A 1,153,433-nucleotide genomic window follows, 5' to 3' on the forward strand; every position below is an offset into this window, starting at 1 on the left:
TCTTTATATATTCTAAACTACTAAGCATCCATGCACCTATGGATCATTTTGATTTATTGTTCAGGCAAATGTTGGCGTCTCTAGTGGCAATAATGTTAGCTTACATCCTACGACTAAATATACCTGGAAATAAAATTGTCTTCTAAGTCATTCTGATCTCAGGGAGAGCAGGGAATATTGGCTTGGAGTAAGATCTTAATTTTCTGCTCAGGAATTGAACCTGGGCAGCCTGGTTGAAAACCAGGAATCCTAGCCACTAGACTAACTAGAGGCTAAAAGCAGAATTGCCATAATTATCTCCCCCTGTTAAAAGCAAGAATATTTCAAGGAGGCATAGACTGTTTAAATAGGCATAAAGTTTATTGTTAGAGACAGTACAATGTGTGGGAGAGCACACAGAGAAGTCGTTTATTTATTTAAGTCAGAAGCAAAGAAGTAATACTCTAAAGAGTGTGGATGAGGGCATCCCCCTGAGTCAGGAGTGTGCCTAAGAGGTGATTTAAATCAATTATGTAGGACAGTTCTTCCAGGTCTTTGTTTACCTTTAGCCAATTATCCTGTTTTATTTCTCACACCTGACTGGAGTGTTTTATTTCTCACACACAGGACCCTCCCCAATATGCATGCACATCTTTTGGCAAAGATGGATTCCAGAGCAAAGGGTTCTGGGATGGTATCAGGACTTATTATGGCCTGGCACCCCCTCCCTTTTTGACCCCTAGGAATCTTACTGTGCATGTATAATTGGGGAGATCTTTTTGACTCTAGGAGTGATTGAGGTGGTTATCTTATCTTTTTACTTCAGCAGAGCTCAGCTCCTGCAATTAACTTTCTCCTTGAAAGTGTCAAAGAAAAACAAGGCTCAATTTACTCAGTCTAATAAGTCCCAGCTATTCTCAGCACAGGAACACATCTACCCCCATCTCAATTTTGCAATTCAGTTACCTGTTGCACACCATATCTCTATGCCCTCATAAGGATCTTAATTCTTCACTGTGATGATATTTCCACTTGTTTTCATGTTACAGTAGTTAAGGGTGGAAAGTAAGAGAGGCTGATCTTTAAGGAAAATGGTAATTTTCTAAGCCTAATTTCTAAGCTGAAAAGGAACATTTTCAAAGCTAAATCCAATTATAGAATAATAACACATTATTTCTCTTGCCTGTATTCTGGGCTGCTTGACATGCATATACTGGTTGCTTAGCTACTAAAGGCCCTAAATTCCCTTCTTGGCTCTTAAGTGAGAGTAGTGATGCCCTGACCTCACCCATTTAAACAATTAGAAAAGCAGCACAGTCTTTCTGAGGGGGACAAGGGCCATTGTGAGTGTCAGAGGTGCACCCAGCATGGAAACAGATGAGTAGCTCACTGGTGCTTAGAGCAGTCTGCTCCCTTGGTGCTGGCCTTAGAGAGGCCTGTGTCCTCAGAAATGACCATGCTCCCAGAGAAGCTCATGTCCTCAGAGATGCTGATGTCTCCATAGAAGCCTATAGCCTCAGAGGTGCCTGTGTTGCCAGAGATGCCTCTGTCTCCAGAGAATCCCACATCCCCAGAAATGTTTATGGCCCTAAGGTTGTCCATGATCCCACAACAGTCATGGTGGAGGTATTCCCATTGGCTTTTGACTTGATCCAACTGAACTTGAAGGCTTCCTTCCCTTGAAAGAGTGCCATTCTCCATCAAGGTACTGAAGTCTCCATCAACACCCATAAAGCCAAGAGGACTGGACAAAGGACTTCCCAGATGCTGAGATAATAAATTCCCTAATTGAGAGCAGCTACAGACTTCTTCAGGTGACTCATCATGGCCTTTCAGTTTCTGTCATGGAGCAAGGAATGGTTGAACAGAATCAGAAACAAGAGTAAAACTAGGCAGATATCACATTGACCTGTAGGGATCCTGCCTGCTGTCACTTATGTGGTAGCAAATGACCTTTTGTCCCCTTGTCATCACCCCAAACATCATTTCTTCATCACTTGACATAGTGTTTTAAAAGCCCTATCATTAAAGGTCCTCAATGGTCTTGTATCTATAAAAAAAAAAAAAAAAACTTTTCTGATAAATACAGTTTTATTCCTGGGAGCAGGGAAGGCAAGGGATATGATTTTTTTTTTGTCTTTTTGCCAATTCTTGGGCTGCTTCTGCAGCATATGGAGGTTTCCAGGCTAGGGGTCTAATCGGAGCTGTAGCTGCTGGCCTACACCAGAGCCACAGCAATGCAGGATCCAAGCCACGTCTGCAACCTACACCACAGCTCATGGCAATGCTGGATCCTTAACCCACTGAGCAAGGCCAGGGATCAAACCCGCAACCTCATGGTTCTTAGTCGGATTCACTAACCACTGAGCCACGATGGGAGATCTGGGATATGATCATTAACATTTATTGAATACTCCATGTGCTAGTCGCTTTACATATAGTATTTCCTTTTATACTTGTAAGAGTCCTCTCAGGTTAGATATTAGCTTTATTTTAGAGAGGAAATTGAGACTCAGAGTTACACAAATTCTCACATTTAGGAAGTGGCATAGCTGGGATCTGATCCTGCCTCTTCTTAATGCCAAATTCTATGAACTACCTACTATTTCATCCTTCCTCCAAGGGATATTTTTACTTTCAGGGATAACACAATGAGTCACTGATACTTTACAACAATGATTCTTAATTTTGGGGGTCAGAGACTCCTTTGAATATCTGAAGAAAATGATGGACCTCTTCAGAAATCCACATGCATGCACATGTTAGTGCAGATCCCCTGAAAGGAATCTCTGGACATATATGGGTTCATGCACTCCAGTTAAGAGCTCCTTCCCTAGGGTATAAGCATACCATTCCTATTTTCCTGGAATTCACAAAATCACGCAAACTGTGAAAACCCTTAGAGAAATTGAATGGATAGGTGGCTGGGGGAATCTTTTCAACTTTTCACTTTGTATGTTTTTGTATTCTGCATATTCTAACTTTATACTTGTACTGCCTTTTAAAAAATGTCAAACGAGTTATCTGGGTAATAATATGGCCTACTTTTATTTTTCTTCTCTGTATCAGAAAAGGAATGTTAATAATTGTTATTATTTTAAAAAGAAGTCTTACTTTTGAAGTTTAGAATCAGAGAGTGATCTGATTCTATCTAGAATAAATCTGATTCTTTTTTAGGAATTAGGCGGGGAGAATGAAAGGGCTGAGTTTAGAATAGAGAACCCACTCTGGAGGTCTTATGGAAGAAGCTGCTAATAGTAGCCTAAAAAGACGAGATAAGAAACAGTAGGAAAAAGGTATTCCACTTCTCAGTTCTGCCTAGGGCTTGGCCTTTCCAGGGCTGCTTGTTTCCTTCATTTCCTATGATTTTAATTCATGTTATACTCTCTGTATTTCCCTTTTCTTTCTTTTTCTTCTTTTTTTTTTTTTTTTTTTTTTCAGTGAAACCAAGTAACTGACTGTTTCCTCCCAAGAGGGCATTCAAAAGTTTAGGGTCTGATGTAATCACAATACATTTATTTTCACAATAAAAGTATGTTTGTTTACTTACAGGGAGCAGAAAAGCTATGCCTTTATCTGGCCAAAAGTAGGTTCACACCCAGTTCCTAAACAGCACACCCTTTCCAAGAATTCTTTTCTAAGAAATATCCTGCCCCTTTAATTCAAACACACCCTTAGGGACCCTGAGATTCCAGAAGCAGCTCAGCATTTTCCATTTTTGAAAGGAAATTCCTGTTGATTTGTTTAACCTCTAATTAAAAACAAGTGTCTGACTTTGGTTTTGCTGGTATCATAAAGCAAAACCAACACAAAATCACTTCATAAATGAAAATCACTACTCAATGAGCAGAGTTTACAATCTTCATGGGGAGGAAGGAAGATTTTTTATAAGGTTTTCCTAATTGGAAATATAATAATTTCATCTGTTCTTATCAGTACACCAAAGAAGTTACACTTCTTCTCTAGATGGATAAAAAATACCTGTATGATTTCCCTGCCATTCACTCTTGTTCCTTCTAATAATTCCACCCAGATCCAAAAAGGGAACCAATCCACTTGTTTAACTAGCTGAGTATGATATCTACCACTTTACATGGGAGGTAAAAAAAATGAGTTGTGCCTCAGAGCTTTATAGACACAGAAATCTTAGAGACCAGAGAGTATAACAAGCCAGACAGACAGCTTCTCACAAGTACCAATTCAACTCCAAGTGGGCTGGGCCTACACAGAAGGGGTAAGAGGTTCTCATTTTAAGACTTATATTCTCACCTTTTCTAGTTTGTGCACATTTGCCTCCAGCACTGTTCTCTGCTTCTTAATTTGCAGGAGGCTCTCTAGCATACTCTGCTTGGGCTGCAGTCCTTTGTCAAAGCGGTTATACATCCCACACCAGAACCTGAAATAAACAAAAAGAAAACAAGTGGGCTAGTTTAGGTGGAGAAAGACTATTTATGTTTTCCCCATGTCAGGAAAATATTAGCTTGGTAGCTAGACAGATCTCAAAAGTAAGTAACTTTGATGACACTAAAAAGAATGGACATGTTCATAATTTAAGAGGAAAGTTCCCAGCAGAAAGATCTCTGGTAAAAAAGACACTTTGGACTTGAGCAATCTTGAGCTTCTTTTTTTAAAATTAAAATTTTTACTTTGAGATAATTATAGATTTACATGCAGATTTAACAAATAATAGGGAGTGACATTAGCAAGATGGCATATTAGGAAGCTCATGTGATTATTCCCCCATGGAAACACTAAATAAACAGTATATGGACCAAAGTAACTTTGTCAGAACTCTAGAAACTAGTTAAGGATCTGCAATAATCAAGTCAATACCCACATGAGAAAAAGCTGTACACAAAATGGTAGAAAAATTCAGAGTGCTTTTGCTCATCCTTGCTCCATGCTCCACTCAGTACAGTATGATTGTGAGGAAGGTATCCAATTCCCAGTTCCTCTCTCAGGATAGAGAGGAAAGAGTGGAAGTTGTTTGTAATGTTCTGGCTTATCTACGGGTAACACAAATTTTGATTTCTGTCTCACCTGACTTGAAGAATTGACTTGATTGGTGGTATAGTCTGAATAACAGATTGAAAGCTACTCAGAGCAGTGGCAGCTGAGAGCTTCAAGGGATCTCAAGCACTCATGGGTCAAGAGATTATGGGCAGAAAAATATGAAATAACTTATAGGGCTTCTGAGAAGCAGGGTAAAACTCTTAGGGAAATTAACATGTTTAAAAGCAGTTGAGTATATGGGGAATGGGGATAAAAGCAGAAGAATGGACCCAGGGAAGATGTATCTCTAGAAAAGGTTTGACTGGACCCTGAGCCTTTAAAGTGGGCTGACTGGTGTAGGCCTTCCTCTGCATGGAGCCAGCTCTCAAAGACTGGGAGAAGCACTGGTTTTTAAATGACCAAATTTCAATAAAAGATTATATAAGGCATAAAAAGAAACAGGGAACTATAGTCCATACAGAGGTACAAAATAAATATCTAGAAAAAAGCATAGGATTTTGGCTTACTTGAACAAAATTCAAAACAACTATTTTAAGTATGCTCACTGAAGTCAAAGAGAATGGGGACATACAAACAAAATAAGGAAACTGGTTTAGGAAGAAAATAAAGATATCATCAAAGAGACAGAAAGGATTAAAAACAAACAGGAATTCTGGAGTTAATGGACACAAAAACTTAATTGAAAAATTCACAAAAGAGGTTCAGTGCAAATTTAATCAAGCAGAATAAAGAATCGGCAAACATGGAGAAAGGTCATTTGAAAGTATTGAGTCTAAGGAATGACAACAACAACAAAAAATAATGGAGAAAAGTGAATAGGGCCTAAGAGACTTACAGCACACCACGAGCTGTACCAATACAGGTGTTATGGCACTTCAAGAAGGAGAAGAAAGTAGTGTTAGAAAAATTATTTGAAGAAATAATGACTAGAAATTTCCCAAATTTGAAGACAAAAAGTGAATATTCAATATAAGAAGCTCAGTGATTTCTAAGATCAATCCAGAGAGATCCACACTGAGACATATTGAAATAAAATATTTTGTCAAAGGGAGAATGCTGACAGTAGAAAGATAAAAGCAACTTGTTATGCACAAGAATATCAGTAGATTTATCAGCAGTAACCTCAAATGCCAGAAAGCAGTGGGATGATATACTTAAAGTGCTAAAAGAAAAATACTGTAAGCTATGAATACTTTATTCATCAAAGTGGCCCTTTAAAACTGAAGGAAAAATTAAGTCATTCCAAGAGAAACAAGTTGAGGGAGTTAAACCACTAGATCCATCCTATGAGAAATGCTAAATGGAGTCCTTCAAGTTGGAATGAAAGGATAATAGACAATAACTCAGAGCTATACAAAAATATAAAGTTCTCTGGTAAAAGTAAACATATAGACAAATATAAAAACCTATATCATTGTAATTTTGGTTCTTAAGTCCACTTTCAATTATTTTGTAAGATTTAAAAGACAAAAGCATAAAGAATAACTATAAATCTATGTTAATTGGTATACAACATACAAAGATAAAAATGATAAGATCAATAACATAAAGTGTTGGAGGATGGACCTGTAAAGAATTAGTTTTTGCATATTACTATAGTTAAGATGTAGTTTGCTAGGGCTGCCAAAATAAAGTACCATAGATTGGGTATCTTTAGTAACAAAAATTTATTTTCTCATTATATGACAACAATGTTTTGGCAGGTTTAGCTTCTTCAGAGACCTCTTGTCATGGAGATGGCCATATTCTACTTCTTTCTTCATACAGTCTTTCCTTTGTGTGTGTCTGCATCATAATTTCCTCTTATTCAAATGACACCAGTCATCATAGATTAAGGACCATCTATATGACCTCACTTTATTGTAACTGATTCTTTAAAGTGACTATATCCAAATATAGTCATTTTTGGTATGACGGTTAAGACATCAACATATGAATTTTGGGAGAGGGAATTACACAGCTCATAACACATGTTATCAGTTTAAAATAGATCATTGCACTTTTAGAATGTTTCATGCAATCACCATTGTATCCACAAAGGAAATATCTACAGAATATACACAAAAGAAAATAAAAACAAAGTCAAAATACATCACTTGAAAAATCAACTAAACACAAAGGAAGGTAGTAATGGATGTCATTAAGGACAAAATAACAAAAAGACATTCAAAACTAAATGAAAAATGACAGTAAGATATTCTTCATCAGTAATTATGTGGAAAATTAAACTCCCCAAGCAAAAGGCAAACATTGGCACAATGGATTAAAAATAAAAACCCAGGATCACAGCGTATGTTATATAGAAGAGTCTGATTTCAGATTTAAGGACATGCATAGATTGAAAGTAGAAGAATTTTAAAAAGATATTCATGCAAGAAATAAAAACAAGTGCAGGAGCAGCTAAACTAATATCAGAAAAAGACTTTATGTCAAAAATTATTACAGAAGACAAATAAGGACATTATGTAGTGACAAAACAGTACACTCATCAGTAAGGCATATCAATTATAAACATATATGTATTAAACATCAGAGCTCCAAAATATACAAAGCAAACAATGAAAACATTGAAGGGAGAAATCTCTCAGAACAGGTAGAATATCAATAAAGAAATTAGGGCAACTGGACCTAAAAAAGCTGTCCAAAACACTCTACCCCAACAGAAAAATACATATTTTTCTTAAGTTTATATAGATGATTCTTGGGATAGACCATACGTTATTCCACAAAACTTAAAATAATGAGATCATACAATGTATCTATTCCAATAAGAATGAGATGAAATTATAAATCAATAGAAGGAAAACTGAAAAACCCATAAATATGTAGAAAGAAAACAACATATTTTTAAACAACCAATTGGTCAAAGAAGAAATCACAAGGGAAATTAGAGCCACAGGTGTGGCTCAGATCCAGCATTGTTGTAACTATGGCATAGACTGGAGGCTGCAGCTCCAATTAGAACCCTAGCCCAGGAACGTCTATATGCTGCAGGTTCTGCCTTAAAAAAAAAGGAAATTAGAGAATACATGGACACAAATGAAAGCAAAAGCCAAACTTATATCAAAACTTATAAAATGCAGAAAAATCAGTACTTAGAGAAAAAAAACTTAGCTGTAAATGCTTACATTGAAAAAGAAGATCCCCAAATCAAAACTTAACATTACATCTTAAAGAAGTACAAAAATAACATACTAAAAAGAAAAGCAAGCAGAAGAAAGGAATAATAAAGATTAAAGCAGAGTTGGCAAAAAAAATGGAGAACAGAGAAATAATATAAAAAAAATCAGGAGTTCCCGTCGTGGCGCAGTGGTTAACAAACCCGACTAGGAACCATGAGGTTGCGGGTTCGATCCCTGCCCTTGCTCAGTGGGTTGACGATCCGGCGTTGCCGTGAGCTGTGGTGTAGGTTGCAGACACGGTTCGGATCCCAAGTTGCTGTGGCTCTGGCATAGGCCGGCGGCTACAGCTCCGATTGGACCCCTAGCCTGGGAACCTCCATATGCCGCGGGAGCGGCCCAAGAAATAGCAAAAAGACAAAAAAAAAAAAAAAAAAAAAAAAAATCAATGAACCTGAGAAGTTTCTTTGAAAATATCAGTAAAAATCAACAAATGTTAGCTTCATTAACTAAGAAAAAGAAAAGAGACACACAAACAGTTTAAACCAAAAATGAAAGAGGGGATATTAAAAAACAATTTTTTAGAAATAAAAGAATTATAAGAGCATATTATGAAAGAGTCAAGATTTTCTTTCTTTCCTTCCCCCATTCTATGATATTGAAGTCCTTTTTTAACATCTTCATGTTTGTCCTTTGCTCTTCTTGTGTTTATCATCACTTTTACAAGTTATTTTTTTTTCTTTCCTCTTTTAAATCTGTATGCTGGCTTATTTAAGTGATTGCTTTCCAATTGTGGTTTCCTCCATCCTATTTCTTCTTACTTCTTTTTTTATTTAGAGAAGCCCTTTCAGTATTTCTTTCATAATGGGTTCAGAATTGCTGTACTCTTGCAGCTTTTGTTTGTTGGAGAAATTCTTTATTTCCCCTTCTATTTTAAATGATATTCTTGCTGGATAGAGTATGATAGGCTGCAAATTTTTTCCTTTCAGAACTTCGAATATATCTTGCCACTCTCTTCTGGCCTGTAGTGTTTCTGTACAGAAATCAGCTAATATCCTTATGGGGGTTCCCTTATAATTAACACTGTTTTGCTCTTGCTGCCTTTAGAATCCTCTCTTAATTTTTAACTTTTTCCATTTATAATGTGTCTTGGTGTGGGCCTATTTGGGTTCAACTTGTTTGGGCCCTCTGTGTTTCCTGTACCTTGATAGCAGTTTCCTTTAGATTTGTAAAGTTTTCAGTCATAATTTCTTCAAAAATGTTTTCAATCCCCTTTTCTTTTTCTTCTCCTTCTGGAATTCCTATTATGCATAGACTAGTCTCCTTTATGATCTTTTATATTGCTTTCATGTTTTTTCCATTTGGTTTTTTGTCTGCTGTCCTGATTGGATGATTTCAATTATTCTATCTTCCAAGTCACTAATTCATTCTTCTGCATTATTCATTCTCCTCTTAGAGCTGTTTGTGTCTCTTCAAATGAATTTTCCTATTTTTCTATGTTCTTCCTTATATTTTTGAGCTCCTTTCCAAAATAATCTGCATTACTGTTCATGTCTGCTCTTAATTCCGTCATGTTCAGCCTTAATTCCTTCTGTATTTTCACTATCTCCCTTTTGAACTTAGTGTCTATCAGACTGCAGAGGTCTGTTTCATTGTTTGGTGCTTCAGGCAAATTCTCCTGTTCTTTTAACTGGGAATGTTTCCTGAGCTTCTTCATTTTTTTTTTTTTTAAGTGTAGGGAAGCCAAACTGTAGTCTTGGAGGGCTACTTCTATGCAAGAGCACCCCTTTGTATTTTTTGGGGGCTGACTATTTATTTTTGGCATGGGAGTTTGAATATTTGCTGTCTCTTCAGTGTGAGCAAGCTATTATCCCCTGGGTGAATGTGTTTTCCAGGCAGAAGGAGGCAATGGGTAGGGCTAGTAGTCATTGCCTGGTTGCTGGGCTCTTAACAGCAGCCAAGGACCTGCAGGAATGTGGTGCAGGCTACTCCTAGTTGCAGGGCCATGGGAAGTGGTAATGAGCCTTAGGCAAATTCACAAGGTGCCCAGAGCATTTGGCAGTGGCAGCAGCAGAGTGTGTGAGTTCCCAGGGGAGTGAGAACAACAACAGGTAGTGTTTGATTACAGTGTCCTCCTCTTAAGTGATTGGAGCTACAAGTCATGCCTGTTCAGGGACCCTGAGTGGTAGTGGGCCATGTCCACTTCTGGAGTCAGAGATTACTGTGGTGGTCTGCCCCCACCAACTGCAGACCACACAAGAAGCACCCCATCCTACTTAGCCCCTACAGAAGGTGCTGCACAAGCTGCTCCTAGTTGCAGGGTTCTCAGAAGTGATGGTGAGCAAGTGTGTGGGCACTGCCTGGAGCGTTTGGCAGTGGCAGCAGCAAAGCAGATGTGTTTCCAGTGCTGTGAGAGCAACAATGGTGGTGTTTGGTCACAATGCTCTCCTCTGTGGTGCCCTCTGAGGTGATTGGGGCTGCAGCTGGAGCCCATTCACAGGGTGTGATGCTCGGATGCAGTGCCCTTTTACCAACCCCTGAGGTGACTGGGGCCAAAGCTGGAGCCCACTCACAGGCCCCCAGTGGTGTCTGTCCGTTCCTCCCTCTGGTTTCTGAGATGACCACCGAGGTACTCCCTGTTGCCTATAGATCACGCAAGAGGCACCACATTGAACTTAGACCTCCCTGCTGAACTTAACCCACACAAGAGGTGCTCAGCCACCCATAGCCCACACTAGAAACACCTGGTCTCCTGAGCCCGAGCAAGTGGCTTCTTACCACTCATAGCCTGCACCAGAGGTGCCCTGCCCTCTGAGATCCTGGGTGTGTGTGCAGGGAGATTCCTATGGTTGTCCACCCCTCTTCCTCTCACTCTTCCTAACAACAGCACCTTGCTCCTCCTGTAAGAATAGACCTTCTCCCAGGTTTGCTCTGCCATAGCGTTCCAGTCCTTAGCCCATAGCACACTGCTCCCTTGCCCATGGCACACTGCTCCTTAGCCTCTGAGGATATCCCCACAGAGCAAATCCTAGTCCTCTTCCCAGAAATGACCCCTGGAGTCTGAGTCTCAGGACCTAGCCCCCGCATGAGCATCTTAGGCTGTGGTGTCTGGGGCAGTGGTGTAGATGATCTGTGCCACTCTCACTCTACTTTGCTCTCCTTAGTCCAGCTATTGTGCTTTTCTTGGTGACTTTGTGTCCCTCCATCTTGGCTGATCTCCCTGTAGGTTAGGTGGCTTCCCAGTATAGGGGTTACTTTTGTCTTTCACAGCTCCCTCTCAGGAATGCTAGTCCCGTCCTGATTTCCTCTTTTTTAAATCTCTCTCTTTTTTGCTTTTGTTCTACACAGCTATGTTAGGAAGTCTCTCCCAGACTTCAGACAATATTACAAAGCCAGAGTAATCAAAACAGTGTGGTACTGGTACCAAACCAGACATACAGACCAATGGAACAGAATAGAGAACCCAGGAATAAACCCAGATATCTACAGTCAATTAATTATCTTTGACAACGGAGGCAAAAATATAAAATGGGAAAAAAACAGTCTTATCAGCAGGTATTGCTGGGAAAACTGGAGAGCCACATGTAAATCAGTGAAACTGGAACACACCCTCACATCATGCACAAAAATAAACTCAAAGTGGCTGAAAAACTTAAACATAAGAGAAGACAACATTCAAACTCCTAGAAGAGAACATAGGCAAAACATTCTCTAATATCAAGCTTACAAAAGTTTTCTTAGGTCAGTCTCCCAAAGCAATAGAAATAAAAACAAAAATAAACCAGTGGGATCTAATCAAACTGACAAGGTTTTGCACAGCAAAGGAAACAATAATAAAAACCAAAAAGACAACTTATAGAATCAGAGAAAATAGTTTCAAACAATACAACTGACAAGGGCTTTAAAATACAAACGACTTATACAATTCAACAGCAAAACAACAACACCCCAATTGAAAAATGGGCAATAGACCTGAATAGACATTTCTGCAAATAAGCTACACAGTTGGCCAGCAAGCACATGAAAAAATGCTCAACATCACTGATTATTAGAGAAATGCAAATCCAAACTGTTACACAGCTGTCAAATCTCACACCTGTCAGAATGGCTGACATTAATAAGTCCACAAATGACAAATGCTGGAGAGGGTGTGGAGAAAAGAGAACCCTCCTGTACTGCTGGGGGGATTGTTAATTGGTAAAACCACTATGGAAAACAGTATGGAGGTAACTTGGAAAACTATACATAGAACTAACATAGGACCCAGCAATCCCACTCTTGGGCATATTTCCAGACAAAACTTTTCTTGGAAAAGACACATGAACCCTACTGCAGCACTATTCCTAATAGCCAAGACATGGAAAAAACCTACATGTCCCTTGACAGATGACTGGATGAAGAAGATGTGGTATATATACACAATGGAATGCTACTCAGCCATAAAAAAAAAAGAATGCCATTTGCAGCAACATGGATGGAACTCGAGACTGTCATACTGAGGAAAAAAGTCAGAAAGGGAAAGAAAAATACCATATGATATCACTTCTGTCTGAAATCTAATATACAGCACGAATGACCTGTTCTGCAGAAAAGAAAATCAGGGACATGGAAAACAGACTTTTGGTTGCCAAGGCAGAGGGAGGAGGGAGCTAGATGGACTGGGAATTTGGGGTTAATGGATGCAAATTATTGCCTTTGGAATGGATAAGTAATGAGATCCTGCTGTATAGCACTGGGAACTATATCTAGTGGATATATGATGGAGCATGATAATGTGAGAAAATAGAATGTATATAGGTATGTGTGACTAGGTCACCTTGCTGTACAGTGTAAAATTGACAGAACACTGTAAACCAACTATGATGGAAAAAATAAAAATCATTATTAAATAAAAAGAGCATATTATGAACAACTTTACTCCAACAATATGAATTAACTAGGTGAAATGAATAAATTCTATGAAACATACAAGGCAGCAAGATGGAATCATAAAGAAAATCTGAACAAACATATACCTAGTAAGAATATTGAATTGATAATCAACCCCCCCCCCCACTTAGAAAATCCTTGGACCATTAGGCTCACTGGTGAATTCTAATACTCATTTAAAACATAATTAACAACAGTCGTTTTCAAATTCTTCCAAAATATCCTAAGAGGAGGGAATATTTTCTAGCTCATTCTGTGAAGCCAGGATTACCTGAATCTCAAAGGCAAACAAAGACACTACAAGCAAAGAAACCCCTACAAATTGTGACTATTTATGCAAAATACCCCCAAAATACTGGTAAACAGCATTCAACAACATAATAAAAGGTTTATACATATGACCAAATGAGATACAGTCCTAGGATGCAAGAATGGTTCAACATATGCAGAATCAATGAAATACATCACATTAACAGAATAATGGGGAGGAAACACAACCATAAGAAAATGCATTTGACAGTATAAAACACTGTATTCTTGATAAAACAAACACTCAAGATACTAGAAATAGAAGAGTACCTCAAAATAATAAAGGTTATTTATGAATGGTAAAAGACTGAAAGCATTTCATTTAAGGTTAGAAATAAACAAGGATGCCTACTCTCCCCATTTTTGTTTAAAATGGGACTAGAGCAATTCCCATTGTGGTTCAGTGGTAACGAACCCAATCAGTATCCATGATGCAGTTTTGATCCCTGGCCTCACTCAGTGGGTTAAAGATCTGGCATTGCCGTGAGCTGTGGTGTAGGTTGAAGACAGAGCTTGGATCCTGCATTGCTGTGGCTGTGGCATAGGCAGGCAGCTATAGCTCTGATTCAACCCCTAGCCTGGGAGTCTCCATATGCTGCAGATGCAGCCCCAAAAATCAATAGATTAAATAAATAAATAATTTAATAAATAAAAAATTTAAAATAATGAAAAATAAATAAAATGGGTCTAGAGGAGTAGAGATGAAGATGATGAATAGCAGGAGGCTGAGGTCAAAACTACAACTATATATAGAGTGACTTGTTGAAATTGACGTAGGAACTAGAACACCTCTTCTATTACCAAGGCTATAAAGAAAGATTATATGAACTCTCATAGGAAGGCAAAAGAGGTAATATGGAACCCACACACACTTAGTGGGGGACACAGAAGAGGAGGGGGATATCACAGGCTTGGAGATCCTCCGTGGGGAAGCAAGGTGTTCAAACCACATATTAGGCACACGAGCCCTGGGGTATGATACCAGGAGGATGAGCCCCCTTAGCTGCTTTGAAAACCAGTATGGCTTACTGGAGTCTGGTAAGAAACAGAGACTCTTGAAGAATGTGTGCAGTCTTGCTTTCTCCAAAACAGCACAGATACAGTAGATTGAAGACTGCCTGGAACTCTAGCCTGACTGACAAGACTTCACCAATGTGCCCCTCAGCCCACACTGGGCTCTTGCTCTATCACCTGTTGTTCTGACACTGCTCATCACTAAAGCTGAGACTACTGTTTTAAATGAATATGTGCCCATTTGGAAGGAATGGAGCTGGCTCAGACTCTGGCTCTGCCTCTCACCAGGGCAGAAGTAGCCATTGCCAGCACTAATGCTGGGGAGAAGACCACCAACCATCACCTTAGTGCCTACCTCTGCACAAAATATGGGAAGGGGACAAAGGTCTGGGGCAGAGACTATAATCACTGGAGCACAAGATCCTGTGCACAACTGAGAGGGGGCCAGCTCAGTAGTGTGGTGCCAATCCCTTCAGCCCCAACCCAGCCTCTAACCAATGCATTCATATGAGGAAACCATCAGTGAAGTGTGGCCCCAAGCCCTCAGGCCCAAGATCAGGCCATATCCCAAACCAAAGTGGAGACTAGCTCCAGGGCAGAGACCTTCATGGGTGGCACACATTTCTGTACACAGTCTGGAGTACATTTCTGTGTACATTTCTGTACACAGCAAAATCAACTCCAGAGCTAAAGCTCCCACTGTTGGTGCAAGCATCCCTGAGTACACTCAATAGAGAGAAAAATCAGTGCAATAATGTGGCTCCAACCCCTCTGGCTCTGAACCAGCCTCTAACTATGGCATGTTCACTGGAAAAAAGTAAAATCAGGAGTTACCATTGTGCTTCAGCAGGTTAATAACCCAACATAGTGCCCCTAAGGATACAGGTTCAATCCCTAGCCTTGCTCAGTGGGTTAAAGCTTCAGTGTTGCCATAAGCTGTGGCATAGGTCATGATGCATCTTGGATCTGGCATTGCTGTTGCTGTGGCAGAGGCTTCAGCTGCAGCTCCAGTTTGATCCCTAGCCTGGGAACTTCCATGTGCTATAGGTGTGGCCCTAAATAATAAAAAAAAGTAAAAGCTTAAATAAGCTAGTACAAAGGTTAAAAGAAAAGAGTTGTAAAATCAACTATAACTACAATTAACTGTTAAGAGATAGAGATGAATACATAAACATGACATCAAAAACACAAAATGTGGAGGAGGAAAAGTAATGCAGAGCTTTTATAGCGTCTTTGAATTGAATGACTATCAGTTTAAAACAAGAGGATATAGTTATAGGTCAACATATATAAACTTGATGGCAACCATAAATCAAAAACCTACAATAATTAGCTGCAAGAGGGATGGAGCTAAAGACTCTCATAGTGAGTGAAGTAAGTCAGAAAGAGAAAGACAGATACCATATGATATCACTTATACTTTGAGTCTAAAATATGGCACAAATGATCTATGTACGAAACAGAAAAGATCATGGACATGTAGGACAGACTTGTGTTTGCCAGGGGGATGGATTGGAGGTCTGGGTTAGTATATGAAAACTGCTGCATTTGGAGTGGATGGGCAAGGGGATCCTGCTGTACAGCATATAGAACTATATATCTAGTCACTTGTGATGGAACATGATGGAGGATAATGTGAGAAAAAGAATGTATATATATGTATGACTGGGTCACTTTGCTTTACAGCAGATTTGAAAGAACACTGCAAATTGATCACAATAAAAAATCTTAAAAAACCCAATATATATACAAAAATCAGAGAGAAAGGAATACCAACACTAAAGAAAATCATCACAGCATAAGGGAAGAAACAAAAAGAAGAAAAGAACAAAGAACTATAAAAACACCCAGAAACAAATAATGAAATGGCAATAAGTATATACCTATGAATGATTACATTTTATTTTATTTTATTTTATTTTATTTTATTTTATTTTATTTTATTTTATTTTTTGTCTTTTCTAGGGCCACACCCACAGCATATGGAGATTCCCAGGCTAGGGGTCTAATTGGAGCTGTAGCTGCCAGCCTACACCAGAGCTGCAGCAATGCCAAATCTATGCCATGTCTGTGACCTACACCACAGCTCATGGCAATGCTGGATCCTTAACCCACTGAGTGAGGCCAGGGATCAAACCTGCAACCTCATGGTTCCTAGTTGGATTCATCAACCCCTGTGCCCCGATGGGAACTCCATGAATAATTACTTTAAATGTCAATGGATTAAATGCTCCAATCAAAAGATATAGGCTATCTAAGAGGATAAAGAACAAAAAGAGCCATCTATGTGCTGCTTACAAAAGACTCATTTCAGAACTAAAGACACACACAGACAAATTGAGGGGGTGGAGAAAGATATTTGATACAAATGGAAATGAAAAGAAACCTGAAGTAATAATACTCAAAGTGATTTTTTTTGTCTTTTTACCTTTTCTAGGGCCACTTCCTGTGGCATATGGAGGTTTCCAGGCTAGGGGTCTAATTGGAGCTGCAGCCACCAGTCTACACCAGAGCCACAGCAATGTGGGATCCAAGCCACGTCTAAGACCTACACCACAACTCATGGCAATGCTGGAACCTTAACCCACTGAGCAAGGCCAGGGATCGAATCTGTAACCTCATGGTTCCTAGTCAGATTCAGTAACCACTGTGCCATGATGGGAACTCCAGACAAAGTAGACTTTAAAACAAAGTCTATAATAAAAAACAAAGAAGGGCATTATATGATAAAGGGATCAATATAAGAAGAGCATATAATGTTTTTAAACATATGTGCACCAAATATAGAAACACCTAAATATACAAAGCAAATATTAACAAATATAAAGGGAGAAATTGACAGTAATACACTAACATTAGGGAACTTTAACACCTCACTTACCACAATGGGCAGATCATTTCAAAAGTAAATCAAACAGTGGCCTTAAAATACATATCATATGAGCTGGGCTTAATATTTTTAGGACAGTCCATCCAAAAATAGAATACACATTCTTCAAATTGCATGCAGAATATGCCCCACAATAGATAACATGCTAGGCCACAAAACAAGTTACAACAAATTTAAGAGGACTGAAATGTTATCAAAGTGTCTGTTCCAATCACAAGGGTGTGAAATTAGAAATCAGCTATAGAAATAAACATGGTATATAGCTATATAAATATCTATTTATATATCTATACCTATATATAGGTATAGATATATACTCAAAATAGATTAAAGATATAAATTTAAGACTGGAAACCATAAAATTCAAAGAAGAAAGCACAGGCAGTACCCTCTTTGACTAAGTCTTGGAAATATGTATTTTGGATCTGTCTATGCAGGTAAGGGAAATAAAAGCAAAAATAAACAAATGTGGCCTAACTAGACTAAAAAGATTTTGCATAGTGAAGGAACCTCAACAATAGGAAAAGACAACCTGAATGTGACAAGATATTTGTAAATAATTTGACTGATAAGGCAATAATATACAAAAAATATAAAGTATCAAAAAACAACCTGATTAAAATGTAAGCAGAAGGAGTTCCCATCGTGGCGCAGTGGTTACCGAATCCAACTAGGACCCATGAGGTTGCGGGTTTGATCCCTGGTCTTGCTCAGTGGGTTGAGGATCTGGCATTGCCGTGAGCTGTGGTGTAGGTTGCAGACACAGCTCGGTTCCTGCATTGCTGTGGCTCTGGTGTAGGCTGGTGGCTACAGCTCCGATTAGACCCCTAGCCTGGGAACCTCCATATGCCACAGGAGCAGCCCTAGGAAAAGGCAAAAAGACAAAAAAAAAAAAAGTAAGCAGAAGCCCTGAAAAAAATTTTTTTTTCTAAAGAATACATACGGATGGTCAACAAGCACATGCAAAGATGTTCAAAATCACTAGTCATCAGGGAAATGCACATTAGAATCAAAGTAAGATATCATCTCACACCTGTCAGAATGGCCGTTGTCAAAAAGACAACAAATAATAATGGTGGAGAGGAAGTGGAGAAAAGGGAACATTAGTGAGAATGTAAATCAGTACAGCCACTATATAAAACAATATGGAGATTTCTCAAAAAATAAAAAACAGAAATACTATATGATCCAGCATTTCCATTACTGGGTATATATCTGAGGAAAATGAAAACACCAATTCAAAAAAGCATATGCACCTCAATGTTCACAACATTATTTACAATAGTACACACACAACACAATAAAATACTTTTTTTCCATAAAAAAGAATGAAATTTTGCCATTTGCAACAACATGGATAGACCTGGAAGGTATTATGCTTAGTGAATTAAGTCAGACATGGAAGGACAAACACCATATATTTCATGTATATGTATAAAATAAATGAATGGATATAACAAAACAGAACCAGACTCATAGATAAAGAGAATAAACTAGTGATTACCAGTGGGAGGAGGATTGGGGGAGGTGCTATATAGGGGAAGTGTATTAAGAGGTACAAACAACTAGGTATAAAATAAATAAGATAACAAAGATGTAATGTACACCATAGGGAATATAATCAAGGTTTTTTTCTAATATTTTAAATGGCATATAATTATAAAAATATTGAATCACTATATTATACACCTAGAACTAATACTATATTGTAAATCAATTATACTTCAATCAAAAAAATGGGACTGGTAGTGCTAGCCAGAGCTATTAATTTGGAAAAATAAATAAAGGGCTTCCAAATTGGAAAGGAAGAATAAAATAATCTTTGTGTAAAACATGATCTTACATGATATGTAAAAAACCCTAGAGATTCCACAAAAAAAGAACCAATTAATTCAGCAAATTTTCAGCATTCAAAACAACAAAAAATCAACTGCATAGAAATGAACCACTAATAATGAACTAATGAACACTAATAATGATCCATCCAAAAGTGAAATTAAGAAAACAATTCTATTTACAATACAATCAAAAATAATAAAATATGGAATAATCTTAACCAAGGAGGCAAAATATTTATATACAGTAAACTATAAATATTGCTGAAAGACATTAAAGAAGATATAAATAAATGGAAAGACATTTCCTGTCCATAGACTAGAAGAATTAATAATGTTAAGATGACAATACTACCCAAGTGATCTAGAGATATAAGACATTCTCATTATCCCAATGGAAATTTTTAACAGAAATAGAAAAATCCCATCTTAAAATTCATATGGAATCTCAAGGGACCTAGAATATCCAAAATAACCCTGACAAAGATGAACAAAATTGTAGGTCTCACATTTCCTGACTTCAAAAATTATTACAAAGCCACAGTGTGGTTACTGTCATAAAGACATTAATTACCCACTTAATTATAAAAATTAGCTCAGTTCTGCAAGCTTCTGTCCTGGTTGTAACTGCTGCCCTCTCCACAAAGAATGTCCCTTTCCCATTATCAGGATGGACCTCTTCAGTCAGCAAGTATTTAATGGAACAAGCTTTAGGATTTTACACTGTTGGTGGGCACTGCACAGCAGAAACCAGTTAACCATCCCTACTGGTGCAAGTGGTAAATATGACACAGTATCAACTAAGGCAAGGCAATGAAAGATTATGGACTATCAAAGCTAACTAATGAACTGTACACTTAAAAATTGTTAAGGTGGTAAATTTTGTGCCATTTGTATTTTACTATAGATCTTGCAAAACAATGGTCCTCCAAGTGGTGGAAACACTGCATAGTCTGCTTACATTAAATACACACACACACACACACACACACACACAGAGCCCTGTAGCAGAACTACACCATGTTAAAATTCACAACAAATTAAAGGACCACCAACAAGAGACACTGCAGCCCTTGCAGCACTCACACCAGATACAACCCAATTATCATTTTTCTTGGACTTGGAGGCCTGATATTGCTATTTACAGCAAAGTAATATCTACATGGTACTTTTATCTTCCTCTTTTCCCTCAGTGAAAATTCCAGAGCCTAACTACTTCCCCCTCAGTCCTGATGAGGACTTGACATGGACCACTGATTCTGGGACCATCCTCAGCCTGTGTTCAAACTCATGACTCAATGTAAGATGAGCAAACCACCTACCACTGTCTTGAAAGGTATCTTTATATTCTACTAAGGGCACTGTGGAACAAACCTGGACTTACTCTTAACATTCAAGTAGTGTAACTGATCACCCCTGGACTAAGTAACACTTTTAAGGTGATACCCAACAGATAATCAGATTCTTTAGTGTTGGCTACAGATGACCTCTGACTTTAATCCCTACTCTGCTGTTTTGCTACTTTCTATTCTCACCGATATCAACTATACATTGAACACCTAATCCTGAACTGTACATTCTATGGTTGACAAAGTATGTCTGGAAACAGCATTCTATATACACACCATGGGAAACACACAAAATGGGTCAGATAGGGAACAATTGACTATTTGGGTCAGTCAATCCCACTAACACAATCATAGACAACAACAGTGAGGTTAACCTTCCTCCTAATAGTAGTAGTCTAATCTACTACTATTAATAACACTCATTCTAAGCCGGCTTTAAAATGCCATTTGCAATTTATAACTTGTAGCCCTATGTACTATTGACAACTATGTGCTTAGAGTGGTTACAAAATCTGCCAGGCCTGCAAAGGTCACTGTTAATAAGGACTTGTAAAATATTTGAGAGATATTATCATCCAACTTACTGTTCTGGGAGTTCTAAAAACATACACAGCCCACATTACGGGAGACAGAAATTATAATGAGAAGCCTAGTAGCAAAGCTAGCCTGGGAAGAGATTTATTCTTTTGGTCACACCACTACTCCCAGTTGGCCACTATTACTAAAGCTATACAATGGACTGTCCTAAAGAAGTTTAACCTACAACATAGGCAATGGAGCAGGCAATGATGATGAAACACAGCAATACTGTGATAAATAGGGACAGAAATAGGCTAAATGTACAAAACAATTGATGTCTATTTTTGTTTTTTTAAATGATTTTTATTTTTCCATTATAGCTTGTTTTCAGAGTTTTGTCAATTTTCTATTGTACAGCAAGGTGACCCAGTCACACATACATGTATACATTCTTTTTTTCTCACATTATCATGCTCCATTATAAGTGACTAGATATAGTTCCCAGTGCTTTACAGCAGGATCTCACTACTCATCCATTCCAAAGGCAATAGTTTGCATCCATTAACCCCAAATTCCCAGGCCATCGCACTCCCTCCACCTCCGCCTTGGCAACCACAAGTCTGTTCTCCATGTCCATTATATTCTATTCTGTGGAAAGGTTCATTTGTGCCATATATTATATTCCAGGTATAAGTGATATCATATGGTATTTGTCTTTCCCTTTCTGACTTTTTTCACTCAGTATGAGTCTCGAATTCCAACCATGTTGCTGCAAATGGCATTCTTTTGTTCTTTTTTATGGCTGAGTAGTATTTCATTGTGTATATATACCACATCTTCTTCATCCAGTCATCTGTTGAGGGGCATTTAGGTTATTTCCATGTCTTGGCTATTGTGAATAATGCTGCAATGAACATATGGGTGCATGTGTTTTTTTCAAGGAAAGTTTGTCTGGATATATGCCCAAGAGTGGGATTGTTGGGTCCTATGGTAGTTCTACGTACAGTTTTCTAAGGCACCTCCATACTGTTCTCCATAGTGGTTGTACCATCTTACATTCCCATCAACAGTGTAGGAGAGTTTTCTTTTCTCCGCACCCTCTCCAGCATTTGTCATTTGTGAACTTATTAATGACAGCCATTCTGACTGGTATGAGGTGGTACCTCATAGTAGTTTGGATTTGCATTTCCTTAATAATCAGTGATATTGAGCATTTTTTCATGTGCTTGTTGGCCATGTATAGCTTCTTTGGAGAAATATCTATTCAGGCTTTTGCCCACTTTTCAATTGGGTTGTTGGCTTTTTTTTTTTTTTTTTTTGCTGTGGAGTTGTATAAGTTGTTTGTATATTTTAGAGATGAAGCCCTTGTCAGTTGCATCGTTTGAAACTATTTTCTCCCATTCTGTAAGTTGTCTTTTTGGGTTTTTTATGGTTTCCTTTGCTGTGCAGTCAGTTTGATTAGATCCTACTGGTTTATTTATTTTTTTTATTTCTATTGCTTTGGGAGACTGACCTAAGAAAACATTTGTAAGGTTGATGTCTGAGAATGTTATGCCTATGTTATCTTCTAGAAGTTTGATGGTGTCTTATGTTTAAGTCTTTCAGCCATTTTGAGTTTATTTTGGTGCATGGTGTGAGGGTGCATTCTAGATTCATTGCTTTACATGCAGCTGTCTAGGCTTCCCAGCAATACTTGCTGAAAGACTGTTTTTTCCCATTTGATATTCTTGCCTCCTCTCTCAAAGTTAAACTAACCATAGGTGTCTGAGTTTATCCCTTGTTTCTCTATTCTGTTCCATTGTTCTGTATGTCTGGTTTGGTACCAGTACCACACTGTGTTGTTTACTGTGGCTTTGTGATATTGCCTGAAGTCTGGAAGAGTTATGCCTCCTGCTTGGTTTTGGTTCCTCAGGATTGCTTTGGCAATGCTGGGTCTTCTGTGGTCTCATATAAATTTTTGTATCATTTATTCTAGTTCTGTGAAAAATGTCATGGGTTATTTGATAGGGAGTGTATTGAATTTGTAGACTGCTTTGGGTGGAATTGCCATTTTTACAATCATAATTTTTCCAACCCAGGAGCATGGAATATCTTGCCATTTCTTTGAATCCCCTTTAATTGCCTTGATTAATGTTTAATAGTTCTCAGCATATGTCTTTCACCTCCTTTCTCAGGTTTATTCCAAGGTATTTAATTTTTTGGGTATAATTTTAAAAGTTATTGTATTTTTGTATTCTTTTTCCAATATTTAATTGTTAGTATACAGAAATACGACTGATTTCTGAATGTTAATCTTATATCCTGCTACTTTGCTGAATTCCTCAATCAGTTCAAGTAAGTTTTGTATTGAGTCCTTAGGGTTTTCTGTATATAGTATCAGGACATCTGCATACAGTGATAATTTTACTTCTTCTCTTACAATTTGGATACATTTTACTTCTTTTGTTTGTCTGATTTCTGTGGCTAGGATTTCCAATACTATGCTGAATAACAGTAGTGAGAGTGGGCATCCTTGTCTTGTTCCAGATTTTAGTGGGAAGGCTTTCAGCTTTTTTTCCATTGAGTAATATACTTGCTGTGAGTTTGTCATAAGTGGTTTTTATTATGTTAAGATGTATACCATCTATACCCACTTTGGTAAGAACTTTTTTCATGATGAATGGATATTGGACTTTGTCAAATGTTTTTTTCTGCATCTGTTGAGATGATCATGTGGTTTTTGTTAATGTGGTGTATGATGATTGATTGGCATATGTTGAACCATTCTTATGAACCTGGGATAAATCCCACTTGATCGTGGTGTATGATCTTTTTTCTATGTTGTTGGATTTGGTTGGCTAAAAATATGCTGAGAATTTTTGCGTCTACATTCATCAAAGATATTGGTCTATAATTTTCTTTTTTGGTGGTATCTTTGCCTTATTTTTGTATTAGTGTGATGTAGCATCATTGAATGTTTGGGAGTGTTCTTTTTTCTTCAACCTTCTGGAAAAGTTTAATGAGTATGGGTATATGTTCTTTGTATGTTTGGTAGAATTCACCTGTGAAGACATCTGGTCCTGAACTTTTATTTGTAGGGAGTGTTTTTATGACATATTTAATTTCATTTCTAGTGATCAGTCTGTTCAGTAGATCTATTTCTTCTTGATTCTTTTTTGGCAGGCTGTAAGTCTCTAGAAAGCTGTCCATTTCTTGTAGGTGGTCAAATTTGTTGGCATTTAATTGTTCATAGTATTGTCTTATGTTTTTTTTTTATTTCTGCACTATGCACTTTGATTTCTCCTTTTTCATTTCTTATTTTGTTTATTTGGGTTTTTCTCTACTTTTCTTGGTGAATCTGGCCAGAGGGTTGTCAATTTTGTTTACCTTTTCAAAGAACCAGCTCTTGGTTTGATTGATTTTTCTGTTTTTTTTTTTAATCTCCATTTTATTGATGTCCTCTCTGATCTTTATGATTTCCTTCCTTCTGCTGACATTAGGTTGTGTTTGTTCTTTTTCTAATTTAGGTGGCGGGTAAAGTTGTCAATTTGAGATTTTTCTTCTTTTTTGATGAAGGCCTGTAACACTATCAATTTCCCTCTAAGCACTGCTTTTGTAGCATCCCATGGATTTTTTTTTTTTTGTCTTTTTGCTATTTCTTGGGCCGCTCCCGTGGCATATGGAGATTCCCAGGCTAGGGGTTGAATCGGAGCCACAGCCACCAGCCTACACCAGAGCCACAGCAACATGGGATCCGAGCCGCGTCTGCAACCTGCACCACAGCTCACGGCAATGCCGGATCGTCAACCCACTGAGCAAGGGCAGGGACCAAACCCTCAACCTCATGGTTCCTAGTTGGATTCATTAACCACTGCACCACGATGGGAACTCCCATCCCATGGATTTTGAATGGTTCTGTATTCATTATCGTTTGTCTTGAGGTATTTTTAAATTTCCTTCTTTATTTCCTCACCATTGGTTTTTTCTATAGCATGTTGTTTAGTCTCCATGTAGTCAGTTTTTTCTCATTTCTTTTCCTGTGGTTGATTTCTAGTTTCATGACTCTGTGATCAGAGAACATACTTGAAATCATTTGTATACTTTTAAATTTGTTGAGGTTAGTTTTGTGCCCCAGTATGTGATCAATCCTTGAGAATGTTCCATGTGCACTTGAAAAGAATATATATTCTGATTTTTTAGATGTAATGTCCTGAAAATGTCAATTAAGCCTAACCTTTCTATTGTGTCATTTAGGATCTGTTGCCTTATTGATTTTCTGTCTAGAGGATCTGTCCATTGATGTGAGTGGGTTGTTAATGTCTACTGCTACTATTTTTGTATTCCCATCAATTTCTCCTTTTATTTCTGTTAATATTTGTTGTATATATCTGGGTGCTTCTATATTAGGGATATATATATATTTCTTCTTTGGTCTTTTTTTTTTTTTTGCCTTTTCTAGGGCTGCTCCCACAGCATATGGGGTTTCCAGGCTAGGGGTCTAATCAGAGCTGTAGCCACTGGCCTATGCCAGAGCCACAGCAACATGGGATCTGAGCTGCCTCTGAGACCTACACCACAGCTCACAGCAATGCCAGATCACTAACCCACTGAACAAGGCCAGGGATCAAACCCACAACCCCATGGTTCCTAGTCAGGTTCGTTAACCACTGCACCATGACGGGAACTCAGGGGACATATATTTTGACAACTGTAATATCCTCTTCTTGAATGGATCCTTTTATCATTAAATAGTGTCCTTCTTTGTCTAACTTTATGGCCTTTATTTTAAAGTCTATTTTGTCTGATATTAATATTGCAACTCCTGTTTTCCTGTCTTGTGCATTGGCATGAAATATCTGTTCCTATCACCCCACTTTCAATCTATATGTGTTCTTTGCCCTAAGGTGAGTCTCTTGTAGACAGCAGATTATAGGTTTTTGCTTTTTTATCCAATCTGCCACTCTGTGTATTTTGATTAGAGCATTCAATCCATTTACATTTAAGGTAATTATTGATAAATATGTAATTTTTTGCCTTTCAAACCTTGTTTTTCAGTTGATTCTATGTTTTTCCTTTGTTCCTTTTTTTGGTTGATGATTTCTGCTTATTTTTCTGCTTGTGTACTTTTCTTTTTGGTTTTTTTGAATGTAATTTTTGGTTTTGATGATATCAACTTTTGAAATAATGTGTGGCCCACGTGTGAGGATCCCATGTTTGAATACCCCATAATTCAGAATCTAATTTGATAGGTTACTAAATTAACACCTTAAAAAGCCTCTGAGGGATACCCTCAGAAGTTTATCCTTCAACTGTGGAAACATACCAATCTTATTTACCATTTCTACTGACAAGAAACTAAAACACCGATGTATACCCATCTGAAAAAGGAGGAAAATCTAACCTCCATATGGCTTTATCCACAGAAAAACATAAGATGGCAAATTTAAATTTAACCACATTCTGGGTTTACTTCCACCAACCTCATTTTAGTATACATAGTATAGTAACTTTCCCCTAGCCTAGCTCCCCCATATACTTCACTTATCAAGAGAACCCTCTTCCCCTAATCATCAACATTCAATTACAAAATTCAGAAGCCTATCTCACATAAATATGTGGGCAATGGTAGGCTAAAATGATAACCAATTTAGGTCACCTGGGTGCTGAATGCAAGGTAGAAAACATACATGCTTATTCAAACAAATGTGAGAGTCAATATCACACTATATCTAACCAAGCTTAACTAGAGAACTGAGGCAGCTGTGTAGTCCACCCTACAGGTATGCTTACAGCAGCTCAGCTAGTAGTTCTATCCACCTGTAGACTGAGCCAGTAGCCCTATCTGGCTGGGGATATCAGTGCGTAGATCTGCCTGGTTCAGATCACTAGCAAGACAAACCAGCCATGGATTTCATTCTGTAGCTCCACCTGGGTAAGGAACAAAATCCAAAGCTCTGCCTGCTTCTGAATAAAGCCTGTAGTCCCTCCCAACCAGGAAGCCTATCCATGAAACCAGAAAGCCTTAGAGTCCATCCTAAAGCAATACTTGGGCAGGGAACCAAGCCAGCAGTCCTTCCAAACTGTGAAGTATAGACTCTGGTCTCAAGTAGCCTTAACAGTAACCATGGACAGCTTAAGATCTAGCATATGGTACTTCTAGGCCATGAAACCCAGCTTCAGAAACACCCTGCAGCAGAGGCATCCTATAGCCTTGCCCAGGTAGTCAGCCTAGCCAGTGAGGCCACCCCATCATGGAGCATAGCCTGCAGCCTCACCCCATGAGGGTGCCTGCACAGCAACCCTGCCCAACTACAGAACACAGTATCTAGCCCCTCCCATATGTGGGAGACAGCTGGAGGTCACTCCTGACCAAAGACACCCAGCCAGAAAATTTCCTTGAACAATGGAGCATGGCCAGTAGCATACATAATTGCTAAGTCCACTGCATGGCCTGCCCTGCTTTGGAGCACAGTCTGCATCTCAGCCTGTTCAGAGAGTACAGCCTGAGTCCCTGTCCAATCATGAAGCCCTTCCTGTGGTCCCACATAAACAGAGTCCAGCTGGTAGCTCCATCTGATTAGGCATCACAGCCTAAGACTAACCAACCAGGACTGATTGTGGAGCCAAGCCTATAAGCCCTGCTCAATCAAATAATTCAACCAATGACATCACATTAACAGGGAACATGACCAGTGACCTTTCCTGAACATAGTTGGTTGCAGACCCCACCTAATGGCCCCACATTACCAAGGAACACAATCAGGATTTCCCCTGAATAGGGAACTCAAATAGCAGCCCTGCTTGAACATGAAGCCCAGACAGCAAGCTCACTCAACCACAGAGCTGAGCCAGGGGAATACTGAAAGAGGACCCAGTAGGAAGCTCCATCTGCCAAAGGATGCTATCAGCTGAGCCATCTAGAACCCCAACATATGCTGACTGGTGAAGGAATGTCCTTCATGAAGTGAATCTGTGAAGTCTGGAAGAGGAGAAGAGGATACTGGTTATTCAAGTATACAGATACCAACAAAAGGAACCAAGTATCACAAAGAATCAACTAAACATGACACCACCAAAGAAACTTAATAAATCATCAATAACTGATCCTAAAGAAATAGAGATCTATGAAATGTCTGAGAAAGTACTCAGGATAATCCTCTAAAAGAAGTTCAGTGAACAAGAACACACAGCTAAATAATATAGGAGAATGATCCATGAACACAATGAGAAATTCAACAAAGAAATAGAAACCATTAAAAAAGCATATGCTAGAGCTGAAGAACACAATGACTGAACTAAATAATTCAACAGAGCTTAAACAGCAGAAACAATCAAGAGTAAGAAAGAATCAATGAATACAGAGATAAATCATGCTAAGTTATCCAGGCAGATGATAAGAAAGAAAGAAAGAAAGAAAGAAAGAAAGAAAGAAAGAAAGAAAGAAAGAAAGAAAGAAGGAAAGAAGGAAAGAAGGAAAGAAGGAAAGAAGGAAAGAAGGAAAGAAAGATCCCATTGGATTTATGGGACAAACCAAAATAAAAAATAAATGCATTAAATGCATTATGTAATCCAGGAAGGAGAATAGAAAGATAAAGGGATAGGAAATATATTTAAAGCAATAAAGACTGAAACCAAATTTATTGAGAGAAGTATACATCTAGATACATGAGCCCTGAAAGCCCCCTAAAAGGTTGAACACTTTTGATACCAGAAGCAAAGGCAACAAAAGCAAAAGTAAACAAGTGGGGCTATAACAAACTAAAAAGTTTCTGCATTAGTCAGAGAAGCCATCAATAAAATGAACAGGCAATTGAAAGAAAATATTTGATAAGGGGTTAATATCCAAAATATATAAAGAACTCATTCAACTCAACAACAAGAAAGCAAACAACTCAGCTTTTTGGCAGAGGAACTTAATAGGCATTTTTCCAAAGAAGATATACAGATGGCCAATAGACACATGAAAAGATGCTCAACATCACTAAACATCAGGGAAATGCCAACCAAATCCACAATGAAGTATCATCTCACATGTGTTAGAATCACTATTATCAACAATACAAGAAATAATAATCATTGGCAAGGATGAGGAGAAAAAGGAACACTTATGCATCATTGGTGGGATAGTTGGACCACTACGGAAAACAGTATAAAAGTAGCTCAAAAAATTAAAAATGGAACTACCAGATCCATCACCTCCACTTCTGGTTATATATTTCAAAGAAATAAACTCACTATTTCAAAGACATATCTACACCCTTATGTTCATTACAGCATTATTTACAATAGCTAAGACATGGAAATAACCTATGTGTCCATTGATGGACAGATAGATAAAGAAACTGTGGTAAATATATATATATTATTCATAGGAAGGAGGAAATCCTGCTATTTGTGACAACATGGATGAACTTCAAAGGCATTATGGTAAGTGAAATAAGTCAGACAGTGAAAGATAAATACTATATGCTCTTATTGTATATGGAATCTTAGAAAACTTAAATCTAATACTAATACACTATTACATGTCAATTATATCTCAATTTTAAAAATGGGTAATTTGAATACACATATCTCCAAGGAAGATATACAAATGGCTAATAATTACATGAAAAGAGGCTTAGTATCACTAATCATTAGATAAATGCAAATCAAACAATGAGATATGACTTTACACCCATTTGGATGGCTACTACAAAACAAAGCAAAACCAGAAAATAGCAAGTGTTGGCAAGGATGTGGAAAAATTGTACCCATTATGTAATGCTGGTAGGAATGTAAAATGGTGCAGTTACAGTGAAAAACAGCATAGAATTTCCTCAAAAAATTAAAAAATAGAATTACTATATGATCCAGCAATTTTAATTCTGAGTATATCTCCCCAAAAAAACTGAAAGCAGGAACTCAAACTGATATTTGTCTGATCATGTCGTTAGCAGCATTTTTCACAATAGCCAAAAAGTGGAAGTAACTGAACTGTCCATCAGCAGATAAACTGACAAACAAAATGTCATGTATACATACAACATAGTATTATTCAAGCTTAAAAATGGTAGGAATTTCTTTTTTATTAAAGCATAGTTGATGTATGATATATAAGTTTAAAGTAAACAACACAGTGATTCACAATTTTAGAAAATTATACTCCACTTTTAGTTACTATAAAATATTGACTCTGTTTCCTATTGTACTAACTTTGTAGTTAACCTATTAGTTACAATAGTTAACCTTGTAGCTAACTTACTTTATATATAGTAGTTTGTACCTCTTAATCCCTTATGCTTATTTTACCCTTCCCCCTTTATCTCTTCCTACTAGTAACCACTAGTTTGTTCTCTATATCTGTGAGTCTGTTTCTTTTTGATATATTCAGAAGTTTGTTTTATTTTTTAGATTCCACATGGAAGTGACAGCATACAGTATTTGTATTTCTCCTACTTCTTTCACTAAGCATAAAACCCGTATCATGTTGTTGCTATGATAAACAGTATTTCATCATACATACACATATACCACATCTTTATCCAGCCATCTGTTGATGGACACTTAGGTTACTTCCATATCTTGGCATGTAAATACTGATGCTATGAACAGCATGTATCTTTACAAATTTCAGATTTGTTTCTTCAGATATATACCCAGAAGTGGAATTGCTGGGTCATGTGGTAGTTCAATTTTTCGTTTTTTGAGATACATCCATACTGTTTTCCACAGTGTCTGCAACAATTTATGTCCCCACCAATAGTGACCAAGGATTCCCTTTTCACCATATTCTTGCCAACATTTGTTAGCCATGGCCTTTTTGATAAAAGACATTCTGATAGGTGTAAGGTGATAGCTATATATGATTTTAATTTGCATTTATCTGATGAGTAACAATGTTAAGCATCTTTTCATGTGCCTGTTGACCATTTGTATGTCTTTTTTGAAGAAACATTCAAGCCGTCTGTCCATTTTTAATTTGTGTTTTTTGATGTTGAGTTGTTTGAGCTGCTTATATATTTTAGATATTAACCCATTATCAGTCATACCATTTTCAAATATTTTTTTCCTATTTATTAGGCTTTATTTATTTTTCCCATGGATTCCTTTGCTATGCAAAACTTTTAAGTTTAGTTAGGTGCCATTTGTTTATTTTTGCTATTATTTTCTTTGTTTTAGGAGATATTTCAAAAAAATATTGCTACCATTTATGTCAAAGAGTGTTCTGTCTGTGCTTTCTAGGAATTTTAAGGATTCTGGTCATACATTTGGTTCTTTAAGTCATTTTGAGTTTATATTTGTACATGGTGTTAGAGAATGTTCTAATTTCATTCTTTTGCACATAACTGTCCAGTTTTTCTAGCACCACTTATTGAAGAGTCTGTTTTGTTCTCTACTGTATATTCTTGCTTCTTTTGTCATAGATTATTTGTATATAGGTGTGTGGGGTATTACCAGGCTCTCTATCCTATTCCATTGATCCATGTGTCTGTTTTTGTTCTAGTACTATGCTAGAGCATTGTACTATAGTCTGAAGTCAGAAAGCATGATTCTTCTAGCTCTATTCTTCTTTCTCAAGATTGTTTTAGCTATTCAAGTGTTTTTTGGGTTTCCTTAAAAATTTTAAATTTATTTGTTCTAGTTCTGTGAAATATGGCCTGGATATTTTGACAGGAATTATACTGAATCTGTAGATTGCCTTAGGTAGTATGGCCATTTTAACAACAATAATTCTTACAGTCTATGAAGATGGTATATCTTTCCATATGTTTGTGTTGTTTTCAATTTCTTTCATCAGTGTTATAATTTTCTGAGTACAAGTCTTTTACATCCATAGGTAGGATTCTTAAATATCCTAGGTATTTCATTCTTCTTGATGCAATTGTAAATGAGATTGTTTACTTAATTTCTTTTTCAGATAGTTCATTAAAAAGTCAGGTAATTCTGACCCATATCACAAGATGGATGAATGATGAAGACACTATGCTGAATAACATAAGTCAGTCAAAATAAGACAACTACTAAGATTCCACTTATATATGGAACCTAGTAGTCAAATTCATAGAGACAAAACGTAAAATGGTGGTTTCCAGACATGGAGAGAAAAGGAGAATGAGAAGTTACTGTTTAATGGGTACAGTGTTTCAGTTTTGCACGATAAAAAACTTATGTACTTAATGTCTCTGAACTGTATACTGAAAATGGTCAAAATGATAAATTTTATGTTAATTATATTTTAGAGAATAAATCTGAGAAAAAGTTCTTAAAGAGGAACTTTACAATCTTTCCTTTTCTTTCCCCTCCCCATCCTTTTCCATTTCTATGAGATTGCTGAACATTTTCAGTGCAATTAAGTCCACTTTTTGTTTAACACAAAGCTGTACTCAAGGACACAGCAGAGATTCTTTCAGTGAGATAATGAAAGCCTACAGGGAAAGCTGGTCTTTTAAATCCTGCAGTTATGCTGTAGCAAAATGTTAACATAATTAGTCTGAAGGGCTTTGAAAGAAATTTTAGGGGTTCCCACTCATAGTGGATTATTTTGACTGCAGCAGCTCAGGTCACTGCAGAGGCATGGGTTTGCCTCTCCAAGATGGATCTCCAATCCAGCTCAGTGGGTTAAAGTATCCAGCATTGCCACAGCTGCAACATAGGTCACAGCTGTGGCTTAGATTCAATTCCTGGCCTGGGAACTTCCATATGCTGTGAGTGTGGCCATGAGACTAATAAAAATTAAAAAATAAAAAGAAGAAATTTTATCTGCTATGACTAGAAATGAGTTATACAGAATTACTTTAGGGAAAAAAAGAAGCAAACAAAAACCAAACTCATGGAAACAAGAGGAGGAGTGGAGGGCGGGGTAAAATAGGTGAAGGCGGTCAAAGGGCACAAACATCCACTTCAAAGATTAAGTTCTGGGGATGTAATGTACAGCCTAGTGACTATAGTTAGTAATACTGCATTGTATATTGGGAAATTGCTGAGAGCTGATTAAAAAAGTTCTCATCACACATATAGAAAAACTGCAACTATATTAGTTTGCAGTTGTGTTAACTATAATTATAATGGTAATAATTTTGAAATATATACATATCTAAAATCACTATATTGTATACCTTGAACTTCCACAGTGTTATATGTTATTTCAATAAATGGTATCTCAATAAAGCTAGAAAAAAAATGTAAACCACATTATATGCTCCTATTACCACCTAGAATGTGAATTGTACGAAGTCACACAGATTTACCTTCAAAGAAACTCATAGAACATAGGCAGTAGAGAGAGCTTTGCATGCATTTAAGGGAATAAAATGCCTCCCCCATCACAAGCTTCACTTTGTATAATCCTGAACAATATTTCCTAAATTTGGGTTTGTCTCAAAATTACAGTATATTTTATGCAGCTGAGAAACTTCCAGTACTTGTCCTCACAAACCATACTTGCTGCACATCTCTAATGCTACAAATGAGTTTTCCCACTTATCTCTCTAGCACCCACTTATCTCTCTAGCACCATAAAACTTCCAGTACTTGTCCTCACAAACCATACTTGCTGCACATCTCTAATGCTACAAATGAGTTTTCCCACTTATCTCTCTAGCACCATAAAATAATAGGAATAGCACAAGTGTGGAACACCACATAATAACTAAACAAATCACACATAGCCATGTCTAAGAAATTATCCACATGGATTTAACGAATAGAGCAAAGGACTGGAACTCCTGGCTGAATCTTCTGGGGCCATAGTGATAGACAGATAAATGGATCTATGAATAGATAAAAAGGTGGATAGATAGATAAACAGTCCTACATTGTTGATTACCTCCTTCAAGGAGAGGTCAGCAAATTTATTAATACATTTTTTTCTGAATGTAGGTAGATAAAACTCTCCAAGTTTTACAGATAGCTAGAGATATGCATTAAAGGAGCCATAACATTAGTATGCTAATAAATAGATTGAACAAATGAAAGCATTTCCTTTTCTGGTCTATTCTTCTGGATTTCTCCTAGTAAATGGGCAAACTGGCTGCAAATGTGCTTTGAAATGTTGGTTTTGTTCCCTTATAGGACTCTGGGCCTTTAAGATGCTTTATCATTGGGCATTATGAAATCACATACAACATAAAATTATAAAATTATATAGCCAGTGTTGAATTTGGTTGGAATGATCCGAAGAATATAAATAAGGATACAGAGGAAATGAACAATCCTATAAACCAATTGGACCTAACAGACATGTACAGAAAATTCTACTGCAAAACAGCAGAATAGACATTTGTCTAAAGTACACATGGAACATTCTTCAGGATAGACAATAAAACAAATGTAAATAAATATTAAATGATTAAAGTCACATAATGTATGTTTTTCAATGTGGGGTGGCAACCAGCTCTCAATAAAAAAGAAAAATAGGAAATTAAAAAAATGTGAAAATTAAACACCATAGTTTAAAATAACAAATAGGTCAAAGAAAAAAACATAAATGAAATTAGAAAACACCTTGAGATAAATTAAAAAAAAAAAAACACAACATACTAAACATTAGGGATGCTGCAAAATCAGTGCTAAGAAGGAAATTTATAGCTGTGATGCATAATTTGAATATCTCAAATTAAGAACCTGATTTAAAAATGATGTGGGGGTAGTTCCCATTTTGGCTCAGTGGGTTAGGAGCCCAACTTGGATACATGAGGATACAGGTTCGGTCCCTGGTCTTGCTCAGTGGGTTAAAGGATCGGGTGTTGCCATGAGCTTCAGTGTAGGTTGTAGAATGTGGCTTGGATCCTGTGTTGCTGTGGCTTCAGAGTAGACTGGCAGCTGCAGTTCCAATTTGACCCCTAGCCCAGGAACTTCCATATGCTGCAGGTGCAGCCCTAAATTGAAAAAAATGACATAAAAAGAAAGTGGAAAACTAATACCAAACTAAACTCAAAGCTGTCAGAAAGAAGGAATGGTAAAGAATATCAAAGATAAATGAAATATATAACAGAAAAGAAAAATAGAGACTATCAATAAAACCAAAAGTTGGTTCTTTGAAAAGGTTAACAAAATTGACAAACTTTTAGCCCGATTGAAATATATGAAAAATAATATTCAATCTATTAAAATAAGAAATGGAAATGGGGACAATATTACTGATTTTATAGAGATTAAAAACAATTATGAGACTATGAACAACTGTATACCAATACATTCAATAACCTAGATGAAATGTACAGATTCCTAGAGACATAATCTACCAAAACTGACCCATAAAGCAACAGAAGACTGGAATAGACCTATAACTACTAAGGAGATGGAATCATTAATCAAAACTCTCATAGAAAAATCTGGCTATGAAAATGGCTTCACTAGTGATATTTATTAAACATTTAAAAGCAATTAAAACCAATCCTTTTCAAACTCTTCCAAAAGATCTAAGAGGAGAAAACACTTCTTTACTCATTCAACAAGGCCAGCAAAAGCCTGATACCAAGGTTAGACAAAGACACTACAAGAAGAAAAATAAACAAAACTACAGACTAGAAACTCTTATGAACATTGATGCAATGATCCTTTCAAGAAAATTCAGCATCCTACATGATAATTATAACTCAAATGGGATATAGTCCAAGAAAGAAAGGGTGATTCAAAATACAAAGCTCAATCACTGTAATACACCACATTAATAGAACTAAGGAAAAAAACCTGTGATCATCTCGACTGATACATAAGAAAGGATTTAACAAAATTCAATACCCTTTCATAGAAAAAAGAAACAATTAATACAATAGGAAAAATTCCCAACATGACAAAGGTCATACATGAAAAACCTACAGCTAATAATGTACTCAATGGCAAAATACTAAAAGCTTTCCTCCTTAGATTAGGAACAAGATAAATATACACACCCTCTCCACTGCTATTCAGCATAGTAGTGCAAGTCCTAGCCAGAACAATTAGGCAGGTAAAAGAAATAAAAGGCACCTAAAGTAGAAAAGAAGGAGTAAAATTATCTCTGTTTAAAGATAATATAATGTTATATTCATGCATGCACACACAAACAACACATACACAATAGTCAAAGCTAATAAATTCAGCAGGGTTGCAGGATATAAAATCAACATGCAAAAATCAGTTGCAATTATATTTCCGTATACCAGCCATGAAAAAACTGAACAGGGTAATTAAGAAAACAATTCCACATACAATAACATCAAAAAGAATAACATATTTAAGAATGAATTCAACCAAGGAGGTCAGAGACTTTGGGGTAAATAGATGCAAACTATAGCCTTTGGAATGGATAAGCAATGGGGTCCTGCTGTACAGCACTGGGAACTATGTCTGGTCACTTGTGATGGAGCATGGTAATGTGAGAAAAAAGAATGTATACATGTATGTGAAACTGGGTCACCTTGCTGTGCAGTGGAAAATTGACAGAACACTGTAAATCAGCTATAGTGGAAAAAATAAAAATTACATAAAAAAAACAAAGTTAAAAATCATTGGTTAAAGAAATCCTGATGTTAGAGAGTATTCTAATTTCATTCTTATACATGTAGCTGTCCAGTTTTCCCAGAACCACTTATTGAAGACACTGTCTTTTCTCCATTCTATATTCTTGACTCTTTGTTGTAGATTAATTGACTGTATGTGTGTGGGTTTATTTTGGGGCTTTCTGTCCTATTCCACTGATCTATATGTCTGTTTTATTCCAGTAACATTGATAACTGTAGCTTTGTAGTATAGTTTGAAGTTGGGGAGCCTAGAGCTCCGTTTTTCTTTCTCAAGACTGCTTTGGATATTCAAGGTCTTTTGTGTTTCCATACAAATTTTAAAAATGATTGAGTTCTGTGAAAAATGCCATTGGTAATTTAATAGGGATTATATTGAATCTGGAGATTGCCTTGGGCAGTATGGTCATTTTGATGGTATTAATTACTCCGATCCAAGTACATATTAAATCTTTGCAGTTGTTTTTGTGTTCTTTGATTTCTTTCAACAACGTCTTATAGTTTTCAGAGTACAGGTCTTTTGCCATCTTAGGTAGGTTTATTCCTAGATATTTTATTCATTTTGAAGCAATGGTAGTAAATGTAAAATCTAATAAAAATGATACCAAAAAAAGAAACCCTTACAAAACAGAAACAGAGTCAAAGATTTGAAAGCCAAACATGGTTACCAAAGAGGAAATGTGGGGGAGGGAAATATTAGGGAATTGGGATTGATACATACACAGTACTATATATAAAATGGATGGGTAACGAGGACCTACTGCATGTCACAGGGAAATTTACTCAATACAGTGTAATAACCCATATGGGAAAAGAATCTGAAAAGGAATGGATATATGTATATGTATAACTGATTTACTTTGCTATACACCTGAAATTAATACAACTGTATGAGACAAATATATCCCAATAAAATTTTTAAAAATTTAAAAAGAAACTAAAGAAGACACAAATGAATACACAGAAATCTATTGCATTCTATATCCTAACAATTAAAGATCAGAAAGGGAAATTAGGGAAACCATCACATTTACCATCACATCAAAAAAATAAAAAACCTAGGAATGAACATACCTAAAGAGACACAAGACTATACTCTGAAAACTGTAAAATTCTGATGAAAGAAAGCAAAGATGACACAAACATAGTTAAAGATAGACCATGCTCTTGGATTAGAAAAATCAGTATTGTCAAAATAATTATACTACCCAAGACAATCTACAGATTCAGTGCAATCCTTATCAAATTACCAGGAACATTCTCCACAGAACTAGAACAAAATATTTTAAAAAGGTGTATGGAAACAACAAAGATCCTGAATAGCCAAAGCAATATTGGAAAAAAAATGGAACTGGAGGAATCAGGCACCCTGGTTTCAGAGTACACTACAAACCCGCAGTCATCAAAACAGTATGGTATAGCATAAAAAAGTAATATAGATCAGTGGAATGGGATAAAAGGCCCAGAAATAAACTCATGCACCTATGGTCAAATCATTTATGACAAAGGAGGCAAGGAAGTACAGTATAGGAAGGATAGTCTCTTCAATAAGTGGCTAGGAAAACTGGACAGCTTCATGTAAAAGAATGAAATTAGTACATTCTCCAACACCATACACAAAAATTCACTCAAAAAGAATTACAGACCTAAACGTAAGGCCAGATACTGTGAAACTAGAGGAAGACATAGGCAGAATGCTCTTTGATATAAATCAAAGCAACATCTTTGATCCACCTCCTAGAAAATATGACAATAAAAACAAAAATAAACCAATGCTATCTAAGTAAAATTAAGAGCTTTTTCGCAGCAAAAGACAATATTAAAAATGAAAAGGCAACCCGTAGAATGGCAGAATATCTTCATAAATGATCCAACTGAAAAGGGCCTAATCTCCAAAATAAACAACCAGCTCATATGACTCAACACACACACACACACAAATACAACCCAATTGAACAGTGGGCAAAAGGATCATGATGCTTTATTGATTTTCTATCTAGAGGATCTGTCCATTGATGTGAGTAGGGTGTTAAAGTCTCCTACTATGATTGTAATCCCATCAATTTCTCCTTTATGTCTGTTAATATTTGTTGTATGTATCTGGGTGCTCCTATATTTGGGGCATATATGTTGATGATTGTAATATCTTCCTCCTGAATGGATCCTTTAACCATTAAATAGTGTCCTACTTTGTCTTTCTTTATGGCCTTTGTTTTAAAGTCTATTTTGTCAGATATGAGTATTGCTACTCCTGCTTTCCTGTCTTGTCCATTGGCATGAAATATCTTTTCTCACCCCCCTCACTTTCAATCTATATGTGTTCTTTGTCCTAAGGCAAGTTTCTTGAATACAGAAGATTGAAGGTTTTTCCTTTTTTATCCAATCATCCACTCTGTGTATTTTGATTGGAGCATTCAGTTCCAAAAAATCAAATACCTGGGAATACACCTACCAAAGAGGCAAAGGACCTATATGCTGAGAACTATAAAATATTAATCAAGGAAATTAAAGAAGATGTAAAGAAATGGAAAGATATTTCATATTCCTGGATTGGAAAAATTAATATTGTAAAAATGGTCATACTATACAAAGCAATCTACAGATTCAGTGCAATCCCTATCAAATTACCCATGACATTTTTCACAGAACAAGCAAGAACAAACTATCAAAAAATTCATATGGACCCACAAAAGGCCCAGAATTGCCAAAGAAATCCTGAGAAACAAAAACCAAGCAGGAGGCATAACTCTCCCAGACCTCAGGCATTAATTACAAAGCCACAGTCATCAAGACAGTGTGGTACTGGTACCAAAACAGACAGATAGACCAATGGAACAGAGTAGAGAAGCCAGAAATAAACCCAGACACCTATGGTCAATTAATCTTTGACAAGGGAGGCAAGAACATAAAATGGGAAAAAGACAGTCTATTCAGCAATAATTGCTGGGAAATCTGGATAGCTGCATGCACATCAATGAAACTGGAACACACCCTCACACCATGCACAAAAACAAACTCGAAATGGCTGAAAGACTTAAATATAAGACAAGACACCATCAAACTCCTAGAAGAGAACACTGGCAAAATATACTCTGACATCAACCTTATGAATATTTTCTCAGGTCAGTCTCCCAAAGCAACAGAAATAAAAGAAAAAATAAACCAATGGGACCTAAGCAAACTGACAAGCTTTTGCACAGATAAGGAAACCAAAAAGAAAACAAAAAGACAACTTACAGAATGGGAGAGAATAGTTTCAAATGATGCAACTGACAAAGTCTTCATCTCTAAAATATACAAACAACGTATACAACTCAACAGCAAAAAAGCCAACAACCCAGTGTAAAAATGGGCAAAAGACCTGAATAGACATTTCTCTAAGGAAGATATACAGATGGCCAACAAGCACATGAAAAAAATGCTCAACATCACTGATTATTAGAGAAATGCAAATAAAAATTATTATGAGTAATCACAAAATCACAAATATCTTCAGAACAGCCATTGATGAAAAAGTCTGGAGCCTAGAGGAAAAGATATTTTACAATTAAAGATATAAATATGCAACCATAGCTTAGCTAGTAGACTACCAGAGAAGGGTAACAGATGGCCAACAGGCACATGAAAAAATCCTCAATATTGCTAATTATTAGATAATACAAATCAAAACTACAATAAGGTATCACCTCATACTAGTCAGAATGGCCATCATTAAAAGTCTACAAATAATAAATTCCAGAGAGGGTGTGGAGAAAAATGAACCTTCCTACACTGTTGTTAGGAATATAAATTGGTGCAGCCACTATGTAAGACATTATGGAGGCTCCTTAAAAACTAAAAATATACTTAGCATATGATCCTGTAATTCCATTGTGGGCATATATACAAAGAAAACTCTAATGTGAAAAAATATATACACCCTAATATTCATAGCAGCACTATTTACAATAGCCAAGACATGGAATCAAACAAAATGTGTACCAACAAATGAATGGATAAAGAAGATGTGGTATATAAACAACAGAACATGACTCAGCCATAAAAAGAGTCAAATAATGTCATTTGTAGCAACATGGATGCACCTAGATATTATCATACTAAATAAAGTAATAAACAAGAGGAATACAAATAACATACGATATTACTTATATGTAGAATCTAAAATACGGATACAAATGAACTTATTTACAAGACAGAAATAGAGTCACGGGCATAGAAAACAACTTATGGTTACCCAAGGGGATAGTGGGGGAAGTGGATAGAATACAGTAGGAGTTTGTGATTAACATATACAAACTACCATATATAAAATAGATAAACAACAAGGTCTCACTATATAGCAAAAGAAACTATATGCAATATCTTGTAATAACCTAAATGGAAAAGGATATGAAATATATATATATATATATATATATATATATATATATATAATACATATACACACACATATATATAAATCACTATCCTATACACTTGAAACTAACACAATATTGTAAATTAATGATTCATCATTTTTTTTAAAAAAGTAGGATACATATTGAGACAGAAAGGAGGTGTGGAGTCACAATATAGTCAAATCTCATACCCTTGGATGGGCAACCCACATACAGAACAATTATAATCATAGAGGTTCTCCCAAATGAGTGAGAGGTCTCACCCAGTGTTGGGCTCCCAAGCTGGGGGTCCTGCACTAGGAAGGCAAGGCCCCAGAATATTTGGCTTTGAAGTCCAGCAGGGCTTACCTTCAGGAATTCCACAAAGCTGGGGGAAATAGAGACTCCATTTTTAAGGTGCTCACACAAAAATCTCACATGCTCTGGGACACAAGGAAGACGCAGTAGTTTGATAGGAGCATGGGTCAGATCTGCTGATCTTGAGAGTCTCCCAGAGAGGCATGGAATAATTGCAGCATACCCTGGGGAAATAGGTACTGGAAGTAGCCATTATTGAAAGCCTATTTTGGACACTAGTGATGGAAGGTGCCAATGTGGAATTATCCCTCTAACTTATTCACCCCAGGATCTAGCCCTGCCCTTGCCCAAGAAACTACAGATGCCAGTGCTGGAATGCCTCAGGTAAATCAACTAACTAGGCAGGGACACCGCTCCAAAAACCAGCAGACAAGCTTCTGTAAGACCCCCTGAGCCCATAGCTACCTCTGGACATGGCTGTGCCTACCAGAGGGTCCAGGATCCAGCTCCACACACCAGTTGGCAGGAACGAGGCCCAGAATTCCAAATCTCCCAGAATTCCCTGGAGGGACCTGTCCTCCAGGGAGCCTGTAGTAACCTCTGGACCAGCTTCACCCATCGGGGGCAGACATGAAACAAGAAAACTATAGTACTGTAGCTTGTGTACTGGGTACACCTACCAGCAGGCAAGACCCCACCTTGGGATGAGCTGGCAATGCAACACTGATAAGCCTGCCCTAGCCTTGGGACCAGCCTCACCCACTACTAGCCACATGAAAAGAGAAAACCTGCATCCTGTGGACCTGGCCCTCCCACTAGCATGCCAGATTTTATACTGGGACTAACTGGGCCCTGGCCTCACCCACTATCAGGTCGACAGGAGATTTGGGACACTCCAGACTGTTACACTGAATGATGTTAGGAACATGTCCCAAGCACCCTGGCAGCCCTGGGCCCTGCAAGCAGACTCTAGGACATGGCCCCACCTACAAGTCAGCTAGTACTAGACCCAGGACCTGGCTTTACAAACCAGTTAGCAGACAACACCCCTGGGGTTTCCTAGAACTTGACTCTTCCCACCAGTAACCCAGCACTTGCTCCAGGACCACCCTCGGTTCCACAGTCATCCACCTTGCGACTCAGTCCTGCCAACTAGCAGCCTCTGCATAAGGCAAGATTTGGCAACCAACCAGACTGGGAGCCAACCAAATTTACCAGATTGCCCACACAGTCAGCATACCAAAAAAGAAGGACCCACAAAGCTCTCATAGCAGGAACCCCTAAGGCATACATCTTGGGTGACCCAAAGGGAGTATGCTGCTGGGGTGTATACCACAATTCCCACAAAAGGCCACTTTTCTAAGAGTAGGAATGTAACCAACACACCAGACACATAAAAATAACAACAGCAACTGGGGATAAATGAGGTTACAGAAGAACATGTTCCAAACAAAGAAACAAAGTAAAATGTTAGAAGAAGAACTATGTGAAGTGAGGATAGGTAATCTACATGAGAAAGAGTATAGGATAGTGATCAACAAGATGATAAAAGAACTTGGGAGAAAAATGGATGCACAGAGTGGGAAGTTAGAAGTTTTAACAAAGAGTTAGAAAATATATAGAACAACCAGGGATGAAAAACACAATAACTGAAATGAAAAGACACTAGACAGAAGCAACAGTAGACTAAATGATAGAAAGTAATGGATTAGGAAGCTGGATGACAAAGTAGCAGAAATTACTTATGCTTAAGAGAAAAGTAAGAAAAAGAAGGAAATGAAATGAGAAAAGTTTGACCCCTATAACAACACAAAATGCACTAATATTTACATTATAGGTGTCCCAGAAAGAGAGGATAGAAAGGGGCTCAGAACATATTTGAAAATATAATAGCTGAAAACTTCACTAACCTGAGAAGGAAAACAGACATCCAACCCAGGAAGCACAGAGTCCTGTACAAGATTAACTCAAAGAGAAACACACAAAGACACATTATAATTAAAATGGAAAAAAACTAAAGACAAAGAGAGAATATTAGAAACAGTAAGGGAAAAGCCACAAATATCATATAAAGGAACTCTTTTATAAGACTATCAGTTGACTTTTCAGCAAAAACTCTGCTGGTCAGAAGGGAGTAGCACAATATATTTAAAGTGATGAAAGGTCAAAATCTACAACCAAGAATTATCTAACTAGGAAAGCTCTCACCCAGAATTGATGGAGAGATAAAAAGCTGTATAGACAAGCAAAAGTGAAAAAAGTTCAGCTTTACAAGAAATGGTAAAGAAACTTCTCTACAAGGAAAAGAAAAGGCTACAACTAGAAACATAAAAATTATTAAAGAAAAAGCTCATTAGAAAGAAAAACATACAGGGTTAACTGATGCAAACTACTTCATTTGGAATGGATAAGCAATGAGATCCTGCTGTATAGCACTGGGAACTATAGCTAGTCCCTTGTGATGGAGTATGATGGAGGATGTGACAAAAAGAATACATACACACACACACACATATATATATATCTGTGTGGCTGGGTCACTTTGCTGTACAGCAGAAAATTGACAGAACACTGTAAACTATAATGGAAAAAATAAAAATTCATTAAAAATAAATAAAAACCATAGACAATAAAAAATAAATTTACGTAAGTCCTTACCGAAAAAAAAGAAAGACAAACATTCAGCAAAGGTAGGAAATCATCCATACACAAAGCTTGTAGGAAGTTTAAAAGATACAAGTAGTAAAATCATCTACATCCACAATAAGCAGTTAAGGAATGCACAAAAAAATTAGATGCAAAATATGCTATAATGAAAAAAATAAAAATAATTATAAAATAAAAAAATAAAAATAAACAGTAATTGTGAGAAGAGGAGAAGACAAATCCAGGGTTGTTAAAATGTATTTGAAATTAAGAGGTTAGTAACTTAAAACAATCATGTATATAGATAGATTGCTATATGGGAAACACAAACCTAAAATCTATAAAAAATCTACACAAAAATAGAGAAAGGAATCTAAATGCAACACTAAAGACAGTTACCAAATAAGAAGAGAACAAAAGACAAAGAAGGGACACAAAAGACTTACAAAAGCAATGCCAAAAAGATTAACAAAATGGCAATGAGAACATACATATCAATAATTACTTTAAATAGACACTAAAAGCTCAATTTAAAAGACACAGATTAGCTGAATGAATACAAATACAAGATGTGTATATATGCTACCTACAAAAAGACTCACACTTCAGATCTAAAGAAAAAACGTAAACTGAAAGTGAGGGGATGGATAAAGGTATTCTGTACAAATTGAAATCAAAAGAATGCAAGAGTGGTAATAAATGTATCACACAAAACAGACTTTAAAATAAAAACTATTACAAGAGACAAAGAAGGCCATTACATAATGATCAAGGGGTCAAAGAAATATAATAATTATAAATATATATGTACTCAACATAGGAGCACCTAAATACATAAGGGAAATATTAACAGACAAACAGGGAGAAATTAACCACATCACAATAACTGTAAGGAATTTGAAAACCCCACCACGACCCAACTTCCATCAATGGACATGTCATTCAGACAGATAATCAATTAGGAAACACTGACTTTAAGTGACAGAGTATACCAAATGGACTTAACACCATGCAAAAGCAGCACCATGTACATTTTTTCAAGGTCACATGGAACATTTTCAAGGATAGAACACATACTATGCCACAAAACAAGCACTGGTAAATATTAAAATTTGAAACCATCTTTTTGAACGACAAAGCTATGAGACTAGAAATCAACTACCAAAACAAAACAAAAACAAAGACAAACAAACAAAAAAACCCTGCTGGGGGGTTCTCCTTTTATTGCCATGGAAATGAATCTGACTAGTATCCATGAGGGTGCAAGTTCAATCCCTGGCCTCACTCGGTGGGTTAGGATCTAATGTTGCTGTGAGCTGTGGTGTAGGTTGCAAATATGGCTTGGATCCCTCATTGCTATGGCTGTGGTATAGGCCCACAGCTGTAGCTCTGATTCAACCCCTAGCCTGGGAAGTTCCATATGCTGCAGGTGCAGCCCTAAAAAGAAAAAGGAAACCTGAAAAACACACACAAAAATATGGAAGCTAAACATATGCTACCAAATTACCAAAGGATCACTGAAGAAATCATACAGGAAATGAAAAAAAGTACCAGGAAACAAATAAAATAAAAAACACAATGATCCAAAAAAGTTCCTGTTGTAGCTGAGTAGGTTAAGGACCCGACATTGTTTCATGAGGATGTGGGTTTGATACTTGGTCTCATTCAGTGGGTTAATGATCTGGCACTGCTGCAAGCTGTGCTCTAGGTCACAGATATGGCTTGGATCTGGTGTTGTCATGGCTGTGATCTGTGCCACAACTACAACTCTGATACAGTTCCCTCGCCTGGGAACTTCCATATGCTGCAGGTGTGGCCATAAAAATAAAAGAATGACTAAATAAATAAGTAAATACATAAATAAACAAACAGAAAAATGAGATGCAGCAAAAGCAGTTATAAGAAGGACATTTAAAGCAATACAAGCTTAACTCAGGAAATAAGAAAAATCTCAAATAAACTCACACCTAAAATAACTAGAACAAGAAGAACAAAATAAAGTTAATAGAAGGAAAGAAAGCATAATTATCATGGTGGAAATAAATGAAATAGACACTAAGAAACAATTTAAATGATCAATGCAAATAAGAGCTGGTTCTTGGAGAAGATAAACAAAACTTAAAAACCCTTGCCAGGCTCATCAAGAAAAAAATAATAGAGGGCCCAAATAAAGAAAATAAGAGATCAAAAATAAGAATTCACAATCGACATCAGTGAAATACAAAGGCAAGTGATTATCATGAGCAATTATACACTAATAAAATGGACAACTTAGAAACAAAGGGCAAATTCCAAGAAATGTACAATCTCCCAAGACTGAACCAGCAAGAAATAGAAAATAAAAGCAGACCCATTACTAGTAATAAAATTTAATCAATAATAAAAATACTCAATAAACAAAACTGAAGAACCATGTGGCTTAACAGATGAATTCTACCAAACATTTAGAGAAGAATTAACATATCTCCTTAAATTATTACAAAAAAATTGTAGAGGAAGGAATGCTTCTGAATTCATTATACAGGGCCAGCATCACACTGATACCAAAACTAGACAAAGATATCACAAAAAAGGTAAGTACAGGCCAGTATCACTGATGAAAATACATGTAAAAATTCTCAACAAAATATTAGCAAACTGTGTCCACCAATATATCAAAAGGATCATAAGCCATGATCAAGTGAGATTCATTTCAGGTATGCAAAGATTTTTCAAAATTTAGTCAATCACTGTGATATATCACATTAACAAAATGAAGAATAAAAAAAGCATTTGATCAGTTCAACAGATAAAGAAAAAGCTTTGGGGGAGAATCAACTTCCATTCATGATAAAAACTTTCATCAAAGTTTATATAAAGGGAACACACCTTAATATAATAAAGGAAATATATGACAAGGGCACTAGCAATCATATTCAATGGTCAAAAGCTGAAAGCATTACTTCTAAGATTAGGAATAAGTCAGGGATGCCACTTCCAATACTTTTATTCCACACAGGAATTCCAAGCCACAGCAAATAAACAAGAAAAAGAAAAAAGAATCAAAATTGGAAAGGAAGAAGTAAAACTTGCACTGTTTGCAAATGACATCATGCTATATATAAAAACTCTAAAGACGCCAACAGAAAAAAACCTACTATAGCCTATCAATGAATTTTATAAAGTTGTATGATACAAAATTAATATAAAGAAATCTATTACATTTCTATACCTTAACAACAAAGTATCAGAAAAAGAAATTAAGGAAACAATCTCATTTATAATTGCATCAGAAAGAATAAAATACCTAGGAATAAATCTACCTAAGGGGGTAAAATATCTATACCTGGAAAAAATTACCTGGAAAAAAATAAGACACTGATGAAAGAAACTGAAGATGACACAAACAGAAAGATGTACTGTTCTTCATGGATTGGGAGAATTACATTTCTGAAATGACCCAAGGCAATTTACAAATTCTACAAATTCAACACGATCTCTGTCAAAATACAAAGGGCAAATAATTTTAAAAATTCTATGGACAAATAATTTTTAAAATTCTATGAAAAAATAAAAGATCTTGAATAGCCAGAACAATCTTGAGAAAGAACAGAGCTGGAGAAATCATTCTCCCTGACTTCAGACTTTACTGTGGTGCTACAGTAATCGATACAGTACAGTACTGTCACAAACATAAATAGATCAATAGAACAGAATAGATATTCCAGTAATAAACCTACACATCTATGGTCAACTAATATACAGCAATGGAGGCAGGTATATACAATGGAAAAAAAGACAGTATCTTCAGGAACTACTGCTGGGAATATTGGACAGCTACATGTAAAAGAATGAAATTAGAAGACTCTCTAACACCATAAATAAAAATAAACTCGAAATTGATTAAAGACCTAAATATACAACTAAAACCCATAAAACTCCTGAAGAAAACATAGGCAGATCATTTTGACACAAATTGTGGCAGGATTTTCTGGGAAATAGCCTCTCAAACAAAGAACATAAAAGCAAAATCAACAAATAGGACCTAATAAAACTTAAAAGCTTTTACACAGCAAAGGAAACCATCAACAAAAGGAAAAGACAACCTACTGAATGGGAGAAAACATTTGCAAATGATATGACTGATTATGGTTTAATATCCAAAATATATAAATAGCACATACAACTCAACATTAAAAAACAAACAACCCAATTGAAAAATGGGCAGAGGAACTAAATAGCCATTTTTCCAAAGAGGAAATGCAGGTGGTCAACAGGCACATGAAAAGATGCTCAACGCTGCAAATCATCAGGGAAGTGCAAATCAAAACCAAAATGAGATATCACTTCACACATGTCAGAAGAGTCAAAAGATGTAAATACATCAGAATTCAAAAAGAACACAAATAACAAATGTTGGCAAGGATGTCGAGAAAGAGGAACCCTTGTAAACTGTTGGTGGGAATGTAAATTCAAACAGCTACTATATAAACGGTATGGATATTTCTCAAAAATATAAAAATAGAACTTCTATATGACGTTGTATGACTACTATATGACCTTCACATTGAGTAAAGTGACAAACAGACTCAGAAAACAACTCTGTATTAAAATAGGATGTTAGTAACTAACTCATAACATAAAAGAATAATTGGAGACAACACAGATACAAAAGGGAAGGAGGAAAAGGATAGAATAGTATAGAAAAATGAAGATAAGATATTATCAGGAGAAAAAGGATACTTTACTTAAGAGATACTTTACATAAACCTTATGGTAATCACAAAACACAAATCTAGAGCAGAGCACAAAACATAAAAGAGGGAACTGAGAAAAACATCATAGAAAGCCACCAAACTAAAATAGCAGACAGAAGCATAAGGAAAAATAAACAATGGAGATATACATCAACCATAAAAAAAATCATATGGTGGTATTAAGCCTTCCATAGCAATAATCGCCCTAAATATAAACTGACTGAATTCAGCAATCAAATGTACAAAGTGGGAGTTCCTGTGGTGGTGCCGTGGCTTAAGGATTTGACTGCAGTGGTTCAGGTCACTGCAGAGGTACAGGTTTGATCTCTGCCCCAAGGCAATGGGTTAAAAGATCTAGCATTGCTGCAGCTGAGACCTATGTCAAAGCTGTGGCTCGGATTCAATCCCTGGCCTGGGAACTTCTATTTGCCATGGGTACAGCTATAAAAAAAAGAGAGGGATATAGAGTGGCTAGATGAACAAAAAACAAACAAACAAAAAAACAAGACACACCTATACACTGCTTCCAGGAGACTCGTCTCGTTTCTAAAGAAAAACACAAGCTCAAAGTTAAGCAAAAAGCATCAGCCTCCAAAAAGTGTCACCCTCCCAAAAAAAAGCGAGTGTACTTATGCCATATCAGACAAATAGACTTAGTGCCAAAAAATGTAACAAGAGACAAAGATGGACAGTACATAATGACAAAGGGTACAATTCATCAAGAAGACATAACAATTATTAATATTTATGTACCATGTTAAGGAGCATCAAAATACATAAAGCAATTATTAACAGACCTAAAGGGGTACACAGAAGGCAACGCAATAATTGTAGGGGACTTTACCACTCCACTTACATCAATGGACATATCATCCGGGCAGAAAGTTTTCAAAGAAACAGCAGCCTTAAAGGAAACATTAGACCAGGTTGATCTGATATATTTGTACAGAACATTGCTTCTAAATGCAACAGAATAAAGATTCTTTTCAAGTTCACATGGAACATTCTCAACAATGTCATATGCTGGGACACAAAACAAGTTTCAATAAATTTCAGAAGCCTAAAATCATATCAAGCCTCTTTTCTGATCACAGTAGCATATAGAATCAGAAATCAACTATAAGATTTAATAAGCTGGGAAAAAATCACAAATATGTGGAAAGTAAAAAACATATTACTAAACAAATATTGGATCAATGAAGAAATTACAGAAGAAATAAAAAATACCTGAAGACAAATTACAATGAAAATATGGCATACCAATATCTATGGAAGCAGCAAAAGTGGTAGTAAGAGGGAAGTCTATAGCAATACAGGCCTACCTCAAGTTACAAGAAAAATCTCAAAACAACAACCTAACCTTAAACCTAAAAGAACTAGAAAATGAACAATAAATAAAGCCCAAAGTCAGTAGAAGGAAGGAATTAATAAGGATCAGAGCAGAAATAAAAGAAATAGAGATTAAACAGACAATAGTAAACATCAAAAAACTAAGAGCTTGTTCTTTGAAAAGATAAAATTGACCAACTTTTAGCTTAACTCACAAAGAAAAAAGAGAGAAGGCATAGCTAAATAAAATTAAAAACAAAAGAGAAGTAATTACAATGGATATCACAGAAATACAAAAGATTATAAGTGAATACTGTGAATAGTTAGACAGCAAAAAATTAGACACCTTAAAAAATGGATAAATGTTTAGAATCATACAACCTTCCGGGACTGAATAATGAAGAAATAGAAAACCTGAAAAGACAGATCACTAGTAAGGAGATTGAAACAGTAATCAAAAACCTCCTCAGGAAACACAACCAAGAGAGTTCCTGCTGTGGCATGGTGGGTTAAGAATCCAACTGCAGTGGCTTGGGTCACTGTGGAGGTGCAGGTCTGATCCCCAGCCCAGTGCAGTGGGTCAAAGGATCTGGTGTTGCTGCAAGTGTGGCAGAGGTCACAACTTCAGGCTCAAATTCAATCCCTGGCCCAGCAACTTCCAAATGCCAAGGGCGTGGCCATAAAAAAAAAAAAAAACCAAATGCCTACCCTTCTCAAACTCTTCCAAAGACTGAACAGGAGGGAACATTTCCCAATTCATTTTATGAACTCTATACTACCTGATATGAAAACCAGACAAGGGCAACTGAAAAAGAGTATAGGTCAGTATCTCTAATGACCATAGATGCAAAAATTGTTAAAATATTAACAAGGCATATACAAAAATACATTAAAATGAGTCAACTTGATCAAGTGGGGTTTATTCCAGGGATGCAAGTATGGTTTAGCATTCAAAAATCAATCAATATTATATGCCACATCAGCAAGATGAAGGATAAAATCATATGATCATTTCAAGAGATGCAGAGAAAGCATTTGACATGGTTCGATACCAATTTATGATAAAAACTCTCAATAAAATGGTATAGAATGAATGTACCTCAACATAATAAAAGCCATGTATGACAAACTCACAGCTAATATCATACTCAGCAATGAAAACTGAAAGCTATACCTTTAAGATCAAGAACAAGAGAAGGATGCCCACTCTTGCCACCCTTATTCAACATAGGTCAGAGCATTTACAAAAGGAAAATAAAAAAAAACACTGTGTGTGACGTGATTTTATCTATAGAATACCTAGGAATAAATTTAACAAGGGATTTTGATAGGAATTGTACTGATATCATTTTTCATAGAAATAGAACATCCTAAAATTTATGTAGATCCTTAAAATACCTTGAATAGCAAAAAAAAGAGAAAATCTTGAGTAAAAAGAACAAACTGGAGGTATCACCCTCCCAGATTTCAGAGTATATCACAAAGATATAATATCAAGAGTATAGTATTGGCAGAATAAAAGAAACAGACAGGGTCAGTGCAACAGAATTGAGTTCACAGAACTAAACCCATACATATACAGACAATTAATTTATCACAAAGGAGCAAAGAACACACAATGGATAAAGGATAGTCTCTTCATTAAATGGTGTTAGGAAAATTAGATAATCTATATGCAAAAAAAAGAAAGAAAAACTAGACCCACTATCTCATACCATACACAAAAATCAACTCAAAATGTATTAAATACTTGAATATAAGAACTGAAACCCATAAGACCTCTAGAAGAAAACAGGCAGTACACCCTTTGACACTGGTCTTGGCAATATCTTTCTGGATATTTCCCCCAAGGCAAGGGAAACAAAAGAAAAAATAAATAAATGGGAATATATCAAACTAAAAGCCTTCTGTACACTATAAAGGAAATCATCAGCAAAATGAAAGGACAAGCTACCAAATGAGAGAAGTCATTTGCAAATCATGTATATGATCTGATAAGGGGCCAAAATATATAAAGAACTCATACAACTCAACCACAAAACAGACAACCTAATTTTAAAAAAAAGGGAAAAGGATCTGAATAGATATTCCAAAGAAGATATAGAGGTGGCCTATGGGCACATGAAAAGATGTTCAACATCACTAATTATTAGGGAAATGCAAATCAAAACCACTATATATCAACTCGTGCCCATTAGAATGGCTAGTACATTTTGGCAAGAAATAACAAGTGGTGGAAAGGAAGTAGAGAAAAGGGAACCCTTGTGCAATGTAAATTGATGCAGCCAGTATGGAGGACAGCATGGAGATTCTTCAAAAAATTAAGAACAGAAATATCATACTGTCCAGCTATTCTACTTCTGGATAGTCATCCAAAAAATATGAAAATAATAATTTGAAAAGATACATGCCCCCTATGTTTATTGCAGCATTATTTGTAATAGCCTAGGTATGGAAACAATCTAAGTGCTCACTGACAGATGAATGAAGATGTCATACACACATACACACATAGACATAAACAATACACAATGGAATACCACTCAGCCATAAAAAGATACAATCTTTCCATTAGCAACAACATGGATGGATCTTACCTGTTTATGCCAAGTGAAATAAGTCAGCTCGAGAAAGACAAATACCGTGTGATTTCACTCCTACGTGGAATAAAGAGAACAATGAACAAACAAAACAAGACAAACACATAGACATAGAGAACAAAAAGTGGGAAAGGGGAAGCACGTATACAACCCATTACATCAGGCTCCAATGTACCTCAGCACAGCACTGGTCAAAACCCTAAATTGCTGATGAAAAGGGTCAGGTAAAAAGGGTGGGCCTTTTTCCTGAAGGAAGTAAGAAAAGGGAGATGGCTGGGAAATCAGGCTCTGCCTGCGAAGAGAGAGAGAAACAGGTACCCCCACCCCAGGAGAAGGTTAGGCTCAAGAAAATACACCTGGAGCCAATCTGGTATCACCTATTAATGAATTAAATGCCCACATTCCCTTCAATCCACACACCCTCCTTCTTAGAATCTATCCCACAGACTTGTAAGGAATAAAGTGATTTAACTGACTGCCTCCTGGAGCCTGCATGGGAGAAAAGATGCCCAGGATGCATCACCTGGGTGAGGATGACACTGGGGGAGGTGAGGGAAGCTGTGTCTTGAACTCCCCAATTCACCACTTCTTATATTTAATTTTTAACTATAACTTTCAAATCATTTCTGTATATATTTTAGAATTGTCTTTAAATGCATTTAAGTGACATATCCAAGCTTTGTAAATAAATTCTTTTTTATCTGAAATTCAAATTAAAAAATACTTTGGGATGGGTATAAACAAAAACACAATATAGAAAGTACTGCTAAGAGGGAAATTTATAGCTGTAAATGCAGTCATTAAAAAAGAAGACTGGAGCTCAACTTCTCTCCTAAAAACAACAAAATTCACAAATAAAAGCTGAGCAATCCCCACCCAAATGGACTGGAAACCTTAAAAAAGATACCCTACCCCAGACAAACAAGAGGAGGCCACATCAAGAGGTAGGAGGGGTGATTTTGCGATATAAACAACCACATACCTCCCAGGTGGGAAGCTCCACAGACTGAAAACTAACTGGTTCACAGAGAGAGATTCACCTACAGGAGTGAGAGTTCTGAGCCCCACATCAAACCCTCACATGTGGGGATCTGGCACTGGGAGAAAGAGCCCCTGGAGCATCTGGCATTGAAGGCCAGTGGGGCTTGTGTGCAGGAGCTCCACAGGAACAGGGGAAACGGAGACCCCATTCTTAAAAGGCACACACGGACTTTCATGTGCACTGGATCCCAGGGCAAAGCAAAGTCTCCATGGGAATCTGGGTCAAGCCTGACTGCAGTTCTTGGAGGACATCCTGGGAAAACAGGGGTGAATGTGGTTTGTTGTGAGGGAGGGACATTGAAGGCAAAACTCTCGGGAATATTCAGCAGCTGCCTTTCTCTGGAGGGGGCAATTTTGGGAAAATCTGGCCCCACCTGTTAGTCAGTGCTGAGAAGCCCCAGGGCAAACAACAATCCAAGTGGGATCACAACCCCACCCCTCAGTAAAGGGCTGCCTAAAGACCCCTTAGGCACACAGATGCCTCTAATCCCATCCAGAGACTAAGCCCCACCCAACAGAGGGATTAGAATCAGCTCCACCTACCAGTGGGCAGGCATCAGCCCCTCCCATCAGGAAGCCTACAGCAAGCCCCTATACCAACTTCAGCCTCAAGGGGGGCAGACACCAGAAGTAAGAGAGGCTACAACTCTGTTATCTGTAAGAAGGCCACCACACCAAAAACCTATAAAAATGAAGACAGAGAACTATAACTCAGATGAGGGAGAAAGGAAAAAACCCAGAAAATCAGCTAAGCAATGAGGAGATTCTTAGCCTCCAGGAAAAAGACTTTAGATTGTTGATGCTGAAGATGATGCAAGACTTTGGGAATAAACTGGAGGCAAAGATGGGTAACTTACAGGAAACACTGACCAAAGAGATACAAGATATAAAATTTAAACAAGAAGAGATGCAAAATACAATCACTGAAATGAAAAATTCACTAGAAGTAACTAACAGCAGAATACAGGAGGCAGAATAACAAATAACCGAGGTGGAGGACAGATTAGTAGAAATTATGGATGCAGAACAGAAAAGAGAAAAAAGACTGAAAACAAATGAAGAGAGTCTCAGAGATCTCTGGGACAATGTGAAACACAGCAACATCCGTATTATAGGGGTACCAGAAGGAGAAGAGAGAGATGAGGGGACAGAAAAATTATTCCAAGAGATAATAGCCAAAAATTTCCCTAACATGGGAAAGGAACCACTCACTCAAATCCAGGAAGCACAACGAGTACCATATAAAATAAACCCAAGGAGGAATACACCGAGACACATATTAATCAAACTGACCAAAATTAAAGACAAAGAGAAAATCTTGAAAGCAGCTAGGGAAAAGAAGCAAGTAACATACAAGGGAACCCCAATAAGGTTATCGGCAGATTTTTCAGCAGAAACTCTGCAGGCCAGAAGGGAGTGGCATGATATACTTAATGTGATGAAAGGAAAAAACCTCCAACCAAGATTACTTTACCCAGCAAGGCTCTCATTCAGATTTGAAGGAGAAATAAAAACCTTCTCAGATAAGCAAAAGCTGAGAGAATTCAGCAACACTAAACCAGCCTTACAACAAATACTAAAGGAACTTCTCTAGGCAGAAAAGACAAGACAGCAACCAGAAACAAAAATTCCACAAATGACAAGGCTCACCAGTAAAGGTATATATACAGTAAAGATACAAAATCATCCATGCACAATTATACCATCAAAATCAGAAATCATGAGAAGAGGTGGGTACAAATGCACGACAGTGGAGATGCACTTGCAATTAAGAGACCAACAACTTAAAACAATCTTGTATACATATAGACTCTTATATCAAAACTTCAGAATAACTCCAAACCAAAAATCTACAATTGATACACAAACAAGGAATCTCTGGAGAAGAAATATATCTCATAGTAAGTAAGTGCATAATCCACCATGAAGGGGGTCATTTGACATCACTCTTGGAATGCTGAAGTCTTCTTACATCTGATTCTGATTTCCTCTCCATCAAAGAACTTATGATAATTATAATTAAATAATGCCACTGTACAATTAAATAATATAGGTCTACAATTGTATTATTAATAACCATTTCTCTCCATGGTACAATGTAAAGTCTATAATGTCTTGTTTATCACATTACCTAGAACGGTGTAATGCCTTTATTGAAGAATCAATGAGATGAAACAAATTGTGAGGACATATTTATATAATTACACTGTTTTTTAACCAACTTATGCATTTTATATTTTACTTATTTTCAAAGGGTATATTATTTTTGTTATTCTTACCAGTTAAGTTATTCTTTTTATTGTGCTATATAAAATATTTAATGGTATATAAGGCTTTCTTCTTTATAAATTTCAGTTGCATAATACACACAATTTTACACTTGATCTTAGCCAAAAGGCCGAGAAGCGATCACAATTTTAATATAATGCTAATTTTTAAAGAAAAATTGAAATGTAAGATAATACTAAATAGTAAAGATGAAAGCCATACAAAATGGGATAAAGTATAGAATAAATTTCCTATTTGTCTCAGCATATTTTCCATTCCACTTCTCCAAAGGGAGTCGCTTAATATGTTTCTTAAGATCCATGATATAATAATCTGTGTGAATGTAATTGTGTTTAAATATATGTATTTTATTTTGTAAAAAAAAAATACAGAACAGGCATTCTTCCTAAAACATGCAAACCAATCACTAGATATTATTGATATATACAGTGATTATTGATATATACAGTGATGAATATATTTGCTTTGGAATTAGTTAACTAGCTAGTTACCTACAATTATAAAAGAGCTATGAACATACAGCTGAAGGGTAAGATTTAAAATGTTCTTTAATTACTGTATCATAGACAGTTTCTTACCACTATGCACTCAGAATTGTCAATTCAAACTGTTTCCAATTTGAATTCTACCAAGTTTTCTTAATTAGTTTCTAACAGATTTGCTTCATTAATGGAGTTTTTATTATTGTTGTAATTAAAAATAATTATGGAAAAAAAATAAATAAAACTTTTCCATGAAATTGTTAAAAAAAAAGATCTCAAAAAACTTAACTTTACACCTTATATACCAAAGTCAGACCCTGTTGTCACAAGAAAACAATATTATAGATCAATATGTTTTATCAATATAGATGCAAACATCCTCAATGATCTACTTAGCCAACTGAATGCAGCAGCACGTTAAGAGGATTACACACCATGACCAAGTGGGGTTTACCCTAGGAAAGGGTGGGTGGTTCAACATCTGAAAATCAATCGTTATATACCACATTAATAAAATTAAGGATAAAATAACACATACTTATCTGCATCTTAACATGATGCAGAAAAAATACCTGACATAATCTAACACCCTTCCATCATAAAAGCATTTAAAAAGCTGGGAACAAAAAGGAATGTCCTAAACATGGTAAAGGTCATTTTTAAAGTAAAACAAAACAAAACTCTTTGACAGACTCAATGGAGAAAGACTGAAAGATTTCCCCCTAAGCTTAGGAAGGGTAGAAGGATGCCTACTTCCACTGGAAGTTTTAAACAGCTCAATTAGGCAAGAAAATAAAAGGCATCCAAACTGGAAAAGAACAAGTAAAAGAATCTCTATTCAGAAATGACATTAGCTTACATATACAAAATTATAAGGAATATGCAGAATAAACTACTAGAGCTAATAAGTGTATTCAACTGTCTTGTACTAATTTCTTTTTCCTTTTGGCCAGCCCTCGACATATGGAGTTCCTGGGCCAGGGATCAGATCCAAGCTATAGTTGTGACCTAAGCCTCAGTTGTGGCAACACTGGATCCTTAACATACTGTGGCGGGCTGGGGATCAAACCTGTATCCCAGTGCTCCCAAGATGCCATCGATTCTGTTGCACCACAGTAGGAACTCCATGTATTTTAATCACTGGGTTGTGGTCAGTGAGCAAGGCACCCTGTACTTTACAATTTAAAGCAAACAATACCATCACATTCTGTTTCTCTGTTTTCCCTTCTCTTTGGAGAAAAAGGATGGGAAAGAACAGGAAGATACAGGGAAAGACTAAAAGGAATGAAACAGCATATATCCTGACTGGTTGTATTACTACTAATCAAATATTATTTTTTCATTTCCATAAGCAAGGAACAATAAAGCCCTGAAAACCAAAGGGAGTGTGGTCTTGTTTTCAGAGGCAGCAAGGAATGGGTGATCTGGGGAGTGTCTACTCCACATCCAGGCTTATGGAGATAATGTGAGCTATACAAAGAAAAGCAAAGCAGCTAAGGTCCTGAAGCCTGTTGTAAGAAAGGACGGGACAACTTAGGAACTTACTGAATGTTGTAGGGCACAGTACTAGGATTGAGTACCCCATACACAGTGAAGCCTTTATAGAGAGGGTTCCTGAAGTCTGGTTTCCTCTGAACCAAGAAAGGCCACAGGGAATGGGTTTTCTCATAGATTCTGTCAGGAAAGAAAAACAATCCAAAAAATTAAAAGCAGCAAGCAACTAATCTCACACAGTCATGTCGAACATGATAATCAGCCCATTTTTTTTAAATAAGTAACCCAACCCAAGAGCAAGGGATAGGCTATAATAGAATTAAAATGGAAATAAATGGCTAGTGAGCACTGAGTAACAAATTATCTGGGTTTCAATTTATCCATTTTTAAATGAATAAGAGGTTAAAAAGAGTTCCACATTGAAGAACAGATGTTAAGTATAGTCTCTGCTGTGGAGTAGCTACATAATCTTAGGAATGTCCTTAGCTCCTTCTGGGCCCATCTCCTCACATATAATTTAGCCTTTAAGGTCTCTTCCAAATCTCAGATTCTATGAACCCACTCATTAGACCTTTCCAGTTTTAAAAAGCATGGAATTGCTTTTAAAAATCTTATAAGTAAGTTAACAGACAGACCAGAGGGTGAATTTCTGGCTTTTCTATATTTTATTTCAAGCCAGCTTCTCCTCCTCTCAGAATGTATATGACAGTGAAAGACAGTTAGCAATTTATATGAGAAAATATTTGTGAGTTATCACTTTTTTTTGTCTTTTTGCCATTTCTTGGGCCGCTCCCGCGGCATATGGAAGTTCCCAGGCTAGGGGTCAAATCGGAGCTGTCCCCGCTGGCCTACGCCAGAGCCACAGCAACGCAGGATACGAGCCGCATCTGCAACCTACACCACAGTTCACGGCAACGCCGGATCCTTAACCCACTGAGCAAGGCCAGGGATTGAACCCACAACCTCATAGTTCAGTTCACAGTCGGATTTGTTAACCTCTGCGCCATGACGGGAACTCCTTGTGAGTTATCATTGATGAGCAGCACAGACTATGATATTCACATTGCAAGACTGATTCTTCTTAAACTTTAGTTAAGATCTTAGGGAGCCTGCTTACCCAGCAAGGAAGCCCCTTAGCTAACACTTCAAAAAGAATGCGATCCATTCTTCCTAATGAGAGTTGCTTTGTAACCATGCATGGGAAGATCATTTGCAAACATATTGTCTAAGAAAGCTTAAAGAGGAGAACAAAGAGAAGTGGTACAGGTTGTAGGACCTAAAAGTGTAGTCTTGTAGCTTTTAGAATCCTCACACCATTTCAGTGAGGCCAAAGGCCTTGTATACTCATCTTATTTGTTGTTAACTGAAAAAAGAAAAAAAAATCTTGCAGAGGTAAGGGGACTAGTATTTATTGAGCTGTTACTATGTCAAACACTGTTCCAGACTCTACCTAAAACATCTCATTAACTTTTCATAATTAACCTGAAATATTTTATCCACAAAATAATCACGAGAAAATGAGACACAAATTAATTTGCAAAAAGTCACAGCTAGTAGATGACAGAAGCAAAATTTAAATCCAGGTCTCTGATTCTAGAGTTAATGCCTTTCCTTTTATGGATGAATGATATTTCTGTTTGTTTTAAGTAATAACTATTTTAATATATGTTAAAATTTTCAACTTTCATACTTTTACATGGAGGTTCAGCTTTGTGTGGGGAACTGGTCTAAGATATACTAGCCTCATTTTAAGAGGGCAAAAAAAAAAAAGAATAGGGCAAAGATCTTAGATTTTAATGCTTGGAAAACAGGGTCAGAGACAGAAGGAATGTGTCTAAAAGTATTTGGCAAGAAGGTAAGAAAGGTATGGCTGCAAAATGAAAGAGAAATGGACATAGAAGCTACCAAGTAAGTACAAATGTTAAAGCAGCAAGTCATCACTGTTATCTGTGTTGACAAAAAAAAAGAATCGGGATACATTACAGAGGGCCCTGAGAACTTGCACTAACTGCAACAGCTGTGAAACAAGAGTGGCTTGTGATATAGCTACTTTCCTCTCTATTTCCTTTTCTCTGACATTCACAGAAACTCAATTTGTCAACTTCAAAAACTGTTTACATTTTACATATTGTGAGGATATTAGAGTTTAAGTCTGGGGCAAATTCAACTGCCTACATGAGCTGGGAATATAAGATTAGAAGTGCACTGAGAATAAAATATAGAGAGTGGTGAGAATTGTTGCAGATAAGAGTGAGTTGGCCTCATCCAAATGGAGCAATTCTTATTCAGCTCTAGCTAATCATTGCCATGTGAACATAAGGTCCAGTGCTGCCAGAGTTTCTGATTTTGCAGAATATCTTGGCACAATGAATTTTCTATTTAGTTAAAAATCCTAAAATAACTGGATTTCTATGTGAAATATAATGATATTTAAATGCTGACAATTCATAGTTTAAAAGATATTCTACAGACTAAATAAAACATGCCTGTTGAGCCAGATTCAGCCCATGAGCTGCCATTTTTTTGATACAAGTGATACAGGACTGCAAATAATGACTACTCACACCTGCACAGTAATTGGTTCCTTACAAAGTCCTTGCATATCCATTGTTTCATTGGTTCCTCATGATTGCTCTGAAAAGTATGTATTATTCCTATATCATAGATAAAGAATCTGAGGTTTTAAGGAATCCTCATGCAAACATTGCCTTATAATTCACAAGTAATTTTTATAGTTGTCATCTCATCCCCTTTCCTGAACTGCTATCCAAATTCAGGGTGGTGACTAAATTCCTTTTACACTGATCCCCCTCCCTATTCAGTATTTTCTCACAAACTGAATTTACCTCATATCTTCCCGATCTTTCTGACAATTTCCAAGGAAGTTCCCAAACTGGCAGGAGAAAACATGGTCATGAATTTCCAGCAGGAAATTTTCATTAAACTCAAATGCACAAGGAAACTGTTCCATTAACTGCCAGATACAGTCGAGGAACTGTGTGAAGATAGGGGATACTTCTTTAGGGTCCCCATCCAGGTGGCCACACCTGAGAGATGCAAATAAAGGTAAAGAAAGACAATTATTAACATCAGGGTTTACACTAATGCCATATATCCATTAATTCTTATGCTCTTATAAATTTTAAGCTATTTTCTCAAACCATAATCCCTTTCAACTGATGTCTACAGTGTCACTGAAGAAGATCAAGGCCATCATGTAAAAATATTTAACTTCTATGGGAGTTCCCGTCATGGCCTAGTGGTTAACAAATCCGACTAGGAACCATGAGGTTGTGGGTTTGATCCCTGGCCTTGCTCAGTGGGTTAAGGATCCGGCGTTGCCATGAGCTATGGTGTAGATCGCAGATACAGCTCAGATTCTGCATTGCTGTGGCTGTGGTGAAGGCCAGCAGCTACAGCTCCAATTCAACCCCTAGCCTGGGAACCTCCATATGCTGCAGGTACAGCCCTGGAAAAAGACAAAAAGACAAAAAAAAATTAACTTCTGCCTCTGACACTCACAAACTTAGTTTCTTCTCTGCCTGTCCTTCCATGTAGTATTCACTGGTAGAGGTGTTCTTAGTTATAGCTCAAGCTAATATTTTCATTTGGACTAAAGCTTTTACCCCTCTTATCTCCTCAGGAGTCTTATTCTACCAAAAATCCACTGTCTCTCAAATCTTCAATCTTATCATCTTAAAAAAACTTTTTAAAACTTTTTTTGAATGAAAGATTCTTTAAGGCCTACAGTGCTTTACAATTTTCAAATTTTTCACACACATGATCTTATAGAATTTCATAATAACATCTTTTTAAAATACCCTGTTCCCATCTTGCCCATTGCCCCTTCCCTCTCCCCACTGGTATCCACTAGTTTGTTCTCTATATCTGTAAGTATGCTTCTTTTTGTTATATTCAGTAGTTTGTTGTATTTTTTAAATTCAAATATAAGTGATATCATACAGTTATTTGTCTTTCTCTGTCAGACTAATGCATTTAGCATAATACCCTCCAAGTCCATCCATGTCACTACAAATGGAAAAATTTCATTCCTTCATTGCTTCTTTTCCTTTTTATGGCTGAATAGTATTCTATTGGATACACCCAGTCACAGACACACACACACACACACACACCATATCTTCTTTATCCATTCATCTGATGATGGACACTTAGGTTGCTTCCATGCTTTGGCAATTGTGAATAATGTTGCTATGAACATTAAGGTGCAGTATCTTTTCAAATTAGTCTTTTTGCATTTTTTTAGATAGATATACCCAGGAGTTGCTGTCATCAAAAAGAACACAAATAACAAATGTTGGTGAGGATGTGGAGAAAAAGGAACCATCCTACACTGTGGAAATGTAAATTGGTGCAGACACTGTGGAAAAGACTATGGAGATTCCTTAAAAACTAAAACTAGAATCAACCTTATCTTCTTAATGTTCTAAACTGCTATCAATTCCAGGGACCGTTCTTTGCCCCAAAATGAGTAAGGTTCCCTTGTACATGTTTACCTTTGACTCAGCACTTACCATACTACGCTATCATCATTGATTTTATTTTCTGTAAAACAAGGGACAGAGACTATATTTGATTCAATACAGTCTCCTTAAAACCTGGCACATTGCCTGGCCCAATGTTTGTTGACAATGGAAGAATGAATGGATGGACCCAAATAGCTAGAGAGCAACAATCAAATGAAATCAAGTGGACACTCATCAATGGGAGAGAATAAGACCTGAATAGAAACCTCCTTGAGGGCAAAACTCACATTCTATGTGCTTTGGTATCAGCTCAGCATCTGATATAGTATATAGCACATTATTAGGTATTCAGTCAACATTTGTTATCATTCTTATAACATAGGTAAAGTCTCAGTGAGGCTGTTTGGCTTATAGCAGACATTAGATCACCAAATAAATGTAGGTCCTTGCATCCACCTCTTGCCAAAGAACAGATATCTGCACCTGAATTTTTCCTTATAAAATGATAAAAGGTATATTGTTTTAGATATTATTCCCTCTGCCTTAATGCCCTCCTTATCCAACTGTTCTATCTAGCAAACTCCAATTCATTCCCTAAAGTTCATCTTTACATATTGCCTATTCCTGGAAGCCCGTCCTGTCTTCTTCAAACACAGTTAAGCATTTATTCCTCTGTGGCCCATGATGCCTGTTCTTCTCTGAAACATTTAACAATTTGATATAATTATTTGCTCATTTTAAAGGTATATTATAGTCACCTTTGTAGCCCTAGTCCCTTAGCATCATTTCTGGAATATTTATTTCTTATGAAAAAATATTTATGCCATGTTCAATTTACTGTTCCTTCTTACACAAAATAAATCTGACACTAATGAATTCTCCTTTGCCTCCACCTTTAAAATGAGGATATTTTTTACCTTTGGGAGAACTTGTGGCCCATGGATATCCATTCCTTCTCTATCAGGATCTTCATATTATACAAAAAGAAAATTTTTCATTATGAAAATTATAAAATTAATTAACCATACCTGTAAAATATCAAAACACTTTGCTAAAATGGAATTTGCATAAATTTGAGTTGAACTGATGATAAATAAAGTTAATTTCTCAGATGATAAATAAGTAAGCAACTTGGATTTCATTTAAAGGCCCATACAGACTGCCCTCAAGTTTCAAAGCTATCAGGAGAAATTATTCTGGATTTGTATCCACTGTCACATTTCTTTTGGCTTTTACATAATGTGTGACAAGCCAATTGAGCAATAACTAAATGTAATCCTGATAAACATGATTAAATTCAACCTATGGGAAAAAAGGAATCACAAGGCAGTATTTGGGTTTGTAACAAGAACAAATCTTGGTATAAACTCATTTTCAACCAATTACAAAATATAAAGTATTTCTAAAAGAAAAATTAAGATAAACCCCTACATGAGTTCTATTTTTTTCTATTTTATCTACTATTTTTTTTTGTTATTGTTGTTGTTGTGCCTATGGTGGCATGTGAAAGTTCCTGGGTCAGGGATCAAACCCCTGCCACAGCATTGATATAAGCCAAGCCTCTGCAGTGACAACACAAGTTCTCTAACCCACAGTACCGCAAGAGAACTTCATGAATTCTGTGTCTTAGAAAGATAAACAAAGAAGCCTTGGTTCAGAAAACAATCATGAGTCTGACATCCAGACAGCTGACATGCTGAAGATCCATCATTCTACCTATTTAACAGTAATTCATTCAACTCTGCAAACTTTTTGATTCCTTCCTACCCCTTATAGCAGCCTATCAAATACAACTTATCTTCTGATGGGTAAGAAACTATGTTGAATGTGCAAGAGAAGGTATATAGATTATAAATGCCTAGTTTAGTGGAAAGATGCTAAATTGAAAAGCAGAGCTTTTTTGTCTATTTGGACCTCTTTCTTAAAGAAAACATGTTGGTTGATAGTTATTTTTCATGTATTCACAATCTCTCACTTGTGCAAAATAAAATCTAATCACTTGCACTCTTACCATGAGTCCTTTGAATGTCCTATAAAATGGATCTAAGAGGATGCTGGCCACAGAGCAGACTTGTGCTGTGCGGTCCCACCCATCAGAACAATGGACTAAGACATTAGTCTTTTCTACCTTAACTGCCTGTGAAGACAAGAGACAAAAGTAACATAAACAACTTTTATATAGCATGCTGGGTTAATAAATAAGGTTCCCAAATACCATCTCTACACCAGAGAACTTGGTCTTAGTGGGCTACATTAATTTCTTCTCATAATATTGGCATCCTATATGGGGAATGAAATTAAATTTCATTAGTGACCTCAGCAAGAATAGTAGCAAAGGTATGGAAATTGGATCACAGTGAACTGAAGAGTGAAGAGAAGTGAGGAAATGCTAATAGGGAGGGCCAATTACGTTCAAAAAAAAAAAAAAGCTCTAACCAAGAAGAAAAAGGACAATAGAAGAAGATAAGAAAAGTTCTTTTTCTTAGGAATAGGAACATATCGAGCATATTTATGAGGGATAAAGCAGTCAAAAAAACATGTTGAAAATGCAGGGGAAAGAGGCTCCTTGAAGAAGGAGGTGAAGGGACTAAAAATACAGGTAGAGGGATTATTCTTGTACAGAAGATGAGGCACTATTTCCTCTGAAATAGCAAAGAAGGAGACAAAATTGGTTAGTATAAGTAGTGGGAAGATGAGAGATAACTTTGAGTTTTCCATGCAAAAGGAGACATATCTGAATATGTGCTTATAGATAGGGGAGTAACAGTGGGGTAGCCAGCTTGAAAGTAAAATACAAATTAGGAATACCTGCTTGGTGGAACAGGTCTGGGACCTAACCAGGGACATATAAAATGACTGCTAAGTGGTCCTAAGACTACAGGAATACAGTCTATATTATAGACCATAAACCTGTTATTGTACCAATTAACATGGTTAAGAGATTTATTTTTTTGTAGCAATAATTAGTAGTCATGGTTTAAAAACAGAGAAAGTAGAGAATGTCTGAGATTAGCAGGGCTGGTAGAGTGGAAGGATTAAGAGGCCAGGTGTAATGGATGCACCACTATGTCTTGGCTAAATAGGAAAAAAGGTAGGAAAAGGTGGAAAAAGTGGAGTTAAAAATGTACAGGTCTTCATGGGATAGAAGAACTGGGTGACCTGGAGTAAGAGTGTGAAAACTGGAGCATAAAAGGTCAAAGAACTATCAGTGAAAAGTGTTTGATAGGTTGCATGTGGACATTCCAATCTCCTGGGATTGAGAGGAAGAATCAGGATGGAGAGCAACAACAACAACGCTCTTTCCTTAGGGCTCCAAATGCAGTGAAAAGTCACTGGTGGACAGGAAAAGATGCTCAATTTCACTAATTATTAAAGAAATGCAAATTAAAGCATGATATAAAATGAATTACCTATCAAACTGGTGAAGACAAAAAAGACTGATGATAACTACCGCAGAAATTATGTGGAAAAACAGGCATTGCTAGTGGGATGGAAACTGGTGCAACCTATTTGAAGGGCAATTTAGCCACATATAGTAAAGTCTGAAATATTCATAATCATTGACTCAAAATCTACTTTTACGAATGCCCACACAGGCAAAGATATATGTTCAAGGATATTTTATGCAGCAATATTTGATGCAGCAATGTTTGTATTTGTTTTTTTTTTTTTTTTTTTGGTAATTGATGGGTTTTATTTATCATTGACCCTAATTTTGTAATAAGTGAATGATCTCTGGTAGTTACTCTGCCGATAGATTTTTTTTTTATTTTCCCACTGTACAGCAAAGGGGTCAGGTCATCCTTACATGTATACATTGCAATTACAGTTTTTCCCCCACCCTTTCTTCTGCTGCAACATGAGTATCTAGACATAGTTCTCAATGCTATTCAGTGAGATCTCCTTGTAAATCTATTCTAGGTTGTGTCTGATAAGCCCAAGCTCCCGATCCCTCCCACTCCCTCCCCCTCCCAGCAGGCAACCACAAGTCTCTTCTTCAAGTCCATGATTTTCTTTTCTGAGGAGATGTTCATTTGTGCTGGATATTAGATTCCAGTTATAAGTGATCTCATATGGTATTTGTCTTTGTCTTTCTGGCTCATTTCACTCAGGAGGAGAGTCTCTAGTTCCATCCATGTTGCTGCAAATGGCATGATGTCATCCTTTTTTATGGCTGAGTAGTATTCCATTGTGTATATATACCACTTCTTCCGAATCCAATCCTCTGTCGATGGACATTTGGATTGTTTCCATGTCCTGGCTATTGTGAATAGTGCTGCAATGAACATGTGGGTGCATGTGTCTCTTTTAAGTAGAGCTTTGTCTGGATAGATGCCCAAGAGTGGGATTGCAGGGTCATATGGAAGTTCTATGTATAGATTTCTAAGGTATCTCCAAAGTGGCTATACCAGTTTACATTCCCACCAGCAGTGAAGGAGGATTCCCTTTTCTCCACAACCCCTCCAGGACCTGTTATTTGTGGATTTATTAATGATGGCCATTCTGACTGGTGTGAGGTAGTTTTGATTTGCATTTCTCTTATAATCAGCGATGTTGAGCATTTTTTCATGTGTTTGTTGGCCATCTGTATATCTTCTTTGGAGAAATGTCTATTCAGGTCTTTTGCCCATTTTTCCATTGCTTGATTGGTTTTTTTGCTGTTGAATTGTATAAGTTGCTTATATATTCTAGAGATTAAGCCCTTGTCAGTTGCATCATTTGAAACTATTTTCTCCCTTCCTGTAAGTTGCCTTTTTGTTTTCTTTTTGGTTTCCTTTGCTGTGCAAAAGCTTTTCAGTTTGATGAGGTCCCATGGGTTTATTTTTGCTCTAATTGCTATTGCTTTGGGAGACTGACCTGAGAAAATATTCATGAGGTTGATGTCAGAGAGTGTTTGGCCTATGTTTTCTTCTAGGAGTTTGATGGTGTCCTGTCATATATTTAAGTCTTTCAGCTATTTTGAGTTTATTTTTGTGCATGGTGTGAGGGTGTGTTCTAGTTTCATTGCTTTGCATGCAGCTGTCCAGGTTTCCCAGCAATGCTTGCTGAATAGACTTTCTTTTTCCCATTTTATGGTCTTGCCTCCCTTGTCAAAGATTAATTGACCATAGGTGTCAGGGTTTATTTCCAGATTCTCTATTCTGTTCCATTGGTCTGTCTGTCTGTTTTGACACCAGTACCACACTGTTTTGATGACTGTGGCTTTGTAGTATTTCTTGAAGTCTGGGAGAGTGATGCCTCCTGCTTGCTTTTTGTTTCTCAGGATTGCTTTATCGATTCTGGGTCTTTTGTGGTTCCATATAAATGTTTGGATTGTTTGTTCTAGTTCTGTGAAAAATGTCATGGGTAATTTGATAGGGATTGCATTGAATCTGTAGATGGCTTTGGGTAGGATGGCCATTTTTACAATATTGATTTTCCCAATCCAGGAACATGGAATATCTTTCCATTTCTTTACCTCTTCTTTGATTTCTTTGATTAAGGTTTTATAGTTCTCGGCATATAGGTCCTTTACCTCTTTGGTCAGGTGTATTCCGAGGTATTTGATTTTGTGAGGTACAATTTTAAAAGGTATCATATTTTTGTATTCCTTTTCTAATGTTTCATTGCTGGTATACAGAAATGCAACTGACTTCTGAATGTTAATCTTATATCCTGCCACTTTGCTGAATTTATTAATCAGTTCAAGGAGTTTTGGGGTTGAGTCCTTAGGGTTTTCTAGGTATAGAATCATGTCATCTGCATACAGTGACAGTTTGATCTCTTCTCTTCCTATATGGATGCCTTTTATTTCGTTTCTTGGTCTAATTGCTGTGGCTAAGACTTCCAAAACGATGTTGAAGAGCAGTGGTGAGAGTGGGCATCCCTGTCTTGTTCCAGATTTGAGTGAGAAGGCTTTCAGTTTTTCCCCATGGAGTATTATATTTGCTGTGGGTTTATCATAAATGGCTTTGATTATATTCAGGAATGTTCCCTCTATACCCACTTTGGCGAGGGTCTTGATCATGAATGGATGTTGAACTTTGTCAAATGCTGTTTCTGCATCTATTGAGATGATCATATGATTTTTGACTTTTTTTTGTTAATGTGGTGTATGATGTTGATTGATTTGCGTATGTTGAACCATCCTTGTGAACCTGGGATGAACCCAACCTGGTCATGGTGTATAATATTTTTGGTATGCTGTTGGATTCGGTTGGCTAAGATTTTGTTGAGAATTTTTGCATCTATATTCATCAATGATATTGGGCGATAGTTTTCTTTTTTGGTGGTATCTCTGCCTGGTTTTGGAATGAGGGTGATGGTGGCCTCATAGAATGTCTTTGGGAGTATTCCTTCTTCTTCAACCTTTTGAAAGAGTTTCAGGAGGATGGGCACCAATTCCTCTTTATATGTTTGATAGAATTCACCTGTGAAGCCATCTGGTCCTGGACTTTTATTTGTAGGGAGTGATTTTATGAACTCTTCAATTTCATTTCTAGTGATGGGTCTGTTCAGTTGGTCTGTTTCTGCTTGATTCAGTTTTGGCAGGCTGTAAGATTCTAGAAAATTGTCCATTTCTTCCAGATTGTCAAACTTGTTGCCATACAGTTGTTCATAGTATTCTCTTATGGTTTTTTGTATTTCTGCTGTATCCGTTGTGATTTCTCCTTTTTCATTTATAATTTTGGTGATTTGGGTTCTTCCTCTCCTCTTTTTAGTGAGTCTGGCCAGGGGTTTGTCAATTTTTTTCACTTTTTCAAAGAACCAGCTCTTGGTTTTATTAATTTTCTCTATTGTTTTTTGAATCTCTATTTTATTGATTTCTTCTTTGATCTTTATAATTTCCTTCCTTCTGCTGACTTTAGGCCTTTTTTGTTCTTCTTTTTCTAATTCCGTTAGGTGGAGGGTTAAGTTGTCCATTTGGGATCTTTCTTCTTTTTTGAGAAAGGCCTGTATTGCTATAAATTTACCTCTGAGCACTGCTTTCGCAGCATCCCATAGATTTTGAGAGGTTGTGTCTTCATTATCATTTGTTTCAAGGTAGTTTTTAATTTCCTTCTTGATTTCCTCATTGACCCATTGGTTTTTTAGTAGCATGTTGTTTAGTCTCCATGGAGTAGGTTTTTTCTCTTTGCTTTTCCCGTGGTTGATTTCTAATTTCATGGCATTGTGGTCAGAGAAGATACTTGAGATAATTTCTATGCTCCTAAATTTACTGAGATTCGCTTTATGTCCCAATATGTGGTCGATTCCTGAGAATGTTCCATGAGCATTTGAGAAGAATGTGTATTCTGATTGTTTTGGATGTAGTGTCCTGAAGATATCAGTTAAGTCTAACTTTTCTATTGTTTCCTTTATGATCTCTGTTGCTTTATTGGTTTTCTGTCTAGAGGATCTGTCCATTGATGTGAGGGGGGTATTTAGGTCTCCTACTATGATTGTATTCTCATCAATATCTCCCTTTATGTCTGTTAATATTTGTTGTATGTATCTGGGTGCTCCTATATTTGGGGCATATATGTTGATGATAGTAACATCCTCTCCTTGGATGGATCCCTTAATCATTAAATAGTGTCCTTCTTTGTCTTTCTTTATGTCTTTTGTTTTAAAGTCTATTTTGTCTGATATGAGCGTTGCGACTCCTACTTTTCTGTCATGTCTATTGGCGTGAAATACTTTTCCCCACCCTTTCACTTTCAATCTATATGCATCTTTTGTCCTAATGTGAGTTTCTTGTAGGCAGCATATTGAAGGTTTTTGCCTTTTGATCCACTCAGCCACCCTGTGTCTTTTGATTGGGGTGTTCACTCCACTGACATTTAAGGTGATAATTGATAGATGATTATTTATTGCCATTTGAACCTCGAGTTCCAGTTGATTCTATGGTTCTCCATTCTTCCTTTCTTTTTTTGTTTTTTTCTTTTTTTTTATTTTTTTTTTTTTGGTTGGATGGTCTCCTGTTATTATCTGCTTGAGTGTATTTTTTTTCATTTTTTGCAAATGCAATATTTGGTTTTGGCTTGTGGTTGCCCTGTTTTTTAAGTATGCTAACCCCTTCCCATAATTGTCTGTTTTAGCCTGATGGTCCTGTAAGTTCAAACCCAGCATTACTATATTAAAATTAAGAAGAGAGACATACATATAAACAAAAGGGGTTATTTACCTCCTAACATCACTTGCCCACATTTTATGGTTTTGATGACTCTTTTATTTTTTTCTTTTTAATTTTATTTTGTTTGAAGCATGTTCATGATTAAATCTGTATGCTGGCTTATTTGAGTGACTGCTCTCTGATTACGGTTTCCTCAGTCCTAGTTCTTCCTCTTCTTCTTCTTCTTCTTTTTTTTTTCTTTTCTTTTTTCTTCCCTTTCCTTCCTTTCTTTTTGGTTTAGAGAAGCCCTTTCAATATTTCCTTTAACCTGGGTTTTGTGTTGCTGTATTCTTTAAGTTTTTGTTTGTTGGAAAAAAATTTTATTTCCCCTTCTATTTTAAATGATATTCTTGCTGGATAAAGTATTCTAGGTTGCATATTTTTTCCTTTGAGCACTTTAAATATCTCTTGCCATTCCCTCCTGGCCTGTAGTGTTTCTGTAGAGAAATCAGCTGATATTCTTATGGGGGTTCCCTTGTAGGTAACATTCTGCTTTTCTCTTGCTGCCTTTAGGATCCTCTCTTTATCACTAACTTTTGCCATTTTTATTATGATGTGTCTTGGTGTGGGTCTGCTTGGGTTCAGTTTGTTTGGGGCTCTCTGTGCTTCTTGTATCTTGAATCCAGTATCCTTTAGATTTGGGAAGTTTCCAGCGATAATTTCTTCAAATATATTTTCCATTCCCTTATCTTTTTCTACTCCTTCTGGAATTCCTATTATGCGTAGATTGGCCCGCTTTATATTATCCCATAGGTCTCTTATATTGCTTTCCAGTTTTTTGATTCGGTTTTCTGTCTGTTGACCAGATTGAGTGATTTCCATTATTCTATCTTCCACATCACTGATTCGTTCTTCTGCATTATTCATTCTGGTTTTTACTGCCCCTAGTTCAGTTTGCATCTCTGCAAATGAATGTTCTAGTTTTTCTTGGCTCCTCCTTATATTTTCTAGCTCCTTTCTGAGGGTATCTGCATTACTGTTCATATCTTCTCTTAATTCCTTCAGTATTTTCAGTATTTCTCTTTTGAATTCTAGGTCTGTCTGACTGCAGAGATCTGTTTCATTGTTGACTGTTTTAGGTGAGTTCTCCTGTTGGTTTGACTGGGGGTGGTTTCTCAGCTTCTTCATCTTGCTTGTTGTTTTCTGTCTCCTGAGGGAGTTGTACTCTCCGTGATCGGGTAGTGTTTGCCTTGTCACTGCCGTGGAATATTTCCTGAGGGCTGTCGTTGTTGGTCAATCTTTTTTGAGGCAGTGTGGCTTTTCTGGAGTGTTGATGGGACTAACAGTGTTTCTTTGAAGCAAAGGAGGACTTCCTGAGGGCAGACAGGACTGGGAGGTCCACCTCACGATGGTAGCAGATTTCAGTTGGTCATGCAGAGCTTACTCTGGTGTTTTTAGGCTGTGGGTTTCTTGCAGGGGGTTGGCGGTGTTGGGCAGCTGTTCCTCAGGAGTGCAGCACCCCCTGGGGGCTGGAGCAGCTATCTGGGTCACTGAGAACCAAAGAGGCTCTTCCCCAGGTCAGCCCAACTCAGAAGGACGGCCTGAGAATGTAGGCGGAACTTTTCACAGTCTGGCCGAGCTTGTTGCAGCTTTTCTGGGCTGCAGGGGCTCTTCCAGGGGGCTGGTGGTGCTGAGCAGTTATTTCAAGGGAGTGGGGCACCACCTGGGAGCTTGGGCGGGTAACAGGGCCCTTGGAGACTCAAGAGGCTCCTCCCCAGGGCAGCCCGACTCAGAAAGACCGTCTGAGATCTTTTCCCAACTCGGCCAGGCTTGTTGCAGCTTTTCTGGGCTGCAGGGGCTCCTGCCTGGAGCTGGCAGTCCTATGCAGCTGGTACACTAGGTCTTAGCACCCCCTGGGGGCTTGGGCAGGTAGCAGTGCCCTTGGAGGCCCAAGAGGCTCCTCCCCAGGGCAGCCCGACTCAGAAAGACCGTCTGAGATCTTTTCCCGACTCGGCCAGGCTTGTTGCAGCTTTTCTGGGCTGCAGGGGGTCCTGCCTGGAGCTGGCAGTCCTATGCAGCTGGTCCACTAGGTCTCAGCACCCCCTGGGGGCTTGGGCGGGTAGTAAAGCCCTTGGAGACCCAGGAGGCTCCTCCCCAGAGCAGGCCGTCTCAGAAAAACCGTCCAAGAATTAGGCAGATCTATTCATGTCCTGGCTAGGCTTGTTCTAGCTTTTCTGGGCTGCAGGCCTTTTCTAGGGGGCTGGTGGTGTTTGGTGGTGCTCTGCGGAAGTGTAGCCCCTCCAAAGGGCAAGCAGGCCTGTGCAGGGACAGCCCCTGCGGTGGTAGGCTTCAGGCAATTGTTGAGGCCAGCCCTCCTGGATGGCAGGCAGACCCAGGTCTGGTGAGAGCGTAGGGGGCGGGGGTGTGGGGAGGGGATGCACTGGGAAGTACAGCTTTCTGCTAGCTTTTGGGCCTGTTAGCTTGCTGTGGCGTGGGGGGTATTCTATGGGGACCCACCCCTTCTTCTCTCCCCTCCCCAGCACGGGCGCAGACCATGCTCTTCTCCCAGGTTCCCTCTGAAGCGGCTTTCCACTTCCCCGCCCCTAGAGTATTGTTCCCTTCCTCTGCGACAGCTTTGTTTTCTAGTCTCCCAGGCAGTCTCTGCCCCGTCAAATGGTTTAGAGACCTCCCAAGCAGTTACCGCTCTGCCCCGCCCCCCTAGCCTGGGGACTAACCTCTGGAGCCAGGTCTCGGTGCCCAGCCCCCCCCCAGGCGTCCCCCGGCCCTTTCTCAGGGATTAACCTTCGGAGGCGAGGTCTCGGTGCCCAGCCCCCACCCAGGTGTCCCCCAGCCCCCTCTCGGGGACTAGCCTTCAGAGGCGAGGTCTCAGTGCCCAGCCCCCCCCAGGCATCCCCCGGCCCCCTCTCGGGGACTAACCTTCAGAGGCGAGGTCTCGGTGCCCAGCCCCCACCCAGGCGTCCCCTGGTCCTTTCCCGGGGACTAACCTCTGGAGCCAACGATTCGGTGCCCAGCCCCCACCCAGGCGTCTCAATTTTTGGTGACTGTGCCCGTAGTTCAGATGGTCCGTTGGGTTCTTGATCAGTTTTTCCGTACTCCGACTTACTGCTACACTCTTCTTTGCATCTGGAGATTCCTCCGGTTCGTTTGATCTTTCCCCCGGTAGGTGACTTTCCAGGGTGCAGGATCCCTTTCTCCTCCACAGTTCCCTTTTGGGAGCGCCCGTCCCACTCGGATTCACCTTCTCTCACTCTCCTCTTTTCTCCTGTTCTGCCCAATAATGTCACGAACTTCTTGCCATTATTGGAGTTTAGGTTCCTCTGCCAGCGATTGGTTGCTGTTCTGTGCAAGTCATTTATTCTGTAGATGTGCTTTTTTTGTTGTGTTTGTGGGAGAGGGCGAGCGTGTCCCCCTACTCCTCCGCCATCTTGTCCTCTCAATGTTTGTATTTGTGAAAAAAAATGAATAACTGAATTGCCCATTAACAGGGACCATGATAAATTCATATAATGGAATACTTATACAGCCCCTGAAAAGAGTGAGGTAGTACTGATTGAACTGATCTGGAAAATGTTCATCGTACATCAAGTATAAAGAGTCAGTTGAGGAAAAATATGCACAGCACAATCTCGTTTTTATATAGTAGCAATGATATATTAATTACATGCATTGAAAAATTTCAAACCCATACTGACCTATAAAGTAGTCACTAGCCACAACTGGCTATTTAAATTTAAGCTGACTGAAATAAGTGAAATTAAAACTGCAACTGCAGTTCCTCACTCACTAGCCACATCCAACTATGCAACTATTGTATTAGTACATATCTGAAGCATTTACACTACCACAGAAAGTTCAAATAGTTAATGTTTATCTAGAGGTACATATCAAATTATTAAAGTGATGTGCATGCTGTGGAGAAAACTACAGAGAATATTTACATTTTATGTTATATATTTCTGAAATGTTTATTTGATAATGTATATTTATAACTTGGGTAATGAGAAAAATAAAATAAAGATAATGAGAGACAAACTGAGAGAGGAAGAGGTACTATAGTGCTTTTGAGAATACGAATTTCACTAGTGGCAAGGTCTTATGGGCAATGGAGAGTCATTGGAGGATTTTGAGTTTAAAGGGACATTATCAGATGTGCTCAAAAGAGATGATTTTAGAATCAGTTTGGAGGTCAAGTTGGGGAGCAACTTCTAAGCCAGTTATGAACTTATTATAGTACTTAAGGGATGTCTTAGTTAAGAAAATAGCAGTAGAAGCTGAGAAGAAAGGTCAAATTCGAGAAACACTTTTGAGAAGAACTGATAGGAATAAGCAATTGCCAGATGGAAGGGAAGAGAGAGAATTCAAGGCTGAGTATTCAATCTTGGGATATTGCATAGGTGGTGATTGAAATGGAAAGTACAGGATAATTGTACAATCTCAAGCTTATCTTTTTCATCTACTCATATTCAAACGTCTTTATGCAGTTTTACTGTCTATTAAATACATTCATCTTGTCCATACTTATGCTCTATGGTCTAATGAAGTCAGTTTCAGAAGGGTAATACAGATATATGGGTGTATGGTATGTGGAAAGGGAAGAGTATAAATAATGGCTGGAACAGTGCGTTTGAAAAGACCAAGGGGGTCACATTGTAAACCTTAATAATGTATTACAATGAAAAATGGAGGCAACATGTCTAGGTAATTGGAAAACATTAGGGTTGTATATTTCAGACAGTATTTTACATACTATTTAAAAGTCTTTTGGAGATGAGATTAAGATGATGGAATAGAAGGACTGGAGTTCAACTTCTCTCCTAAAAACAACAAAATCACAACCAAGTGCTGAGCAACCTTCAACCAAATGGACTGGAAACTCTCAAAAAGACATCCTACTCCAGAAGACAAAGAGGAGGCCATATCAAGAGGTAGGAGGGGCAATTACACAATATAAGCAACCCCATACCTCCCGGGTGGGAAGCGACACAGACAGGAAAGTTACTGTATCACAGAGACTCACCTACAGGAGTGAAAGTTCTGAGCCCCACGTGAAGCCCCCATGCCTGGGGATTTGGCATTGGGAGAAAGAGCCCCTGGAGCATCAGGAATTGAAGGCCAGTGGGGCTTGTGTGCAGGAGCTCCACAGGACTGGGGGAAATGGAGACCCCATTCTTAAAAGGTGCACACAGACTTTCACGTGCACTGGGTCCCAGGGCAAAGCAAAGTCTCCATGGGAATCTGGGCGAGACCTGACTGCAGTTCTTGGAGGATCTCCTGGGAAAACAGGGGGAGAATGTGGCTTGTTGTCGGGGAAGGACATTGAAAGCAAGGCTCTTGGGAATATTCATCAGCTTACGTTTTTCTGGAGGTGGCCATTTTGGGACAATCAGGCCCCACCCATCAGTGCTGAGACACCCCAGGCCAGACAACAATCCAGGTGGGATAACAGCCCCGCCCCTCAGTAAACAGGCTGCCTAAAGACACCCCAGGCACACAGCCTCTAATCTAACCCAGAGACAAAGCCCCACCCACCAGAGGGATAAGAATCTGCTCCACCTACCAGTGGGCAGGCACCAGTCCCTCCCACCAGGAAGCCTACAGCAAGCCCCCATACCAACTTCAGCCTCAAGGGGGGCAGACACCAGATGTAAGAGAGGCTACAACTCTGTTATCTGTAAAAAGGTCACCATGCCAAAAACCTATAAAAATGAAAAGACAGAGAACTATAACTCAGATAAGGGAGAAAGAAAAAAAAAAAAAACAGAAAAACAGCTAAGTGATCAGGAGATTCTCAGCCTCCAGGAAAAAAAAAAACTTTAGACTGTTGATGCTAAAGATGATGCAAGACATTGGAAATAAACTGGAGCCAAAGATGGATAATTGTCAGGAAACACTGAGCAAAGAAATACAAGATATAAAACTTAAGCAAGAAGAGATGCAAAATACAATAACTGAAATAAAAAATTCATTAGAAGCAGCCAACAGAAGAATACAGGAGGCAGAAGAACGAATAAGCGAGGTGGAGGACAGATCAGTGGAAATCACAGATGTGGAACAGAAAAGAGAAAAAAGTTTGAAAACAAATGAGGAGAGTCTCAGAGAAGTCTGAAACAATGTTAAATGCACCAACATCCATACTATGGGGGTACCAGAAGGAGAAGAGAGAGAGAAGGGGACAGAAAAAATATTCCAAGAGATAATAGCCAAAAACTTCCCTCACATGGGAAAGGAACCACTCACTCAAATCCAGGAAGGGCAATGAGTACCATATAAAATAAACACAAGGAGAAACACCCCAAGACACATATTAATCAAACTGACCAAAATTAAAGACAAAGAGAAAATACTGAAAGCAGCTAGGGAAAAGAAACAAATGATATACAAGGGAACCCTGATAAGGTTATAGGCATATTTTTCAGCAGAAACTTTGCAGGCCAGAAGGGAGTGGCATGATATACTTAATGTGACAAAAGGAAAAGGAAAAAAAAAAAAAAAAAAACTCCAACCAAGATTACTTTACCCAGCAAGGCTCTCATTCAGATTTGAAAGAGAATTCAAAAGCTTTACAGATAAGCAAAAGCTAAGAGAATTCAGCAACACTAAACTAGCTTTATGACAAATACTAGAGGAACTTCTCTAGGCAGAAAAGAAAAGGCAGCAACCAGAAACAAAAATATCGCAAATGACAAGGCTCACCAGTAAAGGTATATATACAGTAAAGATATGAAATCATCCATGTACAATTATTCCACCAAAATCAGAAATCTTGATAAGAAGAGGGTACAAATGCAGGACAGTGGAGATGCACTTTGCAATTAAGAGACCAACAACTTAAAACAATCTCATAAATGTGCATACACACACACACACACACACACACACACACACACAGAGAGAGAGAGAGAGAGACTCTTACATCAAAACTTCAGAGTAACTGCAAACCAAAAATCCACAATTGATACACACACAAATAAGAAAAATCCACTCAAATACAACACTAAAGATAGTCATCAAGCCACAAGAGGAGAGAACAAGAGAAGAAGGGAAGAAAAAAGAGCAACACAAACAAATCCAAAACAATTAATAAAATGGCAATAAGAACATACATATCAATAATTACCTTAAATGTTAATGGACTAAATGCCCCAACCAAAAGACATAGACTGGCTGAATGGATACAAAAACCAGATTCATATATATGCTGTCTTCAAGAGACCCACTTTACTTCTAGGGACACATACAATCTGAAAGTGAGAGGATGGAAGAAAATATTCCATGCCAACGGGAATCAAGAGAAAGCTGGAGTAGCAATACTCATATCAGACCAAATAGACCTTAAATTGAAGAATATTTTAAGAGACAAGGAAGGTCACTACATAATGATCAAAGGATCAATCCATGAAGGAAGATATAACAATTCTAAATATCTACGTGCCCAACATAGGATCGCCACAATATATAAGGCAACTGCTAACAACCTTAAAAGGACAAATTGACAATAACACAATAATAGAGGAGGACTTTAACACTCCACTTACAGCAATGGACAGATCATCTGGACGGAAAATCAACAAGGAAACACAGGCCCTGAATGAAGCATTAGACCAGATGGACTTAATAGATATTTATAGGACATTCCATCCAAAAGCAACAGAATACACATTCTTCTCAAGTGCACATGGAACATTCTCTAAGACTGGTCACATCCTGGGCTACAAATCAAGCCTCAGTAACTTTAAGAAAATCGAAATCACATCAAGCATCTTTTCCAACCACAACGCTATATGACTGGAGAGCAACAACAAGAAAAAAAAAAAACTGCAAAAAACACAAACACGTGGAGACTAAATAACGTGCTACTAAACAACCAATGGATCACTGAAGAAATCAAAGAGGAAATTAAAAAATACCTAGAAGCAAATGACAACAAAGATACAACACTCCAAAACCTGTAGGATGCAGCAGAAGCAGTTCAAAGAGGGAAGTTTATAGCAATACGAGCCTACCTCAGGAAACCAGAAAAAGCTCAAATAAACAACCTAACTTTACAGCTAAAGCAGCTAGAGAGAGAACAGACAAGACCTAAAGTTAGTAGAAGGAAAGAAATCATAAAGATCGGAGCAGAAATCAATGAAATAGAAACGAATAAAACCACAGAAAAGATCAATGAAACGATCTTCCTTTGAGAAGATCAACAAAATTGATAAACCCTTAGCCAGACTGATCAAGACAAAAGAGAGAGGACTCAAATCAATAAAATTAGAAATGAAAAAGGAGAAGTAACAACGGACATCACAGAAATACAAAGGATCATAAGAGACTACTATATGCAACCACACACCATTAAAACGGAAAACCTAGAAGAAATGGACACATTCTTAGAAAAGTACAATCTTCCAAGACTAAACCAAGATGAAATACAAAAGATGAATGGACCAATCACAAGTACTGAAATTCAAACTGTGACTAAAAAACTTCCAACAAATAAAAGTCCAGGACCAGATGGCTTCACAGGCGAATTCTATCAAACATTTAGAGAAGAGCTAACACCTATCCTTCTGAAACCATTCCAAAAAATTGCAGAGGAAGGGACACTCCCAAACTCATTCTATGAGGCCACCATCACCCTGATACCAAAACCAGACAAAGATACCACAAAAAAAGAGAAAACTACAAGCCAATTTCACTGATGAACATAGATGCAAAAATCCTCAACAAAACACTAGCAAACCACATCCAACAATACATTAAAAGGATTATACGTGATGATCAAGTGGGATTTATCCCAGGGATGCAAGGGTTCTTCAATATCCGCAAATCCATCAGTGTGATACACCACATTAACAAACTGAAGAATAAAAACCATATGATCCTCTCAATAGACGCAGAAAAAGCCTTTGACAAAATCCAACACCCATTTGTGATAAAAACCCTTCAGAAAGTGGGCACAGTGGGAACCTACCTCAACATAATAAAGGCCACATATGACAAACCCACAACTAACATCATTCTAAATTTTGAAAAGCTGAAAGAATTCCTGCTGAGATCAGGAACGAGACAAGGATGTCTGCTCAAACCACTATCATTCGACATAGTTTTGGAAGTCCTAGTCATAGCAATCAGAGAAGTTAAAGAAATAAAATGAATCCAAATTGGAAAGGAAGAAATAAAACTCTCAGTATTTGCAGATGACATGATACTGTACCTGGAGAATCCTAAAGACTCTACCAGAAAACTGTTAGCACTCATCCATGAATTTGACAAAGTCACGGGATACAAAGTTAATACACAGAAATCAACTGCATTTCTATATACTAACAGTGAAAGATCAGAAAGAGAAATTAGGGAAGCAATCCCGTTTACCATCTCATCCAAAGAATAAAATACCTAGGAGTAAACATACCTAAAGAGACAAAAGACCTATACTCTGGAAACTATTTGACAGTGATGAAAGAAATCAAAGATGACACAGATGGAAAGACTCTTGGATTAGAAGAGTCAATATTATCAAAATGACCATACTACCCAAGGCAATCTACAGATTCAATGCTATCCCTATCAAATTACCAAGGACATTTTTCACAGAACTCGAACAAAATATTTTAAAGTTTGTTTGGAAGCACAAAAGACCCAGAATAGCCAAAGACATCCTGAAAAAGAAAAATGGAGCTGGAGGAATCAGGCTCCTGGACTTCAGACTATACTACAAAGCAACAATCATTAAAACCATATGGTACTGGCACAAAGACAGAACTATAGATCAGTGGAACAGGAGAGAAAGCCCAGAATTCAACCCACGCACCTACAGCCAACTAATCTATAACAAAGGAGGCAAGAAGATACAATGGAGAAAAGGCAGCCTGTTCAACAAGTGGTGCTGGGAAAACTGGACAGCCACATGGAAAAGAATGAAATTAGAACACTCCCTAACACCATACACAAAAATAAACTCCAAATGGATTAAAGACCTAGGTGCAAGACCAGACACTATAAACCTCTTAGAGGAAAACATAGGCCAAACACTCTCTGACTAAAACAACAGCAACATCTTCTCAGATCCACCTCTTAGAGTTATGACAGGAAAAACAAAAATAAACAAATGGGACCTAATTAAACTTAAAAGTTTCTGCACAGCAAAGGAAACCCTAAACAAAGCAAAAAGATAACCCACAGAATGGGGGAAAATCTTTGCAAATGAATCAACTGACAAGGGATTAATCTCCAAAATTTATAAACACCTTCTGCAGCTCAATACCAAAAACACAAACAATCCCATCAAAAAATGGACAGAAGATCTAAACAGACAATTCTCCAAAGAAGACATACAGATGGCCAAAACACACATGAAAAGATGTTCAACATCACTCATCATTAAGAAAATGCAAATTAAAACCACTATGAGGTACCACCTTACACTGGCCAGAAAGGCCATCATCAAAATGTCTACAAACAATAAATGCTGGAGAGCGTGTGGAGAAAAGGGAACCCTATTACACTCTTGGTGGGAATGTAAGTTGGTGCAGCCACTGTGGAAACCAGAATGGAGATTCCTCAGAAAACTAAAAATAGAACTACCACTTGATCCAGCAAGCCTACTCCTGGGCATCTATCCAGAGAAAACCACGCCTCGCAAAGACACATGTACTCTGATGTTCATTGCAGCACTATTTGCAATAGCCAAGACATGGACACAACCTAAATGTCCATCGACAGTGCAGTGGATCAAGAAGATGTAGTACATATATACACAATGGAATATTAGCCATTAAAAGAACGAAATACTGGCATTTTTAGCAACATGGATGAACCTAGAAATTATCATGCTAAGTGAAGTCAGTGAGACAATTAGACACCAACATCAAAAGCTATCACGTACATGTGGAATCTGCAAAGAGGACAGAATGAACTTCTTTCCAGAACAGATACGGACTCATAGACTTTGAAAAACTTATGGTTTCCAAAGGAGAGAAGTTGGGGTGTGGGGGAATGCTGGGGGTGTGGGATGGAAATCCTATAAAATTGGATTGTGATGATCATTGTACAACTATAAATGTAATAAATTCATTGAGTAATAAAAAATAAAAATGAAAAAACTTAATAAAAATCTTTTAATCCAAAGGCTATAAATCTCATTATTCACAATTTAGAAAATGACAGCAGAGAGGGGAAAAGTGATTATCTCCTTTTACCAAATAATAGGGGTGGGGTGAATAGAGCAAGTTCTCATGTAGGAATGTGTAGACAAAATTTCAAAATGAGAAAATGTACATTACAAAATTTTTCCTATTTAATATCTCCTAACAAATGATAACAGAAGCCAGGGCTCTGAAGGTCAGAAAATAAGTGAGTCAGCATAAATGAATGAGGAAGGCTGCTTACACTGCATTCTTAGGCAGATCTATATAAAGAAGTTCGAAAAACTGGCTTTATACTCAGAGCTCTGAATATAGAAACATAAGCTCTGCATATATTTTAAACCTAGTTTTACTTCTACTTGATACTTTACTTCTACGGAATCAACACAAAAATACATCACAGTATTTGAGCTGCAAAGACAATGAGAGCATTTGAACTGAAAGAACCATGAAAGATTTTGTAAGAATTTTTAGTCTGAGATCTCGGGTCTATGTACCAGTGAAATTAAGTTATATTTTCGGTACATATAGCCACTTGTACATTTTTCCAGGGGAAGAGGGTCAATCATATTCTCAAAGAGTATAGTGCCCCCCCTAAACATTATACCATTAGTTTCTAGTCTATTTTGTTTTATATAGAGAGAAACTGAGACCCAGAGAAGAGAAGAGAATTGCCAAGGGCACACAGTAAATTAGTGGCAGAGGTAAATCTAGAAGCATTTTTTTTCCAAAACTCTTTCCACCATGATACACTGCTACCTCAAGAGATCCCAGAATTAAATCAGTGAAAGTTCTTAAAATCTTTATTATTACCTTTGCAATGAAAATTCCAGCATCCATAACAGCTTTAATGTGTCTCAACCACCCTGAGCTCTCCAGGCCGCTAAGAAATTCACTCATTGTTGGAGTTTTCAATTCACAAACTAAAGGTGGAAAATGAAGCAGAGATTGAAATTCAAAATCACCTCAGTTTATTCACCAAGAAAGGGGACAAAGTGGATCCTTATTTTGTAAATGAGGAAGCTGAGGCTCAGAAAGGTTAAATGATTGGTTGGAAACCACAGAGTAAATCAGGAACAGGACTATGACTTGAGCCTACTATCTCCCAGCTCTGATCTCTATTTTCTTGAGTTGTAGAACCCATCCCCAAGCTCACAGAAATCTCTGAAGAAGAGAGCCAGAAGACTGAGTCAGGATCCACAGGAAAACACTCATATCTCTTCTGATTACAAAACACATTTGATTCCCATCCTAACTCCTCCTAATCATCCTAACCCTATAGGCCCTTAACATCTGTCTCTACTTCCACATCCCCACCTACTCCCTGCAGCCCTGTGCTGTTTCAACAAGTTGGGGGAAAAAATAATTACCAGTTAATTTTCATGTACTTTGCACTGGTTATCCAGCAGAGGGCAATCTTTTGCCTCAAAAAGTCCACTCCTATACTTCTACCGTAGAATATGCTATGATAAAAAAGAGAGGAAGAGACCCAAGGAAGAGGTATGCCAATATCCTAAAAGGGCTGCAGACTGAGGAGACAGGATCTGCTAAGTGTCATGTAAGGGAAAGGTCTTGGTAGAGAACATGAGTACAAAATTAAAGAAGAGAGGAAGAATAAGGAGTTCACTTAATTAAGACAGGTTTTCCCTAGTGCCTGAGATGACATACCACATCATGGAATCCTGGTTAGCGGCTTTGGGAGAAATGTTCTAGACTCAGGAGTTCTGTAAGGCCCTGATCTCACCTTGCCCCCATTCTGACCCCAATTATTTTGCAATAATGAGAGATGACCCAAATTGTCCAATTTTATTCCTTTCATGTCTAAATTTACCCCCTTTATCAGCACTGTGATGGAATCAGACTGAAACCTTACAGCAGATTAAATGAGGTGAATTATTACCTTGAGGATGATAAAATTAATCCAAAATTCATTTATACTTATGACCTACCCACTTCTACACAGCAGTCTCTGTAAATCTATAGAAAGAAAGGATTTCCATAGCAACTAAACCCAACAGACTCCACAAAGTTATAAAACTAGACATCTTAGTTTCTCTTTCAGATCAATACTGTTATAACTCAGTGCTATCTATGTAAACTAGATTCATACTATAGTAAAAAAAAAAAACTTATCACTTACTGATTCTGTTCACCTGGCTGCTTTTATGTTTCACCCCAAAATCAAGGATGTTTTTTGCTTACATAATTATGCAAAGCTATATAGCCTCTGGCCTAGCCCAGGTGAAATCCTGTACCTTCCAAGAGTTTCTGCACGCTGCTTCTCATCACATGGATGTTCTCAATGCCCATGAACCTGAAGCGAATGTTGGCATAGTTGTCTTCATTTTCATATCCCTTCCCAGCTGCTCGGTTGGCTATGGCATTTAACTGCAATATTGAGGACATAATAGAACAGATAGTGCAGACGATGAAAGAACATGGTTCATCAATATCAATGCTTCATTCTAAATGGTTTTAAGTCTTATCCATTTAAAACCAAGTTAGATCAGACAGGGTACATTCTGGAATGCAGAGAATTTCACTGGCCTTTAGATAAGGTATTTTAAGTAACAGAGCAGTATAGAGAAAGAGAAGGATATATAGTGACTTTTTGGTTACTAAAACCCTGCTTAAGAGATTGAAGGATATGGCAGGTATGAGGATATCTGATCTGAAGAACTAAAATAATAATTTTGAGCTTACTATCACAGATAAATGTTTTCTTACCTGAAGGGGCTTTATATTGAAAAACAGGTGAAAGTTCAAAAATCTTTGCAACAGAAAAGCTCTAGAAAGAAATGTAAGAACTCCAGGTCCAATTAATTTTTTTTTTTTTGGTGTTTTCTAGGGCCACACTCACAGCATATGGAGGTTCCCAGGCTAGGGGTCTAATCGGAACTACAGCTGCCGGCCTGCAGCAGAGCCACAGCAACACGGAATCCGAGCCGCATCTGCAACCTACACCAGAACTCAGGGCAACACCAGGTCCTTAACCCGCTGAGAGAGGCCAGGGATCAAACCTGCAACCTCATGGTTCCTAGTCAGATTCATTAACCACTGAGCCATGACAGGAACTCCAATTTTAAATAGCTTTTCTAGAAAAATATCTGTAACATGACTGCATGAAATAAGTGACTTTCACTCACTGATAGAACTGAAATGGAGACACCAAGAGCTATTTTAACACTATGTTCGTTTTCGGTAATCAGAGTTCTTCTTGGTCATAGGAAGAATGTTGGGTGGGATAGTGAGTAAATGAGACTTTCAGAGAGGAGATATTAATATAAAAACTAGAAAACAGCAGAGATACCTTCTATGATGACAACCATCTTATTAATTAAGTTATTTTCTGTTGTCTGGACCTGTTTTCTCATCTCCCACTACTGGGCATTTCAAAAGGCAAGAGGAGCACATATATGGATAGGGTGTAGGTTTTATATTAATACAAAAGAATGTCATTAAAACCTCCAAAACACAAATTATTCACATTAAACCTGCAGGGAAAAAGTCTACAGGTCAACATACTCTGAGATTGGAAGATACTTGTTAAAGGGAGAAACATGATGGTGATTTTGATATCTTATTGCACAAATAATGTCACTGAGCTTTCATTAAATTAAAGACAAATGTCAAAGGAACACTTGAGGAGGTGTAAGCAACAGCCATTTAGTAACAAAGAATTTTTTTATGTTTGATCGATACATAAGCAAATGAGACAATAATTACAGCAGGTACTAGCCAGGTCTGGGAAGCACTAGAAAGGATAGCTTCTACATCATACTAGTATACACTCTTTGGGAATATGTCTAACAGATCTGAAAACAGCTAAATATTATCAATCTAATGTTTAAGTAGGGATAAAAAAATACTTACTGAGCCCCTAGTGTGTGCCAGACACTGTGCCAGATCCTTTACATATATTATTTCATTTAATCCTTACCACAGCCCCTAAAGATAGGTACTACTATTACTTCCATAAGAAAACAACCTCAGAGAGGTGAACCAATTTCAGCTAGGATCATAGGATAAAGGCTGAAGACAAGATCTAACCCCAGATTTGACTGATTCCTAAGAATGTAATTTTGTCACTACAATACCAGTTTCTACCAAAAGTATAGATCTAGCCATCTAGAATAGGGTTATTGCTAAATACTTCTAGGCCCTCTGAGAGAGGAAAAGGGACCTATTAAAAAGGATTTTTTGGTCTTTCATTTGGACAAAGGGTATTAATTCTTCAGTTGTTCAAAATCTTGGTGTTTCTCTTTACCATTATAAGATTAATCCTGATGAAAGGCACAGATTTGATTATACTCTTTCTAATCCCAAAATGTCAAATCAGTTATGGTTGAAGCAAGAAAGCAACCTTATGAAAAAAATGAAGGATGGTACTTAGCAGAAAGGGAAATGATTTTCTCTCTTAAGCCCAGTCAGTGCTAGGTAGCCCTGGAAAACAGTCAGTGAGAGATCCCCAAAATGGGCAGACAGCTGTCTAAGGCCACCATCTGGTTTTGCGCACATCTGATTGCTCAGCTCTGAAGTCACATCTAAATCACCAATTTGGCAATCATTAATTGGTGATGAAACCTAGTCAGCCACACTCCACACATCAAATTATAAACAAAATTATGGAGTTCCCGTCGTGGCGCAGTGGTTAACAAATCCGACTAGGAACCATGAAGTTGCAGGTTCGATCCCTGCCCCTGCTCAGTGGATTAACGATCTGGCGTTGCCATGAGCTGTGGTGTAGGTTGCAGACGCGGGTCGGATCCCGTGTTGCTGTGGCTCTGGCATAGGCCAGTGGCTACAGCTCCGATTGGACCCCTAGCCTGGGAACCTCCATATGCCACGGGAGCAGTCCAAGAAATAGCAAAAAAAAAAAGGCAAAAAAAAAAAAAAACCACAAAATTATTTCTTTCTGGAGATGTTTGTAAAAAGGACAGCCTTGAAGAAAAGGGAATCCGTCATTTACTTGCTTTGTGGGGCACAATTAATTAACCTACAATCCTTTATTGGAGCTAGAAAAAATGTTGATTGTCAAGGAATTAAAGCAGAGTTTAGGCTGATTTTAGGTTGATCTGAGGTTCCTCCTTTCTGTGACATTCAGAGGCAGTGGTAAGGCTATGTTGTTTAAAGCACCTTCTCACAGTATTGCTTGACAGTGACAGGCTATGATAAAAGGAGCTCCAAATCACTTACTCAAATGATTTTACACAATTATGATATAATAAGCCCATATACACAAAACTAAATTTTCATTAAAATTGCAAAGCTCAACATGTGGGGAAGAGGATTGCAAGATGAGTGAAGTTGGGGTATTAGAAAGGTAACTGATAGATACCTTAGGTCTTGTGTCTACAACATACATAAACTGGCTTCCTGGGTTCGTCTGGCTAATGGCCTCTAGCAAGAGCTCATCATCTATGCAACGGGTATAAAATCCAGACAGAGGCTGGCTACAGCGGCAAATGGCAGCCTAAAAGGAAAAAAAAATGTGTTAGGTGATTGATCATATGTACAGGTAGTCAAAAATTCTCCTTGATTCCAGATTCACTGACCAGATGAAGAGGTTAGGCCAACTCAGGATAGTAAAGCAAAGAGTGGTGTAGCTCTGAAGGCCAACCATTCCACTGATATTGGGCTCAGCCTCCTCCCTCCCCTGGCTACTCAGATTTTTTTTTCCTTCTACATGGCTAAGATTCCAAATCCAGTTTTGGTAAATCCAAACTAAGGAAATTATATCCTGAGTGTTTCCCTAATAAAATTTTATTCATTTTCAATGTAGTAGGTTAGCATTTTCATTAAACTTTCTTGGTTTTTATAGTTCCAGTAATGTTATCCATATAAACCAAAGGCTTGCGGTAGCAGCAGAATTCAAGACAGAGCAAAGATCTAGAGTCTCTTAAGAGAACAGAGGTCACTCATTTTGGGATTTAATGCCAAATCAGAGGGCTGGTTTATTTCATGCCATTTCAATATGAAAATAACACAGCTATTTAGCAGGTACAGCTGGTAATGATTAGTTAACTGCATTACACTTTGGTTTGGTTTTTATGGAATCTGCTCACTTCGATAATTTGACAAGACACTCACTTGTATTACTATACTCTTTAGCACTTGAATAGTTGCCTATCTGAAAACTTGACTATTTGACTAATTCCAGATCTCAGAGAGATCAAAAGAGTCAAGAACTATTATCTTTTCCTATGGAAGGGGACTTAAACATCAAGTGCTTTCCCCAACTACCTTAAATTACATGAAAATTAGTGACAAAGGATCAAGAACACTTATGTTCCAGTGGGAGGTCACAGTCCCCAAATATCCTCTCATACGACTGCTCCCTTGCATTCAATAGCTTGCCATCAAGCAGGAGCCCACAGAGAAGGAAAGAAATAAATGTATACTAAAAATGCCATTTAAGGGAGTTCCTTTCATGGCTAAGTGGTTAACAAAACTGACTAGGATTCATGAGGATGTGGATTTGATCCCTAGCCTTGCTCAGTGAGTTAAGGATCCGGTGTTGCCATGAGCTGTGGTGTAGGTTGCAGACATGGCTCAGATCCAGTGTGGCTGTGGCTGTGGCTGGCAGCTATAGCTCCAATTTGATCCCTAGCCTGGGAACTTCTACATGCCTTGGGTGTGGCTCTAAAAAGCAAAGAATAAAATAAAAATAAAAAATAAATACCTTATCTGCACAACACTTTACAATTTACAAAATATATTTTTCCCTCATGTGACCCACTTAAAAACCATCAGAAGTACTAAAGTTCAGAGAAGTAACTTGCATGAGGTCACATAGCTTGCAAGTGGCAGCAGTGTGACTCAAACCCAGGTCTTCTAGAGTCAAGTTTAGTTCTCAGAAGTTTATTCAACTCACATTGTTCTCTTTGTAGAGGTAGGAAAGCACAGGTACACGTTCTTTACTTCTGAACTTTGAACTTCCAACCACTGTTCCCAATGAAACGGATTTAGGAACCACTATTTCAGGAGGGTAGGTACTGCATATCTAAAAGAAAATAAACTCAGTTCTTTTTTTAAACATTTTTTTTACTTGGTAGCAACAGGTTGGAAAAGCAGTGACTCAAGCATTAGCTATCTGGTATTTATCAACTAAAATCACCCATTCCTCAGAAATAAGAACAAAAATCTCCTTGATGTTAAAGCTCTTCCAAATATGCTATTATTTTCTAGATAGTAAGGTATTGAGATATATAAAAATTAAATGTACCTTTAGAATAGCAAACATTATTATTCTAGGTAGAAAGGCATGTGTAATCTACTCTAAAATTCCTACACTTGCCTAACAGAACAATGTATATTATAAACAAATAGATTGAAATGTAAGGCAGACAGACGAAGGAGAAGAAAACATGATTTACTCTTTCTTAAAATGCACACTAGGTTCCTAATATGTACATCTTGAGGGCCTTTAAAATACTAGTTTGGAGGTGGAAGTATTGACATTTAGGTATTTACTCTATAAAAAAACTGATAAATTATCTCACATTTATCAGCTTTTAGTGGTTTCCAAAATGCATCTTTCTAAAGAGAAAGTGGCAAAATATAACAGCACAGACCTGATATTGCCAAGTTAATCATAATCACTCCTCTAAGAACACTCTTAAACATTTGACAACAGGTCAAACAAATTGAAAAAAATGAATAGACAAAAATGTTTGGAGTGGATTAGATCAGGAACAGCTCCACATAAGTCACTGAAGCATTTAAGTCAGTGTCTAAGAAAGCAGAACATCTGAAAGAGAAAAAGTTCTGTATCCATTCCCTCACCTAGACTTAGACCTTTGGAGAAGCTGGTCATACAAAGAGACATAAAGAGAGCTTTCCTTCCAACTCAGAAGTTGGATGCAACTCATGCATCCAAGGTGCTAACATAACTATTTTAGGCCTCATTTGGGAGATTTAGACACAAATATGAACTGGAAAGAACTCACCTCATCTCTACTCATTTCTGTCAAGTATAACTCTAACAAGCCATCTCACAGATGACCCTGTCTGAGTGAGAGCTCATCAATCCTCATATCTAGTGGATATTCAAAACTGTTACCACAAAGTCATTTAAATTACTTCCTTTATATGACAGTAAAAAGTTAGAAATAAAGATCTATCAATTCAGAAATACCACTTAAACACCCTATGCAGAAAAGTTATCATAGTGAGCCTGTTATCCTTGGAAAGCAGTATCTAGTACCTGTGAACTTGAATTTTTGAAAGTTTCCTGCCATTCCCTAACTGATAAGAGTGATTCATTGTGCCTAAATTGTCTGTAAAAACAATGTGATTTATGCTAAATACTTGCTTTCCTTGTGAGAATCTGGAACTTTGGTTATGCTAAGCAGAGAGTGCTTATGTGACCAGCCCCAAATAAAAATCTTGGACACTGATTCTCCAATGAGCTTCTCTAATAAACAACATTTTTCACATGTTGTTGCAATTTGTTGCTAGAGGAGTTAAAGCATGTCCTATGTGACTCCACTGTTAGAGGGCTCTGGAGCTAGTGTCCAGTTTTCTCCAGATTTCACTCCTTTTCCCTTTGATGATTGTGTTTTGTATCCTTTTACTGTAATAACTCACAGTCACAAGTACAATTATATGCCACATCTTGTGAGTCTTCCCAGTGAATCAATGAACTTGAAGGATGGTCCTGGGGGCCACCAACACATTCCCAAACTTCTATATTTGGCCCACAGCTCTTTCTTGAGATCTAGACTCAAATGCTTGATATCAAATACTTGATATTTTTTAATTACCTTGAGCCCAAGTCTAAAACTGAAGACATTGTCTGTTCTTCTTTTGTTCCTTATCTTACTAACATATCCATACCTACTTGGGTCACCTAAGGCAGAAACCAGGAAATCTGGGGTGCATACTGGGGTCCCTCTTTCTCTGACAATTTAATGTGCCACCGGGTTATTTTAATTCTACCACTTTAATATCTCTTAAAACCATCTCCTCCTCCCCATCCATACTCACTGCCTTAGTTCAGGTTCTTAGCACTTCTCATACTACTCTCCTGAATTCTTAGCCCCAGCAAACCAATTCTCCATACCAATACTAAAGTTATCTCTCTAAAATACAAGTATACTTACCATTCTTTCTAGTTTAAAATCATCTTATGGTTTCTGTTTTCAGGATAATTGTTCCTTAATTTTGCCATGTAGCCATTCATGAGCTAAATTCACTTACCGACTTACTCTTTCCTTCTCTCCCTGTATGAATTAGGATAGATTTCCTTCTTCAGGTTATTCTCCAAAGCATAAGGCTGTTTCTGGCTTCCCAGTCTAAATTCATCTATGTTCCCATAGCACCCTATGTTTTAGACTATGAAAACACTGACTTTGTGTTCTGAGTATTCTAGTTATCATTATGCTTGCTGAGTGGCTGAATGCTGAATGAAAATGAAAGATCATGAGTGATATTTTTCTTCTTTTCAAAACCTCTGTTTGGTGATATTCTTCTATTTTAATGAAATGAATCAAAAGAAAACAACAATGACAAAATTACCTCATAGTTTCTGTTGGCATCTGTTATGGCCCAGTACCTGTTAGGTATTCCCATACGTCCAAAGTCTGATATTGGGTCAATCAGTCTCCATCCACGTTCCCTCATTTTTTTTGAGGATTTGGGATTATAAGAAAAAGCATAAAGATCTTCAGGTAATGCTGGAGAAGAAAGATAGGCATGAAAAGGAAGTAATAATGAGTAAAACTTAGAAAATAATACAGAGGAAAAGCTAGAAAGCTAGATTTTACTCTCCCAAAGGGGATGTTTCCAATAGTCCCTAAAAAGGACAATAATTTGTGTACAAGGTTGCCTTTTTATAAGGAATAAGAACTGAAATATTGTTTAGGAGTCTTCTTCTTTCTTTCTTTCTTTTTTTTTCATTTTTAGGGCTGCACCTGCAGTATATGGAAATTCCCAGGCTAGGGGTCAAATTGGAGCTGAAGCTGCCGGCCACAGCCACAGCAATGCAGGATCCGAACCACATCTGTGATCCACACCACAGCTTATGGCAACACTGGATCCTTAACCAACTGAGTGGTGCCAGGGATCAAACCCATGTCCTCATGGATACTAGTTGGGTTCATTACCACTGAGTCACAATGGGACCTCCCAAGAGTCTTCTTTTAAAAAGATATTTTAATTTATATGATACCAATATAAAGCAGGAACATTCTGCCTGGTTTCCTGTGAATTGCTGGATAATAGACTAAACTCAAGCTTCTGGGTTTCACATGCTGAGAAAGTGGGCCTTACCAAAAGTTTTTAACTGAGCTTCAATGTCCTGATTGCAATGCTTGTTGTAACATGTTGCAAAACATTAACAGTGTTCTTGCATTCTACTTGTCAAATCAATATCTGCTTCTGGCTGACAAATGGCCATGTCTTCTCTTCTTCTTGTCAACCCCACTTCCTCCCTTCACAAGAGGCAACATGTAGTCAATAACTCATTTGACCAATTTATGTGGCAATAACTTTTCCAGAGATGGATGGAGTCTGCCAGAGCCTTTTATAAAGTGTTGGGCCAGCTAACAGCTAGCCTCTGTTAATAGAATATCAGCACATTCTGAGGAATTATTCTGAGGAAAAGGTAGAAGAAAATGGGAAGGGAAATGTAATTTTAATCCACAGATTAATGGAATTTATTCCACAGTCTAAAATCAGAGGAATCTGATGGGTTAGTCACCTGGAGTTGGGGTGGAAGATTAGAGAATGAAGCTGTAGGAAGCATTAAGGACTTTTATAAACTTCCCTAGTTTATTAGTTGGAACTAAGGGTAGGAGTAGAAACAACAGGCCAAAGATAAAGCTTGCAGGACAATGGTAAACAAATTGCTCCAAAGCCATTTTCCTTCCTGAACTGATGAAAAATTTACAAGTTGATACTTAAAAGGAAAGAGAGAAAGAAAAGGAAACATCTATTAAATATCTATTATATACCAAGTACAGATTAAAATGCAGAAATGCTTTTCAGCCTCAAAAAAACCTCCATAGGGAGCTTATCCTATTGCTATTTTACAGGTGTGGAAGCTGTGTTAAAAGGTTATGTATCTAGGGACTTCCCATTGTGGCTGAGTGGGTCACAAACCTGACTAGTATCCATGAGGACATGGGTTCAATCCCTCACCTCGCTCAGTTAGTTAAGGATCTGGTGTTGCCCTGAGCTGTGGTGTAGGTCACAGATGTGGCTTGGACCCTTCATTGCTGCGGCTGTGGTATAGGCTGACAACTGATTTGACCCCTAGCCTAGGAACTTCCATATGCCACAGGTACAGCCCTAAAAACAAAACAAAATGAAATGAAAAGAAAAAGTAAAAGAAAAAGATTATGTATCTTGCCCAAATACCATGGAGCTGTTAGTGTCAGACCCCAGATCTAATCTCTACTCTATTTAACTTTCTAACCCATGAACTTATGATCTTTCCATTATGCCATTTTGGGAGAAAATTACAATAGTTTTAGATAGAAATACTATCATAACTACCTGGCCGAGAAAGCTTGAGCAGTGAAATATAAATCTCATGGCATACAACGTCAGACTCTAAAACAAAGTGGGCCACCCGGAAGTTCTTGCAGTGGAGGATCAGGGGACAACCCAGGGTAGTAATAGGCAACCTCTCCACAGTGGCAATATGATGCAGTGCAATCTACAAAACAGAAAAGAACCAAAGAAAAAGTCACAGACATGTACTAGTTCTATCACTATCACTGTGCCTGACTCTCAGTAATGATAAGAGCATGGCCAGAGATGTGATCACATCTATAGCCTACAACCATCCTTTGTAAGGAACAAATGGGTTTCTCTCAAAACAGAAGTAAATAGCAGTAAAGCAATGAGAAACAAATTTCAGTGTTATAAAACTTCTCTCTCAATGGTACAAGGTTAAGAGGTTTATAGGGTAGTTGTAGTTAATTGGCTCAGAACAGTTGGCTTCTAGCATGCTATGGTGGAGTTTAAAAATCATAGTAGAATAATTGTCAGAGAGGAAAATAGAAATTCCTTTTGCTCTACTAAATTACTAATTAAAATGGTTAATGATTGGTATTGTGCTTTATTACTCACAAGGTGGTCCATGACCATTAACTATTTAACCCCTATAATATCCCATTTCAGGAATGAAGAAACCAAAGCTCTGAGAATTGAATTCCTCATCAGAAGCCACACAGCCAAAAAGTGGCACAAACAGTCTAACTTTGTTCAGGGTTATTTCCCTAGAAATTCTAAAACTCTAGTCCTGGAATAATGATTTAACTCGAAATTTTACAAGGAAAATTTTTCTTCCACATTTTATACTCTAGTGACAGTAAAGCAAAAAATGAAATAGGGGAAAATTTTAGCTATGTAACTTAGGAAATGAATAGAGAGTATAAGACTAAGTGCTAAAGGAACTATACATAAGAACTGTATGGTAGCTAATAAAGTTATTTCCTGAAGGAGTACAGGTTAATAATTCTGATTTTTTAAAAAAAATGAAAGATGATAAAATCTTTAGTCTCATCATTCCTGCCCTTGCTGATGCCAACAAAAAAAAATAAATGGAAAGATAACCAGTAGAATAAACTATATGCAAATAATAAAGTCTCTGTTTAGAGCTTCAAAAAGCCATGGAATCATGGTGGTTTTGTATTTTAGCCTTTGATTTTTCTCCTCCTATCTATCTCTCTGATGTTTCCTTCAACTAGAGCCTGAATGTACTCTTTTCATTCTCTGGATTCCCTGCCCTGTGCGTGGAATGGCCTTCTGATCATCATTGTCTTTTCTTTTCCTCCATCCCATACAGTCTATGCTCCAGCCCCCATTTATTTGGAAAAGGCATCTCTTCCAGGAACAGTCATATCCATCAGCTAAGAACAAGGCAGATGTAGGGACTGTTCACATATTCCAAGAAGGAATTTTCCACCTTAATTTCTGTGTTAACTATTTTGTCAAACTCAATTTCTGTTATAGTAGTTTTGAAGGGCCATTAAAAACTACTAATAATGTAACAAGAATTAATATATCAAATTTCAAGAAAATAAAAGCCCTATTGTTCAACATAGGAGATCTGTGTTTGGGTAGTAAAACACAGATCATCAGGATCAGGTGCCAGGCAAAAAAAAAAAAAAGGGTAAATTGAGAAGAGCAGACTAAGGCTGAAAAGAGCTTCTTTAATAGTACTAATCGGGTAAATAAGCTACCTTTGACATATAGAAATAATTAACATAAATTCTCCCTTCCAGATCTAGTCTGTTAGGTTTCAAATAATACCCAGTAGAAACAAATCTGGAGATGTGTGCAGGTGGAAAGGGGAAAGGCTCATGGCACAGTACTAAAGAACTGGTTCCCAAACTATTAGAAATTGAAGAGTCTTAATTAATCATATAATCTAACTATTTCATTTTACATATGAGGAAACTGGAGCCCAGAGATCAAGAGTCATTTGCCCAAGGTCACATAGCCTGTTACTGCACAGCCAATTCTAGCTAGAACCAACTCTCCTGATTCCTCTTTTCTCATTCCTTTTATCATACCAAAAGGAATGATACAATGTCATGTGGTCATGGTATGTTTTAAAAGGAAGTAATAAAATACTTCTTCCAAATATATTTCTGCTTAATTTATTTTATACTTATATGATCAAATTTATTATGTTCCAGGAACTGTTTTAAGCACTTAAAAATATTAACTTTTTCATTCTCACGACCAAGTATTATTGTTTCCCCTATTTTACAGATAAGGGAAGTGAAACTCAGAGAAATTAAATAACTTGCAGAAGGTTACAAAGGTAGTAAATGTTGAAGACAATATTTCACCCTGAGCAGACTACCTCTAGAGCCTGTGATATTAATCACTATGCCATATACCATAAGCATGTTTTACTTATTATAGAAGTCTAAGCATAAATCTGGCTAATAATTAAGATTAAATGATGCTACTTTAGCACAAGAAAAGTATAAAGTAACGTTAGTGGCACTAAACAAATTTGAGAACATTGTTCCAAAGTGTGACAACACACACACACACACACACACCACACTACCCTGTCTTAGGTCAGAGAGATGGTCTAAATAATTGAAGACAAAGTGTAGTCCATGTGCCATCGTGATCACCTGAGAGTGTTTCAGAAATTTAAAATCTTAGGCCTGAGATTCTGCATTTTTAGCAAGCTCCCAAGTGATATGGATGTTCTTGGTTCTTGGACCACATTTTATGTGTAGCAAGGCTTTAAATTACTTCAGGATGCTTACCAAATAGGCTCAGAAAATGAGCAGAGACTACCTAAAAATATTGAGGTAAATATTGAGTCCCATGTAGTTTAAGATGATTATAATTAACAATTTGAGGGATAATATGATTCAAACTATGAAAAGATCTCCCTAGAAGAGGTTCTTTGATTAAAATTTTTTATAGCAATTTAACTGTTAACAGAAATTTCAAGAAAATGCCATATTAGAAGGAACATATACACAACTCTTCAAGACTCTCTGACACTTCTTTTCATGAACATACCCATGTCTCTTTTCGGGCAGCACCAGAAGCCTCCACATAGATCAGGTGGGTTGCAGTAAGGTATAGACTCCCATTAGCTGGTTTCTTACCCACACAACGATCCAGTAATTTCACGTTTTCTACCTGTTATATGGGGGGGGGGGAATACTGATTAAGTTATCAACTCACCACCTATGATTAAAGTAGGGAAATTCAAAGCAAGATAAATCCTGTTAATTTACTATAAAACTTCTTTGAGGCTTTCTAGTTCCTGCCAAGGTGGCAAACTAGTAGGATCTGTGGTTCCTTTCCCTACATCAGCTCTGAAGAAACTATAAAGGTGAGAGGGAAACATACATTATAGAAAAGATTAAAATTCTAGATGATGTTACCATGATGGGATAGATGTGTGTGGAAGATAAACAGGACAGAAGAGCCTGCTGGATTACCAATCTTGTTGGCAGGAAATGGCAGTTATCAAATCTGAATAAATCAATAGGAGTAAATAACATGAGATTACATCTTAAAGGGCAAGAAAATAGAGTATACAACTTTCTAAAAAATAGAAGAAAACTTGATCTATCCAGTAGAAAGCAGGAAAGAAAAAACAAGCAAAAACTGAAAACTAAAAAAAAAAAAAAAAAAAAAAAAGAGTACCACAAATGCAAAACATAAAATTAAATGCCATAAATAAGTCCCAATATAAGAGAAATAACAAATGTACACAAATTAAACTTACCAATTAAAAGACAGACTTACATACTGAATTAAAACAAAGACTCAACACAATATTCAGTCTACAAGATATATACCTAAAGTAGAGACATAAACAGTTGATAATAAAAAAGATAGAAAAGATATACTAGGCAAATATGAACCAAAACAAAACTTGATTACCATTCTCAATATCTGACAAAATAAAATTAAGAGATAACAACAGGATAAGAATATATATATTCATCATAAATATTTTGCATATTACAATACAGTTTCAAAATATGTCTTGCTTGATGTACTTGCTTGTAGCAAAACTGCAGAGAGAAAAGGAACACTTGGATATTTTAATACTTTAGTTAGGAATTGATGGATAAAACAAAAAAAAACAAAAATTAGTAGAGATATAGAACACTTGCACAATACAACTACAAATTTCAAGCTATTAGATATACAGAGAACTCTGTATCCAATAAAGAACACAAAATTGTTTAAGATTACTAATAGAACACTTCTAAAAAGACATCATGATAATAGCTGTAAAGGAAGCCTGAATAAATTCCAAAGGTTCAGTATACACAGTCTGCACTCTCCAACCATAATACAATGATGTTAGAAAATAATAACAAATAATAGGCAAAATTAGCATATGCTTGGAAATAAAATATCATATTATTAAATTAACCTTGGGTTAGAAGGAAATCATAAAATAAATAAATAAATATTTAAAAGTGAATAATAAAAACCCAACAAATGAAAATTTATAGGGCACAGCTAAAGCAGAAATAAGAAGGAAATGTTTAGCTTTAAGTATATTTATCATGAAACAAGAAATGTTAATGAAATTAGATAGGCCTTTAACGCAATGAAAAATAGCAAAAGAAAAAAGGAAGACAAAAGACAGATATTACTAAGCAGAAAATCCCATCCCCACATACACACCAAAAAACATAACAAAAAATGCAAAACTAGAATTTAATTATTTAAAAAGGTTAATAGACATTTGATAAGAATTGATCAGGAAAAAAAATGGAAAAGAGGCAAATAAAGTACAAGATGAAAAAAGGAAAACAATGTAACAAATTTATTTAAATGAAAGTATTATGAACAACATGTTAATAAATTGAAAACCTTCATGAAGTGAAAAAATTTCAAGGAAAATATAAAATGGCAATATAAAATATAAAATGCAATATCAGTGGCAGTCAATGATATCCCCTACCAAAAAAACATCAGGCCCAGATGACTTTATGAGTGAATTCTACCAAACTTCCAAGAAACAGACTACCATATCCAATAGATTCAAGTCATTAAAAAAGAATGACAGTATTTATGAGGCTATTGTCTTGATTCTAAACTCAAATAGACAATTATAAGAAATGAAAATTTATACCGATTTCACTTATGAAAGTGATGTGGAAAAAATCCAAATGGAAAGTAGATGTGGAAAAAATCCAAATGAAAAGTTTAGTGAGTCAACGCTATATTTTTATCCATATTTTTTATTCTTATTTTTTGTCTTTTTGCCTTTTCTAGGGCCGCTCCTATGGCATATGGAGGTTTCCAGGCTAGGGGTTGAATCAGAGCTGTATCCGCCAGCCTACACCACAGCCACAGCAATGCCAGATCCAAGCCATGTCTGCAACCTACACCACAGTTCATGGCAAGGCCAGATCCGTAACCCACTGAGCAAGGCCAGGGATCGAACCCACAACCTCATGGTTCCTAGTCGGATTCATTAACCACTGAGCCACAACAGGAAATCCAACACCATATTTTTAAAAATACATTTGATAAAGTAAATTTAACTCAAGAAAACAAACATAGCTCAACATCAGAAAATTTCAATAGAATTCATCACATGAATAGATTAAAAAAGAAAAATCAAATGCTTTATCTCAATTGATAGTGAAAAATACCTTTGAGTTCATTTCTATTTATTATATTAACTCTTAGTGAATTGGGAACAGATGTAAACATCCTTAACTTGGTAAAGTCCATATCTCAAAAACCTACAAAGAATGTCACATTTAATGGAGAAAATAAATTCATTAATTTAAAATCATAAACAAAACAAAATAAATTCTCCACAACTATCACTTCTACTCAGCCAATACAATGAGAAAAAAAGAGAGGGGAAATTAAGAAACGCAAGGATTGGAAATGAAATGCTATATCTGGCACCACTTCCTAGGAAGATAATCTTTCCAATAAAAAGCTAACAGAAGATCATCTACTTAAAAACAACAAACTATTAGTACTAATATCAGAGGAATTCAGCAAGGATGCTAGATAAATTATCAACCTACAAAAATTAATAGTATTTATCTCTACCAGCAATGACAAATAGAAAACACCATTCATAGTGGCAACAAACACTATGCAGAATCCACGAACTAGCTTAACCAGGCATATGTAAGACTTTTTACAATTTCCTAATAAAGGAAACTGAAAACAACTTAAAGAAATGAAGAAGCATCCATGCTCTTTAATAAGGCAACTTTATTTTTAAAAGATGGCAATTATCACCCAAATTAACCTATAAATTCAATTAAATTCAATTTCAATTAAATTTCAAACTGGATTTTCCACAAATTTATTCTAAATTTAAATAAAGACTATAACCCCATAAATAGCTAAATATATATTTAAAAAAGAGAAGAGTGAAGAAGGGAAGATCTGCTCTATTAGATATTAAAACATACCCAAAGCCATGTCATTAAAAAAAAAAAGGCTTGTAGTACTAGTGCAAGAACATACAAATGGACCAAAGCTCTGGATGAAGGACCAGAGTTCAAATGCAGACACATATAAAAATGGGAATCTAACATATAATAAATGTGGCACTACAAATTTATGAACAGAAGATAAGAGTATTTACCAAATGTGTTGGGGAAATTGTATCAATATACGGAGAAAAATAAAATTAGATCCCTATGTACTACCACATACAGAAGTGGAATTTAGATACATCTATACATAAATATTAAAACTTACAAAGCTACTAGAAAAATGCAGAATATCTTGGATCAAGAGACAGGGAAAGACTTTAAAAATTAATAACAGAATGGGAGAAAATATGTAATATGTCTAAAACTAACAAGGGATTATTATCTAAACTATATAAGGAAACCCGTCACTCAATAAGAAAAAGACAGATGCTCTAACAGAAAAATAGGCAAAATTATAAGAACAGGCAAATTACAGGATAGGAAATCCAACAAGCATAAAACCAAGGAGAGACACTCAAAATATTGGTAATCACATAAATTAAAATCAAAACCACAAGATATTCCTTTAAGGCTATAAGACTGGCAAAAATTGGAAGGCTAGAAAATGTCAAGTGTTGGCAGGGTTGTGGGGATAAAAGAACACTCATCTACTACAAGTTGGGGGAGGGTTATACAGATTGAGACCATTCAGGAGGGCAATCTGGTATTAAATAATCAAAACAAAAAAAGTACACTGTGTGACCCAGAAATTCTATTCCTAAAAATGAGCCCCCAAATTTTTCATATAGATCCTTAAGAAGACACATACAAGAATGGACATTTCCATTACTGGGGGAATAGACAGGTCAGTTCTGAAGAGAGGACTAGGGCTGACTGTGTGGGGATGGCCTAAGGGGCTAGGGAGTGGTGTGCCATGGATGGGGGAGCTGTGTGCTATGGGCTAGGGAGTGGAAGGACACAGAAGAGGGAACCCAGGAGGAGGTCTGGGCCCACAGGAGAAGCAAGGTGTCATTGTTGGGGAGGGCGAGAGCAGGAGGGGCAGACCATCATAGGAATCTTCACACACACACTCAGGCTCTCAGAGGGTGGGGTGCCTCTGATACAGGCTATGGGTAGTGAGAAGCCACTTGCTTGGGCTACAGGAGACTGGGCACTTCTTGTTCAGGCTACAGGTGGCTGGGCACCTATTGTGTGGGTTAAGGGCAGCGGGAGCTAAGTGCAACATGGAGCCTCTTGCATGATCTACTATATGGCAGGGATGGACTGTGGTGGTCATCTTGGAGGCCAGAGGGAGGCAAGGCCTGCCACCAATGGGGGCTTTTGAGTGGGTGCCACCTGGGACCACAGTCTCCTCAAGGGTCAGCAAAAAAAATAAAGAGGGCATGGCAACTGAGCACCACCCATTGTTGCTCTCGCCCTCCTGAGAACACACCTACCCAACTGCTGCCACTGCCAAACGATGAAGTGATGCTTGATCACAGTCATTTCCCAGGACCCTGCAACTAGGAGCAGCTGGTGCAGTACCTCCTGTATGGGCTAAGTGGGACAGGGTGCTTCCTGCATGGTCTGCAGGTGGTGGGGGCAAACCACTGCAGTCATCTCTGACTTCAGGGGTGGGCATGGCCCACTGCCACTGGAGGTCCCTAAACAGGAAACACTTGCAGCCCCAACCACCTCAGAGGGAACCACAGAGGAGGACACTGTGACAAAACACCACCTGTTATTGCTCTCACTCCCATGGGAGCATACTCGCCCTTCTGCTGCCACTGCCAAACGCTCTGGGCAGTGCCCAGATGCTTGATCACTGTCCCTTCCCAGGAACCTACAACTAGGAATAGGCTTTGCAGCATCTCCTGTGTGGGCTAAGAAGGACGGGGTTCTTCTTGCATGATATGCAGGTGGTGAGGGCAAACCACTGCAGTTATCTCTGACTCCAGAGGTGGGCATGGCTTGCCACCACTAGGGGTCCCTGAAAAGGCACCACTTGTGGCCCCAATCACCTCAGAGGTCACCACAGAGGAGGGCACTGTGACCAAACATCACCTGTTGTTGTTCTCACTCCCCTGGGAACTCACACACTCTGCTGCTGCCACTGCCAAATGCTCTAGGCAGTGCCCACATGCTTGATCACTCTCACTTCCCAGGATCCTACAACTACAAGCAGCCTATGCAGCATGTCCTGTCTGGGAGTAAGTGAGACAAGGTTCTTCTTGTGTGGTCTACAGTTGGTGAGAGCAAGCCACTGCAGGTATCACTGACTCCAGAGGTGGATGTAGCCTGCCACCATTAGGGGTCCCTGAAAAGGCACCACTTGTGGCCTCAATCAACTCAGAGGAGAGAACCATGATTGAACACTACCTGTTGTTACTCTCATTTCCCTGGGAACACACACACCCTGCTGCTGCCACTGCCAAATACCCTGGGCACCCTGCAAATCTTCCTAAGGCTCATTACCACTTCCCAGGACCATGTAACTAGTAGTAGCCTGCACCACATTTCTTCAGGTCCTTGCTGCTGTTAAGAGCCCAGCAACCAGGCACCGATTGCAAGCCCTGCCCACTGCCTCCTTCTACCTGGAAACACAATCAGCACCCTGGGGATAACAGCCAACTCACACTGAAGAAAGAAAGGGCAAATATCCAAACTCCCATGCCAAAAATAAATAGTCACCTGCCCACACACAAAATACAAAGGGCTGCTCTTGCATAGAAGTAGCCCTCCAAGACTACAGTTTGTCTTCCCTAAATTCACAGAAAAAGAAAAACATAAGCAACACGAAGAAGCTCAGGAAACATTCCCAGTTAAAAGAACAGGAGAATTCACCTGAAGCAGCAAACAATGAAACAGACCTCTGCAGTCTGACACGTTGAGTTCAAAAGGGAGATAGTGAAAATACTGAAGGAATTAAAGCTGAATATGAAGGAATTAAGAGTGGATATGAACAGTAATGCAGATTCCTTTAGAACGGAACTCGAAAATATAAGGAGGAACATAAAAAAAATTAGAAAATTCATTTGCAAAGATGCAAACTGAGATAAAGGCACAAAAGAGTAAAATGAAAAATGCAGAGGAACAAATTACTGACTTGGAAGACAGAACAATGGAAATCACCCAATCAGGACAGCAGACAGAAAACCAAATGATAAAACACAAAAGCGACATAAGAGGTCTATGGGATGATATAAAGCAAGACAATCTACATATAGTAAGAATTTCAGAAAAAGAATAAAAAGAAAAGGGGACTGAAAATATATTTGAAGAAATTATGGCTGACAACTTCCCAAATCTAAAGGAAACTGATATCAAGATACAGGAAGCACAGAAGGCCCCAAACAAGTTGAACCCAAATAGGACCACACCAAGACACATTATAATAAAAATGGCAAAAGTTAAAGAGAGGATGCTAAAGGCAGCAAGAGAAAAACAAAGCAGTAAATATAAGGGAACCCCCATAAGGCTGTCAGCTGATTTCTCTACAGAAACACTACAAGTCAGAGGGAGTGGCAAGATATAGTCAAAGTTCTGAAAGTCCATCTTCTATCTTCCTTAGAGAAATGTCTATTCACTTCTTTTGGCCATTTTTCCATTTGGTTGTTGGTTTTTTTGCTGTTCACTTGTATATGTTCCTTGTATATTAAGCCTTTGTCAGTTGCATAATTTGAAAGTATTTTCTTCCATTCTAGAAGGTGTATTTTTGTTTTCTTTTTGGTTTCCTTTGCTGTGCAAAAGCTTGTCAGTTTTATTAGGTCCCATTGGTTTATTTTTGCTTTTATTTCTCTTGCTTTGAGAGACTGACCTGAGAAAACATTTGTAAGGTTGATGTCTGAGAATGTTATGCCTATGTTCTTTTCCAGGAGTTTGATGGTGTCTTGTCTTATATTTAAGTCTTTCAGCCATTTTGAATTTATTTTGATGCATGGTGTGAAGATGTGTTCTAGTTTCATTGACTTCTATGCACCTGTCCAGGTTTCCCAGCAATTCTTGCTGATTAGACTTTTTCCCATTTTAAGTTCTTGCCTCCTTTGTCAAAGATTAATTGACCATAGGGGTCTGGGTTTATCTGCATTATCTATTCTGTTCCATTTGTCTGTATGTCTGTTTTGGTACCAGTACCACACTGTCTTGATAACTGTGGCTTTGTAACATTGAGTTATGCCTCATGCTTGGTTTTTGTTCCTCATGATTTCTTTGGCAATTCTGGGTCTTTGATGGTCCCATATTGCTTTTTGGATTGTTCATTCCAGTTCTGTGAAAAATGTCATGGGAAATTGATAGGGATTGCATTGTATCTGTAGATTGCTTTGGGTAGTATACCCATTTTTCCAATGTTAATTTTTCCAACCCAGGAGCACAGAATATCTCTCCATTTCTTTATATCTTCTTTACTTTCCTTGCCTAATATTTTATAGTTCTCAGCATTTAAGTCTTTCACCTCCTTGGTCAGGTGTATTCCCAGGTATTTGATGTTTTGTGGTGCAATTTTAAAGAGTATTGTATTTTTGTATTCCTTTTCTAATATTTCATTGTTAGTATACAGAAATGCGACTGATTTCTGAATGTTAATCTTGTACCCTGCTACTTTGCTGAATTTGTTGATCAGTTCAAGTAGTTTTTGGGTCCTGAGGGTTTTCTATATATAGTATCATGTTATCTGCACATGGTGACAGTTTTACCTCTTCTCTTCCTATTTGGAAGGCTTTTATTTATTTTGTTTGTCTGATTACTGTGGCTAGGACTTCCAATACTATGTTCAATAATAGTGGTGAGAGTGGACATACCTGTCTTGTTCCAGATTTTAGTGGGAAGGCTTTCAGCTTTTCTCCATTGAGTATTATATTCACTGTGGGTTTGTCATGAATGGCTTAGTTCTGAAAGGAAAAAATCTGCAGCCTAGAATACTCTAACCAGCAAGAATATCATTTAAAATATAAGGGAAAATAAAGAATTGATCCAACAAACAAAAGCTAAAAGACTACAGCAATAGTAAAAAACATTCTAAAAGAAATACTGAAATGGCTTCTCTGAATAAAAAAAGAAGTAAGAAAAATAGGATGGAGGAAACCACAATTGGAAAGCAATCACTTAAGCCAGGATAGAGATCTAAAAGTGGGGAAAAAAATACTGTAAAAGTAATGATAAACCCAAGGAAGAGCAAAAGGACAAAGATGAAGATGTTATGAAAGGACTTCAAAATCACGGAATGGGGGAAGGAAAGTAAGAAGATCAAGAATCTTTTCTTTTAAATAATGTGTTTGAGCTTATATGACTATCAGGCTAAAGCAAACAGATATCAGAAGGGGTTACCACACTTAAAAAATGGGGCAAGCACAATCAAATGTAAATATTAAATTCACAAAAACTAAAGAGAAAAGTACATGAGCATAAAATAAATGGAAATAACCCAACCAAAAAAAGAAAGGAGAAACATAGAATAAAATGGAAAACAAGGTTTAAAATGGCAATAAATACATATCTATCAATAATTACTTTAAATGTCAGTGGACTGAATGCTACAATCAAAAAACGCAGAGTGGCAGATTGGATAAAAAAGCAAAAACCTTCAATCTGCTTTCTACAAGAGACTCACCTTAAGCCAAAGGACACATAGAGATAGAAATTGAGGGGATTTGAAAAGATATTTCATGCCAATGGACAAGACAGGAAAGCAGGAGTTGCAATACTCATATCAGACAAAATAGACTTTAAAACGAAGACCATAAAGAAAGACAAAGAAGGACACTATTTAATGGTAAAAGGATCCATTTAAGAGGAGGATAATATAATCGTCAATATATATGTACCTAATATAGGAGCATCCAGATATGTACAACAAACACTAGCAGACATAAAAAGAGAAACTGGCAGGAATACAATAATAGTAGGAGACTTTAACACCCAACACACATTAATGGGCAGATCCTTTAGATAGAAAATCAATAAGGCAATATAGATCATAAATGATACACTAGTAAAGTTAGACTTAAAATTTTCAGGACATTATATCCAAAAAAAATCAGAATATACATTCTTCTCAAGTGCACATGGAAAATTCTGAAGGATCAACCACATCCTGGATCACAAAGTTAACCTCAACAAATTTAAGAGTATAGAAATTATTTCAAATATCTTTTCTGACCACAATGGCATGAATCTAGAAATCAAACATGGAAAAGAAATTAGAAAAAACTAACTACATGGAGACTAAACAACATCCTATAAAAAAAAAACAATTGGTCAATGAGGAAATCAAGAAGGAAATTAAAAAAATACATCGAGACAAATGATAATTAAGACACAACAACTCAAAATCTATGGGATGCCACAAACACAGTCCTTAGAAGGAAAAATTCATAGTGATACAGAAAAAGAAGAAAAGTCTCAAATAAACAACTTAACCCACCACCTACAGGAATTAGAAAAAGGAGAACAAACGCAACCTAAAGTCAGCTGAAGGAGGAAGTGATAAAGATCAGAGAAAATCAATAAAACATAGATTCAATAAACAATAGAAAAAAATCAATCAAACAAAGAGCTGGTTCTTTGAAAAGGTAAACAAAGTTGACAAACATCTGGCCATATTCATCAAGAAGAGGAGAGAAAAAAACCCAGATAAACAAAATAAGAAATGAAAAAGGAGAAATCAAAACAGATACTGCAGAAAAAAAAAAAAGAGAGAATACTATGAATGATTATATGGCAACGAATTTGACAACCTAGAAGAAATGGACAACTTTCTAGAGACTTACAGCTTGCCAAAACTGAACCAAGAAGAAACGGCTCAACAGAACAGATCAAACATTACAAATGAGATAGGATATGTTACAAAAACACTCCCTACAAATAAAAGTCCAGGACCAGATAGCTTCACAGGCGAATTCTACCAAACATACAAGGAGGAACTTGTAACCATCCCTGGCAAGTTTTTCAAAAGTTTGAAGAGAAGGAACATTCCCAAAGACATTGTATGACACCACTATCACCCTAATACCAAAACCAGACAAAGATACCAATAACAACAACAAAAAAACTATAGGCCAACAACTCTGATGAATAAAGATGCAAAAATTCTCAAAAAAATAGGAGCCAACCAAATCCAACAACATATACAAAAAAAATCATACACCAGGACCAAGTGGGATTCATCCCAGGTCCATGAAGATGGTTCAACATATGCACATAAATGAACGACGTGCACCACATTAACAAGAGAAAAGTAAAAAAACCACATGAACATCTCAATAGATGCAGAAAAACAATATGACTAATCCAACATCCATTCATGATAAAAACTCTTACAAAAGTGGGTATAGAGGGAACATACCTTAACATAATAAAAGCCATTTGTCACAAAATCATAGCAAATATAATACTCAATAGAGAAAAGCTGAAAGATTTCCCACCAAAATCTGGAACAAGACAAGGATGCCCACACTCACCACTTTTATTCAACATAGTACTGGAAGTCCTAACCACAGCAATCAGACAAACAAAAGAAAAAAATGTATCCAAATTGGAAGAGAAGAGGTAAAACTGTCAATGTATGAAGATGACCTGACACTCTATAGAGAAAACACTAAGGACTCAGCCCAAAAACCACTTGAACTGATCAATAAATTCAGCAGTGTAATAGGATATAAGATTAACATTCAGAAATCATTCACATTGCATACTAACAATGAAATATTAGAAAAGAAATATGAAAAAGAAATACCTTTTAAAACTGCACTCAAAAAATCAAATACCTGGGAATGAACCTGACCAAGGAGGTAAAAGATTTACATAATGAGAACTATAAAACATTAATCAAGGCAGTTAAAGATGATTCAAACAAATGGAAGGTATTCCATGCTTCTGGGTTGGAAAAACTAATATTGCAAAAATGGCCATACTACCCAAAGCAATCTGCAGATTCGATGCAATTCCTATCAACTTATCCATGATATTTTTCACAGAACTAGAATAAACAATCCAAAAATCTATATGGAATCATAAAATACCTAGAATTGCCAAAGAAATCCTGAGGAACAAAAACCAACCAGGAGGCAAAATTCTCCCAGACTTCAGGCAATATTACAAAGCCACAGTAACCAAGACAGTATAGTACTGGCACCAAAACAGACATACAGACCAATGGAACAGAAGAGAAAACCCAGAAATAAAACCAGACACCTATGGTCAATTAATCTTCAACAAAGGATGCAAGAACATAAAATGGGAAAAAGTCTTTTCAGCAAGTGGTTCTGGGAATACTGGACAGCCACATGTAAATCAGTGAAGCTGGAATACACCCTCACATCATGCACAAAAGTAAATTGAAAATGGCTTAAAGATTTAAATGTAAGAAAAGACACCATCAAACTCTTAGAAGAGAACATATACAAAATATTCTCTGACATAAACCTTACAAATGTTTTCTCAGGTCAGTCTCCCAAAGCAACAGAAATAACAGAAAAAGTAAACCAATGGGACCTAATCAAACTGACAAGCTCTTACACAGCAAAGGAAACCATTAAAAAAAAGACAACTTAAATGGGAGGAAGTAGATTCGAACAATGCAACTGACAAGGGCTTCATCATTAAAATATACAAACAACTTATGTAACTCAACAGTAAAAAAGCCAAAAACCCAATGGAAACATGGACAATAGACCTAAATAGACAATTTTCCAAGGACAATATACAGATGGCCAACAAGCACATGAAAAAATGCTCAACATCACTGACTATTAGAGAAATGCAAATCGAAATTACTGTGATGCACCACCTCACATCTGTTAGAATGGCCAACATTAATAAGTCCACAGATAACAAATGCTGGAGGTGGTGTGGAGAAAAGGCATCCCTCCTGCCCTGTTGGTAGGAATGTAAATTGGTACAACCACTATGGAGAACAGTATGGAGGTATCATAGAAAACTATACATAAAACTACCATAACCCAGCAATCCCACTCTTGGGTATATATCCAAACAAAACTTTCTTTGAAAAAGACACATGTACCCATATTTTCATTGCAGCACTATTCACAATAGCCAAGACATGGAAACAACCTAGATGTCCATCAATAGATAAATGGATTAAGAAGATGTGGGATATAATACTACTCAGCCATAACACAGAACAAAATAATGCCATTTGCAGCAACAGGGATGGAACTAGAGACTCATCGTGAGTGACCTAAGTCAATAAGAGAAAGAAAAATATAATATGATATCACATATATTTGGAATATAATATATGGCACAAATGAAACGTTCCACAGAAATGAAAATCATTGACTTGGAGAATAGACTTGTGGTTGCTAAAAGGTGAAGTGGAGGGAGTGGGATGGACTGGAGTGTGGGGTTAATAGCTGCAGACTGTGGCCTTCATGATGGATTAGCAATGGGATCCTGCTGTGTAGAACTGGGACCTCTATCTAGTCACTTATTATGGAACATGTAATGTGAGAAAAAAGAATGTATGCATGTAAGTGGAACTGGCTCAACACACTGTACAGCAGAAAAAAAATATAATGAATAGGTTAAAAGTAAAATAAAATAAAATTGCAACCCCAAAAAATCAAATACATGGGAATACAACTGACCAAGGAGGTATAAAATATTAATCAATGAAATTAAAGGATATGTAAAGAAGACGAGATTAAGATGATTAAATAGAAGGACTGGAGTTCAACTTCTCTCCTAAAAACAACAAAATCACAACCAAGTGCTGAGCAACCTTCAACCAAATGGACTGGAAACTCTCAAAAAGACATCCTACTCCAGAAGACAAAGAGGAGGCCATATCAAGAGGTAGGAGGGGCAATTACACAATATAAGCAACCCCATACCTCCCGGGTGGGAAGCGACACAGACAGGAAAGTTACTGTATCACAGAGACTCACCTACAGGAGTGAAAGTTCTGAGCCCCACGTGAAGCCCCCATGCCTGGGGATTTGGCATTGGGAGAAAGAGCCCCTGGAGCATCAGGAATTGAAGGCCAGTGGGGCTTGTGTGCAGGAGCTCCACAGGACTGGGGGAAATGGAGACCCCATTCTTAAAAGGTGCACACAGACTTTCACGTGCACTGGGTCCCAGGGCAAAGCAAAGTCTCCATGGGAATCTGGGCGAGACCTGACTGCAGTTCTTGGAGGATCTCCTGGGAAAACAGGGGGAGAATGTGGCTTGTTGTCGGGGAAGGACATTGAAAGCAAGGCTCTTGGGAATATTCATCAGCTTACGTTTTTCTGGAGGTGGCCATTTTGGGACAATCAGGCCCCACCCATCAGTGCTGAGACACCCCAGGCCAGACAACAATCCAGGTGGGATAACAGCCCCGCCCCTCAGTAAACAGGCTGCCTAAAGACACCCCAGGCACACAGCCTCTAATCTAACCCAGAGACAAAGCCCCACCCACCAGAGGGATAAGAATCTGCTCCACCTACCAGTGGGCAGGCACCAGTCCCTCCCACCAGGAAGCCTACAGCAAGCCCCCATACCAACTTCAGCCTCAAGGGGGGCAGACACCAGATGTAAGAGAGGCTACAACTCTGTTATCTGTAAAAAGGTCACCATGCCAAAAACCTATAAAAATGAAAAGACAGAGAACTATAACTCAGATAAGGGAGAAAGAAAAAAAAAAAAAACAGAAAAACAGCTAAGTGATCAGGAGATTCTCAGCCTCCAGGAAAAAAAAAAACTTTAGACTGTTGATGCTAAAGATGATGCAAGACATTGGAAATAAACTGGAGCCAAAGATGGATAATTGTCAGGAAACACTGAGCAAAGAAATACAAGATATAAAACTTAAGCAAGAAGAGATGCAAAATACAATAACTGAAATAAAAAATTCATTAGAAGCAGCCAACAGAAGAATACAGGAGGCAGAAGAACGAATAAGCGAGGTGGAGGACAGATCAGTGGAAATCACAGATGTGGAACAGAAAAGAGAAAAAAGTTTGAAAACAAATGAGGAGAGTCTCAGAGAAGTCTGAAACAATGTTAAATGCACCAACATCCATACTATGGGGGTACCAGAAGGAGAAGAGAGAGAGAAGGGGACAGAAAAAATATTCCAAGAGATAATAGCCAAAAACTTCCCTCACATGGGAAAGGAACCACTCACTCAAATCCAGGAAGGGCAATGAGTACCATATAAAATAAACACAAGGAGAAACACCCCAAGACACATATTAATCAAACTGACCAAAATTAAAGACAAAGAGAAAATACTGAAAGCAGCTAGGGAAAAGAAACAAATGATATACAAGGGAACCCTGATAAGGTTATAGGCATATTTTTCAGCAGAAACTTTGCAGGCCAGAAGGGAGTGGCATGATATACTTAATGTGACAAAAGGAAAAGGAAAAAAAAAAAAAAAAAACTCCAACCAAGATTACTTTACCCAGCAAGGCTCTCATTCAGATTTGAAAGAGAATTCAAAAGCTTTACAGATAAGCAAAAGCTAAGAGAATTCAGCAACACTAAACTAGCTTTATGACAAATACTAGAGGAACTTCTCTAGGCAGAAAAGAAAAGGCAGCAACCAGAAACAAAAATATCGCAAATGACAAGGCTCACCAGTAAAGGTATATATACAGTAAAGATATGAAATCATCCATGTACAATTATTCCACCAAAATCAGAAATCTTGATAAGAAGAGGGTACAAATGCAGGACAGTGGAGATGCACTTTGCAATTAAGAGACCAACAACTTAAAACAATCTCATAAATGTGCATACACACACACACACACACACACACACACACACACACACAGAGAGAGAGAGAGAGAGAGACTCTTACATCAAAACTTCAGAGTAACTGCAAACCAAAAATCCACAATTGATACACACACAAATAAGAAAAATCCACTCAAATACAACACTAAAGATAGTCATCAAGCCACAAGAGGAGAGAACAAGAGAAGAAGGGAAGAAAAAAGAGCAACACAAACAAATCCAAAACAATTAATAAAATGGCAATAAGAACATACATATCAATAATTACCTTAAATGTTAATGGACTAAATGCCCCAACCAAAAGACATAGACTGGCTGAATGGATACAAAAACCAGATTCATATATATGCTGTCTTCAAGAGACCCACTTTACTTCTAGGGACACATACAATCTGAAAGTGAGAGGATGGAAGAAAATATTCCATGCCAACGGGAATCAAGAGAAAGCTGGAGTAGCAATACTCATATCAGACCAAATAGACCTTAAATTGAAGAATATTTTAAGAGACAAGGAAGGTCACTACATAATGATCAAAGGATCAATCCATGAAGGAAGATATAACAATTCTAAATATCTACGTGCCCAACATAGGATCGCCACAATATATAAGGCAACTGCTAACAACCTTAAAAGGACAAATTGACAATAACACAATAATAGAGGAGGACTTTAACACTCCACTTACAGCAATGGACAGATCATCTGGACGGAAAATCAACAAGGAAACACAGGCCCTGAATGAAGCATTAGACCAGATGGACTTAATAGATATTTATAGGACATTCCATCCAAAAGCAACAGAATACACATTCTTCTCAAGTGCACATGGAACATTCTCTAAGACTGGTCACATCCTGGGCTACAAATCAAGCCTCAGTAACTTTAAGAAAATCGAAATCACATCAAGCATCTTTTCCAACCACAACGCTATATGACTGGAGAGCAACAACAAGAAAAAAAAAAAACTGCAAAAAACACAAACACGTGGAGACTAAATAACGTGCTACTAAACAACCAATGGATCACTGAAGAAATCAAAGAGGAAATTAAAAAATACCTAGAAGCAAATGACAACAAAGATACAACACTCCAAAACCTGTAGGATGCAGCAGAAGCAGTTCAAAGAGGGAAGTTTATAGCAATACGAGCCTACCTCAGGGAACCAGAAAAAGCTCAAATAAACAACCTAACTTTACAGCTAAAGCAGCTAGAGAGAGAACAGACAAGACCTAAAGTTAGTAGAAGGAAGGAAATCATAAAGATCGGAGCAGAAATCAATGAAATAGAAACGAATAAAACCACAGAAAAGATCAATGAAACGATCTTCCTTTGAGAAGATCAACAAAATTGATAAACCCTTAGCCAGACTGATCAAGACAAAAGAGAGAGGACTCAAATCAATAAAATTAGAAATGAAAAAGGAGAAGTAACAACGGACATCACAGAAATACAAAGGATCATAAGAGACTACTATATGCAACCACACACCATTAAAACGGAAAACCTAGAAGAAATGGACACATTCTTAGAAAAGTACAATCTTCCAAGACTAAACCAAGATGAAATACAAAAGATGAATGGACCAATCACAAGTACTGAAATTCAAACTGTGACTAAAAAACTTCCAACAAATAAAAGTCCAGGACCAGATGGCTTCACAGGCGAATTCTATCAAACATTTAGAGAAGAGCTAACACCTATCCTTCTGAAACCATTCCAAAAAATTGCAGAGGAAGGGACACTCCCAAACTCATTCTATGAGGCCACCATCACCCTGATACCAAAACCAGACAAAGATACCACAAAAAAAGAGAAAACTACAAGCCAATTTCACTGATGAACATAGATGCAAAAATCCTCAACAAAACACTAGCAAACCACATCCAACAATACATTAAAAGGATTATACGTGATGATCAAGTGGGATTTATCCCAGGGATGCAAGGGTTCTTCAATATCCGCAAATCCATCAGTGTGATACACCACATTAACAAACTGAAGAATAAAAACCATATGATCCTCTCAATAGACGCAGAAAAAGCCTTTGACAAAATCCAACACCCATTTGTGATAAAAACCCTTCAGAAAGTGGGCACAGTGGGAACCTACCTCAACATAATAAAGGCCACATATGACAAACCCACAACTAACATCATTCTAAATTTTGAAAAGCTGAAAGAATTCCTGCTGAGATCAGGAACGAGACAAGGATGTCTGCTCAAACCACTATCATTCGACATAGTTTTGGAAGTCCTAGTCATAGCAATCAGAGAAGTTAAAGAAATAAAATGAATCCAAATTGGAAAGGAAGAAATAAAACTCTCAGTATTTGCAGATGACATGATACTGTACCTGGAGAATCCTAAAGACTCTACCAGAAAACTGTTAGCACTCATCCATGAATTTGACAAAGTCACGGGATACAAAGTTAATACACAGAAATCAACTGCATTTCTATATACTAACAGTGAAAGATCAGAAAGAGAAATTAGGGAAGCAATCCCGTTTACCATCTCATCCAAAGAATAAAATACCTAGGAGTAAACATACCTAAAGAGACAAAAGACCTATACTCTGGAAACTATTTGACAGTGATGAAAGAAATCAAAGATGACACAGATGGAAAGACTCTTGGATTAGAAGAGTCAATATTATCAAAATGACCATACTACCCAAGGCAATCTACAGATTCAATGCTATCCCTATCAAATTACCAAGGACATTTTTCACAGAACTCGAACAAAATATTTTAAAGTTTGTTTGGAAGCACAAAAGACCCAGAATAGCCAAAGACATCCTGAAAAAGAAAAATGGAGCTGGAGGAATCAGGCTCCTGGACTTCAGACTATACTACAAAGCAACAATCATTAAAACCATATGGTACTGGCACAAAGACAGAACTATAGATCAGTGGAACAGGAGAGAAAGCCCAGAATTCAACCCACGCACCTACAGCCAACTAATCTATAACAAAGGAGGCAAGAAGATACAATGGAGAAAAGGCAGCCTGTTCAACAAGTGGTGCTGGGAAAACTGGACAGCCACATGGAAAAGAATGAAATTAGAACACTCCCTAACACCATACACAAAAATAAACTCCAAATGGATTAAAGACCTAGGTGCAAGACCAGACACTATAAACCTCTTAGAGGAAAACATAGGCCAAACACTCTCTGACTAAAACAACAGCAACATCTTCTCAGATCCACCTCTTAGAGTTATGACAGGAAAAACAAAAATAAACAAATGGGACCTAATTAAACTTAAAAGTTTCTGCACAGCAAAGGAAACCCTAAACAAAGCAAAAAGATAACCCACAGAATGGGGGAAAATCTTTGCAAATGAATCAACTGACAAGGGATTAATCTCCAAAATTTATAAACACCTTCTGCAGCTCAATACCAAAAACACAAACAATCCCATCAAAAAATGGACAGAAGATCTAAACAGACAATTCTCCAAAGAAGACATACAGATGGCCAAAACACACATGAAAAGATGTTCAACATCACTCATCATTAAGAAAATGCAAATTAAAACCACTATGAGGTACCACCTTACACTGGCCAGAAAGGCCATCATCAAAATGTCTACAAACAATAAATGCTGGAGAGCGTGTGGAGAAAAGGGAACCCTATTACACTCTTGGTGGGAATGTAAGTTGGTGCAGCCACTGTGGAAACCAGAATGGAGATTCCTCAGAAAACTAAAAATAGAACTACCACTTGATCCAGCAAGCCTACTCCTGGGCATCTATCCAGAGAAAACCACGCCTCGCAAAGACACATGTACTCTGATGTTCATTGCAGCACTATTTGCAATAGCCAAGACATGGACACAACCTAAATGTCCATCGACAGTGCAGTGGATCAAGAAGATGTAGTACATATATACACAATGGAATATTACTCAGCCATTAAACAGAAAGAAATAACAGCATTTTTTTTCATCTTTCAATACTTACTTGATTTTTTGTTATTGATATTTCCCCAACACAATTTTTTTTCCACTTTACGGCATGGGGACCCAGTTACACATACATTTATACATACTGTTTTCTCTCCTTATCATGCTCCATTGTATCTAGATATAGTTCTCAGTGCTACCTACCCAGGAGGATCTCATTGTTAATCCATTCCAAAGGCATTAGTTTGCATCTGTTAGACCCAAGCTCCCAGTCCCTCCCACCCTTTCCCCTCCCCCTGGGCAACCACAAGTCCATTCTCCAAGTCCATGATTTTCTTTTCTGTGGAAAGGTTCATTTGTGCCATATACTACATTCCAGATAGAAGTGATATCATATGGTATTTGTCTTTCTCTTTCTGACTTACTTCACCCAGGATAAGAGTCTCTACTTCAATCCATGTTGCTGCAAATGGCATTATTTTGTTCTTTTTTATAGCTCAGTAGTATTCCATTGTGCATATACCACATCTTCCTATTCCAATTGTCTGTCAATGGACATTTCGTTTGTTTCTATGTCTTGGCTATTGTGAATAGAGCTGCAATGAACATGCGGGTGCATGTGTCTTTTGCAAGCAAAGTTTTGTCAGGATGTATGCCCAAGAGTTGGATTGCTGGATCACATGGTCATTCTTCCTATACATTTCTGAGGTACCTCCATAAAGTTCTCCATACTGGTTGTACCAGCATACATGCCCACTAAGGGTTCCCTTTTCTCCACACCCCTTCCAGCACTTGTTATCTGTGGACTTATTAATGATGGCCATTCTGACTGGTGTCATGTGGTATCTCAAGGTAGTTTGATTTGCATTTCTCTAATAATCAGGGATGTTGAACATTTTTTCATGTGCTGGTTGGCCATCTGTATTTCTTCCAAGTGAAAATTGTCTATTCAGGTCTTTTGCCATTTTTCAATTGGGTTGTTGGCTTTTTTGCTGTTGAGTTGTTTAAGTTGCTTGTATAGAGATTAATCCCTTGTCAGTTGCAAAGTTTGAAATTATTTTCTCCCATTCCAGAAGGTGTCTTTTTGTTTTCTTTTTTTATGGTTTCCTTTGCTATGCTAAAGCTTGTCAGTTTGATTAGGTCCCATTGGTTTATTTTTGCTTTTATTTCTGTTGCTTTCGGAGACTGGCCTGAGAATACATTTGTCAGGTGGATATCAGAGAATGTTTTGCCTATGTTCTTATCCACGATGGTGTCTTGTCTCATATTTAAGGCTTTCAGCCATTTTGAGCTTATTTTTGTGCATAGTGTGAGGTTGTGTTCTAGTTTCATTTATTTGCATGTAGCTGTCCAGGTTTCCCAGCAATTCTTCCAGAACACACTGTCTTTTTCCCATTTTATGTTCTTGCCTCCTTTGTCAAAGATTGACCACAAGTGTCTGGATTTATTCTGGGTTCTCTATTCTGTCCCATTGGTCTGTATGTTTGTTATGGTGCCAGTATCACACTGTCTTGATGACTGTGGCTTTGTACTATTGCCTGAAGTCTGGAAGAGTTTTGCCTCCTGATGATTTTTGTTCCTTAGAATTGCTTTGGAATTCTGGGTGTTTTCTGTTTCCATATAAATTTTTGGATTGTTTGTTCTAGTTCTGTGTAAAATGTCATGGGTAATTTGATATGGATTGCATTGAATCTGTAGAATGCTTTTATGGCCATTTTTACAATATTAATTGTTCCAATCTAGGAACATTACATTTTTTTAATTTCCTTGATGAATACTTCATAGTTCTCAGCATATTAGTCTTTTGCCTCCTTGGTCAGGTGTATACTCAGGTATGTGATTTTTTGCAGTGCAATTTTAAAATGTGTTGTATTTTTGTATTCCTTTTCTAAAGTTTCATTGTTAGTATACAGAAATGTGACTGATTTCTGAATGTTAATCTTATACCCTTCTATTTTGTTGAATTTGTTGATCATTTTGAATAGTTTTTGGGTTGAGTTTTGGGGTTTTCTATATATAGTATCATGTCATCTGCATACAGTGACAAGATTAGCTCTTCTCTTCCTATCTGGATACCTTTTTTTTTTTTTTTTTTTTTTTTTTTTTTTTTTTTGTCTTATTGCTGTGGCTAGGACTTCCAATACTATGTTGAATAGCAGTGGTGAGAGTGGGCATCCCTGTCTTCTTCCAGATTTTGGTGGGAAGGCTTTCAGCTTTTCTCCATTGACTATTATATTCGCTGGGGGTTTGTCATAAATGGCTTTGATAATGTTAAGGAATATTCCCTCTGTACTCACTTGGTAAGAGTTTATATTATGAAGAGATTTTGGACTTGGTCAAATGTTTTTTGTGTATCTATTGATATGATCATATGGTTTTTGACTTTTCTTTTGTTAATGTGGTTTATGACATTGATTGATGTGTATATGTTGATCCATCCTTGTGAACTTGGGATGAATTCCACCTGGTCATGTTGTACCATCTTTTTGATATATTGTTGGATTTGGTTAGCTTAAATTTTGTTGAGAATTTTTGTGTCTATATTCTTCAAAGATATTGGCTGAGGGTTTTCTTTTTTGTTGGTATCTTTGTCTGGTTTTAGAATTAGGTTGATGGTGGCATCATAGAATATCTTTGGGAGTGTTCCTTCATTTTCAACCTTTTGAAAAAGTTTAAGGAGGATGGACATCAGTTCCTCTTTGTATGTTTGGTAGAATTCGCCTGTGAAGCCGTCTGGTCCTGGACTTTTCTTTGTAGGGAGTGTTTGTACGACACACTCAATTTCATTTCTAGTGATCCGTCTGTTCAGTTGATCTCTTTCTTCTTGATTCAGTTTTGGCAGGCTGTAAGACTCTAGAAAGTTGTCCATTTCTTCTAGATTGTCAAATTTGTTGGCATATAGTTGTTCATAGTATTCTTTTATGGCTTTTTGTATTTCTGCAGTATCCATTGTGATTTCTCCTTTTTCATATCTTATATTGCTTATTTAGATTCTTTATCTCCTCTTCTTGGTGAGTCTAGCCAGAGGTTTGTCAATTTTACCTTTTCAAAGAACCAGCTCTTGGTTTGATTGATTTTTTTCTACTGTTTTATGAATCTCTATTTTATTGATTTCCTCTTTGATCTTTATGATCTCATTCCTCCTGCTGTCTTTAGGTGTTTTTTGTTGTTGTTCTTTTTATTCTAATTCATTTAGGTGTTGGGTTAAGTTGTCAATTTGAGATATTTCTTCTATTGTGAGGAAGGCCTGTATTGCTATGAACTTCCCTCTGAGCACTGCTTTAGCAGCATCCCATAGATTCTGAGTGGTTGTGTCTTCATTATCATTTGTCTAGAGGTATTTTTTAATTTCCTTCATGATTTCCTCATTGACCCATTGTTTTTTTAGTAGCATGTTGTATAGTCTTCATGTAGTAGGTTTTTTTATCATTTCTTTTCCTGTGGTTGATTTCTAGTTTCATGCCATCATGGTCAGAGAAGACACTTGAAATAATTTCTATACTCTTAAATTTGATTTTTTGTTTGTTTGCTTTTTGCTTTGCTTTTTAAGGCTGCACCCGCAGTATATAGAGGTTCCCAGGCTAGGGGTCAAATTGGAGCTATAGCTGCCTGCCTATACCACAGGAACATCAATGACAGAACCAAGCCATGTTTGTAACCTATACCACAGCTCATGGAAAGGCCAGATCCTTAATCTCCTGAGCAAGGCTAGGGATCAAACCCGCAACCTCATGGTTCCTAGTCCAGTTCATTAACCACTGAGCCATGATGGGAAATCCAACTTTGTTGAGGTTAGCTTTGTGCCCCAATATGTGATCGATTCTTGAGAATGTTCCATGCCCACTTGAAAAGTGTATTCTGATTTTTTTGATGTAATGTCCTGAAAATATCAATTAAGTCTAACTTTTCTATTGTTTCTTTGCTTCATGTAGGCTCTGTTGCTTTAGTGATTTTCTGTCTAGAGGATCTGTCCATCGATGTGAGTGGGGTGTTAAAGTCTCCTACTATGATTGTATTCCCATCAATTTCTCCTTTTATGTCTGTTAGTATTTGTTGTATGTATCTGGGTGCTCCTACATTTGGGGCATATATGTTGACGATTGTTTAATATCCTCTTCTTGAATGGATCCTTTAACCATTAAATAGTGTCTTTCTTTTTCTTTATGGCCTTTGTTTTAAAGTATATTTTGATTGATATGAGTATTGCAAATCCTGCTTTCCCGTCTTGTCAATTGGCATGATATATCTTTTCCATCCCCTCACTTTCAATCTATATGTGTACTTTGCCCTAAGGTGAGTTTCTTGTAGACAGCAGATTGAAGGTTTTTGCTTTTTAATCCAATCAGCCACTCTGTTTTTTGATTCGAGCATTCAGTCCATTGACATTTAAGGTGATGATTGATAGACGTTTATTTATTGCCATTTTGAACCTCATCTTCCAGTTGACCTTTTTCCTTTTCCCCTTTTTCCCTTTCTTTTTTTGATTGGATGGACTCCATTTCTTTTATGCTTAAGTACTTTTCTTTTCATTTTTTGTGAATGTAATTTTTGGTTTTAATTTGTGCTTGTCCTGTTTTTTAAGTATGGTAACCCCTTCCTATAAGTGTGTGCTTTAGCCTCATAGTCATGTAGGCTTAAACACTTCATTACAAGAATAAAATTGAAAAAAAGGATCTATTTATTTCCTTACTTTGCTTGCCCACATTGTATGATTTTGATGTCTTTTTTTTTTAACATCTTCATGATTAGATCTGTACGCTTGCTTATTTAAGTGACTGCTCTCTAATTGTGGTTTCCGCCATCTGAATTCTTCCTGTGGTTTTTTTTTTTTTTAATTTAGAGAAGCCCTTTCAGTATTTCTTTTAAAACGGGTTTTGGACTGCTGTACTCTTTTAGCTTTTGTTTGTTGGAGAAATTTCTTATTTCCCCTTCTATTTTAAATGATGTTCTTGCTGGATAGAGTATTCTAGGTTGCAGATTTATTCCTTTCAGCACTTTAAATATCTCTTGCCATTCCCTCCTGGCCTGTAGAGTTTCTGTAGAGGAATCAACTCATAGCCTTATGGGGGTTCCCTTATAAGTGACACTTTGCTTTTCTCTTGCTGCCTTTATAATCCTCTCTTTATCATTTACTTTTGCCAATTTTATTATTATATGTCTAGGTGTGGGTCTGTTTGGGTTCAACTTGTTTGGGGCCCTCTGTGCTTCCTGTATCTTGAAATCAGTTTCCTTTAGATTTAGAAACTTTTCAGCCATAATTTCATCAGGTATATTTTCAATCCCCTTTTCTTTTGCTTCTCCTTCTGGAATTCCTATTATGTGTAGATTGGCCCACTTTATATTATCCCATAGATCTCTTATATTGCTTTCATGTTTTTTTCATTTGGTTTTCTGTCTGCTGTCCTGTTTGGGTGTCATTCCTCTGCATTATTCATTCTGGTCTTTACTGCCCTTAGCTCAGTTTGTATCTCTGAAGATGAATTTTCTAATTTTTCTTGGCTCCTCCTTACGTTTTCTAGTTCCTTTCTGAGGGAGTCTGTGTTACTGTTCATATCTTCTCTTAATCCCTTCAGTATTTTCACTATCTCCCTTTTGAACTCAATGTGTGTCAGACTGCAGAGGTCTGTTTCATTGTTAACTGCTTTAAGTGAATTCTCCCATTACATTAACTGGGAATTGTTTCTTTGCTTCTTCATCTTGCTTGTGTTTTTATTTTTCTGTGAATTTGGGGATGCCAAACTGTAGTTTGGCCCAGTCCTAGGTGCACTGCAGTGGTGGGTGCTTCCCTATGGCATGCAGGGCTGGCCAGGTAGTGCTGCAAGTGTGGGGAAATTCCCAAGGGTGGGTGGGGCTGGCTGGTGTGCACCGCAGTGGCAGTGGACTTCCTTCAGCTGGACAGTCTGGTTGGGGTGCTCCGTGGCAACAGGGCACTTCCCAACAGTGGATGGGGCTGGCCAGGTCACTCTGCAGCAGTGGGGTGCTTCCTGAGGGTGGGTGAGGCTTGCTGGTGTGCACTGCAGTGGTGGTGCACTTCCTGCAGCTGGGTGGGGTGCACTGGGGCACTCCGTTTCAGCAGGATGCTTCCCAATTGCAGGAAGTGCCGGTCAGGTCACTCCATGGCAGAGGGGCACTTCCTGGGGGTGGGGGTGGGCTAGCCTGGTCACTCTGCATCAGCGAGGCCTTCTCAAGGGTGGCTGAGACTGGCAGGTGCACACTGCAGTGGAGGTGCACTACCTGCAGCCAGGCAGGGCTTGCCGGGGTGCACTGGGACATCAGGGCACTTCCCAAGAGTGGCCGGGGCTGGCCTTGTTGCTCTGTGGCAGCAGGGCACTTGAGGGTGAGCAGGGCTGGCCGGTGCACACTGCAGTGGCGGTGCACTTCCCAATGCTGGGAGGAGCTTGCCAGGGTGCACTGGGACAGTAAGGCACTTCCTGTGGGCAGGTAGGCCTGGCCAGGGAATGCCACAGTGGTGGTTGGCTTCCAGGCGGGGGGGCAGTCTGCTGTGGATGGCAGGTGGCTTATGGCCAGGCACACACATGGTGGAGGGGAGGGGATGTGCTGGGAACGCTCTGCTCTCTGCTAGCTGGCAGGCAAGCATGCATGCTTGGGCACAAGTAGTATTCTATGGCAGCCTGTCCCTCCTCTCCCCTCCCCAACAATGGCATCTTATCTCTCCTGCAGGTCCAGACCTTCTCCCAGGTTCCCGTTGTTGTTGTGGCTTTCCACTCCCCAGCCCTTAGCATGTTGCTCCCTCTGCCCACAGCACACTGATTCCTATTCCCTTAGGCTGTTTCCACACAACCAACCCCAGAGCCCACTCCCAAGGACTGACCTCTGGAGCCTAGGTCTCCACACCCAGGCCCCACCCAAGCATCTCAGTCTTTGGTGTCTGTGCCAGTGGTTCAGATGATCTGTGGGGCTCTCACTCTGCTTTTCAGTTCTCAGACCTGCTGCTGTGCTCTTCTTGGCGTCTTGGAGATCCCTCCAACTTGGCTGATCTTTCCATCAATTAGGTGGCTTCCTGGGGTGTAAGTTCCCTTTCTTCGTCACAGCTCCCTCTTGGGAGTGCAGTCCCATCCTGATTCCCCTTCTCTCTCTGTCCTTTTTTCTGTTGTTTTACCCAGTTGTGTCAAGAGATTCTTGCCATTTTTGGAGATTTAAGTTCTTCTGTCAGCATTCAGTTGATGTTCTGTGCAAGTTGTTTTACATGAAGATGTATTTTTTTGTTGTGTTTGTGGGAGAAGGCAAGAACATCCCCTACTCTTCCACCATCTTGCCTCAGATCTCAAAATAACAGCATTTTTAGCAACATGGATGGACTTAGAAATTATCATGCTAAGTGAAGTCAGTCAGACAATGAGACACCAGCATCAAATGCTATCACTTACTTGTAGAATCTGGAAAAAGGACACAATGAACTTCTTTACAGAACAGATACTGACTCACAGACTTTGAAAAACTTATGGTTTCCAAAGAAGAGAGATTGGGGGGTGGGGGGATTCTGGGGGTTTGGGATGGAAATGCTATATCATTGCACTACTATAAATTTAATAAATTCATCAAGTAATACAAAAAAACAAATAAAAGAACTGTCAGCCCACACACACACAAAAAAGATATCCCATGCTCCTGGGTTGTAAAAATTAATATTGTAAAAATGGCCATACTACCCAAAGCAATCTACAGATTCAATGCAATCCCTATCAAATTACCCATGACATTTTTCACAGAACGAGATAAAAAAAATTCCAAAAATTTATATGGAAATAGAAAAGACTCAGAATTGCCAAAGCAATCCTGAGGAACAAAAACCAAGCAGTAGGCATAACTCTCGCAGACTTCAGGCAATATTACAAACCCAGAGTAACCAAGACAGTGTGGTATTGGTACCAAAACAGACATCCAAACCAATGGAAGAGAATAGAGAACACAGAATAAACCCAGACATCTGTGGTCAATTAATCTTTGACAAAGGAGGCAAGAACATAAAATGGGAAAAAGACAGTCTTTTCAGCAAGTATTGCTGGGAAACCTGGATGGCTGCATGCAAATCAATGAAACAAGAACACACCCTCACAGCAAGCACAAAAATAAACTCAAAGTGGCGGAAAGACAGAAATACAAGACAACATAACTTTTAGATGCACAGAGAAACCAAAAGATTCATGTGACTTGCTTTATTGTGATATTCAATTTATTGCTGTGTTCTGGAATTGAACTCACAGTATCTCCGAGGCATGCCTGTAAATAACATAAAAGACAGGCTTTCACTGACCAGTGATAATAATGTACCATGAGTGAGGAGCTCATGGTATGTATAGGTAAACTCAATCCTCTATACCTGAAGTTACAAAACACAAACAAAAAGCCACCTTTCCATTTCAGAAATAAGGGAATTAATATTAGATACTTAAAAAGTATTCTATTGTGTTGGCCTCTTTAACTCATCCACACTCATGGGTGAATTCACGTTTGTAACATATGTACCTCCACATCATTAGGTGTCATGATTTTCATTTACAAAGTGAAAAAAGGAGAAATGCCGGAGATCACATCAAAACATGAAAGTTTCTGTGGTGTAATGGTTATCATGTTTGCACTTTTAAACATAAAATCCCTAGCCCAATGCTCTTTTCATTTCACATATTCTCACAGGAGGCATTAGCTAATTAGCACAATGTGACAAATTATTACACAGGAAAATTGCATAGGGCTAAAAGGGATGACACAGAAATGGTATCACCTCTTTCCCTAGAGGCAATTTATGAACAGGAGACAATTTTTTTTTCTTATAACTCTGTGTTTTAGTAAGAAGAATGTCATAAACATCAAAGATAGACTCCTATTACATATCCTTCTAAAATATAAATAACACCTTTCTGTTTATAAGAAAAGCATGACAACCTCAACAGAAAAAGTAGAAAAAGAATAGGAACAGATAACTCACACAAGGGGAAATACAAATGTGAAGAGTTCAATTTCACTAGTAATGACAGAAATGCTAATTTAAAATGATATAGACCCACTATTTTGTATATATGCAAAGTACCCTATGCTGGCAAGATTGTGGTAAAACTAGTATCCTTATACATTGCTGATTGCAATGGTATATAACACTTTTAGAAAGCAATATGGAAATGTTATCAAGACTATATAAATAAGATTCAATATACCTTTGATCCAATATTCTCACTTTTAGAAAGATTCCATGGACCTTTTAGTCAGTCTCTGACAACTTAACATCTTGCAATAACTGTAGTACATCATCAAATCCAGGAAAATGACATTGGTACAATCCACCAACCATATTTAGATTATACCAGTTATGCATGTAGTTATACATGTATACTGTGTACATGTTTTACAATTATATACTGTGTGTACATAACTGTAAGCAATTTTATCACATGTGTATCTTTGTATAACTACCACCACAATCAAGATACATACATACATAAGACTCCCTAATGCTATTCCATTATAGTGTCACCCACCCTTCTCTACCTACCTATCCCTAACTCTTGTCAACCATTAATCTAATATGTTCTCAATCTCTACACTTTTATTTTCAAAGAATATTACATAAATAGAGTTATTCAGGGTATAATGTTTTCAAATTGGCCTTATTCACCCAGCATAATTTGTTCTAGATTCATCCAAATTTCACATGTACAAATACTTTGTCTCTTTTTATTAAAGAGTAGTATCTCAATTGTATGGATGCACCAAAATTTGTTTAACCACTCATTAACTGAATGACTTGTGTGTAGTTTCCAGTATGGGGCCATTACAAATAAAGAACATTCATGGACAAATTTCTGAATGAAAATAAGTTTTCATTACTCTGGGGTAAATGGCCAAGTGTTCAATGGCTTAATATCTTTTACAACAAATTAAAGTGCATGCACATACAGATAACTAAAGGATGTAAATAAATGATACACTTATTTATTTTATTTGCCAAAGAAAACCTATAAATGACCAACAAGCATATGAAAAGATCAATATCACTAATCATAAGAGAAATTCAAATCAAAATCAAGAGATATCACCTTACCCCCATTAGGATGACAACTATAAAAAGTACGGAAAACAACAAGTGTTGGTGAAGATATAGACAAGTTTGAACCCTTGTACACTGTCAGTGGGAATATAAAATACTGTAACCATCATGAAAATTACTATAGAAGTACCTCAAAAATTCAAAATAGAATTATCTTATGATCCAGCAATTCCACCTCTGGATTTATGTCCAAACTAATTCAAAGCAGTATCCTGAAGAAATATTTATACATTCATATTCACTGCAGCATTATTCACAATAGCCAAGAGGTAGAAGTAGCCCAAATATCCATAGACAGATGAATGAATAAAGAAAATGTACAAACAATGGAATATTATATACAGTCTTTAAAAATCCTGCCCATGCTACAACATGGATGACATTATGGTATACGAAATAACACAGTCATAAAGGGACAAATATTGTATCACTCCACTCATATGAAATACCCAAATTAGTCAAAATTATAGAAACAGAAAGAAGAAAGGTGGTTGCCAAGGGCTGGGGGGAAGTGGGATGAGAAATTAGTGTTTCTGCTAATAAGTACAGAGTCTCAGTGTTGCAAGATGAAAAAGTTCTAGAGATTTGTTGAATAATATAGTAAATATAGTTAACACCATGGAATTATACACTTAAAAATGGTTAAGCTGTTAAATGTAATGTTCTGGGTTTTTTTCCCCCACAAAAATTAAAAAAGAACTTTTTAACAATTCCAAGAAAATTAGTCTTATTTTCCTGTACAGCCTAGGAAGGCATTTATTCCCACTGTAGAGTCATCTATGCTAGAGGTACAGATACAGAAGGTGGCTAAGGAGTGACTGGAGAAAGAGAAGGAAGGGAAAAACAGCAAGAATTTTCCAATTAGAGAAGGGACGTGGGGAGTGGAAGGACAAGGCCAGAGAAGGAGTAAAGAGTTAAACAAAAAGTTATACTCAGAAGGCCCAATATAATATAAAGAATTATTAGAACTTAGGAGATATTTTATGGCCAAAACCCCAAGTGGAAAAGGAAGGTGCTTTGGTCTGAATGCTTGTCCCCACCACACACACTCCCAAATTCATGTTAAAATCCTAATGCCCAAAGTGATAGTATTAGAGGTGGAGCCTTTGAGAGGTGATTAGGTCATGAAGGCAGAGCTCTCATAATTAGGATTAGTGAAATTAGTGCCCTTATAAAAGAGGTTCCAGAGAGATTCCTTGCTTGCTTTTGCCATGTGAGAACACAGTGAGAAGTTGTCAGTAGTTTGCAACTCAGAAGTGGGACTTTACCAGAACCCAACCATACTAGCACCCTAATCTTAGACTGCTAAGTTCTAGAACCATGAGAAATAAATTTCCATTGTTTATAAGCCACCAATCTGTGGTAGGTTGTTATAACAGCTCAAGTGGACCAAAGAGAGAGAGAGAATCCACAAAGAATCCACAGTGATCTCCAGGTACAGAACAAGCATAAGGGTAGGAATCATGTAGGGGGTAAAACTGTTTATGAGAGAAGTTACAAAGTAATGCTGCAAGAGAAACACGAGTGCATAACATTTCCTTTCCTGATGAGGAAGCTGTAGGTAGGCATTTTCTTATCTGAATGTAAGGGACTATGTAAAAATGATGAGAATAGTCTGGTAAAAGCTGATGGTGGGAAAGTAAATGGGTTACAACCACTATGGAAAACAGTATGGAGGTACTTCATAAAACTAAAAATAGAACTACCATATGACCCAGCAATCCCACTCCTGGGCATATATCTGGACAAAACTTTCATTGAAAAAGATACTTGCACCCCTATGTTCACTGCAGCACTATTCACAATAGACAAGACATGGAAACAACTTAGATGTCCATCAACAGATGAAAGGATTAAGAAGATTAAGTATTTTAAGTAATAAAATACTACTCATCCATAAAAAAGAATGAAATAATGCCAGGTTTGCAGCAACATGTTTGCAACTAGAGATCCTCATACTAAGTGAAGTAAATCAGAAAGAGAAAGACAAATACCACAGGATATTGCTTACATGTGGACTAAAATATGGCACAAGTGAACCTAGCTACAAACAGAAACAGACTCACAGACATACAGAATAGATGTGTGGTTACCAAGGGAGAGTGGGGAGGAAGTGGGATGGACAGAGAGTTTGGAGTTGGTAGATGAAAACTATTACATTTAGAATGGATAAGCAATGAGGTCCTACTCTACAGCACAGGGAACTATATCAGCTCTCTTGAGATAAAACATGATAGAAGAGAGAATGAGAAAAAGAATGTATATAATATATATATTACTCTACAGCACAGGGAACTATATCAGCTCTCTTGGGATAAAACATGATAGAAGAGAGAATGAGAAAAAGAATGTATATTATATATATACATAATAATATATATATATATTATTCGGTCACTTTGCTGTACAGCAAAAATTGACTCAACACACAAATCAAATATACTTTAATAAATTAAAAAATATTTTTTAAAAAGCATGTGACTGCTTCAGATAATTGAAAATTAAAAGGATGGAGTTCCCATAGTGGTTCAGTGGTAATAAACCCAGCTAGTATCCATGAGGATGTGGGTTTGATCCCTGACCTCATTCAGGGGGTTAAGGATCCAGCTTTGCTGTGAGCTATGATGTAGGTCACAGATGTGGCTTCGATCCTGGGTTTCTGTGGCTGTGGTGTAGGCCAGCAGCGGCAGCTCCAGTTCAATCCCTAGCCTGGGAACTCCCGAAAAAGCAAAAAAAAAAAAAAAAAAAAAAAAAAAGTTAAAAGGAAAGTAAGCTTGCTATTGCTTAGAGGAACTGTATTGTGATTAATAGAAGACATCAGTGCCAGTTGGAATTGGGGCTCACTCTCTCATACACAGGAAAAGAAGTCACACACTTCAGGAAAAGAATGGCAAGGGGTAAGGAGTAAAAACATAAAATATAAAGCATCTTTAGCACCATCCTGCCTGTCCCAGGACAGGAAGCCTTGAATAGAAGGAGATGCCCAACAAGGGGAAAAATTGGCCACTCAAAAGGAGTTCATACTAAGGCCCAGGGCACTATCTATCAAAAGGCTACAATGTCCATGTATGAAGGTTACTATGTGCCCCAGGAGAGAAGGAAACTATTAATATGGACTCCCTATAGGGCTCTACACTGTGGGGAACCTGTGTCTATCATCAGGTAGGATCTTTTAGGAGACATGTAACTATTCAGATACACCCCTTTTTCTACTCATGGGTATCAGAGACCCCTCTGGTTCTAAGACAGTGTGGTAAGAGGGTTTCTCTGTCCAGAGTGCTTTTTCCCCACAGAAACCTGTATCCCATAGTGTGTGTATGTGTGTTGAAGAGAGAAAGCAAAAGAGAGAGAGATAGGGAAGAGACTTAAGAGACATGAGGGGAGGGGTAAGGGGAGAGAAAGGAAAGAGGGAAAAAGAAAGGGAAGGAGAGAGGAAGAAGAAAAGGGGAAAAGGTGAAAGAAAGATGGAGAGAGAAAGAAAAGGGGAGAAAAGAAGATGACCACCACTAGGTAATATACAGACAATAATTCCCAGTAAGGTCATCAAACTGCTTTGTTAGTTTTTCACATCTGGACTGTAGGCAGAACATGCTGACATTTATAAGATCTTTGCTCTTAAAGAAGCTATAGACCATGAACCATGTTGTTGTTTTTCCATCTCCCTTCCAGGAAGGGTGGAAGGGAAGAAATCAGGTGCACTTCAGAGGTCTCTGATTCCATTTACTATCCTTAATTACCATAATTATTCCTAATAACTTTGAAACACTGCAAAAATAAATAAATAAAAGACAGGACATCTTGGCTCCAGGAGGACCAACAGTGTGACAATCTAAACAGCCCATGTCCCACATAAGTCCTGCCCCACGTGAAATCACCTTTGATAGCAGAGTATTCATAATGACAACCATTGTTGCACCTTGCTCATATTAAAAAAGCTTTCTTCTACTTTCACAGCAAGCATCTCTGATTTATGTTTCTTCTTTAAAGTAATAACTGAGAAAAATATGTAACAGGGCAGGAAGCCAGAAAGAAAAAGGTGGAAGGCAAATGAAGTCTTTTGTATCAAGATGTACAAGGCCATTTGAAACAAGTGTTAAAAATGCAACCCAGACTAGTCTTGAATTTATACCTCATCATATCCTATTTTTCAGCACCGCTCCAATTAAAGAAAATTTGAGACTCAGAAAGGAATGCGGCATTTCACTACCCACACACCTATCATTATTAATTGCTGGAAGCACTTAAAAGAGTTAGAATGAAACTTCCAGATGAACACCAGCATTTTTCTAAGCATGTTCTATAACCCCTAGTTCCACAGGATGCTAAGAGGTGCATACAGACACACATACACATAGAGTTCTGTGGTCAGATTAGGGAAATTCTGCGTAATAAGTTGGTTTCTTTATTGGAAGGTTTCTCAGAGACGTTAGTAGGTGAAAATTCACTATCAATCTCCACAATGTTTGTGGTATCAACATATTTTACCTTAGATTCTTTTTTTTCTTTTTTTGAACAACTTGTGGGACTAGTGGTCATTGGGAAAAAGTTTAGGAAATGCGGGTATATTCCAATCTGTTCATTTTATTGAAGCAGTACTGTGCAGGGATTAAGAGCACAGGCTTTTGAGTTACAGACTGCTTCATTTTCTGACTCTCAGTAAGTTGCTTAAGATTTTAGGGTCTTGATTTCTTTATCTTTGAAATGAGAATAATGATAGTATTGCTTTGAGAGTTAAATTGGTAAGTAAATAGACAATATTTATGTAGAGCACTTAGACTAGTGCCTGGCACACAGTAATTGCTCAATAAAGGTTAGGTATTATTATTTTATCCACAAGGAAAATGAAACCTAAGGTCACAAAGCATGTCAGTTTCAGCCCAGGTCTCCTGACTACATGTCCAGCATGGATTTCTCAAATAATGATTTAAAGATTATCAAAAAATCTTTCTAAAGCATTTAAATGTTGTACCACAAAACCACAAATTTCAAAAAGACAAAATCCTAAAACAAATCCCAGTGGTTTCTAGGAGTAAGAGCTTAGTTGGGGTTTCCCAAGTAAAAAGTGAGGTCAAAGGAAGAGGTTCTGGTGGTGAGGAAACAATTTCAATTCCTATAAAATAGTGGCTACAATGTCAAACCACTGCCACCTGCACTTCTCTTTGCTCGGTAGTAGTACCACAAGTCTTTCTGGATACTCAGGAAAATAATCCTCTTTGAGACAGGCTGATCTTTGATACTTCCCAGGACTCATATATATACTAAATCTTCTACCACTGTTTGAATGATAGAAAGAGAAGGGAATATACAGTCATGGAACCCTTAATATCTGTCAGGCCCTTATCATACCTTATCTTAATCTTCATCATAGTCTCAAGAGGTAGATATCATCCCTACTTTAAAAATGAGAAAACAGACTCAGATATTTTCACTGATCCACCCAAGAATTCAGAGATAAATAATACATGTGGAATTCAAACTTGGCTCTGTTCATGCTTTTTCCCACCACACTGCACTACTTCCTATACTGAGAGGATGAAAGTGAAGTGAATTGGATTTAAACTTTTGAGAATTGGAAGGGGAGTACAATTTTCACTTGTAGAAGTCACATTTCTCTGATAATAAAAAACTCTTTGCCCAGTTTCATCTTGATTTATTCTGACCTTGACTCTTGCCTAAATGAATTTGAGGTGGTTTATAATAAAAGACAATCTACGGCTAGGTCATTATAACAGAAAATCAAAGCCATGAAAAGGAGTAGGAATCAACTATGCTAAGTACAAGGGCTAATGTAGTTAATATGATTTAATACTAAATTTGGTTCTTAGTTTCCTGAAAGCCAAGCCAAAAGTTATCTGCCTTTAGGAAAGCTTCATATAAATTTTTATCTTGAGAACAGGGGGGGTGGTTTGAAAAGCACTTTGTAAACAGTAAAGCACTATAAAGTATAATTACCTATTTCTATTACCCAGAAAGGACTGCATATCCATTCAGCACTTAAAATGATTTTGGCTATTGTTTCAATGAGAATTCCATAAAATTTATCATAGTCTAAACCAGCCATGCATACTAAACAACAAATAGACAATGATACTCTGATACTTGCTAGATGTTTGATCTCCGACAAGAAACTTCAGCAATCTGGGCCTCAGCCTTCACATTTGTGAAATGAGAGGCTTGGACTTCCATGGGGAGATCTTATTTATTTATTCATTCATTTATTTGCAGCTTTACTGAATTTACATAAGATAAAACTCACCTGTTTTGAGTGTACAATTCACTGACTTTTTAGTGAATTTATTACAGAGTTATAATCACTACAATATAATTTTGGAACATTCCCATGATGCCAAAAAAACAACCTCCATTCCCATTTGTCATTTAGATAATCTTTTAAATGTGGAGTTCTGTAAATAATAACAATTAATGATACTGCTGATGATGACAGTAATCAGTAGCTAAATTAAGCATTCCAAATGTGCCAGGCATTGTTGTAAGCACATTTGCAAATATTAACTAATTTAATCCTTATAACAATACGGCACGATAGGTACTATTATTATCACTACTATTTTACATATGAAGAAACTGAGGCACGGAGAAGTTGCATATTTGTCAAGATCACAAAATTAGTTAAGTAGCAGAGTAGAGACTTGAATTCAGACAGTCTGGATACAAAACATACATTTTTTTTCTCTTTTTTGCATTAAAGTATAGTTGATTTACAATGTTCCTTCAATTTCTGCTGTACAATGATAGAAAGAGAAGGGAATATATAGTCATAGAACCCTGAAAGTCAAGCCAAAACACTCTGACATAAACAACAGCAACATCTTCTCAGATCCACCTCATAGATTATTCACGATAAAAAAAATAAACATATGGGACCTAATTAAACTTGTTTCTGTACAGCAAAGGAAACCCTAAACAAAACGAAAAGACAACCCACAGAATGGGAGAAAATCTTTGCAAATGAATCAACTGACAAGGGATTAATCTCCAAAATTTATAAACACCTTCTGCAGCTCCATACCAAAAACACAAACAACCCCATAAAAAAATGGGCAGAAGATCTAATCAGACAGTTCTCCAATGAAGACATACAGACGGTCAAAAAACACATGAAAAGATGTTCAACATCACTCATTATTAAGGAAATGCAAATCAAAACCACTATGAGGTACCACCTTACACCAGCCAGAATGGCCGTCATCAAAAAGTCTACAAACACTTTTCTTCTCTTTGTACTTAATATAAGTGGATTCATAAAGTATATACTCTTTTGTATCTTTTTTTGCTAAATAATGTGTTTGAAAGATTCATTCATATTATTCCTTTTAGTTATAGATCATTCTCATTGCTGTATAGTGTTCCATTTTGTTATCATGCCACATTTCCATAAATTTCCAGTTCTGGCTGTTACAAATAGAGCATTCTTTTGATGGCTATACATATGCCTCTTTTTGTTGGGATATACATAGGAGTGGAAATTCTGGATTATAGGATATGTGTTCATTCAGCTAGAGTAGATACTACCGATTTTGCACTCCCACCACTTATTTATATAGTAGAGGAACTGTCTTAAATTTATGGCCTTAGGGTTTAACACTGATTTTTGTAGCACCTTAGGTCTATTCAAAAGTTTAGTGACTCTCTTGTCTAAATCAGAATTTATCCTTTTGTACTTTTCTCTGTCCTAACACTTTTGAGCCATTGAGCATACAGAATTCTTAATTACCTTATTTTCCTGGAATGGACTTTATTAATTATGATTTTTAAAGTTAACATTTATTGAGTTTCAACTGGCTTAGAAATTTACTGTAGTGATTACTAGTGTATGCCTCAGGGGAGATTCAGGAAGATGAGGAGTAGTAGGACCTGAGACTCACCTACTCCTACAAATACATTGAGAATGCATCTACATGTGGAATTATTTGCACAGAAAGTTTGCTAAAAACTGACAAAAGACCTCAGGATTATGATAGAATAAGAGAAACTGCATGAAGCTGGATAGGACAAAAGAAAAGAAAAAGAGAGAAGAGAAAAGAAGCAAGATGGGATCTGCAGCCCCAGGAGGGTGCTGGAAAGAGGAAAAGCTCCTGCACCCTGGGAAACTGAATACTAAGTTATTCTGCTGGAAATCAGGATAGTAGTTACCCTTGGGATGGGTATTGACTGGAAGAGGAATGAGGGGACTCTTAGTAATGTTCTATTTCTTGAACCAGGGTACAGGTTACCTGGGTCTGTGCAGTTTGTGAATATTAATGGAGAACAAACTTATAATCTATGAAGTTTATGTATGTTATATTTCAACAAAATTTTTTAAAAAGTCTTCCCAAGAAGAGAAAAAGACTTAAGCAAGGACCAAAAATAAAAGTCACTTTTGCACTTGACATGTAGAACTGATGACTGAGAAGCTCATGGTTATCTCTTTGTCCTCAGATGAACAAGAGAGGTGTCTTTCCCTTCTGTGGAAATAGTGAATAAATAAGACAAAGGTCATTCTAATTTCTTGTCATTAAAGCAATCCTAATCCTTCCTAATTATTTCCAAAGGAAATGCCAATTTTATTTAAAGAACTAAGTCTTCATTTGGAATTTTTATTTCTATTCTAAGATTCACAATACTATCCATGCAGTACAAATGGAGTCTGGACACGATGGCAGTTAAAGTTTTCTTCAGCACTAAGCCCATCTCCAAACCAGGCTGAAATTGATCACTCCTATCTTTATTAAGCAAGTCACTTCACCTCTATGGGTCCCACTTTCTTCATCTATGACACAGGAATAAAAATACTACCTCCCTCATAGGCTGTTTAGCACAGTGCCTGCCACATAATTAAATACTCAATGTATTAGGTTCTTCTATGATTAAATTTTTTTTGCTTTTATTTTTTAGGGTCATGCCCATGGCATATGGAGGTTCCCAGGTTAGGGGTCAAATTGAAGCTATAGCCGCTGGCCTACACCACAGCCACAGCAACTTCAGATCTGAGCCACAACTGCAACCTTCACCACAGTTCACAGCAACACCAGATCCTTAACCCACTGAGTGAAACCAGTGAAACCATGAATGGCGTCCTCATGGATGCTAGTCAGATTTGTTTCTGCTAAGACACAACAGGAACTCCAAGGTGCTACTATTATTTTGATGTGGGTGGGATAAGGGTATCTTCTCCCTTACCATACAGCTAGCTCAGTTTATAGCTGGGTTAAGATTTTTGTTTTTGTTTTTAATATTTTAACACTCAAGTACAAGGGAAGTTCTGCCTTTCCCTCTCCCCCACAGGTCAGGAGTTTCCATTGTGGCTCAATGGGTTAAGAACCCAACATAGTGTCTGTGAGGATGCTGGTTTGACCCCTGGCCTCACTCAGTGGGTTAAGGATCCAGCATTGTGCAAACTGTGGCATAATCTGCAGATGCAGATCAGATATAGTATTGCTGTGCCTGTGGCACAGGCTGCAGCTCCAGCTCCAATTCAACCCCTACCCTGGAAACTTCCATATGCTACAAATGCAGGTCTAAAAAAGGGGGGGAGGGATTCAGGTGAATTCATATTGAAATGGACATGTATCGTGGCCCAGTTTTATGTGGGTTGGGAGAATAGGGAGTATGGATAGCAGAAGCCCATTTGCTTTGATGATGCCACCTTCCTCTACAATGCCAGGGAACCTGGTTAAAATGATATGATCTGGAAAGGAAGGGAACCAGAAAAAAGTTAAGGCTGGATTCTGCAAGGGGTACTACTTGGGGTTCCTACTTCACCATCAAGCAGCATCATAATCTTATGTTAACAAGTGGGGAGAAGACTTGTCTAGAACGAAAAGAACTATGACAGGAATGACTGAGATATGACCCAAGGACCTCCATATTTGCTGCCCATGTTGGACTTTTGCTTAACACTCTAAATTAAAACTGCTCTATAGTTGCTGAGTTGCTGAAAAGAAATAATAGTGCTGAGAACTAGACTTTATCTGGCCTAAGAAAACACAATTTGTTTTAGTAATGAATGAGATGCATTCCATAAACAATATTCCTATTGTATAGAATAGTTCTGCCCTCCAACAACTTATGTAAGCCTTATTAACCTCCTCTTTTCCTACTAAAAACCCCTGCCCATTTTCATCTAGAGGGACACTATTCTGATTTCCTTCAGAATCTGTGATCCCCAAATTGCAATTCTAAGATCCCAACTAAACTGCTTTTTTGCCTCTTTACATTCTGTGATCCTTTCATCTGACATTTTCTGGTGTCAGAATTGGGATCTGAAGTGATGTATCCAGCATTGGAAGTTTCCATGGATTTGAGCAAGGTACCTGCATGAGTTCCTTGTACTTTGTTGCCCCCATGGTAACCCCAGGCCTGGGTAGTAAGTTCTCTTGGTCCCCAAAACTCCCTCCTTGGTTGAGGTTCAGGCCTTTTTTCTGAATGTCTTTTGTTCAATTGATTGATTAAGGGCTTATCCCTTTTAGTGAGTGCACCATAATGGGACAATCAGAGTCTAAGAGTGTTATGGGAGAGTATCCCCCCATCTGGGACTCCTGCTGTGTACATATACAAAAAGTATGGGGCCACCTTCTGTGCTTATCTAAGCAAATGGCAATGGTATACCAGAGATGATTTAAAAGAACCCTGCTGGCACCCAATATCTGGTAGAATATAGGCTTTGGTACCCTGCAGAATTATGGGCCATAGCTAAGGAATTTCCCAAGGTCACTATAGACCCCTCCTATTCTGTGGAGGAATTTAAGTTTGTGATATAAATCTGTGTATGATTCAGGCTTCTCTGTCTTGTATCAACTAACCCAACATCTTAATTGGACAAAGCCAAGTCAAACACTGGCAAACTACTACTGCTGACTGGCTTCATAGAAAGATATCCATAGCAAAAGCATCAGTGAAGCAGCATTAGCTTCTCAGGTAGCTTGAGCCCTTCATGAAGCATTTCCTCAGGCTTTTCCCTGTACCACTGCTTGGGGGGAAAAAATCAGTCTACTACGCAATGACCTGATGAAACTGTTAATGACTATTACTCACATGTGCAGACAGTATTTGGGAAAACTCTAGAATACTTGTCGGGGCAAACAATACTCAAACCCTCTTTAATTCAATCTTTGCTGGGGGACTGGATGATGGTGAAACAGGTACAATTAAAATGGGAAATAATGGCCACTCCTTGATCTAGTTAATTTGGCTAATTAGCTATCTAAAACAATCAAACATACAGAAAAGTGAATACCATTAAAATCATGAATTTGCAGCTGTAGCAATGAGCCACTGCTGCTCAATGGCCACCTCAACAGAAAGACCAAAATTCCTATAAGTGACCCTTTCAAGAGCCAGGTCCTTGCCACTATTATATAAGCAGTCTGACCACTGGAAGAATTGAATTGCCCAGAGTTAAAAAGAAGGTCCTATCAGCAGCCCAAAGCCCCTCATCCTGACCCTTTTCATGAACTTTCTGAGAAATCTGAGAAGCACCTCCCTTTTGTAGACACTCACAAATAGGAATGCTGTGGAAGAAAGCATCTGGGTCTTCCCAGTACTTCCACTAACACTTTTGGGAGAACTGGACAATTCATAGGAATTAAGGCTATTACTGCTCTTGTAGACACAAGAGTAAATTTATCTTGAAACTCAATGGCTTCAAAGCTTCCTCTTCCTAGAAATACATAAAAGATACAAATGGTAGGAGTTTCCAACACACTTATGAAGATAAGCAGATTGTCTTCAAAGAGCCTTTTGAAACAGGCTCTTTTCAGGGAATTCATCTGTTCCTTCTTGTTCCTCTGCTCCCATACATCTTTTGGGCCAAGACCTACTGGAAAAATTACAAGCTAGTGTTTTCTTTTCCCCAAAAGGGGAAATACACTTACAAATCCTTTGACTCCTTGAGGTCTACTTCTGAATCTAGTACTAATATTGAAATTCCCCTCCTTGATCCTATCTTGTTAATTCCCAGTCATAAAGGTTTGGTAGATTCTGTTCTTCCTAACTTATGGTCCACCCTTTCAAATTACATAGGATATATTCATTTAGCACCACATATTAAGATCTAGATAATTTGAGAAAAAAGAATGTATACAAGTATGTGTAACTGGGTCACCATGCTGTACAGTAGAAAATTGATAGAACACTGTAAACTAGCTATAATGGAAAAAATAAAAATCATTATGTAAAATTAAAAAAAAAAGGATCTAGATTGACTCTAATAAACATTTTTTTAACCTGAGACAACACCTTCTCAGGCCTGAGGGCCTGGAAATAACTCATCCCACTGTCAAGGCACACCTCCAGAAGAGCCTGATAATCCCATATACCAGTCCTTATAACACACCAGTCCTTATAACACACCAGTCCTTCATATACGCAAGCCTTGTGGTCAAGGTTAGCATTTTACTCAAGATCTCAGAGCCATACCCTGTCACCCTGTTGTCCCCAACCCTTATACCATTCTCAATTTAATTCCTCCAAACATACAATTCTTTACAGTCACAGATTTATGTAGTGCTTTCTTCAGCATTCCTGTCCATCCAGATAGCTAATACCTATTTGCCTCTATGAGGGAAGGATGTCTCCTTGGACCATTATGCCTCAGGGCTACACATAAAGGCCTATTTATTTTTCACAAATACTGAGACAAGACTTGGCCATGTGAATTTACCCACAATTCTATTTTACTCTAATATGTTTATGAACTTTTATTATGCTCTGCTACTGAGGAAGTAAGCCTCAAGGATAGCCTATGTCTCCTATTTAGCTGGCACACAAAGAGCATAAGGCCTCAAGCAATAAGCTCCAATTTGTTCAAACTCAGGTAGGATACTTGGGTTATTTATTTATACCACTCCCAAAGGGCTTATGCTTGATCCTACGCACATCCATGGCGTATCTCAGTTTCCCTACCTGATACCAAGTGTCAGTTGAGAGGCTCTCTCAGGCTAGAAAGCTATTTCTGAAGTTGGGTTACCAATTTCTCCTTGTATGAGAACCCCTTTATTCTCTTTTAAAGGACAACAGGTCCAGTTTTCTTGTTTGGAATAATGTGCTAGTCAGCTTTTAAAACTTTAAAAACTCAACTGGCCACAACAACTGCTTTAGGGCATCTAACTACTCTCTTCCCTTTCTACTATTCATACATGAAGTTAGTGGAAATGCCCTTGGAGTGTCATTTAGTCCCATACAAATGCAGGCCTAATGGCTATTATACTTAATAGCTAGACTTCATAGCTTGAGGACTTACCACCTTGCCTTGAGCGATAGCAGCCACTACTGACGTTCTGCAGGCTATAGAAGTGACAGTTATGGGGTCTTCCCTCATGAATTTTTGTACCTCACTCTGTTGAGGTTTTATGTAACTCACATCATACATAAAACTTATCTACCAGCCAACCAACGGCCTGTGAAATCTTATTGCTTTCCTCCCCAAATGTCACTTCATCTCATTGTAACTCCCTAAATCCTGCTACCCTCTTACCATCACCAACAGGTGAGACCCCAAATGACTGCATAACCATGACTGATCTTTTGACCAGTCCATATCCATATTTACAAGAAATACCTTTGGGCAACCCCAACATTTCTTGGTTTACGGATGGCTCCAACCTACGAAATGATGATGGACATCTGAAAGCTTGAAAAGTTATCACTACTGCATTTACTCTAACAGAATAGAATTCAATGTTCTGCCTTTTGTTTCTTCAGTACAACATTCTGACTATATGCACTCACTCATGCCTGAACTTTGGCCATTAGCAAATGCACTAAAACCAATAGTAGGTATACTTATGGAGTTGCTCAAGACTTTGGAATCCTTTGGAAACGAAGAGGTTTCTTGACCTCAGGGGAAAATTAAATTTAAAATGGCCCCTTTGTTAAGGCCTTACTGGATCAATCTTGTTGCCACAACAATGAGCAATTATAAAATTATTGAGGCATTCCAAAGAGAATACTGAAGAAGGACAGGGGAGCTGACAGGCCAATAGAGCTGCTAAGGCAGCAGCATTACAAGGTAAGCTCTATAAAGGAACTTCCTTCCATCAGGCATTCTATTCACACCATGTTAGCGACTACTTGGAAGAATACCTGAAATGTAAAGATATTATCAGATAAACAACAAGGTCCTACTGTACAGCACGCGGAACTATACTCAATATCTGCACAGCAGAAATTAACAAAACATTGAAAATTAACTATATTTCAATAAAATAAAATTTAAAAAATAAAGAATATTATCTGAGATGATCGATTGCATGCTACAGCTAAGGAACAGAGGTAGGTTTCTGAAGGATGCACATTTCATCAAGCTACTGGGTTGGTATGATCAAACCAGTAGGGCAAATGGCTGCCCTACTCTTTCTGAAGTCACTAAAGAAACCATATTAAAATCAATACATTAAGTGATTCATTGAGAGAAAAAACAAAACAAAACAAAAAAAACAACAAAAAATAAAAATGATTCATTGAGAGAACTGATAAAATGATACCCTGGGGAAATCAATATTTTCAGAAAACTTCTCCTAAAGCAGTGGTTGAAATATGTCAGAGGTGTCATATCTTAGGGTCTAAGTATAACCCTGGAAAACCTATTCATATTTCTCAGAGCCCCTTTCCTTTGCCTCTTGGTCCCTTTGCTATTTGGCTACTATCAAGGATACAAATATGTTCTGATGATGTTGTGCCATGTATTCCCATTGGGTGTAAGCCTTTCCTTGCAGACCAAAAAAACTCCCATTACAGTGGCCAAAATATTGTTGGCGAAGATTATTCCTACTGGGGAATTCCTCTAGAATTACAGAGTGATAAAGTTGCCTGTTTCACTGGACAAACTCTACATGCTATTTATGTCATCTGGCATATACTATAACATTTACACTGTGACTATCATTCTCAAACTTCTGGTCTAGTGGAAACAACCAATGGCATAATCAAAACTCAATTTGCAAAATTCTCTGAGGCCTTAGGTTTTCCTTGGCCTAAACTGTTACCCACAGTTCTATTAAACTTAAGATCTGTATCCTTTGGAAAACACAAATTGTCACCTTTTGAAAAAAATTATTGGAAAACCCATGATTCTTGACTCAGAACTATGTAAGTCTGTCCTAGTCAAGGGATATATTTTACATTATTGTCAAATTCTCATTAAGGCTCTAAAAAATGAGCACCTGGTTGAAAAATCTTTTCCACAGCACATTCCTGCAAGACAGAGGTACAGAACATATTCTCATAACCATGCATAATCCCCATGCATTCCAACAAGGAAGGCTTCTAGGCTGCTCAAATATAACCAACCCATGGTTTAATTTCACCTGTGACACCTCTTTTATCCATGCTCCATCTGACTATGTCTTTATTTGTGGTTGGTACAGTGCCACCAGGGAGGATGTCCTGCCTCAACCCCCAACCCCAGGTTCTCAATGTGCCCTAGGACTTTTAATAGCTCCTTTAACTGCATTAAATCCTTCAGAAATTACCAAATGGCACACACACTCTACTTCCTGCCTCCACTGAGAAACCTCTTCTGAGGGATCTCAGAGGTTCCCAAGAATTACATACCCCACATGGGAGCTTGGAGCCCTTGACAAAATTATTCAAATCTTTCTGCTACCATAGCAGATAGTTAATGCCATAGCTATAGCATTAAGTGCTCAAAAAGACTCTCTAAATTTGCTTGTTAGATAAAATATTTGCCTTGGTTACGTTCTAGCAGAACTTGAAGGTACCTGTGTCATCTTAAACACCACCTGTTGTACTTGGATAAATGCCTCTGATATAGTAGAAACTCAAGTTGGGATCCTACAAAAGAAGGCCACTTGTCTTCATTCAGATATCGTTAATATTCCCCTAATGTTTGAGTTGTTTAGTTGATTACCCACAAACACTGGATCTTGGTTCATAACTGTTCTATTAACTGGGTTATTGCTCTTAATATTGCTGTCAGCTTCTTTATATTGATAATGTGCTTGCTAAATTGATTACTTCTATACTTAACCATACTACTCCTCAACTGATGTTTATGCAAATTGATATACTCAAGGCAGCACAACATCACAGTGCCTCCAATGAATTTTCCAATTCGTCCATTGATTCATTCACACAATCACCCTCCAAATGACATGATGGATCCAGAACAGGTACTCAAGCTCTGGCTCCATGGGACTGAAAATTGCTCCAGTGATGTCTTCTTCAGGAAAATCATGGACAAAGGGGGTAAATGTGCAAGTAACTGTGTCAGGAATGACTAAGACATGATCTAAGGACCTCCATGTTTGCTACCCATGCTGGACTTTTGCTTAACACTCTAAATTAAAACTGCTGAAAGGTTGCTAAGTTGCTAAAAGGAAAGAATAATGCTGAGAACTGGACTTCATCTGGCCTAAGAAAAGATACTTTTCCCTAGTAATGAATGAGATGCATTCCATAACTCAAGCTTACATATAGAATAAATTTACCCTCAAATCCAAATTCCTGGTAAACAACTTGTGAAAGACTGCATTAACTTCCCTCTTTTCCTGTTAAAAAACCCTTCCCATTTTCATCTAGAGGGACACTATTCTGGTTTCCTCCAGATTTTCTGTGATCCCTGAATTGCAATTCTAAGACCCCAAGTAAACTACCTTTTTGCCTCTTTACAGTTAGTGATTCCTGCAGTTGATACAAGTTACAAAAAAGCTTCCACACATATCCTTTTATTTAGTCTTCACAACCACCCAGTGAAGTGAGCAGAAAAATTTCATTACCTCCATTAGGTAAAGGAGGAGCAAAAGTCTCAGAAAGGTTAAATAAATTGTCTAAAGTCATCAACTACTAGATAAGGGTACCAGCATTCTAACTCAAGTCTCTTGGCTTCAAAATCCATGCTCTTTAGATTATAACATACTGGGCCACATCTGTTATGATAGATAGAAAAATATAAGCTTGAGACTAGTTGTAACTCTTCCCTAACAAGAGGAAGGTGGACTTAAGAGTAGAAAGAGGTAGGAGTTAGAGAGGAAAGAGTAGGGTCTGAAAAGAAAATAAGTAGAAGAGGCTCTAACTGAGGGTAAGCTATACACAGATGCCAAGTGGACTGGTAATGCCACGTCTTGGCTGTTTTTTTTCCTGGCTGAGCAGGGCCAACTCCACTTTGCTACCCTTCCTTCCTTTCCCATGGGCCAGCTTGGGGCTGGACAGATACTTTTGCCCCCCCCCCCCCGCCCCTGCCCCAAATCTACACATGCACACCAGGGAGCTGGGGTCGGGGCTGTGATGGTCTAGGCAGTTGTTGGGGGGCAGGTCAGGGGCAGAGGGAGGTAAGAATAGGGTAGGGAAATGCTAGATAAAGGAAGTAACTCTCTGGGAGGTGATGCCATGTGGAGTACTCAATAAAAGGCTGTTAGAAGTGTGGTGCCTGTGTATAAAAGGCTGGAGTAAAGCAGTGTGTGGAGTAACAGCTGGGGGGTTGCCGGGCAGGGAGGGACTTGGAAGGCAAGCACCCGGCGAGGGGCCGGCGTCTGGTGAGAGGACGGTTTGCACAGGACCACCACTCCTCCCGCCTGCAGGTGGGTCCCAAGGAGAGGAGAGTTCAGTTTGGTTGAAAGAAGGTATGAACCATGAACCGAGAGAGATCACTCGGTCCAGCGCGGAAAAAGGCGTCAAAGAGTACCCCGAGAAGAATTGAGGGGGTGTCCCTGGGCTCGCGTCTGAGCACCAAGAAGGAGCCCGAGGCTCCAACCCAGCCGAACTCTTCCCCTTACCTTGGGCACCGTAATATGGTCCATGATCGTAGTTCCCGCCATTCAAATCTCTCAGTGCTACTCGGCCTGCTGTGGCCGCCAGCGCGTTTGCCTTTGCTGCCGCCACCACCACTCTCGCTACCTCGTAGCCCAACCCAGGATCCAGCCTGTCACCACCGGGTTCCCAGCTCTGGATCAAGCTCTAGTCACCTGATCCTCGCTGGGGTTCCTATCGCGACACTTTGTCTGTGGCAGCTTCCGCCATCTTGCTTCCTGGCAATGCCCTTTTCTTTGGGGAACCCGCTCTAAATGCCGTTCCTTTAGCAGGGGAAATTGCTAACTGTACATTCCAGCTCTCTAAGAACACTCGGTCTAAATAAAATCCAGTGATTGTGAGATTTTTCATATTTTTTTTTTAGGGAAAATCTTCTAGGGATGTAAACAGGGGGCAGAATAGTGACATATTAGTATCACAAATATTTCTAGGACTGCTTCCATTTTCTTAAGATTAAAAATAAGAGTAAAAGACTGTTATGGTTCAGACTCCAGGTTTGGCCCAGGAGTTCTTAAGTCCCAGGCTGAAGTACTGACACACTTGTCACACACCATGATGCTGTAAGGATTCTGAGCACCAATATCATTCCACTATTTTCTAATGTTAACAGTAATGGCACTCTGCAGAGATAGTGAAAGGCCAGTCGAGTGAAAATCCCCCTCGTCCGGACTCGGAAGAGGCGACACCCCAAATCACTCACGAGAAGCGGTCTTGATGCAAACAGCAAGAGGATTTTTATTCCAAGCGCGCTGGGGCCCACAGTCGTACGCCACGCAGGGGTAGAGGGGTAGAGGGGTAGAGGGGTAGAGGGGTAGAGGGGTAGAGGACTGTGGAGTCGGGACAGCTTTTATGGGGTTCACAACAAAGCCCGCGATTTTACAAACTAATCATTTTAAAATATCACAAACCAGTCAATTTAAAACTTCGAGAGCCCGCGCTTCGTGGACCAATTAATTTTAAGTTGTTCTGGAGTTACGTGTTTGTGCCTGTCCCTGGGCAGGGGAGACATATTGTCGCCAAGATACATTTATCAGGATTTTCAACATTTTGTGGCACAACCGATCTTACTGGGGTGGGTTAGGCGATTAACTTCTCCTCTTTTTATCTTATGCAAGCAGCTTTACAGAAGCCAAACAAGCAGTTAGGAACCCTTTTCCCTGTTATCTCAAGCAGTTTCAAGAAGTTTCATGCCTAGAGGCACATACTCAGGGGCCTGTTTTTCCCCTTTCACATAGTTTTGTACAGAACAGAAAGCAAGCCCTAAAACAGCAAAAAGTATGATCTTTTACCTATAGGGAACAGGGTCTGGAATTCGAGGGGCATTTAGAGCTTCTTATTAACTTCCTGGGTTCTGGGAGGGTCAGGTTGCATTTTCATCCTTTCAATAGCACAGACTACCCCGAGAGTGATAACTGGATTTCTGAAAAGCTTCCTATGAGACTTTGGGCAAGTCACCATAGAATATTTTTGAAATGGTTTATGAGCATATCCTCCTCTAACTCCTTTCAACCAGCAGAGGTCTACTGCCATTATTCTAGTTAAGGTCTGGACTATTACAGTAGCCTCATAACTTCACTTCACATATGAGGTGCAATCATTCAGTAGTGCTCTCCCAATCAGACTTGTGATGGCAAAAAGAAGAGTCTGAGAGTTTTACACTCAGGTCTGCCACCAAATTGTTGTGTGAGCTTGGGAAAATCATGTCACCTCTCTGGGCCTTAAGTTTACCAAGGTTACAATGAGAGTAAGGAACCACAATCTAGGATCATTTATAGCTAACTATTATGGTGTTATGGTTTGAGTCTCACCTCCCCTATGAAATGATTACTTTCCCCTTTGAGTGTACATAATATTTTCTGTTAAAGGGTTTGCTTGTCATAATCTATTTTTTTCCCTAGCCTAAAATCTTTCCCTCAATCCATGACGCATTTATCCCTTGAGCTGTCGTTCCATGACTTTTGGTCCTTTTACTACCAAACCGCTCAAAAAATAGTCTACAGACATCGTCACCTCCACATCTTCAGAATGCATTCACTCCATGCTAATAACTCCTCTCAGCTGGCTTTTTTACTGTCATCCTGAACTCCAATTGCTGCATCCAATAGCTCTACTCAGTGTGCAATCTCCATTTGTTCTGCAGCTTTTAACACTGTTAATTTACTTTCCTTTTTGGTACTACTCTCTATTTCCTTTGCCTTTATTATAAAGCAGACTAATTTCCCGCATCCCTTACTGTTCCTTTTCTGCCTTGCTCTGAACTCATCTTTGCCTTTCTTTATCCATTTCCGTGGCTTCTGTCCTCATTCCTCTACTCTATTTTCTTTCCTTTGATAAGCTCAATCTCATCCTCAAGCTCAATCCTCCTAAGGCAAATTAGTGTTATTTCAGAGGAATATAAGGTACAAATGGTGATTTGCCAAAGGTTGCAGAAGAGTCACATGTCAGAGTGAACCCCCACCGGAGTAGAGAAAGCCTGGGACTAAGAGAGAAAAAAATGTAAGAAGGACGTATTAGACTCAAAATAGTTTCTGTGAAAGGGATACTATTATCATCTATTTACATTTGTCTTCTCCCATTATGATGTCATATCAGTGAGGTTTTTCTCTGTTTACCTCTGTACCCCAATGCCTAGAAAAGTATTTGACACACAGTAAATGCCCTGTGAATACTTTCTGAATGACTAGATGAAAATGAATTATTCTAGGTTCACAGCTGGTGTGGGCCAGAGGATAACAACTAGAGGGAGAGTTTGGAGGCAAGGAAATCACCAAGAAGCTGTTATGTTCATCAAAAAAAAAAAAAGTCATATATCAGTGAGCCTGTGGATATTTGACTTTGTACCTAGAGTTTTGGTCTCAGATTAGCTGACATCTGAGATATTATTTGCTGCCATAAATCTCACCTGTCCTGCTTTATATCCAAACCTCCAACTTAATTATTAGCCACTTATGTTCTACTTTAAGGGCTTTTCTATTATTAAGGGTTGGTATTCTTCCCACACTATCCTAAGGAAGTAAGTGTACTTGGCCCAATATCTCACTAGCTGGAGATACAGCCTCAGAAATCTAAAGTCAAAGGTCACCCATGATGTGGTCAATTATGACTAATAAGTCATAGAGCCTTTGTGACTTCATTCTTGCTCTGGTGGCAGCTAGATAAGTCATGGCACAGGGCTGATGGGGCATAACTTCAGATAAGTCATCAAGACCTCCTCCACCTTGCTTATGGGGAAAAGCCATCAGAAATAGACTGTATTTTTAGTTTATTTCAGTCTCGGCTTATCAGTTATCTTGAGCCAATTACCAACAAACTTCTTTTGAAGAACAACTTGCTAGAAAGTATTTCATTCATCTGTTAGAGACAGCTTACTTGAATCATGCAGTGCATAGGGGATATCAGTGAAGAAGTCTGGCAAGACTGCATCACCCTCTTCCTACAGACTGGGATGTGCTGTGATGCAGCAATAATCACCAATTCTCCACCTTGGTTGTTAGCTTCTTATCCTGAAGGCAACTTGTTCCAGTTGACTCAGGAAGAAATTCAGATCTTACTGGTGAGAGAAGGGAGAGAGAAGTTGTTTCTTCAGGGAATCACCCTTGCAGGGACCAAATGCTTGTTGATCCGGGACAACCTGTACACTGAGGGCAACAACACCATGGACCTCCGCACCAAAGGCCAGAGTCGGGGCAGCCAGGCAGTTACAGTAATTCAGATCGAGTCTGTATACCTTGTGGTGATGGGACAAAAAGGAACAGAAGGAGGGCCTCTCAACCTCAAGGCTTTTGAGATGGCGGGTTACATAAGAGAGGCCATTCATCAACACATGGCCCATTTCTAACTAAATAAAAAGAAGTTGGTGTTTGACCTGGAATTTGAATTCAGTGATATCTGATATACCTTCTAGATTAACAAAGTTTTGAGGAAAATAAAGGGAGATCCCATATCAGGTTTGGAGATATGTGTGTATGTGTGTGTGCTGGGAGAGGGTCAGAATGGGGAGTGAGTATTCAAGAATTTGGGTTTCTGTGCCCTTTTTCCATCTAGAACACCATCCCTCCCTTCTCAATACCTGAAGGGAAGAGTAGTGGACTGGGAACTAGAAGATCTTGGTTGTAATCCCAATTTTCAATGACTTACTATGACATTTTTCTCTCTCTGAGCCTCAGTTTCTTTATCTGTGCAATGAAGAATGCACTGTGTCTCTAAGGCCCTTCAAATTGTGGAAATCTATGATTTTGTAATAATCACACACATCCTTCAAAATCTAACTCCTCAAAGTTTTTGCTGCCTGCCTCAAACCTTAGGGCTGACCCTAATTTGAGCAATAACTCTCTGCATAATTTGTTTGGACTTATTCATACTCTGCCCAACAAGGTTCTTGTTTAACAGAGTTCTTGTTCTATGTTCTTGTTAAAGTTTTCACACACGCATTGGTTTTATTTCCCAACTTTATTACAATCTCTTAAAGTGCAGATGATTTGTCTTCTATTTCTCTATTTCTCTCCTGGGATAACCCAGTATGGGGCTCTGCCAGGGTAATTGGCTACATGTGTAAAATCATTTATCTGGAAGAGAGAGATTTTCCGAAACAGGGATTCTGCTGGGTGTGGATGATCTATGGTGCTTGTGGCTAGATTTTACTCTCTCAATTTGTAGCTTACCTTTGGACCATTTATCTGTTCATTGTTGTTACTGCCAGAAGAAACATGGGTGGGCAGAAGCTAAGAAAGGAAGTAAAAAGTTATAACCATTCCATCTGGCCTGTTGCTAGCTACTGTGGACAAGCTTGTATGAGAGAAGGCAGGAATGGGAACAATGAGGTTGAGTAACAAACCATAGTGCTTATTTGACCCTGCTGGCACCAGTTCTCAAGAGCAGTGATTGTGGAGAACCCTCTTCTCTGTCAATTTCAGGGAAACACTTCAACACCCCACCACATTACACACCCTCACAAGCCTTAAAAGTCAGAGTTTAAACATGGTTTAAACTTGTGGTTGACAAGGGGGAGGGGGAGGGAGTGGGGTGGATTGGGAACTTGGAGTTAATGGATGCAAACTATTGCCTTTGGAATGGATTAGCAATGAGATCCTGCTGCGTGGCACTGGGAACTATGTCTAGTCACTTATGATGGAGCATGATAATGTAAGAAAATAGAATGTGTATGAGTATGTGTAACTGGGTCACCATGCTGTACAGTAGGAAAAAAATTGTATTGGGGAAATAATTACAAAAATAAAATAAAAATAAAACAACAGTCCCTACAACCAGTAAATAATTAATTAATTAAGTAAGTAAGTAAGTAAATAAAACAAAATAGAATCAAATCTTTGGGCAATTGGCCCTGACATCCTCAGTCCGCCTTCTAGCAATTGCTGGACTACATTGTAATGACCTCCTAGCAGGCCTGTTTGCTTCTCCACCATCCTCTGACCATGACCTCCTTGAGCCTAGAGTGATGTGGTTGGGTACACAATAGGTGCTCAACAAACACTGCTAGAATGAAAAAAAAAAAACATGGATATTGTAAAAAATCTCTTTTTCCCCCTTTTTACAGCCATACCCAGGGCATATGGAAGTTCCCAGGCTAGGGGTCGAATGGGATCTGCAGCTGAGTCCTATGCCACAGCCTCAGCAATGCCAGATCTGAGCTGCATCTGCAACCTATGCTAGTTTGTGGAAACACCAGATCCTTAACCCACTGAATGAGGCCAGGGATCAAACATCATGCATCCTCAAGAGACTATTTTGGGTTCTTAACCTGTTGAGTCACAACGGGAACTCCCACTTTTTAATACAAATATAATGTGTTAGTGATATAAGTAATTTAAAATTTTAACCACATTAAGAAAACAAAAAAATGACACAGGTGAATTTAATTTTAAGAATATACTTTATTTAACCCAGTACATCCATAATATTATTATTTAAACACTTAATCAATAAAAATATTATTGATGGCATCTTTTACATTGTTCCATGCCAAGGCTTCAAAATCTGGTGTGCGTTTTTACATTTGCAACACATCTCAATTTAGACAAGCCTCATTTCAAGTGCTCAGTACTAACAAGTATTTATTAGTTACCATATTTGGCAGTGTGGGTCTAAGCTAACCCCATCTAAAGATTGAAACCCCTCTACAACACTCTTACCAGTATATTTTCATCCATCCAACACACTTCAGGCCAGACATTGCATAGGTAATTAATAAAAATATCAAAAAAGTGGGGAAATGCTCCTTAGATAAAATTCTACTGGGACAAGACAAGTGAAATAATAAACCACAATATAATGAAGTAAAAAGCATGAAAAAAATTGTTTACTCAAAAATGTGTTATACTCCTACTATATGTCAGTAACTGTTCTAGACACAGCAGTGAACAAAATACACAAAATACACAAATGAATTATCATTTATTAGGTATATAACCTGGGGATAATCACTTTGCAGTTCAAAACAAAAGACTTTTATTAGCTCACAATTTTGTATGTCAGAAGTTTGAGTAAGTTTAGTTGGGTTCACTGCTCAGGGCCTCACAAATTTGAAATCAAGATGTTAGCCTGACTGAGCTCTGGTCTGGAGGCTCTGAGGAATAGTGCAGTTCTAAGCTCATTCAGGTTTTTGGCAGAATTCAATTCCTTATGGTTGTAAGACTGAGGTCCATGTTTCATTGCTGTCAGCTGAGAGTCACTCTTAGCTCCTCGTGGCCACTTTTATGTACTTATTTCCACATGACCTCCCCCATTTCAGAAATGAAGAATCACCCTCAATTCAAATTCTATTTACTTCAAATCTCTCTGATTTTTTTTTCCTCCTGCTAGAGAAAAGTCTCTGCTTTCAAATGGCTTGTGTGATTAGATCCATTTAGACAGTTTCCCTTTCTAAAAGTCAAAAGATTTGTAATCTTAATTACTCTGCAAAACTCCTCCTGCTATATAATGTAACATAATCATGAGAATAAACATGGGCCAAGGATTCCAGGTATTACCTTAGAATTCTGCCTGCTTTTTTTTTTTTTTTTGTCTGTATCTGCAGCATGCAGAAATTCCTGGGCCAGGGATCAAAACTTCACCAGAGTAGCAACCCAGGCCACTACAGTGAAAACTCCAGATCTTTAACCCAATGCACCACAAAGGAACTCCAAATTCTGCCTACTCTTTAACCACCATCTACTTCATTGCCCTCTTCCTCTCTCTCTGTCCCCACATCCAATCACTACTGCACCATGCCAATTTTATCTTGTCTCCAATTTATCCTATCTCTAGACTCTTTTCTCCATCCTACTACCTAGGGTCAGACCTTCATCTTCTCACACCTACATAACTAAAACAATCACCTGAGTGGTTTCTTCATTTCCAATCTCACCCTTTATCTAGTCCATCTTTCAAAATGTAGTCAGAATTGTTTTTGAAAGTGTAAACCAAGTCATGTCACTCTGCATTTAAATGTTCTATATTTCCCCATTGTTTAAAAGATAAAGCTCAACTCCTTTACATTTTATTTATCATTGTCTTTATATTCTACTTCCCCCACAAATGAATGGCTGAAAACCATAGCAATATCTCATGACATTTTACTAAATAAGTCATAACACACAAAATCATGAAATTTAAGCAGAAAATGAGGACTAAAGAAAAGAAAAATAAAAAATTAAGATTGTAAGCTAATTGAGTTTTACTTTTGGCCATAAGCTCCCTGATAACCAAGACAAAAATGGGATATGATTATATTAATATTATTATTATAAAGGGAGAAGTAAATATTTGGTTAGCTCTGGGTGATAAAGTGAAAGATGTCTTACCCTAACATTTTTATGTTAAAAACAGTAATGGATTTCAAATGACTGTCTGAAACAGCTGGGGAGGATGTAGCGAGTTCTTCATAATCTATCTTTGTGCTTTCCAGACACACTCCTGCCATTTCCAAAGAAAACACTTCTGTCTTAGTCCTCAGGAATACTCTGTCATGCAAACATAACCTGCATGATGTATCCATTCCCTTTCTTGGGTTAGTTCCTCTGACCTTTTCTTTAGTGTCCAGGTAAAATGATATTTTCTCTGTGAATTGCTCTTGTACTTGCTCCAGAGTTCTTTCATTTATATGAGAAGTTGACAACTCAAGTGCTTTCATGGGTCAGGTAAATATAATGGCGAATATACAGCCATGGAGAACTAACTGCACATTAACTGTTTAAATCCTCACAAACTCCTTAGGGGTTGGCATTATTATCTTCCTCATATACAGATGGAGAAACTGAAGGATAGCTTGAGATGGCAGATCTAGGCTGTACAAACAGGAGGTTTGACCCTAGAGCCCTAGTCTTCTTCTTCCCTTTTTTTTTTTTTTTTTTTTTTGCTTTTTAGGGCCACATTCCTGGCATATGGAGGTTCCCAGGCTAGGGATTCAATTAGAGCTACAGCTGCCAGCCCATACCACAACCACGGCAATGCCAGATCCAAGCCACATCTGCAAACTACACCATAGCTCACGACAACACTGGATCCTTAACCCACTGAGCGAGGCCACGGATAGAACCTGCAATCTCATGGTTCCTAGTGGTATTCATTTCCACCGCGCTGGGACAGGAACTCCCCTAGTCTTCTTAACCATTGCACATACTGCCTCTCAGTATAAAACAACAGAGGGTGTTTTGGACATGATAGTTCATACCCCTTGTAAAATTATCATGGTAATACATTTTTAAAAAATACCATGCTGGCAAAACATTCATGACTTCAGGATGTAAAAATAGCTATTACCAGTTTTCAATCCTTGCTTTATCCTCTTTACTATAATCTACCAGAAATAAACCACACCAGGAAAAATCTGAAGGCCAGGTCTGTCTTGAAGAGTATCTCTTCTACCAAGCCCTTGTAGGTTTCTTCTAGTCAGGGGGCCCAGCAACCATAATTTAGTCCCCCTTGCCACTTCCAAGGTGTAGATTTTAAGCTCTATCATCCTTTCTCCTCAAGAAAGTTGCTGGCACTGAGTCTGTGGCAGGAAGCTCTAATGTCTAATGGGGTTTCACCCATCATGCAGATCTGCTGTTCAATTTCCTGTGACTGAACAAGCTCCAGTACTAAATGCTAGTAATAAAAATAGCCACAATTCTGGTTGTGGTCTGGGTTTTTCTTTCCCCCTCCTCCTCACTACTTCCTTCAGTGCAATACCCCAGAACTGTGAAAGACTGAATCCTATCTTTCCTCTGCCCTTTTCCACCAAGCATCCTCCACAAAACAGTGTTCCACTCCACTTTTGGCCATCCAAGAAAGAGCCATCAAGCACTTTCCTTCAGGTATTGAAACCTATTTGAGGAATAATTCACCTTTTCACACAGACCAAAAGATGACCTAGAGTTTAAGTGATTCAATGAAGAGTAAGCCAAACAATCTCTCAATTTTGGAAATCTCTGTCTCTGGTTCAGTTTAGAAAACAGAGGACTCGGTGGATTTCCTGCCTCAAGTAGCTCTCAGATTCTTTTTTATTACTGAATTGTAGTTGTGCTTAGCTTTGTCAAAGCTCTCGATTCAACCTGGGACAGAGGCACTAAGTGACTATGGATTAGGGTAGATACCCGAAGACCAAGGAGCAAAAGGAAGGGCTAAGTCTAGAAGGTGAAAGCCCTATACGTGAAGTGGGCCCTAGAGACAAAACTGGCCATTAATTCATCCACAAGTAACTCTACTGAGTACAATGTGGTAGCTACTAATATGAGGGCCTATGGCCCTCAATGCAAAGGCAAGGGTTAGAGAACTTTATCCACAATCGAATAATTTCTGAAAACTTTGGTAGGAGGTTGGGTCTGACCTGTGGTTATAGATGTGTACAGAACTGTCAAAGGTGAGAAGAGGCAAAGGGAAGGGAATTTCAGATAGAGGGGATAGCATGAGCAAAGACACAGAGAAGAAAAAGTGGAGAAATGTTTGGACAGAAAACAGAAGTTCACCTAGGGCAGCTGGATGGAAGGTAAACTTGCATCAAAGTGAGTAGAAGGGGCAGACTGAATTCAGGATGGGAGGCCTCTAGATTTTTAGGCCAACTGTGAGAACTAAAAAGCACCTGACAGTGATGAATAGTGTGCATTTATGAAAGCGAGCAGCAAGTATACTGGATTAACTTTACCTCAGAAAGAAACACCTACCTTCAATGTGCAATTAATGCTTGGCACCATCAGAAAAATCGCTGCAGGGGCACTAGTGGGTAGTGAAAAATATTTAGGGTATTTTTCAGGATCTTAAATTTTCCTGATCCTGCCCACAAGCCTTTATTTTAGATGTTCCAAAAGGTTTCCCACTCAATTCTTACAGCTGGGACAAATGATTGCCACCAAAGTTACCTGTTCTTTGTCAAATAGCCCATCATCTGGGTAATCTGGAAGAACTGCCTGCTATGTATGAACAATCACACATTGCTTCTGAAAACTCTTCCAAGCCCCTACTGATGCTTCTCAGCACTCACTCTTACAATGTTTGTTTTCTAGGGCACCCTGTCCCATCATCTTCATCATTATCATTTTCATCATTATCACTATACTATCATCACATTATTGCTTTAAGGTGAGGAGAGGAGACAGGAATGTTTCAGCAGTTGCTTTAAGAGGCACTTCATTCTCATGGATCTGCCTTCTCACTCATAGTACAGGCATCTTTGTTCTTGAGTGTTTGTTGTTTTACCTGTCCAGCCCCGCCTCCTTCCTTTAGGTAGTAGTGTCCCCAATTTCCTGTTGGCGAATCTCTGTCCCCCACCTTCAGTGGTTCAGGCAGGTAGGCACATCTCCTCTTCATGATTCATTGTTCCCCTGGCCACAGTGAATTGTTCAGGAACTGGAAAGTGATCAGCACTGGGCTGATCCTGGGACTTTTGCTGAAATTATTGGTAATACAGTGTTTTCTTTCCATTGGAACTATTAGATATAAGGGTGAAGTTAATAATAGAAATCCCTTGTTGAGCATTTTCAATTATTCTAAATCCTGTATGTAGATTAACTCATTTTATCATCACAGTAACTCCATGAAGAAGGTAGTCCCCACTTTACAGAGGCTAGAAAGCATTAAGTAACTGTTGGTGTCATACAGTAAGTGGCAGAACAGGGAATCTTTTGGCAGTGGAACTTCAGAGCTTGTGCTCCTGACCACTAGGCTATATTATAGATGAATAATATGATATAAGCCAAAGTTGTTGGGGGCATAGCTGGGGTGACTGAGAATGAAATTGAATTATGCAGAGAGAGAGGCCAGGTCCTAAAGAAGTCATCAAGCTCCTGATTCCAGGTAATCTTTATCTTTTGAGGTCTCTGAATCAATAAATTCCCTTTATGCTTATGCCAGTTTGAAGTGTGTTTTTGTCACTTGCAACCAAAGTAATCTTGATTCATCCTCCTTCCATTTTGTCTTACTCAAGCCCTCAGATTTCCATGAGCTGGAAGTGGTGGAGGAAGAGTCTTGGACAACATTAGGGTCTGACTGGCTTAATTATCTCCTACTTTTGTAGCCATATCACCTCTACCTGCAGGCCCAAGACCATCCTAATATTTGGAACTATCACTGACCTAAGAAAAAGGGAAGTTCAAACATGGCTGAGGAGACTCCCCATCAAGTGCCATTGGTTGGAAGACTTGTTTGGACCTTAAATCACAGTACTACTCAGTATCAAAACCCTGTCGCCACCCCAAATTCTGGTTTCAGTAGTTCAGTTGCTTTCTGCATTCCTTTTTTTTTCCACATCCTCAGCAATCTGCCTAATATCCCAGTCCATTAGTCTGGTTTTTTGGCATATAGGGCATGCTCAATAAAAGATAGCTTGTTGTAGTGGGCACTTATTGTTTACCTTTGTAACATCTACTCCTCAGCATCCCCCTTCCACTAAATATCTGATTTCTTTTTGTGGATCCATATGATGAGATTTCAGAGAGGTTGATTCTACTACCTTTAACTCAAAGAGCTGATCAGTCAATACATTCTCTCCTTTATGTACAAAGATTAGTTCAAATGTGATTGTGATTTAAATTGGTTAAATAAAAATGAATCTCAGACATATAATGAGAAAACTAGAAAAAAGATGCCTTCTTTTGTCTTTTAAATGTGAAAATTGAAGCATATAGCCCTTGAAGGTGTTGGCAGCCGTCTTGGGGAGCTTGCCTTAGTCTGAAGCCAGCATCATGGAATATAGGTAGAATTGAGGGAGAAAAATCAGTACCTCTTGATATTGCTGAGTTACCAGACAAAGCCTAACCTGAATATAGGGCTAGGCCTATCTCTGGACTTCTTAGTTATATGAGATAATTTCACATTTTCAGTCAATTTGAGCAAAATTTCCTTTCATATTTAACCGGAAGAATCTTAATTATACAGCTACTGTTTTTGTTGTCCCAATTATTCCTGGTCAGATGTTAACTGGGCCATATACAGTAGCATGCAGAAATACAAAACAAATATATACTTAAGGAAAGGCAGAGATGAGAGGAAACAGTATATGCCAAGGTCCTTGGGAAAGAGGACGGCTTTTTTTTTCTTTTAGGGCTTCCAATTCCCATGGCTAGGGGTTGAATCAGAGCTGCAGCTGCTCGCCTATGCCACAGCCACAGCAACACCAGATATGAGCCACATCTGTGACCTATGCTGCAGCTTGTGGCTAATGCCAGATCCTTAACCCACTGAGTGAGGCCAGGGGTCGAACCCACATCCTCATGGACACAATGTTGGGTTCTAAACCTGTTTAACCACAATGGGAACTCCCTTTAAAGTCTAGAGTTGCACTATTCAATACAATAACGACTAGCATATGTAGCTATGCAAACTTTAATTAAAATTAGTTGAAATTAAAAACTCAATTCCTCACTCACACTAGCTCCATTTCTAGGTTCCATGGCCATATGAGTGAATATTCTATTCAACAGTGTAGATTAAATAACATTTTAATCATCATAAAAATTTTATTTGGAAAGTGCTGGTCTAGTCCAAGGAACAAGAGCAATCATTCTCAACAATGGCTACACATTGGAAATACCTTGGAAACTTAAAATAAATAAATACACACATACACTGGTCCTCATGCCCCAGTCTACATACGAATGAATCAGTGTTTCAAAGGGTGGGTAAAACATATCAGTTTTTTGAGAATCCACCAGGTATTTCTAATTTATATCCAGATATGGGAAATGTTGCTGAGTTTTGTTATTTAAAATGTGGTCAGAGAGGAGTGACATCAGCATTATGCCAGCATAAGATGTTCTTCATTTGTCTCTTTTTTAATAACTAAAATTTAGCATTCATCCATAAACAAAACTGTCTTTGTGGGAGTTGTGGGATCCTGCATATACCAAGGGACCCAGGAGAAGTCTTCCCACCTGTGCATCTAAAAATAGGCAGACAGACCTTGATAAGGGCTAGGAAATCAGCAGAATCCTGTCCATTGGTTTCAGCCCCTCTCGGTCACGGCCTGGGAACATCTGAAAAACGTGGACTTAGGTAAACACCCACAGATAAGAAAGATTTTGTAGAAATCCAGGTTTACAGAGAAGAAATTTTAGCACCCTGCTGGAGTAAACAAAAAGAACACTAAAAAGCCAAAACAAAAAAAAATGAGTTTGCATGCATTGTAATGGGTAAAAGAAAATTTGCCAGCATCATCTTTCCCCTCAAGGCTACAAAGCTTAGAGCTGAAGAGGTTGGCAATTTCTCCGACAGAGGAAAAGTAGAATAGTTAGTGAGTTTCCAAGCTGTGTGGAACACTATTAAAGACACCCATTTCTCTCCCAAGGAATCCAGAGTATTTAAGCAGGCCCTCCAAGACTGGGAAGGAGGTGATTGGAATATAGGCAGTTAAGAATACCAGAGGGCATTAAAGGGACACAATTCTTGTTGACCGTTTTATGGACTCCAACAGTAAGTTTGAGCCAATGGAAAAACCTCTCATCTGAGGATCCCCTCACCTGGCCTGTGGGTACTCCAAATGCCCAGTGCCAAATCCATACCTCTATTCTGTGGCTGACTCATTGTGTGTGCTCTTGAGGGTGGCAGTGAGAGCAAGCTTGGGGTAGATGGGAAGGAGGCCATAGTGCTACTTTCAGGAAAACAAAAGAAAGGTTTCCAGCAGCAAGTCTAGTGCATTTAAGATCAAGAGGAGACGCACAAGCTTAAGAATTCTTGGGAGATCCCATTGTGGTGCATTGGAAATGCATCCCACTAGTATGCATGAGGATGGGGGTTCAATCCCTGGCCTTGCTTAGTGGGTCTGGGATCCAGCATTGCTGGTGTACATTGCAGATGTGGTTTGGATCCTGCATTGCTGTGGTTGTGGCATAGGCCAGCAGTTGTAGCTCTGATTCAATCCCTAGCCTGGGAACATACATAGGCTGCTGGTGGGGCCCTAAAAAGCAAGCAAAACAAAACAAACAAACAAAAAACAGAATGCTTCCACAGGAGGGAGCAAGAAGCATGGAACAGGGCATTTATAAAAGGATAGAGAAATCTCAGAATATAAAACAGGGATCTCATATCTGAAAGCAGCTAGTAATAATAGGAGGAGGTCACTGCTACTTCAAATGCAAAAACTGCAATGAAAAACTCCAAGGAACTTGAAGAAATGAGGAAACATGACATCACCAAAATGTCACAATCAATAATCCCCTGGTTAAAAAAAATCCAATGACAGGGAGATCTCTGATGTATCTGATAAAGAATTCAAGATATCTGTTTTAAGAAAGCTAAATGGCCTATAAGAAAACAGAACTATTTGGCAAGATAAGGAAAACAATACACAAACAAAATAAAATATTTAAAAAAGAGAAATAACAAGAATTGAATAGAAATTCTGGAGCTGAAGAATCCAATTAATAAATTCAATGTAATATAAAGCATCAGCAGTGAAATAGAACAGACAAAAAAAAAATAAGTGAGTTACAGAATAGGAACTTTGAAAAAAACATAGTTAGAGGAGATCAAAGGAAAAGAATGAAAAGAAACAAAGAAAACCTAGGTGATCTATAGGTTTTCATCAAAGAATTAGTTTCAGAAGGAGAAGGGAGCATATAATTTATTTACAGAAATACTCATTAGGGAATGATAGTCTGTTCAATAAATGGTGCTGGGAAAATGGATAACTACATGCAGAAGAATGAAATTAGTCCCCTATCTTTCACCACTCAAAAAAAATTCACATGAAATATATTAAATTTAAAATGCAAGACATGAAACCATAAAACCCCTAGAAAAAAACATAGGTAAAAATCTCCATGACAATAGTTTTGGAAATGATTTTTTGGATATGATATCAAAAGCACAAGCAATATATACAAACACAACAGCAAAAAAATTAATCAGTGGGATTATGTAAAATTATAAAGCTTCTGCACACAGCAAAAGAAACCATCAGTAAAATGAAAATGTGACACTTGGAATGGGAGACAATATTTGAAAATCAAATATCTGATAAGAGGTTAACATCCAAAATATATAAAGAGCTCATACAACTCAATAAAAAAAGACTTAAGCAATCTAATTAAAAATGGGTAATGAATTGAACAGATATTTTTCTAAAGAAGACAGGCAGGAGACCAACATGTAAAAAGGTGCTCATCATCACTAATCATCAAGAAAATTCAAATCGAAACCATAATGCACTATCACCTCACACCTCACACACAACAAAAAAGACAGGCTGGTGAGGATGCAGGAGAAAGGGGAAATTGTGCACTGTTGGTGGGGATGTAAATTTGTTCAGCCACTATGGAAAACAGTATGGAGGTTCCTCAGAAAAATTAAAAATAGAACCACTGTGTGATCTAACAGTCCTACTTCTGGGTATATATTTGAAAAAAAATGAGAATAGGATAGCGAAGAGATATCTGTAATCCCATGTTTATTGTAGTATTAGTCACAATAGCCAAGATATGGAAACAAACTAAGTGTTCATCAACAGATGAATGCATGAAGAAGATGTAGTATACTTATACAATGGGATATTATTCAACCACGAGAAAGAAGGAAATCTTGCCATTGGTGACAACATGAATGGACATTGATGCTAAGTGAGATGTCAGACAGAGAAATGCATATATTGTATTATCTCACTTTCATGTAGAATTGTAAAAAGTCTAACTCATAGAAACAAAGTGGAATGCCAGGGCCTTAGGATGAAGGAGAATTGGAGACATGTTGGTCAAAGTATACAGATTTGCTGTTAGAAGATGAATAAGTTCTGAGGATCTAGTGCATAACATTGTTATTATAGTTAACAATACTGTAACATATACTTGAAAGTTGCTGAGAGACTAGATCTTAAATGTACTTACCATAAAGGGAAATGGTAATTATGTAACCTGATGGAAGTGTTAGCTAATGCTACTATGGCAATTAAACTGCAATATATGTGTACCAAATCAAACCCTGTAAACCTTAAACTTACACAATGATATATGATATATATAGAAGGAGAAAACCAGAAGCATTGGCATCACTGGTAAATGTGTTAAGAATATAGAATTTTACACATGACATCTATTGAATTAGATGCTGAATTTTAATAAGATCTCTAGGTGATTCATGTGCACGTAAAGTTTTAAGAATCACTGGTATGTGAGAACCCAGGAAGGGCCAAGATAAGAACAACATTACAAAGTATGGACTTTAAGGGACACCTGAACCTACCCAGAAGGTGTCACTTTATTCTCTAATCATTCATTTTTTTTTTCTAATTGTAAAATGAAGGGATAAGAAAATATAATACTGATGGTCTGCTAACTTGCTGGCTGCGTTGACAGAGACATTTAAGGTCATATGACCAAATATTTCCCAATTGAAACTAGACTTCAGAACAGTAAACTCTCTAACATAAATCCTGAAGTGAGGGACATGAATTGAAAAGCTAAAGAATTGAGATGCAACTTCTGTCATGTGGAAGGGAGAGAGAGAGGGAACAGGCTTGAAGAAGTTAAAACCTGCCTCAGTCAGCTAAGAGCCAGTTATTGGGAAATAGCGCTCTGGCTGATCCCTTTTCACTTGAAGGTTTAATTAGTCTATGGTATTACATCTAGGTGGCTGTTCAGTCTCTACTTGAACACTTCCAGTAATGAGGGTGCTCCCTCACTCATTAACTCATTAACCATTCCAACTATGGTCATCCCTAACTGTCAGAAATTTCTTCCTGTGTTAAGAAGAATCTATTTCCCTGTGCTTTCCACATATGGGTTCTAGCTCTGGCCCCTGGAAGTGACATAGACTGCACCATCTGACTTGTGACAGCACTTCAAAGGTTCAAAGACAGAAAGTAAGTCCCTCTGAGTCTTCTCTGGGCCAAATAGTTTTATTTCCTTCAATCAGTCTTCATGGGGCTTCAGGTAAATCGTCCTCTTCAACCTGCTCACCCCCCTCTGGACATGTCCCCAGTTGTTTGCCTCCCTTCTTAATGTGCAAGAATTATGATTGAGCATGTACTTTAGGAGGTGTCTGATGAGCACAAAATAAATTATTTAATTAAGACCTACAAGAGAGACACATATCAGAAGAAAATACATTTTTGAATCAGAAGCTAAGGCCACTGCTAATGCCTGTGTCCAATCCAAGATCACCTTCCTTAAGCTATGAGACATTCAGTATGTTACTGATATGATAACCTCTTCCCAAAGGTCCAGAACCAGAATACACACTTTTCTGCCTTAAGGAAAATCAGAAATTATATTTAAAAATTGATATAAGTTCATTTATGGTAATGTGTATTCCTTTGTAGAAAATATGAGATATTTATATTAAATTATCAATTCGTTTGATGCAATTAATTGTCAGGTGTTTTAGGAGGTATCTGTATCTTCTTGAAGGATTTCAGAAAAGGAAAGTGCAGAAGGAAAAGTATCAGTCAAGTCAGCCCAAGAAGCTGCTGCATGCACTGTCAACAACGTTTGCCCAATTTGCTAGTTTTTTCAGAACCATAATTCCATGCTACAGTAGGAGGGCCATTTGACAGACAGAATTCTTTATTTCTTTATCCTTTATTGAGATACAGTTGATGTACAATGTTATATTAGTTTCAGTGTACTGTGCAATGATTTGATATTTGCATACATTATGAAATGATCATGATCGTACATCGAGATGTACATCTGTCCCCATACAAAGCTGTTACAATATTATTGACCATATTCCTTATGCTATATATAACATCCCTATGACTTGTTTATTATATAACTGGAGGTTTGTACTTTTTAATGACTTTCTAGTTCATCCACCAAACTCCTCCCTCCCTTCTGGCTACCATCGCTCTGTTCCCTATGAGTCTGTTTGTATTTTGTTTTGTTTCTTTGTTTAGCTTTTTAGATTCCATAAATAAGTGAGAACATATAGTAGTTGTCTTTATCTGACTTATCTCACTTAGCATAATACCCTCTATATCTATCCACGTTGTTGCAAATGGCAATATTTCCTTTTTATGACTGAGTAATAATCCATTGCTTATATATACATCATATTTTCTTTATCCATTTATTTATTGGTAGACATTTAAGTTGCTTCCATATCTTGGATATTATAAACAATGCTGTAATGAACATTAGAGTTTGTATATCTTTTTGAATTAGCGTTTATGTTTCTTTGGAAAAATACCCCAAAGTGAAATAGCTGGATCATGCAAAAGTTCTATTATAATTTATTTAAATAACTCCATTTTGTTTTCCATAGTGGCTGTGTAATTTACAATCCTGCCAACAGTGCAAGGATGTCCCATATTCTATTCTCAGAACATTTGTTATTTGTTGTCTTTTTGATAATTGCCATTCTAAAATATGTGAAGCAATATCTCACTGTGGTTTTGATTTGCATTTTCCTAATGATTAGTGACACTAAGCATCTTACTTGGAAAAATGTCTACTCATGTTCTCTGCACATATTAAAATGTAGCTGTTTACTCTTTTGAGGGTGAGTTGCATGAATTTTTATATATTTTGGATATTATCTCCTTATCAGATATAATTTGCAAATACATTCTCCCATTGAGTAGGCAGCCATTTCATTTCGTCGATAGTTTCCTTCACTGTGGAAAAGCTTTTTGGTTTGATGTCATCTTATGTATTTACTTTTGCTTTGGTTTCCCTTGCCTGAGGAAACATATAAAAAAAAAAAAAATACGCTATGGCCAAAGTCAAAGAGCATACTGCCTTTGTTTTTTCTGAGAGTTTTAAGGTTTCGGGTCTTGTATTTAACTCTTTATTCCATTCTGAGTTTATGTTGTATATACTGTGAGAAAGTAGTCCATATTGATTCCTTTTGATGTAGCTGTACAGTTTTCCCAACAATATTTATTGAAGAGGCTGTCTTTTCCCCACTATATATTCTTACTTCATTGTCGTAGATTAATTCACCTTGTAAACTGGGTTTATTTATAGGCTCTCTCTTCTATTCCGTTGACCCATGTGTTTTTTTCATGCCAGTACCCTACTGTTGGCTACTGTAGTTTTGTAGTAAAGTTTGAAATCATGGAGCATGATAACTCTACCTTTGGTCTTCCACCTCGAGGTTGTTCTGGCTATTTGGGGTCATACAATTTTTATAATTATTATTTTAATATCTGCAAAAAATGCCATTGGTATTTTAATAAGAAATACATTGAATCTGTAGGCTACCTTGGGTAGTATGGTAATTTTAAAAATATTAATTCTTTCAATCCATGATCATAATATATTTTGCCATTTGTTTGTATCATCTTCAGTTGCTTTCATCAATGTCTTATTGTTTTCTGAGTACAGGTCTTTTACCTCACTGATTAGATTTAATCCTAGTATTTCATTCTTTATGATGCAATTATAAATGGCGTTGTTTTCTTAATTTCTCTTACTGATATTTCACTATTAGTGTAAACAAGAAAACAGAATGAGTTAATTTTTAGTTCTAGTAGGTTTTTTGGTGGTGTCTTTAGGATTTTCTATAAATAGTATCATGTCATCTGCAAATGGTGACCATTTTACTTCTTTCCAATTTGGATTACTTTTATTTCATTTTCTTGCCTGATTTCTGTAGCTAGGACTTCCAATGCTATGATGAATAAAACCGGCAAGTGGGCATCCTTGTCTTGTCCCTGATCTTAAAAGAAGTGCTTTTAGATTTTCATCATTGGGGGTGATGTTGGCTGCAGGTTTATTATTTATGTCCTGTATTATGTTAAATTTTGTTCCCTCTATACTCACTTTACTGAGATTTTTAAAATCATATATATATATATGATGAATTTTATCAAAAGCTTTTTCTGCATCTGTTGAGATGATGATAGATTTTCATTTTTCAGGTCGTTAATGTGATATGTTGCATTGATTGATTTGTACATTTTTTTTATTTTAATGATTTTTATTTTTTTCCATTATAGCTGTTTTACAGTGTTCTGTCAATTTTCTACTGTACACCAAGGTGACCCAGTCACACATTCACATATACATTCTTTTTTCTCACATTATCATGCTCTATCATAAGTGATTGTATAGTTCCCAGTGCTATCCAGCAGGATCTCATTGCTTGAATCACACTTGCCTGCCTGAGATAAATACCACTTGATCATGGTGTATGATTCTTGTAATGTATTGTTGGACTTGGTTTGCTAATACTTTGTTGAGCATATTTGCATATATGTTTATTAGTGATACTAGACTGCAGTTTACTTTTTTGTGGTGTCTTTGCCTAATTTGGTATCAGTGTGTTGCTGGCCTCATGAATGAGTTTGGAATTGTTTCTTCTTCAATATTTTGGAGTATTTTGAGAAGAATAGGTTTTTTTGTTTTGTAAAATTTTTATTGAAGTATAGTTGATTTACAAGGCTGTGATAATTTCTGTTGTACAGCAAAGTGACCCAGTTATACTTTTACACATATTCATTCTCCCTGATTCTTTCCCCACATAGATTATCACAGAATACTGGGTAGAGTTCTCTGTGCTATTCATCAAGTCAACTTTGGCCTATTTTTCCATATACCTCGGTGTGCATATGCCAATCCCAAACTCCAATTCCTTCCCTTCCCCACCCCCAACCTGTTCCCTTTGGTATCATAAATTTTTCAAAGTCTGTGAGTCTGGTTCAGTTTTGCAAATAAGTTCATTTGTATGCTTTTTTTTAGATTCCACATATAGGTGATACCATATGATGTTTGTCTTTCACTGTCTAACTTCACAGTACAATGGTTTCTAGGTCCATCCATGTTGCTGCAAAAGCCATTATTACATTGTTTTTATGGCTGGGTAATGTTCCCTTGTACATATGTACCACTTCTTCTTTATCCATTCCTCTGTTGATGGACATATAGGTTGGTTCCATGTCTCGGCTACAGTAAATTGTTCTTCAATGAACATTGGGGTTCATGTATCTTTTTGAATTATGTTTTTTATAGATAGATGCCCAGGCATGAGATTGCTGAATCATGTGGTAGTTTTATTTTTAGATTTCTGATGAACTTCCATATTGTTTTCTGTAGTGGTTGTACCAATGTACATTTCCACTGACAATGTAAGATGGTACCATTTTCTCTATAATCTTTCGAGCATTTATTATTTGTATACTTTTTGATGATGGCCATTCTGGCTGGTGTAATATGGTACCTCATAATAGTTTTGATTTGCATTTCTCTAATAGTGATATTGACCATCTCTTCATGTGTTATTTGGCCATCCATGCATCTTCTTTGCAGAAATAGCTATCTAGATCTTCTGCCCATTTTTAATTAGTTTTTTTTAACTGAGCTCCATGAGTTATTCATATATTTTGGGGATTAACGCCTTGTCAGGTACCTCATTTACAAATATTTCCTCCCATTTTGTGAGTGGTCTTTTTATTTCGTTTATGGTTTCCTTTGCTATGTAAAACATTTTCTGTTTGATTAGGTCTCATTTGCTTAATTTTGCTGTTATTGTTATTATTCCAAGAGTTGAATCTGAGAAATTATTGCTGTGGTTTATTCAGTGTCTGTTTGTCCTATGTTTTCCATTAAGAGTTTTATAGTATCCGGTCTTATATTTAGGTATTTAATCCGTTTTGAGTCTATTTTTGTGTATGGTGTTAGAAAATGTTAGAATTTCCTTCTTTTACATGTGGCTGTCCAGTTTTCCCAGGACCACTTATTGAAGAGATTGTCTTTTCCCCATTGTATATTCCTATCTCCTTTCATAGATCAATTGACCAGAGGTGCTTGGGTTCATTTCTGAGCTTTCTATACAGTTCCATTGATCTATATTTCTGTTTTACTCTCAGTATCATACTGTTTTCATAACCATAGCTTTGTAGTATAGTCTTAGGTCAGGAAGCCTGATTCCTACAGTTCCATTTTTCTTTCTCAGGATGGCTTTGGCTATTCTGGATCCTTTGTGCTTCCAAACAAACTTTAAAATATTTTGTTTTAGTTCTGTGAAAAATGTCTTGATAATTTGATAGGGATTGCATTGAATTGTAGATTGCCTTAGGCAAATATAGTGATTTTGACAATATTGACTCTTCCAATCCAAGAGTATGGTATGTCTTTCCATCTGTTTGTGTCATCTTTGATTTTTTTCATCAGTGACTTTTAGTTTTCAGAGTATAGGTCTTTTTTCTCTTCAGGTAGGTTTATTCCTAGGTATTTTATTCTTCTTGATATGATGGTAAATTGGATTGTTTCCCTAATTTCTCTTTCTGATTTTTTATTGTTAGTATATAGAAATTCAGTCAAGTTCTGTGTGTTAATTTTGTACCCTGCAACTTTACCAAATTCATTGATGAGCTCTAACAATCCTCTAGTAACATCTCTAGGATTTGCTAGGTACAGTATCATGTCATATGCAAGCACTGATAGTTCTGACTCTTCCTTTCCAATTTGGAGTCCCTTTATTTCTTTTTCTTCTCTGATTGCCATGGCTAGGAGTTCCAAAACCATGTTGAATAGAAAAAGTGAGTGAACATCCATGTCTTGTTCCTGATCTTATTGGGAATTCTTTCAGCCTTGCACTGTTGATAATGATGTTAGCTATGGGTTTGTCATATATGGCTTTTATTATGATAAGGTAGATTTCCTCTATGTCCACTTTCTTGAGGTTTTTTTTTTAATCAGAAATGGATGTTGGATTTTGTCAAAAGCTTTTTCTGCATCTATTGAGAGGATTATATGGTTTTTATTCTTCAGTTTGTTAATGTCATGTATCACACTGATTCATTTGTGGATATTGAAAATTACTCACGTCCCTGAGATAAATCTCATTTATTGTGGTGTATGATCCTTTTAATGTATTGCTGGATTCTGTTTGCTCATAATTAGCTGAGAATTTTTGCATCTATGTTCATCAGTGATATTGACCTGTAATTTTATGTTTGTTGTGGTGTCTTTTCTGGTTTTGGTATCAGGGTGATGGTGGCCTCATGGAATGAATTTGAGAGAGTTCCTTGCTCTACAATTTTTTGGAATAGTTTCAGAATGATAGATGTTAACACTTATCTAATTTTTTAATTGAATTTGCCTGTGAAGCTATCTTGGGCTTGAATTGCCTGGACTTTTGTTTAAGTTGTTTAATCACAGTTTTGACTTAGGTACCTATGATTTGTCCATTCATCTTTTCTATTTCTTCTTGGTTTAGTCTTGGAAGATTGTACCTTTCTAAGAATTTGTCCATTTCTGCAAGGTTGTCCATTTCATTGGCATATAATTTCTTGTAGTAATCTCATAATCCTTCGTGTTTCTGTGATGTCTATTGTAGCTTCTCCATTTTCATTTATATTTTTATTGATTGGAATCCTTGCTATTTTTTCTTGATGAGACTGGCTAAGTGTGTATCAATTTTGCTGATTTTCAAAGAACTGGCTTATATTTTCATTTATCTTTACTATTGCTTTATTCATTTCTGCTCTGATTGATTTCTGCTCTGATTTTTATGATTTTTTTCCTTCTGCTAACTTTGGGTTTTATTCTTCTTTCTCTGGTTGCTTGAGGTGCAAAGGTGTTTATTTGAGATTTTCTTGTTTCCTGAGGTGGGATTGTATTACTATATACTTCCCTCTTAGAAATGCTTTTGCTGTATCCCATAGGTTTTGGATTGTTGTGTTTCTGTTGTCATTTGCTTCTAGGTATTTTTTAATTTCTTCTTTTATTTCTTCAGGGATCCATTGGTTGATTAGTAGCATGTTGTTTAGTCTCTAAGCATTTGTGTTTTTTGCAGTTTTTTTTCTTGTTGCTATTTTATAGTCTTAAAGAGTTGTGTTCAGAAAAGATGCTTCATATGATTTAAATCTTTTTGAAATTACTAAAGCTTGAATTTTTGCCCAGAAGTTATCTATACTAAATAATGTTCCTTGTGCATTTGAAAGGAATGTGTATTCTGCTGCTTTTGGATCGAATATTCTATAAATATCTACTAAGTCCATCTGCCCTAATCCATCATTTAAGGCCCGTGTTTCATTGTCGAATTTCTTTCTGGATGACATGTCTACTGCTGTAAGTGGGGCATTAAAATCTCCCACTAAAATTGTGTTATTGTCAATTTCTCCTTTTAAGGCTGTTAGCAGTTGCCTTATATATTGAGGTGCTCCTATATTGAGTGCATGTATATTTACAATTATAATATTTTCTTTTGGGATTGATCCTTTGACTACTATGTAATGACCTTCTTAGTGTCTTGTAATAGTCTTTATTTTAAGGTCTATTTTTTCTGATATGAGTATTACTACTTCAGATTTCTATTGATTTCTTTTTTTTTTTTCTTTTTTTTTTTTTTAATTTTATTTTCCCACTCTACAGCAAGGGGGTCAGGTTATCCTTACATGTATACATTACAATTACAGTTTTTCCCCCACCCTTTCTTCTGTTGCAACATGAGTATCTAGACATAGTTCTCAATGCTATTCAGCGGGATCTCCTTGTAAATCTATTCTAGGTTGTGACTGATAAGCCCAAGCTCCCGATCCCTCCCACTCCCTCCCCCTCCCATCAGGCAACCACAAGTCTCTTCTCCAAGTCCATGCTTTTCTTTTCTGAGGAGATGTTCATTTGTGCTGGATATTAGATTCCAGTTATAAGTGATATCATATGGTATTTGTCTTTGTCTTTCTGGCTCATTTCACTCAGTATGAGATTCTCTAGTTCCATCCATGTTGCTGCAAATGGCATGATGTCATCCTTTTTTATGGCTGAGTAGTATTCCATCGTGTATATATACCACATCTTCCGAATCCAATCCTCTGTCGATGGACATTTGGATTGTTTCCATGTCCTGGCTATTGTGAATAGTGCTGCAATGAACATGCGGGTGCATGTGTCTCTTTTAAGTAGAGCTTTGTCCGGATAGATGCCCAGGAGTGGGATTGCAGGGTCATATGGAAGGTCTATGTATAGATTTCTAAGGTATCTCCAAACTGTTCTCCATAGTGGCTGTACCAGTTTACATTCCCACCAACAGTGCAGGAGGGTTCCCTTTTCTCCACAGCCCCTCCAGCACTTGTTATTTGTGGATTTATGAATGATGGCCATTCTGACTGGTGTGAGGTGGTATCTCATGGTAGTTTTGATTTGCATTTCTCTTATAATCAGTGATGTAGAGCATTTTTTCATGTGTTTATTGGCCATCTGTATATCTTCTTTGGAGAAATGTCTATTCAGGTCTTTTGCCCATTTTTCCATTGATTGATTGGTTTTTTTGCTGTTGAGTTGTATAAGTTGCTTATATATTCTAGAGATTAAGCCCTTGTCAGTTGCATCATTTGAAACTATTTTCTCCCATTCTGTAAGTTGTCTTTTTGTTTTCTTTTGGGTTTCCTTTGCTGTGCAAAAGCTTTTCAGTTTGATGAGGTCCCATGGGTTTATTTTTGCTCTAATTTCTATTGCTTTGGGAGACTGACCTGAGAAAATATTCATGATGTTGATGTCAGAGAGTGTTTTGCCTATGTTTTCTTCTAGGAGTTTGATGGTGTCCTGTCGTATATTTAAGTCTTTCAGCCATTTGGAGTTTATTTTTGTGCATGGTGTGAGGGTGTGTTCTAGTTTCATTGCTTTGCATGCAGCTGTCCAGGTTTCCCAGCAATGCTTGCTGAATAGACTTTCTTTTTCCCATTTTATGTTCTTGCCTCCCTTGCCAAAGATTAATTGACCATAGGTGTCAGGGTTAATTTCCGGATTCTCTATTCTGTTCCATTGGTCTATCTGTCTGTTTTGATACCAGTACCACACTGTTTTGATGACTGTGGCTTTGTAGTATTTCTTGAAGTCTGGGAGAGTTATGCCTCCTGTTTGGTTTTTGTTTCTCAGGATTGCTTTGTCGATTCTGGGTCTTTTGTTGTTCCATATAAATGTTTGGATTGTTTGTTCTAGTTCTGTGAACAATGTCATGGGTAATTTGATAGGGATTGCATTGAATCTGTAGATTGCTTTGGGTAGGATGGCCATTTTCACAATATTGATTTTTCCAATCCAGGAACATGGAATATCTTTCCATTTCTTTACATCTTCTTTGGTTTCTTTGATTAAGGTTTTATAGTTCTCGGCATATAGGTCCTTTACCTCTTTGGTCAGGTGTATTCCGAGGTATTTGATTTTGTGTGGTACAATTTTAAAAGGTATCGTATTTTTGTATTCCTTTTCTAATGTTTCATTGCTGGTATACAGAAATGCAACTGACTTCTGAATGTTAATCTTATATCCTGCCACTTTGCTGAATTTATTAATCAGTTCAAGGAGTTTTGGGGTTGAGTCCTTAGGGTTTTCTAGGTATAGAATCATGTCATCTGCATACAGTGACAGTTTGATCTCTTCTCTTCCTATATGGATGCCTTTGATTTCTTTTGTTTGTCTAATTGCTGTGGCTAAGACTTCCAAAACGATGTTGAAGAGCAGTGGTGAGAGTGGGCATCCCTGTCTTGTTCCAGATTTGAGTGAGAAGGCTTTCAGTTTTTCCCCATTGAGGATTATATTTGCTGTGGGTTTATCATAAATGGCTTTGATTATATTCAGGAATGTTCCCTCTATACCCACTTTGGCGAGGGTCTTGATCATGAATGGATGTTGAACTTTGTCAAATGCTGTTTCTGCATCTATTGAGATGATCATATGATTTTTGACTTTTTTTTTGTTAATGTGGTGTATGATGTTGATTGATTTGCGTATGTTGAACCATCCTTGTGAACCTGGGATGAACCCAACCTGCTCATGGTGTATAATTTTTTTGATATGTTGTTGGATTCGGTTGGCTAAGATTTTGTTGAGAATTTTTGCATCTATATTCATCAATGATATTGGGCGATAGTTTTCTTTTTTGGTGGTATCTCTGCCTGGTTTTGGAATGAGGGTGATGGTGGCCTCATAGAATGTCTTTGGGAGTATTCCTTCTTCTTCAACCTTTTGAAAGAGTTTAAGGAGGATGGGCACCAATTCCTCTTTATATGTTTGATAGAATTCACCTGTGAAGCCATCTGGTCCTGGACTTTTATTTGTAGGGAGTGATTTTATGACCTCTTCAATTTCATTTCTAGTGATGGGTCTGTTCAGTTGGTCTGTTTCTGCTTGATTCAGTTTTGGCAGGCTGTAAGATTCTAGAAAATTGTCCATTTCTTCCAGATTGTCAAACTTGTTGCCATACAGTTGTTCATAGTATTCTCTTATGGTTTTTTGTATTTCTGCTGTATCCGTTGTGATTTCTCCTTTTTCATTTATAATTTTGGTGATTTGGGTTCTTTCTCTCCTCTTTTTAGTGAGTCTGGCCAGGGGTTTATCAATTTTGTTCACTTTTTCAAAGGACCAGCTCTTGGTTTTATTAATTTTCTCTATTGTTTTTTGAGTCTCTATTTTATTGATTTCTTCTTTGATCTTTATAATTTCCTTCCTTCTGGTGACTTTAGGACTTTTTGTTCTTCTTTTTCTAATTCATTTAGGTGGAGGGTTAAGTTGTCAATTTGGGATCTTTCTTCTTTTTTGAGAAAGGCCTGGATTGCTATAAATTTCCCTCTGAGCACTGTTTTCGCAGCATCCCATAGATTTTGAGAGGTTGTGTCTTCATTATCATTTGTTTCAAGGTAGTTTTTAATTTCCTTCTTGATTTCCTCATTGACCCATTGGTTTTTTAGTAGCATGTTGTTTAGTCTCCATGGAGTAGGTTTTTTCTCTTTCCTTTTCCCATGGTTGATTTCTAATTTCATGGCATTGTGGTCAGAGAAGATACTTGAGATAATTTCTATGCTCCTAAATTTATTGAGATTCGCTTTGTGTCCCAATATGTGGTCGATTCTTGAGAATGTTCCATGAGCATTTGAGAAGAATGTGTATTCTGATTGTTTTGGATGTAGTGTCCTGAAGATATCAATTAAGTCTAACTTTTCTATTGTTTCCTTTAGGATCTCTGTTGCTTTATTGGTTTTCTGTCTGGAGGATCTGTCCATTGATGTGAGGGGGGTATTTAGGTCTCCTACTATGATTGTATTCTCATCAATATCTCCCTTTATGTCTGTTAATATTTGTTGTATGTATCTGGGTGCTCCTATGTTTGGGGCATATATGTTGATGATAGTATCATCCTCTCCTTGGATGGATCCCTTAATCATTAAATAGTGTCCTTCTTTGTCTTTCTTTATGTCTTTTGTTTTAAAGTCTATTTTGTCTGATATGAGCGTTGCAACTCCTGCGTTTCTGTCATGTCTATTGGCGTGAAATACTTTTCCCCAGCCTTTCACTTTCAATCTATATGTATCTTTTGTCCTAAGGTGAGTTTCTTGTAGGCAGCATATTGAAGGTTTTTGCCTTTTTATCCACTCAGCCACTCTGTGTCTTTTGATTGGGGCATTCAGTCCATTGACATTTAAGGTGATAATTGATAGATGATTATTTATTGCCATTTGATCCTCGTGTTCCAGTTGATTCTATGGTTCTCCATTCTTCTTTTTTTTTTTTTTTTTTTTTTGGTTGGATGGTCTCCTGTTATTATCTGCTTGAGTGTATTTTTTTTTTCATTTTTTGCAAATGCAATATTTGGTTTTGGCTTGTGGTTGCCCTGTTTTTTAAGTATGCTAACCCCTTCCCATAATTGTGTGTTTTAGCCTGATGGTCCTCCTAACATCCCTTGCCCACATTTTTTGGTTTTGATGACTCTTTTATTTTTTTCTTTTTAATTTTATTTTGTTTGAAACATGTTCATGATTAAATCTGTATGCTGGCTTATTTGAGTGACTGCTCTCTGATTACGGTTTCCTCAGTCCTAGTTCTTCCTCTTCTTCTTCTTCTTCTTTTTTTTTTTCTTTTCTTTTTTCTTCCCTTTCCTTCCTTTCTTTTTGGTTTAGAGAAGCCCTTTCAATATTTCCTTTAACCTGGGTTTTGTGTTGCTGTATTCTTTAAGTTTTTGTTTGTTGGAAAAGTTTTTATTTCCCCTTCTATTTTAAATGATATTCTTGCTGGATAGAGTATTCTAGGTTGCATAGTTTTTCCTTTGAGCACTTTAAATATCTCTTGCCATTCCCTCCTGGCCTGTAGTGTTTCTGTAGAGAAATCAGCTGATATTCTTATGGGGGTTCCCTTGTAGGTAACATTCTGCTTTTCTCTTGCTGCCTTTAGGATCCTCTCTTTATCACTAACTTTTGCCATTTTTATTATGATGTGTCTTGGTGTGGGTCTGCTTGGGTTCAGTTTGTTTGGGGCCCTCTGTGCTTCTTGTATCTTGAATCCAGTATCCTTTAGATTTGGGAAGTTTCCAGCGATAATTTCTTCAAATATATTTTCCATTCCCTTATCTTTTTCTACTCCTTCTGGAATTCCTATTATGCGTAGATTGGCCCGCTTTATATTATCCCATAGGTCTCTTATATTGCTTTCCAGTTTTTCGATTTGGTTTTCTGTCTGTTGACCAGATTGAGTGATTTCCATTATTCTATCTTCCACATCACTGATTCGTTCTTCTGCATTACTCATTCTGGTTTTTACTGCCCCTAGTTCAGTTTGCATCTCTGCAAATGAATGTTCTAGTTTTTCTTGGCTCCTCCTTATATTTTCTAGCTCCTTTCTGAGGGTATCTGCATTACTGTTCATATCTTCTCTTAATTCCTTCAGTATTTTCAGTATTTCTCTTTTGAATTCTAGGTCTGTCTGACTGCAGAGATCTGTTTCATTGTTGACTGTTTTAGGTGAGTTCTCCTGTTGGTTTGACTGGGGGTGGTTTCTCAGCTTCTTCATCTTGCTTGTTGTCTTCTTTCTCCTGAGGGAGTTGTACTCTCTGTGATCGGGTAGTGTTTGCCTTGTCACTGCAGTGGAATATTTCCTGAGGGCTGTCGTTGTTGGTCAATCTTTTTTGAGGCAGTGTGGCTTTTCTGGAGTGTTGATGGAACTAACAGTGTTTCTTTGAAGCAAAGGAGGACTTCCTGAGGGCAGACAGGACTGGGAGGTCCACCCCACGATGGTAGCAGATTTCACTTGGTTCTCAGCACCCCCTGGGGTCTTGGGCAGGTAGCAGGGCCCTTGGAGACTCAAGAGGCTCCTCCCCAGGGCAGCCCGATTCAGAAAGACCGTCTGAGATCTTTTCCCGATTCGGCCAGGCTTGTTGCAGCTTTTCTGGGCTGCAGGGGGTCCTGCCTGGAGCTGGCAGTCCTATGCAGCTGGTTCACTAGGTCTCAGCACCCCTTGGGGTCTTGGGCGGGTAGCAGGGCCCTTGGAGACTCAAGAGGCTCCTCCCCAGGGCAGCCCGACTCAGAAAGACCGTCTGAGATCTTTTCCCAAGTCGGCCAGGCTTGTTGCAGCTTTTCTGGGCTGCAGGGGGTCCTGCCTGGAGCTGGCAGTCTTATGCCGCTGGTCCACTAGGTCTCAGCACCCCTTGGGGTCTTGGGCGGGTAGCAGGGCCCTTGGAGACTCAAGAGGCTCCTCCCCAGGGCAGCCCGACTCAGAAAGACCATCGGAGATCTTTTCCTAAGTCGGCCAGGCTTGTTGCAGCTTTTCTGGGCTGCAGGGGGTCCTGCCTGGAGCTGGCAGTCCTATGCAGCTGGTCCACTAGGTCTTAGCACCCCCTGGGGTCTTGGGCGGGTAGCAAGGCCCTTGGAGACCCAAGAGGCTCCTCCCCGGGGGAGCCCGTCTCAGAAAAACCGTCGGAGAATTAGGTCGATCTATTCACGGCTTGGCTAGGCTTGTTCTAGCTTTTCTGGGCTGCAGGCCTTTTCTAGGGGGCTGGTGGTGTTTGGTGCTGCTCTGTGGAAGTGTAGCCCCTCCAAAGGGCAAGCAGGCCTGTGCAGGGACAGCCCCTGCGGTGGTAGGCTTCAGGCAATTGTTGAGGCCAGCCCTCCTGGATGGCAGGCAGCCCCAGGTTCCGCGAGAGCGTAGGGGGTGGCGGGGGTTGGGGGAGGGAATGCACTGGGAAGCACAGCTTTCTGCTAGCTAGCGGGCCTGTAAGCTTGCTGTGGCGTGGGGGGTATTCTATGGGAACCCACCCCTTCTTCTCTCCGCTCCCCAGCACGGGCGCAGACCAGGCTCTTCTCCCAGGTTCCCTCTGAGGCGGCTTTCCACTTCCCCGCCCCTAGAGTATTGCTCCCTTCCTCTGGGACAGCTTTGTTTTCTAGTCTCCCAGGCAGTCTCTGCCCCGTCAAATGGTTTAGAGACCTCCCAAGCAGTTTCCGCTCTTCCCCGCCCCCCTTTCCCGGGGACTAACCTCTGGAGCCGAGGATTCGGTGCCCAGCCCCCACCCAGGCGTCTCAATTTTTGGTGACTGTGCCCGTAGTTCAGATGGTCCGTTGGGTTCTTTTTTTTTTTTTTTTTTTTTTTTTTAATTTTATTTTCCCACTGTACAGCAAGGGGGTCAGGTTATCCTTACATGTATACATTACAATTACAGTTTTTCCCCCACCATTTCTTCTGTTGCAACATGAGTATCTAGACATAGTTCTCAATGCTATTCAGCGGGATCTCCTTGTAAATCTATTCTAAGTTGTGTCTGATAAGCCCAAGCTCCCGATCCCTCCCACTCCCTCCCCCTCCCATCAGGCAACCACAAGTCTCTTCTCCAAGTCCATGATTGATTTTCTTTTCTGAGGAGATGTTCATTTGTGCTGGATATTAGATTCCAGTTATAAGTGATGTCATATGGTATTTGTCTTTGTCTTTCTGGCTCATTTCACTCAGGATGAGAGTCTCTAGTTCCATCCATGTTGCTGCAAATGGCATGATGTCATCCTTTTTTATGGCTGAGTAGTATTCCATCGTGTATATATACCACATCTTCCGAATCCAATCCTCTGTCGATGGACATTTGGATTGTTTCCATGTCCTGGATATTGTGAATAGTGCTGCAATGAACATGCGGGTGCATGTGTCTCTTTTAAGTAGAGCTTTGTCCGGATAGATGCCCAGGAGTGGGATTGCAGGGTCATATGGAAGTTCTATGTATAGATTTCTAAGGTATCTCCAAACTGTTCTCCATAGTGGCTGTACCAGTTTACATTCCCACCAGCAGTGCAGGAGGGTTCCCTTTTCTCCACAGCCCCTCCAGCACTTGTTATTTGTGGATTTATTAATGATGGCCATTCTGACTGGTGTGAGGTGGTATCTCATGGTAGTTTTGATTTGCATTTCTCTTATAATCAGCGATGTTGAGCATTTTTTCATGTGTTTGTTGGCCATCTGTATATCTTCCTTGGAGAAATGTCTATTCAGGTCTTTTGCCCATTTTTCCATTGATTGATTGGTTTTTTTGCTGTTGAGTTGTATAAGTTGCTTGTATATTCTAGAGATTAAGCCCTTGTCAGTTGCATCATTTGAAACTATTTTCTCCCATTCTGTAAGTTGTCTTTTTGTTTTCTTTTGGGTTTCCTTTGCTGTGCAAAAGCTTTTCAGTTTGATGAGGTCCCATGGGTTTATTTTTGCTCTAATTTCTATTGCTTTGGGAGACTGACCTGAGAAAATATTCATGATGTTGATGTCAGAGAGTGTTTTGCCTATGTTTTCTTCTAGGAGTTTGATGGTGTCCTGTCGTATATTTAAGTCTTTCAGCCATTTGGAGTTTATTTTTGTGCATGGTGTGAGGGTGTGTTCTAGTTTCATTGCTTTGCATACAGCTGTCCAGGTTTCCCAGCAATACTTGCTGAATAGACTTTCCTTTTCCCATTTGATGTTCTTGCCTCCCTTGTCAAAGATTAATTGACCATAGGTGTCAGGGTTAATTTCCAGATTCTCTATTCTGTTCCATTGGTCTGTCTGTCTGTTTTGATACCAGTACCACACTGTTTTGATGACTGTGGCTTTGTAGTATTTCTTGAAGTCTGGGAGAGTGATGCCTCCTGCTTGGTTTTTGTTTCTCAGGATTGCTTTGGCGATTCTCGGTCTTTTGTGGTTCCATATAAATGTTTGGATTGTTTGTTCTAGTTCTGTGAAAAATGTCATGGGTAATTTGATAGGGATTGCATTGAATCTGTAGATTGCTTTGGGTAGGATGGCCATTTTCACAATATTGATTTTTCCAATCCAGGAACATGGAATATCTTTCCATTTTTTTACATCTTCTTTGATTTCTTTGATTAAGGTTTTATAGTTCTCGGCATATAGGTCCTTTACCTCTTTGGTTAGGTGTATTCCGAGGTATTTGATTTTGTGAGGTACAATTTTAAAAGGTATCGTATTTTTGTATTCCTTTTCTAATGCTTCATTGCTGGTATACAGAAATGCAACTGACTTCTGAATGTTAATCTTATATCCTGCCACTTTGCTGAATTTATTAATCAGTTCAAGGAGTTTTGGGGTTGAGTCCTTAGGGTTTTCTAGGTATAGAATCATGTCATCTGCATACAGTGACAGTTTGATCTCTTCTCTTCCTATATGGATGCCTTTGATTTCTTTTGTTTGTCTAATTGCTGTGGCTAAGACTTCCAAAACGATGTTGAAGAGCAGTGGTGAGAGTGGGCATCCCTGTCTTGTTCCAGATTTGAGTGAGAAGGCTTTCAGTTTTTCCCCATTGAGGATTATATTTGCTGTGGGTTTATCATAAATGGCTTTGATTATATTCAGGAATGTTCCCTCTATACCCACTTTGGCGAGGGTCTTGATCATGAATGGATGTTGAACTTTGTCAAATGCTGTTTCTGCATCTATTGAGATGATCATATGATTTTTGACCTTTTTTTTGTTAATGTGGTGTATGATGTTGATTGATTTGCGTATGTTGAACCATCCTTGTGAACCTGGGATGAACCCAACCTGGTCATGGTGTATAATTTTTTTGATATGTTGTTGGATTCGGTTGGCTAAGATTTTGTTGAGAATTTTTGCATCTATATTCATCAATGATATTGGGCGATAGTTTTCTTTTTTGGTGGTATCTCTGCCTGGTTTTGGAATGAGGGTGATGGTGGCCTCATAGAATGTCTTTGGGAGTATTCCTTCTTCTTCAACCTTTTGAAAGAGTTTAAGGAGGATGGGCACCAATTCCTCTTTATATGTTTGATAGAATTCACCTGTGAAGCCATCTGGTCCTGGGCTTTTATTTGTAGGGAGTGATTTTATGACCTCTTCAATTTCATTTCTGGTTATTGGTCTGTTCAGTTGGTCTGTTTCTGCTTGATTCAGTTTTGGCAGGCTGTAAGATTCTAGAAAATTGTCCATTTCTTCCAGATTGTCAAACTTATTGCCATATAGTTGTTCATAGTATTCTCTTATGGTTTTTTGTATTTCTGCTGTATCCGTTGTGATTTCTCCTTTTTCATTTATAATTTTGGTGATTTGGGTTCTTTCTCTCCTCTTTTTAGTGAGTCTGGCCAGGGGTTTATCAATTTTGTTCACCTTTTCAAAGAACCAGCTCTTGGTTTTATTAATTTTCTCTATTGTTTTTTGAGTCTCTATTTTATTGATTTCTTCTTTGATCTTTACAATTTCCTTCCTTCTGCTGACTTTAGGACTTCTTTGTTCTTCTTTTTCTAATTCATTTAGGTGGAGGGTTAAGTTGTCAATTTGGGATCTTTCTTCTTTTTTGAGAAAGGCCTGTATTGCTATAAATTTCCCTCTGAGCACTGCTTTCGCAGCATCCCATAGATTTTGAGAGGTTGTGTCTTCATTATCATTTGTTTCAAGATAGTTTTTAATTTCCTTCTTGATTTCCTCATTGACCCATTGGTTTTTTAGTAGCATGTTGTTTAGTCTCCATGGAGTAGGTTTTTTCTCTTTCCTTTTCCCATGGTTGATTTCTAATTTCATGGCATTGTGGTCAGAGAAGATACTTGAGATAATTTCTATGCTCCTAAATTTATTGAGATTCGCTTTATGTCCCAATATGTGGTCGATTCTTGAGAATGTTCCATGAGCATTTGAGAAGAATGTGTATTCTGATTTTTTTGGATGTAGTGTCCTGAAGATATCAATTAAGTCTAACTTTTCTATTGTTTCCTTTAAGATCTCTGTTGCTTTATTGGTTTTCTGTCTAGAGGATCTGTCCATTGATGTGAGGGGGGTATTTAGGTCTCCTACTATGATTGTATTCTCATCAATATCTCCCTTTATGTCTGTTAATATTTGTTGTATGTATCTGGGTGCTCCTATGTTTGGGGCATATATGTTGATGATAGTAACATCCTCTCCTTGGATGGATCCCTTAATCATTAAATAGTGTCCTTCTTTGTCTTTCTTTATGTCTTTTGTTTTAAAGTCTATTTTGTCTGATATGAGCGTTGCAACTCCTGCTTTTCTGTCATGTCTATTGGCATGAAATACTTTTCCCCAGCCTTTCACTTTCAATCTATATGTATCTTTTGTCCTAAGGTGAGTTTCTTGTAGGCAGCATATTGAAGGTTTTTGCCGTTTTATCCACTCAGCCATTCTGTGTCTTTTGATTGGGGCATTCAGTCCATTGACATTTAAGGTGATAATTGATAGATGATTATTTATTGCCATTTGATCCTCGTGTTCCAGTTGATTCTATGGTTCTCCATTCTTCCTTTCTTTTTTTTTTTTTTTTTTTTTTTTTTTGGTTGGATGGTCTCCTGTTATTATCTGCTTGAGTGTATTTTTTTTTCATTTTTTGCAAATGCAATATTTGGTTTTGGCTTGTGGTTGCCCTGTTTTTTAAGTATGCTAACCCCTTCCCATAATTGTGTGTTTTAGCCTGATGGTCCTGTAAGTTCAAACACTTCATTATTATATTAAAATTAAGAAGAGAGACATACATACAAACAAAAAGGATTATTTACCTCCTAACATCCCTTGCCCACATTTTATGGTTTTGATGACTCTTTTATTTTTTTCTTTTTAATTTTATTTTGTTTGAAGCATGTTCATGATTAAATCTGTATGCTGGCTTATTTGAATGACTGCTCTCTGATTGTATCTTCCTCTGTCCTAGTTCTTCCTCTTCTTCTTCTTCTTTTTTTTTTTTCTTTTCTTTTTTCTTCCCTTTCCTTCCTTTCTTTTGGTTTAGAGAAGCCCTTTCAATATTTCCTTTAACCTGGGTTTTGTGTTGCTGTATTCTTTAAGTTTTTGTTTGTTGGGAAAAATTTTTATTTCCCCTTCTATTTTAAATGATATTCTTGCTGGATAAAGTATTCTAGGTTGCATATTTTTTCCTTTGAGCACTTTAAATATCTCTTGCCATTCCCTCCTGGCCTGTAGTGTTTCTGTAGAGAAATCAGCTGATATTCTTATGGGGGTTCCCTTGTAGGTAACATTCTGTTTTTCTCTTGCTGCCTTTAGGATCCTCTCTTTATCACTAACTTTTGCCATTTTTATTATGATGTGTCTTGGTGTGGGTCTGTTTGGGTTCAGTTTGTTTGGGGCCCTCTGTGCTTCTTGTATCTTGAATCCAGTATCCTTTAGATTTGGGAAGTTTCCAGCGATAATTTCTTCAAATATATTTTCCATTCCCTTATCTTTTTCTACTCCTTCTGGAATTCCTATTATGCGTAGATTGGCTCGTTTTATATTATCCCATAGGTCTCTTATATTGCTTTCCAGTTTTTTGATTCGGTTTTCTGTCTGTTGACCAGATTGAGTGATTTCCATTATTCTATCTTCCATATCACTGATTCGTTCTTCTGCATTATTCATTCTGGTTTTTACTGCCCCTAGTTCAGTTTGCATCTCTGCAAATGAATGTTCTAGTTTTTCTTGGCTCCTCCTTATATTTTCTAGCTCCTTTCTGAGGGTATCTGCATTGCTGTTCATATCTTCTCTTAATTCCTTCAGTATTTTCACTATTTCTCTTTTGAACTCCAGGTCTGTCAGACTGCAGAGATCAGTTTCATTGTTGACTGTTTTAGGTGAGTTCTCCTGTTGGTTTGACTGGGGGTGGTTTCTCAGCTTCTTCATCTTGCTTGTTGTCTTCTTTCTCCTGAGGGAGTTGTACTCTCCGTTATCGGGTAGTGTTTGCCTTGTCACTGCCGTGGAATATTTCCTGAGGGCTGTCGTTGTTGGTCAATCTTTTTTTGAGGCAGTGTGGCTTTTCTGGAGTGTTGATGGGACTAACAGTGTTTCTTTGAAGCAAAGGAGGACTTCCTGAGGGCAGACAGGACTGGGAGGTCCACCCCACGATGGTAGCAGATTTCACTTGGTTCTCAGCACCCCCTGGGGTCTTGGGCGGGTAGCAGGGCCCTTGGAGACTCAAGAGGTTCCTCCCCAGGGCAGCCCGATTCAGAAAGACCGTCTGAGATCTTTTCCCGATTCCGCCAGGCTTATTGCAGCTTTTCTGGGCTGCAGGGGGTCCTGCCTGGAGCTGGCAGTCCTATGCAGCTGGTCCACTAGGTCTCAGCACCCCTTGGGGTCTTGGGCGAGTAGCAGGGCCTTTGGAGACTCAAGAGGCTCCTCCCCAGAACAGCCCGACTCAGAAAGACCGTCTGAGATCTTTTCCCAATTCGGCCAGGCTTGTTGCAGCTTTTCTGGGCTGCAGGGGGTCCTGCCTGGAGCTGGCAGTCCTATGCAGTTGGTCCACTAGGTCTCAGCACCCCTTGGGGTCTTGGGCGGGTAGCAGGGCCCTTGGAGACTCAAGAGGCTCCTCCCCAGGGCAGCCCGATTCAGAAAGACCGTTTGAGATCTTTTCCCGATTCGGCCAGGCTTGTTGCAGCTTTTCTGGGCTGCAGGGGGTCCTGCCTGGAGCTGGCAGTCCTATGCAGCTGGTCCACTAGGTCTCAGCACCCCCTGGGGTCTTGGGCGGGTAGCAGGGCCCTTGGAGGCTCAAGAGGCTCCTCCCCAGGACAGCCCGACTCAGAAAGACCGTCTGAGATCTTTTCCCGATTCCGCCAGGCTTGTTGCAGCTTTTCTGGGCTGCAGGGGGTCCTGCCTGGAGCTGGCAGTCCTATGCAGCTGGTCCACTAGGTCTCAGCACCCCTTGGGGTCTTGGGTGGGTAGCAGGGCCCTTGGAGACTCAAGAGGCTCCTCCCCAGGGCAGCCCGATTCAGAAAGACCGTTTGAGATCTTTTCCCGATTCGGCCAGGCTTGTTGCAGCTTTTCTGGGCTGCAGGGGGTCCTGCCTGGAGCTGGCAGTCCTATGCAGCTGGTCCACTAGGTCTCAGCACCCCCTGGGGTCTTGGGCGGGTAGCAGGGCCCTTGGAGGCTCAAGAGGCTCCTCCCCAGGACAGCCCGACTCAGAAAGACCGTCTGAGATCTTTTCCCGATTCCGCCAGGCTTGTTGCAGCTTTTCTGGGCTGCAGGGGGTCCTGCCTGGAGCTGGCAGTCCTATGCAGCTGGTCCACTAGGTCTCAGCACCCCTTGGGGTCTTGGGCGGGTAGCAGGGCCCTTGGAGACTCAAGAGGCTCCTCCCCAGGGCAGCCCGACTCAGAAAGACCGTCTGAGATCTTTTCCCAATTCGGCCAGGCTTGTTGCAGCTTTTCTGGGCTGCAGGGGGTCCTGCCTGGAGCTGGCAGTCCTATGCAGCTGGTCCCCTAGGTCTTAGCACCCCCTGGGGTCTTGGGCGTGTAGCAAGGCCCTTGGAGACTCAAGAGGCTCCTCCCCGGGGGAGCCCGTCTCAGAAAAACCGTCGGAGAATTAGGTCGATCTATTCATGGCCTGGCTAGGCTTGTTCTAGCTTTTCTGGGCTGCAGGCCTTTTCTAGGGGGCTGGTGGTGTTTGGTGCTGCTCTGTGGAAGTGTAGCCCCTCCAAAGGGCAAGCAGGCCCGTGCAGGGAGAGCCCCTGCGGTGGTAGGCTTCAGGCAATTGTTGAGGCCAGCCCTCCTGGATGGCAGGCAGCCCCAGGTTCGGCGAGAGCGTAGGGGGTGGCGGGGGTGGGGGGAGGGAATGCACTGGGAAGCACAGCTTTCTGCTAGCTAGCGGGCCTGTAAGCTTGCTGTGGCGTGGGGGGTATTCTATGGGGACCCACCCCTTCTTCTCTCCCCTCCCCAGCACGGGCGCAGACCAGGCTCTTCTCCCAGGTTCCCTCTGAGGCGGCTTTCCACTTCCCCGCCCCTAGAGTATTGCTCCCTTCCTCTGCGACAGCTTTGTTTTCTAGTCTCCCAGGCAGTCTCTGCCCCGTCAAATGGTTTAGAGACCTCCCAAGCAGTTTCCGCTCTTCCCCGCCCCCCTAGCCCGGGGACTAATCTCTGGAGCCGAGGTCTCGGTGCCCAGCCCCCACCCAGGCGGCGCCCCCCGGCCCTTTCTTGGGGACTAACCTTCGGAGGCGAGGTCTCGTTGCCCAGCCCCAACCCAGGCGTCCCCCGGCCCCCTCTCGGGGACCAACCTTCAGAGCTGAGGTCTCGGTGCCCAGCCCCCACCCAGGCGTCCCCCGGCCCTTTCCCGGGGACTAACCTCTGGAGCCGAGGATTCGGTGCCCAGCCCCCACCCAGGCGTCTCAATTTTTGGTGACTGTGCCCGTAGTTCAGATGGTCCGTTGGGTTCTTGATCGTTTTTCCGTACTCCGACTTACTGCTACACTCTTCTCTGCATCTGGAGATTCCTCCGGTTCGTTTGATCTTTCCCCCGGTAGGAGACTTTCCAGGGTGCGGGATCCCTTTCTCCTCCGCAGTTCCCTTTCGGGAGCGCCCGTCCCGCTCGGATTCACCTTCTCTCACTCTCCTCTTTTCTCCCGTTCTGCCCAATAATGTCACGAACTTCTTGCCATTATTGGAGTTTAGGTTCCTCTGCCAGCGATTGGTTGCTGTTCTGTGCGAGTCATTTCTTCTGTAGATGTGCTTTTTTTGTTGTGTTTGTGGGAGAGGGCGAGCGTGTCCCCCTACTCCTCCGCCATCTTGTCCTCTCTCCTCTCTATTGATTTCCATTTGCATGGAATATTTTCTTTTATGCTCTCACTTTTCAGTTTGTATGTGTCCTTAGAGCTAAGTGGGTCTCATGTAGACAGAATATATATGGGTCTTGTTTTTGTATCCATTCAGCCAGTCTATGTTTTTTGGTTGGAGCATTTAATCCATTTAAATTTAAGGTTACTGGAGTTCCCATCTTGGCAGTGTGGTTAACAAATCCTACTAGGAACCATGAGGTTGCAGGTTTGATCCCTGGCCTTGCTCAGTGGGTTAAGGATCTGGTGTTGCCAGGAGCTGTAGTGTAGGTTGCAGATGTGGCTTGGAACCCTCGTTGCTGTGGCTCTGGTGTATGCCAGTGGCTACAGCTCCAATTAGACCCCTAGCCTGGGAATCTCCATATGCCACAGAAGCAGCCCTAGAAAAAGCAAAAAGACAAAAATAAATAAATAATTAAATTTAAGGTTATTATTGCTATATAAGTTCTTATTGCTATTTTGTTAACTATTTTGGAATTGTTTTTGTTGGTCGTTTTTTATGTTCTGCTGTTTTCTTCTCTTGTGCTTTGAAGACTATATTTAGAGTTGTATATAGATTCCTTTTTCTTATTCATGTGTGTATCTATTTTGGGGGGTTTTTTATGGTTACCATGAGGTTTTGATATAGGAGTCTATAAATATATGGTATTGTTTTAAGTTGTTGGTCTCTTAATTGCAAATATATCTCTAGTACTGTGCATTTGTACCCACCATTTTTCATGATTGCTGATTTTGATACCATGTTTTTCTGTGGATAATTTTTTTAAATTTATTTTTTATTGTTATTTCCCCCAACACACTTTTTTTCCCACTGTACAGCATGGGGACCCAGTTACACATACATGTACACATAATTTTTTCTCCCATTGTTGAGCTGTGATGTAAGTATCTAGACATAGTTCTCAGTGCTACACAGCAGGATCTCATTGTTAATCCATTCCAAAAGCAATAGTTTGCATCCACTAACCCCCAAGCTCCCAATCCCTCCCACTCCATCCCCATCTCCCTGGCCAACCACAAGTCTGTTCTCTAAGTCCATGATTTTCTTTTCTGTGGAAATCTTCATTTGTGCTGTATAACAGATACCAGATATAAGTGATATCATATGGTGTTTGTCTTTCTCTTTCTGACTTACTTCACTCAGGACGAGAGTCTCCAGTTCCATCCATGTTGCTGCAAATGGCATTCTTTTGTTCTTTTTTATGGCTGAGTTGTATTCCATTGTTCATATATACTTCCTAATACAATCTAATACAATCATCTGTCGATGGACATTTGGGTTGTTTCCATATCTTGGGTATTGTGAATAGAGCTACAATGAACATGCGGGTGCATGTGTCTTTTTTAAAGAAAATTTTGTCTGGATGTATGCCCAAGAGTGGGATTGCTGGATTGTATGGTAGTTCTATGTATAGTTTTCTAAGGTACCGCCATACTATTCCCCATAGTGGTTGTACCAACTTACATTCCCATCACCAGTGCAGCAGGGTTCCCTTTTCCCCACAACCCCTCCAGCACGTGTGAGATGGTATCTCATGGTAGTTTTGATTTGCATTTCTCTAATAATCAGGGATGTTGAGTATTTTTTCATTTTCTTGTGGGCTATCTGTATGTCTTCCTTGGAGAAATGTTTATTCAGGTTTTTTGCCCATTTTTCCATTGGGTTGTTGGCCTTTTTGCTATTGAGTTGTATAAGCTGCTTGTATATTCTAGAGATGAAGTCCTTGTCAGTTGCTTCATTTGGAACTATTTTCTCCCATTCTATAAGTTGTCTTTTTGGTTTCCTTATCTTTGCAAAAGTTTGTCAATTTGATTTGGTCCCATTGGTTTATTTTTGCTCTTATTTTGGTTGCTTTGGGAGACTGACCAGAGGAAATATTCATGAGGTTGATGTCAGAGAATGTTTTGCCTATGTTCTCTTCCAGGAATTTGATGGTGTCTTGTCTTATATTTAGGTTTTTCAGCCATTTTGAGCTTATTATTGTGCATGGTGTGAGGGTGTGTTCTTGTTTCATTGATTTGCATGCCGCTGTCCAGGTTTCCCAGCAATTCCTGCTGAATAGATTGTCTTTTTCCCATTTTATGTCCTTGCCCCTTTTGTCAAAGGTTTATTGACCATAGGTGGCAGGGCTTATTTCCGCATTATAATTTCTTATATTTAGTATATTTTTGCCTTTACTGGTGAGCCTTTTCATTTGTAATTTTCATGCCCTGGTTGTGGTATTTTCTTTTCCATCTAGGGAAATTCCCTTAGTAGTTGTTATTAACCTGGTTTAGTAGTGCTGAATTCTCTTAGCTTTTGCTTGTCTTTAAAGCTTTTGATTTACCCTTCATATCTCAATGAGAGCCTTGCTGGACAGAGTATTCTTTGTTCAGAGTTTTTTTCTTTTATCATTTTAAGTAAATTGTGGCACTCCCTTCTGGCCTGTAGGGTTTCTGCTGAAACATCTGCTGAAAACATTATTGAGGTTCCCTTCTGTGTTATTTGTAGCTTTTCCCTAGCTGCTTTCAATATTTTCTCTTTGTATTTAATTTTGGTCAGTTTGATTAATATGTGTCTCAGGGGGTTCCTCCTTGAGTTTATTTTATGTCGTATTCTTTGTGCTACCTGGATTGGAGTAAGGTGTTCCTTTCCCATGTTAGGGAATTTTTCAGCTATTATCTCTTCAAATATTTTCTCTGGCCCATTCTCTCTATCTTCTCCTTCTGGCACCCTTATAATATGAATGTTGTAACATTTAAGGTTGTCCCAGAATTCTCTTAGACTCTCCTCATATCATTGCATTATTTTTTCTTTATTCTTTTCCAATTAAATGATTTCAACCAGTCAGTCTTTCATTTTATGTATATGTTCTTCTGCCTCCTATAAACCACCCTTGGTTGGTTCTAGTGAATTTTTTATTTTGCTTATTAAATTTTGGATCTCTGTTAAATCTTCAAATCTTCTATTTTTTGTCAACTTTTATTTTAATTTATCAATCCTTGCCTCCAAGATCTTGGATCATCTTACTATCATTATGCTAAAGTCTTTTTCATGGAGGCTGCTAATGTCCAGTTCAACTGGCTGTTTTTCTGGGGTTTTGTCTCATATCCTCATTTGGCTTATATTCCACTGATATTTCATTTTGCATGGCTTTTTGTCAGGTCTCCTTTTTGCAGGATACAGGGTTATAGCCTCTCTTGCTTCTGGTGTCTGCCACTTGTAGGTGAAGTTGATACAGGGGATGGTCGCAGGCTTCCTGATGGGCTGAATGGGTACCTGCCCACTGGTAAGTGGAGAAGAGTCTTGCGCCTCTGGTGGGTGGAGCTTTGTCTCTGTGTGTGATTAGGAGCAGCTGTCTGCCTAGGAGGACTTTAGGCAGTCTATTTGATGATGGATGGGACTGTGTTCCCAATCCTGTGTGTTATTTGGCCTAGGGCTTCTCAGCCCTGATGGGTGGTGCCAGATTTTTCCAAAACAGCTGCCTCCAGGGGAGCAGACACCAATGAATTTTCCTCAGACCTCTGCCTGCAATGTCCTGCCCCCGCAATGAGCCACAGCCACCCCTTGCTTTCCCAGGATATCCTCTAAGACCTGCAATTAGGTCTGATGCAAATTCTTATGGGGTCCCTGCTTTTTCCTGGGACCCAGTGCACATGAAATCCTTTGTGTGCCCTCCAAGAGTGGAGTCTGTTTCCCCCAGTCCTGTGGAGCTCCTGTGCACAATCCCTGCTGAACTTCAATGCCAAATGCTCTGGGGCTCCTCCTCCTGATGCCATACCCCCAGGCTGGGGGAAACTCATGTGAATTTAGAACACTCACTCCTGTGGGAGAACCTCTGTGATTATTTTCCAGTCTGAGAGTTGCCCTTCTGTTGGGTATGAGATTGTTTATATCACAAAAGCACACATCCTACCATCTTGATGTGGCTTCTTCCTTTGTCTTTTGGTCTAGGATACTTCTCTTGGTGGTTTTCAGCCTATTTTATTGATGCTTGTTCAATGGTTAGTTGTAATTTTGGTGTTTTCATGAGAGAGGGTGAGCATTCTACTCTGCCATCCTGTCCCAATCTCTGAGAATAGGTTTTAACTCTTCTTTAAATGTTTGGTAGAATTAATCTGTGAAGCTGTCTGGTCTTGAACTTTTGCTTATTGTGTTTGAGGTTTACTATTATCATCATCATTATTATTATATAATTAACTCAATTTCATAACAGGTAACTAGTCTCTTCATATTTTCTATTCTTTCTTATTCAGTCTTGGCATTTTTTTCTATGAATTTATTCATTTTCTCTAGGTTGCCCATTTGTTGACAGTAGAATTTTTCATAATAATCTTGATACCCTTTGTATTTCTGTTGTGTCTTTTATAAGTGCTTTTATTTATGATTTAATTTGGACCATCTATGTTTCTAGATGAGTCTGGATAAGATATGTAAATGTTTTTTATCTTGTCAGAGAACTAGTTCTTAGTCCATTGCCCTTTTCTACTTTATTATCCTCTATTTCATTTCTATCTGCTTTGATATTTCATTCTACTATATTTGGGTTTTGTTTGTTCTTTTTCTAGTTCTTTTAGATGAAAGATTTAGATGATTTTGTTTGAATTCTGTTTGTTTCCTGAGGTAGGATTATATCACTATAAACTTTCGTCTTAGAACTGCTCTTGTGTCATAGATTGCTCCATATATTTTGGATTGTTGTGCTTCCACTTTCATTTGTCTCTGTATTTTTATATTACTTCTGTGTTATCAGCAGTAACTCATTGATTGTTTAGTACTACATTGTTTAGCCTCCATTTGTTTGATTTTTTTTTTATAGTTTTTTCCCCTCTTAGTTTTGTGGTTGGAAATGATGCTTGATAATATTTTAATTTTCTTAAATTGATCGAGACTTGTGTTGTACTTTGAAATGTGATCTATCCTGGAGAGTGTTCAATGTGTACTTGAAAAAAATATGTATCTGCTATTTTTTAATGGAATGTCACAGAGAGAGAGTGAGAGAGAGAGGTGGAAATATCTGGTCTAATGTAACATTTAAGACAGTGTTTCCTTATTGGTTTTCTATCTGGAGGACTTTTTCACTGGCTTAAGTGGTGAATTAAATTACACTCTTGCTATTTTGTTACTGTCAATTACTCTGATTATGTTTGTTAATATCTGCTTTATTGAATTAAGAGCTCCTGAGTTAGATGCATGTACATTTACAATTGTTATATCTTTTCATTAGCTTGTTCCCTTTAACATTATGTATAATTCTTTTTTACATATTACAATCCCCTTTTTTCCTGATTTTTAGTTTAATTTTTTATGATAATTTTTATTTTTGGCATTATAGCTGATTTACAGTGTTCTGTCAATTTTCTGCTGCACAGCAAGGTGACCCAATCACACATACATATATACTTCTTTTTTCTCATATTATCATGTACCATCACAAGTGACCAGACATAGTTGGCAGTGCTATAGAGCAGGATCCCATTGCTAATCGATTCCAAAGGCTACAGTTTGCATCTACTAACCCCAAATACCCAGTCCCTCCTACTCCCTCTCCCTCCCTCTTAGAAACCTCAAGTCTGTTCTTCATGTCCATGATTTTATTTTCTGTGGTAAGTTTCATTTGTGCCATATATTAGATTCCAGATATAAATGACATCATATGGTATTTGTCTTTCTCTTTCTGACTTACTTCACCTAGTATGAGAGTCTGTAGTTCCATCCATGTTGCTGCAAATGGCATTATTTTGTTCTTTTTCACAGCTGAGTAGTATTCCATTGTGTATACATAAAACAACTTCTTAATCCAATTGTGTGTCAATAGATATTGAGGTTGTTCTCATGCCTTGGCTATTGTGAATAGAGCTGCAATGAACATGCCCGTGCATGTGTATTTTTTAAGGAATGTTTTGTCTGGGTATATGCCCAAGAGTGGGATTGCTGAGTCATATGGTAGTTCTATGTATAGATTTCTAAGTTACCTTCATACTATTCTCCATAGTGGTCATATCAGCTTACATTCCCACCAGCAGTGCGTGAGGGTTCCCTTTTCTCCACAACCCCTCCAACACTTGTTATTTGTGGACTTATTAATGATGGCCATTCTGACTGGTGTAAGGTGGTATCTCATGGTAGTTTTGATTTGCATTTCTCTAATAATCAGGGATGTTAAGCATTTTGTCATGTGCTTGCTGGCCATCTTTATATCTTAACTGGAAAAATGTCTATTCGGGTCTGTTGCCCATTTTTCCATTTGGGTTGTTGGCTTTTTTTGCTGTTGAGTTGTATAAGTTGTTTCTATGTTTTAGACATGAAGACCTTGTCAGTTGCATCATTTAAAACCATTTTCTCCCATTCTGTAAGTTGTCTTTTTGGTTTTTTTATGGTTTCCTTTGCTGTGCAAAAGCTTGTCAGTTTGATCTGGTCCCATTGGTTTATTTTTGCTCTTATTTCTGTTGCTCTGGGAGACGGACCAGAGAAAACATTCGTAAGGTTGATATCAGAGAATATTTTGTTTATGTTCTCCTCTAGGAGTTTGATGGTGTCTTGACTTACATTTAAGTCTTTAAGCCATTTTGAATTTATTTTTGTGCATGCTGTGAGGGTTTGTTCCAGTTTCATTGGTTTACATGCGGCTGCCCAGGTTAACCAGCACCACTTGCTGAAAAGACTTTCTTTCCCCAATTTTATATTCGTGCCTGCTTTGTCAAAGATTAATTGACCATAGATATCTGGGTTTATTTATAGGTTCCCTATTATGTTCCGTTGGTCTATATGTCTGTTTTGGTACCAGTATCACACTGTCTTGAATACTATGGCTCTGTAATATTGCCTGAAATCTGAGAGAGTTACGCCTCATGCTTGGTTTTTGTTCTTTAAGACTGCTTTGGCAATTCTGGGTCTTTGTGTTTCTGTATAAAGTTTTGGATTGTTTTTTCTAGTTCTGTGAAAAATGTCATGGGTAATTTGAAAGGGATTGCATTGAATCTGTAGATTGCTTTGGGTAGTATGGGCATTTTTACAATATTAATTTTTCAAACCCAGGAGCATGGAATATCTTGCCATTTCTTTGAGTTCTCTTTAATTGCTTTGATTAATATTTCATAGTTCTCAGCATACAAGTTTTTCACCTCCTTGGTCATTTATATTCCCATTTATTTAATTTTTTGGGTGCAATGTTAAAAGATGTTGTATATTTGTGTTCCTTTTCTAATATTTCATTTTTTGTATATAGAAATGCGACTGATTTCTGAATGTTATTCTCATATCCTGCTACTTTGCTGCATTTGTTGATCAGTTCAAGTAGTTTTTGTGTGGAGTCTTTAGGGTTTTTTATATATAATATCATGTCAACTGCATACAGGGACAATTTTATTCTTTTCTCTTGATGCCTTTTATTTCTTTTATTTGTCTAATTGCTGTGGCTAGGACTTCCAATACTATATTGAATAAAAGTGGCAAGAGTGGGCATCCTTGTCTTATTCTAGATTTTAGTGGAAGGCTTTCAGCATTTCCACATTGAGTATTATATTTGCTGTGGGTTTTTTTCAAAAATATCTTTTATTATGTTTTTTTCCCTCTATACCCTCTATGGTAAGATTTTTTATCGTGAATGGATGTTGGACACTGTCAAATGCTTTTTCTGCATCTATTGAGGTGATCATGTGGGGTTTTATCTTTCTCTTGTTAAGGTAGTGTGTGGAATTGATTGATTTGCATATATTGAACTATCCTTTTGGATCTGGGATGAATCCCACCTGTTCATGTTGTATGATCTTTTTTATATGTTGTTGGGTTCAATTGGCTAAAGTTTTGTTGAGAATTTTTCCTTCTATATTTATTAAAGATATTGGCCCATAGTTTTCTTTTTTGTTGGTATCTTTCTTTTTGGAATTAAGGTGATGGTGGCTTCATAGAATTCCTTTGGGCATATTCCTTTGTCTTCATCCTTTTGAAAAATTTAAGTAGAATTGGTGTAAGAATTGGTTCCTCTTTGTATGTTTGGTAGAATTCACCTGGGAAGCCATCTGGTCCTGGACTTTTATTTGTAGGGAGTGTTTTTATGACATTTTCAATTCCATTTCTAGTGATCAGTCTGTTCACTTGATCTAGGAAATTTTCCATTTCTTCTAGGTTGTGAAATTTGTTGGCATACAATTGTTCATAGTATTCTCTCATTTGTTTTGTATTTCTATACTATTCGTTATGACTTCTCCTTTTTCATTTATTTTGTTTATTTGGGTTTTTTCTCTCCTCTTTTTAGTGAGTCTGGCCAGAGGTTTGTCAATTTTGTTTACCTTTTCAAAGAACCAGCTCTTGGTTTTATTGATTTTTTCTGTTTTTTGAATCTCTATTTTATTGATTTCTTCTTTGATCTTTATGATTTCCTTGCTTCTGCTGAACTTAGGTTTTGTTTGTTCTTCTTTTTTTTATTCATTTAGGTGGTGGGTTAAGTTGTCAATTTGAGATTTTTCTTATTTTTTGAGGAAGGCCTGTATTGCTATGAACTTCCCTTTGAGCACTCCTTTTGATGTGTCCCATAGATTCTGAGTGGTCGTGTCTTTATTATCTTTTGTCTTGAGGTATTTTTTAATTTCCTTCTTGATTTCCTCATTGACCCATTGGTTTTCTTATAGCATGATGTTTAGTCTCCATGTAGTTAGTTTTTTTCTCATTACTTTTCCTATGGTTGATTTCTAGTTTCATGCCATTGTGGTCAGAGAAGATATTTGAAATAATTTCTATTCTCTTAAAATTGTTGAGATTAGCTTTGTGCCTCAGTATGTGATCAACCTTGATTATGTTCCATGTGCACTTGAGACGAATGTATATTCTGATTTTTTGGATGTAATGTCTGAAAACTTAATAATATTATTATTAATAATAATAGCTGACAAATTCCTTAATATTGTAAAAGGAATAATCATTGAAGTTTAGACAGCACAGTAAGTACCATATATGATAAACCTGAGAAGGAACAAGTTGAGAGACATATTAAATTGACCAAAATTAAAGAAAAAATATTAAAATCAACTAGAGAAAGCAGCAAATAACATACAAGATAACCCTCATAAGATAATTAGCTGATTTTTCAGCAGAAACCACAGGCCAGAAGGAAGTGGCATGATGTACTTAAAGTGAAAAAAGAGAAAAACCTACAACCTCCAAGGCTCTCATTCATATTTGACAGAGAAATCAAAAGCTTTAAAGACAAGCAAAAGATAAGAGACTTAAACATCACCAGACAAGATTTGCAGAAAAGTGCTTAAAGGAATTTTCTAGGTGGAAAAGAAAAGGCCACAATAGAAAAAAGAAAATTACAATTGGGAAAGCTCCTTGGTAAAGGCAAATACATTATAAAATAAGTAGGAAATAATCCACACACAAATATGACATCAAAATCACAATCACGAGAAGAGGGTAGTATGTTTGAAGGATATCAGAAAGGCATTTGAAATGAAGAGACCAGAAATGTAAAACTATTCTGTACATATATAGAGACTGCTATATCAAAACCTCATGGTAATGACAAACCAAAATCTACAACAGATGCACACCAAAAAGAAAAATTAATACAAAGAGAACACTAAAGATTGTCACCAAGCCACAAGAGAAGACTAGAAAAGAGGAAGGAAGAAAAAAGAATAAAAAATCCAAAACAATTAACAAAATTGAAATAAGAACATACATATCAATAATTACCTTAAATGTTTTTCTTTTTTTTAGATTTTTATTTTTTCTATTAGAGTAGATTTACAATGTTCTGTCAATTTCTGCTGTACAGCAAAGTGACCCCAGTCATACATATATATAAATGCTCTAACCAAAAGACAGATTGGCTGAATGGATACAAAAAAAGTGTTTACTCTCTATAGGAGACCCATTTCAGATCTAGGGACACATAAATACTGATAGTGAAAGGATGAAAAAAATATTCCTGGAAAATGGAAATCAAAATAAAGCTGGAGCAGCAGTAATCATATCAGCCAAAATAGACTTTAAAATAAAACAATTTCAAAAAAGAGGGACATGACATAATAATCAAAGGATCAATCCAGTAAGAAAATATAACAATATAAATACATGTGTACACAATATTGGATTATCTAAATATATAAGGCAACTGCTAACAGCCATAACTGGAGAAATTGACAAGAACACAATAATAGTGGGGGATTTTCACAGCCCACTTACAGAAATGTGCAAACATACAGGCAGAAAATCAATAGGGAAACACAGGCCTTATATGACACATTAGACCAGATAGACTTAATTGATATTTGTAGAACTTGCCACCCAAATGCAGCAGGATACACATTCTTCTCAAGCACACATGTAACATTCTCTAGGATATATTCCCACACTGGGCCACAACTCAAGCCCCAGTAAATTTAAGAATATTGAAAACATATTGAGATCATTTTAGACCAAAACTCTAAAAGACTAGAAATCAAGAAAGAACCAGAAAAAAAACACAAACACATGGATCAAACAATATACTACTAAACAGCCAATGGATTACTGAAGAAATCAAAGAGGAAATTAACACATACTTAGAGACAAATGAAAATGAAAACATGATGATCCAAAAGCTGTGGGATGGACCAAAATCAGTTATAAGAAGGAAGTTAATAGAAATAAAAGAAAACCTTGGGAGACAAACAAACAAAAAAATCTCAAATAAACAACCTAATCTTAGACCTGAAGCAACTAGAGCAAGAAGAACAAACAAAACCCAAAGGTAGTAGAAGGAAAAATATTCTAAAGGTCAGAGTGGACATAAACAAAATTGAGAGGAAGAAAAAAACAGAAAAGATAAAGGAAACCAAAACCTGTCCTTTGAAAAGATTAAGAAAATTGGTAAGCATTTTACCAGACTCATCAAGAATAAAATGGAGAGAGCTCAAATCAATAATATTAGAAATGAAAAAGTTCCAACTGACACCTTGGAAATACAAAAAGCCATATGAGACTACTACAAGCAACTACATACCAATGAAGGTATGACATAGAAGAAATGGACAAATTATTAGAAAGGCACAGTCTTCCAAGACTGACCAATGAAGAAATAGAAAATTACAAATACTGAAACTGAAACTGATTAAAAATATTTCTAAAAAACAAAAATCCAGGACCAGATGGCTTCACAGGTGAATTCTATCAAATATCCAGAGAAAAGTTAACACCTATCCTTTTGAAAGTCTTCCAAAAAATTGCAAAGGAAGAAACATTCCCAAAGTCATTCTATGAAGCTACAATTTCCCTAATACCAAAACCAGACAAAGATAATATGAAAAAGAAAATTACAGGCCAATATCATTGGTGAATATAAATGCAATAATTCTCAACATGGAGTTTCTGTTGTGGCTCAGTGGGTTAAGAACCCAACTAGTATTCATGAGATCATGGGTTCAATCCTTGGATTTGCTCATTGGTTTAGGGATCTGGCATTGCTGTGAGCTGTGATGTGGGTTGCAAACACAGCTCATACCTGGCATTGCTGTGGCTGTGGTATAGGCCAGAAGCTGCAGCTCCAATTCAACCCCTAGCCTGGGAGCTTTCATAAGCTGCATGAGTGGCCCTAAAAAGCAAAAAGAAAAAAATCCTCAACAAAATACTAGCAAACCAAATCCAACAATATATTGATTTATATTGAATAAATCCCATCAAGTGGGATTTATTCTAAGAATGCAAGGATTATTCAATATCCCCAAATCAATCAGTGTGATACACAACATAAAAAAGTGAAGAATAAAATCTATATGATCATCTCAATAGATGTGGAATTTTTTTTTTTACAAAATGCAACACCTGTTTATGATTAAAAAAAACCTCCAGAAAATGGGCATAGAGGGAACCTACCTCAACACAATAAAGGCCATCTAAGACAAACCCATATCTAACATTTTCAATGGTGAAAAACTGAAAGAATTTCCATTAAGATCAGGAACAAGAAAAGGAGGTCCACTCTCACCACTTTTATTCAGCATAGTTTTGGAAGTCTTGGTCAGAGGAGTCAGAGAAGCAAAAGACATTAAAAAATTTAATTTGGAAAAGAAGGAAAACTATGTTTGCAGATGTCATGATACTATATATAGAAAAGGATAAAGATGCTACCAGAATACTCTTAAGAGTTCATCAATGAATTCTCTAAAGGTGCAAAGTACAAAATTAATATGCAGAAATCAGTCATATTTCTATATACTAACACAAAAAATCAAAAAAAAAATTAAGGAAACAATCCCTTTTACCATTGCATCAAAGAGAATAGAATACCTAGAAATAAACCTACCTAAAGAGACAAAACACCTGTACTCTGAAAACCTTAGGATGCTGATGAAAGAAATCAAAGTTGACACAGAGAGAAAAATATATATTATGTTCTTTTATTGGAAGAATCAATATTATCAAAATGACTATACTGCCCAAGGCAATCTACAGAGTCAATGCAATCCCTATCAAATTACCAATGGCATTTTTCAGAGAACCAGTACAGAAAAATTTAAAACTTTGTATGGAAATGCAAAAGACCCCTAATAGCCAAAAGAATACTGAGAAGGAAAATGGAGTTTTAGGAATCCGGCTCCTTGACTTCAGACTTTACTACAAGGCTATTGTAATCAAAAGAGTACTGTATTGGCACAAAGCAGAAATATAGATAAGTGTAACAGGATTTAAAGCCCTTAAATAAACCCATTCACCTATGGTCACCTAGTCTATGACAAAGGAGGCAAAAATGAATAATTACTAAAAGACAGTCTCTTCAATAATTGGTGCTAGGAAAACTAGACAGCTACATGTTAAAGAATGAAATTAGAACACTCTCAACACTGTACACAAAAATAAACTCAAAATGGATTAAAGACCTAAGTGTAAAGTGAGATACTATAAAATTCTTAGAGGAAACCACAGGCAGATTATACTTTGACATAAATCACAGCAATATCTTTTCAGATACACCTTTTAGAGTAATGAAAATTTTAAAAAATTCAAAATGAGATCTAATTAAACTTAGACATGTTTTCAAAGCAAGGAAAACCATAAACAAAACAAAACCCACAGAATGGGAGATAATATTTCCAAACGAAGCAACTGACAAACCATTACTCTCCAAAATATAAAAACAACTAATGTGATCAATATCCAAAACAAACAACCCAATCAAAAACTGGGCAGAAAATCTAAATAGACATTTCTCCAAAGAAGACACACAAATGGCAAAGAAAAACACATTAAAAGAGGCTTACCCTTGGTAATTACTAGAGGAATGCAAATCAAAACCACAATGAGGTATCTCCTCACACCAGTCAGTATGGCCATTATCAAAATGTCTACAATCAATAAATGCTTGAGAGTGTGTGGAGAAATGGAACTTCCCTACATTGTTGGTGGCAATATACATTCATAAAATCAGTATAAAAAACAGTACGGTGGTTTCTTAAAAAACTAAAAATAGAACCACCATATGATCCAGCAATTCCACTCCTGGGCATCTATCCTTAGAAAACCATAACTGGAAAAGATGAATGCACCCCGATGTCGATTGCAGTACTTTTTACAATAGCCAAAGCAAGAAAGCAAACTAAATGTTCATCAACAAATGAATGCATAAATAAGTTGTGGCACATATATACAATGGAGTATTACTCAACCATAAAAATATTAAATGTCTTTTGCAGCAACATGAATGGACCTAGAGATTATCATACTAAGTGAAGTAATTCAGAGAAAAATATTATATGATATAACTTATATGTGGAATTTTAAAAATTATACAAATGAATTTATTTACAAATAGAGACAGACTCACAGACTTGAAAAAAACTTACGGTCACCAAAGTGGGCAGGTGGGGGTAGAGGGTTGAACTGGGTGTATAATATTGGCATGTGAACATCATTGTATATAGAATTAATGGCCAATGTGGACCTGCTGTGTAGCATAGGGAACACTTCCCAATATTCCATAATAACCTCTATGTGAAAAGAATCTGAAAAGGAGGGAAAAAGAATAAACTTAAAAAATAAACAAAAAAGAAAGCAATTATTGATTGGTACGTACTTGTTGCCAGTGTTAATTGTTTTAATGTAGCTTTTTAGTTGTTTTTACTTATTTTCTACTTCTTTTGCTCTCTTTGTGATTTGATAACTATTTTTAGAGTTGTGTTTGAATCCCCTTCTTTTTTCATATGGATGTGTTTATTACATGTATTGTTTTTTGGTTTGTGGTTACTATTTGGTTCATATGTAATAGTATATAACTTTATAACTATATGCATATATAACTGTAACTATATATGTGTGTGATTATTTGATGAACTGTTGTGTTTGAGTGCACTTTAATAATCTATGTTTTTACTCTCCTGCAAATTTTAATGTTTTTGACATCATATGTTACGTATTTTTGTATGTGTTACTTATTCTGAACATAGATTATTTTATCACTTTTGTCTTTTAAACTTCTTGGTTTTTTTTAAGTGGTTGAACTACTACCTTTACTACATGTTCACCTTTACCAATGAGAATCTTTTGTAATTTTCATATTTTTAGTTGTTTGTCTTCTTTTCCACTTAAGACATTCGCTTAACATAACTTATATAGCTGGTTTAGTGGTAGTGAAATCTCTTAGCTTTTGCTTGTTTATGAGATCTTTATCTTTCTTCAAATCTGATTTATACCCTTATTGGATAGAGTATTCTTAATTGTAGGTTTTTTTTTCCTTTTATAAGTTTGAATATATAGTGCCACTCTATTCTGACCTGAAACATTTCTGCTGAAAAGTCAGTTGATAGTCTTATGCGAGTTCTCTTTTGTGCAACTAGTTACTTATATCTTGCTGTTTTTAAGATTCTCTCTTTAGCTTTAATTTTTTTCCATTTTAATTATAATTTGTCTTCACTTGAAACTCTTTGGGTTCAACTAGTTTGGAATTCTCTATGCTTCCTGGACAAGGTCGTCTTTTTCTTTTCCCAAGTTAAGGAAGTTTTCAGCTGTTATTTCCTCAAATAATTTCTCTGAAATTTTCTCTTATTATCCTTCTGCAGTTCCTATAATGTGAATGTTAGTATGCTTTATGTTGTCCCAGAAATCTCTTAAACTATAGTCATTTTTAAAAAATTCTTATTTTTACTTGTTTGGCTTGGATGATTTCTATGCTCTGTCTTCTTTTTCGCTTATCCATTCTTATGTATTATCTAATATACTGCTGATTCCTTCTCATGTATTTTTCATTTCAGCCATTGTATTCATCTGTTTGGTTCCTCTTTATATTTTCTCTTTGTTAAAATTCTTGTCATGTTTAATTATTCTTCTTTTGAGCATCTCTCTTTTTCTTTTTAGGGCCACAAGTGCAGCATATGGATGTTCCAAGGCTAGGGGTCTAATCAGAGCTGCAACTGCGGGCCTATGCCACAGCCACAGAAACATGGGTTCCAAGCGATATCAGCAACTTACACTGTAGCTCACAGCATTGCCAGATCCTTAACCCATTCAGCAAGGCCAGGAATCAAACCCACATCCTCATGGATACTAGTCGGGCTCATCACTGCTGAGCCACAATGGGGACCCCCTTGAGAATGTTTATGATCATTATCCTAACTGCTTATTTATAGACTGCTTATCTCCATTTCATTTCTGATGTTTGTCTTCTTACTTCACTTGGAACATGTCCTTCTGCCTCCTCATTTTGCCTAATTCTCTGTGTTTATTTATATGTATTAAGTAGGTTATGTTCTCCTCTCTTGAAGAAGTGGCATTATGTAGGAGATGACTTATAGGTCCCAGCATCATACTCCCCTCTGATCACCAGATGGACCTGGTGTGCTCTAGGAATGCCCCTTACATGGGCCAAGTGATCCCATCTGTTGTGGTGGGCTGTCTACAGTGGGAATGCTGGTCAGCTGGGCTGCTTTCATCACCACTCACTGCCAGGCCTTACCTCATATGGTGGTGTCTGGTTCTTGGTAGGCAGGGCTAAGTCCCAGCCAAGCTGGCTTCATGGCCCAGGGAGTCCCAGGGCTGGCACTGGCCAACTGGTGGCAGGAGCCAGACTTCAGAGTAGCTGGCTTCATGGCCCAGGGGGTCTGGGGCTGGTGTTAGCTCACTGGTAGTTTGTCAAGCCCTTGGAGAGCTAATAAATTAGAAGAAGAACTCCAAAATAGTGCTTTGTAACACCAGTGTCCTAATGAAAGAATGAGCTCCCCAAAGTGTTTCTGCCAGGATCTATGTTTCCATCAGAAGTCCCATTTGCCTCTGCCTCTCTGGAAGTATGAACTGTGAGCATGTGAGATTTTGCATGCACCCTTTAATAGCTGAGACTGTTTCCTACAGTGCTCTAGCTTACCCATACACAAAACCCATTGGTCCTCAAAGCCAGATATTCTGGTGCAGGAGCTGAAAGCTGGGGAGCCCAATGTGGGGCTCAGACCCCTCATTCTTTGAGTAAAATCTCTGCAATTGTGATATCCTCCTGTTTGTGGGACTTGACTATACCACATATCCACCCCTTGTATCTTTCTCATTTGTTTCCTTCTCCATATCTTTAGGTATGAAAAAATATTTTCTCTTAGTCTTCAGGTCATCCTCATTTACAATTTCTCTGTAAATAGTTGTAAATGGGATGTGCCTGTGGGAGTAGTTGATATCAGTACCTTCTTCACTATATTTACACCCACTGAGAGTCAAAATTCTTCATGGCAGTTATATGATATGTTCTAACTTCTGTGTCAAACTGCTATGCATCTAGAGATCAAAGAAATACCAATATCTTTGAAAGACTTAGTTGCATTTTTTGAGCACCAACTATGTGCCAGATACTGTGCCAAGCATTTTACATATACAATAATATCTAATACCTCACGTCCTTGGAAGGTAGCTACTATTACAATCTGTAGAAGTTGTGACTTTTTGAAGGTTACTAAGCCAGTGTGGTGGAATAGAGTTCAAACTCAGGACTGTCTGACCAGATTATGTTTTTCCTATACCACAGATGTCCCCCCTCATAATTGGCTAGTATTCCTTAAAGATAAATGAATCTATCCAACCTGAATAATGGTGTTTTTTTTTTTTTATTAAACTGACCGCTGACATTGTCATCAGCACTGTATCAGGTGGGACAGTGGGCCTGAGATAGCAGAGGATCTAAGCCAGAACAAATTTGTTTGTTTAAATATTTCTTATTATATTGGAAGGTCCAAAATCTACAAGTACGAAATTAATATAAGTGGAGTCAGACAAGCTGCCAAAATGTGACAAAGTCTAGATTTAGACAAAGAATTGACCAGAGAGGTAGAATAATTGATGGAAGTCATGACTAAGCATGAAGGCATGGTTGACTAAGACAAATTCCAGGCAGTCAAATAAGTTGAAGAGCTGGGGCTGAGGATTCAGAAAGGAAGACTGAGAAGCAAGGCTTTACATATAGATTTACTTTTTGAGCCACCGATCCTACTTCTGGGAATTTATCTAATAGATACATTCACTCAAGTATGAAATGATATTTATATGAGATTATCCATTGCAACAGTTGTATAATTTGCTTATAATAGCAAAAGCCTGAGAACAACAATTGTCTATCAGTAAGAACTTGGTTAAATACATTATAGTATATCTTTGCAGTGGAAATATTATGAAACTATATAAAAGGGTGAGAACATTCTTTATAGTTAAGTGAAAAATCACAAGATATATTGTTAAGGAAAACAGAGGACAAAATATTATTATATATGATATCTTTATTTATGAAAGAGAGGAAATAAGAACATATATTTGTATTTGCTTATGTTTTTCATAAATAAAAGTACCTGGAAGACTACAAAAAGGAGTTTAAAAAGTGGTTAATTATGAAAACAAGGTGGGGTGAAGTCAAGGAGTATATTAGACCTTTCACTTTATTCCATTTTTATCTTTTGATTTTTGAATAAATAAACATGACAGTTTGCTTGCATAAATTTTATTATCAAATACAAAAAGGAGGGAAAAGTGACAGGATGAGAGCAGGAGGGAAGAGGAAGAGTGGGAGAGAGATAGAGATAATATAAATTAAGGTAGCCCAAGGGCTAGAAATCAGGGTCAAGCAGCATTGTTAGGAAAGATATTACAGTATTACAAATGTACAGAAAAGTCCATGCAGCAGTCCAGACTCAGGGCCAGCTGGAAGCGAGTCTACTAATTTTCAAATCCAGGGCTCATTAAAGTAAGCTCAACTCTGAATACAATTTTATACTGTGTTCTTATTTTTCCAGGGCATTAAGTATCTCTGTGGTTGTGTAATGATTTAGGTGAATTTAGGTCATGAATTGGGAAGTTGATCTCTTGGGACCCTTATGTTTCTTTTCTTCTTTGGGGATTCTCTACCACTGAGAGTGGCACTCGAATTCTGAGAGGAGGCTTCTGACTCAACGTTGCACAATTAGGAGTTCCTGGAACATCAGAACTAACTTTTCAGCCTGGAAGAATGATCTATTTTGTGTCGTTTGTGCTGGGGATTTTTTTTGAAAACACAGCCTTATTGAGATATAATTCATATTCCATAGAAATGCTCACATTTTTAAACCTTTCAATTTTTTTTTATATTCACTGAATTGTGCAACCATCGCTACAACAAATTTGAGACTATTTGTGTCACCTTAAAAGGAAACACTGTACACAATACTCACCATTTCCTCCAAAGACCATCCCCCACCCAGTTTTAGGCAGCCATTAATTTACTTTGTCTCTATAGATTTGATTACTCTAGAAATTTCATATCACTGGAATTATACAGTATATGGCCTTTTGTGACTTTTGTGAACTTTCATATAATATTTTAAATTGAGATATAATTCACATAGTATAAAATTTTCTCTTTTAAAGTGAAGATTCAGTAGTTTTTAGTATATTCACAAAGTTGTACAACCATGACCACTTTCTAATTCCTAATAATTTTAACCACCCTCAAAATAAACATCATTAGCAGTTATTCCTCACTCTTTCCTGGATTCCATATTTTCATTATTTTTGTTTTGTAGGGCAAAGCTTCAAGTAACTTCCTGAGAATGGGTATTTGAGGAATAAATTTTTGGAGTATCTATTTTGAAATAACTTTTTTATACTTTCTGTATTATTAGCCAGTTTGGGCCACTGTAACAAAATGCCATAGTTTGGTAGTCTTAAACAACAGGAATTTATTTCTTACAGCTGGAGGCTGAGAAGTCCAAGAACAAGGTGTGGACCAATTTTGTTCCTGGTAAGGGTTTTCTTCTGGGCTTAAATATGACATCTTCTTGCTGTGACCCCACCTGCCAGAGAGAGAACTACTTTGTCTCTTAGCAGGGCACTAATCCCAGCATAAGGCTCCAGTCTCATGACCTAATTACCTCCCAAAGGCCCTATCTGCAAATAAAGTTACATTGTTGAGGGGGGTAGGAATAGAGATTTGACATATGAATTTAGAAGGGGGCACAATTCAGTCCATATCAATTTTATGTTCTATTAATAGTTAGGCTGGATGTAGACTCAAGGTTGAAATTAATTTCACTTAGTATTTGAAGGTGTTGCTCAACAATCCAGTGTTGAGAAATCTGACACCATTCTGGAAGATAAAAGAAGACATTCAGTTTCCTGATCCTTTGTTGATGACATATTTTCTCTGTGGAAGTTTTCTGTTTTTGTAATCTCTGATGTTCTGAAATTTCACAATAATATATAGAGATACGAGTTTTTCATTTATTTTCTTGGGTCCTTGGTGGGACATTTTGATCTGGAGACTTGGATCTTTTAGTTCTAGGAAAATTTCATATGCTATTTCTTTTTAATAATGCCTTTAATTGCATTTTCTCTTTCTCTTTTCCTAGAACTTTCATTGGTTAGATATTGAATCTCTTAGATTGATTTTCTAATTTCTTATCTTCTCTCACTTTACCTCTATGTGCTTTTGTTCTACTTTCAATGTTTTTTCTATTTTCTGTTCTAATATTTATATTGATCATTAATTCCAGTAATTATTTTAATTATTTATTTGAGTATTTATTTATTTGTATTGGGTACTTATTTATTTTTAATTTTTTAATTAAATAAATTGAGTATTTATATTTGAATAGAGTATTTTAAATTATTTAAGTATAAATAATTTTCTTTTAAATTTTACACTTTTCTTTCTTATAGCAATATATCCTTATTTTTCCAATAGAGTGTATTTTCAAATCTCCCTGAGGATTCTAATTAAGATTTTAAAAGTTTTCTTCTGTTCTCATTATCTCTCTTCTTCCAGACTCTTTTTTTTAATTTATTTATCTTGGTCACTCTTTATATTATTGGCTGTCTTTTTCATTGAAGGTCAATGCCTTACTACTCGGGAATCTACACATCAAGGAGTTGAAATTCAGTCAATGCTCTATATACTGATTTCCAATTATTTACCCCAGCATACATCCATCATTTGTTGTTCTTGTCCTAAGTCCCAGTAATTTTTTGAATTATTTTTATCTATTTATTTTAGGTCGTGGCTTCCTATGCTTCATTTTATTGTGCCTCCAAGCTTTTCTCCAGCATCAAAAAATTTATTGAAATCTTTCATCTACTAATAACAACTCAACCATTCCTTTTTATTAGAAGTTTATACTTTTCTTACTTGTTTATTATCATTTTAGGTGGCCTCAAGAGGAAGAAGAAAGAAACATGTATGATCTTTCTGCTATATTCAGTGGAAAGTTGCTTGGTCATTTAAATATGAACTCTGCAGCAAGACTGAAAACACTGAAGCCCTTTCTCTCCAATCTTGTACCTGTATGACCTAGCCAAGTCATTTAACCTCTCCCTTTAATCATATGTAAATCAGGAATAAAATAATAGTACAACCATCTAAGGCTGATGATAAGACAAAATGAATTCATACAGAAAACACTTAGACCATGCCTTGCACATAGAAAAGACCCTATAAATGTTTGATGATATTGTTGGTGTTGTTATTACTCTTACGTTTCTTATAAAATCAGATTTTATATTTTTATTTATATTTATATTTATATTTTATATTTTGACCAAACTTTATGATTAACAAATAAAAATTGAATGTATTGGAGATATGCAATATGATACATATGGACATGACATTATGAAATATGTGTTTATTTTTTTCACAAGGAGTACCTACTTAGAGAAAAATCGGATAACACAGACAGAAGAAAATTTTAAAACCACTGGTAATCCTAGTAACCAGAGATGGCCTATTGGTATTTTGGTGTTTTCCTTCAGGTCTGTTTATTAACTCTAATGATTCTAGTCTGCTCTGATCAGTCTGGTTACTGACAGCTATCTCCTGTTTTAGAGTATGTCTCACCCTTTCAGACTCAACACTTGGCAACTTTGTCCTGACTGTGATCTTGGCGCCTCTTGAAAAGCATTATGATTTTTCACCCTGGCTGTCTTGCCTCTGGCTGCCTTTGGTAAGCACCTAAGAATACCTGCTCCTAACCTGATACTGAACCCTTGTATATTACTCCCATAATGTCACTCTATTCCAAACCATCAAGTGGTGAAGGCATTCTTAAACTTTGCAAAGCTTTCAGGATCCTTTTGAATTTGCTAGTCCAGACTCAATATGGTGCTAAGGATGCGGTTGCCATGTAAGAACTAAATTACATTAACTATCTACAAGATACCAGGACAGAGTTGCTGGTCTCATGCAAAGGCTTCACTCCACACAGCTATGAGCACTGGCTTTACAGCTAGCTGTCCCTGCACTTGAGGATTTTTCAGGAGTACTTTTGATGGCAAAGCAAAACATTTTCCTAGCTTCCTTATGTAAGTGGGCATTCTTTTTTTTTTTTTTTGTAATTCAGTTCTGGTATTTTTCAGATAAGGCAGAGAAAATAGGATTTCTTGTTTCTTAATGTCAACAAGATAGGGCTTCCATTTTATGGAATAGTTATTTTTGAAAATGGGCAACTACAACGTCAGAAAGATCTTGACAGAGATATTTAAAAGGGTGGTAAGGTATACTGACAAAAGGGCAACTAACCATGCCTGGTGATGGGCACAGCAGAGACTTTACAGATCCAAGTATTAAAGACAGAGTATGAATTTATCTGTTAAAGATAGAAAGTGGCAAATGTATTCCAAATAGAGGAAACAATATATGCAAATGTACCAAGAATGGAAAAGCATGAAGTATTTAAGGAACTAGAAATATACCATCAGATATAAATTAATGTGTAGTAGGAGATAAAGTTGGGAGTTGGTGGGATATTTATGGATTGTGATGAAGGGGTTTAGTCTTTATCCTTTAGACAAAGAAAGGTCATTGAAGTATTTTAAGCAGGGAATTTACATGATCAGATTTCCTTGTTGTCTAGTGACAGTGTGAAGGAGGACTTTGGAGGCAAACAGAACTAGGAAAAGACAGAGGGACCATTTGGGAGACTATTTTACTAGTTCAGGTGAGACATAATAGCAGCCATCACTTATAACTGGAATCTAATATCCAGCACAAATGAACATCTCCTCAGAAAAGAAAATCATGGACTTGGAGAAAAGACTTGTGGCTGCCTGATGGGAGGGGGAGGGAGTGGGAGGGATCGGGAGCTTGGGCTTATCAGACACAACTTAGAATAGATTTACAAGGAGATCCTGATGAATAGCATTGAGAACTATGTCCAGACACTCATGTTGCAACAGAACAAAGGGTGGGGAAAAAATGTAATTGTAATGTATACATGTAAGGATAACTTGATCCCCTTGCTGTACAGTGGGAAAATAAAAAAAAAGAAAAGAAACATAATAGCGGCCTGAATTAAATTGTTGACAGTGAGGATAAAAAAAGAAAGCAGATTGAAGAGATAATTAGGTAGTAGAAGTGACATGATGTGGTAGATAACTGTAATGTGGGGGTGGTGAGAAGAAGGAAGATGGTGTAATCAAGGACAATTCAGGTTTTTGAGTGAAATATGGTACTGTTATCTGGCACAGGAGTTACAGAAGGAAGAAAAGGTGGGATCATAGTACAGAGAGTTAACGGGTTCTGCGAACATGGTGAGTATGAAGTGCCTAGCACCTAGCCAGGTGGAGAATTGAAATTTGGAAATATGGGTCTGAACTCAGGAAAGGAGGATTGTACTGAGGAATATAAATTTTGGAGTAATTAATATATCAGTAGTAGCTTAAGTTATCTATGTCTTGGTCATTGAACATGCATAGAGATGGAAAAGAGAAGGATAGAAAAGAACATCAAAGGAATGAATAGAGAAGAAATGCTCAAGCAGAAGTAGAGTCACAGAAGTCAAGCCTTGGGTAGGGATGGTGTTAGTTGTGGTTATTATCATTACTGGTATTGTTGACCTTTGCTGGGGATCATGGGATAGTTCAATATCACATATGCTAACTCTTAAACTGGCCATTAAACAAGGACCACTCTACAGGCATTATAGTCAGCAAAAGTCGAATGCTAAATTCAGTTCTGGGTCCTTCACATTCAAAAATACATTCAAACTGGAGCATATTCTGGAAAGTAAAGTGTCTAGCAGAGGCAACAATTAAAGAAACTAGAGTAACCTAGAGAATAGCATACTCTAGGGGAGATGAAATCTGCCTTCTAATATTTTGAATAGCATGTAGAAGGGAATTTCACCTTTCCTGTGTTCTTCTAGAAACAATGAATTTAGTGGAATACAATGAGAATTGCCTATTAATGTAAATGCCTTCCTTTCACTAGAAATAGTGAGTTCCCTGTACTGAGGATATTTAAGCAGATGTTGTATAGTAACACATCAGGGGTCTTGTACAAGAGGTTTCTGCACTGAGAAGTTTGAATAGATCCTCAAGTCTCCTTTAAGAGTCTTTGATTTTATGTATGGATGACCTAGATGCTATAGAGTGCCTCAGCTATTCTGGACTCATGTTCACTTACCTCCACCCTTCTGGGAGGGCAAAAACACAGGGGAGTTATCAGGTAATTAAAATACAGTTCATGGGCCAAACAAGAAAGCATCTCCTAAAAGCACAGATCATAATGAGGCACCTTCTAACTCCAAAACAGCAATAACAGCAAAAAGATCAATAAAGCAATCACCACAACAAAGAAATTACAATTACATTGGAAAGCGAAATATTAAAACTATAATCAGGCCAGCATTAAAGATGAGCCTTTGTTATGGTGGCCCCATTACCATCTAAACAAGAGCTGTTATGTATAATTAAATGAACTCCACAGCTGAATAAAATAAAATGCCCTAGCCATAGCTCTTTGCAGCATCAAAAAACATTAAACATGAGAAGAGGCATTTTAAAACAATATGAGAAAGAAAAAGTAGACTTGTACCATGCTAGTAAAATATCAGAGGTTCACAGGCTAAACACACTCACGTGTGTATGTGTGTGTGTTTTAAATACTGTTTATTTCTCCTTATCTCCACAAAGAACCATGAACTATTTAAGTATGCCTTTATTCTCTCTCAAATCAGTGAGTGAGTCTTCCTAAATTCAACATGGCTCAAAACAAGCTCAGTACAATTTCTCTTTCTGTGACTTTTCCCCATCCCTGCAGTTCAGGCTTCTTCCACCAGCATTTGTGTCTCTTGTGTTCAGATTCTAGGTGCTCAGGCCAAGCTACCCAAGGGTCAACAAGATAAAAATACTGTGAGGAATTTTCCTGGAGCTTCTCAGGCGAGTAAAACAATTATCCAAGTTTCCTTTCCTTTTATTTACTCTACCTCCTAAGGGAAGTGTGGTGAATTGGTCTCGAAGGCAGGAGTAAAAATCCTTCATATACATGCATTGAATATTTACCCCACATCCCTGGTAGTAACCCCATAAGTATTGTCCTTCTCTACTCTTAAAAATATCTCTTATATATACACAGCCATTATGGTACTTTCCCCTCCCATTCCCAATCAGATAACTACATGTTATTTTCCCCTCCCACACTCACATCATATATCAAGTTATAAAGGAAAGACAACAGTTTCAAGTAACCAAGTAACATTCCTCCAGCCTCTCCTCATTTATCTCCCTTCAGGGGAATAATATTTGTTTATTTGTTTAATGAATGTATACACATATTAAACTTCATGTCTTTCACTGATGACAACTTAGGCTAATTTCTCCACAATTTCTTACGCTTTTCTATAACATTTTTCTCCAGTTCTGGCTCAGTGAACTTTGGAGATGCTCTCAGTTTCTTTCTTGATTTCCATCTCTCCCTTTTTCTATCTATGAGCCCCAAAAGACCCCAATGAAGGCTGGGAAGCAAGGATAGTTCTAGTGAGGCAAATCCTGATTTTTTACCTGAAAGTACTAATTTTTAAACACAGTATCATAAAATGTAAAGCTTTTAAAAGTACCTAGAAATCTTTTTCAGAATTCCCACAAAACATTCCTTCTGATTCTGCAACTTTCTGTATTTAAAACTACTATCTCTTCAAGTACTAACATTCAAGACAGAAAAGAGTTTTCTTATTCAACTTTAGTGTTTTTATGTTTAATTATTAGAATTAAAACAATATGATTTTGACTACCTTTTATTACAGGTATATATTTTTTTAGTTGCATTAACAAAATTCAATAAACCGTGGGCTATTAGAAATAATCATCATTTATAGCATTGCTTCTACAGGAAACAGCATTCTAAGTTTCAATATTAAACTTACAAATAAACTTTTGGAATAAAATGAGTCTGTAAGTCGAGAAATTACTATATATTTAGCTCTGACATATCATTTTCACTCCAGTGCCATACTTCCAACTGCCTTTGGGGCATTTTTTGATATACCTTGCTATCATTATCAATTCGATCTCTCTAAAATCAAATTAATCACCTTCCCTACATTTTCCTTCATCTGCTTCTCTATCTTTAAAACTTCAAGTCCCAATTTCTCAATAAGAAAATTTAAAAACTCTATTAATTTACCTATGCAACCCTAAAATTTTCTTTCTCTGAACTCATATGATATACTGATCTGTGGGTCACACATGCATTGGGAGACAAGCAAGGCTTGGTGACAAATACAGTGGCATTTTCTTTGAGTCTCTGTTAGGCAAGAAAGAAACAAATAGTCACTAAATTAGGTAATGTACTATACCATATGCATAAAAGATTAGTATTGGCATCTGCTCTCTAGGAGTACAGTCTGGGGGAGGGGAAGAGAAAACAGAAAAGCAGGTATTTAACAAAAAAAAAGTAGTAAGTGTTTTTTTAAAATGTAAGTGCAAAGGGCTGTGTGATTACAAAAAAGGAAATAGTATATTCAGCTTATTGAGATGGGAGGGAAAAGGATTTGAAGAGGAGGCAAAAACCGAGATACACTGTGAAGGATGAATAGGCCTTTGTAGGTTAAAGAAAAGAGGAAAATCATTTCAGATGATGGGAATAGCATCTGTAAAAGTGAAAAGAAATAAGAAAGTATGCATATTCAGTGAATTGAAAGAATTTTGGCATGAGTAGCCTGGGATGGAAGGTAGGGCAGGGAAGAAAGAAGAGTTGAAGCAGGGAATGTAAGATGGGGTTGCTCAAAACGTCATTTTGCTCTATAAGCCATTTTGGGGAAATTTTAATTTACTCTAAAGCCTAGTGGGAACACAAATGAATTTTCTCAATTAAGGAGTAATACCTTATTTGTGCTTAAAAATAATATGAAGGAGAGATCAAAGCAGACTGCTTATGTATTCATTTGTAAAATATCCATTTTACCCCTACTATTAGACAGGTATCATGCTAGGCACTGGAGATAATATTAAGCAAAATTAGGCTTGGACTGTGCCCTTGTGTCTACCAGCAGTACCACAGTGTTAAACACTGAAGAAGTTATGATAAAACATAATAGGTTGCTCATATCTTTAATATGGAGAGAAAATAAATATACTTGAAATATTTAGAGACCAATTAAGAACTAAAGTAGGTGGTGGAGTTCCTGTCATGGCTCAGCTGTTAACGAACCCAACTAGCATCCATGAAGATGTGGGTTCAATCCCTGGCCTTGCTCAGTGGGTTAAGAATCTGGCATTGCTGTGAGCTTTGGTGAAGTTTTCAGATGTGGCTCAGATCCCATGTTGCTGTGGCTCTGGTGTAGGCTGGCAGCTACAGCTCCAATTGGACCCCTAGCCTGGGAACCTCCATATGCCATGGGTGTGGCCCTAAAAAGACAAAAAGACAAAAAGAAGAACTAAAGTAGGTGGTAATAACTATAAATTCCATAGGGCCTTACAGAAGTAGAAGCTGCAGCATTATGAAGTAGCTTCCTAGACATAGTGGGATTTGAACCACATCTCAAAAATGGCTAAGACTTAAAGCAGAGGATGACAAGAGGGAAACAGTATAAATTAAGGGCTCATGAAGCAGAATTAATGCAATAAAAATGAACGAAATTGTGGTCTTGAAATGAGTGATGATATTAAATGGCTGAAGGGAGCCAAGTTGTGTAGGGACAATCTGTAGAAGTCACCTTGGTATAGCAGAAATTATACTAACTCAGAATCCTAGATTTGTGTCTCAGTTACACCTCATCTAGATATGTTACTTGAACACATAAACACTCCTATGAGCCTCAAATTACTTATCTATAAGATGAGGAGATTATATTTTCAGGTGGCTTCAAATCCATAGGAATCTTTATAGTACTTTATAAGTATTTTGCTCTAAATCTTTACATCTATTAGAAGTAAGAGCACCCATGCACACAAAGATGATACTGATACAGAAGTTGAAGGGTCATATTCTCCCCCTTGAAAGCCCTCTCACCAAGAGTCTGCCTTGATGTTCATCAATGACTTTGCTTATTGGGAAGGTAGAAGATAGTTATTTTATGGGTCAAATATCCTTCCATACATACTTTTTTATGGTTGTTAAATCTATTATGAAATATTTCAGCCATATAAATATTATAAAGAATATCATTTAACAAAAACTATGTGCCCACTACCAAACTTATTATATATATATTTATATATATATATTCATTGTTATTTACCCAATACAATTTTTTTCTACTGTACAGCATAGTGACCCAGTTACACATACATGTACACATTCTTTTTTATCCCATTATCATACTCTGTCATAAGTGATTAGACATAGTTCTCAGTGCTAAATTGCAGGATCTCATTGCTAATCCATTCCAAATGCAATAGAACGTCCTGTGTGGCTCATAAACTTAAAAATAAAACACCGCAAATATAGTTGAAGTCTCATTTATCTCCCTAAGTGAATCCTTTCTATATCTTGGAGGTAACTTACATTTAGTGTTTATAATTTCCATGCCTGTTTTATACTTTTATTATATGTACAAATATCTACAAAATGACACTCCTTTTTTTTGTTTGTTTTGCTGTCCTTTAGCAAAAGGAGTTCACACATAGGCCAGTGCGTATCTGAGCCATAGTTGCAAACTCTGCTGCAGCTTAAGCAGTGCAGGATCTTTTAACCCACTGTGCTTGGGCATTGATCAAACTAAAGGAAATTATCAATTCAGAAATGAAGGGACTAAGAGAATAAGAAACAGAGAAGAACTAGAAAAATAAACAAAAACCAAAGTGGCAATAAATACACACTATCTATAATTATTTTAAATGTAAAGGACTAAATGCTCCTCAAAAAATAGATAAAGTTTGGCTGTATAGATTAAAAGAAAAGACCCAATTTCATGCTGCCTACAAGAGACTCATTTCAAATATAGAGACACACACAGCCTGCAAGTGAAGGGATGGGAAAGATATTCCATACAAATGGAAATGAAAAGAAATCTGGGGTAGCAATGATTATATAAGGAAAAAAAAAGACTTTAAAACAAAAACTGTAACACGAGACAAAGAAGGACATTACACAATGGTAAAGAGAAAAATCCAATATAATACTTATGTACCCAACATAGGAGTACCTAAATTGACAAAGTGAATATTAATAGATATAAAAAGAGAAATTGAAATATGAGATTAAGATGGTAGAAGCTCATCTCTTCCTATTAATAAATCAGGAATATATATACAAATGAAATAATCCTTGCAGGACACCTACTGGATATTTGCAGTAGAAACCAAACATCTGAAAGGACAAGAGGGATTACCTCATAACTGGGTAGGATGAAGGGGAAAAAAGAAATGGAAGTGGGTCAGGATGTGCTCCTCTGGGAGATAGCTGAAGAGGAGGAAATGTTTGTACACCTGGGGAAGTGCCCTCACCAGAAAGGAGATCAGCAGAGACAGCAAAGCAGATTTGGAGGCTTGGAGGAGAACACAGCAGCTGTTGTGTCAGGTGGGACAGAATCAGATTTACACAGATGGTCCATGCCACCACTCTGTGTGACCCAGGCTGAGATATGTTACTGTGGTATGAGTGGTGGGCTGAGTGCTGGAAAGTGATGTTTAGAGAAGAGACCTTAACAGAAAGCAGGGGTTGACTGTGTAGAGGCAGCCTAGAGGAGATGAAGGGCATAGTGCCACAAGGAATATTGGGAAGGTGGTCCAGGTGGGCATGGAGGCTAAGCACCATTGCTAAATGGCATATGAGGAGTGGTACTACCATTGCTGCCTCTTTACCCATTCAGGTCCCTGCATCTAGGCCATGGGAGAAGCTCCTGCCTGGGCTGGGCCACTCACCCAGACCACTGTTCCACACCCTCCTGCCAGAGTGAGACCTGCTTGATTGCTGCCCAGGTGACCTCCTGTCTGGGTGGGCTCATGCAGCCCCAATTATGCCCCACCCTACTCTGTGGGAAAGTGGCATATGCCCCAGTTGCTACCTCACACACATCCTCCCTGGACAGGCTCCTGCACTTCTGCTGCCTCAGATGGGTTGCCTGCATGCAGAGATGAGGTTGAAACCACAGCTGAGCCACAGAGGTCATACAGTTAAGGAGGAAGTGATGAAATCTCTCCTCCCAGCTGCAAGAACTGCAAATATAAACCTCTGCTTATGGCTTTGCCAATTCAGTGTCTGTGGAACATTCAAAAGGACAACAAGTGCTCCCAGACCTGTGAGAGGTCAGGCTTTAGCAACTGTGGGTTCAATGGGAATATACACATAAGGGTTGGACCAGGCCAGAGCCTAAGCTGCCTCCATACTTCCCACAGCAGGCCCAAGTACATGACTACAGCAGTCTGGGGACCTAACCTCAGTGGATCTACACTGGCAGACTGGAGAAAACAATTCCTTACATACATCAAGGCAAATTGCTGGCATACCCACAGTTAAGGTGGGGCCAAGAGCAATTCCAAAAATAGTGTACTTTGTGAACCTGCACAAATGAAAGATAATACAACAGTGGACACTCACAGGTAAAACTCTCCAGTAGATAATTATTCAAGGGCTTTTCTCCTAGTGGAAATTCTCCAATCCCACCTACTTGGCACCATATATCAGAAACACAGCTCGGAACGAGATCTGAAAACTCCTACTTCAACAACTAGGGAACAGACACTGCCTCTGACAGGTCAGTGACAACCACAGAGCAAAGAGGAGACTCCATTCAACATCCATTGCAGCCTCTGGTCACTACAACATCAATCGCATCTCCTATGAAGGGGATAGTGGTATCATACAATGAGGAGAGAGGTGGAAGTCCTCCATATTTAAAAAAGTAATCATATCAAAAATTATTGTACACGAACATGCTTCCTAAGTCATCCTGAGCCCACAGCCACTTCTAAACATACAAACTGACATAGTCCTAAACACCAGAGGGATAAGACACAGCTCCACCCACCAGTGGGCAGACACCAAGGCTTCCCACCAGGAGGACTACACAAGCACTGGACCAAACTTATCCATCAGGGGAAAACACCAGAAGCAAGAGTACCTACAATCTTACAAACTTAAGAAAGGAGACCACAAACACAGAAAGTTAGAAAAAATTGAGGTTACAGAAAAATATGTTTCAGACAAAAGAACAAGATAAAAATCCACAGAACAACTAAATGTAGGGGAGGTAGGCAATGTAACTAAAAAGGAATTTAGAGTAATGATAGTGATGATACAAGATCTTGGAAAAAGAATGGAGGCACAGATCAAGAAGTTACAAGAAATGTTTAACAAAAGCTATAAGACAATGACAAAAACAAACAAAAAAAGAAGAACAATACAATAATTGCAATTAAAAATACTCTAGAAGGAATCAAAAGTAGAAAAATGGAGGCAGAAGAACAAAGAAGTGAGTTGGGGGTTCACAATGTGGCTCAGTGGAAATTAACTCAACTAGTATCCATGAGGATGTGGGTTTGATCTCTGGCCTCACTCAGTGGGTTAAGGATTTAGCATTGTTGCAAGCTGTGGTATAGGTTGCAGATGCATCTTGGATCTGGCTATGGCATAGACCACCAGCTGCAGCTCCAATTCGACCCCTAGCCCAGGAACTTCCATATGCCACAGATGTGGCCACCCCCCCAAAAAAAAAAATTAAGTAGGCTGGCAGAAAGAGTGGTATATATCATTGCCACAGAAAATAATAAAGGGAAAAAATGAAAAGAGATGAGGACAGTCTAAGAAACTTCTAGGACAACATTAAATGTACCAACATTCACATTATATAGGTCCCAGAGGGAAAAGAGGGAGAGAAAGGGCTGAGAAACTATTTGAAGAAATACCAAAAACTTCCCTAACATGGGAAAGGAAACACTCAGGTCCAGGAAGCACAGAGAGGCCCATACAGAATAAATCCAAAGAGGTACACCCCAAAACACATATTAATCAAACTAACAAAGATTAAACACAGTATACATACTACTATATAAAATAGATAATAACAAATTCATACTGTATAGCAAAAGGAAACCTACTCAATATTCTGTAATAACCTATATGGGGAAAGAATCTGCAAAGTCTATTGGCTGAGGGCAAAGTTGTACTCAGGCCACAATCAGAGCATAAAGCCCCCAGAAGATAAGCTGAGGTTCCAACACTGGTCAATCTCTCCAAACCCCAAGTTACAAGGAGGACCAGAGGACCAGAGGTCAAGAGCCAAGAGTGTACATCACAAAAGGATGAAAGTGGAGCAAAGGAACAAGTAAAGAGGTGCCTCAGAAGCTTGTTGTAAACAGCTTTAAGACATTTATGAGGCATAGGGTGCCTAGTTTGTGCATTTCTCCAGTTGGCTTAAATGGCCAGAGAAAAGATGGAGAACCCCTATCTTCAGCACATACATGCTATTCTCTGATAATGTTGGTCCTGGACTTCACTTCATTGGTGAGGAATCTAATGGGTTAATTCATGAGTGTTCCTGAGATGGAGGACGGTTTTTCACAAGGTTTTATCTGGCCCCTAATCCTTTACTGCACCAGAAACTGGGGCTGACTATGGTGCTAGTGGAAGTTCAGACCTCTTCCATTTTGCTTTCTAGTTCTCCATCTCAACCAGCTGGGGCTGGACAGAGGGCTAGAAGATGAGGAATGTGCTTTAGGCAGGACAGGTGGTGCACTGGAAGTAGCAGATAAGTGAATCTTCATAGATGTTGGCATCTGGAAACAGAATGCCATGGGGTTTGTTTCCTTAGTAACTGTTTCCATATTTTTGCAGGGGTAAAGGTGATAAAGATGCCCTCTGTATGGAGATTGTCTTCTCTGGTGCTCGAAGATGAGTGTTGGTTTCACACTGTAATTCACACTTTACTTCCTCGGTAAACTTCAGTGGGTCCAATATTTTTGCTCATGCAAGTACTGGAAGGCTGCTGGTGGTGTGCTGAGGGGTGGGGTAGTAGCAAGAGTAAATGCCACCATTGGGGTAGAATGGAGAACAGCAGCCAGTTATACTCATAGATTCAGCAATGGTGATGTAGGCTGACCAAGCTTACTGTCAATAAGAAGTGAGGTGCTGGCTTGCTAGGCTCTATTTTGGGGTTGCAGTTGATAGGCTAGAAAGGCAGAGATTGAGAAAGCATTGAACATACTTCCTATTGTATCATCACTGTCCAATTCCGCTGCACTTTAGGAGGATACTCAAGTCAGTTATGAAATTCATGGTGATTGTGCCCAGGAGCACTTACACTGAAAATCAGATAGTGGATCTCTTTGAGAGAGTGGTTATACCCTTGAGTTTTGGTGTCTGATTTCTTATGTTTGAGTCCCAGCACTGCAAATTACTGAATGACCTTGGGCAAGAAACGTAACCACTTCGTGCCTCAGATTTTTATAAAATGGGGACAACAGGAGTTCCTGTTGTGGCTCAGTGGTAATGAACCTGACTAGTATCCATGAAAACTTGGGTTCTATCCCTGGCCTCATTCAGTGGGTTAAAAGATCCAGCATTGCCATAAGCTGTGGTGTAGGTTGCAGCCATGATTTGGATTCCACAATACAGCTGCTGTGGTATAGGCCAGCGTCTACAGCTCTAATTCGACCCTTAACCTGGGAGCTTTCACATACCATGCGTGTGGCCCTAACAAAAAAAGAGACAAACAAAAACGTGGATAATAATAGCATATATCTTTTAGAACTTCTGTAAGGGTTAAATATGTGAGCATTATATGAAGTACATAGTTCAATGTGTAGACCATAGTGAATGCTCAGTCAGTAAGGAGAAGCTATTATACTTTGGCCCTTTCAGATATGTCCTCACCCTAATGCATGTGTCACAGAGAAGCATATATTAGAAGGCATCAGGCAACAGGCCAAATGCAGAGCCATTAAGGGGCCTAGAAGTCATTTTTTTTTTTTTTTGTCTTTTTAGGGCCGCACCCTTGGCATATGTAGTTTCCCAGGGTAGGGATTGAATCAGAGCTACAGTTGCTGGCCTACACCACAGCCACAGTAACACCAGATCCAAGCCGCATCTGCGAACTACGCCACGGCTCACGGCAACACTGGATCCTTAACCCACCGAGCAAGGCCAGGGATCGAACCTGAGTCCTCATGAATGCCAGTCAGATTTGTTTCCCCTGAACCATGACAGGAACTCCCTAGCAGTCATATTTTTAAAGGGATGTGGTGCCTTGTCTGGATATCATTAGGCAGGAGTGCACTTCTCTGTACTTTTCTCTTGGGAACATATAAGCAGCCATTTGTATCCTTGAGGACCCCTTGGCTGCCTCTTCACTTTTCCCTGGTGCTGCCATGTAATTTATGTTCCTTCTTCCTTTGGGATGGATACAACCACCTGCCTCCTGTGGATGCGTTTCTTCTGCTTTCTGAATGGAACTCAGACGCCTCCTGGTGGGCAATATAGTTGAGTCAGTGTTGGCAGTAGGACCCAGAGTAGTGTCCAGGGCAGTGTCTTAGGCCCTTGAGGTTGTCAGGGTTATGGGGTTTCAAGCTCAGAAGGCTAAGACTAAGGATGTATGGAGGCTAAGACATAACTGCTGCTGCACTGGGCGTGCACAGCAATGTGGGGAAGGTTCTGTAACAGGTGCACCCCCTCACTAGCAGGGAGCAGCATCTGCCCAGATGGCAGAGTTAGTGGGTCAGGGCCAGAGCTCAAAACTGTCTTCCCAGAGCACCTAAGCATGCTATGACATGGATTAGAAACATGGAAGCCCTTACTTAGCACTACTGGAAAAAAGAAGGTTCACAGCACAGCTGGTCCCAACGGTGCAATAGGATGACCAACCATCCTACTTTGCCTAGGACCAAGGGATTTCCCAGGATGTAGAATTTTCAGCTTTAAAACCAGAACAGTCCTGGGCGAACTGGGACATGTTGGCTACCCTACGAAGGAGTGCAAAGCTGTCTCTCTCTCTCCATTATCATCTTTTCTACCTGGTGCTCTGCCAATTCAACATGGGAGTCGGTGAGAGCTATACCAATTATACAAGAGGTCAAATTAGAAAGTGGGAATGCTGGGGAAGAAACCAAAGCTTTTAGGCAGAGAAGTAACATCACCAGACAGATGTTTTATCACTTCAATATTTTATTATGAAAAAATTTCACGGAAAGCAAATTTTACAGGTAGCACCTATATGCCCCCACTTAGATCCTAAAATTAGCATTTTACTGGACTTAGTTTTATCACATATCTTATTCTTCTATCCATCCACCAATCCACCTAATTTTCGATGCATTTCAAAATAAATTGCAGACATTGGTATACTTACTCTTCTAAGCATTTTCTTGGTTTAGTGGAATCAGATGGACCCAAATTTGAAGGCACTTGACTTCTACCATCTTAAATTTTCTCATCTCTAAGTTGCTGACTCTGAGTGTTGGTAGGAAAATTTGATTTATTTACTTTATGAAACACTCAGATAACGCTTTCTTTGTGCAGCTCATTAGCATTATCTCATTGAATCCTAATAGCAATCTAATAAGGTAAATTATATTATTACCCCATTGTCGAGATGAGGTTCCAAGAAGTTAATAAGCTCAATGAAGGTCACACAGCCAGCAAATGGCATTGCTGAGAGTTAAATCCAGACTCTCTGACTTTAGTATCCATACTCTTAGCCACCACACTCTGCTGCCTCCCATATGTGATAAAGTGTGTTAAAGCAGTTAGCATAGTGCCCACTAAATTATGGACATCCAGTGCATTGTGATTATTGCCTTTTTTGTTTTTTAAATTTTCACTGCAACTCCACATGTAGGTATTATCTCCAGTTTACAGATTAGCAAACTGGAGATTGGACAAGTTTGATAACTTGCTCAAAAAAGCACTGCTAATAAATAAAAGATTTGGGATTTGAAGCAAGGAACAACTGGCTCATGGGTCAGTATCATTTCCCTATGCAGTACAGGGAGCACTAAAGTGCACACGAGCCTAGGCCACCAATAAGGAATTCTTGTTTAGGAATGGTCTTCCTTCTTTAGCCAGAGCAGAAAAGAATGTGGCAAAAGAGGAGCTTCCACCTTGTTCCCATGAGGGGCCCGTGTCTTTTATAACCATGAAACAGACCCAATGGCAAGTGGCAGCAGAGCCTCTGAGTCTCTTCAAGCTCCAGGAAAGGAACTGTGATTCTCAGTTTTCAGCTTTATCTCTGTGGGAGGCCCTACATGGGGAAATCCCTTCCCTATTGTACACGTTCTCTTTCTCCCCCTTCTTTCTCCTCCCCCTTCACTTCTTCCTCCTCTTCCTCTTCTTCATCTACAACCTCTTCATCATCATCTTTGGCCTCTCTGGAAGCCAGTCATAATTGTTATCATTTTCTTCCTCATAGCTACCATTTATTGAATGTGTCTCAAGTGCTGTTCTAGGTACTTTACATATATCATTAGCTCAATTAATCTTCTCAACAATGACATGAGGAGAGGACTACTACTATTCCTACCTTACATATGAGAAATTGGAGGCCCAAAGAAGTTAAGTAACTAAGCTAAGGGAACCTGGCCCTGAGTTAACAGTCTTCTGAGTTCACCCTGGGAGATGCTGATTATTGCAAAGATGATGATAAATGCTCTGGGAAAGCTAAGGGCATAACAGTAAAGGGAACTGGACTTTAAGAGCAGCATTGGTAAAATTGTCTGGCCTTTCCCTGTGGAGTGAGCACCTATCCTTAATGTAAAAGTGACCCATCTGGCACAAAGCATGTATACAGTTCACCCCCACTATGTCAAACATGTAAAGAGGGCCTCAAACTGAGTTATTCCCAGGTTGGAAAGCCTGGGTTCTAGTTGTGGCTTTACTCTTAACCTGCTAAGTGACCTTGGGCAAGTCAGTGCTGATAATTGCTATGTCTTATCTGTAAAATGTAGTTCTACATGCTCTATGAACAGTACAGGGCTATTAGTGTGAGCATTACATGAGAATATTGAAGAGGTGCTTTAAGTATAAAGCATTTTATTAAATAGCAAATAACTTCCCTTACTCTCCTCTTCTTCTCTCTTTCCTCCACCCAATTTGTCTTTGTATTTTACTCTATTTTTGTTCCTTCTCTTCCTTTCTTTGTTCTTCCCTAACCAAGTCTTGGACTTACCTGAAGAACTGCTCTTAGAAGAAACACAGGCTTTAGAGGAAGACTCTAGGTCTGACTCCTGGCTTTGCTCCTTCCTAGTTGTTTGTTTACCCCTTTTGAGCCTCATTTTTATCATCTATAAAGATAGATAACATAACGCCTTCCTGGCACAGTTGTTGGGTGATAGTCTGCAACTATGACCAACAATTCCTCCCATCTTTGACATACAGGCAGCTCCTCCCATCAAGAGGTGGAGTCTTTTGGAGTTACTGTAGTGGTGCAGTGGTTAATGAATCTGACTAGGAGCCATGAGGTTGCGGGTTTGATCCCTGGCCTTGCTCAGTGGGTTAAGAATCCAGCGTTGCTGGTGAGCTGTAGTGTAGGCTGCAGATGCGGCTCGGATCCTGCGTTGCTGTGGCTCTGGCATAGGCGGGTGGCTACAGCTCTGATTAGATCCCCTAGCCTGGGAACCTCCATATGCCACAAGAGGGCCCAAGAAATGGCAAAAAAAGACCAAAAAATAAAAAAAGGTGGAGTCTTTGTTCCCCACTCCTTAAATCTGGGCTGGTTCTATGACTTACTTTAACCAGCAGAGTACAGCAGCAGTTTTGCTGTATGACTTCTGGTCTTATGCCACAAAAGAGTTTGCAGCTTTGGTTTTCACCCTCTTGGAAGACTGCTGCCACATAAAAAAAGTTTGATTACTCTACTTGGAGAGAGAGGCCCAATGAAGAAAGAAAGGCCCTGGAGTATAAAATATTACAAAAGGAGGAAGGAAGCCCCATCAGCCTACTGCTATTTCAGCCACCACAGCTGAGGTACCAGATATGAACAGACATATTGTATCCTTCAGCCACAGCCAAGCTATCTGAGGCAACACCACATGGAATAGAAATAAGCCATTCATAGCAAGTCCTGCTCAAATTGAAGAATCATGAGCAAATAAATGTTGGCTCTTTTAAGCTACTAAATTTTGGGGTGGTTTGTTTCACAACAGATAAATGAATGCAAAAAATTAAATAAGGTAGTAGTACCCCACCCAGTGACTGGCAGGTATAGGTACTCAACAGATGATTGTTTCTTTTCCATTCAGAAGTAATCCCTGGGAAATGGCTGACCTGGCTAGTTGTGCTACAACTGACCTCCAGTCTGCCAAGGATGCAGAGAAGGACCTCTTTTCCTTTATTTTGCAGGGACCTGCTGAGGCCTATACAGGTTAAGTTGTTCTCCAAGTTACAAGTTGCATGTCCTCCCTTTGCCCAGAGTGATTCTAGGCCACCTCAAAAGCAGGCTTGTAGCTGAACAAAATCTGGGTGATAGAAAAATATCAGCTAAGACAAGTATTTCTTTTGACTGGTCATCCAAAGGTACAATGGAAAGAAGGAAATTAATACTTTTCAAGTACTATATCCCTGGCATTGCTCATAACAGCCCCAGGAGTAGGTACTATTATTTTCCCCATTTTCCAGATGAAGCATGGAGAAGTTCCTGTCAACTGTTGGGTTTCTGGCAAATATTGCAACAGTTTGATATACAGGATATTAATTAGGGAGCCCTTAGGATCAACACTTGTAGAAGATAAAGGAAGAGAAAGAGACAGGATTGGAGAGAAGGGGCTGTTGAACTGCAACTCAGTCTTAATAGAAACTATGGGGAGTTCTGAAGTTGGGATGGCCCTTCAGAGTTGTTTCCTATTGTATTCCTGTATCAGACCAGGCTTTTGCATTTCTACATCATTCACTGGATTCTTAGTGGCTGATTTCAAGTTCAGAGCTATTTTAACAACTCCTGTGATCAATCCATCTGAAAAGGGAGAAAGGTTTAAAAAATGATTATGGAGGAAAAGTAGGGGAAAATGGACTCTGAAACCAGACAAATCTGGGTTCAAATCCTAAAACTTCTCTTACTAGCTGTCTGTTTAACTCTTCAAGTTATTTAATTTCTCTGAGTTTTGATTTACATTTTTGGAAAGTGGCAATAAGGATACTTAGTTGGAAAATAAAATAAAATCATTTATATAATCATCATACATAGAGACCTGACAGAGTAGGTGGTGAATAAATGGAAATTATTCTAAAAACAGGGTATATTAGTATGCAGTGGTGTGCCTGGTTTTCTCATTTGTAAGGTGGAGTGAATAAGGAAAAAAGACATTACATCTTTTCTGTTACCTAGTACTTGTAGGCACTCAGTCAGCATTTACTCCAATGAACAAATGTTTATTTAAAAGGATTTGTATAGATGTAACATCTTACTTTTAAAAAGCAGAGGGACCTTTTATATATTATGAACACACAGACACAGTGGCAACTTAAAACTACAGTTAAGAAAGGAAGGAAAAATATCCCCTCTTGCCAGCCAGGGACTGATACCTGGAGCTAAAACTTTTTTCAGTCAGCCAGTCCTCATTCCCATCCCTCAAGTTTGAGAGTGACTTGACTAGAGATCTGGCTTTGGTGTAGGGAAGAGCTATAGGGCTTTGGGAATCTGGTGACTTTTCTTTTGAGAGGGAAAACCACTTGCACAATCCACAGGAAAGGGGACGGCCAAAAGCTGACCTGAGGCTGCCTTAGAGAAGAGGGCAGACCCAAGAGAGGGAGGGATGACTGTAGAAGAAGTCCCACCTACCTGCATGTGGAAAGTGATTGGCATTCCTTTGAATCTCAACCCACTCTTCTGACCACTAAGATATACCTTTTGAGGAAGTGCCATAGTAATGGTTTTGAACTAAAGAGAACACAAATGTCAGCCTGGGGCCTCTCCAGCCTAAGGCAGCCCCTGTAGCAGAGCCCTCAATAACTTAGGCAATGAGTTAGATAGAACTTGTAGAGTGGGTCAGGCTCCCTGATTTCACTGTGGGGAACATATACTACTGATTTTCAAAAACTAGGGTTATGGGTGAAAATCCCACAGATTTTAGGATCCCCAGATACACAGCCTGGTACCTGAGAACTTTAGTATATCTGGGAGGTGAGGGATAGGGGGTGCAGAACTCAATAATAATTGTCAGGCTTCCCAAATGAATATGAAAAGGAGAGCTTGTCAAAGCTACCTTTACCTCTGGGCCTTGAGGATGAGATGAGGGTGTGAGTAAGGGAGATATATGCACCTAGCCTATTGTAAAGTCCGGCAAGAAGACTGTTGCTAGACTTCAGAGGCTAAGGCAAAAGTATAAGGAGAGGGCACACTGAAGCATTCACCTGAAACAAGATATGTTTGTTTCATATCCTCAGCCCTCAGCCCTTAGTCCCCAGGCCTCAGGCACAAGAGTCAGAGAATCACATCTGGGACTTCTGCTCTTCCCTTAACAAGGGCCAGGGTTGAAATACAGATGAGAGAGAAGGGATCTTCAGACACGACTGTCACTAGCACCTGAACCACATCTCTTTCTAAACCAGAAACCCCAAGAACAGAAAGAAATGAGAGAAAAATGGGAGAGGGGTTGTGCTTCCATTACATTAAATAGGAGACTTCATAGAGGTGGGGGAGGGTTATTTCACATCAGGATATCAAGCACTCTGGCCAAGGGGAGGGGTTTTGAGCAGCAGAGCTCTATGTGTACTCCTTCTCCTCATTCATCCTGCTTCCGTTTTGGCTTTTTGGGGTTCCTGGACCGACTCTTGGCTTTGCACAGAGGGCATATAGGTGCATTCCGGTGAATTTGCTGATGACATGACAAGCAGGCCTGGTGGGGGACACAGGAAAAAGACAGTTAGTGGTCAGATTCCTCTAGACCATGGTTCATCCTGATCCCCCAGGATCCCCAACGAAACTGTCATTTCCCAACAGGAAGGTGCAGTGATCAGTGAGTGAGACCCAAGTAGCGAGATCTGTGATGGATGTAAAGATGTAAAGGATATAAGAGAATGAGGATCAAAAATGGATACTGAGGAAAAATACCCAAAACATGGCAATAAGGCAAAATGAAAATTACAAATCCATTAAGCATTACACTGGAATCTTTGAGTGGGTCTATTAGGCCCACTCAAAGATTATTTAATTATCTAGGACAGGTATCAATAAACTTTTTCTGTATATACCAAGATTGTAAATATTTTAGACTTTTCAGATAATATGATTTGAGTTGCAACTACTAAACTCTATTTTACATAAAAGAAGTATAAACAATACATAAACAGGCATGTATGTGGGCCAATATAAATTTATTTACAAAAACAGGGAGCAGGTCATACTTGGCCTGGGTGTTCTGGTTGTTGACCTTTGCTCTAGGAGAAATCCCTTTGTTTGACTATTTACTAGTCTTTTTAATTGAAATTGAGTTGACTTACAATGTTGTATTAGTTTCTAGTGTACAATAAAGTGACACAGATATATATTCTTTCCAATTATGGTTTATTATAGGATATTGAATGTAGTTCTCTAGGTCATATAGTAGGACCTCGTTGTTTATTTTATACATAGTAGTTTGTATGTGTTAATCCCAAACTCCTAATTTATCCCTGCCCCAACTCTTTTCCCATAAATTTATTTTCTCTGTCCGTGAATTGTGAATAAATTCATCTATATCATATTTTAGACTCCACATATAAGTGATATCATATGCTATTTGTCTTTTTCTTTTCTGGCTTACTTCACTTAGTATGATAATTTCTAGGTCCATCTATGTTGCTGCAAATGGCATTATTTCATTCTTTTTTAATGGCTGAGTAAAATTTCATTGTATAAATATACCACATCTTCTTTAACCATTCATCAACCTAAATGGACATCTAGGTTATTTCCATGTCTCAGCTATTGCTATGAATATATTGGGGTGCATGCATCTTTTTGAATTGGAGTTTTCTCCAGATACATGGCCAGGAGTGGGATTGCTGGATCATATGGCAACTCTAGTTTTAGTTTTTTAAGGAGCCTCCATACTGTCCTTCACAGTGGGTGCACCAATTTACATTTCCACCAACAGTGTAGGAGGGAACGCTTTACTCCACACCCTCTCCAGCATTTATTTGTAGACTTTTTGATGATGGCCATTCTGAATGGTGTGAGGTGATACCTCATTATAGTTCTGATTTGCTTTCCTCTAATAATTAGCAATGTTGAGCATCTTTTCATATGCCTATTGGCCATTTGTATGTCTCCTTTAGATAAACATCTCTTTAGGTCTTCTGTCCAATTTTTGATTGGGTTGTTTGTTAACAACAAAAAGTTTTTGAATTTTATGAGCCATTTGTATGTTTTGGGAATTAATACCTTGTTAGTCACATCATTTACAAATATTTTCTGCAGTCCACAGTTTCTCTTTTCATTTTGTTTATGGTTTCCTTTAGTGTATAAAAGCTTGTAAGTTTGATTAGGCTTGTTTATTTTTGCTTTTATTTCTAGTGCCTTAGGAGGCTGACCTAAGAAAACATTGATATGATTTATGTCAGAGAATGTTTCGCCTATGTTCTCTTCTAGGAGTTTTATAGTGTCATGTCTTATATTTAAGTCTTTAAGCAATTTGGGGTTTATTTTATATATTGTGTGAAGGAATGTTCTAATCTTCTAACTTCATTGACCTCTATGCAGCTGTCCAGCTTTCCCAACACCACCTGCTGAAAAGACTTTTTCCAATTTTATATTCTTGCCTCCTTTGTTGACTGTAGGTATGTTGGTTTAACTCTGGGTTGTCTTTTCTTGTTCCATTATTCTATATCTCTGCTTTTGTACCAATACCATGCTGTTTTGACTACTGTAGCTTTGTAACATTTAACTATTTACTATTGATCAGAGCCTAGATTCTGTGACTTAATGTTGATAAGGAGCAAATTTTTTTGCCCAGTAGAGATGCAAATTATTTTTGTTCCAAAGAAAAGGTAATCACAAAGATTACAGTTTTATGGTAATGTAGGACATTAACTAGTTCTAGATTTGACTTTGCAAACTTATTTCAGCATTCCTTTCCTTTCCTGACTATATAATTATCTGTTCCTCTAATGCTTTTAGAACCAGCTTTGTACTCCAGCTGGCTCCCTCATTAATGACACATATTCATTATATATTTGTCTGAGTCTATGTTTCTAACTTTTTGAAAATTTACTTTAGCAGAGCCTGCCAATCTCCCTGCATTCTAACCTCTCTGGGAATATGAGGGAACAAAACCAGTGGGTCTATTATAGCATGCACACACGCATACACACCACCCCTTCCTCCGTGTCTCAAGCAAAGGCTGTTTATGAAGACCCCAAATAAGTAAGGCCAAAGTCCCAGACCCAACCTTCCATAGGACTGCTAGAGGATACTTTGCTTCCTTCACAGTCCCTACCCAGCTCACGCACCTTCATAGGCGGGGGCTGTTGCCTGAAGGTGGCTGTCTGCCGAGTGTCCTGCTTCCTAGCCACTTGGAGTTGTTGGGCAGCAGCGGCGGCGGCGGCCAGAGATTCAGGGATAGGGGGCTCCTGAGGCTCCGTCTGCCATTCTGCTTTCTGCTTTTCAAAGTAACTTTGGAGATGAGAGACATTAGCTGGATCATTCTGAAAGCAAAGAGAACCTTGCCCCTCTTTTTTTGTTGTTTTGTTTGTTTGTTTTTGTTTTATTGGGCTTTTTTGTTGTTGTTGGGTATTTTTTTGTCTGTTTGTTTGTTTGTTTTTGCTTTTCAGGGTCGCACCTATGGCATACGGAAGTTCCCAGGCTAGGGGTCAAATCGGAGCTTCAGCTGCCAGCCTACACCACAGCTCACAGCAACATCAGATCCTTAACCCAACAAGCGGGGCCCAGGATCAAACCCACATCCTCATGGATACTAGTTGGGTTCTTAACACACTGAGCCACAATAGGAACTCTCAGAATCTTGTCCCTCTTAAGGACTCCATGTTGTGGAAAAAGTGGGTTGGACTGTGGCTCACTGTAGAAAGTTCCTGCAACTTCTCCAGGACAAGGTTCTTTTCCTGGGTACCAGGCCTACTATCTGTTGGGAAGGATAATTCTCCTGCTCCTTGGATCTGACAGACCCAGAAAAATTAAAAAATTCCAGGGCTAGAAAAGTCCTCAAAAGACATTTGCCTACCCTTCGTCCCATGTTCCTTTGCAGTATTCCTATTAAGTGTCCTTAGGCCTCTACCGACATACCTCTGTGAATAAGAAGCTCACCACTTCCATAGGCAGCTTGCTCTACCTTGCTTCTTTCTACTGAACTGAACTCTGTGTAAGGTGAGCCTAGTTCTTATCTCTGGATCTTAAGATAAAGTTCAAGGCTAGCCCCTGGAGGCCATGAAAGCTCACCCTTCTGTTTTTTTCAAAGGTGTATGGACACCTTGACTTGGGAAGTGACCACTTACGAGTCATAGACACATATACACGCAAAGAGTCATAGACATAGTCTTGTATTGTCAAAATTGCACAAAGAACTTTATAAGCCATCAAGTAATTCTAGTCTAACGATCTAACAATCCAACACAAAGACCAAGGTCATGCAATGAGTCAGCCACTGACAGGCCTGGGGCTAGAACTGAGTACCCTGACATTCAAACTAAGCTTTATATATATACATTCACATATGTATGTTCCTCTGTGTGTGTGTGTGTGTGTGTGTGTGTGTGTGTTTATGGTGTATGCTGTACGGACAGGAGGCAGGCAGCTTACTCCAAGGAGAGCTTCTCCTCCTCTTCACATAGGTCAGGGAGCCTCTGCAAGCCCAGAGTCATGCGCAGGGCATCCACATGTTCCTTCAGTGGCTTATATTCATCATGTAGCCGCCGGGTAGACTCTAGCAGCTTGTTTAGGTCATTCTCAGACTGTTTGATGGTGTTCTCCATCTGGAACACAGAGTGGGGCAGGAACAGAGAAAAGACTCCAAGATTTGAAGCAAGGCTGAGTGGGCTCAGAGCCAGAGAAATCTATGGTAAAGCTCTCAACACACCATGTATTCTACATGGCTCTTGTCAAGCCTCTGTTTCTTCATCTGTATGATGGTGAGAATAACTGTACCTACCTCATATAATCTCGGTGAAGAGTCAAATCTTCATAAATTGAATTCATAAAAGCTCTCAGTACAGGGGCTAACACAGAGTAAAGGCTCAATAAATAGTTATTATTCAAATATAGCATCTTAGAGCTGAAATGGCCCCTTAGAGCTCATGTAGTGCACCTCACCACCATTTTACAGATCAGAGATTTGAGACTCAGAGAGAAGAAGGAAATTCCTCAGAGAAAAGTGTCTTAGGGGTAAAGTCTAGATAAAGACTCAGGGCTTTTGCCTTCCAGGCCAGTGCCCTTTCCTCCTAGATCAGTAGCTTCCAAAATGCAGTCACCAGATCATCATCAGCAGCATCAACTGGGAACTCATTAGGAATATAAATTCTCAGGTTCCACCCTATATATAAGGAATCAGAAACTCGGGTGGAATCTAAAAATCTGTGTTTTAAGAGGCCCTCTAAGTGACTGAAGCATGTTCAAGTTTACGAACCACTGGTTCAGATTTTCAGCCCCTTGTGTGACTAATATCTTATTTATTTCATTATAACTGCCAACTCTTCACAAGACCCTCTTATCCTGTGATCTTATGACACAGAAAATCCCAAGTAACTGCTGTCCAAATCACATTCATATTTCCTTTAAGATCCTAGGCCTGGCAATAGCAGGAAATGAATATTGCCACAGAAACAAGTTTCTCGAGAATAGCAACTTAGCTCCTTCAAATATAATTTTAAAAAATTCCTCATTATCATAGGCTCTAAGGGTTGGAAAGGGCCTTATAGGTCAGTAACTCTAAGCTCCCTCCTGGTGAAGAAATCACCAATACTATAGCCCAGACAGGTGATCATTTGGACTCTGCTTTAATTACTTTAAAAAGTGGGAAACTTAGTTTAACAGGCAGTTTATTCCCCACATCCAAGAGTCTCTAAACGAGTGACTATAATGAGAGAGCCCCAGTTTGGTAGGCTGGAAGAGATGATTTCTTTGGCCTAGATGGGAGTTTTGGAGCCCCTTTAGCTAGACCCCAGAGGCATCTGCCTGCTTTGCTTTTCTCCAAGGAAAACTCCCAGACTCTCTCAACTCCCAGATTCCCAGAATAAGAGCACATCAGAGCTGAATGAGACCTCAGAGGTGACTAGATCCCTCTCATGGTACAGAAAGGGAAAATAAGGTCCAGAAAGATGGAGCTTGTCCAGTGCTATATTTGTCAATCAGTGACAGAACCAGGGCTAGATCCCAGAACTCCTGGATTCTTCCATTTCACCACAGCCTGATACCTACTTTCCCAAGTTGGCCACAGCCACATCTCAAGAATAAGCTACAGCATTCACGATGACCTATTCCTCAAAAGGCCGAGAAATAGACTTCAGGCAGCCAGTCACATACCACATTGATGTCAGCATGGATCAGTCGGAGTTCCTCCACATGAGCCATCTTCTCCTGTAGCAGGAGGTCCATCTCCTGCTTATATTCCTTCAGGTGCCTCTCCTCTGATTCAAGGGCCTCAAACTCAGCCTTCAAACGGGTCTTGATCTTCTCCATCTGCAGGGTCTTATTCCTGTAATTCCCAAAAAACAGGAGGAGAAAGAAGGAAAACAGGAATGGAGTACAGAGTTAGGCCCTGAGCCAGGGTTATCTTTTTTAAACCATCTTTATAAGCTTTAGACAGAGCCAACCCAATCTCCTAAAGGTAGGAGATTCTTTCTTCTAAGACAAAAGCTCAGTGGGTCTTGTATAGGGATAATTTTATTCCTTGAAGGAGCATTTGCAAACATGGGGTAGGTTTTAGCTGTTAGATTGATTCAAGGGGGAGCACTACTGGAATTTAGTGGACATGGGCCAGAGATGCTAAATAACCTCTCAGTGCATAAAAAAGACCCACACCACAAATAAATACCACGCACAATGCCAAACATGACATCTTAAGAAATTTTAGAGGAGCACTATCCAATAAATTTTCTACAATGATGGAAATTCTCTGTATCTATGCTTTCTGATACAGTAGCCACTAGGTATATGTAGCTACTGAGCATTTGAAATATAGCTAGTACAACTGAGGAACTGAATTTTGAATTTTATTTAATTTTAAGTTTAAACATCCACATGTGGATAACGGCTCTTATATTGAACCCCACAGCTCTATAGGGTCCCCTTATCAGTTCTGTAAAAGGAAGGGGAAGGGAAGAACTATAGCTCATTTCTTTTCTTAGAAAAATAAAACCAGTTTCTGGTTGTTAAATCCCAATTGTGTGAATACCTTTTGGCTCAGTAATCCCATACCCAGGAATTTATTCTAAGGAAATAAATCAAGGAAGCAAAAAGTTAATACACACAGACATGCTGTCTAGGCTATGAGTAAAAGTGGAATATTTGGCAGAAAAGGAATCAATATGAAGACCTGTAACATGTAAAGGTTGAAGATAGGATACTCAATGAAAAGGTAAATACACTAAAATTGCAATGTCAAAATACACATGCATGTGACTAAACAAAAGGATTTGGCAAGAGTACAGTTGCGAGGATATTTGAGACCATTTGAAGCCTAACTAAATAAAAGAACCACAAAACTCTTACTCGCTCTCTATTCTCTGGTTCTCAGGTTCTGTCAAGCCATTATCCATTACTCAGATTAAGCATCTCCCTTATTCTTCCTTGGTAGCTGGCTTTGTCCTCTGCCCCAGCCCATCCCATGGATGCTCATGCTCTACTCTCTGGCCTCTGGCCTCTGACCTCTGACTTCAGCCTGCTTCTGCTTCATTCTCTCTCCTCTCTTCAACATTGCCTATGGCTCCTGCCTCAAGAAGTGGCCTTCGATGGCACAGAATCATGGGGAAAAAATTGTTAGGTGGAAGGACAACAGGAGAAATTTTTCTTTCAATATTCAAAAAATTTATTTTCAAAGTATTATATTGCTTTTGTGTTAGAAAAGCTTTAAAAGATGGGTGTTATTATCCAATTTGTAAAGGAGGAAATTGGGGATTAAGGATGGTAACTTACCCAAGACCAGAGAGCTAGTAAATGGGGTGCTGGGATTTGAACCCAGGGCTGTCTAACACAACCCACTACTCCACACTGCCTGAGCGAAGCTACCTGGGCTAAAGGGCATAAACGTTATTGAGGGTTCTTGGTACACCTATTCACCTGTCTTGAAGAAGGATGATAATGATATGTACTGGTCAATTAATCAACCTTTTAGAGATTGTCCTATCAAGACTTCTTTTCTCTCCCTTTAGATTACCTACAGAGAAATCTAAACTTCATCTATCCCTACCCCAATTTACAGATGGGAAAACCGAGATTCAGAGTGATATAGTATCTCACCCTAATTCAAATATGCAGTCTGTGCCAGTGCTGGGTCTAGAACCCATTTCTGCAAGCAGAGCCATGTTGTGAAAGGAACATGGACTTTAGATTCAGACGTAGGTGTAATTCCTGATTCTGCTTCTGACTAGCTATGTGCCTTTGTACAATAAGAATAACAACTATACATATAGTTTAACTATATTTATTGAGCACAGATTATGTACCAAGTATGGAGTTTAAAGATACATTTTCTCAACAAATACTTATGGAACATGTATTATGTGCCAGATACTACTAGGTCCTAGAAATAGAACAGAGAACAAGACAGAGGACAGAAAGCTTCATCTAATAAGGGAAACAGACCCTGAACACATGTAAAACTAAGTGATAAGTAGTAGGGATGAGATGCAGAATGCAATGGAAGGACTCATCAAAGGGATCTAACATAGTCTGAAGGACACTGGAATCAAAGGAGCTGTCAGAGGAAGGTGCCCTGAGAACCTGAGGATGTGACATCTAAGACCTGGAGAATGGGTATGAGGTAGTTGGTGAGTACAGGTAGACACAGAGGAAAGCAGTCCAGGCAAAGGGAATATTATTAGCAATGGCCCTGGAACAGAGAGAAAAAAAAAAAAAAAAACATGGCACATTAAAGGAACAGAAAAAAAAAGGTCAGTGTGGCTGGAGCATCTACTGCAAGAGGTATATGTGTCTGAGATGATACTAGGGAGGCTGCCAGCACCCAACCTGGAGATTGAGATGAGGAGTTAAGTACTTTTATCTTCAGAAGGGGGAATCATAACGTTTTAAGCAGCAGGAAAATGACAATCTGATTATCTCACTTCACTTCTCTCAGTCCTGGTCTCCTTAGCAGTAACACAGGAATAATAATAGTACTTATTTTATAGATTATGTGGTGAGGGTTAAATAAGCTAAGATGTGTAAAGTACCCAAGCAGGGTATGTGGCACATGGTGGGCAGTCAACAAATGATAGTACCTATCCCTCCCCACTCTGCCTAACTCTTCTGCTATGATTATATCCTTTGGTTTAAGTTTTTTATAAAGAGCCTACAACAGGTAGGATGTGTGTATAATGTGTGTGTGTGTTTGTGTACACATGCATGTGTACATGTGTACTAACATGAATAGCAAGGTGTATTACCAGTTACTAAGATTACAAGCCACATCATAATGTCCAAATGAATAACGGTATTTTATAGTGCTCGCCCAATCCTTCCTAATTTGTAACCAATTCAATTAAGATGCTAGCAATTCTTACTAAATGAAGTCAGGGGTGAGAAATCAACATAGTATATTTTTCCCTGTTGGATGAGTGACTTTTATATAATTCTCCCTCCTCCATCCATGTCTAATTCTACTTATAGACAACCCCATGTTGTCAGGCAGGAGACACTGCAATCCCAGATTAAATTAAAAAAAAAATCAAAAGGTTTTCACCTGATAGGTTCACAGTCCAGTGCTGCCTGAAACTGGAAAATCAAAGGCACAAAGACTTCCCCAAACTACCTTGGTATTTCCTTTCCTTGGGGAGGAGGGCTGTCACCAGCGAAAGGGCAACTTTACCTGCTGGGTATTCAAGGTGTTTTGGCGCCTTTTTCTATTATCCACTGTGGCAAGAAATAACAGGGAATAGGGACCCTGACCTCTAAGGGACAGAAGGGCCAAGACTCCTCATTTGGGGAAGGAAGCAGAATTATGAAGATAGGGTGAAGAAATAGCCTCTATTTACTGCCACTTCTAAAGTCAGTTTCTCAGAGAGGGAAGTCTGGCCCATGCTTTACTGGACTGTCACTGCAGGCCTTAATGGTATACCAAGGGCAAGGCAGTGACAGCAGTCCACCCAGGGTGCAGACAATAAAGGGGTTAATTGAGTGTAGAGAATTAAAAAATAATAATAGAACCAACTAAAGTTGGTCTGCTCTTTATTATCACCATGCACTGATAATTCTCTCTCTCGCTCTCTCTCTTTTTTTTTTTTTTTTTTTTTTGTCTTTTTGCCATTTCTTGGGCCGCTCTCGCGGCAATATGGAGGTTCCCAGGCTAGGGGTCGAATCGGAGCTGTAGCCACCGGCCTACGCCAGAGCCACAGCAACGCAGGATCCGAGCCGCTTCTGCAACCTACACCACAGCTCATGGCAACGCCAGATCGTCAACCCACTGAGCAAGGGCAGGGACTGAACCCGCAACCTCATGGTTCCTAGTCAGATTTGTTAACCACTGCGCCACGGCAGGAACTCCTGATAATTCTGTATAATGTTCACTGAAGGACATCTGGGCTGATTCCCATTTTTAGCAATTATGAATAAAGCTGATATGAATATCCAACTGCAGGTTTTAGGGTGTCCATAAGTTTTCGTTTCTCTAGGATAAATGACCAAGACTTCAATTGTTGAATTGCATGGTAATTGTATGTTTAGTTTTTTAAGAAACTGCCAAACTCTTTTCCAGAGTGGCTATACCATTTTACATGCCCACATATATAAGTGATCCAGTTCTTCTATCTGACCATTTTACTTGAACTGTTTTAACACATATCTGGTGATACCTCAAATCTGGTGATTTTCTCTTTTCTTTTTCTGCCACACCCATTTCATATGGAAGTTTCCAGGCCAGGGACTGAAACTGAGCCGCCTCTGTGACCTATGCCACAGCTGCAGCATTGCTGGATCCTTAACCCACTGTTCGAGGCCAGGGATTGAACCAGCAACACCACAGAGACAAGGTGGATCATTAACGCATTGTGCCACAGCAGGAACTCCCCCATTTTCTAACTGGACTGTTTGTTTCCTCATGGTTGAGTTTTGAGAGTTCTTTATGTGTCCTAGATATGAGATCTTTGTCAGGTATGCAGTTTGCAAATATTTTTCTTCTAGGCATTAGCCTGTCTTTTCATCCTCTTAACCAAACCTTCAGCACAACATTTAAAGCTTTTTTGATAAAGTCCAGCATTCCCTCATGGTTCAGCAGGTTAAGGATCTGATACTGTCACTGCTGTGGCTCAGGACACTTGTAGCACAGGTTTGATCCCTGGCCCAGGAACTTTCATATGCTGCAGGAGCAGCCAGAAAAAAAATGAAAAACTTTTTTAATGAAGTCAAATCAATTTTTTTTTTTTTTTTGTGGATAATGCTTTGGTGTCATGTCTAAGACTTTTTACTAAGCTCTAGGTTCTGCAGATTTTCTCCTTATCTTCTAAATGTTTTATAGTTACATTTCAGTCTACAATCTACTCTGAGTTACCTTTTGTACAGAGTGTGAGGTTTAGGCTGAGATTCAGTTTTTTTGCTTATGAATATTCAATTTCTCCAGCATCATTTGTTGTAAAGATTACCCTTCCTTTGTTGGATTACTTTTGCATCCCTGTCAAAAATCAGTTGGCCTTACTTGTGTAGGTCAATTTCTGGATTCTCAATTTTGTTCTGATTATCTGTCTTGTCCCTTTGCCAATACCATACAGTCTTAATTACTGTAGCTATATAATAAGTTCTCAAATAAAGTGATTCCTTCCACTTTATATCTCAAAATTATTTTAGTTATTCTAGTTCTTTTGCCTTGCCATATGAATTTTAGAGTAATTTTTTCTATATCTTCCAAAAATCCTTCTGGAATTTTGATGGGAATTTAACTAAATTTGTATATCAATTTAGGAGGATTGAGATCTTTACTATATTGACTCACCTTCCAAATTGAGGATACAGTGTCTCTCTAGATTTCCTTCGATTTCCTTTACTAACATTTTGTAGTTTTCAGCATATAAGTCCTATACATCTTTTGTTAAATATTTGTTATACTTAGGTGTTTCATGTTTTTGAGTGTTTGTGTTTTTTTGTGTTGTGTAATTGTAGTTTCCACATGCATATTGCTGTTTTTACATTCTGAAATCTTGTTGACTCATTTATTAAATCTAGTAATTTGGGGAAAGTTGTTTTGCTTTTGATTTATCAGGATTTCCCTCATAGACAATCATGTTATCTGCAAAGACAGTTTTTTTCTTCCTTTGTATTTGTATGCTTTTTATTTACTTTCTTACCTAATTGTGTTATATTCTTGCCTAGAAACTCTAGTGCTATATTGACTAACAGAGCTGAGAGTGGACATATTTGCCTTATTCATGATCTAAGTGGGACAGCGTTCATTCTTTCACAATTAAGTATAATGTTAGGTAGCTGAATGGTTTTTGTAAATGCACTTCATCAAGTTGAGGACATCCCTCCCCCCAATTCCTACTTTTCTAAGAGATTTTATCATAAATATGTACTGAATTTTGTTGTTCTTTATTTGTATTAATTGACATGATCATGGGATTTTTTTCTTTAGCTTTTTAATATGGGAAGTAACATTGATTGACTTGAATAAATTGGCCTTGCATCTCTGGGGTAAACCCCTCTTGGTCATAGCATCAATTTGATAAAGATGTTTATGTCTATAACCATGAGGGACATTAGTTTGTAGTTTTCTTGTACTGTATTTGCCTGCAATTAGTATCAGGTTATTATGGGCTTCATAAAATGAATGGAGATGAGTTCATCCCACTTCCACTTTATGGAGAGATTGTTGATAATTGGGGTGAATTCTCTTTAATCAAATCATTTATTTGGTAGAATTCCCCAGCCAAATCATATAAGCATGGAAACTGTGGTTTCAGGAGTTGATACATTACAAATTTAATTTTCTAAATAGTTATACAGTTATTCTAATAATCTATTTTATATTAGGTAAGTTGTGGTAGTTAGTGTTTTTGAGAATCAGTCCATTTCATATAACTTGTTTAATTTTCACAGTAGAATTGTTCTTAATATTTTCTTGCTATTGTTTTGAAGTCTGTGAAGTAGGTAGTGATAGCCTGTTTCATTCATGATGTTCATAAGTTGTGTCCTCTTTTATCTGTTAGTGTTACTAGAGGTCTTTTAATCTTATACATTTTTCAAATAATCAGCTTTTTGCTTCATTGATTTATTTACTGTTTTTCTGCTTTTAGTTTCATTGATTTCTTCTCTTGTCTGTACTATTTCCTGTTTCCTGCTTGCCTTGGGTTTATTTTGTTCTTCTTTTCTATTTTTTTGAGGTAGAAGACTAGATTAATTAGAGGCATTTCCTCTGTTTTAATGTAAGCATTTGGTGCTATACATTTTCCTCTCACCTCTGCTTTTGTGTCATCCCACACATTTTGATATGTTTCATTTTCATTTTCGTTCAGTTCAATATATTTTTATTTCCTTTGAAATTTCATATTTGAAACATGCATTATTTTAGAAATATACTGTTTACTGTCCACATGTTTATAGATTTTTCCCAGTATTTCTTTTCCTGATTTCTTGATTTCTAGTTTGACTTTATTAATGTCAATACAGTATGTATTTCCATTCTTTTAAATTGGTTAAGAAATTTTGTGTATCCCAGGATATGTTCTATCTATCTTGGTATATGTTCCACGGACACTTGAAAAGCCAGTGTATTATGTTGTTGGGTGGAGTGTTCTATAAATGTTAATTAGATCCAGTCATTGATGTCTCTATAACCTTGCTGATTTTCTGTCTGGCTCTATCAAATAATAGATGTATGTTAAAGACTCCACCTATAATTGTGAATTTGTCTATTTCATCCTTCAGTTCTATCAGATTTGCTTCACATATTTTACAGTTCTGGTGTTGGTTTATACCCATTTAGGATTAATTACTAGATTTTCTTGTTAGATTGGCACTTTTGTCAGTATCTAATGTATCTCTCTGTACCTAATAATTTTCATTGCTCTGAAGTCTTATTTTATCTGATATTAATATATCTGTTCCTGCTTTCCTTGGATTAATATTTCCATAGCATATCTTCCATTTTCATATTTGAAGTGAGATTCTTGTGGACAGCATATAGATGAGTCCCGTTTTATTAATCTTCTTGGCTAATCAGTATTTGGATTGCAGTATTTAGGTCACTTATATCTAGTGTACTTATTGATAAATTAGGGCATAAGTGTGTCATTTTATTTTTGTTTACTATTTGATGTCATTTGATTTTTTGTTTTCTTTTTGCTGCCTTCCTATGGTTAACTGAAATTTTTTGAATTATATTTTCACTGTTGTCTAATTCTTCTTCTTTCCTTCCTCTTCCTTCCTTCTCTTTTACCCCATTGCGTACACCATTTATGCCCCACAGAAGCAGCCATTCAAAATATTTAATGCCAGAGTTCCCGTTGTGGCACAGTGGAAATGAATCCAACTATGAACCATGAGGTTGTAGGTTCGATCCCTGGCCTCGCTCAGTGGGTTGGGGATCTGGTGTTGCTGTGAGCTGTGGTGTCTGTCACAGACATGGCTCAACCTGCATTCCTGTGGCTGTGGCGTAGGCCGGCAGCTGTAGCTCTGATTCAACCCCTAGCCTGGGAACCTCCATATTCCACAGGTACAGCCTCAAAGAGCAAAAACAAAACAAAACAAATATTTAATGCCTGTTTGTTGTGTTGTATGTGTTCTTCTAAAGTGTAAATTATTGATATATATTAAGGAGAGAGAAGAAGATGGGGAGGGATAAGGGAGAGGGAAAGGGAGAGAAAGAGAAAAGGAGAGTGACAGAGAGAGAGAAAGAGCTTTAGGGAGTGTGAGCCAAATCATGTCCCTAAAAAATTCATATGTTGAAGCCCTAAGTCCTAATATGAGTGTATGGGGGCATTTAGAGGGGTAACTAAAGTTAAATGAGGTCATAAATGTGGGACCCTAATCTTTATCCTAATCCCTTATAAGAAAATGAAGGGATTGCACACATGTGCTCTCTCTCTCTCTGTCTCTCCTTCCCACCCCACCCCCCCACCCCGTGCACAGAAGAAAGGCCACGTAAGGACATAGGAAGAAGGCAGCTGACTATAAGCCAGGAAGAGAGCCCTCACAAGAAAGAAAATTTGCTGGCACTTTGACCATGGACTTCCAGCCCTCTAGAACTGTGGGAAAATAAATGTTTGTTGTTTAAGCCACCCAGTCTGTGGTATTTTGTTGTGGAAGACCAAGCAGACTAATACAGATTTTAGTACCATGAAGTGAGGTACTACTTTAATAAAAACCTAAAAATGTAGAAGTGGCTTTGGAACTGAGTGATTAGTAAAGGCTGGAAGAGTTTTGAGGTACATGCTAGAAAAAGCCTAAATAGCACTTAAGGGACTGTTGGTAGAAACATGGACATTAAAGGTGCTTCTGGTGAGGTCTCAAAAAGAAAAGAAGAACATATTATTAGAAACTGGAGAAAAGGTGATCCTTGCTATAAACTAGAAAGGAATTTGTTCTGGTGTTTTGTGAAGGTAGCAACAAAATTAAATATTTAGCTGAGGATATTTTTAAGTGAAGTGTTGAATCTGAAGCCTGGCTGCTCCCTGCTGCTTGTAGTTAAATGCAAGCGGAGAGAGATTCATCAGAAGAATCATTAAGCAAAAGAAACCAGAACTTGAAGATTTGGAAAATTTTCATTCTATCCATATTGCAAAAAAATGATAAAGCATGTTCCAGAGGAAACACCAAGGGTATGGCTGCAAAATAACTCCCTGAGAAGATTACTCATGATTTTAATTAGGTATCTCAGCAGAAGTCAGGAATAGAGATGAGATTATACAAGCACAGACACTGTCAGCATGGATCAACGGATGCAGAGAGAAGATAAAATAAGGGAAAATGTTTGGAATTTTGGAATCTGTAATATAGAACAGTAGAGTCATTTGACTGAAAACATGCTTTAGCCATCAATTAATGGAAGGAATGACACCAAAAGTGATTAAGAGATCATCAGGGCTGCCATTCTCAACTTTAAACCCAGATTTAACAGGCTCTGGGGGCAAGGAGCCTGTTTACTCCTTAGTTTCAGTGGGCCAGGATGCCTCTGACTAGTGTCTCAGGAGAAAGATAGTAAAGAGCTGTGGGGGTGAGGGTGATAATTCCCAAAGCATCCAGCCAAAGAAGATTATTCTCCAGCCTGAAAAATCTAATAAAATTTGCCTTGCTAGGTTTGGCTCTTTCGTAGGGTATATCATCCCTATCTTCTTTCTGATTTTTCCCTTTTCAAAAGGGAATGTCTATCCTAAGCCTGTCCTACCATTATACTTGGGAAGTAGATAGTTTGTCTGGTTTCACAGCTGGGGAGGAATTTTGCCTCTGGATGAATCATACCCGAAGTCTCACCCAAACCTAATTTAGATGATGTTTAGATGAGACTTTGGACTGAGCATAGGTGCTAGAATGTATTAAGATACTGAAGGCTATTGGTAGGGGAATAAATGAATTTTCACATGAGAAATACATGCATTTTGAGGGAGGCATAGGGTGGAATGTTATGGAATGCTTTAAGTGCCCTAACCCCCAATGTATTTGGAGAGAGGAATTTTAGGGTGGTATAAAATTAAGTGAGATCATCATAGTAGGGCCATAATTTGATAGCATTAATGTCCTTATAAGTAAAGGAAGGGACATGTGAACTCTTTCTATCTCCACACAAGACCAGAGGAATGTTGATATGCAGACACAGGGAAGGTGCAGCCATCTACAAAACAGGAAGACAGACCTTACCAGAAATTGAAATTGCTGGTATACATACCATGAACTTCTAGCCTCAAGAATTGTGAGAAAATAAATGTCTGCTATTTAAGCCACCCAGAATATGTTATTTCATTGTCGCAGACTAATACACACACACTCACATATACACAGTATAGACTAATGATAATACATAGTTTTCACATGGCACTCTGATGTTAAGGTCCAGGATTTCTTGCTTCTAAGTGTGGCCATCCACCCCATTTTACCTGTTCACCTTTGCAAGGATAGACTCTCACTTTGCTTAGATCTCCCCCCTCCACAAACAATACTTCAATGAATATTCTTGTACTTGTTTGAGTAAATTTAGGAGGCTATATCCCAGGAGTGAGAAATGTACAGGTAATGTATATTCTTATTTGATCTAAGCAGTGCCAATTTGCTATGCCAGATGGTCACACCTGTTCACACTCTTACCAATAGTGTATGAGGCAATTTTATTTAATTTATATATATATTAATTATATATATTAATATATATATAGATGAGGGTATATATATATATATATATATATAGATGAGGGCATTTTTGTATCTATGTCTGTACTCAGAAAGGAGGACCAACGGGGAAGCTTATGGGATTCATTCAATTAGAGACTTGTCACAGAATGCACCCTGAGCTTATCTCATTTCTTTCTTAAACAACCTCCACCTGACTCACCTAGCAGCTCTAGCCTACCACCGTCAAGATATGACTAAGAGCTTTACCTAGTTATTGCTGCTCTGCACCCCCCATCCCTGATATTTGGAAGCTAAATGAGAATTCTATCTGAAGTTCTCTGTATGTACCGGGGCATTTATAGTGAAGCCAAACACAGGGCAATGCTGGACACAGCAGCCAAGTGATTCACATACAGCAAAAGGGTAGGACCTGAGCACATGTGACTCTCCAGGCTGAAAAGGACCTTCAAAAACATCTATCACCCCTCCCCAATTCTTTCTATAACATTACTTCCAAGTGTTCAATCAGACCTTCCCTGAACAATTTAGTCATGGAGCGCTCACTACTCTAGACAATCCATTCCATCTACGGGCAGCTCCAACAGTTTGAAAATCCTAGGCACACACAGAACACAGATGCCCTTTGTCCCTCAAATTCATTCTCTCCTCCCTCCATAATAATAGAACTTCTTTTTTTCACATATTTAGGAATTTTACTCAAAAATGTTGGCCTTCTAACATGAAACTTCAAAATGTAAGGCAGAAATATTATTTTCTTCTTTTCCTTGCACTAAATAGGCCAAAGATTGTAAAGCTGTCATTAATGATAAACTGATTTTTAAGCAGATATTTGGTTTATATCTTAAAAACATTCAAATGATTCAGTTAATTCCTATTCATATTCAAAGATAGTTTCTTAATGCAAAGGACAAAGGCTTAATTTATTTGAGAACTTGTGATTTTCATCTGGGTATGTGACACATGGACCATAGGCTCTATTTCCTTCTCTCCTTTGGAGCTATTTGTGGCCATGTGACAATGTTCTGATCAATGGACACATGTGATGTGTACAACTTCTAGGATGTAATCCATAAAGGAAGGAGCATTCCATTCATTTCTCTTTTGCCCTCTTCTCACTGCCTAGCATGTGTACACAACATTTAGCCATATTGAACCATGTAGATGAGGGCTACACCCTGTACATTGTGAAGCAACAAGATAAAAAGAGCCTGAGTTCTCAATACAAAGTAACCACTATGGGTAGCTTGTTCCCAGACTAATAATGTGTGAAAGAAATGAATTTCTGTCTCATTTTCACCACTACTAATTTGGAACTGAGTTGGATTAGCTTTACCAATAAATACCCTGGCTAACTGGTTACCATATTTAATTGATTCTAAGAAGTCAATGGACATAAGGTATACATTATCTTATATACTATTAAGAAAAAATGCTACCAATTATATTATGACAAACTGTTTTCTTTTACTTTAAATGTCCACTTAACAGTTTTTGAAAGAGCTCTTATAGACTCATTTAAGACACTATTTTAATCAGACTTTTCTAGTCTGAGTCATTTCTCATACACAATAACTCTTTATTTCAAGGGAGAACCATGATGAAATCTTTTAGAAGATATTTTAAATGACAATTAAGTTCAAACATACACTGGCAATCATCCATATGAGTCAATTGAAGAGAAGGGATGATAATGTAAACAGCGATGTCCAAGTTTGCATGTGCTAATGCATTAACAATAACACAGTTCCCTCTTGGTCAACAGCAGCTATAAGTTTGTATTTAAGACACATCTTGACTTTAGATTTTTAAGTATGTCTTAAATGGTGAAATTTGTTCCTTTGAAGCCAAATTTGGGGACTAACCTTGATTGGTCAAGATAGAGTAACAGGGACCAGATTTACACACCTGTGCAAATAAAACTAAAACAAAACAAACAAAAACACCAAGACAAAATATATGGGGGAAAACAAACAGTGCTCAAGTTGTTGGACATCAGGCAAGTAGTCAGTGATCTCTGAGAGGTGGAAAAGCTTAGATGAGCCTGAAAATTTCCCCATCTTACTGCTTAGAGAAATATTCTAGGCTACAAGGCAGGGATGGGGAACTTAACAGAGCCTGGCCATCTCACTCAATTAAGTAAGTGGAGCTAGGAGCCTGAGAAAGCCAAGACATATGGAGTTTGCAGGGAAGAGTTTTGGAGAGGGTAGACCTGTGTAGAGAAAGAATGCTTATAGTCTTCAGAGGACAAGTATTCACTGAAATACTAATCAGCACATGTGTGTAAGGAAACTACCTATCTGAAGCCAAGGAAAGAACTACCCCCAACAGATTAGAGGAAACAGTGATCATAGCCCACAAAGGTCTGAAAATAGTGACTTCTCCAAACAACCACAGTAGAAAAACTTTACAATTTATAAAACACTAGAGCACAAAGACAAATTTTGCATCACTACTGGGGAAAATAATCTCTACACTAAATACTGCTATGGTCCCACTTAACTAAGATGAAAACCAAGGCCCAGAAGGATAAAACTGATTCCAAATGTCTAATGACATTCCAGAACAAAGCTCAAGAATATTTACAGAGATGAAAAAATATACAGAGTCAACAAGGTAAATTTTGAAATGTCTTGCATCCAAACAAACCTTGCCAGGTATGCAGTTAAGCAGCAAAAATGCAATCCGTAATGTAGAGAATAATAAATCAAAATGGACCAAGAAATGACATGGTTGATAGAATTAGTAGCTAAGTCTATTACTAGTCATTATAAATACATTTTATATGTTCACAAAGCTTAAGGAAATACTAGTCACATTAAGTAGAGACATGAGATAGATGGAAAAGACTCAAATAAAATATCTAGAGAAGAAAACTACAATGCCTGCGATGAAAACTATATTAGTCAATTTAGACAAAAAAGGAGAAAAGATTGATGATTGTTTACACACTGAAAATAACTTTTAAGGAATTCCTGCTGTGGCACCATGGGATTGGTGGCATCTCTGCAGTGCCAGGATGCAGGTTTGATCTCTGGCCAGGCACAGTGGGTGAAAGAATCTGGGGCTGCTGCAGCTGTGGTGTAGGTAGTAACTGCGGTTCAGATCTGATTCCTGTCCCAGGAACTCCATATACCATAGGGCAGCCAAAAAAAAAAAAAAAAAAAAAAAAAAAAAGAAAAGAAAAAAGTAAAAATATAGAAAGAAATTAACTTTTAAAAACAAAGGTGAAATAAAGGCTTTTTCAGAAGTAGAAAAGCTAGAATGCTACATCACCAGCAAAGCTGCTCTATGACACATGTTAAAGGATATCCTTCAAGCATAAGGAAAATGATAGCAGAGGAATATGGAGCATTGAATACAGAAAAATATAATGACTTTTTTTCTTGTGATGTAAATTAATTAAAAAGATTAAACCAAGAAATATATCAATGTAATAGCACAGAGGCCAGAAATGGAGTAATAAAAATACAGTGTTGTTTCTTTCTTTTTCTGGTCTTGTCTGTGACATGTATATGTAAGTTCCTGGGCCAGGGATCAAACCCATGCCACAGCAGCAACCTGGGCTACTACAGTGACAAGGCCAGATACTTAAAACCATTGACCACAGGGGAACTCCTACAATGTTATTTCTTTATACTATATCTGCAGTAGTATGAGATCACTTGAAGATAAAATATGACAAGTAAAGATGAATATTATCCCACAATCCCACTCTTGGGCATATATCCGGACAAAACTCTACTTAAAAGAGACACATGCACCCGCATGTTCATTGCAGCACTATTCACAATAGCCAGGACATGGAAATAACCCAAATGTCCATCAACAGATGATTACATTAGGAAGATGTGGTATATATACACAATGGAATACTACTCAGCCATAAAAAAGAATGACATGATGCCATTTGCAGCAACATGGATGGAACTAGAGAATCTCATACTGAGTGAAATGAGTCAGAAAGACAAAGACAAATACCATATGATATCACTTATAACTGGAATCTAATATCCAGCACAAATGAACATCTCCTCAGAAAAGAAAATCATGGACTTGGAGAAAAGACTTGTGGCTGCCTGATGGGAGGGGGAGGGAGTGGGAGGGATCGGGAGCTTGGGCTTATGAGACACAGCTTAGAATAGATTTACAAGGAGATCCTGCTGAGTAGCTTTGAGAACTTTGTCTAGATACTCATGTTGCAACAGAACAAAGGGTAGGGAAAAAAATGTAATTGTAATTTATACATGTAAGGATAACTTGATCCCCTTGCTGTACAGTGGGAAAAAAAAAAAGATGAATATTATAGACCATAAAGTAACTACTAAAACAATAAAAAAAAAACAGAATAATAGCTAATACATCAGAAAAAAGATCAACTAAGACCATAAAACACACTTAATCTAAAAGAATACAGAAAGGGAGGGAAAAAGGAACAAAAAATAGATGGGATAAATGGAAAACAACAAGGTGGTAGATTTCACCCTAACCATGTCAACAAGCACAATAAATACAAATGGTCTAAATATCCTCAATTAAAAAGCCAATTGTCATATTGGAAAAAACAAAGAATCAAAAGAAAGCTGTTTAAATGAAGTGTGATCAATCGATGTGATATATCCCATCAACGAATTAAAAAATAAAAACCATTTGACCATTTCAATAGATGCAGAATAAGACAAGGATGTCCACTTTCACCACTATTATTCAACATAGTTTTGGGAGTCCTAGCCTTGGCAATCAGAGAAGAAGTAGAAATAAAAGGAATCAAATTGGAAAAGAAGAAGTAAAACTATCACTATTTATAGATAACATGACACTATACCTAGAAAACTCTAAAGACAGCACCAAAAAACTGTTAGAACTCATCAATGAATTTGGCAAAGTTGAAGGCTACAAACTTAATACACAGAAATCAATTGCATTTCTATATACTGACAATGAAAGAACAGAAAAAGAAATCAGAGAAACCATCCCATTTACCATCACATAAAAAATAATAAAATACCTAAGAATAAACTTACCTAAAGAGATAAAAGAGCTATACTCGAAAATTATAAGACGCTGATGAAAGAAATTAAAGATGACATAAACAGATGGAAAGATATACCATGCTCTTGGCCTAGAAGAATCAATATTCTCAAAATGACTATACTACCCAAGGCATTCTACAGATTCAGTGCAATCCCTATGAAATTACCAAGGACATTCTTCACAGAACTCGAACAGAATATTTCAAAATTTGTAAGGAAACACAAGAGACCCTGCATAGCTAGGGAATATTGAAAAGAAAAATGAAAATGGAGGAATCAAGCTTCTTGACTTCAGACAATACTACAAAGCTAGTTTTCAAAATAACACGGTACTGGCACTAAAACAGAAATATAGATCAATGGAAGAGGATAGAAAGTCAAGAAATAAACCCAAGCACCTATGGTCAACTAATCTATGACAAAGGAGAACAGAACATACAGTAGAAGAAAGATAGTCTCTTCAATAAATAGTGCTGGGAAAACTGTACAGCTACATGTAAAAGAATGAAAGTACAACATTTTCTAACACCACAAACAAAAATAAACTCAAAACGGATTAAAGACCTAAATATAAGGCCAGATACTATAAAACTCCTAGAGGAACATACAGGCAGAACGCTCTTTGACATAAATCATGGCAACATCTTTTTTGATCCACCTCCTAGAATAATGAGAATAAAGACACAAATAAACCAACGAGACCTAATTAAACTCAAAAGCTTTTGCACAGCAAAGGAAACCATTAAAAAAAGAAAGAAAGAAAATCCACAGAATGGGAGAAAATCTTTGCAAACGATGCAACAGACAAGGGCCTAATCTCCAAAATATATGAACAACTCATACAACTCAACAACAAGAAACAAACAAGCCAATTGAAAAATAGGCAAAATACTTAAATAGACAATTTGCCAAAGAAGACAAACGGATGGCCAACAGGCACATGAAAAAATGCTTGACATCACTAAATATTAGAGAAATACAAATCAAAACTACAAAGAGGTATCACCTCACGCCAGTCAGCATGGCCATCATTAACAAGTCAACAAATAACTAAATGCTGGAGAGGGGTGTGGAGAAAAGGGAACCATCCTTTTTTCCATCCCACATACACTGTTTGTGGGAATATAAATTGGTACAACCAATGGTACTATGGAAAAACAGTATGAAGGTACCTCAGATAACTAAATATAGAACCACCATATGATCCAGCAATCCCACTCCTGGGCACATATCCGGACAAACTTTCATTGCAAAAGATACTTACACCCCTATGTTCATCGCAGTGCTATTCACAATGGCCAAGACATGGAAACAAGCTAAATGTTTTCGACAGATGAATGGGTTGAGAAGATGTGGTACATGTATACAATAGAATGCTACTTAGCCATAAGAAAATAAACTAGTACCATCTGTAGCAACACGGATGGAACTAGAGATTCTCATGCTAAGGGAAGTAAGCCAGAAAGAAAGAGAAATGCCATATGATATCACTTATTTGTGGAATCTAAAATATGGCACAGATGATCCCATCTACAAAACAGAAACACATCACAGCCAAGGGGAGCAGACTTGTGGTTCCTGGGGGAGGGGGGGAGGGAGTGGAATGGTGTGCAATTTGGGGTTTTTGATGCAAACTGTTATATTTCAAATGGATGAGAAATGGGGCCCTACTGTACAGCACAAGGAACTGTGTGTGATTGGGTCACTTTTCTGTACAACAGCAATTGAAGAATCATTGTAAATAAACTATAATTTTAAAAATTAAAAAAACACACAAGTACAGTGTGATTATCTTGACAATCCTATCAAAATCTCAGCAGGCATTTTTGTAGAAACTGATAAGTGGAATATAAAATTCATACAGAAATACAAAGGGGCTGGAGTAGTCAAAACAACTCTGCAGAAGAATAGCAAAATTGGCTAATTTATACTGCCTGATTTCAAGAATTACCCTAAAGCTACAGTAATCAAAACAGTGAAATATTGACTTAAAGATCAAATAGACCTATGGTGCAGAATAGAGAATCCAGAAATAAACCCACAAACATATGGACAACCGATTTTTTACAGTGATGCAAAGGCAATGCTGTGGAGAACTGTTCATCTTTGATCCTGAAAAAACTGGATATCTACATGCAGAAAGAAATAAACAAAAGGTTAAAACCTATAACTTGTGTCATACACAGAAATTAAGTGAAAATGGATTACAGACCTACATGTAAAACCTAAAATTTCTGCAAGAAAACCTTTGTGACTTTGGCTTAGGCAAAGACTTCTTTTATATGATATAAAAATCACAATCCATAGAAGAAAATACTGATGAGTGAGATTTTATCAACTTTAGAAACTTCTGAACTCTTATAAGAATGAAAAGACAAGTTGCAGACTGGGAAACATCTTTGCAAAGCATGTATCTGATGAAGGCCTTGTATCCTGAAAAAAAGTGTATACATGTATGTGTAACTGGGTCACCATGCTGCACAGTAGAAAAAAAAAATCATATTGGGAAATAACAATTAAAAAAAAATAAAAGAGAAAGAAAAAACACTGAATACATAAAGAACTCTCAAAATTCACAATAAGGAAAACAACAACCCAACTGAAAAATAGGCAAAAGGTTTGAATAGACACATCACCAAAGATAGATGGGTGGCAAATCATGAATAAGATGCTCAACAGGATTAGAAATTGGAACCGTCATAACCTGCTTCTGGGGATGGAATTTGGCACAACCACTTTGGAAAATAGTTTTGTAATATCTTAAAAAATTATAAACATGCTTATCACATAACCTAGAAATTTTACTCTAGAAATCTAGCCAGGAGAAATGAAGACATATTTCCATATAAAGACATATACGAACATTAAGAGCAGCACTCATAAGAGCCCAAAGGTGGAAATAACCCTAGTATTCATGAACTAGTGAGTGAATAAACAAAATGAAGTATATTCAAACAATGGAATATTGTTTAACAATAAATAGGAAAGAAATACTGGTATATGGTACAATGTGTATGAGCTTCAAAAACAATATGCTGAGTTATGTGCAATGTCTTGAAAGGCAAATCTATATTACTGGCCACTTGGGCCTGTGGGTAGAAACAGAGATGGACTGAAACCAGGCATAACGGCTCTTTTGAGAATGCTGGAAATGTTCTAAAATTGTAATATGGTGATAGTTGCACAACTCCATAAATTTGATTGAATTGTACACTTAAAATGGATGGTTTCTATGGTATATAAATCACAACTGAATAAAGCCATTAAATATATATCCTCTGATAGCTTCTTAATGTACCCAGAATTAAATCTAAACCCACAACACCATCTGAACCTAAATTCTTTTTTTTTTTTTTTGTCTTTTGTCTTTTTGTTGTTGTTGTTGTTGCTATTTCTTGGGCCGCTCCCGTGGCATATGGAGGTTCCCAGGCCAGGGGTTGAATCGGAGCTGTAGCCACCGGCCTACGCCAGAGCCACAGCAACGCGGGATCCGAGCCGCGTCTGCAACCTACACCACAGCTCACGGCAATGCCGGATTGTTAACCCACTGAGCAAGGGCAGGGACCGAACCCGCAACCTCATGGTTCCTAGTCGGATTCGTTAACCACTGCGCCACGACGGGAACTCCTGAACCTAAATTCTAATCCGTGTCTACTCCTCTGCTCCTGTTTTCCTAGGAAAATGAATGACTTGTTAAAAGGCTTGTGTAGAAGAAATAGATTTTAAGTGGAGTTGGGCAATTGAGATACCCAGGAGGAAAGGGAAGGGGGTTAATGATAAACAAAAAGGAAATGGGGACTTGAAACCCTTTCAAACCCTTGTGGCCGATTGCCTTTACCATGCACTTTGGGCTTAGGATCTACTGTCCAGCCTTCCATGCTCTGTCCAGCAAATGGGTAGTTTGGGCTAAGACTAAATTTAAGTAAAAGTTGTTCCTTTCTCAGATCTACAGAGTAGGCATCATGCCAGCTATGCTTAAAGGCACACACACATACTAGCTTCCTTTCCTTTACATTTTTTTTTTTTTTTTTTGGCTGCACTCACAGCATAGAGAAGTTCCCAGGCCAGGGATGGAACCCATGCCACAGCTGTAACCAGAGTCACAGCGGCAACAGTGCCGGATCCTTAACTCCTGAGCCAAGAGGGAACTCTTCTTTACATTTTCTATCAATCAGACAAAAAAAAAATGTGTCAAGTGAGTACCAAACTTTGTGCTGGATCCTGTGGGTGATTGATGAGACGACCCCCTTCCTTCAAGTAAAATAACTAATTGTGGTCCAGTATAGAAAACAGACCAAATCATAACTACTATGGTTGAAGTAGAAGTGGGTCCCAGAGTCCTTATTTTCTCCTCAAATCTGACATGGGCTGACTACCAGAGTGGCCCTTAATATATATCCCTGGAACTCCCAGGGCTCCTCAGAACACATTTCAAGGCCACCAATCAATCCTCCTCATCCATCCTCTTCATTTCAGAGATGAAGAAACAAATGTCAGATGGGAAAGGAACTAGCCCAAGATCATGTGGCTATGGTCCTCTGGGTCCTCTAAATGTACAGACTTATGAATGAAGCAATTTGAAATCTGGATAATTATATATACAAGAGTCTTCTAGAAACTGACACTATACCATATTTCTCTCTGTAAATATCACATCATCTATCACACTGTTTTGGCCATAAGCGGGGCTCAACAATTACATTTGGAGTGACAAAAATGAATGCAAATAGGCGGTAAGTCTAAGGTACTTATTGTAATTTCAGTAGCCTCAGAAAAAGAAAGATATTACTTTGGGTGGGGGTCTTTGATTCATTCAGTTAACATTTATTAAGAGTCTTTAAGTGCCAGGAACTGGGAAGGAATTGGGTGCTAAGAAAGACATTATTTAATAATAAAAAAATCTATCTATCTATCTATCTATCTATCTATCTATCTATCTATCTATCTATCTATCTATCTATCTAATTTTGGTGTCTACTATGTTCCAGCAACTATGCTAGGCACTTTATATGCTATCTAATTTAATCCTCATCACAACCACATAAATAGATATGTTTACCTTCATTTTTACATATGAAAAATTAAAATGTAAAGTAAAGGCTGGGAAAAGTAAAGTGGTCTGACCAACATCACAAAGCCAGAAAGTGCAGAATTCAGTGTGCTGAGCCTAATCATGTTTCCACCATACCAAGGAACTTGCTTCATATTATGTATCTCAAGTCATAAAAAACAAGCCAATGGGGGGAAGCTTTCCCTCAGTCAGTCACCAATTTTCAGGGTGAAATATGGCACATCATGGAACCTCTTGGAAATTTGGAAATTCTGTCTACCTGAGAAGTAGGGCTCAGTGTAGCCTTGCACAGAACTCTTAGATGACTCTATGAAATTGAATTTGTGGAACGTTTGTCCCTACAAGTGAGGAAAGCATCCAAGTCATTAAAGATTCAATTTTATGTGGAAAGTTTCCCAATTAGATCCTTCCAAGAGGCTAAAGTGCAGCTGGTGTGGCCAAATCCCAGGAAAACCACAGAATATGTTCTTAGGTTTTCCGACAGTTATTGGGGTCACAGTCTTACTTAAATGTTGAACAAATATTTCTGACCTCCCTAAGCTACAGCCTCTCCAGACAGTCTTGGGCCAAGACAAAAATACATTCTGCTGGCTAACATCTTTCCAGTGGCTCTTTGCTGATTAATGTTGAGGAGATAGGGTAGAGGGGAGGAGAGGTTCTAGGGCAATGGATCATCCATTCTTGAGATGAACCTGGCAGGCTCATCTGTCACCTGGGGTAACAGCTCCAATACTCACTCAAAAAGCAGTGTAGGGCAGCTGGGACCTGTAGGACTTGAGGATAGGCAGATCAAGTGAAGACACAGCTAGCATAGATGGGTGGGAAACTGCTTAGATTTGCTAATGAACTGAGGGAATAGTGAGAAGTGGACAGATAGAATATAAGGTATAACCAGCCAGGTCCTATTAAGATAGTGGTTTTTCCCAGTATAGTCCGTGGACCAGCAGCAACAGCATTGTCTGGGAACTTGTTAGAAATGTGAATTCTCAGGACTTCTACTGAATCAGAGACTCTGAAGATGGGACCCAGCAATCTAGGTTTCAATGGCTTTTCAGGTGGAGTCTAATACACACCCTAGTCTGATAACCATTGTGTTAGTGTTTAAAATAAACAAGGTCAGAAAGAGGGAAGAATGAATAATGATTCCAGATCAGGGGATGGGGGGGCATTTACTACTGACTGGGGAGACTAGGAAAGGAGACAGGGGGTGAGGATAGGGTGAAGTTGAGAGTTCTGTTGGAATCTGTTTGAGATGCCAATAATACATTCAGTGGGCTTGGTGAAGTGGGAAGTTGGATATGTGAGTATGGAACTCAGGGGAGAGATCAGAGCTATTCACCTTGATTTTAAGATCCTTCAGAACAAATCTTACTCATCTTAGGGGACCTCAGAGAATATCTCAGCCCTTTGTATGGCCCTGAATAGGTGCTTGGTAAATGTACCTGAATTAAGAAAAAGGAGCCAGCTTCTCTTGTCCACTCTAGTCTGAAAATAACACTGCCTAAGTACTACGTTCTTGCATTTAATATTTACTTGATCTTCTGGGAAAACACCTAATGTCAGAAAAGCAGTTTTCTTAGAATGGGTCACAGTGAAGACTTTCTTACAGTTCAATACCAAATGTTAATTGTTTGGCTTGACTTGCCCACCCCTAAGACCCAGATTTCCCAGCTGTTCTGTGATTTGCTGTTGAGTGAGCACTGGGGCCAAGGTAGTTTTCAAGCTAGGAGATGGTGGAGCTTGCTGAAGCTGCCACAGCAATGACAAAATGAAGGAAGGAAGGAAGGGAAGGGAGGAGACACATGTTAATTCAAAACTTTATCATAAGGCAAAATAAACTGAGTGCTATAAAAAAAAAATCTCCATGTGGGAGCCCAAAGAGGTAGTGATTCACGTGGACTGGGGAATGAGAAAAGGTTTTGAATAAGAAATGGTATTTGTCCTGGGTCTTCCTTGAAGAATGAATAGGATTCACAGGCTTGGATTGAGGAAGGAGCATTCAAGAATGAGGGATAAGCATTATAAAAACCTGGAAAGAATGAAAGTATATGAAATAGTGAAGAACTTCTGTGTGGATAAACAATAAGGTGAATGAAAAGGAGCAGCAGCAGATAAGATTGGAAAGGTGGGTCTGGGCCATACTTCTGGGGGTGAGGGGCATGAATGACAGTAAGAAATGATCTAAAGTGAAAAATTAATCTTACATTGTGATCCAATACACACAAACACCAATATTAATCATAAATAAAAGTTTCCACAGAGAATACCTACGATTTCTTACACAAGGTATGCTGATAATTTCTATCTTATTTTGTTTTTACTTTTTATTTTTACAAATGCTACTAGCAACTAATTTATTTCATGACCAACTAATGGTTCTTGATGTGTGTTTTGAAAAATACTGCAACAGGCAATGGGAAGTCAGTGAAATGTGTTTGAGGAATAACATAGTAACACTGGTGCTTTATGAAGGTAGTTCTCATAGCAATGGATAGAATTGAAGATAAGGGGTGGAGTGAAGATAGGAAAGTAATTCTATAGGTGGAAATGGATACAACATTACAATTATCCAGGCTGCTCATAATGATGGCCTAAAATGGGGCAGTGAGTGTAGAGATGGAGAGCAGGGCAGGAATTTGGGCAAGATTTAAAAGTAGAAACAGTAGGACTTGCTAAGTGATCAGAGGTTGGTAATATAAGACAGGGTAATCAGCATCACCATTCAAGTTTCCATATGAGGTAACTGTGCAGAGAATGATGGCATTAAATAAGAGGTCTAGTGGGAGGAGCTAGATTGGGGCAGGGAGAGACAAAGTCTTAAGCTTTGTTGACTTGAGCTGTGTCTTTGGAACAACCAGGTGGACAGGCCCAGTAGGCTGTGGGATGTTTCAGATTGAAGCTTGGAAGGAAGGTAGTGGGTAGAGACTGGTGATTTGGAGGTAATATTTGAAGCCATAGGAGTACAGTAAGTAAGCCAGGATAATATGTAGAGAGAGAGGACCCAGTGCAAAAATTTAGACTTAAGAGGATCTACCTAATGCTATAATATTTATTTCCAAAATGAATTTTTCCTTTCTTAAGTGAGGAAAGCTCATTGTCTATGGATATGTGCACATGGGGCATGGGTATGTGCAATGTGTGTATAGAGATGGTATGCTCATGTTAAGGAGATATTAGTATGCATTTGGGGAACTGATGAAGGGCTCTGGTTGCTCTAGTGGTAGCTGCACTCACTTTCTTTGCCTCTTCTCCTTTCCTTCCCTCTTTTCCATCTCTTTTGTTCCATTCTTCTTTTCCCCTTTCCACATATCCACATTCTCCTTCATCATGACTTGGAAGCCTAAGGAACAGATGGACAAAATAGACTACTGTGGGATCTGGGGGCCAAGATCTGGAGCATAATGTTGTAATATGGTTGGGATTGGGAGTAAAGACAGGGCTGTGAACATGTAGTCAGAGTCAGAGGTGGGGAATGATCTGTGGTGAGAGAATCCATTCTTAAGACACTTCCCACTTTAAAATCTCCCATCAGTGTGAGCGCTATGAATATACATATTTCTGTGCGTGTGCCTGGGGCTGTCTGGCTCTCAGCTTGATTCAATCAGGTCTTTAGGTGATATTATCATCATCACTGCTACTTCAGTCCAGAAGTAACATTATTTTTGTAATAGAAATAGGCTGCCTTGTTTATACCTTTAAGGGATTTAGGATCAGAGCAGTTGAAGAACTGTGAATAATGGTTATCAGATTATCAGCATTTGTTGAAATGCACATGCCACATGATAGGAGGATACATTCTCTCTTCCTTTCCTAGCTGTGTGACCATAAGTAGTTTTCCTGAACTCCCTGACCCTTAGTATCCTTATGTATAAAATGGGGGTAATAATTCCTACCTCAGATTTCCATTAGCAAGATTAAGTACTAAATTAGCAAAGAACTTTGAAATTAGTAGGTGTTCAAACAACGTTAGTTCCTTTCTCCAGTTCCTTCTACCCCTTCTTTCCCTCCACCCCCTCATACATATTTTATCTGCTCATATGTGAACATTAAGTAGTACTTTCCTCATTTCAAATTTTTAAACCAAGTGATGTAACCTTTGCATATTACTGTAAAATTGTCAAAAGCAGGCTAATTTAATTCGCTTTTGGTGCATACACATCTAGAATCGTTATGTCTTCTTGGTGGACTGATACTTTCTCATATAGCTCAGGCATGTTTTTTAAATCAACTGTCATTTCAACAGTGTATTTAGACTGTTTATATTCAATACAATTATTTATATGTTAAGGTTAATTTGCCATTTCATTTTTTGTTACCTGTTTTTTCTGTTTTTATTTTTTCTTTTCTTTGTCCTGTCTTCCTACAGGTGACTTGAACACCTTTTTGAATTCCATTCTGATGTATCTATAATTTTTTATTAAAGTATAGGTGATTTGCGATATTAGGTTCAGGTAAGAAACATAATGATTCAATATTGTTTATAGATTACATGCCATTTAAAGTATTATAGGAGTTCCTGTTGTGGCTCAGCAGAAATGAATTTGACTAGTAACCATGAGGATGCAGGTTTGATCCCTGGCCTAACTCAGTGGGTTAAGGATCTGGTGTTGCCATGAACTGTGGTGTAGGTCTCAGATCTGGCATTTCTGCGGCTGTGGCGTAGGCCAGCGGCTATAGACCCGATACAACCCCTAGCCTGGGAACCTCCATATGCCACAGGTGTGGCCCTAAAAAGACAAAAAAAAGTATTATAAAATATTGGCTGTATTTCCATATGTTGTACAATACATCCTTGTATCTTATTTATTTTATACATAGTATTTTGTATCTCTTAGCCCTCTACCCCTATCTTACCCCTCGCCTATTTTCCTCACCTCACTGGTAATCACTACTTTTTCTCTATATTTGTGAGTCTGTTTTTGTAATTTGCTATATTTATTAATTTGTTTTATTTTGTAGATCCCACTTATAAATGATAATATACAGAATTTATCTCCTCAAAAAACTAAAAATAGAACTATCATATTATCCAGTAATTCTACTCCTGGGTATATAGCCAAAGAAAATGAAAATTCTAATTCAAAAAGATATATATGTACCCTAACATTCATAGCACATGTTCATAGCATAATTTACAATAGCCAATATATGAAAACAACCTTAGTGCTCATCAACAGATAAAGATGACATATATATATGAATATGTAATATGAATATTACTCAGCAATAAAAAAGAATTAAATTTTGCCATGTGCAATATGAGATAAAACATGCTTAGTGTTTTATCTATAATGTTTTTGAGTGAATCTCTTTGTATAGCCTTTTTATTATTTTCTCTCAGCATTACGTTATTTATAAATAATTTATCACAGTTTTCTGATGTCATTATTTTACCAGTGCAAGTGAAATACAAGAACTTGACCTCTCTTTTACATTCCTCTACACTCTGTTTATAATATAAATGTCTTAAATATTTTCTTTATATACATTCAGAACCCCATGAAACAGTATAATAAATTTTGATCAAATCACAAAACATGATTCATACAACTCAAAAAGAAAAGAAATTCTGTTGTATTTACCCATGTTTTTGCATACTATGTTCTTTCTTCCAAGGTTCCTTCTTGTATCATTTCTTTTCTAATACTTACTTTAATCATTCTTATAGGGTAGATCTCCTACTGATAAATTCCCTGTTTCCTTTCATCTGAGGATATCTGGATTATCCCTTTTTTCTGAAGGATATTATACTGAACATAGGGATTCTAGGTTGATGATTAATTTCCTTCAGCACTTAAAAAAAATCTTGTGCTACTTCCTGCTAGGGCCTCATCAGTTTCTAATGAGGAATCTGCTTTCTTCTTATTTTTTTCCCTGAAGGTATAGGTAAGATGTTGTTTATCTTTGGCTGCTTCCTAGATCTTTGCTTTTGTTTTCAGAAGGTTGACTGTGATGTCTTGGTATGAATTTCTCAGAGTCTTTCCTGATGATGTTTGCCTGTCTTCTTGGATCTGGAGGTTTATGTCCTTTGCTTAATTTGGGAAGTTTTAAGCCACTATTTCTCCAAGTACTTTTCCAGTCCTACACTATTTCTCCTCTCTTTCTGAGATTCTGTTGACATGAATGTTAGATATTTCATTATAGTGCCACACAGGTCGGGAGGGTCTGACTCTGCTCAATTCCTTTTTTTTTTTTTTTTTCTTTTTTCATTTTGCATTTAATTTCCCTCTGCTGTTCAGGCTGGGTTATTTCTACTGTTTTACAAGTTGTCTGATTCTTTCCTCTGTCTTCTCCATCTTGCTATTGAGCCCATCCACTGAATTTTTAGAGGTTTGTTTTCAGTTCTCAAACTTTTATTTGGTTCTTCTTTGTGTTTTGTATTTCTTTGTTGAGACTTCTATTTCTTGCTGAGGTTTTTCTTTTTTAACATTTGTTTCAAGTGTGTTGCAGTTGCTCCCTGAAGAAATTTTATGATGGCTGCTTTAAAATCCTTGTCAGATAATTCTAACCTCTATGTCATCTCAATCTTGGCATCTGTTTACTTTCTCTTGTCATTGAAATTGATAATCTTGGTATGACAGGTGATTTTTTTTCAATTAAATTTGGACACTCTGGATCTTTCTTAATACTTTTGTTTTTGCAGGCCTCCTCTCACATACTAATTTTGCAGGGAAGAGGGGCAGTATATGTCCAGATTCTCCACTGTGTCTGTCATTGACATCTAAGTTGGCGAGAGGTTCTTTGTTACTGCTGGTTGTGGGTGAGAGTTCTGGCCTCTTAGGATCCTACCCAACAAGCAGTGGTAGGAATGTCAGGTTTACTACTGGTGAGGGTCAAAGTCATGGTCTGGGAGGGGTCACTATTCCTTGCTCCCAACTGTTCCTTCTCTTAGACTTTGGTAGCTTCCTTTAAAGTCCAGTAAGAATAAGTCTAGGCTCTTCATTTTCAGGCATAAATTCTTATTACCTGTGTGGTTAGCATGACAGCTAACCTTTTCCTTCACTAAAGTTTCTCTCACTTCCTATCTTCTGATTATTTCTGCAGAAAAGTTTGCAATAGACACCTCCTCTCTACCTTTCCCCAGACCCTCCATGGGATAGAGTGGGAAGATGAGAGCCTCTGCATGCAAACTGACTGGGTTCATGTCAAAATATGATATTTTCAAACTGTTTGGCTCTGGAAAAGTTACTTAAATTTTCTGAGTCTCCATTTTCCCAGTTGTAAAGGAGGTGCAGGAAGTTATCAGGACTCTTACTGAGTGAATGATAGTAGGTCAAAGGGCTTGGAAAACCAGGGGCTCAGTAAATAATAGTTCCCTTCCTTTTACTCTCCAGCTGAAGTAGAGATAACCCCTGCAAAGGACAAAAAAGCCAAAGTGCTTCCCCGCCACCACCACCATGTGTGAGTCTCACTCAAAGGCATTCACTCTAAGGGTTAAATCTCTTGATTGAAGTCTAATTTCTTAAAGGAACACACTTGATATCCTCCCCCCTTTTTCTTCAGGTTCCTGGAAAACACTAAAGGGAGACAGCCCAACCCAGTGCACTCTCAGGAGGGTGGAAGCAGAGGCAGAGGTCCGAGGCAGAAGCAGGGTGGTGGGAGACAGAGAAGGGTGGGTGAAGGAAGGCCTGGTGTTGGCCTAGGCAGTCCACTCAACCAGCGCTATTATGTTCTGAGCAAGGACATAAGGACATATTATTGCCTAGCCAAAACCACTCCTGGAGAGGTGTAAGGGAAGCAGGCAACACCTACTTTGCCAGCCCATCACCTCTGGGGCCCGAGAGCAACTGTTGCAATCCCACCATAGGCACCTTGACTGCCTCCTAAATCTCCAACATTCCCATCCCCCTTCCAGAGCTCCCGGTAGGAGAAGAAGAAAGTGGTGAGCAAAAGATAACATAAGGGCGAGTGCTCTCTGTCCTCCCAGTCCCAGCCTGCAGGGATTCCTCTGCATCCTCAGCTGGCAGTCCCTGGCAGCCGCCACCAGCCCAGATGAGCTAGATGCTGCTTTCAAAAGGCTCGCCCGAGCTCGAGGTCCAGAAGTTAAACAGGAAACTGAAAAAAAAATGTAGACTCCTAAACAGCAAGGAGCCACCTTGGAGCCAATAAACACTTTCAAAAATCACGGGTCCAAGAAAGCCGTCCCCCAACTCCCACCCTATAAGAATTAAAGCTGTGTTGGGACCAACACCCTAGCTCCCCACTTCCCGGCACAAACACACACACACACCCCGTGTGTCTCCATCTGGCTTTTTCAGACACTTCCGGCAAGAGATATCTCTTGGTCAGTCTCTGTTTCTCTCTGCTTCTCTCTCTGCTGGTCCCAGTTCCGACTCTCTCCAGCCTCCTTCTCATCCTTGAATTCCATAGTGAATGGGATCCTTTCCTGCCCCCCTCCACAAGTAGCCCAACAATAGATACTTTCCATTGATAACTCAGCCCTCTCCCGCAGTGAGGGATTTGAGGGGGGCTTCGGAGGGGGCGGGGGCGGGGGGGGGGCGCTGCAACGTTCCACTTACCTGATCTCTTTAATGCTTTCCAATTTGCACATGATTTCTTGTTCATCTGCCATGCTTTTCACTCTCAATTTCACGTCCTGAGAAATGTACAAACACACAAGCCCAGGGATACAATAGACACAATGTAACCACCTCCTCCCGGCATGGGGCTCTGAGCCTGTGCGGTGGGGACTTTGAGAAGGCCTGGGAGCTGTAGTCCACGGCTCAGGGACCAGCCAAGCAGCCTGGAGGCCTGAAGAACTACAACTCCCAGAAGGCCAAGCGAGACATTCCTGTTTCTCTTCCTGCTGCTGCACTTTAAATCAATTTGTCACGGGTAATTGTGTCAAAGGTTGAGAGGAATACAAGCGAATGGTGATGTTCGTTTGACCCGTGCGTGGAAAAAAATCGAAGATGAAATACCCAGAAGGCAACTGGAGAGAGGAGAGACATACACCCAGCCGTGGCCCTTCACGCCAACAAAAGCTGACCAGGAGTCACTAATTAGTAGACACTTTGGGGCTGGAGCGAAATCCTGCATGTGAATTTGCTTCAGAGAGGTTGAGTTGTTCTGGGAACTAGTGGCTTTGGCATTCAAATGGAAATGGAGCCAAGGTGGAGGTGAGGCTGAAGGGAGGAGGGAGCAGCTACTAAAGCTGAGGGACGGGAGAGAGGGACCTCCTTCCTTTTAGCCCTCCACCCATTCTACAGTTATTAAGCTCAGACTTTAACAGTCAATTAAGGAAGTACTGTGGGAGGCACTGGGTGAAGCAAAGATAAATAAAAACAAGTCCTTGCCTTTGAGGAGCAGGAGGGAATGAAGGGTAACCCATTAATTACAGTGCATTGTGTGGTAGGGATACAGAAATGGATAAAGTGTAACCTGACCAGAGAGGAAGTAAAAAGCCCTCAAAAAGTAACTGAGAATTTTCCAGGTCATTACAGAGGACTGACTTTCCAGAACAGGGCACAGCACATATAAAAAGGAAAGGGCAAATAGGCCAAGGTGTCTGGAACATAAAATTCATATATATAATGGGGAGATGGGAAAGAGAAGTAGGAGATGTGTCTAGAAAAACTCGGTTGGAAATAGACTGTGATAGACCTTCCATTTAAATCCAAACTACAGTTTGAATTTAATCGTATAGGCACACATTCATCCAATACATCCAATACATTCAGTGTCAACTTGGCCAAATAATGCCAAGTTATGTTTCAAAGAACGAGAGTGATAAGATTGGAGGGATGTCTTAGGCAGCTGACTCTAGAGGCAAAGTCCAAAATGATTTGGAGGTGAGAACATGTAAGAGATAATTTTCCAGAGAGCTCAGTTTTGGACAAATGGAGGACTTCAGCTCACTCCTAACTGAAAGTAATCTGGACCTCTCTCTGATTGAGCTTTCCCTTTCTTTCTCTGGCCCTCAGTTTCCTCATCTGAAATACAGACCTATTTAGCCCACCTCACAGTTTTGTTGTGAGTACTCAATGAATTCATACTCAGATGGTGCTAAATACAGGGCTTGATATTTTGGGGAGCTAGAGAAAAGTTAGTGGAACAGGAGTCTCAGGATATTCTAGATGTCCACACTGATTTTGAGTTCTCTCTGAAAGGCACTGAACCTCTTTTGTTCTTTGGATCCCGGATATACTAACTCTCATAACCAGGAAATCCTCTCTGCTGTTCAGACTAAAAATTTCCTGATGGTCTTGAAGACTTCTGTCTTATAGTGTCATTAGCAGCCATTTGAAGACTATTGAGTAGGTTGGTCACAAAGACTATGGGTCTGAGCTACTCTACCTTAGAGTCCAGAGCCAAGAACTAGCTGTATCCCTGTTCTATAAGAGAAGAGGGATGGGAAAGTCCATGTAAGTGCTTGGCATGTATCAGTTACTGTGCTGAGAGCTGTATGTGCAGTCCCTCATTTCATCTTCTCAAACACTGTGAAGGAGGTAAGTAGATTTATCTCTTCTTACAAGGAAGAAAACCGACTCAGGAAAACTGGCTTGGCCAAGGCCACAAAGTGGAACTGCAGATTAAAGAAAGGAATATATATGAAAAAATATGAAGAACAAAAGTAAAATGGGGTCTTATATATAATTATGTCCAAAAATCACCTTATAATACAAGTTAACTCTGGTTTGAGAAGAAATGGAGGGTGTGTAGGTGGGTATGGGGGAAGTAATTTAGGAATGATCTGAAGTTTTAAAAATAATGTCTCTTCTTTCGCCATCCAGTTCCTCTTAGACTCTTTGCCTCATGCTATGTTCGCATGTCTGATAAGGATCTTTTTACAGTATGATTTTCAAAATATCTTGTCTTTAAAGCCTCACCAAAACCCTATTTCACAGATGAGGAAACAGACCAAGAGAGACAAAGGACTTATCCAAGGTAACCCAGACTGTCTGACACAGAAATAGAACCCTTGACTCAGGGACTTGTGCTCCTCCCATAGTTCCACACTCCAGATATTAAGCTACTGCTTCCCCCCGTGGAATCCAAATGCCTCTGTTACTTCAGCCAGATAGTACACTCCAATACAGAGAGCCTGCAGATGGCCAAGTATGCTCCATGCCCCAAATCCAAGGATATTAAAGGGAGATGACAATTAACCTATGTGAAGGGGCCTTGGAAGCACTTGGAGCTGGGAAGAAGTTTTAACAGTTAAGGTGTCTCATTAAGGAAAGGCACCATAAGCTTCTTTAGCTTCCATGGGTTTGTCTTGGCTTCTTGACCTCTTCAATAACAGGTATCTTGCTTGCTCCTTGCTGAGTTGTAAGAAATAAGGCTAGTAATGATAGGGAGAAAAATGTTTCAGATAAGGAGGGGGAATAGAAAGAAATCACACCCTTCTGCTCCTTTTCTAGAGCAGTAGTTAAAACAGTATCATCAAACCAAGCTGGTAGCCTTATAGTAAGAAGTGTTCAATAACTCTCAATTGATCAGAAGTCTGCAATGGATAAAAGAATATTTTGGAGTTGTGCAAGCAGTAAGTTGTAATGCGTTATTACAAAAAACTGATTGATTTAAGGTGATGGGAATAAAAAAACCTTAGTCCTATCAGGATCAACATTGTCCTTATTGCTAAGAAACACGTAAAGAGAGAGGGTATTTTAGGATGAATTCCATTAAAAAGCAAGGAATTAGCAAAGGGGAAGCCAGCCAGTTTCTTGTTGACCTGATACTTTCAGGGAACAAATCAAGATTTAAAGAGTGGAAGCCCTGTGCTACAATAATGAATGGAACTAAGGGAGTAGGCAGAGATGCAACTACAGCTTTCAATCTGAATTTCCTTTCAAAAAGTAATGCAAAATACTTAATAAATTCCTCAAGTCATGTTTCTTAATCACCATTTCTAAGAGAAAAATGAGCCAAAGTTTTTTGTCATTCAACAAAGACATGTTTATTGTTTGCCTTTTGTGTCAGGCACTAATGCTAGGCAGCAGAAATCCAATAGTAGATATGACAGACATAGGCCCTGCCTTAACCAAGCTTGCACTTACTACAAAGATCACACACACATAACTATATTGCAATACTCAGAGATTAGGGATTGGAAGAAGTCTGGGTTCTGTGAGCATGCAAAACAGGAGCACAACTTAGCTTTAGGAAGTAGGAAAGGGAGCAGTCAGGGAAAAGCTTCCTGAAGGAAGACTCCTAAGGGGAAACTAGACAGAAAAGAAAGGAAGGAATAGGTGGCATCAAGGATTCATTCATGCAAACAGCCATCAAATATTTCTTTGGCACCTACCACATACCAGCAGACACTCTTCTAGGTACCGGAGATATAGTGTTGGTGGTCTGTGCACACAGGTTGGAAAAAGAATTTTCCAGATCCATAGTGGGGTGAAAAGAAAGAAGAATTTATTGAGATAAGAGACCCTGCTAGTGCAGCAGGATGACTTCCTGATTATCTCAGAGCGCTGACCCCAAGGACATGGCCATGCATGTTTTTCTAGCCCAGGGAGAGAAGAGAGGTCTCATGGTATACCTTTTGACCTGATGATTGGCTGGGGAAAGAAGGGTATTACTAGACACTTGCTGGTTGGTTGGGGTGTATAAGGGGCCTACATTGGTGGAGTGAGGAGTGGGCCACATAACTTTCCTAGCAAGGGGTAGGAAGGAGTAGGCCAGATTGTTCAAGGTTGGGGAGGGGGATTACAACAAGACGGGTGGGGTGATGATAAGTCTTGGCCAAAGGCTTTGAGTTCTCTCTCCTTGAAGAGGCCTTGAAGTCCCACATTTTGCATGTATTAAGTAAGTTTAATCCTTGCAATGACCCTATGAAGTATTACTGTTACTATCCCCATGTTACAGAAGAGGAAGTGGAGATATAGAGAAGTTAGATAACTTTGCCAGAGTTACTCAGCTAATAAAACTGGCAGAACTGGGATTTGAATTTAGACAGTTTGGCTTCTTAAGCACTATGCTCTTAACCACTATGTTCTATTGCTTCCTTAAGATTCCTCATGAAGTTTACTTTTTAGTGGAAGGTGGCAGACAATAATCATGGAAAAGAAAAAACAAATTAATATGATAATTGAGGTAGAGATAAGGCCAACAAACAAACTAAAAACAGATAATTGAATAGAGTGGTGGCAGAAGGGGAAGGGCTTTAGGTAGAATGGTCAGAGAAGGATTCTCTTCAGAGATGACACTGGAGTAGAGATCTTAAAAGGAGTCAGCCATGCAATGACCTGGAGAAAGAGTATTCAGGCAGAGGGAATAGCCAGTGCAACAGTCCTAAGATAGGAACATGCTTGGCCTATGAAAGAAAGTAGGTAGGGGCTCTGGCTGATTGAGAGGAACAGTAGTAGACTGAAGATGTAGGCAGAGATATATAGTATCCTGTAAATCATGGTGAGGAATTTGGGTTTTATTCTAATTATAATAGGCAGTCATTGAAGGTGTTAAGTAGAGGAATAACACAATCTAGTTTTTAAAGACAACTTTGCTGTGAAAATAGATTGTACTGGGGCAATAATGGCAGCAGGAAAACCATCCAAGGGACTATTGCAGTTATCCAGTAAATACAAGATGATGGCTTGGATTGGTGTATAATAATGGATATGATTATGGATATGGATATGGATATGGATATGGATATGAATATGGATATGAAGAAAAATTGACTGATTGGAAACACAGTATTGGATGTGTAACTTATCTGATTAGCTCACAGCTGGGGTGACGCAGTATGGAGGGAAAAGGAGGGGCATCTCAAATGACTCCTCAATTTTTGGCCTGAGTAATAGGGTAGTGCCATTTAATGAGACAGGAAAGACTGGAAGATAACCATAGGATATTAGAACTGGAAGGGCCCCACATGTGGCACATTGAAAAACCGAAGAGCAGAAATTGTAATTGGTCAACCAGTGCACTGGGGGAAGGGATAGGTAACTTTGTTTTCAAAGTCTTCCATAAACTTTCATGTTCTCCATTTATTCAAGTAATCTGGCCTAATAATTCATATAATGGGGGGTAGTAGTTGAAACCTTCACAAAGATTACCTTAGTAAAAGGGAATTATGGGTAATTAGCATATAATTTGCATCTGCCTACACGGATTGTGCTAGGTATTTTAGGGCAAAGTTTCAGCTGAGATTCTTGCTATTGTTTTTTTTTTTTTTTTGTCTTTTGTCCTTTTAGGGCCACAACCATGGCCCTAAAAGGAGGTTCCCAGGCTAGGGGTGTAATCAGAGCTGTAGCTGCTGGCCTATGCCAGAGCCACAGAAATACCAGATCCAAGCCGGGTCCGCGACCTACACTGCAGTTCACAGCAAGGCCAGATCCTTAACCCACTGAGTTAGGCCAGGGATGGAACCCACAACCTCATGGTTCCTAGTTGGATTCATTTCCGCTGTGCCATTACAGGAACTCCAGATTTTTGCTATTTTTGATGGCTTTGTGTCACTTGAACTTCCTCATTCCTCTATCCTTCTTCAACTACCTAATGTCACTGGCCTAGAGCCCCCACATGCAAAGTACAGAAGAGCTAGTAGAAGAGGGGAGCCCAACTCCAAGTCTGAGACCTACTGTGAAACACTCTGTTATAAAAATAGCCTAGAGGACGGGATTAAGATGGCGGAATAGAAGGACTGGAGCTCAACTTCTCTCCTAAAAACAACAAAATTCACAACTAAAGACTGCGCAATCTCCACCCAAATGGACCGGAAACCCATACCCTACTCCAGAGAAATAGAGGAGGCCACATCCACAGGTAGGAGGGGTGATTTTGTGATATAAACAACCCCATACCTCCTGGGTGGGAAGCTCCACAGACTGAAAACTAACTGGCTCACAGAAACTCACCTACAGGAGTGAGAGTTCTGAGCCCCACATCAAACCCTCACATGCTGGGATCTGTCACTGGGAGAAAGAGACCCTGGAGCATCTGGCATTGAAGGCCAGCAGGGCTTGTGCACAGGAGCTCCACATGACTGGGGGAAATGGAGACCCCATTCTTAAAAGGCACACACAGACGTTCACGTGCACTAGGTCCCAGGGCAGAGTGAGGTCTCCACAGGAACCTAGGTCAAACCTGACTGCAGTTCTTGGAGGACATCATGGGAAATCAGGGGTGAATGTGGCTTGTTGTGAGGGAAGGACATTGAAGGCAAAGCTCTTGGGAATATTCACCAGCTGCCTTTCTCTGGAGGGGGAAATTTTGGGAAAATCTGGCCCCACCCATCAGCCAGCTGCTGAGAAGCCCCAGGGCAAACAACAATCCAGGTGGGATCACAGCCCTGCCCCTCAGTAAACAGGCTGCCTAAAGACCCCTGGGCACACAGCAACCTCTAAACCCATCCAGAGACTAAGCCCCACCCACCAGAGGGATTAGAATGGGCTCCACCTACCAGTGGGCAGGCATCAGCCCCTCCCATCAGGAGGCCAATAGCAAGCCCCCATACCTACTTCAGCCACAAGGGGGGAAGACACCAGAAGTAAGAGAGGCTACAGCTCTATTATCTATAAAAAGTTCACCACACCAAAAACCTACAAAAATGAAAAGACAGAGAACTATAACTCAGATGAGGGAGAAAGGAAAAACCCCAGAAAATCAGTTCAATGATGAGGAGATTCTCAGCCTCCAGGAAAAAGACTTTAGATTGTTGATGCTGAAGATGATGCAAGACATTGAAAATAAACTGGAGGCAAAGATGGATAACTTACAGGAAACACTGACCAAAGAGATACAAGATATAAAACTTAAACAAGAAGAGATGCAAAATACAATCACTGAAATAAAAAACTCACTAGAAGCAGCTAACTGCAGAATACAGGAGGCAGAAGAATGAATAAGTGAGGTGGAGGACAGATTAGAAGAAATTACGGATGCAGAACAGAAAAGAGAATAAAGTTTGAAAACAAATGAAGAGAGTCTCAGAGAACTCTGGGACAATGTTAAATGCACCAACATCCCTATTATAGGGGTGCCAGAAGGAGAAGGGAGAGAGAAGGGGACAGAAAAATTATTCCAAGAGATAATAGCCAAAAATTTCCCTAACATGGGAAAGGAACCACTCACTCAAATCCAGGAGGCACAACGATTACCATATAAAATAAACCCAAGGAGGAACACACCGAGACACATAATAATCAAACTGACCAAAATTAAAGACAAAGAGAAAAATCTTGAAAGCAGCTAGGGAAAAGAAGCAAGTAACATAAAAGGGAACCCCAATAAGGTTATTGGCAGATTTTTCAGCAGAAACTCTGCAGGCCAGAAGGGAGTGGCATGATATACTCAACGTGATGAAAGGAAAAAACCTCCAACCAAGAATACTCTACCCAGCAAGGCTCTCATTCAGATTTGAAGGAGAAATCAAAACCTTCTCAGATAAGCAAAAGCTGAGAGAATTCAGCAACACTAAACCAGCCTTACAACAAATACTAAAGGAACTTCTCTAAGCAGGAAAGAAAAGATCAGCAACAGGAAACAAAAATTCCACAAATGACAAGGCTCACCAGTAAAAGTATATATACAGTAAAGATACAAAATCATCCATGCACAATTATACCATCAAAATCAGAAATCATGAGAAGAGGTGGGTACAAATGCGGGACACCAGAGATGAACTTGCAATTAAGAGAACAACAACTTAAAACAATCTCATATACATATAGACTCTTACATCAAAACTTCAGAATAACTGCAAACCAAAAATCTACAATTGATACACAAACAAGGAATCTCTGGAGAAGAAATATATCTCATAGGACATAAGTGCATAATCCACCATGAAAGGGGTCAGTTGACATCATTCTTGGAATGCTGAAGTCTTCTTAGATCTGATTCTGATTTCCTCTCCATCAAAGAATTTATGATAATTATAATTAAATAATGCAACTGTATAATTAAATAATACAGGTCTACAATTGTATTATTAATAACCATTTCTCTCCATGGTACAATGTAAAGTCTATAATGTCTTGTTTATCACATCACCTAGAATGGTGTAATGCCTTTATTGAAGAATCAATGTGATGGAACAAATTGTGAGGACATATTTATACAGTTACACTGTTTTTTAACCAACTTATGCATTTTATATTTTACTTATTTTCAGAGGGTGTATTATTTTTGTTATTCTTACCAGTTAAGTTATTCTTTTTACTATGCTATATAAAATATGTAATGGTATATAAGGCTTTCTTCTTTATAAATTTTAGTTGCATAATATAACAATTTAATATAATGCCAGTTTTTAAGGAAAAATTGAAATGTAATAGATAATACTAAGTAGTAAAGATGAAAGCCATAAAATTGGGATAAAGTATAGAATAAATTTCCTATTTGTCTCAGCATATTTTCCATTCCACTTCTCCAGTGGGAGTTAGTCTTTTTCTTAAGATCCATGATATAATAATCTGTGTGAATGTAATTGTGTTTAAATGTATGTATTTTATTCTGTAAAAAAATAAAAATAAAGAAAATTAAAGAAAATAAATAAAATAAAATAAAATTAAGAAGAAAAAAAAAAATAGCCTAGAGGAGTTCCTGCCATGGCTTCAGTGCTTAAGAACTGACTAGTATCCATGAGGATGTGGGTTTGATCCCTGGCCTCATCGAGTGGGTTAAAGGATCTGGTATTGCCATGAGCTGTGGTGTAGGTTGCAGATGCAGCTCCAATTCGACTCCTAGCCAGGGAACTCTATATGCCACAGGTGCGGCCCTAAAAAGAAGAAAAAAAAAGTAAGTTGCCTAGAATACATCTACTGAATTTTCTTAGTAAACATTTACCAGCTTCCTCCAGAACTCAAAGGAAGAGAAGAAACACTGAGTTAGAGTCCAGGACCTTAGATCAGATCCCAGCTCTGAGACTACCTTAGTCTTCCCATCTTTACAACAATAGGATTTAACTCTCTAATATCCTCTGGAACTTAAAGTAAAATACTTAACAGAGGATATGTGCTGAAAACCTTATTTTCTAAGAATATCAGGAAATAGGCCTAGGGCCCTCTCTGGTTTTCTTCCCTGTGTCATCCATCCTCCCAAGCCCCAATAGATGTGATTCATTTAACCTATCTACCCCTCACCTTTCCTTTTTTCCTCTTCTAAATGATGTAGTCATTCTCTCATTTCCTTGAACTTTTTCTTTAGGTGTTTATTCTCACAGCACTTGCAATCTGATCAGGAAAGGTGAGAAATCACATGAACAGCTGCTTTTGTTGTATTCTTTTCTTAAATACATGTATGCAGGTTTTCTAAATCTGTGCTAATCAGCTTCCATGAAGAGGTAGACTAAGGAAACAGGAGAGCTGTGTTGAGGGACTGGCTGCACCACTAACCAGCCAAGCCTTCTCTGGGTCTGTTTCCTCTTCTGTAAAATAACATCACACTAGATGATGAACTCTAGGACCTTCTGTAGTGTTGACATTCTTGAGATTTTATTTTTCACCAGATATGCTTTTAAAAATTCATAAACTTGCTGGAAACGTTTGCCACCAACCTTTTCTTCATTCACTTCTCGTTTATGCAGACTCACTCAAATGGGAGGCAAAGGAGGTAGGAAATCTGAGTTTTCTGTCCATCCTTTTCATTAACTCCCTGTGTGACCTTATCTAGGTCTGTTCCTTTCTCTTGGCTTCTATTCCCACATTTCTAACAGAAAAGGGTTGGACTAGTTGGCTGGTACCCTAGCTCAGTCATTTTGGGATTCTATGACAGCATAAATGGTATCCTTTTGGATTTCTGGGCAGCAAAATAACTGGTTAACTATATTTTCATTTATTTATTTATTTATTTTCATCTTTTTGCCTTTTCTTGAGCCGCTCCTGCGGCATATGGAGGTTCCCAGGCTAGGGGTCGAATCAGAGCTGTAGCCACCGACGTAGACCACGGCCACAGCAACGCAGGATCCGAGCCTACACCACAGCTCACCATAACGCGGGATCCTTAACCCACTGAGAAAAACCAGGGATCGAACCTGCAACCTCATGGTTCCTAGTTGGATTTGTTAACCACTGCGCCACGACGGGAACTTCAAATCCATTTCTTTTTTTTTTTTTTTTTTGGTCTTTTCCTGGTCTGTACCTGCGGCATATGACGGTTCCCAGGCTAGGGGGTCTAATTGGAGCTGTTGCTGCCAGCCAACATCAGAGCCACAGCAACGCCAGATCTGAGCCGCGTCTGCAACCTACACCACAGCTCATGGCAATGCTGGATCCTTAACCCACTGAGTGAGGCCAGGGACCGAACCCGCAACCTCATGGTTCCTAGTCGGATTCGTTAACCACTGAACCACGACGGGAACTCCTGGTTAACTATATTTTAATTTTTCTGACTTCTTTGGTATTTCCCTCCCACGAAACACATAAGCTGGTTTGCCAAGACATGTGTTCAAACGCTTTCATCTATATGTTTAATGAGAACCTATCCTGGTTCTCATTGGCATTTATGGTAGCAGAGCAGTAGACCAGCTGCTGGACTGTATGTATTGTTGTTGGGGAAATGGTCACAGCCATGTTTCCAGAGTGACGTCATGCTGAAATGGGGCTTTTTCCCTTGGCTTTCAAGCCTCAGCTCTGTCCTTACTGCCTTCTTCTCTGAGTGCTCTTTTCCTTCTTTAGTTCCTTTTTTTATATCCTGACTTCAAAATAGAAGTGATCTGCGAGGTAATGACATCTCTTTCTTTCTTCTGTGTTCTCCCTCAGGTAACTGAGAGTACCCCCTCCGTCTTCCTTCAATTATTACCTCTTTGATGATGACCAAACTGTGTCTAGCTTCCAATAACTTCAGATCCTCATTTTTAACTGCCTTTATTATGTCTTCAGGACCAGGTATAGAGCTGGGCTTCTAGAAAGGCTGAATCTTGCCAGGATCTCCTCACATCTTTCCCAGTCTGGAAAACCCTGGAACCACCTTTAGTTCCCTCCTCCCCCTCACAGAGATGTTTAAGAGTTAGATGAAAGGAGACAAGGTGTGAAAAAGCACCTAGCACAATGCCTGAAATATAGTAGGCATTCAGTACCTGCTAATACCTTTCACACTCCTCTCCACTCACAGTCATTTTAAGCCCCTAAATTTGGAGAGAATTCAGTGAACAGAAATAGGATCAGAGCATGAAAAAAGATAAATAAGTTGTTTTGATTTATGTTTGAAAAGATAATGACATAGGTTTTATTTAGATATCTCACAGTGTTTAAAGAAACATATGATGTGAAATTTGGAGCCATTGTATCCCCTGAGTGCAGGGTGAAAATTGTAGTAGAGCTTTAGAGGGATGATAAATTGTAAATCCACAATACATATGGAGAATATGGAGAGATTAAACTATATAAAGATCAAAACTGTACAATGAAAAGTGACAGTCATAAAATAAAAAATGAAAATAGGCTGAAAAATTAAAAATAACTCTTAGGTCTTGGTGTTACCTCACCCAGGGGTTAGTTGCATTATAAATAGTGGAATAAATCTTAAGTCAAAGAAAGGAATTACAATAAATGAAACATCAGGCATCATCAAGTAAATGGATTGGCAGGTGAGCGGGAAGGCAAATGTCCCTTCCCTAAGCCTTTAAAATTCCCTTGCATAGACTCCATATAATTGCTCAGTTTGACTGTCCCAGATATCCCTTCCTTTCTTAGCACAGGTGGAAGGATGCAGAATAGTGGGGCACCCAAACTCAGCAGTCAGACTTCCTGAGTTCATGTCTGGGCTCTGATATTTTTAGCTGTTTGACTGATGGACAAATCATTTCCCTTCACTTAGTTTTAGACTTCTTATCTGAAAAATGGGGATGATAGTACATATAACTACCTCTTAGGGCTGGAATGAGAATTAAATTGAGTTAATATTTGGAACTGGCTTAAAACCAGTTCCACTTACTGGCATAGTAAACACTATACAAGTATTTGCTATTATTAACATGCCTATTCTTCAGTAAACTTTCTTATCACCTCCTTGTTTTCCACCATTGACAGCCTAGCTCCCCCACCAGGCAGGTTCCAGCATTCTCTTAATATTTAAGGATTAAGAGAAAAGATTGTGCCTATCTGCTTGGAAATAAAAATACCAGATAAGTATGTATTGATATGGTCACCAATCTGTCATAAAATTGAAGCTACAAAACATTTAAAACTCTGACATCATTTAAAAATAGGAAAATAATGTTCCCACTCCTATAAAATGGCCATAGTTTTACTATACACCTTACTTCATCTACTATTCATACTAATTGAATAAAGTCAGATAAAACCTACATATAGCACAGTAGCACACAAAAATACATCTGAACTGTACCATAAATCAGATAAAAATAATATATTAGCTCTAATGAATACTATTTAAACATTTAATTAAAATAGTTTTGCCTTCTTATTTCGATATTTTCATTGGGAAATAACTTGGATGATTTGGATTTTCTTGGGGGGAAACATGAATTCAAGGAACAAAGGAATTTAAGAAGTTATTTCCTCTCCATTTTCTGGGGTGGCACGGGATGGGCAGTGCTGTGGTATCAAGCAGCTTGATGTGGGATCTCAGTTCCCAGACCAGGGACTGAACCCAGGCTGCAGTGGTGAAAGTGCCAAATTCTAACCACTAGACCACCAGGGAACTCCCACGTAATGATTTCTTCTTGATCCAATATTTAACTTCAACACATGTTTATTAAATAACCTCTCCAATTTGAGTGCTATTCTGGGACTGGCAGTCCAAAGAAATACGAAAAGTTCCTACTTTCAGAATTGCATAGTCTAATTAGAGATGGGTTGGTAAATAAATAATAGCAATACATTGTGAGTATAAAAATATAAATAGCAGCAATAATTGAGGGGTGAATATCATGCTCTGGGATCACACAGAAAGGACAAAGCAACTCAACATAAGAGAATCAGAAGGGGTTTCCCAGACAGCTGGGTCTGTTGCAAGTACCACTGGAAAGCTTGAATCAGTTTTCTGTGGCAGGCAGAACCCCGAGGGTTGTTATGCCCCATGCCCCTCCAAACCAACACATCTTATATTAAGACTGATTGAACATTTATACTCTTGACCCTCTTAATTCCTCAGTTTATTTAATGGTACAAAGGCTAGTGAATATCTGTGTTGGAAAGGCCTCTCAGAAGTCAGCTAGATCGATGGTTTTCAAACTGGGTTTGATAGAACCCTAAAATTTCACAGTGAAGGGGAGCTATCCCCATTCCTGCTTCAACTAAATTTCAACTGGTATCATTTTCATACTTTGGGTTTTCATGGAAGAAATTTTTCAACATAGTGTTCTGTTGCTTTAAAACATTTGAAAACCAGTCATTTAGTCCTATTTGTCCATATTTTTAAGATAGGGAAACTGAGGATCAAATCAAGAAGGACTTGGCCAAAGACCAAAGAAATGCAACAAGAAAACAAATGTTATTAAGATAAACTTGCTTATCCTTTACTTGTCAAAGACAGCTTTGACAAAGCATATGTTTAGTCTATGACTTATCCAGTCCCAAGCTAGAAGCCCTGCCTGCCATATTTCAAGAGATGTCCTGGAATGGCCTTATCAGCAGTGGATGACTAGGTAAGGTTGGAGGGGGTCAGAATTCTGGGCCAAGCATTCCCCCTATTCCCATACTATCACATATTCACACTGAAATTAGGTGAGTGCTTTGGGAGGACTCAGGCCCCAGGTAGAAGGCTGGATTATGTGCATAACTGATAAGCTCCAGACTAGAAATTTGGAGTATCATGTGAATTAACAGGAGTATGCTGACAGGTAAGAGATGCATGTTTGGGAGATTCCCATGAGGCAAGTAGCTCCAAGATGGTATATCTATATAGACAAGGGCTCCAGACACCAGATTTCAGTTAATCTCTGAGATGTAAGAATGGTGGAAGGTAAATGGACCTCCCAGTAAGATAAAAGCAGGTGTCTGTTTTAGAGGGCTTGGTGACCTGGACAGCAGATGAGAGCAAAGGGAACAAGGGCACGAGCCTAATGATCAGAACTGGAACAAAATGTCAATTCTCCCCAAATTGATATATGCAATTGTTTAATGCAGTTGATATCAAAATCCAGAAAGATTTTTGGTAAATAGAGAGACAAGGTAATTCTAAAATTGTTATGGAAAGGCAAAGGAATTGGAATACCTAAAAACAATTTTTAAAGAGAAGGATAATGTGAGAGGAATAACCATAACCCATTTCAACACTTATTAGATAACTACAGTAATCAAAAATGTTTGGCATTGGTAGGGGGATAGACACATAGATCAATGGGATAGAATAGAGACCCCCAAAATAGACCCACAAAAGTATGTCCAACCGATTTTTGGCAAAGGTGCAAAAGAAATTCAATGGGGGAAGGATAGTCTTTTCAATAAATGATGCTAGAATTCAGTGGATATCCATTGGCATAAAAAAGAATCTCGATTTAAACCTCACATCTTATGTAAAAATTAACTCAAAATTAATAATAAATTTAAAATATAAAACTATAATAATTTTAGGGAAAAAAACAAAAATCTTTGGGATCTAGGGCTAAGAAAATGAATCCACCAAAAGCATAATCTATAAAAGGAAAAATTGATAAATTGGACTTTATCAAAATTTAAAACTTTTTCTCTGTGAAAGATGAAAGATGATTAAAAGGCAAGCTCAACTGAGAAAGGATGTTAAATCCATATCCTCAACAAAAGACTAGTATCTAGAATATGTAAGGAACCCTCAGACTTCAATAGTAAAGACAACTAAACCTATTAGAAAATTGGCAAAATATATGAAGAGACATTTCACAGAAAAGCATCTAGAAATGGCAATTAAGTACATGAAAATATATTCAACATATTAACCATTTGGGAAGTATAAATTAAGGCCACAATGAGATATTGCTACACACCTATCATAAAAACTAAAAAATTTTTAAATGGTGACAATACCAAATACTAGTGATGATACAGAGAAAACGGATCACTCATATATTACTCATGAGGATGTAAAATGTTATGGCCATTCTGGAATGGTTTGGAAGTTTCTTTTTAAAAAAGAAACATGCAAATATGACCCAGTAATTATATTCTTGGATACTTACTCCAGAAAAGTAAAAGGTTTATACCAAACCTATACAGCTATAGCAGTTTTATTTGCAATAGCCAAAAACTGGAAACAAAGCAGATGTTCTTCAACACATGAATGTTTAAACAAGCTATGGTATCATAGGATACTACAAATCAATAAAAATATATTTATGCTGAGTGAAAAAAAGCCAGTCCCCAATGGTTATATACTGTATGATTCTATTTATTCTTGAAATGACAAGTTTATAGAAATAGAGAACAAATTAATGGTTGCCGAGGTTAAGGGAAGGGACAGTAGTGACAGGCAAGTGAATTTAGCTATAAAAGGGCAATGTGAGGAATTTTTCCAGTGGTGGAAATGTTCTGTGTCTTGAATCTATCATTATCAATATCTTATTTTTTGATATTGTACTAGTTTTGTAAGAGGTGTTTTCCATTGGGGGAAACAGGATAAAGAGCACGCAGGATTTTCCTGTATTATTTTTTGCAACTGCATGTGATTCTATGATTATTTGAAAATCAGAAGTTTAAGAAAAAAGTATTGTTTGTCTTGATTACTGTGTGTTTTTTTTGGATCTCCTCAAAATTGTGCCCCAGGCAAATACCTCATGCATCTCACCATAATCCTCAGTCTTTATCCTTCTATTTTGTATCTCCAGAGGCTAGCATAGACAAAGCCCTCAGTGAATTCAGGTTATGTAGATGGGGAGTGAATAACTCCCCCTCAGATAAATTATTCCTAGTCATGCTATCTTCACAGGGAGAAAAGCATACATTGTTGCCTCCTTTCCATGTTCGTTCCTTTCCCATTGTCTTTAAAGATCAACTTTCAACATTGTTGAGGTGATCTAGATTCAGTTTGTGAGCACAAATTAGTAATCTTCTACCTTTGTAGGGCATACGCTTCAGTGTAAAGAAGACTAGACCAGCTGTTGAAAGCCTTAGCATCTAATGTAAGTTCAGCATCTCACTAACTTTGGGACCTTGGACCAATTACCTTACATCTTGAAGGTTCACGTTCTTAATCTAACAAGTGGAAATATAATACCTGCCTGTCAAAAGAGCTTTGTAGCCTGAAAAATGCTGTGTATCTAAAAGACCCATGAAGATCCAATTTATACCTCCTTATCTTCATGAGGTACAATGACATCAGATGGAAGGTATGGGGAAACGGAAAGGGGATATATAATGGTGATTATATATGACATCATTTGGGGATGGCAGTGTTATATTGGCATAGTTGTTTTCATTGGACCTTGAAGATCATTCCAGGATCAATACTGGTTGAAGATAGGACTTTTTAGGGGTGGAAAGGCTCATATTTATTTTCATTTTTGAAGGCTCTTGGAATATGAAAAAATGGAACAATTGGAATTTCCTCAAAAAGTTACTAAGAGTTACCATATGACCCATTAATTCTACTTCTACCCAAGAGAAATGAAAACATATGTTCACACAAAAAGCTATACATGAATGTTCATACCAGCATTAGTCATGAGAGTCCAAAAGGAAGAAACAAACCTCAAAGTCCTACAATGGATGAATGAATAACCAAAATGTAGTCAGTCCTCTTAATGAAATATTATTCATCCATAAAAAGGAATGAAATACTGATCATATGCTAAAACATGGATGAAACTTGAAAACAATACGCTAAGTGAAAGAAGCCAGACAAAAAGCCCACATTGTATGATTCCATTCATACTAATATTCAGAATAGGCAAATCCATAGGCAGAAAGTAGATTAGTGGTTGCTGGGAGCTGGGAGGGGTGAAGAATAAAGAGTGACTTTTTAATGAGTATGGAATAATTTTGGTGGTTATGAAAATGTTCTAGAACTAGATAGTGGTAATGGTTGCACAATATTGTGGAAGTAATAAAGGCCACTGAACTGTACAGTTAAAAATTAATTGTACATTTCTAAGAGTGTGAAATTTATGGTATATTAGTAATATCTTGTTTTTTAAAAAAGGAAAATAACAAGTCATGTCTTATCTTAGTGACGATATGTAAACTCATCTGGAGATGATGCCAAAGTCTCAATTTAAGACTTTACATCAATGTAACATTCTTGTTCCCCTTCTCCCCTGGGCCCCACCCTTTGATAGACTAATGATTGAGAATCCCTCAATTTATGCCATACACATGTCCGCTAAAATTTTAGCTGAATCCACTAATGCCCCCATCCATGTGCATATCTGCCTATTTCTGAGTTCATTGAAAATTACATGTAATAAACACTGCCCACTGCCTTATGGGGTATAGAATTTATTCATATTCTTAAATTTGGGGTTTGGTATCCTTTCACAATAGCTGAACTCCATAAACCTCCTTTCTCTTAAGCATACCCAGGACTCCAGTGGTCTCAGGGACTAGACTTGTTCACATAAGTGATATCATTTCCTAAATCTTCAACTTGCCTGCTCTGCCCAAATTGTGCTCAAGTCTGCAGGTTTAGTTTTCTGACATTTTTTCCATTTTGGTGTTGATGGTTACTGTGGCTGATACTGCCAAGTTCCACTCCCCCTTTCCCTCTCATAGATACAAATAAATACCATGGCTCATCGTTCTCCACCCTGCTTTCACTGCCTGTCAATGCCTTTACTTCGGACAGCTCTTATCCCCATACCTCCAACCACTGATTGTGTCTTGGAGCAGAATCTTCCAGAGTCCCTCATGCTACCTCCCAGCTGATTCCTGAGTATTTCACAAGAGTCTCGATCTTTGCTTGCCTGATCCACCCACTACAAGGTTTAACTTAGTGCTGTCACTTCAGGAATTGAGGCCTGGTCCTGAAGCACTTAACAGCACTCTCTTTAGCCAACCTCTGTGGAGCTATTGCATCCCCTTAGATAGTGTTACTTGATTTAACAAAAAAAGTACTGGACACCCAGTCAAATTCAAATTTCAGATAAACAACAAATAATTATTTAGTATGTCCCACACAACATTTCAGATATACTAATTTTTTGTTGTTTATCTGAGAATCAAATTTAATTGAACATCTTGTATTTCATTTGGCTGCCCTGTCCTGATGGGGGCTGACATCAGCTTAACCACCCCACCCCTTCAAGTTCCCTATCTTGGTGTCATCCTCTCTCCTTTCATGTAATGTTTGATTGATTGATTTTAGCTCTAAATCCAAGGCTTTTTAATTATTGCTAAGGGTCGTCCTCTTCCCTGCTCTCCTAGGGACTCTTCTCTTCCCTATTTTAAACATAACCATTCTTTATTCCAAAATAATAATAAGAGCTATTTGAGTACTTATGTGCCAAGCACTGTGATGTGTGCTTTACCTGTATTCTCTTATGTCATCCTCAAAGCAGTTATTATTTCAACCCCCATTTTACAGATGAGGAATCTCAGCTGCAAATAGGTGAAATAAATTTACCCAAAACCATTTACTAAAAGGCAAAACTGGGATCCTATTCACATTTATTTTCATTTTCTAAGATAATTATTTCCTATTATAAGGCATCTACATCATAATTTTTAAAAAATTGCACTACCAAAAAAATTAACTCAAAATTTTATGTTGCTAGTTATAGAAACACAACTTCATTTTTGCATGATGATTTATCATTGAATAATAACTAACACTTATTGAGTACTAATTATATTCTAGGCCCTATGTTACCTTTTACATGTATTAATTGGTTTGACTCTCACAACAACTCTATGAATTAGGCATTACTGTTATTCTCATTTTAAAACTGCAGAAACAGATTCAGAGAGAAGTACTGTAACTAGCACAAAGCCGCCAAATAAATAAGTGACATAGCTGGGATCAAATCTAGGCAACCTAGCTGGAGAGCTCATGTGCTATGCAATATTCTATATAAAATATATATATATATAAGTTAAATGAAAGTTTTTATATCTGTGTTCAAATTAGGGTGTTCTTAGGGAATCCAACTACAAGATAGTCAACTTCAAAAATCTTGCACTGATCTATATTGCTGATTTGTTTCAGTTACCTTAATCTTTGTCATGGTTAAAAGGCAGGTTCAGGTGAGTTCCCATTGTGGTTCAGTGGTAATGAACCTGACTAGTATACATGAGGATGCGGGTTTGATCTCTGGCCTCGCTCAGTGGGTTAAGTATCCAGTATTGCAGTGAGCTGTGGTATAGATTGCAGACGCAGCTTGGATCCTGTGTTGCTGTGGCTGTGATGCAGGCCAGCAGCTGCAGCTCCAATTCGACCCCTAGCCTGGGAACTTCCATAAGCTGCATGTGTGGCCTTAAAAAGAAAAAAAAGGAAGGTTCAGTAACTCATTTCAAACTCATCAATTATTAGCTGTGATATATTTTTGTGATCTGCTTGGCTTTTTTTCCACTGAAGAAATGATATACTGCTAAAGCAACAGGATTTCAACAGATACTTAAGACGAATTCTTTCCCAGTTTTAAAGTGGCCAAGTAGAGTGAAAATATTGGAATTTTAATCATGTGAGCTTCTGCATATCTTACTTCTTTGCACAAAATGAATTTCATCAGTTTATGGACATACACATATTGGGAAAAATAAGAAATAAAGTGAAAGCAGAAATAGGACCAAATAGGAGATAAATTCAAAAAATAAGATGAAGCTAGGGGTAGGACCAAATTTTTTTTTTGCATAATTGCTAGCAGTAGCCACAAATATATCTCTGAGTTTATTAAGAAAGTCATAATTAAATTACAGAAATCAATCATAGGATTCATAGAGAGGAAAAAAGCAAATAAGTTTCTCAGGATTGCCTTATCTTTAAAAAATGGATTCTAGGTGACATTAGGAAAATGGCAGATCATGCAGCTGCATTCCCATCCCCTTAAAGAAACATTGAAAAACAAGCAAAAACTGTCAGTACAAACTTTGTCAAAACTCTGGAAAACAGTCGAAATTTTACAATAACCAAGAGAATTTCAATCAAGAAATTACTGTAGGAAAGCTTGCTGTGTCTTTATCTGCCTCTGTTCCATCCCTCTCCACTTGGCAATGATCTTGAATATGGCAGCTAGATTCACAGAGTGTGGCCCTGGTCCCTGGTTCTAGAAGAATCACAGCAGAACTTACTTGTAAATTATTATATAGGCCAGTTCTAATCTATATGGGGACTAACGTAATGACTGATGCAAAGTGTTCATCTCTGTTTTGCCTAACTTGGAATTCACCCAGGTCAGAAATGGTGGGCATTGCTTAAAAACACTGGAAATTATGGCAGATGAACAGCCCACAGATGATTGAGGTAAAAGACTACTGTTGAGACATGGCAATAGACATCTTGAGATCTGGAAGAAAATGCTGGGGGAGAATTTCCATTGGAAATTTGGGCATTCAAAAGTTCCTAGGTATATAAAGGGATTTAGAAAGACACACATGTACACAGAGCAAGATGCTTGGAAAAGATCTGAGAAGACCTTATACTTTCATCTTGGCTGATCTCAAGGCTCAATGTTTAAAGGCTAAGTGCAGGATAAGTATTAAGGAAGGACCCAGCACCCAGCCAATCTGTAAAGACAGGAAGAGATGGGTTTTTTGTTGTTGCTATTTGTTTGTTTAGCTGCTGGCATTTACAGAAATATGTTCACATTAGGTGGACACAAGATAAACAGAAATTTCAGTCACCACATAATTGTATAGAGTCTATGCAAAATAATTAGGCAAAGTCACTAGATGAACTTGAGGCAGCTTTAAAAAACACAACAGGAAACCTTGAGGACGAGCAATAATCATGCATTATAACATTCAAATGTCCAGATTTCAACAACAACAACAAAATCACAGGAAAAAAGGCTCATTCATAAAACAAAATAGATTGACAGAGCCATCCCTGAGTAAGCCCAGACATTGAAATTACTATACAAAGACTTAAAACAACTGTTTTAAATGTGCTAAAATAACTAAAGGAAATCATGGATGAAGAACCAAGGATATCAATCAGGAAAATTATATATGAATAATATGAGAATATCAATATAGAGATATAAATTTAAAAAGGAATAAAACAGATTTTGTAGCTTAAAAGTACAATAACTGAAATGAAAAAAATAACTACAAGTGTTTCACAGCCCATTTTAGTAGGCATAAGACAGAATTAGTGAACTAAAAGATAATTGAAGTATCCAGTCAGAAAAGCATAAAAAGAAAATAAAAAGGGACCTGTGGCATCATACCATCAAGCAGACCAGTAGACATAAAATATATTATGGGAGTCTCAAAAGGTGGAGAGAGAGAAAGAGACAGGCAAAAACTTTTTTTCCATGAAATAATGGTTTAAAATTTCCCAAATCTGATGAAAGACATAACTCTACCCACCTAATAAACTCAATGAATTCCAAGTAGGACAAACTTAATGTGATAACACACTGAGGCATATTCAATCTGTCAAAAAAACTAAGAGAGAAACTTGAAAGCAGCGAGAGATAAGCAACTTCTTAGACCTACCAAGGAGCCTCAATAAGATAAATAGCTGATTCCTATCAGAAACCACTGAGGCCAGAAAGCAGTGGGATGATATATTTAGAGTGCTGAAAGAAAACAAACCTGTCAACCAAGAATTCTATTTTGACAAAATGTCCTTCACGTATGAGGGAGATACTGAGACACATATAGAAAAACAAATGTTGAAGGATTTTGTTACTGTTACACCTACCATATAAGAAATGCTAAAGGGTGGAAATGCTTCAGGTCAAAATGAAAGGACATTAGCTCAAAGCTGTAGGAGGAAATAAAGATTTCTGGTAAAGGTAACTACATGGGCAAATATAAAAGCTTGTGTTATTATATTTTGGTTTATAACTCCACTTTTTACTTTCTATATGATTTGAAAGACAAATGCATAGAAAATAATTATATATCTATGTTATTAGGAATGTAATATATAAAGATGTTATTTGTGACAACAACATAAAAGGGGGCAGAGATGTATAGGAGTAATCATTATATACTATTGAAGTTAAGTTGTTATCAATTCATACCATATTGTTATAAATTTAGGGTAATAAATATATTCCTCATGGCAGTAATAGCAAAAATATCTGAAAATATACACAAAAAGAAATGAGAAGGTAATCAAAATGGTACACTCCAAAAGTCAATTAAATACAAAAGAAGGCAGTCATGGAGGTATTGAGAGATATAAAAAGTATGATATACAGAAAACACATAGTAACATGACAGAATTCAGTCTTTCCTTATTAGTAATTACATAAAATATAAATTAAATATTCAATCAAAGGTAAAAATGGGATGAATGGATTTAAAAAAAACATGACTCAACTATTTGTTGTCTATAAGAGACTCCCTTTGGATCCAGAGATGCAAACATGTTGAAAGTGAGAGGACAGAAAAAATATTCCATTCAAATAGTGCCTAAAAGAGAGCAAGGGTGGCTGTGCAGTGTAAGACAAAACAGACTATAATAGGAAAACTGTTACAAGAGAAGAAGTAGGGAATTACATACTAAAAAAAAAAAAAGGTTAATTGAATTACATCAAGAGGATATTACAATTGTATGCATACACAACAAACAGCAAATACCCCAAATGTACGGATCAACACTGATAGAACTGAAGGGAGAAATAAACAATTCTACAATAATAGTTGGAGCCTTCAAAACATCACCTTCAATAATGGCTGACAAGTAAATAGAAACAGTCAGGAAAGTGCTGTCATGGCGCAGTGGAAACTAATCTGACTAGGAACCATGAGGTTGCGTGTTGATCTCTGGTCTCATTCAGTGGGTTAAGGATCTAGTGTTGCTGTGAGCTGTGGTATAGGTTGCAGACGTGGCTCAGATCCTGCGTTGCTGTGGCTGTGGCATAGGCCAGGAGCTGTAGCTCCGAGTGGACCCCTAGCCTGGGAACCTCCACATGCCACGAGTGTGGCCCTAAAAAGCAAAAAAAGAAAAAGAAAAAAAAAAAGAAAAAAGAAAGTGGAAAGGCATGAGTTCCAGTTTTGGGTCAGGAATAACGAAACCCAACTAGTATCCATGGGGATGTGGGTTCGATTCCTGGCCACACTTGGTGGGTTGGGGATCTGGTGTTGCCATGAGCTGTGGTGTAGGTTGCAGATGCGGCTAGGATCCCACATTGCTGTGGCTGTGGTATAGGCCTGCAGCTACAGCTCCAATTCGACCCTAACCTGGGAACTTCCATATGCTGTGAGTGTGGCCCTAAAAAGACCAAAAGAAAAAAATAAATAAAAATTTTAAAAATAATAATAAAAAATAAAAAAGAAAGAAAGTGAAAAGCAACCTATAGAATGGAGAAAATATCTGCAACATATAGCTAGTAAAGGTTTAACATCTAGAATATATAAAGAACTATTACAATTCAACAGAAAGTACATCTGGCTAATTTAAATAAAAAGGAAATGTAGGGCTATTTGGGAGCCACAGAATCAATATGAAGGCCAAAAAAGCATATGAACTAGGGTAGCAGCTCCTGAGACCAGACTGCAAGAACTACCTGACAGTTTCCTCAGGGTGCTATCACTAAAGTGAATCAACTCCAAATATTTTTCCCCACTTATGCATTACTTTATTCAAATTTTATATTTTTAGAAAAGACAATCTAGTTGGCAAAGATTTGGCAACAAGACTACTCCTTAGCTGGGGTGGGCAGGGCACCTTCCTTGATTGATAATCTTACCAAGTCTACACACAATACTGTAGAGAGGTCATTTTTTTTTCTGGGAACTTCATGCACTGTGTTTTTTTAATTTCCCCAATACATTATATTTTTTTCTACTGTACAGCATGGTGACCCAGTCACACGTATATGTATACATTCTTTTTTTCTCACATTATCATGCTCCATCATAAGTGACTAGACATAGTTCCCAGTGCTATACAGCAGGATCTCATTGCTAATCTATTCCAAAGGCAATAGTCTGCATCTACTAACCCCAAGCTCCCAATCCATCCCACTCCCCTCCCCTCTCCCTTGGCAACCACAAGTCTATTCTCCGAGTCAATGAATTTCTTTTCTGTGGAAAGGTTCATTTGTGCTGTATATTAGATTCCAGATAGAAGTGATATCATATGGTATTTGTCTTTCCCTTTCTGACTCCTTTCACTCAGTATGAGAGTCTCTAGCTCCATCCATGTTGCTGCAAATGGCATTCTGTTGTTCTCCTTTATGGCTGAGTAGTATTCCATTGTGTACATATACCATATCTTCCTAATCCAGTCATCTGTCGATGGACATTTGGGTTGTTTCCATGTCTTGGCTATTGTGAATAGAGCTGTAATGAACATGCGGTGCATGTGTCTTTTTCAAGGAAACTTTTGTCCAGATATATGCCCAAGAGTGGGATTGCTAGGTCATATGGCAGTTCTATGTATAGTTTTCTAAGGTACCTCCATACTGTTCTCCATAGTGGTTGTACCAGCTTCCATTCCCACCAACAGTGTAGGAGGCTTCCCTTTTCTCCACACCCCCTCCAGCATTTGCTATTTGTGGAATTAGTAATTATGGCCATTCTGACTGGTGTGAGGTGGTATCTCATGGTAGTTTTGATTTGAATTTCTCTAAAAATCAGTGATGTTGAGCATTTTTTCATGTGCTTGCTGGCCATCTGTATATCTTCATTCGAGAAATGTCTGTTCAGGCCTTTTGCCCATTTTTCCATTGGGTTGTTGGCTTTTTTTGCTGTTGAGTTGTATAAGTTGTTTGTATATTTTAGAGATTAAGCCCTTGTCAGTTGCATCATTTGAAACTATTTTATCCCATTCTGTAGTTAAAATCAAAGTGATACTACCGAAGAAAGGGAAAATGAATGCTAGGTAACCAAAAACACAGCAAAGATCCATTATAGCACTATAAAAGAAACCAGAGAGTCATCATTGACTCTCTTTGCTCATATGCCTCGTTTTCACTAAGGTCTCATGTTTGTTCATTATTCCTCTTTCAATACTCTCAAATCTACCTACTTCTATTTACCTTGACTCCCAGTACCTTAGTTCAAGCACCATCATTTCGCATCTTAACACACGTTTCCAGTCTTGCTTATCTGCCCTTTCTTGCCTTCAGTTCATCATTAACACAACTGCCAGTGACCTCTCTAAAATGTTAACTTTATCATGCTTCTTGTAATTCTGTAATCCATTTGCTTCTATCTAATCTCTTTTCTCTTGCCCATCAAATTCCATCTATGAACCCTTACAGGTTTCAGGATAAAGTTCAGAGTATTTTATTTTTTGGATTTTGCCTAACTCTTTAGTTTTATTTCATCCCACTTCCCAGAAGCCCCCTTATTTCCAGCTGCAAGTAACTGCTTTTTTTTTTTTTATTACTTAGGACATCCAAATAGAATTAGATTCCATTAATACCCCATCCCTAAAAGGGTATTACCTAGTTTATCAACTCTGATCATTAGACTCTTGGCCTTAATGGTAAGGAAAGATCTACATGTTAGGAGATAATTTTCATGGATCTCTCATACTTCTGTACATTTTGTGAGCAGAGATACCAATATCCCTTTTGTTTTCAACTATTTATTTGTAAAGAGAACAGTCTTACAAAATAGAAATAATGGTTTCCTCCAGAGCAAAGAGCAGGTTGGTTTACTGCCCAGTATAATAAAGGTAATGTCTCCCTCAACAACAAGAGTCAGGCAGGTTTGCTACTGCCCATTATAAAAAATCAAGTGCCCTAAATTCAAGGTACCTCAGTTTGATTAAAACCCACTGCATGTGCAGCATCCACGGGGGCCCCTCTATGTGAACACTGGGACATGGATGGCAAGCATAATCAACACAAACATGATGCTCATGCTGCTTACTGTGGCATGAGTAATAAACTCTTTTGTCTTTAACCTAGGGGTTTCATGTCTTCTGTTGCCACCTATGAAACTGTTCCAAGGTAACTTATCTTGCAAAATAGGGTAAAATTTTTAGATCCTTCATAGTTCTTGACATCAAACAGCCGAAGTAGGAAAGACTAGGGGAGGTCACATTTAATTCCATAATTTGCAAAGACAATAAAATAATATATTGAGAATTTTTGAACTCATACTTTTGAAAAGAACATTATGAATTTTTACTATCCATCAACCTAGGTTAATACAGAAAACAACCATAAAATGTGTGCATCAACTTTCTAATGCTAATAAGTCATGAATTAGTACAAGCCTTTTGTTCCTTTTTTGGTAAATTTCTTCTTTTTGCTCTGGTTCTATGGATCTCATCCTAGAATTCGTTGTCTTATTACTTCAGTATCCTTGTTATTATTTGCTTCTCTGTTCATATGTGTAATAGATATTTTAAATCTGCATTTCAATGATATTTTCAATCTGCATGCTTGTATGCGTAAAAAGTATAAATATACTTTTCCACAATCAATCTTAGCACTACCTGAAGCCTCCTTTCTGTCTAGTACCAGAAAACTTAATCTAGTCAAGTTCCAATGTATTAAGTTGCAACAGGGATTTTCTCAGTCATACTTGAACAATACAGGGAATTCCCATTGTGGTTCAGAGGGTTTAGAACACAACATGTCTCCATGAGGATGTGGGTTCTATCCTTGGCCTCACTCAGCAGTTTAAGGATATGGGGTTGCCCCAAGCTGCTGTGTAGGTCACAGATACAGCTCAGATCCAGTGCTGCCATGGCTGTGGTTTAGGCCTCAGCTGCAGCTCCGATTCAACCCTAGCCTGGGAATTTCTGCATGCCGCAAATGTGGCAGTAAAAAGGGGGGAAAATCAGGATTTCTTAATCCTCTCCCCCTCCTTTTTTTCTTTTTATGGCTGTACCTGTGGCATATGGAAGTTCCCAGGCTAGGGGTTGAATTGGAGCTGTAGCCAGATCCTTAACGTACTGAGTGGGGCCAGGGATCAAATCCACATCCTCATGGATCCTAGTCGGGTTCATTACCACTTAGCCATAACAAGAACTCCCCTTTTCCCTTTTCTTTGTGATTAAGTCCCAAGAGCACACATAAGGAAGACATCTAGTGTTTTGTGCTGGTATCTGCTAAGGGGTATGGCTTTTTGGTCTTTGGGCATGATCATAGAAATACAGTACAACCTTCTGATGCTTTGGCAATTTATACTAGTCTCCAACCACAAAGCTCTTGCTGCTGAGACCACTTATCACAAAGTCAAGACCTCTTCAACTCTTCTTCGCAATTAAGTTATACATCTTTCTTAGGAACGCGGGAAAAGTCAGGTGCTCTTCCTGTCATTCCAGGGCTATGGAATATTTCGCTTCAGGCTATCCCTGTTTCTTTAACCATAATAAACTCATTTTACTTTGAGTGCTTATGCCGTGATGTCACAGCATAAGCAAGGCTGTCCCCCACCCATAAGTTTTCAGATGAAAAGCAGGCACAAGTATTCTCTTTTCTTGATTCTTCATCTTTCTGTAGTTTGCACTCTTACTGAAGCCATCTCTTGGTAGGAGTAGGATAATGTTGGGGTTTGCAGTACCTTCTAAGTGTGTCCATAAACTAGCTTGTTTTCCTCTCCAAATCTTAATTTTTCCAATACACTCATTTATTTTTAAGCCACAGAAAATCATTTAAGGAGAGAACGATCATATACTTTCTTACTGACATCTTTTAGATTATGTGTTTCTTTAGGTATATCCAATAACACGTACTTAAAAGACAATATGAAGAAAATACTATTGATAGAACATATAGATTATTTTACATAAATGTAGTACTTAATTTAGTCCAGTTATATACACTTGAAACAATTCAACAGTTTAGATAACCTCTTTGGTAAATTAGTCTTTTTTTTTTTTCAATTTACGTGCTAAGGCTTTCAGAATAAATGGGATTTGAATTGAGTCTCGAGAGTTGGATAGGGGTTCACTAGGCAGAAAAAACAGCATGAGGAGTCCTTCTCCTCTAAGATTTAGATAAATTTTTCACTAAAAGAACACTTAGTTATGCCAGGTATAAGATAAGGCAAAGCACTTTTTACAAACTTTACTACTTTATCCTCATTATAATCCCATGGTAGGTATTATTGTCCCTGTTTCACTGTTGAGTGATCTGAGTCTCAAAGGGGTGAGTTACTTTTTAGAGTCACCCAGCTAAGAAGTTACTGGGTTTGGATTTGAGCTTGTCTACCTCTAAGGCCCATGTTCTTTTTTCCAACTATGTTACAATGAGTTCCTTCTTTACTCAGTCCTTTCTCTTAGCTCAGTTATTCTGATATAATTCCAGGCACAGAGTTCTATGAGAGAATCAGTTGGATTTAGAGAGGCCTTGGGGAAGGAAGAATTCTTGGACCTAATCCTGTTATTTGTACAAGGTATGAAGCAGTAAAAGTATTCTCCCAGGATTCAGTTTATGACCTTGGTCTGACAATCAGATTAAGGGTTGTAAACAAAAAGTGACACCCCTATAATCACGAACATAAATTGAGATCTCCAGATGGGCATCCAGGAACTGGATGTTCTGTGGAGGCTGAAGAGTTCCCTGTTAAGTCAATCTGCAGTAACTGGGGCTAGTGAATTCAGATGCAGGGGATAAAATATACCATTTTTGAGAGGCCTGTAAATGCTATGGCTTCTTGACACACACTAGTCATAGGTGGCACTAGAGCTGTAAAAGTCATTGGGTAATTTAGTGCATTAGATTAATTTCAATCTTTTAGTCTCCTGCTTTTAAAAAATAACTCAGGTGTTCATGCAAGGCTTATTTGGTTGCCAGTTACAGAAGTTAACTCAAGTAAAAAGGAGGTTATTGTAATGAGACAGTAGAGAATCCTGTAAAACTCAATTAGGGAAACTTAGTCATGGCACATGGGACTGGATACCTTTTCTACTTCAATTTCTCTTGGGCTGAATAATATGTTATCTTTTCTCTGATAACATCTACCTAACAATCCTAATTCTTCTTTGCAAACTAGCTTCCCCTTATTTATCAGAACTGATCATTAATTAATTAATTAATTTAATTTATTTATTTCATGTCTTTTGTCTTTTTAGGACCACACCTGTGGCATATGGAGGTTCCCAGGCTAGGGGTTGAATCAGAGCTACAGCTGTCAGCCTAAGCCACAGCCACAGCAACACCAGATCCATGCTGTGTCTGTGACCTACACCACAGCTCATGGCAACACTGGATCCTTAACCCACTGAGTGAGGCCATGCAATCTCATGGTTCCTAGTTGGATTCGTTTCTGCTGCGCCATTACAGGAATTCCGATCATCAATTTATTATAGCCAATCTTGGTTATTTGAAAATGGCTACATGCCTGTACAAGGTTCACCTCTGGTCCAATGAACTATCATTAAGAGTTATGATAATGTTGTAATAATATAGCAGCTCATGATGCAACCATATAGATGGTGGTGTAGAGGAACAGAATAATGTAAGCAGAATTCCCAGAGTTTCTTTCTTTTATTTATTATTTTTTGCTTTTTTTTTTAGGAGGGAACACCTGTGGCATATGTAAGTTCCCTGGCTGGGGTGGAATCCGAGCTACAGCTGCAGGCCTAAACCATAGCCACAGCAACGCAGGATCCCAAGCTGAGTCTGCGACCTATACCACAGCTCATGGCAACACTGGGTCCTTAACCCGCTGAGTGGGGCCAGGAATTGAACCTGCATCTTCATGTATACTAGTTGGGTCCATAACCTGCTGAAGCACAAAGGGAATTCCCTAGAGAGAGTTTCTGAGTAAATGGTCCCATAGGTACCTGATACAACAAAGTTAGAAGAAGAACAGTATTGGGGGTTGAAGAAATTCAATTGGTATTGGTTAGAATACCTAATAATGTCCAACATTTGCCTTACTTTTCCTCTTCAATTGTTCCCTGAGAGCAGAACAACAAAAATGGTGAACAGACCACCATTAGTTGGATGTGGGCCTTAAGTTCTAATAATCTTGATTTGAAATTCATGGATGGCACAGGCTTGAGGCCCAAGAGAGGCTGCTATCTCCCAAACTCAGTGTGAATAAAATATTACCACCATTTTATAACCTGAAAGACACAGGAACATTATGTGAAAAGATAGAACTATCCTATCAGAATAGAAGGAGGAGCAGCTAAGAACAAGGACTGAACAAGACCCAGCTGCCTGGTCTTTAGTCTAGTGACTCCACTCCTCAGTTCACAAGAAAATGTGACTGAGGCAGTGTCTTGACATCTGGTCTATGAGTTTGGTGTTCCCTCATATTTAGGAAGAGTGAAGAAAAGAATAGGAAAACATGTGAAAACCATCTGTTAAAGAGATTTCTGAAGTAAGGAGAGGGACTGGAAACTCTTCTCCTTTTCTACAACTTTATATATTATTCTCTCTTAACCCTTTGGGCTTAATAGACAAGATGATGGTCAGCTAGGATGATAATCATCCCCCTTGTGGGGAGAAGGCCCATGGAATATCAGAGAAGTTCTGTTCCTCCTTTTGTGATACCATTTCTGTGAAATTCATCTTTCTTTTATTTATCCTCCCAGTATCACGGCTGTACAGCAGGCCAAGAGTTTACCCACTATTTTATTTTCCATCTCAAATTATGATAATCTATAATTGTCCAACCTGGTTCAATGAGTAGTACTGTATGGTAGCATAGTCCAGAAAATAAAACACAAGCAACACAATGTCCTACATTTGAACAATATGAAACCCCTTGAAAATTGTTTCCACAAAGATAAGAGTGCCATATAGGAATCTTATTGTTTTGTAGAAATTAAATTCCAAAAAATTAAAGCCAAAAATTATCTTCTCCTAATTTCTTATTTTTTTCCATCTCAGCCAGAGGAGGTATTACCTAGTTGCCTCTGTGGAGTTTTTTTCAGCAGCTACAGACTTGCCTCCATTTCACTGAGATTGTAACTCTTTTTTGTTTGTTTGTTTTTTTGCCTTTTCTATGGCTCCTTCAGCGGCATATGGAGGTTCCCAGGCTAGGGGTCTAATCGGAGCTGTAGCCACTGGCCTATGCCATAGCCACAGCAATGTGGGATCCGAGCCACATCTGCGACCTACACCATAGCTCATGGCAACGCCGGATCCTTAACCCACTAAGCAAGGCCAGGGATCAAACCCGCAGCCTCATGATTCCTAGTCAGATTTGTTAACCATGAGCCAAGACAGGAACTCCGAGACTGTAACTCTTTTAACATATTTGAAGTCATACTGATACACCTTCAAGTCTCCCTTGGATCACACTTTTTTTCAAGTTTCAGTCCTACACTCATAAAATGTAGGGCCAAGAGCTTAAGACAATCTTACTCAAAAATAATGTTCCAGCCCTACTGCTTGTGGAACAAGGGTAGAGGATGAACAGAGAAAGCCAAAATCTTAGTTTTAACTTCATCAGTATACCTCCCAATTTGTGCTAATTGTGCAGTGTCTATAATATATTAAACAAAATTCAACTGAGAAATTTCCTGTCAAAAGATCAAGTGAGCTTCCATATTTATTTTCCAAAAGCCTCTCAAATATTTACTGGCTCTGTGCTGATACTATTGGCACTTATCAAACATGGACCCATGGAAGAATTGTTTTTCCTCGGTATTTGAATTCCCCAGGCTCTGGTTACCTAAACAGCAATAAACATTTTCTTATCCCATCTAAATTTTCCCACCACAGAAGGATGTAACCTGTCTTGGAGAAATATGCCATTACTCAGTTCCAGGTGAGAGACAGGGGATGGGGGTGGGAGGAGAGCAAGATAATGTCTGTGCAAAGAGACATCTATAGGGTCCCTTCCTGGCTGGCCATAAAGAAAACTTTCCTTTCACCATGTGGAATTGTGCATTCCATGAAGGATCTCCTACTTCAGGAGAGAATCTCTTTTCCTTCTAATACTAGCTGCAAATGTGGTTACTAAATATAGGGGGGTGCACAAAATATTCCCTGGTGTAAAGCAATGGGAAAATGTGGTTGAAACATGGCTCACTTAAATAGTTCGTGAGGTTTTCTCATGACACTTCTTTCTTCTTTTTCTCTGCTTTTTTTTTGGGGGGGGGCACACCGGTAGCATATGGAAGTTCCCAGGCTAGGGGTCGAATAGGAGCTACAGCTGCCATCCTACGCCACAGCCACAGCAACTTGGGATCAGAGCTGCATCTGTGACCTACACCACAGCTCACAGCAACGCCAGATCCCTGACCCACTAAATGAGGCCAGGGATTGAACCCACCTCCTGGTAGATACTGGTAGGATTTGTTTCCACTGTGCCACAATGGGAACTCCTTATGGCCCTTCTTTTCCCAATCTCAAATTCAAATTTTAGTATTCTCTGGCTAGTCACAAGTCACAGGAATCTGAATTAATGCCAATATTCTTAGGGGAAGAGATGGAGACAGAGAGAGTAAAGTAGGTGGTTCTGGCCCTCTAACAATATCCACAACAGAGACAGAGGAAGCATAGGAAAAGAAGGGCCATGCATAACCATGGGACTCATTTGCAGACAATGAAAATCTAACCCAATCATGGTCATACCATCTGACTTATATGAGTATTCCCCTTCCTTGGAAGGAATGAGGAAAGAGAAAGGTGGAAAAATACCTGGTACAGGTAGAGAGCCTGAGTGCTACATTGTCTAGTAAAATAGGAATTATTCAGGTAAAATGGTCATGGGAGGAGCAACGGTTTCCCAGTTAGAGAGAAAAAGAATAAGCAAAGACACAGAAGTATTAAACAACATGATATGGGAGATCAATATTTTTTGTAAGGAAGAGAAATTCAATTCAAACTAGCTTAAACAACAAAAAAAATTAGCATGAAGATAGAGTATAGTATGGAACCCAAGAAAAACAAGACAGGTATGGTTAAAGGAATAAGCTGGCATCCAGGGACTCAACTGCTATCTTCAGTCTCCCTTTTCTCATCTCTGCATCTCTCTGTGTTTTTGCTTCATCTTTCATAGCAGACCAGTTTTTCTTTTCCCCAGACCATATGGCATAAAAATGGTTTCTGCCAACAGTTCTGAAGTGTATACTACTCAGCATAAGGAAGCAGGCAGAGTGGGCTTAAATCTCTTAGTCTTGATTCAATTTTCTGAGGAAGGACTATGATAGACAAAGATTGGTCAACTGCGGCTATGGGATCACATAATCAGAAAACTCTATAGCAACACTGGGATGAGTTGGGGGGAAGAGAAGGTCCCAGAAGAAGAATGTTTATCAAAGGAGAATTGCAAATAGCATATTTCTGAGCATGAACTGGAATGCAGAGAAGGTAGGAGATAAGGCTGGAGAAGAGACAGGAGAAAGGAAAGACTATTATTATGTATTATTATTATTATTTAATTATTATATAATTATTATTATTATATATTATTATTATTATTATTATTATGTAGCTTAAAGTGTATATGACAAGCTCTGGGGGTAGGTCTGAAAAGTTTTTAAGCAGAGAGGAATTTAGTAAGGTTTGCATTTTATATAACTCATTCAAAAAGCAGTGTGGAAGATTGTTTGGAGGAGAGGAGTGAAGACAAGGAGCACAATTAGAAGTTGTTGAAATAGTTTTAAAAAAAGATCAGGGCCTAAACTAAGGCAAAATCTGTGGCAGTGCAAATGTAAAGGAAAGATGGATATGAGAGATAGTTAGGAGATAGTATTAACAGAGCTTATTAATTTAATTAGATGTGGTGGGGGTAGTGTGCAAGAGAGAGTCTAAGGTGACTTCCAAGTATCTGGCTTGGGAGACAAGGCAAAGGGTTTCACATGCTCTTTACTCACAACTGAATACAATGCTGAACAAAATCCAAATATTACCCACAATCCTTCCAACCTTCCCCTTGGACTGGAGCTGGTACTGTTCACTCAGGGACTGGAGGCAAACCTCAGAGGAGTTTTTTCTATATCAACATCTGAGCTCCTGGAAGAACTTACTGTCAACTGACTGTTCCAAGTGCTAGATGAAGTGTTTTTATCTTCCCTGATCTTTTCAATTTACTTTCCTTGGGCAGAAATCTGGGTGATGCAGCTATAATTTCCTTTCACCTTATATCAGATACAAAAAGGACATACTCCTCCCTAATCTGTGGCTATATGTATTCTGCTACAATCTAGTAGAATTCCTAAGTGAAGTCTCTTTAAATAAGGGATATGCACACTCATTCATTTATTGAGGGTTTACTATGTTCCTGTACTATTCTAAGCACTGGAGATACAGCAGTGAACAAAACAGACAAAAATCCCTGTCCTCATGGAGCTTCCTTTTGAGTTATACACCTTACTATTCCTTGGTGCATATGCAGTTTATTTTCAGAAAGAGGTACAGCAGTCTTAAATGGTCATAAAATGGTCACAATCCCGTCATTTCATCTGTTTGTGCAAGAAGGTGAAATTATTGTTTTATAATAACAGGGTCTCCCTTTGGTGAGTTTTTTGGGATCTCCCTTAACAAAGAAGAAGAACATATTAGCATGGGAAGATGATGACTTCAGTTATGGACAAAGTGAATTTGAATTGTTTGGCAGTCATCCAGGTGAAGATGTCTAGTAGATGGTTGGAATAGGGGGGATGTCTGAAGTAACAACATAGATTTGAAAGTCATCCATAGATTTTAAAGTAATAGAGTGTGGAGAGTAGAACAAAAGAAATAGACCATGGAAAGGACCATAGGAAAACATAAACATTTAAGAGAGAGGTAGAGAAAGAGGAACTCATGAAAGTTACATGCATGAAAAAGCTAAAGAAGAAGGAAAAGAACTAGGAGAATGTGTGTTTAGAAGTCAAGTAAGGAGATAACTTCAAGCAAACTGAAGTAATCAACACTGTCAATGTGGCAGTGAGGCCCAAAAGAAAGGGGCTTAAAAGTGGTCATTGCATAGAGAAACTTATCAGTAATTGGTGTTCTTAACAAAAGAGGTTTCAGTGTAGGGGTGTAGATGACTATTTATTCCTGTGTTTCACTATAAACATAATAAATATATGCTATGGAATATTATGGGTTCAATAAGTAAACAGAGAATAAAGGTTTTATGTTGCTAAATACAGATTTTAGAAGATCTAAGCAAATTCTCTTTAGAAGTCTGTTCTTTTGACTTGTTGATGGCCCTTGAAAAAGGCTGAATGCTAAATAGCTGTCTTCCTTTGAGCCTGAAAGGCAGGTCTGTATTATATGAAAGGAAAGGTATGATCCATGTGAGAACTCCACCCAAGATCACTGTCATGTTTGCAGTTGTAATACATATTCCCTATGTTAGGATTGTTCCTATTGATTAGTTTGCTGATTATTTCCATCTGGTACTTCTATTTAATTATCTAGGGGTGATTCACTCTTTTTCACCTTTCAAATCATTATTCTCTTTCTTCAATATTTTGTGGCTGTCTGGTCCTCATATCTAGATGTATCTCATATTGGCTTGGTCTTCATATCTAGATTATCTCAAAAACTATGTTTCATTTTAGTCTTACATTCCATTTGAGATTCCATTAATGTTTCATTAGCAATTCTTCTGGGGCCTCTCAGACTTCTTACATATGGTACAGCTATTTTTACACTTCCTAAAATATTTAAAACTTTTATTAAATACACATTTGGAAGGGCACAGGATTTTTTTTTTTTTTGGCTTTTTAGGGCTGTACCTGCCACAGATGGAAGTTGCTAGCACCCAAACTGGAGCTTCAGCTGCCAGTCTACACCACAGCCACAGCAATGTGAGATCCAAGCCACATCTGCGACCTATATCACAGCTCATGGCAATACCAGATCCTTAACTGAGCAAGGCCAGGGATCAAACCTGCATCCTCATGGATACTAGTCAGGTTCATAACCCACTAGCCATGATGGGAACTCTGGGCACAGGACATTTATAAATATGTTTATGCATTGTACTGAGTTCAAAATTGGTGAAATTTTTTATCATTATACATTACAGAAACTCTAAGCTTAATTTCAAAAAGATCAAGAAATAAGCCCCCAGAAAACCACACAATTTTTGTAAAAAGTCACTACCTCCATGTCAATTCTTAGTGTCAATATTTTGAAATTAACATGTGTAATTTGGGAAGGACTACTGGAAGTTTCACTAATTGGAGGGTTTACATAGAATTTTTACCCAGATGAACTTTGGGGAAATATACCTGAGCACTTTAAATATCTAGATGTATCTCAAAAAACTGCAAGGACTAGTCAGCTCCTGGGTGTCCAAGGGGCAGTGAACATCAAGCTAGGGCTAGAAAAATAGTGACAAGATATTAGAAGAATGTGAATGCTAAGTAGATCTTATACGCAATTGGATCTACTGAAAAAATAGCTCTAACTTTTACTGAGTGCTTACTCCATGCCAGGGTAAGTTATGTATGTTGAGTGCTTTACATGTACTCTCTCATTTTAGTCTCCTAACTAGTCTATAGGTGCTATATTTATACCTAAGAGGAAGCAGTTTAGAGAAGTTAAACATCTTCGCTCAAGGAAACATAGCTACTCGGCGGTGGGGCAGAAGTTAAAAATTGGCGCTAACTCCAAAGCCCATTCTCTAAACCAGAGGGAAGTGGGAGTACATTCATGATTTAGAAAAAACTCTTTTAGAAAAGTGAGAACGGACTTCAGGGAAACAACTCTAAACGCAGGAAGACCAGAGAGGATGCTGTTGCAGTAGTCAAGAACTGGTTAGGGGCTGTCCCTTAACCACCGGAGTTATAAGGATAAGTGACTTGGTTAGAGAAGTTACTTATAAAATTCCCCTGGAAGCGCTTCTGAAGTATGGATTGGAGGAAGTGAGAGTGAAAAATAAGTTAGGAGATTGTTGGGACTGTCAGTCTCAACAATCATTCTGCCTGTGGAGACAGGAGACTGACGAACCCAAATCCTCTGTCCTCTTTGGATTTTCAGAGCACTTCTCCCACCTCACCTTGACGTCGCTCCATCCAGGCGCTAGGAAGTGGGCCTTTGTGCACTTTTCTAGGTCGCAGACTGAGCCAGGACAGCTGCGCCAGCGGTGACGGCAATCGCCGGCGGGGGTGGGGCGCATGCGCGCGGTTGCTAGGCGACGGCGGCCAGGGCGCCGCGGCACTGTGTGTAGGCAGCGGGCGCCAGAGAAGGAGGAACACGAGGATGCCGCTGCGACCGCGGCCCCGAGAGGGAGCTGCCACTGCTGTGTGGCCGCGGGGGCTGAGGGACGGGAATCAGGCCTGGGGGTTGCGTCCCTGAGCAGACGGGGGGCGGCGGTTCAGCCCGAGCTCGGGCCTAGTGCCCGAGGCTTCGGGCAGCTGGGCAAGCACCCCCCCGCCTCGCGCGCCCCCATTGCCTCTTCTCGCCCCTCCACGTCGATGGTGGTGAAGTTGGCGGCTCCAGGGAGCGCAAGGCACCAGGCTGCCTCCCTTGCACCCAGCTCCTCTTTGGGCGCGTCTCTCGTCCCGGCTCACGGACACCTGCGCCGCTGGCTCCTCTAGCCCGCTTAGCCCACCCCAGGCAGCGGGCGGGGGAGGGGCTCCCCCTGCAGGGGCTGTGTCGAGCTGGGCGACTACAGGAACCATAGGAGAGTAGGGGTGAGTAGTGGCACCGCACTCGCCAGGTGCTGGGGCGCTTTTCTGGCCTCTGGGTCCCCGGGAGGGGACTGAAGCGCTGTTTTTTTTCTGCAAAAGCTTCTGATGCCTCTCTTACATCTGCTCGCGGCTCCCTAATCCCTTCGATGTAGTTTTCCTTCTAAAAAGCATCACTCTTTGGTCTCAACTCGGCGTCCAGGAACGCAGGGTCGGTGCTTAAGGCCTGGTTTTGCTTCTTAGATGTCATATGTTGGTAATTTCTACGTACAGTCATGCAGCCAGGTCCCTGATTCTGGGATAGACGTTTCCAGTACCGTGCTTGCTCGCCCCTTTTCCATCCCTCTTGCCCTCAGAAGGCTCAGCATAACCGCAGGCTTCCAAAGAGCCAATTCTCAGGCTGCTTCTCGCTCCATGCTTCAAGGCTCGAACAGGCAACTGGTATGGCCCCTTACTTTTCAATTTTCTTGCTACTGGTGTGCTGAGAGCTTCTGAAAGCCGTGTGCCTGGCTTCTGACTCCTGACGTGTAAAAGTTAGGAAGACAGTACTTATATTAAATAATACTAATAAAACAAACTAACAAACACACTCTCCAGTTGACTTCCAAAGTGGGATCAAACTTGAAGAGAAGTAGGGGAAAAGTGGCTGATTGCTACAGGGAGAACAGGTTTTACATACTACTCTTTATCCAGAACGACATACTTTTAAAAAATAAATATGATGAGGAAACCTAAAATGTTCCTAATAAAAGCAAGGATATGTTATAATCTATCTCTTCTTTCTAGGGTAGCCTGCAGTTGAGAATAGTTGCTCCAAAAAGCATTGAAATGAGGAACCTGAAGTGATATTTTGGACAGGGTGATTCGATGAGGATCTAAAGTTTGTAGATACTTTTTGAAAATCGACAACATTATCTTTAAGGAGTGAGGTTGTTTCTTTAAGAGCAAATGGTTGAAGAAAATTACAATTCACAGTTGACCCCTTTCAAAAGTAGACTAAATTTAGATAACTTGTAATTTTGATTGTAAGGTACTTCTGTGTGCAGACAATGAAAGATGAGTTCCTTCTTTATTTGGCTCTCTTCCCTCCACGCTGTTTTTTAAGCCATTTCAGGTTTATTCTATTTGAAAAAGAGAACGAAATGAAAAAGAAGTGCAATAATGAAAAAGCTAAATTTAATTTTGGGTAAATACTTTTAGGCTAAAGATTTTAAAAAAGGATAGAGATGTCATTTGTGTTTAGATAACTTTATCTAGTGAATCAGTCAAGACTGACACCTCTGATAGTTGTTGGTAAAATTTTTTGCTTTGGAAGCTTTCCTGTTTGACATTCTCTTGGGTATGGCTTAAAGCAGTCATAATTCTGGTTTCACTGCCAAATAACCTTGGACCTCAGCTTAGTATTGTTTGTTTTGTGAAAGTGAATTGGCAAACTGACATGCTTCTTGGTGCTAGATTCCAAAGTTAGAAATGTTTTTGTATTAGAAAAGTTCTTGAATTAAAGTTTGAATTATTTGAAATAATAATGTACCATGTGGATACTTGTTGTTCATCTTCATGTACTTTTAGAAGCAGGCAGTAATTTGGATCCGATTTAAAATTCTATTATAATGATTATGTCTGTGAAGGTGCTACATACTCAAGGGCATTTATATAGAATATCATAACCACATTATAAGATAATATTAATAGTTCATTTTACAAGGCACTTGACCAGTGAACTCTGGAATGAGTTAGTTTTTTTTTTAAATTGACTTTCAACAAGCTTTTATTTTCTGGCTTCACTGAGTGCCTGTACTAGGTACTGGGAATAGAACAGAAACAGAAGTTAAATTGCTTACCCATTGGAGAAAGAAAATAAATACATGAGACATTGTGGTCAACAGATGGAACACAGAATAGTACAGAATAGGAACTAAAAGAATTAACAGTTAAATGGAGATCTTTGGAGATTGATGTTCATCTGAGAAGGCATTATAGAGAAAGCCAGACTTGATTTTGTTTTCGATAGAAGTGTAGACTTTTTTGGAAGGGGAGGAGTTGAGTGTAGCATGAGCTGAGGCACCGGATTTTCTAATCTTCACTAATATTTTCTAATCTTTTCTAATATTACTCTTCTGGATAAACTTAAAGGGGGAGGGGCCTGTCAGTGACAATGAACTCTGTTGTGGGCATAAATTTTTTTGATAAATTACATACTAAGTTATTAAATTAAATGTAAATGATTTTTCAAATGTATGTACTTTATAAGTCAGATTTAAAATAACCTTCCTATTTCCTGGGGCAAGTAAGAATGTTTTCTAAGCAGATAGAATATCAGGTTCACATATTTTTATAACTTGTACATTTTCACTGTCTCCTAAGACAGTTAAAATCTAAGTGTTTTGTACAAGGCTGATTTGATTAGTACAACTTTAGATTATTAATATACTACAAAGACCATTTTTTGATAGAATAAATTAGGGAAATTCTATGAACAACATGAAATTTGGTCCATTAAAATATATGATAGCTTAGTTTTTATACTGTTAATTAGTACTACTCTTTCTATTGTTTTCTGAAAACAAAGAGAGATATATCAGAGTCCTGCAAATTGATGTCTGTCAGAGTTCTAAAGTAATGCTATTAATAGCCCATGTGTTAATATTTGGCAACTAACATCAGTATTTAAACTGCAGTTATAAACCTATGCAAAATTTATGGTACTTTTCTAACAAGTACCTGCTGTGTTGATAATCAGTTACATGACTAGTCTTCTGGGTTTTTGTCAACAATTGCATGGTGATATTTGTATGTAAAAAAAAAATATGTATGTAACAACAAGAAAATACACTGCAGCTGTATCAAAAAGAGAGGTTATGTCACCCCCAACTGAAACTTGCATATTAGAATTCCAATACAAAGAATTTTTGAGTTAATTTGCAGATATGCTCTAAGGAATGATATACCCAAGCTTAAAAATTTTCAAGGCTTCTATATATCATCTTATATTTTTCATTTGGTGTCTTTTGCTGCCAGCAGTAGTTATTGCTAAAATCTTCAATTCAAAGTAGCTAATAGTTTCAATGAATATACTTGTTTTGAGCATCCTTTGCTTAGGATGTCAGCTATTAGTTAAATAAACAATTAATAATTAGAGAACAGAATGGTCCACACAGACACAGTCAATGAATATCTGATCATTGTTGGAAGTTAGCCAGTTAACACCAAAATATTTTTAGAGGGTATTGGGGTCTTCTTTGCGTTGTCACTAAGCATTATTGCACAATTCTGTTCTTAGCTGCTTGTGCTAGTTATCTAAAGGGAAACTCTTTGGAAAGAGAATTGGTGAATTCAAGTGATGAGGAAACTGTTGATAAAATTAGAATTACCTTATATGTCAAATTCTAAGTACTATGGTGGTTTCAGGTAGGTATACATCTTAGGTATATTACTAAATCTCACTGGTAGCAGCATGTGAAATAGGGTAAGGAATTATTAGTTTTGTTGCTATATAATAGGTAACCCTCAATATTTTTACCACCATATTACTGAGTCTGAAAGTAGATCAGCATTAGACTAAGTACCAATGATGTATCCCTAAGTTGTAATTTTCTTTAAATATAGTTTCAAAAGTGTTGTCATATTCTTAAGTATGATCTTTAATATATCAATGGATTGAAAAATTTCTCAGCTGAGTATATCCCCTTATTTTATTATGAACGCTTATGGGAAAAATGGCTTTTACCCAACATTATTTTTGGAGTATATTTTCTGGGACATAACCTTTTTCACTAAGTGAAAAATACCCATAGCCAATTCCATATAGGAAAATATGTGTACAGTAGAATTCCTTCTTAAATTATGGTGCCTACATATAGAAGATGTAAGCTAATATTCACAGAAGGCCTTCATATAGAAGATGTAAGCTAATATCCACAGAAGGCCTTCATATAGAAGATGTAAGCTAATATCCACAGAAACTATTTCACACAAAGTTATCATTCTCTTAATATCATATAGTATAAATTGTTAACTCTCTTGGGACTATCAGCACGCAAAAGTTTCCCTGTGGTCTGATTAATTCCTATTTTTTTAACAACTGATGTACCTTAGGGATTTGATGGTGAGTCTTTGTTACTGAAAGAGAAGCTTTTTGTAGCAATTTTAAAATGCAATAAATATTAACTGAAAACCTGAAGTCAATTCAATTATTAATTTCCTAATTAATAATTAGGAAAATGGGTGTTTTCTAACAATCTTCATTAAAACTATTGTTCAGTATTAGTATCTCCATAACCTTTCCTATCCTGAATTATATGATTCCTCATTATGTTCACTTTCTGTACCTCATTGCCACTTTTCCTAACCTCTGTGGATATTGGTTTGTTCTCACTGTCATTTCTACTGATCTACTTCTATGGCTCTGAAATTAATTTTACAAAATACATTTATATTTTTAAAAAGTTATTCAGGAAAGATTTTCTATCACAGTTTCAAAAGCTGGATCCATATCAGGTAAACTGCATTTGAAACTGGGTGATTCAACTGGAAGTGGCATCAAGAAGAAGACTAGCCCAAGTTATTTTTAAGAGCTGTGTCTAACTCAGACAATTTTGAATCACTATACTTTTACTTCAAACATAGTTTTCTTTATTGTAGAAAGGAAAAAGTCAGAATTTAGTTATTTCTGAAATAAAAGTATGGATCCTTTCATTCAGATTTGTTCAGAGTTTTTCATTATATCTTTATCAACTAAACTGTGTGTATAGGTATTTTTTAATGTAGACTAAAAATTAATATCTTCTCTATTTTCCCCTTCTATCTTGTTGCTACACTGTGTGTTTATACAGTATCTTTCAGCTGAGGAATTCAAAGCATTCTTTTTTTTTTCAAAGGACTGTACCAGCAGCATATGGAGGCTCCAGGCTAGGGGTAGAATTGGAACTTCAGCTGCCAGTCTACACCACAGCCACACCAATGCAGGATCCTAGCCGTGTCTGTGACCCACATCACAGCTCTCTACAACACTGCTGTATCCTTAACCCACTGAGTGAGGCCAGGGATCAAAACCTCATCCTCATGGATACTAGTTGGGTTCATTACCACTGAGCCACGATGGGAAGTCCTGTGACATTAATTACCATCAACATAGAATTTTAGTTTTCAGATTGAAAAGTAGTTGATATATCAGGTGACACAGTAATAAGTTTGATTTCACAGGTCATACATAAGCCTGTCTCATTACTTATTAGTTGCTCTCTGCCCTTTGCAGGGCTGGGCATATATCATATACTAATTTATTTAATTGTTCTTACTGAGTTTAACTTCTAAATGTGCACATAGAGTCCTAATATTTTGTTTCTTTTCCTGTGTACTTTCAAGCTAACATTATTAACTGAGTTGTTTTTGCTTGTCATCAATAGATTTAATTATCATGGATTGTATTGCTATTGCTACCATATTGGTACAGATACCTGTGATTCCATAGAAGGGAAAAAGTAGGGGTATAATAAAATGGGTATCATATTTTATATGTTGCAAAGTTTTCTTAATTTGTAATAACTTTAGAAAAATTTGGTCTAAAATGGTTGAAGTTTTGAATTTTAGAATTTTTTTAATGTGCTGTAGTTTTCATAGCTTCCTTGTGTATGTAGTAACAAGAACTTGGTTGGAGTTCCCATCATGGCTCAGCAGAAACGAATCTGAGTAGCATCCATGAGGACACAGGTTTGATACCTGATCTTGCTCAGTGGGTTAAGGATCCAGTGTTTCCATGAACTATGGTGTAGGTCACAGACTAGGCCAGCAGCTACAACTCTGATTTAACCCCTACCCTGGGAACATCCATATGCCTTGGGTGTGGCCCTAAAAAGACAAAAAATTTAAAAAAATGAACTTGGTTATCAAAGTATTCCTGTTAGGAATTTTACTTTAATAAATAGATGGGAACAATTTATAGTTAGCATACCAATGAATTATACGTAAAGCGATCTTTCTGAAATAATTGAAGGTGCCTTGAAGCTCCTTTTCTTTTAAGTAATTTAATATCTTCTCTACTATCTCATTTACGCTACTGGTTTGCTTAGCAAACTCTTCATAAATAATACTAAGTTTGATTTAATCTCAGCCCCTGTCCCAGTTACCACAAATTCTGAATCATTGTGGTCCAACTTATAGTAAAACAAAATTTCCTTAATTCAGGCCTACCAATCAAAAATTTGTTATATTCATGCTAAAAATATCTTTGTTAGAGTGCTTACCCTGTGCTGGTGATGGATTCCACTCCACAGGAAAAGCAGCCGGAGTCCTATCAGAGATTAGGACATATCAGAGCTTTTTTTACTGGCTATCAAAGCACTGATATTTAATTAAAATAAGTGCTAAGATGGATGAATGTAGGAACAGCTAGGTTTTATGTATGTAAAAATGTCTTCTAAGTGCTCTGTTGAATATATGAGAGAATATAAATTGCATCAGACTCTTTACTAGGAAAGGAATTTGAATATCAGTTAATAGTTTAAATAAAATTAGGGCAATAGTTATGATGAACTGCTTTCAGATGTTTTAAAAACTACATTAGCAATATTATTTGCATGTAAATTCTGTGCATTTACAAATTTTTCTTATCAATTCATCAGATTAGGAAAGTAAAGTGTTCATTCAAAGTAGTCTTAATATGTTAATGGTGTTGCAGCAGCTCTGAAAGTAGTTAAACTTTAGGACCTCCTTCACCAGTTCTGAATTAATAATCATATAATACATATATGCAAATTAATATAGATTTGTTTTGTTTATGTTATGATGCAATAAGCTCTAAAACCCAGATTTATTGTGTTATGAAATAAAATTTTTCTAACAAGAAGCTGGAATGAATTTCATTTAACCAAGAAGAGCACAACCATACCTAACAATGGGGTTGCTAGAGTCTTGTTATTTACTATTGATTTTCTTTTGGAATGGAAAAAGTGCTGGTTCTCTGCTTCAGTGCCTTTTACAGTAATGATAATTTGCCTCTGCTGTGTAAGCTCTTTGCTCTTCACTTATAGGTCTTTGGAGTAAGAGCAAAGGAAGCAATAACACCAAGGTTGTTGGATTGACTAGAATAAAAAATTAGCTCTCTGGAATTTTTAACTAATTAGAACACTCTCCATCTCCTGCCCCCTTTGCCATTATGGATGAGAGGAAGAGACTGAGTATTCACATAACACTTTCTCATAGCCAAACATCCAATGCAGAAGAGGAATTAGAGAAATCTATTTATTAGTAGTCTGCACTAACAGAAGGAGGCTGCAGTTTAAAAGAAAGTTTAAAGGCATTTTATCTTGGAAGGTAATTGTTTTATTTCCATTTGAATATGAATGTTTCTAATCCAGGTAGTCCCAGAACTGCATAAAATATCTTGTTTAATGAATTTTCTAATTAATTAAGGATTAATTCAAGTATGTAATGAAACTGGGGCAAGGATGCTTTGCATAACCTGTTTGGAGCTTTAGGTTGTGCATAATTTTGTTTGTTGACCACTGACCCAATTGTGTCTGTCTTGATTAAGGATTTTTGGTTGCAAATAGCAAAGATCTACTTCAAACTAAATGAAAACAAAAAAGGATTTATATTAAGGATACAAGAGGTTCTCATGGAATTCAAGGGCAAAAAGTATAGCTTGGGCACATGAGGGAGTATAACTAGAATTGAAAAGCTGCCAATGGCTATGAGAGCTTTCTTCCTTTCTCTCTTCCCTTCCCATCCTTAGAGCCAAAGGGTCTCCTTGTTTATCTGTTTCTTTCAGCTTGTCTGCTTTATTCTTCTCATTCTCTAGCTCACCTGGAGCTTCCAAGTTTACATATTCTAAATTAAGGCAGGGAGTTCCTAAGTATCTAAGCTGGTTAAGTATCCCATGTTGTCACTGCAGTGGTTTGATCCCTGGCCCGAGAACTTCTGCATGCCACAGGGGCAGCTAAAAATTAAATGCTACTTTTTATTCCTAGTAATTTTCTTTGCTCTGAAGTCTACTTTATGTGAAAGTGTTCTTAAACATTTCATGCTTCAAAAGAATGTCTTTTTTTCTATCTATTTACTTTCAATCTATACATGTTGTTATGTTTGAAGTGAATTTCTTGTAGACAGCATATATTAGAGCATTTTTTTAAATCACTTTGCCAATCTCTGTATTTTAATTGGTTAATTTAGGGTATTTATATATTAAAATAATTATATGTTAGGACTAGAATTTTTTAAAATTGTTGTAAAATATGAGTCTCTACTTTCTTAACAAATAATTAAGAATCCAATATTATTATACAGAAGATCTTTAGAACTTTCTCATCTTGTATGACAAACTCTACCATTTAATACTCTCCATTTTCCTTCCCCTGCAAGCTGTTGGCAACTACCATTCTACCTTCTGCTTCTATTAGTCTATGATTCTGACTAATTTAGACCACTTTAGACACTTCAGATAGGTAGAATCATGGAGTGTCTGCTCTTCTTTGACTGGCTTATTTCACTTAGCATAATGTCCTTAAGATTTGTCCATATTGTAGCATATAACAGGATATCCTTATTTTTAAAGACTGAATAATATTCCATTGAATGTATTTACTGCATTTTCTTTATCTACATACTCATTAATGGATACTTAAGTTGTTGCCACCTCCTGGCTATTGTAAATAACGCTATGAACATGGGAGTGCAAATACTTTTCGTGATCCCATTGTTACTACTTTTGGATAAATACTCAGAAGTGGGATTGTTGGATCATATGGTAGTATTCAAAAAAATTTTGAGGAACTTCCATGCTGTTTTCCATAGCAACTTCACCATTTTACATTTCCACCAACATGGCATAAAGGTTCAGTTTCTAAACATTTTCTCCAACACTTGTTATTTTCTGTTTTAGTTTTCTTTTTTATAATGACCATCCTAACAGGTATGAGGTAATATTTTCATGTGGTTTTGGTTTTCATTTACTTGATAATTAATGATATTTGACTATCTTTTCACAGACATGTTGGCTGTTTGTATGTCTTCTTTGGAAAAATGTTTATCCAAGTCATTTCCTTTTTTTTTTTTTTAGTTTATTTGTGATTTATTCTTTATTTATTTTTTAATTAAAGTAGACTTGATTTACAATGTTACATTTCCTTGTTTTTAAATGAAGATTTATTTATTTATTACTATTGAGTTGTAGGAATTTCTTATATATTTTAAAAATATGGCTTGCAAATATTTTCTCCCATTCCAAATGTTGGTTTTTCATTATGTTGATAATTTATTTTGCTGTGTATTTGCTTTTTAGTTTGACATATTCCCATTTGTCTAGTTTGACTTTTGTTGCCCTGTACTTTTGGTGTTATGTCTAAGAAATCATTTTTAAGACCAATGTTATGAAGCTTTTCCTCTTTGTTTTCCTTTAGGAGTTTTATGGTTTCATGTCGTACTTTTAATTCTTTAATCCATGTTGAGTTGATTTATATGTATAAGTATCCAGTTTCATTATTTTGCATGTGGACATTCAGTTTTCCAATATTATTTATTGAAGAGACTGTCCCCATTGTGTGTTCTTGCTACCCTGTCAAAGATCAGTTGACTGTATACAGGCGAATTTGTTCCTGGACTTTCTCTTCTCTTCCATAGGTTTGTCTTTATGCTACTATTATACTGTTTTATTTAGTGTAGCTTTGTAATATTTTTAATATTACTTTTTAATATACAAAGTGTGATGCCTTCAGTTTTGTTCTGTTTGCTGTAAAAAAAGGCCATTTGGGTTTCGATAAGGATTGCATTGAATGTAGATTGCTTTGGGTAGTATGGCTGCTTTAACTGTATTAAATCTTCCAATCTATGAACATGAGATATCTTTCCAATTATGTATGTCATCTTTAATTTCTTCCAGCAACATTTTGTTGATTTTCAGTGTACAAATCTTTAGACTTCCTGATTAAGTTTTTCCTAATAATTTTGTTCTTTTTGATGCTGTTGTAATTACAATTATGTTCTTAACTTTCTATTAGATGTTCATTGTTAGTGTATGGGAACACAGCTGATATTTTTCTCTTGATTTTGTGTCCTGAACTGATTCGGATGCCTTTTAAATTTATTTTACTTACATAATTGATCTAGCTTAGCAGCAGTCTTCAGTACTATGTTGAATATACGTGGTGAAGGTGAGCATCCTTGCCTTGTTCCTGATCTTATAGAAAGAGCTTTCAGATGTTAACTGTGGGCTTTTTATATATGACCTTAATTATGTTGAGGCAATTTCCTTTTATGACTAATTTATTGAATATTTTTTTATAATAAAAGGGTGTTGAAATTTGTCAAATGCTTTTTCTGCATCTGTGAGATAATCATATATTTGTTCCTTTATTCCTTTGTTAAGGTGATTGAACTATCTTTGAATCTCAGGAATAAATTCCACCTGTTTATGATGTATGATCCTTTTAATGTTCTATTGAATTTAGTTTGCTATTATTTTGTATATGATTTTTGCATATTATTCATTAGGGAAATTAGCCTGTAGTTTTCTTTCTTCTAGTATCTTTTTTTATGCCTGGGATATCAGGCTAATGCTGGCTCATAAGTTGAGTTTGCAAGTATTTCCTCCTCTGATTTCTAAAAAGAGTTTGAGAAGGATTGGTGTTCTTCCTTTTTAAATTTAATATTATTGAAGTATAGTTGATTTACAATATTGTGTTAATTTCTGCTATACAGCAAGTGATTCAGTTATACATATATGCATGTCCATTCCCATATATGTTATCACTGAGTAGATTTCCCTGTGCTATACAGCAGGTTCCTGTTGATCATCCATTCCGTATACAAAAGTATGCCTTTGCCATTCCCAAACCCCCAGTCTTTCCTTTCCTCCATTCCCCTTTGGTAACCATATGTTTGTTTTCAAAGTCTTCGAGTCTCTTTCTGTTTTGTAAATAAGTTCATTTGTATCATTTTAAAAATTTCACATATCAGTGATATGATATGGTTTATTTGTCTCTCTCTGACTTACTTCACTTAGTATAATAATTTCTAGGTCCATTCATGTTGCTGCAAATGGCATTATTTCATTCTTCTTTATAGCTCAGTCATATTCCATTGTATATATTTACTGCATATTATTTATCCATTTATCTGCCAATGGACATTTAGGTTGCTTCCATGTCTTGGCTATTGTAAATAGTGCTTCAGTGAACATTGGGGTGCATTTATCTTTTTGAATTATGGTTTTCTCTGGATAGATGCCCAGGAGTGGGATTGCTGGATAGTTATGTATTCAGTTTTTGAGGAATATCCATACCATTTTCCATTCTTACATTCCCACCAACAGTGAAGGAGGGTTCCCTTTTCTCCACATCCTCTCCAGCATTTATTGTTTGTAGACTCCTTTTCTTTTTTTTCCCTTTCTTTTCTTTTCTTTTCTTTTTTCTTTTTGTCTTTTTAAGGCCACACCTGTGGCATATGGAAGTTCTCAGGCTAGGAGTCAAGTGGGAGCTATAGCTGCCAGCCTATACCACAACCACAGTAATGCCAGATCCAAGTCATTTCTGTGACCTACACTGTAGCTCATGGCAGTGCTCGATCCTTAACCCACTGAGTGGGGCCAGGGATTGAACCCACGTGCTCCTGGGTAATAGTTGGGTTCGTTACCACTGAGCCACAACAGGAATTCCTGTTTGTAGACTTATTGATGATGGCCATTCTGACTGGTGTGAGATGATACCTCATTCTAGTTTTGATTTGCATTTCCCTAATAATTAGTAATGTTAAGCATATTTTCATGTGCATTTTGGACACCCATCTGACTTCTTTGGATCAATGTCTATGTAGATCTTCTGACCATTTTTTGATTGGGTTGTATGAGATGTTTGTATGTTTTGTAGATTAATCTCTTGTTGGTTGCTTCATTTGCAAATATCTTCTCCGATTCTGTGGGTTGTCTTTTCATTTTTTAATGGTTTCCTTTGCTGTGCAAAGCTTTTAATTTTAAATAGGCCCCATTTATTTATTTTTGTTTTTATGCTAGAGGGGGATCAAAAAGATATCAATACAGTTTATGTCAGAGCATGTTCTGCCTATTTTCCTCTAGGAGTTTTATAGTATCCAGCCTTACATTTAGGTATTTAATCTCTTTAATCCACTTTGAGTTTATTTTGGTATATAGTGTTGTAGAATGTTTTAATTTCATTCTTTTACATGTAGCTGTCGTTTTTCCTAGCACTACTTACTGAAGAGAATGGCTTTTTTCTATTGTATATTCTTGCCTCCTTTGTTGAATATTAATTGACCATAGGTACATGGTTTTATTTTGGGCTTTCTATTCTGTTCTGTCAATCTGTATTTTGTTCTTATGCCAGAACCACACCATTTTGATGACTGTAACCTTGTAGTATAGTCTGAAGTTAGGGAGCCTAATTCCTTCAACTCCTTTTTTCTTTCTTAGGATACCTTAGGCTATTCGGGGTCATTTATATTTCAGTACACATTTAAAATTTTTTTGTTCTAGTTCTGTGAAAAATACCATTGGTAATTTGATAGGGATTGTATTGAATCTGTAGATTACCTTGGGTAGTATAGTCATTCTGACAATGTTGATTCTTCTAATCCAAAAGCATGTTATGTCTTTCTATTTGTGTCATCTTTGTTTTTTTCCATCATCATCCTATAGTTTTAAGAGTACAGGACTTTTGCCTCTCTAGGTAAGTTTATCCATTGATGTTTTCTTCTTTTTGATATAATGGTAAATGATATTGATTCCCTAATTTCTCTTTCTGATCTTTCATTGATTGTATATAGAAATGCAAGAGATTTATGTGTATTAATTTTGTATCCTGCTATGTTACCAAATTCATCGATGAGTTCTAGTGGTTTTCTGGTAGCCTTTTTAGGATTTTCTGTGTATAAAATCATGTCATCTGCAAACAGTGACAGTATTACTTCTTTTTTTAAATTTGGATTCCCTTTATTTCTTTTTCTTGTCCAATTGCTGTGACTAGGACTTACAAGACTGTGTTGAATAACAGTGGTATAAGTGGGCATCCTTGTCTTGCTCCTGTTCTTAGTAGGAAAGCTTTAGCTTTTCACCATTGAATATGATATTAGCTATGGGTTTGATATATGTAGCTTTTACTATGTTGAGATAGGTTCCCTCTCTGCCCACTTGCTAGAGCTTTTATCAGAAATGGTATTGTATTTTGTCAAAAGCCTTTTCTGTATCTATTGAGATTGCCATATCATTTTTATTCTTCAGTTTATTGGTGTGTTATATCATACTGGTAGATTTGTGGATTTTGAAGAATCCTTGTATCACTGGGATAAAAACCACTTGATCATGGTGTATGATCATTTTAATGTATTGCTGAATTCAGTTTGCTAGTATATGTTGAGGATTTTTGCATCTGTGGTCCTTAGTGATATTGGCTTGCAGTTTTCTTTTTTGTGGTATCTTTCTCTGGTTTTGGTATGAGGGTGATGGTGGTCTCATAGAATGAGTTTGGGAGTGTTTCTTAATCTGCAGTTTTTGGAATAGTTTCAGAAAGATAGGTGTTAACTCTTCTTTAAATGTTTGATTGCATCTTCCTGTGATGCCATCTGGTCCTTGACTTTTGTTTTTTTGGAAGTTTTAAAATTACAGTTTCAATTTCAGTACATGTGTTAGTCTATTCATATTTTCTATTTCTTTCTAATTAAGTCTTGGAAGGTTGTACATTTGTAGGAATTTGTCCATTCTTTTAGGTTGTCCATTTTATTGGCATACGGTTGTTGGTACCCTATGTGTACCTTCCAAAAGTGAAGTCTGTGTTTCACCCAGTTCTGTGGAGTTCCTGATGTCTAGCCCTGCAGCCATTTGAAGCCAAATATTCTAGGGGTTTCTCTTCCCAATCCTAATCCCCAGAACTCTCACTCCTGTGGGAGAATCTCTGCAATATAATTTTTTTCCAGTTTATGGGCTGCCCATCAGGCATGGGATTTGGTTGCATCACCAAAGCCCCCCTCCTGCCATATTACCATGGCCTCTTCCTTGTCCTTGAGTGAAAAATAACTTTTTTGGTAGGTTCCAGTCTTTTTTGTTGATATTTGTTCAACAGTTATTTTTGATTTTGGTATTTTCCTGATAGGAAGTGAGCTTAAGTCTTTCTGCTCTATAGTCTTGTTCTGAATCAATGGGTTGCTTTTAGTTTGATGCTTGCTGCCTCTTTCTTCATTGTGTGTTAGTTATTATTGCTTTGAAATGAGGTGTGCAGGTTTGGTGGTTCTTTCACCCTCCTGTGACAACAGGGGCCTGGTCTCAGTGTCCATTTGTGGATCATCAGAGGTGGCTACTTCTCTCGCCTTCCTAGGACTGCAGGAGCAGGGTCCAAGCTTGCTGGCAGTTTTTGTAGGCATACTGGGTCTCTATACTCCCAGGATAGTGGGGGCATTGTCTGGAATCCACTCGCAGGTTTCACAGAGGTGACTGGGTCTAGTGTGCTCCCTGGAGATGGTGGCGGTAGGTCTGCCATCTGCTGGTAGGTTTTTCAGGTGTATCTGGGTCTAACTTCATTCTTGGGATAGTGGGGGTAGGTTCCAGAGCCAGCTACCACATTTTGCAGGTGAATATGGGGCTCAGGCACTCTTAGAATCATAGAGGCAGGGCTCAGCACCTGCTCCCAGGTCTCCTAGCAGTCACCCTCCTCACCTCTGAATCCCACAATGGTGCCAGACGTTCATGTGTGCCCCCAGACCTCTTGTAATTGGTGTCCTATTGCCTGAGATCACTGACACGGAAGGAAGCTTTTATGAAGGTCCTGCCCTTCTCCTTGCACTACCCCCAACAATGACACCTTTCCTCTCAGGTGGGACTAGATTTGTTCCAAGTACACACTCCGTTGTCATAATCCAGCCTCCATGTAGCCAACACAGGTCCTCTCCCTGGATCTGACTTTTTTTATTTTTATTTTTATTTTTATAGGCACACCTGTGGCATATGAAATTTCCCAGGCTGGGGGTCAAATCACAGCTGCAGTTGTGGCCTGTGCCACAGCCATGGGAACACTGGATTCAAGCTGCATCTGTGACCTATGCTGCAGCTTGCAGCAATGCTGGATCCTTAACCCACTGAGTGAGGCCAAGGATCGAACCTGCATCCATCCAGAGACAACACTGGGTCCTTAACCTGCTGAGCCACAATGGGAACTCATCCCTTGGTGTGACTTCTAAAGCCTGAGCTTCAGTTCCCAGCCCCTAACTGCTCCAGAGACAGGGAAGAGGCTGGGAAGTGATGAGGTAGTGCTTACCCTCTGTGCAGGTTACTCTCTGGTTTGCCTTCTGCAAACCAGTTGCTGCTCTTTCCTCCTAGGGCTCCAGTGTCCCCCAGGCTGTTCTCCCTTCCAATTAGAGGACTTCCCAGGGCACAGAAATGTTTTCTACCTCCAGGTTCCCTCCCTGAGGGATGGGCCCTTTTTGGATTCCTATCTTTCTCCTTTGTCTTTTCTTTTTTCCATTCTTTTCCCCCTTGTCTTACCCAGCTTCATGGAGGTTTTCTTGCCTTTTTGGGAGTCTAAGGTTGTCGATCAGCATTCAGTAGATGTTCCTTGTGAATCGTTCCACTTATAGATGTATTTTTAATGTTTTTTTTTTTTTTTGTCTTTTTAAGGCTGCACCTGCAGCATTTGGAAGTTCCCAGGCTAGGAGTGGAATCTGAGCTGCAGGTGCTGGCTTATGCCACAGTGATAGCAACTCAGGATCTGAGCCACGTCTATGTCCTACACCACAGCTCACAGCAATGCTTGATCCTTAACCCACTGAGGGAGGCCAGGGATCAAACCCATATCCTCATGGATACTAGTCAGGTTGGTTACCACTGAGCCATGAGGAGAACTCCTCCTCCACCATCTTGATCCCTAGGTATTCTTTAATGTTTGGTGGAATTCATCCATGAAACCATATGGTCCTGTGCTTTTCATTGTTCGAAAATTTTTTTTTTTTTTTAATTTTATTTTTTTATTTTCCCGCTGTACAGCAAGGGGGTCAGGTTATCCTTACATGTATACATTACAATTACAGTTTTTCCCCCACCATTTCTTCTATTGCAACATGAGTATCTAGACATAGTTCTCAATGCTATTCAGCGGGATCTCCTTGTAAATCTATTCTAGGTTGTGACTGATAAGCCCAAGCTCCCGATCCCTCCCACTCCCTCCCCCTCCCATCAGGCAACCACAAGTCTCTTCTCCAAGTCCATGCTTTTCTTTTCTGAGGAGATGTTCATTTGTGCTGGATATTAGATTCCAGTTATAAGTGATATCATATGGTATTTGTCTTTGTCTTTCTGGCTCATTTCACTCAGGATGAGATTCTCTAGTTCCATCCATGTTGCTGCAAATGGCATGATGTCATCCTTTTTTTTGGCTGAGTAGTATTCCATCGTGTATATATACCACATCTTCCGAATCCAATCCTCTGTCGATGGACATTTGGATTGTTTCCATGTCCTGGCTATTGTGAATAGTGCTGCAATGAACATGCGGGTGCATGTGTCTCTTTTAAGTAGAGCTTTGTCCGGATAGATGCCCAGGAGTGGGATTGCAGGGTCATATGGAAGGTCTATGTATAGATTTCTAAGGTATCTCCAAACTGTTCTCCATAGTGGCTGTACCAGTTTACATTCCCACCAGCAGTGCAGGAGGGTTCCCTTTTCTCCACAGCCCCTCCAGCACTTGTTATTTGTGGATTTATTAATGATAGCCATTCTGACTGGTGTGAGGTGGTATCTCATGGTAGTTTTAATTTGCATTTCTCTTATAATCAGCGATGTGGAGCATTTTTTCATGTGTTTGTTGGCCATCTGTATATCTTCCTTGGAGAAATGTCTATTCAGGTCTTTTGCCCATTTTTCCATTGATTGATTGGATTTTTTGCTGTTGGGTTGTATAAGTTGTTTGTATATTCTAGAGATTAAGCCCTTGTCAGTTGCATCATTTGAAACTATTTTCTCCCATTCTGTAAGTTGTCTTTTTGTTTTCTTTTGGGTTTCCTTTGCTGTGCAAAAGCTTTTCAGTTTGATGAGGTCCCATGGGTTTATTTTTGCTCTAATTTCTATTGCTTTGGGAGACTGACCTGAGAAAATATTCATGATGTTGATGTCAGAGAGTGTTTTGCCTATGTTTTCTTCTAGGAGTTTGATGGTGTCCTGTCGTATATTTAAGTCTTTCAGCCATTTGGAGTTTATTTTTGTGCATGGTGTGAGGGTGTGTTCTAGTTTCATTGCTTTGCATGCAGCTGTCCAGGTTTCCCAGCAATGCTTGCTGAATAGACTTTCTTTTTCCCATTTTATGTTCTTGCCTCCCTTGCCAAAGATTAATTGACCATAGGTGTCAGGGTTAATTTCCGGATTCTCTATTCTGTTCCATTGGTCTGTCTGTCTGTTTTGATACCAGTACCACACTGTTTTGATGACTGTGGCTTTGTAGTATTTCTTGAATTCTGGGAGAGTTATGCCTCCTGCTTGGTTTTTGTTTCTCAGGATTGCTTTGTCGATTCTGGGTCTTTTGTTGTTCCATATAAATGTTTGGATTGTTTGTTCTAGTTCTGTGAACAATGTCATGGGTAATTTGATAGGGATTGCATTGAATCTGTAGATTGCTTTGGGTAGGATGGCCATTTTCACAATATTGATTTTTCCAATCCAGGAACATGGAATATCTTTCCATTTCTTTACATCTTCTTTGGTTTCTTTGATTAAGGTTTTATAGTTCTCGGCATATAGGTCCTTTACCTCTTTGGTCAGGTGTATTCCGAGGTATTTGATTTTGTGTGGTACAATTTTAAAAGGTATCGTATTTTTGTATTCCTTTTCTAATGTTTCATTGCTGGTATACAGAAATGCAACTGACTTCTGAATGTTAATCTTATATCCTGCCACTTTGCTGAATTTATTAATCAGTTCAAGGAGTTTTGGGGTTGAGTCCTTAGGGTTTTCTAGGTATAGAATCATGTCATCTGCATACAGTGACAGTTTGATCTCTTCTCTTCCTATATGGATGCCTTTTATTTCTTTTGTTTGTCTAATTGCTGTGGCTAAGACTTCCAAAACGATGTTGAAGAGCAGTGGTGAGAGTGGGCATCCCTGTCTTGTTCCAGATTTGAGTGAGAAGGCTTTCAGTTTTTCCCCATTGAGGATTATATTTGCTGTGGGTTTATCATAAATGGCTTTGATTATATTCAGGAATGTTCCCTCTATACCCACTTTGGCGAGGGTCTTGATCATGAATGGATGTTGAACTTTGTCAAATGCTTTTTCTGCATCTATTGAGATGATCATATGATTTTTGACTTTTTTTTTGTTAATGTGGTGTATGATGTTGATTGATTTGCGTATGTTGAACCATCCTTGTGAACCTGGGATGAACCCAACCTGGTCATGGTGTATAATTTTTTTGATATGTTGTTGGATTCGGTTGGCTAAGATTTTGTTGAGAATTTTTGCATCTATATTCATCAATGATATTGGGCGATAGTTTTCTTTTTTGGTGGTATCTCTGCCTGGTTTTGGAATGAGGGTGATGGTGGCCTCATAGAATGTCTTTGGGAGTATTCCTTCTTCTTCAACCTTTTGAAAGAGTTTAAGGAGGATGGGCACCAATTCCTCTTTATATGTTTGATAGAATTCACCTGTGAAGCCATCTGGTCCTGGACTTTTATTTGTAGGGAGTGATTTTATGACCTCTTCAATTTCATTTCTAGTGATGGGTCTGTTCAGTTGGTCTGTTTCTGCTTGATTCAGTTTTGGCAGGCTGTAAGATTCTAGAAAATTGTCCATTTCTTCCAGATTGTCAAACTTATTGCCATATAGTTGTTCATAGTATTCTCTTATGGTTTTTTGTATTTCTGCTGTATCCGTTGTGATTTCTCCTTTTTCATTTCTAATTTTGGTGATTTGGGTTCTTTCTCTCCTCTTTTTTGTGAGTCTGGCCAGGGGTTTGTCAATTTTGTTTACCTTTTCAAAGAACCAGCTCTTGGTTTTATTAATTTTCTCTATTGTTTTTTGAGTCTCTATTTTATTGATTTCTTCTTTGATCTTTATAATTTCCTTCCTTCTGGTGACTTTAGGACTTTTTTGTTCTTCTTTTTCTAATTCATTTAGGTGGAGGGTTAAGTTGTCAATTTGGGATCTTTCTTCTTTTTTGAGAAAGGCCTGGATTGCTATAAATTTCCCTCTGAGCACTGTTTTCGCAGCATCCCATAGATTTTGAGAGGTTGTGTCTTCATTATCATTTGTTTCAAGGTAGTTTTTAATTTCCTTCTTGATTTCCTCATTGACCCACTGGTTTTTTAGTAGCATGTTGTTTAGTCTCCATGGAGTAGGTTTTTTCTCTTTCCTTTTCCCATGGTTGATTTCTAATTTCATGGCATTGTGGTCAGAGAAGATACTTGAGATAATTTCTATGCTCCTAAATTTATTGAGATTCGCTTTGTGTCCCAATATGTGGTCGATTCTTGAGAATGTTCCATGAGCATTTGAGAAGAATGTGTATTCTGCTTTTTTTGGATGTAGTGTCCTGAAGATATCAATTAAGTCTAACTTTTCTATTGTTTCCTTTAGGATCTCTGTTGCTTTATTGGTTTTCTGTCTGGAGGATCTGTCCATTGATGTGAGGGGGGTATTTAGGTCTCCTACTATGATTGTATTCTCATCAATATCTCCCTTTATATCTGTTAATATTTGTTGTATGTATCTGGGTGCTCCTATGTTTGGGGCATATATGTTGATGATAGTAACATCCTCTCCTTGGATGGATCCCTTAATCATTAAATAGTGTCCTTCTTTGTCTTTCTTTATGTCTTTTGTTTTAAAGTCTATTTTGTCTGATATGAGCGTTGCAACTCCTGCTTTTCTGTCATGTCTATTGGCATGAAATACTTTTCCCCAGCCTTTCACTTTCAATCTATATGTATCTTTTGTCCTAAGGTGAGTTTCTTGTAGGCAGCATATTGAAGGTTTTTTCCTTTTTATCCACTCAGCCACTCTGTGTCTTTTGATTGGGGCATTCAGTCCATTGACATTTAAGGTGATAATTGATAGATGATTATTTATTGCCATTTGATCCTCGTGTTCCAGTTGATTCTATGGTTCTCCATTCTTCTTTTTTTTTTTTTTTTTTTTTGGTTGGATGGTCTCCTGTTATTATCTGCTTGAGTGTATTTTTTTTTTTTCATTTTTTGCAAATGCATTATTTGGTTTTGGCTTGTGGTTGCCCTGTTTTTTAAGTATGCTAACCCCTTCCCATAATTGTGTGTTTTAGCCTGATGGTCCTGTAAGTTCAAACACTTCATTATTATATTAAAATTAAGAAGAGAGACATACATACAAACAAAAAGGATTATTTACCTCCTAACATCGCTTGCCCACATTTTATGGTTTTGATGACTCTTTTATTTTTTTCTTTTTAATTTTATTTTGTTTGAAGCATGTTCATGATTAAATCTGTATGCTGGCTTATTTGAGTGGCTGCTCTCTGATTACGGTTTCCTCAGTCCTAGTTCTTCCTCTTCTTCTTCTTCTTTTTTTTTTTTTTTCTTTTCTTTTTTCTTCCCTTTCCTTCCTTTCTTTTTGGTTTAGAGAAGCCCTTTCAATATTTCCTTTAACCTGGGTTTTGTGTTGCTGTATTCTTTAAGTTTTTGTTTGTTGGGAAATATTTTTATTTCCCCTTCTATTTTAAATGATATTCTTGCTGGATAAAGTATTCTAGGTTGCATATTTTTTCCTTTTAGCACTTTAAATATCTCTTGCCATTCCCTCCTGGCCTGTAGTGTTTCTGTAGAGAAATCAGCTGATATTCTTATGGGGGTTCCCTTGTAGGTAACATTCTGTTTTTCTCTTGCTGCCTTTAGGATCCTCTCTTTATCACTAACTTTTGCCATTTTTATTATGATGTGTCTTGGTGTGGTTGTATTTGGGTTCAGTTTGTTTGGGGCCCTCTGTGCTTCTTGTATCTTGAACCCAGTATCCTTTAGATTTGGGAAGTTTCCAGCGATAATTTCTTGAAATATATTTTCCATTCCCTTATCTTTTTCTACTCCTTCTGGAATTCCTATTATGCGTAGATTGGCCCGCTTTATATTATCCCATAGGTCTCTTATATTGCTTTCCAGTTTTTCGATTCGGTTTTCTGTCTGTTGACCAGATTGAGTGATTTCCATTATTCTATCTTCCACATCACTGATTCGTTCTTCTGAATTATTCATTCTGGTTTTTACTGCCCCTAGTTCAGTTTGCATCTCTGCAAATGAATGTTCTAGTTTTTCTTGGCTCCTCCTTATATGTTCTAGCTCCTTTCTGAGGGTATCTGCATTACTGTTCATATCTTCTCTTAATTCCTTCAGTATTTTCAGTATTTCTCTTTTGAATTCTAGGTCTGTCAGACTGCCGAGATCTGTTTCATTGTTGACTGTTTTAGGTGAGTTCTCCTGTTGGTTTGACTGGGGGTGGTTTCTCAGCTTCTTCATCTTGCTTGTTGTCTTCTTTCTCCTGAGGGAGTTGTACTCTCCGTGATCGGGTAGTGTTTGCCTTGTCACTGCCGTGGAATATTTCCTGAGGGCTGTCGTTGTTGGTCAATCTTTTTTGAGGCAGTGTGGCTTTTCTGGAGTGTTGATGGGACTAACAGTGTTTCTTTGAAGCAAAGGAGGACTTCCTGAGGGCAGACAGGACTGGGAGGTCCACGCCACGATGGTAGCAGATTTCACTTGGTTCTCAGCACCCCCTGGGGTCTTGGGCAGGTAGCAGGGCCCTTGGAGACTCAAGAGGCTCCTCCCCAGGGCAGCCCGATTCAGAAAGACCGTCTGAGATCTTTTCCCGATTCGGCCAGGCTTGTTGCAGCTTTTCTGGGCTGCAGGGGGTCCTGCCTGGAGCTGGCAGTCCTATGCAGCTGGTTCACTAGGTCTCAGCATTCCCTGGGGGCTTGGGCAGGTAGCAGGGCCCTTGGAGACTCAAGAGGCTCCTCCCCAGGGCAGCCCGACTCAGAAAGACCGTCTGAGAGCTTTTCCCGACTCGGCCAGGCTTGTTGCAGCTTTTCTGGGCTGCAGGGGGTCCTGCCTGGAGCTGGCAGTCCTATGCAGCTGGTCCACTAGGTCTCAGCACCCCTTGGGGTCTTGGGCGGGTAGCAGGGCCCTTGGAGACTCAAGAGGCTCCTCCCCAGGGCAGCCCGACTCAGAAAGACCGTCTGAGAGCTTTTCCCGACTCGGCCAGGCTTGTTGCAGCGTTTCTGGGCTGCAGGGGGTCCTGCCTGGAGCTGGCAGTCCTATGCAGCTGGTCCACTAGGTCTCAGCACTCCTTGGGGTCTTGGGCGGGTAGCAGGGCCCTTGGAGACTCAAGAGGCTCCTCCCCAGGGCAGCCCGACTCAGAAAGACCGTCGGAGATCTTTTCCTAAGTCGGCCAGGCTTGTTGCAGCTTTTCTGGGCTGCAGGGGGTCCTGCCTGGAGCTGGCAGTCCTATGCAGCTGGTCCACTAGGTCTTAGCACCCCCTGGGGTCTTGGGCGGGTAGCAAGGCCCTTGGAGACCCAAGAGGCTCCTCCCCGGGGGAGCCCGTCTCAGAAAAACCGTCGGAGAATTAGGTCGATCTATTCACGGCCTGGCTAGGCTTGTTCTAGCTTTTCTGGGCTGCAGGCCTTTTCTAGGGGGCTGGTGGTGTTTGGTGCTGCTCTGTGGAAGTGTAGCCCCTCCAAAGGGCAAGCAGGCCTGTGCAGGGAGAGCCCCTGCGGTGGTAGGCTTCAGGCAATTGTTGAGGCCAGCCCTCCTGGATGGCAGGCAGCCCCAGGTTCCGCGAGAGCGTAGGGGGTGGCGGGGGTGGGGGGAGGGAATGCACTGGGAAGCACAGCTTTCTGCTAGCTAGCGGGCCTGTAAGCTTGCTGTGGCGTGGGGGGTATTCTATGGGAACCCACCCCTTCTTTTCTCCGCTCCCCAGCACGGGCGCAGACCATGCTCTTCTCCCAGGTTCCCTCTGAGGCGGCTTTCCACTTCCCCGCCCCTAGAGTATTGCTCCTTTCCTCTGCGACAGCTTTGTTTTCTAGTTTCCCAGGCAGTCTCTGCCCGTCAAATGGTTTAGAGACCTCCCAAGCAGTTTCCGCTCTTCCCCGCCCCCCTAGCCCGGGGACTAATCTCTGGAGCCGAGGTCTCGGTGCCCAGCCCCCACCCAGGCGTCCCCCGGCCTTTTCTTGGGGACTAACCTTCGGAGGCGAGGTCTCGGTGCCCAGCCCCCACCCAGGCGTCCCCCGGCCCCCTCTCGGGGACCAACCTTCAGAGGCGAGGTCTCGGTGCCCAGCCCCCACCCAGGCGTCCCCCGGCCCTTTCCCGGGGACTAACCTCTGGAGCCGAGGATTCGGTGCCCAGCCCCCACCCAGGCGTCTCAATTTTTGGTGACTGTGCCCGTAGTTCAGATGGTCCGTTGGGTTCTTGATCCGTTTTTCCGTACTCTGACTTACTGCTACACTCTTCTCTGCATCTGGGGATTCCTCCGGTTCATTTGATCTTTCGCCCGGTAGGAGACTTTCCAGGGTGCAGGATCTCTTTCTCCTCCGCAGTTCCCTTTCGGGAGCGCCCGTCCCGCTCGGATTCACCTTCTCTCACTCTCCTCTTTTCTCCGGTTCTGCCCAATAATGTCACGAACTTCTTGCCATTATTGGAGTTTAGGTTCCTCTGCCAGCGATTGGTTGCTGTTCTGTGCGAGTCATTTCTTCTGTAGATGTGCTTTTTTTGTTGTGTTTGTGGGAGAGGGCGAGCGTGTCCCCCTACTCCTCCGCCATCTTGTCCTCTCTCTTCTCGAAAAATTTTTGACTCATTTAATTTCCTTACTAGTTACAGATCTGTTCAGATTATCAATTTAGTCCTGATTAATCTTGATAGGTTGTATATTTTCAGGAGTTTATCCATATCTTCCATGTTATCTAGTTTGTTAGCATGTCACTGTTCCTAGTAGTCTCTTACAATCTTTTTATGTGACATCAGTTTCTGTTATATTGTTTCCTCTTGCATTACTTATTTGTTTGATTCTTCTTTCTATTTTCATTAGTTACTCTAGCTAAAGGTTTAAAATTTTTGTTTTCATTGCAAAAGAACTCAATTTTTTTTCTACTCTATATTTCATTTATTTCTGTTTTGATATTTATTATTTACTTCCTTCTGCTAAGTTTGGGCATAGTCTGTTCTTTTTCTAGTTCCCCAAGATGCAAAATTATGCTGATTTTCTGAAATCTTTTTTCTTTTTTAGTGTCAATGAATACTGCTACAAAATTCTCTCTAAGCACTGCTTTTGCTACATCTCATATGTTTTGCTATCTTGTGTTATTTTCATTTGTCTGAAGATACTTTATTTCCTTTTTGCATTCCTAAAATCATCTTTATTATGTTTGTTTTATGATTGAAATATAATTGACATATAATACTGGGTAAGTTTCGAATGTACAACATATTGATTTGATACATTTATATTTTGCAATAGGATTATTAACAGAGTTTTAGCTAACACTTCTGTTTTGTCATGTAATCATCATTTTTTGTCGTGAAAACAATCAAGATCTAGTCTCTTAGTAACTTTGAAGCTAATAATACAATATTGTTGACTGTAATCACTATGTTATGTATTAGCACTCTAGGACTTATTTATTTACTAGCTCCCAGTTTGTACCCTTCAATAATATGCCCCAATTCTCCTACCCCTAAGCTCTGATAATTAAGAGTTACTCTGTTTCTTTGAGTTAACTTATTTAATTTCTACAAATAAATGATATCCTTCAGCATTTGTCTTTCTCTTTCTGTCTTATCTCACTTAGCATGATGTCTTCAAGATCTATCCATGTTGCTCTAAATGGCAGAATTTCCTTCTTTCTTGTAGCTGAATAATGTTTCATTATGTCTCTGTATATGTATATACGTGTATGTGTATATATGTGTATGTATGTATATATATGTGTGTGTGTGTGTGTGTGTGTGTATGTAACTTCTATATCCAGTCATTTGTTAACAGACACTAAGATTGTTTTCATATCTTGGCTATTGTGAATAATACTGAAGTATAGGAGTGCATATATCTCTTCAACATTCCCTTTGGATATATACTCACTAGTGGAATTGATATTGTAGTTCTATCTTTAATTTTTTGAGGAGTCCTCATACTGTTTTCCATAGTGGCTGAACTAATTTATGTACCTACCAACAGTGTACAAGGATTCCCTTTCCTACACATCTTCACCAAAACTTCTTATTTTCTTGGTGGTAATGGTTTTATTAGGTGTAGAGTAATATCTCATTGTGGTTTTTATTTGCATTTCCTTAGTGATTAGTGATACTGAAATCTTTTCATGTACCTGTTGCCATTTGGTTGTCTTTTATGGAAAAATATCTGTTTACTTTCTCGGCTCATTTTGTGTTGGATTTTTTTCTTTTTAGATTGAGTTGTATGAATTCTTTATGTACTTTGGATATTAACTCTTCACCTGTTATATGCTTTGCAAATATTTTGTCCTATTCCTTATGTTGCCTTTTCATTTTTTTTTGATTGTTACTTTTGCTGTGTAGGTTTTATATTTGATGTAGTTCTACTTGTTCATTTCTGTTTTTGTTGCTTGTGCTTTTGGTGTTATAGCAAAAAAATATCACCCAGTCCAATGTGAGGAGTTTTTCCCCTACATTTTCTTTTTTTTTATTATTTTTTTTAATATTTTTTTTTTTTATTTTCCCACTGTACAGCAAGGGGATCAAGTTATCCTTCAATGTATACATTACAATTACAGTTTTCCCCCACCCTTTCTTCTGTTGCAACATGAGTATCTAGACATAGTTCGCACTGCTACTCAGCAGGATCTCCTTGTAAATCTATTCTAAGTTGTGTCTCATAAGCCCAAGCTCCCGATCACTCCCACTCCCTCCCCCTCCCATCAGGCAGCCACAAGTCTCTTCTCCAAGTCCATGATTTTCTTTTCTGAGGAGATGTTCATTTGTGCTGGATATTAGATTCCAGTTATAAGTGATATCATATGGTATTTGTCCTTGTCTTTCTGGCTCATTTCACTCAGGATGAGATTCTCTAGTTCCATCCATGTTGCTACAAATGGCATTATGTCATTCTTTTTATGGCTGAGTAGTATTCCATTGTGTATATATACCACATCTTCCGAATCCAATCATCTGTCGATGGACATTTAGGTTGTTTTCATGTCCTGGCTATTGTGAATAGTGCTGCAATAAACATGCGGGTGCATGTGTCTCTTTTAAGTAGAGTTTTGTCCAGATAGATGCCCAAGAGTGGGATTGCGGGGTCATATGGAAGGTCTATGTATAGATTTCTAAGGTATCTCCAAACTGTTCTCCATAGTGGCTGTACCAGTTTACATTCCCACCAACAGTGCAGGAGGGTTCCCTTTTCTCCACAGCCCCTCCAGCACTTGTTATTTGTGGATTTATGAATGATGGCCATTCTGACTGGTGTGAGGTGGTATCTCATGGTAGTTTTGATTTGCATTTCTCTTATAATCAGCGATGTTGAGCATTTTTTCATGTGTTTGTTGGCCATCTGTATATCTTCCTTGGAGAAATGTCTATTCAGGTCTTTTGCCCATTTTTCCATTGATTGATTGGATTTTTTGCTGTTGGGTTGTATAAGTTGTTTGTATATTCTAGAGATTAAGCCCTTGTCAATTGCATCATTTGAAACTATTTTCTCCCATTCTGTAAGTTGTCTTTTTGTTTTCTTTTTGGTTTCCTTTGCTGTGCAAAAGCTTTTCAGTTTGATGAGGTCCCATGGGTTTATTTTTGCTCTAATTTCTATTGCTTTGGGAGACTGACCTGAGAAAATATTCATGATGTTGATGTCAGAGAGTGTTTTGCCTATGTTTTCTTCTAGGAGTTTGATGGTGTCCTGTTGTATATTTAAGTCTTTCAGCCATTTGGAGTTTATTTTTGTGCATGGTGTGAGGGTGTGTTCTAGTCTCATTGCTTTGCATGCAGCTGTCCAGGTTTCCCAGCAATGCTTGCTGAATATCTTTCTTTTTCCCATTTTATGTTCTTGCCTCCCTTGTCAAAGATTAATTGACCATAGGTGTCAGGGTTTATTTCCGGATTCTCTATTTTATTCCATTGGTCTGTCTGTTTTGGTACAAGTACCACACTGTTTTGATGACTGTGGCTTTGTAGTATTTCTTGAAGTCTGGAGAGTTATGCCTCCTGCTTGGTTTTGTTTCTCAGGATTGCTTTGGCGATTCTGGGACTTTTGTGGTTCCATATAAATGTTTGGATTGTTTGTTCTAGTTCTGTGAAAAATGTCATGGGTAATTTGGTAGGGATAGCATTGAATCTGTAGATTGCTTTGGGTAGTATGGCCAATTTTAAAATATTGATTTTCCCAATCCAGGAACATGGAATATCTTTCCATTTCTTTACATCTTCTTTGATTTCTTTGATTAAAGTTTTATAGTTCTCGGCATATAGGTCCTTTACCTCCTTGGTCAGGTGTATTCCGAGGTATTTGATTTTGTGAGGTGCAATTTTAAAAGGTATTGTATTTTTGTATTCCTTTTCTAATGTTTCATTGCTGGTATACAGAAATGCAACTGACTTCTGAATGTTCATCTTATATCCTGCCACTTTGCTGAATTTATTAATCAGTTCAAGTAGTTTTGGGGTTGAGTCCTTAGGGTTTTCTAGGTATAGTATCTTCTCATCTGCATACAATGAGAGTTTTATCTCTTCTCTTCCTATATGGATGCCTTTTATTTCTTTTGTTTGTCTAATTGCTGTGGCTAGGACTTCCAAAACGATGTTGAAGAGCAGTGGTGAGAGTGGGCATCCCTGTCTTGTTCCAGATTTGAGTGAGAAGGCTTTCAGTTTTTCCCCATTGAGTATTCTATTTGCTGTGGGTTTATCATAAATGGCTTTGATTATATTCAGGAATGTTCCCTCTATACCCACTTTGTCGAGGGTCGTGATCATGAATGGATGTTGGACTTTGTCAAATGCTTTTTCTGCGTCTATTGAGATGATCATATGATTTTTGACTTTTTTTTTGTTAATGTGGTGTATGATGTTGATTGATTTGCGTATGTTGAACCATCCTTGTGAACCTGGGATGAACCCAACCTGGTCATGGTGTATAATTTTTTTGATATGTTGTTGGATTCGGTTGGCTAAGATTTTGTTGAGAATTTTTGCATCTATATTCATCAATGATATTGGGCGATAGTTTTCTTTTTTGGTGGTATCTCTGCCTGGTTTTGGAATGAGGCTGATGGTGGCCTCATAGAATATCTTTGGGAGTATTCCTTCTTCTTCAACCTTTTGAAAGAGTTTAAGGAGGATGGGCACCAATTCCTCTTTATATGTTCGATAAAATTCGCCTGTGAAGCCATCTGGTCCTGGGCTTTTATTTGTAGGGAGTGATTTTATGACCTCTTCAATTTCATTTCTAGTGATCGGTCTGTTCAGTTGGTCTGTTTCTGCTTGATTCAGTTTTGGCAGGCTGTAAGATTCTAGAAAATTGTCCATTTCTTCCAGATTGTCAAACTTGTTGCCATATAGTTGTTCATAGTATTCTCTTATGGTTTTTTGTATTTCTGCAGTATCCGTTGTGATTTCTCTTTTTTCATTTCTAATTTTGGTTATTTGGGTTCTTTCTCTCCTCTTTTTAGTGAGTCTGGCCAGGGGTTTGTCAATTTTGTTCACCTTTTCAAGGAACCAGCTCTTGGTTTTATTAGTTTTCTCTATTGTTTTTTGAGTCTCTATTTTATTGATTTCTTCTTTGATCTTTATAATTTCCTTCCTTCTGGTGACTTTAGGCCTTTTTTGTTCTTCTTTTTCTAATTCGTTTAGGTGGAGGGTTAAGTTGTCCATTTGGGATCTTTCTTCTTTTTTGAGAAAGGCCTGTATTGCTATAAATTTACCTCTGAGCACTGCTTTCGCAGCATCCCATAGATTTTGAGAGGTTGTGTCTTCATTAACATTTCTTTCAAGGTAGTTTTTAATTTCCTTCTTGATTTCCTCATTGACCCACTGGTTTTTTAGTAGCATGTTGTTTAGTCTCCATGGAGTAGGTTTTTTCTCTTTGCTTTTCCCGTGGTTGATTTCTAATTTCATGGCATTGTGGTCAGAGAAGATACTTGAGATAATTTCTATGCTCCTAAATTTATGGAGATTCGCTTTGTGTCCCAATATGTGGTCGGTTCTTGAGAATGTTCCATGAGCATTTGAGAAGAATGTGTATTCTGCTTTTTTTGGATGTAGTGTCCTGAAGATATCAATTAAGTCTAACTTTTCTATTGTTTCCTTTAGGATCTCTGTTGCTTTATTGGTTTTCTGTCTGGAGGATCTGTCCATTGATGTGAGGGGGGTATTTAGGTCTCCTACTATGATTGTATTCTCATCAATATCTCCCTTTATGTCTGTTAATATTTGTTGTATGTATCTGGGTGCTCCTATGTTTGGGGCATATATGTTGATGATAGTAACATCCTCTCCTTGGATGGATCCCTTAATCATTAAATAGTGTCCTTCTTTGTCTTTCTTTATGTCTTTTGTTTTAAAGTCTATTTTGTCTGATATGAGTGTTGCGACTCCTGCTTTTCTGTCAGGTCTATTGGCGTGCAATACTTTTCCCCAGCCTTTCACTTTCAATCTATATGTATCTTTTGTCCTAAGCTGAGTTTATTGTAGGCATCATATTGAAGGTTTTTTCCTTTTTATCCACTCAGCCACTCTGTGTCTTTTGATTGGGGCATTCAGTCCATTGACATTTAAGGTGATAATTGATAGATGATTATTTATTGCCATTTGAACCTCGTGTTCCAGTTGAGTCTATGGTTCTCCATTCTTCCTTTCTTTTCTTTTTTTTTTTTTGTTGGGTGGTCTCCTGTTATTATCTGCTTGAGTGTATTTTTTTTTTCATTTTTTCAAATGCAATATTTGGTTCTGGCTTGTGGTTGCCCTGTTTTCTAAGTATGCTAACCCCTTCCCATAATTGTGTGTTTTAGCCTGATGGTCCTGTAAGTTCAAACAATTCATTACTATATTAAAATTAAGAAGAGAGACATACATACAAACAAAAGGGGTTATTTACCTCCTAACATCCCTTGCCCACATTTTATGGTTTTGATGATTCTTTTTTATTTTTTCTTTTTAATTTTGTTTTGTTTGAAGCATGTTCATGATTAAATCTGTATGCTGGCTTATTTGAGTTTCTGCTCTCTGATTGTGGTTTCCTCAGTCCTAGTTCTTCCTCTTCTTCTTCTTTTTTTTTTCTTTTTTTCCCCTTTCCTTCCTTTCTTTTTGGTTTAGAGAAGCCCTTTCAATATTTCCTTTAACCTGGGTTTTGTGTTGCTGTATTCTTTAAGTTTTTGTTTGTTGGGAAAAATTTTTATTTCCCCTTCTATTTTAAATGATATTTTTGCTGGATAGAGTATTCTAGGTTGCATAGTTTTTCCTTTTAGCACTTTAAATATCTCTTGCCATTCCCTCCTGGCCTGTAGTGTTTCTGTAGAGAAATCAGCTGATAGTCTTATGGGGGTTCCCTTGTAGGTAACATTCTGTTTTTCTCTTGCTGCCTTTAGGATCCTCTCTTTATCACTAACTTTTGCCATTTTTATTATGATGTGTCTTGGTGTGGGTCTGTTTGGGTTCAGTTTGTTTGGGGCCCTCTGTGCTTCTTGTATCTTGAGCCCAGTATCCTTTAGATTTGGGAAGTTTCCAGTGATAATTTCTTCAAATATATTTTCCATCCCCTTATCTTTTTCTCCTCCTTCTGGAATTCCTATTATGCGTAGATTGACCCGCTTTATATTAGCCAAAGGTCTCTTATATTGCTTTCCAGTTTTTTGATTCGGTTTTCTGTCTGTTGACCGGATTGAGTGATTTCCATTATTCTATCCTCCATATCACTGATTCGTTCTTCTGCATTATTCATTCTGGTTTTTACTGCCCCTAGTTCAGTTTGCATCTCTGCAAATGAATGTTGTAGTTTTTCTTGGCTCCTCCTTATATGTTCTAGCTCCTTTCTGAGGGTATCTGCATTACTGTTCATATCTTCTCTTCATTCCTTCAGTATTTTCAGTATTTCTCTTTTGAATTCTAGGTCTGTCAGACTGCCGAGATCTGTTTCATTGTTGACTGTTTTAGGTGAGTTCTCCTGTTGGTTTGACTGGGGGTGGTTTCTCAGCTTCTTCATCTTGCTTGTTGTTTTCTGTCTCCTGAGGGAGTTGTACTCTCCGTGATCGGGCAGTGTTTGCCTTGTCACTGCCGTGGAATATTTCCTGAGGGCTGGCGTTGTTGGTCAATCTTTTTTGAGGCAGTGTGGTTTTTCTGGAGTGTTGATGGGGCTAACAGTGTTTCTTTGAAGCAAAGGAGGGCTTCCTGAGGGCAGACAGGCCTGGGAGGTCCACACCACGGTGGTAGCAGATTTCAGTTGGTCATGCAGAGCTTGCTCTGGTGTTTTTAGGCTGCGGGGTTCTTGCAGGGGGTTGGTGGTGTTGGGCAGCTGTTCCTCAGGAGTGCAGCACCCCCTGGGGGCTGGAGCAGCTATCTGGGTCACTGAGAACCTAAGAGGCTCTTCCCTAGGGCAGCCCAACTCAGAAGGACAGCCTGAGAATGTAGGCGAATCTTTTCACAGTCTGGCCGAGCTTGTTGCAGCTTTTCTGGGCTGCAGGGTCTCTTCCAGGGGCCTGGTGGTGCTGTGCAGCTATTTCGTGGGAGTGGGGCACCCCCTAGGGGCTTTGGCGGGTAGCAGGGCCACTGGAAACCCAAGAGGCTCCTCCCCAGGGCAGCCCAACTCAGAAAGACCGTCTGAGATCTTTTCCTGACTCGGCCAGGCTTATTGCAGCGTTTCTGGGCTTCAGGGGGTCCTGCCTGGAGCTGGCAGTCCTATGCAGCTGATCCACTAGGGGACCTCCTGGGGGTTTGGGTGATTAGCAGGGCTGGTGGAAACCCAAGAGGCTCCTCCCCGGGGCAGCCCTACTCAGAAAAACCGTCCGAGACTTAGGCCCATCTATTCACGGCCTGGCTAGGCTTGTTCTAGCTTTTCTGGGCTGCAGGCCTTTTCTAGGGGGCTGGTGGTGTTTGGTGCTGCTCTGTGGAAGTGTAGCCCCTCCAAAGGGCAAGCAGTCCTGTGCAGGGACAGCCCCTGCGGTGGTAGGCTTCAGGCAATTGTTGAGGCCAGCCCTCTTTGATGGCAGGCAGCCCCAGGTCCGGTGAGAGCGTAGGGGGTGGCGGGGTGTGGGGAGGGGATGCACTGGGAAGTACAGCTTTCTGCTAGCTTTTGGGCCTGTTAGCTTGCTGTGGCGTGGGGGGTATTCTATGGGGACCCACCCCTTCTTCTCTCCCCTCCCCAGCACGGGCGCAGACCATGCTCTTCTCCCAGGTTCCCTCTGATGCGGCTTTCCACTTCCCCAGCCCCTATAGTATTGTTCCCTTCCTCTGCGACAGCTTTGTTTTCTAGTCTCCCAGGCAGCCTCTGCCCTGTCAAATGGTTTCTAGACCTCCCAAGCAGTTTCCGCTCCGCCCCGCCCACCCAGCCCGGGTACTAATCTCTGGAGCCAGGTCTAGGTGCCCAGCCCCCACCCAGGCGTTGCCCAGCCCTTTCTTGGGGACTAACCTTCAGAGGCGAGGTCTCGGTGCCCAGCCCCCTCCCAGGCGTCTCAATTTTTGGTGACTGTGCCCGTAGTTCAGATGGTCCCTTGGGTTCTTGATCAGCTTTTCCGTACTCCAACTTACTTCTACACTCTTCTCTGCATCTGGAGATTCCTCGGGTTTGTTTGATCTTTCCCCCGTGTAAGTGACTTTCCAGGGTGCGGGATTCCTTTCTCCTCTGCAGTTCCCTTTCGGGAGCGCCCATCCCATTCGGATTCACCTTCTCTCACTCTCCTCTTTTCTCCTGTTCTGCCCAGTAATGTCACAAACTTCTTGCCGTTATTGGAGTTTAGGTTCCTCTGCCAGCGATTGGTTGCTGTTCTGTGCGAGTCATTTATTCTGTAGATGTGCTTTTTTTGTTGTGTTTGTGGGAGAGGTCGAGCGTGTCCCCCTACTCCTCTGCCATCTTGTCCTCTCTCCTACATTTTCTTCTAGGAGTTTCACAGTATCAAGTGTTATGTTTAAATGTTTGACCCTGAAATTTCAGTTAGTTTTTGTGAGCAGTGTAAGTTAGGAATCGAGTTTAATTATTCTGCTCTGATTATCCAATTTACCTAATACCATTTATTGAGGAGTTATCCCATTGAGTGTTCTTGGCACACTTGTCAAGTATTAGTTGACCATATATGTGAGGGTTTATTTCTGGGCTCTTAGTTCTTTTCCATTACTCTGGGTATCTATTTTATGCTAGTCCCATACAGTTTTGATTACTATAACTTCAGAGTGTAGTTTGAAATAAGGAAGTGTGATACTTACATCTTTATTCTTTTTTCTTATGATTTCTTTGGCTATTTGGTGTCTTTCAATGGTTCCATGCAAGTTTTACGATTTTTTTCCTATTTCTGTTTTCAGAATGCCATTGGAATTTCGCTAGGGATTTCATTTAATTTACAGTTGGCTTTTGATAGTTGGGCATTTTAACAGTATTAATTCTAATCCATGAACACAGGCTAACTTTCCATTTGTCTTTTCAATTGCTTCATGTAGGTCTTATAGTTTTCATTGTACAGATCTTGCCTAAAGACAGCTGACCCTTGAACAACATAGATTTGAACTGTGTAGTTTCACTGATACATGGGGTTTTTCCCAATAGTAAGTACTGCAGCACTACATGATTCACAGCTGGTTGGATCTGTGGATGTAGAACTGGGGGTACAGAGAAACCACATACACAGAGAGCTGACTATAAGTTATATGCAGAATTTTGACTGTGCAGAGGGTTACCTCCCCTAAATCCCCATTATTCAAGGCTCAACTCTTTTACTTTTTTGATGCTATTGTGAATGGATAGTTGTCTTCCTTTTTTTCAGATGTTTTGTTATTATATATAAATGCAACTGATTTTTGTATGTTGATTTTTTTATCCTGTAGCTTTACTGAATTTGTTGATTAGTTCTGATAATTTACTGGTTGACCTCTTTAGAATTTTTCTTGGTATGAGGTCATATTATCTGAAGATTATGACAATTTTCCTTTCCAATTTGGATGCCTTTTTGTTTGTATGTTTGTTTTGCCTAATTGCTCTCTAGTGAGGACTAACAGTACTATGTTGAATAAGAATGGTTTGAGTGGAAACCCTTGGCTACTTCCTGATGTTAGAGGAAAAGCTTTCAAATTTTCAACATCGAGTGTCATGTTAGCTGTGGGTTTGTATCCTGGAGAATGTTCTGTGTACATTTGAGATCATTTATTCTGCTTCTGTTGGATGGTATGTTTTTTTATACTAAAAGAAATTTTTATTTTTTTACAGAATAAAATACATACATTTAAACACAGTTACATTCACACAGATTATTATATCGTGGATCTTAAGAAACAGATTAAGTGACTCCCTCTGTAGAAGTGGAATGGAAAATATGCTGAGACAAATAGGAAATTTATTCTATACTTTATCCCAATTTTATGGCTTTCATCTTTACTACTTAGTATTATCTATTACATTTCAATTTTACATTAAAAATTAGCATTATATTAAATTTGTGTGTATTATGCAACTAAAATTTATAAAGAAGAAAGCCTTATATACCATTAAATATTTTATATAGTATAGTAAAAAGAATAACTTAACTGGTAAGAATAACAAAAATAATACACCCTCTGAAAATAAGTAAAATATAAAATGCATAAGTTGGTTAAAAAACAGTGTAACTATATAAATATGTCCTCACAATTTGTTCCATCTCATTGATTCTTCAATAAAGGCATTACACCATTCTAGGTGATGTGATAAACAAGACATTATAGACCTTACATTGTACCATGGAGAGAAATGGTTATTAATAATACAATTGTAGACCTGTATTATTTAATTATACAGTTGCATTATTTAATTATAATTATCATAAATTCTTTGATGGAGAGGAAATCAGAATCAGATCTAAGAAGACTTCAGCATTCCAAGAATGATGTCAAATTATCTCCTTTATGGTGGATTATGCACTTATTTCCTATGAGATATGTTTCTTCTCCAGAGATTCCTTGTTTGTGTATCAATTGTAGATTTTTGGTTTGCATTTATTCTGAAGTTTTGATGTAAGAGTCTATATGTATATGAGATTGTTTTAAGTTGTTCTCTTAATTGCAAGTTCATCTCTGGTGTCCCGCATTTGTACCCACCTCTTCTCATGATTTCTGATTTTGATGGTATAATTGTGCATGGATGATTTTGTATCTTTACTGTATATATACTTTTACTGGTGAGCCTTGTCATTTGTGGAATTTTTGTTTCCTGTTGCTGATCTTTTCTTTCCTGCTTAGAGAAGTTCCTTTAGTATTTGTTGTAAGGCTGGTTTAGTGTTGCTGAATTCTCTCAGCTTTTGCTTATCTGAGAAGGTTTTGATTTCTCCTTCAAATCTGAATGAGAGCCTTGCTGGGTAGAGTATTCTTGGTTGGAGGTTTTTTCCTTTCATCACGTTGAGTATATCATGCCACTCCCTTCTGGCCTGCAGAGTTTCTGCTGAAAAATCTGCCGATAACCTTATTGGAGTTCCCTTTTATGTTACTTGCTTCTTTTCCCTAGCTGCTTTCAAGATTTTTCTCTTTGTCTTTAATTTTGGTCAGTTTGATTATTATGTGTCTCGGTGTGTTCCTCCTTGGGTTTATTTTATATGGTACTCGTTGTGCCTCCTGGATTTGAGTGAGTGGTTCCTTTCCCATGTTAGGGAAATTTTTGGCTATTATCTCTTGGAATAATTTTTCTGTCCCCTTCTCTCTCCCTTCTCCTTCTGGCACCCCTATAATAGGGATGTTGGTGCATTTAACATTGTCCCAGAGTTCTCTGAGACTCTCTTCATTTGTTTTCAAACTTTATTCTCTTTTCTGTTCTGCATCCGTAATTTCTTCTAATCTGTCCTCCACCTCACTTATTCATTCTTCTGCCTCCTGTATTCTGCAGTTAGCTGCTTCTAGTGAGTTTTTTATTTCAGTGATTGTATTTTGCATCTCTTCTTGTTTAAGTTTTATATCTTGTATCTCTTTGGTCAGTGTTTCCTGTAAGTTATCCATCTTTGCCTCCAGTTTATTTTCAATGTCTTGCATCATCTTCAGCATCAACAATCTAAAGTCTTTTTCCTGGAGGCTGAGAATCTCCTCATCATTGAACTGATTTTCTGGGGTTTTTCCTTTCTCCCTCATCTGAGTTATAGTTCTCTGTCTTTTCATTTTTGTAGGTTTTTGGTGTGGTGAACTTTTTATAGATAATAGAGCTGTAGCCTCTCTTACTTCTGGTGTCTTCCCCCCTTGTGGCTGAAGTAGGTATGGGGGCTTGCTATAGGCCTCCTGATGGGAGGGGCTGATGCCTGCCCACTGGTAGGTGGAGCCCATTCTAATCCCTCTGGTGGGTGGGGCTTAGTCTCTGCCCAGGGGTCTTTAGGCAGCCTGTTTACTGAGGGGCAGGGCTGTGATCCCACCTGGATTGTTGTTTGCCCTGGGGCTTCTCAGCAGCTGGCTGATGGGTGGGGCCAGATTTTCCCAAAATTTCCCCCTCCAGAGAAAGGCAGCTGGTGAATATTCCCAAGAGCTTTGCCTTCAATGTCCTTCCCTCACAACAAGCCACATTCACCCCTGATTTCCCATGATGTCCTCCAAGAACTGCAGTCAGGTTTGACCTAGGTTCCTGTGGAGACCTCACTCTGCCCTGGGACCTAGTGCACGTGAACGTCTGTGTGTGCCTTTTAAGAATGGGGTCTCCATTTCCCCCAGTCATGTGGAGCTCCTGTGCACAAGCCCTGCTGGCCTTCAATGCCAGATGCTCCAGGGTCTCTTTCTCCCAGTGACAGATCCCAGCATGTGAGGGTTTGATGTGGGGCTCAGAACTCTCACTCCTGTAGGTGAGTTTCTGTGAGCCAGTTAGTTTTCAGTCTGTGGAGCTTCCCACCCAGGAGGTATGGGGTTGCTTATATCATGAAATCGCCCCTCCTACCTGTGGATGTTGCCTCCTCTTGTTCTTCTGGAGTAGGGTATCTTTTTTAAGGTTTCCAGTCCATTTGGGTGGAGATTGCTCTGTCCTTAGTTGTGAATTTTGTTGTTTTTAGGAGAGAAGTTGAGTTCCAGTCCTTCAAATAAACAAGCTAACTTTACATGAAACGAAAAGCTGGTTCTTTGAAAATATCAACAAAATTGATAAACCCCTAGCCAGACTTGTCAAGCGAAAATTAGAGCAGACTCAAAAAAATTAGAATGGAAAAAGAAGTAACAACAGACATCACAGAAATACAAAGGATCATAAGAGTCTACTATATTCAACTATGTGCCAATAAAATGGAACACCAAGAATAAATGGAGAAATTCTTAGAAAAGTACAATCTTACAAGACTAAACCAAGATGAAGTAGAAAAGATGAGTGGACCAATCACAAGTACTGAGGTTTAAACTGTGATTAAGAAATTTCCAACAAACAAAAATCTAGGACCAGATGGCTTCACAGGTGAATTCTGTCAAACATTTAGAGAAGAGCTAACACCTATCCGTCTGAAACTATTTCAAAAAATTGCAGAGGAAGGGATTCTCCCAAACTCATTCAATGAGGCCACCATCACTCTGATACCAAAAGCAGACAAAGATACCACCAAAATAGAAAATTACAAGCCACATTTCTCTGATTAACATCAATTGAAATATCCTCAAGAAAATACCAGCAAACCACATCCAACAATACATGAAAAGGATTGTCCATCATGATCAAGTGGGATTTATCCCAGGGATGCAAGTGTTCTTCAACATCCGCAAATCCATCAGTGTGGTACACCACATTAGCAAACTGAAGAATAAAAACCATATGATCCTCTCAATAGAGGCACAAAAAGCCTTTGACAAAATCCAACACCCATTTCTGATAAAAACCCTTCAGAAAGTGGGCATAACGGGAACCTACCTCAACATGATAAAGGCCATATATGACAAACCCACAGCAAACATCATTCTCAATGGTGGACAGCTGAAAGAATTCCTGCTGAGATCAGAAACAAGACAAGGATGTCCGCTCTCGCCACTACTCTTCAACATATTTCTGGAAATCCTAGCCATAGCAATCAGATGAGTAAAAGAGATAAAAGGAATCCAAATTGGAAAGGAAGAAATAAAACTCTCAGTATTTGCAGATGACATGATACTATACCTAGCGAATCCTAAAGATTCTACCAGAAAACTGTTAGAGCTCATCCACAAATTTGGCAAAGTCACAGGATACAAAATTAATACACAGAAATCAATGGCATTTCTATACACTAACAATGAAAGAGCAGAAAAAGAAATAAGGGAAGCAATCCCATTTACCATTGCATACAAAAGAATAAAATACCTAGGAGTAAACCTACCTAAAGAGACAAAATACCTGAACTCTGAAAACTATAAGACACTGATGAAAGAAATCAAAGATGACACAAATAGATGGAAAGATATACCATGCTTGTGGATTAGAAGAGATAATATTATCAAAATGACTATTCTACCTAAGGCAACCTACAGATTCAATGCAATCCCTGTCAAATTACCAAGGACATTTTTCACAGAACTCAAACAAAATATTTTCAAGTTTGTTTGGAAGCACAAAAGACCCAGAATAGCCAAAGACATCCTGAAAAAGAAAAATGGAACTGGAGGAATCAGGCTCCCAGACATCAAACTATACTACAAAGCAACAATCATCAAAACCGCATGGTACTGGCACAAAGGCAGAAATATAGATCAGTGGAACAGGATAGAAAGCCCAGAATTAATCCCACGCACCTACAGCCAACTCATCTATGACAGAGGAAGCAAGGATATAAAATGGAGAAAGGACAGTTTGTTCAAGAAGTGGTGCTGGGAAAACTGGACAGCCACATGGAAAAGAATGAAATTAGAACACTCCCTAACACCATATACAAAAAGAAACTCCAAATGGATGAAAGACCTAGATATAAAACCAGACGCTATAAAACTCTTAGAGGAAAACATAGGCCAAACACTCTCTGACATAAACAACAGCAACATCTTCTCAGATCTACCTTTTAGAGTATTGACAATAAAAACAAAAATAAACAAATGGGACCTAATCAACCTTTAAGGTTTCTGCACAGCAAAGGAAACCCTAAACAAAACGAAAAGACAACCCACAGAATGGGGGAAAATATTTGCAAGTGAATCAACTGACAAGGGATTAATCTCCAAAATTTATAAACACCTTCTGCAGTTCCATACCAAAAAAACAAACAACCCCATCAAAACATGGGCAGAAGATCTAAACAGACAGTTCTCCAAAGAAGACATATAGATGGCCGAGAAACACATGAAAAGATGTTCAACATCACTCATTATTAGAGAAATGCAAATCAAAACCACTTTGAGGTAGCACCTTACACCAGCCAGAATGGCCATCATCCAAAAGTCTACAAACAAGAAGTGCTGGAGAGTGTGTGGAGAAAAATGAACCCTATTACACTGTTGGTGGGATTGTAAAGGGGTGCAACCACTGTGGAAAGCAGTATGGAGATGCCTCAGAGAAAACTACAAATAGAACTACCATTTGACCCAGCAATCTCACTCCTGGGCATCTATCCAGAGAAAACCACGACTCACAAAGACACATGTACTCCAATGTTCATTCAGCACTATTTACAATAGCCAAAACATGGAAACAACCTAAATGTCCATCGACAGAGGAGTGGATCAAGAAGAGGTGGTACATATACACAGTGGAATATAACTCAGCCATTAAAAGGAACGAAATACCAGCATTCTTTGCAACATGGATGGACCTAGAAACTATCATGCTAAGTAAGTGAAGTCAGCCATACAATGAGACACCAACATCAAATGCTTTCACTGACATGTGGAATCTGAAAAAAGGACAGACTGAACTTCTTTGCAGAACAGATGCTGGCTCACAGACATTGAAAAACTTATGGTCTCTGGAGGAGACAGTTTGGGGGTGGGGGGATGTGCTTGGGCTGTGGTATTATGATCATTATACAACTACAGATGTGATAAATTCATTTGAGTAATAAAAAAGTAAAAATAAATAAAAATTTTTTAAAAAGTTCATTATTTATATTCGAAAATGTTTTTGGTATTAATTTTTAAGTGCATGTGGTCAACCAACATTGTATATGTTTTGAATTTTAGAAAATATATTGTTCTATGTCTCAAAAAAAGAATTCTTTCTTTATCCTTGATTCTTGACAAGTTATAATGTGTCTTTAATAAGGTTTTTTTGCATTGAGATAATAGGGTGAATTCCAGACATACTTCAGAGATATTATGGGTTCAGTTCCAGACCACTACCCTAAAGTGAATATCACAATTTAAGTGAGTCACATGAATTTACTGGTTTCCAGTGCATGTAAAAATTATGTTTATACTATACTATAGCTTATTAAGTGAGTAATAACATTTTGTCTAAAAAAAGCAATGTACATGCCTTAACTAAAAAATACTTTATTGCTAAAAATCCTAACCATTATCTGAGAATTCAGCAAATCAGTCCTTTTGCTGGTGGAGGGTCTCAATGGTAATGGATGCTGACTGATCAGCGTTGTGGTTGCTAAGGTTGGAGTGGCTTTGGTAATCTCTAAGATAACAATGAAGTTCACTGCATTGATTGATTCTTCCTTTCATGAACAATTTCTCCTTTTCATGAACAATTAGCATGCAGTGCTGTTTGACACCATTTTACCCATGGTAGAACTTCTTTCAAAATTAGAGTCAGTAGAGTCCTTTCAAACCCTGCCACTGCTTTAGCAAATAAATTTATGTAATACTCTAAAACCTTTAGTATCATTTCAGCAATCTTGATAGCATCTTCACCAGGAGTATTTTCCATCTCCAGAAAATACTTTCTTTGCTCATCATGAGAAGCAACTCCTCATCTGTTAAAGTTTTATCATGAGATTGTAGCAATTCAGTCACATCTTCAGACTACACTTCTAATCCTGGTTCTATTTCCACTACATATGCAGTTACTTCATCCACTAAAATCTTGAACCCCTTAAAGTCATTCATAACAGTTGGAATCACAATCTCCCAAACTCCTATGAATGTTGATATTTTGACCTCTTCCCATAAATCATGGATATTCTTAATTATATCTAAAATGGTGAATTCTTTCCAGAAGGCTTTCAATTGACTTTTCTTAGTTCCATAAGAGGAATCACTATCTATGGCAGCTATAGTCTTATGAAATGTATTTCTTAAAAAATAAGACTTAAAAGTTGAATTTGAAATTACTTTTTTTGGAATAGGATGTTTTTATTTTATTTATTTTTTATATAATGTTTTTTTTTCCATTATGACTAGTTTACAGTGTTCTGTCAATTTCTTCTGTACAGCATGGTGATCCAGTTACACATACATGTATAGATTCTTTTTTCTCACATTATCATGCTCCATCATAAGTGACTAGATATAGTTCCCAGTGCTACACAGCAGGATTTCATTGCTTATCCATTCCAAAGGCAATAATCTGCATCTAGGAATTACTCTTTAATCCATGGGCTGGAGAACAGATGTTGTGTTAGCAGACATGAAAACAACATTAATCTCATTGTATATCTCCATCTGAGCTTTTGGGTGATCAGGTGCATTGTCACTGAGCAATAATATTTTGAAACCAAATCTTTTGTTCTGAGCAGTCAGTCTTAACACTGAGTTTAAAATATTTAGTAAACTGTGCTATAAACAGATGTGCTGCTATCCAGACATTGTTGTACCATTTATAGGGTACAGATAGAGTGGATTTGGCATAATTCTTGGGAGCCCTAGAATTTTTTGAATGGTAAATGAGCACTGGCTTAAGCTTAAAGTCACCAGCTGCATTAGCCCCTAAGAGTCAGTCTGTTCTTTGAAGCTTTGAAATTAGGCATTGACTTATCTCTAACTATGAATATCCTAGATGACATCTTCTGATATAGGGCTATTTTGTTTACATTGAAAATTTGGGAGTTCCCGCCACGGCACAGTGGAAACGAATCTGACTAGAAACCATGAGGTTGCGGGTTTGATCCCTGGCCTCGCTCAGTGGGTTAAGGATCCGGCGTTGCCGTGAGCTGTGGTGTAGGTCGCAGACATGGCTCGGATTCCACATTGCTGTGGCTCTAGTGTAGTCTGGCGGCTACAACTCCAATTAGACCCTTAGCCTGGGAACCACCATATGCCGTGGGAGTGGCCCTAGAAAAGGCAAAAAGATTAAAAAAAAAAAAGAAAGAAAGAAAATCTGTTTCTTAGGTTAATCACCTTTGTTAATTATATTAGGTAGACCTCCTGCATAACTTACTGCAGCTTCTGCATCACTTGCTGTTTCACCTTGCATTTTGATGGCTTCTTTTCTAAAACCTCATGAACTAACCTCTGCCAGCTTCAAAATCTTCTCACAACTTCCTTACCTCTCTCAGCCTTCATGGAATTGTAGAGTTGGGACTTTGGCTTAAGGAGATGTGGCTGGTCTTATCTTCTATCTAGACCACTAACACTTTCTCCATATCAACAGTAAGACTGTTTCACGTATCATTTGTGTATTCAATGGAGTAGCCTTTTGAGTTTGCTTCAAGAAATTGTCCTTTACATTCACAACTTGGCTAACTGTTTGGCATAGATGGCCTAGCTTTTGGCCTATCTCAGCTTTCAGCATGCCTTCCTTACTAAGGTTAATCATTTCTAGCTTTTGATTTATAGTGAGAGATGTATGACTGTTCCTTTCACTTGAACACTTAGAGGCCTTTGTAGGGTTATTAATTAGTCTAATTTAAATACTGATATGTCTCAGGGAATAGGAAGGCCTGAGGAGAGGAAGAGAGATGGGGGAACAGCTGGATGGTGGAGCAGTCAGAAAACACACAGCATTTGTCAATTAAGTTTTCTGTCTTATATGGGTACAGTTTGGGGTACCCCAAAACAATTATAATAGTAGAATCAAAGATCACTGAACACAGACCACCATAACACATATAATTATTATGAAAAAGTTTGAAATATTGTGAGAATTACCGAAATGTGCAGAGAAACAAAGTGAGTGAATGCTGTTGTGAAAATGGCACCAATAAACCTGCTAAAGGCAGGGTTGCCACAGACCTTTAATTCAGAAAATATGCCATATCTGTGAGGCACAATAAATTGAAGCACAATAAAAATGAGGTATGCCTGTATTAGTTGTATATATTTGGATGTCCTTTTCTCTCCCCAGGTTTGCAAAGTTCTCTGCTATTATTTCTTTAAATAAATTTTCTGCTACCTTATTCCTCTTTTCTTAGGATTGCTAATGTAATGTTTGTAATGTTAGTAATGTAATTGTTAATGTAATATTTGTTCTTTTATTGGAATTCCATATATCATGTAGGCTTTCTTTGGTCTTTTCCATTTTTTATTTATTTGTTCACTGCCAACTGAGTTATTTCAAAATTCCTATTTTCTTACTTACTTGTTCATTCTTCCATTTGCTCTACTCTACTGCAGATGCTTTCTATAGCATTTTTAATTTTATTTATTGTATTCTTCATCTGCAGAATTCCTGCTTGGTTCCTTTATATGATTCTTATTTTGGTAAAAAAAAAAAAATCTCATTTTGATTAAGTATTTTTTCAAGACCATGTGGAATTTTCTTTCTGAGCTTTCTTGTAGCTCATTGAGTTTCTTTAAAACAGCAATTTTAAATTCTTTATCAGCTAGTTCACAAAACTTCATGCCTTTGAGCTCCATTATTGGAAAATTATTATTTTCTTTTTGTGATAATATGTTTCCTTGATTTTTTACATTCCTTATCATTTTTTATTGCTGCCTTTGTATTTAAAGTAGACAATATTTTCTTAAATTTTTGCTAGGTACCTTCAGGGTGGAGTATTCTGTTCCATGGTGGTGTTTCTCCGTCTTGGTATCAGTATACCTGCTCCACTCTTCTTACTCCCTCTTGTGGCAGAATTCTTAAGTTTTATGTCTTTTTTGGCTCTTAAAATGCTGGCTACTGGAAATCTCTCTTTTATTTTCCATAAAGTGGAGCTGAAGTTTGTGCATTCTCCCTTGCCCATAGACTGGGGCCTGTTTTCTGTGTGTGCTCCCTTGTCTATTGGAACTCTATCATGCACTGCACACAGAAGCATACACAGAAACTGGCCTCAGTGGGAGAAGGTGTGGGTTTAGCCCTGAGGGTGTTAGGGTACATGTGGATTCAGAAGGGAGATTCCTGGGTGTGTTACTCCCAGAGGCTCATGGGTGGACTTCCTGCTGAGCACAATCCCATTAAATGCCCTATGAAATTCTTGTCTGCCTTTTCTCCAATATCCTTCCTCCCTGTAGTCATGGAGGTCTCACCTCAGTTCTTTGGGTGCTCCTGGAGAAAAATGTTTCACCAGCTGCAGCCCACATAGCTGGGGAGCCAGGCACTAACTCATGGCTCTCCTTTTCCCCTGAGGGAGAAGTCACTACAGCCAAATAGATCAGCCCCATGTAGTAAATCCAACATTTTTTTTTCCTCCAGTGCCATATAGGCATCTTCCCTTGGGAAGGATGGACTTCTGCAAAATCTGTCTTATATCTATCCAGGTCAGCACTCTCCAGGCTTTTTCCTGACCATGATTAAAGGAATCTGGGCAGTTTTGCTCTTTGTTGGCTTTGCAGGTTCCAGAGTATGCACCAATGTCTGTCTGCCTATTACTAGATACACAGGTGGGTGAGACTCCTTCTGGGTCCATTGGTTCCCCAATAATTCTTGTGTTCATGGATAAATATCTAATTCATTGTCAGAAAAAGGGATTAAAAGGAAGAATATCTCACATCTCATGATGCATTACTTTTACCTTTTGATTTATTCTTTGGTACATTGGTTGTTCAAGGATGTGCTGATGAACATTCACATATTTGTAACTTTTCTAGTTTTCTCTCCAATATTCATCTCTACTTTCATTCCATTGTGACAAGAATAGATTTTATGTTTCCAATCTTAAATTTATTAAGACATGTTCTTTCACTTACCATATGATTTACCCCAAAGACTGTTGCACGTGGGTTTTATTTAAGTCTGTCAGGTTCATAGTGTTCTAACGTGGCCTATGGTGTTGTACAGATTCTCTGTTTCCATATTGATTGTATGGATGTTCTATTCATTGGTATTGAAATCTCCTACTGTTGATGTGTTGCTGTCTATTTCTCCTTTCAGTTCTGTCGACATTTGTTTAATATATTCCAGTGCTCTGATGTTGGTTTCATATATATTTATAATTGTTGTATATTTCTGTTGAACTGACCCTTTTATTATTATAATGTCCTTTGTCTCTTGTGACAGTTTTTAACTTAAAATCCATTTTGTTTGATATAAATATGGCTACTCTTTTTGTTATGGAATATATATTTCCATGCCTTCACTTTCAGCCCATATATGGCCTTAAATATAAATGATTCTCTTGCAGACAGTATATATTGGATTTTTTAATGCATTCAACTACTCTATTTTTATTGGTGAGTTAAATCCATATACATTCAAAGCAGTTATTGATAGAGAAGGACTTAACAATTGCCATTTTGTTAATATTTTTCTGTCTAGTTTGTACCTCTTTTGTCTCTCTTTTCCTCTTGCTACTTTCCTTTGTGTTTCCTTAGTTTTTTGAAGTGACATGCTTCCACTCTTTTCCCATTTCCTTTTATGTATTTGTTTAGTTTTTTGTGTGTGTGTAATTGCCATGGGGATTAATTATATAAAACATATTATAGTTATTAACAAACTATTTTAAGCCAATAACAATTTCAATTGCATATAGAAACTCTACTCTTAATTCTTCTTCCCCACACTTAATGTATTAATGTCACGAATTACATAATTTTGGAGATTCCATTGTAGCTCAAAGGTAACAGAACTTGACTAGTATCCATGAGGATGTGGGTTTGATCCTTGGCTTCACTCAGTGGGTTAAGGATCCAGCATTGCTATGAACTATGGTCTTGGTCACAGACACAGCTTGGATCTGGTATTACTGTGGCTGTGGTATAGGCTGGCAGCTACAGCTCCAATTTGACTCCTAGCCTGGGAACTTCTGCTGTGGGTGTGGCCCTAAAAAGAAAAAAAAATACATAATTTTCATTCTGTATACATTAACACATTTTCATAGTTATTATTTTTATACTTTTTTTTAACTTCTGTATCAGAATTAAGTGACTTACACACCACCATTAGAGTATTATAATATCCTGTTTTGTTTAAATGTTGTTTACTTTTGCCATGAACATTATGCTTTCATATTGCTTTCTAACATCTTTATGTTTTATATGGAAGGACTCCCCTTAGCATTTATTCCAAGGTAAGTCTAGTGGTAATGAACTCCCTCAGCCTTTGTTTATCCAGAAAAGTCTTTATTTATCCTTCCTTTTTGAATGATGGTTTTTCTAGAAATAGTATTCTTGATTGGCAGTTTTTGCCTTTCAGTACTTTGAATATATCCTCCACTCCCTCTTGTGCAGCAGTGTTTCTGCCGACAAATCTGCTGATAATCTTACGATGGCTCCATTTGCCTGACAGGTTTCATTTCTCTTGATGGTTTCTAAATATTTGTCTTTTGGATATTTGACAATTTGATTATAATGTATCTTAGTGTATATTACTTTGTGTTCATCATAATTCGAATTCACTGGGCTTCTGAATGTAGGTCTCCATTTCTTCTTTAGATTTGAGGAGTTTTGCTATTATTTAAATAAGCTTTCTGCCTGTTTCTCTCCTTCTTCTCTTTTTGGGACTCCCATACTGTGTATATGAGTTCACTTAATGGTGTCATATAAGTCCTTCAGACTTTCTTCACTCTTTTTTCTTTATGATCTTCTGGATACTTTCAAGTGAATTCTCTTGGAGTGCTGATTTTTTCTTATGCTTGACCGAGTGTGCTCTTTAACCACCCTAATGAATTTTTCAGTTCAGGTATATTATCCAGCTCCAAAATTTATGTTTAGTTTTTTTTTATATTTTCTCTTTGTTAATATTCTCATTAGATTTATGCATATTTTCCTAAGCTTGTTAAATATCTTTATGATGGTTATTTTAAATTCTTTTTTTTTTTTTTGTCTTTTTGCTATTTCTTGGGCCGCTCCCACGGCATATGGAGGTTCCCAGGCTAGGGGTCGAATTGGAGCTGTAGCCACCAGCCTACTCCAGAGCCACAGCAACGCGGGATCCAAGCCATGTCTGCAACCTACACCACAGCTCACAGCAATGCTGGATCGTTAACCCACTGAGCAAGGGCAGGGACTGAACCCGCAACCTCATGGTTCCTAGTCGGATTCGTTAACCACTGCGCCATGAAGGGAACTCCTTTAAATTCTTTCTTAGTTAATTCATATAAATAATTTAGCAGCAATTTCTGGAGGTTTTTTTTTTTTCATTTGTTTGGATGGTGATTCCCTATTTCTTCATGTGCCTTTATAACTTTCTGTTGGGACATGCACACTTGACAAAACAGCTACCTCTCTGACTCTTTACCTATTGGCTTTTTACAGTGAAAGACCTTTATCAATCATCCTAGCTAGAGATTCTGATAATCTCTAAAGTGTTTTCTTTGTGTATATTTTCTCTGGACTTGTGTGTCTAAATTCTCTATCAGAGAGATTTGCTCTATTATTTTTTTTCAGGAGATAATTTCTTCCTCCCTCTAATGTCTGTCTGTGGCACTACTGGTTTTCTAGAGCCCAGGTCTCTTTTGTTCTCAGTGATCCCCAGTCTTGTAGAGAATTCTGGGTCCTATCAGTGCTCTGAATCTGGTGAGACAGAAACCAGTGCCTTGGGAAGACCCCACCAAAAGCAAGAATTTTAGATGTTCCAATCTTCTTTCCTCCTCCCCACCTCCTTGAGGGAAGGCTTTTGAACTGTATTATCCTGCCTGCTGTAGTATGTGCGTCTAGAGCAACAGCAAGCCACCCAGTTTTCTTTTGTTCCCAGTACCCTCCAGGAATCTAGAGTATGCCAGTTCCTGTCAACGTCCTGGGACAGGTTAGCTAGTGACTAGCCCCCTAAAAATCTGAATGTTGGACACACACTCCAAGTCATTCCTTCCTCAGGGATAAGCTGGGAGTTCAGGATTTTCTCCCCTTTGTTCTGTATTGAGCTGGGAAGCAGGGGCTATGGTAAATGAATGCAGGCTAGTCCAAACTTCACCCTTGTTCTCAGCAGCCCCTGACCTGATGCCTATCCCCACCAGTTCCCAGATTCAGGCAAGTCAGAAACCAGTCCCTTTGTTCGTTCCCTGAAAAGTCTGAATATTGGATTATGTTCTGTATTCTTTTCCTCCCCAGGAGGAAGCCAGTGCTGAGAATTATATCTGTTTGAAGCACCCTGAGACAGTGAGGTAAAAGAGTGCCACAAATGAGGGCTTTGATGCAACTGGTTTCCAGTCATCTAGGGTGTAGGAGCCTTTTAACTGATTTCTGAATTTCTCATAAAGTGTATTTATCTGGGCATTTTTTTTTCTTTTTGCCATTTCTTAGGCCACTCCCACAGCATATGGAGATTCCCAGGTTAGGGGTTGAATCAGAGCTGTAGCCCCCGGCCTATGCCAGAGCCACAGCAATGCAGGATCCGAGCCGCATCTGCAACTTACACCACAGTTCATGGCAATGCCAGATTCTTAACCCACCGAGCAAGGCCAGGGATCAAACCCGCAACCTCGTGGTTCCTAGTCGGATTCATTAACCACTGCGCCACGACAGGAACTCCTATCTGGGTATTTTTTTAATTGGGGCTTCTGTGTTTGGGAAGGAAGGCTGGGTTTCCTATTCCACCATCTTGTTGAAATAATCTGTTTTCATTTTATTATTTATTTTCTGTTTGTTCCCTCTGTTTTTCTTTCTTCTTCAAATACCTCTTCAGTTCCACATTCTTTTTTCAGCTCGTTTTGAGTCCCTAGTGATAGAGATCTTAAATCTTTTGTTATTATTCCACATATCCCTGAGTCTCTGTTTTATTCCCCCTTTTTCCACTCTATTATCGCTTTATGTTCAGACTGGGGCAGATCTACTAATCTGTCTTCAATTTTACTGATTCTCTTTCATCTTTATTGTTGAACCCATCTAGCAATTTTAAAAAAATTTTGGCCATTTTGTTTTTGTCAGTTCTGTAATCTCCATTTGGTTATTTAAAAAAATTAGTCCATTCTCCAAGTCCATGGACTTATTTTTTTAAATAACCAAATGGAATTACAGTCCTTTTTCTCTGCTGAGATTTTCAATTTTTTGCATTTTTTCCAGATAATTTTTAAGTATCTGTTGAGTAATATGATAGCAAGTTAAAACTGTCAGCTAACTCTAACAACTAAATAATCTTTGTATTGGTTTACGTTAATTGTCTCTTTTTCATTCAAAATATAGTTTTCTTGGTTCTTGGTGTGAAGGGTGATTTTTTATTGCATCTTGGTCATTTTGGTTACTAATTCAGGAGTCTCTTGATCCTATTTAAATCTTATATTTGTGCTGGATATTAGATTCCAGTTATAAGTGATATCATATGGTATTTGTCTTTGCCTACTTTTGTGGACTTTAGGTCCTATGACATTTTAGTTTTCAGTCATTTTCATCCTATTCTGATCTGTTTTGTTCTTCTGATGCTGCTATAGCTCCTGTTCATCCCATGTTCATCTGCAACTTGCCAAAGCATAAAACTATTTCCTATGCCACTAGTGTCACTGGGCCACCTCTTGCAGGGGTTGGGGTAGAAGCCACTGTGACTGAATCTTTTCATGCCACGAGATAGAGAACTTGGAGGTGGTGGTGCCCAGGTATGGAACATGAATTGGGTTGGCTTAGTGGTTTATTGCTTCCACTGCAGACAGGTCAGTCTGAAGTTGCCACCATTGTTGACCTGGGGTTGAGTCAGTCTGCTTAGGCTTTGCTGATGCCACTGTGGGCTACTGGTGTCCTTTTTGTGAAGCAGAAGATGGGATGACCCACTGGGGTTTTGAAACTTCTACTGAGGGCATATCAGCCCACACGCTCATGTTGTGGAGTGGAGATTGGGTCTGCCAGGGGCTTTGCAGCTGCCTCTGTGTCCTGATCAGATCACCCTCTGGTGGCCCAGTTGTGAAGTAGGGGTTAGGGCTCCCTTCTAGGATTTCCCATTTTTCAGTAACTGTTAAACTTCCCATTTCTCAGTAACTAGGCCAAAGAAAGCCGTCTTTTCTATGTCTATTGGCAGTTCTGGATTGCAGGCCTCCTGGTGCCTAGTCTTGAATATTTAGGAGATGACAGGAAAACTCAGGGAACTCACAGCATTGTTGTTTTTCAAAGCTTGAAATCCCTATTCTGTCTCCCTTCATTTCATATTACAAAATTATTTTGTCATGTCTGTTAATTATTTCTATAGTACTTAGTTGTATTTAGAGTGAAGGAACAGGGAAATCTGAGTCTACACTATCTTGTTCCAGAGATTCTGGATCTATTTTTAAAGGCCAAACTAACACATTTTGCTGAGGGATTGTGTTTTGGGTGTGAGAGAAAGAGAATCAAGGGTGGTTCCTAGAATTTTAGCCTAAACAATAAAGTGAGTGGTAGCACCATATACTCAAAAAGGAAGTACTAGGGGAGAAACAGATTTCGTGGGGCTGGGACTGGGAATTAAGGGTTCTGTTGTAAATATGCTAAATTTGATATATTTAATTGACGATGTCTAGTAAATTTGGATTTCAGAGATGGAGATATAAATTTGGTAATCATCCTTTACAAATGGTGTTTAAAAACCACAAGACTGTATAGAACTAGAGGCTCTCATACTAAGCAAAGTAAGTCGAAAGAGAAAGACAAATACCATATGATATCACTTATATCTGGAATCTAACATACGGCACAGATGAATCTTTCCACAGAAAAGAAATGTCTGTACTTGGAGAACAGACTTGTGGATGCCAAGGGGGAGGGAGTAGGATGGACTAGGGGCCTGGGGTTAATAATAGATGCAGACTACTGCCTTTGGAATGGATTAGCAATGAAATCCTGCTGTATAGCACAGGGAGCTATATCTAGTCACTTGTGATGGAGCATGGTGGAGGATAATGTGAGATAAAGAATGTGTGTGTGTGTGTGTGTGTGTGTGTGTGTGTGTGAGAGAGAGAGAGAGAGAGAGAGAGAGAGAGAGAGAGAGAGAGAGAGAGAGAGACTGGGTCTCTTTGCTATACAGTAGAAAATTGACAGAACACTATAAACCAACTATAATGGAAAAAATAAAAATAATTTAAAAAACCCCACAAGACTGAATAAAATCACTTAGAGAATGAGTGTAGATAAAAGAGGAGAATAAGTCCAAGGACTGGCCCTGGCACAATCCAATGTTTAATGTTAAGTAGAGAATCTAGTAAAGGAGATGAAAGGAATAGTTAATGTGGTAGGGGGAAAAATAAGGACAGTTTTTTGTCATGAATGCCAAATAAAACAAATGTTTTCAGAAAGAAGGAGTGATTAATTATAGCAAATGCTGCTGAGAGATCAAGTTGAGGATTGGCGATTTGGTACTATGAAGTTTATTGGTGACCATAGTGAGAGATACTTTAATGGAACCCTGAGATCAAAACATTGATTGGGGTGGGTCCAAGAGGATGATATAAAGGAAATGGAGACAGGAAATAATAGAATCATTTGGAGGAATCTTCTAAAATTGGGAGCAAAGAAATGTACATTTTTCTTTTTCTTTTTAATGGGAGATCATAGAGTTTGTTTGTATGCTGATAGGAATTATTTAGTAGAGAAGAAAACTTGATATAGCAGCAAGAAAAATGGAATCAAGTATATAAGTGAAGGATTGGTTTTAGGAGAATAAATAATTTATTCATAGTTACAGATGGGGAGGTAGAGTATATCAGTCCAGATGTAGTTAGGATGAAGAACTTGTGAAAAGTAGGGAACTCCTCTTTTGATAAATTTTGTTTTTCTGGAACTAGAAGCAAGGTGATCAGCTTAGAATGAGAAGGATGGCTGTTGAAGGCGAGAGGAGAGAGATGTGAAATAGAAATTTCAACAAGTAGGAGAATGAACCAACTAGGGAAATAGAATAGGACTGTTGAACAGCACTGATTGCCACTTTGCACTTGTGGTTTTAAATTTAAAGTGCAACAAAATCTCTATGGTTTTGTGGGTTTTATTTTCATTCTTAAAATTTTGACAATCATTGATTTAGAGAAAAGTTGGAATGTAGTAAAAATAACTCTTTTTTGGGGGGTCATGCATGTAGAAATTCCTTTGCCATATTGAACCTGCACCACAGCAGTGATCAGAGCCACTGCAGTGACAGTGTGGGATCCTTAACCCACTGCACCACAAGAGAACTCCCAAAGAACTTGTTTGTTTGTTTATTTATTTATGTTATGACTGCTGGTGAGGCAAATAGAAGTTCCCAGGGTAGGTGTCTAATTGGAGCTGCAGCTGCCGGCCTACACCACAGCCACAGCCACACCAGATCCAAGCCACATCTGTGACCTACACTGCAGCTGTGGCAATGCCAGATCCTAAACCCACTAAAGAAGGCCAGGGATCAAACCCTCATCCTCAGGGACCCTATGTTAGGTTTTTAACCTACTGAGCAACAATAGGAATTCCCTAAAGAACTTAAAATGTTAAAAAAATTACCACTTGAGTATAAGTTGCACCACATCACCCCTGAATACTTTCATGTGTGTTTCCTACAAAGACATTCTCCTATGTGACTGCAAAGCATCCACCAAAATATAAAAAAATTAACAATGAAATTATACTATAATTCAATCCTTAAAGCTCCTTAATTTTCTAAAAATTGTGTCAAATGCAATTACGAAAAAAGTTCGTAATTGCATTTAGCTGTCATATGTCTTTAGTCTCTTAAAGAAGTTTGGAATAGTCCCCCAATTTTTCCTTGAATGTTATGACCATGACACTTTTGAAAATTATGCAGTTATTTACATATATATATACATATATATATATATATATATATATATATATATATATATAAACCCATGAATTCTAAATCCCAATCTAATACTATAGGATTTATTCTAATTTTCTCCATTTATTTGTAACAGTATGAAACCTGGCTTTCATTATCCTTAATGGCATAATACCCTTGTAACCAATTTCCCATTTCCAACACCAGTCCATTCCTAATGCGGATGATCTAATAATCTTTCTCAGACTCTGACTCCCCATTCCAGGCCACTCCCCTCCACACACACAGACACCTACCTCACCCTGTTTGGGCTGTAACATCCCATGCCAGACTATGCTCTAGTATGTACACCTCCCTTATCTTGCTTTGGTTCTAATGCTGGGGCCACCACTCCATGTGGAACTCTTTTTACACCTTACTTGGGCTCTGAGTCTCCTCTCTTGTCGGGGTATGCATCCCCAACAATGCTGTTATTCCATGTCTAGCGTGGAACCGGCCACAACTGAAAGAAAAATAGGGAGGAGACTTGAATTCTGTACTCAAAAGTCCAAGCGCCAAATAAGCTTTTAGGCTGTTCTTTTATTGAGGATATTGCAAGTGCCTGCATGTCCTATAGCCCTGCACCCAGTTAAAGGTTAAACAGATATGATCAAACAGAAATAGCTATAGATTATAAACTGCAGAGTTTGTAACAATCATCACACCCTCATATGCAAGACGTTCTGATCAAAGGTCTTTTTTCTAAACCACCAGAGCGGGGTCAGTTTCCTGTTTTTTCCCCTAGTATAATCAATCTCTGCAAGAGCCTTGATAGCATTCCACCAAGCCCCAAGTCTATTCTTAATCTATAGGCGGCATTCTGCCAAAGCTCATGTGATTCTAAACCTATGCTATTTTTCTATATCCTCTCCCACATATTCCCTTTTTTTTGTTTGTTTGTTTGTTTTTTGGAGGTGCTTTCTTCTTTTTTGTGGCTGCAGCCGATGAGATGAAAAACAGGAGGTCCTTTTTATCTTGATTGATCTGGCGGGGATTAATTCAAGCCTTCTACAGAGACAAAGAAATAGAAAAAACAGTAACATACATCCTCCAATTAGTATCCAGAATTTTAGGTGGAGTGTTTGTAGAGATCCAAAGGGGTTGGATGATATCCATTCAATCCAGGATTGATCCCAATCTTTTTTGGCCTGATTTTGGGCTATTAACAGTCATTTATGAAGAAGAACATCTAATGATTCTATGTCTGCAGATAAATTGGGGCAGAAACTGCCCCTAAGATGGGCTTGGACTTGTTCCCATGAAAGACTATGATTACATTCGAGAGCGGTCATACAGACATGAGAGAAACTTCACGTTGAAGTTTCATTTGATATATAATGCCTTGCTGTCTTTGGCCAAGGAACTCTACAGCATTTTCTAGGGCATCCAGCTGGCTCAATACCTGCCTGTCAGTATTACTTTGAGTGATAAGTTTTTTAGTAGTATTAATCATGAATTGATCCAAATGGTGTATATAGTGACTGAATGATGAAGACTAATTCCAGCAGAAACTGCTGAGGCTATCAAAGTCACATCAGCTAGGATGCCCAAAATTAACATCCCTATAAAACGCCGAATTTGTTTGCTCATTTTTATCCAACCATTTACAATTTGTCACATAAGTCCAGTGCCAGATGGAGGTATATAAGGTTCAGAACTATTAACAGGTAACAACAAATAAGGTCTCTGGCGAAGGACAAACAACTAAAACTCAGAAGAAATGTTTTTATACCCAATACAGGAAAAGACTGTTTCCTTAGAGTCCTTGACTTTATACTTACCTGTGGTATAGCTGAACGACAGAATAGGAGAAGTAGTTATGAAAAAGACATAAGGAGAAGGGGTACATACTATGATGGTTGGTGTTATGTTATTAACCAGCAGAATCTGCTTAAAGGAACCCATTCTCTTATAAACACTGTGGGAAATGAGTAGGGGGTTCCAAATCAACCCCGGTCTCCATAATTTTTCATGCCAAATAATCTGGTTGTTATTAGTTACATAAGTTATTATAGGACCAGACAGACCATTGCCTTTCCAAGAAATGGTCTCATTTTTTGCTTGAAAGAAGTTTATCTGAGAATGGCTTACACTGCCTTCTAAGTGTCCCTGAGGCCCTTGGTCTATAAACATATGATCTTTATTTTTATGATAAAATTTCCAATCCCCTGTACAGGGTGCCCATTTATTTTATTCCATTGTTTTGAGAAGCTCTTTTTTGAGACACAAGGCGGGTATTCGTGAGGGGACATAGAGATATTTTCTTTATTAAAAATATGAAAAACTGTGACTCTGATAATTGTCATGTTAGCTGGCTGTCTTTTTTCTTTTCCTTGAAGTGGAGATACCAATGTGGAAGAACATCAATACACCAATTATTATTTGTAAGAGAAGTTTGATTTGTTAAACATATTGGTGTGTCATGGGATTCCCATTTTAAAAGAGAGGATCTAACATTAACTGTGATCCAGTGTTCATTGTCTTTGATATAAGGTTGGTTAAAATTTTGTCCTCCCATGAAGTGGAAGGCATTATGACTTAATGGGATATTCAGATCGTTCCAAGTAATAGCGTCAAATATAGGAGGATTGGGCATCAACTGTTAAGGAAAGAAGGACCCACCATAATTTTTTTATTACTTCTGTGTTAAAGTTAATGATGGTAATCATAGTCAGCCACATATTTTCCCGAGTTAATGGGCAGCAGCAGCTCTCTAGCCTCAAACATGCTTGTTGAGTTAGGCGCTTAATGCTTCCCCAGGTGATATTAGGGGCCAAGCGGGTGGTGGACACTGTGCCTTGTATACCCATAGATGGATCAACAAGTGATGATTCCAAATGCACGTCAGCCATCTGCATCATCATCTGATCCCGGGGGACTGGAAGCCCTGGTTGCTTCCACCAATCCATGGTATGGTTTTACAGCTTTGGCCAGACACAACTGAGGACCTGTAGGGGTAAGAACACAGGCATACTCTCTGCCCCAAGTAAGGAAGTCCACAGGCACTTCCCAAGGGCCGCCTTCTGAATTTTTACGTAGTACTTTTGGATTAATCTTAAAGGAATTAACAGAGGCATGTCTACCAGCCAGGGATGAATAATGATTATCCAAACTTAAAAAATTATAGGTATGGAGAGCCATATTGACTTGTACTTCTGGGGGTGGAATAGCCCATCATATCGGACTCCCTTTTTTTTTGGCTTGTTTTTTAATGAGGGTTTTGAGTGTAAGGTGGGCATGTTCAATAATGACTTGACCAGTAGGATTGTATGGAAGTCCGTTTTTATGTTGAATTCCTCAAGTGTGGCAGAATTTTTTAAATGTATGACTGGTATAAGCCGGACCATTATCTGCTTTTAATTCTCGAGGCTTACCCCAAGTTGCAAAGGCAGGCAATAAATGTTTTATAGGAACTTTGGATGTTTTTTTTAGAATACACAGAGGCAAAGATAACCTTAGAATAGGTATCAATTGAGACATGTAAGAATTGTTTTTTTACCAAACTCTGGGACATGAGTTATATCTGTTTGCCAGAGGGCATTAGGTTGTACTCCCCTAGGATTGGTGCTGTGACAGAAACTGGCAGTCAGGACATGCCCAGACAACTTGTTTATCTAGTTATGATGAAATGTTAAAACTTTAAGAGATATCTATTTTTCATGGAATAAGGAATGTGATTGTTCAGCCTCTCTTACAGGGAAACAAGAGACGAGGGTATTAGCTCTTTCGTTTCCTTCATAAAATCATTCCAGCAGGGAGTTATGTGAGCGAATATCAATCAAATACAGAGGCTGTGTCCGGGTATTAACTAAAGTATAAACAGTAGAAAACAGTAAGGCAAATCTCTCATCATTAGGTAACTTTAATATTGCTTTAGGAATTTGTTGAATAAGGTTTACTGTATACTGAGAATCACTAATAATATTAAGTGGCTCAGGAAACATTTGTAAATCTTTAATAATGGCTATTAATTCCACGTGTTGTGTAGAGCCTATATCCTGCCCACTGATGGAATGTCATTTATTGTTAAAATGCCAAGTGTAACCATACATATGATTTTTTCCAGATGTGTCAGTGAAAACATATTGACCTTTCTTAATTGGGGTTTTTTGTAGAACTGGAAAATGAATCATCTCAATTTCACTATGTAGTTTTAACATAGGGTCTTTGGGCAAGTGATAAGAAACTTGACCTATATAGTCAGCTAAGGCAATTTGTATTTCCAGAGATTGTTGTAACATTCCTTCAAACCACTTGTGAGGTACTGGTAAATAAATGATTTCAAAATCTTCCCCACTCAACTCTAAAAGTCTTTTCACACTTGTAAAATAAGTTCTGAAATATTTGTAATGATGGGTGTAAGAGTACTTCTTTTTGTCAAAGGCAAAAACAACCATTCAATTTTAAGGACTCAAGCAAGCACAATTTTTGTGATTAAAGCTGTTGACCACTGGGCTGTGGGCAAAATCAAAAGTTGAAAGGGCAAGTGTGCGATTCTCCTGTCATGTGAGCACTTTTGTAATTTTTGGTTAATTTGTTGTAATTTCAATAGTGACTCATCATTTAAGTTTCTGGGGGCATCAAGGTCTTTTTCAGTTCCCTTTAAAAGGGCAGTTAGGTGTTGGATTTGATCATTGTAAATACCTAACATTGGACGTAGCCGATTGATTGTACCTAGTAAACATTGTACATCATTTAGGGTTTTTACTTTGGCCTTTATTTGAGGTATCTGTGTTTAATAGTTTGAGCTAACATAGTCTGTCCCAAGTATTTCCATGGGCTAGCTTTTTGGACTTTTTCTGGGATAATGTAGAGGCCATAATCACGAAGTATAGTTGGCAAAATAGTCATTATATTATCTAATTCTTTAGAATCAGGATGAGCAAATAGAATATCATCTGTATAATGACAGATTTGAGTAGAAGGAAAAGAATATCTAATGGGCTGTAAAGCCTGATATGCAAAAAGGTGGCAAAGAGTAGGGCTGTTTAACATTCTTTGTGGCAGTAGTTTTCAGTGATATTGAACCTCAGGCTGTGTAAAGTTTATAGCAGGGACAGTAAAAGCAAATTTTTAAAATCTGATTCTGTTAGTGGAATATTAAAGAAACAGTCTTTGAGGTGACATTTCAAACTGATGGGATCATAGAAGGGGAAGGGATTCCTGTCTGAACAGGCCCCATAGGCTCAATCACAGCATTAATTGCTCTAAGATCATGTAACATTTTCCATTTTCCTGATTTTTTTAGGTATGCAGAAAACCAGAGAATTCCAGGGGCTGTTACTGGGCTCAATATGTCCTGCTTCCAATTGTTCCGAGATTAACTTCTTTAGCTGTTTAAGTTTTTTCCCTTTTAATGGCCCTGTTCCTCCCGAAAAGCATTTAATAGTGGAGTTATCAGGCTTTCCTTTAAGGGCTAAGGCTAGTAGCTGCACTTTATGAAATTCAGTCCCCACATTTTGGCGCACTTTTATAAATTGTGCTATTGTGGAAGTAAGGTTGTCTTTGTCTACCTTGATGCCTCTTAAAATTCTCTTACAGTGTTCACTGGCGTTTTCTACTGCCAAAGATAATAGTAGTCTCTGCGGCCTCTAAATTAACTATCTACCTACTAATGGCCTCTTGTAATTGATTTATAAATTCCATATGTGGATGATTAGGCCCCTTGTCTGACATTCCCAAAGGAACCAGTACCTTGGTCTGAAATGGGAATTTTATGTCATATAGTCTTTATGATTTCAGTTAATTGTTGTCTCCCCAGCATGGGAAAGACAGCTTGTTGTTGAGGATGGGCATAAGGACCAAATCCAATCAGCTGTTCCAAGGAAATAGGTATATTAATATCTAAGCTTTTTATAGCCTGTGTAATACAGGCGTCATTAAGTTTCTGTCTATATACTGCATATTGAGCAGGAGATAGGACTGTCTTCATAAGAACATTCCAGTCCCAAGGGCACACATAAAGGAGCTTCTAGCTATTGTTTCTACAATCCCAAAAGTATCAGGGCTGTTAAGCCCATATGCCTGTACTGACTTTTGGAGTTCTTTTACCATGTAGAAAGGAATACCATCATATATAGGTTGGCCATTTTGTTGAATGACTGGAAAAAATTGTAATTCTCCTGCTTGGAAAGCCTCCTTCATGCATTTTTGCATAGGAGTTTCTGACTTAGAGAGTGATTGGTTAGTTCTATGTAGGTAGTGGTGTTAGCAAGGGTGCAGAAGGTGATTGTGGCAGAGCTGTTTTTAAAGAAGAAGCAGTGGTGGTAGCAGGTGGAGAGTTATTCAGAGGCACAGAGTTAGGTGCAGCAGGAGGTCTTTCCAAGCAAGTCTCAGGGACAGAAGCCCCATCTTTATCATCAGGCTCATCTTCTCATTCCATTTTTTCAACACTTTTATATATAGCATCTTGATGTAACAGCCTTAAAGCTGCTCTAACTTGGGACCTAGCCAAAATGATTTCGGGGCTGAGCTCCCCTATCTCTCTCTTTCTTTAAGTTTCCTTCCTGCTCCTTTCCAAATTTCCATATCAAAGGACCCATGTGGTGGAAACCATGGGTAGTGAGCTCACAGTACAGTAAGTAATTTTAGTAAAGCCTTTGTAGAAAGCTCTACTCCTATCGCCTGACCGAGAGCCTGTAACACTCGAATATATCATTTCTGCTCTGGTTGGAGAGTATTCCCCATGTCCTCTTATGTAAAGTATGTCCCATGGCAGTGGATTTCAATAGAGTTCCACTGTCCCTTACTGTTCTGGTGGGATCGTCAAGTCATCTGGTGCACTCAGTTCTTGGTTGTTCTGCGGGTGTTGCTCTGGTGTATTGACTTGAAGCACTTCGTGTCCCCAACAATGGTATTTCTGCAACTGAAAGAAAAGAGAGGAGACTTGAGTTCTGTGCTCAAAAGTCCAAGTGCTGATTAGGCTTTTAGGCTGTTCTTTCATTGAGGATCTTACAAGCGCCTGCATGTCCCGTAGCCCTGCACCCAGTTAAAGGTTAAACAGATATGATCAAACAGAAATAGCTATAGATTATAAACTGCAGGGTTTGTGACAATCATCAGACCCTCATATGCAAGACATTCTGATCAAAGGTCTTTTTTCTAAACCACCAGAGTGGAGTCAGTTTCCTGTTTTTTTTTTTTTTTTTTTTTTTTTCCCTGGTATAGTCAATCTCTGCAAGAGGCTTGACAGCATTCTGCCAAAGTTCATATGATTCTAAACCTATGCTGTTTTCCTACATCCTCTCCCATACTCTCTGAGTCTAATGGATACCTTGCTTATTACATTTGAGTTCTGATACCCAGAACAGATGTCCATCCCACTACTCACCCCCCCGGGCTCTGACACATCACACTAAGATTCCCTCTGGTTAGATGTCTTCCTCACACTGTTGGGGTCCTGACACCCAAGGTCAAGCTACCATAGATAACCCTCTCCACTCTCAACACCTTCCTTGTTCTTGCTTTATCCTGCTTAATGGCTTTAGGATGAATTGTTTGAGAAGAGGGAAGGGGTAAGAGTTAGTAGTTTACCAAGGAAGTAGACTTGTCTTTCAGTATCCACAGAAGGAATTGGTTCTAGGAGCCCCCTGCAGATGATCAAGTCCTTTATGTAGAATGGCCTAATATAATGAGTATAATGAAGTTGGCCCTCCATGTCCACAGGCTTTGACTAAACCAACCATAGATATGAAACCTACAGATGCAGAGGGTTGACTATATGACAAAGAGAGAGAGTGGTAAGGGAGTTAAGGGGGTATATAAAAGTAATGATTATGGTAATGGACTGTGAAACCTAAGCTGCATGAAGACATAGGGGGGCAATGGAGAATCAGATATGATGGGGTGAACAAATTGGATGTGCAAAGAATTTTAGGAATAGTTTTCTAGAGAGCCAGTAAAGATTTTGGTGACAGTCAGTGAGTAATACACTTGAAAATGTGATTTTAGGTGTGGTATCATTATAGAAAAAGGTCTAGGATTTGACTGTTTGACAGGGTAGCTGAAACAATATGGTGGAAAAGATCATGGTAGGTGAAGAAATCTGTCAAGGAACTGAGAATACAGAAAAATGTCGTTTATATGTAAATGTTGAATATATAGTATTAGAAAGATTCGTAAATGCTTTGAAAACAACAGGTAAATACTATTCTTAGCTTAAAGTTTTTTGTGCTGTGAGTGAAAAAACCCTTGGTACCATCATGAAATTAATTTCGTGAGTTATAGTCAACAATTTTTAAAGGATAAAATAGATAATTAAAATATCAGAGGGTATATAAGGGTAAGGGTTATTTTTGAAACTCTTTTATGCTTAGTAATGATTTAAAATTTGTTATTGTGGCTCAGGGTTGAAAATGTTTGAAGACCACTGTCTTAGTATAATCTGTGGCCTCCAGATGACAGATATTTTGTAGAGGTGGTAATGACAGCAAGGTTTAAATTAGCCTGTGGAAATTTATTGGGCTGCTATATAAAGTTAGCATTCATAAAGTCTTTTTAATTTACTGCTGATCTTATAGCTTCTCTTTAGAAAGTGTCTCTGTGACTCTCAAGAGGGAGGTATGAAGAGAATCCTTTGGTGTAGTGATGGAATATTTCCCCTAGGGGGCTTCTTCCCACCAGGATCCCACTAGTGAGGCTTTCTTAGGGAGTTGTAGTCTTTACTACTCCATCTAGTCTTTAGAACATTTTAAACAGGTGTTTAGCTTCTGCCTAATCATTTCCATTAATGGGAGACTCACAGTCTCACAAAGCAGATTCAGAGTTAATCTATTGAATTTCCTCAAATGGTGTAATTTTTAGCCCTTAGTCTTAGACTTGCTTTCTGTAATAACACAGACTAAGTCTAATTCCTCTTCTGCTTGATTATCTTTAATCATTTAAGGACAATTTTTCTTATCTTCTGAAATGACTCCATCACTTCTTGATGTCTTAAAGAGACAGTATGATGTAGTGCCTAAATTTTGTGCTCCAGAGCCAGATTGCCTGGTTTGAATCTGAACTAGTAGTTTATTAGCATATGCACTTCTGAGCAAATTACTTATTTGTGCCTGGAAAATGGGAGCAGTTAACAGATAGTATCTACCTCATAGAATTGTTCAAAGAATTAAATGAGCTAAGAAACATATTTAGAACAGTGGTTGGCATATAATAAGTACATAGACATTAGCTATATATTATAGAACAGACTTTTTAGTTCTTTCATCATACTAATTATTTTTCTCTAGATATTTATGAGTTTTTTAATTTTCTCTTTTTAAACTTTGTAATTAATTTGTAACAAAGTATAGTAAACCAACCTGAGACTATTTATTGCATTTGTCATCTTGAACCCTCTTCTTCTTTTGATGCAGCATAAAATTGAAATAAAGTAGGTTATTTTTGGTAAGAAAGTCACACCAATGATCATATTGGTTGTATCAAATAATCTTATTTTCAAATGGACTGCTATTTGTCCAAGTTTCTTAACTACACTGAAGTTGAAATAGTTTTTCTTTTTAAATTCTAGATGCCACCTTAATATTTATACTTATGGTAAGTTGAATAATGTCTCCCACATACATCCAGTTTGAATCTCTGGAACCTGTGAATGTTACCTTATATGGTAAAAGGGACTCTGAACACATGATTAAATTAAGGATCTTGAGATGGAGAGATTAGCCTGGCTTATTTGAGTAGGTCCTAAATGGCATCATAAGTATCCTTATGTATATATATTTTTCTTTTTAGGGCCACACTTGTGGCATGTGGTAGTTTCCAGGCTAGAGGTGAAATCAGAGCTGCAGCTGCTGGCTTACACCACAGCCACAACAACACAGGATCCAAGACACATATGTGACTGTCAAAGCAGCTTGCCACGACACCAGATCCTTAATCCACTGAGCAAGGCCAGGGATCAAACCCTCATCCTCATGGATACTAGTCTGTTTCTTAACCTGCTAAGCCACAATGGGAACTCCATAAGAGTCCTTATAAGAGGGAGGATATGGGTGATATGACCAAGGAAGAAGGCACTGTGACAACTGAAATAAGATTCTATGCTACTGGCTTTGAAGATAGAGGAAAGGGCCACAAGCCAAGAAATGAAACGGTTGTAGCTCTAGAAGCAAGAAAAGGCAGTAAACTCTGGAGAGAGTATGGCCTTGCTCTAGTATGATTTTGGCCAAGTGAAATTAAATTTGAACTTCCAACCTCCAAAAGTGTAAAAGAAAGAAAATATGTTTTAAGTCACCAAGTTTGTAATAATTTATTTCAGCAGCCATATGATACCATACATATCTTATACTTCATCTTGTTATTTTTAGCCCATTATTCTGGCCTGTCAAGATTGCTGTTTTTTAAAAGAAGACTTTTGATTTATAGATGAGTACTAAGTGTGTATGGGTATAACGAAAGGTAATGTTACTAATAGCATCTCTATTTCTCTTGATACTACTTTACATAAATATTGTTAACCCTATTATATAGATGAAAAAACTGAGGTCCAAAGAGATAAAATGATTTATCTAAGATCATATAATGAACATCTAAGCAGTTGTTAAGTACACATTTGGAGTGGGGGATGCTGCGTGTGTTTGGGCACAAGGGGTACATGGGAACTCTTTGTACTTCCTGTACAAATTTGCTGTAAACCTAAAATTGCTATAAAAATAAAATTTATTAATTAAAAATTAGAAGTAAGACCAGGGCGAAGGAAACTATCAACAACCTACTGAATGGGAGAAAATACTTGCAAATGATATGTCTGATAAGTGGTTAATATCCAAAAATCCAAAATGTATGATAAACTCATAAACTCAATAGCAAAATAGCTCTAATTAAAAAGTGGGCACAAGACCCAAACAGACATTTTGCACAAAGATAGATAGATGGCCACTAGACACATGAAAAGTTGCTCAACATAATTAATCATCAGGGAAATGCAAATCAAAGCCACAGAGAGATACTACCTTACACCCTGTCAGAATGACACATCAAAAAGACAACAAATAACAAATTTTGGCAAGGATGTGTAGAAAAAGTGAACCCAAGTACACTGTTGATGGGAATGTAAATTGGAGCAGCCACTACAGAAAGCAGTATGGAGATTCCTCAATAAACTAAAAATAGAACTACCATGTGATCCTGCAGTCCACTCATGGCTATACACATGAAGAATATTCATATAAGAGTTGTTTACAGTAGCAAAGATATGAAAGCAACCTAAGTGTCCATCAAAAGATAAATGGATAAAGAAGATGGTATACACACACACACACACACACACACACACACACACACACACACACACATAGTGGAATACTACTCAGCCGTAAAAATAATGAATATTGCCATTTGAAACAGCATAGATAATCTGGAGTGTGTTATGCTTAGTAAAATAAGTCAAACAGAGAAAGGCAAATACTGTATGTTTTTGCTGTATGTGGAATCTATGAAATAAAACGAATGAAGATAACAACACAGAAACAGACTCATAAATAAAGAGAACAAACTAGTGGTTTCCAATGGGAAGGAGTAGGGGCCCTATAGGGGTGGGAGATTACCTTATGTATAAAATAAGGTACTAAGATATACTACACAGGGAATATAGCTTATGTTTTATAACTTCAAATGGAGTATGATCTATACAAATCTTGAATCCCTATGTTGAGCACCTGATGCTAATATAATATTGTAATATTGTAAATCAACTATACTTTAATAAAAATAGTAAATCCAGGGAGGCAAAAAATTTACATATTTGTCCAACTACAAAGCCTGTTGAGGAAGCAGGATTTGAAGGCAAGTCTGGATGGTTATAAAACCTCAGAGTGTTGGCCAAGAACCCTCAGGGTCCTTGAGACCCTTCTAGGGAGTCCATGAGGTCAAAACTATTTTCAACATAATGCTAAGATGTTATTTTGCCTTTTTTTCACCCTGTGTCAGTATTTCCACTGATAGGGCAAAAGCAACTACATTTTAGCACAAATCAAAGAAGTAGTATCAAACTGTACTAAGAGTTATTGTATTCTTCACCAACCACAGACAGAAAAAAAAATCAGCTTCACTTGGAAATATTCTCAATGAGAAATTTTTAAATAATTTTATTAAATCTTGAGCCTAAGTGTGTGTCACTTAGTATTTTTGTTACAAAATAGGAAGTACATATAAAGCACTTCTGCTACTTAAGAAGTATGATGCACACTATAATGTATAGAATATATGGGTAATGGGGACCTACCGTATAGCACAAGGAAATTTACTCAGTACTGTGTGGAAGCTAATATGGGAAAATAATATGAAAAGGAACAGATATATGTATGTATATAACTGATTTACTTTGCTGTGTGTCTGGGATTAACACAAATTCGTGAGCCAACTATGTTCTAACAAATTTTTTTTAAAAAAGAAGTGTGATGGTTGTTTTAAGGAAAAGCATTTGTATGATTGAGTTGTGAGCCAAAATAGTGGTATTTTTATGGAGTACCATTTTTATCTGAAGGAACAGCAGACAAAAAAAAAATCTATGGTTATGCAGACTTAGCCATGTTACAGACATTTTCTCAAAAATGGTGAATTGGAAGTATTATTTCAAAACAAATAACTTGTTTCAAGTTGTCATTTTAAAACAAATTTTTACAGATGATAAAATTTGGGGTTTCAACTGAAAATTAGAATTTTGGAAAAAATGTATCCATTACTATGATCTTGATAGCTTTCCAGTGTTTAAAGGCTTTTCTTGCTTTGGGAGGCTGACCTAAGAAAACATTTGTAAGGTTGATGTCAGATAATGTTTTGCCTCCATTCTGTTCTAGGAGTTTTATGGTGTGTTGTCTTATGTTTACATCTATAAACCATTTTGAGATTATTTTTGTGCATGGTGTGAGGGTGTGTTCTAGTTTCATTGATTTGCATGCAGCCGTCCAGTTTTCCCAGCTCCACTTGCTGAAGAGACTGTCTTTTCCCATTTTATATTCTTGCCTTCTTTGTCAGAGATTAATTGACCATAGGGGTCTAGGTTAATTTCTGGGTTCTCTATTCTGTTCCATTGGTCTGTATGTCTGTTTCAGTACCAGTACCACACTGTCTTGATTATTGTAACTATGTAATATTGTCTGAAGTCTGGGAGAGGAGCTTTACCTGCTGGCCTATGACATGGCCAGAGCAATGCCAGATCCAACCCACATCTGTGACCTATACCACAGCTCATGGCAAAGCTGGATCCTTAGCCCACTAAATGAGGCCAAGGATCAAACCCAAATGCTCATGGATACTAGTCAGGTTTGTTACTGCTGAGGCACCATAGGAACCCCCCTGCTTGGTTTTTGTTCCTCAGGATTGCTTTGGAAATTCAGGGTCTCTTATGTAATAAAAACAAAAATAAACCAATGGGACCTAATCAAATTGACAAGCTTTTGCACAGCAAAGGAAACCATAAAAAAGAGAGACAACTTATGGAATGAGAGAAAATACTTTCAAGTGATGCAACTGAAAAGGGCTTAATCTCCAAAATATAGAAACTTCTCATACAACTCAACAGCAAAATAAAACAAAAGCAACAACAACAAACAAACAACCCAGTTGAAAAATGGACAGAGGACCTGAATAGACATTTCTCCAAAGAAGACATACAGATGGCCAACAGGCACATGAAAAAATGCTCAAAATCACTAATTATTAGAGAAATGCAAATCAAAACTACAGTGAGGGTCCACTTCACACTGGTCAGAATGGCTATCATTAGTGAGTCTAAAAATAAATGCTAGAGAGGATGTGGAGAATAGGGAACCCTCCTAAACTGTTGGAATGTAAATTGGTACAACCACTATGGAAAACAGTATGGAGGTACTTCCAAAACTAAATATAGAACAGCCATATGACCCAGAAATCCCACTCTTGGGCATATATCAAGACAAAACTTTCATTGAAAAAGATGTATGCACCACTATGTTCATTGCAGCACTATTCATAACAGCCAAGACATGGAAACAACCTAAATGTCCATCGACAGATGAGTGGATGAAGAAGATGTGATATATATACACAATGGAATACCACTCAATCATAAAAAAAGAACAAAATAATGTCATTTGCAGCAACATGGATGCATTAGAGACTCTCATACTAAGTGAAATAAGTCAGAAAGAGACAAATACCATATGATATTACTTATATCTGGAATCTAATATATGGCACAAATGAACCTATCTATAGAAATGAAACAAACTCATGGACATGTTGAACAGACTTGAGGCTGCCAAGGGGTAGGAGGAGGGAGTGGGATGGACTGGGAGTTTGGTGTTAGTAGATGCAAACTCTTGAATTTGGAGTGGATAAGCAATGAAATCCTTCTGTATAGCACAGGGAGCTATAATAATTTGTGATGGAACATGATGGATAATGTGAGAAAAACTATATATATATACACACACACATACATCTGAATAACTGGGTCACCTTGCTGTACAGCAGAAATTGACAGAACATTGTAAATAAACTGCAATAAAATTTTTTAATTAAAAAAAATTTAAAAGACTTTTCCCATGTGGTCATTGGTGATACTAAGTGATTTTTTAAAATGTTAAATGTTGAAATTGGTCAAAATATGGACGATCTTAACTCATTGAATCAATACAAATTACTAAAAACTTTGTATTAGAAAATCATACATTTAAAAATGTTGTATTCTGGAGTTCCTATGGTGGCTCAGTGGTTAACGAATCCAACTAGGAACCATGAGGTTGTGGGTTTGATCCCTGGCCTTGCTCAGTGGGTTAAGGATCCAGTGTTGCAGTGAGCTGTAGTGTAGGTCGCAGATGCAGCTCAGATCCAACGTTGCTGTGGCTCTGGTGTAGGCTGGCAGCTACAGGTCCAATTAGACCAATAGCCTGGGAACCTCCATATGCTGCAGGAGCAGCTCTAGAAAAGGCAAAAGGACAAAAAACAAAAATAAAAAAATAAAAGTGTTGTATTCTAAGTTCAAGACAGGTACTTCTGGTTTATGATCTGGCATGTAAAGAGTTTGAAAGTTATCTCTTCATCTAACAACAAGTAAAGCTAAACAGACTGAAAATTCACAAACTTTCTTAGATCTTTTGGAGAATTGAGATCACAGGGGAAATTGCTACACTTTCTTCCCCAAAATTGGAGAGACAGACAGGCAGACAAAGATATCACAACACACCAAAGCAGAGATCCTCAAGCTGAAATCTCTGCAGAAGCAGTACTAGGGTAGGAAGACCTGAACTGTAATTGACAAATAGCTGATGGCTCATTGTGGACAAATGTGAGACTTAAAAACCCTAGTAGGGGGATCCTGTTATATGGGGCACATCTACACTTGTATGAGCTTTACCTCCAAGAGCTCTGCCAGGTTCTAAGGGTGAGGATTGGAGAAAAATCCCTTCCTGCTGCCAGTAGTGGGAGGAAGAAATGTAGCCATTTTGAAATATGCCAGAGTATTCTGTTCTTAGCCTGCTCTTGGGTGAAACTATTTTAGAGAGTCTAATCTATTGGGATTTTATCAGAGCCTGACTGGCTTATGGGAAGAGAAATACCCAACTCTAGTCCCCTCACCATCCTGTGCCACCTAAGTAGAGGATAAAACTGAAAATGATTTGTGAAGTTTATAGTACAGGAACATAGGCTCACTAAAAGACGAAATATTAGACTATAGGCACTTACCCTCCCTCCACCTTTCTACCACATTACTTACTTACCACAGATCCTTTTACGTAGTATATCATGACCAGCTTTTAATAATAATGAGGCACACTAAGTAAAGGCGAAAAACACAGTTTGAAGAGACAGAGCAAACATCAGAACTAGAGTCAGGTATGGCAGGAATGCTGGAATTACTAGACCAGCAACCTAAAATAATTATGATTAATATACTAAGGGCACCAATGGAAAAAGTAGAAAACATATAAGAACAGGTGGCTGCTATAAGGAGAGAAAAGGAAATTCTAAAAAGATTCAAAAAGAGGGGAGTTCCCATCATCGCACAGTGGAAACAAATCCGACTGGAAACCATGAGATTGTGGTTTTGATCCCTGGCCTTGCTCAGCAGGTTAAGGATCTGGCATTGCTGTGAGCTATAGTGTAGGTCACAGACATGGCTTGGATCTGATGTTGTGGCTGTGGTGTAGGATGGCAGCTGTAGCTCTGATTGGACCCCTAGCTTGGGAACATCCATATGCCATGGGTGATCCCTAAAAAGAAAAAAAAATCAAAAAGAAATGCTGTAAATAAAAAGCACTGTGACAGAAATGAAGAATGCCTTTGATGAGCTCATTGATAAAATAGGCAAAACTGAGGAAAGACTCTCTCAACTTGAGTATATGTCAATGGAAATTTCCATCACTTAAAAGCAAAGAGGAAAAAAACTAAAAGAAAAAAAAAAAGCAGACCAGAATATCTAAGAACTCTGAGACAAGAACAAAAGGTATCATATTTATAGTGGTAATACCAGAAGAAAGAAAAGAAGAAATATTTAAAGCAGTAATGACTGAGAATTTCCAAAATTATTGTCAGACATCAAACAAGAGATCCAGGAAATGCTGAGAATACCAAGCAGGATTAATGCAAAACAAAAACAAAAACACAACAACACCCTAAATCCCTACATCTAGGCATATCATATTCAAACTAAATAAAGTGAAGATAAAGAAAAACTCCTGAAAGAAGCCAGGGGAGAAAAATACTTGACCTATAAAGTAACAATGATCAGAGTTATAGTCAGAATCCATGCAAGCAAAAAGAGAGTGGATTGAAATCTTTAAGGTGTTGGTGAAAAGGAAACATCAATCTGGATCATGCAAAATTATCCTTAAAAAGTTAAAGAGAAATAAAGACTTTCTCAGATAAACAAAAACTGAGGAAGTTTGTTGTCACTAGCTCTTCCTTGTAATAAATGCTAAAAGACGTTGTTGATGGAGTTCCCAGATAGCGTGGTGGGTTAACCCACTGTTGTCACTGCAGTGGCTTGGGTCATTGCTGTAACATGGGTTCAATCCCTGGCCTGGGTACTTCCACATGCTGTGGTTGTAAACAAAAATTATTCATAGAAAAGGAAAATGACATAGGTCAGAAGTCAAATCTATATAAAGAAAGTAAGAGCAATAGAAAAGGAACAAAAGAAGGTAAAGTTAAAACTTTTATTTTTCTTATTAACCTAACAGACAACAGTTTGTTCAAAATGATATCAGTGATGAATTTGATGATTATAGCTTGTGGTTAAGGGCAGAAAACTAACCTCAGCAAATTTGACTATAGAAATTATTTCAAGTAGCTTCTCTGACCACAATGGCATGAAAGTAGTAATCAATTCCAGGAAAAGAAATGAGAAAAAAACTGACTACATGGAGACTAAAAAACATGCTACTAAAAAACCAATAGGTCAGTGATTAAATCAAAAAGGAAATTTAAATGTACCTTGAGACAAATGATAATGAAGACACTACAATTCTAAAATCTATGGGATGCCACAAAAGCAGTGCTTAGAGGGAAATACATAGTGATGGCAAGGCTTCCTCAAAAAAGAGGAAAAATATCAAATTGATAATTTAACCCACCAACTAAATAAATTAGTAAAAGAACAAACAAAACCTAAAGTCAATAGAGGAGGGAAATCACAAAGATCAGAAAGGAAATCAATAAAATAGAGATTGAAAAAACAATATAAAAAATGAATAAAACCAAGAGCTGGTTCTTTTAAAAGGTAAACAAAACTGACAAACTTCCAGCCAGACTAATGAAGAAGAAGAGAGAAAAGAATCCAAATAAACAAAACTAAGAAATTGAAAAGGAGAAATCTCAATGGATACTGCCAAAATACCATAAAAGAATACTATGAACAATTATATGCCAACAAATTTGATAACCTAGAAGAAATGGACAACTTTCTAGAGACTTACAGCCAACCAAAACTGAATCAAGAAATAGGTCAACTGAAGAGACCAATCACTAGAAATGAAATTGAATGCAATAAAAACACTTCCTACAAACAGAAGTCCAAGACCAGATGACTTCACAGGAAAATTCCACCAAAGATACAAAGAGGAACTCATACCCATCCTCCTTAAACTTTTCCAAAAGGTTGAAGAAGAAGGAACACTCCCAAAGACATTCTATGATGCCACCATCACCATAATACCAAAACCAAAGATACTACCAAAAAAGAAAATTATAGACCAATATCTTTGAAGAATATAGAGGCAAAAATTCTCAACAAAATTTTATCCCATCGAATCCAACAACATACAGCACGACCAAGTGGGATTCATCCCAGGTTCACAAGGATGGTACAACATACACAAAACAATCAACATCATACACCACATTAACAAAAGAAAAGTCAAAAACCATATGATCATTTCAATAGATGAATGAAAAGCCTTTACAAAGTCCAACATCCATTCATGATAAAAACTCTTACCAAAGTGGTTATAGAGGGGACATACCTTATCATAATCAAAGCCATTGATGACTAACCCACTGCAAATATAATACTCAATGGAGAAAAGCTGAAAGCCTTCCCACTAAAATCTGGAACAAGACAAGAATGCCCACTCTCACTTGTATTCAACATTGTATTGGAAGTCCTGGCCACAGCAATCAGACAAACAAGAAATTAAAGGTATCCCAATTGGAAGAGAAGAAGTAAAATTGTCACTGTATGCAGATGATGTAACAATATACATAGAAAACCCTAAGGATTCCACAACAAAAAGCACTCAAAGCTGATCAATGAATTCAGCAATGTAGCAGGATACAAGATTAACATTCAGAATTCAATTTCTGTATACTAACAATAAAATATTACAAAAGGAATACAGAAATACCTTTTAAAATCATACCCAGAATAAATACCTGGGAATAAACCTGTCCAAGGAGGTGAAAGACTTCTATGCTGCGAATGATAAAACATAAATCAAAGAATTTAAAGAGGATTCAGAACAATGGAAAGATACTCCATGCTCCTGTGTTGGAAAAAATACCATAAAAATGGCCATACTACTCAAAACAATCTACAGATTCAATGCAATCCCTATCAAATTACCCATGATATTTTTCACAGAATGAGAGCAAACAATCTAAAAATTTATATGGAACCATAAAAAACCTGGAATTGCCAAAGCAATCCTGAGGAACAAAAACCAAACAGAAGGCATAACTCTCCCAGACTTCATGCAATATTACAAAGCCACAGTCATCCAGACAGTGTGGTACTGGTACCAAAACAGACATACAAACCAATGGAAGAAAATAGATATCCCAGAAATAAAGCCAGACACCTATGGTATGTTAATCTCCAATAAAGGAGGCCAGAGTATAAAATAGGGAAAAGACAGTCTTTTCAGTAAGTCATGCTGGGAAAACTGGACAGCCACATGCAAATCAATGAAACTGGAATACACCTTCACACTATCCACAAAATAAACTCAAATTTTCTAAAAAACTTAAACATAAGACCAGAGACCATTAAATTTCGAGAAGAGAACATAGGCAAAACATTCTCTGACATCAGCCTTACAAATTTTTTTTTTTAGGTCAGTCTCCCAAGGCAACAGAAATAAGAGCAAAACATAAACCAATGGGACCTAATCAAACTGACAAACTTTTGCACAGCAAAGAAAACCTTAAAAACAAAACAAACAAACAAAAAAAGACAACATACAGAGTGAATGAAAATAGTTTCAAATAATGTGACTAACAAGGGATTAATCTCTAAAATATACAACTTACACAACTCAGTAGCAAAAAAAAAAAAAGCAACAGCCCATTGAAAAATGGGCTAAGACCTGAATACACATTATTTCATACTGACATACTGATATCCAACAAGCACATGAAAAAGTACTCAATATTACTGATTATTAGAGAAATGTAAATGAAAACTACTGTGAGGTACCACCTCACACCAGTCAGAATGGTCATCATTAATAAGTCCACATATCACAAATGCTGGAGAGGGTGTGGAGAAAAGGGTGCCCCCTACACTGTTGGTGGGAATGTAAATTGGTACAACCACTATGGAAAACAGTATGGAAGTACCTCAGAAAACTATAGAACTACCATATGAACCAGCAATCCCACTCTTGGGTGTATATCCAGACAAAAATTTCCTTAAAAAGACACATGCACCCATATGTTCACTGCAGCACTATTCACAATAGCAAAGACATGGAAACAACCTAAATGTCCATCAACAAATTAATGGATTAAGAAGACACAATGGAATAACATTCAGCCATATAAAAACAAAATAATGCCCTTTGCAGCAACTTGGGTGGAGCTAGAGACTCTCATACTAAGTGAAGTAAGTCAGAGAGAGAAGGACAATACCATATGATATCACTTATATCTGGAATCTAATATGTGGTGCAAGTGAAGCTTTCTGCAGAAAAGAAAGTTACGGACTTGGAGAACAGACTTGTGGTTGCCAATGGGGAGGGGAGGGAGTCAGATTGACTCGGAATATGTGGTTAATCGATGCACAATATTGCATCTGGAATGTATAAGCAATGAGATCCTGCTGTATATCAATGGAAAGTATATCTAGTCACTTGTCATGGAGTATGATGGAGGATAATGTGAGAAAAAAGAATGTATTTTATGTATATCTGAGTCTCTTCATTGTATAGTAGAAAATTGAACTCTAGACAATCTATAATGGAAAAAAATAAAAACTTTTAAATAAAAAAAGACTTGGATTTGTTATAAATGTACATTGCAAACTCTGAGGCAACCACTAAAATGAGTAAAAAAAAGTTAATTTATAGTCCAAGAAAGGAGAGAAAGTCGAATCATATGAAGATGATAGCTTAAACATTAATGAATGAAGAAAGATGCACCATGTTAACACTAATATAAAAAACTAGAGTAACTATATTAATTTCGGGTAGAGCAGACTTGAGAGCAAGGAAAATTATTAGGGATAAAGTGCAGCATTACATAACGTTAAAGGAGTCAATTTTATATGAAGGCATTAGAATTCTTAATGTGTATGTGCCTAATGATAGAGCTTCAAAATGCATGAGACAAAGTACAAGAAAGATCAACAAATTTTAGTGTGATAGAGCTATAGAAGGTCATTAATCCTAGTGAAGAAACATTCACATGACTTACCTTCTGTCCTGGTCCCAGAGAATATAAATGTGAACCCATTGGAGCAGCCTTGGAGAGAAGATGAGTTTATTCTAAAGGATACTAACTATCTGAGGGATCATAAGGATTTCTAAACATGGAAAAGGGAAAAATAATCACTTGTTGAAAAATCAATTTTATATATTTTTTCTAAGGTCTGAAGAAAGAACAAGACACATATAATAGAACCCAACTGTTGAAGGACACATCAAAAAGGAATTTTCAAGTTATTTCTTGTACAGCCTAGCTGTTCAGATTATCATACAATCATTTCAAATTTTTCTAAATAAAAGTTTTTTTAACCTTCAAGAAGTAATTGATAGAGTTAAGATTCCACATTACAACTAACCTTTAAGAAACTATCACTTGTTGAATTTTGGTAAAGCACCAAAAAATATTCAGAACTGTCTGAAAAGAATATTAAAATACTCCACCTTTTGCCAATTACATATCTGGAATTTTCTTCATAAATTACAACCCTAAGAACATTTTGCAGCAGATTTGAGTACAGAAGCTAATATGAGAATCCAGTTATCTTCTGTTAAGCCATATCTTAAAGAGATTTGCAAAAATATAAAACAGTGCTACTTTTCTCATTATTTTTGTTTTGTAAAATATAGTTTTTCATTTTTAAAAATATTTCCATTATAATTGATTTACAATGTTCTGTCAATCTCTGCTGCACAGCAAAGTAACATTTCCATTTCTCACATCCTCTATAATGTTCCATCACAAATGATTAAATATATAGTTCCCTGTTCTATACAGCTGGATCCCATTGCTCATCCACTCCAAATGTTTTCATCCACTCACCCCAGACTCCCAATCCATCCCACTCACTCCCCCTCCCCTGGCAAACACAAGTCTGTCCTCCATGTCCATGATCTTTTCTGTTTTGTAGATATTTTTGTTGTATTTTAGATTGCACATATGAGTGATATCATATGGTTTCTGTCTTTGTCTTTCTGATTTCACTCAGTATTGAGTTCCTAGTTCCAGCCATGTTGCTGCAAATGGCATTAGTTTATCTTTTTTTATGGATGCATAGTATTCCATTGTGTATATATATATCACATCTTCCTAATCCATTCTGCTGTTGATGGGCATATAGGTTGTTTCCATATCTTGGCTACTGTGAATTGTGCTGCAGTGAACGTATGGGAGCATGTATGTATCTTTTTCAGTGAAAGTTTTGTCTGGATATATGCCCAGGAGTCAGATTGCTGGGTCATACGGTTGTTCTGTATTTAGTTTTCTGAGATATTTCCATATTGTTTTCCATAGTGGTTGTAACAATTTACATTCCCTCCAGAAGTGAAGGAGGTTCCCTTTTTTTCCACATCCTCTTCAACATTTGTTGTTTGTTGACTTGTTAATAATGACCACTCTAACTGGTGTAAGGTGGTGTCTGCTGGCCATCTCTATGTCTTCTTTAGAGAAATGTCTATTTAGATCTTCTGGCCATTTTTCAATTAGGTTTTTTGTTTGTTTGTTTTTGTTGTTGAGTTGTATGAGTTGTTTGTATATTTTGGAGACTAAGCCTTTGTCTGTTGATTCATTTGCAGAAATGTTCTCCCATTCCATGGGTTGTCTTTGGTTTTTTTCAATGGTTTCCTTTGCTGTGCAGAAGCTTTTGAGTTTAATTAGGTCCCATTGGTATATTTTATGTCTTTTTTTGTCTTTATTCTAGGAGGTGGATCAGACAAGATGTTTCTGTGATTTATGTCAAAGAGAGTTCTGCCTGTTTTCCTCTAGGAGTGTTACAGTATCTGGCCTTAAATATAGGTCATTAATCCATTTTGAGTTTATTTTTGTGTATGGTATTAGAAAATGTTCTACTTTCATTCTGTTACATGCAGCTGTCCAGTTTTCCAAGCACTATTTATTGAAGAGACTTTCTTCCACTGTATATTCTTGCCCCCTTTGTCATAGATTAATTGACCATAGGTATTTAGATTTATTTCTGGGCTTTCTATCCTCTTCCATCGATATGTAGTTCTGTTTTTGTGCCAGTACCATACTGTTTTGATGACTGTAGCTTTGTAGTAGTGTCTGAAGTCAGCGAGCCTGATTCCTTCAATTCCTTTTTTCTCTTCAATATAGCTTTGGCTATTTGAGGTCTTTTGTGTTTCCATACGCATTATAAAATATTTTGATCTAGTTCTGTAAAGAATGTCATTGGTTATTTGATCGTGATTGCATTGAATCTGTAGATTGCCTTAGGTAGTATTGTCATTTTGTCAGTATTGATTCTTTCAATCCGAGAGCATCATATATTTTTCCATCCATTTGTGTCATCTTTGATTACTTTCATGAGTGTCTTATAGTTTTCAGAGTACAAGTCTTCTGTCTCTTTAGATAATTTATTCCTAGGTATTTTATATTTTTGATGCAATGGTAAATGTGATGGTTTTCCTAATTTTTCTTTCTACTCTTTCATTGTTAGTATATAGAAATGCAATTGATTTCTATGTATTAATTTTGTATCCTGCACCCTTACCAAATTCATCGATGAGCTTCAATAGTTTTGTGGTAATGTCTTTAGGATTTTATAGGTATAGGATGTCATCTGCAAACAGTGATAATTTTATTTCTTTTTTTCCAATTTGGATTCTTTTTGTTTCTTTTTATTCTCTGATTGCCATGGCTAGGAGTTCCAAAACTATGTTGAATAACATTGGTGAAAGAGGACATCCTAACACTGATTCTTGATGGAAACTCTTCAGAGAGTGGCCATAGTGGGGAACTACCTCAATATAATAAAAGCCGTTTATGACAAACCCACAGCTAACATCATTCTCAGTGGTGAAAAATTGAAAGTATTTTGGCTAAGATCAATATAGTTATTTTAAAAGGTAGTTTTTAAACAAAATGTTATTTATATTAACATGTGATGTGTTTATTTGTTGTTTTCAATATATATTAAAAAATAAAAATTTCTCAGTCTAAATATAGTTAATATTGATAGAATCCATATTAAAATAAGTTCTGAGGTTCTCTAAACTTTTCAAGAATGTAAAGGGGTCATGAGGCCAAAAATTTTGAGAACAATTATACCATGTTGCCTTATGCATCCTTCTATCCATTCTACCAAGATTTAGTATCTCCTATTTGTCCTTAAATTGTTAAAATAATTCAAGAAAAAAGCTAAGAATGAAGCCCTTAGTGATGTGTTCCTAGTTACTTTTTTTGAAGTTATTATCAGTTTATTAATTCTATCATTTTCTTTGGATTGTGCCAGTTACAAATCTACATATCTGCTCTAACTTTGGGGTATTATGAGATATTCGTAAAAGGTACACTATATCTCTGGCATGCATTTTTATCTTTCAGTCTAATAAACCCATAGAGTTTAATTTGGCACTATTAGTTTTATTGGATTCATGCTGGCTCTTTTTAAGCAATTTTCTTTCTAGGTTATTCATAAACTGTCTTTTTAGTAATTCATTCTAGAATTTTGTGGGACTTAATATTACTTTCTCCATTCTAGATTTTATAAAGTTTTTGTTTTTTACCTTCCTCCTTTATATAAAACCAGAAAACCTTATATCCAGTGTTCCAGTACCTCTCCTATTTTCAAACTTGTAGAATTTTGTGTCCTAGTTTATAATGTGTCTGGTTTTGGAAGTTTGATTTATTTCAGAGTAGCTTGTTCTCTTACTCTTTTCTCACCTGACATAATCCACTTTAATTCTATCATAACCATGCTTGTCTACCCTATCTAGCTTGATAATCATTCTTCTTTGAAGAGAAAATGAAATAAATTGAAGTTGAGTAGTTCTGCTTTCTTATCTGATAATATGATGCCACATTGCCCAAAGAATAAAGCCATTCCTTATGTGGAATTTTTTGTCCTGATCCTACCTTTAATAAGTCATTGTTATTGTTACTAGAATTTTTATAGCCCTTACTTTACTCTGGGCTTTGGTTTTTCAAAAACAATTCTTGGGATTCTTTATTTTACATATTCATCCATTGTTAATTGCCCCTTCTTCCATCTTTTATACATTTGCTTAACTCTGACTTCATTAAAGAGCTGAAATAACTATTTGCTTGGTCATAATGGCTTATTTTTTTTTTTTGTCTTTTTGCTATTTCTTTGGGCCGCTCTCACGGCATATGGAGGTACCCAGGCTAGGGGTCCAATCGGAGCTGTAGCCACTGGCCTAGCCAGAGCCACAGCAACGCAGGATCCGAGCCACGTCTGCAACCTACACCACAGCTCAAGGCAACGCCGGATCGTTAACCCACTGAGCAAGGGCAGGGACTGAACCCGCAACCTCATGGTTCCTAGTCAGATTCGTTAACCACTGCGCCACGACGGGAACTCCCATAATGGCTTATTAACTATGTTTCTCTTTCTTATGAGGGTACTGTTAAATTATTTTGTCGAAATTTTGCTTTTGAGAAATGCCTACGCTTCTCAAACCAGATTTTAGGGCCTCTTTTTACTTCATTTATTGAATTACTATTATCCATGATGTAGATCTTTCAAAATGTGTTTTATGATTATGATCTAGTACACACAACTGAAGTGAAAGTTTAATAAACAATACTTAATGTCAGTCAGGGCCCAATCAAGAAACAGAAACCAGAAATTTGAACAAGCAAGGTTAGTATAAAGAATTATTAATTACTTGTATGTAAGACAAGACACCATCAAACTCCTAGAAGAGAACGTAGGCAAAACATTCTCTGACATCAGCCTTACAAATGTTTCCTTAGATCAGTCTCCCAAGGCAACAGAAATAAAAGCAAAAATAAGCCAGTGGGACCTGATCAAAATAACAAGCTTTTGCACAGCAAAGAAAACCATTAAAAAAAAATCAAGAAAACCAATGGAATGGGCAAAAATAGTTTCAAATAATGCAACTAACAAAGGCTTAATCTCTAAAATATACAATCAACTTATACAACTCAACAGCAAAAAAACCCAACAACCCAATTGAAAAATGGGCAAAAGACCTGAATAGACATTCTTCCAAACAAGCTATACAGATGGCCAACAAGCACATGAAAAAATGTTCAACATCACTGATTATTAGAGAAATTTAAATCAAAATTACAATGAGGAACCACCTCACACCTGTCAGAATGGTCATCATTAATCAGTCCACAAATAAATGCTTGAGAGGGTGTGGAGAAAAAGGAACCCTCCTGTACTGTTGGTGGGAATGTAAGTTGGCACAACCAGTATGGAAAACAGTATAGAGGTACCTCAGAAAACTACCATAGTACCCAGCTATCCCACTCTTGGGCATATATCCAGACAAAACTTTCATTAAAAAGGACACATATACCCATATGTTCATTACAACACTATTCACAATAGCCAAGACATGGAAACAACCCAAATGTCCATTGACAGATGAATGGATTAAGATGTGGTATACAGACACAATGGAGTACTATTCAGTCATAAAAAAAACAAAAATAATGCTATTTGCAGCAACATGGATGGAACTAGAGACCCTCATACTAAGTGCAGTAAGTCAGAGAAAGAAAAGTCAAATACAATATGACACCACATATCTGGAATCTAATATGTGGTGCAAATGAATCTTTCCACTGTAAAGAACCTCATAGACTTGGAGAACAGACTTGTGGTTGCCAGGGAGGAGGGGGAGGGAGTGGGATGTACTGGGAATCTGGGGTTAATAGATGCAAACTATTGCATTTGGAATGGATGGCAATGACATCCTGATTCATATCACAGGGAACTATATCTGATCACTTGTGATCGAGCATGATGGAGGATAATGTGAGAAAATATGTGCGTGTGTGTGTGTGTGTGTGTGTGTGTGTGTGTGTGTGACTGGGTCACTTTACTGTACAGTATAAAACTGACAGAATACTGTAAACCAACTATAATGGAAATAATAAAAATTACTCAGCCATAAAAAAGAACAAAATAATGCCATTTGCAGCAACATGGATGGAACTAAAAAGACTCTCATTCTGAGTGAAGTAAGTCAGAAAGAGAAAGACAAATACCGTGTGATATCACATATCTGGAACATAATATATGGCAGAAAGGAATATTTCCACAGAAAAGAAAATCATGGACTTGGAGAATAGACTTGTGGTTGCCAAGGGGAGGGGGAGGGAGTGTGGGGGAGGGGGAGGGCTGGGAGGGACTGGGAGCTTGGGGTAAATAGATGCAGAATGTTGCCTTTGGGATGGATTAACAATGTAATTCTGCTCTGTAGCACTGGGAACTCTGTCTAGTCACTTATGATGGAACATGTAATATCAGAAAAAGGAATGTATGCATATAAGTATAACTGGGTCACCATTCTGTACAGTAGACAAAAATATACACATAAATAAAAGAAAAAAATAAGAAAATAATTATGGCATAGGATCATAATAGTGGGTGATTGGCTAGTAAGGGGGATAAAACAAACTCATTAATAATATAATATAATATAATATAATATAATATAAGATATTATAATATAATATAGCAGATACAAGGTGCAGCTACTACTCTTAGAGCACCCAATTTTGGAACTAATCTGGAAAACCCTCCTTCCCTCTCCCCTGACAGAATCAAGATCATCTTGAAAGAGCATGGCTGTGGCTTAATGGATGGTGGAGAAACTTAGGTGAGGTGCAGATTGAAGTCACTCACCGGGAAGCTGAGGAAATTGTTTTCTGGAATGCTAGGGAAAGTCATTCATGAGGATGTATAGTTTTAAATTCATGACAAAACTGCCTGAATATGTAACAAAGAAAACCAGCCATAGGTAGGTGTCACACTGGCAATACTTGCTGGAAAACTGCTTGAGGGTGTTAAGGAAAACTTTTATGAGGAGAAGCCCTACTGATGGCACTCCACACTTAAGGTTGTGCCAAGAGGAAACTTGTCATGGGGAGGTGCTACATTCTGCTGGCCACCATGCTCTTTAGGAGCCAACTCAGAGGAGCAATTGAAACTGAAGACTGAAGACAATTAATTAATAATTGGCTTGGCACTTTACTCTTACCATGTTCAATGTTCTCTGATGTTTTCGGTTTCATTTTTTAGAAAAAGCTAGTGCCAACCCACTAAATTTATTTTATTGATTGCGATCTATAGTCTAAAAAAATAATGAGGTAGATTGTATAAAAATAAAAGCCAAAGTCCTTGACTTTGAGGAGCATAGAAGCCAATTGGGAATAATAGGATATATTCATAAAGAAATGAAATTCAAGAGTTCCCACTGTGGTGCAGTGGGTTAATAATCCAACTGCAATTGCTTGGGTTACTGTGATGGAGCTTGTTTAATCCCTGGCCTGATGCAGTGGGTTAAAGCATCTGGCATTGCTACAGCTGTGGTATAGGTGACAGCTGTGGCATAGGTGACAGCTGTGGCTCAAATTCAGTCCCTGGCCCCAGGAACTTCCATATGCTGTGGGTGTGGCATTTAAAACAAAGAAATGAAATTCAAGGTAATAGAGACTGAGGGCTGCACAAATGTTATAGGAGGTCTTATAGGTATTCACTAATTACTAATAGTTTTGAAAGGTAGAAATTATTAAATAAGTTATAGGTATTATTAAATTAGATAAATAAGAGAGATGTTATGGGCATTGGGCTTGGACCTTAGGTCCTTTGATAGATAGGTAATGTTTGTCATTGCGGAGTTGTAAATAAGGGCATGATTTGCTCAGATTTGCATGTCATTTATTCATTTATTTTAAATTACCTTCTGTATATTGCTCCAGTAGTAATATAAAGAATTCATTTGAAGAGGACAAGATCATAGGAAGGAAGACTGTGTAAGAGGTTATTATAGTTCTTAGAAGAAGGGCCTGAAATAGTATATCAGTAATAGGGAAAGAGGAAAGAAAACAAAACTAAGAATTATGCAGGGATAAAATAATCATGTTTTGGTTCTTGGTTTAATAGGTATTAAAGGGAAAAGGAAGAAGGCAATTAGGAGTCCTGAGTTTCTGGTTACAACAGATAGCTGGATGATGGGCAAAGAACATAGGATGACAAAGTTGGATAAGAAGATATATTCATTTTAGGAGTTCCCTTCATGGGGCAGTGGTTAACAAATCCGACTAGGAATCATGAGGTTGTGGGTTCGATCCCTGCCCTTGCTCAGTGGGTTAATTATTTTAGCTAATAACATTTATTGATCCCTTACCATACAATAGGCACTATCCTAAACAATTTCCATGTATTAATTAACTTAATCCTCACAACAATTGAGTGAGGTAGGGGCAATCATTATCCCATTTTCAGATGAGATTACATAATTTTTTCAGGGTCACACAGATAGTAAAGGTTGAAGCTGAAATTCAAAGAGTCTGATTCCAGAGCTTGTGAAATACTTATCAGAGACATTCAAGTGAAGATGGATAGTCATATTCAGAGTAGAGGCTGAGACTAGATTTGGATGGCATTAGTAGTTTAGGTAGTAGTTAAAACAGTAAGAGTCAATGAGGTCACCTAGGGCATCAATAAAGAGAGTGCAAAAAGGTAAGTGGTGGCCAGGTTAGGAAGGACCTTGAATGCCAGCCTTGAATGTTTAGACTTAAGCTGTTAAGAGTAGAGTGCCACTTAATTCATTAGGACATGAGGTAGGGATGTGCAAATATGGCTGTAAATATAATTTGAATCACTGTGGAGCATAAATTTAAAAGAAAAAAAGACCAATTAGTAAATCTTAGTAGTCCATTAAGAGGTGGTAAGGTTCTAGGTGGGTGGTAGCAAAGAAGCTAGATAGGAGAGGGTCTGTGGGCATCAGATAGGTAGGTTTTAGGTACATATGTTCAAAGTTTTCTAGATTTTCCCCATTTTTGTCTATAACTTCCAGTTTCATCATGGTGCCAGTATTTCAGGATTCGGGGTCCTAGTTAATCAAGGTGCTGATTTAATTAAAACTAAACTACCTTCTTCAGTACACTCATAGATAACATACTGATTAAAATATTTTTATCACAGGATTATTGTTGATTTCACAATAATATTTTATTTTTGAAACTCTACTGTGATATAATTTGCACATTATACAATTCACCAATTTAAAGCATGAGCTTTAATGACAATATAATCAGAGTAGTGGTTCTATTACCCCAATTTAGGATATTTTCATTACTTCCGAAAGAAATTTCACACCCCTGTCTTCATCCCCCAATTACCCCATTCCTTCTAGCCTTAGACAACCACAAATGTACTTCCTGTCTTGAAAAATTCGCCTAATCTGTACATTTTGCAGAAGTGGAAACACAAAATTTGTGGGTTTTTTTGTGACAGGATTCTTCCAATTAGTATGCTGTTTTCAAGGTTCATCCATCTTGTAGCATGTACTTCATTCTTGTTATAGCTGAATAACATTCCATAATATGACTATACCAAATTTTATCCATTAGACAGTGAACATTTGGGTTGCTTCTGCCTTTTAGCTATTATAGTAATGCTGCTGTGAACATTCAAATACAAGTTGTTTTGTCAACATATGTGAGTACATACCTAAGAAGAGAATTTCTGGGTAACATAACTCTATATTTATAAATCATAGAACTTCCAGACTATTTCCCAAAGCAGATGCACCATTTGACATTCCCCCAAACAATATATAAGGATTCTAATTTCTCCACATCCTCATCAGTACTTTCTATATATTCTGTCATTTTGTTAGTAGCCACACTGGTGGTTGTGAAGTGGTACCTCATTGTAGTTTTGATTTGCATTTCCCTGATAGAGAATGATGATAAGCATCTTTTCATATTTTTAATGGATTTTTTAAATTAGCTCTTCTGATAGGTATGTAGTGATATCTAATTGTGCTTTTAATATATATTTCCCTAGTGGCTATTGATGTTGAACAACTTTTCATGTACTTGTTTACCATGTGTATATCCTTTTTTATTTCTTTTTTGGCCATTCCAAGGGACATAGAGTTCCTGGACCAGGGATCAGATCTGAGCCACAGTTTCAATCTATGCCACAGCTGCAGCAATGCTGGATCCTTAACCTACTGTGCCAGGCCAGGGATCAAACCTGCATCCCAGTGCTCCAGAGATGCTGCCAATCCTGTTGTGCCACAGCAGGAACTCCTGTATATCCTTTTAACTAAAATGAATGTTTGTGTATTTTCACCCATGTTTTAATTGGACTTTAAAATTTTTTGTTTTTTTTTTAAATCAAATATGACAAGTTTTATTCATCTTCACTTAGAGTGCTTCATTGTGTACTTCAGAGACATTTCTATCAACTTTGGGTTTTCAGTGTATGCAACTAATAGAGAAGAGGATAGTATTCATTTTGACAAGAACAAAATGACTCACTATTTATGGTTACTACATCTCTCATGAGTCAGAATGCTGATAAAGGAACAAATAAGAGGAAGTTTGAACTTTGGATCCCATAATTTCATTATAGTTTTCAACTTCTTCTATAAAACCTAAGAACTTTCAAGTTTATTTTTCTTAGAAAATTGAAGTTCTAGAATATTAACAGGAATATTTTATTCTTTTAATTTTACTAAAATTGCCCTGCAAATATTTCAATTCAAAAAGCTTTTTTTTTTTTTTTATTCATTTTGTTTTGTTTTCTAGTCTTGTATAATCTTTTTTTTTTTTTTTCCTTTTGCCATTTCTTGGGCCGTGCCCATAGCATATGGAGGGTCCCAGGCTAGGGGTCGAATCAGAGCTGGAACCACCGGCCTATGCCAGAGCCACTGCAATGCTGGATCCGAGCCACGTCTGCAACCTACACCACAGCTTACAGCAATGCCAGATCCTTAACCCACTGAGCAAGGCCAGGGATTAAGCCCACAACCTCATGGTTCCTAGTCGGATTTGTTAACCACTGAGCCACAATGGGAACTCCGAGTCTTGTATAATCTTAATTGTTGTAACCACATATTATGTCTCATTGCCTTGGTCAGAAAATTTGGAATCCTTAATTGTAAACAACTCAATATGTCTATACTTTGGCATGCTAATTTTATTTTAGATATTATGGGGGACATTTTCTAGCATCTATTCAGAATCCCATTTTAACTAATAAGAGCACAGAGATGAGGATTTTTTTATTGTGCATTTAAATGTCCTTTCATAAATTTAATATTTTTCACACTGAATTCTATATACAGAATATAGTTTAAGAATCACTTCAATAATATTTAAATCTATATGCACTTGAATTTTCAGAGTACTTTCTATATCTAGACACCAGTTCTTTAATGGATATGTGGTTTTCAAATATTTTCTCCCAGTCTGTAGTTTTTGTTTTTGTTTTTTTCATCTTCTTATCAGAGTATTTAGCAGAGCAAAATTTTACATTTTGATGAAATCCATTTGTTGATTTTTTCCTTTCTGGATTGTACTTTTACTGTCAAGACTAAGAACTGTGCATAGTATTAGATCTTAAATAATTTATTGTTTTTATTATTTAAAAGTTTTATAGTTTTATATTTTACATTTAAGTCTTATCCACTTTGAGTAACTTTGCCATAAGTTATGACAAGTAGGTGGGGGGTCATTTATTGTCTATGCATGCTCAATTGCTCCAGGAACATTTGTTGAAAAATGTAATTCCTTTTGCATATCTGTCAAAAATTAGTTGGGCATATTTGCAAGGGTCTATTTCTCTTCTGTTGACGTATCCCTATACCAATTCCATATAATCTTGTTTACTGTAGCTACATAATAACTGTTCAAATTGGATATGTTGATTTTTTTCCATTTTATTCTTTTCACAGTTGCTTTAGTTATTTTAGTTCCTTTGCCATTCTGTCTTGTCTGTCACTACCAAAAATCTTGCTAGGATTTTCATAGGAATTGTGTTAAATGTATATATCAATTTGGGGGGAATTGAAATATTTACACTTTTAATAATTTTTATAATTTGTGAATTTATGTTTCTCCGTATATTTAAATTTTGATATTTGTCATCAGTATTGTGTATTCGGCATATAACTGCTGTGTATAAATTATTAGATTCATACCTAAATATTTCATTCCTTTGAACAATTATAAATGGTATTAGAATTTAAATTTTCATTTTCACATAGTCATTGCAAGTATATATAAATCTTCACTTCAGGGAGTTTTTTTTTTTTTTTTTTTGGTAGATTCCTTGGGATTTCCAACATTGGCAGTAATGTCATCGCATAATATATAAATAGATTTGTTTATTCATTTCAAATCTGTATTTCTTTTCTTTTTTAATATTATATTTTAATAGTTTTTTCCCCAATACAATTTTTCCCTACTGTACAGCATGGTGACCCAGTTACACATACATGTACACATTCTATTTTTGCACATTACCATGCTCCATCATAAGTGACTGGACATAGTTCCCAGTGCTACACAGCAGGATCTCATTGCTAATCCATTCCAAAAGCAATAGTCTGCATCTATTAAACCCAAGCTCCCCATCAACCACACTCCTTCCCCCTCCCCCTTGGCAACATAAGTCTATACTCCAAGTCCATGAGTTTCTGTGGAAAGGTTCATTTGTGCCATATATTAGATTCCAGATATAGGTGATATCATATGCTATTTGTTTTTCTCTTTCTGACTTACTTCACTCAGTATGAGAGGCTCTAGTTCCATCCATGTTGCTGCAAATGGCATTCTTTTGTTCTTTTTTATGGCTGAGTAGTATTCCATTGTGAATATATACCACATCTTCCTAATCCAATCATCTTTCGATGGACATTTGGGTTGTTTCCATGTCTTGGCTATTGTGAGTAGTGCTGCAATGAACATGTGCTTGTCGGCCATCTGCACATCTTCCTTGGAAAAATTTCTATTCAGTTCTTTTGCCCATTTTTCCATTGGGTTGTTGGCTTTTTGGCTGTTGAGCTTGTATATCCTAGAGATTAAGCCCTTGTCAGTTGCATCATTTGAAATTATTTTCTCCCATTCTGTAAGTTGTCTTCCTGTTTTCTTTTTGGTTTCCTTTGCTGTACAAAACTTGACAGTTTGAATAGGTCCCATTGGTTTATTTTTGCTCTTATTTCTTTTGCTTTGGGAGAATGACCTGAGAAAATATTCATAAGGTTAATGTCAGAGAATGTTTTGCCTATGTTCTCTTCCAGGAGATTGATGGTGTCTTGTCTTACGTTTAAATCTTTAAGCCATTTTGAATTTATTTTTGTGCATGGTGTGAGGACGTGTTCGAGTTTTATTGATTTACATGCAGCTGTCCAGGTTTCCCAGGAATGCTTGTTGAAAAGACTGTCTTTTTCCCATTTTATATTCTTGCCTCCTTTGTCAAAGAGTAATTGACCATAGGTATCAGGGTTTATTTCCGGGTTCTCTATTCTGTTCCATTGGTCTGTATGTCTCTTTTGGTACCAGTACCACACTGTCTTGATGACTGTGGCTTTGTAATATTGCCTGAGGTCTGAGAGAGTTATGCCTCCTACTTGGTTTTTGTTCTTCAGAATTGCTCTGGCAATACTGGATCTTTTGTGGTTCCATATAGATTGTTGGATTGTTTGTTCTAGTTCTGTGAAAAATGTCATGGGTAATTTGATAGGGATTGCATTGAATCTGTAGATTACTTTTGATAGTATGGCCATTTTTACAATGTAAATTTTTCCAACCCAGGAGCAAAGAATATCTTTCCATTTCTTTACATCTTCTTTAATTTCCTTGATTAATGTTTTATAGTTCTCATCATATAAGTCACTTACCTCCTTGGTCAGGTGCATTCCCAGGGATTTGATTTTTTTAGGGGGTGCAAGTGTAAAAGGTATTGTATTTTTGTATTCCTTTTCAAGTATTTCATTATTAGCATACAGAAATTGAATTCTGAGTGATAATCTTGTTTCCTTCTACTTTGCTGAATTCATTGATCAGTTTTGAATGTTTTTCGTGTGGAGTCCTTAGCGTTTTCTATATATATTATTACATCATCTGGATACAGTGACAGTTTTACCTCTTGTCTTCCCATTTGGATGCCTTTTATTTCTTTTGTTTGTCTGATTGCTGTGGCTAGGACTTCCAGTACTATGTTGAATAACAGTAGTGAGAGTGGGCATCCTTGTCTTGTTCCAGATTTTAGTTGGAATGCTTTCAGCTTTTCTCCATTGAGTATTATGTTTGCAGTGGGTTTGTCATAAATGGCTTTAATTATGTTAAAGTATGTTCCTCTATATCCACTTTGTTACAGAGTTTGTATCATGAATGGATGTTGGACTTTCTCAAACATCTATTGAGATGTTCATGTGTTTTTGACTTTTCTTTTGTTAATGTGGTATATGACGTTGATTGACTTGCATATGTTGAACCATCCTTGTGTACCTGGGATGAATCCCACCTGGTCATTTTTTGCATATGTTGTTGGATCTGGTTGGCTAAAATTTTGTTGAGAATTTTTGCGTCTATATTCATCAAAGATATTGGCCTATAGTTTTTTGTTGTTGTTGTTGTTGGTATATTTGTCTGGTTTTGGAATTAGGGTGACAGCATCATAGAATGCCTTTGGGAGTGTTCCTCCATTTTCAACCTCATGAAAAAGTTTATGGAGGATGGGTATAAGTTCCTCTTTGTATGTGTGGTAGAATTCACCTGTGAAGCCATCTGGTCCTGGACTTTTATTCGTAGGGAGTATTCTTACGACATTTTCAATTTCATTTCTAGTGATCAGTCTGTTCAGCTGATCTGTCTCTTCTTGATTCAATTTTTGCAGGCCATAAGTCTCTTGAAACTTGTCCATTTTTTCCAGATTGTCAAATTTGTTGACATACAATTGTTCATAGCATTCTCTCATGTTTTTTTTTTTTTGTATTTCTGTAGTATAAGTTGTGACTTCTCCTTTTTCATTTCTAATTTTGATTATGTGGGTTTTTTCTCTCCTCCTCTTGGTGAGTCTAGCCAGTTTTGTCAGTTTTGTTTGCCTTTTAAAAACCAGCTCTTGGTTTTATTGATTTCTTCAATTTTTTAAAATCTCTATTTCACTGATTTCCTCTTTGATCTTTACGATTTCCTTACTTCTGCTGACTTTAGGTTTTGTTTGTTCTTCTTTTTAGGTAGAGGGTTCATTTAGGTGGAGGGTTAAGTTGTCAATTTGAGATTTTTTTTATTTTTTGAGGAAGGCCTGTATTGCTATGAATTTCCCTCTGAGCACTGCTTTTGCAGTATCACATAGATTTTGAGTGGTTGTATCTTCATTATCATTTGTCTCAAGGTATTTTTTATTTGTTTTCTTTTTTATTTCTTCATATATATATATTATTTTTTTTTTCTACTGCACAGCATGGTGTTTTTAATTTCCTTCTTGATTTTGTCATTGACCCATTGGTTTTTTAGTAGCATGTTGTTTAGTCTCTTTGTAGTCAGTTTTTTCTCATTTCTTTTCATGTGGTTGATTTCTACTTTCATGCCATTGTGATCAGAGAAGATACTTGAGATAATTTCTATACTCTTACATTTGGTGAGGTTAGCTTTGTGCCCCAGGATGTGATCAATTCTTGAGAATGTTCCATGTGCACTTGAGAAGAATGTATATTCTGATTTTTTTGGATGTATTATCCTGAAAATGTCGATTAAGTCTAACTTTTCTATTGTGTCCTTTTGTATCTCTTTTGCCTTGTCAATTTTCTGTCTAGAAGATCTGTCCATTGATGTGAGTGGGGTATTAAAGTCTCCTATGATGATTGTATTCCCATCGATTTCTCCTTTTATTTTCTGATAGCGTTTGTTGTAGGTATCTGGGTGGTCCTATATTAGGGGCATATACAATGATGATTGTAATATCCTCTTCTTTAATGGATCCTTTAACAATAAAATAGTGTCCTTCTTTGTCTTTATGGCCTTTGTTTTAATGTCTATTTTGTTGGATATGAGTATTGCAACTCCTGCTTTCCTGTCTTGTCCATTGGCATGACATATCTTTTTCCATCCCCACACTTTCAATCTATGTGTGTCTTTTGCTCTAAGGTGAGTTTCTTGTAGGCAGTAGATTGAAGGATTTTGCTTTTTAATCTAATCAGCCACTCTTTTGATTGGAATATTCAGTCCATTGACATTTAAGGTGATTATTGATAGATATGTATTTATTGCCACTTTAAACCTTGTTTTCCAGTTTTCATACCTTATTTTACTGTCTGGAAATTCTAGCACTATGTTTAATAAGAGTAATTAAAGAAAACATTCTTAATTTGCTCCTAATTATATAAAGAAGGTTTTCACTCTTTTACTACTTAGTATAATGTTAGCTATGATTATTTTACTGATTTTTTTATCAAGTTGAGGATGTTCCCTTCTAATCTTAGTTTTATCAGTTTTTTCCTCATGAATGTGTGTTGAATTTTAGCAAATGGTTTTCCTGTATACATGAATATAGTTACGTAGATTTTCTTCTTTATCCATTTGATATAGTGACTTATAGTGATTTATTTTTTAATACTGAGCCAATCTTGCCTGTCCGGAATGAACCACACTTGTTCATGGCATGTAATTCTTTTTTATATGTTGCTGAATTCTATTTGATAATAGTTTGTAAAAGATTTAAGTGTCCAAGTTCATGAAGGATATTGGTTTGTAGCTATCTTTTACTTTAATGGTTTTGTCTAGATTTGTTGTCAGGTAGCTTCATAAAATGAATTGGAGGAATGTGGAGAAAAGATGGTGGAGTAGATGGATTTGAAATCACCTCTTCTCATGAAGACACCAAAATCATATTAACTGCTGAACAGCCATCAACAAAAAAGATTGGATGCTACCAAAAAAGATATTTTACATCCAAAGACAAAGAAACCACAACAAGATGGCAGGAGAGGCGCTTAAGTGATATAAATCAAACCTATACCTACCAGGAAGGCAACTCACAAATTGGAAAATAATTGCATCACAGTGGTTCTCCCACAGGAATGAGAGTTCTGAGCACCATGTCAAGCTCCCCAGCCTGGGGGCCTTGCATTGAAAGGAAGAGCCCCCAGAACATTTGGCTTTGAAGGCCAGTGGGACTCAAGTGTGGGATCTCCATAGGACTTGGGGGCAATAAAGACTCGACCCTTAGAAAGCACACACCAGGTTTCAAGTGCACTGGAATCAAGAACAAATCCATGAGTTCATATGAGACTGGGCCAGACCTATCTGCTGGCTTGAAAGGTCTCTTGAGAAGGAGAGGGTCATCTTTGGCTCACTGTGGCAGTTAGGACACTGGTGGCAGGGGCCCCAGGGAATATTAATTGGCATGAGCTCTCCTGGAGGTTGCCATTCTGGCACCAAGATCTGGTCCCACAGTATAGCCTACTGGATCCAGTGTTCGGACACCTGAGGTCAAACAACCGAGCTCAGAACACAGACCCACCCATCAATAGACAGTCTGAGCTCGCAGCAACCTCTAAATGCAAATTTGGCATGGCCCCACCCAAAAGAAGTACAAGCCCAAGTTCTACTTACCAGTGGACAGATACCAGTCCCTCCCACCAGGAAGCCTGCACAAGGCCCTGAACCAATCTCACCCACCAGGAGGCATACATGATATACAAGAGGAACTACAATCCTGCAGTGTGTGGAATAGAGAACACAAACACAGAAAATTAGCAAAATGAGAAGACAGAGAAATTAGAAAATCCTGGAAGAACAACTAAGTGAAGTGGAGCTAGACAATCTACCCTAAATAGATTCACAGTAAGCAGAGTACAGATGATTCAAGATCTCAGAAAAAGAATAGAGGCACAGCCCAATATATAACAAAGAGTTAGAAGATTTGAAGAACAAACAGAGATGAACTGAAATGAAAAACACACTAGAAGGAATCAATAGCAGAATAAGGGAGGCAGAAGAATGAATAAATGAGATGGAAGATAGTGATGGAAATCACTGCCATGGAAATTAATAAAGAAAAAAAGAATGAAAAGAAATGAGGACAAACTAAGAAACATCTGGGACAATATTAACGGCACCATCATTCATATATTCAGGGTCCCAGAAGGAAAAGAGAAGGAGAAATGGTCTGAGAAAATAGTTGAGATAATAGCCAAAAACTTCCCAAATATAGAAAAGAAAACACTCACTCAAGTTCAGGAAGTGCAGAGATTCCCATACAGGATAAACAAAAGGAGAAACATACCCAGACATATATTATTCAAACTGATAAAAATTAGACAAAATAAAAAATATTAAAAGCAACAACAGAAAAGTAGCAAATAACATACAAGGAAATTCCCATAAGCTTATTAGCTGATTTTCCAGCAGAAACTCTTGAGGCCAGAAAGGAATGGCACAATATATTTAAAGTGATAAAAAGGAAAAAAACTACAACCAGAAAGTCTTTTTCTACCACTCTCTTTCTTTCTCTGTTTTTTAAGTGTGGTAAAATTAAATTTTTTTATCATAGTTGATTTACAATGTTCTGGTAATTTTTGCTGTACAGCAAATGACCCAGTCATATATCATATATATATATTCTTTTTTTCACATTATCCTCCATCATGTTTCATCACAAGTGATTAGATATAGTTCCTGGTACTATATAGCAGGATCTCATTGCTTATCCAGTCCAAATGCAGTAGTTTGCATCTACTAACCCCAAACTCCCAATCCATTCCACTCCTTCCTGCATACTCCTTGGCAACCTCAAGTCTGTACTCCATGTTCATGAGTTTGTTTCTGTTCTGTAGATAGATTCGTTTGTGCCATATATTAGATTCCATAAGTGACACCATATGGTATTTGTCTTTCTCTTTCTGACATACTTCACTTAGTATGAGAGTCTCTAGTTTCATCCATGTTGCTGCAAATGGCATTATTTTGTTCTTTTTTATGGGCAAGTAGTATGCAGTTGTGTCTGTGTACCACATCTTCTTAATCCATTCATCTGTCAATAGTCAAATAGTCAAAACTACAGTGAAGTACCACCTCACACCAGTCAGAATGGCTATCCTGCTTTTTGTTTTTTCACCTCAGGATTGCTTTGTCAATTCTGGGTCTTTTATGGTTCCATATAAATTTTTGGGTGGTTTGTTCTAGTTCTGTGAAAAATGTCATTAGTAACTTGATAGTGATTGCTTTGAATCTGTAGATTGCCTTAGGTATTATGTCCATTTTTATGATATTAATTCTTCCAATCCAGGAGCATGGAATATCTTTCCATTTCTTTGAATCCTCTTTAATTTCCTCAAATAATGTTTTACAGTTCTCAGCACATAAGTCTTTCACCTCCTTGGTCAAGTTTATACCTTGGTCAAGTTTAATTTTTCATGGTGTTATTTTAAAAGGTATTGTATTTTCATATACCTTTCTGATATTTCATTGTTAATATACAGAAATGCAACCAATTTCTGAACGTTAATCATTATATCCTGCTACTTTTCTGAATTCATTGATCAGTTTGAGTATTTTTTTAACTCTAAAAAGATTTTTTAACTCTAAAAAGATTTTGCGTGAAATCCTTAGAGTTTTCTATATGTAGTATGATGTCATTTCCACATAGTGACAGTTTTACCAGAGCCTTTGACAGTGGCAACAGAAGGTCATGTGCATTCCCAGGGGCGTGAGAGCAAATATGGGTAGAGCTTGGTTGCAGAACCCTCCTCTGCAGTGTTCCCTGAGGTGACTGCAGCCACAGGTGGTGCTTGTTCACAGGCCCCTCGTGGTGGTGGGCCACACCTTCCTCTGGAGTGTGAGATGGCTTCGAATGCTTGCCCCTGCCACCAGTTGGTAGTGCAAGAGGCACCCTGTCTCCTTTTGCCCACATGAGAGGCACACTGCCACCTGAGAGCCCATCCAAGAAGGAGCACTGCTGCCTATAGCCTGTGTAAGAAGTGTCCACCACCTTAGAGCCTACATATGTGCAAAGAAAGATATTCCTATGGCAGTCCCACACCTCCTCCTCTTGCCCTCTCTAACAATGGCACCTTGCTTCTCCTGTGGCCCCAGCCCTACTTCCTTGCTCCACTGACTGTGGTGCCCTGCTCCCCAGCCAGTGGCACACAATTTCCTAGTCCCCCAGGCTTTCTCCACACAGCCAACCCTAGTCCTCTACCAGGAACTTACCTCAGAACACTGAATTTCAATGCCCAGTTCCTGCCTAGCATCAGGCTGTGGTATACAGGAGTGCTGGTATTGATGGCCTGTGTGACTTTCTCTCAGCTTTTCCCTTCTCAGCCTCACTGCTGCACTTTAGTCTGGTGCTTTGAAGTTCTCCCTCTGTTTTGGCTGATCTCCCTTTCAGTTAGGCATCCTCCCAGTATGTGGATTCCTTTCTATCACAGCTCCCTCTCAGGAGTGCTGATCTCATCCTGATTCCTTTTTTTCTCTTCACTCTCTCTTTCTCTTTGTTTTTCTTTTGTTCTACCCACTTATGTGGAGAGTTTCTTGCCCTTTTTGGAGGTTAAAGGACTTCTGCCAGCGTTCAGTAGATGTTCTGTGTGAATCGTTCTAATGTAGTTTTTTTATGTTTTTGTGGGAGAGGTAGAGTGCCACATCTTACTCCTCCACCATTTTGATCTCGCTCACCAGCAAGTCTATCATTTAGATTTTATAGATAAATAAAAACCTTTAAAACAAGCAAAAGCTAAGAGAATTAAATACCACCAAACCTGATTGGAAAAAATAATAAATGAACTTCTCTAGGCAGAAAATAAAAAGGTAGAACTAGAAATAAACAAACAAAAAATATGAATGGAAAAGCTCACCAGAAAGACAAATATACAGTAGATGTAAAAAAAAATCACCCATATACAAATATCATATCTAAACCAGAAATTCTTAGAACAGGGGAATGCAAATGCAGGATATTTTAAACACATTTGAAATTAAGAGATCAGCAACTTAAACCATCTTATGTGTGTGTGTGTGTGTGTGTGTGTGTGTGTGTGTGTGTGTGTGTGTGTGTGTATACACACACTATATATATATTATTTTTTAAGGGCCACACTCATGGCATATAGAAGTTCCCAGGCTAGAGGCTGAATTGGAGTTGTAGCTTCCAACCTACACCACAGCCACAGCAACTCCAGGTCTGAGCCACCTCTATGACCTACAGTGCAGCTCATGGAAATGCCAGATCTTTAACCTACATCCTCATGGATATTAGATGCAAGGATTTTTCCTTATTCTCAAATCAATCCGTGTAATACACCACATTAACAAACTGAAGAATAAATCTCATATGATCATCTCAATAGATGCAGAAAAATCTTTTGACAATATACCCACTTGTGATTTAAAAAACGCTCTAGAAAGTGGGCAGAGAGGGAACCTACCTCAACATAATAAAGGGCATTTATGGCAAACCCACAGTTATCATCATACTCAACCATGAGAAGATAAAAGCATTTCCTCTAAGATCAGGAACAAGACAAAGATCTCCACTCTTGCCACTTTTATTGAATATAGTTTTAAAGTCCTAGCCATGGTAATCAGAGAAGAAAAAGAAATAAAAGCATTCCAAATTGGAAAAGAAGAAATAAGATTGTCACTATCTGCATATAACATGATACTATACATAGAATATTCTAAATGTGCTACCAGAAAAATGCTAGAGATCATCAATGAAATAGGTAAACTTGGAGAATACAGAATCTCTTGTCTATATAATAACAATAAAAGATTAGAAAAAGGAATTAAAGAAATAATCCCACGTATGATTCCATCAAAGAGAATAAAATATTTAGGGATAAATTACCTGAGGAAGCAAAATTTCCTGTAGGGAAGCCGACTACCCTGTTGGTGAAATGTACATTGGTAGTACTATGGAGAACAGTATGGAGGTTCTTTAAGAAACTAAAAATAGAGGTGCTATATGATCCATCATTCTCACTCCTTGGAATATATCCAGAGAAAATCATAATTCAAAATGATACATACACCCCCAGTGCTTATTGCAGCACTCTTTACAATAGCTAAGGCTTGGAATCAACCTAAATGTCCATTGATGGATGAATCAATACAGTGTGGTACCTATATACAATGGAATATTTCTCAGCCATAGAAAATGAAATTATGCCCTTTGCAGCAACATGGATAGACCTAGATGTTATCATACTAAATGAATTAAGTCAGAAATACAAATATATGATATTTATATGTGGAATCTACAAAATGATAGAAATAAACTTATTTACAAAATGGAAAGACTCAGACTTTAAAAACAGGCATATTCTTACAAAAGGAGAAAGGTTGGGGGGCAGATACATTAGGAGTTTGGGATTTACATATACACACTACTACATATAAAGTGGATAATCAATAAGGACCTACTATATAGCACAGGGAACTCTACTCAGTACTCTGTAATAACCTATATGACAGAAGAATCTGAAAAAGTGGATGAATCTGAAAAGTGTAAGGATAACTGAATCACTTTGCTTACAACATTGTAAATCAACTGTACTCCAATATAAAATAATAATAACAATACAAGCTTTAAGTAACTTTAAAAGTGATAATAATAAAAAGATATCCTAAGGCAAAAAAAATGAGTTGGAAGGTATATATTTTACTTTCTGAAAGAGACTGAAGAATTCATATTAATTCTTCCTTAAGAATTTATTGATAACATTTAGCCTGACCTACTCTAACAAATTTTAAGTGTGCAGTATGTCATTGTAGACTATAGGTATAACAAATATTGTATAGAATATCTCTACAGCTTATAGATCTTTACTGAAACTATGCCTGTTGAATAATAACTTCCCTTTCCCCATACTCAGCCTCTGGTAACCACCATTCCAGTCTTTGATTTTATATATTTGATTATTTTTGATACTTCATATAAGTGAAGTCATGCAGTATTTTTCTTTCTGTGTCTAATTTAGCATACTGTCATCAAGGTCCACCCATATTGTTGCATATTGCAGAATCAACTTCTTTTATAAGGCTGAATTCTACTCCATTTTATGTGTATATCATATTTTCTTTATTCATCAGTCATTGGACATTTCAGTTGTTTTCACACATTACCTATTGTGAATAGTCAGTCCTACAGTGAACATGCAAAAGTTATTTTCGCTTTGAGATCCGAATTTCATTTTTTTTGAAAAATAGCCAGAAGTGAGATTGATGGATCGTATGGTAATTCTATTTTTGAATTTTGAAAATTCTCCATAGAAATTTCCATAGTGGTTGAACCATTTTACATTCTCATCAACAGTCTGTAAGAGTTCCAATTTGTCCATATCATTACCAATATTTGTTAGTTTTCATTAGTTTGATTATAACTATCCTGACAAGTGTGAAGTGATGTCTTATTGTGGTTTTGATTTCCATTTCCCTGATGATTAGTGATGATGAGCCCTTTTTCATATACCTGTTTTGAAATTACATATCTTCTCTGCAGAAATGTCTATTTAAGTCTTCAGCCCATTTTTAAATTGCATTATTACTCTTTTTTGTTACTGAGTTGTATATTTTTTATATATTTTGGAGATTAATCCTTTATAGATATATGGTTTGGAAATATTTTTTCCCATTCCAAAGGTTGCCTTTTCAATCTGTTGATTGTTTATTTTCTTGTGCATAAGATTTTTACCTTGATTTAGTCTCTCATCTATTTTTGTTTGTTTTTATTGCCTGTGATTTTTGTGTCATATCCAAAAAAGTTATTGCCAGGAACAATGTCATGAGGCTTTTCACCTATTTTTTTTTTCTAGGAGTTCCAAAGTTTCTGGTTTTCTCTTTCAGTTTTTAACCCATTTTGAGTTGATTTTGTAAATGGTGTAAGAGAAGAATCCACTTGCATTCTTTTCATTCGGATATCCAGGTTTCCCCAAACCACTTGTTTTTGTTTTCTATTTTATTTTAATTGAAGTATAGTTGATTTACAGTGATTCTTTTAATGTGCTGGTGAATTTAGTTTATAATTTTTTTTTAGAATATAAATATGTCTATATTCTTCGTGGATATTGGCCTGTAGGTTATTGGCTTTTGTATCAATATAATGCTGACCTTGAATATTGAGATTGGGAGTGTTACCTTATTTTCAATTATTTTTTGGGGAGAGTTTGAGAATTGGCATTAATTCTTTAAATATTTGGTAGAATTCACCAGTGAAACCATCTGTTCCTATGGTTTTCTTTGTTGTCAGGTTTCAATTACTGATCCAGTCTCTTAACTTACTATTAGTCTGTTTATATTTTCTATTTTCTCATGATTCAGTCTTGGTAAATTGTATGAATTCTAGGAATTTATCCATTTCCTATGTTACCCAGTTTTGTTGACTTATTATTTTTCATAGTAGTCTCTCATGTCATTTGTATTTCTGATTTTCTGTCTCATTTCATTTATAATTTTATTTACTTGTGTTCTCTTTGCTTGGTTAGTCTAGCCAGGGACTCAATAAATTTGTTTATGCAAAGAAATGACTCTTTGCTTAATCGTTCATATTGTTTTTCCTATCCTCAATTTCATTAATATCTACTGTATTTTTATTTCCCTTTCTCTCCTAATTTTGGGCTTATTTTGCTTTTTTCTCTACTCCCTTGAGGTATAAGACAAGTCATTTATTTGAGGTTTTTTTTCATTTATGAATATGTCTGTAAGTTTTCCTTTGAGAATGGCTCTAGCTGCATCCCATACATTTTGATATTTTTTGTTTCCATTTTTGTCTCAAGATTTTAGGAATTTCTTTTGTGATTTTTTTCTTTCATCCATTGATTGTTCAGAAGGGTGTTAATGTCCATCTGTTTGTGAATTTTAGCTTTCCTATTGTTATTATTTTCTAGTTTTATACTGTTTTGGTCAGAAAAAAATATTTGGTATGGTTTCAATCTTCTTAAATTTCCTAAGATTTTTAAATTGGCCTAATCTATGATCCTACAAAATCTTCCATGAAAATAATTTGTATTCTTTTGCTATTGAATGGAAAGTTATATATATGTCTGTTAGGACTTTTTGCTCTGTAAGTGTGGCTCAGATCCATTCATTCCTTATTGATTCTGTATCTCAGTGATCTATCTATGGTAAAAGGAGTGTGTTAAAAACCCCAATATTATTGTTAAGTATTTTTTTATTCCTGCTTTTAATTCTGTAAGTAATTGTTTTAGATATTAATAATGATTTGATGTTGGTGACATAAATATTTACCCTTAACTTGTTGATGGTTAAGCTCTATATTAGTATATTTTTAGCTTCTTATATCCCTTTTAAATATTTTTAGCTTAGAGTATATTTTGTCTGATGTGAGTATAGCTACCCATGATTCTTTAGATTTTCATGTGCATCAAATGTCTTTTTCCATCCTTTCCCTCTCTTCTATGTGTGTATTTAAAGCTAAAGTGTGTCTCTTTTAGGCAACATATTGTTGGATCTTGTTTTTTAATCCATTCTTACTTTTGTTGATTGGAGAATTTAATCTATTTACATTTAAAGTAAATATTGATAGGTAAGGATTTACTATTGCCATTTTTAAAAATTATTTTCTGACTAAAGATCCTTTGTTTCTTGCTTCTTATTTTGTTGTCTTCTGTTGTGATTTAATGACTTCTCATGGTTTTATTCCTTTGTCATAATCTTTTGTGTTATCTTCTATAGATTTTTCCTTTTTGATTCTCATGAAGCTTTCAGGGGGTATCTTCATGACAACCTGTCTTCAACTTAATAACAAGTTAACTTCAATAGCATGTGTAAACTTCATTCTCCTAGCTTACATTTTATGTTATTGATATTATAACTTATGTATATTTATATTGTGTGTCCAATATTAAATTATTATATATATGTATATACTATAATTAATACTTTCATTTAAATTTTCAGCTAGACTTGTAAGTGAATTATACCCCACCATTAAAATATAGGAGGATCTGTCCATATGTTTAATATTACCTGTGAATTTTACACATGTATATGATTTTATGATGTTAATTAGAATAAATTTATTTCTGCTTGAATGCCATTTAGAATCCTGTAAGCAGATCTAGTAGTGATAAACTTCCTCAGTTTTGATTGCCTAAGAATGTCTTTATCTCTCCATTTCTGAAGGACAACTTTACTGGGTATAATACTTTCCCAATATTTCAAATATGTCATTCCACTCTCTACTGTCCCACAAAATTTCTTTTTGAGAAATCTTCTGATAGTCTTATGGGGGGGGTCCATCATATGTGCTGACTTGCTTTTATCTTTTTTAAAAAATTCTGTCTTTTAAAAATTTTTGACATTTTAATTATCACGTGTCTTAATGTAGCCCTTTTTGGATTCAACCTATTGGGGATATTTTGTGCTCATGAATCAGATTTTTATTTCCCTTCCCATGTTTATAAAGTTTTCAGCCATTATTGCCTTAAATATACTTTTTGTCTGTTTGCCTTCTCTTTTCTTTCTGGCATTCCCACAATGCATATGTTGTTTCTGTTGATGATGTCCCATAATTCTTGTAGACTTTCTTCACACTTTTTCTTTTCTTTACTTTTTCTTTCTTTTTTTATTCTGTGACCAGATAATTTAAATAGCCGTATTCAAGTTAATTGGTTCCCTTTTCTGAATGAAGCTGCTATTGAAGCTTTCTGTTGAATTCTTCATTTGTCACTGTAATCTTCAGCTGTGGGATTTGTTTGGATTTTTTATGGTTTCCCTTTCTTTGTGTAACTTCTAATTTTTTTCATACATTTTGCACCTAATTTTGTTTAGTTTTCCATGTGTTGTATTTCACTAAACTGCTTTAGGAGGGTCATTCCAAATTTTTTTGTTGGACAGTTTATAAATCTTCATTTATTTATGGTCAGTTATTAGAGCCTTATTTGTTTCTTTTGGTGGTATCATCTTCACCTAATTTTTGTCATTGTTGATTCCCTATGTTGGTATCTGTGTACCTAAATAAGCAATCTTTTCTTCTAGACTTTATAACTTTACTTCATTAGAGATAAGTTTACCAGCCACCTCAGCTTGAGGTTCTGGGTGGTCAGTTGGTAGCATCCTTGGGCAAGTGGGACTTGTCAGGGTTTACCTGGGTGTGGCCACAGCCTGTGTTCTCAGATGAGAGGAATTTTTGCTGGCTAGAAGCATCTATATATGTCTGCTGCTTGGTCCCTTCTCAAACATAGCTGTAGGACTGGCTCCACAATTTCTTGGATTCTTTGGTCAGGATTCCTATTTGAGCAAGCATAGTTGCTTGCTATGGTGAGCTGTTGGGCAGGGCTACACGTTTGTTTCCTTGCCCAGAAAGGGTTGTAGTATAGGCTCCACTGCTATTTATGGTTCAATGACTAGTGACTCAAATCAAGCAAAACTGCCACCAAGCTCCCTGGACAAATGGGGCTGCCACTGGAGTTCTGCACATTGGCAGATCCAGTGGCTTGGCTGCATGCTTGTGCTGTTGTAAGCAAGGCTGTGGGATGGGCTTCTCAGTTTCCCAGGTACTCTGGTTAGGCTTCTGAGTTGGGCAGAGCTAGAGGCTATATTCAGTAATATATAGTGCATCAGACTTCCTTCCCAGCCCAGGCCTGGCTATATAACATACATGATGGCCATCATGGATCCTTGGTTGGGGATTCCATTCCATCAAACTCCCTGACATATAGGGCCACTAGCTTATCTCTGCAGACAGGCAGAGCTGCTAGGTGGACTCTGCTCAGATGCCACATCAAGTGGTCACTCAGCCTCTGAGATGGTGTGGTTAAAGTTTCCTGATAGATAAGGTTTCCTGTACTCAACTGTAGGTGGGGCCATGATCCTTCTCCCCTTCCCAGACAGGATGGCAACACAGGCTCCAAGGCTGACACAGCTTATTGGTTGTATACCTGAGTCAAGCAGAAATGCTTACCAAGGTCCCTGGCCAGATAAGTTTCCTGCTCAGCTCTGCAGGTGAATAGAGCCACTGACTTGGCTCTCTGCTCAAGTTTTGCTATAATAAGGACTTTGGAATGGGTAACACAGCCTCCTAGGTGCTCTGACGAGGCCACCATGCTGGGCTGGATTAGGATCTGTATTCAACAGTATGAAGGTCTTCAGATTTACTTGCCTGCCAAAGCAATGCCTCAGAACAGGGTCCATGACTGATAAGGGTTTGTTGATTGGGGATCTAAATCAGGTAGAACTGCCCATCAAACTTTCTGGCTGTAAATGGTCCCTGGCTTGACTTTGCAGATTGACAGAGCCACTGGCTGAGCTCTTTGTTCAGGTACTACTGTGAGAAGGGCTATAGGGTAGGCTACAAAGATTCTCAGATATTCTGGTTAGCTTACTGTTTGGGCAGGGCTGAGGATTATATTCAGCATTGAGTGGTAGTTTAAATTTCCATCCCTGCTTGTGTTGGATGATGAAACTTTCCAAGGCCTGTACAGCTCATTGGCTATGGAATCATTAGGCAGAATTCTGCACTGACCTTCCTGGCCAGATGGGGCCACTAGCTTGACGCTGCAGATGGACAGAACCACTGGGTAGTATCTCTACTTGAATACAGCTGTCAGGAGGAGCTCAGTCTACCAAGATCCCAGTGTTGGTTTCTGTAAACCCTTTATCTGTTCCAATCTGATGTGGGGTGGCCTAGCCCCATAGAATCCTCTTGCGATCCCTGTGAGGTAAGACACAAGTGGGCCTACTGGAAAGCATCTTGTAATATTGGCAAAGCTATGTGTTTACCTTGGGTTCTCTTGTTACCACTGGAATAACTTAGGTCCAGGGTGCCCTCTCAGGGGAGGAGCAATGTGGTCAGCATGTAGCCATTCCTCTTACCTTTCTAATGTGGTCTTTTTCAGATTCTGAAATCTGAGGGGGTGTTTCATTCAGTTCTACCTGATTTAGATCCCCAATCAACAAACCTCTGTGTTCTGAGATTTTCACAGTGGTGTCTTTTCTGTAGATTATTGGTAGTTGGTCTTCTTGTGAAGGGGACTGTAATAGGGAAAGATTGTCACCATCCTAATGACATCACTGTCCTAATATGTTTTGAAATCAGGAGTGAGATACTTCCAGCTTTATTCTTTCTCAGGATTGCTTTATTTATTCATGATCTCTTCTTTTCTTTTACTTTTTGTCTTTTTGCCTTTTCTAGGGCCACTCCCGTGGCATATGGAGGTTCCAAGGCTGGGGTCTAATTGGAGTTGTAGCCACCAGCCTACGTCAGAGCCACAGCAACACAGGATCTGAGCCACTTCATGATCTTTTCTGATTCCTTATGAATTGTAGAATTATTTTTTTCTGTTTCTATAAACAATGCCATCAGAAATTTGATAGAGATTGCATTGAATATGTAGATCATTTGGGCTAGTATGGACATTTTAATAATATTTCATCTTCCCACACATGAATATGGAATGTAATTCTACTTGTTTATGTCTTTTTAAATTTAATTTATCAATGCTTTGTAATTTTCAGCATAGAAGTCTTTCACCTCCTTAGTTAAGTTTATTGCCAAGCACTTCATAATTTTTGGTGTTATTTTGAATGGGATTGTTTTCCTAAGTTCCTTTTTTTAAAAAATTTTTTATTGTTATTTCCCCTATACAACTTTTTTTTCTACTGTACAGCATGGTGACTCAGTTACAGATACATGTATATATTCTTTTTTCTCCCATTATCGTGCTCCATCATAAGTGACTAGACATTGTTCTCAGTTCCTTTTTTTTTTTTTGTCTTTTTGCTATTTCTTTGGGCCGCTCCCGCGGCATATGGAGGTTCCCAGGCTAGGGGTCGAATCGGAGCTGTAGCCACTGGCCTACGCCAGAGCCACAGCAACGCTGGATCCGAGCCACGTCTGCCACCTACACCACAGCTCACAGCAACGCCGGATCCTTAACCCACTGAGCAGGGGCAGGGATCGAACCCGCAACCTCATGGTTCCTAGTCGGATTCGTTAACCACTGCGCCACAACGGGAACTCCCTCAGTTCCTTTTTCAGACTGTTGTTAGTGTACAGAAAGACAACTGACTTTTATATGTGGATTTTTTTTCTGTCTTGAAAATTTATTATGAATTAGTTGATTAGTTCTAAGTTTTTGTTTTTAATGGAGTCCTTGTAGTTTTCTGCATATAAGATCATGTCATATGCAAACAAGGATAATTTTACTTCTTTCTTTCCAATTTAAATACCTTTCATTTCTTTTACCTGCCTAATTTCTAAAACTTCCAGTGTAATGTTAAACATAGGCATGAAGAGTGGACATCCTTACCTTGTTCTTAATTTTAAAAGAAATGCTTATAGTTTTCCATCATTGCGTATGATGCTCAAAACTCACTTATATGGCTTTAATTATGTTATTTTCCTTCTATTTCTGGTTGGGTCTTTTTTTTCCATAAAGTTATGTTGAATATCATCAAATATTTTTTTATCTATTGAGTAGATTATATGCTTTTTATCTTCATTCTTTACCACATTAATTGATTTTCCTACATAAAACCATCCCCAAAATAAATCTCATTTTTCATAGTATATGATCCTTTTAATATGCTGTTGGATTCAGTTTGCCATTATTTTGTTAGAGATTTTTGCACCTATATTCATCAAAGATATTGGCCTATACTTTTCTTGTAATATCTTTGGTATCAGGATAATGCTGGCTTTATAAAATGAGTTTGAATGTATTTCCTGCTCTTTAATTTTTTAAAAGACTTTAAGAAGGACTTTAAATGTTTGGCAGAATTCATGAATTAAACTATCTGATCCTGGGATTTTATTTGTTAGGAGTATTTCATTACTGATTCAGTCTGCATACTAAATGTGAATATGCTCAGGTTTTCTATTCCTTCATGATTTAGTAATGGTAGATATTATCTAATTTGTTGGTGTATACATTTTCATAAGAGTCTAATTCTTTTTCTGTTGTATCAATTGTAATATCTCTTCTGCTTTTATTTATTTTAGTTGTTTAAAATAGTCAGTCTAGCTAAGATTTTTTTCAATTTTATTTTCCATTCAAAAACCCAAATCTGATTTTTATTGATTTTTCTATTATTTTCCATTTTTTTCTTTTATTTCTTCCCTAATCCATCTTAATTCTTTCCTTCTACTAATATCTGGTTTAGTTTCTTCTTCTTTTTGAGTTCCTTGAGGTATAAAGTTGGTTGTTTATTTGAGTTTTTTTTTTTTTTTTTGGTCTTTTTGCCTTTTTTAGGGCTGCTTCCCACAGCATATGGAGGTTCCCAGACTAGGGGTCTAATCAGAGCTGTAGCCACCAGCTTACACCAGAGCCACAGAAATGCGGGATCTGAACCGCATCTGAAACCTATGCTACAGCTCATGGCAATGCTGGATCCTTAACCTACTGAGCAAGGCCAGGGATTGAACCCGCAACCTCATGGTTCCTAGTTGGATTCATTAACAATTGTGCCACAATGGCAACTCCAATCTAAGATCTTTTTTAGTGTATGTATTTTTGCTATGGATTATTTTGCTTAGGTTTACCAATTTTTATTTTCAGAGAATGAGATAATTTTTTCATTGATTTTTTTCTCCAATTGTATCTTTTTATGTTCCTGATTTCTGTCCTTATGTTTATGCTTTTTCTTTTTGTCTGCTTGCTTCGAGTTTTTTTTTTTTTTTTTTTTTTGGTCTTCTTTTTCTTGGTGGATGCTTAGATTATTGAGTTGGGGGCTTGCTTTTCTCTTTTTAGATTTGATTTTTTCATTTTTTAAATTGAATTATAGTTGATGTACAATATTATGTAAGTTACAGGTGTACAAAATAGTGATTCACAATTTTTAAAGGTTATATTTCATTAATAGTTACTAGCTATTTTCCCTGTGTTGTACAGTACATTCATGTAGCATATTTTATACATAATACTTTGAACCTCTTAATCCCCATCACTATCTTGCCCCTTTTTCCTTCTCTCTCCCCACTAGTAATTATTAGTTTGTTCTTTATATCTTTGACTCTGTTCTTTTTGTTATATTCACTAATTTGTTTCACTTTTTAGATTCCATACATAAGTGATATCATACAGTATTTATATTTCTCTGACTTATGTCACTAAGCATAATACCCTCCAAGTTCATCCACATTATTGTAAATGGCAAAATTTCATTCTTTTTATGGCTAAGTAATATTCCATTTAATGGAAATGTGTGTGTGTGTGTGTGTGTGTGTGTGTGTGTGTGTGTGTGCGTGTGTGTGTATCTACCAATCATCTCTATCCATTCTTCTATTGGTGGACATTTAGGTTGCTTCCATATCTTGGCAATTGTAAGTAATGCTGCTATGAACATTGAGGTGCAAATATATTTTTGAATTAGTTTTATTATTTTTGAAGGATGTATACCCAATTGAATTCCTGGGTCACATGGTAGTTATCGTTTTAGCTTTCTGAGAAAACTCCATACTGCTTTCCACAGTGGCTGCATCAATTTATATTCCCAAAAATGGTGTATAAGGGTTCACTTTTCTACGTATTCGTATCAAAATTTATTATTTTTGTTCTTTTTGGTGATAACCCTTCTGACAGGTATGATATGATATCTCATTGTGGTTTTGATTTTCATTTCCCTGATGGTTGTCAGCATTGAGCATCATTTCATTTGTCTGTTGGCCTTCTGCATGTCCTCTTTGGAAAAGTATTTATTCAGGTCTTCTGTCTACTTTTTAATTGGGTTTTTTGATTTTGATGTTGAATTATATGAGCTGTTTATATATTTTGAATATTAACCCCTGATTGGCCATATTGTTTACAAACGTTTTCTCCTATTTAATAGATTGTCTTTTCATTTTGCCAATGATTTCTTTTGCTCTGCAAAAGGCTTTAAATTTAATTAGGTCCCATTTGTTTATTTTGTTTTTATTTCCTTTGCTTTAGGAAACAGATTTTTTAAAATATTGCTATGATTTATATAAATATTATTCTCTCTGTCTCTACTTTTCTATAGGATATAATTAGTGCTGTAAATTGTTCTCTCAGCCCTTTACATGTGTGTCATAGATTTTAATGACATGTTTTAATATTCATTGAGTTCAATGTATTTTTTTTTATTTCAATGTATTTTTCATTTTCCTTGAGATTTCTTTTTGGCCCATGAGTTATGAAGAGGTTTATTATTTAATGTTTGAGTGTTTATATTGTTCTCTTATCTTTCTGTTATTCATTTCTAGTTTTATTTCATTGTTATTAGTAAACACAGTTGATATCATTTCAGTTCTTTTAAGTAATTTGAAGTTTGCTTTTGAACTAACATATGGTCTACCTTGATATGTTTTTTTTGGCACCTCAAAAGAATGTATTCTTTTTAGTGCAATATTCTGTTTTTGAGTATAGCATTTTAAATATGTGAATTAATTCTTGTTGGTTGACAGATTTTTTTTGCATTCTTCTATATCCTTGCTTGTTTTCTAACTCAGTTGTTGTGAGATTTTCTAATTATAATTCCAAAGATAATTGTGAATTTATCTATTTCTCATTTCAGATATCTTAGTATTTCCTTTACATAATTTGAAGCTCTATTTTTTTGATGCATTGATGTTTAAGGCTGCTGTGTCTTATTTATGAATTGGCCTTTGTATAACTATATCATTTTTCTTTTTGCCTCTTGGTATTTTCTTTGCTCTTCTATCTACTTCATCTGATATCAAATGCAGAAATTCCTGATTGCTTTCCAGTAATCGTTGCATGTTATATCTTTGTTTCCATCCTTTTACCTTCAACTTTCCTATATTTGGAGTGATTTTCTTGTAGACTTCAGATAGGTCATATTTTTTAAATTCATTTTTTATTGAGGTAACACTGGTTTATAACATTATATGAGTTTCAGTATACGATATTATTTTCCTACTTCTGTGTACACTACAGCATGCCTACCAGCAATAATTTAGTTTCCATTCATCACCACACACCAGTTCTGCCCTACTCCCATTCCCCTTCATTGCTGGTAAAAACTACTCTCTTCTCTGTATCTATGTACTTATTATTTGTTCATTTATTTTGCTCTTTGATTCTTTTTTATAGTTCACATACAATATATGAGTAAAATTATATGGTGGTTGTTTTTCTCTTTCTGACTTTTTCTCTTGGCATAATGCCCTTATGGTACATTCATGTTATTGCAAGTGGCAAGGTTTTATCTTATTATTTATCAGTATTCTACTGTGTGCATGTATGTGTGTATGTGTGTGTGTGTGTGTGTGTGTGTGTGTGTGTGTGTGTGTGTGTGTGTGTATGTCTCATATCTTCTTTATCCATTCATCTGTTGATGGATTCATGGGTTGTTTCCATCTTGGCTATTGTAAATAATTCTGCAATGAATGTACAGTTGCATATATGTTTTTGAAATTGTGTTTTTGTATTCTTTGGATAAAACACATAAGTATAGTAGCTTGATGACATAGTAGTTCTAAGCTTTCTGAGGAATCTCCATACTGTTCCCCATATTGGTTGCACCAATTTACATCGCCATCAACAGTTCACAGTGTTCCCTTTTCCCAAATCCTTGCCAAATCTTGTTATTTGTTGGCTTTGGGATAATAGCCATTCTAACATGTCAGGTGATATTTCATTGTGTTTTTGCTTTATATTTCCCTGATGATTAGTGATATTGAGCATCTTTTCATGTACCCATTGGTCATCTGTATGTCTTCTTTGAAAACTGTCTATTCAGGTCCTCTGCCCATTTTTAAATTGGGTTGTCTGGTTTTTTGTCTCTTCTTTTTTGATGTTGAGTTATATGAATATGTATTTAGAATATTTACCCTTTTTGGATATATCATTTTCAAATATTTTCTCTCATTCTATAAGTGCCTTTTTTAAAATTTTTTAATGATTTTTATTTTTTCATTATAGTTGGTTTACAGTGTTCTAAAAATTTTCTACTGGACATCAAAGTGACCCAGTCATACACATGCACACCCCCCCCACACACACACATATTATATTCCTGCAAAAGTAGGAATATAATGTCATATACTGAATGTATGTGTATATATATATATATATATATATATATATATATATATATATATATATATTCTTTTTCTCACATTATCCTCCATCATGTTCCATCACAAGTAACTAGATCATTTTCTCAACAATTTTCTTCATTTTTCAATAGCTTTTTAGTTTGAAATAGTAATATTTGTTTATGTTTTTGTTGAATAAGAGTGGTGAGAATGAGCATCTTTGTCTTGTTCTTGGATTTAGAGGAATAACTTTCAGTTTTTCACCACTATGATGTTAGCTGTGAGTCTGTCATGTATGGCTTTTATTATGTTGAGGTATGTTCCTTCTATACTCACTTTATTAAGAGTTTTTATCATAAATTGATAGTAAATCTTGTCAAATGCTTTTTCTCCATTTATTGGCACAATTGAGTGGTTTTTGTTTGTCGTTTTGTGAAAATTGTGTATTATGTTGATTTATTTACTCCCTTGAAACAGTCTTGCATCCATGGAATAAATTCGACTTGATTGTGGTGTATGATACTTTTAATAAATTGTATTTGGTCTGCTAATATATTTTTGAAGAATTTAGCAGTCATGTTAATCAGGGATATTAGGTTGTAATTATATTCTTTTGTGTTGTCTTTGATTTTGTTATCAGTGTAATGTGGGCCTCTTAAAATGAATTATGAAATGTTCCCTCCTCTTCAAATTTTTGGAATAGTTTGAGAAGAATAGGTATTAAATATTCTTTGAATGTTTAGAACAACTCACCTTTGATGGTGTCTGGTCCTGGGCTTTTGTTTTGGGGGGAAGTTTTGAATATATTAATATATTTATGAGTGTTTGATTTATTCATATTTTCTATTTCTTCATGATTCAGTATTTGAAGGTTGTAGAATTCCAAGAATTTGTTCATATCTAGGTTGTCCAATTTGTTGGCATATAGCTGCTCATAATATTCTCTCATTTTATTTTGTGATCTCTATTATTATTTCTCCTCTTTGATTGTATTTCTCAGAGACTTCTCTCTTTTTTTCTAAGTCCATCAATTTTATTTATCTTTATAATAAACCATCTCTTAGTTTTATTGATTTTTTCTATTGTCTTTTTAACCTATGTTTCATTTACTTTCACTCTTATCTTTATTATTATGAAAAAAATTCCCAGTCTAAAAGTTGCAAGTTATGTTTTATTTGGGGATCTTACTAAGGACTATAGCCCAGGAACCTATTTCTCAGGTAGCTGTGAGGAACTGCTCTGAAAAGGTAATGCAGGAGCCAAGATATATATGAGTTTTTTTTCTGGATAAAACATGTAGTCAAACATCAATTGATTACTGTCATAATGAACAGTCATCTCAAGTTAATGGCTTTAGTGCTTTTCTATGTATAGCAAGATGCAAGAACCTGTATTCATTGAAAGTATTCCTTAGATATGCATCTTAACTATCTAGGGCCAGTATCTAAAGCACAGAATGCTTTCTGTTTTTCTCCATCCTGAATTCCCTTCAGGGGGTTCCATAAGTAAGAGACTACAGTGGCTAATGGCTTGATCCTTGTAGTACAGGAATAGCAAGCACCATTCCTTATTTACGGTGCTACCTGCCAATTGTAAATTCCCAGCCAAGATTTGGGAGCCATTTTATGGCCAATTTGTCCCATGGTGCTAGGAAGTCTCATTTTTCTGTCTGTTGAGAATCTTGGTGATAGGCCATTCGTATGCAATATCTGGATTAGGTCCTGTTAATAAACAAAATCTCTGGATCATCTGTCTTGCTAGTCTATTATGATCCAGGCAATGGTTTTCCTTTGTTACTTCTTCCCATACCTCAAGTTGCACTATTATAATTAATTTTATAGGGAGCTGTATGTGTGATTATTGCATCAAGGTTTAACCATCATTAATTTTGTTAGAGCCCTGGTTATACATTGGGTAATGCAAGAGACAACAATTGCATAAAATAGATAAGATTTACATAATACAGCTTGTAACATTAATAAAATCATAAGTAGGGTTTTATGCCAGGAGTTGCCAGAACCAAACAAACTTCTTAAAAGATTACCAAGTCTAGGAAGTGGATCACGTAAGGCAGAAATCTTATTTTCCTGTGGGTCATAGTTAGCATAAGAGGAAAGGTGGAAACAAAGATTAAAAATTAGTAATATTTTAGGCAAAAGGTCATAAAATTATAAGTCATAGTTATCATTTCTTTATATCCTATGTAATTAATTCCTGTTGATCCGGTTGAAGCCATCAGGTTTTCCTTTGAAGTTTTGTAATTTTTTACCTGGTTCACTGGTATGATCTAAAAGTCATCAGGAATTTATATTTCTGATCAATAATCCAAGAAAACTTTGTTTTCTTAACAGAGAGTAAACCAAGTTCTACTTTTATACCAGCTTACTTTTAATATTAAATTGTATTTATTCAATTAATTTTTAAAAATATCTTAGCCTGTCATGACCATACTCACACTCTTTTTACAGGGTTCCTTTCCCATGAACATTCTATAACTTACTTTTTACTTTCAGATTTTGTCCTATGCTTGCATCACACCCTCCCCACTTCCAGGGGAGAGTTACTTTCTCTTCTCTTAACAAAATGCATTTCCATTTTTAATACCTTTCTCTTTTTATAGAAAAATTTTAAGGTTTTTAAAGTTATGAATTATATTGATATATGTAACTTAAACCAGTAAAATTAACATTATTAATTATTAACCTAAACAAAACTTTCTTTGATTATTAATCTCCTTTTGATAACAGATTGAGAGGCTTCTTTACCTTTTAAATAAACTGTTGTAACTTTCTATATTTGTCTTTAAAATATTTTATTGTCACTTTGGTTGAGCACATAAGTAATGTTTCACAGTGATCTATGATCCTACTTGATCAAAAATTTTAAAACCTTTGTTGTCTTAACAAAATTCCCCAAATCAAATTCTAAGTAAAGTTCTTGTGATCTCTAACTTTGGGATGGATCAAAGGGTCCCTGAAACATTCCAAAGTAAGATATTAAATTAACTAAGTTTGAGAGGCAGAGCAAGATGGCTGAGGAGTAAGAGGTCATGCTCACCTTCTCCCACAAACACATCAAAAAAACACATCTACATGTAAAATGACTCACACAGAACATCAACTCAATGCTGGCACAAGAACTTAAACCTCCAAAAAGGGCAAGAAACTCGACATAACTGGGTAGAGCAAAAGAAAAAGAGAGAGAAAAGGAATCAGGATGGGACTAGCATTCTCAAGAGGGAGCTGTGAAAGAGCAAAGGAACCCACATCCTGAGAAGCCACCTAACTGACGGAAAGATCAGCTGAGTCACTGGGACCTCAAAGTCGCTGAGAAAAGCACAGCTGCTGGACTGATAACAGCAAAGCAGAGTGAGAGCTGCACAGATCATCTGAACCACTGGTCCGAACACCACAGCCGGAGATGCACAGGTAGGAGCTGGGCACTGAGACTCAGACTCTGGAGGTCAGTCCCAGGGAGAGAACTGGGGCTTGCTATGTGGGGACAGTTTGAGGGGCTAAGGAGATGTGGCCCATGGGTGGGGGAGCAGTATGCCATGGGCTGGGGAGGGGAACACCATGGCAGAGGGAACCCAGGAAAAGGTCCAGACCCTCAGGAGAGGCATGTGCCATTGTTGAGGAGGGGAGAGGAAAAGGGGCAGGCCACCATAGGAAACTCCCTGCACCAGAGCATGCGCATGCCCATGGGCTCACAGAGGGTTGGACAGCTCTGGTGCAGGCTACAGGAGCGGACATGGAGAAGCCTCTTGCTCGTTTAGGGGAGATTAGGTGCTTTTTGTGCATACTACCAGTGACCAGGCGCCTCTCGTTTGGGCTAAGGGCATCAGGAGCTAAATGCAGAGTATTTCCTCTTGCACGATCCACAGGTGGCAGGGATAGACTGTGGTTGTCGTCTCAGAGGCCTGTGAGTGGGCTCCACCTGTGACCCCAGTTACCTCAGGGGTTGACAAAAAAAAAAAAGAGGGCACTGCAACCAAGCACCATATTCTATTGCTCTCACTCCCCTGGGAACACACCCACCCTGAAGCTGCCACTGCCAAACGCTATGGGTGACACCCAGACACTTGGTCACTGTTCCCTCCCAAGGATCAACTGGTACAACACCTCCTGTGTGAACTAAGTGGGACAGGGGGTTTCTTGCATGCTCTGCAGGTGGCAGGGGCAAACTAGTGCATTTATCACTGATCCCAAAGGTGGGTGTGGCCCACTGCCACTGGGGATACCTGAACAAAAATCACTTGCAGCCCCATTCACCTAAAGGGCACCATAGAGGAAGGCATTGTGACTGAACACAACCTGTTGGTGCTCTCACATCCCTGGGAACACACCTATGCTGTTGCTACCACTGACAAACATTGCAGGCAGTACCCACATGCCTTATCTCTGTCAATTCCCAGGATCCTGCAACTAGGAGCAGCCTGTACAGCAACTCCTATTTGGGCTAAGTGAGATGGGTTGCTTCATGCATGGTCTACAGGTGGCAGGGGCAAACCACTGCAGTTATCACTGACTCTAGAGATGGTCATGGCCTGCTCCCAATAGGGGTACCTGAATAGGCACCACCTGCATTTCCAATCACCTCAGAGGAGGGCATTGCAATCAAACACAAGCTGTTGTTGCTCTTATTCCCCTGGGAACTCACTAACCCTGCTCCTGCTACTGCCAAATGCTCTGGTCACATTGAAGATCTGCCTAGAGCTCATTACCACTTCCCAGGGCCCTGCAACTAGGAGTAGCCTCTGCCACCATCCCACATGTCTTTGCTGCTGTTGAGAGCCCAGCAACCCAGTACTGACTGCTGGCCCTATCCATTGCCTCCTTCTCTCTGAAAAGACACTGAGCATCCTGGGAATAACAGCCTTCTCACACCGAAGAAAGAGACAGAAAATATTCAAACTCCCACAAAAAATAAATAGTAACTCTGCCAAAAATACAAAGGGATATTCTTGAATAGAAGTAGCCTACAAGACTACAGTTTGGTTTCTCCAAACTCACAGACAAACACAAGCAAGATGAAGAAGCTCAGAAACCATTCCCAGATAAAGGAACAAGAGAACTCACATAAAGCAGTCAACAGTGAAACAGAACTCTGCATTCTGACAGACTTTGAGTTCAAAAGGGAGATAGCAAAAATACTGAAGGAATTAAGGGAGTATATGTACAGTAATGCAGGTTCCTTTAGAAAGGAACTAGAAATTATAAGGAGGAGCCGAGAAAAACTAGAAAATTCATTTGTAGAGATACAAACTGAGCTAAAGGCAGTAAAAACCAGAATGAATAATGCAGAGGAACAAATTAGTGACGTGGAAGATAGAATAATGGAAATCACCCAAACAGGAGAACAGACACAAAACCAAATGATAAAAAAAATGAAAGGAATATAAGAGACATATGGGATAATACAAATTGGGCCAATCGAACATAATAGGAATTCCAGAAGGAAAAGAAAAAGGAAAGGGGATTGAAAATATATTTGAAGAAATTATGGCTGAAAACTTTCCAAATCTAAATGATACTGGTATCAAGATACAGCATGCACAGAGAGGCCCCCAAAATCTGAACACAAACAGGCCCACACCAAGACATAATAAAAATGGCAAAAGTCAAAGATAAAGAGAGGATTCTAAAGGCATCAAGAGAAAAGCAAAGTGTTAATTATAAGGGAACCCCCCATAAAGCTATCAGCTGATTTCCTACAGAAACACTACAGGCCAGAAGGAAATGGCAAGATATATTTAAAGTGCTAAAAGGAAAAATTTGCAATCTAGAATATTCTATCCAGCAAGAATATCATTTAAAATAGAAGGGGAAGTAAAGAATTTCTCCAACAAACATAAGATAAAAGAGTATACCAATACTAAACCCATTCTAAAGGAACTACTGAAAGGGCTCCTCTAATCTAAAGAAAAAAAAAAAGAGAGAGAAAGGAAAAAAGAAGAATTAGGATGGAGGAAACCACAATTGGAATGCAGTCACTTCAATAAGCCAGCATACAGATCTAAACATGAAGATTTTTTTAAAAAGGCATTGAAGTCATACAACATGGGGAAGGAAAGCAAGAAAATATAGATTTTTTTATTTTAATGATGTGTCTGAGCCTATATGACTATCAGGCAAAAGCAAACAGATATAGGAAGGGCTTAACATGCTTAAAAAACAGGGCAACCACAAATCAAAACCAAACATTACATTCACAAAAACTGAAAAGCAAAGTACTAAAACATGATATAAATGGAAACCATCCAACCACAAAAAGAAAAGAGAACCATAAAACCAAATGGAAAGCAAGATTTAAAAAGGCAATAAATACATATCTATCAATAATCACCTTAAATGTCAATGGACTGAATGCTCCAATCAAAAGACATGGTGTGGAAGATTGGATTAAAAAGCAAAATCCTTCAATCTGCTGTCTACAAGAAGCTCACCTTGGAGCAAAGAACACATAAAGATTGAAAGTGAGGGGATGGGAAAAAATATTTCATGCCAATGGACACCACAGGAAAGCAGGAGTTGCAATACTCATATCCAACAAAATAGACTTTAAAATGAAAGCCATAAAGAAAGACAAAGAAGGACACTATTTAATGGTTTAAGGATCCATTGAAGAAGAGGATATTACGATCGTCAATATATATGCCCCTCATATAGGAGTGCCCAGATACATCCAACAAATACTAACAGACATAAAAGGAGAAATGGATGGGAATACAATTATTGTAGGAGATTTTAACACCCAACTCACATCAATGGACATATCCTCTAGACAGAAAATCAATAAAGCAACAGAGCTCCTAAATGACACTATAGAAAAGTTAGACTTCATTGACATTTTCAGGACATTATATCCAACGAAATCAGAATATACCTTCTTCTCAAGTGCACATGGAACATTCTCAAGAATTGATCACATCCTGGGGCACAAAGTTAACCTCACCAAATGTAAGAGTATAGAAAATATTTCAAGTATCTTCTCTGACCCCAATGGCATGAAACTAGAAATAAACCACAGGAAAAGAAATGAGAAAAAACTGACTACATGGTGATTAAACAACATGCTAGTAAAAAACCAATGGGTCAATGAGGAAATCAAGAAGGAAATTAAAAAAAATACCTCAAGACAAATGATAATGAAGACACAACCACTCAAAATCTATGGGATATTGCAAAAGCAGTGCTCAGAGGGAAATTCATAGCAATACAGGCCTTCCTCAAAAAATAAGAAAAATCTCAAATTGACAACTTATCCTACCACCTATGAAATAGAAAAAGAACAAACAAAACCTAAAGTCAGCAGAAGGAAGGAAATCATAAAGATCAAAGAGGACATCAACAAAATAGAGATTCAAAAAACAATAGAAAAAAAGTCAGTCAAACCAAGAGCTGGTTCTTTGAAAAGGTAAACAGAATTGACAGACCTCTGGCTAGACTCTCCAAGAAGAGGAGAGAAAAATCCCAAATAAAATAAGAAATGAAAAAGGCAAAGTCACAACTTATACTACAGAAATACAAAAAACCACAAGAGAATGCTATGAACAATTGTATGCCAGCAAATTTGACAACCTAGAAGAAATGGACAAGTTTCTAGAGACTTACAGCCTGCCAAAACTGAACCAAGAAGAAATAGATCAACTGAACAGACCGATCACTAGAAATGAAATTGAATATGTCATAAGAACACTCCCTACAAATAAAAGTCCAGGACCAGATGGCTTCACAGGTGCATTCTACCACACATACAAAGAGGAACTTATACCCATCCTCCTTAAACTTTTTCAAAAGGTTGAAGAAGAAGGAACACTCCCAAAGACATTCTATGATGCTACCATCACCCTAATTCCAAAACCAGACAGAGATACCACCAAAAAAGAAAACTGTAGGCCAATATCTTTGATGAATATAGATGCAAATTTATCAACAAAATTTTAACCATCTGAGTCCAACAACATATAAAAAAGATCATACACCACGATCAGGAGAGATTCATCCCAGGTGCACAAGGATGGTTCGTCATACACCAATCAACGTCATACACCACATTCACAAAAGAAAAGTCAAAAACCATATTATAATCTCAATTTGTGCAGAGAAAGCATTTGAGAAAGACCAACATCCATTAATGATCAAAAATCTTACCAAAGTGGGTATAGAGGGAACACATGTTAACATAATCAAAGCCATTGATGACTAACCCACAGCAAATATAAAACTCAATGGAGAAAAGCTGAAAGCATTCCCACTAAAATCTGGAAGATGACTAGGACACACGCTCTCACCACTGTTACTCACCATAGTACTGGAAGTCCTAGCCACAGCAATAAACAAAAGAAATAAAATGGATCCAAATAGGAAGAGAAGAGGTAAAATTGTCACTGTATGTTGATATGATAATGTATATTAAAAACCCCAAGGACCCAACTCAAAAACTGCTTGAATTGATCAACAAATTCAGCAAAGTAACAGGATATAAGATTAACGTTCAGAAATCAGTCGCATTTCTGTATACCAACAAAAAATATTAGAAAAGGAATACAGAAATATAATAACTTTTAAAATTGACCAAAAAATCAGTACCTGGGAATACACCTGTCCAAGGTGGCAAAGGACTTATGCTGAGAACTATAAAACATAAATCAAGGAAAATAAAGAAGATGAAAGAAAAGGAAAGATATTCCATGCTCCTTGGTTGGAAAAATTAACATTGTAAAAATGGCTGTACTACCCAAAGCAATCTATAGATTCAATGCAATCCCTATCAAATTACCCATGACACTTTTCACAGAACTACAACAAAAAATCCAAACGTTTACATGGAACCACCAAAGACCCAGAATTCCCAAAGCAATTCTGAGGAATAAAAACCAAGCAGGAAGCATAACTCTCCCAGACCTCAGGCAATATTACAAAGCCACAGTCATCAAAACAGTGTGGTACTGGTACCAAAACAGACAGACAGACCAATGGAATATAATGGAGAACACAGAAATAAACCTAGACACCTATGGTCAATTAATCTTTGACAACTGTGGCAAGAACATAAAATGCGAAAAAGAAAGTCTTTTCAGCAAGTATTGCTGGGAAACCTGGACAGCTGCATGCAAATCAATGAAACTAGAACACACCCTCACACCATGCACAAAAATAAATTCAAAATGGCTTAAGACTTAAATATAAGACAAGACACCATCAAACTCCTGTAAGAGAACATAGACAAAACATTCTATGACATCAACCTTATGAATATTTTCTCAGGTCAGTCTCCCAAAGCAACAGAAATAAAAGCAGAAATAAACCAACGTGACTAATCAAACTGACAAGCCTTTGCATGGCAAAGGAAACCAAAAAGAAAACAGGAAGACAACTTACGGAATGGGAGAAAATAGTTTCAAATGATGCAATGGACAAGGGCTCAATCTCTAAACTACAAGCAACTTGTACAACTCAACAGCATAAAAGCCAACAACCCAATGGAAAAATGGGCAAAAGACCTAAATAGACATTTCTCCAAGGAGGATGTGCAGATGGCCAACAAGATATGAAAAAATGCTCCACATCCCTGATTATTAGAGAAATGCAAATCAAAACTACCATGAGATACCATCTCACACCAGTTGGAATGGCCATCATGAATAAGTCCACAAATAACAATTGCTAGAGGGGGTGTGAAGAAAAGGGAGCCCTCCTGCACTGTTGGTGGTAATGTCCGCTGGTACTACCACTATGGAGAACAGTATGGAGGTACCTTAGAAATCTATACATAGATTTCTACCATATGACCCAGCAATCCCACTCTTGGGCATATATCCTGACAAAGCTTTCCTTGTAAAAGATACATGCACCCGCATATTCATTGCTGCTCTATTCACAATAGCCAAGATATGGAAACAACCCAAATGTCCATTGATAGATGATTGGATTAGGAAGATGTGGTATACTATTCAGCCATAAAAAAGAACAAAAGAATGCCATTTGCAGCAACATGGTTGGAACTAGGGACTCTCACCCTGAGGGAAGTAAGTCAGAATGAGAATAACAAATACCATATGATATCACCCGTATCTGGTATCTAATATAAGGCACAAATGAACCTTACCACAAAGAAGCAACTCATGGACTTGGAAAATAGACTTGTGGTTACCAAGGGGGAGGGGGAGGTAGTGGGGTGGTTAGGGAGCTTGGGGTTAATAAATACAAACTATTGCCTTTGGAATAGATTAGCAATGAGATCCTGCTGTTTAGCACTGGGAATGATAATGTACGAAAATAAAATGTGTACATATATGTGTAACTGGGTCACCATGCTGTACAGTAGAAAAATAATTGTATTGGAAAAATAACTATTAAGAAATAATAATAACAAAAAATAAAAAATATTAAAAAATAAACAACATAAAAGGTTGAGCATCTATGAATGCTTTGCTTTCTTATTGCTTTCACAATGTAGGGTTTTATTTTCATGTTTTCCCCACAACATATAAGAAATCCTTTGGGAGTTCCTTGACATTGTGGGTTCGATCCATGGCCTCACTCAGTGGGTTAAGGGTCCAGCGTTGTCATGAGCTGTGGTGTAGGTCGCAGATGTGGCTTGGATACTGTGTTGCTGTGGCTGTGGCATAAGCCAGCAGCTGTAGCTCCGATTCGACCCCTAGTCTGGGATCATCCATATGCTGTGGCTGTGACCCTAAAAAGAAAAAAAAAAAAAGGAAATAAATCTTTTGGATTTTTCACTTTAAGTACTGTTTTCCCTTCTTTTCTCATTGCCACAGTTCTATAGGTCTTGATTATTTACTCTTTTAACTATGGCTACTCAGCATAAAGTTGATAAGAATCTTCAAGGAGACTTCATGACAAAGCAGTAAGCATATTATACATTTAGGTTTATAAATGAATAATTTTTTTGGCACTTAAACCCACATTTTCTGGAACATCACATTTTCTGAGACAGACTGAATATTTCAAATTTTTTTAAAAAAATGTGATTAGTAACTATAAAACCATACAGGGGTTTGTGTTTTTAAGATCCAAGGACGATTGTCTCAGCTCCCTTACTTCCCTTTATTTCTCTGAGGATGAGCCTCTGCTTGCGTTTCACTTATGTTGAAACCTGTTACTACTCATTCTGTCCTTTGGGGTTCTATTATTTTTAAATCAGGCTAAACAGTGGCCATCTCAACTGCATCCCCCTCCTAGCTACTTCCAAAAAGACATATACAATGCATTTTTATTATGAGGTTTATTCTAATCAATTTTGGGAAAAGAAAATTGAAAAAAAATGAACGGTTAATTACCACAAGCACTTATTAGTTGTTTATAGTATGTCAGACTGTTCTAGCTCTTGGAATATAAATATGGATAAGGTCTTAAATATATCACAACTGGTATGGACCATTACAACTCTTGAATAAAATACAGTTTAGTAGGTGATTTAAAAAGATCTAGTAAAAGTCTAATAGTCATGGTCCCTAAAGTTTGTGATTCACTTGAGATAGTAGCTATTAAGTTCAGCCAGATTTTTGCTTTCTACTTTACTTTTCCCCATGGAGCTCATTAAATCTCTCCTTTAGTTTTCCTCAAATGTATCTAAGTGCCAAGAGCACACTATTTCCTAATGCCACAAAGCTTCTCAGCTTGAGAACCTGAGGAACAGATTAAAAAGAATAATATCTTAGTCACAATTGATTATTTTCCCCAAACCTAAGGTCCTCTGGATGGGCTTCAGTCCATTTACTGAGGTCTCTGCCCTGCACAGGATTGCTACCTTCTGAATGTTTCCTCAAATTATGGTATTTTCTTGAGCATAAAAAATACTTAATAAAATTGCCCAAACTGTGATTATAATCCTGACCTAGAAATCTGAGCTACCTTGGCAAAGCTATGTTTTGCCATTGAATCCACCTGATTGTATTTGTGACAGCTGGGATGGCCTTTATTGGCATTTGCCACTTTTCCATGTTCAGGACTGTGAATGCAAAGTGAAAAGTCAGCAAGATTTTGTCTGGAGAGTCATTCTTCACAGATATAGCTGCCCTAGAAAAGAGTGTCTCAGCCTTAACCTGGCCTCCAATATTCTGTCTGTGCATGGCATGTCATGGCCATGACATATTTGTTTCTTTTAAAAAGTAATCTTACATTATTTTCCTTTCTAAAAAAAACAGCACCCTCCATATCCTACCAAAAGCAGTATGGTAGTATCCATTGTACCATATCTTGCAATTGTGCAGATTCAAAAGTTACAATCTGGGGTTAATACATGTAAACTATTGCATTTGGAGTGGATAAGCAATGAGATCCTGCTGTATAGCACAGGGAACTATATCCAGTCACTTGTTATGGAACATGATGGAGGATAATGTGAGAAAAAGACATATATATGTACATTTATATATATATGACTGGGTCACTTTGCAGTAGAAATTGACAGAACACTAAATCAACTATGATGGAAAAAATTAAAATCATAAAATATAAAATAAGAAAGTTACAATCATACATGTTTCCTTGAAATGACTCTGGACTATAAAAAAGAATATATCAAGTCTGTAACAGGGGAGCTAGTTTGATGTTATTGAGCCATTTTTCTGTGTTTTTAATGATTAGAATATCTAACTTTTGAAGAGAAAGTAAATGTTTTAATTTTGAGATAAAGCTGGCACTTGCAGAGTTTGAAACACATAAATCTTACTTGAGGGGTGGGGAAATGGAAGTTCCATTTTGGTCACTGCAAATGACAGTACCAGCTGTTGGCAAAAAAAAAAAACAAAAAAACAAAAAACAAAAAACAAACAAAAAAAAACTTAAGAAAGAAAAAATTATGACTGATTATACTACAGATTTTTTTTATAATTTTGAGGATTATTTCCCTACAATTGCCCATAGTTCACTATTATAATTTAAAAATTGTCTTATTAATACTACATTTGAAGCTATTATTATTTAAGTGGATCATATAATGTTTCATGTAATTAGCACATATGCTTCTAAGAAATGTTTGGTATAACTCAAGACAAAATATTTTCCTTTACTTCAGACATTTTATAGGTAGTTAACCTGTATACTAGTAACCTAATGAGGGGAAAAAAAAGATTCATAGTAAATTTCTTCTAATGACTCTCACCCAAACTAGAAAATTAATATTTTAAAAATAGTTATAGCAGTATCAAATTAACTATTTTTAAAGACAGATTGTGAAAGGATAGATGATGTTTTATATAACAACAGTAAAAACATCTTTGTTTTTGTTTGAGCTACAAATTACTCTATGTATAACCAGTGTTCTTTATAACCAGTGTTCTTTATGTTTTTTTTTTAAAGTACCAGAGACATTTCCCTTTAGAACCTCCCAATTAATATTAAATGTAATTATTTAAATTATATTTACTGGGAATTTGACATTTGATTTTTAAAAGCCTAATCAATGTTGGGGACATGGCTCGGATCATCAGTGTCGAAAAATGAGACACATGATCACGAGGAGATCTCAACAAGGCTCTTTACTTCTGCAGAAGGGTTCAGGTATTCTAAAGAGTGTGCTCGCTGAACAAAGGACCCTCCCCTATTTATCCCTAATGCAGGTGATATACCTGTCCCCTTCCTATTGGTCAGGTCAGGGTGCACATTCTTCCCGGTTGGATAATTTGAAACAAATTGTTACTGAGAGAAGAGGGAAAGAGGAGGGAGGTCACAGGAAGGCATTTCAGCAAAATGGAGTAATCAAGATTTCCTTTGATAGAAAAGGCATTATGTTACTTTCCACATCAATTATATTTTAATAAGTATTATGTTTTAACATATCTATAAGGATATAAATATCTAAAGTATTTAATTACATAAGCATGATATCCATATTTCTCATAAATACAGGTATAAAAACAATTACCTACAAGAAATGCAGTAACTTGTCTGTTTTCATTATAATTTTGATTCCTGTTTTTTCTTTACTTTTAGAAAAGGATGGAAAAATTTATCTCATCAACCTCCCCAACTAAACTGAAAGAAGAGATTAACAATAGAAAAAACAATTTACATTGAACTCCTACCACCAGTCCATCTAGTCCTCTTCAGATCTAGTAGAATTTGGGGGGAATCACAAGTATCAATCACAAGTATCACAAACAAATAAATCTAAAATTCCCATTGTTCCATTTTCTTTCTTGGGTTTTCACTATTGAAATAAATTGTGCAATGAATTTCTTATATCAGATTCATGGGAAGTAGAAAGTAGAAAGTAATATGCTTAAAAAAGCATATGGAAAATATGTGCCTTTTTACTATGTAGGGAGATAGAAATTGCATGCAAATATTTTACTTCATTTTAACATTGCATTTATCCTGCTTCATTAAAAACTTAGCTATTGACAGCTATCATAAAGAGATTCTGGTTTGTTGGTCTGGCTTATATAACTCTGTGAAAGAGGTACTGCAATCTTTCCCCTCAAAAGTAGCCCTGAATGAATAATTTATGTGCTTGCAGTATGTTTAAGAAACTTTTAAGCAAAGGATTAGGAAAGTTTCTAGGAAAATTTGAGGAAGAGTCCCATGCTAAAGTTTGCCAAATATATTAAAAAACCCAGTCATATATAGTTGTTTCTCAGTGTCTTCAAGGGCTTGGTTCAAAACCTGTAGAAGCTCAAGTCCCTTGTATAAAATGGCCTGCATACATCCTCTGTATATTTTAAATTATCTCTAGATAAGTTATAATACCTAAATAGTGTAATTGTTATGTAAATATTTGTAAATGCAATGTAATACTATGCAAATTGTTGCCAGCATGTGTCAAATTCAAGTTTTGCTTTTTGGAGCTTTCTGGAAGTTTTTTCCAATATTTTTTTATCTGTGGTTGGTGAATCCATGTATGTGAAACCTCCAAATACAGAGAGCCAATGGTTTTTTTTCTCCTTAGACCTCTTATAATTTAATTGGGGAGGGATGTAAGAAAAACATATAGGGAAAAAATAGAGAACATAGCAACACCTTAATTAAAGGGAAATAAGTTCTTTAAACAAAGTTCTATTCTGATTATAAAAATAACATATTTGTTTTAGAAAACTTCAAAATACATAAAGAATAAAATCAATAAATCATCAATAATTCTTCCCCAATGCTCAAGATAACCATTGTTATCATTTTGGTGTATTTCTTTCCTTCTTTCCATATGTTCTATGTTGAGATCATACTGATAAAGTTTTATCCTCCATTTTTTATTAGGCTTTTTTAAACATTTCTCCCCTGTCATTAAAATATTTTTGTAAACACTTTCATGGCTGCATAATAACTAATATATTGACCATATAATGATTTATTTAAATATTTCCCTATTGTTAGACATTTACTTCAATCATTTTTTATTTTGCCATTGTAAAGAAAGCTGTGATAAACATTTTGGGGCACATATCTTTGCATTTTAGATGTTTCTTTAGAGTATATTTCAAGAGATAGATTTCAGTTCATGTTATCTGTCACTGAATTGCTTTCCAAAAATACTGTATGAGTTTACACTCCTGCCAACAATGTATATAATTATTAGGGACTAAATAGTTTTCAAATGCTTTTAGTCATTTATATTCCCTCTTTTGTGTCATTTTTCCATGACATAACTTTTAACATATTCATTCCAGAACAGAAAGAAAATCAAAAGCCAAACCACCACTAAAGCACTCATTAATGATGTAGTGAGAAAAGCCATGCCAGAAACACTCATTCCCTTGATACTATTATAGTATTATAGTATCCCTTGATACTATAATAGTATCTTCCTTGATACTATAATAGTATTCCCTTGATACTATTTCTAAGTATGTTAATAAAACTTGTGATGATAAAATATACAATTGAAAACTATTATTGTCCTTGATAGAGATAGAAATGAGTAATGCATAAAGTGAGTAAAAAAATAACCGATTACTATATGGTCATTCAGAGTATAAAATATTTTTGGAGGAGGTGAGTCTTCATGCATGTATTGGATGAAGTCATGGCTATTATTCTATTCATTCATTCATTCCTTCAACAAATACTTTTGGCAGTTACTATATGCCAGGAACTGTTGTAGGCACTGGAGTACCTTAGTGAAAAAAAAAATACAATTCCTTGCCTCAATAAAGTTTGTCTACAATAATCCTTGCTTCTCAAAGTGTAGTCCACAGACTAGCAGCATTAGTATCACCTGAGAGCTTGTTAGAAATGAAGATTCTTAGGCTCAACCCTAGACCTCTTGAATCTGCATTTTTATTAAAGTATAGTTGATTTACAATGTCATGCCAATTCTTGCTCTACAGCAGACACCCAGTCATACATATATATATATATACATATATATACATATACATTGTTTTTATCATATTATCTTCCATCATGTTCTATCCCAAGAGATTGAATATAGTTCCCTGTGCTATATAGCAGGTTCTCATTGCTTATCTGTTCTAAATGTAAGAGTTTGCATCTAATAACCCCAAACTCCCAGTCCATCTCACTGCCTCCACCCCCTTCCCTGCCTTGGCAACCACAAGTCTGTTCTCTATATCTATGAGTCTGTTTCTGTTTTGTAGGTAGGTTCATTTGTGCCATATTTTGGATTCCAGATATAAGTGATATCATATGGTATTCGTCTTTCTCTTTCTGACTTACTTCACTCAGCATGAGAATCTCTAGTTGCATCCATGTTGCTACAAATGGCATTATTTTGTTCTTTTTTATGGCTGAGTAGTATTCCATTGTATACATGTACTGTATCATCTTAATCCGTTCATCTCTTGATGGACATTTAAGTTGTTTCCATTTCTTGGCTATTGTAAATATTGCTGCAATGAACATAGGGGTGTGTGTACCTTTTTGAATAAAAATTTTGTCCAGATATATGCCCAGGAATGGGGTTACTAGACCATATAGTAGTTCTGTATTTAGTTTATGAATCATCACTTTAATGAAGAGAGAGACAGAGACTGACTCTCTCTACCCCTGGATTTTACATCTATTACTCCTCTCCATTCATAGCCATGTTTCTTCAAAAGTCTAATTTTGGAGTTCCCGTCGTGGCGCAGTGGTTAACGAATCCGACTAGGAACCGTGAGGTTGCGGGTTCGGTCCCTGCCCTTGCTCAGTGGGTTAACGATCCGGCGTTGCCGTGAGCTGTGGTGTAGGTTGCAGACGTGGCTCAGATCCCGCGTTGCTGTGGCTCTGGCGTAGGCCGGTGGCTGCAGCTCCGATTCACCCCCTAGCCAGGGAACCTCCATATGTCGCGGGAGTGGCCCAAGAAATAGAAAAAAAAAAAAAAGACAAAAAAAAAGTCTAATTTCACAGTCTCTACTTCCTCACCTCCTGTTCATATTTCAAGTGAATGCAAGCTGGTTTACCTTCCCATCATTCCACTAATAATCATTCTAAAGTCATCAATGACCTAATTTTCAAGTCCTTCCAGACTTTATCTTACTTAACTTTCCATGGTAGTGGATACTGTAGTCTCTCCCTATTCCTTGCAACTTTATATTATTAGCTTTAGGGCTTGCTCTTCTAGGTCTCATTTGCAGTGGCTAATTCCTTTTCAGTCTTCTTAATGGGATTTTCTTCTTCATGCATCTTAAATGTTGGTACTTCATGAAGTTCTGTTCTTAGTCTCCATCTTGTCACAGTCTCTAAAAACTCCTGATAGGAGATATAATTCACACCTATAGCTTCCAATCCCACCTCTACCCTGCCAACTCTCAAATTTCTCCCGCCTTACCTTCTCCTCTCAATACTAGATTTATATATCCAAATGTCCACTGTAAAATTCTACCCAAGAAATGATAGATTAAATCTAAGATTTTAACATTATCCTCCTACAATTTACCTCTTATTGTCTTTATCCGTTTGGGTTGCTACAACAAAATAATATAGACTGGGTGGCTTATAAACAACAAGTAATTTTTTCTCACAGTTCCGGAGGCTGAATACCCAGGATTACAGTGCTGGCCAATTCAGTGTCTAGCGAGGACCTGCTTCCTAGTTGACCAACTGTACCGTACCCCTCCTGGTTTTCAGGTAGTAGAGAAATAGTCATGTTTACATGCTGAGAGAAAAGATCTACTAATAAAAGTAATGGTAATGCTAACATTAGTGAATACTTACTGTGTCAGAAACTGTGCCAAGTACTGGGCATATATTATCTCATTTAATCACTATAACAACTTTATGAGACAAAGTTAAAGTGATATTTCTGAGATTTCACAAGTGATAAGTAGTAGAGTTAGGATTTGAACCTGAACAGTGATTATTTAGCTTGTACTCATAATCATTAAGCTATACTGATTCCCAAATAGAGAATAGATGAGGGAAAAAGGAAACACAAGGGATAACTTTTGTTATCTAAATAGTCCTTAAAGGATATTGGAAGACATGATTGTGAAGTAAAAATGTGGGCCTTCTGCAATAGGTGGGACACCTCTTTCTCCCAGGTAGGCAAAAAGATGGTAAAGATGGGTACAAAGATATAAATGTTGGGGGAGTCTATAATTATTTGCTTAATTTAAAATGCAAACTCACCCTTTAGCCTTCTCTATCCCCTTATCTTTGTCTCCATCTGATATACTCTATATCTCATGTACTATGTATTTACTATTTTGTCTTATTTATTATTTTTATCCCAATGAAATGTAATCAACATTCTTAATTAAAACAGTATCAGTACTGAAATCCAAATTGAGTGGTTGGGGACAAAAGTATAATTGATAATGTGAGAAAAAGAATATATATATGTATGTATATGACTGGGTCAATTTGCTGTACAGTAGAAATTGACAGAACACTGTAAATCAACTATAATAGAAAAAATAAAAATCACAAAATAATAAAAATGATAATTAAAAAAATTAATACAGTGAATGTAGAAAAATATTTCAAGAAGTTTTGTGGTGAATCATGGAGGGGAGGTACAACAATTGCATGTGAAGGAGGTAGTATCAATGGGAAACTTTACTTTTAGTGTGAGGAAGACTTGAATGTGTTATAGGCTGAGGAAGATGAGCTGGTTGAGAGAGAAAAATAAAAGATACTAGATGGAGCAAATCATTTACAGAGAAGAGTTATGGGTGTGGAATCAAGACCACATTTGGAAACATTAGCTTTACTAATGAGAGAGGATACATTCCTTATGGGAATGAAGATGGAAGAAACAGATATATCTTTACTGTTACAGGTATATTTATTTATTATTCATATCTCCCAGTAGAATATATAAGCGGGTTGTCTACATTGTTCACTGCTGAATCCTCAGTGTCTGAATCATTATTTAGCATATAGTAAATGCATACCTTTCTGGGTTGAATGAATAAATATTTATAGATAAGTTGGCAGATAGAGAGGGAAAACTGAAAGTGCTCCAACATCTACTACAACCTACTTATTCATCTGTCCCAGTGACAGTATTTCCTATGGCTCTTGATGTGTCACAGTTGGCTCACTATTCAGTAGCTCCTAGTAATTTTACAAACTGTGGCAAAATTCTTGTTTTTATAACTATGTCAGTGAGTTCATTGAACCATCAGTAAGTAGGACATAGCTCAGAGAATATTTATAAATATTTCTCATCACTCATACTGCAGGAGATAAAGTAGGAAGAATTTGCTTAATAGTATCTAATGAGGGAATAAGATTCTTATTGCAATAAAGATTTAAAAGTATCCAGGCAAAACTATATAAATAACCATATTCTAAAGATGACAAATCAGTAACTACAAGAAGTTAACTACAATGAAATATTTATTATACCATTCTTAATAACCAAATCATTGGAAGCAAACCATTACCTGCAATGTTTCTGAGAGACTCTACAGATTATTCACTGATATGTGAATGGAGAAAGGACAAAAGAGCAATGAATGCTGATATAATAGCTTCTTCTACCACAATCTTGGTCTGTTCTTATTTCCCAAAATTGACATTAACAAATGTACTTAAGCAGATTAAAATTCAACAGTAGTACAATCAGAAAGGCACATGTTTTGAAAACAAACCAGCTCAGATTGTATTATCTATGGAAAGCTGTTTTCCCATACGAAGAATTTTTCTAGCAACTTGGGTAGCTTGGTGTTGGCTTTCCAAATTATTAATGTTTGTGTCTTTCACAGTGTCATCAACAGGGCAACTTACCTAGTTGCTATGATTTTCCTGTAGTGGAGAAGTAGCAGCATCAGAAAAAGAATGCACATTTCATCTTTTCAGCATCTGGTCATCTTTCTTAGCTTTTCTCAGTTTCATAACTTCTACACACTCCTGTCTCATTTCTGTTTTGTCTTTCCCTTTATTCTCCAACCTATTAAGGTGGATAGCTAGTTAACGATCATTCTTACTGGTGAATATTTGTTTAGACAATGGGAAAAACCTGGCTTGAGTTTTATGAGTAACAAAATCTGGGTCTATAGGCTTCAGGTTAATACTTCCTGGATGACTGAAAAATTGTATTTTTAAGTTCTAAATTATAAAGTTGTCCAGAGACTGTTTTTATGATGTATGGAAAACTAACAAAAGTCCTTTATGGTGGGAAAACATGTACATTTCTAGTTTTCCTCTTTAGGAGATCATTTAAGGGGGAGTAATATCCACCAAAGGGGGTGACATAATATGAACAGTATTCTGTATTCAAGTCTATGGTAGAATGATTGTAGAAATATTTTATTTTTAAATGGTAAATTAGAGGTTTATGGAGAAGAGCTGTAGATTGAACCAGAATTGTATGCATTATTTCGTGTTCCTTCTACCATGTTTTTCCTTTTTCAAAATAATAGTAACAATGATGGTTATTATTTATTATAAAATGGTCATTATTATTGAAAGAGAAAAACACATTTCCATTTTTCCTAGAAATGTAGCATCAAAATAAATGAAAAGATACTGCAAATTCATATAAACAAACTGTGGATGTTATTTTACCTGGCTCGTAAGCAAAGTAAAGCTTAAAATGAGTACAAAAGATTTAAGTTACTAAATGGCAGCCTAAATATTTGAGAAATGTTTTCTTTCTTATAACAAAAAAAAAGCTCAATCTCTAATTGAAAAATACCTAATCAATATTAACAAAATTAGCTAATGCCTCTCCCCCATATCTTGGAAATAATACCTCCTCTTTATTTCCTAGTGTCATTTCACCAGATTGTTCTTACATTTGAATTTTAGGAACTGTCAGCAAGTTATTACCTGCTGGTTGTTTCTTGCTCCATTAGGTCTGCAGTTTTGGGGGAGGTGTAAAATCTACTTTTTAAAGGCAATTTAACCTTATCATTTTATAGTTCTTGTTCATGACTACTATTTTTTGAGCCTTAAAACAACACTAATCCATTATCTATCGATCCTTCTTGGAAAATAAGAATATATTTTAGGAACCAAAGATTCCCACTTCATAGGGAAAATCATTCTAACAACTTTTGAAGGCTAGATATAAAAATCTTTTTAAATAGAAAATACCAAATACACTTTTAGCTTTTTATTGTTGATCAGGATTATCATTATGAACATTCACTATCTGTCTTTTCTGGTTTCTCTCTTACAGAGCTGTCACTTGTCATTGTTTTCTACCCACTTGTAGTATATTTTTTCTAATATAGCACATACCTGGAAAAATGATTAAAAAAATCTTTTTAAGAGTTCTTTGTTGGAGTTTCCATCTTAGCTCAGTGGTTAATGTACCCTACTATCATCCATGAGGATGCGAGTTCAATCCCTGGCCTCACTAATTGGGTTAAGGATCCGGCTTTGCCATGAGCTATGGTGTAGGTCACAGATGGGGCTCATATCCCACATTACTGTGGCTGTGGCAGAGGCCAGCAGCCACAGCTCTGATTCAACCCCTAGCCTGGGAACCTCCATATGGTGTGGGTGCAGCCCTAAACAGACAAAAGACAAAAAAAAGAGTTTTGTGTTAATAAAGATTAATAGGCTTTGATAGGAGGTTTTGTGTTAATATGAAAGGCTCCTTTATAATAATAATAATAACAACAATAATTATAGTTGCCATTTATTGAACATATACCATGCTCTAGTCTTTCTCTCACCTCCAATTGGATAGCATTCTAATGTGTTTAGGGTGTTTTTTTAATGTATGAGTTCTTGTTATTTGCGTATGTGTCCATTTATTTTTAAATTTGCATAAATTGTTTTGTGCTATACTTATTCAGTGCTTACCAAGCAACTAATATTTAAGGCACTAGAAATACAGCAATAAATAAAATAAAAATCTATATAAAGATATCTTATTCTGTTTCTTCTCTTTTTAACTCAGCATTTTTTTATGGCCATTCCCACAGCATATGGAAGTTCCCAAGCCAGGGATTGAATCGGAGCTGCAGCTATGACCTAAGCTGCAGCTGCAGCAATTCTAGATCCTTTAACTCATTGCATTGGGCAAGGGATTAAACACACTGGCCCACAAGAGGAACTCCAACTCAGCACTGTTTTCAATATCTACTCATGTTTCCACAGGTATACCTAGTCCTTTGTTTTGCCTGTTGCCTAATACTCTGTTCTCTGCATCTATCACATTTTATTTATTCACTCTTTAAGTGATGGACAGCAAGTTTGCTTCTAATACCCCAACATCACAAACACTTTTGCAATGAACATCCTCATACATGCCTCCCAATTCTGCCCCAATACTTGTCACTATTCACCTTTCTAATATATGCCAATCAGATTACTATGAAGTGATATCTCATCATTTTGATGTACATTTTTCAAACTGCTAGTGAGTTTAAGCATCTTTTCATATTCTTTTAGTTTTGGTAAACCTTTCTTCTATGAAATATGTTTATATTTGCTGGTTATTCTATCAGAGTTCCTTACCATTTTTACTGATTTTTAGGAGTTCCTTAGATATATTATAGATTATAATTTCTAATAGTTATCACAAATGTTTGCTTAATAAATGATGAAAAAGTCCAAGTCTTTTGATGTTGTACTGTCCTACCTGATTTTGTTACAAAGCTATATCCTTAGGGTCACTATCTCAGGAGCTTATTAGAAGGTCTTTTTATCTTTACTGTTGGTAACAGTTGCCTGAATTTTGACTTCCCAATAGGGTAGAGTGCATATAAAACTTTTTGCTATTTTTAGATACTTAACACACTTAAACAATTAATAATGGGGAGTTCCCGTCTTGGCGCGGTGGTTAACGAATCCGACTAAGAACCATGCGGTTGCGGGTTCGATCCCTGCCCTTGCTCAGTGGGTTAATGATCCGGCGTTGCCGTGAGCTGTGGTGTAGGTCGCAGACGCAGCTCAGATCCTGCGTTGCTGTGGCTGTGGCATAGACCCGCAGCTACAGCTCCGATTAGACCCCTAGCCTGGGAACCTCCATATGCCGTGGGAACGGCCCAAGAAATGGCAAAAAGACAAAAAAAAGACAATTAATAATGAAATACATATTTTAAAATATTTTTGGAACTTGGAAAAAATATCCAAGTTAGCTAATGTTCTAATTGGAGTAATAGGATTAGCCAAAAACAATTTGGAAGAGTATTAAGGGAAGCTTCCTTTATCAGATATTAAAATGAATTTTATAGATAACTCAAAATAATGTAGTGCTGGAATAAGAACTGACAAGCCAATCAATGGATATTTAGTATATTTACTTGGAAGATACTTAACTCAGAGAGAAAACCCAGTATATATATTAACCAAACATTTAGTCACTATTTAACATGCAACTGATATTTAAGGCACTAGAGACAGGTTAGTGAGCAAAATGAAATCCTTGCCTGTGTTGGATGGAGCCTGTGTTCTAATGGCATACATACTGTGAATAAATACACAATTTGCTTTTGATATGTAAAAATATGTATTTAATATATGACTTTGTGAAGTATTTTTTTAGAAAATACTTCATCAAGCCTCAGGAGAAAAACAATGTTTTTTTTAAACAAATGATGTCAATTCAATTAATTATTTAGAGGTAAATTGATAAAACCCTCACTTCTTAAATAAAACTAGGTGAATTAGGGAAATAGTCAAGAAAAATTATAAATATCCAGGAGAAAATACAGGTGAATAGTTACTGAAACTGCATAAGAAAATACTTTTTATTATTTTTAAAATTTTATATTGGATTATAATTGATTTACAATGGTGTGTTAGTTTCAAGTGTACAGCAAAGTGATTCAGTTGTACATTTACATGCATCCATTCTTTCTCAGATTTTTTCCCATATAGTTTATCACAGAATATTGAGTATAGTACCCCATGCTATACATTAGGCCCTTGTGGATTATATATTTTATATAGAGTAGTGTGTATATGTTAATCTTAAACTTCTAATTTATCCCTGCCCTCTACCTTTCCACTTTGGTAACCAAAAGTTTGTTTTCTAAGCCTGTGAATCTGTTTCTATCTTTTGACTAATTTCATTCTATATATAAGGGATATATATTTGTATTTTTCTGTCTGATTTACTTCACTAGTATGATAATCTCTAGGTCCATTTATATTGTGGCAAATGACATTACTTCATTCTTTCCTGTGGCTGAGAAATATTCCATTGTATATATGTACCACATCTTTTGTATCCATTCATTTGTTAATAGACATTTAGGTTTCATCTATGCCTTTGCTATTGTATATAGTGCAGAAATGAATATTGGGATGCATTATTGTTTCAAATTATTATTTGCTGTGGATATATGCCAAGGAACAGTATTGCTAGATCATATGCTAGCTCTATTTTTAGTTTTTTAAGAAACCTCCATACTGTCCTTCATAGTGGTTGTACCAACTTACGTTCCCACCAGCAGTAGAGAAGGGTTCCCTTTTCTCCACACCCTCTTTGGGATTTACTGATTGTAGAATTTTTGATGAAGACCATTCTGATCAGTGTGAGGTTTGAAGTTTTGATTTGCATTTCTCTAATAATAGTGATGTGGGGCATTAATTCATGTGTTTTTTGGTCCATCTGTCTTATTTGGAGAAATGTCTATTTAGATCTTCTGCCCATTTTTTGATTTTTTTATATTGAGTTGCATGAACTGTTTGTACATTTTAGAGATTAATATATTGTCAGTTGTATTATTTGCAAGTATTTTCTCCCATTCTGTAGGTTGTTTCCTTTGCTGTAAAAAAGCTTTTAAACTTAAATAGGTCTCATTTTTAAATTATCTTAAATTTAATCTTATTATTGGAATATGGTTGATTTACAATGTTGTAATAGTTTCAAATGTACACAGTTATACATATGAATGTATCCATTATTTTCCCATGTAGATTATTACAAACTATTGAGTAGATTTTCCTGTGTTATAGAACAGATTCTTGTTAATCATCTATTTTATACAGTAGTGCGCATGTGTTTTTCCCACCCTCCCAATTCTTCCCTACCCCAAAGGGTTTCAACTATGGCAAACATAAGATTGGTTTTGAAATATGTAAGTTTATTTCTGTTTTTAAAATAAGTCCTTTTGTATCTTTTTATTAGATTCCACGTGTAAGTGATATCATATGATGTTTGGCTTTCTCTGTCTGACTTAATTCACTTAATATGATATTTCTAGTCCATCCATGTTGCTACAAATGACATTATTTTTGTCCTTTTTATGGCTAAGTAATATTCCATTGTATATATGTATCACATCTTTATCCATTCCTCTGTTGGTGGACATTTTGATTACTTCCATGTCTTGATGAATATAAATAGTTCTGCAATGAAGAGTGGAGTGCATTTATCTTTTTTAATTAAAGTTTTCTCTGAATAGAGGCACAGTAGTGGGATTGCTGGATCTTTCCATATTTAATTTATTAAGGACTCTCCATATTGTCCTCCATACTGGTAGCACCAATATACATTTCTACCAACAATGTAGAAAAGTTCCCTTTTCTCACCCTCTCCAGCATTTATTGTTTGTAAACTTTTTGATGATGACCAGTGTAACTGGTGTGAGGTGATAACTCAATATGGTTTTGATTTGCATTTCTTTAATTTTAGTAATTTGAGCATCTTTTAATGTGCCTGCTGGCTATCTGTGGATTTCCTTTGGAGAGATGGTCTTTCAGATTCTTACAAAGGCATAACCTTCCAGACTGAACCAGGAAGAAATAGAAATATGAATAGATGAATAACAAGTGCTGAAATTGGAAATGTGATTTAAAAACTTCCAAAAACAAAAGTCCAGGACCAGATGAATTTACAGGTGAATGCTATCAAACATTCAGAGAAGAGTTAACACCTACTCTGCTGAAACTTTTCCAAAAAAATTGCATAGGAAGAAAAACTCCCAAGTTCATTCTATGAGGCCACCATCTCCCTGATACCAAAACCGTACAAAATACTACAAAAAAGGAAGTTACAGGCTAATATAATTGATGAACATAGATTCAAAATTTTTCAACAAAATATTAGAAAATTGAATCTAACAATTTTTTAAAGGATCATACACCATGATCAAGATGTGGATTGGATTTATCCTATGGGATGCATGTATTCTTCAATACCCATAAATCAATCAATTTGATACACATCAACAAACAAGGATAAAAACCATATGATCATATCAGTAGACACAGGAAAAGCTTTTGATAAAATTCAACACTATTTCTGATTAAAACTCTCCAGAAAGTGTGCACAGAAGGAAGCTACCTCAACATAATATAAACCCTATATGAGAAACTCATAGCTAACCTTCTCCATGGTGAAAAACTGAAAGCATTTCTATTAAGAAGAGGAATAAGACAAGGATACCCACTTTCACCACTGTTAGTCAACATAATTTTGGAATTCCTAGCCAAGGGTATCATAGAAGAAAAAGAAATAAAAGGAATCCAAATTGGAAAAGAAGAAGGAAAATGATCCCTTTTTGCATATGACATGATACTGTATGCAGAAAATCTTAAAGACACTGCAAGAAAAAAGTTAGAGCTCATCAATGAATTTGGGAAAAAAATGAATTTGGGAAAAAAAATTGTAGGATACTAAGTTAATACACAGAAATCTTTTGCATTTCTATATACTAACAATGAAAGAACAGAAAGAGAAATTAAGGAAGAAATCCCATACAATTACATCGAAGAAGAAAATACATAGGAATAAACATACATAAAGAGACAAAAGACCTGTACTCTGGAAACAATAAGACACTGGTGAAAGAAATCAAAGATGACACCAACAGTTGGAAAGTTACACCATTCCCTTGGGTTGGAAGAATCAATATTGTCAAAATGACTATACTACCCTAGGAAATCTACTGATTCAATGCAGTCCCTATCAAATTACCAATGATATTGTTCGCAGAAGAACGTAATATTTTAATATTCGAGTGGAAACACAAAAGACTCTGAATAGCCAAAGTAATATTGACAAAGAAGAATGGAACTAGAGAAATCAGTCTTCCTGACTTTAAAGAATGTTCTGCCTGTGTTTGCCGCTAAGAGTTTTATCTTCTCCAGTCTTTGATTTAGATCTTCAATCCATTTTTAGTTTATTTTTGTTTATGGTCTTAGAGTGTGTTATCATTTCATTCTTTTACATATAGCTGTTCACATTTTCAGCAACATTTATTGAAGAAACTGTTATTCACCATTGTATATTCTTGCCTCCTTTGTTGTAAGGTATTTGACCATAGGTACCTTGGGTAATTTCTGGGCTTTTGATACTCTTCCATTGATCTATAAATCTGTCTTTGTAATAGTACCATACTGTTTACATTACTGTAGCCTTATACAATTGTCTTAAGTCAGAGAGCCTTTTTCCTCCAGCTCTGTTTTTGCTTCTCACAGGGTCTTTTGTGTTTCTATGCAAATTATTTTTATCTTCTTTTTTCTATTGTTAGTTTTTTTTCATTACAGTTGATTTACAGTGTTCTGTCAATTTCTGCTATACATCAAAATGACCCAGTTATATATATTTTCTCCATTGTTCTCCATTCTAATCCATCACAAATGACTGGATATAGTTTCCTGTGCTATGCAGCAGAATCCCATTGCCCATCCACTCCAAATGCAAGTTTTCATCTACTAACCCCAGACTCCCAATCTAGCTCATTTTTGCCAATTTGAAACTCCACATATAAATTATATCATATGTCTTTCTCTTTCTGACTTCACTCAGTATGAGAATTTCTAGTTCCATCCATGTTGATGCCAATTGTATTATTTTGTCTTTTTTTTATGGTCAAGTAGTATTCCAGTGTATATATGTACCACAGTTCTTAATCCACTCAACTGTTGATGGACATTTATGTTGTTTCCATGTCTTGGCTATTGTGAAGAGTGCTGAGATGAGCATACTTTTCATGTATCTTTTTCAATGAAAGTCTTGTCTATATATTTGCCCAGGAATGGAATTGCTGGCTAATATGATAGTTTTATATTTAGTTTTCTGAGGAGGTATTTCCATGCTATTTTCCATAGTAGTTGTACAAATTTACATTCCTGCCAACAGCAAAGGAGGGTACCCTTTCTCCATACCCTCTCCAGCATTTGTTATTTGTTGAATTGCTAATGATGGCCTATCTAAATGGTGTGAACTGGTAGCTCATTGTAGTTTTGAGTTGCATTTCTCTAATAATTTGTGATGTTGAGCATTTTCTTCATGTGCCAGTTGGCCATCCATATGTCTTCTTTGGAGAATTGTCTATTTAGGTCTTCTGCCCATTTTTCAATTGGATTTTTGGGGGTTTTGTTGTTGATGTTTTTGAGTTGTACGAGTGGTTTGTATATTTTGGAGATTAAACCTTTGTCTGTTGAGTCATTTGCAAAAATTTTCTCCCATTTCATGGGTTGTATTTTCATTTTTTAAAATGGTTTCCTTTGCTCTGAAGAAGGTTTTGAGTTTAATTTAGGTCCTACTGGTTTATTTGTGTCTTTATTGTCATTATTCTAGGATGATGATCAAATAAAATGTTGCTTTGATTTATGTCAAAGAGTGTTCTGCCTATGTTTTCCTCTAGGAGTTTTATAGTATCTAGCCTTACATTTTGGTTTTTAATCCATTTTCATTTTATTTTTGTGTGTGGTGTTAGAAAATATTCTAATTTCACTCTCTTACATGGGGTTGTCTAGTTTTCTGAGCACCATTTATTTGAAGAGACTGTCTTTCCTCCACTGTATGTTCTTTCCTCCTTTGTCATAGCTTAATTGACCATAGATGTTTGGGTTAATTTCAGGGCTTTCCATCCTGTTCTATTGATTTATATGTCTGTTTTTGTGCCAGTACTGTGCTATTTTGATGACTGTAGCTTTGTAGTAGTGTCTGAGCTCAGGGACCCTGATTCCTCCAGTTCCTTTTGTTCTTTTCAATGTTGCTGTTGTTATTCAGGGTCTTCTGTGTTTTCCATACAAATTTTAAACTATTTTGATCTAGTTCTGTAAAGAATGTGATTGGTAATTTGATAGGGATTGCATTGAATCTGTAAATTGTCTTAGGCTGTATTGTCATTTTGACTATATTGATTCTTCCAACTCAAGGGAATGGTGTAACTTTCCAACTGTTGGTGTCATCTTTGATTTCTTTCATCAGTGTCTTATTGTTTTCAGAGTAGAAGTCTGTTGTCTCTTTGGGTATGTTTATTAATAGGTATTTTATTATTTTTGATGTAATGGTAAATGGGATGGTTTCATTAATTTCTCTTTCTGCTCTTCCATTGTTAGTCTGTAGAAATGCAAAAGATTTCTGTGTATTAATTTTGTATCCTACAACATTACCAAATTCACTGATAAGTTCTAACAGTTTTCTGGTAGTGTCTTTAGGATTTTCTAGACATAGTATCATGTCATCTGCCAAGAGTGATAGTTTTACTTCTTCTTTTCAAATTTGGATACACTTATTTCTTTTTATTCTTTGATTGCTGTGGTTAGGACTTCCAAAACTATATTGAATAACATTGGCAAAAGAGGACATCCTTGTCTTGTTCCTGATCTTCGTGGAAATGCTTTCAGTTTTTCATCATTGAGAATGATGTGTGCTGGGGGATTGTCCTAAATGTCTTTTATTATATTTAGGTAGTTCCCCTCTATGCCCACTCTCTGGAGTTTTCATCAGGAATGGGTGTTGAATTTTGTCAAAAGCCTTTTCTGCATCAATTGAGATGATCATGTTTGTGTCTCTTTCCTTCTCTTCCTTTTTTGTTGTGTTATGATTTGCTGACCACATTTAGTGTTGCTTTGCTTGTTTTTTCTTTTTATGTATCTGACCATTATAGTTATTTGATTTGCTATTCCCATTATATTTTGATATATCCATTTATATGTGTGCAAAATTGTTTTTGCTTACCAGTCTCTTAATTTCAAATGCATTTTCAGTGTTCTGCATTTGTCCTCTCCTATCCTCATGCTTACTAGTTTAGATATCATATTTGTCAATTGGTCAATTTCCTACTTTTATATTATCATTGTCTTTACTGTGAGCTTTTTCATTTGTAATTTTGTTATTTCTAATTGTGGCTTTTCCTTTTCTGCTTAGAAAATTTCCTTTAGTAGTTGATATAAAGCTAGTTTGGAGGTTCTGAATTCACTTAGCTTTTGATTGTCTGTAAAGCTTTTGATCTTTTCACCAAATCTAAATGAGAGCTTTGCTCAGTAGAGTATTCTTGATTCTAGCTTCCTCTTTTCATCACCTCAAATATATTTTGCCACTCCCTTCTAGCTTGTAGTTTCTGCTAAAATATCAGCTTTTATCCTCATAGATGTTCCTTTATATGTGATTTGTTGCTTTTCCCTTGTGGCTTTTAATATTCTTTCTTCGAACTTAATTTTTGTCAGTTTGTTTAGTATGTCTTGATGTATTTCTTCTTGGGTTTATTTTGTATCAAATTCTCAGTTCTTCCTCTACTTGAGTGAGATTTTTCCCTTCCCCTATTTGGGAAAATTTTGGTTATAATCTCTTCAAATATTTACTCTGGCTCTTTCTCTCTCTTCTCCTTCTGGAACCCATATGATGTGAATGTTGGTACATTTGACATTGTCCCAGAGGTCTATCAGACTTGTCTCAGATCTTTTTATTCTTTTTTCTTTATTCTTTTCTGTAGCTGTGATTTCCACCATGCTGTCTTCCACCTCGCTTATTCTTACTTCTGCCTATGTTAACCTACTATTGGTTCCTTCTAAATTATTTTTCATATCAGCTATCATGCTATTCATCTTGTTCTTTAAATCCTCTTGCTCCTTGTTAAAATTTCTTTTAAGTTCTCCATCTTGGTCTCCATTCTTTTTCCAAGATCTTGGATCATGTTTACAATCATCACTCTGAATTCTTTTTCAAGTAAATTACTTATCTCCTCATCATTTATTGGTTTTTTGTGTTTTATAATTTTCCTTTGTCTGAAAGCTGCTTCTTTCTTGTCTCATAGTATCTACCTTTTGGTTTGTTGTCCCCTTGACAGTTGGTATGTAGATGTCAAAGGAGGTGCCAGTCCTGGAGTTCATGGGGGTGTAGCTGTTCATGTGTACCCACAGCATGTGTTTGGAGCAGCGGTATCACACTTATCCTGTAGCTGGATGGCTGCTAGGGATAGAGTCTGTGAGGCAAGTGGCAGTGTTTCACCATTTACAGGATGGCTTTTGTAGCCCACAGGGATAGCAGTGTCTCTTACAGGGCCTCCTGCTAGTAGGTAGCTTTAAGGGTGCTTTTTCATAGCTTGCAATGTCAGTAGTTCAACCTAACACACCTCCCTTTGCCAGGAAGTCTCTAGGTACTGTTCTTTCTAAGTACAGGAGCAGGAGCCACTGTTTTTGGGCACTCCCTTTGCTTGGCCACTCTAGGGTTCTATCTCTAAAACCCCAGGAGCAGGGTGCTTCTCCATAATTACTGGCAAAATGCTGTCTCTGTATCTGCAGTATTTGTATATCTGGTGGTCCTTCCCCCTGCCTTGTTGCTGGTAGGAATGCTCTCTCTAGCCCTACAGATTGGAAAGTGGGTTAATGGGCCTCCCCTGACTCCCTTGGTGTTGAGCAAGTGCCACTGATGAGGGCCCTTGCATGGCCACTGGCAGCAGCACTGTATCTGGTGCTTTTCTGCACTTGGGCATCCCACAGTTCTGTCAGGGAGCAGGCACCAGTGGCCCTATCATGGGAATGGGCACTGCCATTGGCAGATTTTCTGGCACTGATTGGGCACCACTGAGGTGAGCCTCTACAAATTCTCTGGGTACAGCTAAGTCATCTATGTTTTTCCTGATTGATGGGGGCACAGGCAACCATGGCCCTTTTGCTGGAATGTGTGCTGCCACCAGCAGCTCTTCTGGCATTGCCCCACTGGTACAAGTCTCTGCAGATTCTCTGGGCAGAACCAAGACCCCTGTTTTTCCTGAACTTGTGGAGGTTGGCCACCACCACCACTGGCAGCTCTTCTGGCACATTTTGGGTTCTACTAGCATGGGGGCCACAGGCAGGTGCCAGGAACCTGTGTTATTCTCCCAGGCTATTCCTTCACCTGCTCTAAGAAGTCTGTAGCCTTATTGTTGGGGCTGCTTCCCAGCCATTACTAGGCAGCTGCTACTGCCAAGTGGTTCCCCAAGCTGAAGCAGGCAGTGTCCTGCAGCTTGAGAAAGTGGGCATGGGGAACAAGTCTGTAGTGGTGGATCCCGCCCTTTCTTTCCAACACCCCCAAGCAGTGGTGTCTAGTCTCTGAGCCCTATGAGTTGCCTCCACTTATATGCTCTCCATTGTGGTCACACTATCCTCTAGTCCCTCCAGGCTGTCTCCACATGGCCAACTCTGGTTTCTCCCCCATGTAGCTGACACCTGCTGGCACCTGCCTATGGTTGCCCATTGCCTGTAACACTGACCATTGGTGGAGGACTGTCTCCTTTTTAACTGCTTCATACCATTTGTCTAGAATTCCTCCTCTGATTTTAGATAGTCTCCTCTTCCTAATCCCCCAGGAAGTGGGGGAATTTCCTGTGGTGCAGGAGCTATTCCTTTTTCCAGCTCCCTCCTGAGAGAGCAGTTCTTGTCTCATTTCCTTTCACTTTTTATCTTGTTCTTCTTTCTTCTTTTTATGTCCTATCTGGTTTTGTAAGGTTTCTCTTGTTCTATCATAATCTTGAAGTCTTTTGTCAGATTTTTTTTGCAAATAGTTCCACAGGTAGTTGTATTTTGAATGTATTTGTGGAAGTAGGTGAGCCTTACATCCTACTACTACACTGTCTTAATCCCCATTCCCATACAAATTTACTGTTCAGTAGAAAATTGACAGAACATTATAAACCAACAGTGATGGGAAAAATAAATTCATTAATAAATAAATAAATAATAATAAAAATTTTATTTTAGTATTGTAAGTAATACCATTGATAATTTAATAGGTATTGCATTGAGTCTCTAGATTTTCTTAGGTAACAGTCATTTTGACAATATTGATTTTCCAATCCAAGAACATGGTTTATCTTCCATTTTTTTGGGGGGGGGGATTATCGTCATTTCCTTTCACCCATGTCTTATAGTTTTCAGAGTATAAGTCTTTTGCCTCCTTTTGTAAGTTTATTCCGAGATTTTTTTCTTTTTTTGTTGCAATTGTAAATGGTATTGTTTCCTTAATTTCCCTTTCTTATTTTTTGTTGTTAGTCTAATAAATGCAAGAGATTTCTGTGTATTTTGTATCCTGAAATTTTACTGAGTACATGGATGATCTCTAGACATATGCTAGTAGGATGATTAGGATTTTTATGTATAATCTCATTTTATCTGCAAACAATGACAGTTTTACTTCTTCTTTTGCAATGTGGTTTATTTACTTTCTTTTCCTTCATTGATTGCTATAGCTAGAACTTCAAAATATGTGTTGCATAAAAGTGGTGAGAGTGGACATCCTTGTCTTAATTTTGATCTTAGAGGAAATATTTTCAGTTTTTCGCTACAGACTATGATGTTACCTTTTGATTTTCACATACAATTTTTATTAATTTGAAATACATTCCTTCTTTGCCTACTTTCTGGTGTTTTTTTTTTATCATAAATTGGTGTTGGATTTCATCAGTAGATTTACTGAATCTATTGAGATGGTCATATGGATTTTGGCTTCCATTTGTTAATATAGTGTATCACACTGATTTATTGATGTTGAAAAATCCTTGCATCCCTGGGATAAAGTCCATTTCCCTCATGTGTTTAAGATTCTTTTATTGCATTGTTGGATTTCTTTTGCTAGTATTTGCTGAAGATTTTTGTATCTGTGGTTATCAGTAATATTGGTCTGTAAATTTCTTTTTTTTTTTTTGCTGTCTTTTCCTGGTTTTGATATCAGTGTGATGATGGACTTATACAATGAGTTTGGAAGTGTCCCTTCCTCTGCAACTTTTTGAAAGAGTTTCAGAAGTATAGATGTTAACTCGTCTCTAAATGTTTGATAGAATTCACCTGTCAAACCATCTACTCCTGTACTTTGTTGGAAATTTTTAAATCATATTTCTAATTTCAGTTGTTGTGATTGGTCTATTAAGATTTTATAATGCTTCCTGTTTCAGTCTTGGAAAATCATACCTTTCTCAGAATTTGACCTTTTCTACTAGGTTGTCCATATTTTTGGCATATAGTTGTTTGTAGTACTTGCTTTTCGTCCTTAGTATTTCTATGGTGTTAGCAGTAACTTCCCCTTTTTATTTTAAATTTCATGGGTTTGGGCCTTATGCCCTTTTTTCTTGAGTACTTTGGCTAAAGATTTATCATTTTTGTTTATATTTTCAAGGAATCAGCTTTTAGTTTCATTGATCTTTTCTGTTCTTTTCATCTCTATTTCATTTATTCCTTCTCTGATCTTTAAGTTTTCCTTCCTTCAATTACCTTTGGGTTTTGTTTGTTCTTCTTTCTGTAGTTGCTTTAGGTGTAAGATCAGCTTGTTTATTTGAGATTTTTCTTGTTTCTTAAGATAAAATTTTATTGCTATGAACTTCCCTCTTAGAACTGCTTTTGCTGCATCCCGTAGGTTTTCAATTATCGTGTTTTTTTTTTAACTTTATGTATTTTTGATTTCCTCTTTGATATTTTCAGTGATCCATTGGTTGTTTAGTATCATATCGTTAGCTTCCATGTGTTTGTGTTTTTACATTTTTTTTTCTTGTAGTTGATTTCTCATCTTATAGCATTGTGGTCAGAATAGATGCTTGAAATAATTTCAGTTTTGTTAAATTTATTGAGGCTTATTTTGTGGCCCAGCATGTGATCTATCCTGAGCTATATTCCATGGACACTTGAAAGGAATGTGTATTCTGATGCTTTTGGATGGAATGTTATATAACTATCAGTTAAGTACCTCTGGTCTAATGTGTCATTTAAGGCCTCTGTTACTTATTGATTTTCTCTCTGGATATTCTCTGTCCATTGATGTAAGTAAGATTAAAGTCCTCCACTATTATTGTGTTACTGTCAATTTCTCCTTACATGGCTCTTAGCATTTGCCTTACATATTGAGGTGCTCTTCTATCGAGTGCATATATATTTATAATTGTTACATGTCTTTCTTGCATTGATCCTTTGATCATTATGCAGCGTCCTTCTTTGTCTCTCATAACAGTTCATATTTTAAAGTCTATTTCATCTGATATGAGTATTACTACTCCAGCTTTCTTTTGATTCCATGTGCCTAGAATAACTTTCTCCATCCCCTCGATTTCAATCTGTATGTGTCTCTAGATCTGAAGTGGGTCTCTTATAGACAAGATATATATGTATATATGCATATTTTATATGTGTGTGTGTGTATTGTAGCCATTCGTCTGGTGTATAACTTTTGGTTGGAACATTTAAGCTATTTACATTTAAGGTAATTACAGATATGTATATTCTCATGTCCATTTAATTAATTATTTTAGATTTGTTTTTGTAGGTCTTTTTTCTTTCCTTTCTCTTTTGTTTCCTTCTCTTGTGATTTGATGACAATATTTAGTGTTCTCTTTGGATTTTTTTGTTTGTGTGTTTCTATTGTAGATTTTGTTTTGCATTTACCATAAGGTTTTGATATAGTGGTGTGTGTGTGTGTGTGTGTGTGTGTGTGTGTGTGTGTGTATACATATATATATAATTATATTCCTGGTCACTTAATTTCAAACACATTTCCAATATCCTGAATTTTTTACTCTTCTTTTCCCATGATTGCTTGTTTTCAAATCATATTTGTGTGTGGTTGATTTCCTACCTTTATATAGACTCGCCTTTACCAGTGTGCTTTCCCATTCATAATTTTCTTTTTTCTAGTTGTGGCCTTTTCTTTTGTGCCTAGTGAAATTTCCTTTCCAATTATCATAAAGCTGGTTTGGTGGTGCTTAATTCTCTTAGCTTTTGATTGTCTGAAAATCTTTTGATTTTCCTTTGCATCTGAATAAGAGCTTTGCTGGGTATCATATTCTTGGTTGTACATTTTTTTCCTTTTAGCACTTTATAATGCCACTCCCTTCTGGCCTTCATACATTCTGATGAAAAATCAACTGATAGCCTTGTGGGAGTCCCTTGTATATTATTTGTCTCCTTTCCCTTGTTTCTTTTAATATTTTCTCTTTATCTTTATTTGTGTCAATTTGATTAATATTTGTCTTGGCATGTCCCTCCTTGGGTTTATCCTGTGTGGGATTCTCTGCATTTCCTGGACTTTAGTGACTGTTTTCTTACCCATGTTAGGGAATTATTCAGCTATTATTTTTTGAAATATTTTCTCAGATGTTTTATTTCTCTCTCTTCCTTCTGTGAGCCCTATAATGTGAACATTGGTGCTTTCAATGTTGTTACCCAGGTCTCTTAAGCTATCCTCATTTCTATTCTGTTTTTATTCTGTTCCATGGCATTGATTTCTAGTATTCCTGTCCAGCTTACTTATTCATTCTTTTTCATTTTTTCTGCTACTGATTCTTTCTAGTATTTTTAATTTCACATATTGTGTTATTCAACTCTTGTTTGTTTACTCTTTTTATAACCTAACTCTTTGTTATGCATTTCTTATATCTTCTAAGTCTGTGACTCTATTCTTTTTCCAAGTCCTTTAATGGTTTAATTATTATTATTCTTAATTATTTTCAGGTAGATTGCCTATCCCTCTTTCACTTTGTTGTTCTTCTGGGGTTTTTATCTTGTTCCTTTGTCTAGAATAAATTCCTCTGCTGTCTCATTTTGTCTAACTTTCTGTGCTTTCTGTCTCTGTTCCACACGCTGCAGCATAGTTGTTCCTCCAGTTTCTGGTGTCTACACTGGTGTCTACACCCTTCTGGGTGAGGCTGTTTTAGATGCTTCTGCAGGCTTCCTGGTGAGAGGGACTGATGCCTTCCCAGTAGTGAGTGGAGCTAAGTCTTGTCCCTCTAGTGGGGAGGGCTGTGTCAAGATGTGTATTTAGTAGTGACTGTGGGCTCAGGGAGACTTTGGTTAGCCTGTCTGATGCTGGGCAGGACTGTGTTTCTGTCCTGTTTATTATTTGGCCTGAAGTGTCCCAGCACTGGAGCCTACCAGCTCTTGAGTTGCACCAGGTCTTGGTGTCAAAATAGCCTCCAGGAGAGTTCATGGCAATAAGTACTTGCTTGTTCCTTTTTCACCAATTTCCTTATCCCCACATTGAGCCACAGCCTCACCCTACTTCTCCAGGAGGCCCTCCAAGACCAGAAGGTAGGTCTGGCCCAGGGTCATGGTGCACACAAGACCTTGTGTCTGCTCTTGAATAGTGGATTTTCTCTTTCCTCCAGTCCTGTGGAGTTTTTACATTCAAGACTCTCTAACATTCAAACTTAAGTGCTCTGAGGACTCCTCCTACCTATGCCTGACCCTCAGGATTTCAAGCTTGATATGTAGCTCAAATTAACACTCCTTTGGGAGAACCTCTGTAATATAATTATTGTCCATTTTGTAGGTCATTCATCCAGTGGGTATGGGATTTGATTATATTGTGAGCATATCCCTCCTACCATTTCACTGTGTCCTCTTCTTTGTTTTTGAATGAAGAACATCTTTTGTGGTAGGTTCCTCTTTTTTTTTTTTTTTTTGATTGTTCTTCGCCATGTAGTTGTGATTTTGGTGTTTTTGTGAACGGAAGTCATTTCAAGTCCTTCTACTCTGCCATATTGTTTCCCTCCAATACTTTTAATTTCAAAAGCAATAGATCAGTGGTTTCACTGGGGCCCAGTGAGGAGCTCAGCCTCTACCACTTCATAAGCATTAATGAGGTAGAATGAGGTAATGCGAGTCAGGCTAGTTGATATTATGCTTCCCCTCACTTTCTTTTCCGTTGGTGTCAGTGGGACCCAGACCCACAGCAACCTAAGCTTCTAGCTCTACCCAGAATCTGTGAATGAGGTCATGTAAGGTGGTTCTAGTTTTCATTGCACTTTCTTCCCCTCTCACATGATCAGAGAGATTCAGTAGAAAGCTAAACTTTCACTCCCTCCTTGTAGAACAAAGTGGTGTGAATCACCAGCAGTCCTCTCCTACTTACACCCCCACTCAGAAGCAAAAAGGTGGTGCATGGCAGCAGAGCATCTTTACTTTTCAGGATGGCATCAACAGGACCTAGTGGATTTTAGTACTTCAACCTCACCTGTCTTAAGCAAGTCAGTGGGGTGTAAACATTCTGCTTTTGCTGGAGTGGTATCAGTGGCACCCAGCAAGACTATAAACATACACACCCACTGAGCGCTTATACTATACATGAAACAGGGGGATTATCTGCTAAAAAGAAGATTAAATGGAATCTAGAGTCTCACAATATAATATTGAAGTTATCCAGGATACCATAACAAATCATTCATCAAAGAGCCAGGAAATTCCCAAATGAATTGAGAAAGGTCAATCAACAGATAGCAATGCTGAGATGAATCAAATGTTGGAAATACCTGATAATGGTTTTAAAGGAGCCCTCATAGAAAATCTTCATTAGGAAATTATGCATTATCTTGAAACAAAAGAAAAATAGAAAATCTCTGCAAAAAAAATAGAAATTATAAAAAAGACCAAATATAAATTATAGAACTGAAAAATATAAGAAAAACTACTTGGTGGAATCAAGAGTAGAAATGACAGAGGAAGAAATCAGTGAGCCTGAGGAAGGATCATTAGAATTTATGCAGCCTGATCAACACAGGGAAAATTAGACAAAAAATAAATGACTAGAGTCTCAGAGGCATGTAGGAAAATAATAAAACACTTAACATATGTCTTCGGAATCCTAGAACTAGAATAGGAGATTAGGGCTCAAAACTCAGTCTAAAGTAATAATGTAGTAAAGACATAGAAACAACATAAGTGGCCATTGATAGATGAATTGATGCAGAAAATGCTATATATGTATTTTTAAAATCATGCAACAGAATATTATTCAGTCATAAAAAGAGGTAAATCCTGTCATTTGTGGCAACATGGATGAACATTGAGGGCATTATACTAAGCAAAATAAGTCAGAGAAAGACAAATACTATTTGATCTCACTTATATGCAGAAGCCAAAAAAGTAAAATTCAAAGAGACAGTAGATTTGTGATTACCAGAGAATGGAGGAAATAGGGAGATGTTGCTCAAAGGATATTATCTTTGAGTTATCAGATGAATAATTTCTGGAGATCTAATATACAGCTTGGTGACTACGGCTAACAGTATTGTATTGTACACTTGAAATTTGCTATGAGATTAGATCTTAAATGTACTCACCACATCCATCTTTATTGTGGTAATCACTTCACAATATACATGTATATAAAATCATCACAATGTACACATTAAATTTACATGATATTACTTGTTATTTATACCTAAATAAATCTGGGAAAAAAGAAGAAATAATGACTGAAATCTTCTTAAATTTATCAAAAGATATAAACCTACAGATTCAATAAGCTAAATAAACTTCAAATAAGATGAACAGAAAATTACAAAATAACATCAAAATTAAACTTCTGAAAACACTTTACAAAGAAAAAATCAACATAGTGAGAGAAAAATGACACTTTACCCATAAGAGCAAAGCAATTTCTAATGACATACAGTATCTCATTGGAAAATGTAGGCACCAGAACAAAGTGGCACAACACATTTCAGTTGCATAAAGCAAAGAACTGCCAACTGCAAATCCCATATCTGGCAAAAACGTCATTCTGGAATGAAGGGGAATTTTCACATGAAGGAAAAATAAGAATTTCTTACTAGCAACCCTACCATTAAAATGGCTAAAGGAAATTCTCAAAACAAAAAGTAAATGATAATAAAAGAATGATAATAAAAGAATGCTTTGAAACTCAAAAAAAAAAAAAGAAAGATAACAGAATGGGTAAACACAGAGCTAGAATAATAGAATATCATCATGAGTTTCTTAATTCACATTTGAAGATTGAAGCAAAAGATATGACACCATTTAGTGTGATGCTCAAATACATGGGAAATATTCAAGACAAATATATTTGAAAAGTGGTGGGTCTAAAAGGATGTAAGTGGAAGCTAGGTTTTTATCTTTACTTCAAGTGGTAAAATGTTGATAAGAGTGGTTTGTCAAAAAAAAAAAAAAAAAAAAAAAAAGGAGTTCCCGGCATGGCACAGTGGTTAACGAATCCGACTAGGAACCATGAGGTTGCGGGTTCGGTCCCTGCCCTTGCTCAGTGGGTTAACGATCCGGCGTTGCCGTGAGCTGTGGTGTAGGTTGCAGACGCGGCTCGGATCCTGCGTTGCTGTGGCTCTGGCGTAGGCCAGTGGCTACAGCTCCGATTCGACCCCTAGCCTGGGAACCTCCATATGCCACAGAAGCGGCCCGAAGAAATAGCCAAAAGACAACAACAACAACAAAAAAAAAAAAAAAAAAAAAAAAAAAGAGTGGTTTGTAATAAGTTACATATGTGTCTTGTAATACGTAGAGCAACCACCAAAGATATTATACAAAGTAATATATTTTAAAACAGAATAGTTGCATCCATGTTGCTGCAAATGCCATTATTTCATTCATTTTATGGCAAAATATTATTCCATGGTATATATGTATCACATGTTCTTAATCCATTCATCTGTTGATGGACATTTAGGTTTTTTCCATGTCTTGGCTATTGTGAATAGTGCTGCAAAGAACATAGGGGTCTATGTATTTTTTTCAAATTCTAGTTTTGTCCAGAAATATGCCCATGAGTGGAATTGCTGGATCATATGGTAGTTCTCTATTTTTTTAAGTTTTCTGAGGAGCTTCCATACTGTTTTCCACAGTCGTTGTACAAATTTCCATTCCCACCAACAGTGAAGAAGGCTTCCCTTTTCTCCACACCCTCTCTAGAATTAGTTATTTGTAGACATTTTGATGATGGCCAATTCTGACCAATGTGAAGTAGTACCTCAATCAAGTTTTGATTTGCATTTCTCTAATAATTAGTGATGTCGAGCATCTTTTTATGTGCCTATTTGTATCTTCTTTAGACTAATGTCTGTTTAGGTCTTCTGCCCATTTTTTTTATTGTATTGTTTGTCTTTTTGTTGTGGTTGAGTTTTATGACTTGTTTTAGAGCTTAGGCCCTTGTCAGTTGCATCATTTGCAAAGATTTTCTCCCATTCTGTGTTTTTTTAAATAGTTTATTTCTCATACTAACTGAAGTAAGTCAAAAAGAGAAAGCAAATACCATATGACATCACTTATGTGTGCAATCTAAAATATGATACAAATAAACTTATCTACAAAACAGAAACAGACTCACAAACATAGAGAACAGACTTGTGGTTGCCAAGCATGAGGGGGAGGAAGTGGGATGGGCAGGGAATTTGGGGTGGGTAGGTGCAAACTATTACATTTAGAATGGATAATCAAAGTGGTCCTACTGTATAGCACAGGGAACAATATCCAGTATCTTGAGATAGACCATGATGAAAGATAGTATGAAAAGAAAAAGAATGTATATAAATGTATAACTGAGTCACTTTTCTGTATAGCAGAAATTGGCACAGCACTGTAAATCAACTATAATAAAAAATGAATTAAAAATAATTTTTTAAAAACACCATTAATAAAGAATAAAATATAACAGTACAAATAAATCAAGATGGAATCCCCCTATGTGTCCAAATAACTCACAGGAAGGGAATAGAGGAATAAGAACCCAAGCAAACAAACAGAAAATAGATAGTAAAATGACAAGGCTTAAGTCTTAACATATCAATAATTTTCTTAAAAGTAAATGACCTGAATTCATCATTTAAAAGACAGTTTGGCAGCAGGATTAAAGTAAAATGGTACAGCAATATACTGTTTACAAGAAATTCACTTAATACACAACAACATAGGTAGATTTAAAGTAAAAAAAATGTTGGAAAAAGATATGCCCAGAAAACATTAATCAAAAATAACAGAAGTAGGTATATTAATTTTAAAGTAGACTTCAGAAAAAGAAAATTAAACAAATAAGGACATAACAGTAATAAGTGGATCAACATACCAGGAAAGCATACAGATCTAAATACACACACACACACACACACACACACGCACGCACTAACACACGTAAAGAACTCTCAAAAGCTCAGTAGTTATAAAAAAAACTAATTAGAAAATGGCCAAAACATAGGAACAAACATTTCACTGATGAGGATATACAGATATATAAAAAAAAAAGGTCTAAAAAGATATTCAACATCATTAGCTCTTATTCCTCTGGTTCTTGCCAGTGTATGTTACAGAATCCTTTCTGCTTCTTGGGGGTGTACATCTCTTTCCAACCTTTTTTTTACCATCTTTTTTTATCATTTATTTACATAGATATATGTATTTTTTCTACTGTACAGCCTGGTGACCCAGTTACACATGCAACCTTATCAATCCTAGTATGATTTAACCTTAATTATTAGCCTGGCAGCCAGTAGAAGAGATCAGGGGTAGTCTTTGAGGGGGAACTTGTTGCTTTGCAATGAAGAGGTTTTACAACATCTTGCATGCAAGAAGTACTATCTCTTTTTAGGGGTGAGGTTTATTGAGATATAACTTAAATATAAAAGAATTCCCCCTTGAAAGTATACAGTTCTATGAATTTTCAAAAATGAATAGTCTCGTAACTAACACCAAAATGAAGATCTAGGAAAGTCCTATCACCTTAAAAAAATTCCCTCATTTGCATTTATATTCAACTATCATCCTAGCTTCCAGCAGCTACTAATCTGTTTTCTCTCCCTACTGTTTTGCATTTGTGATAATGTCATATAAAGGAAATCATGTAGTATGCACCCTTAGAGTTTTCTTTCCCATTTCCATAACCCCTTTTATTTTATTTATTTTATTGTTTTTTGTCTTTTTGCCTTTTCTAGGGCCACACCCATGGCATATGGAGGTTCCCAGGCCAGGGGTCTATTTGGAGCCATAGCCACCGGCCTATTCTACAGCCACGGAAACACGGGTTCTGAGCTGCATCTGCAACCTACACCACAGCTCAGGTCAATGCCGGATCCTTAACCCACTGAGCAAGGCCAGGGGTCGTACCCACAACCTCATGATTCCTAGTCAGATTCATTAGACATTGAGCCATGATGGGAACTCCTTCATAACCCCTTTTAAATTTCTGGTATATATTGTAACAGTAGTTCTTTTGATTGCTGAGTAGTATATTCTGTTGTTTAATCACCAGTTGGAGGACTTGTGAATTATTTTTAGATTTTGGTAATTATGAATAAAGTTGCTATAAAAAATGAGCATAAAAGTTTTTTGTGTGAATATAGTTTACATTTCTCTCTTACATTTACATACTTAGGAGTAGGATTGCTGAGTCATAGAGTAAGTGTATGTTTCACTTTGCAAGAGACTGCTGGTGTTTTCTAGCATTTGGCATTCCACTAGTAATGTATGAGACTTCTAATTACTCCACATTCCTGCCAACATTTGGACTTGTTATGTTTTTTGATTTAGTCATTCTAATAGATACCTAATGGTATATTAGTGAGGTTTACCTTTTCCATATTAATATTGTAACCTTTATTGATACCTTACTGTGTATCAGAGAAGCTTCAGTATTTAACTTAATTTCAGTAATTCAGTATTTCAGTATTTTCATATATTATGTAATCCTCTGTGAAAGATAAAATGCATCAATTAAGGAAATGATTTTTATTCAGGCTAATGAAATAGGGATAACATTAATTAATGAGGACTATCCCAAAGTAAAGGAAGGGAATCTACACTTTAAAAAAAAAAAAAGCAGGGGAGGAGGAGCAAGATGGCAGAGGAGTAAGAGGTCGTGCTCACCTTCTCCCACAAACACATAAAAAAAAAAAACACATCTACATGTAAAGCAACTCACACAGAACATCAACTGAATGCTGGCAGAAGAACGTAAACCTCCAAAAAGGGCAAGAAACTCAACAACTGGGTAGAACAAAAGAGGAAAGAGAGAGAGAGAAAAGGAATCAGGAAGGGACTAGCATTCCTGAGAGGGAGCTGTGAAGGAAAAAAGGAACCCACATCCTGGGAAGACACCTGACAGAAAGATCAGCCAAGACAGAGGGACCTATAAGTCACTGAGAAAAGAACAGCATTTGGACTGAGGAGGGCAAAGCAGAGTGAGAGCTGCACAGATCATCTGAACCACCAGCCCAGACACCATAGCCTAAGATGCTTGGGTGGGGCTGGGTGCTGAGACATAGGCTCAGGAGGTCAGTCCCAGGGAGAGGACTGGGGTTGGCTGTGTGGAGACAGCTTAAGGGGCAAAGGAGCAGTGTGCCATGGGTGGAGGAGCAGTGTGCTACAGGCTGGGGAGTGGCATGCCATGGCAGAGAAAACCTGGGAGAAGGTCTGGGCCCCACAGGAGAGGCAAGATGCCATTGTTGGGAAGGGCGGGAGGAGGAGGGTTGTACCACCATAGGAAACTCTGTACCTGAACATGCACACATGCCCACAGGCTCTCAGAGGGCAGGGTGGCTCTGGCACAGGCTAAGGGTGGCAAGAAGCCTCTTGCTCCGTTTATGGGAGACTGCTCTTCTTGTGCAGGCTACTGGTGGCCAGGCATCTCTTGTGTTGGCTAAGGTCAGGGACTAAGTGCAACGTGGTGCCTCTGGCATAATCTACAGATGGCAGGGACAGACTGTGGCAGTCGTCTCAGAGGCCAGAGGGAGGCATGGCTTGCCACCACTGTGGGCCTGTGAGTAGGCTCCACCTGTGGCTGCAATCACCTCAGGGGTTTGCAAAATAGAAAAAAAAAAAAAAAGAGGGCACTGCAATCAAGCACCGTATGCTGTTGCTCTCACTCCCCTGGGAACACACCCACCCTGCTCTGCTACTTCCAAATGCTCTGGGTGGCACCCAGACACTTGGTCACAGTCCCTTTCCAAGACCCTACAACTAGGGGCAGCTGGTGCAGCACCTTCTGTGTGGGTTAGTGGGACAGAGTGCTTCTTGCATGATCTGCAGGTGGTGGAAGCAAACCACCACAGTTATCATTGATTCCAAAGGTGGGTGTGACCCACTGCCACTGGGGATACCTGAACAAAAATCACTTGAAGCCCCAACCACCTCAGAGGGCACCACAGGGAAGGACATTGTGACACACCACCTATCATTGCTCTTGCTCCCCTGGGAACACACCTGCCCTGCTGCTGCCACTGCCAAATGCTCTGGACAGTGCCCAGACACTTGATTACTGTCCTTTCTAAGGAACCTGCAACTAGGAGCACTTGTGCAGCACCTCGTGTGTGGACTAAGCAGGATGAGGTGCTTTTTGCATGGTCTACAGGAAGCTGGGGAAACCACTGTGGTTATCTCTAGCTCCAGAGGTGGGAGTGGCCTGTCACCACTAGGAGTCCGTGAACAGGAACCACTTGCATCCCCAATCACCTCAATGACACCAAAGAGGAGGAAATTGTGACTAAACACCACCTGTTGGTGCTCTTGCACCCCTGGGAACACACCGGCCCTGCTGCTGCCAGTGCTGAATGCTCCAGGCAGTACCCACATGCCTGATCTCTGTCAATTCCCAGGATCCTACAAATAGGAGCTGCCCATGCAGCACCTCCTGTGTTGGCTAGTGAGATGGGGTGCTTCATGCATGACCTACAGGTGGTGGGGGCAAACCATCACAGTTATCACTGACTCAAGAGATGGTCATGGCCTGCTAGGGGTCCCTGAGCAGTCACCGCCTTCGGTTCCAAACACCTCAAAGGAGGGCATTGCAATCGAACACTAGCTATTGTTGCTCTCAGTTCCTTGGGAACTCATGCACCCTGCTGCTGCTACTGCCAAATGCTCTGGCCAACTTGTAGATCTGCCTAGAGCTCATTACCACTTCCCAGGGCCCTGAAACAAGGAGTGGCCTGTGGCACCTTACTTCAGGTCCCTGCCTCTTTTGAGAGCACAGTGACCAGGCACTGACTGCTGGCTCTACCCAGCATTACCTCTTTCTCCCTGAAAACACACTGAGCATCCTGGGGATAGCATCCTACCCACACCGAAGGAAGAGACAGCAAATATTCAAACAACCACACCAAAAATAAATAGTAGTCTTCCAAAAAATACAAAGGGCTGCAAAAGACTACAGTTTGGCTTCTCTCAACTCACAGAAAAAGAAAAACATAAGCAAGATGAAGGACAGAAACCATTCCCAGTTAAAGGAACAGGAGAATTCACCTAAAGCAGTCAACAATGAAACAGACCTTTGCAGTCTGACAGATATTGAGTTCAAAAGGGAGATAGTGAAAATACTGAAGAAATTAAGGCTTAATTTCAAAGAATTAAGAGCAGGTATAAACAGTAATGCAGATTCCTTTAGAAAGGAACTTGAAAATATAAGCAGGAGCCAAGAAATTTAGATTAATTTGCAGAGATGCAAACTGAGCTAAAGGCAATACAGAACAGAATAATGCAGAGGAATGAATTAGTGACATGGGTTATAGAATAATGGAAATCACCCAATCGGGACAGCAAACAGAAAACCAAATGAAAAAACATGAAAGAAATATTCGAGATCTAAGGGATAATACAAAGCAGGCTAGGCTACACATAATAGGAATTCCAGAAGGAGAAGAAAAAAGAGTATTGAAAATATATCTGAGGAAATTATGTCTGAAAACTTTCCAAATCTAAAGGAAACTGATATCAAGATACAGGAAGCACAGAGGGCCCAAAACAAATTGAACCCAAATAGGCACACACAAAGACATAGTATAATAAAAACGGCACAAGTTAAAGAGAGCATTCTAAAGCAGCAAGAGAAAAAAGCATTAATTGTAAGGTATCCTCCTCATAAGGCTATCAGCTGATTTCTCTACAGAAACACTACAGGCCAGAAGGGAGTGGGAAGATATATTTAAAGTGAAGAAAGGAAAAAAAAATTGCAACCTAGAATATGCTATCCAGCAAGAATATCATTTAAAATAGAAGGGGAAATAAAGAATTTCTCAAAGAAAAACTGAAAGAGCACAACAGTACTAAACCCACTCTAAAATAAATACTTAAGGGCATCTCTAAATAAAAAAAAGAGGTAAGAAGAAATAGGATGGAGGAAACCACAATTGGAAAGCAATCATTTAAATAAGCCAGCATGCATATCCAAACATAAAGGTGCTAAAAAAATTAAGACATCACAATCATACAATATGGGGAAGGATAGTAAGAAAATATAGATTATTTTTTTATTTTAATGATATGTTTGAGCCTATATGACTATCAGACTAAAGAAAGCAGATAGAGGAAGGGGTTAACATACCTAAAAAACAGGGCAACCACAAATCAAAACTGAACATTACATTCACAAAAACTTAAAAGTACTCGAGCATAAAATAAATGGAAACCACCCAACCAAAAAAATTAAAGAGAAACATAATCAAATGGAAAATGAGGTTTAAAATGGCAATAAATATATACCTATCAATACTTACATTAAATGTCAATGGACAGAATGCTCCAATCAAAAGACACAGAGTGGCTGATTGGATAAAAAAGCAAAAACCTTCAATCTTCTGCCTACAAGAGACTCACCATAGAGCAAATGACACATATAAATTGAAAGCGAGGGGGTAGGTAAAGATATTTCATGCCAATGGACACGACAGGAAAGCAGGAGTTGCAATACTCATATCCAACAAAATAGACTTTAAAAAAAAGGACATAAAGAAGGACAAAGAAGGAGACTATTTGATGGTAAAAGGATCCATTCAAGAAAAGGCTATTACAATGGTCAAGATATTTGCCCCTGATGTAGGAGAAACCATATACCTACAACAAACACTGACAGACATAAAAGGAGAAATTGATGGGAATACAATCATAGTAGGAGAATTTAACACCCCATTCACATCAATGGACAGATCTTCTAGACAGAAAATCAATAAGGCAACAGAGCTCCTAAATGACACTATAGAAAATTAGACTTAATCAACATTTTCATGACAATACATCCAAAGAAATCAGAATATACATTCATCTCAAGTGCACAAGGAACATTCTCAAGGACTGATCACATACTGAGGCACAAAGCTAACCTCAACAAATTTAAGATTATAGAAAATATTTCAACTAACTTCTCTGACCCCAATGGCATGAAACTAGAAATCAACCACAGGAAAAGAAATGAGAAATAACTAACTACATGGAGACTAAACCACATGTTACTAAAAAACCCATGGGCCAATGAGGAAATCGAGAAGGAAATTAAAAAATACCTCAAGACAAATGATAATGAAGACACAACCACTCAGAATCTATGGGATACTGCAAAAGCAGTGCTCAGAGGGAAATTCATAGCAATGCAGGCCTTCCTCAAAAAATAAGCAAAATATCAAATTGACAACCTAACCCTCCATCTAGATGAATTAGAAAAAGAAGAACAAACAAAACCTAAAGTCAGCAGAAGGAAGGAAATCATAAAGATCAAAGAGGAAATCAATAAAATAGAGATTCAAAAAACAATAGAAAAAAATCAATCAAACCAAGAGCTGGTTCTTTGAAAAGGTAAACAAAATTGACAGACCTCTGGCCAGAGCCACCAAGAAGAGAGAAAAATACCAAATAAACAAAATAAAAAATAAAAAGGGAGAAGTCATAATGGCTACTGCAGTAATACAAAAAAAAAAAAAAAATGAGAGAATACTATGAACAATTGTATGCCAACAAATTTGCCAACCTGGAAGAAATGGACATCTTTCTAGAGACTTACAGCCTGCCAACACTGAATCAAGAGGAGACAGTTCAACTGAACTGACCTTATCACTACAAATGTAATTGAATATGTCATAAAAACACTCCCTACAAATAAAAGTCCAGGGCCAGATGGCTTCATAGGTGAATTCTACCAAACATACAAAGACGAACTTATACCCATCCTCCTTAAACTTTTTCAAAACGTTGAAGAAAAAGGAATACTCCCATTCTAAGATGCCACCATCACCCTATTACACAAACCATACAAAGATACTACCAACAAAGAAAACTATAGGCCAATATCTTTGATGAATATAGATGCAAAAATTCTCAACCAAATTTTAGCCAGCTGAATCTAACAATATATAAAAAAGATCATACACCACAAACATGTGGGATTCATCCAAGGTTCACAAAGTTGGTTCAACATACACAAATCAATCAATATCATACAACACATTAACAAAAGAAAAGTTAAAAACCACATGATCATCTCAATAGATGCAGAAAAAGTACTTGCCAAAGTCCAACATCCATTCATGATACAAACTCTTACCAAAGTGGGTATAGAAGGAACATAATCAAAGCCATTTATGACAAACCCACAGCCAATATAATACTCAATGGAGAAAAGCTGAAACCTTCCCACTAAAATCTGGAAAAAGACAAGGATGCCTACTCTCACCATTGTTATTCAACACAGTACTGGAAGTCCTAGCCACAGCAGTCACTCAAACAAACGTAATAAAAAGGCATTCAAATAGGAAGAGAAGAGGTAAAACTGTCACTGTATGAAGATGACATGATACTACATACAGAAAAGCCTAAGGACTCAAAGCAAAAACTACTTGAACTGATTAATAGATTCAGCAAAGTAGCAGGATATAAGACTAACATTCAGAAATCAGTCATTTCTGTATACTAACAAAAGGAATACAAAAATACAATATCTTTTAAAATTGCACCCCCCAAAATCAAATACCTGGGAATACACCTGATCAAGGAGGTAAAATACTTATATGCTGAGATGTATAAAACATTAAGAAAATTAAAGAAGATGTAATGAAATGGAAAGGTATCCCATGCTCCTGGGTTGGAAAAATTAATATTGTAAAAATGGCCATACTACCAAAAGCAATCTACAGATTCAGTGCAATCCCTATCCAATTACCCTAGACATTTCTCACAGAACTAGAACAAATAATCCAACCATTTATATGGAACTACAAAAGACCCAGAATTGCCAAAGCAATTCTGAGGAACAAAACCCAAGCAGGATGCATAACTTTCCCAGACATCTGGCAATATTACTAATCAACAGTCATTAAGATGGTGTGGTACTGGTACCAAATACAGACCAATGGATCAGAATGGAGAACGCAGATAAGCCCAGACTCCTGTGGTCAATTAGTCTTTGACAAAGGAGGCAAGAATATAAAATGGGAAAAAGACAGTCTTTTGAGCAAGCATTGCTGGGAAACCTAGACAGTGGCATACAAATCAATAAAACTAGAACACACCCTTACACTATGCACAAAAATAAACTCAAAATGCCTGAAAGACTTAAATGTAAGACAAGACACCATCAAATTCCTGGAAAAGAACATAGACAAAACATTCTCTGTCATAAACCTGGCAAATATTTTCTCAGGTCATTCTCCCAAAGCAACAGAAATAAGAGCAAAAATAAACCAATGGGCCGTAATCAAATGGACAAGCTTTTGCACAGCAAAGAAAACCGAAAGGAAAACAAAAAGACAACTTACAGAATGGGAGAAAATATTGCTGCAATGAACATGTGGGCGCATGTGTCCTTTTTAAGGAAAGTTTTGTCTGGATATATGCCCTAGAGTGGGAAAGCTGGATCATATGGTAATTCTATGTATAGATTTCTAAGGTACCTCCATACTGTTCTCCATAGTGGTTTTACCAGCTTACATTCTCACCAGCAGTGCAGGAGGGTTCCCTTTTCTCCACACCCCTTCCAGCATTGCTGAGACCAGCTCAGCAGGATGGGGCTGAAGAACGGGTGCTGTGGAACTTAAGAAAAAAGTTAACATAAAACAAGACACAGAGACAGTAAAGATGGGAACCAGGGGACTCAAGGTCTCAGGGACCAAGAGCACTGCCTCAAGAAACCACACCACTTTTACTGTGCTCTTTAGATAAGATCAAGTGAGGAGTGGCTATGGATGGATGATATAGGGTTTGTTTACTATTATATAAGTTCTTTTATTATTTTAAAAGCCACTCAGCTGGTAAAAGGTTAAGCTTTTACTCTGACCTTTAGGCACATAACAGTCTTTGTTCTTAAGCTTAAGTCATTTACCAGCACTGTGACTTTTTCAAGCAGCAAGATTGGATAAAGTAAAGAATGAATATGGGATAAAGTAAAGAAGAACAAGATGAAGTTTTCAAAGAAACATGTCTTGTGACACAGCATTTGTTATTTGTGGACTTATTAATGATGGCCATTCTGATTGGCTGGTGTGAGGTGGTATCTCATGGTAGTTTTGATTTTCATTTCTCTAATAATCAGTGATGTCTAGTCACTTATGATGAAGCATGATAATGTGAGAAAATAGAATGTGTACATGTATGTGTAACTGGGTTACCATGCTGTACAGTAGAAAAAAAAATGTATTGGGAAAATAATAATAAAATAAAATAAAAGCAAAAAAAAAAAAGAATGGGAGAAAATAACTTCAAATGATGCAACTGACAATGGCTTAATCTGTAAAATATACAAACAACTTATACAACTCAACAGCAAAAAGCCAACAACCCAATGGAAAAATGGGCAAAAGACCTGAATAGACGTTTGTCCAATGGGATATACAGTTGGCCAACAATCAGATGAAAAAATGCTCAACATCCCTGATTATTAGAGATGCAAATCAAAACTACCACGAGATATCACCTCACCCCAGTCAGAATGGCCATCATTACTAATTCCACAAATAACAAATGCTAGAAGGGCTGCAGAGAAAAGGGAACCCTCCTGCACTGTTGGTGGCAATGTAATTTGGTACAACCACTATGGAGAACAGTGCGGAGGTATCTTAGAAAACATACATATAACTACCATATGACCCAGCTTTTCCACTCTTGGGCATATATCCAGACAAAACTTTTCTCGCATAAGACACTTACATCCACATGCTCATTGCAGCACTATTCACAGTAGTGAAGACATGGAAACAACCCAAGTGTCCATCAACATATGTTTGGTTTAGGAGTATTGATATATATACACAGTGGAATACTACTCAGCCATAAAAAAGAACAAAATAATGCCATTTGCAGCAATCTGGATACAACTACATACTGAGTGAAGTTAGTCAGAAAGAGAACAAGAAATACCATATGATACCACTTATATTTGGAATCTAGTGTACGGCACAAATGAACCTTTCCACAGAAAAGAAAATCTTTGACTTGGAGAGTAGAGTTGTCATTGCCAAGGGGGAGGGGGAGGGACTGGAATGGATTGGGAACTTGGGGTTAATAGATACAGACTATTGCTTTTGGAGTGGATAAACAATGAGGTCCTGCTGTTAGCCCTGGTAACTGTATCTCGTCACTTATGATTGAGCATGATAATGTGAGAAAAAAGAACCTATACATGTATGTGTAACTGGGTCACCATGCTGTACAGTAGAAAATTGGCAGAACAATATAAACCAGGTATAATGAAAAAATAAAAGTCATTACATAAAAATAAATTACTTCATTAATAGAAAAAAAGCAGATAATCAAGGGAGTCATTGTCATTGAAGAGCATATAGAGGGTTTTATTTTGGATATGTTAAGAGCAGTGAGGTCCTTTCTTGGTTACATTAGACCTTTCTCATATGAAAAGATTTTTCCCTTGGTAATGGAGGATTCAGATAAAGTACAGCATTGTTACCTCTCACATGAGTTTTATGAAGTGTATGCTATTATCATCTCCATCTTATGGACAAGGAAACTGAGGATTAGGGAAGTTAAGTAACTGTGAAGATTACTCACTTAATGAATGGCAGAACCTGGGTTAGACAGAATTGCTTTCTAGAAAAGAAGCTATGTTTATAACCTGAGAACCTTGTACGGTGCCTGAAATATAAGATGAGCCCAGTAAATGTTAGTTCAATGAATACTTGAATGTCAGATAGTACTGATGTACTACTAACAGTCAGTTTTAAATATATTCCAGATTTCATACCTCCCACTTAGTCATTGACCTTTCTTATACACACTTATAGCAAAAAGTACCCAAAGTTATAAGAAAAATCAGTTTAAATAATTCCAATATTTGGCAAAGTGCTCTGTGTTCATGACAGATACTGGTCTGTAGTTTTGTTTATTTATTTTTTTCTTTTAATGTATTTGACTTTGGTATGATGGTAATACAAGCCTAATAGAATGAGTTGGGAAATATGTCCCTCTCTTTAGTTTTGAGAGAGTTTGTACAGATTTGGTAGTATTTATTTCTTAAATATTTGGAAGAATTTACTATTGAAATTATTGAAGCCATTTGGGCCTGTAGTTTTAAGTTCCCAAATGACTCACACTTGAGTGTTTTTCATGAACTTATTTATTATCATTATATGTTTTTTGGTAAAAAGTTCCAATCTTTGTTTTCTACTTTTTATTAAGTTGTTTTCATATTATTGTGTTTTATATATTCTGGATACTAGTTTTACAGAAAAGCATTAACTTAGCATACCTGAGACTACAATCCTTTAAAAAAAGGCTGCTTGTAAGTTTGGCCATTTGCCAGCATATGGGAGTTTGAATTTTGAGCAAGGTCCCATCATTCCTTTATAAGAATGACTCATAGTGTCTAAAGTGTTTATAGAAATAATGCTTAACACCTGATTCCCTTCTGAGAGTACATGCTAGGCAGAGTATGCTTATGTGACCAGATCCTCTCCACCCCCACTCCACAAAAAAAAATTGGCACCAGTCTCAAATGAACTTGCCCAGTAGACATTTCACATCTGTTGTCACAGCTTTGTTTCTGGGAATGTTACCTAACCAGGAGAGAACTTTTGGAATCTTGCATCTGGTTTCCTCTAGATTTTGCCTCATGTGGCTCTTTCTTGGCTTATATTTCTCTTTATCCTTTAATTGTGATAAGTCAAAAATGTGCGTACTCTGAGTACTCTGAGTATGCTGAGTACTATAAATCCTCCTAGCGAATCATCAGATCTCTTTGAGTTCTTTGGGGGAACCACTGATGCAGAAATACTTTGTCTAATATTTTCTTCCAGTCTCTGGCTTGTCTTATTTAATTTTATAAACAGTATTTTCCCAAGAGCAAAATAATTTAATTTTGATGGAGTTCAATTTATATATTCTTTTAATTTTATGCTTTATGCTTTTGGGGTTTTATTTAAGATATTTTTGCTTTATCCAAGGTCACTAAGATTTTTCTATGTTTTCTTCCAGAAGATTTAGGATTTTGAGTTTTGTGTTTAGGTATGACTCATTTTGAGGTAATTTCTCTATATGATATGAGGTATTGGTTGAGGTTCATTTTTTTTTGATATGTGTGTCCAATTTTTCAACACATTTTGTTAAAAATAGTATTTTCTTCATTGAATTGCCTTTATATTGCTATCACCAGCAACTTACCATATATGTATGAACCTATTTGTGTACTCTATTTTGTTCCATTATTCTATCCATCTATTCTTTTAACAATGATGCATTTGCTTGATTATTGTAGCACTATATTATATTCTGAAATCAGGTAGTGTGAGTTCTCCAAACTTCCTAGTCTTTAATTTTTTTAAAAAAATTCTGTTAGCTTTTTTCCTTTTACATATTTATTTTAGAATGCACTTGTGGGTTTCCAAAAATAATGCTGCTTGGATTTTGATTGAGATGGTGTTAAATCTACAAATAATTTTGGAGAGAATATCTTAACAATATCTAGGATTCCAAACCATGAAAGTATAATATTTCTCTATTTAGGTCTAATTTAATTTATTTGATAAATATTTTATAATTTTTAGTATGCAGATCTTGTATACAAAATCTAACATTTTATGTACTTAATGAATTTTGGTGTTATTTTATCTATATTCTTCAAAGAACTTGGCGTATAGTTTTCTTTTTTAGTGGTATCTTTGGTTTTGGTGTTATGGTGGTTTAATAGAATGTCTTTGGGAGTGTCTCCTCCTCTTCAATCTTTTGGAGGAATTCAAGAAGTGTCAGTATAAGTTCTGCTTTTTATGTTTGATAGAATTCACCTGTGAAGCCATCTGGTCCTGGACTTTTGTTTGTAGGGAGTTTTTTTTAAATTATATTTTTAACTTCATTTCTAGTGGTTGGTCTATTCAAATGATCTATTACTTCATTTTTATTCTCTGTCTTTTTAGGGCTGCACATGCGGCATATGGAGGTTCCAGGCTAGGGGGCCAAAGCAATATGAAATCTGAGCTACATCTGTGACCTACACCACAGCTCATGGCAATGCCAGATCCTTAACCCACTGAGCAAGGCCAGGGATTGAACCTACATCCTCATAGATAGTAGTCAGATTCATTTCTGCTGAATCATGACAAGAACTCCAACTCCAACTTCTTGATTCAGTTTTGGGGCACTGTATGTTTCTAGAAAGTTGTTCATTTCTTCTTCTAGGTTGTTGAATTTGTTGGCATATAATTGTTCATAGTATTTTCTTTTTTATATATATTTCTATAGTATTAGTTGAGATTTCACCTTTTTCATTTCTAATTTTATTTCCATTCTCTCTCTTATTGTGTTAGTGACCCTGGCAAGAGGTGTGTCAACTTTGTTTACCCTTTTCAAGAACCAGGTCTTGGTTGTATTGATTTTTTTCTACTGTTTTTAAAATCTATTTTATTTATTTCCTCTCTGATCTTTATAATTTTCTTCCTTCTGCAGTGTAGCTTTTTTTTTTTTGTCTTTTTGTCTTTTTTGTTGTTGTTGTTTTTGTTGTTGTTGTTGTTGCTATTTCTTGGGCCGCTCCCGCGGCATATGGAGGTTCCCTGGCTAGGGGGTGAATCGGAGCTGTAGCCACCGGCCTACGCCAGAGCCACAGCAACGCGGGATCCGAGCCGCGTCTGCAACCTACACCACAGCTCACGGCAACGCCGGATCTTAACCCACTGAGCAAGGGCAGGGACCGAACCCGCAACCTCATGGTTCCTAGTCGGATTCATTAACCACTGCGCCACGACGGGAACTCCCAGTGTAGCTTTTGTTCCTCTTTTTCTAATTCTTCTAGGTAGTCAATTAGGCTGTTTGAGGTTTTTTCTTGTTATTTAAGGAAGGCCTGTATTGCTATGAACTTCTCTCTGAGAACTGCTTTTGCAGCACCCCATAGATTTTGTATGTTTTTGTTTTTATTGTCATTTGTTTCAATGTATTTTTAAATTTCCTTTCTTTTTTCTTTTTAGAGCCACAACTGCAGCATGTGGAAGTTCCCCAGTTAGGGGTCAAATTGGAGATGCAGCTGCTGGCCTACACCATAGCCACAACAATGCCAGATCCAAGCTGCATCTGTGATCTATGCCTTGGCTTTTGGCAATGCTGAATCCTTAACCTGATGAGTCACAACAGGAACTCTAATTTTCTTTTTGATTAACTCATGAATCCATTTTTTTAGCAGTATTTTGTTTAGTCTCCATGTGGTTGTTGTTTTCTCATTTCATTTCCTATGGTTGATTTCTACTTTCATGCTGTTGTGGCCAGAGAAGATCCTTGAAATATTTTCTATCTCTTTAATTCATTGAGGTTAGTTTTGTGCTCTTGTATATAGTCAATTCTAGAGGATGTTCCATGTGCACTTGGAAATAATGTATATTCTGGGGGTTTTGGGATATTAATGTCCTGAAAATACCAGTTAAGTCTAACAGTTCTATTGTGTCATTTAGGATCTCTCTTTCTTTACTGATTTTCTGTCCATTGATGTGAGGAGGGTGTTTAAGTCTCCTACTATTACTGTATTCTCATCAATTTCTCCCTTTATATCTGTTAATATATGTTTTGTGTATTTGGGTGCTCTCTTATATTAGGAGCATATTAGGTTGATGAGGTTAATATCCTCTTCTTGAAGTGATATTTTTTTTTATTAAATAGTGTCTTTCTTTATATTTCTTTATGTCCTTTGTTTTAAAGTCTATTTTGTTTGACAAAGGTATTGTGACTTATGCTTTCATTTAATTTCCATTTTCAAGAAATATCATTTCCCATTTACTCACTTTCAGTCTATGTGTGTCTTTTGACCTCAGGTGGGTCTCCTATAGGCAGCATATTATGGGGACTTTTTTTTTTAATCCAGTCTGCCACTCTGTGTCTTTTGATTGGAGCATTCAGTCCAGTGATATTTAAAGTAATTATTGATACATATGTATTTATAGCCATTTTAAACCTTGTTTTTCAATTGATTGTTTCTTCTTTGTTCCTTTATTTTTCTTTGTGTGGTTTGATGATTTCTTTTTATTTTTTTTTAATTTTTTGGCTTTTCAGGGCCACACCTGTGGCATATGGAGGATCCCAGGCTAGGGGTCAAATCAGAGCTGTAGCTGCTGGCCTACACCACAATCACAGCAACACCAGATCCAAGCTGCCTCTGTAACCTACACCACAGATCATGGCAATGCCAGATCCTTAACCCACTGAGCAAGGCCAGGGATTGAACCTGCATCTTCATGGATACTAGTCAGATTCATTTCTGCTGAGCCACGATGGGAACAACTCCTTTTATTTTATTCTTGTGTCCTCTTATTTTTGTTTTTTGTGAATCTGTGCTTGTTTTTGATTTGTAGTTGCCATGTTTTTCAAGTATGTTAAGCCTTTACTATATCTGTTTGCTTTAGACTGATAATCATATAGGCTCAAACACATTTTGTAAAAAAATGTTTTCATTTTATTCTCCTTCTTCACATTTTATGATTTTGATGTCTTTATCTACATCTTCATGTTTATGTTTTTGCTGTTCCTTTTGTTGAGTATTGCTCTCACAAATAGATTTTATTTTTCTCTTTTTGATCTCTATACTGGCTTATTTAAGATAATACTTCCCAAATATGACATTTTCCACCCTATATCTATCTTCTTACCTATTTTCTATTTAGAGGAGATCTTTCAATATATCTTTTAGAATAGGTGCAGTATTGCTGCAATCTTTTAGTTTTTGCTTGTCTGAGAAATTCTTTATTTCTCCTCCTATTTTAAGTGAAAATCTTGCTGGGTAGACTATTTCAGACTTCAGATGTTTCCCTTTCAGAACTTTGAGTAATATTGCCACTCTCTTCTTGTCTGTAGCATTTCTATAGAGAAAAGAGCTGATAGCCTTATGGGGGTTACCTTGGAATTAACTATTTTTCTCTTTCTGTCTTTATAATCCTCTCCTTATCTTTACCTTTTGCTGTTTTTATTATAATATGTCTTGGTGTAAGTCTGTTTGGCTTCATCTTGATTGGGACCCTCTATGCTTCCTGTATCTGGACTTCTGTTTCCTTCTTTAAATTTGGGATATTTTCATCCATAGTTTCTTCAAATATATTTTCAGTCACCTTTTCTCTTTCTTTTTCTTGGATCCCTATTATGCATAGATTACCATTCTTTATACCATCCCACACATCTTTTATATTGATTTCACTTTTTTTAAAATTTGGCTTTCTGTCTAGTGTCCCAATTTGATGATTTCCTTTATTCTGTCTTCCAAGTCACTTATTCTTTCCTCCATATCATTCATTCTGCTCTTCATTGCCTTTAGCTAACATTTCATCTCAGCAAAAGAATTTCCTCATTTTCCTTGGCTCCTCCTTTTATTTTCTGGCTCTTTTTCATAGTAATCCTCATTTCTGTTGAGAGCCTTTCTTAATTCCTTCAATAGTTTCATTACCTCCTTTTAAACTTGATGTCACTTTGACTAAAGAGATCTGTTTTATTTTTTGCTCCTTTAGGAGAATTATTATTATTTTTTTTTTTAGAATTGGGAATGTTTCCTGTGTGGCTTCATTTTGTTCATATTTTTATTACTCTGTGAGTTTAGGGGAAACAAGTATCTCATGTTGTCTTGGAGGGCCTTTTATATGCAGGAACATCCCTGTGTTGCTCATGTGGATTTATTATTATTATTATTATTATTATTATTATTATTATTTTTGCACAAGGGCTGATTTTGGCTTCTATGCTTGCCCTCACTTTCCTCAGTGTGAGTAGGCCATTGTCTCTTTAATAGGGTGCAATTCATGGCCCATGTTTGCTCCCAGGGTTTGCAGGTGTATGGCCCACATTTGCTCCTAGGGACATGGATGCAATATGTGACACCTGGTCATAGGGTTCTTCACAGTGGCTGCAACCCCTGGGAAAGAGACGGTTGCAGGCTGCACCTGTTTACAGGGCCCTCAGCAGCAGCAGTGACCCCCAGGGAATTTGGGGCTATGGGCAGCACTTTGTTGCTGGGATGTTGACAGCATCAGCAGAGTCAGGTCTTGGAACACACAGCAGAGGTTGTTCTGGTGAGCTGTGCAAGCTCCAGGGGTATTCTGTGTTGTGCCTGGTCCCCAGTCCCAGGGCCTTCACTGCAGCAGTGATCCCTGGGGTTATGGGCTTTGCATGTGGTGCCTTGTCATGGGACCCTTAGTGGTGGTGGGCTGGGTCCACCTCTAGATTCTGAGGTGGCTACATTGGCTTCTGCCCACCCCCATAGCCAATGCAAGAGGTGCCTTGCTGCCTGAGAGCCCTTGCAATAAGTTCCTGCGGCAGTCCCACCCTTTCCCCTCTTGCAATACCCAACAATGATGCCGTTCTTCTCCATCAGGCCAAGGCCTCCTCCTTCAATTTCTTGGCTGTGGTGACACACTCCCTCTAGCCCCTCAGGCTGTTTCCATACAGCCAACCTTTGTCCTCTTCTTGGGAATGACCTCTGGATTCTGAACCTCAGCATCCAGACCCCACCCTAGTGTCTCAGGCTGAGATATACCATGTGGTTATACCTACCATCTGTGTGATTCTCTGCTTCGCCCTCCTCAGACCAGCTGCTGCACTTTATTCCTAGTCTTTGAGTCTTCCCCTCCATCCTGGTTGATCTCTCTGCCAGTCAGTGGGCTTCTAGTGTGTGGAATCCTTTCCTCTTTCACAGATCTCCCCCAGGAATGCTTGTTCTGTCTAATACTTTTTTCCCTCTTCTCTTCTTTTTTTTTCTTTAACCCTACCTAGTTATTTGGAGCTTTTCTTGTACTTTTGGAAGTCTGAGGTATTCTGCCAGTGTTCAGTAGATATTCTGTGTGAATCATTCTATGTGTAGATTTTTTAAAATGTATTTATGGGAGAAGGTGAACTCCACATCCTACTCCTCCACCATCTTGATCTGATCTCTCCTTAATGTGATATAGGATAGATATGGTGAGCATGGACATCATAGGCTTGTTCCCAACTAGGGTACAATTAACAATGTCAAACTGTATGGTAAAAGAGCACAGTTTAATATGTTTGGAGGTACATACATCTATGAAGCCTTAACCACTATTAAGTGTCAAGTAAACACAAGACAAGTCTACTTCCTTTTTGTGTGTGTGTGTCTTTTTTGCCATTTCTTGGGCTGCTCCTATGGCATATGGAGGTTTCCATGCTAGGGGTCTAATCGGAGCTGTAGCTGCCGGCCTACACCACATCCACAGCAACGTGGGATCCAAGCTGCGTCTGTGACCTACACCACAGCTCGCGGCAACACTGGATCCTTAACCCACTGAGCAAGGCCAGGGATCGAACCCACAACCTCATGGATCCTAGTCAGATTTGTTAACCACTGAGCCATGACGAGAACTCCAAGTCTGCTGCCTGTTGATTCAATTGGTAACGATATAGTCAGCCACTTTTTAATTCAGTGTATTACTTTATATGTACAGTAAAAAGGAGTGTAGCCAAATATGCTAGCTCACTAAAAAGAATGATAGCGAAATATCTACTCACTAAAAAGAATGATAGCAAAATGAAAGGGAAAAGATGATTGTAATGCTGAGAAGCCAGTTTTAGACTACAGATAATATGTATTCCGAGGGAAGTAGAGTAAAAGCCCCATACTTCACTGGAATGCAGGCCTATGATGATAGCCTACCATGGTAGGTAGGTAAGCATCTGGTAGATGACATTGGAATAGCTCCTCTCAGGCCTTCCATCCTCTCATGTTTAGGGAACCTCACAAGGTGGTTTTCAAAGACATGGAATAACTGTGGTTCAAGCCTTTACTTGCATGGTTTATGTGGATATATGGATGATTGGTGCTAAGACTGATCTGTTACCCTTTTATGTATATACCTATGAAACCATAATCACTAATAAGATAGAGAGTATATCACTTAAAAATTTCTTTATATCCATTTGTCATCCTTGCCTAACACCCCACCCTGTGTACGTTCCCCCAACACACAGTCCTCAAGCAGCCACTCGTTTAATTATTATTAGTTTGCATTTTCTATTTCTAAGCTTTTACATAAACAAAATCACGAAGTTTGTAGCCTTTGCATAATATTTTTATTTCACATTGCAAAATATATCTGAAATTTATCCATGTCATAGATTGTAACAGCAGTTCATTATTTTTTATCGCTGAATGAATAGTATCTATTTTATAGATGAACTGCAATGCATGTATCCATTCATTTAGTTATAGACGTTTAGGCTGTTTTCAGTTTTTAACTATTAGGAATAAATATTTTTGAATATTAATTTTAAGTTTTTATATAAACACATTTGGAGTTCCCATTGTGGTTCCCTGGGCTAAAATTCCAACTAGTTTACTTGAGGATGTGGATTTGATCCCTGGCTTGCTCACTGGGTTAAGGATCTGGCATTGCTGCAAGCTTGGTTGTAGGTCCCAGATGAAGTTTGGATACCGTGTTGCTGTGGCTGCAGTTGTAGCTGTGGCTATGCCTGTCACCCGCAGCTCTGATTGAACTCCTAGCCTGGGAACTTCCATATGCTATAAGTGTGGCCCTAAAAAGGAAAAAAAAAAAAAAACCTTTTCTTTCTCTTGGACATATCCCTAGAAATGGGGTGATTGAATCATTTTTTAAAAATTATTGGATTATATTTGACTTACAATGTTGTATAAGTTTTAGGTGAACAGCAATATGAATTGGTTATACACATAAATATTCTTTTTTCAATATAGTTATTACAGAATATATTGAGTAAATTTTCCTGTGTCACACAGCAGGTTATTGTGTATGTGTGTGTGTGTGTGTGTGTGTGTGTGTGTGTGTGTGTGTGTGCGTGTGTTGCAAGTTCTTTGTGTATTCTGGATGAAATCCTTTATCAGACATATGCTTTGAAAATGTTTTCTCCAGGTTGTTCTGCTTATTTTTTTGAAGAACAGATGATTTACATTTTGATGAAGTAAATCTGTCATTTTTTTAATGGATTGTGATTTTGGTATTATATTTGACAAGAACTCCTTCCTTGGTCATACCAGTTCCTTTGAACCCTCTTCTAGACTAGGATTCATTTTTAATTTGTCAAGCCCAATTTTAGAAAGAAACTGCTGTATTATTTTGCTAGGGCCAACTTATCAGTATCACATATTGCTCGGCTTAAACAAGTGAAATTAATTTCTTCATAGTCTTGGAGGCTAGAGGTCTGAGATGAAGATGTCTGTAGGGTTGGTTTCTTTATTTTTGTTTTTGTTTTTTTTAATGACTTTTTTATTTTTTCCATCATAGCTGATTTACAGTGTTCTGTCAATTTTCTACTGTATAGCAAGGTGACCCATTTACACATACATGTATAGATTCTTTTTTCTCACATTATCATGCTCCATCATAAGTGACTTGATGTAGTTCCCAGTGCTATACAGCAGAACCTCATTTCTTATCCATTCCAAAGGCAATAATTTGCACTTAATAACCCAAAATCCCAGTCCAACCCACTCCCTCCTCCTCGCCCTTGGCAAACCACAGCTCTGTTTTCCAAGTCCATGATTTTCTTTTCTGTGGAAAGATTCATTTGTGCTGTATATTAGATTCCAGATATAACTGATATCATGTAGCATTTGTAGGGTTTGGTGTATATTCCTGAGGTTGGATTGAAGTCCCAGATTTCTTTGACATGTACCACTGGTGAAAATAGGAGAAATTCTAATTGAGGTCTCATTTAGTTGATCTTCATTTCTTTGTATTTTTCTTTATAGAGATTAACTTTTATTTTCTTTCTTTGTTGCTATTATTTTGGCACACCCTTCCCCATGGGAAAAACTCAGACTTCTCAGTCTTCTGATTCTGCTTCTGTGAAGATGGCTGCTTCTTTTCTAATTTGAGGGAGAATCATCCTCAATATAAGTCTTTTTTTGGGGGGGGAGGGCAAACCCACAGCTTATGGAAGTTCCCAGGCTAGGGGTCAAATCAGAGCTGTAGCCAATGGCCTACACAACAGCTGCAGCAATGTGGGATCTGAGCCATGTCTGTGAACTAGCAATGCTGGATCCTTAACCCTTAAGCGAGGCTAGGGATTAAAACCAAATTCTCATGGATACTAGTCGGGTTCATTACTGCTGAGCTCTGATGAGAACTCCCTTGATAGAAGTCTTCTTTGCTCTTTTCAAGTTGGGATTTACTCCCTGATACTTGAGCAAGAAATCCATGGCTTCTTTGTGAGTCCCTTATTTTTATGGACTCCACTACTTGGGCTTGTTCAGAGACATTCTTTTGGCTCCTTATGGGAAATTTCATAAAAGGAACACTTTGCTTTAGAGACAGAATTTTATGTGAAACTGACTTTTTCCTACCCGCCTCTATGCTCTACTTGATCCAGCTCCTCCGATGGGCAACTTTTAGTCTACTGAGATACCCCTTCCTCAGCTCCAGCTGACTATATGTTTAAGATTAATTTGGAATTGCTCTGGCCTCTTTAGGAAAACACAGATCTTCCCAAACTGGCTCATTTAGGCCCTCTCCCTTTCCATTACCTCTGCTCCTCCTTCCTCCTCTTACACCTTTTACCACCACCGTCCCTTCAGCACATTTGAATTTTTTGATATGTTCTTCAAGAGCTGTTCCCCCCATCATTCACTCCCTTAGCTTAAAGCCCCTTACCCCCATCACAGGTTCTCAAAGGGACTCCACGACCCCAAAATCAACCACCTGAGGTTTATAGGTTAATTGGAAATAAACTGGATAGTTTATCTACTCAGATAAACTTTGGAGAAACCCATACAGACACTTGGTATCTATTCATCCCTCACTCAAAATTTAGACCACATCTTCTACAATATGTTCAAGGCAAAATAAAATCTTAACATATATTGGTGGGAAGCTTTAGCCCTCACATTGAGCAGGTAACCAAAAACACAACTGAAGAAAAATTGAAAATGGGGCAAAGATGAGAGCCGACCCTTTTATATAAAGCAATGAATTTTATATTTATTGTGTTTGTCCCCTGACTCAGCTAAAATTTTAGAATGAAAACTGGGAGATAATCTATTTGTATTGCTCTGTATGTTTATCTATATGTATACATATATATAGATATGCATATATGTTTGTTATGTATATATGACATGTTCTTACCTATAGATTTTATGACCAAATTAATTCATAAAATTTCTTAAGGAAGCTTTATTTTAATTGTCTTAGAGACAAATAAGTACAAAATTAAGTATTCTTAAAATTCACAGAAATAAGCTGAATGTCTAAGTTTGTTTTTGATGGCCACTCATGACATATGGAAGTTTCCAGGCCAGGTACTGAATATGAAACTCAGCTCCAACCTACACTGCAGCTGCGGCAACACCAGCCAGATCCTTTAACCCATTGCAGTGTGCTGGGGATCAAACCCATGTCTCCATGATGGCCTGAGCCACTGTAGTCAGATGGAACTCCTGATTGTCTAATTTAAATACAAAAAAAAACTTATTTTTTATAAAAACTAACCCGTGTTTTAAAAATTCAGTTTCACAAAATTTCCATAAATCTGTAGCAAATGAGACAGTTTAATATTGTTGGGTTTTTTTTTATATTTTTAAAAATGTATTCCCAAATGTGCATTACAATAAACACATTCAGAACAGCAAAGAAAACCTGGGAAGCCATAAGAGGTCTTTTATGTTAATCAAAGTGATTAATTTGTTTATAGGGAATGCTTACATTTCTCAAGGAATAAGGAGTAAATTAAAACCAATATGAAATAAAGTTTTTGCCCAACATGTGACCAACTTAGTTAACACTACTAAATGGAATAAACATATCAATTTATCTGATATATTCATTTTTTAAGTAAAATAACTGTCATAATATTGTTGATTGTATAAAAATATTGTTTGTTTTATAAAAATAGCTATGACTTTTGAGTTTTCAGCATTTAAGCATAATATAAACATTTTTACTCAACTTGGTTTGCTAGTTAAACTGTTTATCTACTACATATGTAAGATTATAAACATTATAATTTATTTTAATCAAAGTGAGTCATTCCAACAAGCTTTATTTCAACAATTATTAAATTTTATGATATTCAGGCTTAACATATTTAATACTCAATAAACATGTTCTTTATTGTTACACTGAAAAATTGTAGTACAAAGAAGCATGTACCTGTAAAAATGTGAGATGATATAAATTTTGCTGGTCAGCTATAGAATATTACAGACAGTTTATAATTGTCTACTTCATAATTTTCATAATTTTCTTTATAAAATAAAGATTATTCATGTTTAAACAAGATAATCAATATATGCAAATGAAACCACTATGAATAATAAAGATCATTTGTATGTATGCAAGGTATGTAGCATGTGTTTTTATTAAGGAAAAGAGAGCAATTTTGTCCTAAAGTAAAATGACTAGTTCTTCTAAAATGAGAAAGAGGAACATGTAAGACAAAATATGAAAGGCTATGGAAAGGAGGAAAATGTTTGTGGAAATTTTTTTTTTCTTTTTAGGGCCACACCTGCAGCATATGGAAGTTCCCTGGCTAGGGGTGAAATTGGACCTATAGCTGCTGGCCACAGCCACAGCCACAGCCACAGAGGATCCAAGATGCATCTGTGACCTACACCACATATTATGGCAATGCCAGATCCTTAACCCACTGAGCAAGGCCAGGGATCCAACCTGTATCCTCGTGGGTACAATTTGGGCTCGTTACCACTGAGCCACAAAGGGAACTTCGGGTTTGTGGAAATCTTATCTCATGTAATCAAAGCTGGCTAAGATTATATGGGTTTATTTATAATTTTTAAATGAATTTTATTATCAATATGCTAACCTAAAACTAGCTATTGTTTTTCTCTATATTAAAATGACAGTGTTTTCTTGGGTTATTGGCCTACTCTTAAAAGATTTTTCTTTACTTTTTTTTTTCTTTCTACTTTTCTAAGTATAGTTGATTTATTTATTTATTTTTTATTTTTTTATTTTTTTATTTATTTTATTTTTTTAATATATTTTTTTTTATTTTCCCACTGTACAGAAAGGGGGTCAGGTTATCCTTACATGTATACATTACAATTACTATGGAGAACAGTTTGGAGATACCTTAGAAATCTATACATAGAACTTCCATATGACCCCGCAATCCCACTCTTGGGCATCTATCCGGACAAAACTCTACTTAAAAGAGACACGTGCACCCGCATGTTCATTGCAGCACTATTCACAATAGCCAGGACATGGAAACAACCCAAATGTCCATCGACAGATGATTGGATTTGGAAGATGTGGTATATATACACAATGGATTACTACTCAGCCATAGAAAAGAATGATATAATGCCATTTGCAGCAACATGGATGGAACTAGAGAATCTCATACTGAGTGAAATGAGCCAGAAAGACAAAGACAAATACCATATTCTTTACTTTTTGAGTAATATACCTAGAAAACAAAGATTCTGTGTGTTATCAGAATGATTTCCTGTGCTTTGTGTTAACATTTTCATATCCTTGATTAAGAGTATCAATTCTCCTCACTTTTAAAAGAGTTGAGGTTTTGGAATTCCATTCTTGTGCAGCAGGGTAAGGATCTGGCATTGTCATTGAAGTAGCTCAACTTGCTGCTGTGATGTGGGTTTGATCCCTGGCCCAGGAATTTCCACATGCTGTGGGTGTGGCAAAAAAAGAAAAAAAAAAGAGCTGAGGTTTTGTTTTTACAATAGTGTTACCTCCTATATTTATTTTTGAAATTGCTTGTTGTCATTTATATTCTTTCACAGTGACCCATGATCCTATTTAGCCAAGTGTTCAAATCTTTTGTCATTTTTGAACAATATTTGATATTTTATCTTCCCAAAATAAACCCTAAGTATAATTTTGATATCAAACTAACTTGAAAATCTCAAAAAATTTGTTCTTTTATATTATAAAAAGAGAGATGTGAAAAATTGATAGGGTCGTTGATGTTGAGTGGAATGAGAAAACATTGTCCAGTGAGAAGATATGCTTAACCTTCCTTAGGTTATTTTTGTATGGGTAAAATTCAAACAATGAAAATGTTTTTAAAATTGTATAAAGTTTTTTGAAATTTTTTAATGCCCTTATTTTCAGTGATATGTCCTAGTCTTGGTTTTCCTGATAATAGGCAATTCCAGTTATTATTTTAAAATGTTATATGCCACAGAAACAACCAAATTTCCTTGTCAATTTTATCATTTTTATAATAAACTCTTATCAGATCTTTAACCACAGCTATTTTAAGATTTTTTTTGTCAACTGTAGTTTTTGTTTTACTCTGATGCTTTTCTGAAAAGTCTTTCAATCAGCTACAGGCCAGAGTGCTTATCTGCAACAAAAAGGGACTAAGAATTAATTACATGGGACTTAATGAACTAATAAAAGATGACTGTAACTTTGTTTGGAATATTGCTAATATTTTAATTCTCTATTTTATGGCTATATGGAACCCCTTTCTATTTTCCTTTAAGCTGTCTATAACACAACAGTTTAGTAGATTATATTTTTATAAACATAAATGAAATATCTTTTTCTCCTTTCCTGATTACTCCAGAATTTGGAAAATATTATTGATTATTGTTATGGAAATAAAATTATTTAAACAAGTTCAGTAAGAATATGTCCTTTAATAGGAAATAGTTTTAAATATTGATTATATAACCAAAGATTTGACTCAAATATCATATTTAAGGGAGTTGCTGTCATGGCGCAGGGGTCAATGAATCCGACTAGGAACCATGAGGTTGCGGGTTTAGTCCCTGCCCTTGCTCAGTGGGTTGATGATCCGGCGTTGCCGTGAGCTGTGGTGTAGGTTGCAGATGCGGCTCGGATCCTGCGTTGCTGTGGCTCTGGTGTAGGCCAGTGGCTACAGCTCCAATTGGACCCTAGCCTGGGAACCTCCATATGCTGTGGGAGTGGCCCAAGAAATGGCAAAAAGACAAAAAAAAATCATATTTAAGAATGATGTACATAGAATCAATTATGACCAGAGAGTTTTAAAGAAATAAAGTTGACCTTATGTAGCCAATCCTTACAAAGTCCTCTTGGGAAAACTGGCCTTGTACCTGGCCTACAGGGCTTCCAGCCATATAGATGAGTAGTATGGTCATTTTATTGCAGCCCTAGGGAGATTAGGATATTTTGGAGATAGGTACTCACCCAAATCTATAGGTGCTGCAGGTGAAGTGTGATGGTGAGTTCATGGCTTGGCTTTCTGATTTGAGAAGCTATTAAAGCTCCAGTCTGAGATTATTTATGAAAACTTTCAGCAAAACAAACTTAAAAATCCCTTTCTTAAATTCCAGCAAAGCAAAAATTTAAAGCTCAATGTCCATTCTTGCTCCACTTATATAAATAATCAAGCCAAATATAGTGAGATGGAGTTACTTTGTAAATGGGAATAATCTTAATTTATCTTTGATCAAAATCAGGGGCTAACTGTAGAAAAAATATGTTTCAGTAGAAAACTATAACCCTCCCTGTGTGGAATTCTATTTCTGTTCATTGTCTTTGAGCTATTTTTTCAATATTTGTATATTACCTTTTAGTTTTTATTTTGTTACCTACTTATACATTGAACTGGATCCTACCATCTTGCACATTTGTCAGTCCTTACCGAATTTTCCATCCTTTTAGTTTCCTTCAATGAGTTTCCTTTGTCTATGAGTCTCCAAACTAATATTTCCATTTTTTTCTCCCACCCTCCTGATTTGGTGCCATTGAGAACTAAAACCTGACTATCCATAACCTTATTAGTGCTCTAAGTTTTCTAGTAGCTGGCCTTCCTTCAACCCCATCTTGATATAAAGAAGCCCTGTGGCCTGAAGCTAGACTACTTGATACAAACTTCATATAGACTACTTGATGTAAACTTCAAAGAAATCACAATCATAGAACGTTATAGGAGTGACAAAATTTGCTTTGTCAATCATGAAGTTCATTGGAACACCCCTATTTTCTTTGATCCACTCCAGGAAGTAACTATGACTGTGACCAAAATTTTCTTGATCTCTGTGCCATCACCAAAAACATTCAAACTGCAACCTAGGAAATCTGGAAGACCACTGCTGCTCTTTTCACTTCACCATCTAAAGATGCTTCAAGCCGAGCATCTAGAAATCCTCTTAAACTGACTACTTTCTGGACACAAACACTAGGTTTAAATTCTGCTACAACCATTGATATTTGTTTTTCTTTTTCTTTTCATAGGAATTCCCTTCAATAAATGCCTGATGGGTTACACTATCCAGCAAATATCCTCTTCTACCAGTTTTCAACTGATGGTTCAGCTGGTTCTAATTGAACAAAAGATGGCAAAAGCGAAATGGATTTATATCGTTTAGAAGAAAGAATAGAGTCTTTTCCCTCCTTGAACATGAGGAATGGCTGTACAGGTTTCCCCCCTTGACCAAACTTTAGTCAGGCTCATTTGAGTCCTCTTCTCAGCTAGGCCTAATCCTTGGCCAGCTGAGCCCACTTTTAGCAAGAATCCTACAAAACTGGTTTATTGAGAATCCATCCACCCTTGATATCTTGTCAAATGTCTCATCTGCCATCATTGATATATAATCAATTTCCTCTTCCACTCATCTTTGGTACTTAACCACTTTCCTGATGGTAAGTTTCCATCCTTTTCCTCACCCTACCTGTTAACTATTAATCTTTCGTTTTGGGGTTAAGTTTAATCGTTTTCCTCTATTGAAATAATGGAATAAAGTCTTCTTTAGAAGCACTTAAAATAATCTAAAAATAATTTATATTCATCTTCACATTAATCATTTCTGAATATTTTAAACTATATAAATCTAGGGTTTTTGGTCTGTTATTATATTCCATTTGACTGAAGAAATTCCTTTATACTTTAGTACACATCTGATGGCAGTGAAGCAACTGAAAGAGCTTTTGTTTGTCTGAAAATGTCATTATTTCTCTGCTTTTGAAAGATAGTTCTGCTAGATTTAGACTTCCAGGTTGACCTTTTTTCATCCAGTGTTTCCTTATTTATTGATTTTCATCAAGATATACAATAATCTTACTTTTTAATTGAGGTTCACCATTTTAAAGTGTACAATTCAGTAGTTTTATTATACTCACAGAATAGTGAGTATATTCACCATTATTTTATTCCAAAACATTTTTATTATCACAAAAAGTAACACTATACCCATTACTCATGAGCAATAACTCCCCATTTCTCCTTTCCCATCCCCTATATTTTGTGTCTATGAATTTCCCTATTCAGAGAATTTCATAGAAATGAAAATATGTAATATGTAACTTTTTCTGACTGGCTCCTTTTGCTTAACATAATGATTTTAAGATTAATTCATGTCATAACATGTATCAATACTTCATTCCTTTTTATGGATAAATATTGTTCCACTTTATGGATACACCACAATTGTTTATTTGTTAATCATTTGATTGACATTAGGGTTGTTCACACTTTTTTGTTACCATGTATATTACTGCCATGAATATTTAAGTATAAGATTTTGTATGAATGTGTGTTTTCAATTCTTTTAGGTATATATCTGGAACTGAAATTTTTGAATTACATGGTAACTATTGACTGGGTTGTTTAAACAATGTAAATTTATACCTTACAGTTCAAGAGACTTGGGAAGACCAAGATCAAGGTGCTAGCAGATCTGGTGTCTGGTGAAGGCCTGCTTCCTAGCTTATGGACAGCCACCTTCCTGTTGTATCTTCATATAGTTGAGGAAGACAGAGACAAAGATCAGATCTCTTGTAACTTTACTTATAAGGGCACCAGTCCTGTCATTATGGCTCCACCCTCATGACCTAATTACCTCCCAATATCCACATCTTCAATTACTGTCACTTTGGGTATTAGGAATTTTTGAAGGACACAGGTTTTCAGTCCATGGCATTCCATCCCTGGATTTCTGAAATTCATGTCCTTCTCACATGCAAAATACATTATTTCCATCCCAACAGGTCTGAAGTCTTAATTCATTCCAGAATCAAGTCTGAAGTCAAAAGTCTCATAAATATCATCTAAACTGGATATGAATTTGACCTGAGGTATGATTCTTCCTGAACAAAACTTCTAAGTTTTGACCTGTTTAAAAAAAAACAAACAAACAAGTTATGTGCTTCTAAATGAAACAGGATTAGGATAGAGATTTCTATTCCAAAAGGGAGAAATAGGAAAGAATAACATGATATGGGGTCCCATACGAGTGCAAAACTTAGCAAGACAAATTCCATGAGACCTTAAAACTTGAAAATAATCATCTTTGACTTAATGCTCTGCCCTGTCCACCTGCTAGGAAAGCAATATCACCCCCATAACTCAGCAGAGCTGCTTTCTATGGCAGCGCCAGCCATGCCACTTCTCACCCAGGAGGGGCCCCTCCCCTATGACTTCTGTCAGAGGTCATTTACCCTTTTGAAACACAGGCAGTGGCCTGGTGATCTCTGAATTCTCTTGGGACCATTCTTCCTGGTTCTTGAGGAAACAGGTTCATAGCCAAATAACCTTATCGTTAAGTCCTGCAGAATCTAAGAAGTCCAATAGATTTACTTTATTCTGTCCAATCTTCTTCCCCATCATCATTCAAACTAGCAGTGTTCCTGCTGGGGTGGGTGATTAGGTATGTAGTCACACTCACACCAATCTCCTTGTCATGCGGTTGCTTTGCCATACCCTCAAGTGCTGTTGTCAAAACATGATTTCTCATTTTAAGCAATATGGATCAGCTGAAATTTTTACAGATACTTAAGTTCTGATTCAGTTTTGCTTAATGATTACTTCTTCAAGTCATTTCCCTCTTACATTTTATTCTAAGCAGTCCGGCAAAACCAAGCCACTCCTTCAACATTTTGCTTATAAATCTCAGGTAAATATCAAGTTATATTACCTACAAATTCTACTTCCACAAAACACTAGAACATGAGCACAATTTAGCCAAGTTCTTTGTGTCTTTATAAAACAGATTGCCTTTTGTCCATTTTCTAATAACATGTTCCTCATTTTCATCTGAGATCTCATCAGAATTGTTTTCAGTGCCCACACTTTTACCAACCTTCTGTACCTGATTATGTGCCCTCTAAGAAGATGGAAGTTTCCTCTCCAGCTTCCCTTTTTTCTTTCTGAACTCTCACCAGAATTGCCTTAAGAATTCCCTTCATGGTAATACTAGATTTTTCTAGCATTCACTTTAAATCTTTTCTAGCCTCTACCAATTACTTAATTCCAAAGCAGCATCACATTTTTAGGTATTTGTTAGAGCAGACCCTGCTTCTTGTACCATTTTCTTATTTCAGGCTGCTGTTAGAAATTCAACTAACAATTAAGCTAAGAAGAAAAAAATATATTTGAGCCAATCCAAGGATTTTAACCTAGGAAACAGACTCTCTCTTTTAAGCACTGAAAACTATTTAACTGTTCTCTAACTGGAGTTAGAGATGAAATTTTATATATTTTGAGACAGAGAATTATGTATCATATTGACAATTTAGTATTTGATTAGGCATGGAAATACAGAGTGAGCCTTTAGGTCAATGCAACCCCTGTATATGATGAGAAAAAATATAATCTTAAGAAGTTCCCATTGTAGTTCAGCAGGTTAAGAACCTGACTAGTGTCCATGATGATGTAGGTTTGATCCCCAGCCTCGCTCAGTGAGTTAAGGCTCTGGCATTGCTATGAGGCTGTGGGGTAGGTCACAGATGAGGCTCATTTCCCATGTTGCTGTGGCTGTGGTGTAGGCCAGTAGCTGCAGCTCCAATTCTACCCCTAGCCTTGGAACTGCTATATACCAGACAAAAAAAAAAAAAAAAAGAAATACTAATCTTAAAATTCCAATGCTGGTGTCAGAAGAAAGGGGACATTTTTTTCAAAGGTTGATTGTATCCTCCAGCCTAGAGGAGGTCTGGTTACTATGTGATGTAGATGCACATTGCATATTGTAAAAGACCCATCACAAACAGGGACATGTTTGGCATGTTCTATTTAATTCTGACTTAGTTTGATTGTCCTACCATGGAGAAATTTATGATTTTTCCTCCTCACTGCTATGACTGAATAGCATAGACTGGGTGTTTTAAACGATATAAATTTACTTTTCTTGGTTCTGAAGGCTGGTAAGTCTCTGAGGAACTGCCAAGTTATTTTCCACAGTGGCTGTGTTATTTTACCTTCCCACCAGCAGTATATATTTTTAATTTCTCTACATCCTTGCCAATACTTAAAAAAATTATAGCCGTCCTACTGGATGTGAATTGATATCACACTGTGCTTTTTATAATTGAGGTGAAATTTATATAACGAAAAATTAACCTTTAATTAATTAAAGTGAACAATTCAGTGGTATTTAGTGCATTCATGATATTGTGTAACCACTACTTCTTTGTAGTTCCAAAACATTTTCATTACCCTCAAAGGAGACCCTGTACAAATTAAACTGTTGCTCTTCATTCACATATCTCCCTCAGGACCTGCAAACACTGAACTGCATTCTATCTCTATGGATTTACCTATTCTGAATATTTCATATAAATAGAATCATACAATATGAAACCTTTTGCGTCTTCTTTCACTTAGCATACTATTTTTAAGGTTTATCTACTTTGTAGAATATTTTTAAGGTTTATCTACTTTATAGCCTCAGTACCTCATTTCTTTTTATGGTCAAATGATACTCCATTGTATGTTAACTACTACAATTTTTTTTTATCAATTCATCCTCTAGTGAATATTTAGATTGTTTCCCAAATATTCTGAGTATTGTCAATAGTGCTGTTATGAACATATATGTATATGCATTTGTTTGAGTACTAGTTTTCAGTTCTTTTGGGTATATACCTAGAAGACTAATTACTGGGTCATATGGTAATTCTATGTTTAAAATTTGAGAAATAGCCAAATGGTCTTCCACAATAACTGGATCAATTTACTTTCTCACCAGCAGTGTTTAAGAGCTCCAGTTTCTTCACAGCCTCCCCAACAGTTATTTTCCAACTTTTTTCTTTTACGTTTTGCTTTTTGCTTTTTCCTTCTTTTTTTTCCTGCACTCATGGCATGTGCAAATTCCTGGGCCAGGGATCAAACTCATACCATAGCAGTGACCTGAGATGCTTGCATGACAACACCAGATCCTTAACCTGCTGCATCACAAGGGAACTTTCCAACTTTTTGATTATAGACACATTAGTGGGTGAGAGGTAGTATTGCATTATGGTTTAGATATACATTGTACTAATGACTAATGATATTGAACATATTTTCATTGGCTTATTGTCCATTTCAGTATCCTCTTTTGAGAAATGTCTATTTAAATCATTTATATTTTGTTAATTTTTTTTTGTTTGGTTCTGCTCTTTGTTGTGGGGTAGTAATAGTTTTTATATGTTTTGGAAACTATACACTTATAAGGCATAAGAGTGATTTTATTTCTCCCTTCTGTGGATTTATTTTGAATTTCTTGATAGTGTTCTTTGAAGCACACAGGTTTTCAATTTCTGTGAAGTCCAATTTATCTATGTTTCTTTAGGTGGTGCACTATTGGTGTCATATCTAAGAAATCATTCCCAAATCCCAAATCAGAAAATTTACACCTTTGTTTTCTTATAAGTTTTTATTGTTTTAGCTTTAGATCTTTGATCCATTTTGAATTGTTTTTTGTATATGATGTGAGGTAGAGGTCGATATCTATTCTTTTTTTTAAAAAATTATTAAACTATAGTTGATTTACAATGTTCCATCAATTTCAGCTATACAGCAAAGTGACCCAGCCATACACATCCCTGTCTCATACAAACACACACACACATATATGTATATACATATATACACATTCTTTATTTTCCCTGTTATCTTCCATCATGATCTAACCCAAGAGACCATTCACAATATGCTGTGCTATACAGGACCTAATAATCTATCCATTCTAAATGTAATAGTTTGCATTTTCAAACCCCAAACTCCCTGTCCACTTCTTTCTGCCATCCATTGCCTGGCAAACACAACTCTCTGCTCTCTATGTCCATGATCTCTTTCTGTTTTGTAGATAGAATCATTTATGTCATATTTTAGATTCAAAATATAAGTGATAACATATGGTATTTGTCTTTCTCTTTCTGGCTTACTTCACTTAGTATGAGCATCTCTAGTTGCATTCATGTTGATACAAATAGAATTATTTTGTTCTTTTTCGAGGCTGGGTAATTTTCCATGACATATATGTACTACATATTCTTAATCCATTCATCTATTGATGGACATTTAGGTTGTTTCTATGTCTTGGTTATTGTGAATAGTGCTGCAGTGAACATAGGGATGCATGTATCTTTTTGAATGAATTTTGTCCAGATATGTGCCCAGAAGGGGATTGCTGGATCATATGGTAGTTCTATATTTAGTTTTCTGAGGTATTTCCATATTGTTTTCCATAGTGGTTGTACCAATTTACATTACCATCAACAGTGAAGGAGGGTACCCTTTTCTCCACACCCTCTCCAGCGTTTACTATTTGTTGCCATGTTAATGACGGCCATTTTGACTGGTATGAGGTGGTACCTCATTGTAGTTTTGACTTGGTTTTCTCTAATAATCAGTGATGTTGAGCATTTTTTCCTGTGCCTGTTGGCTATATGCACGTCTTCTTTAGAGAAATTTTTTTTAGGTCTTTTGACCTTTTTAAAATTGGGTTGTTTGGTTTTTTTGTTGTTGAGTTGTATGAGTTCTTTGTATATTTTGGAGATTAAGCCTTTGTTTGTTGCATAATCTGGAAATATTTTCTCCTGTTCTCTGTGTTGTCTTCTCCTTTTTTAAATGCTTTCCTTTGCTGTGCAAAAGTTTTTGAGTTTAATTGGGCCCCATTGGTTTATTTTTGTCTTTATTTTCATTATTCTAGGAGCATGATGAAATAAGATATTGCTGAGATATATGTAAAGAGGGTTCTTCCTATGTTTTCCTCTAGGAGTTTTATAGTAGCTGGCCTTACATTTAGGTCTTTTATCCATTTCAAGTTTATTTTTGTGTATGGTGTCAGAAAGTGTTCTAATTTCATTCTTTTACATGTAGCTGTCCAGTTTTCCTAGTGCTGCTTATTGAAGAGAAAATCTTTACTCTGGTGTATATTATTGCTTCCTTTTCCATATATACTTGACCATACTTGCTTGGGTTTATTTCTGTGCTTTATATCCTGTTGTAATGATAAATATTTCTGTTTTTCTGCCAGTACCATACTGTTTTGATCACTTTAGCTTTGTAGTATAGTCTGAAGCCAGGGAGTCTGATTCCTCCACTTCTGTTTTTTCTTTTCAATGTTGCTTTGGCCATTCAAAGTCTTTTGTGTTTCCAGAAAATTTTTAAATAGTTTGTTCTACTTCTGTGAACAATGTTCTTGGTAATTTGATAGGGATTGCATTGAATCTGTAGACTGTCTTGGCTAGTGCAGTCATTTTGCTAATATTGATTCTTCCAATCCAAGAAACATGGTATATCTTTCCATCTTTCTGTGTCATCTTTGATTTCTTTCATCAGTGTCATATCGTTTTTACAATACAAGTCTTTTGTCTCTTTAGGTAGGTTAATTCCTAGGTATTTTATTTTTCATAAGATTATAAATGGGATGTTTTCCCTAATTTCTCTTTCTGATATTTCATTATTAGTGTATAGAAATGCAATCAACTTCTGTGTTTATTTTGTATCCTGGAAATTTACCAAATTTATTTATGAGCTCTGATTGTTTTCTTATACTGCTTTTAGGATTTTCTAGGTATAGTTTGTGTTGTCTGCAAGCAGTGATGGATTTATTTCTTCTTCTCCATTTTGGATTCCTTTTATTTATTTTTCTTCTCTGATTTCCATGGCTAGGACTTCCAAAACTATGTTGAATAGACGTGGCAAGAGTGGATATCCTTGTCTCACTCCTGTTACCAGAAATGACTTCAGTTTTTCACCATTGAGAATGATGTTAGCCGTGGGTTTATTATGTTAAGATAGTTTCCCTTTATGCCAATTTTCTGGAGAGTTTTTATCAGAAATCAGTGTTGAATTTTGTCAAAAGCTTTTTCTGCATCCATTAAGATGATCATATGGTTTTTATTTTCTAGTTTGTTGATATGGTCTATCACACTGATTGATTTGAGGACATCGATGAATGCTTGCATCCCTGGATAAATCCCACTTTTTCATGGTGTATGATCTTTTAAATATATGGTTGGATGTGGTTTGCCAATGTTTTGTTGAGGATTTTTGCATCTGTGTTCATCAGTGATATTGGCCTGTAGTTTGCTTGCTTTTTTTTTTTTTTCCAGTATCTTTGGATGGTTTCAGTATCAGGGTGAGGTAGGCTTCTTAGAATTTGCTTGGGAGTGTTTCTTCTTCTGCAATTTTTTGGAAGAGTTTCATAGAATAGAGGTTAACTCTTTTCTGAATGTTTGATAAAACACACCTGTGAATCCATCAGTTCCTAAACTTTTATTTTTTGGAATTTTTTAAATTGCATTTTCAATTTTTTTCAATTTCATCACTAGTCATTGGTCTATTCATACTTGATATTTCTTCCTAATTCAATCTTGGTAGATTATACCTTTGTGAGAATCTGTCCATTTCTTCTATATTGTCCATTTTATTGGCATACAGTTGCTCATAGTAGTCTCTCACGATCCTTTGTATTTCTGTAGTGTCTGTTGTGACTTCTTGTTTTTCATTTCTAGTTTTATTGATTTGAACTTTCCTTCTTTTCTTGATGAGTCTGGCAAAATGTATATTAATTTTGTTGCTCATTTCAAAGAACCAACTTTTGGTTTCATTTATCTTTGTTATCATTTTCTTTGTCTCTATGTCATTAATTTCCACTATAATCTTTATGATTTCTTTCCTTCTACTAATTTTGGGCTTTGTCTGTTCTTCCTTTTCTAGAAATTTTAAGTATAACGTTAGGTTGTTTATTTGAGTTTTTTCTTTCCTGATATAAGATTTTATTGCTGTAAACTTCCCTCTCAGAAGTGCTTTTGCTGTGCCCCATAGGTTTTATTTATTTATTTATTTATTTATATTTTTATTATTTTTTATTTTTTTACATTTTTTATTACTCAAATGAATTTGTCACATCTGTAGTTCTATAATGATCATAACAATCCAATTTCGCAGGATTTCCATCCCACAACCCAAGCACATCCCCCAACCCCTGAACTGTCTCCTCCAGAGATCATAGGTTTTTCAATGTCTGTGAGTCAGCATCTATTCTGCAAAGAAGTTCATTGGGTCGTTTTTTCAGATTCCACATGTCAGTGAAAGCATTTGATGTTGGTGTCTCATTGTCTGACTGACTTCACTTAGCATGATAGTTTCTAGGTACATCCATGTTGCTAAAAATGCTGGTATTTCATTCATTTTAATGGCTGAGTCATATTCCATCGTGTATATATACCACATCTTCTAGATCCACTCCTCTGTTGATGGACATTTAGGTTGTTTCCATGTCTTGGCTGTTGAAAAGAGTGCTGCAATGAACATCGGAGTACATGTGTCTTTGCGAGTCATGGTTTTCTCTCGATAGATACCCAGGAGTGGGATTGCTGGATCAAATGGTAGTTCTATTTGTAGTTTTCTGAGGAATCTCCATACTGGTTTCCACAGTGGTTGCACCAATTTACAATCCAACCAACAGTGTACTAAGGTTCCTTTTTCTCCACACCCTCTGCAGCACTTATTGTTTGTAGACTTTTTGATAATGACCATTCTGAGGTGTAAGGTGGTACCTCAAAGTGGTTTTGATTTGCTTTTCTCTAATAATGAGTGACGTTGAACATCTTTTCATGTGTTTTTTTGGCCGTATTGTACGTCTTCTTTGGAGAACTGTCTGTTTAGATCTTCTGCCCATTTTTTGATGGGGTTGTTTGTGTTTTGGTATGGAGCTGCAGAAGGTGTTTATAAATTTTGGAGATTAACCCCTTGTCAGTCAATTCATTTGCAAAGGTTTTCTCCCATTCTGTGGGTTGTCTTTTTGTTTTGTTTCCTTTGCTGTGCAGAAATGTTTAAGTCTGAATAGGTCCCTTTTGTTTATTTTTGTTTTTATTGTCAATATTCTAAGAGGTGGATCTGAGAAGATGTTGCTGTCATTTATGTCAGAGAGTGTTTGGCCTATGTTTTTCTCTAAGAGTTTTACAGTGTCTGGTCTTATATCTAGGTCTTTAATCCACTTTGAGTTTACTTTTGTGTATGATGTTAGGGAGTGTTCTAATTTTATTCTTTTCCATGCAGCTGTCTGGTTTTCCCAGCACCACTTATTATCAGGCTGTGTTTTCTCAATTGTATATTCTTGCCTCCTTTGTCATAGATTAGTTGGCTGTAAGTGCATGCGTTGAATTCTGGGCTTTCTATCCTGTTCCAGTTATCTATATTTCTGTCTTTAGGCCAGTACCATATGGTTTTGATGACTGTTACTTTGTAGTATAGTCTGAACTCCAGGAAATAAATTGTAGTATAGTTTGATGTCTGGGAGCCTGATTCCTCCAGCTCCATTTTTCTTTTTCGGGATGTCTTTGGCTATTCTGGGTCTTTTGTGCTTCCAAACAAACTTGAAAAGATTTTGTTCGAGTTCTGTGAAAAATGTCCTTGGTAATTTGACAGGGATCATATTGAATCTGTAGATTGCCTTGGATGGTATCATCATTTTGACAATAGTAACTCTTCCAATGCAAGACCATGTTATGTCTTCCCATCTATTTGTGTCATCTTTGATTTCTCTCACCAGTGTCTTATAGTTTTCAGAGTACAGGTCTTTTGTCTCTTTTTTTCATTTTTTTTTATTACTCAAATGAATTTATCACATCTGTACTTTTGTCTCTTTAGGTAGGTTTACTCCTAGGTATTTTATTGTTTTGGGTGCAATGGTAAATGGGATTGCTTCCCTAATTTCTTTTTCTGATCTTTCATTGTTAGTGTATAGAAATGCTATCAATTTCTGTGTATTAATTTTGTATCCTGTGACTTTGCCAAATTCATGGATGAGATCTAAGAGTTTTCTGGTAGAGTCTTTAGAATTCTCTAGGTTTAGTATCATGTAATCTGCAAATAGTGATAGTTTTAATTCTTCCTTTCCAATTTGTATTCCTTTTATCTCTTTTACTCATCTGATTGCTATGGCTAGGACCTCCAAAACTTTGTTGAGAGTAGTGGTTTTAGGGGACATCCTTGTCTTGTTCCTGATCTCAGTGGGAATTCTTTCAGCTGTTCACCATTGAGAATGATGTTTGCTGTGGGTTTGTCACATATGGCCTTTATTATGTTGAGGTAGGTTCCCTCTATGCCCACTTCCTGAAGGGTTTTTATCGGAAATGAATGTTAGATTCTGTCAAAGGATTTTTCCATGTCTATTGAGAGGATCATATGGTTTTTATTCTTCAGTTTGTTAATATGGTGTATCACACTGATGGATTTGCGGATATTGAAGGACCCTTGCATCCCTGGGATTAAATCCTACTTGATCATGATGTACAATCCTTTTAATGTATTTTTGGATGTGATTTGCTAGTATTTTGTTGAGGATTTTTGCATCGATGTTCATCAGTGAAATTGGCTTGTAATTTTCTTTTTTGGTGGTATCTTTGTTTTTGGTATGAGGGTGATGGTGGCCTCATAGAATGAGTTTGGGAGAATCCCTTCCTCTGCAATTTTTGGAAATAGTTTCAGAAGGATAGGTGTTAGCTCTTCTCTAAATGTTGGATAGAATTCACCTGTGAAGCCACCTGATCCTGGACTTTTGTTTGTTGGGAGTTTTTTAATCACAGTTTCAATTTCAGTTCTTGTGGTCCATTCATCTTTTCTATTTCATCTTGGTTTAGTCTTGGAAGATTGTACTTTTCTAAGAACTTGTCCATTTCTTCTAGGTTTTACATTTTATTGTCATATAGTTGCATATAGTACTCTCTTATGCCCATTTGTATTTCTGTGATATCCATTGTTACTTCTTTTTCATTTCTAATTTTATTGATTTGAGTCATCTGTCTTTTTTTCTTGATCAGTCTGGCTAAGGCTTTATCAATTTTATTGATCTTTTCAAATAACCAGCTTTTCATTTCATTGATCTTTCTATGGATTTCTTCATTTTTATTTCATTGATTTCTGCTGTTTTTTATGATTTCTTTCCTTCTACTAAATTTAGATCTCATCTGTTCTTCTCTCTCAAGCTGCTATAGATGTAAAGTTAGCTTGTTTATTTGATCTTTTTCTTGTTTCCAGAGTTGGGCTTGTATTGCTATAAACTTTCCTCAGAATGGTTTCTGCTGCATTCCATAGGTTTTGGGGTGTCGTATGTTTTTTTGTCATTTGCTGCTAGATATTTTTTAATTTCCTCTTTGATTTCTTCAGTGATCCATTGGTTGTTTAGTAGCATGTTGTTTAGTCTCCACATGTTTGTGTTTTTTTGCAGTTTTTTTTTCTTGTTGTTGATTTCCAGTCATATAGCTTTGTGATCGGAAAAGATGCTTGATATGATTTCAATTTTCTTAAAGTAACCAAGGCTTGATTTGTAGCACAGGATTGATCAATCTTATAGAATGTTCCATGTGCACTTGAGAAGAATGTGTATTCTGTTGCTTTTGGATGGAATATCCTATAAATATCCTTTAATTCCATCTGGTCTAATGCTTCATTCAGAGCCTTTTTCCTTATTGATTTTCTGTCTGGTTCATCTGTCCATTGCTGTAGGTGGGGTATTCAACTCCCCCAATATTATTGTGTTATTGTCAATTTGTCCTTTTAAGGTTGTTAGCAGTTGCCTTATATATTGTGGTAAACCTATGTTGGCTGCATAGATATTTAAAATTGTTATATCTTCTTCTTCGATTGATCCTTTGATCATTATGCAGTGACCTTCCTTGTCTCTCAAAATATTCTCATTTGAAAGTCTATTTGTCTGATATGAGTATTGCTACTCCAGCTTTCTTTTGATTCCCGTTTGCCTGGGATATCTTCTTCCATCCTCTCACTTTCAGTTTGTATGTGTCCCTAGAAGTGAAGTGGGTCTCTTGAAGACAGGATATATATGGGTCTTGTTTTTGTATCCATTCAGCCAGTCTATGTCTTTTGGTTGGGGCATTTAGTCCATTAACATTTAAGGTAGTTATTGATATGTATGTTCTTATTGCCATTTTATTAATTGTTTTGGATTTGTTTTTGTTGCTCTTTTTTCTTCCCTTCTTTTGTTCTTCCTCTTGTGGTTTGATGACTATCTTATTGTCATCTTATTGTTGTATTTGAGTGGATTTTTATTATTTGTGTGTATCAGTTGTAGAGTTTTGGTGTGCACTTATTCTGAAGTTTTGATATAAGAGTCTGTATATACAAGATTGTTTTAAGTTGTTGTTCTTTTAATTGCAAGTGCATCTCCAGTGTCCTGCATTTGTACTCACCTCTTCTCATGATTCCTGATTTTGGTGGCATAATTGTGCATGGATGATTTCATAACTTTACCATATATATACCTTTACTGGTGAGCCTTGTCATTTGTGTTATTCTGGTCATGGCCTTTTCTTTTCTGCCTAGAGAAGTTCTTTTAGCATTTGTTGTAAAGCTGGTTTAGTGTTGCTGAATCCTCTTAGCTTTTGCTTATCTGTAAAGCTTTTGATTTCTCCCTCAAATCTGAATGAGAGCCTTGCTGGGTAAAGTAATTGTGGTTGGAGGTTTTTTCCTTTCATCACATTAAGTATATCTTGCCACTCCCTTCTGGCCTGCAGAGTTTCAGCTGAAAAATCTGCCAATAACTTTATCAGGGTTCCCTTTTATGTTATTTGTTTCTTTTCCCTAGCTGCTTTCAGTATTTTCTCTTTGTCTTTAATTTTTTGTCAGTTTGATTAACATGTTTCTTGGGGTGTTCCTCCATGGGTTTATTTTATATGGTACTCGTTGCACTTCCTGGATTTGAGTGAGTGGTTCCTTTCCCATGTGAGGGGAGTTTTTGGCTATTGTCTATTCAAATATTTTTTTTCTGTCCCCTTCTCTCTCTCTTCTCCTTCTGGCACCCCTATAATATGAATGTTGGTGCATTTAACATTGTCTCAGACTTCTCTGAAACTCTCTTCATTTGTTTTCAATCTTTTTTCTCTTTTCTGTTCTGCATCCATAATTTCCATTAATCTGTCCTCCATCACCCTTATTAGTTCTGCCTCCTGTATTCTGCTGTTGGCTGCTTCTAATGAATTTTTTATTTCAGTTATTGTATTTTGCATCTCTTCTTAAGTTATATATCTTGTATTTCTTTGCTCAGTATTTCCTGTAAGTTATCCATTTTTGCCTCCAGTTTATTTCCAATGTCTTTCATCATCTTCAGCATCAGTAGTCTAAAGTCTTCTTCCTAGAGGCTGAGAATCTCCTGATCACTTAGCTGATTTTCTGTTTTTTTTTTTCTTTCTCCCTCATCTGAATTATAGTTCTCTGTCTTTTCATTTTTATAGGTTTTTGGTGTGGTGACCTTTTTACAGATAATGGAGTTGTAGCCTCCCTTACTTCTGGTGTCTGCCCCCCTTGTGACTAAGTTAGTATGGGGGCTTGCTATAGGCCTCCTGATTGGAGGGACTGGTGCGTACCCACTGGTAGGTAGAGCTCATTCCTATCCCTGTGGTATGTGGGGCTTTGTCTCTAGGTGAGATTAGAGGTGGCTGTGTGCATGGGGGATCTCTAGGCAGCCTGTTTACTGATGTGTGGGGGTGTGATCCAACCTGGATTGTTGTTTGGCCTGGGGCTTCTCAGCCCTGACTGATGGGTGGGGCCAGATTTTCCCAAAATGGCCACCTCCGGAGAAAGGCATGCTCCTGAATATTCCCAAGAGCTTTGCTTCCAATGTCCTTCCCCCACAACAAGCCACATTTCCCCCTGTTTTCCCAGCATGTCCTCCAAGAACTGCAGTCAGGTTTGACCCAGATTCCTATGGAGACTTTGCTTTGCCCTGGAACCCAGTGCATGTGAAAGTCTGTGTGTGCCTTTTAAGAATGGGGTCTCTGTGTCCCCCAGTCCTGTGGAACTCCTGTGCACAAGCCCCACTGGCCTTCAATACCAGATGCTCTGAGGGCCCTTTCTCCCAGTGCCAGATCCCCACACATGGGAGTTTGATGTGGGGCTCAGAACTCTTACTCCTGTAGGTGAGTCTCTGTGAACCAGTTACTTTCAAGTCTGTGGGGCTTCCCACCCAGGAGGCATGGGGTTGCTTATATCATGTAATTGCCCCTCCTACCTCTTGATGTGGCCTCCTCTTTGTCTTCTGGAGTAGGATATCTTTTTGAAAGTTTCCTGTCCATTTGTTTGAAGATTGCTCAGCATTTGGTTGTCTGAAATTTGTCTATCTAGAAAAATAGGAGGCAATTTTCAAAGGTGAGTTTATATAGAGAGATATACACTCCATAGTCAGAATGTGGACCATCTAATAACGTGAGAGCAGCCCTAGGTCATGAGGTTGTTGGTTTTTATGGACTGAGTAATTTCATACAATAATGAGAGGAATATTCTTGCTATTTCAGGAAGGGATTTCTCAGGAATTGGATCACTGTCCACTTTTTGGCATTTTATGGTCCACCTCAGAACTGTCATGACATAAGGTGGAATGATTTTTACTATTCCAATGAAGGTATAATGAACTAAAGGTCAATGACCAGACAGTTCATGAAACCACCTTGGTTTCAGCTGGTTCCAGCTGATTTTTATTGCATCTTAACAGCTGCACCCTTTCTTCATTTATCTAGCAGCTTTGTCCTGTCCCTTTCTCTCCTTTTTCAGAATGAATATAGAGTTACTGGAGAGTGGGACTTCTGGGACAGTGACAACTCTGTGAGCTGTAAATGAGTAAAGTTCCAATCATAGGGTGTGGAAACAGTAGTCATTGTTGAGCAAAAAAGAAATTGAGACCTACTGTTACATGACAGTTCATAAATATAGTTATCATTTTTATTTATTTATTTTTTTGCTTTTTAGGGCTGCAACCACAGCATATGAAAGTTTCCAGGGTAGAGGATGAAATCAGAGCCTATGCCACAGCCAAAGCAATGTGGGATCCAAGCCACATCTGTGACTTACACCACAGCTCATTACAATGCTGAGTCCCCAGGCCACTGAGAGAGTCCAGGGCTGAACCTGCATCCACATGGATACTGTTCGGATTTATTTCCACTGCACCACAATGGGAACTCTGAATAGTTAATTTTTTAACTGAGAAAAAATACACTAAAAATACACACTAAAATGTACACTGTGTAGCAAGTTTCTAAGTAGCTGTTGTGGATTTTCACATCTTAGCATATGGAATTAAAGCTACAGTTGTTATACATCTTACTTTTAGTAAATAGGAGATTTTCAATATATATCAGTAGTTGCCTTGAGGTTGTTTTGACATTTTATTTTTCATCATTCTTTATCAGGCTTATTTTGACATTTGGTAATTCATAATTCTTTATCAGTACTTCATACAGTTGCCCCAACCATGTATCTAGCACATATTATCAGTTTCATCCTTCAAAATGCTTTATTAAGATTAAATTAAGTTCAGTTTTCCCATACCAATAATACTCAGAGACTGTGGTTGTCTTTAAGTGAGGTGTTTGATAGTAGGAGAGGAAAGCATGTAGTCTCTGGTGTCCTGGTGATAAATTAAAACTAATAGTGAGCATATTGAAGAACAGAGTCCTGAGAAGGTATTGATGCATTTAAGCAGGGAGTGACACCATCAGAATTATTTTATCAAGATGACTTGGCAGAATTGAGAATGAATACAATGGATACAAGTTTAGAGACCAGGATAATGGTTAGGAAATTACTGTAATTATCTAGGTGACAGCAAGAAGAGCACTGATGCAGTAGTGATGGAAAGAAAAGCACAGACAAAAAGCTGTCAGAGAAATAGAGTCAAGAGGCTTTACAAACCAATTAGATGTGAAAGTTTAAGAAGCATCAGGAATGACACAGTCATTGTTTTTGGCTACCCACTATGTAGATAGGCAGTCATGGCATTAACCAATATAGCAAAATACAAAGGAAGGATCAAGTTTTTTTTTCTGAATGTCATTAAAAATGTTGAGTTCAAAGCATCTGTAGGATTTAAGCATATGTATGGATGCATCGACTTGAGTGTGGTATAAACTGGAGAAGGTAATTGGGAAGTATATATAAAGAAAAAATATTTTGGGAAAGAGTATTAACTCACTCTGAAAACAACATATTTCTTTGTGTCAGTTTGTACAACCCCTCCATACATTTAACATTGATGTTTTAGTGACTTATACGCATCTGTTTTTACTTGGAACTAGAGATATACTTGTAAATTACCCTTCTTGATTCAAGGGTATAGTTTAGAAGAAGTATCTAGAATCAAATAATCCTCTCCTCTAAACATTACTTGAGACTAAAATGTCCATTACTCTCATTTTTAGGAGAAAATATATATCAGAAAATATGATGAAATAGAATTTTTATAGATAAGTAAAATCAAGAAAGAATTAAAATTAGAAGAAGCATCTATTGAAAAGAGCTATGAATTAAGTTCTACCATAAATAGCTATGTAGACTTTAGTCAAGTCACTCAGTTTCTGGTGGACATAACATGGTGGAACTAGATTATCTTAAAATCCCTTCTACTTCTGAAAACGTACAAGAAAATGAAAGTAAAATGGATGAAAATATCTACTAATTAATGCACAAATTTCAGTATCTTAAGTGGGAGAAAATAGGAAAAAAAGTTTTTTTTTAAAGAAACTTAATTCCAGAAAATATGTAGCATTTTAAGGTTAAATGGATGTCCTAAACAGACAAAACAAAACTCATACTTAGGAAAATGAATTATGTTGTAGAACACAGAGTTATTTGTAAGCTTTGCACAAACATATTTCTTTGTGTGGGTTTTTAAACTCTAGCTGTTCTGGTTGCTATGAGACCAGTTCCACAGATCTCTGTCTCTTTGATACAGTCTTATTGGTCTTGGCCTGTTTTCATTTTTTTAAATTTTTTTTTAATATTTTTTTTAATTTTCCCACTGTACAGCAAGGGGATCAGGTTATCCTTACATGTATACATTACAATTACATTTTCCCCCCAATTGGTCTGTTTTTAAAATTACAAACCAAAAACATAATGTTTTATAAAGTAAAATTTTCTACATTTAAATGGTATAGCAATGTCCTAGTCAACTTGTAGCTGACTTTAAATTCATTGTGATACACACACACTCACACAGAGTTTTTAAGCCAGATTATAAATCAATAGAAAAGGTAAAACAGCTTTTTTGATTGATGTTCTCTAATGACAAATCACATATGTCATTTCATGTATTAGAATTGTATGTGATAAGATACAAATAAAAACATTCAAACCACTCTGAGTTTAACTTAGCATTTGCTTGATTGTCTATAGTAGTCCATGAGATCATAGCTATGAACATCACTGATCAAACTCTAGGTGTGTGAAACTACTTGTTATTGAAGAAAATCCAGACAACAGAGTTTTGTATAAAAAGTCATTTCCTACTTAATTTTTTGTAGCCATGTATTTTTTGCATGTCATTCAAAAAATGTGAATAAAGTGTAGGAAAAACGATTACACCCATATATGTCTGATGAACCTGATCAAGCAAAAGTAGCAATTGAATGAAGAGTATTTTCATCAGAGTGGAAGTTTACAGGATTGTGTATATTATATAAGAATCAGTTTACAGGAGTTCCCATGGCGGCACAGTGGTTAACGAATCCAACTAGGAACCATGAGGTTGCAGGTTCGATCCCTGGCCTTGCTCAGTGGGTTAAGGGTCCAGCATTGCCGTGGGCTGTGGTGTAGGTTGCAGACGCGGCTCAGATCCTGCGTTTCTGTGGCTCTGGCGTAGGCCAGTGGCTACAGCTCTGATTAAACCCCTAGCCTGGGAACCTCCATATGCCACAGGAGCGGCCCTAAGAAAAGCAAAAAAAAAAAAAAAAAAAAAAAAAAAAAGACAAAAAGACAAAAAAAAAAAAGAATCAGTTTACAGTAAATATGGTGTGAGCTTGAATTTCTGATAGATTGCCTCAGAAAACTTTAAAGTTCCTGCAGCAAAATGTAGTAAATGGTTAAGGAAAGATATTGTTTCTGTAATGTCTTGGTGTCACACACACATATATTTGTAAACCATTGTTTTCTTTGCCTTTAATATATGCATTTGGTCCATAAATTTCTCTCAGTACTGTCTTAACTGTGACCCACAAATTTTAATATGTTGTATTTTCATATTTACTCAGCTCATTTTTTTTTTTTTGTCTTTTGAGGGCCACACCCATGGCATATGGAGGTTCCCAGGCTAGGGGTCTAATCTGATCTGTTGCCGCTGGCCTATGCCAGAGCCACAGCAATGCCAGATCTAAGATATGTCTGCAACCCACACCACAGCTCTTGGCAGCGCCGGATCCCCAACCCACTGAGTGAGGTCAGGGATCGAAACCGCAACCTCATGCTTCCTAGTTGGATTCGCTTCTGCTGTGCCATAATGGGAACACCTACTCAGGTCATTTTTAAAAATTGTTTTTGTTTTCCTTGAGATTTCCTCTTTGACTCATAGATCATTGAGAAGTGTGTTGTTTAGAGATTTTTCTATTATCTTTCTATTACTGATTTCTGGATTGATTCCATTAAGGTCAAAGAACAAGCTGTATGATTTCGATTCTTTTAAATCTATTGAAGTTTCTTTTATTGCTCTGCATATGGTCTATCTTGGTATATATTCCATAGATGCTTGTAAAGAATTCACATTCTGCTGTTGTTGGGTAGAGTGTTTTAAAATGTCAAATAAAATGTGTTGGTTGATGGGGTTGTTTAATTCTTATATATTTTTCTGACATTGTCTACTAGTTATATCAGTTTCCTAGCTATAATTGTAGATTCATCTATTTCTTTCAGCTCTAACAGGGTTTTTTTTTGTCCTTTTGCCTTTTCTAGGGCCGCTCCCACAGCATATGGAGGTTCCCAGGCTAGGGGTCTAATCGAAGCTGCAGCCACTGGCCTACGCCAGAGCCACAGCAATGCAGGATCTGAGCCACGTCTATGACCTACACCACAGCTCATGGCAATGCCGGATCCTCAACCCACTGAGCAAGGCCAGGTATTGAACCCACAACCTCATGGGTCCTAGTTGGATTCATTAACCACTGCACCATAATGGGAACTCCTCTAACAGTTTTTATTTCATGTATTTTGAAGCAAATATGCTTATACATTCAAGATTGTTATGTCTTTTTCATGGATTGTACCTTTTATATAATACAGTGGTTATATAATATCCCTCTTTGTCCCTAGTAGTGTTCAACTGATTTGAAGTCTATGTTATCTTTTATTAGTATAGCCACTCCTGCTTTTTAAAAAAATAATGTTTTTCTGGTATATATTTTTATATCCTTTTGCTTTCAACTATGTCTGTTATTATGTTTGAAACCAATTTCTTGCAGAGAGAATATAGTGCATCACATTTTTATGACCATTCTATACCAGTCTCTGTATTTTCAACATTAAATATATTTTAGAAATTCATGAATAGAAGGAATAGTTTCATATTTATTACAATTTTTTTCTATTATGATGTTCTTTCTTTCTTTCTTTCTTTCTTTCTTTCTTTCTGCAATCCTAAATGTTATTATAATTTCCCTTCTACTTGGAAAAATTCCTTCATCCATCCTTTAAGAGGACATCTTCTAAATGATAGATTCCTATTATTTTTCTTTACATGAGAATGTATTTTATTTCCCATTAATTTCTGAATGATAGTTTTGCCAAATTTATAACTCATGGTTGACAATTCTTTTCTTCCAACACTTTAAAAATGTACCATTTGCTTTTGGCATCCAGGATTCAGATGAAAAAATCCACTGTTGTTTGCATTGTTGTTCTCTATTACTGTCTGGTTGCTTTCAAGTTGTTTCTTTGTCTTACATTTCAAAAATTTTTAAAAAAATTTTTATTGTTATTTCCTCTATACAATTTTTTTTCAACTGTACAGCATGGTGACCCAAATACATATACATGCATACATTCTTTTTTCTCACATTATCATGCTCCATCATAAGTGACTAGACATAGTTCCCAGTGTTACACAGAAGGATCTCATTGTTAATCCATCCCAAAAGCAATAGTTTGCATCAATTAACCTCAAGCTCCCAATCCATCCCACTCCCTCTCCCTCCCCTTGGTAGCCACAAGTCTATTCTCCAAGTTGATGGTATTCTTTTCTGTGGAAAGGTTCATTTGTGCTGTATATTAGATTCCAGATTTAAGTGATATGGTATTTGTCTTTATCTTTCTGACTTACTTCACTCAGTATGAGAGTCTCTAGTAACATCCATGTTGCTGCAAATGGCATTATTTTCTCATTTTTAATGGCTGAGTATTACTCCATTGTGTATATATACCACATCTTCCTAATCCAATCATCTATGGATGGACATTCAGGTTGTTTCCATGTCTTAGCTATTGTGAATAGTGCTGCAGTGAACATGAGGGTGCATGTGTCTTTTTTAAGGAAGATTTTGTCGAGATGTATGCCCAAGAGTGGGGTTGCTGGGTCATACAATTGCCTTCCCACTAAAATCTGGAACAAGATAAGGATGCACACTCTCACCACTGTTATTCAACATAGTACTGGAAGTCCTAGCCACAGCAATCAGACAAATAGAAGAAATAAAAGGCATTCAAATAGGAAGAGGTAAAACTGTCACTGTATGCAGATGACATGATACTATATATAGTAAACCCTAAGGACTCAACAAAAAAACTGCTTGAACTGATCAACAAATTCAGCAAAGTAGCAGGATATAAGATCAACATTCAGAAGTCAGTCACATTTCTGTATACTAACAATGAAAAATTAGAAAAGGAATACAAAAAACACAATACTTTTTAAAATTTCATTCCAAAACATCAAAAAGCTGGGAATACACCTGACCAAGGAGGTAAAAGACTTATATGCTGAGAACTGTAAAACATTAATCAAGGAAATTAAAGAAGATGTAAAGAAATGGAAAGATATCCCATGCTCTTGAGTTGGAAAAAATAATATTGTAAAAATGGCCATACTACACAAAGCAATCTACAGATTCAATGCAATCCCTATCAAATTACCCATGACATTTTACACAGAACTAGAACAAACAATCCAAACATTTATATGCAACCGCAAAAGACCCAGAATTGCCAAAGCAATCCTTTGACGCAAAACCCAGGCAGGAGGCTTAACTCTCCCAGACTTCAGGCAATATCACAAAGCCACAGTCATCAAGACAGTGTGGTACTGGTAACAAAACAGACATATAGACCAATGGAACAGAATAGAGAACCCAGAAATAAACCCTGACACCTATGGTCAATTAATCTTTGACAAGGGAGGCAAAACATAAAATGGGAAAAAGACAGTCTTTCGGCAAGTATTGCTGGGAAACCTGGACAGTGGCATACAAATCAATGAAACTAGAACGCACCCTCACACCATGCACAAAAGTAAATGCAAAATGGCTTAAAGACTTAAATGTAAGACAAGACACCATCAAACTCCTAGAAGAGAACATAGGCAAAACACTCTCTGACATCAACATCATGAACATTTTCTCAGGTCAGTCTCCCAAAGCAACAGAAATAAGAGCAAAAATAAACCAATGGGACCTAAGCAAACTGACAAGCTTTTGCACAGCAAAGGAAACCAAAAAGAAAACAAAAAGACAGGTTACAGAATGGGAGAAAATTATTTCAAATGATGCAACCAACAAGGGCTTAATCTCTAGAATATATAAGCAACTTATACAACCCAATGGCAAAAAAGCCAATCACCCAATGGAAAAATCGGCAGAAGACCTGCAAGGAAGATGTGCAGATGGCAAACAAGCAGATGAAAAAATGCTCCACATCCCTGATTATTAGAGAAATGCAAATCAAAACTACCATGAGATATCTTCTCACAACTGTTGGAATGGCCGCCATTAATAAGTCCGCAAATAACAAATGCTGGAGGGGGTGTGGGGAAAAGGGAACTCTCCTGCGCTCTTGGTGGTAATGTATGCTGGTACAACCAATATGCTTAACAGTATGGGGGTATCTTAGAAAACTATACATAGAACTACCATATGACCTTTTCAGAAATTTTATTATGATATGTTGTGCATGGATTTCTTTGGGCTCATCCTATTTTGTTTTCCTTAAGCTTTTTAAATCTCTGGCTAAATTTGGAAAATTTTCAGCGATTATTTGTTCAAATGATATTTTTTTTACACCCACACCTATGACATATGGAAGTTGCCAGACCAGGATTCAATTCAGAGCTGCACATGCAGCCTACACTATAGTCACAGCAACACCAGATCTGAGCAACATCTGTGACCTTTGCAGCAGCATGCAGCAAAGCTGGATCCTTAACCCACTGAGTGAGGCCAGGGATCAAACACACATCCTCACCAAGACAACATGGGGTCCTTAACCTACTGTGCCACAATGGGACTTCCTCTTCAAGTAATTTTTTACTCTCTTTCTTTCCTTTCTGGGAATCTGGTGATACAAATGTTAGATCTCTTGCTATTATCTCACAGATCCCTGAGTCTCTGTTTTTGCTCTCTTTATTTAAGTCTGTTTTTTTCTCTTTTATTCAAATGAGGTAATTTTTATTTTTCTCTCTTCAAGTTCACTAATTACTCTTATATTATTTTTGCTTTAAAGTCCATTCAACATGGTTTTTTTTTGTCTTTTGTCTTTTTATCACCACACCCACAGCCTATGGAGATTCCCAGGCTAGGGGTCAAATTGGAGCTTTAGCAGCTGGCCTACAGTACAGCCACAGCAATGCCAGATCAGAGCCGCATCTTTGACCTGCTCCACAGCTCACAGCAATGCCAGATCCTTAACCCACTGAGTGAGGCCTGGGATCAAACCAATGTCTTTTTGGATACTAGCCAGATTCATTTCCACTGAGCCATGACAGGAACTCTTTAACATTTTTTCTGTTATTTTTCAATTATTTTATTCTTCCATTCTGTAAATTCTATATATATTCTATTTAATTACTGATATTTTCTCTTTTATTTATTTATGTTTTATTTGTTTAAAAACTGTAATTGCTTTGCTGACATATTTTTTGAAGGCTTTTTAAAAATCCTTGTCGGATAATTCCAAATTCTTATTTGTCTTGATGTTGATGTCTGATGGTCACTTTTCTCATTCAAGTTGTGTTTTTTCTGGTTCTTGGTATGATCAGTAACTTTTAAAATTGTATCCTGGATATTTTTCACATTATTTTAGGAGAATATGGATCCTCTTTAAATCTTATATTTTAGCAGGCATTTGCTTTGTCTATGTTCATAGTGTATATCTTGGCCTGCATGATTCAGTGATTATTAGTTTTCAGAGCCAGTGCCAGTTTGGTCCACTTTTTTTCACCTGGTGCCACTGGTATTGCCCTCAGGACAGAAATGTGGTTCCGGGACCTTTTGCCACCAGGTGGTTGGTAGGAAACACCAGGCCTGTGCGGGTGGAAAAATATTCCCTAGGCCAGCCATACAGTGTGAATTGGAGTCCAATTTGATCTCTCTGCCACCCACATTGGTGGAATATGCTTTCTGAGCCATGTAATGCTGCTTGGTTGGGCTTAGGAGATGCTAAGCACATGAGTAGAGAACCCCCACACAGTGGCCAAAGGCAACACAGGCTAAGCATCTCCTGGCCTTCTGCTTAGCAGCTAAAGGTAGCTCAGTCCTGGCATCTCATTGACCTCTATTTCAATGGAAGAAGTCATACCAGGTAGGTACTTTCCTCTCTGGGTGCCAGTGGTACAGACTGAGTGCAGGTTATGGCACTGAACAGTCTGGAGGATGGACCCAGGGAAGCTTTCTCTACCCTGTAGTTGTGTCTCCCAGCCCCCATCTAGATGCAATCAGGACCTACAGAGGCATTTTCTGTCCCTATGGACAGCATGAACAGGGACAGGTAAGAACTCTTCATCCCCCTAGTGATTCAGAGAGTAGACTGGAAAAATTGTTCTCTGCCATGCTCACTCCAAACATGATGACATTGGTAGATTGAAAATTTTTAAATGGAAAATCATATAATGTTAGTGCTAATATTAATTTAGCATTAATAATATAATTAGTGCTAATATTATTTTTTTAGAAAATACAAGTAGCTATTCTATTATTTGATAAGTTAGACTTCATAGCAAGTAAATTACTATTGGTGATAAAAGGTTTCTAGTAGATTTCTGTTCCACAGTTCTAATATCATGTTTATAAAAAGTTAGAAAGTGTTAAACAAGCGCAAACATTTTAGAATCTGTGGGGAAATCAGTCATATATTGGTCATTATCATTTAATTTGAAGCAATAGAGGGTTTCATTGTTATTTCATTGTTAATTACACACATGACAGCATCTTTCTAAATGACAGTGTTGAATTTTCAGAATAATATGTTGAGGCTGATATAAAATTACTTTCAGAAATTCCATTACAATAAATAAAAGTTCTATTACATGGTTTTAATTTTCCAAGCATAGAATTTCTAATTAAATGCATTAAAGCTTTCTTTTTAACTGCAATTTGAGTTGAATAGTATCTTTAAGACACTGACAATTTGGTGATCTCTTTCTCAATTTTTTCTGTGATTTAAAGGGTCCTTTACTTTAGAGTTTCAAAGAATTTAAGATAGAGGTATTTGAGTGTTCCCTGGTGGCCTAGCAGTTAAGGATCTGACATTGTCATTGCCGAGGCTCTGGTTATTGCTGCAGCACAGGTTTGATCCCTGGCCCGGGAACTTCCACATGCTGTGGGGTAAAAAAAGTAAAAGGGGAAGGAAAATGCCATTGGCTAGAAGTGCTGGCCCAGTTTCAACCTCCTCTGAACAATGGAGGCATTTTCTTCTTTCACATAGGTAGGGTAACCATAGTGCTACGTGTTTGATTTTAAAGAGGGAGCTCAGGCAATTTCCCCCATATAGTAACAAAGTTTTGATGTGGTTACCATGATTTAGGGATCTGGTTCTAGATGTCAATTTTAGAGTGAAAAGATAAGTGCCAAACAGACCAGTTATTTAAATCTGCTAGTCAGCACATTTTCCTCCTTGTAGAAAATTTACATGGAAAGCCAAATTACTATCAGATGACTCATGCCTGGAGTCAACAAGGAAGTAGTTCCCCAACATGGGTATATAACAGTATTATCTGAGGGAACTTTAAGAAATTCAGATACTTATGTTGCATTTCAAAATTAGTGGATCAGAAACTCTAATGATGAAGTCCAGAATCTTTACAGAAACTTTTTTAGGTGTTTCAGATACAGCCTGTTTGCAGATCAGCTTTGGGGAATCGCTAAACTAAATAACCTTAATAGCTATTTTCATAAAGCTACATTTGATTTGTGCAGTTGTGCCTCTCATAGGAATATTCATTACAATTGCACATATTTTAATATTTAATAATTTGATGTGTATTTGAACATTTTAACAAAATTCCAACATTTAACAAAATGTTGTGCTTTGGTTTCTTTTTTCCCTAGAGTCCATTCACAGCATTTGACTTCTAACAACAGCTTCTTTCTCAGTTAGGTTACAAATAGTTGGTTAGGTTATTATATTTTTCTGATAAATTCAGGTTCTGAGAAAACATCTCAGTCACCTTGCTTGGACTTAGCCATTTCCTATCTATCTCTTAGATAGCACACCTATGCACTTGTCTGATTTCATCTATTGTATATTGAGCCTTACCAGTATCATTTGTCTTCTATCACTCATCTGTTTATTATGTGCTTACTATGTGGCAACCTCTACACTAAACAATGAGGTATAGAGAGTTGATAAAATCTACTCTCACTTCTTTAGGAATTCACAGAGAGATATTTAAACAGATAATTACATTGTAATGTGATAATTACTGAAACTGAATCATGTGCAAAGTGCTATGAAAGCAGAGGTGGAAATGACTAAATATACCAAAACAATGGAGAAAAAAACTCCCAAAAGAGGAATTACTGACACTGATATATAAAGAATGAATAAGATTCACCTGTTAGGAAAGAGCATGCCCAAAACCACAGAAATGTGAAGTATTGTGTATTATTATGTGCTCTGAGTTACTGAAGAAAGGTAACAAATATACACGGAAGGAACCTTATAGGTTGGAACCATATAAGGAAGAACCAGTGCCAGGCTATGGGTCTATACTAAGGTAAAGCGATTTTACTTTTAGATTTGCAGTAAAAAAAAATTTTAAAGCAGAAAGTAGAACAATCATGTATTTTTAATAGATGATTAAAAATTTTTAATTTTAAAAACTTATGCAGTTATCAACACTAATCAGAACATTCCCATTGCTCCAAAAAGGAATTCCATGCTTATCAGCAATTAATCCCAGTTGTTCACTACCCCTCATTCTGGGGACAATCACTAATCCACTTTTAGCATCTATGGCTTTATTGATTCTGGATTTTTAATATGAATGAAATAATACAATATGTAGCCTATTGTGTCTGGCTTCATTCACTTAATATTTTCAATGCTTATCAATGTTATAGTGTTTAACAGTACTTCATTCTCTTTTATGGCTGAATAATTTTCCATTGCGTAGGTGTACCACATTTTGTTTAGCTATTTGCCAATTGTTGGACATTAAATTATTTCCACTTTTTGGCTACTATGAGTATTGCTTCTGTGAACATTCATGTACAAGTTTTATGTGAATATATATTAAATTTTCTTGGGTATATGCCTGGGAGTAGAAATTCTGTGTCATGTGGTAATACCATGTTTCACTGCTTATGGGATTGCCAAGCTGTTGTCTACAGAAGCATCATTTACATTCCCACCTACAATGCATGAGGGTTTCAATTTCTATCCTCACCAAAACTTGTTTTGCATATTTTAAATAAATGTGAAGTTGTATGTTATTTTGATTTGTATTTTTTTTTTTTTTTTTTGCTTTTATGGCCGCACCTGAGGCATATGGAGGTTCCAAGGCTAGGGGTCAAATTGGAGCTGTAGCTGCCAGCCTACATCACAGCCACAGCAATGCAGGATCCTTAACCCACTGAGAAATGCCAAGGATGGAACCTGCATCCTCATGGATGCTAGTCAGATTTGTTAACCACTGAGCCATGACAGGAACTCTGATTTGTATTTTCTTAATGACAATAATGTACAGAATCTTTTCAAATACTTATTGGCCATCTTTATCTCTTCTTTAGAGAGTTATCTGGTCAAATTATTTGCTCAGATTTTACTTGGTTTATTTGCCTTTAGATTTTTGAGTTGTTAAGAGTTGTTTATATATTCTATATATTAGACCATTACCAGATAAATGTTTGGAAAATATTGTGTCCTATTGTCTTTTCACTTTCTTAATAGTGTCCTTTTAATAAACAAAATATGAAGAAAAATTTGTCTATGTTTTTATATTGCTTTTGGTATCATATTTAAAGAATTATCCCCTGATCCAAGTCACATGGATCATCAAATGTTTCCTTTAAATAGTTTTATAGTTTTTACTCTTACATTTAGGCTTTTTTCAGTTTGTATTAATTTTTGTACATGGTGGAGGTAGGAGCCCAATTCATTATTTTACATGTGATTATCCAATTGTGCCATCACCATTAGTGAAAAGACAATTCTTTCCACATTGAATTATTTTGACACCCTGTTCAAAATTAATTGTTCATAGATATATTTTGTTATTTTTCTATCACCATATTCTATTCTGTTGATTTATGTCTCTATCCTTATGCTGGTACTACACTTTTTTTGATTGCTATATTTTTGTGATACATTTTGGAATCAGGAGATGTGAGTTCTCCAATTTTTTTTTAAATTTCAAGATTGTTTCCTACTATTCTGAGTCCTTTCCAATTACATGTGAATTTTAGGATCAGGTTTTTCCTCTGAAAAAAAAAAGAAAGGAAGTTGAGATTTTAATAAGGATTTCATGGAATCCATAGTTTACTTTAGACAGATTGCTATCTTAACACTATTCAGTATTCCAGTCCATGAGTGTGGGATGTCTTTCCATTCATTTAGGTCTTTGATTTATTTCAATGACATTTGTATTTTTAATTGTACATACATTGTATTTCTTTGGCTAAATTATTCTTAAGTATTTTATTGGTTTTGATGCTGTTGTAAGTGGGATGGACTTTAAGTTTTTCTTACATTTTTTGTTATTAAAGTATAGTTGACTTACAGTGTTTCTTCAATATCTGTTGTATAGCAAAGTGAGCCAATAACACGCAGTTTCCTGTGCTGTACAGTAGGGCCCTATTTCCCATCCATTCCAAATACAACTGTTTGCATCCAAAAACCCCAAAATGCACACTCATCCCACTCCCTCCTCCCACCCCTGGGAACCACAAGTCTCTTTCCTTGGCCACGATCTTTTTCTCTTTTATAGATAGGACCATCTATGCCACATCTTGGACTCCACAAATAAGTGATATACTTTGTATTCTTCTCTCTCTTTCCATTTTTTCACTACTAGTGTGTAAGAATGCAATTAATTTTTGTAAGATTTTTATGTTTTCTATTGTAGTTCTTTACAGTGTTCTGCCAATATCTGCTGTACAACAAAGTCACCCAGTTATACATATGTATGCACATTCTTTTTCTCACATTATCCTCCATCATGTTCCATCACAAGTGACTAGGCATATAGTTCCCTGTGATATACAGCAGGATCTCATTGCTTATCCACTACAAATGCAATAGTTTGCATCTACCGACCACAAACTCCCAGTCCGTCCTGCTCCCTCCTCCTCCCCCTTGGCAACCAAAGTCTGTTATCCAAGCCCTGACTTTCTTTTCTGTAGACAGGTTCATTTGTGCCATTTATTAGATTCCAGATATAACTGATATCATATAGTATTTGTCTTTCTCTTTCTGACATACTTTGCTTATTATGAGAGGCTCTAGTTCTATCCATGTTGCTGAAAATGGCATTATTTTCTTTTTTTATGGCTGGGTATTATTCCATTTTGTATATATACATCTTCTTAATCAATTAATCTATTGATGGACATTTAGGTTGTTTCCAAGTCGTGCCTATTGTTAATAGTGTTGCAATGAACATAAGGGTGCATGTATCTATTTCAATGAAAGTTTTGTCCAGATATAGGCCCAAGAGTGGGATTGCTGGGTCCTCCATCCTATTTCTTCTCACTTCTTTTTTATTTAGAGGAGCCCTTTCAGCATTTCTTTTAGGATGGGTTTAGTATTGCTGCACTCATTTAGTTGTTCGCTGAAGAAAATCTTTATTTATGCTTCTATTTTCAATGAGATTATTGCTAGGTATAGTATTCTAGGTTGTAAATTTTTTCACTTTTAGAACTTTGAATATATCTTTCCACTGTCTTCTGGCATGTAGTCTTTCTGTAGAGAAATCAGCTGATAGCCTTAGGGGGGGTTCCCTTATAATTAACTCTTTGTTTTTTCTCTTGCTGCCATTAGAATCCTCTCTTTACATTTAACTTTTGATATTTTTATTATAATATGTCTCGCTGTGGCCCTGTTTGGGTTTAACTTGTTTGGGGCCCTCTGTGCTTCCTGTATCTTGATATCTCTTTCCTTTAGATTTGGAAAGTTTTAGGCCATAATTTCTTCAGATATATTTTCAGTCCCCTTTTCTTTTTCTTCTCCCTCTGGAATCCTTATTATGTATAAATTGGGCTGCTTTATATTATCCCATAGTTCTCATATTGCATTCATGTTTTTTTTTCACTTGGTCTTCTGTTTGCTGTCCTGATTCAGTGATTTCCATTATTCTATCTTCCAAGTCAGTAATTCATTCCTCTGAATTATTAATTCTCCTTTATTTTTATTTTATTTTAGAGCTGCACCCATGGCATATGGACATTCCCAGGCTAGGGGTCGAATTGGAGTTGTAGCTGCAGGCCTATACCATAGCCATAGCAACATGAGATCTGAGCCATGTCTGCAACCTACACCACAGCTCACAGTAGCCTTGGATCCCCAACCCAGTGAGCAAGGCCAGGGATCAAACCCACATCCTCATGGATACTAGTCAGATTCATTTCTGCTGTGCCACAATGGAAACTCCCTATTCATTCTGTTTTTCAGTGCCTTTAACTCAGTTTTCATCTCTGTAAATAAATTTTTTAATTTTTCGTGATACCACCTTATATTTTCTAATTCCTTTCTAATATAATCTGCATTATTGTTTGTATCTGCTCTTAATTCCTTCATATTCGCTCTTAATTCCTTCAATATTTTCACTATCTTCTTTTTGAACTCAGTGTCTGTTAGACTGCAGAGGTCTGTTTCATTGTTTGCACCTACAGGCTAATTCATCTGTTCTTTTAACTGAGAATTGTTCCTTAGCTTATATTTTTCTTATTTTGTGAGTTTAGGGAAAACAACTACTGTAGTCTTGGAGGGCTATTTATTTGCATGCACACACCTGGGTATTTTGTGGGAGCTTACTTTTTATTTTTAGGGTGCTGTGCATGCTTCTAGGGAGATGGAGGCAACGGGCAGCTCTAGTAGCTAGTGCCTGGTTCCTGGGCCCTTGGCAGCAGCAAGGAACCATGTGAAGGCTGTACAGCCTGCTCCTAGGTGCAGGGCCCTGGGAAGTGATCAAGTGTGTAGGTGGTGCCTGGAGCATTTGGAAGTGTCAGCAGCAGGATGGGTGCATTCCCATGTGAGTGATTATGGTGCCAGGTGGTGCTCAGTTGCAGTGCCCTCTTCTTTGCCATCCTCTGAGGTGCCTGGGGCTGCAGGTGGTGCCTGTTCACAAACTTGTAGTGTTGGCAGGCCACATCCACCTCTGGTGTCTGAGATGACTGCTGTAGTTTGCCTCTGCAGCCTGTAGATCATGCAAGAGGCACTGCATCATGCATAGCCCCCTGCTGCCCTTAGCCCACACAAGAGTTGCCTGGTGCCCTGCTTCTCATGTGGGCCCAGACCTCCTTCCAGGTTCCCTCAGTTGTGGCACTTGACTTCATAGCCCAAGGCACACTGCTTCCTAGCCCCTCAGTCTGTTTCCACACAGCCAACCCTAGTCCTCTCCCAGGAACTGACCTCCAGAGCCAGAGTCTCAGTGCTCATCCCCCCACCACAGCATCTCAAGCTCTGGTGTTGGTGTGCAGTGGTGCAGATTATCTGTTCAGCTCTCACTCTGCCTTGCCTTCCTTAGTTCAGCTGCTGTGCTTTTCCCTGTGACTTTGAGTTCCCTCTGTCTCGACTGATCTCCCCATTGTTAGGTGGCTTCCCAGTGTGTGGGCACTTGCTCTTTAACAGCTCCCTCTCAGGAGTGCTGGTACAGTCTTGATTCCTTTTCTCTCTCTCTCTCTTTTTTCCTTTTGTTCCACCCAATTATGTGGAGGGTTTCTAGCCCTTTTTTGGAGGTTTAAGGTCTTCTGCCAGCCTTTAGTAGATGTTCTCTGTGAATGGTTCTACCTGTAGATTTTTTTTTTTTGTGATGTGTTTATGGGAGAAGGTGAGCACCACTTCTTATTCCTCTGCCACCTTGATCCTTTCTCTGAATTTTTAATTCTTAGTCTTATACCCTGCAACTTTGAGCATTCTTTTATTAGCTGTAACATTATTTATCATTTTCTACTTATACAAACTGAATTAGTTTTATTTTCTCCTTTCCAGGTTATTTTTCTTGCCGAATTCCCTGCCTACAACATTCAGTACAATGTTGACTAGAAATGGTGAAAGCAAATATTGGTGTCTTTTTCCTGATCTTAGGAGGAAATTATCTACTCTTTCACCATTAGATATCATGTAAGCTGTGCGTTTTTCATACATGATTGGTGTGGAATTTTCATAAGTATCTTTTATTATTTTGGGGAAATTCCCTTGTCTTGCTAAGTTCCAGAGTGAATTTTTATTATTATTTTTTTAGTCATGGGCATGTTGTATTCTGTGAAATGACCTTGTCTGGCTTTGGTAGCAGGTTAAATTTGGCCTTATAGAATGAGTCAGTATGTGTTTCATCCTTTTCTTTTATTTTGGAAGTTTGAGAAAATTTGGTATCAATTCTTTAAATATTTGATAGAATTCTCTGTGGAAGCCATCTGGATATGGACTTTGTTACTGATTTAATCTCTTGTTATATGTCTGTTATGATTTTTTTTCCTCTTGAGTCAGTGCTGGCAGTTTGTGTATTTCTAGGAATTCATGCTTACTATCTAGGTTATTTAATTTGTTGGAACAAATGTTCATAGTACTCCCTTATAATCATTTCTATTTCTGTAAGTTCAGTAATAATGTCTCCTTTTTCAGTTGGTTTTGGTCATTTGAGTTTTATTTTCTTGGTCAGTCTAGCTAACTTATATTCATTTTATGGATATTTTCAAAGAAATACATTTTGGTTTCTTAATTCCCTCATTTATTTTCTCTTTTCCATTTTGTTTACCTATACCCTAATGTTAATTATTTCCTTCCTTCTTCTCACTCTGGGCATAATTTTATCTTCTTATTCTAGTTCCTGGGCTAGTAGGATGCTCAGCAAATGCAGCTGAGCCAAATGTAGAGTGGTTTCAGGATCTCCAGTGTGCAGAGATGTGCATTTCCTACATGGCCCTGCTGGACTGCTCCTGGACTGTCATTGGGAGGGATTGGAAATTAATACAGGGCCCTTTCAGGCTATCTAGTGGTGCAGATGGTAGTTTTTGTTCCTGGGGTATGCTCACAGACTGCATTGCTAGGGGCTGGGGCCCAGCTACAGGGATGTTTCAGAAACTATAGTCAGAATAACTTTGGCAGGCTTACCTCTAGGTGCTCCCAGACCTCCACATCCAAGTGGAGCTGGACTGGGCCATGGAATACATAACGGTTCCAGAGCTGGGACTAAGATCTAAAAGCCTATGATCCATGGCACAGTTTGGCATGACTCCTCCTGGGACTCTTGGCATATGGTCCTAGTAGCAAGACCATAGCCAAATGGGGCTGTAGTTTGGTCCATAGGAGTATGGAGCTGTTTCTATGTCTTGTAAAGCCAAGAAATAGTCTGTTAAAAATATGTAGGTTATGACCTACTTAATTAGGAAGTATAAAGGCACCCCTAGGAGCTAAGCTCCACTTCTGAGGTAATGAAAACTCTGGTATTGTTTGATAGCATACTCTCTGTCTGTGTCTGTTGCCAAATTTCCCTCATCATATAAGAACACCAGTCATTGGTTTAGAATGCATTAGAATCCAGCAAGACCTCATCCTAACTAAATTATATCTGTAAAGATCCTATTTCCAAGTGAGGTCACATTTAAAGGGCCAATGTTTAGGAATTGAACATATCTTTTGAAGAGACACAATTCAACCCAAAATATATCTTTATTCCACAATTCCTCCATTACTGTAATGTTTTGAGTTAGATATATATATTTTCAAGTGAAACGTTTTGATTCCCCTCTTGCTCCTTTTAATGTTTAACTTATTTTTTAGTGGTTGCCCTGAGGATTTCGATTAACATCTTAATTTCAATTAACATCTACTTCTCATTAATATCAATTTAATCTCAATTATATACAAAAACTTTACTCTGTCCCTTCCTTTGCATTTACACTGTTATTGTCACAGTTTATATCCTTACACATAGTGTGTCCTTCAAACTAAATTTATAATTATAGTCTTTTGTAGGTGTATTTTAAATCAAATGGAAAAAGTCATTAAGAAATAAAATACGTTAATATAAACTTTTATATTTACCCTGCTAATCATCTTTTCTGTTGTCTTTTGTGTCTTCATGTGGAGTTGAGTTACTGTCTAGTGTCCTTTTACTTCAGCCTGAAAGACTCATTTCAGAATTTTTTTATAAGGGAGGTCTAATAATGATGAATTCCTTCAATTTTTGTATATGTCAATTTTTGTTTCATCAGTTTTCATTTTAAATGTCTTAAATTGCCATCTATTTTAGATGACTAATACTGCTGGATATAGATTTCTTGATTAGAATATTTTTTCCGGAGTTCCCGTCATGGCGCAGTGGTTAACAAATCCGACTAGGAACCATGAGGTTGCAGGTTCGATCCCTGCCCTTGCTCAGTGGGTTAACGATCCGGCATTGCCGTGAGCTGTGGTGTAGGTTGCAGACGCGGCTCGGATCCCGTGTTGCTGTGGCTCTGGCGTAGGCTGGCAGCTACAGCTCCAATTTGACCCCTAGCCTGGGAACCTCCATATGCCGCAGGAGCGGCCCAAAGAAATAGCAAAAAGACAAAAAAAAAAAAAAAAAAAAAAAAAAAAGAATATTTTTTCCCAGGATGTTGAAAATTTGATCCTTCTGCCTTCTATACGCTATGGTTTGAGATGAGCCAACCACTAGTTCTTAGTTATATCAAGAATGTTTTTAAGTAATGAAGCAGTTCTCTCTTGCAGCTTTCAAATTTCTCTGTGTTTCAACAATTTGATTATGATTCATGTAGTGTGGATATTTTCAAATAAAGATTGCTTGGAATTTCTTGAGTTTCTTGGAAGTGTATATTCATGTATTTCATCAATTTGGAAAATTTTTGCCATTATTTTTTTAAATGCACTTTCTATTTATTGTTCCTCTCCTTCTGGATCTCACATTATACATTTCTAGGCAGTCTTGATGATGTCCCACAGTATGCTTAGGCTCTGTTTATTTTACTTCATTCTTTTTTTTCTGTTGTTCAATTAGATAATCTCACTTGTCATACTTGAAAAGAAACTTGCTTGTTTCTTTTGCCTGTTCAAGTCTGCTGTTGAGACTCTCCAGTGAATTTTTTACTTCAGTTTTATTACTTTTCAACTCCCAGAATTCCCTGATGGCCTAGAAGTTAAGGATCTGGTGTTGTCACTGCTGTTGCTCAGATAACTGCTGTGGCATGAGTTCAATCCCTGGCTTGAGAACTTGGGCATGCTACAGGCATGACCAAAAACAAACAAACAAATAAAACCACAACTCCAAATTTCTATCTAGTTACTCTTAATAATTTCTCTCTTTATTGGTATTCTCAAGTTTGTAAGACCTTGTTTTCATACTTTATTTCTTTAGACATAATTTTCTTTACTTTATTGAACAAATTAAAATAGCCAATTTAAAGTTGTTTTCAGGAATTCCAGTTCAAGATGGTGATGTAGGAGGATCCTGAAAACACTTCTTCCCACATACAAACTGCTCCATACAGAACAGTTCCCCCTGGGGGGGGGGGACTGGCTGACTCCTACACATCAGGCAAACAAAAAAAAATCCATAACGAAGTTGGTAGGAGAGGCTAAAACTATTTCACCATTAATCCAGCCATTAACATGGTGTCCCACAATTTGTAGTGAACTCAACCCCAAGCTTCTGCCAGAGTATCATTTTGAACCCCTTCTCTGGCACCCCAACTTGTAAGACATGCACACAAGAAATAAACTCAGAAAATATTTAGCTTTGAAAGCCAACCGGGCTTGTTTTCACAGGACCTGAAAGGCTATAGGAAACTGAGAAGAAGTTCTTAAAGGCCTCACATCGACTAACCTACCACAGCACCCTGTGCAGAGGCAGCTGACTGGAAAGTACCCAGACTTTTTGTGAGAGTCTGTGTATTTGCTTATCTTAAAGTGCCAGCATGATGTTCATGTTTCAGATGTACACATCTATGGGGCCACTGTAAGACTTTGTAAAGATGGAGTCCAGCAGACAGCATCATTGAGCTATCCCTTTGCCTCACTCCAACTTGCTGGAGTTTGTATACTTGTCTGATGTTCTGAAGTTTGCAACTTCTTCCTAGAGGACATCTCTAAATATCCTGACTCTGGTGGCCAGGGGGGTTTATTCTCACAAATCTTGTGTCATAGGATTATGGCAAATTCAGAAAGACCTTCTAACCACTACTCCAACTACTACTAGGATACAGACAGGCACCAGACTGAGTTTCTCAGATTCACTGTGAAAGAGGCCTATTATCTTCTCTTCATGGCTTTAGCCTAAGGGACAGGCTTATAATTAAACACACATAGAAGGGCTGGATATAATCCTTTAAAGTCTTTGTCTAGAAAGGCTCATATCTACGCTTTCTCATGCAGTTTCTCTTGACAATTTTTTCCTTTATATAAACAATTCTCTTTTATTTCTTTGGATGTCTTATAATTATTTTTATAAAATGAGGCATATTGACTATTATAGTGTGACAAGTCTGGATATTGACTTCTCTCTTCTCTCTAGGAGTTGTTTTTGCTGCTTTTTATAGTTGTTGTTTATTTAGTTTCTTTACTAAAATAATTATATAAAGAATGTGTATATGATAAATTTTATCCTTGAAGTCTCTATTCTTTTAGCTTACTGACCAGCTAATCATTGGACAGTAATTTCTTTAAATATCTTGAAATAAAAAATCATCTAAGTTTTGTCAAGGGACCTGAGTGTGTATGGGTGTTGTGGCACACCACAAACACTCAACCAGGTTCTTTACTACTTTCTTAACATTTAATTCCTATGTGTAGAAAGCCTTAAGGTCTGCATACGGTAAGAACCTATGACCTTCTCAGGTCTTTCCTGAGTATGTATACAGCCCTGAACATGCATATGGATTTCTAGAGTCCAAAAAAAATATGTCAGAGCTTTTCAAATTTCTTAACAACATCTTATTCTCCAGGATTTTGGAAAGTCCATTTTTTTTGTTCCAATTGTTACCACATTGCCTTAGGCAGCAGCAGGTTAAAATATTAGCCTGTAAATATTTTCAACAATTTTCTGATTTTCTATGAGTAGTTATAGTGCTATGCCAATTCTGAGTTAGGTGAAATAAAAGCAAGCCTTTTGAGTTGGTCTTCTAGTGAGCCATTGGACAGGACAGAATAAATAATTAATTATGATTCTTTGCTAATGATTTCTATTCTGTCCCTCTGGTACCAAGAATGTGAGCTGATATTCTTAAAATTGCCAGCAAGCTGGGAAGTGGAGATGGTATTAAGTTACTAAGTTCACTGTTCTTACAGAAAATCAACTGTCTTGAAAATATTTTTGATTTATTCAAGCTTTTAATTAGGAAAAAATAAAGCCCAAAGTCAATAGAATGAAGGAAATAATAAAGAGAGGAAATGAATAAAATAGAGACCAAAAAAAGAGAAAAGATCAGTGAAACAAATGCTTTTTTTGAAACAATAAAAAATTGATAAGCCTCCATCCATGTTCATCAAGAAAAAAAAAATGAGAGAACCTAAATATTACCAGCCATAAACAAGAATGATATTCTGCCTTTTGCAACAACATGGATGGAACTAGATAGCATTATGCTTAGTGAAGTTTCACAAAAAGGCAAATACCCTATTTTATCACTTATATGTGTAATCTAAAAACTAAAACAAGATTGTGTATATAACAATACAGAAACTAGCTCACAGATATAGAAAACAAGCTAGTGGTCACAATTGGGGATAAGGACAGAAGAGTGGGCAAGATAGGGGTATAGACTTGGGAAATACCAATTACTATGTCTAGAATAAATATGCCACAAGGATATAGCACAGAGAAATAGAGCCAATATTACTGAATAACTATTTCGTACACCTGAAATTAATGTAATATTGTAAATCAACTATACTTCAATTATGAAAGAAAAAATGTAATTCACAATATTAAAGGACAATAGAAGCAAAATTATTTTATAATTCCAATAGTCACTGACATAGTATATCTCTTCCTGAAAAAAGTTCATGAAAATTAGAAATATAAGGCAGTTTCCTCAATCTCCTAAAAGGTTGTCCACAAAAACCTATGGTAGCAGCATAATGGTAAAACACTGAAACCTTTCCCCATGAAGATCAGGAACAGAATAATTATGTCACTTTCACCACTTCTATTAAAGTTGGTACAGTGTGTTCTAGCTGGGACAGTGAGACAAGAAATCATGATAAAGGCCATGTGGGAGAAAAGCAAAAGAAAATCTGTGTTTTATTTAAAGGACAACATAATCATCTATGTAAAAATTATAATGGAAACTGTGAAAAGTGCCCTATAATCAGTAAGTGAATTTAGCAATTTTGCAGAAAACAAATTAATAAAGATCCATTGAATGAAGTTTTTAAAGCAATCAGAGTTTGAAATAAGAATCAAGTAATTTATAGTAACATCAAAAATTATGAAATAAACTGCTTAGGAATAATAGAACAATAAATTCACAACAATAGCTGTACAATTAAGCTTCAAAGTATCACTGAGAGTTGTTCGTATATTTTGGAGGTTAATCCCTTGTCAGATGCTTCATTTGAAAATATTTTATCCCATCATGTGGGCTGTCTTTTTGTTTTGTTTATGGTTTCCTTTGTGGTGGAAAAACTTTCAAGTTTAATTAGATGCCATTTTTTCTTTGTTTGTTTTTATTTTCATTACTATAGGAGGTGGATCCTAAAAGATATTGCTATGGTTTATGTCAGAGGGTATTCTGCTGTTTTCTTCCAAAAGTTTTATAGTATCCTGTCTTATATTTAGACAGTTAATACATTATGAGTTTATTTTTGTATACTGGTATTAGAAAATGTTCTAATTTTGTTCTTTTACATGTATCTGCCCAGTTTACCCAGTATCATTTAAGGAGACTGTCTCTTCTCCATTGTATGTTCCAGCTTCCTTTGTCATAGATTAGTTGACCATAGGTGTGTTAGTTTATTTCTGGGATTTCTACCCTGTTCCACTGATCATTCTTTCTGCTTTTGTGCCAGTGCTGTATTATTCTTATTACTGTAACTTTGTAGTATATTCTGAAGTCAGGGAGTCTGATTCTTCCAGGTCCGTTTGTCTTTCTCATGAAGCTCAATATTGACAACAACAAAACAAACAAAAAACCAATTAAAAAAGATCTAAATAGACATTTCTTCAAGACATAGAGATGGCCAAAAAAACACATGAAAATATTCTCAACATCACTAATTATTGGAGAAATGCAAATCAAAACTACAATGAGATATCACCTTATACCAGTCAGAATGGCAACCATCAAAAATTCTACAAACAGTAAATTCTGGAGAGGGTGTGGAGAAAAGGGAATCCTCTTACACCGTTGGTACATAATATACATTGATCAACCACTGTGGAGAACAGTATGGAGGTTCCTTAAAAAACTAAAAATGAACTACCATATGATCCATTAATTCAACTCTTGGACATCTTTCTGGAGAAAACCATAATTAGAAAAGATACATGCACCCCAATAATGTTCATTGCAGCACTGTTCACAATAGCCAAGACATGAAAACAACCTAAATGTCCATTAACATAAGAATGGATAGAGAAGATGTGGTATATATATATATATATATATACAATGGAATATTACTCAGTCATAAAAAATAATGAAACAATGCCATTTTCAGCAACATGGATGCACCTAGAGATTGTCATACTGAGTCAAGTAAGTCAGACAAAGAAAAACATCATATTATATCACTTATATGTGGAATCTAAAAATAAGGATAGGATACAAATTAACTTATTTGTAGAACATAAACACTCATAGATTTTGAAAACAAATTTATGGTTATCAAAAGGGACAGGTGGCAGGGGAAAGGGATGAATTGGGGGTTTGGGATTGGCCTATGCACACTCTAGTATATGAAATGTTTGGTCAATGAGGAACTGCTATTTAGCACAGGGAACTCTACCCAATATCCTGTGGTAACCTATATGGGAAAAGAATCTGAAAAAGAATGGATGTGTCTATATGTATACATGAATGACTGTTGTACAGCAGAAACTATGACATCAATCTAAATCAACTATGCTTCAATAAAACTTTTAAAAACATATACCACTGAGAGAAATTAAATAAGAGCTAAACAACTGGTATTCCTGAGTCAGAATATTCAGTATTTTTAATGTATCAATTTTCCCAGAATTGATTTATAGATCCAATTAAATCACAATTAGAAGAATAGCAGGCCTTTTTGTGGACAATTAACATACTGAGTAAAAGTTTATATAGAAATGTAAATGATGTGAAGGATCTTAAATGACTTTTATAAAGAAGAAAATAAAATGAAAGTACTAAAACTACTGATTCTAGGCCTTATTATAAAGGTATAGTAATCAAAGGAGTATGAAATATGCATTAAGTTAGAGAAAGTCAAAAATATAAAATACAGTGCAGAAAAAGTGGGGGGCTGTTGGTAGACAAACATGCAAGGAAATTTGGTTTAGAAATCATAGTGCTGGAGATCATGGTGCTGGAATAATTGAATATTTCTAAAGAAAAATGATACAAAGCTTTCACTATTTATAAAACTTTACTCTAAGTAGACCACAGACCTAAGTATAAAACCTAAAATTATAGGAATTCCTGTCATGGCTCAGTGGTTAACGATTCTGACCAGGAACTATGAGGTTGCAGGTTCAATCCCTGCATTGCTGTGGCTCTGGTGTAGGCCGGTGGCTACAGCTCTGCTTCGACCCCTAGCCTGGGAATCTTCATATGCCCTGTGAGTGGCCTAAGAAATGGCAAAAAGCCAAAAAAAATTAAAATTATAAAAGTTGATCGATTTGCAGATATTGTATCATCTTTGCATCCCTGATATAAATCCCTCTTGATCCTGGTATATGATCTCTTTTATAGACTGTTGAATTTGGTTTGCCAGTATTATTTGATATTTTCATCCATATTCTTTGCAGATATTGGTTTGCAATTTTTATTTTTGAGGTGTATTTGTCTGATTTTGGTATCAGGGTAAGGGTGGCATTTTAGAATTAATTTGGAAATGTTCCTTTCTTTTTGATTTTTTGGAATACTTAGAGAAGGATGGGTATATACTCTTCTTTATATGTTTGTTAGAATTCCCCTGTGAGGCCACCCAATCTAGGACTTTTGTTTGGTGGTAGTTCTTTTATTACAAATTAAATTTCTCTACTAGTGATCAGATTGTCTATTTCTTCCTGATTCATGTTGGAAGGGGTTATGTTCCTAGAAATTTTTTTCATTTTTTTTCAACTTTTGGCAATATAACTCTGTATGATTTTTTGATTTATTTTTTGCATCTCTGTGATATTGGTTGTTATTTATTCTCTTTCACTTCTTTTGGGGGGTGCTATTTTTCTTGATGACCTTGTTAAAACCTTATCCATTTTGTTTATTTTTCAATAAAACAGCTCTTTGTTTCATTGATCTTTTTAATTTTTTTCAATTCTATTTCTTCTCTTGTATTTATTGTTTTCTTCCTTCTGCTTACTTTGTGATTTGTTTGTTCTTTTTCTAGTTCCTGTAGATGGTAGCTTAGGGTTTGTTTGTTTTTTTGAGGTTTTTCTTGTTTCTTGTGATAGATCTATATTGGTATAAACTTCCTTCTTAGAACTGCTTTTACTATGTAACAGATTTTAGAAAGCTGTCTTTAGTTTCATTTTTCAAAATGTGTTTAAAATTTCTTCTTTGATAACTTTATCAATCTATTAATAGCTCAAGTTTATTCTCCACATGTTTGTGTTTTCCAATTTTAATCCTATATTTTATTTATAGTTGCATATCATGTTGTTGGAAGAAAATGCTTGATATTTATATCCTTGTTAATTTGTTAAGACCTGTTTTGTGGCCCAGCATGTGGTCTATAGTAGAGAATGTCACATGTGCATTGGAAAAATTGTATATATTCTGCTGTTTTTGGGTATAACATCATGTAGGTATCTATTAAATACAGCTGAACAAATGTGTCATTTAAGACTATTTGCTACCTGAGTTTTGGTCTGGATGACCTGTCTATAAATATAAGTTGAGTGTTAAAATCCCTTTCTATTATTATATTTGATCAATTTTCCCTTTATGTCTGTTCATATTTGTTTTATGTATTTATGCATTCCTATATTAGGTGTATATGGCAATGCATGTTATATCCTTTTCTTGTATTTATCCCTTTATCATCATATAATGACCTAGTCTTTTTGTAAAAACTGTATTATGTCTCTTTTTTCTCACGAGAATGTCTACCCCTGCTTTATTATCATTTCCATTTGCATGAAGTATGTTTTTCTATCCACTCACTTTCATTTTGTGTGTGTATTTAGTTCTGATTTGAGTCTCTTGTAAACAGCATATAGATGGGTCTTGCTTTTTTATCCAATGAGACAACTTATGCCTTTTAATTGGCACATTTATTCTATTAACATTTTAAGTAATCATTGGTAGTTATGTTAGTTATGTACTTTTTGTCATTTTTTTACTTCTTTTCTGTTTTTTAGTTGTCCATTCTTTTCTTTTTTTTTTAGTTTCTTCCCTTGTGATGTGATGGTCTTCTCTAATGATATGCTTTGTGTTCCTTTCTCTCTAGTTTTTGTGTATGTATTGTAGGTTTTTGTTTTGCATTTACTGTGGGTTTCATATAAGTTTATCTATAACTTTATTCACTTGTTTTAAACAGGTAGTCCTTTAAGTTTAAACACATTCTAAAGGAACTGCATGTTTTACTCTCTTCCAGCAAGTTTTGCATTTGATGTCATATTTTACATTTTACTGTTCATCATCAGGTTATTGTAGTTATAGCTGATTTTATAATTTTGTTCTTTTAATGTTCATACCAGAATATTTGGTGATTGATTCACACCCTTTACTAGTGGGATTTTTCCTTACTTCTTGTTATAGGTTTTTCATTTCCACTTTTAACATTTCTTTTATATTAGGCTTAGTATTGATGAAAACTTAGTTCTGGCTTGTTAAGAAGTTTTTCATTATCCTTAATTTATAAACTATAATCTTGCTGGGTATTGTAATCTAGTTTGCAGGTTTTGCTCTTTCAGCACTTTGAGTATATCCTACCACTCCCTTCCATCCTGCAAATTTGTATTAAAAAATAAACTGTTAGACTTATGGAGATTCCCTTGTATGTGACTCCTTGTTTTTCTTCAGTTGCCTTCAGAATTCTCTCTTTAACTTTTTCCATTTTAATTTTGATATGTTTTGGTGTTGGATTATTAGGGTTCATTTTGTTTGGGAACTTCTGTACTTCCTGTACCTGAATATCTGTCCTTCGTCAAGTTCAGCAATTTTTCCATCATAATTTCTTCAAACCTATTTTTAGCACTTTTATCTCTCTTCTCCTTCTGGGACCCATATAATGCAAATATTTATGTGATTGATGTTGTCTTAGAGGTCCCTTAAACTGTTCTTATTTTATAAGTGTTTTTATTTTGTTGTTTGATTTGATGTTTTCCATTATTCTGTCTTCCATGTCTCTTATGCCTTCTTCTATATCACCTAGTCTACAGTTAATTCCTTCTTTTTCATTTCAGTTATTGGATTCTTCATTTCAGATTCTTTTTATATATTTTCTAGTTCTTTGTTAAAATTCTCACTTTGTCTACTATCTAATTCAGTTAGAGTTCTTATTACTAATGCTTTGAATTCTTTATCTGGTAAATTGTTTCTGTTTCATTTGTTATTTTTTCAGGGATTTTCTCTTCTTTCAGTTGAGACAAATTCCCCTATCTTCTCATTATGCTTAATTTTCTCTGTCTGTATGAAATTATGTGATACAGTTACCTATCCTAGTCTTGAAGTGGTGACCTTATGTAAGAACATTCCTATGTAGTATATGTATGCCATGAGTAATGTCTTCCCCCAGGGTGTGCTGACAGCTAACACTTTCTTAGGAGGTGGGGCTGGAGTTGGAGAAACTAGGGCAAAACCTATGTGTGTGCTGGGGCTTTTTCTCTCTAAAGTAGACAGCATTGCCCTATAGGAGTTAGGTCTAAAGTTGTTAGATCAGAAGCCCTGAGGGTCAAGTCTGAGGCACTTCCTTTACCTCTAAATATGTGCTCTCCTCACTTCCAAATTCAGTGGAAGACCTGGAATTGCACTTGGCCCAGACCGAGTCACAGACTGTGTCAGTTTTGGTGCAGGGAGACTTTCAGAACACTCCTAACCTACTACCTTCACAACTGTTAGCAATGACTGCCCTTGCCTCCCTCCTTGTCCACATTTGCTCATTCCCCATAGATTCAGCATCCCTTACCCTAGTGTGGAGGCAGGAGGGCCAGAGCAAGCCCTCCACATGGGTCAGGGTGCAAGCATGTTTGCTCAAGACACAGTCAGAGTTCTTTACTGCTCCCAATGTTCTGCCTCCATGAGTGCCCACAGTTGTTGCTCTTGCCCAATTCAGATGCTATTGTAGGTCTACATTGGCTCTGTCCTTCACAACCATGCAGTACCCTTGACTGCTCCAGCCCTTGACCTAGTGGGGTTCTGTGCCATAGAGCCAGAAGAACTTGAAAATGGGCTGGAACAGGCATTCAGGTTAGGCAGGTGTGTATGCCAAGGAAGTTGTGAGAAACTGGCCTGTGTCCCTAACAATTTCAATGTTTCCTTTGCCAGTTTTGGGAGTAGGCAGGCGTGTGCATGCTCTTCATGAGGGAAGTATAGGTTTTAAACAGCTCTCTTCTTAGTCTCACTGGTTTTTCAAACTAGCTAAGAGGACCTATCTTCTCAATGTCAGTCCTCAGGGCTGTGACACCCAATAGGTATCTTGAACCACTCACTATCCAGGGGTATCTCTGATCCTATGTCATTTCCTTCCTCTTCTGTGTCCCTTCCCAGGTGATCAAGTCCTGACCTGATTGCTTCACTTCCCTTCCTACCTGATTTCATGTGAATCTTTTTAAAGCCTAGGTTGTATACGTTTTTCTGTCAGTCTCCTGTTTGTTTTCAGTATGAATTGCTCCATTTGTAAATGTATTTTTTACTGCTTGTGAGGGGAAGTGAGCTCCATATCCTAGTGCACCATTTTGGCTTCTCCCTATTATTGATTTTTAAACATTAAACTAACTTTTCATTCATGGGATGAACTCTACTTGGCCATGATGAGTGTTCATACTATATATAGTTGGATCTATCTTGCTCAAAAATTTTTTCTTAATTTTTATATCTCTGTTCATGTGGTCTATTGCTCAAGTAACTTTTCTTCTTTCATTCCATAATTTATTTATATGGACACTTTTTTTCTTGATGAGTTTGGCTAAACATTCATAGATTTTGTTTTATGTTGTCAAAGAACTGGATCTTAGTTTCTTTGATCCTTTCTATTGCTTTTTAGTCTCTACTTAATTTATATCCATTCTGATATTTGTTATTTCCCTACTTCTACTAACTTTGTGCTTAGTTTGTCCTACTTTTCTGAGTTCCTTTAGGTGTAAAATTAGATTATTTCATATTTTATTGCTTCTTGAAGTAGGCTCTATCAGTACAAATCCCCCATTAAAACTATTTTTTCTTCATTCTATGAAATTTAGACAGTAGCACTTTTACATTGTTGTCTTAAGGTATTTTTTATTTCCTCTTTGATTTGCTCACTGGTTATTTAGTAGCATATGGTTTAGGTTACACAGATCTGTGAATTTTTGGAAATTTGTTCTTATAGTTGATTTTCAGTCTCATATAATTGTGGTTGATATGCATCATATAAAAGATACTTGATACAACTTTGATATTCTTAAATATATTGAGACTTATTTTGTGGCCTAACATGTGATATATCTTGGAGAATGTTCATGTACACTTGCAAATAATGTTTTCTGCCTTTTTGGATGGAATGTTCTATTAATATTATCCAGACTAATGTGTTAAGATTGTTGTTTCCTTACAATTTTATGTCTAAATGATCTATCCATTGAGATAAATGAGGTATTAAATTAACCAATTGTTATTTATTACTGTCTGTTTCTCCCTTTATGTCTGCTTAATATACACAAATACTCCTATTTGGGGTGCAAATGTTTGCAAATGTTAAATCATCTTCTTATATTGATCCATTTATCTTTATGTATTGTTTTCTTGGTTTTTTATTACTGTTTTTGTTTGAAAGTCTAGGTTGCCTGATATGAGTATTGCCACCCCATCTTTCTTTTCATTTCCATTTGCATGTAGTATTTTCTCCATCTCTTCACTTTCAGTCTGTGTGTGTCTTTAGATCTAACGTTTCTTGTGGGCAGCATGTAGTTTGTTTTAAATTCATCTGTCCACCCTATATGTCTTGCTTACAACATTTATTCTATTTACATTTAAAAAGATTATTGTTAGGTATGTAATTTTTGCAATTTTGTATTTGTTTTCTAGGGTTTTTTGTGGTTTTCTGTTTATTGTCTATTCTTTGTGGTTTGAGTATTTTCTTTAGTGTTATATTTTATTCAATTCCTTTTATTTTTGTGTGTCTATTGTAGGTTTTTGATTTCTGGTTTCCATGAGGTTCATAAATAACCACCCAATATAAAACAATTTATTTTAAATTGAATGTTACATAAGTTTCAGTGCATTCTGAAAGCACTGCATTTTTACTCTCCACTTCATATTTTATGTTAGATATAATATTTTATATCTTTTTACTTTGTGTTTACATTAACAACTTATTGTAGTTTATAGGATAGTTTACTACTTTTTAATTTTAACCTTCACACTATCCTTTTAAATGGCTGATCCATTGCTTTTACTATATATTCACCTTTATCAGTGAGATTTTTAAATACATTTTCTTATTTTTAGTTATGACCTATTCCTTTTCTGTTTAAAAAAGATGCTTTAGCATTTCCTGTATGGCTGGCTTAGTGGTAATGATCTCCCTCATTTTCCTCACCTGGAAAATCTAGCTCTTCTTCATATCTAAATGATAGCTTTGATGGTTAATGTATTCCTTGTTGTACTTTTTTTTTCTTATAGCATATACCAATGCACTTCCTTATGTCCTGAAAAGTTTCTGCTGAAAAAACAAGTGATACTTTTAGGGGTGTGGTTTCTTGCATAAGAGTATTTCTTTTATTCTTAGTGTTAAAATCTCTCTTTAGCTTTAATATCTCTCATTTTAATTAGCATATATCTTGTTGTGGATCTCTGGGTTTATCTCGTTTGGGATTCTGTCCTTCCTGGACTTGGATACTTGTTTTCTTTTCCAGGTAAAGGAAATTATTTCTTCACGTAATTATTCTGCCACTTTTATCACTCCCTTCTCCTCTGAGACCCTACAATGTTAATGTTAGTATGTGTGATGTACCAGTGGGCCCCTAAATTATCTTCATTTTTTAAATTACTTTTTTTTGGCTTTTGTAATTGGGTGACTTCCACTATTCTGTCTACCAGATTACTGATTTGTTCTAATGTAACATATAATCTGCTCTTGATTCCCTTTAGTGTATTTTTCATTTCACTGTATCCTTCAGCTCTGATTGATTCTTTCCTAAAATTTCTATTTGTTGAATTTCACACTGTGTTCCTCCTTTCTTTTCCCCAGTTCAGTAAGTATCTGTATGACCATTATTTTGAACTTGCTATCAAATATAAATTACATTCATTTTATTTGAGTTTTTTTTCCCCTTGGGTTTTATCTTGGTTTTTATTTGGGAATACATTCCTTTGTCTTCTCATTTTGTTTGTCTTTATGGGTTTCTTTCTATGAATTAGGCAAAACAGCTACTTGTCACAGTCTTGAAGGTGTGGGCTTGTGAACATTCATCCTTTGTGTAAACATATGTACCAGGTTGCATTGACAGGCCAGCTGGAGCTGGAGCAGTCACAGGCCAAGGGTATCTAGGGTGCATTTTGTCTGGGCCACACTGATAAGATGCTAATAGTCAGAGCAGATATGGGTAATGGGATCCTGGTGTCCACTGCACCAGGGCCACCTGATGACATGATGTGGTGGCTGGAGTTTTAGTAGCCATGGGCTTGGTGGTCCTGGGGTGTGCTGTGCCTGGGGATGCTTAGTAGGAAGGCTGTAGCTTGTATGGGCCAGGACACTAGAGTATTCTAAGGTACCCTTGGCAGGCAAGCTAGAGTGCCTGGTCTATGTTACTATTCATGCTATCAAAGTGGAGGGAAAACACAAAAGATGATACTCTACAATCTCTGACCTTAGAGAGAGTTCCAGTAGTTCACCATCTGTTTGGCAAATGCTCTATGGTTAGTAAATGGATCTCCTTCATAGATAGTCTGTTTCTTTTTTCACCACATTTTTAAAATTGCAATACAGTGCAGGCAAGGCTGCTTATAGGACCCTCAGTAATATTCCTCCCCAGTGCAGTTTGAACATTAGAGGTGGGTTACAAGTGATATGTTTTCATCTCTCCTACCCGTCGCTTTGTGGTCCCAATATTGCAGAAGGTGTTCAATTAGTCTTCAGTTCTTCATCAGGAGGAATTGCTCTACAATTAGTTATTTATTTGTTCTTTCCATCAAGGAGGTGAATTAATGGGCTTCCTTCAAAAAAATCTTGGAGCAGAACTTCTCCAGAACTTTTTTATCTTATAAATATGAAACTCTGTGCTATAAACAACTCATATTTACCTTTCCCTCAAACCTCTGGCAACTACTATTCTATTTTTTTTCTATCAAATTGTCTGATAGAAAACTCATGTAAGTTGAATCATGCAGTGTTTATCTTCTTGTTACTGTCTTATCTCAGCTTTACTTCACTTAGCCCAATGTTCTCAAGGCTTATCCATGTTATAGCATGTGACAGGATTTCTTTCCTTTATAAATATGATTAATATTCCACTCTATGTAATACATTTTTTTCCATTCATTTATTTGTAGATGAGGGCAACATCAGCTGGAGCCTTATCTACAGATAAATGAAAGCCCTCATTACTCCAGATTTAGATACCCACAAGGTTGGGGATTTTGGCCTAATTCTGTGGCTTTTCTGAGAGGGCAGGAAGCACTCACAGCCCCTGAGTCTTTGCCAGGCAGCTCCAACTGGCCCTGTTGAAACCAAACTGATTACCCACCTTCCACACATACACTTTGAATCTAAGGATCTAAGCCCTGATGATCTCTAAATTGCTTTGGGGATTATTCTTCCCTTATCTTGAATAATAGTATTTTTTTGCTGTCCTTTAGGATCTAAGAAGTTTGACAGCCTTCCTTAATTCTGTCTCTCTTTCTCTGTCACCTTTATATCAAGCTACTAATATATTTTCTATTGTAATCCCATCTCTTCCTGGCCTCTACTGATATAGCTGGTTAGGTTTGTGCTTCACCTTCACACTAATCTTATTAAATCATCATTATAAGAGAACATTTGATGTTCTCTTCCAAACACATTTCTCATTTTTGCAAAAGGGACAAGTTGATAATATAAATCTAGAGTTCTGGTTTCTTTTTGCTTAAAAATTCCTTCTTCAATTTATTTCCTTCATTTCTCCTTTTACCATATAAAGTCAGGAAAAACTTTGCTGTTCTTTCAACATTTTTCATATAAATCCATTTAGTGAAATATCCAATTTTATTGCTCACAATTTCTACCTTTTCAAAAACACAATCCAGCCCATTTCATTGCTACTTTAAAATAAGTATTGCCTTTTCTTCACTGTTGTTAATTTCATACAGAGACATCCTGAGAATAGCCTTTACTGTACATATTTCTACCAATATTCTGTTCATAATCATATATGTATTTTCTAGGAAGATGGAGGTTTCTTCTCCAGCTCTACTCTTCTCCTTCTAGGCCCCCACCAGAATTGCCTTTTTCTAGTATCCACTTCAAATTTATACAGTCTCTACTCATCACCCAGTTCTAAAGCCAATTCTACATTTTTAGGTATTACACCAGTGTCCCACATCTTGGCACCAATTACAGTCTTTGTTAGCTCAGGTTACTATAACAAAATACTGTAAACTAGGTAGCTTAAATAGCAGACATTTACTTCTCACAGTTTTGTATGCTTGGAAGTCCAAGAACAGGGTGTTGCAGATTAAATCCTTTGTGAGGGTGTGCTTCCTGGCATACAAATGGATACTTTTGCTGTGTGTTCACATGGGTTATACCTTAATGCATGTGTGTGGAATGACAGAGAGGGAGAGCAAGAAGGAGATGGGGAGGAAGAGGGAGAAAGAGAGAGACACACAGAGGGAGATCTGGTATCTCTGTCTTCCTCTTCTTATAAGGGCACTAATCTTATCATTAAGGTTTCACTTCCATGACTTAATCTAAACCTAAATACCTCCTCAAGGAACAACTTTTAAATAGATCAAATTGGGGCTTAGACCTTCAACATGTTAATTTAGAGGGATACAAACATTTAGCCCATAAAATTATGGATTTCAGCAATAATTTTTTGCATATAACACCAAAAGCATGGGCAACACAACTAAAATATACAAGTGGGACTAAACATGAAATGGAAACAATCAAAAGAGTACAAAGACAGTTTATAGAATGGGAGAAAATATTTGTAAGTTATATATTTAAAAAAGGATTGATATGCAAATTACATAGGAACCCCTAAACTTAAAAAAAAAACTGATTAGACAGAATCAGACTAGTGGTGATGCAGGACATGGAACTTACTTTCTTCCACAAATACATCAGAAATAAACATCTACATGTAGAACAGTTTTCAAAGGACATCCACTGAATGTTGGCAGAAGACCTTAGACTTCAACAACAGGAAATAAAACCTCCACATAACTAGGAAGGACAAAGTGGAAAAATATATACAGAGAGAGAAGAGAGAAAAAGGAATCAAGATGATCCCAGCACTCCTGGGAGAGAGCAGTGACAGAGGAAAGGAATCCATGGACTAGGAGGCCACCTGACCATCAGGGAGATCAGCCAGTGTGGAGAGGGAGCCATAAGTCCTTGGAGAAGAGTGCAGCAGTCTGAGGAGGGCAAAGCAGAGAGAGAGAGCCACACGTGTAATCAGTATTACCACCTGGACAACCTCAACCTGAGGCACTTGGATGAGGGCAGGGTGCTGAGGCTCAGGCCCTGGAAGTCAGTCCCAGAGAGAAGACTAGGGTTGTCTGTATGAAAATAGCCTGAGTGGGATAGAGAGGGGTGCACCAGAGCTAAGGAATGTAGGACTGAGCCTGCCAGTGAAGCAAGGCATCTTTGTTGGGGAGTCCAAAAAGACTCCCATAGGAATTTTTTTCTCTGCACATGCTTTTTCTTAGGTACAAGGGCACCTCTTTCTTGGGCTGCAGGGCTGGTGCAAGCCTCTGCAGTCATCTCAGACTCCAGAAGTTGGCAAAGCCCACCACTGCCTAGCACCCCCAACCACTCCAGAAACAGACACTGCTGTGGAGGGCCATATGACTGGATGCTGCCCATCACTCCCACCTCACTGTGAATGCACATGTCCCAATGGTACTGCAGCTGAGGGCCTAATATCCTACCAGCACCACCACTTGTGAGTGTCCTGCAAAAAGGCACCACTCACTGCACTCAGGAGAATTACCTTGAAGGAGCAAACAATGAAACAGAGTTATTCAGTATAACAGAGACTGAGTTAAAAAAAAAAAGGACTTAATGAAACTACTGAAGGAACTAAGAAAGACTATCAAGAGAAATGGAGATTAGTTTGAAAAGGAACCAGAAACTAAAAAGAGGAGCCAAGGAAAATTAGGAAATTCTTTTACTGAGATGAAATTTGAGCAAAGGTAATGAATAGCAGAATGAATAATGTGTAGGAAGGAATACGTGACTTGGAAGATAGAATAATGGAGATCATCAAATCAGGACAGCAGACAGAAAGCCAAATTTAAAAAATGAAAACAATATAAAAGATGTGTGGGATGATATAAAGAATGGCAATCTATGCATAATAGGGATCCCAGAAGGAGAAGAAAGAGAAAAGGTGACTGAAAATATATTTGAAGAAATGATGGCTAAAAATATCCCAAATCTGAAGAAGGAAACAGAAGTTCAGATACAGGAAGCACAGAGAGTCCCAATAAAGATGAAGCCAAATGGATCTACACCAAGACATATTATAATAAAAATTGCAAAAGGTAAAGATAAGGAAAGGATTCTAAAGACAGCAAGAGAAAAATAGTTAATTCCAAGGGAACCCCCATAAAGCTGTCAGCTCTTTTCTCTATAGAAATGCTGTAGACAATAAGAGAGTGGCAATATATATTCAAAGTTCTAAAAGGGAACTATCTGAAACCTAGAATAGTCTAGCCAGGAAGATTATCATTTAAAATAGAAGGAGAAATAAGGAACTTCTCAGACAAGCAAAAACTAAAAGATTGCACCTATTCTAAAAGATATATTGAAAGGTTTCCTCTAAATAGAAAAGTAGTAAGATATAGGATGGAGAAAGTCATATTTGGGAAGTATTATCTTAAATAAGCCAGTATAGAGATAAAAAAAGAGAAAAATAAAATCTGTTTGTGAAAGCAATACTCAACAAAAGGAACAGCAAAAGGATAAACATGAAGATGTGAAAATGGACATCAAAAATCATACAATGTGATGAAGGAGAGTAAGAAAATTAAGAACCTTTTTTTCAAAATGTGCTTGAGCCTATATGACTGTCAGTCTATAGCAAGCAGATATAGGAAGGGGTAAGCATATTTGAAAAACAAGGCAACTACAAATCAAAAACAAACAATAGAGTCACAAAAACCAAAAAGAATAGGACACAAGCATAAAATAAAAGGAAATCATCAAACCACACAAAGAAAAGGGAACAAAGAAGAAGCATAGAATCAACTGGCAAACAAGGTTTAAAATGGAAATAAATAAACATGTATCAATAACTACCTTAAATGTCAATGGACGGAATCCTCCGATTGAAAGACATAGTGGCAGACTGGATGAAAAACAAGACCGTGCATTATACTGCCGACCTTAGGGCAAGGGACACACATAGATTGCAAGTGAGGGCATGGGAAACAAGTATGCTTTATAAACAGAAATTAAAAGAAAGGATGAGTCACAATACTCATATCAGACAAAACAGACTTTAAAACAAAGGACATAAAGATAAAGAAGGACACTAGTTAATAATAAATGGGTCAATATAAGAGAAGTATATTAAACTTGTCAACATATATGCTCCTAATATAGGAGTACCCCAATACATAGAACAAATACACAAATACTAATAGACATGAAGGGAGAAATAGATGGAAAGAGAATAATAGTAGGAGGTTAACACCCTAGTCACATCAATTGACATAAAATCAGTAAGGTAACAGAGATCCTAAATGATACAATAAGATAGTTAGATTTAATTATATTTTCAGGACATTACATCCAAAAAAATCAGAATGTACATTCTTTCCAAGTGCACATGGAACATTCTCAAGGATTGACCACATACCAGGGTGCAAAGCTAAGCTTAGCCAATTTATGAGATACAAATTATTTCAAGGATCTTCTCTGACCACAACAGCATGGAACCTGAAATCAAACATGGGGAAGGAAATGAGAAAAATCTGACTACATGGAGATGAAACATTATGCCACTAAAAAGCCAATGGGTCAATGAGGAAATCAAAAAAGGACATTTTAAAAATAACTTGAGACAAAGAGAATGAAAACAAAACCATACAAAATCCATGGCATGCCACAAAATCAATTCTTAGAGGGGAGTTCATAGTGATACAGAACTTCCTCAAAACAAAACAAAAAAATTCAAATAAAAAAACCTAACCTACCACCTGAAAGAATTAAAAAAGAAAGAATAAACTAAACCTAAACTCAGTAGAAGGGAGGAAATCGTTAAGATCAGAGAGGAAATAAAGTAGAGATTTAAACAAATAAAAAATTCAATAAAACCAAGAGATGGTTCTTTGAAATGGTAACAAACATTAGAAAGCTCTGGCCATGCTCACCAAGAATAAAAGAGAGAGAAATCAAATAAATTAAGAAATGAATAAGGAAAATTATCCACTGATACTACAGAAATACAAAAAGAGAGAGAGAGAATGCTATAAACAATTATATGCCAAGAAATTTGACAACCTAGAAGAAATGGACAACTTTATAGACACCTACAGCCCCAACAAAACTGAATCAAGAAGAAGTAGATAATTTGGGCAGACCAATCACTAGAAGAGAAAATAACATATATATGCATATATATATATGTATTTATATATGATGGATCTTTACTGTACAGTAGAGATTGACAACATTTTATTTAAACAATATTTTTTTTAAAAAAAGAATAGGAGTCGTGGCGCAGTGGTTGACGAATCCGACTAGGAACCATGAGGTTGCGGGTTTGATCCCTGCCCTTGCTCAGTGGGTTAACGATCCGGCATTGCCGTGAGCTGTGGTGTAGGTTGCAGACGCAGCTCGGATCCCAAGTTGCTGTGGCTCTGGCGAAGGCCAGAGGCGACAGCTCCGATTCGACCCCTAGCCTGGGAACCTCCATATGCCATGGGAGCTGCCCTAGAAATGGCAAAAAAACAATAAATAAATAAATAAATAAATAAATAAATAAATAAATAAATAAAAGAATAGAAGAATAAATCTCACCACAAACAAAAGTCCAGGTCCAGGTGAGTTCACAGGCAATTTCTCCCAAACGTACAAAGATCTTATACCGATTCTTCTTAAACTCTTCCAAAGATTGAAAAGGAGGGAACATTCCCAAAGACATTCTGTGGAGCCTCCATCACCAGACAAAACCAGACAAAGATACTACTAAAAAAAGAAAATTTTACGCCAATACACTTGAAGAATATACACGCAATAGTTCTCAACAAAATTTTAGCCAACCAAATCCAAGAAAACATAAAAAGGATCATACATCACGACCAAGTGGGATTCATCCCAAGTTCACAAGGATGGCTCAAAATTTGCAAATCAATATAATACAACACAATAACAAAAGAAAAGTAAAAAAACAGATGATAATCTCAATAGATAGAGAAAAAGCATGTGACAAAATTCAACATCCACTCATGATAAAAAATCTTACCAAAGTGGATGTAGATAGAACATATCTCAACATAATAAAAGTCATTCATGACAAATCCACAGCCAATATATTATGGAGAAAAGCTGAAAGCCTTCCTGCTATAATCTGGGACAAGACAAGGATGCCCACTCTCAACACTTTTATTCAACATACTATTGGAAGTCCTGGCCACAACCATCAGACAAGAGAAAGAAAGAAATGGTATCCAAATTGGAGGGAATAGGTAAAATTGTCACTATATGGAAATGTTCATGATACTATATATATATAAAACTCTAAGAACTCCACACAATAACTACTTGATCTAATCAATGAAATCAGCAAAATTACAAGATACAAGATTAACATTTAGAAATTGGTTTCATTTTTGTATGTTGACATTGAAATTATAGAAAAGGAATATAAATAAAAGGCCTTTTAAAATTGCAGCAAAAAATACCTAGGAATAAACCAGACCAAGGAAGTGAACAATCCATATGCTGAGCACAATAAAACATTAGTAAAGGAAATGAAAAGGATTCAAAGAAATGGAAAAGTATCCCTTGCTTTTGGATTTGAAGGATTAATATTGTTAAAATGGCCATACTACCCAAAGCCATCTACAGATTTAATGTGATCCCTATCAAATTACCCACGACATTTTTCACAGAACTAGAACAAACAATCCAAAAATTTATATGGAACCATAAAAGACAGAATTGCCAAAGCAATCCTGAGGAAAGAAAAGCAGCAAAGGAGGAAGCCTAACACTCCTAGAATTCAGACAATATTCAAAGCTACAGTAATCAAGACATTGTATTACTGGTACAAAAACAGACATAGGGATTAATGGAACAGAAGAGAGAGCCCAGAAATATACCCAGACACCTGTAGTCAATCTTTGACAAAGGAAGCAAGAATATAAAATGGGGAAATTACAGTTTCTTCAGCAAATGGTGCTGGGAAACCTGGACAGCCACATATAAATAAATGAAATTAGAACATTCTTCAGCATCATACTCACACACAGTCAAAAAAAAAAAAAAAAAAAAGAAAACCCTCAAAATGGACTAAAGACCTAAACATAAAGTCAGATACTATAAAACTCTTTTAGAGGAAAACATAGGCAGAACACCTTGTGACATAAATTGTAGAAATATTTTTTGGATCCACCTCCTAGAGCAATGAAAATAAAAACAAAAATAAACAAATGGGACCTAATTAAACTTAAAAGCTTTTGCACTTCAAAGGAAATCATAAAAAATAAAAGAATGGGAGAAAATTTTTGCAAATAAAGTGATCAATAAGACTTCAATTTCCAAAATATACAAACTTTACATACAACTTTATATCAAAAATATATATTTTTTCAAAGAAGACAGATGGCTAAAAAACACATGAAAAGATGCTTAACATCACCAATTATAAGGTAAATGTAAATAAAAACTATGAGGTATTACTCTACAACAGTCAGAATGGCCATCATCAAAAGTCTACAAATAGTAAATGCTGATGAGGGTGTTGAGAAAAAATCCCTCCTAAACTGTTGGGGTGTGATAAATTAGGAATTTGGGATTAACATATACAAAGTGCTATATACAAAATAGATAACCAGCAAGGACCTATTATATAGCCCAGGGAACTATATTTAATATTTTGTAATAACCTACATGGGAAAAGCATCTGAAAAAGAATAGATACATGTATATGTATAACACAATTACTCTGCTGTACTGTAGAAACTAACACAACATTGTAAAACAACTATACCAATAAAAAATAATTTACAAAATTAAAAAATACTCTCCCAGGGAGATCCCTTCATGTCTCAGTGGTTAATGAATCTTACTAGGATCCATGAAGATGTGGGTTCGATCCCTGGCCTCGCTCAGTGGGTTAAGGATCTGGCATTGCCATGAGCTGTGTGTAGGTTGCTGGTGTTGTTGTGGCTGTGGCATAGGCCAGCAGCTATAGCTCCAATTTGACACCTAGCCTTGAAACTTCCATATGCCATGGGTACAGCCCTAAGAAAAGCAAAAAAACAAACAAACAAACAAACAAACAAAAAACCCAAAGCCCCCAGTAACCCACAGTTAGAAAGAACCTTAATGTCCAATGACAAATGAATGGATAAAGAAAATATCATATACATACAATTGAATATTATTCAGTCATGAAAAAGAAACCTTTATATATGCTACTACATGAGTGCACTTTGAGAACATTACTGTAAGCAAGAATCTAAAGGATAAATACTGCTCTGATTCTATTTATTTGATGTATCTAAGGTAGTTAAACTCATCAGAACAGAAAGTGGAGTGCTGATTTTCAGTTTCTGGGAAGAGGGGGAAATGGGAAGCTGCTTTTCAGTGGGTATCAAGTTTCAGTCATGCAAGATGAAAACATTTTCATAAATCTATTGTTCAACATTTTGCTTACAATCTAACAATACTGTACACATAAATATTTTGTAAATGGAATAGCTATCTTATGTCTCTTTTTTAAATTGTGGAAAATTACACCATATTAACTATTTTTATGTATACACAGTCCAGTGATATTAAATACTTGCATAATGTTCAAACATCACCTCCATCCTTCTTTCCCCTAAGTCTTTTTATCTTGTAAAACTGAAAGTCTTATACTCATTATAAAATACCTCCACATTTCTCTCTTCCTTTAACCCCCAACAAAAAGGATTTACTTTATGCCTCCATGATTTTGACTACCCTAAGTATCTCATGTATGTGGAATGATACAATATATGCCTACTTGTGACTGGCTTATTTCACTTAGCAAAATGTCTTTATAGTTTGTCCACATTATGAATGAACTTATAAAGGCAGCATAATATTCCATTGTATGTTTATACCACATTTTGCTTACCCATTCTTATGTTGACAGACAATTGTGTTGCTTCCATGTTTTAGCTAATGTGAATAATGCTGCTATGAACATGGGTTTTTTTTTATATATTTAGCCATTCTAATAGGTGTATCCCATTGTAGTTTTGATTTGCATATCCTTAATGATCAATGATGTTGAGCATCTTCATGTGTTTATTGGCCATTTGTATGTTCTTTGCTCATTTTTGAATTGGATTATTTGGCTTTGTTGCCATTATGTTTTGGGAGTTCTCTATATATATTCTGGATAACAATCCCTTATCAAATATATATGCAAATATTTTTCTTCCATTCTATGGGTATCATTTTACTCTGTTGGTATTGTCCTTTAAACAATTTTACATTTTTTATGAAGGCTGATTTTTCTATTTCTTGTTTTGTTGCCTGTGTCCTTGGAGTCATAACCAAGAAATCTTGCCAAATTATATGTTATGAAGATTTTCACTATGTTTTCTTATAAGTTTAATGTCTTTGATACTTTTTTTGGTTAATTTTTGTATATGATATTAGGTAAAAGTCCAACTTATGTTTTTACATGTGAACATTCATATTTCCCAGCACTATTTTTTGAAAAGACTGTCCTTTTCCCAATTGGGGCCTTAGCACCTTTGTCAAAATCATTTGAACATTTATGTGAGGGCTTATTTGTGGGTGCTCTAATCTATGCCATTTGTGTATATGTCATTCTTTATGTAAGTACCACACTGTATTTATTACTGTAGATTTGCAATAAGTTTTGAGATCAAAAAGTGTGAGACTTCCAATTTTGTTCTTCATTTTCAGGGTTGGTATTCAGGGTTCCTATGTGAGATCCTATATGAATTTTAATATTTCTTTTTTATTTCTGCAAAAATTTGGTATTTAAATTGTGATAGAGGTTTCATTGAAGCTGTAGTTTGCTTTCTGTAGTATTGAAATATTTATAATATTTAGTCTTCTAATCCATGAATATGGGAATTTTTGCATTTGTGTGTTCTTTTCAACCACGATTTAAAAAAACAGAATGGAAAAGGTGAATGAAAGCAACCTTATATGAATTCAAACATTTATTAAATACTGATTTGTTACTAGGCCTTTTGTAAGGATCTTATCGTTCCATCACGGTACTCATAACGTAGTTGCGAAGTCAGATACATATACAACCAACAGCAGAGTATAAAGAGGTAGGGAAGATATGCCATGTAAACCAGAGGATAAAAGTAGTTAAACATTCCCAGATATAGAGAAGTAGGGTCATTTTCTCAGAAAAAAAATATCACTTGAGCTTAGTCATTTTTTAATTGATATTGTACTTATTTCAAACATGCATTGACTGTATGCTGGTCATGCAGGTAATAATTGTGCTTCTAATTACAGTAACTACCACTTATTGGCCACCATTTTTATATATTATTTCATTTGACACTTAAAATAATCTAGTAATATCCTCATCCCTGAAACATAGAATGCTTGCTGCCTACCTCAATATCCATTCTGTCCTACTTTTAGAAATAGATCCTTGAGTTCCAACTGGATATATTTTTTCCTAGTCAGCTAAATGTATTTCCAAAATATATTCTCACATATAAGTGTGGCTATATAACTAAATTTAGCTAATGAAATCTAAGCAGAGTAGTCATAAAGTCTTCTAGGAAGTTTTCTTAACGAGAAGAGCATGCCTTTTTTTGCCTCCTTCTTCTATCCCACTTCTTAGAAAACGCATGTGATGGATGGATCCATTTTGAACCATGAGGATAAGAGCTATATTTGAGGCATGGACAAGCAGAGAACTGTAAGGGTTTGGAGTCCCTTACCATTTTGTGCAGTTACTATAGCATTGGTGGACCACCTACTCCAAACATACTTTTGTGTATTAAAAAAAAGAATTTAAGCTGCATAAAACTCTAGTTTTTTTTATCACATGCAAGTACAGATTAATCCTAACTGATAAAAATTTGACTCTTGAACAATGCAGAGGTTTGGGGCACTGAATCCCTGCACAGTAAAAAAATCTGTGTATAACTTTACTACTAAATAGCCTACTGTAGACTGAAAGACTTTAACAATAACATAAACAGTTGATTAACACATATTTTGTATGGAGTTATAACTATGTTCTTACAATAGAGTATACGACTATACTAGAGAGAAAATGTTATTAAAAATCACAAGGAATACCAGAAGTTTGTCTGTATACAAGATAAATCATATATTAGTAGCTACATTAATTTTGTCTCATATGATACAAAACACTGTAGATGTTGTATGTATTGTGAACACTAGGCAACAAAAATTAAAAGATGATGTGAAAAATAAAGGTATATTATTTACAGTTATAACAATTCATGAATTGATTAATGAAGAAGGAGAAACACAATTGCTTTACGGTAGCCTAGTGTAATCAATATGATTGCTTATGGAAGCCCAGCTTAAACACTAATAAGTGAATCATATAATTTTGTTTTTGCTTTTTAGGGCCACTCCTGGAACATATGGAAGTTCCCTGGCTAGGGGTCAGATTGGAGCTACAACTGCTGGCCTACACCACAGCCACAGCAACGTAGGATCCAAGCCACATCTGCAACGTATGCCATAGCTCACAACAATACCTGATCCTTGACCCACTGAGTGAGGCTGGGAATTGAACCTGCATCCTCATGGATACTAGTCAGATTTGTTACCACTGCACCACAACAGGAACTCTGAATCATATAAAATTTCATGACATACAGTATTATATTCATAATCCAGTATTGTAAATGTTGTTACATTTAAAAAAGCAAAGTGATGTTAGGCTGATGCAGAGTTTCTCCAATTATGAGAGAGAGGTATACTGTATGGTAACTTAATTCTTTGAAAACAAAGTTAGAAAACAGTAAGAAAAATAACATTATTAATTTAAATATCACTCACTTTATACTTATACAAGGATAGTCTAGTATCTACATATATTTTGTACATTCAAAACATACTACATTTTAATTTTTTTTTAATATTTATAGGCCATGTGATTTGTCTGAATGTTTTTCAAATTGTGGCAAATATCCAAAAATTTTTCCAATGTATTTATTGAAAAAAATCACATTTAAATGGATCTGCACAGTTCAAACCTGTGTAATTCAAGAGTCAACTGTACTTCCATTTTTTCCAATGAGGAAAAGAAGGCTTAGAGCTGTTAAGGGACTCCTTCCACTTCTGTGAAGAGAAGATACTATACAGTTAACCCTTGGATAATGTGGGGGTTGGGGGTTAATCCGCATGTAACTTTTAGTAGGCCCTTTGTATCTGCATTCGTGTATTCAACCAACCACAGACTGTGCAGTACTATAGTATTTACTATTGAAGAATATCCATGGAGTTCCTTTTGTGGCTCAGCAGGTTATGAACCCAACTATTTGTGAGAATGCAGTTTGGATCCCTGCCCTTGTTCAGTGGGTTAAGGATCCAGAAGTGCCACAAGTTGTGGCATAGGTTGCAGATATGGCTCAGATCCAGTGTTGTGGTTGTGGTGTAGGCCTCAGTTGCAGCTCCAATTGTACACCTAGCCTGGGATCTTCCATATGCTGCAGGTGTGGCCATAAAAAGAAACAAAATGAAAAATATGCATGTAGAAGTGGACTTAAACAGTTCCAACCTGTGTTGTTCAAGGGCCAACTATACATGTAACATAATCCTAGTTCATTTTTTCTCCTGGGAACACAGAATACATTTCTCAGGCTCTCTTGTTGTTAGATTGGGGCCAAATGACTGAGTTCTGGCCAGTGGGATATGAGTGAAAAAGATATATCTATAACATCTGGGCTAGGCAATAAAATCCCCTACATTTTCCTCCATGTTTACTCTTCCATTTGGTAGAGACAATCTATGCTTGAAGATGGGGTATTCACAGACTAGAAAGACACTAAGTTCCTTAATGATGGTAGAGAACAGAAACTCCTGCCATTCCCTACAGACCAACATTTGGCTGACAGAGAAATTTGAAATCACTGAAATTGCAGGGTTGTTATTGCAGCTAGTATGTTAATCTTTACTGATTATAACTTCATTCAACTAGTTAGTAGAAGAGCTAGAATTTTGCTTCCAGGGTTGTTTGACTTTAAAGCCTGTGCTTTGGTTCCCACCTTAGAGGAATTCACAGTGTGTCATGGACAGATGGCTAAGTATATCATTAGGTTCAGTGATGTGAAGGTGTCCCATAACAGAAATCTACATATTATGCAATGTGTCATAGAAAGTGTAATGGTTAATTTTGAAGATTTGAGACCATCTCAGCCAGTTGTTGAGAAAGGTATTTGGGAAAGGTACCAGGCATTTTTAGGATACAAAGAAATTTAAAGCAAAGTCTCTGCCTTCTATTAACTTATTGTCAGGCTATGAAACAGTACAACTGCAAATAAAATAGAAGCAATAGTGGGAGGCAGTAACCTGTGTGATTAAGATATAGAAACAATGATAAGATTCTGAGAGCATTTCAAGTGCTAACATGAGAGTTGAGTGAAATCTGTAGTGGGCAGGGAAGGCTTCACTGAGGAGAGTAACTCCAAACTAGCCCTGGGAGGACAGATGGAATTTGAGTTGGTTGAAGGAAAATATAGAGCTCAGTCTTAAAAAATGAGTAGGTAAAGTAAGAGTTTTGGAATGAGGAGGAAATGAACATTTTAAGCAGAAAGAACAGGTTGTGCAAAGTTAGGTGACATCAAAAAATATGGTGACATTTTGGGAGAATTATATGAAGTTTGGATGCCTGAAGCACAGGGTAGTGTCTGAGGTGACAGGAGAAGAAGCTTCAAAGATACCCAGGGACCAGTTCATGAAGTGCTGGTACTTTATGCCTACTAGTAGAAAATTAGCCCAGGGAAGATATTAAAAAAAAACAACTTAAAAAACAGTCATCAAGAATAAAGTGGATTCTCTGCAAATCAAAACAGCAATGAGGTATCACCTCACACCAGTTAGAATGGCCATAATTAAAAAGTCTACAAACAATAAGTTCTGAAGAGGGTGTGGAAAAAATGGAACTCTCCTACACTGTTGGCAGAATGTAAGATGGTACAGCCACTATGGAGAACAGTATAAGAGGTTCCTTAAAAAACTAAATATAGAACTACCACATCATCCACCAATCCCACTCCTGGGCATATGTCTGGGGAAAATCATAATTGGAAAAATACATGCACTTCAATATACACTGCAGCACTGTTTACAATAGCCAAGATATGGAAGCAAGCTTAATGTCCATTAACAGAGAACTGGATAACAAAGATGTGGTATGTATACACAATGGAATATTATTAAGCCATAAAAAAGAGTGAAATAATACCATTTGCAGCAATATGGATGGACCTAGAAATTATGCTAAAGGAAGTCAGAAAAATATCATATGAGATCACTAATATGTGGAATATGATAAGAATGATACAAAAGAACTTACTAAAGATTCCAAGATTGAGAAACCAAACTACTCGTGAACAAAGGGGAAATGTTTGAGGAGGTATAAATTAGGAGATTGGGATTAACATATGCACACTACTATATATAAAATACATAAGTAACAAGGATCTACTGTATAACACAAGGAAATCTACTCAATATTCTATAATAACATATGTGTGGAAAGAATCCGAAAAAGAATGGGTGTGTGTATATTTATAACTGACCCCTTTGCTGTACACCTGAAACTAACATAACATTGTAAGTCAACTACACTCCAATAAATTTTTTAAAAGAATAAAGTTGGGGGAAAGATCAAGAAGGCTGAGGAGTAAGACATCATACTCGCCTTCTCCCACAAACACCTCAAAAAAACACAACTGCATGTAGAACGATTCACACAGAACATATACTGAACCCTAGCATAAGAACTTAAGCCTCCAAAAAGGGCACAAAACTCTCCACATAACTGGGTAGAACAAAATGGAACAGAGAGAGAGAGAGAGAGAGAGAGAGAGAGAAAATCAGAACGGGACTAGCACTCCTGAGAGGGACCTGTTAAAGAGCCAAGGAACCCACACCCTGGGAAGCCACTTAAATGACAGGGAGATCAGCCAAGATGGAGGGACCTAAAAGTCACGCAGAAAAGCACAGCAGCTGAACTGAGGAGGACAAAGCAAAGTGAGAGCCGCAGAGATCATCTACACCAACGCCCTGGATACCACAGCTTGAGACACTTGGGTGGGGGCTGAGTACTGAAACTCAGGCTCTGGAGTTCAGTTCCAGGAAGAGGACTATGGTTGGTTGTGTGGAGACAGCCTAAAGGTCTAGGGAGCACTGTGCCATGGGCTGTAGAATGGAACACCACAGCCAAGGGAACCTGAAAGGAAGTCTGGGCCCACAGGAGGAGCAAGGCACCATTGTTGGGGAGGGTGAGAATAGGAGGGGTGGACCAACATAGGAATCTCATTCTCTGCACATGCAGGGACTCTCAGAGGTCAGGGCACCTCTGGTGCAGGCTATGGGTGGCAAGAGGCCACTTGCTTGATCTATGGGAGACCTGCCACCTCTTGTGTGATCTACGGACAGCCAGGACAAATCACAGCAGTTATCCCAGAAATCAGAGGATTGCGTGGCCTATCACCACTAGGGCTCTATTAGAAGGCTTCACCTGTGGCCCCAGTCACCTCAGAGTTTGGCAAAAATGAGGGCACTGCAACTGAGCACCATCTGTTGTTGCTCTCACTCCCCTGGGAACACACACGCCCTCCTTCTACCACTGCCAAATGCTACAGGCAATGCCCACACATGCCTGATCACTGTCACTTCCCAGGACCCTGAAACAAGGAGCAACATGTGCAACACCTCCTATGTGGGCTAAGCAGGATAGGGTGCATCATGCATGCTCTACAGGTTGTGGAGACGAACTGCCAAAATTATATCTAATTCCAGAGGTGGGTGTGGCCACCCACCACTCAGAATCCATGAACAGTCACCACTTGCAGCCCCAGTCACATCAGATGGCACCACAGAGGAGGGAGTGTGAACCACCTTTTGTTGCTGTCACTTCCCTGGGAACTCATACACCCTTGCCACTGCCACTGTCAAATGTAACAGAACAATCTAAATCTGCCTGAGGCTCATTACCACTTCCCAGGGCCCTGCAACTAGTAGCCTGTTCCACCTTCCTTTTGGTCCTTCCTACTTTCAAGAGCCCAGCAACCAGGCATTGACTACTAGCTCTTCCCATTGCCTCCTTTTCCCTGAAAACACTCTCAGGGGTCTAACAGCCTGCTTACACCAAATAAAGACACAGCAAATATCCAAATTCCCATGCCAAAAATAAATAATAACTCCTCATAAAATACAAGTGGGTGCTCTTGCATAGAAATAGCCCTCCAAGCCTACAGTAGTTAGTTTCCCTAAACTCACATAAAAAGTAAAATATAAGTGAAATGAAGACGTTTGGGAACCATTCCTAGCTAAAACCACAGGAAAAGTCACCTGAAGCAGCAATGAAACAGACTTCTGCAGTGTGACAGACATTGAGTTCAAAAGGAAGATAGTGAAAATACTGAAGGAGCTAAGGCTGAATATCAAGGAATTAAGAGTGGATATAAACAGTAAAGCAGATTATAAAGGAACTAGAAAATATAGGGTGGAGACAAGAAAAAAATAGAAAACTCATTTGCAGAGGTGCAAACTGAGCTAAAGTCACTAAAGAGCAGAATGAATAATGCAGAGGAACAAATTAGTGACTTGGAAGATAGAATAATGGAAACCACCCAATCAGGACAGCAGACAGAAAACCAAATTAAAAGAACACGAAATCAATATAAGAGATCTATGGGACAATATAAAGCAGGCCAAGACCTGCATAGTAGGAATTCCAGAAGGAGAAGGAAAAGAAAAGGGGATTGAAGATATATTTGAAGAAATTATGTCTGAAACTTTCCAAATCTAAAGGAAACAAATGTCAAGATACAGGAAGCACAGAGGCCCCCAAACAAGTTGAACCCAAAGAGGCCTATACCAAGACATATTACAACAAAAATGGCAAAAGATAAAGATATTAGGCTATCAGCTGATTTCTCTACAGAAACACTACAGGACAGAAGAGAGTGGCAAGATATCTTCAAAGTCCTGAAAGGGAAAAATTTGCAGCCTAGAATACTCTACCCAGCAAGAATATCATTTAAAATAGGAGAAATAAAGAATTTCTCCAACAAACAAAAGCTAAAAGAGTATGGCAATATGAAACCCATTCTAAAAGAAATACTGAAATGGTTTCTCTAAATAAAAAAGAAGTAAGAAGAAATAGGATGGAGGAAATCACAATTAGAAAGCAATCATGTAAATAACCCAGTATACAGATCTAAAACAAAACAAAACAAAACAAAAACTATTGTAAAAGTGACAGTAAACACAGGAACAGCAAAAGGCCAAACATGAAGATGTTAAAAAAAGACTTCAAAATCATAGAATGTAGGGAAGGAAAGTAAGAAAATCTAGACTCTTTTTTTTTTAAATAATGTGTTTGATCCTATATGACTATTAGTCTAAAGCAAGCAGATATAGGGAGGGGTTAACATACTTGAAAAAGAAGCCAACCACAAATCAAAACCAAACAGTTACATTCACAAAAACTAAGAAGAAAGGTATACAAGCATAAAATAAAAGAAAATCATCCAACCAAAAAAAGAAAGGAACAAAGGAGAAACATAGAATCAACTGGAAAACAAGGTTTAAAATGGCAATAAATACGTATTTATCAATAATTAACTTAAATGTCAATGGACCGAATGCTTTAATAAAAAGACACGGAGTGGCAGATTGGATAAAAAGGCAAGAGCCTACAATATACCTTCTAAAGAGACTCAAATTAGGGAAGAGGAAACAAATAGATTGAAAGTGAGGGAATGGGAAATGATATCTCATGACAATGGAAAAGACAGGAAAGAAAGAGTTGTAATACTCATATTAGACAAAATAGACTTTCAAATGAAGAACCTAAAGAAGGACAAAGTAGGACACTATTTAATGATGAAAGGATCCATTCAAGAAGATGTTACAATCGTCATTATATATGCCCCTAATATAGGAGCAGCCAGATACATATAAGGAATCCTTACAGACCCAAAGGAAAAATTGATTGGAATACAATAATACTAAGATACTTTAACACCCCACTCACATCAGTGGACAGATCCTCTAGCCAGAAAATCAACAAGGCAACAGAGATCCTAAGTGACACAGTAGAAAAGTTAGACTTAATGGCATTTTCAGGACATTACATCCAAAAAAAAAAATCAGAATATACATTATTTAAAAGGTGCACATGGAAAATTCCAAAGATTGACCACATACTGGGGCAAAATACTAACCTAAACAAAATTTAAGAGTATAGAAATTATTTCAATTATCTTCTCTGACCACAAAGGCATGAAACTAGAAATCAACCCCAGAAAAAAAAAAAAAGAGAGAAAAAACTGATTAAATGGAGACTAAACAACATGCTACTAAATAACCAATGGGTCAATGAAGGAATCAAAAAGGAAATTAGAAAACACCTCAACACAAAATGAAGACACAACTATTCAAAATCTATGGGAAGCCACAAAAGCAGTGCTTAGAGGGAAATTCATAGTGATACAGGCCTGCCTCAAAAAGGAAGAAAAATCTCAAATCAACAACCTAACACACCACCTAAATGAATTAGAAAAAGAAAAACAAACAGAACCTAAATTCAGCATATAGAAGGAAATCACAATGATCAGAGAGGGAATCAATAAAATATTCAAAAAAAAAAAACAGAAAAATCAATAAAACCAAGAGCTGGTTTATTGAAAAAATAAACCAATTGACAAAGCTCTAGCCAGACACACCAAGAAAAGGAGAGAAAAAAGCCAAATAAACAAAATAAGAAATGAAAAAGGGGAAATCTAAATGGATACCATAGCAAAACAAGAAACATAAGAGAATAATATGAACAATTATATGCCAACAAATTTTACAACCTAGAAGAAATGGGCAACTTTCTGGATTCTTACAGCCTACCAAAATTGAATCAAGAAGAAACAGATCACTGTACAGACTGATCACTAGAAATGAAATTGAATATGTCATAAAAATACTCCCTACAAATAAAAGTCCAGGACCAGATGGCTTCACAGGCGAATTCCACCAAACATACATAGATGAACTTACACCGATTCTTCTTAAATTTTTCCAAAAATTGAAAAAAAAGAACACTCCCAAAGACTCTATGAAGTCACCAGCACTCTAATACCAAAACCAGACAAGTATACCACTAAAAAAGAAAATTATAGGCCAATATCTTTGATGAATATAGATGCAAAAATTCTCAACAAAATTTTAGCCAACTGAATCCAACAACATATAAAAAAGATCATACAATACGACCAAGTTTGATTCAACCCAGGTTCACAAGGATGGTTCAAGATATGCAAATCAATCAACACCACATTTCTTAATTACGCCACATTAAGAAAAGGAAAATAAAACACCACATGATCATCTCAATAGATGCAGAAAAAGCCTTTGATAAAGTCCAACATCCATTCATGATAAAAAACACAAAGTGGGTATAGAGGAAACATAGCTTAACATAAGAAAAGCCATTTATGAAAAACCCACAGCCAATATAATACTCAATGGAGGAAACCTGAAAGCCATCCTACTAAAATCTGGAACAAGACAAGGATGCCCACTCTCACCACTGTTATTCAACATAGTATGGAAGACCTAGCCACAGCAATAAGAAAAGCAAAAAAAATAAAGTGTATCCAAATTAGAAGAGTAGAGGTAAAATTGTCATTGTATGCAGATGACATGATACTATATATAGAAAACCCTAAGGACTCAACCCAAAAGCTACTCAAACTAATCAATGAATTCAGCAATGTATCAGGATATATGATTAACATTCAGAAATCGGTTGCATTTCTGTATACTAACAATGAAATATTAGAAAAGTAATCTAAAAATACAATACCTTTTAAAATCTCAACCAAAGAATTAAATACCTAGGAATATACCTGAACAAAGAGGTGAAAGTCTTATATACTGAGAACTATAAAACATTAATCAAGGCAATTAAAGAGGATTCAAAGAAATGGAAAGATATTTTAGGCTCCCAGGTTGGAAAAATTAATATCGTAAAAATGGCCCTACTACCCAAACCAATCAACATATTCAATGTAATCCCTATCAAAATAACAATGACATTTTTCACAAAATTAGAAGAAACATTCCCCAAATTTATATGGAACCATAAAAAACCCAGAATTGCCAAAGCAATCCTGAGGAACAAAAACCAAGCTGGAGGCATAACTCTCCCAGCCCTTAGGCAACATTACAGAGCCATGGTAAACAAGACAGTATACTACTGGTACCAAAACATACATATAGGCCAAAGGACCAAAATAAAGAACCCAGAAATAAACCCAAATACCTATGGTCAATTAAACTTCAATAAAGGAGGTAAGAATATAAAATGGGAAATAGGTAGTCTTTTCAGTAAGTAGTACTGGGAAAAATGGACATCCTTATGAGAATCAGTGAAAGTGGAACACACCCTCACACCATGCACAAAAATAAACTCAAAATTGCTTAAAGACTTAAACATAAGATAAGACACCATCAATCTCATACCAGAGAACATAGGCAAAACATTCCCTGACATCAACCATACAAATGTTTTCTTAGGCCAAACTCCCAAGACAACAGAAAATAAAAGCTAAATTAAACCAATGGGACATAATTGAATTGACAAGATTTTGCACAGCAAAGGAAACCATAAAAAAACACAAAAAGATAACTTACAGAATGGGAGAAAATAGTTTCAAACGATGCAACTGACAAGGGCTTCATCTCTAAAATATACAAACAACTAGTACAACTCAATAGAAAAAAAAATGCAACAACCCAATTGAAAAATAGGCAAAAAACCTGAATAGACATTTCTTGAAAGAAGATATAAAGATGGCCAACAGGCACATGAAACCATGCTTATCATCACCAATTATTAGAGAAATTCAAATCAAAACTACAACCTCACACCTTTCAGAATGGCCATCATTAACAAGTCAACAAATAAATTCTGGAGAGGGTGTGGAGAAAAGGGTACCATCCTACGCTGTTGGTGAGAATGTAAATTGGTACAACCACTATGGAAATCAGTATGGTGGTACCTCAGAAAAGTAAATATAGAATTACCATATGACCCAGCAAGCCCACTCTTGGGCATATATCCATACAAAACTTTCCTTGAAAAAGATACTTGTAGCTGTATGTTCATTGCAGCACTATTCACATTAGCCAAAACATGGAAACAACCTAAATGTCCATCAACAGATGATTGGATTAGGAAGATGTGGTACATATCCACAATTGAATAATACTTAGCCATAAAAAAGAACAAAATAATGTCTTTTGCAGCAACATGGATGGAACTACAGACCCTTATACTAAGTGAAGTAAGTTAGAAACATAAATCCAAATACCATATGATATCACATATCTGGAATTTAATATATCAAGCAAATGAACTTTGCACAGAAAAAAAACTTATCAACTTGAAGAACAGACTTGTGATGGCCAAGGGGGAGGGGGAGAGAGTGGGACAGACTAAGAGTTTGCAGTTAGTAGATGCAAACTATTGCATTTAGAGTGGATAAGCAATGAGATCCTGCTGTATAGCATGGGGAACTATATCTAGTCACTTATGATAGACATGTTGGAGGATAATGTGCTAAAAAGAATATGTATGTGTGTGCGTGTGTGTATGACTGGGCACTTTGCTGTAGAGTTGAACTTGATAGAACACTGTAAACTAATTATAATGCAAAAAATAAAAATCATTAAAAAAGAATAAAGTGTAGAATAGATTTTAAGAATTATTAAGGTTATAAAGGTGTCAGCAGCAATGGATGATCCAAAAATAAATTTAAGATAAAAAATTTCAAATGTAAAAACAGGTTTTGGGCAGAAGAAAAACTTGAACCATTTTATATTTTATGTATATTTGAGAATTCCAACTTGATATACCTCAGGTTGTCTCAAATTCAGCACTATTGATGGCCAGACAGTACTTTGTTGTGTGGGGCTTTCCTGTGTATTGTACAATATTTCACAGCATTTTGGGGTTCTACCTACTAGATACCTACAATGCCTCTCCCAGTCATGGTATCCAGATATATCTCCAAAAATTTTTAAATGCCTTTTGTGAGGGGAACATTGCCCCTGAGTATGAACCACTGGCATATATACAGCAAATGGTTGTATAAATCAGAGTGCGTATCTAGGGAGTAGTTAGAGCTTTGAGATTCATTGACGTATATGTGGTAACAAAGCATGGGAAGATAAGATCACTTAAGAGTGTGTATTGATATAAGAAAGCAGAAGATAGACCCTCTGGTACCAACATATTTTCTTCTCTTCCAAAAACCCTATTTTCAGTTATTACATTTAAATTAGCTCCCACTAATCTAGGTCTGAGAGATACAGTAGCAGTTCTCTTTGTAGTCTGCTGTCCAAATTTTACTTATGCTTTCCTTCCTCCACAAATTCTAGTGCTCTTATCTTTTCTATAAGTTTACATATGTCCCTTCAGGGAGATTTTCCTCAAAACTTAACTCTAGGAAAACCTATAGTAAACCCGTAATTCCACATATGTTAAATTATTTGTTGATTATAGACTGCCCATCATTGCTGTTTCCAATTGGCATAGTGCACCAAAACTGGAAATAAACTTCAGTAGTTAATAATTTCTATCCCGGTCATTCTACATTGCACATCTGAAATTCTGTCCTTCCCTCTTCAAATATTCCTGCTAACTTATCCAACATTAACATACGTGAGATTCTTAGAAATCCTTTATCATATTGATTTAAGTCAGAGCTCTGTCTTAAAAAATAATTTTCTTAGCTATTCAGTTCTATTAAATACTAGAAGTAACACAATATAGCTGAGTCTAATGGATTCATTGGGTTACTTCTAATGAAGTAATTAAGTGTGCAGTTTATTGCAACATTAAAGGTCCTATGAATTGCTTTACTCTCTGACTTGTATTATAAAATATAATGTCAAATTTAATAGACAAAGATTTAAAAGACAAAAATAGAATTATCCTCAAAAGATCTGTACCAGAAATCAGGAGACTGGACTCTATCAATATTGTCTTGAGGAAATTACATATTTTCTCTGAGCCTCCCTATCTTCACTTGAAAAATGAAGTGGCTAGACTAGATCAATAGTCTCAACCTAGGCTACTACATATTAGAATCACTAGGGGAATATTTTCAAAAATTCTAAGCCTACCCCATACTCATTAAATCAGAATCTCTGGGGATATGGTCTAGCCATCTGATATTTTCTTACCCTGTGCTCCATGGTATCTAAATTCTTCTGATTCATATGCGTGTGTGCTGAAGCCAAAATCTTTTGTGTGAACAAACATCTTTGAAGTCCTAATATAAGTTAATTGATAGTGACTCAATATGCATATATTGTTTTGCACATAATTCCTTAAGAACATATCTAATGAACAAAGTATGATACAGATACATAGTTTGTATTATGTTTTCTTGTACATAGTTACACATATTTTCATAATTATTTTTGCCAAATTTTGTTTCTTCTTCAGCTAAATTATAAAACTTTGTGGAAGCAAGACATGTCATGTATTTTTTGGACTTCATAGCAATTACAGCAGCTCTCTTCATACATTATGTTCTCAATACCTATTTCTTGAATGAATAAATTGACTACTTTATGTTGACCACTTTCCATATGATAATAATTGATTCCATAATCTTGTCTTCTTTACTGAGCATTATGCTTTAAAAGCTGAATTAAATTAAGCTTATTAATCATAACTATACTTGCTTCTTTATTCTTCATGGGGACCTATAATTTGGGTCCCTATGGAAAATAAGGACAAACATTATTTCCTGTAGAGAACTGAGATTTTTCATTTGGCTTTAGTACAGTTCATTCCATTTTCCCCTCTGCTGAAGAGGCAATATTAGTTGCATGTGTATGATCAGACTAAACCATTCCCCTGACCACAGTGATTGGTTTAGGACTGAACATGTGACATAAGAGGCCAAGCAAAATCACGGGGTGGGAATGGAGGACATGAAAGAATGAGCAAACAAAGATAAGCCTTAAGGAAATACTGTTTAAGGTTATTAAAATGTCATGAAATATTTGAGGAATATCTTACAGTAAATTGAGGCTGAACTGGAAGGTTATATTATATTAAGGAACAAGATTATGCTGTAAAACAAAAATCTGAATTGGATTAACTTTTACCATCGCACAGCCTATGGAATAGTTAAGTAAGATTTTTACAAAGAGCAACAAAAAATGCTTGATATTTGTTGCTTTTAAAAATAGAAATTGTTCACAGCCATTTCACTGGGAAATTTTGAGCTCACAGATGATCCAAGTAGAGCTTTATTTTTAGGCTTGGAAAAAACATTTTCCTAGTAACTTTATTTTATGTCATTTCTTAATGTAAAGTTGTATTTATATATTTTTTCAATCTGTTTAATATTGTATGGAAATTGTCTGAATTAAATAATTTGTCCTTTCAAAAGAAACCATCCTTATAGAAGAAAATTATAATGACAAATTATTTTTTAGTCTTTAACAGCTACAAAATAAAGCTCAAATTCCATTTTCTCAGTTTTAAAGGACTTCCACAGTCTGACTTCAAGCTACATTTCTAATATTCTCTCTCATCATTACTTTAGTCTATATGAACTGCTCAGAATATAAACTATATACTTGCACATGCCATCCATCTTGTATTGAATACTCACGCTACATTTTTAGCTACTTTTTCGGTACAGAGATTGCCCATATTCCCCCTTCTCCCCGACCATACAATTTCCCCTAACATCTTCCATTGGTATGGTACATTTGTTACAAGTGATGAACAAATAATAATACATTATATTAGCTAAAATGTAAAGAGTTTTATTAAAGTATACTTGATTTACAGTGTTGTGATAATTTATGCTGTACAACAAAATAATTCAAGTATACATATACTAGCATCCATTCTTTTTAAGATTCTTTTCCCATGTAGATTACCACGGAATATTGGGTAGAGTTCCCTGTGCTATACAGCAGTTCCCCATTGGCCAATCATTCCATATACCAGAGTGTGCATGTGCCAATACCAAACTCCCAATTAATCCTTCCCCCAGCTTGTCCCCTTTGATAGCCATAAATTTGTTTTCAGAGTCTAAGAGTCTGTTTCTTTCCCACAAATAGTTTCATTTGTATCCTTTTTTCAGATTCCACATATAGGTAATATATCTTTGTGTTAATTCAATTCAGATTTTTATTTTACAGCATACTCTTCTTCTTAAATATAACATAATCTTCCAGTTTATGGAAGTATCAGTTTTCTGATTTTTTTCTTCTTCAATATTTTATTTGCTTGTCAGTGTATTTTGCCTTTCCATAAGAATTAGAAAATTTATTACTACCCACAAATAAATTGCTGAGACTTTGTTGGATCTATGAACATGGAATATCTCCCCATTTATTTAGATCATATTTGATTTCTTTCATTAGAATTTTGTAGTTCTCCTTATATAGATTTTGTAATAAGCTTTTAGATTTATACATTGGTATTATATTTTTGGGTAATAGTGTAAGTCATATTTTGTTATAAATTTCAATTGTTCTTTCCTGATATTTAGGAAAGGACTTGAATTTTTTCCTTCCAGTTTTATTAAGATATAATTGACATACTACACTGTATAAGTTTAAGGTGCACAGCTTAATGATTTGTCTTACATCATAAAATGATTACCACAATAAGTTTAGCAAACATCCATGATCTCATATAGATACAAAATAAATTTTTTTTATAATGAGAAGTGAGTTTTCTCTCAACAACTTTCATATATAACATATAGCAGTATATTAATCATATTGTATGTTATATTCCTAGTACTAATATATCTTATAATTATAAGTTTATACTTTTTGACTAACTTCATCCAATTTCCCCTCCTCTTCTCCCACCTCTTGTAAGGTTTGTTCTTTAAGTTAGTTTTTTGTTTTTTATAGTTGACATACAATGCTATATTAATTCATGGTGCACAATATAGTGATTTGATATTTATATGGATTATGAAATGTCACCACAGTAAGTCTAGTTACCATCTGTCAGCACACAAATATATTATTACTAACTGATTTCCAGTGATATACATTTTAGTCCTGTAACTCACTTATTTTGTAAATGGAAGTTTGTATCTTTTTATCTCTCACCTGTTTCATTCATCCCTCAGCCCCCTCCATCTGGCAACCACTATTTTGTTCTCTGTATCTATAACTCTTTCTGTTTTGTGATGTTTGTTCTTTTTTTTTCAGATTCAACATATAAGTGAAATTATATAGTATGTGTCTTTCTCTGTCTTATTTCACTTACCATAATATCCTCTAAGTCCATACATGTTGTTGCAAATAGGGAAATTCCATTCCTTTTTTTTATGCTGAATAACATTCAATATGTATCCATATATATGGCTGAATATATATATATATATATATATGAATATATATATATATATGAATTTATACACAAACACACATCATCCTTTTTATCCATTTATCTATCAGTCTACTGATGGGCGCTGAGATAGCAAATGAATTTTTTATATTAATCTTGTATCCTATAACCTTGCTAAGAGTGCTTATTTTTTTCAGGGTTTTGTTCTTTTTATTTGGGGTTTTCTGTATAGACAATCATGTAATCTGCAAATAAAGACATTTTATGTCTCCCTTCCAAATCTCTATACATTTTCTTTCTCTTTCTTTCTTTCTTTCTTTCTTTCTTTCTTTCTTTCTTTCTTTCTTTCTTTCTTTCTTTCTTTCTCTCTCTCTCTCTCTCTCTCTCTCTCTTTCTCTCTTTCTTTCTTTCTTTCTTTCTTTCTTTCTTTCTTTCTTTCTTTCTTTCATCTTTTTATGGCTACACCCATGGCATATGGAAGTTCCCAGGCTAGGGGGTGAATCGGAGCTGCAGTTGCCAGCCTATGCAACAGCCACATCAATGCATGATCTGAGCCATGTCTGTGACCTGCACCAGAGCTCATGGCAACAAAAGATCCTTAACCCACCAAGAAGGGCCAAGGATCAAACCCTCATCTTCATGGATACTAGTGTAGTTTAGTACCACTGCACCACAAGTGGAACTCCTTTTCCTTTTTCTTGGCTTGTTGAATTAGGACTACTTTTATAATGTTGAATAGTAGTGATGAGAGGAGACATCCTTATCTTGTTCCCATCTTAGGGGGAAAGTATCAAGTTTTGCAGATATTCATTATCGGGTTGAGGAGTTGCCTCTACTACTAGATTGCTGAGAGATTTTATCATGAATAGGTGTTGGATTTTGTCAAATGCTTTTTCTTGCATCTATCAATATGATTGTATGAATTCTCATCTTTACTCTGGAAAATGATGTTTACAGTCACTGATTTTTTTTAATATTCAACTAGCCTTATATAACTGTGGAAAAATCCCACTTAGTAGTGTGGTATAATTCTTTCCATATTGTTGAACTGATTGATGAAATGACATTTGAGAGTTTTGTGTCTATGTTAATGAGGTACTGGCATGCAATTTTTCTTTCTTTAACAGCTTTGTCTGTTTTTGGTAGTAGTGTAATGTTGGCCTCAAAGAGTGAGTTGGGGAGTATTTCCTCTGCTCTGTATTTACTCCATGTTGTAGAGAATTTGAATAATTTCTTCCTTAAATGTTTGCTATAATTCTCCAATGAACCTATCTGTGTCGGTACTTTCTGATTTAAAAAGTTATTGACTATTAATTCAATCACTTTAATAGATATAGGCACATTCAAATTATCTACTTATTTTTTGTGTGAATGTTACTACATTGTGTCATTCAAGGAACTGATCAATTTCATCTAGGCAATTAAATTTGAAGAGAATAGAATTGTTCATTATATCCTTTTATTATTATTCCAATAAAAGGAATCAGTAGCAATGGCCTCTCTTTTGTTTCTGATATTAGTAATTGTATCTTCTTTATTTCCTAGTTAATTGGCTAAAAATTTATAAATTTTATTATTTCAAAGATGCAGCGTTTGGTTTCATTGATCTTACTCTACTAACCTCATATTTTCAGTTTCACTGATTTCTGCTCTAATATTTATTCCTCTCCTTCTGCTAACTTTGTATTTAATTGCTCTTGTTTTTTTAAAAATATTAAAGTATACCTTTATTTATATCTAATTATGAAAGGATATTTTTAATTTAGGTAGAATGACATAAAACAATGAATTGTCATATAGTGGTTTAATTAACCAATATTTGTAAAAATCCTTGATTCATATATGAAGTTTTAATAGTTTTATTTATTTTTATTAAATTATAGTTGATTTACAGTATTATATTAATCTCAGGTGTGAAACATAGTGAGTCTATCTATTTTTATAGATTATATTACATTTAGAATTATTGCAGGAGTTCCCACTGTGGTGCAGTGGGTTAAGGATCCAGCATTGTCTCTGCAGCAGCTCGAGTAGCTGCTGAGTTGCAGGTTCTATTCCTGGCCTTGCACAGTGGGTTAAGGATATGGTATTGCTGCAGCTATGGTGTAGGTCACAGCTGTGGCTCAGCTTCAGTCCCTGGCCTGGGAACTTCTATATGCCATGGGTGCAGCCAAAAAAGAAAAGAAAACTTATTACAATGTAATAGCTATATTTTCCTATGCTGTACATTATGTCCTTCTTGATTATTTTATACAAAATAGTTCATCTCTCTTAAACCCGTACACTAACCTTGCCCCACTAACCTTCCATCTGCCCACTGGTAACAACTAGTTTATTTTCTCTATCTCAGTCTGTTTCATTTTATTAACATTCATGTGTTTTATTTTTTAGATTCCACATTTAAGTGATAACAAAGTATTTGGCCTTCTCTTACTTATTTCACTAAATGTAATAAACTCTAAGTCCATCCAGTTGGCAAATTATTTTTTAATATATGAGTAATAATCCATTTTATATATATAAAGATTATATATATAATCTTTATCCATTCATCTCTTGATTACAATTAGGTTGCTTCCATATCTTAACTATTATAAATAATACTGCTGTGAACATTAGGTTGCATGTATATTTTAGAATTAGGATTTTCATTTTCTTTGGATATATATCCAAAAGAGGAATTACCAGAACATATGATAGTTCTATTTTTAGTTTTTTGGGTAACCTCCAAACTGTTTCCCATAGTGGCTACACTAATTTACAATGCCATGAATAATGTACTAGGGTTTACTTTTCTCCACAACATTGCTAGTATTTGCTATTTGTAGTCATTTTCATGATAGGAATCTTAACAAGTGTGAGGTAATATCTCATTTCCAAGATTGATTTTTTATTTCTCTGATCAATAGTGATGTTGAACTTTTTTTTCCATGTGCCTCTTGGACATCTGTATACATTCTTTGAAAAAAAAAAGTCTAATCAGGTCTTCTTTCCATTTTTAAATTGAGTTGTTCATTTTTTATATTGAGTTTTATGAAATATTTACATATTTTGGATATTAATGTGTTGTAATACTTGAAAATATTTTCTCCAATTTAGTACACTGTCTGTTAATTTTACCAATGATTTCCTTTGCTTTGTTAAATCTTTTACTTTTAATTAGGTCCCATTTTGTTTATTTTCATTTAAATTTCATTTCCTTTAGGAAATCATCTAAACAATATTGCTACAATTTATGTCAAAGAGTGTTCTACATAAATTTACCTCTATGAGTTTTACAGTATCCAGTCTTAAACTTAGGTCTTTAATCCATTTTGAGTTCATTTTTATATATGGTGTAGAGAAAGTTCTAATTTTTTTTTACCTGTAGCTCTCCAGTTTTACCAGCACCATTTATTGACAAGACAATCTTTTCTCCCTTGTATATTCTTGCCTCCTCTGTTGTAGATTAATTTACCATAGGTGTGATAGTTTATCTTTAGACTTCCTATTCTGTTTCATCGATTTATGTATGTGTGTGGTTGTGTCAGATTTAGGCTATTTTGATTACTGTGGCTTTGTAATATAATCTAATAACAGGGAGTGTGATGCCTCCGTCTGTTTTCTTTCTTCAGGATTCCTTTGTCAATTCATGTCTTTTTTGCTTACATATAAATTTTAGATTTTATTTATTCTAGTTCTGTGAAAAATATCATAGGTATTTTGATAGGGATTGCATTAAATCTGCAGAATGCCTTGGGTTGTATGAATATTTTAACAATATTGACATTTCTAGTCCAAGAGCATGGGATATCTTTCCATTTTTTGTATAAGCTTCAATTTTCTTCATTGTGTTTTTAAAGTTTTCAGGAGTTCCCATTGTGGCATAGGAACCACAAGGTTGTAGGTTCAGTCCCTGGTCTCGCTCAGTGGGTTGAGGATCTGGCATTGCCATGAGCTGTGGTGTAGGTTGTAGACATGGCCCGGATCTGGCATTACTGTGGCTGTGGTGTGGTACAGCTCTGATTCAACCCCTAGCTTGGGAACCTCCATATGCCATGGGTGTGGCCCTAAAAAGCAAAAAAAAAAAAAAAAAGTTTTCAGGGTATAGATCTTTCATCTTGTTGGTTAATTTTTAAATTTTTTTATTATAGTTGATTTATAATGTTCTGTCAATTTCTGCTATACAGCAAAGTGACCCAGTCATATATATATATATATATATATAATTTTACTCATATATCTTCTATCATGTTCTGTCACAAGTGATTGGATATAGTTCTCTGTGATATACAGCAAGACCTTATTGCTTATCTATCCTAAATTTAATAGTTCTCATCTACTAACCCCAAACTCCCAGTCCATCACACTCCCTCCTCCTCCCCCTTTGAAACCACAAGTCTGTTCTCTATGTCTATGAGTTTGTTTCTGTTTTCTAGATAGGTTTTTTTGGGGGCCATATTTCAGATCCCACATATAAGTGATATCATATGTTATTTGTTTCTCTCTTTCTGCCTTACTTCACTTAGTATGAGTGTCTCTACTTCCATTCATGTTGATGCAAATGCCATAATTTTATTCTTTTATGGCTGAGTAGTATTCCATTGTGTATATGTACCATATCTTCTTAATCCATTTATCCACTGATGGACATTTAGGCTATTTCTATGTCTTGGCTATTGTGAATATTGATGCAATGAACATAGAGGTGCATGTATCTTTTCAAATTATGTTTTTTCCAAATATATACTCTTGGATTGGAATTGTCAATATTTTTAACATGTCCATACTGTAGTACACAAGCAATCTACAAATTTAATATGAACTGTATCAAGTTACATATGACTTTTTCACCAAACTACAACAAATAACCCCAAAATTTATATGGAACCCTTAAAGACCCAGAATTGCTCTCAAAATTCAGGAAATATTACAAAGTGACAATAATCAAGACAGTAACACAAAAGCAGATATACAGATCAATTGAAGAGTATAGAGGGCCCAGAAATCCCAGAAATAATCCCAGACACCTATGGTCAATTTATCTTGACAAAGGAGGTAAGAATATAAAATGGGAAAAAGATACTATCTTCAGAAAGTGATGCTAGGAAAAATGGATAAAAGCATATAAATAAATGAAAGTAGAACACACTCTCATACCATTCACAAAAATGAATTCCAAATAGTTTAAAGACTTAAACATAAGACAAGACACCATTAAACTACTAGAAGAGAACAAAGGCAAAATATTCTATGACATCAACCATACAAATGTAGGTCAGTCTCCCAAGGCAATAGAAATAAAAACAAAAATAAACTGATGGAACCTAGTCAAACTTAGAAGCTTTTGCCTACCAAAGGAAACCATAAAAAAAGACAACCTATAGAATGTCAGAAAATTGTTTCCAATGATGCAATGGACAAGGGCTTAATATCCAAAATATATGAACAGCTCATGCAATTCAACAGCAATAAAACAAGCAACCCAATTGAAAAATGGGTAGAAGGCCTAAATAGACATTTCTCCAGAGAAGACATGTGGATATCCAACCAGCACATGAAAAAAATAATGCTAAACCTCACTAATTATTAGAGAAGTGCAAATCAAAACTACAATTATGTGCCATATCACACCAGTCAGAATGGCTATCATTAATAAGTCTACAAGTAACAAATTCTGGAGAGGGTGTGGAGAAAAGTGAATCCTCCTACACTTTTGGTGGGAATGTAAATTGGTAAAATCACTATGGAAAACAGTATGGAGGTACCTCAGAAAACTAAATATAGAACTACCATGTGATCCAGCAGCCCCACTCCTGGGCATATATCTGGACAAAACTTCTGTTGGTTAAGTTTATTCCTAGGTATTTTATAATCTTTGATGTGATTTTAAATGGGATTTCTTACCAAAGTTTCTCTTTCTGATAGCCTATTATTAATGTATAGAAAAGCAACAGATTTTTGTATATAGAAAAGCAACAGATTTCTGTATATTGATCTTTTATTCTAAAACTTTATCATTTATGAGTTTTAATAGCTTTTTGGTGAAACATTTTGAGTTTCCTTCCAATATATAGTTTGCTATCTGCAAAAGCTGACAGTTTTAGATCTTCTCTTCTAATTTGCAAGCCTTTTATTTCTTTGTCTTGTCTCATTGATATGGAAGTCTTCCAGTACTGTGATTTTTATCCTCCTTCCTTCCTTTGTCCCTCCCTTTCTTTTCTTTTCTTTTCCTTTCCTTTTCTTTTCCTTTCCTTTTCCTTCCTTCCTTCCTCTCTCTCTCTTTCTTTCTTTCTTCCTCTTTCTTTCTTTCTTTCTTTCTTTCTTTCTTTCTTTCTTTCTTTCTTTCTTTCTTTCTTTCTTTCTTTCTTTCTTTCTCTCTCTCTCTCTCTCTCTCTCTCTCCCTCCCTCCCTCCCTCCCTCCCTCCCTCTCTCTCTCTCTCTCTCTCTCTCTCTCTCTCTCTCTCTTTCTTTCTTTCAGCTGCACCCATGGTATATGGCAGCTCTCAGCCCAGGAATTGAACCCTCACCACAGCAGTGACTACACCAGGTCCTTAACACTCTGAGCCACCAGAGAACTCCCCTTTTTCTTAACATGGTGCATCACATTGTTTGATTGGTGGATATTGATTCCTTGCATCCTTGTAACAAATCACACTTGGCCAAGGGATTTGACCCTTTTTATATATTTTTGAATTCAGTTTGTTAATATTTTATCGAGGATTTTTGCCTCTGTATTCTTTAGAATTAGTGTCCCGCAATTTTCTTTTTTTGCATTGTCTTTGTCAACTTTTGGTATTAGGTTAATGATGGTCTCATGGAATGAATTTGGGAGTCATTCTTCCTCTTCAATTTTTTTTTGGAATAGTTTGAGAAGGATATATATTATCTCTTCACTATAGGTTTGTTAGAACTCTCCTGTGAAACTGTCTGATCCTGGAGTTTTCTTTGCTGGGGATTTTTTTAAATTACATATTCAATTTATTTACTATTTATCAATCTGTTTATCATTTTTTTGATTCAGTCTATGAAGGTTGTATGTTTCTAGAAATTTTTCCATTTCTTCTTGTTTCTCCTGTTTTTTGACATATAAGTATTCACAGTACTCTTTATGATTTTGTTTTTCTATCTCTGTGGCATTAGTTATAATTTCTCCTCTTTCATTTCTTATTTTGTTCACTTGAGTCCTCTCTCTTTGTACCTGGTGAGCCTGACTGAAAATTTATCAATTTAATTTCTTTTTCAAAAAAAAAAAAGAAGCAGCTCTTGCTTTTCTTGATCTTTTGTTTTCTTGGCTTGTATCTTATTTATTTCCTCTCTTGTTTTTATTATTTCCTTTATTCTGCTGACTTTGGGATTTCTTTATTGCTTTTTTTATAATTCCTTTATATGTTAGATTAGGTTTTTTATTTAAGATTTTTATTGTTTTTTGAGATAGGCCTGTATCACTATAAACTGAACTAGATCTGCTATCACTAGATTTGCTATCACTAGAACTGCTTTTGCTGCATCCTGTAGATTTTGGAGTCATGTCTGTTTTCCCTTTTGTCAAGGTATTTTCTGAATTCATCTTTGATTTCTTCATTGACCCATTCATTTTTTAGTACCATGCTGTTTAGTATTTGTGTGTTTGTGCTTTACCCATTTTTCTTGTTGTAATTGATTTCTACTTTCATACCTTTGTGGTTAGAGAAAATACTTTGTAATATTTACAACCTCTTAAATTTGTTATATTTCTTTTGTGGCCAGTATGAGATCTATCTAGGAGAATGTTCCGAGTGCACTTGAAAAAAAAAATGTGCATTCTGATATTTGGGGGTGGAGTGTCATGTAGATATCTATTGTTTTGAGTGTTGTTTATGGCCACTGTTTCCTTATTGGTTTTCTGTCTGGATAATGTAAGAGAGGGACTTAATATTATTATACTATTGTCCACTTCTCAATAAGTTTGCTAATCTTTGCTTTATATATTTAGGTGCTCCTGTATTATGTGTATATATATTAATTAGTTTAATATCCTCTTCTCGTATTGATTCCTTTATCATTATATAATGACATTTTTGTCTTTTATTGTATATTTTGTTTTAAACTCTCTTTTATCTACCTACACTTTCTTGTCATCTCTATTCCCATGAAATATTTTTTTCCATCCCCTCAATTTGAGCTTTTGTGTTTAGCTCTGGTATGGGTCTCTTGTAAGCAGCATTTAGGTAGCAGCATATAGGTCTTGTTATTTTTTTCTTCTAATTAGGCATTCTATTTCTTTTTTTTTTTTTGTCTTTTTGCCATTTCTTGGGCCACTGCCACAGCATATGGAGGTTCCTAGGCTAGGGGTCGAATGGGAGCTGTAGCCGCCAGCCTACGCCAGAGCCACAGCAAGCCGGGATCCAAGCCACGTCTACAACCTACACCACAGCTCACAGCAACGCCAGATCCTTAACCCACTGAGCAAGGGCAGGGACTGAATCCACAACCTCATGGTTCCTAGTTGGATTTGTTAACCACTGAGCCACGATGGGAACTCCCAGCTATTCTATTTCTTTTGATTAGAGCATTACACACATTGACATTTAAAATAATTTTTGATAGGTAAGTACTTATTGCCATTTGTTACTTATTTTCTAGTTTCTGTAGTTCTTTCCCATTTTTTTCTTCTCTTTTAGTTTCCTCTCTTGTGGATTTGATGATTTTCTTTAGTGGTGTATTTGTATTCTTTTTATCTTTAGTTTTCTGTGTCTTTTGTAGGTTTTAGATCTGTAGTTACCATGGAGATTGAATGTGTTGAGATATATATATATATATATATATATATATATATATATATATATATATATATAGTTGTTTTAGACTGGTACTTCTTTCTTTAAGTTCAAACATATTCTGAAAGTCCTACCTTTTCTTAAATCCCATCCACACATTTTGTGTTTTTGATGTCATATTTCAAGTATACATGTTTTTTCCTTTAATATTATGGTAGTTATATTTGATTTACAGGTTTCTTTTTGTCTTTTAATCTTTATACTACATTATTTAAATTGCTGACCCCAGGACATTGTTATGTATTTGCTGTTAATAGTCAGACTGTTTTTCTTTTCTATAAATTATTTACTTCTTTTATAGAATTTTCTGTAACACTTAGGGAAGACTCAACATTCCTTTTAGGGTAGGTTTAGTATTGATAAATTCTTTTTTTAATTTAATTTTATTTGACCATAGTTGACTTCCAATGTTGTATTAGTTTCAAGTGTACAGCAAAGTAAATCAACCATACCTACCATAGTTGACTTCCAATGTTGTATTAGTTTCAAGTGTACAGCAAAGTAAATCAACCATACCTATAAATATATCTATTCTTTTTTCCCATATGTTATTACAAAATATGTAGATTTCCCCTGCTATACAGTAGGTTCTCCTTAATTATCTATTTTATACAGTAGTGTGTTATTCCCACCCTCCTAATTCTTCCCTCCTCCCAATGGTTTCACCTATATTAACCTTAAGATTTGTTGTGGAATATAATAAAAATTATAGAAAATAGTTTATTTATAAAACAGAAATCTTTTAGTTTTTGATTGTCTGAGAATTTCCTTACCTCTCCTTCTATTCTAAATGATAAACTTGTTGTGTAGGGTATCCTAGGTTGTAGGTTCTTCCCTTTCATCCCTTTAAATATATTATGCCACTCATTTATAGCCTGCAGTTTCTGCAGAAAAGTCAGCTTATATTCTTATACTGGTTGCCTTGTACATGATTCTTTGAATTTTTCTTACTGCTTTTAAAATTATTTCTTTATGTTTAACTTTTGCCATTTTAATCATGATATGCCTTGCTGTGGGTCTGTTTGGTAAATATTCTTTTGGATTCTCTGTACTTCTTATCCCTTGGTATTTGTTTCCTTCATCAGATTTGGGAATTTTTAGGTATAGTTTCTTCAAATACATTTTCAAAAACCTCTTATTAATCTCCTTCTGGGATGCATATAATGTGAATGTTGGTATACTTGATGTCCCAGAAATCCCTTAAAATATTCTCATTTTTTAAATTTGTTTTTCTTTTTTCTGTTCTGACTGTGTGATTTCCATTATTCTTTCAAATACTTATGTGTTCTTTTGCATCACCCTAGTTCACTGTACATTCATTCTAGGGTGTTTTTTACTTTAGTTATCTTATCCTTATTACTGACCAACCCATTTTTGTATTTTCTAATTCCTTGTCATAATTATCACTGTTTTTTTGTCTTTTTTTGCCATTTCTTGGGCCACTCCTGCTGCATATGGAGGTTCCCAGTCTAGGGGTCAAATCGGAGACATAGCCACCAGCCTACGCCAGAGCCACAGCAACGCAGGATCTGAGTTGTGTCTGCAGCCTACACCACAGCTCACAGCAACGCTGGATCCTTGACCCACTGAGCAAGGCCAGGGATTGAACCCGCAACCTCATGGTTCCTAGTAAGATTCGTTAACCACTGAGCCACGATGGGAACTCCTATCACCGTTTTTTTTATTCTTTCACTTAATTCAGTTAATATTCTATTACTAATGCTTTGATTTTATCTGATAGTTTATTTCTGTTTCATTTGGGTATTTAAGGGGTTTTATTTTGCTCCTTCAGTTGAAATAAATTCTGTTTTCATTTTGCTTAATTTCCTATGTCTCTATGAAATTAGAGGAAACAGGCATTCATTACAGTACTGAAGTGGTGTCTTTATGTGGAAGAATTCCTATATAGTCAGAATGTACCCAATGACTTTGGTTGGAAAACTGGATTTGATGTGAACACAGCATTTTTCCTCAAAGTGTACTGGCAGCCATCACCTTGGTAAAATGTTGTGCTGTAGATTGAGGTGTTCTGCCTGTGGCCAGGTGTGAGCTGCAGCTTCCCCATCTGCTCAGGGGCCATCAGCATTCTATCAGGTGTGAGGTAGGGTACCAAGTTGCTGAAACAGAAGCCACAAGTGTTGGGTCTGAGTCGGCTCCATTTTTTTTTAAACAAGATAGATTTACTAAGGCATCAGAGGGGGATGGGCTGAGCTCAAGATGGCACCAGCTCTGATCATGAGGAGGTACTAGGCTTATAAAGGATCTGTGGCAGGAATCTGTGGCTGGATAGTGTTCATGGTGGGAACTTGTGGCAGGAATGATGATGAAGAAGGGAAAGGTCAAGGGAGCAGTAGGGGGTCAAGTCCCATGACAGAGGACAGTTAATCCTTGTAGGAGGTTAATCTATGCAGGAAGTTGTTTTCCACAGGCCATTGTTTCTTGCTACCCAACTTGAGCATCCATACTCTAGGAGAGGGTGTCCACAGCAAGTCTTCAAGGTGAACAGCTACATTTGGGGGTTGGAAGTCTGTCTCCATCCTCCTGGGAACCTATCATTCCAGCCTTTTGTAATATGAAATAGGGGTGTTGGTCCACTCTTCTGTAGCTACTTCCTGCTGGCTAAGGGGAACAAGTACTAGGTGGCTTGACATGGTAGGTTCTGGAAAATTAGAAGGCCAGTGTTGGATGCGGAGTTGGTAATGGAAAGGCAAAGTTCCCAGTTTGGTGTTCCTGGTTGGGCTCGAGACGATTGGTGGGGAAGTGCCTAGATCAGGGGCCCAAACCTGGGTGGGATCTGGAGGTTAGCCCAGGAAGAGCTGCCCTTGCCTGCAGCTCTCCTGGTTGCAAATCCAGGAGTTTTAGTCACTGCTTACCTGCTTCCTTTTCCCTTACCATTCCCTTCCAGGTTTGGCACCAAATGTTAGGTTTGCCAAGGGAGGAATGCACAAGGCCACCTTTTGTGTGTGTGTGTGCTTTTTCCCTTCCCAGTAACAGCACACTTGCCCCAATGGGGAACAGTGCTCTGGCAAGAACAGTTGTTTTGGGCATTTTATATGAGTCTGGGTGTGGGCCCTAGCTTTCAGTCACAAAGAGATATTGGGACTGCTTCTGTACTCCCTATGGTAATGCCAGTAACAGATGCCCCACCTTGCTCAGATACCACTATCTTGGGTCTCATCCTCCTTTTTTCCTCACAGCTGAGCTCTCCCCTCACCCTCTGTCACCCCCACCTTGGTGTGAACACAGGGAAGGTGGGGACTGTGTGGACTCTGCATGGGTTGGGGCACTGACTATGTCAGTGTTGTTACAGAATTCAGGACTTCTTCCAATATGGTGCCTTTAAACGTGCAAAGTATGTTTGCCCTTGCCCTATTCAGACTACTCCTCATGTCTGAGATAATTTTGTGTCTCAAAACTTAGCTTTATCCTTGGCTATGGCAGCCCTTATGCCAGTATGGAGTTACTTTGTGAAGCAAGTGGTACTGGAATGGTCACTTGGCTCAGTCTGGGACTCATACCAGGTGGTTGCAGGAAACCATCCAGCCACCTGTGCAGTTTCAGTCTTCACTCTCTGCCTTGTTTTAGGAGTAATTCAGCATGCACGTGCTTCTCAATAGTAGAGTCTAGGCTTCCCACAGCCTTCGTACTTGTCCAACTCAGCTTCCATCCAGCCAAAGGGATTTGTCTTCCCAGTGCTGGACCTGAGGACAAGGACACCCAATATGTGGTTTGAACTGTTCACTCCTCAAGGAGAATCTCCACCTGTGTGCTCTCCCATATTCTCTGAGTCCCTTCCCTGGGGCACAGGTCTCAACTTGATTTTTTCTCTTCCATTCCTGCCTGATTCCTTGTGAATGTTTCTTACAGCCTTTTTCCCAGTCTCCAGTTAGTTTTCAGTGAGCAATTATTCCACATGTAGATGTGTTATTGATATGTTCGTGGGGGGAAGTGAGTTCTGGATCCTCCTACTCCAACATCTATCAAGATCACTCCTCCCTTTTGCTTTTCAGTTTTTGTAAATTGGGAGATCAGGTTATTCATTTTAAATCTTGTTTACTAATGTATGTGTTCAATGCTGTAAATTTCCACTTAATTACTATGTTTACATATCCTACAAATTCTAATAAGTTACAGTTTCATTTTCTTTTAGGTCAAATATTTAAAATATTTTTTTAGAAAAATTTATTATATTGATTTACAACGTTTTGTCAATTTCTGCTGTATAGCATATAGCGAAGTGACCCAGTCATTCATATATATACATATTGAATTATCCTCCATCATGTTCTTGAGACTTCATTACTAGTGTATTATTTAGAATTTTGTTGTTTATTCTGCAAGTACTTTTGGATTGTTCACTTATCTTTCTGTCATTACTTTCTAGTTAATTCATTTGTGATCTGAAAGTGATATACGATTTGTTTGGTGACCATTCTGTGTAAGTTTGAGGATAATACATATTCTACTGTTGTTTCTTGAAATATTCTATAGATGAACATTAGATCTAGCTGAATGGTAGTACTGTTCATATCAACTAGATCCTTACTGATTTTCTGTCTACTTATAGAGAGGTGATTATTTTTCTAGTAATAATAGATTAAATTATATCTTATTGCCTCAATATTTAGATGAGTTGTTGTTAGATAAATACATATTCAAGATTGCTGTTTTCCTAAATAATTGACCTCTTAAATAATACATGATGTTTTTCTTTATCCTGATAATTCTTACTCTGTAATATCCTCCATCTGAAGTTATTATAGCTAGTCCAGTTTTCTTTTTATAAATCTTAGAATTGTATAACTTTCTCCACTCCTTTTTTAACTGAAATATAAGTGGCATAACTTTTATAAGCTTAATATGTATGTATTGATTCAATACACTTATATATTGCAATATAATTACCACCATAGTGTTAACTAACACTTCTGTGGTATAACATAATTATCATTGTTTTTGTGATGAGAACATTTAAGATTTCATCTCACAAACCTTGAAGAACGTAATGCAGTATCATTAACTATAATCACAATTGTGTATGTTAGCTCTCCAGAACTTATTCATATTCTAACTGCAGTTTTGTACTCTTTGAACAACATCTCTCCAGTTCTCCAATCCCATCTGGTAATGACCACTCTTCCCACTATTTCTCTAAGTTTTTATTTTTAGGGAGTTGGAGATTGCATCCATGGCATATGGAAGATCCCAGCCCAGGGACTGAATCTGAGCCACAGTTGCAAACTACGCTGCAGCTGCAGCAATGCCTGATCCTTTAACACACTGAACAGGCCCAAGGATCAAACCTGTGGCTCTGCAGCAACCCAAGGTGCTGCAGTTGAATTCTTAACCCAATGAATCACAGCAGTGACTAAGTTTGGCTTATAAAAATTTCACACAGAAGTGTTATCATATAGTATTTTTCTTTATCTGTCTGACTTATTTATTATAGTGCCCTTAAGGTCCATCTGTAAGAATAATATTTCCTTTTTTCTCATGGCTGAATAATATTCCATTGTATACATCATGTATTCTCTATCCATTTTTCTACTTACGTTGCTTCCATATCTTGGCTATTGTGAATATTGTCACAATTAATATGAGAGTACAGCTATCTCCTCAAGAGAGTGATTTCATTTCTTTTGCACATATACTCAGAAGATGGTAGTTCTATTTTTCATTTTTTGAGAAAACTTTATACTGTTGTCCACAGTGGACATCATTGGAATTTATTAGAAATTACTTTGAATTTATAGATTGTTTTGAGTGGTATGGACATTTTGACAATTTTAATTCTTTGAAGCCACAGACATGGGATATTCTTCTATTTATTTGTTTCTTTTTCAAGTCCCTTTATCAATTTTGTACAGCTTTCAACATTTAGATCTTTCAACTCCTTGGTTAAATTTAATCCTAAGAATTTTTTGATGCTTTTATAAATGAGATTGTTTCTTACTTTCATATTTAGATAGTTTATTGTTAGATTGTAGAAACACAACTGATTTTTGTATGTTAATTCTAGATCCTGCAACTTTACTAAACTCATTAAGTTCTAATAGTTTTTTATGGAATTTTTATGATTTTCTATGTATAAAAACATGTCATCTGCAAAGAGAGACAATTTTACTTTACCCTTTTCAATTAGAATGCCTTTTATTTCTAATTGCTCTAAAACTGTTCTTACTATGTCAGATACAAGTGGTGAGAGTGGACATTCTTGTCTGTTTCTGATCCTGGCCAAAAAGCTTTGAGTGTGATGTTACCTGTGGTCTTGTCACATATGGCCTTTATTATGTTGGGTTATGTTTTATGTATACATAAATCGTTAAGGATTTTTATCATGAAAATATGTTATTTTTTTCAAATTCTTTCTCTGCATCTATTGAGATGGATATATGATTCTTATCTTTTGTTTTGTTAGTGATAGGTCACATTTATTAATTGATGTATGATGAACTATCATTTCATCCCAGGATTAAATGCCACTTGATCATGGTGTGTGATACTTTCCACGGGCTGTTGAATTATGTTTGCTAATATTTGGTTGAGGTATTTTATTTTTATGTTTATCAGGGATATTGGCTTGTAATTTTCTTTTCTTATACCGTCTTTGTTTAGTTGTGTCATCAGAGTAGTGCTGACCCTATGAAATGAGTTTAGAAGTTCTATGTGTGCTTCTATTTTTTGAAAGAGTTTTAGAAGGATGGGTATTAATTTTTCAAATGTTTGATAGAATTAACCAGCGAAAATATCTGTTCCTGGGCTTTTCATTCTGGAGAGATTTATTTTTTTATTACTGATCTATTTACTCATTATTGTTCTGTTCGGAATTTCTATTTGTTCATGATTCAGTCTTGGAAGAGTATATCTTTCTAGGAATTTATCCCTTTATACTAGGTTATTCAATTCATTGGCAGGTAAATGCTCATAGTAGGTCTTTTATGTTCCTTTGTATTCCTATAATATCACTTGTGATGTCTCCTCTTTCATTTCTGATTTCATTTATTTTAGTATTCTTTCTTTTTTTCTTACTCTAGCTAAAGTTTTGTCAGTTTTATAATTTAAAAAACTTTTTATTTCATTATTTTTTCAATTTTTTTCTAGTATCTATTTCACCGTATCACTCTGAATGCATTCAATATTATATGACAGTATGTCTTTTAATTGGTGTATGTAGACAATTTAAAGTGATTATTCATACTAGATTAATATCTTCCTATTACTGTTTTCTATTTCTTGCCCTTGTTCATTGCTTATTCTCAGTCTTACACAATTTCTCTACTTTTTTCTGGTTTTAATTTAGTTTTTGTAAAGAGAAGAAAGTTGTTTTATTAAAGAGAAGAGCATTATCTCTTAGCATGCATGTCAATAATTCTTGAGGTGTTTGTTTTCTTTTCATTTTTGTTTTATGTTTAAGGAGTTTCTCTAGAGTTCATAATATAAATTTAAAATTAACTCTTTCAAATGACTATGTCAAATAACACTATACTCTTGTATATATAGTTCAAATACTTTATAACTGAATAATCCCAATTCCTCCATGCTGCTCCTTATAAAATTGCTGTCATCCATTTCACTTATCTAGAGCAATAATCAACAAGTATAATTTTACCAATTAATTTTAAATAGTTATCAGACTAATTACAATTTTCATATTGCTATTTCCTATCAGTCTTCAGGAATGATGCATGTTGCTCATAAACTTCTAAGGGGTCATCTCTGAACTTTGTCATTGTGAGTCAATTTTACTTCATCAAATTTACTTATACATTTGATTTTCATTATTCTAGGTATCTCGGGATACTGGTATATGTTTAGGTTTGTGGTTTTGCAAGTTTCTGTCTGCTAATTTTTATTTAATGTAAAAGAAGTAGACATTAAGATAAAGATAAGGCATTCTGAAAATTAGAAAAGATTGAAGACGTTAAGTAAAATTTTGGCAATTTTAATGCTTCTGTGATAATAAACATCATTTAAGTCAATTGTTTATAGAACTAAAATTCTGTTTGTTTATTTATAAACTTGTTGAAACACACATAATAAACTAATTAGAACAGTACAGGAATTCTCCATCATCTAACCATATCATTTTTTTTCATATTTTATTTTCATTTACCTGAGTAAAGCTAATATGTTTTCTTGTTTTCAGACAGAGGAGGAGACAAGGAAGTAAATCAATGATCAGATTCAGTTATTTTTGATTAACTGACAAGAATGACTCTGACTTTCTGGAAATTACAAATGGTAAATATGGCATGAGATATATATTGCATTTTGTGTGTGTGTGTGTGCGTGTGCATGCGTGCACGTGTGTGTGTATTGGTGTTTACATGCATGTATATGTATTTTATCTTGAGTAACTGGAAATAAGAGTCCCTTTACCATTGGAATTCCCTCTTACATGCTGCATGTGATTTAGATGTTTGTAATTTTTGCTGTTCTTGTATAGTAATTGGTCTCAGCCTACTGTTATGTTATAGGGCATGGGCTTTTTTCAGCCTTACAAACTAACATCCAAAAAATCATCAGGAATTCCCATCATGGTACTGCAGAAACAAATCCAACTAGGAACCATGAGGTTGCAGGTTCAATTCCTGGCCTTGCTCAGGGGGTTAAGGATCCAGCATTGCTGTGAGCTGTGGTGTAGGTCGCGGACGTGACTCGGATCTGGTGTTGCTGTGGCTCTGGCATAGGCCAGTGGCAAAAGCTCCAATTAGACCCCTAGCCTGGGAACCTCCATATGCCATGGGTGAGGCCTTAAAAAGACAAAAGACAGAACAAATTGTCAAATTTTAAAAACTGATTACCAGCTCACCTTCATCAGGATGTTCACAGATAATAAAAATCAATACAACTCTTAAGTATTTTGATTAAATAACAAAAACTAAAGGGCCGCTATTTGCAAAAATGTTGAATTAGATGTTTTTTGACATTGATAAAGATTAGGCCAGGGACGTTTTAATTTTAAAAAATTGGATGGCCAACAAACACATGAAAAAATGCTCAACATCGCTGATTATAAGAGAAATGCAAATCAAAACTACCATGAGATACCACCTCACACCAGTCAGAATGGCCATCATTAATAAGTCCACAAATAACAAGTGCTGGAGGGGCTGTGGAGAAAAGGGAACCCTCCTGCACTGTTGGTGGGAATGTAAACTGGTACAGCCACTATGGAGAACAGTTTGGAGATACCTGAGAAATCTATACATAGACCTTCCATATGACCCCACAATCCCACTCTTGGGCATCTATCTGGACAAAACTCTACTTAAAAGAGACACGTGCACCCGCATGTTCATTGCAGCACTATTCACAATAGCCAGGATATGGAAACAATCCAAATGTCCATCCACAGATGATGGATTAGGAAGAAGTGGTATATATACACAATGGAATACTACTCAGCCATAAAAAGGAATGACATAATGCCATTTGCAGCAACATGGATGGAACTAGAGAATCTCATACTGAGTGAAATGAGTCAGAAAGACAAAGACAAATACCATATGATATCACTTATAACTGGAATCTAATATCCAGCACAAATGAACATCTCCTCAGAAAAGAGAATCATGGACTTGGAGAAGAGACTTGTGGCTGCCTGATGGGAGGGGGAGGGAGTGGGAGGGATCGGGAGCTTGGGCTTATCAGACACAACTTGGAATAGATTTACAAGGAGATCCTGCTGAGTAGCATTGAGAACTTTGTCTAGATACTCATGTTGCAACAGAAGAAAGGGGGGGGAATGTAATTGTAATGTATACATGTAAGGATAACCTGACCCCCTTGCCGTACAGTGGGAAAATAAAAAAAAATATATTAAAAAATAATAAAATAAAATAAAAAAATAAAAAAATAAAAAATTGAACAGTGTACATTACTCCGTAAACATAATAGTTGATCACATTTTAGGTTATATGTGAATTGCTCAGTGAAAAGAGTGATTGAATGAACCCACCTTTTGAATATATGTCTTCTACAAATTAACCTACTTAATGGAGCTTGAATGTGCAATGGTTTATTTATGCTCAAATGCCAATTATTTTTATTTAGTATAATTTTTTTCATTATAGCTGGTTTACAGCATTCTGTCAATTTTCTACTGTATAGCATGGTGACCCAGTTACACATACATGTATACATTCTTTTTTCTCACATTATCATGCTCCATCATAAGTGATGAGACATATTTCTCAGTGCTATGCAGCAGCATCTCATTGCTTTTATGTTCCAAATGCAATAGTCTCCATCTATTGTCCCCAAGTTCCCAATCTATCCTGCTCTCTCCCCCTCCTCCTTGGCAACCATGAGTCTATTCTCCAAGTTGATGATATTCTTTTCTGTGGAAAGGTTCATTTGTGCTGTATATTAGATTCCAGATATAAGTGATATCTTATGGTATTTGTCTTTCTTATTGTGAATTATTTCACTCAGCATGAGAGTCCTGAGTTCCATCCATGTTGCTGCAAATGGCATTATTTGGTTCTTTTTATGGCAGAGTAGTATTCCATTGTGTATATATACCACATCCTCCTAATCCAATCATCTGTTGATGGACATTTAGGTTGTTTCTATGTCTTGGCTATTGTGAATAGTGCTGCAATGAACATGAGGGTGCATATGTCTTTTGCAAGGAAAGTTTTGTCTGGATATATGCACAAGAGTGGGATAGTTGGGTTATTTGGTAGTTCTATGTATATTTTTGTAATGTACCTCCATACTATTCTCCATAGTGGTTGTACCAACTTACATTCCCATCAACACTGCAGGAGGGTTTTCTTTTCTACACACCCACTTCAGCATTTATTTATGGGCTTATTAATGATGGCCATTCTGACTGGTGTGAGGTGGTACCTCATGGTAGTTTTGATGTGCATGTCTCTAGTAATCAGTGATGTTGAGCATTTTTTCAAGTGTTTGTTGGAAATCTGTATATCTACCTTGGAGAAATGTCTATTCCGGTCGTTTGCCCATTTTTCCATTGAGTTGTTGGCTTTTTTGCTGTTGAGTTATATAAGTTGCTTGTATATTCTAGAGATTAAGCCCTTGTCAGTGGCATCATTTGAAACAATTTTCTCCCATTCTGAAAGTTGTCTTTTTTGTTTTCTTGTTGGTTTCCTTTGCTGTGCAAAAGCTTGTCAGTTTGATTATGTCCCACTGGTTTATTTTTGCTTTATTTCTGTTGCTTTGGGAGACTGACCTGAGAAAATATTCATGAAGCTGATGTCAGAGAATGTTTTGCCTATGTTCTCTTCTGGGAGTTTGATGGTGTCTTGTCTTACATTTACGTCTTTAAGACATTTTGAGTTTATTTTCATGCATGGTGTGAGGGTGTGTTCTAGTTTCATTGATTTGCATGCAGCTGTCCAGGTTTCCCAGCAATACTTACTGAAAAGACTTTTTCCCAATTTATATTCTTGCCTCCTTTGCCAAGGACTAATTGACCATAGGGGTCTGGGTTTATGTCTGCATGCTCTATTCAGTTCCCTTGGTCGGTCTGTCTGTTTTGATACCAGTACCACACTGTTTTGATGAATGTGGCTTTGTAGTATTTCTTGAAGTCCAGGAGAGTTATGTCTTCTGCTTGGTTTTTGCTTCTCAGGATTGCTTTGGTAATTCTGGGTCTTTTGTGGTTCCATATAAATTTTTGGATAGTTTGTTCTAGCTCTGTGAAAAATGTCCTGGGTAATTTGATAGGGATTGCATTGAATCTGTAGATTGCTTTGGGTAGTATGGCCATTTTTACAATATTAATTGTTCCAACACAGGAGCATGGAATATCTTTCCATCTTTGCATCATGTTTCATCTTCTCAATTAATGTTTTACAGTTCTCAGCATATAGGTCTTTCATCTTCTTGGTCAGGTGTATTCCCAGGAATTTGATTTATTGAGGGGGTGCAATTTTAAAAGGTATTGTATTTTTGTATTCTTTTTCCTATATTTCATTGTTAGTATACAGAAATGTGACTGATTTCTGAAAGTTAATCTTATATCCTGCTACTTTCCTGAATTTTTTTAACAGTTCAAGAAGTTTTTGGGTTGAGTCCTTGGGGTTTTATATTTGTATTTTCATGTCATCTGCAAACAGGGACAATTTTACCTTTTCTCTTCCAATTTTGATGCCTTTTATTTCTTTTGCTTTTCTGATTGCTGTGGCTAGGACCTCCAGTTCTATGGTGAATAATGGTGAGAGTGGGCATCCTTGTCTTGTTCCAGATTTTAGTGGGAAAACTTTAAGCTTTTCTCCATTGAGCATTACATTTTCCGTGGGCTTGCTATAAATGGCTTTAATTATGTTAAAGTATGTTCCCTCTATGCCCACTTTGGTAAGAGTTTGTATCATGAATGGATGTTGGACTTTTTCAAATGCTTTCTCTGCATCTGTTGAGAGGATCATGTGGTTTTTCACTTTTCTTTTGTTAATGTGGTGTGTGACATTGATTGATTTGAGTATGTCGAACCATCCTTGTGAACCTAGGATGAATCCCACCTGGTCGTGGTGTACAATCTGTTTGATATGCTGTTGGATTCGGTTAGCTAAAGTTTTGTTGAGAATTTTTGCGTCTATTCATCAAAAATATTGGCCTATAGTTTTCTTTTTTGCTGGTATCTTGTCTGGTTTTGGAATTAGGGTGATGGTGGCATCAAATAATGTCTTTGGGAGTGTTCCTTCTTCTTCTTCAACCTTTTGAAAGAGTTTAAGGAGGATGGGTATAAGTTCCTCTTTGTATGTTTGGTAGAATTCGCTTGTGGGGTCATCTGGTCCTGGACTTTGTAGGGAGTGTTTTTATGACGTATTGAATTTCATTTCTAGTGACCAGTGTGTTCAGTTGATCTATTTCTTCTTGATTCAGTTTTGGCAATCTGTATGTCTAGGTTCTCAAATTTGTTTGTACTTAATTATTCACACTATTCTCTCATGGCTTTTTGTATTTATGCAGTATCCGTTGTGACTTCTCCTTTTTCATTTCTTATTTTATTTATCAAATACCAATTCTAACATACAGTATCCATCTATCTAAGTAGCACCCCCATCATTTAAAATCATATATGTTTTTGTGGGTAAAAAGCACATAATATAAAAATTACCATATTACCCACTTTTAAGTGTATAGTTCAGTAGTGTGATGTCAAGGAATGCATCCCCAACAATACTATTATTCCATGTCCAGTGTGGAAACATCCGCAACTGAAAAAAAAAAAAAAAAAAGAGAGAGAGGAAACTTGAGTTCTGTGCTCAGAAGCCCAAGCATGAAATGGGCTTTTAGGCCCTTCTTTTATTGAGAATCTTACAAGTGCCTACGTGTTCCCGTAGCCCTGCACCCAGTTAAAGGTTAAACAGATACGATCAAATGGAAATAGCTATGGATTATAAACTGCAGGGTTTGTAACAGTCACCATACCCTCATATGCAAGATATTCTGGTCAAAGGTCTTTTTTCTAAACCACCAGAATGGGGTCAATTTCCTGTTTGTTCCCCTAGTACAATCAATCTCTGCAAGAGGCTTGATGGCATTTGGCCAAGCCCCAAGTCTATTCTTAATCTATAGGTGGCATTCTGCCTGAGAGGCCTAGGTGGCATTCTGCCTGAGAGGCCTAGGTGGCATTCTGCCAGAGTTCACATGATTCTAAACCTATGCTATTTTCTTACATCATCTCTGGCAGTGTGAAAGCATATTACCTTTTGCAACAGATCTCCTGAATTTTCTCATCTTGCAAGACCCATACTCTATACCCATTAGATATTAACTGCCCATTTTCCCCTTCCCGTAGTGCTAGGAAACCGGCTTTTTACTTTCTTTCCATATAAATTTGATTACTACTCTCTGTTTTTTTTAATGTTCAGGAACTCTAATGTTTGGTGCATATATTTATAATTATATCTTCCTGGTGAATTGACTCATTATTATATAATGTCTACCTTTTGTTGCAGTAGTTTTTTCCTTAAAAGTCTATTTTATCTGATATTAGTTTATACACCTCTGCTCTCTTTTAGTTACCATTTATGTGGCATATCTATTTCCATCATTTCACTTTCAGTGTATATGTCTCCTTAAGATATAAAGGGAGTCTCTTTTATTTTTTTCTGTGTAAAATTTTATTGTAAACATTAGCTGTTTCATCCTTTAGAGAAAGAAGAAAGTAAGCATCAATACAAATCTTACGGAGGAAAAGATAGTTAATCTTTATAAGCATGCATAAACATTATGTAGAAAACTTTTAACTTACTAAACATATTTAAATTGAGGAAGTTACTAGGTAGATGCATTTTCCTCTGTAGACTTAGCTTTATCTTCAGTTACCATTTTCCGCGACCTTTCCAATAGCTTATTCCATATTGTAAAATGTGCTCTTAAGTGCACAGGTAAAGAGAGACCCTGGAATCTTTGTACAAGACTCGACTGGGTCTGAAGATTATGAACTGCTGATACTTCATACTGGAAACAAATACTTTTTCTTGGAATAAGAAGGCCCTCGCTCTAAAGTGAGTCTCTTTTAGATTCTGCATAATTGAATTCTGTTTTTATCCATTCAGTTGTACTATGTATTTTGATCAGGGAGTTTAATTCATTTAGATTTAATTATTAATAGGAAATTACTTACTATTGTCATGTACATTTTTTGTCTTTTTTACTCATTTCCTCTCATTTTTTCTGTGTATATTTTAAAGATAATTTCATTGTGGTTACCATGTAATTATGTAAAACAACTGTTTTTATAACAGTCTGTTTGAACCATATCAATTTAACTTCGATTGCTTACAAAACTGCTCCTTTACAGCTCTGCTCCCTACTTTGTTATTTATGACAAAAAATACATTTTCATATAGTCATATAGTGTGAATGTGTACCCATTAGCATAGACTTATGCTTATTCTTATACTTTTGTCTTTTAAATTCTGTAAAAGAATTAAAGAGAAATTACACACCAAAATTACAATAACATAGGTATCAATATTTATTCATGTATTTACTTTTACTGGAGAACTTTATATTTTCACATAACTTCATATAGCTGTTTACCGTCCTTTCCTTTCAACTAGACGGATGCCCTTTAGCTTTTCTTTTCTTTTTTTTTTTTTTAACTGTAGGACTAATGTTTACTTATCTTGGAAAGTCATAATTTCCCCTTCATTTTTGAAGGACAGTTTTACTGGATATGGTATTTTTCATTGATAAGCTCTTATTGAGTTTAGAATATACCATTTCACTGCTTTCTGGCTTGCAAGATTTCTCCTGAGAAATCCTCTGATAATCTTAGAGACACCCCCTTTTCTGTGGCAAATTGCTTTTCCCTTGTTGCTTTCAAGATTCTGTTTGTCTTTGACTTTTGAGAGTTTGATTTTGTGTCTTGGCATGAGTCTCTGAGTTTATCCCGGTTGGAATTTTGTGAACTTATTGAATTTTTATGTGCCTTTCTTTCCTCAGATTTGATCATTATTGTTTCTAATAAGCTCTGTGCTCCTTTCTCTATCTCTTATCATTCTGGGACTCCCATATTGTATGTATTAACCTACTTGATGGTATCACATATGTTCCTTAGGCTTTATTCACATTTCTTTATTCTTTATTTTTTTCATTTTGCTCCTCTGACTTGATAATTTTAAATAAATAACTCTTATTTAAGTTTGCTAATTCTTTCTTCTGACTAATCAAGGCTTCTGTTGAACTCTAAATAAATTTTCAATTCAGCTTTTGTATTTTTTAGCTCCAGAATTCTGTTTGGTTCTACTTTATAGTTTCTATCTTTGTTGATAGCCTCATTTTGATCATTTACCATTTTCCTGATTTCATTTAGTTGTTTATCAGTATTATCATTTAGCTCATTTTTAAGATGGTTATTTTAAATTTTTGTCGTGTAAATTAGAGATCTACTGTTCTTTAGGATCTGTTTCTGGAGAATTATTGTGTTCCTTTGAATTGGGCCATTTCTTCATTTCTTTGCCTTGCGATTTTTGTTTTTGGCATTTCATAAAAAGCTCCACCTCTTCCATCCTCACAGTTGGTTTTGTGCAGGTAAAGAATTTCTGAAGTCAGCCCAGCTAGAGGTTCTGAAATATCTCCAGTCTTTTCTAGGGATATGTCCCATTTGTATTTGTGCATGTATTTTTATTCCAGGATATACAACTGCCTTTATCTTTCTTAATTTCCCTGAGAGGCTAACTGATTCTCCTTCTCAGGAGGTTTTGGTTTCAGTTTCTATTGTATGTCTTTGTCTGTTATCTCTTGCTTGCCTGGTACCTATCTCCTGAACTGTAGATTCCTTGCTATTATAATAAGTCCAACACCATGTTTACCTTTCTTTCAATCAGTCCTTTATCTGGTATTCAAATATCCTTCTGTTACTCATTGGTTCCTGATTCAGACAAAAGAGAAACCAGACCCTTGGGAAGCTCTAAGATGAGCCAGAAATTTGAATGCAAGTTCTGTTCTTTACATCTCAAGAGTGGTCTATGAATTAGGAAGCTTACTCCCAATTATGCAGTGCTGAGCTAGGTGGTGGTTGGGGGGGGCAAAGGCTAAGAAAAATGCCATACATTTACCTTTTTGGTGCAGTTTTTCTTGGTTTTGCCTTTGCTTGTGTGCTTCAGATTCTTAACTGGTTTCTACAGTTATAAAAGTAGTTTGGTTCTTATATTTTTGTTAATGTCTCTGTGGGGGAACAAGGGCTTGGATCTTATTTTCTTATTCCACCATCTTGCTGACATGACCTAATTCACATCATTTTGAAATCATTTATGTGCTAATTTTTGTTTGCCCATGGGTGAAGGAGCAAAATGGATTAGAGAAAAACTGACTGCTCTTACAAATTTCGTACTAACTTTTGTTTCATCTGGTCTTTCATGACCATCACAAGGGGATCTCACAATAAACATAATATCTGCAGAGGTTTTAGATTTTACTTAGGATCTCTGTCACTTTCTATTTTCATTTCAACAAGAAACATTTACTATCCACAGTACTGGCATTTACTGACCAGATACATTTACTAACCAGGTAGAAGGCATTGTTTTAGGTACTGTGAGTACAAAGATATGAGTCTAATTTTTCTGTCTGAATTTACTTAGTCTACCAACAGAATAGTTACTTTGCTTTATTCATAAAGTTTTTCTTTTGAAGTAACTTTAGACTCATAGGAACTTGAAAACACAGTACAGAGGGATTATATATGCCCTTCACTTATTTTGTTTTATCAGATACATTTTATCTAACTACAGTATAATATCAATACCAGAAAATTGATATTAATATAAAGTATGTTTATTCATCTTTATTATTTTATCTCATGTGTAGATTCATGTAACCGCCACCACAGTCAAGGAACAAAAAAATTAGACCACCAGAATCTCCTCTTGCGATCCCTTTATAGTGAAACTTACCCTCCTTGCTCCCATTTTCCTATTATACCTAACCAATGTTTTCTGTTTCTATAATTTTTTCATTACTACCATATTTTGTATATCATGCAATATGTGATCTTTTGAGATTGACTTTGTTTTAGTCAACATAATGCCTTTAAGAGCCATCCAGGTTTTTCTGTGTTCAATAATTTATCTCTTCTTGTTACTGTGTGGCATTCTATAATACAGATGTATAATGGTATTTTTAACTGTTTAACTAATGTAGGATATTTTGGTTGTTTTTATTTTGGGGCTATTATGAATGAAACTGTGTGAAAAATTGTGTTCACCTGTCTATATAGCCCTAATTTTGCCAATATTTTCTGTTTGTAGCTTGTCCTTTTTTTTTCCTCACAGAGCAAAAAAAATTTACATTTAAATCTATGATTTCTTTTTCTTTTTTTTATTTTTCTACCTCTTGAGTTATTAACTATTTTGAGTTCATTTTTGTATAAAGTGTGAGATTTATATGGAAGTACATCTAATTTTTTGGTTGCTAAGTAACCAATTGCTCCAGAATCATTTGTTGAAAAAACTGTCTTTAATTTGGCCACTTATGGGTTCTCTGTTAAGTTCCCTTGATCTGTGTCTATACCTCTGCAACTACCACTTACACTTGATTACTGAGGCTACTTAATTCATCTTAAAAATAGGTAGTATGAGTTCTCCCACTCTATTCTTATTCTTCAAAATTATTTTAGATCTCCTAGCACCATTCTTTTCTCATACTCATTTTAGAATAATCTTGTCTATCTTTATGAAGACTCTTGCTAGGATTTTTTAATTAACATCTTAAAGTTTATTTTTTTATTTCATTTTTAAAAATTTTATTGGAATATGGTTGGTTTACAATGTTGTGTTAGTTTCAGGTGTACAGCAAAGTGAATCAGATATATTACATATATATGCATATATACATATATATATATTCAGATTCTTTTCCCATAGAGGTTATAAAACAGTGCTGAGTAGATATCCCTGCATTTTACAGTAAGTCCTTGATAGTAATCTCTTTTATATATACTAGTGTGCCTATGTTAATCTCAAATTCCCAATTCATTCCTCCCTGCAACTTTCCCACTTTGGTAACCATAAGTTTGGTTTCACAATCTTTGAGTCAGGTTCTGTTTTGTGAATAAGTGCTTTTGTATCATTTTTTTTGTTTGTTTTTGTTTGTTTGCTTCCTCATTGGTAACTTTATTTTTTTCATTTTTATTTTTTTTTAATTATCCCACTGTACAGCAAGGGGATCAAGTTATCCTTACATGTATACATTACAATTACATTTTTGCCCCACACTTTGTTCTGTTGCAATATGAGTATCTAGACAAGGTTCTCAATGCTATTCAGCAGGATCTCCTTGTAAATCTATTCCAAGTTGTGTCTGATAAGCCCAAGCTCCTGATCCCTCCCACTCCCTCCCCCTCCCAGCAGGCAGCCACAAGTCTTTTCTCCAAATCCATGATTTTCTTTTCTGAGAAGTTCATTTCTGCTGTATATTAGATACCAGATATGAGTGATATCATATAGTATTTGTCTTTGTCTTTCTCACTTATGTCACTCAGGATGAGAGTCTCCAGTTCCATCATGTGGTGCAAATGGCATTATGTTGTTCTTTTCTATGGCTGAGTAGTATTCCATTGTGTATATATCCAATCATCTGTTGATGGACATTTGGATTGTTTCCATGTCCTCGCTATTGTGAATAGTGCTGCAGTGAACATGCGGGTGCACGTGTCTCTTTTAAGTAGGGCTTTGTCCGGATAGATGCCCAAGAGTGGGATTGTGGGGTCATATGGAAGGTCTATGTATAGATTTCTCAGGTATCTCCAAACTGTTCTCCATAGTGGCTGTACCAGTTTACATTCCCACCAACAGTGCAGGAGGGTTCCCTTTTCTCCACAGCCCCTCCAGCACTTGTTATTTGTGGATTTATGAATGATGGCCATTCTGACTGGTGTGAGGTGGTATCTCATGGTTGTTTTGATTTGCATTTCTCTTATAATCAGCAATGTTGAGCATTTTTGAATGTGTTTGTTGGCCCTCTGTATATCTTCCTTGGAGAACTGTCTATTCAGGTCTTTTGCCTATTTTTCCATTGATTGATTGGTTTTTTTTGCTGTTGGGTTGTATAAGTTGTTTATATAATCTAGAGATTAAGCCCTTGTCAGTTGCATCATTTGAAACTATTTTCTCCCATTCTGGAAGTTGTCTTTTTGTTTTCTTTTTGGTTTCCTTTGCTGTGCAAAAGCTTTTCAGTTTGATGAGGTCCCATGGGTTTATTTTTGCTCTTATTTCTGTTGCTTTGGGAGACTGACCTGAGAAAATATTCATGAGGTTGATGTCAGAGAGTGTTTGGCTTATGTTTTCTTCTAGGAGATTGATGGTGTCCTGTTGTATATTTAAGTCTTTCAGCCATTTGGAGTTTATTTTTGTGCATGGTGTGAGGGTGTGTTCTAGTCTCATTGCTTTGCATGCAGCTGTCCAGGTTTCCCAGCAATGCTTGCTGAATATCTTTCTTTTTCCCATTTTATGTTCTTGCCTCCCTTGTCAAAGATTAATTGACCATAGGTGTCAGGGTTTATTTCTGGGTTCTCTATTCTGTTCCATTGGTCTGTCTGTCTGTTTTGGTCCCAGTACCACACTATTTTGATGACTGTGGCTTTGTAGTATTTCTGGAAGTCTGGGAGAGTTATGCCTCCTGCTTGGTTTTTGTTTCTCAGGATTGCTTTGGCGATTCTGGGACTTTTGTGGTTCCATATAAATGTTTGGATTGTTTGTTCTAGTTCTGTGAAAATGTCATGGGTAATGTGATAGGGATTGCATTGAATCTGTAGATTGCTTTGGGTAGTATGGCCATTTTTACAATATTGATTTTCCCAATCCAGGACCATGGAATATCTTTCCATTTCTTTACATCTTCTTTGATTTCTTTGATTAAAGTTTTATAGTTCTTGGCATATAGGTCCTTTACCTCCTTGGTCAGGTGTATTCTGAGGTATTTGATTTTGTGAGGTGCAATTTTAAAAGGTATTGTATTTTTGTATTCCTTTTCTAATATTTCTTTGCTGGTATACAGAAATGCAACTGACTTCTGAATGTTCATCTTATATCCTGCCACTTTGCTGAATTGATTAATCAGTTCAAGTAGTTTTGGGGTTGAGTCCTTAGGGTTTTCTATGTATAGTATCTTCTCATCTGCATACAGTGAGAGTTTTATCTCTTCTCTTCCTATATGGATGCCTTTTATTTCTTTTGTTTGTCTAATTGCTGTGGCTAGGACTTCCAAAACTGTTTTGAAGAGCAGTGGTGAGAGTGGGCATCCCTGTCTTGTTCCAGATTTGAGTGAGAAGGCTTTCAGTTTTTCCCCATTGAGGATTATATTTGCTGTGGGTTTATCATAAATGGCTTTGATTATATTCAGGAATGTTCCCTCTATACCCACTTGGGCGAGGGTCTTGATCATGAATGGATGTTGGAGTATGTCAAATGCTTTTTCTGCGTCTATTGAGATGATCATATGATTTTTGACTTTTCTTTTGTTAATGTGGTGTATGATGCTGATTGATTTGCGTATGTTGAACCATCCTTGTGAACCTGGGGTGAACCCAACCTGGTCATGGTGTATAATTTTTTTGGTATGTTGTTGGATTCGGTTGGCTAAAATTCTGTTGAGAATTTTTGCATCTATCTTCATCAATGATATTGGGCGATAGTTTTCTTTTTTGGTGGTATCTCTGCCTGGTTTTGGAATGAGGGTGATGGTGGCCTCATAGAATGTCTTTGGGAGTATTCCTTCTTCTTCAACCTTTTGAAAGAGTTTCAGGAGGATGGGCACCAATTCCTCTTTATATGTTCGATAAAATTCGCCTGTGAAGCCATCTGGTCCTGGGCTTTTATTTGTAGGGAGTGATTTTATGACCTCTTCAATTTCATTTCTAGTGATCGGTCTGTTCAGTTGGTCTGTTTCTACTTGATTCAGTTTTGGCAGGCTGTAAGATTCTAGAAAATTGTCCATTTCTTCCAGATTGTCAAACTTGTTGCCGTATAGTTGTTCATAGTATTCTCTAATGGTTTTTTGTATTTCTGCTGTATCTGTTGTGATTTCTCCTTTTTCATTTATAATTTTGGTGATTTGGGTTCTTTCTCTCCTCTTTTTAGTGAGTCTGGCCAGGGGTTTGTCAATTTTGTTTACCTTTTCAAAGAACCAGCTCTTCGTTCTATTAATTTTCTCTATTGTTTTGTGAGTCTCTATTTTATTGATTTCTTCTTTGATCTTTATGATTTCCTTCCTTCTGCTGACTTTAGGCCTTTTTTGTTCTTCTTTTTCTAATTCGTTTAGGTGGAGGGTTAAGTTGTCCATTTGGGATCTTTCTTTTTTTTTGAGAAAGGCCTGGATTGCTATACATTTCCCTCTGAGCACTGCTTTCGCAGCATCCCATAGATTTTGAGAGGTTGTGTCTTCATTATCATTTGTTTCAAGGTAGTTTTTAATTTCCTTCTTGATTTCCTTATTGACCCATTGGTTTTTTAGTAGCATGCTGTTTAGTCTCCATGTAGTAGGTTTTTTCTCTTTCCTTTTCCCATGGTTGGTTTCTAATTTCATGGCGTTGTGGTCAGAGAGGATACTTGAGATAATTTCTATGCTCCTAAATTTATTGAGATTCGCTTTGTGTCCCAATATGTGGTCGATTCTTGAGAATGTTCCATGAGCATTTGAGAAGAATGTGTATTCTGATTGTTTTGGATGTAGTGTCCTGAAGATATCAGTTAAGTCTAACTTTTCCATTGTTTCCTTTAGGATCTCTGTTGTTTTATTGGTTTTCTGTCTAGAGGATCTGTCCATTGATGTGAGGGGGGTATTAAGGTCTCCTACTATGATTGTATTCTCATCAATATCTCCCTTTATGTCTGTTAATATTTGTTGTATGTATCTGGGTGCTCCTATATTTGGGGCATATATGTTGACGATAGTAACATCCTCTCCTTGGATGGATCCCTTAATCATTAAGTAGTGTCCTTCTTTGTCTTTCTTTATGTCTTTTGTTTTAAAGTCTATTTTGTCTGATATGAGCGTTGCGACTCCTGCGTTTCTGTCATGTCTATTGGCGTGAAATATTTTCCCCCAGCCTTTCACTTTCAATCTATATGTATCCTTTGTCCTAAGGTGAGTTTCTTGTAGGCAGCATATTGAAGGTTTTTGCCTTTTTATCCACTCAGCCACTCTGTGTCTTTTGATTGGGGCATTCAGTCCACTGACATTTAGGGTGACAATTGATAGATGATTATTTATTGCCATTTGAACCTCGTGTTCCAGTTGAGTCTATGGTTCTCCATTCTTACTTTTTTTTTTTTTTTTTTTTTTTTTGCTTGGATGGTCTCCTGTTATTATCTGCTTGAGTGTATTTTTTTTTCATTTTTTGCAAATGCAATATTTGCTTGTGGCTTGTGGTTGCCCTGTTTTTTCAATATGCTAGCCCCTTCCCATAATTGTGTGTTTTAGCCTGATGGTCCTGTAAGTTCAAACACTTCATTACTATATTAAAATTGAGAAGAGAAACATACAAACAAACAAACAAAAAGGGTTATTTATTTCCTAACATCCCTTGCCCACATTTTATGGTTTTGATGACTCTTTTTTATTTTTTTCTTTTTAATTTTATTTTGTTTGAAGCATGTTCATGATTAAATCTGTATGCTGGCTTATTTGAGTGACTGCTCTCTGATTGCGGTTTCCTCAGTCCTAGTTCTTCCTCCTCTTCTTTTTTTTTTTTTCTTTTTTCTTCCCTTTCCTTCCTTTCTTTTTGGTTTAGAGAAGCCCTTTCAATATTTCCTTGAACCTGGGTTTTGTGTTGCTGTATTCTTTAAGTTTTTGTTTGTTGGGAAAAATTTTTATTTCCCCTTCTATTTTAAATGATATTCTTGCTGGATAGAGTATTCTAGGTTGCATATTTTTTCCTTTGAGCACTTTAAATATCTCTTGCCATTCCCTGCTGGCCTGTAGTGTTTCTGTAGACAAATCAGCTGATATTCTTATGAGGGTTCCCTTGTAGGTAACATTCTGCTTTTCTCTTGCTGCCTTTAGGATCCTCTCTTTATCACTAACTTTTGCCATTTTTATTATGATGTGTCTTGGTGTGGGTCTGCTTGGGTTCAGTTTGTTTGGGGCCCTCTGTGCTTCTTGTATCTTGAGCCCAGTATCCTTTAGATTTGGGAAGTTTCCAGCGATAATTTCTTCAAATATATTTTCCATCCCCTTATCTTTTTCTCCTCCTTCTGGAATTCCTATTATGCGTAGATTGGCCCGCTTTATATTATCCCATAGGTCTCTTATATTACTTTCCAGTTTTTTGATTTGGTTTTCTGTCTGTTGACCAGATTGAGTGATTTCCATTATTCTATCTTCCATATCACTGATTCATTCTTCTGCATTATTCATTCTGGTTTTTACTGCCCCTAGTTCAGTTTGCATCTCTGCAAATGAATGTTCTAGTTTTTCTTGGCTCCTCCTTATATTTTCTAGTTCCTTTCTGAGGGTATCTGCATTACTGTTCATATCTTCTCTTCATTCCTTCAGTATTTTCACTATTTCCCTTTTGAACTCCAGGTCTGTCAGACTGCAGAGATCTGTTTCATTGTTGACTGTTTTAGGTGAGTTCTCCTGTTGGTTTGACTGGGAGTGGTTTCTCAGCTTCTTCATCTTGCTTGTTGTTTTCTTTCTCCTGAAGGAGTTGTACTCTCCGTGATCGGGCAGTGTTTGCCTTGTCACTGCCGTGGAATATTTCCTGAGGGCTGGCGTTGTTGGTCAATCTTTTTTGAGGCAGTGTGGTTTTTCTGGAGTGTTGATGGGGCTAACAGTGTTTCTTTGAAGCAAAGGAGGACTTCCTGAGGGCAGACAGGACTGGGAGGTCCACACCACGATGGTAGCAGATTTCACTTGGTCATGCAGAGCTTGCTCTGGTGTTTTTAGGCTGTGGGGTTCTTGCAGGGGGTTGGCGGTGTTGGGCAGCTGTTCCTCAGGAGTGCAGCACCCCCTGGGGGCTGTAGCAGCTATCTGGGTCACTGAGAACCTAAGAGGCTCTTCCCTAGGGCAGCCCAACTCAGAAGGACGGCCTGAGAATGTAGGCGGATCTTTTCACAGTCTGGCCGAGCTTGTTGCAGCTTTTCTGGGCTCCAGGGGCTCCTCCAGGGGTCTGGTGGTGCTGTGCAGCTATTCCGTGGGAGTGGGGCACCCCCTGAGGGCTTGGGCGTGTAGCAGGGATGCTGGAAACCCAAGAGGCTCCTCCCCGGGGTAGCCTGACTCAGAAAAACTGTCCGAGAATTAGGCAGATCTATTCACGGCCTGGCTAGGCTTGTTCTAGCTTTTCTGGGCTGCAGGCCTTTTCTCGGGGGCTCCTGGTGTTTGGTGCTGCTCTGCGGAAGTGTAGCCCCTCCAAAGGGCAAGCAGGCCTGTACAGGGACAGCCCCTGCGGTGGTAGGCTTCAGGCAATTGTTGAGGCCAGCCCTCCTGGATGGCAGGGAACCCGAGGTTCGGCCAGAGCATAGGGGGTGGCGGGGGTGGGGAAGAGGGGATGCACTGGGAAGCAGAGCTTTCAGCTAGCTAGCGGGCCTGTTAGCTTGCTGTGGCGTTGGGGGTATTCTATGGGGACCCACCCCTTCTTCTCTCCCCTCCCAGCCCGGGCACAGACCAGGCTCTTCTCCCAGGTTCCCTCTGAGGCGGCTTTCCACTTCCCCGCCCCTATAGTATTGCTCCCTTCCTCTGCGACAGCTTTGTTTTCTAGTCTCCCAGGCAGTCTCTGCCCCTTCAAATGGTTTCTAGACCTCCCAAGCAGTTTCTGCTCCACCCTGCTTCCCCAGCCCTTTCTCAGGGACTAACCTCTGGAGCCGAGGTCCCGGTGCCCAGCCCCTACCCAGGCGTCTCCAGGCCCTTTCTCGGGGACTAACCTTCAGAGGCGAGGTCTCGGTCCCCAGCCCCCACCCAGGCATCCCCCTGGCCCTTTCTCGAGGACTAACCTTCGGAGGTGAGGTCTCAGTGCCCAGCCCCCATCCAGGCGTCCCCCGGCCCCCTCCCAGGGACTAACCTCTGGAGCCGAGGACTCGGTGCCCAGCCCCCACCCAGGTGTCTCAATTTTTGGTGACTGTGCCCGTAGTTCAGATGGTCCATTCGGTTCTTAATTGGCTTTTCCGTACTCCAACTTACTGCTACACTCTTCTCTGCATCTGGAGATTCCTCCGGTTCATTTGATCTTTCCCCCGTGTAGGTGACTTTCTAGGGTGCAGGATCCCTTTCTCCTCTGCAGTCCCTTTCGGGAGTGCCCATCCCGCTTGGATTCACCTTCTCTCACTCTCCTCTTTTCTCTTGTTCTGCCCAGTAATGTCACGAACTTCTTGCCGTTATTGGAGTTTAGGTTCCTCTGCCAGCGATTGGTTGCTGTTCTGTGCGAGTCATTTATTCTGTAGATGTGCTTTTTTTGTTGTGTTTGTGGGAGAGGGCGAGCATGTCCCCCTACTCCTCCGCCATTTTGTCCTCTCTCCAATTTTCTTTTTTGATGTTATCTTTGTCTGATTTTGATATGAGGGTGATGGTGGCCTCATTGAATGAGCTTGTATTTCTTCCTCTGCTATTTTGGAAGATTTTCAGAAGAATACGTGTTAACTCTTCCCTGAATGTTTGAAAGAATTTGCCTTTAAAGCTATCAGATGTTGGACTTTTTTGTTTTGGAAGATTTTTAATCTCATTTTCAATTTCAGTACTTGTGATTGGTCTATCTTTCTATTTCTTACAGGGTACAGTCTTTGTAAGAATCTGTCCATTTCTTTTAGGTTGTCCATTTCATTGATCCTTTGTATTTCTGTGGTGTCAGTTTTAACTTCTCCTTTTTCATTTCTAATTTTATTGATCTGAATACTCTCCCCCTTTTTTTGTTGATGAGTCTGACTGAGTTCATCAATTTTGTTGATCTTTTCAAATAATAAACTTTTGCTTTCATTGATCTTCTTTATTGTTTTCTTAATTTAATTAAAATATATATATATATGCCATCCCTCTTCTTTCTGTCCTCCACCATGTCTATAGAGAAGTTGGCTGATAATCTTACTGACACCCAATTATATTTGATAAGTGAAATATGTTTTCCTGCTTTCTAAATTCTCTCTTTGTGTTTTGCCTTCAACAGTTTAATTAAAATCTGTCTCTTGTGAATCTCTTTGTGTTTGTCCTGCTTGGATTCCATTGAGCTATTTGAATTTGTAGATTCATGTATTTTATCAAATTTGTGTATTTAGATTATTATTTATTCAAATATACTTCCTACTCCCTTTTCCCTCTTCTTTCCTTCTGCAACTCCAGGTATGTATATGTTGGTATGTTTGACAGTCTCCAAGAAATGTCTCAGGCTCTTTCCATTTTAATTCATTTTTTTCTCTCTGCTCCTCAGACAGGATTATTTCAATTGACTTATCTTCATGCTTGCTGATTCTTTATAATGCCTGCTTATATTTGCAGTAGAATCTTTCTAGCTAATTGTTTTTATTACAGTTATGTTTTTTCAGTCTCTTAATTTCCTTTTGGTTTATTTTTACAATTACTGTTTTTATTGATAGCTTCTATTTATGGGATGACATTTTGTGGTTTCTTTTAGTTGTTTATACATGGTTGCCTTTGGTTTGTTGTGTATATTTAAATAGTTGATTTAAAGTTTTGTTTAGCAATCCCAATATCTGGGCTTCCTCTGGGTCAGTTTCTGTTAATTTTTTAATCATGTATGGGCCATACATTCTTTTCTCTTTGTATACCTTGTAATTTTTTTGTTGAAAACTAAATATTTTATGTTATACTATATCAAGTGTTGAAATTATAATTTTCCTCCTCCCTGGAGTTTCTTGTTAATGTATATTTTAATAGTTGTTCCTTGGTAAATTTTCTGAACTATTTTTACAAGTTTTATATATTTGTCATGTGTGGACACTGAAGTTTATATTCCATTAGCTTAAAAGTCAGATAGTGATTCAGTAGTGATTTCCTTATGCCTGAAACCAAAAATATAAAAATAACTCTCCCAGTCTTTGCAGGCAGCCTCTTTGTGTATGTTGGAATACATCCTCCTTACTCAGCTAAGCAGTTTACAACACTTCCATAGCTTCTACTTCCTCCTGGTTAGGAACTTGAATATCAGCCCATAGGTGAGAGCTTAAGATTTTTGTAGGTCTTTTGAGCAGGCACTTGCCTCTTGGCTTTCTTGTGTCTTTCTTCATTTCTAGAAATATGTTGGGGCTTTTAAAGGCCTTTATTCCACAAAGTGTTTCATTCCCTACCCTTTGTTCTCAAGAATTTTGGCTTTTATATTGTTTTCCTCAGCTCTTACACCTTTCTCCAGGACTCAGTAGCTAGTACATTTGTCTTTAAATATTTTAGATGAATGTCTCCTGGGTCACTGCTTAAGCCCTTTTAGAATTCTAAATTACACAAAATAAAAGCAAGACCTTTGAGCTGGATGTTCAAGGAGCTATAAGTCAAAAACAATAACCTCAATTCGTTTAGAATAAGAGCTGTACTGACATCCCCATTACTAGGATCATGCACCAAGAATATAGGTTTCTGTCTTTAAGATGGACACGAAACTATGTCACAGTGGTGGAGGTGGGGGTTTGAGGCCAGGGTAAGTCTAGATGCCACAAAGTTCTCTTATTGAGGTTCAGATAAATTTTTTTGATTAAAAAGTTCCCTAGAGTGACATCATTAAGATATAAAGCCAGGAGGTACTGACATTCATCTCTTCAAAAACAACAAAACAATAAATAAAACCTATAAACCAATGAAAATATCTCTGGGGAAACTCTGGACTATAATGAATAACCAGCAAGTACTCAAAATCTGAACTCAAAACCTCAGGAAGGCATAGGAAGATTTTACCTTTATCATACAATGCCCCAGTCAAGAGCAGTTTGATGCCAGGAGGGATCCCCTTGGACATATTTCATCCCATGGGAGAATGTTAATCTAAAATACTCCAGCAAGCCTCATTGCTGTGGATATTGTAGCCTTTGCTCCTGAGAACTTCCACAGCCTTTACCAATGCTGATCCTAGCTGATGGAGCTTCCCAGAGTCCCCATTGTGACATATCCCCCTGAAGCTGGTGTTGCTACTATGGTGAGACCTTCTCTTAAGGACTGTAATCACTACTGTTCCCTGTTGTCAAGGTTTAGGACATCATAGTTCCTTGCCATCTATGCAGCTGGAGCTGGGATCCCAGGTCAGAAATTAGATCTTTCATTTTGGGGACTTAACAGCCATTGCTCTGAGGCCCACTCCTGGGTCCCAGATTGTGACTTTGGCCTGCCATTGCTGGGAAAGGGCTAATGCTACTCTGCATCATTCCCCTTGGCTCCCAACATGCCACTTTAATGGGCCATGGCTAGGGACATGCCACTGTTGTTCTGCAACTGCACACTTCGGGAAGAGTTGGGACTTTAACCTACTGTTCATGGGCCATGCTGCTCCTGAACCCTGCCACCCTGAACAAAGGCCACCACTGAATCTTGTCATCCCAGAGTTCACACCACTGCTCTCTTCCATATACAGTGAAAGTCATTGTGGCAAGACAGGGACCTATATCCTGGTTTCTCAGAAGAGCTGCATACACTTCTACTTCAGACATCAACACCACTGCCACAGCAGCTGTACCCTGCCCTAGGACCCAGACACTGTGGTAGTTCTGTGTGTCCCTGATCCCAGTAATCTCATTGCACTCTTGCTTTGACTGCTAACTCACCAAATTTGGCACCAAAAGATTTCCCCATTGGCTAAAACTTACCCCTATGGGCAAAAGTGAAATCACAGCAGTATTTATCTCTGAGGACTCCAGTAGTTCACTTACCACTATTGCTACTGTAACTACACATTCTGGGCCATGGGAGACACACACAGTCCTTACCAATGTTCATTTCAGCTAATGGAACTGAACTAATACAATGATGCTGTGTCTTCTACGATTAGAGACACTGAACCCCATCCAGCCAGAGCTCTGAGAGCCACCCCCAGACAAAAATATTTCTCCACAAGAGCCAGTCCAAAAAGACTGGAAGAGATTGGGTCTCCCTCAAATGAGCAAATATCAATGCAAAGCAATCAGAAATTTAAAAATGTAAGATAATATTATCCCACCACTTGAAAACAATAATTTTCTAATAACTTACACCAAAGTAATAGAGATCTGTAAGTTACCTTTAAAGGAACTCAATTATTTTTACCATTTGGAAGATGGCAAAGTAGAAAAACCCTGAGCTAACCTCCTCTCATGAACACACCAAAATCAAAACTATCTGCAGAACAACCATCATTGAAAAAAATAATGGAACCTATCATAAAAGATCTTCTACAACTTAAAGACATAAAGAAGAAACCACAATGAAACAGTTAAGAAGGGTAGAGTAGCAATACAATCAAATCCCACAACCTCAGGCTGGTTACCCAAAAACTGGAGAATAATTACATTGCAGAGCATCTTCTATAAGAGTCATAGTTCTGAGCCCTATGTCAGGCTACCAAGTCTGGGACTCTGGCATCAGGAATACAAGCCCCCATACATTTGGCTTGGAGGTCAATGGGTCTTAATTGAAAAACCCCACAGGATTGGGGAAAATAGAGTCTTAATTCTTAAAGGGTGCACACAGAAGTTTTATATGTTCTGGGACCCAAGGCAAAAGCAATAAACTGATAGAATCCTGGGCCAGACTTACCTGCTAGTCTTAGAAAGTCTCCTAGAGAATCAGGGGGGGTGGCTGAAGTTCACTCTGGGGACATAGACATCGGTGGCAGACATACTATTGAACATTTGAACATTCAATGAAATCTCCTGATGGCTGTCATATGGGCTAAGTAGTGCCAACCCTTTGCCCCACCCAACAACCTGTAGTTCTGAGATCCTTGGGCCCTGAAACCAGACTCCATGAACCAGCTCTGCATTCCAATAGTCCCACACTAACCTCAGAATATAGCTACACTTTATGGTGGATGGGAAACAGCCCGAGAGTCTAAAATGACCCTGAATCTACTGACCAGTGAGCCAGCACTAATCCTAAGACAACTTAGGATTCTACAACCAGCCACCTGGTGACCAGGCCCTCCTAAACAGTAGCCAACAACATCTGCACAAGGCATAACCTGGAAACCAGCCAGACTAGTGGCCATGTAAGCCTACCATCCATATACTCATTCTGCCACAACAGAAGAATCTATGCATCCCTCTTGGGGGAACCCTTAGAATATATAGCTTGGTTGATGAGATGGGAATGCACTGCTGGGATGCACGTGAGATCTCCTATTTGGAGCCCCATCTCCAAGGTAGAGAAACATAACTAACTTGCATCATACATAAAAATATAGATAGAAACTTAGACAAAATGCAGCAATAGTAGAATATATTCCAGATGAAGAAACAAGGTAAAACCCCAGGAGAAGAGCTAAGTGAAGTGGAAATACACAACCTACCCAAGAAAGGGAAGGGGTAGTGATCATAAAGATGATTCAAGACATTGAGAGAAGAAGGATGCACATCATGAAAAGTTAAAGGGTTTTAACAGAGATTGTAAACAGAAACAACAATCAGAGATAAAAAGCACAATAACAGAAACGAAGTACACTAGAAGGAGTTAATAGTAGACTGAATGATTCAGAAGAACAGGTCAGTGAGTTGGAAGACAGAGTAAGGCAAATCATGGCCACTGAACAGAAACAAAGAAAAAAGAATGAAAAGAAATTAGGACAGTTTAAGAGGTTTCCGAGACAACATCAAGAGCTCTAATATTTGCATTTTACAGACCCAGAAGTAGAATAGAGAGAAAAGGGGGCAGAGAAAATACTTGGACAGCTCTTTGCTGAAAAATTCCCTAGTCTGGGAAAGGAAAGAGTCACCCAAGTCCAGGAAGCACAGAGAGTACCATGAAGGATTAGGCCCAGGAGGAACACACCAAGACATATTGTAACCAAAATGACAAAAATTAAAGATAAAGAAAAAATGTAAGAGTAGCAAAAGGAAAGCAATGCATAATATACAAGGAACTTCCAAAAGCTAACAGCTAATTTTGCAGCAGAAACTCTACAGTCCAGACATGAGTGGCACAATATATTTAAAGTATTGAAAAAAATATACGTCTTAAGTGACACATTAGAAAAGATGGAATTAAATAATATTTATAGAGCATTCTATGTGAAAGCAGCATAATATACCTTACTTTTAAGTGCACATGAAACATTCTACAGGTTAGATCACATACTGGACCAAAAAGCTAGCCTTGGTAAATTGAAGAAAATTGAAACCATATTGAACATCTTTTCTGACCACAGCACTATTCGATTAGAAATCAATTAGAAGAAAAAAATTTCAAAAAACACGGACACATGGAAGCTAAACAGTATACTACTAAACAACTAATGGATCACTAAAGAAGTCAAAGAGGAAATCAAAAAGCACCTAGAGATGAAGGAAAACAAAAACACTGTTAGTCAAAACATATGGCACACGGCAGAAGCAGATCTCAAAGGGAAGTTTATAGTGATACCAGGTTACATCAGGAAACAAGAAAAATCTCAAAATATCTAACCTTACACCTAACACAATGAGAGAAAAAAAGAACAAACAAAACATAAAGTTAGTAGAAGAAAAGAAACCATAAAGATAAAATTAGAAATAAAGGAATAGAAACAAAAAATAGAAAATATTGATGAAACTATAAGCTGATTATTTGAAAAGATTTTTAAAATTAGTAAACTTTAGCCAGACTCATCAAGAAAGAGAGGGAGAAGACCTAGTTCAATAAAATTAGAAATTAAAAAGGAGAACTTATAACTGACACCATCAGAAGAAATACAAAGAATCATAAGATACTAGTATGAGCAACTATAAAACAATAAAATGGACTGCCTAGAATAAATGGATGAATTCTTAGAGAGGCACAATCTCTTGAATGAACCTGGATAAAATAGAAAATATGAAAACATGGTTTACCAATACTGAATTTGAATCAATTAAAAAACTCCCAACAAACAAAAATACAAGGCCAGATGACTTCGTAGATGAATCCTACTAAATATTTACAGAAGAGTTAATATCTATACTTCTGAAACTATTCCAAAAAATTGCATAGCTGAAGGAATACTTCTGAATTCATTCTGTAAGGTAACCAATACACTGATACCAAAACCAGACAGAAATATCACAAAAAATACAATTGTAGTTCAATGTCACTAATGCACATAAATGTAAAAATTTCAACAAAATACTAGCAAACCAAATGTAACAATACATTAAAATGATATGCACCATAATCTTGTGGGATTTTTTGAAATAAGTGCAAAGATTTTCCAATATCCACAAATAAATCACTGTGGTACACCAAATTAATAAATTCAAGCATAAAACCTTTACAGTGGTCCTTGTGGCACAGGGGGTTTTAAGGATCTGGCATTGGGTCACTGCACCAGTTTGGGTCACTTCTGTAGCACAAGTTCAGTCCCTAGACTGGGAACTTCCACATGCTATGGCTGCAGCAAAGAAGAAAAAAGGAGATGGAGAATAAGAAGAACTATGTAATGAATTTCTCCAGACAAGATGGCAGAATATAAGGATTTTGAGCTCACCTCCTCTTATGATCTTATATGCACAAAAAAAATCACAACCAACTGCTGAAAAACCATTGATTTAAAAGACTGTAACCTACCAAAAGATACATTCTATAACTAAATATGTTAAAAAAGGAACCACAATGAGATGGTAGGAGAGGTGCATTTGCAATGTAATAAAAACCCATACCCACTGTGTGAGCAACTCACAAATTGGAGAAAAATTATATCCCTGAAGTTCTCTCAAAGAAGTGAGAGTTCTAAACTCCATGTCAGGCTCCCCTGCCTAGGGAGCATTGGGAGAATGAGCTTCCAGAGAATTTGGCTTTAGATAGGGCTTGAGTGCAGGAGATCCACAAGACCAGGGAAAACAGAGACTCCAGGGCACACACAAGGTCTAATACACACTAAGATCCAAGACAAAACAGTCACGTCATAGGAGCCTAGGCCAGACCTACGTACTGTTCCTGGAGGATAGCCTGAAGAGATAGGGGAGGCAGTTATGGCTCATTGTGGTTACAAGAACACTGGCTGTGGAGGTGTCAGAGAGCATTCATAATTGTGAGCTCTTTTGGAGGCCTAATTGTGGCATTAAGCCTGGCCCCATCCACTGCTGGGATGCCATGTGCCAAACAATAAACAGGACAGGAACAAAGCCCCATCCATCAGCATTTAGGCTGCATAAAGAAGTTCTTAGAACACAGCTACTTCTGGATATACCTCTTGACAGATCCCTTCCCACCAAAGGGGCAAGACAGCTCCATCAACCAATGGGCAGGCATTATACCCTCCCATCAGGAAGCCTCCACAAGTTTCTAGACCAGCCTCAATCACCAGGGGGCAGATACCAGAAGCAAGGAAATTACAATCAAGCAGCCTGGAGGACCAAATTTGCAAACACAGTTGAGAACCTACACTAGGACAAATTTGTCCCTGGCCCTTGGGTTACAAGATGGCAGTGTACCACTGAAACACATAGGATATACCTTACAGAGGGCTACTTCTCCAACCAAAATCAAGAAACATAGCCATCTACAATACAAACAGAAATTTAGACAATCTGTGACAATATGTAATAGCACAAAAAATATATTCCAAACAAAGGAACAACTTAAAACCCCAAAGAACAAATAAGTGACATAGAGATAGGCAAGAAAGAGTACCCAAGAAAGAGTTTGGAGCATGAAGATAATTCAAGAAATTGGGAAAAAGAATGTATACACAGAGCAAGAAGTTACAAGAAGTTTTTATCAAAGATAAAACATAAAAAATAACAAAACAGAAATGAAGAAGACAATCACTGAAATGAAGAGCAAACTAGAAGGAATCCATAGCAGAATAAATGAGGCAACAAACCAGATAAGTGAGCTAGATGATGGAGTGGTAAAAATCACTGCCACAGCACAGAATAAAGAACAGTTTAAGAAACCTCTGGGACAATATCAAATGCACCAATATCTGCATTATAGAGGTTCCAGAAGGAGAGAAAAGAGAGAAAATGCCTGAGACAATATTTTGAAAGATAAAAGCTGAAAATTTCCCACATGGGAAATGAAACTGTCACCCAGTCCAGGAAGTGTAGAGAGTCCTACCATACAGTATTAACCCAAGGATGAACACACTGAGATACATAGTAATTGAATCAACAAAAAGGGAAAGGGAAAGTATTAAAAGCAACAAGATAAAAGAAAAAAAATGGCATACAAGGAAATCCCTATAATGCTATCAACTTATTTTTCAGAGGAAATTCTGTAGGCTAGAAGTGAGTATCACGATATAGTTTAAAGTTATGAAAGGGAAAACTAAAACAAAGAAGACTCTACTTAGTAAGGTTCTCTTTCAGATGTGGTTGAGAAATTAAAAGATTTAAGACAAAAAAAGCTAAAATAATTCAGCACCACCAAACCAGCTTTACAACAAATGCAAAATGAACTTCTCTAGGTAATAGAAAAGGCCATAAGTAGAAACAAAATTATGAAGTGTGGAAGCTCACCAATAAAGTGGAATATACAGTAAAGTTGGGAGATCAGCCAAACACAAATATCATACATAAACCAGTAATTTTGAGAGGAGAATATAAATGCAGGATATTTGCAATGAATTAGAAATAAAGAGATCAGCAACTTAATCCTGTAGATAGAGAGATGATAGATAGATGATAGATAGATAGATGAGAGAGAGAGAGAGATTGATAGAGTTATATCAAAAACTTATGATAAATGCAAGCCAAAAATCTATATTAGATATAAACACAGAACAGAAAAAGGAATTGAAGCACAACACTTTAGACAGTCATCAAATCACAAGAGAACAAAAGAGGAAAGAAAAAAAGGAACTACAAATCCAAATCAATAAAACAATTAAGAAAATAGGAGTTCCTGTCATGGTGCAGTGGTTAACAAATCCAACTAGGAACCATGGGGTAGTGGGTTCGATCCCTGGCCTTGCTCAGTGGGTTGGGGATCCGGCGTTGCTGTGAGCTGTGGTGTAGGTCACAGAAAGAAAATAGCAATATGGACATACATATCAATAACTACCTTAAATGTAAATGGAACAAATGCTCCAACCAAAAGACACATATAGACACATAAACAAGACCCATATAGACACTGTCTACAAGAGACTCACTTCAGATCTAGAGAAACCAACAGACTGAAAGTGAGGGGATGGAAAAAAGGCACTTGATGCAAATGGAAATCAAAAGAAATCTGGAGTAGGAATACTCGTATCAGACAATATAGACTAAAATACATGCTTTAACAAGCAACAAAGAAGTATTCTGCATAATGATCAAGGGATTATTACAAGAAGAAGATATAACAATTGTAAATAAATATGCACTTAACATGGGAGTAGCTCAATATATTAGGTAAATTTTAGCAGACATAAAAGGAGAAATTTATAGTAACACAAAAATAGCGGGAGACATTAACACCCCATTTATATCGATGTGCAGATCATCCAGACAGAAAATCAACGAAACACAGGCTTCAAATGACACATTACACCATATATGAATTGAAATTTATAGAACATCCCATCTGAAAGCAACAGAATACATATTCATCTCAAGTGCACATGGAATATTCTCCAGGATAGATCACATCTTGGGCTACTAATCAAGTCTTGGTAGATTTAAGGAAATGGAAATCATATCAAGAATCACTTCTGACCACAATTCTGTAAGATTGGAAATAAATTATAAGAAAAAACTATAAAAAACACACACAGGAGGCTAACCAATGTGTTAATAAACAACCATATGATGACTGAAGAAATCAAAGAGAAAATCGAAAAAATACCTAGAGACAAATGACAATGAAGACACAATGATCCAAAACCTATAAGACACAGCAAAAGCAGTTCTGAGAGGGAAGTTTATAAAAATACAAGCTTACCTCAGAAAAAAAAATAAGAAAAAAAACCACCTACTTACAGCTAAAACAAACACAGAAAGAAGGACAAACAAATCAAAAGTTAGTATAAGGAAAAATATCAGACCAGAGCAGAAATAAATGAAGTACAGATGAAGAAAACAATAGAGATCAATGAACTAAAAGCTGGTTCTTTGAAAAGATAAACAAAACTGATAAACCTTAATTCAGAATAATCAAGAAAAAATGGGTTGGGATTAAATCAGTAAAACTAACTTTTTTAAAGAATAAAGCATTCAAATTTATTTATTTTAATAAATTTTTAAAGTTCTCCAATACATTATTTTTTTCCTACTGTATAGCATGGTGACTCAGTCACACATACATGTATATGTATACATTCTCTTTTCTCACATTATCATGCTCCATCATAAGTGGCTAGACATAGTTCTCAATACTACACAGCAAGATCTCATTGCTAATCCATTCCAAAGTCAATAGTCTGCATCTATTAACCCCAAGCTCCCCATCCATCCCACTCCCTCTACCTCCCCCTCGGCAACCACAATTCTATTCTCCAAGTCCATGATTTTCTTTTATGTGGAAAGGTTCATTTGTGCCATATATTAGATTCCAGAAGAAGTGATATCATATGGTATTTGTCTTTCTCTTTCTGACTTAGTTCACTTAGGATGAGAGTCACTAGTTCCATCCATGTTGATGCAAATAGCATGATTTTGTTATTTTTATGGCTGAGTAGTATTCCATTTTGTATATATAACACATCTTCCTAATCCAATCATCTATGGATGGACATTTAGGTTTTTTCCATGTCTTGGCTATAGTGAATTGTGCTGCAATGAACATGTGAGTATATTTGTCTTTTTTAAGGAAAGTCTTGCCTGGATATATGCCCAAAAGTGGGATTCATGGGTCCTATGGTAGTTCTATGTATAGCTTTCTAAGGTACCTCCATAATGTTCTCCGTAGAGTGGTAGCAGCTTATATTCCCACCAAGAGTGCAAGAGAGCTCCCTTTTCTCCACACTCCCTCAAGCATTTGTTATTTGTGTACTTATTAATGATGCCCATTCTGACTGGTGTGAGGTGGTATCTCATGGTAGTTTTGATTTGTATTTCTCTAATAATCAGGGATGTTGAGCATTTTTCATGTGCTTGTTGGCCATCTGTATATCTTCCTTGGAGAAATGGTCTTTTGCCCATTTTTCCATTGGGTTGTTGGCTTTATTTCTGTTGAGTTGTAAAAGTTGTTTGAATATTCTAGAGATTAATCCCTTGTCCATTGCATCATTTGAAACTATTTTCTCCCATTCTGTAAGTTGCCTTTTTTTTCTTTTTGGTTTCATTTGCTGTGCAAAAGCTTGTCAGTTTGATCTGGTCCCATTGGTTTATTTTTGCTCTTATTTCTGTTGCTTTGGGAGACTGGCCTGAGAAAACATTTGTAACGTTAATATCAGAGAAAGTTTTGCTTATGTAGTCTTCCAGGAGTTTAGGAAATCATAAAGATCAAAGAGGAAATCAGTAAAAGAGAGATTCAAAAAACAATAGAAAAAATCAATAAAACCAAGAGCTGATTCTTTGAAAAGGTAAACAAAATTGACAAAATTCTGGCTATACTCACCAAGAAGAGGAGAGAAAAAAACCAAATAAAATAAGAAATGAAAAAGGAGAAGTCACGACAGATACTACAGAAATACAAAAAAAAACATGAGAGAATACTATGAACAATTGTATGCCAACAAATTTGACAACCTAGAAGAAATGGACAACTTTCTAGAGACTTACAGCCTGCCAAACCTGAATCAAGAAGAAAAAGATCAACTGAACAGACCAATCACTAGAAATGAAATTGAATGTCATAAAAACACTCCCTACAAATAAAAGTTCAAGACCAGATGGTTTCACAGATGAATTCTACCAAACATACAAAAAAGAACTTATACCCATCCTCAAACTTTTCCAAAAGGTTGAAGGAGGAACACTCCCAAAAATATTCTATGATGCCACCATCACCGTAATACCCAAACCGAACAAAGATACCACCAAAAAAGAAAACTATAGGCCAATATCTTTGATGAATATAGATGCAAAAATGCTCAACAAAGTTTTACCCAACCAGGAGTTCCCATTGTGGCTCAGTGGTTAACGAATCTGACTAGGAACAATGAGGTTGTGAATTTGATCCCTAGCCTCACTCAGTGGGTTAAGGATCTGGCATTGCCATGAGATGTGGTGTAGGTAGCAGATGCAGCTTGGATATGGTGTTGCTGTAGCTATAGCATAGGCCAGCAGCTACAGCTCTGATTAGATCCCAGCCTGGGAACCTCCATATGCCGTAGGTGTGGCCCTAGAAAAGACAAAAAAAAATTTTACCCAACCAAATCCAACAACATATATAAAAGATTATACACCATGACCAGGTCAGATTCATCCCAGGTTTACAAGGATGGTTCAACATATGCAAATCAATCAATGTCATACACCACATTAACAAAAGAAAAGTCAAAAGCCACATGATCATTTCAATTCATGAAGAAAAAGTATTTAACAAAGTACAACATCCATTCATTATGAAAACTCTTACCAAAGTGGGTATAGCAGGAACATAACATAATTAAAGCCATTTATGACAAACCCACAGCCAATATAATACTCAATGGAGAAAAGCTGAAAGCCTTCCCACTAAAATATATAACAAAACAAGTATGCCCACTCTTGCCTCTGTTATCCAACATATTATTGGAAGTCCTAGCCACAGCAATCAGACAAATAGAAGAAATAAAAGGCATCCAAATAAGACTAGAAGAGGTAAAACTCTTACTGTATGCAGATGACATGACTCTATATATAGAAAACCCTAAGGACTCAAACCCAAAACTACTTGAACTGATCAAAAAATTCAGTAAAATAGCAGGATATAAGATTAACATTCAGAAATCAGTCGTGTTTCTGTATACTAACAGTGAAATATTAGAAAAGGAATACAGAAATACAATACCTTTTAAAATTGCACACAAAAAATCAAATACCTGGGAATACACCTGACCAAGGAGGTAAAAGACTTATATGCCGAGAATTGTAAAACATTAATCAAGGAAATTAAAGAAAATGTAAAGAAATGGAAAGATACCCTATACTCCTGGGTTGGAAAAATTAATATCGTAAAAATGGCCATACTACCCAAAGCAATCTACAGATTCAATGCAATCCCTATCAAATTACCCATGACAATTTACACAGAACTAGAACAAACAATCCAAAAATTTATATGGAACCACAAAAGACCCAGAATTGCCAAAGCAATTCTGAGGGACAAAAACCAAGCAGGAAGCATAACTCCCTCAGACTTCAGGCACTTTTACAAAGCCACAGTCATCAAGACAGTGTGGTACTGGTACCAAAACACACATACATACCAATGGAACAGAATAGAGAACCCAGAAATAAACCCAGACACCTATGGTCAACTAATCTTTTACAAAAAACAAAATTTTTGAGTTTCATTTAAAAATTAATAAAAACTAATTTAATTTGAAATTTAATTTAAATTTTTAAATAATAATTTTTAATTAAAAATTAATACCTAACACAAAAGAAATACAAAGGGTCATAAGAGACTCCTCTCAACAAATATATGCCAATGAATTGGACAACCTAGAAATAATGGGAAAATATTTACAAATGTACAACCTTCCAAGATGGAACCAAGAAGAGATAGAAAATATGAATAGAGCAGTCACAAGTACTAAAATTAGAACTGTGATTTAGAAGTTTCCAAAAAGCAAATGTCCAGGACCAGATGGCTTCATAAGTAAAATCTGTCAAACATGTACAGAAGAGTTTATACCTAACTTCTGTAATTCTTCCAAACAATTGCAGAGAAAGGAACACCCCCAAACCCATTCTCTGAAACCATGATCACCCTGATATCAAAACCAAAGCTATGACAAAAAAAGGATAATACAGACCAACATCACTGATGAACATAAATGCTAAAACTTTCAGCAAAATACTTGCAAACCAAAACCAGCAATACATTAAAATGACCACATACCATGATCAAGTGTCTTTTTCCCCCGCCAGTGATGCAATTGTTTTTCAATATCTGCAAATCAATCAGTATGATACATCACATTAACAAATTGAAGAATAAAAACCATATTATCATCTCAATAGATACAGAAAAAGGTTTTGATAGAATACAACATCCATTTAGGATAAAAAATAAAGCTCTTTAGAAAGTCAAATAAGTCTCAGAAATATGTTTTTGGGTTTATTTTTTTATTAGGGCCACACCTTTGGCATGGGGAAGTTCCTGGAATATGGGTAGAACTGGAGCTGCTTCTGCCATCCTGCACCACAGCCACAGCAACACGGGATCAGAGCCATGTCTGTGACTTACACCACAGTTCATGGCAATGCCAGATCCTTAACACACTGAGTGAGGCCAGGGATTGAACCCACATCCTCATGGATACTAATGAGGTTCTTATCTTAACCTGCTGAGCCAAAAGGGGAACTCCAAGAGATATATTTTTTGGATCTATCTCCTAGAGCTACAGATATAAAAACAAAAATAAACAAAAGGGGACTAATTAAGCTTAAAGATTTTTGCATGGTAAAGGAAAACATAAAAAGATGACAAGGCAACATAAAGAACATGTGAAAATATTTGCAAACGTTGAAACCAACAAGGGAATAATTTCTAAAATATATATGAGATGATATATATAAAGTGCTCAATGAAAAAACCTCTAATGTCACGTTGTATGAGTTGCTTTATATTCTAGAGATTAAGCCCTCGTCTGTTGCATCATTTGAAACTGTTTTCTCCCATTCTGTAAGTTGTCTTTTTGTTTTCTTTTTGGTTTCCTTTGCTGTGCAAAACTTGACAGTTTGATTAGGTCCCATTGGTTTAGTTTTGCTTTTATTTCTGTTGCTTTGGGAGACTGACTTGAGAAAATATTCATAATGTTGATGTCAGAGAATGTTTTGCCTATGCCCTCTTCCAGGAGTTTGATGGTGTCTTGTCTTATATTTAGGTCTTTCAGCTATTTTGAGTTTATTTTCATGCATGGTGTGAGAGTGTGTTCTAGTTTCATTGATTTATACGCAGCTGTCCAGGTTTCCCAGCAATTCTTGCTGAATAGACTGTCTTTTTCCCATTTTATGTTCCTGCCTCCTTTGTCAAATATTAATTGACCATAGGTGTCAGGTTTTTGTTTGCATTCTCTATTCTGTTCCATTGGTCTGTATATCTGTTTTGGTACCACATTGTGTTGATGACTGTGGCTTTGTAATATTGCTTGAGGTCTGGGAGAGTTATGCAGCAAAAAAGCCAACAACCCAATTGAAAAATGGGCAGAAGACCTGAATAGACATTTCTCCAAAGATATACAGATGGCCAACAAGCACATTAAAAAATGCTCCACATCCCTGATTATTAGAGAAATGCAAATCTAAATTACCATGAGATACCACCTCACACCAGTCAGAATGGCCATCATGAATAAGTCCACAAATAACAAATGCTGGAGGGGGTGGGGAGAAAAGGGAACTCTCCTGCACTCTTGGTGGGAATGTAAGCACTATGGAGAACACTATGGAAGTACCTTAGAAATCTATACATAAAACTACCATATGATCCAGCAATCCCACTCTTGGGCATATATCTGGAGAAAACTTTCCTTAAAAAAGACACATGCACCCACATGGTCATTGCAGCTCTATTCGCAATAGCCAAGACAGGAAACAACCCAAATGTCCATCAACAGATGATTGGATTAGGAAGATGGTGTAAATATGCACAATGGAATACTACTTAGCCATAAAAAATAATGAAATTTTGCCATTTTCAGCAACATAGATGGAACTAGTGACTCTCATCCTGAGTGAAGTAAGTTAGACAGATGAAGACAAATACCATATGATATCACTTATATCTGGAATCTAATATACAGCACAAATGAACCTTTCCACAGAAAATAAAATCATGGACTTGGAGAATAGACTTGTGGTTGCCCAGGGGGATCGGAGAGAGTGGGAGGGATTGGGAGCTTGAGGTTAATGGATGCAAACTATTGCTTTTGGAATGGACTAACAGTGAGATCCTGCTGTGTAGCACTGATATCTATTTCCAGATACTCACAATGCATTATGGCAATGGGAGAAAAAATTATGAATACATGCATGTGTAACTGGGTCCCCATGCTCTACAGTGGGAAGAAAAAAGTGTGTTATGGGAAATAACAATAAAAATAAATTAAAAAAGAAAAAACCTCTAATGAAGATTATTTTACCCCCCAAAATTGTCTTTTAGAATTTGAGAGATAAAAACTTCCCCAAACAAAAAAAAAAAAACCCTGAGATAGTATATCACTAGACTAACCCTACAAGAATCTAAAGGGAGTTCTTCATGCTAAAAAAAGGACACTAATATTTACAGAAAAATATATGAAAGTGTATAATTCATTGGTAAAGGCAAATATATAGTCAAATGCAAAATAATTTTAATATGGAAATATTTGTGTGTAAACCACTTTGAACTCTAGTATGTAGGTAGTTCCCATCATGGCTCAGTGGTAATGAACCCAACTAGGATCCATGAGGATGTGGATTCAATCCCTGGCCTTTCTCAGTGGGTTAAGGATCCAGCATTGCTGTGAGCTGTGGTATAGGTCACAGACGTGGCTCAGATATTGAGTTGCTGTGGCTGTGGTGTAGGCTGGCAACCATAGCTCCGATTGGACCCCTAACCTGGGAACTTCCATATGCCACAGGTGCAGCCCTAAAAAGCAAAATGAAAAAGTAAATAAATAAAATTATGTAATTTGTAATGCCAACAAAATGAAATGTAACAGTAAAAAAACATAGAACTTTTATATGCAATTGAAGGTAAGTTGTAAGTTTAAAAGACTCTAAGATATTTTATGAAAATGTCATGGTCACCATGTAGTAAAAACCTACAATAAATGCGCAAATGGTAAAGAGAAGAATCTAGGCATACCATTACAAAAGGCCATTGATTCACAAAGGTAGAAATGAAAAAAGGAACTATAAATCAATAAGAAAGCAATTAACAAAATTATGATAGTTATTAACTTTGAAAACTGCTTTAATTACAAATGGTTCAAATTTCCAGTTAAAAGAAAAGGAGTAGCTAAATGGATAAAAATATGCTACCTAACTATATGCTAATTACAAGAAACTCACTCAATTTTTAAGGAGACTCGGCTAAAAGTAAAGCAATGAACAGAGATATTGCATGCAAATAGAATTTAAAAAGACAAGGTAGCTATACTTACATCAGACAAAATAGATTTCAAGTCAAAAGCTATAATAAGAGAAAAAGAACGTCAGTATATATGACAAAGTGGTCAGTTCAATGTGGTATAAAATTATAACTATACTTGTACCCTATACTGGAGCCCCTAGATAAAGAATTATTAACCATTCTGAAAGGAAAAATACATAGCAAAGCAATAATAGTAAACTTCATACCCCACTTTTAACAATGGATAGATCCTCAGATATAAAATCAATAATGAAAAATATTGATTTGAGTAACACTTTTACAAAATGAATCTAACACACATATAGAGAATATTTAATCAAACAGCAATAGAGTATTCGTTATTCTCAACTTACTCGCAACATTTTCTTGGAAAGATCATATATTAGTTCACAAAAGAAGTCAACAAATATAAGAACACAGATCATATCAAATATTTCTTCCAACCGCAATTGTATGAAGCCATAATTGGTAACAGGAGGAAACTTAGAAAATTCACATATGTATGGAAATTAACACACTTCTCACAAACAAATGGGCCAAAAAAGAAATGAACAGGGAAATCAAAAAATATCTTGAGATAAGCAAATATTAAAAAGAACATAACAAAATTTATATTATGCAGCAAACTCAGTTCACTATAGTAATAAACACCTAAATTAAGTGAAAAGAAAAGAAAGAACTCAAATAACATAATCTTATATATAAAGGAGCTATCAATGGTAAAACAAACAACTTCACATGTCAGAAGATAAGAAAGAAAGAAAGAAAGAAAGAAAGAAAGAAAGAAAGAAAGAAAGAAAGAAAGACTATTTGCCTCAGCATAGGTTGACCTAGAGATTACCATACTAAGTGAAATAAGCCAAAGAAAAATATCATATGATACCATTTATATTTGGAATCTAAAACAATGATACAAATGAACTTATTTACAAAACATAAATAGAATTAGACATAGAAAACAAACTTATGGTTAGCAAAGGGGAAAGGCAGTGGAGGAATTAATTAGGAGTTTGGGATTAAAATATACACACTGCTATATATAAAATAGGTAATCAATAAGGGCCTACTGTATAGCACAGGGAGATATACTCAGTATTTTGTAATAACATAAGTGAAAATAATCTTTAAAAGAGTATATGTATACATAATATATATACATATAAATAAAACTGAATCATTTGCTACACAGTTGAAATTAACACAATATAGTAAATCAACTATTTCAATAAAAATTTTAAAAAGAAAAAAGATTTGAGTTCCTGTCATGGCTCAGCAGAAACAAATATGACTAGAACCCACATACCCAATTATACTTCAATTTTTAAAAAGAAAAAAGAAATTTCCCTTCATGGCTCAACAGTAAAGAACCCAACTAGCATCCATAGGGATGCAGATTCAATCCTTGGCCTTGCTCAGTGGGTTAAGGATCCAGCATTGCAATGAGCTGTGGTCACAGATGCGGCTCAGATCCCACGTCACTGTGACTGTGGTGGCAGCCAGCAGCTACAGCTCCGATTCAACCCTAAACCTGGGAACCTCCATATGCCACTGGTGCAGCCCTAAAAAGACAAAAAAAAAAGAAAAAGAAAAAAAAAAGAAAAGAAAAAAGAAAAAAAATATTTAAGAAATACAAAATATTACAGCAAAAGTGGAGACTCATAAGACAATAGAAAAAAATCAAAATAAAAACTGTTTTTTGAATAGGTAAACAAAATAGATATATCCTGAGCTAGACTAAGAAAAAAGATATGATTCACATTAATAAAATTATGACAAGAAGAAAAATTACAACTGGCACCACAGAAATACAAAGGATCATAAGAGACAAGTATAAACAATTATATGCCAACAATAGAAAATTTACAAGAAATTTAAAAATTTCTAGAAACATAAAACTAACCAAGACTGAATCATGAATAATAGGAAATCAGAACAATAACAAGCAAAGCTATTAAATCAATAATAAAAAAAATCTCCTCCCCTAAAAAACTCACAACCATATGGCATCACAAGCCAAGCAAGGATACTACAAGAAAAAATTTATAGAACAACATCCTTGATGAAAATAGATGCAAAAATTATCAAAAAATACTTGGAAACAAACAAAACTCAGGAGTACATTAAATGTATCACACCATGATGAAGTGAGATTTCATCCCTGGGATGCAATTATTGTTCAAAATGCAAAACAATAAAATGTAGTATGCCACATCCAAATTAGAAAGGAAGAAGTAAAATTATGTTTGTAGATGACACCATACTAGATTTAGAAACCCTAAAGACTCCACCGAATAAACTGAGAATATATGTGTATATAAATAAGTTCAGTGAATTTGTAGGATGCAAAGTCAACATACAAATATCAGTTTCTGTACAATGAACTATCTGAAAGAGAAATAAAGAAATTAAATTAAATTAATCCCATTTATGGTATCATCAAAAATAATAAAATACTTAGAAATAAATTTAACCAAGGAGGTGAAAAACCTGTACACTTAGTACTATGAGACATTGATGAAAGGAATTGAAGAAGACACACATGAATGGAAAGATATTTGTGTTCTTTGGATGAATTAATATAACAAATATGTTCATACTGCCTACAGTAATTACCAATTCAATGCAACAGCTGTCAAAATTCTAATGACATTTTCTCAGAAATATAAATAAAAATCCTAAAATTTTATGGAACCACAAAAGACACTGAGATGCTAAGACGATCTTCAGAAGAAAGAGCAAAGCTGTAGACCTTGCATTTTCTGATATCAAGCTATACTAGGAAGCTAGTAATTGAAACTGAATTGAACTGGCATAAACATAATAAACGACACCGGAAAAATTGGATATCAATGAGCAGAAAAATAAAACCAGATTCCTATCTGATACCTCTCATAAAAATTAACTCGAAATGAATCAAAGGCTAAATGTAAGACCTAAAACTGTAAAACTCCTGGAATAAAACATTGGTAAAGAGGTCCTTGACATTGATCTTGAAAATGATTTCTTGGATAAGAAATCAAAAACACAGCAAAGGAAGCAATCAATAAATTGAAAGGGCAACCTATAGAATGAGAGAAAATATTTTCAAACAGTATATCTAATAAGGAATTAATATTCAAAATAATTCATAAATCTCAATAGCAAAAAAAAAAAAATCCAATTTACAAACAGGCAATGGACCTGAATAGACATTTTTACAGAGAAGGTGTTCAAATGGCCAAAGTGTATATAAAAAGTTGCTCAACTGCCGTTCCTGTTGTGGTGTAGCAGAAACGAATCTGACTAGTATCCATGAGGATGTAGGTTCAAACCCTGGACTCACTCAGCTGGTCAAGGATCCACCATTGCTATGAGCTGTGGTAGAGCTTGCAAATGCAGCTCAGACCCCACGTTGCTGTGACTGTGGCATAGACTAATAGCCATAGCTCCGATTTGACCCCTAGCCTGGAAACTTCCATGTGCCACACCTGAGGCCCTAAAAAGCAAACAACAACAACAACAAAAGTTGCTCAATATCACTAATGATCAGGGAAATTTTCAAAACCACAATAATATACCCTCACACCAATTAGGATGGTTATTATAAAAAAGGAAGAGAGGAGTTCCCTTGTGGTGCAGTGGGTTAAGGATTTGATGTTGTCATTGCAGTGGCTCAGATTGCTGCAGTAGTGCAGTTTGGATCCATGGCCCAGAACTTAGACATGCTGTGGGCACAGCCAAAAATAAAAAATAAAAATAAATTTAAATAAACTTAAATAGACAAGAGATAACAGATGTTGATGAGGATGTGGAGAAAAGGGAACACTTATTCACTTTCGTTGGACATGTAAATCTGTACCAATGTTATGGAAAACAGTAGGATAGTAACTCAAAACTTTAAAATTAGAACTTCCATATGACCCAGTAATCCCACTTTTGGAAGTATATCCAAAGAAACTGAAATCTGTATCTCAAAACTTTATCTACAAACTCATATTCACTGAAGTATTATTACTAATAGCCAAGATATGGAAACAGCCTAAATGCCCGTTAGAAGATAAATGGATTTAAAAAGTGGTGTATATGTACACCACATATATATACATATATATATATACATATATAATGAAATAGTATTCAGAAGAAGACAACTTTGCCATTTTTTACATGTATGCACCTTGAGGGAATTATATGAAGTGTGATGATTTACTAACAGAAAGACAAATACTGTGTTATATCACTTATATGTCACTCTTAAAATTTAATTTTATACAATCAGAGGGTAAAATAGTGGTTGCCAGTGGCTGGGAGGAGAGAGAAATAGTGTAATGTAGGTCAAAGTGAAGAAATTTTCAGTTACAAGGTGAATAAGTTCTGAGGGCCTAGTATACAGCATGGGACTATAGTTAATAATATGATACTGGAAACTTGAAAGTACCTAAGAGTAGATCTTATGTATTCTCACCACACAAAAAATAGTTGAGTATGTGAGGTTATGGATTATTAATCATCTTGATTTTGATTATCATTCCAAAATGTATATGTTTATCAAATTATCACATGGTATACTTCAAATATATACAATTATATTTCTCAATTATCCCTCAGTAATTTGAGGGGAAAATTTTACCTGAAGGCTATAAATTTTGATTACACTGTTGTTTACAAGAAGAATTTCTTCTCTAACATTATGTTATAAAAACTGTCTATGTTGATTTATGTAAATCTAGTTTGTTCTTCTGTTCTTTATATGAGCCATATTTTTTAACCCTTCTCTTACGAATTTACTTCCGGTTTTTTCCAGGTCTTTTCTGTTATATACAGCACTGCAGCAAAAATGAGTGTATTTGCACATATGGAAAAAATTCCTGGAGCACATATCCAGGAGTGGAATTGTTAGATAATGAGATATTCCATGCTTGTTTTCACTAAGGAATGCCAAGTTAATTTCCAAGATAGATATATTCATTTATACTTCACAATTGCAGCATGAGAGTTCCTATTTCCCCCAACTTCGTCAGTGCATATATTACCTTATTTATATTTTTATTAGTCCAAAGGGCATAAAATTTTATAAATTATTTAAAAGTTGTATTTTTCTGATTAATAATATCAAATAGCTTCTCATTTTTTTAACATAGTCTCTTTTTAAAATTTAATTTATTGTATTTTTTATTGAAGTACAGGTTATTTATAATGTGTTATTTCCAGTTGTACAACAAAGTGATTCAGATATATGTGTGTGTATGTATGTGTGTGTATATATATATATGTTTATTTTTTTCAGATTCTTTTCTTTTATAGGTTATTACAAAATATTGAGTATATTTTCCTTACTATACAGTAGGTCCTTGATGGTTATCTATTGTATATACATATATTCTCATTTATTTGACTTTGAGGGCTTCCTTTATGTAACTTGTCTATTCATATTATTTGTGCATTTTTTATATTATTTGTCCAATCCTGGGACGCTATGATTTTTCTAGCTCGTATATAAAAATTGGACTGTATTTCTTTCTCAATCTGATCTTGTTTGTTTTCTTTCAAGGATGTCATAGATTCTGATTCACTGAGAAGTTTCCTTTTTTTTCCTGGTGTAGTTATGAATGGTTAGATTGGATAAATACTGTCTATCCTAAGAAAGCTTAGAGCAAAATGGAAGACATACATTTGAACACCTGAAAGATACATTAAGCTTTTGAAGAAATGGCAGTTGAATGATGTTATACTGGGGAACTAAATACAAAGGTGATGTTAGTATTAATTAGAACAATTGATAGAGGAGACAAGTTTAAACATAGCAAGACTATAATTTTGGCTCTGCTTCTTATTTTGCTATAATTTGGAAAGTTTTTCTTTTTTAAGCCACTTTAATGAGGTGTGTTTAACATAAAAAAACTGTATATGTTTAGTATATACTACTTGATAGATTTGGAGATAATTATATATCTATGAAACAATCACTAAAATCTATGCCATAAATATATCTTTCATCTCCAAAAGTATGAACAAATCCCATAATCTTTTTGAGTCTCTATGCCTCTTCTACTAAGTATACTTATTAATATTTATTTAATAAGGACTCTGTGCAGATATATAACATAAGTAAATCCTCCACCATAGTATCTAGCACATATTAAACACCCCCAAAATTTTTGCTTAAGCACTTTTCTACTCATTTAATTTCATATAATCTTTTTGACTTATGTGGACTCCAGTATTTTGTTGCAACATGGCTTTGTAAAGCAGGTGTATGCCTCATAAACTAAACATAAATCTTACTTTATGATTTTATAGAACTCTTGCTTTCAATTTGGTTTATTTTTATTTGGAAGTATCCTCCTGGTACTTTAGCTCTGTTTCTCTATCCTCCCTTTTAAAGTAGATAGTTGTCTATAAAACACTGAAATATAATGGAAGAAATACTACTTACTAAGAAATCTTTGATGAATGCTGTTGTAATAGATTTATTTTGTTATTTTTCCTTAATTCATCTCTTTTTAAGCTTTTTTTACCTCAAAGAAGTCATACATGTAGGGAGAAAAGATTAATATTGACACTCTGTAGTCAAGTTAAGATATCTTGATGTTAATAAATCATTTATAGCTCTATAATTAATGAATGACTAGTTGAATATTTGAGTGAGTAAAGTTTAAGTCATAAGTGATTAAAATTAGAATAGTTTGGAATGTAATGTCAATAACTTTTAGGGCTTTTTAATTTCTTCATGTTTATCTGTCATACTTCCATCACTTTCTGAATAGTATACTACTTCCATCACATTCTATATAGCATTTTGCCCAGATGGTAGTAGGCTTAATTGTATCATACATAAGAAAGAATTTATTTTGTTCTAACTCATTGTCAGATTAAAATAAAATCAGGTATCAAAATTTATCTGAGTCTAATTTTCTAGTCCTGAAAGAAATTAAGGATAAATAAAGGAAAAAAATCCTTGCTGTTATGTTAATCAACTTTCATTTTAAGTATATCTAAAATTTCTCTTTAATCTTTGAACCTATGCCATGACATCTTCTATTGGTGTATCTATATTTGGAAGTGGGGACTTCTCTTCCTAGATGTTTTAATTTCACTGTGGACCTAGAAATATCCTGTCTAGAATAAATATCTTCCAAATTTTCACATATTCTTGCCAAAGGATGAAAATTGGCTCCTTTTTCTAGAAAAAAATTGGCAGCTCTTTCCTACATTATTAGAATTGAAAATAATGCATACCTTATTTTTAACTTATTTTTATTATAGTTGATTTAAAATGTTGAGTCAATTTCTGCTGTACAGAAAAGTGATCCAGGTGTACATATATATCTACATTCTTTTTCTCATATTATATTCTATCATATTCTATCCCAAGAGATTAGATATGATTCCCTGTGCTATAGAGTAGGACCTCATTGCTTATCCATTCTAAATGTAATAGTTTGCATCTACTAACCTCAGAATCCAAGTCCATCCCACTACCTCCCCTCTCCTGCTGGGCAACCACAAGTCTGTTCTGTATACCTGAGTGTGTTTCTGTTTTGCCAATAAGTTTATTTGTGCCATATTTTAAATTCCACATATAAGTGATATCATATTTTTCTCTCTCCTTTTGACTTCTTTTACTTAATATTAGATTCTCTAGTTGCATCCATGTTGCTGCAAATGGCATTACTTTGTTCTTTTTTATGACTGAGTAGTATTCAATTGCATATATGTAACACTTCTTAATCCATTCATGTGTTGATGGATATTTAGGTTGTTTCCATGTCTTAGCTATTGTTTTTTTTTAAACGAGTTTTATTTTTTTCCATCATAATTGGTTTACAGTGTTCTGTCAATTTTCTACTGTACAGTAAGGTGATCCAGTCACACATACATGTTTACATTCTTTTTTCTCACATTATCATGCTCCATCTAAGTGACTGGATACAGTTCCCAGTGCTATACAGAAGGATCTCATTTTTAAAAAATATTATCAAGGACCTTGTTCCCTCACCCATGCAGAGATTTTTAGTTTCGTTCTTTTCCTTTTCTCTGCCTAGTTAAGCTGAAGTTTCATTTACTCTCTTTGTTTAAATAAGATGGCTGGATAGTGGACTATTTTTTGCCTGGATTTTTTATATTAATAATCAGTCTTTCCCACTTTATATGATTCTTAATTATTGTCTTTATTTTAAAAATACCTATTAAAATATTAAATAATCAAAAATACCAGTCATTTGTGCTTTTACTTCTTGCTTTTTTAGGTGTTTCCTTTTAGATGTTTTTCCAGTGTACAACTTAGATAATACTAGATTTCTTTTCAACAGAGTAAATGCAAATGGTAATGTTTAAGTATTTCTTATTAAAATGCCTTTAACATTAAATGTATTGAAATACATACAACATTGTGCCAACTTAAGTTGTACAACATGTTTACCTGATATATTTATATAGTGTGACATTATTACTATTACAGTGATAATTAGTAAGTCTACATAATTATTCTTTTCTTAATGGTTAGAATCATTAAGCTCTAGCCTCTGAGCAGGTTTGATTATACAGTATACTGTCTATATTCTCTCTATTGTACATTAGATTTCTAAGACTTATTTACTACTCATTGCAATTTTGTAACCTTAAACAACATCTGTCTATACCCCACCCTATCATCTAGTAACAACTTTTTTCTTTCTGTTTTCACAAGTTTGACTTTTTTAGGTCCCACATATAAGTGATATCACACAGTGCTTGCCTTTCTCTGCCTAACTTATTTCATTTAGCCTAATATGCTCAAAGTTCATCCATGTTGTCACAAATGGCACAATATCTTTTTTCATGGCTAAATAATATTTAATTTTGAATATATACCACATTCCTTATCCTTTCATTCATTGATGGGCACTTAAGTTGTTTCCACATCTTGGCTATTGTGAATAATGCTACAATAAACATGAGAATGCATATAAATTTTCAATATTCTGTATATACCTATATATACCTGTGGGTGTATACAGAGAAGAGCAATTACTACATCATATCGTATATATTCATTTTAATTTTGAAAAACCTCCATATTTTTTCTATAATGTGATCCAATTTACATTCCCATCAACAATGCTCAAGGGTTCCCTTTTTACAACATTATCAAATTATTTATCTTGTGTTCTTGATGGTAACCATTCTAACAGGAATAATGTGATATTTCTTGTGATTTAAATTTTACTTTGCATTAATTCCAACCCTAAGTGAATAAATTAATATCTCTTTGCTATCTCTCTCTATATATAAAGATATATAGATAATCTCCATGTAAATCCTATAAGCACACTGCAGAACTCCCTGTAATCACTAATGTTTAGAATAAACAGATCTTCCTCCATGGAGAACAATAATTGAATTACTGAAGCTGGATAATAACCTTGAATGTTCATGTATCATGGGTTTCCTAGGAAAATCAGGAAGCTTAGCTACTCATATAATCAAGTTATAATCTGAGGAGAAGAAGCATAAGAGTTATACTCTTTTCTTTCTTTCTTTCTTTTTATTTATTTATTTATTTATTTCATTTTCCCACTGTACAGCTAGGGGATCAAGTTATCCTTACATGTGTACATTACAGTTACATTTTTCCCCACCCTTTGTTCTGTTGCAACATGAGTATCTAGACATAGTTCGCACTGCTACTCAGCAGGATCTCCGTGTAAATCTATTCTAAGTTGTGTCTGATAAGCCCAAGCTCCCGATCCCTCCCACTCCCTCCCTCTCTCATCAGGCAGCCACAAGTCTCTTCTCCAAGTCCATGATTCTCTTTTCTGAGGAGATGTTCATTTGTGCTGGATATTAGATTCCAGTTATAAGTGATGTCATATGGTATTTGTCTTTGTCTTTCTGATTCATTTCACTCAGTATGAGGTCTCTAGTTCCATCCATGTTGCTGCAAATGGCATTATGTTGTTCTTTTCTATGGCTGAGTAGTATTCCATTGTGTTTATATACAACATCTTCTGAATCCAATCATCTGGTGATGGACATTTGGGTTGTTTCCATGTCCTGGCTATTGAGAATAGTGCTGCAATGAACATGTGGGTGCATGTGTCTCTTTTAAGTAGAGTTTTGTCCGGATAGATGCCCAAGAGTGGGATTGTGGGGTCATATGGAAGGTCTATGTATAGATTTCTAAGGTATCTCCAAACTGTTCTCCATAGTGGCTGTACCAGTTTACATTCCCACCAACAGTGCAGGAGGGTTCCCTTTTCTCCACAGCCCCTCCAGCACTTGTTATTTGTGGAGTTATTAATGATGGCCATTCTGACTGGTGTGAGGTGGTATCTCATGGTTGTTTTGATTTGCATTTCTCTTATAATCAGCAATGTTGAGCATTTTTTCATGTGTTTGTTGGCCATCTGTATATCTTCCTTGGAGAAATGTCTATTCAGGTCTTTTGCCCATTTTTCAACTGGGTTGTTGGCTTTTTTGTTGTTGAGTTGTATAAGTTGCTTATATATTCTAGAGATTAAGCCCTTTAGAACACACCCTCACACCATGCACAAAAATAAACTCAAAATGGCTGAAAGACTTAAATATACGACAGGACACCACCAAACTCCGAGAAGAAAACATAGGCCAAACACTCTCTGACATCAACATCATGAATATTTTCTCAGGTCAGTCTCCCAAAGCAACAGAAATAAGAGCAAAAATAAACCCATGGGACCTAATCAAACTGAAAAGCTTTTGCACAACAAAGGAAACCCAAAAGAAAACTAAAAGACAACCTACAGAATGGGAGAAAATAGTTTCAAATGATGCAATGGACAAGGGCATTTTTTATATTATCTTTTATAATCCTTACAACACTATAAGAAAAATATTGGTTATCTTTTTTAGACTTAAAGATGTGGGCTTCAGTTGGTGAAACAATTTGTTCAAGGTCACAATGCTTGTTAAGTAGGATCGTTTTTGTCCCTCATTAAGGAGTCTATTATATTTATAAATTATCATCATTATTTTATTCACTTTATTAATATAATATCTACTGTGTGCTAATAAAATAAGGAATAAAGAATAGAATTAAACATGGTTCACATACTTGGTAAAGTGTTGCATAGTGGCCAAGAGTATCATTTTTGACGTCATATAAACCTGAGTTCAGGTCCCAGCTCTTACTGTGTGATTTTGGGAAAGTTTGTTAACTTCACTAAGCTTTTCTTCTCTAATATTAAGAATTGGTGCAATATTCTTTCTAATAAATTTTGTGAACCTAAGAATAAGTGAAATAAGACGTATATGGATTTATTGCATAGTGGTTAACAGATGATAATCACTTGACAAATGGAGGTATTAGCAATTATCACTAAACAACTCACAGACTAACAGAGGCAACCAACACATTTATAATACATTGTGATTAAAGCTGTGAGAGTGAAATATTTTAAAACTGCTAGGTATCACAGAAAAGGGACGGTTAATTGAACCTAGTAAAGATAGTGAATGCCTCATCGAGAAGGTTTGTAACTGGGACTTAAAGATGAGTAGGCACATAAAGGCATTCTAGGTAGAGCATACAGCATGAAAAAATGGTCTTAAGTTCTAAAAAATGCAGGAATAACCAGGCCTACTTGGAAAAATACACCCAGGCACTGGAGATTTTTTTTTTTTTTTTTTTTTTTTTTTTTTTTTTTTGCTTTTAGGGCCGCAATTGCGGCACATGGAGCTTCCCAGGCTAGGAGTCTAATTGGAGCTACAACTGCTGCCTACACCTCCATCACAGCAATACCAGATCCAAACCACATCTGTGACCTACACCACAGCTCATGGCAATGCCAGATCCTTAACCCACTGAGAAAAGCCAGGGATTGAACCCACAACCTCATGGTTCCTAGTTGGATTTGCTTCTGCCATGCCATGACAGGAACTCCCAGGGTTTTCCATTCATAGTATCATATCATTTGAAAGTCATGACAGTTTTACTTGTTCCCTTCCAACTTAGATGGCTTTTATTTATTTTTCTTGTCTGATTGCTTTTTTAAACAGAAGTCACAAGATTTGAGTATTTTATTTTTTCTAGTCTTAGAGGAAAAGCTTTTATCTTTTTAACAATGAACTTGATATTAGCTCTAGGTTTGTAAAAAATGGCCTTTATTATTTGAGATGTGTTTCACTCTATATCAACTTTGTTGAGAGTTTTTATCATGAATGTATATTGAACTTTGTCAAATGGTTTTTCAGTATCTATTGAAATGACCATGTGATTTTTATGCTTCATTTTGTCAATTACGGTCCATCAAGTTGCTTGATTTGTTGATATCAAACTATGCATGGATCCCTGGAATAAATCACATTTAATCATGATGTATAATACTTTTGTGTATTTTTAAATTTGTTTTCCTAATATTTTGTTGAGGATTTTTCCATCTTTGTTCATCAGATATTTCGCCCATAATTTCCTGGTTTATTTAGTGTCTTTTTCTTATTTTTGTATAGGAGTAATGTTGATATTTTACAATGAGTGTAGAAATGTTCTTGCCTCGTCAATTTTTGGACTAGTCTTAGAAAGATCAGTATTTTTGTTCAGCTAAAATCAGAAAAATTCAAGGATGCCCATTCTCACCACTTTTATTTAAAATTGTATAGGAAGTCCTAGTCAGAGCAATTAGAAATGAAAAAGAAATAAAAGGCATCTAAATTGGAAGTGAGGGGGTAAAACTGTCATTCTTGGCAGATGACATGATACTATCTAGAGAAAATCCTAAAATCTCCACCAAAAAATCTATTAGAATTGATAAAAGAATTCAGTAAAGTTTCAGGGTACAAAATTTATATACTGAAATCCTTAGTGTCACTGAAAACCATCTATTAGAAAGGGAAAACAAATGATCCCATTTACAACTGAAACAAGAATAAAATACCTAGGAATAAATGTATCCAAGGCAGTGAAAGACGTGTGCTTTGATAACAATGATATTGATTAAAAAATTGAAGACAACACAAAACATGGATAGATATACCTTGCTCATTGATTGGAAGAATTAATATTGTTATTAAAATGTTTGTAATACCCATAATGGTCTACAGATTTAATGGAATCCCTATCAAAATAACCATGACATTTTTCACAGAACTACAAGAAATAATTTTAAAATTAAAAATGGCGATATATATATACATATACAATTTTATATATAAAAGATACTTTGTTAAAATAAAATCAAAACTCTAAAAAATGTTTAATATGTGCCCTAATATTTACTTTTTATATATTTATAAAAATAGTGCACATTTATAAATATACATAAATATTTATATAATTACATATATATGTTTATTTATATTTGTTATATACATATACCACCATACTAATATATATATATATTATAAAACATATGCAAAATAGTCATGTTCAAGGAATGAACTTAAATATAAATGCAAAACGTTCTATTATATATGAGAAAGAGAGGTATAGATATATGACTGGGTCACTTTGCTGTACAGCAGAAATTGATGGAACAATGTAAATCAACTGTAATTTAAAAAGTTTTAAATAAAATAAATTGTTTTGAAAAGCTCTATTATAAATCTTTACATATACTCTTGGATTGCCTTTTATGCCCCACATTGGAAACTACTTTTCTAACCAATATTTAACCAACAAAGAATTGTTCTCCTTAAGTGAATACAATGTTTCTTTTCTTTCTATTGAAGGAGATTCTTTCTGCCCCACAATTAATAATTAGAGCAAAACCTTATTACTTTTATCAATAGTGCTTGTAAGTAAAGCCTAATCTAATAAAATTTTTAGTGTATATATAATTCTTTATATAGTTTTCTGTTTCATTTGCAGTTTATCACTTTATCAAAAAATATAAGGACATAAGCACCACGTACCACAGCAAATCTTGTATGTTATCAATCTTAATTTAAAATTGTAACTACTTTCTTGGCTCAGAACAGCAATTGAGGACAAGTATATAAGACTTGTGGAAGATCTTATTATAAATAAATAATAAAATGTATTTCTTAGTAAGTTAATAAGTTTTTTTCCCATTAAAGATAGAACATAGTCATGGTTACTACAAGTAGAATAACCAATAAGATTTAGTCTGTTTTTTCCTCGAATAAATCTCCATATTTTCCTAAATTAGCTTACCAGTCAATGAAACATTATTTAAGCTTCTCACAAGCAATTTTTAAAGATAATGTATACATCTATATTTAAATATAAAGCAAGTTCCTTTATTATTTCATAAACTATTCTGGTTTTAAAGTTTCCATTTTTAAAAATAAGAAGTCTCTCTCTAAAACATGATCTTCTTAACCATTAATATCAACTATTGTTTATCATTCTGCATGTTAGTTATTTTCAAAGCAAAGGCCTGGATTATGTGTGCTTAAACCGAAAGGCTTTTTAAGTACTTTCCAGGCAACTGGAAATTGAGCTTATATTTTATATTTAATGAGGTGATGATATAGTTATTTGAACATTGTATGAGTTCATGATGTTTCCTACTTTTTTTCCTGTGGGCTTTGCAAGTGAAATTTAAGTCTAGTGACACTTTCCATGAAGACTTAAGAGATTACTCAGTTTTTCTGGACTGTCTTCCTTCTGAGTAAATTATATTGAAGATTATTTTTAATTCATTGATGACTATCAGAAGTTATGGTTCTGGAAAAGAATCCTGTTATTAGGAATGGAAAAAGTATATAGTCATAACAAATATTAGACTCATATTCTTTCCAATCCCTATAGATGCATTAATGATAATACCATGTAACAAATAACCTATGGAACCAGCCCAAAGACTGCCTTAAAATCAGCACAAATTAAGTGGCTGTAGCTCACTCAAAGGACAAGGACACTGGTGGCATAGGTATTGAAAAGTATTCATTGGGCTGAGCTCTCTTGGAAGAAGATATTTTGGCACCAATATCCAACACCACCCAACAAACTATAAGCGTCAGTGCTAGAATGCCTCAGCCCAAAAAACCAACAGGGCAGGTACTCAGCACTACCCATCACCAGACAGTCTGCCTAAAGACTTCCTGAGCCCATAGCCACTTTTAGACATACTCCACATGGCCATGCCAACTAGAGGACAAGGACTAAGTTTCACTCACAGTGGGCAGGCACCAGCTACTCTTACCTGGAAGCCTACAAAATTATCTAGAGTAGCCTTACCCAGCAGGGAGAGGACAACAAAAGCAAATGCAGGCTGGACTCTACCCTAGGACCACTGGTCCTAGGCCCATGAGTGTCAAGAGGGCATTGTACTGCTGGGGTACATAGGATGTCCCCTACAGAGGGCCTCTTCTCCAACATTGAGAAACCTACTACATACATGAAAATACAAACAGATATTTAGAAAAAAATTATATGGCTTAAGAATAAGTTCCAAATGAAGGAACAAGGTAAAACTCCAAGATAAAACAACAAAGGGACATAGAAATAGGCAGTCTTCCCAAGAAAGAGAGTAATGGTAATAAAGATGGTCAAAGTTCTCAGGGAAATAATGGAGGAATGAAGAAATAAGTTAGAATAAATGTTAAACAAAGAGGTAGAAAACACAAAGAAAACCCAAATAAAGTTGAAGAATAAAATAACTGAAAAATACATTAGAAGAAATAAATAGCAGAATAAATGAAGCAGAAAAATGGGTCAGTAGGCTGGAAGACACTGCCATGGAACATATAAAGAATAAAAACAATGAAAATAAATGAGGACAGCTTCATATACCTCTGGGATAACACTAAATGAACTAAGGTCCTCATTATAGGGGAATAGAGAAAGACCTTGAGAAAGTATTCAAAGAAATAATAGTTGAAAACTCCCTAACACAGAAAAAGAAAGAGTTTCCCAAGTCCAGGAAGCATAAAGTTCCATAAAGAATTAACCCAAAGAAGAACATACTGAAACATATAGTAATCAAATTGACAAAAATTAAATATAAAGACAAAATATTAAAAGCAAAAAGGAAAATAACAAATAACATAAATGAGAATCTACATAAGGCAATCAGTTTATTTTTGAGCAGAAATACTGCAGGTCAGAAGGGAGTGCATGATATATTTTAAGTGATGAAAGGGAACAATCTACAGCCAAGAATACTCTACCCAGTGAGGATCTCATTCAAATTTAATGGAGAAATGAAAATCTTTAAGACAAAAAAAAAGGTAAAAGTATTCAACAGCACTAAACCAGTTTTACAATAAATGCTAAAGGAAATTCTCTAGGTGGAAAATAAGAAACCACAGGTATAAAGAAGACAATTACAAATGGGAAAGCTCACCATCAAAGATAAATGTACAGTAAAGATAGGAAACACAAACTAGTTGAGAAATTAAAAGATAAAATAATAAAATCCACAATAAGAAGGTAAAGAATATGCATAATAATTAGATGTAAATTATATCAAAACCAGTAATCATTACAAGGGGAGAGTAAAAATGAAGGATATTTGAAATGAATTTGAAATTAAGAGATCAACCACTTCAAGCAATCATATATATATATATACATATATGTATATATATGTGTGTGTATATATATATATATATACACACACACACACACAGAGAGATAGAGAGAGAGAGAATGCTATTTCCAAACCTCATGGTAACCACAAATTAAAAATCTTTAATAGGAATACACACAAAAAAGGAAAAATTCAAACACTGCACTAAAAATAGTCATCAAATCACAGAGAACAAAGGCACAAGAGAAGAAAAAACTCCTAAAAAAATTCAAAGCTATTAACAAAATGGAAATAAGAACATACATATCAAAAATTACTTTAAATGTAAGTGGAATACATGCTTCAACCAAAATACAAAGACTGATGGAATGGATATAGAAACAAGACCTATATGTTATGCAGTCTAAAAGAGACACACATCAGATCTAGGGACACATACAAACTAAAAGTGAGGGAATGGGAAAAGGTATTCCATGCAAATAGAAATCAAAAGAAAACTGGAGTAACAATACTATTAACAGACAAAAGAGATTTTTTTATTTTATAATGATTTTTGTTTTTTTCCATTATAGCTGGTTTGTAGTGTTCTGTCAATTTTCTACTGTACAGCAAGGTGACCCAGTTACACATACATATATACATTCTTTTTTTATTTTTTAATTTCCTCAATACATTATTTTTGTCTCCTGTGCAGCATGGTGACCCAGTTACACATACATGGATACATTCATTTTTCTCACATTATCATGCTCCATCAAAAGTGACTAGATAGAGTTCCCAGTACTATGCAGCAAGATTTTATTGCTTATCCATTCCAAAGGCAATAGTTTGCATCTATTAACCCCAAATTCCCAGTACATCCCATTCAAAAGAGATTTTAAAACCAAGATTCTTACAAGAAACAAAGAAGGGGCAATAAAACAATGAAAAAGAAAAAGAGAATGATTGTAAATACATATGCACCTCACATAGGAGCACTTGAATATACAAAGAAAATATTAAAAGATATAAAAGTAGAAATTAACAGCACTGCAATAATATTAGAGGATATTAACACCCTGTGTACATCAATGAACAGATTATCCAGACTGAATATCAAAGTTGAAACATTGGCCTTAAAGGCACAATAGAAAGGAAGGACTTAATTGATATTATAACGCATTTCTTCTGAAAGCAGCAAAATACACCTTATTTTCAAGTCCACATGGCACATTATCCAGAACAATACACATACTGGGCCACAAAGAAATCATTGGTGATATCACTTGTATCTGGAATCGAACGTACAGCACAAAAGAACGTTTCCACAGAAAAGAAATGCATGGACATGGAGAACAGACTTGTGATTGCCAAGGGGGAGGGGGGAGGATGGACTGGTAGTTTTGGGTTAATATATGCAAACTATTGCATTTGGAGTGGATAAGCAATGAGATCCTGCTGTATAGCACAAGGAACTATATCTAGTCACTTGTGATGGAACATGATGGAGGATAATGTGAAAAAAGAACGTATGTATATGTGTGACTGGGTCATTTTGCCATGGAATAGAAAATTGACAGAACACTGTAAACCACTGGAAAAAAATAAAATCATTTAAAAATTAAATTAAAAAAATAAATTCCAAATGCTGGAACAACAACAACAAAAAGCATTGGTAAATTTATGAAAAATGAAAACATAACAGGAGTTCCTGTCGTGGCGCAGTGGTTAACAAATCCAACTAGGAACCATGAGGTTGTGGGTTTGGTCCCTGCCCTTGCTCAGTGGGTTAAGGATCTGGCGTTGCCATGAGCTGTGGTGTAGGTTGCAGACGTGGCTCAGATCCCGCGTTGCTGTGGCTCCGGCTCTGATTGGACCCCTAGCCTGGGAACCTCCATATGCTGCGGGAGTGGCCCAAGAAATAGCAAAAAGACCAAAAAAAAAAAATCAAAAAAACATAACAGACATTTTTTCCAACCACAGAGATTAGAAACAAGGAATAAGTAAAAACTGCAAAAACTTACAAACTTATAAAGAATTAACAATTGCTACTAAACAACCAATGTATTACTGAATAAATCAAAGAGGAAATCAAAACCTACCTAGAGTCAAATGAAAATGAAAGCATGATGATCTAAAACCTATGGGATGAAGAAAAAGGAATTCTAAGAGGTAAGTTTATAAGTTTATAAGCAATGAAAGTTTACTTCAATAAACAAGAAAAATCCCAAATTAACAACCTAAATTTACACCTAGAGAAACTAGTGAAAGAAGAACAAACAAAACCCAATGTTATAAAAGGGAAAAAAATCATAACAATCAAAGCAGAATTTAATTGAAATAGAGACTAAGAAAACTACAGCAATGATCAATGAAACTGAAAATTGGGTTTTTTGAAAGATTAAGCAAAATTGATTAACCTTTAACCAGTCTTATCAAGAAAAAAAGAGAGAGGGCTCAAATTAATAAAATTATGAATAAAAAAAGATCAGTTACAACAGACAACATAGAAATGAAAAGGACAATTAGAGATTACTACCTGCAATTATACACCAATAAACTAACAAACTAAAAGAAATGGGGAAATTATTTTAAATGGTACAATCTTCTAAGACTGAACCCGGAAGAAATAGAAAATATGAACAGGCTAATTACAAGTACTGAAATAGAATCTTTGATTCAAAAAACTCCAAACAAAAGTTCAGAAGCAGATGACTTCATTGGCAAATTTTATCAAACATAAGATAAAAGGCAACGACTGTCTTTCTAGAACTACTCCAAAAAAATTGCAGAGGAAGGAAGACTTCCGAACTCATTCTATGAGCCACCATTACTCTCATATCAAAACCAAAGATACCATACAAAAAAGAAAATTATAGGCCAATATCATTAATTAATATAGATGCAAAAATCCTCAACAAAAAATTCTTAGACATAAATCACAGCAATATTTCTTCTCTCTCCTAGAGTAATGGAAATAAAACAAATGGGACCTAAAATTAAAAGCTTCTGCACAACAAAGGAACATATAAAATGAAAAGACAACTTACAGAATGAGAGAAAATATTTGCCAACAATGTGACAAGGGATTAATCCCCAAAATATATAAACAACTCATGCAGCTCAATATAGTAAAAAAACCAACTCAAACAAGAAATAAGCAGAAGATCTAAATAGACATTTCTCCAAAGAAGATATACAGATTGGTAAAAACCCACATTAAACAATGCTCAACATCTCTGATTATTACATAAATGCAAATCAAAACTTGTATGAGGTACCACATTACAAGAGCCAGAAATTCCACCTTCAAAATGTCTACAAACAATAAATCCTGGAGAGGGTATGGAGAAAAGGGAATCTGCCTACACCATTGGTGGGAATGTAAATTGGTACAATGACTAGGGAAAACAGTATGGAGTTGCCTCAAAAAACTAAAAATAGAACTGCCATATGATCCTGCACTCCCATTCCTGGGCAACTATCTGGAGAAAATCATAATTTGAAAAGACACACGCATCCTGATGTTCATTCTGGCACTATTTACAGTAGTCAAGACATGGAAGCAATTTAAATGTCCATCAACAGAGTAATGGATAAAGAAAATATGGTACATATATAAAATGGAATACTACTCATCCATAAAACATGAAATAATGTCATTCATAGCAACATGGATGGACCTAGAGATTATCATACTAAGTGAAGTTAAACGGTGAAACACAATCATATAATATTATATATGGACTCTAAAAAAGATACAATGAACTTATTTGCATAACATAAACAGACTCACAGACATTGAAAACAAACTTATAGTTACCAAAGGTGATAGGTGTGGGGGGAATCGACTTTGGGTTTGGGATTGGCATATGCACACTATGGTATATGGCAAGGACTGGCCAATGGTGATCCCCTGTATAGCTACCCATTATTCTGTGGTAATCTATATAGGAAAAGAAAAAGAAGGGATGTGTGTATATGTATAACTGAATGACTTTGTTGTAAGGCAGAAATGATGACAAAATTGTAAATTGGCTCTACTTCAATAAAACTTTGAAAAATGAAGAAAAAAACAAAATATACAAACAGCCCATGTAGCTCAATATCAAAAAAATTTATAAATGGGCAAAAGATCCAAATACACATTTCTCCAAAAAAGACATACAAATGGCCAACAGACACATTTTTAAAAATGCTCAAATCACTAATTAGAGAAATTCAAATCAAAAGTACAATGAGGTATCATTTCACACCAGTGAGAATGTCCATAAATATTTTAAGGTTTAGGAGTTTCACTTTGGTTCAGTGAGTTAAGGACCTGGCATTGTCATTGTATCAGGTTGGGTCACTGCTATGGCACAGGTTCAATCCCTGGCCTGAGAATTTTCACATGCTACAGGCATGGCCAAAAAAAAATTCTACAAATAATAAATACTAGAGAGGATGTGGAGAAAAAATAACCCTCCTACATAGTTGGTAGAAATGTAAATTAGGAGAGTTCCTATGGACAACAGTATAGAGGTTTCTTTAAAAAACAAATAATGGAGCTGCCCTATGACCCTGTAATACCACTCCTGGGCATGTATCCAGAGAAAACCATAATTCAAAAGATACAGGTAACTCCAATGTTCATAGCAGTGCTATTAAAATAGCCAAAACATGGAAGCAAAATAAATTTTCATCAAGAGAAGTTTGAATAAATATATGTGTGTGTTTCTGTGTATCTGTGTGTATATGTGTGTGTGGGTACCCAATGGAATATTACCAAGACATAAAAAGGAATGAAATAATGCCATTTGCAGATACATGAATGAACCTAGACATTATCATACTAAGTAAAGTAAGTCAAAATAAGAAAGGCAAATATCATATGATATTGCTTATATTTGGAATCTAAAAAAAAAATCCAAATGAACTTATTTAAAAAACTGAAATAGACTCACAGACATAGGAAATAAGCTTATAGTCCCCAAAGGGGACAGCAACAAGGCAAGGTGGATATAAATTAGGAGTCTGTTATTAATATATACAGACTAGTATGTATAAAATAGATAGACGACAAGGACCTAATATATAGCAGAGGTAACAATACTAAATATTTTGAAAAAGCCTAGAAGAAATGGACAATTTTCTAGAGACATAGAGCCCACCAAAATTGAATCAAGAAGAAATAGATCAATTGAATAGACCAATCACTAAAAATGGAATTACATATGTGATAAAACACTCCTACAAACAGAAATCCAGGACCAGATGGATTCACAGGTGAATTCTACCAAATATGCAAAGAAGAATTTATACTCATCCTTCTTAAACTTTTCCAAAAGTTGAAGAATAAACACTCCCAAAGACATTCTATGAAGCCACCATCACCCTAATAACAAAATCAGAAAAAAATATACTACCAAAAAATTATAGACCAATATCTTTGATTAATGTAGATGCAAAAATTCTCAACAAAATTTTAGTCAACCGAGTCAAACAACATATAAAAGAAAAGCATACACCACAACCAAATGGGATTCATCCCAAGTTCATAGGGTGGTTCAACATATGCAAATCAATCAACATCATACACCATATTAAAAAAAGTAAATAACCACATGATCATCTCACTAGATGCAGAAAAATGTATTTGACAAATTCCAACATCCATTCATGATACAAACTCTTACCCAAGTGGGTATAGTGGGAGCATACCTTACCTCATAAAAGCCATTTATGACAAATCTACTGCCAATATAAAGAAAGCTGAAAGCCTTCCTGCTAAAATTTGTAACAAGACAAGGATGCCCATTCTCACCACTTTTATTCAATAGAGTATTGGAAGTCCTAGCCACAACAATCCAAAAAACAAAATAAGTAAAAGGTATCCAAATTGGAAGACAAGAGGTAAAATTGTCAGTCTATGCACACGACATGATACTGTACATAGACGAACCTAAGGACTGCAAGTGGAAACTACTCAAACTCATCAATGAATTCAGCAAAGTAGCAGGATACAAGATTAACATTCAGAAATCAGTTGCATTTCTGTATACTAACAATGAAATACTAGAAAAGGGAAAAATACAATAACTTTTAAATTCACAACTAAAGGAATTAGAAACCTAGGGATAAACCTGACCAAGGAGGTGAAAGACTTATATGCTGAGAACTATCAAACAGTAATCAATGAAATTAAAAAGGATTCAAAAAAAGGAATGATATTAATGCTACTGGATTGGCAGAATTAATATTGTTAAAACAGCCATACTGCACAAGGCAATCTACAGATTCAAAGCAATCCCTATCACATTACCCATGACATTTTTCAAAGAACTAGAACAAACAATCCAAAAATTCCTATGGAATCATAAAAGATCCAGAATGGCCAAAGCAATCCTGAGGGGGAAAATCAAGCAGGAGACATAATTCTCACAGACTTCAGACAAGATTATAAAGCTACAGTAATCAAGACATTGTGGTACTGGTACATAAGCAGACATAGAGATTGATGGGAAAGAAAATAGAACCCAAAAATAAAGCCAGAAGCCTACAGTCAATTAATATTTGACAAAGGAAGAATGAATATGATATGTGAAAAAGAGAATCACTTCTGAGTGGTGCTGGGAAAACTCGGCAGCTGCATGTAAATCAGTGATACTGGAACACACCCTCACACCATGCACAAAAGTAAACTCAAAATTACTTAAAGACTTAAACATTACACAAGACACCATAAATCTAGAAGAGAACATAGGCAAAACATCCTCTGACATCAACCATACAAATATTTTCTTAGGTCAGTCTCCAAAGGCAACAGAATCAAAACCAAAAACAAACCAATGGGACCTAATCAAACTGACAAGCTTTTGCACAGCAAAAGGAAACCTTAAAATAAAATAGACAACATATTGAATGGGAGAAAATAGTTTCAAGTGATGCAAATGACAAGGGCTTAATGTCTAAAATATACAAACAAATTATAAAATTGAACAGCAAAAAACAAACAACTCAGTTGAAAAATGGGAAAAAGACCTCAAGAGACATTTCTCCAAGAAGATATACAAATAACCAACAGGCATATTTAAAAAATGCTCAACATCACTAATTATTAGAGAATTGCAAATCAAAACTACTATGAAGTACCACCTCACACCAGTCAGAATGGCCATCATTAACAAGTCAACACATAACAAAGGCTGGAGAGGGTATGGAGAAAAGGTACCTTCCTTCACATTTGGTGGGAGTGTAAATTAGTACAACCACTATGGAAAACAGCATGGAAGTACCTCAGAAAACAACATAAAGAATTACCATCTGACCCGGCAATCCCACTCCTAGGCATATATCCAGACAAAACTTTCATTGAAAAATGTACCTGCACCCCTATGTTCATTACAGCTCTATTCACAGTAGTTAATACATGGAAACAACCTCAATATCCATTGACAGTTGGATGGATTAAGAAGATGTGATATATATACACAATGGAATAATACTACTCAGCCATAAAATAGAACAAAAGAATGTCATTTGCAGCAACACGGATGGAACTAGAGACTCTCATACTAAGTGAAGTAAGACAGAAAGAAAAGGACAAATACCATATGATATAATATATCTGGAATGTAATATGTGGCACAAATGAACATATCTACAGAAAAGAAACACACTCATAAACATGGAGAACAGACTTGTGGTTTCCAAGGTGGAGAGGGAGGAAGAGGGATGAACTGGGAATTTGTGGTTAGTAGATGCAAACTATTGCATTTGGAGTGAATAAGCAATGAAATCTGGCTGTATAGCACAGAGAACTATATCTGGTCACTTGTGATGGAACATGATGGAGGATAATGTGAGAAAAAGAACGTGCGTGTGTGTGTGTGTGTGTGTGTGTGTGTGTGTGTGTGTGTGTGTGTGTATTACTGGGTCACTTTGCTATACAGCAGAAATTGAAAGAACATTGTAAATCAAATATAATAAAAAAATCTTAAAAAATAAATAAAAAAATGTTTAAGCATCCCTAAATGACACCTGGAAAAAAAAATCTCTAAAGTATAAGAATTTGAATATATATGCAAATATATACCCATATCACATCCATGTATGTGTATGTATGTATAACTGAATCACTCTGCTGTGCACTTGAATCTAGCACAAAACTGTAAATTACATATACTTCAAGTTAAAAAAATCATCAAACCTCAATGAAAGAAAATAAAAGAGAAAGAACAGAGAAAAAGAACAAAAACATAAAATAATTAATAAATGGCAATAATTAATACCTATCACTAATTTATTTAAATATAATTGGAAGAAATATCACATTCAAAAGATATAAAACTTGACTAAATTAAAATTATACCCACATAGAATCTACCTACAGGAGATTCACTTCAGATCCCTACCTACAGAGGAGTTTGTATGCATTCAGGCTGGTATGTCCGACCACAGGAAAAGAAAATTAAGGGCCAATATCACTGATATACATAGATGCAAAAATCCTCAACAAATACTAACAAACAAATCCACCAATATTGGACCACATCCAATGATCAACTGGTATAACAGTGGGATCACAGTGACTAAACAGGGATGCAAATATTCTTCAATATCTGCACATCAATCACTGTGATGTAACACATTAAAAAAACTGAAGAATAAAAACCATATTATCTTAATAGATGCAGAAAAAGCTTTTGACAAAATTCAACACTCATTTCTGAAAAAACTCTTCAGAATGTGGGCATTGAAAGAACCAACACCAATACAATAAAAGCCATATATGACAAACCCATAGCTAACATCATTCTCAGTGATTAAAAACTGAAAAGATTTCTGATAAAATCGGGAACAAGATAAGGATGCCCACTCTCACCAATGTTATTTAACATAATTTTGGAAGTCCTAGCCATGGCAATCAGAGCAGAAAAAGAAATAAAAGGAACCCAAATTGGAAAAGAAGAGGTAAATCTATCACTGTTTTCAGATGACATGATAATATACATAGAAAATCCTAAAGACACTACCAGAAAAGTCTTAGAGCTCATCAATGTATTGGGTAAATTTTCAGGACACAACACTAACACAGAGAAATTGTATTTATGTATACTAACAATGAAAAATCAGAAATAGAAATTAGGGAAACCATCCCATTTACTATTGCATCAAAAAAATAAGATATTTAGCTATAAAACTACCTAAACAAACAAAGACCTGTACTCTGAAAAGTATAAGACGCTGATAAAAAAAAAAAAGAAAAAGAAAACAGATATACCATACTCTTGGATTGGAAGAATCATTATTGTCAAAATGACCATTAACCTACAGATTCAATGCAATCCCTATCAAATTACCAATGACCTTCTTCATAAACCTTGAACAAAAATTTTTAAAATTTGTATTGAAATGCAAAAGACCCCAAATAGCCAAAACAATATTGAAAAAGAAAAAAAGAACAAGAGGAATCAAGCTCCCTGGCTTCAGATTATACTGCAAAGATACAGTCATCAAAACAGTATCGTACTGGCACAAAAACAGAAATATAGATCAATGGAACAGGATAGAAAACCCAGAAATAAACCCAAGCACCTATGGTCAACTAATCTATGACAAAGGAAGCAAGGGAAGAGAGAGAGTCCCTTCAATGAGTGGTGCTGGGAAAACTGGACAGCTATATGTAAATGAATGAAATTAAAAAACTCTCTAATACCATACTCAAAAATAAACTAAAAATATATTAAAGACCTAAACATAACTCCAGATACTATAAAACTTCTAGAGGAAAACATAGGTAGAATGCTCTTTTGACATAAATCACAACAAAGTTTTGTTAGATCCCCTTCCTAGAATAATGACAATAAAAACAAAAATAAACCCATGGAACCTAATTGAACTCAAAAGGTTTTGAAGAGCAAATGAAACCATAAAAAAAAAAAAAAACAGAATGGGAGAAAATCTTTGCAAAGGATGCAACCTACAATTGCTTAATTTCCAAAATGTACAAACAACCTGCAATTGCTTAATTTCCAAAATGTACAAACAACCTGCAATTGCTTAATTTCCAAAATGTACAAACAACCTACAATTGTTTAATTTCCAAAATGTACAAACAACCTACAATTGCTTAATTTCCAAAATGTACAAACAAGAGCTCAACAACAATAGCCAAAAAAAAAAAAAGATTTAAAGATAGGCAGAAGACCTAAATATACATTTCTGCAAAAGACATACAGATGACTAGCAGGCACATTAAAAGATGCTCAACATCACTAAGTATTAGAGAAATGCCAATTGAATCTACAATTAGATACTGCTTCACACCACTTAGAAGGGCCATCATTAACAATTCAACAAATAAATGCTGTAGAGGGTATAGAGAAAAGTGAACTCTTCCAAACTGTTTGTGGGAAAATAAATAGGTATAAGTTCTATGGAAACAATATGGAGGTTCCTCAGAAAACTTAAATATAGGAGTTCCTGTCATGGTTCAGTGGTTAATGAATCCGACTAAGAACCATGAGATTGCAGGTTTGATCCCTGGCCTTGCTCAGTGGGTAAGAATCCAGCATTGCCATGAGCCATGGTGTAGGTTGCAGATGCAGCTCGGATCCCACATTGCTGTGGCTGTGGTGTAAGCCAGCGGCTACAGCTCCAATTAGACCCCTAGCCTGGAAACCTCCATATGCCACGGGAGTGGCCCTAGAAAAGACACACACAAAAAAAACTTAAATATAAATATACCATATGAGCCACCAATCCCACTCCTGGACATATATCCAGACAAATCTATAAGTCAAAAATATAGATGCACCACTGTGTCCATTGCAGTACTATTCACAATAGCCAAGACATGGAAACAAGTTAAATGTAAATTGAGAGATGAGTGGATTAATAAGAAGTGGTGCATATATACAATGAAATACTACTCAGCCATAAAGAATGAAATAATGGCATTTGCAGCAGCATGAATCCACCTAGAGATTCTCATACTAAGTGAAGTAAGTCAGAAATAGACAAATACCATATGATATCACTTATGTGTGGAATGTAAAACATGGCACAAATGAACCTACCTCCAAAACAGAAACAGACTCATAGAGAACAAACAGACTTGTGGTTGCCAAGAAGTAGAGGAGAGGGGGTGGAATGGATGAGGAGTTTGGGGTTAATAGATTCAAACTATTATATTTAGGATGGATAAGCAATGAGGTCCTACTGTACAGCACAGGGAACTCTACACAATTTCTTGGGATAGAACATGATGGAAGATAATTTTGATAAAAAATGTATGTGTGTGTGTGACTGGGTCACTATGCTCTACAGCAAAGATTGGCATAACAGTGTAAATCAACTGTACTTTAATAAAAACATTCAAAAAGAAAAAAGCATCTTTGAATTTGATAAATATGCTTCTTTTCAAGTTAAAATTTACACTAGAAAATTATTGGTTTCAATATAATTACAACAAATATGAATTATTTCTGTATACAGAGCACAATTATTGAACATAAATAATAGAAATCAGTTTTTAATATATACTCAAAGTTTAAAAAATCACTACCGACACAACACTCACTTCAGAACTGAAGGCGTACACAGACTGAATGTGATGGAATGGAAAATGGTATTCCATGTACTTAGAAATGTAAAGAAAGCTATGGTACTCTTAATGGGGATGAAGATTTATGCAACCACTCTAGAAAACATTATGAATATTTCTTTGAAAATGAAAAATAGAACTTCTCTGAAGTCCAGCAATTTCACTTCTGATTATCTACTCAAAGGAAACAAACACTAATTCAAAAAGATATGTACTCCTATGTTCACTGAAGTAATTTTTACTATAGACATGATATTGAAGCAACCTAAGTGTCCATCAATAAATGAATAAAGAAGATGTGGTGTGTGTATGTATGGAATATTACCCAGCCAAAAGTATCAGTAAAATTTTGCATTTGTGACAACATGGATGGACCTGGAAATTATTAAGCAGAGTGAAATAAGTCAAAGTAAAATACCATATGATTGTACTTATAGGTGGAATCTAAGACACAAAACAAGCAAACAAGCATAACAAAACAAAAAGACTTATATATAAAGAGAACAAATTGGTTATTGCCAAAGGGAATGGCTATGGGAGATGAGGTGAAGTTATGGAGATTAAGAGGTGCAAACTTCCAGTTATAAAATAAATGTCACAGGGATGTAATGTACAACATAGGAAAGAGTCAATAATAATTGTAATAAGTTGTATGGTGACAGATGGTAACTAAACTTATTGTGGTGATTATTTTATAATGTAAAAATGTAGAATCATGTAGTACCCTTGAAACTAATATAATACTGTAACTCATTATACTTCAATAAAATGAGAAAAAAAATCTCACCAGCAATAAAGAAAAAAATTAAAAAGCAATATAAATAAATAAATAAAAACATAAGACTTTTTAAAAAAACCTGGAGGACTCACTACCTGATATCAATCCTTATTATAAAGCTGCAGTAAGCAATATAGTGAAAGTAAATTAATGGTGAAAGTAAGTCAGTGGGACAGATTAGAGAGTTTAGAAATAGACCCACATATATATAGTCAATTGATTTTTTATAAAGACGTAAAGGCTATTTAAGGGGGAAAAAAGTGAATCTCTTAACACAAGTTGCTGGAATAATTAGAAATCCATATCCAAAGAAAAAAAACTAAATAAAGGAACCTTGACCCTTAACTCTTACCTTACACAATAAACAAAAGTGCAAAATCTACATCTATGACTTTAACAAGAAAAATAAGGAAAATTATTTGGGCTAAGGAAAGCCAATATATTATAATAGTTGTAAACGGAAAGTAACCATTAAAAATTGTATAATTTTTTAAAATTAAAAATAAAAACAAAACAAAAAGATCTTTAATTAAAATTAAATTAAAATTGAATGAATAGCTCAGAATTTGATGGGAATTTTAAATAAAATAGTGTATAGGATTGTCTAATAGAATACTTGATACTCAGTAAAATGCTGGAGTTTTTAAAAATTTTAAATAAAAAATAAAATATAGTACTATTCAAAATAAAATTCTGTTTAATAAATAAATAAAATGCTGTGTAAAGGAGAGAAAAGTTAATCATAAATGAATGCAAATAATATATATATATATATATTTTTTTTTTTTTTTTTGTCCTTTTGCCATTTCTTGGGCCACTCCAGAGGCATATGGAGGTTCCCAGGTTAGGGGTCTAATCGGAGCTGTAGCTGCCAGCCCATGCCTGAACCACAGCTACACAGGATCTGAGCCGCGTCTGCGACCTACACCACAGCCCTCGGCAATGCCAGATCGTCAACCCACTGAGCAAGGGCAGGGATCGAACCCGCAACCTCATGGTTCCTAGCTGGGTTCGCCAACCACTGCGCCACGACGGGAACTCCCAATAATATATTTTTAAGAAGGTTCTGTCTTAAGAAACAACATGTGTTAGTTGTTTCATTATTGAATTAATACTGTGTTTCTGTGTTTATTTTCTCCAGCAGCAAAGAGAAGCTTCTGATTCTATACTGATTGAGTGGTAAGGAGGATATATATATATACATAAGTAAATTCCAATTATTTCAAACTGGGCAATTTACCCTTACTAATACCTGTGAAGACATTTTTGAACATAGGTATTTTTAGACACAAACCAAAAGCTGTTTTGTTCACATATATTTCATTTTTGTATTTTTTGAATATTTTTAGTTTGCTTCCAATTTTATTATTATCATTTGATTTTGTCATGTATAAATTTAGATTCTAATGCATAGTTACAGTTATCTGTAGTAATAGTGTCAAATTCATAGTTTACAGGTTTGTAAAATCTTTGAATTAAAGTATAATTTACTCTTGCCTTTAAAAATAAATAAATGGAAATAAAAGCTCACTAACAAAAAAACAAAATTACCTAATTTTTAAAAAGTGTATGATATTTGAAAAAACACTTCACCGTAAAAGAGATATTGGTTGCAAATATGCACAGGGATAGATGTACAATGTCATTAACCATTAGAGAAATGTAAATTAAAACCACATACCTACGAGAATAACTAAATTATTTTAAAAAAGAAAGAAAGAAAACTTAACCACATCAAGTGTTAGCAAGGATTTAGTAAAACTAGAAGTCATACACACACTGCTGGTTAGAATGTAAATTGATACAACTACTTTGGAAAACAATTTGGCAGCTTCTTCAAATTAAAGATAGAACTATCTTTATATGATCCAGTCATTCTTAGTAATTTAACCAAGAGAAATGTAAACATATGTCCAACCTAATATTTATATACACATATAGCAGCTTTAGTTGCAAAACTGGAAATAACCCAAAGGTTCATCAAAAGGTAAATGAATAAATATATTCTAGTAGATCCGTACAGTGGAATAATATACAACAGTGGTCGAGAAGGCAAAAGAAAAAATGTTCTAGGGGTCAGAAGATCTGTGTTCCAGGTCTAGCTCTACCAGTGTGGAGTTTTATGAGATAAAACTAAGCCACATAATATTTCAGGGCTTCAGTATTCTCATTTAGGCAACGGGGGAAATAATATACATCTTTGTAATTTAATTTGTTAGTTCTAAAACACAAATGAGATAAATACATGGAATTTTTGCTAAACTAAGTTTTGTAATATATTTTACTCACTTTTAAACTTCTTTTTGTGATTGAATCTATGAAAATACATTATCTGAAATTTTAATTTCTTCTAATGTTTTACATATGAAAGAAGGTTATAGCCTGAGAGCTTTTTTAAGTGCTAAATAATAATTGATCATTTGACATTTTTGGAAAGTGGATTTGTGTTTGATAAGAAGTGGCAACTTTGTCACAACTCCATACTTTTTAGCACATCAACAATATTTATGGCTTTACTGTGGTTTCATGAGCTCCGTGCTTGCTCAACTTTCCTGCCAGTAGCTCCTCCCTCCAGGTTCTCCCTCCACAGCTGTGCAGCCTATGATCTCTGTTTTTTGGGGGAGGCAAGATCAAGATGGTGGTGGAGTAAGATGTGGTTCTTACCTTCTCCCAGAAACACACATGCAAAAAACCATCAACATGTGGAATGATTCATACAGAACATCTACTTAATGCTGGCAGAAGACTTTAAACCTCCAAAAATCACACACAAAAAACCCTCCAAAATAACTGGGTAGAATAAAAGGAGAAAAAAATATATATAGAGAGAAAGGAATCAGGACAGGACTGGAACTCCTGAGAGGGAGCTGTGAAAGAGGAAAGGAATTCATACACTGGGAAGCCACCTAAATGATGGCAGCTCAGTCAATATGGAGGTACTTCAAAGACTCGAGAAAAGTGCAGCAGCTGGATTGAGGAGGGAAAAGCAGAGAGAGATCCAAACAGACCACTGGTACCACTCCTGGCACAACACATCCTGAGATGCTTGGATGGGGGCTGGGCTCTGAGACACAGGTTCCAGGGGTCGGGTCCAGGATGAAGCCAAGGGTTGGCTGTGTGGAAATAGCTTGAGGGGCTAGGGAGTGGTGTGCCAGGGACTGGGGAGAGGAGTGCTACAACCCAGGGAAACTGGGATGAGGTCAAAGCCCACAGGAGAAGCAAGGCACCATTGTTGGGGAGGTAAAAAGGAGGGGTGAACTGCCATGGGAATATTTTCCTCTGTGCAAGCCTGGATTCTCAGAGGACAGGGATACTGGCAGCAAGGTGTCTCATGTATGGGATAAGGATGATGGGGTGCCTCTTGCATGGTCTACAGGCAGTAAGGGCAAACCACTGCAGTCATTTCAGACTCGAGAGGTGGGTGTGGCCTGCCACCACTAAGGGTCCATGAACAGGCACCACCTGTGGCCCAAGTCACCTCAGAGGTTGGCACAGAGGAGGACACTGAAACTGAGCAAACACATTGTTGCTCTCACTCCCATGGGAACAAACACATCTGGCATCCTGCCACTGACAAATGCTCCGGTGCCACCTAAACTTCCTTGAATTTCATTGCCATTTCTAGGGCCCAGCAACTAGTAGCAGCCTGTGCCACCTTCCCTCTATTTCTTGCCACTGTTGGGGGCCCAGCAACCAGGCACAGGCTACTAGCCTTGTTCACTGCCTCCATCTCCCCGAAAGCACACAGAGCATGCTATCAAGACAATAACAGCCTGATACACTGAGGAAAGGTATAGCAAGCATCCAAACCCTCAAGCCAAAAGTAAACAGTAAGCCTCACAAATTACTTGGGGTTATATCACATATAATAGCCCCAAAGACTACAGTAGTTATTTCTCCTAAACTCATAGAATAAGAGAAATATAAGCAAAAAGAAGAAGTTTATGAACCATTCTAAGTTAGAAGAACAGGAGAAATAACCCTGAGGATGCAAATGATGAAACAGACCTCTGTAGTCTAACAGACACTGAGTTCAAAAAGGGAACAGTGGAAATTCTGAAGGAATTAAGTGTGCATATGAAGAGTAAACCAGATTACTTGAGAAACGGAATAGAAAATATAATGAGGAGCCAAGAAAAATTAGAAAACTTATTTGCAGAGATGCAAGGTGAGTTAAAGGCAACGAAGAGCACAAAGAATAATGCAGAGAAATGAATTTGTGACTTGGAAGCTAGAATATAGTAAATCACAAAATCAGGACAGCAGACAGAAAAAAAAGGAAAAACATGAAAGCAATATGAGATCTATGGGATAATGTAAAGTGGGCCAAACTATGCATAAAAGCCGGCCAATCCATATAATCCAGAAGAAGAAAAAGAAAAGGGGATTGATTTTTCTTTTGTTAATGTGGTGTATGGTGTTGATTGATTTGCGTATGTTGAACCATCCTTGTGAACCTTGGATGAATCCCACCTGGTCATGGTGTACGATCTTTTTGATATGTTGTTGGATTCAGTTGGCTAAAATTTTGTTGAGAATTTTCGCATCTATATTCATAAAAGATATTGGCCAATAGTTTTCTTTTTTGGTGGTATCTTTGTCTGGTTTTCGAATTAGGGTGATGGTAGAAAATGTCTTTGGGAGTGTTTCTTCTTCAACATTTTGAAAAAGTTTAAGGAGGGTGGGCTCCAGTTCCTCCTTCTATGTTTGGTAGAATTCGCCTGTGAAGCCATCTGGTCTTGGACTCTTATTTGTATGGAGTGATTTTATGACATTGAATTTCATTTTTGGTGATTGGTCTCTTCTGTTGATCTATTTCTTCTTGATTCAGTTTTGGCAGGCTTTAAGACTCTAGAAAGTTGTCCATTTCTTCCAGATTGTCAAATTTGTTGTCATACAAATGTCCATAGTATTCTCTTATGGTTTCTGTATTTCTGCAGTATCCATCATGATTTCTCCTTTTTCTCATTTGTTATTTTGTTTATTTGGGTTCTTTTTCTCCTCTTCTCGTGAGTATAGCCAGAGGTTTGTCAATTTTGTTTACCTTTTCAAGGAACCACCTCTTGGTTTGATTGATTTTTTCTATTATTTTTTGAATCTATATTTTATTGATTTCCTCTTTGATCTTTATGATTTCATGCCTTCTGCTGACTTTAGGGTTTTTTGTTGTTCTTCTTTTTCTAATTCATTTAGGTGGTGGGTTAAGTTGTCATTTGAGATCTTCTTTTCTGAGCAAGGCCTGTATTGATATGAACTTCCCTCTGAGCAATGCTTTTGCAGCATCACCTAGATTATGAGAAGTTGTGTCTTCATTACCATTTGTCTTGAGGTATTTTTTAATTTCCTTCTTGATTTCCTCATTGACCCATTGGTTTTTTGGTAGCATGTTGTTTAGTCTCCTTGTAGTAGGTTTTTTCTCATTTCTTTTCATGTGGTTGATTTCTAGATTCATGGCACTGTGGTCAGAGAAGATACTTTAAATAATTTCTATACTCATAAATTTGTTAGAGTTAGCTATGTGCCCCATTATGTGACCAATTCATGAGAATGCACACCTGAGAAAATGTGTATTCTGATTTTTTTGTATGTAATGTCCTGAAAATTACAATTAAGTCAAAAGCATGATCATCTCAATAAATGCAAGAAAGGCATTTGACAAAGTCCAACATCCGTTAGTGACCAAAACTCTCCAAAGTGGGTAAAAAGGGACCATTCTTTAACATAATCAAAGCCATTTATGACAAACCCTCAGCAAATATAATACTCAATGCAGAAAAAACTAAAAGCCTTCCCTCCAAAATCTGGAACAAGACAAGGATGCCAAATCTCACCACTGCTATTCAACATAGTATTGTAAGTCCACAACAATCAGAAAAACAAAAGAAATAAAAGGCATACAAAGAGGAAGAGAACACGTAAAACAGTCCCTGTATGGAGATGACATGACACTATAAATAGAAAACTCTAAGGACTCAATCAAAAAATTACTTGAACTGATCAAAAAATTCAGCAAAGTAGCAGGATATAAGATTAACATTCAGAAATCAGTTGTGTTTCTGTATACTCTCAATGCAACTTTAGAAAAGGAATACAAAATCACAATATCTCCTAAAATTGCACACAAAAAATCAAATACCTGGGAATACACCTGACCAAGGAGGCAAAGGACCTATGTACCAAGAACTGTAAAACATTAATCAAGGAAATTAAAGAAGATGTAAAGAAATGGAAATATATTCCGTGTTCCTAGATTGGAAAAATTAATTTCATAAAAATGAGCACATGACCCAAAACAATCTACAGATTCAATGCAATCCCTATTAAATTACCCACTACATTTTTCACAGAACTAGAACAAACAATCCAAACATTTATATGGAACCACAAAAGACCCAGAATTGCCAAAGCAGTTCTGAGGAACAAAAAAACATGCAGGAGGAATAACTCTCCCAGACCTCAAGCAATATTACAGAGCCACAGTCAGCAAGAAAGTGTGGTACTGGTACCAAAACAGACATACAGACCAATTGAAGAGAATAGAGAACCCAGAAATAAACTCTGACACCTACAGTCAATTAATCTTTGAAGGAGTCAAGAACATAAAATTGGGAAAAGACAGTCTTTTCAGCAAGTATTGCTGGGAAACCTGGACAGCTGCATGCAAAGCAATGAAACTAGAACACACCCTCACACCATGCACAAAAATAAACTTCAAATGGCTGAAAGACTTAAATATAAGACAAGATATAATCAAACTCCTAGAAGAGAACATAGGCAAAACATTCTCCGACATCAATCTCATGGATATTTTCTCAGGTCAGTCTCCCAAAGCAACAGAAATAAGAGCAAAAATAAACCAGTGGTTCCTAATCAAACTGACAAGCTTTGCACAGCAAAGGAAACCAACAAGAAGACAAAAAGACAACTTATATAATGGGAGAAAATAGTTTCAATATAGTATAATTGACGGAATCGTGGCCTAAAACTTTCCAAATCTAAAGGAAACAGATGTCAAGATACAGAAAGCACAGAGAGCCCTAAACATGTCGATCCCACACAGGTCCAGATCAAGACGTATTATAATGAAAATGGAAATAGTTAAAGATAAAAAGCTGATTCTAAAGGCAGCAAGAGAAAAACCAAGTTAATTACAGTTATAACCCCCATAAGGCTATCAGTTATTTTCTCTACAGAAACACTGAATACCAGAGAGAGTGGCAAGATATATTCAGGTTCCAAAAGGGAGAATTTATCAGCCTAGAAAACTCTACCCAGCAAGAATATCATTTAAAATTGAAGGAGAAATAAAGAATTTCTCTAACAAACAAAAAACTAAAAGAGTACAACAATACTAAATCCATTCTATAAGATATACTGAAAAGGATCCTGAAAATAAAAAAAAATAGGATGGAGAAATTCACTTAAATAGGCCAGTATAAATATCTAAAAGAAAAAAAGTCTATTGTAAAAGTTATGATAAACACAAGGAACAGCAAAAGGATAAACTTGAAGATGTTAAGAAAGGACTTCAAAATCATATTATGTGGGAAAGGAAAGTAAGAAAATCTAGGTTCTTTTTTCTTTAGATTGCGTTTGAGCCTATATGACTATCAGGCTAAAGCAGGCAGATGTAGGAAGGGATTAACATAATTGAAATCAAGGCAAGCACAAATCAAAACCAAACATTACATTCACGAAAACTAGATAGAAAAGGACACAAGCATAAAATAAAAGGAAATCATCCAACCAAAAAAAAAGAAAAGAGAAGAAAAGAACAAAGGATGGGAATGCCTGTTGTGGCACAGTGGAAATCAATCTGACCAGGAACCATGAGGTTGTGGGTTTGATCCCTGGCCTCTCTCAGTGGACTAAGGTTCTGGTGTTGAAGTGATCTGTGGTGTAGATTGCAAATTTGGCTTGGATCCTGCATTGCTGTGGCTGTGGAGTAGGCCAGAAGCCACAGCTGAGATTGGACCCCTAGCCTGGGAACCGCAATATGCCACAGGTGTGGCCCTACAAAGACAAAAAGACAACAATAAAAAAACAAAGAACCAAAGAGAAACATAATCAACTGGAAAACAAGGTTTAAAATAGCATTAAATATTTATTCAGCAATAATTACCTTAAATATCCATATACCAAATGCTCTAATCAAAAAACATAGAGTGGCAGGCTGGATTAAAAAAAAAACCTGTCCTTCTGAAATTATTCCAAAAAATTGCAGAGGAAGAAATGCTCCCAAACTCATTCTATGAAGCCACCATCACCCTCATACCAAAACCAGACAAAGATACCACAAAAAAAGAAAATTACAGGCCAATTTCACTGATGAACATAGATGCAAAAATCCTCAACAAAATACTAGCAAACCTCACCCAACAATACATTAAAAGGGTTGTACATAATGATCATCCCAGGGATGCAAGTGTTCTTCACTATCCACAAATCAATCAGTGTGATACACCACATTAACAAACTGAAGAATAAAAAACATATGATCCTCTCAATAGACACAGAAAAAGCCTTTGACAAAATCCAATACTCATTTGTGATAAAAACCCTTCAGAAAGTGTGCCTACCTCAACCTCAACGTAATAAAGGCCATATAAGACAAATTCACAGCTAACATCATTCTCAATGATGAACAGCTGAAAGAATTCCCACTGAGATCAGGAATAAGACAAGGATGTTCACTCAAACCACTACTATTCAACATAGTTTTGGAAGTCCTAGCTACAGCAATCAGAGAAGTAAAAGAAATAAAAGGAATCCAAATTGGAAAGGAAGAAGTAAAACTATCACTACTTGCAGATGACATGATACTATACCTAGAGAATCCTAAAATCTCTACCAGAAAACTGAGCTCATCCATGAATTTGGCAAAGTCACAGGATACAAAACTAATACACAGAAATCAACAGCATTTGATCAGAAAGAGAAATTAGGGAGGCAGTTCCATTTCCCATCGCATCCAAAAGAATAAAATACCTAGTATTAAACATACCTAAAGAGACAAAAGACCTGTACTCTGAAAACTATAATAAGACACTGATGAAAGAAATCAAAGACGACACAAATAGATAGAAAGACATACCATGCTTGTGGATTGGAAGAGTCAATATTATCACAATGATAATACTACCCAAGGCAATCTACAGATTCAATGCTATCCCTATCAAATTACCAAGGACATTTTTCACAGAACTTGAACAAAATATTTTCAAGTTTGTTTGGAAGCACAAAAGACCCAGAATAGCCAAAGACATCCTGAAAAAGAAAAATGGAGCTGGAAGAATCAGGCTCCCAGACTTCAGACTATACTACAAAGCAACAATCATCAAAACCATATGGTACTGGCACAAAGACAGAACTACAGATCAGTGGAACAGAATAGAAAGTCCAGAATTAAACCCACACACCTACAGCCAACTAATTTATAACAAAGGAGGCAAGAGTATACAATGGAGAAAAGACAGCCTGTTCATTAAGTGGTGCTGGGAAAACCAGACAGCCACATGGAAAAGAATGAAATTAGAACACTCCCTAACACCATACACAAAAATAAACTCAAAATGAGTTAAAGACCTAGATATAAGACCAGATACTATAAACCTCTTAAAGGAAAACATAGGCCAAACACTCTCTGACATAAATGACAGCAACGTCTTCTCAGATTCACCTCTTAGAGTAATGACAATAAAAACAAAAATAAACAAATGGGACTTAATTAAACTTAGTTTTCTGCACAGCAAAGAAAGCCTAAACTAAATGAAAAGAGAACCCACAGAATGGGAGAAAACATTTGCAAATGAAGTGACTGACAAGGGATTAATCGCCACAATTTATAAACACCTTCTGCAGCTCAATATCAAAAAAAAGAACAACCATATCAAAAAAAATGGGCAGAAATTCTAAACAGACGATTCTCTAAAGAAGACATATGGATGGCCAAAATTCACATGAAAAGATGTTTAACATCACTCATTATTAGAGAAATGCAAATCAAAACTACTATGAGGTAGCACCTTACACCAGCCAGAATGGCCATCATCAAAAAGTCTACAAACATTAAGTGCTAGAGAGGGTGTGGAGAAAAAGGAACCCTATTACACTGTTGGTGGGGCTGTAAATTGGTGTAACCACTGTGGAAAACAGTATGGAGTTTGCTCAGAAACCTGGGGCATCTATCCAGAGCAATCACAAAGACACATGTACTCCGATTTTCATTGCAGCACTATTTTCAATAGCCAAGACATGGAAACAACCTAAATGTCCATTGACAGAGGAGTGGATCAAGAAAATGTGGTACATATACACAATGGACTATTACTCAGCCTTTAAAAGGAATGAAATACCATAATTTTTAGCAACATGGATGGATTTAGGAATTATCATGCTAAGTGAAGTCAGTGAGACAATGAGACACCAACATCAAATGCTTTCACTGAGATGTGGAATCTGAAAAAAGGACTTCTTTGCAGAACAAATACTGAATCTCAGACTCTGAAAAACTTATGGTTTCCCAAGGAGAAAGTTTATGGGGTGGGGGAAGTACTGGGGCTGTGGGATGGAAATCCTATAAAATTGGATTTTGATGATCATTGTATAACTATAAATGTAGTAAATTCACTGAGTAATGAAAACAAAACAAAACAAAAAAACAAGAGTCTACAATATGCCACCTACAAGACAGTCACCTTAGGGCAAAAACACATAAATTGAATGTGAGGGGATGGAAAAAGTTATTTCAAGCGAATGGAAAGGACAGGAAAGCAGGAGTTGCAATACTCATATCAGACAAAATACACTTTAAAATGAAGGCTATAAAGAAAGACAAAGAAGGACACTATTTGATGAAGAAAGTATCCTCTTGAGAAGAGGATATTACAATCATCAATATATATGACCCTAATATAGGAGCACTCAAATACATACAACAAATATAAACAGACATAAAAGGAGACATTGATGGGAATACAATAATAGTAGAAGAGTTTAACACCACACTTACATCAACGGACAGATGCTCTAGACAGAAAATCAATAATGCCACAGACATCTTAAATGACACAATATAAAACAGACTTAATTGATATTTTCAGGATATAACACCCCAAAAAATCAGAATACACATTGTTTTCAAGGGCATGTGGAACATTCTCAAGGATTGACCACAAACAGGGGCACAAAACCAAACTTAACAAATTTGAGTATAGAAATTATTTCAAGTATATTCTCTGATCACAATGGCATGAAACTAGAAATCAACCACAGGAAAAGAAATGAGAAAAACATGACTATATGGAAGTTAAACAACATGCTACTAAAAACCAATGGGTCAGCAAGGAAATCAAAAGGAAAATAAAAAGAATACCTCAAAATAAATGATAATGAAGACACAACCATTCAACATCAATGGGATGCTGCAAAAGCAGTACTTAGAGGGAAGTCCATAGCAATACAGGCCATCCTCAAAAAAGAAGAAAAATCTATTCAGGCCCTTTGCCCACTTTCAATTGGGTTGTTGGCTTTTTTGCTGTTGAGCTGTATAAGTTTGTATATTTTAGAGATTAGGCCCTTGTCAGTTGTAACATTTGAAACTATTTTCTCCCATTCTGTAACTTGTTTTTCTGTTTTCTTTTTGGTTTCCTTTGCTGTGCACAAGCTTGTCCATTTGATTAGGTCCCATTGGTTTATTTTTTGCTCTTATTTCTGTTGCTTTGGGAGACTGACCTGAGAAAACATTTGTAAGATTTATGTAAGAGAATGTTTTGCCTAGTTTCTTTTCCAAGAGTTTGATGGTATCTTGTCTTATATTTAAGTCTTTCAGCCATTTGGAGTTTATTTTGGTTCATGGTGTGAGGGTGTGTTCTAGTTTCATTGATTTGCATGCAGATGTCCAGGTTTCCCAGCAATGCTTGCTAAAAAGACTGTCTTTTCCCAATTTTATGTTCTTGCCTCCTTTGTCAAAGATTAATTGACTGTAGGTGTCAGGGTTTATTTCTGGGTTCTCTATTCTGTTCCATTCATCTGTCTGTCTGTTTTGGTACCAGTACCATACTGTCTTGATTGCGGGGGCTTTGTAATAGTGCCTCTTGCTTGGTTTTGTTCCTCAGAATTGCTTTGGCAATTCTGGGTCTTTTGTGGTTCCATAAACATTTTTGGATAGTTTTTTCTAGTTCTGTGAAAAACGTCAAGGAAGATATACAAATGTCCAACAAGCAGTTGAAACAATGCTCAACATCCCTGATTATTAGAGAAATACAAATCAAATCTACCATGAGATACCACCTCACAACAATCAGGATGGTCATCATTAATAAGTTCACAAATAACAAATCCTGGAGGGGGTGTGGACAAAAGGGAACCCTCTTGCACTGTTGGTTGGAATGGAAGCTGGTACAACTGCTATTGAGAACAGTATGGAGGTACCTTAGAAAACTATACATAGAACTACCATGTGACCCAGCAATCCCACTCTTGGGCATATATCCAGAGAAAACTCTCCTTAAAAAAACACACAAACACCTGCATGTTCATTGACAACTCACAATAGCCAAGACATGGAATCAACCCAAATGTCCACCGATAGATAATTGGATCAAGAAGATGTGTTATATATACACAATGGAATATGACTCTGCCATAAAAAAGAATGAAATTTTGCCATTTGCAGCAACATGGATGGAACTAGAGACTCTCATCCTGAGTGAAAGAAGTCAGAAAGAGAAAGAAATATACCATGTGATATCACTTCTATCTGGAATCTAATATATGGCACAAATGAACCTTCTACATAAAAGAAATTCATTGACTTGGAGAATAGACTTGTGGTTGCCAAGAGGGAGGGGGAGGGAGTGGAATGGATTGGGAGCTTGGGGTTAATAGATACAAACTATTGCCTTTGGAATGGATTAGCAATGAGATCCTGATGTGTAATACTTTGAACTATGTCTAGCAATTTATGATGGAGCACAATAATGTGCTAAAATAGAATGTATACATGTATTGTAACTGGGTCACCATGCTGTATAGTCTATATATATATATATATAAAGAAATAAAAATAAAATTTAAAAAAGAGCAAAAATATCAAATTGACAACTTAACCCACCACCTAAAAGAAATAGGAAAAAACAAACAAACAAAGCCTAATGTCAGCAGAAGGGAGGAAATCATAAAGATCTGAGAGGAAATCATAAAATAGAGATTCAAGAAACAATAGAAAAAAATTAATAAATCGAGAGCTTGTCCTTTGAAAGGGTATACAAAATTCACAAAGCTCTGGCCATACTCACCAAGAAGAGGAGAGAAAATCTCAAAAAATATATAAGAAATGAAAAATCTCAGTTGATACTACAGAAATACAAAAATCCATAAGAGAACACTATAACAATTATATACCAACATATTTGACAACCTAGAGGAAATGGACAACTTTCTAGTGACTCACAGCCCATGAAAACTGAAGCAAGAAGAAATAGATAAATTCAACAAACTGATAACTAGTAATAACACTGGATATGTAATAAAAATACTCCCTACAAACGAAAATCCAGGACCAGATGGCTTCACAGGTGAATTCTACCAGACATACAATGAAGAAATTATACCCATCTTTCTTAAACTTTCCCAAAAGGTTGAGGAAGAAAGAATAATCCCAAAGACATTCTAAGAATCCACTTTCACCCTAATAGCATAACCAAAGATACTAGCAAAAAAGAAAATTATATGCCAATATCTATGATAAATATAGATGCAAAAATTCTTAACAACATTTTAGTCAACTGAATCTAACAATATATAAAAAATATCATGCACCATGACCAAGTGGTATTAATCCAAAGATCACAAGGTTGGTTCAACATATCCAATTCAATCAACAACATACATTGCTTTAACAGAAGAAAAGTAGAAAACCACATGATCATCTCAATAGATGAAGAAAAAGCATTTGTCAAATTCCAACATCCATTCATGACAAAAAACTCTTACAAAGGGTATAGAGGAAACATCCCTTAACATACTCAAAGCCATTTATGACAAACCCACAGCAAATATAATACTCAATGCAGAAAAGCTGAAAACCTTCCTGCTAAAATCTGGAACAAGACAAGGATTCCTACTCTCACCACTTTTATTCAAGTTAGTACTGAAAGTCCTAGCCACAGAAATCAGACAAACTAAATAAATTAAAGTTTTCCAGATTGGAAGGGAAGAGGTAAAATTGTCACTCTAAGCAGATGACATGATACTATATAGAAACCCTAAGGACTCCACACATAAATTATGTGAACTTCTCAATGAATTCAGTGAAGTAGCCGGATACAAGATTAGTGGATGCATTTCTGTATACTAACAATGAAATATTAGAAAAGGAAAAAAATACAATACCTTTTAAATTCACAACTAAAACAATTAAATACCTAGGAATAAACCTGACTAAATAGATTAAATTCTAATAGCTGAGAACTATCAAACATCAATCAAGGAAATGAAAGTGGATTCAAAGAAATGGAAAGATATTCCATGATCCTGGATTGGCAAAATTAATATTTTTTAAATGGCCATACTTCCCAAAGCAATCTACATATTCAATGCAATCCCTATCAAATTACCCATGACATTTTTTACAGAATTTGAACAAACAACCCCCAATTTTATATGGAAACATAAAAGACCCAGAATTGCTAAAGAAATCCTGAGGGGGAATAAAAACAAGGAGGAAGCATAACTTTCCCAGATTCCAGACAATTTTACAAAGCTTCAGTAATATATATATATATATATAAAATAACTGGTTAAGAGTGAAATCTAGATTCCCAGGCTGCCTTGTGGGCTCTACTCTGGTCTAGTCGGTGCATCTCCTGTTGATAACCGATTCTGGAATGTGAGACATGATGCTAATAAATATTTTTTGTAGAAGAAAGATCACAACAAATAATAAATCAATAAATTTTTTAAAAAGCTTCAGTAATCAAGACAGTGTGGTACTGGTACCAAAACAGACATATGGACCAATGGAACAGAATATAGGACTCAGAAATAACCTGAGATACCTATGGTCAGCTAATCTTTGACAAAGGAGGCAAGAATATAAAATGGGAAAAAGTCTCTTTAGAATTTAATGCTGGAAAAACTGGACAGCTGCATGTAAATCAATGTAACTAGAGTCTAGTCACTTATGATAGAGCATAATAATGGGAGAAAAAAGAATGTATACATGTATGTGTAACTGGGTCACCATGCTGTGCAGTAGAAAAAAATTGTATTGGAGAAATAACAATAAAAAAATTGAAAAAAGAACATACCCTCACACCATGCAAAAAGTAAAATCAAAATGGCTTAAAGACTTAAACATAAGGCAAGACACCATCAAATTCCTGGAAGAGAAACAAGGCAAAACATTCTCTGACATCAACCTTAGAAATGTTTTCTTAGGTCAGTCTCCCAAAGCAATAGAAATAAAAACAAAAAATAAAACAATAGGACCTCATCATACTGAGAAGCTTTTGCACAGCAAAAGTAACCATAAAAAAGTAACCTACAGAATGGGAGAAAATATTTTCAAATTATGCAACTGACAAGGACTTCATCTCTAAAACATACAAACAACTCATACATCTCAACAGCAAAAAATCAACAACCCAGCTGAAAAATGGGCAGAAGACCTGAATAAACATTTCTCCAAGGAAGATACACCAATGGCCAACAAGCACATGAAAAACTGCTCAACATCACTAATTATTAGAGAAATGTATATGAAAACTACAATTATGTACCACTTTGCACCAGTCAGAATGGACATCGTTAGTGAACAAGTCAACAAATAACAAATGCTGGAGAGGGTGTGGAATAAGGAAACCCTCCTACGCTGTTGGTGGAAATGTCAATTTGTACAAACACTATGGAAAATAGTATGGATGTGCCTCAGAAACTGAATATAGAACTACCATATGATCCAGCAATCCCACTCCTGGACACATATCTGGACAAAACTTTCATTGAATAAATTCATGCCCTCCTATGTTCATTGCAGCACTATTCAAAATAACAAAGACATGGAAAAAAACTTAATGTCCATTGAGAGATGAATGGATTAAGATTTGGAGTGGCTAAGCAATGAGGCCCTGCTCTATAGCACAAGGAACTATAATCACTTGTGATGGAACGTGATGGAGGATAATGTGAGAAAACGAATGAATGTATACATATATATATATACACATATATATGTATGTATAACTGAGTCATTTTGCTGCACAGAAGAAATTGACAGAACACTGTAAATCAAGTATAATAAAAAATTTTAAAGAAAACTATTTATTCTCAATCTTTGAATTATTTTGCTTGGCTTCTGGATGCCAGTATGAGATTTGGGACACTAAAATATGTGGTCCATATGTTACTCTTGCATGGCCAAACACACTAAAGTCTTCCCAGTGGAGTTTATTATGAGAAAATGTGATTGTCACTTACACATCTAAGTTTGACTCCAAAAGTGCAGACTTCTACTCTCTGTTTGGTTTAGCAATATTAGTGTGGGAACGTAGAACAAACTGTACAAATCTAATTCCAACAAAGAATATACAGAAATAAGTTAATCATTAGACTAATTAGTCTCAATTTGGATCTGTTTGGCTCTTATTGTCTTAATCTAAAGTAATGATTTTCTAATAGATGATTTCAGTGATATATTCATTGGTATATATGAAAAAATATATATTTGACATATATACACAATAAGTATATGTATACATATATACATATATTTTTATGTGAGAAAGAAAATGGGCTTTTTTTTTCTCATTTGGGAAAAAAGGTTTCTGATTTATCAGCTGTAAAAAGGGGAGTGATTCTTCTTTCCAAATGGTAGAAATAGGAGAAAAAGTTTACTGATTTGGATGCTTCTTATAATAAAGCCATGCCTCTTTCTTGTGGTGGTCATCTGTCCTAATAAGTAGCTCTTTAACTTGCTCATGAAATTTAGAAATTTGTTATGATCCTGTTGTGTATGTATTTGCTCTTTGCTATTGTTAGGTCATATTTATTTTGATTTGCTCTTCTATCTCCCTGCCTCTCTACCCACCTCTCTCTTTCTCATTCTGTCCAGTCATACCATTGTGAAAATTAGATTTCTGGAAACCCAGAGAAGACTGACACACTATCTTAACTCCCTCCACTACCATCTACACTCACAAGATTTCATTCTTGAGGGGGAATGCACACACACACATATAATTTGTGAATAAATATAGTCATCAATGGTGCTTCTTCTTACAAGGAAGTTGCCTAAATAAAATGTTGCAATACACTACTGGTTCTTATAAGGACCATGAGTTTCATAGGTGGCACTTGGAAATGTGCAACCTATCTCCTTCATCCTGGACACACAAGAAGGTTTGTAAAATTTCCTTCAAGACACATAGCCATATCTGCACTATTGTGTGAATCTCCTGCTTCAAACCATTGCTTCCTATCCTGTTTGCCTTTAAGTCAATTCAAGAAAATAGCTGCTATTTCAGAGAAACAGCAAACCTTGGAAAGTCAGGCTAATTCTTCTTACCTTGAGGAAGGTTAAATACTATTGCCAGTTTCTCTTCTCTTGACATTAAACTCATTTTATTCATCTATTCAATATCATTGACTCAGATGTCCCATTCACGCTGTAACCAAAATTTCCAAGACATTCTTTCTTCTTCAAAAAATTTTTCTTAAAGTATAGTTGTTTTACAATGTTGTACCAACTTCCACTGTACGGCCAAGTGACTCCAGTCATTTATATATATAACTATATATATATATATATATATATATTCCCTTTCTTATATTATCTTTCATCATAGTCTATCCCAGGAGACTGGATATAGTTCCCTGTTCTATACAGTAGAATCTCATTGCTTATCCATTCTAAATGTAATAGTTGGCATCTACTAACTCCAAACTCCCAGTCCATTTCAGTCCCTCCCCCTTCCCCCTTGGCAACCTCAAATCTGTTCCCTATGTCTGTGAGTCTGTTTCTGATTTGTAGATAAGTTCTTTTGTGCCATATTTTAGATTCCACTTATAAGTGATATCATATGGTATTTGTCTTTCTCTTTCTGACAAACTGCACTTAGCATGAGAATATCTAGGACAATCCATGTTGCTGTGGATAGCATTAATTCATTCTTTGTAATGACTGAGCAGTATTTCATTGTTTATATGTATTGTATCTTCTTAATCCATTCATCTGTCAATTGGCATTTAGGTTGTTTCCATGCTTTGGCTATTATGAATACTGCCTCTGTGAACACTGGGGTGCATATATATTTTTGAATTATAGATTTGTCTAGATATATACCCAGGAGTGGGATTTCTGGATCATATGGTATATTTAGTTTTCTGAGGAACATACATACTGTTTTCCAATAGAATGTACCAAGTCACATTCCCACCAACAGTGAAGGAGGTTTTTCTTTTCTTCATACCCTCTCCAGCATTTGTTATTTGTAGATTTATCAATGATGGCCATTCTGTTCTGTGTAAGGTGGTAACATTGTAGTTTTGATTTACATTTCTCTAATAATTAGTGACATTGAGCGTCTTTTCATGTGCCTATTTACCATCCATATCTCTTTGTTGAAGAAATGTCTATTTAGGTATTCTGCCCATTTTTTGATTGAGTTGCTTGTTTTTGTGTTGTTGAGTTGTTATGAGGGTTTTTTTGGATATTTTAGAGGTTAAATGCTTGTTGGTTACATCACTTGTAACTATTTTCTCTCATTCTGTATGTTCTATTTTTTAAAATGGTTTTCTTTGCTGTGCAAAAGCTTGTCAGTTTGATTAGGTCCCACTGCTTTATTTTTGGTTTTTATTTCTATTGCTTTGGGAGACTGACCTAAGAAAGCATTTGTATGATTGATGTCAGAGAATGTTTTGCCTATGTTCTCTTCTAGGAATTTGATGGTGTTTAAGTCTTTAAGCCATTTGAGTTTATTTTTTTTGCATGGGCTTAGAGTGTGTTCTACTTTCATTGAACTACATACAGCTGATCAGGCTTCCCAGCCCCACTACCTGAAGAGAATGTATTTTTCTTATTTTATATTCTTACTTCCACTGTAAAAGATTAATTGACTGTAGGTGTCTAGGTTTATTTCTTGGCTCTCTATACTGTTCCATTGATCTGTATGTCTGCTTTTGTACCAGTACCACACTTTTTTGATTGCTGTTGCTTTGTAATATTTTCTGAATTTGGAGAGACTTATACCTCCTGCTTTTTTTCTTTCAATATTGCTTTGGCAATTCTGGGTCTTTTATGGTTCCATATAAATTTTTGGATTATTTGCTCTGCTTCTGTGAAAAAAATCTCATGGGTAACTTGATAGGGGTCACATTAAATCAGTAGATTGCTTTGAGTGCTATTTTAACAGTATTAATTTTTCCAGTCCAGGAGTGTGAGATGCCTTTCCATTTCTTTGACTCCTCTTTAATTTTCTTTTATGTATATGTATATGTATATATATATATATATATATATATATATATATATATAATGATTTTTATTTTTTCCTTTATAGCTGGTTTACAGCATTCTATCTTGATTAATGTTTATAGTTCTCAGAGTATAAGTTTTTCACCTCTTTGGTCAGGTTTATTTCTAGGCTCTTTGTTGTTGTTGCAATTTTAAAATGTATTTTTTATATTCCTTTTCTACTATTTCATTGTTAGTATACAGGAATGAAATTTATTTCTGAATCTTAATCTTGTATTCTGTAATTTTGCTGAATTCATTGATCAGATAGAATAGTTTCATGTGCTTATGGTTTTCTATATGTATTATCATGTTGTCTGCATATAGTGACAAGTTTACCTTTGCTCTTCCAATCTGGATACTTTTTATTTCTTCTGTTTGTCAGATTACTGTGTCTAGGTGTTGCAATACTAAATAGAATAAAAGTGGTGAGAGGGGCAATCTTTGCCTTGTTCCAGATTTTAGCAGGAAAGCTTTCAGCTTTTCTGCATTGAGTGTTATTTTGGCTGTGGGTTTGTTATAAATGCCTTTTATTATGTTGAGATATGTTCCCTGTGTGCACACTTCGGTAAAAGTTTTATCATGAATGGATGTTGGATTTTGTCAAATGCTTTTTCTGCATCTATTGAGATAATCATGTGGTTTCTTAGTTTTGTTAATGTGGATTTATTACATTGATTGATTTGCATATTCTGAACCATCCTTTTGAACTGGGGTTGAATCCCACTTGGTTGTGGTGTATGATCTTTTTATGTGTTATTGGATTCAGTTGGCTAAAATTTTGTTGAGAATTTTTGAGTTTATATTCATCAAAGTTATTGGCCTATAATTTTCTTTTTTGTTGGTATCTTTGTCTGGTTTTGATATTAGGGTTATGATGGCTTCATAGAAGAGACATTCTTAATTTAAAACATTCCTTCCTGCTATCTTTCCAAACCATTCCAGAAGTTCTAATATTTTCAACATTAAAGTTGTATCTTCTGGATATCATCTGACACCAAGAAGCAACACAAACTTCATTTATCAGATTTTAATGATCCATTTTGAAATTGAAAAATATAGTCACCATACTACTTATAGTAATATTTAGTAAGTGGGAAAAGTACCTAAAGCTAAGATGTGGGGATGATGATAAAAAAAAATCTCCACAAATCTTTGTTAGATCATACTTTACTCCTTCACCGTATTTTAATGCTTTGAATTCTAGATGGAAGCATGTCTTGAAACACTTAATATTATAAGATGGTAACTGGTTATTACCATAGTGTTTTAGCATTTTAAAATTTCCAAAAATATATTCATTCATTTCTTTGGGAGTGAGGGAGAAGGGGATGGGTAGAAGGTTCAAGACTTGTCTTTTCTAAGTGTTTTTCTTGTTTCCATTAACTTTGTTAACTGCACGTGTGACTTTTTAGTTAATTGGACTGTGAATGAATTAAAACATAGAGAATATCTTCAAGGTAGAAATTCTATATAAAGTCATTAGGAACTTTTTCTAAATTGTAGTCCTTTAAGATTTGTGATCTTATTTTGTTTCGCAGGAAAGATTATCAAGAAGAAATAGTCATGGGTAATCTGAAAATTGTACATAGAATTTATCTGGAAACATTATTCTACCTAATGAAAAGTCTAGATAAAGTAGCTTTTAAAAAATTCACTATTCATCTGTGTTTTTCTTTTTAAAAAATATGTATGTGTGTGTGTGCATACACATAATTCAGCTATTGTTTTTTAGAATGAGTCTTATCCATAGTTATGAGATAAGTTCTTTAAGGGCTGGGGAAGATACTGAGTGTCAATATATATGAGAGTAATTATTGAAAATAATTATCAACATTTATAGATCCAAATCTCTTTTTGCCCTGACTATAATACTGAAATTTAAATGGGTAAAATGTGTTTCGGAGGAGAACATTGAGTTCTCACCATAGGTTTACCTTCTCCTTATGCAACTCTATTGGAATCTCCCTTTCCCAAGGCTTCGAACTCGACATTCCTGCCTCAGCAACAGAGGATAAAAATCGTGATGTGATGGATATAGCACACAAGTGAGAAATATAAATATGGACTACAGGCTTCTAAAGAATAATTGAGCTTGCTGAGGATCTGTGCCAGATATTGGAAATGTCTAAGATGTCAAGAGGTGAGTTCTTTGGTGTTTATTGTTGTTGAGGTGACTTGTGTGTGTATGTGTGTTTTGGAAAGAATAGAGTATAATGAGAAGATCATCACAATCTGTGTAATATGAAAAGCTGAGGCTACTGTTATAAATTAAGCTTTTTTTCAGAAATGTTGTGTTATCAAAACAGGAATGAAATTCTGAACAATACACCTAATAAGATTATCTTCTCAGTAGTTCCTGCTCAATGGTAATGATACCAACTAGTACCCATGAATACATGGGATTGATCCCTGGCCATAGTCAGTGGGTTAGGGATTCAGCATTTCCATGAGCTATGGTGTAGGTCACAGACATAGCTGAGACCTGGGGTTGCAGTGGTATGGTGTAGGCCAGCAGCTGCAGTTCTGATTCAACTCCTAGCCTGGGAACTTCTATATACCACAGGTGTAGCCCTAAAAAGAAAAAAAGATCATCTTCCAGGTTGAAAAAAGTAGTCTTTTGTAACAGGAAATCAGTGAAAGAGGGGGTGAGAGTAAAGGCACTGTCATTTATTGAGCTTTACTAATCAATACTAAGAACTTTACATGTGTTATCCCTTTTAATTCTCATAACCATCCTGTGATATACATACAACAATCATCTCAATTTTACACATAGAAAACAATCTTGACCAGGTTACTTTACTTGCCCAAAGTCATATAGCTACTAAGTTCAGTGTTGTGTTTTAGATCTAGGTTTCTTTGACTTCTAACACTGAATTTAGAGAGGACTAAATACCTAAGATAAAACAATACTTATACCATTTAATTCTTTGCTCATGAAGAATTGTACCTACACTTCATTTTAGCTCTCCAAGGAAAGTTTTCAGAAAATGCTTCAACATCCCCAATATATGCAACTGAAGAAAAATTAGCATTACATAAAGAAGCCACCATTCTCAATAATGAAACAGCTGTGGTTGTGAATCTTTTTCCTTTTTTCTTCTGCATTTTGCATATGTTATGTGAAAAGAAATGAAATTTTCCAAAGCAGGTATATCCTTTGTATGTGTAGAAATGAAACCTTCCATTTTGAGATCTGTTAATTTATTTAGCTAAAGTATAAATGCACTTTGTTATGGCTGATTCTAGGTTCATGTCACATAATTTGCACACCTGATCAGTCTAATGAATTTAACTCTTTTATTTTTACAATTTAGAAATGTTTAAGGGAGTTCCCGTCATGGCGCAGTGGTTAACGAATCCGACTAGGAACCATGAGGTTGCGGGTTCGATCCCTGCCCTTGCTCAGTGGGTTAACAATCCAGCATTGCCGTGAACTGTGGTGTAGGTTGCAGACGCAGCTCGGATCCCGCGTTGCTGTAGCTCTGGCGTAGGCCGGTGGCTACAGCTCCGATTGGACCCCTAGCCTGGGAACCTCCATATGCCGCGGGAGAGGCCCAAGAAATAGATAAAAAGACAAAAAATAAATAAATAAAGAAATGTTTAAGTAGCTTCAAAGAAAGGTGGAAATAATAGTTTTTAAGTTATAGCTTTTAGGACTTCTTCCATGTGGTATTCATTAACTTTAATTATATCTTTCAGAATCATTAAGTATGCTAGAATTTTAGGCAGCTATAATATAGGGGCAAGATCTTTGATTTGAAGCCAGAGAATCTGAGTTAAATTCTCAGTTCTGCCTATTTGTCACCATGTAAATTTGAGTAATCCATCTAATCTCTCTTAGCCTCAATTTTCTCATCTATAATATGGGGATAATAATCCTTACCTCATATAGTTTTTGTGAAAATAATTTGAGATAACAAATGTAAACATATTTTGTAGACAATAAAATTCTATTGCAACATCAGGGGGAATGTAATTAAATAAACATTAAAGAACACTTACCACTGTGCCAGTAAGTAACTTTTTTCACTTTGTTGCTCCCAGAAAGACCAAGACCTACATATCCTGGAGAAAGAGTAGCATGCCTCCAGTTGGATTATCTTTCCTGGCTCCTATTTATTGCTCCTGGATCCATGCAGGAGTTGCCAATTTACTTGCAGGAAGGTTAAAAAATGTATGGAAGAATTACCTCCTAGGTTACTTTCTTCATGAAAAGTGATCTTTCTTCAAGGAGAATCCTGCACAACAATGCATATCAATATCTTGATTCAGGCCAATAAAAGGAAATTTGGGGATGGAAGTAATTTCATAACAAAATTCCAAAGGACCATTGTGATGAGGCACTGGGCTGGAAGAAATAGGACCAGGTTTCAAATTCTGGATCCAGTACTGACTAATAGTATAATTGAAAGCAAGTCCCTTTTCCCTTGTGGGCCAAAGTCCCCCTTTATACAATGATGTGGAATGGAACAGATTAGCTCTAAAGATCATCTTATACCTCAAAGGGAAAAGAAAAATTACGCAAATTGTTTCTGCATTGTGTTATAATAAACATTTCCCTACATTAGTAAATTTATTGGGATATAATTAATGTGCACCTTTATATTTTTAAAATGTTTAAGATCTATAATCTCATTTGAATTTCAACATAATGATGGGATTTCATCATTTATCTTCACATAATAAATTAAGAAACTGAGACTCAAAGGTTTGCACAAAGTCACATAGCTATTACACAATAGAAATCCAAATCTGGTCTGTCTCTAAAACTAAAGTTTTTTCTACAACACAAAGCCACCTAAATGATTTTTTCTAGGCTTTGAATAAGTAGAATGGATCTAGAAAATGAATTTAAAGAAATAATTACTGTTTTTCATGTAAAATAAAAGTAAAGAATTAAGACAATTTTTAATTAGTCATATTTGGTACTGAAACTGCTAACCACATTCCAGCAATTGCATATACAATATAATGTATCTTTCAGAGATTTATGGATTTTAGAAGATTAAAGATTAGTATTTGTAACATACTTTAAGATCAATAGAATAAAATGGCTATTTAAATATAATATTTAGAGCTCTTGCCATCCAAAATTCAACTGAAAGGGAAATAAATGATGGTATGTAAGAAACTATCCATTTATCCAGGGAGAATCTATCACATTTACTGTCCTAGTGAAACAGCTATACTCACTACTTTTACTTTCCAGTTCTCCTTCCATTCCACCACCTACACAAATAAATATAATTCAGGCTTTAAGGAGTTTAAAGTGAGTTATCTCTGTCAATGAGTAGAGTGGCTGCTTGTTATTGGTGTTATAGCAACAACATAAGCCACCAATGGAGAGTTTATATTGTGGTGGAGGAAAAGTATTTTTTATATGACCCAAGAGCAAGTCTGGGAGTTGAGGCTTATATGCCATCCAAAGATAAGGAATGAGATAGGGACCTGGTGCTTCAAAGGGGAGGAATGTAATTCATAGGACAGTAAGAAGAGCAGATTAGATATTTTACCCCATAAACAGATAGATCAGTCAGATAAAAGTTACCTCTTGTAATAGCTCTATCTCTGAGCCAGCCCTCTATCTAAATTATTTTAGGCAATTAAGACAAATGTAGCTTTTTCTTAAGTCAGCTTGGTCTTGATTGCCTTTAGCTCAAAATAATCCACATGTCAAAATGGCATTATTTGAGGTCATATATTCTGCTCTTTTTCAATATCTACAATCATTAATACTAATGATTTCAGAAAAATGTGCAGTTTCGGGGGGGGCAATAAATTAGAGAGATCCCATTTATGTGATGAGTAAATTGTCTGTAAATGTGGGAGCAATTAATTTTCTAATTAGCATGCTAAAGTTTTAATCAGATCCAGCAAAAAACTTTTAGGAATATTAGATTAAAAGACTCTGGAAGATGAGCCTATATGCATTATGAAGAAGCCCATTCTTCCAAAACCATGCATTCCAACCCTTTTTAGTGCATTGAAAACTAGGTTTCCAATATCTACTATGAACTCAACTTTGTTGGGGAAGCAACAGAGGTTCAAGATACAGGCACTTCTTTCCTGGGGGTTATAGCTTGATGGGGGACATGGAAAAATACTTCACATCCGTTATCTTGTTGATAAGCAAAAGTAGTTTGTGAGGCAGGTTTTCCTCATTATACAGATAGGAAGACTCAGATTAAGAGAACTTTCTCAAAATCACACAGCTACTATGTGGCAAGGTCAGGATTCAAGCCCATTGATTGCAAAATCTATACATTTCTTTGCACTACACACAGAATGAGATATATGAAGAACAAATAACACCATAGTAGCAAAATATATAGAACATAATTTAAGTACAATAGGAATTTATAAAAGGATGATATGAATTCAAGTTGGAGATTAGTCCATTTTCCTCATAAAAATTATATACCAGATTGTCTAATTAGAGAAAATGGGGGAATGAACAACCCTCTTTCTGGATCTGTTTTTTCATTTGTAGAACAGGGATGACACAGTCCACCACACAGTACCATTGCTATGATTGAATAAGATAGCACTTGTAAGAGAACTTAGCAAATTGCAAATCATTACAATGTAAAGTATTATTATTATTTGTTAAAGCATGAAAGTGTAAATCATGTGATGTGTGTATACAGATGATAGTGAGGATACTATTTTAAGGATGGATAACTCTCCCACTACCAACTCAGAGTACTGTAAAATCTTAGGGTAAGGACCAGCCTCAAAGGTCATCTGATCTAACACCTTTGTTTGTAAAAAAGAAATCTGGCAAAGAAAAAATTTGGTATCCTTGAAAGGAACTTATCTGTATCTTCATATACTCATTTCTCTCCCAATTTCTGTTAATTTTAAAAATAGTTTTGCAGATCTTTTCATCAGACTCATATGTTGACTTGAATTCACCTTTTCTTTTAAATAATTTAATAATGTTGATTGAAGTAAAAGTGTTGTGTTTATTTCAATGGAGACGATTCCTTATTTTTCTAATTACCATCTTCCAAAAATGTGGAAACTGCAAGATAGGAAGGCAGTCTGTTTAGTTCTACTCATTGTTTCTGAATCATGCTCTGAAAAGCAGAATCCAGGGTCTTTTAATGCCTAAATAAAAACCCAGATTTCTTGATGAAGAGTTTCTAGCCCAAAGCACAGAAAAGGGAGAGAAGAACCTACAGCTTTATCATTCAGCTCACTTAATCTGGATGTGAATCTCTACCTGGATGCTAATTAATCTCAGGGAAGACCCTTCCAATAATTTAAATCAGGTTGGGCTTTATAGTAGGTAATTATTTCAAGGCACCCTTTAGTATATATGGGTTAATTACTAATGTAATGTTAGTCAATTTTTTTTGTAACTCTAAACAAAACTTTCAAGGATACAACATTATAAATGTAGTCAACCAAATCATTAATTATCTTCAGATGGGGAAAACAAGTGACATTCATTTTCTTGTTTGTATGCTTTTTTCTATTCCTATTTTTCTATAGCAAGCATATATTATTTGTATATTTTTAATGATTTATTGAGGTTCACCTAAATAAATTCACATAACATAATAGAAACCATTTTAAAGTTGGGCAATTCATTGACTTTTAGTATTCTCACAATATTTCATGACCATTTCTACCTAGTTGAAAAATACCCCTTTAAGGTGTTTTACCTATTAATCAGTTTCTCCAATTCCCTTCTACCCTTAGCCCCTGGAAGCTACCAATCTGTGCTCTGTACCTATGTATTTATACTGAATATTCCCTATATAATATGAGTGTTTCACTTACATAGGATAATACACTGTATCTGGCTTCTTTCACTTAATTGTTTTGAGTTTCATCCATGTTGTAGCATATCTTAGTACTTCATTCAGATTATTGGCTAAATAATGTTCATTTGTTTCTTCATTCATCCTTTGATGAACATTTTAGCTGTTTCCTCCTTTTGGTTGTCGTGAATAATGCTGCAATGATATGTGTTCCATGCACTTATTTAAGTACGTGGTTTAGTTCTTTTGATTATAAGCCAATGATGGGAGCTACAAGGTCATAGTTTTAATTACTTAATAGAACTCTGTCTAATTGTTTGAGAAACTGCCAAGTTTTTTCCATAGTGACTGAGCCATTTTATATTCCCACCACCACCAGCAAAGTGTTGAGGGTCACAATTTCTCCACATTGTCACCAACACATTTTTAAATCCTCCTCCTCATCATCATCATTATCATTATTGCCATCCTGGTGAGTATGAAGTAATACTCATTGTGGCAAGAAATAGATGAATATTGCAGAGTGGGAGGACATGGAACTCACCTCCTCCCACAAATACATCAAAAATACATCTACATATGTGAAAAACTCTCACTGAAAACTAAGTGGAAACTGAGAGAAAGACCCTTACACACACACACACACAAAAAAAAAGCTGTAAGAAAGATCCATACAGAATCAGGTAGGAAGGGATGAGAAGCCATCAGGTTGAGACCTGTGCCCTAGGAAGATTCTCAGAGGAAATGGAAGATTACATGGGTGGAGCACCTCCCTGGGGATGAATGATTTGAGCCACATATTGAGCATACCAGCCTTGGGTCCCACACAAAAAAGATGAGCCCCTTTGGCTGGTTGGGGGCCAGTGTGACTAACACAAGGGCTATGGGAAGCCTCTACTCATAAGGAGTGTGCACATGCCTACTTGGTCATGAAGCAGGTTAGAAAAGGTGAATTGAGACTGCAGGAGTGGCTGGCTGGTTTCCTACAACCACCTTGGGGCAAGCCCCAGCTTCAGCCAAACAAACACTGCAGCCCCATTTGTTTCATAACACAGCTTTACACTGGGGTAAGGGTTGACATGGCTGAGGAGAGATCTTGGCTCTGAGGTGGCTCAGACCCAAAGTGTCATCTAAGCAGGGTGGGTGAAGACATTATTGGTGTTTGAAAGGCATCACATCAGATGTAACCTCTATCTCTCTCTATGGTCATTCTTCCACAGCACCTGCACCACCTCGTAGGGAGAGCTTACAGAGGCCCCACCCCCTCTGTGGCCTGGCTCCACACCAAGGTAAGGGCAGAAGGTCAAGAGGCAAACAACTGCAAAGGACAAAGAAGGCTCAGAGCCAAAGTGGGATCTAGCAAGGTAGAGACAGTCATTGCTGGTGCTTACACATGCAGTACATTAGAAGCACTCAATCTCTGTTAAGGGACCACCAGAGCCAACACCCCAATCCATGCAGTGTTCACATCAGCCCCCTCTTGCTACAGCACTGCTCCTCTCTGGACTAAGAGTGCTAGTGCTGGGAGAGGGAAAACATATACTTAAAGAGAATGATCCATCTTGGAGCTGACCCATAGGGCTTCTCCTCTATCAACTTGGGACCTTACCCACCCACAATAGGGTGAAGAAAGACAGAGTAGAGGGGAAGCCCTAGCTCACATCCAGCTCTGGCCTTAGCTGATCCATCTCCAGCACCACCTACTACCCAAAATAATAGCTTCCAGCACACCCAGGGGAAGGATGTGAATTGTGTTCACATAAATCACAGCATTCCCACCAAAACCACTGGGAACACATAGAATATATAGGGATGATCCCACATAAGGACATCCCCTCAAGACCACAATAGGTAACTGTTTCACTCAACTTCAGAGAGACAGAGAAAGTTAACAAAAATAAGATGGCAGAGGAATTTGTCTCAATTGAAAGAGCAAGAGAAAAACCCTAAAAATAACTAACAGAACAGAAATTAAAATGTTACCAGATAAAGAATTCAAGGCATTAGTAATAAGAATGTTAACTGAACTAGGGAAAAATAATAGATGGATACTATGAGAATTTTAACAAGGGACTAGAAAAAAAAATTTTAAAGCTTACCTTACAAAAACATCAAGATCACAACTAACTTTTAAACAACCATTGACATCAAATACAGTAACCTACTAGAAAAAGATATTCTACATCCAGAGGCAAGGAAGAAACTGTAATGAGACAGTAGAAGGGGAAATTCTGCAATATTGTCAAATCTCATGCTTGCTGGGTGGGTGACTCACAAGCTGGAAAATAACCATATTGCAGAGGATATCTCACAGGAATCAGAGATCAGGCTCCCATCTTAGGTGTCAGCATAAGGAAGAAAAGCCCTCGCTTTAAATGCCAGAAGGACTTGAGTACAGGAGCTCCACAGGATTGAAAAGCAAATACTCTACTATTGGAGGGTCCATGAAGGGTTTCACCAGTACTTGGACCCAGGGAAAAGCAGTGACTCCACAGGAGTCTGAGACAGACCTACCTGTTGCCTTCAAGTGAAGCAGTGGTCAACTGTGGCTCATTGTGGGAGCAAGGACACTGACAGCAGAGACACTGGGGAATATTCATTAGCATGAGCTCTCTTGGAGTTCAACATTTTGGAATCAAGCTGGCCCCCAAACAACAGTCTGAAAGATCCAGCACTAGGAACTCAGGACAAACAACCAACAGAGTAGGAACATAGCTTGACCCATTAGTGGACAGGCTAACTAAAGTTTTCCTGAGCCCACAGCCACCTTTAAAATAAACCCCATGACACATCTCTACCCACCAAAGGGACAGGACACATATTCAACCACCAGGGGGCAGTATCCAGTCTCTCCCAACAGAAAGCTTGCACAAGCCTCTAAAACAGCCTCACCCACCTGGAAGCAGACACCAGAAGCTAGAGGAACTACAACCTTTTAGCCATCAGAATGGAGATCATAAACACAGAAAGTTAGACAAAATGAGATGGCAAAGAGATATGTTCCAGACAAAGGAACAAGATAAAGAACAAATGAAGTGCAGAATGACAATCAACATTAAAAAGAATTAAGAGTAATGAGAGTAAAGATAATCCAAGGTCTCAGGAAAAAGGACAAAGGCACAGAAAAAGAAGACACAAGAAATGTTTAACAAAGAGCTAGAAGACTTAAAGAGCAAACAAACCAGAGTTACCATCATGGGTTAAGAAACTGATATAGTGTTTATGAGGATGCAGAATCAATCCCTGTACTAAATCAGTGGGTGAAGGATCTGGCGTTGCTACAATCTGTGGCATAGGTTTCAGATGCAGCTTGGATCCAGTGTTGCTGCGGCTGTGGCTTGCAGCTTCAGCTCTGATTTGATCCCTAACCTTGGAACTCCCATATGCTGGAGGTGCAGCCATAAAAAGAAAAAAAATCAAACCAAGTTGAACAATACAATAGCTAAAATGAAAGATACACTAGAAGAGATCAATAGAAGAATAAATGAGACAGAACAGATAAATGAGCTAGAATATAGAATGCTGAAAATTATTGCCATGTAACAGAATAAAGAAAAAATAATGGAAAGAAATGCAGTCTGCTTCAGAGACTTCTGGGACAACATTAAATATACAAACATTTTGAGGGGTCTCAAAAGAAGAAAAGAGACAGAAAGGACCTGACAAATTATTTGAATAGATAATAACTGAAAACTTCCCTAACATAGGAAAGGAAACACTTACTCAAATTGAGACAGCATAGAGCATCCCACACAGGATAAACCCAAGGAGAAACACAGCAGGACACATACAAGTCAAAGTGACAAAAATTAGATACAAAAAAATATTAAAAGCAACAAGGGTAAAGCAACTGAAAACATACAAGGGAAACTCCATAAGAACATCACCTTATTTTTCAGCAGAAACCCTGAAAGCCAGAATGGAGGGACAAAATATATTTAGAATAATGAAGAACCAACAACCAAGAACAATCTACCTAGCAAGGCTCTCATTCAGATACAATGGAGAAATCAAAAGCTTTACAGACAAGCAAAAACTAAGAGAGTTCAGCACCACCAAATCGGCTTTACAAGAGATGCTAAAGAAGCTTCTCTAGCTTGAAAAGAAACAGCCACAACTAAAAACAAGAAAGTTATGGATGTGAAAGTCAATACTAAAGGCAAATATAGAGTAAAGGAAGGAGATCATGAATACAAAATTATGATATCATAACCAGCAATTGTGAGAAGAGAGGAAAGATTCAGGATATTGAAAATGCATTTAAAATTAAGAGGCCAGGGTAGGGGATCAAGATGATGGAGGAGTAGGACATGGCACTCACCTTCTCCCACAAGCATATTTAAAAAACCCATCTAAATGTAGAATGATTCACACAGAACATCTACTGAATGATGGTAGAAGATCTTGAACCATCAAAAAGGGCAAGAAACCCTCCACATAACTGGGTAGAACAAAGGAAAAGACAGATAGGGAAAGAGAAAGAAAGAGAAGGACAGAAATAAATTAGGACAGGACCAGAACTCCTGAGAAGGAATGATGAAAAAGGAAAGGAGCCCACACCCTGGGAAGCCACCTAACTCACAGGGAGGTCAGCAGAGATGAGGGGACCCCAAAGCCTTAGAGAAAAGTGCAGCAGAATGAATGAGGGGGGCAAAGCAGAGAGGGAACTGTGCAGACTATCAATATCACATCCTAGCACACCACAAGACTGAGATACTTGGAAGAGTGCTGGGCACTGAGACTTAGGCTCCAGAGGACAGTTCCAGGAATTAGCCAAGGGTTGGTTGTGTGGAGACAGCCTGAGGGGCTAGAGAGTAGTGTAACAAAGGCTGGGGAGTGGAGCACCATAGCAGAGAGAACATGGGAGGAGGTCTGTGCCCAAAGGAGAAGCAAGGCACCATTGTTGGGGAGGGCAAGAGGAGGAACAGCAGACTACCATAGGAATATCTTTTTCTGTGCACTTGCAGATTTTTGGAGTGTGGGGCTAATGGCAGCTAGATGCTTCTTACATGGGTACAGGCAATGAACCACTCTTGCTGAGACTAAGTGTGATGGAATGACTCTTGCATGTTCTAAAGTCAAGGGGTGCCAACCAGCCAGAGATGGGCATAGTTCCCCACCACTATGTGTCTATGAACAAGCACCACCTGTGGCCCCAGTCACCTCAGAGGTCTGCACAGAGGAGGGCATTGGAACAGCGCACCACAAGTTGTTGTTCTTACACCCCTAAGAATGCAAATTCCCTGCCACTGCCACTGCCAAATGCTCCAAGAGCTGCCTAAACTTAACTGAGAGTCATTTCCACTTCCCAGGGCCTTGGAACAAGGAGAAGCCTGCACCACTTTCCTGAGGGTCCTTGACACTGTAAAGAGCTCAGAAACCAGATACTGGCTACTAGCCATGATGATTGCCTCCATTTCCCTGGAAGCACAAGGACATAACAGCCTGAAAACATTAAGGAAAGAGACGAAAAGCCATAAGCATCAAAACCCTCACTCCAAAAATAAACAGTAAGCCTTAGAAGCCATCAAAGGGCACTCTCACATATAAATAGCCCTCCAAGGATGTTCCTTTCATGGCTCAGCAGTAATGAACCCATATAGGATCCATGAGGATTCATGTTCAATCCCTGCCTCGCTCAGTGGGTTAGGATATAGAGTTGCTGCGAGCTATGGTATAGTCCACAGTCATGGCTCAGATCCTGAGTTGCTGTGGCTGTGGTGTATGTCAGCAACTATAGCTGCAATTTGACCCCTAGACTGGTAACTTCCATATGCCACAAATGCAGCCCTAAAAAGCAATAATAATAATAAAATAAATAAATAGCCCTCCAAGACTATATGAGTTATTTTCCCTAAACAAATAGAATAAGAAAAATATAAGCTAAATGAAGAAACTGAGGAACCATTCAGAGTTAAAACTACAGAAGAATTCCACTGAAGGAGCAAACAATGAAACAGACCTCTGCAGTCTAAAGATACTGAGTTCAAAAAGGAGACAGTGAAAATACTGAAGGAATGAAGAAGGAAGATGAAGAAATTAAGAGTTTATATGAACAGGAATGCAGATTAATTTAGAAAGGAAAGAGAAGATATAAGGAAGAGCCAAGAAAAATTAGAAAATTCATTTGCATAGATGCAAGCTGAGTTAAAGGTACAAAAGAGCAGAATGAATAATGCAGAAGAAGGAATTAGTGACTTGGAAGATAGACTAATGTAAATCACTGAATCAGGACAGCAGACAGAAAACCAAATGAAAAAACATGAAAGTAATAAAAAAGATCTACGGAATAATATAAAGAAGGCCAATCAACACAATAGGGATCCCAGAAGGAGAAGAAAACGAAAAGGGATTTGAAAATATATTAAAAGAAATTATGGCCTAAAATTTCCAAATCTAAAGAAAACAAACATATATCAAAAAACAGGAAGCACATAGAGCCCCCAAATGTTGAACCCAAATAGGCCCACACCAAGACATAGTATAATAAAAATGGCAAACATTAAAGGTAAGGAGAGGATTCTAAAGGCAGCAGGAGAAGAGACAAGAGTTAATTATAAGGGAAACTGCATAAGGCTATCAGCTGATTTCTCTACAGAAACACTACAGGCCAGAGAAAAGGATCAAGATGGCAGAGGAGTAAAATGTGGGGCTCACCTTCTCCCCAAAACACATAAAAAAATCTATATATAGAATGATTCTCACAGAAAACCTACTGAACACTGGCAGAAGACGTTAAACCTGCAAAAAGGGCAAGAAACCTCCACATAACTAGGTAGAACAAAATGAAAAAATAGAGAGAGAGAGAGAAAAGGAATCAGGACATAACTAGCACTCTTAAGAAAATGAACCCACACCCTGGGAAGACACCTAACAGGGAAATCATCTAAGACAGAGGGATCTCGAAGTCACGGAGAAAAGTAGATCACCACGACTGAAGAGGGAAAAAGAGTGATAGTTACACAGAAAATATGCACTAGTACCCTCAGACACTCAGGCAGGAGCATGGCTCTGAGACTCAGGACTCAGAGGTCAGTTCAGGGGAGAGGACTAGGGTTGACCATGTGGAGACAACCTGAGGGGCTAGGGAGCATTGTGCCACGGGCAGTGGAGCCAAGCTTCACAGCCAAGGGAACCTGTGAGGAGGTCTGTGGGCCAATCTACACCCACAGGAGAAACAAGGCACCACTGCTGGGGAGGGTAAAAGGAGGAAAGGCAGACCACCAAAGGAATCTATTTCCCTGTGCACATGCAGACTCTTAGAGGGTGGGGCACCTCTGGCAGAGACTACAGGTGGTGAGGTGCCACTTGTGTGGGCTGCAGGCAACAGTGTGCCTCTCGTGCAGGCTATGGGTGGCCGGGCTAAAGTAAGCAGGGAGCTAAGGGTGACGTTGGACCTCCTATGTGGTCTACAGGTGGTGGGAGTAAACCACTGCAGTCATCTCAGACACCAGAGATGGGTGTGGCCTGCCATCACTAGGGGCCTTTTAACAGGCACCTCCCCTGGCCCTGGTCACTTCAGAGGTCAGCTAAGAAGAGAGCAGTGCAACCGAGCACTAGCCATGTTGCTCTAACTCCCCTGGGAAAGCACATGTTCTGCTGCTGCCAAAGGCAAATGCTACAGGCAAATGCTATGCCTGCCTGATCACTGTCACTTACCAGGGCCCTGCAACTAGGAGCAGCCTGCTTCATCTTCCCATGGGTCATTGCCACTGTCAAGTGCCCAGAAAACAGGCACTAACTACTAGAACTTCCCATTGCCTCCATCAACCTGGAAGCATGCACAGCAGCCTAAATATAAAAAGCAAGCTCTCACAAAATTCCAAAGGTAGCTCTTTCATATAAATAGCCCCCAAGATTGCAGTATTTGTTCTCCCTAAACTCACATAAAAAGAGAAATATAAGCAAAATGAAGAAGTTCATGAACCCTTCCTAGTTAAAAGAACTGGAGGATTACCATGAAGGAGAAAACAATAAAGCAGACCTCTGCAGTCTAATAGATACTGAGTTCTAAAAGGAGATAGTGAAAATACAGAAGGAATGAAGAAAAAAATATGAAGGAATTAAGAGTTGATATGAACAGGAATGCAGATTAATTTAGAAAGGAAAGATATAAGGAGGAGTGAAGAAAATTAGAAAATTCATTTACAGAGATAAAAGCTGAATTAAAGTCACTGAAGAGCAGAATGAATAATGCAGAAGAATGATTAGTGACTTGGAAGATAGACTAACATAAATCACTGAATCAGGACAGCAGACAGAAAGCAAATGCAAAACCTGAGAGCAATATGAGAGATCTATGGGATAATGTAAGGTGGGCCAATCTATGCATAAAAGCAGGCCAAACTATGCAATCCAGAAGAAGAAGAAAAATAAAAGGGAAGAAGAGAAAGGAAGAAGAAAAACAAAAGGGAAAAAGAAGAAAAAAGAAAGAAGAAATGGAAAAAATATATTTAAGAAATTATAGCTGAAAACATTCCAGATATAAATAATATAGATTTCAAGTTACAGGAAGCACAGCAGGCTCCAAACAAGTTGAACCCAAACAGTCCCAAGACTAGACATAGTGTAATAAAAATGGTAAAAGTTAAAGGCAAGGAGAGGATTCTAAAGGCAGCAAGAGAAAAAACAAAAGTTAATTGTAAGGGAACCCCCATAAGGCTATAAGTGGATTTCTCTAGAGAAACACTAAAGCACAGAAGACAGTGGTAAGATATATTGAAATTTCTGAAAGGGAAAAATTTTCAACCTAGAATACTTTACCCAGTAAGAATATCATTTAAAATTGAAGGAGAGGAGTTCCCATTGTGGCACAGCAGAAATGAATCCAACTGAAAACCATGAAGCTGCAGGTTCAATCCCTGACCTCACTCAGTGGGTTAAGGATCCAGTGTTGCTGTGAGCTGTAGTGTAGGTCACAGACACATCTCGGATTAGGCGTTGCTGTGGCTCTGGCACAGGCTGGTAGCTACAGCTCTGATTAGACACCTAGCCTGGGAACATCCATATGCCACAGGTGTAGCCCTCAAAAGATAAAAGGACAAAAAAATTAATTAATTTAAAAATTTTTAAAAATTAAATTGAATGAGAAATAAAGCATTTCTCCAACAACAACAACAAACCTAAAAGAATAGAGCAATGCTAAACCCATTTTTTAAATCATTTTTTAATTGTTATTTCCCAATGCAATTTTTTTTCTACTCTACAGCATGGTGACCCAATTACACATACATGTATACATTCTTTTTTCTCATATTATCATACTCCTAAACCCATTTTTTAAAAAAATGCTGAAAGGGCTCATTTACATACAAGAGAAATTGAGAAGAAATAGAATGCAGGAAATCGCAATTGGAAAGCAATCATTTAAATAAGCAGTAAACAGGTCTAAAAAAAGAAAAAAAGAAAAAAAAGCTATTTTAACATTAATGATAAACAACAGGAACAACCAAAGGACGAACATGAAGATGTTAAAAAAATACTTCAAAATTATAAAATGTGGGAAAGAAAACTAAGAAAATCTAGACTGTTTTTTAGAATATGATTTAGCCTATATGACTATCAGGCTAAAGCAAGCAGATATAGGAAGAGATTAACATACTTGAAAAACAGGGCAAACACAAATCAAAACCAAATATTATATTCACAAAAAAACTAAAGTGAAAAGGACACAAGCATAAAATAAAAGGAAATCATCCAACCAAAAAAAAAAAAAAAAGAAAGGAACAAAGGAGAAACTTAGAATCAACTAGATAATATATATATAATTATCTTAAATGTCATTGGACTGAATGCTCCAAGCAAAAGACATAGAGAGACAGACTGGATAAAAAAGCAAAAGCCTACAATAGTGTACAAAAAGTCTACAAAAGTCTACAAAAATACTACAAAAGTCTACAAGAGACTCACTTTTTCTTTTTAAGAGACTCAATTTAGGGCAAGGGACAGATGTAAAATTAAAGTGAAGGACGGAAAAATAGATTTCATGTGAATCAAAAAGACGGAAGCAGGAGTTGCAATACTCATTTCAGACAAAATATACTTTAAAATGAAGGCCATAAAGAAAGACAAAAAGGACACTATTTAATGAAAAAAGGATCCAATCAAGAAGAGGATATTACAATTGTCAGTATATATGCCCCTAATATAGGAATACCCAGATACCTACAACAAATACTAAGAGATATAAAAGGAGAAATTAATGGGAAGACAATGACAGCAGGAAAATTAAAGCCCCTTCTCACATCAATGGATAGATCCTCTAGACGGAAAATCAATAAGGCAACAGAGATCCTAAATGACATAATAGAAATCTTAGATTTAAATTACTTTTTCAGGACATTATATCCAAAAGAATCAGAATATGCCTTGTTTTCAAAGGCATATGGAATACTCTCAAGGACTGACAACATATGGGGGCCCAAAACTAATTCAACCATTATAAAAGTATAGAAATTACTTCAAGTATCTTCTCTGACCACAATGGCATGAATCTAGAAATCAACCACAGGAAAAGCAATGAGAAAAAACTGACTACATGGAGACTAAACAACATGCTACTAAAAAACCAATGGGTTAATGAGGAAATCAAAAGGAAATTAAAAAATACTTAGAGACAAATGATAATGAAAACACTACCATTCAAAAACTATGGGATGATACAAAAGCAGTGCTTAGAGGAAGGTTCATAGCAATACAGGCCTTCCTCCAAAAAGAATAAAAATCTCAAATTGACAACATAACCCACCACCCAAAAGAATTAGAAAAAGAAGAAAAAAACCTAGAGTCAGCAGAAGGAAGTAAATCATAAAGATCAGAGATAAGATCAATAAATTAGAGATTCAAAAACAATAGAAAAAAATCTAAAACCAAGAGCCGATTATTTGAAAGGGTAAATAAAATTGACACCCCTCTGGCCACACTTATCAAGAAGAAGGGAGAAATACTCAAAGAAAAGAAATAAATGAAAAGGGAGCACTCCCTGGCTCTTGTGGCAGACTGGCAGGGCTCCACATTGAACACTCTTGGGGCTCTGCAGTGCTAGTGGGATGGGGCAGAGGGCTGCTGCTGGCACATGGAATCTGTGTGCAGCCCAGAATGATTAATCCTGAAGAGAAGGGCTAATTGGCCCACCTGTGACACATTGTGACTTGGATCAATCAACTGTTGCTGGGGAATTTACATCAGCAAAACGAATGAAGTCAGACTGGTCCTTGATGCCCGTGGTGAGTGTGTGAATTCAAAGGTCTTCACTGTGAGGACTAGAGCTCACCTCTCATAAAAACAACAGAATTACAACCAAATGGTAAACAACCTTCAACCAAATGGTTGAAGTTTTCAAAAACTTTCATAAAGATATCCTATTTCAGAAGACAAAGAAGAGGCCACAATATGATGGTAGGAGGGGCAATTGCATGATACAAGCAACTCTATACCAGACAGGTGGGAAGACCACAGACTGGAAAGTAACTGCATCACAGAGATTCACCTACAGGAGTGAGAATTCTGAGCCCCATGACAGTTCCTGATGCCTGGGGATTTGGGATTGGGGGAAAGATCCCCTGGAGCAACTGGCATTGAAGGCCATGGGGCTTGTGTGCAGGATCTCCACAGGAGTGGGGGGAAAGGATACAACATTCCTGAAAAGCACACATAGGATTTCATGTGTACTGGGTCCCAAGGTAAAGCAAAGTCTCCATAGGAATCTGGATCAGATCTGACTGCAGTTCTTGGAGGATCTCTTGGGAAAACAGGGGGTGATTGTGGCTCATTCTGAGGGAAGGACATTGGAGGCAAAGTTCTCAGGTATATTCATCAGCATGTGTTCCTCTAGATGTGGCCATTTTGGGAAAATCTGGCCCCACCCATCACCACTGAGAAGCTCCAGGCCAAACAATAATCCAGGTTGGATCAGAGTGCTACCCATCAATAAACAGGCTGCCTAGAGTGCCCCCCAGGCACACAGCTGCCTCTAATCTCACCCAGAAACAAAGCCCCACCCACCAGAGGGATAGGAATCAGCCCCACATACCAGTGGGCAAGCACCAGTCCCTCCCATCAGGAAGCCTAAGGCAAGCCCTGGTACCAACTTCAGTCTAGGGGGCAGACATCTGAAGTAAGAGAGGCTACAACTCTAGTCAGATAAGGGAACAAGAAAAAAAAAACCAATAAAAACAGCCAAGTGATCTGGAGATTATCAGCCTCCATGAAAAAGACTTTAGACTGATGATGCTGAAGATGATATAAGACATTGGAAATAGACTGAGATTGATAATTTACAGCAATAACTGAGAAAAGAAATACAAGATTGAAAACTTAAGCAGAGATGCAAAATACAATAACTGAAATTAAAAAATTCATTAGAAGCAACCAACAGCAGAATACAGGAGACAGAAGAATGAATAAGTGAGGTGGAGGAAAAACTAGTAGAAATCACTGATGTGGAACAGAAAAGAGAAAGAAGATTGAAAAGAAAAGAAGACAGTCTAAGAAAACTCTGGGACAATGTTGAACACACGCACCATCATCCGTATTATAGCAGTGCCAGAAGAAGAGAGAGCAAGGTACAGAAAAAAATGTTCAAAGAAATAATAGCTGAAAACTTCCCTAACATGGGAAAGGAACCACTCACTCAAATCCTGGAAGCACAATGAGTACCATATAAAATAAACCCAAGGAGGAAAACCTCAAGACACACATTAATCAAACTGACCAAAATTAAAGACAGAGCAAAAATATTGAAAGGAGCTAGGGAAAGGAAATAACATACAAGGGAACCCCAATAAGGTTATCAGAAAATTTTTCAGCAGAAACTCTGCAGGCCAGAAGAGAGTGGCATGACATACTTAACGTGATGAAAGGAAAAAACCTCTAACCAAGATTACTCTACCCAGCAAGGCTCTCATTCAGATTTGAAGGAGAAATCAAAAGCTTTACAGATAAGCAAAAGCTAAGAGAATAGAGCAACACTAAACCAACTTTACAACAAGTACTAAAGGAACTTCCCTAGGCAGAAAAGAAAAGGCCACAACAGAAAACAAAAATACCACAAATTACAAGGTTCAACAGTAAAGGCATATATACAGTAAAGGTAGGAAATCATCCACACACAAATATGCTACAAAAATCAGAAATTGTGGGAAGAGGGGAGTACAAATGCAGGACAATGGAGATGCACTTGCAATGAAACAACTTAAAACAATCTTGTGTATATATATAGACTCTATATAAAAACCATAGAAAAGATCAATGAAATGAAAAGCTGGTTCTTTGAAAAGATCAACAAAATTGATAAACCCTTAGCCAGACTCATCAAGAAAAAAAAGAGGACTCAAATCAGTAAAATTAGAAATGAAAAAGGAGAAGTTACAATGGACATCACAGAAATACAAACGGTCATAAGAGACTGCTATATGCAACTATATGCCAATAAAATGGAAAACCTAGAAGAAATGGACAAATTCTTAGAAAAGTACAATCTCCCAACATTAAACCAAGGAAAAATAGAAAAGAAGAATGGACCAATCACAAGTACTGGAATTGAAACTGTGATTTTAAAACTTCCAACACACAAAAGTCTAGGACAAGATGGCTTCACAAGTAATTTCTATCAAACATTTAGAGACGAGCTAACACCTATCCTTCTGAAACTATTCCCAAAAAAAATTGGAGCGAAAAAGAACACTCCCAAAGTCATTCTATGAGGCTAACATCACCCTGATACCAAAACCAGACAAAGACACCACAAAAAAAAAATTACAGGCCAATTTCACTGATGAACATAGATGCAAAAATCCTCAACATAATACTAGCAAACCACATCCAACAATACAGTAAAAGGATTGTACATCGTGATCAAGCAGGATTTATCCCAGTGATGCAAGGGTTCTTCAGTATCTGCAAATCAATCAGTGTGGTACACCACATTAACAAACTGTAGAGTAAAAACCATATGATCCCCTCAATAGATGCAGAAAAAGCCTTTGACAAAATCCAACACCCATTTCTGATAAAAATCCTTCAGAAAGTGGGCATAGAGGGAATCTATCTCAACATAATAAAGGTCATAAATGACAAAGCCAGAGCTAACATCATTCTCAATGGTGAAGAGCAGAAAGAATTCCCGCTGAGATCAGGAACAAGAAAAGGATGTCCACTCAAACCACTACTATTCAACATAGATTAGGAAGTCCTAGCCATGGCAATCAGAGAAGTAAAAGAAATAAAAGGAATCCAAATGGGAAAGGAAGAAGTAAAACTATCACTATTTGCAGATGACATGATACTATACCTAGAAAATCCTAAAGACACTACCAGAAAACCATTAGAGCTCATCCATGAATTTGGCAAAGTCACAGGATACAAAATTAATACACAGAAATCAACAGCATTTCTATATACTAACAATGAAAGATCAGAAAGAGAAATTAGGGAAACAATCCCATTTACCATTGCATCTAAAACAATGAAATACCTAGAAGTAAACATACCTAAAGAGACAAAAGACCTGTACTCTGAAAACTATAAGATGCTGATGAAAGAAATCAAAGATGACACAAACAGATGGAAAGACATACCATACTCTTGGATTGGAGGAACCAATATTATCAAAATGATGATACTACCCAAGGCAATCTACAGATTCAATGCAATCCCTATCAAATTACCAAGGACATTTTTCACAGAACTTGAACAAAATATTTTCAAGCTTGTTTGAAAGCACAAAAGACTGAGATTAGCTGAAGCCATCATGAGAAGGAAAAACAGAGCTGGAGGAATCAAGGCTCCCTGACTTCAGACTATACTACAAATCTACAGTCATTACAAGTGAATGGTACTTGCACAAAGATAGAAATATAGATCAGTGGAACAGGATAGAAAACCCAATTAAAACCACAAACCTACAGGCAACTAATCTATGACAAAGGAGGCAAGAATATACAATGGAGAAAACTGGACAGTCACATGTAAAAGAATTAAATTAGAACACTTCCTAACACCATACACAAAAATAAACTCAAAATGGATTAATGACCCAAATATAAGACCAGATACTATCAAACTCTTAGAGGAAAACATAGGCCAAAAACCCTCTGATATAAACCACAGCAATATCTTTTCAGATCCACTTCCTAGAGTAATGATGATAAAAACCAAAATAAACAAACGGGACTTAATTAAACATGCACATTTCTGCACAGCAACAGAAACCCTAAACAAAATGAAAAGTCAACTCACAGAATGGGAGAAAATATTTGCAAATGTGGCAACTGACAAGGGGTTAATCTCCAAAATTTATAAACACCTCCTGCAGCTCAATATCAAAAAAACAAACAACCACATCAAAAAATGGGCAGAAGATCTAAACAGACAATTCTCCAAAGATGACACACAGATGGCCAAAAAACACATGAAAATATGTTCAACATCACTCATTATTAAAGAAAAGCAAATCAAACCATGATACGGTGGCACTTACAACAGCCAGAATGGCCATCATCCAAAAGTCCACAAACAATAAATGCTAGAGAGTGTGTGTGGAAAAGGGAACCCTATTACACTGTTGGTGGGGATGTAAATTGGTGCAACCACTGTGGAAAACAGTGTGGAGATTCCTCAGAAAACTAAAAATAGAACCACCATTTGATCGAGCAATCCCACTCCTGGGCATCTATCCAGAGAAAACCATGACTCGAAATGTGTTCATTGAAGCACGTTATATGATAGCCAAGACTTGGAAACAACCTAATGTCCATCGACAGATGAATGGATCAAGAAGATGTGGAACATATACACAATGGAATATTAGCCATTAAAAGGAAAGAAATAATGGCATTTACAGCAACATGGATTGACCTAGAATTTATCATGCTAAGTGAATTTAGTCAGACAGTGAGACACCAACATCATATGCTATCACTTACATGTGGAATCTAAAAAAGAACACAATGAACTTTGCAGAACAGGTACTTACTGACAGACTTTGATAACTTATGGTTTCCAAATGAGACAGGTTGTGGTGTTGGGGCATGGGTTGGGAGTTTGGAATGGAAATGCTGTAAAATTTGGTTGTGATGATGGTTGTACAACTATAAATGTAATAAAATTCATTGAATAATTTAAAAAATGATGAAAAAGGAAAAACCTCAAAGGATACTGCAGAGATACAAAAAAACCATGAGAATGCTATAAACAATTATATGCCTACAAAGTTGAAAACCTAGAAGAAATGGACAACCTTCTAGAGACATACAGACTTCCAAAACTGAATCAAGAAGAAATAGATCAGTTTAACAAACTGATCACTAGAAATGAAATTGAATGGGTAATAAAAATACTCTGTACAAACAGAAGTCCAGGACCACATGGCTTCACATGTGAATTCTACCAAACATACAAAGAAGAACTTATATCCATTCTTCTTAAACTTTTCCAAATTTGAAAAAGAAGGAATAATTCCCAAAGACATTCTATGAAGCCACCATCACCCTAATACCAAAACTACATGGAGATACTAATAAAAAAAGAAAATTATATGCCAATATCTTTGATGAATATAGATACAAAAATTCTCAACAAAATTTTATCCAACCAAATCCAGTAACATATAAAAAAGACCATAGAACACAACCAATTGGGAATCATCCCAAGTTCAAAAGAATGGTTCAACATACACAAATCAGTCAACATCCTGTACCACATTAAAAAAAGAAGAGTGAAAAACCACATGATCATCTCGATAAATGCAGAAAAAGTATCTGACAAAATCCAAAATCCATTCATGTAAAAATTCTTACAAAAGTGGGTAATAGGAACCATACCTTAACAAAAGAAAAGCCATTTATAAAAAAATCCACAACCAATGTAATACTCAAAGGAGAGAAATTGAAAGTCTTCCCATTAAAATCTGGAACAAGACAAGGATGCCCACTCTCACCACTTTTATTCAACATAGTGTTGCACATTCAAGCCACAGCAATAAGACAAACAGAAGAAATAAAATGTATCCAAATTGGGAGGGAAGAGGAAAAATTATCTCTGCATACAGATGAGATGATACTATACATAGAATGACCTAATAATTTCACGCAAAAACTATGCGAACTGATCAAGTAGCAGGATACAAGATTAACATTCTGAAATATGCTGCATTTCTGTATACTAAAAATGAAATATTATAAAAGGAATATTAAAATACAAAAACTTTTAAAAATCCCACCCACCCATACTATTCTTAGGTATCCTTTATACCTAAGAATAAATTTGACTAAATTGGTGAAAGACTTATATGCTGAGAAGTATAAAACTTTATTCCAGGAAATTAAAGAGGATTCAAATAAATGGAAAGCTATTCTATGCTCCTGGATTAGAAGTAATATCATTAAAATGGCTATACTCCCCAAAGCAATCTATAGAGTCAATGCAATCCATATCAAATTACACATGATATTTTTCACAGAACTAGACGAAACAATCCAAAAAATTATATTGAACCATAAAAGACCCAGAATTGCCAAAGCAATCCTGAGGGAAAAAAGAAACAAAGAAGCAAGAGGCATAACTCTCCCAGACTTCAGGCAATAGTATAAAGCTACAGAAACCAAAACAGTTTGGTACTGGTACTAAAACAGACATATAGACTAATGTAACAAAATAGATAACCCAGAAAGAAATTCAAACACCTATGTTCAATTAATCTTTGACAGACAGGGAAGACTATAAAATGGGGGGAAAAAAGTCTCTTCAGCAGGTCGTCACGGGAAAACTGGGCAGCTGCATGTAAATCAATGAAACCAGAATACCTGCACGCCATGCACAAAAATAAACACAAAATGGCTTAAAGGCTTAAATGTAAGACAAGACACCATAAATCTCCTAGAAGAGAACATAGGCAAAACACTCTCTGACATCAACAATACATATGTTTTCTTAGGTCAGTCTCCTAAGGCAACAGAAATAAAAACAAAAATAAACCAAAGAGACCTAATCAAACATACAAGCTTTTGCACAGCAAAGGAAACCATAAATAAAACAAAAAGATTAACAACATACTGAATGGGAGAAAATAGTTTCAAATCATGCAACACACAAGTGCTACATCTCTAAAATATACAAAGAATTATATATTCAACAGCAAAAAAAAATGATAAATGGGCAAAAGACTGGAATAGAAAATTCTCCAAAGATATACAGATGGCCAACAGGAACATGAAAATATGCTTAACATCACTAAATATTAGAGAAACGTGAGACTGACCTGAGAAAATATTCATAAGGTTTATGTCAGGGAATCTTTTGCTTATGCCCTCTTCCAGGAGTTTGATGGTGTCTTGTCTTATATTTAAGTCTTTAAGCCATTTTGAGTTTATTTTGATGCATGGTGAGAGGGTGTGTTCTAGTTTCACTGATTTGCAGACAGCTGTCCAGGTTTCCCAAAAATACTTGCTGAAAATACTTTTTTCCACTTTTATGTTCCTGCTACCTTTGTCAAAGATTAATTGACCATAGGTGTCTGGGTTTATTTCTGGGTTCTTTATTCTGTTCCATTGGTTTATATTTTCTCAGGTCAGTCTCCCAAAGCAACAGAAATAAGAGCAAAAATAAACCAATGGGACCTAATTAAACTGACAAGATTTTGCATAGCAAAGGAAACCAAAAAGAAGACAAAAAGACAACTTACAGAATGGGAGAATATAGTTTCAAATGATGAAACTGACAAGGGCTTCATCTCTAGAATATACAAGCAACTTATACAACTCAACAGCAAAAAGGCCAACCACCCAATGGAAAAATGGGCAAAAGGCCTGAACAGACATTTCTCCAAGGAAGATATACAAATGTCCAACAAGCACATAAAAAAAATGTTGCACATCCCTGATTATTAGAGAAATGCAAATCAAAACTACCACGAGATACCACCTCACACCAGTCAGGATGGCCATCATTAATAAGTCCACAAATAACAGATGCTGAAGGGGGTGTGGAGAAAAGGAACCCTCTTGCACTGTTGGTGGAAATGTAAGCTGGTATGACCGCTATTGAGATCAGTATGGAGATACCTTAGAAATCTATACATAGAACTGCCATATGACCCAGGAATCCCACTCTTGGGCATATATCCAGACAAAACTTTCCTTAAAAAAGACACATGCACCGCATGTTCATTGCAGCTCTATTCACAATAGCCAAGACATGGAAACAACCCAAATGTCCATCGGCAGATGATTGGATTAGGAAGATGTGGTATATATACACAATGGAATACTACTTAGCCATAAAAAAGAATGAAATTTTGCCATTTGCAGAAACATAGATGGAACTAGAGATTCTCACCCTGAGTGAAGTCAGAAAGAGAAAGAAATATACCATATGATATCACTTCTATCTGGAATGTAATATATGGCACAAATGAACCTTTCCACAGAAAACAAACTCAATGACTTGGAGAATAGACTTGTGGTTGCCAAGAGGGAGGGGGGATGGAGTGGGATGGATTGGGAGCTTGTGGTTAATAGATACAAACTATTGTCTTTGGAATGGTTTAGCAATGAGATCCTGTTGTGTAATACTTTGAACTATGTCTAGTCACTTATGATGGAAGACAATAATGTGCGAAAATAGAATGTATACATGTATGTGGAACCAGGTCACCATGCTGTACAGTAGAAAAAAAATTGTATTGGGGAAATAATTATTTAAAAATTAAAAAAAAATAATAATGAAAAAAATTATAGAAATGCAAATCATAACTACAATTATGTAAAACCTCATACCAGCCAGAATGGCCATCATATAAAATGTCAACAAATAACAAATACATGTAGAAATAAGGGTAACCGCCTTCACTGTTGGTGGGAATGTAAATTTGTACTATGGAAAACAGCAAGGAGGTACCTCAGCAAACTAGATATAGAACTACCATCTGACACAGAAATCCCAATCCTGGGTATATATTCAGAAAAAAACTTTCATTTAAAAAATAAATGCACCCTTATTTTCATTGAAGTACTATTCACAATAGCCAAGACATAGAAACAACCTAAATGTTCATTGACAGATGAATGGATCAAGAAGATGTGGTATAAATAAACAATGATACACTACTCAGCCATAAAAAAGAATAAAATAATGTCATTTACAGCAGCATGGATTGAATTAAAGACTCTCATATTGAATAAGTAAGACAGAAAGAGGAAGATATATATCCCTATATATCACTTATATCTATAATCTATATTTGTATCTAATATAGGGTACAAATAAACCAAGCTACAGAAAGGAAACAAACTCATGGCCTTGGAGAACAGACTTATGGTGGCCAAGGGACAGGGAGAGGGAGTAGGATGGACTGGGAGTTTGTGGTTAGTAGATGTAAACTCTTGCATTTGGAGTGGATAAGCAATGAGATCCTGCTGTATAGCACAGGCAACTATATCTAGTCACTTGTGATGGAACATGACGGAGGATAATGTGAGAAGAGGAGTGTGTGTGTGTGTGTGTGTGTGTGTGTGTGTGTGTGCGTGTGCATGCATGTCTCTGTGTGTGTATGACTGGGTCACTTTAGTGTACAGCAGAAATTGACAAAACTTTGTAAATCAACTATAATGGAAAAAATAAAAATCTTAAACAAAAGAAACACTACATGCCAGAAGATAGTGGCAAGACATATTCAAAGTTCTAAAAGGGAAACTTTTGGGAGTTCCCTTCCTGGCTCAGCAGTTAACAAACCCAACTAGGATCTGTGAGGATGTGGGTTAGATTCCTGGCCTTGCTTATTGGGTTAAGGATCTGGCGGTGCTGTGATCTCTGATGTAGTTTACAGAGGCAGCTCAGATCTTGTGTTGCTGTGACTTTGTGTAAGCTGGTAGCTGTAGCTCTGATTCAACCCCTAGCCTGGGAACTCCCATGTTCCATGGGTATGACCCTAAAAAATGAAAATAAAAAAAATAAAAAAGCAAAAAATTTGTAGCCTAGAATACTCTACCTAGTAAGAACACCATTTAAAATTGATGGAGAATAAAAAATTCCTCCAACAAACAAAAACTAAAAGAATATAGCAATATTAAACCCAATCTAAAAGAAATGCTCTAAGGACTCCTCTAAATACAAAAGAAGTAATAAAATATAGGATTGAGGAAATCATCATGGGAAAGTAATCACTTAAATGAGCCAAATTTAAATTAGATTAGACAGATCTAATAGGGAAAAAAATAAAGTGATGATAAACATGAGGAACAGCAAATGGATAAATAATGAAGATGCTAAAAAAGGACATCATAATCATAAACTGTGGAGAAAGAATGTCACAAAATCTAGACCCTTTTTTTTAACATAGTGTTGGAGCCTATATGACTATCAGGTAAAAACAAGCAGATAAAATAGGACAACTACAAATCAAAACCAAAAATACATTCACAAGAACTAAAATGAAGAGGACACAAGAATAAAATAAAAGGAAATCATCCAACCAAAATCAGAAAGGAACAAAGGAAAGACATAAACCACTACAGAGATCTTAAAAAAAAAAAAAACCTAACAAACAAACAAACAAAAATCCATTGTTGGAGTTCTGGTCGTGGCGCAGTGGTTAACGAATCCGACTAGGAACCATGAGGTTGTGGGTTCGGTCCCTGCCCTTGCTCAGTGGGTTAACGATCCGGCGTTGCCGTGAGCTGTGGTGTAGGTTGCAGACGCGGCTCGGATCCCACGTTGCTGTGGCTCTGGCGTAGGCTGGTGGCTACAGCTCCGATTAGACCCCTAGCCTGGGAACCTCCATATGCTGCAGGAGTGGCCCAAGAAATAGCAACAATAACAACAATAACAACAACAACCAACAAAAAAGACAAAAGACCAAAAAAAAAATCCATTGTAAAAGTGACAATAAACACAAGCATTCTACAGATTTCATATTTTGGCCAATGACCATTTTTTGGTAATTTTTTATATGATATAAATTATGGGTCAACCTTCATTTTGTTTCATATTGTTTCATGTTGATATCCAGTTGTCCCAGGAAGAATTGTTAAAGCAACAATTTTTATGCATCAAATAGTCTTTTCAATCTTGTCAAAAATCGGTTGGCCATAAATAGGATGAAGATGACAGAGGAGTAAACCATGGTGCTCACCTTCTCCCACAAACACATCAATAAAAAAGTACAAGTAGAGTGATTTACAGATAATATCTACTGAATGCCGGCAGAAGACTATAAACCTTCAAAATGGCAAGAAACTTTCCACATGTCTGGGTAAAACAAAAGAATAAAAGAGAAGGAGTTGAGGGGAAAAAAGGGAATCAGGACAGAACCAGAAGGCAGACTGCAGAGGGCAAAGCAGAGAGAGATCCACACAAACCATCAGTACCACTACCCATGCACATCAAAGTCAGAAACATTTGGGAGGGGACTGGGCACTGATACTCAGGCTCCAGAGGTCAGTTCTGAGGAGAGGACTAGAGTCGGTTGTAAAGGGACAGCCTGAGTGGCTAGGGAACAGAGTGATACAGGCTGGGGAACAGAGCTTCATAGTCAAGGGAGAATGGAAGGACTCCTGGGCCTGCAGGAGAAACAAAGTGCCATTGTTGGGGAGGGCAAGAGGACAAGGGCAGTACTGCCATAGGAATATCTTTCTCTGCACATTCATGGGTTCTTGAGCAGTGGGGCACCTGTTGTATAGTCTAAAGGCAGTGGGAGCAAACCACTTCAGCCATCTCAGACACCAGAGGAGGATGTGGATGGCCACCACTATGAGTCTGTGAACAGGCACTACACCAGAGATCACCTCAGGGGTCATTGCAGAGGAGGTCACTGCAACCATGAACCACCCATTGTTGTTCTCACTCTCTTGGGAACTCATATGCACTACTGTTTCCACTTCCAAAGACTCTGAGCACTGCCTACAATTGCCTGAGACTCACTGACACTTCCCAGGTCCCTGAAACAAGGAACAGTATGTGCCATCTCCCCACATGTCCTCATCACTTTCAAGGGCCCAGAAACCAGGCAATGGCTATAGGCCCTGCCCATTGCCTCCATCTCTCTAGAAGCATGCATAAGCCATACACTAGAACACTCCATATGAATGGGATGATAGCTTGAACAAACCAAAGGAAGAAACAGCAAGCATCCAATCCAAAAGCATTCCTCATGCAAAAAAAAAAAAAAATCACAAAAACCCCAGGACAGCTCTCTCACATAAATAGCTCCCAAGATATAGTACTTGTTTTCCCTAAACTCATAGAATAAAAGAAATATAAGCAAAATGAAGAAGCTCATGGACCCTTCCCAGTTAAAAGAACTGGAGGATTCCCCTGATGGAGCAAACAATGAAACAGACCTCTGCAGTCTAAAAGACACTGAGTTTAAAGAGAAGATAGTGAAAATACTGAAGGGCTTAAAAGTAGTTATGAGGGAATTAAGAGTGGATATGACCACTAATGCAGACTACTTGAGAAAGGAACAAGAAATTATAAGGAGCCAAGAAAAATTAGAAAATTAATTTGCAGAGACTCAAGCTGAGTTAAAGGCACTGAAGAGCAGAATGAATAATGCAAGGGAATGAATTAGTGACTTGGAAGATAGAATAATGGAAATCACCAAATCAAGAGAGAAAACAGGAAACCAAATGAAGAAACATGAAAGCAACATAACAGATCTGTAGGATAACATAAAGTGGGCCAAACTATGCAATCCAGAAGAAGAATAAAAAGAAAAGGGGGATGAAAATATATGTGAAGAAATATGGCTGAAAATTTCCAAATCTAAAGAAAACAGATATCAAGTTATAGGAACTACAGAGGGCCACAAACAAGTTGAACCCAAACAGGCCCACGCCTAGACATAGTATAATAAAAATGGCAAAAGCTAAAAGATGAGAGGATCCTAAAGGCAGCAAGAAAAAAAATAATAGATAATTGTAAAGGTACCCTCATAAGGCTATAGGCTGATTTCTCTATAGAAACACCAAAGGCCATAAGAGAGTGGCAATATATACTTGAATTTCTAAAAGGGAAAATTTTTCAGCCTAGAATACTCTACCCAGCAAAAATATCATTTAAAATCAAAGAATAAATACAGAATTTCTTAAAAACTAAAAGGTTATAGCAATATTAAACCCACTTTAAAGGAATGCTGAAAGTGCTCCTCTAAATACAAAAGAAATAAGAAGAAATAGGATGGAGGAAATCACAACTGGAAAGTAATCACTTAAATAATCCAGTATACTGATTTAAAATGAAAAAAAAGCTACTGTAAAAGTTATAATAAACATAAGGAACAGCCAAAAGAAAAACATTAAAATGTTAAAAAAAAAAGGATGTCAAAATCACAAACTGCGGGAAAGGAATGTCAGAAAAATCTAGAATCTTTTTTTTCAGAGTGTGTTTGAGCCTCTATGACAATCAGGCTAAAGAAGGCAGACATAGGAAGGGATTGATATATTTGAAAAACAAGGCAACCACAAATCAAAACCAAATATTACATTCACAAAAACTAAAATTAAGAGGACTCAAGCATAAAAAGAAATCATCCAACCAAAAAATGAAAAAAGGAACAAAGGAGAAACATAGAATCAACTGGAAAATAAGGTTTAAGATGGCAATAAATACATATATATCAATAATTACCTTATATGTCAATAGACTGAATGCTCAAATCAAAAGACATAGGGTGACAGAGACTGGATTAAAAAACAAAAGCCTATAATATGCTACCTACAAGAGACTCACATTAGGGCAAAGGACAGATGTAAATTGAAAGTGAGGAGATATTAACAAAAAAAAGTCAAAAGCCACATGATAATCTCAATAGATGAAGAAAAAGCATTTGACAAAGTCTAACATCATTCATGATAAAAACTCTTACCAAAGTGGATATAGAAGGAACATAACAGGTTCGTTTATAACAAACTCACAGGAAATATAATACTCAATGGAGAAAAACTGAATGCCTTCCGGCTAAAATATGGAATAAGATAAGAATGCCTATCTAACCACTTTTATTCAACATAATATTGGAATATGTAGCTACAGCAATCAGACAAACAAAGGATATAAAATATATCCAGATTGAAAGAGAATAGGTAAAATTTTCTCTATACAGAGACATATGTATATATAGAAAACCCTAAGGACTCCACAAAAAACTACCTGAACTGTTCAACAAATTCAGCCAAAGTAGCAGAATACAGGATTAACATTCAGAAATAGGTTTCATTTCTCTATACTAACACTAAAATTTTAGAAGAGGAATACAAAAATACAATACCTTTTAAAATTGCACCCAAAAATGAAATACCTAGGAATAAACCTAACCAAGGAGCTGAAGAACCTGTATGGAGAGAACTTTAAAAAAATAATCAAGGAAATTAAAGAGTATTTAAAGAAATGGAAAGATATTCCATGCTCCTGAGTTGGAAGAATTAATATCATAAAAATGGCCATACTACCCAAACCAATCTATAGATTCAATGCAATCCCTATCAAATTACCCATGACATTTTTCATACAAGTAGAACAAACAATCCAAAAATTCCTATGGAATCATAAAAGACTCAGAATTGCCAAAGAATTCCTGAGGAACAAAAACCAAGCAGGAGGCATAACTCTCCCAGACTTCACACGATATTACAAAGCTACAATAAGCAAGATAGTGTGGTACTGATACCAAAACAGACATACAGACCAATGTATGTGAACAGAATAGAGAACCCAGAAATAAACCCAGACACCTACACTTAATTAATCTTCAACAAAAGATGAAAGAATATAAAATGGGAAAAAAGAGTCTCTTCAGCAAGTGGTACTGGGAAAACTGGACAGCCACATGTAAATCGGTAAAATTGGAACACACCCTTACACCATGCACAAAAATAAACTCAAAATGGCTCAAAGACTTAAACATAAGATACCATCAAACTCCTAGATGAGAACATTAGGCAAAACATTCTCTGACATAAACCTTATGAATGTTTTCTTAGGTCACTCTCCTAAGGCAACAGAAATAAAAGCAAAAATAAACATTGGGACTAAATGAATCAACAAGCTTTTGCACAAAGAAGGAAGCCATTAAAAAAAAAAGGACAACCTACAGAATGGGAGAAAATAGTTTCGAATGATGCAACTGACAAGGGCTTCATCTCTAAAACATGCAAACAACTTATACATCTCAACAGCAAAAGAACAACAACCCAATTGAAAAATGGGAAAAAGACCTGAATAGACATTTCTCCAAAGAAGACTACAGATGGGCAACAAGCACAAGAAAAAATCCTCAACATCACTAATTCTAAGAGAAATGCAAATCAAAACTTCTATGAGGTACCACCTCACATCAGTCAGAATGGCCGTCTTTAACAAGTCAACAAATAACAAATGCTGGAAAAAATGTGGTGGAAAGGGTACCCTCCTGTGCTTTTGGTGGGAATGTAAATTGGTACTACCACTATGGAAAACAGTATGGAAGTTCCTCAGAAAACTAAATATAGAACTACCATAGGATCCAGCGATCTGTATCCTGGGTATATATCCAAATAAATATTTCACTGAAAAAGATACATGCACTCCTATGTTCACTGCTGCTCTATTCACAATAGCCAAAACATGGAAACAATCTAAATGTCCAACAGATGAATGAATGAAGAAGTGGTATATGTACACAGTGGTATACATCTCAGCCATAAAAAAGAACAAAATAATGCCTTTTGCAGCAACATGGATGGAACTAGAGACTCTCATACTAAGTAAAGTAGGTCAGAAAAAGAAAGCCAAATACCATATGATATCACATGTCTAGAATCTGATATACAGCAGAAATGAATCTTTCCACAGAAAAGAAACTCATGGACTTGGAGAACAGACTTGTGGTTGCAAAGGGGGAAGGGGAGGGAGTGGGATGGACTGGGAGCCTGGTGTTAATAGATGGAAAATTTTGCATTTGGAGTGGATAAGCAATGATATCCTGCTGTATAGCACAGGGAATTTTATCTAGTCACTTGTGATGAAACATGATGGAGGATAATGTGAAATATATATATATATATATATATATATGTGTGTGTGTGTATGAATGACTCAGTCACATTACTATACAGTAGAAATTTACAGAACACTGTAAATGAAGTATAATGGAAAAATAAAAATCATATTAAAAAAGAGAGTGAGGGTATGGAAAAGATATTTCATTAGAATGGAAAAGACAGGAAAGAGGGAGAGCAATATTGATGTCAGATGAAATATACTTTAAAATGAAGGATACTATTTATTAATAAAAGGATCAATTCAAGAAGAGGATATTACACTCATCAATATATATTCCCCTAATATAGGAACACCCAAATACATACAACAAATACTAAGAGATATAGGAGAAATTGATCAGAACACAATAATAGTAAGGATAGTAATAGTAAATCCATCAATGGACAGATCCTCTAGACAGAAAATGAAAAATGTAACAGAGATCCTAAATGGCAGTCAAGTGCACGTGGAACATTCTCAAAGACTGACCACATACTGGGGAACAAAAATAACCTCAACAAATTAAAGTGTATAGAAATCATTTCAAGCATCTTTTCCAACCACAATGGCAAGAGTAGAAATCAAATACAGGAAAAAATGGAAAATAAACTGGCTACATGAGATTAAACAACATGCTATTGAAAAACCAATGGGTTAATGAGGAAATGAAAATGTAAATTTAAAAATATCTGGAGGCAAATATTAGTAAAAATACAAGCATTCAAAATCTGTGGGATACCAAAAAAGCAGTTCTCTGAGGGAAGTTTATAGCAATACAGGCCTTTCTTAAAAAAGAAGAAAAATCTCAAATCAACAACTGAACCTACCACATAAAGGAATTAGAAAAGAAGAATAAAAAAACACCCAAAGTCAATAGAAGGAAAGAAATCATAAAGATCAGAGAGGATTCAATAAAATAGAATTCAATAAACAGTAGAAAAAAATTTATAAAAACCAAGAGCTGGCTCTTTTGAAAGGGTAAACAAAATTGACACACCTCTGGCCAGACTCACCAAGAAGAAGAGCAAAAGAAACAAAATAAGCAAAATTTTAAAAAATGAAAAAGGAGACATCTCAATGGATACTTCAGAAATACAAAAAATAAAAATAAAACCATGAGAACACTATGAACAATTATATGCCAACAAATTTGGCAACTTAGAAGAAATGGAAAACTTTCTAGAGACATATAGCCTGCCAAAACTGAAACAAGAAGAAATAGATCAATTGAAGAGACCAATCAGTAGAAATGATGTTGAATATATAATAAAAACTCCCTACTAACAAAAGTCTGGTACCATGGCTTCACAGGAAAGTTCTGCCAAACATACAAAGATGTACTCATGCCCATCCTTCTTAAACTTTTCGAAAAGGTTAAAGAAGGAGGAACACTCCTAAAGACATTCTATAAAGCCACCATCATTCTAATATAAAACCAGGAAAAGACACTACCAAAAAAGAAAATTAAAGGCCAATGTCTTTGATGAATATAGACACAAAAACTCTCAACAAAACTTTAGACAACTGATTCCAACAACACATAAAAAAAGATCATACACCACGACCAAGTGGGATTCATTCCAAGTTCACAAGACTGGTTCAACACACACAAATCAGTCAACGTCATAGACCACATTAACAAGGTAAATCAATAACCATATGATGACCTCAATAAATGCAGAAAATGCAATTGACAAAATCCAATACCCATTCACCATTCATAAAAAAAATTACCAAATTGAATACAGAGGGTACACGCCCTAACATAATAAAAGCCATTTATGACAAAACCACAGCCAATATCATACTCAATGGAGGAAACAACCTAAGTGTCCATCGAGAGATGAATGGGTGAAGAAGTGGTATATATACACAACAGAATACTACTCAGCCAGCCATAAAAAAATGAAATAATGACATTTGCAGCAACATGGATGGAGCTATAGACTCTCATATTATAAAGTAAGTCAGAAAAAGAAAAATAAATACCATGTGATATCGCTTATTATTGGAATCTAATATATGGCATAAATGAAACTTTCCACAGAAAAGAAACTCACAGACTTGGAGAACAGACTTGTGGTTGCCAAGGTGGAGGGGAAGGGAGTGGGATGAATGTGGAGTCTGGGGTTAATAGATGCAAACTATTGCATTTGGAGTGGATAAGCAGTGAGATCCTGCTGTATAGCACAGGAAACTATACCTAGTCACTTGTAATGGAACATGATGGAGGATAATGTGAGGAAAAAGAATATATATTATATATATGTATATATTTATGTGTGTGTGTGAGACTGGATCACTTTGCTGTACAGTAGAAAATTGACAAAACACTGTAAACCAGTTATAATAGAAAAAATAAAAATCATAAAAAAACAAACATGCATACACAAAAATACTCAATGAAGCAAAGCTGAAAGCCTTCCTGCTAAAAGCTGGAACAAGACAAGGATACCCACTCTCATAACTTTTATTAAACATAGAACTGGAATTCCTAGCCATGGCAGTGAGACAAACAAAAGAAAAGTTATCCAAATTGGAAGGAGAGTGGTAAAATTGTCACTATATGCAGATGACATGATTGCATATATAGAAAACCCTAAGGACTCCACACAAAAACTACTTGATTTGATCTATGAATTCAGGAAACTATTAGGATACAATATTAACATTCATAAATTGATTGCATTTCTCTATACTAACAATGAAATATTAGAAAATGAATATAAAAATGGAATAGCATTTAAATTCATAACCCAAATAATTAAATACCTTGGAATAAAGCTGACCAAGGAGGTGAAAGACTTACATGCTGAGAAATATCAAATTTTATCAAGGAATTTAAGAAATGGATTTAAATAAATGGAAAGATATTCCATACTCTTGTTTGGAAGAATTAATATCATCAAAATGACCATACTACCCAAAGCAACCTACTAATTTAATGTGATCCCTATCAAATTACCCATGACATTTTTCACAGAACTAGAACAAACAATCCAAAAATTTATATGGAACCATAAAAGGCCAAGTATTGACAAAGAAATCCTGAGGGGAAAAAAAACCAAGGAGGAAGCATAACTGTCAGACTTCAGACAGTATTACAAAGCTACAGTTATCAAGACAATGTGGTACTGATACCAAAACATCATACAGACTGATAGAACAGGATAGAGAACCCAGAAATAAACCCAGACATCTATGGTCAATGAAACTTTGACAAAGGAGGCAAGAATATAAAATGGGGAAAAGAGAAATGCAAATCAAAACTACCATGAGATACCACCTCACACCAGTCAGAATGGCCATCATTAATAAATCGACAAATAACAAGTGCTGGAGGGGCTGTGGAGAAAAGGGAACCCTCCTGCACTGTTGGTGGGAATGTAAACTGGTACAGCCACTATGGAGAACAGTTTGGAGATACCTTAGAAATCTATACATAGAACTTCCATATGACCCCACAATCCCACTCTTGGGCATCTATCCGGACAAAACTCTACTTAAAAGAGACACATGCACCCGCATGTTCATTGCAGCACTATTCACAATAGCCAAGACATGGAAACAACCCAAATGTCCATCCACAGATGATTGGATTCAGAAGATGTGTTATATATACACAATGGAATACTACTCAGCCATAAAAAAGAATGACATAATGCCATTTGCAGCAACATGGATGGAACTAGAGAGTCTCATACTGAGTGAAATGAGCCAGAAAGACAAAGACAAATACCATATGATATCACTTATAACTGGAATCAAATATCCAGCACAAATGAACATCTCCTCAGAAAAGAAAATCATGGACTTGGAGAAGAGACTTGTGGCTGCCTTATGGGAGGGGGAGGGGGAGGGAGTGGGAGGGATTGGGAGCTTGGGCTTATCAGACACAACTTAGAATAGATTTACAAGGAGATCCTGCTGAATAGCATTGAGAACTTTGTCTAGATACTCATGTTGCAACAGAACAAAGGGTGCGGGAAAAATGTAATTGTAATGTATACATGTAAGGATAACCTGACCCCCTTGCTGTACAGTGGGAAAATAAAAAAAATTATTAAAAAAAAGAATATAAAATGGGAAAAAGACAGACTCTTCAGCAAGTGATGCTGGGAAAACTGGACACCTGACTGCAAATCAATGAAATTAGAACACACCCTCATACCATACAGAAAATAAACTCAAAATGGCTTAAAGACTTAAACATAGGACAAAACATCATAAACCTAGAAGAGAACATCAGCAAAAAATTCTCTGACAGCAACCATAAAAATATTGTCTTATATCAGTCTCCCAATGCAACAGAAATAAAAAAATAAATAAATAAACCAATTGGACCAATGAAACCTAGAAGCTTTTGCACATCAAAGGAAATCATAAAAAAAGAAACAAAAAGACAACCTATGGAATGGGAGAAAATAGCTTCAAATAGTGCAATTGACAAGGGATTAATCTCCAAAATATACAAACAACTTATACAACATAACAGGAAAAAAAACCCTAACAACACAATTGAAAAATGGTCAGAAGACCTAAATAGACATTTCTCTAAAGAAGACATGTGGATGGATGGCCAACATGCACATGAAAATATGTTCAACATCCCTGATTATTAGAGAAATAGAAATCAAATATACAATGAAGTACCACCTCACACTGGTCAGAATGGCTGTCATTAATAAGTCTACAAATACCAAATGCTGGATATGGTGTGGAGAAAAGCTAACCCTTCTACACTGTTGGTGGAAATGTTGATTGGTAAAACCACTGTGGAAAACAGTATGGTGGTACCTCAGAAGACTAAATATAGAACTACCATATGATCCAGCAAATATCTGGACATGTATCCAGAAAAAAATGTTCATTCAAAAAGATACATGCAGGAGTTCCTGTTGTGGCACAGTGGTTAATGACTCCGACTAGGAACCATGAGGTTTCAGGTTCAATCCCTGACCTTGCTCAGTGGGTTAAGGATCCGGCTTTGCCATGAGCTCTGGTGTGGGTCACAGATGTGGCTCAGATCCTGTGTTGCTGTGGTTATGGCATAGGCCAGCAGCTACAGCTCTGATTGGACCCCTAGCCTGGGAACCTCCACATGCCATGAGATGCAGCCCTAGAAAGACCGAAAAAATAAAAAAATTAAAAATAATAAACATAAAAAGATACATGCACCTGTATGTTCATAGCAACACTATTCACAATAGCCAAGACATTGAAACAACTTATATGTCCATTGACAGATGAATGGATTAAGATGTGGTACACATACACAATGGAACATTACTCAGAAATAAGGAAAGAACAAAATAATGCCATTGAAACAATCTGGATGGACCTAGAGATTCTCATACTAAGCGAAGTAAGTCAGAAAGAGAAAGACAAATACCATGTGACCTCACTTACAAGTGGAATCTAAAATATGGCAGAAATGAACCTATCCACAGAACAGAAACAAACTCATATACATGGAGAACACACTTGTGGTTGCCAAGGAGGAGGTAGTGGGTGTGAGTCTGGGAGTTTGAGTGAACTAATTAAGTGAACTATTAAGTGAACTAATAACTTAGATGCAGACTACTGCATTTGGAGTTGATAAGCAATGAGGTCCTGCTGTATAGCATAGGGAACTATCCAATCACTTGTGATGGAACGTGATGTAAGATAATATTAGAAGAAGAATGTGTGTGTGTGTGTGTGTGTGTGTGTATGTTTGTGTGTGTTTGTGTGTGTGTGTGATAGTATACACATATATGTATAACTGGGTCACTTTGCTGTACAGTGGAAATTGACATAACATTGTGTGTGTGAGTATACAGATATATACGTATGTATAACTGGGTCATTTTGCTGTACAGTGGAAATTGACATAATGTTGTAAATCAATTATAATAAAAAATAAATAAAAAATCATTTGGCCTTAGGTAAATGGGTTTATTTCCAGGTTCTCATTTCTAGTCCATCCATGAATATGCTTACCCTTATACCATTACCACCCTATTTTGATAACAATGTCTTTGTATCAAGGTTTAAAATCAAGAAATGTAAATTCTGTGTGTGTGTGTGTGTGTGTGTGTGCATATCATTGTGTGTGTTTGTCTTTAGCATTTTTAGGTATAATTGATACACAAATTTTTTTAACACATTTAGTTTATTATCCTGATGAGTTTGGACTTAAGCATATATATCACAACACTTCAAGGTAGCAAATACATCAATCACATCGAAAAAACTATTCTTTTTTTTGTGGGTGGTTGGGGTTTGTTTATTTTTTGGAAGAAAATGTAATATGAGATCTATCTTCTTAATGTATTTTGAAGTGAACAATACTTATCATTAACTATAGGAACTATGTCATGCAGTACAACTCTAGAACTTACTCAACTTGCATAAGAGAAAATTTACCATTGAAAAATAATTTCCAATTTCCCCCTTTCCCAAGCAGCTACTACTATATTCTCTACTCTTACGAGATTGACTGTTTTAGATTCCTCAGATAAGTTGAATCATTCAGTATTTGTCCTTTTGTTGTTGGCTTATGTCACTTAACATAGGACTTTCAGGTTCATTCATGTTGTTCTAAATGGCAAATTTTCCCCTTTTTTGAAGTATGACTAATATTCCAAGGTGTATATATAACATATTGTCTTTATATATTCATTTGTAAATTGACATTGTCCAATACTCACAATGTTTTAACTATTAAGGTCCATTTGCATTTCCATATGAATTTTAGCATCAGCTTTTTCATATCTGCAAAAATGAAATTTAGAATTTTGATAGACATTCTATTGAATCTCTAAATCACTTTAGGTGGCATTGCCATCTCAACAATATTGTCTTCTATTCCATGAATAAAGGATATTGTTCCATTTATTTAGGTATTATTTTATTTTGTTCAGCAATGATTTTTAGCTTTCACCATAAGTTTTTGACTCCTTGGTTAAATTTATTCATATGTTTTTGATTCATTTGGATGCTATTTCAAATGAATCATTTTATTAATTTATTTTTAGATTGTTCATTGCTGGCATATAATTACTGTATTATGATGTTAGGTTTGATTTACCAGTATTTTGTTAAAGATTTTTGCTTTTCTATGGACAAGTAATATTGGGGTATAATCTTTTCTTGCAATTTTTGTCAGGCCTTCGTGTCAGGGAAATATTGGCCTCATAGAGTACATTAGGAAGTGTTCTATTTTTAAGAGCTTGAGACATGCTGAAATTAATTCTTTTTGAATATTTGGTACATACGACCAGTTGAAGTCATCTAGTCATGAACTTTTCTTGGTTGAGAGTCTTCTATATATGTCTATGTAATCTAATTAGTTTACTTTTTATTTTATTTTGAAAAAAATTTATTATTTCCCCAATACATTTTTTTTTTCTACTGTACAGCATGGTGATCCAGTTACACATACCTGTATACATTCTTTTCTCTCCCATTATCATGCTCCATCACAAGTGACGAGACATAGTTCCCAGTGCTACACATCAGGATCTCATTGCTAATCCATTCTGAAAGCAATAGTTTGCATTCATTAACCCCAAGCTCCCCATAAATACCACTCCCTCCCCCTCCCGCTTGGCAACTATAAATCAATTCTCCAAGTCCATGAGTTTCTTTTCTGTGAAAAGGTTCATTTGTGCCATATATTAGATACCAGATATAGGTGATATCATATGGTAATTTTCTTTCTCTTTCTGACTTACTTCACTCAGGATGAAAGTCCCTAGTTCCATCCATGTTGCTGCAAATGGCATTATTTTGCTCTTTTTATGGCTTAGTAGTATTCCATTGTGTATAGATACCACATCTTTCTAATCCAATTATTTGTTTGTGGACATTTGGGTTGTTTCCATATCTTGGCTATTGTGAATAGTGCTGCAATGAACATGTGGGTCCACATGTCTTTTTCAAGCAAAGTTTTGTCTGGATATATGCCCAAGAGTAGGATTGCTGGGTCATATGGTAGTTCTATATTTAGTTTTCTAAGGTACCTCCATACTGTTCTCCATAGTGGTTCTACCAGCTTACATTCCCACCAACAGTGCAGGTGGGTTCCCTTTTCTCCACATTCCCTCCAGCATTTGTTATTCAGGGATGGGTGTCTGACTGGTGTCTGACTGACAAAAACCACAGCAATATTTATTCAGATCCACTTTCTAGTATATTGACAATAAAAATAAACATGGCGTCTTGTCTTACATTTAAGTCTTTAAGCCATTTTGAGTTTATTTTTATGCATGGCATGATGGTGTGTTCAAGTTTCACTGATATGCATCCAGGTTTCCAGGCAATATTTCCTGAAAAGACTATCTTTTTCCCATTTTGAGTTCTTGCCTCCATTGTCAAAGATTAGTTGACCAAAGGTGTCTGGGTTTATTTCTGGGTTCTCTATTCTGTTCCATTGGTCTGTATGTGTGTTTTGATACCAGTACCACAGTGTCTTGATGACTGTGGCTTTGTAATATTGCTTGAGGTTTGGAAGAGTTATGCCCCCTGCTTGGTTTTTGTTCCTCAGGATTGCTTTGGCAATCCTGGGTCTTTTGTGGTTCCATATAAATTTTTGGATTGTTCTAGTTCTGTGAAAAATGTCATGGGTAATTTGATAGGGATTGCACTGAATCTATAGATTGCTTTGGGTAGGATGGCCATTTGTACAATATTAATTTTTCCAATCCATGAACGTGGAATGTCTATCAATTTCTTTACATCTTCTTTAATTACCTTGATTAATATTTTATAGATCTCAGCATATAAGTCTTTACCTCCTTGGTCAGGTGTATTCCCAGATATTTGATTTTTGGGGGTGCAATTTTAAAGGGTATTGTATTTTTGTATTCCTTTTCTAATATTTCATTGTTAGTATACAGAAATGCAACTGATTTTTGAATATTAATCTTATATCTTGCTATTTTGCTGAATTTGTTGATCAGTTCAAGTAGTTTTGGGGTTGAGTCCTTAGGGTTTTCTATATATAGTATCATGTCATCTGCATACAGTGACAGTTTTACCTCTTCTCTTCCTATTTGGATGCCTTTTATTTCTTTTGTTTGTCTGATTTCTGTGGTGAGGATTTCCAATTCTTTTTTTTTTTTTTGTTTTGCTATTTCTTGGGCCGCTCCCGCGGCATATGGAGGTTCCCAGGCTAGGGGTCCAATCGGAGCTGTAGCCACCGGCCTACGCCAGAGCCACAGCAACGCGGGATCCGAGCCGCATCTGCAACCTACACCACAGCTCATGGCAATGCCGGATCCTTAACCCACTGAGCAAGCGCAGGGACTGAACCTGCAACCTCATGGTTCCCAGTCGGATTCGTTAACCACTGCACCACAACGGGAACTCCTGAGGATTTCCAATTCTATGTTGAATAACAGTGGTTAGAGTAGGCATACTTGTCTTGTTCCAGATTTTAGTGGGAAGGCTTTCAGCTTTTCTCCATTGAGTATTATATTTGCTGTGGGTTTGTCATAAATGGCTTTTCTTATGTTAAGGTATGTTCCCTCTATACCCACTTTAGTAAGAGTTTGTATCATGAATGGATGTTGGACTTTGTCAAAAGATTTCTCTGCATCTATTGAGATATTCATGTGGTTTTGACTTTTCTTTTGTTAATGTGGTGTATGACATTGATCGATTTGCATATGTTGAACCATCCTGTGTGCCTGGGATGGATCCAACCTGGTCATGGTGTATGATATTTTTCATATATTGTTGGATTCAGATGGCTAAAATTTTGTTGAGAATTTCTGCATCTATATTCATCAAATATATTGGCCTATAGTTTTCTTTTTTGGTGGTATCTTTGGTTTTGGAATTATGGTGAGGATGGCATCATAGAATGTCTTTGGGAGTGTTCCTTCTTCTTCAACCTTCTGGAAAAAATTAAGCAGGATGTGTATAATTTCCTCTTTGAATGTTTGGTGGAATTTGCCTCTGAAGACATCTGGTCCTGGACTTTTATTTGTAGGGAGTGTGTTTATATGTATTCAATTTCATTTTGAGTGATCAGTATGTTCAGTGGATCTATCTCTTCTTGATTCAGTTTTGGCAGGCTGCAAGTCTCTAGAAAGTTTTCCACTTGTTCTAGGTCATCAAATTTATTGGCATATAATGGTTGATAGCATTCTCATGGTTTTTTGTATTTCCATAGTATCCTTTTTGACTACTTTTTCATTTCTTACTTTATTTGGGTTCTTTTTCTTCTCTTCTTGGTGAGTCTAGCCAGAGGTATGTCAATTTTGTTTACCTTTTCAAAGAACCAGCTCTTGGTTTTATTGATTTTTTTCAATTTTTTTGAATCTCTATTTTATTGATTTCCTCTTTGATCTTTATGATTTCCTTCCTTCTGCTTACTTTAGATTTTGTTTGTTGTTCTTTTTCTAATTCATTAAGGTGGTGGGTTACGTTGTTAATTTGAGATTTTGCTTCTTTTTTGAGGAAGGCATGTATTGCTATGAATTTCCCTCTAAGCACTACTTTTGTGGCATCCCTCAGATTCTGAGTAGTTGTGTCTTCATTAACGTTTGTCTTGAGGAATTTTTTAATTTCCTTCTTGATTCCTCATTGACCCATTGGTTTTTTAGTAGCATGTTGTTTAGTCTCCATGTAGTAGGTTCTTCTCATTTCTTTTACCGTGGTTGATTTCTAGTTTAATGCCATTGTGGCCAGAAAAGATATTTGAAATAATTTCTATACTCTTAAATTTGTTGAAGTTAGCATTATACCCCAATATGTGATCAATTCTTGAGAATGTTCCATGTGCACTTGAGAAGAATGTGTATTCTGATTTTTATGAATGTAATCTCCTGAAAATGTCAATTAAATCTAACTTTTCTATTGTGTCCTTTAGGATCTCTGTTGCCTTATTGATTTTATGTCTAGAGGATCTCTCCATTGATGTTACTGGAGTGTTAAACTCTCCTACTATGATTGTATTCCCATCAATTTCTCCTTTTATGTCTGTTAGTATTTGTTGGATGTATCTGGGTGCTCCTATATTAGGGACATATATATTGACAATGGTAATATCCTCTTCTTGAATGGATCCTTTAACCATTAAATAGTGACCTTTGTCTTTCTTTATGGCCTTTGTTTTAAAGTCTATTTTGTCTGATATGAGTATTGCTTCTATTGTTTTCCAGTCTTGTCCATTGGCATGGATTATCTTTTCCCATCCCCTCACTTTCTATCTATAAGTGTCCTTTGCCCTAAGGTGAGTGGCTTGTAGACAGCGCTTTGAAGCTTTTTGCTTTTTTATCCAATCTGTCACTCCGTGTCTTTTGATTGAAACATTAATTCCATTGATATTTTGGTGACTATCGATAGATATGTATTTATTACCATTTTAAACCTTGTTTTCTAGTTGATTCTATGTGTCTCTTCTTTTCTTTTTTGTTGGTTGGATGGTTTCCACTTATTTTATGCTTAAGTACTTTTCTTTTCCATTTTTGTGATTGTAATGTTTGGTTTTGATTTGTGCTTGCCCTGTTTTTTAAGTATGTTAACCCCTTCCTACATCTGCTTGCTTAACCTGATAGTCATATAGGCTCAAACACATCATTAAATTGTAAAAAGAATCTGTATTTTCTTACTTTCCTTCCCCACATTGTATGATTTTGATGTCTTTAAAAAAAAAAGACAGCTTCATGTTTAGATCTGTATGGTAGCTTATTTAAGTGACTGCATTCCAATTGTGGTTTCCTCCATGCTAATTCTTCTTTTTTTCTTTTTCTTTTTTTAATTTAGAGAAGCCCTTTCTGTATTTCTTTTAGAATGGGTTTTGTATTTCTGTACTCTTTTAGCTTTTGTTTGTTGGAGAAATTCTTTATTTCTCCTTCTATTTTAAATGATATTCTCACTGGGTAGAGTATTCTAGGTTGCCAATTTTTTCTATTCAGCACTTTCTGTATATCTTGCAACTCCCTTCTGGCCTGTAGTGTTTCTGTAGAGAAATCAGCTGTTAGCCTTATGAGGTTTCCCTTATAATTAACACTTTGCTTTTCTCTTGCTGCCTTTAGAATCCACTCTTTAACATTTGCCATTTTTATTATAATATGTCTTGGTGTGAGCCTGTTTGGGTTCAACTTGTTTGGGGCCCTCTGTGCTTCCTGTATCTTATTATCAGTATCCATTAGTTTTGGAAAGTTTTTAGCCGTAATTTCTTCAAATACATTTTTAATCCCCTTTTCTTTTTCTTTTCCTTCCATAATACCTATTGTGTGTAGATTGGCACACTTTCTATTATCCCATAGGTCTTTTATATTGCTTTCATGTTTTTACATTTGGTTTTCTGTCTGCTGTCGTGATTGGGTGATTTCCATTATTCTATCTTCCATGAATCTAATTCATTCCCCTGCATTATTCATTCTGGTCTATTGCCTTTAGCTCAGTTTGTATCTCTGCAAAATAATTTTCTAGTTGTTCTTGGCTCCTTATATTTTCTAGTTCTTTTATGAGGGAGTTTTCATTACTGTTCATATCCTGTGTTATTTCCTTCAGTATCCTCACTATCTCCCTTTTGAACTCAATGTCTGTCAGACTGCAGGGGTCTGTTTCATTGTTGATTGCTTTAGGTGAATTCTCCTGTTGCTTTAACTGGGAATGGTTTCTGAGCATCTTCATCTTGCTTGTGTTTTTCTTTTTCAGTGAGTTTGGGGAAGCCAAACTGTAGTCTTGTAGGTCTATTTCTATGCAGGAATGCCCATTTTTATTTTGAGGGGAAGTTACTACTTATTTTTGGTTTGGGAGTTTGAATATTTGCTGTCTCTTTCTTCAGTGTCAGCAGGCTGTTATTCCCAGGATGCTCAGTGTGTTTTCAGGGAGAAAGAGGCAATGGGTAGGGCCAGCAGTCAGTGTCTGGTTGTTGGGCTCTCAACAGCTGAAAGGTCCTACAGGATGGTGGCAGAGGCTACTCCTAGTTGCAGGGCCCTGGGAATTGGTAATAAGCTTTAGGCAGATCTTCAAAGTGACCAAATTTGGCAGAAGCAGCAGCAAGGTGCATGAGTTACCAGGGGAGTGAGAGCAACAACAGCTTGTGTTTGATTGCAATGCCCTCCTCTGAGGTGATTGGAACCTCAGGTGGTGCATGTTCAGGGACCCCTAGTGGTAGTTGGCCATTATCATCTCTAGAGTCAGTGATAACTGTGGTGGTTTGCCCCCACCAACTGTAGACCATGCATTTAGCAACCCATCTCACTTAGCCCACATAGGAGGTGTTGTACAGGATTTTCCTAGATTCAGGATCCTGGGACATGACAGAGATCAGGCATGTGGGTACTGCCTGCAACGTTTGGCAGTGGCAGCAGCTGTGTGGGTGTGTTCCCAGTGGTGGGAGAACACCAACAGTTGGTGTTCAGTCACAATGCCCTCTTCTGTGGTGCCCTTGAAGTGAATGGGGCTGTAAGTGGTGTCTGTTCACAGACCCCTAGTTGTGGCCAGCCACTCCCATCTCTGTAGCCAGAGATAACTGCGGTGGTTTTCCCCTGCTGCCTGCAGGCCACGAAAGAAGTACCCTGTACCGCTTAGCCCACGAAGGAGGTGCTGTACCAGCTGCTCCTAGTTGTATGGTCTTGGGAAGGGACAGTGACCAAGTGTCTGGGCACTGCCCAGAGATTTGGCAGTGGCAGGTGGAGGGTGGGTGTGTTCCCAGGGGAGTGAGAGCAACAGCATATGGTGCTTGATTGCAGTGCCATCTATTTTCTTTTTTTCCAACCACTGAGGTGACTGGGGTTGCAGGTGGAGCCCACACACAGGCCCCCAATGGTGGCAAGCCACGCCTCCCTCTGGCCTCTGAGATGACTGCCAAGGTCTGTTCCTGCCAGCTGTAGATCATGCAAGAGGCATCACGTTGCACTTATCCCCCTGATGCCCTTAGCCTACACAAGAGGTACCAGGCCATCTGTAGCCTACACAAGGAATGTCCAATCTCCCCTAAAGGATCAAGAGGCTTCTCACTGCCTGCAGCCTGCTCCAGAGCCGCCCCACCCTCTGGCATGTGCACACTCTTGTGCAGGGAGTTTCCTATGGCTGTCTGCCCCTCACCCTCTCCAGCAATGGTGCTGTGCCTCTCCTTTGGGTCCAGGCCTTCTCCTGGGTTCCCTCTGCTGTGGTGCTCCCCTCCTCAGCCCATGGCATACCACTCCTGCCAGTGGTGCACTGCTCCTTAGCTCCTCAGGCTGTCCCCACACAGCCAGTCCCAGTCCTCTCCCTGGGGTAGATCTCCAGAGCCTGAGTCTCAGCACCCAGCCCCTGCCCAAGCATCTCAGGCCATGGTGTCCGGGATGGTGGTTTAGATGATCTGTGCAGCTCTCACTCTGCTTTGCTGTTCTCAGTCCAGCTGCTCTGCTTTTCTCAGAGACTTTGAGGTCCTGCTGACTTGGCCGATCTTTCTGTCAGTTAGGTGGCTTCCCAGGATGTGGGTTCTTTTTCTCCTTCACTGCTCCCTCTTGGGAATGCTGGTGCCATCCTGATTCCTTCTCTCTCTCTCTCTCTCTTTTTTCTTTTGTTCTACTCAGTTATATCAAGAGTTTCTTGCCCTTTTTGAAGGTTTAAGGTCTTCTGCCAGCATTCAGTTAATGTTCTGTGTGGGTCATTTTACATGTAGATGTGTTTTTTTTGATGTCTTTGTGGGAGAAGTTGAACATGCTGTCTTTCTTCCCCCCCCCCCCAATTAGTTTATAATGTTGTTCAAGTCCTCTGTTTCCTTAATAATCTTCTCTCTGGTTGTATTTCCATTATTAGAGCATTTAAATCTCTAATTATTACTGTACAACTGTATATTTCTCCCTTCATTTATGTAAATGTTTGGTTCATATATTTTGAAGCTCTTTTATTGGTACATATATATTTATAAGTGTATAATTACTCTTATCAGTGTATAATATCCATCTTTGTCTCTTGTAATATGCTTCCACCTAAAGTCTATTTTGTTTAGGAGTACTATACTCATTACACCTATATTTTGGTTATTATTTACATAAAATATATTTTTCTGTCCCTTTACTGTCACCCTATTCCTGTCTTTGGATTTAAGGTGAATCTCCTGCAGTAAACATGTAGCTGCATCATGTCTTTTTATCCAATATGTCAGTCTCAGCCTTTTGATTAAATAGTTTAAACCATTTGCAACTAACATTAGTCACTAATAAGGAAGTACTTACTTTTATCATTTTTGCTTTTTTTCTCTATATATATGTTATACCTTCTTGTCCTGCATTTCCTCTATCCTTTCTACCCTCCTTTTGTTTAATCAAGATTTTGAGGTGGATCACTATGATCCGCTTCTCACTTCCTCCTTTGTATTTTTTAGATGTTATTAGTGATTGCCACATATATTAAAATTAATATTTTAAATTGATAACAGCTGACATCTGCTTAGCTCTAATAGCATACAAAAACTTTAGTTCTATACATCTATGCCTCCTCTTTATATTATTGTTGACACAAGTTATACCTTTATATATATTTTGTACCCAATGACTTAGGTTTATAATTATTATTAAGCTTTTTTCTTTTAAATATGTAGGAAATAAATGGTGCAGATTCAAACAAAAATTGAAATAAGGCTGGCTTTGGAGCTCAGTTGTGGCTCAGTGTGTTGAGAACACAACATTTTCTCTGCGAGGATGAGGGTTTGATCCCCGGCTTTGTTCAGTGGGTTAAGATTTTGTGTTGCCATGGCTGTGGTTTAGGCCTCAGCTGAAGCTCTGATTTGGCCCCTATCCAAGGAACTTCAATATGGTGCAGGTGCGGCTATAAAAAAAAGCAAAAGTAAAAACAAAAAAAAATACTGCATTTTACATTTACCTATGTGGTAACTTTGCTGAATATTATTTCTTCATATGGCTTCAACCTACTATCTTCTTTTTATTTCAAAGTGAAAAATGCTATCATTCCTTTTAGGACACTCTAGTCTACTGGAAACAAATACCTTTAGGTTTCCTTTATCTGGGACATCCTAATTTCTCCTTCATTTTTGAAGGATGGTTTTGCCAGATGATTTTCTGAGGATAGTCTTTTTTCTTTCTTTCATCACTTTAAATATGCCATCTTACTATCTTCTAGACTCCTTGTTTTCTGATTAGCTACTAATATTACTAAGAACACTGTATGTGAGAAGTTGCAGCTCTCTTGTTACTTCCAAGATTCTCTTTATCTTTCATAAATTGGATTATGTGCTTAGTGTGGATCTCTTTGAGTTCATCATTCTTAGAGTTTGTCAGCCTTCTTGGATGTGTAGATTAATATCTTTCATAAAATTAGGGTAAATTTCAGCCAGCATTTATGCATATATTCTTTCTACCCTTCTCTCTCTCTCTTCTTCATCTGAGATTCTCATAATGTGTATGTTGGTATGTTTAATGAAGTTACACAGTTCCCATAATTTCTCTTCAAGTTCTTTATTCTTTTTTCTTTATGGTTCTCAGAATCAATGAATTTAATTTCCCTGTCTTCAAGTTCTCTAATCCTTTCTTTGTCCTGCTGAAATGTGCTGATAAACACCTCCAGTGATATTTTTTTTCCTTTTAGTTGTATTTTTCAGCTCCAGACTTTTTCTTTAAAAAAATTCTACCTCTTTTTTTTTATTTGTAATTCCCTGGTCCTTTTACTTCTTTGTGCATAACTTCCCTTTAGCTCAATGAGCATATTTAAGACAGTTGATTTAAAACCCTTAAATCCTACCTCTAGATTCCTTAAGGATGGTTTCTGTTCATTTTTCTCCAGTGAATGCACTATAATTTGTATATTATACTGTGCTAACTGTAAATCAGAAATTGTATCTAGGGTTTGCTGTTTTTGTTTGTTGAAAGCTGAAGTTGTCTCTTTATTCAATTTTCCAAACCAAAGGCTATATTCCATGTAATGTTAGGTTATCAAAGTCTCTGTTACTTTAGCTTATGTTCAGCTTGAATTTCCCCAAAGATTTCCTTGAACTCCAAGATTTAAAAATAAAATAAATAAATAAATAAAACATTTATCTCAGTCTTTGCAAACTGACTCAGTACTGGGCACTCCTTTAGCAGTTACCCAGGCTGTATACAGCTCTGCCTTACACTTTACTTTCCCCTTGTACTGAGCACAGAGATGAACCTGAGGTGAAGGCTTTTGGTCTTCTATGGTCTATTCTCAGTTTGTATTCTGCCTTTGGCATGCATGAGGATTTGAAAAATTTCCCTAGTACAGAGCCACTTTTGATGGCCTTAATTACACAAAGAAAGTTTTGCCTCAGCATCTCTCAGCCTGCAGGCAGTCTATAGTATATTTCAACTATAGTGCTCTTAAAAACTTGAAGTATAATTGACATTAGTTGCACATATACAATATAATGATTTCATATTTGTATATATTGCAAAATGATCTATGATTAAATGGATCATAGATAATATCCATTAACATTCAAATTTACAGATTTTTTCTTGTGATTAGAACTTTTAATATTTACTCTCTTAGCAACTTTCAAACAGCAGAACAATATTATTAACCCTATTCACCATGCTGCACATTATATACCTTGACTTGCTTTTCTTTTATTACTCAAATGAATTTATCACATCTGTAGTTGTATAATGATCATAACAATCTGATTTCACAGGATTTCCATCCCACAGCCCAAACACATCCCCCACCCCCCAAACTGTCTCCTCCAGAGACCATAAGTTTTTCAATTTGACTTGCTTTTTAACTGGAAGTTTGTACCTCTAGACACCAACCCATTTCGCCCACCATACACCTCTGACAACAACCAATCTTTTCTCTTTATGTATAAGCTTACATTTTTAAGTAATAAGTGAGATCATATGGTATTTACCCATCACTGTGTGGCTATTTCACTTAATATGATGTCATAAATGTTCTTCCACGTTGATCCAAATGGCAAGATTTCATTCATTTTATGGCTGAATATTTCATTATCTATATCTTATTTACCAATTCATCCATTAATGAACAGTAGGTCAGGTCCATATCTTGACTATTGTAAATAGTGCTGCAGTGAATATGAGGGTGCACATATATTTTCAAGTTAGGGTTTTGTTTAAGTAAATATTCAGAAGTAGAATTGCACAGTACTTCCTTTTTCAATTTTTAAAAAACATCCATAATATTTTTCATAGTTTATGTACCAATTTACATTTCCATCAACAATTAACAAGAGTTCCTTTTTTTTCTACTTCTTCACCAACACTTCCTATTTGTCATTTTGGTGATACATTGCAATAGATGTGAGGTGATATATTCTTTTGGTTCTGATTTGCATTCCCTTGATAATGTAATGTTGAGCACCTTCATATGTACCTGTTGGCCTTTTGTGTATCTTCTTTGGAAAAATATCTATTCATATCCTCTACTTATATGTTAATGATATTATTTTTTTAAGTATTGATTTGTTTTAGCTACTTATCAAATATGTGACTTGCAAATATTTTCTCCCATTTAGTAGGTCACTTTTTAATTTTGTTTATGATTTCCTCTCGTGTGCATTTTTTTTTTTTAGTTTTGTTTTAGTCCCACTTGTATATTTTTGTTTCCATTGCCTTTGTTTTTTGTGTCAAATCCAAAAGATTATTCCTAAGACTTATTTCAAGTAGCTTACAGTCAATGTTTTCTTCTAGATCTTTTCCAGCTTCAGGTCTTACATTCAAATTGTTAACCTATTTTTGAGTTAACTTTCATGAGTAGTGTAAGACAGTGGTCCAGTTTCTTACTTTTGCATATGGTTGCCTACTTTTACAGGCATTATTTATTGAGTAGGTGGGCATTTACACATTATATATTCTTGGCTTTCTATTTATTCCATTTATCTATATGTCTGTTTTATGTCAATATCATACAATTTTGATTACTAGAGCTTTGTAATATAATTTTAAATCAAGTGTGATGCCTCCAACTTTTTCCTTCTTTCCCACAAATTACTTTGGATATTCAGGGTCTTTTGTGGTTCCATACAAATTTTAGGATAGTTTGAATTACTTCCATGAAAAATGCCACTGGAATTTTGATAAGAATTACATTGAATCTGTAGATTGCTTTGGGTAGTATGCACATCTTAACTATAAATTCTTCCTACCAACAAGCATGTTATCTATTTTCATTTAATTTCATCTTGTTCACTTTCTTTTATCATTTATCAATGTCTGGAAGTCTTCAGTGTGTGGGTCTTCTGCCTCTTTAGTTGAAATTATTCCTATATACTTTTTTCTTTTTGAGGAAATTGTAAATGGAATTATCTTAATTTCTTTCTCTGATAGTCTTTTATAAATGTATAGAAATATAACAGATTTTTAAAATATTGATTGTGTCTTCTGCAACTTCTGTAAATTCATATGTCAGTTCTAGCGGGTTCTATGGCATCTTTAGTCTTTTCTATATATAACTTTTTCATGCTAGTTGCAAGGACTGGTAACTACATCTTGATTTCCAATTTGTATGCCTTTTATATCTTTTTTTTCCTAATTAAACTCTATAGAACTTCAAATACTATGTTGAATAAAAGTGACGAGAGTGGCATCATTATTATGTTCCTAATTTTAGAGGAAGATCTTTCAAATTTTCATCATTAAATATGATGTGAGCTGTGGGCTTGTTATACATGGCCTTTATTATGTTGAAGTATGTCCCTCTATACAAACTTGGTTGAAAATTTTTATCATAAATAGATGTAAATGCTGTCAAAATCTTTTTATGCACTTTTGAAAGTGCATTTATTGAAATGGTCATAGGCTTTTTCTTAATTTTTTTATTACTAGATTCTTATTTTATATTTTATTTTATTTTATTTTATATTTTATTTTATTTTATATTTTATTTTATTTTATTTTATTTTATTTTATTTTATTTTATTTTATTTTATTTTATTTTATATTTTATTGTCTTTTGTCTTTTTAGGGCCATGCCCACAGCATATGAAGGTTCCCAGGCTAGGGGTCTAATCAGAGCTGTAGCTGCCAGACTACACCACAGCCACAGTAATGCCAGATCTGAACTGAGTCTGTAACCTACACCACAGTTCATAGCATTGCCAGATCCTTAACACCCTGAGGCCAGGGATCAAACCCACAACCTTATGGTTCCTAGTTGGATTCGCTTCTGTTGCACCACAATAGGAACTCAATTTTATTTTATTTTATTTTATTTATTTTTCTTCAATTTGTTAATGTGGTATATCACATAGGTTGATTTGCAGATGTTGTACTATCTTGCATCCTTGAAATAAATTCCACTTGATCATGGCGTATGATCAGTTAGCTAACATTTTCTTGAGGATTTTTTCATCTACATTCATCAGAGATATTGGCCTGTATTTTTCTTTCCTGTGATATCATTGTCTGCTTTTGTTTCAGGGTGATGCTGACTTCATAAAAAGAGTTTGAAAGTCCCTTTTCTGTACATTTTGGAAAGTTATTTTTAATTTTTCATTGCATATTTGGTAGAACTCACCAGTGAGGCCATCTAGGTTTAGACTTTCATTTGTTGGGAAGTTTTATGTTACTCATTCCCTCTCCTTAGTAGTAATCAGTTTGTTCAGATTTTCTATTTCTTCATAATTCAATCTCAGTGAGTTGTAAGTCTCTAGTAATTTTCCATTTTTCTCTAAATTGTCCAATTTGATTACTGATAATTGTTCAAAGCAGTTTCTTATGATCCCTTTTCATTTCTTTGGTATCAATTTTAATGTATCCTCTTTCATTTCTGATTGTATTTTTTGAGTTCTTTCCCCCCTTTTAAATCTTTTCAAAGAACCAACCATGGTCTCATTGATTTTTTTTTCCCTGCTGTCTTTTAAGTTTTTATTTTATTTATTTCTGCTCTGACCATTGTTATTTCCTTCTTTCTACTATCTTTGGGTCAAAATTTTAATCTTTTCTATTTCATTAAGCTGTTAACTTAGGTTGTTATTTGGGATTTTTAAAATTACTTGAGATAGGCTTTTATCACTATGGACCTCCTTCTTAGGATGCATTTACATTCTTATGTGTCTTATGTGTCTCTTATTTAGTTACTTCTCTTTGATTTCTTTGGTGACTCATTGGTTTTTCAGTAGCATGTTGCTTAATCTCCATATAATTGTGAATTTTCCATTTTTATTCTTGTAATTAATTTCCAGTTTTATACCATTGTGGTTGGAAAAATTGCTTTACATGATTTCAATATTCTTAAATATGTTAAGATCTCTTTTGTGGCCTAACATATGATCTATCCTGGAGAATGTTTCAGGTGGACTTGAGAAAAATTTATATTTCGCTGCCTTTGAGTGGAATGTTCTGTCTATGTGTAAGTCCATCTGATCTAATGTGTCATTTAAGATTAATGTTTTCTTCATGAATTTCAGTGTGGATGATCTATCCATTGATATAAGTTGTGCATTAAATTTTCCTAATATTATTGTATTGCTCTCTATTTCTCTCTTTCAGTCTGTTGATATGTGTTTTATGTATTTAGCTGTTCTTATGTTGGGTGCATAAATAATTACAGATGTTATATCCTCTTGTTGGATTGACCTCTTTATTATTAGGCAGTGCCCTTTTTCATCTCCTCTTATAATCTTTGTTTTAAAGTCTATTTTTTTCTGGTATAAATATATCTGACCCAGCTTACTTTTCATTTCCATTCATTTTTGGATATTTTTCCATCATTTCACTTTCAGTCTGTAAGTGTCTGTACATCTGAAGTGACTTTCTTGCAGGTAACATGTAGATATGTCTTCTTTTTATCTCCTTATCTACTCTATATCTTTTGGAGACCTCAAGCCATTTACATTTAAGCATCATTTTTTTTTCTTTTTTGACCACCTCCCTCACATCATATGGAGTTTCAGAGCTGCAGTTTTTTTTGTTTTTTGTTTTTTTGTTTGTTTTGTCTCTTGTCCTTTTTTTAGGGCCACACCCATGGCATATGGAGGTTCCCAGACCAGAGGTCCAGTGGAGCTGTAGCTGCGGCCTACACTAGAGCCACAGCAAGGCCAGATCTGAGCCTCTTCTGCAACCTACATCACAGCTCACGGCAGTGCCAGATCCTTAACCCACTGAGCAAGGCCAGGGATCAAACCCACAACCTCACAGTTCCTAGTTGGATTTGTTTCCACTGCACCATGATAAGAACTCCCTGAGCTGAAGTTTTGACCTACATTGCAGCTGCAGCAATGCCAGATCCTTTAACCCCCTATGCTGGGCTGAGGATGTAACCTATGTCCTGGTGCTGCAGAGTCACCACCAACCCCATTGCACCACAGAAGGAATATCATAAGTAATTATTGATAGGCATGTACTTACTAATATTTTTTGAAAAAAATTTGGCTATTTTGTAGTTTCTGTGTTCCTTTCTTTTCTCCTACCCTCTTCCTTTGTGGTTTTATGACTATTTTAAGTGGTATGCTTAGATTCTTTGTTATCTCTTGTATATCTACTATAGGTTTTGTTTTTGTGGTTACATTGAGGTTTACATATAACAATTTGCATTAACAGTCTGCACTCTACTTTAAGTTGATTACAACTTAAATTTGAACAACATATTCTAAATTGCTAAATTTTTATGCCCCCCCACATTTTATATGTTTGATGTCACACTTTTCAACTTTTTATCTTGTATATTCTTTAACTAATTATTATAAATAGTTATTTTATTATTTTTGTCTTTTAATCTTCATACTAGCTGTATAAGTGATTAATTCATTACCTTTACTATGTATTTACTTTTACCATTGAGATTTACACTTTCATATTTTTTATTATTACTAATTAGCAATTTTTATCTTTAGCTTAAAGAAATTCCTTTTAAAATTTCTCATAATGCCATTTTAGTGGTAAGGAAGTGTTTTTATTTTTTGCATGTCTGGAAAAATATCGCTTTTTTATTTTTAAATTATGACTTCGTTGAGGAAAGTATTCTTGTCATGAAGCTTATTTTTTTTTCTTTCAGCACTCCAAATATATCATGCCACTTCCTTCTGACCTACAAAGTTTCTGCTGAAAAATCTGCGGATATTCATATGGGGGTTCTATTATGTAAAACAAGTTTTTCCTCTTCTTGGTTCTTTTAAGATTCTCTCCTTGTCTTTAATTTTTGACATTTTAACTATAATATGTATTGGTGTGTGCTTGGGAGATTCATCATTTTTGGAACTTTTGAGGATTCCTGTATTTGTATGTCTGTTTCATTCCCTAATTAGGGATATTTTCTTCCATTACTTCTTCAAATAAGTTTTATGCCATTCTCTCTCTCTCCCCCTTCTGGAACTCCCATTATTTAAATGTTGATCCACTTGATATTGTCCCATTAGTCCCTTAAGCTATCTTTGCTCTTTTCCATTCTTTCTTTTTTCTGCTCTGATTATATGACTTTCACTGCACAGTCTTCAAGTTCATTGAGCTTTTTTTCTCTTTCATTTATTCTGCAATTGGATCCCTCTAATGCATTTTTCAGTTCAGTTATTGTATTCTTCAGCTCTGTGACTTATGTTTGATACTCTCATATATTCTCTTTGTTGAAGTTCTCACTATATTAATCCATTCTTCCACTGAGTTTGTTGAGCTTTTTTAATGACCATTGTTTTGAATTCTATTAGGTAAATAATTATCTCCTTTTCATTAAGGCTTTCTGAGGTTTTATCTTGTTCTTTCATATGAAGAATATGCCTCCGTTTGCTTGATTTGCTTGATTTTCTTTTTTTCTTGATTTTGTTTTGCTTGATTTTCTGTGTCAAATTGTGCCATAGATGAAACTACCACCTCTCTCAGTCTTGAAGTATTAGCCTTGTGTTGGAAATGAAACTTATCATTCATCCTTGCCCTAGCTTTTGTTTATGTCTCAAGCCTTTGTGGTTTTCCAATTAGCCTGTTTTATTTTTAGTGGCTTTCAATAGTTGAGGGTATGCCAAGACCTGTTAGTGTCTGGATGTGGAGAATTTCAGTACATATCTAGATTCAAATTGATTGGAAACCAGATCCTCAGTCAGTAGCTTCTGAAGAATGCAAATGCATACAGTTCTGTGGGACTTGAAGCATATATCCCACCAGCCACCAGAGCCAGGCAATCTAGAAGTATTCCCTGGGTGGGTCTGAAAAATTAGGAGTCCAGTCTCCTTTCTTGGAGATACCAATGAACTGCAGTGAGGCTAAAGGAGAGTGCAAAGATGGTGTCCCCAGCCTACATTCCCTGAGAACACCTCCATAGTCAAGGTGTGTACCAAGCCAGATGCCATCCCCCACAGCTGAAGCTTCAGAACAAGTAAGTAGGACTCTTTCACAGAAAGGCTTGGAGGTTTCAATCTCTGTGCAGTTCCCTGGGGCTGATGCCTGCCAACAACTGTTTCTTTTATTGGTTATAGTCCTGTGGGACTCAGGAATCAAGTCCCATGGCCACCAGAGCCAGGTGATCAAGGGTTACCCCTTAGGAAGCATCCAGAAAAACCAGGGCACCAGACATAAAAACTGGGGCACTAGACATATACAAAACTTCTCTCTGAAAGATGCTGAGCATCTGTATCAGGGCAGAGGGAGAGCATGAAGATAGTTCCTCCCTCCAACATCTTGGGAATGATTTATATTCAGCCCTTACATGCATGTTTAATTAGAAAGCTTACATTGGGCTGGCAGGTAAACTAATAGGCCTCTTTCACACTAAGACTGAGCTCCTTGGACTATTGCCCCTAGGGTGGTAGCTGTTTGAGAACACTTTTGAAATTGCTTACTGTCCTGTGAGACTTACAAATGTAAACTGCATAGGCACCAGGACCAGGCAATATATATGTGTCTTCTGGAAGCAGCCACAAAAAACAGGGCACCAGTATAGGGTATAAGCTCTGTTCTGGAAGATATCAGCAAGTTGGACTGAGGCAGAAGGAAAGTGCAAAAATTGGATCCAATAGCCTGCATTCTCTGAGAACACCTCCACAAGCTGTTATAAGTGTACCAAACCAGAAGCCTGCCCCTGAGCCATAACTCATGAACATTCAAGTAGGCCTCTTTCAGAGAAAGGCCTGGAGTATAAGTTTCAGTCTGCTGCCTGTGTAGTGATCTGGGGATTGTAGCCTGCCTAGAACTGTCTTTCCAATTTTTACAAACCCGTGGAACCCAGGAAAACATGCTCCTTGTCCCTCATAACCAGGTAATCAAGGTGTGTCCCCTGGATGGCAGCTGAAAGAAACAGGTCACCAGGTGTAAACAGGGGTACCAGATGCCTGTAGAAGCCCCCTCTGTTAGATAGTGGTGTTATGGAGCACAGTAGTGGGAGAGTGTGAAAATGGTGCCCACTGAGAGGAGTTAGTTAGAAGGGAGTACAAACATGGCACTTACAAAGAGAGAGAGAGAAAGGAGAGAGGAATAAAAAGAAAAATTAATTTTAAAAAGAAGAAAAAAATGACACCAACCAGATTTAGCAAGGCAGAGGGAGAGAATGGAAGATGGTGTCTACAAGCTAGAGCAAAAAGAAGGCACTCACTAGAAAGAAAAATTAAAAGATGATGCCTGATGGATTTATAAAGGCAGATGTAGAGCAGGAAGGAAATTCTCACCAGCTTCCATCCCCAGAAAGTATTCCAGCAGGCTCCTGCTCTTCAAACCAATGCTTTAAAATTATCAAATGAGTTTCTTTAATATAAGGTCTGGGCAATTTTCAGAGGGCTGCCTCCTGGGGCAGGTGAATCTGTGCATAAACATTTTAAGAGTCATTTCTCAGTTCACCACAGTAACATGTCTCATGGGCATGAGTTTCCAAAGTTAATGTTTTAGGGGCTCATGGATCAGGAGTTGGTCTCTTTATTTTTTTCTTTTTACAACTGCATCTGTAGCACTTGGAAGTTCCTGGGCTAGGGGTCAAATTGGAGCTTCAGCTGCAGGCCTAAGCCACAGCCATGGCAACACTGGATCCTTAACCCACTGAGCAAAGCCAGGAATTGAACCTGCATCCTCACATATACAATGTTGAGTCCTTAACCTGCTGAACCACAACAGGAACTCCAGAATAAGAACTCTTTAATTCTCTGTTTCTTATAGTTATTGGCAAAACCATATCCTCACAATTTCAGGTCCTTAACCTACTGAGCCAAAATGGGAACTCCAGGAGTTGGTCTTAAAATTCTCCTCGGGGAGAAATTCTGGGCTTTGAGTTTCCTCCTGATTGAAAGTTGCCTCACCAGGGGTGGGGTTTAAGGACAAGATTATTAGCCTTTACTATCTGCTTTAATGTGTTTTTTCCCCTTATTTGCCCAATGTGATTGGGTCACTTCACTAGTCTTTGTTTTTCCCCCAAGGAAATTGTTTTATATATATATATATATATATATCTAATGCAGTGTGCCTCTGAGAGATGATGAGCACAGGATTTTGATACCTCTCCCTCTGTAATTAAAATCTTGAACTATAATATTTTGACTCTGATGACTGCATATTTTTCATCCACACTTATAATTCTTTCAAATTATGCCTGCCACTATTCCAATCTAAGTTGCAAGTTAGGTAAAATAGATATGAACACTTTGCATTACTCTGTTGGGTAATAGCAGTGATTACATAGAAACATGTGAAATGTCAGGAATATAGACTTGTGTTAGCAAGCAAACGTTATATCCACATATTTCCTTTATACTTTTCAGAGCATTTGCATATTTGTTATTGCATCAGGCTATCATAACCACTTTGTGAGGTAATAATAATAGGCATCATTATTTCATTTTATAACTCAGGTAAAAGAAATGATGTTCTAAGTCATCAATTGTGAGTGTCAGTGGTAAGAATATTATCTAGGTATGCTGCACACAAAACCTCTGCTTCCTTTATTTTTCCCAGTTTCTTTCTTTTGAGACTCATTATGGAAGAAAATAATTCTTCATCTCAGTTGCCCATTCTGAATGAAGCAAGCACACTTCTCTTTTGGAGGTTTTGAAAAATACCAACTGCCAACAACTACAAGAAACAGAGAATTAAAGAGTTCTTATTTTGGAGTTCATATTGTGGTTCAGCAGGTTAAGGACTCAACGTTGTATCTGTGAGGATGCAGGTTCAATTCCTGGCCTGGCCCAGAGGGTTAAGGATCCAGTGTTGCTGAAAGCTACAGCATAGGTCACAGATGTGGCTCAGATTCTGGCATTGCCATGGCCTTGGTGTTGCTGCAGCTGCAGCTTTGATTCAACCCTCGGCCCAGAAATATCCATATACTGCACTTGAGGTCATAAAAATAATATGTACATAAATAAATAAATAAATAGTTCCTATGCCAAAGCATCCCACTCATTTAGCCCTATCAGAACAACTGAATGTGTGCATATGTGTGAATGGTAGGGCCTGAATTTTTGGATAGATAAATGAGCACCTGCACTCCAGAGGACAACCAACTTCAATGTTTGATGCACTTATCATAGCAGCATGATGAAGTTGTGAGGAATATGAAAATCAGTCCAAGCACTGGATAAATAGGGTAATGGGAGAGGATAAAGAGCTACACAGGCCTTTAAGGTTTTCTCTCTCCTTGACTCTGATTGCCTCTCCTATCCCCACTAACCCCTTTGTGATTTCACTGAAGAATTGGAGCCATGGGAAAGACAGCTTAGGTGAAGGAAGAGTTGGGAGTGGCTCTGGGTAACAGTGAAATGCAAAAAGGTAAAGGATAAAGAAATGGAATATTTTAAGTTATGGCACATGAAACACTAAGGGAATTCTTGTGGTTTCTGTAAGTGAAAGAAACTGCTCATGCTAATAAAGTTTGGATACCTGTCTTACAGGAAGCTCTACAAGGAGTATGGCCTGCAGAAACCCAGGAGAACTGTCTACATATCCAGCTTCTCAGCCTGAACTTTTTTTCCTCTGTAAAGAAAACAGAATAATATAGAGAAATAGAATCAGATAGACCTAAATTCAAACCTAGTCCTACTGCAAGTTAACTACCTGTATGATCTCAATTTGACTCACTTAGCTGAATCTTAGATAGTCATCCTCTAAGAAATGGTGAAAATGTCTAAAATTATTATTGTATTACATGAAAAAATAAATTTTTTAAATGTTAAATATTGTCACTATCACCTTTGTATTACCAGTGTTAGATAATCCTCATTTATCCTTCAGCATTTTAGATTTGTTTCCAAAAGTGAATTTATCAGACAACTTAAGCATTAGTGTTTAAAAGTTGACTCTCCATTGAAATATTTCTAAAATATATTATACAATTCTAGACCTGCTTAAACAGTAAACAGAATTAAACATCTTATGGATGACCCAAGGTCATTATTAACATCTATCATGTCACATTGCTATCATAAGATATAATGATAACCCTCAAGGACTAGGAGACTGTTAGTCATGGGAGAGGAGTAGGAGTGAGACACATAAGGTTCTTGGCATTACATTCAATAGTCTCAGAAAATATATTTGTTTATTTCTTATGTCTCTTTTTAATAGTTATTTCCTGCCATTCTCAGATGTGGCTTCTTGCTGCAGTTGGTATGATGCCTCTGACTATTCCCCTTCTAATTGGTTTTACTAATCTAAACTGGATAACCAGATAACTAAACTTGTGTTGATTAAAAAATATACACAAAACCTAAAAGTTTAGAGTTAATTTTATTGGGGGAAAAATGAGGACTTAAGCCCACAGCACCTCAGGTAACCCTGAAAAAAACACTTCTAGGTGGTGAGAAGGGAGCTAGAATATATAGGAGTTTAGCAACAAATGGCTGGTAATAGGAACAAAGGATAGTTTCTGTTGGTAACAGAAAACTAGACCCCTCAGGTTAAAGAATTTAGTACTTTTTTATGTATGGGAAGATGCAAGATCTGGGCTCAGTTAAATCAATCCTTTGATATGCACCTCAGCTATCTGGGGACAATATCCTATATTTTCACATCCTGAGTTTCCTCAAGTGCCCAGGTGGGAGTGGCTATAGTCTAATGGCTGCTACATCATAGGTATTATTTTTTCCTTTCCAGGCTCTAGGCTCTAGGCTCACCTGCTCACCCTTGGAGGTGGCTGAAATTGCTGATGACTATGACGTCTTTAGTTTACTGATATGGCAGGCAATATTTTATTTCTCATTTGTTAAAATTATGTTCATGCAGTGGTTCTTCCATAGTGGTCTTTGTACCAGTAGTGTCAACCTCACAGAGAAACATGTTAGAAATGCAAACTTTCCAGACCCACTCCAGACTGATTCAGAGAACTCTGGGGGTACATATTAGTAATCTGTGCTTTAACAGGCCCTCCAAGTAATTCTGATGTATGTTCAAGTTTGAGATATACTGTCCTATTACATTTGTTCATAATGCACACTCCCAGGTCCCACTCAGAGATGTGATTTAGTAGGTCTGGGATAGCAACTAAGAGCCTTAATTTTTAAATCAATAACCCAGATTATTCTGATGAAAGTAGTCAAAAGACACACTTAGACAAACATTTTGCAAGACTAAACTTGTATTTCTTGAATTTACCTAGGAATTTTGTTAAAATATATTTTCTGATTTAATAGGTCTGGAGTTCAGCATTTTAATGGGCTCCCAAATGAAACCTATATTGTCGGTGGATGGACCACATTTGAGTAGAAAGGCCCTAGAACCTTATATAATAGGTGCTTTATAAGTGTTTTTTATTTTGCTTTCAAATGCTTTTAACCTAGAATTTTTCTATAAATAAAAAATGTCTTCCTTGTTTTTGCAAAAGAAACCATTTCCCTTAAAATAAAATGTTTAAAGGGTACTTATTTACACTTTTTAAATTAAAAAAAAAATGAGTTGTTTTAATCATATAATATGCATTAATTGGCTTTAGGTACAGAATAGAGGAACTCTCCTATGAATAAAGTTGTATGAGCTTTAGTTTCTAGGCTCAGTGTCACCTTCTCAGTCTACTCAGAAGACTTTAACCTGTCCCTCTGTGTCTTAAGTATACCTCCAGTAGGAAAGAAGTGACAAAGCTTCCCTTCCTTTTGAAGGTCAAAATTCTATGACAGGTGACATAATTCCCTTTGGAGCTAAGCCCTTTCTCTAGTCTAAACTCTAGTGTGAGAGTTTATCTCCTCCCTGAATAGTATTGGTTGATAATCCAAGCCTTTTCCCACAGGTAAACAAGTTGATCCCTCTGAATGAGCACCCTAATGTTTTATCCTTTCAAGAGGGAATAAAGTTCTGAGACAGGCCTTCATGCTATTTTGTCATTTTGGCCATCTCTGGACCTCTCCTTAAATAAAGGAAATTCCTTGGTAGAGAGCCAGTCATGGAAACTCCTTCTGCTTCACCTTGTGAATAACTTTAAACATTCCCATTGCACAGGGAGCTTGTGTTGGTTACTGGCACCCCCACAAGGAAGAAATATGCAAATAAATGGTAAATAATGTTAATGCAGAAAGCTTTTTATTTCTCCCATTTGCAGTCAAATAAATGACTCAAAATCATGAGTTCTAAAGTGAAACTAGTGTCTCCAAAATACTTCAAGATGAAAATTGGTCTTTCCAAAATAGGGTCTGTTGATTTTCAGGATTAATAGAGCTGAAGCTTTTTTTATAAAATGGACTTAAAAAATAATTTAGTTTATGTTCTGTACAATACAACCTTAGGGTTGTTACATATTCTATAATGTCATGCACTTGTTACTGCACCCTCCCTTTTTACTTCTTTCCTCTCTAATTTTCATGCTGTTATAATAGTCTAGTGGAGCTGGGATCAGACAGTTCTGAGATGCAAATTTAAGCATCAGCTCTTTTTTAGGTATATGGCCTAGGAGAAATAACTTATATTTTCTGAGCCTCAACTGTGGAATTAGGATAATAACACATATTACAGCATTGTTGTGAGTATTAAAGATAGTATATATAAAGTGTCTAGCTGGTACATAGTAAGTGCTCAATCATTAGAAGATGTGATTATTGATGGTAACATGACTACCAGCCTCTTTATTTCACAAAAGTGTTATGAAGATGAACTCAAATATGTGTAACATCTGCAAATTATAAATTACTATACTCATTGGAGTTCTATTGCGGCACAACTGGCTTGGGCTGCTGCTGTGGCATGGCCCAGGAATTATGCCATAAGTTCAGCCATAAATAAATAAATAAATAAATAAATAAATAAATAAATAAATAAATAAATAAACAAACTCAGGATAGTGCTATATTTTAGTATTACCTAACCATTATTTTTTAATTAATCCATGACAGATACTGTCCACTCCAGGTGGATCTGCTCACTGTACCATTGGATACTTATTCTTATGCTTTCTTTATGCTTTTTCCCCACCTCCTTCATCTTTTTCACCCATCCCAATGAGTCTCAAATGTGTTCGGATAGCAGAGCACCCAAAGCCATAATTCTCTTTGTAGAATATCACAAAATAGCTTTATTAAACATAAAATAGCTAACTCTGTGATTGTGCTAAATTTATTTTTATATTTTCTGTATTTTAATTTAGAGAAGCTGTAGCAAGTGTCAAAGAAGTAAAGAAATGTGTGGAAAGAAAAATTTCAAGTTGAGATAGTGTTATCTTAATTGTTTTAAAAATTGATAAATAATTAATATTACTTTAGTTACATAATAGAACACCCTGGCCTCATTTTTCATAATTCTAGTCCTCTAATGAAGGGTTTTGAGATATGCTGGACCATCCCTTTGAGACAAACTCAAATTCCACCTTCTTCAGGAAGACTTCTCTGATCATTGCAATCCTCTCACTGATTTGTCTTTTCTGAATGTTTTCCTACATAGAATCAATACCATGGAATAGATTGAATTGTTTTGAGAGCTATGTGGTTACTAATTTCTTCACTGTGATTATAAAAGAAAAGAAGAAAGAGAACATCTACTGAATGTCTACAGTGTTCTAGTCAATGCAATAGTTCCTTCTTATATATTATCTCATTTTCTTGTAAAAATAACACTTTGGTGTAAGTTTTATTATTCTTATATGAGCCCAAAGCTGCAGGTTACACAAGTAGAAAGTGGCAGAGTCAAAATTTGAAATAAGGGTCTATATGATTAAAAATAATTCAAACATCAAGTTAAGGAAAGCAAAGAATTCATGTGTGCATTACAGGCCAAATTACTTTTTATTCAGCCATTTGCAATGTTTTTTAAGCATTTCACAAACTGTGTATTAGTTTTTGATTGTGTAGCAAAGTGTGATATGTAAGAAATATACTTAACTGACTAGGTTCAAGATGCATTCATCCTTTGTAGTATATTTACACCATATTACAAGGAAAATATGCTGCATCCCAAGATTTTTTTCCTGAATATAACATACTTTAATATTTTGTTTCCTCAAGTAGATAAAGGGCTTGAGCACAAGTAGGTATCATCAAGAAGCCCAGAGCATGCTTTCTGACTTGACACCAATCTCCCACTGCTGCATTGCCTTAATGACTCTATTTTTATGTAACAAAGGAGACGTAGAAAAACATGAAATATCAATTGGAGGAAGGATAGAAGAAAAGAAGAGACAAGCATGAGGTCATAAGTGGCAGGGACTTAGGAGAGAATATGGTTAAAAACCTTGCCTCAAGTGTCAAATTTCTTAATTCAGTTCATGCCTCTGAATTAATATTATCTTAGTCTCTGAGTCTCAACGTTGAGAGCTTGTGCTCCAACTAGGGCACTTCACTTGAAGCTGGTATAATGGAAATAACAGGATATTGGAGTTAGATAACCATGTAAGTCATTTTACCTGTGCTTTGGGAATTTGAAGTGCAGTTTCCTCATCTGTGAAATAAAAATAATAGTAGGATTTCCTGTCCTAGCTCAGTGGTTAATGAACCTGACTAGGATCCAAGAGGATGTGGGTTCAATCCTTGGCCTCACTCAGTGAGTTAAGGATCCAGTGTTGCCATGAGCCATGGTGTAGGTCACAGATGCCTTTTGGATCCTGCATTGCTGTGGCTGTGGCATATGTTGGCAGCTGTAGCTCTGGTTGGACCCCTAGCCTGGGAACCTCCATATGCCATGAGTGCATCCCTAAAATGCAAAATAATAATAATAGTATACTGCTCAGACCCCCTTCCTGAGTTCTGAAGATCACACACCACAAATAAAAACATTTCATAAACTCTCAAGCACGTACAATCTGTTCATTATTGATTGATGCATTATGTTCCCCTACAAAGGGCAAAAGGCTGAACATCTAGACACCTGGATTCTAATCTACCTCTGTTCCTAAATAGATATCCTTGAGATCTAAGCCTGCTTTAGTTTTCTACAATTATTTTGACTCTTTTGAGTCAAATATTTTGACTCAAAATATTAAAAGGACAGCTCCTAACAGTCACAAAAAAAATCAATCATAAGTCCAAATTATTAGCTGCAAGAGTTATGATTCTATTGCTTGAAAAGTATAATTGCCATTTATACAGCAAGTTCATTGGATATACTTTGTGGTTAACATACAAAAGGATAGATACTGCAAGAGTTCTACTAGATATTTTAGCATGGTCTCCAGATATGTAAGAAAATAGCCACTTTAATAAATGTGAACCAACATTGAATATTCAAGAAATCAATTTCCAGCATAATAGTGTGAGGAGCTTTGCTGACCTTCCCAGTGAAACTGCGAAACTTTTTAAAAACAACCATTTCAAATCTCTAGAAATGGTCCAAAGAGCAAACTGTAAATTAAAAAAAAAATCTATCCAAGAAAATCTATAAAAATTTATTAAGAAAGGTGAGAGATTCTATGATATTTGATCCAAGATTGCTCTCTCTCTCCTCCAACCCAATCAGCTCAATGAAGCAGAGGCTCCTCCAGACTCTGCAACTAAAAACAGGTCTCCCTCTTCCCTGGTTTCCAGTAAGAGGGCTTTCCTCCTGGGAAAAGCAGAACCTCAGTTCTCCCCTTCCTGTCCCCAGCTATCCATTTGTTGAGGCTAAGTCCTAGGCAAGTACAATAGAAAAGATGTGGACTCTCCTACCCAACCCACTCATGGAACAGAAGCTTTACCTGGAAATGATGCACTAAGAATAAGGGAACTCTGATAGCCATTCAGCAGCTCAGGAGGTAGTGTCCACAGGAGGAGGGGCAAGCCAAAAAGACCTCAGTCTCCTGCCCTGCCTTCACTAAGTACTCAGCTATTAGAGTGAGAAGGTCATTTCAAAAGAAGTTTACCATTGTTCCCCACCCCAGTTCTAGAGCCCTGGCACAGAGATATTGCCATAAAACAGATGGCTTGCATTTTTTTCCTAAAGGAACTAACTTCATTTTCAACAAAGTGAGGACAAGTTTAAACCTGAAGGTAATCTCAACAACAGTGGTGGTTGGTGAAAGACAATTAGAAGGAAATATGTAGATCTGTTCCCAAAGATTAAGTACTTGTCTCATCATAGAAGGAATCAAAACAAGGAAATTGAGAAAAGTGAGGGGTTATTTAAGTGAGAAATATACCTCTTAAAGTGAGGTGGGCAGAGAGGCCAAGCAGCTGCCTTGTGTTTTCTGTCATACCAGTTATGAGGGGTATTTAATTGTATGGTGGGTTATTCACTGGGAAGGTGGGGTTTGGGGGTCATATTTCTTAATTTTCATCCCAGCTCCACCTTCCCAAAGGGAGGAGGAATTTTTTATCATTCAGTGTTTCTCAGAAGTGTCCTGGCATCAGTTATTATGGGTACTTCTTATCTGCATAGATAATTTTATTATAATTTTATTATAATAAGGGCATAATGAACAACAGGTTACATTTGGACACTGGAAATTTTAGTCCTTTTCCACCTTTCTTTGTCTGCCTCCAGGGCAATTATCACCCCAAAATGTGTGATTTCCTGTCAGTCTGGAGGTTCCAGATTTTCTTTGTCTGCCCAAGAACCTTGCTGTTTGCATGATGTGTGATTTCCTGCCATCCAACTCCATGCCCCCTTTCTCTGCTCATGCCTAACTTCCTGTCTGCTATAGCACACCTAATAAAAATATAAGTTAACCTATAGGCCAATAATTTCACGAGGAGGAAAATGGGGTAAGACAGCTAAAAGGCCTGATAGTATGAGAACAAATATCAACTTCAGGCACTATTCCATCAAAAGAGCTACAACTTGACTGGATTTGTAAAGCAATTTATACCTCAGGGAACTGTTGAAAACAATAAGACAATCAGCCAGCAATTAGTGAAGTCTAAGGACTGGGTGTAGTCAGGAAAAGAGGAAAAGAGAACACTGCTAGTACCACTGCTATCCCAGGGTGACTGTGGGTATAACAAAAGCTGTGTCTACCTAAGGAATAACACTAGAGACTTGACATTTGGAGTGAGGGGATAGACTTCAATAAAATAATCCAGCCAGTCATTTAAAAATATATAAGGAAATACAAATAAAAGCCCCTAGAGAGGACACCAGAATCCAGAGTTGCCACAATATATTATCTAAAATGTCCAGTTGGCAACAGAAATTAGGCATACAAAAATTGTGTCCCAAACACACACACACACACACACACACACACACACACACACACACAATCAAGAAACTGCCAGTTAAAACAATCAGATGTTGAATTTAACAGAAAAATATTTCAAAGTAACCATTTATTATGAGTTGAATTACATTCCCCCCAAAGTTATATATTGAAGTCTCTCACTACTTTATAGTGTGACTATTTGGAAATAGGGTCATTAAGTATGAAATTAGTTAAGATGAGATCATACTATAGTAGAATACACCCCAAATCCAATATGACTCATGTCCCTATATAAAGGGGAAATTTGGACAAAGAGACAGACAAAGAGAATTTCATGTGAAGATTGGAGTCATGCTGCCACAAACCAAGGAACTACCAGAGTAGGAGGAGGAGGAGGATAGGTCCAGGACAGATACATTCATAGCACCTTCAGAGAAAGCATGGCCCTGCTAATACCTTAATCTCAGACTTCCAGACTATAATTGTAGACCATGAATTTCTATTAAGTGATCCTGTTTGTGGTACTTTGTTTCGGCAGTCACAGGAAACTAACACATTCTTATGTGTTCATATAATTAAGGAAAACATGATTTAAAAAGTAGAGGAAGGTATAATGCAACAAATAGAGAATATAGATAAAGATAGAATTTTTTTAAAAGAATAAAATAAAAACTGTAGAGGTTAAATGTAAAATAACTATAATAAAATTCACTAAGAAGCACAACAGGTTTGAACTAGCAGAAGAAAAATTAGCAAACTTTAGAATAGATCAATAGAAAAAATGCAAACCAAAAAAATAAAGAAAAATGAACAGACTTGGAGAAATGCAGGACACCATTAAGAACACCATATGAACACAATGGGACTACTAGAAAGAGAGGAGACAGAATATAAAGAAGAAGAAAAATATTCAAAGAAATAATGGCTGAAATTTTTACAAATTATTGAAAGATGATAATGTACAAATACAAAAGTTCAGTAAGTTCTAAGAAGGACTCATAAACTAACACATCATACTAAAATTGCTGAATGTCAAGGCAGAAAATGTTGAAAGCATCAAGAGAAAAATGACACATCAGAACAAAAGAACCCCAAAAAGCCTTATGACTGACTTCTCAGCAGAAACAAATAAGCTAAGAGATAATGGTATCACATATTTAAATAGATTAAATAAAAACCATAAGTGGCAATTTTATATCCAATAAAGTTATCATTTAAAAATGAAGGAAAACAAAAAAACTTTCTCAGGTGAACAAAAACTTAGAGAATTTGTTGCTAGGGAAAAAAAACTTACAAGAAATACTAATGGAAATTCTTCGGGTTGAAAGCAAATGATCCACAAAGGTAATTTCAATCTACATGAACAAAGGGCAACAGAAAATGTAATTATGTAATTGTAAAAGACACTATATACTTTTCTCCAGTCTTCTTGTGCCTGATTTAAAATGTAAAAGTACCCAACAGCAAAAAAGCCAATCAATCAATGGAAAAATGGGCAAAAGACCTGAATAGACATTTCTCCAAAGAAGATATACAGATGGCCAACAAACACATGAAAAAATGCTCAACATCGCTGATTATTAGAGAAATGCAAATCAAAACTACCATGAGATACCACCTCACACCAGTCAGAATGGCCGCCATTAATAAGTCCACAAATAACAAGTGCTGGAGGGGCTGTGGAGAAAAGGGAACCCTCCTGCACTGTTGGTGGGAATGTAAACTGGTACAGCCACTATGAAGAACAGTTTGGAGATACCTTAGAAATCTATCCATAGAACTTCCATATGACCCCGCAATCCCACTCTTCAGCATCTATCTGGACAAAACTCTACTTAAAAGAGACACATGCACCCACATGTTCATTGCAGCACTATTCACAATAGCCAGGACATGGAAACAACCCAAATGTCCATCAACAGATGATTACACTAGGAAGATGTGGTATATATACACAATGGAATACTACTCAGCCATAAAAAGGAATGACATAATGCCATTTGCAGCAACATGGATGGAACTAGAGACTCTCATCCTGAGTGAAATGAGCCAGAAAGACAAAGACAAATACCATATGATATCACTTATAACTGGAATCTAATATCCAGCACAAATGAACATCTCCTCAGAAAAGAAAATCATGGCCTTGGAGAAAAGACTTGTGGGTGCCTGATGGGCGGGGGAGGGAGTGGGAGGGATCGGGAGCTTGGGCTTATCAGACACAACTTAGAATAGATTTACAAGGAGATCCTGCTGAATAGCATTGAGAACTTTGTCTAGATACTCATGTCGCAACAGAAGAAAGGGTGGGGGAAAAATGTAATTGTAATGTATACATGTAAGGATAACCTGACCCCCTTGCTGTACAGTGGGAAAATAAAAAAATTATAAAAATAAAAAAAAATAAAAATAAAATGTAAAAGTATAAATAATATGTATAGAATGTATCAGTGGGCCCATAACAAGTACAAATATAAAATATGTGTAATGTATTCACCAATAACAGTACAAAGGAGATGGGTGGGATAAAAGGAAATAAATACAGATGGTAAAGTAATAATTATAGTAATGTATAGTTGAGTTTATAAAATTTACAGATGTAATATATATAACAATGATACCCCCAAAAAAGAGAGGAAAAGGAAATAGAGCTGTATAGGAGTAAAGATTCTATATATCACTGGGTATAAGCTAGTTTAAATCTGAAGTATATTCTGATAAGTTAAGATGTGTATCTTAAGTCCTAGAATAGCCAGTAAAAATGCAATTTCAGTTTTTAGATATTTTTTATTTTTTCAATTTTATTAGAATATAATTGACTTACAAAGTTGTGTTAATATCAGGTATACAAAAAAGAACATAAAGATATGCATATATCCATTCCTTTTAAGATTATTTTCCTATATAGATTATTACACATTGCATTATTTATTACATAAATGTCCCTATGCTATACAGTAAGTCCTTTTTACCTATTTTATATATAGTAGTATTTAATTGTGAAAAATCATTAATGATATTTAAATGCTACATTTAAAAACTTTCGGTAAATGCAAAATGAAGCAGTAAAGGAGGAATAAAGAAAAAAAGACATGACATATAGAAAACAAAAGGTAAAATAGCAAATATTTATACAACTATATCAATAAGCATTAAATGTGTATGAATTAAGCCATTCTATCAAAAGGGAGAGATGTTTAGACCAGATAAAAATACATAATCCAACTATTTCTGGACAAAAAGAAACACACTTTAAAATCAAAGACACAAAGATTTTTAAAGTAAAAGAATGCAAAAGATATTTCAGGCCAACTGTACCACAGGGAAATTTGATTAGCTATGATAATATAACAAAATACAGACTTTTAAAAAAACAATTACTAGAGATAAAAAGGGATATTTTATAATGATGAGAGGATCAATATATAGGGAAGATATAACAGTTATAAACATATATTCATCTAACAATAGAACATGAATATACATAAATCATAAACAGAAATGAAAGAAGAATAGAAAAATCCACCTTATTTTCAGTAAGGATGGAACAACTAAATAGAACATCAATAATAAATAGAAGATCAACATAAAAAGTGAACTAGACCTAGCATATAATATAATATTTCACTCAACAACATAAAGTACATTCTTTTCAAATGCATATAGAACATTCTTCAGGATAGACTATATTTGTGGCCATAAACAATAATATAAAATATGTTCTCTGACGACAAAGGAATGAAATTAGAAATCAATAACAAGAAAAAAATTGGGAAACCCTCAAATAAGTGGAAATTCAACAGCATATTCTTAACCAATGAGTCAAAGAAGAAATAAAAAGGAATCAGAAATTGCTTTGAGGTGAATGAAAAGGAAGAAACAATATACCAAAACCTATAGGATGCAACTAAAACAACTTTTAGAGGGGATATTTTACCCATAAATGCTCTTGGGAAAAATCTCATATCAATAATCTAACTTTCTACCTAAGACACTGAAGAAAAAAATGACAAACTAAACCAAAATCAGGAAAAAGAAAGGAAATTATTTAATAAAGACTATGGTGGAAATTAATGAAATAAAGAATAGAATAACAATAGAGAAAATCAGTGAGACCGAAAGCTGATTCTTTGTAAAGATCAACAAAATTAGCAACACCCTGGCTAGTTTAACCAAGAAATACTCAAATTACTAGAATCAACAATGAAAGAGAGACTATTGCATCAATTTTATAGAAATAAAAATGGATTATAAAGGAATCATGACAATTGTACTTGTAAAAATCAGATGACATATTAAATGAACAAATTTCTACAAAGACACCAATTACAAAAACCAGCTAAAAAAAAGACCATCTAAATAGAATTTAACAAGTGAAGAGATTTCATCAGCAGTAATAATATTAATATCAAATATCATCATAATAGTAACTAACCATGACAAAAACACCAGACCCAGATGGCTTCATGGATAAATTTTATCAGACACTCAAAGAAGAATTAATACCAATTCTCTACAAACTTCCAAAAAAAAGAGAGAAAGGAACAATTTACAACCCGATTTATGAGACCAGTATCACCCTCATAAATAAACACTTCACAAGAAAAGAAAACTACAGACCAGGAGTTCCTATTGTGCCTCAATAGGTTAAGAACACAGAAGTCTCCATGAGGATGCAGGTTCAATCCCTGGCCTCACTCAGTGGATTTAGGATCCAGCATTGCCACAAGCTATGGTCTATCTCACAGAGGCAGTTCAGATCTGGTGCTGCTGTGGTTGTGGCATAGGCCTGCAGCTGCAGTTCTGATTTAACCCCTGGCACAGAAAATTCCATATGCTGCAGGTATGGCTATAAAAAGAGAAAAAGAAAAGAAAGAAAACTACAGATGAATGTCTCTTAGGAATATGGACACAAAAATCCTCAACAAAATACCAGCAAACAAAATCCAGAAATATTTTTAAAGAGTAATACACTATGATTAATTGTGATTTATCCAGATTTTAGATTTGGTTTAACATAAAAAATTGATTAATATGATACATCATATCAATAAAATAAAAAGTTAAAATCACATGATCATCTCAATAGACAAAGAAAAACACTTGACAAAATCAAAAACTTTTTTTGAAATCAGAAACACTCAACAAATTTGGAATAGAAAGAAATTAATCTGATAAAAGGCAAAAATACAAACTATACACTGCCTTTGGGAATGTTAAAAGGTGCAGTCACTTTGGAAAATAGTATGGCATGTTTACATGTGATTAAACATAGAATTACCATGTAACTCTGCAACTCCATTCATATATTCATACCAGAGAAATGAAAACATGTTCACACAGACACATGTATGTGAATATTTATAGTGGTATTATGTTTAATAGCCAAAAATTGGCAACAATCCATGTCCATCAGCAGGTGGGTAAGCAAAATGTGTTACATACAACAATGAAATATGAATATCCACACATATTCAACCATAGAAAGGATGATGTATTGATGCATGTTATGGCATGGATGAGTCTTAAAAACATTACACTAAATGAAAGAAGCTATGCAATAAAGACCAGATGTTATGTGATCATATTCATATGAAAGTAAGGAAAATATATAGAGATAGAAAGTTGGTTAGAGAATATTTAGGGTTTGGGGGTGAGGATTTGGGGATAGGTGTGTGAAAGGCAAAAGCTTCAGGGTATAATGTTTATATTTAGTTGTGGTTAAATGCATATTACACAAATTTTACCATCTTAACCATTTTTTTAAATTTTAAACAGACTATCTCCTCATCCTGTCATAAAAAGCCATATGCATTGGGAATATTTATTTATTCATTTATTTATTTATATTAAAAAATAACATAAAATTTACCATCTTACCCAATTTTAGATATTAAGTTCTATTACTCATAAACACATTGTTGTGCAATAGATCTCTAGAAATTCTTCATCTTGCAAAACTGAATCTATATCAGTTGAACTACAAATCCCTTTTCCCCCCTTCCCATAGTCCCCGGAAATCACCATTCTAATTTCTGTTCCTAAAAGTTTGTCAACTTTAGGTATCTTGGATGTCTCACTATGGTGCCGGGGGATCAATGTCATCTCCGCGGCTCCAGGATGCAGGTTCCATCCCAGGCCAGGCACAGCGGGTTAAAGGATCCAGTGTTGCTGCAGCTGCAGTGTAGGTCACAACTGTGGCTTGAATCAGATCCCTGGCCCAGGAACTCCTCATGTTGCGGGTTGGCCAAAAATGAAAAATAAAATAGATAACTTATGTAGGTGGAATCACGCAGTATTTGTCTTTTTGTGACTGTCTTGTTTCATTTAGCATATGCCTTCAAGTTGCATCTATGTTGTCACAGGTGTCAGAATTTTCTTCCCTGCTAAGGTCAAATATTCCATTGTATGGGTATACCACAGCATGTTTATCCATTCATCCACTGTTGGATGTTTGGATTGCTTCCACCTTTTGGCTAGTGTGAGAATGCTGCAATAAACATGGGTGTATAAATATGATTTGAGACCCTGCTTTCAGTTTTGGGGGGTATATATCCAGAAGCAGAATTGCTGGATCATATGATAATTCTATTGTTCATTTTTTGAGAAGCCTCCATACTGTTTTCCAGGGTAGCCGCACCATTTTACATTCCCAGAAATAGTGCATATGGTTGCAATTTATCCACATACTTGTCAATAGTTGCTATTTTCTGTATTTTTTTAAAATAGTGTCTATCCTGATGAGTGTAAGGTGGTATTTCATTATAATTTTGATTTGCATTTCCTTAATGGTTAGTGATGTTGAGCATCTTTTTTTTTGTGCTTATTGGCCATGTCCGTATCTTTGGGGAAATGTCTATTCACATCTTTTGTCCATTTTTAGTTGTTTTCTTTTGCAGAGCTTTAGGAATTTTTATATATTATGGCTATTAAAATCTTTTCAGATATGTGTTTTGAAAATATTTTATTCCATTCCATAGGTTATTTCTCGCTCTATTGAATGTGTCCTTTGATGCTCAGAAGTTTTTAGTTTCATATAGTCCAATATATTTATTTCTACTTTTGATGCCTATTCTTTTTGTGTCATATCCAAGATATCATTGTCAAATGCAATATCATGAAGCTTTTCTCCTGTAATTTATCCTAAGAGTTTTATGGTTTTAGCTTTTACATTTGGGTCCACTTTGAGCTAATATTTGTGTAAGTCATTTGGTAGGGGTACAATTTCATTATTTTGTATGTAGATATCCAGTTTCTCCAATACCATTTGATAGAAAGACTGTCTTTTATCCCATTGAATGGACTTGGCTGCCTTGTAGAAAATAATTTGATGAGATATGTTAGGGTTTATTTCTAGGCTGTCTGTTGTATTCCATTGGCCTATATGTCTGTCTTTATCCCAGTGCCATACGGTTTTCTGTTTGTTTTTAATTTTTAACTTTTTGGTCACACCTACAGCATGTGGAAGTTCCCAAGCCAGGGATTGAACCTGTACCACAGCAGCAACCCAAGGCACTGCAGTGACAATGTTGGATCCTTAATCCACTGTGCCACAAGGGAGCTCCTACATTGTTTTTACTACTAAAACTTTGTAATAAGTTTTGAAATCAGGAAGTATGATACCTCCAACAGTTTTCTTCTTTGTCAAGTTTGTTTTGGCTACTCTGGGTACCTTGAGATTCCATATAAACGTTAGAAAAGATTTTGCAAGAAAAAAATGCTGTTGGGGGAAAAGGGAGTTCCCTGGTGGCCTAGTGGCTAAGTATTCAGCATTGTCACTGCTGTGGCTCATTGTCACTGCTGTGGCTCAGGGTTAATACCTGGGTCAGGGACTTCCACATGCCATGGGCATGGCCACAAAAAGCCATTGGAATTTTGATAGGGATTGCCTTAAATCTGTAGATCACTTTGAGGAGTATTTATGTCTTAACATTGTCTTCCAATATGTGGAGTTTCTTTTTAAGGTGATAAAATGTTCTAAAATTGACTGATGATGTTTGCTCATATCAGCGAATATACCAAAGTCATTAAATTGAATAATTTGAATAAATTTATTGTAAGGTATGTGAATTATATCTCAATAAAGCTCCTTTTATAAAAAAATATTGAATATACAGTGTCAATATCAATAACTATACCTACTGCTTTTATGTATGTGAAGACAGGGTGACAGTTTGGTATAGGTTTGTAGTTTTGTGTAGGTAGGTAGGTCAGAATATGCTATCTAGCTTTCATGATAAAATGGTTTTATTTTTACAGTTTATATCATATTACCTTCATAAGAATCATCTTCATAATATAGGGAAATTATTATTATCTCTACCTAACATCAAGAAACTAAAGTTTAATGAAACTTCAGGAATTGTATAAGATATTTTGACTGAGAAATTGTAGAACTAATAAGACTTGAACATAGATCTCTGACTATAGCTCTTTGCACTCTGCCACACTACTTATAAAGATTCATTAATTTTTTATAGTTTTTGAAGTCAGGGACTATTTATGCATCTTTGTATAACATATAATACATGGCCTATATCAAGTATCTCATAAATATTTATTCAAATTTTAAACTAACTTGTAATTTGTAAAGTTCACTACATGTGTTGTTTTACTTAATCTCTACCATGAGATAGTATTATCCCCACTTTAGATGTATTAAAAGTGAAGCTCAGAGAACCTAAGTAAATTTCTAATATTTTCATAGCTAATAAGTATAATTAAGACATAGCTTTGTAATAACAGATCTTTATGTTTTTTCACATTGTTTTGATTATTCAAGCTTGCATTTCCATATAAATTTTAGTATTAGCTGATAAGTTTCTGCAAAATATACTCATGTGTTTGTTTTGGGTCTGTAGGAATTGCTTTGGGTCTGTAGATCCTTTTAGTAGTATCACTATCTTAACAATCTTAAGTCTTCCAATCCATGAAAATATGATGTCTTTTCATTTATTTATGTCTTTAATTTCTTTCTATGAAGTTGTGTAATTTTATATGTCCATGTCTTGCACTTACTCATTAAATTTATTCCTAAGTATTTTATTATTTTTGAAGCTATTATAAACAGAATTTTCTTAATTTCATTTTGAGATTTTTCATTGTTAGTATATGGAAATAAAATATTTATGTGCTGATCTCATATCCTGCAACATTGCTGAATTTGTTGTTATCAGTCATTCAAGGATTCCTTAGATTTTTCTACAAAGTACACCCTCTTCAAGTGGAAATAGTTTTATTTTTTCCTTTTCAGCTTGGATGTCTTTTCTTTCTCTTGCTTGCATAACTTTCTTGGCTATAATTTTAATAAAAATGTTGAAGAGAATTAGCATAAGTATTCATATTTGTTTTTTTCATTGTCTTAGGGGAAATTTTTAGCCAATCACCATTACACATGATGTTAGCTGTGGGGTTTTCTTAGATTTCCTTTATCAACTGAGGAAACATCCATCTTTTCCTATTTTGTTTAATTTTAATGTGAAAGAATGTTAAATTTTATCAAATGTTTTTTCTATATGTCTATGATATTATCCTGTAACTTTTGTCCTTTAATCAATATGGTATATTACATTGATTGATTTTCATATGTTGAATAAACTGTAGATTCCTGAGATGATTCCCATTTTTCATGGTGTGCATTTTTTTATGTCTTGGATTCATTTTATTAGTACTTTGTTGGGGATTTTTGCATCTGTATTCATAAAAAAATCATTGGTATGTAATTTCCTTTTCTTGGAAATCTCTGTCTGCTTTGGGTATCAGAGTAATACCAGTCCCATATTTGGGAAGTATTTCCTTCTATTCTATTTTTTGGAAGAGTCCTTAAGACATTTGGTAGTATTTACTAGTGGAGATATCTGAGTTGATTTTTCTATATGAGCTTTTAAATGATTAATAATTCAATCTTTCTACTAGTTATAGATCTATTAAGATATTCAATTTGGTCTTGAATCAGTTTTAGGAGTTATATCTTTCTAGGAATTTGTTAATTTCATCTAAATTATCTAATTTCTTGGCAAACTATTGTTCATAGAATTTCTTAAAATCATTTTTATTTTTGCATGATTAGCAGTAATATCTCCTTCTTCATTCTTGCCCTTAGAAATTTGAGTTTATTCTGTTTTTTTCATGGTAAATCTAGCCATATTTTGTCAATTTTGTTGACCTTTTTAAAGAATTTACATTTAGTTTTTCAGATTATTTTATTCTATTGATTTATTTCCTTCTTAATTATTTCCTGCATCTTACTTGGGGTTTAGTTCTTTTTCTAGTTTCTTTAATGGACTATATAGTTATTAATTTGAGATATTTCTTATTTTTTAATGTAGGCACTTAAGGTGAAATTTTTCTAAGTACTGCTTTTGCTGCATCCCATTAGTTTTGTTGGGGAGATGGCTCAGATTGTCAGTATCAGAAAATGAGACACATGAACACAGGAAGACTTCAACAAGGCTCTTTACTTTGCAGAAGGGTGTGGGTATTCAAAAAGCACATGCAAAGAAGAAAAGACCCTCCCTATTTATCCCTAATGCAGGTGATGTACCTGTCCCCTTCCTATTGGTCAGGTCAGGGTGCACATACTTCTCAGTTGGCTAATTTGAAACAAATTGTTTCTGGGAGAAAAGGGAAAGAGGAGCAGGGGGCTACAGGAAGATGTTTCAGCCAAAACCGAGCAAAATGGAGTAACCAAGATTTCCTTTGATAGAAAAGACATCATGTTCCTTTCCACAATTCCCCCCTTTTATTTCTGTATCAAATATTCTTTGCTTCAAACTCTTTGAGCATTGTTTGGCTCTCATGTTCTATTTTGTCCATCATGAGTATATTGGCTTTGTGGGGAGGGCATCCCAGTTGCTTCGTTAGGGCAGTTTCTATTAATCTTTGAATAAGTCCCCTGCCCCAATGAATTATACAACATGCAACTAAGACATGGACAATAGCTACAGCAATTAGAGGGGTAAAGATTGAAGCTATTAGTCCCATTTTTTTAAACCAATTTTCTAAAAGATCTCTGAGGGGGTCATTAATACCAGAATTCTCTGAAAGCTCATCTGCTAAGGTCATTAACCTGCGTAGGGCCTTGGTGATGGTGCCATCTGGGGTGTGTTGTTGGGAATGAATGTATAGCACTGGATACCAATAATTACACAGACTCCACCCTTTTCTGCCAGCATCATGTCTAAAGTAAGTGAATTTTCCCATGCCATTTGACTAGTTGGCCATAGCTGTTCAGCTATTAATTTAATGGCATCTCTATTGTAATTAATGAATTTTTGTTGATTGTAATAGATGTACTTTATCCAATCAACATTTTTATTTATGGTTGACCACCAAAAGAGAGCAGATTCAAACCCAGCAGCTACCTTATTTCTTGCCTTAAATTTGTTTGGAACACCTACTGAATCAATATAGAACTGGGGGTCAAAGGACGCCCCACTGGGTGGGGAGGTGATGTCTCATTTCCTCAGGATTGGCTGAATTTGAGATTGGGACCTAAATGCCAGGGTGAAAAGGATGGCCAAGTGCACCAAAGTGCAGTTGTCATTTGATTTTCCAGAAGGATGACCATTAGTGGACTCCCACAATACCACTAGACAACTGCTCTGGGCATTTGGAACTGGGATTTATTGTGAGGGTGATGTAGGACTGGCTTTCACTTCACCTGGTCATGTTGCCTAAGAAAGTTGCCTTTGCCTCTTATCATTTTAGGCACGAGAAGTTGATGTTTTCATTTGGCTGCTGAACAGTTCTCAGGGGCTGACCCACAGAACTTTTGACCTCAGGGAATAGCAGTGACAAAATCCAACTGGACTCACTATTTCAAGCTGTTTTGTCTTGGAAGAAGGCCATCACACATTCAAGACCCTGTGGGTCTGATGACCGTCCCAGAGGAAAGGGAATCACTTGGGCCTCCAGTCTCCCTGTGGCACAAGTGTAGCAGCTGCCTTTGTGCAGTGTGTCCGCAGAATATTTTATCCATTTCAACCAGGCATTTGTGTCCCCATATCCTGTTTTTATCCTCACAGTCAGCCTTTCTCCAAAGGTGAGTTTTCTGTTTCCTTCAGTTAATAGGATAGTGGTGGCTACTGACTGTATGTACTCAGCCATCCTCTGGTGATGGGGTCCAGAAGACAGGAAAGGAAGGCCACCAGCTGGTGGCTTCCCCCATGTTTCTGTATGAGGACATCTAGAGCAATCCCCTGGCCCATGCTTACAAATAAACGAAAAGGTTTTTCAAAAGGATGGTAGAGCCAGAAGAGGGGCATCTGTCAGCACCTCTCTTAAATCCCTAAGTTGTTGTACCTCCTCCTGGCTCCATAGTAAGGGATAGGGGTCTTCCTCTACAAGCTTGGAAATAATCCTTTTATATTATGTCCTTTTTAGTATGCATAGTCCCCTTGTTGCAGGCTTTGAGGCATCTGATCTTTATCCAAAAATGGATTACTGAGATAAACTTTAGAAACAAGCTTAGAATGTTCTTTTAGAAGCTCAGTTAAACTTTGTAGCAATATAACATAATAGCAAAGTACTATCTAGGAAGTAAGTCTTAGTGATACTGACCACAATTCAAAGAATGAGATTGACAGAATTAGCAAGTGTTCCTTGAAACATCTCTTTCTCTCTAAAATTGCTCTCATTTTTATCAAATATTAGCCAAACCAAAACTAATTTATTTGCCAATTAAATCTGGTGTCAACAACCTTTGCCTGATGATTTATGTGAGTAAAATTGATCATATAGGCTTTTTTTTTAAATTGGCTTTGTTAGAACTTTATGAGGAATCTTAGACTAAACTTTTAAAAGGCACCTCAGGGCTAGGAAAGTCATGCCAGGGGTTCATCTTAAAGATTTTTATCTTAAAGATCTCAGTGAATTTCTTCCCTTTAAAAAACCCAGATACCTTGATGTTTTTACAGGCTATATACAAGGTGGCCTTCCCAATTATCTGATAAAGCTTCTGGGAACCTGAGAGTTTCCATTCTCTGAAGAAATCAGATAGAGAAGAGAGAAATGTTTCAGTTCTGCTTACAAAGGTATATTTGACCAAATTGCTTCTTGGGGAGAATTTCTTTATACCTGGAAAAAACAGATTAAAAGCCAGTATTATTTCAAATAGAAACCATAAAATTATAATCATATTTATCAGTTCATGCAGTCCAATGTAACCAATCCTTTTTGTTTAACTGTTCATGAAATCATCAATTTCCCTTTTAGAATTTTTTTTAATTTCTTACTTAGCTCAACATTAAGGTCTAGATGTCATAAACTTGTATTTCTTAAAAAAATTCTTTCTATAGATCTTCTAGAAAAGGAAACTTTTTGCAAAGCCATTAACTAACTGTGACAAAAGACTTAAGGCACATTTTAAATCTGATTGCCATGCAAATTGACTTGGTAACTGTTGTGTTACCAAGTTACCACAACTTGGTAATAGTTACCACAACTTGGTAACTGTTGTGATATATAACAATTTGAAATAACTAAAAAGAAAAAATTATATCATAGTACCAGTATATATCCAAATTTTAGAAACTGTAAAAGTTCTATAATATCTATATTAAAAGCATCTATTCATCTATATAATCTGAGGCTTATCACTCATTTGATAATGCTCTCTATGTATTTTAAACATTCCAAATAATCCTAGTAAATTTAACATTTTTTGAATGCCTCAATGATCCTGTGAAGTATTTTACAGTTAGCTGAGTTAAAAGTACTTTAATTAGAATTTGATAGTGTTTATAAATAAATTTTTTGTTTAATTTGGTCAGATACAATCATAGGTCGCTGTGGATAATACTTTTTACTTAACCAAAGTTACAAGAGATCTCAAAAGCAAATACAAGAGATCGCTTAGAAGAACATTATATAATCTGTTGTCAAAGTAGCATTCCAAGGAAAGTTTCTTTTCTTAACAAAGAAAAGCCAAGTTCAAGTTATGTACCTGCTTATTCTAAAATTAATTTACTGAATTAAACTTATTTTAAACTTAGTTCTGACAATGTATAACCCTTCTCTCAATGTCTACTTCCCACAAACTTTCCAGCACTTTCTGTATCAATTAGTTTGTCCCCTATTTTCCATTAAAAACAACAAGCTAGAAGACACTTATTCTTATTTGCCCTTGATAAAATAGAATCCCATTACTCATTCCTTCTCATATATAGCTTTTATGTCTTTCTTAGTAAGTTCTCTAATGGTTTATCTTTCCAATCCTCTTTTTTTTTAACTTATTATTTTGTCTTTTGAGGGCTGCACTTGTGGCATATGGAGGTTCCCAGGCAAGGGGTCTAATCAGAGCTGTAGCCACCGGCCTATGCCAGAGCCACAGCAACACCAGATCCAAGCTGCATCTGTGACCTACACCACAGCTCATGGCAATGCCAGATCCTTTAACTCACTGAGCGAGGCTGGGGACTGAACCTGCAACCTCATGGTTCCTTGTCAGATTCACTTCCACTGCACCATGTGGGGGACTCTCCTTTATCTTGCTCTACTTCAAATGCATTAGATATATTTGAGTCTGAGGCACAGCATCCCTAATTGCCGGAATTATGAGATTTCTCAAGTCCATGATATGCCCCCAGTGGACAGCATTGTTTTTGTCCCACCTGGGGTCCTTGTTGGGAAACTTAGTTTCCTCCCTAACAACCCCTGGCTGGGGAGCTTGTGCATGTGTGGGGCTCTGCCCCTCCCCTTCCCATGTTAACTCCACAGGCAGAGGCAGCGCCCTTGCACCTGGGTGGTGAGCTCTGCACCCCTCCCCCTCCCATGGCAGTGACAGCAGTGGTGGCTGTGGCTGGAGGGAGGCCAGTGCCATTTTGGGGATTGTAAGGTGGCAGCATCAGAAAGCATAATAAATTTCCTCTGGAGACCCCCGTGACTTGTCCTGGACAAACTGAATGAGAAGCTGACAGACCCAATCCTTGCCTGATCCAAACTTTGGCCAGAAGATGGATGGGGCGAGAATAGGTGTCTGTGTCCAGATAAAACAATGATATTTAATCATTCTTCCCTTCTTTTTGTCCTTCATCCATAGATTATCACACCAATACTTTAACATTAATCTGGAGGAACTGTCTGGAAGAATTTGGTCCCTCCTCTGTGATCCTCCAACGGGAGGTACAAGTTGGGAAGACTTACTTTCCATTTCCCAGGATCATGTTCTGATCTTTCAATTTCTCCCAAAATCACCAGTCTCACCCAAGACCACCAGTCTCACCTGAGACCTTTGAGGATCATGCTCTGATTTTACAATTTCACCCCAAATCACTGGTATCACCAGAGACCCAAGGTCTCACCCAAGACCCTTTGAGGCTTACCGACCCCCTTCCCCAACCACCAAGGAGATACTCATTCACCCCCATGATCTTTCCTAGCCTGGTCCATTAAGGGAAGTTGCCTGGTTGTCATGAGATTTACTGCATTGTCGAGAACCCTCCACAGGTTTGAAGATCACAGGCACAGACTTCTCAATTCAGGGCCACCACAGCAGGGCTGTGGGACACATCTCCCCTCCTCGAGAGTCTGCAGTCCAGTGGACCCCAAATCCCAGACAAGCTCCCAAATCTGTTGCGGAGATGGCTTGGATCACCAGTATTGAAAAATGAGACACATGAACATGGGGAGATCTCAGCAAGGCTCTTTACTTCTGCAGAAGGGCATGGGTACTGAAAAAGCACATGCAAAGAAGAAAAGACCCTCCCTATTTATCCCTAATGCAGGTGATGTACCTATCCCCTTCCTATTGGTCAGGTCAGGGTGCACATACTTCTCAGTTGGCTAATTTGAAACAAATTGTTTCTGGGAGAATAGGGAAAGGGAGGGGAGTCACAGGAAGGCGTTTCAGCCAAAACTGGAGCAAAATGGAGTAACCAAATTTTCCTTTGATAGAAAAGACATATGTTACTTTCCACACTTTTGGAATGTTGCCATTTTTTGGATTCATATCAAAGTATTTTCTAATATCCTTCATGGTTTCTAATTTAAATAATTGGTTATTTAGGAGTATTTGATTAATTTCCATAGACATTTGAATTTCCCAAATTTCTTTTTGCTACTTATTTTTTATTTTGTTCCATTGCACAGAGAACATACCTTATATGATTTCAATATTTTAAATTTACTTAGACATTTATGGTCTCACATATGGAATATCCTGGAAAATGTTTCATGTACACTTGAGAAGAATGTGTACATGAAGAATGTTGGGTGAAATCCTATAGATTTCAGTTATGTTTAGTTAATTTATAATGACATTGAAACAATCTATTTACTTGTTGATATTCTGCTGAGTTATCTTTCCATTAATGATGTCTGACTCAATTCTGCCTGTTTTTTTTTTTTCTCTTTTGTCCCACCCAGTTGCATGGATATTCTTCTTGTCCTTTCAGGTGTTTAAGTTATGTTAGTGTTCAGTTAATGTCCTGTGAGAATTGTTCTATTTGTTAATGCATCTGTCAGAAGAGGTGAACTCTTTGTCCTACTCCACCATCTTTATCCTACAAGATGTCTTTTATTATCAGTAATTAGGTTAAAAGTAAACAAATTAAACCCTCTATTTAAAAGACACAGATTGGCAAAATGAATTAAAAAATCATGATCCCACTATACGTTATATACATGAGACACACTATAAGTTTTAAAATACATAAATAGTTGGGAAGTCAAAAGATGGAAAATTACTGACATACCTATGGTTAATGTGGGGCCAAGAACAGTACCAAGAATGCTTTACTTTGTGAGCCCAGACAATGGGTAAAAGGTGACACAATGGAGCACACTCAAGGTGAACACCTCCAGAAGAGGAATACTCAGTGGCTCTTCCCCTAGTGGAAATGCTACAATCCCTCCTACCTCACACTGCAGATCAGAAATGCTGCTCAGAAACAGACTTGGGAGGTTCCTGCTCCAACAAATAGGGTGTAGACCCTGTCTCTTATAGTACTATGGCCAGTACAGAGAAAATAAGAGGTCCCATTCTATATCAAGTGCAGGCTCTGGTCACCACACATCAGTCACACTTTCTATCAAGGGGATAAGGTCCAATATACACTGAGGAAAGAGGTAGCAGTCATCCAAACAAAAAACAGCTCTTGTACCAAAAAAAATTTAACCCCAGACAGGTTGCCTAAAGTTGTACTGAGGCCACAGCCACCTTTACAAAAAAATCTTGACATAGCCATGCCCACTAGAGGGACAAGACCCTGTTCCACTCAGCAGGGGATAAACACCTGAAGCAAGAGGAGCTAAAAGGAGCTCCTACTGAAAGGAGACCACAAACACAGGAAGTTAGACAAAATGAGATGACAAAGAAATGTGTCTTAGATAAAAAAAAACAAGATAAAAAGCCACAAAAACAATTAAATTACAAGGAGATAACAAATCTACCTGAAAAAGAAATCAGAGTAATGATAAGTAAGGATGATTCAAGATCTTGGAAAAAGAACAAAGGCACAGATAAATAAGTTAAAGAAGTGGGAGTTAGTTTGTGGTGTAGTGGGTTAAGGATCTGATGTTGCCACTGCAAAAACTCAGGCCACTGCTGTGGTGCAGGTTCAATTTATAGCTTGGGAACTTCCACATGCCATGGGCGCAACAACAACAAAAAGTTATGAGAAATGATTAACAAAGAGCTAGAAGATTTAAAGATTAAACAAACAAAGATGAATAATACAATATCTGAAATGAAAAATACACCAGAAGGAATCAATAGCAGAATAACTGAAACAGAAGAATAAAAAAGTGAGGGGGAAAGAGAGTGGTGGAAATCTCTGAAGTGGAAGAGAATAAAGAAAAAGTAATAAAAAGAAAAGAGGACTGTCTAAGGGCCCTCTAGGACAACATGCAAAGTACCAACATTTGCATCATTGGGGTTTCAGAAGGAGAAGAGAGAAAGGGCTTGAGAAAATATTTGAAGAGATTGAAGTGGAAATTTTTCCTAATATGGTAAAGAAAACATTCAATCCAGGAAGTGCAGAGAATCACATATAGGATAAACCTAAGGAGGAACATGCTAGGACACATTAATAAAAATGACAAAAATTAAATACAAGGAAAAATATTAAGATCAGCAAGGGAAAAGCAACAAATAACATACAAGGGAAACCCTATGAAATTATCAGCTGATTTTTTCAGCAGAAACTCGGCAGGCCAGAGGGAATAGCATGGTTTATTTAAAGTGATGAAAGGGAAAAACCAAAAATTCTCTACTCAACAAGGCTCTCATTCAGATTCAATGGAGAAATTAAAAGCTCTACAGAAAGGCAAAACTAAAAGAATATAGTGCCACCAAACCAGCTTTACAATAAAAGCTAAAAGAACTTCTCTAGGCAGAAAAAAAAGCCAAAACTAGATACAAGGAAATTACAAAAAGGAAAGCTCAATAATAAAGACAAACATAAAAGAAGTAAATCATCCCCATACAAATATGATATCAAAAAGAGCAATCATGAAAAGAAGAGAGGACTAATGCAGAATATTGAAAATTCACTTGAAATTAAGAGACCTGCAACTTAAAGTTGACAGAACACTGTAAACCAGCTATAATGAAAAAAATAAAAAATAATAAATAAATGAATAAACATATATATATATATATATATATATATATATATATTGCTATATAAAAACTTATGGGTTCTCCAAACCAAAAACCTACAATAGATACATTTATATAAAAGAAAAACTAATCCAAATACAGCATCAAATACAGTCAACAAATCACAAGAGAAGAGAACAAAAGAGGAAGGGAGAGGAAAAAGTCCAGCAATAACAATCTAAAATAATTAAGAGAATGTCAATAAGTAAATATATGTAGATAATTACCTTAAATGTAAATGGATTAAATGCTCCAACCAAAAATATAGACTAGCTGAATAGATAAAAAAGCAAGACCCATAAATATGCTTTCTACAAGAAACCCACTTCAGATCTAGGGACACATACAGGCTGAAGGTAAGATGATGGAAAAAGATATTCCATATAAATGGAAATCAAAATAATGCTGGATCAGAGTTCTCACTATGGCACAGTAGGTCAAGAATGCAATGGCAATGGCCTATATGGCTGTGGGGGCACAAGTTCAGTCCTGAGCCTGGTGCAGTGGGTTAAAGGATCTGGAGTGGCCAAGCTGTGTTATGGTCACAGCTACAGATTGGATTCAATCCCCTACCTGGAAACTTCAATAAACCATGAGTGTGGCCATTAAAAAAATGAAATAAAATAAAGCTGTACCAGCAATATTGATATCAGATAAAATAGACTTTATCTAAAGAATGAAATAAGTGATAAAGGACACTACCTAATGATCAAGTGATCAATCCAAGAAGAAGATATAACAATTGTAAATAGATGTGTACCCAACATAGAAGTACCACACTATATAAGGCAAATGCTAACAGCCATAAAAGGAGAAATCAACAGTAATAAAAAATATTGGGGGATTTTAGCACCCCACTCATATCAATAGATAAGTCATCCAAATAGAAAATCAATAAAGAAACACAGGCCTTAAATGAAGCATTAGATCAGATGGACTTAATTGATATTTATAAAACATTCCATTCAAAAGCACAGAATACACATTCTTCTCAAGGGCATAATCCAGGATAGATCACATGCTGGACCACAAACAAGCCTCAGTAAACTTTTAAATTTGAAATCATACCATAAATTACTTTGACCACAACACTATGAAACAAAAACCACAAGGAAAAAACCTGAAAAAACTCACACACATGAAGACAAAACAATGTACTACTAAACAAACAAAAAAAATGGATCACTGAGGAAAACAAAGATGAAATTTAAAAATACCTAAAAATAAAAGACACTGAAAACACGATGATCCAAAACCTATAGGATGCAGCAAAAGCTGTTCTAATAGGGAAGTTTATAGCAATACAATGTCACTTCAGTAAACAAGAAAAATCCTAAAGAAACAATCTCACCTTACATCTAAAGCAACTAGAGAAAGAAGAATAAGAAAAATCCAAAGTTAGTAGGAGGAAACAAATCATAAATATCAGAGCAGAAACAAGTGAAATAGAGACAAAAGACAGAAAAGATCAATGAAACTAAAAGCTGGTTCTTTGAAAAGAAAAACAAAATTGGTAAACCTTCCATCAGATTCATTAAGAAAAAAAGGAAGGCTCAAGTCAAGAAAATCATAAAAAAAAGGAGAAATTTCAACTGACACTACAGATATACAAAGGATCATAAGAGATTACTAAAAGCAACAATATGCCAATAAAATGGACAACCAAGAAAAAAATGGACGAATTCTTAGAAAGGTACGATATTAAGACTGAACAAGGAAGAAATATAAAATAGACATAGACAAATCAAAAGTCCTGAAAGTGAAACTATAATTTAAAAATTTCTAAAAGACAAAAATCCAAGACCAGATGGCTTCACTGGCCAATTCTATTAAACATTTATAGAAGAGTTAACACCTATTCCTCTGAAACTCTTCCAAAGAAGTGCAGAGGAAGAAACACTCCCAAGCACATTCTTTGAGGACACCATTACCCTGATACCAAACCTGAAGATAACACATACAAAAAAAATTATAGGATAATATTAGTGATGAACATAGATGCAAAAATTCTTAACAAAATACCAGCACACCAAATCCAACAATACATTAAAAGGTTCATACACTTTTGTCAAAGTGGGATTTATACCAGAAACACAAGAAATTTTCAGTATCTGCAAATCAATGTGATGTACCATATAAATATATTAAAGAATAATAACAATATGATCATCTCAATAGATTCAGAAAAAATTTTGACAAAATTCAGCACCCATTTTTAATGAAAACTTTCCAGAAAAATGGGCATAGAGGGAGCCTATCTCAACATAATAAAGGCCATATATGACAAACCCATAGCAAACATCATTCTCCATGGTGAAAAGCTGAAAGAATTTCTGACAAGATCAGGAGAAAGACAGGGAGATCCACTCTCACCACTGTTGTTCAACATAGTCTTGGAAGCCTATCCACAGAAATAAGAGAAGAAAAGGAAATGAAATAAAAGAAATCCAATTGGAAAGAAGCAAAACTGCCACTGCTGATGACATGATACTACACAGAGAAAATCCTAATGACACTACCAGAAAATAGCTCATCAATTAATTTGATAATGTTGCAGGATACAAAGTTAATACACAGGAATATTTTGTGTTCCTATACAATGAGAATTATTAAAGATCAGAAAGAGAAATTAGGGAAATAATCCCATTGACCAACCCATCAGAAAATAAAATACCTAAGAATAAACCTACCTAAAGAGACAAAAGACCTATACTCTGGAACTGTAAGATATTGATAAAGGCAATTGAAGGTGATACAAACAGATGGAAAGGTATACCATGCTCTTGGATTGGAAGAATCAATATTGTCAAAAATCACTATACTATCCAAGGCAATCTACAGATTCAGGGCAATCCTCTAAAAAATTACCAAGGGCACTTTTCACAGAACTACAACAACAAAAAAATTTTAATTTGTATGGAAACACAAAAGAAACTGAAGAGCCAAAGCAATCCTAAGGAAGAAAAATTGAGCTAGAGGAATCAGACTCCCTGTATTAAGACTATAGGACAAAGCTACAGTAATCAAAACATTATGGTACTGGCCCCAAAAACAGAAATATAGATCAGTGGAACAGCATAAAAAGCCCAGAAGTAAACCCACACTCATATGGTCAACTAATCTACAACAAAGGAGACAGTAATATACAATGGAGAAAAAACCATCTCTTCAATAAGTGATGCTCAGAAATCTTGACAGCTACATGTAAAACTTTTACTTATAGTCAATTTTACATGCAAATACATGCAGCTTTACATAAATAAAAAAACAGTCAAAAAATGGGCACAGGACTTAAATAGACATTTCTCTAAAGAAGAGAGACAAATGGCCAAAAAATACATGAAAAGATGTTCAACATCACCAATTATTAGAGAAATAATGATAATTACAAATCAAAACTACAATGTTATCACCTCACACCTGTCAGAATGGTCATCATCAAAAAGTCTACAAACAATAAATGCTGGAGAAGGTGTGGGGGAAAATGATCCCTCCTACACTGTTGGTGGGAATGTAAGCTGTTGCAGCCACTATGGAGAATAGTATGGAGGTTTCTTAAAAATATAAATATATAACTACCATATTATCCAGCAATCCCACTCCTAGGCATATAATCAGAGAAAACCATAATTTGACAAGATACATGCACCCCAATGTTCATTGCAGCACTATTTACAATAGCCAAGACATGGAAGCAATCCAAATGTCCATTGACAGAGTAATGGATAAGGATGTGGTACATATATACAATGGAATATTTCTCAGCCATAAAAATAATGAAATAAAGCCATTTGCAGCAACATAGATGGACACAGAAATTATTATCCTAAGTGAAGTAAGTCAGAGAGAAAGACAAGTATCACATGAGATCACTAATATGTGAAATCTAATAAAAATGATACAAAAATACATATATACAATGCAGAAACAGACTCAAATATTTTGAAACCAAACTTGTTACCAAAAGAAAAATGTCCTGGTGTGGGGATAAATTAGGACATTTTGATTAACCACACCACTATATATAAAATAGGTAACAGGAACCTACTGTATAGCACAGAGAAATCTACTCAGTACTCTATAATAATCTATGTGATAAAAGAATCTGAAAAGGAATGGATATATGCACAATTATAAATGATTCACTTTGCTATACACCTAAAAAACAAATAATTGTAAGTCAACAATACTCTAATAAAATTTTTAAAAATAAAAAATCTCTTAATCATTTTATAATAAGTAATATAGAATCAAGAGCCAGAGGGTTGGCAAAAGAGTGAATATAGAATGCTACCATTTGACTTAGTAGGATGACATCTATACACATGTATGCTGCATAGTTTGGAACACCTCTTAAAGGGATTGGGAAACTGGTAGTAGTATTGCCCATTATGTTAGAAAGATAGGGAGACTAGGAAATGAAAAAGTGAGAATCTTTGTATATATTTTTATACCAAAAAATTTAAATACAGCAAAAAAGGGACTTACTTCTGTCAGTTTGTTCTTTATTTATTTATTTATTTATTTAATTTATTTATTTATTTGTCTTCTTAGGATCACACCCAGGGCACATGGTAGTTCCCAGGCTAAGGCTTAAATAGGAGCTGTAGCCCCTGGCCTACACCACAGCCAAAGCAACACCAGATCCAAGCTACATCTGCAACCTACACCACAGCTCACAGCAATACCAGATCCTTAACCCACTGAGAGAGGCCAGGGATCACACCTGCTTTCTCATGGATACTAGAAAGAATGGTTTCTGCTGCACCACAATGGGAACTCCTGTTCATTCTCTATATGAGTTATATGGGGTTTTTTTATTATTATATTACTCCATTACTAATTTTTTTGAGGTTTAGCTACTTTATAGTATATCATTTTAATTTCTTTGTTCTCTCCTTTACTATTTTTTTGGCTGTTCCAAGGATATGCAGGATTTCCAAGGCTGGGGATCAAATTTAAGCTACCATAGTGACAACACTGAATCCTTAACCACTAGGCAACCAGGAAACTCCTCTCTTTTCTACTTTTGTTATTTTCCTAGAGATTGCTCTCAGTGTTACAATAAACAACTTGTAATAATCTACTTTGCATTAGTGCCAAATTAATTACAATAGTGCACAAATATCTTGCTCTTATATAGCTCTGATTCCTCCCCTTCTTGTCCTTTGTGCTATTTTCACATTCAAATTACGTCATGAGCACATCAACACAATTTAATAATTATTTCATTTGGGCAACAGTCTTTTAAATTCAGCGGAAATAAAATAATTACAAACCAAAAATATTTATGTATTTTCTTTAACATTTACCTTTTTGGATATCTTTAAGGTACAGGTTAACTCTTCATGTGTATTCAAGATACCATTTAGTGTCTGTTTTTGAACTGCTTAGTATTTCTGGCAGGGCAGGTCTTCTAGTGACAAATTATCTCAGTTATTTGTATTGGAATTTCTTTTTTTTCTTTTATTTTTGTTTTTTGCCTTTTAGGGCTGCACCTGCAGCATATGGAAGTTCCCAGGCTAGGGTTTGAATTGGAGCTAAAGATGCTGGGCTATGCCACAGCCACAGCAATGTAGGATCCAAGGCACATCCCAAACCTACACCACAGCTCATGGCAATGCCGGATCCCCGACACTCTAAGCGAGGCCAGGCGTCAAACCAAATCCTCATGGATACTAGTCAGATTTGTCTCCACTGCAGCACAATGGGAAATCCTTGTATGGGAATTTTTGCATTTTTCTGTTTTTTTGGTTTTTAGGGCTGCTCCTGCAGCATATGGAGGTTCCCAGGCTAGAGGTCTAATCAGAGCTATAGCTGCCAGCCTACTCCACAGCCAAAGCAATGCAGGGTCTGAGCCACATATCTAACCTACGTCATGGCTCATGGCAATGCCAGATCCTTAACCCACTGAGCAAGGCCATGGATTGAACCAGCAACCTCATGGTTCCTAGTCGATTCATTTCTGCTGTGCCATGACTGGAACTCCCTGGAATTTCTTAATTTCTCTTAATTTTAAAGAATAGTTTTGCTGGATGTAAAATTTGTAATCCACAGTATTTTTTCTTGAGTACTTTGAATTTCTCTTCCCACTGCCGTTTGGCTCCATGGTTTCTGATGAGGAATTTATATTAGTCTTATTGAGTATTCCTTGTACTTGATGATCTGCTTCTCTCTTGTTGCATCTGATTGCCCTTGACTTTTCACAGTTTCATTATGCTATATCTATGTGTGGATGTTTTATCCAATTTTGAGCTCATTGATCTTAAATTTGATTAAAGTTTTTCATCAAATTTTGGAATTTTAGATCGTTCTTTCTTCAAAACAATTATTAGTATATTCTGAATTTGATCATATATTTACCTTTACTAGTGAGTTTTATACTTCCAAATGTAGCTATAGACATGGTTGGTGAATCAGCCCATGTGGGTACAGATCTGCTTTCTCAAAATGGCCCTCATCAGCCTTGGGCTCCACCGAATTTTCACAATATCCTCTCTGAATCCCAAAGCTCCCACAAAGGTATTTTTGTTCATGGATGGTTGTCAAATTATTGTCGCTGAGGGGGTGGGGAATATAAGCAGGGACTTTGTATTCCACCAATCTTGCTCGCATCACTTAGGCCATGCTTTCTTGTTTCTTTGAATGTCATAGTTTTTTTGTTGAAAACCAGACATTTTAAAAGATATAATGTGGTCATTTTGAAAATAAGATTTTCTCCTCTTCTCAGGGTTTTTTATTTAGTGCTTATGAAGAATTCTGTAAAGTTTGTATTCTTTGTTGTATATAATCAATAATCACTGAAGTCTCTGCTTGAAATAGCTTAGTTGTTAACTAAAGGTTCAACAGAGATTTTCTTAAATGTCTTGAAATAAATTTCCCTCCCTTTGCCAAGGGATGTTGTGTGCATGTTGGGACACACTTTTAAAACTCTATGAGGTTTTTAATAACTTTGCTTTAATCTTCACTTCCTTCTGCACAAAGCATTAGGGTCAGTCAGAGGTGAGCAATAAGTGTCTCTTTTCCCAGCACACACACAACCCTGCACATGCACATCTCTTTCTATATCCTCAGGAATACATGGGAGTTTTCAATGTCCCATATGGAGATCTATTTTCTGACATAAGTTTTTTTGTTAGCTTCTTGTTTGCCTTAACTGTTATTATAACTAAAGAACTCTGCAATGTTAAATAGCCTCTAAATATTTTTGATATCAAGGGAAAATGATTTCACAATGCCAAGCAGTAAGTTAGGACAAATAAAGCAAGCCTTATGAGTCAAGATTGCCAAAGAAGACAGATCAGATCAGATAATGATGCCAGACAGATCAGATAATGATGCATCCAAGGGGATGGTACTTTGGAGGACCTCTAAACATTCTAATCCATATATTGTCTTCTGGACTGTTGTCTCTAATGACTACTGTGATTGTGAAGCTGTTAGCTTTAAGGCCTCTATGAATCTGGGGAGAGGAGATGGGAATAGGGAAAATTAAAAAGTCACATTTTCTTTTTACCATGGTTTAGCCAGTTTATTTTTGTGTTTTGGCTTTGGTTTTGATTGAGAATAAACACTCCCTGGCTTATTTCAAGAATTCTGTTAATTTCCAGAATTTGGGAAGAGTTGACTTTAACAATTTCTGGTTTTTTTCTCATTACTTTTATCAACAAGTAGTTTTTGGAGTCCCTTTTTCTACCATTCCTGTTGATGTTACCCATAGGTAGTATTTAAATTATCAAAAGATCTTACGGCATAAATGTAAATACATGAGATTTGGAGAGTTGTTGCTGTACATTGTTTTCACTATTTTTAATCTCTACTATGAAAAAAGTGCTTTCCTAGCAATTATCATTAATGTTTACTGAAATACAAAGTCAATTATAGTCATATTTTAAAGTAAATAACCCCTAAATAATGAGTGACTCACAATAAATTATTTTAACACAACTCACCATCACTTAGGTGAAAGTCAGGGCCATATATAACTGATAAAAAGTGAAATAGTGCTAAGAGCAGCTCAGCAGGTTAGGGCTGAAGAATGGTGCCGTGAAACTTAAGGAAAAATTTAACATAAAACAAGACACAGAGATATTTATTTTCATTAAAGGTGGGAACCGGGGGACTCAAGGTCTCAGGGACCAAGAGCCCTGCCTCAAGAAGTCACACTGCTTTACTGTGCTCTTTAGGATTACATCAAGTGAGGAGAGGGCTGCAGGTGCAGGATATGGTTCTTTTACTATTATTTCAAAAGTCATATAGCCGCTAGCTGGTTAAGTTTTTATTCTGATCTTTAGGCATTTAACAATCATTAGCATTGAGGAAGCTTGGTGTCAGCTATCTATGCATAACATCTAGAGAATCACCACTGTGCTTCTGCAGATGGCTTGCCTATCTGCAGCAACCTGGCATGCCTAGGTTTGCACCTCGGTTCTCCTTGCTAATGCATATACTGCTAACGACTCCTCATAAACTCCTTGGGGCCCTGAGGTTTATCTTCCTCTTATTCTTTAGAGGACATATCATGCTGTGCAAACAGCATGCCTATCTGCACAGGTCTGGTGTGCATCATGTCCTCATTCAGTTGATCATGTGAATAACAGGCCTTTAGGTCTTTGTTCGTAAGCTTAAGTCATTTGCCAACACTGCGACTGTTTTTCAAGCAGGAAGATGGGGTAAAGTAAAGCAGCACAAGATGGAGTTTTCAGCATAGAAAATAGAAGCAAAGAGGCTAAGAAAATATTGTAGAAACATGTCTTGTGACAAAATAGTTTTTATAATTTTGATCAGCCAAACTTCAGAATTCTATGAGTATGTATTTATATATACACACCAAATCTTCTTTATCCGCTCATCTGTTGATGGACTTTTAGGTTGGTTACATATCTTGGGAAATGTAAATAATGCCACTATGAACATGGGGGTGGAGTTCCCATTGTGGTTCAGTGTGTTAAGAACCCAACTAGTATTCATGAGGATGCAAGTTGGATCCTTGGCCCTGCTCAGTGGATTAAGGATCCGACATTGCCATGAGCTGCAGTGTAGGCCGCAGTCGTGGCTCAGATCTGGCATTGCTGTGGCTGTGGTCTAAGCCCACAGCTGCAGCTCTGATTTGACCCCTAGCCTGGGAATGGCCATATACCACAGGTGTGGCCCTAAAAAATGGGGTGAATTTGTCTTTTTCAACTAGTTGCAGGAGTGAATTTTCTTTGACAAATGGTAGTGGTATTTTTAGTTTTTTTAATTTTTTGGGGGGAAAACTCCATACTGTTTTCCACAGTGGCTACACCAATTTGTATTCCCACAAATAGTGTACCAGGATTTTCCTTTTTTCCACATCCTTGCCAACATTTGTTATTTGTGTTCTTTTTGATGATAGCCATTCCGACAGGTGTGAGGTGATATCTCATTGTGGTCTTGGTTTGCATTTCCCTGATGATTAATGATGTTGAACATGGTTTTTTTTGTGTGTGCTTGTTTGCCACTTACACTTCCTCTTTGGAAAAATGTCTATTTGGTTCTCCCACCCATTTTTAAAATAGGGTAGTTTGGTTTTATTTTTATGTTGAGGTATATGAGCTGTTTCTATATGTTAGATATAAACCCCTTATCAGTCTTATCATTTGCAAATATTTTCTCCCACTCAGTAGGTGTTTTTTTCATTTTGTCAATGGTTTCCTTTGCTGTGAAAAAACTTTTAAGTCCAATTCGGTCTGATTTGTTTATTTTCACTTTTATTTCCTTTGCTTTAGGAGACAAATCCAAAAACACATCGCTACAATTTATTTCAAAGAGTGTTCTGCCTATGTTTTCCTCTAGGAGTTTTATGGTTTCCAGTCTTACATTTAGGACTTTAATCCATTTTGAGTTTATTTTTGTATATAGTGTTAGAGAGTGTTCTAATTGTATCTATTATACATAGCTGTCCATTTTTCCTAGAACCACTTCTCGAAAGGATAATCTTTTCTCCATTGCATTGTCTTGCCTCCTATGTCACAGATTAATTGACCATAAGTGTGTGGGCTTAATTCTGCATTCTCTATTGTATTCCATTGATCTACGTGTCTGCTTTTGAGCCTATACCATAGTGTTTTGTAGATTCATAATATAGTCTGAAGACAGGGAACATGATTCTTCCAACTTTCCTTACTCAAGACTGTTTTGGCTATTCAGGGTCTATTGTGTTTCCATACAAATTTTAAAGTTACTTTTTCTAGTTCTATGAAAAATGCCCTTGGTATTTTGATAAGGATTGCCATGAATCTGTAGATTGCCTTGGGCAGTATCATCATTTTAACAATATTGATTCTTCCAATTGAAGAAGAATATATCTTTTCATCTGTTTGTGTTATCTTCAATTTCTTTCATCATTGTCTTATACTTTTCTTTAACCTACATGTTTTTTACCTCCATAGGTAGGGTTATTCCTAGGTATTTTATTATTTTTGATGCAATGATAAGTAGGATTGTTTCATTAATTTCTCTTCTGACAGTTCACTTTTAGTATATAGAAATGCAAGAGATTTCTGTGTATTAACATATTCTACAACTTTTCCAAATTCATTTATTACCTCTAGTATTTTTATTATAACATCTTTAGGATTTTCTGTCTGTACTATTATGTTATCTGCAAACAGTGACTGTTTTCTTCTTCCTTGCCAGTTTGGATTCCTTTTATTTATTTTTTTCTGTGTCATTGCTGTGGCTAGAACTTCCAATATTATGTGAATAAAAGTGGCAAAAACTGGCACCTTTTTCTTATTCCTTATCTTGAAAGAAATTCTTTCAGCTTTTCACCATTGAGTATGATGTTATCTGTGGGTTTATCATATCTGGCCTCTATTATGTGGAGGTACATTCACTCTATGCCCCCTTTCTGGAGAGTTTTTATTATAAATATGTGTTGAATCTTGACAATAGCTTTTTCTATACCTATTGAGATAATCATATGTTTTTATTCAATTTTTTAATTTTGTGTATAACACTGATTGATTTGGGGATATTGAAAAATCTTTGCATCCATGGGATAAATCCTACTTAATCATGATGTATGATCTTTTTAATGTATTGTTACATTTAGCTTGCTAATATTTTATTGAGAGTTTTGCACCTATGCTCATCAGTGATATTGATCTATAATTTTATTTTTGTTACATCTTTGTCTGGATTTGGTATCAGGGTGAAGCTGGCTTCTTAGAATGAGTTCAGAATTATTCCTTCCTCTGTAATTCTTTTCAAATGATTTGAGAAGGATAGGAATTAACTCTTCTTTAAATGTTTGGTAGAATACATCTGTGAAGCCTTTTAGACATTGACTTTTGTTGGTTGGGAGTTTTTTAATTACTGATCCAATTTTGCTACTGATAATTATTCTGTTCACATTTTCTATTTATTTCTGATTCAGTTTTGGGAGAATTTACCTTTCTAAGAATTTGTCCATTTCTTCCAGGTTGTCCATTTTATTGGCTTATAGGTATTCATAGTAGTCTCTTATGATCCATTGTATTTCTATGGGTATTTTTTAAATTTGATATGGGTATTTTCTTTGAGAATACCTATTATGAAAAAATTGCTAGAAGGGAAAGGAGTGGGCAGTTAGTTGTCTAACTAGAAATCCCTAAGTCTGTCAGAACATTCTTCTCAGGGCACAGCTTCAGATTTAACAGCTCCAAAAATAACAAAGTGGTTTACCCACATGTAGATTATTGAGAATTTACTCTTCTGTTCTTGATTTGGCTACTGTTTGATATCTCTGGTTATTGGATATTTTTGAATACTTCCAATGGTTTTGGCTCAGTAGACATAGCCAGATGTTTCGGTCTCTATAGAGATTATTGTTTAGCAGATTATGGAAAAGATGAACTGGGGTTTGTAGCAGAACCTGATTTTATATTGGAAAATTATTCTGTGTAAAAGTAAAACAAATGAATTTTATTTCATAATAAAAGGATTGGAAAAGACTAGAGAAGGAAAGTGGACTGGGCAGACTGCAATATAAAGAAAACACATTTTTCACTTTGGAGGAAATTCCTTGTCACTTTTTTGTTTTTTGATTTATTTTTTATTGTTATTTCCCCCAACACACTTTTATATCCCCACTGTACAGCATGGGTACCAGTTACACATACGTGTATACATAAATTTTTCTCCCATTGTCATACTGCATTGTAAGTATCTAGACATAATTTTCAGCACTACACAGCAGGATCACATTGTAAACCCATTCTAAGAGCAATAGTTTGCATCCATTGACCTCAAGTTCCCAATCCCTCCCACTCCCTCCCTCTCCCCCTGGACAGCCACAGGTCTATTCTCCAAGTCCATGATTTGCTTTTCTGCGGAAAGGTTCATTTGTGCTGTATATTAGATACCAGATATGAGTGATATCATATGGTATTCGTCTTTGTCTTTCTCACTTATGTCACTCAGGATGAGAGTCTCCAGTTCCATCGTGTTGGTGCAAATGGCATTATGTTGTTCTTTTCTATGGCTGAGGAGTATTCCATTGTGTATATATACCACTTCTTCCTAATCCAATCATCTGTCAACGGACTTGGGTTGTTTCCATGTCTTGGCTATTGTGAATAGAGCTGCAGTGAACATGCGGGTGCATGTGTCTTTTTTAAGGAAACTTTTGTCCTGATATATGTCCAAGAGTGGGATTGCATGGTCATGTGGTAGTTCTATGGATGGATTTCTAAGGTATCTCCAAACTGTTCTCCATAGTGGCTGTACCAATTTACATTCCCACCAACAGGGCGAGAGGGTTCCCTTTTCTCCCCACCCGCTCAAGCGCTTGTTATTTGTGGACTTATTCATGATGGCCATTCTGACTGGTGTGAGGTGGTATCTCATGGTAGTTTTGATTTGCATTTCTCTAATAATCAGGGATGTGGAGCATTTTTTTCATGTGCTTGTTGGCCATTTGTATATCTTCCTTGGAGAAATGTCTGTTCAGGTCCTTTGCCCATTTTTCCCTTGGGTGGTTGGCTTTTTTGCTGTTGAGTTGTATAAGTTGCTTGTATATTCTAGAGCTTAAGCCCTTGTCCATTGCCTCATTTGAAACTATTTTCTCCCATTCTGTAAGTTGTCTTCTTGGGTTTTTTTGGGGGGGTTTCCTTTGCTGTGCAACAGCTTGTCAGTTTGATTAGGGCCCATTGGTTTATTTTTGCTCTTATTTCTGTTGCTTTGGGAGACTGACCTGAGGAAATATTCATGAGGTTGATGTCAGAGAGTGTTTTGCCTATGTTCTCTTCCAGGATTTTGATGGTGTCTTGTCTTATATTTAAGTCTTTCAGCCATTTGGAGTTTATTTTTGTGCATGGTGTGAGGGTGTGTTCTAGTTTCATTGCTTTGCAGGCAGCTGTCCAGGTTTCCCAGCAGTGCTTGCTGAATAGACTGTCTTTTTCCCATTTTATGTTCTTGCCTCCCTTGTCAAAGATTAATTGACCGTAGGTGTCAGGGTTTATTTCTGGGTTCTCTATTCTGTTCCATTGGTCTGTCTGTCTGTTTTGGTCCCAGTACCACACTGTCTTGATGACTGTGGCTTTGTAATATTGCCTGAGGTCTGGAAGAGTTATGCCCCCTGCTTGGTTTTTGTTCCCCAGGATTGTTTTGGCAATTCTGGGTCTTTTGTGGTTCCATATAGATATTTGGATTGTTTGTTCTAGTTCTATGAAAAATGTCATGGGTAATTGGATAGGGATTGCATTGAATCTGTAGATTGCTTTCGTTGGCATGGCCATTTTTATAATATTGATTTTTCCAATCCAGGAACATGGAATATCTATCCATTTCTTTACATCTTCTTTAATTTCTTTGGTTAATGTTCTATAGTTCTCAGCATATAGGTCCTTTACCTCCTTGGTCAGGTGTATTCCCAGGTATTTGATTTTTTGGGGTGCAATTTTACAGGGTATTATATTTCTGTATTCCTTTTCTAATATTTCATTGTTAATGGATCTTGTTGTCTGCATAAAGTGACAGTTTTACCTCTTCTATTCCTTCTTGGATGACTTTTCTTTTGTATGTCTGACTGTTGTGGCTAGGACTTCCAATACTATGTTGAACAGTGGTGGTGAGAGTAGGCATCCCTGTCTTGTTCCAGATTTTAGTGGGAAGGCTTTTAATTTTTCTCCGATGAGTATGATATTTGCTGTGAGTTTGTCATAAATGGCTTTGATTATATTCAGGAATGTTCCCTCTATACCCACTTTGACAAGAGTTTTTATCATAAATGAATTTTGGACTTTGTTAAATGCTTTTTATGCATATATTCAGATGATCATATGGTTTTTGACTTTTCCTTTGTTAATGTGTATGATGTTGTTTGATTTGTGTATGTAGAACCATCCTTGTGAACCTGGGATGAATCGCACCTGGTCATGGTGTACGATCTTTTTGGTATATTGTTGGATTCAGATGGCTAAAGTTTTGTTGAGAATTTTCGTATCTATATTCATCAAAGATATTGGCTGATAGTATTCTTTTTTGTTGGTATCTTTGTCTGGTTTTGGAATTAGGGTGATGGTGGCATCATAGAATATCTTTTGGAGTGTTCCTTTTTCTTCTACCTTTTGTAAAAGCTTAAGGAGAATGGGCACCATTTCCTCTATGTAGGTTTGGTAGAATTTGCCTGTGAAGCCATCTGGTCCTGGACTTTTATTTGTAGGGGGTGTTTTTCTGATGTATTCAATTTCATTTGTAGTGATCACTCTGTTCAGTTGGTCTATTTCTTCTTGATTCTAGAGGCTGTAAGTCTCTAGAAAGCTGTCCATTTCTTCCAGATTGTTGAATTTGTTGGCATGTAATTGCTGTTAGTATTCTCACATGATTTTTTGTATTTCTGCAGTATCCATTGTGATTTCTCCTTTTTCATTTCCTTTTTTTTTAATTTGGGCTCTTTTTCTCCTCTTCTTAGTGGGTCCAGCCAGAGGTTTGTCACTTTTGTTTACCTTTTCAAAGAACAAGCTCTTGGTTTTATTGATTTTTTTCTATTGTTTTTTTGAATCTCTATTTTATTTATTTCCTCTTTGATCTTTCTGATTTCATCCTTCTTTTGACTTTAGGTCTTTTTTGTTCTTCTTTTTCTAATTCATTTATGTGGTGGGTTAAGTGGTCAATTTGAGATCGTTCTTCTTTTTTGAGGAAGGCCTTTATTGCTACTAATTTCCCTTTCAGCACTCCTTTTGTGGCATCCCATAGATTTTGAGAGGTTGTATCGCCATTATTATTTGTCTCGAGGTATTTTTTAATTTCCTTCTTGATTTCCTCATTGACCCATTGGTTTTTTAGTAGCATGTTGTTTAGTCTCCATGTAGTAGGTTTTTTCTCCTTTCTTTTCCTGTGGTTAATTTCTAGTTTCATGCCATTGTGGTCAGAGAAGACACTTGAAATAATTTCTATGCTCCCTAAATTTGTTGAGGTTAGCTTTGTGCCCCAGGATGTGATCAATCCTTGAAAATGTTCCATGTGTGCTTGAGAAGAATGTGTATTCTGATTTTTTTGGATGTAGTGTACTGAAGATGTCAATGAAGTCTAACTTTTCTATTGTTTCCTTTAAGATCTCTGTTGCCTTATTGATTTTCCATTTGGAGGATCTGTCCATTGATGTGAGTGGGGTATTAAAGTCTCCTACTATGATTGTATTCCCATCCATTTCTCCCTTTATGTCTGTTAATATTTGTTGTATGTGTCTGGGTGCTCATATTTGGGGCATATATGTTGACAATTGTAATATTCTCTTCTTGAGTGGATCCTTTAACCATTAAATAGTGTCCTTCTTTGTCTTTCTTTATGGCCTTTGTTTTAAAGTATATTTTGTCTGATATAGGTATTGCAATTCCTGGTTTCCTGTCATTTCCATTGGCATGAAATATCTTTTCCCATCCTCTCACTTTCAATCTATATGTGTCCTTTGCCCTAAGATGAGTTTCTTGTAGGGAGCGGATTGAAGGTTTTTGCTTTTTTATCCAATCAGCCACTCCATGTCTTTTGATTGGTGCATTCAGTCCATTGACATTTAAGCTGATAATTGATAGATGTTTATTTATTGCCATTTTTAACCTCATGTTCCAGTTGATTCTATGATTCTCCATTCTTCTTTTCTTTTTTGGTTGGATGGTCTCCAATTATTTTCTGCTTGAGTACTTTTCTTTTCATTATTTGAGAATGCTATGCTAGGTTTTGATTTGTGCTTGCCCTGTTTTTTAAGTATGTTAACCTCTTCCTATTATTGTGTGTCTTAGCCCCATAGTCCTGTAGGTTCCAACACTTCATTACCATAATAAAATTTAAAACAAGAAATAAGAAAAAAAAGAATCTATTCATTTCCTTACTTCCCTTGCCCACGTTTTATGATTTTGATGTCTTTTTTTAAATTTTGTTTTATTTTAAACATCTTCATGATCAGATCTGTATGCTGGCTTCTTTGAGTGACTGCTCTCTGTGGTTTCCTCAATTCTTCCTCTTTTTTTTTTTTTTTTGTTTGTTTTTTTGCTATTTCTGGGGCTGCTCCCTTGGCATATGGAGGTTCCCATGCTAGGGGTCTAATCAGAGCCATAGCCGCTGGCCTAGGCCAGAGCCACAGCAACACGGGATCCGAGCCGCATCTGCAGCCTACACTACAGCTCATGGCAATGCCAGATCCTTAACCCACTGAGCAAGGCCAGGGATCGAACCCGCAACCTCATGGTTCCTGGTCGGATTCATTAACCACTGAGCCATGACAGGAACTCCTTCTTTTTTTTTTTTTTAATTTAGAGACGCCCTTTCAGTATTTCTTCTAGAATGGGTTTCATTTTGCTGTACTATTTTAGCTTTTTTTTGTTGGAGAAATTTTTTATTTCCCTTTCTATTCTAAATCTTACTGGATATTCTAGGTTGCAGATTTTTTCCTTTCAGAGCTTTAAATATCTCTTGCCATTCCCTCCTGGCCTGTAGAGTTTCTGTAGAGAAATCAGCTGATAGCCTTATGGGAGTTCCCTTTTAGGTAACATTTTGCTTTTCTCTTGCTGCCTTTAGGATCCTCTCTTTATCATTAATTTTTGCCATTTTTATTATAATGTGTCTTGGTGTGGGTCTATTTGGGTTCAACTTGTTTGCGGCCCTGTGTGTTTCTTGTATCTTGAACTCAGTATCCTTTAGACTTGGGAAGTTTCCATTGATAATTTCTTCAAATATATTTTCCATTCCCTTATCTTTTTCTACTCCTTCTGGAATTCCTATTATGCATAGATTGGACTGCTTTGTATTATCCCATAGGTGTCTTATATTGCTTTCAGGTTTTTTGATTTGGTTTTCTGTCTGCTGGCCTGATTGGGTGATTTCCATTATTCTATCTTCCACATCACTAATTTGTTCTTCTGCATCATTCATTCTGGTTTTTACTGCACTTAGCTCCGTTTGTATCTCTGCAAATGAATTTTCTAGTTTTTCTTGGCTTCTCCTTATATTTTCTAGTTCCTTTCTGAGGGAGTCTGTATAACTGTTCATATCTTCTCTTCATTCCTTCAGTATTTTCACTATTTCCCTTTTGAACTCCAAGTCTATGAGACTGCAGAGGTCTGTTTCATTGTTGGCTGCTTTAGGTGAGTTCTCCTGTTGCTTTAGCTGGGAATGGCTTCTGAGCTTCTTCATTTTGCTTGTGTTTTTCTTTTTCATGTTGGAGGTGTATTCCCTGTGGCTGGGCAGGGCTTGCCCTTGCACTCCTGGGCGGCGGAGCTCTTCCTGAGGGCAGACGGTGCTGGGAGGCAAAGCAAGCAGGAGTGCAGCACTTCCTTAGGGCTGGTGGGGCTAACTTGCTTGCTCCGAGGTAAAGGAGCACTTCCCAAGTGTGGGCAGGACTGGCAGGTGTGCACTGCAGTGTACGCGCACTTCTTGTGGCTGGGCAGGGCTTGCCCTGGTGCTCCTGGGATGCAGTGCTCTTCCCCAAGTTGGATGGTGCTGGGAGGCTTGCTCCATGGGAGTGCAGCACTTTCCAAGGGCCAGCAGTGCTAACCTGCTTGGTCTGAGGCAAAGAAGCACTTCCCAAGGATGGGCAGGACTGGCAGGTGTGCACTGCATTGGAAGCACATTTCCCATGCCTGGGCAGGGTTTGCCTTCGCACTCCTGGGCTATGGAGCTCTTCCTGAGGGCAAGCAGTGCTGTGTGGCTTGCTCCACAGGAGTGGGGCACTTCCTGTGTGCAGGAAGGCTGGCTGGAGGAATCCGTGGTGGTGGATGGCTTCCCGAGGGTGGTGAGGCCAGTCTGCCAGGATAGCAGGTGGCTTCTGTCCAGGCACATGTGGGGGGGGGGAGGGGGTGCTCTGGGAAGATCTGCTCTCTGCCAGCTGGTGGGCAAGTATGCAGGCTGGGGCATAAGGAGTATTCTATGGTGACCTGCCCCTCCTCCTCTCCCCTCCCCAACACTGGAGCCTTATCTCTCCTGCATGTCCAGACCTTCTCCCAGGTTTCCTCTATTGTGGCTTTCCACTCCCCAGCCCTTAGGGGATTTGTCCCTCCACCCACGACACACCACTTCCTAATCCCTCAGGCTGTCTCCACACTGTCAACCCTAGGCCACTTCCAGGGACTAACCTCAAGGGCCTAGGTCTCGGTGCCCAGCCCCCACCAGAGCATCTCTGTTACTGGTGTCTGTTCCAGTGGTTCAGATGATCTGTGCAGCTCTTACTCTGCTTTTTAGATCTCAGACCTGCTGTTGCACTTTTCTTGGAGTCTGGAGATCTCTCTGACTCAGTTGATTTTTCCATCAGGTGACTTTCCAGGGTGTAGTTTCCCTTTTTTCCTTCACAGTTCCCTCTCAGGAGTGTCAGTCTGGTCCTGATTCCCCATCTTGCTCTCTCCTCTTTTCTCTTATTTTACCCAGTTATGTCAAGAGATTCTTGCCATTTTTGGAGGTTTAAGTTCTTCTGCCAGCATTCAGTTGTTCTGTGTGAGTTGTTTTATGGTAGAGGTGGTTTTTTTGTTGCATTTGTGGGAGAGGGAGAGCACATCCCCCTACTCTTCTGCCATCTTGCCTCTTCCCCTTGTCACTCTTAACAGCTTTTCCCTGCATTTGTTTCTTTGCTTTTTTAGATTTGTATGCAAGTTTGCAACCATTTGTTTAATTACATTCTTAAGCAAATTATAGAAAAGCTCTGTACCTGTAACACATGGCTATCTGGTGATAAAGCCATTAACTAATTAAAACAAATTACCTCTAGTCCTATAATTTCTTCTGGCTAATGTGATTTTCCAAAATATGCCAGTAGTCTTGATTTTTTTTTCAATCAGTACAATGGAAGATAAAAATCTCTTTTTAACACCTGTTATAAAGAACAACTAGAACATCATCTTTGAAACTTTTCCTCCCAGTCACCTTCGTTTTCAGCAAAAGTAATTATTTTCCTTTAGCCATCCTAACCAGTAATATTAAGCATGACATGTGAATATCATCTACATCTTCTCTCTATATATATTTATCTATATATAATTTTAAAATTTTATATAAAAGTATATATTGTATTATGGAATCAATATATAATTTATTATATAATAATTATATAATTATACTAATTATATAGTTATACCCCACAGATACCAGTCAAGCTCATTACTGCTGAGCTATATATATATATATATATATATATATATATATATATGATTTTTGATTATATAAAATTATATATAATTATATAATTATAATATATAATTTAAATATTATATAATATATTACATATATTATATATATACATATAATTTAAAAATTCTTCCCTATCCAGCAATTGTTACTCTTTCCTTTAAGGCTCAACTCATACATCCCTATACTTTTTAAGAGTTAATCACTTGTCACAGTTTTTAATTATGAATTAAATAATTATTTGATTATTATCTATCTCCATTCCCACCACCACCTCTATAAGCACCATGAGATTATAATTCATGTCTGTTTTTATGCCCCAGCTGCTAACATGTTTCCTGGCACAATCAGCACTAAGTAAATTTTAGTTAATTAATTAATAAGAAAATTTTTCTATATATTATATTTTTCTTGAATTATTCCTAATTTCTTCAACCACCTCACCCATCTCCCACCCTACTGATATAATCAAGCAGTCCCACTTCTGTAAGTCAATGGAAAAATTTCAAGTAACTTGAAGGACCAACACATATCTACCTTTGCCTGGGACATCCTCAGTGTGTTCCTGTTGTCCTGACATAATTATTAGCAATACTCTTTCATTCTCAAAATTGTCTCAACTTGGACAATAATTGATATGAGCATCCTCTGTATAATTACATTTTAACATTTCTTAGAGCCACTTCTAATCAATTTTTTTTTAGTTAGTTTGAGAGTTCTTTGGAGACAGGATCAGTTCTGGTTTCTCTTAGAGTTGGTTTTGTCAGTCTCTGGCACTCAGTGACTGTTCTTTTGAATGAAAAGACATTCCTACTATCTTTGCTTCAAGAAGTTTTCATTGTAAAACAAAACAAACAAAAAAAAAACATTCAACACTTACACACCTATGTAGGTTTTAGGGCAGAGGACCATTTCTCTTAAAATCTAGTTTAAGGCTTTGAAAGGTAAATTCAAGTTTATGTGTGCTAAGCCATTAATTTTTCTTCTACCTTAGTGTTATTAAGAGGGAAACTTTCACAGTAATAATTAGACATTAAGTCTGCTTGCTCAGAGCAGTCAAATTTTTCTTTTACATGTACCTCTTATTTGCCAAGAAAATATTTAGTCTTATAAATAGATGTTTTAATTGGCTTTGGAGCTTTGAACAAATTCGGGGGAAATTTTTTCAATTTTCTATATGCACAGGAAATTATTTTGAAGAGAATAAAATGCAAGTCAGATAGTAAACATGGAAATTACAAAGGAAATGGCCTTTTGTTTTTCTTTTTAGGGCCATACCTGAAGCATATGGAAGTTCCTAGGGGTCAAATTGGAGCTGCCAGCCTACGCCAGAGCCACAGCAATGCCAGATCTGAGCTACACCTGTGACCTACACCACAGCTCATGGCAATGCCAGATCCTTTAACCCACTGAGAGAAGCCAGGGATGAAACATGCCTCCCCATGGATATTAGACTCATTACTGCTGAGCTACAATGGGAACTTCCCTCATAAATTTTATTCTTGTTTATATGGATAAAATTGAACTGTAACTGGAAAACACTAGTACACTAGTTACAAAGATAGTTTGGTTTTATATTTCTGAGCACAGCTGCTATCTGAAGAGCTTGTCAATGCTCTCATGTCTACAGCTTTGCCTCACTGTTAATCTTATTTTTTAAGAAATCAAACTCCTGGTGGTGTCTGTTGTACCCTTTACATATATTGAGGACCTACTATGTTCTGCTCCCTTTTCTAGGCACTTTCTTATTCATTTTTTGTAATCCTTATTGTATGAGGTAACTATCCTCATCCTCATTTCACATGAGGAAAACAAATCTCAAAGTATCAGAAACACTTTGGCCATACTAGAACTCAAAACTGCAAGGACAGATAATACAAATTAGAAGAGTGGTTTAAAAATAAAATTGCCCCTAATTCTCTTCTTTTAAAAAAGTTTTTATTATAGTTGATTTACAATGTTCTGTCAATTTCTGCTGTACAGCAAAGTGACCCAGTCTTACATATATATACATTCTTTTTCTCACATTATCCTCCATCATGTTCCATCACAACTGATTAGATATACAGTGCCCTGTACTATAAAGCAGGATTTCATTGCTTATCCACTCCAAATGCAATAGTTTACATCTAATAACCCCAAATTCCCAGTCCTTCCCACTCCTTCCCTCTCCCTCTTGGCAACCACAAGTCTGTTCTCCATGTCCATGAGTTGGTTTCTTTTCTGCAGATAGGTTCATTTGTGCCATATACTAGATTCCAGATATGTGATATCGTATGGTATTTGTCTTTCTCATTCTGACTTACTTCACTTAGTATGAGAGTCTCTAGTTCCATCCATGTCATTGCAAATGGCATTAGTTTGTTCTTTTTATGGCTGAGTAGTATTCCATTGTGTATATGTACCGCATCTTTTTTTAACTATTATTATTAAAGTATAGTTGATTTATAATGTTTAATCAAGTTCTGTTGTAGAAAAAAGTGACCCAATCACACAAATTTCCCCATGCTGTACAGTATGATCCCATTGTCCATCCTTTCCAAATATAACAGTTTGCTTCCAAAAAAACCACCTAAAATGCCAATCCATCCCACTACCTCCTCTTTCCCCATTGGGAACCCCAAGTCTGTTCTTCTAGGCCATGATCTGTTTCTGGTTTTTTCTTTTTAGATATGATCATCTGTTCCATATTTTAAATTCCACAAAGAAATGATATCATATGGTATTTGTCTTTTCCCTTTTGGCTTACTTCACTTAGTATGAGAATCTATAGGTCCATCCATGTTGTTGCAAATGGCATTAGTTTTTTTTTTTTATGGCTGAGTAACATTGCATTGTATATATGTACCACATCATCTAAATCCATTCATCTGTCGAAGGACATTTAGGTTTTATCCATGTCTTGGCTATTGCGAATAGTAATGCAATGAACATAGGCATGCATGTATCTTTTTCAGTGAAAGTTTAGTCCAGATATATGCCCAAGAGTGGGATTGGTAGATGATATGGTAGTTCTATATTTAGTTTTCAGAGGTACCTCTGTACTGTTTTCTTAAGTTGTTGTACCAATTTACATTCCCACCAACAGTGTAGGAGGGTTCCCTTTTCTCTACTCCCTCTCTAGCATTTGTTATTTGTAGACTTACTAATGATGGCTATTCTGACCTGTGTGAGGTAGTACCTTATTGTAGTTTTGATTTGTATTTCTCTGATAATTAGTGATGTTGAGCATTTTTTCATGTGTCTTTTGGCCATCCATATGTCTTCTTTGGAGAAATGTTTATTTCCATTTTTCAATTGGGTTGTTTGGGTTTTTTTTTTTTTTGCTGTACTGTTGTATAATTTGTTTATATATTTTATTTTATTTTATTATTTTTAATTACTCAAGGAATTTTATTACATTTATAGGTGTATAACAATCATCACAACCAAATTTTATAGCATTGAGATTAAGCCTTTGTCAGTTGCATCATTTGAAAATATTTTCTCGGAGTTCCCGTTGTGGTGCAGTGGTTAACGAATCTGACTAGGAACCATGAGGTTGCGGGTTCGATCCCTGCCCTTGCTCAGTGGGTTAATGATCCGGCATTGCCGTGAGCTGTGGTGTAGGTTGCAGACGTGGCTCGGATCCCGCGTTGCTGTGGCTCTGGCGTAGGCTAGCAGCTACAGCTCCGATTTGACCACTAGCCCGGGAACCTCCACATGCCGCAGGAGCGGCCCGAGAAATGGCAAAAAGACAAAAAAAATGGTATTAAAAAAATGAAAATATTTTCTCTTCTTCTGTGGCTTGTTATTTTTTTAATGGTTCCCTTTGCTGCACAAAAGCTTGTAAGTTTGATTATGTCCCACTGGTTTATATTTGTTTTTATTTCTATTGCTTTGGGAAACTGACTTAAAACTTTTGTATGGTTGATGTCAAAGAATGTTTTGCCTATGTTCTCTTCTAGGTGTTTTATGGTGTCTTGTCTTATGTTTAAAAGAGGCTGCAGATACAATTCATGAATGTCCACAAACTTTTTTCACTTTCTAGAGCATGTCTCTATCTGTGAGCCTTATAGCCAGCTTAAATTGCTTGAAAGCAATTGTAGCAGTTTTCCAGTCTTCCCAGTAGATGGGGTGCCTGATATTTTTCAAAGAGTAATGTTGAAGTCCTCTTGAGGAGCGGGGTGCAACTTTAGTGAGAAGAATATGGTGTCATATCTGGAAAATTTACCTGGCAGAAAGAAAGAAAGATTTTGAATCAGAGCTATAGCCACTGGCCTATGCCACAGCAATGTCAGATCCGAGCCGTGTCTGCAACCTACACCACAACTCACGGCAATGCCAAATCCTTAACCCTTTGAGCGAGGCCAGGGATCATACTTGTATCCTCATGACGCTGGTCAGATTTGTTTCCACAATGGGAACCCCTTATTTTTTAGCTTTTTAGATACACAAGTGTAATTTACAATATTTGTCTTAGTCTGACTTATTTCACTTTACATAATGCTTCCCAGGTCCATCTATATTGTCTCAAAAGGCAATATTTAATTCTTTTTTTACAGCAGAATAATATTCCATTGTGTGTGTGTATCACAGTTTTTTTAACCATTCGCCTATTTTGATGGACACTTAAATTGCTTCCATAGCTTGGTTACTGTAAATAATGCTACAATGATCATAGGGGTGCATATTCTTTTTAAATCGGAGGTTTTGCTTACTTCATGTAAATATCCAGAGGTAGAAATGCTGGTAATTCTATTTTTAATTTTTTGAGGATCCTCCATGCTATTTTCCATATTGGCTGAGACAATTTACATTCCCACCAGCAGTGCATGAGGGTTTCCTTTTCTCCATATCCTCACCAAGTATTATTGTTTGTTGTCTCTTTGAGGATACCCTTTCTAATAGGGGTGTGGTGATATTGTGGGTTTGATGCATTTCCTTGATTATTAATAAAATAATCATCTTTTCATGTATCTGTTGTCCATCTGTATGTTATCTTTGGAGAACTGCCTATTCAGGACTTCTGACCATTTTTTAATCATAAAGTTTGGGGATTTTTTGTTATTTGGTTATATGAATTCTTTATATATTTTGTATATTAAGCTCTTATTGAAGAGATATTATTTGCAAATATCTTCTTCCATTCGGTAGGTTGCTATTTCATTGCTTATAATTTCCTTCATTGTGCAAGCACATATTAGTCCCATGTAGTACCATTTGTTTACTTTCTTTTGTTGCTTTTGCCTGAGGAGGCATATCTGAAAAAAAAAATGTTGCTAAGACTGATGTCAAAGAGCATACAGCTTGTGTTTTATTTTAGGTGTTCTATGGTTTCAGGTCTTAAACTTAAATTGTTAATCCATTTTGAATTTATTTTTGTATATTGTTTAAGAAGTTATCCAGTGTGATTCTTTTAAATACAGCTGTCCAGTTTTCCCAACACCATTTATTGTTGAGGCTGTCTTTCCCCATTATATATTCTTATCTCCCTTGTCATAAATTAATTAACCATATAAGCATTGGCTTATTTCTGGGGTCTCTATTCTGTCCTTTTGATCTATGTGTCTTTTTTTGCCAATATCTTATTGTTTTAATTACTATAACTTTGTAGTATAGTTTTAAATCAGGGAACATGCTATCTCTGGCTTAGTTCTTCTTTCTCAAAATCACATTGGCTATTCAGGACCTTTCATGGTTCCATATAAATTTTAAAATTCGTTCTACTTCTATGAAAACCACATTTGTATTTTGATAGGGATTGCATTTTACCTGTAGCTTTCTTTTTGTGGTATGGACATTTTAAAAATATTAATTCTTCCAATCCATGAACAAATTATATCTTTCCATTTTTTGTGTGTTGTCTTCAATTCCTTTTATCAATGTCTTCATTTCCAGAGTACACATCTTTCACTGCCCTAGTTAAATTTATTCCTAGGTATTTTATTCTTTTTGATGCAATTTTAAGTGGGATTGTTTGTTAATTTCTCTTTCTTATAGATGGTTTTTAATGTATAGAAATGCTATAGAGTTCTGTATATTAGCTTTGTATCCTACAAATTTATTCATTTATCACTTATAATAGTTTTTGGTTTTGGTGGGATCTTTAGGGTTTTCTATATATAGCATGATGTCATCTGCAAGAAGTTTTACTTCTTCCTTTCCAATTTGGATTCCTTTAATTTCTTTTTCTTGTACGATTGCTGTGGCTAGAACTTCCAATACTATGTGAATAAAAATGGTGAGAGTGGGCCAACTTATCTTGTTCCTGATCTTAAAGCAAATGTTTTATGGTCCTCACAGTTGAGTATAATGTTGGCTGTAGTGGTATATAAGGCCATTTTATTGTTGCAGTATATTCCCTTTATACCATTTTCTGGAAAGTTTTTATCATAAACAGATGTTAAATTTTGTCAAAAGGTTTTTTTAGACATCTATTGAGGTAATCATATGATTTTTATTCTTCAATATGTATATCATATTGATTTACTTTTGCCTATTGAAAAATACTTGCATTCCTGGGATAAAGGCTCAAGGTGTATGAATTTTTAAATTTATTTTTGAATTTGGTTTTTTAATATTTCATTGAGGATTTTTGCATTTATATTCATCAATGATTAGGCCTATAATTTTCTTTTTTAATGTTGTTCCTTGTTGAGTTTTGTTATCAGAGTAATGCTGGCCTTATAGAATGAGATTGGAGGCATTGCTGCCTCCTGAATTTTTTGGAATAGTTTGAGAAGGAGAGGTGGTAAATTTTTAAAATGTTTGGCAAAATTTACCTGTAAAATCATTGAGTGCTAAACTTTTATTTGTTAGGCTTTTCACTACAGTTTTAATTCCACTACTTGGATCTTTATGTTTTTCATTTCTTCCTGATTCAGTCTTATGAGACTATGTTTCTAGGAATTTATCCATTTTTTAGGCCATCCATTTTATTGACATATAATTATATGTAGTAATCTCTTATGATTCTTTGTATTTCTGTACTAACAGTTGTAACATCTCCACTTCCATTTCTGATTATATTTATTTAGACCCCCTCTCTCTGGTTTGATAAATCTGGCTAAAGGTTTAATGATTTTGTGTCTGTTCAAAGAATCAGCTATTAGTTTCATTGATCTTTTCTGTTGCTTTTTGTCTGTATTTCATTTGTTTCAGCTCTAATTTATTATACCCTTCTACTAACTCTGGGTTTTGTTTGTTCTTTTTCTAGTTACTTTAGATTGTTTATTTCAGACTTTTCTTTTTTCTGAGGTAGGCTTGTATCACTATAAACTTCCCTCTTAAAATTCCTTTTCTTCAGTCTCATAGATTTTGTACCATTGTGTTGACATTTTTATTTATCTCAAGGTATTTTTTAATTTTCCTTTTGATTTCTTCAGTGACCCATTGGTTGTTTAGTAGCATGCTATTTAGATTCCACATATTTGATTTTTTGTTTGTTTTTTCCTTGTAGTTGATTTTATAGTCTCATACTGTTCTGGTCTGCAAAGGTGCTTGATATTCTTTCAACAGTCCAATAATTTCCAATAGAAAAATACAATGTCAGACAAACTATAGTTTCTTAGAAAGCAAACAATGTATTCTAAAATAATTTTCCATAAGTCTACTAAACATGATTATGGTATGTGTTTGTTTGTAGGAACTTGTAACATCTGAACATAACAAACCAAACAAGCAAACTCTTGCACCATCACTACCACCACATTTTACACAAAGGAATGACACTGTAAATGGATTTCAAGCAAGCTAAAAAGAAAAAGAAACTGATTAGACCTCAGATTGTCCACTAAACGGGATGACGGCCACCGCTGCAGTGGAAACACCAAAAATGAAGAAGAGTGCCTCCAAGGAAGAGAAGCAACAGCCTAAGCAAGATAGCACAGAGCAGGGTAATGCTGATTATGAAGAGTGGTTGAGCCCTGAGACTGATACTGAGCATCTGAACCTTAAAAGTAGAAACAATGATAACAGCTGCCAACTTGGAGATGTTCAACTGAAGAAAAAGGAGATTCCCTCTAAGCCACATCGTCAGCTCTGCAGATCACCCTGCCTAGATCACCCAAGCTTCTCCCAGAGCAGCATTCTACAGGATGGGAAGATTGACTTGGAAAAAGAATACCAAGCCAAGATGGATTTTGCTTTAAAGTTGGGTTATGCAGAAGAACAGATTCAATCAGTGCTGAATAAGTTGGGTCCAGAATCACTTATTAATGATGTATTGGCAGAGCTTGTCAGACTTGGGAACAAAGGTGATTTGGAAGGGCAGGTCAACTTGAGTGTGTTAATGCCTCGAGGGCCCAGCTCCAGAGAGATTGCAAGTCCTGAATTGTCTCTTGAAGATGAAATAGACAACAGTGACAATTTAAGGCCAGTTGTCATAGATGGAAGTAATGTGGCAATGAGGTAAGACTGGTATGTTTTCTGTCTCTTTCTCTAAAAACTGCCCTAAACTCACACAAATTGTCTTCTTTTGGAATATGAAAGTCCTTTGGTTGTTGGCTGTGGCTTGTGCACCACTAGGTGGACAGAGGCTAAAATGATCCTGCCTGGACTTTTGTCTCTCCTTTGAAATTCTTGCCATCTTGTTTTCAGGTGTTCTAAAACCACCTTAGACATCAGCAATTCTTCAGAGGAGATGTAATAATTCAGCATTTGTTCCTCTTGAGGTCCCCTCTGCCTTCTCTTATTAGATAAACAAATCATCCTAAAAATCCTTTAGGATTTTTGTATAAAGGTTACTTGGGGAGTTCATTTCCCACTAGGAACCATGAGGTTGTGGATTTGATCCCTGGCCTTGCTTAGTGGGTTAAGGATCCAATGTTGCCCTGAGCTGTGGTATAGGCCATAGAACAGGCTTGGATCTGGTGTTGCTGCAACTTTGGCATAGGCTGGCAGCTATAGCTCCAATTTGACCCCTAGCCTGGGAACCTCCATATACTGTGGGTGCAGGCCTAAAAAGACCAAAAAAAAGTTACTTGGGGGCTTACTTGGGAATTTGAAGTAACTCCCATTTGCCATTTTCCCGAATTTGGACTCCTTTGCCTGACTTTGTGATCTGACCTTTCCCTCCTCCCATCTGATTAGCATCCCTCACACCTATTACATTTGTATAAATCCCTTTAATAGTCTCCCATGTAAATTATGGTGATTTCTACCCCACTACATTTGTTTATGTCATTTTCCAACCTAAGAGTTACCACCTCCCTATCTCCATATCCTTCAATGTATACTGCCTCCATGAGCACCAGCCTGACTTTTCTTATCCTAATGATTATCTCTGAGTTGAATAATAGTCCTCTAAAATGTCTTCATCCAAACCCTTAAATCTGAGAATATGTTACCTTACATGGTAAGATAACCATGATTAAGCTAAGGATCTTTATTTTTTTTATTTTTATTTTTTGTCTTTTTGCCATTTCTTGGGCCACTCTCATGGCATATGGAGGTTCCCAGGCTAGGGGTCAAATTGGAGCCATAGCCGCCAGCCTATGCCAGAGCCACAGCAATGCAGGATCTGAGCCGTGTCTGCAACCTACACCACAGCTCACAGCAATGCTGGATCCTTAACCCACTGAGCAAGGCCAGGGATCAAACCTGCAACCTCATGGTTCCTAGTTGGATTCATTAACCACTGAGCCATGACAGGAACTCCAAGCTAAGGATTTTTAGATGGGAGAAATTATATTGCATTATTAAGATAGGCTCAATGTAATCACAGAGTCCTTATAAGAAGGAGCAAAAGAAGGAAGAAAAATCAAAATGGGTAGTAGATGTGAAGACAGAAGCAAAAACTTGGGGTGATGTCAGAAAGGAGCCAGGAGGCAAAGAATGTGGGCAGCCTCCAGAAACTGAAGTCAAGGAAACAGATTCTTCCCTGAAGCCAGCAAAAAGAACATAGCCTTACCAATGCCTTGATTTTAAACTTCTGACCTCCTGAACTGTAAGAAAATAAACTGGTATAATTTTAAGCCACTAAATATGTGGTGATTTGTTTTAGCAGCCAATAGGAAAGTGATATAGAACGAAGAGTGCCTTCATTCTTTATTCCATACTGACTTTATATACTTTTTTATTTCCTATCAGAGAGCCTTAGGAAACTCTCCTTATATTTCTAAAATGAGTCATCATCCAGCTTTGACTTGAAAATTCCCAGTGATCAGGAGCCTACTTAGATGTCCTATTGCTTAATTAACTTACTAGAATTCTTAGACTGTAAACAATCAGAACACAGTATAATAGAAAGTTTTTCATTTGCTTACCCCCATTGTCTTTGAGGGCAGGGACCTTGTTTTATGCCTCCCTTGCTTTACCCACAGAACTTAGCAGAGTATTGGATGCTCTCATAGCCACGGGGATAGGAGCATGTATTATAAGCCATATCATTACTGTACGCTTGAATTACTAAGAAGGAGGTACATTTTAAGATATAGTTCTATATAATTTTCATAGCAACTTTATTTTTTAGATGACAAAACTAGAGCTTAGCACAGTTAAATGACTTCCTTGAGATCACTTGATATAGCTAATATGTAGCAAAATGAGGACTTGAACTTAAGTCATCTAGCTTCAGATGAATGAAATGAAACTAACATTTATAAATATATACTCTGTGCTTGGTGCTCTGCACATCTGATTTAACCCCCACTATAATAGTACAAAATGAACTAAATATGTTCATTTTTGCAGATGAGTAGACTCAAATTCAAGGGTGAGTAACTTCCCAAGATTTTACAAGTAATAAATGCCAAAGATAATATTAAAACCTTAATCTGACTCCAATGCTCCTTCTGCAATATCATGCAATAGTGTGTGGCTGTTAGTGTTATTTTGAATTTTGGCATAATTTCTATTGTAAGAGAAATGTAGTTACAGTATTCCTTTTTCAAATATCATATTTTTATTAAATATAGTTGATTATTATGTCAGTTTCAGGTATACAACATAATGATTCAATATTTTATTGATTTTACAACATTTAAAGTTATTTAAGTGGGGGAAGGCAAGATGGCAGAAGAGTAGGGGGACGTGCTCGCCCTCTCCCACAAACATACACAAAAAAGTACACCTACAGGTTAAATGACTCACACGGAACAGCAATTAATCACTGGCGGAAGAACTTAAACTCCAATAACAGCAAGAATCTCATGACATAACTGGGTAAAACAAGAGAAAAGAGGAGAGAGAAGGGGAATTGGGACTGGACAGGCACTCCCAAAAGGGAACTGTGGAGGAGAAAGGGATCCCACACCCTGGAAAGACACCTAATTGATGGAAGAAAGATCAACCGAATTGGAGGGATCTCCAGATGCCGAGAAGAGCACAGCAGTAGGTCCAAGATCTGAAAAGCAGAGTGAGAGCTGAACAGATAATCTGAACTACTGGCACAGTCACCAAAAATCAAGATGCTTGGGTGGGGACCGGGCACTGAGACCTCAGCTCTGAAGGTTAGTGCCCAGGAGTGGGCTGGGGGGGTGGTGGTTCAGAGACTGCCTGAGGGACCAGGAAGCAATCAGTTGGGTTGGCAGTACAGAGACAGCCTGAGGGATTAGGAAGCAGGGAGTCATGGGTGGAGGGAGCAATACACTAAGGGCTGGGGATTGGAAAGCCACAACAGAGGGAACCTGGGAGATTAGCTGGACCCACAGGAGAGACAAGGTGCCAGTGTTGGGGAGGGCAGAGGAGGAGAGGTGGACTGCCATAGAATACTCCTTGTGCCACAGCAAGTGCACTTGCCTGCCAGCTAGCAGAAAGCAGTGCTTCCCAGTGCATCCCCCTACCCCTACCCCACATGCACACCTGGCCTGAGGCTGCCTGCCATCCCAGAGGGCTGGCCTCACCACTTGTAGGAAGCCGACCACCTCAGGGGCTTTCCCTTCCCTGGCCTGCTTGCCCTCTGGAGGGGCTACACTCCCATGGAGCAGCACCCAGCACTGCTAGCCTCATGAAAAAGTCCTGCAGCCCAGAAATGATAGAGCAATCTCTGCCCAGCCGTGCAAAATCTGCTTCCATTGTGGGGCAGTCCTGCCAGTCCCAGAAGCCCTGGGGAAGTGCCCCTTTGTTTCCTAGTGGCCCAGCTAGCCACTCCCACCCTCGGAGGGTGCTACACTCCCATGGAACAGCTGACCAGCACCACCAGCCCCCTGGAAGAGTCCCACAGCCCAGAAAACATAGAGCAAGCACCATCAGGACACAGGAAATCTACTTCCATTGTGGGGTGGTCCTGCCAGTTCTGGCTGCCCTGGGGAAGTGCCCATTTGTCCCCCAGTGACCTGGCTAGTGGCTCCCACCCTCGGGAGGTGATACACTCCCATGGATCAGTGACCAGCACCACCAGCTCCCTGGAAGAGCCCCACAGGCCAGAAACACCAGATCAAGCTCCGCCCAGCCATGCAAAATCTGCTTCCACAACAGTGCTGACCTCCCAGTCCATCCTTCCCTCAGGAAGTCCATCTTTGCTTCAGAGAGACCCTGCTAGCCCTGCCCACCCCCAGGAAAAGCCATGCTGCCTCAAAGAATACTGAGCAACACCACCAGCCCTTGGTAAAATCCACAGTAGTGCCAGGGAAAATCCTGCCCAGCCACGGGGATTACAACTCCACCAAGAAAAACAAAATAACAAGCAAGATGAAGAAGCTCAGAAACTACTCCCAGTTAATGCAATAGGAGAACTCACCTAAAGCAGCCAACAATGAAACAGACCTCTGCAGTCTCATAGACTTGGAGTTCAAAAGGGAAATAGTGAAAATACTGAAGGAATGAAGAGAAGATATGAACAGTTATACAGACTCCCTCAGAAAGGAACTAGAAAATATAAGGAGAAGCCAAGAAAAACTAGAAAATTCATTTGCAGAGATACAAACGGAGCTAAGTGCAGTAAAAACCAGAATGAATGATGCAGAAGAACAAATTAGTGATGTGGAAGATAGAATAATGGAAATCACCCAATCAGGCCAGCAGACAGAAAACCAAATCAAAAAACCTGAAAGCAATATAAGACACCTATGGGATAATACAAAGCAGTCCAATCTATGCATAATAGGAATTCCAGAAGGAGTAGAAAAAGATAAGGGAATGGAAAATATATTTGAAGAAATTATCAATGGAAACTTCCCAAATCTAAAGGATACTGAGTTCAAGATACAAGAAACACACAGGGCCACAAACAAGTTGAACCCAAATAGACCCACACCAAGACACATTATAATAAAAATGGCAAAAATTAATGATAAAGAGAGGATCCTAAAGGCAGCAAGAGAAAAGCAAAATGTTACCTAAAAGGGAACTCCCATAAGGCTATCAGCTGATTTCTCTACAGAAACTCTACAGGCCAGGAGGGAATGGCAAGAGATATTTAAAGCACTGAAAGGAAAAATATGCAACCTATAATACTCTATACAGCAAGAATGTCATTTAAAATAGAAATAAAATATTTTTCCAACAAACAAAAGCTAAAAGAATACAGCAATACATAACCCAGGCTAAAAGAAATATTGAAAGGGCTTCTCTAAACCAAAAAGAAAAGAAAAAGAAAAAAGAGGAACACAAGGATTGAGGAAACCACAATCAGATAGCATTCACTCAAATAAGGCAGCATACAGATTTGATTTAATCATGAATATGTTTAAAACAAAATAAAATTTAAAAAAGAGTCATCAAAATCATAAAATTTGGGCAAGGGAAGTAAGGAAGTAAGTAGACTCTTTTTAATTTTTTCTTTGTTTTTTCTTAATTTTAGTATGGTAATGAAGTGTTTGAACCTACAGGACTATCAGGCTAAAACACCCAATTATAGGAAGGGGTTAACATACTTAAAAAACAGGGCAAGCACAAATCAAAACCAAAGATTGCATTCACAAAAAAATGAAAAGAAAAACACTCGAGCAGAAAATAATTGGAGACAATCCAACAAAAAAAAAAAAAAAAGAAAGGAAGAATGGAGAATCATAGAATCAACTGGAAAATGATGTTTGAAATGGCAATAAATAATCATCTATCAATTATCAGCTTAAATGTCAATGGACTGAATGTTCTAATCAAAAGACACAGAGTGGCTAAGTGGATAAAAAGCAAAAAACTTTTAATCTGCTCCTTGCAAGAAACTCATGTAGGACAAAGGACACATATATATTGAAAGTGATGGGGTGAGAAAAAATATCTCCTGCCAATAGACATGGCAGGAAAGCAAGAGTTGCAATACTTATATCAGACATAATAGATTTTAAGACAAAAGACATAAAGACAAAGAAGGACACTATTCAATCGTTAAGGGATCCATACAAGAAGAGGATATTGCTGTAATCAACATATATGCCCCAAATATAGGAGCACTCAGATACATACAACAAATATTAACAGACATAAAGGGAGAAATGGATGGGAATACAATCATAGTAGGAGACTTTAATACCCCACTCACATCAATGGACAGATCCTCCAAATGGAAAATCAATAAGGCAACAGAGATCTTAAAGGAAACAATAGAAAAGTTAGACTTCATTGACATCTTCAGTACACTACATCCAAAAAAATCAGAATACACATTCTTCTCAAGCACACATGGAACATTTTCAAGGATTGATCACATCCTGGGGCACAAAGCTAACCTCAACAAATTTAGGGAGCATAGAAATTATTTCAAGTGTCTTCTCTGACCACAATGGCATGAAACTAGAAATTAACCACAGGAAAAGAAAGGAGAAAAAACCTATTACATGGAGACTAAACAACATGTTACTAAAAAACCAATGGGTCAATGAGGAAATCAAGAAGGAAATTAAAAAATACCTTGAGACAAATGATAATGAAGGCACAAACTCTCACAATCTATGGGATGCCTCAAAAGCAGTGCTTAGAGGGAAATTAATAGCAATAGAGGCCTTCCTCAAAAACGAAAGATCACAAATTGACAACTTAACCCAACACCTAAATGAATCAGAAAAAGAATAAAAAAGACGTAAACTCAGCAGAAGGAAGGAAATTATAGAGATCAAAAAGGAAATCAATAAAATAGAGATTCAAAAAAAATAGAGAAAATTAATAAAACCAAGAGCTGGTTCTTTGAAAAGGTAAACAAAATTGACAAAACCCTGGGTAGACTCACTAAGAAGAGGAGAAAAAGAGCCCAAATAAAAAAAAAAAAAAAAAGGAAATGAAAAAGGAGAAATCACAACAGATGCAATAGAAATACAAAAAACCATAAGAGAATACTATGAACAACTCTATGCCAACAAACTCGACAATCTGGAAGAAATGGACAATTTTCTAGAATCTTACAGCTTGCCAAAACTGAATCAAGAAGAAACAGACCAAAGGAACAGAGTGATCACTAGAAATGAAATTGAAGAGGTCATAAAATCACTCCCTACAAATAAAAGTCCAGGACCAGATGGCTTCATAGGCGAATTCTACCAAACATACAAAGGGGTTCTGGTGCCCATTCTCCTTAAAATTTTTCAAAGGGTCGAAGAAGAAGGAACACTCCCAAAGACATTCTATGATGCCACCATCACCCTAATTCCAAAACCAGACAGAGATACCACCAAAAAAGAATACTATTGGCCAATATCTTTAATGAATATAGATGCAAAAATTCTCAACAAAATTTTAGCCAACCGAATCCAACATCATGACCAGGTGGGGTTCATCACAGGTTCACAAGGACGGTTCAACATATGCAAATACATCAAACGCATACCCCACATTAACAAAAGAAAAGTCAAAAACCATAGGATCATGTCAATAGATGCAGAAAAAGCATTTGACAAACTAAAACATCCATTCATGATCAAAACTCTCACCAAGGTGGTTATAGAGGGAATATTCCTTAACATAATCAAAGCAATTTATGACAAAGCCACAGCAAATATAATACTCAATGGAGAAAAATTGAAAGCCTTCTCACTCAAATCTGGAACAAGACAGGGATGCCCACTCTCACCACTACAATTCAACAGAGTTTTGAAAGTCCTAGCCATGAAAATTGGAAAAATAAAAGAAATAAAAGGCATCCAAATAGGAAGAGAAGAAATAAAACTGTCACTATATGGAGACGACATGATACTATACATAGAAAACCCTAAGGACTCAACCCCAAAACTACTTGAACTGATTAATAAATTCAGCAAAGTAGCAGGATATAAGATTAACATTCAGAAATCAGTCGCATTTCTGTATACTAACAATGAAACTTTAGAAAAGGAATACAAAAATACAATACCTCTTACACTTGCACCTCAAAAAATCAAATACCTGGGAATACACCTGACCAAGGAGGTAAAGGACTTATATGCTGAGAACTATAGAACATTAACCAAAGAAATTAAAGAAGATGTAAAGAAATGGATAGATATTCCATGTTCCTGGATTGGAAAAATCAATATTATAAAAATGGCCATGCCAACGAAAGCAATCTACAGATTCAATGCAATCCCTATCCAATTACCCATGACATTTTTCATAGAACTAGAACAAACAATCCAAATATCTATATGGAACCACAAAAGACCCAGAATTGCCAAAACAATCCTGGGGAACAAAAACCAAGCAGGGGGCATAACTCTTCCAGACCTCAGGCAATATTACAAAGCCACAGTCATCAAGACAGTGTGGTACTGGGACCAAAACAGACAGACAGACCAATGGAACAGAATAGAGAACCCAGAAATAAACCCTGACACCTACGGTCAATTAATCTTTGACAAGGGAGGCAAGAACATAAAATGGGAAAAAGACAGTCTATTCAGCAAGCACTGCTGGGAAACCTGGACAGCTGCCTGCAAAGCAATGAAACTAGAACACACCCTCACACCATGCACAAAAATAAACTCCAAATGGCTGAAAGACTTAAATATAAGACAAGACACCATCAAAATCCTGGAAGAGAACATAGGCAAAACACTCTCTGACATCAACCTCATGAATATTTCCTCAGGTCAGTCTCCCAAAGCAACAGAAATAAGAGCAAAAATAAACCAATGGGCCCTAATCAAACTGACAAGCTGTTGCACAGCAAAGGAAACCCCCCCAAAAAAACCCAAGAAGACAACTTACAGAATGGGAGAAAATAGTTTCAAATGAGGCAATGGACAAGGGCTTAAGCTCTAGAATATACAAGCAACTTATACAACTCAACAGCAAAAAAGCCAACCACCCAAGGGAAAAATGGGCAAAGGACCTGAACAGACATTTCTCCAAGGAAGATATACAAATGGCCAACAAGCACATGAAAAAAATGCTCCACATCCCTGATTATTAGAGAAATGCAAATCAAAACTACCATGAGATACCACCTCACACCAGTCAGAATGGCCATCATGAATAAGTCCACAAATAACAAGTGCTTGAGCGGGTGGGGAGAAAAGGGAACCCTCTCGCCCTGTTGGTGGGAATGTAAATTGGTACAGCCACTATGGAGAACAGTTTGGAGATACCTTAGAAATCCATCCATAGAACTACCACATGACCATGCAATCCCACTCTTGGACATATATCAGGACAAAAGTTTCCTTAAAAAAGACACATGCACCCGCATGTTCACTGCAGCTCTATTCACAATAGCCAAGACATGGAAACAACCCAAGTCCGTTGACAGATGATTGGATTAGGAAGAAGTGGTATATATACACAATGGAATACTCCTCAGCCATAGAAAAGAACAACATAATGCCATTTGCACCAACACGATGGAACTGGAGACTCTCATCCTGAGTGACATAAGTGAGAAAGACAAAGACGAATACCATATGATATCACTCATATCTGGTATCTAATATACAGCACAAATGAACCTTTCTGCAGAAAAGCAAATCATGGACTTGGAGAATAGACCTGTGGCTGCCCAGGGGGAGAGGGAGGGAGTGGGAGGGATTGGGAACTTGGGGTTATTGGATACAACTTGGAATGGATTTACAAGGAGATCCTGCTGAGTAGCATCAAGAACTATGTCTAGATACTTATATTGCAACAGAACAAATGGTGGGGAAAAAATGTATACATGAAAGAGTAACTTGGTTCCCATGCTGTACAGTGGAAAAAAAATTAAAATAATAAAACAAGAAAAAAAAACATACTTAGAAATAAATTTTACCAAGGAGGTAAAACATGTACACTAAAAACTGTGAGAGACTGTTGAAGGAAAATGAGAGAACAAAAATAAATGAAAACATTTTCCATGCTAAAAAAGAAAAAATACAAATAGAAAGCTAGGACTTGGGGGTCGGGATTAAGATGGCAGAATAGAAGGACTGGAGCTCAACTTCTCTCCTAAAAACAACAAAATTCACAACTAAAGACTGCACATTCTTCACCCAAATGGACTGGAAACCTTAAAAAAGATACCCTACTCCAGAAGAAATAGAGGAGGACACATCAAGAGGTAGGAGGGGCCATGCCATGATATAAACATCCCCATACCTCCTGGGTGGGAAGCTCCACAGACTGGAAACTAACTGGTTCACAGAGATTCACCTACAGGAGTGAGAGTCCTGAGCCCCATATCAAACTCTCACGTGTGGGGATCTGGCACTGGGAGAAAGAGCCCCTGGAGCATCTGGGATTGAAGGCCAGTGGGGCTTGTGCACAGGAGCTCCATGGGACTGGGGGAAATGGAGACCGCATGCTTAAAAGGCGCACACAGACTTTCATGTGCATTGGGTCCCAGGGCAAAGCAAAGTTTCCATAGGAATCTGGGTCAAACCTGACTGCAGTACTTGGAGGACCTCCTGGGAAAACAGGGGTGAACTTGGCTTGTCCTGAGGGAAGGACATTGAAAGCAAAGCTTTTGGGCATGTTCAGCAGCCATGCCTTTATCGAGGTGGCTGTTTTGGGAAAATCTTGCCCCACCCATCAGTCAGCTGCTGAGAAGCCCCAGGGAAAACAACAATCCAGGTGGGACCACATTTCCACCCCTCAGTAAACAGGCTCCCTAAAGAACCCTCAGGCACACAGCTGCCTCTAATCCCATCCAGAGACTAAGCCCCACCCACCAGAGGGATTAGAATTGGCTCCACCCACCAGTGGGCAGGCATCAGCCCCTCCCATCAGGAAGCCTACAGCAAGCCCTCCATACCGACTTCAGCCACAGGGGGGAAGACACCAGAAGTAAGAGAGGCTATACAACTCTATTATCTGTAAAAAGGTCACCACACCAAAAACCTATAAAAATGAAAAGACAGAGAACTATAATTCAGATGAGGGAGAAAGGAAAAACCCCAGAAAATCAACTAAGTGATCAGGAGATTCTCAGCCTCCAGGAAAAAGACTTTAGACTGTTGATGCTGAAGATGATGCAAGACATTGGAAATAAACTGGAGGCAGAGATGGATAACTTACAGGAAACATTGAGCAAAGAGGTACAAGGTATTAAACTTAAACGAGAAGAAATGCAAAATGCAATAACTGAAATAAAAAATTCACTAGAAGCAGCTAACAGCAGGATACAGGAGGCAGAAGAACGAATAAGCGAGGTGGAGGACAGATTAGTGGAAATTATGGATGCAGAACAGAAAAGAGAAAAAAGATTGAAAAGAAATGAAGAGAGTCTCAGAGAACTCTGGGACAACGTTAAATGCACCAACATCCGTATTATAGGGGTTCCAGAAGGAGAAGAGAGAGAGAGGGGGACAGAAAAAGTATTCCCAGAGATAACAGACAAAAAATTCCCTAACAATTCCCTAACACGGGAAAGGAACCACTCACTCCAATTCAGGAAGCACAACAAGTACCACATAAAATAAACCCAAGGAGGAACATCCCAAGACACATATTAATCAAACTGACCAAAATTAAAGACTAAGAGAAAATATTGAAAGAAGCTAGGGAAATGATACAAATCACATACAAGGGAACCCAATAAGGTTATTGGCAGAAACTCTGCAGGCCAGAAGGGAGTGGCATGATATACTTAACATGATGAAAGGAGAAAACCTCCAACCAAGATTGCTTTACCACCAAGGCTCTCATTCAGATTTGAAGGAGAAATCAAAAGCTTCACAGATAAGCAAAAGCTGAGAGAATTCAGCAACACTAAACCAGCCTTACAACAAATACTAAAAGAACTTCTCTAGGCAGAAAAGAAAAGGCTGCAACAGGAAACAAAAATACCACAAATGACAAAGTTCACCAGTAAAGGTATATATACAGTAAAGATACAAAATCATCCAAGCACAATTATGCCACCAAAATCTGAAATCATGGGAAGAGGAGGGTATGAATGCAGGACACTGGAGATGCACTTGCAATTAAGAGAACAACAACTTAAAACAATCTCATATATATATATATATATATATATATATATATATATATATATATATATATACACACACACACATATATATATATACACATATATATATACAGAATCTTATATCAAAACTTCAGAATAACTGCAAACCAAAACTCTACAATTGATACACAAAGAAAAATCACCTCAAATACAACACTAAAGATAGTCATCAAACCAGAAGAGGAGAGAACAAGAAGGGAAGAAAAAAGAGCAACAAAAACAAATCCAAAGCAATTAATAAAATGGCAATAAGAACATACATATCAATAATTACCTTAAATGTGAATGGACTAAATGCCCCAACCAAAAGACATAGACTGGCTGAATGGATACAAAACCAAGACCCATATATATGCTGTCTTCAAGAGACCCACTTCTCTTCTAGCGACACATACAAATTGAAAGTGAGAGGATGGAAGAAAATATTTCATGCAAACGGGGATCCAAAGAAAGCTGCAGTAGAAATACTCATATCAGAGAAAATAGACTTTAAAATGAAGAATATTTTAAGAGACAAAGAAGGTCACTACCTAATGATCAAAGGATCAATCCAAGAAGAAGATATTACAATTTTAAATATCTACACACCCAACATAGGTTCACCACAATATGTAAGGCAACTGCTATCCACCTTAAAAGGACAAAACCACAATAACACAACCATAGTGGGGGATTTGAACACCCCACTTACAGCAATGAACAGATCATCCAGACAGAAAAACAATGAAACACAGGCCCTGAGTGAAGCATTAGACCAGATGGAATTAAAAGATATTTATAGGACATTCCGTCCAAAAGCAACAGAATACACATTCTTCTCAAGTGCACATGGAACATTCTCTAAGATTGACCAATCCTGGACTACAAATCCAACCTCAGTAACTTTAAGAAAATTGAAATCATATCAAGCATCTTATCCGAGCACAATGCTATACGACTGGAAATCAACAACAAGAAAAAAAATGCAAAAAAATACAAACATGTGGAGACTAAACAACATGCTACTAAACAACCAATGGATCACTGAAGAAATCAAAGTGGGAATGCAAAAATACCTAGCAGCAAAGGACAACGAAGATACAACACTCCAAAACCTATGGGATGCAGCAGAAGCCATTCTAAGAGGAAAGCTTATAGCTTGTATTAGCCCACCTCAGGAAACAAACAAAAAAAAAGCTCAATTAAACAAGCTAACGTTACATCTAAAGCAGCTCGAGAGAGAAGAACAAACAAGACCTAAAGTTAGTAGAAGGAAAGAAATCATAAAGATCAGAGCAGAAATCAATGAAATAGAAACAAAGAAAACCATAGAAAAGATCAATGAATTGAAAAGCTTTTTCTTTGAAAAGAGCAACAAAACTGATAAACCCTTAGCCAGAATTATCAAGAAGAAAAAGAGTGAGTACTCAAATCAATATAATTAGAAATGAAAAAGGAGAAGTTACAACAGACATCAGAGAAATACAAAGGATCATAAGGGACTACTACATGCAACTATACGCCAATAAAAGGGAAAACCTAGAAGAAATGGACACATTCTTAGAAAAGTACAATCTTCCAAGACTAAACCAAGATGAAATACAAAAGATAAATGGACCAATCACAAGAACTGAGATTGAAACTCTGATTATAAAACTTCCAACAAACAAAAGTCCAGGACCAGATGGCTTCACAGGCCAATTCTATCAAACATTTAGAGAAGAGCTATCACCTCTCCTTCTGAAACTATTCGAAAAAAAATTGCAGAGGAAGGGATATTCCCAAACTCATTCTATGAGGCCACCATCACCCTGATACCAAAACCAGAGAAAGATACCACAAACGAGGGCAACTACAGGCCAATTTCACTGATGAACATCAATGCGAAAATTCTCAACAAAATACTAGCAACCCGCATCCAACAATAAATTAAAAAGATTGTACATGATGATCAAGTGGGATTTATCCCAGGGATGCAAGAGTTCTTCAATGTCTGCAAATCAATCAGTATTATACACATTAACAAACTGAAGAATAATAACCATATGATGCTCTCAATAGACGCAGAAAAAGCCTTTGACAAAATCAAACACCCATTTCTGATAAAAACCCTTCAGAAAGTGGGCATAACGGGAACCTACCTCAACATGGTAAAGGCCATATATGACAAACCCACAGCAAACATCATTCTCAATGGTAGAAAGCTGAAAGAATTCCTGCAGAGAATAGGAAAAAGACAAGGATTTCCTCTCTCGGACTACTCTTCAACATAGTTTTGGAAGTCCTAGCCACAGCAATCAGAGAACAAAAAGAAATAAAAGGAATCCATATGGGAAAGGAAGAAGAAAAACTATTACTATTTGCAGATGACTTGATACTATACCTAGAGAATGCTAAAGACTCTACCAGAAACCTGGCAAAATCGCAGGATACAAAATTAATACACAGAAATCAACAGTATTTCTATACACTAACAATGAAAGAGCAGAAGGAGAAATTAGGGAAGCAATCCCGTTTACCATTGCATCCGGAAGAATAAAATACCTAGGAATAAACCTACCTAAAGTGACAAAAGACCTGTACTCTGAAAACTATAGGACATCAAAGACTATAAGAACAACTATAAGACAACTATAAGAAATCAAAGATGATACAAATAGATGGAAAGACATACCATGCTCGTGGATCGGAAGAGTTAATATTATCACAATGACTATACTACCCAAGGCAATCTACAGATTCCATGCAATCCCTATCAAATTACCAAGGACATTTTTCACAGAACTTGATCAAAATATTTTAAAGTTTGTTTGGAAGCACAGAAGACCCAGAATAGCCAAAGACATCCTGAAAAAGAAAAATGGAGCTGGAGGAATCAGGCTCCCAGACTTCAGACTCTACTACAAAGCAACAATCATCAAAACCGTATGGTACTGGCACAAAGGCAGAACTATAGATCAGTGGAACAGGATAGAAAGCCCAGAATTCAACCCATGCACCTATAGCCAAGTAATCTATGACAAAGCAGGCAAGAATATACAATGAAGAAAGGACAGCTTGTTCAATAAGTGGTGCTGGGAAAACTGGACAGCCAAATGGAAATGAATGAAATTAGAACACTCCCTAACACCATACACAAAAAGAAACTCCAAATGGATGAAAGACCTAGATATAAGACCAGACACTATAAAACCCTTAGAGAAAAACATAGGCCAAACACTCTCTGACATAAACGACAGCAACATCTTCTCAGATCCACCTATCAGAGTATTGACAATAAAAAGAAAAATAAACAAATGGGACCTAATCCAACTTTAAAGTTTCTGCGCAGCATAGGAAACCCTAAACAAAACAAAAACATAACCAACAGAATGGGAGAAAATCTTTGCAAGTGGTTCAATTGATAAGGGATTAATCTCCAAAATTGATAAACACCTTCTGGAGCTCCATACCAAAAATCAAACAACCCCCTCCAAAAATGGGCAGAAGATCTAAACAGACAGTTCTCCAAAGAAGACATACAGATGGCCAAAACATACATGAAAAGATGCTCAACATCACTCATTGTTAGAGAAATGCAAATCAAAACCACTTTGAGGTAGCACCTTACACCAGCCAGAATGGCCATCATCCAAAAGTCTACAAACAAGAAGTGCTGGAGAGGGTGTGGGGGAAAAGGAACCCTAGTACACTGTTGGTGGGATTGTAAAATGGTGCAACCACTGTGGAAAGCAGTATGGAGATGCCTCAGAAAACTAAAGATAGAACTACCATTTGATCCAGCAATCCCAGTCCTGGGCATCTATCCAGAGAAAAACCACGACTCACAAAGACACATGTACTCCGATGTTCATTGCAGCACTATTTACAATAGCCAAGACATGGAAACAACCTAAATGTCCATCGACAGAGGAGTAAATCAAGAAGATGTGGTACATATACACAATGGAATATAACTCAGCCATTAAAAGGCATGAAATACCAGCATTCTTAGCAACATGTATGGACCTAGAAACTATTATGCTAAGTAAGTGAAGTCAGCCATACAATGAGACACTCACATCAAATGCTTTCACTGACATGTGGAATCTGACAAAAGGACAGACTGAACTTCTTTGCAGAACAGATGCTGACTCACAGACATTGAAAAACTTATGGTCTCTGGAGGAGACAGTTTTGGGGGGTGTGGGGATGTGCTTGGGCTGTGGGATGGAAATCCTGTGAAATAAGATCTTATGATCATTATACAACTACAGATGTGATCAATTCATTTGAGTAATAAAAAGAAAAAAGCTAGGAATTAAAAGCTTATCTAAAAAGCAATATAAAACCTAGGACCTGAAAGATACAGATTGAATGACATGACAACTCACATTGTTCTGTAAACTAGCTTAGGTAAGAGATTAATCCCTCGCCAGTCCCTTCATTTTCAAATATTTCTCCCATTCTTTGGCTTGTGTTTTCATTCTGTTTATGGTTTCTTACATGTCTTGGCTATTGTATATTGTACTGCAATGAATGTTAGGGTGCATATATCTTTTTGAGTTATGGTTTTCTCTGGATAGATGCCAAGGAGTGGGATTGCTGGATCATATGGTAATTCTACTTTTAGTTTTTTGAGGAATCTCCATAATGTTTTCCATATTGGTTGCACCAATTGGCAATTTCACCAACAGTGTAAAAGGGTTCCCTTTACTCCATACCCTCTCCAGCACTTCTTGTTTGTAGACTTTTGGATGATGGCCATTCTGGCTGGTGTAAAGTGGTACCTCATAATAGTTTTGATTTCCATTTCTCTAATAATTAGTGATGTTGAGCATCTTTTCATGTGTTTTTTGGCCATCTGTATGTCTTCTTTGGAGAACTGTCTGTTTAGTTCTTCTGCCCCTTTTTTTTTTGTCTTTTTCCCATTTCTGGGGCCGCTCCCATGGCATATGGAGGTTCCCAGGAGAGGGGTTGAATCGGAGCTGTAGCTGCTGGCCTACGCCAGAGCCACAGCAACATGGGATCCGAGCCATGTCTGTGACCTACATCATAGTTCACGGCAATACCGGATTCTTAACCCACTGAGCAAGGCCAGGGATCGAACCCGAAACCTCATGGTTCCTAGTCAGATTCGTTAACCACTGAGCCACAATGGGAAATCTTTTCTGCCCATTTTTGATGATTTTTTTTATTGAGCTCCAGGAGGTGTTAATATATTTTGGAGATTAACCCCTTATCAGTCACTTCATTTGCAAATATTTTCTGCCATTCTATGATTTGACTTTTTGTTTTGTTTAGGGTTTCCTTTCATGTTCAGAAACTTTTAAGTTTAATTAGGTCCCATTTTATTTATTTATTTATTTTCTTTTTTTTAATTTTCCCACTGTACAGCAAGGGGGTCAGGTTATCCTTACATGTATACATTACAATTACATTTTTTCCCCCACCCTTTGTTCTGTTGCAACATGAGTATCTAGACATAGTTCTCAATGCTATTCAGCAGGATCTCCTTGTAAATCTATTCTAGGTTGTGTCTGAGAAGACCAAGCTCCCGATCCCTCCCACTCCCTCCCCCTCCCATCAGGCAGCCACAAGTCTCTTCTCCAAGTCCATGATTTTCTTTTCTGAGGAGATGTTCATTTGTGCTGGATATTAGATTCCAGTTATAAGTGATATCATACGGTATTTGTCTTTGTCTTTCTGGCTCATTTCACTCAGGATGAGATTCTCTAGTTCCATCCATGTTGCTGCAAATGGCATTATGTCATTCTTTTTTATGGCTGAGTAGTATTCCATCGTGTATATATACCACTTCTCCCTAATCCAATCAGCTGTCGATGGACATTTGGATTGTTTCCATGTCCTGGCTATTGTGAATAGTGCTGCAATGAACATGCGGGTGCATGTGTCTCTTTTAAGTAGGGCTTTGTCCGGATATATGCCCAAGAGTGGGATTGCGGGGTCATATGGAAGTTCTATGTATAGATTTCTAAGGTATCTCCAAACTGTTCTCCATAGTGGCTGTACCAGTTTACATTCCCACCAACAGTGCAGGAGGGTTCCCTTTTCTCCACAGCCCCTCCAGCACTTGTTATTTGTGGATTGATTAATGATGGCCATTCTGACTGGTGTGAGGTGGTATCTCATGGTAGTTTTGATTTGCATTTCTCTTATAATCAGCGATGTTGAGCATTTTTTCATGTGTTTGTTGGCCATCTGTATATCTTCCTTGGAGAAATGTCTATTCAGGTCTTTTGCCCATTTTTCCATTGATTGATTGGCTTTTTTGCTGTTCGGTTGTATAAGTTGTTTATATAATCTAGAGATTAAGCCCTTGTCAGTTGCATCATTTGAAACTATTTTCTCCCATTCTGTAAGTTGTCTTTTTGTTTTCTTTTTGGTTTCCTTTGCTGTGCAAAAGCTTTTCAGTTTGATGAGGTCCCATGGGTTTATTTTTGCTCTAATTTCTATTGCTTTGGGAGACTGACCTGAGGAAATATTCATGAGGTTGATGTCAGAGAGTGTTTTGCCTATGTTCTCTTCCAGGATTTTGATGGTGTCTTGTCTTATATTTAAGTCTTTCAGCCATTTGGAGTTTATTTTTGTGCATGGTGTGAGGGTGTGTTCTAGTTTCATTGCTTTGCAGGCAGCTGTCCAGGTTTCCCAGCAGTGCTTGCTGAATAGACTGTCTTTTTCCCATTTTATGTTCTTGCCTCCCTTGTCAAAGATTAATTGACCGTAGGTGTCAGGGTTTATTTCTGGGTTCTCTATTCTGTTCCATTGGTCTGTCTGTCTGTTTTGGTCCCAGTACCACACTGTTTTGATGACTGTGGCTTTGTAGTATTTCTTGAAGTCTGGGAGAGTTATGCCTCCTGCTTGGTTTTTGTTTCTCAGGATTGCTTTGGCAATTCTGGATCTTTTGTGGTTCCATATAGATATTTGGATTGTTTGTTCTAGTTCTATGAAAAATGTCATGGGTAATTGGATAGGGATTGCATTGAATCTGTAGATTGCTTTCGTTGGCATGGCCATTTTTACAATATTGATTTTTCCCAATCCAGGAACATGGAATATCTTTCCATTTCTTTACATCTTCTTTGATTTCTTTGATTAAAGTTTTATAGTTCTTGGCATATAGGTCCTTTACCTCCTTGGTCAGGTGTATTCTGAGGTATTTGATTTTGTGAGGTGCAATTTTAAAAGGTATCGTATTTTTGTATTCCTTTTCTAAAGTTTCATTGCTGATATACAAAAATGCAACTGACTTCTGAATGTTCATCTTATATCCTGCTACTTAGCTGAATTTGTTAATCAGTTCAAGGAGTTTTGGGGTTGAGTCCTTAGGGTTTTCTATGTATAGTATCATGTCATCTGCCTACAGTGACAGTTTCATTTCTTCTCTTCCTATATGGATGCCTTTTATTTCTTTTGTTTGTCTAATTGCTGTGGCTAGGACTTCCAAAACTATGTTGAAGAGCAGTGGTGAGAGTGGGCATCCCTGTCTTGTTCCAGATTTGAGTGAGAAGGCTTTCAGTTTTTCCCCATTGAGTATTCTATTTGCTGTGGGTTTATCATAAATGGCTTTGATTATATTCAGGAATGTTCCCTCTATACCCACTTTGGCGAGGGTCTTGATCATGAATGGATGTTGGAGTTTGTCAAATGCTTTTTCTGCGTCTATTGAGATGATCATATGATTTTTGACTTTTTTTTTTGTTAATGTGTTGTATGATGCTGATTGATTTGTGTATGTTGAACCATCCTTGTGAACCTGGGATGAACCCAACCTGGTCATGGTGTATAATTTTTTTGGTATGTTGTTGGATTCGGTTGGCTAAGATTTTGTTGAGAATTTTTGCATCTATCTTCATCAATGATATTGGGCGATAGTTTTCTTTTTTGGTGGTACCTCTGTCTGGTTTTGGAATGAGGCTGATGGTGGCATCATAGAATGTCTTTGGGAGTCTTCCTTTGTCTTCAACCTTTTGAAAGAGTTTAAGGAGGATGGGCACCATTTCCTATTTATATGTTTGATAGAATTCACCTGTGAAGCCATCTGGTCCTGGACCTTTATTTGTAGGGAGTGATTTTATGACCTCTTCAATTTCATTTCTAGTGATTGGTCTGTTCAGTTGATCTGTTTCTACTTGATTCAGTTTTGGCAGGCTGTAAGATTCTAGAAAATTGTCCATTTCTTCCAGATTGTCAGGTCCCATTTTAAAATTTTTGTTTTTATTTTCATTACTCTAAGAGGTGGATCTGAGAAGATATTGTTGTGGTTTATGTCAGAGAGTGTTCAGCCTATGTTTTCCTCTAAGAATTTTATAGTATCTTGTCTTATATTTAGGTCTGTAATAGATTTTGAATTTATTTTTGTGTATGGTTTTCTACTTTCATTCTTTTACATGCGGCTTTACAGTTTTCCCAGAACTACTTATTGAAGGGACTGTCTTTTCCATTGTATTTTCTTGCCTCCTTTGTCATACATTAGTTGCCTATAGGTGTGTGGGTTTCTGGGCTTTCTATCCTTTTCCACTGATCTACAGTTCTGGTTTTTGTGCCAGTACCATTCTGTTCTGATGACTGTAGCTTTGTAGTATAGTCTGAGGTCAGGGAGCCTGATGCCACCAGTTCCATTTTTCTTCTCAGAATTGCTTTGGCTATTCCCAGTCGTTTGTGCTTCCAAAAAAACTTTAAAATATTTTGTTCTAGTTCTATGAAAAATGCCATTGGTCATTTGATCAGGATTGTATTTAATCAGTAGATTGCCTTGGGTAGTATAGTCATTTTGATATCTTTGATTCTTCCAATCCAATATCCTGGTATGTCTTTCCATCTGTTTGTGTCAACTTTGATTTTTTTCATCAGTATCTTATGGTTTTCAGAGTACAGGTTTTTGTCTCTTTAGGTAGGTTTATTCCTAGGTATTTTATTATTTTTGATGTGAATTTCAATGGGATGGTTTCCCTAATTTCTCCTTCTGATCTTTCACTGTTAGTCTATAGAAATGCAGTCAATGTCTGTGTATTAATTTTCTATCCTACAACTTTACCAAATTCATGGATGAGCTCCAACAGGTTTCTGGTTGTGTCTTTAGGATTTTCCACATATAGTATCATGTCATCTGCAAGTAGTGATAGTTTTACTTATTCCTTTCCAATTTGGATTCCTTTTTTTTTTTTCTTTTTGTTCTCTGATTTCTTTGGTAGAACTTCTGAAACTATGTTGAATAGTAGTGGTTTGAGTGGACGTCCTTATCTTGTTCCTGATATTAGCAGAAATGCTTTCAGCTTTTCACCATTGAGAATGATGTTTGCTGTGGGTTTGTTATATATGGCCTTTATTATGTTGAGGTATGTTCCCTCTATGCCCACTTTCTAGAGGGTGTTTTTATCAGAAGTGGGTGTTAGATTCTGTCAAAGGCTTTTTCTGCATCTATTGAGAGGATCATATGGTTATTATTCTTCACTTTGTTCATTTGGTATAGCAAACCGGTTGATTTGTGGATATTTTAAAATCCTTATTGAATTCATGTCCTGGCTCAGTAGTAATGAACCCAACCAGCATCCATGAGGATGTGGATTAAATCCCTGGCCTTGCTCAGTGGATTAAGGATTTGGCATTGCTGTGAGCTATGGTGTAGGTTGAAGACATGGCTCAGATCTGGCATTTCTGTGGCTATGGTGTACACCAGCAGCTGAGGTCATTTGATAGGGACTATATTTAATCAGTAGATTGCCTTGGGTAGTATAGCCATTTTGATAGCTTTGATTCTTCCAATACAAGATCCTGGTATGTCTTTCCATCTGTTTCAACTTCTAGCCTGGGAACTTGCATATGCCACATGTGACACTAAAAAGAAAAAAAAAATCCTTGCATCTCTGAGATAAATACCCCCTTGTTCATGGTGTCTGATCCTTTCAATGTATTGCTGGATTCAGTTTGCTAGTATTTTGTTGCATATTTTTGCATCTATGTTCATCAGTGATAATTGGCCTATAATTCTCTTTTTCTGTGATATCTTTGCCTGGTTTTCATATGAGGGTGATGGTGATCTCATAGAAAGATTTTGGAAGTGTTCCTTCCTCTGCAATTTTTTGGGAATAGTTTCAGAAGGATCAGTGTTAACTCTTCTCTAAGTTTTGGATAGAATACATTTGTGAAGCCATCTGGTCCTGGACTTTGTTTTGTTGAAAGTTTTTAATCTCAGTTTCAATTTCAATATCTGTGATTGGTCCCTCTGTCTTTTCTCTTTTGTCTTGGTTTAGTCTTGGAAGACTGTATTATCTAAGAATTTGTCCATATCTTCTTGTTTGTCCATTTTTATTGGCATAAAGTTTCTTGTAATAGTCTATTATGATCCTTACTATTTCTCTGATGTCTGCTGTAACTTCTCCTTTTTCACTTCTAATTTTATGTTTATTTTTATTTTGCTTTTCTTTTTTTAGGGCTGCACCTTTGGCACATGGAAGTTCCCTGGCTAAGGGTCAAATCAGAGCTACAGCAGCTGGCCTATGCCACAACCATTGGCCTATGCCACAGCCAGAGTAACATAGGATCTGAGCCATGCCTGTGACCTACCCCACAGCTCATAGCCATGGCAGATTCTAACCCACTGAGCAAGGCCAAAGATTGAACTTGCATCCTCATGGATACTAGTTAGATTTATTTCTGCTGCACAAGAATTGTAACTCCCTCATTTTACTGATCTTTTCTATGGTTTTCTTTGTTTCTATTTCATTGATTTCTGCTCTGATCTTTATGATTTCTTTCCTTCTACTAACTTTAGGTTTTGTCTGTTCTTCTCTCTCGAGCTGCTTTAGATGTAACGTTAGCTTGTTTAATTGAGCTTTTTTTTTTGTTTGTTTCCTGAGGTGGGCTAATACAAGCTATAAGCTTTCCTCTTAGAATGGCTTCTGCTGCATCCCATAGGTTTTGGAGTGTTGTATCTTCGTTGTCCTTTGCTGCTAGGTATTTTTGCATTCCCACTTTGATTTCTTCAGTGATCCATTGGTTGTTTAGTAGCATGTTGTTTAGTCTCCACATGTTTGTATTTTTTTGCATTTTTTTTCTTGTTGTTGATTTCCAGTCGTATAGCATTGTGCTCGGATAAGATGCTTGATATGATTTCAATTTTCTTAAAGTTACTGAGGTTGGATTTGTAGTCCAGGATTGGTCAATCTTAGAGAATGTTCCATGTGCACTTGAGAAGAATGTGTATTCTGTTGCTTTTGGACGGAATGTCCTATAAATATCTTTTAATTCCATCTGGTCTAATGCTTCACTCAGGGCCTGTGTTTCATTGTTTTTCTGTCTGGATGATCTGTTCATTGCTGTAAGTGGGGTGTTCAAATCCCCCACTATGGTTGTGTTATTGTGGTTTTGTCCTTTTAAGGTGGATAGCAGTTGCCTTACATATTGTGGTGAACCTATGTTGGGTGTGTAGATATTTAAAATTGTAATATCTTCTTCTTGGATTGATCCTTTGATCATTAGGTAGTGACCTTCTTTGTCTCTTAAAATATTCTTCATTTTAAAGTCTATTTTCTCTGATATGAGTATTTCTACTGCAGCTTTCTTTGGATCCCCGTTTGCATGAAATATTTTCTTCCATCCTCTCACTTTCAATTTGTATGTGTCGCTAGAAGAGAAGTGGGTCTCTTGAAGACAGCATATATATGGGTCTTGGTTTTGTATCCATTCAGCCAGTCTATGTCTTTTGGTTGGGGCATTTAGTCCATTCACATTTAAGGTAATTATTGATATGTATGTTCTTATTGCCATTTTATTAATTGCTTTGGATTTGTTTTTGTTGCTCTTTTTTCTTCCCTTCTTGTTCTCTCCTCTTCTGGTTTGATGACTATCTTTAGTGTTGTATTTGAGGTGATTTTTCTTTGTGTATCAATTGTAGAGTTTTGGTTTGCAGTTATTCTGAAGTTTTGATATAAGATTCTGTATATATATATGTGTATATATATATATGTGTGTGTGTGTATATATATATATATATATATATATATATATATATATATATATGAGATTGTTTTAAGTTGTTGTTCTCTTAATTGCAAGTGCATCTCCAGTGTCCTGCATTCATACCCTCCTCTTCCCATGATTTCAGATTTTGGTGGCATAATTGTGCTTGGATGATTTTGTATCTTTACTGTATATATACCTTTACTGGTGAACTTTGTCATTTGTGGTATTTTTGTTTCCTGTTGCAGCCTTTTCTTTTCTGCCTAGAGAAGTTCTTTTAGTATTTGTTGTAAGGCTGGTTTAGTGTTGCTGAATTCTCTCAGCTTTTGCTTATCTGTGAAGCTTTTGATTTCTCCTTCAAATCTGAATGAGAGCCTTGGTGGTAAAGCAATCTTGGTTGGAGGTTTTCTCCTTTCATCATGTTAAGTATATCATGCCACTCCCTTCTGGCCTGCAGAGTTTCTGCCAATAACCTTATTGGGTTCCCTTGTATGTGATTTGTATCATTTCCCTAGCTTCTTTCAATATTTTCTCTTAGTCTTTAATTTTGGTCAGTCTCCATTTCCCCCAGTCCCATGGAGCTCCTGTGCACAAGCCCCACTGGCCTTCAATCCCAGATGCTCCAGGGGCTCTTTCTCCCAGTGCCAGATCCCCACACGTGAGAGTTTGATATGGGGCTCAGGACTCTCACTCCTGTAGGTGAATCTCTGTGAACCAGTTAGTTTCCAGTCTGTGGAGCTTCCCACCCAGGAGGTATGGGGATGTTTATATCATGGCATGGCCCCTCCTACCTCTTGATGTGTCCTCCTCTATTTCTTCTGGAGTAGGGTATCTTTTTTAAGGTTTCCAGTCCATTTGGGTGAAGAATGTGCAGTCTTTAGTTGTGAATTTTGTTGTTTTTAGGAGAGAAGTTGAGCTCCAGTCCTTCTATTCTGCCATCTTAATCCCGACCCCCAAGTCCTAGCTTTCTATTTGTATTTTTTCTTTTTTAGCATGGAAAATGTTTTCATTTATTTTTGTTCTCTCATTTTCCTTCAACAGTCTCTCACAGTTTTTAGTGTACATGTTTTACCTCCTTGGTAAAATTTATTTCTAAGTATGTTTTTTTTTCTTGTTTTATTATTTTAATTTTTTTTCCACTGTACAGCATGGGAACCAAGTTACTCTTTCATGTATACATTTTTTCCCCACCATTTGTTCTGTTGCAATATAAGTATCTAGACATAGTTCTTGATGCTACTCAGCAGGATCTCCTTGTAAATCCATTCCAAGTTGTATCCAATAACCCCAAGTTCCCAATCCCTCCCACTCCCTCCCTCTCCCCCTGGGCAGCCACAGGTCTATTCTCCAAGTCCATGATTTGCTTTTCTGCAGAAAGGTTCATTTGTGCTGTATATTAGATACCAGATATGAGTGATATCATATGGTATTCGTCTTTGTCTTTCTCACTTATGTCACTCAGGATGAGAGTCTCCAGTTCCATCGTGTTGGTGCAAATGGCATTATGTTGTTCTTTTCTATGGCTGAGGAGTATTCCATTGTGTATATATACCACTTCTTCCTAATCCAATCATCTGTCAACGGACTTGGGTTGTTTCCATGTCTTGGCTATTGTGAATAGAGCTGCAGTGAACATGCGGGTGCATGTGTCTTTTTTAAGGAAACTTTTGTCCTGATATATGTCCAAGAGTGGGATTGCATGGTCATGTGGTAGTTCTATGGATGGATTTCTAAGGTATCTCCAAACTGTTCTCCATAGTGGCTGTACCAATTTACATTCCCACCAACAGGGCGAGAGGGTTCCCTTTTCTCCCCACCCGCTCAAGCGCTTGTTATTTGTGGACTTATTCATGATGGCCATTCTGACTGGTGTGAGGTGGTATCTCATGGTAGTTTTGATTTGCATTTCTCTAATAATCAGGGATGTGGAGCATTTTTTTCATGTGCTTGTTGGCCATTTGTATATCTTCCTTGGAGAAATGTCTGTTCAGGTCCTTTGCCCATTTTTCCCTTGGGTGGTTGGCTTTTTTGCTGTTGAGTTGTATAAGTTGCTTGTATATTCTAGAGCTTAAGCCCTTGTCCATTGCCTCATTTGAAACTATTTTCTCCCATTCTGTAAGTTGTCTTCTTGGGTTTTTTTGGGGGGGTTTCCTTTGCTGTGCAACAGCTTGTCAGTTTGATTAGGGCCCATTGGTTTATTTTTGCTCTTATTTCTGTTGCTTTGGGAGACTGACCTGAGGAAATATTCATGAGGTTGATGTCAGAGAGTGTTTTGCCTATGTTCTCTTCCAGGATTTTGATGGTGTCTTGTCTTATATTTAAGTCTTTCAGCCATTTGGAGTTTATTTTTGTGCATGGTGTGAGGGTGTGTTCTAGTTTCATTGCTTTGCAGGCAGCTGTCCAGGTTTCCCAGCAGTGCTTGCTGAATAGACTGTCTTTTTCCCATTTTATGTTCTTGCCTCCCTTGTCAAAGATTAATTGACTGTAGGTGTCAGGGTTTATTTCTGGGTTCTCTATTCTGTTCCATTGGTCTGTCTGTCTGTTTTGGTCCCAGTACCACACTGTCTTGATGACTGTGGCTTTGTAATATTGCCTGAGGTCTGGAAGAGTTATGCCCCCTGCTTGGTTTTTGTTCCCCAGGATTGTTTTGGCAATTCTGGGTCTTTTGTGGTTCCATATAGATATTTGGATTGTTTGTTCTAGTTCTATGAAAAATGTCATGGGTAATTGGATAGGGATTGCATTGAATCTGTAGATTGCTTTCGTTGGCATGGCCATTTTTACAATATTGATTTTTCCCAATCCAGGAACATGGAATATCTTTCCATTTCTTTACATCTTCTTTAATTTCTTTGGTTAATGTTCTATAGTTCTCAGCATATAGGTCCTTTACCTCCTTGGTCAGGTGTATTCCCAGGTATTTGATTTTTTGAGGTGCAAGTGTAAGAGGTATTATATTTTTGTATTCCTTTTCTAAAGTTTCATTGTTAGTATACAGAAATGCGACTGATTTCTGAATGTTAATCTTATATCCTGCTACTTTGCTGAATTTATTAATCAGTTCAAGTAGTTTTGGGGTTGAGTCCTTAGGGTTTTCTATGTATAGTATCATGTCGTCTCCATATAGTGACAGTTTTATTTCTTCTCTTCCTATTTGGATGCCTTTTATTTCTTTTATTTTTCTAATTGCTGTGGCTAGCTACGTACTAGCTTTTTAAAATTGCAAAAGAGCATTTTGTAGATTTGGGCTAGTACAATCTACTTTCATGCACGTCTTTATTTTCCACTTTTTTCCACCCATATATTCTTTAAATATTTATTGAGTTCTAAATGTTGCATAATGTAGAATTTCATCACCACCTTGAAATGCCTATTGAGCATTTTGTGCAATTCTTGGAATGCTCCAAAAGCGTGATTTTAATATATTTTCAATAATTCAATGTTACAGGTGTTTTACATTTTTACTTGGTAATTTTCACTATGTTAAAAAATTAATATCATAATACAGATGTATGAACATATTAACAGTGTTTATCTCTGGGTGGCATTGAAATGGTTAGATTATGCAGGGTTTCCTTCCTTTACATTTTTTGTATTTTCCACATTTTATACTATAAGCATATATTTCTTTTATAATTTTTAAATTACTTTTAAACAAAAAGTTTGATAGGATAAAATTTAAAGTTGAGTTATCCAACAGCAAATGTTACTCTTGTGGGTATTTCTGCCCTAGACTCTCTATAGCATTGCAGATCCAAATGAAATGTAATCCTATCCCTTTTCTCCAACTTCTTGTTTTAACGGACATTCTGATGACTTTCTTGAGTTTATCTTACACTTATACTTACCAGTGCTATAAGTGGGAAAAACCACAGCTGGATATATTCCCTACCTGCCTGTTTTATGTTGAGTTCATCCAATTTTAACCCTTTAAGGGCCATGGTCTTCCCAACTTACCCATTATTCAACTTTCCAGAAGAAATGGGTGATAGCTCCCTCTTAATTATACCCTGGAGTGTATTGGCAGTTAAATATATTTCCATTCTATTAAAAGTTCTTCAGCTTTTAGTAGAGTAGTATAATTGTTTTATGATATTCACAGGAGACTTTAAAAATTATTTAACACATGTTTGGAAATCTTAGGACATTTAATTAATTTTTCACTGTCTTGACAGTGATAAGACAGTAGAGATTCTTGGAGTGCATGTATTAATAGGCCCCTGAGATTATGTATGAATTCACCCAAAGGCAACAATGTAATTGAAGCTAATTTCTCTTTATTTATTTGTTTTTAATTTTATTGAAGTATAGTTTATTTACAATGTCGTGTTAGTGTGGGAGAGAGTGCACACTTTTTCAGATTATTTCCCTTTAGAGATTATAGTAAAATACTTAATATAGTTCCCTGTGCTGTACAATAGGTCCTTGTTGGTTATCTACTTTATATATAGTAGTGTGTATATGTTAATCACAGCCTCCTGATTTATCTCTCCCCTCAACCTTTCCCCTTTGATAACCATAGTTTATTTTTCATGTTATAGGTCTATTTCTGTTTTGTAAAAAGTTAATTTGTATTTTCTTAAGATTCTACATATAGATGATGTGTATTTGTCTTTCTCTGTCAGGCTTACTATTCCATTATGTGATATATATATATCTTCTTTATCCATTCATCTGTTGATGAGCATCATTTTGGTTGCTTCCATTGTCTTCCATTTTGTTGCTTACTATTCCATTATGTGATATATATATATCTTCTTTATCCATTCATCTGTTGATGAGCATCATTTTGGTTGCTTCCATTGTCTTGACTACTGTAAATGGTGCTGCAGTGAACACTGAGGTGCGTGTATCCTTTTGAATTAGAGCTTTTGTATTTTGCTAATATATGCCCAGGAATGGGATTGCAGGATCATATGGTAGCTCTTTTTTTTTTTTTTTTTTTTTGGTGTTTTTGCCATTTCTTGGGCTGCTCCTGCGGCATATGGAGGTTCCCAGGCTAGGGGTCAAATCGGAGCTGTAGCCACCGGCCTACACCAGAGCCACAGCAATGCAGGATCCGAGCCGCATCTGCAACCTACACCACAGCTCCCGGCAACACTGGATCATTAACCCACTGAGCAAGGGCAGGGATAGAACCCGCAACCTCATGGTTCCTAGTCGGATTCCTTAACCACTGTGCCATGATGGGAACTCCCCTGGTAGCTCCTTTTTTAGTTTTTTTTTCTACTGTTTTATTTTTATAGAGCAGCACCTACAGCATAAGGAAGTTCCCAGGTTAGGGGTTGAATCAGAACTGCAGATGCTGTCCTACACCACTGCCACTACAATGCCAGATCCAAGCCATATCTGTGACCTATGCCACAGCTTGCAGCAATACCAGGTCTTTAACCCACTGAGTGAGGCCAGGGACTGAACCTGCATCTCATGGATACTAGTTGGGTTCTTAACCCACTGAATCACAATGGGAACTCCTGTTTTTAGCTTCTTAAAGAACTTCCATATTTTTCTCCATAATGACTGTACGAATTTATGTTCCCACCAACAGTGTAGGAGGGTTATTTTTTCTCTACACTTTCTTTAGCATTTGTTATTTGTAAACTTTTTGATGATAGCCTTTCTGACCAGAGTGAGGTGACACCTCATTGTAGTTTTATTTGCCTTTCTCTGATAATTAGTGATGTTGAACGTATTTTCATGTGCCTGTTTGCTATCTCTATGTCTTCTCTGGAGAAATGACTAACCAATTACCTGCCCCTGCCTAAGCCAGCCATCCCCCATGCACCCTACATCCAATGAAGTGTGCAGAGTATTGACAGAGTGTATGGTCATGGGCAGAGTGAGAGTGGCCAGGCTCAGACTGGGGCTTCTGCTTATGGCACTCCTCTCACTTCCACAGATTTAGTCAACTCAAACTACTGTTGTAACACTTTCAAGTATCTCTTCCCAGAATACCTCAGCCACCTCCAATACAGTAAATGCCACCACCAAGGCAAATGACGATGCTCTAAAGTCAAAAGCCAGGCTCTTCATAATCTCGGTCTCCCATCCATATCTCTACTGTCAAGAGATTCATGGCAACAAACATCAATACTTCCCCATCCTCTAAATCCAATTCAAATGGCATCTGAACATCCAGTGAAACAAGGGGAAAAAACATATCTTCATTGAATGAATCTGCTAATTCCTTCCACACCTTATTGGCATAAAATGTTGAAGATCCCAAATTTGATCGGTTCAAAGAGCATGTGAAGGATTTGACTAGATAATGAATGACAATACTAAATCTGCTGGACTTCCCTGTATAAGACGGAGGCAGAAAACATCCATAATTAGTTAAGAGATGATTTCCTTAAATGTGGATTAAGAAATATAGACACATAAAACTCTACCTTGAAAACAAGATTACAAGTTGAGAACGCACAGAAAATCCCACACAGGACGCACAGTGAATGACATACAAGAGGGACACGGCAAGACACATATTCATCAACTGACAAGAATAAATACAAAGAAAAATACATTAAAAGCCACAAGGGAAAAACAACAAATAACATACAATAGAAACACCATAGTACACAGTGAATGACATACAAGAGGGACACGGCAAGACACATATTCATCAACTGACAAGAATAAATACAAAGAAAAATACATTAAAAGCCACAAGGGAAAAACAACAAATAACATACAATAGAAACACCATAGTATATCAGCTGATTTTTTTAGCAGAAACTTTGCAAGCCAGAAAGGAGTGGCAAGATATATTCAGGGTGATGAAGGGGAAGAGCTTACAACCAAGAACATTCTACTCTCCTTCAGATACAATGGAGAAGTCAAAAGCTTTTCAGACAAGCAAAAGCTAAAAGAATTCAGTACCACCAAATCAGCTTTATAACAAATGCTGCAGGAGCTTCCCTAGGTTGAAATAAAAGGCAACAACTAAAAACAATAAAATTACAAACGGGAAGCTCACTAGTAAAGGCAAATATACAGTAAAGGTGGGAAATCATGAGCACACAAATATGATATCAATACTAGCAATCATGAGAAGAGGAGAGTATAAGTGCAGGATATTGAAAAGGCACTTGAAATTAATATACCAGCAACTTAAAATGATTTTGCATATATACAATGGTATGTCAAAATTTCATGGCAAACAAAAAATGAAAAATGTACAATAGACACAAACATTAAAAAAAGAAAAGCAATCCAAATACTACACTAAATATAGTAATCGAATTCCAAGAGAACAAAAAAGGGAAGTGGGGGGGAAGTCCATCAATAACAAGTCTAAAATAATTAAGAAAATGGCAATAAGTACATATATATGTATAGACAGACAGATAGATAGATACATGGATAATTACCCTGAGTGAAAATGCTCCAACCAAAACACATAGACTGGCTGAATGGCTATAAAAACAAGGCCTATATATATGCTGTGTATAAGAGACCCACTTCAGATCTAGGAACACACACTCAGACTGAATATAAGGGAATATAAGAAGATATTCCAGGCAAACAGAAATCAAAAGTAAGCTGGAGAAGCAATACTTATATCAGACAAAATAGACTTTAAAATAAAGAATCTTAAAAGAGACAAAAGATGCTCACTACATAATGATCAAGGGATCGATCCAAGAAAAAGATATAAAAATTTTAGGTATATGTGCACCCAACGTAGGAGCAGCACATTATCAAGGAAACTGCTAACCACCATTATAGAAGAAATTCACTGTAATTCAATAATAACGGAGGACTTTAACTTGCATATGGACAGTTCATCCAAAAAGAAAATCAGTAATGAAACACAGGCCTTAAATGGTACATGAGATCAGAGAGACTTAACTGATATTTATAGAACATTCCATCTGAAAGCAGTAGAATACACATTTTTCTCAAGGGCACATGGAACATTCTCTAAGATAGATTAAATCTTGGGTCATAAATCAAGCCTCAGTAAATTTAAGAAAATTGGAATCATATCAAGCATTTTTTCCCAACCACAACTCTATGAGACTAGAAATCAACTACAAGGAAAAAACTGCCAAAAAATACAAATATGTGGAGGCCAAACAATATGCTACTAAACTACCAATGGATCACTGAAGAAATCAAAGAGGAAATAAAAAAAATACCTAGAGACAAATCACAGCTAAGATACTATGATCCAAAACCTATGTGACATAGCAAAAGCAGTTCTTGAGAGGGAAGTTTATAGTGATAAAAATCTTATCTCAGGAAACAAGAAAAATCTCAAATAAACAACCTAACCTTACACCTAAATCATCTAGAGAAGGAAGAAAAGATAAAGCCCAAAATTAGTAGAAGGAAAGAAATCATAAATATCAGAGCAGAAAAAAAATGAAATAGAAGTGTGGAAAATAATAGAAAAGATCAATGAAACTAAAGCAAGTTCTTTGAAAAAATCAACAAAATTGATAAACCTTTAGCCTGACTAATCCAGAAAAAAAGGGGGAGGATTCAACTGAATAATGGAAAAGGAGAAATTACACCAGACAGAACAGAAATGCAGAGGATTATAAGAGACTACTAAAAGGAACTATATGGCAATAAATGGACAACTTAGAAGAAATAGACAAATTCTTAGGAAGGTACAACATTCCAAGCCTGAACCAGGAAAAAACAGAAAATATAAGTAGACCAGTCACAAGTACTGAAATTAAAAATGTGATTAAAAAAACCTAACAAAAAACAAAGTCCAGGACTGGGTGCTTTCACAGCAAATTCTATCAACCACTTTGAGAAGCGTTAACATCTATCCTTCTGAAACGCTCCCCAAAAATGCAGAGGAGGGAATGCTCTCAAGCTTATTTTATGAGACCACAATCACCCTGATACAAAAACAAGACAAAGATAGCACAAAAAAAAGAAAAAGAAAATTACAGGGCAACATAGATGCAAAAATACTCAACAAAATACTAGTAAAGTGAACCCAAAAATACACTGATAAGGATCATACACCATGATCAATTGAGATTTATCCCAGGCTTGCAAGGATTTTTCAATATCTGCAAATCAATCAGAGTGAAACACCATATTAACAAATTGAAGCATAAAAACTATATGATCATCTCAATAGATGAAGAAAATTCTTTTGAAAAAATCCAACACCCATTTCTGATTTAAAAAAATAACCTCTATTAATTGGGCATAGAGGGAACCTACCTCAACATAACAAATGTTATATATGAAAAAACCCACATATAACATCATTCCCAATGGTGAAAAACTGAAAGAATTTCTGCTAAGATCAGGAGCAAGACAAGGGTGTGCACTGTCATCACTTTTATTCAACATAGTCTTGGAAGTCCTAGCTGTGGAATCAGAGAAGAAAAAGAAATAAAAGGAATTCAAATTGGAAAGAAAGAAGTAAAACTATCATTGTCTGCAGATGGCATGATACTATACATAGAAAACCCTAAATATGCTACTAGAAAACTACTAAAGCTCATTATTGAATTTGGTAAAGTTGCAAGATACAAATTTTTTGTTTTTTTAGGGCTGCACTCATGGCATCTCGAGGTTCCCAGGCTAGGAGTTGAATCAGAGCTGTAGCTGCTGGCCTATGCAACAGCCACAGCAACGCCAGATCTGAGATGCATCTGTGACCTACACTGCAGCTCATGGCAACACCAGATCCTTAGGCCAGGGATCAAACCTGCATCTTCATGGATACTAGTCAGGTTCATTAACCCCTTAGCCATGATGGAAACTCCAGCAAGATACAAAATTAAAACAGAAATCACTTGCATTCCTGTACATGAACAATGAAAGGTCAGAAAGAGAAATTAAGGAAACAATGCCATTAATCATCATATCAAAGAGAATGATCTAAAGAGGTTTATCTAGGAACAAACCTACCTAAAGAGTCAAAAGACCTAAACTCTGAACACTATAGAATACTAATGAAGGAAATCAAAGATGACACAAACAGATGGAAAGATATACCATGTTCTTGGACTGGAAGAATCAATATTCTCAAAAGGACTATTCTGCAGATTCAGGGCAATCCTTATTAAATTATCAATGTCAGTTTTCACAGAGCTAGAACATTTTTTAATTTGTATGGAAACACAAAGACCCTGAATAGACAAGGCAATCCTAAGAAAGAAGACAAAACTGGAAGAATCAGGCTCTCTGACTTCAGACTATATTACAAAGGTACAGTCATCAAAACACTATGGTACTGAAAAAAAAACACAGAAATATAGATCAGTGGAATAGCATAGAAAGCCAAGAAATAAACCCACATGCCTATGGTCAGTTAATCTATGACCAAGGAGGTAAGAATGTATAGTGGAAGAAAAATAGTCTTTTCAATAAGTGGTGCTGAGAAAATTGCATAGCTACATGTAAAAGAATGAAATTATAACACTAACACCATACAAAAAATTAACTCAAAATGGATGAAAGGTCCAAATGTAAGACCAGATATTATAAAACTCTTGGAGGAAAACATAGGCCAAACACTCTCTGACATAAACTTTAGCAATATTTTTTTGGATCCACCTCCCAGAGGAATGAAAATAAAAACAAAAATAAACAAATGGGACCTAATTAAATTTAAAAGTTTTTTCACAGCAAAGGAAACCGTAAACAGAATGAAAACACAAGCCAAAGAATGGGAGAAATATTTGAAAATGAAGGGACTGGCGAGGGATTAATCTCCAAAACATACAAACATATCATGCAACTTTTAATCAAAAAATCAAATAATCCATTTAAGAATGGGCATGAAATCTAAACAGAAATTTCTCTAAAAAATACGGACACATGGGAAAAAAGCACATGAAAATATGCTCAACATCACCAATTATTAGAGAAATGGAAATCAAAACTACAATGAGGTGCCACCTTACACCAGCCAGAATAGCCATCATCAAAAAGTCTACAAACAGAGTTTCTATCATGGTGCAGCAGAAACAAATCTGACTAGGAACCATGAGGTTGTGGGTTCAACATATGGCTTTGCTCAGTGGGTTAAGGATCTGGCATTGCCGAGAGCTGCAGTATAGGTCGCAGACATGGTTCAGATCCTGTGTTGTTGTGCTATGGCATAGCCCAGCAGCTAGAGCTCCAGTTCGACCCCTATCCTGGGAACATCCATATGCTGCATGTGCAGCCCTAAAAAGACCAAAAAAAAAAAAAAAAAAAGATACACACACCCGTATTTTCATTACAGCACTATTCACAATAGCCAAGACATGGAAACAACGTAAATGCCCAGTGAAAAATAAATGGATTAAGAAGATGTGGTATATATACACAATGGAATACTACTCAGCCATAAAAATGAACAAAATAATGCCACTTGCAGCAACATGGATGGAACTAGAGACTCTCATACTGGGTGAAGTAAGTCAGAAAGAGAAAGGCAAATATCATATGATATCACTTATATCTGGAATCTAATATACGGCGCAAATGAACCTTTCCACAGAAAAGAAAATCATGGACATGGAGAACAGACTTGCAGTTGACAAGGGGGAGGGAGAGGGAGTGGGATAGGACTAGGAATTTGGGGTTAATAGATGCTAACTATTGCCTTTGGAATGGATTAGCAATGAGATCCTGCTGTATAGCACTGGGAACCATGTCTGGTCACTTGTGATGGAGCATGATAATATGAGAAAAAATAATTGTATACATGTATGTGTGACTGGGTCACCTTGCTGTGCAGTAGAAAATTGACAGAACACTGTAAACCAGCAATAACAGAAACAATAAAAATCATTATAAAATTATAATGTCACTTATATCTGGAATCTTATATCACTTATAATATCACTTATATCTGGAATATGACACAAATGAAGCTTTCCACAGAAAAGAAAATCATGAACATGGAGAACAGATTTGTGGTTGCCAAGGGGGAGAGGCAGGGAGTGGGATGGACTGGGCATTTGGGGTTAGTAGATGCAAACTATTGCATATGGAATGGATAAGCAATGAGATCCTGCTGTATAGTACAGGGAACTATATCTAGTCATGTGTGATGGAACATGATGGAGGATAATGTGAGAAAAAGAATGTGTGTGTGTGTATACATATATATGTGTGTGTGTAAGACTGGATCGCTTTGATGTACAGCAGAAATTGATCGAACTTTGTAAATAAAGGATAACAGAACAAATAAAAACATAAAAGAAAATTACTTAAACATAAGCACTGTGATACTGCAACAGTCAACCTGATAACAGAGACAGCTACTAAGGGACTAGTAATGGGTGCAATAGGCTGGACAAAGGGGTGATTCATCCCCCAGGCAGGACAGAGTGAGATGGCATGAGATTTCATCACTCTACTCAGATCAGTGCACAATTTAAAACTTATGAATATCTTATTTCTGAAGTTTTCCATTTAATATTTTTGGACCGTGGTTAACATGGGTAACTGAAACCATGAATAGTGAGACTGTGATAAGGAGCAAATACGGTACATAGACTTTCCTGTATAAAATTTGGATTACATTATATGTAGTCTATATCCTTTCTTTCCTCTTTTAGCTAAAATTATATTGTGAGCATTTCCCACATCTTAAAATTTTCAAGACTATGATTTTTTTTGGTGTAAATGTGATAACTATTTTTCAGTCAGCATTTATGTGTGTCTTTTTTCCTATCAATGTTATTTTTAAGCTTAATATACGTCCTTAAAACTCATCTCCAACTAATCCTCCATATAAACTATATCTAAACCTCTGATGACACTTTTTCTTTTTTCATCTGATAAATACCTGAATCTTTTAAAAGAAGATGGTAATGGAAACAGAAAGCGATGAGAGAAAATGGAGATAATAATGGGAAATAACCACTAAGACTGCTATGATTTGGGAGTTGTTATTATCCACTTGAAGCCCTGAATGAATGTATAACAATAATGGCAATATTTGTAATGATGATATAAAAAAGATTTTGATTTGCTCCTTTTAAAAATACATTTTTGACATCCTCAAAAAAAAATAAAATGTCCATTGTTAATATCTTGTTGCTAAGAAAAAGCCTGTTTGGAGTATTTACGTGCTATCTGTTGTCAATCCTCTCTTTTCTCATTCTCTATCTTCCTGAAGTCATGGAAATAAAGAAGAGTTCTCTTGCAGAGGAATACAACTTGCTGTGGATTGGTTTCTAGATAAAGGCCATAAAGACATTACTGTATTTGTGCCTGCATGGAGAAAGGAGCAATCCCGCCCTGATGCACCAATTACAGGTACTACTTTAAATAAGAAATTTCTTCTCATTCAGAGGCAAAGCTGGCAAGATAGTTTGAGGAGTGCTTGATGGTCTCAAGTTAGATAATTGCTGTTCAAAATTTACTTAGTATGGGAGTTCCCGTCGTGGTGCAGCGGTTAATGAGTCCGACTAGGAACCATGAGGTTGCAGATTTGATCCCTGGCCTTGCTCAGTGGGTTAGGGATCCGGCGTTGCCGTGAGCTGTGGTGTAGGTTGTAGACACGGCTCGGATCCCGTGTTGTTGTGGCTCTGATGTAGGCCAGCGGCTACAGCTCCAATTTGACCCTTAGCCTGGGTATCTCCATATGCCGCAGGAGCGGCCCAAGAAATGGCAAAAAGACAAAAAAAAAAAAAAAGAAATTTACTTAGTATACTTAAAATGTCTTTTATTAAGTTTATTTTTAAGCATACTTTTCCTAATCCAAGTAAACTATCACTCACTGTGCTGTGGTATATGGTAATTAAATAGAGACAACTTCAATTTCAAGCAAAGAATAAAGCACGCTATTGAAAAAAAATTGTTTTTCTAATCAACCATAGACTTCATACTAAAGGAGGATGAATCTGGTTATGAACATGACTGAGTTTTCCAAAAATCTAACGAAACCTTAGTAGACAATTAATCTCATTCTGCATTGGATAAGTGATTGTGGGATTTGCAAATTAAGAGGTAGAATAGAAAAAGAGAAGAGTCCCATAGCAGTCAGGGCTAACTTATCCATAAGGCACAGTAGGCCCTGTGCCTAGGGCCATGATAGATACTTTTAGGGTCCCATGTAAATGTTTTGATTTTATTTTCTTTTAACATAAGGAGGAAAAATTGAATATAACAATGAATGTATAATAATGCACTGAACTAGACTATTTGAGTTTGTGCCTAAAATCCACAAAAGTCATAATGTGACCCTATTGGCAGGAGGATCACAACATTCACTTATAATAGTATATGAAGCTAGATTTTTATATCATTTGAGAGAATATTACCCCAGTCCTCTGAGTATTTATGTTGCCTCATGTGCAAAATCAGAAGGTTTAGTGAATGGCTGTCAGTACTGTGTTGTAAAGCCTCAGTCTGAGAGTGGATTCTGGCCTTGCTCGAGTCCAGCCTGCAAGCTTTCTTTCCAGGTAATTAGGAGACTAAATGGAAAGAGGGTCAGTACTCACATTCTACAGATTAAATTTTTTCCTTAGTTGTGGCTTTCCTTCCAACAGAAGGCAAAATGTAAGTCTCTTGGAGTTCCTGTTTTGGTGCAATGGTAATGAACCTGACTAGTAACCATAAGGATGTAGGTTCAGTCACTGGCCTTGCTCAGTGCATTAATAATCTGGCATTGCCATGAGCTGTGGAGTAGGTCACAGACATGGCTCGGATCCCACGTTGCTGTGGCTGTGGTGTTGGCCTACAGCTGCAGCTCCAATTTGACCCCTAGTCTGGGAACTTCCATCTGCCACAGGTACAGCCATGGAAAGCTAAAAAAAAAAAAAAAATTTAAGCCCCTAGAAAGGATGCTTTGCTCTCCTGGCAGACACATCCTTAGCATACTGCCCTGGTTTCTTCAGCATCCAAAAGCTGGTGGTTTAGCCAAAGGGCCAAACAACCCTCAAGAATGCTAGAATATCACTGTTATTTCTCAATCTACATGGTAGGTTTTAAAACTTAGAAGTTATCAGAAAGAAAATTGGAGTGCAAAGGGGAAGGTAACTTGCTTAAAGTCACAACCCAAATTCATGCTATAGCCAGGAATAGAGGCCATTCTCTGTCTAAGAGCAAATAATATAGTACCAACTTTTAATCTAGTACCAACTTTTGTATTTGTAATATAAGGATAATGCTATTAATTTCCAAATATGATTTCTACTCTGTGATATATAATCCATGTTTTGACAGATCAAGATATCCTACGTAAACTGGAAAAGGAAAAGATTCTTGTCTTCACACCATCCCGAAGGGTCCAGGGCAGGAGAGTTGTTTGCTATGATGATCGGTTCATAGTCAAGCTGGCTTTTGATTCTGATGGCATCATTGTATCCAATGATAACTATCGAGACCTTCAAGTAGAAAAGCCAGAATGGAAGAAGTTTATAGAGGAGCGGTTGCTGATGTATTCTTTTGTGAATGACAAGTACGTTTCTTTCCAATAGGAATAGAAAATCCAAGTTACCACTAGAAATAGATTTCATCTCATTTCAATAAACATTTACCAGACACTTAAAATATACCGTGAATTGTGCTGGTTGCCAAGGGGATAAAATGCTGAAGGAGAAACGAGACTCACCTTTAAAAGGCTCAAAGTGTACTGGAGAAGAGAGAGAGATTAACACAATGTGTCATAATAAGTGCTATGGTTAGAATTTTTTAATTGATTATCTATGTGAAATGATAGGAAAAGGCCTCACAGAGGAGATAATATATGACATGAAATTTACAGACAGAGGAAAGGGGGCTGCTGGATATTAAAGGTAAAGGGGATATCATGAATAAAGCTATAAGGATATGAAAGTAGATTGCATGTTGGGGGAAACAGCAGGCATGCCAGTATGGCTAGAATATATAATCGATGGAAAAATGGAGTGCAGGAAAAAATCCTTTTTTGTGTGTGTTCAAGTGGGAACAGAGGGAAGAACTGTTGACCTAGCAGAAGACAGACTTGAGGTAGGAAGGACAATTAGAAGGCTGTGACAACAGTATAGGCAAGAGGCAATGAATTTTTAAACTCCTGATAAGGGGTAGTAGGGACAGAATGGAAGACATTTATCTCTTGCTTGCTCGCTTTCAGATTTATGCCTCCAGATGATCCTTTAGGACGCCATGGCCCAAGCCTTGAAAATTTCTTAAGAAAGAGACCCGTTGTTCCTGAGCACAAGAAGCAGCCATGCCCTTATGGTGAGTTCTGTACTAAGAGAAACATAGGAATTCTGAATATATTTCTCTTCAAAGTTTCCCTTTCAAAGGGAAAAATCCTGACTTGTCCACCTCCTGTGAGTTAAAGTTTGTGTCTTCATGTATTCTCAGTTAGGCATTTAAAGAAACATCCTAGAAACTGCATGAGGAGAAAGTAACCAGAATTGAAGAATAATTATCACTAGTTAAAATGACGCATATGTTTTATCTGCCTCTGTCCTGAGCAGTGCTGCTGGGGGCATGGAAGTATAGAAACCCACTTGGCCTATGGAAGCAAAAAGGGAAATGCCAAATTGGGTTTGGCACCAAGAAGGATGTGTCAGTCAGGGAGGTGACTACACCCTCTGTCAGTTAATAATACCTTTTCTTCCAACTGTACTTTCCACTTTTCTTCCAAACTTTATTTTCAGTTCCTCTTTGAAAATACAATTTTCTAGAGTGTTTTCATGCTTACCCAAAGTCCCTCTGATACAAAGTTCTCAGCTTAACAGTGATACATTGGCTGCCTGGCCTGAGGCTACTTTGGATGTTCACTCTTTTTGGATAATCATTTGTGTATAGGACGTCTTGGTTTTTGTTCTCAATTATCATTTATTTACATCATGGAGTATTTCTTATTCATTATCTTCATTTAATCCTCACAATGACCCAATAATAAAGGCACTATTTTGAACCCTGTTTACAGAATAGGAAAATGAGGCACAGAAAGCAAAATCACTTACCAAGGCCACATGGCCAGTAAGTGACATAGCTGGAATTAACAATCAGGTCTGACTGGCCTCTAAGCCATACTCTAAGTCATACTGCACCATGCTGTCTGCTGTTACTCTACACTGCCTCGGCATGCAGGTTACGCCTAAGCAAAGTTGTGAATTACAGGAAAATGAAGGCTGTTCAATGGCTCAGCTTTTAGCTTTCACACTGCAATTTCTTCCCCAGCCTTCCACTATTTCTTCTCCCCTCACAGTGTGTGATTCCACAGTAGTATTGTCTTCTCTTATCTTTATGAACAGTTAATTTCCACCTTAACCCCAAACAGTAAAATTCTAACCTGAGTGACCAGATTGTTACAAGTTTCTGGCACAGAGAGTTGCACTACTATGAGAGAGAGTCTTACCCCAAGGCATTATTTTTCAGGCAAAAAATGCACCTATGGTCACAAGTGCAAATACTACCATCCAGAGCGGGCCAACCAACCCCAGCGTTCAGTGGCTGATGAGCTCCGTATCAGTGCCAAACTGTCCACAGTGAAAACCATGAGCGAAGGCACTCTGGCCAAGTGTGGCACAGGGCTGTCCAGTGCCAAAGGTGAGATAACCTCAGAAGTCAAACGTGTGGCCCCCAAGCGCCAATCGGATCCCAGCATCCGGTCCGTTGCTGTGGAGCCTGAGGAATGGCTGTCCATTGCTCGTAAGCCTGAGGCCAGTTCTGTCCCCTCACTTGTGACGGCTCTAAGTGTCCCCACAATCCCACCCCCCAAAAGCCATGCAGTGGGTGCACTCAACACTCGTTCAGCTAGTAGCCCGGTGCCAGGATCCTCTCATTTCTCCCACCAGAAGTCCTCATTGGAGCACATGACTAGCATGCAGTATCCCCCCATCCTGGTTACCAATAGCCATGGGACCCCTATTAGCTATGCTGAGCAATACCCAAAGTTTGAGTCCTTGGGGGACCATGGCTACTATTCAGTGTTAGGTGACTTCTCCAAACTAAGCATCAATAGCATGCATAATCGAGATTACTACATGGCTGAAGCAGACCGAGGGTTGTATGCCCGGAATCCCAGCCTCTGTCCTGATAATCGTATGAGCCATACCAGGAACGACAACTATTCTTCTTACAACAACCTGTATTTGGCTGTAGCTGATACTCACTCTGAAGGCAATTTGAAGCTGCATCGCTCAGCCTCTCAGAACCATCTTCAGCCTTTTCCTCACGGTTACCATGAAGCCTTAACGCGAGTGCAGAGCTATGGCCCAGAGGATTCTAAGCAAGCCCCCCACAAGCAGTCAGTCCCCCACTTAGTTCTGCATGCTCAGCACCCAGCAACTGGAGCACGCTCCAGCTGTCCTGGAGACTATCCCATGCTTCCCAATGTCCATCCTGGAGCAACCCCCCAGCCAGGACGTGCCCTAGTGATGACTCGGATGGACAGCATTTCTGATTCCCGCCTATATGAGAGCAATCCCATGAGGCAAAGACGCCCTCCCCTCTGCCGGGAACAACATGCCAGCTGGGACCCACTGCCCTGTGCAACCGACTCCTATGGATATCACTCCTATCCCTTGAGTAACAGCCTCATGCAACCATGCTATGAGCCAGTCATGGTACGGAGCGTGCCTGAAAAGATGGAGCAGCTTTGGAGGAATCCTTGGGTTGGAATGTGCAATGATTCCAGGGAGCATGTGATCCCAGAGCACCAGTATCAGACCTACAAGAACCTCTGCAATATTTTCCCTTCAAACATCGTCCTTGCAGTGATGGAGAAGAATCCCCACACAGCAGATGCCCAGCAACTGGCAGCCTTGATTGTTTCTAAGCTTAGGGCTGCACGTTGACATGACATGGGATTTATTTCTTTATATAAATATACATATGAATAACAATAATGCACTAATACTATGATAATAGTAACTAATAATTTTGTGCTGCGCTTTACAAGTTACAGAGTGTTTATGTCATTGAAGTGCGTAACAACTCTGTGAGGTAAGTCTTACTAATGTCTTATTTTCTAGACAAGGAAACTGAAGCTCAGAGAGATTAAGTGACTTGCCAAAGGCATACTGCTAGCAAGTGACCACGTCAAGACTCACACCCAAGTCTCTGACTCCAAGTCCTATGTCCTTTTGTACTGCACCATGCAGGTAATGGAGGACAATACCCAGGGGGAAGGCCTAAATACAGGAAACCCCAAGGGATTCCATTACCAACTTAGTCACACATTCTATATTACAAAGTATTGAGGATATATCTAATTTAGAGAGAAACAACATTAGAATCAATCCATATGTTGAATTAACCTTTTAGGATTTTTTTATAGGAATATTTGAAGCTATTCATAAGTTAAATGCATACTTTATTGCATGGATATCCCATTATTTAATATCTTTATTAACTGAGCTATAGGGTCACATTGAAGCTTCTTCAGCTATATTTCAAACTTATTGTTAGTAGTTATATTGCATGTATGACTGTATGTATTTAGTTTGAGTTGTGTGTGTATGTGTGTGTCTCTATACAACTTTTATATAGTGATGATAAGAAGATAGGCTCTGCACAGTCCTTAGTCTATAGCTGCATAAATCACAAATCTGACTTGATGATTTTTATGTCACATTTCACAACCAGTTTTAAAAGTGAAACTACATCCTAATATTTGAGCACTGCTTTCTTAAACACCAGAGCAAACTAGCTCTATTTCTTTTGCACTTTTTACTTGTCAACTTTTATTGACAGTTCTCAGCATTTAAGTATCTTCACCTCAGTAAATTAAGGATCAGTTTCCAGGCTTCTGCAGAGATGCTGATGGATAAGCTCAAGTTCCAATCTTAATAGGTGTGTGCTAGAGAAGCACAGAAGAGTTTGACTAGGACCAAGGGATTTACTACCAGAAACTGCTTCCCTTAATGCTGGGAGAAATGGCCAAACTCATTTGGCATTAGATGAGGAACACAAAAGCTGCACTCAAGAAGGGACTAATGGATGCTCTTTGGAATTCTGACCTATGCAGTGTTGAACATCACAGGATGAAATGTAATGGAGGACAATGCACAGCCATGTAATCCATTTTCTCCTGCCATCCACCCTTTGGGCAATAAGGTTGATCATTGGTGGAGCAGAACTTTTTTAGGAACAAAATAAGGGGATATCTAGGTAGAAAAAGGCAGCTTCCAGAAGGAGATGCTACATCTTTGCTAATAGCTGGCTCAGTTACACACTTCAAATGCACTCAAAGAGGGTGCACTTGATGTTAGATTATTCTTAAACGCATTACTAAAGAAGGCAGGACTTTGGGTTGACGGCACCATTTGTGCTATTTGTATTTTGCTCAGGGTGGGAACCTTTGTAGCAAATGCCTCTAGAAAAGGCATTTATTGTTTTTGTTTTATTAACAGCCTCACTAAATGAACCCCTTTTTGAATCCATGGTATATTTCATCATTTTGAACCATGATCAGCTCACTATTTCTTGAGCTGAAACTTGCTAATTTCTATGGTCGTTTTTTTATGAAAGTTGAGAAGGCCTGGTCTTGGCCTTTGTTTCTTCATGAGAAGGTGTGACACTGCCTATAAATGTTTCTTACTGTGAAACACTCCAAATGTGAGACTGTAGTCAGGGTTGTTTCTGGTGGTTTGATAATGGCTTACATGCTGCTTTCTGGCTTTGTGTCTGTCTCTGTCCTAATTGATCAAAACTGCATCTCAGTGTTTCTCTTCAGTTGACCACAGTTCACATTCATCTCCTACTCTCTGATCTCTCCATCCCCCAGCATACTGAGGTGTAAAGGTACATTTTGTCAGGTAGCTCCATAAGGAGTGAAGTGCTTGCTATTTCATACAAACACCATTTTATACCTTCAACTCTTTGGACCTTCTAAATCTGTTGCACGTCTAAATCAGGGTATTTGATAATCTTAGATGATTCTACTGCCTTTGTGCTAGTTAGTTCATCTTCCTACCAAAATCGTGAATGGCACCGCAGTATCCACTAGCTACACAATTAACAGTTAAGCGCAACATTAATCTTGTCAGAGGTACTTCATCTTTTAGTACTCAAAAAAATTGTAAGTCCCTCCCGATACAGAAGATACTTTTAAGGCAGCATGTGTATTTCTTATTTCTTAAAAACAATTGTCATTCTTCTCATAAAATGTGTATGAATCAAAGCGGCTAGGAGCAATGCCTCAAATAACCAGAAATGACCTTCTGTTGATACAAATTGTATCTCTTTTTTTTCTTGATTATATAGAAACAAATGTACAAAACTCATCTTAAACTAGGTTTGGTACTGACTTTTCACTACGATGTTTGTGGCACTGTGTGTCACAAGGGAGTAACCCAGGGTTCATGAGGGAGCTTTTATTTCCAAAGGGCAGTGGTTTATAGACAAAGACAATTTTTCAAGGCTTCTTTATTACTATGTGCAACAGTTATTGTGTGTAAGGTTTCAAGCATTATATTGCATACATTTCTCTTCAGCCTATTAAATTTAACATGTCCTTGCAAAAGAGATTTTGTGTAAAAAAATTGTGTTAGTGGTTCATCTGCAAGAATCTATAAATGGAGTTGTACAGTTATGAATGCATTCTGTTTACATTGAGGTCTGCGTAATTCTTGACTTTTTCATTTTGTCTGTAAATATAGAACAGCAAATACAAAGAAACGCTGGAATCCCTTTGGTTCCCTTGATAATAAAATCAAGCTTCCTTCCTGGGGCTAAGTGTGTGTCCTTCAGGATACTTACCTCCAAGCACTAAACAGGGGTTACTGCACAGTGTCTTGTGTGATTTTCAAGAAGTGTATTTTGCAAGAGGTGCTTTAATTCTTTCATTGAGTTTCTGAACTCATAGCAAGTCTGTGTCTATTAAGGCCTTAGATTTTGTAGATTTTTGTGAATTTTTTTTTCTGATTTTGTTATTGTTGTTATTTTCATTTCTACCTGAAGTGGGACTGTGGAGTGGCACGGTCAATCCAGGTCACAATTTCCGTAAGACAGCTCAAAGGAAAAGGAACCTTTTCAAAGGTAACATACAGTTACTGCACTCTCTCAAGGTGCAAGATACAGAAGGAAGGATGACCGATGCCTATGGAAATGGTATAGAAAAGTTTTTTTCTTCTAAGTAATGGTATATATATGTGTGTGTGTGTGAATTCTCTCTCTCTCTCTGTGCAAGTTTCCAGGAGAATACTTCTAAACCCATTTTTTCTATTTTAGAATAAATGATCTTTATACAGTAATTTACATACTGATATCCATTAACCTTTGGTACTGGGTTTTCTTCTAATATAGAAGAGTTCATTTTGAAAGGCACTTAGTTACCATTAAGTATGGGACTTTGTACAAACACCCTTTTTGAGGGCCAACAATTTCAATACACTTTGTTTAATTCTGTGAAACAGATATGGAACTGCACAGGGAAAATAATGTCAACCTGTCCAAAGAGCCCAGCTCAGGTCTCCTTCCAACCCTTCTCTGCCTTCCCCTGGTTTGCTTCTCCTCAGATCTGACATTGAGGAGTGCATAATCTTCAAGTGAAATAACACTACACATACTTTTCATTGGAAATCAAACCAGTATATTTTGGGAACCTGCTTGTCTCAGTAGTTGATGCCAAAAGACTTAGCATAGTCCGTTATCTATCATAGTGTAGCTAGCTATATGCATAGGTAGATTGACTACTTTTAGCCCTGTTTTGTATATCATTGAGCTATAGTAGTTTTCTTTATCCATTTGTGGGATTAAATAATACTGCTTAATGGTTGTAAACTTTCATAATATCTCTTTGGGTTTTTTGTTTGACCCAAACATAATGTAAGTCTCAATGACAAAATACACAAAGCCAATCAAAGGTGAGTGAAAATATATCCTGTCCCCAGTTTTGTCTGTCCCTAAAATGCATGTGCAATGCTTTGCAATATGTTCTCACTATCATGAATGTGCTATGATTACTTCATGAGGTTTTACTTTGTTTCACCTATAATCATGATGGGAAATGCTGTTATCTTTGACAACAATGAATTGTAACCACACTTAATTACTGCATAAACTTTTTGTTTACTAACCACTAGTGGCTCTGTTTCTTTAAGAACATCAATAAAAGCCATGCTACACCTACATACACACACACACTCAGCTCCTAAAAAATTAGATTTCTGTTCTTGGGTTTTGCATTTCCCCAAATAAGTTCATCAGAATTTTATCACAGTAAACACATGCCCTTTAATTTTTGTATACTAACACAACTATAAATGCTAATCAATTGGTGTTTCCCACAGGTCCTTTACTACTGTAGATGACTCAGGGCCCAGGCTTATTTCTGTAAACAACTTGTTTCCCCTCTACAATTCACAGAGAAGTCACAGGGGGAGTGCTAAGCTGCATGAACTCCATCAGGTTATGTGTATGGGGACTGAGGCATCAAGAAGTGGAGATTTGGAGTTCCCGTCGTGGCTCAGTGGTTAATGAATCCGACTAGGAACCATGAGGTTGCGGGTTCGGTCCCTGCCCTTGCTTAGTGGGTTAACGATCTGGCGTTGCGGTGAGCTGTGGTGTAGGTTGCAGACGCGGCTCGGATCCCGCGTTGCTGTGGCTCTGGCGTAGGCCGGTGGCTACAGCTCCGATTCGACCCCTAGCCTGGGAACCTCCATATGCCGCAGGAACAGCCCAAGAAATAGCCAAAAAAAAAAAAAAAAAAAAAAAAAAGTGGAGATTTGACCAAGGCTGGACAGGAAGTGTGTGGCAAGCCAGGAAGAGAACTCCAGGTTTTATTGTTCTCAGGCCTGTGAGCCCTTTATCACAGTGGTGTTTGCTCTCTCTTCTCTTAGGCCTCTCTGGAGCCTCCAACTCATCACTTTCCCCCCATCCTCCAACAGTAGAGGCCAGTTGTCGTCTAAAGGCAGAAGTGGACACAGTAGCTGCAGGGGAGCCCAGCCTAGGAAACTTTGAAAGAGGCTAGTATTCGTGGATCTGAGAGAGTATCTTTTTTTTTAAATCATTCTACTTGGGATTAAGAGTGCTGATCTTTCCCCATCCTTTTCCTCTTCTGTCTCTTTACTCTTGCTGCCTCCTCTCACATTTCTCATTACTGATTAACAAATAGGGGCTTGGCCTATCTATACTGGGCTAGAGAGGGAAAGAAAAGGAGGAAACAGGTCCTGTCTTCTGGAATTTGCACTGTAGTAAAGGACTGAAACACGCTTAGAGAACAAATTAATAAATTAAGACTTTCTTAGAGCACAGTGACAGTGTAAGGATAGGGGACATAATAAGAATAATTAGAATTTTGAGAAGAGACAATTCAATGGTCAATGCCTCTCCCTAATCAAGTAGGTGGAAAATCAAGTAGTCTGACCAAATCCTGCACTAGCTTACCTCTGGCCTCAGGACCTCCCATGTTCTTCACTTAACCCATATTCCACTATCTTGGACTCTTCCCTGGTACCCCAACTTGTCATGCTCTTTCTTATTTTCCAGGCTTTTACCTTACTTCCATTCTTTGACTTAGTAAAACTCTTGCCTTTGAAGACTTACTGCTGATGTCACCTCCTTTATTAAACTGGACAGACATTGTTAGTCCACCTTCCCCCCTGGGTTGGGGGTGGCTTGCAGGCATCTCCAACAATAGCTCTACTTTAGCACTTGTCACTCTGTTATAATTACATTGACATGAAGACCCCTTACAAAACAAGAAGTTCCTTAGGGACAGGAACCATGTACTTCATCACTGATGAATTATATCGTAACAGGAGGGGTGACTCTCAATTACTATTTTTGAATAGCAGTATAATCAATCCTCCTTTCCCTTGACCCCAAATCCTGTACCCCAGTTAAATGTGTACAGTTCAAAGACTTTTTCTAATCAGTCTCTGATTTCTAGACACAAGGAGAAGGTCCAAGGGCTCTGGGCTAAGGTTGCTTCCTGGCCCATTCTCCCCCACCCCCTCCCTCATCAGCTACCCCCACCCCACACTATTAGAAGCAGCCCTTCCCAGGGACCTGGTTTTATAAATCCGAGGTTTCAGGAGGACCCCAGCGAACACTGACCCTTGGTTCTTATTCTCCCTGGACCTGGAGTAGAAATGAGCTCCAGGTAGCTCACTTCTCATCTTTAGGTAAATCTTTGAGGGCCAGGGGAGAGCACTTTGTCTTAGCTTATATGGACACCTGAGTTCTGAGTTCAAGGCCTGCCAACCCTGGCATGAATTCACACTACTCACATATAAAGCATGAAAATGTTTAGAGAGCAATTTCACATCTGTTATCTTTTTTGATCCTTCTACAGATGAAGAAACTGTGGCATGATTTGCCCAAGGTTGTTCTCATTTAGTGCTGGTGCTTGCCTGGAACTTAGGTTTTTTAGGTAGCTTTTCCCTCTATACCAGAGCATCTCAAACTTCAGAGTGCATTAGAATCACTTAAAGGTTGTTAAACCAGATTGCTGTCTATCCTTAACTTTTATGATCCAATCAGGAGTGGGGCTCAATAATTTGCATGTCTAACAGGTAATGCTGTTAAACCATGAATCTACATCAAGCTGTTAATTTGTTCTGTGCCCTTGGGCAAATTCCTTCCCTTTTTCTCAGTCTTAGTGTCTCAATGTATAAAATAAGGGGCTAGATTAAAACTAGGATTTCCAAGCTTTTCCAAGCAAAGCCCATTTTGAAAAAAAAAAATCTAATGTACAGTATCAATACATATACAAAGGATAAAATCCAGACTTGCTCTAGAGAAGTGCTGGAAGGGAATCAAGAGCTTGCAATACCATCTCCCCATAGAACAGATGCTGAGCTGGTGTCTCAGAATGCACATTTGCAAATCCCTTGACTAGATGTGGCCTAGATGCACCTTGAGGGCTTCTTTAGCTCTGACATTCCACAATGGTAAGACTTAGCATTTGGTGAAAGAGGGAGGAGTTGGAGGGAAACTGACCAGTGCAGGAAACTGTTCTGCCCATGCCTTAACCCTTTGGGGCTGCTGGGTTCATGGACCCCTGCAATAATCTGATTAGATCTGTGGACTACCTCTAGAAAAAAATGATTATATACACATACCCACAAAGACGTGCAGTATATACTTTGAAGTGTTGGGGACTCTCTAGGGGTCCTTACTCAAGTTTAAACCTTTGAATGGGCTCTGGCAGGACATTTCCACTAACAATTGGCATTTTTATAGCATACTCCCTCTCCATCATTCCTAGGCTAAACCACTTCTTGAGCCAGCTTCTTGGCTGGAATGTGGCTAGTTCTGTCCCTTGTTTCACTTTAACTGGGCACACACTAGCCCCACAGAGATGCCCACTCTCTTACCCAGCTATCACTCTCCTGAGTAGGGGTAAGAGATACTGTAGCCAGTCTTAACCTGTCAACCACTATCCTTGAAATATCACTTTGAGAAAAACAAAGCACTTGTGGCATACTGGAGTTTTCTTAAGGCACTTAGCAAAGGCATCAGATTATCATAATTGATGCCCTTTGTCCTGTCTCACAGGGCAGAGGGCTCTGAGGGTGAGAACACAGTTTATTCATCTTTCTCTCTTGGCAGCTCTGGGCTGACAAGGGAGGCACTCTGAATGTCTGAAGGAACTGGGTGTTCCTTAAATCGTTCCTTAAAGACATTTTTCTGTCCCAATGCCCACAAGAGGGAAGTCCATTCTTCTAGGCAAAAGGAGTAGAAAAGTGACAAAGAAAGAGGTTTCCCTTTGGCTTTCAACTGCTGTTTTGTGTCAAGTGAGAACAGGTAGGGAAATGAGCCAGAATCCTGTTGGGTAAGCGAGCAACAGCGATCTGGGTCTTCCGGCTGTCAGGGAAGTTCTGAGCTTGACTGGGCTCTATGGCCAATAATGTCTCTTCCGGGGCCTGATGCTTCCTAAGCTGGCTCCACATGGCATTTCAATGAGGAGTGAAAACTGTTGTCAGAAAAAAGGTATGAGTGGAAGTGAGCCCAAGGAGCCTAAGGACCCAGCTCCTGCTCAAAGTTCTGTTATGATCCCATCTTCTCTGGAGCCCCCAGAATAAAGGAAAAAGTACACAGCCCCTCACCTCACCAACACCAAAACAACAGTTGCCTATTTATTGTTTTTCAAAACAAAACATATTCAAAATTCCACCATGATGGAAAACTGAGCTGATGCAGCTGTTGCAGGCTGTTTCCTAGGTTGTTTCATGGAGCATCAGGTGCACCAAAGGGAGGGGGGAGAAGGGGGAGGCTGCGGTCCCAGCAGCACTGGGTGAACATCTGCACCAGGGCAGGCATCAGAAGAGCTGCAGGCCAGTTTTGAGCCTGTGAAGTTGGCCCTGGCTCCAGAGAAGGCCTTCCAAGTTGCTGCTGCTGTTGCTGCCATTGCCACTGCTAACACCACAGCTCAGGCCCAGGGTGCTGGAGAGAGAGGGGAGGCATGTGGTCAGGGAAGGAGGCAGCATTAGGCTTTGGAGGGCCTAAGCATGCTTGATGTTTATGTCTATATGAGGAGGCCCTCCCATATGCCTGACTTTACAAATACACTTGAACAAACCCAAGAAACCACTTCAAGATGGGCCCCAGGGGTAGCTCTGCCTTCTCATCAGTTGGGGGAATAGAAAATGAACGGAACTTTTCAAATGAAACTTTATATAGAACCTCAGTACATAAACCAGATTAAAGTAGAGCTATTTGTGCTGAGGTAGGAAAGGGAGACCCACACCACCCCACCTCCAGGACGGTATACTGAAAGTGGCTGTGTTAACAGTATTTCTTCCAAGACCGTTATCTTGGGGACACTGGGCTGGACCTCTTCCACTCCAATAGCTGGTTAAGAAGCCCAAGGCCAGGTTTAAGCTGCAGGGATAGGCTCAGATCCTAACTCAGGACTGCAAAATTACTCTAGGGAGAAGACTGGCTTCTCCCTTCCCTGGCCCTGCTCAGAACACTCCTGCTTCCCCTGCTTCCTGCAGGTCAAAAGTCCTTTCAGGTAGATGAGGGTGACAGCTGAGAACAAAGCCACCACTATTCCCCTCAGGCAAATCCAAGGTTATACCACTGCAGCTAAAAAAACCCTTAGAGATGATCTAGCCCCATCCCCTCCCATCACCCACCATCTCATGGACAAGGGAACTGAGGCTCAGAGATGAAAAGGGACTTGCTCAAGGCCACGTAGCCAAGTCGGGGGTAAAGCTGAAACAAGGAGCACAGGTGGGCATGTTCACTCTAGCTAAGTCTCCCTACTACAGGGTGTGGGACTGGGCCTTCTGGATTTAATATCCCTACCTACCCTGATGTTCAAGACAGCCTGACTCAAGAGGGAGGAGGTCTGTCTCTAAGACATATATGTGGACCCCACTCCCAACTACAGACCATATGGATACCCCACCTGCCTCCTTTCCTCTGTAAGAGGCCTACTACCCCTGGTCAAGGACAGAGAGTCCATGACACTGCCTTGTGCCTGGCCTCTGGGTTCCACAGCCCTCTTTCTAAATGTCTAAAGGAAAAGGGGCTCATCTCCCAAGAAGCGGGTAGGTGGCAAAGGGACAGACACTGTTTCATGGGCCCACAGAGGTCTCTCTCTGGTACTCACAAGATTCTCCTGGTCACAATGGCCCTGCATTCTGGAATGTACAGGCCCTCTGAACGGGCTCTTTGTGTTACCAGCAGAGCCCCTCAGCAAGAGCTGCTTGGTTCCTGGCTCCCTGATGACACAAGGGCTCCTACGCTTGTGATCCAGAGGCGAGTTTTTGAGGGACAGCATGGAGCCCTGCATAGGCCTTGCTACCAAGATGTCTGGACAGTGCAAGGAGACCTAATGATTATACTGTGCACCTTTGGACAAATCCCTTCCTCTTTCTGGGCCTCAGTTTCTCCTAAGGAACATGAAGAAGTTGGACTAGAGCTGTTCTTGATCTTTTAGGAGTGGTGGACCCTTTAGAGAAATTTGTTGAAAACTATGGACCTGTCCTTTCCTAAAATGTATGCACACACATACATAAACACAAACTCTCTTGCTCATTCTCTCTCTCACACACACATAAACACACACAAACTGAATGCAATTTGAGAGGCAGTTATGTGTGGCTGCCTCGCTGGTCTTCCACAATAGGGGCTGGGAGACCTGGCAAGGGCCCAGTCAGGCATTGGAGCTTACACTCGATTGATTTAGGCCCTGACTGGGTATAGCAGCCTCCCCGACCTACCCTACTCTGTGTCCTTCCCTCCTTGTCTCCCTCCCTTCATCCATCCCTTCCACCCTATCTCCTACAGGAGGCAGAGAAAGGGATGAGAAATCCTAGTGCTATGGGTACTCACCTAGTCTTGCATGTTGGGGGTTCCAAACGCTGCTCTAGAACAGGCTGGTCCAAAAGATACATGGTGTCATAATTCTCCAGCATAAGCTCTGCTGGGTCCTCAGTCTGTCCTGGCATTCGGCCTAAGGGGAAGGTGTCCCACCGTACATCTTCTGTGGAGCAGAAGGGGTAAGAGAGGGCTGATCAGCTAGTTCTCAGATGGGTATACAGGCACACCTACCCTGTCCATCCACCCACCTACCTTAGCCTGCTCAGCATAGGATCTCTATGCACCTCCAGCCTCACTCCTCTCTGTGCCATTTCTCATGAGTTCCTCTCTACCTTTGTGTTTCCCACCCTCCACACTCCTCCTTACACTCTTCATGGCCCTTCTTCCCTTCTACGTGTTCATATGCAGCACCCCCACCACAACCCACCCACCCTGCATACCATGCACAACTACAGATATTTTTCTTCCTCTCTGTTCTTCTGCCACTTCCCCAAACATGTTCCTACACAGAAAAAGACAATGACATCTTCATACCTGGCTGTATCACTGCCTCAACTGGTCATCATCATCCCCGTTTACACACACACTCACACTCATGTACATATAGCCTAGAAAGTCTGAATGCCCCAGAATTCTCACTGCACCTTCTTCCCAGACTCAAAGATACCTTAGTGTATCTGAGTGTCCTACATATCTTACACATCTACACACAACCTCCACTCCCCCACTGCCCGCCCCCCCGCATGTCTTAGTGATGTATCATTTCTTATTGGCTTTGCTTTGAGAGATATACATACCTGCCTACATACCACTTCAGGGTAAACACTCAAAAAAGAGGTATTATGCTCCCCCTGCAAAATCTTGTTGCCCACAAATGCACACACAAACATCCCTTCTCTAGGGAAGGGCTCTCCCACTGCATATCCTTATACTGCCTAAATATACATACATAAGCACAGAGACCATATCTTCCACTCAACAAATGCTCCTAGTTTTATTCCTTCCCCCTCATACTTCTCATGCACAGGCACACAAAACAGGAAGCTTAACATCTCTGCATCTCCATATATGTATATATACACATACACAGGAAGCAACAGCAAGGAGGAGAGGGAATGATTTCAATGCCCTAGCCTTTCCACATTCACAAACCACTCCTCACCCACTTCTTAGATACTCCACTTCAGAATGGACCATACTCCCCACACCCTCTGCCCTATGACTTAAATAACCTCCACCCAGTATTACATTAAGTCCCTTCCTCCTCTTTACACCAGTACATCCAATGTTTTCAAGTGAAGCCTTCACTGGTGAGCCCTTCCAAGTAGATCCAGTTTCTGGCCTCCTCTATCTCCCTGGTATCCAAAGAATTTTCCCTGTCATAATGCCCCTGGTATTCCAGAAATTATCAACTCTGGACTAGCTTTTTATGCTACTCAAAGAATCCCCTGAAGAAAGGTTGTACCACTGCCTGTCCATCCCCCCCACCTCTGGCTCTCTTACATGAAGGAAGTGGTGTCTTTCTTAACTTCCTGGATTGCCCTATGCATAAAGACACCTTTGTATAAGGGACCACTCCCCTCATGTCTGTCAATGACCTAAACATTTTCCCTCCCCATTACTAACACTCCCAGCCCTGTCTGCATCACTGCCCCTGCCTCTCCAGTCTGATAACACTTGTATGTGTCCTCTCAGTGATAGCACAGACCATACAAACTATCTCTGGATGGCTGTCTCACTGCCTATTCTCGCACCTTTCCATTCTCTCTCACTGAATCCACTTCTCTCCCTCATACAGATTATCTCCTGGTCCCCATGGGTCTCAGCAACTCTGCCTCCTCTTCCAAAAACATACATGACCATGTGTGCAAGATGTACATATAGCCTAATTCACATTTTCTCTTTTCACAACCCCTACTTACACACACACACAATCACAATTCTGCTTGAGTCAAAGCCTCTTCCTTTGGCCAATTACAAAGATCCACAAACACAGCCCTTCTTGCCCTAAGAGATTTCTCAGTCACCGTGCCTTGGTTTGTCCAGCATATGCAGGAACACACCCATTCACACATTCACTTCACACACCCATTCACTTACTAACCCTAGCACTCAGGGTCTTTATGTCCCAGGCCTTTCACACACAGGTCCACATAAGGGCAAAGACTCCAACTTTCCCCTAAGTTCCTTCACTGCCTTCCCACTTCTATTACTAGTTTCCCATCCACCACACCCAGACTTGGCTGTTTGTCCTCCCTCCTCCAGGCTCCATCACACAGGTGTGCCCCATGTCTACCCTTTCCTCCAGTATGTACACATATATACACATACCCATGCGCGCACAGACTGTTCATTCCTTCCGCATCCCCCTGCCTTAAGGTTCCTGCTCCCCAACCTAAATGAGAGCACTCGAAAAACCACCCTTGGGAGGACCAGATTCAAGTTCCGCCAACTAACATCCAACCCCTCTGCTCCTTCCCTGCTTTATCTTACTAACTTGTACACTCACCAATAAACTGCACTGCTCCTTATTCTCATCCTTCTGATCTTTCTTCCACTTCCTCTGACTGAATGTCCCTGGGTCCCTTCTTTCTCATACACATAGTAAAATCCTGTCACATTACCACCAGGCAGTCACATGCCCATACACATATACATAGAAAGTACTATTCTTGGGCTCCCTGCTCCTGATCACCGCACATGAAAAACACACAGAATCATACATAATATCCACTGCCTAACTCTCGCTCTCTGTGTTTTGCTGCCCAATGCCCACACCCACACCAGTCCCTCTGAATGTACTCTCTGAATGAGGCAGCTGGCAGCATGATGGTGTTAAGGTTCCTGGCGCTCACATACTCCATCCTAAGGGGGAGGGAAGTCTGCTGTCAAACATACACCAGGCTGCCTCCCAGGTTTGCCTCACTCTGGCTACTTCCCATCTTTTCTCTTGGGCAAAGAGAAGCCTCAAGAGCCAGCCAGAGAGGGAAGAAAGATGTGGGCAGAAAGTGGTTATCAGGCTTCTCACCTGAGCTAACTTGCCATGCAGAGCCCTGCAAAGCTCCTCTTTTCTGGGCCAGGAGTCTTGTATGCTCAGCAGTGGGAGACTCTTCCTCTGCAGAGAAAGGCCCCAGCTCCATCCTGTCTTCCTCCTCCTCCTCGTCATCATCATCATCATCATCGTCATCGTCATCGTCATCATCATCATCATCGTCATCATCTTCTTCCTCCTCCTCCCACTTCTGTTCATTATTTTCTTCTTCTTCTTCCTCCTCTTCCGCCTGGTCTTCCAAGACCTCTTTCTCCTCCCTTTCATCTTCCTTGACATCATTAAAGCTGCCCTGTTTCTCCTGCTGCTGGGCTTCTCCTTCAGGCCCAGAGCTTGAGCCAGCTGGTTTGAGGATCCAATACAGGCTATCTAGTGTGTATGGAGACTTTCCAATGGGGGAAGCCTCTGAGCCCTCCTGTGCCCGGTTGTTTTCTCCACTCTGGGTATAAATGGAACAGATGCGCAGCAGTTTCTCCTGCTCTTGGTCTGGCAGGACCTGACCCATGGCTTTGAAGATGCTGAGCAAAGGGAGGGATGGGATAAGAAAGATTTAAAATCTCAAGTCACTCTATACTCCAACACTTTAGTTTGAATTTGTTCTCTGAGCTTCTAGACCTGCCTCTGAAAGGCGGTACAGTAGATCAGACAGAACACAGATATAAGAGGACCGTGGACTTCATATAATTCATCTTTGTGGCTCATTTCCATTCTCAGTAAAATGAGGATGATAACAACACCTAACTTAGAGGGTTGTTGAGAAAAGTAAATAAGATGGATCACACAGAATGCCTGGCACATAGTGAGCATGCAATAAATGATAGCTATTAATCCGTACTGAAATGTTATTCAAATACACAAGCCAGCTAATAGGCCTGCAGGGCTGAACATGAGAACGGCAGATCCTTCTCTTTAGCTGAGCAATCTATCCTAAGCTCCAAAGCTATGCCTGGATGTGTGCCGTGCTCCTTCTGCATGGAACACAAAGTGTGATCCCTTTTTGGGAGCATCTGTAGCCCAGCCAGGAATGGAGGAAAAGAAAAAAAAAAAGCACCAGCTGACAAGACACAGCAGGATGTGGGAGGGAGGTCAGATGAGCACTACAGATCTGGACACTACAGGGGCTGAGGGGAGGCATAGAGCACAAGGAAGGCAGGAGAACAAGGGAGGGCTTCGTGCAGAGACAAGAGCAAGCACACCCGTGCAGAGACAAGAGCAAGCACACCGGGCTGTGTGCATGAGGTGAAAGTAGCCTGGTTCAAGGGAAAGGGTTGTGCTGAGGAGCTGTGGGAGAGCAAGAGAAGCCTGTGAAGGTTAAGTGTGGGTGTTGGTGGAGGGGGTCACCTGACATCTCTGAGCACAGGTGAAGGCTTGCATTTCTGAAGATTACCATGGTGTTCATGTGGAAGATAGCCTGAGTAGGGCAGCCTGGAGACAGTGAGACCAGGGAGACTTGGCTGAGGGCTGACCCAGGGCACTGGCAGCAGAGATGGGAGTGAGAAAAGCTGTGAAAGACAGTCAGACAGAGAGTAGGGCTTGGTGACCAGATGGTAAGGGGCAAGGAGAAGAGAGTTAAAGATGATGACATCGTGCACACAAAGGACGGCACTAACAGCAAAACCACCAAAGATACAGAGCCGTTGGGAAAGAGAGCTCCTGGGGCGGAAGAGTGTGAGCACCCCTTGCAGAGTCTCACAGAGAACCAGGCACCTACCAGGCACCTGATCACTGCTAGAGGCATGGGTAGGGTGGACAGATGGACAGTTTCCTTCTAGATGTATTGAGTTTGAACCAGATTGTTCACAGAAGGGTCACGTGCTCAGTGGGCCCCAGATGTAGCCTGGCTACACAGGTGTGGTTGCTGGTCACTGGCTGCTGGGGGCAGGGCTGGGAGCTACTGACCCCACTGGGAGACTAGGGGGCCCTCTCGGCAGGGCTAATTTCATATTCCAAGTGGGTACTGGCTCAAATTAAATTGATATAGGCTGGCTGAGGGAAGTTCTCAAAAACCTTCCAGCCTTGTTAGTAAGAGGAAAAGCCAGAGAGGAACTTTCTTCCCTCTTACTATGGTCCATTAGTATGATTAATAATAAATATTCCCAGGCAAGATGCCATATTACCACTGTTTATTATTACCTACCCACTCTTGAGCTGTCTAATCTGACCACTGAGGTTCAGGGGTGACAAGAATCTTAAAATCTACCTACTTCCTCAGGTTTGTCTGGTCATAGCTCAGGACTGAGAAGGTCACAGGTCAGGCTGGTGGAAAGAAAGCAGATCTTGGACTCACAAGACCTGGGCCCAAGTTCCTGTCCCACCACCAGCAGAGACTCAATGTCTTATCTGTCAAATAAGAGTGTAACTATCTCCACCTCCAAAGACTGTTGTGTCAAATGAAATGAAAGAGCTTCTGTGAACAAACACAGTACCATGCCTAACACTTAATCGCCAGTGGTATCTTCTATTTTTCCTCTGGGGAAAACAAATGTCAAGTTCTGTATGTGTAATTTAATGTAGAAAGAGCACAGGAGTAAGCACAGGATATGTGGATTCTGGCTTCTGGCCCTAGCTCTGACTTGCAGACTTGCTACTGACTTGCAGCATAATACCTGGGAAAATCCCATTTCCCAATCTGTGTAATGGAGTGATCATGCCTAGGTTCACTTATGATCTGGGAAAGGCAGGATCTGTGCACAAGAAACTGTACCCAAGTGAGTCACTGTTATTGCTGGCATGTGTTGCATCCCTCTGTTATGCTTGGGTTTGGAGATCTCCGTGGTCCAGGCTTCTCCAAGACCAGCAGCTTCTGCAGGTACTTGGGATTGGAAAGTACCTTGAAGGCCACCTATCTAAACCTCTCCATGCTGCTATTTTCATTCCCTCCCCCCATTACATACATACACATGCCATGATTTTTTTTTTGGACTTTGAAATTTCCTTTATTCTTTTTCTTGCTGGAAGTACCCAAATGCTTCTGAGACTTTTTGGTTCTCCTCCCAATTTCCCACCAATTCATATCACTTCCAGTCTAGAGCACACAAAAACAGGAGATTTGGCTGTTTGGTTCAGTACCATCTCCTGTCTTGCACTAAGTGATTTTGTCAACAAGGCTACTTTTTTTTCTCTTATAAGCTACTACTGTGTCCCAAATGTCATCAAGGTTCGAGAAAGACTTTCTGATTCCATGGGAAGATCAGGGGACTAAGACAGTCTTAGCATCCAGACTCCCACTTCATTTATTCCTCAGGCATGGAGTCCGCTCCCACCAAGCAGCTCTGCTGGCAATAAGACAGCAGAGTACAGTTTAGTTCAACAACATTTACTGAGGACCATTTGGGGCCTGGACTTGTACGGTGTGCTGGGGCACAGATGGCTAATGCAGAGCTCTTGCCCTTGGAAAGTTTAGTCTAACAGAGGAAAGGAGACACTAGGGGACATAGAAACAGCAACACAAAATCTCAGATTTGAGAATTACTTGAGAGAATCAACATGACAGGGTAGATCTCACCACTGAATGAGATGGAGCAGAGGAGGAAGATCACTTTGTGGCTGAGGTGGAGTAAGATGACCAATGCTCTTTCAGTCACAGTAAGGTACCTGGAGGCCATCCAAGGGGAGATATCTGGTATGCAGTCAAATACAAGCAGCTGAATCTTGGGGGAAGGGACTGGACTAGATAAAGAGATTTAGGCCTTGGTACTTTATAGGAACTAGGAAAAAAAAAAGCCTGGGCATTTCAAGGAAGGATTGGTAAAAAGCATCAATGCAGCAGACACAGCAATGGACAAAGGCCCACTGAATTTGGTAAATTAGGTCAAAGCAACTCTGGAGGTGAATGCCAAATTGTAGCAGCTTGAGGAGTAAGAAGGTAGTGAGGAAACTGAGACTGTTGAGTATAGACTACTCTTTTGAGATGTTTTGATGGGAGGGGGGAAGGAGTGATAAGCTGGTGATAACCCAACAGAGGGATGAAGGGTCAAAAAAAATTTTGCTTGTGTTGGAGTCAATTGTTTTAAGATGACAAAAATTCAGGCACATTCGCAGGTCAAAAAGCAAGAGCCAGTAGAGCAAGGGAGAGGCTGGGGTGAGGCCCCAGTGATGCTGGCAGAGGTAGCTCCAGAGCACAGGTAAAGGAGTAGCCTTTGAGGTTGGGCAAGGCCACCTCATCCGGAGACTGGCAACAATGTTGACAGTAGCGGCAGATCAGTTCAGGAGGGCTGGAACTCAGGGAGGGGCCCCTGCTGGAGGCCCTCATGTGCTCTAGGAAGCTAGGGTGAAATGGGAGAGGGGGAGGGGCTCGAGGTAAGTGGAAAGGGTTTAGAACAGTCAGGGAACAGGAGAAAAATTGGGTAGAAAACAAGTAAAAGTTCAGACAAACAAGCAGAACTGAGGCCTGGTCCAAGATTAAAATCATACCTCTGCAGTGGCAGCAATCCACAGGGCTATGTAGTTTTCTCCAGCAGAGCTCAGCTACCTGGGCTGAGGAGTGGGAGAAGCAGAGTAGGCAGGATCAATTCCAGCTCAGGGGTTTGCAAGTCAGATAAGCCAAAGGATAGGCAGAGCTGAGGGTGCTGATGACAGGTGGCTAAAGTGATCAACCACAGATAGGACTGAGGGTAAGCAAGGTTGAGGAAGGTAAGAAATGAAGAGATGGAGGTCTGGATGTAGGCAAAGAGCAGATGTCAAGGGATGCCAACAGTAAGAACTGTAACGACAAGAGAGGGTGGTCACCGAGTGGAATGCTGGCATGTAAGCTTTCAGAGGTGGAAAAGCTCTGAGTGATGGAAATGGGTTTCTGAGTGTAGTGGAGAATGAAGGTCACTGGAGTTTAAGAGCTGCAGTGTCAGATGAGTCACTCAAATGAAATAGATATTGCTCCAGAAAGCAGGAAGAGAATTGAGTGATAAAGCCTTCCATGAGTATGAGGGAAGTGGCTTGGGTCAGGTAATGACAGAAAAAAGCAAAGGGAGACAACCACATATATTTATAGGAACCAGTGTAATATTCAGATTAACCATAGCACCCAGGGTGGATTGGGTAAGGGGGAATCACAGGAGGTATGGTTATCATGATAAGCTGGGGCAGAATCAGAAAGATCTTTGAGTATCAGGCTCAGAAGCCTCGACATCATTAAGAAGGCAATAGGGAGCCACTGAAGGGTTGTTAAGCACCTACAAGAGGTATATTTGGGGAAAATAATAGAGATAGCACTGGGCATAGAGTCAGAAGCACCTACAAGAGGTATATTTTGGGGAAAATAATAGAGATGGCACTGGGCATAGAGTCAGAAGAATAGGTTCAATAATAAATAGCAGCTACCATTTATTGTGCACTTACTCTGTACAGGCCACTGTGCTAAGCACTCTGCAGGTGGGAGGATGTCTTGCCCATTTTCATATTGGACTCAGTTCAGCCTTGTCTCAGGCAAGATCTTAGGCAAGATTAGGCAAGAATAACCTAACCCTTCCCTCTCTGGGACTCAGTTTTCTCATCTGTTAGTAGGAGGGGGATAGAACTAGGTGTCCTTGCAAGGGTTTGTCCAACTCTGCCATTTCATGGCTGTGCAGCCTGGAGGCTTTCAGGGTCTCACCCTCTTACCGGATGGAATTCAAGAGACTTACAGCTGAAGGAGTTGGGGGCTGGCCCAGCAAGGTGAGCCCAAGCAGGACTCGACCACCTGGGGCCAGTCAAGGGTAGCAGAGCAGTTGAATAGCCTCCAGCTCCTTCTTGCTTCCCACTGGCTTGCAGAAAATCGGCGGGCGTTCCGGCCTGAGAGAGAAGAGAGGGCTTGAGGAGAAGGAACTAGAAAGCCCCCCCTCCCAATCTTGTACCTTGAAAAGATTGGCCCTATCCCTCCCCGTACCCCCAGACTTCAACTCCCAACTCTATACCTCCCAAATGCTCAAAGCATTCAGGGCTCTTTGCCCCAGCCCGGTTTACTTGGCTCTGAGAAGAAAAATGTGAAGGGAGATTTGTCCACTGCTGCTGCAGGGCCTCTTGGGCGGACCTAACACTTTAACAAGGGATGTGTCCACCAGGTTCTACACAGCTGAGAGCTGAGGACAGTTGCAGATGTTCCTGACCGGGCTGCATTAGGCCCTGGGGCTAGGGCTAATCTCCCTCACCAGTCTTGGTGTTAGCCACGATCAGTTCAACAGTCCATCTGAGGATGTAGGTGGGCCGGATCCCGGTGTCCCCTAAGGCTGGCAGCTCAGACAGCATCCTCTCCAGCAGGGACTGTGTGAAGGTCTGGGAGTGCAGGCCCCTGAGCAGGGGCTGCCAGAATTGAGAGAACGGCTTTGGCACCAGGACGTCACTCAAGTCTATGTTTTCTGGTTTGTGAGAAACAACCATTGACAGGAAAAGGGGAGGAAGGGAGGGAGGGAGGAGAGGAGCAGAGAAGAGGGTGAGAAAGGGAAAGAGGGGAGGGAGGGAAGGTGAGAGGGAGAAGAAGGGCCCCACCAACAACAACAGAGTTGCCACCGCAGAACAGGAGAAAAGAGGAGAGCAGAACAGTGGGGAGAAAAACCAGTTAGTGTTTGGCAAACAACTGACTCAAAATGAGAGTATAAAAGAAAAAAGAACTCTGGTTCTAACTTTAGCTTTGCCAATAACTCACTGTGTGACTTTGGGTCAGTACCTTCCCCTCTCTGGACCTCAGTCTGCCCATCTGTAACATGAGGATGTTGGACTAGATGACCTCACAAGGCCCTTCCAGTTTTGCTGTTCTAGCTCTCTAGCAAGTGGCTAAATCACAATTAACATAGCACAATAACATTAAGATCCCCACCCCCACCCCACCCCATCCCACCCAATTCCAAGCCACCAAAGAATAGCCCAACAACTGCTTATCAATGGGATTACATGTTCTGTTCAGCCAAGAGGGGCTTCCAGTAGGTATGGAATGGTGTAAGAAACAGCCCTTACCCCCTAGTCCAGGGCCACCCAGCCCACCCCTGATGTTCTTGCCCAGGATACACAGTACCCTAAGGCTGCAGTGAGCTTCCAGGACCCTACCTTCATAGTCTATCTGCAAAGCTGCCAACTGTTCAAATGTGGGGATGAGAAAGCCGTCATCCAGAAAAGCATCTAGCACAGCATCCCTGGAGCAAGAGGACACTTAATTAAGTAAACTGAAGCAGGCAGAAGATCCTTTCCAACTCCCCTATCCCCTCCTAAGGCAGCTAATATCTCTGGGTCAAAGGGAAAACCAGTATGGGGTAGGGGAGAAGGAAGGCAGTTGAGAGATGGATCTCAGGCTTGAGATATGAGGCAGTGGCTGAGCCAGAGACTGGGATCAATGGGTTTTAAACAAGCATTTACTGAGCACATGCTAATCTAAGGACTATAACAAGGGCAGCAGTGGCTGAACAAGCCTGAAAGCACAGGTGGAAAAAAGTCTCAGGCCCACAAAGGAATTAAATACTTGAGGTCACAGGTTCAAGGGCTTTTAGACTATAGTTCCTGTTCAGTCTTTGTTTCTCTTGACAGTCCTCTAGTCTCCTACCCCTTTCCCTGGCTGCACTCTTTTAGAGCTTAGAAGCAGAAACTTTGGAGACTCAGTTACTAGACTAAGTATTATCCTCATTCCTAGGGACTCCAAGAACCCAGAACTAAGATACAGAGGTTGAAAGCACAAGCTGTAAAGGTAATCCCTCATCTCTATCTAGGCTCAAACCAAAACCAGCAACAGCCAGGTAGCTGTCTCCTCCAGAGGCAGAAGTTCCCTATGAGAGGGTCTGCTAGCTGACTGGGCAGAGAGGGAGAACAAGAGTTCCCAAGATATCTAAATGTCTAAAGGGTCGTCATGCTCAGATCCCCCCCTCTACCAGCTATCTTTCCATCCATCTTTCATCTCCTCAGGTCAGGTCAGTGCGTGTGTGCGTGTGTGCGTGTGTGTGTGTGTGTGTGTGTGTGTGTGTGTGTATCCCTTTGCTATGTGTATATATTTGCTGTCTGTATATATCCCTTTGCTGTATGTATGTTTGCTTTACGTGTGTGTGTGTGTGTGTGTATCCCTTTGCTATGTGTATATATTTGCTGTCTGTATATATCCCTTTGCTGTATGTATGTTTGCTTTACGTGTGTGTGTGTGTGTGTGTGTATCCCTTTGCTGAAAGATACAGCCAAGAAGCCTGGACTAAAAGACATTGATAAAACACCTTTAGAGCCAGTGGCATCCTGGAAATAAAGAAAATGCCAGGGGCAATCCTAACCTGCACTGCAAGCTCCCACCGAGGCCCAGTCTGCCACCTACATCACTTCCTATATTCTCTGTTCCATCCCAGATTCTTTCTAACCTCTTTCCAAAGGACTTTCTAGCTGGATTTAGGTAGCAAGTCCCAAAGAGCCATTAGGAAACAAATGGATAGATAGACACTGTCTGCTCTGGACTGCACCATGTACTATTTGGAGGAAAAAAGAAGGCTTGTGGCCATGCTGGGTGGGCCAGTGGAGACTTACTCTTTCAAGGATCCAGGCCCTGGAAAAGCCGTTCCTCTGTGCCCCCGCCCCCCGCCCACCCAACCACAACTATTCAGGGGATGATGATACTCTCCAATAGCAGTTCAAAAGAAGAGATGAGCAGTGCCAACCTCAAAATCTTTACCTCAAAATCAGACAAAGGAGAGGCGGCAAAAAAGCAAAGGATTAAGGGCTTTTTCTAGTTGCCAGGAGCTCCATATACCACGGGACAAAGAAGAACAAAGGTGGCCAGGGAATTGACGACAGTAGACATTGCTGCTCCTGGACATTTCAGTGACTCAGAATAGGCAACCCCCACCTGGTAGCTGGCAGGGCTTGGGGAAGAGGATCATGAAGAATGCATGGTCACCCATCAGGGGTGCGGGGGGGGCGGTCAGGATTACCCCTGGGATTGCCTACAGCAGAGGTTGGGAAGCTGGGATATGAAAACCAATTTCAGTGAGACTGTTATGCTCTACCCTAGAGAGTAGGCAGCCCTGAATTATTTAGTTACACACCTGTTCTCCCATGTAATGCCCTTGAGCTCTGCCAGGATGCATTCTACAGGTGGGGACAGGTTATTCCATGCCTTAATGGCCTGAGGTAAATACCTAAATTTCTCCAGCACCTGCAGGCAAAGAGGTTCCCATCAGGAGGATGGTTCAGCCAGGCAACCCTCCCCCGCCCCTCCAGGATCCCTTCTCACAGGACATCTCAGCACCTCCCTTTAGAGGATAGGGCAGGGGATGCAGAGGTGGGCCCATAACTCCCCTATTGGCCCCTCAACTAAGATATCCTGACTGTTAAACTCCAGGCATTCTTCTTTCCCTTCTTCCCCATCCCCCAAAACTCCCCAAGGATCCTAATAACCAGTTAACCCAATACTGAGATATTCAATGAGGGCATGTGGTTGGAGTTGGCCAAAACCCCTTAGATCAAGGGGTGAAGGGAAATAATCAATGGGTTATGGGAGAAAGTGAATCAGGAGACCTAGGTTCTAATCTTGGTTCTATCACTAACTGCATATGTGATCTTCGACCAATCCCTTCACTCATCCATGGCATCAACTTCTTCATCTGTGAGAAGGGTTGAGCTTCTAAGCTACCTCCCTTCCTGCTAAAACAGCACCCCTCAAGCTCACCTGATCTAGGAAGGTTCCCCTGGGAGCCATCTGCTGATCAGCTGCAGTACTGCAGGGCAATGCAATCACCTACACCCAGTTGTTCCCTACCACCCAGTGGGGATGATTATCCAAAAACTCCCATCATCTGCTCCCTTCCATTGGTGGATCAGCCAACTGGACTCTGTTCCTCTTGTCTTCTTCCTATTTCCCCCCTCTCTCTTTCCAAGTAGTTCCCTCAAGCTTTGCCACTTTTCTTTCAAATTCCTTCTCAGGACTTTTCTCAGGTAGCTGGAAAGAGGGAAGATATGGCTGGGTCAGGTAAGAACAGGCCAAATCAAGGGCACATACGTACCTTAAACTGCTCCTCTTCATAGGATACAAGCAGTTCTCGGGCTCTTTCTGAAAACGCAATAGGGAAATAGTTAGGGAAGCCAGCCCTGAGCCCTGCTCCTGATGGAATTTTAAGCCCCCTCACCTCATTTCTTGAGCTGTAAATTGGGAAACTCAAATTCTTGGCTCTCATGCTTCACAGGCTAAAGGAAGATGGTCTGTGACCACAATTTTTTCCCAAAGGAAATGATGAGCCAGGGAAATAACCAGTGTCAACCATAAGCCTCAGTCTTCCAAGCTCATGGGCCCCTTTCTGCACTTCCAAGGACACCTACCATACAACTCTTTATGTCTCTGAGCCTTTTGCCATTGTGGATCAACCTCTTTGTTGCCTTCGCTGTCTCCATCAGCCCTGACATCCAGCTCTGCACCTTTCTCCTCATCCTTAGGCTCTGGTTTCTGTTCTGTGATGTCATCAACAACAATGTTTTTATCTTCCTCTTGTTCTTCTTCATCTGTCTCTTCCCTGTCCTCCTCCAACTCCCAGGTCTCTCTCAGGCTGTTCTCTAGCTGGCGGCACCAGTAGGTCTTCTGAAGCCAATCCAGGACAAAGTAACAGCCTAAGGGGGAGAGGAAGGCAGGCAGTGCCACAGTAGCAGCCACAGGCAAGCAGCTCCTAGCAGGTCCCCAGCCTCATTTGCCCCAGGGAAGAGGCTTGGATCCAAGAAGGCACAAATCTCAGATATCTACAAATAGCCCTTCTTGCTCTGGGTTAGCCCCCTGTTCCTTGCCTCCTCTCACTCACCAGACATTTCCTAGAAAAAACTAACACAAGATTTGAACATGGGATGCTAAAAATGGCAGAGGGCTAGCAAGTAGGAGAATAGGGACACAGCACCACCAGCTAGCTGCATGGCCTTAGCCAAGTCTTTCATTTTCTAGATCTGCTTCCCCAACATGAAGGGGCTAGGCAGAATCAGGGTTTCTTAGCTGGGACGGGTTGTCCAAAAACCTCTGGGTTCAATACATTTGACAGCTCACACCTCTCAACCCACTCACCTCCATTTCCCTCCTTAGGCACAAAATTTAAGGTGATGCCAAAAAACTCAGTTAACTGAGTCAAAACAGGATCAGAAGAGTACCTTACCAAGCTATACTGGAGCTCAAAGCAAAAGGAGAAATCAGTAATACAAAGTATTTTTATTTAAAATTTTTGATATTTTATTCATCATGGAGTTTTCTTCTGTATTAAAATATTATTTATCTTGATTACTGAGCTTTTGACACCCTTTTAAAATTTGTAAGTGCCTCACTTGGCTCAGCCTAGTCTTGGCTCTGATCCCAGTGAAGACCCTCCTTCCCTCTCTCTCTTCCCATAGTGTCAGCCAGCCCAGGCATCTGGGCTTAGCTGTACTAGCTAGGTATACTCCCTGGGGACTCACCCCTGCGGCAGTCATTTATATGAGGCATTTTCTTGTGGGTCAACTCATGGCGAAGTTCAACAATCCAATCTGGAATGTTCACCTGATTGGGGGAGGGCATGAGTGTAGAAATTAGAAAATATTAAAGCTGAATGAACCACAGAGATTAATTAGCCTGGCTTCTCCTCATTTCATAGACAGAGAAAGTGAGGTCCTGAGAGAAAGTTCCGATCTTAGATGCAGAGCCAAGATTAGAAACCAGGTCTTCTGATTCTTTTTATGCTCTGTAGAGGTGATCTTGAAAATCAGAAAACACTGCCAACTACCCTCCTCCAACGAAGAGAGTCCTGCGAATGAGCATTAACAATCACTTTTTCCAGCCTCCCTCTGCCTTGTCTGTACCAGTCCCTCTCCCAGGGTACCCTCTACCACCCTTTCCCTCCTTATTTCCTCCCAGACTTCTTCCAGGAAGTTTCTCTTGATGGCTGAGAACCTGGCTGCCCTCTACGTTTCTACTCATTTCACATACTCACTCAGGGTAGGGATGTCTGGCATTTTCACCCTGCTTGGCTGAGTTTGTCTCCTCCCTCACTGTCAGCAACCAGAGGGCAGGCAGTTTAACTGCCATCTCTTTCTTGTCCCATTCTAGTGGCTCATTGGGGTGCCTCAGCTTCACCTGGGCTACTCCCAGCAAGCTGGGCAGGCCAAGCCCACTAAAGATAGAAACCATGAGCAAGGGTACAAGACTACTTCCAAGGTGGAAGCTGAGGCTCTGGGGTTCTTGCTGGGCTTGGCTGATAATGGTAAGATGAGCTAGTTTGACTGTGTACCCACATCACCCCATGCCCCATTTAGTGAGTCCTGCTGGGGAGAGAGAATTGAGCAAGGCTACTCATACGCACCTCCTGAGCCAGGAACTTGAGGGGTAGCTTGACAAACTTTGTCTTCCTCTCTGAGATAAGGTTCACAAACCTAAGTTTGGGGGAGAAATAAGTGGCACAGCCCAAGTAACTGTTTAATTCAAACCAACAGGGCTTCAAAGCACCTTGCTGAGTTACTGACACCTTGAATTTTCACAACCTTTCCAATGACTGTTCTGTCCTGTTCTTATAGTTGGTGTCAGCCAGAGCAGGAATGGTTCCATCCAGTCAACATTTACTGAGAGGCTGCCCTGTACTGAAGCCATGCAGATGAATAAAGACACTGCTCTGGCCTTGAAGAGTTCAGTTTAGGATAAATGACATAATACAACACATTACCCTAGAACATAATGTGTTATAAATGCTAGAACAGACGACTATATCGAATGATGGAGAAGGCACAGCTAAATGATGGAGAAGGCAAAAAGAGCTAGGGAGGACCTCAAGGCAGACAAAGGGAACAACAGTATTAGATAAGCAAAAAGACTCTGACAGATGAGAAGACTCAGAGGCAACCTTTTTCCTGATGTGCATGAGACAGCTAGAACCACTCTGAGTCACTCTGTAAGTCAGGAACTCCCGGGCCATGTCTCCATTTCCACAACTCAGCAGTCATTCAGTGTTCGTAGAGAGAATGGGAAAAGAGTAGTGCTAGGTATAGATTGGGATAGGATTAGAAAATCCACATTAAGGACATTGAACCATTTAGGAAACTTCCTCAGGTGAAAGAATTAAAGGGGGAAAAATACACTGTCAAAGCTGGAAGAGACCCACAGAGATCACTTAGTCTGACTCACCCCCACCCTACATTCCAAAGAAAGGGAAAAAAAAAAAAAAAACAGAAGAGAGAAGGCTTTCAGGAAAGAAGAGGGATGAATGTCTGTTAACAGGGGGTATCAAAAGCTGTTAAGTTAAGCAATCACAGGGTGACCCATACACAGGGACACACAATACCTTCTGCTTCACGTAGCAACCAAAACCAGACTTTGCTTATCATGTGCTACCCCCACACTCCCACCCGCAAAGCCACCCCCTACCCCTACCCATGTAGGTCTTACCTGACCAATGCCATGCCATAGAGCAGTCTAAGTTCATCAGTGCCCAAGCCACCAGTTACATCCATGAGCTTACAGCGTACCAGGTCAGCAGTAGAAGCCACTGCCAGGGGGAGTTCGTTGCCTAACCTAAAGGGCCACAGTCCAGCACCATCATAAAGGTCCCTTATACTGGCCCACCCTCCACCTCAGGGCCTAGGCTTCTGTAGGCTATTCCAATTATATACTGGCTCAAAAGCGTGTGGACAGACACAAATTAAGAAGGTAGGAAGAGGGAGGGTTATGTCCAGCAATTACATACGGCATGAGAGGCTGGTTAAGATATACACAGGATATCTAACTGCTACACAATCAATGAACAATTAAGTTTGGGTACTCCTCTTTCTTTCACCCTGAAACCCTCAACTCATTCAGCTAAAAAAGACCTTATTCTTAGATACATTAACCCCTTATCTGCTCCCAATTGAATCTTACCTTCTGTACTGAAGCACCCCATTCAAATACGGTTTTGCAGGCAAGCTCCCCCAATCCCCACCTTCTTAATTCAAATCAAAAATCCACTCTAGAGTGCTACTCCTTAAGCCCTGGCTGGCTCAGCCACAAGGGTCCCTCCAGCACCCACCCAAAGATGGGAGAAGGTTAGGGATAAAGCTCACTGATTTGACAAAAGGGCTGTCGAGGCACACCCCTTTTCTTTCCGCAAACGGGATTAGTGCCAGAGCTTGGCTGCGACCTTCCCACAGGAACTTGGGAGAGGGGCGATGTTCAAACCACTTGTAGGGGGACGACTAGGCATTTAGAAGATTGGTTAATAAGGCCTTAAGCAAATCCTACAAATGAAGAGGTGAAGTACCACCAGCGCGCTGCAAGGAGGGCTAACTAAGCCTGCCGCCTTACCTGCTTCTCCACACGGTGATGCGGTTCAGCGCGTACCGCTGCAATTTATGGTCGTCACAGAACAGATACACGGTCACCTGATCCCACTCGGCCCTACTGAGCCAAGCGACCACGACACGCTGGGTCCAGAGTGGCGACAACCCTTTCTCTTTGACGGACTTTCCGCACCAAGCACTCCACACGCGATCCATCCCCAGAGGACCCAAACCCGGTTCAGTCCAGGATTCCCACGAGACACCGGGCCGGACGCCAGAAATTGTGCCCCCGCACTCCGAACTAACTTCAGCTCAACGTGCTACCCTCACTCCAGCCCCACCACCAGCCAATGGGAGAGCGTGACCCCGACGCAAGCCCGCCTCCCAGCGTTAGCATAGCAAATCGAAACGCGAGAACTGGAGGCCAACCGAACCGCAAGTTGCGGGAACAGCCTAGCCGAAACGACAGGAAGTGTTCTTTCCTCAAAGCAACCGTATCAGCTGCAGGCGTTAGTCTCAAAGGTTCCGCTAATTTCCTGGTTAAGAGGCTCCTGTCCCAGACCCAGAGGGAGTGCAGGAGGAATTTTAGTTTGCGCTCCTTGGCAGGAGGGGTAGGGATTGCGGTCGTCCAGTGTACTGGAAATGCACTGATGTTTTTTCATTGCTATGAATCAGTTCCTGACTCATAAAACAATATTGACCCTGAAGCAGGACTGCAGAGCAAATATCTAGTATTTTAGAAGTTCCCCTTGTGGCTCAGAGGTAACGAACCCGGCTAGTATCCACGAGGTTTCGGATTCGGGCTTCAATCCCTGGGTGAACCCGAGCTGCTGTGTAGGTAGCAGAAGTAGCTCGGACCTGGCCAGTTGCTGTGGCATGGGCTTGCAGAAGCCGCTGGGATTCAACCCCTAGCCTGGGAACTTCCATATGCCACGGGTGTGGCCCTAAAAAAAATTTTTTTAATAAAAAATAAAATGAAGTATCTAAGTATCTAAAGTTGGGTTAAAAAAAATTGTCTGGTTTTTCACATTTGTACAGGAGGGACTTAGACTGGGTGATCTCTACGTTCTTTTCCAGAGCTGAAAATTGTCAGATTTACTCTGCCAGCATTCCACTGCTATGTTGGTTTCAACATCCACAAAGTTAAACTTAGTTCTTCTGCACAATTCCTTGAGATTCTGGAGTTCAGGGGCGGGGGTGTGTGTGTGGCAATATTATGATTTTACAGGTATGATTTTAGCCCTTCTGATTTTACAGGTTGGCTAAAATATGTTCAAAACTCTGTCCCAATTCTTCTCACAAGAATTATTTTCTGATCTAACACTTGAGAGAACTGTTAATAACACTCTACCAGCATCGCTGGGAGTAACTCTTTTTCACATTACAGCAATAAATTCCAATCCATTCTCCATATGCACTTCTTTCTCCAGCCAGCTTCTCCTAAGATCTAGTCTGCCCACGATTATTGAATGATAGTCATTCTATCCTGAGTAAACATGCCAAGCAGTAGGGCAAGTGTCTTCAAGAAACCAGATAACCTTTCCACATTTGGGATGTTGACTGTGTTCAGGCAAAGACAGGGAAATGACTTATATGACTCTTTAGGATCCAATCCAGTCAAAGGAGCTGCCAGGTCTGCAGGAATCATTCATGAACATTTTGGTGGTTTAGACATTACTTTTGGTTAGTACTTTTCAGGTTAAGGGCCCTATCCTTCCCCTTTCCATCCCCACAAATCTGAAGTTCTCTCTATTCCATGTGTTCTAAGAAAACTTGACCAAAGCACATAAAAAGAGTATCATGTCTAATATGTGGCAAATTAAGCCTGAGACCTATTGCAAATGAGGAATTACTGGACCAAGTCTGATTTGAAGAGGCACTATATTAATTTCCTGTGCTGCTACAACAAATTTCCACAAACTTGGTGGCTTAAAATAAAAGAAATTTTCTCATAGTTCTGGAAGTCATAAGTCTAAAATCAGTATTATTTGACTGAAATCCAGGTGGGTTGGCAGGGGAAAATCCATTCCTCATTTTTTCCAGCTTCTGGAGGCTAATGGCATTCCTTGGCTTGTAACCACATCATTCCAATCTTTGAGACCAGCATCTCCAAATGTTTCTCTGATTTGTCTTCACTTCATTTTTTCTCTGTTTGTGTAAGATCTCCCTTTGCCTCCTCTACTACATGTGATTGAATTTAGGGCCCATCTGGATAATCTTCCCATTTTAAGATCTTTAATTTACATATATCTGCAATTAAACTTACCTTAAATTTTTTTTATTGTATAAAATATCTTTTTTAAAAAAATTTCCATATAAAGTAACATTCACAGGTACCAGGAATTAGGCTATGGATGTCTTTGTGGAAGGGCGGGGGGGAGGGGTTCAGCCTACCACACCCACTACGGAATCCATCTTTGCATATGTCAAGAATCCTAAGAATCCCTGCACATGTGGTGGTGTGGGGCACCTCCAGCTGTACCAGTGGGTTTGAATTAAATGAGCACTCTCCAAATATGAGGCATTGCTTGTAAAATCTTAAAACACATCAAATTTATCTCCGAGCTAATGATTCCCTTTATATGTTTCCCTTCCTCTACTCACCATTTCCCTTCCTCTACTCACCCCCACTCTTGTGCATCCCATCACCCAAGGCAGTCCTAACTCCTCTACTGAGCATCTACCTATAAGTTGAAGCCCTTCAAGCCTCCAACTCTGATCCTAATCTCTCTCAGAAACTCTATACCCATTTAATCATCTCCCTATTGCACTCAATATCAATCTGTCCAAAACTAAAATATTTTCCCCATAAGTCTGTCCCCATCCAATATCCTTCAATACTAGTAAATAGCAACACCACCCATGATCAATCAGACTTCAGTCTCTACTCAAACAGTGTCTGCTTGAATTCTAGCCTAACCACCTGTAAAAACTTGAGCAAGTTATTTAACTTCTATATGTCTCATTTTCTTTATTTTAAAATGGAGAAAAAAGAGCACTTACCTCACAAGATTTTTGTATAGATTAAAAGAGATAAGTGTAGAGCCCTTAGAAATATTACTAACACATTGTAAGCACTTGAAATATTAACCTATATTGCTTTTAATAGTATCATTGTCTACTATTCCACTTCCTCCTTTGCCTCCATGCTGCTTTTGCCCACAACTACATAATCTGTCTAGTAAATCCTACTTACTATTTATCTATTTCTTTTTTCTTTTTTTTTCTTTTGGTCCACTACATGCAGCAGCTTGATGTGAGATATTAGTTCCCAGACCAGGGATCAAACCCAGGCTGCAGTGGTGAGAGTGCCAAGTCCTATACCACTAGACCATGGAGGAACTCTCTACCTACTATTTTTTAATCACTCCTTTCCTTGACATCTCCATGGCCATTGCACTAATTCAGGCTTTGAATCTCTCCGGATAGTGTACTACTTTCCTACATGATCTCTGGATCATGTACTACTCATTGCCTCTATTCCCTACACAGGAGGGAAGGGGATCTCATAAGCTGGAACCTAATCTTGTTTGGATCATAAATTCCTGGACTGTTTTCCTGAAACAGTAGGCATTAAATGGCTTTTGAAGAGTTTTTACAATTTGGTTCTAACCCATCTTATATCCAGTTACTTCTTATATCACATTTAAGTTACAACTGGTCTCTGAATATGTGAATCTCCTGTAAGCCTCTCTGCATTTCTCTATTTTGTCAGCACTATCTAGAATGCTCTTCTTTCTTCCCTCGTTTTGGCAAACCACTATTGATCTTTAAGATTCAACATACTTTGCCAAATCCAGTTCTCTCAAGCAGATTAAATTCTGCCAAGCCCTTCTCTGAACCATCACACAACTTTGTATACCCTTCTGTTGGAGGAAGAGAAAGAAAGAAACACAAGCCCTATGCTAAGTGCTTGATGACATTAATCTTTATATGAGCCCTGGGCTCCAAGAAAGCAGCCACAGTTGAAAAATTCCCTCACTCTTTCATATTCTAAAAATGAAGCTAATTGTAAAGGACCACATTGCCCTGGCATATTCTGAGATAAGACCCTTTCCAAACTTCCTCATGTCTCCCATAGACATATGATGACTCCTGTGTTTATCTGCCTCTATGAAACCCTAAATTTACTTTCTTTTCTTTAAGCCTTCTCCATATGGCTATACCCTGAATAAATTCACCTTCTTAATTGTCCCATGCATTTTATCTTTCACATGGTCTTCACGATTCTACAAAGTTGGTTTTATTCCCATCAGTTTACAGATGAGAAACCTAAAGCTCAGCTGCATGGCCTAAGATGGTACTATCAAGAAAGGAGGGAAAAAATAAAATAAAATAAAAAGAAGGGAGGGAGATGCAATTAATTCCCTCCCAGGTCTGTTGTGGCCCTGAAGTCCAGGCTTTCCATAACATCAGACATATTTACGTGTTTACAGATCTGCTTCAGACCATGAAAGCTTCAAAAGCACAGAAATCCAGGGCTCCAATTAACCTTAATGCTTGTTTGCTGAATGAATTCCTGAGTAAATCACATCAACTCTTACCAAGGTAGTATTGCTGTTTATCTAAAAAAATAATAATAAATAATCCTCTTTTTGATAAGTAGGAAAAACAGTAAAAGGCTGGAGTTCCTGCTGTGGCTCAGCAGGTTAAGGACCCACTCTGTTGTCTCTGTGAGGATTCAGGTTTGATCCCTGGCCTCACTCAGGGGGGTAAAAATCTGGCATTGCCTCAAGCTATTGCCTTGGCCTCAGCTGCAGCTCCAATTCATCCACTAGCCTGGGTACGTCCTGATGCCTCAGGTGCAGCAGTAAAAAAGAAAAAGAAAAAAAAACAGAGTGAAAGGCTAAAATTCTGAGCCAAAGGAGAATTCACATTTTAAGTGGAGAAGACAGTGCCTTATCCATAGAAATTGAACCTTCTGAGGAATTTCAGGCCTGGGGGGAAGAGGGCAGTAGGACTAATATCCCTTCCAATACCTCCAGCCTTTTTTTCCCTTTTTTTCTCTTTTAGGGCTGCACCTGTGTCATATGGAAGTTCTCAGGCTAGGGATCAAATTGGAGCTACAGCTGCTGGCCTATGCCACAATCACAGCAATGCGGGATCTGAGCCACATCTGCAACCTACACTACAGCTTGGGGCAATGCAGGATACTTAACCCACTGAGCAAAGCCAGGGATTGAACCCACATCCTAATGGATACTAGTTGGGTTATTAACCTGCTGAGCCATTATGGGAACTCCAAAAACCTCTAGCCTTGTAAAACTATAGTTTATAGAATTGGCAGAATTTCCTCAGAGAAGTAGACAACCAACCCCACTTGAGAATGGAAATTCATCATTGTCCACTGTGTCACATTTATTCTATTCAACAATATTCAGAATCAGGTATTGGGAGGTAATAGCCAGAAAACACAGCTCAAATTAACTGCCTGCTTCTATTTTAGGATCCTCCCAATGGAGGGGACCCCATAATAAATCTTAATCCAGTCCCCTGTCTAAATAGATTGTTTCTCAGTCAAATGGGAACCTATTCCTGCTTAAGGATTGATTTTATACCCTGGCAATGCTCACAGTAAGAAGGTGTTATTTGTATCTAGCCTCCATCTTTTGTACTGCAGTAATAACACTACTTCTTCCAGCTTTCTGCCAAAATACTGGACAGCCTTACAGATTCAGAGTTCCCACTTAATCTACCTAGACAGGGCCTCTGCTCCAATTCTTAGACTGTGTATTTCTCCTTAATATAGCCAGACACACCTCTACTATTAGCATGAAAGTTTAGCTTGGAGCAATGCAAACTGGCTGAGAGAGGAAGCCATCCCTTTTAGGGGTCTATTAGCATTTTTCTAAGGCATTACATTTTGAACATTTCTGGATCCAGACCTACTGTAAGAAATACATTTCATTTCATGACTCATTTCACACTTATATATGTATAACTGAAGCAAAATTTCCAAAAACAATTCTCACCCTTACTATATAACAATTCAATATTATTTAGTTTCTTTTTACAAAAAAAAAAAAAAACTAGTCATCACGGTCATGTGAAAGGATCAAGGACACACACCACTAATACCTGAGAACCAAAATCTTCTATTCCCATACTTAGCCTGGACACTGAAAACTGAAATTACACTTTACTGTCTACACTAACTTGATTTTGCTATTCTACCATCTTCATTAGCATGACTTTACCTTTCCTTGATCCATTCCCCCAACCCTGGGCAAATGGTCATTACTAGACCATCCCCCAAATCACAACTAACTCTTGAATAGACTACAACAGAGAATTTGAAATGCTCTAAGATTCTTTAAATCCTTTACCTCAAATTCCTTCTCTTACTGTTTGCATCAATCCTGGACTGTTATATAATGATCCTTACTTAATTATAATTCAGTCCCTTCACTGAAAGATCTACCTCAAACCAAACTTTTATTTCTTTAGTTCTAGCTTGCCTTCCCTCCCTCTGAGACAACTTCGGTGAAGCTTTGCAGAAGTGGAGTTTCCTTCTCCCCTGCAAGCAATAAACTCACTTTGGTCTTATCAACAGGCCGTATTGGTAATATTTGTAAAGCCAGCTTTTGATATGTCACAAGGTACAGATCAACATGGGGCTTGTTGGGGGAAAACTTACAAGTAAGGCAAGAAGTAGTAGAGCACACAGTCTCCCAACATCTCCTTGTTCCATGGCATAGGCCATTCACCGAAGTTCTGTATGTACAAAGGCCAAAGTCCTAGCAACAAGGGTTCTGCTTGGATTTCATGCTGAATGTGCCACTGTGAGCACTCCAAAAAACTTAATTTCTGCCTCTACACTGGGGAAAGGGGCTAAGATGACACTAAGTTTCATTAAGTAACTAGAAATGTACCAATGATCTCCCATATCAGGAACAATGCTAGGGAGTGTGCATGCCCAGGGCCAAGGTTAATATACAAAGGGACCCCTCAGAAGAGCCTAGTCAGCCAGGAATGCTGACATTAACTAAAGGCTTTGTCTTTCTGCAACTGGTTTATTACAGCATAGCCAAGCTCTCAGCTAAACTACTAAGGGGAAGGAAATGAGGCGCCAAGCCTATGTAGAGCTGTCTTTCATCAATCATCCCAGAATTGATTTCACAAATGACTACTGAGTGGTAAACTTCAGTTAAAAAAACAAAGAAACAACAACACTGTTTAGCAAAAAACAAAATTGATACACAGACATTTCTTACATTTCTATATACTGACAATGAAAGGTCAGAAAGCAAAATTAGGGAAACAATCCCATTTGCTATCACATCAAAAAGAATAGAATACCTAAGAATAAACCTACCTACAGAGTAAAAAGGGGGAGTTCCTACTGTGGCTCAGTGGTAATGAATCTGATAAGTATCCTTGAGGACGCAGGTTCAATCCTTGGCCTCATTCAGTGGGTTAAGGATCTGGCATTTCTGTGAGCTATGGTGTAGGTTGCAGATGTGGCTCAGTTCTGGTGTGGCTATGGCTGTGGCATAGGCTGGCAGCTGCAGCTCTGATTGGACCCCTATCCTGGGAACTTCCATATGCCACAGGTACAGCCCTAGAAAGCACACACACACACAAAAAAAGAAAAGTCAAAAAGACCTATACTCTAAACTGCAAGACACTGATAAAAGAAATTAAAGATGACATAAACAGATGGAAAGATATACTATGCTCTTGGATTGGAAGAATCAATATTGTTAAAATAACTAAACTAACCAAGGCAATCTACAGATTCAATGCAATCCCAATCAAAGGACCCCAAATAGCTAAAACAACCTTGACAAAAAAATGGAACTGGAGGAATCAGGCTCCCTGACTTCAGACCACACTACAAAACTACAATCATCCAAACGCTATGGCACTGTCATAAAAACAAAAATATAGATCAGTGGAACTGCATAGAAAGCCCAGAAATAAATCCATGTATCTATAGCCAATTAATCTATGACAAAGGAAGCAAGACAATACAATGTAGAAAAGCTGTCTCTTCAATAAGTGGTGCTGGAAAAACTGTACTTAAACAATGAAATTAGAATATTCCCTAACATGATACACAAAAATAAACTCAAAATGGATTCAGAACCTTAATGTAAGGCCAGATACTATAAAACTCCTAAAAGAAAACATAGGCAGAACACCCTTTGACATAAATTGCAGTAATATCTTGTTCAATCCACCTCCTGGAGTAATGAAGATTAAAAAAATAATAAACCAATGAGACCTAATTAAACTTAAAAGCTTTTGCACATCAAAGAAACCATAAACAAAATGAAAACACAACTCTCAGAATGGGAGAAAATCTTTGCAAATGAAGAAAACAAGAGATTAATCCCCAAAGAATACAAAAAAGCATGGAACTTTATATCAAAAAATACACAACCCAATCAAAAAATAGGCAGAATAGTATTACATTGTGTATATATACCACATCTTCTTAATCCAAACATTTGTCGATGGACATTTGGGTTGTTTCCAAGTCTTGGCTATTGTGAATGGTGCTGCAATGAACACACGGGTGCATGTGTCTTTTGCAAGGAAAGTTTTGTCCAGATATATGTCAAAGAGTGGGGTTGATGGTAGTTCTACGTATAGATTTATAAGGTACCTCCATACTGTTCTCCATAGTGGCTGTACCACCTTACATTCCCAACAATAGTGCAGGAGGGTTCCCTTTTCTCCACACCCCCTCCAGCATTTGTTACTTGTGGACTTATTAATGATGGCCATTCTAACTGGTGTGAGGTGGTATCTCATGGTAGTTTTGATTTGAATTCCTCTAATAATCAGTGATGTTGAGCATTGTTTCAAAATAATGTCATTTGCAGCAACACGGATGGAACTAAAGACTATCATACTGAGTGAAGTAAGTCAGAAACAGGAAGACAAATACCATATGATATCACTTATAACTGGAATCTAATATATGGCACAAATGAACCTTTCCACAGAAAAGAAAATCATGAACTTGGAGAATAGACTTGTGGTTGCCAAGAGGGAGGGGAGGTAGTGGGAAGGATGGGAGCTTGGGGTTAATAGATGCAGACTATTGCCTTTGGAATGGATTAGCAATGAGATCCTGCTGTGTAGCACTGGGAACTATGTCTAGTCATATGTGATGGAGCATGATAATATGAGAAAAAATAATGTATACATGTATGTGTAACTGGGTCACCATGCTGTACAGTAGGGGAAAAAAATAATGTATTGGAGAAATAAAAAAAAATGGGCAGAAGATCTACACAGACATTTCTCCAAAGAAATCAGACATAATTAGCGATGTTGAGCATCTTTTCATGTGTAACACATGAAAAGATGCTCAACATCGCTAATTATTAGAGAAATGGAAATCAAAACTACAATTAGGTACCACCTTACACCAGCCAGAATAACCATCACCAATAAGTCTACAAACAATAAATGCTGGAGAGGGTGTGGAGAAAAGAGAATCTTCCTACAATTTTTGTGGGAGAAGGAACCCTCCTCCTTCGCTATGGAGAACAGTATGGAGGTTCCTTAAAAAATTAAAAACAAATTACATATAATCCAACAATCCGACTTCTGGACAGAGAAAACCATAATTGGAAAAGATAGTGCACCACAATATTCATTGCAGTACTATTTTCAATAGTCAAGACATGAAGATTCTAAATGCCCATGGAAAGAGGAATGGATAAAGAAGATGTGTTACATATACACAGTGAATATTACTCAGCCATAAAAATTAATGAAATAATGCCATTTGTAGCAACGTGGTTGGACACATCTTTTCTAGGGCCACACTTGTGGCATATGGAGGTTCCCAGGCTAGGGGTCTAATCGGAGCTGCAGCTGCCACCCTACACCACAGCCACAGCAATGCAGGATCCGAGCCGCGTCTGCGACCTACACCACAGCTCATGGAAACACCAGGTCCTTAACCCACTGAGTAAGGCCAGGGATCGAACCCTCAACCTCATGGTTCCTAGTCAGATTTGTGAACAACTGAGCCACAAAGGAAACTCTGGGAAGATCCCTTTTCTAAGTCAGGTCTTAGGTCTTAACACTGCCTGGACTTTACATAATTTGGTGGATGGAAAAATGGCCTGAAAATGGGTCTAGTATTTTACAATTGGATCTTTACAGCCACAGTACTGAGGCTCCCTATGTTCAGGCCTTTCTGGCCCTTTATTAGACTCTCACTCTATGTGGCTCCTATAATCAAATGCCTGAGGAATCAAAAACTCTCCTAACATTCCAAAGGATCTCCTTCTAACTTCCTCCAACTATCAGAACTCTCAGTGGGGAGACTGAGCTTCCCCTACTCCAACCAGTAACTCTTATTATGTTCTTGAAATATAATAGCCTGTTTCGCCTGAGACTTTGGGCTTGTGTTAATTAGTAGAACTTCAAGACAAAAAAAAAAAAAAAAAAAAAAAAAGACAACGACTCAATCAAGTAAATTTAACTCATTCCAACTCTTATTTTTGGTTTTGCATTTTCCAGGTAAATTGCCATGGCAAGAGTGATTATAATCTCTATCTTTCCTTTTACATATTGTTTGTTGTTAAAAAGAGAGATCCTTGTCTAAAAAATTGGAAGAAAAATTATTGTTTTTCTCCTCCAGGAATCAGATTTTCTTCTTTGCATATATGTTTGCAGCTGTCTTGTTTGTACATGTGCCAGCTATGGGAAACTCAAATTAATTTCCTAAATGCAGCCTGTTGAGTTACATTCTCCAGAATTAGACTGCTTTCAATTATAAACCAATGAAATATTAATAAGATAGTGAGACATTGATTAATAAACAGAAAAACTAAAGGTATTTGGGAATATTGATGAATATGTTTGGTGCCACCCTGAGATATTCTATATAAAAAGCACATGTTTTAAAAATTATTGGTGTTCACCAATCTACAGAGTGCTGATATAAAAGAGAGTTCATGGTTGCTTGGAGAAAGTAGGATGTGTGTTTTGGACAAAAGGTATGAGGAATGGCATTGCATTTTCTTAAGGGAAAAAGAGAGTGATTATTGCCTTAGAGCTGGATGATTTTGAATAAAAAGGAATTAAAGGACAAAATGATAGGGATGTAGAAGGTTGCATAAGGTTTGTGAAAATGAAAAGGGAAGTTTGGGTGGATACGTGGGTTTTGTTGGGAGTGGGCCGAGGATTTTGATTTGGTCTCTCTGTTAAGACTTGGATTTGGCCTCTCTTTTAAGAAAACAAGATTTTCTTGGAATGCTGCCTTTGGTAATAGATCATATAAATTTCTTTGTTGTTAAGTGGTTTATGTTTGCTTTTAAAATTTTTGTTACTTTGGTTCAGTAAATAAGTTATTATTTCACAATGATCTATAATTCTATTTGACCAAATTTTTTAAAGTTTTTGATATTTTAATAAACTTCCCAAGTGTCAAATTCTAATTAAAGTTCTTCTGACTCCCAGGCCCTGAGGCATCTCAGAAAAATATTAAACTACCTGGGACCACTTTACAGATTAAATTACAAGAGGAACATTGTCAAATAAAAGATTATGGCATATGTAGATAAAGCTCATTCTGTTTCTATGAAAAAGTAACCCCTCATTGTTAGACTCGCCATCCTGATGTTCTTGTAACATGGCAAAGTCTAATCCAAATGCGAAAATTTAAAATTAATAAATAGCAACTGTGAATTAAAGTCATGACCATAGGAAATCCAAGACAGTCGCATGGTTTTCCCGGCTCCCTGGCAAAACTCATCTTTATTTGATGGGTTAAAGCTTTCCCTAGCTGTAGGGCTGATGCCCTCACAATGAAAGGAAATTGTTAGAGAATGTGTTTTCCAATTGGGGTATATTTTCTATAATCTCCTGTGATCTAGGCACCCACTTCATTGGACAAATCATACAAATCATTTTTGTTAACAAAAATTTAACAAACTTCTTGAAATTATCGCTGTCACTATCATCCTCAAGTCATCAAAGTCAACAAAAGTAATGGGAAAGCTAGACTCAAACAGAATAAAAACTAATTACATGGGATTAAATGAATGGCTAAATATGACTATAATTTTTATGAATTTTTGTCTAACAGATTAATGGCTTTTATTTTTATTTATTTATTTATTGGTCATTTTAGGGCCACACTCGTGACATATGGAGACTCCCAGGCTAAGGGTCAAATCGGAGCTGTAGCCACTGGCCTACGCCACAGCCACAGCAATGCCAGATACAAGCCACATCTGTGACCCACACCACAGCTCACGGCAATGCCGGATCCTTAACTCATTGAGTGAGGCCAGGGATTGAACCTGCATCCTCATGGATACCAGTCAGATTTGTTTCCACTGAACCATGATGGGAACTCCATTAATGGCTTTTAATCTTGTTTTTCAGATATAGAGAGGCTCTTCCCTTCAAGCTGCTTATGATTTACAACAATTTGGTAATTTACATCTGTGGGCAAAATTAAAATCTTTTTCTTTTCTCTCTACCTGGTCCCTCAAGAAATTGAGACCCTTGGGTTCTGAGAAACCTTATCAGGTAAACAAAACACGTCTGTCTCCTGACATGCATAGAAATCTCAAAATATTTTGGGGACCCTCTAGAAGAGAAAAATCCACCTAGGCAAAATCTGATGACAAGGCTTTGGCATGGCTTTCTTAGCCTTGAGAGACTTTTTGTAAATTTAGTCTGAGACTCCTTCTGAGGAATTCACCAGAGCCAATATGAAAAAGCCTATGTGGTCATTAGACCAGACTTATTTTAGAAACAAGTTAGTCTTGATTTGGCTGTGTTTGATTAGAAAAAATGAGGGTAATTTCAGAAAAAAAAAGATTGTGTTTCACTAAAAATTAAATTCTGATTCTATTAATTGAGATCCGCATTTACCAAGAATCACTTCCCAGATAGTTCTTTGCTCTTATGTTATACTGTTACAAAATTTAATTTAATTATTAAAAGGACACTTATAAGTTAATTTCTGAAGCTGATTGCAATAATCTATCCTTGGGTGAAGATCTGATGCCCTGTGATAACTAGGGAATCATACATACTGGAAAAGCATCACTTAAAAGACTGTCTCCAACCTAGATAAATTGTTTCTTATCAAGTATTCTTAAGTGCCTCATGCACAAAGAAACCAAAGAAAATTAACTCTTAAATTTATATTTCCCTCTTAAGAAGGGCCTCTGCACCAGACTGGTCTATAAAGAGAACTACTGACCTTAAACTCACCTTAAACCAATAAGAAAACAAAACAAACAAAAAACCAAAAACAAAAACAAGAACACCAACACTGGGACAAAAAGAAGATGACATCAGAAGTAGACAGCTATCTCAAGATTATCAGACCTCACGCATATTGTTACTTATGTTTTTTCTCTTTGTATCTTGGACTTTTATACACAAATCAAATGTTTTTCTATCGTGGGCACAATCCTATGCAAATTTAAAAAAAAATCAATCAAATTACTGGGTTTATGGTTAACCACCTGCATATAGTAATTTTAATTTACTTTTGGTGGGTTTCTCCCCTCCAAAGCTCTTATTAGTTGGCCCATTGGAAATTTTTTTTCTAGAAAAAAAAATGTAAGTCTGTTCAAGCCACTATTACTAAGTGGGATCCCCTCACTTGGCCAATTAATAATATCTGCTCTGACCCTGGCCATAAATATTTTTTTTTTCTAAAGTTACTCAAACTGCATCTCACTAAGCAAGACTTCAGCCAAGGAATATAACTTCCCCAATTACAGTATAAATTTATGTGGTTAACACCAGGCTATGGTCATTTAAGTTAAAGACTCTCTTATGTTAGGAACAATTAAACCACGCCAGGGATAACCACCCTAGTAACACTAGGAAATTGGACTGAATGCCTTATGAACAGTACCAGTATATATAGTTTCCCTTAAAGATAAGGATTGGTACAAAACAGACTAAGCCGGACAACCTGGGGATATACTGGACCATACCTAATGAAAGTTCTTGACTTAAAGTCTCACTTATGACTTTACTCATACTGCTAGCTATATATTTTATATTGTCTGTTTTGCAAAATTTGTATTTCTTATGTTACCAAACATATGACTGAGCCTCTAATAAAATGATAGTATATAGTCCCATATGAGATCAATGACCATAATAGTGTAACTGTAGATATGGGAAGAAGCAACAAGAGGGAATATTTTCCTGCCCAAATTCTTGCATCTTCTTACACCTAGAAAAGCACTAAAATCATTAACAGTGACACCTACCTTGGCCATTAGGGGGAAATAAGTTAGAATTACAATGGAGTTGCTGTGGCTGAGACATCCAAACTAATACTAGGTGAGAGTAGGGAAGTCTTTTTATTGCTGAGAACTTAAGTTTATGAGCTATATTAGAATTGATGCCACCAGCCATGCTCAAAGGAGTATCAGCTGATAGCTGAAACCTTATGTTGAAAGGTCTTCTCTTGTTAACTATTGCATTTTTAGACAATGAAATTGCTTTTGATCATATATTAACAAAAAGAAAAGAGACATATATAATGACCAATGGCTCTTGTTATTTTTATGTTAATACCACATTTAAAGGTTCAAACTTACTTAGATAAAACTAGACAACTGACTACCTGGCTACAAGTCTCCATGAAATGCTAGGTCCATACTGGGTTTCAGGCTGATTCTCCTGAAAAGAAATGAGGTCTATTTTGTCTATTAGCATTCGCTCTCCCAATTACTTCTAATTCAGTCTGTTACACCTACATCAATTCCAGTGGCCTAATAAAAGACATCAAAATATATATGACCATGCTAAATGGCTTCATTCCTTTATACAGGGTAATCCAAGTGCTGACTCTATCTAGACTATAGATAAAAATGTTACCAAACATAACCTTCTTAACCTTGTTTGGGCCTCTAGTTACAATAGTTCTTTGGCCTCTGTCTTTTCAATCTACTTGTTAAGTTTGTCTCTTCCAGATTTCAAGTTTCACATCAAGATAATGACAATTCCAGCCACTCATAACAGATCTTACAGGAACGACAACAGAAGTCACCCTGGGGCCCCTTGATAAGACAGGGCAAGAACTCTGTAGCCCCAATTAGGTAGGGTCTACATCCCATGCCAGCCTAAAGAAGCTATAGAAGATAGACCTTTGTCCATCATCCTCACAGTAAAGGCTTTGGTAGGAAGGGTCTATGTCTCTTTGGGGAGATTTGAGTCAGGAGATAGATGGGGTCTAGACTAGTCATTTACAACTAGCCTCCTGTTTATACTTTTTGAGGCAGGAGACAGGTAGGCTCCAGGGTAGACACTTAGAACCAGCACCTATTTATATTTGGAGATAGAAATAACTACAGGAACTAGGTAAATAGACTTTTCCTTCTGTGGACACTTTAAACAATGGTAATGGCAGGGGCAGAGAAGGGCTAAGACCTGCTTGGACAAAAGATCAAGAGACCCCAACTACACATGTATAGAGTCCTCAGGGTCAGGAAGGGAGGGGGCACCAGGACATAATAAGTCCTAGTAACCTTTTCATAGGCCCTTGCTCTGGAATCTCTCTTGGCCAAAAGATGTGCACGCATATCAGGGAGGGCCCTAGGATGGGTCTGGTATGGGAAATAAAACAAGATAATTGACCAAAGGAAAACAAACACCTAGAAGAACTGCCCCATATAAGGGATTTAAATCACCTCTCTGGTACACTCATTCAGGAGGACACCTGCACCTGTACTCCTCACTTGGGTGTGTATTACTGCTTTGCTTTTGTCTTAAATAAATAAATTGTTTCTCTGTGTGATCTCCCACATATTGTACTATGTCTCTAATAATAAGTTTTGTACCTGTTTTTACAATCTTTGCCTCCTTGAAATATTCTTGCTTTCAACAAGGGCAAAAATCAGGACAACTCTGCTTTTAGCCTCTAGCTGGTCTAGTGGCTAGGATTCCTACTTTTCTCTCAGGCTTCCCAGGTTCAATTCCTAATCAGGGAATTAAGATCTCACTTCAACCATCACTCACTGCTGTCTCTCTGAGATCACTTCCACACCCTAATATCTGTCTCAGAATCCTCAAATTCCAGTGTATTAAGAGAACCTGCTGGGTGAGAATTAAGGAGACAGAGGTGTGAGGAGGTGTATTACTGGCCTGCATTTAGCACTAATGTGGAAGGGCCTGCTTGGCCTGCAAGCCTGATTCCAAAGAATGTAGTGACATGAGCTCGGTACTAGGTGGCAGGACACCCTAGTATTCTTGTCTCTCTTCTCCTTCAAGACAGCCAGAATATTCTGTGGATTTCATTTTTTTTCTATCTGTAAAATTGGAACTTTGGGCTAGATTACATCAAAAGGCCACCTTTATGTGCTCTATAATGTAAGATGTAGCTGCCCTTGGGAACTGGTTTTAGAACAGGGCCTAGGGACACTCTTGAGGATTCCAAGAAGCTGTAGGAATGAGCTTGCTGTCTCCACATGTCTAACTACTATCTTCATAGGGGTGGACCTTTCACTCTTCTCTCTGCATCACCACACTGGTCCCCAGCTATCATTCACCTCCAGGCCTCTCAGAGGCCCCAGTCCATGATCAAACTCATTGCCATTTTATCCTGTGCCTTGTGTGTGAGGGTGGGGAATGGGGGGGGGGGTAGGCTGCAGGGTACAAGCTGAAAATAATTGAGAAGCAAACAACCTGAGTTTTGAAGATTCCACTTTCCCATCTCTAACAAGGGCTGTGCCTTATCATACCAGGAATGCAATAAACCCATATGAGGTGAGAAACAAAATGTTTCTCAGAAGCTTGTATTATTGTAAGAAAAGAATTGGATCCTGTGTCAACCAGTCTGGGTTTAAATCCTATCTGGGCCCCTTTCCAGCATTTTGACCTTGAGCTACTTATTTCACTCAGATTCAGAGACTTCATTTGTAGCACTATTGATCTAATAATGTCCACTAAACCAGGGCTTCACAACCTTGGCACTATTGACATTTTGACCCAAATAATTCATTGTTGGAGTTGTCTTGTGCACTGTGGGGCTTTTAGCAGCATCCCAGACCCCCATCCACTAGATGCCAGTAGCACTCTTCTCCCCTTAGGTTGTAACAATAAAAAATACCTACAAATGTTGCCAAATATCCCCTGTGGGTAAAATCACCTCAGCTGAGAAGCATTGTCCTAGAACATAGAGTTATTAGGAGGAATGGACATTAGAAGCACATAGCAATTTGTTGAGCCTACGTAATTTTTTACAAAGATTTAGAATATGTTTTTCTTTTTAGGGCCATACCCACAGCATATGGAAGTTCCCAGGCTAGGGGCTGAATCAGAGCTTCAGCTGCCTGCCTAAGCCACAGCCACAGCAACATGGGATCTGAGCTGCATCTGTGACCACAGCCCACGGCAACACCAGATCCCTGACCCACTGTGCGAGGCCAGGGATCTAACCTGCATCCTCATGGATACTAGTCAGATTCATTTCCACTGTGCCGCAGCAGAAACTCCATTTTTTTGAGTTTTGATTAGAGAAATACAGAAGATTGCTTTGTGAGTCAAACAAATGAGGATATTAGATGTTTTGGATTATGCCTTCATTTGGTGAATTGAGAGGAAAGGATTGAAAATAAGGTGGTCACTGCCTGGTCTGCCAGAATTCAAGGAGTTTCCTATGATGTGAGACTTACAGTGCTAAAATCAAGAAGGTCCTGGGCAATTCAGCATGTAACTCTAGTCAAAGAAGACCCTACCAGGGAATTCCTGCTGTAGCTCAGTGAGTTAAGAACCTGACTAGTATCCATGAGGATGTGGGCTTGATCCGTGGTCTTGCTCAGTGGGCTGAGGAATTGGCATTTCCATGAGCTGTGGTGTAAGTCACAGACTTGGCTTGGATATGTCGTTGCTGTGGCTGGGGCATAGGCCAGCAGCTGCAACTCCAATTTGACCCTTAGCCTGGGAACTTCCATATGCCACAGGTGTAGCCCTAAAAAGCAAAAAAGAAAAAAAAAAAGACACCACCAGTATGTACTACATGCCAGGTACTGTGTTGGGCACTTTACACATATTACTTGATCCTGGCAGCAGGCCTGTGACAAATGTGCTGATCCAAAACAAACAGATTACCAGCTATTTCTCCAGCAAAAAAAAGAAAATAAAAAGAAAAAAAGAAAAAGAAAAAGAAAAGGGAGGGTTCATTTGGGTTCAGCAAAGATTTACAATTTGGGGTCTGTTACCATACACGTACAAGTCCTCAGCAAATATAGAGAGGATAACTCTTTTTTAGAGGGCTGAAGGAAGTTGGTAGGGCTGTATTAAACCAACAGACCATGGCTGGTTTTCATTGGCTGAGTTGTGACTGGCTTTCATTGACTGAGCAAGCCAGGCAAGAAGAAGGAGTTTTACCTCTTCCTATTGGACTCTGCCATGTCATAGGGTGTGAGAACTCACCCTCTGGTATCCTGACTCCATTTAATTGAAGTTTCTGTATATTAATTTTTTACAAAAGTAATATCCTTATTTCCTTGAATAGGCAACTGAGACTCAGTGCAGTAGGATGGTCTAGCATTTGGGAAAATCAACTCAAAGGAGATAATATTGTTTCAGCCCTTCCAAAAACCTCATATGATGGTCCAGACTCCCATCCCACTGGGGTCTTCTCTTTATGTCCTTGGCCCAAGGTACAGCCAATAGCTTGCTGATGAGAGTATGGACATATGATTCTGAATGTGTCATGCCCAAAGCCTTCAGCATCAAATGGGCTTGAGTGAGCCTCTTCAAAGTATACTCTGCAGCAGCAAGATACTCTCCAAGAATAAGGAGATTATATTAAGGAATGGGGTAGCCCTAGGAAGGTGCATCTGCAAGACTGTCTTGGCTCCTTTTGAGGCATTACCCTTGAGTAGGAGGAGCTGGGGAAAGAGAGGTGAGTGGGATAACTTGAGGCAGAAAAGAGACAGCAAATCCACTATGCCATTCTGGAACTTATAGTTCCTTGGTGCACCATAATTTCCCAGGAATCCTCAACACTTTACCCCAACTCCTGCCAAAAAGAAATTGCCCCTGGAAAGCTTTGCTTAGTGGTCTGGCATCAGGAGTTCTTAGTGGTCCACCAGGCCTTTTGGAAGGAAGCTTTCATTTCTGGGATGAGGAATTTTCTTTAGGGAAGTCTGGGACTTTCTCTGATAATTGCTAGAAAATATTTTATCCATATTCTCTGCTCTCCTTCCTGCCCGCATTTTGATGTCCTAAACATCTATCCTCACTCTAGCCTTGGCATCGTGAAAATAAACTTGCATTTTCTCCTAGTACCTGCAGTAGAACTGAACTTCTCACATCTTTCCCATGAGTATCTTTTGATCAAAGGCCATGATTTATTAGTGCTGATGTTTGCCTAATAGAAACTGCCCACTCTCATCACAATTTTACTTGTTCCCCTCTGAAGTCCAAGGCTGTCATAGAATTATGTTCTTTTGTGTATTTCTTTACCATTTCTACTCTCTGGCCCCTGGCTAGCCAGAGAGACCTCAGAAAGCATGAGGAAGCATGCTCACATGGATTCACTCTTAACTTAGAACTTCTGAGGTAAATTCTCCTAGAAGCATGGACTGTTGAAGCTGGAAGGACCTTCAGAAAATCACCAGTTTAACTCCCTAAGCTTAGAGAAGGATAGGCAATGGTAACCATAAAGGCCAATTGCCTAGCACAAGATCTCTTATTAAGTTTGGGACTGAGCCTGATACTAGAATCCACAGCTGCTGGAATCTAAATGATCATTCAGAAGACTTCTTAATTCCCGAACATTAACCTAGCCCTGATGTAGATGAAGGGATTGTAGGTTCCAGCCAGGAGTCTAGCTATGTGATACCTTGAGCTGAAAAGCAGTTTGATGATCCTTGGAAAGGTTAGTGCCTTCACCCAAGTGCCCAACCCCAGCGGGACAGCTTTGGAGTGGGAACAGAGGAAGCGAGATCATCAGAGGGTTTAGTGAGGTGACTGATGCCTCAGTGGCTTTCATTGCCAGGTGTGATCCTGAATGTAACTCACTTGCCTAGCCTGGCATAATTAAATAATTGACTTTTATTTTACATTTTTTTCTTTAAGTGTCAAGCTACTGCTACACGTCAGCAGCGTGTGTTTAGATGAAAAGTCCAAGCAGCTTCTTTCATTTTTTTTTCCAGGACATGTGTCCCATGGTTTGTGATTTTAGACACCATGTGTATGATATGCTTGTTGGGATTTTTTTGTGTGTGGTTTTCATGAAAGAATGAAATAAAGAGCAGGAATTTTGGAGACCAACATATGAAAATTCTACCTCCAGTTTGAACTAACTCTGTAAACTTGAATGAGTTGCTTAATCTTTCTGAGGCTTAATTTCTCTAGTTGGCAAAATGGGGGCTATTACACTCACCTCACTGGATTATTGGGAGGATTATGTGATATAATGTAGGTAGTGCTTAGCTTAGTGCCTGGCACATACACTGAAGGTGTGCTTAGCTATTAGGATCTATTAAAATCATTGTTACATTCTGCAAAGTTCTAAGAACTTTGGGACCTCTAGGGATGTTGTAGCCACTAATCAGGGAAGCAATAAACCATTCTCAAAGGCCATGTCCCAGTTACCCCACCTCTGTCCTCTTCTGTACTCCAAAACCAATTTTGGAATGTGGCTAGGTTAAAGGTAAGTTCCCCTTGTCCTCTACTATCCTGGGTACTTTGCTAATATCATTGCTATGTGTCTTTGCTTCTACCTTTTTGCATTATTTTGTAACAACATAGACATTATCTATCTATGTCACTATGTCTGTACAGATAGACTTTTTTCCCCTTCAGTTTTACTGATATAATTGACGTATAGCACTTTATAAGTTCAAGATATACAGCATAATGATTTGAATTACATACATTATCACAATTTAAGTTTAGTGAACATCCATCATCTCGCGTAGATACAAAATTAAATAAATAGGAAAACTGACAGATTATTGGATCAGGAAGATGTAGTATATATACACAATGGAATACTACTCAGCCATAAAAAAGAATGACATAATGCCATTTGCAGCAACATGGATGGAACTAGAGACTCTCGTACTGAGTGAAGTAATCCAGAAAGAGAAAGACAAATACCATATGATATCACTTATATCTGGAATCTAATATATGGCACAAAGGAACCTTTCCACAGAAAAGAAAATCATGGACTTGGAGAATAGACTTTAGTTGCCAAGGGGGAAGGAGAGGGAGTGGGAGGGACTGGGAACTTGGGATAAATAGATGCGGAATGTTGCCTTTGGGATGGATTAGCAATGGGATCCTGCTGTGCAGCACTGGGAACTCTGTCTAGTCAATTATGATGGAACAAGTAATTTGAGAAAAAAGAATGTATACATGTATATGTAACTGGGTCACCATGCTGTGCAGTAGAAAAAATATATATATAAAGAAATAAAAATAAAACAGATATGCAGTGTTTGTGGGAGAAGGTGAGCTCCAGATCCTGCTCCTCCACCATCTTGATTCTGCTCCCATGTTTACTGTTTTTGACATCATATTTTACATCTTTTTTTTTTTTTTTTTTTTTTTTTTTTTGGTGTATGAGTAGCCCTTAACTACTTATTGCGGTATAGATGACTTTACTTCTCTTGTCTTTTAACCTTCCCACCAGCTTCATACATGGATGGCTTACTACCTTATTGTATATTCCCTTTACCAATGAGATTTTCCCTTTTGTAATTTTCATGTTTATAGCTGTGGCTCTTTCTGCTTAGAAAAGTCCCTTTAACATTTCTTCTAAAGTTGGTTTGATGATTTTGAACTCTTTCAGCTTTTGCTTGTCTGTAAAACCTTTGACCTCTCCATCAAATCTGAATGAAAGCCTTGGTTGTAGGTTTTTCCCTTTCATCACTTTAACTATATCATGCCCCTCCCTTCTGCAGTTTCTGCTGTAAAGTCAGCTGATAGCTTTATGGGATTTCCTTTGTATACAACTTGTTGCCTTTCCCTTGCTGCTTTTAATATTCTCTCTTTAATTTTCGCTATTTAATTACAACGTGTCTTGATGTGGTCCTCTTTGAGTTGGTCCTATTTTGGATTTTGTTCTCCCTGGACCTGGATGTTTTTCCTTTCCCAAGTTAGGGAATTTTGCAGCTATTATATCTCTTTCTCTTTTCCTTCTAGTATTTCCTATAATGTTTCCTATAATGGGAATATGAGTACACTTGATGTTGTCCCACAGGTCTCTTAAGCTGTCCTCATTTCTTTTCACTGTTTTTTTTTGTTTGTTTTCTATTCAAGAGTCAGTGATTTCCACAACTCTGCCCTCCAGCTTGCGAATCCATTCTTCTGTTTTATTTAGTCTTCTTTTGATTCCTTCTAGTGTATTTTTCATTTTGGTTCTTTTATTCTTCATCTTTGCTTTTTATTCATATTTTCTAACTCTTTGTTAAAAACTTCTAACTTCTTACTCTGTTCATCCAATCTTCTCTTGAGTTCTTTGAACAGCTTTACTATCATTACCTTGAACTCTTTTTTTTTTTTTTTTTTTTTTTTTGGTTAGATTGCCTATCTCCACTTGATTTAGTTCTTCTTCTAGGGTTTTATCTTGTTCCTTTGTCTTAACATATTCTTCAGTCACCTCACTTTACCTAACTTGCTATTTTGATTTCTATCTGGTAGGTTGGTTATGTTTCCTAACCATGGAAAAGAGGCCTTCTCTAGGAGACTTCCTATGTGTTCTAGCAGAGCACTTCCTTCTGGGCACCAGAGCTATATGCTCTAGGAGTACCCCTACTTGGGCTGTGTGGGTCCTTCTGTTGTGGTTGGCTGACTACTGGGGGTGGTCTGATAGGCATGACTGGACCCCAATCTTGTTGGTTGCCAGGCTATGCCTTGTGTGGTGGTCACCAGCTGCTGGTGGGCAGGGTCTGTTCATGAGGCTGCTGGCTGTGGGGCTCTGGACGGGGGTGTCCTTGGGCTAGTGTTGGCTTATTAGTAGGTAGAACTCAGTTCTGGAATGGGTGCTTGCACACCCAGGGGTTCCAGATCTAGTGGTGGCCAACTGGTGGGCAGGGTCAGTTCCTGACATGGTTAGCTGTGGAGTGTAGGGTGTCCCAAAGTTGCTGTTGCCCTGCTGGTGAGTGGTGCTGGATCCTGGGGCAGCAGACTGGAGGAAACAAGGTGTCTAGAAATTGATATTGCCTTGCTGGTGGGCCAGACCAGAGCCTGCTGGTGAGTGAGGTTGGGGCCCAAGAGGTCCCAGAGCTAGTGTCAGCTCACTGTTGGGTGGAATCAGTGCCCTGGCAGTCCAAAGTGGTATCATCCTGCTGGTGGATGGGGCCAGCTCCTGATGCAGCTTATTACGATATCTGATGACTCCCAAAGGTGATCCTGGTCTGCTGGTTGGTGGGACTGGATCCTTGGATGCTCTATGAGGGACCCAGTATGTCTCAGAGCTGGTGTTGGCCTGCTGGTGGGCAAGCCTGGGACTCAGGTGTCTTGGGACTGGTGCTGGCCTGCTAGTGAGTGGACTAGTCCTAGCGTCACAGGCTGCAGAGCTGTGGTGGTCTAGGATATCCTGGGGCTGGTGTCCTATTGCCAGTGCATGAGGCTGTCCTGGGACTATTGTCAGCCCATTGGTGGCCACAGCTGGGTCCTGGAGTCTCTGCCTCCATAGCACTTGCATCTTGGAATTGGTGTTAGTTTATTAGTAGGTGAGGATGATCCTGGGGCTAGTGCTGGCCCACTGTTGAGCAGAGCCAGGTCCTAGGGTCTCTGGCTGCAGGTCTCTAGTGCCAGTGCATTAATGTATGGGGCCAAGTCCTGGGCCCTCTGATGGACAGGGCCATGTAATGGGGTAGCTGTGGGTTCAGGAGGTCTTAAGGCAACAGGTCTGCTGGTGGGTGAGGCTTCCTGTCTAGTCTCTGCCTGGTTAGTTGCTTGGCCTAAAGTGTCCCTGTGTTGGTTCAGAGAGGCCTGAAGTGTCCCTGTGTTGGGTGGGGCTGGGTCCCTGTAATAATAAGCTAGAAAAATGTTTCCAAAATGGTACTTGCCAGCACCAGTGTCCATGTGGTGGAATGAGTTCCCAAGACGGTTACTAAAAGTGTCTATGACCCCAGGGTGAGCTGTAGTTGCCTCCTGCCTCACTGGAGGTCTTTGCAAGATCAGCAGGTAGGTCTAACCTAGGCTCCTTTCAAATTACTGGTTCTCTCCTATGTCATGAAACATGTAAAATTTTGTGTGCGCCCCTTAAGAGTGGAATATCCATTTCCCACAGCCTCCTGGTTCTCCCAAAAGTAAGTCTCACTGGCATTCAAAGCCAACATTCCAGGGGCTCATTTCCCTGGTTCAGGACCTTCAGACTGGGGAGCCTGATGTGGGGCTCTCACTCCCTGCTCTATGGGGAGAACCTCTAAAATTGTAATTATCCTCCTTCATGAGGGTTGCCTGCCCAGGGGTGTGGGTCTTTACTGCATTTCTGTCCTTCCTACCCATCTTCTTTATATCCTTAGTTGTAGGAAAATTTTCTTCTAGTCTTCCAATTTTTCTCATTGATAGTTGCTCTCTAAATAGTTGTAATTTTGGTGTGCCTGTGGGAGGAGTTGAGTTTATGGTCGTCCTACTCCACCATCTTTGACACTCTCCCTCCAGCTAGACTTTAGCCAAGACATGGAAGCAACCTAAATGCCCATCGACAAAGGACTGGATAAAGAAAATATGGTGTATGTGTGTATATATATACACACATACACATGTATAATGTATATAATGGACTATTACTCAGCCATAAAAAAGAATTAAATAATGCCATTTGCAGCAACATGGATGGACCTAGATACTATCGTACTAAGTGAAGTTAGGCAATGAAAGACAAACATCATATGATATCACTTAAATGTAGAATGTAAAGTAAAAGGATATGAATGAATTTATTTGCAGAACAGAAACAGACTCTCAGACTTTGAAAAATTTATGGTTACCAAAGGGGACAGGTTGGGGGGAAGGATGGGCTTGGCGTTTGGGATTGGCATATGCACACCGTGGTGTATGGAATGACAGGTGAACAGGGACATTCTGCATAGCACAGAGAACTCTACCCAGTATTCTGTGGTGATCTATATGGGAAAATATTCTGAAAAAGAATGGATGTGTGAATATATATTACTGAATCACTTTGTGGTACAGCAGAAATTATCACAACATTGTAAATCAGCTCTACTTCAATAAAACTTTAAAAAATGAAAAAAAAAGGACTTTAAATGAGATCAATCAAAAACTGTCTTAATCCTTTCTGATTCCCCAGGAACAGGCTTTAAACTCACAGCAGAGCAGGTCCTCAGGGACTATTTAGATAAATTAACAATTGAATGAGCCCCAGATACTAAAGACTGAGCCTTCAAACTCATTTTGATTATAAAGAACCCACCTCTCTCCTTAGATTACCCTCAGTAAAAGTGTCAGTTGTTTCCCCTAAAAGGATTGATTCCAAAATGTTTTGAGATTTTCTTTTTGCTTCTTTCTTTCTTTTTCTTTCTTCTTTCTTTCTTTATTTCTCTCTCTTTCCCAGACTTATCCCCTTTGTGTTTACTTCTTGTTCCTCTTTGTGTGCACAAAAATTTGCACCTTTTTTTCTGAAACTTAGCACCATCAGTATCAGAGTACATTGTGTTGTATATTTTACTTACCCCTTAAGAGTGGTAACTCCTGGAGGGTGGATTTGTCTTTGGAGCACTGACTTTGGAATTTACAGGTCTGGCTGGGTTGAAACTCGGCTTTACCACTCATTTATTGGCTAAACTATATGACCTTCAACAAGTGGCTTAATATCTTGAGTCCAGTATTTGTAAAATGGTGTAAGAGATTTGTAAAAATCTCATTTAATCTTTGTGATAATCCTATAAAGGGTTTGATTTGTCACAAGGATTAAATATAATATTGTGTGGGATATGTCCAGCATAGAGCTTGTTACATAGTAGCTATTCATTTTTTATATGAAAAATTACCATATTAGGAGTTCTATTGTGGTGCAGTGGATTAAGGATCCAGAGTTTCACTGCTGTTTTGGGTTTGATCCCTGGCCAAAGAATTTCCACATGCTACGGGCATGGCCAAAAAATAAATAAAATTTAAAATTGCCATATTGCAGCAAAAAAAATGTAGAAAATAGAGGAAAAAAAGGAAAAATTATCCATAGTTTCAATACCTTAACATAATATTTGGCCTTTGGGTATCTTCAGAGAATCCTGTCTTATTCATATTTGCAGTCCCCACAGTACCTGGAATTTAGTGGGCACTCAATCAATATGTTCTATTCAATTGGTTTATAAGGGAGAAGTAAATAAATGGCAAACATATGTAGAGAACTTGGCAGTTTACAAAATCCATGTCTATTACATCTTTGTTGCTAACACCAGCACTTTGAAGCGAATAGACTGTGAACTGGAGATTGGCACTTGCCATCTGCCTCTACAAGGCTTGAATCATGATCCACTGCAGCTGCTGATCCTCAACACCTTCTGAAAGGAGCTCAGGGTGGAGATGAGTGGGGCTCATCTGTGCTCTGGGAAAACTGGAAGAACAGGTCAGGAGATTTTATGAGCTCAATCCTTGTATCTCCTCATATCTAGAAAAGCACTAAAATCCTTCATGGTGATGTCTACTCCTTGTGACTAGCAATAACCTTCACAAGACCAGCAGTAAACTTCTGTAAAAATGTGTGTTTGGTTGCATGTACCTTCTTCCTTCACCAAAATTTCATGTATACTGAATTCCCCTTGCCTCTTTGGAGTGGTAGTTCAGAGCTGATGCTTCCTTCCAGGCTATAGTCCTCATTTTGTCTCAAATAAAACTTAACTCTCAACTTTTAGGTTGTACATATTTTTTAAGTCAACACCTCCTATTATACTGAGGAAGAAATTGAGACTCAGAGAAGTACAAGTGATGCATCCAAGTCCACACAGCCAATAAGGACCTTGCCTCTGGCCTAAAGTTTCTTAAATCCACTGTCTATCCCTCACTTCCTGAGCCCTGTCCTCCCTACAAAGCCTAAATTGCCATTCTTGCTCTTAGGGATGTAATGTTCCCAGGAAAAGTGCCCAACTATGCCCCTATTTACTCTTGGCCCCTGGGGCTTAGGTTGGGGAGTAGGGATGGTGGTAGATTGGGAGCTGAGGAGGGAGGGCCTTGTATCTGTCAGCCCAGAGGGAGCAGAGGGGGAAAAAACATGACCAGAGGGGCCTGGAGCTATTTCTTTTCCAAATCTGGGGAGAGGAATTCACTTTAGAGAAGGTTCAGCTGGTCCTGGACCAGTAAACTTTGTCTGAAAGAGAGCTCCCCTTGAAGTACCTATCCAGGAAATTGGGAAGGGATTCTGCACCATTTCAGATTATCTCAATCTCCCGTGTGGGGGGCAGGCCTATGTTCCTGAGACAACCACAATCTACTCTACCTCTGCCCTTAGCAACCCAGTCTTGGCACTTTAATCTCCACCCTAAATGAAGGGCCTTTGAAACTGCTCCCAGCTGAGTTAAGCTAGGACTCCAAGTAAGCCTCCTAACCACCATACATTAGCCCCAGTTTCCATCCCTATACTTTACCGCAGGAAGCTGACCTGCACACTTGTGAGATCCTTTCTAGCCTGCCTTGATTCCTGAAATCTAAGCGTGTTTTCTCAGGTTGATGAAATGTCCTTGAAGATGCTTATGGAGAAAATCCAGATGACAGAACTCCAATAGGAGTTCAACAAATGTGGATACAACTCTACCGGAGAGTTGTTAGTCAAGGGGAGCAGGGGGCATGGGAATGGGATGGTTGGGGGTAGGGGTTGGAGAGGCATGGCCATACTCAACTATGTCCAGTCTGCTGGGTGGGCTGTACCTCCCTAGGCCTCAAATGCCACCTGAGTTTAAAGGAAAGGATTCCCAGAAAGTTAAAACTGGGAGGGACTTCATAGGTCTTAACCCTCATGAGGTCCAGAAACTTGTCTAAGGTAAGTTTCTGGGATTTGAACACAAGGAAATATGTTTAGACAGTACCCAACACAGTAGGAACTCAAATATTCTTCTCCTTTCTTCTTTCTGACCTTCTCTACAGGGTTCTTTTAAGGTGACCAACTTGTCCTGGTTTCCCCAGGATTTTCCCATCTTTAGCATTGAAAATCCTGAGTCCTGGGAAACCCTCTCTGTTCTGGGCAACCAGAACTTTTAGCCATCCTAGTTCTCCTACTTCTTTCCTGTCACCATTTTGTATTCCTTTGGGAACCTCAAGCTTTCAGACAGTTGATATTACTTCTTGAGGAAAGAGAATCTGCATTTTTTAACCCTGAGACTGGCATGTTTCACCAGCATTGCATCTTTGTATTTATAAATCACTTTAAAAAAAAAGGTTTTTGTAGGCATTATCTGGTTTAATACCCCCTTTGGCCCTGGGAGGAAGATAATCATCAGCCTATTTTACAAATAAGGTATCCATGACTCAGGAAGATTAGATAGCTTGCCTTAGATCCATGTTTGTCCATGGTGCATGGGTCAGGGATGGATAAGCAAACCAGGGCTTATGACACTAGGTTCAATGTATTTCCCATGGCGATCCCCATTACCCCTCAAAATTGGATTTGTGACTATACTCTTAACTTTTTGGGACTTCTCCTGTAAGGACTGAGGCCAGGGTTGTGCATTTACTGCATCCTCAGCCAGAGTGCTGTCTACCCACATGGTGTCTTTTTGCATGGGAGTGGACCGAGCAATGGAGGAAGGCTGGCATCTCACTTGTTCTGGGAACTTGTTTGTAGAGTGACTCATTCAATAAGTATCTGGGAGCCTTGAGATCCCTCTCTGTCTGCAGGTAGCCTGTTCTTCTCTGTTCCTTTCCCCCTGCCCCTGGGCTTATGTTACAGTTCTGGGTGTCTTTTTAGGACAGCATTTGTATGTACTATGTGATTGTCCTGGTGTGTCAAATAATGTCCACCTAGTGTAGGAACATATCAGCAGCCTGCTGAAGATGTCTCTCCAATAGGTGTGCCAGTAGGAAGTGAGTACTGGGCAGGGAGAGGGTGAGGACTCCAGACTGTGCCACCTTCTGGCATACCTCTTTATACTCTATCAATGGTTTCTAGGCTTGGGGGTTGGGGGAAGAGGCCTGAAATGGTACAAAAAGAATGGATTTGAGACTCAACAGAACGTAGATGAACCCTAGCTCTGCCCTCAATTTCTGCATGTCTTTGGGCAAGTCACTCTGCCTTCCAGAGTCTCAGTTTCCTTCTCTGTAAAACACAAGGACTGCTTCACAGGATCCCTGAGATGTCTGTCAGCATAAAAATTTTGCTCTAGTTTCTGATTTTTAGCCTCTGGGATTCTGTCCTTTCAAAAGTGATTGTGATTATTAAGAATAATAATAGTAACGATCATTTATTGAACACTGGACTTTCACCAAACCAGCAGAACAGATGAGAGCTTGGGCCCTGGAACTGGATGGTCTGGACTAGAATCCAGCTCTACCACTTATTAGTTGTGTGATTTTGGGCAAGTGACTCCCTCTCTGTGCTTCAATTTCTTTCATTTGTAACTCAAGAAAAATAATGTGCTGAGCACAGTGCCTGGCACTTAAGAAGTTAAATATTATTATATAAGCCACCATTTATTTCTCATAACAACCCTATGATGTAGGGACCATATTTATAACCATTTTACAAGTGGAATAAATGAGGCTCAAAGCAGATAGTTCACTTTCCCAAGATGACAGAGGTAGCAAGTGTCCGTGCAAAAAGCCCCCAGCTAGGCTTGATACATCCAGGTCTTTAAGCAGCTCCACTTGTCCTTTTTTTATAATAACAATAATCCTATAGGTTTATAAGCAAGTAATAATTTTCATATGCACTCCTTTAGCTGTTTACAAAGCATTTTCTCACATACCTCTTGATCTTCCCAATTACCCAGGGCAGAGGATCTTCTCTTCTATTTTACAGCTGAGGAAACAGAGGCTCCTAATGAAAGTGATTTTCCCAAGGTCAAAACATTGAAAATACATGAGTCCCAAACACAAGCTTGTTTCACCACAAGAGGTATGGCGGGAGAGGGAGCCAGAAGTTAACTCTTGTCCATGCGCTCATTTGGTTCCCTTCTCTCTCTGCCACCTTGGGCATTGCCCTCACTGTAGAATTGACAGCTTCTTGATATCTGGATTTGACTTGTGTTGTGGTAGAGGAATTTAGCAGGAATATTCTAAACCAGGTGACCTAAGTGGATTCACAGTGTGCACTATTGCCAGGGGGAGGGGAATTTTCGGACAACTGACCTCTGGGAACATCCTGTCCTTCTTCCAGGCCCCACCTCCTATCTTCACTCAGGCCTATCCTGGAGCTAGTCCCAAAGAGGGCTCCCATTGTTAGTTGGGGATGGGGAGGGCTTGAGTTCTTCCAATCGACCATCTAGTTATATCCTAATTAAGAGGGTATTTACAATGGCCTCCTTCCTGCTCATGAGGGAAAGATAGTTTGCTCTGCAACCATAGCTTTCACTTAGAAGTTGAAAATGGCTGAGATTCTAGGACATACTTAGGACCTGCACAGTTTCTGTGCCTCTGTAAATTGCCAGCTCTTAGGGACAGGCACATAGGTCTGAGGCCCTTGACCTTCTTCAAGTCTGAGGAAATAAGTTTTCCAAGGATTCATAGATTCTGAACTCGTACTTGTGACCCAAGTTTCCTTTTGGTATGAGCTCTGTAGAATTACCTGGAGAGGTTTATGGGGAAAAGTCAAGGGGGGCAGTTGGTGGGAGGATACTGGCCCTCTTGCCATCCAGCATATCAGCTGCTGTGGCCAAGAGCCTATCAGTGGGCATTTTTCCCTTCATTAGGACCTGTCCCCCCACAGAGCCCCAGAATGGCTGTGCCCTACTGGTCCACTACGGCTACATGGCTTCATGCCTCCAGGACATCCTCTCAGCCCTGGCTGGCCACCTGGCCACCTCCTATATATATATTTTTTTTTTACTTTCAGAACAGCCATTTGCCCCTTTCCCCCTTAACCTTCCCCAGTCTACATCTCCCCATTCCTCTGGCTTGCAGGAGATTGAAGAGCCAGAAATCCTGGGTTTTGACCCGCTTCCTTACTCTAGGACTCATTTTTCTATATGTCTAAAGTGCACTCACCCCAAACCTAGAATCACTCTGAATGGGCAAGCTTTCTTTCCTCTCCTGGCCTTGTTTAGACAGAAGAGGTCCCCTGTACCTCTTGGCAGATTTTATGGTCCCAAACCAGGACTATAAAACTGGAGCAATAATATTCACTTATTTTAAAAAATTATTCAACAAACTTTTGAGGCTTATCAAGTATTTTTTATAATAATTTTATTTTTTCCATTATAGCTGATTTACAGTGTTCTGTAAATTTTCTGCTGCACAGCATGGTGACCCAGTCACACATGAGGCTTATCAAGTGTTAAATGCTATGCCAAACCCAGGGGACACAAGAATGAATTATACACAGTCCTTGACCTCAGAGAGTTCATAGGGTCATAGTTACGTAGACAAATAGAGAACTTCACTGCAATGTGACTGAATAGTATGATCATGGGAAATACAGGGGCCTGTGGAAGAACCAGGAAGGACCGATAGCTCAGTTGGGGGTGGAAGAAAGGCTGATTATGATGGTTTCTCCAAATAAATGACATTTGGACTGGATCTAGAAGGATGAGCACAAACTGGCCCAGTGGATAAGAGTATGAGGAGGGGCAATCAAGTCTGAGAGAAAAGTTGTTACCAAATTTCCAAGGCCTGGAAGGGCATGGGTGCCTGGGAAGTGTGGAGTGGCTGGTTGTAGCTGAAGACTCATGCCTGGTAGCTAGAGAAAAGGAATGTCAGGAGATGAAACTAGTCAGGTAATTCTAGGCTAGGCTAGTATAAATTTGGTATCTCTAAGTGAGGTGCCATTGATAGTTTTTAAGTAGAAGTTGTTATATGATCAAATAAAAGGCTCCCTGAAAGAAAGTCTGGTAGCAGTAAAGAAAAGTATACTAAAAAGAGAGAAGAAGAAGAAAAATGGATTAGAGGTGAAAACTGCCTGGCCCAGTGTATTATCAGTAGGGATAATGGAGAGGAGGGGAGATGTTAGAAAGATCAGAAATGTATCCACAAAGAAAAATATACAAAACTACCAGTGAGTTAGTTTCCTATTACTGCTTGCAATTACTACAAACTTAGTGGTTTTGTATGGGAGGAAATGTAATTTTCTTTCTATATTTCTACTTTCTTGGCTGAGAACTTTCCCTGTGACAAAAAGACAGCCTAACAAGAGAAAAACAAATCTGATTTCCTGCTTATGTATGGGAGCCCAACAAAGATATGAGATTCAAAGGCAGTCAGGAAATTAAGGCTTATTTGCCACCCTGAGCTAAGGAAAGGGATAGGGACCTGGGGATTCAAAGGGGAGGAAAGCAATTCACAAGAAGTTGAGTAGAGCAGATGTTTACCCTGCCATTCAGATAAGTCAGATATAAACAGTTATCTACAATAACAGCTCTCTTCCTTACATAGGACCCCTATTTAATTATTTCAGACAGTTAAAGGGCAGGTAAAAAGCTTTTCCTGAATCTGCTAAGCCTTGATTTGATCTGGCTCAAAATAATCCATTTCCCGAAGTGGTAAATTTTGGGGTGGCATATTTTGCCCCTCTTCAGTTCAAAACAATACAAATTTATTACTTTGCTGTTCTGGAGATCAGAATTGTAAAACCGGAGTTCCCGTCGTGGCACAGTGGTTAACGAATCCGACTAGGAACCATGAGGTTGCAGGTTCGATCCCTGCCCTTGCTCAGTGGGTCAAGGTTCTGGCGTTGCTGTGAGCTGTGGTGTAGGTCGCAGACGCGGCTCGGATCCTGCGTTGCTATGGCTCTGGCGTAGGCTGGCAGCTACAGCTCCGATTCGACCCCTAGCCCGGGAACCTCCATATGCCGCAGGAGTGACCCAAGAAATGGCAAAAAGACAAAAAAAAAAAAAAAAAAAAAAAAGAATTGTAAAATCAAGGTATAGCCATGGCTGCACTCCTTTTGGAGATTTCAGGGGAGATTCCATTTCTTTAACTTTTCAGCTTCTAGAGGCTGTCTGCATTCCTTGTTTTCTGGCTCCTTCCTCCCTGTTTAAAGACAGTATGCAGAATATTCCATTCTCCCTTACTCTATCCTCTTGTATCTTTCTTATAAGGATCCTTGTGATTACATTAAAGTCACCTGGATAATCTGAAATAATAATTTCCCCAGCTCAAGATCATTAATCAAATAGGCAAATCCCATTCGCCACACAGTTTGCGGGGATTAAGACATGGACATCTTTGTGGGAAGGGGGCATTATTCAGCCTATTACAACCAATTAGAGAATGAAAGGGAAGGATATGTTGAAAAGGATTATTTTTACTTTTATTATTGAAAATTTCACATCCACACAAAGTGAAAACTACGGTATAATGTATCCCCATGTACCTATCGCCCAGCTTTAACAATTATCAATAGATTTTTTGCTTTTCTTTTTAGGGCTGCACCTGCGTATGTGGAGGTTCCCAGGCTAGGGGTCTAATCGCAGCTAAAGCTGCTGGCCTATGCCACAGCCTTAGCCACACCAGATCTGAGCTGCATCTGCAACCTATACCACAGCTCACAGCAATGCCAGATCCTTAACCCACTGAGCAAGGGCGGGGATTGAACCCACAGCCTCATGGTTCCTAGTCAGATTCTTTTCCTCTGCGCCACAATGGGAATTCCTTGTTTTGTTTTTGTTTTGTTTTGTTTTGTTTTGTTTTGTTTTGTCTTACTGGAAGCTCCCAGGCTAGGGGTTGAACCAGAGCTGCAACTTCAGGCCTGCACCACAACCACAGGTACGCCAGATCCAAGCCGCATCTGTGACCTATGTTACAGCTTGCAGCAATGCCAAATCCTTAACCCACTGAGAGAAGCCAGGAATTGAACCCACATCTGCATGGATACTAGTTGGGTTTTTATCCTGCCAAGCCACAATGGGAACTTCCCAACATTTCGACAGTCTTGTTTCAACTACCTCTCTACATTTTGGGATTAGGAACATTCTTTGTGTTATGGCAGGGACATTTTGTTTTTTATTTATTTTTTGGCCGTGCCTGTGGCATATAGAAGTTCCTGGGCCAGGGACTGAATTTGTGCATGCCACAGCAACAACCCAAGTTTCTCTGGTGACAATGTCAGTTCCTTAACCTGCTGCACCATAAGAAAACTCCTGGCAAGGACATTTTAAAGAAAATTCCAGATTTCTTATCATTTCACCAATAACTATCTCATTATGTGTTTCTAAATATGAGTTTTTCCATAACACATGTATTTAATTACATTTAATAAAGGTAATAATGCCTTAATATTATCTAATACTGAAGATGATTTGGCAGTGTTTCCAATGACCAGTTTTGAGCCTGGTGAAGGCATTTATCAAAATGGGAATGGAAGAGAATAGGGAAAATTTTCTGGGTGAGTAGTTAATGAATTTGGTTAGACATCTTTGGTCAAAATTGGAGTATCATTGAATGTTTGGAAAAAAGAATGGATTTCCAAAAGGAACATGATACTGTTAAGTATTTTGGTTGCAGTTAGGGACTGCAGACAAATTTATAGCCTGCCATTTTAGCTGTTCAAGCCCATTTCAGCAATAATACTGATTCTTCTCACTTGTTTATAGAACATGTCCAGTAACAAACCATTCTCCAATCCATCATTTTATTTGTCTTTCACAATGACATTTTGAAGTAATGACTAAAGACCTTATTCTATCCACTTTACAAGGAAGAAACAGAGGTGCTGGAACTAAGAAGAACCCTGCAGGTCCCTCCCCCACACTAAGTACAATAACCCCTCTATGTCCCCTGCCTCTGGATGGTAGAAAAGCTGAAGTCTCCCAGGCCTCCCTGATTCACAAAAGAGCAGGTTCAGCAGTTAATGATTAGGACAATAGAGTCACAGACTCAGCGTCTGATGTACATTCCTTAGTTGTTTTACAGATAGTATAACTGCCACCAGAGGAAAAAAGGTAACTGCATGATGGTCAGACTATAGCCATGACATAAGCTGCTACCTCTTGAGTAGTACTGAATCTATGTCTAGTACAATTAAAAGAACTGGCCTCAAGAGAAGGGGATTAACATTATTACTCATTCCAAAGGAAATAGTCTGTATCTATTAACCCCAAACTCCCATAATAATCTATATCTTTGTGGGCATCAAAATAATTATAGCTTGTTCTACCCATATATGTAAGTGGGCAACCAAAATTGTCAACAATGAAATGCTTCAAATCCAAATCAATATCTTCCACTTCAAAGCCCTATCTCAGCATGAAGCACTTACTGAAAATGGACATTAGCCCCTAATCCCATAGAAATAGAATTATGTTTGACAATGGAGAATTGAAAGAAGCTTTTTTGCAACTTTCCTGTTTGCCCATTTCTGTTCCCCTCTAACCTTAAAAAAAAACAAATTATAGGAATGAGATCACTAGGCAATTTAACCTAACACCTGACCTGCTCTCCTGAATGTACACCATGCCTTGCCTGACCTGTTGATTATTTTCCTAGATTAAAAGAAGAATGAAGAATTAAGTAGTTAAAGAATGACTAGCTCTCTATCCCCGATAGCCCTCTTAGCAATCCTGCAGGCAGATCACATGGGCAAGATAAAATCTGTAGAAAGAGTCAGCCAGTCTGCATGCAATGGAGAATGATGTAGAACCTAACCTCCTGCCTCAATGATTCACTAACATTCTTTTTCCCTTCTCCCTTTCAAAAACTGTCATGGCTAAGCAGAATCTTCAGAGTTGGTCTTGGGAAATGAGTTCACCTTCTCCCCAGATTTCTGGCTTCTCTGAATAAAGCATCTTTCCTTTTTCTGATACTTGCCTCTCAATTATTGGCATTTGAGTGGTGAGCAGCTGAACCTGAGTTCTGGAACAGCTGAGAAAAGCAAAGTGACTTGCCAAGACTGTCTAACTATTAAGTGGCAAATCAGGGACTTGAAACCAATATCTTCTGGCCTCTTGCATCCAGTGGTTTCTTACACTGCCACCACTGGAGATCCTGTAGCAACAAGATTGCTTTAGGATAAACACCTATGATGTGTGCTTTTTTCCCATACCATCAAGAAATTCTTCAACACCAGCTGGGTGTCCTACAATTCTGACACTATCTAACTAGAGATAGCATCAGATCCCACAGGTTAAGGGCTCAGTCCTATAAAACTGCCCCACTTTATATGCAAATTGCAGGTTTAGGTTGTCACCTGTGTAACTGACCCAGTGGCTAAAGATTGGTTGTTTCCATGACACTCTCTCCCTGAGTTTGATTAACTTGTTAAAATGGCTCACAGAACACGGAGAAACATTTTACTTACTAGATTGCTGGTTGGTTTATTATAAAGGAATAATTCAGGAACCACCAGGTGGAAGATTTATGGGAAGAGGTGTAGAGCTCCCATGTTCCCTGAGTGTGCCACTCTTCTGGAATCTCCATATGCTCAAGTACCTGGAAGGTGTCCAAACTCTGTCCTTTTGGATTTTTATGTAGGTTTCAATACATGGGCATGATTGATTAATCATTGGCCATTGGCCAATTGGTTCAAACTCTAGCCTCTCTACCCTACCTGGAAGTCATGGGGAAGTGGTACTGAAAGTTCCAGCCCTCTAATTATAAGGTTGGTTCCCCTGGCAACCAGACTGGTCCAGAAGTCACGTCATTAACATAAACTCAGTTGTAGCTGAAAGGGGTTTGTTATGAATATCAAAACACTTTTATTGCTCTTTTCACTTAGGAAGCTCCGAAGGTTTTAGAAGCTCTGTTCTAGAAATGAAGAAGACCAAATGTGTATTTTTTTATTATAAATCACAATATCACACCACCCAATACACAGGTGAGTAATCCTCAGCTGACAAACAAGCTGGCTGACTAAATAGCTGACTCACAATCTCACTGACTCACAACTCATGGCCTGACTAACCCTAACAAAACTGACGATTACAATTGACTGGCTTGGACTAATTTGGATGGCTTAGTCCTCACTGGGAACTGACCAATTAACTAACTCAAACCAACTGATAACACAGACTGGTGATGCAGAGGAGGAAAAAATTTCCTTTTTTCCCTTTCAGGTTCTGTGTCTGGTCCAATAATTAAATTGTTGTAAGACAGATTAGCAGGAGGAAAAACAAATTTAATAACATCCATACAGGGGTCCCACATAAATACAAGACCCAAAAGGCAGTCGGACAATTGAGGCTCATCCTGAGCTAAGGAAAAGGATGGGGTCTGAGGCTTCAAAGGAGAGGAAGGCAATTCACAGGAAGGCAAGAGGAAGAAATATATGGTAAAGAAAGATTACCCTGCCATGCAGGTAAGTCTCTCAAATGAAAAAGTTATCACTGGTAATAGCATTCTTCCTGGTACAGGCTCCCTTTATAATGTAAATTTCTCATACAAAAGGGTAACTCCTCTTCTACACTGTTTTCAGAGCTTCTTCTGTATCTACGGTTTCTCAAAATAATTCTTATGCCAAAGAGGCATATTTTGGGGTATCCTATTGAAATTACTACCTTTCACTGAGTTGGAACGTACTGTTCAATTAACTGGTAATGACTTACTAAAGCCTGACTCATTAAGCCTAACTAATTTACCCATAAACTAAGCCTTCAATATTGACTAGTTGACTAAGCACATAGCAACCTCTCCAAACAAAATAAACTTTCTAATTAGCTGACTGACCTGACCATGGGTAGGCTGGCCATCTCTTTCTAAAATTCAGACCCCTCTGAGTTTTGGTCTTTCCTCGGCTGCCTGTGGTGTATACTCATAAAGCTAGAGTCTCCTATTTTCCATGACTGAGGCCCTACAAGCTTCAGTTTCATTGAAATGTGACTTTGGAAGATTCTGAGGTCTTTTCTGAGGGTGGGTAAGGTAGAAGTGGAAATGGATAGGGTTCTGGGGGATGTTTCTGTCAACTTAAATAAAGAAGTAAATTGAAGCAAGCCCAAATTACCTGAGATTGAGTTTATTCAGGAATAGCAAAAGAATTGCAACTTGGGAAATGCATGCTGTATCAAGCTACATGTGAGTCCATTGAGATTTTGGGGCTGAATTTAAGGGCAAGGAGTGCAAAGAGGGAGAAGTCCAGGCAGAGTTGAAGCAGCTAAGTTCATTGGCTTGAGAATGGGGAGAGATTCTTGATAGATGTTCATTGGTCAGGAGATCAGTATCAGTTTTCTGTCAATCATGCATTTATGGGGGATCAGTCTCTCCATTCTTAAATTGTGTTCTTCATTTTTTTCGGTCGTTTTTGCCATTTTTAAGGCCGCTTCTGCAGCATATGGAGGTTCCCAGGCTAGAGGTCTAATAGGAGCTGTAGCCGCCAGCCTACACCAGAGCCACAGCAAGGAGGGATCTGAGCCGAGTCTGCAACCTACATCACAGCTCATGGCAATGCTGAATCTTTAACCCACTGAAGCAAGGCCAGGGATCGAACCTGCAAACTCATGGTTCCTAGTCGGATTCGTTAAACCACTGAGCCACGATGGGAACTCCTAAATTGTGTTCTTCTTAAGACACACACATGAGATTCTCCATTCCATATCCTCTGGTTCCATTTTAGATTGAAATCCTTTTATGCTTCAGTCCTATGCTAATGTATAGGCTTGATGAGTCAAGGAATGACTCCTTTGTGCCTAGAGCAGGGAGGGACAAGAGGGGAAGGGAGGGTGCCTGGTGCTAGGATTCTAGAAAGAAATTCAGGGAAACCTGTAGCCTTCGTTTAACACTTGATGGAGATAATTCATTCAAGACTGAGGTAGAAGGATCCAATTATCAGATTCTCTGCTTGGCAGGAGGTGAGTTTTCCTCACCTGTAAAATGGGGTTAAATACATGCTAACTCTTAGGGTGGTTTGTGAGGAAAACTTGAAAAGAGAAAATGTGCGTTTAGCATCTGACAGGAACTCAGTAACTTAATACCCTTTCCTTTTCCTTTTGTCCTCATGATAAATGCAAATATCTATTCACACTGTAAGTGGTAGAGCTTGTAAGTAGGAGTGGTGAGTATATAAATAAATGTGTATATTTATATGAGTATTAACACATGTATATAAATACTGTGTATACTATGTGTAAATGTGTATATTTCTATATATGTATTTTGTGTTGACTAAGGCCACCTAACATGTTGTGTGAATGGCTGTCCCAAGTCATTTTGGTTTGAGGAAGTTTAGGAAGAAAGGAAGAACAGGAAAGAAATATTTTCATGTATATACATATATAGCCCCCTTGTGAAGTATACAGACTAGGATTTATTGTCTCCACTTTCTATATAAGGATTTCTAGATAAGCTCAAGAAAGTTATGTGATTTTCCCAAGGTTATACTGTAAGTGACAAAGCAGGGACAGATACCCAGGTTTCAAGATTTCCATCTCATGTGCTCTTTTCACTATGCTATAATAAAAGCAGCAGGGTATATTTATTTGTATTTCATGTGATTCTTTGACCATATGGACATGTATTTTTGGGTAGTACACTGGAAACTCCTAGAGAACAGAGTTACCTGAGCTCCAGAATTCTTACAGCAGGCATTGCCATAGTAAGAAATGAATGTAAATGTAAAGTAAGAGAGGAAAGAAGATGGATGGAAGGTGGGTGATAAGAAAAAAAGTAGATTGAAAAATCTCAAGTTTGGAAAAAATAAAAATAAAAATAAAAGGACAGAAATAAATAATATACATTGGCATATGGGCTGATTAAAGAGGGATTCTCTGTGATTTGAAAGTCCTTTCAGAGATAGCAGATATAATGGCAAGAACTTGAACTTGGAACTCAGAGAAACTTGGGTTTAGAGTTCACCTCCTGGGAGTTCCTGTTGTGGCGCAGTGGTTAATGAATCCAACTAGGAACCATGAGGTTGCGGGTTCGGTCTCTGCCCTTGCTCAGTGGGTTAAGGATCCGGCGTTGCCGTGAGCTGTGGGGTAGGTCACAGATGCGGCTCGGATCCTGCGTTGCTGTGGCTCTGGTGTAGGCCGGCAGCTACAGCTCCTATTAGACCCCTAACCTGGGAACCTCCATGTGTCGTGAGAGTGGCCCAAGAAATGGCAAAAAGACAAAAAAAAAAAAAAAATTCACCTCCTATTTAAATGCTCTATTACCTTGGCTGAAATTATTTCCCCTTCTATATCTCAATTTCCTCACCTGTAAAATGGGGTTAAATACATGCTAACTCTTAGGGTGGTTTGTGAGGAAAACTTGAAAAGAGAAAATGTGCGTTTAGCATCTGACAGGAACTCAGTAACTTAATACCCTTTCCTTTTCCTTTTGTCCTCTCATCCTATCCCACACCTAGGGTCACTCCGCTGAGGGCCTGAGGTCCCAACCATTCCCTGGATCATCCATCTTTCCCTGTCAGACTCTTTGTGAGTAGATAATGAAGGTCTTGGATCAGGAACTCCAAGACTTCTTCCCATGAGAATCTTGACTTTAGCAAGGTTCAGGTTCATACCTGACAAGGCCTCCCTGAACCAGTAGGAGTCATAGTTAAACTCCTGGGGGATGCTGGCTGTCTATTAGAGACGATAGGAGGGGGAAAGGTAAAATGGTTAAAACTAGATTTGAATTAAAAACCAACAACATAAACCTTTGTGGATAATCCACTGGTTATTAGCATACAGATAATTAAAAGTTGACCAGGTACTCTGAGCCTATCTCAAGCCTTTCATTATTTGGGTTAAATTTCCTCTGGGCCCATGCTAGCTTGGCTCTAGCTAGCTTAAATTTCCTCTGGGCCCATGCTAGCTTGGCTCCAGCTGCTGCAGGGTACCAGGCAGGACTGAGTTGCTTGCATTGGCCTGACTGGGGACTAAGATGCTGTGAAATTCGGGCCTTTCTCTCTTCTTGATTCTCTTTCCCCTCACTTTTAGCAACTGAATCACTGGATGCATTCTGCACTCTTTTGAGTTCCGGTGCATGGCTAGGGTGATACATTCCTTCTCAAGCCTGTCACAGAGCACTTCTGCTATAATGTGAATCTGGCTGAGCCTCTTTGTACTTCAGGCTTCTTTCTGCCTTTTCATCACTCTCAGGCCCCTCTGGGACCTTCTGCTTCCTTTGGAATCTCCTTCACTTTGCTTTGCTGCCTCCTCCTTGACTTGCTAAATTTTATTAGGTTGAGGATGCCTTAATATGATCTGGTTCATGATCTTTGTAAAGTGTCCTTCTGTCTGCTAGTTCCCTTCCTGAAGACTCACGTCATGCTAGAGAAGTAGGCAGGGCAGGCAACTAGTGCCAAATGCCAAGCTAAGCCCAGAAACATATTTGCTTTTCATCTTTTCCTCTTCTCTCCTGCTTTCCTTCTACATGCCAAGTTTTTTTTCTGGGCACTAAGAAAACAAATGAATCAGATGGAGTCCCTGCCCTCAATGAGGTAAGTACCTCTCCCACTTAGGTCTTTGCCTCTTACTAGCAATGTGTTCTTGGGAGTCTTTTAATATTTCTGGACTTTGATTCCTCTAGAACTAAAATTCAAGACAAAATATAAGTGCTGTAAGAGAGGCCAAAGGAACACAAAAAATGAAAAAATCATTTCGATCTCTGAAAGTCAGAGAAAGTTTCTTGAAACAAATGAAATTTTTTTTCCTTTTAGGGCCACACCCACAGTGTGTGGAAGTTCCCAGGCTAGCGGTCAAATTACAGCTGTTGGCCTACACCACAGCCACAGCAACACGGGATTGGAGCCATGTCTGTGGCCTACACCACAGGTCATGGCAACACCAGATCTTTAATCCACTGAGCAAGGCCAGGGATCGAACCCACATCCTCATGGATCCTTGTTGGGTTCGTTAACTCCTAAGCCACTAAGGTAACTCCATACAAGTGGTATTTAAAGTAGGCCTTAAAGAATGTGTTGAATTGAGGAGTTTCCTTTGTGGCTAAATGGGTTTAAGAACCCATCACTGTCTCTGTGAGGATTCAGGTTTGATCCCTGGCCTCAATCTGTGAGTTAAGGATCAGGTGTTGCCCAAGCTCTTGTGTAGGTTGCAGATACAGCTTGGATCCAGTGTTGCCATGGCTGTAGTATAGGCTAGCAGCTGCAACTCCAGTTCAGCCTCTAGTCTGGGAACTTCCATATGCCATAGGCACAGCCGTAAAAAGAAAAAAAAGGAATTGAGAATTAATTCTAACCATTGCAGAATGGATAGTGGGAAAGCATGGTGAAGCAGGAAAAATAGATAAAGAATTGGGGTCATAGGATCAGGGAGTTCGAGATTGATCTTGGGGACAATGATTCCTGCCCTGCCTGTCTCCAGGGGGTGTTATGAGGATAAAGTGAGATGAGAAAGATGAGGGATATAGATTTGGGTTGTTTTGGACATAGATTTTTAAATCTAAGTGGGGACCAGATCTTAGAGGTCCTGGAATGCTATACTAGGAGTTTAGAGTATAGTGAGTTATTTATCACATTTCATATAATTTTATAATGATTTTTATTGTCTCCATTATTGCTGGTTTACAGTGTTCTGTCAATTTTCTACTGCACAGCAAGGTGACCCAGTCACACATACATGTATACAATTATTTTTTCTCATATTATCATGCTCCATCACAAGTGACCAGACATGGTTCCCAGTGCTATACAGCAGGATCTCATTGCTAATCCATTCCAAAGGCAATAGTTAGCATCTATTAAACCCAAATTCCTAGTCCTATCCCACTCCCTCTCCCTCCCCCTTGTCAACTGCAAGTCTGTTCTCCATGTCCATGATTTTCTTTTCTGTGGAAAGGTTCATTTGTGCCATATATTAGATTCCAGATATAAGTGATATCATATGGTATTTGTCTTTCTCTTTCTGACTTACTTCACTCAGTATGAGAGTCTCTAGTTCCATCCATGTTGCTGCAAGTGGCATTATTTTATTCTTTTTGTGGCTGAGTAGTATTCCATTGTGTATGTGTATATATATATATATATATATATATATATATATATATATATATATATATATAAATGTCCCCTGACAGATGATTGGATTAAGATGTGGTATAATCGTCTTCAAAATTTCATATATTTTTGAATTGTTAAAGAAACATATATTCATTGGGGAAAAATTCAAACAATAAGGAAAAGATTGATGTAAATATAGAACATCCACCCACCCCCTATACCCACTTCCCATGGGTATAGGGAAATGGTTTGACATGCAGCCTTCCAGACAACTTTCTTTGTATGTACAAATATTCACAGGTATGTGACAGTGTGTGTGTGAATGTGAACAAAGGAAAGACAGGTGTAGTGGATATTTTTGTATGTGGAATATGTGTGAATGAATGGGAGAAAGCATTTGTATCAGAGTGTGGGGAACAAGACTGCAGGGAAATATGTGTGAAAGAGTGGGCAAGATGTGTCTATAAAAGCTCATGTGTGCTCTGAGTATATCTGTATATGAGTAAGAATGCATGTGAAAGTTTGAGGAAAGTTTCAGGGATGGGGTTAAGGGAGGACATGTGTCGGTAAGTGTGAGTATGTGAATGTGGAGAGTGAATTAGTTGAGGATTACTTGGGCAGCCCTAGTTATACCCCTTAGTTCATACTGCTCAGTGAACCCCTTTCTTTGAATTATTTTTAGCACCAGTCTCTGGGATGTGGGCACTCAAAAAAGAAATAACTTTCCTTCTTTAAGAAAACTGCTATTTCTTTCCTTAGGCCCTGTGCCAAAGGGCTTCCTCATCTAGCTCAACACACATTTCATGAATACTTACTATGGAGCAAGGCACTGCTCTAGTATTGCTCCTGGCAGATAGGAATAGCTTCTGAGGAGTCATATCTCTTGACATGATCGGTAGATCCCAAACCCTTTGTCTCATTGGATTCTCGTAAGAGCTTTTTCTCTTCATTGTAGGAGCAGAGGAAGCAAGAGCTGCTTAGAACTTGGGCCTTAGAGGTAAATAGCCTGGGGGAGGGGTCAGGGGTGAATTCCTAGCTCTGCTATTTCCTGGCTTTATTAGTTTGCTAGGGTTGCCCTAACAAAACACCACAGACTGGGTGGCTTAAACAACAGACATTTGTTTTCTCATAGTTTTTGAGGGTACAAGTCTAAGATCAAGGTGTTGTCTCATTTAGTTTCTTCTGAGACCTCTTTTCTTGGCTTGCAGATAATCACATTCTCTTTGTGTCTTCACACTTTCCTTTCTCTGTGCAAGCACCTACCTGATATCTCTGTTCAAATTTCCTCTTATTGTAAGTGCACCAATCAGACAGGATTAAGGCCCACCATAAAGGCTTCATTTTAACTTAATTGCATCTCCAAATACTGTCACATTCTGAGGTACTGGGGATTAAGGTTTCAATATATGAACTTTAGGGGGACAAATTTCAACCCATAACACTAAGTGCGTGGCTTTGGCCAAGTCATTTCGCCCTCTGAACCTCAGTTTCTCCTCAGGGTAAATGGAAATAATGAGATGATACTTAAAATATCTAACACCTGGCAGGGATTTTGACCAAGCTCACATTTTAGTGGTCTTAATACTAGAGCAGAGTCCTAGAGGTCCTTTGGTATGCTAGGCATTAACCCTTTGCTTGCTGGACTGTTTCAGGAAGTCTGAGTCGGGCAGTGTCCCAATGGAGGGATCAGGGTGGTGGTGGGAGTGAAAGGTGATACCAATCAGTACAGAGGTTTTTCAATATTTTAAAAACCTCTAAAGCTCTACCTGTGCATAGTACCCAAATATCAGTCCCAAACACATAATGCCTACATCCATAATCTAATTCCACACAGAGGAATGGTGACCTCCTCCCTAAAGAGTCACTTGATTTCTCTAAGGAAATTCCAAAGGACTCAATTGTAGGGTCTCAAAAATCTTCCTAAGACTAAAGAGCTCTTCTCTCTTTAGTATACCATGGTGTTCATCAAGATAACACATGGCTGGTGGCTGCTTAGGTGATGCTCTGTAGGGATCCTAAGGAAGACACCATCTATATGCCTTGGAAGGAGTGTTTTATGTCTACATCATCATGGTGTATTAGACGGGTAGGATTTAAGTCTGGGCTTAGTTACCTACTCAGCCATGGTGGACCTCACTCTTCCCTCTGTCATATAAGGATTTGGACTGTCCAATGTTCTGTGAAAACCTTTGCTGTTAAGCAGAAAAGAACTTGAACCATAGTTGTTAAGTTAGAGGACTTATCCATCTCCGTCTTAGGAGACTCTCTCTTGACCTTGGGATTTGTTCTATCACACCTCCCTTTCATTCTCAGGGTCCTTCAGGAGTCATTTTAGGGCAAGGAAGCAAGTGTAGGCTGCTTCTTGTTACTTGACTGAAGGCCACAGCCCTGTCCACAGACTACTATCTCCTGAACCTTGTCTCACCCCATCTCTGAATTGGTGGTAGGGTTGAGGGGATGTGAGGGTAGAGCCTTTCCTTGGAATGGGGGCTCCTTAATGGGAACTCAGGCCAAGAAAGGAAAATGTGATATTTCAGGGCAGGCTGTTGATGCCAAGCCTCAGGATTTAGTAGGACCTGAATGAAGGGTGAAGTCAGCTTCAGAGTCTCAGCATTCCTGGGGCTATTTAGCAAGGCTCTTCTGGAAAGCTGAGTCCAAACTGAGAGAAGCAGAAGAAGAATCCTCATCATGTTGGTAGCCAGTCAGAGGTGGCTTTAGAAGTGGAAAAGTGGATCTCAGAACCATCTAGGTAGTTGTTTACAAACAGCACCCAGATTGTAAATATAGTGGTTATGATCAAAACTTGCTAGGATGAAGTGGGGAGGCTGGAGTGATTCAGTCTTTTATCCCCTCTTTGGTAGAACTGTAGAATCTTAGCTAGACTCCCTTGAAAACTTGTGGGACATTCTCTCTGTCTTCCCTTGAGTTGCTAGGGCAGCCTGCTATTATGGAAAGAGCACTATACTTGGAGCCAGAAGTTGTGGGCTCTAGATCCAGCTCTGTATCACATGGGCAAGTTTCTTTCCTTCTCTGACCTATATAGGAGGAAGTAAACTCCGTGATCCTTTCCATTCTGACATTCTGAGTCTCTGTGTCAGTGAGGGTGAAGAGGGGTAGGGAAACAGACCAGCCTCTGCCTTACATCTTCACCTTGCAACCTTGCTTCTTAAGGTTGGGACCAATAAGCCTGAGAGAGGTCACTACTCCCTTCACCTCTTCCTCCCAAGGAATGGCCCACTGACCTCAACTACTCCTGCTTACTCACATACAAGCAATGTTCCTGTGTGTCCCAGGCTTTTGGATAACACTTCGTCTGGCTCCAGGTGAGAGGTTTCATGAAAATATTTCTTGATAATCTGGATATGGAGTTCCCATTGTGGCAGCAGATTAAGAACCCTACTAGGATCCATGATGATGTGGGTTTGATCCTTGGCCTCACTCAGTGGGTTAAGGATCCAGTATTACAGCAAGCTGTTGTGAAAGTCATACTTGCAGCTAGGATCTGGTGTTGCTCTGGCTGTGGCATAGGTCAGCAGCTGCAGCTCTGATTCAGCCCCTAGCCTGGGAGCTTCCATATGCTGCAGGTGTTGCCCTAAAAATAAAAAAAATAAAAAAGATAATTTGGACAGCTTGATCTTCTATACCCATACAGCTGCTGAGATGCTAGACAGCATCTTTAAGGTATTTGGGTGCCACCAGATGGGGTGAGATATTCTTTTTAGAGACACCTCCCCTCACTATAAGGGATGAAGTCACATACTACAAAGAGTTCAGCAACAGCTCTATTCATTTGTGCCAACATGGATGAGAGTCCCGTAAAACAGGACTTTCTTGTCTTTTAGAATGCATCTATAAAGGATGCTATGTGCAGTGCTCTGCCTCCAGTCCCTGCTAAATTATACCGGTTGGCCTGAGCAAGTAAAGCTGTTTCAGTTTGACCAAGGTTCACTTAGACTTTAGTCCTACCCATCTCCCAGTGGAAGTGGCAAAAACAATCACTAAAACACTTTGGAATGACTCTACTCACTTAAAATTTTTTTTTTGCAGTAGGCAAAACTTATTTTTAAATTAACTAGTTTTTCTTTTTAATTTAAAAGTGGTATATACACATAATAAAGCATTTAAACAGTGCAAACAGCTAGACTGCTCAGTTTACTCCCTGGGGGTACCCACTGGTAATAGTTTATCATGTGTTTTTTTCAGAAAATGTTGATGGTTTATGTAGAAGGAAACATTTTTGTTACACAAATGGACTAATACTAGAACAGTTCTCTACCTTGCTTTGTTTACTTAACTGTATTTGGACAGATTTCTATATCTGTGCTAACATATTTACCTTATTCTTTTTAATGAAGGTGTAGTTGGAGGTAAGGTTTATACCTCAATTTAACTGACCAGCCCCCAAATGGTGAATATTTAGGGATTGCCTTCCTTAATCATTACCACTAGAAAAAACACTATAGTAACTCTCCTTGCTCGGGACCATGCACAGATGTGATACACTTTCAGGCTAAATCCCTAGGAGTATAATTGTTGTGTCAAAGAGTATGCACACCAGCATTTTTGATAGATACTGATGAATTGCCTCCCTAAAGAGATTGCACAATCTGTAGTCCTACTAGCTATGAATGAGTGACTCACTCTTCATACTGTCACTCACACTGAATATTATCAAACTTATTAATCTTTGTCAGTGTGATAGGTGAAAAATATCTCATTTTAAATAGAATTTTTTCATTATGATTGAAGATGAACTTTTTTATTGTTATTTCCCCAACACAATTTTTTTTTCCACTGTACCGCATGGTGACCCAGTTACACATACATGTATATTTTTTTTCTCCCACTGTACCGCATGGTGACCCAGTTACACATACATGTATATTCTTTTTTCTCCCATTATCATGCTCCATCATAAGTACTGGACATAGTTCTCAGTGCTACACAGCAGGATCTCATTGCTAATCCATTCCAAAAGTGATAGTTTGCATCAATTATCCTCAAGCTCCCAATCCATCCCACTCCCTCCCCTCCCCCAGGCAACCATAAGTCTATTCTCCAAGTCCACGATTTTCTTTTCTGTGGAAAGGTTCATTTGTGCTGTATATTAGATACCAGATATAGGGGGTATCATATGGTATTTGTCTTTCTCTTTCTGACTTACTTCACTATGAGAGTCTCTAGTTCCTTCCATGTTGCTGCAAATGGCATTATTTTGTTCTTTTTTATGGCTGAGTAGTATTCCATTGTGTATATATACCACATCTTCCTAATCCAATCGTCTGTTGATGGATATTTGGGTGTTTCCATGTCTTGGCTATTGTGAATAGAGCTGCAATGTTGGTGGGAATGTAAGCTGGTACAACCACTGTGGAGAACAGTAAGGAGATACCTTAGAAAACTATACGTAGAACTATCATATGACCCAGCAACCCCATTCTTGGGCATATATCCGGAAAAATTTTCCTTGCAAAAGACACATGCACCTGCATGTTCATTGCAGCTCTATTCACAATAGCCAAGACATTGAAGATGAACATTTTTATTAGTCATTTCTCTGTGCACTCTCTGTCCATACCCCTTTTGCATTTGTACTGTTACCCACTTTATTCTTATTGATTTATATGATTTCATTGTTGTGGAGGGAAGTAGTCCCTTCCTTCCCTGTTTTACATAAATATATGTTCCTAGTTTGTTGTTTGTGTCCCTATTTTATGTCCTATACATTTATGTTATGCAGAAGTTGTAAATGCTATGTAGTAAAATGTTTTTATCTTTTCTTTGATGGCTTTTGAATTTTGTATAGTGTTTAGAAAGAAGGCAACAGAAATAAAAACAAAAATAAACCAATTGGACCTAATCAAACTGACAAGCTTTTGCACAACAAAGGAAACCAAAAAAAAAAAAAGACAGCCTAAGGAATGGGAGAAAATATTTTCAAATGATACAATAGACAAGTGCTTCATCTCTAAAATATACAAACAACTTGCACAACTCACACCAAAAAACCAAACAACCCAATTGAAAAATAGGCAGAAGACCTGAATAGACATGTCTCCAAAGAAAATAGACAGATGGACAACAGGCACATGAAAAAATGCTCAATATCTCTAATTATTAGAGAAATGAAAATCAAAACTACTATGAGGTACCATCTCACACTGGCCAGAATGGCCATCTTTAACAAGCCAACAAATAATAAATGCTGGAGAGGGTGTGGAGAAAAGAGAACCCTCCTACAGTGTCGGTGGTAATGTAAATTGGTACAACCACTCCAGAATATAGTGTGGAGGTACCTCAGAAAACTAAATATAGAACTACTGCATGACCCAGCAATCCCACTCCTGGACATATATCTGAACAAAACTTTATTGAAAAAATACATGCACCCTTATGTTCATTGCGGTACTATTCAAAATAGCCAAGGCATGGAAACAACCTAAATATACATCAACAGATGAATAGAATAAGAAGATGTGGTACATATACACAATGGAATACTACTCAGCCATAACAAAGAACAAAGTAATGCCATTTACAGCAACATGGATGGCACTAGAGACTCTCATACTAAGTGGAATAAGTCAGAAAGAGAAAGGCAAATACCATATGATATCACTTGTATCTGGAATCTAATATACAGCACAAATGAACCTCTCTACAGAAAAGAAACAAACTCATATACATGAAGAACAGACTTGTGGTTGCCAAGGAGGAGGGATAGGAAGTGGGATGGATTGGGAATTTGGGGTTAGTAGATGCAAACTATTGCATTTGGCATGGATAAGCAGTGAGATCCTGCTGTATAGCACAGTATATCTAGTCACTTGTGATGGAATACGATGGAGGATAATTTGAGAAAAAAATATATATGACTGGGTTAATTTACAGCAGAAATTGACAGAAAAATGTAAATCAGCTATAATAGAAAAATAAAAACCTAAAAAAAAGGAGTATCTTCACTTAAGAATTTATAGAAATTTTGCCTGGCTTTCTTCTTATAATTTAAAGTCTCTTTTTCTTTCTTAATATTTAAATCTTAGAATCTGGTATGTACTAATTTTGTACTTAATTTTCCAAGCTTAACACTTCTAAATCTATTTATTTCCCTCAAGCCAGTAATTTTCAAACATTTCCATGAAAGGGCATCTCAGAGGAGAAGGCAATATCCTTGATACCCTAGGGATCTGGGAAGGAGATTTTGTGCCAGCTGAGGTATCAACATTTTTTTTTGAATTCTCATATTTTATCTTAACTATCATGCCAATTTTTCATTATAATCCATGCTATATCTATGCTTCCTTTAGTATAAAAATAGAAATTTAAATTATTTATCCACAGAGTGAAATCAATGTCCTCCAAAGATGGGCTATGCCATGTTTAGCCTATGATTTCATTGCCCTTCCCTAGCGTGCCATGCACATGCAGTGCCGCTGTGTTCTCTGGAAGGTGTGTTGGCCACACTTTGGAGAAATAAGGTTTAGGCTATTGGTCTGCAGCCAGGTTATGCTGCCATCAGGGGAGTACATTCAGCCAGTGGTGTCTATGTCAATTTGCTAGGACTGCTGTAAACAAGTACCATAACCTGAGTGGCTTAAAATAACACAAATTTATTCTCTCACAGTTCTGGAGGTTAGAAATCTGCTATCAGAGTGGTGGTTCATTCTTGGATGCTTAGAGGGTGAGTCTATTCCACGCCTCTCTCCTGTTCTGGCGGTTGCTAGCAATCTTTGGCATTTCTTGATTTGTGGTGGCATAACTCCAATTACTGTATCTGTCTTCATATGACATTCTCCTGCGTGTCTCTGTGCCTCTTTTCTTCTCTGCTTAAGGACACCAAGCATATTGGGTTAAGGGTCTACCTTATTCCAGTAAGACCTTAACTTAAATAATTACATATGCAATGACCCTATTTCTAAACAAGGTCACATTCTGAGGTTCTGGGAAATATATGAATTTGAGGGAACACTATCAAATCCAGTACAAGGACTTTGTTATAAGAAACTGGTTCAAAAAACAGGGTGACCCTTGGTTACGCCTGTCATATCTTTCTGGCCATTTATTATATGTTCCCATCAAAACCCTCTTTTAAAATTTTTATTTAAAACTTTTTATTGTGGAAATAATTTAATGTATATCAAAGTAAAGAGAATAACATAACAAACCTCATATATCTACCACCTATCGTCAATAATTATCAACTAATGATTCAATTATTATTTTAACCATAATTATACTTTAAATGATAATCATTATTAACATTTGTTGTATAGTTCTCATCTCCATTTATATTTCTTTTTTAATTTATTTTTTTAATTAGGGTATAGCTGACTTACAGTATTGAGTCTATTTCTACTGTATAATATAATGATTCAGCCATTTCTTTTAATGACTTAATTATAACACCCTCCTCACTGGAATATCCTAGACATCTTAGTACTTCATCCACAAACACTTCACTGTGTATTTCTCAAAGATAATGACACAGAATTCCTGTTTTGGTGCAATAGATTAAGAATCTGACTTCAGCGGCTTGGGTCATTGCAGAGGAGCAGGTTGGATCCTCAGCCCGAAGCAGTGGGTTAAGGAGCAGTGTTGCTGCAGCTGTGACTTGGATTCTAGCCCTGACCCAGGAACTTTCATATGCCATGGGTGTGGCCAAAAAAAAAAAAAAAGATAAAGACTCGTTTAAAAATATATATATCATTGTCACATGTTAAACAATTCCTTTATATCATCAAATAGCATATCAGTGTTCACATTTCCCAAATATAATATATCAGTTTATTAAGACATTTCAATGAATTGATGTTTTTACTAATATCAGAAATTTTTGAGCAATGTACAAGGAATGTGTATGGAAGGTACTAGTACTTCCTCACAAATCCTTAACTATTAGCACCTAAGCATAAGAACTCTTCTAGCCACTCCCTGAAACCTTATCTTTGAGTCAGACTGCTCTCTTAACTTTTATTTCCTTAGTCAAATCTTCTAAGAAATGAGGTCTTATTAATCCTCTTCTGAACTAGTCACTTTCAAAAAGTTGCTTATACAACTTAAAATAAAAATCATTATATATGTATATATTTGGTTTTTTTTCCATTATAGCTGGTTTACAGGGTTCTGTCAATTTTCTACTGTACAGCATGGTGACTCCGTTACACATACATGTATAGATTCTTTTATCTCACATTATCATGCTCCATCATAAGTGACTAGACATAGTTCCCAGTGCCACACAGCGGGATCTCATTGCTAATCCATTCCAAAGGCAATAGTCTGCATCTATTAACCCCAAGCTCCCAATCCATCCCATTCCCTCCCCCTCCTCCTTGTCATTTGCAGCAACATGGATGGAACTAGAGACTCTCATACTGAGTGAAGTAAGTCAGAAAGAGAAAGAAAAATATCATGCAATATCACTTATATCTGGAATCTAATAAGTGGCACAAATGAACCTTTCTACAGAAAAGAAAATCATGGACTTGGAAAAAGTTGCTTCTGACAATAAGCATAGAATTCTGCCACTCTCAGTTTATGCCAGAAGCTTTTATAGAATAATTTCTCTCCTGGAAGAAAAAAAAATTCACTTTTTCACAAAAAGCTCTTTTTAAAAAAGAGCAATTTTAGGTTCACAGCAAAATTGAGAGGAAGGTACAGAGATTTCCCATATACCCCCCTGTCCTCACACTGGATAGCCTTCTGCATATCAATATCACTCACCACAGAATGATGAAGAATGGCACATTATTTTTATGGCTGCAGCATTGGCATATGGATGTTCCGGGGCCAGGGACATTTTCCTCTGCAGGAACACGAGCCACTGCAGTAGGATTCTTAAAGCACTGTGGCACCGCCAAAACTCCAGAATGGTACACTTTTTTTTTTAACAAGTATCTTCACTGCCCTAAAAATCCTCTGCACTATGCCCTTTCACACAGCACTTCTAAAAATCCAATTCATTTGTTTTTTTTTCCTCAGAGAACTGCAAGGCTGAGGGTAGATGGTGATAAGCATCTTCCTCAAATCCAGCTCATGTTCCCTCCTCCAAGTGACTGACATTGACAAGCAGATTTACCAAAAATTCTCCCTCATCCAATCACCAAAGCAATGAGACTGTGCTATGTTCAGGCCATCTCCCATCTGGCTTGATACCACATTCACGAATTTTTCCATACCTTTCTGAAGTTCTCTGCCACTATGAACAGATACTGGGCTTGGGGTCTGACTGGCCACAGCCTGTGGGAGCAGGCTTCCTGGAAAGAGTAAGATTAGAAATGGCTAGAAATGATGGAAAGGCTTCCCTCAGGATTTGGGCTGGTATTCCTCATATCTCAGAGCCTAGCTTGGCTATGGTTTTCATACTTTTTGACAGATACACACACTAAAAAATATACTTTTCATACCACCCCTTTCATGAGCATGTGTGTGCATGCACACGCACACACACTCACACACCTTAAACAAAAGTTTCATGAAACAATACCTATCCTCACCATGTGTGATGTACTCTGAACTTAACTATTCTTTCCTATTTCCTTTTTTCAAAAAGGCTGACCTTTTAAAAGTCTATTTCAGAACCCATCTATTTCTCAAACCCATGTTTGAGAAACATCATTCTAAGGAGGGCTTAAGAATTCGGTCATGATTAAAGACATTGGAACCCCTTTGTTCAAATAATTCTTTGCTTTAAAAACCAAACTAAATGAATATTTTCTATTGGTTCCTTGCTATTATCAGGAAAAAAAATTGGGGAGTTCCCTTGTGATTCAATGGGTTAAGGACCCGATGTTGTCTCTGTAAGGATGTGAGTTTGATCCCTGGCCTTATTCAGAGGTTAAGGATCCAGCATTGCTGCAAGCTGCAGCATAGGTCACAGATGTGGCTCATATCTGGTTTTGCCATGGCTATGGCAAAGGCCGTAGCTACAGCTCTGATTTGACCCCTGGCCCAGGAACTGCCATATGCTACAGGTGAGGCACAGGTGAGGTAAAAAGAAAAAAAAAGGGAAAAAATCTAAATTTAGCATGGCATTCAAGCCCCTTCATAATTAAGCCTTTACCAGTCTTTTCAACCAACCTCTACTTTCTACCTCTACACTGTCTTTCATATTATAGATCCATGGAATCCTTTGTTATTCTGAAAACTGCCAAGCTCTGTGCCTGCTTTTGCACGTGGCATTTCCCCTACTTAGACTTTCCTTCATCCCCCTTTCATGGAAAACTACTCATCATTTAAGATCCAGTTCAAACTTCCTCTTGTCTCTGAGACCTCTGGTCTTCTTCTCCTTTGAAATTCACCAGCACTCTGTGCATCCCTCTAACAGAACACATATTTACATATGCATATTCCATGTAGTATGTATTAATTCAAACACTGCCACATTCCCAAAAAGGATATGTGACAAAGATATGTAGGGTATTAATGAGCATTTGCTTATTATGTGTTATAGTAGAGACTGGGTCTTAGTCTCCATTGTGTTCCTGATGCTGGCTACAGTGTCTGGCTCAGAGTAGGAGTTCTGGGAATATTTGTGGAACGAATTAGTGAGGAAACAGTCCTATGACCTGTTTGTGTTCCTAGATGCTCACTGGACCTGGCGTGAACTCACTGGAGGGTGCTGCCAGCCCCCATGGTGACTAAGCAAAGCTGAGAAAGGCAATGGATACCAACTCCTAGGTCTGCCCCAAGGTCCTCTAGCTGCTGCTGGAGAAACTGGAAGAAAAGGCTATCCCTGGAGGAGATCCAGGAGGCCAACAGTCCTTACTCAGTCTCTGGCTATGAGTTACTGCCAGTGCTCCCTTCCTCAAGCTGATGAGCAGCTTGGGAAAAAAGGGGTAACTGCTGGGAGATAAAAATTGGTGACGATGGGGCTTGGGGCAGGCTTCCCCACAATATACCAAGGTAGCATTTTGATTACTTTGAATTAAAGTTATTTTAGAAATAGGCAGTACAAGAAGAATACTCTGACCCTCCTTTGTTCCTCTGAAAGCAAGGACCAAATCTCCCATGGGAAGGTATTTTTGCTATGCTGGGAGGATAGACATTCTTATTACCAGAGATAAGGAATTAGAGGCTGAGAAAACTAAGTAAACAAACTGTTACTTTTCAGTTAATTTGCTACCCCAAGCAAAAACCCTTTTGTCTTGTAAAATCTTCACAAATAATTGATTCTTTGTCTAAAAAGGTATATAAACAGTCTGCTTCAGTCCCTTCTTAAGTTATATACCTATGGGCCCTCAATATGTCTGAAATTAAATCTGCTTGTTCCCCCCCCCATTAATCTGTCTTATGTCACTTTGATTATTAGACCATCCAAAAGAATCTAGAGGGGTACAGGAAAAAAATGTCTTCTATACAGTAGAGGAGAAAGATATTTGAGTTCTGACAGAAGCCAGGGAATCTCTTGAGGAAGAAAGATCCAGAATCTGGGCCAACCCCTCTTATACCAGCCAGCCAGACTTTCTCTTATCTGAACTCTAAACTCTTCACAGATGTCATTTTCCTACTTTGCATAACAACCTGGAAAGCTATGGCAGGCTAGGCAGCAACCACTCTTCCAGAGTGGTTCCAGAGTCCAGAGTCCAGAGAAAACCAGAGAAGTTAGGTGTTTTTCTCAGTCATGCAGCCCACAAAGACAGTACTTACCCTTCTGCTTCCCTGCCAAGGAAGTCCTCACTCCACCAAGTCAGGGGGACTGCTTTATCCCTCTGATTACCTATCTCCTGCAGGTCATGAACATCATGTTTGAGATGAAGTTTGTCCCAAGGTACAAAGAAGTCATGAAGGCTATTGTACTCCCACAACATCTTTACTCTGACCACCCAGATCCATTGCATCTTTGAGCTCAATGTTCTGGATAGCTTTCTCTCTCTGAAGGATTTTATTGATTTCCCAGAATTGCATGCCTGTCCTGACAAGTAGGATGAGAGACTTTGTGGCCAACTGGTGAATGGGCACTACTAGAATGATGAGGAATAAAGAGAGGGTGATGTCTTCTGCAGGTCAAGGTTAAGTTCCAGAGAGGAAAAATGGCTTGCTCAGATCACTGAGGGACTCAGTGGCAGAGTCTGGACTAGAATTCAAATCCCCTGATTCTAAAATCAGTTCTCTTTCATTGTTCCCAAGGTTCTCTATTCAAAGGAGAGCTGTACTGCACACTTGCACACTCCCACACTCACTACTTGATTTTTATAATCTAAGTTGATATCTGTGTCTCCTTGGTGAAAATTTAAAAATCAAGGTAAGAACAGAGGGCTGAGTGAAGGAACCTGGCAAAGGTGGTTAATGGGGCCAAAGACCTCAGAGACTGAGTTTTTTGAAGCTCTCTGGTGTCTAAGCTCTTGCCTCAAGACTTAGAATTGAACTACCTATAAAGGTATGTCTGACAGGAGCCTGATGATAAGAGTTGTGAGCCTGCATGGCTTCAGCAACATCTACCACACCTTGGAGAAGGTGAGTGCAGAGAAACCAAATATAGAGTGAGAAGAAAAGTAGAGGGAGGTAATGAGGAATGAATGCTCTGGCACCACTAGCCCATTCCCCTCTTGGCATAGGCCATCCTCTGGGACTAGGGAGGATGGGATGGTAAGGTCCTTTATCACTCCCTTCTCCTTGTTGGGGAGGCACTAGAGTGCTCCATGATAGGCAGGCAGTATGGCTTAATAGAAAGACCCTTGACTTTTCCACTAAGACTTGGGGATCTCGGGCCTCTCTCTGGGCTTTTGAAAACTTTCTGGGTTTTGAAAGAAATCTGATCTGAGATGCAGCCACCCTGAATTCTTATCCCAGATCTGTACCTAACATGCAATGTAACCATGACAGGTTTCTTAATCTCTTTGGAACTTATTTTCCCTATCTGTAAAGGGTTTGCACTAGATGCCTAGCACTTTGTTTCAAGAGTCAAGACACCTAGTTCAGCCACCACAAGGTTGTGTGACCTTGGGAAATCTCAACCTCTCCTTTGACCTTAGTTTTACCATGTGTAAATAGAAAGGGATGCATTTAGATCCACGGATCTCTGAGGGGTAATCCAGTGTAAACTCCTTCAGGCCTACCTGCCAGCCCTCTTGAATGGACTCTTTGAGACCAATGAGAAGGTGATTTGAGTAAGCGTGAGTACTCTACCAGTTGGGTAAGTACTCTACCGGTTGGGCAAGTATTGCATGGGCACTTGGTTTTTGATATACCTCTCTGTGTAAGGTCCTTCTTTGATGTGGAAAAAACATGGGAAAGGAATGACTGTATGTGTACATAGAGGTTCAGGGAGCTCTGTGAGTATGTTCCTTGGGGGTTTAGCTAGCACTTGCCCAAAGGCCCAAGTATGTAGAGCCCAAGTATGCAAGTATGTAGTAGAGAAATGGAGACTCACACTCTGCTTCAGAGAGGTTTTCTGCAAGTTCCTATGCCACTTTGGCTGTCTTCATCTGTCCCTCTCCTTTAGAGCCCCCCTTCCAAGGCAGAATTAAATGAGCTCCCAGAGTCTTTTTCACAGTTCTCTAGTTCAGGTGTTATCAAACATTTTCTGAAAAAGGCCAAAGAGTAAATAGGCCAGATAGGTCTTTGTGGGCTATATGGTCTCTATTGTAGCTGCTCAACTCTACAGTTATAGAGCAAAAGCAGCCACAGACAATATGTAAGTAAACAACCATGACTATGTACCAGTAAAACTTTATTTCTGAAACAGGCAACCAGTTTAACTTGGCCCCTAGTCTGTAGTTTGCCAACTCCTGTTCTAGTGTAACACTGAGACATATGAATTATAGGCATTTTGTGTTCATATTTCTATATTCTATCAGACCAAGGTCAGGGGCAGTAACTTGTTCATATTTTCTTTAATCCCAAATGCCTGCCTACTGCCTGGTTATTTTCAATTCAACAAATATTTATTAATATTTTAGCCCACTACTACATCCAACAGCATACACAGGCAGTGTACTAGCACATGGTAAATATCTGTTGAATTTTTGAATTTAAAACATGCATAAGTAGTGGTTACTGCCATGGCATAGTGGGTTAAGAATCTGACTGCTGTGGCTCAGGTCTCTGCAGAAGTACAGGTTTGATCCCCTGCCTGCCACAGCATGGCCTGCCACAGTGCAATGTAGGTCGCAGCTGTGGCTTGGATTCAATCCCTGGCTCAGGAAAATCTATATTCTATGGGTGTGTCCATAAAATTAAAGATCCTTCTGTGTAGCACTGGAAACTATGTCTAGTCACTTATGATGAAGCATGATAATGTGAGAAAAAAGAATGTATACATGTATGTGTAAATGGGTCATCCTGCTGTACAGTAGAAAATTGACAGAACACTGTAAACCAGCTATAATGAAAAAAATAAAAATAATTATATAAATAAATAAAAATTTTTTAAATGTATAAGTAATTGTTCAAAATGAGTGATGGATTCACAGTGTTCATTTTACTGTTCTTACTACTTTTGTATGTTTGAAAATTTCCATGTAGAAAAGTTCAAAAAAAGAACAAGAAAAATGTATAAGACAAGCAGCAAGAAGCAGAAAACAAGAATATCATCCAAAAGACCTAGTCATGTTTACAAAGCAGTGTAAATCACTAGTACTTGGAAACCAGTATGCTGGGTATGTGTAAAAGAATTGCTGGATGTGTGTAGGTAAGCACAGAGGGTGAGAGTACATGAGAATGGGCGTACCTAGATTATGGGTTTATAGAGTGATATAGTTGTATGTATATGCAAAGGAGGTATGAGTGTGACAGATTATGGATGCCTAAAAGGGATGAGGGTAAACACTGTGAGTATGGCTCATGTGCATGGAAGGGTTTAGGTAAGTGTGTATATATGTGATTGTGTGAGAGTCTGTATGTCCAGGGGTGTAAATTGTGGATATTTATTATTCTGCGTATATATGCACATATTACACACACTACACACACATCTGTGGGGTGCAAGTGTCTGATCAAGGAGAAATTTAAATGTGAATATGTATTGGTAAATTTGGATGACTCAATGTGTGTGCATGCCAGGAGAATGTTGTCACTCAGGGCCATGAGTCTAAGGATACTACGTCCTATTCCTCTGTCCTGAGGGGCAGAGGTTAATTGCTATGGATATGGGCTAGCATGGCTGTGCTGGGGCTGAGACATGCAAAGCTCCTGGGCATACAGTACTTACTCCTCACAGGAGCTAGACTATGTCTATGGAAAAGCCATCACTATGTTTGCAAATTTGGTAGGTAGTCAGGAGGACAAGAAGGACATTTCCTTTCTCCACAATCAGGTTTCCTGCACCTTCATTCACTTGCTCTTCTACCTCATGGACAAGAGTAAGGAGGTAGTGAAGCTGAACTAGTCATAAACTAGTTTCCCTTATGTTCCCTTCTTCTTGACCCTTTCTCCTCCTAGCAACACCACCCAATTTCTATTAGCAGCAATCTCCAAGTTGGCCTCTAGAGTCACTGGATGCTTTATTTCCTTCTGGTGGGCTGTTGTCTGTTTCTTCATGCAGGGAAGGCTGTGGAAGGTGGGGGGGGGGAGTCCCATGAAAATCTTGGCCTTCCTCCTGGGACTCAGTTAGATAGATTCCTAAATAAAAACCCAAGTTGTCTGAGGCCCACCTAACTGAGGCCTATTCTTCTCCTCCAGGACCCAAAGTCCTCTTGTCTAAGGACTTCCTTTTCCTCTCTCCCCATCTCACTTCCCTTGGTTAGATCTGGCCTAGAGGCTCATCTTACTCAGAAGATGGGGAAGGAGGTCTGTGTGAGTTGGAGGATTTTCATTGCCTGGGGCCACAGCAGTTGTCCAGTTCCCTCACTTTGGCCCCCTTTACTTGCTGTACAGATGCCCAACCCGCCTTCTTCCAATGCACCAATTTCCTCTAGTGGTCAGAACTCCAGAATCTCCTTCACCAGATGGCCTGAGATCTAGATCTGTTGTCTCTGTAAAATGTCTGCAAGTACTTTGTAAGGGTGAATTTAAGGGCTGGGACTGGATAAAGCTTTGAGTAAGAATTTGAACTTTGGATTATCTTAAACCTCTTTGGCACCCTGAAGCCCATGCCAGGGACCCATGGCATGGAAGATGGCACCCTGGATTGTCTCAAAGGTAAGCTGAGATTTAACCCTTGGTCCAATCTTACCTTGTTTCCTTCCCATATATAGAAAACATGTTCTGCAAAATGGATGTTTTCCTCTCCCAGGCCATCGGCTATATCCATTGCAAACAGCTCAATTTACACAGAGCTGCAGCCTTATACATACATAGGCTTCCTCCTTGATACCACCTACACCTTTCAGGACGTTATACCCATAGCCCTCCTTCTCCTATTCTTTGAGTTGAGTCCAAGTTCTGGATGGTCTTATATTCTCCTTTATGATAGGAATGAAAATACAGGAGATAGAGCACTGGCTTGGGAGTTTGAAAAATTTAGGTTTGGTTCTTCCCAATTCTGCCACCTTAAACAAATCTCTTTGCCACTATGGCCCTAGTTTCCTTCAGCTCTAAAATTGATTTACTGTAACTTGCTCTGCCTTCTTCCCAAGGCAGTTGGAAGAAGGTCTCTCAGGGTTGCACAGAGGCATATCTGCATGCGAAATAAGCAAGATGACCTATAGACCTGATTTCTTGGAGAAATTAGAGTGTGGAAATCAGAGCCCTGAATGTTGTATTTGGATGGTAGATGTACTTGCATAGCAATATACAAATTATTGCTTTGGTCTTGAGCTAGCAGCACAGATGAATTTTGAAATATTCCATACAGCTCTGCTCACAGAATATTGCCTTTTTAGGGAAATCCTTAATTCTAACCCTAAGCTCCTTCTCAAATTATTACTGCATTTTTTGGGGCTTTTGAGGCTGGCTCTGGTCGCTCAAATAACATCTGGGAACCTCTGGCTTGGAGGAAAATGACTAAACCCTTTCCTTCCTTGTTTTTATTTTAATTTTTCCAGAACAAACTGTCAATTTTCTGTCCTGTGCTATTTCCAGGGTTCTGGATAAAAAAGGAATGGCCCTCTTTTTTGGAGTTAAGGCCTGAGCAGTGGGTAATCTGGATTGCCAGGATGGGGACAACGGGTCTGTTTTTTCAGGGCAGTCTACTCAAGCATCCTCTGAGGGGGGTATAGGGTCATTGAATGGGCTCTTTATCCCCAATCTATCTACCACTAGCCTACCACAGGAGTGCCTGAAAATCCATTCTCAGAAATTGTTCCTTTGTGTTAAGGATTCATGGTTACCAAAAAACCACTGGTAGCCTTTTTCTCCCTTCTTCCCCCAAGTTAGGGGAGTATAGCCATAGCTAACTTGCTGGTGTACCTACTCTTTAGATTTATTCAGCCTCAAGGTGGTGATGGTCGAGAGGAGAGGGGTGATGGGCTAAATGAACCCTGAGGTCCCTTTTCCAGGTATGGGTCTATCACACTAATTCATATTTTAGCAGGGCCGTATTTATTAGGTGCCCTTTTGGTGTAGTGTTTTCATGGAAATTTGAAGAGTCTTCACATTTTTGCCCCCTAGTCACTGAGGAGGTAGGCCCTATCAATCTAGTTGTTGAGGTTTACATCCTCTAGTTGGACTATATCTAGCCTCACAAGGGGTGGGGGTGCCTTGCTGCAGGTTCAACCCCATGATTTTCTTTTAGCTTCCTCTACACAACCTACTCTCCTTTGTTTTCCCATTAACTTCTTTTCTCCCTTTACTGTTATCTCTCTCTTTCTCCAACAGCTCTCCCTACCATTCTTTCATTGTTTAGCTTTCTGCCTGTCACTCCCTGGCCCCACGTATCCAAAATGAGTTTTCACAAATGTTTAAGTTGCATCAGCTGTACAAAATATGTCTCTCTCTAACTCCTGGGGGGGAAACCAAGCAAGGTGGAGAGGATGCAAATGTAGAATAAGTCATTGTTCCCAGAGTCTCCATAACTCAACCAAGGTCCCAGTGAGAGTCTAGAGATCTAGCTGACCAACTTCACCCCCTTCTTTTCCCTTCCCTTTCATTTAGTTCTTGCTCCTTATAAAATCCCTTGGTTTCCTTTCCAGAGGGTGCCTTTCAAGAGGGAGGCGGTGTAAGGAAATAGAGAGCTGCTTTTCACAGCATGGAAATGGCTCTCCCTTCCCCCAGTGTTTCCCTAAGTCAAGAAAAGGAAAGGAAAATCATTTCAATTCCCACCGCTTCCTTGGGTTTCCTTAGGAACAGATGATTACTGCCAAAACAAGTGAGTGGGTGATGAATGGGTGGGCTTGATAAGATGGAGCCCGTGCTAACAGAGGGGAAGCAGTGTGTAGAAGGATGGTCCCTGGGTTAAGAGTCTATGGCTCTTCACAGGCCCATAGGAAAGAGAGAAGAAGAGAAGAAGGAATGAAGAGAGACAGAGAGAGAGAGGCTCCAAGCTGTTTTCCACAGGCTTCTATTCTTGTTTTCAGGTGAGGTCCTGGCCTGGCAAAGGTAGGATGGGCAGAGGGAACTGCTGTAGGCAGGGGGTGGACACGAGTGCCTCTTTTCTTTGTACCCTGAGCATCCAGGTGAGGTGAGAACCAAATCAGGCACAGACATAGTGTCTCCATAAATCTAAAATAAGGGATTGGAAGCAAAAACTTCAGCTGGAAAAACTGTTTATATGGTCGAGTTCATGCCAAGAAGCTCTACTAGCTAATTGTTTTCCACCAAATCAATCAAGTGAATCAAGCTGACCAAAACTGACCAAATAGTCTGCTCAGTTTTTTTTTTTTTTTTTTTTTTTGGCTATTTCTTGGGCCGTTCCTGTGGCATATGGAGGTTCCCAGACTAGGGGTCGAATCGGAGCTGTAGCCACTGGCCTACGCCAGAGCCACAGCAACGCAGGATCCGAGCCGAGTCTGCAACCTACACCACAGCTCACGGCAACGCCGGATCCTTAACCCACTGAGCAAGGGCAGGGACCGAACCCGCAACCTCATGGTTCCTAGTCAGATTCGTCAACCACTGCGCAACGACGGGAACTCCTGTATAATAGTATGCTCAGTTTTAATGTTAATGTACATAATAACTTCCCTCTGGGCTCTGGTTATTCTATTAGTAGTATTTCTATGTATAATGACTATTGCTTACATAATAACAACACTAACAAAATCATTTCTAGGACTAGCTTCTCTGGTTCTGGATGACTTCATCCCTACACTCAACTCCAAAACTAGTTCAGAGCTAGAAGGAGAGCTGGAGTCCTCTTTTTTATTTCAATCTTTGACATTTTGGCAAAGGATAGGGATATGCCTATCTGCAACATGGAAATTGCTAACCAGGGTGGGCTTTACAAATTGGTCCAACTGGTGTAGCACCTGAAATTGGAATCAGACCCACATGAAGCCACTTCTGACCAGCATCCTAATTCCTAATCTTTTCACGCTAGCTGGATATTCTTCAAGTCTTCTGGGTTCCATGGATTTGGCTCGATTTCCATTTTCCCTCCCATACTAGCCTCACTCCACCCCTCCCATTCTCATCCTTGCTCAGTATAAAGGCTTATTTTCAGGACTCCATGTTTATTTCTTCTCTTTGCTTAGATGGGTTTGTTCCTCTCCCTGCTTGGGTCTTGATCTTGCCATTACATGTGAGGATATATGATGCAAACCAGCTAAATCTATGTAAGAGCCCCCAATTTGGGAAACAGCAACTGTCTCAACCTCAGGTGTAAGCTCTTCTCTAAACTCAGCCTAAGCTCTGCATTCCTACTTCAGGGCCCATACCAATAGGCTGTGGGCTTTTGATAAAGTCTGTCTCAATTCAGATCAGAGTTATTTGCAAGTTGCTAAAGGTGCTCAAGTACTACTACTCAGTCATTGGACATGGGCATTGCCTGAGGGGGTAGGAGGTGGACCTGGGACTTGAGCATCAAGAGGTGATTTTAACTAGAGTGTTGTTAAATTCCTCCAGCACTGAGATCCTGAGTCAGTTAACTTCATTCCTTTGAATTTCAATTTCCTCATCTCTAAAATGGAGATAACTCTTCCTGTCCTACCAACCTCACAGAGCTATGGGGTGTTGATTTGATGGCCACCCAGGTGGCAACCTGTCATGGTCGAATTGCCCCTGTGTTCTGAGTGCTAGATGTTGAAAGGTAGTTGAAGTATATGGAATACTCCATGGATGTATAAGGCTTAGACAATGTATTAGAATCACCCCAGATAGGAGTTCCTGCCATGGTGCAGAGGAAACGAATCCAGCTAGGAACCATGAGGTTACGGGTTCAATCCCTGGCCTCGCTCATTGGGTTAAGGATCCAGCATTGCCATGAGCTGTAGGTCACAGATGTGGCTTGGATCCTGTGTTGCGTTGCTGTGGCTGTGGCATAGGCTGGCGGCTGTAGCTCCGATTAGACCCCTAGCCTAGGAACATCCACATGCCATGGGTGTGGCCCTAAAAACAGACAAAAGACAAAAAAAAAAAAAAAAAAGAATCACCCCAGACCCAGAATCAGCACCTCTCTGGGGGTGGAGGGACAACTCCAGGGAATGATGTCATATTGTGCTCTGGGCCTGAGGAGGAGGGAAGATGGAAGAGGAAATTGTAGTCTGATTCCTTGGTTTGAGGAAGGGTGTCTTGCTCTATTCCTAGGAGTTTCAAACCAACTAGGAAATCAGTTTTTGAGATCATTTCATTTAAATGTCATTTGGCTGTGTAACTTCTACCTGTATAACTTCTATCCCCAGCCCACAAAATAGTCCTAAGCTTCTGTCACTACTAAATGCTCTTCATTTTCTATCTTATTATTATCCTTTCTGTCCCTCAACCAACTTTCTAAGAACCTCTTCCCTTCCTCAGACTGTCAGCAATCAGCTCACTCAGGATTCCAACTTTGGACAAATTCCTGGAACTTGAAACTCACATGAGAGAGGAATGAAGAAAGATTTATTTATCCCAGGATTTCTGCCTGATTTATTTGCCCCTAATTTCATTCTGGGACCAGGCAAGGGGCAGGCCTCATTTTCCTGGCAGCCCAACTCCACTGCATCTTTCCTTCTACCCAGGCATCCATCCAGCTGAGGGTCAAGGACGACAACTCATTGGAGGGACAAAGCAGGTGGCCCTGGCCTAGGTTCAGCCCTAGGGACTTTCTTCTTTCTAAAACTTCCAAGAATCTCCATCTGTCAGTTCTTGGCAGATGACTTGTCCCCCTTTCCCTTTTCTACCTAAAACTAAACCTCCCTTTCTTCTGACATACAATGTAAAATACTCCTGCTGGAGTTGGACCAAGAAATCTTTGGGAAGTTATCTAGGGTATATTTCTGTGTCCAAAAGGTAAATCCCCAGCTTCTTAACCTCCAAAGTAGATTGTTTAAGTCCCCTATTGAAAGAATCTGGGACTACTTTCTTATACCATATAAAAAATTAACTCAAAATGAATTAAATACTTAAATGTAAGGCCTGAAATCATAAAATTCCTAGAATGAAATATAGGCACTTTGATTTTGGTCTTAGCAATATTTTTTTACATATGTCTCCTCAGGTAGAGGAAACAAAAGCAAAAATAAACAAATGGGACTGCATCAAACTACAACACTTTTGCAAAGTGAAGGTAACAAAACAAAAAAGCAGCCTACTAAAAGGGAGAAGATATTTGCAAACAACGTATCTGAAAGCAGGTTATTATCCAAAATATGCAAAAAAACTCATATAACTCAACATCAAAAAAAAAAAAAAAGAAAAAACCTGATTAAAAAGCAGACAGAAGGCTTGAATAGATATTTTCCCAAAAATGCTTACAGATGGTCAACACACACATGAAAAGATGTTCAACATTACTAATCATCAGGAAAATGCAAGTCAAAATCACAGTGAGATACTACCTCACACCTGTCAGAATGGCTATTATCAAGAAGACAAAAAATAACAAGTGTTGGTTAGGATGTAGAGAAAAGAGAGCCCTTGTGCACTGTTGGAGGGATTGTAAACTGGTGCAGCCACTGTGGGAAACACTATGGAAGTTCCATTATAAAATAAAAATAGAACTACATCATAATCCACTATTTACATTTCTGGGTATTTACTATCTAATTCTGAAAGCTATATGCATTCCTATGTTCAAAGAAGCATTATTTATAATAGCCAAGATGTGGAAGCACCCTAAGTGTCCATCAATAGATAAAAGCTTAAAGATGTAGGATGTGTGTGTATGTGTAATGAAATATTAGCCATTAAAAAAAAAACCTTGCAATTTGTGACAATAGGGATATACCTTGAGGGTATTATGCTAAGTGAAATAATTTGGACAGAGAAAGATAAATGCTATAAGATTTCACTTATAGGTGGAATCTCAAATACAAAACAAATGAACAAATGTAACAAACAAGAAGGAGGTTCATAGGGACAGAAAGTAAATCAGAGTGGTGGGGAGTGGGAGATGAATGAAATAGGTGGGGGTGATTAAGAAGACAAATTTCCAGTTATAAAATACATAGATCATGATTAGGCATATGGTCATAAATATTGTAACAACTTTGCATGCTGACACATGGTAACTAGAATTATTGTGGTGATCATTTTGTAAAGTGTAAACGTACCATATCACTATGTTGTACACCCGAAAGTAATATAATATTGTAAGTCAATTGCACTTTAATGAAAAAAGAAAGAAAGAAAGGGAGGAAGGAAGGAAGAAAGAATGTATGAATGAATGAATGAATCTGGGAACGTCCACCTCTGATCTCTGACCACCAGCCTAGAGCCCTGGGTCTTCAAATCTGCATATTCTGGAATTCTGGATAGGGAGGCCTGTGCCAGGATGTGAAGCCAGTCCTTAGTAGGCCAGATGTGGCAAAGAAACCTTTGGCAAATAGCCATCCCAGCAGCACAGGTCCAGGGAAGAATTTTCAGAGCTGGTTCAGAGAAGGAAGGTCTAAATGCCCTTTTCTAGTCCCTCTAGGAAGCCAGACTCTCTGGCTCCCAATCTGCCTGCCTCCTGTTACCACTTCCCCATCTATCCTGGTAATGATGTAGAATAACATTTGAGTCTTGTTACTTGCCTGCAGAATGTGGGGCTATATGGATATCCTGTGGATTATCTCTGGAAGATAACCTCCCTGTCCCCTCATCCTTCAGGGAAGAATGGAAGAGCTGGATATGGCTGGGAATTCCACTTTCTAGGAACAAGGCTGGTAGAGGAAGCTAAGCCTCTCTACCACTGTGTGGCACTATTTACCCACTTTTCCATGCAAAACTAACAGCAGCTGTGTTGTAAAGCAAACTGGATTTAAAATTCCGAAAATTTTCAGGGATTTTCTTCTGACTCGGTTACTAATACCACAAAGATGCTTGGGCAAATCTCTTGCCTTCTGTGAATCTCAGTTCCTCATTTTGTGAACTGGGAAGCAGACGGGAGCAGTCCCTAAAATCTCTTCCAGCTTCATTATTCAGCAAGTATATGAGTATACTCCAACAGTCATACAAGTGATGCAATTTTGGGCCTTTGGGCCACTAAGGATGAGTATAGCAAAAAGCACAAGGGCCAAAATATGTGTGTGGAGTTGAGGTCAAGGAGGACAGGGGTCATGGAAGCAGGAGGACTTTGCAACACATGGACAAAGTTTTCTCCTGAGCCTTCCATGGTACAAGGGAAAAGATGAGAAAGCCATTCATTTGCAAGTAAACACTGACTGACCACAAATTTGGTGCTGGGCACTATATGATGGAGATAAGGCTATAGTGATGAGTGGTAGTGGAGTGGGTGGTAGGTGGGACAGCAAGGTGAATAAATCCCAAAAGTATTTACCAGCCAGTGGGGAAGTAGATGAGTAAACAATCAATCAGCACACAAGGAAGGATGGAATCCACACACAAAATGGAATTATTAATGGCTGGGAAGAGGGAAAGGAATGAGGAATAAATTTTGACAGGATGGTAAGGAAGATCTGACAGAGAAGGAACAATTTTAGTTGGGCTTTGAAAGATGAATAGATGTGATGGTGATGGCAGTGGTAATATATGTGTAGTTTGGGAAAGGGAGCGCAGGGCTGGGGGAGGAAAGGCAGGCATTCTTGGCAGAAGGAATGGCTTAGGGAAAGATAGTATGATGGGTTCATTTATGCAATTTGGATATAGTAATCTCAGGTGACAAGAGGAAAGGAGTTTGCATAAATGGTTTGGGGCCCATTTCTGGGTTTACAGAGCCCTTTTGTATGCCCAGCTGTATAGAGTGTAGAGGACAAATTCCCAAGATATGGATATGATACTAGTTCTCTAGCTTGGGGAAGGCAAGACCCACTCATTCACACATATAGAAGTTTACCAAAGAACAGTTAGGTGAATGGATCAAGAAGGCCTGACTAGATCAAAGGAAGGTGTACCTGGGAGGGCACACTGAAGGAGCATGGTCTTCCTGTAGAGAGTGTTCACCCTCCTACTTTCCCCTGCAACACAGATGGTAGAGGTTTTAAAGATCTAACCTATGAGGAACAGGAAGAAGCCCTGTCTCAAGAATGGGACAACCATTCTATGAGAACTGGCTAACGGTTCTTGCTATAGCTGCATTGATAGGGCTAGTTATCAGTTTGTTTCCAGTTAAATCTCATTAATCAGGAGCAAATAGCAAAAGGGTTGAGGATCTGGCATCAGTCCAGTTAAGGTGACAAAGCCCATAAGATTTAGGTCTTATGGAAAGTTCCGTTCTCTGAGAAATGAGAGATCTGGAAACCATGACAGTTTTGTTTTCTCAGTTACTGATGACTGCCCACTCTGGGCCAGACACATGGCTGGAGGGGGAATGCTGGTGGGGGTGGTTGTAAAGAAATATCAGATATGGCTTAGCCCTTGGGGGATTCACAGTTTAGATTGATACAGTAGGTATAATAAGGGCCTTCCAAAGATTTCCATATACTAATCCCTGGAACCTGTGAATATGTTATATTACATGGCAAAGGAAAATTAACATTGCAGATGAAATTAAGATTGCTAATCAGATGATCATAAAATAGAAAGATTTTCCTGGATTATCCACATGGGCCCAATGCCATCAGAGTCTTTAAAGTGGAGGAGAGGCAGAAAAAGATCAGAATGATGAGGTTTGAGAAGGACTCCACTTGCTATCTTTGAAGACAGAGGAAAGGGGCTAAGAGCCAAAGAATATAAGTGGCCTCTAGAAACTAGAAAAGTAAAGGAAACTGATTCCCCATTAGAACCTCCACAAAAGAATGGAGTCGTGCCAACACTTTGATTTTAGTTCAGTGAGTCTGGTGTCAGACCTCTGACCTACAGAACTGAAAGATAATACATTTATGTTGTTTTAAACTACTAAGTGTGTAGCAATCTATTTATAGCAGCAATTAGAAAACTAATGCCGAGTTCCGGTTGTGGCACAGTGGTTAACGAATCCGACTAGGAACCATGAGGTTGTGGGTTCCATCCCTGGCCTTGTTTAGTGGATTGAGGATCTGGTGTTGCCCTGAGATGTGCTGTAGGTTGCAGATGAGGCTCAGATCCTGCGTTGCTGTGGCTCTGGTGTAGGCCGGTTGCTATGGCTCTGATTAGACCCCTAGCCTAGGAATCTCCATGTGCCGCTGGAGCGGCCCTAGAAAAGGCAAAAAGAAAACTAATGCAATGAGGTGATAGACATATACATAATTATGTTTTAGTATGAAATATGATCTAGAAACCCCCCCCAATGTAGGTTGCAAAGTGCAGAGGACAGGACTTTGTCTTGGGGAGAAGGATTCAGAGAAGATTCCCCCAAAGAGGAGGCACTGGAGATGGCTATAAAAGAATAAGTAGTCTAATTGATAGATATCTGAAGGGGATGGGACAGCTGTTAAGAGACTGGCTGGTTTAGGGAATCAAAAAGCAAATGGGTACTATATCCAGTCACTTGTGATGGAACATGATGGAGGATAATGTGAGAAAAAGAATATATATACATATATATGTATGTATGTGTGTGTGTGTGTGTGTGTGTGTGTGTGTGTGTGTGTGTATGACTGGGTCACTTTGCTGTACAGTAGAAATTGACAGAACACTGTAAATCAACTATAATGGAAAAAATAAAAATCATATAAACTTTAAAAAAAAATAAATGGGTTAGTGTGGATGAGGGGCAGGACATGTGAGGGGAAAGGGGCAGGGATCAAGTGAGAGAGGAAGCTGCTGCTGCTACCCTCCTCACTTGGAAAGCGCCCAAGTTATTTTCTGCCCTCTTTTCCTGAGGTAAGAATACAACCTTGTAGAGCTAAGTCCTGCCTCAGCTGTGTTTGTCACCACCACCCTCTCCTCCCTCCAGTCTCAACATGAAGTCCACTGAAGAGACCCACTCTCACAGCAGTCCCACAGCAAGGCAGTGACCAAGAGGGAGAAGAAGAGCCATGTCTTGAAACTCTCAATCCAACAAAGCCCTGGCTCTGAGGGATAGACTGAAAATGAAGAGTTGGGTAGGGTGTTGGATTGTGGTAATAATCTTTATTCCTCTTAGGAATTTCTGGTCTGGTGATGGGAGAGAGGCACGGGGGCTGGGCCAAGCAGTGGCACTGGGGGCTACCTTGGAATATATGATCATCTGGGTGCTCCATTGGCAAACTCTCATGGGCAGCAAGATAGGAGACTGGCCTGATTCCCAACGACGAGTTCTGGAGACAGAGGTTGTAGGAGAGGAGAAGGAGATGTGGCTTGTCCCAAGAGGCTGGAACCTCTGTCAGTCTGTCATAGGCCACAAACAAGCAGGCTTCTCCCTGAGGTAGCTTGTTTCCTTGCTCCTCCCCTTTTCCCATTCCTACCCTCAACATGGGCACCAGGGCATCTGCAGAAAAGGAAAGAAAAATGAGTGTGCAGAAACAGCTGGATATATCCAGGAGCATATCTAGCCTTCCAGGCTGTCTTCTAGCCCCCACTTGTCCCTCTCCTGATATGCCATTCTCCTTTGCATGCTTCTGATAAGAGGACTATAATGGAGCTGGGGGAGGGGGAGATGGGGAGAAAGTTGTTCAAAATATTAGAGCAGGGCTGGTTTGCTTGGGGTGGGGGAAAAGAGCTATTTGAAATATTAACTCCTTTTGTGAGGTGGCCTCTTGGCTGGAGCCTGACCACCTAACTTCCTGTTTTTCCTCTAGCTGCCTCCTCCCCTCCCTCTGCTCTGGACTGGAACTGAGCCGGGGGAGGAAGGAGGAGCAGCAGAGTTGGCCAGGGTCTCTTGTCTGATTCCCTGCAGGCTGGGGGCCAGGACAGCCTCCCTAAGCACTCTGGCAGGAACACATATAGTCCCGAACCAGATTGTTGCCTCTCAGCACTTGCTCTTCTGGCCACGGCAGGAAGAAGAGGCTCCTGGAAAACCCCAGCTCCTCACCAGCTATTCCATGAGTCCTGGGGCCTTTTATCTCTCCATGCAGGAGCAGTCACAAACTCCAGACGTGGTGACAATGCTGATTATACCACCCGTCCCAGCTCTACCGGCCCTACCGCCCAGCCAGCCACCAGTCCCTTAACTGCCAGAGTTTGTGGATCATGCAAAACAGCCGAGTGAGTGAACAGGGGCTGGCCAAGGACAGGGTGCGGGGCGGGGGTGAGTTGGTAGGTGAGAGCTGTGAAGTCTCCAAACTAGAGGTGAGTGCCTGTGACTTCTTACTTTTTTGCCATCAGGGACAAAAATAGGAGGCCCCAGCAGGCTGCCTGTCAGGGAGTAGGAAGCATTGAAACATTGATATGAGTATGTATTTTGACTCCTCTGGTTTGCCTTTCTGTGCTTGTCCTACCCTCTCTCTCTCTCCTCTGCTCTCCCCACCCCTCCATTCTGTTCTTACTCTTTTCTTTTCCCAGGCAAGGAACTCATTAAGCCCAAAGCAATTTTAGGGCGCCCAGTAGAGAGAGGTCGGCGCTGCTGCTGCTAGTGCTGGTGGTGCTGCTGACAAGTGCCTGGGACCAGGTGCCAGGGGAGATGGAGTTAAAAACCATCATTGTCAGGTCTGTCGATCCCCTAGCCAGTTTCTCAAGTCAGGTATTTCCTAGTCCCTGTGAGGGCTAGGGATCTCTAAGTCCCTACAGCTTCCCTTGTCACCCCCTCATCCATCTTCATTCCCTATTCCTGGCACTTAGCCTCTTTCAGCACTCCTTTTTTTAATGATTTTTATTTTTTTCCATTATAGCTGGTTTAGAGTGTTCTGTCAATTTTCAACTGTACAGCATGGTGATCCAGTCACACATACACACATACACATCCTTTTTTCTCACATTATCATGCTCCATCATAAGTGACTAGACATAGTTCCTAGTGCTATACAGTAGAATTTTATTGCTTGGAGTTAATGGATTAGCAATGAGCACTCATCTTTTTATTGCCTCCCCTACTCCACCTCTGTTCCAAATTTTCAAAGTGAGGGACAGGATGAGAAACATCCTTCTTCCCATCTTGGCCATTTAGTTGGCATTTGCCTGTCTGTGACTTACACTGCTGTGTACTGTGGCACAATTGTTCTCTCAGAGTTACCAGGTCAGGCATTTCCCAAGATCCTCTGAAAGATAGAAGCTGTTTCCATGCTAGGCTGGCTTTGCTCCTGGAATTTCTGGGCCCAAGAGAGACTCTGGCTTGTTACTGTGTCCACATCTGAGAGCTGGCTGTCTTCCTGATGCTTAAAGACCCAGAAGGAAGCAACTCTCAGCTCCCTGCCTGGGGTAGCCTTTCTTGGGTGCCTGGGCTACCACATCACTTCTGTGGCTCTCAGCCTCTTCCTTCCCTGGCCAAGCTTGGGAAGGGAGAGGAAGGCAGGAGGACCCTATCATAACCCCTGTCATCCCTCCTCTTGCTAGTGCACTCTAGCAAGCCAAGAAGCAGGTTCACAGTTTGCCATGGAGGGCTCAGACGATAAATGGATCTTGAGCATAGGGGGCACACACCACGAGACTTAAATTCTCACTGTGCAGGTCTTCCCAGGCATCCACCTTTACAAGTTGACTGTGCCACCCCCACCTGGCACCCCAGTTGCTCAGTGTCCACTGGTTGGATGGTTTTTCTTTGACTGAAATCCTGAACTCTCTAACTATGTGCTAGGCTACTACTCTACTGGGCAGCTACACAGCCCTGCCATTTGTCAGGATGTCCTAGAGGAGGAGTTGGCTTGTTAGGACCTGACAGAAGTGCCACTGGAATCTTGCTGCTGGCTCAAGCTGAGTGACAAGAATGCCCAAACTCAGGACTTCCTGTCTTGGGAGGCCTGTGAGAATATGTATGTGGATGAGCACCTTCAGTTGAACCCCACTGAAGGCCAGAGACTACAGAATGCTTGGAAGCCTTGGCCCTGGGTGCTTCTTGACCAACTCCAGTGTTCTCTAGGGGCCAAGGTAACTCATTAACAGTGTGTAGTGCCATGCTAGACACTTGTACTCCCAAAGGACCCTGCAAAGTTTCCACAGTGGCTACACACTTGGCATGGTGCTTGGGCCCTGAATCTACAGATATTCAGAACAATTTGAGGGAATCCTCAAAAAAGGGAGACAAAGAAGGGTGGGAGTATAGTTACAGAGGTGGGATGACTGGCAAGTGAGGGTACTTCTGACATGCCTCTTTTATCCCCAGTGCTTCTCCATGATTGCTACATTCTTTACCATGTATGTTCTGGTCATCTTCTTCTAGGAGACAGAGGTCCAGCTGGATTGCTCCTCTGCCAACTTCACTCTGGTTCATTTCCTGGGCTTTCTTGACAAGTCCCTGGCCATTAGAGTCCTGGTTCATACCCTCTATTACTCCTGGGAGGAGATGTGTGCCTCTCTCCTGGTTTGGGTGGCTGAGATCTTATTCTTTGGCTTGCTCTTCCTCTATGGGAAGTTCTTGGATATGTCCACGCAAGGTCAGGTTGAGCCTCACGTTGGAGACATATCTACATGTTTCTGGTGGACTGTCATAACCCTGACTACTGTCAGTTATGGAGATGTCTACCCTCTCTCTGCCCTAGACCAGCTCACTGCTTCTGTCACAGCCACTGTGGGCATGTGCACCAGTGTCTTGCTGGTGCCTACGCTCTTTGTCCTCTTTTGGCACTATTATGCTTTAGCCCTGGCTCACCAGAAGCTAAGGCCCAGTGGAATCCTGTGATGGGCCCAGTGGTCTAAAAGGGTATAATCCACCTTACCTTCCTCCCTCTTGCTAGTTTTTTTACATTTTTGTTTTGTTTTGTCTTTCTGCCTTTTCTAGGGCCGCTCCCGCGGCATATGGAGGTTCCCAGGCTAGGGGTCTAATCGGAGCTGTAGCCTCCGGCCTACGCCAGAGCCACAGCAACATGGGATCCGAGCTGTGTCTGCAACCTACACCTCAGCTCACGGCAACGCCAGATCCTTAACCCACGGAGCAAGGCCAGGGATCAAACCTGCAACCTCATGTTCCTAGTAAGATTCGTTAACCACTGTGCCACAACGGGAACTCCTTTTTTTTAATGTTTTGTTTATAGATAAGGATTTTTGGCTTTGGATTTGGCAAAGTATCCTTCAAGAGTATTCCCAGGTCATGGCAATCTCTGCCAGTCAGCTGACCAGGGCCTAAAGGGTAGACTTCTCCTCATCATCGGGGGGCACCCCAAAGGAGATGGCTTAAGGGCAAAGCCAGGTAGGCTTCAACTCCCTCCCCCCACCCTACCCTAACATTTTCTCTTCTTTGAGTGACCAGGAGGAATAGAGGATAATTTTTCCTGGATTTGTGCTGTATTTCCCTTTCAACCACTTCTCCACTCACATCACCTCATCCCTGTTCTCCATCTAGACTACAGTCTAGTTGGGCAAATTTTGAGGGATGATAACAATAGAAAATCAACATCAGTTACCTATGGCTGTGGATATCTGACTGGTTATGGGTATTGATGGCAAATGGTACCAGCAGTGCCCAGGAATAGCCAGGTTGTAGCATTGCTCTCTGTAATGCTCCTGGGACAAATGCTCTTTAGAATCATAAAGGAGGTCTTTGAAGATGCTAAGAGACTTTAAACTGATAAGAGTCAAGTCAGGCTTGAACCCAGAGTATCACTCTAACTCCATAACTTCTTCATCACATTTTGTCCTTCCCAGCTCTGTGATTTTTTTCATAATATTTTAGATATAGCATGAACCATCATTAACTGTGATATATTAGTCATTATTAGCCATACTATCTCAGCTACAATAACAGTATGTAGTCACTAATGGACATGAAATGTTATTGTTACACACTGCATAGATAGAAACGAGGAAATTAGATTTGTTGACAAGAATAGGGAAGTGATTTCCTCTTTGAGATTTTTTAAAAATATTTTTCGATTTTTACTCATTTATAATTCTTTTTTTTTTTTCTTCCAAACACTTTTCAGTACCCACAACGGGTCTACCTCCAATCCTCGCTGATGTTGAATATTTTTCCACTTTCCCACTTTTTCTCCTCTCCCCCCCCCCACCCCCTTGTCTTTCTCCTACAAGCATGCTCTTGTAGTAGAGCCTCCTGGCTTTTCCTGTGGTTCCAAGCATCTCTCATCTCTCTTGGAACTGGCTTCCAGGAAGGAGAGAAGGGATTGCCTCAGGTCTGACCTCAAGTCAAGCCACCAGGGTGTCTAAGGAAGAGCCCCAGGCAACTAGGCTGAGCTGGGAGGTTGAGTTGAACTCTCACTGTTGCTTCAGCTGTGAGTGTAATTCTGTTTACAAAACTTTCAAATAAAATATCCTTTGAAATCTCTATTACAGGGTCCATCTGTGGTTTTTCTGAGAGTAGCTTATGGGAATCAGTAAGGATAGGGCTGGTGTAATAAAGTAATGGCAACATATGTGGGCAATCATCTGATAGAGTAAAAAGCAATTTTCTATCTTTATTTCATGTGTTTCTCACAATAAACAATTATCTCTCACAAACTCCTCGATTAAGAAAGAAGTACTTTTTGTTTGTGGTAGAAACAAGGTGGGGAGGAGGAGACAGGTCCAGGCGTTGAGGAAGTGTAATGGAAATCTGGTTTTCCTCTTTAGGGTATGGTGTTGGAAATCCTTATCATAGGTGAGAGATTGAGCAGGGAGAGGTTTCCATTTAAGAAGCACTGAAAGAAGATCAAGATTACAACAAAACATCAGAGACAGCCTCCATCTTCTCATTACCTAAAAGTGAAAGAACTTGAAAAAATGAGCTGCTTTCAGAGACCATTCTAGTCCACTGTTCTTATGTTAAAAATGGGGGAAATGAATTGTAGTGAAAGGAGGGATTTTCCCAAGAGCACACCAGAGTAGTGGCAGATCTGAGAGTTCTATCACCTCAGAGGAATATTGTATCAATCTTTGTTAACTCACCATATCAGATGTAGATGATTAGAATTTCCAACCAAAAGTAAAGAAGACTGTACCCATTGTAGACAGCAGCTGAGTACAAAGGGGTGGGATGAAGGGATGGAGTTGGAGCTAGGATGTTAGGGAGAGCCTTGGAAGACCTTAGTAAATGGCTGGGCCCTATTTTGGTAGGGGGAGGATGTCATAGAACATTATAAAAAGAATCAGGTAAAATGTCAGGGGTGGGAGAAGCCTGGGAGCTCATCAAATCCAAGCCCTTACTGTTTAAGGTGGGGAAACTGAGACCCGGAGAGAGGCTTGGACATGATCTGGTTTATATAGTGAATCAGAAGAAGAACTAGAGCAACCACAAGTCTGTTCTCCAAGTCCATGATTTTCTTTTCCGTGGAAAGTTTCATTTGTGCCTTATATTCCAAGGGGGAAGAGGGGGGAGTGGGATGGATTGGGAGCTTGGGGTTAATAGATGCAGATTATGGCCTTTGGAATGGATAAGCAATGAGATCCTGCTGTGTAGCACTGGGAACTATGTCTAGTCACTTATGATAGAGCATGATAATGTGAGAAAAAAGAATCTATACATGTATGTGTAACTGGGTCACCATGCTGTACAGTATAAAATTGACAGAACCCTGCAAACCAGCTATAACGGCAAAAAATAAAAATCATTATATTAAAAAAAAAGATAAGAACTAGAGCTCTAATCACCTCTGTCACAGGAGAACATTGTATTCCTCTGTTTTCCCCCTTGCATATGCTTTGGATGGTCTGACTTTTTAACTAAGGAGGGAGGGGGAAGGGAATATAGGGTTTCATGATTTGGCCCATACATCTATAATGGAAAATAAAACGACAACAATACAAGACTTAGTATGTGCCTGTTTCTGTAATAGAACCCCATATCTGAATCCATCCTAAGCCTCCAGCACATAATGCCCTGCAAGAATGAGTCCACAGATTGCCGCAAATGTCGTTAAACTCTAGCACTGAGCTTATAAATTCTCTAGACCTTAGGGTCTTCCCCAAATACTGAGCCCTTTCCAGTATTTATTCTCCTTCCTATGATTTAGATTCTCATTTCCGTACTAATGTTATACTGGGTCTTCTGCCAAGATATGAATTGCTTCTACTCTGAGGAAGGCAAGGAGTAGATGGGTGCTAAACATTTTAATTTGAGCAGCTCCTGCCATATGTTAAGAATTCTTTGCCTCACCTGTGAAAACTTCTGAGCCAAAGAACTTACTGTTTTCATATTTATCCTAACAGCACAGTCACACTCCATCTTCAAACACTAATCCACATTCCCCCAAAATCTATCTACTTTATTCATGGCAGACTCCTCTAGCTGTTGCCTCTAGAAAGCCTCTTGCCTTACTTGTGGCTGGGAAGGAAGATGGGGTCTCCCAGCACACACTTCTATCTGGATCCCTCTCATTAGGGAGCAGCCAGAAAGTCTGTCTTAATTCAGTCTCTGGCAATCTTGCCTCAGCATTTCCCGCAGAGTTGACCTTAGCAGGTCAAATCTAGTTGGGCCTGCTCTTTCATGTCAAACCTATAGAGGGCAATCACTGCTAGTTTATTAGAAATTATTCTGGGCATGGTCTCCCCCTCCCTTCACTTCATTTATAGTGCTTGTTAAATTCTAGAATCACAGGCTATTAGAGAGTGTGTTTAGATAACTTACAGATCATATCCCTTTATGATATAAGTAGGGGAAAGGAGGCCCAGAGGAGGCCCAGAGATAGGATGAAACCAATCTAAACTCAGACAATGATTCAATCTGTGGCAATCTGAGTAGTACTCAGATTTCTTTAATCTCAGTCCAGAACTCCTGAAACACAGTGTTAAGCATCTAGACAAGTGCTTCATTTTATAGTTGCAGAAACAGAGGCCTAGGAAAGAACTTGTCAAAAATCCTAGTTGTTGTGACAGAGCTAGGACTAGAACCCACGTATTCTAAATTTCAGTCCAGGACCCTTGAAAGATAATGTTAGGCATCTATATTATCCTGTATGTTACAGATGAAAAGGAATCAGAGAGGGAATGCAATCTTCCTGCAGTCAGAATAAATTAGTTATAGTCAGAACTAGAGCCCAAGTCTGGCTGTAGAACAGAAATTGGAGATTCTGACTTTTAGTCCCTCAGGGGCTCCAATGGCTTGGGGACTTGGTATCTTTGAATTAAATAGCAGATATTTACAGTTTTTGTTTAAGCTAGACATTTAGTCCTTAAGGGGCTGGAGCAGAACCTGGGGCTCAGCATGTATGTTTGGGAGGGGGGTTCAGTCCACCCCTGTTCTGGCCCCCCTTTATAGAAAAAACCCTTAAGGAAAGGCTCACTTCATTTCTCCCCTTTCAAGGCCTCTGGCTTTGAGAGTAAGCGGATGACTCATTCCGTGCCCACAGTTGCCCCCGCTAAGAGCATAATTGCTAGCTGGGATATCACCATAGCACCCAGCCATCACATTAGCAGAGTGTTGTCTTGTTTTTGTCAAAGCTCTACCTTTTTTTTTTTTTTCACTGCAACTGTTCCAAGCCCCAGGGAGCCAGATGAGGCAGATGTTATTACTCCTTCTACAAAGAGAAACTGATTTTGGGGGTTGGTGGAGGGGGAACTCTTGACTGAACAGGTTTAGAACAGACTGAGACTGAATTCCTTGATCCTTTGATTTTCAAGTTTCTGGGGTGTTTTATATAAACACCTAGAGCTGGGAGGAACCATCAGTGTCCCCCAAATGCCCTGATGGCAGCTCCCTCCCTCATATATTCATCAGTGTCAGACCCTGTGTTGGACTTTCACTGGAGACCAAAAAGACCTGGACCCTGTCCTCAAATGTTCACAATCTGGATATCTGTCAATTCAGATAGATATCCACCCTACACGTCACTATCCTCAGCCTTCTCTTCTCCTAGCAAAATGCTCTGAAAAGTGCCTTTCAACTGATGTTATTTAATCAATTTTATAATCTTTTCAGAACATTTGACTAGGAGTCAGGAGACCAGCATTCTAGTTCCAGTTCTATTACTTCACTGTGGAGTGGGGGGCCATTGTCTATGTGCCTCCATCTGCACATCTGTAAAATGATAGGGTGGGGAGTAGGAAGAGGTTGTTGGTTGTTAAGAACCTCTGGCTCAGATCATTTAGGAGATGAAGATCCTTCATGGTCTGTGGGCAATGCCCTTTCTGTGAGTGAAAAGCCGGAGACTAGGACCCAGTTATGAGACCCTTCCTCCTGCTGCCTTCTTCCTTAGCGCTGTGAGCCCTTTCTGAGTGGAGGGGTGGGGGATTTGAGATTCCTGAGGCCCCGGAGGTATTTAATTTCTACTTCTACTCACCAGCAACACTCAGGAAGCATCAACGCTGCTTTGAGTTAGAAGATATTCAGCTAAATTCACCCTCTAAGATTGGTGGTGGGGCAGAGACAGAGAGATAGGATAAGAGACAGAGAGACAAGAAAGAGATAGAGGCAGAAAGGAAGGGGCAGAGACAAAGAAGGAGGAGAGACAGAGGCGATGGAAGAAGAGGGAGAGAGAGGTAAAAAGAAACTTAAAGATACAAGGAGAGGGATAGGGAGTGGGTGGGAGGGGGAAGAGAGAGAGAAAAAGAAAGAAGAAGAGAGAAGAGAGAGGAAAACAGAAAACAGAGAAGAGAGAAAGAGAGGAAGTGGGGTGGCAGAGAAAGAGAGAGAAGGAATGATAATGGTAGTGCCCATACTTCATCACAGACATCCTAATGGGAGTAGCTGCATAAAACCCTGCATCTTGCAATAATAGAATGCAGAACTGGAAGTATCCTAGAGAAAACTGAGGGGATGAGACTTGCTCATAGTCACACAGCAAGCTAGTGGCAGTACCAAGACTCAAACCCCTGACTAGAATAGGGTAACTCAAAAGAGACCGAGATTCCAGAAGCCTTGGCTTCGTCAGTGATTTGTCAGTTACTGTAATGCAATACCACAAGAAGAGTGCCAGCACAGGCACTGGCATGAGGGAATCATTTTTCCTCCAGCAGCTCTCCTCTGAGGACCATGACACACATACCTGTGAAGGCTGAATGGGCTAAGTTCAGTTCTGTAATACAGTGCTTTGGGGAGATTAGAGGCAGACTTCACAGAAGAGGTTACTTTAGGGTTAGGCCTTAAAGGATGACAACATTACAACAATTTTCATGGCAGAAATGTAGTCACCCTTCTGAAAATTCAAACTACCCAGGAAAAACTAAAATAAGTAGGATTTAGATAAATGAGGAAGGGAGTGGTTCTAGTTCAAGGGAGTAATAGCACAAGGGGCAGGAGAGCTTGTAGTGGGCATGGCTAAGGAGCTGGGCAAGGTGCCATCTGCTTTCTGGAGGGCAGAGGGAATGATCAGGAACAAGGAGCTGCAGATTTTGTTCACTCCATGAATGTCAGGTATCTGGGTTAGCTTGTGCTGACAGTGGGGAGAAAAGGAAGGATTTTGGTAGGGATGAGGCAAGAACAGGGCTGAGCTGTGGAAAGATCCCCTCTGGCAGACAGCCATATGGAAGATATATTAATGGAAAGATACCGACATTAGGGAAACTTGATAGAAGATCTTTGCTGTTGTCCGGGTGATGTATGGGTAATGAGAGTCTAATGCAGTGGAGTAGGAGTGAGTAAGGGTGTTGTGGGGAGGGGATGGCTTTCTAAGATTTCTTCTGAAAAAATACTGTAGAGTATTTGAATTAGGATGATTGTTGGGGGAGGAAGGAGAAAGATGAGCAGGGGTTCAGAAAGTAACCTTCGACAACTCCCAGACAGCTCTCTTTCCATAGCTTCCAGTTGGGGTGTGTGTGTGTGTGTGTGTGTGTGTGTGTGTGTGTGTGTGTGTTTCCTGTGTGCCTACTGCTCCGAAAGTATGTGTATGTGTGTTACTTTGTGTCTCCCAATGTGCATGTGCAGCCTCCTGCATCTGTATGTCTCCAGGCATCTAAACGAGTCGCTATTTTCTGTGCATTTTGTCTAATCCATTCTATGGTTAAATTGATTGGCTAACAGAATGACTTCACATTGCCCTATGTATCTTTGGGTGTAGGAATAGTTATCCTTTCCCCTAAATGTGCTTCTGAATTCTACTTGCTAATCTAGACTGTGATGAACTTGATTGATTAAAAAGCTATTTCAAATCACCTATAGTCCATGGCACAGCTACATCTTGAAATCCAATTACTGCTGGATATATGAATTACCATAATGTGTTTGGCTTGATTTCCAGACAATAATTTAGGACCTCACCACCTCTCTATGAAAATGTACCCAGCTAATGAGACTAGAACTGGGAAAGTATTTTTGCAAATGGAACTCTGGCTCAATGAGAGCTCTCTGCTGCCTTGTGAAGAGAGTGGGGAGGGCACTTGCAGCCCTAAAGGACCCCAGACCCTTGATTATGGTTTGAGTCTTCCTGGATACAGGGGCATGGAGTCCGCACAGGCTTTATGTAACTTACAGAATTTAGATTATCCACTTCATTTTCTTCCCATTCCAACCTATGAAATGGGAAGTGTTCTCATCATGCTTTCTTCTCATCCCCAGGAGCCACCAACTCCATCAAGCACAATAGGCTGTCAATGAACATTTTATGTCTCGAATTGAATTATATCTGTCTAAGTCAAGGCCCAAAGAAAAAAATAGGTTTTTCTAAGCTCTCATAGAGGAATTAGAGTTTCCGAATTTCCTGTCAAGAGCTCTTGTAACTATATCATCCTGCTCAGGATTGAAATAGCTCAGGTTCAGACTTCTGAAGTGGATAGCTTATGCTGCACTGACTAATAGTGTTCCTTTTACCTCTCTGAGCCTCAGTGCTCTCATCTATACCATGGAAAGTCTAGACTACAAGGTCTTGAAAGGGTTCTTACAGTTCTGTTTCTAGAAAATTTTGACCAACACTGAGAATATAAACCTGTATGTCCTTGGGTGGAGTAGAGAGGTTAGGAAGCAGTTAAGGCCTGTCTCAGAGGCTGTGTGTCACACCCTTCTCCCCTTCTCCTGACTCCAAATATCCATTAAAAGAAGTAAAATAACTTTTCCGGTTTGGGAAATTTTACTCTGACCCACAAGCAACTGGGCCTCTGGGAAGTGGGGTAGCACGTCCGGCTTGCAGCCTTCAAAACCTTATAGGGCTAGAAAGGCCTGAGTGTCCGGCTGGGCAGGTGGGGAGTGGTTGGCCCAGAAAAGTTCTCCAGTTCCGGAGGATTTAACCCTGGTGGGGAAGGGGGTGACTGATACTCAGCTCTGGGCAGGTTGGCAGAATGGGCTAAGACAGTGTGTTCTGGAAAGGCCAGGAATGATGTCATGGGACGCTTTGGGCTACAACAACAGGAAACCACTAAGTGTTTACATTGGCTTGCAGAGCCCAGGCAGCCTGTTTTTTCTTCACTTCCTCAGTCTATCTGTTTCCTCTGATTCAAATACTATGAAGAGGGACTCACTGCCCAGGCCAGGAAAAGCGGAAGGGAGGATCCCAGGAGAAACAGCCCCTTTCCTAGCCCAAAGGGCTAGATGATTGGGAGGGAAGGCCAGCATTACTGCCAAGGACAGACCTTAGGGTAGGGAAAGCAAGGTTATTAAGACATTCTTCGAGCACTCTAAAACTCTACAGAAAACAACTTCAGAATTCTCCCTAAGACTCAAGTTCTAAATCTGGAAGCTGTCTTGGTCTTCTCCTTAGGCCAAATCAGTCACCCAGTCTTGTGACTTACTGAATTGAATCCATTTAATCAACAGTAGATTTGTGTGCAAAGTGCTGTATTATACTGTGTGTGTGTCTGTGTGGGATATAAACATGAAAAAAATGGTTCTTACCTTCAAGAAGTTGACAATAGAGTGATATAGTGGCAGAGAGTTGTCCTTCATCTGTTCTGTTTTCTTCATTTCCATGGTTTTTGCACCAATTCATGACCCCCATCACTTCCTACCATCATGCAGCAGTCTTTTTTTGTTGTTGTTGTTAACTTTATTATTGCTGTTGTTGTTGTTGTTATTATTATTATTATTTTGGACAGGTCTCTGGCATGTGGAAGTTGCCAGATCAGGTATCATACCTGTACCCCGATGGCGACCTGGGCCACTGCAATGACAAAGCCGGATACTTAACTGCTACATTACAAGGAACTCCCATGAAACAGTCTTTTAATTGGTCTCTGTTTCCACTCTCTCCCTCTTCCATGCTTCTTCCATAATTATACCGAAGTGACTCCACCCACATCTATAGCCTTACTCTCTTTCATTAAACATCTAGGCAGTATGATGGGTGGCTCAGAAAGTGTGGTTTTAGTGCCAAACAGACTTGGGTTTGAATGTCTACCTTACTACTTACAACTAACTCTCTGAAGGTGAGAAGGGGCTTTGCCTTTCCAAACCCTTACTTCTCTATCATGAATTTCTTCATTGGCAAAAGGAGGATAAAAATTACCTCACAGGGCTATTGTGAGAATTGAATGAAATTATGTATGGTGTCCAGTGCAGATTTAGCACTTGATAAATGTGAACATTAAATACTATCCCTCAGATGTGCCATATGTTTTTTTAAATCTATGTTAACTCCTTTATGCCATTTGAAACAGGATCATTACCCTTAAAGAGTGCTTCAACTGGTAGAGCAGAGACACCATCTAGAGCAGTGAAATCACCCCCACCGAGGCCATTGAGGGGAAAACAATGTGCCAAAGGTCATGCAGAAAATGAATTCTAGAGCCATGGCCAGAACCACTACTAGAACTAAAACTCGGATTCTCCAGCATCCTAGCTCAGAGAGGATCCAGTGCACTGTGCTGAATTCACACATTGCCAATTACTAGACCAAACCCTTAGCCCTTAAGATTCATCAACTGGTAATACTACTTTTCTCTGAGAGGATGTGTGTGTGTGCATTTGTGTATGTGTGTGTGTGATGAACACACATACAGTACACATGTACTTTCCTCTCTGTGAGATACTCTTAGTGTCACTCCAGCTAAAGTATAATACTGAAATTTATTGAGTGCTATTATGAAAACTTTATAAGTATTAACTAACTCTATCCTTATAGCAACAGTTTAAGGTAGGTATTATCATTATTAGGCCCCTTTAATAGATGAAAAGATAGGCTCTGATAGGTTATGTGATTTGTCCAAAGTTACACAGCTGGAAATGAGAAGTCCAGGATATAAATCTGAGTAGCCTGACTCCAACTTGATGAGCACTTGAAATGTGGTTATCCTTACTAAGGAATTTAATTTTAAATGATTTTATTTTAATAAATCTAAAGTTAAAACTTAGAGCTCCCATTGTGGCTCAGCAGAAACAAATCTGACTGGCATCCATGAGGATGCAGGTTCAATCCCTGGCCTCCCTCATTGGGTTAAGGATCCAGCATAGCCATGAGCTCTGGTGTAGGGCGCAGATGCAGTTCAGATCCCATGTTGCTGTGGCTGTGGCTTAGGCAGGCAGTTGTAGCCCTGATTTAACCCCTAGCCGGGGAACCTTCATATGCTGCAGGTGTGGCCCTAAAAAGACAAAAAATAATAATAATAAAATAAAAATAAAACTTAATAGCCACTTGAAGCTTGTGGCTACCATATTGGTCAGATCAAGTGTAAGTCTATACTGCTTCTCCAGATTCCAGAGGGATAGGAACAATATCTAATAAACTTTTGTGTCATATCAGTCCCCTGCACGGTGCATGGAAAATATGTTGCATTCAAATTCAGTTAAGTTAGGAGAATCTTGTGATTAAGGCAAGAAAGGAGTCTACACTATGGCAGTCATAATCAGGAGGGATATTTGTGAAATTGTTATCATCATCACCATTACCATAGAGAGCACATAGGTATTAAATACTATGTGCTAGGCAATTGTTTTAAGTGCTCTATCTGGATTAATTTATAGCCTTATGGAGTAGGTATAAATATTATTGTCATCATTCCCATTTTGCAGGTGAAAACACTGAGGCACAGAAAGTTTAAGTCACTAGTAGCTTGCAGAATCAGAGTATAAGTCAAGGAAACCTGGCTTTAGAACCTGATCTCAACCATGACTCTGTACTGTGCAGAAAATAGTATGTGTGGGACTCAGTGTTGCGTTAGATGTGGGGAGCAGTCAAAAATGACTTACGTGTTTTTTGGTCACAGAACTCTGGATATCCACTGGGACATTTATGCACCTAGGGAACACTGGGGCAGAGGAATAGATGTATAGGGAGCAATATGAAGACTGGTTCATAATAGGGTTGGGGTACATGTGGGATGTCCAGGAGAAGATATCCAGTAGATGGTTGGCCATGTGGGTTTGGAACTCCGAAGTGTTCAGGGCTAGAACATCTATCCAATAGAAAGAACAATGGAAGTCATCAGAATAATAATAGTAATTGAAGTCACAGGAGTAGATGTGATCTCCCAGGGATAATGTGTGGTGTTAGCAGAATCCAGAAAACATTATGCATCAACATGAAGGAGAGATTCTCTGATAGTGGAATTTGATGTAGAATGTATGGACTCCTTTTGAAGCTTGTTTCAGACAAGCAAGAAAAAGTAAAAGGAACAAGGAGGTCAGGGAAAGAAACTTTTTCCCCTGTGGGGGAACCTTCTCCGGTTTCCTTCAGTGGGAATACCTTTCCCCCAAACCTATTCTTCCCCAGTAGTCTCTAGCTCAGATTATGGCTCTATTATGAGCACAACTGGGCAAACCTCAAACTTAGGGGTCATCTTTGATCTTCTTATCTCTTTCACCTATAAGACCAAATCTATCATCAAGGTCTGTTGGCTCTTTTTCCAAAATATATCCTATTTCTCCCATCTCCACCCCACCCCCCTGGTCCACGCTACCATCACGCTTTGCCTCTATGATTGAAATAACCTCCTTCTTGGTCGTCCATCCTTGTCTCCTTAAAGTCAGTTCTCAACCCAACATCCAGAATGGTAATGTTAAAATGAAAGTTAGTTCATGTTGCTCTTCTGCTCACAACTGCCCCACAGCTCCCCCAACACATCTAGGACCTAAAATTCTTTTGAATATGCCCAGCTTCCTCTTGGGCTCCAGACTCATGTTTAACACCTCAGTGTGGGTGTCTTGCTGGCCTGTTCTCCCACAATATTACCTATCAAAGACAGATGGCATCACTATATAACCAGGTGACAAGTCAGAAACATAAGTTATCCTTGTCTCCTCTTTCTCTATCACCACCTCATTATCCAGTCTATCAGAAAGTCTTGCTATACTCAGAATATATTCCTAATATATCCACCCCTTCCCTCATTTACTTCCAGCTGTCAGGCTTAGTCCCCACCTGATCTCTTACCAGAAAACTGTTTTAGCCTCCTAACAGGTACCCTTGCTTCCAAAATTGCCAAAATTGCATTCTCCACAAGTAACCCAGAAGAACCTTTGTAAAACAGATTATGCCTTTCCCCTGCTCAAAATCCTCCATTGTCTTCCTATCACATGAGGACCACAAGCCAAATTCTTTACCATGGTCCACAAGACCCTACATGATGTGGCCTCTTCCAGTCTCTCCAATCTCATTTCCCGCTACTCATTCCCTTTCTCATCACAGTCCATCCGTGCTGACCATTTTCTGACCTTTACACAATCCAAGCTCATTGCCACCTTCTCTTCCTTACTTGTTATCTGATTCACTTCTTCTTCAGGCTCAGATAGTCACTGGTTCTGGAAGACTCCCTCTCACCTCCCAGACTAGGAAATCCCTTTTGTGTCATTTTCATAGCACCTTTCATGCTTCTTTAATAGCATTTACCCCAGTTTCAATTATTGGTGTGATTGTCAATTTAATGATTAGATTATAAACTCTGTGAGGACAAGTATTATCTTAGAACTCTGTCCCACATGCATAACACAGTGCCTGGAATAGAGTATTAATTCAATTGCTCTTCTATTCATTCAAGAAATATTTATCAAGCACTTACTATTCTCCAGGCCCTGTTCTAGAATCTTGAGGCACAAAATAGATATAAAGCCTCTGACATCATGGAGCTTGCATTCCAGTTGGACACACAGAGAGTGGCAGGTGTTATGTTTAATATTTATTTAGTTTGTGATTTTGAGCCTGAGTAGAAACTACACTACTTAGTTTATTCATTTATTCAACAAACATTTATTGATTATTTTCAATGAACCAGGAACTTTTGCATCCTTTCATTTAATCCTCAAAATAACCCCATGAAAAAGATACCATAATGAACCCCATTTCTAAGACAGAGTAACTGAGGTCAAAGAGATTTAGCAACTTACTTTCAGTCACACAACCAGTAATGAATCAAGTGTAGGCAGTTTGGCCACAAAGCTGCTAGCTTACTCATCACACTACAACACACTACTTTTGACACATCAGTTCTGAGCCTAAAATGATACGTGGAAACCCCTGCATGGCCCCTGACCCAGAGGGAAAACTTGAGAAAAAGTAACCATGCAGAAAACTTCCAGTCTAGACAGGCCTGATATGGCTTCCCTTGCTTTCTCCTTCTCTCATGGTGATAGGGTAGATCTCATAATTGGTTTCTATTTGACAGATTGGGGAAATAGAGAAATAGGGCCAAAGAAGGAGTCACCTAAAGGCATATAAACAGTAAAGAAAGACCTTGGCATCTTTGTATTTAAGGGACCATAGAATAAGACACTGATGTTTACCTCCAGGAAGGGGGAAGGCAGAACAAGTCCTTATCACTCTAAAGTCTGAACTCAGGGAAAACCCCACTTCCATACCTTATATGAACACTCATCCCCAATTCCTCCTTATGTTGGGCCAAATATCTGAAAGATAAGAGCCATAGAAAATGGCTCATTTCTTAATCTTCTTCCACCATAAATACAGATATAGGGAAAATACTCCAACCCTGAAAGGTGCAAGGACAAGTAGAAGGGCATAGCCCTACCAGACTGGTCTGCCCTAAGGTCCAGGGAGCTCTGTCTTTATAGCCACCTTCAGCTAAGTGACTCCAAATCCAATGTCATGGGTACAGACAAAGGAAGTAAGGGAGGAGTTAGCAGTTCCTGGGTGTAGCATGGGTTGGGCCTGTCAGTGAGTATGAGTTTGCACATGGGGTCTATATGTGGGTAAAATGAAAATAGCTTGGCATGGAGAGAAACCAGGTCTGGGAAGGGAGGCTATTCAAAGGGGGATATGGAAGAATAAGTGAAGAATCTCTGTGCCTAATTTTGTTGCCAGAACACAGTGTGACTATATTTCTGAAAGGCATGTTTATACTCAAGCAGGTGGGAGGGAGGCAAGACTTATCATATGCATAGCCTGTGCAAACATATGTGTATTGTGTGAAGTTCCAGGGAAGGAGGAACTGTACCATTGTCTTTGTAAAGTCTGTCTATAGGGATGTGCTGGTCAGTTTCTGTGCGGTATTCAAGAAACACTAGATATAGACAGTATGTCTAAAAGAGATGTTATATGTGAAGTATGCAAGAGAAACATGGGTGAAGTGGGCAGTGTGTGCCGTGGATTATAGGGGATACATTGAAGTGAGGTGTTGTTGGCAGAGTGTATGGTGCACTGGTTGTATGGAGCATACACGAGCTGTGGAATGGTTTAGGTACATCAGACCTCTCATGACCTTACCCACATCTCTTTGAATCTCAGCTTTTCTGTTGAAAAAATGGGTATAAGCCCCACCTCTACACAGGGTTGTATGAAAAGTCAGCGACAATCCAAGGGAAGTATCCAACACATAATAAGTGCTCAAGAAATGGTTATTGTCATTATTCTGGCTGCTAAGTGAAGTTGCTAACACCTGGGTCAGAGCAGGGGCTGTTTAAATATTTGCCAAATTGCGGGATGAATGACTTTAATGTGATTTTGCCGGTTTGACACCAAATACTCAGTTGATGCCTAAATTGGGCCCTGAATTGGCCCATTATTTTTTAAAAATTTTTATTGTTATTTCCCCAATACAAATTTTTTCTACTGTAAAGGATGGTGACCCATACATGTATGGGTACACATACATGTATAGATTCTTTTTTCTCCTGTTATCATGCTCCATCATAAGTGACTAGACATAGTTCTTAGTGCTACACATTAGGATCTCATTGCTAATCCATTCCAAAAATGATTTGCATCTATTAACCCCAAGCTCCCAATCCATTCCACTCCCTCCCCCTCCTCCTTTTGTTTAAGTTGAGAATCCTGGGCTTTTAAAGTCCATAGGTGGTGAAGTGGGGAAGGGAGGAGGTGGTTAAAGTCAATAAGCCTGGACTGGATGAAAAGCAAGCAAAGGGCGGTGCCAGGAGCTCCCCAGACATTCAAAGAACTGAGTCAAGGAGGGGTGAAGATAGTGAAATGCCAGGACCTGAGGAATATTGTGAAGTATGAGAAACATCTAAATTCTCCGTGCCTGGCCTGGGTCCTCTTATTCCAAGGCAACTCTTGGGTTTGAGGCTCAATCAAGCTCATCCAGGACAAGGGGAAGTTGGCCACCTAGAGGGCAGAGGGAGGGAAGGGGCAAAACCTGCTTGCAGATTAGCTACTCATTGCCGTGAAATTGACCATATATAAAACATAGACCTACAACCTATATCTCTAGGGTTTAGTTCTGGGCAGGGGCTCATCAAGTGGTCATGGAGAACAGAAGCCACATAGTGCCAAGGCCACAGCAGTGTTAAGGCTATAAATTAGGTTTCCTGATTCTATTTGGCTTGTGTATCATCTGTCTCTTCTCACAATTCTTCAGGACTGTTTCCCCAGTACCGGAAATAGTACCTTGTATGGAGTACACACTTCATGAATGGTTACACTAGATCACAGAAGTAAGAGTAGTACTTGTAGCTGTTATTATCATTTCCCCTCTTTTTTGGGGGTGTTTTTATTGTGATAAAATGTATGTAGCATAACACTTGCCAATTCAATCTTTTATTTTATTTTATTTTTTTTTTTTTTTTAATTATTTTTCCACTGTACAGCAAGGGGGTCAGGTCATCCTTAGATGTATACATTGCAGTTACAGTTTTTTCCCCCACCCTTTCTTCTGTTGCGACATGAGTATCTAGACATAGTTCTCAATGCTATTCAGCAGGATCTCCTTATAAATCTATTCTAGGTTGTGTCTGATAAGTCAATCTTTTTATTTAAAAATTTTAGCCATTTTTAAGTGTTTTTGTGGCATTATTACATTCAGTGTTGTGCAACCATTACCACTTACCTATTTCTGAAACTTTTCCATTGTTCCAAATAGAAACTCTATAAGCATTAAGCAATAACTCTTTACTATCCCCCTCCCCCCAGGCCTTGGTAACTGCTAATCGACTTTCTTTGTTTTTAATTTTTGTTTTATTTTTTAATGATTTTTATTTTTTCCATTATAGTTGGTTAACAGTGTTCTGTCAATTTCTACTGTACAGCAAAGTATCCAGTCACACATATATATAAATTCTTTTTCTCACATTATCCTCCATCATGTTCCATCATGAGTGACTAGATATAGTTCCCCATGCTATACAGCAGTATCTTATCGCTTATCCACTCCAAATGCAATAGTTTGCATCTATTAACCCCAGACTCCCTGTCCATCCCACTCCCTCCCCCTTTCTGACTATGAGTTTGCCTACTCTGGACATTTCATGTAAGTGGAATCATATATCTAATATATGGCACAAATGAACCTTTCCACAGAAAAGAAAATCATGGACTTGGAGAATAGACACACATTATTTTTAATTGTGGCAAAATATGCAAAATATGTTTATAATCTTTTTTATTTCATAGTAAATTGTATTTAATAGAATCAGAAATATATAGGAGTTACTTTATTTTCTTTATTGTTATTTCCCCGAACACAATTTTTTTTCCCACTGTACAGCATGGGAACCCAGGTTTTACAGTCTTAATTTTTAAGCATTCAGTAATGTAAATATATTCACAATACTGTGTAAATTATCTACACAACTCTTTCATCTTGCAAAACTGAAACTCCATATTGTTAAACAATAATTTCCTATTTTCGCCTTCCTCCAGTCGCCAGCAACCACCATTTTACTTTCTGTCTCAATGAATTTGACTATTCTAGATACCTCATATATGTGGAATATGATACTATGTCTATTTTATGACTGGCTTATTTCACTTAGCATAATGTCCTCAAGGGTCATCTATTTTGTCCATGTGTCAGAATTTCCTTCTTTTTTTTAAAGCTGAATAATATTCCATTGTGCGCATATGGCCCATTTTAATTTTGTTTCTCAAAAAAAATACAAATTTATTATCTCACATTTTGGAAAGTTCAAATTCTGTTCCCATAGGCTAAACTCAATGTGTCAGCTGGGCTGCTTTCCTTTTGGAGACTCTAGTGGAGAATCTATTTCCTCATATAGCACATTTTTAAAATGTGTTTGTGTGTAGTTCATTTATTTTATTTTCTAAATTAAGGTATAGTTGGGAGTTCCCATTGTGGCACAGTGGAAACAAATCTGTCTAGTATCCATGAGGATGTGATTCAATCCCTGGCCTCACTCAGTGGGTCAGGGATCAGGCATTGTCATGAGTTGTGGTGCAGTTTGCAGACACAGCTTGTATCCCATGTTGCTGTGGTTGTGGTGTAGGCCAGAAGCTGTAGCTCTGATTAGACCTAGCCTGGGAAGCTGTAGCTCTGATTAGTTCCTAGCCTTGGAACCTCCATATGCCATGAGTTTGGCCCTAAAGAGAAAAAAAGTAAAAAATAAAAAAATAAGGTATAGTTGAGCTATAATATATTAATTTCAGGTATACAATACAGTGAATTAAAATTTTTATAAATTATGCTCCATTTAAGGTTGTAATAAAATATTGGCTATATTCCCTATGATGTACAATATATAAATTGGACAATGTAGTTTATTTTATACATGGTAGTTTGTACCTCTTAATCCCCTATCCCTATCTTGCCCCTCCCCCTTACCATCTCCCCACAGGTTTCCACTAATTTGTTCTCTATATCTGTGAGTCTGTCTCTTTTTTGTTATATTCACTTGTTTTATTTTTAAAATTCCACCTATGATTGATAACATATGGTATTTGTCTTTGTCTGACTTATTTGACAAAGCATAATACCTTCCAGTTCCAACCATGCTGTTGTAAATGGGAATTGTTCATTTTTTATGGCTGAATAACATTCCAACACAAACACACACACACACACACACACACACACACACACACACACACACACCACTTCTTTATCCATTCATTTGTTGATGGACACTTATGTTGTTTCCCCATCTTGGCTATTGTAAATAGTGCTACTATGAACATGAGGGGGGTGTTTTTGCTTTCTTCAGATATATACATACCCAGGAGTGAAATTGCTATTTTTAGTTTTTTAGGTACATCCATATTGTTTTCCACAGTTACTGCACTAATATACATTTTCACCAATGGCAAGGATTTCGTTTTCTCCACACCCTTGCCAACACTTTTTTATATGGAGTCTTTTTGATCATAGCCAGGTTGACAGGTGTGAGGTGACATCTCATTGTGGTTTTGATTTGCATTTCTCTGATGATTAGCAATGTTGAGCATATTTTTATGTGTCTGTGGGCCATCTGTATGTCTTTGGAAAAATGTCTATTCTGGTCTTCTGCTCATTTTTTAATAAGTTTTTTTATATTGAATTGTATTAGCTGCATGTTTATTTTGAATATCAACCCCTTATTGGCCAGATCATTTGCAAATATTTTCAGTAGATTGTCTTTTCATTTTATTGATGGTTTCCTTTGCTGTAAAAAAGGTTTTAAGTTTAATTAGGTCTCATTTGTTTTCACTTTTGCAGCCTTTGCCTGAAGAGACATATCCAAAAAATAGTACTACCATTTATGTCAAAGAATATTCTGCCTGCGTTTTCTTCTAGGAGTTTTATGATATCTGGTCTTAAACTAAAAAATTTAATCCTTTTTGAGTTTCATTGATTTTTTCTATTGTTTTTATAGTCACTATTTCATTTATTTCTACTCTGATCTTTCTGATTTCTTTCTTTCTACTAACTTCAGGCTTTGGTTATTTTTCTTTTTCTAGTTCCTTTAGGTATAAGGTTAGCTTGTTTATTTGAGAGTTTTCTTGTTTCCTGAGGTAAGCTTGAATCACTGTAAACTGCCCTCTTAAAACTGGTTTTCCTGCATCCCATAGATTTTGAATCTTTGTATTTTTGTTTTCACTTGTCAGGCATTTTATTTCTTCTTTGATTTTCCTCAATGATTCATTGGTTCTTATTTAGCATTCATGTGTTTGTTTTTTGCATTTTTTTATTATAGTTGATTTCTTGTCTCATAGTGTTGTGGTCTGAAAAGATGGTTGTTATGTTTTCAATTTTCTTAAATGTACTGAGGCTTATTTTGTAGCCTAGTATGTGAGCTATCCTGGAGAATATTCCATGTGTGCTTAAAAAGAATGTGTATTCTGCTGCTTTTGGATGGAATGTTCTGGATATGTATATTCAGTCCATCTGGTCTAATTGTCATCTAAGGCCAGTTTTTCCTTATTTTTTTTTCTGTCTATGTGATCTGTCCATTGATGTTAAAGTACCCTACTATTATTGTGCTAATGTCAATTTCCCCTTTATGTCTCTTAATATGTGCTCTATGTGTTTAGGTGCTTTTATGTTGGGTGCATATATATTTACATTTATCATATCTTCTTCTTGGATCAATCCCTCTCTTGACTCATTAGGCAGTGTCTTTTGTCTCTATTCAAATCTTTTGACCATTTTAAAAATGCTTTTTTTTTGGTACTTTGTTGTTGCCTTGTACAAGTTTTAATATATTCTGTATATTAAACGCTTAACACATTATGATTTGCAATTGTTTTCTCTCATTATATAGGTCTCTTCAGCTTATTGATAATGTCTTTTGATGCACAAAAGTTATTAATTTTCAGGAAGTCCAAATTATCTAATTTTTTTTGTTTTTTTTGCTTTTGGTGTCATATCTAAGAATGCCAATGGTGGTAATTCTTCTTTAACTGGTAGAATTCATTGGCGAAGCTATCTGGTCCTGGATTTTCCTTTGTTGGGAGGTTTTAGACTACTGATTTAATCTCTTTACTTTTTATAGGTCTATTATGGTCTTCTAATTCTTCTTGGTCAGGAAATTTGTATGTTTCTGGGAATTTTTCCATTCCATCTAAGTTATCTAACTTATTGGTATATAATTTTCATAGCATTCTCTTACAATTCTTTATTTCTGTGGGATTGGTAGTATTGTCCCCACCATCATTTCTGTCTTTAGTTTCATGTAACTTCTCTCTCTCTTTTTGTCATTTTAGCTAAAGGGTTGTCAATTTTGTTGATCTTTTCAAAGAACCAACTTCTGACTTCAGTAATTATCTCTATTGGTTTTCTTTTCTCTATTTTTCTTATATTCATTCTAATCTTTCTTATTCTTTCCTTCTGCTACCTTAGGGTTTAGTGTGCTCATCTTTTTTATAGTTCCTCAAGGTGTAAAAATAGGGTATTGATTTGGGATTTCTCTTCTTCTTTTTTTTTTCTTTTCTCTTTTGTCTTTTTGTTTTTGTTGTTGTTGTTGCTATTTCTTGGGCCGCTCCCGCGGCATATGGAGGTTCCCAGGCTAGGGGTCCAATCGGAGCTGCAGCCACCGGCCTACGCCAGAGCCACAGCAATGCGGGATCCGAGCCGCGTCTGCAACCTACACCACAGCTCACAGCAACGCCGGATCGTTAACCCACTGAGCAAGGGCAGGGACCGAACCCGCAACCTCATGGTTCCTAGTCGGATTTGTTAACCACTGTGCCACGACGGGAACTCCTCTCTTCTTTTTTAATGTAAGTATTGACAGCTATAAATTTCCTCCTGATCACTGTCTTCACTTCATCCTAATAATTTTGGTATGCTGTTATTTTAATTTATCTTTAAGTATATTCTAATTTCCCTTGTGATTTACTCCTTGATCCACTGGTTGTTTAAGAGCATGGTGTTTAATTTTGACACATTTGCATCATTTCCCTTTTCCTTTTGTTACTGACTTCTGACTTTATTACATGGTGGTTGAAGAAGGCACTTTAAATGATCTAAGTTAAATGTAGTGTGACTTTGTTTCATGACCTAACATATGGTCTATCCTGGAGAATGGATCACATGCACTTGAGAAGAATGCATTCAGCCTTTGTTGGTTAAAGTAGTCTACATATGTCTGTTAGGTCTAGTTGGTTTACAGAGTTATTTAAGTTCACTGTTTTCCTGTTTATTTTTTTTAGATGTTTATTTATTATTGAAAGTGAGGTATTGGGTTTCCACTGTTTTTGTACAACTATATATTCCTCACTTCAATTTTGTCAATATTCGCTTCACATTTTGGGGACTCAATTGTTTGGTGCATATATATTTCTACTGATTATATATTATAATATATAATATAATATATAATACTATATGTGACTTAGGTCAAAAACCTCAATGATTTTGCATTGACACTTTACCAATATATAATTTCCTTTTTTGTGTTTTGATTTAAACTTTATTTTATCTAATATTTATATAGGCACCCAGCAACTTTTGGTTACTGTTTGCATGGATAATCTTTCCTCATTTTTTTATTTTCAATCTTTTTGTATTTTTCAGATGTGAAGTGAGTCTCTTGTAGACTCATCATGTAGTTGTGTTATGTTTTTTTACCACCTAATCAATCTCTGTCTTTTGATTAAATGGTTTAATCCATTTTCATTTTAAAAAGGTACTAAGTAAGGACTTACTTTATCATTTTGCTATTTGTATTTTTTATTCTTTTTTATGCCTTATTTTCTCCATTACTTCCTACTTTTATGTTTTGTTTTTAACCCATAGGAACCATTCTGAATTCCTTCTCTTTTCCTTAAGTGTATATTTTTAAGATATTTTTTGGTGGCTACCAGAGGGATTATATTTAGCATCCTAAATTTATAACAATCCAATATGAATTATTACCAACTTAACTTCAATAGTACACAAAAACTTTGCTACTCTACAGCTCAGTCCCTTTATGTTACTGTTTCACAAATTACAAATTTTTATGTTGTGTGCCCAGTAACATTTTATAATTATTTTATGAAATTTTTTATAAAATAATGTAGGGGAGTTCCCCTGTGGCTCAAAGGTATCAGTGGCATTTTGGGAGCCCTGGGACACAGGTTCAACCCCCAGCCTAGTGAAGTGGGTTAAAGATCCAGCAGTGCCACAGCTGTGGCTTAGGTCACAACTGAAGCTCAGATCTGATCCCTGGCCTAGGATCTCCATATGCTGTGGGACAGCCAAAAAGAAGTAAAGTAAAATAAAATAATGTAGGAAATAAAAACTGGAGTTAAAAATCAAAAATGTAATATTGGTTTTTATGTTTATGGACTTGTATCAGAGATCTTTATTTCTTCATATTGCTTCTAGTTACTGTCTAGTGTTCTTTCATTTCAACCTAAAAGACTTGCTTTAACGATTCTTTTAGGGCAGGTCTAGTGTTAACAGTTTCCCTCTTGGAGTTCCTGTTGTGTCTCAGTGAGTAAAGAATCAACATAGTGTTCAAGTGGATGTGAGTCCAATCCCTGGCCTTGCTCAGTGGGTTAAGGATATAGTATTGCTGCAAGCTGCAGCATAAGTCACAGAAGTGGCTCAGATCCAGCATTGCTGTGGCTGTGGCATAGGCCAGCAGCTACAGCTCCAGTTCAACCTCTAGTCCAGGAAATTCCATATGCCACAGGTGCAGCCTTAAAAAAACAAACAAACAAACAAACAAAAAACAACAAAAAAACCTCAGCTATTGTTTATCTAGGAATGCTTCAATTTCTCCCTTATTTTTGAAGAATTTTTCCATATACAGAATTCTTCATTGACTGTTTTTTTTCCCTTCAATATTCTAAATATATCATCCCAATATCTTCTGTCCTCAATGGTTTTTGATGACAAATCGACTGTTAATTGTCTTCAGAATTCCTTGTATATGATGAATCACTTTTCCCCTCTTACTGCTTTCGAGATACATTGTCTTTTAACCATTTTTTTCTTTTTTTTCTTTTTTTTGGGAGGCCACACCTGCAGCATATGGAAGTGCTCAAGCTAAAGGTTGAATTGGAGCTGCAGGTGCTGGCCTACCCACAGCCACAGCAATGCAGGATCTGAGTTGCCTCTGCAACCTACCACAGCTCATGGCAGTGTCATATCCTTAACCCACTGAGCAAGGCCAGGGAAAGAACCCATGTCCTCATGGATACTAGTCAGGTGCATTAACTGATGAGCCACGAGGGAACTCTGTCTTTTAATAGTTTTAGATCATGTGTCACTGTGTGGATATCTTTGAATTTGAAAATCTTGGAATTTGTTGAGATTCTCAAATTTATAAATTCAGGTCTTTCACTAGATATGGGAAGTTTTTGAACATTAGTTCTTCCAATATTATTTCTTCTCTTTTGTCTCCCATTTCTCCTTCTGAAACTCCTATAATGTGTATGTTGGTCCACTTGATTTATATCAGGTCCCTTAGTTTCTATTCACTTTTCAATATTCTTTTTTCTTTCTGCTTCTCACACTTGACAAATCTCAAATGGCCTATCTTCAAGATCCTTATTTCTCCCTGATCAGATATGCTATTAAATTACCCTATTGAATTTTTTTGGTTATTATAATTGTTAGATCCAGAATTTCATTTTTTTGTATTTTTATCTCATTATTGACATTCAAAACTTTTTGATACATCTTTCTGATTTTCTTTAGTTTTTTCCATATTTTCCTTTAATACTTTGAGCATATTTAATAGTTATTTTGAAGACTTTGTATAGTAAGTTTCATGTCTGAACTTCATCAGGGATAGTATCTGTCCATTAATTTTATTCTTTTGAATGGGCCATAATTTCCCATTTCTTTGTACCTCTTGTGATTTTTTTTGTTGTTGAAAACTGCAATTTGAATATTATAATGTGGTAAGTCTGGAAATCATATTCCCCTCCTTCCCCAGCATTTGCTGTTTTGTTGATTGTTGAAAGGCTGGAGTAGTCTGTTTGTTTAGTGAGTATTCAAAACTATTTTTGCAAAGATTGTGTCCCTTGTCATGAATGGTCTCTGAAGGCTCTATTCCTTTAGCTCATATTTATCTAGTGTTTTGACAGATATTTCCTTGAAGGCCAGAATCTAAAAACAAAAACAAACAACAATAAAAGAAAAGCACCCTCCCTCAAAAAAAAAAAAAAAAAAAAAAAAACCGAAACACTGCTCCTAGCCTTTTCAAACTGGCTCTATGTTGGGGCAATCCAACACTTAGGTTTGCACTGAGCCTGAAGTGAAAGTTAGTGCGGCCTGAATTTTAAATTAGGCAAAATAGAGAGAGGTTCCTTTCATTAGTCCTTCAAGTAGACCTCAGAGAACTTAGAATAGACATAAACAGTACTTTGCAAATAAGGTCTTCTCTGCTTCCTCTAAATCTAAGGACCTGGGTTCCACATTGGGAACACAGGCCTTTACCAATTTAAGACCATATCCAGGAGGCGGTGGGACAAGGGCATGCAGAACTTCAATAAATCTCTCCTACTATTTCTGGTTGTCTTTTTCTTGACTTAGTGTTCACTTGAAGGCTAGAAACATTTGACTATTTTCTAGAGTTCTGAAAAAGTTGGTTCTGACAATTTCTTATTTTTTTATTGTTATTTATACAATACAATTTTTTTCTACTGTAAAGCATGGTGATCCAGTTACACATACATGTATAGATTCTTTTTTTCCCCATTATCATGTTCCATGATAAGTAACTAGACATAGTTCTCAGTACTACACAGCAGGATCTCATTGCTAATCCATTCCAAAGTCAATGGTTTGCATCCATTAACCCCAAGCTCCCAATCCATCCCACTCCCTCCCCCTCCTCCTGGGCAACTACAAGTCTATTCTCCAAGTCCATGATTTTATTTTCTGTGGAAAAGTTCCTTTGTGCCATATATTAGATTCCAGATATAAGTGATATCACATGGTATTTGTCTTTCTATTTCTAACTTATTTCACTCAGGATGAGAGTCTCTAGTTCCATCCATGTTGCTGCAAATAGCATTATTTTGTTCTTTTTTATGGCTGAGTAATATTCCATTGTGTGTATATACCACTTCTTCCTAATTCAATCATTTGTCAATGGACATTTGGGTTGTTTCTATTTCTTGGCTATTGTGGATGGTGCTGCAATGAACATGCAGGTGCATGTGTCTTTTTTAAGGAAAGTTTTGTCCGGATATATGCCCAAGAGTAGGATTGCTGGGTCATATGGTAGTTCTACGTATAGGTTTCTAAGGCACCTCCATACTGTTTTCAATAGTGGTTGTACTAGCTTACATTCCCACCAACAGGGCAGGAAGCTTCCCTTTTCTCGACACCCCCTCCAGCAATTGTTATTTTTAGACTTGTTCATAAAGGCCATTCTGACTGTGTGAGTAGGTATGATTTGCATTTCTCTAATAATCAGGGATGTTGAGAATTTTTTCATGTGCTTGTTGGCCATCTGTATATCTTCCTTGGAGAAATGTCTATTCAGGTCTTTTGCCCATTTTTCCATTGGGTTGTTGGCTTTTTTGCTGTTGAGTTGTATAAGTTGCTTGTATATTCTAGAGATTAAGCCCTTGTCAGTTGTATCGTTTGACTCTATATTCTCCCATTCTGTAAGTTGTCTTTTTGTTTTCTTTTGGGTTTCCTTTGCTATGCAAAATCTTGTCAGTTTGATTAGGTCCCATTGGTTTATTTTTGCTCTTATTTCTGTTGCTTTGGGAGACTGACCTGAGAAAACATTTGTAAGGTTGATGTCAGAGAATGTTCTGCCTATGTTCTCTTCCAGGAGATTGATGGCGTCTTGTCTTATATTTAGGTCTTTCAGCCATTTTGAGTTTATTTTTGTGCATGGTGTGAGGGCATGTTCTAGTTTCATTGACTTGCGTGAGGCCGTCCAGGTTTCCCAGCAATGCTTGCTGAATAGACTTTCTTTTTCCCATTTTATGTTCTTGCCTCCTTTGTCAAAGATTAATTGACCATAAGTGTCTGGGTTTATTTCTGGGTTCTCTATTCTGTTCCATTGGTCTGTCTGTCTGTTTTGATACCAGTACCACACTGTCTTGATGACTGTGGCTTTGTAATATTGTCTGAGGTCTGGGAGAGTTATGCCTCCTGCTTAGTTTTTGTTTCTCTGAATTGCATTGGCAATTCTGGATCTTTTGTGGTTCCATATAAATTTTTGGATTGTTTATCCTAGTTCTGTGAAAAATGTCATGGGTAATTGGATAGGGATTGCATTGAATCTGTAGATTGCTTTGGGTACTCTGGCCATTTTTATAATATTAATTTTTCCAACCCAGGAGCATGGAATATCTTTTCATTTATTTACATCTTCTTTAATTTCCTTGATTAATGTTTTATAGTTCTCAGCATATAAGTCTTTCACCTCCTTGGCCGGGTGTATACCCAGGTATTTGATTTTTGGGGGGTGCAATTTTACAGGGTATTTTATTTTTGTTTTCCTTTTCTAATATTTCATTGTTACTATACAGAAATGCGACTGATTTCTGAATGTTAACCTTGTATCCTGCTACTTTGCTGAATTTGTTGATCAGTTCAAGTAGTTTTAGGGTTGAGTCCTTAGGGTTTTCTATATATAGTATCATGTTGTCTGCATTTAGCAACAGTTTTGTCTTCTCTTCCTATTTGAATGTCTTTTCTTTCTTTTGTTTGTCTGATTGCTGTGGCTATGACTTCCAGTACTATGTTGAATAACAATGGTGAGGGTGGGCATCCCTGTCTTGTTCCAGATTTTAGTGAGAAGGCTTTTTAGTGAATAGTCATTCTAAAAGCTTTTCTCCCTTGAGTATTTGCTGTGAGTTTGTCATAAATGGCTTTGATTATGTTATGGAATGTTCTCTCTATACCCACTTTGGTAAGAGTTTTCATCATGAATGGATGTTGGACTTTGTCAAATGCTTTTTCTGTATATATTGAGATGGTCATGTTGCTTTTGACTTTTCTTTTGTGAATGCAGTGTATGATGTTGATTGATTTGCATATGTTGAACCATCCTTGTAAACCTGGGATGAATCCCACCAGGTCATAGTGTATGATCTTTTTGTTATGTTGTTGGATTCAGTTAGCTAAAATTTTGCTGGGAATTTTTGCATCTATATTCATCAAAGATATTTGCCTATAGTTTTCTTTTTTGGTGGTATCTTTGCCTGGTTTTGGAATTAGGGTGATTGTGGCGTCATAGAATGTTTTTGGGAGTGTTCCTTCTTCTTCAACCTTTTGGAAAAGTTTAAGGAGAATGGGTATATGTTCCTCTTTGTATATTTGGTAGAAGTCACCTGTGAAGCCATCTGGTCCTGGACTTTTATCTGTAGGGAGTGTTTTTATGACATATTCAATTTCATTTCTAGTGATCATTCTGTTCAGTTATCTCTTTCTTCTTGATTCATTGTTGGCAGGCTGTAAGTCTCTAGAAGGTTGTCCATTTCTTCTAGGTTGTCAAATTTGTTGGCATATTATTTTTGATCGTCTTCTGTCATTTTTTTTTTTTTTTGTATTTCTGTAGTATCCATTGTGACCTCTCCTTTTTCATTTCTTATTTTGTTTATTTGGGTTTTTTCCTCTCCTCCTGTTGGTGAGTCTAGCCAGAAGTTTGTCAATTTTACCTTTCAAAGAACCAGCTCATAGTTTTATTGATTTTTTTCTATTGTTTTTTGAATCACTATTTTATTGATTTTTCTCTTTGATCTTTATGATTTCCTTCCTTCTGCTGACTTTAGGGTGTTTTTATTCTTTTCTGGGTTTTTTTATGTTTATGTGGGGGGGGGGTGTTAGTTTGGGATTGTCTACTCTGACATTTTGCTACATTATCTATCATTTTTAAAATAATAGTTTCATTGAGATACAATTCACATACCATACAATTTACCTTTTTAAGGTGTACAATTCAGTGGGCTTTAGCATGTCACAGAGTTTTGCAAATATCACCATTATTTTAATTTTGAATATTTTCATCACCCTAAAAAAATCATGTACACTTTATCAATCACTTCCTATCCCCCCCCCCCCGCCGCAGCACTAGCAATCACTAGTCCAATTTCAGTCTCTAAGGATTTTTCTTCTCTGAATATTTCATATAAATAGAATTGCACATTATGTGGTCTTTTGTTACTAACTTCCTTCACTTTGTATAATTTTTACATGCTTCAGCAATGTCAAAACATGTATTCTTTATCCTTTAGAAAAATGAACTCGGTTTTGGAATAATAGATTCATATGCAGTTGTAGGAAATAAGACAGGGGCCTCCTCTGCAATTTTTGCCAATTACCTACAAGCATAACACAATATCACAACCTGAATATTGACAATGATATAGTCAAAATACAGACCATTTCCATTACTACAAGGATCCCCCATGTTGTCTTATTATAGCTACTCACCACTCTCCCACCTCTATCCCTTTCTTAATCCCTGGAAACATCTAATCTGTTTTATATATATAGTCATTTCAGGAATGTTAAGTGAATGTAATCTTACAATATATAGCTTTAGAGATTGACTTTTCTCACTTAGCTTAACTTTTTTGAGGTCCATATGTATTGTTGTGTGTCTTAATAGTTTATCTACTTTTTATTGCTAAGTGGTATTCCATGTTATGTGTGCATTACTGTTCAACCATTCATCCATTGAGGGACATTTGCATAGTTTCCAATATTTGCCTATTATGAATAAAACTGTTATGAACATTCATGTAAATTTTCTGTGAACAGAAAATCTCATTTATGAGATAAATGCCCAGTAGTGCAATTGCTGGGTTGTATGGTAGTTGCATTTTTAGTTTTATAAGAAACTACCAAACTGTCTTTCACATCTATGCCATTTCCCATTCCCACCAGCAATGTGAGTGATTGTTTCTTCATAGTCATTATCAGCATTTGGTATTGTCACTGTTTTTTCTTTTAAATATTCTGATATGTTTATAGTGATATCTCATTTCACAGTGCCCCCTTCAATGATATTCACATGAGAGTTCATGTGTGTAAAGTGTTTGGCATCGCTAAGTAAATGCTAGCTATAATCATTATTACAAAAATGTCAATGATATGGTCCCCACCTTCAAAATAGTCATTATATTATGGAAAAGAAAGACATGGAAACAAATAATGTCAATCCAGGTTGTTTAATGGAAGAAGCTTGAACCAGAAATTATGGGATCACAGACTGGGGATGGAGGATGGTCAGGAAAAGTTTCCTAGGAGAGGCCATTTTTAGCTGAGCTTTGAAGAACAAGTTAGTTTAGCTTAACACAGAGAGGGATGGCCTGGATGCATTTTAAACAAAGAGTATATATAGGATATGGTGGCCAGAAGTTTAATGTGGCTGTAAGTCAGGGAGATAAGGGTGGAGCGAAGCTATAGATGAGACAGAGGAGGAGACAGTGAGGGATCAAGCATCGACTTACTACAAAAAGGATATTATACTTAACCTCATAGGTAGTGAGGAGCCATAAAATCTCTAGGAGTGACATTTTTCCAGGTTAGAAACTTTCATGGTATTCCTAATCTCCTGGGGCTTCCTTCCCAGACTCCTACTAGCCAGAAACAGGCTATTTTCTGGGTCTACGGTAGGCTGGCCATACTCCCTTTCCAATGGTTTTGTTATCAAAAAGCTCTTTATTATTAGACATATTTATGATTCCTCCCAACCCATCACCACACAAAGCCAAAACATGGCCATAAACAATTACTCACATTCCAGTTCTTATTAAGACAATAAACTCAGATATCTATTTTTTAACCTCTGCTCATTTCCCTTGTTTCCCCCCAGGTCTCTTTCAGGCTTTCTTGCTTTCTCCTCCTGTTCCTACCCTAGTGAAATTCAAAGAGCTTCAGTTACCTCATCTGTACCAGGAAGCATGTTTGCCGTAATGGTCTAACATTTGCTGAAACTATTCATAATAATAGGAACTCTTCTCACACCTGTAGTTCCTAATAGCTTATTCTCCTGTCACCCTCATGAGAACTCTGGCATGAGAGTATTAGTTCTGTTTTAATAAGAAGGAGACTGAATTTGTACAACCACTATGGAAACTAGCATGGAGGTACCTCAGAAAACTAAATATAGAACTACCATATGATCCAGCAATCCCACTCCTGGGTATATATCTGGACGATACTTTCATTCAAAAAGATACATGCACCCCTATGTTCATTGTAGCACTATTCACAATTTCCAAGACATGGAAACAACCTAAATGTCCATCAACAGATGAATGGATTAAGAACATGTGGTATACATACACAATGGAATACTACTCAGCCATAAAAAAAAACAAAATAATGCCATTTTCAGCAACATGGATGCAATTAGAAATCTCATGGTAAGGGAAGTAAGTCAGAAAGAGAAAGACAAATACCATATGATATCCATTTATATGTGGAATCTAAAATATGGCACAAATGAACCTATCTATAGAACAGTAACAGACACATGGGGTTGGAGTTCCTGTTATGGAACAGCAGAAATGAATCCAACTAGGAACCATAAGGTTGCAGGTTTGATCCCTGGCCTCGCTCAGTGGGTTAAGGATCTGGCATTGGCATGAGTGAGCTGTGGTGTAGGTAGCAGACACGGCTCGGAGCTGGCGTTGCTGTGGCTGTAGGATAGGCTGGCAGCTCTAGCTCTGATTTGACCCCTAGGTAGGGGTGTGGCCCTAAAAAGCAAAAGAAAAAAAAAAAGAAACAGACTCATGGGCATAGAGAAGACTTGTGTTTGCTCACAAGTGGGGAGGAGGAGGGAGTGGGAGGGATTGGGAGTTTGGGATTAGCAGATGCAAACTATTGCATTTCGAGTGGATAAGCAATGAGATTCTGCTGTATAGCACAGGGAACTATATGTAATCAGTGTGATGGAACATGATGGAAGGTAGTATGAGAAAAAAATGTATATATATGTATATATGTATAACTGGCTCACTTTGCTGTACAGCAGAAATTGACAGAACATTGTAAAACTATAGTAAGAATTTTTTTTAAAGGAGGCTGAATTTCAGAAGGATGAAGTCACATACCCAAGGTCACACAGTGTTTCTGGGGTAAAATTGGGCCTTAAACCTATGTGGTGCAATGCCTTACTAGTAGATTAGACATGCTTTCTTCACCTTTTCTTCCAGATCTCTTTGCTTTCTGCTCACTGGCCCTCACAACTCCCAAAAGACAGATTTTGGCTTGAAAGTTTCTACTTCTTGTACAGAAACTCTGATAAAGATGATTGAGAAGGGGAACTCAGAGAGGCATCCAAACAGGTCCGGAAGGAAGGCATGTCCTCTCATCACCGTATACTAACACCCAGAACCATGATGGAATATCAGGTGAAAACTTTTAAGGGCCCCAAGTGTTGAACAGATTGTGGTGCCTCTGCCAATATATAATTCAAAATGAAAACAATAAGCCATTGGAGTTCCCTGGTGGACTAGCAGTTAAGGATCCAGCATTGTCACGATTGTAGTTTGGGTCACTGCTGTGGTGCAGGTTCAATACCTGACCTGGAAACTTCAACATACCGTGGGTGTAGCCAAAAATTAAAATAAAACAAAAACAATAAGCCATTGAAATCAGTATAAAGAGGTTCATTAATATTCTGATAACTTGAGAGTTCCCATCATGGCTCATCAGTAACAAACCCAACTAGGATCCATGAGGATGCAGGTTTGATCCCTGGCATTGCTAAGTGGGTTAAGGATCCGGCTTTGCCATGAGCTGTGGTGTAGGTTGCAGACACGGCTTGGATCCAGTGTTGCTGTGGCTGTGATGCAGTCCAGAGGCTATGGCTCCGATTCGACCCCTAACCTGAGAACTTCCATATGCCACAAGTACAGCCCTCAAAAGAAAAAAATTCTGATATTTCATGATGACTAATTTGAAGTATTTTTGAATATCAAATTTGAAAGTGTTCTCATTTTAGAGGTTTTTGGTGCACTGATTTTGAGGGTGACTATTGTCTTATCTGCAGTACATGGTGGGCGTGAATGCCTGACTACAACACTGCACAAATATGAGGGCTGCTTGGGCTGACTGCCACACTTGCCTTGGTCTCTCTATCTGTCATGGCCTCTGGGGGGCCCTGTCAGCTTCCACTCCTGAGGAATTGGATTCTGTAAGGGACCACCTCCAGGGCTCATTTCAGGCCTCTAGCTACAGGTTGTTGGCTTGATGCATGAGTTTAGGACATAACAAGGAACTGAGGCTCCTTCTTGTCTCTGGCTTCCACTCTCTGAATATTTCTCCTTCTTTACCCCAGTCTCTCAGGCTATTTCTTCTTTTTATCTTATCCTTTTTTTTCCTCCTTGTCATTCTGTCTTTCCTTCTCTATTTTCCTCATATTCTAGTGTTTTATCCATTGCTTCTTGACCTCTGTGGATATGAACCTTTATCTTAACTTCTCCCTGTCTTTGTCTTATTTTCTTTCCCATCCCAGAGCCCCACAGGGACTTTTAGAGAGGATAAGTTACTATAGCCTGGGCTTTCTCTCCAGAGAAATTAGGGATGGAGACTTAGTGCTAAATTTGAGTGTTTCAGGCTTGGGTGGGGCCCTACAAGGAGAAAACTTAAAAAAGGAGGGAAAACTGGCTTATTCGGTAATAGGATGGAGGCTGGGGTGGGAACTTGGCAAAAACTGTGAGTTCCAATGTTCAGTCAGTGTCCTGGCCCTGTGCTCTCTGACTGAGGCCTTGAGGCTATTTTTGGAAGCTTTCAAAATATCTCAGAACACTCCTACCCTTTCCATTCAGCCTAAGTTGTCAGAGGATTCATTGAAAATAGAAGAACTGAGGCCTGCTTTCTATTTTTCCTGAGCTCCCATCAGCCCTAAGAAAATAACAGTAACACTGCTCCAGAGTAAGGCATCTGGAGGAAGAGAGAAGTAGCCACACATGATGAGAAGGCCAGAGAGCACGATGGAGATAAGTAAAGCACCTCAAATCCCAAGATGCTAAAGTATCTCATCTGGAAGGGACCCTAGAGGTCAGCTGGTCTTGATCCCTCAATATGTAAATAGGGGGAAGACTGGAGAGGGCACTATTAATATTTCTCAAAAAGGAAGGGATAAAAAAAGAATCTCTTGGATCCATCTCCTTCCCTTCTATCTCTGTCATGGATTGTTGCAATTGTTGCAATAGCTCGGTTATTCTGCTTCTAGACTCTGGGCAATCTAGCTTCTACACTGGCCAGAGAAATCTATCATATTTGGGGTTTGGGATGGGGGTGAAGGAGTGTGTCACACCTGCTTAAAACATTCACTACCTCCCTAGTATCTACTGGATAAAATCCCAAATCCCTTTGTTGAATATACAAACCTAAGTTTGTTTATTAGCTCCCATTTACCTTTCTAAATTATTTTCTTTCTTGCAATGTTTACCTTTGAAATGTTAGAAACTCCCTACCACTCTCCATATTCCCCTAGCCGACCATTCTCTCTTTCCCCTCCTTCAACACTCCCTCCCCCTCAAAAAAACACATGCCTGCATGTAGTAATTCAAACAGCTTACTGAGCACCTACTGTTGTCAGGTGTTGTACTTGATACTGGCAGTATAGCAGTGAACAAGAACAGAGGGGGAGGACACAGGTAGTAAAGAGGTGATAAACATAAAGAACACATGGAAATCATCTAATTTTATGGATAAGGAAACTGGGTCTCAGAGAGAAAATACAATTTGAACACAACACACAGCTAGTACCGAGATCCCAAATGCAGATTTGTCTAAATTTAAACCTGATACTATTCCATTGTTTCCACTACTTACTTCCCTGAGCCTACTCTCTCTACATTTCCTTCACCTACCTATCTTAGCTCTCAAAATTACTCCATTAGAAAGGTACTCCTGTGGGGTAGCACTTGCTTCCAGAATCCCCTATCCACGTGCCAGGACAGCATACCTGGGAGCCTGAGAACATATAGGCAGCTATTAGCATTTCTCAATTTATGAGCTTTAATCTAGCAATCTCCTAGCAGAAAGCAGAGGAAAGTGGGTGCCAGATGCTGAGTTCTGATGGAAGATAGAGGAGGTCAGAAGAAAGGTATAGTAGACAGAATGAGGGCTTAAATGTATTAGAAGTAAATATGGATTAATATTTTTATAACCTTGGCAGAGCAAGAGAGAAATAACAAAACAAACACTGATAAGGTTGACAACAGATAAGTTTTAAAAAATTCAGTTGTGAAAAATTAAAATCAAAAGACAAAGGAAAAACTGGTAATATATTTGCAAGATATTTGACATATAAGGGGGTGATATACTTAAAATATGTTTTCTAAATCAATAATACAAAGAGAACACCTCAGGAAAAATCCAATAAAGGATATGAATCAATTTATAAAAGAAGAAATACAGATGACTAACTTAACATGAAAGGATACTCAATCTCACTAGTAATTATATAAATAAAAATAAAGATGAAGGGATTTTTTTTTTGTCTAGCATATTGGCAAAGATTAAAATGACTGATACCCAGTGTTGGTGGGCATGTGGAGATAAAAATACTTGCATGCACTACTCATGAAAATGGAAGTTAGAACAATCGCTCTGAATAATGTTTGGTAACATGTATCAAAATTTAAAATTTGCTTACCCTTTGACTCACTGAGGAATAAATGTGGACTGGTGTGTAGAGTTATATGTATAAAGTTATTCATTACAATGTTGTTTGATAGTACAAAATTAAAAACAACCTAGGTGTCCTTTGATAGAAGAATGCTTAAAAAAAATTATGGTACATCCATGCAATGAGAGATTGTGTAGCCACTTAAAACAGTGAAATAGACTTATATTAGTTGATTTACAAAAGTGCCTATGAAATACTTTTGAATGAAAAGAGCAGATTATAAACTAGAATGTAGAAATTGCAGATTATGATTGGTGTGTGACACATACACACACACACAAATTGAGATATAATTTCTAGAAGTTCACCTGTGCATTGGGCAGAGTCCTCCAGGGTCCAGTTTTGAGCATGGCATGTTAACAGTCACAGACAAATGAGAAATTGGGGTCTGTCCAGAGGGAAGTAAGTAGGTTTGAAGGGACCCAACTCAGGGAAATAGGTGAAGGTGCTGGAGCCAGAGAGGATAAAAATAAAAAATAAAAATTCCAGGGGAAATGATTCTGGCTTAAAATAAAAAAAAAAAAAAAACCTCTTTAATTGCTCTAGCACTCTTACAGTTGATCAGGATGTCTAGCTAGGGATGGGAAGAGAGCTTCTCACCACTGGAGGTGTGTAAGAAGAGGATTAGAGAATCCATTAGATGACCTCCAAGTCAGTTCCCTTCTAGTTTTTGCTAGTCTCAGACTTGACAAATGTTGTGGACTTGCACTGCCTGCCAGGGGCTAATGAGAAAAACAAGGGCAGGATTCCCTGGGTATAAAATCTAGTGGGACCTACAGCGAGTTAGAGGAAAGATCACAGTCAGCCTGTCTTCCCACCCCCAGCCCCTCAGAGAGATCTCCCCTTACTTCTCCTGGCCACTCCTCCCCAATAGCCCCTCCCTTCTCCCACAGCTTCTGACCTGTGGGAACTGCAGGGCTTCCTGCAAGGAAATTGGAACTCCCATAGCTGTTCCCTCTTTTGGGGTATGAGAGTTTAAACTGGCTCCATTGTTAGGCTAAATAGGTAGCCAGTTACCTAGGTGGTGTGATTCCTAGGGCACTAGAGGGAATGTCCCTGTTTAAAGAGACCTCCCAAAGTCTGATTTTTCACCATTAGTGCTTAGTCCTTTGAAACTTGAATGCTTTCCAAAGTTCCTTTGCAAAAATGCCAATAATTCCGAGAAGGGGATTACCTTAAGCTGCCAGGAAAAGGGGAGGGGTGAGGAAGGACTTCTGCATTCTGCAGAGGGCCTCTTCTGAGTGTCTAGAGAAGTTTGGCATGCTGGGAAGCTAGGCAAGGCAGAAGAGGGAAGGAGGCCTTTGGGGAGGAATTTTTCTATCCAGGGACCCAATCTACTGTGTGGTTAAAGCTTAGAACAGCTAGATTCAGTAGTTCTTAGGCCTGGCTGCACATCAGAATCACCTAGAGAGCTTTTAAAAATACTGATGTGCAGACTTCACTCAAGACAGAAGATTCTAATTTCATTGGTCTAGGGTGGGGTCCGAGCATAGTTATTTTTTGTAAATCCTACCAAGTGATTTTAAAGTGCAGCCAGGGCTGTGAACCACTAAGTTAGGAGAAGCCTAGTCATATATAATCCAGTTTGGAGGAGAACAAACAAGACTAGATCATCCTCCTGTCTCAGTTGTGCAGAACCATGGGTAAGGGATGGTACTACCCCTCTGCTCCCCATCTACAGCCCCTTGCCTCAAAGGTGATTAGAGGTAAGAAGCCTAGTTACTTGTATAGATGACCAAACTTTCTGGTTTTCCTGAGATGTTTCTGGTTTTAAAACTGAAAGTCCCACATCCCCAGCAAATGGGAAATGTTGGTCACCCTATGCAGGGTGACTGCCAGGTTTTAAACTTTGAGTCATTTATTTCAGCAGAGATTGAGACAACCACTTATTTTTCTCCCTCAGTTTTCTCTTCTGTAAAACAGGGCTAGATTTTAAATGTTTGTTCTGCCTCTCTCACTGCTGCTGTAAAATGGAATAACATTAGTGAAAGGGCTCAGTGATCTGTAAAGCACTGCACACACTACTGGATGGAATGTTATAAATAATAAGCAGTATCTGACAGGCTGTAAAGTTCACAGGATTCTTGTCAGTTAAATCTATAATGTCCAAAAATGTGGTGATTTATCCTTTTCTTCTCTCCCATGTGTTTCTTTACCTCTTCCTCCAACATTTAAAAAATCCTGGGACATCAGAGCTGGAAAGGACCACTGGCACCTTTCAGTCCAATCCCACCATTAAACAGATGGAGAGGCAGAGGTCTAGGAGGTAAAATAACCAATCCAAGATCATATAGCTCATTAAGCCTAGATCTGGGACTCAAACTCAGCACATCTTAATGCCCAGCACTTTTATTCCCGAGTTACATAACATTGCCTAACCACCTCCCTGAATCCCATAAATCCATATGTCCTTTTTGAGGGCACTATATTTAATTTCTCCTATAAACACTTTCTGAGTACAAAGAGAAAAGGAAGCCCAAGGAACTGTGGGAGCTCAAGGCAGATGAACAAAATCCAGTTTAGAAAAGTGGATATGATCTGGAAGGACCTCTCAGATGAGATGAGCCGAGACTAGAAGAAAAGTAATAGTTCTTCAGGTGAACAGGATTGTTGAGGGGGGGGAGCCAGTAGGGGAAGGACATTTTAGGCAGTGGGAACAACATACCCAATGGCCTGGAGGAGTCAAAAAACATGGTTCCTCAGTCTAGTCCACTGGTTGGCATGATTGGAAAGCAGGGTTATTGATAGCTGAGCAGATGAAGCTGGTCATATATACCCTGCTAAGGACTTTGAACTTTAGCCTGCAGATGTCATAATACCACTGAAGGGTTTTAAGCTTGGATCAGATATTTAACTCTCTTTAACCATTTTTAACTCGGGGGCAAATAGAGAGGAATTAACAAAAACAACGTGAAAGTTAATCCTCAATCTCTTGTTTTAGACTCTTTCCTGGCCCAAGCTGGGGAGTAATAGAGTGACACTTAGCCCTGACTCATCCATGGTACTGGGCTGGGAAGAGGCCCAGCTCCTGCATGAAGGTTCAGCTTCACCCTTCCCTGTCTCAGCTGAACCAGGTAGATTCTGGGCCCTTCAGGCTGTCCTCAAAGAGTGTTTTCCCAGGTTTCTCTCTGGGGCTAGGGGCCCAGGGACCCCATACACCTCTACCCCTGGCAGGTACTGCCCCCGGCAATGTGTCCCCCAAGACATCTGCTCTGGATTTTATTCCCATCTACATTGGGGAAATGTTCCCTATATGTCTTCTGGGCTTCATACCTTCAACTCTCAGGTCCGCATAGCGCAGGGTTCCCTTTCTTTCCCTCCCATGTTTTCCTGCAGCATGTTCATTCAATAACAGTCTATTGAGGAAGGCAGACGAAAGTAATTATAGGATAATGGGGGAGTTGGATGTCTGAAGCATAGTGGGAATATAGAGAAGGGAGTTTCGGAGGGGGCAGCTTCCTAGGGAAAATGACATTTGGCTTGGGATGTGAAGGTTGATAGAGGTTGGTTAGGGGGAGAAAGATAATAAAACTGAAGGAACAATAGGCTTGAAGGGACAGAGCTTTGAACCTACCTGGGGATGATTAAGTGTGGTTCCAACAGAGAAGAAATTCACGATGGGATGAGGAAAGACGGAATGGGAGAGGGAACATTTGTTTAGATGAGGCAAATCAACTGCCTCCTGGGCCTTTCTACCTGGATGGTTCACGGGTATCTCAAACTCACCATGTCCAAACACTTCATCTTGTTGCCCCACAAACTGGTCCTCTTCAAGGGCTTCTAATCACTGAGTCCTAGCAAATCTACCTCTTTAAGCTCTGTATAATTTATCCTCTTCTCTCTATTCCTAATACTGCCATTCTAGTCCAGTACTGAAAAATGAATATGCCTTTTCTTTTTCTGCAAAGAGAGCTATATGACTGATCATCTCTCCCTTTTCATATGTACAATTAGATGCTCAGAACCAAATTCACAGCTCAATTGTGTGAGCCCCAGTGGCTTCAACTTCTGTCCTCTATTCTTACTATTTATCCTTCTCTCCCACCATCATCAACAGGGGTCCTCAGTTTTGACTTTCTGATTCTATATCTGTCATCCCAACTTTAAAACTGTATTTATTTATTTTTTTATAATTTTAGTGCATTTCTGTGTTGAGTTACTGCAGATCATTTGTGGAATGATTCGAGAACTGGATGTGTTGAGAGATGGTTGGCCCACAGGAGATAGAATAATACAGATTATTATTTTCACCTGAACTATTACAATGGCTTGCAGACTGAGTTCTATATCTCATGCGCAATCTCATCCCTTTCAATCTATCTTCCTCTGGACTGCAAAATTATTCCTTTTTTTTTCTTTTTAAGGCTGCACCTGCAGCATATAGAGGTTCCCAGGCTAGGGGTCGAATGCCAGCTACAGCTGCTGGCCTGCCCCACAGCCACCGCAACACAGGATCTGAGCCGAGTCTGCATCCTTATGGCTACTAGTTGGATTCATTTCTGCTGGGCCACAGTGGGAACTCCAATGTTATTCTTTCTAAAAGCCAATACTGATCAAGTCATTCTCCTCCTTTAAAACCATTGGCATCCATTTGCAGCAACGTGGATGGAACTAGAGACTCTCACTAGAGTGAGGTAAGTCAGAAAGAGAAAGACACCGTATGATATCACTTATACGTGGAGTCTGAAATATGGCACAAATGATCTATCTCAAAACAGAAACAGACCATGGACACGGAGGACAGAATTGTGTTTTGTCAGTGGGGAGGGAGTGGGAGGTCTTAGGAGTTAGTAGATGCAAACTATTGCATTTGGAGTTGATAAGCAATGAGATTCTGCTGTAAACCACAGGGAACTATATCCAATCACTTGTGATGGAACATGATGGAGGATAATGTGAGAAAAAGAATATATATATTCTGTACAGCACAAATTGACAGAACATTATAAATCAACTATAATAAAAAATTTTAAAAAATACATAAAACCATCAGCAGTCCCTCATTTTCCTGAGGATAACATTAAAGACCCTTTAGTATGAAGGCCAGCCTCTTTGGGAACTTAACACCTTTCATTTATTTGTACTTATTGAGTACCAACTATACTGTGTGTTAAATACTCTGCTAAGCACTGACATTCAACAGTGATCAAAAATATGCACTGTTCCTGCCCTCTTGGAACTTATAGTCTGCTTGGGGAGACAGACATTAATCAACTCAAGACTCAAATAAATGTATACTTACCAACTGTGGTTAAATTCTCAGGAATAAAGGTGGCTAGTTCTCTGAGGACATGTGGCAGGGGACCTAAGTTTTAGAAAGTTCTATAAGAAGTGGTCTCTGACCTAAAAGAAAGAATGGGTTGGTATTAACTAGGTTAAATTGTGGGGGAGTGGGAGTATGTACTCCTTGCAGTAAAATAGTATGCAAAGAGTTTAGTAGGGATGGACCGGAGGAAGCATGATATATTTTAGAAACAAAAAGAATGCCATTGTAACTGGGATACAAATAATAACAGAGATAGTTTGTTAAAAGGCTAGAGAGATAGGTAGGAGCCAGACCAGAAAGGGCTTTTAAAGGCCATGTCAAAGATTCTGTTCTTCATCATAAATGCTAAGGGAAGAAGCCACTGAAGCCTTTTAAACTGATGAGTGATTGTATCAGATCTGCGTATTGAAAAGATTCCTCGAGCTGCTTGGTGGAGAATAGATTGGAGGAGAGCCAGAGAGGATGTGGCAAGGTCAGTTAAGAACCTACTGTAGTTGTCCTTTACACTCAGCTGGTACTGGAATAGTAACAGTGGAGATGGGGAGAATAGGGAAGTTATAAGAGCTATTTATGAGGCCCATTGATAGGACTTGGCAAGGGACTGACATGGTGCAGATGAAGAAGAAGGAGATGTTAAGAGTGACTCTTAGGTTTCTGGAGGATAGATCTGAGAAGGAAGACCAGAAAAAACTTTTGGAAATGTTGAGTTATAGGCATCTGTGAGATGCGGCCTCTTTGCTACATGACCTAGGGCTCCAGCCTCATAAATCTGCTTGTAGGTCTTTACTTTTCTGTGATCTCTCTTGCTTTTTTGACTTTATGAATCCTGCTCCTTCTGTCTGATGTACCACTTTCCATACTTTACTGCCCCCATCCCCACTTTTCAGGAGGGAAGGAGTAGATAGAAGAAAGTATCTAAGGCATGAATGTGCAGGATGTCTGTGTGTGTGTGTGTGTGTGTGTGTGTGTGTGTGTGAGAGAGAGAGAGAGAGAGAGAGAGAGAGAGAGAGGGAGAGAAATATAATAACTGAGTGAGTGCAGTAATTAAAAGTATGGGTCATTGTGTCAGAGCATTTGGGCTCATATCCTGTCATCTTCAAGTGCCAATGACCTTGTACAAGTTACTTAATCTCTCTCAGCTTCAGCTTCCCCATCTATAATACAAAGATAGTAATACCTATGATGAGGTTGTTGTGAGGATTAAATGAAGTAATAATGCATATCTAGTACTTAGCAAGGTATCTGATACATAATAAACACTCAGGATTGACTATAGTTATTGTTGGTATATGTGTGTGTGTGTGTGTGTGTGTGTGTGTGTGTGTGTGGTGAGGGTTGAGGGGGACATGGGCAAAGAAGACACCAGCCTGGCAAGAGAAATCCAGCATTTAAAGGGAGAAATGAGTCTGTAAATGAAAGGTAGGGCCTGGCTGTGATAGGGAGAGAGTGCAAAGATCACACTGTTCATAAATAACTAAGTGAGCCCTCATACTTAGGCCAGGATGACAATTCCTATAACCTTCCTACTTAACTTACTGCTTTCTTTCATTAGAAGGAAAATTAAGAAAATGTGGTTGCTAAAAGGCAGGGTGTTTCACTTCAGTGGGGAGACAGTGGAATGCTCAGGATGTGGTCTAAGGGAAGGTCCAGCATACGGAATATTGGGTGCAAGGGAACGAAGGAGGTAGGTGGTAATTTTAAAGAAATAAATTAATTACTGGGTTTAGTATTTGGTGAGTTGAATTCTAGTTTTAGCTCTTATCTTCACTGTCGATGTGGTTTGGGGCAGGGCTCATACCTTCTCTGAGCCTTTTCATAGTAGGGCTGGGAATCTCTACCTTGTCAAAACAAGGAGTAAATGAGATAATAAGATATACATGTGGGAAAACAGACTATCATCACCACCATCCACAAATATCATATGATCAAGTTCCTAACATTGCACATGGTACATAGCAGGTGCTTCAGAAAAGGTTCTTGGATGAAAATCAGCATCTGTGCATATGAAAGTGTGAAAGGAATATTTGTACATTCCTGCGTGGACAGACAGGTGGTTGATATAGAGTCTACAGGCCTCCTTTTCTGAGAAATAAAAGATGTAACTGTTCTCAGGCTTCTAGCTTCTCTCTTCTACCAAGCACAGGCTGGGAAGATACTGACTGGTCTCTGTTGGGCTCAGCCTCTTGGATGGAAGCCCACCCCACTTTGAGGGGAATTATGGAAAGAGGGTGTATAAGGCATAAGGCATGCCCAGACTCCATTCCTTTATCTAAACCAACCAATATTAATTGAGATCCTACTCTGTGCCAGACACTATACTACATGCTGGGGCTATTTTGTAAGCAGAACCTAGTTCCTGCCTTCATCAAAATTATGGTCTAATGGGGGAGTGTAATAGTTTTCTATAGCTACTATAACAAATTAGTACAAACCTAATGGCTTGAAGCAACACTAATTTATTCTCTTATAGTTCTGGAGGTCAGAAGTCTAAAGTATATGAGCAGGGCTGCATTCCCTCTGGAATCCATTTCTTTGCCTTTTCCAGTTTCTTGAGACTTCCTGAATTCTTTGACTTGTGACCCCTTCCTCCATCTTCAAAGCCAATAATGGCAAGTTGAATCATCGTATCACTCTGACCCCTTCTCAAGCCTTCTTCTTCCACTCTTTCACTTAAAAGGACCCTTGTAATGACACTGGACTCACCTGGATAATCCAGGGTGATCTCCCCATCTCTGTGTCAACTGATTAGCAATCTTAATTCTATCTGCAGCCTTGATTCTTCTTTATCATGAAATATATCACAGGCTCTGGTGATTAGATGTGGGTATCTTTGGGGAGGCATTATTCTATTATTCTGCTTATTGTAGAAAGGTAGATATTAAACAAGTAAATACATGCATAAAATATATTATTGCAAACTATAGTACGTGATGAGAAGGAAACATCTCTCTGAGATTAAGAATAAAGAGTGTTTTTGGGGGGCTTGGGGCAGAGGGCATTCTATTTTAGAATGAATGGACAGGGAAAGGAATTATATGTAATCTGACACCTAAAGAAAAGGAAGGAGCCAGCTATGCAAATGGCTGGAAGACAAGTATTACAGGAAGAGTGTATCAAGCAGAAGGAATAGCATCTGCAAAGACCCCAAAGTGGACAAAGGGATGTCACTGAATGGTAAGTGGATGTAGCCCAAGTATAGCCTTGCCTAGAGAGTGGGAGACCTCAAGTAGGAGCAGAATACCTTGCAGAAGTAAATCAAATGATAAATGCATAAATGTGATGAGATGAAGGTGTTTCATTACCTCCACATCCATTCCCGATGTAATCTATGAGGTCAGAGGCTTAGGGGTCAGGAGAAGCCCCTCTAGACCATCAGGTAACCCCATGAACCCTAAGATGTTCTGTGCTGATTCAGCTCCCTAGAAATGGGGACAATCAGAATGTGGAGAACATAAGGGCCCATGTACTTGCAACTCAAGGACACAGCCAGACAGTGGGTAGATCCAGAGAGAGGTCTTTGCTCAGAAAGTCAGGATGATCTCATCTCTATGGCAAGCATCATAAATCAGGTGGTCTGAAGCTGGGCAAGTTTCTGGGAGATGAGGAGAGAATGCAAGCCGCAATCCTTGACTTCAGGAGCTTTGGCTGGAGATCTGGAATTCATGTCATAGGAGGACTAAGGCCTACCAACTTTCCAGATCAGCCATTGGACAAAAGAAGCCCACATTTTTCCTGGGTCTCAAATTCTGTCCTGAGCCACAGTAAGTACTTTGTCCAGGTTTGCTCTCAGCAGAGAGATTCAAAAGCTAGCTTCTGTACTTTTATTCCCCTCCCTAAGAACCACTCAGTTTCTATTTTTGGGAGATGTCCCCAAGCAACAGAACTATAAGATGATTTCTCTTTTATATAACTTTCTTGATCCTTATTGCTCTTGAGTTTGGAAATCCAGCAGAGAGAACACTGGCCTGGGAGTCAGGAGAGCTAGTTTTTTTCCCTGAGCAATTTCATTTACTTTTCTAGGCTTTAAAGTCCTCCCATATAAAATGGAGACATGTAGATATTGTTAAAATGTGATATCACAGGATTCTTATTTCTTTTTTTCCCCTTATTTCTGTTTTCATCCTTTCACAAAGATATGAGAGAGGCAGAGTTAGGCAGTGATGAAGGACTAGGCTAGCTTTAAGATTTAGTATTTCCTTAAGTTAAACAAAGGGTTCTCTCTCTTCTCCCAAAACATTCTGACTCTCAGAATAATTGGCTGGATGTTTTGGGACATTTGACATCACATTTGAGGCTTTGTTGTTCTGAGGAAAGTAGAACCAGACCTCTTGATCCCCCAATCCCAAAGCCTTAGAGAAGGGGAGGCTGAAGGGATTGGGGAGTGGTATGTATATGGGGGGAAAGGGGAGAATGGCTACCTCTTTCCCCCTGGGGCACTATATCCACCAGCAGCACATCTTTTGGAGCCACTGGAGAGGTCCAGGAGCACATGACCTGGCTGGCTCTGAGAGGCACATCCAACCCAATAGATGGCCTTGCATTTCCCCCCATGAGAAATATCTACACATGGGCTGTCATCTGCATGTGCACACATGGATGGGGTGAACATAATAAGCAAAGTGCCTCAGGGAGGGAGGGGGGTGGGAAGAAGGAAAAGGCTCTCAAAATGTAGTTAGGTATATTTGAGACCTACATTTCTCAGATAAAAGAATCTCAGAATGATTTCTGGTCTGAGACTAAGGATTAAGGAATCAGAAAAAGTGTTTGGGGAAGATTTATCTACATATCACCAACTTGGAAATATACGCACATATATGCAAATGGACATATAAATAGGCAAGCATGGGAGCATATAGACAACACACATATGACCAAACAGAGGTACATCTGGGCCTGGGAAAACCATGGAACCTACATTTCCATCCCAAATACACATAGCTGTGATCATCCTTTTTCCACATGCAAGCACCTTATGGTTTACAAAAACACCTCTCATGCCTGAAGTTATATATCTTCCTGACAACAATCCTGGGAGATATCAAATTTTATCTCCTCAGTTTTTACAGATGAGGAAATGGAGGCTTGGGGTTACTCAACTGATTTTCCTAAATTTATCAAACTAGTAAATGGCAAAAACGAGATTAAAACCCAGCCTTCTGCTTTCAAATTCAGTGCTCCTTATACTCATGCTGCATTCCAAGTGGTATTTTCTTTCTCTCCCATATACACATACAAAAAAACCTTGCTGTTATCTTGCGACATATATGCATACCTCTATATGCTTTGTATACACATTCATGTTTTCTGAATGAATAAAATGAATGGATGGATGAATAATAAGATAAATAGCATAATTTCAAGTCCTTGCCTGTAGTGCAATAATGGCCAAATGCCCTAACTTCTTTGAACCTCAGTTACCTTATCTATCAAATGAGGATTGATACCTACTCTGTCTAACAAATTTTTTTTTGGAGAAAATGTGATAATGAATTGAAAAGTCTTTTCACTTGACTTTTTTTTTAAATTATTAAAGTGTCATTGATTTACCATGTTTTTTCAATTTCTGTTGTACAGCAGAGTGACTCAATCACACAAAATCCTCTGTGCTATAGAGTAGGAGCCCATTGCCTATCCATTCCACATATTACAGTTTGTATCCACCAACCCCAAATACCCTGTCCATTCTACCTCCCTCCCCTTCCCTCCTGGCATCCCCACTGCTCTCTGGGTCTGTGATCTATTTTGTAGATAGGATCATCTGTGCCATATTATAGATTCCACATATAAGTGATATCATACGGTATTTGTCTTTCTCTTTCTGACTTACTTCACTTAGTTTGAGCATCTCTAGTTTCATCCATGTTGCCACAAATGACATTATTTTGTTCTTTTTTATGGCTGACTAGTATTCCATTGTATATATGTACTACATCTTTTTTCTTTGATATTCATTTTTTAAATGTTTTCCATTATAGTTGGTTTCTAGTGTTCTGCCAATTTCTACTGTATAGCAGAGTGAACCAGTCACTCACACACACACACACACACACACACACACACACACACACACACACACTATCTTCCATCATGTTCCATCACAAGTGACTGGATATAGTTCCCCATTCTATACAGCAGGATCTCATTGTTTATCCACTCCAAACGCAATAGTTTTCATCTATTTAACCCCAGACTCCCAGTCCATCCCACTCCCTCCCTCTCCCCCTTGGCAACCACAAATCTGTTGCCCAAGTCCATGAGTTTCTTTTCTGTGGAAAGTTTCATTTGTGCTATATATTAGATTCCAGATATACGTGATACCTTATGGTATTTGTCTTTCTCTTTATGACTTATTTCACTTAGTATGAGAGTCTCTAGTTTCATCCATGTTGCAGCAAATGGTATTATTTTGTTCTTCTTTATAGCTATTGTGTATATATACCATATCTTCTTAATCCATTCATCTATCAATGGACATATAGGTTCTTTCCAGGTCTTAGCTATTGTGAATAGTGCTGCAGTGAACATAGGGGTGCATGTATCTTTTTGAATGAAAGTTTTGTCGGGATATATGCCCAGGAGTGGGGTTGCTGGGTCATATGGTAGTTCTATGTATAGACTTCTAAGATACCTCCATACTGTTCTCTATAGTGGTTATACCAGCTGACATTCCAACCAACAGTGAAGGAGGGATCCCTTTTCTCCATACCCCCTCCAGCATTTGTTATTTGTGGACTTATTAAAGATGGCCATTCTGACTGGTGTGAGGTGGTATCTCGTGGTAGTTTTGATTTGCATTTTTGTAATAATTAATGATGTTGAGCATTTTTTCATGTGCCTATTGGCCATCTATATGTCTTCAGAGAAATGTCTATGTAGGTCTCCTGTCCCTTTTTCAATTGGGTTGCTTGTTTTTTGTTGTTGTTGTTGTTGTTGAGCTGTATGAGTTGTATATATATTTGGGAGGTTAGGCCTTTGTCTGTTGCATCATTTGCAAAGATTTTCTCCCATTCTGTGGGTCGTTGTTTCATTTTTTTAATGGTTTCCTTTGCTGTGCAAATGCTTTTGAGTTTAATTAGGTCCCCTTTGTTTATTTTTGTTTTTATTGTCATTCTGGGAAATGGATCAAACAAGTTGTTGCTGTGATTTAGGTCAAAGAGTGTTCTGCCTATGTTTTCCTCTAAGAGATTTATAGTATTTGGCCTTATATTTAGGTCTTTAATCCATTTTAAGTTTATTTGTGTGTATGGTGTTAGAGAGTGTTCTAATTTCATTCTTTTACGTGTAGCTGTACAGTTTTCCCAGCCCACTTATTGAAGAGACTATCTTCCTTTCACTGTATATTCTTGCCTCCTTGGTCATAGATTAGTTGACCATAGTTGCTTGGGTTTATTTCTGGGTTTTCTATCCTATTCCATTGATCTATATTTCTGTTTTTATGTCAGTATGATATTATTTTGATAACTGTAGCTTTTTTACATTGTCTGAAGTCAGGGAGCTTAATTCCTCCATTTCTGGTTTTTTTTTTTTTTCTATATTGCTTTGGCTATTTGGGGTCTTTTATGTTTACATACAAATCTTAAAATGTTCTCTTCTAGTTCTGTTAAGAATGTCCTTGGTAATTTGATAGGGATTGCATTGAATCTGTAGATTTCCTTGTGTAGTCATATTGACAATATTTATTCTTCCAACCAAGAGCATGGTATGTCTTCCATCTGTGCTGCCTTTGATTTCTGTCATGTGTGTCTTATGGTTTTCAGAACATAGGTTTTTTGTCTCTTTAGGTAGGTTGATTCCTAGGTATTTTATTCTTATTGATGTGACAGTGAATGGGATGGTTTCTCTGATTTTTCTTTCTGATCTTTCGTTGATAGTACATAGAAATGCAATAGATTTCTGTGTATTAATTTTGTATCCTGCCACTTTGCCAAATTCATTGCTGAGCTCTAACAGTTTTCTGGTAGTGTCTTTAGCATTTTCCAAGTATAGTATCATGTTATCTGCAAAATGTGATGGTTTTATTTCTTTTTCCAATTTGGATTTATTTTATTTCTTTTTCTTCTCTGATTGCCATGGCCAAGACTTCCAAAATTATCTTGACTATTAGTGGTGAAAGTGTATATCCTTGTCTTGTTCTTGATCTTAGTGGGAATGTTTTCAGTTTTTCACTGAATGTTGTTAAGAATGTTGTTAGCTGTGGGTTTGTCATATATGGCTTTTATTATGTTGAGGTAGGTTCGTCTTGAGCCTAGGTTCTGGAGAGTTTTTATCAGAAATGTTTTTCCAAAAGTTTTTTCTGCATCTATTGAGATGATCACATTGTTTTTCTTTTTTAATTTGTTGATGTGGTATATTATACTGATTGATTTGCAGAAATTGAAGAATCTTTGCATCCCTGGGATAAATTCCACTTGATCATTGTGTATGATCCTTTCAGTATATATATTTTATTTCAGTTTGCTAATATTTTGTTGAGGATTTTTGCATCTATGTTCATCAGTGATATTCACCTATAATTTTCTTTTTTGGTGGTGTCTTTGTCTGGTTTTAGTATCCAGGTTTTGGCAGCCTCATAGAATGAGCTTGGGAGTGGTCCTTCCTCTGCTATTTATTGAAAGAGTTTTAGAAATATAGCAGTTAACTCTTCTTTGTTTTTTTTAATGGCTGCACCCATGGCATGTGGAAATTCCTAGGCCAGGGGTTGAATCCCAGCCACAGCTACAGCAACACCAGATCATTAAACCAATGTGCCAGGCCAAGTATTAAACCTGTGTCTCCACAGCCACCAAGCCACAGCAGTCAAATTCGTTTTTTCTTTTTCTTTTTCTTTTTAGGGCTGCACCTGTGGTATATGGAAGACTAGGGGGCAAATTAGAGCCATACCCACTGGCCTACCTCACAGCCACAGCAACACAAGATCTGAGCCATGTCTGCAACCTACACTGCAGCTCATGGCAACACCAAATCCTTAACCACTATGAAACGTCAGGAATTGAACCCACATCCTCATGGATACAAGGGTTTGCTATGCTAAGCCATAACAGGAACTCCCTGCAGTTGAATTCTTAACCCACTGTGCCACAGTGGGAACTCCCTTGACTTGAGGGTTTTTAACATCACTGGTTTCATAGACTCTTAGAGTATAGGAATCCCTCTTCACCCTCTCAGAGTGTGGGGTCATCCATCCTTTTCTCACATATCTCCAGTTATGGCTTCAGTATTCATTGAGTGACCCTCTCCAGTTTTAGACATATATGACCATAAGAACCTTTCTCCTTGCATCCCACTGTAGCTTTCTCCCAGCTCTGCTCTTTGGGGCCACATAGAGCCCATCCTTTCCCTATTTTGTAAAGTTACCATTTAGCAATCCAAAGACATACACACCATCCCACTGAAACTTCTCAAAGTCAAACACCTCAGATCTTCCAACTATTCCTCATCCTGGGTCCAAGCTCTCTCCCCAGCTAGCTCACACACCTATGGATATGCATACCCCAGTGTATGTGTGTCCCCCTTAAAGGGTGGGGGGCACAGCAGGATACAGTTCCACAAATGGGATCAGGAATGGATATATGTATATGTATAACTAACTTTGCTGCACACCTGAAGCTAATTCAACATATTTAATCAACTATACTCCAATAAGATAAAAAAAATGGGGTCTGACTAGAAAAACAAAAGGCAAGACTGTCCCTTTCCTCCTAGACATTAACCTTCTGGTTTTGAATTAATTCTCCTGGCAACCACAGCTCACTGCTAACATTTATGCAGTGTATTAACAAGGAAAACTTCAGAGGTATTTTTAATCACACTCCTGCTAAAAGTCACATCTTTCCCATCTTTTTCTCATGAGGCTGACTATTTAGACCCCAGCACAATTTTTAAGCTTTACTATTATTTGGGCTTGTCATAAACTTTTTGGATCCTCTGTTGTCCAACCTGTCTACATTCTATCCCAGAATTTTCTTTTCCTCCTCTTTTTCCTCCTCCTACTCATCTTTCATGCTTTTTAAGTTAGGATTTTACATAATGACAAAAGTATTTAAGGCTCATTGAAAAAAATCAAATAATATAGAAACATATACATTAAAAAGTAAAAATTCTCCCTTTACTCTAATTCTAGTCCCTCTTCCAGAAGTAACAATTGGTATCAATTTGCTGTGCACCTTTCCCCTTTTCTGGGGAATTACAAACATGCCTATAAATAGCTATTTTAGTTCTTAAATGGTATCATACTATTCATATTGTTCTGTGATTTCATAGTAGGTTAAAAAACCTCTTTTCATTGTAGTTTATCCTTTTAAAGGCTGAATAACATTCTCGTGTATGTATATACAATGTATATAATCATTCCTCTAGTGATGGACATTCAGGTTGTTTTCTTAATTATTACAGTATTTCATAAATGTCCTCTAAATGCCTCTTTGTGCACAATAAAATGTTTCTCTAAGATAGACTGGTAGCAGATCTGGTATGCATGCACCCACACACACATACAAACACACGACTGTGAATAGGGAGAGGAGGAGTAATGTGATGGGACTAGGAGGCTCTGTTCCATTGGTCTTGTCTACTAGCAGGAGAACCTGAGGCAGTGTAAGGGGGAACTTGGGCCTTTAGAGAATCTGAATACAATAAAAGTAGATAGACCTGCAGGGCTGAACATGAGAACGGCAGATCCTTCTCTTTAGCTGAGCAATCTATCCTAAGCTCCAAAGCTATGCCTGGATGTGTGCCGTGCTCCTTCTGCATGGAACACAAAGTGTGATCCCTTTTTGGGAGCATCTGTAGCCCAGCCAGGAATGGAGGAAAAGAAAAAAAAAAAGCACCAGCTGACAAGACACAGCAGGATGTGGGAGGGAGGTCAGATGAGCACTACAGATCTGGACACTACAGGGGCTGAGGAGAGGCATAGAGCACAAGGAAGGCAGGAGAACAAGGGAGGGCTTCGTGCAGAGACAAGAGCAAGCACACCCGTGCAGAGACAAGAGCAAGCACACCGGGCTGTGTGCATGAGGTGAAAGTAGCCTGGTTCAAGGGAAAGGGTTGTGCTGAGGAGCTGTGGGAGAGCAAGAGAAGCCTGTGAAGGTTAAGTGTGGGTGTTGGTGGAGGGGGTCACCTGACATCTCTGAGCACAGGTGAAGGCTTGCATTTCTGAAGATTACCATGGTGTTCATGTGGAAGATAGCCTGAGTAGGGCAGCCTGGAGACAGGGAGACCAGGGAGACTTGGCTGAGGGCTGACCCAGGGCACTGGCAGCGGAGATGGGAGTGAGAAAAGCTGTGAAAGACAGTCAGACAGAGAGTAGGGCTTGGTGACCAGATGGTAAGGGGCAAGGAGAAGAGAGTTAAAGATGATGACATCGTGCACACAAAGGACGGCACTAACAGCAAAACCACCAAAAGATACAGAGCCGTTGGGAAGGAGAGTTCCTGGGGCGGAAGAGTGTGAGTACCCCTTGCAGAGTCTCACAGAGAACCAGGCACCTACCAGGCACCTGATCACTGCTAGAGGCATGGGTAGGGTGGACAGATGGACAGTTTCCTTCTAGATGTATTGAGTTTGAACCAGATTGTTCACAGAAGGGTCACGTGCTCAGTGGGCCCCAGATGTAGCCTGGCTACACAGGTGTGGTTGCTGGTCACTGGCTGCTGGGGGCAGGGCTGGGAGCTACTGACCCCACTGGGAGACTAGGGGGCCCTCTCGGCAGGGCTAATTTCATATTCCAAGTGGGTACTGGCTCAAATTAAATTGATATAGGCTGGCTGAGGGAAGTTCTCAAAAACCTTCCAGCCTTGTTAGTAAGAGGAAAAGCCAGAGAGGAACTTTCTTCCCTCTTACTATGGTCCATTAGTATGATTAATAATAAATATTCCCAGGCAAGATGCCATATTACCACTGTTTATTATTACCTACCCACTCTTGAGCTGTCTAATCTGACCACTGAGGTTCAGGGGTGACAAGAATCTTAAAATCTACCTACTTCCTCAGGTTTGTCTGGTCATAGCTCAGGACTGAGAAGGTCACAGGTCAGGCTGGTGGAAAGAAAGCGGATATTGGACTCACAGGACCTGGGCTCAAATCCCTGTCCCATCATCAACAAATTATGTGACTTTTGGAAAACTCCTTAGAGCCTCAGTTTCCTCATTTCCACGCCTAAAGTTTCTTGTTAGATACTGCAATGGGCTTCCCACTGCTCAGCACCTGATAAATGCCTCACTAATATTACCTTGTCCTCTTTAACCTAAACCCTAGCTTTTGTTTCCAAGAAGTGGGTAGAAAATTGAAGATGGTTAAAATCAAGATTTCTCTACTATTGCAGTTTGTACTCTTAGCCATATTTTACCAAGATGACCTCTTCCCTTTGAGGAGACAGTAGTATATTCTTCTGCTTATTCTCTTGTTTGTGTAAAAGTAACAGCTAACCTAGTGCTTGGGCTACTGAAGCAGAGGAAGGAAGAGAGAAGGACTCAAATTGTATAGTTTTAAGCTGATATTTGTCCTCATCTCTCTGCCACATTTTTCTTCTATGAATGAGGGAGTAGAGCAACTCAGAGGCTTAGTTAATTCAGCCAAGAGCAATTGTGCAGAGTGAAGCAGAAGAGATCTATTTAGATGTAAAGAAGGTCTTTTTAACTGTGATGAAAATGAAAAGCAGCCCCCAGAAAGTTCTGAGTGATGGCACACTTCAAACTGCTACCATCCAATGGATTGGGAAGGAGTGCTTTTTTATTCAAAGTATTCTTGGGATTCAGGACTGCTCTCTATCCATTTCCTCTCTGATATTGCTTCTTTTGCACTATGTGTCCTCTGAAAGAGGAATGCCACTCAGAATGCAGAAGTTTTTTACTTCTTTTCTTTATATCTTGAGTAGGAGGTGATTACACGTCCAATCTCATTTCTCTCTTGAGCCCGGCATAGGCCTTCACATAAATCAGCCTTATGCAGTTCTTGCTTGCCATTTCCATGACTCTAACATTCAGACTTACTGCAGTTTTGGAACAGTTCCAGTCCCCTAGGAACCCTGAGCCTATCAACTAGATCTCATGCTCTAAAGCTCAGGTCAAATCTTCTTTTGCATCTCCTGTCTTCTGATTCAGATTCCCCCCAGCCAGCTTCTTTGGATTCTAGCTCTAGTATGTCCTTATACCACCATCTGCTCATACTGGCTCTTATCTAGGTTTACTGTTTGAAAAATACTTGCTTGTTTCTCCTCGGCCTTTGAATCCAGCTTTTCTAAAAACCCAAGTGTCTTCATATTTCTTACTTCCCTCACCCAGGGTAGCCAACATATGTGGGGATGTTTAGCCCTTATTCTCTTGTCTTCTCTCTACAAACACTGGCATAAACCTTTTCATATCTAAACCTAATCGTCAGGATTACTCTGGCCTCAAGAAGATTGAGCTAACCCAACTCACATGGGATCTTGGAAGGGTGTGGGGTGGGTGGGGAGAGATAAGAAGTTTTGGCCATATAGGCATGAAGTACTTTACGAAAAGAAACAAAGGCATGTTTTCCCTGGCCATCTTGAAGGATAAGAGAGCACCTCAGCTGCCTCTGCTCTGCTTTGGAGACAGAATATGGGTCCCTCCTAACCACAGAGTTTCAAGCCTAACCTTCAAGCAATGTCCAACTGCTTGAACTTCATAACCACAACCAGTTTCTGTCTGGTGAAGTGGAGGGTGACACTACTCGCCTGGTTCTAGCCTTCAAAAATTCTTGCTTGTATTATGGCAATAGCTTAAGTGAGCTTTTTGCCTTTGCTATTACTCCTGAGTCCATTCTCTCCACACTAGTTGCCCAATCTTGGGTAAGTTATTTCCTCTTTTGGATCCTCAGTTCCCTTTGCATGGATTGGGGCTGGATTAAAGAGTCTCTGATAGCCTATGCTTTCCTGTCCTTCTCTTCCCTAGGGGAACAACTACCTTCTTCTCTCTCAGTCCCTCTTTCCATCAATTTCCTTAGCCTCTGTACCTTTTGACCTTCCTTCTGCAGTTTAGACTGCTATGTCTCTTCTTCCTTTTAATACTCTGTTTGGATGCTTGATACTCCCTAACCAGCTCTTTTATGTGTATCTTGGGGAGGGGTGGCAGGCATGGGATATGGGGGATGACACACAGGGAGTTTCCACTTTCCAGGATGGATAATGAAAGTTGGAGTTTCCAATCAACTTCCCCTCCCCCTTTAGGCTCTTAGCCTAGTTACAGGCCCTGTGGGCTCTAGAATATAGATGAGGGAATCAGTGATTTCCTTGAACTTTTGGGAGGAAAGGACCACAGCAATGTCAAGGGATGTGATTGGGTGTCATTGATACTCATACTGCTGAGGCTTTCTGAGGAGTTCTGCTCTTCCTTGGGTCAATTACTCAATTCAAGAAAACCATTTGGGAAGAGAGAACTTTGCTTACCCTAGCAAACATCAATGAATCTTGGCAGTAGTGAGAGAAACTGAGGTACAGTGACACATGGATACTATTCAACTGTGAAAGCAGAGGAGCAGAGAATAGGAATGCTGATTCCTGAGAGCAAATGCAAGGCTGGTCCCTATGCAACCCTACTAGACTCATCTATTATCCTAGGGAGTCTACTTCCTTTCTTTTTTTTTTTTCCTTTTTAGGGCCACATCCAAGGTATATGGAAGTTCCCAGGCTAGGGGTCAAATTGGAGCTACAGCTGGTGGCCTATGCCACAGCCACAGGAACATGGGATCTGAGCCACATCTTTGACCTACACCACAGCTCACAGTAATGCCGGATCCCCAACCCGTTGAGCGAGGCCAGGGATCAAACCCACATCCTCATGGATACTAGTCAGATTTGTTTCTGCTGTGCCACAACAGGAACTCCCTCTAGGGAGTTCCTTTCTTATCCTTTTATAATGACAGAGTGGGAAAGGACCTTGGAAGCCCAGGAGCCCAGCCCTTTATTTTTACAGAAGGGGAAACTCAAGCCCAGAGGGGGGAAGGGACTTACCCAAAGGCTACACAGTGGTCAGAGAGTGAGTTAATGACAAAGCTATGCTGAAATCCAAGTGTCGAGACCACCCTTTTCAAATATCCTTTTCACTGCCCTGAGGTGGCTCATTGTCTCTGAAGTATATGTTGCCCTATCTCAAAAAGAATACAGACCATGCCTCCGCACAATTTCCAGTGGATAGGGGTAAAAAGGACTATGGCTGGTCAATTTCAAACTAAAACTCAGACTTAACTAGATAACTGTTACAGTCTAGAACATCTCTATCCTGGTATTCTGTGACCTTGACAAGAAGCAGAAAGTGTGCTGGTAGACATATCTCAAAGGAGTGGACTGGTGGGTGCATCTAATCTGGGGGAATTATCAGAAAGTGAATCAGGTATCAGGTGAATGTGTTGGGGGGGGAACTAAAGGATCAGGGCATTGATTTGAAGAAGGTGGAGACTAGGATTTGAAGGAAGGAAAGTGAATAGAGGACAGATATGGGGAAAAGCAGCCAGATTCTGATTTAAAAAATGAGGATTGAGCAAGAATGGAGATGATATATGATGGGAAAAACAATATAGAGTCCCACAGAAGAGAATCAATGAAGTGTTGGAGAAGCTGAGGCAGTTTAGCCAAGAGAAGTTTCAGGGCATATAGGATCTAAGACCTTTGAGGACTTGCTGGGAACAGAAGGGGATTTGTGTGGCCTCAGGGAGCAGAGCTGGAGCCACAGAAAAGAGGAATTCAGACACACGTGGGAAAAACTTTCTGAGAGTCAGAACCATCTTGAGAGGAAACCAAGAGTTTTGCTAGGTAGTGAGCTCCCCATTACTGGAAAGTTGCAGTCAGGGCTGTAAGCCTCTTTCCAGGGTGCGGCCTAGGGCCTGGCCCTACTTGGAGGTGGGGCGGGATGGCCCGGATGCGGAGGGTCAGGGGCTGTGAAGGGGGTGGGAGAGGGGCAGGCGGACTCTGGTTCGGGTGGGAGCTCCCACTGGAACGCTCAGGTCCAGCCTAGCCCCCAAGTAGCTGGTGTGGCCCGACTGGGCTGGGCTGGGCTGGGCGGGGCGAGGCCAGCGGCCGACGAGAAGGCGGGCGCGAGGGCGGAGAGCGGCGCGGAAGCTCGGCCACATAAAGGAGCGGGCGGCGCGACGGGGGTGGCTCTTTCCTGGGTGGGGTTTGTGAAGTCGTGGCCCGTTAGCAGGAAGCGGAGCAGTCGCCCCGACGCTAGCGAGAGGCCCAATCCGAGCCCCCAGTGTTTGGAGTCCGAGCCTTGTGTACTGCGTGCTCAGTGCCGCCCGACAGCTCCCAGCCAAACTTCGCCAACTCCGCCGCCTTTGCCGCCACCATGCCCAAGACGGTGAGTGCCCAGGGTGGGCGCTGCCGGCCCTGGGGGGGAGGTGCTCTTGCGGAGCCTGGTGGCCCCTGCCTGACGGCCCTGGTCTTGGCCAGCCACCCGCCGGCTCGAGGTGCCGCGCCCTCCGCAGTGGCCTGGAGTCGGGAGGGGCGGGGGTGGAGTCCGGGTCCGGCGCGCCGTCGCCGTAAGGGGGTCTAGGGATAGAAGCACGAGCCGGGCGGGGCCGACCTCTTTCTCAGATTACAGTTCCTTGTGTATGCAGTGCGACAGTTAGTGAAGGCTTCTTTGGGGGCCCAACGTCTCCTTTTACTCCTGAGGGGCCCTGGGTACAGGGGAGAGGACTCTAGTCCGAAGGAGGACCCTTACCCAGTCCAGGAATTGGTGCATTTATGAAGCAAGTCTGCCACTGCCCAGGAGGGGCCATGGGAACTAAGAAGCAAGGAGGAGTGTGGGAGCTGCTCAGTGCATCCCCAAACCCCCACTCACCTTTCCCACAGCTTCCCCAGGCAGCTTCAGATGTTTCCCACTAGAGGGGGAAGAGAAAGTTGTGGACAGACTCATTGAGGCCTCTTGCTTTTACCTGGGAAAGCTAACATTTCACTAGGCACCAGTCTGAAGGAAGGTCTGCTCTATCTCCTGTGGGGGCGGGGAGGGGGGGGCGGAGAGGACTGGTTTCTTCCTCCTCTCCACTGCTAAATCGTCTTTCTCATTGCTTACTGGCTCTCTATCCACTCTGGACTGTTCTGTGAGGTGTGGAATCTCCTGTGGGGCCACACCTTTCTAGAGTGGTGGTAGCTTCTAGGATCTGGTCTCCACCCCACTGGCTGTTGTGAGAAGAGCAGAAGCCTCCTGGGAGTGGGGCCTATGGGGCCGGATGCCCAGAAGGGAGGGGAGGAGGGGTGTGCTTGAATAATGAGCCCTGCTTGCTTTTGTGCAAGTCATGCCAAATGCCTGTTGAGGCCTTTCCCTTGCTCAGGAAGGCAGGGTGACCATCCTGGCTTGAGTCCCTTAGGCCAAGTAGCTTGTTACACTGGTTTAGGCAATGCAGTTCCCCCTGACCCCTCTCCCTAGGGCTGCCTGAGCCTTTTAGAGCTAAGATAGTGACTGGTAGTCTTGAGAAGGTCTGAGAGCCCCTGGAAAAGAGGAGTGGGGGCCTGGTTCTTTGGGCGTGTGCTGAGCTTTGGTTGCCACGATGCTGTGTTCCAGCCTTACTGCCAAGTCATTCTTGCCTTTCCAGAACCCTGTCCTTTATTTTTTTAAATTAATTAATTAATTAATTTTTTCCGCTGTACAGCATGGGAACCAAGTTACACATACATGTATATATACTTTTTCCTCCCATGAGCCCTGTCCGGTAAACACACCAAGTTTTCAACAAGTGTGTACTTTTACCATCTCTCTTTTCAGTTGCTCATGGTTTTGTGACATGGGACTTTACCACACTCCCCCACCCCCTCTCTGCCCCACATACACACAGTGACAGAGAATGGTTTTGAAAAGGCAGGGGGGGAAATAAAAACACTGTTTCTGCCATCAAGGGGATTATAAAGATCCTTCCAGGAGCCTCTCTTTGGGTTTATCTCTCTGTGGTTGACTCCTTGACTCCTCTTCAGATGTGGCTTTGCCTAAATAGGTGGATGGATCTCTCAGAATAGATTGTGCCCCGTAACCTCTCTTCTCTAGTGGCATCTCTCATCCTCAATCCTGAGATATCTCATTTAAACACAACTTGATAGGCCTGGAAATTGTCTCAAAGTTATCTTAACCATCTTATCTCAATCAAAAGTAGCAAAGAAGACAGCATGGTTATCCTTTTCCTGCTATGGAGAGAGACTGGAGTATGAGTTGTTTGAGGTCAGGCCTAGGGTACTGAAAGTACCTGAATACTGAAAGTATTTTTATGCAGATTAACTGAAATTTGAATCAAGTTGCAAAGAGAAGGATGAATTTTGGTAGATTGGAAGTTTTGGATGATTTCTCGGCTGTGTGGCTTCAAGGAATGGTCATCTTTTAGGAGAAACAACTTTATCATGCTTTTTAAGATCTCCAGTCTTAACCTGAAAGGGACTTTAGACACTGTCTATCTGGTATGTCTCTCTCTCTCTTTTTTTCTCTCTGTTTTAAACTAATGAGGATATTTAGGCCTACAGACAAAGACCTAAGGGCACATGATGACAGAACCAAATTGGGGTCCATGCTTTTTGATGCTCATCATGTTGACCCTCTGTTCTGTTTCAGCGAAAGATTTAAGTTGAGCCCCTTCTCTTGCTGAAAGCAAATTTCCCCCTATTCTCAGGCCTTTTTGTCCTCAGATAAAAGGAAGTGGATGATTTGGGCAAAGTAACCAATGTTGGCTTTTGTATTGTCTCCTGGTGAGAGTTAGAAGTGTCACAAGGTGCCTCCTATTACTTTTCTCATTCCTTAACCCAATGCTGAGGCATCTAGGGGCACAGTCTAATTCACTGCATACCAGCTAATAACTTTAATGAAGGGAAAAAATTCCTTGTTCTTCATTCCTTCTTCACTAGTGTGCTTTAGGCTATTTCTGGAGTATGACAGATAGGGAAGGGTAGTGGACAAATCAAATCTGTTCATTCATATGAACTATGTGTACAATCTGTCCAGGGTTGCTTTCACTTTTACAGCCAATTTTCTCTCTTAGTCACCCAGCTCCCTTTAAATCTGTTAAAACATGTCCCTCTGTACCCTTTCTCCACCAATTCAGGATTCTGCTTCTACTTCCCAGTTTCCTGAGTCTGCTTTAGTAGCTAGAATGGAGCAGATTATTAACTGCCATCTGTAATTTCTGGTGATGATAAGACAGTTGTAAAAAAAATATTCCCCTCCACCCTCTTTAACTTTTTTTTTTTAGATCACAAAGTCTTTGGGACTCTCACAGATTCCCTAAAAAGTGACTGTTTTGAATTTTCAAGGTATTCTTGAATTTTTGGTTTATTAGAGTTGAAAAGGCTCTTCACAATTGTTGAGTCCAGTTGTTGTCATTGTATAGATGGTGAAACTAAGATCCACAGATAGGAGGACCTGACCTAGAAGGATGCAGCAAGTCAGTAGCAAAGCTAGGATTTGAATCTGGGTCTTAGAGGGCCAGTCTTGGTAAAACCTCTTAAGTTTGCTGAGTTTTTAGCCCTAGCTCAACAGGTCAGGAGAAAGGTGATCGAATAGTCATTGATGGGAGAAACCATATGAGCAGATATAAGGAGCCCAGCTCCTTAAAGGATTTGAAGGCTTCTGGGTCTGCATTCAGCTAAACTTTAACAGGGCCTATGTGGACTGTTTATTCTCCTGTCATTCTTAGCATTGCTTGAGCCACTCGAGTGGCACTAAAGTGATACTTGGTGAATAGGAGGCAGAATCTGTCTCTTAACCCTTGAATCAGCCCTGCCTGGAGACTTCAAGGGCAGATGAGGGATCAGGAATGGAGGTTATGTGGGAGAGACTGACATTTTGAGTCCTGCATCTGTCCACTTCTTTGGTCCTCCAGCTCACTTGGCCCTTTGTGAAAGTTTGGATGATAGAGCAGGAACCATCTTGGGGGTTTCCTTTAGGCTTCTCCTTGAATAACTTTCTGGGCAGAGAGGGGATAGTGGGGTAGGAGACCTTTTGTTGGACCTTGCAACGTACCAACTAATCTTTACTCTGTCATATTAGGCTTGGAGAGGGGAAAGTTGCTCTATGAGTGGGTGACAGAGATGGTATTGATCACTAGTCTACTGACTGTTAACAATTATCCAGCTGCCTGAAACAATAGCTTGTTTTAAGGGTGTTCTTTTTACTTTTGTCTCTCTTCCTCCTCTCGGAAGTTTGCTTTATTGAATGCTGGAGCTTTAGAAGTTATCTGGTGGTCTATTTTGGGATAATCTGTTGGTCAAGTGAAGGAGGTGTTCTTGTCATGACTGACTGGTTTTGCTCTTCATCTCTTCTCCTATTTCATTCTTGATAGAGCTGAAAAACTTTTCAATTCCAGTTTCTGATTTGTAGTACAGGAGCAATCACTTGGAGGGTTAGCTCAGGACTCCATTGATTTAGAAAGTGGAAATGGCAAGTAGCACTGACTTGATAGTTTTTCTTCTTTCCCCATGTAAGAAGAACATCTATGTCCTCAGTAAAATGATCCAAATGAAGTGGGCCTTTAGGCAGTTCTTTCTTCAGGCCCTCAGTCTCTACAGCTTGTCATGAAGGAATAGATACACTCTAGGGACCCTTCTAGTACTGATCATGAAAGCCTTGATGGTATAGACTCAAGCCTCCCATTTGTATGTCTATTCCTTCATACATTCTTTTGAGTGCCTAAAATTTGAGTGCCTTCTCTGTAACTGACAGTGTGCTAGGCTATGCTGAGAATACAGAGTTGAACAGCACTTGCTAAAATGTATCTTCTTGTCCCCTCCTACCTCTGGAGTGCTCCATACTGAGCTCAGAATAGAGAGTTTCTAGCTTGGGAATTGGTTTGTCTCATGAGTAGCTCTGACAAGAACACTGGCATGAGTATTCTTGGTCATTTCTTCTTGAGTCTATGGAGGGGAAAGGACTATGGCTTTTCTGACTGAGAAACAAGAAAGAAATCAACTGAGACTATATTATGAAGGCTGTGGGTTGACTGAAGAGCCTCAGACAAACACAAACAACTCATGGGTTTTTCTCCCCTTTCTTCTAACTGCCTGGATGTAGCATTACCCCCCACCCCCATAGCTCTTATTCTTTTTTTTTTTTTTTTTTTTGTGGCTCTGCCCAAGGCACATGAGAATTCCTGAGCCAGGGATTGAACTCACCACAGCTGTAACCAGAGCGACAGCAGTGACAAGCTGGAGTCTTAGCCCTCTGAACCATGAGGGAACTCTGCCCCCTCCCACCCCCGACCCAGAGTTCTGCTGATTCTGCTGAGAGGCCAGGAAGCTGCTGAGTTATATTTGTTTTTGTTTTTGTTTTTTTTTTAATCTTTTTTTTTTTGTTTTTTTCTAGGGCCACACCCATGACACATGGAGGTTCCCAGGCTAGGGGAGCTATAGCCGCCAGCCTACACCAGAGCCATAGTAATGCGGGATCTGAGACTGTCTGCAACATATACCACAGCTCATGGCAATGCCAGATCCTTAGCCCACCGAGCAAGGCCAGGGATCAAACTCGCAACCTCATGGTTTCTAGTTGGATTCATTAACCACTGAGCCATGAAGGGAACTCCTGAGTTATGTTTTAAGTTTACTTTTAACCTCTTGAGTGTGGTAGTTAGATAAACTGTTAGACAGTGAGTAGCTGGTGGCCATAAACCAGTCTCCTGAAGTATCTACCACCACTGAGCTGAGGGCTAACTGTGGGGTACAGCATTTCAAATTCACCTGCTCTTAGGATGACACATATCTTCCTCAGCCTTAAGCTTCCCTTTTAGCTGATTGTTCTGGGTGGTCTGAGTTTCTCACAGGAGCCTTTTGGAATTATAGGACAACTGAGCTGGCCTTAAAATTTTTCATTCAAATTTAGTTTTATATTTTAGATGGGGATACCAAAGCCCAGGAAAAAAAAGTGATTTGAATGAACTGGTAATAAGACTGGGACTAATATCCAACTTGCTTGGCCTCAGGTTAGGGGAGGAATTTCGAATGTCTGTCTTTTAAATGGCACTTGCTGTGTGGTGCTCAGTGTTTTCTCCCTCTGTGCTGCGGGTGATTTGACCATAGTGTTAAAATGATCTTGGGAAGAGCAGGTCCTTCTGAGAATGTTGAGCTGACCTCAAATGTGACTTTGTATGGTGATAATAGAGGTGGTTCAAGCTCTGACCTTGCTTTTGGGATTCTTCGCAGTATTTCCTAGGAAGGTAAGTGTTTTGTTTGGGTGGTGGAAAGTGGATGTATGCGCTGAAGGGAAGTAAGAAGGGGAGACTGGCCATATTTTCCTGCTTGAGTCTAGGCTTCACTGTCCTGAGAGCCTTTATTGAGTAATTTCATTTTCATATTCATAGCTAGAAAGATTATTCAGCTTCTTCAGGATCACATGAAATTGGTAACAGTATTGAAAGGAGAACTTGGCGCTCCTGATTCCCAAGTTAGTGGTCTCTCGCTGGATTTGCCTGATTTGGAAGGATGACTCTTTTCACCCAGGGGACACAGACTTCCAGAGAATTGGCTCTGTGGTGATTACATTAACAATATGGCCACAATGGAGTTCCCCTAAATAGCTTCTGCTGTAGCAGGTTTTAGTCAGTGGGTGACTCAGTTCTTCTGGGGCCTCAAAATGACTTTTTTCTCTTCCTGCCTGCCCCTCACCCAAATTCCCCACTTTCTCTTTGCCATTTAAATTTTTGAGCTCTGTCCTCTTTGTATTCTGACTTAATGCTCCAGCTTGACCCGTTCCTTGAGTTAGGAGACCATAATGGTACTTTTTTTCACTTTGGTGACAGTATTTGCTGTTTTGCAACCATTTGAATACAGACTGGAGTCTCCCACCTTAACCCGCACTACTCATCTCTAGGTTTTGTAGGCCAAGGCCGGTGAGGGTAGCTAGCTAGCCATATAAGGACATTTTAGGCCTTTATAGAAACGGAACATGGAGTATTGGTGAAAAGCATAAACTTTGGAACCAGACTGCCTGGATTCAAATCCCAGCTGTGTCCAGCTAGTTTTGTAGCCTTGGGCAAGTTACTTAATTTCTCTGCCTCCTTTTCCTCAACTGTAAAGTGAAGATAAGAGTAGTACCTATCTCATGGGGTTGTTTTAAGAATTAAATGAGGCAGTTCGTAAAGTGCTTAGGCTGTGCCTAGCATCTAATCAGTGCTCTACAAATATTAGTTATTATTAATTATTTATGGAACTACCAAATGCCTAACCTTGTGCTAGGTAGGATGGGTAAGAATGAAGGCAGGCAGCTGCATTCTCACCATTTATTGAATGGTTACTAAGTACTATTTACTATAATGGATACAGATAAATGAATAGAGGATATAATTGGTACATTCATAGATGTCCTACTGGAGATTTAGGGCTAACTCACTTAAAGACAGTTTTTAAATGAGTTAAAAATGAGAGGAAAAAATATATAATTTACATGATATTTTCTATAGATTTTGAAAAGAAGGGACACTAATGGGGCCTTGAAGGATGTATACACTTGGGGGTAATGGCTGTTCTGGGTAGGACAGTGATATAGTTTTGGTACGTGGTTATAAACCAGGTGGCTCTAGGCCAGTGCTCTCTTGAAAATAAGTTTGTCTGAAATGAAGGAAGGCTTGACGTGATGATTGTTTCAAGGGGAGCCACAGAGTATATGTAAGTATAGACCAAGTTGCTCTTTCTAGGGTCAGTTGGAGTCAGTAGTCCTGTCTCAGTTGGCAGACCCCTTCTGAAGGGTTTGTTGGGGAAACTGCACCTTGGATTTTCCAGATTTAGGTGAATTAACTAAAACAAATTTGGTTGTCTTTGTTGCCCAAGTGGGTATGTGAGCAGCTCCTTCCTTCATGTTTCTGCATGAGCTAAACCAAGGAATAGAGCTAGTGATTACTCTCTTTAGGTCGGCAGCCTAAAAACAGCTTTTAGTTCTCTCAGTGGCTTTGCTATGAGATAGGTATTTGAGAAAGGATGGAAATGAGGGGAGGATTTCTTCATGTGTAATTGTGATAGGTTGAAAATTGTGGCATTTTCTGGCCAGGACCCAGCTGTAGCTTCTCATCCTTAAACTTGGAGAAAGGACCTTTTGGGTAACTTTAAAAGCACAGCTTTTTGGTTGTGCGTAGAACTAGATTTAATGGCAGAAATAGATTTTATGCTCATTTCAGTGGGCTTGTGGCATAAGGCAAGTGTTGACATAACTCCTAGGCCAATGGTATGGGGACATACCACTGTGTTCACTTAGTAGTAATGATTTGCCAGGTAGCTTCCATGATTGGTGACTTTGAATGTTGAGGTTTCTTCCTGTCTCTGGTGACTCTTGTACTTTGTGGGAATTTGATAGATACTTTGTGTGGCTAGGTTATCGATTAGGGTCTAATGAAAGAAAAATTGAGATGTGGGCAAAGTATAATCCAGAGAAATCCTTTCCTAGATATTTATTTGGGAGGTAACAGAGGCCAGGGCCTAGGAGGGGGAATAAGGCCTACCTATCAGGCTTGGTCAACCTTTCTTTCCCTTTCTTTAATCCTGGCCTCCCTTAAATACCTGGGAAAGATCAAGGCTCATTTTTCTCCAGTAAAATATGTTTAGATAAGATTCCTGATCTTACTGTCTTGGTCTAGTCTGCCCCTCACTCCTCCCCTGTCCTTTTTCAGGAATTTCAGCCTGAACGTTGAAGTATACTAAGAGGCTCTTACTGGTTGTAATCTTTAATTAGAGTTGACTAATCTGTGGTATGGATTTGGAGGGTGGGGGTCAATGTAAGAGCCAATTTGGGTGTCATTAATTAAGTTGTACAAATCTTTACTATCCTCAAGGGATTTAAGTAAGCTAAACTTCTCTCCAGATATCCTTGCAGATATTCCTGAGAGATTGACTAACCCATAGAAATTCCTTTGTTGAGAACAAAAGTCACTTAACATTTTTGTCTTTGCACTTTTCCTTTCTCTAACTTGAAAACATCAACAACTTGAAAACATACAGTATCAGAAATATGCAACCAAAGTAGAGCAAAACCCTTTTTCCCAGGTTCCTTAATCTCACTTGGTGAGAACATCTGCGTTTTGCTTCAGGGTTATATTACACCTCTCTGCTGGTACATGGAGAGGTGCTCCAACAGAAGCTAAAGAGGGCCTGGGGAAAATTTAGATTTAGTTGCCTTTCTCTCTGCTATAGTCTGGGCATTTTTCTAAGGTTGGGAGTTTGCCTCCTGGCTTTAGGCCAGTTGCCAGAGGAAACCAATGACTAAAGGCTTCCTCCCTCCGATGTCAGCTTCTGGAACCTTTCCTGATGATTCCCTACCAGTCAAGTATGCCTTATTTGGCTATATTTTTCCCCCTCCAGTGCCCTTGCCACCTAAACTAGTCCCTTGTTCTTCTTTGGTACAAGGAATACCTTCCTCAAGTTGCCACCGGCAGCTTTTCTTTTTCCTTGCATAGGGCTTGTTTAGAGCAGGAGGTGAGGTTATTTGTTGGGCCTGGGGTGGGGGCAGGCAGTGAGAAAGGAGAGAGGAAGATGTGAGAGCTCTGGAATGACTGTGATTTCTCCACCCTGCTTTCTTATCTCTCCTTGCCCTCTTCAGTTTGCCTAGTCACCTCCCTCTAGCTTCTTACCTAGATGTCTGATAGCCTAAGAGTAGTCTTGCTTGGCCTGAAAATGCTCAGAGTGTAGGGGTTGATGGGGTGGGGCTGGGCTCTCAGCATCTGAAATTATTCTTCTAAAGCCTTCTAGTTGGTAAGTTCTTTAAGTGTGCCTTTGATATGCCAAGTCTTCGAACTTGACTTTCCTGAGTGTGCTGGGTCCAAGATCCTTCTGCCTCTTGTTCTCAGTTCTGAGCTGTCTAGCTTTAGCTTAAAAGAGCTGAACTTTTGACACAGCTTGGAGCACCTGTCTGGATTTTTTTTTTTTTTTTTTTTTTTTTTTTTTTTTTGCTTTTGCTTTTTAGGGCCGTACCCGCAGCATGTGGAGGTTCCCAGGCTAGGGGTCAAATCAGAGCAGCAGCTGCTGGCCTACACCGTAGCCACAGCAACACTAGATCTGAGCCGCATCTGCGACCTACAGCTCATGGCAATGCTGGATCCTTTAACCCACTGGGCAAGGCCAGGGATCCAACCCACCACCTCATGGTTACTAGTCAGATTTGATTCTGTTGCACCACAATGGGAACTCCCCTATCTGGATTTTTAAAAAAATGCTTTGGAGTAGAAATGAAAAGAATGACAGATTGAATCAGACTATCTTGTTTTTAGTCTCCGCCTGTGTGACATTGGACAAATCACTTTAATGGCCTTAATTTTCATATCTATAAAATGAGAACATTGGCTTTTTCTGACAGTATGATTAGTCATCCCCAGTCTTTAAGAAGATAGTAAGAGGTTCTTGGAAAGGGTATAACAACAGAGAACAGCGACTATTTGGAGAAGTTGCTCTTTGTTCTTTAGAATGGAATTGGGAGTGTCATTTTCCCCCCAGCTATCAATGTGTAAGTAGCCCTCTCTATTTTAGTGAGCTCTGCTTAGAGGTATTGGAGTTCAGCCTGCAAAGTATTGTTGCTGGCTAATTTGGGTCATTGGTGACTCCAGGAAGAATAGAAGACCCTTGAATTAGTTGTTGTTCCAATAGGGAAGGGGAAGACCAAGAAACAAACCAAAACTGAAATGCAAATGAGATTTGACTTCCTCTACTACCTCCCCGACAACATCCCTCTCCTTACAGTTATAAAATTGCTTTTGGCTGAGTCTTAAATTGCTAATCTCCCTTTCCCCTTCTTCTGTCTGAGTCACTGATGTGTTTATTGCCCTTGGATGGGGAGAGCTAGGTGATGTGGTCTTGGGTGGAGTGAAGGGGAGACATTTCTAGTGAGGGAGAGTTCCACAAGCCTAGTGTTTAGCTTTCAACTGATCCTGCATTTTGTGAATATGACTTCCTTTGGGCAGACCTATAGATCAAAGAGGAGGGATTTCTGAATTTCCTGTGGGGGCCTAATGGACTGATAGGGCATAAGCTAGTTTCTGGAGATGGTGTACCATTGGCTGGATCTGTTTTCAGCCTTCTTTTTCCTTACTGACATTTTATACAGAGCTTGCTTGTGAATCAAGGATCTCAGGCTCTATCTCAGCCACCTAGGAGTTGGCCATGAACATAATCTTCACCTGCCCTGAGCCTCCTGGAGTGAGGGCAATATAGGAGTTTTCTTGGTATCTTTCCTTTGGGTACAAATTTCTAGGGTAGTTTAATCAGAGAAGGCTTAGTTGGGGAAAGCTGGATGATGCTTTTGAGTGAAAGATTCTTCTCCAGCATTGAGCTGGAATGGTCTCAGGACCATGCAGGAACTTGCTGCTTGGAGCAGCCACCTTGCTGGCAGCCTTTCCTTCCTGGGGGACTCAACATGTGTTGTTAAGCATCCTAGTCACAGGTAGTAGATTAGAAAGGCTCTTGGTGAGGGAGAGTAGGGAAGTCAGTGGGAGAGGGAGAAGGAAAGAGGAGTAAAATACAAGAAGGGTGGTTATTTTTATACTTCTCCTTTTTATGAAACCCAACATGGTATATGACAAAGTTTATCAAATAGAGAGAGACATCTTACATAAGCCCACCATTTTAGCATAGCAATTATTATTTATATGTATTTCTTATCAAATCTCATGTATTTACCTTAAGTCTTCTATGGTGTAATTATATTGTACATTAAAAAATCTTACTTCTTTATCTCTGTTTGACATATCATTAAAAACTTAGGTAAATATTATTTAGTTTTAAAACACAAACATTTTAATGCCATTACAAAATTCCACCCAATAACTATGTCATAATTTACTAACCATTCACCTTTTGGGGGCATTTAGATTACTCCTAGCAGATTAGTCCAGTGTTTATAACACTGCAGTCAGTGAGAACAAGAGAAAATCTATACACCTTAGCATGATGGATATGGAGAGCCCTTTGATACTTGGCACCATCCTAGCTCTCTCTTCAGACTCCCACTTGTTGCTCCATGTACACCATGCTGTAGCTTTGTGGGATCAAGTTTCCCCAAGTAATCCATACCTCTTGTACATTTAACCTTTGGCATATGTTTTTTTCTATTCAACTTGAAATGTTAGGTGTCTCTTCTTCATCTCTCCCACTCCATGCCACCTCCACTGGATGCCTTCTTTAATATTCCCAGGTAGTATTAGTTGTACTGTCTTCTATGTGCCCACTATACTTTCTAAGAATTTCTCATAATACCTACCACGTGATATTGCAGTTATCTGGGCTCTCGCACTTTCTCTTTTAGTAGTAAACTTGTGGACTTTAAAGTTTCTAACTACTCCTTCCCCAAGAAAGGGTTGTTTTTTTCAGGTGATGGTTAGGGCTGGGTAGGTCTTTGATGAGTGCATAGTCAGTGACAGACATGGAGCAGGGGAAGCAGCAGTAATGTATTCAAGGGATCCAACAATGTTGGCCGAGCACTTGGTAGGACATATTAGGCACCAGTAATAAAGAAAATACACTTTAGAGAGGGGGAGGGTGCATTAGCACCTGTAGGGAGGAGAGGCCTGAGAGAGTCCTGCTGGCCTTGACCTACCAGTGCAAACTTCTCAAACCATTCCAACTCTCAGTTTCCCATTTGCAAAATAGAATAGTAATACCCTGCTTCTTAGGGTTATGGTGAAGATTTAGGCACTAATGCATCTGGAAATGCTCTGTGGGCTGTGAGGCACAAGGGAGGGAGGATAGGCTCAGGACATCCCATAATTTTTTTCCAGTTATCCTGTTAAAGTTTTGTTCCATGTATGTTACCCAGCTTCTGAGCACAGAACATCAGATGCTACAGTTTCCCTGAGCAAACATTCCCATAGGCGCCCCACAACCTGATGCTTTTAGTGGGAGGTATGCAGAGAAGTCCAATATACCCACTTACCTGGCAGCATAGCTCCACCTGGCCCCAGCACTGCCCTACTCAAGAAGGGCCACAAGTGGCTGAGGAGGGAGGTACCACCTTTTCCTCAGCTCGTTAGCAGCAAATGAGGGGTACTAGAGCAGAGGGTTTCCTAACATCCCCTTAGCTGGAGGTAGAAGTATTTATAGAAGCTACAGTAAAACTGGGTACCTTTCAGGCCTTCTGGATACAAACCAGCCATGTACTATTAGGACAGAACTGTGTCTGTCACTGACTATATGCTTTTCAAGAGCCTGCCCGTCCCACCTGTCTTGGGCAAGCAGCTCGTGAAGAACCATCCAAGGTCTCTGGATAGGAATTCTTCTCCATCCAGTATGATTTTTGTTTTCTCCACATACCCATGACTTCTTCTTGCTGCTGTACTGGCCATTTGAAAGCCCCTAACCCACCGGAGAATTTTATGTTTTATAATGGAAGCACATTACTTAAATCTGTGGAAGATCTATTGGTCAACTATAAAACACAACAAGGGGAAAAGACTTGGTCAAGGTCATGTAGTGGGCAGAAGCAAGACTTTAACCCAGGACTCTCAGGAATGTATTCTTTTCATTCTATCAGCCTAGCCCACTAGGAATGTAAGTTTCATAGGAACAGGAGCAGTTTCTCACTACCCACTGTATCCCCAGCACCTGGCATAGGGAAGATGTTCAACAAATATTTGTTGAGTAGATACATTAATTACTACTATTGTCAAGTTGGAATTGTTTTGCACAGACTCCTTTGGCCATATCTGCTAGAAAGACAAGCAATAATTTCAGTGGTCCACTGGAAATTGCCTAATGTGGCCCGAGCAGAATGGAGTGGTATAATGCCAAGGAATGGGGAAGAGTTTTCCCTCTTGTGTGCCTTGAAGAGACTGTTTACCTGTGAGTGGTCAGCTTGTTCATAGCCAATTTCCATTCCCTTTTCCCATGTCTTCACATAATATAGTTCTGTTCACAACAAAGGAGAAATTTCAAATCAAAGTTTTTAGTGGATTCTGGAGTTCCCGTTGTGGTGCGGTGGAAACAAATCTGACTAGGAAGCATGAGGTTTTGGGCTCGATCCCTGGCCTTGCTCAGTGGGTTAAGGATCTGGTGTTGCAGTGAGCTGTGGTGTAAGTCATGGATGCAGCTCGGTTCTGGCATTGCTGTGCCTGTGGCATAGGCCAGCAGCTATAGCTCTGATTAGACCCATAGCCTGGGAACCTCCATATGCCACGGGTGTGGCCCTAAAAAAAAAAAAAAAGCAATTAAAAAAATTAAAAAAAAAGTTTTCAGTAGATTCTAACAGGTAGCCATGTAAGCATTTCTATCTGCTTTTGTTTTGGTTTTTTTTGTTTGTTTGTTTGTTTGTTTGTTTTTGTCTTTTTGCTATTTCTTTGGGCTGCTCCCGCGGCATATGGAGGTTCCCACGCTAGGGGTCGAATCGGGGCTGTAGCCACCGGCCTATGCCAGAGCCACAGCAACGTGGGATCCGAGCCGCGTCTGCAACCTACACCACAGCTCACGGCAACGCCGGCGGTCCTTAACCCACTGAGCAAGGGCAGGGACCAAACCCGCAACCTCATGGTTCCTAGTCGGATTCGTTAACCACTGCGCCACGATGGGAATTCCTCTATCTGCTTTTATGAAGAAACTTGGAGCTTGGCCCTGGGGTACGTATTTGAAGCATTACCCAGTTTTTAAAAGTTTTTACTTTTTTTTGGTATGTGGGCTGCTCATTGTGGCATGGCCAGCAGTCAGGACTGCATTGTGTAATCTAATCTGGAGAGGTTTGTGCTCCTGAGGTTTAAGGATTGAATTGGCTTCTCTTCTCAGAGATGGGTAGGACCAGACACAGATCAAGGAGGACAGCAAGGAAATCCTGTAGACCATCATGTTGGGGGACCCAGCAGCCGAGTTCTGCTATTGCTGCTGTTGTCACCACCACTGCCATTGCCATCACCCAGGCTACCTTAGGGCCTAAAGCTGCATATCTGCAGATCTGGGCCTGTTTTTGTCAAAGTAGGATAATTTGGGGAGTAATAGGTGGTACTCTTCCTCCCATACATTCCTGAGAGAGGGATGTGGCCAGCATTTGGGAGGTATGTTTAGGCCTACTCTATAGGGTTGGGTGCCCTAAAATAGCAAGAGCCTCTGAAGGTCATCTTGTCGGGTTTTTTTTTGTTTTTTGTTTTTTGCTTTTTAGGGCCTCACCCATGGCATATGGAGGTTCCCAGGCTAGGGGTCCAATTGGAGCTACAGCTGCCAGCGTACACCACAGGCACAGCAACGTGGGATCTGAGCCACGTCTGCAACCTACACCACAGCTCACGGCAACGCCGGAACCTTAGCCCACTGAGCGAGGCCAGGGGTCGAACCTGCAACTTCACGGTTCCTAGTCAGATACATTTTCACTGCGCCACAATGGGAACTTCAAGGACATCTTGTCTTTAAATGACTTTTTCCATCTGTTCTTATAGTGCTGAGCTAGACACCATACAGATAATGTTAATAGACCCAGTCTGTGCTTTTTTTGTTAGTACAGACTTAAATAAAACCAGACTATTTATTTTATAATTTTTTGATTTGTGTTTTCTCATTATGAAACTAATACATATTTGCTATAAGAAATAAAGCAGCACTGAAAAATATATCACCTGTCTTCTGCCCTGACTGTTTTCCAGAGAGAACCAATATTTATGTAAACCAGTTATTTATGTGAACTCAGACTCCTTTTTAAATGCATTCATTATATGTATATATGTGTGTGTGTGTATATATATATATAACTTTAAATACATACAAAAAATAAATCCATACTATGCTGCAACTTTTTTAAAACTTACTATGTGGTGGCCATCTTTTTATAGCAAATCAGATGTTAATATCTGTATGGGTTTATTAATAAGAAAATTGTCAAATGGGTGAAACACTTAGAATCTACACAAATGAAAAGGACTCATATTTTTCGTTGAATGGGAAATAAAGAGAACATTGTAAGGACTTGCCTGCCTGAGAGAGAAGGCTTTCTGGAGAAGGTGGGAATTGAGGACCCTTCTGTTGGTATGAAGGATAGAATGATGAAAGCTGTTCCCTTTCCAGGCTGGGTAGACCCCACTTCTAGAGATAGCTGTGATTTTACCTATGCCTAAGTGATCTTAGTTGAGTGATTCATGGTAGGGTAAACCACTTTCCTGTGCTTAAAATGGCCTCCTCCTTCTTCTGTGGTTTTGCCAGTTTGGGGTAGTTTGATTCCAGACAGTACCTGACTGAGAACCCTGTTCTTCAAAAGACCTCTGGCTGCTGGAACTATCCAAGATTAAGTAAAGAAGTTGTGTGTGGAGTTCCCGTCGTGGCGCAGTGGTTAACGAATCCGACTAGGAACCATGAGGTTGCGGGTTCGATCCCTGCCCTTGCTCAGTGGGTTAACGATCCGGCGTTGCCGTGAGCTGTGGTGTAGGTTGCAGACGCGGCTCGGATCTCGCGTTGCTGTGGCTCTGGCATAGGCCGGTGGCTACAGCTCCGATTGGACCCCTAGCCTGGGAATCTCCATATGCCGCGGGAGCGGCCCAAGAAATAGCAAAAAGACCAAAAAGAAAAAAAAAAAAGTTGTGTGTGTGTCTGTGTGTGTGTGCGTGTGTGCGTATTTTGTTGGTGTGCATATGCCTTTCCAGTATTCCCCAAAGAAGAGCAGTGAAGCTGGGTTACAATCCCCTCACCTCATAATTATCATGGATCTTGTTCAAGTGGCAGAAAGGTGAAATTTTGCAGAGCTCTCAGCTCTAGCTGAGCTATCCAGTTAAAGAGTTGAGGAAGACAGTGATTTCTGAAATGCAAATAAATACAGTTGACCCTTGAACAACAGGGAGGTCAGAGTTGCCAACCCCTTCGTAGCTGAAATTCCACATGTAAATGTACAGTCTACCCTCCATATTTCTGGTTCTACATCTGCGGATTCAACCAATCACAGATTCAACCAACTGCAGATTGTATGGTCCCGTAGTACCTATTTATTGAAAACAATCCGCTTGTAAGTGGACCAGAACAGTTTAAAGCCATGTTGTTCAAGGGTCCATTTTGAAAAAAAAAAAAAAAGTCTAGCCCAGTGGCCACTTCTGGTCTTAGAAGCTTGCTAGGGTATTGATCATGGTGAACGAGTTAGGCTAGGCAAGGAGAAGCTGGCTTACCAGAAATGCAGGCTCTCTTCTGCCCACTCATGACATGCCCCGCCCTTCTCTTGTCTTCTTGGTTCCCAGACTTTCACAATGGGTGGAGCAGAGCTTCTTCTTGCACAGCCTTTAATCCTGGAGCCTCTGCCACCAGGGGTTGACCTTGACTAGGCTAGGCTTACTGAATGCATTATTGCCTTCCCCTTTAGACAAACAGGAAGCTGCCTGCAGGTTGAGTGATTGGAGCTTTCTGAATCCTTGTGAGGCAGGGAGAGCAAGGCCCTGAGGTCAGACTATGAAAAGAGAAAAGGAATGATATTTTAAAAAATTTCTTGGGCTATGTGAGAAGGCTTGGATCCAAAGTATCTTCAGGCATTTATTGTGGGCCAGGCTTGTAGGAAGATGTTTCAACACTTATTGGCTGTGTGATCTTTTGGAAGTCTGTTAACCTCTCTGAGCCTCCCATTCCTCATTGGTAAAGTGGTGATGTTAATCCTCAGGGTTGGTGGGAAACTTGGATAAGATAACATTAGAAAGTGCTAGAATGGGAGTTCCCTTTGTGGCTCATTGGGTTATGAACCTGAATAGTATTCATGAGGATGTGGTCTCAATCCCTGGCCTCGCTCAGTGGGTTAAGGATCTGGAATTGCCATGAGCTGCATCCAAGTTTGCAGATGTGGCTCAGATTTGGTATTACTGAGGCTATGGTATAGGCCAGCAGTTCCGATTCAGCCCCTAGCCTGGGAACTTACATATGCCACAGGTGAGGCCCCAAAAAGCCAAAAAAAAAAAAAAAGTTATTGAATGTTGAATGTTATTTCTGTAGAATAGATCAAGCATCAACCTGAATCAAGCATATAGGATTTGGGTGCTCAGAGAAACATGAATCATATTTTTACAGCCTCTCTTGACAAAAGCAGTATAGTGTGTCAGTGGATGAAAGACTTTCACCTTGCCATTAAGAATGGTTATGATCCTTTAAAGGGTAAGCCTCAGTTATCAGGAAAAGTTCACTTCTGTGAAACAGATCATTTATAGACCATTTGGACCAATGATGCGTTGCCATATAATCAGTTCTCAACTATCCATAACAAAACATTTTTCTCCTAGCTATGTGTGGACTGACTGTCCTAAGCCATGTGAGCCAAGGGAATGCAAACTCCCTTAGCTCTTCTGGTAATCCAAAGAAGACATAATTAGTTAGGTAAATATTTCCAAAAAATTCCTGAAGTAAAGCTATCCACTCAGCGTATTATTCTTAAGTTGATGTGGATAACTGACCTTAACCAAAAGGAAAATGGTGAAGTTTGACCTCCAGAGTAAGGAAAGTGATGGCCTTCTATTTCCCGGGTAATTTATTGCCTCTATGACCGTCCTTCCAGGCTGTGAACTCAGGTAAGGGTGACAAATTTATAAGACTGGGATTGGGAGAGAGGAAATCAAAGAATGGAGCTAGGAAAACCATGTGCGAGATTGCCTGATATGGACTGTTATCCCAGTGGGTTCTGGAAGAGTTCTTCCTAACCCCCGCTCTGCTGGGATTTAGCCTTTGTCAGAAGAGGCAACACTGAAGAAATCTTGAAAGAACTGCTAGATATCTCTCTGGGAAAGTCCCTCTGCGAACCTCTAGCGATTGAGCAGCCCAGAAAAGGGAATACTAGGGTAGGGGAGGGAATCTGGGAGTTATAAGTTTAGGGACTAGCTGCCTGCTTTCCAAGTAGTTCCCTGTTTAAAACAGCACTGTCAGATGTGAATTGAAGGAATCCCTTTATAAATTGGTTGGCATTGCCTTGCAGTTATTTTCCAGTGTTCCTAGCTGTTCTCATCCCATGTTTGGACTAAAAAAAGTCACCAACACAAATACTGATAATTATTTACATTTGTTTTATGCACTGTAGTTGTCAAAACAGTTTTTACCACTATTATTATGTCATTTGATATTCATTAACTCTCTCCAGTTGACAGATTATTAACCTTGCTTTTTCATATGGGGGAACTGAAGCTCAAAGAGTTTAAGTCACTCTGCAGAAATTATTCAGCTAATGAATAAGGGAGACAGGGCATGAATGGGAAAAAGAAGACTTTGGTATCAGACTGCATAGGATAGGTGATATAGGGACTTGGAGAACAGACTCGTGGTTGCCAAGGGGGAGGGGGAGGGGGAGTTAGAGGGAGTGGGATGGACTGAGTGTCTGGGGTTAATAGATGCAAACTATTGTGTTTGGAGAGGATAAGCAATGAGACCCTACTGTATAGCACAGGGAACTATATCCAGTCACTTGTGATGGAACATGATGGAGGATAATGAGAGGAAAAGAATATATATGTGTATGACTGGGTCACTTTGCTGTACAGTAGAAGTTGACAGAACACTGTAAATTGACTTTAATGAAAAACACTAAAAATTATAAAAATTAAAAAAAAAGGATAGGTGGTGTAGAAAGAGGAGACAAGTATTTTTTCATAAAGTCCTGGACTTAAGCTCTAGTCATGGTTAAGCCAGAGTTCTGAGGCTAGTAAAGAAGTTTCAGCTTTAAACACAGGCCCTTCCCCTGGTCCAGTAGTTGCTTAACCTCCCTTCAGTCTCTTCTAAAATATCATAAGAGGAGTTCCTGTCATGGTGCAGCGGAAACAAATTTGACTAGGAACCATGAGGTTGTGGGTTCCATTCCTGGCATCGCTCAGTGAGTTAAGGATCCGGTATTGCCGTGAATTGTGATGTAAGTCACAGACGCGGCTCAGATCTGGTGTTACTGTGGCTGTGTCATAGGCCAGCAGCTGTAGCTCTGATTAGAGTCCTAGCCTGGGAACCTCCATATGCTGTGAGTGTGGCCCTAAAAATAAGTAAATAAATAAAATAAAAAGAAATCATGGGAGAAGAATAAAGTCTAGAGAGAATTCTAGCATTCTAGCAGTTGGGGATCTCTGTGTGGATGTCTGCCTGTCATGTTGTTTGTGTTCTGCCTGCTTGGGGCCTGGCCTGATACTTGTTCTATAGCTGGCTTCCTGTATCACCCTTCTTGGTAATGTCAGACCACTGCCTTTAAGGCTGGTTGAGCTTTCCACCTGCTTGGGCCGATAACTTGGCTATGCCTTGCTCCTGGACACACAGATGTTACTTGTTAGGAAATGAGAATTGTTTGGGGAATGCTTAGACCTAACTAATGTAGGGTCTTGTTTGAACCTTGGTGGGAGCATGAGCATTGGTCCAACCTGTTGAAAGGAAGAGGTATTGGGAAATTGTGGAAAGAGCACTCTTCTGGAGTTGAAGAGCTGGAGTTTAGTCTAAGCTCTGCTGCTAGCTTCTCAGGGCATTCTTGGCCAGGCCATTGCCCCTTTTGGGACTATAGTCTGTTCTGCAAAAAGCTGATTTGGCTAATCTCTCAGGGCCATTTCTGCCCTCAAGTATGTGATTTGTTCAGAGCTGTTCCTTTCCCCCAACAATGGAGTCTGATCTGCCCCACCTTGGGTAGAGAGATGGTGGCACACATCTCAGAAATATTCCCATTCTGTGGGAAACTGTGCCAAATGGCAACTCTACCAGCTCTGAGAGTTTGGGAGGGGTTAGCTACATCTGGGTTTAGAGGTGCAACCTTCATAGAAGGGCCTTGGGAATGTTATGGAGCTTAACTGGGTAGAGGGGTAGGCAGACAAGGGTGGCAAGGGTCAAACCTGGCCTGATCTGAGTGAGTAGAGAAGAGGTGCTCTGGAAAAGTAGTTCTTAGGGAACCCACCAGAAACAGTCAGTTGGATGACATCGTAAGGTAGACAGTAGTCCCTGGTCACAAGTAGTTGGTAAGCACTCAGGAATGTGACACTGTCACTAGGGAATGTGTCACTAGAGCAGTCAAAAGCTGTGGAAGCAGGAAGAACAGCTCTTCCTTGTCACCATCCCCATTGTGTAGAGTGTGAGATCCTTAAAGTTGGGCCATGGAGACCAGATATAGCAAGTGAAAAAACCCAGTTTATAATGGCAGATAGGGAAGTTCCCCATTGTGGCTCAGCAGTGATGAGCCTAACTAGTATCCATGAGGATCTGGGTTCGATCCCTGGCCTCTCTCAGTAGGTTAAGGATATGGTGTTGCCATGAGCTGCTGTGTAGGTTGCAGAAGTGGCTCAGATCTGGCATTGCTATGGCTGTGGCATAGGCTGGTAGCTGTAGCTCTGATTTGATCCCTAGCCGAGGGAACTTCCATATGCCACAGGTGTGGCTCTAAAAAGGAATAATAGTAATAATAATAATAATAATAATAATAATAATAATAATAATGGCAGATAGGCCTAGTCCTTTATAAGAAGGAAAAGTCATAATGCTCACTTGATGTCAAAGCATGTGAGGTTGAATTTACTAGTGCTGGTATATTTTAATTGATTTTTTCTTATGGATTCGAAGCAAGTTTGGAAGAGGACAAAATTTAAGCTCATAATCCTAGTAGTGGTCTTAGTGGTCCTAAGGGCTAGACTGAAGGTAGAGTTTAAATGTTAGAGCTGCCGTTCTTATAGTCAGGTGTTGAGTTCTGCATGGGTCCAGCTAGGCCCCTTGCCTTCTGATCCACTGGGGAAGTCCAACTTGCCATACAATTGGTCTTGTTCATCTGTGGAAGCATGTTGCAGACACTGATTGGCTTAGGGCTTTGGGCATTAGTCTTTTTGAAGAGCTTCCCTAGGATATTCTAATTTGGGGCTAGGGCTTATAACTACATCCCTAACTGATGCCTCTCATGTTACATCTGAGAAAACTGAGCCTGCGAAAGGGAGGCCCATGCCCATACCTACACAGCATGAATATAGCTGAACTGAGCTAAGACTTCGTTTAGGGCTCTTTCCACTCCAGTCATAGCTGGAGGTAAAGGTAGTCCGGACAACTCAATTGGGCATCCTCTAAATTTGGTTATTGGACCTGGATGATATGGGGGTTATGCACCCCCCCCCCGAAAGTACTAGAGGAAGGGGAGGTTCAGAGCATCTAACTGGACCTCAGAGAGATAAGCAGCTGTCTTTAGTATACTGGTGGTGGGGGAGATAGGACAGGATAGAAAGTGAGTAATACTGTGGGCACCAAGGCATTCAGTTAATGGGAACATTATGGAGAGTTAGTAACAGCACAAGGACCTGGTGACGTTATTCCTCAGCTCCATGTAGAGGTGATGGGTTAGGATCCTGCCCTGTGTCCAATGCAGGGTGTTTTGGAATGGAAGACTGCTGATTCTCCACTTCCTGCTTCAGCTGGATGACCTTTACGTCTGACTAGGCCCCAGCTCCTGCTGCTTCTATACTTTTAGAGTGCACCGAGGTCTCCCATAAACCATGGCATCATATCACAGTGTGGTCTTTGATAATATCCTACTGTTTTTTATATAGCATCTTAATTAGAGAATAAGTTCCTTCTGCGATAGGAAAGAGGACTTTGTTCCCCGCCCTCCCAGAAGCACAAGAAGGTGCTTAGTGTGTAGAACCAGTTAGCACCAGGAGGATAGCTTGGTTTATTTTCTCCCACAAGCCTCCAAAGGAACTTTTTATTTTGAGAAAAAGGTGACTGGGAGCTTTAGGGTGGATATAGCACATCTGCATTCTGTGGGATCTAATAATTCTATCTTTTCACTACTAGGTGGGGAGCGCTTTGAGGTAAAGGTTTGTCATAATCTCTGTATTCTCAGTGCCCACTACTCTGCCCCTCACTTTGACAGGTGCTCAATAGCTGCTGAATTGGTTTGAAGGGGTCTCTTCTCCTGTTTCCTCCCCTTAATCACGTTAGATTCTTTATCTTTTGGGGGAACAATCTGGAAGCTAGTGAGGAGGAAAAGGCTGCATCGTTGGCACCCCTTGTATCTAGAAGTCCACAGTTCTTAGTAGTAGTTGACTTTTAGGGTACACATCATTTCACAAATATGTTTTTCTTTTCCTTCTTCTCTTTTCTTTCTTTCTTTCTTCTTTCCCTTTTCTCTACAAGAGGGGCAAGTGTGAGGAACCAGGATGTGGAGTGGGAAGTTAGAAGGTGGGCATTCCTTAAAGGTTTCTTCTCACCACTTGTGAGTGAAGTGCTAATTGGACCCTGCGGGTTCTAGACCTAGTCTAGAAGTTATGGGTTTGTGTGCAGTGTTGGGCACTAACTGAAGTCTTTAGCCTTGGAACCTTGTGGTTGGCATTAGTTTCATTCTTAGCTTTTCCTCCCACTGAGTTTGGCATCTCCAACTTGATTTCCTTTTATTCTCCAAATGTTTTCTAAAGGGATAGAGAGGGAAGAAAGCCACATATGTCCCTTTATTTCTTGAGCCCTTAATAGGCTGGCTGGGAAGGTCCCCTTCTTCTTTCTACTTCATGCATGCCTCTTGCTCTTAAAGGCCAGAGGTTTGAGCCAGAGGCCTAAAGGCCAGGTACTCCATGACTCTTTCCCTATTTTGGGGCCTGATATTGAGGGGTGTCAGCTTGACTCAGGACCTTTCTGGAAGGTATGTGAATGAACCTTTGGGGAAGATGGTCAGCGATCTAAGCTTGTTACCTTTTTTATTTCACTGCCTTTACTTAGGAAGTGAGCAGGCTACTGTGTATGATTTTCTGAATCAATTTTCTTTGTTTAACTTTCAGATAAAGCTCTTGCTGCCCATCTTCTAGGAAAAGTAGAATGTGAATAGAACTATTGGTCCAGATTTGAGGCCTTGCAGATAGTGAATGGAGTTACTAGCCTGCCAGTATTTGCTCTAGTCTAGCAGTTAGCAAACTTGCCCATGAGGCCTGATTTTGTATGTATTATAAGAATAGGTTTCATATTTTAAAAAGCATTGTTAAAAAGAAAAAAGATAAATATGCAACAGAGATCATATATGGCCCACAGAAACAGTTTACCAACTCCTGCTAGTCTATACTCTACACTATCAACTTATTATATACCAATTTCTTATAAACTCATGATTCCTCTTTGCTGAGCCAGGCACCTGGTAGGCCTTTCAATCCTGATTTATGATTGGGTTGCTTGTAGTTAGTCACTTCCATGTTGGTTACTAACTAACCAAATCATTCTTTCTCCTCCTGGTGTATACTTGGGGTCATAGTCACCGAGGATTAGAATTGAATCCTTCTTGGAGTGGAAAAAAAGCAATAGATGATACTTTCCTACAGCTCATTGTTCCTATGTAAGACTTAGCTTTTTATCCCAAATGGCCCTAAATCTGATAAGTAAGCAGCTCCAGTTGATGATAATTAGGCATATTTGAAAATAAAAACACAGAAGTCCAAAGCCTTCTTTAACAGGAGATTCCAGAGCTGGGGCTAGCTCTTCCTGTTCCTCCTCCCATTGCTTCATCCCTAGCTTTCCTGAGCCTCCTAAAATCAAGCCTGGCTTTTTGAGAAGGTACATTCTTTGTGTTCTTTCAGACCACACCTGAACAGGAGGAATCTTGGGTACTTTTGGAGCAAGACACTGAGACCATTTGTTGTAAGGGTGATATTAGAGTGTAGCTCTTGCCCAGACAAGGAGGCATTATCAGCTCCATCCAGAGCTCTTATACCTAATGTTCTGGGATTTGCACTTTGTTAGCAGTTGTGTGTTTATATGCCTATTTGGGCATTCATGCCCATTCTTGCTGAATCTCTGGGAATCCTGGAATGGAGAGAATATTATGCCAAGGCTGAGTCATTCTCTTAGAAAAGCCAGAGTTCTAAGAGTGGTTGCATCAGACCTACTTTGGAATACCTTCTCTTCTTTCTTCTGCTGTGCCTGCCCTTCCCCAAACACACCTAGGATTGTAGATTCCTAGCCAAATCTAGGCTCCCAGGCCTAGGAGGCTCAAGCATCAAGCTGCCTGAGGGGTAGTAACTAGGGCACAGGGAAGTGTAGAACACTCATCAGGGCTGCTCCTCCTCTCCCCTTCCCTTCTGTCCCCAAAGAAATGCACCTTTATACCCAATAGTATAGAATACTTGTGTAATGTGTAAAGATGTTCTGACCTTTAGGGACTGAAGCATATTTGTGGGTAGTAAGTGAGTGAGGTTAACTTACATGGTTTTAAGGTGACAATTAATGGTGCATATTCCAAGTAGAGTTGCCTCAGGTTTTCTTGTGACTTAGTTGGGCAGGTGTCTAGTCAGGATTGTTCAAGGTAACTTGAAGTGGGCCAATTATGTAGAATTATTTTCAACCATTGTTTATACCTATATGACCTTGGGTAAGGCAATGAACCTTTCTGAATCTCAGTTTTCCATCCTTAAAATGAAGATTTAAAAATGATACCCACTTCCTTAGAATTTATGAGAGAGAAAATAGCTCATGAGTGTGAAGGTACCCTTAAAAGGGTGCCTGACATATTGAAGGTGCTTGAAAAATGCCACATTTCTCATTATTTCTTTCATTGTATTTTGCCCTCTTTAATTATTTGAGATCAAATAATTTTAGGAGCCTAGATAAGCTCTGCCTTTAATGTGTAAATGTGCTACCTTCCAGTGAAGCATGTTGGGAGGAAATAGTATGAGAATTTGTGTGGATGTGTCTGTTGCTTTGTGAAGAGGAACCCCAGCTCTGGGGAGCCTTAAAAGTCTCCAGATGAGGGAGTGGGGTAAAGGAGAAGCAATATTATGAGACTCAGGTTAGACAGGATGGTTATTGGATGGGAAGAATAGAAAGTTCAGAGGCAAAAATGGTTAGAGGAACCCTTACTCAAGAGGGCAAAACACTTTGTGAAATCAGCGGGTGTCCGCCCCTTTGCAAAAGCCAGGCAGCCTAGCTGAGGCCAATTCCAAGCCCTTGCTGTGCTGGTAGCTTTCACTTCCTCTTTGTGTGTGTGTGGTAGGGTGCAGTGGGAAATCTTAGTCTGATCACCCTTCCAGGTCTATCTGTGGGTATATGGATTTTCCATATGGACTGAATGGGTTGTAGTAGGTTCCCTCAAGGTCTGGAGAGTAGGATTTGTGGGAGCTAGGATTGGGAGTGCTCATTAAACTAAGCTCAGTGGGGCTGTGTAGGACAGAGCCAGCTTCCTACCTATATCATATATCAGGCCACTGTGTCTGGCTTCTTCAGAGATTTCTGTTTCTGCCTGTGTCACACCTCCCTCAGATCTGATGAGCTGGTGGAAAGGTCTCTAGTGATTCACTTCTGTTAGGTTCTGGCAAGAGGGTCAGGGAGCAGGGAAAGGAGGCCTTTATCCTTAACTTTGTATTTTGGGGAGGGTTTTCATACATTATATATTTCCCTGTGGCATTTGGAGGGCGCACACAGTGTTTTTTTCCCCTGTGTCCTTGTATAGGCTATTTGCCTACCTGGAATACCATAAGCTTCCCTTTCCTTTAAACATCTTTCTTTTCTTGTGCAAATATTATTTATCATTCAGGAAATGTCTTCTCTTTCTCTAGAAACCTCTTGCCCTCCTGCCTTTTCCATTGTGGCCTGGATGCCCCTTTATGTTTCCACAGTTCCTCTGATTACCTCTATTACTGCTTTTGCTGTACAGCATGGTAATTCCGCATCTACTTGCAACCCCTCACCAACAAAAAAATACTATCACATACTTGGTTACTTTCTTTCACACATGCACATGTGCAAGCATTAGAATCATCTCAAAGCCTGATCCATATTGGGTGTCTGATAACTTAGTGATATGTGAAACCAGTGTATGTATATATGTGACTGTGTCAGGGATAGAGTTCCTTCTGAAATACCTGGGGTAGGTAAGATGTGGTCCATGTTTGCTTTTCTAGGTCTTATTAGAATTGTAGGTAAAATTTTAGGGCTCACTTTGTATTATGGAACAATATCTATTGCCTGAGGGAAGCTACTGGGTAATTTCTGTAGAGCTTCTGGTGGGCCTCTTTCCTGCTGCTATTTGAAGAAACTAGACCAAAGTTAGAGTGGAGGTGCTTCTTACTCTACTTGAAGAATTCTGATGTTGTGTATGTGTTGGAGGTGAGTGGTTTCATGCATGCTCACCTTATCACTAGGGGGGTACAATGATTGTATGTTTCTAGTGGTAGGGGTGCTAAAAACCTTGGTGTTGTTGGTTGGATAGGTTAAACAGTTTTTACTGGTCTCAGTAAATTAGTAACTGAGCTTGTGGTTTGGAGGGCAAGATGTGGCTTTGTCAACTCAAAAAAAAAAAAAAAACATACTAAGCTAGCTTTTGGAGAAGTTATGTTAATCTATGTAAGGACCAAAAGTAACAAGCTGAATGTCATGTCCCTGTTCTCTTACTAATCGCCTCCCTCACCCTGCCTCAGGACTTCTCCAAAAACAATCATAGATCCACCAAGCTCAAGGGCATTATTTGGGCTCTCTATACCTCTGCTTCCCAGAAGATGACCATGACAAAAATGAAGCCTGTGAGCTAGTGGCTACAAACAGAGATAACTAGGGCAGGTATGATGCCACTCTTTAGCCTTCAGCACATCCACTGGAGGCAGGTGCTAAGAGTTGATATTTTCCTAAGGCCTACAAGATATCCTTGTTCCTTGATGGGGGCAAAAGTTAGATTGGGCTGCAAGATTAGGTGTGGGAGAGTAGCAGGCTGAGTGGGACTGGGGACAACTTGTTTAGGGGTAGTTGGCCAAGGTCTCCCATACAAGCTTTGCCCAGGATCATGCCACACTGAAGGTCCGCATTTAGTGAGGCAGTGCTGTGGAATGGCATCTGCCTTCTGTTTTCTCACCCTGGATGAATGAGGAGGCACTCCCTGAATATGCAGATGGAATGTTCAGCCACATTCTTTGCTACTTATAGTCTGGGAAGGAAAGACAAGGGGGAGCCAGTGTGTCAGCTGGTCAGAAAGGAGTGAAGGGAAATTGAACAATGAATGAGTGGGCTCAGACTGTGGTAACCCCTCACCATTTCTTTCTCTGAGCTTGTTGGAGGACGTGTTCCTATTGGCCTGAAGTCATTTTATTTTGCCCAGTGGCCAGAGCCACTCTAGGCCCATTAACACCCTCTGCAAATTATGTTGCTTTAGCAGAAATGCTGAGACTGGCATCTAAAACCATGTGTAGTGAGACTTCAGCAATGTTTGGGAACCTTTAAAAAATAAGTTTAATGTGTTTTTATATCTCCTGAGAAGAGCATTGGCATATTGTCTTTCAGTTTCCAAATGTAGAAGTTGCCAATTTGTGTTTTCTCAGAAAATTCCTTTTTCCAGTACTTTGGACTATCACCAGCTTTCTCTAGGCATGGATTCTCCAGTGTGGAAGGTGCTTCTGTGGTTAGCTGGTCACATTCTTGTCCTTGTCTGTGAAACTGGGAGATTACTGCAGATTTTTCAGCTTGATTAAGCAGAGAACTCCAGCTCCCTCCCCAGTCAACCAAAGCCTTCTGAAGGGAGGAGAAGTGTGGTAATGACATTATCTTTCCCCAGGCAGCCACGTGTTCTCTGAGAACAGGATGTGGGGAGGGCTGGGCTGCAGTCACAGGGTATGGGGGTGGGCACGGGAAAGTGGGCTGGTAGTGTGGCCAAGTGGGTAGCTGCTTGCCTCCGTTGGCTTTGAGAGGCATGACGAGCCCCTCTATTCTTGAGTGTTAACTCATGTCTATACCCATCCACCCCATGGCATGGTATCTGTGTTCTTACTCTAAGAAAGAACTGGAAACAGCTGTGAATGAGGCCCAGCTCCTCAAGCTGGAGAAACTCAGTGGCAAGGAGTGGGTGGGCCCAGGCTGCTTGCTGTACCAGCCTTCTGACTCCTTTAGCCATAGGTCATTTTGACAAGGTTTTGTCAGGGGAGCTGGGCCCCAGTAAAGAATGGAGTTCCTTTGCTACTCTTTCCCAGGACCTAGTCACTCGCTTCCCCTGGCACACTGAGGTGATTTGCATGCTCAGTTTCCTTTCAGGCCCCATCCTCTTTTTTTTTTTTTTTTTTTCTGTTTGCCTTTTCTAGGGCCACTCCCATGGTATATGGAGGTTCCCAGGCTAGGGGTCTAATCAGAGCTTTTGCTGCTGGCCTACGCCAGAGCCACAGCAATGTGGGATCCGAGCCATGTCTGCGACCTACACCACAGCTCATGGCAACGCCGGATCCTTAACCCACTGAGCAAGGGCAGGGATCGAACCTGCAACCTCATGGTTCCTAGTCGGAACCACTGCACCACGACAGGAACTCCCCCGTCCTCTTCTTTTCCCTGCCCCCACTACTTCTGCTGGGGACCTTTGGAGATGTGCTGCCTGGGGAAAAGAGGATGTAGCTAGCTTCCTGTTCAAGGGAGGGTGGGGCACCCTCCTTCCTGCCTGTCTGCCCACCAGCGAAGCCGCCCTTTACCCAGTGCTTGAGGAACTGCCTGAAGAGCTGAGTTCAGAGTCATCAGAGGCAAAGGGGTTCTCTGGGGTAGGGATGAGACTTTGTTCTTGTTGGTTTCTTCACAGTTCTCCACCGGGGGATTACTAGGCTCCTTTTTCCTAGAATCACAAGGCAGAAAAAAGGCCCATAGAGGTCAACTGATCCAACCACCTCATATGGGGAAACTTAGGCCCAGGAGTTTTTAAGTCCTATAAGGAATCAGTGCAGAGTTAAGATGAGTAGAATTTTACAAGGTTAAAACTGGAGCTCCTTCTCTTCCCCCAAACTGCTAGTCCAGTGCAAACTGTATTTGGTCAAACTGGCTGGGGAGCTGTAGTTCTCCTTCAACCAGAATGGTTCTACTTTTATGTACTTTGTATCTTAAAGTTTCCTGCAATTTTCTGTTTGGGCGATTAAAGAGGCAGAGAGCTGCTAAAAAGAAAAAAAGCAATGCAATTGAAAACCACTGATCAAGACCTACCTAGTACAGTTGGGGACACTCAGACCTAGAAGGGGAAGGGACTATCTCAAGGTTACTGGCCCACTGTTCTTGGCTGGTTGATCCTGGCTAATGGTATGGCTCCCTCCACTACAAGACTGTTCCCACCCCGTCCATACTGCCTTGATCTTCTCCAGTCCCAAGGAAAACCCCTTCCTGTATCACCCTGAGAAAGAGAAAGAGGCCAGAGGCCACTAGATTTCTTAGATGAAATAAATGGTAAAAAAGTAAGCCTTTGGAAAGACTCCTTTGCAACCTTAAATAATAGAAACTTGGGAGGGCAAAGAACAATGAACTTACTAGTAGCTGGGGAGACCTGGGTTCTAGTCCTGTCTCCTTCACACTTGAGCAAATTACCATTTACCTCACTGAGCCTCCCCATTTCTCCCATCTATAAAATGGTGCTTGTCTCTGCCCTGCCTTTCATACAGAGCAAGAATGTATGTGGAGAAATGGTTTTTAAACTGTAAAGCACTGTGCACATGGGGTTGGGGTTATTATTGTATAAGGGTGAGCCAGAGGTCCTGGATTGGATAATGAGGTTGTAGGAAAAAGGAACTAAAGTATAACAAACATCTAATACATGTAGGTGCCCAACCAGATTCTTTCCAGTAAGTAAAGGAGATAATACTGTCCTCAAAACAGTCTCGTGAAGTAGGCATTGTTGTTCCCATTTCACTTGTAGGGAAACTGATGCTTCAAGAGGCGTAGAGACTTGCAGCGCCTCCAGGACCTCCCTCCAGAGCCCACCTTCTCTGTCATATATTTGTGAATCAACCTTAAGAATGTGCTGTGGTTTCCTTTGGGGCTTTCCAAGCCATTCTCTGCCCGACTCCAACCTGTCTCTTCTAAATGGGATGAGATTATCTCTTGTTGCCTTCATGTCTCAGTCTTGGACCCTTTGCTTTCCTTAGTGGTGCACCAGGAACACTTTCCCTTCTTTGGCCTAAATTAGTTGATGGAGGAGCCCTTTGGGTCAGCTTCCTTTTTGTTGACAAGAGGGGCTTCCTACTCCCTGGGGTGTTGGTAGGAAAAGGGCTCCTCCATCAACTAATTTAGGCCAAAGTATCATCATTTCTCACCACCACAGACACTAATGTGCACTAAAGCAATTTCTCTCTTGTAGGAGGAACATAGCTTTGTACTCTAAAAACCTGAGCTCAGGATCCCGATCTACCAATAACAAGCCATAATCTCTCGATCTTCCCACCTGTAAAATGGGCATAATGACACCCATCTGGTGCCAGGTGATGTTTCTTTAAACTTCCTGGAAGATAAGAATCACCTTGGACAAAACTGTTGATTGCCAAGCTCCTCCTCTTGGAGAGTCTGTTTCAGTAAGCTTGGAGTGGGGTCCAGGAATCTGGGTTTTTAAACTAGTGCCCCAAATGATTTCCAATTAGCTAAGTTTGGTAAACACCACATTAGCACTGTACAACACTGTGCCAGATGGGTGTCATTATGCCCATTTTACAGGTGGGAAGATCGAGAGATTATGGCTTGTTATTGGTAGATCGGGATCCTGAGCTCAGGTTTTTAGAGTACAAAGCTATGTTCCTCCTACAAGAGAGAAATTGCTTTAGTGCACATTAGTGTCTGTGGTGGTGAGAAATGATGATACTTTGGTAGGGAGGGGCAAGTAGCAGGGGCTTTGGGGGCAGTAGCAGGATTGATTGCATCTCTGATCTTTTGTGGAGGTGGCTGCATTCAACTCTGGGGAGCCCTTCACTGGGCTCAGAGGTCCACACAGACTGCTCTCTACCTGCTGTGTTTCTCTTCCATCAAGCATCCCCCTGGCCATATTAACACTAGCCCATGAGAGGCTGATTGATTCCATGCCAGAAGTTCCCAAATTTGGTTGGGCCTTAGAATTATCTGAAGCTGTTGATTCCTTTTTTTTTTTTTTTTGTCTTTTTGCTATTTCTTGTGCCGCTCCCACAGCATATGGAGGTTCCCAGGCTAGGGGTCCAGTCGGAGCTGTAGCCACCAGCCTACACCACAGCTCACAGCAACGCCAGATCCTTAATCCACTGAGCAAGGGCAGGGACCGAACCCGCAACCTCATGGTTCCTAGTCGGATTTGTTAACCACTGCACCACGACGGGAACTCCCATGAAGCTGTTAACTTCTGATGCCTGGGTCTTACTCCTTATAACATAAATCATGATCTCTGTGGGTGAGGCCAGGGTGTCTGTATTTTAAAAATTTTCCCAGTTAATGCTGATGTGCTAGTTTGCAGACCCAGTTTGTGGTTTTTCTGGATATATCAGCTGAAGGAGTTTGGATGTCTTGGTGGGTTTTGTTGAAGTGGTGGGGACTTATGTATAACAGTGGGACATGATTGCAGAATATGCCAAGGCAGAGCCCAGAACAAGGAAAAAAGATCAGGCAGCCTTTAAAGGGACAAGATAGCATAGATGCTCGGTTGTGTTCTGCGTCCCCTCAGGGCTCTGCTTTTTTGGGGGAAATCCCTATCCCTCCCAAGAGAGAGAACATTTAAAATAAAGCAAGGATATGTCTGTATCTACCTGATATGCATGGTTCCAAATTGTCTAACCAAGTAGAAATCTAATCACATGTTAGAATTTTCCCTCAAAGTCAGAGTCCTTTAATGCTACAGGAGCTCTCTGGAGGTCTAGTCCCTAGCCCTCGGGTACAGTTGAACAGGTTTTTGTTTTAAATCCTCCTGAGAAGTAGAATATTTGTAATAATATGGCTAAAAAAGGAAGGGTTAGTAATCATCACATTCTATTTATGATGTGCCAAGTATGTTCATGACTGTTATTTTAACTTAAATCTCCCTGTAACCCTGTTGTGAGGTTGATATTATTAGATCCATTTTATAGATTAGAAAACTGAGTTTCAGAAAAAGGAAGGTCAGAGAGACTCTAAAGCCTCTTTGTACTATACCATGATTTGTTCCTCAAAGAACTAAGATCGTTATTTCTGGGATGAGGGCTCCAATTTTGTAGGTTCCCTAGATACCAGGGTTTACTGTTGGCTTACCAGCAAGGTTGCCAAGAAGCTGACCTTAGTTTAGATCTGGGGTTGAAAACAGAAGCTTTTGTCTTTTTGTCTTTTTTTTTTTTTTTTTTTTTTTTTTGTCTTTTGTTGTTGTTGTTGTTGCTATCTCTTGGGCCGCTCCCGCGGCATATGGAGGTTCCCAGGCTAGGGGTTGAATCGGAGCTGCAGCCACCGACCTACGCCAGAGCCACAGCAACGCGGGATCCGAGCCGTGTCTGCAACCTACACCACAGCTCACGGCAACGCCGGATCGTTAACCCACTGAGCAAGGGCAGGGACCGAACCCGCAACCTCATGGTTCCTAGTCGGATTCGTTAACCACTGCGCCACGACGGGAACTCCAACAGAAGCTTTTAAATTTAGTCTGGAAGCCTCCCATTGCCCCTGCATGATGACTGATCATGGCTTCAACAATTTTAACATCCAGGAGCATAGGACAGGGTAGAAATTCCTATGAGTAATGGATGGAACCCAAGCTAAGGCTTAGGGCAGCTCCAGTGTGCTTCAGAGCTGTAATGATGGAGGTTGCTGCAGTGTGTTTCTGAGCAGAGAGAGTAGAGCCCCCTTCTGGTGTTCTGGGCGGAACTGGCATCTCCAAGCAGCTGCAGAAGGTCTGTGTTTCCAGTCTACAAATACTTCCTCTGAAACTTGTAGGCAGGAAGCTGGGTCAAGCAGGAAACTGATGCTAGAGACTGAAACCCAGCTGGGTGTGGCCCCAGAGAGGGGCTCTACCAATTTGAGAGACTTACTTTATTAATGATGGCCCCTCTCGACTTTTACTGCAGCAGCTTAAAAGTTTTATGAGAATTGAAGAACCTGTTGTTCTTGGCTATCTGGATATAAATTCATTTCTCAAAGTCTCTGCCTCTTTCCCTGCTGTGTCATCTCCACCCTGTTTATATCCCTCCCCACCCCTCTACCTGTGCCCCATCCCAACCTCCAGCTTGGTTCTTGGCTGTGGCTGCTGCCAAGGACCTTTTGAATCAGTTTCTGTCTAGGTTTTTGCAAAAGAAGCTGTTCTAGAAACAAAGGATCTTTGGGTTTCCTTCCATGTTATAAAAAGTTTTAGTCTCTCTGGAATGAGTGAAGATGACTGTATCAGAGCCTGAAAGTTAGGCTTGCTCTCTGTTGTACACTAGGCTTCCAAGCTGTGCCAGCTTGGAGTTTTTCATGGAAGCAAGCTGGTCCTTCCTCCTCCACATAGTCTTTCCAGATCAGCAACCCAAAGCATCTACTGTTTTCTAACAGAGCATCTCTATGGCTGATTATGGCCAGTGGATCAAGAGCCAGGTTTTTAATCCTTGCTCTCACACTGTCCAGCAGCTGTGTGACCCTGGACCAATGCTTCTCCTTCTCTGGACCTTAGTTTCCCCAGCTGTATATTGCAGAATTTCAATCAAGTGATCTCTGAGGTCCCTTTCAGGTCTAATAGTTGGGGATTCTGGATTGTTTGTTCTCTTAGAGAATGGGGTGAGAGGTCAGATGAGAGGGTTTATTCTGGAGGAGCCAGATGAGATTCTGGGATAAGTGGATTGAAATCTTGAGGAAATTTAAAGAAGATAAATGGTCATACTAAGGAGCTTGTCGGCAAAAGGAGATATGAGCTGATACTCCTGGGGTATGGTTTGGCTGAGCTGATTTTGAAAAATAAGTCCTGGAGTTAGGTGTAATGGTGAGGAGCTAGTTTCTTTCTTGTCCTTCATGTGTTGAGAGGAACAGTGTGACTCTACCTCAGCTTGAGGTTGAGCAAAAGGCTGTGCAATTAAGGTTGTATTAATGGGGAAACTGTAGCTTGCTAAGGTAACTTCATTGTTTCTGACCTTTTCAGTTTTAATCTCTGTCCTGATCACTCCTCCTCTAGTGACAATGTAGTTATGTTCTCATTGCTAGGAGGGGTTACTTTCATTTGGGTTTACTCCCCCAAATATATGATAACCGAGAGAGTAACAACACCCAGTCTCCAATATGCCCTTGTCTCCCAGTTGAAATGCTTCTCAGAGAGCTTTTGGAGGACAGGGTTGGGCCAAAGCAAGTGAAAGCGGACCCTTGTCTCCCATGCCCTTTTCAGCAGTTGGCGTGATTAAAGAATTATTGCTGACCCATTAAAGGTAGGTATGCGTGGCACTGGGTATGGTTCTCCTTTCCAGAAACTGCTGGGAAAAAGCCCAGGCATAGGAAGGGTTAACTCTGGGCAGGTCTTACCAGCTGCTTTAAGGTCTGGAAATGGGTAGGAAGAGGCCAGAACAGATAACTGTACCAGGTACCACTTCCAAGTCGACAGGGAAGAGACTGAGTTGCTGAGTTGCTGGGAAGTGGGTGAGTCAGTGAAGGAGGAGGAGGGAAAGAGGGGGGTGGGATTGTGTGGTGGCTGAGAATGTCTCCTATGCTAGGGATTCAAAGCAACCCTTGTTTTCCCCCTTATGGAGAACAGCTGCTTGAGGCAGTGCTGTCATCCCAAAAGGCAAGACAGACCAGGCCCTGCCCTGCCCTGCCCTGGCCTGGCCCTAGTTCTGGCAGCAGGAAATGGTGGGTGCTAGAGTTCTAGAGACTAAATAATGGGAACAGGCAGTTTGAGTGACACTGTGATGACTGCTTTCTGTCTAGGGAAGAGACTGAAGTTCTGAGTTTACCCTAGGAGGGCTTGTCCTGCCACTAGTCACCCTCCTGCACTTACCTTTGCCTTTTCCTTAGCAGCCACTGAAAGCCCAGAAGAATTGGGCTGTTGCAGAGAATGGGGAGATTGCAAGTGAGGGATGAAGTCATTGAGCCCAGACCCAACTGGGCTGACTCACAAACTCTGCCCTGGCGAGGGGGCCTTCTGAAGCAGTGCTTCTCATGTGTGCCCAGGCTTCGTATGCTACAGTGTTTGGGCCTTGGCCAAAATAGTTGCTAAGGCAGTGTCTGAAGTCAGCAGTAAATCAGCATTACTGGAGAGGTAGGTGGAGTCAAGGATGGTGTTCTGGGTATGTCCAGAAGACCCGCTTCATCACTTGCTGGCTGAGTAAATTTGGTTTCCGTGATGTTAAGTGAGACTGTGGTTGATGGGGCTTGGCATAGTTGCTATTCAGTAAATGTTTATTGCCATCCTTCTGTTACCTGTTTCTGTGCTCTTTAATTTCCCAATTCATGACGGGGTGGGGCTGGGGGGCTCGTAATGCCAGTGTAAAGGTTCGTGCTTTAGACAAGTCACTTGTGATTATTCGACTGTGTCTCTATTTTCTCTCTATCTCTCTCAAATTTCTCCCCAGGAAAGAGCCATCTTATAGTTCAGTGACAGGAAGCAAGTGAGAAGAAAATTGGCCTTGATCTTGCTGTGGCCTGTCTACTGCTCATCTGGGTGCTCCTGGCCCTAGAGAAAGAGAGGGTCTTTTATTTGAAGCTGGCCAGGTCCAGAGACCAAAGTACCCCAGCTGTTGCAGCCTAGGCAGAAGTAGCATCTGGCCTGGTTATTTTTGTTTCTTAGGCCAGCCAACTGGGGACACAGGAAAGATCCCAGTTTGTTGGGGGCTTTGGATGGCAGACCACTGAGATGAGCTTGTTAGTGTACAGTGCAGGACTTGGTGTGGGAAGTGTCTGTGTTCAATTGTTCAATAAATAATAGTGGATTTATTGTTCTTGGGCTAGGGGTGGGAGGGCTAGTATGTATGAGAGGGTGACCCCCCCCCACCTGCCACACCCAGATTTTTTCCCCCTTAAACCTTGTATGTTCTCCAGAGACACAGTCTTCAGGGACAGGCTTAGACAAGGATTTAGTTCTCTGTTGCGGACCACATATTGAAGTGTTACCCCATCCAGGCAAGCTCCTCCACTCCTGCCAAGCTTGGGAACTTTTTGCTGACTTTGGAAGCTTTATTTTCAAGTTCTTATCTCCCAAACTAGACTCCCCTCTTCTCATTGAGATTGAAGAGGCCAGGCCCAAAAGGAAGGTAGTGGGTACTCATCCAGTGGGCTCTGTGTGGCAAGTGGGTCTGGGCCTACAACATCTCTTACACATTTGGGTCCCAGATTGCTCTTAAGGAAAGCAAGGGATCTTCTTAAATCAAGACTTCTGCCCTATACCTGTCACCTTCAGCCCCAGTTTCTGCTATTATCCTTATTCCTCCCTACCTCTGACACACAAAAAAACAGAGACTATAGACCCATGACCTTGTCTTCGTGACTCACATTTTCTTCTAAGTTAAGTGGTGGCAAGAATAGAAGTCCCTTTGTGTTTGCTGGACTTTCTAATTTTTTTTTTAAATCGAAGATTATTTGTCTCCATAGTGAAGTTCAGGAAACCACAGGCTGCTTTCCCTGGAGAAGCAGCCACAGTGGAATGACAGAAACTCTGAGCAGGAACTCTGGAGAAGTAGGTTCCAGTTTGGTTTCACCTGGACAGCTTCATACTTTAGGAGAGCCTTCGTTCTGGGGTGATGTCCTATCTAGGAAGAAAGAAGTGTGGACTATACTAGCCTCTCTGACATGCCTAATCCTAACCCTAGCTTATTACTTTTCTACCAACTGATTTATTTAAGAAATATTTATTTAATAAATATTTGAGTTAAATATTTAACAGAAGATGCTAGATTGGCATGACCTGCTATTAACATGATCTGCAAGAGACTGAATTTCCTTTGAAAATTCTTCCCAATAGTGTGAATTAAACGGAACTTTTAGGCTGTGGAGTGTTCCCTGGAGTCACACCCCTTTCCTCAGTTTCCTCCCTGCTCAGAACATTCAGGCTAGTTGGCTACTCTCAACACGGTTAAGGCCCAACATTCTAGCATATTTTTCAAGGCCTTCCATCTCCTTTCCAGCCTCTCTGCCCACTCTTCACCCTGCAGGCCTTATTTACACCAGAGTAGGCCTGCATACTTGCACCTATGTCTCTTTTTGGGCTATCACATGTATTGCTTTCTCTACCTGGGGCATTTGGGTGCTCTTCTCCCGACTCCCATGCTCCCTTTTTCAAAATCAAGGTTATTCTTAGAGATCAGTGGAAATACTTTGACCTGTGGATCCATATTTCCACAAAAACATATTTATTTTATTCTATTATGGCACTTTTCAGGGTTTCCCTCGTATATTATAATTTTCCTGTTATTCAGTAAGTACCTTGGGGTCAGGGACTGGTCCTACAGCCCTACTGCAACCATATGTTCTTAGACATAATATTCCATTAATATTGGGTAACCTGAAATAAATTTCTTAGGAGTCCTGAGGCCTCCATGAAGTCCATGGGTGTAATTTGAAATGGGAATGATCTATGAACTTGGAGGGAGGAAAATTACATATTTGTTTTCCAAAAATATCGTTTATACTGAAGACAAAGTTGAAATTACAGTAGTAATAACTAATAAGACCCAGTATTAGATAATTATATAATATAATAATAAATAAGTATGTATTAAATTTTGGTAACTCTTTCAATATAGTTGATCTCTTTTCTCTATATACTTATATACTTTATTTCATGCATTTACAAATATTTTGAGTAGGGTGTTAATAGACTTCACCAAACTGCCCAGAAGGGTCCATTGCACAAAAAAAAGTCAAGATGTAAAATGTTCCCACCTCTGAGTCATATATTATGCTATACCTACCTCTTATATCCCTTTGCTTAGCCAATGTCTTGTGAGTATCCAATGAGTCTTGAATATTAGAGAGGTAACGTTCATTAAGACAGAAACCTTGAGGTGCGAATGAGAATGGTATCTTTCAAAGTACTAAAAGGCCCACTGTCCCTTTTCTACTCTTTCCTATCCTGTCAAGTCATTGGTGTTTTCAGATCTTCCCTGTCAGCTCAAGGGTGATTTAAGGCTAGATGATCAGGCCAAATTTCAGCCCGTTAGGCCACATTCTCTCTACCTTATGAAAGTCCATTCTATGGAGGTTACCGGATTGGAAGGAAGCCTAGGTAACGCTGAGTCAAAGTGGCTAACCTTGCTCTCTGTCTCCCACTGGGGTACTTGCCATACTTGTTCCTGCCTTCATGGCCTTTCCTGTCCCATTGTCAATCCTGAAATAGATTTCCTCCTTGGCTCCCTGGTGAGATTTATTTACAAAATTGTTCCTCAGGCCTGGTCCTCATCAGAATTGTTTAGCTGGCAAAATTGCTGTCTGGCCCCCTCTTCCCCGCTAGCTGACCCCTGTGCTCAGGAAAGGCCCAGAAGTGTCGAAGACTGATAAGGCTTAATGTCTTACTCACTCTGTGGGGATTTACATCTTTGACAATTATATTTTTAGTCCTCCCCTAAAGGACAACTAATATGTGAGCATCCTAGAAAATGTAGATTTTTAATTTAAAAAATGGAGAATGTACTCATAACATAACTACCCCAAAACCAAGACTGACTAACACTTGGGTATAGTTCCAGTAACCTCTGTATTCATACTTTTTAGAAAATTGAGCTCGTAATGTCTTGTTGGTTACTATTCCTTACTTAATATTACTGAACTCTTTTTTCCCTGGGCATGAAATAGTCTTTATAAATATTTTATATGACCAAATTAAAAGCCATCTTGTGACTGTACCATATAGGTTACTTAAGCAAAATATCTAACAACTAAAAAATTTATTCTTTGATTTTTTTTTAACAGAGATATTTTTTACTTTGATGTAATGGGGACTTAATATATTGGTTTAAATTGTGAGGTTTGGCTGTAGATCTGAATTCAAACCCTGTCTTCTCCACTTAGTAGTGATGTGACTTTAGACAAATATCTAAGTCTTCATCCCCAGTATGGAGATAGTGTTCTTTACTTCACAGGGGGATTGTTGATGTTAAATGAGGCAGTCATATAAAGTGCCTAGTGAATAATACGTCTCCATACATGAAAGCTACTGCTTATGGTTGCTATTAGTATTCTTACCACCATTATCAAGTTTTCAAGCCAAAGGAACAAATCTCTACTGATAAAATTTCAGCTATCATTGACCTTGGCTATGGGATCTGCTCTTTAAGGTAGAAGGTACTTTTTCTAGTGCCTATGAAATCCTATGTGTGCCTACTTGTTATTTTCATCTGGGCCTGTCCCTGTCTCTTTTCCCTCTGCTGACTTAGGAACACCTCTGTGTTGCCCACACCCATCTCTTTTGAGGCCCCTTTCCTCTCTTGTGCCTAGGGAGACCAAGGAGACACAAATACAGGAAGTGTTAACAATGCAAGTCAGTATATAGAACCATAGATGTCAGCACTATGTAGTCATCTAGTGTAACTGACAACCTCCATCCCCTGCACTCCTGCCCTTGAACAGATGAGGGGCACTAAGGAAAGGGATAAAACTTATGCAAGGTTGTAGAGTGAGCCAGTTATGGTGCTAAGCCAGTGCTCTTTATCCTGTCCTTAACTTGGCTCTGCAAAGACCAGTGCTTTAGATAATCCAGGCCATTATCTAAAGATTATCTTTAGATAATCCAGAGCAGAGATGGGGAGAGAACGCTGTGGGCTTGGAGCTGGCTGGTATAGGTGGGGAAGGCTTCCTGGAAGAAGTACAGTTAACACTTACTTTCTCTCAATAGCAGGTTGATTTGCATTTTTTATTTGCCCCTTGGTGAGCATTGCCCTGTAGCTGTAGGTCCCCCCCGCCGGCCCCCCACCCCGTCTTCAGTAAATTGATTGGAAGTCAAGGTTGGGATATTGTTTGTTTCAATAGTCTCTCTTCCCACCAATGTCTAAATTTACTATGTTCTTGCATCTTAGTTCCCTCTCCAGAGACTTGTCCCAAGCTCTGCTGAGCACAGAGCAAGACAACTAATTTGCCTCCTTTGATTTCATCCTAGATCAATGTCCGTGTGACCACCATGGATGCAGAGCTGGAGTTTGCCATCCAGCCCAACACCACTGGCAAGCAACTGTTTGACCAGGTAAGGGAAGGACTTTTTGCTCCTTAGACTTTTCCACTACAGGTAGCTTCCACCATAATGTCTGATTCTTGGGAATGACTTCTGTTTGCTTGTCCAGAATAATTCAAAACAAAGGCTAACCTCAGCCTTCATAACAAAAGAGGCAGACTTTAACTTTGGTAGTCTGCACTTCGGATGGCTCCAGTTAATCCTATCCTTGGTGCTGAATATGGGAGAAAAGAGAAGTTATTAGGTGGAGTATGGCTGTGCTAGATGCTTTAAAAATTGTCAGCACACAGAGCCTTTCTCTCAACTCTGAAAGATATAAGTGATCTCTTTTCCATTTTTTTCTCTCTTGGCTACACCTGCAGCATATGGAAGTTCCTAGGCCAGAAGTCAAATCCAAGCTAGAGCTGCAACCTACACCACAGCAGCAGCAGTGCTGCATCCTCAACCCACTGCTCCTGGCCAGGGAGCTAACTGGCGCCTCCACAGAGACAAGTGGGGTCATTAACCCACTGCACCACTGTGGGAACTCCCTCTTCTCCATTTTAGTGATGAGACTCAGAAGTTAGATAACTTAATTGCACTCAGCTGATATCTGGTTGGAATTTGAACCCCACATTCTTGTTACTGTACAACATGGCCTCTGTTACATGTTTTTTTCTCCCTTATAGAAGGAAGCCAACATATTCTCTCTGAGGTAGTGTGCTCTCTGTACCTTTCCTTCAAGGAATATTGGAACTTGGATACCACTGGGGGTGATGAATGCAGTGGGAGGGTACCTCAGCTCCTGTAATCATGCCATGGAGATAATGCCAAAGTGGTCATTCCCATCTCCAATCCAAGGTGTGTCCCTTCACTGTGATCATCATTATCAGAAGAGATGTGCTATATGATAGCCAGGTAAGGGCTGTAGGATCTTTCAGCATTCAGAGACACTCCAGGGACCAAAGGAATGTGCCATCTGTGATCAGACTTCCAGGAGTAAACATGGGGCTCCCATTTCCAGAGACTGGGATTCCTCCATATGGGCCATTATTCCATTTCCCCACCAGCCTCTAGTGAGGTGGGAGTTGGAAATTGTCCAGGATATTGGGACTACATATCCCCTCAATGGCTTTTCCAGGCCCTTTTGCTCCACTTTCTCCTTTGCCTTTTGAGTATCTCTGCTTTCTGAATGCTTATCCAGAGTTGGGAAGGGAAAGGAAGAAAGAGGTTATATTCAAATGGGATCATTCTATTCCTATCAATATTCCCGCCCAACTGGTGAAGGGAGAGAATGGAGATGGGGTGGTATAGGGCTGTTTTCCATTCAGATCTTTATGTAGAGGGAAGGAGGAAGGCATGGCTAGCAATGTGAGGACTGTTTGGGCCTATCTCCTGAGTCCCTGATGTCCTGTAGTAGAATGGGAAAATTGTTGTTTATGGCTAATACAGATGAAAGTTAACATTTATTCAGGACTTACTATATGCCAGGTACTGTGACAGGCATTTTGTGTACCATATCATGTGATCATTACAAGACCCTGTGAATGCAGGGATTAGTACTGGCTCCATTTTACAGATGAGGAAACAAAATCTTCATTTTCCTAGTTAGACCTTGGGAAAATTTTTGAACCTGTTTTGGGTTGGTAGTCTCATCCCAAAAAAATTGGGCCCAATATCTTACCTCACGGGCTTTTTGTGAGGTTATAAAAGAGTGTATTGCTTATATCTCACTTGCTACCCAGAAAACTTATTGTCAGGATACACAAAATCCAAAAGGATAAATTAGAAATAGGTGAGAAAGACAATTAAGAAAATACAAATAGAGAAATGAGTGTTATGTGAAGCATCCAGTGTGTAGTAGAGAAGTAATAAATGATAGCTCTCAAATGCCATGATACTTGTCTCATTAATCAACTAGAGTTGGGAGAAGGTCTTGAAGATCTCAGAGTATCTAACTTTGGATTTAGCTAGAACTTGCTTCTTCCCTGGAGTTTGTTTAGTATTGAATGGCGAAAGGTAGTCAAAGTACAAATTAGGCAAAGGAACATTTAAACGCATATTTACTACAATTAAAGTAATGTACTGAGATTCACATAGTTCACAAGTGATTACAGTGCTAGTCAGGAATGACTGAATGCATTTTGATTACATTAAGCTTTTGCATTTCCCTTTGCATGCAGGTTTTATATTGGAAAGCTTTTAAAGGAACAGCCTGGTGAAGTTGATGGCACTGGATAGAATGTTAGAAATCTTGGGCATTAGAGCTGGCTCTACCACTGTCTCTCCTGATACATTTCAGAAAACTTCCTCCTCTTTGGGCTGCAGTTTCCCCATCCATGCAATGTCTAATTGATCTCTCAAATATGGTTCTCTCTCAAAAATGTGTCTGTGGCATTTATTTCTGTATTTCGTATATTTTTATTTCCCATTTCTAACCCTACTATTTGGATTTCAGATGACCCCTTTCTGTAAAAAAGAGGGCGCTGTTTCACTTGAGTATGATTTGTAGTTGGCATATGCCAGGAGGTGGTGATGGGAAAGCTACCTGGCAGGAGGGACAGCTCTTCCTGGATAGGCTTCTTACTGTTTCTGGGACAAAAAGAAGAAAGTGTTCATAATGGTAGGTAGACTGTTGGGCCCTTTATTCCAGACAGCAGTTATCATTCTGGGCAGCAGATGTAGAGTGGGGAGGGTCAGCCAATGTGGTATTTTCTAGTCCAACTGGGGACCAGAGGCTCCCTCAGCTTCTAGCCAGACTCCTTCCTAGAGTCCTGGTTCTATACCCCACCTCTCTCAAGCAAATGACACCATTCCCTGTCTTCAACACTGAGGGCTTTGTCCATTTACATTGGAGGGAGTAGCTGTGAAGAGTTAGGAAGGCATAATTTAGAGCCTAGGGCAGAAAAATATTTGAACAAAGAGGTTTATTAACTTTGAAAAGCCACAAAGTCTTATAATTCTTTATTAGTGATGGTTTGGTTTGTTTACCATGGGTGTAGTTCTGAGGGAAGCCCACATAGTAGGGAGCCCTGGCTAGATTGCTGTGCTAGTTCTGAAAGCTACTGCTTCCCATAAAAAGCCCTTGAGAGACTTGAATCTTTCATACTGGGAGAGGAAAGGGAAGAAACCAGGAAGTTCATGATTTCTCACCTGGAAAATCAGTGTGGTTTTGAGAAATATCATTTAGTGAGCACCTACTATGGACTGTCCTTGGCTACATGTTTTAATCCTTGCAGTAATCCTGCCTATGAGAGGTAAAAGAAGACACTCTAGGGTATGTAGCTGGTAAATTGTGATATGGAGTTTCAAATATAGCTCTAACTATAAAAGTGTACTTTGCTTACTGCACTGCTCTGTTTGCGGTGACTGAGCCTACTTGGCTTTAGAAGACTCAAGAGAAGTTGTATTTTCTGTCTTGAGATCACTGAGGGGCTATCATAGGAAGGGGGCAATCATGTTCTGTGAGGTCAGAGGAGCAGAGCTGGGACCCCATAGGTGAAAACTACAGGAAAAAAGATTTGATCTCTGACACGGAATTGAGCACTGGCATTCTTGGGGCCATGGAAGGTCTGGATGGGAATCCTCAGAGATACATGTTCACAAGCCATTGGGGGTTTGATCTCTTCACTCTCTCTAACTTGATAAAGCTTAAGGGAAGAAGTCCATTCTGTTTGACCTTTGAGAGCCATTATTCAAGGAGATGTGGGCCTAAGATGAAGGAGCTGGATTCCTTGGGAGGAGTTGATAAAAGCTCTGGAGCCATCCTGGAATCCAGCAGTTGTCTGGCTAATGACCAGAGAGGAAGCTGCCTGGAGAGGAAGCACTCTCCTTGGCACCAGCGATAAATAGCAGGCAACAATGGGAAACCATAGCTTGAGGATGCCCAAGGCCTGGTGGGAAAAGGAAGTGGGGCTCTAGTTCTTCCCGTTTACCTTTGTTTCTTCTTGTGACTCTACTCATAGCAAGGAAGGGGAGAGAACACTGCTACAGTGATTATGTCACCTAGCCCCACCTATAAAGCAGGAGGTTCTTCCGAGGGCTCTTGATTACCCACGTGCCACTTGAGAACCGTCTGCCTGGGTCTCCTCAGCTAGCGTCTCTAGCTTTAGAGCTAGTCTAGTTACCTGCCCCCTTCCCTTAAGATTTTAAGCTTTAGAAGAGAGGTGAAATCTCAGAGCATCTATCCATTCTTCTATTCATTGACTGATTCAATATTGACTGAAGGTCTGCTCGTCTCCAGGAGAATCTCTAGACCTGTCAAACCACTATTTCTGTCCTTAAGGAACTTGGAGTTACTCACCTATGGAAACATGCAACCCTCCTCTCATGTAGAATGAAACTAACACCCTTGAACCTTAGGTTGTATGTATAGAGGTTGTATATAGAGTGTGGGATTTGGTATCAGCCTTGGGTTCAAATTCTGTTCTGATATTTAGCTGTGTGACCTTGGATCGCTCATTTAGCCTCTTAGGACTTTACTTTCCTCAGTAAAATGGTAATAACACTAATCTTAGAGATTTTGTGGTCTTATTTAATCCTCACATAAGTGAAGTGAAGTGAAGTGCCTGGTACATAGCAGGCATTCTAATGTTGCTTGTTCTTATTAAGGGCTAAGTAAGTGAGTGGAAATTTCCTTGGGAGTTCAGATAAGGGAGCAATGAGTTCAGGAAGTTTTTCTGGCTCAGTGAAGGCCCTAGGATTTGTGGACTCTGCATTGAAGACAGCAATACTAGCCTCTTTTTTTCTATTATTATTTCATAAAGCAACTAATACCTATTATTATAATACTAGTACCCCCATATTATAGATGAGGAACTGAGGCTTAGAGAGGGGAAAAGACTTGTTTAAGGTCAAATAGCTAGGATGCAGTATAATGGCCTAAACCAAGGCATATAGCATTTCCAATTTTCCCAGCGCCTTTTGTCAGCTGTTTCCTCTGTGACCTCCCCTTTCTTGGCCTGTTTCCATTCTAAGAGTGAAGTTTGGTCCCTAAACTTAGAACCCTAGCTGAATGTGTTCCATGCTATAGAACAGGTGGCCACTTGGGCACAGGAAGTGTAGGGTAGCAGAAGGAGTGATGGTAGCAGCCCCTCCTGGAACTTTCCAGTTGTGCATTGATTTGTTTTCAGGTGGGTGGCTGATGCAGCTTCTGCCAGACCTGTAATGGGACCTCAGTGGGCATTACGTGTTTGGGCATTGATGCAGTTTTGTACATAATTTCTCATGTAGTTTTCCTCTTAAGGCTCAAGCTTTGCTTTCCAATCCTGCTCTGGGCTTATGAAGTGACCTATTGAGTCACTAATTTATTTACTCAGATAGATTCATAGGAGACATGGGGAGGGGGGGGTTCCAGGCTCCAGAATTGAGCTAATCTCCCCTCCCCTCCCCAGACCTCAGACATAAGTAGCCTTCACATGCAAAAGAGAGGCAAAAGGGAGTTCTTTCTTACATCCAGATGCTCCTAGTAATTAGGATTTCCTCAGAGTCAAATCTATTCCCCTTGACCCCAGTTTTCTAGTTTATGCTGCTTGGATTCTATAATGCTCCACAGTGTATTTTGGGGGTTTGTATTGTGTGTCAGACTGAGGTTGTAGTCCCTCTAAGTGTTATGTGCAGGTTCTAGCAGGTACACAGAGCTGTGGGATGAATGTGATTTTTGTATCTGAGAGCATCAGTTTTAGTTATAGATATTATCCATTTCATTATTAAAACATAGTTATTTAAGGGAGTAGAAAATAAAATTTGCACAAATGATTAAGTTTAAATCTGATACTTCAAAGAAATTTTGGCTCATAGCCATGTCCTTGTATCTTGTGCAATCACTTCCCAGTCCCCATCCCCTGGGTGTATGCATTCATTATTTTCTGCTGCTTAAGGATTTTTTTCCATGGCAGCCTTGAAAAATACTAGCTCAGGCCAGATGATCTGGGTGTCTGGGATCAAAGGGAGCAAAGATAATTTTTTTTTTCCCTCAGGGTTTCAGCCATTTCTCATAGAGGAATGGTAAGGACCCTAGTCACTGGAACCACAGATATTGTTCCTGGAACCAGGACCTAGATTCTCTTTCCCACTAGAAAATCAAGTTTCTCTTTCCTATAAGGTCCCAGCTGTAAGCAAAGCTGGGAGCAAGCTAAGCTTGGCCTCATTTCCGCATTTCAGGACTTGGAAATGGGGCCAAGACTTGCCTGATCAAATGATTCCCAGCACCCTGTGGACCTTAATTGGAGATTTCCGTATAGCCTGGGGTCCAGGGGTCATCCGTTTTATCCTTTGTTCTTTTTCAGTCTCAATTCTAACTTCAGATCATATTTCCTTCTCCCCACACCCTCACTTTCTCAGTTTGGGACTTTAGTGGAGGCATATCTCCAAGCCCTATAGGCTAAGGAGGTGGAAAATTTATATGCATCTGATTTCTCTATATTCATAAGGAAAGAGGCAGTGCTCAAAGGGAAGTAAAATGCCCTACTGATCCTGAGATCTTTCTTTTGATATTGCTTGAGCTATTATTTGTCCAGCATCTCCTCAGCGATACTATAGATCCTGGAACTATTTTGGCTCCCACAACCCTCCTGTCATCACACTCTTACCCACCCCACTACTGAAATTGACAATATGGTGCAAAAAGAGGCTAAGAAGCCTGCTCCTGGGACCTCTGGGACTAACTGTGTAATCTGTTCCTGCCAACTCCCCTTTGGTTCTAGGGTCCCTGAGCCTCTATAAGTGGGCTGTTAATACAGGCAAAAGTCAGTTGCTGCTCTGCTAGTTCTATTCCCAGTCTGCCCTGCTGCAACCTGGCATCTGGGCCCTAATGGTCTCTTTTCAGCATCTTCAGTGGGCCCCTTTCTTTCCTGGGGCTGAATTGTTCCTTGGAACTAATTTCTTCCCACCAGTTGCACCCGGACACAATATTCTTCTGCAGCCCTCTGAAAAACTGTTAGAACTGTTAATTAGGCCTTAGATATAGGATGAGGTAAGAGATGCTTTAAAGAACTTGCCTGTTCACATCTTCTTCCTCTATCCTCTGCAAAAAAAGCCAGAGTCACATTTCAACATGATTAATTTCTATTGTCCATCTAAAATCTGATGGTTTTAATTTCTACTGCCTATTGACTTATACTCAAGGACTCACCTTGCCATTAAATTCTGGAAGTCTTTTGATCCTTCTTCATAACTCACATCTTTCCTCATTTATCTTTTTTCTAAACATGTTCCTAAGTTACCCAGGTTGGCAAAAGGTAGATGGGAAATGGGATTCTATTTCTTAGTCATTTGCAAATAACCTAAGTAGTAGAATGATAGAACTTGAAAGAATAAAGAGGCCATTTAAGCCACCCCACTCATAGTACATGGGAAAGCTAGATAGATGAGGAAGCCGAGGCCTAGAGAGGGAAATTTGCTGCCTTAAGATCACATAGCAAGTTGGAGACAGAGTGACTTTCACTCAAGTTTTCTGATACTGATTCGAGTTAGAGAAGGGTGACTATCAAGTAGTTGTTGACTGAGCCTAGTGGGAAAGCCAGAAACTATATCTAAACGCAGAGGTAGTAAAAGTTTATTGTCTGTCTGAGATATCTGGGCCAAAAGAGAACCAAGGCAGTAAGTCACTTGGGAACCCGAGGGCTTCTAAGATCCTTTGAGCCTTTGCCATTGGGACATAGCATGCTAGAGAAAAAAGGGTATAGGTTTCAGAGTCATACACATTAGAGTTCTAGTCTGGGCTGTACAATTTTAGATAGGTTTCCACTACAAGCCTATTTTCCTTATTTATAAAATCGAGATAATAGATGTCTCATGGTTATTCAGTGTTTGGTACCTGGCACCTAATAGGTACTTAATAAACATGTTTTACTTTTTCCTTGGGGGTCTCTGAAGCTCTCGACTGTAAGCTCTGGGAATGACCATGGGCTTGGCTTTGGATGCATAGTAGAAATGTTGTAGATACAGTGCAGTGTTTGTGTGTGTGTGTGTGTGTGTGTGTGTGTGTGTGTGTGTGTGTATGTGTGCACGCGCATGTAGCATGCATGTATGTTTTGAGAGGAGATAATGATTTATTCACAGGGATGGACATAAGCAACATCGGGGCCTTGTTACATGTTTCTAACGCTGGGGACATTTCTTCACCTTAACGCCCCCAACTCCAGCACTCCTACTCATATAAGAAAACATAAAGAAGACTTCCGGCTGCCAGCATGACCTAATTGGGATGTGGCTTAGTTTTATTGTCTCCATCCCTAGTAGTGGGCATGCTGGGGTTGAGCCACTAGCCAAACCTATTTATACACTAGTGTCAGGGACTGGAAAACAGACCCCATCTGTCCTTTCCTGGCTGGTCTCCCTTTCCTGCCCACTGCTCAGCCAAGATGCCCAGAACACCATGTGGCCTCTCAGCTACTACACTGAGGTAACCACGTTGTTTCCACCCTCATTCCCACTCTCAACCTGTGTGAGTGAGGAAGCAGAATCATGAATGAGCCCTAATCAGAGCTTGAAAGAAACATCTCAGCCCCTAAGCACAACAGAGCTTTGGAGTATACCACAATCCTCACTCTGTCTCTTCAAACATTCTTTCTTGGGGCATTGTAAATGTGACTCAGTCTGAAAGGTGTGGACATTATTCCCAGTTGCTAAAGCTAAAGGAGAAATCTAGGAGAAAAGATAATAGGAGTTAAACCACCAGTCTCTACCTTTAGCCTTTAATCCATCCTGGAAGTATGAAGCTCCATGGCATAATAAAAAGAAGGAGGTGGCAGAAAGCACTGGATTTGAATGGGTTTGCAGTAAAACAGACCTGGCTCTGATACTTACTAACTGAACCTTCACTTCTCTGAATCTTACTCTTACTATCTGTAAAATTGGCCTAATTGTAATTATATCATAGGATATCATAGGGTTATTGTGAAAATTCAAGGAGATAATGGTTAAGTTATGGGTGTGTGGTAGTGGTCATAAGTAATAGATCCAGTCCCTACCTCAGCAGAAGTACTTTGTGCAGAGTGATGTTGATATCACTCCTTAATTGCTACCCGAGTCTATTTTCTTGCCAGACCCTGGGCGCTGGCAAGGTCAGAGACCATGTAGGCTCCATGTTTGTATTCACTGCTCCTGGCACAGGGTAGGCATTCAATCAGTGGTTGTTTTGTGTTTTCTCTTCCAGGTGGTGAAAACTATTGGCCTGAGGGAAGTTTGGTTTTTTGGTCTGCAGTACCAGGACACTAAAGGTTTCTCTACTTGGCTGAAACTCAATAAGAAGGTAATTGCTTATCCCACTATTGGGTTGGAATTCACTCCACCAGATCTTGCTCAAGGGTGTGAGTGACATGTGCTAGCCGATAAATAAATCCAGGTCATCCAAGGATGTATTTTTCACTGGGTGGTCTGTTGACCACTGAATCAGAGTAAGGGCAGAGCTCTTGCATTGTCTCCACTTGGACTTCTAACAGCAAGAATGGCCAAGAGGAAATAACAATAAAAAATAAATTAAAAAAAAGAATGGCCAAGAGGATTCAATAATGGACCACAGTAGTGAACCATTAGTAGTTCTTTGAATGGGGATAGGTATCCATTTTTTCTTTCCAAACTCAAGGGCTTTAGGCAATTTGTTAAACTGAAAGTCACAGACTCTTGAACTGGAAAGAATCTTGAAAGTCCCATAATCTTATCTTGTTCTTTTCCCCACTTGTCAACTGATGCCTGAGTCCCATACAGATGCATCCCTCTTTCTTGATTTTCTATCTCCGTTGAATACCAAATGGGATGATTTAAGTATAGGTCCATTCAAGCTCTCCACATCCAAGCAGCATCTCTACAGGAATGTGGAAGTTTTCCATCTTGTTATCTTCAAACTGACTGACTTTGTCCTCAGAGGTCACGATACTGTCCTATGGCTTATTTTCTTGATTTGTGTCTAGGGGATGGGTAATCCACCTTCTGCTGTCAGAATCTCATTTTCCTAAAGAGTGGAGACTTTTGCCGTAAAAAATGTGGCTCTTTTGGGAGCCAATTTCAGGCTTTTTAAAAGAAAATCTGATTTGTGCTCCTACATAGCCAATTCTCAGGCCTTAGTCACACGGCCTAGTCTTTACTTTGCTGATTTATGGAGTTGGGGAATCCTAAAAGAGGAGTTTCTTAAGTCTACCCTCAGAATGTGGGGGCAGTTGGTTATATTGTTAGATTATGATGGCTTAAGGACTTATGACTATCAGTGGGTATTAGGTTATTTCAGGAAGAAATTACCAATAGGAAACAATTATGGACATGGAATTGGATCCCCAATGAAAGTAATGTGTCTCTTTTCTAACTTACCAGAGGAATTGCCATCTTACTCTTTGGAATTGTGCAAATTTATGACTTTCAGTGTCTCTTCCCAACCTTACTCTTCCACCCCCTAAGTCTATTTTTGTACCTCCTGCTGCTCTCAGGTGACTGCCCAGGATGTACGGAAGGAAAGCCCCCTGCTTTTCAAGTTCCGGGCCAAGTTCTACCCTGAGGATGTATCTGAGGAATTGATCCAGGACATCACACAGCGCCTGTTCTTCCTGCAAGTGAAGGAGGGCATTCTCAATGATGATATTTACTGCCCACCTGAGACAGCCGTGTTGCTGGCCTCTTATGCTGTTCAATCCAAGTATGGTGACTTCAATAAGGAAGTTCACAAGTCGGGCTACTTGGCCGGGGACAAGTTGCTGCCACAGAGGTGAGGTGGTGTCCTGGCCATCTACTTTGGCCAGAGTGGACTATGGCCCCAAACTGACTGATTCGCTGTTACACAGACTTGCCAGATCTGTCCCTCCCTACTAAGATCTTTTTGAAGACTACGTTATGCTGTTCATACAAACACATTTGCAGAGAACACTGTACCTTATTTATCTGGTTCTCAAAATGAAAAGCCCCCCCCCCCATTTACCTGGTTATAGATCTTCATCACCCCGGAAATAGGTGCTAATATGGAGAACTAGAGATGGAGTGATTCTCCCTGCCCCAGTTTCATTTTCTCAATCCTCTTCACTGATTTAAACCTCTGATATTAGAGGCTCATAGAAGTGAGAAAAATACTCAAGCCAGGGATGTGGGGAGTTCAAACGGTCTTTCAATATGGATTACCAGCGTACAGAGCTTTCTGCTTTTGTAAACTTCAAAAGTGAACATTCTCAAACACTCATTATTTTTGTTTTGGCATCACAACAACACAACAAAATGAATAAGGCAGGCATTATCCTTATTTTCTGGCTAAGGAAATAGAGCTACAGAGGTGTTCACTCTGACCTGCTCAATCTGCCACAACTCATTTGAGATAACCTGGAATCCTAGTCCCTGATTTTTTTTAACCCTACTGCATCCAATTGCTATTTTTATAGGCTTTTAGATTGGAAGGGAAAGTTCTGTTTCAGTCTGGTAATCTCAGTCCCAGTGGAGCTGTGACAAATGTACAACTCACCTGAAAGTATTTAGGGGTAGCGGTTGTGCCCTGGGACTGACTCTACCTGCCATGATGTCTGAGATAGCATATTTAAAGCAAGCCTTATTTATGATCTAGCAGATCTGGGACATTAAGCCTCTTTGTTTCCCTCAAAGCCATTTGGGCTCATTTCTCTGTTCTGTAGCCATAGGCTATGATCTCTTCGCTGAGCAATAGTCTCACAAATGCAAACTATTGGTCCCACAAAGATCTACAAGAGGGTGTACATGTCTCTGTGAGACCCATTCCAAGTCTTAGTACCACAAGTCAGCACAGACTGTTGATATGTTATTGCCCTGATTGGGGACCATGGCATATTAATGGATTTTCTGGCTAAAGGTAGAAAGGAAGGTGTTCCCATTGTCTTTCTTGGTCACACATTCTGTATTTCTCCTAACCCTTAGGTACTTACCTATGTCTAATTAATACCACCTGCTGTAATTTCAGTCTGCTTCAGTGCAAAGACCTCACATTCTTTTTGCTTCTTAGCCCTTAGATAGCTAAGTAGACTTCTGTTTATCCCTGCATTGGACTTTGTGCTTGAAACTACTCACGACATATTATCTTTCCAGGGTCCTGGAGCAGCACAAACTCAACAAAGACCAGTGGGAGGAGCGGATCCAGGTGTGGCATGAGGAACACAGAGGCATGCTCAGGTGAGTTCTTCCTAGCAACTGTGGGTTCTACTGCCCTTGTAGAGAGAATAAGGGTTGGTTTTGGGGAAAGAAGAGCCAGAGGGCTAGGAACACTGGAGTTTATTGGAGAGGGACAGGAAAGTAGTTTATAGGGGAAATTAGAGATGGAAGACAAAGCAGGACCATTATAAAGCAGTACTTTTTGTGAATGATGGAACTGATAGCCCAGACAGTTTTGACCATAGCCCAGACAGTTTTGACCATAAAGAGGTGGAAGGGATCTCAGGATCCCTAGGGAGCTTCTGAGCCACCAAGGGGTCCTCTCTGAGAATGAAATGAGAATAATTTCATTATTAAGCTCTATAAACATGGCAAACTATTTGGGTGTTGTTTAGTTGAGAAACAGAGCATATCATTTTGCCGTGATTACCTCATCTGGGCTCTGCTAGGAATGTGCCTGTGTAAGAGGCTTCTATGATAGTTAATATATCACAGGCCAGCAAGAGTCAGCCTACCCTTATTCCCCTTGGGAACCTCAGAACTTAGGTTCCTATTAGCATGTTTTGGCAAAAGTCATGTTGTGTTTTGTTCACCATCATCTGCCCACCTTCTATTATCTTTCCCACCCCTAATGGCAAGAGTCTTGTTGGGCGTACAGAACAAGTAGGCTTTCTATCTCCCTGGGTCTAATTCATAGTCTTCCCTTGATAACAGCCCCCACCCCCACTTTGTTGTTTAGGGAGGATGCTGTCTTGGAGTATCTGAAGATTGCTCAGGATCTGGAGATGTATGGTGTGAACTACTTCAGCATCAAGAACAAGAAAGGCTCAGAGCTGTGGCTGGGGGTGGATGCCCTGGGTCTCAACATCTATGAACAGAATGACAGGTATAGCTCATAGTTCTCTTAAGTTTTGTGGGGCACTTTGACACCAAGGGCTTACCATAGTGTAGCATTGTACTTCCTGGGTCCCACTTGTGTAGTTCTTTTTCTACCTAGGTTAGATTAGCTCAGATGATGGCACAACCTCCCTCAAGCGTCTAAATCTTTTACTGACTAGATTTGTACTGTCCGCTATGGTAGCTTCTATTGAGCACTTGAAACATGGCTGCTTTGAATTGAGATGTGCTATAAAGTGTAAACTACACTGGCCTTTGAAGACAGTATGAAAAATAGAATGTAAAATGTCTCATTAATATTTTTAAAATATTGATTTACACATTCAAATGTAGTATTTTAGGTATACTAGGCTAAATGAACTGTTATTATAGTTAACTCCACCTATTTCTTTTTACTTATTTTCACTAGGCTACTAGAAAACTTAAAATTACATATGTGGCTCTCATTATATTTTTTTTTGGTTAGCTCTAGAACCTACCTTATCAGGATTTGTAATTAACCTCATTTCCATATGGTTATTAAGTGTCATTTGGCCATATAATCCCTCTCACTAAAGCCTTCTCTCACTTGCTTATTTTTTCTCATTGGTCTGCTGCTTGATGAGGATGGAGATCAATAGATTATTGTTCTGTGTAAATTACGAATCTGAAACTCATCGTTTACCTTTGCCCAACCTTTACAACCTTGAGTAGAAGAGTTCCAGTTAAGTCGGGCTGGGGATTCTTATGAGAGATTGCTGCAAGGTCCATACCTTAACAAAGAGTACAATAAAACAAGTCTCAGCCATTGGAACAAGGGACATGTTCATTGTGCTATCAGGAAGTCCTTTGTGTACCCACAATGCTGGCAACTGACCTGGTGGCATGTGATGACACAGGCTGAGCTAGCAATGAATATGTCTCCTTAAGGGAGAAGTTGGAGGTGGGGAGGGCAAGGCACCAACCCTCTCTATCCTTTTTGTCTTGCCCTTGTCCTTATGTTCTTGATCTCCATTTCTACAGACTGACTCCTAAGATAGGCTTCCCTTGGAGTGAAATCAGGAACATCTCTTTCAATGACAAGAAATTTGTCATCAAGCCCATTGACAAAAAAGCCCCGGTAAGTTACTCCTCCCACTGGCCAAGACAGGTACCTGCCAAGTCCTGGATAATGCTAGAAGCAATAATGTCATTCTGTTTTTATCTCTCTTTTCTGACTTTTGGTTATGGGTGGGAATAGAAGACACAAAAGGTGATGACGGTGAAAGGGGATGTTGATGCCAAGAAATGTAAGTGATACTATCCTGCTACCTGTGTTTCAGGAGAAGAATCATGAATGAGGGAGAGATCTATAGGCAGTCTAAGTACTGCCTCTTAGCCATTGTCTTTTTTTCTGCCCTGAGGCTCTGACATAGAAACAGAGAATATATCTTATCTTTTAAAGCCTCTAGGCCCTAGAAAGTAGAAACTGCTTAGGTACTTGATTTATCTTCAGTTGTGGAGAAGTCCAGATCTGAAGATGATCCTCCAGATGGTTTTTTTTTGTTGTTGTTATTATAACTTTGCTGCTGTCCTCTCAAGACTTCTCTCTAGAGCAATCCAAAAACAAGAAAGTGCTTTGGGTCCAGTCATTCCTCTAACATGCTTGTCATACCTGTCACCTACTCAGTTCCTGTGGCTGATAAGACTGGAAGGCTGGTGATTATAAATAGGATAGAAAACTGAGATGAAAGTTTCCTCTTTTTTTTTTCATTGTTGCATATTGTATTTTATTTGTTTTTTATTTATTTATTTTTTTTCCACTGTACAGCATGGGGACCAAGTTACACATACATGTATACATACTTTTTCCTCCCATTGTTGTGTTTCAATGTAAGTATCTAGACATAGTTCTCAATGCTACACAGCAAGATCTCATTGTAAATCCATTCCAAGAGCAATAGGTTTCCTCTTTTGATGTACCTCATGTCCAACAAGGGCCAATGACCATGTTGAACCAGACTCTTCTCGTGAGGCTTCAGCCTTTCTTCTCCAGCTCTGAGGTCTCTGAACTTGCTCTGCTAGGCACTTTCTATATGTTGTCTCCTTAAACCCTTGATGACATTGTCTGGTAGGTAGTAACATACTTACTTTATAAGTGATGACCTTGAGTTTCGGAGGGATGGAGTGATTTGCCCAATATCACAAAGCTTAAAATGATAGACCTGAGATTTATATCAAGGTCATTTGACATCTAGAGCTTGTGCTCCTTCCATTGCACCTCAAGCGATGTGAGACAGTAGCAGTTTGGGTTCAGTGGCAAAGGAGCTGGTGGTTAGCCCATCTTCTGGTGACACTGGTCCAGTGGTATTTATAGTAAACTCAAACTCAATGGATTTTCTTGTGTGTGTGTGTGTTTTTTTTTTTTTTTCTCTGCTGCTATGCTCAACTTTCATCAGAGAAAGGTAAGTAACAAAGCCAGCTGAGATCAAGGGCTTATTTTAAAAAATAGCAACCAGGATAATTGATGTTCAGAAGATTTACATATTCATGTATATATTTACAACCTGCCAAACAGGATTTACGGACTAGGTCTAGGATATGTTTTTAGGAGATTATAGAACCAGTCCAGCCCATCCGTATCACATTCACCAGGGTATTGTGCAGGAATTCTTAGGCCTTAAGAGAGACCCCTGAGACCCAGAAGGATATCTAATTAGCAGGTAAAGTCAGTTTATATCATCTGGATTGAGGGTATTTTAGGATTCTTTTCATAAGCAGAGATTGAAAGTATTTGTGGCTTGGTGGAAAGAGCACTAGTTTCAGAGTCAAGAAACCTGAGTTCTAGTCCTGGGTCTGCCACTAATCTGCAATCTGACCCTGGGCAAGTCACTTCACCACTCTGATAATTAGTCTTCCCATCTATAACATGATTTTCCAGTGCTTTTGGACTTAGCTTTTCAGAAGGCAGAAGCCCAGCTTCAACTATCCCTCTAAACTTTTTCTGACTGATGGTTTTCCATCAGGACTTTGTCTTCTATGCTCCTCGGCTGCGAATTAACAAGCGAATCTTGGCTCTCTGCATGGGGAACCATGAGTTATACATGCGCCGCCGCAAGCCTGACACCATTGAGGTGCAGCAGATGAAGGCACAGGCCCGGGAGGAGAAGCACCAGAAGCAGATGGAGCGGTAGGTATTGTGGTACTGAAGTAGGGGCTGGGACTATGACAAAGAAGCCTCTCAAGGTGCTAAGCCTGCTTAAGGCAGGGTATGAAGCTATCCTGTTCTAGAGGAGAGAGAACTGTACAGGGATGACACCTCCTCCATTAAGTCTCAGGCATCACCATCCCCAGGAAGCAGACATTAAAACCCTAGGATTTCAGAGAGGAGCATTTCATAATTCCCCATTATCTATGACCCTCATGCCACTGTTCTTCTAGGTGGACTCTGGGTTGCTCTGGGCTACCTTATCAGTATAGTAGCAGTAGCAGAAGGCTCCATGCACATTTAAACCTGAATTCTTTAGAGCTCTTTGAGTGAAATTGGACAGAGCCAGAATTTTCCCTACAAAACCCTTATGCACTGTAGCCCCTTGCTGCTCAAAGTGCATCAAGGGTCAGCAACATCAGCATAAACTTTGGAACTTTTTAGAAATGTAGTATCTGAGACCTACCCCAAACCTACTGATTCAAAATCTGCATCTTAAGATCCTAGTCGGCCATTTCTTCAAAGAAGATATGCAAATACCCAGCAGGCACATGAAAACACCCTTAGTCATTAGGGAAATGCAAATTAAAACCATAGTAAGGTACCACTTCGTATTCACTAATATGGATATAATAAATGAAAACAAAAAATAACAACTGTTAGCAAGGGTGTGGAGAAATTAAAACTCATTTTCATCACTATTGGGAATGTAAAATGGTTCAGCTGCTATAGAAAGTTAAGTGTAGAATTACTATATAATTCCACAATTCTACTCCTAGATATATACTGAAAATAATTGAAAACAGGTGTTCAAACATGCACATGCACACACATATTCATAGCAGTGTGATTCCCAATAGCCAAAAGATGGAAATGGTCCAAATGTCCATCAGTGAGTGAATGGACAAATAAACTGTGCAGCTATCCAATGGAATATATTATTCAGCCATTAAAAAGAATGAAGTACTGATACATACTAAAAGTAGTAAATCTCTAAAACCTTATACTAAGTGAAATAAACCATACACAAAAAATCACATATTGTATTATTTCATTTATATGAAATATCCAGAATAGACAAATTTGTAGAGACAGAAGGCAGATTTGTGGTTGTCAGGGGTTGGGGGAGGGGAGATGTGGAGAAACTGCTTAATGGGCATGGGGTTTTACTTTGCAGTGATGAAAGTGTTTTAGAACTAATAGAGGTGTGGCTATACAACATTGTGAATGTATTAAATCTCTGAATTATTTTCTTTAAAATGGCTAATTTTATATTACACAAATTTCGACTCTAAGTTATTTAAAAAATAAGATCCCAGATGATCCCTGTGCATGTTAAGGTTTAAGAGCACTATTCTAGTAGGTTCTTTGTCATAAAGAGTTTGGAACCTCAGGAGGCTTTTAGTCTAGTAGACTGGAAAATGATTCCATGTATGTGAGGTTAGACACCGGGATTCACATTTATTCAGGAAAAAAATGAGATTGGGGGAAGTTTATAAAACTGGATCTGGCAGGAACTTATCCTCAAGGACCTTACAGTCTAGTAGGAGAAAGGGGAAAAAAGAGTATATATGTAACTGTTCAAGGTATAAATGCTACATCATTTATTCACTCAATGAATATTTAAACAATGAAAAAACAGACAAAAATTTCTGCTCCCATGAAGCTGTCATTCTAATGGGAAGAGACAGATCAAATAAGCATATTATACACTTTGTGACATGATGAGAAGTACTATGGATAAAAAAATAATAGTGGGGAGGGATATGGAGAAAGATAGGTCATGATTCTGAGTATTCAGAAAGAGAAAAGACATCTAGCCAAGGGAGAGAATAAGGCCTCCAAGAAGAGGTGCTGGGGCAAGAAAAACCAAGTACTTATTCTAGATTTACAACAAATTTTGTGGAAAAGGAGCCTAGAGATGGGCTTCAGAGTACAGGCAGAGGACTGCTGTCCTAGCCATAGAGATCACCAGACTTGAAGCAAAGTATCCAAACACAGAGCCCAAACTTGTCTACTTTTAATTCCATGAGTTAAACAGGGCAAGACTTATTAGGACATTTTATAAATAGAGGTACTGAGAATAAGCGCAAAGAATTGAAGTTGCTAAAGTTAGCCACTGGTTATCTACTGGGTGGCAGAGCTGAGGGTCCAGGTTGGATCTTCTGATTTGGGGACAAACTGACAGGGCCCTGAGCATACTGGCCCCTGTAGGGCTATGATGTGAGGGCAAGGATGTAGAGAGAAAGGAGAGCAGTCTTGCCTCTCAAGCCCTGAGTGTATTGGAAAAGTGGGGACTGAAGGGCCAGGGCCAGGGAGCCTTGAGTATGCCAAAGCTTCCTTGTGGCCTTACTATCCTGTTCCATCCCTTTTTCCTTCTTTCATAGTGCTCTGCTGGAAAATGAGAAGAAGAAACGTGAGATGGCAGAAAAGGAAAAAGAGAAGATTGAACGGGAAAAGGAGGAACTGATGGAGAGGCTGAAGCAGATTGAGGAACAGACTAAGAAGGCTCAGCAAGGTGAGGCTTGGAGTCACCTTGGAGACTGGGTTTTCCCAGAGTCCGAGTCTATGAGCTAGAAGCCCTGTCTGAGATACAGACAGACCCAGACCATATATTCCAGATGTGGCTAGAGAATAGAGGGAGGATGGGGCAAGAGGAAGAGTACCTAGAGCTTTCTTCCAGCTGTGCCCTGGTGTGAAGCATTCCTAGGAAGGAAGCTAGCTGTCCTTTCTTGATCTCTGTACTCTTCACCACCATTCCCTCTCCTCTTCCCAGAACTGGAAGAACAGACCCGCAGGGCCCTGGAACTTGAACAGGAACGGAAGCGTGCCCAGAGTGAGGCTGAAAAACTGGCCAAAGAGCGTCAGGAAGCTGAAGAAGCCAAGGAGGCCCTGTTGAAGGCCTCCCGGGACCAGAAGAAGACCCAGGAACAGCTGGTAAAGCTACAAAATGGGCTGAGATTATAGGACATGTGTTTTCTCTGTTTGCCTATCACAGCTACCTCTGCTTGTGGGACTGGCTTTTTCCAACAGAGTACCTCTCTGCAGGCTTCCAGCAGATAGCTCCTTCAGAAGCAAGCTGAGAAGTCACTTTGAAAACAGTCTACCCTAACCCTTACTTTTATTCTACTTTCTTAGCAATTGGGAAATCTGAGCTGATGACCTGACAGAGGAGAGAGGGAAGAAGTAAAGGGATTCACACTTGATTGTCTAGCTGTGTGTGTTATAAGCTATACTAGCAACTTTTTCCTTTTCCTTACTTTCTCATTTCCTCTTCCTAAACAACCCTATGCTATTAACCCATATGGGATAATATGCCTGGATAAAGAAATTCAGGCTCAGATAGGTTGAAGAGATCTGTCGAAGGTCACACTATTTTGACTAAGTAAGGATGACAACTCATTTCTGCCTTTGTTCTTTTTTTTTTTTGTATTTTACATACATGTGACTAATTTATTATATAACTGGAGTTTGTATGTCTTAATCCCCTTGACATATTTCACTCATCCTTCACCCACTTCCCCTCTGGCAACTATCAGAGCCATGGCTGCTGGCCTATGCCACAGCCACAGCAATGCAAGATCTGAGCTGCATCTGTGACCTACACTGCAGTTCACAGCAACACCAGATCCTTAACCCACTGAGTGAGGCCAGGGATTGAACCCTCTTCCTCATGGGTACTAGTTGGATTCGTTACCACTGAGCCACAAAAGAACTCCGCATTTCTGCCTTTCTTTTAAGGGTTTGCTTCCTCAAATCATATGTAAAACTATGTGTCTATACATTTTACAGGGGAGGAGGGTAATCATCTATACTTTTATCACAATTTCCAAGGGTTCTGTGACTCAGAGATTAAGACCCTGTGGCCCAAATTCATTGACATATGCTTTTCTCCTGTACTTTTTGGAGTCAGAGTGCAAGAAACTAAGCCCTAATTCTCAGGGGAAGACTTTGGAAGATTTTCCCAAGGTGTGAGAATGTGCGAAGCTTTATTCCCCTGTTCAAATTACTTTGTGACACTTGAGTATCATTCCTATACTTGTCCTGGGAAGAGTCTTAGTGTAGCCCTGATCACTGTAAGGTAACAGGAAAGGGTCTTCCACTTCAGGCAGCAACCCAGTGATCTTCAAAGCTTTACTGAGGCCCTAACTGTGCAGTGGGTAATACTAAGAAAGTGGAGGTGGGGGAGGGGGAGATACATATATCAAGAAAGAGGGAGAGGGAGAAGGAGAGATAAGGAAGAGGGAGAGATGAGGAAGAATCACAGATGTCATGTTTGCCTTCAGGTCTGTAGTCTAGGTGGGGAGGAAATAATTTGGAGTTAATAGGGTGTTGTAGTAGATCTGAGAATGAGTGTTCCTCTGGGCCTCCTAGAGGAGGTTTGGTACAAAAAGCCCCCAGAACAGCAAGCAAGTGGAGAAGCAGATTCCCTGTTAGTTTGCAGGGCAGCTGGGGTTTAAGATACCTGGCCCTGAGGACTAGAAGGCCCACCTCTCATAAGCTTTCAATTTATCCATAGGCCTTGGAAATGGCCGAGCTGACAGCTCGGATCTCCCAGCTGGAGATGGCCCGACAGAAGAAGGAGAGTGAGGCTGCGGAATGGCAGCAGAAGGTAAGATACAGTGCCCAGGGTAAAGCAGTGTGGGACGGGGTACCATATGCATAAGTTCCAGTACCCTGGGGAAATTGGTACAGTTACTCCTATTATAGAGCCAAGGAGACTCAGGATCAGGTAGACAAAGTGACTTGGCCTACCTGGTGTCTGCTTCCTGCTGGACAATTCTAGGCACATGTAGGGATGCTGAAAATTAGCCTGGTGTGACTGCCAGTCCTTTTCTTCCTCTGTTATTGGACAGGCTCAGATGGTACAAGAAGACTTGGAGAAGACTCGTGCAGAGCTGAAGACTGCCATGAGCACGCCTCATGTGGCAGAGCCTGCTGAGAATGATCAGGATGAGCAGGATGAAAATGGGGCAGAGGCCAGTGCCGACTTGCGGGCTGATGCCATGGCCAAGGACCGCAGTGAGGAAGAACGCACCACTGAGGCAGAGAAGAATGAGCGTGTGCAGAAGCACCTAAAGGTACATAGGCAGAGCCAAAGGGTCATGGAGACCATGTGTATTGACTTAGTAGCCCATGGCCTTCTTTAGATCATCCTGGGCAGACGGGTAGAGGAGCCTGCTTCAGTGCTTTGTTGAGAGCTTTAAGGCCAGACCTCTCACTTATCAGTCAGACCCTGAACAACCTTTTTTTCCCCCATCCTCTACCCATACTCCATTTACATCTTATATTCATAAAAAATTTAGTTGACACAGAATATTTGATATATTGTTCTATACCAATTATCAATTTGTCTACTAAGTTTGTGCTTTTTCGTTTTATTCTTGCACCACTGCAGTTTTAACAGGGCTGGAAATGGCTTTCAAAAATATGTGGTGTGTGTTTGTAAAGAGGGAGCAGTTGTAGAGGGGTGGAGCGAGAGAGAGGTGGGAGAGAGGGAGGGAGGGAAGGAGGGAGAGAGGAAGGAAGGAAGAAAAGAGGGAAGGAAAGAATGAATAAAGGAAGGAAGAAAATAAATCAGGAAATAAATTTGGTTATTAAAGGGAGGTAAAATTAGAGGAAGCCATTAACTCATCATCCCCTTGCACCCTCACAGGCCCTTACTTCAGAGCTGGCCAATGCCCGCGATGAATCCAAGAAGACTGCTAATGACATGATCCATGCTGAAAACATGCGACTGGGTCGAGACAAATACAAGACCCTCCGTCAGATCCGGCAGGGCAATACCAAGCAGCGCATTGATGAGTTTGAGTCCATGTAATGGGCACTCAGCCTCTAGAGACCCCTCTTCCCTTCTTACTTGACCCCACACACTCCTACACTCTTGCCTAACTCACACTGCGCTGGAGCCACTAACTAGAGCAGCCCTGGAGTCAAGCAGCCAAGCATTCAGTGCAGCCATGGGACCAAACCTAGCCCCTCAGCCCTCACTCACTTCCCTAGGCAGACAGATGGCCCACTATGGTGCCAATGGGACCCTCTTTTTCCTCTGTCCTGTTCTATCTAGCTTGCTAGAAGAGATCACTTTCCCAGCTCAGAGGCACCTCCCACTTCATTTGGAAAATACCTCCACACTTACTATTGCTCTGCAGGAGTCGAGTATGGGTAGGTTGAAAACTGGCCCCCACCCGTGACACCACTGCCTTCCTCTTCATGGTCCTGTGACTTATAGAATTGGAATATCACAGGGTTTAGGGAGGGAGGCAGGGCCCTGGCTATATGCTGTAGGATGTCAACTACCCTAGGATTAGGCATACCAATGTCCATTCCTTCTAGAGTTATTTAGGCTTTTTTAATGATTGGAGGCTAAAAAAATGTTAAGTTTTTCTTTTTTCTACCTCCCAGATTAGGCCTGTTATAAAACTTGTTCCCAATAAGCCTTGTCCCTGAATTCAGGGACTCAGCTTCTCCTCAGGGTGAGATGGGGGATACAGTGCCTTTTAAGAGGCTTCACCAACATCCTAGAAAGCCACTGGCCCTTCTGTTCAGGCAAGACTGGGTAGAAGATCTGCCCCAGTACCTTGGGAGCCTAGGCTTATTTCGAGTGAGCTCTATGGGAAGAGTTATTCCTTACTTATTATTCTGGGTTCCTCTTCCTTTCTTGGGATCTGCCCCTCCCTACTCCAATTCCCAAATCTTCTCACAGTAGAACAGTAGGGATGATTACCCCAAAACCTAGCCAGCTCCCTCTAGGACCCTTGTAAAAGGGAGGAAATATTCACATGGTTTCAGTATTTTCCCTGCCAGGGGTCCCAGACCTCTTCTTCCTTCAGAGCTACTCGGGCCATGGCTCCTGCTTCATGGCCATCAAGGCCTTGGTTTGGTGAGCCCTGGAACTTAATGCCATTTGGCTCAATTGGTGAATAGATGGAAGAAGCTGAGTGTGTAGAGAGAAGCCTATGACCCATATCCTACAGTTTACTTGACCCCACTTTGGCACCTAATAGCCCCTTCCCATCACCTCTCTTCATGGTGATGACCGAGTCCTGCCTATGTTTAACAAACCTCTAATACAGGTCTTGCCAACAATTGTGCTGTCCCTTGGAGTTGTAAACCAGAGAGCTGTTAGGGGCTCTGGCCTGGTCCCTTTCACACCCCAACCCCTTTTTCTCAACCTAGGCGCAGCTTCCTCCTCTTGTCTGTCTCATGTGTGCTCTTTTTCTACCAGTATTATATATTTTAGTTGCATCTAACTCAATATTGATTATGTGTTTCTTGCTAATGAACCTTTAGAAGATATTAGTCTTGAGACAGGATCATTTGGCCTCATTCCCTTACCACCCCTATACGTGGGAAACATACTATATTGTAAAAGAATATTTTGCCAGAAACATTAATGTTAAGAAGCTTTCAGTATTAGTGATATCACCTGTCACTATAGGTCATACAGTCCTTTTTTTAAAGTACTTGGTATTTAGTTTTATTGTTCTTTTTTTGCCTTCTCCCCAGAGTTAATTCCCTAAGGGGCCCTACTGTCCTTCCATGAAGTGCCCCTAGCCCAAAGCCCATGGCTTTGATCTCTCCCTCTCCTTGCCTCCTGCTTGACCTTGGGGAGTCATGTGCATTGCTGTGAATTATATTGACACTCTTGCTAATATGCCCTATATTGGCTAAATTCAAACCTGGAATTGTGGGGCAATCTAGCTGCCTTAAGGGCAGTATTCCCCCTACCCCACCCCAGGGAAATTGGGAAGAAAGGTTAGATTTTATATTCAGGGTTTTTGTGTGTATTTTTGGGTTTTTAAAATTTGTTTTTGGAGGGGTTTATGCTTAACCCATGTTCTGTTTCAGTGCCAATAAAATCGAGGAAGAGTTCACTATGACTTGATCTTTCTTTGTGGCATGAGAGGGTGGCTATAAGATACTTCTCTGTAATTTCCAGTTTATGGACCACTTTTCCATCCCTGGTATTGTTTCATTCTCACTTCAGTCTTCTGGGGAGTGGGTATGACTATCCTCATTTTATAGAGGAGGGAATGGACTTGAAAGAGTAGAATAACTTCCCAAGGGCATAGGACTGTTTGACTCAATAGCCTATGCCCTTTCCATAGCCCCCAGGCCAACTTTTCCAATGTATATGGGCCTACATTGGACTATGTGATGTTCCTGGGCTTGCTTGACATTGGGGCTTTGGGGCTGCTTGTGAGGGGTGATTTATATCTCTGGACTCCTCCTGGGGTGGTCAGGTCCCGTCCTGCCTCCTTGTCAGAAAGGCCCCCAAGCTTGCTCACCTCTACCCTCACTTATTTCAGTGCCAATGAAGGTCAGAGATATTACTTTGAGCCTTGTTGCAAAAGGTAGTGGGAAGTGGAGTGTGACATGAGAATGGAGAGTTCATGTATGTACAGCTACCTTTGAGCAGTACTTTATGGTTTATAAAGCATATTAATTTTGTAGCCTAGATATGGTTATCATAATATTGTAGATGAGGGAACTGAGACACAGCTAATCCTTTTAGGCTGTCTTGGACTTGGTATACTCTGTCACTTAACAGCTCCCTTCTTGGTTTGCCAATACTTGCAAAGAAAAGTTATGTATTCTGTGTTTTAAATCCCCTTGAGGCAGTGGCTCCCAAACTTGTCTGCATATTAGAATCTTAAAGACTCCAAAGCTTAGAATATATCCTCAGATCAAACTATAATCTCTAGTAGTAGGACAAATATTTGATGATTCCAGAGTGCAGACAAATTTGGGAACCACTACTCTGAGGATATACTATTTTATCCCATTTTACAGATAAAGAAACTGAGGCCCAACAAGATGAAATAATTTGTCCAAGTTCAGAAAGATAGATGTAGTAGAGCTAGGACATGAACATATGTAATTTAGTTCACAAGCCTGTGCTCTTAACCACTACACTATATCTTTTCATTACCATTTCCACCAGGGGCCTGTGGGAGGACAGACACGGACTGGGAAGAGGAGATACAGCTGACCCTCTCTATCCATGTATTCTACATCCTCATATTAATCAACTGTGGATTGAAAATATTTGAAAAAAGAATTCTGGAAAATCCCAAAAAGCAAAACTTTTTCTATTTGAATTTGCTACATGCTGGGAACTATTTACATAGCATTTACATTTTATTAGGCATTTAAAATAATATAGAGATGATTTAAAGCATATAGGAGGATATACATAGATTATATGCAAATATTGTGCCACCTTATAAAAAGTGCTTGAGCATCTACAGATTTTGGTATCTGCAAGATTCCTGGAACCAATTCCTTGTGGATACTGAGGGATGACTTCACTTGCACAGCTTCAATTTTCAGGTAGCAAATAGAATTCTAGGGTCTTAGAACATCAGTGTAGAAAGGGGCCTTAGGAATATCTGCTAATTATAGTACCAACTGTTGTTACCTTAGGAAGTGAAGGAGTCCCAGATCCTCTCCACCTTTAACCAGAGAATTTCTGCTTTTGTATGTTTTGTATGTTGGCCTGTATATGTGCAAATAACTTTTTTTTTAAGTGGGAGACAAAAGTACTTATGCTTATAAGAAAATGGATGTGGCAGACAGGACAATGTCCCCCCCCCCCCAGGTGTCCATGTTCTAATCCATAGAACATCTGAATATATTATAGTATGTGGCAAAGGGGACTTGGAGGTATGATTAAATTAAGGAGTTTAAGATAGGAAGATGATGCTGGAATATCCAGGTGTGTCCAATGTAAGTACAGGTGTCCTAAAGATGAAAGAGGGTCAGAGTCAGAATTGAAGATCCTGTTTCTGGCTTTTAAGATGGAGGAAAAGGCCATAAGCAAAGGACTGCAGGTGGCCTCTAAAAGCTGGGAAAGGCAAAGAAGCAGAATCTCCCAGAATCTCCAAAAGGAAAAGTCCTGCTGACACTTTGCTTTAAGCTCAATGAAGTTGACTGACTTCCTAAACTGTAGTGTAATATATTTGTGTTGTGCCACTGTAATATTATTATTTATTTCTCAAAACTCTGTATTTTTGAAATGACAATGTTCTAGAAATGGAGAACAGAACAGGTTACCAGGAGTTAATGAAGGGGGAAGCCTTGGAAGAAGAAGGAGGTCTGGCTATAAGAGAGCAACATGATGGATACTTGTATAGCAATACTCTGTCTTGATTGTATCAGTGTTAATATCTTGGCTGTGTTATTATACTATAGTTTTCAAGAGACTACCACTGGGGAAAACTAAGTAAAGGGCACATGAGTTCTTTTTGTGTTATTTCTTATAACTGCATGTGAATCTACAATGGTCTCAAAATAAAAAGATTTAATTTTTAAAAAGGAGGTGGTGCTGCACTTGGGTTTATATCCAAGAGCAATGAGTACTTTTTGTCCACCAGAAGACATAGCATTACTATTTGCAATAGCTCAAATCTGAAAATAACACAAATATCCATCAATTAGGGAATGGACAAAACTATAGTATATTCATATAATGGTATATTACTCAGCAATAGAAATTAAAAAAAAAAAAAAACGGCTACTGATGCATACAACAACATCTGGCATTATCTGGTACAAAAAAAGCAGACTCAAAAGAGAACATCCATAATCCATTTATATCAAGTTCTAGAACAGGTATGGTTGTCTAGAGCTTGGAAAGAAGCACAAGGAAAGCTGGCGTCATGGAAATACTGGTTTGGCTTGTCGTTCCAGGGTACAAACATGTAAAAATTCATCAAGGTGTATGTAAATTACAACTCAATAAAAAAGAAAAGCAGAGTCTCTCTGCAAAAACGTGAATATCTAAAACAATGGCTCTCAGATTTTACTGTATTATCAGAATCACTTGGTGGGCTTCTTAAAACAGATTGCTAGACTCTAGCTCCAGAGTCTCTGATTCAGTGAATCTGAAGTGGAGCCTAAGAACTTGCATTGATGCTGCTGTTCCAGGGATCATACTTGGAGAGCCACTGCTCTAGAGTCTGAAGTAGACAAATACTTTCTTGAGAGATAAGAGATTTGTATAAGTTCATACAAGCAGTCAGGCAGATACGGGTATATAAGTTGCTTCCTGACTCTTTTTGGTGGGCCTTCAAGTCCTGGGTCAGGCTTTCTCTGCCATTCAGGGGTAGTGTTCAATTTCCTGCTTTCCTATATTCCTTAATTATAATGTTTGAGCAGGAAGGGACCAGAGGGATTCCTGGATCTAATCCTTTCTCCCCCATTTTGTAGAGTGGGAAACTGAAGCCGAAGGATCAAAGGTACTTGTCTACCATTGCAATGGCAGGACTTAACCTTGAACTTTCTCTTGTATCTGCCTCAGATCTGTACACAGTTTACTATGGGGCACCTTTACTGTTTCAGCTACTTTGCTTGATCCTTTTCCTAAAGAAATCTCCCCCTCCCACACTTATGTGTTCATGCACAGGTAATGTTTCTTGAAGCCTTTAGTAAAGATCTTAAGAAAATAGGCCACACTACTTCTAGTACACATTCTGGAGCTGAAATGGAGGGCTCCAAGCCTATTACTTACTGAAATATACATTCCCTTCTTTAGGTTAGGGAGCACTCATGGCTGTTCACAATTTGACTTGTCATATCTCACACTATTCATTATCATCTATCTCCCCCCAGCACATTACATTCTAGACACAGTAGATCCTTCCCAGCCCCTTAATATCTCAGATTTGCCCATGCCTACATGGCTTTGTAATGATAATTATAACTATACTTAATATTTACTAAGTACTTCCTATATGTCAGACACTGTTCAATGTGCTTTATAGTTCTTACCTCATTATTTTCACAACATCTCTGAGGCAAGGACAGTTATCGGTGAGGAGACTAAGGCACAGAAACAAAAGTAACTTGTCCAAGTTTACCAAGCTTGCAGTGAAGAAGGCAAGATCTAAATATTTCTTGGAACCTCAAGTTCAGAATATCTAAAAAGAACATACAGAGAGAATATATTTATTCTCTATATAGTCACCCAACACTCCTTATCCTCTTACTTATTGGCACCACTATCTACTCATTTTTCCTAAATAAAAGCTTGGATATTTTTCCTTGACAATTCCCTCTGCTCTTACTATGTCCCTGTCCCCTGTCCTCCTGCCTTTCATTCTGTTCCATAAATAACTTCTTAATGCCACAACTACTTACTTCTCTTCTGGTGCTGGGACCATTGTCCTGGCCTCCTCACCAGATCTCCCATCTATCTCTCTAACCTCTGCTGCTAGTCGCCTACAAGAAACCCCTATACTGGAGTACCCGCCATGGCTCAGCAGTTAACAAATCTGACTAACATCCATGAAGATGCAGGTTGGTTCCCTGGCCTTGCTCAGTGTGTTAAAGATCTGGCATTGCGATGAGTTGTGGTGTAGGTCGTAGACATGTACGACATGTAGACATGTAAAACCTACAGATCCTGCATTACTGTGGCTGTAGCATAGGCCAAAATCTACAGCTCCAATTCAATCCCTAGCCTGGGAAGCTACATATGCTATGAGTAAGGCCCTAAGAAGACAAAAAAAAAAAAAAAAAAAAAGAAATCAAGAAAACCCTATATATTATCATTTTATTTTTTTCATATTTTAATTACTCAAATGAATTTATTACATCTAGAGTTGTATAATGATTATCACAGTCAAATTTCACAGGATTTCCATCCCACAACCCAAGCGACATCCCCACACCCCCCAAACTGTCTCCTCCAGAGACCATAAGTTTTTCAATGTCTGTGAGTCAGCATCTGTTCTGCAAAGAAGTTCAGTCTGTCCTTTTGTCAGATTCCACATGTCAGTGAAAGCATTTGATGTGGGTGTCTCATTGTATGGCTGACTTCACTTAGCATGATAATTTCTAGGTCCATCCATGTTGCTAAAAATGCTGGCATTTCGTGCCTTTTAATGGCCGAGTCATATTCCATTGTGTATATGTACCACCTCTTCTTGAGCCACTCCTCTGTCGATGGACATTTAGGTTGTTTCCATGTCTTGGCCATTGCAAATAGTGCTGCAGTGAACATCGGAGTACATGTGTCTTTGCAAGTCGTGGTTTTCTCTGGATAGATGCCCAGGAGTGGGATGGCTGGGTCAAATGGGAGTTCTATTTTTAGTTTTCTGAGGCATCTCCATACTGTTTTCCACAGTGGTTGCACCAATTGACATTCCCACCGACAGTGCACTAGGGTTCCTTTTTCTCCACACCCTCTCCAGCACTTCTTGTTTGTAGACTTTTGGATGATGGCCATTCTGGCTGGTGTAAAGTGGTACCTCATGGTGGTTTTGATTTGCATTTCTCTAACAATGACTGATGTTGAACATCTTTTCATGTGATTTTGGCCATCTGTATGTCTTCTTTGGAGAATTGTCTGTTTAGATCTTCTGCCCATTTTTTGATGGGGTTGTTTCTTGTTTTTTGGTATGGAGCTACGGAAGGTGTTTATCAATTTTGGAGATTAATCCCTTGTCCATTGATTCATTTGCAAATATTTTCTCCCGTTCTGTGGGTTGTCTTTTTGTTTTGTTTAGGGTTTCCTTTGCTGTGCGGAAACTTTTCAGTTTGATTAGGTCCCATTTGGTTATTTTTGTCTTTATTGTCGATACTCTAAGAGATGGATCTGAGAAGATGTTGCTGTCATTTTAGTCAGAGAGTGTTTGGCCTATGTTTTCCTCTAAGAGTTTTATAGTGTCTGGTCTTACACCTAGGTCTTTAATCCATTTTGAGTTTATTTTTGTGTATGGTGTTAGGGAGTGTTCTAATTTCATTCTTTTCCATGTGGCTGTCCAGTTTCCCCAGCACCACTTATTGAACAAGCTGTCCTTTCTCCATTGTATACTTTTGCCTCCTCTGTCATAGATGAGTTGGCTGTAGGTGCGTGGGTTGAAATCTGGGCTTTCTATCCTGTTCCACTGATCTATAGTTCTGTCTTTGTGCCAGTACCATACGGTTTTGATGATTGTTGCTTTGTAGAGTAGTCTGAAGTCTGGAAGCCTGATGCCTCCAGCTCCATTTTTCTTTCTCAGGATGTCTTTGGCTGCTCCGGGTCTTTTGCGCTTCCAAAGAAACTTGAAAAGATTTTGTTCGAGTTCTGTGAAAAATGTCCGTGGTAATTTGATAGGGATTGCACTGAATCTGTAGATTGCCTTAGGTAGTATAGTCATTTTGATAATATTAACTCTTCCAATCCAAGAGCATGGTATGTCTTTCCATCTATTTGTGTCATCTTTGATGTCTTTCATCAGTATCTTATAGTTTTCAGAGTACAGGTCTTTTGTCTCTTTAGGTAGGTTTCCTCCTAGGTATTTTATTCTTTTGGATGTGATGGTAAACGGCATAGATGGGACTGGCAGGACCACACCATGATGGAGGCAGACTTCCCATGGCCGGGTAGGGCTTGCCACAGTGCTTCTGATCAATGGAGCTCGTCCAGGGGGTGGAGGTTCTGGGCAACTGCTCCATGGGATTACAGCACCTCCCAAGGGCGGGTGGTGCTAGCTGGGCCACTGGGAGGCAATGGAGCACTTCCCCAGGACAGATGGGACTGGCAGGACTGCACCTTGATGGAAGCAGTTTTCCCATGGCTGGGCAGAGCTTGCCCTGGTGTTTCTGGGCCACAGAGCTCTTTAGGGGTTGGGTGTTGCTGGGTGCTGCTCCACAGGAGTGTGGCCCCTTCAGAGGCTGGCAGGCCAGGCCTGGGTAAGCCCCAGAGGTGGTTGGCTTCTTGCGAGTGGTGAGGTCAGCCTTCCAGGATGGCAGGAAGCCTCAGGTCTGGCACACATGGGGATTAGGGGGAGGGGAGATGCACTGGGAAGCACTGCTCTCTGCTAGCTGGTGGCAAGTGCACTCGCTGGGGTGCAAGGAGTATTCTCTGGCAGCCCACCCCTTCTCCTCTCCTCTCCCCAACACTGGCACCTTGTCTCTCCTGTGGGTCGAGATCTTCTCCCAGGTTCCCTCTGTTGTGGCTTTCCACTCTGCAGCCCTTAGCATATTGCTCCTTCCACCCATGATGCACTGCTTCCTAGTCCCTCAGGCTGTCTCCACACTGCCAAACCCAGCCCACTCCCGGGGACTAACCTCCAGAACCTAGGTCTTGGTGCACACCCCCAACCCAAGCATCTCAGTTTTTGGTGACTGTGCCAGTAGTTCAGATGATCTGTTTGGCTCTCACTTTGCTTTTCAGATCTCAGACCTACTGCTGCCCTCTTCTCAGCATCTGGAGATCCCTCTGACTTGGTTGATCTTTCTGTTGATTAGGTGACTTTCCAGGGTGTGGGTTCCCTTTCTCCTTCACAGTTCCCTTTCGGGAGTGCCAGTTGGGGTCCTGATTCCCCTTCTCTTTCTCTCCTCTTTTCTCTTGTTTTACCCAGTAATGTCACGAGATTCTTGCTATTATTGGAGGTTTAAGTTCTTCTGCCAGCATTTAGTTGCTGTTCTGTGTGAGTCGTTTAACACGTATATGTGTTTTTTGTTGTTGTTGTGTTTGTGGGAGAGGGCAAGCCTTCCCCCCTACTCTTCCACCATCTTGCTTCCCTCTCTAACAGTTTTCTGGTAGAGTCTTTAGGATTCTCTTGATAGAGTATAATGTCATCTGCAAATAATGACAGTTTGACTTCTTCCTTTCCGATTTGGATTCATTTTTTTTTTATTTTATTTTCCCACTGTACAGCAAGGGGGTCAGGTTATCCTTACATGTATACATTACAATTACAGTTTTTCCCCCACCCTTTCTTCTGTTGCAACATGAGTATCTAGACATAGTTCTCAATGCTATTCAGCGGGATCTCCTTGTAAATCTATTCTAGGTTGTGTCTGATAAGCCCAAGCTCCCGATCCCTCCCACTCCCTCCCCCTCCCATCAGGCAACCACAAGTCTCTTCTCCAAGTCCATGGTTTTCTCTTCTGAGGAGATGTTCATTTGTGCTGGATATTAGATTCCAGTTATAAGTGATATCATATGGTATTTGTCTTTGTCTTTCTGGCTCATTTCACTCAGGATGAGAGTCTCTAGTTCCATCCATGTTGCTGCAAATGGCATGATGTCATCCTTTGTTATGGCTGTGTAGTATTCCATTGTGTATATATACCACTTCTTCCGAATCCAATCATCTGTCGATGGACATTTGGATTGTTTCCACGTCCTGGCTATTGTGAATAGTGCTGCAATGAACATGCGGGTGCATGTGTCTCTTTTAAGTAGAGCTTTGTCTGGATAGATGCCCAAGAGTGGGATTGCAGGGTCATATGGAAGTTCTATGTATAGTTTTCTAAGGTATCTCCAAACTGTTCTCCATAGTGGCTGTACCAGTTGACATTCCCACCAGCAGTGCAGGAGGCTTCCCTTTTCTCCACAGCCCCTCCAGCACTTGTTATTTGTGGATTTATTAAGGATGGCCATTCTGACTGGTGTGAGGTGGTATCTCATGGAAGTTCTGATGTGCATTTCTCTTATACTCAGCAATGTTGAGCGTTTTTTCATGTGTTTGCTGGCCATCTGTATATCTTCCTTGGAGAAATGTCTATTCAGGTCTTTTGCCCATTTTTCCATTGATTGATTGGTTTTTTTGCTGTTGAGTTGTATAAGTTGCTTATATATTCTAGAGATTAAGCCCTTGTCAGCTGCATCATTTGAAACTCTTTTTTCCCATTCTGTAAGTTGTCTTTTTGTTTTCTTTTGGGTTTCCTTTGCTGTGCAAAAGCTTTTCAGTTTGATGAGTTCCCATGGGTTTATTTTTGCTCTTATTTCTGTTGCTTTGGGAGACTGACCTGAGAAAATATTCATGAGGTTGATGTCAGAGAGTGTTTTGCCTATGTTTTCTTCTAGGAGTTGGATGGTGTCCTGTCGTATATTTAAGTCTTTCAGCCATTTTGAGTTTATTTTTGTGCATGGTGTGAGGGTGTGTTCTAGTTTCTTTGCTTTGCATGCAGCTGTCCAGTTTTCCCAGCAATGCTTGCTGAATAGACTTTCCTTTTCCCATTTTATGTTCTTGCCTCCCTTGTCAAAGATTAATTGACCATAGGTGTCAGGGTTAATTTCCGGATTCTCTATTCTGTTCCATTGGTCTGTCTGTTTTGATACCAGTACCACACTGTTTTGATGACTGTGGCTTTGTAGTATTTCTTGAAGTCTGGGAGAGTTATGCCTCCTGCTTGGTTTTTGTTTCTCAGGATTGCTTTGGAGATTCTGGGTCTTTTGTGGTTCCATATAAATGTTTGGATTGTTTGTTCTAGTTCTGTGAACAATGTCATGGGTAATTTGATAGGGATTGCATTGAATCTGTAGATTGCTTTGGGTAGTATGGCCATTTTCACAATATTGGTTTTTCCAATCCAGGAACATGGAAGATGTTTCCATTTCTTTACATCTTCTTTGATTTCTTTGATTAAGGTTTTATAGTTCTCGGCATATAGGTCCTTTACCTCTTTGGTCAGGTGTATTCCGAGGTATTTGATTTTGTGTGGTACAATTTTAAAAGGTATCGTATTTTTGTATTCCTTTTCTAATGTTTCATTGCTGGTATACAGAAATGCAACTGACTTCTGAATGTTAATCTTATATCCTGCCAATTTGCTGAATTTATTAATCAGTTCAAGGAGTTTTGGGGTTGAGTCCTTAGGGTTTTCTAGGTATAGAATCATGTCATCTGCATACAGTGACAGTTTGATCTCTTCTCTTCCTATATGGATGCCTTTGATTTCTTTTGTTTGTTGAATTGCTATGGCTAAGACTTCCAAAACGATGTTGAAGAGCAGTGGTGAGAGTGGGCATCCCTGTCTTGTTCCAGATTTGAGTGAGAAGGCTTTCAGTTTTTCCCCATTGAGGATTATATTTGCTGTGGGTTTATCATAAATGGCTTTGACTATATTCAGGAATGTTCCCTCTATACCCACTTTGGCGAGGGTCTTGATCATGAATGGATGTTGAACTTTGTCAAATGCTTTTTCTGCGTCTATTGAGATGATCATATGATTTTTGACTTTATTTTTTTTGTTAATGTGGTGTATGATGCTGATTGATTTGCGTATGTTGAACCATCCTTGTGAACCTGGGATGACCCCAACCTGGTCATGGTGTATAATTTTTTTGATATGTTGTTGGATTCGGTTGGCTAAGATTTTGTTGAGAATTTTTGCATCTATATTCATCAATGATATTGGCCGATAGTTTTCTTTTTTGGTGGTATCTCTGCCTGGTTTTGGAATGAGGTTGATGTTGGCATCATAGATGTCTTTGGGAGTATTCCTTCTTCTTCAACCTTTTGAAAGAGTTTCAGGAGGATGGGCACCAATTCCTCTTTATATGTTTGATAAAATTCACCTGTGAAGCCATCTGGTCCTGGGCTTTTATTTGTAGGGAGTGATTTTATGACCTCTTCAATTTCATTTCTAGTGATGGGTCTGTTCAGTTGGTCTGTTTCTGCTTGATTCAGTTTTGGCAGGCTGTAAGATTCGAGAAAATTGTCCATTTCTTCCAGATTGTCAAACTTGTTGCCATATAGTTGTTCATAGTATTCTCTTATGGTTTTTTGTATTTCTGCTGTATCCGTTGTGATTTCTCCTTTTTCATTTATAATTTTGGTGATTTGGGTTCTTTCTCTCCTCTTTTTAGTGAGTCTGGCCACGGGTTTATCAATTTTGTTCACCTTTTCAAAGAACCAGCTCTTGGTTTTATTAATTTTCTCTATTGTTTTTTGAGTCTCTATTTTATTGATTTCTTCTTTGATCTTTATAATTTCCTTCCTTCTGCTGACTTTAGGACTTCTTTGTTCTTCTTTTTCTAATTCATTTAGGTGGAGGGTTAAGTTGTCCATTTGGGATCTTTCTTCTTTTTTGAGAAAGGCCTGTATTGCTATAAATTTCCCTCTGAGCACTGCTTTCGCAGCATCCCATAGATTTTGAGAGGTTGTGTCTTCATTATCATTTGCTTCAAGGTAGTTTTTAATTTCCTTCTTGATTTCCTCATTGACCCATTGGTTTTTTAGTAGCATGTTGTTGAGTCTCCATGGAGTAGGTTTTTTCTCTTTGCTTTTCCCATGGTTGATGTCTAATTTCATGGCATTGTGGTCAGAGAAGATACTTGAGATAATTTCTATGCTCCTAAATTTATTGAGATTCGCTTTAGGTCCCAATATGTGGTCGATTCTTGAGAATGTTCCATGAGCATTTGAGAAGAATGTGTATTCTGATTTTTTGGATGTAGTGTCCTGAAGATGTCAATTAAGTCTAACTTTTCTATTGTTTCTTTAGGATCTCTGTTGCTTTATTGGTTTTCTGTCTAGAGGATCTGTCCATTGATGTGAGGGGAGTATTAAGGTCTCCTACTATGATTGTATTCTCATCAATATCTCCCTTTATGTCTGTTAATATTTGTTGTATGTATCTGGGTGCTCCTATGTTTGGGGCATATATGTTGATGATAGTAACATCCTCTCCTTGGATGGATCCCTTAATCATTAAGTAGTGTCCTTCTTTGTCTTTCTTTATGTCTTTTGTTTTAAAGTCTATTTTGTCTGATATGAGCGTTGCGACTCCTGCTTTTCTGTCATGTCTATTGGCCTGAAATACTTTTCCCCAACCTTTCACTTTCAATCTATATGTATCTTTTGTCCTAAGGTGAGTTTCTTGTAGGCAGCATATTGAAGGTTTTTGCCTTTTTATCCACTCAGCCATTCTGTGTCTTTTGATTGGGGCATTCAGTCCATTGACATTTAAGGTGAGAATTGATAGATGATTATTTATTGCCATTTGAACCTCGTGTTCCAGTTGATTCTATGGTTCTCCATTCTTCCTTTCTTTTCTTTTTTTTTTTTTTTTGGTTGGATGGTCTCCTGTTATTATCTGCTTGAGTGTATTTCTTTTTTCATTTTTTCAAATGCAATATTTGGTTTTGGCTTGTGGTTGCCCTGTTTTTTAAGTATGCTAACCCCTTCCCATAATTGTGTGTTTTAGCCTGATGGTCCTGTAAGTTCAAACACTTCATTATTATATTAAAATTAAGAAGAGAGACATACATACAAACAAAAAGGGTTATTTACCTCCTAACATCCCTTGCCCACATTTTATGGTTTTGATGACTCTTTTATTTTTTTCTTTTTAATTTTATTTTGTTTGAAGCATGTTCATGATTAAATCTGTATGCTGGCTTATTTGAGTGACTGCTCTCTGATTGCGGTTTCCTCAGTCCTAGTTCTTCGTCTTCTTCTTCTTCTTTTTTTTTTTCTTTTCTTTTTTCTTCCCTTTCCTTCCTTTCTTTTTGGTTTAGAGAAGCCCTTTCAATATTTCCTTGAACCTGGGTTTTGTGTTGCTGTATTCTTTAAGTTTTTGTTTGTTGGGAAAAATTTTTATTTCCCCTTCTATTTTAAATGATATTCTTGCTGGATAGAGTATTCTAGGTTGCATAGTTTTTCCTTTTAGCACTTTAAATATCTCTTGCCATTCCCTCCTGGCCTGTAGTGTTTCTGTAGAGAAATCAGCTGATATTCTTATGGGGGTTCCCTTGTAGGTAACATTCTGTTTTTCTCTTGCTGCCTTTAGGATCCTCTCTTTATCACTAACTTTTGCCATTTTTATTATGATGTGTCTTGGTGTGGGTCTGTTTGGGTTCAGTTTGTTTGGGGCCCTCTGTGCTTCTTGTATCTTGAATCCAGTATCCTTTAGATTTGGGAAGTTTCCAGCGATAATTTCTTCAGATATATTTTCCATTTCCTTATCTTTTTCTACTCCTTCTGGAATTCCTATTATGCGTAGACTGGCCTGCTTTATATTATCCCATAGGTCTCTTATATTGCTTTCCAGTTTTTTGATTCGGTTTTCTGTCTGTTGACCAGATTGAGTGATTTCCATTATTCTATCTTCCATATCACTGATTCGTTCTTCTGCATTATTCATTCTGGTTTTTACTGCCCCTAGTTCAGTTTGCATCTCTGCAAATGAATGTTCTAGTTTTTCTTGGCTCCTCCTTATATTTTCTAGCTCCTTTCTGAGGGTATCTGCATTACTGTTCATATCTTCTCTTAATTCCTTCAGTATTTTCAGTATTTCTCTTTTGAATTCCAGGTCTGTCTGACTGCAGAGATCTGTTTCATTGTTGACTGTTTTAGGTGAGTTCTCCTGTTGGTTTGACTGGGGGTGGTTTCTCAGCTTCTTCATCTTGCTTGTTGTCTTCTTTCTCCTGAGGGAGTTGTACTCTCCGTTATCGGGTAGTGTTTGCCTTGTCACTGCCGTGGAATATTTCCTGAGGGCTGGCGTTTTTGGTCAATCTTTTTTGAGGCAGTGTGGCTTTTCTGGAGTGTTGATGGGACTAACAGTGTTTCTTTGAAGCAAAGGAGGACTTCCTGAGGGCAGACAGGACTGGGAGGTCCACCCCATGATGGTAGCAGATTTCACTTGGTTCTCAGCACCCCCTGGGGTCTTGGGCGGGTAGCAGGGCCCTTGGAGACTCAAGAGGCTCCTCCCCAGGGCAGCCCGAATCAGAAAGACCGTCTGAGATCTTTTCCCGATTTGGCCAGGCTTGTTGCAGCTTTTCTGGGCTGCAGGGGGTCCTGCCTGGAGCTGGCAGTCCTATGCAGCTGGTCCACTAGGTCTCAGCACCCCTTGGGGTCTTGGGCGGGTAGCAGGGCCCTTGGAGACCCAAGAGGCTCCTCCCCAGGGCAGCCCAACTCAGAAAAACCGTCTGAGATCTTTTCCCAACTCGGCCAGGCTTGTTGCAGCTTTTCTGGGCTGCAGGGGGTCCTGCCTGGAGCTGGCAGTCCTATGCAGCTGGTCCACTAGGTCTTAGCACCCCCTGGGGGTCTTGGGCGGGTAGCAAGGCCCTTGGAGACCCAAGAGGCACCTCCCCGGGGCAGCCCGTCTCAGAAAAACCGTCGGAGAATTAGGCCGATCTATTCACGGCCTGGCTAGGCTTGTTCTAGCTTTTCTGGGCTGCAGGCCTTTTCTAGGGGGCTGGTGGTGTTTGGTGCTGCTCTGTGGAAGTGTAGCCCCTCCAAAGGGCAAGCAGGCCTGTGCAGGGAGAGCCCCTGCGGTGGTAGGCTTCAGGCAATTGTTGAGGCCAGCCCTCCTGGATGGCAGGCAGCCCCAGGTTCGTCGAGAGCGTAGGGGGGGGCGGGGGTCGGGGGAGGGAATGCACTGGGAAGCACAGCTTTCTGCTAGCTAGCGGGCCTGTAAGCTTGCTGTGGCGTGGGGGGTATTCTATGGGGACCCACCCCTTCTTCTCTCCCCTCCCTGGCACGGGCTCAGACCAGGCTCTTCTCCCAGGTTCCCTCTGAGGCGGCTTTCCACTTCCCCGCCCCTAGAGTATTGCTCCCTTCCTCTGCGACAGCTTTGTTTTCTAGTCTCCCAGGCAGTCTCTGCCCGTCAAATGGTTTAGAGACCTCCCAAGCAGTTTCCGCTCTTCCCCGCCCCGCTAGCCCGGGGACTAATCTCTGGAGCCGAGGTCTCAGTGCCCAGCCCCCCCCCCCAGGCGTCCCCCAGCCCTTTCTCAGGGATTAACCTTCGGAGGCGAGGTCTCGGTGCCCGGCCCCAACCCAGGCGTCCCCCGGCCCCCTCTCAGGGACCAACCTTCAGAGGCAAGGTCTCGGTGCCCAGCCCCCACCCAGGCGTCCCCTGGCCCTTTCCCGGGGACTAACCTCTGGAGCCGAGGATTCGGTGCCCAGCCCCCACCCAGGCGTCTCAATTTTTGGTGACTGTGCCCGTAGTTCAGATGGTCCGTTGGGTTCTTGATCCGTTTTTCCGTACTCCGACTTACTGCTACACTCTTCTCTGCATCTGGGGATTCCTCCGGTTCATTTGATCTTTCGCCCGGTAGGTGACTTTCCAGGGTGTGGGATCCCTTTCTCCTCCGCAGTTCCCTTTCAGGAGCGCCCGTCCCGCTGGGATTCACCTTCTCTCACTCTCCTCTTTTCTCCCTTTCTGCCCAATAATGTCACGAACTTCTTGCCATTATTGGAGTTTAGGTTCCTCTGCCAGCATTTAGTTGCTGTTCTATGCGAGTCATTTCTTCTGTAGATGTGCTTTTTTTGTTGTGTTTGTGGGAGAGGGTGAGTGTGTCCCCCTACTCCTCCGCCATCTTGTCCTCTCTCTATGCTTGGATTCATTTTATCTCTTTTACTTCTCTGATTGCTGTGGCTAGGACTTCCAAAACTATGTTGAGCAGTAGTGGTGAGAGCAGACATCCTTGTCTTGCTCCTGATCTCAGCGGGAATTCTTTCAGCTTTTCACCATTGAGAATGTTTGCTGTGGGTTTGTCACATATGGCCTTTATCATGTTGAGCTAGGTTCCGGTTATGCCCACTTTCTGAAGGTTTTTTTTTTTTTATCAGAAATGGGTGTTGGATTTTGTCAAAGGCTTTTTCCACGTCTATTGAGAGGATCATAGGGTTTTTAGTCTTCAGTTTGTTAATGTGGTGTATCACACTGAAGTATGTGTGGATATTGAAGAACCTTTGCCTCCCTGGGATAAATCCCACTTGATCATAATGTGCAATCCTTTTGATGTATTGTTGGATGCGGTTTGCTAGTATGTTGTTGAGGATTTTTGCATCAATGTTCGTCAGTGAAATTGCCTGTATTTTCTTTTTTTGTGGTATCTTTGTCTGGTTTTGGTGTGAGGGTGATGGTGGCCTCACAGAATGAGTTTGGGAGTATCCCTTCCTCTGCAGTTTTTTTGAAAAAGATTCAGAAGGAGAGGTGTTGGCTCTTCTCTAAATGTTTGATAGAATTTGCCTGTGAAGCCATCTGGTCCTGGACTTTTGTTTGTTGGAAGATTTTAAATCACAGTTTCAATCTCAGTTCTTGTGATTGGTCCATTTATCTTTTCTATTTCATCTTGGTTTAGTCTTGGAAGATTGTACTTTTCTAAGAATGTGTCCATTTCTTCTAGGTTTTCCGTTTTATTGGCGTATAGTTGCATATAGTAGTCTCTCATGAGACTTTGTGTTTCTGTGATGTCCGTTGTTACTTCTCCTTTTTCATTTCTAATTTTATTGATTTGAGTCCTCTTTCTTTTTGTCTTGATAAGTCTGGCTAAGGTCTTATCAGTTTTGTTGCTCTTTTCAAAGAACCAGCTTTTCGTTTCACGGATCTTTTCTATGGTTTTCTTTGTTTCTATTTCATTGATTTCTGCTCTGATCTTTATGATTTCCTTCCTTCTACTAACTTTAGGTCTTGTCTGTTCTTCTCTCTCAAGCTGCTTTAGATGTAAAGTTAGCTTGTTTATTTGAGCTTTTTCTTGTTTCCTGAGGTGGGCTTGTATTGCTCTAAACTTTCCTCTTAGAATGGCTTTTGCTGCATCCCATAGCTTTTGGAGTGTCATATCTTTGTTGTCATTTACTGCTGGGTATTTTTTAATTTCCTCTTTGATATCTTCAGTGATCCATTGGTTGCTTAGTAGCATGTTGTTCAGTCTCCACGTGTTTGTGGTTTTTTCAGTTTTTTTCTGGTTATTGATTTCCAATCGTATAGCACTGTGGTTGGAAAAGATGCTTGATAAGATTTCAATTTTCCTAAAGTTACCGGGGTTGGATTTGTATCCTAGGATGTGATCAATCTTAGAGAATATTCCATGTGCACTTGAGAAGAATGTGTATTCTGTTGCTTTTGGATGGAATGTCCTATAAATATCTATTAAGTCCATCTGGTTTAATGCATCATTCAGGGCCTGTGTTTCCTTATTGATTTTGTGTCTGGTTGATCTGTCCATTGCTGTAAGTGGGGTGTTCAAGTCCCCCACTATGATTGTGTTAGTGTTGATCTGTCCTTTTAAGTTTGTTAGCAGCTGCCTTATATATTGTGGTGAAGCTATGTTGGGTGCGTAGAGATGTAAAATTGTTATATCTTCTTCTTGGATTGGTCCTTTGGTCATTAGGTAGTGATTTTCTTTGTCCCTTAAAATATTCTTCATTTTAAAGTCTATTTTGTCTGATATGAGTATTGCTACTCCATCTTTCTTTTGATCCCTGTTTGTGTGAAATATTTTCTTCCATCCTCTCACATTTAATTTGTATGTGTCCCTAGAAGTGAAGTGGGTCTCTTAAAGACAGCATATATATGGGTCTTGTTTTTGTATCCATTCAGCCAGTCTATGTCTTTTGGTTGGGGTGTTTAGTCCATTCACATTTAAGGTAATTATTGATATGTATGTCCTTATTACCAGTTTATTAATTGCTTTGGATTTGCTTTTGTTGCACTTTTTCTCCCTTCTTCTCATGTTCTCTCCTGGATTGATGACTATATTTAGTGCTGTATTTGAGTTGATTTTTCTCTTTTTGTATATCAATTTAAAATTTTTGGTTTGCAGTTATTCTCAAGATTTGATATGAGTCTATATGTATATGAAATTGTTTTAAGTTGTTTTTCTCTTAATTGAAAGTTCATCTCCAGTGTCCTGCATTTATACCCACCTCTTCTCAGGATTTCTGATTTTGGTGGCATAATATTGCATGGATGATTTTGTATATTTACTGTACATATACCTTTCCTGGTGAACCTTGTCATTTGTGGAATTTTTGTTTCCCGTTGCTGTCTTTTCCTTTCGGCCTAGAGAAGTTCCTTTAGTATTTGTTGTAAGGCTGCTTTAGTGTTGCTGAATTCTCTCAGCTTTTGCTGACCTGTAAGCTTTTGATTTCTCCTTAAAATCTGAATGAGAGCCTTGGTGGGTAGAGTAATCTTGTTTAGAGGTTTTTTCCTTTCATCATGTTAAGTGTATGATGCCACTCCCTTCTGGCCTGCAGAGTTTCTGCTGAAAAATCTGCCAACAACCTTATCGGGGTTCCCTTGTATGTGATTTGTTTCTTTTCCATAGCTGCTTTCAAGATTTTCTCTTTGTCTTTAATTTTGGTCAGTTTAATTAATATGTGTCTTGGGGTATTCCTCCTTGGGTTTATTTTACATGGTACTCGTTGTGCTTCCTGGATTTGAGCGAGTGGTTCCTTTCCCATGTGAGGGAAATTTTTGGCTATTCTCTCTTGGAATATTTTTTCTGTCCCCTTCTCTCTCTCTTCTCCTTCTGGCACCCCCATAATACGGATGTTGGTGCGTTTAATGTCCGAGAGTTCTCTGAGACTCTCTTCATTTGTTTTCAATCTTTATTCTCTTTTCTGTTCCACATCCGTAATTTCTTCTAATCTGTCCTCCACCTCGCTTATTCGTTCTTCTGCCTCCTGTATTCTGCTGTTAGCTGCTTCTAGTGAATTTTTTATTTCAGTTATTGTATTTTGCATTTCTTCTTGTTTAAGTTTTATATCTTGTATCTCTTTGCTCAGTGTTTCCTGTAAGTTATCCATCTTTGCCTCCAGTTTATTTCCAATGTCTTGCATCATCTTCAGCACCAACAGTCTAATGTCTTTTTCCTGGAGGCTGAGAATCTCCTGATTACTTAGCTGATTTTCTGTGGTTTTTTCTTTCCCCCTCATCTGAGTTATAGTTCTCTGTCTCTTCATTTTTATAGGTTTTTGGTGTAGTGACCTTTTTACAGGTAATAGAGTTGCAGCCTCTCTTATTTCTGGTGTCTGCCCCCCTTCTGGCTGAAGTCGGTATGGGGACTTGATGTAGGCTTGCTGATGGGAGGGGCTGATATCTTCCCCCTGGTAGGTGGAGCTGATTCTAATCCCTCTGGTGGGTGGGGCTTAGTCTCTGGATGGGATTAGAAGGGCCCTGTGCCTGAGGGTTCTTTAGGCAGACTGTTTACTAAGGGGCAGGGTTGTGATCCCAACTGGATTGTTGTTTGGCCTGGGGCTTCTCAGGGCTGACTGACAGGTGGGGCCAGATTATCTCAAAATGGCCACCTCCAGAGAAAGGCATGCTGCTGAATGTTCCCAAGATCTTTGCTTCCAATGTCCTTCCCTCACAACAAGCCACATTCACCCCTGTTTTCCCAGGAAGTCCTCCAAGTACTGCAGTCAGGTTTGACCCAGATTCCTATGGATGCTTTGCTTTGCCTTGGGACCCAGTGCACATGAAAGTCTGTGTTTGCCTTTTAAGAATAGGGTCTCCATTTCCCCCAGTCCCGTGGAGCTCCTGTGCACAAGCCCCACTGGCCTTCAATCCCAGATGCTCCAGGGGCTCTTTCTCCCAGTGCCAGATCCCCACACGTGGAATTTGATATGAGGCTCTTAACTCTCACTCCTGTAGGTGAGTCTCTGTGAGCCAGTTACTTTTCAGTCTCTGGGGCTTCCCACCAGGGAGGTATGGGGTTGTTTTCATCATGTAAATGCCCCTCCTACCTCTTGATGTGACCTCCCCTTTGTCTTATGGAGTAGGGTATCTTTTTTAAGGTTTCCAGTCCATTTGGTTGAAGATTGCTCAGCCTTTAGTTGTGAATTTTTTTGTTTTTAGGAGAGAAGTTGAGCTCCAGTCCTTCTATTCTGCTATCTTAATGCCATTCTCCTATTATTATATTCTTTGCTTAGTTTCTCCTAACAGGTTGGTCATTGTCCTTATTTTTTTTTCCTGTTAATATCTTATGAGCTCATGCAGCAGGCTTTAATATCCTGCTGTATACAATGCTCTTCCCTTGATTGTTTCCTAATCATTCATGTCTTAACACATAGAGCCCTTCCCTTATTACCCTATCTAAATTAGTCTCTAACTCCCAACACACATACACACCTAAAAGAAATAATGCTTATGGCTTATAATATGACAGATAATGTTGTAAGCTCTTTATATATTTAATTTTATTTTTTATTTTTATTTAATTTTATTTTTGCTTTTTAGGACTGCACCTGTAGCATATGGAAGTTCCCAGGCTATGAGTTGAATCAGAATTGCAGCTGCTAGCCAACACCACAGCCACAACAATGCAGGATCCAAGCCACATCTTTGACCTACACCATATCCCAGAGCAGTGCCAGATCCTTAACCCACTGAGTGAGGCCTGGGATCAAATCCACATCCTCATGGATACTAGTTGGTTTCTTAACATGCTGAGCCTCAGCAAGAACTCCAAAGTTCTTTATATATTTTAAATCATACTCATTATACTTCTATGAGGTAAGTACTTTCATCACCTCTTGTTATAATGAGGAAGGAAACTAAGGCACAGAAGAGTTAAACAAATTTGAAGGTGTGGCAAAGATGGCCATGTAGTAAGACCCTGAGCTAATCTCACCCCACAGACACACCAAAATTAAAACTATTTACAGAGCAATTATCTATGAGAATGACCTGAAGACTAGCAGAAGAGTTTGTCTACAAATAAAAATTTCAGAAAGGGACTATAATGAGATAGCACAAGTGGCAGGTACATGGTATAGTAAAGACCCACACCCCAGGTGCATGATGCACAAATGGGAAGATAATGACAATTGCAGAGGTCCTCCTGAATTAGAAAGGGATCTTACCCACTCATAAAGCTTTCATGCCCAGGAATCTTGCTCTGAAAGCTAGCTTTAAGAACATCTGGCTTGGAAGGCCAGCAAGCTTGCATATTGGAAGCATGAAGAATACCAATTAACATAAACCAAAGGGGGAACACCCATAAACACATATTACTCAAATTGACCAAAATTAAAGATGAAGAGAAAATATTGAACGCAGCTAGGGAAAAGCAAAAAATAACATACAAGGGAACCTCAATAAGGTCATTGGCTGAATTTTCAGCAGAAAGCCTGCAGGCTAGAAGGGACTGGCATGATAAACTGAAAGTGATGAAAGGGAAAAATCTCCAACAAAGAATACTCTGCTGAGCAAGGTTCTCATTCAGTTTAAAGGAGAAATGAAGAGCTTTACAGACAAGCAAAAGTTAAGGGAATTCAGCACCACTAAACCAGCTTTACAACAAATACAAAGGGAACTTCCCTAGATGGAAAAGAAAAGGCTAAAACCAGAAGTAATAAAGGTAAAAATTAGAGGCTCATCAGTAAAAGCAAATATATAATAAAGGAAGGAAATCATCCACACAAAAATAATTATATTGAAACCAGCAATCATGAAAAGAGGTGGGTAAAAATGCACAACACTCGAGATGCATTTGCAATTAAGAGACCAGCAACTTAAAACAATATTGTATATGTTTATATATATATATATATATATATATATATATATATATATATACTCCTCCGTCAAATGTTCATGGTATCCACAAACTAAAAACATGCAATATATATGCAAATGAATAAGAAAAAGCCATCCATAAACAACTCTAAAGACAGTCATCAAAACACAAAAGAAGATAATAAGAGAAGAGAAGAAAAAAGACCAACAAAACAAATTCAAAACAATTAACAAAGTGGCAATAAGAACCTACATATCAATAATAACCTTAAATGTAAATGGACTAAATGCTCCAACCAAAAGACAGACTGGCTGAAAGGCTACAAAAACAAATTCCATATATATTCTGTGTACAAGACACCCAGTTCAGTTCTAAGGACACATACAAACTGAAAGTGAGAGTATAAAAGAAAATATTCCATGCAAATGGAAATTGCAATAAAGCTGGAGTACCAATATTCATATCAGACAAAACAGACCTTAAAATAAAGGATGTTACAATTGACAAAGAAGGTCATTACATAATGATCAAAGGATAAATCCCAGAAGAAGATATAACAAATGTAAATATGTATATGCATCCTACATAGGAGCACCCCAATATATAAGGCAACTGCTAACATCCTTGAAAGGAGAAATAAGCAATAACACCATAATATTGGGAAATTCTAACATCCCACTTACAGCAATGGACATATAATCCCGACAGAAAATCAGCAAGGAAACACAAGACTTAAATGATGCATGAGACAGGTGGACTTAAGAGAATTTATAGAATATTTCATCCAAAAGCAGCAGAATAAACACTCCTTTCAAGCGCACATGGAACATTCTCTAGGATAGATCACATTCTGGGCCATGAATCAAGTCTCGGTAAGTTAAAAAAAAAAAAATTGAAATCATATCAAGGATCTTTTCCAACCACAATGCTATCAGAAATCAACAAGAAAAAACTGCAAAAAACCCGAAAACATGTGGAGACTAAACATTATGCTACTAAACAACCAATGGATCACCTAGGAAATTTAGGTTGAAATTTAAAAATCCCCAGCATCAAATGACAACAATGACAAAACAATCAAAACCTATGAGGTGCAGCAAATGCAGTTCTAAGAGGGAAGAGCATAGCAATACAAGCCTACCTCAGGTCACAAAAAAATTTCAAGTAAACAACCTAAATTTTTACCTAAAGCAACTAGAGAAAAACAAACAAAAAGTTATCAGAAGGAAAGAAATTATAAAGATCATAGAAGAAATAAATGAAATAGAAACAAAGAAATCAATGGAAAGGATGAAGGTAACTAAGAGCTAGTTCTTGAAATGATCAACAAAATTGATAAACCCTTATTCATATTCATCAGGAAGAAAAAGAGAGGACTCAAATCAATAAAAATCAAAATGAAAAAGAATTTACAAGGGAATCATAGAAATACAAAGGATCATAAGAGACTACCACAAGCAACTATATGCCAATAAAATGGACAACCTCAAAGAAATGGACAAATTCTTAAAAAGGTACAATCTTACAAGACTCAGCCATGGGGAAATAGAAAACATGAATGGACCAATCACAAGTACTGAAATTGAAATTGTGATAAAAAATCTTCCAGCAAACAAAATGCCAGGACTAAATGGCTTCAGAGGTGAATTCTATCAAAAATTGAGAGAAAAGGTGTTCTTGCAGTGGCTTAGTGGTTAATGAAGCCAACTAGTATCTATGAGGATATGTGTTCAATCCCTGACCTCACCCAGGTGGTTAAAGACCCAGCATTGCTGTAGCTGTGGTGTAGGCCAGCAGCTACAGCTCCAATTTGACCCCTAGCCTGGAAACCTCCACATGCTGCAGTGCAGCCCTAAAAAACACAAAAAAAATATAAAGGAGTTAATACTGACCCTTCTGAGACTATTCCAAAAAATTGCAGAGGAAGCAACACTCCCAAACTCATTCTATGAGGACACCATCACCCTGGTAACAAAACGAGGCAAAGGTACCACACACCCACCCACCCACACACACACACACACACACACACACATTACAGGCCAATATTACTGATAAACATAGATGCAAAAATCTTCAACAAAAATCTAGCAAACCAAATCCAACAATATATTAAAAGGATGGTACACCATGATCAAATAGAATGTATCCCAGGGATTTTTCAATATTTGCAAATCAATCAGTGTGATGCACCACATCAACAAACTGAAGAATAAAAATTGTATGATCATCTCAATAAATGCAGAAAAACCTTTTGACAAAACCCAACAGCCGTATCTGATAAAAGCCTTCTAGAAAGTGGGCATAGAGGAAACTTACCAGAACATAATAAAGGCAATATATGTCAAACCCACAGCAAACATCATTCTCAACAGTGAAAAGTAAAAGAATTCCTTCTCAGATCAGGAATAAGACAAGGATGTCCACTCTTGACATTCTATTCAACATAGTTTTGGAAGTCCTAGCCACAGCAATCAGAAAAGGAAAAGAAATAAAATAAATCCAAATTGGAAAGAAATAAAACTATTACTGTTCATAGATGACATAATACTATACATAGAAAATCCTAAAGACACTATCAGAAAACTGTTAGATCTCATCAATGAATTTGGTAAAGTTGCAGGATACAAAATTAATACATTGAAATTGACTGCATTTCTATACACTAAGAATGAAAGATCAGAAAGAGAAATTAGGGAAACCATCCCATTTAGATTCACATCAAAGGAATAAATTACCTAGGAATAAACCTACCTAAAGAGTAAAAGAACCTGTACTCTGTAAGATGCTGATAAAAGCAATCCAATATGACACAAACAGATGGAAAGATCCATGCTCTTGGGTTGGAAGAATCAATATTATCAAAATGAAAGTACTACCCAAGGCAATCTACAAATTCAATGCAATCTTGATCAAAATACCAATGGCATTTTTCACAAAATTAGAACAAAATATTTTAAAATTTGTTTGGAAACACAAAAGACCCCAAATAGCCAAAGCAATCTTGGGAAAAAGAAAAAGTAACTGCAGAAATCAGGCTCCCTGACTTCAGATCATACTACAAAGCTACAGTCATTGAAACAATAAGGTACTGGCACAAAAACAGGAAAATAGATCAATGGAAAAGGATAGATAACCCAAGAGCCTTGGGTCAATTAATCTATGACAAAGGAGGAAAAAATATACACTGGAGAAAAGATAGTTTCTTAAATAAATGATGCTGGGACAACTGGATGGCTACATGCAAAAGAATGAAATTAGAACACTCTAACACCATGCACAAAAATAAACTCAAAATGTATCAAATACCTACATGTATGACTAGATACTATAAAAAGCTTAGGCTGAACACACACTGACATAAACCACAGCAATATTTTCTCAGATCCACTTTTTAGTATAATGATGGTAAAAATAAAAATAAGCACGGTGTTTTGTCTTATATTTAAGTCTTTAAGCCATTTTGAGTTTATTTTTGTGCATGGTGTGAGGGTGTGTTCTAGTTTCATTGATTTACATGCAGCTGTCCAGGTTTCCAAGCAATACTTGCTGAAAAGACTATCTTTTTCCCAGTTTGTGTCCGTGCCTCCTTTGTCAAAGATTAATTGACCTTAGAATGTCTGGGTTTATGTCTTGGTTCTTTATTATGTTCTATTGGTCTGTATGTCTGTTTTTGTACCAGTACGACACTGTCTTGATGACTGTGGCTTTGTAATATTGCCTGAAGTCTGAGAGAGTTATGCCTCCTGCTTGGTTTTTGTTCCTGAATTGCACCATGCACAAAAATAAACTCAAAATGGCTTCAAGAGTTAAATATGAGACAAGACACCATCAAACTCCTGGAAGAAAACATAGGCAAAATATTTTCTGACATCAACCATATGAATATTTTCTCAGGTTAGTCTCCTAAAGAAACAGAAATAAGAACAAAAATAAACCAATGAGACCTAATCAAACTGACAAGCTTTTGCACAGCAAAGGAAACCAAAAAGAAACCAAAAAGATACCTTCCAGAATGCTTCCAGATACCTTTCAAATGATGCTCCTGACAAGGGCTTAATCTTTAAAATATACAAACAACTTATAGAACTCAACAGCAAAAAGGCAACAACCCAATTGAAAAATGGGCAAAAACCTGTGTACAGATGGCCAAGAAGCACATGAAAAAATGCTCAACATTCCTAATTATTAGAGAAATGCAAATCAAAACTACCATGAGATACCACTTCACACCAGTCAGACACCAGTCCACAAATAACAAATTCTGGAGGATGTGTAGAGAAAAGGAAAGCCTCCTGCACTGTTGGTGGGAATGTTAGCTAGTACAATCACTATGGAAAACAGTATGGAGGTATCTTAGGAAACTATACATAGAACTTCCATGTGACCCAGCAGTCCCACTCTTGGGTATATATCTGGACAAAACATTCCTTGAAAAAGACACATACACATGCATGTTCATTGCAGCACTATTCACAATAGCCAAGACATGGAAACAACACAAATATCCATCAACAGATGATTGGATTAGGAAGATGTGGTATAGATACACAATGGAATACTACTCAGCCATAAAAGGAATGACATAATGCCATTTGCAGCAACATGGATGGAATTAGACTCTCATACTGAGGGAAGTAAGTAGAAAGAGAAAGACAAATACCATATGATGTCACTTATATCTGGAATCTAATATATGGCACAAATGAACCTTTCCACAGAAAAGAAAATCGTGGACTTGGAGAACAGACTTGTTGTTGCCAAGGGGGAGGGAGTGGGATGGATGGGGAGCTTGAGGCTAATAGATGCAGGTTATTGCTTTTGGAATGGATTAGCAATGAGATCCTGCTGTGTAGCATTGGGAGCTATGTCTGGTCACTTATAATGGAGCATGCTAATGTGAGCAAATAGAATGTGTACAAGTATGTGTAACTGGGTCACCATGCTGTACAGTAGAAAAGTGACAGAACACTGTAAACAAGCTATAATGGAAAAAAATAAAAACCATTATATAAAAAATTTAAAAAATTAAAAAATAAAATAAACAAATCAGACTTAATTAAACTTAAAGTTTTTGCATAGCAAAAGAAACAATAAATGATAATAAATGCTGGAGAAAAGGGAACTGTCTTATACCATTGGCAGGAATGTACATTGGTGCAACCTTTATGTAATACAGTATGGAATTTCCCAAAAAACTAAAAATAGAATTACCATATGTTCCAGAAATCCCATGCCTGGACATCCCTCCAGAGAAAATCATAATTTGAAAATATATATGCACCCCTTTATATTCCTTGCAGCACTCTTTATAATAGCCAAGACATGGAAACAATTTAAATGCCCACTAACAGAGGAATGGATTAGAAGATGTGGTATATATAAACACTGGAACATTACTAGTCTATAAAAAAGAAGAGTGGAAATAATGCCATTTGGATGAATATGGATGGACCTAAAAACTATCACACTAAGTGAAGTTAGTCAGACAGTGAAAGACAAACATTATATATCACCTATATGTGCGAGTCTAAAAAAAGGTACAAATGATCTTATTTGTAGAAAGTAATAGACTCACGGACTTTGAAAAACTTAGGTTTACCTAAGGGGACAGGTTGGGGTGGAGGGAGGAATGGACTGGAGTTTGGGACTGGTATATGCACACTGAGGTATATGGAAATTTTGGGCAACAGAGACCTGCTGTATAGCACAGAGAAATCTACCCAGTATTCTCTTATAATCTATGTGGGAAAAGAATCTGAGGGATAATGGATATTCATATATGTATGACTGGATCACTTTTTTGTACTGCAGAATTTATCACAGCCATGTAAATTGCCTATAGTTCAATAAAACTATAAAAAGAGGCATAAAGGAAGAAATTGACAGCTACACAATAATAGTATCTTTTATAGTATCTTTTCTGACCACAATGCTACAGCAAAATTCTTTAAGAGCACAAATGCAAGGATGCTAAACAGTATGCTACTAAACAACCAAAAGGAAAGCCTCCTGCACTGTTGGTGGGAATGTTAGCTAGTACAATCACTATGGAAAACAGTATGGAGGTATCTTAGGAAACTATACATAGAACTTCCATGTGACCCAGCAGTCCCACTCTTGGGTATATATCTGGACAAAACATTCCTTGAAAAAGACACATACACATGCATGTTCATTGCAGCACTGAAGAAATCAAAAAATAAATAATCACTGAATAAATCAAAAAATAAATAATAAAATACCTGGAGACAAATGACAATATAAATATAATGATCAAAATTCCATGGGACACAGCAAAAGAATTCTAAGGGACAAGTTTATACAGATAGAAGCATATCTTAGTGAATAAAAATCTCAAACAACCTAACTTTGCACCTAAAGAAACTAGGAAAAAAGAACAAACAAAACCCAAAGTTATATAAGGAACAAAATCATAAAAATCAGAGCAGATAAATAAAATGTTTTTCTATTGTTAGAAAACAATGGAAAAGATCAACAAAACTAAGACCTCTTTCTTTGAAAAGACAATTGAAATTGTTCAGCTTTTAGCCAGACTCATCAAGAAAAAAGGGGGGTGGGCCCAAATCAATAAAATCAGAACTGGAAAGAAGAATTTATAACTGATGCCACAGAAATGAAAGAAATGATCATAATAGATTACTATACCAATCTCATGGAAATCTTAGAAAAAATGGACAATTTCCTAGAAGTATACAATCTTCCAAGATTTAACCAGGAAGAAATTAAAAAAACCCAGAACAATTGTAAGTAATAAAATTAAATAAGTAATAAGGAAAATCCCAACAAACAAAAGTTCTGAACAGGTGAAATTGATCAAACACTTAGAGAAGAGTTATTACATATTCTTCTCAAAATATTCCTAAAAATTAAAGGTGAGATTCTGACCTCATTTTAGGAGGCCCACATAATTCTGATACCAAAACCAGACAAAGATACCATAAAAAAGATAATTACAGGCCAATTATCACTGATGAACATAGATACAAAATCCTCAACAAAATATAAGCAAAAGGAATTCAATAATACATTAAAAAGATCATACACCATGATTAATTGGGATTTATCCCAGGGATTTAAAGATGGTTATATATCAGCATGTCAATCATTATGATACAACACATTAACAAATTAAAGAATAAAGATCATATTATCATCACAAAAGTTTTTGACAAAATTCAACAGCCATATTGATAAACACTCTAACAAAGTGTGTGTAAAGGGAACATGCCTCAATATAATAAAAGTTATATATGACAAGACCATAGATAACATAATACTCAATGGTGAAAAGCTGAAAACCTTTCCTCTACCATCAGGAGAAAGACAAGGATGTCCACTTTTACTAAACATAGTACTTGAAACCCTAGCCACAGTAATCAGACAAGAAAAGGAATTCAAGTAGGAAAGGAAGTAAAACTATCACTGTTCACAGATTACATGATAAACACATTAAAAACACTAGTAGTTTTTTGGCACCACCAAACAAACTCCTAGATAAACACATTAAAAACACTAGTAGTTTTTTGGCACCACCAAACAAACTCCTAGAACTCATCAGTGAATTTGGTAAAATTTAAGGATACAAAATTAATATACAGAAATCCATTGTATATCTGTACACTAACAATGAACTATCAGAAAGAGAAATGAAGAAGACAATTCCATTTATTATCACATCAAATAGGGTAAAATATCTATAGATAAATCTAACCAATAATCTAACCAATAAGGTAAAAAGAATTGTACTCAGAAAATAACAAGAAACTGAAAGAAACTGAAGATGTCATAAGCAGGAGTTCCCGTCGTGGCACAGTGGTTAACGAATCCGACTAGGAACCATGAGGTTGCGGGTTCGGTCCCTGCCCTTGCTCAGTGGGTTGACGATCCGGAGTTGCCATGAGCTGTGGTGTAGGTTGCAGAAGTGGCTCGGATCCTGCGTTGCTGTGGCTCTGGCGTAGGCCAGTGGCTACAGCTCTGATTAGACCCCTAGCCTGGGAACCTCCACATGCCGTGGAAGCGGCCCAAAGAAATAGCAAAAAAAAAGACAAAAAAAAAAAAAAAAAAGATGAGAAGATGTCATAAGCAGATGGAAAGACATACTGTATTCATGAATTGGAAGGATTAATACTGTTAAAATGACCAAGGCAATCAACAGATTCAATGCATTCCCTGTCAAAATACCAATGTAATTCTTCACAGAGCTAGAACAAATAAATCTAAATTTTTTTATGGAAACACAAAGGAACAAACCCCAATAGACCAAAGAATCTTGAGAAAGAACAAGGCTGGATGTATTGAGATCCCTGATTTCAAACTATGCTACAAAGCCACAATAATGAAAACAGTATATGGTACCAGCACAGAAACAGTCCCATAGATTGATAGAACAGAATGAAGAGCCCAGAAATGAATTCACACTTATAGGGGAAATATGAAAATGACACAAGAATGTACAGTGGGGAAAAGACAGCCTCTTCAATAGTTTTGGGAAAACTGGATATTTATATGCAAAAGAATCAAATTCTACTACTCTCTCACACAATATACAAAGATAAATTCAAAATAGATTAAAGACTTAAATGTAAGACTCCAAACCCTTAAAACTTCTAGGAGGAAACATAGGCAGCCAAGCTCCTTGACATTAATCTTAGTCATTTTTGGGATAAATGTCTCCTTAGGCAAGGGAAGCAAAAGCAACCATTAAAAAAAAATGGGGCTCTCTCAAGCTATAAAGCTTTTGCACAACTAGGGAATCTATCAAGAAAAGGAAAAGGCAACCTATGTATGGGAGATGAAATTTGCAAATGATATGTAGTATGCTAAGTGTTTAATATTGAAAATATCTTAAAAACTCTTACAACTCCATAACAAAAAACCCACAAATTGGTTAAAAAATGGGCATAGGGCTTGAATAGACATTTTCCCAAGGAAAATAAATAAATGGCCAATAGACACATGAAAAAATGCTCAATGTCACTAATAGTAATGGAAAAGCAAATTAAAACCACAATGTGATACCACCAGTTAGAATGGATATCTTTATTAAGACAATAAATAACAAGTGTTGGCAAGGAGGTGGAGATAAGAGAACACTCCTGCACTGTTGGTGGGACTGTAAATTGGTGCAACCATTATGGAAAACAGTATGAGTTTTATCAAAAAATTAATAATAAAACTACCATATGATGCCACTTCTGATTATTTATCCAAAGACTACAAAAACACCAATTCAAAAAACATATGCGCTGTTATGTTTATTATACATTATTTACAATATGCAAAATATGGGAACATTTTAAGTGCTTATAAATAGAGAAATCAATAAGAAAATATAGCAATGTAGGACAATATGGATGGACCTAGAGGGTATTATGCTATCTGAAACACCAGATAGAGGAAGACAAATAACATATGATCTCAGTTATATGTGGAATCTAAAAAACAATATGACAGACTAATAGCAATTGGTGGTTCTCAGAGGGGGAGGGGGTGACTGGTTAGGTGAATTGGGTAAAGGGGATTAAGAAATTCAAACTTCAGGTACAAAATAAAAAAGTCATGGGGATGTAATATACAACATAAGGAATGTAGTCAATAATACCATAATAATTTTGTATGGTGATGTTAGTTATGGGATTATCTTGGTGATCCTTTCATAATATATCTAGGTGTTAAATTACTGTGTTTTACGGTCGATGCTGTCATAGTGAACATAAAATATATTTCAATTGTAAATAAGTTTAACAACTTTCCTAAAGTTGAACTGCCAATAAGGGGTTGAGCCATGATTTGACTCCATTTCCATCTCATTATCCCGTTATAATTATTTTCATAACATTTCTTACTAAAATGATCTAATCTATTTATTTATTGATCTTTAGTTTATTAATTGTCTTGTCCAACTAGAGTATAAGCATCACAAAAGCAGAAACTTTTTTTTTTTACCACTTTAGCAAGAGCCATTTTATTTCATTTATTTTTGGATTTTCAGGGATGCACCTGCAGCTAGGAGTTGAGTTGAATCAAAGCTACAGCTACTGTCCTGCACCACAGCCACAGCAACACCAGATCTGAACTGCATCTGTGACCTATACCACAACTCATGGAAATGCAGGATCCTTAACCCATTGAGCAAGGCCAGGGGTTAAACCTACATCCTTGTGGATATTAGTCAGGTTTGTAACCCATTGAGCCATAATGGGAACTTCAATTTTTATTTTATATTGAAGTGTAGTTGACTTACAATGTTGTATTAGTTTTAGGTGTACAGCAAAATGATTCAGTTATATACATAAGAATATCCATTCTTTTTCAGATTCTTTTCCCATATAGGTTACTACAGAATATTAAGTAGAATTCCCTGTGCTATACAGTAGGTCTTTGTTGATTATCTATCATATGTATAGTAGTGTGTATATGCTAATTTCAAACTTCTAATTTACTCCTTCCCCCACCTTCCCCTTTGGTAACCATAAGTTTGTTTTCTATGTCTATGAGTCTCTTTCTGTTTTGTAAATAAGTTAATTTGTGTCAAATTTGTAGATTCCACATAAAAATGATATGTATTTGTCTCTTTGTCTGACTTACTGCACTTAGTATAACATCTAGGTCCATCCACATTTCTGCAGATTGCATTATTTCATTCTTTTTATGGCTGAGAAATGTTCCATTGTATATATGTAAAACAATGTTTTTATCCATTTATCTGTTGATGAACATTGAGGTTGCTTCCATGTCTTGGATATTGTTAATAGTGCTGCAATGAATATTGGGGTGCATGTATCTTTTCAAATTATGGTTTTCTCCAGATAGACGCCCAGGAGTGAGATGGCTAGATTGGGTCCAATGGTAGTTCTATTTTTAGTTTCTAGAGGAAACTCCATACTGTTCTCCACAGTGATTGAACCAATTTACATTCATACCAACAGTGTCAGAGGGTTCCCCTTTCTCCACACCCTCTCCAGAATTTATTTTTTGTAGACTTTGATGATGGCCATTCTGACTGGTGTGAGGTGATACCTCATTGTAATTTTGATTTGCATTTATCTAATAATTAACAATGTTGAGCATCTTTTCATGTAAGTTAGAGACTCATGTTAACAACTATTTCCTGTGGTATGGCTTGGCATATAATATTTACTGAATGTTGAATGAGTAAATGGCTCCTGCCTGGGCATGTGTGGCTTTCTCTACCTGGGATAATCCCCCCTTTTCTTTCCAAATACTGTATGTGAGGAAAAAGTTTTCTTTCACTGTTTTAGGGTCCTGAACTGGATCTGAATATTAAACTGACAGATTAAGAGGAGAAAAGCATGCAAACATTATTAAACTTTGACATATATGTGGGAGCCCTCACAGGAAAATGAAGCTCCAGAGAAGTTACCAGAGCAGGGAACTTTTATCTTTTAGATTAAGAAACAATAAAATTATGGACTAGATAAGGAGTTTGGGGCTAGAGGTAGTAAATGGCGAAGAAATAACTAGGAAGATAAGGATGGGTTTAACAAGGTTTATTTTTACAGATTTCTGGGCCCTGAATTCTCTGTCTCTGTAATAAGAATGTCTTTCTTCCTGGTACAGAGAGGTTATGCTTCACATGGGAATTTTATTGCTTGTTTTAGGGAAGAAGTAAGAGGTAGCTGGGTGGGGAGATTAGAGTAACCTTTCTGTATCTGTCATTATTTTTTTGGCTCTGGCCACAACCTATGGAAGTTCCCAGGCCAGGGATTGAACCCATGCCCCATCTGCTACCCAAGCTTCGTCAGTGACAGCAGTTGATCCTTAACCTGCTGCACCACAAGATAACTCTGCATTTGTCATTTAAAAAAGTTCCTTCAGTTCAAAGTAATTAATGTGCCAAGGTGCCATAATTTGAGGCAGCATGTTCCAAATCCCATCAATTCTAACATTTAATCTTCAAGGATTAACTTCAGTCTTGCTTTCCCTCAGAAGCCTCTTGCTTCCCCTCCTCTCCTCACTACTGTACAATATTGTCTGGTCCTCCTTTGACTTCAGGTCATGACTAATTTTACACTGAGTGGCCCTCAGTCATATGAGCACTTGTGCTGTGGCTCCAGTTAGAGGCATTGCCTTTCTCATCCTGAAATCTTCCATTGCCAGACTAAGCTTAGTACACAGGTTCTACATAAATACTTGCTGTATGAATTAGCAACTCATTTTCACTAAATATGTTACCTGGCTCTTCCGAGCATTTATAACCACGCAAAATTAGACTCATACTCCTTAAATATAAAGACTCTGGTAGCACTTACTGTCAAGAGACATTATTCTGGTCTCTTGTCTCCTGTCTCCCACCTAGTTGTTCACCCATCTATGGTAGAATGTCTCCTAATCCCAGTATAACTTAATTTTCCTTACAGCCCTTGGTTTGAATCTTGTCAGAGGTGTTTAGGAAAGAGCCAATTCTACCCATTATTTTTCCATGTCTGTTGACCCCTCAAGTTTAACTTGAGCCACTTGCCTTGTCTCTCTATGTCAGCCCAACTCTCTTACCTACTTTGGTCCAGGGGTATGTTTGGTGGGTTTGGGGTCTATATAAACAGAAAAACCTGGCAGGAGGTTGATTGAGCTGCCACTTATCTTGCTTTTCTTAGGCAAGTGAAAACTGTTGAAGGTAAGTCTGTATTCCTGAGGGGAAGGGAGGGTGGGAAATTTGTTACTAATGGCAGAATTCAGTCTCTCTCATATAGAAATAAGTTTGTGACAAATTATCTAAAATTTAGAAGACAGCTTCATAAATTCTTCATTGATTTATATGTATCCAAGTTGCCATTTGGTTTCTTTTTAATTTACTCTAACAAAACTTTGCTCCTATCCACTTCTTTTGGGTTGAGAATATATTGTCAAATATGTCAAATATATTACATTTGTATATACTATAGAACCAAAAATATAATTTCATATAAATTCCTTTATACAGGTGCCTCTTTAAAAAAAGAGAAAGGAGTAGAAATATGCATTTATACTATTTACATTTATATATTTATAAATATAATATATTCTATTTATTTATAAATATATTTATATCTTCCTCTGTATGGATTCCATTTACTGTCTAGAGTCATGAAAATGACTTTCAGTATGAAGGAATTTCTTCAGTATTTCTTGTAAGATGAACACATCTAGCAACAAATAGAATTTGTTTTTCATTATTGGGAATATCTTTTCTTTAACTTTCTTTTTAAAAAAGTCTTCTATTTTTAAGGCAGTTTTAAGTTTATGTCAAAATTGTTAGGAAAATACAAGATCTCCCATATACTCCCTGCCCCCACCCATATATAGTCTTCCTCATGATCAACATCACCCACCAGAATGGTACTTTTTTTTATACCAAGGATGAACCTATATTGACACATAACAAGTATCCAAAGTCCACAGTTTACCTTAGAGTTCACTCTTGGTGTTGCACATACTATGGTTTTAGATAAAATTATAACAACATATATCCATCCTTATAATATCATCTAGAGTATTTTAACTGCCCTAAAATTGTCTGTGCTGTGCTTATTCATCTATGCCCCATTCCACTCATAATAACCACTGATCTTTTTATTTTCTCCATGATTTTACCTTTTCTCGAATGTCATATAGTGGGGATTATACATTATGTAGTCTTTGCATAGCTTGGCTTCTTTCACTTGGTAATACACACTTAAGTTTCCTCCATATCTTTTCCTGCCTCAATAGCTCATTTATTTTTACTGTTGAATAATATTTTATTTTTTGGATGCAAAGCAGTTGCATAGTTGGATACAACTATTTTTTAAAATATTTTTTCTAATTTAAATTTTTTTATGTTCATTAACTTTATTTTTGAAATTTTTAAAAAATTTACTAGAAGAAAACATAGGCCAAACACTCTCTGACATCAACATCATGAATATTTTCTCAGGTCAGTCTCCCAAAGCACTAGAAATTAGAGCAAAAATAAACCCATGGGACCTAATCAAACTGAAAAATTTTTGCACAGCAAAGGAATCCAAAAAGACAACTTTCAGAATTTGAGGAAATAGTTTCAAATGATGCAACCGACAAGGGCTTAATCTCTAGAATATATAAACAACTTATACAACCCAACAGCAGAAAAGCCAATCAATCAATGGAAAAATGGGCAAAAGAACTGAATAGACATTTCTCCAAAGAAGATACACAGATGGCCAGCAAACACATGAAAAAATGCTCAACATCGCTGATTATAAGAGAAATGCAAATCGAAACTACCATGAGATACCACCTCACACCAGTCATTAATAAATCCACAAATAACAAGTGCTGGAGGGGCTGTGGAGAAAAGGGAGCCCTCCTGCACTGTTGGTGGGAATGTAATCTAGTACAATCACTATGGAAAACAATATAGAGGTACATTAGAAAATTACACATATAACTACCATATGATCCAGCAATCCCACTCTTGGGCATCTATCCAGATGAAACTCTACTTAAAAGAGACACATGCACCCGCATGTTCATTGCAGCACTATTCACAATAGTCAGGACATGGAAACAACCCAAATGTCCATCGACAGATGATTGGATTCAGAAGATGTGGTATATATATATATATATATATATATATATATATATATATATATATATATATACAGAATGGAATACTACTCAGCCATAAAAAAGAATGACATAATGCCATTTGCAGCAACATGGATGGAACTAGAGACTCTCATCCTGAGTGAAATGAGCCAGAAAGACAAAGACAAATACCATATGATATCACTTATAACTGGAATCTAATATCCAGCACAAATGAACATCTCCTCAGAAAAGAAAATCATGGACTTAGAGAAAAGACTTGTGGCTGCCTGATGGGAGAGGGAGGGAGTGGGAGGGATCGGGATCTTGGGCTTATCAGACACAACTTAGAATAGATTTACAAGGAGATCCTGCTGAGTAGCATTGAGAACTTTGTCTAGATACTCATGTTGCAACAGAACAAAGGGTGGGGAAAAAATATAATTGTAATGTATACATGTAAGGATAACTTGATCCCCTTGATGTACAGTGGGAAAATAAAAAATAAAAAAATTAATTAATTAATTATTTTTATTATACATGGTTTATAGTGTTCTGTCAGCATGTTGACCAGGTTACACATAACATGTACAGATTCATCGGAAGTGATTAGACATATTTCCCAGTGCTATACAGCAGGATCTCATTGCCCATCATTCCAGAGGCAACAGTCTGCATCTATTAACCCCAGACTCCCAGTCCATCCCACTCCCTCCCCCTTTCTTTTGGCAACCACAAGTCTGTTCTCCAAGTCCATGATTTTCTTTTCTGTGGAAAGGTTCATTTGTGCCATATATTAGATTCCAGATATAAGTGACATCATATGGTATTTGTCTTTCTCTTTCTGACTTACTTAACTCAGTATGAGAGTCTCTAGTTCCATCCATGTCGCTGCAAATGGCATTATTTTGTTCTTTTTTATGTCTGAGTAGTATTGCATTGTGCATATACCACATCTTCCTAATCCAATTGTCTGTCAATGAATATTTTGTTTGTTTCTATGTCTTGGCTATTATGAATAGAGCTGCAATGAACATGCGGGTGCATTTGTCTTTTTCAAGGAATGTTTTGTCCGGATAGATGCCCAAGAGTGGGATTGCTGGATCATATGGTAGTTATATGTGTAATTTTCTAATGTACCTCTATATTGTTTTCCATAGTGATTGTACTAGATTACATTCCCACCAACAGTGCAGGAGGGTTCCATTTTCTCCACACCCCCTCCAGAATTTGTTATTTGTGGACTTATTAATGACGGCCATTCTCACTGGTGTGAGGTGGTACCATTATGTATTCCCACTTGTGATGTAGCAGAATCCTATTGCTCCACATTCTTTCTGGTATATAGGGTGCTTGATTGACAGATTTTCTTTTGGCTTTTTAGGGCTGAGCTGCATCTGTGGCATATGGAAATTCCCAGGTTGGGTATCAGATTAGAGCAACAGCTACTGGCCTACACCACAGCCACAGCAACACAGGATCCAAGCCACTTCTAAGACCTACACCACAGCTTACAGCAATGCTGGATCCCTGACCCACTGAATGAGGCCAGGAATTGAACCTGCATCCTCATGGATACTAGTCAGATTCATTTCTACTGTGCCACAAAGGGAACTCCTGACAGATTTTTTTTTTAATTTCTTGCAGCACTTTGAATATACCATTCTACTTCCTTCTGTCCTTCATTGTTTCTGATGTCAGCTCAGTTGTAGTGAATTTCCTTTGTATGTTACAAGTAGCTTTCTCCTTGCTAATTTCAAGATTTTCTCTTTGTCTTTAGGCACTTTTACAATAATGTGTGTGTATCGGCATTTATCCTATATCCTACCTAGCGTTGGTGAGATTATTGAACATATATATCAAGTTACAATAATTATTTCTTAAAATACTTTTCTTTCTCTTTTCTCTCTCTCCTTTCATTTTGGTACTCTCAGTATGTGTTTTTTGGTCTCACATTTGGTACTCTCAATATGTGTTTCTTGGTCTCAAATTATGTCTCACATTTTTCTGAGACTGCTTTTCTCCATTATTTATTTCTCTCTGTACTTTTAACTGCATAACATATCTATCAGTTTATTTGCTTTTTTTGTGGGGGAGAGACAGAATTTTTATTGACATTTAATTGACGTATAATATTTGTTTCAGGTGTTTCAATATTTCTATACAGTACAGACTGATCTACACAATAACTCTAGTAACCATCTGTCACCACACAAACTTACTACAATATTGGTGACTATATTCCTTATGATGTACATTACATCTTCAAGACTTATTCATTATAGGAGTAAAAGTTTATACCTCTTAATCCTCCTCACCTATTTTGTCCATTCCCCCATCCCCTTTTCCTCTTGCAATCACCAATTTCTTCTCTGTATATAAGACCCTGTTTCTATTTTGTTTGGTTGGTTTTTTAGATTTCATGTGTAAGTGAAATCATATGGAGTTTATCTCTCTCTGTCTTGTTTCACATAACATAATAATTTCTAGATCCATCCATGTTTTTCCAAATGGCAAGATCTCATTCTTGTTAATATGACTGAGTAATATTCCATTGCATATATTTACCATATTGTCTCTATCCATAAATGTATCATCGGACACTTAGGCTGCTTCCATATCTTGGCTATTGTAAATAATGCCGCAATGAACACATGGAGTGTGTATATCTTTTTAAAAAAATTTATTATGATTGATTTACAATGTTCTGTCAAGTTCTGCTGTACAGCAAAGTGACCTAGTCATACACATTCCTTTTTTCACATTATCCTCCATCATGGTCCATCACACATAATTAGATATATAGTTCCCTGTGCTATACAGCAGGATCCCATTGCCCTCCACTCCAAATGCAACATTTTCATCTATTAATCCCAGACTTCTAATCCATCCCACTTCTTCCCCATCCCCCTGGCAAACACACATCTGTCCTCCATATCCACGATCTTTTCTGTTTTGTAGATTATCTGTGCCATATTTTAGACTCCACATATAAGTGATATCATATGGTGTCTGTCTTTCTCTTTCTGACTTACTTCACTCAGTATGAGTCTCTAATTCCATCCATGTTGCTGCAAATGACCTTGTTTTTTCCTTTTTTATGGATGAGTAGTATTTCATTGGATATATGTTTCATACCTTCCTAATCCATTCTTCTGTTGAGGGGCATTTAGGTTGTTTCCATGTCTTGGCTATTGTGAATAGTGCTGCGATGAAAATATGGGTGCATTTTTTTTTTTTAGGGGCACACCTGTGGCTTATGGAGGTTCCCAGGCTAGGGATCTAATAGGAGCTATAGCTGATGGCCTACACCACAGCCACAGCAACATGGGATCCAAGCTGCGTCTGCGACCTACACCACAGCTCATGGCAATGCCAGATCCTTAACCCACTGAGCGAGGCCAGAGATTGAACCCGCAACCTCATGGTTCCTAGTTGGATTCATTTCCACTGAGCCACAATGGGAACTCTTTTTTTTTTTGCATGTATCTTTTTGAATGAAAGTTTTGTCTGGATATATGCCCAGGAGTGGGATTTCTGGAACATATGGTAGTTCTATATTTAGTTTTCTGAGGTATTTCCATACTGTTTTCCATAGTGGTTGTGCCAATTAACAGTCCACCAACAGTGAAGGAGAGTTCCCTTTTCTTCATAGCCTCTCCAGCATTTGTTGTCTGTTGCCTTATTAAAGATGGCTACAAGCTGGTGTGAGGTGGTAACTCATGGTGGTTTTGATTTGCATTTCTCTAATAATTAGTGATGTTGAGCATCTTTTCATGTGTCTGCTGGCCATCTCTATGTCTTCTTTGGAGAAATATCTATTTTGTTTTTCTGCCCATTTTTTTCAATTGGGTTGTTTGTTTCTTTGGTTGTTAAGTTGTATGTGTTGTTTGTATATTTTGGAGATTAAACCTTTGTCGGTTGAGTCATTTGAAAAATTTTCCTCCCATTCTGTGTGTTGTCTATTTTTTTAATAGTTTAATTTGCTATGCAGAAGCTTTTGATTTTAATTAGGTCCCATTGGTTTTATTTGTGTTTTTGTTATCTTTATTCTACGAGGTGGATCAAACAAGATATTGCTCTGATTTATGTCAAAGAGCATTCTGTCTATGCTTTTCTCTAGGAGTTTTATAGTATCTGGCCCAACATTTACACTTTTAATCAATTTTGAGTTTATTTTGTGTATAGTGTTAGAAAATGTTCTAACTTCATTCTCTTACCTAAGAAAACTAGTTGTCCAGTTTTTCCAGCTCTATTTATTGAAAAGACTATTTTTTCTTGACTCCTTTGTCATAGATTAATTGACCATAGGTATTTTGGTTTATTTTTGTGCTTCCTAGCCTGTTCCATTGATCTATATTTCTGTTTTTTTTTTTTTCTGGTACCATACTGTCTTGATGATGGTAGCTTTGTAGTAGCATCTGAAATCAGGGAGCCTGATTCATCCAGTTCCTTTTTTTTTTCTTTTCAATATTTCTTTGGCTATTAAAGGTCTTTTGTGTTTCCATACAAATTAAAAAATTTTTTTTCTAAGTCTGTAAAGAATGTCCCTGGTAATTTGATAGGGATTGCATTGATTCTGTAGATTACCTTAGGTAGTATGGACTATATTGATTCTTCCAAGCCTAGAGCATGGTATATTTTCCCATCTATTTGTGTCTTTGATTTCTTCCATCAGCATCTTATATTTTTCAGAGTATAGGTCTTTTGTCTCTTTAGGTAGGTTTCCTCCTAGGTATTTTATTCTTTTTGATGCAATGTTAAATGGGATGGTTTTCCTAATTTCTCCTTCTTATTTTTCATTGTTAGTATATAGAAATGCAATCAATTTCTGTGTATTATTTTTGTATCCTGCCAAATTCATTGATGAGTTCTAATCGTTTTCTGGTAGTGTCTTCAGGATTTTTTTAGCTGTAGAATCATGTCATCTGCAAAGTTATATTTTTACTTCTTTTACAATTTGGATTCCTTTTATTAATTTTTCTTCTCTGATTTCCATGGCTAGGACTTCCAAAACTATGTTGAATAACTTTTGTGAAAGAGGACATCCTTGTCTTATTCCTGATCTTAGTGGAAATGCTTTCAGTTGTTTACCATTGAAAATGATGTTAGCTCTGGGTTTTTCATAAATGGCTTTTATTATATCAAGTTTTTTCCCCTCTATGACCTCTCTCTGAGAGTTTTTGTCAGGAATGGGTGTTGAATTTTGTCAAAATCTTTTCTGCATCTATGGAGATGATCGTGTGGTTTTTATTTTTCAGTTGGTTGTTGTGTATCACATTGATAGATTTATGGATATTGAATAATTCTTGCATCACTGGGATAAATCCTACTTGATCATGGTGTATGATCTTTTTAATGTGTATTTGTATGCAGATTGCTAATATTTTGTTGAGGATTTTTGCATCTATGTTCATCAGTGATATTGGCCTGTAATTTTCTTTTTTGGTGTTATCTTTGGGTTTGGTATCAGGATAATAGTGGCTTCATAGAATGAGTTTAAGAATGTTTCTTCCTAATTTTATGGAAAAGTTTCAGAAGAAGAGGTGTTGACTCTTCTCTGAATGTTTGGTAGAACTCAGCTGAGATACAGGCCCTGGACTTGTGTTTTCTGGAAGTTTTTAAATCACATTTTCAATTTCAGCACATATGATTGGCCTATATATTTTCTATTTCTTCCTGGTTCAGTCTTGGTAGGTTGTACCTTTGTAAGGACCTGTCCATTTCTTCTAGGTTGTCCATTTTATTGGCATACAATTGCTCATAGTAGTCTCTCATGATCCTTTGTATTTTTTCAGTGTCAGTTGTAACTTCTCCTTCTTCATTTCTAATCTTATTGATTTGAACCCTCTCCCTTTTGTTTTGATGAGTCTGGCTAACGTTTTATCAATTTTGTTGCTCTTTACAAAGAATCAACTTTTGGTTTCATTGATCTCAATTGTTTTCTTTGTCTCTATGTTATTAATTTCTGCTCTAATCTTTATGATTTCTTTCCTTCTGCTAATTTTGGGCTTTGTCTGTTCTTCCTTCTCTAAATGTTTAAGGTTTAAGGTTAGGTTGCTATTCTTTTTTTTTAGGGCCGTACCCACGGCATATGGAGGTTCCCAGGCTAGGAGTCGAATCAGAGCTGCAGCCGCCAGCCTACATCACAGCAAAGACAGAGCTGTGCTGCATCTGCAACCTACACTACAGCTCATGGCAATGCCAGATCCTTAACCCACTGTGCGAGACCAGGGACTGAACCTGCATCTGCATTGATCCTAGTTGGGTTCATTAACTGCTAAGCCAAGAGGGAACTCTAGTTAGTTTGCTTATTTGAGGTTTTTTTTTCTTTCATGAAATAAGATTGTATTGCTATAAATTTCCGTCTCAGAAGTGCTTTTACTGTGTCCCATAGTTTTTAGATTGTTGTAAATTCATTGTCATTTGTCTCTATGTATCTTTTAATTTGTTTTTTGATTTCTTCAGTGATCTCTTGGTTGTTTAGTAGCCTATTGTTTAGTTTCCAGGAGTTCGTGTTTATTACTTTTTTTTCCCTCTTGTACTATTCATCTTGCTCTTTAGATCCTCTAGCTCTTTCTTAAACATTTCTTTTAAGTTCTTGATCTGTGTCTCCATTCTTTTTCCAAGATCTTGGATCATCTTTACATTCATCACTCTGAATTCTTTTTGAGGTAAATTGCCTATCTCCTCATCATTTAGTGGTTTTTGTGTGTTTTTGTCTTGCCATTTTTCTGAAAGCTGCTTCTTTGTCATCTCATAATGTCTATCTTTCTGTTTATCATCCCCTTGACAGTTGGTATGCAGATGTTGAAATAGATGCCCAGTCCTGCAATTCTCATGAACCCTGAGCTGTTAACATGAACCCAGAGCATGTATTGGGAGCAACAGTATCACACTTCTTCTCCTGTAGCTGGGTGGCTGCCAGGGTTAGAGATAGGGTCTGTGAGGCAGGTGGCAGTATTTCACCATTCACAGGATTGCTTTTGTAGCTCACAGGGGTGGCAGTGTCTCTCACAGGTCCTCCTTCTAGCAGGTAGCTTTGAGGGCTATTTTCATAGCTTGCAATGTCAGCAGTTTCTCCTGCAAACTCTCCCTTTGCAGGGTAGGTTCTAGGGACTGATCTCTGTAGATATAGGATCAGGTACTGCTGTTCAGCCAGCAAGCCCCTTGCTTGGCCACTGTAGCTCTCTCTCTCTAAAGCCTCAGGGGCAAGGGGCTTCTCCCTAATTGTTGCTCACAGGCTCTCTCTGTAGGTGCAGGATGTATGTTTCTGGTGGTCCCTCCCCTCTGCCGTGCTGCTGGTAGGAGTGCTCTCTGTAGCCCTGCAGATCAGAATGTGGGTTAATGGGCCTCCCCCAGCTCCCTTGGTGTGGAATAGGTGTCACTGATATGCACCTTCACAGGGCCACTGGCAGGGATCCTGTATCTTGTGTTTTTATCCAGTTGGGCAGCCCACAGCTCTGTCAGGGAGAGACACCTGCAGCACTCTCACAGGAATGGGTGCTGCTTCCAGCAGCTCTTTTTGCACTAATTGGGCACTGCTGGTGGGAGCCCCTGAAAATTCTCTGGGCAGAGCTGAGACACCTGTGTTTTCAAGTAGTTCACTGTTATTTCAAGGAATGACTGCTGCCACCAGAAGCTCTTCTGGCATTGCCTGCTGGTGTGAGACTCTACAAATTTTCTGGGCCAAAACAAGGAGGCTGTGTTTTCCCTGATGGACAGGGACTGGGAAACACCCCAAACAATGGCGTCTAGTCTCTAAGTCCAACTGGGTTGCCTCCACTTAGATGCTCCCCATTGTGGTTGCCTTATAGTCTAGTCCCTCCAGGCTGTTTCCACACATTAAACCCTAGTTTTTTTCCCACATAGCCAGCCCCAGTTCCCTCTTTGGGTCTGATCTCTAAGGCCAAAGTTTTAGTTCCCAACACTTGCTGGCACCTGGTTGCCCATTGCCCATAACACTGACCTTTTGTAGAGGACTGTCTCCTTTTTAACTGCTTTGCACCATTTGTCTAGAGTTCCTCCTCTGTTTTTGGTTGATTTTGTCACTGGCGGGGGAACTTGCCAGGGTGCAAGACCTATTCCTCTTTCCAGCCCCCTCCTGGGAGAGCTGATCCCATCTAATTTCCTTTCATTTCTTTCTTCTTTCTTATGTCTTATCTGGTTTTGTGATGTTTTTCTTTTTCTATAATAATCTTGAGGTATTTTGCCAGCTTTTTGCAAATTTTCTGTATGAATAATTCAACATGTAATTGTATTTTCAGTGTATTTGTGGGAGCAGGTGAGCCTTATGTCATGCTATTCTGCCATCTCAGACCTCCTCCACCTTAGTTTATTCTTAAGTTTACTTGCTAGACTTGAAGGTCATGTCTAGTGTTACATATCTCTAGGGAAATTTTCATTTCAGTGTATATATTTTCAATATTGGTAAAATGTACATAACATGAAACTTAACCATTGGAACAATTTTTAAGCATATAGTTCCGTTGTATTAAGTACATTCACATTGTGGTAAAATAATCACCACCATATAGTTCCATAATTTTTTCATCATCTCAAACTGAAACTCTGTCCTCATTAAACAATAACTCACAATTATCCATTCCTTTCAATCCTAGTAATCAGTATTCTACTCTATTTCTATGAGTTTGTCTATTCTAGGTACGTCATATAAGTGGAGTCATACAATATTTGTATTTTTGTGTTGGTTTTTTCCCCCTTAGTATGATATCTTCAAGTTTCATTCATGTTGTACCATTTATCAGAATTTCATTCCTTTTCAAAGCTGAATATTACTTCATTGTATGTAACTACTACATTTTGCTTATGCGTTTATATATTGATGAATATTTGTATCATTTACATATTTGACTATTGTGAATAATATTGCTGTGAAGATGGATGTATGACTATCTGTTCAAGTATCTGCTTTCAATTCTTTTTGGTATATACCCAGAAGTATATACTGATATATACTGGTATATTGTATGGTAATAGCATGTTTTCTTTTTTGAAGAACTGTTATACTGTTTTTTGCAGAAGCTGAAAATTAGTTTTTTTAAAAACTCTAGAATTTCCATTTTCCACTTCACACCACTTTATTGATGTTTTCTTTTCTTTTATGTCTTTTTATACACCCATGGTATATGGAAGTTCCCAAGCTAGGGATTGAATGGGAGCTGCAGCTGCCAGCCTATACCACAGCCACAGCAATGAGGTATCAGAAGCAAATATGCAACATACACCACAGCTTGTGGTAATGCTGGATCCTTAACCCACTGAACGGGTCCAGAGATCAAACCTGCATCATCATGGATAGTAGTCAGGTTCTTAAACTGCAGAGCCACAATGGGAACGCATGTTGATGTTTTCTATTTGATGAGACTTTGTCATCATTGTCATTTTTTACTTCATTTTTATTGAAATTTTTCATATTGAGATAAAATTTACATAACACAAACTTCACCCTTTTAAAGTGAATAATTCAATGGGATTTTTATTATATTCACAAGGTCATACAAACATTGCCACTATCTAATTACAGAACATTTTCATCATTCCCCAAAGTAATTTCAGACCCATTAGCAGTCATTCTCCACTTCTCTACTCTGTCCCCACAAGCCCTTGCAACCACTAATAAATTTTCTGTCTTTAATATTTGCTTATTCTGGATATTTAACGTAAATAAAATCATATAGTATGTGGTATGTTCTTCTGGCTTCATTCACATAGGTCAATCTTTAAAAGGATCATATATATTTTAACATGAATCAGTATCTCACTCTTTTGATAACTGAATAATCCATTTTATTGGTACACTATATTTTATTTATTCAATTATTTGTTGATGGAAATTTGAGTTTTTTTATTTTTTGCTATGATAAAGAATGCTAGAGTTCCCATCATGGCTCAGTGGTTAACGAATCTGACAAGGAACCATGGGGTTGTGGGTTCAATCCCTGACCTCTCTCACTGGGTTAAGGATCTGGCATTGCCATGAGCTGTGGTGTGGGTCATAGACGCAGCTTGGATCTGGTATTGCCGTGGCTCTGGAGAAGGCTGGTGGCTATAGCTCTGATCAGACCCTTAGCCTGGGAACCTCCACATGCCGTGGTTGCAGCCTTAGAAAAGACAGAAGGACAAAAAAAAAAAAAAAAAAAAAAAAAAAAAAAGTCGCTGCGACCATTCATGTATGTGGACATATGTTTTTATTTTTCTTGGAGTAAATTTGGTGGATCATATGGTAAATCTATGTTTTCTATATTTTCTGTATTCAGGATCAAATCTTTTACAGGTAGAGATTGTTTACTTACTATTTAAGCTGGATAGACTTTACTTCTTTTACTTGCTGACTTCCCTGGCTAGAAACTCCAGTACAATGCTAAACTAAAGAGGCAAGATCTAATTTCCTTGTTACTAACTTTATGGTGAAGTCTTTCATTTTCACCATGAAGTATGACATGGGTTTTTCTGTAGATGCCTGAGTAAGTTTAATTCTATTTCTAGTTTGTTGCAGGTTTTTATCTTAAAAAGGTATTAAATTTTGGAAATATTTTATATGAATCTATTGAGATGATCATGTGGTTTGATTCTTTGTTCTTTTAATATTATGCATTACATCGAATAATTTTCATATTATGAATTAATGTTACACTACTGAGGCAAACCTCATTGTTTGTGTTATATAAATTCTTTCTATACATTGGTGGTTCAGTTAACTAGTATTTTGTTGAAAAAATTTGCATCTATATTCATAAAGTATATTGATCCTTAGCTTTCTTTTCTTCTGATGTCTAATTTTGTTATCATGGTAATTCTGGCCTCATAGAATGAGTTAGGGACAGTGCTCTCCTCTATTTTTTGGAAGAATTTGTGAATGCTGCCAGGTTAGGGATCTGAGTCTACAGGATGGACATGCCCAGGACTGATATTTATGTATAATTACTAGTACAGTCATATCAGTTGTTTAAATATTGAAACACTTCAATGCCAGTAGGTAAGTGGCATTGGTCCTCATTTTTCCTTCCTATCATTGTCTTGGCCACTTTAGCCCTCTTTCAGGACTCCTTATATTTTCCACAATCCAGCATCTAAAACATTTACTTTTGGCCTAGCAGGAGGGCTTTTACAACCCTGATATTGTTCTATGATTTGCTTGATTTCTGATGACTTGGTACCCTGGACCTTTACAGTTTCTAATTATTTATAACAATTCTCTTCAATTCTGAAGACATAACAAGCAGGGACATTAATATAGGAGCCAAACGTGGGCCAATGAAGGGAAGGTAGTTGTCATTCAGACAATGCCACATTACTCAAAATTCACACCAATAACACAATAAGGCTAAGTCACAGTCCTAATATCTGAGGTCAATGATTCACCACCTTCAGTCCAGGTTGAGGTTTTTTAAAGAAAGGAACATGTACACCAATGTTCATGGCAATATTATTCACAAGGTCCAAAAGGTGAAAAAGAGGGTAAGGATCCATCACCAGATGAATGGATAAATAAAATGTGGTATATACACATAATGGAATATTATCCAGCCATAAAAAGGAAAGATAATCTGATACATGCTATAACATGTATGAACACTGAAAATATGGTGATATAAGCCAGTCACAGAATGAAACTGACTGTATGATGCCATTTACAGGACATATCTAGAATAGTCTCCAGAGAATAAGAAAAATATAAGCAAAATGAAGAAAGTCAGGAACCATTCCCAGGCAAAAGAACAGGAGAATTCACCAGAAGGAGCAAACAATGAAGCAGACATCTGCAGTCTAACAGACACTGAGTTCAAAATGGAGACAGTGAAAATACTGAAGGAATTAAGAGCAAATATGAAGAGTAATGCAGTTTAGAAAGGAACTAGAAAATATGAGGAGGGGCCAGGAAAAATAAGAAAATCGATTTGCAGAGATGCAAGCAGAGTTAAAACCACTGAAGAACAAAATGAATAATGCAGAGGAACGAGTTAGTGACTTGGAAGATGGAAGAGTGAAAATCAACCAATCAGGACAGCAGACAGAAAACCAAATAAAAAAAAACATGAAAGCTATATAGGAGACCCATGGGGAAACACAAGGCAGACCAATCTATGCATAATAGAGATTCCAAAAGGAGAAGAAAAGAAAAGGGGATTGAAATATATTGAAGAAATTATGGATGAAAACATTCCAAAACTAAAGGAAACAGATATCAAGATATAGGAAGTACAGACGGCCCCCCAAAAGTTGAACACAAACAGGCTCACACTAAGACACAGTATCATAAAAATGGTAAAAGTTAAAGAGAGGATTCTAAAGGCAGTGAGAGAAACACAAAACATTAATTATAAGGGAATCCCCATAAGGCTAACATCTGGTTTATCTACAGAAACACTATAGGCCAGAAGAGAGCAACAAGATATATTCAAAGTAATAAAAGGGGAAAATTTGAAGCCTAGAATATTCTACCCAGCAAGAATATTATTTAGAATAGAAGGAGAAATGAAGGAATTTCTCAAACAAAAGCTAAAAGAGTAGAACAAGACTAAACCCATTCTAATAGAAATACTGAAACGGCTCCTCTAAATAGGAAAGAAATAAGAAGAAATAGGATGGAGGAAATCACAATTGGAAAGCAATCACTTAAATAAGCCAGTATACAGATCCAAAAGAAAAAAAATTGTAAAAGTGACAATAAACACAAAGAAAAGCTAAAGGATGAACATGAAGATGTGACAAAAAGGACATCAAAATCATAGAATGTGGGGAAGGAAAGTAAGAACATCTAGTTTTTTTATTTAGAATGCATTTGAGCTTATATGACTATTAGGCTAAAGCAAGTACATATAGGAAGGGGTTAACATACTTGCAAAGCAGGGCAACCAGAAATCAAAACCAAACATTACAATCACAAAAACTAAAAAGAAGAGGACACGAGCATAAAATAAAAGGAAATCATCCAAAGAAACAAAAGGAACAAAGGAGAAACATAGAATTTACTGGAAAACAAGGTTTGAAATGGCAAAAAATACATATTTATCAAAAATTATCTTAAATGTCAGTGGACTGAATACTGCAATAAAAAGATATAGAGTGGCAGACTGGATAGAAAACAAGAGCCTACAACAGGCTATCCACAAGAGACTTAACTTAGGGCAAAGGATACATATATAAATTGAAAGTGAGAGAAAGGAAAAAGATATTTCATGTGAAAGGAAAAGATAGGAAAGCAGGAGTTGTAATACTTACATCAGACAAAAGAGACTTTAAAATTAAAGCCATAAAGAAGACAAAGAAGGGCACAATTTAATGATAAAAGGATCCATTCAGAAAGAGGATATTACACTCATCAATATATGTGCCCCTAATATAGGAGCACCCAGATACATATAACAAATAGTAACAGACATAAAAGGAGAAATTGATGGGAATACAATAATAGCAGGAGACTTTAACACCACACTCACATCAATGGACAGATCCTCTAGACAGAAAATAAAAAAGGCAACAGAAATCATAAATGACAATGGAAATCTTAGATTTGATATTTTCAGGACATGACATCCAACAAAATCAGAATATACATTCTTTTCTAATGCACATGGATCATTCTCAATGATTGACCACATCCTGGGGCACAATACTAACCTCAACAAATTTGAGTATAGAAATTATTTCAAGTATCTTCTCTGACCACAGTGGCATGAAACTAGAAATTGACCACAGGAAAAGAAATGAGAAAAAACTGACTACATGGAGATTAAACAATGTGGTATAAAACCAATGGGCCAATGAGGAAATCAAAAGGGAAATTAAAAAGTACCTCAAGACAAATTATAATGAAAACACAACCATTGAAAATCTATGGTGTTCTGCAAAAGCAGAGCTTAGAGGGAAGTTCATAACAAAACAGGCCTTCTTTCGAAAAGAATAAAAATCTCACTTCAACAAAATAACCAACTACCTAAATTAATTAGAAAAAGAAGAACAAACAAAACCTAAAGTCAGCAGAAGGAAGGAAATCATAAAGATCAGAGAGGAAATCAATAGAGATTTAAAAAGCAATAGAAAAAATCAATGAAATCAAGAACTTGTTCTTTGAAAGGGTAAACAAAATTGACAAAACTCTGGCCAGACTCACCAAAAGGAGAGAAAGAACTCAAATAAATCAAATAAAAAATTAAAAAGGAGAAAACTCAATGGATAATTCAGAAATACAAAAAATCATAAGAGTATATCATGAATAATTATATGCCAACAAATTTGACAACCTAGAAGAAATGGACAACTTTCTAGAGACGTACAGCCTGCCAAAACTGAATCAAGCAGAAACAGATCAATTGATCAGATTGAGCACTGGAAATGAAATTGAATATTTAATAAAAACATTCCCTATGAACAAAAGTCCAGGACACAATGGCTTTACAGGTGAATTCTAACAAACATACAAAGAAAGATTTATAACCACCCTTTAACTTTTCAAAAAGTTTGAATGAGAAGAAACATGCCCAAAGACATTCTATATAGCTATTACCACCATCACCCTAATGCCAAAACAAGACAAAGATACTACCAAAAGAGAAAATTATAGGCCAATATCTATGATGAATATGCCGTGAAAAATTCTCATCAAAATTTTAGCTAATCAAGTCCAACAACATATAAAAAAATCATACACCATGACCAAGTGGGATTCATAACAAAGTCACAAGGATGGTTCACATATACAAATCAATCAACATTATACACCACATTAACAAAAGAAAAGTCAAAAACTACCTGATTGTCTCAAGAGATGAAGAAAAAGCATTTGACAAAGCCCAAGATCCATTCATGATAAAAACTCTTATCAAAGTTGGTATAGAGGGAACATGCATTATTATAAAGCCCTTTATGAGAAACCCACAGTCAGTATAACACTCAATGGAAAAAGGTGAAAGCCTTCCCACTAAAATCTGGAACAAGACAAGGATGCTAACTACCACCACTTTTATTCAAAATAGTATTGGAAGTCCTAGCCGCAGCAATCAGACAAACTAAAGAAACATAATGTATCCAAATTAGAGGTAAAAATTGTCACCCTAAGAAGATGACTTGATACTATATATAGAAAACCCTATGTAATCCATACAAAAACTATTCTGACTGATCAATAAATTCAGCAAAGTACCAGGATACAAGGTTAACATTCAGAAAACGGATGCATTTCTGTATACTAACAATGAAATATTAGAAAAAGAATATAAAAATAAAATAGCTTTTAAAATATCCCCCCAAATAATTAAATACCTAGGAATAAACCTGACCACAGAGGTGAAAGACATTTGCTGAGAAATATAAAATGATAATCAAAATAATTACGTAGGATTGAAAGAAATGGAAAGATATTCCATGCTCCTGGATTCAAAGAATTAATATCATTGAAATGGCCAGAGTACCCACACAATCTATAGATTCAATGCAATCCCTATAAAATTACCCATGACATTTTTCACAGAACTAGAACATAAAAAATCCAAAAACTTATATGGAAACATGAAATACCCAGAATTGCCAAAGCAATCATGTGGAACAAAATCCAAGCAGGAGGCAAAACTCTCCCAGACTTCAGACAATATTATAAAGCTAGATTAATCAAGACAGAGTGGTACTGGTACCAAAACAGACATACAGACCAAAAGAGCAGAATAGAGGACTCAGAAATAAACCCAGATACCTATGGTCATTAAACTTCAATGAAGGAGGTAAGAATATAAAATGGGAAAAAGACAGTCTGAAAAGTGGTGCTGGGAAAACTGAATGTCTGCATGCAAATCAATGAAACTAGAACACAACCTCGTATCATGCACAAAAATAAACTCAATGGCTTAAAGATTTAAACCTAAGACAAGACACCATCAAACTCCTAGAAGATAACAGGCAAAACATTCTCTGATATCAACCCTATAAATGTTTTCTTAGGTCAGTCTCCCAAGGCAACATAAATTAAAACAAGATTAAACCAATGGGACCCAATCAAACTTACAAGCTTTTGCACAGTAAAGGAAACTAGTTTAAAAAAAAGACAACCTATGGAATGGGAGAAAATAATTTCAAACGATGAAACTGACAAGGGATTCATCTCTAAAATACACAAACAACTTGTTCAATTCAACAGCAAAAAACAAACAAAAAACAAAAAACAAAAAAAAACAAAAACAACAATCCAACTGAAAAATGTGCAAGGAGATCTGAATAGCCATTTCTCCAAAGATGATATGCAGATGGCATACAGACACATGAAAAAATGCTCAAAGTCAGTAATTATTGGAGAAATGCAAATCAAAACTTCGATGAAGTACCACCTGACACTGGTCAGAGTGGCCATCATTAAAAAAATAAACAAATAACAAATGCTGGAAAGGGTGTGGAGAGAATGGTACCCTCATTCGCTTTTTCTGGGAATGTAAATTGGTACAACCACTATGAAAAACATAATGGAGGTACATTAGAAAACTAAGCGTAGAACTACCATATAACCCAGCAGTCTCACTTGTGGGCATATATGTGAACAAAACTGCAATTCAAAAAATGCATGCACCCATACATTCATTGCAGCACTATTCACAATAACCAAGACATGGAAACAACCTACATGTCCATCAAAAGATGAATGGATTAAGAAGATGTGGTATATATACACAATGAATACTACTCAACCATAAAAAAGAACAAAATAATGCTATTTGCAGTGACATGGATGGAATTAGAGACTCTCCTACTAAGTGAAGTAAATCAGAAAGAGAAAGACAACATATGATATCACGTATATCTATAGTCTAATATACGGCACAAATGAATCTATCTACCAAAAGAAACAAACTCTTAGACATGGAGAACAGACTTATGATTGCCAAGGGGAGGGGGATGGAGTGGGATGGACTGGGAATTTGGGATTAATAGGTGAAAACTATTGCATTTTGGGTGAATAAGCAATGAGATTCTGCTGAATAGCACATGAAACTATATCTAGTCACTTGTGATGGAATATGATGGAGGATAATGTGAGAAAAAGAATATAATATGACTGGGTCACTTTGCTTTACAGCGGATATTGACAGAACTTTGTAAATAATATATAATAGAAAAAATAATATTAAAAAATATAAAGAAGGAACTGTCAGAAATGCACAGGAGGGTCAGAGATGTGTTAGATTTAAGACTCATACCCTGGAGTGGCAATTCGCAAATGGTAGGATAATTACAATTGTAGTCTCTCCCCAAGGAGTCAGTGGTTTGGGTTCCACGCAGGACTTTCCAGTTTAGGGGTCCTGCGCCAGAAAGTTGAAACCCAAGAATATTTTGCTTTGAAGGATAGCAGGACTTACTTTTGGGAGAGACAGAGAGCTTTTGGAAAGTGAGACTCCACTCTTAAAAAGAACATACAAAATCTCACGTGTTCCAAGGCTCTGGGAAGAAGCAATAATTTGAAAGGATCTTGGGTCAGACCAACTAGCTGATCTTGCAAAGCCTCCTGGAGAGGTGGGAGGAAACTGGAGCCCATGCTGGGGACAGAGACACTGGTGGGAGTCATTTCTGAGAAGTTGTTCTACCATGTTGATGCTGGTGCTGACAGGCACCAGGTTGGAATCCTCCCTTTAGCTTATTAGTGCTGGGACCTGAGCCTGTCACCAGCATTTCTTCTACAATGTTGTGATGCCTCAAACCAAGCACCTAGTTCAGTTGAGACAGGGTCCCACCCACTAGCTGATTTTCTGCCTTTATATCTCCTGACTTGACAACCTGTACAGGCTGCAGACCTACCCACCATAAAGCCCAGGACCAGGCTAGGCACCAGAAGTATCCCTGGGATCACCGGGGCCCAAAATTTGGAGATTTTGAGACATGAGTCTGTCCATCAGTGAGCTGGAATTAGTCCCAGGACCTGGCCTTACCTACCAATGGACAGGCACAAACCTCACCTTAGCCTCACTCACTAGTGTGTATATAATTGTTCTGTGTCACCTGGGCCCTAACTCCAGAGACACCAGGACCTCACTCTGCTTACCAGATGGCCAGCAGTAGCCTCAAAACCCAGCTTACTCACCAGTCATATCCCCAGGAAACTTGGCCCTGCCCACAGACAAGCCATTACCAGTCTGGGACAGTTTGGGGCCATCAGCCATCAACTCCAGTATCCAGCTCCACACACTAGTGTGTTTATACCAGCTTTGAGGAACCCCACAATTTGAGTCTAGCTGTAACAGGCTGTCACTATATTCCAAACACCTGGCCCCACAACCATCCAATCCAGTACTTGGCTCACCCACCAATTGAACAGCACTAGTCCTAGGACCCCCTGGAACTTTAAAGCTAGCAGCCTTGTGACCCCTCCCCTCACACACATACACAGTGTCCATCAGCCTTTTCACTAGATGAGGCTTGGCAACCAATCAGAGAAACCACATCTACCAGATCATACACAGCAGTCAGCCTGCCACAAAAGAAGGACTCATACAGGCCAAACAGGGTACACTCCTAAAGCATATAGTAACTGGAGTAGAGTGTGCTGCTGGGATGCACATGATGTCTCTACAAAAGAGCACTTCTTCAAGGTCAAGAAACATAAATGACCTACCAGAGACCTAGAAATAAAAACAGAAAATTAGGCAAAATGAGGAGACCGAGGAATATGTGCATAATGAAGGAATAAGATAAAACTCCAGAAGAACAAAGTGAAGTGCAGATAGGCAATCTACCCAACATAGAGTTAAATGTAATGACTGCAAATATGTTCAAAGAGCTTGGGGGTGTATTTAGAGACACAATGGCAGAGTATACGGACTTGAGGTCACTCCTTTCATGAAAACTTCAAAATTACCACTAACCGATGAACAACCATAAGCAATACAGACTAGAAGCTACAAAAAAAATCATATTCCTAAAGACAAATAAGGCACAACATTGAGAAGGTAGAAGGAGTGCTTTCATGATATTAGCACTAGACCCACAGACTGGAAAAATTCTGTATTGCAGAGGCTGTCCAACAGGAGTGAGTTTTGAACTCCACAATAGGTTCCCCAGCCTCGGGGACATACATCAGGAGGAAAAGCCCCAGGAGCACTTGGCATTGAAGGCAAGTTGGGCTTGAATGCAGGACTTCCACAGGACTGTGTGAAACAATGCCTCCATTCTTGGAGAGTGCAAATGGGGTTTCATGTGCAATGGGTCCAAGGGCAAAGAAGGGACATCATTAGAATTTGGGTAAGACATACCTGCGGGTTTTGGAGGGTCTCCTGGGAAAGCAGGGGTTAGATGGGCCTCACTGGTGGGGGGGGCAGGACATTAGAGGTGGAAGGTCCAGGGAATAGTCATCAGCATGAGCTCCCCAGGAGGTCACCATTTTGGAAAAATCTGGCTCCATTAATCAGGGCTGAGAAGCCCCAGGTCAAACAACAGAGTAAGAACATAGCCCCACCCATCAGCAAACAGTCTGCTTAAAGTCCTCCCAAGCACATAGCTGACTATAATTCATATCCAGAGACAGAGACCCATCCACCAGAGGGACAAGACTCAACTCCACCCACCAGTGGGCAGATACCAGTCCCTCCTATCTGGAAGCCTGCCACAAACACCTATATCAACTTACCCACAAGGGGGCAAGTTCAGAAGCAAGAGAGGCTACCTCCATGTACCCCACAAAAAGGAGACCACAAAGAAAGCTATAAAAAATGAAAATGTAGGGAACTATGAGCCAGATGAAGGAATAAGACAAAACCCCAGAATAATAGCTAAGTGAAATGTAGCTAAGAAACCTACACAAAAGAGAATTTAGAGTAATGCTAGTAAAGGTGATCCGAGATCTCAGAAAAAAACTGGAGCAAAAGATTGAGAAATTAAAACAAACATTTAATAAAGAAATAGAAAATTTAAAAATAAACAAGCAGAGGTGATAAACACAACTAAAACTAAAAATTCACTAGAAGGAAACAATAGCAGAATATAAGAGATATGAGAATGAATAAATGAGGTGGAAGACAGACTGGCACAAATCACTGGCACAGAACAGAATAAAAAAAAAGAATTAAAATAAATGAGAACAGTCTAAGAAAACTCTGGGGCAACATTAAATGCACCAAAAGAAGGTGAAGAGAGAGAAAGGGCCACAAAAAATATTTGAGGAGATAATAGCACAAAATAAACTCAAAATGGCTTAAAGACTTAAATATAAGGCAAGACACCATCAAACTCCTGGACGAGAACATAGCCAAAACATTCTCTAACATCAACCTTATGAATATTTTCTCAGGTCACTCTCCCAAAGCAACAGAAATAAAAGCAAAAATAAACCATTGGGACCTAATCAAACTGACAAGTTTTACACAGCAAAGGAAACCAAAAAGAAAACAAAAAAACAACTTACAGAATGGGACAATATAGTTTCAAAATGATGCAAATGACAAGGGCTTTATCTCTAGAATATGCAAAGCAACTTATACAACTCAACAGCAAAAAAGACAACAGCCCAAGGAAAAATGGGCAAAAGACCTGAATAGACATTTCTCCACAGAAGATATACAGATGGCCAATTAGCACATGAGAAAATGCTCAACATCCCTGATTATTAGAGAAATGGAAGTCAAAACTACCATGAGATACCACCTCACACCAGTCAGAGTGGCCATCATTAATAAGCCTACAAATAAGAAGTGCTGGAGGGGTTGTGCAGAAAAGTGAACCCTCCTGCACCATTAGTGGGAATGTAAGCTGGTAGAACCATTATGGAGAACAGTATAGAGGTACCTTATAAATCTATACATAGAACTACCATATGACCCAGCAATCCCACTCTTGGGCATATATCCGGACAAAATGTTCCTTGAAAAAGACACATGCACCCTCATGTTCATTGTAAAACTATTCATAATAGCCAAGACATGGAAACAACCCAAATGTCTTTGGATAGATGATTGGATTCGGAATATTACTCAGCCATAAAAAGAATAAAATAATGCCACTTGCAGCAACATGGATGGAACTAGAAGACTCTCATACTGAGTGAAGTAAGTCTGAAAGAGATAGACAAATACCATATGATATCACTCATATCTGGTATCTAATATACGGCGCAAATGAAGCTTTCCACGGAAAAGAAAATCATGCACTTGGAGAATAGACTTACAGTTGCCAAGGCAGAGGGGGAGGGCATGGGAGGGATTGGGAGCTTGGGATTAACGGATGCAAACTATTGCTTTTGGAATGGATTTACAATGAGATCCTGCTGTGTAGCACTGAGAACTATGACTAGATACTTACAACAGAGCACAACAATGGGAGAAAATATTATGTATATATGTATGTGTAACTGGATCCCCATGCTGTACAGTGGAAAATAAGTAAAGTTTGTTGTGGGAAATAACAATAGAAAAAATTAAAAAATAATAAAAATTAAAAGATAGTACATAACTAGCAGCATAAAAAATAAAGAAAGGAAGGAAAGATGAAAGAGAAAGAAAGACAGAAAGAAAGAAAGACAGAGAGAAAGAAAATAAAAGAGGTTGGGAGAAAATTGGATGAACACAGTTTGATGTTTTTAATGAAGAGTTAGAAAAATAACCAGAGAAGAAAGATACAATAATTGAAATGAAAAAAATACATAGCAGGGATCGGCAGGATGTTAGATGATGCACAGGAATGGATCAGTATTCTGGAAGACAGAATACTGGAAATCACTGAAGATGAAGAGAAAAAAGAGAAAATAATCTAAAGAAGTTAGAAGAAATAGATCTTTAGGAAAACATAAAGCATACTAACATTCACTTTCTAGATTCCCAGAAGGGGAAGAGAGAGAAAAAAATGTGCAGAGAACATATCAGAAGACATAATAGCTGAAAACTTCCCTCACTTGTGAAAGGAAAGACACTCAGGTTCAGGAAGCATGTAGATTCTCAAACAGGATCAACTCAGAGGACCACTCCAAGGCCCATTATAATTAAAATGGGAAAAATAGTAAAATTATCTATATTCCCAATAAGTAGTTAAGGGCTACACAAAACAAAAAAGATGTAAAATATGATGTCAAAAACATTAAGCGCCATTGGGAGAGGGGCAGTATGTTGGGTTGTTAAAATGGGTTTGAATTTAATAGATTACCAATTTAAAATTTTACACACACACACACACACACACACACACACATATCAGATATGCCCCAGTAAACCTAACTTCCTGAGAGGATTTGTTTTGGGGGGCTGCACCCTTGGCATATGGAGGTTCCCAGGCTTGGGGTCCAATTGGAGCTGTAGCCACCGGCCTACACCGGAGCCACAGCAACTCGGGATCCGAGCCACGTCTGTGACCTACATCACAGGTCATGGAAATGCTGGATCCTTAACCAACTAAGCGAGGCGAAGGATCAAACCCGCATCCTCATGGATGCTAGTCAGGTTCATTAACCACTGAGCCATGTCGGAAACTCCTCTGAGAGGATTTTTAAATCTATTTTTAGTAAAGAATTGCTGTTAGATTTGTCAAATTCTTTTCCTCTATAACTTGATATGATATTACGTTAGCTTTTTTGCCTGTTCGTATGATGGATTAACTGATTTTCAATGTTGAAGCATCTTTGTATACCTGGAATAAATGTCACTTGTTTGTGGTGTAAAATTCCTGTTATAAATTGTTAGACTAGATTTACCACAGTTAGTTGAGAACTTTTTTTTATGGATTCTATCACTGCATATGGAAGTCCCCAGGCAAAGGACTGAATCCAAGCCCCAGCTGTGATCTATGCTGCAGCTGTGGCAATGCTGGATCTTTTAACCCATTGCACCAGGCTGGGGATTGAACCCACACCTCCACAGAGACCCGAGCCACTGCAATCAGATTCTTAACCCACTGCACCAAATGGAAATTCCTATTGAGATCTTTTGCATCTGAGTTCATGAGAAATATTAGTCTGTAGGTTTTCATTATTGTAATGTCTTTGTTTTGTTTTGGTGTTGTGGTAATTCTGGTCTCATGGGATAAATTGGGGAATATCCCCTCTGCTTCTGTTTTCTGAATGTTATTTCAGATAATTTGCATAATTTCTTCTTTAAATCCTTGGTAAAGTTCACCAGTGAACCTATCTGACTCTGATGTTTTCTATTTTGAAAAGGTATTTATTATTAATTCCATTTCTGTAATTTGTTTAAGAGTGGGATTGCAGGGTCATATGGAAGTTCTATGTATAGATTTCTAAGGTATCTCCAAACTGTTCTCCATAGTGGCTGTACCAGTTGACATTCCCACCAACAGTGCAGGAGGGTTCCCTTTTCTCCACAGCCCCTCCAGCACTTGTTAATTGTGGATTTATGAATGATGGCCATTCTGACTGGTGTGAGGTGGTATCTCATGGTAGTTTTGATTTGCATTTCTCTTATAATCAGCGATGTTGAGCATTTTTTCATGTGTTTGTTGGCCATCTGTATATCTTCTTTGGAGAAATGTCTATTCAGGTCTTTTGCCCATTTTTTCCATCCACTCTTGGGCATCTATCCGGACAAAACTCTACTTAAAAGAGACACATGCACCCGCATGTTCATTGCAGCACTATTCACAATAGCCAGGACATGGAAACAATCCAAATGTCCATCGACAGATGATTGGATTCGGAAGATGTGGTATATATACACAATGGAATACTACTCAGCCATAAAAAAGGATGACATAATGCCATTTGCAGCAACATGGATGGAACTAGAGAATCTCATCCTGAGTGAAATGAGCCAGAAAGACAAAGACAAATACCATATGATATCACTTATAACTGGAATCTAATGTCCAGCACAAATGAACATCTCCTCAGAAGAGAAAATCATGGACTTGGAGAAGAGACTTGTGGTTGCCTGATGGGAGGGGGAGGGAGTGGGAGGGATCGGGATCTTGGGCTTATCAGACACAACTTAGAATAGATTTACAAGGAGATCCCGCTGAATAGCATTGAGAACTATGTCTAGATACTCATGTTGCAACAGAAGAAAGGGTGGGGGAAAAACTGTAATTGTAATGTATACATGTAAGGATAACCTGACCCCCTTGCTGTACAGTGGGAAAATAAAAAAAAAAAAGACTAATTAGGTTACCTGTATTTTCTTGTGTGAGTTTTGGTTGATGTGATTTTTAAGGAATTGATGTATTTCATCCAGGTTATCAAATTGGCCAGCACAGAATTTTTCATAATATTCTTTTATTACTCATTTAATGTCCATGGACTCACTATTGATGATCATTCTTTGTTTTCTTTTCATTTTTTTTGTATTTTTATAGGTGCACCTGTGTCATATGGATGTTCTCAAGCTAGGGGTTGAATCAGAGCTGCAGCTGCTGGCCTATGCTACGGCCACAGCCACCTGGGACCCAAGGAACATCTGCAACCTATGCTGCAGCTTGTGGCAATGCTGGATCCTTAATCCACTGAGAGGGGCCAGGGATTGAACATGCATCCTCATGGATGCTAGCCAGGTTCTTAACCAAATAAGCCACAATGGGAACTCTTCATTCATTCTTTTCTGATATTAGTAATTTGTATCTTCTCTCTTTTTTCCGTAGCTTGGCTAGATTAATTAATATTTGTTTCTTTTATATTGATTTCATGTTTTCAATTTTATTTCTGCCTTAATTTTTATAGTTTTTTTTCTTCTGCTTACTTTGGATTTAATTTGCTCTATTTTTTTTTTTTTTAGTTTCTTAAGCTAAAAGCTTAGGCTGCTAGTTTTAGACCTTTCTTATTTTTAAATATATGAATTCAATAGTATAAATCTCCCTCCAAGCACTATATTCACTGCATATAGTATGTTTCGATGAATAGTATTTTAATTTAGTTCAAAATATTTTAAAATTTCTTTTTTTAACTCAATGAATTTTATTACATTTATAGTTGTACAATGATCATCACAACCCAATTTTATAGCATTTCTACCCCAAACCCCCAGCCCAACCTCTCACCCTCAAACTGGTCTCCTTCGGAAACCATGTTTTTCAGTCTGTGAGTCAGTTTGTGTTCTGCAAAGATGTTCATTGTATCCTTTTTTTAGATTCCACATATAAGTGACACATGACATTGGTGTCTCACTGTCTGTCTTCACTTAGCATGATGATTTCTGAGTCCCCCATGTTTCTGCAAATGCCATTATTCCATTCATTTCTATGGCTGAGTAATATTCCATTGTGTATATGTACAATGTCTTCTTTATCCACTCTTCTGTCAATGGACATTCAGGTTGCTTCCATGTCTTGGCTGTTGCATGTAGTGCTGCAAGTAGACATTGGAGTACCTGTGTCTTTTCAAGTCATGGTTTTCTCTGGATAGATGACCAGGAATGGGATTACTGGATCAAATAAAATTTATTAGGAGACTTTTTGACCCATGTGTTATTTAGAAATTTATTGTTTAAATCTCCAATATTTAATGATTTTCCATCTATTTTTCCATTATTGATTTTTGGTTTAATTTATTTGTGGTCTGAGAGCATACTTTGTAAGACATAAATATTTTTAAATTTTTTAGGTATGTTTTATTATACAGAATGTGGTCTATCTTGATGAAAACCAGTGAGAAATTTAGAGGAATTTGTACTCTGTGGCTGTAAGATAAAGTATTCTATAAGTGTGAATTCAATTCAGCTGTTTATGCTGTATGGTTCAATTAGATTATTCTTATTATTTGCCTGCTGGATCTGTCAAATACTGATAAAGGAGTGTTGAGGTCTCCAACTACAATAATGGATTTTTCTAGTTTTCCTTATGGTTCTATCAGCTCTTGCCAAATGTATTTTGATGCTCTATTGCTAATTGCATATGATTTTTATGTCTTTTTGGAGAACAAACACCTTTATCATTATGTAATGCTCCTATGATCACTGATAATTTTTCTTTGCTCTGAAATCTGCATTTTCTGAAATTAATACAGCCACTTCATTTTTCTTGTGATTAGTATTAGCATTATATATCTTCCTCCATCCCCTTACTTTTAATCTATCTCCTTCCTTTTACTTGAAGTGGTTTTGTTGTAAATAACACATAATTGGGCCATTTTAAATTCATCTGACAGTCTATTTCTTTTAAAGATTTATTTAGACTTTGATGTTTAAAATAATTATTACTATAGTTGAGAAAATACCTACCATATTTGTTACTGTTTTCTGTTCCTTGCTCTTGTTCTTTGTTCTTTGTTTTCCATATTTTCCTGCCTTTTCTCATTTCAGTTGAATAATTTATATGATTCCCAACTCTCTCCTCTTTCAGTATATGAATTCTACTTAATTTTTTTTGTCTTTTTAGGGCTGCACCCACGCATAAGGATGTTCTCAGCTAGGGGTCAAATCAGAGCTGTAGTTGCTGGCCTACACCACAGCAACAGCAACACGGGATCCAAGCTTCATCTGTGACTTCTGCCACAGCCCATGCCAATGCCAGATCCTTAACCCACTGAGGGAGGCCATGGATTGAACCTGTGTCCTCATGAATGCTAGTTGGGTTTGTTACCACTGAGCCATGATGGGAGATACCTTAACTTTTTTTGTGCGATTGCCTTTGAGTTTGCAGTATACATTTACAAAAAATCCTAGTCCTCTTGCAAATAACACTAAACTATTTCATGGGTAGAGAAAATACCTTTTAGGAGTTTATTTTCTGAATTCCCTTCTCTTGGTCCTCATATTATTTCTGTTGTTCACTTCATTTATTCATACATTATCACTGAATATCTTGCTGCTATTATTATTTTGAATAAAATATTTGTTAAATTTATTAAAAATAAAAATTTGTTTTATCTTCATTTATTTCTTCTCTACTGTATTCATGAAACTATAATTTTCCAACTCTAAAATTTTATTTTCTGTTGAAGAACTTTTTTAGTATTTCTTGTGGGGGAGGTCTACTGGTGGCAAGTTTCCTGAATTTTTCTTTGTCAGAGAAAGTTTCTATCTATCCTTTAATTTTTTTAAGTTAAAATTTGTGGTAAAATATGCATAACATAAAATTGACCATCTTAATCACTTTAAAGTGTATAGTTCATTGGCATTAGGTACATTCACGTTGTCATGCAAATAGGGCAACCATCCATTTTTACTGTGTAAACCTGAAACACAGTATTCATTAAATAATCTTTCCCATTTTCCCCTTTCCTCCAGCCCCTGGAAACCGCTAGTCTACTTGCTCTCTCTATTAATTTGACTACTTTAAGAAAGCCATATAAGTGGAACCACTTTTTAGCTGGCTTACTTCATTTGGCATGATATCCTCAAGGTTCATTCATGTGGTAGCATGTGTCAGAATTTGCTTTGTTTTTAAGATTAAACAATATTCCATTATATTCACAGGCTACATTTTGTTTATATATTATTAATAGTTATTTGAGTTGCTTCACTTTTAGATATCATGAACAATATTGCTTTGCACATGAATGTACAGATATCCATTCAAGTACCCAATTTCAAATCTTTTTATATATACCCAGAAGCGGAATTAATGGATGATATTTTATTTTCATGTTTAATTTTTAAAGAAACTGTCATACTGATTTTCATAGCAGCCATAATATTTTACATCTCCAATAACAGTACACCAAGTTTCTACTTTATCAACATAGATGCCAATCTGTTATTTTGGTTTTTTTTTGTAGTAGCCATCCCAATGAGTGTGATTTCCTTTACTCTTTATCCAGCTTTATTTAGTTATTTTTGACATATAACATATATAAGTTTAAGGTGTATAATGTGATATCTTGATGCACATATATATATAGGAATCTCTCACTTTTGGGAAATTTGCTTTATGTCACTTCACTTTTATGAAAGACCTACACTGGTACTTGTTTTCACTAGTTGAAATAAATTGAAGCAGGATTTTTGCTATTATAAAAAAAAGGCAGAGTTCCCATTGTGCCTCGGTGGTAACAAATCTGACTGGTATCCATGAGGATGCAGATTCGATCCCTGGCCTCACTCAGTGGGTTAAGATCCAGCGTTGCTGTGAGCTGTGGTGTAATTCACTGATGTGGCTTGGATCTGGCATTGCTGTATCTGTGGCATAGGCCAGCACCTACAGCTCCAATATGACCCCTAGCCTGGGAAACTCCATATTCCATGGGCATGGCCCTAAAAAGTCAAAAAAAGTAAAAAGATAAAAGTGAAATTTAAATTTCAGACTTTGTAGTAAGATCTTATGGAAGCAGTAAGTGCTCTGAGCAATGACAATGACATCACCAACTCCTTCTCCAGGAACTACACTCAGTATCACAGCATCACATTACCATATTTTAAAACTGTTTGTGTTTTATCTTGTACATCTATTAGGAGGATGTGTTCTACAGTGATTGCTCCTTCACTTTATACCATTTAAAATCATAAAACTTTCATAGGAATGCTCTGCTTATGGATAAAATGGAAAACCTGTATTGCAAAATGTTTACTAAAATAAGGTTAACTAACACCTCTATACCCACATACAATAAAATTTTCTGTAGTGATAGCATTTATGGTCCACTCTCTTAAAAATTTTCAAGTATGGAGGTATTGGCAAGATGGTGAAGTAGAAAGAATCTGAGTTCACCTCCTCCCATGGGCATACCAAAATTACATCTGTATACAGAGAAACTATTGATGAGAATAATAGGAAGATAAGTAGAAAAAATCTACAACAAAGACATAAAGAAGGAACTATAATGAAATGGGTAAGAAGGGTGGAGATGCAGTATATTCAGACTCATAGCTCTGGGTGAGCAAACTACAAATGAGAATATAATTACAATTGCAGACTTTCTTCCCAAGAAGTGAGGGGTCAGAGCCCCATATTGGGTTCCCCAGTCCAGTGGTCTTACATATCAAGAAGATGAGCCCCAGGAATAATAAACTTTGATGGCCAGTGATGTTTTTCTTTCATGAGAGCCAGAGGGCTGTGGGAAATAGATAATCCACTTTTAAAGTATGCACACAAAATCTCACACACTTTGACAACCAGGGGAATAAAACAATAATTTGAAATATCCCTGGGTCAGACCCACCAGTTGATCTTGGAAAGCCCTCCAGGAGAGGCAGGAAGCAACTAAAACAGACCTAGGGACATAGACACTAGTGGAAGACATTTTTAGTAGCTTGTTCCACCATGAGAACACTTGTGTTGTCAAGTGCCATTTTAGAATCCCCTTTCTAGCTTGTTAGTGATGGTACCTGGCCCCATCAACAATTCTCTTGTCATAAGGAACTGGGACACCTCAGGCCAAGCAACTACCCTGGCAGGGACACAACCCAACTGCAAAGCTGGTCAACTGCCTAGAGACCAGAGTTTCCCAAAGACACAACCCTGAACAGCAGAGAGACCAGAACCAATACTTGCACACCATTGCACCAACACTAGCCAGGAAACTCTGGGCCCTTCATCCAGAGAACCTAGATCCTGGATTTGGACACCAGTAGGTTGACACTATCCCTAATACCCTCTGGGCCATGGCCATGTCCATGGGTGGTCTGACACATCAGCTCTGGGACCTACAAGCCCTGTAGCCAGAGCCCTTAAGACCTGGATCCACTAATCAGTGGGCAGGCATCATCCCCACCCACAAGCAGGTGGATTACAGATGCAATAACATTACAACCCCACAGCCTGCCACATCAGGAGCCATATCAGCCACCAGAAGGCTGGCAACATCCTTGGCACACCTTGGACTCCTAAGAAAGCTGACTCAGGATCCAGTTACACATACCAGTAGGCAAATAGAACCTTTGTGACACACTGAATCAATAGCCATCTGTGTCAGGAATTTCTCCCACCCCTCAGCACTGGAGTACTAGACCCAGGATCCACTCAGGCCCCAACCCTGCACACCAGTAGGATGATACCCACTCCAATACTCCATGTATCCCTCAGCCAGCCACCCAGAATCCAGTCTCACTCATGATAGAACTGACACTAGTTTTGGAACATGATGAATCACAGAGCAACCTGTCAGGAAGAAGTTCATGTGACTCACTTTATTGCAATATTTACTTTATTGTGGTGGCCTGGAACTGAACCTGCAATATCTCCTAGGTATATTTGTAATCCCAGTTTTCAAATTTTTTGCTTTTATTTTCTGTGTTTTTAGTGCCATATCAAAAATTTATTGGCAAGACAGATATCAAAGAAAATTTTTCCTGTTTTGTTCTAGTAGTTTTATGGTTTCAGGTCTTACATTTATGTCTTAAATGCATGGTGTAAGTTAGGAAGGGGTCCAATTTCATTCTTTTATGTGTTGATATGCAGTTTTTCCCATCACTGTTTTTTGAAGAGACTATCTTTCCTCATTTTGTCTTCTTGATATTCTTGTCAAATATTACTTTACTGTATATACGTGGTTTATTGTTGGGCTCTCTATTCTATTCCACTGATATATGCATCTGTTTTTATGCCAGTACCATACTGTTTTGATTACTATAGCTTTGTCATTATAATTTGAAATCAGAAGTGTAATGCCTCTACCTTTGCCCTTTTTGCTCAAAATTGCTTTGGTGTTTTGATATGTATTATACTTTTGCTTTCATTTTAGGAATTTTAGTATTTTTCCCAATTTCTAAAAAAAATACTATTGAAATTTTCATGAGTATTACATTGAAACTGTAAATCACTCTTTGGTCTGTAGTTCATCATGCTATCTGACCTGCTCTTCAGCTAACTTGGCCTGTGCCTTGTCAAACTCAGGCTGTATCTCATCTAGTTTATCCTGAATCTTGGTTGGTTCAGCCTCTTCCCTTGCTTATACTTTGATCAGCCTGACACACACCTCTGCCTGCTCCTTATCTAGATCAGTTTTTATTTTGGATGACTGAGATTGCTCCAAGGATGTTTTGGTCTAGGCCTCAGCCTGTTTTTCATCTTAATCAGCCTACTCCTTGGCTCTTTGAGCCTGAACTGGCTGGTTCAACCCATGCCTCAGGATTTTCTTCAGCTGGCTCAGGCTGCTCCTTGGCTAGTTGATCCTTTAGCTGATTTGGTCTGTGTTTCATCCTGCTCACTGGCTGGTTTGGTCTGGGCTTCAGTCTGAATTTTGGTTGGTTCAGTTTGTGTGTCAGCCTGCATCTGTGATGGTATAGACCATACCTCAGTGAGCTCAGCTTATACCTTGAATGGCTTGGCTTGTGCCTCAATGCATTCATTGGCAATTTTGGATTGCTTCTTGGCTGTTTGGTTAAGCATGCTTCTCAGTTGCTTCAGCCTGTGATACACCTGTTTCATAGCTGGTTCTTGGGCTGTTTTGACCTGTTCTGTGGAGGGTTCTGCTCATTTCTTGTTAGCTTCCACCAAGGCTTGAGCCTACAACTTGGCTTGCTCTTCAATTTGTTTGCCCTGAGCATAAAGCTGCTTCTCAGCTGGATGAGCTTGCTTCTCATATGCTTTGGCCTACTTCTTGACTCCTTTACCCTGTGCCTCAGCCAGAACTTCCCATTGCTGAAACCATATCTCAGTGGGTTCATCCTGCACTTTGGCAGGTTTGTCTTGTGCCTTAACTAGTTCAACAAGTGCCAGGGCTATCTTTGCTTTTGCCTTATACAGTTTTGCTTCTACCTTAACTGGTGCAGTCACTGTCAAGGCCAGTTCTACCTTTGCCTTGAGTGACTTGACCTACACCTCAGGCAGTTCAGGCTAGCTTTATTTTTGCTTTAGGCAGCTTGGCCTATACAGCAACTGGTTCAGCTAGAGCCAAGACCATCTTAATATTCATCTTGTCCTTTGTCTTGGTTGGTTGGCTAGGCCTTATCCCTGGCCAGCTTGGCCTTCCCCTATGCCAGCATGAACTTTGCATCAACTGGGTCAGTCTGTGCTTCAACAGACTAGGCTTGTAACACAGGTCTGCTCCTGGGAAAGTTCAGCTTATGTTTCTGCTGGATGGACTTGCTCCTTGATCTTCTCCTGTGCTGGTTTGGCTTATCCCTTTGCCTGGATTGGCTAGGTCTCTATTTTAGCCTTCTTCTGGGTTTCTGCTTCTCTGTTTTTGTTATCTTCAAACTTAAGATCATAAAATCCTGATTGTCTTTGGCACTACAAATGGAGATTCGGACAGGGTGAACAAGTAGGAAGGAGGAGGCAATTTATGGGAAGGAACAGAGGAACAATATTGCTTGGCTATACCTTATGAAATAAACTGGAGGCAGACCCTGCCTGAACCCTAATATTCTTTCTCCTTTTGCCACCATTTTTTTCTCATGCAGGCAGCAATAAATCTTACTCCCAGATTCCATCCTTCTATTTTTAATCACCCCTAGGCATAGCAATGCTGGAGAGGTCTTGATTTCCTCATGTCTCAGACAAACACACTGAGGCTCAGTGTGGTAATTCTACTTGTTCAAGTTAACATAGCCAGGAAGTTTCAGGGCTTAGATTCGAAAGCTGGCCATATTCTGAATAATGTTCCAGGAAAGAAAATAGAGGGTAAAGACTCTCTATTAGGGCAAAGAATCAAGAGTAGGCATCACAGTGTAAGTATGTAGACCACGAAGAAGGGAGATGGTGAATTGAGAAGGCAAGTTTACAAACCTGCTATTAGACATGGCCTAAATGGTCATGGGAATTATTGGCTTGTGACTTAGTGGCTCAGGACATACATACACATTCCACCCGGTGATGTTTGCACTTGCCCTATTGTGTGCCTATGTGAGCACACCTATGTGTGAAAAGATGTGTTACTTAACTTGCCCTACTTCCAGTATCAGCTGCCCCAATTGTGAGTCGCAGTGAAAACCACTCATGAGGTACCAGGTCTAAGCACCTGCTGATGAACCTTACCCTGACTACTCTTTCAACTACTGCCTGTGTTCTCAAGGAAAGCACATAGGGGTTTTTCCATTCATGCCTCTGCCTCTTGGGTCAGAGTCCTTTATTAAGCTGTGCCTCTGTTTACCTGACATCACTTCTCATTGCTTTCTTTTGAAGGAAGAAACACAACTAGAAGAAACTGAGCTAGAATTTCTTCTCTGAGTTAAGCATTCCCTCTGCACATCCATTCACTATTCATTCTCATTTTTGGTGGTGATTGGTATGATTTTTTCTAATTGCCCAGATGTGAGAAAGTCTAAGAGAAATTAATGGACTTTCCTAAGATCACAGTGGCAGAACTGGAATTAGAACTTAGTTATGCATCTGTGCTTCCTAGTGTAGCCCCTTTTCTAGAATACCACACATTAAAGATCAAATTACCAGACCCCTAGAGGCTAAATAATCACCCTCTTACTTGACATATCTTCAGCACAGGTGGCACTTTCATCATGGGCACTCAGAAACAGATCGGGGACATCTTCTCCAAGCATTTTAGGGGCATTTTTAATCAGGAACTGAACAAGTTTCAAGGCCTGTGGTCAGAGGATTGGTATATAGGGGAGCCCCATTGTGAGGGACTGTTCAATAATCTAGAACTCTCTGTTTTCTACCAGACCAAATCCAAGTTCCTTAGCCTGGAAGGCTTGTATACCAGGCAAAACAACAACCAGAGGTTTTTTTTTCAGCAAATGAATGACAATTCAAACACTCTTATTATTCTTAGTTGACTGATATGAAAATGTAGACATACAGGTAAAGTGACTTATCCAAGGTCATATAGCCAGTCAGCAATTGGCTCATTTTGCTATACAACATTTATTCCTTTACTTGTCAAATATTTACTAAGAAAGACCTGCTATATTTTTGGTGCTAGGTGAGAGTTAGAGGACTCAAATGAGTAAGGCAAGGCACCTGGTTTTAGGAAAGTCATAGTCTGGTAAGGGAGACAAAAAATTACTTGTCCTTTTATTTGGTCAGTGGTTTAGAATTTCAAAGCCCTTTTATATTTGCCATATTTTCCTATTCTAATAATCACTATTATATGTTCCATTTTAGAGTGAGGAAATTAAGGCTCAGTGATGTCACATGAAGTTTCAGAATTCAAAATACCTAGTTAGGTGCAATGTTGAGATTGATTTTAGGTTGAGATTGATCTTAGGCTCATCTTGTGATCTTTTAATTACTGATGTATCATGTGTAGGTCTATAGAGAGAAGAGAGGTGGCTTTTGGGACCCAAGTGAGTGTTGGGCAGTGGAGTCTACCTTGTCTATGGTCTGGCTCTCATCTTCTGACCTTTTGGGATGGGGCAACCACAGCATGTTGGGTGCAACACACAGAGCTAGGTTAAAGGATGTCATCTAGTTCTCCTCAGAGCTTGTTATGATGTGGATCAGGAGGCCAAAGAGATATTTTAGCAAGAGGTAGTGACCTTCAGGCAGCCAAGCTACCAGTCTTGCCAGTCAGTGGGAAATGGGAGCTAAAGGATGGGGAATAATCTAGGAAAGAGGAAGGTAAATGTAGTATGTGTGTTCTTGAGGACTATATAGGGAGAATCATCTGGCTAAGGCATTTCCCCTTGTATTTGGCTGATGTAAGAACGCTAGTTCTATCTGGAAAAGTATAGAATCTCTTCATTCTCTTATGTTATATAGCAGTGGGGGACATTGAAACTCTGAGGAAGAAAGGCACTTGTCCAAGGACACACAGTCAGTTTGAGGGAGAGCTTGAAATATTTTACACGAAGAAGCTTGGTTGGAAAATATCTAAAATATTGAGAACTGACATTCTCTCCATTTTTATTCCTTTTTGCTTCATCTGCAGAACTGTTTACAGCCCCATCTCGAAGTCTCGAGGATGAGACAGGAATGAGGGATTTTATCCTTGCAGAGACCAGAATTCCTGTTGTGCTCTTCCTTGAATGTCATCCTGAGGATGAGCATACTTTCAGGAATACTGTATAGAAATTTCAGAATGAAATTCACATATCCTGGGTCTAGGCCCATACACACTTGTGGGACAGCTGATGGATAAATCAATGCCTTTCTAGGACATGCTTCCCCCTACCCTAGGACTGTCTAGGATCCAACACCCTCTTCAACTTGAAGATCTGTCTTCCCACATTAGCAGCTCTGAGAAAACTGAAATTGACATGGTTCATAGCCATGTGCCTATGCTAGGAATGGAGTACGGGTCTTGGTTTCTTCCTGGCATTAGCTTGGATTAGATATATCTATAATCAGACTTACATTCAAGACAGATTCAGACATGGACACTTACTTCCCAGTCATGGACACTTGGATTCCAAAATTCTTATTTTCCTTTATATCCCTGCATGACTTGGCATGGTCTGAGTGGTGAAAAATGTTGACAGCAGTTGGGCCTTCCTTGTATAGCAGAATCAACATCTCTTGGAAAGATTCTAGGACATCTGAGCAGACTCCTTAGTGCCCTCTATCCAAATTCACAAGTTTTTCTGGGGCATGAGGATATAATTACCACTCTGCCACATAACTCCCCAGGTATCAATATATCTCCTTGACTTATTAGGTCTCTTAGACAAGTCTTTTACCTACTGCAGAACTCTACTATTTAATAGCCCAGATAGGGACTGGAACTCACCTTCTCTCATAAAAGTAATGAAGTTATTACAACCAAACCCTGAACAACCTTCAACCAAATAGATTGAAAACTATCAAAAATGATATCCTTCTCCAGAAGACAAAGAGGAGGCCACATCAAGATGTTAGGAAGGGCGATTATACAATATAAGCAACCAGATAACAGTTGGGCAGCCCACAGACTGGAAAGTAACTGCATCAGAGAGACCCATCTATGGGAGTGATAGTTCTGAGCCCTGTGTCACGTCCCCATGCCTGGGGATCTGGAATTGGGAGAAGGAGTTCATGGAGAATTTGGCATTGAGGGACAGAGGGGCTTGTGTGCAGGAGCTGGGGGAAATGGAGACTCTACTCTTGAAAGATGCACACAGGTTTTCATGTGCAGTGGGTCTCTGAAAAAAGCAGAGACTCCAGAGAAATCTGGGTCAGACATGACTGCAGTACTTGGAGGATCTCCTGGGAAAACAGGGGGTGACTGTGGCTCAATGTGGGGGAAGGACATTTGAGGCAAAAGTCTTGGGAATAATCATCAATGTGTGCTCCTCTAGAGGTGGCCATTTTGGAAAAATCTGGCCCTAGCCATCAGGGCCAAGAAGCCCCAGGGCGAACAATAATCTGTGTGGGAACACAGTTCCACTGTTCAGCAAAAAGGCTGTCTAAAGACCCCCCAGACACACAACCACCTCTAATCTCACCCAGAGACAAAGCCAAACCCACCAGAGGGATAAGAATCAGCTCCACCTATGAGTAGGCAGGAAGATACAGCAAGACTTGGTACCAACTACAGCTACAAGGGGATCAGACCTCAGAAGCAAGAGAAGCTACAACTCTATTGTCTGCATAAAGGATACCACACCAAAAATATATACAAACTGAAAATGCATAGAATAATTACCTAGATAGATAAGGGAATAAGAGAAAACCCCAGAAAAACAGCTAAGTGATCAGGAGATTACCAACCCTCATGAAAAATACTTTATACTGATGATAACAAAGATGATTCAAGATCTTGGAAATAAACTTGAGGCAAAGATTGATAAATTACAAGAAACATTGAGCAAAGAAATAGAAAATTTAAGGATTAAGCAAGCAGAGATGCAAAAATACAATAAATGAAATAAAAAATTCACTAGAAGCAACCAAGAGCAGAATATAGGAGGCAGAAGAACAAATAAGTGAGGTGGAGAGCAGACTAGTGGAAATCACTCATATAGATCAGAGAATAGAAAAACAATTAAAAGAAATGAAGACAGTGTAAGAGAACTCTGGGACAAAGTTAAATGCACCAACATCCATATTATAGGAGTGCCAGAAGGAGAAGATAGAGAGAAACGATCAGAGAAAACATTTGAATTCATAAAAGCAGAAAACTTCCCTCACATGGGAAAGGAATCACTCACTCAAATCCAGGAAGCACAATGACTACCATATAAAATACACCTAAGGAAGAACACCCCAAAACACATATCAATCGAACTGAACCAAATTAAAGATAAAGAGAAAATATTGAAAGCAGCTAAGGAAAAGAAACAAGTAACATACAAGGTACCCCCAAAGATGTTATTGGCAGACTTTTCAGCAGAAACTCTGCAGGCCAGAAGGAATCGCATGATATTCTTAAAGCAATGGATGGAAAAAAGACTTCGACCAATATTACTCTACCTAGCAAGGCTCTCATTCAGATTTGAGGAGAAATCAAAAACTTTATAATAAAGCAAAGGCTAAAATAATTCAGCACCACTAAACCAACTTTATGAGAAATATTAAAGGAACTTCTCTAGGTGGAAAAGAAAAGCTCACAACTAGAAACAAACATACTGCAAATGACAAGACTCACCAATAAAGAAATACATATAGTAAAGGCAGGAAATCATCCACACACAAATATGCTAACAAAATCCGAAATCGTAAAAAGAGGAGGATACAATTCCACAAATGACAAGGCTCACCAGTAAAGGTATATATATAGTAAAGATATGAAATCATCCATGCACAATTATACCACCAAAATCAGAAATCATGAGAAGAGGTGGGTACAAATGCAGAACACTGGAGATGAACTTGCAATTAAGAGAACAACAACTTAAAACAATCTCATATACATATAGACTCTTATTTCAAAACATCAGAATAACTGCAAACCAAAAATCTACAATTTATACATAAACAAGGAATCTCTGGAGAAGAAATATATCTCATAGTAAATAAGCACATAATCTACCATGTAGGGGGTCATTTGACATCATTCTTGGAATGCTGAAGTCTTCTTACATCTGATTCCGATTTCCTCTCCATCAAAGAATTTATGATATTTATAATTAAATAATGCAACTGTATGATTAAATAATACAGTTCTACAATTGTATTATTAATAACCATTTCTCTCCATGGTACAATGTGAGGTCTATAATGACTTGTTTATCACATCACATAGAATGGTGTAATGCCTACATTGAAGAATCAATAAGATGTACCAAATTGTGAGGACATATTTATATAGTTACATGGTTTTTTAACCAATTTATGCATTTTATATTTTACTTATTTTCAGAGGGTGTATTATTTTTGTTATTCTTACCAGTTAAGTTATTCTTTTTATTATGCTATATAAAATATTTAATGGTATATAAGGCTTTTTCTTTATAAATTTTAGTTGCTTAATACACACAATTTTAATATAATGCTAATTTTTAAAGAAAAATTGAAATGTAATAGATAATACTAAATAGTAAAGATGAAAGCCATACAAAATGGGATAAAGTATAGAATAAATTCCCTATTTGTCTCAGCATATTTTCCATTCCACTTCTCCAGAGGGAGTCAATCTGTTTCCTAAGATCCATGATATAATAATCTGTGTGAATGTAATTGTGTTTAAATGTATGTATTTTATTCTGTAAAAAAATAAAAATAAAATTATGAAAATATCTAAAAAGTAAAAAAGAAATGTTTCCAAGTATTTTTTCAGAATATTCATAAGTACCATCCTTGAAGATTATTTATTTTATTTTATTCTTAGTAAAGTATAGTTGATTTATTAAAAAAAGAGGAGGGTACAAATACAGGACACTGGAGATGCACTTGCAATTAAAAGAGCAACAATTTAAAACAAATTCAATCCAAATACACTACTAAAGATAGTCATCAAACCACAAGAGAAGAGAACAAGGGAAGAAGGGAAGAAAAAGGCCAACAAAAACAAAAAACAAATCCAATGCAATTAATAAAATGGTAATAATAACATAACATCGATAATTACTTTTAATGTAAATGGACTAAATGTCCCAACCAAAAGACCTAGATTGGCTGAATATATACAAAAACAAGAACCATATATATGCTGTCTTCAAGAGACCCATTTTACTTCTAGGGACACATACAAACTGAAAGTGAGAGTATGGAAGAAAATATTCCATGCAAATAGCAATCAAAATAATCTACTTGGAAAGTCTATTGTAAGAAAATGTTCAGTGATTATACGTTTCAAAATACAAAATCTGATGAGTTCAAAGCTCATTGAAATTAAAAAAAAGAAAGAAAGTGGGAGTAGCAATACTCATATCAGACAAAATAGAACTTAAAATAGAATATTGCAAGAGACAAAGAAGGATATTACATAATGATCAAAGGATCAGTCCAAGAAGAAGTTATAAAATTTTAAATATATATGCACACAACAGAGGATCACTTCAATATATAAGGCAATTGCTAACAACCTTAAAAGGAGAAATTGACAATAATACAATAATAGTGGGGGACATTGCCACTCCACTTAGAGCAATGGACAGAAATTCTACAAGGAGACAGTAAATCAACAAGGAAACACATGACCTAAGTGATGAATTAGACCAAATGGACTTAATAGATATTTATAGAGCATTCTCTCCAAAAGCAGCTGAATACACATTCTTCTCAAGTGCACACGTAACATTTTCTAGGACTGATCACATTCTGGGCCACAAATCAAGCCTCTGTAAATTTAAGAAAATTGAAATCATATTAAGCATCTTTCCTGACTCTGACACCATATGACTGAAAGTCAGCAAAAAGAAAAAAAAACCTGCAAAAAACACAAACATGTGGAGACTAAACAACATGCTACTAAACAACCAAAGGATCACTGAAGAAATCAGAGAAGAAAATTAAAAAATATCTAGATGCAAATGACAACAAAGATACGACACTCCAAAACCTATGGGATGCAGCAAAAGCCGTTCTAAGAGGAAAGTTTATAGAAATACAAGCCCACCTCAGGAAACAAGAAAAAGCTCAAATAAACAAGCTAACTTTACATCTAAAGCAGCTAGAGAGAGAATAATAGACAAAACCTAAAGTTAGCAGAATGAAAGAAACCATAATGATCAGAGCAGAAATCAATGAAATAGAAATGAAGAAAACAATAGAAAAGATCAATGAAAGCTGGTTCTTTGAATATACCAACAAAATGGATAAATCCTTAGAAAGGCTCATCAAGAGAGAAGACTCAAATCAATAAAAATTGAAATTAAAAAGGAGAAGTAACAACAGACACAAGGATCATAAGACATTACTACAAACAACTACATGCCAATAAAATGGACAAACTAGAAGAAATGGACAAATTCTTAGAAAAGTACAATCAAGACTAAACCAAGACAAAATAGTAGAGATTAATGAGCCAATCACAAGTATTGAAATTGAAACTATGATTTTAAAACTTCCAACAAACAAAAGTCCAGGACCAGATGGATTCACAGGCGAATATTATCAAACATTTAGAGAAAAGCTAACACCTATCCTTCTGAAACTTTTCCAAGAAATTGAAGAGGAAGGAACACTCTCAAGCTCATTCTATGAGGCCACCATTACCTTGATACCAAAATCAAAGACATACAAAAAAGAAAATCACAGTCCAATATCACTGATGAACATAGATGCAAAAATCCTCAACGACATTCTAGCAAACTGAATCCCATAATACATTAAAAGGAGTGTATACCATGATAAAGTGTGATTTATCCCAGGGATGCAAGGATTATTCAATATCCACAAATCAGTGTGATACACCACACTAACAAACTGAAGAATAAAAATCGTATGATCATCTCAATAGATGCAGAAAAAGTTTTTGACAAAATCCAATATGTTTCTGATAAAAACCCTCTAGAAAGTGGGCACAGAGGGAACACACCTCAACAATCACAAGCCCAAAGCCTACATTATTCTCAATGGTGAAAAGCTGGAAGAATTCCTGCTAAGATCAGGAACAAGACAAGGATGTCCACTCTTACCACCACTATTCAACATATTTTTGCAAGTCCTAGCCATGGAAATCAGAAAGAAAAACAAATGAAAATGGTCCAAATTGGAAAGGAAGAAGTACAACTATCACTGTTTGAAGATTACATGATACTATACCTAGAAAATCCTAAGGACACTACCAGAAAACAATTATAACTCAACCATAAATTTGGTAAAGTTGGAGGATTCAAAATTAATACACTGAAATCTACTGCATTTCTATATGCTAACCATGAAAGATCAGAAAGGGAAATTAGTGAAACCATCCCATTTACCATCTCATCAAAAAGAATAAAATACCTAGGAGAAAACCTACCTAAAGAGACAAAAGACCTGTATTCTGAAATCTATAAGACACTGATGAAATAAATCAGAGATGACACAAATAGATGGAAAGACATACCATACTCTTGGATTGGAAGAATCAATATTATCAAAATGACTACCCAAGGCAATCTACAGATTCAATGCAATCCCTAACAAATTACCAAGGACTTTTTTTTCACATAACTTGAACAAAATATTTTAAAGTTTTTTTGGAAGCACAAAAGACCCAGAATAGCCAAAGACATTCTGAGAAAGAAAAATGGAGCTGGAGGAATCAGGATCCTGGACTTCAGACTATACTACAAAGCTACAGTCATCAAACTTATAGTACTGGCACAAAAACAGAAACATAGACCAGTGGAACAATGTAGAAAGCCAAGAATTAAAGCCAGGCATGTACAGTCAACTAATCTATGACAAAGGAGGCCTATACAATGGGGAAAAGAGAGTCACTTCAATAAGTGGTGCTGGGAAAACTGGACAGCTACATGTAAAAGGATGAAATTAGAACATTTCCTAATACCATAAACTCAACTCAAAATAGATTAAAGACCTAAATATAAGGCCAGATACTATAAAAGTCTTAGAGGAAAATATAGGCCAAACACTCTCTGACATAAACCACAGCAATACCTTCTCAGATCTACCTCCTAGAGTAATGGCAATAAAAAAATAAACAAATGGGAACTAATTAAACTTAAAAGCTTTTGCACAGCAAAAGAAACTCTAAACGAAATGAGAACAAGCCACAGAATGGGAGAATATATTTTCAAACGAAGCAACTGACAAGAGATTAATCTCCAAAATTTATAAACTCCTCCTGCAGCTCAATATCAAAAAAGAAAACAAGCCCATCAAAAAATGGGCAGGAGATCTAAACAGACAATTCATCAAAGAAGACATACAGATGGCCAAAAAACACATGAAAAATGTTCAACATCACAAATTATTAGAGAAATGCAAATCAAAACTACTAAGAGGTACCACCTCACACCAGCCGGAATGGCCATCATAAAAATGTCTACAAACATTAAATTCTGGAGAGGGTGTGGAGAAAAGGGAACCTTATTACACTGTTGGTAGGAATGTAAATTGGTGCAACCACTATGGAAAATTGTATGGAGATTCCGCAAAAACTACAAATAGAACTACCATTTGATCCAGCAGTCCTACTCCTGGGTGGCTATCCAAAGAAAACCATGACTTGAAAAGATACATGTACTCCAATGTTCAATGCAGTGCTATATATAATAGCCAAGATATGGAAGCAACCTAAATGTACCTCAACAGAGGAGTGGATCAAGAAGATGTGGTACATATACACAATGGAATATTACTCAGCCATAAAAATGAATGAAATACTGGCATTTACAGAAACTTGGTTGGACCTAGAAATTATCATGCTAAGTGAAGTGAGTCAGACAGTGAGACAACAACATAGTATGCTATCATGTATATGTGGAATATAAAAAATGGATACAATGAACATCTCTTCAGAACAGATACTGACTCTCAGACTTTGAGGTACTTATGACTTCCAGGGGAGACAGGGAAGTATGGGTTGGGGGTTTGGGATGGAAATGCTGTAAAATTTGGTTGTGATGATTGTTGTACAACTATAAATGTAATAAAATTCACTGAGTTAGAAAAAAATTCCAGATAGGGTTCTCAGTCTTAGCTTTGCCACATCACCTTAAAGGTAACAAATCAAATGCTCTTGTGGTATAAAGGACTCTGTGATTGGCAAGGGGTATTTCCAACACCAGCTTCTATCAAAGCACAAGCATTTTCCTATCACATCTATGTGTTTATTGGGTGCTAGATCAGGCTAAAAACTCTTGCTTGAGAAGATGTGTATGTTCTCCTGGGGCCAGACCGTTGGGTGGAATGCATAGAGATTATGGATGCCTCACTAAGATGCCTTAGGGTAAGGCAGTGTAGATGAGTGAGGGACCTGAGACCTGATGAAAAGTAGTTTTGGAATCTTGAGGATCACCTTGGCATATCCCTTAGGGCATAGCTTCTATGCCTGTGGCCAAATGTGACTTGCCTTGATGAGCTCGAGCAGGTGGCCTGTTGGGCACAATCATAGACAGACGTAGATCGAAGGGGTTATAATCAGTATCTCCCCCCTGGTGATTGTACCATGGAGCTTTGTAAAACTAGATTATGGTTTTTTCAAAGGGGCCAGTACAACAGGGATTTCTCACTTTCCTTCAGGCTTTTCTTCTCACTAAATTCTATGCCTGAGAAGACCAGTCAAGACCAATCTTCTCCCAAAAGAAGTTGGTGGAATTGGGTGTCAGTCAGCAGGATACTTGACATGGGAGAGCACTGTGGAGATAGGGATAAAGGTTAAGGCCACCAAATAAGAGAAAGGAGGAACTGGAACCAAGTGCCCACATACTGCCTCTGGATTCCTAGGAGCTGCATAAAGCTTCATGCAGGGGCTTTGCCCTCATTTCTCTCCAGTACACTGGGTAGTTCACTCTTGTGCTTTAAGATGAATTGCTGCTACTTGTTCATGGGCACTTGACCCAGACATGTGAGGTCAAGGCAGTTCTTGAGGGTCCTGGGAGTGACAATCTGGGGCATATGATGATGGAGAGTTTGGTAAACCCTATATAAGCTCTCATGATTTATAAGGGAAAGGGAGACATTTACCTTTTGCCCCAGAAGTTGTGTCCCAGTCCTTGACTACCCAATGTAACATTTCTGATGTCTAGGTTCTCTCTGAGAAATATATGTCTGAAATTTTCTTCTTCATATCTCACCTCTGATTACCATAGCTACCTGGAGGGCTGTGAGGAGAAATATTATGAAGTTGTGTACAGAATCATAGGGAAAAAATACCATGACTGATTTGTGATATCTGCCATGGGTATGGACATGGGAACTAATGCTACCTATCTGCCATTCCTAAAAAATACCTTTATGAAAAATATGTTCTAAAGTTAACCTGTCTCTCAATTCTATGCATACTGAAGGCATATGTATTAACCTCTCTGGTTCCAAAATTTCCTTTCATAATCTTAAGACTATTAGCTAGGTAGTAACAAACTTTAGGAGATAACCTAGTGGGATCTAGATAGAGATGGAAAACAAAGAACACTGAGAAGAATTTGTTCATGGGATTCATCAAAAGAATCTAATGTGTCTGGGATTATTCAATTCAGTTCAAAGAAGTTTAAAGCAAAAGAGTTTGTTTTTCTTTTTATGGACACTTGGAAGATATAGCTACCCAGTTGGCTAGCATGTACATAATTTATTTGTAGACCCTAAAATTTAGCCTTCTGGAATGAGGCAAGAAGAGTCTATTTCCTCTGCATGTCAATTTTTTTCAAAAATTTAAAAGTTTATTACTATAACTGTGTTCTGAATATTTTTTCAATGAGATAGCAACAGTAGTAGCCCCAGAATTCTCAGAGATCAATAAATTGGGAATTGTTTCATTCTATCACATATCACATATAATATATTCATGGCTTGGAGAAACACATTTCATCTTCTATGGTAAAGAAACATATTTCATTTTCTAAAGTAAAGAAACACTTTTCATTTTCTTAAGCCAAAATTTCCCAATTCACTTGTCCATTAAAAAACCATGTTTTCCTTACAAAATAATGACTAATATTTAAGGAACCTATTCTTTGAGTTGGCTTTAGAAACTGAATTTAAACAATCCATCACTTCTTGGCCTTTTGGCTAAGATCAAGTATAGACAATCCACTAGTCAGGAAGTCTTCTGGATGTCTCTTTCAATCCCTGCTACTACAAAGTAAACCTATTTGTCTTTGCTTTGAACCTGGTTTCCCATACTTTTAGATGCTGATTCAGTGAGCCTCAGATCTCCCTATATTTCCAGACACCTCTGTTTCTCCTGTGTCCTCCCATTCCTGAGACCCATTCTCATGGTTAAGCTAGAGACTCTTGCAGCCAGGAGTTCACTGAACATAGACAGTGGGCTTCCAAGATCCTCAGGACACAATGGAACCTATCTCAATTTCTCAGAGAACCCAAAGAACTTACCAATGAATGGACAGAGCAGAGCCTCCTTTATTGAGTTTGCCCACAACAGGAAATTTAAACAGGTCAGGCTGAGGCCTGACAGGACTGTCTTCTCATCTTCCACCAAACTTGGTAAGCCCTGGTGGTGATTGAGAAAAGTTTCCTACACACCATTTCCCACAAATATCTGCATACTTAAGGGGTCTTCAAGGAGGACACTGAGTCAGAAATCCTATAGAGGATTAGGCTTGAGGCCAGGGACCAAAGGGTTTCCTTAGTGAGAAGGAAGGGGCTGGGGCATTAGTAAGGGGGATGGAGGCAACAAGAAAAATACTGAGGTGGGGAGGGTTAGACAATGCTAAGTGGGTAGGGTCTGGTGCAATTCTGAGCAGGGAGAACCCAGGCAATATTGAATGATGTTGTATTAGTTTCCTATTACCGCTCTAAAAAATCACCATAAATTCAGTGATTTGAAACAAAACAAATGTATTCTCTTGTAGTTCTAGAGGTCAAAATTTTAAAATGAGTCATCAGGGCTGTATTCCTTCTGGGGGTTCTAGAGAAGAATCTGTTTCCTTGCCTTTTTCAGCTTCTTGTGGTTGTCCACCTTCCTTGGCTGATGGCTCCGTCCTCTATCTTCAAAGCCAACAGCCTAGCTTCTTCCAATCTCTCCCTCTTCTCTCTCTTTACTCTCTCCCTCAATCTCCATCATTCTCTCCTTCCATCATTACTTAATCTTTTATCGAATTTTGACTATCACCCCTTTGACCTCCCACTTCTAAGAACACTTGTTAATCCAGATGATCCAGTATAATCAACCCTAATTTAACCAAGCCTCCATTTCCCAATGGGTTTGGAAATCCAAGAACAATGTCTTTTAGCCTTCAGTGTGTACCCTAGAGTGTTTTAACTTTCCAATTATATTTTGTGGAACCAAAAACTAAAAAGGGTGTGCATTCTGCTAGTAGGGGTAGTGGAGAGAAGTGAGTCAAGAGAGTGGTGGGTGCTGTGGGAAAGAGGACCCTGGGGCTGAAAATTCATCCTGTGAAATACAAAGGGGCTATTCTTCAGAGAATCAAATCTTAGCTGTGTGTTAAAATACAAATTCACATATACATGAGTATATGGATGCAAATGCAGAAATCAACATGCATATGAAGAGAGATGTTTGTGAGATATTCACACAACTGCATTCAAATATATTTATTTCTTAAGGAGGTGGGTTTGATGGAGTTCAGGACATGCTACCCCAAAATATGGCACTTTGGCTTGTTAAATATCTTAAGCTTAAGGAATTAAAAAAAAAAAAAAGCAAGAAGGTCTCTCTGATCTCCTCCTTCCCCACCCTCCATGCTTCTTCCCTGAAATAGGTTATAAAACTCCTATATGAGAGATGCCCTCTCTGTACTTGGTAGATTTTTACCAGAAATGGGGAATTGGGGGTCAAGAAATCTGTAAAAACAAAACTTCTTAAATTGACCCTTATCTACTTAGTTACATCTTCAATATTTACTACCCCTAACCCAAGTTCCTTTGTCTTACCCCAAACAATAAACACAAATATATTTTAAAAAATAACTTTATTATCTCTGAATGAAATGTATGAAAGAAATGTTTATTTCTTATATATACAATCTTTTTAAATATTATTTTTCATCGTGGTCTATCACAGGAGATTGGATACAGTTTTTTGACTTTGCTGTTTATCCATTATAAACAAGAGTTTGCATCTACTAACTCCAAACTCCCAGTCCATCTCACCCCCTCTCCCTTTCCACTTGGCAACCACAAGTCTGTTCTCTATGCCCATGAGTCTCTTTCTGTTTTGTAGATATCTTTTAAAAATTTATTTAAAAACTGTATTGAAGTTGATTTGTAATGTTCTGTCAATTCCTGCTGTACAGTAAAGTGACTGAGTAATACATTCTTTTTGTCGCATTATCCTCCATCAAGTTCCATCACAAGTGACTAGATATAGTTTCCTGTGCTATACAGCAGAATCTCATTTCTTATCCACTACAAATGCAATAGTTTGCATCGACTAACCTCAAATGCCCAGTCCATCCCACTCCTTCCCCCTCCTCTTGACAACCACAAATCTGTTCTCTATGCCCATGAGTCTCTTTCTGTTTTATAGATAGGCTCATTTTCCCCCATATTTCAGATTCCACATATAAGTGATATCATTTGGTATTTGTCTTTCTCTTTCTGACTTACTTAACTTAGTATGAGATGCTCTACTTGCATCTACATTGCAAATGCAAATGCCATTATTTCATTCCTTTTTTATGGCTGAGTAATATTCCCTTGTACCACATCTTTTAAATCCATTCATCTGTCAATGTACATTTAGGTGGCTTCACATGGCTATTGTGAATAGCACTGCTATGAACATGCAGATGCATGTATTATCTTTTTGAATTATAGTTTTGTCCAGATATATGCCCAGGAGTGTGATTGCTGGAATCATATGGTAGTTCTATATTTAGTTTTCTGAGGAACCTCCATGCTGTTTTCTCTAGTGGTTGTACCAATTTTCATTCCTACCAATACTGCAGGAGGGTTCCTTTTTCTCCACAACTTCTCCAGCATTTTCTATTTGTAAACTTATTAATAATGGCCATTCTGATATGCATGAGGTGGTACCTCATTGTAGTTTTGATTTGCATTTCTCTAATAATTAATGTACATACACATATCTTCCTTCATGTATCCTCTCACATGCCCCCATATGGGTGCACATATGCACACACATACACAAACAAGTATACATATATACAGACACACACCTGAGCTTTCTATTTATACATGAAGGCACAGTGATAAACCAGTATACAGGCCATGCAAGTTCCTGCTTGTACACATGTACATAAACATACACTAGCAATAATGCATATATATACATATACAGGTGTGCACATGAATATACACATACACATAACAGGGCTTCATATCAAGGTCTGTAAACTGATTTGGGCCATGAGATTACAGAGGAAATTTCAGTCTCAAATATAGGGTTTACCTAGCCCCTTTTCATTGTCTTTGGATGCAAACTACCAGGAGTTACAAGTCCATCCCAAGGTATAACTTCAGTCATATCATTCTGCTTCTTAAAAAATAAATCATGCTTGTCTATAAAATCAAATAAAAATTCTTCAAGCTGGCATTCAGATATACATCTTGGTTTGGCCCCAAAGCATCTCTCTGGCCTTGGCTCTGGCAACTTTGGAGCACGTAGTGATAATCCAATTCTAATCGCTGTTCTTCATTTCTATTTTCTACACTTCAACTCTACCACACTGCTTAAGTTGCTCTTTTCCCACAGAATGCCCTACCCTCCCTTTCTTATTGAAGAAATTATCCATCTTCTTCAAGATTATATTCAAATGCCACCTCATTCAGGAAGCTCTCCTTGACCTACCCTTCCTCTTGTTACCCCTGACTCAAAACTGCAAATAAGCTTTCCCCTTTCTAACCTGCCACAACAGTTAATATGGACCATTCTTAGGGTCATTTTTCTATCTGAGTTCTGTGTAGATTTGCTTTATTTATCTCCCTCACAGTACAAAAAGGTCATAAGGAGCACAGACCAGGATAGAAACTGGTCCATGAATTTTCTTCACATTCCAGTTTCTGGCATAGTGCCTAGGAGACCAGAAGTACTTGTTGAACATTGGAACCAATTTACTGAAACAAGCATCTACTTACAGAAAGTCTCAGCTGATGTGCTTCCCTCTTAATGATATTCACCATTGTCTCAGTGTTAGACATAGTTATGAGAGTGGTATGGATAAAGATAAAACATTTGGGATGGGAGCAAGTGAAGTGCCAGGTCAGCCATGTTAGACAGCAATACTACCATATTCTCCCTGAGGCTGGATAATGGCATGCATTAAGGTGCCTGGGGACCCACAGTCTGGGCACTGGCCTTTCTCAAGCACAGGGGCCAATAGAAAGAATCAGGATAGGACAGGGGGCAATCAGGCCAAGAGTATTTCTTAGGTGGAGAAATCATAAACTGATAAGGGACTTAAAACAGCTAATATTCTCCTTGGTGAGTCCTTCCAGTGAGATGTAGTTCAAGGTGAGAAACAGGTATAATCAGTTCAGAAAATATGCCAATGCTGTCTTCATGGATGTGATAATTGGGGTCCTTTGAGTCTGATAGTATACCTTTAGGAACAACTGGGGATTTTGGAAGGTTGGAGTTGTTTTCCAGGCATGAATTCCCTGAAGGTATCTGCAAGGCTTTAAATTCTCTTGCCTACCAACTTGCTTTCCAAGGTCACTCACTGGTAGGTAGCTAGTGGGATTTACTGAGGTGAGTTTGCAGACCTCCATCAGAAAGGTCTTAAAAGTCATGTTTTTTTTGAAAATGACTACTTCTGTGTTTAGATGTTACTGTGTGGAGAGGCAGGAGAAAACTAAGGGTAGAGGGTAAGAATAAATAAAGTAGGGGCTTAGATAGCAATGCTGACAAAGGGGCACATGGATCTGGTCACAGTGTAGGGATTTGTGGGGGACAAGGAAGTCCTGTTGCCTCACAAATTCCATCTATCTCACACCCGAACATCAATCCTTGTTTCATACCTTGACCTCTGCAGACTCTTCATGGGAAATGCAAAACCTTAGAATGAATATGCCAAAGAAGTATATATCTCAGGTTTCATATGAAGGTTTTAAAATCTCTGTCACTAAAAGAGAGAAGGAATGCATGTTTAGATTGAGAGCTGAAAGAAGGTAAGCTGTGGCTGTTTTCTGGCTAAGAGTTCTCTCTTTGCATCTTATCACAAAAATCACCTGGAATCTCCTATTTCCGTTACTGACTCAGTGAAGCCCAGGCCAAAAGTTTAACAGTGGTTTAGTCTACTGTGTTTATATAAAGGAGGTTGGCAGCTAGTTTCTTTATCTACAGATAGCATTAGTTTGGGGTTGGTAGATGCAAACTGCTACATTGAGAATGGATAAGCAATAAGGTCCTACTGTACAGCACAGGGAACTATACCCAATCTCTTGAGATAGAATATGATGGAAGATAGTATGAAAAAAAGAATGAATACACACACACACACACACACACACACACACACACACATATGACTAGGTCATCATGCTCTACAGCTGAAACTGAGACAACACTGTAAATTAACTGTATTTAATAAAAAAGAACAAAAAATTAAAGAAGTAACCAGATTTGAGAGCCACTTAGGGAGATAATCTGTACTTACTTTCTATGAAGTCTGATGCAGTCAGTCTTGGAACATCACTGACTGGAATATAACCACTTACCAATATGGACAAGTCAGGCTCACCACACTTTCATTACTATAGGAAACTATCCCAGACTTCAGGCAATATTACAAAGCCACAGTCATCAAGACAGTGTGGTACTGGTACCAAAACTGACATACAGACCAATGGAACAGAATAGAGAACCCAGAAATAAGCCCTGACACCTATGGTCAATTAATCTTTTACAAAGGAGGAAAGAATGGAAAAAGGACAGTCTTTTCAGCAATTGCTCTTGGGAACACTGGAGAGCCACATGTACATCAATGAAACTGGACCACATGCACACCATGCACAAAAATAAACTCAAAACAGCTGAAAGACTTAAGATAAGACACCATGAAATGCCTAGAAGAGAACATAGGCAAACATTCTCTGATATCAACCTTACAAATGTTATCTCAGGTCAGCCTCCCAACACAACAGAAATAGAAGCAAAAATAAACCAATGAGATATAATCAAACAGACAAGCTTTTACACAGCAAAGGAAACCATAAAAAAAATACAACTTAAAGAATGGGAGAAAATAATTACAAATGATGCAACTGACAAGGGTTTAATTTCTAAAACATACAACTTATACTACTCCAGAGCAAAAAAATCAACAACCCAATTGAAAATGGGCAAAATAGCTGAATAGACATTTCTCCAAAGAAGATATACAGATGGCAAACAAGCACATGAAAAAATGCTCAACCTCACTGATTATTTGAGAAATGCAAATCAAAAGTACAATGAGATACCACCTCACATCATTCAGAATGGCAATCATTAATATGTCCACAAATGACGAATGCTGGATAGTGTGTGCAGAATAGTAAACCCTCCTACACTGTTCTTGGGAATGTAAATTGGTACTACCACTCAGAAAACTAAATATAGAACTACCATATGACCCAGCAATACCATTCTGGGGTATATATCTGGACACAACTTTCTTTAAAAAAGATACATGCACCTGTATGTTCATTGCAGCACCGTTCACAATAGCCAAGACATGGAAACAACCTAAATGTCCATCAACAGATGAATTCATTAAGGAGATGTGGTATATATACACTGTGGACTATTACTCAGCCATAAAAAGGACAAAATAATGTCATTTGCAGCAATGTGGATGGAACTGGAGACTCTCCTACTAAGTGAAATAAGTCAGAAGAGAAAGACAAATACCATATGCTGTCACATATCTGGAATCTAATATATGGCACAAATAAACCTTTCCACAGAAAAGAAACTCATGTACTTGGAGAACAGAATTATGGTCGCCAAGGGGGAGGTGAGGAAGTGGGATGGTCTGGGAATCTGTGGTTAATAGATGCAAACTCTTACCTTTGAAATGGATAAGCCATGAGATCCTGCTGTATAGCACAGGGAACTATATCTAGTCACTTCTGATGGAGGATAATGTGAGGAAAAAGAATGTATATATGTATGTGTGACTGTGTCATTTTGCTGTGCAGTAGAAAATTGAAAGAACACTGTAAACCAGCTACAATGTAAAAAATAATAATCATGTTAAAAATATCAAATAGGAGTTCCTGTCATGGTTCGTGGTTAATGAATCCAAGTAGGAATCATGAGGTTGAGGGTTTGAGCCCTGGCCTTGCTCATTGGGTTAAGGATCCGGCATTGCCATGAGCTGTGGTGTAGGTTGCAGATGTGGCTCGGATCCCATGTTTCTGTGGCTCTGGCATAGGCTGGCAGTTACAGCTTTAATTAGACCCCTAGCCTGGGAACCTCCATACGCCGCATGTGCAGCCCTAGAAAAGGCAAAAAACAAACAAAAAATACCAAATAAAAATTGATTGTACAAAAAAAGTCAACACGTTTCAACTGAACAGACCAATCACTAGAAATGAAATTGATTACGTAATAAAAGTACTCTCTACAATCAAAAGTCCAGAACCACATGGCTTCACAGGTGAATGCTATGAAACATACAAAGAATTAAAAACCATCCTTCTTAAACTTTTCCAAAAGTTCGTAGAAGAAGGAACACTCCCAAAGATATTTAATGAAGCCATCAGCATCTTCATAATACCAAAGCCAGAGAAAGATACTACCAAAAAAAATTATATGCCAATATCTATGATGAAAATAGATGCAAAAATCCTCAACAAAATTTTGGCCAACTGAATCCAACAACATATAAAAAAGATCATATGCCATGACCAATTGGGATTCATCCCATGTTCTCAAAGATGGTTCAACATACACAAATCTGTCAATGTCATACCCCACATTAACAAAGGAAAAGTAAAAAACTATTGGTCATCTCAATAGATTCAGGAAAACAATTTGATAAAATCCATCATCCATTCATAATAAAAACTCTTACCAAAGTGGATATAGAGAGAACATACCTTAACATAATAAAAGCCATTTATGACAAACCCACAGCCAATATAATACTCAAGGGAGAGAAGCTGAAATCTCTCCCGCTAAAAAAAGATTGTTTTAAAATGTAATTTGTTGGTTACTCCTTCCCATGGTTCAAAAATACGGTAAAGGGGAGTTTCCATCATGGCTCAATGGTAACGAACCTGATTAGTATCCATGAGGATGCGGGTTTGATCCTTGGTCTCGCTCAGTGGGTTAAAGGATCTGGAGTTGCTGTGAGCTGTGGTGAAGGATGCAGACGCTGCTTTAATCCTGCATTGCTGTGGCTGTTGTGTAAGCCAGAAGCTGCAGCTCTGATTTGACCCCTAGCCAGGGAACTTCCATATGCCACAGGTATGGCCCTAAAAGTGAAAAAAAATACAATAAATTATCCAGTTTTATAGTCTCTCATTCATGTCTGACCTCCATCCACCCCACTGCTTTGGGTATCCTTGCAGAAGTGTTTTCTTCTACCTCCATGTTTTCACATGGTGGCATATGACAACCCATATTCTACACTTTGCTTTTTCTGCTGATACTGAGTTATTAAGCTCTAGTATGCTATAACAGCTGACATTTGTTCTGATTTGTTGAGTGTCCTCACTGACAGACAGGGGTGCATGCCACTCCCATCTTTTGTGTTTGAATTAGTCCCTTATACCTCACTGATCTTGCATTTTGGAGAGCTTTTTATATCAATAAAAAGAGTGCTTCCTTAAACTTAAAAAAAAATAGATGCAACTAAGTAAGTAAAACAGGAAAAGGCAAATACCATATGATGTCACTTATATGTGGAATCTAAAATATGGCACAGATGGATGGATCTATCAATGAAACCGAAACAGACTCACAGATATAGAGAACGGACATCTGGTTGTAAAAGTGGAGGGATGTAGGGGAGGGATGGATTGGGATTTTGGTGTTACATATAGAACAGATAAACAACAAAGTCCTATTGTATAGCACAGGGAAAAATATTCAATATCCTGTGATAAACCATAACGGAAAAGAAAATAAAAATGTATATATTTGTATAACTGAGTCACTCTGCTGTACAGGAGAAATTAATAAAACATTGTAATCAACTATACTTCAATAAAATAAATTTAAACAAAATAAAAAAGAAAATAAATGGACTTTGGCTAGCATATATGGATTTGCGTCAGGTTTGAGAATAAACCTCCAAAGAGTGAGGAACGTTAAACTCTGTAGGAGGCTGTGAAATCATATTTTCTAGAGAGCTTTTCCTTAAAAGGCCAACACCCATTTCTCTTCTCTTACATAGAAAATCCAGGGGTAAACTCAAGGTGAGTAAGGGATTTCAAAGACTTTTCTGGCTTTGTTGTTGAAGATTCTATGAGACTTCTTGGATTACAGAAGTAATGGACCACTAAGAAACCTGCACTGGAGTATAGTTGGCCTGGATAATCCTACTCTGGGACCAACTTGAGTGAAGGACCGAGGCAGGGAAAGGGAAAAGAGGAAACATCTTACCAGTTCAGAGATGAAAACTAGCACTCCTTGGTTTCTGGGTAACTAGGGAGAGAAACTTAAAAAAAGCTGAAAAAACAAAATAAAATACACACATATCAGAATGGCTGTTTTTAAGGGGAAAGGTGAGGAGTCTTGAGTGACTCATCCCTTTTAAGCTCCTTCCTTCCTTATTAAAATTTATTTATTTATTTTTTCACAGTACAGATGGGGACGAAGTTACACCTACATGTATACATAGTTTTTCGTCCCACTGTTGTGTTGTGATGTAAGGGTCTAGACATAGTTCTCAATGCTACACAGCAGGATCTCATTGTAAATCCATTCCAAGAGCAATAGTTTGCATCAATTAACGCCAAGCTCCTGATTCGTCCCATTCCCTCCCTCTTCCCCCAGGCAGCCACAAACCTATTCTCCAAGTTTATGATTTCCTTTTCTGTGGAAAGTTTCATTTGTGCTGTAAATTAGATTCCAGATATGTGATATCATATAGTATATGTCTTTAACTTTCTGACTTATTTCAGTCAGTATGAGAGTCTCTAGTTCCATCTATGTTGCAGCAAATGGCATTATTTTGTTCTTCTTTATGGCTGAGTAGAATTCCATTGTGTATATATACCAGTTCTCCTAATCCAATCATGTGTTGATGGACATTAGGGTTGTTGCCATGTCTTGGCTATCGTGAATAGTGCTGCGATGAACGTGCAGGTGCATGTGTCTTTTTCAAAGAAATATTTGTCTGGATATATATCCAAGAATGGGATTGCTGGGTCATATGGAAGTTCCTTTTTTTTTTCAAAGTGTTATCTGCTTATTTACTCTCACAATTATAGCAGAGTAGCAGAGACAAGGAAAAATCAAAGCTGTAGATAATTTTTTTCTTTTTATTTATTTATGTGTTTTTAAAAATTATTCAAATGAATTTATCACGTCTGTAGTTGTATAATGTTCATAACAATCTGATTTCACAGGATTTCCATCCCACAACCCAAGCGACATCGCCACACCCCCCAAACTGTCTCCTCCAGAGACCATAAGTTTTTCAATGTCTGTGAGTCAGCATCTGTTCTGCAAAGAAGTTCAGTCTGTCCTTTTGTCAGATTCCACATGTCAGTGAAAGCATTTGATGTGGGTGTCTCATTGTATGGCTGACTTCACTTAGCATGATAATTTCTAGGTCCATCCATGTTGCTAAAAATGCTGGCATTTCGTGCCTTTTAATGGCCGAGTCATATTCCATTGTGTATATGTACCACCTCTTCTTGAGCCACTCCTCTGTCGATGGACATTTAGGTTGTTTCCATGTCTTGGCCATTGCAAATAGTGCTGCAGTGAACATCGGAGTACATGTGTCTTTGCAAGTCGTGGTTTTCTCTGGATAGATGCCCAGGAGTGGGATGGCTGGGTCAAATGGGAGTTCTATTTTTAGTTTTCTGAGGCATCTCCATACTGTTTTCCACAGTGGTTGCACCAATTGACATTCCCACCGACAGTGCACTAGGGTTCCTTTTTCTCCACACCCTCTCCAGCACTTCTTGTTTGTAGACTTTTGGATGATGGCCATTCTGGCTGGTGTAAAGTGGTACCTCATGGTGGTTTTGATTTGCATTTCTCTAACAATGACTGATGTTGAACATCTTTTCATGTGATTTTGGCCATCTGTATGTCTTCTTTGGAGAATTGTCTGTTTAGATCTTCTGCCCATTTTTTGATGGGGTTGTTTCTTGTTTTTTGGTATGGAGCTACGGAAGGTGTTTATCAATTTTGGAGATTAATCCCTTGTCCATTGATTCATTTGCAAATATTTTCTCCCGTTCTGTGGGTTGTCTTTTTGTTTTGTTTAGGGTTTCCTTTGCTGTGCGGAAACTTTTCAGTTTGATTAGGTCCCATTTGGTTATTTTTGTCTTTATTGTCGATACTCTAAGAGATGGATCTGAGAAGATGTTGCTGTCATTTTAGTCAGAGAGTGTTTGGCCTATGTTTTCCTCTAAGAGTTTTATAGTGTCTGGTCTTACACCTAGGTCTTTAATCCATTTTGAGTTTATTTTTGTGTATGGTGTTAGGGAGTGTTCTAATTTCATTCTTTTCCATGTGGCTGTCCAGTTTCCCCAGCACCACTTATTGAACAAGCTGTCCTTTCTCCATTGTATACTTTTGCCTCCTCTGTCATAGATGAGTTGGCTGTAGGTGCGTGGGTTGAAATCTGGGCTTTCTATCCTGTTCCACTGATCTATAGTTCTGTCTTTGTGCCAGTACCATACGGTTTTGATGATTGTTGCTTTGTAGAGTAGTCTGAAGTCTGGAAGCCTGATGCCTCCAGCTCCATTTTTCTTTCTCAGGATGTCTTTGGCTGCTCCGGGTCTTTTGCGCTTCCAAAGAAACTTGAAAAGATTTTGTTCGAGTTCTGTGAAAAATGTCCGTGGTAATTTGATAGGGATTGCACTGAATCTGTAGATTGCCTTAGGTAGTATAGTCATTTTGATAATATTAACTCTTCCAATCCAAGAGCATGGTATGTCTTTCCATCTATTTGTGTCATCTTTGATGTCTTTCATCAGTATCTTATAGTTTTCAGAGTACAGGTCTTTTGTCTCTTTAGGTAGGTTTCCTCCTAGGTATTTTATTCTTTTGGATGTGATGGTAAACGGCATAGATGGGACTGGCAGGACCACACCATGATGGAGGCAGACTTCCCATGGCCGGGTAGGGCTTGCCACAGTGCTTCTGATCAATGGAGCTCGTCCAGGGGATGGAGGTTCTGGGCAACTGCTCCATGGGATTACAGCACCTCCCAAGGGCGGGTGGTGCTAGCTGGGCCACTGGGAGGCAATGGAGCACTTCCCCAGGACAGATGGGACTGGCAGGACTGCACCTTGATGGAAGCAGTTTTCCCATGGCTGGGCAGAGCTTGCCCTGGTGTTTCTGGGCCACAGAGCTCTTTAGGGGTTGGGTGTTGCTGGGTGCTGCTCCACAGGAGTGTGGCCCCTTCAGAGGCTGGCAGGCCAGGCCTGGGTAAGCCCCAGAGGTGGTTGGCTTCTTGCGAGTGGTGAGGTCAGCCTTCCAGGATGGCAGGAAGCCTCAGGTCTGGCACACATGGGGATTAGGGGGAGGGGAGATGCACTGGGAAGCACTGCTCTCTGCTAGCTGGTGGCAAGTGCACTCGCTGGGGTGCAAGGAGTATTCTCTGGCAGCCCACCCCTTCTCCTCTCCTCTCCCCAACACTGGCACCTTGTCTCTCCTGTGGGTCGAGATCTTCTCCCAGGTTCCCTCTGTTGTGGCTTTCCACTCTGCAGCCCTTAGCATATTGCTCCTTCCACCCATGATGCACTGCTTCCTAGTCCCTCAGGCTGTCTCCACACTGCCAAACCCAGCCCACTCCCGGGGACTAACCTCCAGAACCTAGGTCTTGGTGCACACCCCCAACCCAAGCATCTCAGTTTTTGGTGACTGTGCCAGTAGTTCAGATGATCTGTTTGGCTCTCACTTTGCTTTTCAGATCTCAGACCTACTGCTGCCCTCTTCTCAGCATCTGGAGATCCCTCTGACTTGGTTGATCTTTCTGTTGATTAGGTGACTTTCCAGGGTGTGGGTTCCCTTTCTCCTTCACAGTTCCCTTTCGGGAGTGCCAGTTGGGGTCCTGATTCCCCTTCTCTTTCTCTCCTCTTTTCTCTTGTTTTACCCAGTAATGTCACGAGATTCTTGCTATTATTGGAGGTTTAAGTTCTTCTGCCAGCATTTAGTTGCTGTTCTGTGTGAGTCGTTTAACACGTATATGTGTTTTTTGTTGTTGTTGTGTTTGTGGGAGAGGGCAAGCCGTCCCCCCTACTCTTCCACCATCTTGCTTCCCTCTCTAACAGTTTTCTGGTAGAGTCTTTAGGATTCTCTTGATAGAGTATAATGTCATCTGCAAATAATGACAGTTTGACTTCTTCCTTTCCGATTTGGATTCATTTTTTTTTTATTTTATTTTCCCACTGTACAGCAAGGGGGTCAGGTTATCCTTACATGTATACATTACAATTACAGTTTTTCCCCCACCCTTTCTTCTGTTGCAACATGAGTATCTAGACATAGTTCTCAATGCTATTCAGCGGGATCTCCTTGTAAATCTATTCTAGGTTGTGTCTGATAAGCCCAAGCTCCCGATCCCTCCCACTCCCTCCCCCTCCCATCAGGCAACCACAAGTCTCTTCTCCAAGTCCATGGTTTTCTCTTCTGAGGAGATGTTCATTTGTGCTGGATATTAGATTCCAGTTATAAGTGATATCATATGGTATTTGTCTTTGTCTTTCTGGCTCATTTCACTCAGGATGAGAGTCTCTAGTTCCATCCATGTTGCTGCAAATGGCATGATGTCATCCTTTGTTATGGCTGTGTAGTATTCCATTGTGTATATATACCACTTCTTCCGAATCCAATCATCTGTCGATGGACATTTGGATTGTTTCCACGTCCTGGCTATTGTGAATAGTGCTGCAATGAACATGCGGGTGCATGTGTCTCTTTTAAGTAGAGCTTTGTCTGGATAGATGCCCAAGAGTGGGATTGCAGGGTCATATGGAAGTTCTATGTATAGTTTTCTAAGGTATCTCCAAACTGTTCTCCATAGTGGCTGTACCAGTTGACATTCCCACCAGCAGTGCAGGAGGCTTCCCTTTTCTCCACAGCCCCTCCAGCACTTGTTATTTGTGGATTTATTAAGGATGGCCATTCTGACTGGTGTGAGGTGGTATCTCATGGAAGTTCTGATGTGCATTTCTCTTATACTCAGCAATGTTGAGCGTTTTTTCATGTGTTTGCTGGCCATCTGTATATCTTCCTTGGAGAAATGTCTATTCAGGTCTTTTGCCCATTTTTCCATTGATTGATTGGTTTTTTTGCTGTTGAGTTGTATAAGTTGCTTATATATTCTAGAGATTAAGCCCTTGTCAGCTGCATCATTTGAAACTCTTTTCTCCCATTCTGTAAGTTGTCTTTTTGTTTTCTTTTGGGTTTCCTTTGCTGTGCAAAAGCTTTTCAGTTTGATGAGGTCCCATGGGTTTATTTTTGCTCTAATTTCTATTGCTTTGGGAGACTGACCTGAGAAAATATTCATGAGGTTGATGTCAGAGAGTGTTTTGCCTATGTTTTCTTCTAGGAGTTGGATGGTGTCCTGTCGTATATTTAAGTCTTTCAGCCATTTTGAGTTTATTTTTGTGCATGGTGTGAGGGTGTGTTCTAGTTTCTTTGCTTTGCATGCAGCTGTCCAGTTTTCCCAGCAATGCTTGCTGAATAGACTTTCCTTTTCCCATTTTATGTTCTTGCCTCCCTTGTCAAAGATTAATTGACCATAGGTGTCAGGGTTAATTTCCGGATTCTCTATTCTGTTCCATTGGTCTGTCTGTTTTGATACCAGTACCACACTGTTTTGATGACTGTGGCTTTGTATTATTTCTTGAAGTCTGGGAGAGTTATGCCTCCTGCTTGGTTTTTGTTTCTCAGGATTGCTTTGGAGATTCTGGGTCTTTTGTGGTTCCATATAAATGTTTGGATTGTTTGTTCTAGTTCTGTGAACAATGTCATGGGTAATTTGATAGGGATTGCATTGAATCTGTAGATTGCTTTGGGTAGGATGGCCATTTTCACAATATTGGTTTTTCCAATCCAGGAACATGGAAGATGTTTCCATTTCTTTACATCTTCTTTGATTTCTTTGACTAAAGTTTTATAGTTCTCGGCATATAGGTCCTTTACCTCTTTGGTCAGGTGTATTCCGAGGTATTTGATTTTGTGTGGTACAATTTTAAAAGGTATCGTATTTTTGTATTCCTTTTCTAATGTTTCATTGCTGGTATACAGAAATGCAACTGACTTCTGAATGTTAATCTTATATCCTGCCAATTTGCTGAATTTATTAATCAGTTCAAGGAGTTTTGGGGTTGAGTCCTTAGGGTTTTCTAGGTATAGAATCATGTCATCTGCATACAGTGACAGTTTGATCTCTTCTCTTCCTATATGGATGCCTTTGATTTCTTTTGTTTGTTGAATTGCTATGGCTAAGACTTCCAAAACGATGTTGAAGAGCAGTGGTGAGAGTGGGCATCCCTGTCTTGTTCCAGATTTGAGTGAGAAGGCTTTCAGTTTTTCCCCATTGAGGATTATATTTGCTGTGGGTTTATCATAAATGGCTTTGACTATATTCAGGAATGTTCCCTCTATACCCACTTTGGCGAGGGTCTTGATCATGAATGGATGTTGAACTTTGTCAAATGCTTTTTCTGCGTCTATTGAGATGATCATATGATTTTTGACTTTATTTTTTTTGTTAATGTGGTGTATGATGCTGATTGATTTGCGTATGTTGAACCATCCTTGTGAACCTGGGATGACCCCAACCTGGTCATGGTGTATAATTTTTTTGATATGTTGTTGGATTCGGTTGGCTAAGATTTTGTTGAGAATTTTTGCATCTATATTCATCAATGATATTGGCCGATAGTTTTCTTTTTTGGTGGTATCTCTGCCTGGTTTTGGAATGAGGTTGATGTTGGCATCATAGATGTCTTTGGGAGTATTCCTTCTTCTTCAACCTTTTGAAAGAGTTTCAGGAGGATGGGCACCAATTCCTCTTTATATGTTTGATAAAATTCACCTGTGAAGCCATCTGGTCCTGGGCTTTTATTTGTAGGGAGTGATTTTATGACCTCTTCAATTTCATTTCTAGTGATGGGTCTGTTCAGTTGGTCTGTTTCTGCTTGATTCAGTTTTGGCAGGCTGTAAGATTCGAGAAAATTGTCCATTTCTTCCAGATTGTCAAACTTGTTGCCATATAGTTGTTCATAGTATTCTCTTATGGTTTTTTGTATTTCTGCTGTATCCGTTGTGATTTCTCCTTTTTCATTTATAATTTTGGTGATTTGGGTTCTTTCTCTCCTCTTTTTAGTGAGTCTGGCCACGGGTTTATCAATTTTGTTTACCTTTTCAAAGAACCAGCTCTTGGTTTTATTAATTTTCTCTATTGTTTTTTGAGTCTCTATTTTATTGATTTCTTCTTTGATCTTTATAATTTCCTTCCTTCTGCTGACTTTAGGACTTCTTTGTTCTTCTTTTTCTAATTCATTTAGGTGGAGGGTTAAGTTGTCCATTTGGGATCTTTCTTCTTTTTTGAGAAAGGCCTGTATTGCTATAAATTTCCCTCTGAGCACTGCTTTCGCAGCATCCCATAGATTTTGAGAGGTTGTGTCTTCATTATCATTTGCTTCAAGGTAGTTTTTAATTTCCTTCTTGATTTCCTCATTGACCCATTGGTTTTTTAGTAGCATGTTGTTGAGTCTCCATGGAGTAGGTTTTTTCTCTTTGCTTTTCCCATGGTTGATGTCTAATTTCATGGCATTGTGGTCAGAGAAGATACTTGAGATAATTTCTATGCTCCTAAATTTATTGAGATTCGCTTTAGGTCCCAATATGTGGTCGATTCTTGAGAATGTTCCATGAGCATTTGAGAAGAATGTGTATTCTGATTTTTTGGATGTAGTGTCCTGAAGATGTCAATTAAGTCTAACTTTTCTATTGTTTCTTTAGGATCTCTGTTGCTTTATTGGTTTTCTGTCTAGAGGATCTGTCCATTGATGTGAGGGGAGTATTAAGGTCTCCTACTATGATTGTATTCTCATCAATATCTCCCTTTATGTCTGTTAATATTTGTTGTATGTATCTGGGTGCTCCTATGTTTGGGGCATATATGTTGATGATAGTAACATCCTCTCCTTGGATGGATCCCTTAATCATTAAGTAGTGTCCTTCTTTGTCTTTCTTTATGTCTTTTGTTTTAAAGTCTATTTTGTCTGATATGAGCGTTGCGACTCCTGCTTTTCTGTCATGTCTATTGGCCTGAAATACTTTTCCCCAACCTTTCACTTTCAATCTATATGTATCTTTTGTCCTAAGGTGAGTTTCTTGTAGGCAGCATATTGAAGGTTTTTGCCTTTTTATCCACTCAGCCATTCTGTGTCTTTTGATTGGGGCATTCAGTCCATTGACATTTAAGGTGAGAATTGATAGATGATTATTTATTGCCATTTGAACCTCGTGTTCCAGTTGATTCTATGGTTCTCCATTCTTCCTTTCTTTTTTTTTTTTTTTTTTTTTTTTGGTTGGATGGTCTCCTGTTATTATCTGCTTGAGTGTATTTCTTTTTTCATTTTTTCAAATGCAATATTTGGTTTTGGCTTGTGGTTGCCCTGTTTTTTAAGTATGCTAACCCCTTCCCATAATTGTGTGTTTTAGCCTGATGGTCCTGTAAGTTCAAACACTTCATTATTATATTAAAATTAAGAAGAGAGACATACATACAAACAAAAAGGGTTATTTACCTCCTAACATCCCTTGCCCACATTTTATGGTTTTGATGACTCTTTTATTTTTTTCTTTTTAATTTTATTTTGTTTGAAGCATGTTCATGATTAAATCTGTATGCTGGCTTATTTGAGTGACTGCTCTCTGATTGCGGTTTCCTCAGTCCTAGTTCTTCGTCTTCTTCTTCTTCTTTTTTTTTTTCTTTTCTTTTTTCTTCCCTTTCCTTCCTTTCTTTTTGGTTTAGAGAAGCCCTTTCAATATTTCCTTGAACCTGGGTTTTGTGTTGCTGTATTCTTTAAGTTTTTGTTTGTTGGGAAAAATTTTTATTTCCCCTTCTATTTTAAATGATATTCTTGCTGGATAGAGTATTCTAGGTTGCATAGTTTTTCCTTTTAGCACTTTAAATATCTCTTGCCATTCCCTCCTGGCCTGTAGTGTTTCTGTAGAGAAATCAGCTGATATTCTTATGGGGGTTCCCTTGTAGGTAACATTCTGTTTTTCTCTTGCTGCCTTTAGGATCCTCTCTTTATCACTAACTTTTGCCATTTTTATTATGATGTGTCTTGGTGTGGGTCTGTTTGGGTTCAGTTTGTTTGGGGCCCTCTGTGCTTCTTGTATCTTGAATCCAGTATCCTTTAGATTTGGGAAGTTTCCAGCGATAATTTCTTCAGATATATTTTCCATTTCCTTATCTTTTTCTACTCCTTCTGGAATTCCTATTATGCGTAGACTGGCCTGCTTTATATTATCCCATAGGTCTCTTATATTGCTTTCCAGTTTTTTGATTCGGTTTTCTGTCTGTTGACCAGATTGAGTGATTTCCATTATTCTATCTTCCATATCACTGATTCGTTCTTCTGCATTATTCATTCTGGTTTTTACTGCCCCTAGTTCAGTTTGCATCTCTGCAAATGAATGTTCTAGTTTTTCTTGGCTCCTCCTTATATTTTCTAGCTCCTTTCTGAGGGTATCTGCATTACTGTTCATATCTTCTCTTAATTCCTTCAGTATTTTCAGTATTTCTCTTTTGAATTCCAGGTCTGTCTGACTGCAGAGATCTGTTTCATTGTTGACTGTTTTAGGTGAGTTCTCCTGTTGGTTTGACTGGGGGTGGTTTCTCAGCTTCTTCATCTTGCTTGTTGTCTTCTTTCTCCTGAGGGAGTTGTACTCTCCGTTATCGGGTAGTGTTTGCCTTGTCACTGCCGTGGAATATTTCCTGAGGGCTGGCGTTTTTGGTCAATCTTTTTTGAGGCAGTGTGGCTTTTCTGGAGTGTTGATGGGACTAACAGTGTTTCTTTGAAGCAAAGGAGGACTTCCTGAGGGCAGACAGGACTGGGAGGTCCACCCCATGATGGTAGCAGATTTCACTTGGTTCTCAGCACCCCCTGGGGTCTTGGGCGGGTAGCAGGGCCCTTGGAGACTCAAGAGGCTCCTCCCCAGGGCAGCCCAACTCAGAAAAACCGTCTGAGATCTTTTCCCAACTCGGCCAGGCTTGTTGCAGCTTTTCTGGGCTGCAGGGGGTCCTGCCTGGAGCTGGCAGTCCTATGCAGCTGGTCCACTAGGTCTTAGCACCCCCTGGGGGTCTTGGGCGGGTAGCAAGGCCCTTGGAGACCCAAGAGGCACCTCCCCGGGGCAGCCCGTCTCAGAAAAACCGTCGGAGAATTAGGCCGATCTATTCACGGCCTGGCTAGGCTTGTTCTAGCTTTTCTGGGCTGCAGGCCTTTTCTAGGGGGCTGGTGGTGTTTGGTGCTGCTCTGTGGAAGTGTAGCCCCTCCAAAGGGCAAGCAGGCCTGTGCAGGGAGAGCCCCTGCGGTGGTAGGCTTCAGGCAATTGTTGAGGCCAGCCCTCCTGGATGGCAGGCAGCCCCAGGTTCGTCGAGAGCGTAGGGGGTGGCGGGGGTGGGGGGAGGGAATGCACTGGGAAGCACAGCTTTCTGCTAGCTAGCGGGCCTGTAAGCTTGCTGTGGCGTGGGGGGTATTCTATGGGGACCCACCCCTTCTTCTCTCCCCTCCCTGGCACGGGCTCAGACCAGGCTCTTCTCTCAGGTTCCCTCTGAGGCGGCTTTCCACTTCCCCGCCCCTAGAGTATTGCTCCCTTCCTCTGCGACAGCTTTGTTTTCTAGTCTCCCAGGCAGTCTCTGCCCGTCAAATGGTTTAGAGACCTCCCAAGCAGTTTCCGCTCTTCCCCGCCCCGCTAGCCCGGGGACTAATCTCTGGAGCCGAGGTCTCAGTGCCCAGCCCCCCCCCACCAGGCGTCCCCCAGCCCTTTCTCAGGGATTAACCTTCAGAGGCGAGGTCTCGGTGCCCAGCCCCCACCCAGGCGTCCCCCGGCCCCCTCTCGGGGACCAACCTTCAGAGGCAAGGTCTCGGTGCCCAGCCCCCACCCAGGCGTCCCCTGGCCCTTTCCCGGGACTAACCTCTGGAGCCGAGGATTCGGTGCCCAGCCCCCACCCAGGCGTCTCAATTTTTGGTGACTGTGCCCGTAGTTCAGATGGTCCGTTGGGTTCTTGATCGGTTTTTCCGTACTCCGACTTACTGCTACACTCTTCTCTGCATCTGGGGATTCCTCCGGTTCATTTGATCTTTCGCCCGGTAGGTGACTTTCCAGGGTGCGGGATCCCTTTCTCCTCCGCAGTTCCCTTTCAGGAGTGCCCGTCCCGCTGGGATTCACCTTCTCTCACTCTCCTCTTTTCTCCCTTTCTGCCCAATAATGTCATGAACTTCTTGCCATTATTGGAGTTTAGGTTCCTCTGCCAGCATTTAGTTGCTGTTCTATGCGAGTCATTTCTTCTGTAGATGTGCTTTTTTTGTTGTGTTTGTGGGAGAGGGTGAGTGTGTCCCCCTACTCCTCCGCCATCTTGTCCTCTCTCTATGCTTGGATTCATTTTATCTCTTTTACTTCTCTGATTGCTGTGGCTAGGACTTCCAAAACTATGTTGAGCAGTAGTGGTGAGAGCAGACATCCTTGTCTTGCTCCTGATCTCAGCGGGAATTCTTTCAGCTTTTCACCATTGAGAATGTTTGCTGTGGGTTTGTCACATATGGCCTTTATCATGTTGAGCTAGGTTCCGGTTATGCCCACTTTCTGAAGGTTTTTTTTTTTTTTATCAGAAATGGGTGTTGGATTTTGTCAAAGGCTTTTTCCACGTCTATTGAGAGGATCATAGGGTTTTTAGTCTTCAGTTTGTTAATGTGGTGTATCACACTGAAGTATGTGTGGATATTGAAGAACCTTTGCCTCCCTGGGATAAATCCCACTTGATCATAATGTGCAATCCTTTTGATGTATTGTTGGATGCGGTTTGCTAGTATGTTGTTGAGGATTTTTGCATCAATGTTCGTCAGTGAAATTGCCTGTATTTTCTTTTTTTGTGGTATCTTTGTCTGGTTTTGGTGTGAGGGTGATGGTGGCCTCACAGAATGAGTTTGGGAGTATCCCTTCCTCTGCAGTTTTTTTGAAAAAGATTCAGAAGGAGAGGTGTTGGCTCTTCTCTAAATGTTTGATAGAATTTGCCTGTGAAGCCATCTGGTCCTGGACTTTTGTTTGTTGGAAGATTTTAAATCACAGTTTCAATCTCAGTTCTTGTGATTGGTCCATTTATCTTTTCTATTTCATCTTGGTTTAGTCTTGGAAGATTGTACTTTTCTAAGAATGTGTCCATTTCTTCTAGGTTTTCCGTTTTATTGGCGTATAGTTGCATATAGTAGTCTCTCATGAGACTTTGTGTTTCTGTGATGTCCGTTGTTACTTCTCCTTTTTCATTTCTAATTTTATTGATTTGAGTCCTCTTTCTTTTTGTCTTGATAAGTCTGGCTAAGGTCTTATCAGTTTTGTTGCTCTTTTCAAAGAACCAGCTTTTCGTTTCACGGATCTTTTCTATGGTTTTCTTTGTTTCTATTTCATTGATTTCTGCTCTGATCTTTATGATTTCCTTCCTTCTACTAACTTTAGGTCTTGTCTGTTCTTCTCTCTCAAGCTGCTTTAGATGTAAAGTTAGCTTGTTTATTTGAGCTTTTTCTTGTTTCCTGAGGTGGGCTTGTATTGCTCTAAACTTTCCTCTTAGAATGGCTTTTGCTGCATCCCATAGCTTTTGGAGTGTCATATCTTTGTTGTCATTTACTGCTGGGTATTTTTTAATTTCCTCTTTGATATCTTCAGTGATCCATTGGTTGCTTAGTAGCATGTTGTTCAGTCTCCACGTGTTTGTGGTTTTTTCAGTTTTTTTCTGGTTATTGATTTCCAATCGTATAGCACTGTGGTTGGAAAAGATGCTTGATAAGATTTCAATTTTCCTAAAGTTACCGGGGTTGGATTTGTATCCTAGGATGTGATCAATCTTAGAGAATATTCCATGTGCACTTGAGAAGAATGTGTATTCTGTTGCTTTTGGATGGAATGTCCTATAAATATCTATTAAGTCCATCTGGTTTAATGCATCATTCAGGGCCTGTGTTTCCTTATTGATTTTGTGTCTGGTTGATCTGTCCATTGCTGTAAGTGGGGTGTTCAAGTCCCCCACTATGATTGTGTTAGTGTTGATCTGTCCTTTTAAGTTTGTTAGCGGTTACGTTATATATGGTGCATAGATACGTAAAATTGTTATATCTTCTTCTTGGATTGGTCCTTTGATCATTATGTAATGACCTTCTTTGTCCCTTAAAATATTCTTCATTTTAACCTGGAAACCAAAAATCTACAATTGATACACAAACGAAGTATAATCACCTCAAATACAACACTTAAGATAGTTATCAAACCAGAAGATGAGAGAAGAAGGGACAAAAGAAAGGAAAAACAGCAACAAATACAAATCCAAAGCGATTAACAAGATGGCTATAAGAACATGCATATCAATATTTACCTTAAATGATAATGTACTAAACGCCTCAACCAAGAGACATAGACTGACTGAATGGATACAAAGGTAAGACCCATATATTCTGTCTTCAAGAGACCCACTTCATTTCTAGGGACATATACAAATTGAAAGTGAGACGATGGAAGAAAATATTCCATACAAATGGTGATCAAAGGAAAGCTAGAGTCACAACACTCATATAAGACAAAATAGATTTTAAAATGAAGAAATAGACTTTTAAGTCAGGTGATCTATTTACTTCCAGAACTTGGAATTTTAACTAGCAAAGCCAAAGTGTGAAATAAATAAGAAAAAATGTTGAAAACTCTGTGGTAAAATGATAAAAAGTAGAAAAGAAATGCTATTATAAACACTAAGTGGGTAGTTACCTACAGTGGTGAAGGATCTGATGAAAACAGGGAGGGATATATGAAGGGAACCCCTCCCTGAGTTGTTGGCATTATTCTATTTCTTGCTAGTGGTTACAGTGTTTTACTTCATAATAATTAATTATTACATGTTACTTTTGAGTTTTATGTTATTTTATGTATGTTATAATTTAATTTTTAATTTAAAAATCTCCTATGAATGGTACTACTTCCAACATCCATTTTCTTATCATGCTTCTTGCTTACTGTCCTGAAGGCCAATTTTTGGTCTTCTTAGGCCTGTGGTCAGCTTCTGAGGTAAACCTCAGAGCAAGAAGATGCCTATAATGGTTTTGTTCCCTCAGAGACACCTAGTACAAGTCCCTGGGCCAGTCAAAGATAAGAGTTGAGTAGTAGCTTGTCTTCCAGCAAACTACTTCCTCAGTCAAGCAGCAGGATCAGTCACTGATGACAGGGGCCACCACAGGGGTGGGGCTCTTTGGAAGAGAAAGTGATCATGGGAATTTCTGAGGGCTACAGCTACACTTTCTGAGTCATGGAATAGTTCTTGGGTGACTGGAAACTCTCTGTTTAATGGGAGAATGTAGCACCAAGGAAGTATTTTGATTTTTCTTCCCTCTCTTCATCACACTCTTCAACAAAAGCATTTGACCTTCACCCAGTTTATACCCTGTTCAACAAACAAAATGCCTTAGAAGCATGGAATAGCAGAGATAGAAGGAATCTTTAATTTTGACTATGTTTCCTATTTTAAAAGAAAAAATCATTTATTTAAGCAAAGTTATGTGAGGAAACCCAATATAGTAAATGTGAAAAACATACCTTCTTGTTTATTTTCCCATCATGGCCTCCACATTCTCAGAAGACCCTCCTGGGAACAACAAAATATATTTTGAAATCCATTGTTCTAATATATCCCTCACCTCCTAATGTCACATGGGGAAATATACCTGGAGAGTGGAAGGAACTTGCCTGAAATCACACAGGATATCAATGGAAGAACTGAGACTAGAACCAAGAGTAGCATTGGGAGTACCACCACCCCCTCCCAGAAGAAGGAAACTATGGCAATTCCTAGAAACACAATAGAACAGCAATATATTTTTAAGAAATATGTACTGTTAAAAATAATAAGTGATTCTACTTGACCCTGAAAATGTATAAGAACTGCAAATTTTTCAAAATGATGAAAGGGATTATACTTAACCAGTGAGATGAAAAAAACAAACAACTGAAAACTATAAAACATTGATAGGATTTCCCGTCATGGCATAGTAGTTAATGAATCGACTAGGAACCATGAGGTTGTGGGTTCGGTCCCTGCCCTTGCTCAGTGGGTTAAGGATCCAGCATTGCCATGAGCTGTGGTGTAGGTTGCAGACGCGGCTCGGATCCTGCGTTGCTGTGGCTCTGGCGTAGGCCGGTGGCTATAGCTCAAATTCGACCCCTAGTGTGGGAACCTCCATATGCCGCGGGAACAGCCCAAAGAAATAGCAAAAAGACAAAAAAAAAAAAAAAAGCATTGATAAAAGAAAGCAAAGAAGACACAAATAAATGGAAAGAATCCCACATTCATTGATTAGAAATTTCTACATGATTTTTATTTTTTTCCATTATAGTTGTTTTACAGTGATCTGTCAATTTTTTATTGTACAGCAAAGTGACCCAGTCACATATACATATATGGATTCTTTTTCTCACCTTACCCTCCTCATGCTCCATAGCAAGTGACTAGATATAGTTCCAGTTGATTAGAAAAGTTAATATTAAGATGTCAGTATTACTGAAAGCAATCTACAGATTAAATGTAATCCTTATCAAAATCCCAAAAATTTTTTTAAGAAATAGAAAGTCCTTAAAAAATTCACATATAATCTCAAGGGACCCAAAATATCTAAAACAATATTGAAAAAGAGAAACAAAATTTGTGAATAGTGCTGCAATGAACTTGCAGATGCATGTATATTTTTAAGTAAAGTTTTGTCCAGATATATATGTGTAACTGGGTCATTATGTTGTACAATAGAAAAAAGTTGTATTGGGGAAATAACAATAAAAAAAATTTAAAAAAGAAAAACAAAATTTGAGGATTTACACTTAGCAATTTCAAAACTTAGAACAAAGTTACAGTAGTCAAACAATGTGGGACTGATATAATGTAATGTTATAAAGATAGATACTGCTATAAAGAGAGTATAGAAGTTAACTTATGTATTGTCAATCATGGGCTTTTGATAAGGCTTCCAAGAACAGTCAATGGTGAAAAAATGTTTTAAAAAGTTGTGCTGATATCCACATGCAAAAAATGAAACTGCAATTCAACAATAAAACAAACTGATTAAAAATGGACAAAAATAGGAGTTCCCATCATGGCACAGCGGAAACAAATCCAACTAGGAACCATGAGGTTGCAGGTTCAATCCCTGGCCCTTTCTCAGTGGGTTAAGATCCAGCAATTCCATGAGCTGTGGTGTAGATCTCAAACGTGGATTAGATCTGATGTTGCTGTGGCTGTGGCCAGCAGCTATAGCTCCGATTAGACCCCTAGACTGGGAACCTCCGTATGCCATGGGTGTGGCCCTTAATAAAAAAAAAGAAAAGAAAAAAATGGGAAAAATAAACCAATGTGACCTAATTAAACTCAAAAGCTTTTGCACAGCAAAGGAAACCATTAAAAAAAAAGAGAGAGAGAGAAAAAAAAACACACAGAATGAGAGAAAATCTTTGCAAATGACAAGGGTCTAACCATGAAAATATGCAAACAACTCATAAAACTCAACAACAAAAAAACAAAAAACCTGTTCAATAAATGGGCAGAAGAATTAAATAGACATTTCTCCGACAAAGACATATGGATGGCCAATAGGCACATGAAAAGATGCTCAATGTCACAAGTTATTAGAAAAATGCAAATCAAAACTACAATGAAATACAACCTCACACAGATCAGAATGGCCATCATTAATAAGTCTACAATTAGACTAAATAATTAATACTAGAGAGGGTGTGGAGAAAAGGGAACCATCCTAAATTATTGGTGGGAATGTAAATTGGTACAACCACTGTGGAAAACAGTACAGAGGTTCCTCAGAAAACTAAATATAGAACTAACGTATGATCCAGCAATCCCATCTCTGGGCATATATCTGGACAGAACTATAATTCAAAAAGATACACGCACCCATATATTCACAATAGCCAAGACATGGAAAACATCTAAATGTCCATTGACAGATGAATGTATTAAGAAATTGTGGTTCATATATGCAATGGAATACTACTCAGCCATAAAAAGAACCAAGTAAAGTCATATGTAGCAATATGGATACAACTACAGATTCTCATACTATGTGAAGTTAAATCAGGAAGAGAAAGACAAATCCCGTATGATATCACTTATATGTGGAACCTAAAATATGGGACAAATGAACCTATATACAAAACAGAAACAGGTCCCAGATATGGAGAACAGACTTGTGTTTGAAAAGGGGGTTGGGAGAGGAAGTGGAATGGATGGGGAATTTGGGGTTGATAGATGCAAACTATTACATTTAGAATGTATAAGCAATGGGGTCCTACTGTATAGCACAGAGAACTATATCCAGTCTCTTGGGATAGAGCATGATAGAAGATAATATGAGAACAAGAATGTGTATATATGTATGACTGAGTCACCACGCTCTATAGCAGAAATTGTCACAACACTCTAAATCAACTACAATTTTAAAAAAATCAAAAAATTAAAAACCATAAAACTGACAAAGGACTTGAATAAACATTTCTCCAAAGAAGATATGTAAATAGCCAATAAACACATGAAAATGTGCTCAACATCACTAATCATTAGGGAATGCAAATCAAAATCATAATGATATACCTCTTCATACCCATTAGTTGTAATTCTTTTCTTTTCTTTTTAGGTCCACACCTGCAGGATATGCAAGTTCCCAGGCTGGGGATTGAATCCAAGCTGCAGCTGCCAGCCTACATCAAAGCCACAGCAACACAGGATCTGAGACATGTCTGCAACCTACACCACAGCTCAGAGCAAGGCAGGATCCTTTACCCACTGAGCAGGTTAGAGATCAAACCCACATCCTCATGGATACTAGTCAGGTTTGTAATGTGCTGAGACACAATGGGAACTCCTCAGTGTTATTATTTTAAAAAATCAGAATATCAGGAGTGTTGATGATGATGTGAAGAAATTGGAACTCTTATGTATTGCTGGTGGGAATGCGGAATTTTGCACCTTCTGTGGAAAACAGTATGGTGATTCTTCCAAAAAAGTTAACATAGAATTATCATACTATCCAGCAATTCCATTTCTGGATGTATACCCAGAGGAAAAGAAAGAAGAGAGTCCCACAGATATTTATACACCATTGTTCATAGTAATATTATTTGCAATAGCTAAAAGGTGAAAGCAACTCAGCTGTCCATCAAGGGATGAATGAATGAACAGAATGTGGTACATAAATATAATTTAATATGATTTAACCATAAAAACGAATGAAATTCTGACAAATGGCACAAGAAGGGCGAACTCTGAAGACATTATGTTTAGTGAAATAAATCAGTCACAAAAGAAAAATTATTTTATACTTTCACTGATATGAGGTATCTAGAGGAACCAAATTTATGGAGATAGAAAGATGAATAATGGTTGTCAGGGCTTGGGGGAGGGAATAATGGGGAGTTATTATTTAATGGGTATAGAGTTTCAGTTTGGGATGGTAAAAAAATTCTGGAGATAGATGGTGGCGGTGATTTTGTAGTAATGTAGATGTACTTAACACCACTGAGCTATACACTAAAAATGGTTAAAATGGTAAATTTTATGTTCTTTTTTATTTTACCAAAGATTACAAATAGAGGTAAGTACTTTAGGGAAGGGGAGAAGTCACCAGAGTCTCAAGTTTTGAAGAGACAAACCCATTCTGGAAAACTGAAACAAATCATGGCAATGGAGAGTAGTACAGGTGGCCCACCTCAATATTTCAGCTCTGTTTATTTAGTTATTTTAGTTTATCATTGGAACCTATTGCTCTCTCTTGCCTCCCTCAGTGGTTTTCAGGCTGTGCTCATCAGAACCTGAAGATTTTCATGGAGGTCTCACAATCAATAAAAGAGTAAAAATTTAAGTAGTTTAAAGAATCCATTTATTTATTTTGGTTGTGTTATCTATTACAGTTTGGTTAAGTGTTTATTAAAAAAATACAAGTAGATCAGTGCTAAAAATTTGGAAACCAAAACCAATGCCTATCACCACATGATCCACATCATAATGTCATTTCATAAACTTGTTTTGTGGGAGCTATAAATGCCCTCAGACATATTTTAATTTTTACAACTCAGTTTTAATTAAATGATATAAGACATGAATAAGGCCTATTACATTGAAGGTATTCAGGAAATGTTTAGGAAATTGCTGAATAATGATTTATTTCATTTTCTTTAATGAGTGCTCTTCCTCAAATAGATCTCAAGCTAGCTGAAAAGAGAGGATAAGGCCATTTAAAATATATTGTAAAATATATGAGATATAAATATTATTTTTAAAACAAAGTATTTTACCCCATGTTGCAGTCAATGAATACGCCTATAATAAATATTGTGTATACTGCATTCTTTCATTATTTCAATTAGGGAATTTTTATGGAACACCTACTCTGCTATGTGCATTGTCCTATGTGCTGAGCATGTAAGACAAATAATCCTTGCCCTCAGGTAGCTTTTGCTATTTGAGGGAAGTAGATAAGAAATAAGATCATGATTGTTTATTATTATGTATACTAAGTTAGGAGATAGGAGGAAAGAACAGGGTATAAGAACCCAAAGAAATGTTATGCTAATTATGACTTCCTAGAGAAAGTGTTGGTTAAACTGAAACCAGAGGACAGGAAGAATTAGCTGGGTGTTGGGTGAGGAGATGTTTTGGGTGGAAGTAATTGAAAAATATCCAAGGCAAAATAAACACATTCAGAGACCCAGAGGTAAATGAAGTTGATATGCTTATGGCACAGTTCAATATGAATGACACCAAGGTAAGAGAATATTTTGAGAAGGGAGAGAATAACATGTTAATTGCTGAAGAAATATCAAATAATGTTATTGAAAGGTCTCCACTGAATTCAGAAAAAATTAAGTCATTGATCACCTTGGTGACAGCAGTTGTAGTAGCATATTAGGAGCATGGATTGAGTAGAATGGATTGAGTAGAATGATTAGAATGGAGTAGAATGGACTGAGAAGTGAATGGCAGATAATGTGAAAACAAGAAGTGTAGAGGCCTCCTTTGGGAAGTTTGCTTTAGAAGAAAATATGAGGTGGTATCTGAAGAGAGACATGAAATTAAGGCATTTTTAAAAATATATTAGAGACTTGAGTATATTCAGAGGCTGGAAGAAAAAGATTTGGTAGAGGAAGGGTTGGAAATGCAGACAAAAGGAAGAGGGCATGATTGCTGGAGGGAAGTTTATGAGAAGGTGTGAGGAATTAAGTTCTAGATACCATGTGGAAAGTTCAACCCTAGATGGAAAGAAAGGCTCCTTTTCCATGGTGATCAGGAAGTTGGGGAGACAATATTAAGTATTCATGGAGATGTAGGAATGTTTGTAGCAGAACGTTTTCATCTGATAGTTACTATTTCTTTTATGAGATAGGAAGAAAAGTCATATGTTGGAGGTAGGAAGAGAAGTAGATTTACCAGTTTAAAGGAAATGAAGAAGTTTTTAAACAGAGGTTGTGACCATTTAAATTTAAGACATACAAAGCATCAGACAGAATGGCAAGGTAAAATAGAAAAATCAATAATTGTACTTTTAGAGTTAAACATACTCCTCTCAGAAACTTCTAAATTAAGCAGACTAAAATATGATGCAAATCATATATCTGATAAAGAATATTCATATCCAGAATATATAAGGAGAACTTATAAATCAAGAATAAAAAGACAAATATTCCAGGCAAAAATGGACAATGGATTTGAATATATATATATATATATATATATATATATATCCAATAGGCACTTATAAAAATCCTCAACATCTCAATATAATTAACTGCCAGGGAAATGACAATCAGTAGTACAGGAATTTCCCAGTGACTCAGCAAGTTAAGGATCCAGCATTGTCACTGCTGTGGTGTGGTTTGATCCCTGGTCTGGAAACTTCTGCATGCTGTGGGTGCAGCCAAAAAAACAAACCGAAGTACAGTTACAATAAAAAACAATAACAACTCATGTTGCAACAGAAGAAAGGGTGGGGGAAAAACTGTAATTGCAATGTATACATGTAAGGATAACCTGACCCCCTTGCTGTACAGTGGGAAAATAAAAAAAAAAATAATAAATAAATAAAAATAAAAATAAAAAAATAAAAAAAAACAATAACAACTGTTGGCAAGGATGTTGAGAAACTGGAACTCTCACACACTGCTGGTAGAAATATAGAATGGTGTAGCCACTTTGTAAAACAGCCTAGCAGTTTTGTGAAAAAGTTAAACATAGATGTACCATATGCCGCATCAATTCCACCCCTAGATATATACCTAAGAGAAATGAAAACATATATTCACACAAAAATTTTACATGAACGTTCATAACAGCCCCAAAGGAGAAACAACCCAAATGCCTATCAGCTGATCAATCAATAAATAAAATGTGATATATCCATATAGGACTATTATTTGGCCATAAAAAAAGAATGAAGTAATGCCTATGCTACAACATTGATGAACTTTATGGTGAATGAAAGATGTTTGTCATAAAAGATTCCATTTATATAAAATGTCCAAAATAGGTAAATCTATAGAGACAGAAAGTAGATTAGTGGTTGCCTAAGATTGAGGGGAATGGGAGAAATGTGAAATGACGGCTAATGTGCATGAGATTTCTTCTATGGTGATGAAAGTATTTTAAAATTCAGTAGTGGTATTATGGATATACAAATCTGAATATATTACAAACTACTGAATTTTACACTTTAAAATAGTGGATTTTAAGGTATACACGTTAATTGTATGGTTTGTGTGTTAATTATATATTAATAAAGCTGTTCTAAAAGTAAATAAATAAGAATCAGAACTATTAAGGCATGAACTGTGTGATTATTAAGCTTATAGTCTACATCCTACAAATAAAGAATACACTTTGTTTTTGAGCACACCTAGACTATTGATTAAAAACATACAACTTATTAAGCTATAAAATGATCCTCAATACATTTGAATGAATCAATAAAATGTAACATATATGCTGTCAATATGCAATCAATAAATTTTTAAAATTACAAAAAATTACAAGAAAATCTCATGTGTATGGAAACTCGGTTCAAAAGTAAATTAAAATGATATTTAGAATTGAATAAAAACAACAGCAAACAAAACTACATTTATTGGCAAAACTTTTGCCAGATCTAGGAATATTCATTCCTAGCACCATGGGACAAACTGGTCAAGAAATGCCTCTCAAAACTATGGTTGAATTTATGACCATGAGGAAACATTGTGAACTGAAGTTTGGCACTTGCCATCAGCCTCTACATGAGCCAAAACATGAGCCACTGCAGCTGCCGACCCGCAGCATCCCCTGAGCAGAACTCAGCATGGAGATCAGAAGTGAGGCACTCTGCGCTCTGGAAAAACCGAAAGAACAGGGCTTTAGTTAGATTTCAGGTAAGGATTTTTATATACCCAAATTCTTGCATCTTCTCATATCTAGACAAACTAAAATCATTAACAGTGGCATCTGCATTGGCCATTAGAGAAAAAGAGCAGAATAGAGTAGTTGTGGTTCAGACATCCAAGGTAATACTAGGAAATATTATGGAAGTAATTTTAGGCAAGTCTTTGTATTGCTAAGAGGTTTAAGGTTTATGTGCCTTGTCAAAGTAACGTCAGCAGGCAGCTGCAACATTACATTTTTAAGGTATTCATTCTCTTATAACAGGCGACAACATGTATAAGGAACAATAGCTCCTGTTATTTATGACTTAATACCATATCAAACATTAAAACCCATTTAAATAAAACTACACTCCTCCTTCAACAGTACCGGTATCAACCTAAATTCCAAACCTCTGTTTAATCTTATTTTTCTTTCCTTCCCAATCTCTATAGTAGGAACCTACCATGTCCAGCCACCTAGCACTCATAGCCCCTATCCAGCAGGAAGTTGCTACAGAAGACAAGATCTTTGCCCCTATCCCATATAAAAAAAGGCTGGAAAAATAGCTTCCAAGGAGAATGGAGACAGATTCCCATCCACTGAATGTGACTGTTCAACTTGGAGATCTGCTGTGGACATGGTCTGCAGAATTGGATTGATCCACAGAAACCAGATGAATGCTCTTCAATCAAAATTTACTAGAACTGTTCTTATGTAACAAATAAATAAAAAAGAGGGAGATGTTGGAGACCATTGAAACTGCTGAATGATGCAGTAAACAAATTTGGTGCACATTCAAAAGAACAACCACTAAGAGATAGCTTTATCATTAACTGCACCTTATTTTGCTCATTAAGCTATGTCATCTTGCCTAATAAAAGGCATGTGGGCTAAAACCTAGGCACTTTTGTTCTGTGGAACAGAGTGCCTTCTAGTCCCCCAATTTCTAGATGTAAAAAAAAACAAAAAATAAAAAAACGCAACAAAACTACATTTAAAGATTTGTGGGACACAAATAAAATATTAGTAAGTTATAGCTTTAAATACATTTCTCAGGAAATAAGAAAAGTTAAAAACAAAATCCCTTATTACAGTTTACATTTGTATTTATTAGAATGACAATGACAGTGGAATATATGTTGTTTTAAAAATAAGTTATCTTCAAATAAAAGCTGAACTATGATAACTTTTCTTTTTAGTTATCAATATACTAAATTTATTATCACCTTAATCTGAAGTTTTTAAAGAATGCTACATGGGATTTCTTTAAAATTTATATCATTGAAAAAAAAATCTGAAACAATGACTGCCCTAGATGACCTAATCTTTCAACACAAGAAATTGCCTCCCCCCAAAAAGGAACAGACAAAACCCAGTAAATATGCAAAACAATAGATACAAGTAGAGATAAAAGAAACAGAGGACAATACAATTTAAAAATAAAGAAAATCAACAAAATCAAAACTTGGTGCTTTGATAAATTTTTTTTTATTTTTTTTTATTTTTTATTTTCCCATTGTACAGCAAGGGGGTCAGGTCATCCTTACATGTATACATTGCAGTTACAGTTTTTTCCCCCACCCTTTCTTCTGTTGCGACCTGAGTATCTAGACATAGTTCTCAATGCTATTCAGCAGGATCTCCTTATAAATTTATTCTAGGTTGTGTCTGATAAGCCCAAGCTCCCGATCCCTCCCACTCCCTCCCCCTCCCGATAAATTTTTTATTTTTCTTTTCTTTTCTATTTTTTTAGGGCCACACCTGCAGCATATGGAAGTTTCCAGGCTAGAGGTCAAATGAAAGCTGCAGCTGCTGGTCTACACCATGGGGGATTCAAGCCACTTCTGCACAGCAGCTTGTTGCAACGCTGGATCCTTAACCCACTGAGTGAGGCCAGGGATTGAACCCTTATCCTCATGGATCCTAGTCAGGTTCTTATCCCACTGAGCCACAACAGGAACTCCCAAAAAATCATTTTGAAGATAGTACCTTTAACACGACTGATCCAGGAAAAAAAAAGATAAATGCAAATAAAGAAAATACAAAGAAAAAGGGGATAACTACTGAAAATATTAGAAATTGAAAAAGATTCATTATGAACAGTGTGCTGGTAAATTAAGAGACTTGTGGTTGCCTGATGGGAGGGGGAGGGATCGGGAGCTTGGGCTTATCAGACACAACCTAGAATAGATTTATAAGGAGATTCTGCTGAATAGCATTGAGAACTATGTCTAGATACTTATGTTGCAACAGAACAAAGGGTGGGGGAAAACTGTAATTGTAATGTATACATGTAAGGATAACCTGACCCCCTTGCTGTACAGTGGGAAAAAAAAAAGTTGCCTAATTCAAGGTCACAACATTTTTGTCATTTGTTGCCTTCTAGACATTTCATAATATAGGTTTTACATTATGTTTATACACATTTTGAGTTAAATGTTATGTGTAGTATGAGATAAGGCTCCTTGTACTATATTGTTGGATTCTACTTGGTAAAATTTTGTTTAGAATTTGGGGCTATATGTCAAAAATAAAATCATAAATAAAATCCTTTGTCAATTGAGGTAAAAAAATATGGATACATTTTTAGTAAAATATAACATGCCACAAATGGTGAAGAAAATATATAAAACTTAGACCAATAATATTAAAGAAATTGAAATGGGTACTCAAGTATCTTCCTCCACACCTGCTGCCACCCCAAACACCTACAGTATTAGGATACGGTAGAGTTCTTGACAGTTAGAGGTACAGTCTAATAACGTTTAAGAAGCAGTTAATTCCAATCATACACAGATTGTTACAGAAAAAAGAAAAGGAGTTGAAGCTTCCAAGATCTCTTACAAGGATCCAGTGATTTTTATTTTTTTTATTTTCCCACTGTACAGCAAGGGGATCAAGTTATCCTTACATGTATACATTACAATTACATTTTTCCCCAACCTTTGTTCTGCTGCAACATGAGTATCTAGACATAGTTCTCAATGCTACTCAGCAGGATCTCCTTGTAAATCTATTCTAAGTTGTGTCTGATAAGCCCAAGATCCCAATCCCTCCCACTCCCTCCACCTCCCATCGGGCAGCCACAAGTCTCTTCTCCAAGTCCATGATTTTCTGAGGAGATGTTCATTTGTGCTGGATATTAGATTCCAGTTATAAGTGATATCATATGGTATTTGTCTTTGTCTTTTTGGCTCATTTCACTCAGGATGAGAGTCTCTAGTTCCATCCATGTTGCTGCAAATGGCATTATGTCATTCATTTTTATGGCTGAGTAGTATTCCATTGTGTATACATACCACTTCTTCCGAATCCAATCATCTGTCGATGGACATTTGGGTTGTTTCCATGTCCTGGCTATTGTGAATAGTGCTGCAATGAACATGAGGGTGCACGTGTCTCTTTTAAGTAGAGTCTTGTCCGGATAGATGCCCAAGAGTGGGATTGCAGGGTCAAATAGAAGTTCTATGTATAGATGTCTAAGGTATCTCCAAACTGTTCTCCATAGTGGCTGTACCAGTTGACATTCCCACCAGCAGTGCAGGAGGCTTCCCTTTTCTCCACAGCCCCTCCAGCACTTGTTATTTGTGGATTTATTAAGGATGGCCATTCTGACTGGTGTGAGGTGGTATCTCATGGAAGTTCTGATGTGCATTTCTCTTATACTCAGCAATGTTGAGCATTTTTTCATGTGTTTGCTGGCCATCTGTATATCTTCCTTGGAGAAATGTCTATTCAGGTCTTTTGCCCATTTTTCCATTGATTGATTGGTTTTTTTGCTGTTGGGTTGTATAAGTTGTTTATATATTCTAGAGATTAAGCCCTTGTCGGTTGCATCATTTGAAACTCTTTTCTCCCATTCTGAAAGTTGTCCTTTTGTTTTCTTTTGGGTTTCCTTTGCTGTGCAAAAGCTTTTCAGTTTGATGAGGTCCCATGGGTTTATTTTTGCTCTAATTTCTATTGCCTTGGGAGACTGACCTGAGAAAATATTCATGAGGTTGATGTCAGAGAGTGTTTTGCCTATGTTTTCTTCTAGGAGTTGGATGGTGTCCTGTCGTATATTTAAGTCTTTCAGCCATTTTGAGTTTATTTTTGTGCATGGTGTGAGGGTGTGTTCTAGTCTCATTGCTTTGCATGCAGCTGTCCATGTTTCCCAGCAATGCTTGCTGAATAGACTTTCTTTTTCCCATTTTATGTTCTTGCCTCCCTTGTCAAAGATTTATCAGAGAACAAAACAAGTAAAGAAAGTTCTAATTTCATATTACTTGGAAACATATAAGCAAATATCCTAAACAACATGTTTGTTAACCAAATCCCATAATCAAGTAAGATTTATCCCTGGAATACAAAGATAGTTTAATATCTGAAAACATATCAATATATTATACCATATTAATGGAATAAAAACATATCATAATCATAATGCAGAATAAAACATTTAAGATGATTTTGGTACCTATGTATGATTTTTAAAAAGTACTTAGCAAATCGGAGTTCCCATTGTGGCTCAGCAGATTAAGGATCTGACATAGTCTCATGAGGATGGAGAATTGCCTTTACCAGCCATCAAAACTTACTACAAATTACAGTAATATAAATAGTATAGTATTAGCTCAATAGCATACAGATAGACCAATAGGGCAGAAGAGAGAGCTTAGGAATAGGTTTGTGTATAAGTGGAAACCTTGTATGTGAAAAAGGCCACAACACAAAGAAATGGGGAGAGACTGGATTATATAGTAGATAATGTTGGAAAAACTGGCTCATTATATTAAGAAAAATAAAACTGAAATCCTAGCTAATGCTACATACAAGGACAGACACTAAGTGCATTAAACATCTAATTAAAGATAAAATTTGTAAAACAAATAAAAACCTGTAAATTTAATAAAATATTAGGAGGATATTTTTTGTGACCCAGAGGCAAAAAAAAAATGACTTCCTAAATATAATCACAACAGCATAAACCAAAAGATAAACATGTTGATGAGTTTGATAAAATAAAATTAATATTTCATGGTCAGAGGAAACTATAAATTCCTGAGGGTTGGACTTTTGTCTATCTTGTTCAATGCCATTTTGCTAGCATTTAACAGTGCTTGGTATATAGTAGGTATTCAAAATGTATATGTTGAATTAATGAACAAATTAATTTTTTCAAGATTATTACAATTTGAATCATGCCAACTTTGGGAAGATGCTTTGAGGTGGTGGTGGCGTGGGTAGTGGGAGTATGAAGGAAGGAGGACATCATTTGAATCAGAGCTCTTAGCAGATTTCAAAAATTAAGGGAAACATATACCTAAGCTTTGAAGGGACACATTTTTCCATTGGGGTTCAAGAGTATCAATCACCAGATCTCAATAACCAGTGCCTTAGCAGGAGTGCTAACACCTGAAGGCAGCAGATTGAGGAGGGAGCATTGGAGTCTGGAAGGTTTGAAGCGAATTTTTTAAAAATTAGATTAGAAAAGCAGCATTCCCATCAAGTAGAAAATAAAGTGGTGTTTGCTTTATAGACTGATTTAGAATGTAGAGGGGAGGTTCCAGGAAGGTTATCTCTACCTTTTGATAAGAATGAAGATAAGGAACTTGGGCAAAAGGAAGTTCAGAGTTCAGGAGATTTTTTATTAAAATTTGTTAATTTAGAAACATATACTTAAGAAACTTGGCTATTTCCCGTTTTTGATTTCTGTACTAATTTCCTTTCTATTCTTTAGGATTTGTTAATACCCCTTTTTAATGGATATTAGTCTCAGATGAGGATCCTTTGGAAAATGATCTTTGCCACATATGAGGGGCCATCCAGAGTTGGGGAAATCAATTCTACTCCAAATCTATTGTCTCAGAATATTCAAGGAAGATGCTTGGCAATCTGTAATTGAAAGAACTTCACCCCAAATGATTCCAAAGATTAGATAAGTTTTGGAAACAATACCTAAAACAAGACATTTTGAGAGAGAAAATGTACACAGGTTGCTGCTCCATCATCTATGTCCCTAATTGTGCAGTTTCCCACCTGACACATGGCTTAGAGCCCTGCATCCAGTTTCTGGTCTGATTGACATCGTGTTCTCAGTCTGGTTGTCTGGAAAGAAAAAAAAAATCTGTCTTCCTGACAGATGACCTTTCTTATTACCCATCTCTTTCAACACCAAGCATCCTAAAGAAGCTGACCATGGGGAACATATTCATAACACATTGAGACTGTCAGTACTACACATGATCTTTGATATAATGTGGCCCAGCACCTTTGCTTCCCCCTTTCCTAATCCAATCCCTATTATACAGATGAGGAAGATAAAGGAGGGAAAGTGACTTGACCAAAGTCACAAAAAAATTACTTGCAAATAGACATCAGACCATCCATTTGTAATGCCAGTTTAGAATTGATTATTGCCTGTTTTGGTTGGCAAATCAGGCAGTTCTGGGTATCAATTCCAGCATTGTACCTCAAACCGTGTACTCTTGGAGAGGTTGCTTCATCTCTCAGTACCCTCATTTCTTCCTCTGTAAAATGGAGGGCCAACAAATATCCTAACCACATGAATTACCTGGCATATACTAAGTAATCAAAATGTATTGTTATTACTTATGTTTGTCCCCTTTCTATTCCATAAAAGACACAGGATGGTGAATGTCCATTAAAGATCATTAATGGTGGTGGTCATTACCATTAATGGCAATGGACACTTTTTAGTCCCTTTCACATTCAAGTTCCCAAAGTTCCTCCCTTTGTATTCAATGAGAATTTCAGCCTTGCTGAAGCACACGAAGGCTGTTGGGAGCTAGAAGCCTAAGAGTGATGTTTGCCTATCCTCTGGGTAGATTCAATGAAACTTCAAATATGATACTACCACAAAAATTTAATTCATCTTCTTAAGATAATGACATAGATAATGAAAAGAAGGGAGAGGGAAGGAGTTTTGGGACAGGACAGAAAGGAGAGGCTGAGGAAAAGGAGAGGTGATTGGCTTCCCACATGGTTGACTGCAGTAGTTGATGTCAAGGAATAAAGAATTTTTACAAAGAAAGGAAGGGAGATAGGGAAGGAAAGATGAAGGAAAGAAGGAAAGGGGGAAATTATGATTGAAAACACAAGCTTGGTATGACACAATGTTAGGCTTTCTAGAAACCAAAGAAAGCTGGGATCGTCGGTGTGGAAGGAATTATTAAAAAGTAGACCTTTCTCTTACTGGGAGAAAGGATTATACTAGAGGTGAGCCAGTCAGAGAAGAATGAATTCTGGTTATAAAATCGGTCACTGTCTTCTTCTTCCCTCCCCACCAATCCAATGTGATGATGGACAATCTTGAGCTACCAGGAAGCTATTCCTTAAGTATGGCTTAAATCCTTCTTGCTGTAGGAGTAGTTAATTTCCATTCATAAAGACCTTATTTTTGAAAGAGATGGGATTAAGATGGCAGAATAGAAGGACTGGAGCTCAACTTCTCTCCTAAAAACAACAAAATTCACAACTAAAGGCTGAGCAATCTTCAACCAAATGGACTGGAAACCTTAAAAAAGATACCCTACTCCATAAGACAAAGGGGAGGTCACATCAAGAGGTAGGAGGGGCATTTACATGATGAAAACAACCCCATACCTCCCTGGTGGGAAGCCCCAGAGACTGGAAAGTAACTGGCTCACAGAGACTCACCTACAGGAGTGAGAGTTAAGAGCCTCATATCAAATTCCACGTGTGGGGATCTGGCACTGGGAGAAAGAGCCCCTGGAGCATCTGGGATTGAAGGCCAGTGGGGCTTGTGCACAGGAGCTCCACGGGACTGGGGGAAATGGAGACCCTATTCTTAAAAGGCAAACACAGACTTTCATGTGCACTGGGTCCCAAGGCAAAGCAAAGCATCCATAGGAATCTGGGTCAAACCTGACTGCAGTACTTGGAGGACTTCCTGGGAAAACAGGGGTGAATGTGGCTTGTTGTGAGGGAAGGACATTGGAAGCAAAGATCTTGGGAACATTCAGCAGCATGCCTTTCTCTGGAGGTGGCCATTTTGAGATAATCTGGCCCCACCTGTCAGTCAGCCCTGAGAAGCCCCAGGCCAAACAACAATCCAGTTGGGATCACAACCCTGCCCCTTAGTAAACAGTCTGCCTAAAGAACCCTCAGGCACAGGGCCCTTCTAATCCCATCCAGAGACTAAGCCCCACCCACCAGAGGGATTAGAATCAGCTCCACCTACCAGGGGGAAGATATCAGCCCCTCCCATCAGCAAGCCTACATCAAGTCCCCATACCGACTTCAGCCAGAAGGGGGGCAGACACCAGAAATAAGAGAGGCTGCAACTCTATTACCTGTAAAAAGGTCACTACACCAAAAACCTATAAAAATGAAGAGACAGAGAACTATAACTCAGATGAG

General features: G+C 38.1%; 6 protein-coding genes, 1 long non-coding RNA gene and 1 other non-coding gene across 71 annotated transcripts; 5 read left to right on the top strand and 3 right to left on the bottom strand.

Moving 5' to 3' along the window:
• Positions 1–339: 339 nt before the first annotated feature.
• Positions 340–143,680, bottom strand: MTMR8 (myotubularin related protein 8). 50 transcript variants are annotated; one of them, XR_014835102.1, is made up of 18 exons: positions 142,796–142,966; positions 95,948–96,070; positions 92,942–93,104; positions 90,962–91,119; positions 88,317–88,445; positions 86,781–86,915; positions 83,698–83,830; positions 82,256–82,365; positions 64,227–64,352; positions 63,133–63,182; positions 60,575–60,775; positions 57,780–57,908; positions 52,420–52,479; positions 49,350–49,397; positions 49,007–49,039; positions 41,163–41,335; positions 4,249–4,375; positions 340–1,818 (listed from the first exon to the last, which is right to left on the bottom strand). XR_014835102.1 is itself a non-coding variant. In XM_085007236.1 (16 exons), the coding sequence occupies exons 6-16, from the start codon at positions 91,064–91,066 to the stop codon at positions 1,366–1,368; spliced, it is 1,698 nt and encodes a 565-aa protein (XP_084863362.1). In that variant the 5' UTR covers positions 91,067–91,119; positions 91,715–92,037; positions 92,942–93,104; positions 95,948–96,070; positions 96,319–96,409; positions 143,530–143,680; the 3' UTR covers positions 340–1,365. The 50 variants fall into 50 exon arrangements, 31 of the variants coding, with proteins under 31 accessions (XP_084863362.1, XP_084863359.1, XP_084863357.1 ...); XR_014835115.1 differs by lacking the exons at positions 41,163–41,335; positions 49,007–49,039; positions 49,350–49,397; positions 142,796–142,966 and adding exons at positions 91,715–91,875; positions 143,530–143,680; XR_014835114.1 differs by lacking the exons at positions 41,163–41,335; positions 49,007–49,039; positions 49,350–49,397; positions 142,796–142,966 and adding exons at positions 91,715–92,037; positions 143,530–143,680.
• LOC146394629 (uncharacterized) lies at positions 131,747–137,253 on the top strand. The gene is made up of 2 exons (XR_014835120.1): positions 131,747–133,981; positions 134,580–137,253. It is a non-coding gene; the product is annotated as an uncharacterized LOC146394629 (long non-coding RNA).
• Positions 143,681–146,205: 2,525 nt separating the features above from the next.
• Positions 146,206–146,700, top strand: LOC102159063 (profilin-2-like). The gene has a single exon (XM_005657527.3). It carries the CDS (start codon positions 146,206–146,208, stop codon positions 146,665–146,667), a length of 462 nt encoding a protein of 153 aa, XP_005657584.1. The 3' UTR covers positions 146,668–146,700.
• A 75,205-nt stretch (positions 146,701–221,905) lies between these two features.
• On the bottom strand, positions 221,906–296,391 carry ZC4H2 (zinc finger C4H2-type containing). 3 transcript variants are annotated; one of them, XM_085006079.1, is made up of 6 exons: positions 258,593–258,737; positions 253,308–253,413; positions 229,008–229,179; positions 227,289–227,461; positions 225,986–226,148; positions 221,906–223,392 (listed from the first exon to the last, which is right to left on the bottom strand). In XM_085006079.1, exons 1-6 carry the CDS (start codon positions 258,636–258,638, stop codon positions 223,279–223,281), a joined length of 774 nt encoding a protein of 257 aa, XP_084862205.1. In that variant the 5' UTR covers positions 258,639–258,737; the 3' UTR covers positions 221,906–223,278. The 3 variants fall into 3 exon arrangements, with proteins under 3 accessions (XP_084862205.1, XP_084862206.1, NP_001230211.1); XM_085006080.1 differs by lacking the exons at positions 253,308–253,413; positions 258,593–258,737 and adding an exon at positions 295,823–296,391; NM_001243282.1 differs by lacking the exon at positions 253,308–253,413 and having other exon boundaries at positions 258,593–258,790.
• ZC3H12B (zinc finger CCCH-type containing 12B) lies at positions 295,988–814,931 on the top strand. Of its 5 annotated transcripts, none has more exons than XM_085007254.1 (10): positions 295,988–296,459; positions 567,558–567,652; positions 633,046–633,083; positions 653,396–653,560; positions 767,402–768,165; positions 805,083–805,222; positions 807,134–807,368; positions 808,023–808,129; positions 809,285–809,455; positions 810,883–814,931. In XM_085007254.1, exons 5-10 carry the CDS (start codon positions 767,558–767,560, stop codon positions 810,909–810,911), a joined length of 1,290 nt encoding a protein of 429 aa, XP_084863380.1. In that variant the 5' UTR covers positions 295,988–296,459; positions 567,558–567,652; positions 633,046–633,083; positions 653,396–653,560; positions 767,402–767,557; the 3' UTR covers positions 810,912–814,931. The 5 variants fall into 5 exon arrangements, with proteins under 5 accessions (XP_084863380.1, XP_084863381.1, XP_084863379.1 ...); XM_085007255.1 differs by having other exon boundaries at positions 633,049–633,083; XM_085007253.1 differs by lacking the exon at positions 633,046–633,083.
• Positions 370,526–370,653, top strand: LOC146394630 (small nucleolar RNA SNORD22). The gene has a single exon (XR_014835930.1). It is a non-coding gene; the product is annotated as a small nucleolar RNA SNORD22 (small nucleolar RNA).
• A 3,969-nt stretch (positions 814,932–818,900) lies between the features above and the next one.
• LAS1L (LAS1 like ribosome biogenesis factor) lies at positions 818,901–838,677 on the bottom strand. 7 transcript variants are annotated; one of them, XR_014835124.1, is made up of 14 exons: positions 838,384–838,677; positions 837,490–837,615; positions 836,414–836,483; positions 835,533–835,614; positions 834,426–834,710; positions 834,113–834,159; positions 833,156–833,265; positions 831,192–831,277; positions 830,300–830,506; positions 829,796–829,943; positions 828,591–828,653; positions 824,157–824,695; positions 821,141–821,291; positions 818,901–819,241 (listed from the first exon to the last, which is right to left on the bottom strand). XR_014835124.1 is itself a non-coding variant. In XM_021080066.2 (14 exons), the coding sequence occupies exons 1-14, from the start codon at positions 838,572–838,574 to the stop codon at positions 819,118–819,120; spliced, it is 2,217 nt and encodes a 738-aa protein (XP_020935725.1). In that variant the 5' UTR covers positions 838,575–838,661; the 3' UTR covers positions 818,901–819,117. The 7 variants fall into 7 exon arrangements, 3 of the variants coding, with proteins under 3 accessions (XP_020935725.1, XP_020935726.1, XP_020935728.1); XR_014835125.1 differs by having other exon boundaries at positions 830,300–830,844; XM_021080066.2 differs by lacking the exon at positions 828,591–828,653 and adding an exon at positions 830,794–830,844 and having other exon boundaries at positions 838,384–838,661.
• Positions 838,678–909,462: 70,785 nt separating this feature from the next.
• MSN (moesin) lies at positions 909,463–1,032,928 on the top strand. Of its 3 annotated transcripts, none has more exons than XM_085006406.1 (13): positions 909,463–909,780; positions 1,008,845–1,008,928; positions 1,018,053–1,018,148; positions 1,019,317–1,019,591; positions 1,020,926–1,021,009; positions 1,021,728–1,021,874; positions 1,022,888–1,022,984; positions 1,024,870–1,025,033; positions 1,027,439–1,027,569; positions 1,027,828–1,027,988; positions 1,029,571–1,029,663; positions 1,029,908–1,030,132; positions 1,030,708–1,032,928. In XM_085006406.1, the coding sequence occupies exons 1-13, from the start codon at positions 909,682–909,684 to the stop codon at positions 1,030,870–1,030,872; spliced, it is 1,821 nt and encodes a 606-aa protein (XP_084862532.1). In that variant the 5' UTR covers positions 909,463–909,681; the 3' UTR covers positions 1,030,873–1,032,928.
• Positions 1,032,929–1,153,433: the final 120,505 nt, after the last annotated feature.

Source organism: Sus scrofa, chromosome X (assembly GCF_054392235.1).
Source record: "Sus scrofa isolate SSC_HxYL_T2T_F1_AM1 chromosome X, Sscrofa_HxYL_maternal_Yorkshire_Landrace_v2.0, whole genome shotgun sequence".
NCBI lineage: Eukaryota > Metazoa > Chordata > Mammalia > Artiodactyla > Suidae > Sus > Sus scrofa.

Coding starts and splice junctions, on each gene's coding strand:
- MTMR8 (XM_003135147.7), bottom strand. CDS start 142,837: ATGGCGGGAACTACGATCATGGACCATATTACGGTGCCCAAG. Junction 82,366..83,697: donor CGTGCAGAAACTCTTGGAAG/GTACAGGATTTC, acceptor TTCCACCTTTAG/TTTGTGAATTGAAAACTCCA. Junction 60,776..63,132: donor GGCCACAAGTTCTCCCAAAG/GTAAAAAATATC, acceptor TGCATCTCTCAG/GTGTGGCCACCTGGATGGGG.
- LOC102159063 (XM_005657527.3), top strand. CDS start 146,206: ATGCAGTGCATAGGGGATATCAGTGAAGAAGTCTGGCAAGACTGCATC.
- ZC4H2 (XM_085006079.1), bottom strand. CDS start 258,638: ATGAACAAGAAATCATGTGCAAATTGGAAAGCATTAAAGAGATCAG. Junction 253,414..258,592: donor GAAAGCATTAAAGAGATCAG/GTAAGTGGAACG, acceptor TCTGTTCCTTAG/GCTTCCAAGTCATGATGAAG. Junction 229,180..253,307: donor AAGGAGAAGAGGCAAAGAAA/GTGAGTGCAGCT, acceptor TGGGAATTACAG/GAATAAGACCCTGCAGATGG.
- ZC3H12B (XM_003360341.5), top strand. CDS start 767,558: ATGACGGCCACCGCTGCAGTGGAAACACCAAAAATGAAGAAGAGTGCC. Junction 805,223..807,133: donor CCCTGATGCACCAATTACAG/GTACTACTTTAA, acceptor ATGTTTTGACAG/ATCAAGATATCCTACGTAAA. Junction 808,130..809,284: donor GAAGCAGCCATGCCCTTATG/GTGAGTTCTGTA, acceptor ATTATTTTTCAG/GCAAAAAATGCACCTATGGT.
- LAS1L (XM_021080066.2), bottom strand. CDS start 838,574: ATGGATCGCGTGTGGAGTGCTTGGTGCGGAAAGTCCGTCAAAGAGAAA. Junction 831,278..833,155: donor GGCATTACATGGGAGAACAG/GTGTGTAACTAA, acceptor CTCTTGCTCCAG/GGATGCTGTGCTAGATGCTT. Junction 821,292..824,156: donor TGCATGGCAAGTTAGCTCAG/GTGAGAAGCCTG, acceptor TCTGCTCCACAG/AAGATGTACGGTGGGACACC.
- MSN (XM_085006406.1), top strand. CDS start 909,682: ATGCAAAACAGCCGAGTGAGTGAACAGGGGCTGGCCAAGGACAGGGTG. Junction 1,021,010..1,021,727: donor GAACACAGAGGCATGCTCAG/GTGAGTTCTTCC, acceptor TTTGTTGTTTAG/GGAGGATGCTGTCTTGGAGT. Junction 1,021,875..1,022,887: donor ATCTATGAACAGAATGACAG/GTATAGCTCATA, acceptor CCATTTCTACAG/ACTGACTCCTAAGATAGGCT.